This window comes from Dromiciops gliroides, chromosome 1, assembly GCF_019393635.1.
Source record: "Dromiciops gliroides isolate mDroGli1 chromosome 1, mDroGli1.pri, whole genome shotgun sequence".
Taxonomy (NCBI): Eukaryota; Metazoa; Chordata; class Mammalia; order Microbiotheria; family Microbiotheriidae; genus Dromiciops; species Dromiciops gliroides.
The window spans coordinates 583,069,353-584,201,113 of NC_057861.1; the positions used below are offsets into that span (position 1 = coordinate 583,069,353).

Consider the following 1,131,761-nt stretch of genomic DNA (forward strand, 5'->3'; position numbering starts at 1 on the left):
TTGAATAATCTTAATGTTTCAGTAAACATTGAAATGCCACTGCCATTAAGGAAAAAAATAGTGAAATGAGGTGAATAAAGTGTAGAGGAATGAGCTCCCAAATGAGAGGGGAAGAGTGTACACACACACACAAGCATATTTCAGGTTACTACCCTAAAATCTATTCTAGATGAAAACTAGGGACCAGCTGGAGAAAAGTATTCTTGATATGACTGAAGGTCATAGGGAATAGGTTGCTCAATTGTAGACAGAATGCTATCTGGCAACCAAAGGACATACTAAATCCCAAACAGATATGTACCTATTTATTTGATCCTCTGAGGGAGGTGTTATCTCCATTTTATAGATAAGGAAACAAGCATAGATTTACTTTGGATAAAGACATAGTTAAATATACCAGAGAATAGGAGCGGCAGGCACCAATGAACCAGAAACAATAAAAACTGAGGGCAGATGATTTCATTTTTGTCTTTGTATTCCCAGGATTTAGCACTGTGCTTAGCATTTTGTGGATTAATTAACGTGTGGTGAGGGGAGGGTAAAGGATGAGTAAGCGAAAGGGACGTGTTGGGTGACTGCTTTCATTTAGTCTATAACAGTAAAAAAAGGAATATTTAAGGTGATGCCAGAATGAGGATGGATGGGCCTATCCTATCCTTAAGAGAGATTAGCCCTTTTATTCCTGGGGAATCCACAGCAGTTTTGTGGCCGTCTGAATTAGGATCAGCTCTTTGCTCTTACCTTTGGTTTTAACACCCTACTACTTCTCCAGGTATGGTTCTGAGAGCAGGGGAAGTATTTGTTTCCATTGGGTAAAACAGAAACTTTGGCCTCAGCCAGTTTGTCTTTTGTCACTTTTTCTAAGGCACATTTGGCCCCTGGCTCTGCTAACTAGCATATGCTTGTACTTTATCAGACTAAGGCTGTCTACCACCAGGGGAAAGGAGGCTAGTGTTTCCAAGGGGAATTGTCTTAAAGGTAGCTAGCTGCAGGCACAAGGATTAGCCTGGAGGTCATAGGATTAGATAGAGTTGTGTATGCTGTGGAGTTTTGAATTTTTAGGTTAATCTACCTGGAAGTTGAAACTCCCTGATGGACAGCATAAAAAGCAAAGTTGACTAAGAACTGAACTTTGGGCAATATCCCCATTTAGAGGACAAGAGGAAGAACTAGAAAAAGGGACAGAGAAATTAAAAATAAGAATTCGCTACTAGTGATATTGAGGCCAAAGCAAGTTTCAAGAAGAGTTTCCAATAGTGTCACGTGCTGAAGAGACCAAAAAAATTAGGACTACAAAAAATCGTTGGATTTCACACAATTAATGTGCAGGCAGAATTTCCAGTATATAATGAAATTAATCAACAGGAAGAAAACAGAGGCAATGTATATAGCCCCATCAATTGAAGTTATAAATAAGGAAGCAGCTTATATTTAAAAGAGAAAGGAAGGGGGCGGCTATGTGGCGCAGTGGATAGAGCACTGGCCCTGGAGTCAGGAGTACCTGAGTTCAAATCCGGCCTCAGACACTTAACACTTACTAGCTGTGTGACCCTGGGCAAGTCACTTAACCCCAATTGCCTCACCAAAAAACCAAAAAAAAACAAAAGAGAAAGGAAGGAGCTAATTAATGAGTACAAGATGTTAGCAAGCATACAGGTATTTATAAATGTTTGATGGATTCAACTCAATAACTGAAATAACAAGGTCCCTGAGCACATGGGAAGGAAAGGATTTTAGAGAAGTGGGCTAGTGTTGACTGGAAAATGGGGACACTTCTTCCTTCAACATCACAAAACAAATGGATAGTAGAGAAAACTTTGAGTAACTCCGCTGTAGCAGAACAAAAGAGGAAAAGGGACTCCTACCAGTTAAAAATCTTGGATCGTGGATTGTCATGGTAGGTCATGAGAAAGCCTATGGTTTGTAGGGGCAGGAATTGAAATGAGTGACCAGTGACTCACTGGACAAGTATAGAAAAGGGCTTTTTATTAATCTTTTATTGGTTATTAGATAATATGTTCCTTAGCAGCTCAATAAAAGAGCAGGAAATAAGAGGTAAAACTTTTCAAATCAAAAGGTTTTGGATAGTTTTTGTTGTTTCATTTGTTCCTTTCATTTCTACCCATAATTCAAAGTTGTTTGCATGCTGTTACCAATATTAGTGATTAAATTCAAGTATTTTAATTAACAAAAACATTAAATATAATAACCCCAACTTTCAAATACAAACTTATCTAGTGGAATTTATATACAAACACTAAATTATTCCCCCTAGAATAGCTAGGTGGTGCAGCGCATAGAATGCCAGGCCTGGAGTCAGGAAGACCCATCCTTCCTGAGTTCAAATCTGGTGTCAGACTAGCTTTGTGACCCTGGACAAGTTGCTTAACCCTGTTTGTATCAGTTTCCTAATCTGTAAAATGAGCTGAAGAAGGAAATGGCAAGCCACCCCAATATCTTTAAGAAGAAAACCCCAAATGGGGTCAAGAAGAGATGGATTCAACTGAAAAAATGACTGAACTACAAAATTATTCCCTATGAGAATCTCTCTCTTACAAGTTTCTATTCAAAAGCTGTTGAGTGGTATACAGAAATAGTTTTGGCATCAAAAGCACTTGGGTTTGAACCCTGGCTCTGCTCTGCTTTAAACTTATCTTGTCCTCTAAAATGAGATCAATACTTAGTACCTATGTAAAGCACTCCTTAAAATCCTGGTGTAAAGATCAGCAATATTTAGTCTCTCTTCCCCTAACAAGTTTAACATGATAGGAAATTAAGGACCCAAGACAACAAATGACTTAGTCAAGGTGACATAGCTAGGTAGTAGGAATACTGTAATTAAAGCAAAAGTTTCAACTCCTAGACCAGTGATCTTTCTACACTACACTCCAATGTTATTCCCTTTCTTCCAGTTAAAAACAAGCTATACATACAACTCACATTACCCATAGACTACATAATAAAAATCAAGCATCTATCCTTTCCCAAGGTTAATGGGAAGAAAAATAGCATCAAAAAATTTTAGGAAATACTAAAAAATACAAAAACAAAAAACCCTTCAAACATGAGCTTATATGTAATGTTATTTATGTTTTTAATAGTATTCCCTTATCTTCAGTACCCATTGTGATCACATTAGTCCTCCTTGCAACAGTTAGTACCTGTATGGGATGCATTTTAAAATTTTGCAATTAATGAATTTAAGTTAACTTTTACGAACTTCAAAATTGGACGACATAACTAAAAATGGTAGCAGATGAACATTGGTGGCAGTTGAAATTTCATTCGTAGACTGCTCATTTTTTTCAGGTGTAGAATTAAGAAAACAGGCAAAAGAACGTGATTTCATACAAAGCAGTTCTGTTGGACAAGCCCTTAGAAGAACAAGAAGTTTTAATGTGACAAGTTCAGAGAGAGATTAAAGTGGAGGCTTCATTGAACAGAGGCAGAAGAAAATTTCACTTTTATAAGAAGCATTTGGAACAATCTGAACTGCAAATAAAAATACAGGGAGACTAAAAAGGGGATGGTACAGTAGTCCAAACAGATTTTATTTAAATTGTCCACATATCACTATATCATCCAATGGTAATGTGCTTAAAATAATGCCATAACTGAAAACAAAGGGATTAATGTAGTAAAATAAGCAACATCCTGCCTAGGACCTAAATACTATACTTTTTAAATGCTTCAAGTATTCCAGATTAGGGGATAACCATTATCTTCATTGTAAAAAATAGCAAAGATGGATACACTGCCTTGCCCCTTCTTAAGATTTCCTGATGAAAGAGCTATGATCCCTCAAAAAAGGACACCATGTGCTTAGGAAAAAAATACAATAATCAGAAGGACAAAGGTCTTAGTCACAGTAGTATACCCACCCTGCAATATTAACACCTATATGTGGTTTGATGTCAAAGGACAATGCAGATCATTTCTTTATAGTTAATGAAGACAAAACCATTTGTTAGGCTGGCTCTGGACCCTATTTAACTTAGATCAGAAATCTTAGCTATTTGAAAATTATCCAATTATTTAGCTTTTATAGCTATTACAACTCAATAAAATTCAACTCCTCCATCTAAATTGAAATTCTAAGCATCAAAAAGCCTAAAAAGCCCAAGTGAGTTTCTTCTGTGCCATAAATACATGTTTGGATTCTGCTCATGCAAAATTTGGAGTAACACCTTTTACCTAAAGTTCTAGTTGTAGAGATTACAAAAAAGAGCTGATTGTTAAGAGAAAAGAAAAAGAAAAGATCTAAGAAACTGCTTTGCTGCCATTTATAGGTTTAACCACTGTATATACTTCAGTTTTTCTTTTGCACAGAATAAAGGGAAATTACTATATGGTCTCTATAGTAAAAATCTTGAAGTTTCATAGATTATAGCATAACCTGGTGGAAAAGTACATATTGAGGTACATATTAGGTTTACTGATTAAATCACTGACATTTCCCAATGGAATGGTATAGAAAAAACTGCACACTGTAATGACTTATTAATATTGTTAAGTATTTCCAACTTCCTGGAGTGCTGTTTTTTGCTTTGCAAGCTTCAGTCAGATAAGCCAGTCAAAAGCCTTGCATGTGGTATGCAAGCACAGCCAAAACACACAAATTTGTTATTTCTTGATACAACAGAACTTAGAAGAGCCATTCTAATAAAACTGCTTAGTAGGTGCTTCTAAGCCCAATAAAGAGTACAAAAATCAACAAATTAAGAATGTACAGAAGCATGGACATTTGCACTCATGATATGGTACAATGAAGGTGATTATAAACAAAGAGACAAATCCTTCAAAAGGGAAGATGACAATTTTTTATTGTTATTACAAAGGCAATTTTTTACTTGTCATATGAATAGCCGCAAGAGCAGACTAAGCGTAATCCTCACACAGGCATCATGTTAGGCACAGTAGGTAGCTATAAATCATATGGAAAAAAGAATTTTAACTGTGGATCCCCAAAATTCCCACTTAAAGAGATTATTCCTTGACTTTGCTTTTAAAATACTGTAACCAGTCCCTTTATCCTCCCCACTTAAAAATAAATTCAAAGCCATAGAAGATCTTGAAAGAGTTCTGTTTGTTTTTTTAAATAGGAACTAAACAAAAGAAACAAGTCTACTAGAAACAAAGCGGGAGTAGACATTTGGCAATTCATTACCAATGAATATCTGATAATACACTATGTGTTTAAGTTTTCAGTACTCATCCATAAAAATAAAGGCTGTCTGTGACCCACAGCCAATCTTGTTTTTACCAAATACATCATACATATGGAAAAAATAATTCTCTAACAACTAAATTCTCATAATTCCTATTTAATGAGCGTATGGATAACAGGGAGGAAATTTGATTACCCAAGGAATTCACAACCTATAATTCCAACACAAATGTATTCCCTTTCATGGGTAGCAGAAAAGGAGGTAGTGAGAACCTATGGCTAGCAGTATTTGAAACAAAACGGCTTTTTCATCTACCAGTGACTAAGCTAACAATAGTTTAGTTTAGAAAATTAAAGCTAAATATGGGTAAAGGGAAAATATTCCTATTCCACATCTGCTCTCTCCAAACCTGATAATTCAATGTTAAGCTTTAGCAAGCACACGTGGCCATTGCTGGATGACCAGAAAAAACAGGTGGCACTCCTATGGGTCTCTCAGTCTGGCATCTTCAGCTTAATGAAAGAAACGATTCTATTATCCTTACAGGGCATCATCAGAAAGGCTTTAATCCCATTTTGTTTTTTCAATTCCTACATGCATCAGCAACTTATTTAGCATACTGATATTTCAAGGAAGTATAGGATTAGAGGTGCATGAAAAGTGTATTCATATAGGGAAGACTCAGTGAGTTCTATGATACTGAAAAGTAACACAATATCTTAGAACTAAAATCCATCCATATTTGGCCAACTTGAATGCTAATAGTAAACAGATTCAAATTGAAACTACTCTGAAAATCTGTTGAAAATAACTTTGGATTAACAGTTACTATTGACTTAAATGTATAAGGAGTACAAAATGCAACTCTCACATTCCTGAATTGCTTAGAACTGAATAGACTAATGTGTTACTGCCTTAGCGTGACTTCTGTAAGAAAATCATTATCACTATTTATCAGATATCAACTGCTAGGTTTCACTTAAAAATTAGCAGAGGAAACTCTAAGCCAAGATTTCTAGAGTAGAAAAAAAAATACCACCCCTGATTGACCACTATCTACCTTACATATGTCTGTGAGAGGATTAATGACAATTTGCACTGGTATTGTCTGCCCATGCTGAATATAACATTAGCCAATGTGATCAGAACTATAGTGTTGTAACCAGAGCTATTAAAAAATCAGTTTTAAAAGTTGCCAGATACTAAAGAGACTGACAACTGCATTTAAAACCATGATCACCTAATGGCCCTAACAAAAGCAGTAGAGTCATCATCCAAGTAGCCGTGTTCAATGGGAAGACTTTTGCCACTGAGAAAAGTTGCTGGAGTGTTCTTTTGTGAAGTAGTCATCAAAAATCTTGTATGAAGTGATGGCAGCCAAAAAACCAGTGCTCCAGTAGATCACCAGTGGAAGAGCTAATTCCTCAAAAGTTCATTCAGGATGTTAGGGTTACCATAGTTTCTCATTTGGTTTCAATTATGACCCCAAATATCTGGAAGTACTCCACTTGAGTGGCTATTGCCATTAACAGATCACTTAATATGGTCTTTAATGTCCCATATGAGCAGTTCTCATAGCATTATAGCATTTACCAGTAGACAAATATGAATTAGTTTTATGTTACAGTGAACAACCTGGGCTCTCTAAAAAACATTTATGATATTCTTGCATTTAATCATCATATACATTATCAAGACTTTCAGTTCAAGATAAAGGAAACATACATGGGCTTGAGATCACTATACCATCTATTATTTGATAATGTCTATTTCATGGCAATATACTCAGTCCAACTCTTTCAAGTTGAAATTTACATAACATTTCCATTCTTATGGCTGGATAAGTCCTTTTTTCAAATTAAAATAAGTATGCCATTTTTTTGTTTCTCCACTGAAATAAATAAATATGGTGGCAATTATTTAGAAAATCTCATTACATTGATGAACTTATAACTAGCAATTGCACTATATTCCAAAAACTAAACAAATGCAATCTTTTCCTTTGCATTCTTCACCCAAATTCAGTGCATTGATTAAAAAATTATGCAAAATAATCTAGCATGAAAAGTTGATGAAGCATATTATTTAACATAAAAAGATGCAATCTCTGAGGAACTTTCAAGGAAAATCATTTATCTAATACTTCTATATTCAAGACATAAAAAAAGAAATGTTTAGGTTATATCCTAAACACATAGGCAACTGCCCTACTGCTTTGCCGCTTGACTATTAATACATGAGTAAATTGCAGAAGACTTGAGAATGACAGCTCAGCATTTAGAGAAGGCTTAAAAGGCAATCAAATCACTTCAAAATCTTAAGTCCCCCATACAAAATATCAGCTAGACTCAAAGGGGACTGGCTTTAAAATTTACCACCTCTAAGTTGGAATGTATTCATATGAAACACATCCCAGTCAATAATCCAGGCTTAATTTCTGCAGAAAAATTAATTTAATGTCTGTTACTCAAATGTGAAAATTCTACTAAAAACTTTTTAAAAGTTGATTTTAAATATAACTGTTAACTATAAGCATATCCTCCAAGGTTAATGTCATTCTCTTTAACAATCTTGGCAACAAGCAGTTATTGAAAGTGTAAACATTTTGAGAGCAAACATCTGGTTAAAAAATTTATTCAATCAAAAATGGAAAATAATCTTTGGATAGAATTTCACTGATTCTTTAACTTTTAGACTCTGAAATCCAAGAAAAGCTTGTGTTTTGCTCTTGTTCAGTTATCAGTACAAAAGAGCTTATAAATTTCATTTAAAGCTCTCAGATTTCCCAGAAATAAAAGCCCAGAGATTTGCAGACATAATAAAATTTATTTAAATTTCATGCATTATGGTAGCTACAAGTGTAATCATATGAAATTGAAGGACAATAATTTTGCTCTGTCCATACAATGTAGCCTTATAAGTTAGATGAATGGGAGTTCCACAGTTACAAAGAAACAGAAAGGGTTAAAATGTTTTAAGTTTTAAATTTTGTGAATGGAAATCCAGTCACTGACTGTTGCTTCCCCCCCCTCCCATTTCTGAGGGATGTTACAGGGAGGGGACTCTCCATTATTTAAGTACACAATTACAGAGTATCTTATGTTGGGGAAAGTAACATTCTAAAGAAGTCAACTCTTCAATAAATGGCAACACTAAAAATTAAATTAAGGGACTTCTAGTAATACTTTGAAATTTTTCTTTCCCATTTCTCATTCACCTTAAATTTGTTTTTAAGTCATAGATATGGTAAATTGCTAACTTTCAACCTAAAAAGAACTACAATGCTGACATGTGGCTCAATCAAAAAATTAATGTTTTAGATTCAAGAAAACTCAGCTTTCATGTTCAAATTGCTTATCACAAATTTAAACTGTGCTTGATTCTACTTATCTCACTCCAAATATCAGTATGTGCAAATTCTTATGATCATAAATATATTTGGTAGTTTTCTTAATTCATATTTAGCTTTAAACAGTAAGGATTATCCAGCCTTCAAAGTTACCAATACAGAGAGTGAACTGAGTAACTTGTAAGAACTGGCATTTTTCACTGATGCAATTTTCAAACTCAATGTAGCTTCTATAAATATTAATAGAGGTACCTCATGCCAGATCTTGCAAGTTTTCTTTTCTGTGAATTCCACTGATTTGATTGGTTACTAGATTTTTACATTGGGGAAGAATTTCATGATGCTTAATCTATAAAACCACAGAATGCTGTTTGTCATTTCAAAACGACTTAATGTGTTTAAGAAATCAAGTAAACAAACCTAAATATTAATTTTGGCAGAAAATAAAACTGACATAGAGCTAATAAAGCAGTGTCATATCTGAACAAATGTATTTTAGTTTTATGAATGCACTAACCACCGAAAGGGACAAAACTACTTTTTTTCCTTTCATAACAACCTTGAACGTTGTTTGTAAATGCCTCATTTAAAACAGTGGGTAGGTGGGGTAGTTTAGAAAAGTCCAAGTAATAAAATGTATTCAATTACTTGGATAGTTAAAAAGCTAATGCAACAGTGTTACATCCAGATAAAAAACATTATTCAAAAGCAATTCAAATACCGAAAAGGGTTTCAAATTGAATATTTTATTAACATGGTAGTTGTCTTTGTAACATGTGCACACACACTCGCACACTCTGAATGATCTGCCTGGAAAAAAGATGTCTAAATATGCCTAAGGGGAAAATTAAAAATAAAAAATTCCTTTAGGTTTTCATTATTGTAGGCAATTATGTCCACATCACTTACAAAGCTATTGCCGAATCTGTCCAAGGAAGCAGAATTTGGGAGGAGAAAAAAAACTTTGGGGGAAATTCAACAGTGGCATAGCAGAGCTCTCAATATGAGAAAGCTGACATAATGTGGACTTTTGCTGTGAAATTTGTCTTTGCAAAATATGGGGAGAAGTTTATCAATGGGCAGAAAATAAGAGAAGGCGGTGTGAAGTAGGCTTTTGCAGAGTCAATTTTCCTCACAGTATTGTGCAGGGTCATCAAGAAAAATGCTTAGTCCTTCTCTGGAACCAGTTTCAGAACTTTTCCAATTGCAATGGTCTTCCCTAAAAGACAACAACAACAACGACAAAATAAAAATAAAAAACCACCTTTTCATTAACAGTCTAGACAAACTACAAAATCATTCTGACCTCCTGAGGTCACATTTTTATACATAAATCAACTTAAAAATAAAAATAAATAAATTTAAGTCCAAAGGACTAACTCCTTATTCGGCAACATTTTACTAGTGATGGTATGGCCTATGTTTTGGTAAGCAACTTGTCAATGTCAGAATTTATAGTGGAAAAATTATTCAAAAGGCTTACTGACTTTAAGATGTCAGCTACCAAGAGAATTTCCAAATGGAAAGTTTCAGATAACATATATAAGTGGTTAAACACAAAGGGTAGACACAGGAGGTGTAATCTCTATCACTAGAACTTTATAATGTGAAATAAGCATATCAGAAACAGTTATTATTGATGTATATAACACAGAGGGAACATACATACATCTATAAATGGGGATTACCATCCCTTTTTTCTGGGAATTTGGTGAAATATCTAAACTAAAAAACAAAAAACATATTACAACAACCAATACGAACCTCTACATGAAAATGCTACTGAATCAAGTGAAGCCTAAAAGTATATAACACAATCTAACCTTTTTGATCTTCATTTATGTCTGCTTATCCTGACCACAACCAAGTGACAAGGAGAATGTTTTAACATTATAATGCATTTCTTTCTCCCTACTCCAGCAGCCACTGCCTTACTTTAGGGCAGAACCTCATCACCTCTCACCCAGCCTTAACTGCTTTCTCTGCTTCTCAATCTTTTTCCTCTACTCTATGCCATCCTCCCAACCTGCCAATATGATTTTCCTTAGGAGTAGGTCTGGTGATCCTTACCCAACTCCAGTTCCTATAAAACAGAAACATATTCCTATTTTGTTTGTGAAGCCCTCACAACCTGGTCTCAACCTACCTTTCCAGGCTCATTGTACAGTACTATCCTGCTGTTTCTCACACATCTATGTCTCCTACCTGTTCTTTCTCCCTCTTCTTTTTTTAAAACTCAGCTAGAGCTCCATATCCCAACATGAAGCTTCCACTGAATCCCCTAGTTCTACTGGCCTTTTCCTCAGACTGCCTTGTCTTTCTTTATTCTAGATGCACTTATTTAACAACAGAATGTAAGCTCCCTGGAGGCTGAGACGGTTCCACACCTACCTTTCTATCCCTAGTACCTGGAATATTATCTGGCATGCACCAAGTGCTCATGGGTAAACTGATTAATGTCACTAAGATTATTTTTACAAAGAATTGTAAAGTAAGAGTAGTAAAGAGAAACTGAACTATGTCCCTGTGTAACAAATGCTCTAAGAAAGAGGGTATGGGGTTTTAAAATTAAAGTATATTTTGTCTTTAAGTTTTAAGCAAAACCTGCCCATCAAACATATATAAATATCTAGGTTGCTCACAAAGTTTCAAAACCACCCATTTCAGAACCAAAGATCATCAACAAGATGAAATACATTTAGTCAGATGATGAAAAGAGTTAATTAACATATAATGTGATATTCAAAACTTTGGTTAATTTAAAAAATATATTTCTTATAGTCACAAAAGGCAAGCTGAAGGTATTGCTCAAGCGAGTTTAAAATGTTTGCAGATAAAAATAAAATTTTGCATATATTTATAACAGTATATAAAAATGTTTTCAAAATTTGGTACTATGGAATCATATAATTACATAATCATATAAGATTTCAATTCTAAGCAATCCAATTAAGATATCATTAATGCATACTTTAATCAATAATTTATGAAGGAGTGATATATTCTAATCCAAATCATCTGGCACTAATTAGCTAAGACTTCAAACAAATCACTTTATCCTTTTCTTACCAATAAAAGAGGATAGATTTGAATAGATGATTTCAAAGGTCCCTTCCAACTCTAATAGTCTATGATTTTAAGTTCTCTCTGAACCCACAGTGATGCAGAATTCTAATGAATTTTATTACAGCATAAGCATCTCAAAAGACCACTGAGTTATAAAAAACATTATTTTTTAGTCCTCTTACCCTCATCTCTTAAGGTAAAACGACCCATCTGAGGGAAATCTTTGAAGGTCTCAAGGCAGATGGTTCCTGCTGTCCTTAAACGGGCAATGCATACTTGATCTTGTTTGACAAAACGTGGTCGTGTCTTACTTTTTTCTCCTGATTTTTTGTCTACCAAGCAGATTAAGGCCTATCCAAAACACAAGTCCAGAAGCTTTACATCAAACCAGATAAATGAATGTTTTATATTAAATAGAGAAAAAATAAATTGGATTAGTGCCCACTAATTCCCCCTCCCCCCACTCCTGAGTCTTCTGCCTTCACTTCAAAACTTAACAATCCCTGCAAGGATTTCAACATAAAAAACAACTCCAAACAGCATCCAAAAAATGCCGCAACAGACTATGCAGGAATTATAACATCAAAGATTTGAACAGCTCTGATTTTCAACTAGGTACCACCTTTTCATAATGAGTGGCTGACAATGAAAATTATGTTTTATTTTATTAAAAACTCACTGTTATCTCGACTTCTTCAATACAGGTATGAATGTGCAGCACCGCATTATAACCTGGGCAGATGATGGATTTGTGCTCAATAATCACTATCTGAAAAGCAACACAAAGTTCATTACTACTTCTCTATGCTTGAAGACACTACAGAGACAGCAAGGTTCAGTCTTGCATATAAAAAACTGGCACTAATTAACCAACCATTAATAGCACAATGGCTCTAAATTTCTAGTCATTCAGCATAAATGGTTTCCTTCAATTAGTCATTTTAAAATTTACTGATGGTATATGTAGAGCATGGAAAGTTTTAAAGAAGGGCAGAAGATGGCATACTGATGATTTTCCTGATACAAATGGAATAGGGTCAAGCATTTATAGCATTAAAATTACTTGAAGAGTAAGTCAAAGGAAAATGAGCTAAAAGCTAAAGAGTAGGTTTCAATAGTTTATAATGCTGCCTGGCTTACCAATTTACTTACTATTTGACTGAAATGAATTAAACCCTGTGAGCCTCAGTTTCCTTCTTTATAGAATGAGGATACAACCCTTCTCCCCTGCCTAAAAGGACTACTTAAATAGCACTTTCTAAAAGTCAAAAGCAAAGTTTATTTAAATTTCAGTGCTCTTTGAGAAATGGCCCTGTACAAGTTATATGTAGAATAAAAGAAACTGAGACATTATGCTTTAGCCCATTTTGAACAGAGGTATTTGTGTGCTAAGTGTCATTATTTTAAGGATTTGGTTAATTGGTATCAGTGATAACTTTGTAAAGTTTCTCCTCCACACACATCGGCACCAACATTGCAAATGCAAATAAAATATTACATATAACAGTGAGAAACAAAGTACTTTATCATCAGATTTAATGTTCAGTGATATGTACACTTGCATTTACCTGGGCATCAAATGTGCGTCCAGAATGACAAAGATTATTAGGATCACAAAGTATGAATCCTGGAAGAATTTCTTCTTCTTCAATTCCCTTCAGTCTAATCTTGAGGTTTTCACCTGGGGCTACAGAATCAGTTTCTACATCATCAGAAAGGATTCCAAGAACTTCCACGTTGTGCTTAAAGAAATGAAGATTGGATTATTTTTGATATTTGAAAAACTTTTTCATTACATCTTAATTTATAAAATTACATATGAATACTTGCTTAAGTCTTATAGCTATGTTTTTTACTTACTGATTAAGCAATGAAAAGTATCTGCTGTATTGAAAAGAATATTCCATTCAAAGTCAATGATGGAAATAAAACAAATATAACTGCCAGTTAAAATATAAAGCTCACATCTTTACATGTTAATCAAAGTACCTGGCATAAAATAACAACAGATGCTTGTTGCCTTATTGATTCTGTTCAAAGGAGAAATCAAGGTACATTTACTCTTCTATTATGAAGCCCCCTAACTTACTTATTTATTAGATCTTCATATCATGAATAGGTGGCAACACAATGGGAATTAGTCATTTGATTCTTTTAAGGTCCAACATCCTTTAATCTTATGGCACATTTCCCAATAATCTAAAAGTCTGCATTTTTTGAAAACTATTCAGATATTTAAATTTAAAAGCAGATCAGATGAAAAAAGAGTCAGTAGTGTTGAAGCTAAAATGTTACCCATATAATAATGAATAACTAGAAAGGGACCTTTTTGAAATTTGGAATCAGTATTTTCTATACCAAAACCTTTCTAAAGGCAATTTTTACCCACTCCCACCCACCAAGATTCTACATAGAAAATAGGCAAGGACATTTATTTCTTGTAAATATTCATTCTTCACTGTATGAATTTAAAGACAGGACTATACTTTTAACTAAACTGTCTACCTTAAGGGAGTAAAGGGGTCGACACTAACAACCCCACCACACAGAAGTGTAACAAGAAATCTTTACTTACTATTTTATGCTCAACTAATCCAGCACCACCCCCACACACAAATGTCCTTTAATGGTTAAGACCAATGGAGCTAATCTAAAGGTGATGTGAATCTTTATCTCGAGATTCCTTTGTCAAATGTGGGTTTGAGTCAAACAACTTCTTCAAGTATATGAAGGGTTATTATACTGAGGATGGTGACCAGCTGTTCTCCATCTCCACTGAGGACAGAACAAGAGGAAATGGGCTTAAGCTGCAGCATGAAGGATTTAAATTAAATATAAGGAAGAATTTCCAGAAAGAGGATTATTAAACATTGGAATGGGTTCCTGAGTGAGATGGTACCATTTCCATTCTCGGGTTTCTAATTCTCTTATGTCTGGGTAATGTGAGGTGTGCCTACTCTGGCTCAAGCCCAGGAAAAAGACTCATTGAACTTTCAAGGTTTCCTCAAGACATATGATTCTAAGGTACATGTTAATCCTCATTAAATTATGGACTAACACTATAATAAGCCTTTTTTACACATCCATCTCAGAAACGAGCATGATTTTTCTGATAAAAGTATCCTTTGCCGTGAACTTCAATATAACAGGGAGTTACTACCTAGCTCTTTAGATATTCTAATTCAAAAGCAAATTATTTATTTTCTCATATTTATATAGTATCTGATAGCTTTGTTATTTTGACACACACTAATAATTTCTATTTCTGGACAGTAAGACTACATGATTTTTTGGTGAAAAAGGGAGAAAGTGAGTTACAGTTTGGGGGTAGGGTAAATGGAATACTAGAATAGAGCCAATTTTGAACTTACAAAAGGTTTTAGGCCATTCATTGAAAGCTTAGAGATGAAAAAACTAGTATTTTTATTGGTTTTTAGATGTTAAAAGGGCACCTTTAATTATTAGTGTAGTTTCTAACTTGCTAGGTCACTAGGCTCCATTAAGGGCTTATTGGGACTAACTTGCTTTGAGGTTTCTCTGTGGAAATACAAGTAATTATTCTTATCAGGCAGATCTGTCTCCAACAACAGCTCACCTGTTAAACTGGCCCATCAGGAAATAGTTAATTGTCTAACACTACTAGTACACAGGTACTACTAAAGTATCAATTCAGCTCAGAAAATTTGAGTGGTTATTTTGTCTGATTCCATACATTCAAGATAATAACAATGCAGAGATCATTAATTGAAATAATTTATAGGTAGAAAGATGGTATTTTGGGCTGGCAGTAATATGTAAGAATAAGATTTTTTTAAACTCATGGGTTAGGTGCCACTAATTCAAACACTGCCTAGAAAGCACATTATTTAAGCTATAATGTAACCATCAATTCCTAGGGTTTGCCATGTTTTAATGAAATATTGATAATATCAATTTTTTTGAATTATTAGAGGCCTCCTTTAGGGTCATGGCAGATCTCTTAAATCCAAGGAACAAGAACCTATTAGAATCAACTAACAACACAGTTTATATGACAGAGTTGCAGACACTGTACCATATCTTAACTATATATAGCAAAAGCTACATTTACCAAGGTTAAGATCCTGATCAAAATTATAGAAGAGTCCTACTGTGCTTTTAAATTGAATGACACACCTGGCCACGGTCCCATCACCCTCCACCCCTGCCAATTTCACCTATTTATTTTTCTCTTCCCAAAGACTGTGATGGAACACAGATGAAAGGTGAATTTTTTTTTGTAGTCACTAGATCTTGATATATTCATGTTCCAAATCTTTACTGATATTTTCAAGAAAAAAAGTTAATTGGAATACAGCATTACAACTCACTTAGAAAAAAACTTTTCATGCTTACCTTGTTTGGCATCATCACAAGCTGCTGTCCTTTACAAATAGAGCCTGATTCCAGCTTTCCCAGGACCACAGTGCCCATATCCTTTAGAAAAAATTTTTTTAAAAATTAGCTATACAGCTTAATTTGTTGGTTACATTTTCATCCTTATTGAAACCTTGTAAACAATACTTGGGAAAAAGTAATTATTCAGACTAATTATTATGGAATAATCACGAGGGCTGATTAAAGAAGGAAACATTACCCCAAGGACCCAAATAAAGGATCTTAAATTTGAAATAAGTAGCCTATTTTCAAAAATTATTATTTGTATGACTATAGTAAATTCTTTGAGAAAGATACTGAACGTCCAGGATTTAAAGAATCAAAATGACTCACAAGTTAAAAAGAGAGTACAATCTATTGTTTACATTTCTTTACACTACTTTGTTAGCAGAAATGACTCTGAACTAAGACACCCGATCTAACCCAGGTCTTTCTGGATACCTTGTATTTATCCACAATTGGCAGCCTGATTGGTCCATCAACTGATCTGTTGAAGTTTGGCAAATTATCCAGATATGGAATAAATGGTAACCCACTGAAAAGATATAACAAAAATCAACAATGCTAGTTTTTGCCCAATAAGACATGTCAGCAAAGTTGTATAAATCAAGGAATGATCTGGTACTGGTAAACAATGCAAAAAGATAAGCATAACTGTTATAACAATATTTTCTATTTATTCCAAATAGCCTTTCCCCTTAACAACATTTATTATTATTTTCCACAGACAGGTTCCTAGGATAGGAACACATAACATTTTACAGTGTACCTGGTGTTTTACACCTCAGCCTCATCATAATCTTGTGAAACAAGCAGCACAAGGTCCATTTTATAAATGAAGAAACAGGTCAGTGCCCCACAACTAATAAATTAGTTTAAAAACATGTCTTCTGATTTCGAAGTCACTGCTCCCTCCACTACAGTTTAGTATTAGTTATAGGAAACACCTCAACTTTAAATGTTACTTTTGTTTGTGTCATGTAAACTAGTGAGGAAATATTTCTGAAGCAAGCATTTGATAGACACCTATAAAATTAAGACTAACCCAGATCTCAATTGCAAAATTACGAATCTACAGAATAATCATTTTCCTTAAAACATGATAGTTATGTTCCTTATCACTGTAAATATATTTCACACCCTCTTAACTCATTAAACAAGAACACTGTATAGTCATAATTTTCCTCAATCTTAAAGATACTTACATATACCAAGGACAGAAATCTGATTGCTCTTTAAGGTTTGCACCAGTCAATCCTGAGCAGGGCATGAAGTGTATATCCTTTTTGGGATTGAAGCCAACTTTTTTCAAAAATGGCACCAACTTTTCTTTACATTCTTCATATCTACAAATATTTATTAAAAATTAGCCAATTGTGAAAAAGATAATTATATAACATTTCAACATTAAGAATTTTTTTAAAAAGACCCAAATAGTCCCCAGTGGCTTATGAACAAACAGCTTTAAAGTTTTTGAAAGCTTGGTATATGCAAGCTATCAATTGCCATATGAAAAACAAAATACTAAAAATCACAAATAACAAAGTACAAAATAAAACCACTCAAAATTCCACCTCAGTACAATCAGATCAGGACAAAAGTGACAAGACAAAATTGCTAAATGCTAGAGGGACTGTGGGAAGACAAGTGCATCAATCTATTGCTATTAGAGCTGTGAATTCAACTAGCTATTTCAAAAAACAATTTGTAATCATATTTTTTTAAAAGTCCCTAAGCTTTATATAAACTGAACTAAACTACACATTGCTGTGACCCAGGAATGCTACTATGACCCCTAGGAGGTCAAAGATGGAAGAAAAGTACCATAAATACAAAAAATATTTACAGCGGAATTTTTGGAAAAGAAATAAAGGAAAAGCGGGTTCCATCTACTGAAAGATAGAACAAACTGTGTTAAAGCAATGTATTGGAACATAGTGAAAAACAAGAAATGGCAAATATTGGGAAGACTTGTATAAACGTATGCAGTGAGCTGCACCAGAAAAACAACTTACATGAACACTGTAAGACTTCAGGTCTCATCAATGTCATGTTCCATTGTGCTCTACAAGAACATAGGGATGAGCCATGCTTCCGAAAATTGCAGATATGGTACAGAATGAGCCATAAGGTTTTAGACAGTTTCTGTGTCAATCTTTTTTGGGGGTTTGTTTTTGTTTTTTGTGTTGTTCGGTTTTAATCTTTTTTTTCACTTTACTTATTTGTTACAAAGGAAAATGGTTTCTCAGGGAAAGGGCCTGAGATAACAGAAGTTATCTGGAAGGTGTCAATATTTTTTAGAGAACTTTAATAAAACATTTTTGAGAAAACCGAAATTGTCTGCATAAATTGCGAATAAACAGCAAGGTATCAAAAAATGAATATAAGTTTTATTCACCTTTCATTGCTCCAATTTACTGTTGGATCATCCATCTTATTAATAAGCACTATTAAATGTTTTACACCTGCTGTTTTTGCCAACATGGCATGTTCTCTCGTCTGCCCTCCTTTTTCAAATCCAGTTTCAAACTCTCCTTTCCGGGCAGAGATTACCTATTCCAAGAAAACAACCCGTAAGTTTTTCAATGTACACATTTCCAATTTTAAAATGTACATACTTCAGTTATACTAGAATCTACCATAAGATACTAGAACAGAAATAAGGAAGACTATCCCTTTGAGTATTACCTACCAACACCCTAGTATAGGTAGGTCCTCAATACCACCTGCCTGGACTTTTGTAATACCTTTCTATTTCTTGCCAGTTCCATTTTTTCTTCTTTTTCAATCCACCCATCACATTCATGACTGAATAATCTTGCTCAATGAATGGTTCCTTAATTCATTTACTGAAAAATCTTCAATGCCTATTGAATGAAATGCCACATCTTTTGTGAGGTTTTTGTTTGTTTGTTTTTTGCCAAGGGCAATGAGGGTTAAGTGACTTGCCCAGGGTCACACAGCTAGTACGTGTCAAGGGTCTGAGACTAGATTTGAACTCAGACTGGCCTGGATCCAGGGTCAGTGCTTTATCCACTGTGCCACCTAGCTGCCACATTCTGTGAGACACTCTTAGGCCTGAACTATTCTAGTGGTTCTACTCTGTTTTCCTAGCTTTATCTTACAGATTAAAGATACAGAAAAGGTTTGGTTCCCTGATTCACTTTGTGCTTTTGCTATTTCTTAATGCCTGGACCATATGCAACCCCAATTCAGCTATCAACTTGCTATTCATCTTTTTAAAGTCCAATTCAAATATCATCTCTTCCATGAAATCTATCCTAACACTCAACCCTACCTGCCCCCAAGCCTCAACATGATCAACGTTCCTCTTTAAACCTCACAAAGCACTTCTGCAACTAATGAATTCACATATAGTTAATTCCACTTGTCTTATCCCTCTACTAGCCATTAACCTCCCTGAAGGAGAGAATCCATCTAACACTTAGCACATTAATATTTGTTGTTGTTACCAAACAACATTCAGATACCTGTTATACCTCAGAAAATTTTACCTACAGAAGCAGAGAAAAAGTAGCTTCCATGGAAATTGCTTTTATTAGCCCTTGTGCTTAATTTTGTTCAAAGAATATACTTTTAGGGAGTGGTGTTTGGTGTCTACTATATAAGAAATAGGATGTGCACTCACATGTGTGCATGCACACACACATGCAGTCATGCACAAATCTGCTCAAAACCTTGAAAAAAAAATTAAGTCATTTTTCTAAATAAAAGTATATTTCTTCCAGCACCCCCAAAAGTATAGTGATTATTGACTCATTTATAAAGCAACAGACACCATATTGGAGAGTCTTAACTACTTTAACTACTTAACCATTTCAACAAAATGATCCATATAATGAAAAATTTTCCAAACCTTTCTTCCCATGTCTTATTCATGTTTCACTTGACTGAGGGCCAGGGTAGGGGATCACACAGGGGTAAGACAGACACACACATATATACACATACATACACACAAAATCTCTACTGGGTATTTCCCCAAAACAATAACACTACCGCTGATTTTTTAAAAATTTCATAAGTACACTATAATGTAGGCATGTTTATTAAGCATTTCCTATGTACAAAGCACTGTACTAGGTGGCAGATGGAAGCTGCCCTACAGAACATATGGAGATGTACAAAACCCTGAAGTATAAAATCATTTCTCAGAGGTTCTGATCGAGCAATTCATAAAACTGAGCTATAAGCAGGGAAGGAAAGATCTATCACAAACGTGTCCCAGAAGTTAACTCCAGTCACAAAATCACAATCATCAGATTCCTGGGAAAGAAATGACGGAGTATAGAGCTGGTAACTATGAACTATACACACTTGCCAATTTATTCAAAATTAACTCTAATCTCTGGAATTCAAACTAAGCTTCAGTAACAGAACAAAAGTTGATTGATATATTTTCTTACCAGTACAGCCAGATCAGCTTGAGAAGCACCACCAATCATGTTTGGGACAAAACTCTTGTGCCCAGGGGCGTCTAGGATGGTGAAGTGCTTCTTTTCTGTCTCAAAGTAGGCACGGCCCACTTCTACAGTTTTACCTTTGTCTCTTTCTTCCTGATTGGTATCTAAGGCCCATGACAAGTACCTGTAAGAGTACAATTTTAGAGATACATTATTTTTAAAACTGCATATTATGTAAGATTTTCTGCATATCAAGCATTAAAAAAAAATACATGCAAATACATGCTTGGGAGTAATTTAGTAATCTGCTGATAAGAATTGATATTCCCTACTTGGAATAACACAAATCCCACCCCACCCAATTCCCTCTTTAAAAAAGACAGTTTTGGGGGGCGGCTAGGTGGCACAGTGGATAAAGCACAGGCCCTGGATTCAGGAGTTCTTGAGTTCAAATCCGGCCTTAGACACTTGACATTTACTAGCTGTGTGACCGTGGGCAAGTCACTTACCGCCCCCCCCCAACAAAAAAGACAGGGTGTTGTTGGGTTTTTTTTTTTGGGGGGGGGTTGAGGGGCAATGAGGGTTAAGTGACTTGCCCAGGGTCACACAGCTAGTAAATGTCAAGTGTCTGAGGTCAGATTTGAACTTAGGTCCTCCTGAATACAGGGCTGGTGCTTTATCCACTGAGCCACCTAGCTGCCCAAAAAAGACAGTTGTTGACCCTGAGGATTATAATGTCTGGCGGTTTTCTTAGCAAAGATATTAGAGTGGTCTGCCATTTCCTTCCCCAGTGGATTAAGGCAAAGGTTAAGGGACATGCCCAGGTTCATACTATTGTTTGTTGTTATTTTGTCCTCTCTCAGTCATGACCCCACTTAGGGTTTTCTTGGCCAAGACACTGGTATGGTTTGCCATTTACTTCTCTAGCTCATTTTATAGATGAAGAATTGAAGCAAACAGAGTTAAGTGACTTGACTTGCCCAGGGTCACATGGCTAATAAGTGTCTGAAACCAGATTTGAACTCGGGTTTTCCTGACTCCAGACCCAGCACTCTATTCTAATGCATCACCTAGTGGCTTCCTAAGGACATTATTTTATTTTAAAGTCCCTGGTCTAATCTGAATGAGAAAAATACCAGTTTTTCTTTAACTATCAATTCCAAAATAGCACACAAAATCTTTCCACATCTTTCTTGCCAAAGGCCTGACCAGTTGCTTAAGGGAGTAGGGCTTGTTCAACACAGGAAGGATTCTTCTTGAAAGTGATAATGTTAAGTTATTGATAAATTCAATTAATGTAAGTATCTCAAATAGATCTTTAACCAAGCAGATAGGAGAATCCTTGGAGAACCAGATTTAAAGGGTTTGAATAATTTTAGGAAAATGATTCTCTAAGGTACAGCTACTACTACTATTCTGCTGGATGCATCCAAACCATTATTTGAACTAAGCTGTTACTGTGTTTGATCTTACTATGGAATTTTTTGGATTGGTTATCTAATTTTATCTATTTGCTTATATAGACTGTTAAGAACAGAATGGCTTACATCAGAGATTAAAAAAAAAAAATTTGCAGCTACTTTGCCAAATACACAACACAGAAGAAAATTAAGAGGCAGTACAACAGAACAGAAAGAACACTGAGAGGCAATAAAAAAATGAATATGAAGAATTCAATGAAATATGTTTAAGACTTTTATAAAATGATGCAGAGGGAGGCAACTAGGTAGCACAGTAGATAAATCACCTGGAGCCCTGGAGTCAGGAGGACCTGAGTTCAAATCCAGCCTCAGACACTTGATACTTACTAGCTGTGTGACCCTGGGCAAGTCACTTAACCCTCACTGCCCCGCCAAAAAAAAAAAAAACAAAAACCCCAAAACAAACCAAAAAACCCCCACGCCAACCCCCACCCCATCAAAAGAACAACATATACATTGACTATAACCATGTGGATGAAGAAAACATTAAATAGCAGTATTTTTTAAATGGTAAATTTATAAAATCATATGGTTCAGTTCTGATATTATCTTTTACTACTTTTGCTTAACTTTTTTGAAGAGTTTGCTTGGCTTGCAATTTGATTTTTTATGGTAAACTACTCTGTCATAACAAGATTGATAAAAAGTATCTGGAATCCAGTAACCCAGTTTTTTCCTGATCACTATCTCCATGATTTTGAACAACCAAGTCAATACTTAACCTCTGAAGTGGTTAGATTATATTAAGTTTCCATGAAGCTCTAAAAGCTATATGATTCTTCTAGTAGATATTAATGTATTATGAGTGTTTTAAGAGTATGAATGAATCTTTGAATTAAAACTTTACCCATCCAAAATTCATTGAAAGAAACATCCACAAATAAGTAGTGAATTCAAAGTAAAATTCATCTGTCTACATACTGTCAATCCTCAATTCCCTTCATAAGAAAGGGGAATCAAATATTAAAAATTGCTCTTAAGGGGCAGCTAGGTGGTGCAGTGGATAGAGCACTGGTCCTGGATTCAGGAGGACTGGAGTTCAAATCCGGCCTCAGACACTTGACACTTACTAGCTGTGTGACCCATGGCAAGTCACTTAACCCCAACTGCCTCACCCCCCTCCCCCAAAAAAGCTCTTAATGTGACCTGAACAAAGTCAATCAAATGATTTCAAAACTCATCACTTCCAAGTCACTTTAACTAACCAAAGTATGTAAGAAAAATATATGAAAATTAAAATATCAGATATCAATCCCATGGGAGTAAAAATCTCGAAGTATGTGTTCAGAAGTTATAGCCATATTTTAAAAAGTACAAAAAATGTATGACTGCTTGGGGCTATGTCTGTATAATTAAGATAATAATACTCAACATAGACAAAAACAATCATCTGATAATTTCTGGGAGAAAATCAAGGCTATTCACAAAGACATACATGACTCCTGCTTTAAAATGTTTATTAGTATGTTTGAATGATAAACAATGACAAAATTTCTTTTTATTTCGATTAGGAATTTAAATCATTCTTCATTGTCATGCCACTTTAATTCATGCTGAAGGAATACAAAATTCCATTTTCCTTTCAGTACTTGATGTACCGTCGAGTTTGCATTAGTTGTCTCCCCTCCATAAATGGTTCAGAGGATAATATAAATTGCATTTTTTTTGCATCACCTCCCTACCACCTTTTTCTATACAACTGGGAAGGATGAAGGAAAACCTGAACAAAAGTAGTCTAGTTTTTTAGCACAAAAACCAAAGTTTATGCCTCTCAAAGATTCTAGAATTCATTAATATAGATATACTAAGACTTTTCCCCCAAATAACTCCGAATTTGAGAACTATTCCAACAAAGAAAAGTGCTTAATAACACACAATTAGTCACTATAGTCCCAACATCTAGATAAAATTGAGCAAAATTATAGCAGTTTTTGTTTTACTGTAATAAAATTTTCCATACCAAGTTTCTCTGTTTTTTTCTTTAGCTTCTCGTTCATATTTTTCAAGTGTTCTTTTGTCAACCATTCCAGTCAAATACCTGAAAAATATAAACACACATATATGTGCATATATTAAAACTTTTAAAGCAGTCACAAAATAAAAGTCTAATTATTTTAAAGGTTTGGTGCCATGTTAAAGGGGGGAAATCCAACTATGTTCTTGATACTTAATAGGTAAAGGAAAGAAAGCATTTCCCTATCCAATACTTTTAGACTGTTTTTAAAATCCCCAAGTGAACTATATTCAAGTTGATTAAAGTAACATCTCTAGTGAATGAATAAAAAATTATGAATTCTGAAAGTTGTTTTTTTAGGTATCCATAGCAACACTATGGGACTTTTCAGCAAATAAGCTAGTGTTTGAATTAAGAAATTCAAAAATTTGTAGAAGACTAAAGATCCAACTGTGGTAAATAGTGATTTGGAGATGACTGAAAATGGATAAGAACTTTCCCTGATGGGAATATTGTTTTAAAGTTGTGTTTCTTAAGTAGCTGGGACTAATTTGCTTAGTTTGTATGATTTCACCCTTGAACTTTGATAACACTAAAGAGATTTATTAAAAAATATATTATCAAGGGGGCAGCTAGGTGGTGCAGTAGATAAAGCACTAGCCCTGGATTCAGGAGGACTTGAGTTCAAACCCAGCCTCAAACACTTGGCAGTTACTAGCTGTGTGACCCTGGGTAAGTCATTTAACCCTCATTGTCTGGCAAAAAAACAAAACCAAAACAACAAAAAACATTATCAACTTACATTATTTGTCCTCCAATAGTTGATTTACCAGCATCTAACAAAAGAAATATAGACTATTAAAAAGTTAAATAAAAGTAGACACAGACTATCATAAAAAAAAACCACAATTGTATTTGGAAACAATGTAGAAACTATGCATTGGTGATTATAAGGACAACGCACTTTTAATCACCATTATCAGCTTTACACTTTCTTTCCAAATAATCTCTACCAAGAACATTGAGTACTAAGCTTTAATACTCTCTCCTTTTCTATTTCTTGCTGCATTTGAATCTGGACACTCTCAAATATACCCATGTCTTGAGTATCTAACATACAGGATGGTAGCCAAACCAAAAGTAGAAAACCAAAATTAAAAACCACAGAAGAAAAAAAAAAGAATTATTTGTTCCCTAGAAATTGATGCTTTGGTCATGGTATATGTTTAAGGTCCAATAATCTTCTTACCCTAGGAGATATTGTGCAAGGGGAAGGAGAATTGGGCAAATTGCTCCCTGAGTTCCTGTTAACAGAGAACAAGTGCACCATGAACTGTAATTTCTCACCAATGGGATCTGTAAAAGCTACATGAAAAATAAGTGATGGGTTATCACTGGGAAAGTAACTTACTCTTCCTTACACTCATTCACACTTCCAGTTCCCCATCCAGACAACAAATAGCAGCAATAGAGAATATTTGAATAAATAAATGTCTTTGGAGAGATAAACAGACCCAAAGAATCAGAAAACAGTCCAGTTAATTTTGTTTCATACAAAGTCAGTACATACTTAATTACTATATTAAGTAGGTTTTATCCAAAACCAAAGCAAAAAAAGGTTTTGGCTACTAATATACAAATAAGTTAGACTATGCAGTCTGTCAATGATGGAAACGCCACAGTGAACTGAACAATACTTTCATGTAAGTATAATATAACAAGCCTCCAGCCTCCATCCATTCACAGCTTACCTACATGCCCAATGAATACTACATTCACATGTTCTTTCTTAGGTGCTCCTGGTGGTGCTACCACAGACTTAGGTTTCGGTATCTCTTCCTCCTCTTCCATCATCATTAATGGGACGCTCTCCTCTGAAGGCCCTCCATCTCCCAAAGAGCCACCCCCCGGCTCTGCTTCACTAGGTTCTTCTTTGTGCTCCCATGATTCTTCTGGGGACATTTCTGTCTCTCCATTTTCTACTGAAGAAAGACAAATATCTTATTTTTGAACTCACTTTTACAATGAACAGATGCTTTTTATGAAGATATTCATTGGAAAACAATTTCATTTCTCAATGTCCTCCTACATACATAAAAGCAGGAAAATCTCCACTTATTTCTGAAGCTGATAATAGGTTTAAAACCATTGGCTACTGACATCAGAAAGTTCTCAGAAATGAGATTTCAATTTTTACTAAGGAGTATTTTCATAAAGGAAAAATAGCAAAACTGAAGATGAATTTTAAAACTCCTTAATGGAGACACCAGATATTCCAATATGTCAAAATGTACTGAAAATAATAGTAACTTAATGGGAAAAACAATTAAAAAGTAGGAATTCAAGAAGAAATTTATTGGACATTTTTAAAACTGTCATTTAAATCTGATCTAAGGGGCAGCTAGGTGGCGCAGTGGATAAAGCACCGGCCCTGGATTCAGGAAGACCTGAATTCAAATCCAGCCTCAGATACTTGGCACTTACTAGCTGTTGACCCTGGGCAAGTCACTTAACCACAATTGCCTCCCCCCTCAAAATCTAATCTAAACTTCCATTAATCAACTTGGAAATAATAGAAAACACTAATGAAACACTGAGTAAAATGGAAGTTTTGGCCAAAAGTAAACTGAACAAGTACAAATACATTTAAGCTTATTTAACAACATTCCAATTAGTCCTATTACATTTGTGATCATTACATTTACTACAGTAATATTCATGTCTAATGAAAATCTTTCCAAAAGTAACTGAAAAGCATAATATACATTCTACATATTCACTTAACAGCAAAGACTCAATTAAGCCAGTGCTCAATTTAGCCATTATAATATAACACTTACATTTGCACCTTAAATCTTGAGATTGAAAGTTTCATATTACTGTATTAATATGGTCAGAAAGTGTCTTACCAACAGGTTCTGAAACTTCCATGCTAACAGCTGAATTTGAACCTAAACAAGAAATTGAGATATAATGCATGTTTACAAAAAAATACCTATCCGTCCGACCCCAAAACAAACAACTTCTGATGAAGAGAGTATATAACAGAAAATTACCTTCATACAACACTGACTGTTCTTCTTGAGAAGGTTCCACAGGTGCTGTTTAATAAAAACAAGTTCTTGTTAAAAATATATGTAGTCATGAAATTGTTTAATTTTCCAACATGCTCCCAATGCTAAACTAAGTGCCATAAGTTCTTTGAAGGGGACCATTAGCAATTTTTTGATTCCACAACCATTTCAAATAGTTTAAATATAACCTCCTAATTTTTTTATACTGTTAATTGTTTTGCAAACTCTTTTCTTCATAGATGGTACAAATTAACCATTGCCCAGGTTAGGTCTAGTTATCACAAATTAATTGCTAGAGTGTGAATTAAAGTTTTACTATAAAGCAAGTAGAGTTTGAGGAGGCAAGGAATCCATTTTGTTTGGAAACTACCATTACTTCTTAGTGTTTCTCTTTTCAAAAAAGGATAAGCAAAATGGTTTAACAGAGGCTGCAGCTGATAGCACGTCACACAGAGCTCAATTTCCACAAAAGTCAGTCTAGCTAAGGTACATAAACTATGCCATACTGTAATAACACTTAGCTAGATTAAACCTTAAGAGGGCAAAACATGTCATTTGTAAAAGCTGCTGCTTGACATTAATTACACACTTTTCCCAGCATTTACAGAAATTCTTAGAACAGCCTAGACTCTTCTTCATTTCCAATTCTGTAGTTTACAAAAAATCCAGTTTCTAGAACTGAGTCTCAAATCACAAATTCAGGCTTAATATAGGAAATGAACTAGAGAGTTTCAAAACAAAACAAAAATCAAAAAACAGAGACCAAACAGAGCATTTACATATCATCTAGTTCAAGCTCTTCATTTTACACATGAATAAATAGAGCCAGGGAAATAAAGCAACTTGCTCAATACCAAACTGCTCAGTTATGGTAGAAAACATGGTCTGCCAAGGTATTATGAAAGCCAGATTCCAATCTAATTCTGCATAAACCTGATTATACACACATACGTATGCACACTGTAAAAGTAGTATTCCTCTGCTTTGATGGCCAAAAAAAAAAAAAATTAGAAGATCAAGAAGTCTGGGGCTTGCTACTCCACAAGTAAAGCCTTCTTTCAAAATCAAAGTCAATATTAAAATAACACAATAAAATAATTCAGGGGGCAGGTAGGTGGCACAGGCCCTGGAGTCAGGACAACTTGAGTTCAAATCCAGCTTCAGATACTTGACACTTACTAGCCATGTGACCCTAGGCAAATCACTTAACCCTCATTGACCCGCAAAAAAATAAAATAAAATAATTCATAGAATACTAACAAAACATTCTAGTTTGAATACTTTTTGGTGCACTATGTAATGTCAAGATCCCCAACCCAAGATCATCCCATCCCTCTTTTTACTATTAGGAGACACCCTGTTTTTCAGAGCTAAGGTCCAGCAAGCAAGCTGTGTCCTGAGCTTGGCATAACAATCCTTTGCAGCTCACCCTTTGGATGATCTCAAAACCCAGAATTGTTTCACACCAGCATCAGGTGATCCCTGAGCTTCAACAAGCACCTGTAGTACCCGTGTTCCAGTCATGAAGTCTTGCCATGAATCAAACTTGTAGCCACTGGTATAAATACTGAGATCTGTCCACTCTAAAGGTCTCCTTCCTGAGTAGACCCTGGTACATGTGTCTAGTTTTCCTTCTCCAACAGAATAAAAAGAATGCTTTGCTTATAACCACTGTTAGGTCTTTGGCTTTATTTTATTTTATTTTGTTTCTATTTTTAGAGTTAACTGTGGTTTTGATAACCTGTGTGAGTTCTCTGGGGTTTTTTTAGAGCTAACAGAGGTTGCAAAATTTGGCATTTGTTCTCAGGGTTGACAATAACAAGAGAAAAAGTCTTTGAGTACTCAGGTACTACTCCTAATTTAGCAACTGGCTAGGGACATGCACCTCACAAGGTGACACTGGGTCCTCTAAGCCTAATTCTGCCGTCCAACGAGCAGATAAGCTAAAACAAGAAAAGTTCAACACCAGAAGGCTGACCACCCAGTAATCAATTATTTGACCATTATAACCCATTAACAAAGGACAAATACAAATAATTCTCAGTCCTACATGGCTCCAAACTGCTTTTTGTAGTGACAGTGGCGTAGAAAAAGAGGCAGAGCTTTAGACCCAAATGTTAACTTATCTGGTTGATATTATAAATGTAATATCCTAGTCCACTGACCAAGATGACTTCCTACTGGAGAAAAGAGTTGTATATATCTTGACATTTTTGATATAAACAAAACCAAAAGACAAAGAATTTACAGAAAATGGAAGGATTGTTTAAGAGGCTCTCCTTGGGGAGGCTCTCAAAAGACTTACGGGAGTTGCTTTTTTCATACATGCAAAGGGAACAAGAAATATCATTTCGTAAGTCACTTATCTGGTCATCTTGAATTACAGAGTTCATGACGTTATTTCCAAAAAGGCTACCTTAAAAATAACTGGACACCAAAAAAATGATCAAAGAATATGAACAAACAGTTCTGGATGGACACAGCCAAAGATGGTGGATTAGAAGCAACCCAGTTGAACTCTCTCAACAACTTTAAAATAATGCCTCAAATCAAATTTTGGAGCAGCAGATCCAACAAAAAGTCAAATGCACAGGATGCTATCAGAAAGACCTGGAAGGACCTGCATGAGCTGATGAAAAGTAAAATGTACTGTATACAAAATAACAGCAATACTGTAAGATGATCTGCTGTGAATGACTTGGTTATTTTCAGCAATGCAATGACCCAAGACAATTCTGAGAAGGACTTATGAAAAATGCAATCTATCTACAGAGAACTGATGGTATCAGAAAACAGATTGAAGCATAATTTTTGTTAGTTCCTTTATCTGAAGTTTTGTTTTGTCTGTTTTCTTTCACAACCTGGCTAATGTGGAAATGTTTTGCTGCTCATTTATAGCTTATATTGAATTGCTTGAGTTCTTGGGGGGAGGGAGAATTTGGAATACAAAGTTTTTTAAAAATTGATGATAAAATTTGTATTTTACATGTAATTTGAGAAAATAAAATTCTAAATAAAAGGTCAAAGGGAGACATTTTTTCCACCTAAGAAAACTAGACACTAGAAGCCTGCCTGGAGTCCACAATGGTGACAGGAAGAGTAGCCAAAGCATTGACTTGGGGAACTCTCATCCCAGAAATGGTAAGGGGGATGATAAAGGACAGATTAGGAGAGCCAGCGGTAGGGGCAGCTAGGTGGCACAGAGCACCGGCCCTGGAGTCAGGAGTACCTGAGTTCAAATCCGGCCTCAGACACTCAACACTTACTAGCTGTGTGACCCTGGGCAAGTCACTTAACCCCAACTGCCTCACTAAAAAACAAACAAACAAACAAAAGAGAGCCAGCAGTTAGAAGCAAAATAAACTTTTGAGAAGGGACAGGAAAAAAAAAAGAGAGAAGAAACAGAAAAAAATGGAATGGAGGGAAATACACAGTAATCAGAACTATGAATACAAATGGGATAAACTCACTCAAAATGGAAGCAGTTATCAGAACAGATTATAAACCAGTATCCAACAATATGTTGTTTACAAGAGACATACTTGAAACAGAAAGACACGTAAAGAATTAAAATAAAGGGCTGGAGCAGAATCCAATATGCTTCAATTAAAAGTATATTTAAAAAAAGGGCAGGGGTAGCTATCATGACCTCAGACAAAAGCAAAAACACACCTAATTAAAGGGGATAATCAGGGAACTTGTTTGTCTTTCATTCTTGAAGAGGGCCATGATAATGGGAGGGGATATCATGACCAGCAGTGAATTGGATATAAGTGAAGCAGGGCTGTGCAAAGTCACCAACCTCACTCTCTCCTCCATAGCCATTTGAGTCCAATGGCAAAACATGTATGTCAGGACAACTGGAGAAGGCCCCAGATGTTTAAGGCAATTAAGTTAAGTGACTTGCCCAGAGTCACACAGCTAGTAAGTGTCTGAGGTCAGAATTGAACTCAAGTCCTACCTATCCTTCCAACTTCAAGGCCAGGGCCATATCCACCACACCACCTAACTGACCATCAGGGAAACTACATTTTACTAAAAGGTAACACAGAGGATGAAGTAATATCAAAAAATTTTACAGCAAGGTTCTCTAAGAAAGGCCTCATTTCTCAAATATAAACTGAATAAACTTTATAATAAGAGATACTCCCCAATGGATAGTCAAAAGATATAAAAAGATAGTGTTAAGAAATCAAAGCTATAATATTCTTATGAAAAAATGCTCTCACTATTGATTATAAATGGGTTAATTAAAATATTTATAGCAGTTCTTTTTGTGATGGCAAAGTACTGGAAATTGAGGGGATGCTCATCAAGTGAGGAATAGCAGAACAAGTTGTGGCATATGATTGTGATGGAGTAGTACTGTGCTATAACAAATGATGAGGGGAGTGGTTTCAGAAAAAACATGGCAAGACCTATATGAACTGACAATGTAAAGTGAAAGAGAACCAGGAAATTGTTGTGCAAAGTAACAGCAATGTTGTAATAATGATCAACTGGCTACTCTGATCAATACAAAGATCCAAGGTAATCTGAAAAGATTTGTAATGAAAAAAAAATGCTATCCACCTCGATAGAGAACTGATGAATTCTGAAAACTTAAGTATAATTTTCTCACCTTCTTTATTATTCTTGCTTAAAAAAAAAATTGACACAGTGGATAAAGCACCAGCCCTGGATTCAGGAGGACCCGAGTTCAAATCTGGCCTCAGACACTTGACACTTACTAGCTGTGTGACCCTGGGCAAGTCACCTAACCCCAATTGCCTCGCCAAAAAATAAAACAAAACAAAATAAATCATTAGTGATTTATTATTAGTAATAGAAATTCAAATCAAAACTGAGGTTTCAACTCAAACCCATAAATCTGTAGTCAAATTTGTAGACTGTAGGGAGTCAGACATACAAATGTACTGATGATGAAACTATGGAATTACTTCCTCAAATTCTAGAAGGCAATTTGATATTATGCTAAGAAATAAACTATAATATCCATATCCTTTGATATCCCACTACCAAGCATATTACCCAAAGAAGTCAAAGATAGTTCCTGCCTACACCAAAATATTTATAGTACTTCTTTTTGTTGTAACAAAGAACTGGAAACAAAGTCCATCAATTGGGAAATGATTGAAGAAACTGTGGTACATGTTGTAATAGATTATAATTACGCCATAAGAAATAATTAATATGAAGAATACAGTGAAGCCTGGGAAGATATATTGAAATGATGCTAAGTGAAATAAGCAGAACCAAGGTACATGCTAACAACATAAGTGGAAAGAAAAAAAAACTGAACATCTTATAATAATAACAATCAAAGTTTTCCCCAAAATACATATGAAAATGAACCTCCCTCTTCTTTGCAGATATGGGGAATAATGAATGCTGGAAATTGTATATGCCACTGAATTTGATTACTGTATTGGTTTACCTAAACTACCCATTTCTCTTCTTTTTAGAGAGAACTATTTCAGGGCAGCTAGATGGCGCAGTGGATAGAACACCGCCCATGGATTCAGGAGGACCCGAGTTCAAATCCAGCCTCAGACATTTAGCGCTTACTAGCTGTGTGACCCTGGGCAAGTCACTTAACCCCAATTGCCTCACCAAAAAAAAAAAAAAGTCCTTTAGAGGGAACTATTTGGAAATAAAAATGAAACAAATGGAAAACAATACAAAATTTTAATTAGTTGTACCTTATACACCAGCATCTATTGTAGAGTATAAAAAGGCTAACCAAAAAAAAATGCTCTCTAAGATCCTCCATATTAAATCAATACATACTTTAATGGGCAGTGACTTCAATGCAAATGCAGGCTTTAAATGAGAATGGCAAAAAATGGAGAAAATATGGTTCAGAAATAAGGAATGGTATCATGACCTAAATAAATACTTCAAGAATCAAAAGACCTGGCATGACATGCTGACTAAGCACAAAATAACAGCACAGGAGGCAGTTAGGTGGCACAGTGGATAAAGGCACTGGCCTTGGATTCAGGAGGACCTGAGTTCAAAGCCGACCTCAGACAGTTAACGCCCATTGCCTGTCCAAAAAAACCCAAAACAAACAAACAAAAAAAACCCACCACAGCACAAATTAAATTGGTTCTCTTTTTTAAAGGACAAGAAATAACTAATTTTGTTCTGGATACAATCATACATAAACATATATTACATAGATTCATATAAGTACATGTAGTCTCCCTCAAAAGAATTTTGCTCCTTGAGAGTAAAGACTACTTCATTTTTTAATTTGTATCCTTAGTGTCTAACAGGGCCTGGAACATAAAGTAGGAACTTAATAAATGTTAAGAGACTAATGTGGGAATTAGTTCCAAATTAGTTGTTTGTATACACTCAAGACTACTGACATGTTAGAGAAAACATCAAAATTAATACAAAGCGAAAAGAAAAAGAAAAAAGCAATTAAAGGAACTTCAACCTATATAAACAAGTTACTTTTGCCAAAAAATTGGAAAATGGATGGAATTGACACCAATGAAAACTTAATACTGAAATTTAACTAATATAAACTTACTGCCAAAAGAAAAGACCAAAATAGTCTAAAAGGGGCAGCTAGGTGGCGCAGTGGATAAAGCACCGGCCCTGGATTCAGGAGTACCTGAGTTTAAATCCGGCCTCAGACACTTGACACTTACTAGCTTTGTGACCTTGGGCAAGTCACTTAAGCCTCACTGCCCTGCCAAAAAAAAGTCTAAAAATCCCAGCCAGAAAACATCTGATCTACTTGCCAAGCTGAAGTATGCAGCAGCCAATGTAAGTAACAATCTTGTTTATAAACTCTTAAAGAATGATGGAGATTGTGAGCAGTATCTCCTGATAATACAGTTTGCCACAATGGAGGGATAAAGTTTAAAGACAGGCAAAAGTCCCAGGGTTCTTAACCAAGGATCCACGAGTGTATTTTTTTTCAATTGTGATAACTATTTCAATATAATTAGTTTCCATTATAATCTGATACATTTTACTTTAAAACATTTTGAAATGGGGTTCATGGGTTTCATTTGACTGCAAAAAGAGTTATTAAGGATAGAGTACTAATTTAATATCTGGATATTAGGTGCTGCTCAGAAGCAATTGAAATACCAATTATTGCTTCACTCTCAGATACTTCCCACTGTATTAGAATTAAATACAGAAGGGGCAGCTAGATGGTGCAGTGGATAAAGCACCAGCCCTGGAGTCAGGAGGACCTGAGTTCAAATCCAGTCTCAGACTCTTGACACTTACTAGCCATGTGACCCTGGGCAAGTCACTTGACCCTCACTGCCCCGCCCCCCCCAAAGAATTAAGAATTAAATTCAAACCGCTACAATAGGGTGTTCAAGAGGTAAAGATGGGGAAGAGGAGGATGTAATATGACCATCTGCATAAAGACTACATCATTCAGAGTCTTCTGATAATCAGTATGGATACCAGCTAAATGTCTTATTTATATTGTGAACATGGATACTGGGTTGAGCACAGGGGTAGGCAGCACTACTCTTTCTATGTGGCTAAAAACCTTTTGTTTACTCTTATAAACTTAAGGACTAAACATGTTTCTGTTATCTCTACTAAGCAAGCTATTTAAAAAAAAAAAAAGCAACAAGGGGCAGCTAGGAGGCATGGTGGATAAAGCACCACCCCTGGATTCAGGAAGATCTGAGTTCAAATCCAGCCTCAGACACTTGACACTTACTAGCTGTGTGACCCATGGCAAGTCACATAACCCCCATTGCCCTGCAAAAACAAAAACAAAGCAACAGTGACAAACGAGGCTATAATACTAAATAAATCACAAGGTGAAATAAACCCAGTAACTAATTTTGCCATTAATGTAACCTTCATTAATAGATGTGAACTCCTCAATGGGAATTACAGTTGAATGCAATGAGTTTCTTCCAGTGAAGTAAGGATTAAGGAGTAAATGGCAGGTACTTTGTACCAAAGGAAGGACAGGAGGCAAAAAGAGCAGTATGGGGTAGAAGTGAATAAAGCAATTTAGAGTTTTGTGGAGCACTGAGATATTGGATTTGCTCAGGATCACTCAGGCACATATATGTCAGAGACATGAATCCAAGCCTTCTTGTTCCTCTTTCTGAAGCACACTTATTTATCCCCCATGACACACTGCTTCTCAAGGAACAAAGAGGCTGAAAAACCCAACTAGACAAGTTTGCAAATTTTTTTTCCCATTTGATCCTTGCAACAATTCTATGAATTGGCCACTCCAATTATTAAGCATATTTTACCAGATAAGGAAAACTGAATCTCAGAAGCACCTGAACCCACCAGGTTTTCCTGACTAAAAAGTTTGTCATTTTATTCACCAAACCAATTATCTAATAATGCAATCTACAATGAAAAAGCAAATACAACTGCACAATGTAAACAATAAGAAAAGATAAAGAAACTAGATGTTAGATTGCTAACACATTAAAAGTTACTAAATTCACTAAAAAACCAAACCAAAACAAAACAAAAAACTTTGGGGGCAGCTAGGTGGCGCAGTGGATAGAGCACTGGCCCTGGATTCAGGAGAACCTGAGTTCAAATAGCTGTGTGACCCTGAGCAAGTCACTTAACCCCAATTGCCTCACTAAAACAAAAGTTACTATCTTCTCTGTTCATCAATGAAAACAAACATACAGTAGAATACTAAAATCTCATTCCTAAGAAATAAATATTGAAGCCTAATATTCTTACAAGTTAAAAGATATTATCCAAAAATCTTTTAACTACTGTTTTAAAGGACAGCTACATGCCACAGTGGATAAAGCACTAGCCTTGGAATCAGGAAGACCAGAGTTCAAATCTGGCCTCAGACACTCACTGTATGACCCTGGACAAGTTACTTAACCCTATCTACCTCAGTTTCTTCATCTATAAAATGAGGTAGAAAAGGAAATGGCAAACCACTACTCTATCTTTGCCAAGAAAACCCCAAATGGTGTCATGAAGAGTCAGATCCAATTGAACAACAAGTGCTTTAAATAAGCCACTGGCTGGTAAATATCTTGTTAGAAAGATGTTTCTCATAATGTTATTTGCAATGAGATTAAAATTTTAAATATTAAGCAGAAAGTATGAATTATGGGGTGGAAATTATTTCAAAGAGTTTTGATAATGAATACTACTTGGGCAGAGTTTTAGTTTGGATATGCCAATTCAATTTACTCATCAAAAAACAGTCAAGCCATTACAGTGTCCATTATGTATGCCAGGCACAGTTCTAAGAGTTAGTGATAAAAAAGGGACATGATAGCTCCTGCTTTAAAGGAGCTCATAACCTAATGGGGAGACACCATGCAAAAAATTATGTCCAAACAAAATATAAACTGGATAAACTGGAGATAATCTTAGAGGGAAAGTACTAGCATTAAAGGACATAGTACTTAAACGGTTTCTTGTAGAAGGTAGGATTTTAGCTCAGCCTTGAAAGAAACCATTGAAGCCAGGAGGTGGAGGGGAGGGAAAGAATGCCATATATAGGGGATAGCCAATGAAAATGTCCAGGGTTGGGAGCTGGAGTGTTACATGAGAAAAGCAAGAAGTGCAGTGTCACTGGATGGGAGAGTACATGTTATTGGTGCTCTTTTTTCTAAATTATATCCAACTTTTCCTGACCATTTCCTCCTCTAGCAAACAGGATTAAGTGACTTGCCCAGGGTCATATAGCTAATCTGAGGCAAGGTTTGACCTCAGGAAGATCAGTCTTTCTGACTTCTGACCCAGCACTACACCCATGGAGTACATGGAAGGGAATAAATTGTAAGGCTGTAAAAGCAAGAAGGAGCCAGGTTATGAAGGACTTTAAACACCAAATAGAGGACTGCATATTTGACCCTAGAGAAAACATTGAGCCATTGGAATAGGAGAGGTCAGTCAATGTCATTGGATGGCAGAGTATGTGGGGTCAAGTGCTTCAAACTAAAAGCAAAAAAATATAACTTCCTGATTTCTAACCAACTTAATTTTGAGAAAACACACACACCCCCCACGACCTTTCGTTTGTCCAAATACATATTTGTGCTTTTATTATCTAAAGTTCTTTATCTGGGTCAAATAGAACATGTGTGGGGTGGCTAGGTGGCGCAGTGGATAAAGCACAGGCTCTGGATTCAGGAGTATAGATCCGACCTCAGACACTTGACACTTACTAGCTGTGTGACCCTGGGCAAGTCACTTGACCCCAATTGCCCCACAAAAAAAAAAAAGAACACGTGTTTTTAAAAATGACAACAGAAAGCTGGATGGCATTTCAAATCCTTGGAATACTGAGGACATGCCTCAGGACTTAGCCATTTTGGGATATGGATGTTTAACCAATATTCAGGTTATGTCACAAAACAATTGCATGTTAAGTGTCTGAAGATTTAGTTCTGAACCACTATAAATTCTTTGTGGACTATAAGACTGTTTCGACACTACTATGACCAAAATAATTTTCCAGGTTTCAGTGACAGAAGAATTTAAAAAGCCTATTTTTTCAATAACATTTAAACAATTAAACTGCTGAACTTCATGACATCATGCATTCAAGGAATTTATAAGGAACTCTACTTCCTACAATGTAGGCAACGAACCCTTTATTTCCTACTACACTTTGTCCATAATCTCTGCTGTGTTAAAATCTATTGTGACTCTAGCATCCTAATCATTTAAAGAACAAAAAAGGATGATATATATCCCCCCCATACTCTTAATCTCTTTTTATTAACAGGATGGAAGAGCATCATAGAAAACTTGGTAAGTCAGCTCATCAATGGAACTAGAATTTAAAAGTTGAATTACAAAAGAAATAAACTTAGTACTAACTTTGCCTGGCTGAACAGTCTTTAAGCAAAGGCTGAATGACCACTTTCTGCTATGCTGTAAGGGGGGGATGGGAAAATCTTATTTGATTAACTGGCCATTCCTATCTGAGATTCTGTGAAATTTTTCCTTGACAATGCAAACTCCATAAAATTTCAAATTTCTCTTAGATGTAAACCCAAGAAACTTGAAACTAATCCCCCCCTGGGCAATTGGGTTCAAGTGACTTGCCCAGGGTCACACAGCCTGTAAGTGTCAAGTGTCTGAGGCCATATTTGAACTCAGATCCTCCTGAATCCAGGGCCTGTACTTTATCCACTGCGCCACCCAGTTGCCCCCCAAAAATTTAAAAATAAAACACTTCGCTTTCCAAGCATAAAGTATATTGGGGAAAGGGGAAATCAATCAATGAAAATCTGCAAAGATTTGCCCTTTAAAAAATTTAAAATTTGTGCCTCCTCAGAACCTAGCATAATTCTACACAGTAAGCACTCAATACAGACTTATATCATTCTTGTAAAGTGACTCAAAAGACGTTCATTGCTTCTAGACCTTTTGGCTAAGATCAAGTGTGAAGACTTAGGTTCAAACCCCTGCTGCTGAACTCTAGGGTCCCCTTTTCAGCCCTAAAAGCCTAAGATTTACATTTTATAAAACACTAGTATGATACATCCTCAGGACCAACCTAGGGCTCAATTAGACATCAGTCCCTAATCTTTTTTTTTTTTTTAGTGAGGCAATGGGGTTAAGGACTTGTGCCCAGGGTCACACAGCTAGTAAGTGTTAAGTGTCTGAGGCCGGATATGAACTCAGGTACTCCTGACTCCAGGGCCGGTGCTCTATCCACTGCGCCACCTAGCTGCCCAGTCCCTAATCTTTAAAAGAAAAAGGAGTCTATAAAGAATCTTGAAACTTAGGCGCAAGTCAAATACCTTTGGTAAGCTCTCTTAATTCAATGGTTTTCCAAAAAGACAAATCCTTTAATTCATGTTAACCTAGAGATGGCTGGCAATATAGTATGGGCATCGAAGTCATTCAAATATTTGCTAAGCCAAGAGGTAAAATACCCAGGGCACTTTCAAGAGGTATCTCCAAAATTAATTTTATTCATAAAATACTTTGCAAAAACATGTAACAATCAAAAGGTTCCGTGGCTGTGCACATACAAAATGATGCCAATGATTTATCTACTTTATAACCCTCTCCAAAGCTACTGTAGTAAGTTACAGTTTCTTTTTAGAGAATGAAATCATTTCTCCTATAACATATAGCAACTTGATACAAATGGATTTCTTGTTCATAATTGTCTACATATACTGTACCACCTTGTGAAGGTTTTATCTCTTTAATAACAGAACTAAGGTTTGAAGGCAAATCAATATAAGTTACTGTATGGAATTATCTGTGCTTAATTAAATTAATTCATGAGAACAATGATTCCAAAAGCAGCTAAAAGCCTCTACTAAGTGCCAACTACATGCAAAAACAATGTCCACAGACAAGGCTTTTTTAAACCTTTTCCACTTTCAAGCTCTTTTCACTGGACAAATTTTTTTATGATTCCAGATATATAAGCATATAAAATAGGTATCAAATAAAACATTTGGTCTTTTTATGATTTTGATACACTGCATATTCAAAATATTAATAAACTAATCAAACATTTACTGTCAAATTTTTAGTGATCCCTCACATTCAGGAGTCCAGGTGGGTGCTGACCCACAGTTTAAGAAGCTTTGTCCTAAGGCACTGGGGATAAAATGGGGGGAGGGGAGGGAGTGAGGTAAGAAAAAATAGTCCAGGTTAGGAATTTTATAAATTACATTTCTTGGAACAATGGTTGTCTTACAAAATGTAGGTTAGGATTACATTTTTAAGAAGTCCTATGCTAGTAGTCTCCAAAAATATCACATGTGGCCATTTTAATGTAAAAAACAGCTTATAATTTGCTCTATTTTGTTGTGAAAATGTCCTCAAGCCTCTCTATTCCTGAAGGGAAATATTCAATTCATCATTTATGGCTTCCTATCATATATTAAACCCAGGTGTTCCAAGACCAAATTAGTTTGGGAAATGAAAACCAGTTAAGCTCTAAGACATGGAAAAAAGACAACTGAAGCTCAGTTACCTAAGGTACGTAAGTCCAATTCTAGAACATGAAATAGGTAACTGCAAATAGCAAGTAGTCTATAACAACTGCCATTACTTTATGTAAAATAAAGAGCATTAAACCTTTTACAAGGTAATAGTGAAGCAACAGAGCTACTTGTGATTTACAAGAAGAGAGATGATATGATATGATTACTCAGTTTAGATTCAAAAAAGAATTTTCTTTCCATTATGGGAAGAGAAGACATATTACAATGTCAACTTTTTAATGGCTTACACCAATACCAAGTGAGGAAAGGTTTTATACAAAGAGAATGGAATACTTAGTTTCTTAATCAAGCTATATTCCTTAAATTTCAAGCATTTGGAACTGGCCAGCTTCTGAAAAGTCTCAAACTCTTTCGTATACCTATCTAGACTTTGCAAACCAGTCATTTATATCTCACTCCGTTAAGAGATTAAGAATCATCTCTAATTCCTAGTCACTTAAATACTACATAATGAATTTTTTTAAAATAACACTTCTTTTTGAAAAACTGCATTCTTTCTCACTTTCTTGTTAAAGTTCAAATTCAGCTGTTCGCATAAAGTTTCAGAACCTGTTGGCAAGACACTTGCTTTGACCCACAAGTTGTAGGCATATTCTTAGACAGCCTTTTGGGGTACCTTTTTGCTCATCTACCCAATTCTTTATTGGTTAGTAATTGTTATGCAAGCTCTAAAGCACACTTCAATGTGCACTTAATCTAGCTCCCAAACCCATTCCCATCTGTTAGAACTAGATAACTTGACACTTACTAAAATATATAATTAAATCTGCAAAAAAAAATATTTATTAGGAAGGTGTCATTGATAGGTCCATGACCTCTCATGGAATTAGGAAGAACATGATGTTATGGGGGAAAAGCACCTGAATCAAAACCAAAGTAATAGTGTAAAGTAGCATGCGATCACTCCATTAAGTTAACCAATTTCAGGCAGTCCTGAATAGTATTTATTGTCAAATTTGATGGAAAAGACCTTCCCAAAAAAGAAAACTTCAGCTTTGATAATTACTAAGCATGAGACTATAGACAAGTCATTTTTCTTATTCTGAGCCTGTTTTGTCAAGTGTAAAATGAAGTTATTCTTATATTGTGAGATATTTCAAACTATTATAAAATGTGAGCAAATCATAAAAATGCAAGAGTGTATACAGACTATCCTAATGGCATAAAATTTGCCTTCATACTCCCTTATTATGTAGTTAACTGTCATTCTAGTTTGTTTCCTCACACCAAAGATTTCATTTCTAAAGCGAGCCCAGTAGAAACTAATATAAATGAACCAGCTCCAGAAAGACGATTGAGACAGTTTGTAGGAATTTGAGAAATAAGTTAAAATCTCCTGATACTTTAAATAAATTGTAAAATCTCTTATCTTCAACTAACCAGTCTTGCCAATGTTGAATATTAAGATTCTTTCTCTCATCATATAGGAAATGACAGTAGAAAACCTGAAAAGTCAGCAATAGAAGTAAAAATGTCAACCATTCCTCTAATTACCTAACTACAGCATTACAGATATAAAGTGTTTAAAACACTCTATAGCATTAACATTTTCAAAGACACAAGAAAAATAGAAAGAAATTTGAAAATTCACTTCAAGTCAGAACAGTGCTTACTAACAAAAATGGCAATCTTTCTAAGAAAACAGGTACAATCTCACATTTGGTATACCACTGGTCATGAAACCTGAATCAATCCTGGCTCATAAAGATGTCCTACACCAAAGCAATAAAACTTATGTCACAAGCAACAGTTAATATTTAAAGGACACACTTCTTTAATAATCTACAAAAAAAGTGACAGTTACCAATCGCTATGGCACTATTAAGCAGTCTTGCTTAAATTAAGTACTTTGGGGGGTAGCTAAGTGGCACAGTAGATAAAGCACTAGCCCTGGATTCAGGAGGACCTGAGTTCAAATGTGGCCTCAAACACTAGACTCTTACTAGCTGTGTGACCCTGGGCAAGTCACTTAACCCTCATTGTCCTGCAAAAAACCCCCAAAAAACCCAACTAAATAAAAAAGAGTTAAGTATTTTTGGGGAATATGCCTCATAGTTAGGATTGGTTAAGTGTTTGATGGGTTAAAATAAAATGTTACTAATAAATTTTTTTTTTAATTATGGTAAAGACCTATATAACACACTTAGACCAACAAATCTGGAGACCTTGTCAATCAATCATAGCTCCCTGGGCAGGGGCAGCTAGGTGGTGCAGTGGATAGAGCACCGGCCCTGGAGTCAGGAGGACCTGAGTTCAAATCCAGTCTCAGACACTTAACACTTACTAGCTGTGTGACCCTGGGCAAGTCACTTAACCCCAATTGCCTCACACAAAAAAAAAATAGCTCCCTGGGCTTTCACATCTATAGATAGTATCTTTAAAAAAAAATCAAAATATCCCAAACTGAGCATATGTTCTTTCTCCAAAAACCTGCTCTTCCTTATTTCATCATCTGTGTTAGTCCCACCAGTCAGTCTTCATGTTTGAATCCTTGGTGTTTTAATCTTTAACTTTTCTCCCCATTTCAGCTCCTAAATTCTACCTGTATAAGCTCTTCTATTTCCACTGTCATGAAATTACCTGCCCAGAGTACTACAATAGCCTCCCACCAGCTCTGGCAGCATATTTAGAGCTGGAAAGGCTTCAGAGGCTATCTAGGACAATCCCTTTATTTTACAATTGAGGAAACCAAGGCACAGAGAGGACAAGTAACTTGCTCAAGGTCACAAAGAAGGTAACTGACATCAGAATCTAGGTCCTCCGATTTCAAATCCAGTGTTCTTTCCACTTCCCTTTCTTTGGTCCTCCTTTACACTACTACCAATTTCTCTTATCAATAGAGCTGATGATCTCACTCCTCAGCTCAAAACCTCTCAGTGACTCCCTAAGTCAAATTCCTTTGTCTGAGATGAAAGGCTGTCAATAATTTGAGGCATCATACCCTTCTCTTATACCACTTCCCCATCCGCATATTCCCACAAACTGGACTTGTATTATAAATAGCCTGTATTTTTGTGTTTCTGTGATCCAATGCCTAGAATTTTCTCTCTACCTATTAAACTCTTACATATCCTTTAAAGCTCAACTTAATTGGCACCTCCACAAGGAGGCCTTCTACAAAAAAATAATAAAAATTAATTTCTACTTTTTGACTTTACATAGTTCTATTTCCCTTGTGAGAGTTGGAATTCTGCACTGTAGTTACTGATGTCATATTCCCCTATTACATTATAAACTTCATAACAAAAAGGGTTGTTTCTTGTATCCTCTTTCCTCCTTCCAAGGCCTATAGTGCTATGCTCACAGTGGATACCCCGTCCAATAAATATTTACTGAATTGAACCCTATACCTCAAACTCCTCCCCCCCCCTTTTTTTGGTGGGGCAATGGGGGTTAAGTGACTTGCCCAGGGTCACACAGCTAGTATGTGTCAAGTGTCTGAGGCCGGATTTGAACTCAGGTACTCCTGAATCCAGGGCCAGTGCTTTATCCACTACGCCACCTAGCTGCCCCTAAAACTCCTCCCTTCTTGAAGTTATTAGATCATTAATTTTGAATTAAAAGGGACATTAGTAACCATCTGGTCCAACACCCTCATTTCTGAGTTACAGAGATTAAATGACTTACTAAGATCACACAGGGAATAAAGTGGCAAGGCTGAGATTCAAACCAAGGTCCTCGGACGTCCAATTTCCGCCATACCACCATACTTATTTCAAGCATTGGTGTTTTCACCACACCTGTGTTGTTAGCAACTCTTTTACAGTTTGGCAGACAGTCTTCATGAGTTTTCATGGCTGAAAATAATTATCACCAGGTTGTCAATCTGCTGGTAATGAGTCCCTTCAAACTTATCTATAATGGTTCTTTTTCAAGATAGACATAGTCCTTTACTGGTCCTATATGAAAATCCTTTACACCTCCAGTAAGTTTTGTCTAAACGAGCTCTGCTAACAGCCTTGGAAAACCAGGGTCACATCCACACCACAATGAAGCACTGAAGTACAACTTAAAGGGGAAATAGACTTACATATTTTGCCCACAAATATGCCAACATATTTTAACAAACCATTTCAAAGCAGTAAAGTCTCCCTCATAAAACTCTAATGAGATAAAAAGGAACTATTTTAAAAATCAGTTACTGTTTATGAGGGTGGAAGTTTAATATCATATAGCCCACATTAAGTTTTACAAACATGGTCAGCAAAAGAAATGAAAAAATGTCCTGTTATCCTAGAATGTGTACAATTTTTAAAAAGTTGGTATTGCTTATCCATATCTTGGAATGTGATGTGGAATTCAGGAACACTACTTATACTGTGAAAGATATCACAGGACAGGATTATGCCTAGAAATGGTTCAACTTCAAACTGAAAATTTTAAAAGCTACTGTAAAGTGGGTTACAGGAAAAAACAAATTAACCAAATCTACAAGCTAACATTTCTTGGTTAAAAAACGGATGAAATCATATCATAAAACTACATCATTAAAAAAAGAGACTTGCTATTATCATACATATGTAATATATACTTATGTAAGTGTGTATACACACACACACACACACACACACACACACAGCTTCTTATATATACAGAGAAATTCAGAACCTGATCTGTTCCCCAATGAACACTGGGTAAGATAAGGCCCAAAACTAGGGACTAGGGGACATATGAAGATTATTTTAAAGGCATAAAAATACACTTATGACAGAATAGTGCTGAAATCACTAATTTGTTTACATATACATCCTCACATACATACACATCTTTGTATCCCTAGCACTTAGCAGTGTTTGGCACATAGTAAATGCTTAAATTGATAGATTTACTGACTGATTTAGAAGTACAACTACCAGATAACAAGGAATATCAAAAAAGTGCCTTAAATACAAGAGTATGTCTGCTCTGGGTAAGCTCAAATCAGAATAAAGCAAAATCATGAGCACAGTACTAAGCACAATTATAGGTACTCATATATGTACTGAATTTATCCCTGAATTCTCCTGCAAAGAGAAACGGGTGTGGGGTTTGCTTTTGTTTTTTGTCTTCAGTTTTATGACTCAGGGTGACAAAAAAGGTCCACTGATTTTGAAAAGGTACAAAATGAATCTCTTCATCTAAATCAGGGATAAATAAAACTTAAAAGAAATTCCATAATAACCATTCTGATCTACTCCTAAAATGTTACAAACTCTATTTTAATTCATTTTTCTAAGTAGAAATACTATTGTCATATTACAAACAAAAACACAATGCCCCTCACCACCACCCCCTAAGGGCTTAACTTCCTTTTTTTCCCTTCACAGTATTTTTCCAACTTCTCAGACTAAATTTCAACTTTGTGTGTTGGTGCAATCCCTCTCTTCTACCAGATAGAACAAAGAACACCCTGTAATAAGCTACTTGTCATGGGCAGTAAAATAAAACATGCTCTGCAGCAGGACTTAAAACTTTTTCCACTCGCAACTCCTTTACACCTGAGAAGTTTTTACACAACCCCGGGTAGACAGATATATAAAATAAGTATACATAGCCTTTTGCTGTCGCCAAATTTTACACGACCCCCACAGTTATGTGACCCCATATGGGGCCTCGACCCACAGTTTAAGAAGCTCTATTATGAAAAACTTTCTCCAAACCTTACCTCCTAGTAGTTTAAGTGGCTGCCAGCATTGGTGAATAGCTTCATTTATTCCATTAATTCTCAATGCTGATTCTCTAGTCATGGGACTGGGTTTGGGTGGTTGAAGGGACAGGACAGGGGACCTGGGACCTGTGATTTCAATGGTATTGAAAAGTTCCTCTACCTATGCAGATCTGAACCTACTCTGGCAGAATAAGAATCCTGAAAGGTTGTGACTTGCCCAGGATCACAAAAGCCAGTATGTGTCAGAGGCTGGACAAGAACCTATGCCAGTGAGGCTGCCCCTCAGCTCTGAAAGGTGGATTGTAAATTGTGAAACAAAAGTCAGTTGTTCTTAATAACTGAGTTAAGGTAGGGTAGGCTAAAAAAAAAAATGACAAAACCACTATAAACACTTAGGATGAATTCCGGAGAATAAAAAAGGTACTTACTAGCAAAATATCAGCTTGCTCACTAGCTCTCCTCTCTCTTGCCATTTATCTGCCTATCTACAACCAAAAAAGCCCCCCCCCCAAAACAACAAAAAACCTTTTCCTATGCTTGTTTAGTATTTTATGTTTAGAATTTTTAAAAATTAACATTAAATTTTACAATTTCCTATCTCCTTCAGTTTCCAAGCATTTTAGTTTACCAAACAAAGAAAAGGTGGCACTCAGGAACCTCACTCAGGACTACTTCAATAGACACCTTTTGTGAACTACAAGAGCCTAAGACCTAAGAGTTGCTTGTAGTTATAGAAATTTTCTAAAGAGAGAGGCATGGAGGAAGTCCCCATTATTGAATTCAGAGTATCTGTAAAGCACTCCACAAATCTGAAACACTATAAATGCTTGAAACCAACAAAACATCTTTTAAAATCCTAAAATCAGTCAAGACTCCTTATCTGAATCCTCAGCACCTAGCATAATAGCAGCACATGGGAAGACCTTAAAAAATGCTTCCTGACAGAGTCCTGATGCTTTTACTTATACAGCATTTAGTAAAATGTTTGCCCACCCTGCCCCACACCTCCCCCTCCCCACCTTGGCACCAAGATGAAAAATGTTTAGACTTATCAATTCACTGGTATAGGGAAATCTCTATGAGGTAACTGTAGCTACCAATGCAGATTTGCAACTATTCAGCGATTTAGAGTCAAGAATTATTTGTCCACAGTGACACAGGCAGTATAATCAGAGATGAAACCTGAAACCAGATCTTCTGGATTCCTATCTACTAGGTCCTAGTCCTTCACATGTGGTAACAGTATTGCTTGGATCCATAAGGTCACAGTACTCAATAAAAAATACTATGGGGGGGGGGGGAAAGAGTAGATAGGTAATTTTCAGTAGTGACCATATTCTGTTTATATTATTAGTCGTCCCATGCAGTAGAAAAAAAAAAGGGGGCTGGTTTAATAATTCGGAAAACTGCTCAGGCCTTAGCATCACTTTTTCTCTTTGTTTCTTTTTTGTTGTTGTTGATTTAAATAGTACATTTAAGAAGTACATAGGTTAGCTGAAACGTCTCTAGGAAAGGGTGATCAGGATAGAAAGGGGATTGGAGACCATGCTGTGTAGGACCTAGCCCTGTTTTCACTAACCAACTATGTGATTCGGACAAGTCATCTCTACCCTCTGGGATTCAGTATCCTTTACTGAGGTTTCCAGTTGAATTATCTCAATTTCTTTCTAGCTCTAGAATTCTACCATCTATGATGTTTTCCTGTGTAAAACTAAGCATGAAGTAATGCGTCTTAAGTTGTTCTTCATAAGGACAATCAATTCATATTACACTGATTGCCGTATAAAATAAGCCGTTACAGAGGAATTCAAAGGCAACAGCACAAGGGAAAAAACACTAGCTTCTTCTAGTTACATCTGTTTGAGCCCAAGCTTCCTATCTGCAAAACGAAGGCATAGATGATCTCCATAGTCCTTCCAAGTTTAAAATTCTAGAGAAAGTGATTTAGCTTGATAGACTGGGACTTAGTTATGACAAGACTGACTAGAAAATTACCAGGGGTCTTAAATTCAAGACTTCTAACTCAAGAGACAAAACTAGCATACCTATAAAAGCTGAAAGCCCACCCACAAAAGTCCCAAGTCTAATCCCCTGAAACCTACAAATATGTCTATCAAACTGATCTTAGACCTATGATGTCCCACATGTAACTTCATTAACACTGACAAAACAGTTTTAGAGTTTAAAAAAGGAGTCTAGGAAAATAACATGATTATTTTGATGAAAACTGTGAATATATTTTGGGTGGGATAAGGGTTTTTTAAGCAATTACTAAGAAAATTATCACCAGGTATAAAATGTCAGCAGTTTCCAATATTCTGATAGTCTAATACAATGTATAGAAGCAGCTACATTAACTTTAGAGAACCCTAGATTGGGTAGAGATATTAAAGGACAGTACAACCTCAATTCACATACGAAAAACTAAAGCCAGAGAGATTAATGCCACTTGTAAGAATATGACATCCAAAAGAGCTCAAGAGATTAGGTCCCAAATTTCTAAGGATCAGAAGCACCATATGGGCTATTGGGGGAGGGGTTAGAAGGTAGAGAAGGCACAGGAAGGAAGAAAGACTACAGAGAAGTTTTAAAAATTAGTTATTTGAAGTTATAAAAGAAGCTAGGCATGATATCATACTAAATAGTAATTAACTATCATACAAAATTTCCTATCCTAACGCACATAAACCCTGATCTTTGGGCTCACTTTTACATTCTAATTCTAGGACTCTATATAGAGATCAATTTGCTTAGATATTTGGAAGGCCTATACCTAAACTTAAATTAGCATCAGTCAACCACTTCCCCTGAATCATATACTTACAGATTTTAAGAGGTTTCATACAGTTCCCAAGTGTCAACCCTGAATCCTAAATTCAATTTCTGATGAAACAATGCTGACAATAAAGTGGAATTTAATATCCTATGAAGGTGAATTACACTTTGCTCAAAAGAAACCCCCTCTACTGGCTGTTATGGGGTAATACTGAAGGTATTCCTGAAAGGGGGAGAAGGGGAAGAGTCAAACCAGCTATACTGGTTATAGGGGAAAATCACAGCTATTCATCCAAGACAAGACCAAGAAGACAAACATCTTTTAAAGAGGTTGGCTAAGGTGCAGATTTACAAACGTTTCCAATACCTTTTCTGGCACCTAAGTGTTGGAGACAACCTATACTTAAATTTCACCTTATGTCTCAATTTCATAGCTTTTTAAACATAAAAAATATGCTAGATTCCTCCTGTATCCTTTCCTCACTGCAAATGACTACAATATATTCAGGTTTTTTTTCCCCCTTTGAAAGATTCACTCTGGGCTGTACTTAAAAATGCTTGACCCTACTATTTGGGTCCTTTCATAACTGATTGTCTGGCTCTGAATAGTATAAAACATGTACAGTTCTATAACAAAAGATGGTGGACCTCAATTTAGGAAATACTAATCCATTAAGTATCTATTCTTTCCCTAAAAGAGATACTCTCCTAACAGCATTAACAATTACAACATTTCATGGATATAATTGGCAAGGTATAGGGCACCAAACACTTTCAGTAGAAAATATGGCTTTTTTTTTAAGTTGTATCTCCTGAACTCTGGGATATTCTTAAATTATGAAGAAATCCCTATATTGCAAAATTCCTAACCTGTACTAGAAATAGAAAAGGATTAAAAGTTAAATTGCAGAGAGAGGAAGACAGACAAGGAAGACATCTCTCATTTGCTCAAAAGGAAATTCGTAGGATGAATGCCTCTAGACCCTAGCCTTTTTAGTGGGTCTCCACCCCATATGGGGGTAGAGTAACTGAATGTGTTGCAACAGTAAAAGGTTATGTATACCTATTTTATATACCTATATACCTGAGGTCCCTGCCCTTGACAACTACTTTTGTAACAGCTCTTTTGACTATTAGAATAGCAGGGATAGGCCAAGTCTGGCCTGAGTTTTGGAAGTGATACTTGTGGTTCTTAAGACGGGTAGGATGGGCTAATAAAGTAAATGGTTTGGCAGTAGAAATTAACATGTTCACACAAATAGAGATGGGTAATAGCCATTTTTAATCTTCACAGAGGAGAGTACTGGGCTTCAGTGAACTGAGTTCCAGTTTTCATTACAAAACTTACTAAATGTGTGGAACATGAGAAAGTGACTTAAATTCTCTCCAAACCCCAGTTTTCCTCATCTGTAAAACAAGGAATAATACCAGCAGTATCTACTTCCAAAGGTTCTTGTACTAATACATAAAAGCACTTTGGAAACTTGGGGGGTGAGGGGGAAGGCACAAGCACCAATTCCAAAAGTACTACATAAGTATCAGCAGTTAGTATTATTTACAGGCTGCTAAATGAATTTTTTAGACTATCAAAATGTGCTGTTTCAAAGAAGAAAATACAAGGTTAGTTTTTTCTTTAACAAGAAAAAAGAAAAGAAAAACAGACCACCTATGAAGCCTGGAGCTAAAGTAATACCAGACACATATTTTTTTAAAACAAACCCTAAACTACAGTATGCTGCTGTAAACATCCTTTAAATGACTGTGTGCTTAAATCTCTACAAATAGTTTATTTGTAAACCCCATCATTTTTGTTCCAACTTTTGAGGAAGAAACCTTTGACACAAGTTTCTAAAGCAAACTCAACTGATATCACCTTTACTTACCTGTGAAATATAAATCCAAAGGTCTTCACATAGCATACACAAATAATTGGTCATGTCTATGATCTAGCTCAACATTACTCACAATATGAAAATTGAAAATTCAATAAATTTCAGGAGCATTCAGCCATTTGCAATATTGATACTTTTCAAAATCATCACCATTAAATGGTTAGAGTACTTCATGTTGACTCTTTTGACATTTCTTCAGAACCAACACAAAGATATACAGTACTACCATTTAAGAAATTGAGAAGTACCAGGAAATTTAAGACAGTCCAATCTTCATTTAATATTGAATCATAGAGAGCATGGCTAATAAACTGAGCAAAAAAAAAGGTCAGGCCAGTTATTAAGTTTCAACAAAAGCCCAAGTGTCTGAAGAGGGGGAAAATGGGGCAAATTACTGAAATGCTAATGTGTAAAACCGCAAACACCAGCTATCCTCAGCAATGTGAAGGGGTTTTATGACAATGAATGAAAACTTTTTAATATTTTTGATGCCAGAGTCTATATTTCAGAGAATTAGGATTTGCCTAGGTGTAAAACATACAGCTTGGTGAAAAAGAGAACATAAACCAATTGAATATAATTTAAAACATTAATACAAAGTGGTCCCTAAGCAAGGTCCTCTACACTAGGTTATTTTGACACCTTAAAACAATAACAAATGGTAAAAAAAAGTTTTTATACCGAAAGTATTAAAATCTCTGAACTATTAGAAAACTGCAATACACTTTGGATTCTTCAGGGGCATATAGTATAGTATAAATGTAGTATACGGTTACAGTTTTAGTAATAAAAGTCATGACAATGAATGCTCTCTGCTAGGCCTCACTTAACATAAGGAGAAAGTATAGGATCTTTTCCTCCCCCAACTCCCTGGATCTCTCAGCGCACACACACAATGTAGTTACTAATTTTGCTTTCTCCCTATCCCAACTACCGCCTTGATGATAGACACTGCTCCACCTGGCTGAAGCCTGCCTACCTACCTAACCGGCCCGCTCATCTCCAGTCCAGCCTCCCTCCTAGGCTCGCTCGTCCACATCGCACAATCCCAAGTGCGGCCTCCTCCCTGGCCTTCTTAGCCATCTTTGCTGTCCCCATGCTTGCTACTGCCCCACCCTGGCTGCCCCAGCCGAGTCCCATGTGCCCGCTGTCACCATCCCACGTGGGGGTAACCTCCTGAGCCCACCTCGCAGCCCTCACACCTCACAGCCCCCCTCCCCACACCCCGTCCTCGGAGAGGCGGGCTCGCCCCACCCCCACTCCATGTGGGCTCCCCCCGGAGTGGGCCACGCTCTTTCCCCGGCCCCGGCTCTCTCTCTCCTTCTGTGGATCTCTCCCCCTTCTCCCTACCGGGCCTACCTTCCTGCTTGCCACCTTTCGCTGCTGCCCGCCGCCCCCCAGCCCCGGGCCCCTTTTCTCCCCCACAGCCCCCCCCCCGGCTCTCCGCGGGCCTAGGCTCCCCCTCCCTTCCCACTTTAGGGGCTGCCCCGCCCTGCGCCCCAGTCCCGGGCCTTTTACCCTTGGGGCCGGCGGGGCCTCCTGCTCCGGTGCCGTCTCCCTGGGCGGCGGTGGCGCCGGCTGGGGGCGGCGGCGGTGGCGGCGGCTGCTGGACCGGGCCCCGCAGGAAGGACGGCACGAACTCAGCGGCGTGGACGTTGGGCACGAAGGGCTTGGCGTTGACGTTGAGCTGCCGGCTGAAGGCCGCACTGAGGTTCTGGGCCTCGGCCGCGGCTGCCGTGGCGGTAGCTGCTGCCGGGGGGGCGCCGCCAGGGCCCGGGGCTTCCATATCCGCCTGGTCCCAGCAGTCGGGCGCCGAGTCGCTGCTGCTGCTGCCGCTGCTGCTCCCGCCGCCGCCGCTGCCCGGATCCATGGTCGGGGGGGCCGTGTGTGTGGAAAGGAGAGGGCGGGAAATGGGGGAGGAGGGGAAGGGACGGGGGGCGAGTGGGGCGCGCTGACTGGGGGACGAGGGAAGAGGGAAGAGGGAAAAGGGGGAGAGAGACACAAACCCCGGCGGTGCCGCTACAGCTTGGGACCCGACTCTACCCTGGCGGCGGCAAAGGCGGCGGCGGCTCAACCCCCCCACTCCTCGTGTGTGCGAGTGTGTGCGGATCTCCTCCCTCCCTCCCCCCCCCCCACCCCAACCCCAACCACCTCCGACTCCCTCGCCACCAACCCCACGCCTGGTGCGGATTGACCCCTCGCTGCCACCCGTACCTTCGCCCTGGTAGTTCGCAGCCGATTTCCTTATCCGTTCTGGTCTATGGAAAGCAGGAAGTCAGAGGACTACGAATCCCGGCAGATGCCGCGCGACCCTGATGCGGTTTTCCCGGGGTTTGACGGTAGTTGAAGTTCGCGGGAGGCGGTGGCCTAAGCCCGAGGGCAACCGGAAAGGACTCTCCCTCCCAGCATTCATCGGGAGGAGGTAGACGTCTGGTGGCTCGTCCCTGGTCCCACCTGTTAGCCGGAGAGGGGGAAGGGGAACGGGAAGGGGAAGGAAAAGGGGAGGGCAGTCGGCTTCTGATCTGGTTGCGACCGGGACTTCAGGAGATGGCGACTCACTTTTGCCGGAGGAGTTTTACATTTGGAATGTGGAAATTCTTTTTGCTAACTAATGGGATCCGTAGAAATTGTTTCCAGCAACAAATTGAAAATCTAGTTGGTTCTTTTAATTTTTTTTTCAAAAGACGTATTTGTAGCATGAGGTGCTCCATCCTTGAACCAACTTTTCTGCTCTTTCTCTCTTCCTCTTTATCGAATCCGTTCGAGAAGCCATTGGTCGCCCCCTGCTCGTGTCCTGGCCCCACTGCTGCCAGCCAACTTTCTGCCGCACACTTTGGAGCCTTTCCCCGTATCCGTGTTTGATAGAGGAGACAATAAAACCTGGAAGCTTCCCTGCCGCTCATAAAATAAACAGGGCCCAAATGCTTCCAGCGTATTGCTGATGGGGTGTCTGGACACACTGACTCACTGTGTGTTGCTTTACAAATTACATAATCCCTTTGCCCTAGTTTTCCAGTCTCCCCACCCCCATCCCCCCAAAAAGCGGGGTTGGGGTGGGAATAGGAGTTCTAATGTCTACTTTGGTTGGAGCAAACCAACAGACCGTCCATTAATTCTATCAAGAAGTGTAGTAGAAAAAGCGTAGGATCTGGAATCTGATCTCTTGTATTTTAAGTCCTGTCTTTTCTATTTACTACCATTGTGAACTTGGGAAAGTTACTTCCCCTTCCTGGGCCTCAGTTTCCTCATTTATAAAATAAGATAGTTGCACTAGATGATCTCTAAAGTTCCTCTCCTAGCTGTTAATTCTGTCCTCTGCTTTTAAAAGATTGTTTTACTTCGGGTTCCTTCTTGGGTTGATGACATACCAAGCCTAGGTTACATTCCGTTGGACAGATCTTGATAATAATTTTTGTGATTATGAAAAGAGATATTTTTTAAAATTTACTACAACAGGTATAATAGCAGTGTTCTTGTTGAGGCATGTTTTATTTCCAGGCATTTCACCAATCCTTGGTTGAGCATCTCGCATCTAAAGAATCTAGAATTCTTATATGTCAGCAGAATGATAGGTCCCACAGACAGATAAAAAGCTACCCAACAAATTAATAGACAAATCAAGATTAGATACAGTTCCTACTTTGTCGTACTGGAATAGGCTCCAAAAACTGCACACAGCTGTATTTTTAAAAACATTTTAAAAGTTTTGCCAAAGTATACCAAAAATGAAACTATGAATTTACTTTTAGCACAAATAAGTTCAATAATTAACTTCAATGGTTATTTTCCTCTGAATTTTAGTTAATTTTTTAAAAAATTTTAAATAAAACGGATCTTGAGTGCTAAATCTTTGAAAATTTTGGGTAAAAATACTGCCGTTAGAGTTAAAGAACAAGGATTCAAATCTAAACTCTACTACTCATTTCGTGTATGAGATGACAGGGTTAGAAAAAATGATTGCTCAGATCTCCAGCTCTAAATTCTATGATTCTCTAATTATAACAAGGCTTGGTTTTAAGTGTGCCATATTTGCACTTCACACTCTTGGAAATTTGAATTTGGACTTTTTCTAATTGGAAAAGCTATATTTTGGGGTATTATGAAGTTCTGATGATTCTAATGTAAAGTGTTTTGTAGACCCAATGAAATAATTTTTAAATGAAGTCCTTTAGATGGTTGAAGTTAAATGAGAGAGGCAGTGTTTGCTATTTAAGTTCAGTGGTTCACACAATTTAGAGCTGGTGATACCTATTATCTATCACCTGACTATGGGCAAGTCTCTTCACCTCTGTACCTCAGTCTGGAAAATGGAATGAGCCTAGATGAACTCTAAGGGTCATCCTATCCTAAAGTCCTATGATTCTAAGACTATAGCATAGGTTTATAGAAAACTTGTCAAACAAAGCAAGCTTAATATAACATCATCCCCCACCAACAGGAATATCAATGTTTACTATATAGTATGTTCTGCTACAGAGCTAGATCAGTACTTTAAACACCAAAATTTTAATACATGCCATACAATATGACTGAAAAGGGGAGGGAGAGAATAGGGAATAAACCAATAGTAAAATCATACCATGACTATGTCAGATGGGATAGCATAAAAAAGCATTTTCTGCCTCTAAGTATATGTGCTCCTCAAACTACTCCCGAAAATCTTAACTTATGCATCTAGTTTAAATACTTAACTAGGATTCCTCCTCTAACCATATTTTCACTAGATACCACATGAGGTGGTGTTATCGAATATTTAACATTCCCTGGGGCCCTGAATTATCATACTTTATGATGGATTCTTCAAGTTTAATTTAGCAGTTTCTTTTTTCATTTTTTTTCTTAAGGACCATAGGTACCCCCAAACAGAAAAGCTCTATGATTCAGCTAACACAGGGAATGCTCTCCACGATAAGTCTTGAAGCAACCTAGTACAGTGGAAAATTAGCTGGATTTAGATTCCTGGCACAAATTGACTGACTCAGAGGAGCTGGGCTTAAATTCTTGTACTGTCACTTAATTGTATGACCCTGGGCAAGCCATTTTAACATCTCTTCGTGTCAGTTTTCTCATCTGTAAGATTAGGTTGGAATGGATGTACCCTTTGTTTTGTTCGGGTTTTTTTGCAGGGCAGTGAGGGTTAAGTGACTTGCCCAGGGTCACACAGCTAGTAAGTGTCAAGTGTCTGAGGTCACATTTGAACTCAGGTCCTCTTAAATCCAGGGCCAGTGCTTTATCCACTGTGCCATGTAGCTGCCCCATGGATGTACTCTAAGATCCTTTACACCTCTAAATCTCTTCTTTGATTTACTAAGTGAGTCCTAAGGCATTACTTGAGGCCCCTAGAGTTTAAATGACATAGGTGTTCCTAATTCCAAACCCAGGGCTCCTACTAGAGGGGCCATGGGTAAGAGCTGATTTTACTGCCATAGAAATCAACTTCGATTTCCTTGATCAGGACAGTTATTAAAGCAGAGTTTGACCCAATGTTTCAGGAGACTATCACAGTACTATTAACTTCTTATCCTCAACCACCTTATTTCAGTTATAAAATGGGAGAGGGGCAATAGGGTTGAACTGTGATTCTATTTTTCAGAAAAACCCTGATCCAACTCTATAAGGATTCAGGATACAGATCCAATGGCTTTTTAAAATAAGGCCACCACCAGTGTGGCCAAGGTTAGATTGTGAATTTTACGGGAATACTAGCCTTTGGCAACTATTTTCAGGTGCTCAACAAAATTATTAGCCTTGAAAGGCAGATTTTTTTTTTTTTTTTTTGCGGGGCAATGGGGGTTAAGTGACTTGCCCAGGGTCACACAGCTAGTAAGTGTTAAGTGTCTGAGGCTGGATTTGAACTCAGGTATTCCTGAATCCAGGGCCAACGCTTTAACCACTTCGCCATCTAGCTGCCCCCGAAAGGCAGATTTTCAAAAAAATTTCTACTGCTTATTCTGTAATGCGGTTTGGGGGTTTCGCAATATCTATAGCTGCTCTTAGGTCTATTTTTGTCCGGAGTCTCACTTTGCCAAAATGTGGGATTATTCTTACCTTTTTTTTTTTTAACAGTAACACTATTTATTATATACTTAAAAAAAGATAATGCAAATTTAACCAACTAAGATCTCGTTAATTTTTCCTTTGACCTTCCCTCGTTTCTCTCACCCTCCTTTAATTGTTCTCCCGGTAAACTAGGTGAGACTAGCACATGTCTTCCTTTCTACCATCTGGACTTCAATTTCTAATGAAAGCTTGCTTTGTCTCTCAGACTTAATTGGTTAAAAACAAGCAAACACAACAAAGCATAAAATGTGATGGTCATATTTTCCATTATCGTCTCTTTAAGTGTATGCGAAATTCTATATACTGCCCCTTAAATCAGAATCCTTGAACTACATATTTATTAAATTGGGTAGGAACTTTGAATGACAATAAGTTTATTGGTGTCGATACAAAGTTCTGTCTGAAAGATAACCTCAAATTTAATGCCTAATCTTGAGAATCCTGATCGACATACTCTTGTCTTTCCTCTCTCAGTTGGAGTTCTACTTTTGTTATGGAGAGCTATATATATATATATATATATATATATATATATATATATATATATATATATATATGCATATAATTTCGCGTACAAATCCAGCCTGGGCAAGTCAACCCCAATTGCCTCACCAAAAAAAAAAACAAAAACAAAATAAATTCACAGGGATTTAGTGGTGCAGAGGATAAGGTAGCACTGGAGGAGGTGGCACCTGAGCAGGGCCTTGAAGGAAATTAGGAGTTCCTAGGAGCAAAAATGAGGAGGGAGAGCATTGCCAAGGTACAGAGGCAGGAGCTAGATTTTCATGTACAGAGAATGGCAAGTAGGTTAGTCTGGCTGGAGCATAGAGTGCACTAGGGGAGGAATGTATAATCAATCTAGAAAGATAAACTGGAGTCAGATTAGGAAAGTCTTTAAATGTCAAGCGGAGGAGTTTATGTTATCCTATAGGAAATGGAAAGCTACTAAAACTTCTGAAGAACAGGAGTGACATGGTCAGACCTGTGCTTTAGGATTATCAATCTGTCTGGCTGGATGGAGGATGAATTAAAGAGGGGAGAGATTGGATGCAGGAAGATTCACTAGGAGGCTATGGTAGTAGCTCTGATGAGAAGCCTGAACTAGGGTGGTGTGTAGCCAAGTCAACAAGCATTTATTAAGCACCTATTATTTGCCAGGCATTCTGCTAAACAAAGTGTAGGGGAGAGGGGGACAAGGGAAGGTTGGGGGGGAGTCGTAACCCAGTCTCTGCTCTCAAAAAGCTCACAATATAATTGGAGAGATAACATGCAAACAACTATATACAAACAAGATAAAGACGGGATAAACTGGAGATAATCTTGGAGAGAAGGCACTAGAATTAAGGGGGATTAGGAAAGGCTTCTTGCACCAGGTGGGATTTTAGGTAGGGCCTAAAGGAAGCCAAGAGAAGCCAGGAGGCTGATAGGAGAACGTTCTAGGCATAGGGGATTGCAGGTGAAAATATTGGGAGTCAGGAGGAGGGCGGTGTTACTGGATCACAGAGTATGTGGAGGGAAGAAAAGTGTAAGATCATGTTATGGCAGGAGAGAAAGAAAAAGACTTGTCAGAGCTGTTGAGAAAGTGAAAACATGAGACTTGGTAACTAAGTGTTTGTGGACAGGGGAAGACCTTTCTGGATCTCAGTTTTTATCTGCAAGATTAAAGGGTTGTTGGGGCAGCTAGGTGGCGCAGTGTATAGAGCACCGGCCCTGGATTCAGGAGGACCTGAGTTCAAATTCGGCCTCAGACACTTAACACTAGCTGTGTGACCCTGGGCAAGTCACTTAACCCCAATTGCCTCACCAAAAAAAAAAAAAAGATTAAAGGGCTGCGTTAGATGGCCTCTAGGGTCTCTTCCAACTAGAAATCTATCAAACACACACCCCTTCATTTTTAGCCATTAGCTTCCTATATCACCAAACCATTTTAATCAAAGGACAACAAGTACATTGCATGATTGTCTGATTATTTGGTTATAAGTTTTAAGTTCATCTTCTTCTGTTCATTTTTGGCAGCATGATACAATGGAATGACCCCCGTACTAGCAGTCAGGAAATCTTGGGTTCCAATTCTCTCAGACCTATGTGATTCTGAATAAGTCAGTTAATCCCTCTGCACCTTAGTTTTCACATCTACAGAATGGGGAGAAAAGCAACACAAGGTTGATATGAAGAGCAAATGAGATAAAGTAAAGCACTTTGAAAACCTTAAAATATGAGCTATCATTAAAATCATTATCATTGTCATCATCAGTCTAATTCTTATACAGTTGCTAATAATATACAGTAAAAATTACCTGAAAGCTTTCATTAGATAGGTCAAGATTTTAATTTTTTTTTTTTTTGCAGGGCAATGAGGGTTAAGTGACTTGCCAAGGGTCACACAGCTGGTAATATCAAGTGTCTGAGGTCGAATTTGAACTCAGGTCCTCCTGAATCCAGAGCCAGTGCTTTATCCACTGCGCCACCTAGCTGCCCCCAGGTCAAGGGTTCTTAACCTTTTTTGGCAGTCTGGGGAAACCTGTGGATCCTTTTTCAGAATAATGTCCCAAAATTTATAAATTAAAAATATGTAGGGTTAGGGGCAGCTAGGCAGCACAGTGGATAGAGCACTGGCCCTGGATTCAGGAGGACTTGAGTTCAAATCCAGCCTCAGACACTTGAGATTTACTAGCTGTGTGACCCTGGGCAAGTCACTTAACCCCAATTGCCTCACCACCACCACCACCACCACCCCCCACCACCCCCCTGCCAAAAAAAGTTGTTGTTTTAAAAATATGTAGGGTTACAACAGAAACCTACTGTCCTTATGTGTGTGTGTGTATGTATAAATTAAGTCCATAGACCACAGATTAAGAATCCCTGAGAAAGATTAAGGAATAAGTAAAAAGGACCTGCAATTATATGAATGCACAATATATTAATCCACCCCCTTCCATATAAGACTTCACTATACTTATGAATAGGACTGAGAGGATGATGAAAAGACTTTTAATGATGTTATTTGGTTTTGATGATGATGATGTTGAAAGAGATGAGACTAATATGACCAAGGTATCATGGAGCAGAGACTAGAAGATTGAAATTTTGTCTCGGGGCTCTGAGTCCTCAAACCAATTTTTTGTCCGACACTGGATGTCTGACAGTTTCTATGTCTCCACCTCCTCTTCAATGAACTGCAGTTAAGACCGGTTGTGCTCGTTTCCCCAGGAGTAGGGGATGCTCCATTGAGTAAATCCTTTATGTTTTCTGGCAGGCCACATTTTCCAGAGCTATTAACCTGTTTGAAATGCTAGTATTCAGAGTCAAGACACAAATGAAGTCAGAGTTGCCTCATGGGGCTAAAATCCAGATGGTTAACAACTGTGTCCCACTGAGTCTCACAGTAACCTTGTTCTTACCTCTAGTAGGATGAAACTGATAGAACCCTAAGAGTTATTTATGCATTTCCTATGCCATTTCTGTGGTATGAACAATACTTGTGTTCAAAGAGCCGAACTTTTAAATGATGTGTTCTAAAAAGGGCAAGCCCTAAGACTGAACCAGCTTATTGATTTACATTTGAAAAATGTCTCATCACTGATGATTGCTTCATTATATTTCCTTTGTGAATGCAAGACTCATAATTTAATATATGTGTGAGCAAAAATGAAGAATGGTAATAATGAGTTGATTCAGATGAGAAGTTAATTCATTCTCCCAAAATCAGAGCTCATTATTCCTGTGATATTAACATTGCTTACAGTTTTTTGCACTTGAATTTAGCACCTTTCATGCCAGTGTCTCACTGTACCTAACAAGCCCTCCTATTGGTAAAGATGATTTACCGAAGGATAAACTAACTTAAAGTGGTTTACTTTGAGTTGTCTAGCAATTTCACTTAAGAAGGAGACCTGTCTTTGATTGTCAACTCTATACAATTTCCTTACTTTTTTACTTCTGGAGTCAATCAGAAATAGAGTCATCCATGCATTATAAAGATTTTTTTACTGTATTCTTGTGAATAAGCTTATTGCAACCAGCTGAACTGTTTTACAATTTATAGAGTCAAATCAATGCAATGACGAACCACTGTTCCTGAGGACTGATGATGAAATGGCTACCCATCTCCTGACTGAGAAATGATGGATTCAAGATGCAGATGAAGACATTTTCTGACACAGCCAATGTGGCAATTCATTTTGCCTGACTATGCATATTTGTTACAAGGACTTTGTTTTTCTTTTTCTTTTTTTCCAATGAGGAGTAGGAGGAAGAAGGGAGTAAGCCAAAATATTCTTTTAAAAGAAAAGAAGGTCATTGAAGCATTTTTTTAATGTACAGAAGAGAACAGAAGGAAGGCCAGAAATAATCGCAGATAAGCAGGACAACTTTAAAAGTTGCATGTTGAATTTTTATATATTTAAAAAGAAAAGCAAGTTGGACATGACATAATATAGACCCACAGTTTCATGTACAATCTTCATTTTTTTTTGTTCCACTATATATATGGAAAAGACCATTTTCCTGCTGTTTATTAAGTTCAGAATTTTTTGTTTATTTTGTTTTTGTTTTTGTTTTGCGGGGCAATGAGGGTTAAGTGAGTTGTCCAGGATCACACAGCTAGTAAGTGTCAAGTGTCTGAGGCCGAATTTGAACTCAGGTCCTCCTGAATCTAAAGCAGGTGCTTTATCTACTGTGCCACCTAACTGCCCCTAGAATTTTTTTTTTTTTAAAGAATGCAAGCCCAGAAAAAAAATCAACCCTCCAGAGTACTTGATAGGCACTGATATGACTAGAATGAGCTTCCTTTTCTTTTTTTTCCTCTCATCTCACTTGCCATTTTCTTTCCAAAATTTCCTTATTTCCCCAAGGTATGTTAGTGTTCTCTCCCTCTCTTGTATCTACTTATTTGAGTACATATTCATACCAATAATACATACTAATTTTAATAATAATACATACTAATAAAATGTAAGCTATTTGAGGGGAGGGACTGTTGTGTATTTTGTTCTGGTCTTCAGTTCCTGGCACAATTCATTGCACATTGTAAGCTATTAAAAATGTTTATTGGATTGAATTGATATAATGAAGATACATCCTGCCATCAGATTACTTTGGTATGACTTCTAAATAGTAAAAAGTAAAATGTAACATTTGTTCTTTAGGTCTAGGACAGTATAGACTGTATACAGTTATCTTTTAACATAATAACTATCCAAAATACATGATAATTTTTATTTTCCTCCAAACTACACTATCTTATTCTAATTCCTAGCTTTGATGCTTACTAGTTATATGACAATGGGCATGTCTTAACCCTATTCTAAGCCTCAGCTTCCTCATTTGTAAAATAAGGGGGTTGGACTAGATAGCCTCTGAGGTCCCTTCCATTTCTAAATCTATGATCCAGTGATAAACAAGGCAGAGGACAGCTAGGTGGCGCAGTGGATAGAGCACGGCCCTGGACTCAGGAGTACCTGAGTTCAAATCTGGCATCAGACACTTAATAATTGACTGGCTGTGTGACCCTGGGCAAGTCACTTAACCCTAATTGCCTCACCAAAAAAAAAAAGTAAGATAAACAAGGCAGAGTTCAGGACAAACACAATTTTGGGCACAAATAAGGTTACCTTAATTTCAGAGTTGGAAGAGAGACTTCTGAGGCTATCTATTCCAACACACATCTGAAGAAGCATCACCTCTATAATATACCTGAAAAATGGTCATCAAACTTTTCCTCAAATACCTCAAGTTGGGAGGAACCCACTATTTTTTCATTCTACTTTTGATTCCTAATTGTTAAGTTTTTCCTAGTAGCAAACCTAAATTTGCCTCTTTAGAAATCAATACTCCGGCCCTGAAGTAAGGAGGACTTGAGTTCAAATCTAGCCTCAGACACTTAACACTAGCTGTGTGACCCTGGCAAGTCACTTAACCCCAATTGCCTCAAAGAAGAAGAAGAAGAAGAAGAAACCAATACTCCTGGTTACTCAACTCATTGCTCCTAGTTCTGTCCTCTGGGCCCAAGTAGAGTCAGATAAATTTTTGTTCCACGTGTCAGCCCTTCAAATACTGGAAGACAGTTATAATGCTCCTGCTAAGTCTGCTCCATGAAGACTCTATTTCCAATTCCTTCGACTGAACTTCATCTAGAACAAATTCACAAGACATGAATCTTCACCATCCTGGCTATTCTCCTCTGGTAACTCTCCAGTTTATCAATGTCCTTCCTAAGATGTGGTTTCCAGATTGAATATAATACTCTGGATGTGATCTGAGATGGCAAGATAAATGATAGGACCACTGTTTTCTTATTTTTGGAAGCATTGTCTCTTTTTGTGTAGCCTAACATAACCTTTGCTTTCCTGATCACCATGTTGACACGTTGGGTTTGCACTACCCTAAACTATCTAGATCTTTTGCAGATGAACCACAGCCTATCCATCCATGTTTCCTCCGTCTTGAAAATTTGAGAAATGCAGAATGGTTTAGTGATTAGAAGGCTCAACCTAGAGTCCGGAAAAACTAGATTTTAAAACGTGCCTCTCATACTCATGAACTGTGTGGCTTTGGGCAAATCACTTCAGGTCTTCTCCAAATCAGTTTTCCCATGTTAAAGCAGATAGCATGTAAGGTTACTTCACCCCAAAACCCAATTATTTTTTAAACCCAAGTGTAAAACTTTACATTTATCCCTATTAAGTTTAATCTTATTAGATTTGGCTCAATGTTCTAGCCCCTCCAGATGTTTAAAATCCTGATTCTGTTATCTAGAATGTTAGCTATCTCTTCCAGCTTTACATCTGCAAATCTGATAAGTATGTAGTCTATGCTTGGGTCCAGGACACTGATAAAAATTTTAAACAGCTAGAGCCAAGCATGGATCCTTGAAGCACTGCACTGGGGAACTCCTTCAAGCTAACATAGAAACTTTCATGACTACTCTTTGGGTCTGGCCCTTCACCTAGATTTGAATACACCCAATTATGTAATCACCTTGCCCACATCTCACATCTCTCCTTATTTTCCATAGACTAGTGTGAGAGAATTTATCAAATATTTTGCTAAAGTCTAGGCAAACTATCTATCTACATCTATCTATATACACATATATACATATGTACACTGTATTCACACCCATATTATATATATATATATAAATGTGTGTATGTATGTATATCCCTAATCTGCTATCTTAATAACCTTTTCTTTTCTTTTTCCCAGAGCAATAAGGATTAAGTGACTTGCCCAGGGTCACACAGCTAGCAGGTGTCAAGTGTCTGAGGCCGGATTTGAGCTCAGGTCCTCCTGAATCCAGGGCCAGTGCTTTATCCACTGTTCTACCTAGCTGCTCCCTTAATAACCTTTTCCAAAAAAATAAAAGGAAATAAGGCAAGTGACATAATTTGTTCTTTCTAAAATTTATTTTTATTTTAAATAAGTTGAGGGCAGGGACCATGCCTTTCTTTGTAACTCTCTAAGCACAGTGCTAGGTACATAGTAAGAGTAATAAATGCTTGTGAACTAATTGATGATTAGTTAGAATGATTAACTGACAACTTTTGTTTTTCACAGTCATTTCAGGAAACACCCCTCCATCCTTCTCCACATTGAACGCTCCCTTTTAACAGAAAATTTGTTGTTGCTGAATTGTTTTTCAATTGTGTCTGACCCTTTGCAATCCTATTTGAGGTTTTCTTGGCAGAGATGCCAAAGTGGTATACCATTTCCTTCTCTAGAGGCAAACAGAGTTAAGTGACTTGCTCAGGGTCATACCAATAGTAAGTGTCTGAGGCCAAATTTGAAGTTACTAAGTACTAATTCCATCCAGCAAAAACCTGATACAGAGACCTTTTCTGATAATGCAAACTATATCATTAATGTCTTGGTCATAGTGTCTTACCTCCTTGCCATGAAAAATTAGGTATGTTTCATTATCTGTTGTCCAGGACTATTATTAGTATTTCAATTGCTTGGTGTTTAGCTTCCTTATAGTGATTCTTTCATGTAGAATTGTAATCATTGTACATTTAGTTCTTTTGGTTTTGTTTATTCCACTCTGCCTCAATTCATAGGCGTCTTTCCATATTTCTCTGAATTCTTCAAATTAGTGATTTCTGATTACTATTCTGTTACATTCTGAGACCATAAGGCTTTTTTCCCCAGCCATTTCCTGAGTGATGAGCACCCACTTTGTTTACAGTGTTTTGTTACCACAAAAAGTGCTGCTATGAATATTTTGATTTTTGTCATACCTTTGTTTTTTATCTTCTTAGAAGCTTCACTTTCTCTACAGAGGGCCCTGGAGATCTGCCTTCTCTGCCTGCTTAGCTTCCAGAAATTCCTAAGAAAAAAGTACTGTATTTAAGATATATGATAATCCTAGGAGTCTCCTGATGAGTCAGCTGGTATGAGTAAACCTGTTCCCCCAAACCTCCCTCAAAGCCCAGACTTAAGTCTCAATAATATTAACTTTACAAATATCTTTAGACTCCCCCCCTTCCTCCCCAGCCTTTAAGCGTAGCCACTGCCTCTAATCATCACCAACAGAATTTTGTTATTGGTGCACTGGACACTCTGATGTCTTCTTTCAACAATATATGCTTGGGGAAAATTAACACTGGTTGTTCTCAAGCAAGTCACTTCATCTCTCACTGACTGACTCTCTAAGATGGATGATAAGTTGCAGCACACCAATTTGCCTTGGTAGAGGGAGATCTGCCATGAGGAGATCCCTACACCAGATAAATCTGTCTACTCTCTACCAAAAAGTCATTGTTTTTTGCAGATGACTATGCACTCCATGAAGCCTTTGAGGCAGAGATGCAAAAGAGTATAGATCTATTCTCTCCTACTTGTACTACCTTTGGCCTTAACACCAAGAAAACACTATCCATCAGTGGAACCAGTGCTTACAGCAAGTAGAGAAATATTGAATGCCATGCATAAGTTCACTTACTGTGGCAGTATACTTTTCAGGGATGTCCACTTGGATGAGGAGATTGATGCCAGAGCTAGCTGAGCATTTGAAAAGCTCAAAAAGAAAGTGTGGGAGAGAAGAGGTATTAGACTGTCTACCGAACTGAAGGTCTACAAAGCCATTGTGCTAGATTCATTGTTGTATGTCTGTGAAACCTGGACAGTACACCACTGCCATGCCAGAAAATTGAACTGCTTCCATTCTAATTGTCTTAGGAAGATTCTGAAGATTACTCAGAAAGACAAGCTACCAAACACTGAGGTCCTTTCTCAAGCTGAACTGCCAACCATTCAAACTCTATGACAGAGAGCAAAACTCCAGTGGGTTGGTCACATTATTCAAAGGCCAAACATATGTTTACCTAAAAGGTTATTTTATGGAAAACTCAGACGAGAAGAAGGTTCACAAAGCAGTCAGAAGAAGCAGTACAAGAACACTCTCAAGGTCTCTCCGAAGAATGTTTGTATTGATTGTGAGACATGGAACATGGTGGCACAGGACCACCAAGCATAGCATATCCACATCAAAGAAGGTGCTATAGGGCAGCTAGGTGGTGGAGTGGATGGAGCACTGGCCCTGGATTCAGGAGGACCTGAGTTCAGATCCGGCCTCAGAAACTTGACACTTAACTAGTTGAGTGACCTTGGGCAAGTCACTTTGGTGAGCCAACTGCCTCACAAAAAAAAAAAAAAAAAAAAAAAAGAAGGTGCTGTACTCTATGAGCAAAGCAGAATTGTAGTAGCACAAAAGAAACATGAGATACTCAAATCTAGAGACACCTCCAATCCAAATGTTCAAATGGACTATTCATTCTTCATCTGTGGTAGAGCCTTCCGAACTCATATTGATATGATTAGCCACAGGCAGACACACTGTATCTTGACCCCAACATAGTGATGTCATTTTGGTCCTCTTCAAATACAAAGGAGAAACAACAGCAAGAATGGCAACAAATAATGTGCACAAAACATAATCCTTCCTCCTGTCACCCCCATATTTCATTAAGGTGTATTTAAACAAGTATCATTTTGGCCTGGTTTACTTCCTGAATATTTACTAATCTGACCTAATTTGGTAGCTGTCCAAGTTGTACTGTTGGTATTAGCTTATTGCAAAAACTGGTCTAGAGGAGAAAGCCCAAAGAGAGCAGCAGCGTGATGTAGCAGACAGAGCAATAGATTAGGGACCAGAGGAATAAGGTTGGAATCTGGACTCTAGTACTACAACAACAACAAAAACAAAAAGCAGCAACAACAACAACAACAACAACATCCTGGACTGGTGACTGTGTTTCTAAGATAATAGATGATGAGATAACATGGTACAGTGACTTTTGGATGGTGGTATCAGGAGGTTTATATTATGGCTCTGACCCTTATCTAGTCATGTGAGTATGGATAAATTACTTAACCTGAGTCTCAATCTTCTCATCTGTAAAATGGGGGTAATAATACCTGAACAGTTTTCCATAACTGTTGTTAAGAAATTGGACAAAATACTTTACTGAGCCTCATTATCCCCATCCATAAAATGAGGGGGTGAGACTGGACTAGATGGCCTCTTAATATCTCATCCAGTTCTAAACCCATGAATCAGGAGACCTGAGTTTTTGAAAAATCTCTGCTAGTGGCCCAATCTGTCTTTTTTTTTTTTTTTTAGTGAGGCAATTGGGGTTAAGTGACTTGCCCAGGGTCACACAGCTAGTAAGTGTTAAGTGTCTGAGGCCGGATTTGAACTCAGGTACTCCTGACTCCAGGGCTGGTGCTCTATCCACTGCGCCACCTAGCTGCCCCCCAATCTGTCTTAGCAAAGGAAAGACAATATGATCTTCCCTCCTCTCTAATCCTCCACCAGGGATAGCGTAAGGACTCGTAGGGCTTTGAGGCTTCTAGAGATAGAGCATTAATATTCTTTTAGTTATATTGAATCCATTTTTGCTCCTTTTGAACTATGAACTTAGCAAATGTTATATATAGAATAACATGGATTGAAGTATCAATCAACAGAATTCTGTAGATTATTTTCTTATAAACAAGGCTATCCCTAAGTAAGAACAGGGATGGGGAGCAGAACAAGACATATTTTATGCCCCTACTCAGTATCTTAACATAGGTGAAATCTGCTTATAATGAAAAGATGTTGCAAAAAGATAATAGTCTTAAGGAGGTTTCTAATTGAGGGAGGGGTCCTTTTATTACCCTTCTGGAGTGAAGGGGGAAAATACAGATTGATTTTAGGCCATTTTTAGTACCAAATGAGAAACTGGACACCCCTACAAATGCCTCTTTTGATCAAGCCACTGTCCAACTGTAGTCACTTCAGGAGGGTAGAGGAAGGGACAAAGCAGAGGCTATGAAATTCCTAGTAGCCTACAGATGGTTCTGCCTTCTAAGAATGACCTAACCTGGGAAACAACACTATTCTGTAGTGTTGTATGGGAAATCTGTCATCAACACCATGCATACTTTCCCACTGTTCCCTCTTGGTCAGCGATATCCAAACATTTCATGAATGCCATATATTTCACAGAGAATTTTCTCAGTGGAAAACCTTCATCTATGAGGAGATCAAGTTATAGACTTCAAGGTAGACTCAAAGCCAGAAAACAATTGCCCTACTGTAGCAATATGGCAAGAGAGCGGCCTCATCACCTAACAGCTCCCAGGACTGTAGGTCTGCTGCCTCTGGTTCAGCAGTGTCAGCACCCAGAATACCTTCCAAGGTGACCAACAATTGTCATAGTAATCTTGTCATTTCCCAAAGTATCAAGTGCAAATGTTAAATAGACATTAATTTTTTAGAAAGAATTTGCTCTTGTTTAGATATTGTAACAAATATACTCCATTGGGATTTTTTTTTGGGGGGGGGTGGGCAATGAGGGTTAAGTGACTTGGTCCAGGGTCACACAGCTATTAAGTATCAAGTTTCTGAGGCCGGATTTGAACTCAGGTCTTTCTGAATCCAGGGCCATTGCTTTATCCACTGCACCACCTAGCTGCCTTTTTTTTTTAAACCAGTTTTTGAAAAATTTGTTAAGCTAGGACAGTACAAGATCTGGTTCTGTCTCTACTACTTTTTCAGCTGGTGACCTTAGTGCATGCTGTGTTTCAGTTTGCCTATTTGTAAAATGAGGGGGTTGGAATCTTTAAGGTCCTTTCCATCTCTGATATTTGACAATTCTATGAATTTAGCAGGAAAAGCTCAAGAGGAATTCAACATGAAGTATAAATGATACTTTCTTATTTAGGGCAAATAATCACAAAGGGTTTGACCATGTGTGTCATTTCACGCCATATAACATAGTCACTTTTGTAGAGAATGCAGCAACTAGTTTAAATAATAACATTTAAAACCAGTTGTTGATGACTACTCATGTATAATTTATGTTGGATTGTTTGAGTTTTTAGGGTGGGGGTGGGAGGGGAGGAAGGAAGAGAAGTTGGGACACAAAGTTTTTTTAAAAAATTGGTGTCAAAATTTGCTTTTACATGTAATTTGAAAAATAAAAGTCTAAATTAAAAAAAAACAACCCAGTTGTTGGCTGTGTGACCCTGGGCAAGTCACTTAACCCCAATTGCCTCACTAAAAAAAAAACAAAAAAAAAACAAACAAACAAAAAAAAAAACCCAGTTGTTGGACTCTTCAATTTAAGTATTAGGTAGAAATCTTATAGAAGTTCCAGAAGTAAAAATGGAATGGAAATGATTAAGGAGATGAGAATTATGAAGAGGGCTTATGGAAAACTGGTTAGGTTAAATAATAATAAGTGACATTTGTTTGATACAGTAAGATTTGCAAAACACTTTATATTTATTATCTCATTTGCTCCTTACAACTACTCCCTGAGATAGTTGTTATTATCCCCATTTTACAGATGAGACTAGGGCTTAGGGAAGTCACGTGACTTACATGGTAATACAACTAGTTCATATCTAGCACAGGATTTAAATTCAGGTCTTCCTGATTTCATGTTTAGAATATTTTCATCTATAACTGGAAGTTGAGGAAACTGGTCAATGAGCCTAACCCTTATGAGCATGCACAGAATGTCCAGCTAATGTGTTCCCCATATGGACTTTAGAGCATGTATATACACCCCATAGAATGTAAAAACTTCCCCTGGTGAAATGGGGGGATAAGAACAATTTGTTCCAACAGCCATGAAGAAAGTTGAATCAGACATTAAAGATGCTATGGTCATCTACTCCATCCCAGGCATCCTGGCTTTTGTTCTGCCACTGGACTTTGATGACTTACAAAGAGAGAGTGAGGCTAATGACTGCAACTGTGCCTCACTTAAATCCAATTCGAGGACAGGTCAAGACTTCACCCATGATGTCATTTGTCCTCTTTGGAAAGGACAAACAACAATAACAACAACACATTCTATAATTCATTCTGGTTTGCTAACCATGTGATGAAGAGAAGTCTCTTTGATTGGTGATATAGTTAGAAATGGATATTCATTTGAAAGACACTAATCTACCAGAATCTCTTCCTTTTCTTTGTTATGTAAAAACTTTAAGTCTGAGCTAAATATTTTCAGAGATTGAAGTAGTATATGGGAGACTGGATCCCTGCCTTGTCAGGGAAAAAGGGGGGAATTTTTATTTTTATTTTTGTTTATGCTATCTTTTGAAAGTATATCCCCTTGTAAAAGCTAATTGATGTTAGTTGGTTAAATGGAACTGGGGTGCTAGTTGATGGCAGCTAACAGTTGTAAAGAATGATACCAGAACGCGAGCTCAAGCTGATAGCATTAAAGAAAGATACCCCGATTTCTAATGAATACTCCTAGAATCCTGAGGGGGAGATATAGCTTGCTTCACTTAGGGAGAGTGAGGCAGAAATAATTGCTACAAATTTTTATGTCATGTTGCCTTTGAAGGGGAACATTATGTATGTGAAGGGGTACATTATTAGCCCTTATGGGACTATTCCCCTCAACCCACACGAAGGTCACTTTAGATGACTATTTATCATCTTTTTTCAGTCATCTGTCTCTATGAGCTCTACTTCTAGACAGAGTGATGAAGAATACCTTACGCTGTGAAAAGCTACACGGGGAATTTAAGGAGACAATGCAATTACGTAAGTGGAAACCTGATTCAGACATAAAGTTAAGTTTCTCCTGTCTTGCTGAAATAGGCCCAGGTGAGTAGCCCAAATGGTCAAGACTCGTTTGTAATTACCTACCTGCAAAGGGTTAGTCCAATTTATAATCTTATGCTATGGTAAATTTTCAGAGAAGGAAATGACAATCTGTAATACATGTAATTATAGGCAATTTAAATAACTTATACTACATTATGGGTGGAAGATGAGTTTAGAATAATCCAGGGTAGGATATCTGTCTTCTGACCTACTCTTAATTCCCAGGTACTCTGGAAGTCTGGGCCAAGTATTTGGTGTGGCAAGAAGAAGGTGTGCCTATGGGAAAAGAAGGGGTCAAGCTGAGCATGCTTTAGAATTTGTTGTGGAGAGTTAAATTACAGCTCCTGATTGTTCATGGTGATATTGGAGGATAAGATGCATTTGTTGTAATATATATGAGGTAGCCAGAGTTTTAAATTGAGCAAAATTGCACAGTACCTCCTACTCAGGACTTTACTTGTGTGGTCATAGGGCAAATGTGCAAGAGTTTTTGAGGGGAAGAGAAGAGGAAGTGTGTGTTGTGTATTTATCTTCTTGCTCTTTCCTACTTCTTAACCCATAGTCTTTATTGAATAAATTGTATCATCAGCTAACAACAAAGGAGGGGGAGGCACAGTGCCTTTCTTCTATTAAAATGATTAATTTTGGTTGCAAGACCATTGTAATCAACACTTTGCAGGAGAATGGTGGGAAACACTATTGGAGACTGCACTGACCATGAGGTATATGCTAGCCCCAGGAAAATGTAAGGATTGTTGAGGGTGCAGAGCACCCCAGAAGTTCTCTGGGGCACACCAAGGAATCTTCTCCTTGAGAAACGAAACCAGAGGACAGATATGCCTAGAGAGATAAGTGGAACCGATCAGACTGAGCTATCTTGGGGGACCTCCACCCTTCATTCTAATCTCCCTTACCCCTGGGAGGATAACTTTGGGTGTGGCTGCAGCCTTTGTGTCCTGAAGAGAGAGATGGCTTGAGAGATCTGTAGCCACCCCTCACCCAATTTCCCCAGCTACCACCAGTGGGGGATGGTCCTCCCTCACTAAAGGAACTTTCCAGTCAAATGGTCACCCCCTCCCTGCATCGGTCCTCTATAAAAGTGCCTGCCAGTCTCCTGCTCAAGGAGATTGGTACCTGAGAGTCATGTGCTTTGTGCCTTTCTCCCTAAGAAAAGTCCAAGGATTTCTCTTGGTTTCCCTTCCCTTCCCTTCCGTTCCCTTCTCCCCGCTCTTCCCTTCCCTTGTGCAAGAGGGTGTAATTCTTTAAAGAGGAATTCCTAAGAACCCCAACCCCATACCCCATTTTTTCCCTGTGAGGGAAAAATCCATCCTCTTCTCAATAATTCTCAGGAACTCAGTAGTGAAGTGACAAAGGCTTTATTTTCTTCTCATGAGAAGGAGGCACCCTAGTGTGCAGCTAGTGGGTGCCCAGAAAGGGGGCTCACAGGCCCTGTTTTATACCCTAGTCCCTAACACGAATGGACCTTCCCCTTTTTCATTACTGGTGGGGTTACAATCTATGCCCCAAAACTAGCTAATCGGAATGCAGTATTCCCACCCCTCTTCCTTGTATGGGCATGACTCAGGAGTGGACCTTATACTTCCTTATATGGACACAACTCTGGAGCAGACCTTATTGAGACCAGGGTTCCTTGAACCATGTGACCTGAGGGGGAGGAGGGGATCTGAGACCTTTGTCCTACAAACAGGTCAGGGGGAGTATGACTGACTGTTATATCCACATTGAGAGGAGACAACTACCCATTTCTCACAATCCCTCCTCTTTATTTTTGACTATTTGGCTCCTTTCATTCCATTTATTGAATATCTCCCCTGCCTTTTGGTGAATCCTATGCTATTTAGGCAGATTAGAGCATCAGATGACCTTTTTTGCCCCTCTGGACTGTGTTTCTTTCATGATTTAGACTTGGATTTGGAGATGCTCAGATGCCATGGTAAAAAGGGTGGCCAGCCACACCAACCCACAGGTCCCAGCCCAGTTAGGGGGTAAGGTTGATCTTCCACCACAATACCACCATAGGTCGGCTCAGGGGAGGATCAGGGGTGAAAAATCTACCAAGTTGTTCTTGGTTACTTCCCATGTTTGGACACAACTCATATTACCCAATACTAGAAAACCTCTCACCCATCTAGAGAGACAGGTAGGATGGTTTCCTGGGACTCCAACAAAAGCGGGTATGATCTTTTCTGCTGTCCTTTATATTACAGGGAAGAGTAGCTCCAAATCCCTGCAACTCTCACCCTTTGCCAACCCGTTCTGCTATAATTGAAGGAGACACCGGAACCCCTCCACGCTAAAATCTGGACTTAGAGTATGGGCAACTGGTCTTCCCAAAGTGCTGACCCATTCCATCCGAGCATCTGAATCTCCAAACCCAGTCTCTGTCTCTACTGTCTGTCTCACATCCTTAACTTCAATGGCCTGTAACTCAGGAGTTTCAGGGTTTCCTAATTTCCCTTCTGGATTTGGAGAGATTATTTCTGGAGTCTTAAAAGGATAGGGGGATGTAGGATCCATGAGATTTTCAAAGGATATTCCTATTCTTCCTACAGGATCAGTTCCTCCTTCAGATGCCCATATACCAAATCCTTTTTGCTCCTCCACTACTTGTTTGCCTGAGCAGCTCCCACTACCCCCAAAATGTTACCTCCCTTCCCCCTTTTTGTACCAGGCTTGATATATTATACATTAAAGCCTTTTTAAACTTCACCCTCGGTCAATCAGATTCCTTATTAACAGTCCACTGCTCATGTTTTGTCTCTGGTTTTTCTTCTGGAAAAGGTGCCCCTTTTACTTGAGAGTAGTGAGTCCAGTTTTGCTCTTCAGTCCTCACTGCAATGTCAGTGAAAAGTAACACCAGGAACAGCCCTTCCTAATCAGGTTCCAAATTGTTGCTCTTCCCAGACTCTTATCAAAACCCAGGCTCCAGGCTTAAATTGGTGAGCTGGAAACTCGAGGAGTCTGGGCCAGAAGTCCCTTCTGTCAGAGTAAAGAAACAGAGGCAGAGAGGCCAGAAATATCTGAGAAATATGCTTTTCATTTCTATTATTGGGAACTCTGTTTCCTTTCTCAAGTAAGGATCAAATATACATTTGAGGCTTGGAATACCCGATTTCCATTAGACCCAAATTTAGGCAAAAGGACTGAACCTTCCTTGAGGGGAACCCCAGCCCAAATTAGGCAAAAATATTTTATCATTCTCGTCTTGCATTTTCCTCTATACTTCTCAAGCTTATCCCAGATTTCTAATTTGTCTCCCAAAGGGCTGTCTTTGGGAATTTGGGGGGAGGTGTACTTTCTTCCTTTTCTGTATCACTAGAGATGGCATTCCTCATCTTTAATGAACCCTTTGAATTGTTGGGGACCACCCCTGCCTGGGACACTGCTTGGCCTGGTTGGCACGCCTGGCACCTATGGACTTCAACTGCCTGGCACCCTGGTTGGCACACCTAGCACCTACGGACTCTAACCACCTGACACCCTGCTTAGCACGTCTGGCACCTATGGACTCTAACCGCCTGGCACCTTGGCACACCTGGCACCTACGGGGGGGAAAATATGCTTCAATCTGCCATATGAGTCCATCTAAAGGTGGATAGAATGTTTCATATTATGAATCCTTTGCGATTGTGATTGGTTGTTGTATTGATCAGATATGAAATTTTTCTGAGTTGATTATCTTTTTTTTTTTTAAGTGAGGCAATTGGGGTTAAGTGACTTGCCCAGGGTCACAAAGCTACTAAGTGTTAAGTGTCTGAGGCCGGATTTGAACTCAGATACTCCTGACTCCAGGGCCAGTGCTCTATCCACTGCACCATCTAGCTGCCCCTGAGTTGATTATCTTTATGATATTGCTATTATTGTATAAATTTTTCCACTGGTTTTGCTCACTTCACTTTGCATCATCTCGTACAAGTTTTCCCAGGTTTCCCCATAACCATCTCTTTCATTATGTCTTACTACACAATATCACATTCATATTTCTGAACTCAGGAACTGTGACTCCAAATCCAGTGTTTTTTCCACTCTCTCCTCTTTTTCCTTGACTAAACTATTTGAGACTCTGGAGGTGTGTGAGAAAAGACATGGTGCCGTTCCCCCACCCAGCAGCAATAAAATAGACTAAAGCATGTGTCCTATTCAGGCATATCTGAGCCTAGTTTCTGGGCTATCTCCTCTATTTAGTTTCTTTCCCTAGTATAAGTGACTGAGTGGGGATCTTGTGATATCCCAATTCTCCATTCCTTACTTATCTCTACAAAACAACACCTTAAAAAAATTTATATTGATATCTTTTGGTTTTACAAGCTTTCATTTCCTAATACATCCCTGCCCCTGTTCCAGAGAGTCATCTCTCAGAACAAAGAATAAATAAGAAAGAGGGGAAAAGTAATTCAAATTAGTCAATACATCAAATGAATCTGATACCATTTACAGTATATTATGCCTATAGCAAATAATAGGCAAAGCTAGGTAGTAGAGTACCAGACCTGAAGTCAGGAAGATTCATCTTCCTGAGTTTGAATCTAGCCTCAGCAACTTACTAGCTGTGTAACCCTGGGCAAGTCACCTAATCCTGTTTGCCTCAGTTTTGTCATTTATAAAATGAGCTGAAAAAGGAAATGGCAAACTACTTCAATGTTTTTGCCAAGAAAATCCCAAATGGGGTCACAAAGACTTTGGCTAGACTGAAAATAATTGAACAACAACATGCCTACAGTACTCCCCTTACCCTATTTCCATAAAATAGGGAGGGAAGTAATTCTCATATCTCTTCTCCAGGGCCAACCATTTGGTTTTGACCTTTATTTGTTCTTTCCAGTTTTATTGCTGAGGTCATCATGTATGTTGGTATTGGGTTTGTGTGTGTGTGTGTGTGTGTGTGTGTGCGTGTGTGTGTTGTTTTCCTTGTTCTGATTACTTTGTTTTGCAATAGTTCATTCTTATAAACTGCCACAAGGGAGGATAGTTGGAAGATCTAGGAAGTAGAGTAGTTTGTTTAGTTCATTTCCATTCATATAACTTGTTGGCTATTATTGCCATAGTTTATAGTTTGCAACTCATCAACTCACATAACATCTAGAGATCTCCTGCAACTTTTGGGAGAGTCTGGGAAGTAGAATGCCCTAATCCTCAATTTTAGATATACTATGGAAGTTGTGATTATTGCTTATTAAATTATCTCCTCACAATTATCTCCTCACAAGCTTTCTAAAAATTCAGGCCTTCAGATGTCATATTTCACCTATACGTAGGAGCCAGTCACCCCTGACCCTGACTCCAATGGAGAACCCAAGGAATTAGATTTTGACAAGAAAAAAAAAATGTGTGTAGCTCTTCCATCTGAGGGCAGATAGTAAGGTGGAATCAGAGTAAGAGGATGATTCTAACCTTGTGCCCTTGGCAGTCATCCTCTTTGTACTTCAGTTTTGTCCTCCTTAGTTATTACAGATGCAGATCATGTCATAATGATCTATGTCTCAGACAGAATATATGTTTTGCTATGAAAATACAAACTGTTGAATAAGGCTATCCACAACCATGTTTTTAAATAGCTTTCCACATGTTACATACATAAATCTTAAAATATAACTTATTGGTATATTTTAATCTAATAACCTTGCAAGTTTGTTGAATCAAATCACTCATTATATTGATCATCATTGTTTTACTTGTAATGTAAATTACAAATATTCACCCTCAGGATAAGCTTACTCCTTTCCCTCAGCATGGACACCTACCCTAGGAATCTTGTAACACAAGGATTAAAATAGTATTATTAATCAGCCTAACAGGCTAAAAAGCTTACCAATGTTTTTCTCCATCTTTTCACCAGCTTCTTTTCTGTCTAGACCAGAGATCATGCCTAGAAGATTTAACCCTTTCAGATTCTTAACTCCCACTTTTGGTGGCCTCCCACCCATCCTGATTGGTGAGCACCTCACAAACCCCACTATATCCAGGCTGCCTCCAGCCATGCTTTATGGTATCACGATTCTCTTGCTTCTCAGCTACCTTGCAACTCCCCTTCTTCACCTCTACTTTCCAGTTTTGGAACCATAATTAAATTAAATTTGCCTTTGCTGTTAGAGATGGTACATCAATCCACCCTTTTAAGTAAGTCTCTACTCAAACATCTCTGTACCTTTCCAAAAACAAAATAACCTTTGTTGTCTACAACTCCCCTAAGGGGTGTGCTGGTAAATGCTTAATGAGCCACTTTTAAGTTTAATCTATGTTATTAATCTTCTCACCATCACTTTCTTAAGTCAATAATCAACAAAACAAAAAATCAAGCCCTGGTTTGTAGCACTTACTGATTTCTGAGGTGTATGTGTTCACACTAAAAAGTTAATAATCAGCTCTTGAGATGGGGTTCGAGCTGGCTCCAGCACACCCACGCCAGTATACATGTATTATCTTCCTCTATTAGGAAACAAGGTTTTTGAGTTCAGGTACTGTCTCTTGTATCTTGAGGGCTTAGCATAGCATTTGGCACATAGTTTGAAAAATATTTTCTTATTCATTCATAATATATTAATAATTAAGTTAATGGTGAATGTTAAGCATAAATGCAGGTATGTCATACTTTTAAGAAAAAAACAAACATCGTTCAACTTATGAAACTAATAAATTAGGAGTTAGTTTTTGTTAATCCTAAAGGATTTTTTACTTTGAGGAAGTTTCCATTGTGTGGTTCTCTTCATTTATAAAATCAACTCCACGTGCATTTAAAATATGATGTGATTTACGTGCCTCAACACATGTTATATAGAGAAACGTACACCAGCATTAGTTTCCTGGACCACAACTGACATTTTAATTTAAACTCTTTCTTGATGCTAGCCTGTTATTTTCATGTCTGAGTTCACCTTTCTTCAAAATATAGGCCTTCAGACCTGTGCTGATTTGCATATCTATTATTAAACATTGTTAATGTTACTAATGTTTGTTTTTTTAAAAACAGCAGCAATAACATTAGAGCAGGTTTGTCTTTCATTCCCATTCACACGATTAAAGTCTATTTTTAATTGCCTGGGGAGAAAACTGGCTATTTTCCAGTTAGTAGACCAAATCTATTAGCTGCCAAATACTATTTATATGAAAATTGTACTTGGGCACAATACATTTAGTGTTTCCATAATTCAATTCTTAATTAAACATAAACTTGGAAAATGATAATTGCTGAAATTTTCTGATGTTTAGTTGACAAATGTTTGCACTATTGTTATTTTAATTACTATTTTAAAAGACTATTTCATTCTCTTTTTGCCTTAGTCTTTCATTGCCTGAAGTACCAGATGCAGAAGCAAAAGAATGTGCATCTTGAGGAAGGAATGCTCTCATTAAAACTGTTGTGAAGCAGTGCATAGATTTTCTTCTTTTCTTTATTCCTATGTGGCAGCTCACATCTAGTCTTCAGTTCATGAATGGATGATGTTTTTCTGGATTTCATGGAAGTTTACTTCAGAAGGCTTGAAAGGGTATCAGAACTGGCCCATTGGCAATAGACATCGGTCTTATTGTGGGCTTTCTCCTACCTTTTATGATCTGAGAAGACTGAAATTCTTTACTGAGAAAGGTGTGTTAAAGCTTGAATGGACCTTAGAAATTTTCTAGTTCAACCCCCCTTCCCTCCCCACTTTTATAGAAAGAAAACAGAAGCCTACGGAGGTGAATGATTTGCCCAAGGTCACACAGGTAGTAATAATAAGGGCCAGAGCAAGGATTTGAACCCAGGTCACCTTGATGCCAAATTTAGTACTTTTGTCATTGTTTTGATTCTTTTATAGTACATGGCTTTATTAGTTAGGTGATACTCTTAAATTTCTTTAGTTTATGTTGACTGGATTCAGGAAAGCTAAATGAATGAATGAAACTGGGTTCTAGTTCTGTTTTGTCACTGATTCACAGTGTAGTCTTTTTTTTTTTTTTTTGCAGGGCAATGAGGGTTAAGTGACTTGCCCAGAGTCACACTCAGGTACTCCTGAATCCAGAACCAGTGCTTTATCCACCGTGCCACCTAGCTGCCCCCTACAGTGTAGTCTTGAGTAAGTTACAAAAACTTTCCCTCCTCAAATTGCCTTATAGTTATGTATCTGGCTTTATGTTGTATGAGGTCCCTCTAGCAGATTATACTCTCCTTGATTGCAAGGATTGTGTGTGTGTGTGTGTGTGTGTGTGTGTCTTTGTTTTCCCAGTATCTAGTTCAGAGTCTCTCACATAGGTACTTAATAAAGTTTGTTAGATTTGTTGCATTTTCAATCATGAAATGGTAATTAACTCCTATCTGTAAACCAGGGTTGATATTCCATGTTATGGGATTCTTTCCAACCTCTCCCTCTCTTTTTTTTTTTTTCTAAGCTAATATTCTTTTAGAGGTTACACTTAAGAAACAGATCTATCTATATCATTTCAACAAGCAGAACAACCTACTGTGGAAGAAAAAACTTTACTGTACTCTGCATCGTAGGCACAAGTCAGGCAGCCAAATTTTTATTCATTTAGTACTACTCCAATCCAGGTATTGTTCTGCTCAGAGAGAGAAGTATCCAGGCTCACATGAATGCCTTCAGGTCTTCAGACATGTTCTCATAAAGCCATTGTGAAGCAGTATATTTTACAATATGATAAAAAAAAATAAGGCAAAAGTGAGATGAGCAGAACCAGGAGAACATTGTACACAGTATCAAAAACATTGTGTCTTGATCAACTGTGATAGACTTGATTCTTCTCAGCAATACAACAGTAAAAGATAGTTCCAAAGGATTCATTATGGAAAAGGCTTTCCAAATCCAGAAAAAAAAAGAACTGTGGAATATGGATGCAGATTGAACTATACTATTTCTTTTGTTTTTGGTGCTGTGGTTTTTCTTTTTTGAGGTTTTTCCTTTTTGCTCTGATTCTTCTCTTATAATATGACTAATGCAGAAATATGTTTAATGTTATTGTACATATATAACCTATATCAGATTACTTGTTGTCTGGGGGAGGGAGGGGAGGGAGGGAGAAAAATTTGAAACTAGATATCTTATAAAAACAAATGTTGAAAAGTGTCTCTACATGTAACTGGAAAATAATAAAATACTTTTATAATTTTTAAAAAAAGAATAATTTTCCTAAAACCATTCAATCCCTCTTTGACCATTCCCTTCAATTATTCTCCTTTCATCTGGTCAATACCACCCTGCCTTCCATTAATAGAGGCAGTTAAGTAGCACAGTCCATAGATTGCTGGGCCTGCTGAACTTGTCATGAAGACAAGTTCAAATCTAATCTCAGATACTAGCTGTGTGACCTTGGGCAAGTCAGTTAATCTCTTTCCCTCAATTTCTTTATCTGTAAATGGGACTAATAATAGTACCTACCTCCCAGTGTCTTTGGGAGGATAAATTGAGATTGTAGATCTGTAAAGAGTTTTGCAAACATTAAAGTACTATATAAATGCTACCTATTATTATTATTACTGGAGTAATCAGAGCGATGTGTTTAGGGTTTGTTTGTTTTTTGTTTTTATTTTTTTATCATTACCCTAATCCTGCAAAGGTGGATCAGTTCAGGAACTCTTGCTTGGTCACTGACCTAATTACTTCAAAGGAGGGAACCTTCCTTCAGATATTCCTGCACTGATCAGAGGAAGGGGAGCAGTAGGTCATTGTTTCAGAATTTATACTTTAAGACTGATGATAAGGTTTCTCTTTCAGATTAGTCCAAAGGCTTCAGACTAGGATAATTTTTAAATGCTTTCTTATTTCTAAAATAGGGAGCAAGAGGTGCTTTGCTTTTAAACTACTATATGCCAAATGCTGGAGAAATAAAGACAGAATGAAACAGATCCCTCTCCTTAAAGAGAATACATTATCTTGGGGGTAGGAGTGTGTGTGAAAGGCAAAAATAATGTATAGATAGATAAGTGAATATAAAATTTTCCTTGGGGGTAGGGTGTATCTATGATTTCATTGGTGTTGAGAATTTCTGATAAGGAAACTTCTTCTCCCCACTGGGATATGCAAATATTCTAGTTTAGTTCTCACAGAATTGATTTGGCCAGAGTCACATAACTATTATGAATTAGAGGTGGGCCTTCTACCCAGGCATTTCTAACAGCTAGATCTCTCTTCACTACTTCATACTATTTCTCAAATACTATCTGTCTGTCTATCAATCTCTCTATGTCTCTCTCTCCCTATGTTTATGTATATTTATATGTGTGTATGTATAATACATGCACACATTTGTGTATATATATGTATGTGTGTATATAATATACAAATACCACACACACACACACACACACACACACACACACACACACACACATTCCAGGAATCAGGGAGTGATAACAAATTAGGAGATCAAGAAAGACATCATATAGGAGGTGGCACTTGAGCTAATTTTGGAAGGGAGCTGGGGATTCCAAGAGGTAGAAGTAAGGATGGGAAGCATTCTAGCTATGGGGAAGAACGTCTACAAAGTTATGGAGGAAAGGATGAAGTGTTTGGTGTAAGGAACAGCATTTCAGTAAGTTTGGATGAAACAAAAAGTGAAGGAGAATAATGTGAAATCATGTTGGGAATGTAGGCTGGAGCCAGATTATGAAGGCATTTACATGCCAAAAATAGGAGTTTATATTTTATCCTAGAAGCTCTAGGATTGGTAGCCAATGGAGCTTCTTGAGCAGGAGAAACATGATAAGATCTGTGGTTGGGAATATCTATTTGGCAGCTATAATGGATTTGAGAAGGGGAGAGAATGGAAACTGGAAGAACAATTAGGAAGCCACTGCAATCAGTCTAGGAGAAAGGTGATTGTGGCCTAAACCCAGACAGTGGCTATGTAAATGGAGAGAAGGAAATGATTTCAAGAAATGATGGGGGGGGGGGGCGGCTAGGTGGCACAGTGGATAGAGCACCAGCCCTGGAGTCAAGAGTACCAGAGTTCAAATCTGGCCTCAGACACTTAACACTTACTAGCTGTGTGACCCTGGGCAAGTCACTTAACCCCAATTGCATCACTAAAAAAAAAAAAGAAAAAAAAAAAGAAATGGGGAGAAATAATTGAAAAGACTAGGCAACTGATGGTTTGGGTGATAGAATTAATGAAAAAGGATTAAAAGGTAAAAATCAAGTCAGAGAAGGTATAGATATTATGATGGGGGATAGCAAAGTGATGTGGGTGGATAATTAGATGGCTGTATAGGATGTGAAAGTGAAATGGGGGTGGGGGGCAGCTAGGTGGCACAGTGGATAAAGCACCTTCAGGGGGACCTGAGTTCAAATTCAGTCTCAGACACTTGATACTTACTAGCTGTGTGACCCTGGGTAAGTTGCTTAACCCTCATTGCCCCACAAAAGAAAGAAAGAAAGAAAGAAAGAAAGAAAGAAAGAAAGGAATGAAGGAAGGAAGGAAGGAAGGAAGGAAGGAAGGAAGGAAGGAAGGAAGGAAGGAAGGAAGGAAGGAAGGAAGGAAGGAAGGAAGAAAGAAAGAAAGAAGGAAAGTAAAATACAGCATAGGATCTGGGGCTGGCCAGTGAGTATAGGGAGCTAATCTGAACTCACACAATAACTCAATGAACTGATCAATACACATTTGATAAGCACTTACTATGTGTCAGATATTGTGTTATATGCAAGGATATAAAGAAAAAACAAAAATAGTTCCTTCCCTGAAGTTACATTCTTCTTTTAAAAATAGATTTTTATGACACTAGCTGTGTGGCCCTGGGCAAGTCATTTGACCCTCATTGCCCCACAAAAAAAAAAAGTTTTAAATTGATATCTTTTGTTTTTATATCTCCTAGATTCCCCACTGTTTTTTCTTCCTTGCTTACCAGAGAGCCATTCTTTATAATAAAGGATTTAAAAAAAAAAGGAAGAAGAGAGAAAACCCCCCAGCAAATTAGTCCCCAGCAATTAACACCTTAAAAAAAAATCTGAAATTATATGTAAGCTTCCTACCCATGAACCCATATCTCTGCAAAGGAGCAAAAGGAAGTGTTTTCTTATATCTCTTCTTTGAGTCCTGGTTAAGGTCTTTATAATTTTGCAACATTCATTTTCAATTGTTTGGTGGTGTTATTCTTTTCATTTACATTGTTATAGTAATTTTGAAAAACTGTTTTCCTAGCTTTGCTTACTTCATTTTGCGCCAGTTCATATTAAGTCTTTCTATGCTTCTGCATATTTTTTATAACAGTAATATTCCAGTATATTCATGTACAACTGTTTAACAAGGACATCTACTTTGTTTCCAGTTCTTTGCAACCACAAAAAGCAGTGTAAAAAATACTTTGGTGCATATACAGGCTTCTTGTAGAAAGTAGTGTTTGAGTTGTCTTGAAGGCAACTAGTGATTCTAAGAGATGTGAACATTCCAGGCATGGGGAACAGCTAATGCAAAGTCAAGGAGACAGTAAATGAAGTGTTCTGAGGAAGATCAAGTTTCCCAATATGGCAAGACTATAAAATCTGTAAGAAGACTGGGGGCCACTAGGTGGTTCAGTGGATAAAGCACTGGCCCTGGAGTCAAGAGGACCTGAGTTCAAATCCGGCCTCAAACACTTGACACTAGCTGTGGGCAAGTCACTTAACCCTCATTGCCCCACCAAAAAACAAAACAAAACAAAAAAACAAAAAGAAGACTGGAAAACTAGTTAATCAATAAACACTTATTAAGTAGCTACTAAATACTAGGTGCTGTGCTAAACACTGGGGATACAAAGAAAAGCAAAAGAAAAAAGAAAGAAAGGCAAAAGAAAGGAGCTCATGGTGTCAGAGGGGAGACAACACACAGATAATCAGGTACAAATAAGCTATGTAGAACTGGAGATGATCAACAGAGGGAAAGCAATGGAATTCAGGAGGATTGGGAAAGGCTTCCTGTAGAAAGCGGGATTCTAGGCAGGATTTAAAGGAAGCTAGGATGCAGAGATGAGGAGGGAGAATGCTGTTGAGAGGAGTGTTGTGTAATGACTGGCAGAAAGGCCAGAGTTGCTGGATTGCAGAGTACAAGGAAGGAGGTGTCGTTTAAGGTGCAAAAGGACTGGAAAGGATGGGGATTGGCAGCTTATGACTAGAGAGAGGGTTTTGTGTTTGATTCTGGAGGTGATAGGGAGCCATTCGAGTTTATTGAGTATGGTGGTGGGGGGGTGATGAAAGTGTGCTTTGACAAGATCAGTTTGACAGTTGAGTGGAGGATAGACTGGACTGGGAAGAGACTTGTGGCAGGGAGACTAGCCAGCAAACTATTTAAACAGTCTAGGCCTGAGGTGATAATAGCATGCACCAGAGCAGTAGGAATTGCAGAGAAAGGGGGGCATATACAAGAGAAGTTAGAAAAGTAAGATTGACAGGCATTGGGGGGAGGTGAGAGAAAGTGAAGAATTGAAGATGACACCTAGATAATGTCCAAAGAGTCTGGAAAGACAGGTTGGGGTGAGGTTGTGTAGGGCTTCAAAAGCTAAACATAGGAATTTATTTTTTATTCTTGAGGCAATAGGAAGCCACTGAAGGTGGTGGAAAGTCACATGAGCAGATGCAAATTGCCCAGGATCACACAGTCAGTAAGTGCCAAAAGTGGATTTGAACCCAGGTGTCCAGCATTCTATCCACTGGCTAGGTTTTCTTGCTGGAGCACTGATTGAGTCAGGCAATGATAGACTCAAGGGGCAGCTATGTGGTGCAATGGATAGAGTGGTGGGCCTGGAATCAGAAAGATTTATTTTCCTGATATGGCCTCAGACACTATAGCTATGTGACCTTGGGCAATTCACTTAAGCCAGTTTGCCTTAATTCCTCATTTATAAAATGAGCTGGAGAAGGAAATGGCAAACCACTCCAGCATCTCCACTAAGAAAACCCTAAATGGGGTCACAAAGAGTTGTATACAAATGAACAATAACAACAAAAATATATATTCAAGTTGGGTGGACAGCTCTGCCATCACTGTTCCAAGACAGCTATCCCTGGGGTTGGGGCTGCATTGGTATACTCAAGGGCCCTTCCAATATTCAAGTCTTTGGTTTCTGAACCTCTGGTCTTTGTGTTTGCTCCTTTTTAATATTAATATTTCAAATTTATATAATACTTTAATATTTATTAACACATGGGGAAAACTGATAATCAGAGAGTGTGTGACTTGCCCAGGGTCAAGTAGCGTTTCAGGCAACATTATGAAAAATAGCTTTCTCTCCCCTACACCAGGGCTTCTTAAACTTTTTTCTACTCATGACCCCTTTTCACCCAAGAAATTTTTACACACCCCTGGGTACATAAGTATACAAATCAAACATTTACTATCACATTCAGTTATACAACCCCAGAAGGGGTCATGACCCATAGTTTAAGAAGGTTTGCCCTACACTACTCTGAGTCACAATTGTGTCTTAGAGCAATAATAACCTTAAAGTCCCAAGTAATGGACCATTCTCCTTAAGGCCTCTGGATCAATAACCAAAGTCCCAAACAATGGCTTTTAACTTTGTTAAGTTGCCCAGTCAATCAATCAGTCCACAAGCATTGTTATGATAAGTGCTAGAGATAAAAAGAATGGGAGCTTACATCCTAAAGGGGGAGGGGGAGAGATAGCTTGACCCTTTATAAATAAATTAAATAAAAATACAAATATAGCAAGGTGGTTTTGAGAAGGAGGGCACTAGCAGCTTGGGAATTAGGAAAGGCTTCATATGGTCTTATTCTTGGTCACATCCACAGGATAACAGCTATTTGTGGGGTGGGGAGGGGGTGCAGATATTCTTAGAATATAACTTTTGGAAAAGCTGTATTTCTATTTTTGAAAATGCACTAATCCTTTTTTTGGGGGGGCAGGGCAGTGAGGGTTAAGTGACTTGCCCAGGGTCACACAGCTAGTGTCAAGTGTCTGAGGCCAGATTTGATCTATTTTTTAAAATGACAACATAAACATAACATTGAACATTGATGTAACTAATTAGACCTGCTTACTGACTGTAATTAAATTAGTAAAATTAAAAGCATAAAATAGGGTTAGGATTAGGGTCTTTTGTCTTTAAATCACAGTCATTTCAACTTTGCCCTTCAGACTGACTCCTCTCCCATGATACAGAAAAAACAATTATGCAGAAGTATCAGATGATATGATCACATTTGATCATTTAAATACTATTCTGTCCTTGTGGGCCTGGTTTTCTGGGGCTTTCACAACATAACCACATTTTAGTCACTCCTAAGTCTCTGTCAGGATTCCTTGTTTTATCCTGATTTACTTTTCCTCTTACATAGCTGTACTCCATATGTATACTCCATATTTCTGGTCGTGTTTTTCTTTTTCTTTTCCTTTTGTTTCATATTGTTTCATAAAGGTTTTTCTAGATTTCTTGTTCTTCCTTTTGTTCATCTTAATTGTATTATCATGCAGTTAATGTACTATACTTTATTTAATCATATCCCTATCTTTGGATATTTATCTTTCTAGAATGTTTTCCCTCCAATTACAAATAAAACTGCTATGAATATCTTTGAATATAGAGGAAAGCTGTATTTTTTTTATTTAAATTTTTTTTACCTGTTTTTCTTTTAGTTTTCAACATCAGTTTTTATAAGCTTTTGAGTTTCAAATTTTTCTACCTCTCTCACTTCCCTCTCCTCTCCCCAAGACAGAAAACAATCTGATATAGGTTATATATGTACAATCACATTAAATATATTTCTGCATTCATCATGTTGTGGAAGACGAATCAGAACAAAAGGGAAAAACCTCAAGAAAGAAAAAACAACAACAAAAAAGTAGATACAGTAGGGTTCAATCTGCATTCAGATTCCACAGTTCTTTTTTCTGGATTTGGAAAGTATTTTCTATCATGAGTCCTTTGGAATTGTCTTGGATCATTGTATTGCTGAGAAGAGCTAAGTCTATCACAGTGGATCATCACACGATGTTGCTGTTACTATGTACAATGTTTTCCTGATTCTGCTCACTTTACTCAGCATCAGTCCACTTAAGTCTTTCCAGGTTTCTCTGAAATCTGCCTGTTCATCATTTCTTACAGCACAATAGTATTCCATTACATTCATATACCACAACTCGTTCAGCCATTCCCCTATTGATGGGCATTCCCTTGATTTCCAATTCTTTGCCACAACAAAGAGAGCTGCTATAAATATTTTTGTACATATGGGTCCTTTCCCCTTTTTTATGATCTCTTTAGGATACAGATCTAGTAGTGGTATTACTGGGTCAAAGGATATGCACAGCCCCATAGTCCTTTGGGCATAGTTCCAAATTGGTCTCCAGAACGTTTGGATCAGTTCATAACTCCATCAATAATGCATTAGTGTTCCAATTTTTCCATAGCTTCTCCAACATTTATTATTTTCCCTTTTTGTCATATTAGCCAATCTGATAGGTGTGAGGTGGTCAGAGTTGTATTAATTTGTGCATTTCTCTAATCAATAGGGGTTTAGTAGTAGTAGGCTTCCACCAGTCGCGGACGACCATGGATCAGCGCCTTGAAAAGTCACAGGCCACAATGTGGCTGTGCAGACCTATACGGGAGTCGCAGCTCCTGCCGCAACGAGGACATCAGAAAACTGCACTCTCTGTTGCCTGTTGGTTCCTGCATCTCATTTGTTTTTCTTCCTCTAGAGCTTAGAGGTCCATTTCAGCTGCGTGCAAATTGCTCCTGAGTACTGAACTCCATTGGGAGCGGTCCTTGGCCATCTCCTCCCAGCTGCCCTATTCCCAGAGCCCTCAAATCTCGCTTGCATACATCTCTGTAGCAAAGCTGGGAGTGTCTAGCAGGTCTTTTGGCCTGAGGCTAACTCACTATAGAGTAGGTCTTTAGGAATGCGCCCATCTTGCATGTGGTGCACATGACTGAGCCAGTGTAGCTATCTTTGTTTCAGTAGTGTAGATGCTCAGAAGTTGCGCTTGTTGGAGCACTTTTGTATTGGTGATCCTATCTGACCAAGATGTGCCAAGGATGTGCTGAAGGCAGCGCATGTGGAAGCTGTTAAGCTTCTTCTCTTGTCTAGTGTATGTAGTCCATGTTTCCCTGCCATACAGTAAGGTACTCAGGATGCATGCTCTATACACAGCAAATTTGGTTCGTCTAGTCAGTTTACTCTTTGCCCAGACATGCTTGGCAAGCTTAGACATGTTTGAAGTAGCTTTCCCAATCCTCTGATCTCAGAATCAAGTGACAAATTGTCACTGACAATAGAGCCAAGATATGAGAATTGGCTCACGACATCCCACTGGTAGCTACCAATGTGTATCAATGGAGGCAACATAGCACTCCAACACATGACTTTCATCTTTAAATCAATGGTGATTTAGAACATTTTTTCATATGGCAATAGATAGCTTTGATTTCTTCATCTGAAAACTGCCTGTTCATATCCTTTGACCATTTCTCAATTGGGGAATGACTTGCATTCTTATAAAATTTGATTTAATTCCCTACATATTTTAGAAATGAGGCCGTTATCAGAAACACTGGCTGTAAAAATTGCTTCCCAGGGGGCAGCTAGGTGGTGTAGTGTATAGAGCACTGGCCCTGGAGTCAGGAATACCTGAGTTCAAATCCAACCTCAGACACTTAACACTTACTAGCTGTGTGACCCTCGGCAAGTCACTTAACCCCAGTTGCCTCACTAAAAAAAAAATTGCTTCCCAGCTTTTTGCTTCCCTGCTAATTTTGGCTTCATTGCTTCTGTTTGTACAAAACCTTTTTAATTTAATGTAATCAAAATGATCCATTTTGCATTTCATAATATTCTCTCTTGTTTGATCATAAATTCTTCTCCTCTCCATAGATCTGAGAACTATTTCTTCCTCTTCTAATTTACCTATGGTATCATCCTTTATGTCTAAATCATGTACCCATTTTGACCTTATTTTGGTATACAGTGTAAGATGTTGGTCTATGCTTAATTTCTGCCATACTATCTTCTAGTTTTTCCAGAATTTTTTGTCAAATAGTGAGTTTGATGTAGGAGGCAAAAAGGGGTTAATAGAAAAACCTAAGATTGAAGCTTTGATTCAGATACGAGCCCTAAAAGGGATTCAGACCCCAGTTAATGGATAACTTACAAGTCAGGATGCTAAGTTCTCTTATCCACATAAATCAGTACCCATAACGGGAACAGAGCAAGAAAGGCCATAAAGATCTGAAACTATAACAATGAAAAAAATGACAGGATATAGAAACTTAGACTAGGAATAAGTGAAAAATGAAGATGTTTTGAAACTAGCCATGGGAACCAGAAGGAGACATACACAGAAAAGGCCAAATTTGTCCTCAGATTCACCTTATGATGTGTAAATCCCCAAAACACACCTCCACTGAAAAAGGTAGCCACCTCGGGGGTTGGCTTAGGACCCCAGGAACTCCAAATTAGGATAGGCCCTCCCCTGTACCTCCTGAAGGTGGAGATTATTATAATGAGACTGATAATCAATTTATCCGTACTATAAATATAACTATTTTTTCTTTCCTTATTGGAGAGATACTTTTCCGCTTTTCTGGTTCTCTCCCTGTGGTCACCCACAGTATTGCAATAAAACTTGGGAAACTGAGTCACTGAGTCTTGTAATTCTTTTGGGACGACTTATAATCAATTTGACCCTAAATTCTACCCCACATCATTTGGCGCCCAATGTGCATTAAAGTCCTAGACTCAAACTTTTTCTTTTTTTTTTTGAAAGCAGTGGGGTAAGATCTTACTAAGGTAAGTTTGGGATCTGCCTTTAACTCCCGCACTTGGGTTTTGGCTCATTTGAGAAGCTGGCTCGTCAAATGGGGGTGTGGGGGTGGAGAGAGTGGATATTTCTTGTTGATTGGGCATCAAGCTATTTACCCTGAGGGATTTCACCTTTTTTTTCTGAAAAGGGAAAAAGGAAATTGCCCTGTTATCCCAGAAGCTGGTATCTTTAGGTTTATCAAACAGTAGATTACTGTAGTCATTTACTACTGTGTTTTCTGTCCACCTCTCTATTTCTTAGCTAGCATCAAATAGTTTTGATGACTGCTGCTTTATATTATGGCTTGAAATTTGGTTCAACTCAGCCTATCCATGAACAATTGATATTTTTCCAATTATTTGGATCTGATTTTATTTGTGTGAAAAGCATTTTGTAATTGAGTTCCTGGGTTTGTCTTGGCAGGTAGACTCGCAAATATTTTATATTGTCTATAACTATTTTATCTTTTTATTTTTATTTTTAAAATTTAAAATTTAAATTTTTCTCAATTACATGTAAAGATATTTTTTGAGTTCCAAATTTTTCTCCCACCCTCTTTTCCCTCCCTGCTCTCAAAGCCAGTAAGCAATTTGATATAGGTTATACATTATAATCATGTTAAACATACTTCCATATTAATCAAAACAAAAGGAAAGAAAAAACACAAGAAAAAATAAACAAGAACAATAACAAAAAAGCAACAACAAAATTGTTTACAATTATTTTAAATGAAACTTCTCTTTCTATGGAGAAGTGTATTTCTTTTTTGCACTTTTGGGGGGGGGGGGCGGCAATGAGGGTTAAGTGACTTGCCCAGGGTCACACAGCTAGTGTCAAGTGTCTGAGGCTAGATTTGAACTCAGGTCCTCCTGAATCCAATGAAGGTGCTTTATCCACTACACCACTTAGCTGCCCCCAAGAGCTGTATTTTTTTTTTTTTTTTTTAGTGAGGCAAGTGGGGTTAAGTGACTTGCCCAGGGTCACACAGCTAGTAAGTGTTAAGTGTCTGAGGCTGGATTTGAACTCAGGTATTCCTGTCTCCAGGGCCGGTGCTCTATCCACTGCGCCACCTAGCTGCCCCCGAAAAGCTGTATTTTTAAGGACTCTCCTGATGTCCTGTAAAGAATAACTTCTTGTCCTACCTTGAGGAAGGCCTGGGTTCAAATCTCAGTTATTACAATTACTGTTTGGCATTCAACACCCTTCATAATCCAGCCTTGTTTGTCTTTCCAGTCTTCCTGAACCCTACTGCCAACAAGTACTCTAACATCCAGTGAGATTAGCCTCCTGGTTATTCCATGAAGTAGATACTCTGTCTCTTGGCTCTGGGTATTTTCTCTGGCTTTCCATTCCTAGAACACTCTCCTACCTCTACTCCAATTATTACCATTCCTGGCTTCCTTTAAGTCCCAACTAAATTCCACTTCCTACAGGAAACCTTCTCCAACCCTTCTTAATCCTAGGACCTTCCCTCTCTCCCTTATTTCTATCCCTTTATATCTATCCTGCATATAGCTTGTTCTTACATATTTCTTTACTTGTTATCTCTCCAGTTAGAGTGTAGACTCCTTGAGGGCAGGGGACTGTCTTTTGTCTGTTTTTGTATTCCCAGAATTTAGCACAGTGCCTAGCACACAATAGGTTTAATCTATGTTTATCCATTTATTGACTGTGTAATCTTGGGTAAGCCATTTTAGCTCTCTGAGGCTCTATTTTTTCAAATCTAAACTGGGGATAACCATTGTGAGGAAAGTACTTGCTAAATTTTAGGGTGTGAATGTATGTATAATATATACATAAATATTTACAAATGTATTAACATATATTTATTCTAAAACTATAATTCCAACTATGTAGGGAATTCTTTGGAGTGGAAACTCCCTTGATCTATACATATAAAGCAACCTGTGAATTTTTGTCTTAGAGAATTGCCTGGCTTTATTCTGTGGGGTAAGATTGCTAGTAAAAGTTAGAGCAAGAACTCAAACCCAGGTCTTCCTGATTCTTCCAAAGTCAACATTCTATTCACTCTGCCAGGATGCCTTTCAAACAACTATGTCAATATGAGTTATTATTTAATTGAATACAGGGCATTCAACTGATACCAGAAAAATTGTATAATAGCCTCATCTGTAATTATGTATTATTGTTACTATTAATAATAGTGATGATGATAACTAGCATTTATTTAATGCTTTTAAGTTTTACAGATCACTTTACAAATATCTCATTTGATTCTCATAAACAACCCTGGGAGGCAGGCACTACTATTATTCCCATTTAACAGAAGAGAAAACTGAAGCAGATAGAAGTTAAATAACTTGCCCAGGGTAAGTGTCTGAGGTTGGATTTACACTCAGGTTTTCTTGATTCCAAGTCCAGTGTTTTATCCATTGTGCTAATTAGCCCTCCAAAAAAGTTTATGTAGTTTATTAATGCATTTAATTTGTACAAGTTAATATAATAACAAATAATGACTATTTCTTTCTTCCATAATGTTTGTTAGGACATGTTTATGTATGTGTGTCCTAGAAATTAGAAGCATGATCCAGAGAAGCTCAATAGAATTCTCCCACTGGGACATTCATGAGAGTTTATCAGATTAGCTAATTATTACCTTGGAAGGCAAAGAAAGCCAAACTCTGAGGAGGTGAGACATGTAAAAAACGTTGGTGGAAAAGGCAAGATGAGCATGGCAACATGCTTTGGGGAGTGGGGCAACAACTAAGAAGAAATTTCAGTCACTAGCTGTGTGATCCTGGGAGTCCTTTACCCTCTAACTTACTTCCAATTTCCTCATGTGTAAAATGGGGTTAATAATAGTACCCACCTCTCAGGGTTGTTTTCTTTTTCTTTTTTTCTTTCTTTTTTTTTTTTCCCCAGGGCAATGGGGTTTAAGTGACTTGCCCAGGGTCACACAGCTAGTAAGTGTTTGAGGCTGGGTTTGAACTCAGGTCCTCCTGAATCCAAGGCTAGTGCCTTATCCATTGCGCCACCTAGTTGCCCCATTGTGCCACCTAGCTGCCCCCAGGGTTGTTTTGAGTATAGAATGAGGCAATATTTGTAAAGTGCTTTGCAAATCTCAAAGCGCTCTATAAATGCTAGCTGTTATTAAGATGAGACCCTAGTGGGTCAACCTGGAGGAAATTCTGTGCTTTGAGCAGTCAAGAGGAGAGAATAAGAGCAGGCCCAGAGCCCTCTACTGCTCACCAAGGCTAGCATTCCATTGTTTGTGTGTTTGCACATTAACAAGATGAGTCAACATGCAGGTACTGACTCATTTGTTTACTCTGGCCCCACATATGTACTTGAAGAGCCTCATGTGGTTTGGGAGCAGCTGGTTGTCGATCCCTTCCTGGCTTTGCTCCTGAGAGGCCATATGCCAGCTAAGCATCCTGGATCCCAACACCAGCTCTGTTCTCCCTGCTTTGGCCAAGGACCTTGTTCTTCAAGGGAATGTTGGAAGGATGAATAAATTGTAACACTACCCACATCAATTGTCTCAGCAGAGGTGCACTAATATAGATTTTTTTTTTTGTTCTAACAGAAATTTCCAACTTCTGGGATTTCTCTCTGATTTCCCGCCCCCCCTTCTTCCCATTGCCTACTCAACTTAGTAACTAATAATGTGCATAATCCTACATTCTTTTGGCACATCTCTCCCTCTTACCCCGCCCCAAGTTCCTGTATTAGATCATAAGATAACTAGATTTAGAGCTAGAAGGGACCTTCTTGTTGTTGTAGTCAGTCGTTTCCTACTCTTTGTGACCCCCTTATGGGATTTTCTTGGCAAACACACTGGAGTGGTTTGCCATTTCCTTTTCCAGCTCATTTTACAGATGAGGAAACTGAGGTAAACAGGGTTAAGTGACTGGCCATGGATTACACAGCTAGTAAATTTCTGAGGCCAGATTTGAATTCAGGAAGACAAATCTTCCTAACTCCAGGCCCACCACTCTATCCACTGCACCACCCAACTGCCCAGAAGGGACCTTGTGTGCTATTTAGTTTCTTTCTTTTTTTTTTTGTGAGGCAATTGGGGTTAAGTGACTTGCCCAGGGTCACACAGCCAGTAAGTGTTAAATGTCTGAGATCAGATTTGAACTCAGGTACTCCTGACTCCAGGGCTGGTGCTCTATCCACTGCGCCATCTAGCTGCCATTTAGTTTCAAATACCTCATTTTACAGATGAGGAACTACATAGTTATTGAAATATGAATTATTTTTCTTAACATTTAGCAGGGACTTAGGTTTGCAAATTGGGGATGCAAACAAATTCTTTTTATTTTTTTAACTTAGGGAAGAAATTTTTAAGCATATCATGAAACAAATGAACTCATAAAGAAGCACTTTGAGCTTAATAAATCTCAGAGGTTCATATTGTGTTCTGAGTCTCATTCAGATAAAGGAAAGAACACAGAATTATACTTTGCAAGCCTTACAATGCTATATGTATGCCAATTATTAGTATTGTAGAAAATTTCAGAGCTGGAAGGAACTACAGGATCACCCAGTTCAAATTTTTGTTTAGTGAATCAGTAACTGTTTTCTTAAACGATACTTGGTTTAGCAAAACTAACAGGAAACAAACAAAATGTAATCTCTGAAGAAAAAAAAAACTTGGCAAAATAACACAAATAAGTGACCGTGAAAAATCTTCTATAGATCCAAATTGCCTTTTATGTGACAATAAAGATTTTTGGGAGCAGTAAGGTATAGCAGAAGGTGGACCTTAAATTAATTGGCAGGGAACAATAAATGTGGCACAAAATTACACTTATTTGTTATGAGGTGCCAACGTCTCCCCTGCATATCAGTATCATAATTAGCAACTGACACCTTCTGGCTCTTTGAGTGTGAGCAAAGCTTATGAAAGAGCCTGATTTTCCCTTACCTAATTCCCTCCTCAATATATGAATGGTCTCCAAATTGGTTACAGGATAGAAGGGTGGCTCCCTTTTGTCGGTAGAGTAGGACTCCCTTGATTTTGAACTGTGATCCTTAATGAGTCACATGAACTGGTGTAAGGAAAAAGTTTTCTATTCATTAATGGAAGCAAGACCTTGACTTCATTACTGGAAGAGCTTGGAATGTAGAGGAAATGCTCACCCTCTAAAAAAGGGGAGAAACTGAGGTAAAGTCATGTTCTAGCAGAAAGATAACTAAATATGATCATGTGACCTATTTGTCCAAAGGAGTAAGTATGGCTTCAAACAAATCTGCTGTAATCTTTGCCTCTGACATTTTCTCTGTCTCTCTTCTCATCTCTCTGTCTATCTCTCTCTGATAGTAGTTGGAATATCTTTGCAATCTCATATCTAGGTAATTTTTACTTGGACTAGGATAGGTATCAATTGCTAGTTGACTGCTATCCTTTCCCCAATATTAACCATGTTTTATATTCTTATTATTATTAGGGATTTTGTTTTCATCAAACAGGAGTGGTTTTTTTCTTAGAGTTTTGTGTTTGTATTGAGCCCCTTAGAAATCCATGTAATTGGCAGGTCGAATATTCAAGATTTGTACTTTCACAAATCCTCTGATGCTTTTTCCTATAGATTTATATGTAAGTCTCTTTTCCTTAAGCAACAATTTATATTTATTTCATGGGATTTAGCACTATGTACAATTCTAGACAATCCTAAGAGTACTGTCTCACATTGCCCATGCAAAAAATTTAAGGTGCAAGCAAAATAGATAAAAGAAATGGCGAATATGACAAGTTTCCTCTCCAAAGTCTCCCGTGCTTTGCATAGATACAGTTCTATCTGAACTTATAAATAAGTTCTATCTTAGGTCCCTTTCAACTTATCCTCTAACTGTATTTGGTATTCTCAAGGATAGCAACAATGACAATGACAACAATAACATCCCTTTGTTTGCCATAATAAAACATAAAACTTCATAATATAAACTTTATTTACCATGATATTTGATTGGAACAGTAGTTCTCAAACTTTTTGGTCTCTGGATCCCTTTACAATCTTAAAAATTATTAAAGACTTGCTCAAAGAACTTTTTTTTAATGTAGATTATGTCTATTAATATTTACCATATTGGAAATTAAAACATCTTAGTATTATTATCAAAATAGTTTCGACCTTGAAGAGCCCCTTGGGGACTTCCACAGGTCTCTAGATGACACTTTGAGAATCACTGATGTTTCGCAGAAGGCTGTATTATCTGACCTCAGAGCAATGGCTTCCCCTGGTAAGAATTCTGATTGGTGGGGCAACTAGATGATGCAGTGGATAAAGCACCAGCCCTGGATTCAGGAGTACCTGAGTTCAAATCCGGCCTCAGACACTTAACACTTACTACCTGTGTGACCCTGGGCAAGTCACTTAACCCCCATTGCCTGCAAAAACAAAAACAAAAACAAACAAACAAAAAAAGAATTCTGATTGGTGGAAAATCTTTTGGAAAATAGGAGATTTGAAAAGTAGAGTAAGGTTAAGAGAAGCAGGTCATAAGCCCCAGTTCATTCAGGAAAATGGAAGGGAAGCACACAGAGCCTTCAGTGTAGCCATGGTGTCTTCAAACCCAGGATCCTGGCAAAATACTGAGAACCCTTAAAGAGAGCTGTGAAAGGGCAGCTAGGTGGCGCAGTGGATAAAGCACTGGCCCTGGATTCAGGAGGACCTGAGTTCAAATTCGGCCTCAGACACTGGACACTTACTAGCTGTGTAACCCTGGGCAAGTCACTTAACCCTCATTGCCCATCATAAAACAAAACAAAACAAAACTGAGCTGCAAGGCTTCAGCAGATGATCATGAGGCAGTGGACACAAAATCCTAAATTTTTTTTGTTTTGTTTTGTTTTGTTTTTTGGGTTTTTTTTAGTGAGGCAGTTGGGGTTAAGTGACTTGCCCAGGGTCACACAGCTAGTAAGTGTCTGAGGCTGGATTTGAACTCAGGTACTCCTGACTCCAGGGCTGGTGCCCTATCCACTGCACCACCTACCTGCCCCCCTAAATTTTGTTATAGCTGGTCCTTCTGTTTGCATGTGATTATATCTCCCTCTTAGTGTGCTGGGAGCATTAATGTGGATTGGAGGGAAGGAATTAGATTATAATCCCTCTGGAGTGTATAAGAGGTTATATCCATTTGTGTATAGGAGTAATAAGCCTTTATTAGGCACCTATAATGTATCAGGCACTCTACTAAGTGCTGGGAATACAAAGAAACACAAAAGGAAGGCCCTGCCCTCAGAGAGCTCAGAGTTTAATGGGGGAGACAACATGACAATAAGTATGATTTTCCTTTGTTGCTTTCCTTAAATTGCTTTTATGTCAGTTAAATGTTTCTGTTGGGATAGCCAGGTGGCACAGTGGATAGAATGTCCGGCCTGGAGTCAGGAAGACTCATCTTCTTGAGTTCAAATCTGGCCTCAGACATTTAGCTGTATGGCCCTGGGCAAGTCACTTAACTCTGTCCCAGTTTGTTCTTCTGTCAAATGAGATTGAGAAGGAAATGGCAACCACTCCAGTATCTTTGCCAAGAGAACCCCAAATGAGATCGTGAAGAGCTGGAAACAACTGAGCAACAAAAAATGCTTTTGTTATCGGATTTATTTCTATTATAAATAGAATGTTGCTTTGTTGAGGGCTTGAGTCATGATTTGCAAACAGCCCCCTCTAAACTTGGGAAAATAGCAAGTGTCAGAATTCTCAGGGACCTATAGGGACCAAAGTTACATAATAATTTCTGTGATTAATGATTGTTGAATGAATGAATGCCAACAGCTTTTCTTTCCACTGATAAAAATCTCTGTATCTTCGAATGAGAGAATTTTCCTTTTCTTCTTAATTTTCTTAGGTTTTCTTAGCTTTTATTCTCCTCCTATTAAAGGCATAATCCTTCAGTCTATTGAGATGACACTATTGTCTCACCATCAATAAGGTGAATACTTCATGCTGAGTGGTTCATACACTGGGAATCAGACTTCATACTTGTCTAGTGCACTAAGGCTTAGAAAATAGCTAACAGTAATGTATCAGGGGGATAGATCACTAGACCTATAGTCAGGAAGACTTGAATTCAAATCTAGCCTCAGGTATTTACTAGCTATGGGAACTTGGGCCTTTCTGCAGCAGTTCCCTCAACTGTAAAATGGGAATAATAATATCAGGTACCTCACAGGGTAGTTGTGAGGATCAAATGAGATAATATTTATAAAACACTCAGTGTAGTGCCTGGCACATGGTAGGTACTTAGTAAATGCTTCCCTTGGGGGCAGCTAGGTGGCATAGTGGATAAAGCACCAGACCTGGATAAAGCACTGGCCTTGGATTCAGGAGTACCTGAGTTCAAATCCAGCCTCAGACACTTGACACTAGCTGTGTGACCCTGGGCAAGTCACTTAACCCTTATTACCCTGCAAAAACCCCAGAAAAACACCCCTCCCCCAAATACTTCCCTTCCTTTTCCCTTCCCTGGAGATGAAACAGATAAAAAAGAAAAAAAACCACACACACACACACACACAACTTGCTTATGGTCATAGAGGAACTGACAATTCTTGACAAGTGCACCATATTTTTGGTTTTGAGGTAATCCTGTCTTTTGTCCATGTCCCTAGGTGAAAGATGTCTAGTTAAGTTTAAGGATGCAGTTTGAAACTATGAAAAACTATATTGGTACTCCATGACCTTGGCATGTACTTGAAACCAGCTATGCTTACCAGCTCCAAACAAGATCAGTTTAACAGAAAGAAAATTCTGTTTTCAATCACAAGCACACACAAAAAGGCCTGGGTGCCCCAGGGCCCCACCCTTTAATTGGGAATGAACTTAAATGAGGTCTGTGCTGTGACCTCTCTTTATTTCCTCCCTCTATCCTGTCTACTTCCTGTTTCAGTGACTCTGTGATCTTATCAACCCAATTCTTTGGAGACTTTCCACAAAGTATTAGTATGATATTTTATCATGATATGTGGGTAACCCAGAGTTCTTGAAGGCTTTGCCATTGGGCTGTAGGCTCTGGTGGATTCTAGCATGTTAGAAAAGCTTCAGATACAGGGTTGGCCAAAGACCAAATCTCCTTTACAAGGACTAGACTAGCTGAGAATGGTGATGAAGTTTTTGGTAATGCCGACTTTACTGAACCCCTAATAAGCGGAAACTTCTTCAAATCAGTTAGTATTTGGCTACTCTAAATGAATGCATAAAAAGGTATTTATTAAGCAATTACTATGTATAAAGCATTGTGCTAAGCATTAGAGATACCAATAGGAAAGTTAGGTCCCTACTCTAGGTGCTGGTGATGAAACATATAGAGGTTTTTGTTTCAGGTCAGAGGGAAAGGCCCCAGAAGCAAGTAAGAGTGGAATGCATCTTCTTCAGTGCCATTCATCCTTAATAAAATCATATTCATTTGACATTTCCAAGGACTTTGATATTGACAACTAGAGGCAGTTGCCAGGTTGAATCTCCAAAAGGGTTGTTCCTTTGAATGATGTCTTGGTCTGGGTGGGAGGGAAGACTGGGAGAAGGGTAAAGAGCATAGTTATTCCCAAGATTCTTGGACTTTCTTTCAACTGGATAGCAGTTGACTGATTTTTGATGCTGGTGGCAAGGATCGAGGGTTTCTTCACAAAAGTTGCTCCCTAGGAAATGGAAGCCTGAGCAAGCTGGAGATAGGGCCTATGGTCTGAGAATGAATCAGTGAAAAAGCATTTATTAAGTTCTTACCACCCTGCCAGGTCCCTGGATACCAATGACCAATGTTGTTGTTTGTCCTTAGTTTCCTGGGTATCTAGGTGGCACAGTAGATACAGCACTGGCCCTGGAGTCAAGAGGACCTGAATTCAAATCTCACCTCAGACACTTACTATCTGTGTGACCCTGGGCAAGTCACTTAAACCCAATTGCCTTAAAACATCTGAGTCATCTCCAGTTGTCCTGATGTATATCTTGCCACTGGACCCAGATGGCTCTGGAGGAGAGAGTGACCTGGTAACCTTGCTCAGACCTCCCTCACTTAAATCCAATTCAGTGCAAGTCATGACATCACCCTGATGTCATGGTCCTCTTTGAGAACGAAGGACAAACAACAACAACCTTAGTTTTCAAAAAGGACCAATGACAACATGGAGTGATGTCCTGACTTGCTCTTGAATTGGATTTGTTATGGGGGGAAAATGGGGTACGGGGTTTAGGTTAAGGGTAGGGGTTCTTAGGAATTCCTCTTTAAAGAATTACACCCTCTTGCACACAAAAGCAGTTAGAATAAGATGGTAGTTTATTTAGGGGCAAGGGAAGGGAAACCAAGAGAAATCTTTGGACTTCTCTTGGGGAGAAAGGCACAAAGCACGTGGCTCTGAGGTACCAATCTCTTCGAGCAGGAGGCTGGTAGGTACTTTTATAGGGGACTGATGGGAGTGACCATCTGCCTGTGGAAAGTTCCTTTAGTGAGAGAGGACCATCCCTCACTGGTGGTGGCTAGAGGAATTGGGTGAGGGGTGGCCATCTCTCTCTTCAAGACACAAAGGCCACAGCCACACCCAAAATTATCTCCCTAGAGGTAAGGGAGATCAGAATGAAGGTCCCAAAGCTAGCTCAATCCAATCTGGTTCCGCTTATCTCTCTAGGCATATCTGTCTTCTGGTTTAGTTTCTCAAGGAGAAGATTCCTTGATGTACCCAGAGAACTTCTGGGGTACTCTGGGCCCACAACAGATTTAAGTGAGGCAGAGTTGCACAAAGTCATCAGCCTCACTCAGCCTCACTCTCTCTTCCAGAGTCATTGAAGTCCAGTGACAAGAGAAAAGTCAGGATGACTACTGTTAGAACAAATTGTTCTCATCTATCCATTCTGCAGGGGGAAGACTTCACGTACTTAGGGCAGACATCCCCCTAACTCACTGCTGGGTTAGAGGCCTATTGGTTACCCTCAACCTGGTTTAGCCCATCCGCCACGATGGTTTTAGCAGGGTGGGGCTGCTGCATGTGCTATGACTTCTTGGAGCCACAATTAAGAGTTGGGTGACAGGTGCACATCAAAGGGATATGGGGTGTTTAGGGAGGGACAGCACCTCTGGTGTGAGGGTTTGGTGAGCCCTTTAAGGACTGCTCACCCATTGCTCACTCTCACCCAAGTGCTGTAGATGAAAACACAAAAGCCAGGCAATCTCTGTTCTTAAGGAGTTTTTATTTTAATGTGGGAGTGGGGGCCTGGGAAGGATGTTTTTGCCTGGGAAGTCTCAGATAGTTAATAGAACCACAGATTCCAATAAAAGGATGAATAATGATGCTGATGCTGTTGTTCAGCACTACAGATCTTCCCCCACCCTTTTTTAGTTTCATTGTTGCCTTTCCCCCCAAAGAGCTTCCACTCTATTTTTTTTTCATTTTCTTTCTTTTATTAGAATTCTTTTCATTTTCCCCCAAAGTTTTTATCTAAAAACAAACAAACAAAAAGGAGAAAGCCAGAAAAAAATCACCACAAACTTAGAAACCAAGAATCTGGGGGAGAAGGAAATTGGATCAAAGGTTGTCCTCCTTACCCCCCACCCCCCACCCCACCTCTACCTAGGACAGAACACAGGATGGGAGAGGCTTCTCCGCTTTCCCAGCTCACAACCTATTCTTATAATGTTTTAAAAAACAAGTTTTTATTGATGTTGTTTTTAATCACTAAAATTTTCCCCAGTGCCTTTCTTTTTATACCAGTCTTTCCTAAATGCATTCCTTTCCATAGAATTCTCCCTTGATATAATGAAAAACAGTTAAGTAAAATCTTAACTCAGCAACCATCTAACAAATACATACAACCTTCTACACAAATAGCATGGATTTCTCTACTAGAGAGAAATGTGTTCTTCCCTCAGAACATAGAAACCAGTATAGGGAGGGAATTGAGGCTACTCTAACTGTAGGGACACCAAAATTGAGACTTAATCACAAGAAGCTACAGTACAACATGATATGAATGTTCTTGGCCTCTGGGATAAAATATCACTCAAATTGGTAAAATACTGATGGCTGTCAGTGTCAGAGGAGAGAACTGGGTGTAGAACCCCTTCTTGGCTAACAGCTCCTGGTAGTTACTTCTTTGTCCTGACTTCTTAGATGGAACAGCTCTTCTTTTTTTTTTTTTTTTTTTTTTTTTTTTTTAGTGAGGCAATTGGGGTTAAGTGACTTGCCCAGTGTCACACAGCTAGTAAGTGTCAAGTGTCTGAGGCTGGATTTGAACTCAGGTCCTCCTGAATCTAAAGCAGGTGCTTTATCCACTGTGCCACCTAGCTGCCCCCTAGCTCTTCTTTTTAACAGGAGATCTTCAAATTTTTTTTTAATTCCTTTTGACAGATTGATAAAGCCTATGGACCCCTTCTCAGAATAATGTTTTGTTTTGTTTTGTTTTGTTGGTTTTTTTTTTTTGCAGGGTAATGAGTGTTAAGTGACTTGCCCAGGGTCACACAGTTAGTAAATGTCAAGTGTCTGAGGCCGGATTTGAATCCAGGTCCTCCTGAATCCAGGACTGGTGCTTTACCCACTGCGCCACCTAGCTGCCCCCAGAATAATGTTTTTAAGTAATTGAAAGAAATGCTAAAGTTTAGGCATAATTTATTTTCCATCCAAATTCATTCCTGAAATCAATCCATGTACACCCCTGCCCAGGTTAAGTCCTTCTCTAACAGCTAAAGGGGAATATTTTGCTTCCACTGCTGCCTCGGTGAGTGAAAACCACATGAGGGAAAGATGTCTCTTATGCCATCCTCCTGTGGGGAGTATTGTTACCATTGGCTGTCTCCTCTCACTAGCACTGGGACCCATATAAATAAGAATTTGCTATGCAACTAAGTTGGAATCCGTGATGTAAATAGCCTGCCAACCTGGGGCAAAGTGGTGGTCTTGATGTGCAAGCAAATAGTCTGTCAATAAACATTTACTAAGTGACTACTAAGTGCCAGGCTTTTGTGTAAGTGCTGGTTATACAAAGAAAGGTAAAAGCCAGTGCCAGCTTTCAAAGACCTCTGGTGAGACAACCTGTAAACCACTATGTACATACAAGCTATATCCAGGAGAAATTTTCCATAATTACCAGAGGGAAGGCACTGGAATTAAGGGGGATTGGGAAAGGCTTCCTATAGGAGGAGGGATTTTGGCTGAAATCTGAAGGAATTCTGGGAAACCAGGAGGCCAAAATGTGGAAGGAGAGAATTCTGGGCGATGAAAATGCCCAGAGTGAGGAGAAAAGTTCCAGGGAAGCACTATCCTTAAGAGGGGAAGTATTTTATCAAGAGGGGTTTTGGTCAAGTCTGCTGCCCACTAGGAACTCTGGGAGGGCTTGAGCAGTGTGTTCTCCCCAGAATTCAGAGCAGACTCAGTTAAAGTCTCTGTTCCTCCCAGAAGCCTGTAGGAGCTCAGCTTTTAGGAGGGAGCACTGTGTGTCTTCCATACTGTGTACTGTTACATAAGCCACGTATAGAAACGACTTCTCTTCCAACTGGGTAAAGAAGGCTATAAATAAGGAAGGTGGGGGGGTGGGGTTTGTTCTGAGTGGAACCAAACTCCTTATGAAGTTAGAAAATAGCTAAAGGTTAACCACTGCTTTACATATGTTTTCATTTCATCCTTACCACAACCCTATGAAGTACGTGCTATTATTTATTTTTTGTTTTTGTTTTTTATTTTTAGTGAGGCAATTGGGGTTAAGTGACTTGCCCAGGGTCACACAGCTAGTAAGTGTTAAGTGTCTGAGGCCAGATTTGAACTCAGGTACTCCTTACTCCAGGGCCAGTGCTCTATCCACTGCGCCACCTAGCTGACCCCATGCTATTATTTATTACTCCATTTTATAGAAAAAATAACTGAGGCTGACATCTTAAATGACTTGTCCAGGATCACATAAGAATGTTTCAAAAGGATTTCAAAAAAAAAAAAAAAAAGGATTTCAGGTCAAAATCTTCCTGAGTCCAAACCCAGAAACTCTTGCTGCCTCAAGATAAAGTCGAAGTCATTTGTCATCCGGGTCTCAAGCACCCTGCACAACCCCAGCAGCTCTGTATCCTCCTCATCCCCAAATGTTATGGGAACAATGTCTGTAAAAGGTGCTCCGGTGAAGAGCTACCAAGCTGTTTTGCCCTGGACACAATGCCAGAACAGTGATTGTCATTTTCGAGAGAGAGAGAGAACTGATCCTACAAGTCACCGGGAAATAGGTGGTGGGAGTCCTTAAGTATTCCTCTTTTTTTTTTTTTTTTTTGCGGGGCAATGAGGGTTAAGTGACTTGCCCAGGGTCACACAGCTAGTAAGTGTCAAGTGTCTGAGGCAGAATTTGAACTCAGGTCCTCCTGAATCCAGGGCTGGTGCTTTATCCACTGCATCACCTAGTTGCCCCAGGTATTCTTCTTTAAAGAATTACAACTCTGGAACACAATCCACTCAAGAGTAAAAGGGTCTTTTATTTTGGGCAATGGAGAAAGTGACCAAGAGGGAAGTCAAAGACTTCTCCTCCAGGGCAAGAGATGACTTAGAGACATCTTGTGGAATGGAAGAAAGGCCAAAGCTTTTTTTTTTTTTTTTAGTGAGGCAATTGGGGTTAAGTGACTTGCCCAGGGTCACACAGCTAGTAAGTGTCAAGTGTCTGAGGCTGGATTTGAACTCAGGTACTCCTGACTCCAGGGCCGGTACTCTATGCACTGCGCCACCTAGCTGCCCCAGGCCAAAGCTTTTATAGGATAGGTGGGGTGACCACCTGACAATGGAAAGTTCCTTTAGGGGGTTAGGAAAACTGGAATTGAGGGGTACGATGGGAAAGGCTTGAATGAGAGGTGGTAGAGACAGCTAGGTGGCGCAGTGGATAAAGCATTGGCCTGGATTCAGGAGGACCTGAGTTCAAATCCAGCCTCAGACACTTAACACTGTGTGACCTTGGGCAAGTCACTTAACCCTCATTGCCCTGAAAAAAAGAAAGAAACAAAGAAAGAAAGAAAGAAAGAAAGAAAGAAAGAAAGAAAGAAAGAAAGAAAGAAAGAAAGAAAGAAAGAAAGAAAGAAAAAAGAAAGAAAAGAAAAAGAAAAAAAAGAATGAGAGGTGGTAGTCCTGACTTCTAGAGTTCTCTGTTGTCTCCAGGTGGGGTGGGAGAGGTTTGAATGAGGGGGTGGTGGTCCTGACTTCTGGAGCTATCTTTGTCCTGGGTGCTGCTTATCTCCCTCCCCCTACTTCTTAGGTGTGTCTGTCCTTCAGTTTAGCTTCTCAAGAAGAATACCTGAGTTAGCCCAGATCCATATCACTACAGAAGAACCATTTAGTTATCATTTAGCTCTCAGTGGAAAAGTAGGAAGGTTTGGGGAGTTGACTGAGTTCTCCCTGGAGGAGGTCCCTGCAGAGGTGGTTTTTAACTTGAGGCAAAAACATTTGAGTATGGAGGGGGAAGGGAAAGGCAGAACAGTGGTGAGGACAGTTTGGGGAGGGTTGGGGGAGACCACGGATTGGATAACAGAGGGAGTAGGACAACGTGAAATGGACCGTCTAATTGTGTATACAAGTTACATTAGGAAAGGGGGGTGGTCTCATCCCTCATTTCAGTCCCCATCTCTCAATGGACTGAGAATTCCTTCCTTCACCTTCTCCTGGAGCCTATCTTTCCTCCCAATCCCTGAGGCCTCGTGACAGTCTCTAGACTGTGTCTGGAGGGAACATGTTTCCCTTCTCTCCCACCTCACCTCTTCATATTGGTGCATGAGAAAATGCCCAACTACACATTCTAGTTATATTTCCAGCTTCCTGAAGGAGGCAAGGACATGGGGCTCTGTGGGCATTTCCATGATAATATTCAATAACTGCAAAATTATAATCCTCACCAAAAACAACAACACCCCCCCCCCAAGAATTTCCCCTGAAATAGGATCCTCCCTGCTTCTCTTGAGCACATAGATCCCTTCCCTGATGCACCTCTTCTACCCTCTCCCTCCCTTGTGTACTCCCTCTTGCCAGGGAAACCTGCAGGAAGAGGACAGAATCTGCCATTTACCCTGGGAAAGTGCTCTCCTGCTGGGAGGTCCATGAATATCAGAAAGGGATGGGAGAGGGGAGGGAGCAGACATCAGAAGGAAGTGACATTTAGCACATGGAAAGTGTCTGTACCTAGGGCAGTAAGGGCCTTTCTTCTCTTATTCTACTGAAATTGAGGGCTCCTCTGAGATCAAAGGAGAGCAGAGTTAGCTCTGCTGTGAGCATTAATTGGCCAGTTGTATATACCCTTGAGAACTGAGGAGCTTCTGTATATGCTTTCTCCTCTCCCCCACTCTCTAGTAACCCAGTATAGAAGAAGATTTGATCACTTTTTAGACAATAAAAGTAGGTATCAGATTTGGGGGCCTTTTCCCTTCTGTCATTCAAGGGGAACAAATAGCAACTTGTCACATGGCTTCCCCCTGGGCTGGGAACTTTAATGACATGGAATCATGGGATCATTGCACTGAAAAGAGGCCTTAGAGAAACTCTTGGGTCCAACCTTCTCATTTGGCAGATGTGAAATTTGAGATCCAGAAAAATTAAATGACTTGCTCATCTAGTTAGTAAAGCTTAGACTGGAATCCAGGTACACTGACTTTTAGCTCATTAAAACTGCACTTGGGAAATAACAGGGCAGATACCCTTTTAATTAATTTATTTTTCAATTATCAAGCATTTACTTTTTCTCTCTCCCACTTAACCCCCTCCCCCCCAAATTGGAAAAAAAAAAAAAGGAAGAAACACAAAACCCTCCTACTAAATATGCATAGTTGAGCAAACTAATTTCCCACTGGCATTTAATTGGACTCTTGGAACAAAAACATCCATTTGTGTTATGGAAAGTTAGGGTATTCAGTACTTTCCCTCCTCCCTACTCCCACCCTCACTCCCCAATGACCTTGTCCATTGGACTCTACTGCCTCTTTAGGTCTTGTGATACAGTGTAAATAAGTACTAGATTTAGAGTCAAAAGTCCTTGGTTCTGTTTTGGGCCTAGGGATCCTCTGAAGTTTTCTGGGGGAAATCAAGGAACCTTCTTGAGAAACTAAACCAAAGGACAGACACACCTAAAGAAATAAGCAGCAGGGTATCTGGAGGGAGATAACTCCAGGACCACCACCCTTCATTCCAGTCTCCCCCACCCCTGGAGGAGATAATCCTATTAGGCCCGGCTGCTGTCAAAGTGGTGGGAGGGGACAGAACAGCCTCCCCTCACCAGACTGCTCCCAATCCACCACCCAATAAGGGACATTTCATCCTCACTCTGGTGGTCATGTCATCTAGGTCCTATAAAAGGGTTCTCCCCAGTCTGGTTGGGGGGGAAAAAGTTCTAAACTTTCCTCTTGGCCAGTTTCTCTTGTACCAAATAAAACTGTTCTTTTATTTCTAACCAGAACGTGCGTGAGAGTGTAATTCTTTACCCAGGAAATCCTAAGGACCCATACTTCCTGTCTTGGCTCCTTTCTATCTGTGTGATCCTGGACAAGTCATTTAACCTCTCTGGACCTGAGTTTCCTCATCTAAAAAATGAAGTTGGACCAGATGCCTCAAGAGTTCCTTCCAGCTTTAGATCTATGGTGCCATGATCTTCCTCTATCAGATTCTTTGGACTTTCCCACCTTGATTTCTTTGAAAAAATTTGTGACTTACTTTTCATAATGAACTGAGAAACCTTCTACATTTCTTGAGCTAATGAGCTGTATTTTGACCTGGGATCTTATCTCTCTAAGGGACAAATACAATATTTTTTAGATGGGAAAACTTGGATGGAAACAAAAAAAGGACCCATTAAAAGCACAGGCTTTTTGAAGACAGGTGTCTGCTTATGAATCTCTGTGGTTAGGATGCCAATAATTTGTCCTTTAATTTGTCTAAAGCTATTAATAGTCCTAATAAGTTCTGTATTACATTCACATGTGAGGAAAAATCACTTCTCAATAATTTCAGGAACTCAGCAGGAACTCAGATGTGTCAAAGGCTCATTTATTGTCATTCTCACTGGAATGGGCCACCCTGTGTCCAGCTGGTGGGTGACCAAAAAAATGGAGGCTCAAAGACCTTTTATCTCCTAATCCCTAACGTCAAATGGCCCTTCCCCTTTTTCATCATTGGTCTGATTACTCAAGGGTTACAATCTACACGCAAAAACTAGCTAATCAGAATGCAGTATTTCTTAGCCAATGGGGGAGGTGATACAGGGACAATTCTTCAATTCCTCCCTTATATGGACACAGCTCAGGAGCGGACCTAATCTGAACCAACTCGGTTTCCCTGAACCATGTGATTTTGTTTGGGGGTGGGGAGGAAGAGACCTTTTCCATCAAACAGGTCCAGAGGAGTGTAATTTGAATGGTGACTATTATATTCTTATTGAGAGGATACCACTATGAGGCCTGTACCCCAAAGATGTGAAAGAAAGGAAAAGAACCATCTGTACAAAAATATTTAGAGCAGCTCTTTTTGTAGTGGCAAAGAATTAGAAACTGAGAGGATGCCCATCATCTGGGGAATGATTAAACAAGTTATTGTATATTAATGTGATGGAATAGTTAATAGGATAAAGTAAAAGGGCAGCTAGGTGGCACAGTGGATAAAGCACTGGCCCTGGATTCAGGAGGACCTGAGTTCAAATTTGACCTCAGACGCTTGACATTTACTAGTTCTGTGACCCTGGGCAAGTCACTTAACCCTCATTGCCCTGCAAAAAAACCATGTAAGGGGCTAAAATTCTAGCTAGTCTGTCTAAAATATCTAATGGGTGGTAACCAATAAATTATAAGCTTTAACAAGAGTTTAGACTTTTAAGCATTTATTAAGGAGAATAAGAATTTAGTGAAGAGAGAGAAAGAGGCCTAGATGCCTACATCTATCTATCTTGGGGAGCACGCATTTTAGCTCCACTCTCCATGAGAGTCCACATGAAAGACCGTGAACCACACCTCCTTCATCCCACAAGTCTCCTGTGAAACTGGGAACATCCCCTCTACTCGCACACACATCTCCAAGCTAATTGGCTGGTAGCCTTGATTGACAGTACTCATGAACAAACGTCACTTCCTGACACCAAGGAAAGCTGCATGATTTGCCCTCAGACACCTTCTCCTCATGGCAGAGCTTTCCTACAGTAACTCTCCAGCAGGTGGCGTCATTCCAATCGTCACAACCAACCAAACAAATAATAGTATATGGTAAGAAATGACGAAGGGGATGGTTTCAAAACCAGCCTGGGAAGCCTGGGAAGACTTGATGAACTGATACAAAGTGAAGTGAGAAATACCAGAAGAACAATTTATATAATAACAACAATATTGTGAAGATTATCAGCTTTGAAAGACTTAGAAACTCATTGGTATTCCTCTCATTATCAACAAATGAATGGCTAATTCCATTAATTTATTTTTTTGGCAGGGCAATGATGGTTAAAGTGACTTGCCCAGGGTCACATAGCTAGTAAGTGTCAAGTATCTAAGTCTGGATTTGAACTCAGGTCCTCCTGACTCCAGGGCCGGTGCTTTATCCACTGTGCCACCTAGCTGTCCCTCCATTAACTTTTTTTTTTTGCAGGGCAATGAGGGTTAAGTGACTTGCCCAGGGTCACACAGCTAGTTAAGTGTCAAGTGTCTGAGGCTGGATTTGAACTCATGTACTCCTGAATCCAGGGCCGGTGCTTTATCTACTACACCATCTAGCTGCCCCCCCATTAACTTTTTGTTTGTTTGTTTGTTTTGTGGGGCAATGGGGGTTAAGTGACTTGCCCAGGGTCACACAGCTAGTGTCAAGTGTCCGAGGCCAGATTTGAACTCAGGTACTCCTGAATCCAGGGCTGGTGCTTTATCCACTGTGCTATCTAGCCGCCCTCCATTAACTTTTTTTTTTTTTTTAGTGAGGCAATTGGGGTTAAGTGACTTGCCCAGGGTCACACAGCTAGTAAGTGTGTGTTAAGTGTCTGAGGCTGGATTTGAACTCAGGTACTCCTGACTCCAGGGCCAGTGCTCTATCCACTGCGCCACCTAGCTGCCCCACCCATTAACTTTTTAAAAAGGGATTTACTAAGAATGTATAGTAAAGTACAAAATACTTCCCCAAACTGAGGGCACACTCTCTCCTTCTACATGTAAGAAGGAGGGTGGACTTAAACTTTAAACATAATATTGATGAGACACACATGTAGAGAACATACACGGCCACAGCATGCCTCCCACTGGTTCTATAAATCCTTTTCTCCCTTCATAGCAGTCTCAAGAAATTCTCCTTAGGTGTGACGTTTTGCTGGGTGGATTATCCATTGCTGGGCCACCTGCTCCCCTGCTACTGGGCAGGGCCATTCCCCCGATTGGATAGGCCACTTCTCTTCTGGGCCAGGACGTTCTGTATTGACTTCTCTTCAGGCTCAGCTGCTTTGAGGGTAAACTGCTCTATATCTCCCCTTTAATCTCCAGGCATTTTCCTATGGCGTTATTTGGATGGTTTTTTCCCCCTTTAATCTCTCTAGACCTTATAATGCTCACAAGGTTACTATATTGGCATGTTCATCTCAGAGTTGTGGCTCAGTTGCCTACCAACTCCCATGGCTACTGTAGCTTCTGCCTCCAGTGGACCCTGCTACCAACTCCGGTTGCCAATGGGACCTCTGACAGGATCTCTGAGTCTCCCAAATTCACAAGGTCACCTAAGTACTCCCATCTCAGAATACCCATTCCCCTAATACCAGGACAAAATAAACACAAAAGAAAGAGGTTCCATGTTCCACAGACATATGGTAGCTAATTGCCCCTTCCCCACTGAGAAGTTCAAAGTAGTGCTCTTCACTTGTAGCTGCTAAGGAAGGAGACCGAGAAATGGGCAGGTCATCCCTTTGGTATGTACACTGCCTTCAGATCATTGACTCATGGGTCATTCATCAGCTGATTAACTACATTTCATCAAAGTGCAGAATTAACCCCTGACTCATGGCTTGAAGCCAGTTTGCCAAAGTTTCTACATAACATCTTTGGAAGTAGGGAGAGAATATCTATATATGCTATAAGGACTGAAACAGCACAGTAAATATCCTTCAGGGATTAAAACCAACCACAGAAATCTATGTCTCCAAGACTGAAAACAAGCAGAGAATATTAACATGATTCAAGGAGGGAAACCAGGCAGGGAATATCTGCACATTCTTCAAGGACTGGACTTTCCTTTTATTAGTTTCTCCCCCCATATATATTTATTTGTAAATAAAATTTTTGATGTCTTTTAATATTTTACAACATACTCATTTCTTCTTATAGCCCCAAGAAAATCTTTTCCAACAAAGAAAAGATTAAGCAAACCTAATCATTAAAGCCACTCAGTGATTTTATCTGACAAGTATTCAACATTCTGTACCCATAGTCCCTTACTTTTCTATCAAGAAGAGAGAAGTGTGATTTATCATAAATTCTCTGGAGTAAAACAAAACAAACAACAAGCATTTATTTATTTATTTATTTATTCATTCATTCATTAATTTTTTTTTAATTTTTTACAAGTATTTATTAAACTTCTACTATGGGCCAAGCATTGTGCTAAGCACTTAACAAATGAATATAAAATACAGCATAGCATAAGTCTATATTTAGTATAGTCTGATAAATATTATATGTGGAGCCCTAAAACCCAGAATTAGCTGATGAAAAGTTTTTAAACTATGTTGGCAACAAGAGATGGATCAGAGAAATGTTAGGATCTGTGCTCAGGGTATATGGGATGATGATGTCTTCTTAATTATTTCTTAGGAAGTAAGGACTTGCTTAAGCAGGTAGATATAGTGCTTTAAGGTATGCAAAGCATTTTATAAATATTAAATCTCTTTATCCTCAAACAATAACTTTGAAAAGTAGGTGCTATAATTACCCCCATGTTACAGATGAGGAAACTAAACCAGACCAAGGTAAGTGACTTGTCTGACATTACATAGCTATAGGAAGTGTCTGAGGCCAGATTTGAACTCAGGAAGATGAGTCTGTCTGCATCCAGGTGCAGCACTCTTTTCACTGTGCCACCTAACTTCCCTAATCACACATAATGAATAGCAAATAAACACATTTATTCAAATAGATAACAAAGAGAAATCAGAGAAGTTATACAAATGAGACTATATCAGACAATAGAGGTTTCTCACTTGGGGCAAGATACCTCGAATCAACCATAAAGGAGAAATAGATGGCACAGTAGATAGAGTGCCTTCCTGGGTCAGGAAGACCTATGTTCAAATTCAGCCTCATCTGTAAGATGGGATAATAACAGCACCTACCTTACAGGGTTGTTGGGAAGTTCAAGTGAGATAACAATTGTAAAGCACTTAGCACAGTGCCTGGCATTAGTAAGCATTATATAAATTATTATTATTATTATCATGATTATGAAATAGTCCCTGATCTCACCCAAAGGGAAATTCCTTAAAGTTTCCAGCTAGAAATGGGGACATGAGGGGGTTTTCTGGAGTTTTTTTCTCCAATGTACCTCTCCCTAAAGACAAGGAAATGGCAAACCACTCCAGTATCTTTGCCAAGAAAACCCCAAATAGGGTCACAAAGGGTCAGACACGAGTGAGAGGACTGAACAACAGCAACAAACAACCTTTCTCTAAAAAGGATCTGGAATCACATATAACCTCTCTAGAACCTGTAAGCAAGAAGAACCAAAAATTTTTCCTCTTCTCAGCTCTGCCTCAAACCGGCAGAAATCATTTTTATCAAAAAGAATGTTATGCAAATGTGCTTGAATCTGGATTAAAATTAAAATATAGTTGTGGATTATCTTTCCAGAGAAATAGTCACCTCATGATTCCTTTCTAGACCACTCCTCACTACTACTCTGGGGTAGTAAACAAAGGGATCTGGGATCCTCAGATCAATATCTTAACCCTTTTGAAATAAGAAGAGAGGCCTATCAGTAGCAGAGTTAGTTTAGGGAAAGGAGGAAAAGAGGAAACTGCTCTTTGATGAGTCAATAGGTCAATTACTTCCCACAAAATGTTTTTTGCCTTTCCAGTACCCACCTTTCTGAAAGGAAGGAAGAAGGCAATTCTAAAAAGGGGTTTTAGACCAGAGAAATTTTTTTTTTATTATTTTCGTTTTGGTTTTTTTTTTTTTTGGGGGGGGGGAATGGGGGTTAAGTGACTTGCCCAGGGTCACACAGCTAGTAAGTGTCAAGTGTCTGAGACTGGATTTGAACTCAGGTCCTCCTGAATTCAGGGCCAGTGCTTTATCCACTGCGCCACCTAGCTGCCCTATTATTTTCATAAGCATATTATAAAGGTCAGATGGAGATAAAAGGAGTAAGTATTAACAATAATTTGCAAGAGCTCTTTTTGTAGTGGCAAAGAATTGGAAATTGAGGAAATGTTCATCATTTAGGGAATGGCTGAACAAGTTGTGGTATATGATTGTGATGGATATTGGCATACTATTGTGCTATCAGAAATGATGACGAGGGTGAATTCAGAAAAACCTGGGAAGATGTATATGAAATGATGCAAAACAAAATGAACGGAACCAGAATATTGTACACAGTTGTTGTTTGTCCTTTGTTCTTGAAGAAAACCATGAAATCAGGATGTCATGACTTGCACTGAATTGGATTTAAGGGAGGGAGGGCTGTGCAAGGTCACCAACCTCACTCTCTCTTCCAGAACCATATGAATATGGTGGCAAGATATATATCAGGAAAACTGGAGATGGTCCGGATGTTTTAAAGCAATTGGGGTTAAGTGACTTTCCCAGGGTCATATAGTTAGTAAGTGTCTGAAGTTGCTCCATGTAAGGGCAATATTGTAATGATGATCAACTGAAAGATTTAGCTACTCTGATCAATATGATGATCTATGATTATTCCAAAGGACTCATGATAAAAATTGCTATCCAGGGGCAGCTAGGTGGCACAGTGGATAAAGCACCAGCCCTGGATTCAGGAGTACCTGAGTTCAAATCCGGCCTCAGACACTTAACACTTACTAGCTGTGTGAACCTGGGCAAGTCACTTAACCCCCATGGCCCCACAAAAAAAAAAAATTGCTATCCACTTCCAGAGAGAAAATTGATAAAATCTGAGTGCAGATTGAAGCATATTTCCTCTCAATTTCTTTATTTTTCTTGCCTTTTTTGGTATTATGACTAATATAGAAATATGTTTTATATGACTTCACATGTATAATGGGTATCATTACTTCCCTTTTCAATGGATGGGGAAAGGGCTAAAGGGAGAGAGAATTTAGAATTTTTAAAAAAAAGAATATAAAAAAAAACACATTAATTTGCAAGGAGTTAGCTCAGTGACTTTTGACAATGGAGACTTAGGCCAAGGAGAGATTCCTTATCCAGAGGAGAGAATCTTGGTTTTTTAAGAACTACATACTCAAATACTCAAGAGGAACCATAATCTCATCAATGTGGATATGACTCAACCATACAAAAATAGTGAATTATTTATATTAAAAAATATGGGCCTGGGGCGGCTAGGTGGTGCAGTGGATAAAGCACCGGCCCCGGATTCAGGAGGACCTGAGTTCAAATCCGGCCTCAGACACTTGGCACTTACTAGCTGTGTGACCCTGGGAAAGTCACTTAACCCCCATTGCCCTGCCAAAAAAAAAAGGGCCTTCATTTCAGAGAGAAGTTTGGGGTCACTAAAGAAGCTTTACAATTTTGTTTAGTTAACTGAATTTTATTTTTAATTTTTTTATTAAAGTAATAAACATTTTTATTTATAGTTTTGAGTTCCATTTTTATCCCTCCTTCCCTTCCTCCCCTCCCCCTCCCTGAGTTGGCAAGCAATCAGATAAGGGTTATACATATACAGTTATGTAAAACATTACCATATTAGTCATTTTCTACAAGAAAACTTGAATAAAAGAAAAAAATGAAAGAAAGTGAAAAATAGCACGCTTCAGTCTGTGTTCCATCGATATCAGTTCTTTCTTTGGAGGTGGATATTATGGGGGTTTTTTGGGGTTTTTTTGCAGGGCAATGAGGGTTAAGTGACTTGCCCAGGGTCACACAGCTAGTTAAGTGTCAAGTGTCTGAGGCTGGATTTGAACTCGGGTCCTCCTGAATCCAAGGCCAGTGCTTTATCCACTGCGCCATCTAGCTGCCCCCTAGAGGTGGATATTATGCTTCATCAATAATCCTTTGGGATTGTCTTGGATCATTGTATTGTTAAGAATAGTTAAATTATTCACAGTTCTTCATCAAACAATATTGCTGTCCCTGTGCATGATGTTCTCTTGGTTCTGCTCACTTCACTATACATCAGTTCATACAAGTGTTTTTAGGCCTTTCTGAAATCATCATGCTTGTTATTTCTTATAGCACAATAATATTCCATCACCATTATATACCACAGCTTGTTTAACCATTCCCCAATTGATGGGCATTCCTTTGATTTCCAATTCTTAGCCACCGCAAAAAAGCTGCAATGAATTTTTTTTTTTCTTTTTGCAGGGCAATGGGGGTTAAGTGACTTGTCCAGAATCACACAGCTAGTGTCAAGTGTCTGAGGTCAGATTTGAACTCAGGTACTCCTGAATCCAGGGCTGGTGCTTTATCCACTGCGCCACCTAGCTGCCCCCCTAAAATGAATATTTTTGTACAAATAGGTCTTTTTCTCTTTTTGGGAATGTCTTTGCTGGATCAAAAGGTATGTATAGTACTATAGCCCTTTGCGTATAGTTCCAAATTGCTCTCCAGAATGGTTGGATAGCTCATTTTTCTCCTCTCTAAACCTGGGCTCAACTTGTTTATTTGCAAAGACTATGCAAAATACACCTATTGATGAATGAGTTCTACAAATTGTCCATCTAATTGCAAGTTATAACCTGGGAAATTGGCATTTTTTATTCACTTGATTGTTTTCTGTATGGATGATTAGGCCAATTTGGGGGGGAGTCATTCTCTCTTTTCTTTTCTTTTTTTTTTCAGGGCAATGATGGTTAAGTGACTTACCCAGGGTCACACAGCTAGTAAGAGTCAAGTGTCTGAGTCTGGATTTGAACTCAGGTCCTCCTGAATCCAAGGTCAGTGCTTTATCCACTGCACCACCTAGCTACCCCGGGAGTCATTCTCAATCTTGTCCAGCAGGCTCTGTGATGTGGTACTTGATAGATCCAGAATAATGCCTTCTGCAAACCGGAACATTTGGAAGCTCTCACCATTTATAGATAATCTTTCTCTTCAACTTGGACTCTATGGTGTAGCTCTTCCAGGACCTTCAGGGATCACAATTCTCCCTGGAATAATTTGACAATCCCTCTTATTATTAATGATCAGAGGATAACTAAACAAGATTATCTTTGTTGCTATATCTTTCCTGGAATCTTGTTTAATTTTGATGAATGCATTGGGGCACCTTGTTAGAAGAAAGCTTTAGAATGTCCTTTTGCTCTACTGAACCAATTATTTAAACATCAAAAACTATAGAATAAAGTGCAATCTTAAATTCTCAACATCTTTCAGTCAATTGTATGAAGGTAAAGATGTTGTCTACTATATTATATATAACTTGTGAAAGCTTATCTATTCCATATTGATAGCCTGCTTAAGGATGCTCAGAAATGCATATGCATATTATTCTCATAATAATTTTTTTTTTTTTAGGCAATGGGGATTAAGTGACTTGCCCAGGGTCACACAGCTAGTAAGTGGCAAGTGTCTGAGGCCAGATTTGAACTCAGGTACTCCTGAATCTAGGGCCGGTGCTTTATCCACTGCACCACCTAGCTGCCCTCTTATTCTCATAATAATTTAATGTTTTCTGGAAAAATAGGGATATAGGTGGGTGGTTATTGTTGTTTGTCAGCTTTTTTGTTTTTGTTAATAAGATCTGAAATTTTTTCATGTTCTTTGTATTCTTTCCTACTTAAGATATCTTATCAGGGGCAGCTAGGTGGCACAGTGGATAGAGCACCGGCCCTGGATTCAGGAGTACCTGGGTTCCGGGTCCGGCCTTGGACACTTGACACTTACTAGCTGTGTGACCCTGGGCAAGTCACTTGACCCCCACTGCCCCGCAAAAAAAAAAAAAAAAGATATCTTATCAATTGATCAAATAACATTTTCACTATTCTTTCACCTCCAGCAATCTCTTTAAGGTATATTTTACCTAATCCAGCCGTTTTTCCCATTTCTCTTCTTTATAGTAACAATTTTACCTAATCCATAAACACATCGGAAACTATAATTTTAGAACCCATACATGGTCACTCCATTGTCTTAGATAGAGAAAAAAATTGTTAGAAAAATATTTGCAGATCTTTTTCGTCTTTCTTTTGTTTGTTGTCCTCCTTTTTCATCCTTAAAAGTACTTGGGATAGGGCAGCTAGGTGGCGCAGTGGATAGAGCACGGGCCCTGGAGTCAGGACTATCTGAGTTTTCAAATCCGGCCTCAGAAACTTAACACTTACTAGCTGTGTGACCCTGGGCAAGTCACTTAACTCCAATTACCTCACCAAAAAAAAAAAAAAAAAAGAAAAAAAGTACTTGCGATAACTTGGCTAAGTTTAGTCTTTCCTCTTTCTCCAAACTTTCTTTAAACTGCATCTGTTTTGTTAGGGGATACTACTCCCAGTCATCTACCAGCTTTCCCTTTTATGAATTTACAAATAAATTTATATTTTAAATCTTTGTTAACCATGGCAGCTATATCCCCATGCTTGACAATTACGTCAAGCATTTGCTAAATTATTTTTAGGTTCTTTTGGTCTCTCCTTTATGGTGATTGATTTACAATGATTAAATTTCCATATGAAATTGGCCAATTGGTGTCAATGTTCTTTCCATGTTTTCTAGAAACATTAATTCATAAAAATAGATAAGGTTGGACTTGCTTTAATTGCACATTGTCTCTCTCTCTCTCTTTCTCTCTCTCTTTTTTTGTGGGACAATGGGGGTTAAGTGACTTGCCCAGGTCACACAGCTAGTGTCAAGTGTCTGAGGCTGGATTTGAACTCAGGTACTCCTGAATCCAGGGCCGGTACTTTATCCACTGCGCCACCTAGCTGCCCCTAACATTGTATCTCTTTTTGATTTTTAGTCCTTCTGGCTTTGTGCTAATTTTGATCTTTCTTCTGACAAGGCAATGGTTTGACCATATGAGCCCCTGATTTAATAATAACTCCCACATCCTTCACAAAGTCCTACCCTAATGCCTTATTATGGCATGAATGTGACACTAGATCGTTTTGTTTTTTTATTCTGAAATTAACTAAAAAACGGCTTTTGCTCGTGTTCCCATATGCTCAACCACACCTACATCCACACCCACAGAGCAGAAAATAAGATTTTTTTATTAAATGGAATCTTCCTTTTATACATTTGCTTTTTTTAAAAAGTAAATAATAAATTCTAAACATTGCTTTCAAAACTATCTTGCTTGTCTTTTCTTCCTTCTGACCTTCCATCTGTTTTTCTTGCACATTAAATTTGTTTTCAACAGTTTCTTTCTTTTTATTTTGAGACCAAAATAAAAAGAAGTTTTTGCTAACCTCTTTTCCCATCTTTCTGGGAGCAACATAGCAGTTACTTTTTCTAGGACAGGGCTCAACTCCCAACCTTCTAGTCCATTTGAGGAATTTTTTATCTCTAATTTGAATCATAATCATGAGCCATTTCATAATTACACTTCCAAGGGCAAAATTACTAAAAACTTTGTGTTTTTCAAAATCTGCCTCATCAGACTTAAGCATAACATAGCTTAACAAACTTTGGCAATGTAATGGGGGTTAACATATGCCTAGAACACCCATGATGGATAATAAGGAAGATGCTAGGTAAGTACTTCCATGAGGCTGGAAGACTAGTGCATATGTGGATAATCTGTGTTGGCCAACTGTGTAATTGGAAACAGGCCTTTTCCATTGCCTGCAGAGCCAGAACTGTTAGTATTCTTTTGTTAGTATTCTTAAAAAGGACCTACTGAGCTGCAGCAGAGTGATACACTCATTCTTTTTTTTTTTTTAAGTGAGGCAATTGGGGTTAAGTGACTTGCCCAGGGTCACACAGCTAGTAAGTGTTAAGTGTCTGAGGCCGGATTTGAACTCAGGTAATCCTGACTCCAGGACCAGTGTTCTATCCACTGCACCACCTAGCTGCCCCAATACACTCATTCTTAGTGGAAAGGACTCCTTCACTCACACCAAGTAGAAAATGGGGGTGGAGGGAATAACAATATATTGAGGGGAATGATCCTGAGGAGCCAGCTCAGCAAGACTTGAAGTTGGTGGGACTAATGTAACATTATGGGCAAGATGGCTCACTGAGTTAAGCTGTGTGCCTAATCCTCTGGAAGGATTATGTCCCTAAGGTATTGGAAAAAAAAATTGTGTTTGTTTTTTTTTTTCTTTCAATTTTTCATGTACTTTATTTCTTCTATGGATAATATGAGAGCAAACATCTGAAGGTTTTTTCTAATACCTTTGATTCTATGAACATATCACTCTTCAAAACATCTATGTTTAGCATGATAGTTTTGCTCACTGTTAAGGCTAAAATTCTATCTATATTGTCTAAAATATGTAACGAGTGGTCGCCAATAAATTATAAGCTTTAGCAAGAGTTAGACTTTTAAGCATTTATTAAGGAGAATAAGAATTTGGTAAAGAGAGAGAGAGAAAGGCCTGATTCATCTATCTATTAAGGGGAGAGAGCATTCCTAGCTCCACTCTCCTGCCAGAGTCTACACAAAAGAGAGCAAGTCAGAGTGCCAGGCTCCCCCTTCTTCCTCCCACAAGCAAACATCACTTTCTGATGCCAAAGAAAAGACGCATGGTCTTGCCCTCAGAGACCTTCACCTCATGGTGGAGCTTTTCTACAGTAAGTCTCCAGCAGGTGGCGTCATTCCAATCGTTACAGTCCCTGCTTTGTTTCTTCAAGAAACGGGGTGTTTCTTTGATGAAACAGTCAAAAATAACAGAATATAATAACCTATGCTAACTAACAATATGTTAATAACAATATAGAAAAGGGAGAGAGGAAAGTTTTGTCCAGAGGGGTGTTTTTTTTGTCCTCATGAACCGGCGCTTTGACATTGGTCTTGCAAAGGGAGGGCCTCTGAAGAGAGTACATGTAACAGATGGTGTATATTGAAATAGAACGAGAAAAGAAAAAACAACAACAACAACAACAAAACAAAACTGTTCATTTAAAGTCTCTGAAAGTCTTTTCTCAGATGTCCTCTGGGTGTAGTCATGGAATGGAAGTCTTTTCAGGGGTTGATATGTGGATGCTGGTAATCAGCTAGAAAAATTTCCTACAAAACTGAGCTTAACACAACTTTAAAATAGCTTTGTCAATAATCAAATCAAACAATGAGAGTTCTCAAAAACATGTCTAAGGGAATTCAGAATCTTAGTTGTTACATATGAAACATAATAAAATAAAAATTGAAACATTCTCTAAAACTTAATATTACTATAGTCCCCTCCTTGTGGAGGGTAAATTGAGAAGACAATTGCTGTGACCCTGTGAAAACTGTCTAGTCATATCATTTGACCATTTTTTAAAATAATTTTTATCTTTGTTTCATCACTTTTTGCATCATCTGCCTAATTATCCTCGTGTCATTATGAGAAATTTAAAAATCTAATATAATTGGTAACAGGTGTCAAGGCCAAATTCAACACTGTATTTATCATGACACCTGAGATAATTATGGGGGATTATCATAAAAGAACAGAGAAATGATGGGATATGAGCATTCCCACACTTGAGCAATATATACTGCCCATGCAGTATGCCAGGCTTAAAACAGGTGGATGGAATATATGTCCATGCCACTGAACATATTGGAGGAAACTGAGTCAGACTTAATCAGATGCATGGGATTGAGATGTCCATGGCATCAGGCATATAGGAGGGGCCATAGCTTTTCTTTTTTTTTTTTCCTTTTTTTTGGGGGTGAGGCAATTGGGATTAAGTAACTTGCCCAGGGTCACACAGCCAGTAAGTGTTAAGTGTCTCGGGCTGGATTTGAACTCAGGTACTCCTGAATCCAGGGCTGGTGCTCTATCCATTGCGCCACCTAGCTGCCCCAGGGGCATAGCTTTTCTACAGTAAATCTCCAGCAGATGGCGTCATTCCAATTGTTACATCACACTTGCAAAATCAAAATTTTGAAAATAAATGTTTTGTATAGAATGTAAATGGCTTAAAGGAAGTACTAAAAATATACAGAACATTTAGGGTACTTTTATATTTTATGTTATAGATTTAACATTCTATAAAGGTCTTCTGCATGGTTTTATTAATTTAATATTAATTGGTTATAACTAACATTTGGTTTAAATAAATACTAAAATATATTTTTCATACTTTTCAAAATGAAAATTAACTATTACAACCAGAAAATAGTTATGAATAAATACATCTTTTGGAGGTCGTAATATTGGTTTCAAATGTGTGTTTGTTCTTAATGTATCTTTGAAGGAAATAGCGCTGTAAAAAACAATCTGATGTTAAGTTGTTTAAAGGAACTGGGCTGCTAGTCACTGGATCCCCAAAATAGGTGGAACTGCCAGTGAGGGCTTCAACCAGTCGCAGAAAAAAAAGACTCCTCAAACCTTCAGAGTACCAAAGAATCCTGTAGGGAGGGAGGTAAAAATGTAACAGGCCAGGCCTTGACAGAATGGACCCAGAGAAACCAGGTTACCGCATTATCATTCCAGAAAGGTTGTGATGATGATCCCAGAAACATACTGAGTTTCATTTCTGAGGATGAACTTAGATAATTTTTTTCTGTTTGTTTGTTTTGTGGGGCAATGGGGGTTAAGTGACTTGCCCAGGGTCACACAGCTAGTAAGTGCCAAGTGTCTGAGGCCAGATTTGAACTCAGGTACTTGTGAATCCAGGGCTGGTGCTTTATCTACTGCACCATCTAGCTACCCCCTGAACTTAGATAATTATAGAAAGGCTCACTGCCAATAGGTTAGCCACTTAGTGATAAATCTTTTGGCCCTGTCAGCCCACTGAAACAAAGAAAAATACAAAATGGCCCTCAGTTCTATTTAATCCTGTTTCATTTCTGCAGTGACAGTGGCAGAGCTGGTAGAACGAGGGGCAAAGTGCTGAAAAATCATATAGTATTAGACCATCTATAAATTTTAACTTAACTATTGGTACTCAATATAAGATCCTTGTCCAGTGACCAGTGAATATTCACACTCCTGGAGACAGTGAATCCTGTCAATCTTGACATTCTTTTTATAAATGAATCCAGAAGACGGAAGATAATTGCAGCTAAACAGAAATATGGCTTATGGGTTTTCCTTGGAGAGTCAAACGAAGAAATTATCAGTTGGTTATATTGTGTGTCCAAAGAAAACTAGAAATATAATTTCACAGCAATTTGGTCATTATACATACAAGCATAATCCTCATATATTCATATATACATAATACATAAAACATGCATGCATGCATGCATACTTACATACCAGTATTTACTCTGGGACCACTACCAAAAGACCAGGCGTGTTATGTTTTACCCCCAGACATCTCTCATATCCTGAGGAATTTGAGGGTGGGGGTCTCTCTTTTGCCTTTGACTAGAATCCTCATTGATCATGTTCCCCCATTTTAGGAGCCCAATTACTTCAGTTTCATTTAGCCATTTAATAGCCAGATTATCTTTTTTTTTTCTTTTTTTTTTTTTTGGTGAGGCAATTGGGATTAAGTGACTTGCCGAGGGTCACACAGCTAGTAAGTGTTAAGTGTCTGAGGCCAGATTTGAACTCAGGTACTCCTGACTTCAGGGCCGGTGCTCTATCCACTACGCCACCTAGCTGCCCCACAGATTATCTTTTACAAAGGAATTATTTAATACAAAGGGATAACAAGAGAAAACATTCAAATATTTTCCCCAACACTTCAAAGGCCAGTTTTCCCTATACTACCTCTGCCTCTGGGGAGGGGAAGGGATTAGGCTCATAGTTTAACTCAGCCTTTAGCATTAGTCCCAGGAATTTTAAGCCCACACAGAATTCTGGGATCCTAGCTTCTCAGCCTGGAATCCTAGACTCTAAGACTCCCATGGCTTGAGCTCTCAGGTTTCCACTCCCTTCACTTGGAAGTGATATAAATATTTTTGTGTGTATGAGTCCTTTCCCACTTTCTTGTATTTCTTTTAGACCTACATCTATCAGTATTGCTGGGTCAAAGGGAATGCTTTTTGGGCATAGTTCTCAATTGTTTTTCTTATGGTTAGACCAGTTCATAGTTCCACCAACAATATACTCAAGTACCTGTTTTCTCTCAGCCCCGTCAACATTTGTCATTTCCCTTTTTTAGTCCACTTTGTCTAATGGGCATGAGGTGGTACCTTAGAGTTGTTTTAATTTTCATTTCTCTAATTATTAGTGATTTAGAGCATTCTTTATATATGGCTATTGATAGCTTAGGTTTCTTCCTCTGAAAACTGTCTAGTCATATCATTTGACCATTTTTCACTTGGGTAATGGCTCTCATTCTTAGAAATTTGATTCAGTTCCCTATATATCTTAGATATAAGACCTCTATCATTAAGGGAAAAAAATTCTCCATTTTCCTGCTTCTACTGTAATTTTGGCTGCATTGATTTTGTTTGCCTATACCTAGAATTGCAAAGGATAAATCACATACACCAAAACCCCAAACCTATTTCTCTAGGCCATATGATTTAAGGGGAGGGGACTGAGAACCCTCAGATTCTTCCCTAGTTTTCTACATGTTGCCACTTGCTGTGAGTGAATAGGCCTTCCTCCCTGAGTCTCCCAGTTTAGAAGTACAGTAAGTTCTGGCTATGAAACTAATGGAAAGAGACTGTTCCAACCATATAGCAAGCCAATGAGTTTACCAATAAGCAAAATGAGAAGGTATGAGTCAGTCCTCCTGTCTTCAAGAAGTAGATCCCTAGCAACTCCCATGTGGGTGCTTCTATCTTAGGTGATCTGGGTATGGACCAAACCCCATTACATATTGAAATGCTCCTAATAAGTATTTGCAAAAAGACAACCATGAAAACAATTGTTAGTTATATAATAGTAGTGTGCTGATAAATGTTTAACAACTAGCTTTCTGGGGGAAAAAATGTACAACACATGCTCTTAGGTTTAATCTGCATTATTATTATTATTATTTTTTTAGCGAGGCAATTGGGGTTAAGTGACTTGCCCAGGGTCACACAGCTAGTATGTGTCTGAGGCCAGATTTGAACTCAGGTACTCCTGACTCCAGGGCCGGTGCTCTATCCACTGCGCCACCTAGCTGCCCCTAATCTGCATTATTAACATTTTCTCCATTACTTTCATGATATTTAACAGGACAATAAATCAAGCCCTGGTTTGTAGTATCTGTGCTATAACACATCCCTGTAGTATTAAAATATTTTTGCAGAGAGCAAAGAGATAGAGAAATTCTATTAAGAACTCAAGAAGATCCTCCAAGTTAAATTAATATATACTTAGATACTCTTGACTTTGATGCCAAAATGAGAATAGGCAAGGATTGTGGAAAACTGTACTGGAAAATATAGGTCAGGAATAAAAAATTGGGGAGGCTAGAGACATGTAGATAAACTAGAAGTCTCACATTTATAAAATCATGAATATTTCCTTCAAGGAAGGAATCAGAAAATGCCAGCAAGGGTGAGCACAGGATAACATCACAAAAAATGAAATCAATTTTATTTTAATAGACTGAGAGAGTTAGATAAACGTGGGCAACAATAAAATCCAACCTCAATTTTTCTGGCCAGTTCATCATAGTAACACTGGGTGTCACTCTTGAGTCATCTAAACAGTTTTTCCCAGGGGTTGACTTAAAAAAATACTTTTCCAAGTGACTAGTATTCTGTTTGCAACATTTATGGCCCAATTTTGGCTAATTGTTACTTAGAACTCAGCTTGAAGACACTTTCTTTAACTTGACCCATGGAATTGCATAGTACTGAAAGAGAAGGTCTCAAAAGACTCAAGACAATTTTGCACATAGTCATATGGCTTTAAAGGGAAACTGAATCTATTGCACAATCAAGCAGTTCTGGAGGGCAGACACTCCTTGTTGTTGTTTGTACTCCATTCTTGAAGAGGATGATGACATGTGGAAGTGATGTCATGACTTGCAGTGAATCACTCTGACTCTCATAGATTGTCCAATTGTCTAGTTCAAGCCTCATAGATCATTGTTTAGCCTCTAAATGGCTCAGAGTGAGTGTAAATTGCTTCTGTTCAGTCCAGAAACCCTGAGGGCCTTTCTCCTCCCAGATACCCTTCCTTCCTTCCTTCCTTTCTTCTTGCTTTCCTTCCTCTACACTCATTCATTCATTTATTTGTATGACTAGGTAAAGGAGACCATTCTTTGCCTCATTTCTTACCTAGCCTTAATCACTGAATAGGTATTGCCCCAGGAAAACTGAGACCTGGGAAAGACCTTAGTTTAAAAAGGCCAAGGTCTCCCACTGCATCCTGGGACACCTCCATTGTCCAGATGGATATCTTGCCACTGGACCCAGATGGCTCTGGAAAAGACAGTGAGGCTGGTGACTTGGTGTTATGTGCCTAGCACCCCAGAATTTTTCTGGGGTACATCAAAGAACCTTCTCCTTAAGAAACTAAACCAAAGGACAGACACACCTGAAGAGATAAGTGGCACCAGATCAGGACTAAGCTAGCTCCAGGACCACCACCCTTCATTCCAGTCTTCCCCAGCCCTGGGGAGATAAGATTAGGTGTGGCTGCTGCCTTTGTGGCAGGAGGAGGAGAGAGATCCACAGCCATCCCTCACCCAACTCCCCCAGCCACCACCAGTGGGGGATGGTTCTCCCCCAATAAGGGAACTTTCCACAGTCAGATGATCACCCCCATTAGTCCTCTATAAAAGTATCTGCCTGTCTCCTGCTGATAGGTATCTCAGAGCCACGCCTCTGTGCTATGCCTTCTCCCCATGAGAAGTCCGAGCATTTCTCTCTTGGTTTCCCTTCCCTAGCCCCTAAATAAACTATTATCTTATTCTATTGGATTTGTGTGCAAAAGGGTGTAATTCTTTAAAGAGGAATTCCTAAGGACCCCAAAGCCCTACTCCTATCCCAAACTCCTATCCCAAATGCCCCACCTATTTCCCCATAACATTTTGCATAGTCCTCCCTCACTTAAATCCAATTAATGGAATCTCCCAGGGCAGGTTTATATGACAGTGAAATAGTAAATAGTGCATAAATGCCTTTATCTCTCCTTTTTTTCAAAATCAGCTAAGAACCCACCACATCTGATTGAATTCTCAGGATTGGGGAACAGGTCTTGACTATGAGAGCTTCTGGGGCTCCCTTTACACCTGGCCTGCTACCAGAGTCCTCTTATTGAGCCTCATCTCTGCAGATATACCCAAAAAGAGAAAGAACTATGTCATTCCTCCTTAAGATCTGGGAAGTTTGGAAGCTTCCATAAATTGTGGAAAACACAACTTCCTTCCCCTAACACATAGGAGGAGGCCTCCTTCTGAGAGGATCTTGCCTTAGTAAAATCTGCATTACCCTACTAACCACCCCATAGATTTTCTGTCACTTTAATTCATGGTAAACAGTCTTCCAAACACAATGATCCCAATTTATGACTGGGGTAGGGGTGGGAATAATCCATCTTGCTCTATTTGCTTAACAATGGCACTTTTCAGATTGTATTCTTGGCTAGATCAAGGAAAATTCCCCCATCCTAGCCATTCACTGGCATGAAACCAAACCTCAGCTGTTCTGAAGATGCAGGGAAAGGTTGTTCCCTGCGTTGTTTTTGAAAACCAGTGATGTCTTGGGATGATGTCTTAATTGGTGCATGAACTGGATTTAAGTAAGGCAGAGTTGCACAAAGTTGTCAGTCTCACTCTCCCTTCCAGAGTCATCAAAGTACAGTCAAAAGTCATAACTGGTGATGGCCTAGGAGACAGTGGATGACCTTGGTGTTTCCAATGTCTGACCAAGCTCTAAGATGTAGGGAATGGTAATCAATTTTTGGAGGGGACACAATGCTCTCTAGTGTTGTCAAAGTCAAAAAAAGAAACAGAGGCTCATAAACCATATATAAGTGGGCAGTTCTTTTGTAAGGGTTGATATGACCTGAGACATAGACTGTGACATTGATTGGGATTCATTGATTTGTAGAATGTCAGAGATGGATGAAACTTCTGAATTAGAAAACCACATTACCTATGTCTTATTGTCTTTTTATTTATTTTGTTAAAGATTTTTCAGTTGAATTTTTATCTGGTTGTAGTAGCACTTTGGAGAATTTCAAGTTGCATGTTTGACATTTCTGATCTAGTCCAACTTTCTCATTAGGTGAGGAAAATGAGGTCCAGAAAAGTTGTGATTTGTCTAGGGTCACAGAGAAAGTCAGTAGCAAAGCCTTAAATTCAATTTTTTTTTACTCCAATTTCGGTACTTTCCCCCTCCCTTTTTTCTTTTTCTCTCAATGGTCTCAGAATTTTTAGGCAGTATTTGAGAGAGATTTTGTGACTACTGTGGCTGAATTTTTACCAAAGTATCCTCTTTCAGTACTTTCTTTCTAGCTGTTTTGGTGTAGTAGTAGAAAGAACATTAAACTAAAAGTGAAGAGACCTGCATTCAATTCCAGGATCAGTCACTAACTCAACCCAGAAATGATAAGGGGATCAGACAACTGGAGAGGAAAATTACTTTGTACACTGGGTGCATTTAGTGCTCATTAGCCCATAAACAAAAAGTTCTGGGTCAGGTCTAGGACAGGGAGAAGAGCTTGTGATGGATCAAAAGAAAGCAGAGGCCCTGGTCATAGTTATAGGGCCAAGAGGAGCACTAGTACTTGTGACTTTAGGGGATGTGGGGCTCCTTCTGGGTAAAGAGAAGAGTATAGACCAGGAGAGCAGTAACTACACCTCTCCCAGGATCCCACTACCTTAGAAGCATTAAAAACATGTAACCCCCCCAGAACTAGCTCTAAAAACAGTATTGCATGTGCATGCACACACACAGCCTAAAGTTTGGAACAATGCCTTTCCATCCCAGGGTAGCAGAGCCCAACTTTAACATAAAGTTCAAAGTCAAGAAATAGGCTAGAAGAAAGAGCAAATAACAACAACAACAAAATAATTTTACCATAAAAAGCAACTACAGTGGCAGGGAAGATCAAAATATAAACTTAGAAGAAGATAATGATATGAAAACAACCATAAGAAAAGCCTCAAAGAAAAAATGCTAATTGGAGCCAAGCTCAACAAGACTTCCTGGAAGAATTAAAGAGATCAGAGGGTTAGAAGAAAAATTTGGAAAAGAAATGAGAGTGATTTAAGAAAATTGTGAAAAGAGGATTAACAGCTTGGTAAAAGAGGCACATGCAAAAAAAGTGAAGAAAATATCATCTTAAAAAGCAGAATTAGAGACAGCTAGATGGTGCAGTGGATAGAGCACTGGCCCTGGAGTCAGGAGTACCTGAGTTCAAATCTGGCCTCAGACACTTAACACTTACTAGCTGTGTGACCCTGGGCAAGTCACTTAACCCCAATTGCCTCACTTAAAAAAAAAAAAAAAGCAGAATTAGTCTAATGGCAAAAGAGGCACAAAAATTCACTGAAGAAAAGAACTCCTTTAAAAGCAGAATAGGCCAAATGAAAAAAAGAGGTACAAAAGCTCAATGAAGAAAATAATTCCTTAAAAATTAGAACTGGGCAAATGGAAGCTAATAACTCCATGAGACATCAATAAACAATAAAAGCCAAAGGAATGGAAAAAATAAAAGAAAATGTGAAATATTTCATTGGAAAAACAACTAATCTAAAAACAACTAAAAGATCAAGAGATAATTTAAGAATTTTTTTTGACTATCTGACAGCCACGATCAAAGAATGAGCCTATATATCATATTTCAAGAAAATATCAAGGAAAACTCTCCCAATGTCTTAGATCCAGCAGGTAAAATAGAAATTGAAAGAATTCACCAATCACCTCCTAAAAGAGATTCCAAAATGAAAATTCCCAGGAATATTATAGCCCAAATCCGGAGCTTCTAATTTATAAATAACAACTATATTAGAAACCCCAGCTAATTTTCCCCAAACTTAGGACAGAAATAAGGCAAACATATATAGTTTTACTCACAACAACACTCATGTGAAAACTGAATGTGTATGCATATTCTTTGAATCAATTCTGATGAGAATGAGCATCAAGCATTGCCTGCCACCCCTGTACCACTTCCCCCTCCACTATAAAAACTCTTCCTCGTGCACCTCCTTTATGGGAGAAAATGTGTCCCATTCTGCTTCTCTCTTCCCCCTTCTTCCAATGTATCCCTCTTTCTTATCCTTTCATTCTTTTTTTGAAGATTATGCCAACATAATTGACTCATACCCATGCCCTCTGTCTATGCAGACTCTTTCTGAGTGCCCTAATAATGATAAAGTTCTTAGGAGTTACATATATCATCTTCTGATATAGTAATATAAATATTTAACCTTATTGATTCCCTTGTGATTTCTCCTTCATGTTTACCTTTTAATGCTTCTTTTGAATCTTGTGCTTGAATGTCAAGTTTTTTATTTAGCTCTGGTCTTTTTATCAGGAAAGTTTGGCAGTTCTCTTTCATTAAATATCCTTTTTTTTTCATGAAAGTATTTTATTATTTTCCAGTTACATGTAGAGATAGTTTTCAATATTTGTTTTTATAAGATTTCTAGTTTCAAATTTTTCTCCCTCCCTTTCCTCCCTCCCTCCTCCCCAAGACAGCAAGTAGTCTGATATAGTTTATATATATACAATCACATTAAACATATTTCTACATTAGTTATGTTATGAGAGAAGAATCAGAGCAAAAAGGAAAAACCTCAAAAAAGAAAAACAACAACAAAAACAATAGAAATAGTATGGTTCAATCTGCATCTAGATTCCACAGGTGGATTGTTTTTTTCTGGATTTGGAGAGCATTTTCCATCATGAGTCCTTTGGGACTGAAGAATCAGGTCTATCACAGTTGATCAACACATAATGTTGTTGATACTGTGTACAATGTTCTCTTGGTTCTGCTCATCTCACTCAGCATCAGTTCATGTAAGTCCTTCCAGGTTTCTCTGAAATCTGCCTGTTCATCATTTCTTACAGCACAATAGTATTCCCTTATATTCGTATACCACAACTTGTTTAGTCATTCCTCAGTTGATGGGCAACCACTCAATTTCCAATTCTTTAACACCACAAAAAGAGCAGCTATAAATATTTTTGTACATGTAGGTCTTCACTTTGTTTTTCTTGCTTTTTAAAAATGTTTTTGGTGAGGCAATTGAGGTTAAGTGACATGCCTAGGGTCACACAGCTAATAAGTGTTAAGTGTCTGAGGCTGGATTTTAACTCAGGTCCTCCTGGGCCAGTGCTCTATCCACTGTGCCATCAGGTACTCCTGACTCCAGGGCTGGTGCTCTATCCACTGCGCCATCTAGCTGCCCCATATTTTTTGTTTTTTTGTTTGTTTTTGTGGGACAATGGGGGTTAAGTGACTTGTCCAGGGTCACACAGCTAGTAAGTGTCAAGTGTCTGAGTCCTGATTTGAACTCAGGTCCTCCTGAATCCAGGGCTGGTGCTTTATCCACTGAGCCACCTAGCTGCCCTCTTACTTTTTAAAATAAGGCTAACATGGAAATATACTTTACATGATTTCACATGTATAATTGATAGATTGTTTGTCTTCTCAGTGAATGGAGGAGGGATGAGAGGGAGAGAGAATCTGGGACTCAAAATTTAAAAAGAAAAGAATATTTAAAATAAATAAAATTTTCTAAAAATTAAATGAATAAAATGGAATTGAATCATGCCAGTGAATATTTGATAGCATCCCCATATATCAGGCTCAGTTCTGGGAAAAGTTTTTAAGTAGGTAAATGAGAAGTTTGGTTTTGATAACTAATTATTGGAAAGAGTGCTGGATTCAAAGTCAGAGGACATAGGCTCTGCCATTTACTCAATATGTGAATTTCACTTAATTTCCTTGAGCCCAAGTTTCCTCATCTTTAAATTGTGCAGGTTGGATTAGGTTACCTCTCTAAGGTTCCTTCCAGCTCTAACTCCATGTATGATTCTTTTTTGGGGGGCGGGGGCATGAGGGTTAAGTGACTTGCCCAGGGTCACACAGCTAGTAAGTGTCAAGTGTCTGAGGCCGGATTTGAACTCAGGTCCTCCTGAATCCAGGGCCAGTGCACTGCACCACCTAGCTGCCTCCTCAACCTTTTTTTTAAAGCCAAAGAGGGGTCTCCTCCAGAAAGGTAAGAATGATGTCCAAATAAAACTCATGGAATACTCCAACTTTTAATAGCAGGGAATATTTCTCAGCTTTTAGGTCTCAGAATCCTCCTTCATTATCACCTTAGGATCACATTTATAGAGGGGACAATTAATATTAATAACATCTCACATTTAGCTTAATAATAGTCTAAATTTCAAGGTACTTTCTTCACAATGACTCTGTGAGCTAGGTAGTACAAGTAGTATTCCCATTACATAGATGAGGATATTAAGGCTCTGGGAGGTCATATGATTTGCCTACTGTTATGTTGTCATGAAGGGACCTACAATCAGGTTTTCTAATTCTAAACTCTTTTCACTCTATTATCCAACTTAGATTTAATTTCACATACATTTGAAAGGGAAACAAGCTACTTTTTACATTTTTCTGATTCTGTTTTCTGAGACAACTGCGAGACATAGTATATAGAGAGTTATACTTAGGCTGAGGAAGACAAGTTCATCTTGCCTCAGACATTTTAGCCATGTGATCCTGAGCAAGTCATTTCACTTCTCTGTCCCTTGGTTTCCCTATCTGTAAAATGGGGGTAATAACACCTAGGTCACAGTGTTGTTGACTATTGTGAGGACCAAAGGATTGTAACAATTGGAATGACGCCACCTGCTGGAGAGCTACTGTAGGAAAGCTCCACCATGAGGAGAAGGTGTCTGAGGGCAAGCCATACTGCTTTCTTTGGCATCAGGAAGTGACGTTTGCTCATGGGTACTGTCAATTAAGGCTACCAGCCAATTAGCTTGGAGATGTATGTGTGAGTAGATAGGATGTTCCCAGCTTCATAGGAGGCGTTGGGTCCTTTTTGTTCCTGATTTTGCCATGATGGGTCGTATGATGGGGTCTCTTAGAAATAGTTAGATTTTTACCTTTCTCTCTGATCCTAATGCTCTTTTTTTTTTTTATGTATAAGGTATTTTATTTTTTCCGTTACATGTAAAGATAGTTCTCAACTTTTGTTTATACATGCTTTACAATTTCAGATTTTTCTCCCTCCCTCCCCTCCCTCCCCTCTCCCCTAGACAGCAGGTAATCTGATATAGGTTATATCTATATATCTCTATACATATACATATATATATATATACACACACATATATATATATACACATAATAACATTAATCCTATTTCTGCATTAATCCTGTTACAAGAGAAAAAATCTGAGCAGTGATGCAAAACCTCAAAATAGAAAAAAAAAACAACAGCACCCAAAACAAAAGAAATAATATGGTTCAATCAGCATCTATACTCCACAGTTCTTTCTTTCTTTTTCTTTCTTGGATTTGGAGATCCTCTTCTATCATGAGTTCCCTGGAACTCTTCTGTACCATTGCATTGGTGAGAAGAATATAGTCCATCACAGTAGGTCAACACTCAATGTTGATGATACTGTGTACAATGTTCTTCTGGTTCTGCTCATCTCACTCATCATCAGGTCACGTAAGACCCTCCAGGTTTCTCTGAACTCTTCCTGCTCATCATTTCTTACAGCACAATAGTATTCCATTGTATTCATATACCACAACTTGTCCAGCCATTCCCCAATTGATGGGCACCCCCTCAACTTCCAATTCCTTGCTACCACGTAAAGAGCAGCTATAAATATTTTTGTACACGTGGGTCCCTTTCCCCCTTCCATGATTTCTTTAGGCAATAGACCTAAAAGTGGGATTGCTGGGTCAAAGGGTATGCACAGCTTTATCGCCCTTTGGGCATAATTCCAAATTGCTCTCCAGAATGGTTGGATCAGCTCACAGCTCCACCAACAATGCATGATCCTAATGCTCTTTAATAAATACTTAAGCACTTAAATACTCTTGCTAAAGCTTCTAATTTAATGGCGACCACTCATTAGATATTTTAGACAGTATAGCTAGAATTTTAGCCCCTTATAGGATACAAACACACATTTATATGCACACACACACACATATTTTGGACCATAAACTGCTATGTAAATGTTAGGTGTTATTATTATTGTTCTGTATGGAAAAAGACTGCAGTTATGATGAGGACAAGCTAAGAGTTTTTTCCTTCCCTGAAAATTTAGCCTGAGGAAGAGAAAACTTAAAGGAAGACATGTGATTGTCTTCAAACATTTGAAGCATTGTTATTTTGAAGAGAGACTGAATTTGTTCTGCTTGGCCCCAGAAAGCAGAACTAAGAACAATTGGTAGAAATTGCAGAGAATCAAAATTCAGCTTTATGCAGAGGAAAACTCCTCAACAATCAGAGCTGTCCAAAAGGTAGAATAGAGAATGGAGAATGGAGAAGATAATGGATTCTTTTTAACTTGAAATCATCAGTAGAATTCTGGATGACTCTTCATTGAGTGTGTTAAGGGGATTTCAATCTAGTTATGGTTGGACTAGATGGCCTCTGAATTACCTCCAAATTTTGAGATTCTCTGTCTTTCTTAGGGCAGCTGGGTGGCACAGTGGACTGACTTGAGTTCAAATCTGACCTGAGATACTTACCAGCCATGTGGACCTGGGCAAGTCACTTAACCCTGCTTGCCTCAGTTTCCTCATCTGTCAAATGAGTTGGAGAAAGAAATGGAAAAACACTCCACTATCTTTTCCAAGAAAACTTTAAATGGGATCACAAAGAGTTGGACATAACTGAACATTGACGGCAGCTATCACCCCTAAGATCAATTATAAACTGACATTTAAAGTTCTTCACAAGGGGGCAGCTATGTGGTGCAGTGGATAGAGCACTGGCCCTGGAGTCAGGAGGACCTGAGTTCAAATCTGGCCTCAGACACTTAATACTTACTAGCTGTGTGACCTTGGGCAAGTCACTTAACCCTCATTGCCCAATCAAAAACCAAAACCAAACAAACAAAAAAGAGTTCTTTACAACTAGTTTTATTATTTTCCTAGCTTCTTATACATTATTCCTTTCAAGTATTTGGCAGTCTGGTTATACTGGCTACTTGCTCTTTCTCACACATGATGCTCCATTTCCCATCTCCATGCTTTTATACCAACTGTCTGTAAATAGCCTTTTCGTGTGTGTGTGTGTGTGTGTGGGGGGGGAAATGAGGGTTAGGTGACTTGTCCAGGGTCACACAGCTAATAAGTGTCAAGTGTCTGAGGCCAGATTTGAACTCAGTTCCTCCTGAGTACAGGATTGATGTTTTATCCACTGCACCATCTAGCTGCCCTCTGTCTTTCATTCTGGAAATGTTCTCCCTCCTCATCTGCACCTCTAATCCTTGGCTTCCTTCAAAACACAGTTCAAATGCTATATTAAGAGGCTGGGTCTGCCTGGAACCCAGATATCCTGACTCCCCATACAGTGTGTGGGCTACTTGTGGCAAAACAAAATAGAATGACAGATTTGAACAAACATAAATCTTTGCCCTCCTAAATCACCCCTACCCCCAACTCCCATCATCCCTGCCTAAATCATTATGTATTTAGTGGCAATTCTAGTTTGGGTGGAGATGGAAGAATTTAAATTAATTGAAAATATGTTATTATTGTTCTATGCTAATGTTGAGAAGGAGTAGCAGTCCCATAAGAGAGCCTGAAAATACACACAAGAGGTGGAAGTGCCTCGGGAATTTTAGTGGGATTTGGGGAACTGAGCTGTGGAGGAATTTTCATTTATTCGGCAGGAGAGGAGAACCAAGAGGAAGCTGTTTGAAAGTGAGGGATCTAGTGTGATGAGTCCACAAATAAAGTATTCAAAGCCAGCACAAGGGGAAATAGAGAATGAGATGGTAAACTGGGGCGTATCTAGATGTGCCAGTTGAGATCGAAGGATCAGTTCAGGGAAACTCTATAGCTGAGTTGGTTTCTGACCCAATATTGATCAGGAGACAATGATCTTCAAGCAACTTGGAGAGTAGAGTAAATTCAAACAGAAGGTAAGAGGATTGACCTGGGCCACAGTCTGAAAAGGACTTTGCTTCCCTAAAGACTAAAAACCCTGTTAAAGAGAGTTGCTTGGGGGCAGCTAGGTGCTGGGGGGGCATCTAGGTGGTACAGTAGCCAAAACACCGGCCCTGGATTCAGGAGGACCTGAGTTCAAATCCAGCCTCAGACACTTGACACTTACTAGCTGGGTGACCCTGGGCAACTCATTTATCTCTCAAAAAAAGAGTTGCTTGACCTCAGACTAGAGACAAAATAAAGCAGCAATTAGAAGGTATGAGTTTCTGTGTATGTGTAAAAACAGGGTCCTGAAAGAGACTGTTTAGCTTCAAATTTTTTTTTTTTTTGGTGAGGCAATTGGGGTTAAGTGACTTGCCCAGGGTCACACAGCTAGTAAGTGTTAAGTGTCTGAGGCCTGATTTGAACTCAGGTCCTCCTGAATCCAGGGCTGGTGCTTTATCCACTGTGCCATCTAGCTGCCCCCAGCTTCAAACTTTTTACCAAGATAACAGAGTTAAAATCAGAATCTGTATCTCCAATTACCCTAAACTGGATATGATGTGGGTTCTGAAATCAGAGCAAGGACAAGGAGTAGGTAAGATGGCTGGCTTATAACATGATGGCATGGAAGGAGACCATGAAGTGGCACTTTAAATAGCATTTTTTTGGGGCGGGGCTATGGGGGTTATGTGACTTGCCCAGGGTCACACAGCTAGTATGTGTCAAGTGTCTGAGGCTGGATTTGAACTGAGGTACTCCTGAATCCAGGGCCGGTGCTTTATCCACAGCACCACCTAGCTGCCCCCTAAATAGCATTTTTTAAAAAATGTACTCTTTCCTTAACAATGAACATTTATGGCATATCTCCTGTGTTCAAGGTACTGTGTTAGGCATGAGGAAATAAAAACACAAAAAGAAGAAAGCTACTGTCTTTGATGTGGGTTAGAATTAGGGTCAAATTAATCCTGAGTTGTCCCAAAGGAATTATAAGATTCAGTGACTCAGTTTACCAAGTTTTATTGCAATACTGTGAGTGATCACAGAGGGAGAACCAGAAAAGTGGAAAGGTATCTCTCAAATAGGGAAAGAAAAGACAGTTATATTTATAGTATAGATAAATTGATTATCAGTCTCATTATAATAATCTCCACCTTAGGGAGGTACAGGGGAGGGCTTATCCTAATTTGGAGTTCCTGGGGTCCTAAGCCAACTCCCGAGGCGGGTACCTTTTTCAGTGGAGGTGTGTTTTGGGGGTTTATTCGTCATAAAGTGAATATGGGGACAAATTTGGCCTTTTCTGCACATGTCTCTTTCTGTTTCCCATGACCAGTTAAAAAATATCTTCATTTATCATTTATTCCTAGTTTGAGTTTCTATAGCCTGTCCAATGTATCATTGTTATAGTCTTAGGTCTTCACGGCCCAGCTCCCTCTGTTCCCGTTATGGGTACTGATTACTGTGGGTAAGAGAACTTAGCATCCTGACTTGTAAATTATACATTAACTGGGGTCTGAATCCCTCTTAGAGCTCATATCTGGATTAGAGCTTGGGTCTTAGGTTTTTCTATTAACCCTTTTTTGCCTCCTACATCACCTTCAGACAGTTTACATTCTGCTGTATTTAGTAGATAAAATGTAGTCACAGAAAGGTAAATACAAAAGAGATACGAAGTTGAGCATTAATATCTGGAGTGAGGAGAAAGGTTATCAGGTTGGACCTGAGCCTTGAAAGGAGCTTTGATTTCTAAGGGGAGGAGATGCTACATTGTCAATCTCCGATCTCCAGTGGGAAGAGACTTCAAAGGCCAACTAGTCCAACCCTCTTATTTTATAGATGAGAACACTGAGACCCAGGGAAGTTAAGTGATCACGTGAGGAATAAACATAGGAGGTAAGATTTGAACTTAGGTCAGAGAAGATCTGTATGTGACAAATAGGTAGGTTCTTCTGGTACAGTGCAGCACTGGTGATGGGGGCAGGCATGCAATTTTCAGACCTTGCCCAGAGTGCACAAATGCTTCATCTAGGTTCTGTTGGAAATTCCTAGATAATAAGTAGAAACACTTGCACACACTGTTCCAGTGGCTAGGGGGCTGCATCTCAGTGGTAGCTGAGAATTGGGGTTGGGAGAGAAGCTGGCTACGGGGGACATTTTTTTCTGGGGCTGTCCTGGGGATTTCTACGTATCACTAGCCTATACAACCTAATAATGAACCCTCTTCTAATTATGCAGATGGGAAAAATTATGCCTGGTATGGATGAATCAGTCCTTCTCTGGTGACTTTTGATGAGTGATAAAGCCATGCACTGGCCCAAGGGCTTTGCTCTGATCAGAAATCTGCATCATTTATTTTCCCAACCTTAAAAGGCTTGGCTGCAAGATGTAATCAGAGAATCAGTCAGCAGATCTGAATTCCACCCCTGTCCTTGTTTGGCCACTGTTTCTATTGGGAGCAAAATTCCTATGTGTCTCAGTGGACATTATTTCTACTCTTTCAGGAGAGTTCTGAGAATTTTCCATTTGCTCTTTGAGAACTTCCACAGTATTTAGCATAACTCCAATGTTTACAGCCATCACTGATCCCTTTTCTCATCAGTACAGGACATTGCCCCTGGAGTATTGGGTTCAATTCTTCAGCTCTCCCAGCCCCAGCCCTAGCCCTAGGGTTCAGCAGTTTGTATTCCCAAGAAGTTTTAATAACTTGGTGCTACCTTCCTCATTAGCCAGCACCAATTACTGTCAAAAATGGCTAACTGCACCCCCCCAAGGTCTCTGGAAGCAGCATGTTGACTGGGTTGCAGCAGAGCCCTTCAACCCTCGTTGTGCCTTGTTATTGCCACTGTCTGCCGGGAAAATAATGAGCTGTCAGTGTGATCCTGTTACAGGAGGGATTTGGGGGGAGGGAGGGGATGACTTCCAAGGGACTCAGGTAATAATTTTGGGGTGATGTAAAAATTCTCCTATATTTTTTTCTGGAGGGGGTAAGTATTTGGGGAAGTGTCCTTTTTAGTTTCCCTCCATCATGCTGTTCTCAGTTTCAAAAATCAGCTGGAGACAACTATAACAATAGCTGATATTTATGTAACATTTTAAGGTTTGGAAAGCTTTTTATATACATTATCTCATTTGATCCTCACAATAAATCTGGGAGGTAGGTGCTATAATGATCTCCATTTTATAGATGAGGAAATAGTTTCAGAGAGGTGAAGTAGTTAGATGTTCCTTTATGCCAATAACCAGTCAGTCATTCTGTCAATAAGCATTTATTAAGTGCCAGTGCTTTGGTTTTTTGTTTTGTTTTGGGTTTTTGTGGGGGCAATGAGGGTTAAGTGACTTGCCCAGGGTCACACAGCTAGTATCAAGTGTCTGAGGTTAAATTTGAATTCAAGTCCTCCAGAATCCAGTGCCGGTGCTTTATCCACTGTACTATCTAGCTGTCCCCAGGCACCTGTGCTTTGCTAAGCAAGTAATATGAAGCAATACAACAAAAAAAGGCAAAACCCGTCCCTGAGATCTAAGAACTCACAATCTGATGGCAGAGATTTGTTGTTGTTCCCTTATGTCCAACTCTTCATGGCTCCATTTGGGATTTTCTTGGAAACAATATTGGAGTAGTTTGCCATTTCCTTCTCCAGATGAGGAATTTAGGCAAACAGGGTTAAGTGACTTGCCCAGGATCACACAGCTAACTAGTAAATGTCTGAGGCTGGATTTGAACACATAGAAGATAAGTCCTCCTGATTCCAAATTCAGTGTTCTATCCATTCTGCCACCTAGCTTCCCTAATGGGGGAGATCAGAAGCAAACAAATATACAGGAAATAATTGACAGATGGAAGGAACTAGAATTAAGGAGGTATTAGGAAAAGCTTCTTGTAGAAGATGGGCTTTTAGCTGGGACTTAAAGGAATGTGGGGGAGCCAGGAGGTAGAGATGAGGAGGGAGTGCATTCCAGGTATGAAGGAATCAGAGAAAATGCCCAGAGCTGAGAGATAGAGTGTCTTGTTTGTGGAACAGCAAGGAGGCCAATGTCACAGAATCAAAAAGTATATAGGGGGTGTGGTAAGGTGTAAGGAATCTGGCAAGGTAGGAAGTGGCTAGCTTATGAAGAGCTTTGAATGCTGAAATGGAGGAGTTTGTATTTGATCCTGGAGTTGATATGGAGCACACTGAAACTTCTTTTGGCTCTAAAGAAGAATGCTTGCTCCACAAGGGAAAAAAGAAAACATAAATGAAGGCAGTGGTTTTTTTTAATGTAATAAACAGTTTTATTTATAGTTTTGGGTCCCAATTTTTATCCCTCCTTCCCTCCCTCCCTCCCTTCTCCCCTCTCCCCTCCTTGAGGTAGCAAGCAGATATGGGTTATACATGTATTATTATGTAAAACATTATCATATTTGTCATTTTGTACAAAAAACTTGATTAAAAGAAAAAAAATGAAAGAAAGTAAAAAATAGCGTGCTTCAATCTGTTCCATCAATATCAGCTCTTTCTTTGGATGTGGACAAATACATTTCATCAATAGTCCTTTGGGATTGTCTTGGATCATTGTATTGGGTTTTTTTGTTTGTTTGTTTGTTTTTTGCGGGGCAATGAGAGTTAAGTGACTTGCCCAGGGTCACACAGCTAGTAAGTGTCAAGTATCTGAGGCCGGATTTGAACTCAAGTCCTCCTTAATCCAGGGCTGATACTTTATCCACTTCGCCACCTAGATGCCCCCGGTCATTGTATTGTTGAGAATAGTTAAGTCATTCACAGTTGTTCATCAAACAATATTGCTGTCTCTGTGCACAATGTTCTCTTGTGTAATGACTGAAATGATGCCACCTGCTGGAGACTTACTGTAGAAAAGCTCCGCCATGAGGAGAAGGCCTCTGAGGGCAAGCCATGGGGTCAAGGTCCTTGGCGTCAGGAAGTGATGTTTGCTCGTGGGTATTGTCTATCAAAGCTACCAGCCAATCAACTTGAGGAGCCTCCCATTTCTGGGAGGAGGACATGAAGGAGGAAGCAGATGCTGGTGGGACTGTGCTTCCTCTTTGGCTGCGAGACATTGGCATGGTGGCAGGGAACTTCAGAAGTGGGAGATTAGGAAGGCTAGGATTGCCAGGTTATAAGAAATCTCTTCTCAATCTTTCTCTTTCTTTTACTATCTTTCAATAAACCCTTAAAAAAATTCTAAACTTGTTTATCAGTGATTTTAGTCAGTTTCCCCCCCAAAACTGGGAGGGGGGAACAGATAAGAACCCATATTTAGAATTTTAAATTACACAGTTTGGCACGGGGTGTTTCCTTGATGAAACACTTGGTTCTGCTCACTTCACTATACATCATCTCACACATGTCTTTCCAGGACTTTCTGAAATCATCCTGCTTGTCATTTCTTATAGCACAATAATATTCCATTACCATCATATACCACAGTTTGTTTATTCATTCCCCAATTGATGGGCATTCCTTTGATTTCCAATTTTTAGCTATCACAAAAAGAGCTGCTATAAATATTTTTATACATATAAGTCTTTTTCTCTTTTGGCAGATACCTTTGGGATATAAACCTAGCAGTGGTATTGATGTTAGTCTTTTAGCAAGGATCATCATGGGACAAGGTCTGGTGTCCTGCCTGCTAGGCACAGGAATTTGATTTTATCAATTCATCCAAGGGTAACATTCATGGGACTGATTAAACTTATAAGAAAATGAATTTTAAGATAGCAGGTCAATTTATAAATATACAATGTGCGATCAGAATTCTAATATCTAGAGTCCAGGGCATGCTAACAAGTATCAAGTCATGGAATTAGAGAAAAGAAAATTTTCCATGGGCTGATCCCATCTTACAAGTTGATCCACGACTTTGTATAGAATTCCATTAATAGGCATTCATTCTTTTGGGTTGAGGACTTGATTTTCTAAAAATCCCTTGTGTAATTAGAAATAACTATTAGGGTAAGATACTTTTGTAGGATATTTTAATTTAGGCTTGGTGGACTATGATTAATTTGCTACACTATAGAGTAATAAGTGATCTTTTAGCTTTACATATATTATCTCATTTGAGCTTCACAATAACCTTATATATGTCCACAGTTATGCAAGTAGTTAAATGTCAAAGGTGAAATCCAAAGCCTTGACTCCAAGTTCAGCACTCTTTGGACTACCAAAGTATTCTTTGCCTATCAAAATACTGGCTAATACACCCTGCTATGGACAACCGCAAATTCTCTTTGGTATCGTTTTTTTAAATTGTATGTAAACATGTTAAGAGATTATCTTGTGGCAGCTAGGTGGCACAGTGGATAAAACACCTGCCCTGGATTCAGGAGTACCTGAGTTCAAATCTGGCCTTGGACACTTGACACTTACTAGCTGTGTGACCCTGGGCAAGTCACTTAACCCCCATTGCCCCGCAAAAAAAAAAAAAAGAGATTATCTTGAACATGGCATAATTAATTGGATCAGAGCTTATCTTAGGTTATTTATAATTTATCTTTTACCTGTATCTTTAGTTTAGTATAAGCAGAATTGTCAAGAACAGATTTGTTTTCACTGCCCTTTTACACGCTCCTATCCCATGTTGGTGTCCTTTCCTCCTCCTAGTACCCTTAGGCAAACTTTTGGTTGGCCATAGTTCTCTACTCTCTTTTGGGCTTGTGGTTTGTCATTGCATTGATCAGAATTCTAGAGTCTTTTAAAAGTGTTTTTTTGTTTTGTTTTGTTTTTTGCAGGGCAATGAGGGTTAAGTGACTTGCCCAAGGTCACACAGCTAGTATGTGTCAAGTGTCTGACTCCAGATTTGAACTCAGGTCCTCCTGAATCCAGGGCAAGGCTTTATCCACTAGCAGCCCCTCAAAAGGTTTTTCAAAGAGGTTTTCTTTATACTGTTATTATCCTTGTAGAAATTGTTCTAGCTCTGCTCATTTCACTCTGCATCAATTCATAGAGATCTTCCCAGTTTTCTCTGAAACTGTCATTGTATCTTATGATGCAATAATATTTCATTGTATTCCTATTCCACAATTTGCTTAGCCATTCCCTAATAGGAGGACATTCCCTTTATTTCAAATTTTTGGCAACTGTGAAAAGAGATGCTATAAGCACTATTGTAGCAGACAGAACAGGTACAGATCAATAAGTACAGTCACTTTACTCTCTAGGAAAGACCAATTCCTCATGCCAATGCAACTACAGGTCTACTGCTCTTTCTACCCTCAGAAAAGATAAGCAGATTGAATTATATGACCTTAAGGTCCCTTGCAGTTCTATTTTTTTTTTTACTGGAAATTTTCTTTATTGTAGAGGAGTAGTATGCTGGAGTTTATTTAATAACTTTTTTGCGGGACAATGAGAGTTTAGTGAGTGTCACATGGCTATAAGTGTCAAGTGTCTGAGGTCAGATTTGAACTCAGGTCCTCCAGAATCCAGGGCTGGTGCTTTATCCACTGCCCCAACTACACTTTTTATAGGCAAAATTACATCAGAATGACAAAGAAATAATTCATTTACATATTGCTATCTTTTATATTCCTCTTAAACCATTAAAGCTGAAGAGAAGATAGATCGAAAATGTTATACTTCCTCAATGTCATAAAAGTTGAACAAACTTAAAGAGTCATAATTTCATACATCGCCTTAAAAAACAAACTTCATCAAATAAACTTTATAGGTTACAGATTAAACTACATTTAGAAGTTTCACAATAGGCCGATTGAGAAGGAATGTCGCCATACTTGGTGAAACAGTTGGAATTTTTCTTCTGGCTTCTTATCTAAGAAATGTTTAAAGCTCTAAGTAAATTTTTACATCCCATGGGACAGGTGACAGACTTTGAGTTAACCAAAAATTACAAGAGGAATGTCCCTGAGTTCCAAATAATAAAAGGAAAAATCAAAAACTCCCATGACAAGAGTTTAAACATATGTTAAATTTAACAAGATGCTAACAAAATTTCTTTACCCTATCCTGCATTTCTTGTTGCTTTCCTTCACTATATTTTTTCAGCATGTTATTGGCATTCTCTTTTTTGTATTTCTATCACTATCTAATTCATCATGAACCCTAGCCCCACCCACCCAAATAGAGGCCCTTCATTATGATAAACAATCAAGCAACACAATCTGTGTGACCTTGGGCAAGTCACTTAACCCTCATTGCCCCACCAAAAACAAACCAAACCAAAACAAAACCCCCCAAAAAAGTGTTGTCAGGATCCTCATAATTGTTCAGATTTTCTGAGGCCTGAACCTGTGCTTGAACATAATGATAAAACCTAGGTTTTTATCTCCATAATTTTTTTCATGTTAAATATTTTTATTTATATTTTTCTGTTCCAATCTCTATCCCTTCTTCCCTTCTCCCCCCTTCCCAAAGTGGCAAACAATCCAATATGGGTTATACATATATGATCATGCAAACCGTCATCATCATATTTGTCACTTAATGAAAGAATGTAAAAAATAGCATGCTTCAGTCTGTTCCGTCAATATCAGTTCTTTTTTTTGGAGGGGGATAATATTTTCCGTCAATATTCTTTTGGGATTGTCTTGGACTATTGTATTGTTGAGAATAGTCAAGTCATTCCCAGTTCTTCATCAAACGATACTGCTGTCACTGTGCATGATTTCTGCATTGTGAACTCAGAGAGGAGATATTCTCCTATAACATTCTATGGGAGCAAATGTTCATAGTTTCGGGGCAGCTAGATGGCGCAGTGATTAAAGCGCTGGCCCTGGATTCAGGAGGACCTGAGTTCAAATCCGGCCTCAGACACTTGACACTTACTAGTTGTGTGACCCTGGGCAAGTCACTTAACCCCCATTGCCCCGCCAAAAAAAACCAAAAACCAACCAACCAAACAAAAAAAAAGTTCACAGTTTCTCATACAATATTTTGTTCTTTTGTATACTGAAATATTTGTGTTGGCTCATGATTATTAAATTCATAATAAAAAATGAATTTAACAAAAAAGACATTCTACGAACATTCTTGTCTACAGCTTAGAGGAGTTGATTAGGCATGGTCACCAAGGTGCTCCCGAATATGGTATTTACACTCAAGGTTGCTGATTACCAGAGAGAAAGCTGAATGTTACAGGAACTGTGTAGCATGCTTACACATACTGAACCAGCATCCAGTAAGAAACACATTCCAAATGATACCAAATTTCTATTAAAATTATCTAATTTACATTATAGATGTGCTCTTAAGTATGGTAATAAAATCATTCATTTTAGTCATAACTCAGAATTGATGCCATCAATTTATGAGAGCTTTTGTGATCAGAAAATTGAAACATGTTGAAAATGCATGGACATATTTCAAAGCCATTCCAAAATGGATGGCATGAATATCATTCCTATATTCATAATTTTATTATAGCACATTGGATTTCAGGATGTTAGGAATTAAATGGAGAGTAAAAAGGACATTTTCTCTTAGCTCCTACAAAAATTCCATAAATGAAATTAATTTAGATCTTGTAACTAGTTTTATATCGACTCAAAAGCATTCCCCAAAACATTAGGTGTTTAATTAGGTTGGCAGTCATTGCTTACTTGAAGAACTAAATTACTGCGGACTTTTCTAAAAAAACATCTTTCTTTTAGAATGTCAGATCAGACAAAGATTTTCTCAAAGTGTCATATGAACAGCTGCTTTTCTCTAGCTGTTTTTCTTTGATTCAGAAAGTTTTAAAAAAATAGTTCAGGTGAGGAAAGGAATAAAAGGTTGAGACTTTAAATAATTACCAAGAATTCTAAGAAGCTGACAATGAATGTCACATTTTTCAAACTCTTTAGCTTATTCTCAGCATTTAAGGCTCTCCACAATCTGTAGCCACCATCTATCATTAATTAATTCAATATTTATCATTCTATGTCAAGCATTGTGGTGGCATTAGAGATGCGAAGACAAAAACAAAACAGTTTCTGCCTTCAAGAAGCTTGTATTCTACTGGGGGCAAACAACACATACACAGATAAGTAAATGCAAAGTGTATACAAAGCAAATATGAAGCCCAAGTTCCTAGTATTCTCCACCATGTTCTCTGTGGTTTCCCTCAAGCTATCCTTCTTTCAGTACCCTAAACAAGCTCTGTGCTTTCTGGTCTCTGTATCTTTATTTATTCTGTTTCCCAGATTAGAATGGCTTTCTCTTCCTTGCCTTTAAAGACCATATAAAATTCTTTCTCTTCCATGAAGCCTTTCCAGCTATTCCCAATCTGTAATGATGGCCCCATCAGATTTCCCACAGGATTTCATTTGCACCTTTTCAATGTACTTTTCATGTTATTCTGTATTATAGTTATTTAAGTAAATACGTGTTGACTGATTGTATAAGCTTCCTTTTACAATACTGTAATATTCATGAGATCAGGGAAAATGTATTATCTGAACTTCATAGTTCTCCCAGGTTCTGGCCTATTACTTTGTGCTGAATGAGCACTATAGGTTCTTGCTGAATTTCAAATCATCAAAGGATGTAGATGAAATTATCAGTATGTTCTATGTCTCATGAAGCATTTGTGTTTAGGGATTAGACAAAAAGAATCACAGAGACAATTCAGAAATTTTTTTAAAACCACACATATAATGTATACCTTAGGATTTATAAGAATCAGAAAGTCAGAGTAAAGCAGTTTTGAAAAGTCATGTAGAAGGGCAGCTAGGTGGCACAGTGGATAAAGCACAGGCCTTGGATTAAGGAGGACTTGAGTTCAAATCTGACCTCAGACCCTTGACACTTACTAGCTATGTGATCCTGGGCAAGTCACTTAACCCTCATTGCCCTGCAAAAAAAAAAAAAAGTCATGTAGAGCTGACAGAAGGTAGTAAGGTGCTAAAAATGAGTGGGAATTCATAAGAACCATTGTGTCTTGGTTTCTTATAAAGTCACTAGCTTCCATTTGTTCAATCCTAATTCTTAGGCAATTATTTTCATCAGAGAGCTTTTGTACCTCCCTTTCCATTTGGCTTTTCAAGCTGTTGACATTTTTCCCAATGTCTTTTCTGCATCACCCTCATTTCTCTTTCCATTTTTTCCTCTACCTCTCTAACTTTATCTTCAAAGTGCTTTTTGAGCACCTCTATGGCCTGAGACCAATTAATATTTTTCTTGGAAGCTTTAGATATAGGGGCTCTGATGTTGACATCTTCCTCTGAGGGTGCACCTCAATCTTCCTTGTCATTGAAGAAATTTTCTATGGTCCTCACCTTTTTCTGTCTGCTCATCTTGCCTTTCTTTTGCTTGACTTTTAGCTCCTTAAAGTGGGGCACTGTTTCCAGCCTGCCCTGTCTGAAGCTTCAGAAGGGCCCAGGTAGGGGCAGCTAGGTAGTGCAGTGGATAGAGCACCGGCCCTGGAGTAAGGAGTACCTGAGTTCAAATCTGGCCTCAGTCACTTAACACTTACTAGCTGTGTGACCCTGGGCAAGTCACTTAAACCCCCATTGCCTCACTAAAAACAAACAAACAAACAGAAGGTCCCAGGTGGTATGATTTAAGGAGGATCACCTGGCCTGTTCCCTGGTCCATAGATGACCCCAGATCAAGTTGCTAATCAACCAACCAGCTTTGTGTGTTGTGGTTGTCAGCTCAGACAAGCCTGTGCCCCTCCCCAACCTGGGCCACTGCTATTCAAGACTATCTCCTGGTTCCCAGTAAGGGTGAAAAACCCAAGTTCTGCCTCAGCACCAGCATAGACCCCTGTAGTCTCCCCCCTGCCAAGGGCTCAGCCCTCTCACCAGACTGTGAGCTTAGTTCCAGACAACACTGGTGTGCTTCAGCTGATTCAGAGGCTCTGGGGGTCTCCTTCTCTGGTGAGGCCTTCCAGGGACTGGATCTGTGTCAGGGTGACAGTGGGGTTGGGCCCAACTCCTGTATCAGCACACCAGTTTCCTCCTCCTGACCTTCCAAGCTGTTCTTGGTTAGAAGATGATTCCAGCACATTCTTCTGTGGGTTTTGCTGCTCCAGGCATTGTCCTATGGCATTATTTGGATGTTTTTTGGTGTGATCGTGTCATGAGTTCAAGAGCTCACTGCCTTTCCTCTGCCATCTTGGCTCTGCCCCAGAAGTCCACAAATTCATAGGAACTAAACATAAAAACTCATTCCTGGACTTGAATCCTTACTCTAAACTCTACACGCAGTTACTCTCCATTAGACTCTCTCCAAGGTGTTCTTGGTAACAGAGGACTTGGAGGAAGGAACAGGCCAGGCTGAGCTCTATTCTCTCCTCTAGGCTAGATAGTCCTTTTTTAACTTTCAGTGATAGGTGCGCCCTCTTTACTAATATTTAATATACTTTAATAAATGCTTAATGCCCCAAACTGGTGCTAAAGCTTCTAATTTATCAGTAACAAATATATTAGAAACCCCAGCTAATTTTCCCCAAACTTGGAACAGAAATAAGGTGACCACATATAGTTTTCCTTGCAACAGACCTTTGTGGGCAAGGTGGTATCTCTGCTTTTTAGTATGTTGTCCAGATTTGCCATAGCTTTCCTTCCAAGGGGCAAGCATCTTTTAATTTCATGACTGCAGTTGCTGTCTGCAGTGATCTTTGAGCTCAAGAACATGAAATCTGACACTGCTTCCATTTCTTCTCCCTTTACTTGCCAGGAAGTAATGGGATTAGTTGTCAAGATCTTAGTTTTTTTTATGTTAAACTTCAAACCTCCTCTTACACCTTTATCAAAAGGCTTCTTAATTCTCCTTCACTTCTTTTTTTTTTTTGCAGGGCAATGGAGGTTAAGTGACTTGCCCAGGGTCACACAGCTAGTAAGTGTCAAGTGTCTGAGGCCGGATTTGAACTCAGGTACTCCTGAATCCAGGGCCGGTGCTTTATCCACTGCGCCACCTAGCCGCTCCCCTTCTTCACTTTTTACCACCAGACTGGTATTTTCTGCACATCTGAGATTGTTGATATTACTCCTGGCAACCTTAATTCCAGCATTTGATTCATCCAACCTGGCATTCTGCATGATGTGCTCTAAATATAAGTTAAATAAATAAGGTGACAATATATAGCCTTGTACTACTTTTCTAATCTTATACCAATTAATTGTTCCATGTTTGGTTCTAACTGTTGCTTTTTTGGCCTACATACAGGTTTCTCATGAAATTATTAAGATGATATGGTATTCCCATCTCTTTGAAGACTTTCCACATTTTGTTGTGATCCACATAATCAAAGACTTTAGTGTAGTCAATGAAGAAGAAATAGATGCTTTTCTGGAACTGCCTTACTTTTTCCATAATCTAGCAAATGTTGGCAATTTAGTTTCTAGTTCCTCTTCCTTGATATCTCTAATTTTCTTGAAGAGATCTCTTGTCTTTCCCATTCCCTTATTTTCTTCTATTTCTTTGCATTGCTCACTTAAGAAAACCTTCTTATCTCTCCTTGCTATTTTCTAGAATTCTGCATTCAGTTGGATATTTCTTTCCCTTTCTCCTTTCCCTTTCCTTCTTTCCTCAGTTATTTGGGGTTTTTTTTTAATTGTTGCAATCAATTTATTAAAAGAGATGATTGATTAGGCATCTGCAATGGTGACTTCAACTTCTACAACTGGTTCAATGCTGAAAGCAATGATCTGCTTCACAATTTCAGAAGGACTGTGCAGATCAATAAGATGTTTGTGGAGTCTCATCTGGAAGCGATCTCAAGTCTTAGAACCTTTACCACAAGGAGTTGTAATTCGAAGTGTCTTGGTGGGCATTCGAACAGGTCCCTTCACTTTCAAGTTCTTTTCTTTGGCTCCTCTAATCAGGTCAGCACACACTTTCTCAAGTTGCTGCTAGTGAGGGTGATCCGGATCCGGTGAATGGCCACTTTGGCCTCCAATAGTGTCTTGCTGGTGTCCTTGAATGCCATGGCCCCGGAGTGGCTTCCTGACCGACTTACTCCTGGGAGAATCAGGAGGAGGAGATGCAGGAACTACCGATTCCAAGTGGCTGCGGCAATGGTACCTTCACCAAAGAGCTTACTCAGTTATTTGTAAAGCCTCATCAGAAAGCAATTTTGTTTCTTGATCTTCTTATTTGAAATTTCTTGTTTGTTTGTTTCTGTTTCCTGTACAACACTGAGAATCTCTCTCCTTAGTTCTTCAGGCATTCTATCTACCAGATCTAATTCCTTAAAATCTATTCATCACCTTTGCTTCATATTCACAAGGGGTACTGTTTAGTTCATGCCTATATGTTCTGATGGTTTTCCCTACTTTCTTCAATTTAAGTCTGAATTTTGCAACAAGAAGCTCATGATCTGAGCCACAGTCATCTCCAGGTCTTACTTTAACTGACTGTATAGAGCTTCTCCACCTTTGTTGCTAAATATATAATCAATCCGATTTCCATATTGATCATCTGATGATGTCCATGTGTAGAGTTGCCTTTTGAGTTGTTGAAAAAGAGTAGTTGGTATGACCAGCAAATTATCTTGACAAAACTGTATTAGTTTCTGCCCTGATTCATTTTGTGCTCCAAGGCCAAACTTACCTGTTATTCCAATTATCTTTTTTTTTTTTGGTGAGGCAATTGGGGTTAAGTGACTTGCCCAGGGTCACACAGCAAGTAAGTGTTAAGTGTCTGAGGCTGGATTTGAACTCAGGTCCTCCTGAATCCAGGGCCGGTGCTCTATCCATTGTGCCACCTAGCTGCCCCATCCAATTGTCTTTTGATTTCTTACTTTAGCATTCCAATCCCCTGAGATGCAGGTGACATCTTGTTTTGTTGTTATTTCCAGAAGATATTGTAGAACTTCACAGACATCTTTGGCACAAGTAGTTGGAGCATAGACTTGTATTACTGTGATGCTGAGCAGTTTGCCTTGGATTCTGTCATTTTTGAGATATAGCCCCGTATTGCTTTTCTTACTTTTTTATTGACTATGAGGGCTATGATATTTCTTCTAAGAGATTCTTGGTTACAGTAGGATATGTAGTGATCATCTGAAGTAAATTCCCCCATTCCTGTTCATTGAAATTCACTGACACCCAAAATGTCAATGCTGAATTTTTCCTATTTGATCACATCCAACTTGCCTTCGTTCATAGATCTTACATTCCAGGTTCCTATTTAGTATTGATCTTTATAGCACTGGACTTTCCTCTTGTCACTAGATGCATCTGCAGCCGAGCTTCCATTTGGTTTTACCCAGCTGCTTCATTGGTACTGGAACTACTTATAGTAGTCTTCCATTCTTCTCCAGTAGTATATTGGACACCTTCCAACCCGAGGGGCTCACCTTCCAGTTGTCTCTCTTATCATTTTAATATGAGAAAAACAAGGGGTTTCCTTGGCAAAGATGCTGGAGTGGTTAGTCATTTCCTTCTCCAGAGGATTACAGTATGACACTGTCCATATTGGGTAACCCTGTATGGAACAGCTTAAAATTTCATTGAGCTACACAAGGTCCACTGCCAGGACAAGGCAGTGATCTGGCAGGGGGAGGGGGAGGGTCATACTCTCTTACAGGATAGTAATAATCCATTACATTCATGTAACACTATTTGTTTAGCTATTCTCTTCTTTATTGGGTTTTTTTTGGGGGGGGGCAATGAGAGTTAAGTGACTTGCCCAGGGTCACACAGCTAGTAAGTGTCAAGTGTCTGAGGCTGGATTTGAACTCTGTCCTCCTGAATCCAAGGACAGTGCTTTATCCACTGTGCCACCTAGCTGCCACCAGCCATTCTCTTCTTGATGTACATTTTCTTTGTTTCCAGTTCTTTGCTGCTATAAATATTTTGGCATATATGGAATAAAAACGTAAATTTAAAACCCCTGGGTTTTAAAACTCTTCATAACCTAGCGCCAAATTGAATTCCCAGATTTATTAGACATTCCCCCCTTCATAAACACTATGATTAGGGGCAGCTAGGTGGCACAGTGGGTAGAGCACCAGCCTTGGATTCAGGAGGACCAGAGTTCAAATTTGACCCCAGACACTTCACACTTACTAATTGTGTGACCCTGCAAGTCACTTAACCCCAATTACCTCACCCCCCCCAAAATAAAAAAAAAACCCACTATGATCTAGTCAGTGAACTTCTTCTACCTGTTTGCCTTTGTACTGTGCATTCTCCATTATTAGAATGTAGTCCTCTCTTATCTCTACCTCAGAGAATCTTTCTGTTCCTTCCAGATACAGCACATTCCCCCAATTTCTAGTGCCCTCCCTCTCTACCTTGTATTTGTTTTTGTTGTATTTATTTTCTGTATAGTAACATATATACATGTTATCTTTTTAGAATGTAAACACCCACAAAATAGTGATTATCTCATTCTTTGCATTTGTATCCCCATTTTCCAGCCCAGCCCCTGGCACATAATAGTAAGAACTTCACAAATGTTTGCTGATTGATTCATTTCAGCATTGACTTCTTTGAGGGTATTATGCCTTGCAGTGGATTTCTATGGACAACAAGGATAGATAGGCATTTTAGTTACTTTCTTAGCCTAATTCAAGATTTCATTCCAACATTGTTGTCCAATTCATAGCTCCACCAAGAGTATTAATTTGTCTGTTTTTTTCCACCACCCCTTCAACATGCAAATAAAGGAGAAAGAACAGGCCTAAAATCCTGTTGTGGGCCTCTCTCTTCACAGGACTTACTCACCTTTGACTATAGTGAATTCTACTTTATTAGATCTTAGCTATTTAGAACTTTATCTTCCCTCATTTGAAGTGCATAGCCAATTTTGTTTAGCCTTTGTTTCTTAGTTGAAGAAACTATTTGTCATTTGGAGCAAACAAAAGTTTAACCAAGTAATGACTTGACTTTATTTACAATGGAATGCCTAACAATGGAGTGGAATATTCTTTGTTTTGTTTTGTTTTTGTGAGGCAATTGTGTTAAGTAACTTGCCCAAGGTCACACAGCTAGTAAGTGTTAAGTGTCTGAGGCCAGATTTGAACTCAGATACTCCTGACTCCAGGGCCGGTGCTCTATCCACTGTGCCACCTAGCTGCCCCAGAATATTCTTTGTTATATGGGAAAACATCAGCAAAATTTCTTTATGCAAACACCCTATTGTCTATTGTTTATAGGGCTTTGGTGTTTCACTGTAACTGTTAGGCAGTTGAGAATGACCGAAGCAAACACTACAATGCTTTAATCACCAATTATTTTGTAGCTGAATCCCTCTGGCTCCCCCAGTCCTCATAGGTAGTGGCATGTTGAGTCCCTAGCAGGGTAGCTGAGCTCCCACCAGTGGGCTTCCTCTTTACAATCAGCTTGTAAACTCAGTTCTTTAACAAAGGCATTCACTCAAATCACATAGCAAGAATAGTAGTTACACAGCATTTCCTCTGATACCAGGGATGTATTCTACCATAAATACACACAGTCTGTGAGAAGACTGGGCATGAACTTAAAGTACAATGGTAGTGAGGCATTCATATAGGGGATATACGTGGACAAGAAAACTCACAACTCTAAAACTGTAGAATCTTGATGGCCTTTTTCTGAAAGGTCCTTATGTAGATCACTCTGGGGGGCGGGTAATGTTGGTGATGGATGAGTTGCTCTTTTGTTCACCTGGTTGGCTCCTTGAAGGATATCTCTGCCATATACGTGGTTATCTGGGCTAGCTCTTGTAGAACATAGTGTTTGGGGGGGCAGCTAGGTGGCGCAGTGGATAAAGCGCCAGCTTTGGATTCAGGAGGACCTAGTTCAAATCTGACCTCAGACACTTGAAACTTACTAGCTGTGTGACCTTGGGCAAGTCACTTAACCCTCACAGACCCACCAAAAAAAAACCAACAACAAAAAAGAACATAGTGTCTGGGTTGCACTGGTCAGTTTACTGTTGGTTGGTTGCTGCTCTGGATCCTTGATGAAGTTGACAGTTGCTAGGCTGGATTGGACTGGGTGTGTTGACCAGACACCGGATTTGGCTACTTCTAGGATGGATCAGACAGGTTCTTTAAGTGCTAGGCAATGCTGGGCAGGCCACACTCCCTATTGAACAGTAGCTTCTAGAAAGTGCTAGGCAGGCTACTCTGCTGTTGGGCTACTACTTAACTGGATCAGATAGGTTGCTCTGTCACTAGTCTGCTGCTCCTAGGTTCAGCTGAGAAGTTTGTTCAACCACTGGCTCTTTGTAGGGTATGGTATTTCCACTGGATATGTTAATCTGCTGAACTGCCTGGCTTCATCTCACAATGGGCAGTTACAGTCTTTTTCCATCTTCTATTATTCTAATATTCTACTCTACTTTCTAGTGGTAACCTTGTAGATCATTATTCCTATTCTTAAAACATACAACATCTCCACTCCCACCCCACCAGTATGCTTGCCATTAATAATCAATCACTACTTGATTAACTTTTAGCATAGTCATGTACTATGACGGTATTGTTAAAGACTTTTGGTATACAACCTTCCTTCCTTCCTTCCTTCCTTCCTTCCTTTCTTTCTTTCTTTCTTTCTTTCTTTCTTTCTTTCTTTCTTTCTTTCTTTCTTTCTTTCTTTCTTTCTTTCTTTCTTTCTTTCTTTCTTTCCTTCTTCCTTCCTTTCTTTTCTTTCTTTCTTTGATGGGCAATGAGGGTTAAGTGACTTGCCCAGGGTCACACAGCTAGAGTCAAGTGTCTGAGGTCAGATTTGAACTCAGGTCCTCCTGAATCCAGGGCTTGTGCTTTATCCACTGCACCACGTAGCTGCCCTGGTATACAACATTTCTACTCAAAACCTGGAGTCACATCTTTAATTCTTGGTACAAATCATACCTGGTCATAATGATGTAGGAGGCAAAAAGGGGTTAATAGAAAAATCTAAGGTCTAAGCTCTAATTCAGATATTAGCTCTAAAGGGAAGTTAGACCCCAGTTAATGGATAACCTACAAGTCAGGATGCTAGGTTCTCTTACCCACAGAAATCTGTACCCATAATGGGAACAGAAGGAGCTATGCTGCGAAGGCCTAAGAATATAACAATGATATATTGACAGGCTATAGAAACTAGGAATAAAAGAAAAATGAAGATATTTTGAAACTAGTCATGGGAAACAGAAAGAGACATGCACAGAAAAGGCCAAATTTGTCCCCAGATTCACCTTATGACATGTAAACCCCCAAAACACACCTCCACTGAAAAAGGTACCTGCCTCAGGGGTTGGAATTCCAAATTAGGATAAGTACTCCCCTGTACCTGCCCAAGGTGGAGAATATTATAATGAGTAGGACAGGCCCTCCCTTGTACCTCCCAAAGGTGGAGATTATTATAATGAGACTGATGATCAATTTATCCTTACTATAAATATAACTGTCTTTCCTTTCCTTATTTGAGAGATACCTTTCCACTATTCTGGTTCTCTCCCTGCGGTCACCCACAGTATTGCAATAAAACTTGGGAAACTGAGTCACTGAGTCTTGTAATTCTTTTGGGACAACTCAGGATCAATTTGACCCCAAATTCCATCCCACATCAATAATAGTTACCTGTTTATAATCTTTTTAATGTATTGTTGCGCCTTCATAGCTAATATTATATTTTTTATCAATATTCTGTAGAATACTCACTAGTTTATATTTTCTCTGATTTGTCACCCTCATTTAGAGATCAAGGCCATATTTGTATCATAGAAATAATTTGGCAGTATCCCTGATTTTCCTATTTTTAAGAAGTATATGTAATATTGGAAATACAGTAATTGTTCTTTGATATCATTCACATGTAAATCCATTTGGTCTTATGTTTTTTGGGGGAGAGCTTATTTATGGTTTATTCAATTTGCTTTTCTGATAATGGGTTAAGTTCTCTATTTCTTGTTCTGTTCATTTATATCTTTGTAGATTTTTATCCATTCTTTTAAATTGTTAGGTTTGTTGATATATGTAATAGAGGGACTGGTCTGTGATCCCCAGTGCTTGGTTGGCCTGACTGTAGAAGTTTGTGATAGAGGAACAATTATCTATCTCAGATCATACAGAGTTATTCTATAACAGTTTCCTATTAGATTACTACATGGTGAAGAAAAAGCATTTTCACTGGCTGCTGGGCCATAACTGAGTGTTCATACAAAAGGCACTAACCAGTCAATTTGGTTTTGACTCTCTCTTTCTTGGTACTGATCAAGATGAGAGAAATTATTATTAATAACTAATATCTTGGGGAGATTCAGTGTTCCCTCCTTCTTTCAAAGTCCTGGCTCCCCCTTCTCCCACCTATTCTCCCTCCCTCCCAAATCCTTCTTGATGAGATTAAATTGACTCTCCTCAATCTTGTTTAGGCCCATCCAAACTTGCAAGGAATTTAATATAGGGTGGGGAAGCTCATTGTGGTCTATTCAAGATTGGGTGGAGACATCTTTTTGTCTAGATAGGAAGGCCTCTCCATCCAGGGAAGGGTCACTCAGCCTACCCATTGAAAAGGGTATACATTCTTTGAATTAATAGCCCATGGCTGGGGGTGATCTGCTATAGTCCTTCATTTTAATATGACCTACCTCTAGATTATGTTAGCCAATTTGATTTGATTGATATCTGATGAACTACCTAATGTTTCAAGAGTAAATAAGCTGTAAGCCCATCACCATGATTATCTTTGGTCTGAGAGAGACAGCTAATAACCATCCTTTTATTAATAAACTGTTGGTCTTGGGGCAGCTAGGTGGCGCAGTGGATAGAGCACCGGCCCTGGAGTCAGGAGTACCTGAGTTCAAATCCGGCCTCAGACACTTAACACTTACTAGCTGTGTGACCCTGGGCAAGTCACTTAACCCCAATTGCCTCACTAAAAAAATAAACAAATAAACAAATAAACTGTTGGTCTTATTGATAAAATAATTAAATTACCCAGAAACTGTTTCTCATAATTCTAATCGTCACAAAGGCAAAGAGACTACTCTCACCTTCTAAGTGGGAAAAGAGAGAATAAGTACTGTACCTACCCAGGTTGACATGAGCATATGATGAGGCTTTTTTCCCCCTTCTGTTTGTGTGGTGTTTCTTCCTCCTCTCCCCCTCATTCTTAAGTGAATGTCTTTGGGAGATGGAATGGAATAGGCTACAGCCTTTTACACTTCAAAATGTTAGAAGAGTAAGAATTAGGGGACAGCTAGGTAGTGCAGTGGATAAAGCACCGGCCCTGGATTCTGTAAGGGGCTAAAATTCTAGCTATGATGTCTAAAATCTATGAGTGGTCACCTTAAATTAGAAAACGTATAACACCAATCTTTGGGCATTAAGTATTTATTAAAGTATATTAGGGGTTGATAAAGAGAAACACGTGGATCAAGTATGAAATTTGCTTGATTTCCCTATCCTGCCTGTCTCTTGCTCCCCAGCCAAAGTCTCCCTCTGAAAGGACCCCTTGCTCCTCGGCTTCTCCCAGAAGCCTCCTGAGAAACCAGAAACAGGGCCGTACACACACACACACACACACACACACACACACACACACACACACACACACACAGAGTTCCAAGCTAATTGGCTGGTAGCTCTGACTGACAGGTCCCACAGGTGGTTCTATAGATGTAACTTCCGGATGCTAAAGTCACATGGTTTCTAAATCACATGGTTTCTCCTCATGGCGGAGCTTCCCTGCAATATTTTTCCCAGCAGGGGGTGTCATTCCAATTCTCACAATTTAGGTGGGCCTGAGTTCAAATTCGGCCTCAGATGCTTGACACTTACTAGCTGTGTGACCCTGGACAAATCACTTAACCTTCATTGCCCTGCAAAAGAAAAAGAAGAAGAAGAAGAGCAAGAATTCTTCTGGTCCAACAAATGAAAGTGCATATTAGTATTTTCCAGCAGTAGAGTCAACCCTGCCCCAAGAAATGACTTGCTTAACCCAGCCCAGAAGTGGATCAGCTCAGTAGTAAAGATGCTATTTCCTATGGAATGGAATTTGTCTAGTGGCTATGCCCCATTTGGAAGTGAATTTGGTAGGGTAAATACTTTGTAGGAGCCACTTGAATTTTGAACCTATTTTCCTCAGGTATCAAGATAGTAGGCACACCAATCAGACTACTTAAAAATTATTTTATAGAGCTAGAAAAAAATAATAACAAAATTCATCTGGAAGAACAAAAGGTCAAGAATATCAAGGGAACTAATGAAAAAGAAATGCACAGTAAGGTGGGCTAGCCATACCTAAGCTGAAGCTATACTATAAAGCAGCAGTCATCAAAACTATTTGGTACTGGCTAAGAAATAAAGTGGTGGATCAATGGAATAGTTTAGACACAGGAGGCACAGGAGTAAATGACTATAATAATCTACTGTTTGATAAACCCAAAGACTCCAGCTTCTGAGATAAGAACTCTATTTGACAAAAACTTATGGGAAAACTGGAAGATAATATGGCAGAAACTAGGCATAGACCAACATCTTACACTGTATACCAAAATAAGGTCAAAATAAGTATGTGATTTAAACATAAAGGTTATACCATAAGTAAATTAGGAGAGGAAGGAATAGTTTGACTCTCAGATCTATGGAGAGAAGAATTCATGACCAAACAAGGGATAGAGAATATTATGAAATGTGAAATGAATCATTTTGATTACATCAAATTAAAAAGGTTTTGTACAAATAGAAGCAATACAGCCAAAATTAGAAGGGAAGCAGAAAGGTGGGAAACAATTTTTATAGTCAGTGTTCCTGACAAAGGCCTCATTTCTAATATATATAGGGAACTAAATCAAATTTATAAGAATGCCAGTCATTCCCCAATTGAGAAATGGTCAAAGGATATGAACAGGCAGTTTTCAGATGAAGAAATCAAAATTATCTATTGCCATAAGAAAAAATGCTCTAAATTACTATTGATCAGAGAAATGCAAATTAAAACAACTCTGAGGTACCATCTCACATCTATCAGATTGGCTAATATGACAAAAAAGGAACATAATAAATGTTGGAGAACCTGTGGAAAAATTGGAACACTATTGTATTGTTGGTGGAGTTGTGAACTGATCCAACCATTCTGGAGAGCAATTTAGAACTATGTCCAAAGGTCTATAAGACTGTGCATACTCTTTGACCCAGTAATTCCACTACTAGGTCTGTATCCCAAAGAGATCATAGAAAAGGGAAAAGTACCCACATGTACGAACATATTTATAGCAGCTCTCTTTGCAGTGGCAAACAATTGGAAACCGAAGGCATGTACATCAATTGGGGAATGGCTAAACAAGTTGTGGTATATGAATGTAATGGAATACTATGAGCAAGCAGGCAGATTTCAGAGAAACCTGGAAAGACTTAAGTGGACTGATGCTGAGTGAAGTAAGGAGAACCAGTAGAACATTGTACACAGTAATAGCAACATTGTGATAGACTTGGCTCTTCTCAGCAGGGCAATGATGCAAGACAATTCTGAAGAACTGATAATGGAAAATGTTTTCCATATCCAGAAAAAAGAACCGTGGATTCTGAATGCAGATTGAGCCATACTATTTCTACTTTTTGGTTGTTTTTTCTTTTTTGAGGTTTTTTTCCCTTGTGTTCTGATTCTTCTTTCACAGCATGACTAATGTAGAAATATGCTTAATGTGATTGTACATATATAAACTCTATCAGATTGCTTTCTCTCTTGGGGAGGGGAGAGGGAAGGAAGGGAGGGAGAAAATTTTGGAATTAAAAATCTTATGAAGGCAAATGTTGAAAACTATTTTTACATGTAACTAGAAAATAATAAAATACCTTTATTATTAAAAAAAAGATAGCAGGGAGGACAATGTGGCTTTTGTTTTTTAGGGTGGTATTTTTGTTCTTTGGTTCTGGCTATATTTTTTCACTAAGTATCTCTCTTTTTTTTTTTTAAGTGAGGCAATTGGGGTTAAGTGACTTGCCCAGGGTCACACAGCTAGTAAGCGTCAAGTGTCTGAGGCTGGATTTGAACTCAGGTACTCCTGACTCCAGGGCCCGTGCTCTATCCACTGTGCCATCTAGCTGCCCCCTAAGTATCTCTTTGTAAAAAATAATTTATTAAATAATATTAGAGAACAAATTGCTGGATCACTAAATAATGTAGGCAAGATATTAACTAGTACTAGTGATATTAGGGAGAGCAGACTGGAATGGGGGCTTAATCCAATGGTATTAGAAGAATCCCACTACCCCTTTAGCACCCTGAAGGGGAGATGTTGTGCTGGGAACCCAATTTGCCAGTATGGGTGTGAGTTGAGATAAGGACCACCCAGAGTTTCTACTAGCTACACATATAATTGAACAAAATTATTTTCAATTTCCTTTGTTTCTTTTTCATTTATTATGATTTTTTAATTTTTTCATACTTCTAATTTTGTTTCTTCTCTTTCTCAAATCAGACTATTTTATGGTTAATCGATTTTATTAGTTTTTTGAGGGGGTAATGAGGGGTTAAGTGACTTGCCCAGGGTCACACAGCTAGTAAGTGTCAAGTGTCTAAGGCTGGATTTGAACTCAGGTCCTCCTGAATCCAGGGCCGGTGCTTTATCCACTGTGCCACCTAGCTGTCCTCTAGTTTTTTGTTTTGTTTTGTTTTGGTTTTTTTGCAGGGCAATTGGGGTTAAGTGACTTGTCCAGGGTCACACAGCTAGTAAGTGTTAAGAGTCTGAGGTCAGATTTTAACTCATGTCCTCCTGAATCCAGGGCTGGTGCTCTATCCACTGCACCACCTAGCTGCCCCAATTTTATTACTTTCTAAAAACAGCTTATAGTTTTTTCAATTCATTTTTTACTTTCAATATTGTTAACCTTTTTAAAAATTTTCATAATTTCTATTTTAATGTTTAGTTTTTAAAAACATTTGATATACCTTTTTTCCCTCGGGACTGCTTTGGCTGTATCCCAAATGTTTTGTTGTCTGTCATCCTTTTCTTCAATGAATATCCTATTGTTTCTACAATTTGTTGGTTAATCCATGAATTCTTTAGGATTAAATTACTTTAGTCCCCAATTATTTTTTAATCCTTTCTTAAGAACTACTTTACTGAATATAATTTTTATTTTGGTCAGTCAAGAATGTATTCAATATTTCTGCTTTTCTGTTTTGTTTATGAGGTTTTTATGTTCTAATTCATGATCAATCTTTGTAAAGTTGCAGTGAGTGTGTGTGTATTGATTTCTGTTACCATTTAGTAATTGCCAGAGAGCTATCATTTTTAACTTTTCTAACATTCTATTCATGTCTTTAACTTCTTATCTTTCTTATTATTTTGCCACATATGTCTACCTTTGAAAGAGGTACATTGATGTTTCCAGTCATTATATTTTACTATCTATTTCTCCCTTTGAATCAGTTTATTTTTCTTTTGAGTAGTTTGATGCTACTTATTTGCTGTTATTTTGGCATATGTTGAGCATTATTGCTAATCTATTGTTTATGGTGCCTTTAGGCATAAATTCTGTATCCCTATTTATCATCTTTACATAATCATTTCCATTTTTTACTGTTGTCTTATCTGAGATCACAATTGCTACCCCTGATTTTTTGGGTTTACCCAAAACATAATAAATTCTATTCTAGTCCCTTATTTCAACTTTGTATGAATTTTCATGTTTCAACATGTTTTTTGTAAAGAATATACTGTTGGATTCTGATTTCAAATCCATTTATGCTATCAATCAACCAATAATCATTTATTAAGTGTCTACAATGTGCCAGACACTGTTCTAAGTGTAGAGGATACAAAAAGAGGCAAAAGATGTTCCCTGGCCTCAAGGAGCTTACTATCTAAAAGGGGAGACAACATGTAAACAAATATACACAAAAGTAAGCTACAAACAAGATGCATAGGAAATAATTAATAGGGGGAAGCACTGGAATTAAGAAGTGTTAGGAAAGTCTTCCTGTAGAAGGTGGAATTTTAGTTGGGACTTAAAGGAAGCCAGGGGAGATCAGTAGTTGGACTGGAGGAGGGAAAGTGTTCCAGCATGAGGGACATCCAGAGAAAATGCCAAGAACTGAGAGATAGAGTGTCTTGTTTTTAGAATGAACGAACAGGAGATCAATGTCATTAGTTTTAAGAGTATGTGGAGGGGGGCAGCTAGATGGTACAGTGGATAGAGCACTGGCCCTAGAATCAGGAGGACCTGAGTTCAAATCCGGCCTCGGACACTTAACACTAGCTGTGTGACCCTGGGCAAGTCACTTAACCCCAATTGCCTCACTAAAAACAAAACAAACAAACAAAAAACAAAAAGAGTATGTGGAGGGCAGCTAGATGGCATGGTGGATAGAGCACTGGCCCTTGAGTCAGGAGTACCTGAATTCAAATCTGGCCTCAGACACTTAACACTTACTAGCTGTGTGACCCTGGGCAAGTCACTTAACCCCAATTGCCTCACTTAAAAAAAAAAAAAGAGTATATGGAAGGGAGTCAGTTATAAGAAGACTGGAAAAGTAGGAAAGGGCTAGGTTATGAAGGGCTCTGAAGGCTAAACAAAGCATTATGTATTTTTTCCTAGAAGTAATAGGAAGGCACTGGGGGAAGGGGGAAGGAGAGAGAGAGAGAGAGAGAGAGAGAGAGAGAGAGAGAGAGAGAGAGAGAGAGAGAGAGAGAGGGAGAGAGAGATGCTTGGACCTACATTTTATTTATTTAAAAAAAATTTTTTTTTCTGATAACAGTATTTTATTTTTTTCTAGTTACATGTAAAAATAGTTCTCAGGGGCAGCTAGGTGGAACAGTGGATAGAGCACCGGCCCTAGAGTCAGGAGTACCTGAGTTCAAATCCGGCCTCAGACACTTAACACTTACTAGCTGTGTGACCCTGGGCAAGTCACTTAACCCCAATTGCCTCACCAAAAAAAAAAAATAGTTCTTAACATTTATTTATACAAGCTTTCCAATTTCAGATTTTTCTCCCTCCCTCCCCTCCCTCCCCCCTCCCCTAGACAGCAGGTAATCTGATATAGGTTTTATATATAGATATAAAGATAAATCTCTCTCTATATATATATATATACACATAATAACATTAAACATATTTCTGCATTAGTCATGTTATAAGAGAAGAATCAGAGCAATGAGGAAAAACCTCAAAATAGAAAAACAGCACAAAAAGCAAAATAAATAGTATGGTTCAATCAGCATCTCTACTCCACAATTTTTTTTTTTTCTGGATTTGGAGATCCCCTTCCATCATGGGTCCCCTGGAGCTCTTCTGTACCATTGCATTGGTGAGAAGAATCTATGGACCTACATTTTAGAAAAATTACCTAAATAACTGAATGGAAGATGGATTGGAGTAGGAGAGACGTGACACAGACAGATACCAGCAGGATATTGTTATTATTTTCTGGGGGATTTTTAAGTGAATTTATTCTATTCATGTTTTTGGTTTTTTGGTTTTTTGGTTTTTGCTGGGCAATGAGGGCTAAGTGACTTGCCCAAGGTCACACAGCTAGTAAATGCCAAGTGTCTGAGGCTGGATTTGAACTCAGGTCCTCCCAAATCCAGGGCCAGTGCTCTATCCATTGCACCATCTAGCTGCCCCTCTATTCATGTTAAAGGTAATAATTGTTTATTGTTTTCCTTCATTCTATCCTCTTATATATTTCTTCCCTTTCCCTCTTTAGAATTATTCTGTTCCTCTAGACTTGTGTTCTGGATTTTACTGGATCCCTAAACTTTATTTTTTTCCACCTTTATTATTGATATCTTTTGTTTATTCATATTTACAACTTTTCTTTAAGGATTAGGACTTTCTTTTTCAGGGTGAGGTTCCGATATTCTTCCACAGTGGGCCTTTTTTGGGGCTTCCATTGATATTGTCTGAGGTTCTGTCACTTGTCTTCTCCTTTAGTTGTGTTTGCTGTATACAAAGTGCTGGTAGGTCTCAGGCGCATATACTCAAGTACAGAGTGCTGAACTTTCCTCTCTTGTTAAAGGCCATTCAGTTCTATGGCTCCAAACTCTTTAATCTACTAGGGGGGCAAAATGATCTCTGCCATCTTGGTTTGAACCTTGCTGCTTTTTAGTCTCTAGAAGGAGGTGTCAAATCCTCCTCTCTGGAGCACTTTGACCCTGAGATAATTTGACAACTCTGGGGTGTCCTTAATGGAACATTCTGAGACTGTGGGAAATGGTATTTTGCATGCTTCTCTGTCTGGTCCTCTTTCCTTAATGCCTTCACAGTTCTGGGTGTTCTCTTTTGCCAACCTAGGCTGGATCAAAGTACACACTATAGTTCCTTTCTTTATTCCTTAATTATTATTCTATTTTATCTTATTATGTCATACATGTGTGAGAATTAGGCTGTTCTTTTTTGTTGTTGTTGTTTTTTGTGGGGCAATGGGGGTTAAGTGACTTGCCCAGGGTCACACAGCTAGTGTCAAGTGTCTGAGGCCAGATTTGAACTCAGGTACTCCTGAATCCAGGGCTGGTGCTTTATCCACTGCACCACCTAGCCGCCTCATCACTCTGTTATCTTGACTCTAAATAAGATAATTAAAAGAGGGAGAGAATGTTAATTACTAGGTAGATCATGAAAGGCCTCATCTAGGAAGTGAGACCTGTTCTGTGTTTTGAAGGAAGGTAAGGATTCTCAATAGTCAATATTTGTTAAGTACCTACTATGTGCTAGTGCTCTAGGCACTGGATTCTACTGGTAGGGATATGCAAAGATCACATTCTAGACATGGTGGACCCCTTGTGCTAAGGAACAGAGATGGGAGATGGAATATGGTGTATAAGAAACACCAAGTAAGCTGATTTTGGGGGTAGAGAGTGCATAAAGGGGAATAATAGAAAAGAAAAGAAAAGGTAGGTGGAAGTAATTATAAACTGCTTTAAATATCAGGCTGAGTTAATTTCATGATTTTAGTAATAAATACAGAAAAATTTTTTTTGTCAGACACAACACCCATTCCTATTAAACAAACAAAACAGAAAGCACAGGAATAACTTGAGCTTTTCTTAATAAGTGGTAGAACTAACAGTCACATTATTTGTAATGGGAATAAACTAGATGCCTATCCAATAAGATCAGAGGTAAAAGATGTCTTTCATCACCATTATTCCTTAATGTAGTGCTAGAACTGCTAGCTATAGTGATAAGACAGGAAAAAGACATTAGAGGAATAAGCACAGGCAAAGAGGAGACAAAATTATTGCTTTTTGCATGATATTTTGTTTTCTTACAGAGCCATAGTCAACTAAAAACAATAAACAATTTTAGCAGAGATACCAAAGACAAAATAAGTCCATTCAAATCATCAACATTTCTATACATTATCCACAAAATTCATCAAGAAGAGATAGAAAAATTGAAATTTCACTTAAAATGACTACAGAAAATATAAAATACTTGGAAGTCTACCTGCTAAAATATACACTAGAACTACATGGAACATACACTGGAACAATTACAAAAAAATTCTTTTCACAAATAAAAGACAAATCTAAATAATTGGAGAAATATTAATTACTTATGGATAGAGCAAGCATATATAATAAAATGATAATACCACCTAAATTAGTTTACTTATAAAGTGCCTTATAAATCAAACTATGAAAGGATCAATCTACAGATGCTGAAAAAGTGATAAAATTAATCTGGAAGAACAAAAGGTAAAGAACATTAATTTTTTTTTAAGTGGGAAGGAAGGGGGACTAATAGTACCAGATCACAAACTATACTACAGAACAGTAATCATCAAAACAATTTGGTACTGGCTAAAAAATTGAGAGGTTGATCAGTGCAATAGATTAGATTCATAATATACAGCAGCAAACAAATATAATAGCCTAGTGTTTGATAAGTCCAAAGATCCCATGAGAACTCACTATTCAATAAAACCTGTTGGGAAAAGTCAAAGACAGTCTGGAAAAATTAGTTATAGGTTAATATTTTACCTCACATACCACAATAATCTTTAAATTAATATATCATATATAAAGGATATATAAAGTATGATATCACAAACAAATTTTAGGAGCAAAGAAGAAATTATCTGTCTATTCTACAGACGGGAAAAGTATGTGAATAAAAAAAGATATACAGGTCATAGAAGGCAAAATGGACAATTTTAGTTACATAAAATAGGGAAAAAATCTTTGAAACAAGTTTTCCTGATAAAGGCCTCATTTCTAAGATATAAGAAACAAATTCAAATTTATAAGGATAACAGCCAGTCCTCAATTGATAAGTGGTCAAAGAATATGAACAGCCAATTTCAGAGGAAGAAATCAAAACTATCAATGACCATATAAAATATTCTAAATAATTAATAATTAGAGAAATAAAAATTAAAACATCTCTGAGGTTCCACTTTACATCCATCCGATTAGCAAATTAAAGAAAAAAAATTACAAAGGCTGGCAGGGCTGTGGGAAAATAGGCACATCAATACTCTGTTGGTAGAACTGTGAACTGCTCTAGCTAATCTGGAAAGAAATTTGGAACTATTTCCAAAGAGCTATTAAACTTTGTATGAGTGTTAACTCACTCCTAAGTGTATACACCCAAAAAGCTTGAAGAAAGGAAAAAAAGACCCATATATATACCAAAATATTTACATGAGTGTGTGTGTGTGTGTGTGTGTGTGTGTGTGTGTGTGTGTGTGTGAGAGAGAGAGAGAGAGAGAGAGAGAGAGAGAGAGAGAGATGGATGGCAAAATTGGAAACTGGAGTCTTCATCAACTGGGAAATGGCTGAATAAGTTATAGTATGTGAATGTGATGGACTAATATTGTGTTCTAAGAAATGATGAATAGGATGGTTTCATTGAAACCTGGAGAGACTTGTATGAGCTGATGGGGAATGATCAGAACCAGGAGAGCAATTTATGCAATAACAACAGTATTGTAAAGACCATCAACTTTGAGAGTCTTAGTAACTCTTATCAAAACAACAAATAACCACAATTCCAGAGGACGCTTAATGAAACAGGCTACTCACCTGATAAAGGGGTGATGGACTCAGAGTGCTGATGGAAGCATATTTCTTATGGACACAGCCAAAGCAGGCATTTGTTTTGCTTAACATACTTTACAGGTATGTTACCTGAGCATTCCCCCCACCCCCACCCCCTGCATTCTCAATAAGGGGGTAGAAGGAGATGGGAGGGAGAGAAGGAAGATCTCTGTTGAAATAAAAATTCTAATTAAAAAAATCAGGTTGACTTTGTATTTTGTCCTAGAACTAACAGGGAATCACTGATGACATCGGAGTAGTGGAGTTACCAATTTTATAGCTGTGTGCAGGATGGATTAATGAAAAGAGATTCTGAAAGTAGGGAGACAAATCAGGATACCTTAGTCTATATAAGAGGTGATGAGGGCCTGAACTAGCAATTCCAACTTATGTATATAAACTCATCATTAAAATGAGCATATATGTAAACAACATTTAAATTATAAATTGCCATGTCAATGTAAGCTACTTTTTTTTTTTATTCTTCCACCAGACATACTCTTATTCCCAAATTCTATATAACTGCTTAAAGGCACCACCATTTGCTGGTCACTCAAAATAATGGAATCTTGGAGTTAAGGAGATTCTATAGCCCAGTCTATACACCATTTCCAAGAAACAATCATATGGCCTCCAATGATGTGGAACCTACCACATCCTGAGGAAAGTCTTTCCATTTTTGTTTAGCTCTAACAGTTTTTCTTATATCAAGTTAAAAACTGCCTTTTTTTTTTTTGTGGGGCAACAGGGGATAAGTGACTTGCCCAGGGTCACACAGCTAGTAAAGTGTCTGAGGCTGGATTTGAACTCAGTTCTTCCTGAATCCAGGGCCAGTGCTTTATCCACTGCACCACCTAGCTACCCCCAAAACTGCTTCTTTGTAATTTTAATTTTATCTATATTTTATAGAATTCTGTCGAGAACCCAAGTTTAATTTATTGGCCTCTCATTTGTAGATTCCTCCCATTCATTTTTCCACTCTAAAAATTGAGGCATTTGCTTGCCTTTAATCCCATGGCACTCTCCATTTGGTCTTTATAATTATTCACATATCATCAACAATGTCTTGGCAATCACATCTGCCATTTTTTTTGGCAATACTCCAAGATGTAGTTCATCTGAGTCTGGTGACTTGAATTTAAGGAAGGTAGATAGATACACCTTACTTTTGGAGAAGTTTCAGTTCTCCTTTTTTTTTTTTTTTTTACTAGCTGCCCCCAGTTCTCCTTTTCTTAATTACTCTTCTAATCTTTCCAAACTGAAAATTATTTTCTTTAATATACAAAATAGAAGTAAAATAATTAGGTTTTTTTATAAAGTTAAAGTTAAGTTTAGAAGATGTTTTCAGAAATAACTGTGATGTAAAAGCAAAGGGCATCAATAAGATGCATTTAGGGGCAGCTAGGTGATGCAATGGATAGAGCATCGATCATGGATTCAGGAGGACCGGAGTTTAAATCCAGCCTCAGACACTTGACACTTACTAGCTGTGTGACCCTGGGCAAGTCACTTAACCCCAATTGCCTCACCAAAAAAAACCAAAACCAAAACCAAACAATTAAGATGTATTTATATTTTAAAAGTTATATTTTGTTGGGATAGTAATATAATTTTACTTTATAAATAAAAGCAAACTCTGGCCTGGCTAAAAAATAGAGAGGAAGATCAGTGGAATAGGTTAGGCACACAAAACACAGCAGTAAATTAATAGAGCATCATCCTGTTTGATAAACCCAAATACTCCAGGAAAAAACTGCTGGGAAAACTGGAAAATAGTATGGCAGAAACTAGGCACAGACCAACATCTTATAACATACACCAAAGTAAAGTCAAAATGGGTACAAGATCTAGACATAAAGGCTGATACCATAGGTAAATTAGAAAAGGAAAGAATAGTTTACTTGTCAGAACTATGGAGAGGGGAAAAATTTATGACCAAAGATGAGAAGAGAACATTATGAAATGCAGAGTGGATCATTTTGACTACATGAAATTAAAAAGTTTTTGCACAAATAAAACCAATGCAAACAAGATTAGAAGGAAAACAGAAGGCTGGGAAACAATTTTTATAGAAAGTGTATTGGGTAAAGGCCTTGTATCTTAAATATATAGAGAACTGAATCAAATATATAAGAATACAGGTCATTCCCCAGTTGATATGAACAGGCAGTTGTCAGATGATGAAATCAAAACTATCTACAGCCATATGAAAAAAAGAGAAATGCGAATTAAAATTACTCTGAGGTACCACCCCACACCTATCCAACTGACCAATATGACAAAAAAGGAGAATGATAAATGTTGGATGTGGGAAAATTGGAACACTAATGCATTGTTGGTGGAGCTGTGAACTGATCCAATAGCTGTGTGACCCTGGGCAAGTCACTTAACCCCAATTGCCTCACTAAAAACAAACAAACAAACAAAAAACTCCCACAGTTAACAGAGGTGGTATATAGAAACTTTGTAAGATTCAAGAAAGGTGTTCATAATAACTGAGGGTCACAATTATACTTTATTTCTGAAAATGCCATTATCCACTGAAAATATTATAGTCTGGGCAGAAGAAGATACGAATAATTATTTTTGCAAATGTGTAGGGATTATACTGTATTGGGATTATACTGTATTGAAGTGTCTTAGCATGTCATATACATTGTTACATAAATTATTAAATTGATAAAGAAACAAATTTAAGGATGCACCTCTACTGGGGATAGCTAAGTGGTACAGTGGATAGATTTCTGGGCCTGAAGTCAGGAAGAATCATCTGTTTAAATATGTCCTCAGATACTTACTAGCTATGTGACCCTGGGCAAGTCACTTAACCCTGTTTGCCTCAATTTACTTGTCTGTAAAATGAGTTGGAGAAGGAAATGACAAACCATTCCAGTATCTCTGCCAAGAAAAACCCAAATGGGGTCACAAAGAGTCAGGTGTTACTGAACAACAACTGAAGCTTAATTTTATCTTTTTGGGGGTATATTTTCATATATTCACCCCCAAATTCAACAACTTCTTTGATTTAAAAATGTTTTACATTGATGTAATTTCTTAGAAACAAAGATAGGCGTATCAGAGACTCACTTTGAGATACAAGGCAGCTAGTGGATAAAGCACTGGCCCTGGATTCAGGAGGATCTGAGTTCAAATTCGGCCTCAGACACTTGATACTTACTAGTTGTGTGACCCTGGGCAAATCACTTAACCCTCGTTGCCCTGCAAAAAGAAATAGAGAGACAGAGACAGAGACAGAGAGACAGAGAGAGATACAAGGTCAAAAACAATCTGACAAATTCAGGCCTAATCCCAGATTTTTATCTCTAAACCATAGCTACACAAGGACCAGAAGGGTATCACATCAATAGTCTCTTTTCTGAGGATCTCACAGACTCTTAGGGAAGAGACTTAAACTCACTCCATAGTTAGACCAATTCACTGCTTGGTAGATGGTTTGCTGCTATTGACTTTTTTTTTTTTTAGTGAGGCAATTGGGGTTAAGTGACTTGCCCAGGGTCACACAGCTAGTAAGTGTTAAGTGTCTGAGGCTGGATTTGAACTCAGGTTCTCCTGACTCCAGGGTCGGTGCTCTATCCACTGCGCCACCTAGCTGCCCCATGCTATTGACTTTTATAAGCTAGCTTGTCTGCCTTCATGGAGATGGGCATTGGTTGAAGAGGACATGCTCTTTCTGCATTGTCACAGCAGTTATTCATTATTTTACATACTTCCCCACAAGTGTGGCTTTCACAACCTGCTAGTGGTCCTGTTTATTTTCTGTCATAAAAATGAATGTCTGCCTGAGTTCAAATCTGGCCTCAGACACTTAACACTTGCTAGCAGTGTGACCCTGGGCAAGTCACTTAACCCCAATTGCCTCACTTAAAAAAAAAAAAAAATGAATGTCTGCGAAGAGGGGAGCCCTTTTGCTCTAAGCCTACTATCATTGGCATTCAAAAATCACCTTTCACTCTTCCTTCCCTCTCAATGCCCATATTCAATCAGTTTCTGAAGGCTGATGGGAATAAAGAAGTTTGGGATTTAGCTCCAGCTCTGAAACTGAATTTAGCTGTTTGATGGTACCTATATCACTTAGCCTGTTTAGGCTTCTCTTTCCTCATCTGTAAAATGGGAGTAATAATCCTTGCACTACCTTCTTCATAGAGGAGGCTTAGTACTTTGTAAATTGTTAAGCAGTATAAAAATATAGGCAACAATTATTATACTCAGCCATTTTCAATTCCTCTTCTATTCCCACAACCATCCTAGTTTAAGTTTATAAAAAATAACAATAGCTGACATTTATATGGCATTTTAAAGCTTACAGTGATTTACAAATGTTATCTCCTTTGATCCTTAAATGACCCTGTGAGATAGGTAGTAGAAATATTACTGTACCTCATTTTAAAGATAAGGAATTAGAATATTAGAGAATTTAAGTGGCTTGTTTCTGGTCACAGAACTATTAAACATATACCAGAGGTTTCCAAAGTGTAGTCTGTGAAGCCATTTGATAGCTAGCTAGCTAGCTAGATGATAGACAGACAGATAGATAGATAGATATAGGTGTATATATGCATATATATAATATATATTTATATTTCCCAAATGCCAAATATTATATACTTTATATCCCTTTCTCAGTCTTTTAACACACAGTAGGTGTTTAATAAATGCTAGCTGAATGAATGAATGGATGGATGAAATCTTTAAACTGAAGGTTTTCCTCTCCCTTATGTCTCAGGATTTATCTGCACTCTCCAAGTTTTACTTAATTCACCTGTTTGGGAAATAGCTTCTATAAATAAACAGTTTCTGTTTCATGAATGATTTACTCTTCATATTTATACTACCTTGGTCTTGTGTCTAGGCCACCACAGGTTAGATTACTTAGAAATTTGAATTTAGTTGGTATTCAAATCCTTAGCCACCAAGTCTTAGTCTGAAGGGGAAACCCCCTTATGAAAAACCTCAGAACACAATGCACTGTTTGATATTTAGCTGCTGTTGTTACTACATTTGCTAGGGGCAACTTAACAAGACTTTTCCTGTCCATTCTTACTATTTTTTTTTTATGGTTCTCCAGTTTTGGGGGATAGTGATACAGATGGTACAAAGGTGCTTCCAAAATGAATATTTTGACAATTTGCTGTATGCTTGCAAACCCTGCCACCTTCGATGTTCCAACACCCCCTCTTTGGTGTGTCAGAGTTATTGTAATGCAAGTAAGTAATGGAATATTTCTCTTGCATTTATTTATTAGCTTGCTATGCAGGTTCTGTCTTTGTTCCAAGTAAAATACATAAGGAAGACAGTGACATTTTCTAAATAATACATGATAATGACAGATTGTAATGATTAAAACCAACAGAAATTATTCAAAGTAGAACTGAATGCATTTATTGAATCTTATCAGCAAAATATAGTTTATCAATTATAAAAACAGAGGGTTATTTAGATTATAGAAAGTCAATACTGATCAAGAAGAGAAATTTGACAAATTATGTTATATTTAAATTGTTTGTATTTTGTCTTGTCTTCATTATATCTGCCATTGTCTATTGATAAAGGTACTACCAGTTCCCTGAAAATCACAGATGTGAGTCTTTGGATCTGCTTAGGTGTGGGAATAATTTCATCTTTGACAATTTTCTTTCTAATACTTATCCTGAAGAAAATGAGCCCTGAGAGATCAAACGATGACTTAGAAAATACAGGTACAAAGTGTGATGAGTTTAATTTTAAATCTTTTTGAAACCTAACTTCATGGGATGGCAGTTGTGACTTTCAATTTTTTCTTTTTCTTTTTTGTCTGTGGAACTTTAAGTCATAAATCTTTTGAGTGCATTGGTGAATGAGTTAATTCGCTCAAATTCTGCAGAACAACATTCATTTCTACTGTATTCATTATGATGTTGATAGCACCCACGCCTTCCTCCAAAATCTTTCCATAAGGGATGACTATCAAAGAACAGAAGTATTTTTCAGGAAACATTGGTATCTTTGGCAAATCTGACAGACTGATTAATACTATACTAGGAGAAATTGCCAGCCCTACCCCTTGGTATCAGGAAAAGGGTATCTGGCTACATCCATATATTTTTAATACAAATTTAAGTGATTCACTTGCATAAAAGTACTTAAGTCTTCACTGAGGAAGACTGCTCAAGTCAATTCTTTTGGATATCAAGCCTCCTTGGTCTAAAGTTTTCTAGTGAAGGACTGGCAATAGAGTATTCATTGTCTTACTTAAGAACTCTTTATGAAAGAAATATTAAGGCTTAGGTTTCCACCTCTGTCCATGGACTGATCCTTAAACATGTTAGTCAGTTTCCCAACTTTTTTAGTTAGTGCTTAATTTGTAAAACATGCATCTATTTATTTATAATAGAACTAGGGAAGTGAGACATCTGTTCCACTTCTTTTACTTTCATTGGTTAGAGTATTTTGGACAGGTGGGAAATAGTGTTTTATGAGGGGTTTTTATAATTTTTAAAATAGAATTACTCCAGGGGAATGTCAGGGAAAGTATTAAGATTTTTTTCACATGTGTATAATGTAAACATAATGGAGACTTTCTTTCATTACATTCTCAATGCATATTCCTTTTTAAAAAATCCATTAACTTAAACAATGTAGATTGAATGAATGTTGGCTTGTCTCTAGCTCCAGATTTTGACATTGTGTAATGTATACTTACAGAGGATTCTGGTCTTGTTAAGAACTTAAGGCTTACCATGCAAAGACCACTTTGTGGAAAGATGTACTTTCTCAGTGATATAATAAGGCCTCAGTGTTAAAGCCTATGATAAATAATGCTATACTTGTTTATGTCTTTGCAGAGCCAAAAGCTGAGCTACAGGAGATTACTAAAGTTGATCTTGATTAGAGTGAGAATGACAAAACTGGAATTCTCCCTACAAGCAGTACCACTATGACATACATAGTAAAAGAATGCAATTGTAAAGACTGTAATCTACACAAAGAAGACACAACCTTAGATATACCCTTCCCAATCCCAGCCATGGAAGAAGGAGCAACTGTTCTTGTCACTACAAAAACAAATGATTTTTGCAAGAGTTTACCAGGTTCCATGAATGACACTTTCATGGGGATATGGAAATCAATTTTCACAACATAATGACCCAGTTTGACTGGGATAGTGCCACTTGAAAAATTTATGTCCATAAACAGAGTGATGCACCACATCCTTTTATAATAGTTGCTGTCATCCGTTATCAATATAACTATTTTTTTTTCATTTTAGAATCTCTATCTTGATTTCTCTACTTTTTGCTTGAGAGCCAACTACAAAAAGCTCCTCTATTTCATTAATGTATTCTCTATTCACTAAGAAAAAGGAGCAATGTGTCAGTTTCAAGTTGCTTGTTTTGTATTTGTGTATTTACTCAAAATTCACTTTACACAGTAGAAAAATAAACTGAACATCCCAGGACAGGTTTAAAGTTTTATTCATTGCTAAAGGAAATGAGGGAGTGAAAAAATAGGAAATGCTTGAGGCAATAGAATTTTTTAAAAAAAGCTTTCAATGAACTTTCCCAATACACATTGCCTCCCTTCTTACCTATCCTTAATTACTGAATGGCTGTTGCCGTCAGGCAAACTGACACCAGTGAAAGGCTTCAGCTTAAAAGGCCAAGGTCTTTATCTTGCCACTAGACCCGGATGGTTCTGGAGAAGAGAGTGAGGCTGGTGACTTTGCATAGCCCTTCCTCACTTAAATCTAATTCAGTGCAAGTCATGACATCTGTCATGGTCCTCTTCAAGAACAAAGGACAAACAACAACAACAAGGCAAAATGAAAACAAATGAAAATTAAGAAATTGCAACTCTTATACAGAGGTTTAATGGATAGGACTATAAGAATTATGGAAGCCAAAATAAGCTTGGAATTTTCATTCTGAGATTTAGGATGTAGGGATCCTCTTTCATTCATTTGCAAACACCTTCATTTAGGAAAGCAGCTTTATCACACAATGGGAAGATAAAATCCTTCTCATATGCCAGCAAATGTTTCATTTATCCCACCTTTCTGTTGTCTGCAATGAAGCAGAAATTGTACACTGTGGTAACTCAACATATTTACAAATTAATTATAAAAGTGTGCTGGCCAAGGAATTATATATTAAATGTTCCCTGACACTTCCTCTCCCAGTGAATTCAGGGGAAACATCTTTTGTCCTTGTGACTAAAATGTTGATGTATTTTACCTGTCATATATATGAATTATGTAGCCCCCTTCTGTGTTCCTAAGCAGGAATCTAAGTGAAAGCTCCTCGTTGGATTTTTTTTTTTTTTGGTTGCATGGCAATGAGGGTTAAATGATTTACCCAGGGTCACACAGCTAATAAATGCCAAGTGTCTGAGGCCGGTTTTGAATTCAAGGTCCTCCTGAATCCAGAGCCGGTACTCTATCCACTGCGCCACCTAGCTATGCCCCCTTCAGATAGTTTTATACACATGCACACATATCTATCTGGAAGCAACCTCAACGTCCATCTAGTTCAACATAATGTTGCTGTTATTATGTACAGTGTTCTCCTGGTTCTGCTTTTCTCACTCAGCATCAGTTCATGTAAGTACTTCCAAGTTTCTCTGAAAGCCTCCTGCTCATCATTTCTTACAGCACAATAGTATTCCATTACATTCATATACCACAATTTGTTTAGTTGTCCATCTAGTTCAACATGTCATTTTGTAGTTGTAATATTGCTTCTAGGGTTATTTCTACGCTTGTACTCAAAGGCTGGGTATCTCTAGAACAAAGTTTCTTAAATTGTGGGTAGCAAACTTTTATGAGGTTGTGTAACTGAATGTGGGGTTTTGCAAAAAAATTTGGCAACAGTAAAAGATTTTATATATACCTATTTTATATACCTACATGCCCGGGGTCATGAAAAAATTTCTCAGGTTAAAAGTTTGGGTTGCAAGTGGAAAAAGTTTAAAGTCTAGGGTACAGATACCTTGGGTTCATGGTATTCTGTGTTTCTGCCTTCCTACAACTATAGTTAACAAGTCCCCTTTGGTGAATTTAGCTTTAACTGTTAGCCATTAGACACAATTAATTCAAAGCAAAGACATTTACTAAGATGGCATATTTATATTAGGAATTTAACACCTTGTCTGTTATTTGCCACATATTTTCTGTTATAACTTTGACTAGGCTAGGTGGATGTTATGGGGTTGGGACATATCAATTAATCTGGGACTATTAAAGTTTAAAATGTCCAGCTAAAGTAAAGGACATAGGTCTGGGGTAACTCCTTGAGAAGCTAAGCTATCAGGAGGAACATACCTTGAGAAGTAAGGGAGATAAGCCCATTAGGTGTGGCTGCTGCCTGATCAGTGCCAGGGTCCAGAGGACCACCTCATTCAAGCCTCCCCCCACCCACAAAGGGAACTTTTCATTGTCAGGTGGTGATCACCCCATCTGCTATCTATAAAAGCTTTTGCCTTTCTCCTGTTCAAGGAGATGGGTATCTCAGAGAATCATGTCTCTGGTCCATCTCCCCTTGAGAGACTTCTCTCTTGGTTCCCTTTCTCTAGCACCTAAATAAAACATTATTTTATTCTAATTGGAATTGTGTGCGAGAGGGTGTAATTCTTTAAAGAGGAATACCTGAGAACCCCCCCCCCCCAATTTCCCATTTCAATGGAAAAAAATCCATCAGGACCACTTGGTCCCCATTACACAGATGCAGAAACTAAATGTTAGAGAGGTTAAGTGACTTATCCAAGGTCACACAGGTAGTGAGCATCAAAGGTATGGTTTGATTCCAGATCCCCTGTCATTGTCTTGAGGAATAATTCACCTAAGCTATTGTTTCACTATGGATAGAGTACACATTTCTCTGAGCAGATACTTATGTGTACCAAATATGGTATTTCTCTCCCTTGGAGAACAGTGGATACACACTAGTGATTCAATTCAATTAACATTCATTAAGTAAACTGCTATGTGCATAATAGTGTGGATACAAAGATGCTAAGTCCCTGTCATTAAGGAACTTATGTTCTACTGAGGGGTGGCATTGGAATCTGACAGATAAGAATGGTACAAGGTAAGGTATGATAAGGACAATGGAGGGATCCAAAGGATTCTTCTAAAGCTTGAGGAGGGGGAAAACACTGTCATTATTTCCAAAGAATATTTCTTAATTCTTTATTTGTTGAGAGGTGGCCTTCACTGATGTGATAAATAACGAAATATTCTAAAACTGCAGGGCTAGAAGAAACAAAGCAACTAGAAAGCACAAGTGCTACCAGCTCCTTAGAGTAGCTTGCATGTGGAAAAAAAAGTTTAAAATGTACAAAGAAAGACAAGGGAGATAATAACACATGAATCTGAGAGGCAATAATTTAGGGAACCAGGTAGGTTTGGTGTGAAGAAAAATAATATTAGGTGAGAAAACCTTAAAATTATTAAACAATGAGTGGAATAGAATATTAACAATGGCTATTTATAGTAATTTTTCTTTCTCCATGGAGCTCAAAGCATTCTTTTTTTTTTAATCTTACCTATCTCAGTACTCTACCTTGTTTCATGGATGATAAGGCTGAAGTTTAAGTGAGAGTAATGAAAAAGTAACTGTCATTATCATCAGGAAATATTTAAGTGCCTGATTGCACAAGCCATTGCTTATGCTAGGCAATGAACTTTCTTGCTGGGAGCTTAAAATATAACATAAATACAGTATAATAAAGTATGAGGTTCCTTCTACTAGACAAATGGTTTTCAGTCATTTTTGTGTGATAGATCCCTTTGGATATGGTGAAACTTATAGATCTCTTCTCAGAATAACATTTTCAAATGCATAATAAAATACATAATATTACAAAGGAAATTTATTTTAAAAAATAAAGATGGAATTGTTTTCCCAATTGAGTTCACACTGATCTCATGCAATAGACTAATATATGTTGGTTTTCATGGAAAATTTAGAATGAAATCTATACTTAAATAAAACAAAATTTTAGAGTTGGGGTTCTTAAACCTGGGGTCAATGAACTACCAGGATCTATGGTTAGATTTTAGGGAATCTATAAACTTGGATGGAAAAAATTATATCTTTATTTTACTAACTACTAACTGAAATCTAACATTTCCTTCAATTATGCATGTAGGGGGGCAGCTAGGTGGTACAGTGGATAGAGCACTGGCCCTGGATTCAGGAGGACCTGAGTTCAAGTCCAGCCTCAGACCCTTGACACTTACTAGCTGTGAAACCCTGGGCAAATCACTTAACCTCAATTCACACACACACACACACACACACACACACACACACACACACACACACACACAGAAAACTCAATTATGCATGCAGGAAACAAAAATTATTCTGAGAAGGGATTCACTGTCAGTGTGGTCCAAGATACCAAAAAAGGTCTACTTTAGAAGATACAGTATTGTAATTCAATTCAATATAATGAATACTTATTAAACATCTTCAGTACAAAGCAGGATATAAATGCTGAGGATTCACAAGCTTGAGAGGCTACATCTGGTTGGAGAATTAAGTTTGGCTTCATGAAGGAGGTGAAGTTTGAATTGAGCCTTCAAGTATGAGTAGCATTCCAATCAGCAGAAATTTAATGGTAGAGGAACAGGGAATAGCATGAATAAAAATACACTTGAAGGTGTGAGAAAATAATGGGATTTGGGTAAAGTTCAATTTTGCAGGAAACTTTCCCAGCTGATTACCAGTATCTGAAACACCTAAAGGACTTTACAACCACATGCAAAACTCTACAGCTGAGACTTGTTACTTGATCTTCAGCATTCACACCTGAAAGACTTGTACACCACAACTACACCCAGAGGACATCCCAAGAATCATCTGAGAAAAGACTTCTAAAGACTTAAATGGACATTTTCCTGTTACACTATTTGTAATGTCCACCTTCTAAAGGGGAGTGCCCCCTTTAGTTTACTGTCAATGCGTCTTTCAAATTTCTTTTCTCTATTTTCATTCCCTTTACATTGTTAGTCATAAGTATCTGTAATGTTATTGCTTCTTTAAGGAAACAATGTTTCTTAACAAAGCACAGGGCAGAATATGAGAAAATAATGGGATTTGGCAGATACTCAAAGGCCCACCTGGAGATGAATCTAAACTGATTGAATTAAGTGAGAGTGATTGACTTTGCTGATTAGCCTACTTCAAGTTAATTAGATTGTAACCATGCCTGGCCAGCCCAGACGCTAAGGACTTTGAACTCAACTTGAGACCACCTTCAAGTTTTTCAACCTGTTATCAAATTGTTTTCAAACTGTCAATGTTTGACATTTAAGTGTAAGGTGATTCCCATAGGATGGTCAATTATCTGCAAGCCTTCATTAACATTTTGCACACTGTACTAAATTAGGTCCCTTATTCCTGTTACTCTGTAATCATATTTCATCAGATGTGTAATCATATGATCAAGATCCTATAAACATTTGAATTCTTGCAGTGAATATACCATTTGAAAAACATGATCAGTGGGCACGTGCATTTCAAGCCATCTTGAAACCATTACAGTTCATCACAAAATTCTGTAGAAATAAGCTTTATATCATTGCAGAAGTAAAGCTTTTTTCTGATTTAAACTTATTTTCTTCTTATATTACCATTCTTCTCTCTGGTGGATTTTCAAATGAACTGTTTGGCAGTAGCACTCATTCATCTTTGTCAACTGATTAAGTGGCTAAAAATGAAAAATTAATTTCTATGTTTTAGAAAAATAGCTAATAAAATTCTTCTACCATTTCCTACTACATATCTGTATGAGTGAGCTTGTTTTAAATCAAAATAAATTCAAAATGGAACCAGATTTAAGACTGTTTGTCTGGTGTTAAGTCAAATACTGCAAAACTTTTTTAAAATAAAAAGTCCAACACTGAATTAAGCTTATACATGATTATTATATTATAATGTTATACATCTTCCTAATTGTAACATTTCTGTAAACATGAAATTTATGACAAAATTAGTAAAATAAATTTATTATGGTTTTAAAGATAATTGGAAGCATATTAAGTCTCATTCAATTATTTTTAATTCTTGCAGAATGCCCTATATAAAATATTAACTATATAGTTTAATAATTTAATATTTGGAATTTTCATAATTATATTTGGAATAACATTTCATATTTTATAGTTACAATTATATAATATAAATTTTATTTTTGAGCTTTTAGGGGAGAAAGTTATCATTGCAGTTATTAAAAAATTTTTTTTATTTCAAATTTTTTTTTCATTGCAGTTATTTTAAGCACTTAATGAATAAATATATAAAAGAATAATAGTATGAGTAACATATTAAATTACCCTAGGGGTCACAGCACAGTTTTGTTGTTGTTGAAAGGAGTTCATGGAACAAAAATATTAGGAACCACTAACTTGTATGACATCTTTCTACCTTGTACAAAAGGTTAGTTGGTGAAACTTTGTCCAAAGTTCTGTTGAAAGCAAGGAAATGACACAAATAGGACTATGTTTCAGAAAGATTATTCTGGCAGTTCCATAGAGAATATATCGGAACCTATTCTTTAAATATGTAGTAAAAATTGGACATGTGAGATACCAGAGTTGTGGAGCCTGATTAGAAGGTTATTACAATTATTTCTTTGCCAAGAAAACCCCATATGGGGCCATGCAGAGTTAGACACAATTGTAACAACTCAACAACAAGGAACAGATTTGGCAGACAATTGTTTCAGCATTTGAATTGAAAGATTCTTCAAGTGACTGAATATAGGAGGTAAAGAAGAAAGGAATCAAAGATGACTCATGTTTTAAATCTGGGTGATTGGGAGAATAGTGAAACTTAGTAGAGAAATTATAGCTAGATATAGAGATTTGAGTCATCTATGAGGAGGAAATGGTTAAATATATTTGAAGGGGTAATGTTACGTTGGGAGTGGGGAAAAATAAGGAAAAGTTCTAAGGACAGAATCTTTGTGAATATGTATATTTAGGAGGGAGAAAGAACACCCCCCCCTTTTTTTTTGCGGGGCAATGAGGGTTAAGTGACTTGCCCAGGGTCACACAGCTAGTAAGTGTCAAGTGTCTGAGGCTGGATTTGAACTCAGGTACTCCTGAATCCAGGGCTGGTGCTTTATCCACTGTGCCACCTAGCTAATCCAGAAAAACCCTAAGAAACAGAAAAGTGGCTGGATAAAGAGAATCAGGAGAGTTTCAGAAACCAAAGGAAAATATGGTATAAATACAGTATCTACAAATGCTATCATATGCTACAAGTGAGAAGTATCTCTGGAGCATCTAACTGGAGCTATCCAACAGGGCGTTGGAAACACAGGACTTGTGTACTGGTAAGAGGACAGAGCTGGTGATGTGTGTTTGGAAGTCCTTTGTATAGATATGCTAACTGAAGTAGGGTGAAATACAGAATATGTAGAGATATGACAATAGGGTGAAGGGCAGAATATTGGAGGATACCCACTTCTTTTGGAATAAAGAATAAAGATATGTTGAAATAGCAAAAGAGGCAGTCTCATAGTTCTCATAGGAAAACCATGAAAATACTTTATCATGGATGACAAGGGAGGAGAGACTATGAAATGAAGGGTAGTTAAAAATATCACTTAAGAAAGATGAGAATTAAATCTTAAAGTTTAAGAAAAGTAACAATTTTTAAAAGGCCATTGGATTGGGGCAGCTAGGTAGCACAGTGGATAAAGCACAGGCCTTGGATTCAGGAGGACCTGAGTTCAAATCCGGCCTCAGACACTTGACATGTACTAGTTGTGTGACCCTGAGGAAGTCACTTAACCTCCATTGCCCCCCGCCCCCCCCCCCAAAAAAGGCCATTGGATCTGTTGAAAATGAAGCCATTAGTGACCTATAAAGAAAGCAGTTTCAGTAGAGTGGTGTGCTTGGAAGTTAGATTTAATGAAACTGAGAAATGAGTGGAAGGTGTTGATAAATTTTTTTAGAAGTCTGGCTGTGAAGGGGTAGCAGAGTTAAAGAAATGTCCAAAAGGCTAAGGGATGACTTGGTATGCTTTTAGGCTAAAAGAAAGGGGCCAGTACAGAAAGAAATTTGAGAGGTTTAAGAGAGAACAATTTTGTTAAACAATTAAAATGGTATAGTATGGAGTCTAGGATATGTTAAGACCAGTGAAACCAGGACAAAGGCAATAGTTTGGGAGAACAGGGAGTAGTTGAAGGATGCTTAGTAAATCAGAGGTTAGTAGTTTGACGGTTGTTACTTTATGACTCTAAGGCAACTGTTGGTGGTATCCTCTGTTGTATTTCTCACTTCCCCTTCTCTCTCTTTCTCTTTCTCACTTCCCCTTCTCTCTTTTTCTCTTTTACTCACTCAGTATTCCAATAAGTGGCACAATACGATAAGGTAAGCAGGGATATAATCGTGTTGGCCTTTGAAGGCCTCTAGTTTAGGAAAAATGGGAAGAATGAGACTTCCCCATGGCTTGTTATTATCTTTTGGATATCTTCTAAGCCAGTTGTATCTTTCTAAGGAACTATCTTAGACTGTCTCGTGCTCTCCCTCCTCCCCCACAAACTTTTCAGTAGCTTTAAAGTACGTGACTGTGCTCAGATTTGAGTTTCTATCTCTTAGAATGATTATTCTATATTTTATAATAATAATTATTATAAAAGCTTTTATTGATGCCTTTTGTTTTTTACACCTGCTATTTTGCAATACACTCAACCTGAATTTTTTCTGGTAATAGAAAATGTTAAGCAAGATAGTAAAAGATGACCATATGGTATCATATGAACTATTTGGCATCCATAGTTCACCTTTGTACTGAAAGGTGGAAAGCATGTTTCTTCATCTGGTCTCTAGGCCCAACCTAACTGCCCCTTGATCATATACCACAATTTGTTTAGCCATTCCCCGGCAGCTGGGCACCCATTTTTTCCCCTCTGGTTTTTTGTTATTACAAAAAGGGCTGCCACATATATTTTCACGTATATGGAATCTGTATTTGTTTTCTTTGGATATATGCTTAGGACTGAAACATTTTGTGACTTTCATAGAATAACTTTCTAACTAGCCTTTTGTACTGATCAGAAAGGAATTTATTAATTTCTACAACTTGGTCCTAGGTAAATGTGAAATTGAAGTGGCCTACCTCTCCCTTACCACTCTGAAAATCAATTTATCATTTAGTTCTGTATTATATAATTCAGTACTTTAAGTCTGTCACTTTGTTGGTAGGGGAATACTCATATTCTATCACTGTATCTTGTGCCTCTTTTATAATTTTGTGTGACTGTGTTTGTGTGTGTGTGTTAACTTTTTTGTGATGTGGACCCCTTTGGCAATCTGGTGAAGACTATGGTTCCCTTTCAGAATAATATATATATATATATATATTTTTGCAGGGAAATGGGGGTTAAGTGATTTGCCCAGGGTCACACAGCTAGTAAGTGTCAAGTGTCTGAGGCCGGATTTGAACTCAGGTACTCCTGAATCCAGGGCCGGTGCTTTATCCACTGTGCCACCTAGCCGCCCCCTCAGAATCATATTTTTTACAGCATAAAAATACATAGGATTAAAAAGAAAACCAAAGATTTGTGAAAATAAAGATATTTTCCCATTCAAGTTCATGTACTCCAGGTTAAGAATCCCTGCCTTAGTTAGATGGTGTCTGTGAATGGCTGTGGTGGACGAATTCATTACTCTGTGATGAACCTCTTCTATTGTTAGGGCCACACTTTAAAACCCTTTCCAGTTGGAAAGAACCTACTTATCAAGATTTTTTGAGAATATAGGTTCACCTCCATTTGTGTAAAAATGTACAGCCTACAGATCAAATCTGGTCCCATCACCAGCTTTTATACAGGCCTTACTTTGTTAACCCTTGCTCTAAATGTATCAGTGTGCTTATCATAGTGCTACATGTCATGCCAACATATGACTAGAAAGCCCTTAATATATGTGTAATGCATGAGTCAAGATGCCTGCATTTTATTCCAGTCTCTGATATCTACTGTGACCTTGGACCTAAGCTCTTTGGGCTTAATTTGCCTGATCTTCAGATTTTACAAAATGTAAGTAAAATAACTGTTTAAAATAATGGTTCATGCAACAAATATCTATTAATTGACCTATTAGTCAATTCAGTAAATATTTATTAAGCATCTACTAGGGGCAGAACACTGTGTTAGGTTGAAGGACATAAAATTAAGACTCACTCCCTGACCTCATTGAGCTTATATTCAATATACTGATAATAGCTAATAGTTGATAATGCTATCAGAGGGAATATATAAAAAAATTCAGTACATGAAATATATAGGAGAGTATATGGCAGGCAATCTGAGAAAGCAAGGCACTATCAGCTAGAGGGCTGGTAAAGGTCTCCTGCAAAAGGTAAGATCTGAACTGAGTCTTGAAAGAAGCCAGGGAAACTAAGAGGAAAATATAAGGGGGGGATGGGACACGGTGGGGGGTATGGGGAAGAGCAAATGGAAGCCATGGATTTAGGAGCAGCTACTATGGCAGTGCAGCTAGCTTAGAAAGTATATGGAGGAGAGTAATATAATACCAAACCAAAAACAAAACTGGAAAAACTTTTCCAGAAGGAACCAGATTATGAAGAATATATTATATAAAAAGTACAGAATATAGTTTTGTAAAACTGCTTTTTCTACAACATCCATATTAGATAGATAGTACAAATATTATGAGACCCATTTTACAGATAAAGAAACTGATTGGGGCTCAGAAATAATTAGTATTAGAGTAGTGGCTGACTCTAGATCCAGTATTCTTTCCACCAAAATCATGTTGCCCCAAAGCAGCATATGGTCAGTCTATGAAGGAAGTTAAGACAATATAAATAACTAATAAAAGGCAGAATATAAGTTATTCAGAGAGATATGTATTCAGAAGAAGGAGAGAGAACTTCTGGTTGAGGGAATCAGGGAAGTTTTCATGAAGAATGGATTTGGATAGGTAGAGTAAGGGTACAGGGAGGTGTTTCAATAAGAAAAGAGTGGTATAAAATAAGATGTGGCACAACAGTAAGCAGTCAAGTTTAGCCTGAGTATAGCTGAATAGTGGAAAATAAGTTTGGAGAGATGGACTGAGGTTAGAGAAGGACATCCTTTAGTGGTTAGCTAAGGAATTTGGATTTAATGATTCAGGGAGTCTTAAGAATTGGAATGGCTCTCTGATATCTTTTATTTAGACTGTTTCCTTTTCATAGAAGGAAACTGAGTCCCAGAGAGGACAACTCATTTATGCTAATGTTACATGGAAAGTTAGTGGCAGGTTTCTAGACTCTTAGTCTGGGGCTCTTTCTGCAGAAAACAGAAAGCTACTGAAAATCTTTGAGAAAACAATTGCAAACTGTTAATAACCATATTAAAGAATGCTCTGAATCTCTAGTAATTAGAGAAATGCAAACAAAAAAAACCAAAAAAACCCCAGGGTTTCACCAACAGCAAACTGGCAAGATGATAAAAGATGGTAGCCAACAAAGGAAATGTTGTGTAAGATGTGGCCAAGTTAGTGCTCTGTTGGTGAGCAGCAAAACCATTTTGGAAAACTCTTTGGAATTATGCAAATAAAGTGACTAAAAAGTCATCAGTTAAAAAGCATTAAAAAAATTTTTTTGTGGGGCAATGAGGGTCACACAGCTACTAAGTGTCAAGTGTTAAAGGCTGAATTTTTTTTCCTACATATAAGGTATTTTATTTTTTCCATTACATGTAAAGATAGTTCTCAACTTTTGTTTATACAAGCTTTACAATTTCAGATTTTTCTCCCTCCCTCCCCTAGTCAGCAGGTAATCTGATATAGGTTATATCTATATATCTATATACATATACATATAGATATAGATATATACACACACATATATATATACACATAATAACATTAATCCTATTTCTGCATTAATCCTCTTACAAGAGAAAAAAATCAGAGCAGTGATGCAAAACCTCAAAATAGAAAAAAAAAAACAACAGCACCCAAAACGAAAGAAATAGTATGGTTCAATCAGCATCTATACTCCACAGTTCTTTTTTTTTTTTTCTTGGATTTGGAGATCCTCTTCTATCATGAGTTCCCTGGAACTCTTCTGTACCATTGCATTGGTGAGAAGAATATAGTCCATCACAGTAGGTCAACACTCAATGTTGATGATACTGTGTACAATGTTCTTCTGGTTCTGCTCATCTCACTCACCATCAGCTCACGTAAGACCCTCCAGGTTTCTCTGAACTCCTCCTGCTCATCATTTCTTACAGCACAATAGTATTCCATTGTATTCATATACCACAACTTGTCCAGCCATTCCCCAATTGATGGGCACCCCCTCAACTTCCAATTCCTTGCTACCACGTAAAGAGCAGCTATAAATATTTTTGTACATGTGGGTCCCTTTCCCCCTTCCATGATTTCTTTGGGAAAAAGACCTAAAAGTGGAATTGCTGGGTCAAAGGGTATGCACAGCTTTATTGCCCTTTGGGCATAATTCCAAATTGCTCTCCAGAATGGTTGGATCAGTTCACAGCTCCACCAACAATGCATTAGTGTTCCAATTTTCCCACAGCTTCTCCAACATTTATTATCTTCCTTTTTTGTCATATTAGCCAATATGATAGGTATGAAGTGGCACCTCAGAGTTGTTTTAATTTGCATCTCTCTAATCATTAGAGATTTAGAGCATTTTTTCATATGGGAATAGACAGCTTTGGTTTCTTCATCAGAAAACTGCCTGTTCATATCCTTTGACCATTTCTCAATTGGGGAATGACTTGGATTCTTATAAATTTGATTTAATTCCCTATATATTTTAGAGATGAGGCCTTTATCAGAAGTACTGGCAAAGGCTGAATTTTAACTCAGGTCTCCCTGAATCCAGGGTTAGTGCTTTATGCACTGCACCACCTAGCTGCCCCCCAAAAGCATTTATTAAGAACCTACTATGTGCTAGGCACTGTGCTAAGTCCTGGGGATATAAAGAGAGGCAACCCTTTCCCCCAAATCTTCCAAAACCCAACAATAACGACAGCAAAAAACCAGTCCCTACTCTTAAGGAGCTCACAGTCTGATGGAGGAGATAACATGCAAAGAGCTTTGTACCCACATGATATATAGAAGATAAAGTGGAGATTGAGAGTTCACACATAAGTCTCTATACTCTCTGATCCAGAGATGCCATTACTAGGTATAAACTAAGAATGTCACTGTTAAGGACAAAGTCCCAGTTAGTTCAGGGCTCTGCTCACTTCTGGGAAGGATGTCTGGCCTGAGTGTCTGTCTTTTTATGACCTTTCATTGTTTTCACAGTTTAGTCTGGAAATCTGCAAGAATTGGTGCTTAGTTTTTCCAAGGTGGTATGATCTGGTAAGAAGTTTGTTCACTGCCTTCCTGGTATGACCTCTGTAAGTTCCTGACAGAACTTTGAGTGTGGTTGTTTTGTTTTGTTTATTTTTTTTTTTGGTGGGGCAATGAATCTGAGGCCAAATTTGAACTCAGGCCCTCCTGAATCCAGGGCCGGTGCTTTATCCAGTGCGCCACCTAGCTGCCCCCTTGTGTGGTTGTTTTAATAGGCTGCTGCTGGCCTCAGTTACTGTTAACCTGCTGGAAGTAGAGAATGATCAAACTGCCCACTGGTGTTGGTTTCTTGCCATGGTTATTCCACTGCAGGTTTATGTGTGGGGCTAAAGGTTAGTTTAAAAATTAGGTAAAGGTGAGTTTCCCTTCTGTTCTTGGGCTCAGAACCCAAGATATATATATATATATATATATATTTTTTTTTTGTGGGGCAATGGGGGTTAAGTGACTTGCCCAGGGTCACACAGTCAGTAAGTGTCAAGTGTCTGAGGCCAGATTTGAACTCAGGAACTCCTGAATCCAGGGCCGGTGCTTTATCCACTGCACCACCTAGCCGCCCCCAGAACCCAAGATATTTAGAACTTGTCTCTTGCTTGTTACTCATCTCAGGACCCTCTCACTTGTGATTACTCTTCTTTTCCCTGAAATTGTGACCTGCAAGTGGGTAATGGGTGACAGAGCTGACAGCTGCCACTCCATCCTGTGTTCCCAGACCCGGTTCAGGGGCTCCTGGGATCTCTTTCTGCCCTGGTGCTTCCAACCCTGGTATTCAACCTTAGGCTCCTTACTGTCTCTGGGCCCTAGAATACTCACCACTGCTGTCTCTCCTGTCCCTTCACTGTGCTCCTGGCCAGCTCCTGCCTCAGTGTCCATAACCTTTCTATCTGCTCTGGACTGGAAAAACGACTCCTTATGACTTTTTCTGACTTTCCTGACCAGAATTTAGGGTATAGTGCATTTTCTAGGTTGAGGAAGGGTGTTGAGTGAGTTGAACAAATATGCTCTCTTCACTTCTAATTAAAAAAAAATTTTTTTTTTAAGTCTTTGAGAAAGGTAGTGACACGATCAGAACTGTTTTAAATAGCTTAATGTGACAGAAGTATGAAAGAGGCGCTGGAAATGGGCAGATGGTAGAGTTTCCTTTACAGATCTAGGCTCTATGATTACAATTTCCTGAAGAAGTCAATGACTCAGGACAATTCATTAGGACAAGGATATCTAGAAATTCACTATTTATATCTCTTAAATTATACTCATAATTTCTCAAAAGAATTCATTCTATCAACACTGGGTATAACAAGCAGACGAATGCCGATTGTTCAACTATTATATATGTAGTTGGCTGGATAACCCATAGGATTGCTACATCAGTACACCTATCTTGGACAGGCAGTGCATACAATGTGCTCTGGGGCCCAAAACTGAAAAAGAAAATGGGTTAAACTGCCTTTGGGAAACCAATCAATGCCTTTAATTACCCCAAGCTTCTCCCTGAAATAAAGTTCTACTCTTTTACATCAATATTCTTCCCAAGATCCCACATGGCTGTGTCATAATATCACAGTCTCCAAAGAATTAAAGTGGAAAGGGTAATTGGTAAAATACATGGTGGGTGTGAGAAGACAACACATCACCAAAGAACTGTGTAAGAGGAGCATAAAGGATATTATTAAAAAAATGTATGACCAGAAAAGAATATAGTTGTATTCTGTCATACAGTGAGGACGACAAATAATGCATCATTTGCTGGCAACATTTGTATCCGTGCAATGTCACAAGAGTTCCATCATCAGAGTCATCATCAGAGCAGCTGGGTAGCTCCCGTGCAAGATTTAAGGGAGGACGTGGGTTTGCTTGCATGGAGCTGCAAAGGATGGTACTCAGGAGAGATCCTGATCTGTAACACTGTAGGTGGATCACTTAGTGATCCTTGTGCCTAAGTATCTGCCCTGGGGTCTAACTCAGGGCTCTGCACACAGTAGGCACATACACATGCTTGCTGAATAGAAATGTAAGTTTCTGCTACTCCCCTACCTCCAGCCTTTCACTATGTTAGGGCCCCATTATTGTAATTAACGTAGAAATTAATTTGGATAGTTTAATGTAGCCTCCTCCAGCCTCGTGTTCCTTCAAAAGACCCTGGAAGCCACTTGGCTCCTCCAACCCCACCTCGCAGAAGCTGCTTCCCTAGTTTTACCCCCATGAGACATTCCCCGCCCTCCCACTCCTTCTGTGCTTGAAGATCTCCACTCCACCCCACCCCCCAGTCCCCTCAGTCACTTGCCTCTGACACCCCAGGGAGGAGGAGGAGGCCGAACCCAAAGGGCTGCCCCCAGCCGGGCCAGCTCCCGGGAGTTTCAAAGCAGATGTTTACATTCCGGGTCAGAGGGCGGGGCCTGCAACCGGCGGAGCTTCACTTCCGGGGCGGGGCTGGCGCGCCGAGTGTCTGTCTGTTTCTCTCCCCCGCCTCCCCCCGCTCCCCCCCACCCCGGCTGGGCCCGAGCAGCAGAGGCGGCGGTGGAGGCGGCACCGGCAGGATGAGCGGTGAGTGGCGGGGCCCGCCCCATGCTGCCCTTCCACCAGGACCCCGGGGTCGGGGCCGGGGGACTGGGGCTCCAGTCCCGGGCTGAACGACTCCCTGCGGCTCCTCCGCTGTCACTGGCTCCTGCCTCTCGCTCCTCCTGTACCTGTCACCTGTTCCCCAGTTCTCCCGGCGGCTCAGCCTTTGCTCCCTGGGCCCCCCCAGGGCTCTGACCCTCTTGCTCCCTGGGGCCCCCACACGTCTGATCCCCTGCTCCACGGGACACTCACATGTCTGACTCCTACTCCCCAGGACCTTCACATGGCTGATCTCCCCCCAGTCAGCTTCCTCCTCCCTAGGCCCTCCGGGGTGACCACCCCACCCCCACCCCGAGCCCTCTAGTCCTACTTAGCTGACTCTTCCAGTATTCTCCTGGTCTTCTGAGCACCCCCACATCTGTGACCTCCCCCTGCTCCCCAGAGCCCCATGTGTTTACCCCTAGGACCCTTCAGTCATCTGACCTTCAGCTTCTCAGAACTTCCATTTGTCTGACCCTCCTACTCTCCAGGATCTTCTCTGGCGTCTGACCAGAGCCCCCACCCCCACATTTCTGACCCCCTCATGACTCCTATGTGTTTACCCCCTCCTTCCCAGACCCCCTGAGTTATTTGACCCGCAGCTTCCTAGTCCCTTCATTTGTCTCACCTCCAGTCCTACTTGTCTGGCCCTCCTCCCTCCTAGTAGCCTCTCAGTCATTTGACCTCCAGCTTCCTTGGCCCCCCACATGTCTGACCCCACCCCTGCTCCACATGTTTATTCCCAGCTTTTCAGAAAGCCCCCTCCTAGTCTACTTTTCTGACTCTCCTACTCCCTAGTGTCATTCCAGTCATCTGACCCTCTGCTTCCCAGATCCACATGGCTGACCCACTTGTTCCCCATAATTCCTTTATGTTTACCCCCTGCTTCTCAAACCCCCTTAGTTATCTGACCCCAGTCCTTCTGGTTGTCTGGCCTTCTACTCTCTACTATTCTCCCGGTCATCATATCCCTGGCTTCTTGTCTGACCCTCTTACTCCCTAGTAGCCTCACTATCATCTGCCCCTCAGCTTCCCAGTCCCTCTAGCTGTCTGATCTCTCCTCCGCCTGATCCCCATGAGTTTACCCCTGCTCTCCTGGGCCCCATAATTATCTGACCCTTCCCGGTCCCAGTTTCCCAGTCTTATTTGTCTGATCCTCCTAATCTGTAGTGTCTTCCTAGTCATCTGACTCTTCTGCTTCCCAGTTCCCTTAGGTATCTGACCCCTTTGCTCTCCAGGGTCCCCCACTAATTTACCTCTTTTGTCCCATGTCCCACCTCCATGTTTACTCTGTACTTCTCAGGTATTCCTCCTCTCCACCCCCAGTCTTCTTCTGACTCCTTGATTTCCAGACCTTCTACTCTATGATCCTCCTACTTCAGTCTCCTCCATATCTGACACTATGCTTCTGTGTTCCTTCTCCCAAATTTTCTAATTCTCTGCTCCCTTGGCTGCTGCTCTTGTTTCTCAGTCCTTCCCTGTTTGTTTCTTCCTTTCTGCTCCCTGGTTACTTGTGGTTGTCTGCCTCTTGCTCTTTAGTCCCTTCCTGTTGTCTTAGGCCCTCGCTCCCCAATGCACCCTAGTTGTTTCACCCTGTTTCTTCTTGGTCACTCCTGGTCTCCCAGTTTCTTGATGGCCTCATGTTTTTACTATTTTTACTATCTCCCCCCATTCTTTCTTTCTTTCTTTCCTAATTTTTTTTTTTTTTTTGGTGAGGCAATTGGGGTTAAGTGACTTGCCCAGGGTCACACAGCTAGTACGCGTTAAGTGTCTGAGGCTGGATTTGAACTCAGGTCCTCCTGAATCCAGGGCCCGTGCTCTATCCACTGTACCACCTAGCTGCCCCTCCCCCCTTCTTTCTGAAGTTATTGCACTTGGGGCAATCTAGTTGTTCAGTTACTACTATCATTTTCTTAACAATCTAAGTTGACCCCTCTGCCTAACTATCCTTCACTTCTTGCCCAGGGTTTGGCATAACTGATTCATCACCTTCCTTTCTCCCATACTTTCTGTCATCCCCATTAGCTAGGATTGAGTTCTGGGGTCTTCTACCCTAAGGTTCTTGGCTTGTATGGAGAAGTAGGAGGCTGATATTTGCTTTGTTTTTTGGCTTGGCTCTAGGTTTTGTGCTTTGGGTTGGCCACAGTCTCTACTATTCTTGAATTGTAAAGGATCCTGCTCTTGTTTTGTTGCTAAGTCATTCCTGAGAGTTTGTGTGTCTGGAGATGGGAGTGACTCAGGAAAACAATTGTGTGTGTATATGTCATCAATTTGCTCCAGCTGACCTGGGATCAGATTTTTTAAAAAAGTATCTCCTTTGCCTCTGTTTTTTCCCTATATTTTGTCATTAAGGATAACGACATCTATCTACTTGCTACAGTTTTCTAACAAGAAATCTATTGATAACTCTTGATATGCCCTAAGAGAGGCTAAGTGAAGGATTACTGTAGCAAGATCAATGGACCAATACATTTTCCCCTCTTTTCTAATGCAACCATTTTTAAACTTTGTCTGATTTCCCCAGTGAAGCATTTTTTAAAAAGTCTATATGCATTTCATTTTTGTAATTTGTGGAATTGGTAGTAGCTGTGAGAGATGTATTCTTTTAGAACCTGTTATATTTGTTAATTTAACTAATGTTGAAGACTGAACTGTATAACTAGTAAGATTGATTTTGTTTCTGTATATACTTCTTTATTAGAATCACATTTCAAAATTAAGGCTTTTGCACAAGTTATACTTTTACACAAAATTTAATGAACCTAACTTCCTGATGTGAAATATGAGTTGTGAAATTCAAACATACTTAAAAATGTAAACATCTTTATTTTTCTAAGCTCTGTCATTAAGGTACAGTTTCACACCTTACTAAAATATTAACTTTGGTTACTGAGCTATAGGCATAAATACAGTTATGGACATGAGTGGGCAGTACTTGTAACTGGTCCATCAGTATGGGCAAACAGTTGTTCAGGTAATTCCATGGATTTGAAGGAATTGTGACTGCCAACTTTTGCATTCTAAGATATATATATTACAATAAATTGGAGAAACCATTGTGGTTTTTTTTTGTTGTTGGGTTTTTTTTTTTTTTTTTTGTGAGATTGAGGATTGCTTTTTCAAAAGGAAGTGGTTGGGGGCAGCTAGGTGGCATAGTGGATAGAACACTGGCCCTGGATTCAGGAGTACCTGAGTTCAAATCCGGCCTCAGACACTTAACACTTACTAGCTGTGTGACCCTGGGCAAGTCACAACCCCAATTGCCTCACCAAAAAAAAAAAAAAAGGAAGTGGTTGAATATGACGGTTTCATTCCTTAACAGCAGTAGAAAGGCTTTTGGGGACCCTGTATCAACTGCTTAACAAGAACATACTACATTTTGTGGAGTAGTGGAAGAATATTAAATTTAAATTTAAAATCAAAAGGCCTTGGTTTGAATGAATGAATGAATGAAAAAAATATTTATTTACTAAAGGGACTGAGGAGGAACAAGCATTTAAGTGCCTACTTTGTGCCATAGGCACTGTGCTAAGTGCTTTGTATGATCTCATTTGATAATATTACTATGTGTCTACCACTGTCAGACACTGGAGATACAAATACAAAAGCAGACAGTTCCTGCCCTCACAGAGTTTATAGTCTCATAGGGGTATACTATACCTATAAGAGAATGATGCCTATGGAATGGTATTTTGAGTGTAGCCACTGGGGAGTAAATTAACACAAGTCCATCATCCAAGAACAATGGCAAAGGTGATTTGATCATGGTTCTTGATTCTAGAACTGGAGAGAGTTGGGTTAAGTATTGATTCTGCCACTTACTATGTAACCTTGCATTCAAGTCTTGAATTTGGCTCTTTATCCTACCTATTTTATAGAGATACTGTCAGGATCAGATGAGATAACATTTGTAAACTAAAGTATTCTACATTTTCGTATGGTGGTATTTTAAAGTATTTGCTGTATGTGTGTCCCTGTAGCATGGGGTAGAGATAGATTTGGAGTTAGGACAACCTGGTTCAAATCCTGCATTTGATGCTTGTGGGCTGCATGACCATGCATAAGATGACCTGGGTCACATCTGAGCTCTGGTACCTTGGACAGGTCATTTAGCCTCTCTTGCCCTCAGTTTTCTTATTTGTAAAATGAGAGCATTAGACTAGATAACCTCATTGGTCTGTTTCAGCTCTAAATCTATGAGGATGAAATGATTTAAGCTGTCTAATCTTTAGTTTCCTCATTTGTTTCTTTTTGTTTTTGTTTTTTTGTTTTTTTTGATGGGCAATGAGGGTTAAGTGACTTGCCCAGGGTCACACAGCTAGTAAGTGTCAAGTGTCTGAGCCCGGATTTGAGCTCAGGTCCTCCTGAATCCAGAGCTGGTGTTTTATCCACTGTGCCACCTAGCTGCCCCCTAGTTTCCTCATTTGTAATAGAGATAATTCCTGTAATACCTACTTCACAAGGTTGTAGTGAGTTGCCAGTGAGATGATGTGTGTATGCATTATGCTATGTAAAGTCAAGTCCACAAGCATTTATTAAGGGTTTACTATGTGCCAGGCCCTGTGCTAAGCATAGGCAATACAAATACAAGCAAAGAGAAAGAGTTTCTGACCTCCAGGAGCTTGCATTCTAATAGAAGAAGATAGCACATAAAAGGAAGCTAAGAAGAGTCAGGAATGGAATAAAAGAGTGGAGAGGAATAAAGGCATGGCTGGCTTGGACAGTGCTATCAAAATGGAGGTTCAGGGGGCACAGTGGATAAACCACCAGCCCTGGATTTAGGAGGACCTGAGTTCAAATGTGGCCTCAGACACTTGACACTTATTAGCTGTGTGTCCCTGGGCAAGTCACCTAACCCTCATTGCCCTGCAAAAATAAAATAAAATTAAATTAAATAAAATTAAAAAATAAAATGGAGGTTGTGGGAAGAACTGACCAATCAGAAGATGGGGCTGCAGGGGCAAAGTGAATTTCCAGGGTAAGAAGTCATCTGTGGCGTGGAAAGTGTAGAGTCAGCAATGGAACCTGGAGAGAAGTGAAAGTAAATTTTGAAAAGCTAAATCAATTACTTTATTATTATAGTTTTTGACTAATAAGATGTACATTTTTAAGCAATAAGAGAACAAGATAGCATATAGTTTGTTTTTATTGGTATATTTTATTCTTTTTAGATAGACATTTAAAAAAGTCCCCCTTCCTCCAAAATACAGTCTGCCTAATAGCATGAATCCATGCTATTTTCCATTTTCTGTAGTTTACCAGACCTTAACAGAAAGGAAAGATGTGTACTTTAATTTGGGCAGCATGATGCCAATATTATTCATTGTATATGACTTGGATTTATTGTCTTTTAGCAGTATACTATAACATCCTAAGTGAGAGAGAAAATAATTACAGTAAGTGTTCAGATAAGGAAGATTAGATGGAATTAGAGTTTACCAGGCCTCATGTGGAATATAGGACTTGAATGATTATGATCCATATCAGCAGACATTGATTTAGTGCCTTCTGTATGCTACACATGAGACACAAGACAGGTGTTACACACAGACATTAATTTCAGGGAGTTTGTAATTCTAATGGGGAGAACAAATGCCTACGGAAATAAACTACTGATGCGAGGCGGAGTGTGAGCATAGTTTTAGACCTGGAAGGAGCCTCAGAGACCATCTACGCCAGCCTTTCTCATAAAGGTAAGGAACTGGGCAAAATACCATCAGAGGTTGAGGAGGGAGAGATCGCTTTTAACTGGGAGGCCTCCTATGTGGCTTTGTGGAAGAGAATAGCACTTGAGCTGTGACTTGGAGGAAGGGAGAGATAACAATCTCTGTAGGTGTTTTCCTGTTTTGTTGGTCTAGTCTGGTCACCCCACCCTTTCACTCTGCATGCTACAATACTTCCTATTATTTCTAGGATAAAATAGATTTAATTTTCTTATCTTCTTATCTTTCTAGTCTTATTACACAACATTGCCCCTTCACATACCCTAACTATGGCCCAACCACACAGGCCCATTTACTATTCTTACTCATGAAGGTAATTTCTTTATCTCATCTCTGTGCCTTTGCACTGAGTACCCCCCTGCTTGGAATGCTCTCCCTCCTAATTTCATCCTCTTAATCTTTGTTTTCCTTTTAAGACTCAGTTCAAACACCACCTTCTGCAGAAAGCCTTACTAGAGCTTGTCTTTACCCTCCCCTACCTCTAACCAATCCAGCCCCGCCCTTCTCCCCCACCCCACCCCTTCCCCCACCCTGCCCATTTCTCTTCAGGGTTCCCTTTTCCCTTCTACCTTCTGTCTATGCTGTGTGTATCTTTTATGTAATGTACTTTTATGTATCTTTTAAAAAAACTTTTATTTTTAAAGTACTTACAAGCTTTTATTATTTGGGTAAATACATAAAATATATTTTAGGGTTATATATTTTGAGAAAAACTATTATGTATCCTTTTATGTATATATCTTATATTTACTTACCTGTTACCTTTCCTCATTAGAATATAAATTCCTTTGGGACAGGAACTGTTTTTGCTTTTCCTTTGAATTTCCAGTCTTGAATCACCAATACCTGCTGGATATCAGATCTCATCTCTGACTTGACATGTTTAAAGTGGAATTTAATTTATCTTTGAAATGGGGTTGATAATACTTTTCTTCTTGGTGTTATTTTGAGTATCAAATGAGATGTATGTAAAGTTTTACACTAATGAAAGATTCCATTGCTTTCACTTAGTCTAGAGACTCTGGTAATAAAGGTAATAGTATTAAACATCCCAGTTTGGATCCTTAACATGCTGCTATTATTCGACACTGGTAAACAAAACTAATTATAATACAGTAATAGAGAAAAAGAAAATTGATTAAGTTGATCTGATCATCCCAAACATAAAACAAAGCATGTCATTAACTTAAAAAAAAAACCAAACCAACAACAATAAAATCCTCAAAGACCCAAAACAAAAGTTCTTTGAAAAAAAATTGGAGATTGAAACTTTTTTTGGAAAGAGGATGTTGATATTGTAAGGGGAAATCCGTGGTACTTTTCAGATTTTATTGGGAACAGAAGACCAGAAACAATGATTTGGCAGTAGTAACATTGTTTTTCATCCATCCATCCATCCATCCATCCATCCATCCATCCATCCATCCATCCATTTGTTTGTTTATTTGTTATTTGCTGCTTATTTATTTATTTATGATTTCCCCCCACCTCACATGTAAAAACAAATTGTAACATCAATTTTTAAAACTTTATGTTCCAAAATCTCTTCCTTCCTCCCTACCCCCCCTTAAGAACCCAAGCCGTTGAATATAAGTTATACATGTGCAGTTGTATAGGACATAGCAGACAAAAAAACTTTAGAAAAAGGAACTAGCAACAACAACAACAGCAACAAAATATACTTACATCTGTATTCAGATACCATCAGTTCTTTCTCTGTAGATGGAGTGCATTTTTCATAAGTCCTTCAGAGTTGTCTTGGATCATTGCATTGCTGAAAATAACCAAGTCATTTGCAGCAGATCATATTACAATATTGCCATTATTTTGTATACAGTACATTTCACTCTGCATCAGCTCATGTAAGTTTTTCCAGGTTTTTCTGATAGCATCCTGCTCATCTTTTTAAAAAAAATAATAAATTATGGTAAACTGCATTTATATAGTACTTTATTTTATTTATTTTATTTTTTAGTGAGGTAATTGGGGTTAAGTGACTTGCCCAAGGTCACACAGCTAGTAAGTGTTAAGTGTCTGAGGCCGGATTTGAACTCAGGTACTCCTGATTCCAGGGCCGGTGCTCTATCCACTGCGCCACCTAGCTGCCCCTGTATAGTACTTTAAAGGGATATTTCCTTACAAAACACCCATGAGGTTGATTATTGCAACAATAATAGCTACCTTATACCTGATAAAGAGTTTTCTTCACAATAGCCCAGCAAAGTATAATCAATATCATCATCATTATGATTGTCCTTATCCTCATCTTACATTACTCTTGCCTCTGATTAAAATTTTTTTCACCAGTTACTATTGCTGTGTTTCCATCCATCCTATTCACTCCCTCTGATATTTACTGTTTTCTATCTTCTTTTACCCTTTCCCTCAAAAGTGTTTTGCTTCTGACTCCCCCAATCTGCCCTCCCTTTCTTCACCCCTCCCCTCCCACTTCCCTGCAGGGCAAGATATATTACTATACCTACTTCAGTGTATATGTTACTCCTTCTCTGAGCCAATTCTGATGAGAGTAAGACTCATTCACTGCCTGGCTCCTCCTCCATCTTCCTCTCCATTCTATAAGCTTTTTCGTGCTTCTTTTATGTGAGATATTTTTTCCCATTCCATCTCTCCCTTTCCCTTTCTCTCAGTGCAGTCCTCTCACCCTTTAATTTTATTTTAAAGATGCCATCATGGGGCATCTAGGTGACACACTGGACAAAGCACCCGCCCTGTACTCAGGAGGACCCAAGATCAAATGTGGCCTCAGACACAAGACAGTCACCAGTTGCTAGATCCTGGGCATGCCACCCCACCTTGACTACCCCACAAAAAACAACAACAAACAAAAATGATAAACAAAAAATAAATTCTTTGCAGATATCACTCCTTCATAATCAGTTCCCACCTGTGCCCTCTGTCTAAATTTATTCCTTTCAGCTGCGCTAATACTGAGAAAGTTCTTATGAGTTAGAAGTATCATCTTCCCATGTAGAAATGTAAACAGTTTAGCCTTTTAACCTCCCTCATGATTTCTTTTTCCTGTTTACCTTTTTATGCTTCTCTGGGGTCTTGTATTTGAAAGTCAAATTTTCTATTCAGTTCAGGTCTTTTCAGCTCAAATACCTGAAAGTCCTCTTTTGCATTGAAGTCCCATTTTTTTCTCATGAAAGATTGTACTCAGTTTTGCTGGGTAGGTGATTTTTGGTTGCAATTCCAATTCCTTTGCCCTGTGGAATATCATATTCCATGCCCTCCAATCCTTTAATATAGAAGCTGCCTGATCTTGTGTTATCCTGACCATGGCTCCACAGTACTTGAATTGTTTCTTTCTGGCTGCTTGCAATATTTTCTTCTTGCCCTGGGAGCTCTGGAATTAACTATAATATTCCTGGAAGTTTTCATTTTGGGATCTCTTTTGGGAAGTGATTGGTGGATTCTTTCAATTTCTATTTTATCTTCTGCTTCTGGAATATCAGGGCAATTTTCCCTGAAAATCTCTTGGAAGATGATGTCTAAGCTCTTTTTTTGTTAATAGTTTTCAGGTAGTCCAATAATTTTCAGGTTATCTCTCCTGGATCTATTTTCTAGGTCATCTGTTTTTCCAAGCAGGTATTTCACATTGTCCTCTATTTTTTCATTCAGATTTGCTTTATTGTGTCTTGGTTTCTCATAAAGTTATTAGCTTCCATTTGCTCAATACTAATTCTTTTTTTTTTTTTGGTGAGGCAATTGGAGTTAAGTGACTTGCCCAGGGTCACACAGCTAGTAAGTGTTAAGTGTCTGAGGCCGGATTTGAACTCAGGTACTCCTGAATCCAGGGCCGGTGCTTTATCCAATGCGCCATCTAGCTGCCCCTCAATACTAATTCTTAAGCAATTATTTTCTTCAGAGAGCTTTTCCGTTTGACTTTTCAAGCTGTTGACTTTTTTCATGACTTTCCTGCATCACTCTCATTTTTTCCTCTACCTCACTTACTTTATCTTCAAAGTCCTTTTTGAGTACTTCTATGGCCTAAGACCAATTCATATTTTTCTTGGAAGCTTTGGATGTAGGAGCTTTGACTTTGTTATCTTCTAATGAGGGTGTATTTTGATCTTCTTGTCTCCAAAGAAACTTTCTATGGTCCACATCTTTTTCTGTCTGTTCATTTTGCTAGCCTATTTCTTGATTTAACTCCTTTGTAAAGTGGGGCACTGCTTCCAGGATGCACTGTCCAAAGCTTCAGGGGGTCCCAGGTGGTATGATTTAAGGAGAGGCAGGTTTTCCACTTGCCTGGCCTGTACTCTGGTCTGTAAATAACCCCGGGCCTACTTGCTCTTTAACCAGGAAACAAAATTGTTTCAGTTTGTTGATCAAAGATTCAGGACAGTAAAATGTAAGCTCCCCATCAGTGGTGGGGAGACTCATTTTGAGCTGAAGATTCTGCTAGTCCAAAGTCAGAGGAGCTATGTTTCAGTATTAGTAATAGTTCACATTTTAAAAGCTCTTTCTTCAAAACACCCTTGTGAGTTATAGATTATAGTTATAGAACAGGAAACTGAGGCTCAGAAAAGTTAAGTGAATTGTGCAATGTCACATAAGTAGTGAATGGGTGGCCTAGACTTCAAGACTTGTAGATCTAATGCTCTTTCTACTCCAGTGGAAAAGGCTTTGATGATCCATGTTGCACGAAGTAAAACTAAAATTTAAGAATCTGATATGTAGAAATGTCTTTCCCTTAAGGTTAAGAAATAATTGAATTTCATTTCTTTCTCATTTCTGTCAGTATGTGTTTATTGTTATTATGTCCCAGACACTGAGCAAGTGCTGAAAGTACAAAGAAAGCCAAAGATATTATCTCTGCCCTCTAGAAGCTCACTTTCTTTTCTTTTTTTTTTTTTGGTGGGACAATGGGGATTAAGTGACTTTCCTAGGGTCACATAGCTAGTAAGTGTCAAGTGTCCAAGGCCGGGTTTGAACTCAGGTCCTCCTGACTCCAGGGCCAATGCTTTATCCACTGCACCACCTAGCTGCTCCTGAAGCTTACTTTCTAATGGGGGAAGCAATACATAAACAACTATGTACATACAACACACACAGGGTAAATGGGAGGGAAAGCTCTAGCAGTGGGGGGAATTGGGAAAGGCTTTTGTAAAAGGTAGGGTTTGGGTTGGGTTTTGAAGGAAACCAGAGAAGCCTGGAGGCAGAAATGAAGAGGGAAAGAATTCCAGGCTTGAGGCATAGCTGGTGAAAAGGCATGAAACTGAGAGAATGTCTATTTGATTCTGGATGTAACAGGGAGCCATTGGTGTTCATTGGTATGCATTTTAGGAAGAAAATTTTGCTTGGAAGATGTCATTTTGTTAGAGTGGAGGATGACTTCAAGTGGGTAGAGACTTGAGGCTGGAGATCACCCAGAAGGCTTTTGCAGTTGTCCAGACATGCGATAATGAGGGCCTGCAGAAGAATGGCAGCTATATAAGTCAGAGATAAGGGGAGAATATATAGGAGTGATATTGTGAAGGTAGAAATGACAAAATTTGGCAACAAATTGGATATGGAGGATGAGTGTGAGTGAGAATTCAAGGATAACACTGAGCTTAGGAGACAGAGTATAGCATTACCCTCAGTACTAATAGGGAAGTTGAGAAGAAAGGAGGGTTTTGTAGGAAAGAAAATGAGTTCTGTTTTTTGGGCATGTTATATTGGAGTTGTTTATAGGACAAGTCAGTTCAAGATGTCCAATAGGCTTTGGTTGGTTCAAGCCTGGAGATCAGGAGAGAGGTTAGGTCTGGCCAAATAAATGTAGGAATTATCTTCATAGAGATAATAATTGAATCCATGGGAGGTGATGAGATCAACAAGCAAGGTAATATAGAGAAATTGGTAGCCCCAAATCATTACAAATACCGGGAAGTCCTCTTTTTCATTGAAGTCCCATTTTTTTCCTCTGAAAGAGGTTGTAATCCCAATTCCTTTGCCCTCTAGAATATCATATTCCATGCCCTCTGATCCTTTAATGTAGAAGCTGCTAGATCCTGTGCTATCCTGACTGGGGCTCCACAGTACTTTTTGGCACCTTGCAATATTTTCTCCTTGACCCAGGATCTCTGGAATTTGGCCATAATATTCCTGGGAGTTTTCCTTTTGGGATTTCTTTCAGGAGGTGATCAGTGGATTCTTTCAATTTCTATTTTACCTTCTGCTTCTAGAACATCAGGGCAATTTTCCCTGACAATTTCTTGGAAGATGATGTCTAAGCTCTTTCCTTGATCGTGTTTTTCAGGTAGACCAATTATTTTCAAATTATCTCTCCTGGATTTGTTTTCCAGGTCAGCAGTTTTTCCAAGAAGATATTTCACATTGCCCTCTAAATTTGGATTAGCTTTATTGTGTCTTGGTTTCTCATAAAGTCACTAGCTTCCATTTGTTTAATCCTAATTCTTAGGCAACTATTTTCATCAGAGAACTTTTGTATCTCCTTTTCCATTTGGCTTTTCAAGCTGTTGACTTTTTTCTCATGTCTTTCCTACATCATCCTCATTTCTCTTTCCATTTTTTCCTCTACCTCTCTAACTTTATCTTCAAAGTCCTTTTTGAGTGTTTCTATGGCCTGAGACCAATTAATATTTTTCTTGAAAGCTTTAGATATAGGGGCCCTAATGTTGACATCTTCCTCTGAGAGTGCACCTCAATCTTCCTTGTCACTGAAGAAACTTTCTATGGTCCTCACCTTTATCTGTCTGCTCATCTTGCCTTTCTTTTACTTGACTTTTAGCTCCTTAAAGTGGGGCACTGTTTCCAGGCTGCACTATCCCAAGCTTAAGAAGTCCCAGGTGGTATGATTTAAGGAGGATCAGGTTCTTCACTGGCCCGGCCTGTTCCCTGGTCCTTAGATGACCCCAGAACAACTTGCTAATCAACCAGCTTTGTGTGCTGTGTTTGTCAGCTCTGATGAGCCTATGCCCCTCCCCCACCTGGGCCACTGCTATTCAAGACTACTTCCTGGTTCCCAGAAGGGGTGAAAAACCCAAGTTCTGCCTCAGCACCAGTATAGACCCCTGTAATCTCCCCCCTGCCAAGGGCTCAGCTTGCTCACCAGATTGTGAGCTTAGTTCCAGATGACACTGCCGCTGCAGCTGATTCAGAGGCTCTGGGTGGGTGGGGGGTGGGGGTCTCTTTTTCTGGTGAGGCTTTTCTGGGACTGTATCTGTGTCAGGGTGACTGTGGGGTTGGGCTCCACTCCTGTCTCAGAACAACAGCTCCCTCTTTCTGACTTTCCAAGCTGTTCTTGGTTGGAAAATTATCTCAGCACATTCTTCTGTGGATTTTGTTGCTCCAGGAATTGCCCTATGGCATTATTTGGATGTTTTTTGGAATGGTCATGAGTTCGAGAGCTCACTGCCTTTTCTCCGCCATCTTGGCTCTGCTCAGGATCCAGTAGCCCCAAATCATCAAATGATTCTTTAGTCTTATGTAATTTGACATTTATAGTTTAAAGTACTTTATATTCGGGGCAGCTAGGTGGCGCAGTGGATAGAGCACTGGCCCTGGAGTCAGGAGTACCTGGGTTCAAATCCGGCCTCAGACACTTAACACACACTTACTAGCTGTGTGACCCTGGGCAAGTCACTTAACCCCAATTGCCTCACTAAAAAAAAAAAAAAAAAAAAGTACTTTATATTCCTTTAATTAAAAATTATTTTGCACAGAAACCATCTGGAGATAAATTGCTATTAACTATTTCATGAATAGAGGAAGTAAAAATAAAGGCGAAATAACTTATGAAGTTTACTAGGTGAAAAAATAGTTTTCATTTCCTGAGTTTTGGACTTGAGTTAATTCATTGTCTTTTGCTCATCTGTTCTTGCGCACATTTTAATGGCATTTACACATTATAGTGGAAGTTCTGAACCTTTCATACATTTTTATTTTTTCCTGCGCATTGACTGTGAAATCTCAGTAAGAGCATTCTGATGAAAAATTGCCTCACCAAAAAAAAAAAAAAAATCAATGGAAAGGGACCTGAAATTAGCATGATTTTGTCCTTAATGGTGTGTGTTTTCATAAAAAGCAAGGAAAATGATGAGTTCATTAGCCATTTACCAAAATGAAAGTAGTACATGATATATTAGGATAGAAAGTAAGAATTAAATATTGGTCAGTGACAATGGGTTTGAAGACTGAAATCCTAATGATGACAGTTGTTCACCTGAATTACTTGATGATAGGATAAGCAGAAAGGAACCAAGATTTTCAGGGCAGGAAAACATTGAAATTACTTATTTGCAATTGCCTGTTCCTGAGTTTTAGTTGGCATTTCATAATTTCTCAAGATTCTTGGAGAGGGTGTTTTTTTGGCATTGATTGCAGTTCTTATGTTTTGCCGGATTTTTATGACTTCTCATCAGTAGATAACCTAATCTATCTGAATTATGGTGCAGTGGGAAGAGTGATGCATTTATAAGACTCAGATCCTCATCTGTAAAGTATAGGTGTTCACAGAATCAGATCCATACCTGGAAGGAACCTCAGAGGCAATATTGTCCAACCCTCTCATTTTATAATGTGGAAATTGGCACCCTGGAGAAATTAAATGAGTTACTCAAGGTTACATGGGTAGTTGATGTCAGAAGTGGGTTTTAGACTCAGGTCCTTTGGCTTCAGAGCCAGTTCACTCACTGACCTCTAAGATCCCTGCTCTTTCGCTAAATCTGTAATTCTGTAATGACCGTAATGCCCTGGACAGCTTCAGAATCTATTCTTCAGTAGAACTTTATCTATGCTCACCAGCCAGGTTGTGATGTCCAGTGATCTTCTCTGCTGTTATTTTTTTTTTTTAAATGTGAGGCAATTGGGGTTAAGTGACTTGCCTAGGGTCACACAGCTAGTAAGTGTTAACTAAAGGTTAGCCACTGCTTTACATATGTTTTCATTTCATCCTCACCACAACCCTATGAAGTACGTGCTATTATTTGTTTTTGTTTTTGTTTTTTATTTTTAGTGAGGCAGTTGGGGTTAAGTGACTTGCCCAGGGTCACACAGCTAGTAAGTGTTAAGTGTCTGAGGCTGGATTTGAAACTCAGGTACTCCTGACTTCAGGGCCAGTGTTCTATCTACTGCACCACCTAGCTTCCCCTCTGCTGTTAACTTGGCACTGCTATAGTGAATAACACCATTATACTTCTAGCTAGTTCTCTGCATTGACGCAACAGAGCAGGGTTGATGAGTTAATTCTATCACTAAGCCTAGAAATGCCATCATTTCATCTTCTAGCCTCCCAACATTCTATTATCAGTGTCACTGAGGATCAGAGTTCATAGACTTAGAATTTTAAGGGGACCTAAGAGGTCATCTAGTCCCTAGTTTCTTTCTTTTTTTTTTTTTTTTGGTGAGGCAATTGGGGTTAAGTGACTTGCCCAGGGTCACACAGCAAGTAAGTGTTAAGTGTCTGAGGCCGGATTTGAACTCAGATCCTTCTGAATCCAGGGCCGGTGCGCTATCCACGGGGCCACCTAGCTGCCCTAGTCCCTAGTTTCTTAAACTGTGAGTCGTGACCCCAGATGGGGTCATGTAACTAAATGTGGGCGTTGTGAAAAATTTGGGAACAATAAAAAGTTATATATACCTATTTTATATACCTATATGCCCAAGGTTGCATAAAAATTTCTCTGGCAAAAAGAATCCCTGATCTAATCCATCTTCGTCATAATAGATAAGAAAGTCAGGCCTAGAGATGCTCTCAGTCTCCCAGGTTTTGAGTGACAGAAGCAGGATTTAAACCAAAGCCCTTCTTCTGATTCCAAATCCAGTCTTCTTTCCAGTGTACTATGATTTAAAGTAGTTAGCTTTGGGAGTCCTTTAAAGGACTTTCAGTGTTGTGACTTTCCATTGATGACCTTGTGTAAAGAAATCCACTCACTCTATGTGATACTTTTTCCTATTTTAATAAACATTAGTCAAAGAATCTTAGAGCTGGAAGGGCCATTAAATATCCACAATCTAAAAAAAGTACAAGCTGTTGATATTCATAATCAAACCAGGGAATTTTATATTTGTACTAACACTCTAATACTTTCCCAACCAAGCTAGTTTGGTAATGATAGCATGTGTTTAAAAAAAAATACAAAAACACAAACTAGACTATGTGTTTTGTTTTTTTCTTGATCTGAAGGCTTGCTGATTTTTTTTTCTTATTTAGATAGTTATGGATTGTGGTCTTTTTTTGTTGCTTGTTTCTTAATATATAAGAAATTAAGATTATCACTAACTAGTTGCTGCCTCCATTAGAGTCACAGCTTCAGGAAGCTTCCATTCTTGCAATTCTAAGTAAGTATTTTCTAGATACTTTGAATTCCCTTAGTGTCATTACTCTCCTATGTTGCATATTGCAAGCTAGCAATGCCTTATATGTAAAATGACAAATTTTAACTAGATGGCCTCTGGGGTCCCTTCTAGTTTTAGATTTATGATCCTATTAGACAGTGGAGAACTTACACCAACAAAATACCAGATTCTTGGAATATTCCCTCCTCTTTAGTATGCTATGATTCTCACTCATACAGCATTACCAAAAAGAACATTATTAAAAAGATGGGCCCTTGTTTCATGGAGAAACTTAGGGTTGTAAGGGCCAAATTTAGTATGGGGGGAGTTAATTGGGCAATTCACCATAATATTGGGATAAGAAAGGAGATTAACAACCTCTTTTTTTTTTTTTTTTTTTGTTTAGTGAGGCAATTGGGGTTAAGTGACTTGCCCAGGGTCACACAGCTAGTAAGTGTTAAGTGTCTGAAGTCGGATTTGAACTCAGGTACTCCTGAATCCAGGGCCGGTGCTCTATCCACTGCACCACCTAGCTGCCCCTAAACAGCCTCTTTCAAAAAAAAAACAAACCAGGGTTTATTAATGGGAACAAGTAAAAAAACACAAGTAAGGTTAATAGAACGAGGGACAATGAAAAAGGGAATAGAGGAAGGAAAAAATATGACCCTTAAACTCACCACCACCTGGAATCAGCAGTTCTGAAGAGAGCCAGCTGTGCAGCATCTCTCTCCCTCTCCCTCATGTGCCAGAGTCTGAGCTCTCCTCCCTTCTCTGCCAAAAGCCCCCTCTCCCACAGTAAACAGGGCCATCCACACACACACAGCCCCAAGCTAATTGGCTGGCAGCCCTGATTGACAGAACTAACAGGTGGCTCTACAAATGCAAGCTGAACAGCTTCCGGACGCCGAAGACCGGTTGGCTTGTCCTCACCAGGCTTCTCGTCATGGTGGGGCTTCCCTACAGTATCTCTACAGCAGGGGTGTCATTCCAATTCTCACAGGGTTATTAAAGCTACTATGCAATTTTCTAAGTTTAATCTAGCCTATCCTCTTGTTCTGGTATCAGGTCATTTTCCATCAACAGTATTTGTTTGAAATATAGGTCCTGATTGACAGAGAAATTTCTTCATCCTGGCAACTAGCATCAATTGGGAAAAACAACCATAAAATGTACCCTTGGATCAGTTTTAAAATTCATAATATGACTCTAATATAAAAGTAATTAAGACATTCTGTTTAGTGTTACTATTGTAGCTTAGACAGAATTTCAGAATTGGAAAGGACCTTGGAGGTCGTGTAATCCACCCCCAGGATCTGGGGTCTCATGCTCTTTCTACTGGACCTGAAAATGCTTAATGGGGCTCTTAATCACAGGTGCCCAAGAATAGGTAGCAAAGGGATTATTATTTACCTATGGTTAGGAGGAAGTGTTACAGCCTATGGGAGAGAATATCATTCACCTGGAAAGGAGGGAAGAAAGAAGAAACTATGGTGTAGAATAGAGGTGTGAATGGTTTTTATGGGGAGATTGAATATAGACATAAGTTCACAGACCCTATAGCCACTCAAAGCCTAAATCTCTTTTCTGCTTTTTAGCGGGTATCTGAGTTCAAGCTTTCTTCACCTTTTTTCCTACTCTACTCACAGAAGGAAAACTTTTTTTTTTTTTTTTTGGTCTCTATATTTCCCACCTTGAGGCAAAGCCTTGGTTGTTCCTTGCTAATCACAGACTTTCTGAGGTTACGGATCTTCTGATGGTCAACTCTATTGATTGTCTAGTCTACCTAATATTATAGTCTGGACGCTAGACATTTTTGACTTGGTTTTTCTTCTGTGGACAGTAAGGCTATACTCTTATGAGTGATTGTAACTTTGATTTAGGAGATTCTGCAGTGTTCCAGGGCAAGGCAGCACAATGTCATCTAAAAGAAGGAGTGTCTCCAGTACCTCAGTGTCTATTGGAGGTTCTTCTTTAATTTGGATTCTGTGCCAGATGTCATTCATGACAGTTACAAACGCCTTTGGTAAACTTCTGTCTTCATATTTTATGTTAAAATTGTTATTAATAATTAGAGGGTTGTCAAAATTATTTTTGTAGTTAAGGCTTTCAAGGAATCTTGTATGATTTTTAATATATGCATGGGAACAATTTATTAGAAGAGATATTTTCAGGCAAAATTTTACTCTATAGAATGAAATATTTTTTTCATAGTCAGCAAGTACCAAGTGACTTTTATTTTTCAGTCAGCTGTGTATTTGTAAAGATGTGGTTGGCTATAGGATATTGTTTGTAAAAGCCTTCATTGGGGATGCTCTCAATACTTGTGTAGATTGTGCTCATAAAAGATGTTGCAGATCGGGGGAAGTAAGCTTTGTGGTTTGGTAATTATTGAGATTTTCTTGGAAGCTTTGGATCTAGGAGCTTTGACTTTGTTATCTTTTTCTGAGGGTGCATTTTGATCTTCCTTGTCACCAAAGAAACTTTCTATGGTCTGCGTTTTTTTCTGTCTGTTCATTTTTCTAGCCTATTTCTTGACTTTTAAGTCCTTAAAGTGTGGCATTGCCTCCAAGACACACTGTCCCAAGCTTCAGGGGGTCCAAGGTGGTACGATTTAAAGGGAGGCAGATTCTCAACTCCCTTGGCTTGTGCTTTGATCTGTAAATAGGTTTGCCTGCTCTTTAACCCAGAAACAGAATTCTGTTTCACTGTGGTTGCTAGCTTCAGGCATGCCTATACCCCTCCCCGACCTGGGCCCACCACTCCAGACTACTTCCTAGTTCCTAGCATGGGCAAAACAAGAATTCCGCCTCGATGCCAGATGAGACCCCTGCAATCTTCCCCCAGCCAACTGCTCCAGCCTCTCACCAGACCATGAGCTGAGCTCCAGAAGTAGCTGCCGCTGCAGCCAATTCAGAAGCTCCAGAGGTTTCTCTCTCTGGTGTGGCCTGGGGCTGGATCTGTGTTGGCAGGGCCCAGATCTGGGCTCTGCTCCTATCCAGGTATAACAGACCTTTCCTGCCGACCTTCTAAGCTGTCTTTGGCTGGTAAATGATCTCATCCTGTCCTTTTGGGTTCTTTTGGTGTGATTGTGTGGGGAGCTGTGAGAGGTTACTGCCTTTCCCCTGCCATCTTGGCTCTGCCTCTGAGATTTTCTAAATAATAATTTTTTATTATAAAGCTCCTGATTTTTTTTCATGCATAGCATCCTTTAGATATCCTGAGAACTATTTACTCAAAACCTGACTACTCTAGTTTATCCCACTTTTTTTTTTTTAAAGTACCATTTCTATTCTCCCATTCTGTACATTTCTCTATTCTCTACATTGGGGACAGTTACATTAGAGTCCAAGTTTGGTGGTTCTGTTGTTAGTGATAGAGGAAGGGAGTTTGTTGAAGTCATCCTGATACATCTTTTTTTGCGGGGGGGGGGGGGGGGTTTGAAGCAATTGGGGTTAAGTGATTTGCCCAGGGTCACACAGCTAGTAAGTGCCAAGGGTCTGAGGCTGGATTTGAACTCAAGTCCTCCTGAATCCAGGGCCGATGCTCTATCCACTGTGCCACCTAGTTGCCCCCTGATACATCTTTTACATTTTTTGGTCTGTTGATTGTCCTTCCAATTTAATCCTTAAATGCCTTTGGAATGATCTGGCTTTGTGGCAGGCATTCTGTGAACTTATTTTGATTCTCATTGGTTTTTTTTTTTCCTCACTGTTTTCTAAGGTGACTTTGCTCATATTATGCCCTCATCCTCCTTGGTAAGATTTTACAGATGAGTTTATATATTAAACTCTGGTTGCCTTTGCTTGCTATTTTTACATGCTCGATGAGGTCGACTATTTTGCTGAGGTGGTTTTTAGATTCTTTTGGAGCCTCTGGTGTGGTGATGGATATATAATTAATGTATATGTATGTGTGGGTGTGTATAGATACACACATATACATATATATTACACACATACATACATATATATACCTATATCTATATAAAATTTGAACTTCCTTAGGAAATGGTGATAGACAATAGCTGTTTTAAAAATTATTTTTGAACCATTTTCCATATTTGTCCGAGGATAGATTGGAGCAGCTTCATTTTTAGGTTTAATTTTTGTTTCTTCTAATTCAGTTTTGATTTTGATTTTTGTTTTTATAAGACAATGGCTTCTCTGTAAATTGGATATCCAGCTCAGAAGTCACTCCTACATTAGAAGAATCATTTCCTGCCTGTTGGTTTCCTTTTTTTGTGGTGAGATTTGAGGTTAACCATTTCTGGTACTTCCTGAACTTCTTGAATAGATGATAGATCTATAGGCATCTCTATATATAGCTTTTGGATTTAAAAAAAAAATCTGACCATACTCACCAAATAAGATGAACCTATTCACATATATATGTAACTACATATTAATATAATTTGCATATATGTATAGCAGATCAGAAAAAGAGGAATATACTTGAAACTGCAAATCTCTATTAGGCACAAGTTCCTTGCTTTCAAAATATATAGTAAATTCAGTATGTAACTGTCAGAAATGTCTTGCTTTTCTATGATTATTTCTGACTTTCTACTTTCTTCTGTACATTAAAAAATGCTTTCCCCTTTGCTACCATATCCTTATCCCTCTTTCTTTTTGTTACACCCCTCATAAAATCTTTAGGACCACAATCTGTATAGGTATTGAGGACATCTTTGAAGGTATGACAGAAAAGGCAGGCTTTCACCAAAAAAACAAAAACAAAACAACACCCTTGTGTTGTCAAGCAAAACACATTTCTGCATTGATGCCTTTGTATATATTGAAACAGCTGGGTGATGTAGTGACTAGAGCCTTGGGTCTGGAGTTAGGAAAACCTGATTCTGAGTTGGGGCTTAGACACTGATGAGCTGAGTGACCCTGAGCAAGTCACCAAGTGGGGTGTATAAATTTAAATTATCGTGGGATTAGACAGGATTTTCTAAAATATTGCTACTTGTATATTTATTGCTATTTATATAACAATGGATATTGCACCAGTTTAGGCAGTAAGTATTTATTATTAAGGTATATTAAATATTAGAGGAGTATTGACGGTGTGGCAAGTTAACACAAGCTGAAATACCCCTAGCGCCATATTTCTAAGAGGAGAGCACATGTCCTAACAGCCTACCCTGTCCTCAGAAGGGAGTGTTCACCAATTGACAGCAGGTCCAGACCAAGCATGTTCCAAGATGGTGCTTGCCAGGAGCCTCGGGTATTCTTTCCTTTTATCCTCTTTGGATAGAGGCTAATTGGCTAGTATCATTCAGTTCCATTGGTTGACATGACCTGAGGATGGTCCCTATTAAAATGACCATGATCTCATGGCCTAATGGGAGAGACCCCCTGAGGGGTGAAGTCCAAGTCCAGATAGATGCAGCTTCAGTTCACTGAACTAGTCACAAAGAGTCTATCTCCATTTCTATTGTATGCCCTGCACAGGATTAGAACTCTCTCCTAAAAATTGACCTCTCTAAAGTGTGTGTGTGGGGGAAGTGAAAAGGCTGAAACTGGGTCTCTGGGTCCCCCAAAGAAATACATTATTAATAATTGTTTTCTCACAAGGGATAATAATGGCAGTAGGTTATACACAAGAACACACCCATGCATACATGCACATGCACATATACATAATTCTAGAATCTTAGTGCCAATCCTTAAAGCTTAAAACTTTTGGAATATCCTGTTATACATGCATGTATACATGTTCGTATGTGTGTGTAGTGCATTATGAACTTTAAAATGCTAAATAAATATTAGTTATTATTATAGTTATGTTCTATAAGTCTTTGGGCTCTGTCATATCTTATTTCCAAATCATATTTTCTGACATTTTTTACTGTCCTATATCTGTCTTTGCATTTAAATCTCTTGGTATTAAAGCATATATTGGTTTTCTTTGGAGGATCTTTATAGAATTTTTCTACCTTCTTATCCTTTGCAACAGATATTAGCATATAAGCTATCATCTCCATAGTGTTATTTTCATAAATATTTATCATGAGCATTGGAATATGAGATGACCATAAAATGATGTTTCTTGTTGACTTTGGACAAGTGATTAAAGACAACTCCACTCTCTTCTTTATTAGTTTCTCCATGATAAGCCATGGAACTATTCTTTTAACTATAACTTTTGGTCTTCTAATTTCTTTTATAGTAAGAATGACAGGATTGACTTAATGAAATATCTACTTCATTAGATGAGTGCCCCCCGACTGTCTTAGATGTAGAGTACCAGTAAAGTTAATATTTATAGATACTTTAAAAACTGTGTAATTCTTAGCACTCTTTCCTCCCTTTCCTGCCACTTTGACACTTGCAGTGCAGGAATGGAAAGGACTACCTAGGATTGAGGGCCATTTGCATTTCATGTGTTGCTAAGGTCTAAGAAAGTACTATCAGGTGGCTAACCTGCTGGTGTTGAATATCTCAGCCAGGTTGGTCCTCAGAACCCAGACACAATTCTTTTCTAGGCTATACTTAGAGCCTTTCCAGAATATTAGAACCTCTCAGAGCTTTTGCTTTACTGGCAAAGCCTCCAAGAACCTAAAGTCACTTCCATACCAGGTTAAACTTTGGAGAGCATTTTAAACAGGAATCTTGTTTAAAATCGTGTCTGGGGGGCAGCTAGGTGGTGCAGTGGATAAAGCACCAGCCCCACTGGATTCAGGAGGACCTGAGTTCAAATTTGGTCTTAGACATTTGACACTAATTGTGTGACTGAGCAAGTCACTTAACCCTCATTGTCCTGCAAAAAAAAAGAAAAGAAATTGTGTCTGGATAGCACAATAAATTCTTGCTTTGATGAAGGCTCTTTTGTTTTTTTTTTTTAGTGAGTCTGTTGGGGTTAAGTGACTTGCCCAGGGTCACACAGCTAGTAATGTTAAGTGTTTGAGGCAGGATTTGAACTCAGGTACTCCTGACTCCAGGGCTGGTGCTCTATCCATTGCGCCACCTAGCTGCCCCTCTTGATGAAAGCTCTTAAAGATACTGCATTTTAATTTTTTTAAACCTCCTTCAGTGCTTCAGAGCATATTATTGGGCCTTCTGTTATATTCTAAGCTTGCTTCCTGATTACATTCATGTTAAAAAACCCAACTGGTTGGGTTCAATTCAACAAACATTAAGCTCATACTTTGGGTTTAGATAGAATAGTGCTTATCACAGGAGTTTAAATTGTTCCTTGTCTCCGGCACAGAACTACTGTTTCCTTTGGTATAATTGAGCAAGTGTGGATTATTTCATGGGGCTGGATTTATATGAATAAGATGGCAGCAATAAACATTTATGGGGCTAAGGACCATGAAGCTTCTCCTGACCCTCTTTGCTGACACAGATCCTCCTTGTGGGTGGCTTTGTTTAAAAGTGCTGGAAACTCTTTTTTGTGTGCTTCTTCACTCTGAAACGAGAGAGAGCAGAGGACAGAGTTCAGTTTGGTTTACAGTTTGGCTTTCACTATTAACTTTGTTATTGAGTAAAGGATAAGTAAGAATTAAGCAATTGGAAAATTCTTTTTCTGTCCATATGTCAGATACAGAAGAGTTATTTTTAAAGTATTCTTAGGAGTAAGGTGAGAGTGTTAGCCTTGTGGCACATTCCTCTTTAGTAGCCCAGAAAGAGTAATCTTAGCCGTTAACAGCCAGGGAAGCTTATTTCAATGTAATGGAGTATGGGTGATTGAGGCTTAAGAGTTAACATCAGAACAAAGGTTGATTTATTTGAATTAATCAATAATTGTTCAATACCTGCTATGTACCAGTAACTGTGCTAAATTCTAGGGTTACAAAATGAGGCAAAAGACAGTTTCTGCTTTCAAGGAGCTTACAATCTGATAGAGGAGATAACATACAAACAGCTAGCTATGTATAAAAAACAGGATATATACAGCATAAATAAGATGGAATTAGGGGATGTTGGGAAGGCTTCCTGTAGAAGGTGAGGTTTTAGTTGAGTTTAAAGGAATGCAGAGAGGTCAATAGTTGGAGCAAAGGAGGGTAGTATTCCAGGCATGGGGGATAGCCAGAGAAAGTGTACAGAGCTGAGAGATGGGTTGTCTTGTTTGTGGAATAGCCAGGAGGCCAATGTCACTAGATCTAAGAGTATGTGGAGGGGAGTAATTTGTGAAATGACTGGTAAGGTCAGAGGCGGCTAGGTCATGAAGGACATTTTGTATTTACTCCTGAAGGTGATAGGAAGACACTGGAGGTTATTGTATAGGGGTTGGGGACCACGGGGTATGTGTAATACATGATTGGACCTACACTTTAGTGACTGAACTGAGGATAGATTGAAATGGGAAGAGACTTGAGGCAGTTAGACCCACCAGTAGGCTCTTGCAGTAGTCTGGAAGTGAGATGATGAGGACCTTCATTATTGTGGTAGCAGTGTCAGAACAAAGAAGGGAGCATATTCAAGAGAGCTTGCAAAGGTGAAATTGACAGGCCTTGGTAAGAGATTGGATATGGGGGCTAAAATGTAGTGAGGAATCCAGGATGACTCCTGGGTTTTAAGCTTGAGGGACTGGGAGCATGGTGTTGCCTTCTACAGTAGTAGAGATGGTGTATGTGTGGTGGTGGAGAGCAGGGAAGAAAGGTTTTGAGGAAATATAATGAGATCTACTTTGGACATACCGAGTTTAAAGTATTTGGACATCCAGTTTGAGATATCTGAAAGGCAGTAGCAGATGTAAGATTGGAGGTCAGCAGAGAGATTGGTGCAGGATACATAGATTTGAGAATCATCAGCATAGAGATGGTAATTAAATCCATGGGAGCTGATGAGGTCATCAAGTGAAGTGGTATAGAGAGTGAAAAGAAGAGGGCCCAGGACAGAACCCTCAGGGACACCTACTGTTAGAGGGCATAATCTAGAAGAAGATCCTGCAAAGGAGACACAGAAGGAGAGATCAGATAGGAGAAACCCCCGCAGAGTGGTGTCCTGAAAACCTAAAAAGAAGAGAGTATCAAGAAGGAAGGTAATCAGTGGTGTCAAAGGCTGCAGAGAGGTCAAGGAGAATGAAAACCGAGAAAAGGCCCTTGGATTTGGCAACTGAGAGATCAGTTAATACCTTTGGAGAGAAGAATTTCAATGGAATAATGAGGTCAAAAGTCAGATTGTAAGAGGTTAAGAAGAGAGTAAGAAGAGGGAAAGTGGAGGCACCTACTGTAGGCAGCTTTTTCTTTTCTTTTAAAAAAAATAATAAATATTTTTATTTATAGTTTTGAGTTCCAAATTTTGTTCTTCCTTCCCTCTTTTCTGTCCCCCCTCCCTGAGGTGGTAAGCAATCAGATATGGGTTAAACATGTGCAATTATATAAAACATTACCATATTAAGTTATTTTGTACAAGAAAAATTGAATAGAAGAAAAAAATGAAAGAAATTGAAAAATAGCATGCTTCGGTCTGTGTTCCATCAATATCAGTTCTTTCTTTGGAGGTGGACAGTATGTTTTGTCATCAGTCCTTTGGGATTGTCTTGGATCATGGTAATGCTGAGAATAGTTGTCATTCAAAGTTCTTCATCAAACAATATTGCTGTCTCTGTGTTCAAAGTTCTCTTGTTTCTATTCACTATATATCAGTTCATACAAGTCTTTCCAGGCCTTTCTGAAATCATCCTGCTTGTCATTTCTTATAGCACAATAATATTCCGTCACCATTATATACCACAGCTTGTTTAGCCATTTCTCAATTGATGGGCATCCCTTTGATTTCCAATTCTTAGCCACCACAAAAAGAGCTGTGATGAATATTTTTGTAAAAATAGGTGTTTTTCTCTTTTTGGTGATGTCTTTGGCATATAAACCTAGCAGTGGTATTGCTGGATCAAAGGGTATGCACAGTTCTATAGCTCTTTGGGCATAGTTCCAAATTGCTCTTCAGAATGGTTGGATCTTTTCACAATTCCACTCTGGTTAGCAATTTATGAGAGAAGGAATATCACAATGAGTGGCTGGACCTATTCTAATAAACTTTGATTATGTCATTTATATCTAAGTTGCCCCTCCCCTTCCTTGGGCATTGTTTCCAAGGATTTATCCCCACCCAATCCCCACTCAAGAACACAATGACTGTGTTCCCCCCTCCCCAACAAGATTAGTAAGAAAGTTAATCCAATCTCATTATCAATAATGTTCTTCATGAGACTGAACTTTGAAATGAGGACTATAGAAAAAGGGGAACTCATTAACTATTGGCTAAAAGTCTTTTTTTGTTTTTTTTGGTGGGGCAGTGAGGGTTAAGTGACTTGCCCAGGGTCACACAACTAGTAAATGCCAAGTGTCTGAGGTCGGTTTTGAACTCAGGTCCTCCTGAATCCAGGGCTGGTGTTTTATCCACTGTACCACCTAGCTGCCCGGAACTCATTAACTATTTTTTATTTTATTTATTTATTCATTTATTTTTAGGCAATGGGGGTTAAGTGACTTGCCCATGGTCACACAGCTAGTAAGTGTCAAGTGTCTGAGGCCGGATTTGAACTCAGGTACTCCTGAATCCTGGGCCGGTGCTTTAACCACTGCACCATCTAGCTGCCCCGGAACTCATTAACTATTAATAATAATTTCCTTCAGTATGGGGTTAGGAGAATGGAAATCCTGTTGTCTTAATGAGGAAAGTGGGACTATAGAGGATGGAGTGGCTTTTAGAAAATGGGTATCAGATCAAAAAAGGATATAAGGAAAGGGTACATAAAGAACTAATGAAGGGAATATGCTTAAGAAGGATATAAGAAAATAGGATAATGTCAGAAAATGGGAGTTTTAGGGTCAGAGTCCAATTGGTGAGTTGCCTAAGAATATATCAGCATTAATCAAGTCATAAGAGGAAGACTTGTACCAAGTGGAAAGGACTTTGTTCAGAGACTGTAGTTACTTTTTTTTTTTTTAAAGTGAGACACTTAGGGTTAAGTGACTTGCCCAGGGTCACACAGCTAATAAGTGTCAAGTGTCTGAGGCTGGATTTGAACTCAGGTCCTCCTGAATCCAGGGCTGGTGTTTTATCCACTGTGCCACCTAGCTGCCCCCAGACTGTAGTTACTTTCTAAAGGCAGTAGTTGACTTTGGACTGGAGAGAGGAAATAAGAGTCAAGTCAGAACTTCAGGGTTTAACAGTTTGGAAAGACTAAAAGGGCAGTAATTTTGGAGAGACCCTAAAAGAGATGCTATAATGTATTTTACATGTTCTAAGCTAAATATACATGATTGATTTAAACTGCACATAGTTTGTACCCCCAAATTCCATCATATTCAGGTATATTTAATTGTGCACTTGAATTAGTGCCTATTTGTCTTAAGTTATAAGAACATTCAGAATACCATGCTGAGTTTCAAACTGGCTTTGTTCAAAGGGAAAACTGACCTGCTGAATATAGTAACAGGGAAAAGAAAGAAAAACTTTTTTATTTCTGTTAGGTAAAGAATAGCACAAACCAAACTTTCAGCTAATTAAAGAGCAGACTTTATTTATAGACACAGATGTTCAAAAGGTGTTTCAGGGACTTGAGTGAGAAAACCAATAGGGAATATGTCATCAGTTTGGAGTGAAAGTTTGAATGTATATCTCCATTTGGTAAGTTGCAGACAGCAATGTATAAAAGGCTGATGGTTTTTAGGTCACTTTTTCTATCAAACATTGAGTTTTAAGCATTGTATATCAATTCTGCCTGGAACATAGTTGGTGCTTAATAAATGCATGTTGACTTGACTTGCACCATTAAGGGGTTAATCTTAGTGATATTTAAGAAGTTTGGTGAATATTTGTCCTTAGCAAGAGTAACTTGGGTTATGGTTTCACATTTGTTTCAGAGATGATCACTTCAGTAGGTAAACCATCTGCTATGATATCTTCAATCATAATATATGTCTGAAATAAAATTAGTATCATTATGTTGAATTTCAGGATCACAGAGCAATGATAACAAAAGACAGTTTCTACTTGAGCGCCTGCTGGATGCTGTTAAACAGGTAAGGAAAAACTGCGTTACTGAGAGTGTGCAGTTATATTGTCTTCAATTTCAAGGCGTCCTCCTTTCTTTCATTTGTGTGGGCAGGTATTTCTCCACAGATTCAGCCCTAAAGAGTAGACACTGTTTATGAGTTGTGGGGGCCCAGAAGGTTTCACACCCAGTTTTTTCAGTAACTTTCAAGTAAGCCTTTAACAATAAGTTAGTGATAAGTATTTCCTTATTCCTTTTTTAAACCATGAACTTTTCCTTGCTTTGTTTAAAGGATAAGGAGAGGGCCAGTTTACTTGTTGACTTTTTTAGTCTTGTGATAATAGCTAAAGTACAGCAAGATTCTGATTCAGCATCTTGAGTTTGTCCTTCCCGTGCCCTCTTCTCATTTCTCCCTCAAAATTGTACATAGTTGTTTACCTGTTTTCTCCTCCATAAGATCTGAGTTCTTTGAGAACAGGGACTATCTTTTGTCTTTGTATTACCAATTCTTAGCAAGGTGTCTAGCAAATAGTAGGTGCTTATTAAATGTTTGTTGATGGGCTGATTTAAAGTGTTCTACCTCAACCATTAATGTAAATGACTGTTTTTTGTTTTTGTTTTCTTTTGTGCAGTGCCAAATCCGCTTTGGAGGGAGAAAGGAAATAGCATCAGATTCTGATAGCAGGTAAAAGATTCCTTTTTAAAAACTATTTTAAGCCAAGTGTGAGACAGTATGAATAAGTTGACCTGATTCTAGATGAAAACTAACAGGTGTCATAATCAAATTTAGTAGACTTATTATCTCTTGCATAATTTATTATTTATTTGAAATACTAGAGTTAGCTTAAAGCCATGGAGAACTGGGTTTAAGTCCTGCTTCTGACACATGCTGTGTGACCTTGGGTAAGTGTTTTAGTGTTCTAGGCAACTCTCTAAGACCATGAGTTGCAGACCAGGAGTTTCCCTATTTTGAAATACTACTGCTTCTCTGTGCTTCTGGTTGCTGTGAGTATATTTGTGAAAAGTTGTCTTACTTTGTTGATCAATAGATCTTGGAGGTAGATATTACATATCTGTCCTCTTTTCTTGACTGTGACTTGGTATTAATTTCTAAATTGGATTTTTCTTATTTCAATTTTTTTTTTCTCTTCATAGAAAAGAGAACTTTGGACCAATCAGCTTAGGAGCATAGATGACGTTATTAAGACTAAATGATTCAGGTGGCAGCTAGGTGGCGCAGTGGATAAAGCACTGGCTCTGGATTCAGGAGGACCTGAGTTCAAATCCCGTCTCAGACACTTGATACTTACTGGCTGTGTGATCCTGGGCAAGTCACTTAACCCCCATTGCCCCGCCCCCCCCAAAAGACTAAATGATTCAGAGATAAAAGATCATAAAACAGACATTTGCACAGGGTTTTTTGATTAAGCTGCTTTTCATATTTGTGATTTAAGAAAAGCTGATTTGGTGGGATAAGGTTGCATTGTTGATTCTACCTGTAATGATTTTTGCATTTACTTTGTATATATAATAGCTAGCATTTTGTATGGGGCTCTAAGGTTTGCAAAGCATTTTGCATATTTTATTTCATTTAATCTTCAGAACAATCTTATGAGGTGCTATTGTTGTCCCCATATTATGCATTACACAGCTGGTCAGTGTTTGAGACAGGATTCCATTTAAGGGCTTCCTAACTCCAGGTGTAACACTCCATCCTTTGTGCCACCTCGTTGCCCAACGTGCCTTCTATGTGTGCATGTTGTTTGCCCCCAGTAGAATGTAAGCTCCTCCAGGGCAGGCGTGGTCTCATTTGTCTTTGTATCCCAGCATTTAGCTTCTGGGTCCTCATAAATGCAGCATTGAACTTGGATTCAGGAAGACCTGAATTGATATCTTTTCTCAGTTCTTACCAGCTGTGTGACTGGATTAAGTCACTTAACCCATTTCCTCATCTGCACAAGAGAGGGATAATAATAGCACCTAACTTCTACAAGGTGGTTGTGAGACTCACAAGAGATTACACATGGAAAGTGCTTTTGAAATCTGTAAAGTTGTATATCAATGTTATCTCTTATCACTGTCATTATTAGGTACTCATTTGATGCTTGTTGAGGTGAATTGAGTTGAATATATAGTTTGTATAAGAAGTCTAAACAGACTACATTCTTTTTGGGAACTTTTATTCAGAGTAGATAATTTAGATCCCTGAAGTTATTCCACTAAGTTTGTTGAAAAGGGTAAGATGAGGAAGCTACTTTATTTAATAGTCCAGCATGTCCATATGTGTCTTTGTAATTGTACATACATTGGCATCTTCCTGTTCTTGTTTTGTGGATGCTCCTTTGCTTCTTCTTTTTTTTAAAGATACCTACCTTATTTATTTTTCAATGAAGAAATGTGACTTACTTAGTTATTTTCAGCAATACAATGCTCCAAGATAATCCAAAAGGACTAATTTTATGAACCATACTATCTGCCTTTAGAGAAAGAACTGCTGTTGATTGAATACATGCTGAAGCATACTATTTTTCACTTTCTTTATTTCATTTTTTATTTGAGTCTTCTTGTACAAAATTACTAATATGAAAATGTTTTACATAATTGCATATATATATATATATATAACACCTATATTTTATTGCTTACCATCTCAGGAAGGGATAGAATTTGGAACTCTAAACTTTAAGTAAAATGTTAAAAAATAAAAAAGAATTCTAAACCATTAACACCCACATGAAAGACTGTTAACAATCACTAATAAAGACACCTTATTTTTATACATTTTTATTGACAGCTTTTGTTTTAACATCCCCATCATTTTCTATCCCATGCCTTTACCCTCTCCCTCTCCAAAAGTCATCCCTTATCACAAAGAAGACATAAGAAGAAAAAAAAAATAATTCAGCAAAACTAACCAAAATGTCAAAAAAGCCTGATGTCATGTGAAGTGTGCCATGCCCGTTGTACCCCGCCTCTGCAGAGGCAGGGAAGAGTAGTGCTTTCTCATATCTCTTTTTTAGGGCCAAGTTTGATTATTATAATTTCACAAAATTCACTTTTAGTTGTTTTATTGTTATTTCCATTTCCATCGTGCGTATTCTTTTCTTGCTTTTGTTTACTTGACATCTGTTCATAGGATCATAGATTTAGAGCTGAAAGGGGCCTTAAAGGTCATCCAATCCAATCCCCTTATTTTACCCATGAAGAAACTGAGGTCCAGAGACTTTTAGTAACTTGCTCAGGATCACACAGATAGAAAGTACATGAGGCAAAATTTGAACTCAAGTCTTCCTGATCCCACAGTGTAAACTCTGTTATCTGTGCCTTATTCAGTGGCCTGAAGGCACATGGGCTGGGAATAGCTTCCCACATGTCAGAGGACAATTCTACCACTGAAGCACCCAGGCATGGGGCCTTCCTATATTACCCTGTATTCATAATTTCTTACAGAGTAAGAATATTTCAACACTATTTCACTACATTCATGTCCCACTACTTGTTTAGCTATTCCCCAATTCATAAGCAGCTACTTTGTTTCTACTTGGCTACTTCAAAAAAGTGCTTTTGTAAATATTCTGGAATATATATGACCTTTCATTTTATTCTTTACCTTCTTAGTCACTGTGCCTACTAGTGAGATATCTGGGATTAAGGGCATGTCACTTCATTAGCATAATTTATTAGCCAGAGCCAGGCTGTCTTCATGAGTTTGCAGCTTTAATCAGGCTCCCTCTCTCTTGAATCTTTGATCTCATATACTAATTCCTTCCCTATTGCCTTCATACATGACCAAATCTTTCCAATCTTTAAGAAAAAAACCAAATAAAACCCATTACTAGATCCCACTCTCCCCTTAAGCTGTTGTCCTATATCTCTCTTTCCTTTCTTGACCGAACTGCCTGAAAAAGCTATCTGTACTTTCTTCCTCTACTTCCTCTCTTCTCACTCCTCAGTCCTTTACAATCTTGGCTTCCATCATAATCACTCAGCTGAAACTACTTCTCCAATGTTACCAACAATCTCATAAGTGCTATATCTGATGGTCTTTTCTCAATGCCACCTAGCTGTCCTCCAGCCATAGACATTTTTTTGGGGGGGGGGCAGGGCAATTAAGGTTAAGTGACTTGCCCAGGGTCACACAGCTAGTAAGTGTCAAGTGTCTGAGGCTGGATTTGAACTCAGGTCCTCCTGAATCCGGGGCCGGTGCTTTATCCACTGTGCCACCTAGCTGCCCCCTGTTCTTTTACTTCTTATAAGAAATATGCTGCCTTTGTTCCCAGATGAAATATTAATATTTCTTTTTGTGAAGACTTTGAAGTTTGGGGTCAAAAGATACTCTTGGTGTTTGAAAAATGGTTTTGATGTTGGACTGCTTTTTCTTTAATTATTCAAGAATGAATCATCTTGTGTGTATGATTGGGTGATGGTGTTCTTTATGTATGAAGGGCAGTATATTACAGATTCTTGTTGAGCATCACATTTCCAGTTAATGCCAGTTAACATTTATTACATACCCACTCTGTGCTGGATAGGAGAAGGAAAAGAGAAGAGATATAATAATAGGTGAAATTTATATAGTATTTGAAGGTTTGGAAAGGCATTTTTATCTATACGATATTGGATTTTGTCCTTAAAATAATCCTGTGAGGTAAAAACTACAGGCATTATGCCCATTTTACAGATGAAAAAGGCGAAGCTCAGGAAAGTTCAGTCCAACAGATTGGAATTTGGAGGCAGGTGTTGAATCTCTATCCAGGTCTAATTATGTGATCCAAGGTCACACAGCTACAAAGATATAGAACTTGAAGAATTTGAACCCAGCTTGCCTGATGTCAAATCCACTGTGCTTCCTTCTTTGTAAATAGGAGCCCTTGTAAATGGGAGATGATATTATTACTTGTTCATTTCTCATTGTGGTCCAATTGTATTATTCGAAATCTTTTCTTTTCCTCAAGTTCCTAACCCGAGTGTCAGCAAATGACCTTTTTCCTACTTTACTGAAAGATAATGAACGTTTAATATAAGCACTGTCAACGTTTCTTCTTCACACCTGAAAACTTGACTGAATCTTTACTTGTTTTCCTTTATGAACCTCCTGTCTCAGAGGAGATAGAGCTCTACTAGTGTTTTTCATTTTGTTTTCAGTTATTTTTCAGTCTTTTCTGACTCTGTGACCCCTTTTGGGGTTTTCTTGGCAGACATACTGAAGTGATTTGTCATTTCCTTCTCCAGCTCATTTGACAGATGAGGAAACTGAGGCAAACAGGGTTAAGTGACTTGCCCAAGGTCATACAGCTATACATTTGAACTGAAGATGAGTCTTCCTAACTCTGTGCCTCATACTCTATCTGCTGTGCCACTTAATTGTCCTGTTTTCTTCTACCTCCTATATTTTTTCCCTCTTCACCTGCTCCTTTTCTTTTATACAAATATGCCTTAAGCCTTCTATAGTTTAAAAACAAAACGAAAAGACTTTGCCTCTATTTTGAGTTACAGTTCCATTTCTTTCCTTGCTTTTATTGTAAAGTGCATTTTACACTTAGTGCTTCCACTTAACTTCATACTTCTCCATCTTTAACAATCTGGCTTCCTTCTCTACTCTTGTGGAAACTGCTTTATTACCAGTAACTTTTTTTTTTACCAGTAACTTTATAAATGACAAATCTAATGGCTATTTTTCAGTTCTAATCCTTGTGACCTCTATAGATTCATGACATTCTTGACTAGCCTTTCATTCTAATTATCTCCTATCCCTTGAAGTTTGTTATATTACACTTTCTTATTTCCTCTTCTACTTTATGGTTTTTACCAATCTCCTTCAGTTCTTCCTCTTCCTTGAAGTATGCCCTATGTGTGAATTTTTTTTAGGCCTTTATTCTTTTAAAAATAAATTTAATTGTTAAATATTTCCCAATTACATTAAAATTGTTTTTAACTTTCTTTTTTTAAAGTTTTGAATTCCAGATTTTCTCCCTCCCTCTGTCCTTCCCCTAGGCAAGCAATATGATAGAAATTATACATGTAAAATCATGTAAAACATTTATATACAGCCATGTTGTAAGAGAAAACACACATACACACACAAACCAATAAAAATTTTAAAAAAGGTAAAAAAAGTATGCTTAAATCTTTACTCAGAATTCATTTGTTCTCTCCTGGAGGTGAACAGAATTTTTCATGATGGGTCTTTTGGATTATCTTGAATCATTGTCTTGATTAGAATAGCCAAGTCTTTCATGATTGATCATTATTGTAGTATTGCTGTTCCTGTGTACAGTGTTCTTCTGGTTCTGCTCTCTTCACTTTGCACCAGTTCATATGAAAATTTCCTGGGTTTTTCTGAAACCATCCTGCTCATTGCTTCTTAGAGCAGAATAGTATTCCAGCACAATCATATACCACAACTTGTTCAGCCATTCCCCAATGGATAGGCATTCTCTCAATTTCTAATTTTTTGCAAAAAAGAGTTGCTATATATATTTTTGTATATTTAGGTCCTCTTCCCTTTTCTTTGATCTCTTTGGGATACAGAACAGTAGTGGCATTTCTGGGTCAAAGGGTATGTTTAGTAGGGCTGTGTTCTTAATGTTTCTTTTTCTGTTCTCTCTTGGTCATCTCATCCAATTTCCCAGCCTTATGAAGATGAAACTCAAATCTCCTTCTATTAAATCTACCTGTCTCCTGAGCTCCAGTGTCACATTTCCAATCCTAGTGGCCTAATCCAACTTAATATCCAACAGCATGGTGTACTATAAAGAAAATTGAACGTATGTTAAGGAGACCTAGGTTCAAAACCTGCCTATTTCTTATTACCTGTGTGACTTTGCACAAATTATTGCATTTCTGCAAGTCATTTTACTCATCTGTAAAAGTGAGATTTTTTTACCTGCCTCATAGCACAATTGTCAGTATTTTTGAACTTTAAAGCACTAGAAAAATTTGAACTATTACAATTATTCTGTCCTAAATGGAATTTGTCATCTTTTCTTCTTCCTTGACTTTCCCAATACCAATTAATGCCACTATTTTCTAGTCACTTATAGTTGAAATCTTGAAAATATATTTTCTTTTTTTCTTTTAATTTATTTTCTTTTTAATTTATGGAATAAAGCATTCTATAACATAGTAAATAAAAAGATGATTGTACATGAAACTGTAAATCCACTATGTACAACTTTCTATTCCTTTCAAAAAGACAACAAAAATATCTTGTAAATTTCTTTTTTCTCCCCCCCACCATTAGACACAAATCAGTATATACATACACACATATATATGTATGTATATGTATCTCTATATAAATTATTCTAGACATATTTCTATTTGTCAGTTCTTTTATTTTATCTTTTACTTTTGCATCTCATTCCACATCTAAATCCTACTGATTCTACTTATAACATATGTCTCACTCATTTTTCTTCCTTTTCCTGTAGATACCTTATCCTCTTATTAAATTGTAAGCTTCTTGTGGGTGGGGGGGATTATGCCTTGTTTCATAATTTCTCTCTAGTTGCACAAGATAGGCACATATTGAATTAAATATATTCTATGGATTTCTTCTTATATATGTCTAATACTTTATTACTTTGCACAGCTTTGTTCAGCACTCCTCCCATCTGGAACGTCCTTGTCCCTGCCTCTGCCTATTGAAAGTACCAACTCAAAACCTTTTTTTTTTTTATACAAAGCCTTTCCTTCCTTTGAGCTCTCTAGACACTTTGCATGTCCATTTATTTATTATGTATTTATTAGTTCTACATTCTATTTATATGCATCTTATTTCTTTTCCTAGGTTCCTTTACATGGAGAGTCAACTCCATGAGGGTAGAGAGGGTAGAGAGTAGCTTTTGTTCTTTCCATTCCTCTTAGTGCCTCACATGGTGACATGTAGGAAGTAATAAGAACTCAGCAAATGTTTATTTCATTATCCAAACAGTTTTGCTCACATTAGCATTATTTCATTTCTCAATTGTGTTACCATAATATGCAGCAGGTCATACAATTAAACCTTAAAGAGATGTTTATATCTAAGGAAATGACAGGGGAAATTTTTGCCTTTAAGTTCATGTTCTTGGAAGTGTCCCTGGGAAGGAGTGGCAGACACTGAAGTGGCTCCATGGTTTGGCAGCATCATCACTTCAGTTTCTGTTGGTCAGTTTTCACTGGAACCTTTTCCCAGCTTTGTTTATTTTCTTTCCCCAAGAGCAAAAATGCTTGCTAATTTTTGTTAAAATTATTCCCTACTTTGACAGTCAGACTTGGGCTGTTGAATAAAGGGACTTTTAGAGACTCTTTAAATATCCCTTGGGTATTATGGTTTTTAGAAATAATGGGCAAGAAGAATTCAGCAGGATATGGAAATCTTCACACTTCCTCCAAAGAGCCCAGAACCTCCACATATATTCATTCAAAGGAACCATCATCGTGACTTTTTGACAGGAATCCTTACTTTACAAGTAGCACCATATGTTCCTACAGATATATTTTTTTGGAGAGACTAATTTCGTTAGAACTTCATAGTGCTTGGCTGAAGAAAAACATAGCCTCTATGAAGCTTAATATCATATCCAAATATGATGTTAAACTAAATTTAAAGAAATTCATCATAAACATGGCATTAGGGAATGTTCAATATAAGTTTTGGTGTAAGTCTTTTCTATTTTCTGAAATGGAAGACTTTTTTTTTTTAACTTTTAGATGACTTACTCATTTGGTCCCCTTATCTGCCAATCCCCTTCCTCCCCTCCTCCCACCCCGCAAGCTGCTGTTACTGTTCCCTTTCATCTCCTGTGGAAAAAGTATATTCTTAGTGCAGTTGAGACATGTCACATGTATTCAGTTTGGAACTTATAAAATGTAATGGTTTCCCGAGGCATTTCTTTTCCTCTTTCTAAATGTCTCTGGATATTAATCATGTGGTTTTTATCTTTTTCTTTGCCACAGGATTCACATGCTGGACTATGCTTCAAGGCAAGGGGACATCAAAAGGAGTTTTGTAACTGTCATTTTGTAGGATTTAATAATATTATTTTTCCCTATCTTCCCCCAACTTCAAACTGGGACAAAGTACTTTTATTTATAGTTTGTAGGACTTTAAATTTTTTTCTTTTTTTTCTAGGACTTTTAATTTGTAAATAATTTTATGGCTTATATTTTTTTGGTTATTTTTAATTGATAAAATAAAATTTTTTTTGAACCTCTGTATGATAAACCCTGTTGGGATTTTATAATATAATTGACCAATTTGTATTGTACTATTTTCCTATCAATATTTGAATAAACTCTTTCATATTTTTGATTGTTGTTAAGCTAAGTATTCCTATAGTAAGAGTTTTATTTTGTCTTTTTAATTACCAAACATAATTCAGTATTGATCTTATGGAAGCCATATGATAAAATAGTAGATTCTGGGACAGTGGTTCCAGGAAACCTGAGAAATCAGAGGTGATGGAACATTTTCCAGCCAACCCTCTGTTGCTTTCTTTAGTAGATTTTCTAGCAAGTGACCAACATTTTGGAGTATTTGGGCCATTGACTGTTTCCCTTGTTTCCTCATACCCAGTTTCCTTACCACAATAATATCTTAGACTTATTCCCACTTTTCTTGTTTTTTACCTAGTTCTATCTAAATCTTAACTTGGGTGATCTCGATGGCACAAAGACAAGAGTTTATCATGATAATACTTTACATTCTTATAGTTCTTTATAGTATGTATAGAGAGTTCTTTTATAGTTATTATCTAATTTGATCTATCATGTGAAATAGGCTGTGTAGCTCTTATTATTCCCATTTTACAGATAAAGGAAATGGGGTTCAGATAAATTGTTATTTGGCCATGGTCTAATGAATAAGAGAGCCAAGATTATAGGCCCAACTTTCTGACTCCTACTCCAGTTTCTTTCCACTGTAGCAAGCTGCCTATAACATCTGTACTGAGAAACCAATTTTGCTCTACTCCCTTGGGAAGATAATTCCATTTTATATTATCTACTCTTTGGAAGATTGACAAGAGACAAGAGACACACCATTAAAAACTTGGTCATTTCCCCTTGTTTTACTTCCTAGGAGTAGGTTAATATAATTGCCTTGTCCTTGCTGTACACTACTGTGAAGTTTTTGCTGTTAGAGTGATAAAACTCCATGTTGCTCCTTGAATCATTGTAATAAAATCATGTGTTTCATTTCTTGTCGGTTAGGCCCATCTTTCCTTTTTGACCATTTTGTCCTCTTTTGTCCATTTTCCATTTTTTTTTTTTTAGCTCCTTCACTGTCTCCTGGATGTGCCTCAGGTTGATATTCCTAATTTCTATTAGAGAAATTCTGTCTATTTCCTTGTCCATGGCACAGGGTGTGGGAGGGCTGATATAGGAGGTATCATTGGGGTACAGAAAAATTCCTTTAAGGAGGTCTCTTTATGCTTCCAGTCTAATATTCCCAAAGGGTTTCAAGCTCAGTTGATGTGATATGGAAAAGAACAACACTCATCATAGCCTTAAAAAAATTCTCTACATATAATCTGAAGATTAAGATCGGATTATATTCTAGTTCTTCAGAATTGAATAATTAATCCAAGGCTTTATAAAGTGACCTATTTAAAACAAACCTCATGTAAAACCTATGCTACAGTAATGCTTTTAAAAATGCACAAAGCTCACTTTTGTAATATATATTGTGAATCAGTTGAGTCTTGCAAGTATAATCATTCTATCATTCTTATGAGAGTGTCAGAGAGTCATGGAGTTCCCAAGTGAGGAAAATCTGACCCATTTTTATACTGTATTTTAACTCATGCTTTTGCTTTTGTCAGATATGCCTGTTGAAAGCCCTGCTGTGTTAATGATCCTTTTAATATGTACCCCTCCAAACAGGTTAATTTGGGTTGTCTGGTTGCAACCTCGGAAAACAAGGCTTTTGTTAGCTTTTTGCTAAAACAATGTTTGCTTTTTAACAGCTGCTGTAGAAAGTATGAACTTCCTTGCAATCTTAGTACAGGTTAATATGGCAGGTTAAGTAGACCTCACAATCTAGGACAGGGCTCATTAAAACAAATATTTGCTGAATCTTCATAATAAGCTGATTGACAGTGCTGTGTCCAGAGATGTTTAAGTTTGTGGACAGTTTTAAGCTCAACCTGGAGAAATAATTATTAAAAATCTGGAAACAAATTTTAGACTTATAAACTGACTACTACTTCTGAGGGTAGTAGAAAAAAAAACTTAGTTTGAGCAAAATACTCACAAAACCTTTCTGTTGTACTCTCTTAAGCACTAATTGTGTGACTATCTCAGGATAAACATGATTTATGCAAAGTATGTTTTCCTTCCTAGGACATTTTATTTGGATTGTTCTCTCAGTAGTGAGGATCACTGACATAGCCATGTTCTATTCCTTTTGTGACCACTGGGTACTGTACTGTAGGATCACTGGTAGTTTAGAGATAACCAGTTAATTCTTTTGGATTCCAATTCAAGTTGTTTAATCTTTGTTTGATTTAATGTTGGTGTTATCTGGGGTCAGTAGCCTTCAATGATTAGATCCAGTTTTGAAAATTGATATGGGCTATCCCTACTAGTTTTCTTTGTTTTTCCTCTTGTTTTTTTCTCAATTAAAGGTAATTTTTTTTAACATTGTTAAAATTTTTGAGTTCCAAATTCTTTCCCTTCCTCCATGCTTTCTCCTTTTGGAGAAGGCAAGCAATTTGATATAGATTATCGATGTGCAGTTTTGTAAAACATATTTCTATCTTAACCATATTGCAAAAGAAAACAGACTAGGGCAGCTAGGTGGTGTAGTGGATAAAGCACTGGGCCTGGATTCAGGAGGAACTGAGTTAAAATCTGGCCTCAGACACTTGACCCTAGCTGTGCGACCCTGGGCAAGTCACTTAACCCTCAATGCCTTGCAAAAAACCCCCACAAAACAAAACAAAAAGAAAACAGACTAAAACCCCCCAAGAAAAACAAAGTAAACAAGGTATGCTGCAATCTTCATTCAGACTCCATCAGTTCTTTCTCTGGAGGTGGATAGCATTTTCCAACATAAGTCCTTCAGAATTGACTTGGATCATTGTATTGCTGATAATAGCTATCATTCACACTTAATCACAGTTATAATATTGCTGTTACTGTGTATACTCTTTCTTTGGTTCTGCTCACTTCACTTTGTATCAGTTCATATCAAACTTCCCAGGTTTTTCTGTATCATCCTGCTCATCATTTCTTAATAGCACATTAATATTCCATCAAAATCATGCTGCAACTCATTCAGCCATTCCCCAACTGATGAACATCTCCTTAATTTCTGATTCTTTTCTCTTAGGAGTAAAGATCTAGAAGTGGTATGGCTGGGTCAAAGGGTATGCACAGTCTTATAGCTCTTTGGATATAGTTCCAAATTGTTCTCCAGAATTGTTGGATCAGTTCACAACTCTACTAACAGTGCATTAAAGTCCCAATTTTTCCACATTGCCTCCAATGTTTGTCATTTTCCTTTTCTGTCATGTTGGCCAATCTGATAAGTGTGAGTTGATACCTCAGAGTTGTTTTAATTTTCATTTCTTTAATCAATAGTGGCTAAGAACATTTTAAAATATAACTATAGATAACTTTGATTTCTTTTGAAAATTGCATGTTCATAACCTTTGACCATTTATCAGTTGGGCAATGATTCATATTATTATTATTATTAATTTTTTTTTTTGGCAGGGAAGTGAGGGTTAAGTGACTTGCTCAGGGTTACACAGTTAGTAAGTGTCAAGTGTTTGAAGTCGGATTTGAACTCAGGTCCTCCTGAATTCAGTGTCAGTGCTTTATCCACTGTGCCACCTAGCTGCCCCTATATTCTTCTAAATTTAACCCACTAGTTTTCAATTCTGCATATACAACTAGATAGCAAATTCTAAAGTTTTCAGCTACGAGTCAACAAGCAAGTTCATGTTTTGGCCTAAATGACTTGAATCTGAGATCTTGGAATTTAGAATAAAATTCTGTCTTATCATATGACTTTTTAAGCTTTAGCTTCCCATAGTTGGTACCAGCTAATGTGTACTTTGCGTCCTTTTTCATTACGGATTACACAGTTCTTTCTTTGCAGGACAATGAGATGAGGCTGATTTTTACCTTCTAGGATAGTGATTGTCAATTTTGGTATTTTAATATACCTAACATGTTTCTAGGTATCTTAAGGGGTATAAGAAATTTTAAAAGTGTTTTATTTGGGGCAGTTAGGTGGTGCAGTGGATAAAGCCCCAGCCCTGGATTCAGGAGGACCTGATTTCAAAATCGGCCTTAGACATTTGAAACCAGCTATGTGACCCTGGGCAAGTCACTTAACCCTCATTGCCCTGCAAAAAAACAAAAAAACAAAACAAAAAGTGTTTTATTTTTGTCCACTTTAATTTTAAAACATTTAGAAAATGTAAATTAAAAAATTAAAACAGGGGCAGCTAGGTGGCGCAGTGGATAAAGCACAGGCCTTGGATTCAGGAGGACCTGAGTTCAAATCCAGCCTCAGACACTTGACACTTAACTAGCTGTGTGACCCTGGGCGAGTCACTTAACCCCAATTGCCTCACCAAAAAACAAAAAACCAAAAAACCAAAAAGTAATAACTCACATTTGGGGGCAGCTAGGTGGCGCAGTGGATAAAGCACCGGCCCTGGATTCAGGAATACCTGAGTTCAAATCCGACCTCAGACACTTGACACTTACTAGCTGTGTGACCCTGGGCAAGTCACTTAACCCCCATTGCCCCGCAAAAACAAAACAAAACAAAACAGCAAAAATCTACCCTTTTTACCTCCCATATTCTACCCTCATCCTCAGTTGAGAAAGAAAAAAACCAACCAGAACCCCTGTTACAAACATGTTCAGTTAAGCAAAACAAGTTTCTGCATTGGCTATGTCCAAAAAAAGAGTATGTCTCATTCAGCATTGAGTTCTTTATGTCTCTTAGGATGTAGGTAGCATGTTTGTTTCATCATGAGTCCTCTGGAATCATGGTTAATCATTATGCTGATCAGAGTTCTTAAGTCTTTCATAGTTGTTTGTCTTTACAATATTGTTGTATAAATTGTAATTCTCATTTCATTCTGAGTCAGTTTATACAAATCTTCCCAGGTTTCTTTAAAACCATTTCCTTCATCATTTCTTCAGGGAAGAACCCCATAAACATTTATTAAATATATATTAGGTGCTAGGCACCAGAGAAGGAAAGACAAAAATAAAATAGTATCTTCCTTCAAGGAGCTTGCAGTTTACTGCATTATATCCTAGTTTCCCAAAGTCTTTTTCTGTGCCTAGCTCTCTGTGTGTGTGTTCTTCTTCCTTTGACCAGTTTAGATGAGAGTGAGTAAGGTTCAAGTATTAGCCATTACCTTCCCCCCTTCCTTATTGTTTGAAGACTTGTACTTATATACCCCAGTTACATGAGATAATTTTTCCAAATCTTTTCCACTTTTCCTTTCTCCCAATATTCTTTTTCCCCTCTCTTTACATTCCTTTAAGATCATTAAGATATAACAGAAACACTCCCAGACTTCCTGTTTAATTAAATTCCCTTTATGATCCCTGTTGATAGGGTTTAGAGGGGGGACATATATAATCTCCCTATATCAGAATGTAAGCAGTTTATCCTTGGTTAGGGGTAGCTAGGTGGTACAATGGATAGAGTGGCAGGCCCAGAATCAAGAAAACCTGAGTTCAGATGGATCTTCGGACTTTTCATTTTTTCCATTTTTTTCTCTTATAGAATTATACTAAATTTTTCTGGGTAAATTGTTCTTGGCTAGTAGCCTATATCTCTTTTCTTCTGGAATATAGTATTCTAAGATCCCTGCTCCTTTGTAAAGGTGGTTGCCAAATCATCTGTTATCTTTACTGTGGATTCTTGGCATTTGAATTCTTTTTGGCTGTTTGCACTATTTTTTTTTCTTTTTTCTTTTTGACCTGGAAGCTCTGGATTTTGGCTGTAATGTCCCTGGGAGTTTTCGTTTTGAGGTTTCTTTCAGCAGGTGGATTCTTTGTATTTTTACTTTGTACTCTAGTTCTAATTGGCAGTTTTCTTTTAAGATTTCTTAAAATATGATATCTAGATCCTGTTTTTGGTCATGGCTTTCAGGTTGTCCAATGATTTTTCTCTCCTAGATCTGTTTTCCAGATAATTTCTTTTTCCTATGAGATAACTTACATTTTATTCTCTCTCTCTCTCTCTTTGGTGAGGCAATTGGGGTTAAATGAGATATCTTCTCATGCAGGAATGTAAACAGTTTGATCTTTTTTTTTTTTTTTGCAGGGCAGTGGGGGTTAATTGACTTGCCCAGGGTAACACAGCTAGTAAGTGTCAAGTGTCTGAGGCCGGATTTGAACTCAGGTCCTCCTGAATCCAGGGCCGGTGCTTTATCCACTGCGCCACCTAGCTGCCCCAGTTTGATCTTTTAATATCCCTCATGAAGTCTTTTTCCTGTTTACCTTTTTATGCTTCTCCAGGGTTTTATATTTGAAAGTCAAATTTTCTATTCAGTTAAGGTCTTTTCATTACAAATGGCAGAAAGTCCTCTTTTTCATTGAAATCCCATTTTTTCCTCTGAAAGATTATAATCAGTTTTGCTGGGTACATGATTCTTGGCTGTAGTCCCAGTTCCTTTGCCCTCTGAAATATCATATTCCATGCCCTTCAGTCCTTTAATGTAGATGCTGCTAGATCTTGTTTTAGCCTTATTGGAGCTCCACAGTTTTTTAATTCCTTTTTTCTAGCCACTTGCATTATTTTCTCCTTGACCTGGGAACTCTAGAATTTGGCTATAATATTCCTGGACGTTTTCCTTTTGGGATCTCTTTCAGGAGGTGATTGGTGGATTCTTTCAATTTCTATTTTGCCTTCTGCTTCTAGAATATCAGGGCAATTTGCCCTGAGAATCTCTTGGAAGATTCTGTCTAAAGTCTTTTTTTGGTCATGGTTTTTAGGTGGTCCAATGATTTTTAAATTATCTCTCCTGGATCTGTTTTCCAGGTCAGCTGTTTTTCCAAGGAGATATTTCATATCACCTTCTATTTTTTTAAAATCCATTTGGATTTGCTTTATTGTGTCTTGGTTTCTCATAAAGTCACTAGCTTCCATTTGTTCAATCCTAATTCTTAGGCAATTATTTTCTTGAGAGAGCTTTTCTATTTCTTTTTCCATTTGGCTTTTCAAACTGTTGACTTTTTCTCATGACTTTCCTGCATTGCTCTCATTTCTCTTTCCATTCTTTCCTCCACCTCTCTAAATCTTCCTTCTATCTCTCCTACTTTCTCTTCAAAGTCCCTTTTGAGTGCTTCCGTGGCCTGAGACCAATTCATATTTTTCTTGGAAGCTTTGAATGTTGGAGCTTTGACTTTGTTATTATCTTCTTCTGAGGGTGTATTGTGGTCTACCTTTCCCCCATAGAAGTTTTTGATGGTCTGCTGCTTTCTCTGACTACTTATCTTGCCTGCCTATTTCTTGGCTTTTAACTCTTAAAGTGTAGTGCTGCTCCCAGGACACACTGTTCGAACTACAGTGTGGCCCAGGGGGTGATTGGGCTTCTTCTCAGCCTGCCTGGCCTGTGAGTAACCACGGCTGCTTTCTCTTTGACCTGGAAACAGAAGTCTGATTGAACTCTGATTCTCTATGGTTGGAAGCTTGGTGTGCCTGTGCCCTTCCCCCACTGGGCCACCACCACTCAATTCAGCCCACTGGTTCAGAAGGAGGGAGACTGCCTCCACTTCACATAGGCCTACCACCGAACCCCCTCACCATTCTGCGGTCAGAGCCTCAGAAGCTGCTGGCACTGAACACACTGAGGCACTCTGGAAGCACTATCTGTTCTTGGCTGGGTCTGGACTGTGCGCTGAGCTGTTCAGCCTGATCAGTAGGTGATCACAGTTGCCCTCTTTTGCTGAAAAATAGTCTCACTCAGTTCTTGTGTGCATTAGGCTGCTTTGGTTTTTTTGTTTGTTTTTTTAACCACATCATTTGGGAGTGAGTGGATGGGTTTATCTGGAGTTTGTGGGAGTCACAGCCTTTCCTCCACCATATTGGCTCTGCCCTCTGATTATTACTTCTTGAACTCTCCTTCTTTTTAAAAGCTTTTGCTTCATCTCTTCTAGGAATTCTAGTTTAATTTGTGCCCAAGTTGTATTTTTCTTTGAGGCTTTGTTTGCAGATGTTGAAGTCACTCTCTTCTTATGGATTTATGTCTTGAGCATCCCTGTTAGCATAATAGCTTGTTATGGTATGATTCTTTCTTTTCCTCTCGTTCTTCTAGCCTCCTTCCTGACTTCAAAGTTTGTTTGAACTAGGTTGTAGTACACTTCTCTAGGGAATGTCTGGGTTAGTCCTGCTGTTGCTTTCTTGGGTTACTGAGTGTTTGGTTATTCCAGGATTTCAGGGACAGTTCAGGCTAGGGACCTGTAAGCTTTTAGAGCTCTCAAAATGGTCTGATCCAGGGCAGAATTTATTTACTGCCCTCCCTGGCCTGAATTTTGCAAGTCCTGACCTGGATATGCACTGGAGCAAGAAGCCTGTAGGTTTGCTTGTTTGGAATTTCAGTGGACTATACTGTTGAATTCAGCCATGATGAGCCAGTTAGAAAACTCTACTGCTTCCATAGACTTCCCTTTGGTTTGGTATTCCTGCCCAAGTCATTCTTTTGCAGGCTTCAGACAGGCTAGAAGCTGAAATTGAGACCCTGATGTGCTCCTAGAGGGCTGAGCCATACAATTGCTGCTTGTTCCTGAACTTGCATTCTGCTCAGCACACAACCTAGGTCCGCAACTGCTTTTCACCCTATAATGCTACCATTAGGTGCAGGTCCCTTCTTTAGTTTATCCTAGATCTCTTGGCTTTTTTTTTTTTTTTTTTTGGTGGGGCAATGGGGGTCAAGTGACTTGCCCAGGGTCACACAGCTAGTATGTGTCAAGTGTCTGAGGCCGGATTTGAACTCAGATACTCCTGAATCCAGGGCCGGTGCTTTATCCACTGCGCCACCTAGCTGTCCCTATCCTAGATCTCTTAACAGAGAACTGGGAAGTGTGTGACAGAGCTGCAAGTCAATATCTGTTCTTTTGACTTGTACAAGCTTAGGCCTCTAAATGTTGGATAGTGGATCTCTTCTTGCCTTGGTGCCAAGCTTCTCTTGGCACTAGAATGCTTTGCATCACACTTTCTTGGCTAGATGCCATCCCCAGTGTCAGCAAACTTGTCTGTCTGTCTTCATATGCTAACTTGGCCTGGAAAAATCACTCACTGTGATTTTTTTTCTTGGATTCCCCAATTAGGATTTGTTCTGATGCATTTTCTAGGTTTGTTGGGAGGAGATGGGGAGTAAGTGGGGTGGGAAGCTCCTTATACTCCTTTTTGCTATTCAGCCATTTTGTTTCTGCTGCTCATTTACTTTTTTAAAAATAATATTTTATTTTTTCCAATTACATGTAAAAAGAGTTATCAACATTCATTTTTTAAAAAGTATTCTATTATTTTTCCGGTTATATACAAGGATAGTTTTCAACATTTGTTTTCACAGGATTTTTGATTCCAAATTTTTTTCTCCCACCCTCCCTTCCCTCCTTCCTCCCCAAGATGGAAAGTAGTCTGATATAGGTTATATTATGTACAGTCACATTAAACATATTTCTACATTTTTCATCTTGTGAAAGAAGAATCAGAGCACAAGGGAAAAACCTCAAAAAAGAAGGAAAAAAAACCCAGTCCAAAAGTAGAAACAGTATGGCTCAATCTGCATTCATAATTCATAGTTCTTTATTCTGTATGTTGAGAACATTTTCTATCATGAGTTCTTTGAAACTGTTTTGGATTGTTGCACTGCTGAGAAGAGCCAAGTCTATCCCCCTTGTTCATCACACAATGTTGCTGTTACTGTGTACAATGTTCTCCTGGTTCTGCTCCTCTCTGTCAGCATCAGTTCATGTAAATCCTTCCAGGTTTCTCTGAACTCTCCTGCTCATTGTTTCTTTTTTTTTTCTTTCTTTCTTTCTTTTTTTTTTTTTTTGGTGAGGCAATTGGGGTTAAGTGACTTGCCCAGGGTCACACAGCTAGTAAGTGTCAAGTGTCTGAGGCTAGATTTGAACTCAGGTCCTCCTGAATCCAGGGTCAGTGCTCTATCCACTGCGCCATCTAGCTGCCCCTCTACCATTACTTTAAATGGAATTTCTCTTTCTATCTCTTGCTGCTGGACTTTGTTGGTCATGTATAGAAATGCTGATGATTTATGTGGATTTATTTTATATCCTGCTACTTTGCTAAAGTTGTTAATTGTTTCAAGTAATTTTTGAGTTGATTCTCTAGGATTCTCTAAGTATACCATCATATCATCTGCAAAGAGTGATAGTTTTGTTTCCTCCTTGCCTATTCTAATTCCTTTAATTCCTTTTTCTTCTCTGATTACTAATGTTAACATTTCTAGTACAATATTAAATAATAGAGGTGATAATGGACATCCCTGTTTTACCCCTGATCTTATTGGGAATGCCTCTCACTTATCTCCATTACATATAATAATGCTCGTTGATAGTTTTAGGTAGATACTGCTTATTATTTTAAGGAAAGCTCCCCCTATTCCTAAGCTCTCTAGTGTTTTTATTAGGAATGGGTGCAGTATTTTGTCAAAAGCTTTCTCTGCATCTATTGAGATAATAATATGATTTTGGATGGTTTTCTTATTGATGTTTGTTGATTATGTTAATAGTTTTCCTAATGTTCAACCAGCCCTCCATTCCTGGTATAAATCCCACCTGGTCATAGTGTATTATCCTGGTGATCACTTGCTGTAATCTCCTTGCTAATATCTTATTTAAGATTTTTGCATCAATATTCATTAGGGAAATTGGTCTATAATTTTCTTTCTTTGTTTTGGCTTTGCCTGGTTTTGGTATCAACACCATATTTATGTCATAAAAGGAATTTGGTAGAACTCCTCCTTTACCTATTTTTCCAAGTGATTTGAATAACATTGGAATTAATTGTTCTTTAAATGTTTGGTAGAATTCACCTGTAAACCCATCTGGCCCCAGAGATTTTTTCTTAGGGAGTTCATTAATGGCATGTTCAATTTCTTTTTCTGATATGGGCTTATTTAAGGATTTTATTTCCTTTTCAGTTAACCTGGGCAGTTTGTATTTTTGTAAATATTTATCCATTTCATTTAGATTGTCAAAATTTATTGGCATACAGTTGGGCAAAATAGTTCCTAATTACTGCTTTAATTTCTACTTCATTGGTGATGAAATCACCCCTTTCATTTTTGATACTGGTAATTTGGTTTTCTTCTTTTTTTTTAATCAAATTAACCAATGGTTTATCTACTTTATTGGTTTTCTCATAAAACCAGCTCTTAGTTTTATTGATTAATTCTATAGTTTTCTTGCTTTCAATTTTGTTAATTTCTTTTAATTTTCTGAATTTCTAATTTAGTATTTAATTGGGGATTTTTAATTTGTTCTTTTTCTAGCTTTTTAAGTTGCATGCCTAGTTCATTGATCTCCTCTTTCTCTTTTTTACTGATGTAAGCATTTAGAGATATAAAATTTCCCCTAAGCACTGCTTTTGCTGCATCCCATAGATTTTGGTATGTTGTCTCATTATTCTCATTCTCTTGGATGAAGTTATTGATTGTTTCTGTGATTTGTTGTTTGACCCACTCATTCTTTAGAATGAAATTATTTAGTTTCCAATTGATTTTCAGTCTACCTTTCCATGACTGTTTTTTACATGTAATTTTTATTGCATCATGATCTGAGAAGGATGCATTTACTATTTCTGCCTTTCTACATTTGACTATGAGGTTTTTGTGCCCCAATACATGGTCAATTTTGGAATATGTGCCATGTACTGCTGAGAAAAAGGTGTATTCTTTGCTATCCTCATTCAGTTTTCTCCAGACATCTATCATATCTAACTTTTCTAACATTCTATTCATATCTTTAACTTCTTTCTTATTTATTTTGTGGTTAGATTTATCTAATTCTGAAAGGGGAAGATTCAGATCCCCCACTAGTATAGCTTTGCTATCTATTTCCTCTTGTAACTCATTTAACTTCTCTAAGAATTTGAATGCTATACCACTTGGCGCATACATGTTTAGTATTGATATTACTTCATTATCTGTAATACTTTTTAGCGAGATATAGTTTTCTTCCTTAACTCTTTTAATTAGATCTATTTTTGCCTTTGCTTTGTCTGAGATAAGGATCGCTACCCTTGCTTTTTTTACTTAGGTGAAGCATAATATATTCTGCTCCAACCTTTACCTTTACTCTGTTTGTATCTCTCTGCTTCAAATGTGTTTCTTGTAAATAGCATATTGTGGGATTCTTGTTTTTAATCCACTCTGCTATTCGCTTCTGTTTTATGGCAGAGTTCATCCCATTCCCATTCACAGTTATTATTACTAGCTATTTCCCTCCATTCTATTTACCCCCTTTGTACTTTTCCCTGTACTTTCACCCTATTCCTCTTCACCAGCATTTTGCTTCTTACCCCTGCCTCCCCCAATGTGCCCTTCCTTTTATCAGCCCCCCTTCCTTTTCTTTACCCTTTTCTTCTCTGCTTCTGCCCTTCCTTCTCTCAGTCCCCTCTTTTCCCATTTCCCTTTTTACTTCCCTTAATAATATGCTAAGTTTCTTTATCCAAATGAATGTATATGTTATTCCCTCTTTGAATTAAATCTAGTGAGAGTAAGGTTGAAACAATGTTCACTCCTCCCTTATTTCCCTTTAATGTAATAGCTTTTTTGCACCTCTTCATATGATGTAATTCACCCCATTCCACCTCCCCTTTCCTCTTCTCCCCATAAACTACTTTTTAACCCCTTAATTTTCTTTATATCATCACATCAAAGACAATTTATATTTATATCCTCTGTGTATAATCCTTCTGTCTGCCCAAATATCTATATCTATATCTATATCTCTCTATCTCTCTCTCTCCCTATCTCTCTCTATCTTTATACAATTCTCAAGAATTATAGGTATTATTTTCCCATGTAGGAATGTAAACAGTTTAACCTTATTGAATAATTTTCCCCCTGTTTACCTTTTTAAATTTTTCTTGAGTCTTGTATGTCAACCTTCCTTTTTTTTTTTTTTTTTGGCAGGGCAATGGGGGTTAAGTGACTTGCCCAGGGTCACACAGCTAGTAAGTGTCAAGTGTCTGAGGCTGGATTTGAACTCAGGTACTCCTGAATCCAAGGCTGGTGCTTTATCCACTGTGCCACTTAGTCGCCCCTCTAACATTCATTTTTAATAAAATTTTGTGTTCCACATTTTTCTTCCTTATTCTTTCCCTCCCACTCCCCAGGACAGCAGGCAGTCTGCTACAGGTTATACATGTGTAATCATGTTTAACATATTTCCACATTAGTCATGTTGTGAAAGAAGATCCAGAACAAAAGGGAAAACCCACGAGAAAGAAAAAATAAAAAATAAAAAGTCAAATAGTATGCTTCATACTTCATAGTTCTTTCTCTGGATATAGATAGCATCATGCTCATTTATTTTTGAATTTTTTTTCTTTCAACATTTGTTCTCATAAGATTTTGAGTTCTAGATTTTTCTCTCTCACTCCCTTCCTTCCCACCCCCCCCCAAGACAGCTGCCATTCTGATATATGTTATATATGTACAGTCGTTTTAAACATATTTTTTCTTTTCTTCTTTTAACTTTTTCTTTTTTTTCCTTTCATTTACTTTTTTGTGTGTGTGGGGGGCAATGAGGGTTAAGTGACTTGCCCAGGGTCACACAGCTAATAAGTGTCAAGTGTCTGAGATCCGATTTGAACTCAGGTCCTCCTGAATCCAGGGCTGGTGCTTTATCCACTGCACCACATAGCTGCCCCTCATTTACTTTTTTTTTTTTTTTTTGCGGGGCAATGGGAGTTAAGTAATTTGCCCAGGGTCATACAGCTAATAAGAATGTCAAGTGCCTGAGGCCAGAATTGAACTCAGGTCCTCCTGAATCCAGGGCCAGTGCTTTATCTACTGTGACAATTGGAGTGATGGTACCTATTGGAGAGTTACTATAGTGAAGCTCTACCATGAGAAGAAGGCGTCTGAGGGAAGCCATGTGGCTTCCTTGGCGTCAGGAAGTGACGTTTGCTCATGGGTACTGTCTATCAAAGCTACCAGCCAATTAGTTTGAAGCTGTGTGTGCACGTGTGGAGGGGATGTTCCCAGTTTGCACAGGAGGCTTGTGGGACAAAGAAGGGGCGAGGCTCACTCTCTGTCTCTTTAGCAAGGACCTCAGGGGGGAGTGGAGCAGGAGATGCTGGCTCCCTGAGATAGATAGCTGAATACAGGCCTCTTTCTCTTCACCAAATTCTTATGCTCTTTAATAAATGCTTAAAAAGTCTAAACTCTTACTAAAGCTCATTAGATTTTTTAGACAGTATAGCTAGAATCTTAGCCACACTGCCTAGCTGCCCCCTAAAATTATACTTCTTTGAAGTCTTCTGTGTTAGCCTATCATCTTATTTTCTATGTCGTCTGCACTATTCGTTGATCATTTAGTAAATAATATATATATATTTTGGGCAGGGCAATGAGGGTTAAGTCACTTGCCCAGGGTCACACAGTTAGTTAGTGTCAAGTGTCTGAGGCCAGATTTGAACTCAGGTCCTCCTGACTCCAGGGCTGGTGCTTTATCCACTGTGCCACTTAGCTACCCCAGCAAATAATAATTAATACTGCTATTTTTTCTTGAGAGACATTTTGGCATAGTGGATAGCTAGCCAGTTTTCATGGGTTCAAGCCACATCTCTGATATTTATCAACTGAATGACCCTGGGCAAGTGACTTAAATTTTCTGTGCCCTTGGGCTAGGCAATTCTCTAAGGTTACTAGTTGCAGAGAAGATGCTAACCTGCACTAATAAATGAAGTTTCCTTCCTTGGGATTTCCCTTTACCAGTGAAATTACATGTCCAGCTTCTATTGTTGTTTTTTCTTTTATGTAGACTGACCCTACCTAATGATGTCAATCGGTTTCAGAAAAAACAACAACCAAACACCTCAGTATCACAAGGGGCAGTCCCCTTGTGATAAATGCATTGGAATGACATTTATTTCACAATACCCCATGATCGTTCTCAGCCATCTGATCTGAGAGTCCAGTGATGCTGTCTGCAGTAAGATTTGATGACCTTAGCGTTATAATGTATTATTGTGAAACAGTTTTGGTTGGTGCAGTTATATGGTCTCTTCAGTCATCTGTAATTCTCAACTTGTCTTTAATCTTCTTGTAGACAGGTACAATGTCTTAGACTTTATGTATCCTAAATAGCACCTATTGCATTGCCTTGCATTGCACATGGTAGGCTCCCAATAAACATTTGATTTGATTTGAGAAATCATTTCCTAAGGCCTTGGCCCACATGAGGCTTGGGCAAGGCTTTTATAATTTTTTAAAGTGCCTACGACCTTTACAGGTTAGGTTCACTGTACAGGGAGCATAGTTCATCCTAGAAAAATGAGAAGGGGCTTTTGGGGAGGTGTGACTTGGGAACTTCTCTTTTCACAGTTTGTTTTAACTTATGAGAGCAGACCACCAACAACATGATCTGATCTGGCTTTCTGGCTAGCTTCTGCATGCAGTTATCGTTGTTCCCACCTGCAACTACTTCTAAATTTGAGAATAGCTTGGACTTAAAACAACATTATACCCCAAACTCTTGCTTTCATCTCCCCCTCACACCATGCCAGTTCAGAACTTCATTGCCTTTTTTTTTTGTTTGTTTGTTTTTGCTGGACAATTGGGGTTAAGTGACTTGCCTAGGGTCACACAGCTAGTAAATGTTAAGTGTCTGAGGTCGGATTTGAAGTCAGGTCCTCCTTAATCCAGAGCTGGTGCTCTATCCACTGCGCCACCTAGCTGCCCCACTTCATTGCCTTTTTTTTTTTTTTTTTTGGTGAGGCAATTGGGGTTAAGTGACTTGCCCAGGGTCATATAGCTAGTGTCAAGTGACTGAAGCCAGATTTGAACTCACATCCTTCTGACTCCAGGGCCACTGCTCTATCCACTGCACCACCTAGCTGCCCCCTTCATTGCCTTTTGCCTGGGTTTTTGTGCTTATATTTTTTCTGGTCTCCTTGATTCTAGTGTCTCATCTCTCTGATCTTTCCTTTGTGCTCTATTATATTAATCTTTTTGTAAAATAATAATAACATTTGCTTGCTTAGAAACTTCAGTGGCTCTTTGCCCGCTAAATTAAGTCCAAAATCCTTCACCTGGTATTCAAAGCCCTCTCTGCCTTGACCCCAATCTCCTTTTGGGGCATTCTTTCAACCTGATCCCTGTCACATACTCTGCTTTAACTAGATTGGATGGCTTCACCCTTTGAACAGAACTATCTCACTTCTCTGCCTCTGCATCTTGGCTTATGCCATTCACCTCTGTTTGTAATATCTTTCTCACCCACTGAACCAGCCTTCCACCCTTATTTACATGTCCAAATTCTCATCTTTCATCACATTGCTTCCTCAATTAAGCCTCTCCTTATCCCCTTAGATGGATAGGTTCTCCAAACCCACATAGCACTTTGTACTTTGTTTTTTTTCTACCTTGTTTTATAGTTATTTTTCTCATCCCCTCTCTTAGTTAATGAATTTCTTGATGGTAGGAACTCTTTTATTCAATTTTGTACCCCGTTGAAATATCTATAATATGTGCCTAATAAATTGTTAAATTAAAACAAATCTAAAAGATAGGTTTGGTTTGTCAAAAGGAGCTTGTCTCCTTTCATCACTATGCTTCTTAAAGGAGGTAAAGAAATAATTGATTGTGGAAACACTGAATATTTTAAGACATTAGGTTATTAGTGGTATTTACAGAATTAAGGGTCATAAATCTAGGGTTAAAAGGGACCTGAGAGGCCATCTAGTCCAGCCACCTCCTTTTACAAATGAAGAAACTGAGGCACAAGAAAGTTAGGTGACTTGTTCAAGGTCACACAGGTATAAACATCAGAGGGGGCAACTGAACCAAGTCAAGTCTCTTGGACTTCAGAATCAGTGCTCTTTCTCTTGTGCTTTTTTTTGTTTTGTTTTCCTGGGATATAGACCCAGCAAATTTTCATTTCAGTAAGCTCACCTGAAATTGTCAAAAATTTTTGGTCTCCTTTTAGGGTAATAGAACTGTTTGGGTATAGTGATGTCGAGATGGTTTTGTAGATGTCTCTGTAGCCAAGTAGCTCTCCAATTATCTGAATATAGATATGACTAACTGAATATGATATACAATGACACATAGAAGAGAGGTTAGATAGGGTGTGGTTCTGGTATTATAGATGCTTCAAGGACACAGGAATTATAATTATAATAGCTAGCATTTGCATCACACTTTATAAATAGAACCTTACAAATCATCCCATTTTATCCCCATAATAAGCTTGCTCTTATTATCCCCATCTAACAGATGAGGAAACTGAAGCCCAGAGTTACATAGCTAGTAAATTATTGAGGCCTGATTTGAACTTTGGTCTTCCTGATTCAAGGACAGTGCTTGATCCACAGTACCGGCTTCTCCATCTGCATTGATAGAGGGGATAATGAAATACTATTCTCTTTGGAGTGGATTAAATGTTTTGTTTGTTTTTTGTGTGCGGGGCAATGGGGGTTAAGTGACTTGCCCAGAGTCACACAGCTAGTAAGTGTCAAGTGTCTAAGGTCGGATTTGAACTCAGGTACTCCTGAATCCAGGACTGGTGCTTTATCCACTGCGCCACCTAGCCACCCCCTGGAGTGGATTGAATGTAAGAGAGTGGTTGGACTCTTCTCCATCAGGGATAAGTGGGTTTATTTCCATGGCTAGAACCAAGGATGTAGGTAGGGGTGGAACAGGGTAGGAAAGTAATTAGCTTGGGTTGTGCCAGGTGGTAGACTCAGTCATTCAATCAACACGCATGAAAGTCTTGACTTCCTCAGACTTACTAAATATATGACCTTGGGCAAGTCTCTGGGCTTCAGTTGTTTCATTTATAAAATGAGGAGTTTGGACTAGATGATCTTTCAACCCTAAACCTATGGTTTTCTGAATTGATGAGCAAAAAGAATTTAAGGAATTTGTGGAAAAGTGTGATTTTTCTGTTTTTCTCTGTTGGTTACCATGATATTTAGGATGCCAGTTCATTTTGTTAATAGGATCACATGATCATAAATTTAGAGCTAAAAGAAAGCTTATAGGCAATATAGTCCAACTCTCTCATTTTGTAAATGAAGAAAATCAGACCCAGAAAGTTTAAGTGATTTTCCCAAGGCAATATACTTTGTGAGGCAGGATTTGAATTCAGGTCTTCCAGACTCCCAAGTCCAGTGCTATCCACTGTACCATAGTATTATGCCTCACCATTAATGTGGATAATATTGTACTTTGGTTGTGACTTTTTTAGTTGAGGATTTAGCCAACCTTGGCATTGACTTATGAAACTGAATCTCTGGGAAAACATCAGACACCTAACAAAGAAAGGAACAAGAATTTGGAAGTTCTGCTGTTTGTCAAAGGATGTAACATGGCATGAAGTTGCAGGCAGTCTCTAACTTGGTACATTGTGAATTCAATCTGTGAAAATATAATCTCGTTACTGCAAATGTGTGAGGCAAATTAGAGCTGAATTTGTGACTTGTGAATTGGATATGATTAACTCTCACATGCACTGATTTGTTTCTAAATTGGCTTTTTCTTCTCCTGCTGTTTGTACAAATTTCATTTTCCTTGTCTTATGAATTGTTGTTACTGTGTTTTAATGAGTATGATGAATATGCTATATACTATGTGGTTCTCCCATGTATTAAACAAAATTAACATAAGTAAAGTTGTTTCTGAAATGTGCCCCACAGAAGTAAATCACCAAGTATTTTCCTTTAGCATGCCGGTACCCATGCATTGATGTCATGCATTCCTGCCCAGCTTCTGAATCAACTGCATATGGACATTGATACTGATGTGTTTGTCATTCTCTTCACATGATGTTTTGATTAATCATTTATTCTGTTGCAGAGTGACTTGTCTGTGTGCCCAGTTTGAATCTGTGTTACAGCATGGCTTGAAGAGGAGTCGAGGATTAGCCTTAACAGCAGCAGCAATCAAACAGGCAGCGGGATTCTCTAGCAAGACAGAGACAGGTACTGACTGCATGGTTGAGCATTGGTTTGACATTTTGCTCCCCCTTTATAATCGTCTGGGTATTTGGTACATAGAAGAGGGAGGGGGGAGAATAACTTGAATTGTAAGACCATGTTTTGTTTTGTTTTTTTAATTTGGTAAACAGTTCAGTGCTGAATGGACTTTTTCATTCATCTTATTCTTGATGCAGAATTCTCAAAGCCACATTAGATTCTGAACACAATCCAGGATCCTGCAGGATATTTTGGTGTAAAATGTATTTATTTTACAAATGTGGCATGGCTGTTGGCAGGAAATTAATACTTTGCTTAATATTGTGCATGTGAAGAACATGAAATTTCATAATTCTGTCTTTAAAAACTAAAGTCTCATTTTGTGGTAGTTTTTATGTGATGTATTTTAACTTTATGTTGCTAGAGAAGGTTATCCATGTGTGCCTTACTCCAGTTTCTATAACTTATTTTGATATTTACTTTGAAGCTGTCATTTATAATTACATCAGTTCTAGGGAAGAAGTCAGTGATGGTTTAAAAGTAGTTTATATTTCAGGCCATGTCTAGCTTTCCAACATAGTTCAAGATTTTGGAATCTTTCTAAGCATCACGGTAATGTCTGTGTTGCTGCTAATTAAAATGTGCTGTCTTGTGATTGCCATCGTTTCACAGGGGAAATGAGAGCTCATTGTGCCCAATTTTATTGGGAGTGCTTACCAAAACTGTTAAATATTTAGCATCATAGAATATGCCAGGGCTGAAACTGGCCTGGGAGATTATCCAATCCAACTCCCTCACTTTATAGATCAGGTTGCTGAGGCCCAGAGAAGGGAAATGTCTAGCCCAAAGTCACAAGGCCAGTTAGTGGCAGAACTTAAATTAGAACCTAGGACACCTAAGTCTTGTTCTTTCCACTATGCATTTTGCTCTTTTTAGATTCTGCTTTTCCTTGAGGTAGTTTTATTTTATCCTCCTCTACCACAGCTACTCTTCAACCAAATGTAGAGGTTACCTTTTTTCATTTTGAAAGAATTCACACTTCCTGAAGTTAGGCACTATGTCACTATTGCCAATCTACCACAGAGCCTGGCAAATAGTAGGTACTTAATAAATGCTTGTTGATTGATTAATTTCAATAGTTTCTCAGTTTTAGAAATCAAACTATTTACTCCAGTGACTCTTTAGAGCCTACCTAATATGTCAGGATGATGTAAGTTTCTTGAAAGCAGGTGCTATTTGGTTTTTGTCTTTTTTATCTCCAGTGCCTTACACACATTTTAGTAATAATTGTTGAATCCCAAAAGACTAATGATAAAGCATACTATCCATCTCCAAAGAAAGAACTGGTATTGATTGAACATAGACTGAAGCATGCTATTTTTCACTCTTTCATTTTTCTTTTCTTTTTCTTATTTTATCCTTCTTATTGTTATTATTTATTGTTATTATTTTATTTTTTCTTTTATTCAAGTTTCCTTATACAAAATGACTAATATGGTAATGTTTTACATAATTTTACATGTATAACCCACATCTGAATGCTTATTGACTCAGGGAGGTGGGAGGAGAGGAAGGGAAAGAGGGATAAAATTTGGAACTCAAAACTATAAATAAAAATGTTTATTATTCGGGGAAAAAAAAGAAATGTTTATTGTGTTGCCCAGTGCCACACATCTATTAAGTGTCAAGTGTCTGAGATCAGATTTGAACTCAAGTCCTCCTGAATCCAGGGCCAGTGCTTTATCCACCGTGCCACCTAGCTGTTCCCATCATACTACATCTTTACCACTTTATACTATCGTCAAAGTGGACTACTTGTCACCTCCTATTCATGTCCTGCACTTAAGTCATGCTATTTCCTATCCTTATATCTTATCCAGCTTTTTCTGCTAATTTAAAATCCTATTTACTCTTCAAGACCCAGCTAAATTATCACTTTCTCTGTGAAACTTTCTGTGATTCTCTCATCTTGGTTAGAAATGATCTTTCCTTTCTTGTATCTGGCAAAGCACTTTGTGCTTCTCTTATGCACTTTTATTTTTCTATTTTTTATTGTTATTTGTATCAGCGCCATTTCCTCCATTTGATATTCATTTTGATAGTAATTCTCCATGAAAATAGGGACAGTGTCTTATTTATTCTTGCAGCTCTCTAAGGTCTAGCCTTAGTGATCTCCATATTGTAGATGTTTAATTTTACTTTAAAGTAAATTGAAAGTTTAGAGAGATTTCCACTTGTTTCCCATTCCCATTCCCATTTTCTTTTTTTTTCTTTGTATTTTTTCCTTTCCTTTGCCTCCTAATTAGGAACACTCTCAGGTATAAGCCTTAAGGCGACCCTTTTCCTAAGCAAAAGAAACTAATTCCTCAGATAGCATATATCTTATAGGTGGGGCATATATGGTGTCAGAGAGAACTAGCACCTCAGGTGTGAGGGCTTGCCTTGACCTTCCCATGCTGCCCATCCACCTTTAGTGTCCTTCTGGCACTCAACTTTCACCTGTGGCTCCAAGAAGATGTAGCATGGACAGCAACCACACCCTAGTAAAACTGTCTTGGTGGATGGGCTAATCTAGATTGAAGGTAACTGAGAGGCCTCAAACCCATTGGTGAATTATGGGAACATTACCCAAAGCATAGGAAGACTTTCCCTGGTGGAATGGTTGAATAAGAACAATTTGTTCCAATGACCATGAAGGCAGCTGAAGCAGGAGCTGATGAGTGCTTAGGACTTGGTCAGACATCCAAGATACCAAAGCCATTCACTGCATCTTGGGCCATCACCAGTCATCCTGACTTTTGTCCTGTCACTGGATTTAAATGACTCAGGAAGGGAGAATGAGGCTGATGACTTTGTGCAGCCCTGCCTCATTTAAATCCAATTCACATGCAAGTCATGGCATCACTCCATGATGTTGTTGGTCCTTTTTGAAAATGAAGGATGAACAACAACATATTCTATAGGTGGTTTTTTGCCTCCATTTTTATGGTATTTTCATGAGGCCATGAGGCATCTACTGTGGATAGGTGGTGGTGGTAGTATGTGTACTGGTTGATTTTTGGGGACTGACATAGTATTTTTCAGACTTTTAAAAGAGATTTTTATGCATGTTATGTTCTTGTTTCAGCCCAATATGAAGTCTACTTTTAGTGCTATGGTTGAATGTAGGCAGGTGGAATGTAATAACTGAGAATCATTTTGTCTCTGTATCTCAGTGTTTAACACATAGTAAATACATAAATTCTTCTTGGCTGATCTTATATTTGCTCTTTCCTCTCATCTTATCTATCCCTAGATGTCTATTCTTTTCATAATAGAGGACGACTACTTCCTATACCAGGTTTCTTAATATGAGTGCATTTGATTTTTGGGGGGGGGAGGGGCAAGGAGGGTTAAATGACTTGGCCGGGGTCACATAGCTAGTCAAGTGTCGGAGGTTGGATTTGAACTCAAGTCCTCCTGAATCCAGGGCCGGTGCTTTATCCACTGTGCCCCCAGGAGTGCATTTAATTTAATAGTTTATATCATTTTGGAGGAATAAAATGACTTCCCAACCTTTCCTCCCCCTTTCCACTCCTTTGCTCTTTTATTCTTGAGGGTAGAAGAAGCAATCTTCAAATCATTTGCACCAGAATTTCTGAAAGTTTTTTGTGAAGTAAAGACAAATGTAAGGGGTTTGCATAGGGTAGTGCAGGGCAAGAATCTGGCTACAGCTTGAGCTTGGGAACTTCTTCAACTTTATTCATATGCGACCATTTATTTTTGTACAAGACTGTGGAAAGTTACCTAGATCTACCAGAGAGAGTCTAAGTACAATTTCTGAGAGCTGTCTCTGGCCCTTGCTTTATCTTTCCTATTTCCCCATCAAAGTATAGCTGGATTGTATGCATGAATTAAAAATAGATTAATTATTTATCAAAGCTATTATCTTTGTTTTATTCTGATGAACATGTGTTTGTAGCTTTGTTGCAAATTAGAAAAAAGGGAAAACATTTTTGATAGTTTGCCAACATGCCTTTTATAAATCTTGTCTTTAATTAATATTAATTAAACATTCAGGGTATGCTACTTGGTATTTATCTGAGCAGGGTGTAAAACCTGATCCCTTCTATTGTTCATTCAGTAAAACCTCACTAATTTGTACTCATGGAGGAATTGAAGTAGGTTGAGGCACACCTGTGATTAGAAGCAGTCTTTGAAGCCTTAGTGTTAAGAGACAGTAGCAGAGACTGTCACAGAAACAATGAAGGAAGATCTTGTGAAGTGTTTTTTGATACAGTCAGAAAAACTGAATGAATATCTTGGGTTATTGGAGGAGATCTTGAAGAAAAACTTGCCTATACTAAATAATGGGAAGGTTGGTAAGAAAAAAGGTGATTTTAGCTCTGATTAGGAGAAGGATATCTGTACCAGGTGAGCAGCTTATTTCTTGTGTAGGCACCTACCTTGTGTGATTTTTTATTGTTACAAGGCAATCTTAAAAGATTTCCGATTTGGTTTTCTGAGGCTAAACTCAGTGAGGTACAGAGGTATAGTATAGAGAGGTAGGTAGCATCAATGTAATGCTTCTCCTGATCATTATTTAATTTTTCTTATGACCAAGAGCAGTTTGAGTTGGTGAGAAGTTTTTATTATATAATATTTAAAAGGAAAACTTTTATTACTGTCAGACTTAAGGCAAATATAAGATTTGAATAAAGGTGTTAAAGACAATTATTATACATTGAGGATCTTAGAGGACCTATTAGAAAATACAATGGCTTTACATTGCAATTAGGTTACCATTGTTCATTAATGGTACTTGCGAAGTACTTCAAATTAATTTTTTTCTTTTGATTTTTAAAAATATTCTTCTTGATTACTATAGGGTTTCTGTTATCTTTTAAGAAAGGGTTAGATAAGTCAAGGTAAACTTCAACCTAACCTCTGTCCAGAGGAACACAAATTCCAAATGGTAGTTTTTGAATTAATGAGTCTTTGCTACAAAGGTGTTTTTTGCAGAGAACAAGTACATTTATTTGTGATGTTTACCCAGTCAGCAACTAGAAAAATTCCTTTATAAAAATCACTGATTGCTTATTCAGCATAACACTTCTGTAAAAATCATTTCTTAAAGCTTTTCTAAAGTATGTTCATTTATGTGACTATCTAGTCTTTTCATTTACCCCATCCTCTAACCATACTTTGATTTTTTGCAGTAAAGTGCCTGTTATAGAACACACTATATATTATGAACACACAAATAGGAAAAAATGGACAAAAATATAGTTTTGGAGGTAGCTAAGTCATTATGTATTGTAAACAATGTGTAGTAAACAATGAATATTTATTAAGCACTTATGGATGGGCAGAGTATTAGGGTAGGCACTGATCATATAGTCCAAATGCCAAATGTATTTTTACTTAAAAGACTATTTTATGGAAAACTTGCACAAGGGAAGTGCTCACATGGAAGTCAGAAGAAGTGGTATGAAGATGCTCCCAAAGTCTTGAATAACTTTAATATCGATCGTGAGACATGGGAGACACTGGCCAGGACTGCCCTGCATGGCATGCCGACATCAAAGAAGGTGATGTGATGTATGAGCAAAGCAGTATTGCAGTAGCTGAAAAAAAATGAGATGCACAAATCTAGAGACATCTCCATCCCAAATGTTCGTATGTACCAAAAACCCCAAAACAAAAAAACCAAATGTTCATATGTACTATTTGTGCCCGACCTATGGTAGAGTGTTCTGAGCTTGTATTGAAGTGATGAGCCACAGCTGAACACACTATCCCTTGATCCCAACATTATGATGTCATTTGTCCTCTTTGGGTACAAAGGACAAATAACAACAAAGATGATATAGAGATGAAAAGATGGTCCTTATCCTGAAGGAGCTTGTAATCTAAAATTATTCTCTTCAATTAATTGGCTAATATTTATTGAGTGTCTATTTTGTGTCTAATGCCTAGCCCTGTGTTACATAGGCATTATGGAGATACCATAAAAATAGTAGAACTGACATTCAATAAATGTAAAAATTAGATAGGAAGGTGAGACCAATGAATGAGTATTTTGGTCAACAAAAGAGGATGTTCTATTTCTTTTGTTATTTATATTACTAAGTTTTGAAGATAGAAAACCTGAGTAGGTCATATTATTATATATAGCTCTAGAACACACCTGAGGAATCTATTTATTCTAAAACCTTTGTTTTACAGATCAATTTAATGTTAAATTGATAAAGTTGCTCTTGAGAATCTACAGAATCTATGTCATTAACTTGCTTCTGTCGGGATGGAATATAGGCAAAGAAAGGACATTTTGTCTTATGAATTCATATACTTATAAGAACTGAATTCAAATTTTAACTTTCCCATTTTCTGCCAGGGTGCTATGTTGAATGAACGATCCAGTGAATTTTATTAGTATTTTTGCCAGTTGCTGACTAGATTTCCTATACAAGGGAGTGTATTTGTTTTTCACCAACTCAGGGAACAAGTTTGTCCTTACAAAAAAGATAAAACTAAAACAAACACCCATAAAATTCTGATTAGAATCACCCACAGTTTCTTTTTCTTTTCTTTTCAGATTGATTTAGTTAGTTCATTATATTTATCTCATATTTCAGTTTTTTATTTTGCCTTCCTGCCTTATCTTTCATAAATTTTTTTTTGTTTCTATGGTTAAGACTTTGTACATGTCAATCAGTATGTATTTCTGGGATAGTGAGACTTTGTATATGTCAGCTAGTATGTGTCTGTGGGACAGACTCTGCAAATGGAACATTAACTGAGCCCAGAATTTATTAGGAGGAGGAGATGATGCTAGATTGTTTTTGATAAATTGTACAGTTCTTTTAATGACCCCAAGCTTCTCCCTGAAACAAAGGACCATCTTTTTCAACATCAGTTTTCTGGTTATGTACAATTTGAAGTCATAGAGTGGACTCTGAGAGATTGAGGTTGCAGATCACTCAAAGAGCAGTGGAATGGTGAGTATAAGCAGGTTTCATCATATTACCAATGAGAAATTAGACTGGAAAAATGGTATAAAGAATTTCAGAGAAAAATATGACTAGAAAAAAGACCAACTAATCCCATAGCACAAGTGAAGGACAACCCACATGCAACATTTGTATCCATACAATGTTAAGATATCTAAGAGAAAGCTCCCGATGTGCTAGGTAAGCCCCCTTGGGTCAGATTAATGAGAAGCATGGACAATTCTTTTTTTTTTTTTAGTGAGGCAATTGGGGTTAAGTGATTTGCCCAGGGCCACACAGCTAGTAAGTGTCTGAGGCTGGATCTGAACTCAGGTACTCCTGACTCCAGGGCCGGTGCTCTATCCACTGCACCACCTAGCTGCCCCCAGCATGGACAATTCTTACAGGATGGACAGGTGTGGGTGGGTTGCAGTCTTCATTGCTGGAGGGAGTACTTATATTGGTGAGATTATGCAGATTCATTGGAGTTTTTGAGACTTTGTCAATAAAGGCCACTTTCACAGTTGGGAAATCTTGGCCAGAGGTAATGAGAGTCAGACAGATTATATTTGTCTTTTTGTGGAGTGGTGAGGCATTTTTCTAGGGGTAGGCATTATTTCTCCCTCAGATCCTTCTGGGCAGGTAAATTGTACCAGATTCTTCAAGGACAATTTGTTGTAACTTGGAACCTGCTTGGGATTCAAATAATTTCTCTAGAAATTGAAGACTGTTGTGTTTAGTAGAGTCTGATTTGATTCCTCTCAGAATTATTTATTTGCTGGTGAAATATGATGTTTCCTCTCCACAATTCAGTGATTATATCTTATGACTTTGTATATTCTTTTCCTTTTAGTCTTATGCATTATTGGTGGTATCAATAAAAAAAGTAGGTGACATACTTAAAGAAAAAGAAGTTTTTAAAGGCATGTATCTTTGGAATAATGGCCACAGATGATTTTGATTCAGCCAAGAATATGAAATAATTAGTTTTCCATTACTAAAGACCCAGTGTTTTCACAGTGTGAATGGGTTTGCCCTGGTAAATTCTCATTGATGAAGCATACCTTCTGTTTCTTTCACCAGGAAGTGGGTACAATTGCTGAGATAGGGTGAGCTCTGAATTTGTACTGATTATTAAAGGAAGAATTGAGTATTGGAAGAGCATATACAAGATCAGTAGAGGATAATCCATAGCCATTATGAGGAGGGCAGAAGTTGGAACATAGTGATTCTTTACACAGGCTATTTCTTTGTACCAGGATCACTACATCATGGTAGGTCCAGAATGTTTCAGTGGGTTAGAATTGGATGCCTAAATATTCAGCAGAGACTGCGTTAGAAAAACAAAGCCTTTACAATTCTGCTGGAAGGAGAACAGAAGAGGATGAAAAAATAAAAAACAATGCTAGAGTAGAGTATAATGTTAGCAAAACCCAGGAAAGGAGCATTCTTTAATTTCATATTGTTTAACCATAAACCACTAGCAACAATTCAAAACACTGACATCATTTTCAAAGCTTAACATGACTAATTATTAATTAACATGAATAATATTAAGAACATATCAAAGAAATTATTTCTGTCCATGCTGAAATTTATTTCAAGTACCATAGTTTAGGATCACATTCAAGTTGTTTTTTTTTTTAAGTGAAGCAATTGGGGTTAAGTGACTTGCCCAGGGTCACACAGTGAGTAAGTGTTAAGTGTCTGAGGCCGGATTTGAACTCAGGTACTCCTGACTCCAGGGCCGGTGCTCTATCCACTGCGCCACCTAGCTGCCCTCAAGTTGGTTTTTAAAGAGCTATGAATTCTAGACTATAAACAGAGTGGCTCAGTAGTTATAGTGAGTGTAGACTCTTGTTTGAGGACCATGGGTGTCAGGATGAGTGTGTTCCTTAGGTGTTCTCTTCTCAAAGTCAGGGTGCCAAAATGAAAAACATCAGGACTAGAGAGTCAGGAGACATACCTTCTAGAACTAGCTCTTCCTCTTTACTGTGTGCTCTGGGGCAAATTAGTTACTCCTTCTGAGCCTCCAGTTTTGTCATTTGTTAAATAGAGATAATACCTTCTTGTGCAGATGAAAAAAAAGATGAATATGAAAGCACTTTTAAACTATTTTCCAAAGTGCCAGTAGTTTTTTATTATTTATAGAAATCCATAGTCTAAATATGTGTTAGCAATATTTTATGAGCTGCTAACATTTTAGAAAGTGATCTACTTGGTCTACTAATGCAATTCAACGACAAAGACAAAACACTCTGCTCTCCAGGGACTTAGATTACATAGATCTGGAGTTACAACATATATACAGATAATCATATACAAGATAATTTAAGGAGGGAGAGATTGTTAATAACTCTAGGTGGGGAGAAGGATGGGAGAGCAGAGGGAGCATGTAAGGCTTCATAAGAAGTAGCTCCTAAGTTGAGCTTTGAAGAAAACCCAGAATTCTGGGAGCTGAAAGTGAAGAAAGAATGCAATCCTGGCATTAGGAGGTTGTCTGGGTAAAAGGCAGAGAGATGGAATACTGACTGTAGGTAACAGTTAGTAGGCCAGTATGATTGGAATGTGGAGATTATGAAGGAGAGTAATATATCTAGAAAGGTAGGTAAATTGAAGCCCTGTTATTGAGGGTAAACTTTTGTAAATTGTTTAAATTTGCATTGTTATAAAAACTAAAAAAAAAAAAACCCATTATCAAACTTTTTTTCTCTCTCCTCCCTTCCAGTCTTCCCAAATTTTCTTGAAACTAGTTTTCTTCATTTCTTTTTTTTTTTGGCAGGGCAATGAGGGTTAAGTGACTTGCCCAGGGTCACACAGCTAGTAAATGTCAAGTGTCTGAAGTCAGATTTGAACTTAGGTCCTCCTGAATACAGGGCTGGTGCTTTATCCACTGCGCCACCTAGCTGCCCCTTTCATTTCTTATGGAACAATAATATTCCATTACATTCGTATACCATCATTTGTTCAGCCCTTCTCCAACTGATGGGCATTCACATAGTTTCCATTTCTTTGCCATTACCAAAAGAGCTACCATAAATATTTTTGTACAAAGAGGACTTTTTATTTATTTATTTAATTAATTTTAGTGAGGCAATTGGGGTTAAGTGACTTGCCCAGGGTCACACAGCTAGTAAGTGTTAAGTGTCTGAGGCCGGATTTGAATTCAGGTACTCCTGACTCCAGGGCCGGCGCTTTAACCACTGCTCCACCTAGCTGCCCCCAAAGAGGACTTTTTAACATTTGCTTTTAGACTTTAGATCAATAAATTGTAAATTTGACATTTGTTGAGTAAGTTAAGTTAATCATTTTATCTTTATTCTGGCATCAGTTTTTGATATTTAGTTTCTTTGGTATGTTTAAGTCCTCAGTTCCTCAGGTCTTATGTTAAAAGGATGTCAGATGTGGTTTATATAGCATACTTTATTTGATGGGATTGTCAGATACAAGAATAGATATAAACATTGACACATTCAGATTAATTAGCAAAAGAGTGACAGAAAAGAAAACCTCATTAAAATGTTGTTGACTTTTCAGGGGAAAAATGATTTTGTTAAAAAGAAAAATGTTAGTTTCTGGATAATCTGCTTACATTAGGAGAATGTTCTACTGATCTTTTTTGATCAAAAGAGGAAGTCTGCTTTTTTTGGTTCCCTGTTCCCTTGACAATTTTCAGTTCTCTTTTAAAATTTCTGTTATGAAAATACAAAAAAATATTCTTCTTGGGGAATAATCCTGAAAGGATGGCTGTTGGGGCTGTAGAGAATATCTTTAGGTGTGTAAAAGATGAATTCAGATACAGATTCTAACACAAGTATAAGATTGCTTAGGGCCTGATAATTCATCCAGGAACTCTCTAGGCCATTTATTTTACTGTAAGAGTTTTGGACATTTTAGACTCATCATTTTTAGCAGATGGAGACTTGGGGGCAATGAAGGGAAATGAAACTCAAGTGAGGCAAATTTTGCTAGTTTTTAAGAGTTGGTGATAGGGAAGATTTCAACTTTTTGTTGCAAATGAGACACAATGGGAGCCATCTATAAGGTTGCTAAAGGAAGTTTGAAGCATATTTGGTGGGGCTTTTTACTAATGCAGTTATAGAAAGTATAGTGTGGTTTTATGGTGTAATGGAAAGGGAGCTTTTGGTTCAATTAAGCAAACATTTAATTGCCTATACCATGCAAGAGACTAGATTCTAATCCAGGTGCTTCTCTACTACCTGCATAAGTGGGATACTCACTCTTGATTTCACTAATATCTAGTTTTATAAAATAACAAGGTTAGATTATGCCATCTCAGTGCCTCCTTCCATATTTAAAATTCAGTAAATGAGTCTAGAGCTATTTCATCTAATAAAGGCCCTCTACTACAGCAGGATTCTAATATATTTAATATAAGTATATATTTCAGTTATAAATGCTACCAGGGCCCTTCCTTCAGTTCTGTATCTACACCTATCAGCATTTCAGATTATTGTGGATTCTTTTGTTGGATCAGGATTTAATGAAGAGTGGAATGGAATGATGTAGTAGGAAGAACCTTTGCCTTCAAGGCAGAAAACTTTGGTTCTAGTCCTAGTAATATTGTTGACCATTTGCAAATTATTTAAACTCTTTAAATGTGTTTTCTAATTTCATCCTCCTAACTGGTAATAACATTTTTCACTTTGGTCCTCTTAAGTCGCTTGTTTTGCTCCAACCCATGTTCAGAATTTTATTTTCCAAATTACATGTAAAAACAAATTTTGACATCAATTTTTTAAAACTTTGTGTTCCAACTTCTCTTCCTTCCTCCCTTTCCACCCCCCCACTCCAAGAACTTAAGCAATTCAATATAAGTTATACATGAGTAGTCATGGAAAACATTTCCACATTAGCTAGGTTGTAAGAGAACACAATAACACCCATCAGATTGGGATCTCCTTGAGAGAAGGGGAAATGTCTTTTGCCATTCTTGTATCCCTAGGACTTAGCGTGGTGAGTGAAATGTTTTGCAAATTTTAAAACATTATATACTGTGAGATTTAAAATTGGATATAAGGGGGCAGCTAGATGGCGCAGTGGTTAAAGCACTGGCCCTGGATTCAGGAGTACCTGAGTTCAAATCCAGCCTCAGACACTTGACATTTACTAGCTGTGTGACCCTGGGCAAGTTACTTAACCCCCATTGCCCCGCCCCCAAAAAAAATTGGATATAAGAGCATTAAACTCCCCTTTGACCTTTCCCTTATATATCTCCCAGACCAGTAAGAGAAAGAAACCTCTGAGCTTTAATTAGAGATGGATTAATTAGCTTTTATTGTTTGGGAATTAATTAGACAACAAAAGGTGAAACTGATTAGGGAAATAGGAAAGTAGAAATACAAATAAATAGTCTTAGATCTAAGCTTAGTCTATATTCTTTATAAAACTCACTGAATGCCAAAGCTACCTCTCAGGCTGAGAACCAGCGTCAAGCACATGTTGTCACCGAGGACCAGGGCCGATCACCCGAACACGCCAACCTGAGTCAGTGTGTGTGAGCAGAGCGAGAGACCACTTCCATTCTCTCCTCCTTTTTAAGCTCGCACCCTGGAAGTGGAGTGCTTGGTCACGCTCTCCTGAGCATCAGCAGGCACACGGCTGTTCCTCACGGTCTCCTCCCCAAAAGGGCAGTCCTTCAAAAACTGGCGGTTAGATTTTAGTTAAAAACCTTCATTTTTTTTTACCACAATACATATTAGTTATAAATATTATTAAAATTTTTAGATGATAAATTTCATTAATACAAGGACTGTGTATCTAATTTTTGTATCTTCCCTGTCACCTAGTCTCAGAGCTCTCTTCATAGTTGGCACTTCATGTGAGATAAGAAATATAGTAGAGGGCAGCTAGGTGGCACAGTGGATAAAGCACTGGCCTTGGATTCAGGAGGACCTGAGTTCAAATCCAGCCTTGACACCTGACACTTACTAGCTGTGTGACCTTAGGCAAGTCACTTAACCCCAATTGCCCTGCAAAAAAAAAAAAAAGAAAGAAAGAAATATAGTAAACTAAAAACCAGCTCTACTGGGGAGAGGACTCTCTCACTTCCTCTTGCTGGAAAAATTGGAAGGTAGTTTGGTATAAGTTGGGTTTTAGACCAGTTTATACTCTACATTTCACAGTAAACTCCAAAAAATTAGAGGGGCAGCTAGGTGGCACAGTGGATGGAACACCAGCCCTGGATTCAGGAGGACCTGAGTTCAGGTCGGACCTCAGACACTTGACACTTACTAGCTGTGTGACCTGGGGAAGTCACTTAACCCTAGTTCCTCAGAAAAAAAAAAAAGAAAAGGCCGGAAGTTTGAATCTTTAATACTTCTGTGTAGATAATGCTTATGTGTGTGGATGAACTAATATTATATATTTTTGTTTGTTAAATAAAAAAGTTTCTGCATGAACAGAATCAATGCAGTTAAAATAATTAGAAAAAACAATGTAGACTGGTGGAAAATTCTTCCATCAAGCAGCATTGCTAAAGGTCTAACATCCAGGATCTATAGGGAATTGACACAAAAAATATTTTATTAGCAGTCATTCACCATCCAATAAATGGCCTAAACATATTACTAAACAGTTTTCAAAATAAGAAATATAAACTGTAATAAGTAAATGAGAAAATGCTCCAGAGCATGAATTATAAGAGAAATTAAAATTAAAATAATTCTGAGGTGATATCATATCTATCAAACAGGGAAAGGTGGTAAAAGATGGAGTCAATATTAGATAGGTTGTAGAAAGTACATTTTTTGGTGAAGCTGTGAATTAACCCAGTGGTTCTAAAAATAATTTAGAATCCTGTGAGGAAAGTTTTTAAACTGTTCATCCTTTTTGACTCAGTGATCCTAGTAGCAGAGATATACTATAAGGAGGTACAAGTGAAATGTTTGCTATTTGAAAATAAATTTAAAATGATATCTTTTATACTAGCAAAAAACTATAAACTAAACAAGTCCCCATTAATTAGGGATGGCTAAACAGATTGTGATATGACTTATAGCATACTATTATGTTGTAAGGAATGATAAATATGAATTTAGAGAAATATGGGAAGACTTGTATGAACTGATACATGGTGAAAAAAAGCAGAATCAGGAAAACTGAATACACAATGACTACAGTAATATAAATAAAGATAACACTAAAAAATAACTGAATTTTGGTCAAATGCAATGACGTACATTATTTCCAAAGGACTGTTTTTGGAATATAATTCCTTTTCTGGGAGAAGTAATGTATTACAGATGCAAAATGTCATATACTCTGGTGACACTGTATCAGATAATTGACAACTTTTTTTTTAATAAAGAGGAAAATATGGGTAAGAGTTTATTGGGAAGTGATAGTTGTGAAAAAATAGCTGCAAAACATTTTTAAAAATCTACTTGAAATTGGAGTAATCATTTACTAAGGGGGAAATAAATTGAGTAAATGACTAAGAATGAAATGCAAATACATTAGAGGAAGACATTTCAGGACATGCAACAGAAAGATACTACCTAAGGGACAGAAACTCCCAATAGTTAGGTCCAGAATGGCATTGGCAAGAGAAATTAATAAATGCATTTTCTTTGAATAGCAACCTTACATAGATGGGACTTGGAGCCAGTGATAAGGTCCAGAGGTGCCCAGGAGATGAAGGTTAACAGCCATTCTCTAGGTATAAAGGAAAGCAAATGTCTAGATTGGTGAAGACAAAGATACTTAATTTGCATTTAGAAGTTTATGTTTCTTTTAATCCTTTTTCTAATTGGGGAATTAAGTTGCTAACAAGAAGAAAAGAATTCTGTCCTCTATTTTCTTAATAAAGAATTATATTAATGTGGGGAAAGAAAGTGACAGTAATTGTAAAACATACATACTAATTTGAATGAAAGACAACTCTTTGGAAGGTGACCAAAAACTAAATGGATAGAAAGAAACAAGTAAATAGCTTGTAGTAAGGAAAGATTTTTTTTTTAATGACAGAGAACACACACACACACACACACACACACACACGGATTGAGGAACTTCCCATTTTTGTTAATTTGGAAAATTATTCAATTGTGTATCTTGATCCTAAAGTTTTGTTAAGTTGGTAAGGATATTCAGCTGTGCTGTTTCTTCATATTTTCCTTGATATGATACTCATTTTATATTGAGGCACATATATGAATATGTAATATACATATGTGTTATTATATTTATTATATATATTTTCTTTGAATAGTGAATCTGAAAGGTACAACAATTTTATATTCCCTATGTAAACAGTGTAAACTCTATACACTAATATCCATGAGAGTAAATAGTCATCTAAATTTTGCAAAATGGATTCAAATGAAGTGGTACATTGGAACCATGAAATGAAACATAAAGTGACTTGTTTTGACTGAGTCTATACTATGTACATGATATTGTACTATGGAGCATACAGAAATTAAATATGTGTGACCTCATTTTTGCTCCCTAAATCACATAGGGGATGGAATTATTTTCCTTTTGTAGAATGCCATATATTTTAAGGTAATATCCATGATCCCACAGAGGAAGGTCTGCCTTGCTAATCTTTCTGTGCACTTCAGCCCATTGCAGCTGGATTAGAATTTTATTGTTAGGCTCATGAACTGCTGACAATGTAGTGTAGTGTTATAAACTTGTTCTCAGTATGTCCAGTATGTTCCTCTGAGGCAGGAGAATTTGGTTTACTCCCCTTTATGGGAATGGCAAATGTTAGGGTTTTCTTTCCTATGTAGGTTTGCAGGGAGGGCATATTGGAGCTACTCCACTAATAGATTCCCATCTGATACAGATTTAGAGTCAGCTTTGCAGTTTTTCAGGTATTATATGTTTTTTGTTTTGTTTTGTTTTTTGCAAGGCAGTGGGGGTTAAGTGACTTGCCCAGGGTCACACAGCTAGTAAAGTGTCAAGTGTCTGAGGCCGGATTTGAACTCAGGTACTCCTGAATCCAGGGCCGGTGCTTTATCCACTGTGCCACCTAGCTGCCCCCCAGGTATTATATGTTTTTAATTAAACTTGGAGAGTATTGGTAACTTTGAAAAGACCTCCACTGTCAACCAAACTGCATTAAAAATGCAGTGCCTGACAAGGAATTGGAAATTGAAGGGATGCCCATCAACTGAGGAATGACTAAACAAATTGTGGTATATGAATATAAATGGAATACTACTAAGATATGATGAGCAGGCAGATTCCAGAAAAAACCTTTGAAGATTTACATGAATTGATGCTGAGTGAAATGAGCAGAACCAAGAGAACATTGTACACAGTATCAACAACATTTCGTGATGATCAGAGGTCCTAGTAAACAGTAATTCTTTGCACTTAACCCTCATTGCCCTGCCAAAAAACCACCACCACCACCACCAAAAATCTCCAAAATAAGTCTTTGCCCACTTTTGGAATTAGTGCTGCCTTTAAATGCAAGAAATATCAATGTATACAATATCATAGTTCCTAAATTAAATTTTGGAGCCTGTATGAATTAAGGGGTAGGTAAACTGAACTTTGAATAAACTGCATTAGATTTGTCAGTGGCAAAGGAATCCTCCTGGGATAATTCTTATTATCTCAAGCATTGCTGGTGACAAACTATAGAAAATTGTGTAGCAGTGAGCAATTTCCTAAATTGAAGAGTGAGAACACGCTGAGAAATGTTTCACCTGCATTCAAGGTCAATAGTAGGTGATTACAATTTCTAGAAAGACTGGCTATGCTGGATGGAGTAATTTGATTTGAAGTGTGATGGAATAACAGATGGTTTATCAGGTGTATTTAAAAAAAACTTTTTGGCCAAGTAGCTTGGGCATTATGCATAACATTCCTTCTGACCAGGCCTCTCTTGAAAGAGAGGCATCCTGTGGAAAGAATACCATTGGGCATGATTGGGCTATTATACATTTCATAAGTTAACATGTAGCCAAAATGATCCAGGTCCCACAGGAGGGTGATATACCCGACAAGAGTATGTCTAGGCATCAGTAATGATGATGGTGCTGTCCTTTACCTTTTGCAGAGCCTGTATTTTGGTACTATGTGAAGGAAGTCCTGAATAAGCATGAACTACAGCGCTTCTACTCCCTGAAAAACATCAGCACAGATGTGGGAAGAGGGCGGGCTTGGCTGCGCTGTGCCCTCAACGAACACTCCTTGGAACGCTACATCCACATGCTGCTGGCAGACAAAATTAGATTGAGGTAACTGGGTGGCTGGTGGCTTCAAGCAGCCCTACAGACCCTGTACTCTGAGGGGGTTCCCTGCAGGTCTGGCTCTTGGACACAGTCCAAGGGCTTTTATGTGGGGAGACCGGTTTCTTTAGAAGTGAATGTGGCTTTTATTTCCTTGACAGTTTAATTTGAGGTATTTTTTTTTCTTTTTTTTTTCTTTGAGATATTTTGAAATGTCCTACTCTTAGTCAGAAACTAAAGGGCTTGAAGAGACAGTTTTGGAAACGGTCTCATGCTCTGCCTTTCCTTATAGGTTGTGTGCTTTATTAACATCCTTATTAATATTGCTAGCAACAGTAGCTGGCATTTACCTTATGTTTTATAATTCAAAAGAACTTCATACATATTTTTCTTTAATCCCTTTAACCCTCCTGTGCTATAGGCTTTTTGACATTTTTATCCCCTTTTTATAGAGGTAGAAAGTGAGGTTCCATAGAAGCTGAATTATCCAAGGTTGTACAGTAGAATAAATCGTTAAGCCAGGATTCAAATCCAGGCTGTTTGGTTACAAGTGTAAGGCTCTTACCATTATGTAAATTTTTTAATTTCAGAGGTTAAATATAAGACAAACTTTAATAAATGACTTGATTTAAGATCAGTGAAGAACTATTTAGCTCCCATCTATTGCTCTCACAAGGGGCCCAATTTTTTATTCCCCCTTTGAGGTATCACAAATTAGCAGAGTTGTAAACCCAAATTCAATTTGATATATTGGAATAGTTTCTTAAAATAATGAATTAATTTTAAGCCAGGCTAAGGGATTTGGAATTTATTTATTAGATAGTAGAATGTGACTGAAAGTTTTCAAATTGATAGGGATGGGGTGGGGAGGAGTTGAATGATCAGAGCTATGCTTTGGGAAGATTATATATAAAATATATAGGAGAAATTGGAGCTAGGAAGACTAATTAAGAGGCTGTAATACCTCTATGGAGTGGTAATCAAGGCCCAAAGTGGGATGGCAGCAGAATGTGAAGAAGGCAGTGAAAAAGAGAGATTTTGGAAGTAGAATCAGCAGGGATTTGTAACTAATTAGTTGTGGAGAGGAAGAGACAGGGAGACATTAGAGATCAATCACTGAGATATTGAGCATGAGTAATTGGGAGAATGGTGGTTGTACCATTATCAGAAACAGAATTATCTCCAAGGTTTTTTCAAGCTCTAAAACTATTTTCTAGGTAGAGATATCCATTAGGCAGCTGGAAATGTGGATCTAGAGTTTAGGAGAGATGTTGGAGCTGGAAATAGGGATTCTGAGTCATCCTATCTACTTACAAGAGGCCTTTGTAAGTATATGTTGAAAGGAGACCTCTGAGAAGAGGGCTGAAGACAGGACATTGGTTAGGGGGTAGGGGGAAGGAGAGAACCTAGAGAAGATAGAGAAGAGGTGAGAGAATTAGGAGAGTCCTCTGTTGTGGATCCTAAGAGAAGAGAAAATACCAGGGAAAAAAGGAGGTTGTTAGTAGGATTAAAATGCTACAAAGATGAAAGGGTAGGTATGAACTGATAAAAAGCCTTTTTCCATTGTATGATAGTTGGGACAGCAGCCATATTGCAAAGTTTGAGGATGGAATAGGTAGTGAAGTAGAAGCAACCAATATAGAATACCTGTGATATCTTATCTTAGATTTGGAAGAGATCTTACAGGTCCATTAGTCAAATTCTCTTTTTGATTTAATAATACCGTCTTAATATCCCCAAGTCACTTAATCTTTTTGAATACTTCCAATTCCATTGTGGATAGAAATCAGTACTTCATGATGTGGCATATTCCATAACATTCTCTTTTATAAAAGTTTGGTAGTGAAGGGAAACAGAGATTGGTGTATGGGCAGAAGATAGGAAGAGCTTGGGTTTTTTTTTGTTTTGATTGTTTTGTTTGTTTGTTTGTTTGTTTTTAAGGAGAAGGTAGATCAGAGCATATGTGTGGGCAAAAGGGAAAGAGCTAGTGGTGAAGATGAGATCAAAGATGCAAGAAGGACTAAGGGGCAAATGCCCGTAGGCTCTAGGAGGAGACAGGATCCCAAGTGGAAAGGTTAGCCTTGGAAAGGCTAATTTGTTTCCAAATTACCAAGTGACTGGTTCAACAATTCAGACATGAAGTTGCCTTATAGGTCTTCTGGCCTCCTTTATTTGTCCTCACAAATGCAATAGCTTATATTATCCTGCTGTTTTAAAAAAATCTTCATTGGCTCTATATTACATATCTAGTAGTGTTCAAAGTTCTTGCCTGGCATTCACAGCCCTCCAAAATCTGCTGCCACCCCATTTTTCCAGCTTTCTCTTAAGTTATTCTCTACTGTACACTTCTTCATTCATGAGCACATCTTGTCCTTTTCCACCTTTCTGGCTAGAATGTTTTTCCTCCCTACACCTGTCCTTTAAAGCTCAACTCAGATTCTACTTATTCCTTGAAACCTTCTGTGACCTCACCCCTCCCAAGGGCAACTTTCTCCTGTGGTTCTCTCAAAACACTTGGTTTTATACTTATAGTATTCTTTGCTGGTGCTAGAGTACCAGGCCTGGAGTCAGGAAGAATCATATTCCTGAATTCAGATCAGACCTCAGACACTGGCTAGCTGTGTGACCCTGGGCAAGTCACTTAACCCTGTATACCTCAGTTTCCTCATCTGCAAAATGAACTGGAGGAGGAAATGTCAAACCACTCCAGTATCTTAGCCAAGAAAACCCCAAATGGGGTCACAAAGAGTTGGACATGACTGAATAATAGCAACAACAACAATATCCTTCTTGTGAAATGTTGTGTAGTATAGTTATCTATATTTGTATCTATCCTTATACTTGACTCAAAACTCCATGAGGGTAGGAACCATGTCTTACCTAAACTTATTATGTCCCTTAGGGCCAAATTAAATTAGCTGAACCAGCATAGCACTCATATATCCTTCTGAGAGGTACACATGCCTCATAGACTCTTTTAGTGGTTTTTTGGTGCTCAGATTTTGCTCTGAAATATTGCATATGAATATGCATTATATTATGTATGTGTGAATCTTTGCATACACATACATATATATGGAGAGAGAAAGAGGGAATGGTGGAGAAGGGGGGAGAGGGTATAGTGGAATTAGAGGCGGCCTTGGAATAAGGACACCCCTAGGTTCAAGTCTCACCTCTGACACTTACTGGCTTTGTGACTCTAGACAAATCCCTTCTCAGTGGTCCAAGCCACTCTATATCACTATAAGATTACAGAAAATAAGTTGCAGAGAAAGTTCTCATCCACATTGGTAGAGGGAGTTTCTCACTTGGCTCCCAACACTGATGAAATCACAGGTCTGGCTCTCTTTTCTCCTCCCCATAGAACTGTTTATAAAAAGGCTTAAAGAGCCCGTAGAGGTCTCTGGCAGCTTTCTCTGTCTACTCCTGTTCAATTAGCAGAACCAGTAGGCCCATTTTGTAGTTCTACTGTGGTTTTTGGGTCTTGGTTTGTCTCTCAGAGGGAATTTTTGCATGGTAGTTACCCTTAAGTCTGGGACTCTCAGTCTAAAGCTCTATAAGTACTGCATTTACATATAATATCTATTTTAGTTCTTTATGGTTTGGCCTCTCAAGAGACCAGCCAGGAAGTCACAGGATCTATGGGTTGTAGATTCTGTAATTATCCTTTGTTGTATTAGTAGTACCTACCAACTATCAGATACCTCTATATGTATAGTATCCACTTTAGCCAGAATTATGATATGTCAGAATTTCTAAGATGAGTTTTCTAGGTGTTTTTTTAATTCATTCAGTTGGTTAATAAAATTAAATAGCTATTTCTCAAAGTACTTCCAAAATAGTCTACCATAGATTGTTTTGCATTTCTCTTTTGTTCGGCAGCATTTTCTATGAAGATTGGGCCTTTGTGATGGATGAGGAACGGTCCAGCATGCTCCCTACCATGGCAGCTGGTAAGCCTTAGAGTCTTAACCAGTAGTGAATAGATCCTGATTTAAAGGCTTTTCTGGACTTGTAATTATTTGCATAAGAAAAGGTTGCAGTTAGTCTGAACTGAGTTATGAAAGTGTAGTTAATAGCTTCTTTTTAATTAGAAGGGATATTGATACTTTTCCCAGTTCTTCAGTGACCTAGAACACATTTGTTACTGTCCTTCCTATAATGAAATACAACTCTTAATTTGCTAAACAAGAATTCAGTAACAGCAAATAAATAATGTCGAAGATGTAGCATGCTATCTTACTCTTACTTTTTGTGGTTCAAATTAGTTGTTTCTTTGACTTTTGAAAGCTCCTTTTCAAAAAACCTCAGAAGTTAATGCAATGAAAATAAAGAAGAGAGCTCCAAGTCCTTTGATTACTGTTACTTTTCTAGTATGTTAAAAACTTGACAGGTTCTACATATTATGGAATCAAAGAAAGACCATTGTATAAGCTAGAAAATGTCAGTGTTTGATCAGTATTTGCCTGCACACATAGGTCATTATGGATGGAAATCATTTCAGCCCAAGTGTCTTCCCCTTCTTGCTTCTTATTTGCAGCTATTTTAACAGGATACTGGTAAGGCCTCAGGTGGGCGCTGGATATAGCTGCTGAGAGCCAAGGTAGAGGGGATTCAGTTCCTTGTATGCTCAGTATAGATTAATTCCACTTTAGGGGAAGATTTTTAAACAATAACTTTTAAAGGTAAGGGCATATGCTATAATTATAACACAGGTGGTAGCCTGGGTAGAAGTTCTTGCTTTTCTTTATTATGTTTAGAGATGTATGCTTAGGAATGGATGCTACAGTTAGCAAGCTTTTCTTCTTCGTCATCAGGTCTGAATTCTATACTCTTTGCAATCAATATTGACAACAAGGACCTGAATGGGCAGAGTAAGTACACGCCAACTGTCTCTGACCTCCTAAAGGAGTCTACTCAAAATGTGACCTCCCTGCTGAAGGAATCCACCCAAGGTGTGAGCAGCCTCCTTCGAGAGATCACAGCATCTTCTGCTGTCTCCATCCTAATCAAACCAGACCAGGAATCTGACCCTTTACCAGTTGTATCCAGGAATGTCAATGCAGGTAAGTATCTTGTTGAAGATGGACTTCAGAGACTAATATTAGGTTAGATAGAGGGGTTTGAGGTAATGTCCTTTTTGGTAGTGAAAATTAAGGGTATAAATTGTATGGTGCTATCTTGGTGAAAAGCTGCTTTAGCCATTGGGTTTATTTTAGAAATATCATTTGGAAAATCAATGTATGTTTATTCTTTTTAGAATCTAAGTGGAGTGCATAGGCAGTGATTCCCACTTTGTTGGAATTGTGCCATTCTCTTCTTGTTTATTTGATATTGTCTAGACTTTCTCTTTAAAAGTGCCATAATATGTGTATATTTTACATATACATACATGTTATTTAAAAAGTTATTTATATTTTCTATTTTTACATCAGTTTTTTTTTAGATATACTCCTATCCCCTTCAACCTCCCCCTTCCCTAGATATTTTATTTATGCGTTGAAAATTTTTTTTTTCTTTGAAAACTTCATGGTCTTCATTTAGATTATTGGAGAGGATGGCAATCTGGGTTATTACATGATCAGGATCAGGAATTCAGGACCCTCATGTATTTAGGGTCTTATTCCTGGTGTTCTCTGTTTCTTAAAACTTAACTGGGGGCAGCTAGGTGGCGCAGTGGATAGAGCAGCAGCCCTGGAATCAGGAGGACCTGAGTTCAAATCTGGCCTCAGACACTTGACACTTACTAGCTGTGTGACCCTGGGCAAGTCACTTAACCCTCATTGCCCCACCAAAAAACAAACAAAAAAACCCAACGACAACAACAACAAAAAACTTAACTGTAGCCAAATTGGAATTTCCAGTAATGTATGCAAGTTGTGACCTGTGGACCAAATATGTGTTTTGTTTTGTCATAGGCTCATATTTCTGATAACTAAACCCTTACTTTCTGATGCTGGAAATATTTAACGTTGGCTTTTTAAAAGGATACTTTATTCCCTGGCCTTTCTGACTTGAGAACTGATGCTCAGGCTTCTTTTAGCAGATAAACCAGAACATAGGATTTTCTTTACTGGTGATTTTAAAAGAATCACAGACATATCCATGTTTTTGAGTGATGTATGAAGCACAAAGCAACATGGCTTATTTTTTAAGCCTACTAGAACGTATATATCCAATTGAGGTTTGCTCTATCATTCCTTTGGGAGGCACTGAATTATTCCAAATATGTTGTTATTTCTTTAGACATTTGGAGAACTTTGGAAATTGCCTTTAGAACCTTTGGCATATTTTAAAAAAATGTCTTTAGGAGTATTATATCTTTGCCTTTTGCCTTTTGTAATAGACCAAGTGTCATATCTAGTGAATAAGGTGAGTGATAAATCTGGTAAATCTGTTTTTTGGTAAAAATAAGAGCATGCTGTGATGATAATATAATGAACATGGACTTATCTTACAAAGTTCATAATCTAGCCCATAAGGTAACCTAAAAGGAGGAGTTCCACCAATGTTTTGAGTAATGATAATATTGTTTAGGTAAGTATATAGTTTCTTAGGGTGATTGTTTTAGAAGGCAGTGTTCATTGGATATACGAATTCTGTTAAGGAGTGCTTTATTACTTAATAAGTATGCTATACCTTCAGCTTTGTGGAAGAGAAGGGTAGATTAAACAACCTTTTGGGGAATTTTTTGGTTCTGAATCATCTAGTTTTTATATTGTTTTTTTTTTTTAAAGAAGATTTAGGGAATTATCATAAGATAAGGTAGTATTTTGGTTGTCCTGAAGACTTTTTGAGAAGTTTGTAATGTATTTTTTCTTTCGACAGATACAAAATGTAAAAAGGATAGGAAAAAGAAAAAGAAGGTAACTAATATAATTTCATTTGATGATGAGGAAGATGAGCAAAACTCTGGGGACATTTTTAAAAAGACAGGTGGAACAGGAGAAAGCTCAGAAGACAATTCAGATCGTTCATCAGTTAATATCATGTCCACTTTTGAAAGTCCCTTTGGGCCAAATTCTAATGGAAGCCAGAGTAGCAACTCTTGGAAAATTGATTCTGTGTCTTTTAATGGAGAATATGGATACCAGAAGCTGGATGTGAAGAGTATTGATGATGAAGATATTGATGAAAATGAAGATGAAGTTTATGGAAAACCACGTGGGCAAAAAAGCATGGAAGATCACACAGAGGTTTCTGAGAAGTAAGTTTGATTTTTTTTTTTTTAAAGAAATGAGTTCCATGTTAAGTAAGTACTTCAGAGTCAGTTTTCATTTGCTCTTTAAAACATTTGGTAGAGATGAGAATGTAAGCTGTTCCTTTTCTTTGAATGCTACTTAATTCCTTTCAAGTATTTTGCTGTGGAGCATAGGGATTGTCTTACCACCTTCCTGAGAATTAATAAGATCAAAGGAGCATATTCTGAGGTTACTATTAAAAAATTAAGCGTGGATACTTTGACATTCTTGGGAAATGTGTCACTTTTTGTCTGCTGTCTTTTTTTGGCTCAGATTTCTTTACAGGCAGATGTGATATAATGGAAAAAGCATTTGGAATCAGGAGACTTGTATTCATATCCTATTTTTTGTCACTTACTAGCTGTACGATTGTGAATGTTATTTAATTGCTCTTTGCCTTTGTCTCCTAATTACTAAAATGAGAAAAATAACTTTTTGATTATTAAATGATATCGTGTATGGAAAGCACTTTGTTATTAGTGAAGAACTCTATAAATGCTAATGGATACTATTTTATATCTCTCAATTTGCTGTCATTGCTGGATAGGCTAGAAAGGAAAGTCAAGGGGAGGGTAGGCTGGTATTAAGGAAAGGGTGTAGACTAGTACATTTGGCATTTCTTTTCAAGGTAATGGATGAATAGTGGTATTTTGACATGGACTCTGTTCACATATACTTTTTCGTTTAATACCTTATGTTTTGGACCACTAAACTGGTACAAGATGCTGAATGCTAATGAACCATATGTGACTTTATTTGAGTCCTAGCAGAAGTAATCTAATTCTTTTTTTTTTTTTTCAATTGGTTAGCCTAGTGCATTATATCACCACCATCACTACATAGGGATGGTGTACATCATCTTTTTCACTGTGTAGACTAGAACAACACAGCCCATCACAGCCCCAACACAGCAGGGCTCTTGAAGGGAGAACCTTCTTTGGAGTTCAGAGATCTGGTTTCAGTTCTTCATTCTCCTACTTTCTAGCTGTGTGACCCTTAACATGACTTAACATCTCTGAGCCTTAGGTTTGTTGTTGTTTTTTTACAGGGCAGTGAGAGTTAAGTGACTTGCCCAGGGTCACAGAGCTAGTAAGTGTCTAAGTGTCTGAGTCCGGATTTGAACTCAGGTCCTCCTGAATCCAGGGCCAGTGCTTTATCCACTTTGCCACCTAGCTGCCCCTCTGAGCCTTTGTTTGTTTGTTTGTTTGTTTGGTGAGGCAATTAGGGTTAAATGACTTGCCCAGGATCACACAGCTAGTGTGTCTCTCAAGTGTCTGAGGCCAGATTTGAACTCAGGTCCTCCTGAATCCAGGGCCAGTACTGTATCTATTGCATCACCTAGCTGCCCCTGAGCCTTAGTTTTAACATTTGTAACATGGAGATTTAAATGCCTGAGCTAATTAACTCAAGGATGGTAGTTGAGATCAAACAAGATAATATATGAAAAAGTGCTTTTTTTTCTTTTACTATGAAGAGTTATTTAAGTTAACCATTATTATTATAAATACTATTGTTATTCATTTATCTATTCATTCATTCATTTATTCATTCACTCATTTATTTATTCATTCATTTATTTGCTTGTTTATTTATAAGTTTTGAGTTCCAAATTCTATCCCTCTCTCATTCCCTCCCTCCCTCCTCTCCCCCCTCCTTGAGTTGGCAAGCAACCAGATATAGGTTATACATGTACAATTAAAACCATTGCTATTTGAATGGGTTATTTAATTGACATAATGGATGTCTCTTTTGAAGACACTCCTCACTCATTACCAGTGGGTCTGCCCACTATTCTTTTTTTTTCTTTTTCTTTTTTGGGGCAATGAGAGTTAAGTGACTTGCCCAGGGTCACACAGCTAATAAGTGTCAAGTGTCTGAGATCCGATTTGAACTCGGGTTCTCCTCAATCCAGGGCTGGTGCTTTATCCACTGCGCCACCTAGCTGCTCCTTCCCACTATTCTTAAATTTATAGTTTTAGAGAGTTATTTGGGGTCACTGAGAATTAAGTGAATGCCCAAGTTTAAACAAACAGAAAGTACCAAAGATAGAACTTGAACCCAGGTGTTTCTGGTTCCCAGCTAGTGTTTCTTTCCTTTTATCCACACACTCTCTCTTTTTATTATTAATAATAAAATGTGAAAAAAATGGACTGAAAAGCACATTGCCACATGATTTTACATGTCACCTCTACTCAGGAAGCCTAGATTTAGAGTTGGAAGGGACCCCTTTATTGTATAAATAAGGAAACTGAAGCCCAGGGAGATTTAGTGACTGGATGAAGATCACATAGTATCAAAGGTGGGATTTGAACATAGTTCTTCTGAATTCAAAGTCACCATTCTTTCTACTATTGTACTTATGGTTTATTGTATTCCTCTTTTTTACAAAATTTAAGGCTCTATTTCTGTTTTATTTCAAAGTCCCTCATTTTTCCTGTAGTTCTTAATTTGGCTGATTGGGGAAACTAACATTTCTATTCCATAGTTTAGAAAAATAGCTTTATCTCTCTATTTGTACATAACATTATAATCAGTTAGCTTTTTTCCCCATGACCTACAAGTTCCTTTTTGTACTCTAGTATTATGTTGAGAGTAAGTGGAGGATTGAAGAGGGTGAGCCTTAAGTCAAGCCAGCTGGCATTATGATGTGTAGAAAGACTAAACAAACAAGCCAATGTGACTTTACATGTCCTCAGAGGTGACTGTAGTGTCAGTGGTCCTTCATCAGCTTGCCAGAAATGTTAATTCTCTTTCTCCTGAGTGACACAGGTGGACCATTTGAAAAATCCTTCACTACTATCCTAGAAAAAGATCAGGAGAAAAATGTAATGGCTCAGCAAGTGATATTTTTGGTTAGGCCCTCTGATATAAGCTAACAGCCAAACGAATGGTCCCATAATATGGATACGCTAGTCTAAGTTTAGTGGTTTAGTTGCCATGCTAGAGGGATGTGAAATTGTGAAAGGAGTATAAGTAGACAGACTATATGAAGAGAACATCTTTGAATGTTAGCTTTCAGTGAAGTTGAAATGCTATCAAGGTTCATTTTAAAGACTTTAAGATACTGTTTTGCTAAAGGAAAGCAAGCTGTTTGCCAACAATTCAGAATACAGGCACTGTCACCCCTTCCCAATTTATATGTGGATTACCAGAACACTGGAGGAGATTTTTTTTTTCTGGTTGCTTACTCTGTAGGCCTAGTCCATAAGTGGTAAGAGTCTACACATTACAACAAAAGGCCCAAAGTTGGAAAGTATTTCTTGACCACAGACATTCATACTCTCTCAGGTTCTTCTTATTTTAATCTTTTGAGTTCACATTCTGAGATTATGTTGACCAAAGAGAGTAATGACTATTCAGGCTATATATAATTAATGTTCTTTGTGGAGACTTGGAGTAGAGACATGGAACAAGTTAAGTTTCTGTCATCAAAATGGAGAAATCATGCTGTCATCATTATTAGCATTTCTTAATTGCTCCCTTTTATGATGTGCATTGATGAATACCATAGTGAGAAGTTTAACAAAAACAACCCAGCCCCTGTTCTATAGGAATTTATAATCTTTTTATCACACATTGCTTTTTTTGCATTTGAAATTGTCACTACATGTTACAGTAGTCTGACATATCCTGTCTACCTTTTTGAGAAGCTTGATAAATAGATGTGGTTATCATGCTGTCCTCTGTGGAGCTAGGAGATCTGTTTTACATCTGCATTCTTTCACAATCCTAGGCCCCTGGATGGTAACACCTGCCTTTCACAGATGCACAGCTGGGCTCCCCTGCAGGTGCTTCATGGTGATTCTGATGTCCTTTTTCCTCTCAGTGGAGTGGGATCTTATGCCCCAGCAGGTGGGTTATTTCTTGTCTCTTTGTTATCTGTAAAGCTTTTGATTATGAGTAGAGGTAGTGTGGTATCACTGTGGAGAGCCAGTTGGCCTTGAAGTCAGGAAGACTGCCTCTTGAACCCCCACCTCTGACTCATACAGGCTGTGTGTCCCTGGGCAAGTCTTTTGACAGCTCAGTGAGTTCCCCAGGCAAATTGAAGCTGCCACCTAGTTGCTGATTCAAATTGGTAGAGTGAGTTTCTTTCTTAGGAGTTTCATATACTAGTAAAATCACATCTAACCCCTGAATCTGAAGATTTGAATCTGAGAATGTGACTTTCTAACCTATCTCAGAGCCTAACAAATGTAGATCCGTGAGCATCCTGAGACCTTAAACTTGGTGCTCATTACTGGGGTGACAGTGGCCTTCTTTTCCAGTGAGAAGCCTGTGTTTAGAGCAAAGCTTCTTAAACTGTGGGTTGCGACCCCTTTTGGGGTCACATAACTGAATGTGGGGATCGGGAAAAATTTGGCAACAGTAAAAGTTTATGTATACCTATTTTTATACCATATATTTATAGCCAGGTCACAAATAAATTTCTCTGGCAAAAAGGGGTCCCAAGTGGAAAAAGTTTAAGAAGCCCTGGTTTAGAGAATGGTAACAGGTCATCCTGGGATTCCTGTGGGGTGGAGCCTTTTAAGATTACCCTAGCCTGTGTTAGGTATTACGACAACTGAATTTTAAAATTCTGGCTCTGCCAGAATTGTTGAAGTTAGGCAACCTAAAATGTGTTGCATTTCCCACTATAAATAGTTCTTATGTACCTCATAGCAAAGATGGAAGATCTTTTTGCTAATACAATAAAACTCAACCAATCAATCAACCAGTATTTAGTAAGTTCCTCCAGTGCCAGGCACTGGAGATACAAAGACACTGAGTAAAAACATTGTCTCGTCACAAGCAGCTTACAATCTACAATATAAAAAGAGAGGGGTGTGTGTGTGTGTGTGTGTGTGTGTGTGTGTGTGTGTGTGTATTTGTATATGTATGTATGTACACACATACATATATATGTCTATACATAATACATACAAAGGAAATTAATACAAAGTAGGTGAATAGTGTTAGAGAAATAGAAAGTAGTCCTGCTTCAATAGTCTCTTTCATTGTGCTTTTCAATCCATTTGCTATTTGTGAAGGACTAACATAAAATTGTTCCTGATTTTATTTATTATCCTTTTGTTCTTTAGCCAGAACATGGAACTGTGTTACCTACCTATAGACCAAAGTATTCCCCCAAAGTCACTCAGGCCTTTAAAGTAGAGATAAGAGCCTGGTTTCTTACCCTGGCCTTATTTTGTTCTCTCTCCTTTCTTAGGGAAATGAATTGTACTTTTCTGTAGGCTCAGATTTTTTTTTCTCAGCAAAGTCGTTTAGTAAGAGAACCATAGATAAAACAATACACAGTACGAAAACATAACAGAATCATGGCAAGTGTGGACACAGACTTAGAAGACAATGCTAGTGAGGGGTATAAAGAAAACACATGTGGCCAAGGCAACTTAAAACTCCAGACCGTAGGGCTTCAAAGCCATTCCTCTTCTCTAAAACGCCATTTGCAATTGCCAGGGCGAGCTTGCTCTTGAGTCCTTAGGCAGATTTCTTTTTTCTGAAGCCAGAGGTCCAGTTTCTCAAGGCTGCTTCTGGTCTTTAGTGACTGCCTCTATATCAATCTGGAGAGTATGTCTCTTTGCTCCCTCAGTTATGCGTTCTCAAACTCAAACACTGAATTTCATACAAACTCTTCAGTGACTGGAGGGGAGGATATCTCTTCTACTAGACCACAGACAATGTGGGGAGAGGAGAGAAAATGACCCTCTCTGTCCCCTCACCTCCCAGATGCTTTCTAACATAGATAAAAGGTGTAGGCTCAGATTTAAGGAATTGTTTAAGGTTCTATTGGGATTCTTAAAAAAACAAAACAAAACAAAAGAGGTAAATTATGATAAATTTATCTTTAAACCTTAACAAAATCAACTAATTCTATACAATTAATTGAATGTAAAAAGAAAAAAACTCTTCAGTATAGATCTATTTTGAATGTTGAGCTTTAGGGCTGTGCAGAAATCCTTGATTTAGTAGTATGTTTCCTGGCTCTGGATTTTTCTGGTCACAGTCTCGAATTGCTGATTACATTGTTGTTTGTTTTTTTTTTAACTTTTTGTATGTCCCCTCGGTCAAGGTCACCAAAGCTGCCAGGTAAAGATAGTTTTATTGCTTGACTTACTGCTGGTACCACAATGATTGCTAGTGCGTCAACAAGCATTTGTTAAGTGTTTACTATGTTCCAGGTACTGGGCTAAGCACTGGGAATACAAAAAAAGGCAAAAACAGTCCCTCTCCTCAAGGAGCTTACTTATAACCAGGTACATGCAAAATATCTATGGAGTAGATGGGAGTAGATCTGAGAGTAGAAGCCACCAGCATCTGTGAAAGGCCTCCTGGAGAAGATAGGATTTGAGATGAATCCTGAAGGGAGCTAGGGAAGTTAAGAATCAGAAGGTAGGAGGGCTGGCATTCCAGGCATCAGGGACAGTTAGTGCAAAAGCATGGATATAGGAGATGATGGTGTGTTGTATATGAAAAACATCAAGTTAGGCTAGTGTAGCTGGATCATAGAGTATGGGGAGGAAAAGAAAGTGTTAAGAAGCCTATAAAAGTAAGAAGGGGCCAGGTTGTGAAGGGTTTTAAATGTCAGAGGACTTTGTATTTGATCTTAGAGGTAATAGAGAGCTTTGGAGGTAAAATAGGAAGGATGGTGATACTTCCACACCTACAGTTTAGGAAAACTTCTTTGGCAGCCCAGTGGAGTATGGATTGAAGTCAGGTGAGATTTGAGGCAAGGACACCAATTAAGAAGCTACTGCAAAAGGTCAGATGAGAGCTGATGATACTTGAACTTGAATTGGTAGCTTTGTGAGATAAGGAAAGGGGATATTTATATATATATATATATATATATATATATATATATAGTGGTAGTAGTAGTAGTAGGCTTCCACCAGTCGCGGACAACCATGGATCAGTGCCTTGAAGAGCCACAGGCCACAGTGTGGCTGTGCATATATGTGTGTGTGTGTGTGTGTGTGTGTGTGTGTGTGTGTATGCATGGGTGTATACAATACACATACACACATGTGTATTGTATGAATATGAATATGTATGTGCATATGCATGTGTGTATGCATATGTTGTTGTGGATTAACTGAGTGACCTTTCATCAAAAACAGCTCTAGTAGTCTTGGTTAATGGTGCCTGTACCATTGGCTGACCAGGAGACAGTACCTCAGCCATTTCTTGTATACATTGGTAATTCAGTGTATACAGTTGTAGGTCTGACCAGACCACCTGATTCAATAATTCCACAAAAATTTATTAAAAGTACCTACTCTTCTTTCTGCCAAATTCCCGAATGCCATATTAGACACAAATGAAGCAGTGGCTGCTTCCAGAAGATTACATTCTTTTGGGACAAAAACATGTAAACAACTATTACAAGAAAAATTGAGGAGACAGCACAAACATTTGTGGGATCAGGGAAGGTTTCACCTATACAATGACATTTGAGATGAGTCTTGAGGACAGAGGTGGAGATTAGGAGGGACTGCATTCCAGGGATGAGAGCTGACTCATGCAAACAGATGCCTCAAGGTAGAAAATGGACTGAAGAATTTAAGAAACAGCTGAAGTATAGGGTTAATGGAATAAGGCTGGGAATGTAAGGAGGAGCCAGATCTGCAGTGTTCGGAGGAATGAGAGGGAATCACTAATGGTTTTTCAGAAGGGATTCTTAAGGGTAATGTCCTGCTCAGACTTGTTCTTTATGGAGACTCTTTTCCAGCTTCGTCGAGGTTAGATTAGAGAGGGGACAGTCTAAAAGCAGAGAGGACAATTAGGTGGCTAATAGAGTAATCTAGTTTCAGGATGAAGACCTGAACTAGGTTAGGCGACTGTGTCCAAGGGAAAGGGATGGGTGAAGGAAATGTTATCAAGGTAGAATCTAGAAGTCCCGACATGATTAGGTATGAGGTAAGAGTCAAGAATAACTCTGAGATGGAGGATGATAGTACCCTCAAGCTAAGGGGAAGTTTAAGGGAGGGGTAGGTTTAAAGGGAGAAGATAATTAATTTGGACATGTTGAATTTGAGATTTATATGGGACAGTTTAAAGGAGATATTCAGCAAGTAGTTGATAATGTGTGACTAGAGGTCAGGAGGCTCATTAGATTTTTATAGTCATCTGTGAAGAGGTTATTAGATCTCCAGGAAGGCAAATTTAGAGAGGGAAGATAAGAGGGGCCAGGACCGAGTCTTGAGAGACACCCTGGGCTGAGGAGGGGAAGAGGAAAAGAGAAATAAATGGTGATTCAACAAACAATGAGAAGGAACATTTAAATGGCTAGGGTTGGGGAAGTGGAGATTAGGGAGAGCCATGTTTTATAAGCCAAGGCAATTGAGAGTACCTAGGAAGATGTGGTGGTTAACAGTATCCAAAGATGTAGAAAGATCAAGGAGGATGATGACTGAGAAAAGGCCACTGGATTCAGCAGTTAAGATGTTGCTGGTAACTTTAGAAGGAGCCGTTTCGATCCACTAGTGGAGTTGGAAGCCAGATAGATGAAGAAATGAGGCAATGGAGGCTTGTTGTACAGATGATTCTTTCTAGGAGTATGACAGTGAAAAGGAAGAGAGGTAGGACATACAGTACCTGCAGGGGATGGCAGAGGCCAATGAGAATTTTTAAAGTATGAGTGAAGCTGATCTTGGCCATAGGTTTTAGGGAAATTGACAGAGGGAGACAATAGCTAGGAAGAGACTTATAAAGGGTAAGAGAAAAAGAATGGATGGAACAAGTCGTGAGGTTGTCTTGAGACTCCTGAAGAGCTACCTTTATTTGCCAGCAGCTTTTTCACTGAACTATTATTTAGATATTTTGGACACCACTGCGAGATCCATTACTTGTAGTACCAGTGAAAGTTGTGGCATGCGGCCCATGCAATGAACATGCAGAGGCTGATTTATTCAAAGGTAATTTTTCTTGGAATGATACTTTAGCAGCCACAAATCTATTTATGAAAATCACTAATGTTCCTTCACTGCTGTATCTAGAATTTTATTTATGGCCACATTTCCTGTGAATGCCTTCTCAAAATGCAAATGAATTTGGGGACACTTTCTTTAAGACAAAGATGAACGAACAAACAAAAAACCCCCAAAGCCTTTGTTGCTTTAATGCAGCTTTATATATAGAACAAGTAATGTTAATGAATTAGACTCTACTGCCCTCCAGTGTTGGTTTTACATCCTTGCAGATGGGAACTGAGTTCCAGTATGGTGTGGCTTGATATCAGCAGGCCATATTTGATGGTTGCTTAAGGTTGGCTGGATTACAATCTACGGTGACTCCACAGTCCTCACAATTGACCCTGAATGGCTTCTTACTCTCAATGGGGATACAGACCGCCTCTTGCGTGGGAACAATTCACAGATCAGGGTTAGAGATGAGTTTTCCCACTTCCTTTAATGGACAAGATGAACCTGGACCTGCGAAATCATTGATATAGGGAAATTTCAGTGAGGGAACTCCTTTCGTCAGTGCAGTTTCAGAGAATTGTCTAGGACATCAAGAGGGTCGTAAGGTCCATATATGTCAGAGGTGCGCCTTGAACCCAAGGCTTCCTTCCCCAGGGAGCCTGTTTTCCATCATGCCAGGATGCTTAATAGATATAAAAATGAAAATGGGCAGCAAATAAAATTCAGTGTGTAAATGAAGCAAGAAATAAGCCAGCTATTTCAGTAAATGTGAAGATGACTATTTTGTTTCCATGCAATGTTTGAGTTTTCTCATCCTGATTGATTTATATTCTACAGATGCCACGTTAAATAACCTGGAGAATGGCAGTGGACCCCAGAGCAGCATTCTCACTGGGCCTGAACTTCAATACAGGTTCATATTTTAAAAATTAGCTTTCTTTGGAATGAAAATCTTCATATAGTTATTTGAAAGTGTTTTTTACTTTTCTGAGATTAGAGATGACTTATTCACTTGTCCTGTATATGTAAGTGAAAGGATGTTTGAATTTCTCTCCCCCCCCCACCCTTGCCCTTTCCCCTTCCCTCTCTTGATTGCTCTCATTATGGGTTATTAAATTTTCTTCATTCAAGGAATATATAAAGCTTTTTTTTTTTCCTTTTGGGAATCTATGTGAAGAGTCACACTATTCATATAACCCATTTTTGGTTGCAGTTTCTCTCTGAGTAGTCATGTCTTACAATATGTATGATGGATTGCATTGTGGACAGGTTCAACAAAATAATGGATAGACTTGGGACAGAAGGGAGTTCTTAAGATGTGTATGACTTATTATAGAGTTGCATACATTTGGATATTCATCAGCTGTGTTATCTCTTAAGTAAATGATATGTTGGCAGAGTATTTGAATAGGTGAAATACAGAACTGGGTGTTGGGAATAAATATTGATTTTAATTTCTGACTTCTAATTGATGGATTTTTTTTGATCCTAAATAATTTATCTAACTCTTTTGTTCCATAGTTTCTCCATTAGTATAATATTTTTGAGGATTTTCCCCACAGAAATGTAGTAATAATAACAACAACAATAATAATAGCTAACATTTATATGACATATCGATTACAAAATTCTTTGAATACATTATCTCATTTGAATCTCATAAAATGTTGTGTGGTATGTAATGCAGATAGTATTATCATCATTTTATGGATGAGGAAACAGAAACATAGCAAGATTAGGTGATTTGCCCAGTCATGCAGTTAAAAAATGACCCAGCCAAGGGTTTAAATCCAGGTAATCTGACTTAAAATTCTGGCAATCTTTCCTCTATGTGAGCATAGACAAAGTAATATGAGTGAAAAGGCATTGAGCTTTAAAGTATTATTATTGTCTTCATTGGTTCTTAATTCCAAATATTTTTTTTAAGAACCAAGAGACTTGTTTGCATTTTATTGGCTAATGCCATGTTAGCTAGGATGGTATTATTAAATATTTTTGAATACCTGAGTCTTCTTCAAATAATATGTGCCACTTGGCATTTGAATAGATTTCCATCTTTTTTTTTTTTTTTTGGTAAGGCAATTGGGGTTAAGTGACTTGCCCAGGGTCACACAGCTAATAAGTGTCAAGTGTCTGAGGCTGGATTTGAACTCAGGTCCTCCTGAATCCAGGGCTGGTGCTTTATCCACTGCACCACCTAGCTGCCCCGATTTCCATCTTTTTAGTAGTCTTTGAGGTCTAGATTTTGTATTGAATTCTACAGTATTGGAATTTAACATTGTTTTCTCTTTTAAAAAAATTCAGTGTGGAAGCCAGTCCTCCAGTCCAAGGGAGCCCTTTAAGCAGCCTCTTGCCTTCCACACCTGTGCCAGAATCCATGACAATTAGTAAGTATTTTCTGAATTATTTATACTGAAAGTGCAGAGCCTATCAGTCCCTACCAAATTGCCTTTTTCTTGTACTTTATCTGAAATTTCATACTTAGTGTGAAGCATATTCAGTCAGCCAAAAAGCATTTATTAATATTTACCCTGTGTTTACTTCTGGGATATAAAAACAAGAGTGAAACTGTCCCAGCTCTCAAGGACTTACATTCTAACATGGGATACAACATGTACATAAGTATATCCATAATATAGATGAAATGAATGTATAAGGTAGTTGAGGGGGAGTGGGGAGGCAGGATTGGATCAGGAAAGAAAGGCTTCTTGTAGAAAGTGGCCCTTGAATGTAGCCTTGAAGGAAACAAATTATTTCAAAAGGTTGAGGTGAGGAAGGAGTGCATACCAGGCATCAAAGACAGCTAATACAATGAAAGGCATGGAGATAGAAGAGCATATGTGTGGAACAGGAAGAATAGGTCAGTATGTCTGGATTGCAGAAGGTATAGTGGGGAGTAATATGTAAGAAGACTGGAAAGGTTGTAAAGTTTTAAATGCCAAACAGAGGTAGTGATAGTTATCCTAATAGTGATAGTGAGACAGTGAAATTTATTGAGTAGCAGGTTAACATGATCAGACTGGTTCTTTAGGAAAATCACTTTGGTGGCTCTGAGGAAGAGGAAATGGGAAGAGGAAATACTTGAGACAGAGACCGAATAGGCAGCCATTGCACATGAGAGGTGATTAGAGCCTGAACTAGTGTGAGTAGTTGTCTGAGTGGAGAGTAGGGCACATGTAAGAAGGATGATGTGGAGATAGAAACAACATTTGGCAACTGATTGAATGTATGAGGTGAGAGTAAAGAATTGAAGGTAACACTGAAATTGTAAACTGGAGTGGCTGGAATGATGGTGTGGTAATGGGGAAATTTGAAAGAGGGGTTAGTTTAGGGTGAAAGGTAATTAGTTCTGTTTTAGACATGTTGAGTTAGCTATCTATGGTGCATCCAGTTTGAAATATCTAATAGTCAAGTGGCGGGGCAGCTAGGTGGCGCAGTGGATAAAGCACCGGCCGTGGAGTCAGGAGTTCCTGAGTTCAAATCCGGCCTCAGACACTTGACACTTACTAGCTGTGTGACCCTGGGCAAGTCACTTAACCCCATTGCCCCGTAAAAAAAAAAAAGTCAAGTGGCATTGAAGGGATGGAACTTTTGAGTAGACTGGAGTTAGATATCTGGGAATTATCTGCATAGAGAGGGTAATTGAATTCAGGGGAGCTGATGAGGCCACCAAGTGCGATTATATAGAGAGAAGAGAGCCTAAGACAACTTTGGGGTTCATTCACATGAATGGTTAATCAACAAAGGAAACCAAGAAGCAAGTCAGACAGATTGGAGGAGCATCAGGAGAGAGCAATGCCAGTGAAATCCAAAGGGGAAAGAGTGTTCAGGGGAAGAGAATGGTCAACAATTTCAAATTCTGAAGAGAGGACAAGAAAGATGAACATTGAGAAAAGGTGATTTGTTTTGGCAATTAAGAGACCATTAGTAACTTTGGACATAGTGGTTTTATTTGAGGAATGAAGTTTGAAGTCAGATTACAGGTAGTTAAGGAGAGGAAGAGAAATGGAGGTACCTAGTATAGAAGGTATTTTCAATTAGATTGACTTGGAAAGGGAGGAGAGATATAAGATGGTAGTTTTCAGGGATGATAGAATCTAGCCAGGGCTTTTTAAATATGGGGAGATTTGGGTGTGTTTATAGGCAGGAGAGAAGGAACCAGTAGATACAGATTGCGGAAGAGAGGGAGGAAGGAAGGAAAATATTGAGAGGGTAGTTAGTTGGAGAAGACAGAAAGGTATGGGGTTAAGGGCAGATGTAGCATCTTTGGCCTTGGGAAGCAGAATGTCCACTTCCTTATCAGTGCCTGGAGGAAAGGAGAAAATGGTGAATGGGGTTCTCAGTAGGCTTTTGAAAGGAGGAAGAGGAGGAGGGATTGTGAGATAAAGAGGAGGGAAGAAGAAGAAGCTTCCTATAAATTGAAGCAGATAACTCAGAAAGAAAGGTTCAGGGATGAGGATGCTGTGGGATGCTTGAGGAGAAAGGAAAAAGTTTGTCTTGCGTCAGTGAGATCCCAATTGAGATTCAATAACAGTTTGCAACAGACACAATCAGCATGGTTGTATGACTTCTAGCTTTATTTAGCAGTATTAGCTAAGTTTAGTAGACCTAGAAGCAGAGGAGGGAGAAGGTTGAGGTTTGACAAGGCATGAGTTGTTTTTTTCTTTTCTCTTTGAGGGAGAATCAACACAAAGAAATAAACAAACAAACAAAATAACTAATTAACTAACCAAATAATTTTTGTGGGGCAATGAGGGTTAAGACCAATATATATTTTTAAAAATCTAATTTAATTTTTTCAGTCAACAAAATTATATTTTATCTTGCTCTCAACTCCCCCCCGCCCCAATTGGAAAAAAGAGAAAAAAAAAAACACCTTTGTAACAAACAAATATGCAATAATCAAGCAAAACTAATTCCTGCATTGGCCATGTCCAAAAAATAAATGTCTCCATCTGTATCCTGATTCCATCCCCTATCAGAGGATAGGTCTCAAAACATAACTTGTCATTGTGTTGGTGAGAGTTCTTAAGTGTTTTGAAGTTATTTGTCTTTGCATTGTTGTAGAAATTGTTTTCCTGGTTCTGTTCATTTTATTCTTCATAATTTCACATAAACTTTCCCTGATTTCTCTGAAACAGTCCCTCTGAAATGATGTCTTCATAATTTCTTATAGAATGATAGTGTTCCATTACATTCATGTACCATAATTTGTTCAGCCTTCCCCTAGTTGATGGGTATCTTTTAGTTTACAGTTTTTTGTCACCACACAGTGCTGTTCTAAGCTTTAATAGTTTAAAATAATGTTAAGCCTTTTGGAACACCCTGTATTTTTATAGATATGGGTCTTTTCCCTCTTTGTTTGATTCCTTTGGGGTATAGGTCTACTAGTGGTAGTGTTGAGTCAAAGGGTATGTACAGTTCAGTAACTTTTCCGCCATAGTTCCAAATTGCTTTTCAAAACAGCTGAATTCACAGCTCCACCTACATTGCATTAATCCTGTAGCTTCTCCAACATTTGCCATTTTTGTCAACTTTGCCAAAACAATGGAAACTAGATAGAACCTTGCAGTTGCTTTAATTTTTATTTCTTTAGTTATCAGGAAGTGGCAAACCACTTCAGTATTTTCACCAAGAAAACCCCAAATGGGGTCATGAAGAGTTGGACGTAACTGAAATGACTGAACAACACTAAATTATTAGTGATTTGGAATATTTTTTCACATGCCTATTAATAGCTCGGATTTCTTCCTCAGAAAACTACCTGTGTATTTACTTTAACTAGTAGGGGAATGTTTTTTATTCTTAAGTGTTTCTAGAAGAAAGAGTAGGGCAAAGAATTCTGTAGGAGAGCAGTTGAACTGCTTCACTCAAGAGTCCAGTTAGGGAAGGGAAGGGAAGAGAAGGCTGGGCCAGAACAAGGATGATGGCCTGGTAAAGCACTGAAGGGTACAGACATTACGGGCCATGGGAGGATAAAGATTAGGTTTGGGAGCAGAGTAAGGCACATGGAAAGATGACTGGAAATTGTGATCAGATAAAGGATTTTCAGCCTTCTTGATGATGGATGTGACCATTCTTGTGTGTAGGTAGTTGAGGTGGAGTTGTCAGCAGACCATGAGAGTTTAGCAAAATGAGAAATTGGGAGCTTTGGGTATTTGGAAGAGCAAGTATGCTGAGCCTGTATGTTGAAGTCATGTAGGAGGGGAACACAATTTGGAGTGTTAGTGAGACTGTGATCCAGGCACTCAGCTCATTGAGAAAGGATGGAGAATGCTCTGAGGACTGGTAGGTAACACTCACTTGGGTCTGGATTGGGTAAACAATTTGGATGAAGGAAACTTCAAAGTGATGGTGGTAGAGAATTTGGAATTTACAGTGAAGGATTCCAATTCCACCTATAGTACAAGTAATTTGGAAGGTATGAGAATGAATAGATGCTACCAGTACTTTACGGGAAGGATTAAGATGCGAGTCACCTGGAGGAGCCAATTTTCAGTGAGAGCCAGAATCTGGAAGGCACGTGAGAGGAAGAAGCCTAAAACGAAGGGAAGTTTATTAATTATGGAGTGGGAATTCTGGGGGTGGGGGTGGGGTCAGAAGATGTGGAATGCTACAGTGAGGAGGGGTATGGGACTGAAGGCTCTGAAGATCATTGTCTGGGATTGGGGAAGGGGGTTGTTCTTTTGGAGTCCAGAATTCCTTATCACAATACAGTGATCCCTTACGCATTGCAACTGTTCCCATCAAGGTTTTGATATATTGTGGGTCAGCATAAAAAAATTAAATGGCCATTTTTGGGGGGAGTTTTGCAGAAGCTGCAGATGACATGTGAAGACCAGTAGGCAACACAGAAAAAGTTTAGAAACTCAGAAATGCATAAAATATATGTATAGTAATATTGTGTAATATCAACACATTTTATCTTTTAATCTCATAATAATTCAGACTTCTCTGGTACAAAGGGAGGGCCAAAAAGTTTTACATGGATTTTCCAGATCACGGGGGCACCGTACTCCTAACCCCCGTGATGTGGAAGGGATAACTGTATCTTCATTTTACAAATGAGAAAGTGGAGGCATCTAGAGATAAATGGATTATTAAACCGGTGGAGCCAAGGTTCAAACTCAAGTTACTTAACGCCTAGCTCTAGAGAGATTAGGAATTTACTGACTGTTGGGGAATAAGTCCAAGTGGAGATCCAGTGAATTGGAGGATCTCCCTTGAGGAAGGCAGGTGAACAGAGCATTCCCCATCTGATCTTGCCTTGAAGTATAGCTTCTAGGTGTCACTTTGTGGTCTTCTTATCTTTGTGCCTGTTTTAGTGGGCCTGATGGTCTGGGCATGTCTGTGCTGTCCTGGCAGGAGCAGCACCAGGGAACTCAGCCCCAGCAGGGATGCTCAGGCCCTGGTGTCAGGAGCAATAACCACAATGGCCTGAGCTGGGCAACCAGGGGCCTGACACACATTCCAGCATAGGATTGGGATCTTTTGATTAATTGTGGCTTCTGGATTTATTTCCTTTGAGATAATTATAGAAGTATCATTTCACTTAACTTTGCCACAGATTGCTTTGTCAATTTAGGTGTCATTCACTAAATAAATGCAGAGCTCAAACATTAGTCAAGGAATGTAAAGGGAGGTGGTAGACTGGGAGTCAGATCCTCATCCAATACCCTAATTCCCTGATTCTACATACACAAAATAACAATATATTTTTCTCTTCTTTCCCTCTGCAGCTGTTTCAGGGTATGGTCACAGCCTCCTTGGATTTGAAAATAATGACCTGGGTTTATGCAGTTAGTTTAAGGATGGCTCCTTGACAGTATAATGCTACTAGGGTCTGGCTTGGAGGCTTTTGTTATTTTCTTTTACAATTTACAAGAAATATTATTACTTTTAGTTGATGTCTTTGACAAGTAAGAACATTATCTAGATTTTCAGATTCCATTGTCTAAAGAAAAATGTCAGTCCATCCTCTGCCTCACTGTGAACTTGCACACTGTTCCATTTAACAAAGGAGATTTATAAGCCACTCATCTTAAAAGGATACCTTTAGGGACGGTGGCTATCTGTACCTCTCACATCTTTCAGAATAGAATGTATTTGCTGAGAGATTCAGATTCTTAGAAATTCTGGTTCCAGGATGATTTTGGCTTAATTTCCCACACCTCCTTCCTGTGCCACATGAGATAAAAATAAGAGCAGACCTATTTGGGTGTCTGATGTGTCCTGAGAATGATCCAAATTCAGATTTGAATCTCATCCCAGTATGTAAAGCACATGGAAATCAGCAACCACTGAACCATCCATCAGAGAGGAGGAGCTGATCTATTTGGATGGATCTTTTCGGCTGTTTCAAGAATGCTAAATTTTTAGGTAGATCCATACAAGGTTACTTCTCTGGATTCTTTTAAGCCATAAGTGGCCAGGCTTCCTGAAACTATAATAATCTTGAGGTTTAGTTTCTTCATGCACAGTAAATTCCATTGTAATTGACAAGGCCAGTTAGCTGGCTCCTTTCCCTCCCCTCTTAGAACCTCCTTCTTTAATAGCTAATAGTTGGTACTTATAAGGTTTGCAAAATGCTTTACAGATGCCTCATTTTATTCTCATAATAACCCTGTGAGGTAGGTGTGTTGCCCTGAAGCCAACTTTTAACCTGCCTTCTTGAGTATATTTTGTATATTGAGTATATTGTACATTGGAGTATATTTTTCCAAAACACTGGACCAGTGGTATGCAGGAAGCCCTGGAGGAGTCAAGGATAAAGTCCCCTTTGAGCTGACCTAATTCGTTATTTGCTTCTTTAGTTAGACTCTCAGTGTGTCCTTGATGGTTGAACCAGCTACAAGACAGGCACCAGTCAGTCTGCAGGAGACCGATAAACTGTGCAGCTGGGACCCTGGTAGATAAGCAGACCTTCATATCTTCATAGTCTAGGAGTTCCTAAGGGAAAGGAGTGCTGCTTTTGCCATCCTACTTACTCCAGTTCCCCCTCCCTTCTGCTCCCTTCCTCCTCCCATACCATTCCCCGCTGGGAGGGGATTGGCCCTCCCTTCCTCCTGTGAGACTTCTCTCTTTTCACAGCTCATAAATATTCAAGCTTCTGTCTGGATTGTGAACTCCTTCATACTAGGTATAGGAGTTCCACATGCATGTACATTTCTCTTTGTATTAAGTCCAATTGCAACACATGTCTCATAGACTTGTGATTTTTTTTTTTTTGTTAACAGGTACTATTATTATTCCCGTTATATAGATCAAAGCTTCTTAAACCATAGGTCATGACCCCATATGAGGTTGTGAAACTGAATGTAGGTGTAGCGAAAAATTTGGCCATAGTAAAAGGTTATGTATAACTATTTTATATATCTATATACCTGGGGTGATATAAAAATTTCTTGGATGAAAAGGGGTCCTGAGTGGAAAGTTTAAGAAGCCTTGATATGGATGTGAAAACTGAGACAAACAGAAGTTAAATGACCTGTCCAGGGCTAGTAAGTGTCTGAGGAGAGATTTAAGCTCAGATTGTCCTTGCTGCATTCCCAGCATTCTATTCACTGCACCACCTATTTGCTTCTATGAAGTTATTTTCCTCCCTGAAGACTTTTTTTTTTTTAAAATAGCTCTTGTTTCTATTCAAATAAAGATTACTCATTCTTCTTTCTACAACTTCTTCCTTGTACTGTGTACCCTTTTATAGAAGCAACTACATGGCACAGTGGATAGAGCGCTGGGCCTGGAATCAGGGAAACCTGAATTCAAATCCAGCCTCATACACTTAACAATTGTTAGACCCTGGATAAGTCACTTAGAACTGTCTACCTGTTTCCTCAATTATAAAATGCAAATAATAATAGCATTTACCTCCCAGGGTTGTGAGGATCAAATGGGATAATATTTGTAAAGCACTTAATGTGTGATTTGAACATAGTAGGTGCTTAATAAATACTGGTTTCCTTCCTTCCTTTCTTTTATACCCTTTTACTGATCATTAGAAAACCCTGCCTTTTGTCAAGATGGATGAAAATAGAGGAGATGAATCTTAAGACAACTTTGCCATTCACTAGGGACCGTTAGGTGAAGGTGGGTTGGGGAGGAAGACGAAAGGAACAGCTAATGTAAACTTCAGGTATTTTTTATTTCCCTTGCCTTTTTTCTCTCCTCCTTTCTCTTATCACAGTCATTGAATTTTGGCTAAAATAATATCCTCTCCTCTTTGTCATCTTCTCTTCTTCCATCTGAAGTTCAAAGGTTGTCTGAAATTGTTCTTTTCCTGTTAGACACAGTTCTTTTGTCTGAGATCACTGTTGTGCAGTGACAGACACCTGCTAATGCTGTTTTGAAGTTTTGAAGATTGGTACATGATAGCCTCTTTTTCTGTCAAATGAAACCAAACTTTTAGAAGTTTCAATAAAGACAAACTGATATTTTTGGGGAAATGAAAATTGCCTCTTTGCTTTCTCCTGTCCTTTCTGATCAGTTCTGTGTTTGTTTTTCTTTTTGAATGCATATATACTTTGTACTAAAAAAACCCTCAAATATTTATTGAATTGAATTGGTCAGTATATACAAATCCAAAAAAATATTTCTACCTATGTAAAGAAACATGGCCCACTAAACGCCAGCAATAAAAAGTAACATTTTGTTTGATATTTAGATCTCATGGACTTCTGTTTTTTCTTAAAAAACAAAATTGTATAAACATAGAAACATAAAATGTGCATAAACATTAGGATAAGCATATCCGTTATTCTAGAAATACAATTAAAATGTTCTTTTAATGCAGGTTCTTCCTTCGTAACACTCTGCCTGAAAACATTCCATTCATATGGGTGGCCAGTTGTCCCCTACTCTCCCTCCTCCCAATTACCCTAAAACCATCATGAACTTCATTTCTGGCTATGGATGCTGTCTGATCCTATGTTTCCTTATGACTTCTCTCCTTTTTTTTTTTTTTTTTTTACCCTCAAGGAGATCACACACATGCCATATTTTTCCTTTGCATTTGCTTATCATTGCCCACAGGACAGATATTTCCATTTTAGTCAACCTGTCTTACACAGATACGTGGGTCCTCTTTAACAAAAAGGAAAAAAAAATTTAAACTGATAACTTTTGTCTTTCTATTATCCTCTTTTCCAAATATACCTTTCCTTCCCCTCTTACTCACAAAGCCATTTCTTGTAACAGATATCAAAAAGAGAGAGGAAAGAGGCAAAACATTTTTCTGGCAACTAAAAAATCCTACTGTTTTTCTGATAGTATATGTTGTATTCTATACCCTTAGTTTCCCGCTTCTGCAAAGAAGAGACAATAGTCTGTTTTTTCAGCTCTTCCTAGAAGGCCAAGCTTGGTCAGTATATTGATGCATGCATCCTTTTAAATACTTCCCCTCTCTCTTCTAAACTGTTTCTGTTACCTCAGAAACATGTCTCTTCCTGTCTTTCCCCACATTTTAACTCTCCCCTTTTTAAATTGTATGCCCCCAAAATGACTAATCATGGTTGATGAGTGGAGTGAGCTATACCCCTATTCAAAGAAAAGGTAACAATTTTGAAGGGCGATTATATGGAAGAACCTGGTGCCATCAATCTCAGGTGACTTTACAACTGCCATTTTCCCCCTTAAGCATTTTCATGAACATTTCCATCTGCCTTTTCATCTTAACAATAATAACAATTATAACTGGCATTTATAGCATACTTTTAGTTTTATAGAACACCTTCTATACATTATCTCACTTGTTTCTTACAATAGCCCTAAGAGTTAGGTACTGTAGGTGGAATTATTCTCATTATGTCTTGAGGAAACTGAGCCTTAAGTGTATAATAAATGTCAGGAGCAAATTTTATGGTTTACTGTCACACCACACTACCTCTCACTTATTTTCCTCTTCTAGTTTAAACCTGTTTTTCCTAAAGCTTCATAATTCAAGATAAAAAGGTCTTTTATTTAATTTTATTAGTTTCAAAAAGCTTAAAGCTTTCAAAGCTATCTTTGGCAATAGTCTTCTAATTGGTCTCTCTGCCTTAAGTCTTTCCCTACTCTAATCTATTCTCTACTCATTTGCCAAAGTGATTTTCCTTAAAATATAAGGTTGCCTATGCTACGTGCTCAATAAACTTCAGTGGCTCACTCTTACCTCCAGGGTAAAATATAAAGTCTTCTTTGTTGTTATGTCTTATATTAGATTGTAAGTGAAGATTTTATATTACATAATGGAGAAGCCATGAATTCTGAAGTGAGACTATGCACAATAAGGAACTGGTGCAATCCATCTTAAAACCCCTTAAAAGTGCTTTTAGGATTTTCATCAAAGTCTCCTTTCACCTCTTAGCACAACATCAGTCTGTTTATCACCAACAGTGGCAATGGTACATCAGATAAGAATCTGGAAATAGAGTGAGGTAGAAGTCAGTTTTGTAATCTGACAATTTTTAGGAAGAAGGAATGAAAAATAATTTATAGTGACCCTAGTAAAGTGAGTTTGTTCCATGAGTGTTTTGCTGTTTGCCATAAAGGAAATGTCAAAATGTCAGGTATTTCCTTCTTGAATTTTGAAAGGGATTTTTGTACATTTTGACATTATGCTTTGGGATATGTAACTCTGATGTATGTTCTTTTATATTTATAGAATCATAGACTTTGTGAGCTAGAAGGGACCTCAGAGATAATCTAATCTAACACACATTTTATAGAAACAGGCCCAGAAATGTGAAGCGTCTTTCCCAAGGTCATATAGCAGGTTTGTGGGCTCTTGTCAGCATGGAAGAACACCTTCTACAAGCTACTTCTCACACTCAAAATGTTTACAGACTAGATCAGAAGGATCAAATGTGTGGACTTTGGCCCACCTGTGGCCCACAATACTCCCAAATTTGGCTTGAACCAGAGACATGGTAGTAGCAGAACCTGAACAGTAGGGGATGGATGCCAATGAGTCAAGTCTGGTCTTTGCTGGTCAAAGAAGTGACTGTTATCACAGGGCTGTCTCTTAAAATGTAATGGGGAAAAAGGACCCACACGTACAAAAATATTTATGGCAACTCTCTTTGTGGTGGCAAAGAATTGGAAATCAAGGGAATGCCCATCAACTGGAGAATGGCCGAACAAGTTGTAGTATATGAATATAATGGAATACTATTGTGCTGTAAGAAGTGAGAAACAGATGGATTTCAGAAAAACCTGGAAGGACTTAAATGAACTGATGATGAGTGAAATGAACAGAACCAGGAGAACATTGTACATAGTAACAGCTACATTGTGCAATGATCAACTGTGATAGACTTAGCCCTTCTCAGCAGTACAATGATCCAAGACAGTTCCAAAGGACTCATGATGGAAAATGCTCTTCATATTCAGAAAAAAGAACTGTGGAATCTGAATGCAGATTGAACCATACTGTTTTTACTTTTTGTTTTTTGTTTTTCTTTTTTGAGGTTGTTCCCTTTTCTGATTCTTTTTTCGCAACATGACTAATGCAACAATATGTTTAACGTGATTGTACATATATAACCTATATCAGATTGCTTTCTGTCTTGGGGGGGGAGGGAAGGGATGGAAGGAGAAAAATTTGGAACTAAAAATCTTATAAAAACAAATGTTGAAAACTATCTTTACATGTAACTGGAAAATAATAAAATACTTTTATGATTTAAAAAGTGTAATGGGGAAATATTTAACAAAACAGACAATAAAATAGATATTACATTTTAAATTTTTAATAATTAAATAATTTCAATATAGGAGCCACAGAAATTCTTATTTACAGTTTGGTGGCTCCAATTTCTACTTGGGTCTGATGTCACTTGTCTAGACTGAAGGGTTTCTTAGCCTTTTTGTGTGTGTCATGGACTCCTTGTCTAGAGAAGCTCTTTATCAGAGCAATATTTTAAAATGCATAAAATAATATTCATGGGATTAAAAATGAAACCAACTGCATTGAAATACAGTTATCAAAATTTACAAAATCAAGTTTATGGACTCCCAAGTTAAGCACTCCTGGTTTAGATACTAATTACTGTTTTAAAGGCTTCATGTGTTAATTCTGCATACCAGTTATTGGTTTGGTTCTGCATCCTTATTTCATTTCCAGCCTTCACCTTTTATTTAATTTGGTGATAGGTCTGAAGAAGAAATGAGATAGCTTGCATATTTCAGTGTGTTCAATTAACATATCCTCATAACATTAAGATAATGGCTTACTGGCTTTCTCCCTTGTGAAGCACAGGAGGAAAGGAGAAACCTCTCCCAAATTATCTGAGTTATTCATTTTCTGAATTATTTCTGTATTGCTTTTGGCCTGAGAAAGCCAAGGACCCTGTGAGGTTTTCTTTGACTAGCAAGGACCAGGACTGCTTCATTGGCATCCATCCCCTACTGTTTGGATTATACTACTTACCAGGTCTCTTCTCTAAGCCGCATTCCCCAGCATATCTTAGCTTTTGAGAGATGTATACCTTTTAATTTCTTTCCTGCTGTGTTCTCTAGAACCATATGACCTTTATTTAGTTGTTGGGTTTTTTTTAAGTATTTAATACCATGTAGGTCTTTCTTTCCTATTCTCTCCTTTTTCTTTTCTGGTCAGTTTACTTGAAGGAAATTATGTGGTTCCTTTTTAGTAGTTGTAAATAGTATTTCTGTAAATAGTATTTTATTTTTTCCAATTACATGTAAAGATAGTTTTCAATATTCATTTTTTATGAAATTTTGAGTGCCAAATTTTTATTCCTTCTTCCCTTCTTTCCCTCCCCCTTCCTTCTCTCTCCCCCTCCTTAAGACAGTAAGCAATCTGATATAGATTATACATGTGCAATCATGTTAAACATATTTCCACATGAGTCATGTTGTGAAAGAAGAATCAGAACAAAAGGGAATAGCCATGAGAAAGGAAAAAAACATACCCTAAAACAACAAAAAAAGTGAAAATAGTATGCTTTGATCTGCATTCAGACTCCATGGTTCTCTCTCTAGTTGTGGATAGCATTTTTCATCATGAGTCTTTTGCCATTGTCTTGGATCATTGTATTGAGAAGAGCTAAGTCTAATAACAGTTGATCATTGTACAGTGTTGCTGTTATTGTGTACAATGTCCTCCTGGTTCTGCTCACTTCACTCAGCATCAGTTCATGTAAGTCTTGCCAGGTTTTTCTGAAATCTGCCTCATCATTTTCTTATAGGACACAGTCTTCCATTGCATTCATGCACCACATCTTGTTCCAGCTGACTGAATTTCCCTTTTCCACCTGCCACCTTGAAGTCTTCTTTTGAATCGTGTTACTGAGATCATGAGGCATTGCCTCAGATTACTGCACTTCAGCCATTATGGTTCTATTCCTCATAGGAGAAAATAAAATCAAGTTTCACAATGAAAATTCCTTAAATGTTACATTTCATTGTTCCGTCTTCTCTTCCTTAACACCCCTTACTTTGTTCTTTGTCCTTACAGTAACTTCTCTTCATTCATCCTTCAGTTCTTTCCTAGACGATCACCCCTACATGGGTGACATTAGATAGCTCTGTTTTTTCTCTTTTCACTTACTTTCAAATGCATTGCAGTATAACTCAGGGTAAGTGCTTAATAAATTCTTTTTGGTTGATTGATTAATAATAACACTTTCCCTCTCTCTGCTCTCTTCTAATTCTTTTTGTACCTATCTGACTGTTTTTCTCATTCTTTTTTGGCGCATTGTTCATCTCCTGTTTTAACTGAGGGTAGGTATCTCTTAAAAGATCTTTGCTGGGCCATCTTCCTGTTGTATATTTGGTTGATACTGTTGGTCAGCTCCCGAATTTTAAGATATTATACCTATACAGATGGCTTCCACATCTTTATTGTCCTTCCTAATCTCCTCTTTAGAATTTTAGTCACATTTCTGGTGGACACTTTTACCTTACTGAGCCATTGGCATTTCCAATTCATTACGTCCCAAATGGCACTGATCACCTTTTCTGCTAATTCTGATGTTTCTCAAAAATTCTCTCTTCCTGTTAGGGATGCTACCCTCCTCTTATTCACTTAGGTTTGTAAACTGGGAATCACCCTGGACTCTTCCCTCTCTTACTCCTTACATTCAGTCAGTTACCAAGTCTTATTATAACTATAACATCTTTTGTATCTCTCTCTGTTCCCTTCTCTACACTCTCCCTAGTTCAGGTCCTTAATACTTCTTAGCTGGACTTTCTCAACGGCAACTTATTCATCTTGCTTTCTCCTAGTTCCAATTTATATTCTACATAACCACCAAAATGAATTTCCTAAGGGATAGGCCTGCTTATGCTTAAAAACCTTGAGTGACTGACTCTGGCATCTGGGATGAAATACAAACCCCCCAGCCTCAAAAGACCCCTGTTGCCTTGCTCTAAGTCAGGGCTTCTTAAACTTTTTTCCATTGGAGATCCCTTTTTGCCTTCCAGGGAGGATGCAGCCTACTTCGAAGGGGTATGGTGCTCATTTGTGTGGATAAGTTTGGATGCATTTGTTTGAAAATCAGTCCCATTGTTCTATTGTTCCTATTTATGCTTTTATCTCTGAGTAAAGGGTCATACATTGCTGGATCTCGTTATTTCATTGATGTGAAAATAACAAAATGCTTTACTTTCTACTATGGACAAATACAGAAATTGAACAAACTCAGATTTTCTTCAGATAGTGTTAAAATTCCCCAATAAAATCCTATCCTCTTTGTAGCACATGGATGACCTTGAATTCTTGAAGATTGTGCCTGCTGAGCACAAGCTCTGGCAGTCCTTGCCAAGGTGGACAAGCCGTAAATTCAGACCCATTAATGGATCATCTATCTGAAGCCAAAGCATCTCAGTCTAGATTCAGAGGCTCACCACCAGGCTATAAATGTTGAATTTATTGGTCAGCAACTTTCCAGTACGATTTGGTATGATGGAAAGATGATTATTGTGGTCAGTGCCTATGAAATTACAAATCCTTGAAGTCTAAGTATTTAAAAAAATTAAGATTGTGTATTAACAAATGGAACAATTATTTACATAATCTGTTTCTTAGGGCTCATGAAATTCTATGGTCTCACAGGACTGTACTGGGTTTGATCTAGCATCCTGGGTTCCACCCTGGGGGATGACCCTCATTGGGTCAGTTTCTTTCTTTGGTTTATTGTTCTCACCTCCAGATTTTAATCCGAAGAAATCTCCATTATAAATCTCAGGTATAATATTGCTTGAGTCTAGATTTCTCCAAACGTAGGTAATAGGTCCTCAACTCCTGCATCATAGTGCACAATCTATGGGTGTAGGGTATGAGACAGCTTTTATTTTACCCTCCCAGAAAATGTATATACTATGCCAAGTACTTATCGAAGCCCATGAATACATACAGAAAATGAAGCGTGCATATTTAGTTCCTTAGACTTACCTGGAAGGTAACTACACTTTGGGGACTGCTAAGCAAGTACATCCTTTCACCTCAGACCTAAGGTCTCCGTTCATTCTCAAGAACTCTAGTACAGAAACATATTTTTTTAAAACCTCCTTTTTTTGTTTGTTTGTCTAGAAATATTAAGATAGTATATCAGTTTCTTCAGCCTAAAGCTCTTTCCAGACTTTTCCCTTTTGAAAAGTGGGAAGAACAAAGGCTAAGGCCTTACTTTGAAATTGATTAGGATTGATAAGAAACTTAACTCTCCATTAAATGGGATCCTTGCCTTCCCACCCACCTGGAGTGATTGCTACCATGGGGACAGTGTTTTCTCATTGAAATTAGATGTTAAGGGGCAGCTAGGTGGCAGTGGATAGAACACCGGCCCTGGAGTCAGGAGTACCTGAGTTCAAATCCGGCCTCAGACACTTAACACTTACTAGCTGTGTGACCCTGGGCAAGTCACTTAACCCCAATTGCCTCACTAAAAAAAAAAAAAAGAAATTAGATGTTAAACTACTGATCATGGGAAGGAACTTTCAAGGGGAAGTGGTTCATTAAGGAATTGAGTGATAATTATTCTGGAATGTTAACCCAAACTATATTTTAACATATTATGATCTTTTCCTTCTTTAAGATTCCTATAAATGTTATCTGAAATCTTGGGAGAATTGTCAGAAGTAATAGGGACTATGCCAATTTGGACATCTTTCTTCAAGCTAGAAATGGTTTGAATATTTGTTTTAAAAAATTGTTTCCATCAGATTCAAGCTTAAATCATTGAGGACATTATTAGTATTAATTTCTTTCTCTGAAGTAAGCTTCTGACCTTTGCTCAGAAAAGGAAACAGAAAGATGAAAGGGGGCCAGGAAACTGTGACCCCAGGAACCTGATGTTAAGGAACCTCAGGCTACCTGAATCAGAACATATTGCTTACCATGTGCTTTTCCTTCAAGATACCATCATGGGTGATAAATATGTTTGTCCGTGGTGGGAGTTCCTTCCCCTCACCGTTGTGGTCTGGAGACCCAAGGGACAGAGTCTGAAAAAAGGGTACCAAGCTAGTTCATAGCTTACTTTCATGCATCACTGGGGAAGGGACAAGAATCTACACTCCCAACTCTCAACTGTCAATCATCTTCGAGGAACCCCAATCAGAGGAGTTCCCTGTGTCCTTTCAACAAGGTGCATACCCTGTAATCTCATTGTTGATTGGTGCTCATCACATCTATCAACTTTCCTTTTTCACAGATAAATTTTTTTGAAAATTAATTTATAATCCTGAAATATTTACATATAATTTTTATTTGTAATAAATAGAAGGGAGTCAGGATACTTACTAAAACTAAAACTAAATATATGTAGATCATTCTACTAATGTCACTTTTCAGCTGTACCCATAGTATATCCTTTAAAAAAATAATTAAACAGAAGCAACCACTACGTATTTCACATTTGACTGTGTATACTGCTCTCATAACAGTTTGAGCATTGGTATAATTTTTGGAGTAAAGATATGCCTTCCTAGTATGGCTGCCTACTTTGAAGGGGTATCATACTTAGGCTGTTAGGGCTATGGTTCTGGAAAGACTTGGTCTGGTATCTGAGGAATAGTGTAGCTAAGTAGGGAGGGGTTCATTGTCAAATTTTTTTCCTATTATTTCATGAATTTATGGCCACAGTGATTGATCAAACCCATTTTCTATGGCCTGGAAATGTTGCTCTCTGCAGGGGTGGAGGGCACTCATATAACTGAAAAATCCTACAAATCTTTTAAAGTCTTGATTCAACTAGGTCTATAGATTGATAAGAAATGGATATAAAAGTCGACAGATCTGAATAAATAAGCAGAGGGTCTTACTGCTGTAACAGCACATTTGTCTGTGTGTAGTGTAGGTGGGTAGCAACCATAGGTTTTTTTTTGTTTTTTGTTTTTTTTTACTTTTTTGTGGGGCAATGAGGGTTAAGTGACTTGCTCAGGGTCACAGCTAGTAAGTGTCAAGTGTCTGAGGCCACATTTGAACTCAGGTCCTTCTGAATCCAGAGCTGGTGCTTTATCCTCTGTGTCACCTAGCTGCCCCAAGAAAGACATATCTTAATGTTGGTACTCATGCTAATTTCAGATTCTTTTGAAACTTATTCCTAATTTTTAGTTATTGAAATTTTCTTTTCTCTTTATTTATTAATTTTTTTTTCAGTGAACAAAAACTTATTTTCTTGCTCTCCCAAATTGGGAAAAAAGAAGAGAAATACAAGCCCCTTTAACAAATATCCATAGTAAAGCAAAATGAATTCCCTCATTGGCCATGTTCAAAGGATATTTATTTCTCAATCTGCACTCTGTTGTGAGGAAGTGGGTATCATTCTTGATACCCTTGAGTATCTAAAATCCTGGTTGGTCATTGTGTTGATCAGAGTTCTTCAGTCTTTCAGAGGTGTTTGTTTTTACTTTAGAAAAAAATATGTAGAGTGCATATTTTTATTTTGTGATTTGAATCAGAATCAGGAGCCAGTAGGGGGAGCAGTGGGTTTTTATTTTCTATGGTTTCCTTTTGACATCTCAGTTTTTAATGAAAAACACTGGTGTTTCCTATTTCCATAGTTGCAGTTCCTAATAAAAATACTGATATAAAGAATGCATAGAAAATGATTTTTGTATGCCTATATTCTTATTACAAATAAAAAATGACTTACTTTAAAAAAGATAGGTGTTTTGTTTTTATCTGAAAAGAGATGCTCAGGTAATTAGTAGATGTCAATATTGTGTATGAAATTTAACCATGAATATTTATGCAAAGGTTGAAGCCAGAATTCCTTTCTTTTTTTTTTCCATTTTCTTTTTCTTTGGTGGGGGTAGTGTCTGGTGGGGCAGTAGAAGCACTGGTGGTGTTTTCTTTAAACTTTTTAGTCATTGATCCAGGGGAAGAGAATAAGAAAAACAGCCTTGTTAGTCAATAAGACTTGTTTAGTGGATTTTTTTTTTCCTCACCCATCATGGGAAGGACGAATTTTGACTGCTAGTGAAGAATTCTAGCTTGTTGCATGGCAACATAATTCCAAACATTCAGATGGCTTAGGAGATGAAAATCTTCTGCTGTAGTAAGGAATATAAAGAGATGCCAGAGAGCAACAAGCATTTGTTTTCTTTGGTTTTAGACCTCATGATAACATAGGATAAATAGTATAAAAGAATAGTGACCTGCTGTATTGTTGGCTGCATTGCAACTTTTTCTTCTTTATTGCAAAGACTGATTACAGTTGATGAAATAAACACACAACAAAAAAAGTCCTCAAGGATTATTAGTAGAGTTTAAGACATTTTTTGAAAGGGAAATCTTTTTGTTAAATTCTCTGCATTGGGCACTGGAGTAACAGATTAGGTTAACTGATTTTTACTTAAAACAGAATCCTTACTTCTGTGATGATGCTTTTCTTCCCCTCCCCCCCCATAAAGGTTAAGTGACTTGCCCAGGGTCACATAGCTAGTAAGCTAGTAGTACAGCTGGTATAAGATATTTGCTAGAATCAGTTTGTCTTCTCTGTTGCTAGTTCATTAAAAGGTAGTTAGGGGGCAGCTAGGTGGCGCAGCGGATAGAGCACAGGCCCTGAAGTCAGGAGGACCTGAGTTCAAATCCGGCCTCAGACACTTAACACTTACTAGCTGTGGGACCCTGGGCAAGTCACTTAACCCCAATTGCCTCACTTAAAAAAAAAAAAGGTAGGTAGTTGGGGCAGCTAGGTGGCACAGTGGATAGAGCACTGGCCCTGAAGTCAGGAGGACCTGAGTTCAAGTCCGGCCTCAGACACTTAACACTTACTAGTTGTGTGACCCTGGGCAAGTCACTTAACCCCAATTGCCTCACCAAAAAAAAAAAGGTAGTTAGTCAAATATGTGTAAATTCTGTTCCTAATCCTTGACATCCTGCAGGTCTAGCTAGCAGTATTAGACTTTCTCACAAAATGTCCTATTGAGCTGACTACTGGCCTTTGACAATTTTTAGATCCTGAGGTATCACCCTATTTTGACTAATAAGAGATAGAAGGGCTCTACCCATATAATTTACGTACATCCCCAAAGTTCAAGCCTGATAAATTTGCTCCATCTTTTTTCTGAGACAAAAAAGGTTTTTGTGAATAGATTCTATTCTTTTTTAAAGTTTTACCAGCATTCGAGAAATGTAGAAAATAAGTAGGTAGTGTTAAATTAAACCCTGATGTAGAACCTGAGATTGATTTAATTCGTTGCAAGGAGGGTAGAGGAGAATAATGGCAGCAGAAGAGAAATAGATGTAATAGTTGGTACTTAATTTGGAAAGAAAGTTGTTTTTTTTTTTAATTGTTCATCAATTGCTTGAGACCTGTTCTCTGTTAGACTTTTTGCTCTGACCATCTCTGTGATCCCTTCTTGACTGTTCATCTTGAAATCTGTTTCTCTTAAACACAGGAACATTACTGAAATTAGAAAGGCATTGCATGTTGGGTGCTTTATTTAGATATGATTAAATGCTGCTGTTTTGTTAGCACTGTTCTTTACATGTAATAAGACAAGCAGAGTAGATCTATCAATTTACTATAGATGGAGGAGCTTTGCCTTCATTCTCTTTCAAATCCACCCACCTCACCAGGGAGCCATTCCTTGACATGCTACACTAGGGGGTCACTTTTTATGTCAGGAGTCTTTAAGGAAAAAAAAAAATTCACATCCTGACACTGTACTACTTAGTTGACTTTATTTTAAATATCATACTGTGCTAATGGAAGCAAAGCTCTTTTCCTTTTTCTTAAAGCTTCTAAATCTGACAGTGAAAGGAAACATTATCTGCAAGGAAACAAATTTAGGCTTGATGTCAGGAAAAGCTTCCTAATAATTAGAGCTGGCCAAAGATAGAAGGGGTTCCCTCCTTGAAGACATTCAAGCAGAGGTTAGATGTGCACTTGTTGGTATGTTATAATGGGGATTCCTTTTGTGTTTGAGTTGGACTAGATAACCTCTCAGGTTCCTTCCAATTCTTAAATTCTGTGATTTTTAAGTTGAATCTCTATTGCTTAACCTCAAGATGTTTGGCATATACTCCCTGAGTGCTTACCTTGCTTTTCAGTCAAGCTACCTTTTGATGGTCTTTAGACAAGACTATCGAAACACAGAGACATTTAAATTCTTGTTGAAGGTTTTCTTTTCTTTTCTTTCTTGCTTTTTATATGTTGCTTTTTCCTTTTAGCTATTTATTCATTGATGTGACAGCTCATACTGTTTTATTGGTTAAGGTTTCTATGTACGTGAAATATTTGGTGCATAAAACACCATGGTTACAATGGTTCTGTTGTAATATTTGATGTAAGAATATGTTGTTAAGCAGTTTGAATCCTTTGTAACTCAGTCCTTCGTGTTGTACTAGGCTTATTCTGGTCTTCCACAAATAGGAAATACAGGTCCATTTACATTGAAAGACAAGGGAATGGAACAAAGTTCATGATTTGACTTTTAATATTCCACAGAACATTTTGTGAGATTACCTGTTCAATGTGAAAGTGTTTTTTATACAACTGCCAAACTAATCTGTAAAGGAGATTGAAGCTTACTTTGGATTCTTGAAAGAAGACAGGCTAAATCTTCAGTGTGAAAGAGCCAAATCAGCATTTTTTCCTATAAATTGGGGATATATTTAACCATGTAACGATTGGAATGGCGTCACCTGCTGGAGACTTACTGTAGGAAAGCTCTGACATGAGGAGAAAGCCTCTGAGGGCAAGGCCATGCAGCTTTTCTTTGGCAGCAGGAAGTGACATTTGCTGGTGGGAGGAATGGGGGCAAGGCTGGCTCTCTAGCTCTGTTTTTTGTCAGGACTCTTGTGGAGAGTGGAGCGAGAAATGCGCTTTCCCTTTAATAGATAGATGAATCTAGGCCTTTCTCACTTCACCAAATTCTTATTCTCCTTAATAAATGCTTAAAAGTCTTAATATAATGCTAAAGCTTATAATTTATTGGCAACCACTCATTAGATATTTTAGACAGACTAGCTAGAATTTTAGCCCCTTACAACCGAAAAGTGAAACATAACTTGACTAAGTCCAAATTGTGAAAAGTATATCTTTAAAAATCCACCAATGAAAAAAGATGCCCCCCCCCAAAAAATTCCCCAACAACCAGGGATCTTTTTTTGTTTGTTTGTTTTTTGTTTTTTTGGTGAGGCAGTTGGGGTTAAGTGACTTGCCTGGGGTCACACAGCTAGTAAGTGATAAGTGTGTGAGGCTGGATTTGAACTCAGGTCCTCCTGAATCCAGGGCTGGTGCTCTATCCACTGTGCCACCTAGCTGCCCCAACAACCAGGGATCTTAACCAAGTTAGGCTCTTAAATTTAAATAGGGTTTTAGCGTTTCTTTGTTAAGTTGGAAAATTAACAGCAATTTTTTTTCAGGTGGAAATAAGATACTTTAAAATGAAGGTAAGTGCTGCGTTATTAAAGGGACTTTCTCTTCTCCCCCAGAACTCTTGGGTTTTAGTTGAGAACCTGTCAAACAGAGGAGAAATGTTCTTCAATGAGAGAATGTGCTGCTTAAAATAGTTTTGCAAGGGATTGATCTGATGCATATTAAATTAAAGGGATTGAGTTGAGGAGTCAGAAGCAAGTATTCCCATGCATATATAGAGCTTGGTGGTGGGTGGAGTTGTGTTTGTTTTGTGCTAGGTGAGTGTGGGAGGAGATAAAGAATTATTTCTTTCAGGAAAGATTCTACAATCATCTATCTTCACTAAATTTCTCTTGCTTTACTGTGTCCCTCCTTTAGGGACTGAATGCTCTTCACTGTCTCAATAATTAGATGAGTAGCTTAGAAGTACCATAGCAAGATCATCATATATCGGTATTGGATTCACTAGGGAACTTAAAAGTTTGGGTTATGTAATTTTGTTTTATCTTATCTCTGTCATGTGTGGGTGAAAATGCTGATAATGCATTGGTCATTGTATTAAGAACTGCATACAATGGAGAGAAAGACATATTTGTGTTTATTATTTCCTTTGAAATAAAGTTAATCGCATAATTCTTTGCTGTTTTGATTGACATGACTGGAATAAGACTTGCATTCATTAAGACTTGAGAGAAAACTAGAAAAAAGACATTTGAAAGGTCAGTGTTGAGCTGGCAGAGTTTTCCTACTAGATTTATTACTTGATGTTAATGTTTAGGGAAATATTTATGAATATCATATTTAAAAGAGAATAACTCATCTTATCTAACTGGAGTGACAGGCTGAACTTAGAGTCTGAAATCATGCTTCCTGTTGATAACTCCAAGGATGAGAGGAGTCCTCACTAAGAAACTTTGACAATCTGATAGGGAAGAAAATGGAATCCTTTTGTGACTGTAGCATTAGGGCTGGAAAGGTGGTGCCTGTGGGACCCCAGATTAATCTTTAACCATGAGATTGGAATCTAAATCCTTTTGCCCAGTACTTTTTTTTGGGGGGGGGGCAATGAGTGTTAAGGGACTTGCCCAGTCACACAGCTAGTAAGTGCCAAGTGTCTGAGGCCAGATTTGAACTCAGGTCCTCCTGAATCCAGGGCTGGTGCTTACTGTGTCACCTAGCTGCCCCTTCCCAGTACTTTTAAAGGGAACACCCATCCCATTCCAGTTGATGATGGACTTTGGTTACTGATATAAAGGAAAGGAAAAGAAATACTCACCTTGGTATGCATTTTAAGTCATATTACAGAACCATCATCTGTTTGGTTGATCAGCATTCAGGCCATTTTCAAGAAGATGACGAGACTTTTCAACCTGGTCTGTTGTGTAGAATTAGACAGACCTCTACTTGCCTCTATACCTGCTACAGAAATGAAGCCTAGAGTTTTCCATTTTCAAATCCAGAAGCTTAGTGAAATGGAACAAGTCTGGCTTTCAATTGATAAGGGCCTTGGATCATATCTACTTTTTACCTCTTTTGGGTTAGGGAACTCAGTCTTGGTGGAAAGAGTGGGCAGAGACTCGAGGCTGGTTCTGGGTACTTCCTTGTACTTCCTTGTTCTGCCTGGTTTGGTGGACCATGTTCTTCAAAGGGAGGCAAAGACAATAGGGATTCAGGATTATTTGCTTTATGCTGTATTCCTAAAACTCAGGTGGGTGTTGAGAGAGAAATTATGTAATGGGGGTAAGGCTTATAAAAGACATAAAGGTTACCTAGGAAAATGAACAAGTGGTTTAATGGATTCTTTTAACAGCAGCAGCTTCATGGGTCCATGAGAACTTAGAGCAGATGGGCAAAGACAATTTCTGAATTTCCAGGGAAGATTAAAAAAAAAAAGCAAGAGGTGTTGACTAAAGCCCACAAGAGCAGATACAAATGTAAAGAATTAAGACTTTGTAGAGATATATAAATGATACCTATGTCTTAGAAGCTGGGATGTCCATGGGGTCCATTTTGGAACTTAGCAAGCAAAATTAGATTATTCTCCTGCCTGTTATTTAAAAAGATTCTCACCCAGCAGACTATGTGTAGAATAAAGGGATTAAAGCAGATCTGGGACGTGATGAGTCCATAAAGTACAGAATTGAGTTGGAGAGAGAATGGTATCAATTTATAGGAAATACTATGCCATTGTTGATACCCAAAGAAAATAAACTAAATTTCATTCCTTAGGATTGAAACTATAGCTCCTTGTGGCTCCTTACTCACTTGGAAGTAAAAGGGAGAAGGTTTCTTTTCTTAACCCTGATTAGCATCTTACATAAACCCATATACGTAAGTTTCTTTCTGGATAGGGAGGAGGCATCTTATTTTATCAGAATATAGTAAAGAAACCTACCTTCTAAGGACTCCTAAAATCATATTCAGTTAAAGCATGCAACAATAAGCTGAGTTTAAATTGATCAATGCATGCAAACTCCAAGCCAGATACTTACTTGACTGTGTAATATCAGAAGAAATGGTCAGGAGGGGACTATGCAATAATTCTTGTAGGGTATTCCTTGAATTCTTTATATAGAAAAATAGTTGACACATTTCCCATGGTGGAATTCTTTGCCATCTTGTTTGGCTAGTTGAAAAGGTGTTTGTTTCTCTTTTTTATCTTTCATCCCATTAGTAATATGTACTTTATATTCTAGATTGCTTTTTAAAACATGTTAATAAACCCAATAGGAATAATCAGTTTTAAATGGAATGGAAATTAAAGTCAAATTATTTTAAATACTTTTGTAAGATGCTTATTGAGACTCTTTGATTGGGTGTTTATAAATATGGAGACACATATACATTTGTAGTACAAACATGTATACATATATAATGTGAATGTGAAATAATGAAATTTATGTATGTGACTTCCTCTTGTATGCATATTAGAGTCCTATGGCATGTCTATTTCAGGGTGATTTAGAAAGCCTTTTAGAGCATTAGGTACAAACTCAAGGGACAACACACTTTGAAAGAGAGCTGTGGATGATGTAATTGTCAAATGGCTTCTCACTTGAGCTAAGCACAGTCAGAAGACTTTAGTTTGAATCTTAGCATTGGCAAATACTTAACATGTGTTATTATCTCTAAAATGTGGAAAATAATTCTTGAGCTAAAGAAATGTTGGATTTCACATAGCACTTCTCTCTTGAATTTATTTACATAGAATTTTTCATTATGTCTCTCCTTTCCCTTAACAGCAATAAACTCCATGAAGTAAGGTAATGTCTTTTCAGTTTTGTATCTTATTCAACACCCAGGATAGGACTCCACAATAGGCATCTAAAAAATGTTTATTGGATTAACATTGCTATGGCTAATGGATATTCTGAGTTAGAAAAGAACCAGCTCTCTTGAGGTTGGGAAACTTCTTATGAGTCCACAGTCCTGATCTAACCTGGGTAAAAGCAATCTACCTAAAAAAAGGGACTTTGTGCTTGAAGGTATAGCATTATCTTGATATTCCTTGGAGCTCCTTGTGCTAATAGAATGCTATGGCAATAATGGAAAGTTATTGTTTTAATTTTTTTTCCTGGACTGTTTGTCATGAAATCTGGGTGCTACATTTTCCATTGCTTGTAACTTGCTGTATATACTGTTTTTTTTTTTTGGGTGAGGCAATTGGGGTTAAGTGACTTGCCCAAGGTCACACAGGTAGTAAATGCCAAGGGTCTGAGGCCGGATTTGAACTCAGGTACTCCTGAATTCAGGGCCGGTGCTCTATCCACTGCACCACCTAGCTGCCCCTGTGCCACCTAGCTGCCCCCTTGCTGTATATACTTTGAATCTTTTAGTTAACCTTGAAAAGCCTCAAGTCACTTGTCTGTTAAGATAGCCAGTGAAGAATCCAGGTTCCTTCCTGCTACAGATGGATAGGAGTCTGAACTAAAAGCATCTGAGAGCCTTGAGGAAAAAGCTAATAAAAGTTATTGTCATTATTTATGATAGTAGATTACCTTGCATACATGCCTATTCATAGTTGGAGGTGATTTGAAAATCATTCTGGACATGAGAATTCTCTCCTTGCCTTCTTGGTAACTTTACCTTTTAATTTAGAGCAGATTATATGTGTGAGGCAGCATGAAATTGCCTGTACATATGAAACTGCAGCTGGAGGGCAGAAGTAAGCTGTGAAGCTTTATATTTTAATAATTTATGGATGTTTCATATGTAATTAATCTTCCTTGCCACCAATTAACCCCTGCTTGGTGGTATGTGAGGCCATCACAACAGATGTTGGTATCTAGCACTCTTGAGGACATGTACATTCAGTGTTATCGGCTAAAAAAGGGTCGTGGTTTCCCTAGATTGAATTTGGCCTGTCATCTAGCCAACTGGAGTAGTAACAGATGAAGGGTTCTTACTATACACCTTGGTTGATGACAGAGACTGGTTAGTTGTACTGTTTATATGTAGCTCTTTCTGGATCATAGAATCTAAGCATATCAATGTTGAAAGGTTTCTTAGAGCTCACCCAGCATTTTAAAGATGAATAAAGGAGGACCAGAGAAATTGTGATATGGCTAGTTATTAAATAAAACCAAAACTAGAGCCAAAGTCTTATGATTCCCCATGAAAAATGATTTTTATTACATGATAATACCTTACCCATAATAGTTATATTTCTCTTTCTGCTTAGTTCATACCATACCTTTCCTAAATACCAATGGCCCAAGTTCCAAATGCATGTTTTTAACACATCCTAGCCCAATGCAATTGGAGAGGACCATTTTTCAGCATAGGTCTCTTCAGTAGTTTTCATTATAATTAGTTTAAAACATGGAGGCAGTTCCACATTTTAGGAAAGACATCAGTAAACTGTAAAATGTCCAGAGAAGGATGACAAGGCTGGTGAAGGGTCTTAAAGTCGTGCAATGAGAAACTGGAGTTATTTGGTCTGGAGAAGAGAAGACTTGGAGGTTAGGATGGGGTCCTGGAGAGTTGACTTCAAGTTTTTGAAGGTAAGTCATGTGGATGAAGGATAAAATTTGTTTATCTTGACTCCAGATGAGATAGTTTAGAACAATGAATGGAAGTTAGAGGTAGATTTTCCTTTGATATAAGAAAAAACTTCCTAATCATTAGATCGATATAAAAGCGAAATGAGTTACCCATAGATGTCATGGTTAGATGATTAGTTGTTAGGTATTTTATAGAGCAGCTTCTTAGATATGGGTTGTACCAGGTGGCTCCTGAGGTCTCTTTCAATGCTGAGATTCTGTGAGAATAGATATCACTGATAGATGTGCAAGCTTCTTTGGTATGAAACTTTGGAAAGTGGATGGTATGATAGTGGCAAACAACTTGGAGATCTACTAGGTAAGACTTTTAAAATCTGGAGATCCTTATCTATGAATTGAGGAACCATACAAAAAATAAAATTATAACTCACCTTCACTTAGTAGGTATTTCCTGAAAAAGCTTGGGCAAATTTCTATGCTGTGTAAGTTGATTCCTGTTTCAAATACAATAGAGAAGTCATTATTTAATTGGTGGATCATTGTAAAATGTAGGATCCCTTTGTTGTGTGAAGACTTCTCAAAGGATGGGCTGTGAACCTATCTAGTTCTGTCTAATGTGTGTGAATCTCATCCATATACTGCCGTAAGTTTGCTAGAGGGGAGATCCACCCAAAGTGCTGGGCAGTGTTCCTCTCTTTCACTTGATATTGTATGGGTAATAATGGAGCCCATTGGTTAACTTTTGCTCTCCCTGCTTGATCAACCCATCTTTCTTTTATTTATTTCGATGATGATATCCTTTACTCAATTTTTTTTTTTTTTGGTGAGGCAGTTGGGGTTAAGTGATTTGCCCAGGGTCTCACACAGCTAGTAAGTATCAAATGTCTGAGGTCAGATTTGAACTCAGGTCCTCCTGACTCCAAGGCTGGTGCTCTGTCCATTGCACCACCTAGCTGCCCCTTTTACTCAATTTTTTTTTCAAAATTTCTTATTTTACTATGCCTACTTTTACCCACTGTGCATCTCTCCATTGACCTCTATGTAATACTCATGGAAGAGAACCATAACCACTCAAAAAATAGTTTCACTTAACCATGCACATAAGAAAAACTTAATGGATGAAAAGTCTGTTGTCTAAATTGTGACATATAGTTGAATGGATACCTTATAGAGTTTATCTGACAGTATATATATATATATATATATATATATATATATATATATATATATATATATATATATATATATATATATATCTCAGACAGATAACACAGCTAGCAATGAGTTGGGCCAAGGACTAAATAGGAAGGAAACAGCTAATTGAATTTCCTGAAGAAATTGTTGTTGCTTCTCTTTCGTTTTTGAAGGGGACCAATGACATCATGGGGTAATGTGTGAATGAGTTTAAGTGAGGCAGAGTTGCATAAAGTTGTCAGCCTCACTCTTCCTGAGTCATCAAAGTCCAGTGGTAGGACAAGGTTACTGGTGATGACCTGAGATGTAGTGGATGCTCTTGGTGTTTTCAATGTCTGACTAAGCTCTAACCACTCCATAGTGCCTGCTTTAGCCATCTTCCTGGCTGTTGAAACAAATTGTTCTCATCCTACCTTTTCACTGGGGGAAGTCTTAAGATGTTTCCCCTAACTCATCAACAGGTTTGAGACCTGTCAGTTACTCTAAACCTGGTTTAGCCCATCTGCTGAGATGGTTTATCAGGGTGTGGCTGCTGCATATGCTACAGCTTCTTGGAACCACTGGTGAGAGTTGTGTGAATCAGGTGAACACCAAAGGTGAATGAGTGTCCTGAAAAGGGCTCAGCAAGCCCTGACACCAGAGGTGTTAGTCCTCCTAAACACCCCATACACCCCAAGGAAATTGTAGAGCTCCTTTAATGACACCTAACTTCTGAAGCAAAGGTCTACTTAAAAAAAATAATAAACATTATTATTTAAAGTTTTGAGTTCCAAAGTTTATCCCTCCTTCCTTTCCTCCCCTCCCCTCTCCCTGAGGCAGTAAGCAATCGGATATAGGTTATACATGTGCAATTATGTAAAACATTACCATATTACTCTTTTTTGTATAAGAAAATGTAAATAAAAGAAAAAAAACAAAAGAAAGTAAAAATAGCACATTTCAATCTGTGTTCAGTCAATATTAGTTCTTTCTTTGGAGTTGGACAGTATGTTTTTATCATTAGTCCTTTGAGATTGTCTTGGATCATTGTATTGCTGAGAGTAGTTAAGTCATTCACAGTTCTTCATCAAACAATATTGCTGTCTCTGCACAACATTCTCTTGGTTCTGCTCACTTCACTATATATCAGTTCATACGAGTCTTTCGAGGCCTTTCTGAAACCATCCTGCTTGTCATTTCTTAAAGCACAATAATATTCCATCACCATCATATACCACAGCCCCATTGATGGGCATTCCTTTGATTTCCAATTCTTATCCACCACACAAAAAAAAGCTGCTATGAATATTTTTGTACAAATAGATCTTTTTCTCTTTTTTTAGAAAGGCCTATCTTTTAACACCAATGTTCTTACTGTGTTGTGTAGCTTCAAGTCATGAATACTGCACTCTCCAAAGAATTAAAGATGATTGGAGGCTTCTTGCCTCCCTAATTTGCCTGTCAGTTTGAAACTGTAGCCTAATATTTGTGGCACAGCCTTTGGAACTGTGCTAATTCACATGGTTTTCAGATAATATTCAAATGAAAAATGATACTGGAATATAGAATTTTTTTTTGCCTTTTTTTTTTTTTTGGTGGGGCAATGAGGGTTGAGTGACTTGCACAGGGTCACACAGCTAGTAAGTGACAAGTGTCTAAAGCCAGATTTGAACTCGGGTCCTCCTGAATCCAGGGCCGTTGCTTTATCTACTGTACCACCTAGCCACCCCCTGGAATATAGAATTTTAAAACTGGATAGAAACTTAAAGACTATCTGGTCCAGAGGTTCTTAACCTTTTTGTGTCATGGAGCCCTTTGGCAGTTGGAGAAGCCTGTGAGCCTCTTCTTAGAATACCACTTTTTTTTTTTTTTAGTGAGGCAATTGGGGTTAAGTGACTTGCCCAGGGTCACACAGCTAGTAAATGTTAAGTGTCTGAGGCCGGATTTGAACTCAGGGACTCCTGACTCCAGGGCCACTGCTCTATCTATCCACTGCGCCACCTAGCTGCCCCAGAATACCACTTTTAAATGAATAAAATACAATACATAGAATCAGGAAGGAAAGTGTAAGGGGCTAAAATCCTAGCTATACTGTCTAAAATATCTAATGAGTGGTCGCCAATAAATTATAAGCTTTAGCAAGAGTATTTAAGTGTTTAAGTATTTATTAAAGAGCATTAGGATCTAATGATCAGAGAGAGGTAAAAATCTAACTATTTCTAAGAGACCTCATCATCTGACCTGCCATGGTGAGGTCAGGAACCAAAAGGACCCAACGTTTCCTTCCTCCCAGAAGCCTCCTGTGAAACTGGGAACATCCATCCACACACACACACACAGCTCCAAGCTAATTGGCTGGTAGCTTTGATAGACAGTACCCACAAGCAAAGGTTACTTCTGACGCCAAGGAAAAGCCACATGGCTTGCCCTCAGACGCCTTCTCCTCATGGAGGAGCTTTAGGTGGCATCACTCCAGTCAAAAGCACTTATATTGAAGTACAGTCACCAAGTTCACAGACCCCAGGCTAGGAATCCTTGATCTAGTCCAGGGTATCTTAAACTTTTCCCCCTAGTAAGCCCTTTTCATCTGAGAAATTTTTATTGACACAGGGTATATAGGTATATATACCTTTTACTGTTGCCAATTTTTTTGTGACCCCCACATTCAGTTACAGAACCCCATTGTGACCCACAGTTTAAGAAGCTAGGATTTAGTCCAGTCCCCTGGTTTGACAGATGAATGAACTGGTAAAGAGGGATTTGTCCAATTGTCATTCCATTCTTGACAGAGCAGATTTCTTGACTTACCACTTTTATTGGTCTTTTCACTATGGCATTCTACCTGACTTGGTCCTGCTGTCTTTAGTAGATTTGCATCCTGACTTGGAAAAGACTCTTAGTGGAAAAAGAGTTGATTCAGTCTCATTAACAGTTAGAACGAGTGGTGGGCACTTAATGGATGGACTAGCTAAGCAGTGTTGAAGGTTTACTTGATCATCTTAAAATTATTATTTTTTTTTCCTTTTTAAAAATATATTTTATTCTGAACTTAAGAAATAAAACAAGCATTTCCATAACATAGATGAATAGAAAAAAAAGATGATTATACTTGAAACTGCAAATCTATTATGTACAATTTGCTTTTCCTTTGAAATATATAATAAAATTATCATGTAACGTTTTTTCCCTTTTTCTCCCTCCCCAACCTACCATTAGACACCAATATGTGTATGTGAATATATATGTATGTATATATACATATATATGTATATATATACATATATATACATACATATATACTTACAGATAGCATCTTCCTTTATATATCTATATATATGTGTGGATGTATAAAACCATGCTATACATACTTCTGTTTATCAGTTCTTTATCTGGATGCAGATACTATCTTCCTTTATATGTCCTTTGTGGTTAATTTGGGTATTTATAAATAGTCAAAATGACTTATTTGCTCAAAGTTGTTCTTTTTTTTTTTCCAAGTTGTTCTTAAAACAATATTGCTGTTACTGTCTACAATGTTCTCTGATTTCTGCTCATTTTACTCTTCATTATTTCATGTGTCTATCCATGTTTTTTCCTAAGACGTCAAGCTCATGATTTTCTATAGCACGGTAGTATTCCATCACAATTTTTAGTTCTTTGCTACTACAAAGAGAGCTGCTATGAATATTTTAGAACATATAGGTTCTTTTCCTTTTTCTCTAATTGATTTGGGAAACAGACCTAGTAGTGTTATTGCTGGAACCAAGGATATAGAAAACTTAATAACTCTTTGGGCCTAATTCCAGATTGTTCTCCAAAATGCTTGGAGTAGTTCACACTTCCACCAACAGTGAATATGTCCCAATTTTTACATATCCCCTCCAATATTTGCTGCTTTTCCCTTCAATCATTTTAGCTAGTCTGATAGGTGTAAAATGGTATCTCAATGTTGTTTTAATTTGTATTTCTCTAATCAGTAATTATTTAGAGCATTTTCATATGACTAGAAATGGTTTTAATTTCCTTGTCTAAAAACTGTTCATATACTTTGACCATTTATTATTTGACAATTATTTATATATTTGAGATATGAGACCTTTATTTGAGAAACTATCTATAAAATTCCCCCCTCCCATTTTGTTTTCCTTCAGATCTTGATTTATTTGTACAAAATCTGTTTTAATTTAATGTAATCAAAATTATCCATTTTATACATCACACTGCTTTCTGTCTCTTGTTTATTCATAAACTATTCACCTCTCCATAAATCTGATAGGTAATATGTTCCATGTTCTTCAGATTTTCTTGTAATATCTAGGTATCCATTTTGACCTCATCTTGGTAAATTGTGTAAGATATTGGTCCATGCCCAGTTTCTGCCAGACTGCTTTCAGCTTTCCCAATAATTTTTTTTACTGAATAATGAATTCTTATGCCCAAAATTTAAATCTTTACACTCGTCAAACACAAGGTAACTATAGTCATTTGCTGCTGTGTATTGTATGTCTACTCTGTTCCACTGATCACCTTTCTATTTCTTAGCCAGTACCATATAATATAATATCTGGTACTGATAAGCCTCCTTCCTTTACATTTTTTTCCATTAGTTCCTTTGATAGTGTAAGGGGCTAAAATTCTAGCTAGTCTGTCTAAAATATCTTAATGAGTAGTCGCCAATAAATTATAAGCTTTAGCAAGAGTGAGACTTTTAAGCATTTATTAAGGAGAATAATAATTTGGTGAAAAGAGAGAGAAAGGCCTAGATTCAGCTGTCTATCTCAGGGAGCCAAAGTCTCCAGCTCCTCTCCCCCCTGAGGTCCTTCCAGAAAGAGCCCAAGAGAGAAAGCTTCGCCTCTTTTATAGACAGTACCCATGAGCAAACGTCACTTCCTGATGCCAAGGAAAACCGCATAGCTTGCCCTCAGTCGCCTTCTCCTCATGGAGGAGCTTTCCTACAGTAGCTCTCCAGTAGGTGGCATCATTCCAATCGTTACAATAGTCTTGATCTTTTGTTCCTCCAAATGAATTTTGTTAGTAATTTTTCTAATTCAGTAAAATAATTATTTCATAATTTAATTGAGATGGCATTGAAAATACAAATCAATTTAGGTAAAATTGTCATTTTTAGTGTTTTGGCCTTGCCTATCCAGAAACAATTAATATTTTTTCCAATTATTAAATTTCGATTTTTTTAGTAGATAAAGTTTTCTGTAATTTTGTTCATATAGTTCCTTGGGTTTATTTTGGCCAATATACTCCCAGGTATTTTACATTGTCTAGAGTCTTTTTTTTAATTTTTAAATTTTTTTTTTTTTTTAGTTTTCAGCATTTGTTTTTATAAGCTTTCTAGTTTCAAATTTTTCTCCCTCCCTTCCATCCCTCTTCCCCTCCCCAAGACAGCAAGCAATCTGATATAGGTTATATATGTATAGTCACATCAAACTTATTTCTGCATTAGTCATGCTGTGAAAGAAGAATCATAGCAAAAAGGAAAAACCTCAAAAAAGAAAAAAAAATAGAAACAGAAATAGTATGGTTCAATCTGCATCTAGATTCCATAGTTCTTTTTTTCAGGATTTGGAGAGCATTTTCCTTCATGAGTCCTTTGTAACTATCTTGGACCATTGTATTGCTGAGAAGAGTCAAGTCTATCACAGTTGATCAACACACAAAGTTGTTGATACTGTGTTCAATGTTCTCCTGGTTCTGCTCATCTCACTCAGCATCAGTTCATGTAAGTCCTTCTAGGTTTCTCTGAAATCTGCTTGCTCATCGTTTCTTATAGCACAATAGTATTCCATTACATTCGTATATCACAACTTGTTCAGCCATTCCCCAATTGATGGGCATCCCCTCAATTTCCAATTCCTTGCCACCACAAAAAGAGCAGCTATAAATATTTTTGTACATGTGGATCCTTTTCCCTTTTTTTATGATCTCTTTGGGGAAAAGACCTAATAGTGGTATTGCTGGGTCAAAGGGTATGCACAGCTTTATAGCCCTTTGGGCATAGTTCCAAATTGCTCTCCAGAATGGTTGGATCAGTTCACAGCTCCACTAACAATGCATTAGTGTTCCAATTTTTCCACAGCTTCTCCAACATCTATTATTTTCCTTTTTTGTCATATTAGCCAATCTGATAGGTGTCAGGTGGTACCTCAGAGTTGTTTTAATGGGCATTTCTCTAATCAATAGTGATTTAGAGCATTTTTTCATATGGTAGTAGATAGCTTTGATTTCTTTATCAGAAAACTGTTCATATCCTTTGACCATTTCTCAATTGGGGAATGATTTGGATTCTTATAAATTTGATTTAGTTCCCTATATATTTTAGAAATGAGACCTTTATCAGAAGTCTGATTGATATGGCACTCAATAAGTCAATTAATTTAGGTAGAATTGTCATTTTTATTATATTAGCTCGGCCGATCCATGAGCAATTGATATTTTTCCAGTTAATTAGTTCTGATTTTATTTGTGTGAAAAGTGTTTTGTAATTGTGTTCATAGAGTTCCTGGGTTTGTCTTGGAAAGTAGACTCCCAAGTATTTTATATTGTCTACTGTTACTTTAAATGGAATTTCTCTTTCTATCTCTTGCTACTGGACTTTGTTGGTCATATATAGAAATGCTGATGATTTATGTGGATTTATTTTATATCCTGCTAATTTGCTAAAGTTGTTAATTGTTTCAAGTAATTTTTGAGTTGATTCTCTAGGATTCTTTAAGTATACCATCATATCATCTGCAAAGAGTGATAGTTTTGTTTCCTCCTTGCCTATTCTAATTTCTTTAATTCCTTTTTCTTCTCTGATTGCTAAAGCTAACATTTCTAGTACAATATTAAATAATAGATGTGATAATGGACATCCTTGTTTCACCCCTAATCTTATTGGGAATTCCTCTAACTTACCTCCATTACATATAATGCTTGCTGATGATTTTAGGTAGATACTGCTTATTATTTTAAGGAAAGCTCCACTTACTCCTATGGTCTTTAGTGTTTTTATTAGGAATGAGTGCTGTATTTTGTCAAAAGCTTTCTCTGCATCTATTGAGATAATCATATGATTTTGGTTAGTTTTCTTATTGATGTGGTTGATTTTTTGATAGTTTTCCTAATGTTGAACCAGCCCTGCATTCCTGGTACAAATCCCACCTGGTCATAGTATATTATCCTAGTGATCACTTTGTAAACTCCTTGCTAATATCTTATTCACGATTTTTGCATCAATATTCATTAGGGAAATTGGTCTGTAATTTTCTTTCTCTGTTTTGGCTCTGCCTGGTTTAGGTATCAACACCATATTTGTGTTATAAAAGGAATCTGGTAGAACTCGTTCACCTATTTTTCCAAAGAATTTGTATAGTATTGGAAATGTTTGGTAGAATTCACTTGTAAATCCATCTGGCCCTGGAAATTTTTTCTTGGGGAGTTCATTAATGCCTTATTCAATTTCTTTTTCTAATATGGGCTTATTTAAGAATTTTATTTCCTCTTCAGTTAACCTGGGCAATTTGTATTTTTGTAAATATCTATTTCATTTAGATTGTCAAATTTATTGGCATACTAGAGTTATTTTAAATGGGGGTACCTCTTACTATCTCTTCTTGCAGGTATTTGTGGTAGGAAAGTTGATGATTTATATGGATTTACTGTATGTCCTGCTACTTTTCTAAAATTATTTTTTCAACTAACTTTTTAGTTGAGTCTTTGGAATTTTCCAAGTATATCATCATATCATTTGCAAAAATGGATAGTTTTATTACCTCATTTCCCATTCTGATTCCTTTTACTTCTTTTTCTTCCCTCATTGCTTTTGCTAGAATTTCCAATACAATATAGAGTCAGATAGTTGACAGTGGGCTTCCTTGTTTCATACCTGATCTTATTTGGAAGGCTTCTAGCTTATCCCTATTACAAATAATGCTTGCTCATGGATTTAGGTAAATTATTTTTACCAATTTAAGGAAAAATCCATTTATATGTATGCTATCAAGTGTTTTAATAGAAGTGAATGTTATACTTTATCAAAAGCCTTTTCTACATTTATCGATATAATCATGTAATTTTTGTTGCTTTTATTGTAGATGAAATCAATTATGTTAATAGTTTTCCTTATGTTAAACCATCCCTGCATTCCTGGTGTAAATCCAATTTGGTTCATAATATAGAATCTTTGTAATATATTATTGTAATCTCCTAGGTAGTATTTTATTTAGGATTTTTGTGTCCATATTCATTGATGAAATTGGTCTATAATTTTCTTTCTTGGTTTTTACTCTTCCTGGTTTAGTTATCAGTATCATATTTGTTTCATAAAAGGAGTTTGGGAGCACCCCCTCTTGGCCTATTATTCCAGACAATTTAATATTGAAATTAGTTGATTTTTAAATGTTTGATAGAATTCACTTGTAAATCCATCTGGTCCTGATGCTTTTTTCTTAGGAAACCCATTTATGGCCTGTTCAATTTTTATCCCCTAAAATATCTATTTAAATATTCTATTTTCTCTTCTGTTAGTTTAAGCGGTTTATATTTTTGTAAATATTCTTGCTTTTCACTTAAATTGTTAAAATTATTGGCATATAATTGGGCAAAAAAGCCTCCTTATAATTGCTTTGATTTCATCTTTTGGGTATAATCACCCTTTTAATTTTTAATACTATTGATTTAGTTTTCTCTCTTTCTAAAAATCATATTAACCAATGGTTTATTTGTTTATTATTTTTTTCATAAAAACAACTCCTAGTTGTATTTATTATTTCAGTGGTTTTCCTACACTAAATTTTATTAATTTCACCTTTAATTTTTATTTTGATCATCTTGAAGTTTCTAGGGATGTGACAAGGTGACTAGACACTGTCTGAGACTGGCATTTGAAGTTGATGTTCACCTTGTCTGATTAGATGTGTGGCTGCAAAAAAAAACCTGACTATAAGTGTGGCTGCAGTATGACTCAGTGGTATCACCTCCCCAGTGGTCTTTGAGATACATGAAAATTTGCCTTTTAGTCATATGAAAAGAATAGTAAATTCTTTCCTCATATCTGATTAATAGCGCATGATATGAGGAGAATTGGGGAAACCTCAATAGGTCAAACTTTTCAAGGCTTTGGAGGATAAAAGATAGTTTGTTGTCATTTGAAATTTGTACTTTATCAGGTAATAAAGAAGTAGATCACAATGATAGAGACTAAACAAATAATGAAATGTGCAGTGTTGGGAAGAGGAGAGAAAATTATATAGTACTGACAGTTGCTCTGCTATTGTATGCCACTTGTGGTTGGTGAAGTGTAGTATTTATTAGCTCCATGAAAATAAACCCCTAAGTTACCCTCTTTACTGTTGGAGAACAGTGGCAGCAAAGCACTCTGGTGCAATGTGAATGCACGTTAACATTGAATGCATATTAAAGATAGTAAAGCCCTTGGAGAGTGGGTTTTATTAGAATTTTGGATCTTTGCCTCTCCTTGGTTTTGCAGTCACTATAAATGTTCCTTTGCAGAGTAATCAGAAATAGCTCTGACAGCAGATTTTGCTGAGGTGGAATTTTTCTTCTTTTTTTGATTCTAAATATTGGAATACTACTCTTCTTGCTATTTGTAAGTGCTATTACAAGTCATTCTGATGTTGACAAGTATATAGAGAGACATTGTACTGGAGACTGAAAATGCACACGAAGTGGGGGAAAGGGATGGTAACTAACTGTTTTGCCAGTTTTTTTTTTTTTTTTTAGTTTTTCACATGGGATCTTGACTTGACTTGCGGTATTATAGTGGTTGTCTGGAATTTCCCTATTTTGCCCTTTATTCTTAGTGCTTGGTCTTGTGCTGCGTATGGTGATTCATACATATGTAATGACCTGTAGTCTCTGTCCTATGGTTGGGAGATCACTCTCCAGCTCTGATTTCACACGATGTACCTGATGATTGTTTTTGAAATGACAGAAACACCCATTTTCCCAGAAAAGTTGCAAATTTTCTAGAGGCAGAGACTACTTTTTTATATTCACTATGCTAAGAAATTGTGTTCTTTTTGAAGATTGCCCATGTTTCCCTTTAGAATTCTCTGAAAGAAATGTTTTGCAAAGCTTTCCAAAGTCATTGCTGACCTAATTGCATGAAGTGTTATATCCTTTCAATTTCAATCTTAGGCATTTAAGGAAGTTCTATTTGGCCTTTCTTATACTTGTGAAAGTGGCATGCCCTTAGAACAAATAAACATTTTAGTCTGAAATTGTGCTAATATCATGAAAAATTTGAAAAATCCATTTTCCTAAAAAGTCTCCAAATTCTCTGGAGGCTTGAGTCCACTGTTCTGTATTCACTATGCTTAACCTCCTCTATGCATGGTTGGAACATAGTAAATAGAGGTAGGTCCCACCCCATCTTATAATCACTCCCCTCAGAAATCAACCAGTAAACCTTGCAGAGGAAGGGAGGAATGGTTTTTGTTGCCTTCCTCTCCTTTTGTTGGCATACTTTTCCTGAGTTTCCTGTCTGTGGGAGATCCTCATGGCTGTTAGGGTAGGAACTATTAGAAGTCCCATCTAGCCCCCGTCCCACCTTTGTGCTGCTGTAGCTTTCAACCTACACTGACCATCTTCTAGAGCCACCAGACAGTCTTCATACCCCTTGTTTCACTTCCTTTCTTCCTCGGGTCTGTGGGTAGGGGCATTTGGCCTATTTGACAGTCAAGGATTCTAAGGGAAACAGGGATACAGACAGGGCTACCATTATTATTTAGGTACAATCTGGTTTAAGCAGGTATTTGTAGGGGCAGCTAGGTGGCACAGTGGATAGAGCACCGGCCCTGGAGTCAGGAGTACCTGAGTTCAAATCCGGCCTCAGACACTTAACACTTACTAGCTGTGTGACCCTGGGCAAGTCATTTAACCCCAATTGCCTCACTTAAAAAAAAAATCAGGTATTTGTGGGCTGACTTAGAAAACTAACCATAATTTACAACGTTGTTTCTATATGAAAACATATTTTAAGTCCCAAAATAATTGACTTAAAATTGAACTTTTGGAAATACAACCTGTTTTTAAGTTGGTTAATGTCTGTACTTGTTGAGGGAAGTTATATACTTTTCATAGAGTTACTCTATATGCTATGTGTAATATATCAATTTTCTCAGAATCAAGATATGGTAAAATACATGTAAAACTAAATTTATGCTGAACATAATTTGATTTCTTTTTAAGAATTAAGAAAATGCTTTAGAATCTTACATTGCCTTAGGGTCGTCATTATGGATAAGAGTTACCATTGCACTATAGCTGTGAAGTGCCAGTTAATAAAAAGCTCCAGGTGATAAAATAATGGATAGCAGAGATTTTACTGAATTTATCAATTATCATATTTATTCAGGACCTAAAATGAATAATAGAGTCAGCATGGTATGTATAGTTGATAGAATGCTTGGCTTGAAGCCAAGAAGAATTAGGTTCAAATCCTAACTTTAACACTTTCCATTTGACACTAGGTAAGTCACTTAACCTTTCTGCCTACTTCAAGCAGCTGTTTAAGACTTTTATACCTGGATGGACCTTAAATAAAATATGTTCAGAACTGAACTACAATTCTTTTCTCTCCATCCCTCACTTGCAAGAAAAAAAAATCACTTGCTTCTCTTGACTTTGTTAATGGTTTCACCAGTCTCTCAGTTCCATAGACTGAAACAGTGAGTAATCTTTGCTTCCCTCCCTTTTCTTTGCCTCCTGTATCGAATCAGTTGCAGAGTCCTTTCAGTTCTGTCACTAAAAAATGTCTCCAAATCCATCCTTTCTCGCCATTTCTGCTGCTACAACTCTGTTTCTGGGCCCTATTACCTCCTGAACAATCATTAACAGCCTCCTAATTGATCTTTCCACTTCTTGTATCTTCCCCTTCCTATCTATCTTGCACATTACTGCCATAATATTCTTTCTAAGCCCAGTTGTGATGATGTTATTTTGCTTTCAACAAAACATTTAATCATCTTTCAGGCTACTATTATGGACAGTCTAGAAGGATCTGGGCTAGATGATAGAGTAGCATGGTGGATTGGGAACTGATTGAATGACAACCCAAAGATTGGTGCCTTATGTCACTTTTTTTTTTTTTTTAGTGAGGCAATTGGGGTTAAGTGACTTGCCCAGGGTCACACAGCTAGTAAGTGTTAAGTGTCTGAGGCCGGATTTGAACCCAGGTACTCCTGACTCCAGGGCCGGTGCTCTATCCACTGTGCCATCTAGCTGCCCCGCCTTACGTCATTTTTGAAGGAGTTCATTGTTGGAGGGCATCAGGCTCCATTGGTCTATTGCTTTTCAAAATCTTTATCTGAGGGAAGTTAAAGGAAATGGAACAGTTAAATTTGCAGATGACGAAAAGGATGTTGGATGACAAAAGTCAGGGTCCCAAAAAATCTAAATAGGCAAGAACAACAAGCCACATCTAATAAGATGGAACCTAACAGTAGTAAATGTAAAGTTCAACATTTTAGTTTACAAAATAACATTACAAGTACAAGGTGAGAATGTGGTGAATCATTAGTACATGTTAAAAAAAGAATCTAGGGGTTTTAGAATATGTACTGTGGGGGGCAGCTAGGTGGCGCAGTGGATAGAGCACCGGCCCTGGAGTCAGGAGTACCTGGGTTCAAATCTGGCCTCAGACACTTAACACTTACTAGCTGTGTGACCCTGGGCAAGTCACTTAACCCCAATTGCCTCACCAAAAAAAAAGAAAAGAAAAGAAAAGGAGAATATTGTGAGTCTAGTGGGACATGGAAACTGATAAGAGTTACTGCTGTCTCAGGCTGCATTCAGAATCATACTGCCCACAACAAGAGAGAGGATAAATAGTGCCTTATTTGGTCAAGCTACATCTGGAGTACTTTGTTCAGTCCTGGGTACCATATTTTAGGAAAGATAAATTAGCTGGAGGGGAACTGGAAGGGGGATAAATACCTAGGATGGTGAGAGGATTGCAGAATATCCTCTATGAAGTTTAGTTGGAGGAACTAGGGATATTTCACCTGAAGTGGAAAGACTTAGTAGAAGGAGATAGTTGTCTTTGAGTATTTAAAGGGCTATCAGGTGAAAACGGAATAACATTTTATTCTGCTTGACCCCAATTGTGAAGAGAAAGATTTAGTTTTGATGATGAGGGAAAACTTCTGAACAAGTAAAATTGTCCAAAAGTAGAAAGGATTTCTCAAGAAGTAATGAGTTCCTCCTCATTAGAGGTCTTCAGACAGAGGCTGGATGACTACTTGTTAAGGATATTGTACAAGGAATTCTTGTTCAGTAACAGGTGGGATTACATGACTTTTAAGACTCTTCAAACTCTCAGATTCTCTGATTCTGTGCTCATGTCATGAATTGATCTTTATTGCCACAGGGAGCTCCCACAGTGCTAATTGCCACCTTGCTTAAATCATAGATCCTTTATATATTTAAGTAATAATAATAATGACAGCTATCATTTATATATAACTTTTTTTGGGGGGGGGCAGGCAATGAGGGTTAAGTGACTTGCCCCCAAGGTTACACAGCTAGTAAGTGTCAACTGTCTGAGGCCGGATTTGAACTCAGGTCCTCCTGAATCCAGGGCCCGTGCTTTATCCACTGCACCACCTAGCTGCCCCTATAACTTTTAAGGTTTGCAAAACATTATACAATTTTTACCTCATTTTATCCTCATAATAACTCTAGAAAGTAGGTGGTATTATAATCCCTATTTTATAGATGAAGAAACTGAGGCAGCCAGAAGTTAAGTGACTTGTCCAGGGTTGCATGGCTAGTAAGTGTCTAAAGCTGCTCTCAAGGAGCTTATATTCTGTTGAGGAAAAGAACATATAAGCATATAAGGAAATAGAAGATGATTTGAGGATGTAGGGGAAACTAAAAATTAAGTAGATCAAGAGAGGTATGGGTAGTGGGTATGAATGAAGTTGCGTTCTGCAGAAAGCTAAGAATTCCAGGGGGTGAAACTGAAGAGAGTACATTTCAGAGGTCAAGATAGCCTTTGCAAAGGCATGGAAATAGGAGATCAAATGTCAAGTTTATGGAACAGCAAATAGACCAGTTTGGCTGGGACACTGATTACGTTAAGGTGAAATAATTCTGAAAAGGTAGATTGTCCAGATTGTAAAGTACTTTAAATGCTAAATTGAGGAGTTTGTATTTTATTCTAGAAGCAATAGGGAGTCATGAGAGATTCTTAAGCAGGGGAGTGATGACGTCACATAGGAAGATTGTTTTGACAGCTTTTTGGAGGACAGATTGGAAAGGGGTAGAGACCAGAAGCAAGGAGAACAGTTAGGAGACAGAATATTTCAGGTGAGATATGATAAGGGCATGAACTAGGGTAGTAGCTATGTGAATGTAGAAATGGGGATGAATTTGAGAGATGGTAGAGTGGAAAAGATATGGCAAGTGATGGGATATAGGAGTTAACTATTAAAACATAAATAATACAAGAGCAGATAAGAAAACAATTTGATCATCCTTATTTATTAAAAATGCAATAATAGACCTAATGCTGGTCAATGATCAATTTTCATTAAGTTGATGAAAATATTGGCATTAATAGATAAACTCTTTTTAGAGAATTTTGAGTTAGTCTATCCTTGTTTACTTCCATCTTGGTTCCAGAATATGTGAAAGAATGAAAACCTCTCCCCCTCCCATTTATTAAGTGCTTGCTGTGTGCCAGGCACTTGTGCTAAGGATTGGAAATAAAAAAAACACAACCCAAAATGATGCAGTCCCTGTTCTCAAGGGGCTTTATATAGGAAGAAAACATGTTTTGGGGAGTTGCAGGGATGGTGAATTGATCCACAGGGATGTTAGTTGACATTCTCTTTCCAGAAGAAATGGTAGTATTGATTTAGTTACTGTGTCCAAAGCAGGAGGTGGAAGATGGGATTGGGGGTGTGCGATTGTTAGTAGAGTGGATGGCAAGATGGCCTGGAGAGAAGGCTGGAAAGGTTGTTTGTAGGCTGGCTAGATATAATGGGCTAATTGAGTTTTCACTTACTCACCAATGAAAACAACTCAGGCCCAAGGTAGGAATTCCAAAATTGAGTTGGATTAACTTCCCCAGGGATGAGGGCATGCTTTGTGGAGGTTCAGTCCAGAGGCTGCTATTCTAGTTGGGGAACAAGTCAGGCAGCAGCAGGGCAAATCATCACTTGTGGAAGCTCTAAGCTGTTTTCATGTTGGAAATTTTCAGTGCTTTCATAATGGAAATTGCATTCACAGAGCCAAGTTAATCTAAATATTGTCCAGAGTTTAGTAACATAGCCAGAAATTTCAGGTATTTTTGTTCCTAGTAGCCTAGTGGCCACTAATTAGTTAAGTTAATTAGGTAAGATTTTTTTTTCTAAAAGTCTCAGATGGTTCAACCTAGTTCTTAGAAGAATCCACTGATCACATTTTCTCCTATGTCTTAAGTAGAAAACCTGAGTAATTTCATATTAACTCAAATATTAACCTCAAATTTTGTACCGATCTTAACCAGAAAGACTTTTCTACTATAAAAACAGCAATGAATAAAAAAACCATCCTGTTGGCCCTTTTTAGGGTTCAAACAGATCTTGGCTTAAACAAACAAATTTTCCAATTTCCTGAGTCCTCGATGCATGACTGGAAGCTTGTAGAGTTTTCAAGGTTTCATTGAATTAAAAGCTAAAGACAGATGATTCTGCTTTTCTGCAAAAATATATTGTGATAGATAAAGATCTCTGAATCTGACCTTTTTCATAGTCATGGTGTCATGGTTTAGACTCAATCACTTGAATATGTTGCAGATATATCTTTTCATGATCTCCATGAGTTTTAAAAAATTTAAACACTAGAAAATGAATATCCAATTATTTCATTTTTGACTCTTTGTTAGTGATTGAATATGCAGTGATTGAAGCATTATGTTTATATAAAGTTAGCTGTGTGTTTTAATGCATATGAAGGGAAATAAATGCTCTTTTTAAAAATTAAAACTAATTAGCTGGGAGCTTGGCTTTCAATATTTGGATGTTATTTAGGAAATCATTGTTTTTCCCTCTCCCCTCCCCCCTCCCCCCTCCCTTGAGGTCTAGATGGAGAAAACTTGTTTTGGGAGGGAAGAAGGAAGAAGGAAGAAAAAGTTTAATTTGTTGCATAGAGTCCCTTAACTTAATTCTTTGATAGGAATAAAAAAAAAATCTGTTTGTAAGCCACTCATCACCAATAGTGATACGGGCAATGAATGAAAATCTCTCAAAGTGAGGACAGAGCTTATGATGATTTGTTGAATTTAACAGAATACCCCTTGCCTTCAGTATCTTGTTATCCAGAAATGAATATTTGATGCTAAACAGCATAAGTTCTAATATCATAATAATAGCTAACATTTATATGGCATTGTAAGGTTTGCAAAGTGCTTGATGTATGTTATCTCATTGAGTCTTGAATGAAACATAGAGGGAATATGTCTGGAAGATGATAAACTTACTTTTTCTCCCCTTTTAAAATGGTAATCTGATCATCCTTATATGTGAGCTTATATATGAAAGATGTTTCATTAAGGATGCAAATGGTCTATAATATGGTATATTTCTTATGATATTCCATATTGTAATCACTGTTACTGAAGTTAATTTAAATATTTTTCTTAGTGTTAGCTTTTTTCTGTCTTGGTTTTAATTCAGAATGTTTCACGTGCTTTTTTATCTCTATTCTTTATTCTTTTTTAGGAATTTAAGACAGAAAAGCAGATTAGTTCCATCTTGTAATTTTCCTATTCAGAAACCTTAAATGGCTCCCACTGCCTATAGGATAAAATCTCAACTTCTTACCATGGCATTTGTGGCCCTGTCTTTCTAGCCTAGTCTGCTCTTAGGCCCTTCATAGATACTATGCCTAGCTAAGTTGGTTCAACACTGCTTCCTGAACACTTGTCACTCATTCTTACCTTTGTTCCTTTGCTTGTGCTTCCCTCTACTCTGAAAAAAGTCTTCTCAACTTCTCTTCACTTGTCTAGATTATACCTATCTATTGTTGGTCCAGCACAAATCCCTCCACCTTTGTGATGCATTCACTGACTGTTCTAACTGACACTAATCAGTACCTCCTCTCATGACATTCCCCACCTGCATTACTTAGAGAATTCTGAAGTTGGAAGAGATTTTAAAGGATTATATAGGTATATGCAATAGTATTTCTGACAGTTCTTTAATACTTCAGCATTGAAGAAGAAAATAAATTTTGGGGGTTCCTATGCTCTCTGTTGAAATCGTTTTCTTATAATGGATTAAAATATGCATTCCTTCAACACCCTAGTGAGGCCTTCAGATATTTGAAGACAACTGTTGGGTTCTTCCCTAACCTGTCTCTTTTTTCTATCATGAGTTCTTTGGAATTGTCTTGTGTCATTGCACTGCCAAGTCTATCACAGTTGATCATCACACAGTGATTCGTCTCTTTTTTCAAGCTAACTCTTCATAGTTTCTTAAACCTATTCATATGACACAGTTTCCAGACCCTCCAGCATATTGTTCATTTTTTTTCTGACTGTATTACAGTTTGTTGATAATTCTCAGAACTAAAAAGATATAGTTTCTACAGGATGGGGAACGGTGTTGGTTTATCTTTTTTTTTAAATACAAAATACTTCTGTTAATGAAGCCTAAGATTTTATTAGTTTTTGCTTTTTGGTACTTTTTACTAACTTACATTGTGCTATATACACACATATGCAGATATGTGGATATATCTATAGATCTCTATAGTATGTCTCACCTACTTAACTGGATTGCAGAAATGTTGAGGACTGGCCATCTCTTTTATTCCCCACTGCACCTAACATCTAAATATATTTAATGAATATTTGTTGATATGAAATCCCAGTCATGGCAGCCACCTTGAAAGTTAACTTTCCTTTTCTCTCAGATAAGACTGTTGGGGTCTACTTCTCTAAGAACAAAGAGCCTCCTCCAGAGAAGTTATTTTTAATGACATAGGATGCTGAGATATAAAGTGATATAATAGGCTTGACCTGTCACTTAATTTGTTTTTGCTTTTTTCCCCTTTTAGATGAACTGCGCCAAGCTATTGTGGCTATGATGAATAGAAAGGATGAATTGGAAGAAGAAAACAGGTATCTTGTAGCCTCGCAACTGGCAACCCCTACTTCTATCCCTAACCCCTTTTTGGTGCTACATATCTGAGGCTAAGGGTCTCTCTCTATAGTAAATGAAACTTGTTCTATGTTATACAAAAATGTACAAAAGAGCTTTAAAAAAAGTTTTTTTTTTTAAATTTTTGGTGGGGCAATGGGGGTTAAGTGACTTGCCCAGGGTCACACAGCTAGTAAGTGTCAACTGTCTGAGGTCAGATTTGAACCCAGGTACTCCTGAATCCAGGGCTGGTGCTTTATTCACTGCGCCACCGAGCCGCCCCCTAAGAAAGTCTTTTTTATCTATGTCTTGTAGCATAAAATTACTCCCAAGAATAACGAGGGCACATCCTTAGTCTCCGGAATCACTACTGTTAATAAGAGGTCCTTAAATTGTATAGTACTTTTAACTATTCAAAAATTCGTTTACCTCTCTCTCCTCATCTAACAGATAGATGGGTATTATCTTTCCCATTTTTTTTTTTTTTTAAATTTTTTTTTTTTAATTTGGTGAGGCAATTGGGGTTAAGTGACTTGCCCAGGGTCACACAGCTAGTGAGTGTTAAGTGTCTGAGGCCAGATTTGAACTCAGGTCCTCCTGAATCCAGGGCTGGTGCTCTATCCACTGTGCCACCTAGCTGCCCCATATCTTTCCCATTTTTAAATCACCATTTTGCCCATTCACAAGGGCTGAGGTTTGACTAGAATGTAGATCTTGACATCAGGTTCAGGGCTCTGGAAAGATGGAAGCATTTCCCATGGTTTATCTGGTGAGTAAGAAATTGCCTTCTATTTGAAGATTGCCCATATTTCCCTTTAAAAAACTCTGAAAAATGTATTGGAGAGCTTTCCAAAACTGTTGTTGACCCAGTTGCATTAAGTGTAATACATCCTCATTTTAGATTTTAGGCACTTAAGGAAGTTCCACTTGGCCTTGCTCGTGCTTGTGAAAGTGTCATGCCTTTAGAGCAAAGGAAAATTTTAGCCTGAAACTGTGCTAATACTCTAGTGTCACTTAGCAAGATTTGTTCACTTATTTAGTGTGCATGTGGGCTTCCTCTCCGAAAAAAAGCCCTGTGCTTAGGTATAATGCTGGTAAAGTCAGGTTTGGTTTGCTTTTCAACAGTAACATTTGAATAGCTTTGGAAAGAACTGCTGCCTACTCTTTGTTCACAAGAGAACTTTTGGTGGGTTGATAAGCTTTGGAATGCATGACATAATTTGTTGTGAAATGATAGAATGTCAGCACAATATGTGTTTAATGGGTAATAATAATGGGTGTCTTTAAAAGGAAACATCCTTTGTATAATTTGCACATTCTGTACATGTTTGCATGCCATTGATTATTTTCCCAATCTCTGCATTCATTTTCTTTGCTAAACTCCATTTCAGTAAGGCTTTGACAAGATGACCCTTATTTTTTAAAAAAAGCAAAACAAAACAGACTAATTTAATGCAGTAGAAGTATAAATATGGCCTGTTTGGCAGTTTTCAGACAAAGAAATCAAAGCTATCTATAGTCATATGAAAAAATGCTCTGAATCACTATTGATCAGAAAAATGCAAATTAAAACAACTTTGAGGTACCACTACTAGAGTAGCCAATATAACAAAAAAGGAAAATATTGGATGTTGGAGGGGTTGTGGGAAAACTGGGACACTAATCCACTGTCGGTGGTGTTGTGAACTGATCATTCTGGAGAGCAATTTGGAACTACGCCCAAAGGGTTATAAAACTCTGCATACCCTTTGATTCAGCAATAATACCATTACTAGGTTTATGTTCCAAAGATGTCCCCCAAAAGAGAAAAAGACCTATTTCTACAAAAATATTTATAGCAGCTCCTTTTGCAGTGGCTAAGAATTGGAAATCAAAGAAATGCCTATTAATTGTGGAATGCCTACACAAACTGTGGTATATGATTGTGATGGAATATTATTGTGCTATAAGAAATGACAAGCAGGATGATTTCAGAAAGGCCTGGAAAGACTTGTATGAACTGATGTATAGTTAAGTTAGCAGAACCAAGAGAATGTTATGCACAGAGACAGCAATATTGTTTGGTGAAGAACAGTGAATGACAACTATTCTCAGCAATACAGTGATCCAAGACAATCTTAAATGATGAAGCATACTATCCACCTCCAAAGAAAGAACTGATATTGAATGAACACAGACTGAAGCATGCTATTTTTCACTTTCTTTCGTTTTTTTTCTTTTATTTGAGTCTTCTTACACAAAATGGCTAACATGGTAATGTTTTACATAATTGCACACATAAAATAATGTTTATCTGATTGCTTACCACCTCAGAGAGTGGGGAGGGGAGTGAGGGAGGGATAGAATTTGGAACTTAAAACTTTAAATAAAAATGTTTATTAAAATAGAAAAAAATTATAAAAAAATAAATATGGCCTGTTTGACATTTTCGTATAATTAGGATCAGGCTAACATTGTTTTGCTTTCACAGAAACTCTCAAATTGGTGACTTGATAACTGACTCTTAGGTACATATTTCTTTGTTCTTATTGATTCTCATTCATTACCCCTACCATCCAATGTTCTTATTGTCCTGAGACTCCAAAACATACTTTGGAACACTCTTTAAATAACTTTACCTGAAGGAGTGCAAATACAATTTTATTTTAGAGCAGAGGGAAAAAATCAACCGGATTTTAATGGTAATTTTCTGGGCTTGATGGGCATTTTGCTTTTGATGTCTAAATGTATTATGCCATCTTTTCCTCCAGATCATTGAGGAACCTGCTTGATGGAGAGATGGAACATTCTGCAGTGCTCAGGCAAGAGATTGACAACTTGAAACGAAAAGTGTCAGAACAGGAGGAACGACACGTAGCCAAGATCCAGGCATTGGCAAGGTAGGTAAAATGAAGTTGAGAGCAAGGAATGGTTGTGCATGGAATCATGTGATGGGTAGTTTTGTTTTAAAGACTATAAAAACATTGACCAAATAAATGTATTTCTAAAGTATAGGGTATCAAACTCTTTCATGGAGAGCAGCAAAGAGAAACATGAAAATTGAGTAACTTTCAACATGAGTCTTTAGGAGGTTGGATACATATGAAGTATCAAAATATGCATATTTAATAGACTATAATATATTTCTATATCTACAATTTTCACTGTGATGAAATCCTGTATTTGTGTTGAGCAGGTGTTTGTTGAAATAGTTTTGATAAAGCCAATTCTTTAGTTTTACTTCAGGTACAGGGAAATCCTTGCTCTGTCCCCCTTCCCCATTTTTCTCTCTCTTGCCCATTTCTCTCCTTGTTTTCCTTCCCATCCCCTGCAACATGTCCTTATCACTTTAGGGTTTTAAAATGAAATCTGAGGGGAAAAAGACAGTTGTGCAATAATACCACAAATTACAAATGATTTATTCATAGATGTTGTGGTACCAAAACTCCCACCAAAATTCTACTTGATTCCCTTATTGTGGTGTGGAGGTGATACTGGTGTCCTAAGGGTTATGCCAATGAAGCATAAGCTCTAGCAGTTTCTACTAATTTATGAAGGTGGTTTAGTATAATAAGTACTAGATATATAATTAGAAGATCTGGCTTTGAATCCTAGTTCTCTTCCTGTCTTTTTTATTTTGGGCAAATCATTTAACTGGTTTGGGTCTCTGTTTCTTCATTGGAAAAAAGTAAAGTGGTTGAACAAGGTAATTTCAAAGGTCCTGTCCAGCTTCAAACTCTGTGATTTTTTTTTTTGTATTCTGTATTTGGTTTTATTTAGTTCATTGTGATTTAATGTATAAGAATACTCTACACATTTAAAGAACTAAAACACAGCATTTGTTAGTTTGGTATAGCACCCCAGCCTTGTTACTGTTACTTCACATTTCCAATCATTGTCTGCCTTCTTTCATGTATAGACAGTCTGAATACTTAAACTGCTAGCCCATAGCAGTAAAGTTGGTCCTTTAGCTCTTTGATTTAGAGATTCACAAGGAGGGTAAAGAGGGGCAGGGATTTTCATTATTTTTTAAAGGACTTGTAATAGACTGGGCCTCCCAAGATGGCCTGCTCTAGAAAGAAAGTCATGGAAAGCAGGTTTATTGGTTGCTAGTTTTCTAGACATTCAACACAAGACCTCTCAGCTTCTGCTCAGATTTTCATTTGTATTCACCAGTTGGCTCTTCATGTGTTCTGGGTGCTCTCTTGGGTCCCGCCTTTGAGTGGATCACATGTCTTTTATCCAAAGACTGAGTCTAGCTGGTTTGAAGAGTTTTATCACCAGAAGGTTGACTGGACATTTTAAAAAGTTTTAGTAGTTTATGAAAACTATTTGTTAAAGGTATAGAAAGGTTGCATTATGTATTGGTAGGGGTGGCTCCATGGTGATGAGGTCTCACGTTTTTAGAAGTATGGAAATAAGTGTCTATGAAGGAGAAGTTGATTATTCCTTTTCCCTCCCTACTGGTCGGGATCCATATGCTTCATTGCATTCAGTTATGAGCACTACACTTATAACAAGACATTGTCAACTTGAAGCATATAAAGGAGAGGACCTAGGTTACTTTAGGGGACTCAAAGCCATGTTATAAAAGGAGGACATGAAATGGGTATATATAACTTAGTGAAGAGAGAAAACCCAAGGTACATATGATTAAAGAGTTCCCATCTAGAAGATGAATTAAACTTATTACATACGGTTCCATGCCTCAGAACTAGGATCAGGGTTTGAAGTTAACAGAAGCAGATTTTTATCTCAGCATAAGGAGGAACTTAAAAAAAATTAATTAGAGTTCTCCAATAATGGAATGTACTACAAATTTAGACAGTGAGTTCCCTGTTACTGGAAGTGTTTAAGAAGATATTGATTGACTGTGTTGGGATGTAATAAAGGGCATTAGGAGATGATTTTGAATAAATGACTAAATGAATTTGAATAAATGAATAAAGTTCCCTTACAACTATTAGAATCTATAATTTAGCAGTTTTCTTCATTTCAGCTGATAACTTTCCAAATTTATAGTGTGGAGGAATCAGATATTCATAATGATAGCCTTGAGGCACTGCAAGTTTTTGAAGTACCTTCTGACTTATCAGAGAAAGAGTAAATTAATTCTGTGACTTGGGGCAAGACATTTCATCTCTTTGCGCCTCAGTTTCCTCATCTCAAAAATGAGGAGGTTGTTTTAGATGATTGCTTTTGCCCTTTCCTTTTCTGAAAATCTGATTCTGTTATTCTTGCTATTTGAAAATCATCGAGTTTTGTATAGAATATAATGTAACTATCTCTTAAGCAGATAATTTGATTAACCATTATTTCCTTCCAGTTTTGCCAAACCAGTGCAAAACCCCAGAGTTTATTGTACTTGAAAATTTCTAACACTCAGGTTGTCTGTAAAACAGACAGTCACTTGGGATGAAGAGACAGGAAGAGCTGAAATGGAATAATTATGTGGTTGTGGTATATATTATGCAATACGATATTTGTATGTTTCCAACTGGGTTCGTTTCTATCTGTAGCTAAATCCTCTGACAAAGTTCCCTTGCCTTTTTCCTCATTTGATCAATATGAACACTGTATCATCAATCAAGCAGATGATGTTCCTCTACCAAGAAGCCTTAGATACCAGGATATTTGGCTTAGCTTGGTTGTTTGCATGCCCCTCCATGGCTATAGATTTTGCATATCTAGTGGATCAGCCTTGATCATAGAAAGACTTAGAGTTGAGGTGGTAACCAGCCCAGGTGAATTCAAACACAGAGGCCTGTAAGGTGGGTGAGACCTTGGAGATCATCTTGATCAGCCAATTATTTGCTATGTGTCAAGGCCAGGTACGATTTTGGAGTAATTATTGTTGGAACAGAACTAGTATAAATGATGAGATAATATGTAAAGAGTTTTATAAACTTTGCAATAACATGGGAAGGTCAGTTATTAATATCATCATTATCTTCATCATTTTTTTTTAATGGACCCAGCATTCAAGGCATGGTAAGATGTCATGGCCAAACATACCTTGCTGTTTTCTTGAGGCCATTCTCCCTAAAAGTGGGCTGCAGTTTAGTCCTCAGTTGGTCTCTATGCCACAGTCATTTGGCCAGGCCAAAAAGCATCTTTTCCTTGTATGCACCTTCCAGTGAGCCACAGAATTTATTTTATGCTCAGGGCCATTACTCTTCATTTGACACAGTACTCCTATTTCTATTGTTTTTCAGGCCTTGACTGCTTTGTAAGCTTTCTTCTCTGTGTATCTATCCTCTATGAATAGCTAACTGATGAAGCTTACTATTTATTCTACAGTGAGTTGCACTCGTATCTGAAAGAGGCAGGTAGAATGAGTTATTCTCTGCTGGATTATGGCTAGTCAGATATCATAATATTGGCCTTCTATGAAAACTCTAATAAATCTCTGCCTCTGCTCTCAGGCTCTTTCTCTCAAATTTTAAAGAGAAAAGTCATTCAATGACTGAGAGTCAATTTCCTGTATGTATCCAAAGGGATTGATGGAATTCTTTTCTAAAGATGTAGAAGGTAAGAACCAAAGCTCTCAGGTGACTGGTAGAATTGGCTTAGGAACCACCTCCTCAGAAGAGCCTGTGACCTTGTAGTGCCAATTCCTTATGGTCCCAAGTGACAGTTGTTCATAGGATCATAAAATCAGAGGATTAGAAGTTCAGAGTTGGAAGGGACCTTGCAAATCATTTAATCCAACCCCATTATCTTTTTTTTTCATTAAAGTGTTTTATTATTTTCCAGTTACATGTGGAGATAGTTTTCAACATTTGTTTTTATAAGATTTCTAGTTTCAAATTTTTCTCCCTCCCTTCCATCCCTCTTCCCCTCCCCAAGACAGCAAGCAATCTGATATAGGTTATATATGTATAGTCACATCAAACTTATTTCTGCATTAGTCATGCTGTGAAAGAAGAATCATAGCAAAAAGGAAAAAACCTCAAAAAAGAAAAACAAAAAACATAGAAATAGTGTGGTCCAATCTTCATCTAGATTCCATAGTTCTTTTTTTTCTGTATTTGGAGAGCATTTTCCATCATGAGTCCTTTGTAACTATCTTGGACCATTGTATTGCTGAGAAGAGTCAAGTCTATCACAGTTGATCAACACACAAAGTTGTTGATACTGTGTTCAATGTTCTCCTGGTTCTGCTCATCTCACTCAGCATCAGTTCATGTAAGTCCTTCTAGGTTTCTCTGAAATCTGCCTGCTCATCATTCTTATAGCACAATAATATTCCATTACATTCGTATACCACAACTTGTTCAGCCATTCCCCAATTGATGGGCATCCCCTCAATTTCCAATTCCTTGCCACCACAAAAGAGCAGCTATAAATATTTTTGTACATGTGGATCCTTTTCCCTTTTTTTATGATCTCTTTGGGGAAAAGACCTAATAGTGGTATTGCTGGGTCAAAGGGTATGCACAGCTTTATAGCCCTTTGGGCATAGTTCCAAATTGCTCTCCAGAATGGTTGAATCAGTCCACAACTCCACCAACACTGCATTAGTGTTCCAATTTTTCCACAGGTTCTCCAACATTTATTATTTTCCTTTTTTGTCATATTAGCCAATCTGATAGGTGTCAGGTGGTACCTCAGAGTTGTTTTAATGGGCATTTCTCTAATCAATAGTGATTTAGAGAATTTTTTCATATGGCAGTAGATAGCCTTCATTTCTTCATCAGAAAACTGCCTGTTCATATCCTTTGACCATTTCTCAATTGGGGAATGACTTGGATTCTTATAAATTTGATTTAGTTCCCATATTTTAGAAATGAGGCCTTTATCAGAAATGCTGGCTGTAAAAATTGTTTTCCAGCTTTCTGCTTCCTTTCTAATTTTGGATGCATTGCTTCTGTTTGTATAGAAACTTTTAAATTTAATATAATCAAAGTCTTCCATCTTGGATTTCATAATATCCTCTATCTCTTGTTTGGACATTAATTGTTTTCCTCTCCATAGATCTGAGAGGTAAACTATTCCTTCCTTTCCTAATTTATCTGTGGTATCACCTTTTATGTCTAAATCATGTACCCATTTTGACCTTATTTTAGTATAAGGTGTAAGATGTTGGTCTATGCCTAGTTTCTGCCATACTATCTTCCAGTTTTCCCAGCAGTTTTTGTCAAGTACTGAATTCCTATCCCAGAAGCTGGAGTCCTTGGGTTTATCAAACAGTAGATTACTTAAGTCATTTACTGCTGTGTCTCCTGTGCCTAACCTATTCTAGTGATCCTCTTCTACTCTATTTCTTAGCCAGTACCAAATAGTTTTGATGACTGCCACTTTATAATAAATCTTCAGATGTGGTACAGCTAGCCCCCAACCCCTTATCTTAAAAAAGGTTTTGAGAGATTAAATGACTTTCCTTCACTCTCAAAGGTAGGAGAGTCAGGATTTGATTCTGGGTCCTCAGACTCTAAATCAAGTGCTCTTTCTGCTGTATAATGGTACCATGTTCCCTTAGAACAAGGTTCTTAACTTGGGGCCCATGAACTTGTTGTTTCTAATATTATGATAACCATGTCAATGTCATTGGTTTCCTATGTATTTTATTTTGTTTTATGTATTTATAAGTATTATTCTGCCAAAGGTATCATGAAAATAGCTTGAGATAATAGCCTAGAGTAACAGGAGAGCAATGTTAGATGGAATTTGAATTGTGAAGCACAGTTGGTAGTGTGATGTAAAGGGCAGACTTATTTTTTCAAGAGGGAGTGTGAAGGCTGTTTGTCTTATCCTATTCAGTGACTAATACATTTAATTAATTAATTAACTAATATTTGTTTGTTGAGTACTCTCTTGAATCCACTGTGTATGTAAATTGGGGGTTGTTTTCCTCTTTAAAGTTATCTTAGAAGTGAACAAAGATCAGAAATGATCTTCATTCCTACCCTATTGATCATCTTCATCATCGCCTCAAAACTGAACTTAGATTTAGGTGTCTAGGCCTAATCCTATATATACTCCAGTTTTCAGATTTTTCAATCGCATGTATTCCTGAGATATACTCTATACCTTCTATTAGTTTGTAGTTATAACCTAATTTTGTCATTCTTTCATCATTTTTTTTCTTAGATGACAAATAGAGTAGTTAGCTAGTTTCATTTGGTAGGTGCTATTTCTTCCTCCTCCTATAGAATAATATTATCAATAACTGATAAGTCTATAACGAATCATAGCACATCAGGCAAAGGAAATGTGTAGGATTAGGAAATGAAGGTATTTTCTGAGATATTAATATAAGACATGGATATTTGGATAAAACCTGAGATATTTAAGAACAGTTGTTTTCCTTAGAGTCTTCCAAAATTTAATCCTGAAATCACCAATACTTGTCATCACTAAAAGGTTGGAGGTAAGAGACCGTCTGCTAATTAATATTTATTAAATTTTTTTTTTTAATTGAGGCAATTGGGGTTAAGTGACTTGCCCAGGGTCACACAGCTGGTAAGTGTTAAGTGTCTGAGGCTGGATTTGAACTCAAGTACTCCTGAATCCAGGGCCAGTGCTTTATCCATTGCGCCACCTAGCTGCCCCCAATATTTATTAAATTTTGTTTGAGGAAACAAATCTGAAGGGCTTGGATTGTCTCCTGCTATGGACTAAAAGGACTAATTGTCCACTTGATATACACTAAGCTGTTCTAAAGTCTCTTCATTTGGTTAGGATTTTTCATCATAGTTTAGGTAAATAATTCAGCTATTTCAAATATGCAGTTGATGATTTCCAGACGTAACCTGGCTTGCTAACCTTCAAAGAAGAATTCCTAAAATAAATCTTCTTGTTTCTAACACCAAATAGTTTGTTTAAAGGAGTCTAATAATGAATTTGTCAGGGCCATTTAAGCAATTTAACCTTTCTACATTGGGCTCTGAGAAAGGTAGGAGTTAGGAATGTTAGGATGATGTTAAGAAGTGAGAACTCTTCAATTAGAAACCATGCATTTTGTATTCTAGGATAGGTCCTCCCTTGAGGATTACATATTGGTCCTGGATTTGTTTGGGATCTCTGGAGAGGACTCCAGCTTCTACTATGAGGCTGGAAAATTCCACTATTTGGAGCCAACCATCTGCTACTGATCACTTTAACTTCCACCAGTCATGGAAAGTGAAGGTGCCCTCTTTGGCAGGAGGTGTATGGCTAATGTTTCTCTTAGAGAAATAAGTAAAATCTAGGTTTATTTGTGCCTGTGTTTGAGATTACGAAATCATCTTCTCAGTGTTAAGAGTATAGAACTATCCATTCATTCAGCCATATGATAGATTTTTGAGGCAGGGGTTCTTAAACTCTTTTATGCCATGGACAGCTTGGGCAGTCTGTTGAAGCTTGTAGATTTCTTCTCAGAATATTGTTTTTAAAAATAAATTGTGATCCAAGGAAATAATAAATTTCATATAGAGGTTAGTCAAAATAAAGATGTAACTTTTTGTCCATCCATATTCTCAGACGCCTTGGAATCTATTCATGGACCTCTAGTCTAAGAACTCATGTTTTAAGAATTTTTCCCCCCTATAGGATCACAGTTCTAAAGCTAAAAGGGGGCTTCATAGAATGTCTCCTCTAACCCCTTCATTTTACAAATGAGTAAACTGAGGACCAACAGGGAAATTAGTGACTTGTCCAAGGTCACACAAAAATAAGCATCAGATGTGGGATATGAACTCAGGTTTTTCTGACTCCACCATGGAATCCCATTGCCTTTATCAGTTTTAGAAGTACAAGGTGGGGGGCAACTAGGTGGTGCAGTGGATAAAGCACTGGCCTTGGATTCAGGAGAACCTGGGTTCAAATCCAGCCTCAGACACTTGACACTTACTAGCTCTGTGACCCTGGGCAAGTCACTTAACCCTCATTGTTCCCCACACACACACACACAAAATAAAAAAAAATAAAAGGTTTGAGAAGTACAAGGTGGGAGAGGCATGGCTAGATAGCAGTCAGTTTTCTCAATAATTATCCATGTGAAAGTTGTGGAAGAGAGGATCCAGAACTGAGCATCATTCTCTGATGTACCAGATAAAAAGAAATGAACATATTTATCTTCTCTTCTAATTCTGGATTCCAATCAAGAGTACAGGTTCAGTTTATTTAGTTGATGAGTTAAAATTTTAGGGGGTAAACAGAAAGGTATTTGAAGGAACAGCTGTATTTGAAGCATGCATCCATATAGAATTAGCAAAGTGTTAGAACCATCAGCACCCACAACAGATGTTCACCACAAAGCCTGCATCAAATGTGGACTTGGGTGTTTCATCAGAATGCTGAAAATGTGCAGCTGTTAAGAAGGAAGAAAGAAGCCCGAGTCTGAGTCATTGTTTTATCCCATTATTTTCAAGGCTTTCTCTCTTCTCATCTAAAGGAACAAGTAAGAAGAGATAAAAATTTACAGAAAGCAATAAATATGATACAGTTCTCATTAACAGGTTAGTGTAATTATCCACTGGGGAGAGAACTGCATTTACATTCATTAGTGTTATATTTGCTGTCTTGTGTAATTAGAAGTGGCCAAAAGATCTTTTTGAAGACACACAAAGCTCAAAGCAATTGTGAGCAATAACTGCAGAACACAGGAGATAGGTAAATGAGGCCAGGTGAATGATACTTTTTGCATTCATTGAAAGAAATTATTGAAATTATTGTATCTGCCCTTTGCTGATCTCTGTAGTTTGAGACCACATTGATCAGTTTAAACTCTTTGCTTCTCCCCTCCACTTTGGTGTAGGCAGGAATTCAACCTGGTTATTCGTAGAAGATAATTTTTCGAATCTTCCTTTCTGGAAGCTCACAAGGTGGCAATTTCCATGTCACTGAATATGAAGACTGGATCTTAAATATAGCCAACATGTGAGTGCCCTGCAGGCGGTAACAGTTCTGATGACATCATTGCCAAGCAAGTTCTTGTTATTTGAATGCTGGTGAGGGAAGCAGCAGGAAGCTGAGCAGAGGAGATATTCTTGGCAACATCAACAATTCAGTACAAAGAAAGACAACTGCCAAGTCCACATGGCTTTTGAAAGTTAGGGAAATGATTGCTCTAGGGGTCCAGTCATATCTTGATTGTGGTAATGGGAAACAAAGGGGGTAGAATGGGTAATTGAAATCCACTGATAATCTAAAAACCTCATTTTCATTTAATGCAATCATTTCCACTATTCCCCCCACAAGGCCTTTCTGCTGGCTGCTAACAAGGAGAAAAACTGTCTGAGACTAATTTCATCTTCTTTCATTGTTCCCTCATCACATTCCTGATGAAAGTGTACTGTGCCACCCAAAAGTCAAGGGCCAGAAAGAGAAGTGAGGGACCTGGATGATCCACAAACTGGATAATCAGCCTCTGAGTGATGGAAAGGGCATTAAAGATTTGTTTTCTCATTAGACCAGAGTTCTAAAGTTTTGCAAATTCTATGCTTTACTTTGTGGTAGAGGAAGGCTGTTGTTTCTTCTCTCTCTCTCTCTCTCTCTCTCTCTCTCTCTCTCTCTCTCTCTCTCTCTCTTTCTCTTCCTTCCTCCCTCCCTCCCTCCCTCCCTCCCTTCCTTCCTTCCTTCTTTCCTTCCTTCCTCCCTCCCTCCCTCCCTTTCTTCTTTCCTTCCATCCATCCTTCCTTCCTTCCTCTTTTTAAAAAATAACTTCTTCTAGATAGTTTCCTCTATATGATGGTCTCTGCCAAGTTCATAGATAGTCTCCATGTCTTCTATTGTGGCCTGGAAGAACCTGTTGCTAAAACACACAGCAGCATCTGTGTATCAGGCAGTCTAGTGTGGGGCTGCCGAAGTGAGCAGAGTCACCCTTGCCAAAAGAGTGAGAATTTTGTTTTCACAGGCTGCTCAGGAGTTGGGAAACAATTGCATTTCTACAGTGTACTAAGCTGTTCACCATACTGTTGAAGTTATGATGATTACCTCCTAATGGAGCACTTCTATGAAACAGGAAAAAGACCATGAAGCCTGAGTTGTATATCTGGACTACTTTCAGTTCCCCCCAACCCTCTCCATCTCTCTATTTAATACATAAAGCTCACAGATTTCTCATCGCTAATAAAGACCACTGTTAAAAAAACAAAAACAAAAACAAACCCTTGGCATTCAAGGCTCCTTCTCTTTTTGGCTCAAACTTTACAGCCAGATATACCACTCTGTTAAGTGAAAGCAGAGTGGTATAGTGGATAGGAAAACGAGGAAGTCACTATTTGATAGGCTCAAATTCTGCCTCTCCGCCTTACCTGTTTTACCATGGATCATTCATTCATTCTCTCTGAAATTTAGTTTAATCATCTGTAATAGGGGAACACTAGTACCAGCAGTACCTGTCTCATAGGATTCAGTTTTGTGAGACTCAAATGGAATATGTACCTAAAGCACTTTGTGGGATAAATGTCTGTTATTTGTGTCAGACACTTTGTCAAACTGTAATATTCACCCATCCCCAACTACTTCTTCATTTTCATGACTTTATTTGTACCATTCCTAACATTTGGAATTCTTTCTCTTATCTGTCATTGTCCTTTTTTTTTTTTTTTTTTTGGTGAGGCAATTGGGGTTAAGTGACTTGCCCAGGGTCACACAGCTAGTAAGTGTTAAGTGTCTGAGGCCAGATTTGAACTCAGGTACTCCTGACTCCAGGGCCAGTGCTCTATCCACTGTGCCACCTAGCTGCCCCTGTCATTGTCTTTTGAAATCCTGGCTAATTCTCCAAGACCCTGCTCCGATTCCATTTTAATGTAGGCTTCTTGGTATCCCCCCAACCATTAACAAACTTTTCCCTTTGAATCGTCATGGTACTTTGTATCTCTTTTATATTTGTTCTGAACACATCTTTCTGTATGGTGGGGTGAGGGTGTAGAAATAACACTGGATTAAGAGTTATGAGATGGAGGTTCCAATTCCTGCCCTGGTACTTAATATAGCCACAACTTAGGTCAAGTCCATTCACACCTCTGTACCTCAGTTTCTTTGTCCTTAAATTGAAGAAGGTAGGTTAGATATCTGAAGTCTTAGCTTTAAATCTTGTGATGCTGTTGGAATTCTTCATTTGGATGTTCCACTGGCATTTCAAACTCAGCATATCCAAAACAAATCTTATTATCTTCCTCTCTAAAATTGCTCTTGATCAGAACTCTCCTATTTCTTTTTTTTTTTTTTTAGTGAGGCAGTTGGGGTTAAGTGACTTGCCCAGGGTCACAGCTAAGTGTTAAGTGTCTGAGGCCGGATTTGAATTCAGGTACTCCTGACTCCTGACTCGGCAGCCCCACACTAGACTGCCTGATACACAGATGCTGCTGTGTGTTTTAGCAACAGGTTCTTCCAGGCCACAATAGAAGACATGGAGACTATCTATGAACTTGGCAGAGACCATCATATAGAGGAAACTATCTAGTGCTCTATCCACTGCGCCACCTAGCTGCCCCTCTCCTATTTCTTTTGAGTATATTACCATCCTTCCAATTTCTCTGGTTTATTACCAGTCATTCTTTACTTTTTCATCTCTCTCACCTCCCCCTGCTTCAGTTGCAAAGGCTTGTAACTTCTCTTACCACAGCATCCCTTGATTCTTTTCCATCCCTTCCCTCTTCTCTTTTCTCCCTTCTCCATTTTCTCCACTTACATAGCTACTACTTTGGGTCTGGCTTTTGTCACTTCTTTGCCACTTCTTGCCTGACATCCTCCTTGCTTCCAATCTCCCCATTTCTGGTTGTGTAATTTAAGATTCTAAATGTGGATTCTAATGTGTTCCCCCAGTTTGGGGGAAACTGACTAAAAATCACTGATAAAACGAGTTTAGGTTTTTAAGGGTTTATTGGAAAATAGAAAGAAAAAGATTGGGAACAGAATTCCAACAGCCTGGCATTCCTATCTTTCCTCAAATTTCCTGTGAAGTCCTCTGCCGCCACCACCATCAAGTCCGGAAGCCAAAAAGGCCCGCGCTCTCTGTGCAGGCTCCCTTTCCTCCTTCCTGTCTCCTCCCAGACCATAGGAGGCTCCTCCAGTTGATTGGCTGGTAGACTTGATAGACAGCACCCATGAGCAAACGTCATTTCTTGACGCCAAGGAAAAGCCACAATGCCTCTGAGGCATTTTCCTCATGGTGGAGCTCTCCACAGCAAGTCTCCAGTAGGTGGCGTCATTCCAATCATTACATGGTGTACCCTCTACACTGTCAAAATGATCTTACTTAGATTTTCTCTTGGATCTCTAGAAAGCTCATCTTGGGCCTCTCTTCCTATAGGAAGACTTGCTTTTCCTGCCTGTCTCTACACTGTATTGTATGGTGAGCATTTTTTTTCTTCCCCAAGTTACCTAGAATGTAAATTTCTTAAGGGCAGGGACTGTAATTTTTTTCTTTTTCTCAATACCTATTCTATTGTAGTACACGTGGTAGGAGCTTAATAAGTTGACTCTATGATCTCTTCTTCTGGATTGAGAGCTTCTTCCGGGCAAGGACCCTATCTTATTTATTTGGGTCGTCCTCAGCACCAGCACAGTGGCTTGCCTGTAAGCGCTTAAGAAATGTATGTTTATTTGAGCTATCATAATTTCCTTCTTAGAACTCCGAGTTTCTCTTTCCATTCATCATATTCCATAAATGGGACCATGATAATATATGCAGAAAATAGTTGTAGGTGGTGAGGTTTAGGAGTAGGTAGGAGGAGGCCTTGATCTAGTTTTTAAAATATATGGTAATGATGCCATTTGTCTTTTTTTAAAAAAAATAATGCTTCTTCTAGGTTTCCCTTCCCTTCTGTTCATTCCTCCTTGTTTAATCCTGTCAGAAATGAGTGGCAGGAAAAAAAAAAGACTAGAAAAAAGGATATCTGTTGCATAAATCATTTTGCATAGTCATATGACTTTCTCTGATGTCTAAGTGACTAGCCCTTCTTTTTAGAGATGATTTGATTTATTGATGGGCTAAATTGCTTTTATTTCATTTTACAGTTTGTAAATTTATTCCCAAGTGCTGCCACTCATTTGGAATTTATGTTTTTGAGTATAATATCACCTCAGATTGACTTCATAATTTTTCGGATGCCCCCCCAAATGCACTGCACTCATTATGCAGCTGCCTTTTTGGGTCTATAATGCTTAATCTTTACACAGTATTCTTCTGGATTAGTGGAATCAAGGTTCATTTCATACTGACTGTGATACTTTCTTTCCCCAAGTTAAACAGGGTAATGTAATAGTATAATTGAATCTAGTGATTTGGTGGGTTCAATTAACATGGACCAGTGTATATATTTTTTTTCTTTTTTTAGTGAGGCAATTGGGGTCAAGTGACTTGTCCAAGGTCACACAGCCAGTAAGTGTTAAGTGTCTGAGGCCAGATTTGAACTCAGGTACTCCTGACTCCAGGGCCAGTGCTCTATCCACTGAGCCACCTAGCTGCCCCAGTGTATATTTTTTAATGGGTAGATAGAATGCAATGTGTCAGTCCCTACTTTTGAAAGGCAGAATACCAAATAGTTAAGGGATAGAAGCCATTGATTCTTTTTTTTGGGGGGGGGGGGCTCAGGGTAATGAGGGTTAAGTGACTTGCCCAAAGTCACATAGCTAGTAAGTGTCAAGTATCTGAGGCTGAATTTGAATTCAGGACCTCCTGAATCCAGGGCTGGTGCTTTATCCACTGCGCTACCTAGCTGCCCCCATAAACCATTGATTCTTGAAGTTATATCTGATATTGCCTTGGTTAAATATCTAACTTAAATGTGTCAAGCAATGGGGTAGTAGATCTGTGTTATCCTCTATTAGCTGATAGGGTCTTATAGTTGAGGCTTTAAAAATTTTATAGTTCTATGTTAATCAGACTGGACCTTGCCAAAAGTTTTTGAGTTTAGTTTTAAACAACTTTCCATGAAAATTTAAGATTAACGAACCAAAATTAAAATGAAATTGACCATAATATTTTCAGGCTTTTGGATAGTAAGTACAGAAAGAGCACAGGCTAGAAACCAATTGATCTCAATTTTTGTTTTTTCTCGTTTAAAAATCATTTGTAATTGCAGTCTGCCTCATTTTTTCTCCTCATTGAAAAGTAGAAATAGTATTTCAAATCTTTTTGAATTATCTATGGATATAGTGGGGATATTAACTGTATCTCAATAGTCAGGAAACAACTGGGCTAGTAATTTCTGAATCAGCTATTTGTATTCAGTCTGACCATTGATTATTAAAACAAAGATTCAAATCAATATCATTATCAGTAGAATAAAAGGGGAGGATATAGCATGCAATTAAAACATCCTGACCTATTTAAATAATTATCATCATAGAAAAATGTTAAATGGAAAAGAGACTAGATACCAACACAGACTATCATTATTTTCAAAGGAAGTTTAATGGTTGAAAATTCATTACCACAACTAGAATGACTAACAAACATTGAAAAGCTTTCACTTAAGAGACACTTGATCCATTTGCCACTTGGAGAGATATTACAGCTAAGGGCAACACTAATTTAAATTATAAACTCGTTTGTAAAATGTTATAGGGAAGGATGGTAGGACATTATGAGCAGTTCAGTTCATAAAACATCAAGAAGTGGTGGAAGAAAAAATAAATATAAACAAAACTTATGTTGTCCAATTAAGTCATCTGGAAGACAACAAATAAGGCAAAAATGGAAAAGATTTGTTCAAATTATTACAACAAAATGTTTTCTGCATCAATTAATATAGATTTGATGGTGCTGCTTGAAGAGCTATTACTAAATCACAAAATTTCAGAGTTGGAAGGGACCTCAGTAAATGGATAGTTGAATAAATAAAAAATCATTTATTAAGCACTATGCTCAAATCACCGCTGTTTCAGTCAAGAAGGAAGAAAATTTTCCATTTCCAAGCAGAACCAATTAGGAAAGCACAAAATTACTCTGTGGTTTCAAGAAATCCGAGGAAAAATTGGAATATGATATTCCAAAGAGCAAAGGAGCTTGGTTGGTGACTCAAAATAGCATATTTTGCAAAGCTAAAAACTGTCACATGCAGAAAATAACTGACCATTTTGTAAAAGGGAAGCTTTTGAAGCATTCAGCAGAACCCAGTGGTGAGCAGAGTATTCAAACTGATCAAACAGTTGAAAGTTAAATATTTTCAAGTAATAATGACAGATGAAAAAGATGTAATGTGTCTCTCTAGTTTGACCCCACTGGGGAGACCCAGGTAATCCATTCCACTTTGGGATAGTTCTCATTTTTAAAAAGCTTTTTCTAATTTCGAGTCCAAATTTGCTTCCTTGAAATCTTAACATTTCTCCTCTTTCTGCACTTTGGCGCCAAGCAGAACAAATCTAATCTCTCTTTCACTTGACTGCCCTTTAGGTACTAGAAGACAATATCATGTTCCCCACTCCAGTTTTTTTTTTTCCTTTGGGCTAAAAATTTCAGTTTCCTTCAATAGTCCTCAAATGGGTTGGTCTGGAGGCCTTTTACTATTCTGGTTGTCCCCCTTTGCATGTTCTCCATTTTATCAACATCCTTTCTGAAATGTGGTACAAAACTGAGCACAATATGTTCAAGATATGTATTGTCTTCCCAGAACAGAGGGGAAGGGGAATATCACCTTCCTTATCCTCAACAATAATCCTCTTTTATTAAAGCCTAAGACTGAATTTTCTTTTTTTTTTTCTGTCATGTCACTCTCAACTCAAATTGAGATTACAGTCCACTAAAAACCTTACACGTTGTTCACAGAAACTGTGGTATTATCATGCCTCCCTCATCTTGTACTTGTGAAGTTGATTTTTTTTAAGCCAAGTGTGACTTTACATTTATCCCTATTTAATTTTTTTCTTATTAGATTCAGCTCAGTATTCTCCCTGTCAAGATATTTTTGGATCCTATTTTTGTCATCCATTGAGTTAGCTAGCTACCCCTTTCAGCCTTGTTATCATCTACAAATTTGATCAGCATCCATCTATGTCTTTTCCCAAGTTTTTAGTAAAAGTCAGAAATAGCACAAAGCTAAGAAGAATAATTTCCTGAGGGCATGTTCCTGGAGACCTCCTGCCAATTTAACATATGACTATTACTGACTATTTTCTGCTCTTCCACCAGTTCTGAAACCACTTGATTGTACTATAATCTAGACCACTTCTCTATAGCACTTTGTCACATCCTTTACTAAAATCTAGGTAAACTTTATGTGCAGTGTTCTCCTGAGCTACTCTATCAAAAAAAAAAAAGAAAGAAATAAGTTTAGTCTATCTGGTAAGATCTCTTCTTTCAGAAACTGAGCTGGATCCTTTTCTAGATGTTCACTGTCTCTTTTAACAGATTTTGAAATTTTGTCAGGAATTGAATTTAAACTTATTGACTACAATTTGCAGATGATTTTCTGACCCCCTTTTTTGGAGATTGGGATAGCTCTTGCCCTTCTCTAATGATTTGTTCTCTCTTCCATTACAGTCTTTCACATGTATTTATAGAAACTCAGTATCACATCTCCAGTCCTCAAAGTACCCAAAGATGTAGTTCATTAGGACCAGGTGACTTCAAGGAAAGTTAGGTTCTCTCTTACTCTCTTTTCTTATATACAGATTAGTTATCAGTTCCCTATTTCTCTGTTTCCATTCCAAACATCATTTGCTTTGATAGAGAAAACAGAAGCAAGATAAAAATTAAACTGCCTGGATTTCTCTCTGTTGTTAGTTATCACCATCCATCCATCTGAACAATAGCCCTATCCCTTATTTGATTTAATTCTTTTCACCAATGTAACTAAGAAAGCACTTTTTGTTGTTTATTTGTTTCCCTTGTAGTAGTCCTGTCCTTTTTCTTTTTTTTTTTTTTTGATTCAACTCTTTTCACCAATATGAGTATTATTATTTTTTTTTTGTCCTGAAGTGTCCTATCTTGTTTTAGCCTCTTCCGAGCATTACTGTCACTGGCACTATTCATACAGTACCATGTCCTGCTTTTGTAATCATCTTCTGTTTTCTGCCCTTGCCTTTCATCTTTTGTATGTCACTTTAAAAAAATCCAGGTTGTTTTGTTCTCCATGTTCCCAGGCAATTCAGAATTTTACTCATTAGCATTGTTTGTGTCTCTGAAAGTTTTCCACCCCATGGGCATACTTCCCATAGAATTTTAGCTGATATGATGAATCTTGCTTATCCTTCCACTGAACCCTTTGAAATCTGTTCTGCTAGAATCCAGGATGTATGCCACATTTTAAAGTAGAATTGGCACAATAAAGAAAGATAGCTGAGAAGAACATGTGGGCAAGACCAAGGAAGCATGGAAGGGTCCGTACTTGAGGCATCACAGTTTTGAGGACATTGAGAGGTCAGTTCTCAAGTTGTCTGAGAGGGAAAGATATTGAAAGCCTGGAAAGTCTTATAGACTTTGTTAGGGTTGAAGAAAGTGATAGAGAACTAACTCAAGTGGCAACTTCCTCATCTCTACAAAACCTTTCTGAGAGTAGTTTACACACTTGTTGCGGGCATCCTCCACCTTTGTAGAGACCACCCAAAACAATGAGATCACAGGCCGCTGGAGGATTAAAGTGTAAATGGATAAAGCATTTGTTGTTTACTCACTGTTAGGCACTGTGCTAAGCAATGGGCATGCACTCAAGAACCCTGTATTTTAGTGGGGGAGATAACATGCAAAAAACTGTGTACAAGTTATATGTATTGTATATGGAAGGTAGTCTCAGAGGGAAGCAAGGAGGCAAGAAAGGGAAGCAGGAAGGACTCATAGAAGGTGGGATTTGAGATTAGATCTTAAGGAAACCAGAAGTCAGAGGTAAAGGGAGAGAACATTTTGGGCATAGTGGGAAGCCAGGGCAAATTAATGGAGTTGAGAAATGGAGAGAGAGTACTGTGTGAGGAACTGCATGTAAGCCAGTGCTATTGAATCACAGAGTGTGTTAAAGGGAGTGAACATAAGAAGACTGGAAGGTAGGATTGTCAGTTGTTTTAAATGCCAAATAGATGATTTTATGTTTGATTCTGGAGGAAATAGAGAGCCCCTGAAGTGTGAGTAGTGGGGTGGAATGGCCTGACCCACACTCTAGGAAATTCACTTTGGTGGCTGAGTGGAGGATGTTTTTGGAGTAGGCCATAGAATTGAGGCATCTGTTATTCTTTGATCTTGCTACATGCCTGTCTCTCCTTTATTGCTCATAAAACTCTCCCTAATCTTTTATTCTCCTTCTTACTGTAAGGTTAACATCTCCATCCTTATTTTTCATTGTGGTTGTTGATTTCATTTCTTGTGTTCACCCTGTTCTAACCTAACACCTTTAGTAACAGATTGCTTCAAGGGTGAGTCAACATCGCACCTTTAAAAAGCTACAGTTTTTGATTAGTAATGAACTAATTCCTGAACAACAAAGATATGTTGAACATATCACCAGATTATATTTGAGAGCCTAACTTTTCTTCTTTAATTATTGCAGTTGCAGCTCGTGAGTACAAGATATTTGTCCCTGTGTGACCTGACTGGTCCCAGAGAATGACCTCTTTTCACTGTTCTGGCTGGAGTTAATTGGTTTTGGATGTCTTCTTTATCACTTCTGGGGTTTGCTTAGTTTGAAGAGATTGTGTCCTTTGGTAGCAGAGGCATTGGGATGGGAGTAGGAAGACCTGAGTGTTTCCAGATTCTGTATTGCCAATAATAGGACATTGGCTTTCTGAGTTACATAACCTATTTAGGATGCAGATTTCTCATGTGTCAGTTGAAAAGAACAGGGTAATTCATCTCTTTGCTCTTTTGGAAATATGTGTACATGAAACTGAATTACAACTGTAAAACTCAACTTCTTAATGAAAACTAATATGTAAGATGTTATACTTTTGCAATAACAAAGTGATCTATTAAAAAAACCCACACATAACAATATTGAAATTAAGTATTTTGATATTGACCCAGTCTACTTTTTTTAACCGTTTCTCCCAGCATTTCCCTTTACACACTCTCCTTTTAAACCAAATTGGACTATTTGTTAGTATCCAAATCTTCCCAGGGTTTTCCTTTTTACATATTTTTGTGCATTCTATTCCCCCTTGCTTGAAACAGCTCAGCTCTCCTGCCCCACCATCTTTGCCTTCAAGACTAGGTTAATTACCACTTCTATTAAGTTTTCCCTACTTCTCCTGACTGAAAACTGTCTTTTCCAACTCTGAAATGCCAAAGAATTTTTTTCAATGCAACATTTATTTTATTTTTTCCAGTTACATGTAAGGCTAGTTTTCAACATTCATTTTTATAAGATTTAGAGTTCCAAATTTTTCTCCTTCCCTCCCTTTCCTCTGCCTTCCATAAGACAGCAACCAATCTGATACAGGTTATATATGTACAATCCACAAGTGCTCTTTTTATCAGTTATTTCTATGGGAGTGGATAGTATGCTTCATCATTAGTCCCTTGGGATTGTTTTGGATCATCTTATTGCTGAGAATAATTAAGTCATTCACAATACTGCTGTCACTATGTACAATGTCCTCCCGGTTCTGTTCACTTCACTATATATCAGTTCATATGAGTCTTTCCAGGTTTTTCTGGGATCATCCTGTTTGTCATTTCCTATAGCACAATGACATTCCACTACAATCATATACCACAGCTTCTATAGTCATTCCTCAATTGATGGACATTCCCTTGAGTCCCAATTCTTAGCTACCACAAAGAGTTACTAGAAATATTTTTTGTAAAATTTTCTCCTCTTTTTCACGATTACTGTTAACTGTTTCCCTCCATCCTATTCCTTTCTCCATGATGCTTACTCTATTATCTATCTTCTTTCACCCTATCCCTCTTCAAAAGGGATTTGCTTCTGTCTTTCCCCTCCCCTAATCTGCCCTCCCTCTTTTGCTCCTCTCTCTTTATCCCCTTCTCCTATTTTCCTGCAGGGTTAGATAGATTACTCCACCCAATTGAGGGTGTATGTTATTCCCTCCTTGAGCCAATTCTGATGAGATTAAGGTCTTTGAGCCTATTCTTATGAGTGTAAAGTTCATTTACTGCCCTGCTCCTTCCATCTTTTCCCCCACTCCATAAGCCCTTTTTCTGTTTCTTTCATGTGGGATTTCACCCCATGCTACCTCTGCCCTTCTCCCTCTCCCAGTACAATCCTCTCACCCCTCAATTTTACCCTACTCATGGGGCAGTTGGTGACACAGTGGACAGATCATCCACCCTGACACAGGGGGATCCAGCCAAAACCTGACCTCAGACACAAGACAGTCACCCCCTGCACAACCCCAGGTATGTCCTCCCAACTCCAATTTTTTTTTTTCAGCAACAAACATTTATTTTATTTTCCAGTTACATGTAAGGGTACTTTTCAACATTCATTTTCAGAAGATTTAGAGTTCCAAATTTTTCTCCCTCCCTTTCCTCCTCACTCCACAAGATTGCAACCAGGTTATATATGTACAATCCACAAGTGTTCTTTTTATCAGTTCTTTCTATAGGGGTGGATAGTAAGCTTCCTCACTAGTTCCTTGGGATTGTCTTGGATCATTGCATTGCTGAGAGTAGTTAAGTCATTCACAATTGCTCATTGAACAATACTGCTGTCACTATGCACAATGTCCTCCTAGCTCTGCTCACTTCACTATACATCGATGTTCATTAGTCTTTCCAGGTTTTTCAGGGATCACCCTGTTTGTCATTTCCTGTAGCACAAGACCATTCCACTACAATCATTTAAGACAGCTTTTTCCATCATTCCTCAACTGATGGACATTCCCTTGATTCTCAATTCTTAGCCTCCACCAAGAGTTGCTATAAATATTTTTTGTACAATTTTTCCCCCTTTTCTCTTTTTCATGATTATTATGGTTAACTGTTTCCCTTCCATCCTATTCCCTTCCCCATGATATTTATTCTATTATCCATCTTCTTTCATCCTATCACTCTTCAAAAGGGATTTGCTTCTGTCTGTCCCCTCCCCCACTCTGCCCTTCCTTCTTTTGCCCCTCTCTCTTTATCCCCTTCCCCTCCTTTTTTCCTGCAGGGTTAGAGAGATTACTCCACCCAACTGAGTGTGTACATTATTCCCTCCTTGAGCCAATTCTAATGAGCATTAGGCTCATTTACTGCCCAGATTAAATAGATTACTCCACCCAATTGGGGGGTGTGTGTTAGTCCCTCCTTGAGGCAGCTCTGATGAGTTTAAGATCTTTGAGCCTTTTATGATGAGTGTAAAATTCATTTACTGCCCTGTTCCTTTCCCATCTCTTCCCCCACTCCATAAGCCTTTTCCTGTTTCTTTCATGTAGGATTTCACCTCTGCCCTTCCCCCTCCCCCAGTGAATTCCCTTCACCCCTCAATTTAACCCTAAAGATGTCATCACCTAGCTAGGTGACACAGTGGACAAAGAATCACCCCTGGACCCAGGGGGATCCCAGCCAAAACCCAGCCTCAGACACAAGACAGTCGCCCACTGTACGTCTCCATTCATGTCCCCCAGCTCCAATTTTTTATGGTTCTCTAGGGTCTTGTATTTGAAAGTCAAATTTGCCATTCAGTTCAGGTCTTTTCATCACAAATATCTGAAAGTCTTCTTTTTCATTAAAGTCCCATTTTTTTCGCTGAAAGATTATGCTGAGTTTTGTTGGGTAGGTGATTCTTGGTTGTAATCCCATTTCCTTTGCACTTTGGAATATCCTATTCCATACCCTCAGATCCTTTAATGTAGAAGCTGCTAGATCTTATGCTATCCTGACTGGGGCTCCACAGTACTTGAATTCTTTCTTTTTGGCAGTTTGCAATATTTTCTCCTTGACCTGAGAGCTCTGGAATTTGGCTATGATATTCCTAGGAGTTTTCCTATTGGGATCTCTTTCTGGAGGTGTTCGGTGGATTCTTTCAATTTCTATTTTAGCTTCTTCTTCTAGAATTTCAGGGCAATTTTCCCTGAGAATATATTGGAAGATGGTGTCTAAGCTCTTTCCTTGATCATGGTTGTCAGGTAGACCAATAATTTTCAAATTATCTCTCCTGGACCTATTTTCCAGGTCAGCAGTTTTTCCTCTTTTTTTTTTTATTCATTTGGATGTGCTTTATTGTGTCTTGGTTTCTCATAAAGTCACTGGCTTCCATTTGTTCAATCCTAATTCTTAGGCAATTATTTTCATCAGAGAGCTTTTGTACCGCTTTTTCCATTTGGCCAATTTGACTTTTCAAGCTGTTTACATTTTTCCTCATGTCTTTCCTGTATCTCCCTCATTTCTCTTTCCATTTTTTCCTATACCTCTCTAACTTTATCTTCAAAGTCCTTTTTGAGCACCTCTATGGCCTGAGACCAATTCATATTTTTCTTGGAGGCCTTCCTGGGGCTGGATCTGTGTCAGGGTGACTGTGGGGTTGGACTCCACTTCTGTCTCAGCACAGCAGCTCCCTCCTTCTGACCTTCTTGGTTGTTCTTGGTTGGAAAATGATCTCAGCAGATTCTTCTGTGGATTTTGCTGCTCTAGGAATTGTCCTATGGCATTATTTGGATGTTTTTTGGAGTCATCGTGTTGTGAGTTTGAGAGCTTATTGCCTTTCCTCTGCCATCTTGGCTCCATCCTGGAAGACCCAATGCCAAAGCATTTTGTGATTCTCTTCTGATACCTATCATATTCTCTCTTCGGATCAAAGCTTTAGAGCTGGAAAGGCGGCAATGTAGTAGTGTGCAGAAGATTGATTTTTAGTTATAGGGTCTAAGTTTTAAAACCAGTTCTTCCACTTATTACCTGTGTGACTTTTGTCAAGTGACAACCTCTCTGGGCCTTAGTTCCCTGTAAAATATGAGAGTTGTAATAAATGATCTCTAATGTCCTTTTTAGCTCTAAATCAAACCTAGGATCTGAATTCAAATCCTGACTCTCCTGCTTAATACATTTGTGACCTTGAGGAAATTAACTAACCTTGCTGGGCTTCATTTTCCTCATCTGTAAAATGAGGGAGTTGGACTAGATAACCTCTCTGGTAGCTTCCAGCTCTAGAATTAGCAGCCAAATTAAACAGATGATTTTATGATCTGGTCTTATCCCCTTATTTTGTAGATGAGGAAACAGAGTACCAGAAAAAGATGTTAAGTGATTTTACCAGAATCACTAGTAAATGTCTGGGGGAGGATTCTGATTGAGATCTTTTTAAGTCTAAATCCCACACTCCACCAACTACATCACCTAGCTGCCAGCAGCAGTAAGTAATAAGTTCCTAGCAAATATCAAGGCTAGGATTTGAAACTAAGTTTTCTGGCCTGAAATTCTTTGCCTCTTATAATTTATTTGTGTACATGTATAGATGCTCTCTGAAGGTATATTCTTTGTCCTTATATCCACCACATTATTTAGCAAAGTATTTCCCACATAATAGGCAGTTGGAAAATATGGACTAAATCAATTCAGAACCTCTAATGAAAGGTGGTGGTTATTCTAGAAAGTGCCTAATGGCAGCCAAATTAGTTATAACTTAAAATTTCTCTAGGACCTATTTTTGTTTTAAGGAGGTCCAAAAAAATACCTAGCCTATCTCTGATTTGCATAGGACCCAGTAGGAGTCTTACCACCTTGGAAGATAATAGTTGCTCATGTACTATACATTTTTAAAAAATAATATTTTATTTTTCCCAATTCCATGTAAAAACATTTTTTAACATTAATTTTTTAAAATTTCAAGTTCCATATTTTTTTCTTTCTCCGTCCTTTTTCTCCCTCCTCCCAGGGATAGTAAGCAATTTCATAAAGGTTTAAACATTTCCATACTTATCATGTTGTAAAAGAAAATACAGACAGAAAAGTCCCCACAAAAAAATAAAGTGAAAAATAGTATGCTTTAATCTTTATACAGACTCAATCAATTCTTTCTCTGGAGGTGACTAGCATTTTACATCATGAGTCCTTTGGGATTGTCTTGAATCATTGAATTGCTAAGAATAGCTAAGTCATTCAAGTTGACCATCGCATTGCTGTTACTATGTACAGAGTTCTTGTTCTGTTTACTTCAGTTTTCATCAGTTCATTAAAGTCTTTCCAAGGTTTTCTGAAATTATCTTCCTTTTTGTTTCTTATAGTACAGTAGTATTCCATCACAGTAATATACCACAATTTGTTCAGCCATTCCCTGGTTGATGGGATTCCCTTCAATTTCTAATTCTTTGCTACCTCAAAAAGAGCTACTATAAATATTTTTGTACAAATAGACCCCTTTCCCTTTTTTATTTTTAAAAATCCCTTTGTGATACAGTTCTAGTAATGGTATTGCTACGTCAAAGAATGTGCACAGTTTTATCACCCTTTGGACATAGTGCTACATTGATCTCCAGAATGGTTGGATTAGTTCACATCCCCACCAACAATGCATTTGTACTTTATATTTTTAAAAATTCTGAAACAGTACATGTGGGATGGAATACCTCTACTATTATTAAATTCAAAAAACAATTTTTAAAAACATTTTCTAAATACCTACTTTGTGCTAGGCATTGTGCTAGGTGCTGGGGAAATAAGAAAACTAAGAAAAAGAGATAGTCCTCACTTCAAGGAGTTTATAATCTAATGGAAGAAAATAACACAGAAAGGGAGGCTGAAAAAGGGGAGGTGGAATGAGCAGGGATACCCTGTATGGGACATGTTGTTCTGTGGAGTTGAAGCCAAGTGGAACTGCTGATGGAAAATGGTGATGATTAGTGATGGTGATGATTAGTGATGGTATGATTAGTGTCTCCTATGACTTATTGTTTTTGTTTTGTTTGTTTTTTGGTGGGTCAGTGTGGGTTAAGTGACTTGCCCAGGGTCACACAGCTAGTAAGTGTCAAGTGTTTGAGGCCGAATTTGAACTCAGGTCCTTCTGAATCCAGGGCTGTTGTTTTATCCACTGTGCCACCTAGCTTCCCCATCCTATGACTTATTGTTGGGAAAAGAAAGTCATTCTTTCACTGGTTTTTCTTCTCTTTTTTTTTTTTTTAGTGATAATTACTGTGTGATCATAAGTCGATGAGGAAATCAAGTTAAAAACTGTGATAAATGACTTTATATGGACTGTTTATGATTTGGTTGTTCCCAGCTGACCATAGGGATCAAAAACTGGATTCCCAGAGCTCGGGGGTGAAGGGGGTGGGGGGGAGGGGAAGTGGGGGTGACCTTCAACTGAGTAGGCTGAGGGTCAGGTAGATTAATGTGGTAGCAGACATGGAAGCAATGCCCAGCTACTGAACGGCTTGATGTAAGGTTGATTTGTTTTTGTGAAGGAACAGACATGAACAAACTGCATGTTAGAAGAAAATCAGTGTCTACTTCATGGAATAGTTGTGAGATTTGAGATTAAGTGAGACTACCTGTGTGTATGTATTTATATATGTGTGTACACACATGTATGTCTATATCTATATTGGTATCTATATCTGTATCCATACCTACTTTGTGAATTGTTAAATTCAATACAAACGTATGCTTCTTTTTTTGGTCCAAACCTACAAGTTCATCAGTGTAAAGAATTCCTTATAAGGAACCTTCCTTTACCAAAGCAAATCAACAGTGTTTTGTTTTTTTAAAAATTAAAAAATTTTATTTTTAGTTCCAGATTCTTTCCCTCTCTTCTTCTCCTCCCTTTCCTCCACCCTTTGAGAAGGCAAGAAGAATGAAATCCTTTACAAATATGGATAATTATGCAAAGCACATTCCTGTGTTAGCCATGTCCAAATAAAATTAAAGAAAGAAAAAGAAGAGAGTCAGTCATCTCTCTATCTTGTGGTGGATAGTATGTTTGTTTCCTCATTAGTTCTTTGGAATTATGGTTGATCACTGGATTAATAGAGTTCTTAAGTCTTCCAAAGTTCATTGTCTTTACAATGTTGTGGTTATTGTATAAATTATTCTGGTTCTGCCCATTTCATTTTTTGTCAGTTCATACAAGTTTTCTCAGGTTTTTCTGCTACCATCCTCATCACATTCATATACCATAACTTCTCCAGCTGTTCTCTAATTGATGGGTATCCCCTCAGTTTCCAATTCTTTGTCACAACAAAAACATCTGTTTTACATTTTTTTACACATATGAATCATATTATTCTCTCTTTCATTTCTTTGTAGTCGATTCATGGGTCAAAGGGTAAGCACGGTTTGATAGCTTTTGGGGCAAAGTTCCAAATTTGTAGAATAGTTGGACCAGTTCACAGTTCCGTCAACAGGATTCTGAGGGATCAAGTCACTTGCCCAGAGTCACATTCTTGGCATTTGTCACAGGTGGCATATGGACCCCAGGTTCTCCTGATTCTGAGATGAGCTCTCTATTCACTGTGCTGTTCTGTAATTGTTAACAATAATCATAATTCACATTTCTACAGTGTTGTACAATTTGAAAAGCACTTTCTTTGACAACTCTATGAGGTGGGTAATAGGGATTGGTACTGCCTCCTATCATTTGTGTGGGAAATTCGTAGGTAAGGAAACTCCCTCTACTAATGCAGGTCAGCACCTTTTTTGAAACTTTTAGAATCCTCATAACTGGGTACACCTGAATAGGCCTCAGGTGGCATGTGGCACCTGCTTTGAAGGAAGGTTGTGATTCTCAGTTGGGAGTAGAGATGAAGTGCCTTCTAGATATACTGTAGGTGACCACTTGTGCAAAGTCAGGAAATGTAATGTTGTATAAGGGGAAGAGCTATGGGACAGTTTGATTGAAAAAGAATGTGTGGGGGCAGCTAGGTGGCGCAGTGGATAGAGCACTGGCCCCGGAGTCAGGAGTACCTGAGTTCAAATCTGGCCTCAGACACTTAACACTTACTAGCTGTGTGACCCTAGGCAAGTCACTTAACCCCAATTGCCTCACTAAAAACAAAAAAACAAAAAACAAAACCAAAAAAAGAATGTGTGAAGGGGAATGATATGAAATAAGACTGGAAACATAGGTGGGCATCAGATTGTATGAGGCTTTAAATGTCAGGCTTAGGATTTTGGATTTTATTCTTGGGTCATTAGAAAGGCATTGAAGACTGTTTTTTTTTTAGGGGTCATGGTGTGATGTGGTCGGATTCATGTATTAGAGATATCAATTTGACAGCTGTGTGCAGAATGGATTGGAGTGAATCAGCAACTGCTTATATTCAGAATTGCTTTATAGTTCCTGAATTGGTAAGTGGCAGAGCTTGGACTTGAATCCAGGCTTCTGCCTTTAGAGAAAAGGACTTTTTTCATAAGCCGCAGTATACTCATAGAAGGAGAACTTCCCTCCCCCCCCCCCCTTAAAGATAGAGGTATGGATAACATTTTACAAGATACAAGATTCGTCTTTCCAAATGTGCTATAGTTTTGTATTCTCATGATACTTTTTAATATCTGGTTTGTTTCTGTGTGACCTGAACCTCAGTCTGAGGGAAATAGTTTCTTTTTTCTTTCCTTCTTTTTATTCAGAGATTCTTCCATATGATCTTTCTTTTTTTCTGCATGACAGTTTAAATGTAATTTTTGTTTTATGCTCAAATTCATTTGTAGGCTGGCATTTCATGGTTGAGTTCCTTCATAAAAATCAGCTCTTGTATTGGTATTATTTGTGAGCTCAGCATTACTGAATGAAATGATGCAGCTGATTTGTGAGCATGTTACATTTAGACCGATTGGTCCCCAGAAGTAAGTATCCTGGTGATGCATTGAGGAGTTTGAGGTACCTACATTTCACTTCACTTGTTCTTGGAACCATATCTTTTGGCTTCCTCTAGGTAGGATAGCTGTAGAAATTGTATTTACCGTAAAGTGACAATGTCACATCATAGACAGTTATTGTAGACTAAAATGGCTATGAAGGGCTTTCAGATCTTCAAAAAGAAGGTACCTTGCAAGGTTAAGAAAATTCTGTATTCAAAAAGCTGTCTTTATAAAATAGTGCTTGGGGTAACTGTTTAGATTTAATAAGGTTTCTTGGCTTTGTCTGTGTTATATGTAATTTAGCAGGATGCCCATTTAATAAGTTATTTTTATTGAGGCAATATTAGTCTCCTGATAAATATATTCTTTGCTTTAATTAACTCTGTTTTCCAACTCTTGCCAGAAGCATGGACACAATACCATGTTAGTAGCCAAATGTTTATTTCCTATAAACTATTTTTTCCTTCTAAAGATATGAATGACCTTCATCTTGAAGAAGGATGGAAATAATCACCTGTGTCTCCTAATCTCCCAAGGACCTTATTCGATTGTCTAAAGTCACTACAGATGCATTCAAGGTTTCTTTTTACTACATCATTTGTTTTCTTACATGAGTCAGCAGAAGTGGGTAGTGAGTGCTTGGTAGGTTTAATGGGTTTTGGCAGGCTTTTAATCACATCTCAGATATGTGTTCTGGGAAGGCAGCACACCTTGTCATTGGCAATACCACATCTACCTGTGGCAGTCTCTTTTCACTCCCAATCAAATCTTGTATACTTATAAAGGATGACTTAACCTCTTTCTGTATACAGAAAATCTAGGCTAATTTGACTTCAACTACTCTCAAAATTTCTCGGCATCATTACCTAATCTCTCTTCCTTCCTTTATGACACAGAGAAAACAGTAAGTGTTCTTATTCTTTGCCAAGGTTAGTTCATCTTTCTACCTGTGCCTCTGATACCATCCCTTCTCCCTTGGTCTAAGATCTTACTCTTGTAATCATCGCCTTTCATTTGGCTTCATTTTCTCCTTCTCCATTGGTTCTTACCCATCTGACTATAAACAATGTGAAAAAACTTCCCTTGATCCTTGTATACTATCTGGAAATTCAGAATGTTGAGCAAAATCATCATTAACTACAATATACTTCTTCCTCAGGTGCAGTTGGATTCCTGCCACTTGCTAATGTTTCCATCACTTCTTTAGTGTGTCACTGAGTGAATTTCTGCTTTTGCTTTGGAAGATCAAGGCTTATCTGGAGTATTGTGTTTAGGTCTGGCTGAGTCATCTTTTAGGGTTGGCATTGATAAATGGGAAAGTGTCCAGTTAGAGGGTAATCAGTATGGTGATGGGCTATCATGCCAAATAAGGCAAGGAAGTGGTAATGATTAAGCTGGAGAAAAGCAGGCTTAGGGGGAACACAAAAGCTACCTTGAAGTATTTGAAGGACTGTTGTTTGAATTGTGGTTGAGACACTGCTTGGCCTGAGAGGGCCAGGTGAAAGTTTCAAAGAGGCAATTTTTTTTCAATCTTAATAGTATTTTATTTTTTTCCAGTTACATGTAAAGATCGTTTTCAACATTCGTTTTTATAAGATTTTGAGTTCCAAATTTTTCTCCCTCCCTCCCCCTTCCCCAATACAGAAAACAATATGATCTCGGTTATATATGTACAGTCACATTAAACATGTTTCCACATCTTTTTAAAGAAGAATCAGAACGAAACGGAAAAACTTCAAGAAAGGAAAAAACAGACAAAAAAAGTAGAAATCGTTCCTCAGTTCTTTTTTCTGTATGTAGAGAGCATTTTCCATCATGAGTCCTTTGAAACTGACTTGGGTCATTGTGTTACTGAGAAGAGCTAAGTCTATCACAGCTGATCATCACAGAATGCTGCTGTCACTGTAGAAATTGTATTTACTGTATTTACTGGTTCTGCTCACTTCACTCAGCATCAGTTCATTTAATTCTTTCTAGGTTTTCCGAAATCTCTCTGCCCATCAAGTCTTATAACACAATAGTATTCCATTACATTCATATACCACAGCTTGTTCAGCCATTCCCCAACTGATGGGCATTCGCTCAATTTCCAATTCTTTGCTACCATAAAGAGAGCTGCTAGAAATTTTTTTTGTACATGTGGATCCTTTTCCCTTTTTAATGATCTCTGGGATACAGACCTAGCAGTGGTATTGCTGTGTCAAAGGGTATGCACAGCCCCGTTATTCCTTTGGGCATAGTTCCAAATTGCTCACCAGAATGGTTGGATCAATTCACAACTCCACCAACAGTACATTAGTGTTCCAGTTTTTTCACATGAAGAGGCAAATTTTGTTGTGCTATATGTACTTCATAATGATTAGATCTATCCAAAAGTAGAATGTGCTACCTCTAAAAGCTATGGTTTCCCCTTCACCACTGTCTTCAGACAAAGATTGAATGGTCACTTTTCAGGGAGATTGTACAGGAAATTTTTGTTCTTTTATAGGTTAAGCTGCCATTGAGAAGCTTTCAGAGAGAATTACTAGAGAACTACAAAAGACTTTTATGCATTTAATAACCAGGACCTAGGAATACTGAGGGATTCTTGTTTCCCTTGTTTTATTGTTGTCGTGGTGGTTGTTGTTGTTGTTGTTATTATTATTATTTTGTGTGTGTGTGTGTGTGTGAGGCAATTGGGGTTAAGTGACTTGCCCAGGGTCACACAGCTAGTAAGTTTAAGTGTCTGAGGCCAGATTTGAACTCAGGTCCTCCTGAATCCAGGGCCAGTGCTCTATCCACTGTGCCACCAGCTGCCCCTATTATTATTATTATTATTAATCTCTGAGGCTCCTTCCAGCTCTGAGATTCTGTGATTCTTTGAAAATCTCAGTTCAGCATTCCCAACCTTCCCTTCTAAGAAGCAGAGAGCCTCTAAGATAGGTCCTGTTATGTGAGGATTAGTCTCTTTTTTACTTTGTCACATTCTTCCCCTAACAAACCTTTTGACTCTCACTTAGATTCTACTTCACTTCCTTGGATTACTCTTCCTCCAGGTTTCTTTGATTTTCTATTCTTTCCATATTAGGGGGGGCAGCTAGATGGCACAGTGGATAGAGCACTGGCCCTGGATTCAGGAGTACCTGAGTTCAAATCTGGCTTCAGACACTTAATACTTACTAGCTATGTGACCCTGGGCAAGTCACTTAACCCCGATTGCCTTACTAAAAAAAACAAAAACAAAAACAAACAAACAAACAAACAAACAAAACCAGGTCTAGAGCAGTAATTGCTCTGACAGCTTCCATATTAGAAATTCTTGACTTTCTCTAATAAGTCAAAGGCTAGAGTGGCATCTTTTTCCTTCTTTCTGGCATAGATATTAATTTGCATCTTCAGCATACATCATTGGTGACCACACCATGTAGGAAATTGTGTCTTGGCATATAGGGAACAGTAGAACACTAGGCTATTGGAGGTCATCCTTTCTGGGTATCAAACTCCACTGTAGCTTCTTCTAGCCCCTTTGTCAAATCCTCATGTAAATTGTCAGATGACCACTTCTTATCCTTGTGTCTGTACTTGCTATTCCTTTTTGGAATAGGCCCATGGCCAGTTAAAAAAAAATTTATAAGCCTTGGCAAAATTTATTTTGTGGTCAAGGTAGAGTTCTTGTGGTATTTTTTAAGCAACAAAACTATTTTACTTAATTTAATAACTTCAGGAAATCATGGGAAATATAGTTCTTTTTTATTCTCCTTCTGTGGCTCTATAGATGCCCACTAATATTATTTTTTTGTTTGTTCGTTTATTTATTTATTTAGTGTAAAAAGTTTAAACAATGATACATTAGAAACATTTAGATTCTGGGTTTGTTTTTTGTTTTTTTAGTTTTCAAAATTTATTTATTTTTCTTATTTATTTTTTTTTTTTGTGGGGCAATGAGGGTTAAGTGACTTGCCAAGGGTCACACAGCTAGTGAGTGTCAAGTGTCTGAGGCCAGATTTGAACTCAGGTCTTCCTGAATCCAGGGCTGGTGCTTTATCCACTGCACCACCTAACTGACCCCCCCCCCCCAATTTATTTTTATAAGACTTCTAGTTCAAATTTTTGTCCCTCCTTCCTTTCCCTCCCCAAGACAGCAGGCAATCTGATATAGGTTATATATGTACAGTCACGTTAAACATATTTCTGTATTAGTCATGTTGTTAAAGAAGAATCAGGACAAAAGGGAAAAACCTCAAAAAAGAAAAACAAAAGAAGTAGAAACAGTATGGTTCAATCTGCATTCAGATTCTACAGTTCTTTTTTCTGGATGGCCCACTAATATTTTTAAATGCGATTTCCCAACAAAAAATAGAGGAGACATAGTGGGAATTTTTTTTTTCCTATTTAAGTAAAAAAATCCAACATGTAGAGCAGTTTTGGGCCTTACTTCTGCTGTGCTTTTATTCCTCAAGAACAGCCCTTTTGCTAATTCAGTTTCCCTTCCACTCACTCTGGAAATTAAGCCATGAGGTGACAAGGAGAGGGAAATATTTGCTGAATGACTGGTTGAGTGACTATCAGGTCACAGCACTTGCCAGAAATAGTCCTCCAAAAGCAAGGACAAATGATTCCTTAGCAATTTCGATTTTCTTTTTTTGGGGCCCTTTTCCACCTCTATTGCCCTTAAAAAATACTTTTTTTTTCTTGCTGTCATTCTGGGGAGCATATCCACTTTACTTGCAGCATCCTTTCAGATATTCTATGTCCTTTTCTTGTGTCTTAGGGAATATCTTTCCAAATGGGCCTGAGGAACTCTCCTGGTGATTAGGAAAGAGTTAGATTTCTGTGTTTTCAAATCCTGTGATCAAAGGTTTATGTCTACAGTGATGATGTATCATCCTCTAAAATATTTTCTGATTCTCAGAGCTTGTGTTCTCCACCTTGTCCTCTCCTGTCTCTAGGGCCTAATCTGCTACTTTTGCTCCGCTATGTCATGATATCATTGAGCAAAATGCCATCAGCCCTTTGTGTATTTGCTCCCCCTCTCCTTAAATCGAATCCTTATGACAAATTTTGGGGTATTTTGTTCAGGAAGTTTTATGTATGTAGGCAGTGTGGCAAGAAGACAAATAGTTTACCTTTAAATTGAAGACAAACACAAAATAATTTGTCTGCGCTCCAGTTATGTTCTTTTGCCTTTTTCCTTAGGCTCTGAATTATAAGCATGATCTCCTACAGCATTGATGGTGAAAAATGTTAGACTTCATTTCATTATGAAACTTTATATTAAAAATATGAAGATCAATTAGATATAAAATATTACCCTTTTATTTTTAGAAAGTAAAAGTTAAAAAATACTTTTTTGAAAGGAGAAATGACAAAGCAGTAAAACCAAGGTGCCACAGTGGATAGAGCTCTAGAGTCAGGAGGACTCCAGAGTTCAAATCTGGCCTCAGATACTTATTAGCTGTGTGACTCTGGGCAAATCACTTTATCCTGTTTGTGTCATCTGTACAAATGAACTGCAGAAGGACATGGAAAACCACTCCGTTATCTTTGTCAAGAAAATCCCAAATGAGGCACGGAGAGTTGCATTTGACTGAAAGACCTCAATAGCAACAGAAACAAAAGTTTTGAGAAAGACTTGGCAGTGGTCTCCCTTGAAAGAGAGGCTTTTCTTGTCGAGTTTAGTATGTTGCCATTCTTATACCTTGTTGATGCTCAGTAAAGAAATGAATTGAAGGAGTAAATGAAAAAGCATTTCTTATGTACCTACTGTGTGCTAGGTTTTGGGGATATAAATACAAAGATAAGACATTCCTAGCCTTGAAGGACCTTATGTTCTAATAGTGGAAGACAAATAGAGGGGTCTGGGGGTCAGGGAAGGGAGTTTTGGGGTGTGTTGGTCAGTTATTGAAATATGATGTAACACTTATTTTAGGAATTAGGAATACACTTTTTTTAAATAATGAAGAGAACACTTTACAGTGAACTTTCTAGTTTCTGAAATTGTCAGGAAACAGTGCTTTGATTAATCAGATTCTGTTTAGTAGAGAATTTATCATATTCATGGATTATCAGTTTTCTGAAGAATTGGGCAATAATAAAAAGCATTTACTTTGACAAGAATACTTACTGAGCATAATTTAATCTCTTTTTGATGGATAAAGCCTTCTTGGATTAAGGACATTATTTTGAGAGTAAGTTTCTCATTGAAAATATTATACGCATAAGAACACTGAATCTGGAGTCAGAGGACCTTAATTCAAAATCCTACCTCTGACATTTACTGGCTGTGTGACATCGGGAAAGTCACTTACCCTTTCTGTGTCTGTTTACTCATCTATAAAATGTACTAGATGGCCTCTGAGGTATGTCCCTCCCCCACCCTAAATCTGATCCTATGTGTCATTATGTAGACTTTTTAATTTAATAGCATATTCTAGTTGATGTAGGGAAATTATTGGACCATCAGTGGAATTAAATCCGTGAGCTAGTGGACCAGTTAATTAATGGGGTTCTACAGTATTTGCTTGGAAACTCTTGATTATGGAGGTTTTGTGTTTAAATAGAAAGCTCTGTTTCTAGCTTTGCCCCTTTCAGAGGGGTTACAACTTTGCCTTCTAGTTGGGGATTTAAAAAATTTCTCATTTAGGAAGAGCCTGGCATTCCAAAGCTTCCCAACAGTTTGAATATTTGATTTGTTTTTATCGAATTATTTTTGTTTTGGGCAATGAAAACTGCATGGAATTTATTTATTCATATTTTTGACTCATTTCTCACACAGTTGTGTTTCAGTTTGCTTTGACATCACTTCAGTGAATCAGACATTTGTCGTGCTCACAAGTCTTTTGAAGAACAGATAATGAATATTTTTATGAGAGCCTTAGAAGAGATGTTAACTTCTATTACATGGAAAAATATATGATTTAATGTAGAAATGAATATAAATATTATGTTTAGCAAGTAGGTAGGCATGCAATCTTTATTTTTTATTTTTTATATTTATGTGCTTAAATACTTCATTAAATTAGCATGTAGAATATTGTACCTTGAGTGAAACTTAATTTTTATTATGTGCAAACATGTCTTTTAACTAAAGACAGCATCTTTACGTCTGTGTGCTTTGAGATTGTCATTGTTCTTTTTTTGGGGGGGGAGACAGTAAGGGTTAAGTGACTTGCCCAGGGTCACACAGCTAGCAAGTGTCAAGTGTGTGAGGCTGGATTTAAACTCAGGTCCTCCTGAATCCAGGGCCAGTGCTTTATCCACTATGCTACCTAACTACCCCTAGAAGAGAGTGTAATAAATGTAAATGAGTATAATAAATATAGTGTTATCAAATTATTGCTTAATGACTTTTAGTAATATGAAAAATGTCAACAAAACATTACATAACATGTGATTTGGAATAAGAAAAGTGGAGTTCTCAGCTCTAACACTGTTTAGTTTTGACACCAGGAGCAAGTCACTTAACCTCTCTTTGTTTCAGTTTCCTCATCTGCTAAGCAAGAATGATAATATTTATACTACCTACTTCATACTTATTACCACTTTGTAGAGTAGGGTGGGTTAATGAATAGAATGCTAGTTGCAGTCACCTGTGAAGTACAGTCTTGTCTGCAGCTTCTAGCTGCAGTGGATAGAGTGCTAGGCCTGGAGTCAAGACTCATCTTTATGAGTTCAAATCTGTCTTCAGACACTTATGTAACAATTGGAATGAAGCCACCTGCTGGAGACTTACTGTAGAAAAGCTCCGCCATGAGGTGAAGGTCTCTAAGGGCAAGACCATGTGTCTTTTCTTTGGTGTCAGGAAGTGACGTTTGCTTGTGGGAGGAAGAAGGGGGAGGCTGGCGCTCTGACTCGCTCTTTCCTGTGGACTCTGGTGGAGAAAGCAGCTAGAAATGCGCTCTCTCTTTAATAGATAGATGAATGTAGGCCTTTCTTTCTCTCTTTACCAAATTCTTATTCTCCTTAATAAATGCTTAAAAGTCTAAGTCTTGCTAAGGCTTATAATTTATTGGCAACCACTCATTAGATATTTTAGACAGTTTAGCTAGAATTTTAGCTTTAACACTTACTAGTTGTGTGACCCTGGGCAAGTCACTTAACCCTGTTTGCCTTAGTTCCTCCTCTGTAAAATGTACCGGAGAAGGAAAAGGCATACCATTTTAAAAAATCTTTGCCAAGAAAACCCCAAATGGGGTCAAGAAGGTCAAACACAACTGAAAAAACAACTCAATAGCAACAAGTCACTTAAATTCAGAGTCATTCAAACAACTCCTGAAGACTTGCCTCTATTCAGTCACAGACTGAATGGTTCCCAACTTGACCAAAAAACATAAATTCTTTAGGCATTCCTACCTCACCAGTTTGTTTCGAGGAAAATGCTTTGCAAAACTTAAAACAGCATATAAATGTGAGTCATTGCTATTGTCCAGCTCTGAGACACATTATCTTGACTGAGCCTTGAAAGTGGTAGAAGTTACTCTTCTGAGGATCCACACTGTTCATTTGAATGGGTGATTGAATAAGTGAGCCCGACATGACAGAATTATATGAGAATGCTATATGGATTGTCAATTAAAATTAATTGTATTTTAGAGAAAAGCTGATGCATTATAGGTGAAATATATCACTTTGAGAGTTTAGACTTTCTGATCAGGCAATAAATTTGGATTTTCAGCTGGGTTAGAGCCTGTGTCAGTGAGATAAGGAATTTCTTTCTTATTAGTTAACTGGTTAACTTTCTATTCATTCCATGGCCAAAACCTGTATCCATAACTTCAGCAAAACCATTTTTCAACTATTTGCCTTTGGCAAGAAGTTTTGGATTGTAGGATCCTAGCTTTAGCAATAAAAGGGACTAGAGGTCAGCTCCCTAAATTTAGAGATTAATTATAATTCAGTTTCCTCATTTGATAGATGAAGCTCAGAGAAATTAGTGATCTGGGTAGGTAGAATTTGAACACAAGTCTTTCCGGCTAACAGGCCAGGCCTCTATTCACTCAACCCCAGTACACCTTAAGATACTGTAGTGTAAGATGCTGAGTGCATTTTGTACTTCGATTTTTTTTTTAATTACTTCTGGCAGTCTCAATTCTCAGAGGATACAATGTCATCAATAATTGTGACTATCTTATTATTATGATTTAAAATAACAAGTTCTGGCGGAAGTTCCTCCTTGAAGCCCAGAACTGTTTGATTGCTGTGGATTTCAGTATTATAATGGACTCTGATTATTTTCACAAACTGATTTAATAGGTCATGTCTTCAGATAATAGCAACATTTAAATGATGGTAGATATGGCAAAACACATGTCTGAATGTCTTGGTGCTCCAAACCAATGATGATATTTGTCCCCTCAGCTAAATCTTTGTGCAATGTTTAGTAGATTGTAGTCTGTTCTGGTGATTAAACCATCAGTCAGCAGATTGGGTGAAATTACCCTCCCTCCTAAAAACAATTGATACTAAAATAGGTAACTGAAAGTTCTTTTTGCTGATAAACTTTATCAGCCTCTGCCTATAAAATTGGTGAATGATGTGTTTTAAAATCCCTCTTGATCCAATCATTCTGGAGAGCAATTTGGAACTATGCCCAAAAGGCTATAAAACTGTGCATACCCTTTGATCCAGCAAAACTACTACTAGATTTATATCCCAAAGACATCCCCCAAAAGAGAAAAAGACCAATTTGTAGAAAAATATTTATAGCAGCTCTTTTTGTAATAGCTAAGAATTGGAAATCAAAGGAATGCCCATCAATCGGGAAATGGCTAAACAAGCTGTGGTATGTGATGGTGATGGAATATTACTGTGTTATAAGAAATGACAAGCAAGATGACTTCAGAAAGGCCCAGAAAATGAGGAGAGTGAAGTGCAAAGAACCAGAACGTTGTACACAGTGACAGCAATATTGTTTGATGAAGCATTGTGAATGACTTAACTATTCTCAGCAATAAAATGATCCAAGACAATCCCAAAGGACTAATGATGAAGCATACTATCTATCTCCAAAGAAAGAATTGATACTGATTGAACACAGACTAAAGCATGCTATTTTTCACTTTCTTTCATTTTTTATTCATTTTCTTATACAAAATGACTAATATGGTAAATGCTTTACATAATTGCATATGTATTATACATACATGTATATATATCTATATCTGATTGCTTACTGCCTCAGGGAGGGGGTAGGGGAGAGAGGGAGGGATAGAATTTGGAACTCAAAACTCTAAATAAAATATTTATTTTAAAAAAATGTTCCACTCCCTTAGGAACCAATCAGCAGTCATTACATTTTTGTGATAAAATTACACAGTTTGTTCTCCATTTAATTCTAATTTTAGTAGCTGGCCAGTTGGTGGCCAAAGACCAGTCTGTTAGAGAAAATTATAGTCTCATTATAAAATTCATCTTCCATTGAGCAATTTAGGTATTTAGCAAGATCTGGCTGTAGGCTAGTTGTATTCTGTCTTTCAATGTCTTCAAGAAAAGATAATAAGAAATCTGATCCATGTTCATTTATATCAATAATCTTGCCCTGGGAACCACTTGACTAATATCAGTTGCTCAAATTAAGGGCAATAAATTAATTTCGTACATTCTATAGGATTATAGTGTTTAATACTACCTCTCTGGGTAAGATTTAACCATATTTCCCTGCTTTTTTGATTGGCCTAAAAGGCTGAGGGCAATTTTCTTTTTGGAAATCATATTATTCTTTTTTTTTCAATCTTAATAGTATTTTATTTTTTCCAGTTATATGTAATGATAAATTTCAACATTTGCTTTTTTTTTTTTTTTGGTGGGGCAATGAGGGTTAAGTGACTTGCCCAGGGTCACATAGCTAGTAAGTGTCAAGAGTCTGAGGCTGGATTTGAACTCAGGTCCTCCTGAATCCAGGGACAGTGCTTTATTCACTGCAACATTTGCTTTTAAAAGATTTTGAGTTCCAAATTTTTCTCTCTCCCTGACCTTACTCCCCCCTGCCCAAGACAGAAAGCAATCTGATATAGGTTATGTATGTATAATTACATTAAACATATTTCCACATTAGGCATATTGTAAAAGAAGAATCAGAACAAAAGTGAAAAACCTCAAGAAAGAAATAAAGAGACAAAAAAAGTAAAAATAGTATGCTTCGATCTGCTTTCAGATTCCACAGTTCTTTTTTCTGGGTGTGGAGAGCATTTTCCATCATGAGTCCTTTGAAATTGGCTTGGATAGTGGGCAGATAGGTGGTGTGGTGGATAAAGCACTGGCCCTGGATTCAGGAGGACCTGAGTTCAAATCTGGCTTCAGACACTTGACACTTACTAGCTGTATGACCCTGGGCAAGTCACTTAATCCTCATTGCCCCGCAAAACCGAAAGAAAGAAAGAAATTGGCTTGGATCACTGTATTGCTGAGAAGAGCTAAGTCTATCACAGTTGATCATCACAGAATGTTGCTGTTACTGTGTACAATGTTATCCTGGTTCTGCTCACTTTCCTCAGCATCAGTTCACTTAATTCTTTCCAGGTTTTTCTGAAATCTATCTGCTCATCATTTCTTATGGCAGAATAGTATTTCATTATATTCATATAGCACAAGTTGTTCAGCCATTCCCCAATTGATGGGCATCCCCTCAATTTCCAATTCTTTGCCACCACAAAGAGAGTTGCTAGAAATACTTTTGTACATGTGGGTCCTTTTCCCTTTTTATCCCTCTTTGGGATAAAGACTTAGCAGTGGTATTACTAGGTTAAAAGGTATGCACAGAAGGACCTGAGTTCAAATCCGGCCTCAGACACTTGACACTTACTAGCTGTGTTACCCTGGGCAAGTCACTTAACTCCCATTGCTCCACCAAAAAAAAAAAAAGAAAAGAAAAGAAAAAGAAAAGGTATGCACAGCCCCATAGACCTTTGGGCAAAGTTCCAAATTGCTCACTAGAATGATTGGATCAGTTCACAACTCTACCAACAATGCATTAGGAAATCACATTATTCTTGAAGAGAAAGGTAGCAGAAGCCTATCAACTTGTCTTTGGGCTGATCGTGCAAACGTTTGTGCTGATCTGATATCAACTTTGCAAATAGAGATTGTTTCATTTTTTATAATTGCATTCATAGCCTATATTAGGCACTTAACATTTTAGGGGAGGTCGAGATTCATTATTTCAATCTCAGTAAGATGGTTTTGAAGCTAACATGTTTAAAAATGTATGTAAGATGTAATTTGATGTCCAACTCTTCATGACCCCATTTGAGATTTTCTTGGCAAAGATTCTGGAATGCTTTTTTTTTTTTTATTTTTTACAGATGAGGAACTGAGGCAAATAAAGGTTAAGTGACTTGCCCAGGGTCACACAGGTAGTATGTGTCTGAGGCTTGAACTCATGTATATGGGTCTTGAAGACCTTTCATGAAGGGGGAAGTGTGGCCTCCAGAAAGAGCCCATCTGAGTTTTGGATAGCTCTTACTGTTAGGAAGTTTTTCCTTCTATCAAGATACAGTCACTTCAACTTTTACTCGTTGATTCCAATTAGTTCCTCTGGGGCCAAGTCAATTAAGTCTTCTTCCTCTTAAACATGAGTGTCTTAAATTGTTCAAGAGAGCTATCATGTTACCCTATTATATCTCATCTCTTCTAGCCTACACATCCCTACTTCCTTCAATTCTGTTTTATATGGTAAGATCTCAAGGCCCTTCATCATCCTAGTTGCTTTCCATTAGACATTATCTGGTTTATTAATGCCTTCTCTCTAGAGTGATAGTCTAAGAACTGAACACAGAGCCCTAAATATGGTCTGACTAGGACAGAATACAAATCCAGAAAGGAGGGAGTATGGAAGAGATGGTGTTTAAAAAGTGTCAGAAGCTACAGAGAAATTAGTAACAATAAGGATGAGGAAGTTGTCAATTAAGAGGTTATTGTAACTTGGTGACCAGTTTCAGTTTAATGATATCAGAAGCCAGATTGCATAGGGTTGAGAAATGTTTGACAGTATAGACAGAGAATGTAGACAGTTCAAGGGAAAAATTATGAGAGCCTGTACTGGGGTGATGACCAGGTGAGTGAAAAGAGATAATTGACATCAGAATTTCAATTAAGCAATCAATCAACAAGTGTTTGCAAAGAGCTTACTATATGTCATGTGCTGTGCTAAGTGCTAGGGATACAAAGAAAAATAAAATAGTTCCTGCTTCTAGGATGTTATGGAGACAAACTGTCAACTTGGCAACTTGTTGGCTATGAGAATTGTGTGAGGTAAGAGGAAAAATGGCTTTGAGGCTATAAACCTGAATGGTTGGTGGAGTTCAGTTCTATTTTGAGATGCTTCAGTACATGCAGGAATTTGTGTCTAGAAGGCCATTAAAAATGTGCCACTGGAATTCATGAGAAAAATTGGGGATAAGGACATAGATTTGGGAATTATGATGGTATTTGAATAAAGATGGTACTTGAATCATTGTCAATAGACTGCTACTACAATCTGCTCCTCTGATCCGTCTTCTAAAAACAACTGCTTATGTTATATTCTTTATATTTTATTTTTCCCAACATGTACAAAAACAATTTTTGACAGTTTTTTTGAAATTTTGGGTTCCAAGTTCTCTCCCTCCGTTCCCTCCTTCCTCCTTGAGGAGGCAAGCAACTTGATATAGATTAGACACATGAAATCATACAAAACATATTTTTGTATTAGCCATTTTGCAAAAGGAAATATAGACCAAAACCCCTCCCAAAACAAACCAAAAACCAAACTCAAGAAAAATAAAGAAAGCAAAAAGAAAGTATGTTTCCATCTGCATTCAGACTCTATCAGTTCTTTCTCTGGAGGTGGATAAGCATTTTTCATCATAACTCCATCAGAGTTGTCTCTTATATCTTATATATTTTATGTATAATATATAACTATATATTATAATATAACATGTCACAATATAATATATAATATTATATATATTTAAGACAATATATTATATATATTGTCTTAAAAAATCTTTCACCATCTCATCCCTCTCCTAAACATTTTTTTAGTGGTTCACCATTGCCTTTAGGATAAAATATAAATGCACCGACCTGGTATTCACAGCTCTTCATCATCTGCTTCTCACCTGTCTTTTTAGTCTTATTTCATAGCATTCTTCATTCCAGTGAAATTGGTTTACTAGCTGTACACTGTGCACACCATTTCATGTCTCACTTTTTTGCCTTTTCACTGGTAGCTTGCCCCGTGTCCTCACTTGTACCTTGTAGCATTCTTAACTTCTTTCTAGTCACAACTTGAGTGCAATTCTTTCAAGGGTATTTTTCCTGACCTTTCCCCAACCCTTCACTCCCACTGACATTCTCTTTTTGTTGAAATAACTTTGTATCAGTTTTTTAAAAAAAGCATTTAAAAAGGATGTCTTTTTATTGTGGAATAAAGTACATCTAATATTAAAAAACCCCAAAATTTATCTAGAATTTATTTGCATTTTCTTTCCCAACTATCAAATTGTAAGTTTGGAGTTCATTTATACAATCTCGAGGCCTTGGTTTACTCATGCTACTCCTTTATTCTGGGGGGAGCTATGTGGAGAGATGTAGAAAATGACTTCTAAGTATAACTGATTGTTTCAGGATTAAGAAGAGTTTCTTGACTTGGTCTCATTTTTCCTCCTTTAATATTCTTGTGTATGATGAAATAATTATAGAATACAGAGAGTGAAAAGAAAGTCTGGAATCCCACTTTTCCATCTTGACCCTGGATGCTCCTTCATTATCTTGTCCACAGCTAAATTCTAGTTTTCCAAAAATCCAGGGAATTATTTTTCCATAAGGATTCTAAATTTTTTGTTAAGCACCCTTTTTCTCCTGCAAAATTTTGTAGGAAAAACATCATGGGTTCCCTAGTGTGTTCTGCTTGAGGAAGCATCTCGGTGTGTTTTTCTGAAACTGCCTAAATGAAGAGAAACAACAACTCATCACAGATAGACACATAGAGAGTGACAGGATAGCACTGTTAGCCTTAGAGTTTTTTGGTGTGGGTGATGGGGAAGCAGGACCTTTGTACTACTTTGTTCTTACTTATCTAACTACCAAATAGAATCTTGAGGGAGTTCAGGCACTGAACTGCTTTGGTAGCATTGCTATGGTAACCACTCATGTGTAGTTAAAGCCATTCAGCCAGGCTCTCCTATGGATACTAGGTCCTTCCTCTTGTCCTCTCTTTTCAGGACTATTTCTTGAAAGGTATATGGGAAAGTCATCTATTTTTACCCCACTTTCTTCCCATGTCTCTTAGATTGAAGTAGCAGTGCCTTTCCTCCCTGTATTACACTGCTGTCTGACTCATTGTGGCTTCTTAATTAATCTATTAATTTATTTATGCATTTATATATGTATCAATTTATTTTTATAAAAAGGAAAGAAAATAGATCTAGAAGAGTTTTCCTCCCTTTGGTCTCACATACATTGGCAAGGCTTGTGGAAAATGCCACCAGCCTTCTCTCTGCCTCAGTGCATCTGGAATCTAACTCAGCTTTGCTCAGCCAAATATCTCCTATCTTTGAAAGGTGAAATTTCACCTCTTTCCATATCCTGCGCATTAGGGTCTTATTGGGCGTGAAGTTTTATAACAGATTAATGACTGAAAATTGAAAGCAGTTGTTTTGAAAAACAACAAAGCTTCCAACTCCTGGCTGCCTCAAACTTTTTTAGTGGAATAATGGGAGCAGAAACTGAAAGGGAGTGACAAACAAACTGGGCTTTTCCCTGAGATAAAGAAGGGAAGAAAGAAACTACCTCACCTTCCAGTTTCACCTTTATATAGGAGTGAAGATTCAGGTCATTACATAATTGAGATTCCTAACATCACCATTGTTCCTGCCCTGGGCCATTCTTTCGACCTATGTTGATATGTATTCTGGCAGATCTAATGGCCTTTCCATAGCAGTACTTTTTTTTTGGTGAGGCAATTGGGGTTAAGTGACTTGCTCAGGGTCACACAACTAGTAAGTGTCAAGTGTCTGAGGCCAGATTTGAACTCAGGTACTCCTACATCTAGGGCCAGTGCTTTATCCACTGTGCCACCTAGCTGCCCCCCCCCTCCAATAGCAGTACTTTTATGGTTTTGGGCATCTTCTTTCTTCACAAAAGCCCACTCCAGCTCAAGGTTAGTTTCAGATTTCTCAAACCTTCCTCCCAGGGCCTTTGAATCACTGCTCCCTGTGAATGGGGCCGAAAGGAGGGTTATACTTACTTGTGTACCTGTCTTTCCCTGCCTGCCCTTTGCCTCCAGTAGAATATAAACTTATTGAGGGTAAGGAATGGTTATTTTTGCCTTTGTCTTTCAATATCCTGTTCAGTGCTTATTCATAATAACTGCTTAAATGTTTATTGAATTTAGGAGAGCCAAGAGAGATCTGGGTTGTGCAAGCCAAGGGAAAAGACAGTAGGAAAGAGGATGGGGTCTACAGTATCAAAAGCTAATAAATTATTGGTAGTTTTAGAGAGAGTAGTTTCAGTTGAGTGGTGGGAATGGAAGTAAGGTTTTACCAGTTTGAGAAGTGAGTGGATGGAAAGAAATTAAAAACACTTGTAATTTGTCAGTGAAGAGGAGAGTGATATACAATAGTAGTTTGAAGAAATAGCAAGGTAAAGATTTTGTTTCTTTGTTTTTTCTTAGGTATGGTGTAGATTAGAATATATTTGTAGGCAGGGGGTAAGAATCAAAGAGTTTGAAGACTGGAAATGGGGCAGCTAGGTGACACAGTGGATAAAGCAACTGGCCCTGGAGTCAGGAGAACCCGAGTTCAAATCTGACCTCAGATACTTGACACTTACTAGCTGTGTGACTCTAGGCAAGTCACTTAACCCTCATTGTCCTGCAAAAAAAAAAAAAAAAAAAGACGGGAAATGATTGATTCCAAGCCTAGGATGGGAAGGGATCAAGAGTACAAGTTGGGGACTTTGTCAAGGAAGAAGGCCATCCTCAAACACTGGAGTAAAAAAAAAAAAAAGATAGGACAGATAAAAAAAATAGAAAGATAAATTATAAATATAGATATAAATATAGAAAGATAGATAAAAAAATAGAACGATAGGATGAATGAAAATAGAGAGAATCTTTATAGTAGAGAGTTGGGCAAATGAAGGAACTCATCATGAATAGACTGAGTTTTAATCTCCTGGTAGAATGTAAGCTTCTTGAAGTCAGGGATTATTCGATTTTTGACTTTGTGTCCATATCATCTACCATAGTGCCTAGGAACTAAATGGTGTCGAATAATATTTCTTGTGTTGAATTGTTGAATTAACTTAGGTAATGGGAATATCGTTTGAGAGAGGTATATGAAATCACCAGGTACTTGAGAAGAGATTGTGTAGAATAGCTCTTGGTGGAGAAGGAAAGGGAGTCGAAAGAATAAAAAACTAAAAAATTCTGATATTTGTATAAAAGCAGAGCGTTATTGCTTATTTGCACTTCAAAAGGCAAGATTATGGACAGCTAGGTGGTGCAGTAGATAAAGCACTGGCCCTGGATTCAGGAGGACCTGAGTTCAAAGCCAGCCTCAGACACTTGACACTTACTAGCTGTGTGACCCTGGGCAAATCACTTAACCCTCATTGCCCTGCAAAAAAAAAAAAAGGCAAGGTTATAAGATGTAGCACTGATTTTTAAAGGGTTTATTGGCTAAGTGTGATAGATTTCAATTCCAGTTGCAATTTTCCAATTATCTCACCTTTCACCCCAAATATACAGTGACTTTTGGCTCCCTTTCTGCTTGGAGCAAGATCAAGAATGTTATTAGCTTAGTCTTGTGAAAGTAAACACCACTACTTTTGCGGGGGGGGGGGGGGAGAGTTATTAAGTTAGGAATCTTGGATTTCACTGTTACTTGAAAATTTTTTCTTTAGGAATATGGTTCCACAGGTGAGTAATATTTGTTTGAAAGTGCCTGTGAAACATAGTTAAGTGCCAACACTTTTATTGGTATGATGTTGCTACTGATGCTTTTTTGATAAGTGATTCAGGAGATTTCTTAGTATGTTTTTCTGATGCTTGTTGAATTGAGTCACCAAAAATGGTAATAATTTTTTTAAAACTACTAATATTATACCCTTATTTGCTCTCTGTGTGTATGTTTCTCTCATAATTGTAGTTGGCTAGTGGTTAATGGTAGAAATAAAAATAAGTGGTGGTTATGATTTTCTCTCTCTCATTATTTCTTACCATTGTTGTCCAGCAAATGCATTTCATGTAGTTTCCAGTTGTTTATGCTCTGCTTTTTGGGAGATAGAAATGATTTTGCACAATCTTTGTGGGCCAAGACTAGGAGAATGGAATAATATCACTAAAGGAGGGCGGGTTTGCCAGCATTAAGTTCAGTTCTCAGCTGTTATTGTCCTTATTTGACTTTTGAAATGAATATACTACATTTTTTTTTCTTCTATCCCTTTATTTCAATGCCTTTGCCTACCTCAGAATGTCATTTTCCTATGGGGTGGACTTCATCTGCCTTAACTATGGGAGTGGATTAGACACGCATATTACAGTTTGGGGCACAAAACAGGAGACTGCTTATCTCCATTTGGGCTGCCAAGCTAATGCAAGATCAAGGCTCTGTCAATATTTTGTTTTCTATGTTTTTCTAGTTGACTTTTCTCCCAATTATGCTAACACCATGTAGATGCCTTATACTAATTCAGCTCTGAAGTTCTTCCCTTCAAACCACCCCTCCCCCAATAGATATGGTAATTTAATTCAATTAGATTCAGTTCAACAAATGTTTATCGAGCCCATATATAATGTATTGTGCTGGGCATTGAGGATACAAAAATAAATTATCACAACTAACTATGATGCTTTACGATTTATTTATATTACCTTATTTATTCCTCATAACAATCCCTTGAAATAGGTCCAGTTATTTCCATTTTATAAATATGGAACCTGAGGCTGAGGTTTAGTGACTTGCCCTGGGTCACATATCTAGTAAATGACAGAGGTAGGATTTGAGCCCAGGTCTTTCTGATTCCAAGTCCAGTGCTATATCTACTACACAACACACCTCAGTAAAATATGGTTTATATTCTCTAAGAAGTTTGTAATCTAAAAGTGAAGATAAGATAGTGACACAAATGCAGCACAAATTTGAATATGACTTAAGTGCATGGGGAAGAGATGAGAGGATAGAAAAATTATTTCCTATTGGAACAGCTAGGGGGTGCAGTGGATAGAACATTGGGCCTGGAGTCAGAAAAACCTGAGTTCAAATCCAGCCTCAGATACTTACTAACTGTGTGACCTCAGGCAAGTCACTTAACCCTGTCTGTAAAATGAACTGGAGGAGGAAATGTCAAACCATTCCAGTATATTTGCCAAGGAAACCCCAAATAGAGTCACATAGAGTTGGATATGACTGAAATGACTGAACAACAGCAAGAACACTGGGAAAGATCAGAGATAACTTCATAGAAAAGGTATAGCAAGGCTTTGAAGGAAAAGGAAGATTTTAGCAGGTGAAGCTTGATGAGGCTTTTGTGGCAAAGATAGTAAATGTTTTTTGGATAAGACTCTGGGGTTGTGCCCTGAATAATAGAAAGTAGATTGGAGTATGGAAAAACTGATAGCATTTTTAGAACTTGGAACTATTTAAAGTTACCATATTCCCTCCTGTTTGTTTCTTCTGATGATAACTATAATGAGGCTATTTAGCCACATTTTCCTATCTCTTTTTTCTTTCTGCTGTCTGATATCTTTTGCTGTAGCTTCTCTATTTGTATTAAATAAATTAAAATTAAATATATTTTGGTAAGTTGTCATCTGGTTTTAGGAAGACATTTGAAAGGGGAAAGAAAGTTGGAGAAAATAATTTGTGTTTGGAAATTATCAGAATTATGGATTAATTTGCACCTGTAGCATCTGCTCTGTGATCCTGATGAAATGTGAATCCAGGGGATATTCTGTATACAACAGCAGTGGTTTTAGAGAGACCTCAAGAAAAGAGAGGCTTCAGAGTTAATGGGAGCTTGAAAAGACCAGATATATGAAAGCTCTAGAATTAACACAGACATATCCAGAATTAACAAAGTAAAAGATACTTTTGGAAAATAATGTATCATTAGTTTAAGCTTGTTTATATAGTATTAATTATCATAGGTATAATTAAACTCCAGGACTGAAAAAGCAAGTTATACCCTAAAATCTAGATACCAAATTAGCAAAGCATACTTTATTTGAAACTAGCTAGACTTGACATATACTGGAGAGATCTATGGGAATCTGAACAGAAGGAACTCTTCTGAAATGATTTGGAGGTCATCTAATAATGAGATCTTTGGTATCTGAAAGCAGCTCTCATAAAATGTAATCCCTGAGAATTTAACCTAACGTTAAAAGTTTATAATATACCATGGACATATGTTACAATGCCAAATGCAAAAAAGAAAGTAATGCTTTATATGGAAACCAGACAAAGGAAAGCTGGGGGATAGTAATAATAATAATTTATATCAGTGTGGTGTTTTTACTTTTCAGAGCAAATATTTTTATTTTACATTCATATCAACCACATGAAGTAGGGATGGTAGGTATTATATATCTGTTTTATATAGATGTGGAAACTGAGGGTGAGAGGTTAAGTGAGCTTCTCAGGGTCAAGTAGCTGGTATTTAGCAGAAACAGGCTTTGGAGTACAGTTTTTCTGACTTCTAGTTTACTATTACCTCTATTATGGCCATTCTGTCTCTTATAAATTTGTAGATATTAAGAAATTTTGAGTGTTTATCCAACAGTAAGTAAGAAGTATTACATGGAGACACAAGGATTCCTGTCTCTAGGAAGGTGTATTCTTTATTGGAGCAGGGGTAATTCGTTGGGGTTTATCATAACCTTAGGGAAATATCTCTTCAGATCTTTCAATTTCTTTTGCTCTGATTCTTTGGCCACTAATGATCATTCTTATTACTCCTTTGGTTTGCCATGTACTATCTATCTAAATGTAAATGTAGCTATCTAATTGAAAGGGTATTCTCTTGAACGAAACTGTCAAACATGCAACCTGATATTATAGCATTGACCTAACCCAATTAAAATGTAATTGGGAAATATTTAGCAAAATACACAAAAGTAAAATACATCATAATGTCAACATGTGGTTTCCTAAGTCATTATGAATCCTGGAGGGATCCTTATGTACGTATAGATTTTAGTGAACCCCATTTCTGTTTGAGTTTGTGACCATTGCTCTTGGTGGTGGACACAAGAATTCAGTTCCTGGAAAGATAGTTCCCCCATAGTAAATTTGTAAATTGCCCTTCTGATTTATGAATTAGTCTCTTTTGAATTTATTCAATGTGCAACACTCCTTACAACTTAATTATGCACAAATAAAACAATAAAGTTGAGTTTCTGAGCCTCCAAATCTAAGGACCATACCCTGTACCAAAATGTTTCTGACAATGAACAACTAGTCTGTGCAAATCTGAGACAGACAAACTAAATTCTATAAACATGTTCTAGGATAAATAAAAGGTAAAAATAAATTACCAGGTTGAAACATTCCTAAGGGGAAGACTCATTCTATTTCTTTTGTGTCTTCAAATATGCTAAGCGTATATGGAAAGTATTCAGTAGAATTTATAGATTGATTAAATTTTATTATTAGAATTAATCTTAAACATGGTCTAGTCTAATCTCATGTTATGGCTGAGAAAACTGAAGTCTAAAGAGGTCAATGAATTAAACACGGTCACACAAAAGTTTTGTGTCGCAGACAAAAGTTTGGTCAAGTGTCTTGACTCCTAGTTGAATGCATCAGTTACTTGCTAAATTGAATAGAAAAGACAGTTATACAAGTGGTGTAGGGTTTCATTGCATTTATAGCTGAGAGTTGGACAATAATAGCTTGAATTTATTTCCATTATCTAAAAGTCACTAGTCTTCTGAAGGCATGTTATGAAAAAGGGGATATGCCATGAAGTTGAGAATAAATTTTAGAGGTCTATAAAATAGAAAATATATATTACTTTGTAGTTTTGGAGGATTAATATCTTAGGCTATTCACTTTATTGTGAATTGAATGGCTTTGAATTGGACATTTTTAAGATTTTGCCATGTAGGATATAGTATACTTGAAATGAAAAAAGTAATGCCTGTTGTTTGAACAGGGGAATGAAAAAGGTGCCTTTGTTACTAGATATTGCTGGGTGTGATGGATGGAACATTCTTTTGTTCAGGGAATTCCTAGTTACATATTCTATCTTAGGACCCTAAGGAGGCAAAGAAGAGCCTCCTCCTTAGCTATATCAACAGTGACATCACTAATAGTTGACTTAATTTTAGACATTTATAAAAGATTGAGACTGGTCCTTCCAACAACTATGTTTGGTTTTTACCAAAATAGCAAATAAAGCAGATGTTGCTAAAATGAGTCCAATTCAACCTTCAACCTGGAAGAAAGAAGAAACTCTTTATTATTGAATGTTTCATCAAATCTCTTTTTTATTCTCTAAGTGCTTTGTATAATTATTTTGAATTAAGAGAAGAAAATGAAGTACTATGAACACTGCTCTTTTGAATGAATTAGTGAAAATCAGTGAAAAAGAATTAAATACAACAGTGGGGGGGTCCCAGGGCTGAAGTTCCATAGTTAAATGGGTTAAAGTCTCTCAGAATAAGGTCTTTATTTTTTTTAGTTGATTTTTTCTTTTATTTATTCATCTACTTATTTATTTACCATTATTTATCTACCATTCACTTATTTATCCATCCATCCATCCATTCATGTATTTATTATAGTTTTGAGTTCCAAATTTTGTCTCTCCTTCCCTTCCTCCCCTACCCCTCCCTGAGGCAATCACATGTGGGTTATACATGTTCAATTGTGTAAAACATTACCGTATTATTCACTTTGTATAAGAAAATTTGAATAAAAGGGAAAAATGAAAGAAAGTGAAAAACAGCATGCTTCAGTCTGTGTTCCATCAATCTGTGTTCTTTCTTTGGAGGTGGATAGTATCAATAGTCCTTTGGGATTTTCTTAGATCATTGTATTACTGAGAATAGTTGTCATTCGCAGTTCTTCATCAAACAGTATTGCTGTCTGCACAATGTTCTCTTGGTTCTTCTCACTTCACTATACATCAGTTCATGCAAATCTTTCCAAGCCTTTCTGAAATCATCCTGCTTGTTATTTCTTATGATATGATATGCAAAATAGTGTTCCATCACCATCATATACCACAGCTTGTTTAGCTAATTGATGGGCATTCCTTTGATTTCCTATTCTTAGTCACCACAAAAAGAGCTGCTTGGTTTTTCCCAAAGTCTAGGCAGACCTCTTGTGAGTGAATGGGAATCTCATTGATGATGTCCTGGAGTACTCTGGGAATTGATGAAATATGTCATCTGTAGATAGTAGCTTCTGAAAACCTTCATCATCTTCAGGGGAAAATGTTAAATACTTTTGGAAAATTAGGTTCCTATATTTGATTTGATATTGTTAATTAGGGTGTTATTGAATAAAATTATCTTCTTTGCATCTAAGAAGGAATTTTTTAATGCATGCAAGATCCTTTATTGGAAGAGAAACTTTAAGGATGAGTTTTGCTTTAATGAGTAAAATTTTTTCACAATCCTCAAACAGTAAACACAGATAATATATTTTCTATATTTTTCAGTCAATTGTATAACTATGAAGATATAATCTGCTATAGAAAATCATCTTTGAAAATTTGGCCACATTCTCATTATATTTTCATCAAGAATACCCTTCATACCTGTATAGACCATTATCATTAAGATTTTGTAGAAAAGAGAAAGTAATATGGATTGCTAGTTGTTGCTTTTAAAAATTTTGGCAATAATATTCACTTTATTGTTAGCCATTAGCATGCAAATGTTTTTCAGTGTGTTTGACTATTAAATCATCTTCCTGTATCTTTTTGTATGTTTTCCTAAATTACACAGAACAAATATTTATCCTAGTCCAGTTATTTTCTGCAAGTTTTTTTATATATTTAATAAGAAGTGTTGCATAAAATTGAAGTACATATTGGTTCTTGTGTTCATTCTAGTGTTATTTGGTGTTGCTTAAGGGGGATTTTTCTGGTCCTTTGAAATGGAGCAAAGGTGGGGAAGTCTAGAAGGTAATTTAAGAGTATGGGAAAACAGAAAGTGGGGGGAAAAGATGGGAGAGTAGGGGCAAGATTGAAGGCAAAATATACAAATGAGGCTAGACAGAGCCACAAAGAGCCTAAACATTTCTTTTCTTTAAATACTATCATGTGCTAAAATAATTAAATGGTTGACCATGACTGTTCATATAGGTTTCAAATACCAGTGCCATTCTAACTCAGGGAAATTGGGGTTCCTGTGGTTGGCAGAATTATCTACCTTTGTGGTTTGGGCGATATAAAATAGTATTACATATGTAAGATACCTACAAATAAGTTTAATATTTTATGCTTTAACTTGTTTTTAACTTTCACTTGACCACTCTTGTAAATATGGTTCTCCCCACATCTTTGTTGTTTGTTGACAATGCAGAAAAAGCAAATCTGAATAACTAGTAGCAATTATCTGAAACAACTTAATCCTGGAGTAGAGAGAAGATTAAAAACTCCCCTTGCTGTCTTGTTGGTACTGCCAATTATCCAAACGTTTCCTTCCATCAGGAAATAACTAGGGCATTTCCTTTCCATGCCTCAGGTTGCTTAAAGCAAGTTAAATGAGCAAATTCTGCCAGATAGCAAGTTGCCTCACAGTATTCCTTTTGGCCTCAGAAAACCAGGAAACCTGGCATATCTTGGTGTAAAGAGGGCAAAAAAAATCCCCATCTTGACAAGATAAGTAACTCTGGGTTTTCATCAGTCTCCTCTGTAAAAGGAAAAATGCTGAAGCACCTCATTTTCATCATTCCCATCAGCAGCCTGGAATACTTGCAGCTCAGCAGAGGAAAGGTGGACAGCTCTAACAATGAGTTTCAACCAACCATGCAAACACAAAGGCTCTTCAATTGACCCACTTCAGGATAGAAGGGGAATTAATGATGACAGGCAGACCACCTCCTGTGGCATCTACTGACTTTCAAGGAAGCATCTGAGCCAATACAAACAAATTCTAAAAACTCATTTAAAAACAGAAGGAATAGATTTATTTTACATAAGATTACACTGTTGATGCTTCACAAATAATGAATAATAAATAGGTTAGGTGGTTATGGAATACATGAAAATACAATTGCCACTATGGAGCCTGTTTTAGAGCTGCCAAGTTTCTGGTTCTTCTTACTTATAAATATCAGCATATTTAAGAGGATTTTCTATTTGTTTATTTTGAGTTTGGGACTTTTCACAGAAAAGATTCTTTACAAATTAAGTCTTTTAAAATATTTTTTAAACATAATTCTCTTGTTTTAGAAGTTTATGAGTAAGTAAATAGTTTCTTGTCCACTTTTCCCAAGGTGAAAAATTAGGGGAATAGAAGAGAATGCCGATTTTATTTAATTTTTTCTCTTGTGTGACTTCAGGAGGATTAGAGAAAAAAAACTGTGTACTGATGGAATTTTAATTCTCATTTTCAAGTTTTTATCTAAATTATTTCAAGAGGCAGAGAAATGGAAAGAGCACTGGACTTGGAATTAGGAAGCTTGGGTTCAGATCTATGCTAATCCAGTTATAAGTTGTGTGTTGCCATTCCTTCATCAGCCAAATTGGACTGTTCTCTATTCTCTATTATTTTTCAATTCAATCCTCTTTCAATGATCATACTATTCCACGTGATTGTAACGGACTCCATTCCCTACTTCACATCTTGGTCTGGTGAAGCCCCTCCATTCCTTCAGAGCCCAACTCCAAAGCCATTTCCTGACTCCTCAGGTGAAAGTTGATTTCTTTCTTCTAAAATTCCCCTTAGTACTTTCCCTGGATAGCTCCTCTGCACTTATCTCCTCTCTCCTTATCTCTTAGCCCTTTGTTTGTTAGATCATCCTCATTTCAGATGTCTTGTGAATTTTCAGGGAACTGGGAGGAGTAGCAAGTTGAAGCATCATTGAAACTCTTGTTGTCTTATCAGATGGGGTGAATTATTGTGTTTGGCCTTTTGTGTTCTCAAGATTTCTTCATTTCTGAAGTTGTATATTGCCCTAAGAGACTACATGGTTTAATGGGTAGAGTATTGAACTAGTTGTCAGATCCCACCTGTCTACTTATTAGCTATGCATGTATACACTGGCTTCTCTGAGAATCAAGCAACTAAGACTTAGGTTAAAGACAAGTTGTGATGTGCCTTGGTGGAAGGAGTTCTCACACTGCTGAAAAAAGATAGATTTAGTCTGAAAAATAGGCAGGCCTTGTTCATGGTTACTGTTCATTAGCTTGAATTGCATTTTTTGAATTGAGTTTTTTGAAAATTGATAATTTATATATGGGATATATAGTATTAATTAAGTACATTCTGACTAAGTATAACATTAAAAGCAGACCGAGTACACAGGATGTCTTTTTCAGGAATGAATCTACTCCTTGGCAAGCAAAACACCAGACAAGGAATCTATCCATGATTATTAGAAGTGGAGGTAACTTGTTAATAATAGCACAGAATGAATCATAATGGGTCAGAATTTATTATCAGCTCAAAACTGATTAAGATGGGTACCCTGACAAAATATGTTTATTTCATCCCTGGATTATTAACCTTTACTTCTGTGGGTTAATATTTTTTGGGGGGCGGGGCAGGGCAATGAGGGTTAAGTGACTTGCCCAGGGTCACACAGCTAGTAAGTGTCAAGTGTCTGAGGTCACATTTGAACTCAGGTCCTCCTGAATCCAGTGATTTATCCACTGTGCTATTTAGCTACCCACTGTGGGTTAATATTTTTATAAAATGTTATTGGTAGGGTTTTGCATTGGGTCTCTGTTTCCCCAATGGTCTCTAACACTACTCTGCCTAGTGAGATTCTTGTAATCCTTGGGAATTAGTTTTACTTTTTAAGCCCTGACCTTTATAAAGTTTTTTAAAATTAGATTTCTAGGTAATATTTGCTGACTTTCTTGTATCTAGTGACTGACTTTGCCATGCTGGGACACATGAGTCAAGAATACTGACTTTTCTTAAATTTAGATATTTCTTTTTTTGCTGGTCTTTCAATAATTTATTACCAAAGTGCTTATTGAGATTGAATAGAGGCAAAGAAATGTTTTAATCAAGTGTACACTGGCAGTAGTGACAGATTGCTTTGGGCAGCATTTGGTTTTTTTCTGCTTTGTCAACTTTTTGAACCATTAACTTGTGAAATGAAAATAAATTTGCCATTTCTGAAACAGGCTGTAAATGTCCCAGGCCCTTTGGGCTTCCTTTGTGCTGAGATAGGAAGGAGTGCATATATAATTATTTTAGGGCTCAAATAGTATCTTCATTGAACCTTCTGAATTAAACAGCATTTTGTAAAAAAAAATTAAAATTAAAAAAGCATATTTCTCTAGACCTATATTTTAATAGTGATTTGATTTCTTCACTCCCCGCTTGGTGCACTCCCTAACATTCCAAATTCATGGCTATCACTTGGATTCCAAAGCAGCTGAGTGCTTGCTTACAGGAAATAGATTTCTCTCCCATAAGCTACCTTTGTTTTTCTCTCTCTGCTATTCTGTTTCTTGTTGTTCCACTTAAATTATAGTCTCTCTGCTCTCCATGCCCCATAGAGATTGTGTTTTTGTAAAAATAGTTTGATTCAAGAAAAAGGAACATTTATTTTGAATTAATAGTTCTCTTTATATATATATGTATATGTATATATGTATATAAAACACATGCACATATATATCTGTCATAGAAAGATACCTCTTCTATTCTAGGAGTACTTTTCCTTTCCATCAAAGCAATTTGCTAAATAATAATAGTAATTATATTTTGTTTTTATTTGGCACCTCTTGAAGGACTTTATAGATTTTTTTCCCTCACTAATCTTTACAGCATACCCATGAAGTAGGCAATCAGGTATTGTAAACTTCAGTGAACTATGATGTTTATTATAGTAATAATAACAATCATGTGTGTTGTTATTCTCAAATGCAATTTTATATTTAATATGTTGTATTTATGTTTCCAAAGCAAGCTTTCTTACATTGAGTGCTTGTAGGCTATTGTCAAATCCATTCTTCTAGGTATCCAGCCTGAATAGTGATTTCATGTTTATAAATAGTGTCTCATCTTAAAGGAGTTGTATCTATTGTGCTCTTAACAAAGTGGATAACTTGCAAGTATACTGTCCACTTCGCAGAAGGGAAAATCAAGATCAAGAGGTAAAAATATTTGGGCAATGAGGATGGGGGCCTTCCCTTCCCCTCTCCACCCCCCTATCCTCCCCAGGCGGTAAGCAATCAAATGTAGGTGTTACATGTGCAATCATGTAAAACATTTCCAAATATGGGGACCCATATTTTTGATTAGTTTCAGTCTATCTTCTGCCTAATACTTCTATCTTCTTAGTGGGCCTTTATAGTATAATTAATTTTTATTATGATTGTTTCATAACTGAAGTTCTTGTCCTAATATTGCTTCTTGGGATAATAGCTCTATGATAAGAGGCTTTTTCATGTTTTACTTATCCTGCATCTTTGTCTATTTGACAACAAATGTTATTTTTCCCCCTAGTGATGTAGATTCTAAAGTCTCAGAGGGTAGGGGGTCACACACCAATTCTGCCTGAGAGTCTTTTTTTTTTTTTAATTATGAGAGCAATACTTTTAGAGTGAGAGGACTTTGATTTTACAGTTTCTGACTAGAACATTTTATAAAATAGTTCACCTCTGCTGCACAATTCCCATGGAGTGATGAGACCTACAGGGTTAAAATGCACATTTCACAATTATCTAGAGTTGGAAGAAATGATAGTGGATTCACACCTCTAGAAATGCTGTCTACCATCTTGGAGCCCTAAGGATTTTCCAGGACTGCTCTCTTTCCCTTTGTTTTTCAATAAAGCATTCAGCTTCCTTTCCTGAGGTTGAGCAATAATAGAGCTTGCATTTGTGAAGACTTTGTGCTGCAGTCTTGCCTCATATGCCATGGAGAATGATTGGATGCAGGGTGTGTGTGTGTGTGTGTGTGTGTGTGTGTGTGTGAGAGAGAGAGAGAGAGAGAGAGAGAAAGAGAAATAAGAACAGAATACAAAATGGGGTTCTAAGATTAGAACACTATAGTTATTACATGTTGCATTCGGTGCTTTTAGAGGGGTATATCATCTGCATCTAATTATCCTCATGAGTTACTTGATGTGTTTGGGTTGTTTTCCTGGCCTCAGGTATGAAATGGGGAAAACAGGTTGCTCTAGAGCTGAATTTGCCAGGTGGCTAATCAGATGGAGCTTATAAAAGAAATAGTATAATGATGGAAATGGGAGACTGCTCTAAAAACCAGACAAGCTTTTTATGTATTTCTCTTTCCAGCTGGCAGAAATTAGAAACTGCACAGAAAAATGTAGCAAAAGGTCTGCAAAAAGTCAAGGAGAAATACAAGAACCTAATTTTTATCTAAGTCCTCCCACCTTTAAGGAGGAAAAAGTGCAAAGGGGAGTTAAGCAATATTTGTTCCTTAGGATGACTGATAGAGGAAAAAAGCTCCTATTCAGTTTTCTGAACGGTGTATAGGTCCAGATTCGACAGATTTACATTTTAGTGATTATTCTGACTTATGACCCTTAGTGCAGCCAGAGACTGATTATCTGGCTTGATGGAGCCCATCATTTTGCTCCCTCGGCTAATAATTAGGAGTCCTAGGAAAATAATGGAAAGAGGTCTCTTTTAGAGATGGAAAAGAGCTTGAATTTGGAAAGGAACTGTAAAGGAAGAAAAACAACTGCAAAGATGGGAGGCAAAGCCTCAAAACAGAGTTGATCAGAAGGCAAAGATGTTAAGTACTCATGTGACCACACCATTTTCACATACATAATCTGTGATGCTCACAACCACTCTGTGAGGTTAGTGCCTTGAGTATCATCATCCTCACTTTATAGAGGAAAAAACAATTAAATTCTTCCTTCTGAATGATTAGTTTTGTGAGGTGTTGGTGTTATCCTAATCCAGACTCCTCTATAGGTACCCATATCACATTCCATGCCTTCTTCTCTATCAGGTTGCCCCCTCAATTGTCTCTACCCTTTGGCTAATCTTGAATCTCTTCCCATCCACTGGCTACTTCTTTGCTGCCTACACACATTCCTGTGTCTCTTTATGTATCCTTAAAAAACCTTTCCTTGATCCTTCCATTCTGACTAACTATTATCCTGTATCTCTCCTTGCATCACCAATTACTTATTTGACCTATCTAACTAGATGTCTCATAGACATCCCAAATTCAACATATCCCAAAGTGGACTCATCTTTTCTCCCCAAACTCTCCCCTCTTCAGACTTTCCTTATTAATGTCCTCACCTTCCTTCAAGGGGGTGTTTGGGGACTTCAGAGAGGTCTAGTACCTCTGGTGTGAGGACCTGCCAAGCCCTTTTCAGGGCTGCTTATCCACCTGTCATCTAACTCTCACCTGTAGCTCCAAGAAACTGTAGCAGCATTCACAGCAGCCACACCCTGGTAATACCATCTTGACAAACAGGATAAACCAGGTTGAGGGTAACTGACAGGCCTCAAACTTGTTGGTGAGTTAAGGGGATATCTAGCCCAAGCAAGTGAAGACTTCTCCCGGTCAAATGGGCAGGTGAGAACAATTTGTTCCAATGGCCAGGATGATGGCCAAAGCAGGCACAATGGAGTGCTTAGAGCTTGGTCAGACATTGAAGACCCTAGGTTATCCACTGCATCTTGGGCCATCACCAGTCATCTTGACTTTAGTCCTGCCACTGGACTTTGATGATTCTGGAAGAGAGTGAGGCTTTGACTTTGAGCAACCCTGCCTCATTTGAATCCAATTTATAAGAAAATCAAGATAATTACCTTGTGATGTCATTATTCTTTGAAAACAAAGGAGGAATAATATTGATTTCAAGAGCACCACCATCCTCCTAGGTCCACAGACCCATAGTCTCAGTGGTATCCTTGGCTTGTCACTTGCATTCACCCCACATGTCAATTGCTAACATACATACCCTTTACAACCTTTATAGCATTTCTCTTAAATATATCTTTCAACTCACAACCTTTTTTCTGGTACATGTCCTCATTATCTCATGCCTGTGCTATTACAGTAGTTTGATGGTTGGTCATCCAGTCTTTTCCTTCCTTTCTTCCTCCTTTCTTTTCCTCCTCCCAGTTCAGTATTCTCCTCCCTTCCTTCCTTCCTTCCTTCCTTCCTTCCTTCCTTCCTTCCTTCCTTCCTTCCTTCCTTCCTTCCTTCCTTCCTTCCTTCCTTCCTACCTTCCTTCCTTCCTTTCCTGCTTCTCTTACTTCCCTGACCCTCTTCTTCCTTCATGCCCTTTTCCTCTTGTCCTTCCTTTCCTTCTTCCCTCTCTCTATTCTTTCCTTCTCTCTGTCTTCTTCCATTCTTTCCTTCCCTCCATCTTTTTTCTTCCTCCATTTTCTTCTTTCTCTCCTTCTTCCACTCTTTCCCCCCTTCCTTGCCTCACCTTAATTTTCTTTTTCCCATTCTCTGCTTTTGTAGAACCATTATAGTTGAGCATTTGTATGACAATGCTATTTTTACTATTCTTTTGAATCATAATCTTGGTTCCTGATGATCAGTTCTCTTTGGTTATAACAGCTGATTGTTGCTTATTCAAGAATAGTATCATGTTCTTGATCCAAGGTATATTAGGCCAAGTTTATTCTTGTTGGGGAGTGGGGCGGGGATTGCTTTTGTAGCTTTTTGTTGTGCAGTTGTGACACTTGTGCCTTTTCAGATACCCTGAAAGGGCTCATTAGTTTTGTTTCAAGTAATTATTCTTGCAGAGCAGTGTTGTCTTCAGTACTTAGTTGTTTATTCTGACACGGGGGCAGCAATAATTACCTCAATTTACAAACATTAATTATTGAAGTAATTTGCAGATATTTCACAAGCATTTGCAATTTACCTGATGCTTTGCTTTGCCTTCCTGCTCTTTTAAAGCAGCCAGCAGTGTTGTGTGGTCAAGGTATGTTGTTTATGTAGGATGTATCTGATATGGAAAGGTTAATTAATATGCATTTATATCCACAGTGCAGTTTTTCTTTTGTTGTGGAGTATTGATATTTATTACTTATTTTTACTTTTTAAAAAAGTGATCTCTGACTATATGAAACATGCTATACCCTTTTCAGTTGGTTATTATATATTTTGTGGTCCCTATACTCTGGTTTATTAGAAAATGTATATAAAATACTATCTAAAATGAGGGATTATTTTTACTGCCATTTTTATTTATAAATGACTGTGATGTCATCTGTGGCATGTGATGTATTTTATGAGAACAGCCTAGAAGTAATATTTTTCCCTGTGTATATTAAAAGGAAGCCACTGGAGAATAATTAGAATTTACATGAGAACATGATCTCCTTGATAGCAGTGATTGTCTTTCTGCTTATATTTGTATTCTCAGGGCTTAGCACAGTGCCTGGCACATAGTAAGCTCTTAAGAAATGCTTGTTGACTGACTGACAGGCAAGAACATTATCTTTTTGAAAAATTCCTATCCTTGTTTGTAGTTTTGTACTTAGAACAGATGCTTCATAATTTTTTTTGATGATGATGTAAGTATACTGCAATCAAAGAATAAGATTTGCTGGTTGTCAAGTCCTGTAGTTATTTTAGTATGCTAGATGAAAGGAGAATTAAATATAATTATAAAATCCCTTTGATGAACCTGTTTTATGGCATTTGAACTCTATCACATTTAATAGAAAGAAAAAGATAATCATCTTGGAATATGTCTAAAGCATACAAATGTGTTAAATTAAAAAATGCCCAATTATTGTAAATTCTTCATAATTCAGCATGATTTGAAGAATGGGATATTCCTTAATCACATATTCTGGCTAATAGAGTAGAATCACTATACCACATGTTGATTTGTAGTTTTCATATAATTGAAATTTAATAAAATGCATTTAATATGAAATCTTCCCTGAGAAGCTTGTATCTCTGTATTTCTTTTGATGATTGTGAAAACACATCAGGACATTGCAGGTCTTCAGGTTCATTATTATGCATACCAAGCACTGCCCTTGATATGTGTGGATATACTGTGTAATGTAAATCCCTATATAGAAGAATAGAACCTTGGTCAGAGTTTATTATGTATAGTTTTATTCAGTCTTTAGAAAATTTTGTCCTTTACAAGATGATGAGCTAATTTCATATTTCACCCTGAACATTAGTTTAGGAAAAGTCCCTCCACCTCTCTGCCAGTGTCACATTCAATACTGACACTTCTGTTTATGTTAACATTTGCCTAATCATCTTTCTTAAAAGGAAAAGAATTTTGGAAGACAAATCTGCTCTGTCAGAAGCTTATTTTGTTACTGTTATTTTCTGCACAAAAATGGGAAAGCAAAAAGATGCTATAGAAAGGAACCAAAAATAATGAAACCATCTGGTTACAGGTTATTCTTAGTAGTCAGATCATTTTGCTTTATTTTAAGTTTAAAAACATGTAATACACCAATTTTTTTCATCACATGTATCAAGTTATGTCATTTTTGCTATACGATCTTGCTATTGATCCATATTAGTTGAACTTATATTTTCTTTTCCATGCCTAGTAATATATTTGTGATTATTTTTCTAATACTTTCTCTGTCTTACTTATGACCAGTCACATATTTATGAGACAGATTTGTGGACCTGGATATAGTCTGTGTTTGTGTACCAGAGCAAAGCAAACCTGCCAACAGGAGGCTTGATCTTGTCCTTGCTCCTATGTATAGAATGATTTTTTCCCTCCAGGGTGATAATTCTAGGGCCATCATTTTTATACCTTGGATCATTAGGCTTTATTTTTTATTTCTATGACCATGTGTATGTTTGTATTCCTATTTGAAAGTATGTGGTATGTAACATATTTTATGATGACAGTCTAGAAGCAGTACTTTTCCTTGTGTAATATAAAAGGAAGCTACTGGAAGACTTTACATGAGAACATAAGCTCCTTGAGGGCAGTGATTGTCTTTCTGTTTATATTTGTATTCCAAGGGCTTAGCACAGTGCCTGGCACATAGTAAACCTTGTTTTTAAAGAAATTTTATTTTTAAAAAATGTTTAAATGTAATAAACATTTTTGTTTATAGTTTTGGGTTCCAATTTTTATCCCTCCTTCCCTCCTTCCTCTCCCTCCTCCCTGAAGTGGAAAGCAGTTAGATATGGGTTCTACATGTACGCTTATGTAAAATATGACCATATTAGTAATTTAGTACAAGAAAATGATTAAAAGAAAAAAAATGAAAGGAAGTGAAAAAGAGCCTGCTTCAGTCTTTTCCATCAATATCAGTTCTTTCTTTGGAGGTGGATAGTACGTTTCATCTTTAGTCCTTTAGAACTGTCTTGGATCATTGTATTGTTGAGAATAGTCAAATCATTCACAGTTCTTCATCAAACAATATTGCTGTCTGTGTGTACAGTGTTCTCTTGGTTCTGCTCACTTCACAATACATCATTTCATACATGTCTTTCCAGGCCTTTCTGAAGTCATCCTGCTTGTCATTTCTTATAGCACAATAATATTCCATCACCATCATATATCACAATTTGTTTAGCCAGTCCCCAATTGATGGGCATTCCTTTGATTTCCAGTTCTTAGCCTCCACAAAAAGAGCCATTATAAATATTCTTTGTACAAATAGGTTTTCCTTTTTTTGGATGTCTTTGGGATATAAACCTAGCAGTGGTATTGCTGGATCAAAGGGTATGGACAGTTCTATGAGGGTCATACAGCTAGTAAGTTTTAAGTGTCTGAGGTCAGATTTGAACTCAGGTCCTCCTGAATCCAGAGCTGGTGCTTTATCCACTGCACCACCTAGTTGCCCCAGTATGCACAGTGTGATAGCCCTTTGGGTATAGTTTTAAAGTACCCTCCAGAATGGTTGGATCTTTTCACAAACTACTAACAGTGGTTTAGCATCCCAGTTTTCCCACAACCCTTCCAAATAGTAAACTCTTTAATAAATGCTTGTTGGCAGTAAGGAACATACCTTTTTGAAAAATTCCTATCCTTGTTTACAGTATTGTACTTGGAGCAGTCTTGTTATAGTGCTGATTTTTTTTGGTAGATTTAAAATGTTTTTTGAAAAGAATTCAGAATTTTATCCCCTCTCCCCCACTAGGGTCTATGTACTCAATTTCGAGGATTTCAAGGGGTCTGTGAACTTGGATGGGAAAAAAACTACATCTTTATTTTCCCTAATTTGTGTTGGAAATTTATCATTTCTGTCAAACATGTGTGAGAAAATAATGGGATTTGGCAGATACCCAAAGGCTTACCTGGAGATTAATCTAAACTGATTGAATTAAGTGAGAATGATTGACTGCTGATTAGCCTACTTCAAGTTAATTAGATTGTAACCACACCTGGCTGGCCCTTAAAGAGGCATTGTTCTCAGAAGCTAAAGACTTTGAACTTAACTTGAGACCACCTTCAAATCCAGTGAACCAATGGATTTGGATGACGCCTACCAATCAGCTTGAAGCAGTGTATAAGAACCACCTCTCCTCCAGACCTATAAAAAGCTTCCACACTCAGTTTGAGGGGAGTTTGCGATTGAAACAGGCTTGTGGCAGAGGACTTGAGGAAGAACCAGACCAGGCTGGAACTCTAGGCTAGATAGGCCTTTTCTTAACTTTCTGAACTCCATGTGAATACCTGGTATGCTTTAATAAATGCTTAGTGCCCAAAAACTGGTGCTAAAGCTTCTAATTTAAGGCGACCACACTTCAGATTTTTTAGACATCACATTTAGATTTTAAACAACACACATGAATGTAGGCAACAAACACTGAGGAGGGATCTATAGATTTCATCTGATTTCCAAAAAGATCCTCTGACACAAAAAGGTGAAGAACTTCTGCTCTAGCATTTGCTTAGAGTTTTGGCTATGCCTTACTAAGCAGTTTTGCAGCTAATTTTTCCTGAAATACTTTCTCTCTCTGATCCCAGAGAGGGCACTCAGCCATTAAGTTGTTTCTTTATTCCATTCTAGCTAAGGAATCTAGGCGGTACATTGCATAGAGCAATGCTTCTTAGTGCATGGTCAGTGGATCCTGGGGGTCCCAGAAGCCTTTTTAAGAGTCCATGAGGTCAAAATTATTTTCATAATAACACTAAGATAGTTTTTGCCTATTAAAATTCTTCTCTTATTTTCTAAGTATTTGTCTTTGTGCAGCTGGATTTTCATATATTTCAATCAAAACTGTATTTTGAAATAGACTGAATAGAAACAGATGAGAATCCAGCTGTCTTCTATTAAGCTATACATTAAAGAGATTTGCAAATATATAAAATTATACTTTTCTTACTAAATTCTTTTGTTTTGTAAAAATGTTTTTATAACAATGGTATTTACATTAACATAATGGTTTTACTATTATTTAAAATAAATAATTTTTAAAAATGATCAATTTTAATGTCTAATATTGTAAATATAAATAGCTATCAGCCACATAAAGAAAAGCTCTTTGGGATCCTCAAAATTTTTAAGAGTTTAAAGGGATCCTGATACCATAAAGTTTGAAAATTCAGTTCAGGGGCAGCTAGGTTGCACAGTGAATAGAGCACCGGCCCTGGAGTCAGGAGTACCTGAGTTAGGATCCAGCCTCAGACACTTGACACTTGCTAGCTGTGTGACACTGGGCAAGTCACTTGACCCCAATTGCCTCACTAAAAAAAGAAAAAAAAATTCAGTTCAGTAAACATTTTTAATTGTTATGTGCCAGGTATGGTGCTAAGCATAGGGGATACAAATGAGAAAAAGAAAGACATCTCTGCCCCCATTCTAATGGAGGATATAATGCATATGGAAATGTTAGCTATTATTATCCAGTCTGTTTCCTTTAAAGCAAGAAGATTTTTTAATTCCTCTGGTCATGTCATTCCTTTTCTCAGAAGTCTTTTTTTTTGTTTTTGTTTTTTTTTTTGTGAGGCAATTGGGGTTAAGTGACTTGCCCAGGGTCACACAGCTAGCAAGTTGTCAAGGGTCTGAGACTGGATTTGAACTCAGGTCCTTCTGACTCCAGGACCAGTACTCTATCCACTGAGCCACTTAGCTGCCCCTTTTCTCAGAAATCTTCAGTGGTTCTAAGCCTTTTGCTCACTGAATAAAGTTCAGATTTCTTTGTCTGACATTCAAGGCTCTTCATAATTTGGAACTGTTTTCTCTAGTCTTATCTCATATTATTCCTCCTTGGTAAAAACAAAATCTCTTTAGAAGAGTTATATAAAGAAAAATGCTAGGCATAGGATCTAATTTCCCCAAATAGTAAATATAGCTTATAAAATTACTAGATTTAAGTTCAAGGATTATTTTGGGACATTACATAATTTCTGATTAGGAATCCTGAATGATAATGTACGGTTAAAATTCCATGCTAAGTGATCACATTATAACAAAAACCTATTACCGCCCCCCCCCCCCCAAAGATTTCCAAATCTTAATTGTTCGTATACTTAAAGCTATATTGGATACTTAATTACAAATGCATCTGTATTGTCTTTGGAAGTTGTTATTGGGTTTATACTCAGTTCACCCTGCTTCAAATTCTGCCTCATCCACTTGGTATTTGGGTAACTTATTCTTGGACATGTCACTTAATCTCTGTGCCCCAGTTTTATCACTTAAAAAATGAAGGATTTGGACCAGATAATTTCTAAGATCCCTTCTGGCTTTCAATCTATGAGGCTACTCTCCTCCACACACCCTACCAAACTCATTTGCTCATTCCTTCCTCTCTGAGCTCATCTAAAATGTCCCAGTTTCCTTTCTTTGCCTATTGAAATTTATATTTTAAAGTCCAACTTCAATGCCACCTCCTCCATGAAAAACTTGTTTGTTCTTCCTCTCTCTTCCTGCCTCCATTAGTAGGATCCATCCTGCTTTGATTTCATATGACATTTTGTACGCTTTTTGTAGCATAGTCATATATATATATGTTTCTTTGCCTCCAATTAAGATTGTAAAAGCACTACATGAGGAGGGACAATCTCTTAAATACACCTTTTAAAAATTAATCTTATCTTGCATTTTAGTAAAAGGCTTGGCACACAATAAGGGATTCAATGAATATTTGTTAAATGAATTTAATTTTTCCTCCCTGTGATGTATAGTTTTATTCTCTCTCCTTTTACCCAATGCTAAGAAAGTTAAAACTGCTTTCCTGAATAAGTGAAACCCATGAAAACTGAATGAGTACACCTTAAAGACTGAGAGGAATATTTCTTTAAGTCCCTACTGGTACTTATTAAAAATGATTGTAGCCTTCCCAGTACATTTACTTTTTTTGTGCCTACTTTTGTCTTTTACATTGTTGCTGCTCTGTACCATTGAGGGATTTTAATGTGTATGTAAATAATGAGGCTAAAGATGAAAGAAACAATCTTTGGTGTCACATGGCCTTCCAACAAATAAATGATTTGTTAGTTTCATTAAAGAATAGCCCCACGAATGACCCTAGAGTCAGGGTATGAACTGAATTCTGAGGGAGCATGTGAGTACAATTCTAGGTTCCTAAACCCTTATGTCAATAGGTGATTGAGTACACCATATCTTTTCCAACCAAAAGTTTGTCTTTCATATAAATTCTCTATTGAGATGTGTAGTTAGGGGGATGAATAAACAATTCTAAGAATTGCTGAGATAACTGGGTAAATTTGGTAGGGGAGACTTTGCTCCCAAAGCAACCTATTTATATCAAGGTGTTTTTTTTTTCCTCAATCTTCTCAAACAATTTAAATGACCTACTCTTTTGGTTGATTGGAATGTGAATGTGCTCAGGCTTGTTTTTGTCCAGGAGTTAATTGCTTATTAAGATTATAAAGGATCATAGATTTAAAGCTGAATATCATTTATAATACCTTTCTAAGCATGAGAATTGTATCTTGGGTATCATTCATTTATAGAATTTATGTAATACATATTAGTGACCCAAATGTCAGTTCACCCCCTAAAAAAGTGATCAGTTCAATCTTCAACTATTTTTTCACTGCAAAATTTTCTTTTGCCTTTACAAGGCTGAAATATCTCCATGTATTTGTTGATATTTTACCCACAGTCTCCCATCATCTTGTTTGGAATTGTACTTTTATTAAAATCTTACTGCTTTTTATTTATCAGACTCAGTTTTAGATGGATTCTTATGGTATTCTTAAAGAAAAAAAAAGACCAGAAAAAAGGAAGTATATTAAATACTTCAGTCTGGAAAGATACATTGAGATGAACAAAGTGCTGGGAGACTGTCTGATCCAAATGTATGAGCTGAGCAACAGTCTGAGGATTTTGACAAATAAAAACAGATAACCTATCTATTCAGTCACCTGTAAAATGTTTTTCTATGTGCTGTTTTTATTAAATTTCCATAATATAGAAACATGTCTAAATTGTATTTTCACTTTACTTTTTTCTTGGGGAAAAAAAAAGTATGTGACTTGAATTCAAATTTAGAGCTTGGAAATGGAGAGAAAAAGCTTCAAGAGAAAGGAAAATTAAAATTTCTTTGAGACAGTTTTTTCCCCTTAACCCACCTTTCTGGTTTTACACAGTTAGCCAATTAGTTTGCTAATACTTCTTCCTATTACAGAGACAGAAAATCAATTACCTCTAGAAAAAGCCACTGAAGAATAGAATTGGCTTGTGAATTAAAGGGAAACTTATTTATTTATAGTTTTCAGAGCTTTCATTTTTAATTTAGAGACCTCAGGAAAGACCTAATCATATTGTTTTAAAATCCTCCCATATAGTACATGCCTTGCAGTGTTGTGAGAATCAAATATGATAATGCATATCACATGCTTTGCAAATCTTAGTTGTCCATAAAAGTCAGATATCTTTGAGGCTCCTTCTGACATAGGATCTCTGATCCTATGATTCTTTCTTTATTATAATCCTTTCATGATATTGCATATGAAAGGCCAGAGTCAAAATAAAATAATCAGAGTAATTGAGAAAGCATCTTCCTCAAAATATGTGAAATAATTAATGCAAATATCATTCCTATTTAATAAATGAGGAAGCATATGTTTAGAAAGGTCATTTGGTTCAGTAGTCATACATGTCAGAGCTGATATTTGAACACAGGTTTCTTTAAGTCCAAGGTTCTGTGCCAGACCTTGGGGCTTTAAGGCCTAATCCAATTACAGTGGTTTGGGTTTTTTTTTTTTTTTTTCTTCATATCTCTACCAACACAGAGGAACTCCAGGCTTATGGTATCACTAGAGGGAGCTAAAACCGTAAAAAATGGGAATTTACAGCTTTCTTCAGGTTGAAGCCAAAACATAAAACATAAAACAAAGCAGACATCATTTATTCCCTATATGAATACGTGTTGCTCTTGCTCAAGAGGAAGAAGCAATTTTTTTTCTGGATGCTTTAAAAAACAAAACAAAAAACAACAGTTGGGTGTTTTCCCTGATCCAGCTTATTATTAGATGGTTAATACAGGCTTAAAAAATAATTAAGTGTGTGCTTGCACATGTGCATCTTTTTCAATGCTGAAGAAGGTAACATCGGCCCCTCTATGATTTATTAAATACTCCCTTGAGAATTCCCTGAGGTGCATAAAAATTAAATGACTTGCTTAAATTCTCATGTCTAATACATACTAAGAGTGAATGTGTGTCCATGTTGCCCAGACTCCAGGGTGGGCATTCACTTCATTGTGAGTGACCTTTGTAGGTTAGTCCTATGTATAAGTTACAGAGTAGTGTTGCAATTTGCCTAATTGGTGATTAGTTCAACTTTGCTTTGGAAATATTCCTTGGGGTAACAGCTATCCTCAAAGTACTGTGAGGGCCAAAATTTGATATATGGAGCATTAATTGGGTGACTCACCTAAATATTGGGGTCCCAGAAATATGAGGGACCTTTTAGCTTCACCCTCCCCTCTGAACTGTCCTTTTTAGATATTTCTCCCAGGCCAATAAGAAAAGAACCTTAATTAAATGACAAAGATGAAACTAATAAAATCAAAGATAAGGAAATAGGAAAAAAGAAATACAGATAAATACTCTTAACTCTAAACTTAGCCTATGCAATCCCCAGATCGTTTCTAATTAAGCCAATTCAAAGGAATGCAGGGTTTTCTGTAATTAACTCACAAACACCTGGAAAGTCTGCTGTTGTTTGCGCCACTGGAAGGGGAGAGGACAGAGAGAGAGCTAGCTTTCCAGAAGTCCCTCTGCCTCCCCTCATGGAGCGTTCAATCTTCCTCCCCAAAAAGGGGAGGTCCTTCAAAAACTGCCTATGGAGAGTTCTCCTTCTGACCTCAGTAGCATATGTAACTTCAGGGTAGGCCAGGTGTGGCCCCTCCCAAATGAGTCAGCTAAAAACTGGAAAAATGATTTTATCACAAATAAGTTTTACCAAAACACTACAGATTAAGTTTAAGATGTAGTACAATATAGCAGCTAGAATGCTGAATTTGGGGCCAGAAATACCTGTTTTCACTTCCTGTCCTTAATACCCCTTGTCACGTGCCCATAGACTTGTCACTTTACCTTTTGAGCTTCTCTTTTATCATATCTGAAATGGGATAAGTATAACTCAAAGGCCTATCTCCTAGGGTTGTTGTGACAATCAAACCAGATAACATATGGAAATGGTGTTACAAACCTTAAAAATTTTAACAGCTACATTCTTCATTTATAGAATAAAACAACCTGGCTTTAGAATAAACATATTGAATTAGTGTGTGCTAGAGCCACTTAGCTTAGTATTTTTTCTATTGTGAAAAATAGCTCTTGAAGGTTCTACCCAAGCATGCCCAGTCTTTCCTCTGTTACCAAATTCATTTTTGTATTTTCCCAGCGATAATAATCTTTAAGACTGACTGAACATTAATATTTATAGGAAGCACAGCACATGTTTTTCTTTATATAGGTTTTTCTGCCTCTAATTTGCTCATGTGTTAATATCCTTTTAAAAATTCTTTTTTTCCCTTGCAGAGAAAATGAAGTGCTGAAAGTACAACTGAAGAAGTATGTAGGAGCTGTCCAAATGCTGAAAAGAGAAGGACAAACAGCTGAAGGTGAGCAAAAGGGGAACCCCCCCTCTCCCCCACGATATAGTATTGGCCACAACTTAAGCAAATTAATGTAATGAAAGCTCCTTTAAAATTTATTTCAAGATATGTTATTAATGTAATAAGAGCATTGGACTGGGAATTAGGAGACCACCTAATTCTAGTTCTGGTTCTACCTCTCTGTTGACCATGGGAAACTCACTTTACCCCTGTGTGCTTCAGGTAGACTTTTTACCTCATAAGGATCTTTCTAGCTCTTAAATTCTATTAATTGGTGAGGGGACATTTGTTTTCTGAGTTATTAACTAGTATGCCTACAATCTCTTATAGCTCTGTTCTGAAATTAAAAAAAAATAATAAACCTCTGGAAATGATGCTGAAAAGGCAAATGATTATCTCTCATCATGTTCCAAATCCAGAAATAAGGTAGACACAAAATCCAAACTCATACAGAACAGCAAGAAAATTTTTCTACTTCTGTTTTTGGCCCCAAGTTAGCTATCACAATTTTCATTAAATATTTCTCAAAAAATCATCAGGAAAGGAATTCTTGACAATGAATTTAATCATAGTAATAATAGTTATCATTTATATGGCACCTACTATATATATGTATATATGTACATGTGTATACATATACATAAATATGTACACACATACACACACATACTAAGCGATGTCCTAAGTACTTTACAAATATTATCTCATCTGATCATTGCAATAGCCATGCAAGGTAGGTGCTAGTATTATCCCCATATTACAATTGAGTAAACTGAGGCAGCCAGAGGTTAAATTACTTGCCCAGGGTCATACAGCTAGTAAGTATCTGAGGCTAAAGAACTCAGGTTTTCTTATCTCCAGGCCCAGAACTCTATTGAACCACCTAGCTGCCAAGAGAATCTAAGATAACACACACATTTGGTACCTGGCAATGACACTAAATGTATCCATATACAACATGACTTCCTATAAGGAATGTTTTGACAAGAAAATTTAAGATTATTTTATGTGACCATATTCTCTTAGCTACACTGTGTGGACTTGTCACCTCATAGAGGGAAGTAGGATTTGAATTTGCTTATGCCTTGTGACATAAACTCATTAAATAGTACAAAATCCAAACTGAGTTTATCCTAAAGGTTGTTTCTTTTAGTTTAAGTTTCATTCTGGCTAATCTGTAATGTTTATATTTGTACATATACATATATATGATATATATTTTTTATTGTGAATCTTAACTGTTATGAACTATTCCTGAGTTGTATAAATATATAAAATATAAACTGACAGGTAGTGTACATATCAAAAGATACTGACAATAAACAACCCTTGAGTTGAATTGGTTCACCAGGGGGTCAAGATATAGAGGAGAGTGGCTAGTGTAGGGGAGATAGCCTGGAAGAGAATTAAGGGGTAAAAGGGATTGGAGGGCACAGTGCTTATGAAGAGAAAGGTTTTGTATGGGAAGGCAAGGGGAGAGGTAGGCAGATAAGGGGATTTTGTAATTCTTGAACATCTAAGTGGTACATTTATGCATCATGGCAAGATCAAGGATCTGACTATCTTTGTGTGTGGCCGAGGTTGGGTAGAGGCATAGCTCATGGGAGGTGAGTAGATTGAAGAACTGAGTATTTAGGGTATTTGAGGGGGAATCAATATGTGTGCTGAAGTCCCCTAGTAAGAGGGCAGGGGTTGAGGAAGAAAGAAAAATTGTCAGCCAGGTGCATTGAAGAAGGAGAGGCAGTGATGAGGGGTGGGAGTGATGGGGTCAGGGTGGGGACAGGGGTGTGTGGACAGCTGTTACCAGGATTTTGATTGGGTAGAAGATATGAATAGCATGAACTTCAAAGGAAGAGAGGCTATTGAATGAAGGAGGAAGGGGAAAAACTGGAAGCACTAATGGGGAGCAAGTTGTTTTCCAACTCCCTGCCTCAACCCCTTAACCAGTGAGCCAAGGAAAATGAGTGAAGGCACAACCAGTAGTGGGAAATGTGACCAGGGAGGCTGTATCATTAAGGGGAAACTGAGTTTCCATAAGAGCTAGTAGATGGAAAGAGTAGGAAAGGAATAGATTTAAGATGGAGAGAAATTTGTTTCCTATGGAACAGACTGGATAGAGTTAGGCTGAATCTTTGGAATAGAAGGGTTGAGGGGAATGGGAATGAGGAATCACATGGCAGGGGAAGTAATGTAACTTGCCCAAGGTCACCCAGGTAGACTCAGATTCAAGTGACCCAGGTAGATGCAGATTCAAAAATAGATCCTCTTGCTCCAAATTCAGAACTCTTTCTATTATGGACATTGATTTCAAATTAATTTCATTATGGACATTGATTTCAAATTCAAAACAAATTTTCATAGTTGGACACAGGGAGGGAGAGCATTCCAAGTATGGGTGTTGTTCAGTTGTTTTCAGTTGTGTCTGATTGTGAGGAAACTGAAGCAAACAGATTTAAGTGACTTGCCCAGGGTCACATAGCTAGTAAGTGTTTGAGGCCAGACTTGAACTCAGGAGGATGAGTTTTCCTGATTCCATGCCTGGCACTCTATCCACCACACCACCTAACCACATAAATATGGGTGCAAAGGCACAGGTAAGGAAGATGCTATGTTATGTTGAAGGAATAGCAAGGATTATGGAGTATTTATGGGGTGAGTAAGGTATAAGAAGACTCCAGAGGTGTAGATGGGAATAGATTAAAAAGGGCTTTGAATTCCAAATAGAGGATTTTATATTTCATCTTGGAGGTATTCGGGAGCTACTGGAGTTTACTGAGTAGGGGAGGAAAGGAGTATCATGGTCAAACTTGTGCTTTAGGAGGATCTCTTTGGTAACAGAGTGGGGGATGGATTGTAATTTGAGGTAAGGAGACAAACCAGCAGCCTATTGCTGTTGTCCAGGCATGAAGTGATTAGGCCCCACACAGGGTAGTGGTAGTGTCAGAGGAGAGGAGGGGGTTTCTAAGAGAAGGTAGAATTGATAGGACTCGGCAACAGATGGCATATTATTATCAATATTTTTATTTGGCAGATTGAGCTTTTGAATTTAGGAGTTTATGTATGTCTTCAGCTCCATACCAAGTACTGTCACCAACATGTGCATAATTTTGGACAAACATGTCAACCTAGTTGTGTTGAAGGCCATCACAAGTTTAATGTGATGCTTTAATTTTTTTGATTTATACTAAATATTTTTCACAGTGTCAATAAAACCTTTCCCTCTTTCTTCCTCCACTGTCTAACTAGACATGTTCGTCAGTGTTCTTTGTTCTTGATATCATGTCTCTGTTCCACAGTGATTAATTTCAAAGTTATAAGCTTTCATTGGTGGCTTCATTTAATTAATCTGCAGTAGGCATAGGGACACTAGGGAGGAGAAATGGCCTGTTAATAGAAGCAATCTCACTAATCAGCATCCAGAAGAGAAGGAAAAATGTAACGATTTGATGGATAAGGAAGCCTTGGGAACAATTTCAAATGTTGTTTAGATTGTAGTAGCTCCAAGAAACAAAAGGAAAAAAAATCCCAACAATCCATTCTTGTGTCATTGCTGATTTGTTGCCTGCTTGGTAACCAACCAACTCTGTTTTTTCATAGATTCCATACATTTTCCGTAGAAATAATTTCCCTGGGCTCTCAGGAACTAGGTTAGAACAACTTAGGAGGTCAGTAATTTTGGAGACAGATGATCTTATGGGTACATGCTCCCAAAGCATTTCTATTTTTTTTTTAAGCAAAGCACATATAATTTTGTTTTTTTGAGCTAGCTCAGGCTTATATTCCTAAGTGCCTGTTAGACAAGGTAAATGCATGAGGTCACATAAGTATTAAGTAGAAAAGCCAAAATTTAAACCAAGAGCCTCTAACTTTAGATCCACAAGTCCTTTCACTGTCTAACACTTCTATGACTTTTTGAGTATCCCAAGGTTAAGTGCCAGAATATAGATACAGATGGGGAATCCAAGTATCTGTGCTCTCACAGTTATATGAGGTTGGGGAAGTATTTCACTTCTGTGGTCTTAAAATGAGACATTTGGATTAGATAATCTTATATCACCATCAAGCACTACATCTCATGACCTACATCATAAAGATGATGATGTGATATTTAGATACATTATCTCATTTTAGCCTTTGAACAACTCTTTTAGATAGACATTATAGACATTCTTATTCCCATTTTACCAATGAAGAAATGATTTAACAGAGGTTATGACTTGATACAGGTAGTATCAGAGGCAGAATTTGAATCTAAGCCTTCTCTAAGTCCAGCATTCTGTTCACTTAATGTTGCCTCTGTGAGAAAATAATGGGTTTTGGGGGTCCCAGAGGTCCCCCATCGGGAGCCTGATCTCTTTCAGAGCCAGCTCAGAGGCAGTAAAGTTGGAGCTAAGACTGAATAGAGAAAATAGAGATTAAAACTATGCCTACCTGAAAGCCTTTCCCCTCAAATGGTCTGTCCTCTGGACTCTGACCTTAGCATGTACTGCTCATTTTCATATGGACCACCTTTAAGTCCAGTAAACCAATAGATTTGAATGATGCTAGCCAATTAGCTTTGAGCAGTGTGTAAGGGCCGCCTCTCCTCCAGACCACAAGGAGTTTAAGCTCTCTTGGCTGGGACACTGGAGGAGGCAGCCACGCAGCCCCCTCACTCTCTTTCTATCCTAGGTAATGTAGGGCTTCTGAACTTTCAGAGCTATGTACTCTCTCTTTACTAACATTTAATATGCTTTAATAAATGCTTAATGCCAAAGACTGGTACCATAGCCTCTAATTTATAAGGAGACAATTTATTAGAAACCCCAGCTAAGTTCTCTAAAACCTAGAACCGAGGCAGGCACCCCCATATATTTTCTTTTTCTTTCTTCCTTTCTTTCTTCCTTTCTTTCTTCCTTTCTTTCTTCCTTCCTTCCTTTCTTCCTTCCTTCCTTCCTTCCTTCCTTCCTTCCTTCCTTCCTTCCTTCCTTCCTTCCTTCCTTCCTTCCTTCCTTCCTTCCTTTCGTGAGGCAATTGGGGTTAAGTGACCTGCCCAGGGTCACACAGCTAGTAAGTGTTAAGTATCTGAGGCCAGATTTGAACTCAGGTCCTTCTGACTCCAGGGCCTGTGCTCTATCCACTACACCACCTAGCTGCCCCAACGCCCATATATTTTCAACCGACACACCTCTTAGTGAGAAACTGACATGATAGGATGGCATTGTGAATGGAGATCAGTCATTCAATTATTAAGTGCCTCCTATGTCAGGCACTGTGCTAGTCACTGGGGATACAGAGTAAAAAGAAGATCAACTCTGCCTTCGAAGAGTTTACCTTTTTTGGGGAGAGACATAATACACAGATAAAACTACATACAAATTAGATGACAAATTAATTGAAGTTAATTTTCTTTGGGAGTGGGAAGGGGAGGTACTAGCAGCTTTGTAGGCTCTGCAGTGGTTCTACAGTGAGCTGTGTGAAGGAACATGGGGATGTTGAGAGGTCGAAGTGAGGACATTCCAGGCAGAGCCAGAGGAGTTAGAGGGAATGCTGTGAAGAACAAAAGGAATGGTGTGGGTGGATTGGGAGTGTGTGAAGAAGAATACTATAGAAAGGGTGAAATGAATGGTCATTTGGAACCAGTTATGGAACATTTCATATGCCAAATAGAGGAGTTTGTATCTGCTTCTAGAGGTGATGGAGAGCTATTGGAATTTATTGAGCAAGGAAGTGACACGGTCATATGTGTGCTTTAGGAATATCACTCTGCCAGTTCTATGAATGGTGTGTCAGAGAGGGGAGAGACAAAATGTAGGAGACAAAATGAAGAAGCTATTGGAGTAGAAAGAAATGTAAAGAGGTGTAATAAATCCATCAGGTAGTTGGAAATTTTGGCCTGGAGATCAAGATAGAGATGGATGGTATAGGGCAGAGGTAAGATTTCAGAGTTAATTGTATAGCTTTATCTTTCTGCATGCTCCAAACTAAACTCATCATCTACCTATGGGACCTTTTTTCCACCTGGCTACCCCATTTATGTCAATGGCAGCATAATATTCAGAAGTTTGAAACCCTGTAGTTATTTATGACTACTCCCTTTTTTTTTGGTGAGGCAAGTATCTGAGGTCACATTTGAACTCAGGTCCTCCTGACTCCAGGGCCAGTGCTCTATCCACTGCACCACCTAGCTGCCCCCATGCCCTCTTTTTCATTTCCTTTATACAAGTAACCAAGAGGTCCCATGGATTCCTATTCCTCATTTGTCTTATATTCTTCCTCCTTCTCTGTTTGTTGAAGGAACGAAAAGAGGGTGATGCTATTAGTATATAGCATGTATATTCTTACTAGCATAATTACAATTGCACGATTAGCATAATTATATTAATAGCATATAATATGATTCTGGGTAACCTCCCATGAATGACTGCGCTTAAGGATAAGCAATGGATACCTATGGAAGTCCCATATGGGAATTCCCTAATGACCTCACAAACTTGACAAGATTCTACCTTATCCTAGGAGATTGGGAAGGAGACTTGGGACACTGCACATCATCTAGCTTCTAACAAGTCATTTTAAATTCCTCCCTGTCATGAGTATCTGTGCTTTGATCTATATCCATAAATAAATTTTAACAAGCAAAACCCCATGTCCAACTTTTCTCAGTATATATAAAAAAAAGTCTGGCATCCATTCCTACTGCCACCACCAAAGTCTGGACCTCATTATCTCATGCTGCCAGAGCTTCCCAATTGATCTCCTTCCCACCATTTAATGTATCCTGAAGACTATCTTCATATTAATGAAGGCAGTGCTTTCCTCATATCATTCTTTTGCTTAAGAATTTATGATCTATATGATAGTAACGTTTTAAAAGATAACGAACTTTGAAAGATTTAAGACCAATTCAATGACCAAACATGATTCCAGATGACTGATGATGAACTATGCTGCTCACTTCCTCACAGGTGATAGATTCAAGCTATATAATGAGACATAAATTTTTGGACATAGCAAAATGCATGATTTTTTTGATTATGCACAGTTTTTTTACACAGGCTCCTTTATTTATTTATTTATTTTTGAAAAAGTAGTAAGCATTTTTATTATAGTTTTGGGTTCCAATTTTTATCCTTCATTTCCTCCCTTCCCTCCCCCCTCCCTGAGGTAGTAAGCAATCAGATATACGTTATACATGAACGATTATGTAAAACATTATCATGTTGGTCATTTTGTATAAGAAAACTTTAATAAAAGAAAAAAATGGAAGTGAAAAATGGCATGCTTCAGTATGTGTTCCATCAATATCACTTCTTTCTTTGTTTTTTTGTTTGTTTGTTTGTTTTGTTTTGTTTTGTTTTTGCAGGGCAATGGGGGTTAAGTGACTTGCCCATGGTCACACAGCTAGTAAGTATCAAGTGTCTGAGGCCAGATTTGAACTCAGGTACTCCTGAATCCAGGGCTGGTGCTTTATCCACTGCACCACCTAGCCGCCCCCCACTTCTTTCTTTGGAGGTAGATAGCATGTTTCATTAGTCGTCCTTTGGGATTGTCTTGGATCATTGTATTGTTGAGAATAGTTAAGTCATTCACAATTCAAACAATATTTCTGTCTCTGTGCACAATGTTCTCTTGGTTCTGCTTTCTTTACTATTCATCAGTCTTTCCAGGTCTTTCTGAAATCATCCTGCTTGTCATTTCTTATAGCACAATAATATTCCATAACCATCGTAGACCACATTATTTGACAAAAACTGCTGGGAAAACTAGAAAACAGTATGGCAGAAACTAGGTATAGACCAACATTTCACAGTGTATACTAAAATAAGTTCAAAATGGGTACATGATATCCATGAACTTTTTTTTTTCCAGATGAACTTTGTTATTATTTTTTCTAGATCTATAAATTTTTTTTGATAGTTTGATTGGTACAGCACAAAATAAATAAATTAACTTAGGTACAATTGTCATTTTTATTATAATGGCTTGGCCTACTTATGAGCAATTAATATTTTCCCAATTATTTAGATCTGTCTTTATTTGTGTGAAAAGTATTTTGTAGTTATGGTCATATAGTTCCTTTGTTTGTCTTGGCAGGTAGACTCCCAAGTATTTGTATTGGCCACAGTTATTTTTATTTATTTATTTCTTTTGGGGTGGGGCAATGAGGGTTAAGTGACTTGCCCAGGGTCACACAGCTAGTAAGTGTCAAATGTCTGAGGTCAGATTTGAACTCAGGTCCTCCTGAATTCAGGGCTGGTACTTTATCCACTGTGTCACTTAGCTGCCCCCGGCCACAGTTATTTTACTTTTTTAATTTTTAAAATTAAAAAAATTTAAAATTTTATTTTTATTTTTTGCAGGGCAATGGGGGTTAAGTGACTTGCCCAGGGTCACACAGCTAAGTGTCAAGTGTCTGAGGCCTGATTTGAACTCAGGTACTCCTGAATGCAGGGTTGGTGCCACCTAGCTGCCCCCAGCCACAGTAATTTTAAATGGAATTTCTCTTTCTATCTGTTGGGCTGATGATTTATATGTGCTTATTTTGTATCTAGTAACTTTGCTGAAGTTGTTAATAATTTCAAGTAGCTGTTTAGTTGATTCTCTAGGATTTTCTAAGTATAACATCATATCATCTGCAAAAAGTGATAGTTTAGTTTACTCATTATGTATTCTAATTAATTTATTTTTCTTCTCTTATTTCTATAGCTAATGTTTCTGGTACAATATTAAATAATAGTAGTCAAGGAAGTGAGATGGCAAGTTTTCTTGGCCTGTATTTATTTATTATTCCTTATAGTCCAGCTTTTTAAACTGGGGGTTGCAACACCATATGGGGTCATGTAGCTGAATATGGGGGTCACGAAAAATTTGGCAACAGGAAAAGGTTATGTATACCTATTGTGTGTGTGTGTGTGTGTGTGTGTGTGTGTGTGTGTGTGTGTGTGTGTGTAATATCAGTCTTGGAATCATCCTTGGCTCTTCTTTCTCTACCACTTCCCATTTTCCCTTTAACTACCAATGGTTGTCATCTGTATCTCAATGACATATGATAAGCAGTTCAGGGCTTTATCTCCTCTTGAATGATAGCAACCTCCGGGTGAGTCTTTTTTGATTCCAATTTCTGTCTTGTGCAGTTTTCTCTCTCATAAAACTATTTTAGTATTGCTAAAATACAAATATGGTTACATCACTCCTCTACTGAAAAACCCTCAATGGCTCTCTGTTCTCAGGTGAAGTGCAATATTCACAGCCTCACATTTAAACCCCTCAACAGTACAGTGCTTGTCTGCCTTTCTCATGTTATTTCATATTAATTCCATTCACCTGCTCTCTGTTTCAGTCTAATTGGCTTGTTAGTTGTTCCCTGTATATGGCACTTCATATCTTATCCCCTTGCCTTTATATGGGTATTTCCCCTGTTTTGAAATGCACTCCTTGTTTATCTCTTCTTTTCTGAATCCCCTCCTTCCTCCAAGATACACCAGCAGGGAACTTCCCACAGAAAGCTTTTCTTGATGCCTCCTAGTTATTAGCTCTCTTTACTTTTTGAAATACCTTTGTATAAACTTTTAATTTGCTGCTCCCTCTCTAACTGTGGGCATCTTCTCCCCTATAGACTCTGGGCTGGACTCTTTCTTCTTTTTCTTCTATGCTAGCTCACATGGTAGTCTCATAGGTTTAGTCATCATTGCTATGCATATAATTTTCAGATGTATATATCTGGTCTTAGTTTTTCTGCTGTGCTTCAGTCACAAATGTCCAGTTGCTTTTTAGACACCTCCAAATGGATGTCCCAGAAGCATCTCAAATTTAACAAGTCCAATGCAGAACTCATTATCTTTCCTCTCTAAACCCTCCCCATTTCTGAATTTCCCTATTACTGACAAGGATATCTTCTTAGTCACCTAGGCTTACAACCTTAAGAGTCATCCTTGATTTATCAGTTTCACTCACCTTATATTCTAATCCATTGCCAAACTGTCATTTCTTCCTTTACAATATCTCTTGTATACATCCTTTCCTCTCTACCCATACATTCACAACTCTAGTTTAGACCCTTATAACCTTTTTCAGGACCACTATAGATAACCTTCTGACTGATCTCCCTCACATTTTGTCCTCATTCCAATCCATGCTTCACTCAGCTCAACATGGTTTCAAAGCACAGGACTGAACCATGTCATCCCTCCTGCTCAAGGAACATCAATGACTCACTACTGCCTCCAGGGTCAGACACTGAGTCCTTGTTTGGCATTTAAAGCTCATCATAACTTAGCCTCTTGCTGCCTTTCCAGCCTTCTTAGATCTTATTCTCCTCCACATTATGATCCAATGATACTCTCCTTGTTGGTTCTTGCACATGACCATCCATCTATATCCATATGCTTTGCCTTGGCACTACATGTTTCCTTATGCCTGCAATATGCTACCAACTCATCATTCCCTCTTTGTTTCTCTGGCTTCCTTTAGGATCCAGCTCTAATACTGCCTTTCACAGGAGTTCTTTCCTGCCCCAGCTGCCAGTGCCTTCCCCTTTCAGATTACCTTCATGTATTCTGTGTATATCTTGTATATAGTTAGATATTTACATCTTGTCTCAACTATTAGAATGTATGCTCCCAAAGATCAGAAATTTTGAGGCCTTTTTTTCTTTCCTTTCTTTGAATTACTGGTGCTTGGCACAATGCCTGTCACATAGTAATGGGTAGGAGAAACATTTAACTAGCTTCATCCTCTTTGTATACTATGAAAATACTTTGGATTCATATATAGCAGTCAGTTTTGCTTGTCTTGGAAGCTGGTTTATAGACCTTTGATAATAAGTTGAGAATTAAAGGGGTCATAGAAAAACACACTTGAGTAGTGATATATTTTACACAGGCATTGAATATAAATAAAAGATAAGCTTTAGGTGGTTGAAAGTGTGGTATTACTTTGTATTACTTTGAGGAATTTGTGTTTAGTGTGTGATTGTTTTAGGAGTAGACCTTCTATGAGTGGAAGGTTTATTGATAGGCTCACCACCATCTGATTATCACCCCATCCTTTGGGTTTATTTAATTTTTTCCCCTTCTTTGCTATCTAATTTTAGCCACACTGGGCTAACTTCTGTGTGCCCCAAATATATCATGTATTTTCTTGTTTCTATCTTTATTTATATCAATCCCTGTGACTACAGTGCTTTTGTCCACAATAGTATTTCATTTTCATATGTATTTCTTAAATATACTGTCACATCACGAGGTCCCAAACTCTGATATTATAAGCTTTTAATTTTGCACAGTGCTCTGTAAACAATGAGCAGCTAGGTGGGGTGGTGGATAGAGTGCCCAGTCTGAAGTCAGGAAGACTCCTTTACCTGAGTTCAGATCTGCCCTCAGACATTTCTTAGCTATGTGACTTTGGCCAAATCACTTAACCCTGTTTGAGCTGGAGAGGGAAATGGCAAACCACTCTAGTATCTTTGCCAAGAAAACCCCAAATGGGGTCATGAAGAGTCAGACATGATTGAAAAATGGCTGAAAAACAACAACAAATTGCAAGCAATGTCCATTTAATAAATGTTTATTCTTTGTTGATTCCTCTTAAGATTTATTTAGATTTTCAAAGTTGAAAACTCTTCCATATCACTTGTGATTTGACCTTTTTTTCATCTGACTTGAAGGTGAATACTTCTATACATTTTGTCTCTTAATGAGAATGTGAGATTCTTGAGTGTTGGTACTATTTAGCTCCCCTTTTGTGTTCTCAGTATTTAGCACAGTGCTTGGCACATCATAGTGCTTAATAAATGCTTTTCCATTCTATTCTTGACATATGTGTGGCGTTGGTCACAAGTGGTATGAGGTTGTTGAGAGAATTTTACTTGCTCAGCATTGCAATATGAAACAACTCAAAAAATATTTTACTGCTAGTCCAGGAGTAATAATAGTTCACATTCATGTAGTATGTATAGTTTTGGGAAGTATGCAGTACAAAGGTTATCTCCATTTTACAGATGAAGAAAATGAGACTTAAAGGTTGTGATGTAACTTTAGTCTCTTAGCAAGGAAGTATCAGAGGAATTAATGGCATGCCAGTGTTTGATTCCAAATCCAGTGCCCTTTCCACTGCAGCAGTCTGTGCCACCATCATATAAGAAAGTTATATTTTTCTTTTAGTTATTTTTTTCTTTCATTAAGGTTTTATATTTTTAAATAAACATTTTGTATATATATATGTTTTCAAGTAATAGTTTAGAGTTAAATGTTTTAGATATTTTCACATGGCAAAGTATGTCACTAAAGCATTTCTAGATTTTTAAAAATGATTAGATGGTATCATTAATTATATAGTTAGGTATTTAAAAAGAGGCATTATTGCCATGGAAGAGGAAGAACATTCCTTAAAATTAGGGAGGCAGGGATTCAAGTTCTGCTTCTGACATGTATGTATGTATGTATCCATAAATCTGGGCCCATAACAACTTCTCAGTGCCTCTAGTAATTGTCTAGGATAAGAAATTATATATAAATTGCTGATTTGCACCAGAGGAGAGATTTCTCATACCACGTGTTCCTTGTAGCAATAAAATCAGAAGTCCGGTTATTCTGTCTTTTCTCCCCTCAAATAAATCCCCCCCAATTTTGTATCTGTAATTAATTCATTTATGTCATAGAGTGGTTTTATGATTAATAATACACATTTTTAATTTTAAACAATGTGATAATGACTTAACTTCATGAAAAATTGATAAAGAAATTTGCATATTTTTAAAAGTTGATTTTTTTCGGATTACTTCTTAAACCAGTTTTAGTCATTTATTTACAAGTAGTGATCCTTAGTCTGGGAAACAGCATCATTTGTATTTGATATTACAGTTCCTTAAAAACAACTGTGGGGGGCAGTTAGGTGGCACAGTGGATAGAGCACCTGCCCTGGATTCAGGAGGACCTGAGTTCAAATCTGGCCTGAGACACTTAACACTTAGTAGCTGTGTAACCCTGGGCAAGTCACTTAACCCCAATTACCTCACACACAAAAAAATTTTTTTAAATAAAAAAAACCCCACACAACTGTGAACAAAAAACTATCTGCAATACCTAAAAAGTGTAATTAGGATACATTTATTTTCACATGCATATATATGTAGGCACATGTATGTATATCTATCATCTATCTATCTATCTGTCTGTCTGTCTGTCTGTCTATCTATCTATCTATCTATCTGCCTGTCTGTCTGTTTATCTATCTATCCACACACATGTCTTTTGTGGTGGTCTGTACCTATCTCTCTCTTTTTTTTCCCCACTATTTGTAAATAAATTTGCCCACAACTTATACTTGTCTAGCTAGAACCTTCCAACTAATTGAGAAATATTTATTGAGTGCTTACTATATGTTCAGCAGGGTACTGTGGAGAAATCTTGGGAGGATGGGAACTAGAGTTCATAAGACCTTAGGAAGAAAACAATGGACATGCATCCTAGACTTTCAGAATATAGAATGTTCAGAGAAATGAGAGTCATGATTACATCACCAAAGATTCTATTGACTTCATTTATACATTTCTTTCTGCCTCATGAAGTCATTGACTTCTGTTTGGTCCATTCGATTTTTCTTGTGTTTGTTGCTTGGACAAAGTTTTGTACCTTTTTTGCCAAGCAGCTAATTTTTTTTCCAGTTCTTTCTTCCGTGGCTCTCATTTCTTCTCCATTTCCCACCTCCATTATAATAACATTTAAAAACTATTTTTTGGACTCTTGCTTCATCTCTTTGATGAATCCTCGTTGAGTTTGTGTTTAATCAGGGTTTTTTCTCTAGAGCTTTATAGATGTTATTTTCTTCTTCTGCATTTGTGCCTTGAGCATTCCTGCCAACACAATAGCTCATTATGTTGTGGTTCTTTGTTTGCCTTTTCTTCTAGCCTACTTCCTAATTTTGGATCTGATGTTAGGACTAGGCTCTACCACACTTCTGGAGGGCAGGTGTGGGTTGGTCCTGTTGTAGCATTTGAGTGGAGATGGTGGTGGTGGTGGTGGTGGTTTTACCTGTTTGGCAAATGCTCCCTCTTGTCTCTCCTGCTTGCCTGCTTGGTTTATGGCATTTGGTTAGCAGTTGATGAGTGTGGCTGGTTCCTGCATCTCAGGAGCCACTTCCTTAGTTGATGCCTGAAAGAGGGAGGCTAGATGCAGGACCAGTGGTTTGATGGGTACTCCTAGAGATTTTGTGCCTATCTGATGTCTGTTGGTAGCAGTTGGTTGTCAGTTGTTTCTGGTGGTGATGAGGAACATGGGCCTCTTCTCCACAGAGATTCTTTATGAGGACATTCACTGATGGTCAAGGAATTGAATCATAGATTCCCAAATAAACCTATCATTGAATGAGGTCAAACACTCATGTCTCCTAAGCTTTTTGTGACGGATAATATTTTGTCTATTAAACCACTGTATTCCAAGCAAGACACTAATATCTCTAAAATTATTGCAAAAACATTTTCCTGGAAATTCTAAGTATGATCCATAATTATTGTACATTTTCATTTTGTTATTTTGGTACAAGGAAAGACCTGCAAATACAATGAAAACTTTCCCAAAGATCTACTTATTATTTGAAAGACTACACATGCATTATATAAAATACTCTTCAGGATTATGGATTTTTATCAGTTAATGTCTCTTTTTATTTGAAAGCTGCTACCCTTATTGAAAGTAATAGGTTGTTCTGTTTTCTAGATGATGTTCTGGTTCTTAAAAGCCTTCTTGATTTAATTTTATTAAATTACAGGATTTATAAGGCAAGTGGGCATTTTGTTTTATTGAATAGATGGTGCCCAGTACCTTCACTCAGAAATGAATCATGAAATGTTAGGTGGTTTTCCGTGAACTGAAAAGAAAAACAGATAATGGATAATTCCACATTCATAAGAAGAACCTGTACTTCTATCTACCCTCAGCCCCTGGGGATGGCTGGATTTTTTTTTACTTCCTTGGGTGCATTTCTTACAGAAGGCGTTTTTCTTATCTATCAATTCTCTTCCTCTCAAAGTTACTTTGCATATACTTTGAATTTATTTCTACCTGTTGTACCCATTAAGAATGTGAGCTCTTTTAGATACTGTTTCCTTTTTAAAAACTATCTATAGTGCTTAATGTAGGTCTTTTACATAGTAGGTGCAAAATTACTGACTATTGAATTGGATAGATCAGTCCTACTTGTGAATTTTAAATTGCTATAGTTTGGTTAGCTTTACCTAGTTTTATATTAAAATGATAAAAGCAAAATAACTAAATTGTCCTTTGGATAGCACTTTGAATGGAAATGATTTGTGTTATAAAGTTGTCTCCTCATTGAAACTTTTCCTTTTTTTCTTCTCCCCTTTTAAACTTTTAAACTAAGATCTAGTGACTTGTGTTGTCTCTCTCCCTTCTCCCTCCCCTCCCCTCCACTCCCCTCCTTTCCCTTCCCACAGCTAGTAAGTGTCAAGTGTCTGAGGTCCGATTTGAATTCAGGTCCTCCTGAATTCAGGGCTGGTGCTCTATCGACTGCACCACTTAGCTGCCCCCAGGGTTAGGACTTCTGTAGCACCTTTTAAAAGTCGGGTAAGCCACAGGCAAGAGGGTGTCCATTAGTTCTGTAAGCAGATTTTAAAAGGTTTTTACAGTAAGCTAATTTACTAAGGTGAACAACAGTGATTCAGTTAACTAACATTTAGGAGATTTTATGCCTTCACATAAGAAAAAATGTGGTTTTATGGCTAGAGAACCAACTTTGGGGTCAGGAAGACCTCAGTTCAAGTTCTCTTTCTGACACATACTGTCTGTGTGATGCTAGACAATTGATTTAACCTTTTCTGGAGTTTCAGAATGTTTTAATTTTTAGAACAATTCCAGAATAAAGTTTTTTTTTTTTAACAGATAACTCAGTGAAATGATAAATGACTTGTCCAAAGTGATGCTGGTAGGAAGTAGGAGACCTGGGATTTGAATTTAGGCTCTTTGACTCCAGATACAGAGGTCATTCCACTGAATTTATGATTGCATATATGTATTATTCCTAATGTCTTTCCCATTGTTTGTGAACTTTCAGTTATAATTTTCTTGATTTTCATTTTCTCCAGCTTAGTTTTGAGTATTCATACTAATACTTGTCAGTTTTATTGAACTTAAAAAACCAAACCCACCTCCTCAGTTTTATCAATTATTATCAAGTTTCTTTGTTTTTGTTCTTAACTTTATAATTTATATTTCTTTTCTTTTTGACTATTGATTTCTTTCCTGGAGTCTTTAGATTCAGGCTTAATTAGTTTTTCTTTTTTCTCTCTTAATAATATAGTTGCTCATTACTATATATTTCTTGACAAGCTACTTTTAAAGTTTTTGATGGGCCACATTATTATTAAATAGTTTTATATTTCTTTAAGTTCAACACCACTGGTTTAAAAGAATGATTTTTTCTGTGTCTACATAGTTTTTATTATTTTTTTGTCATTCTATTTTTAAGTTCTAATTTTATCACTTTCAAGCCTGAAAATGCAGCATGTGTTAATTTTGTCACATTTGAATTTATATATTCTTAATGACCTGCTGCAGGATCAGTATTTTTGAACATTCCATGTATACCTGAGAAAGGATATGTATCCCCCATTTACTTCACTTAGTTTAAACAAGTAGTTCAGATCTGTCATTTCTTCATTGTTAGATTTCAAATTTGATTTGTCATTCTGATAATGGAACATGATAGGTTCCTCACAATTACTATAATTGTGTTAATCTTTCTTTTATTAATTTAAATGCTGAATTGTTTGGTGTACATACATTTATTCATTTTTCCTATTACTATTTTGTAATGCCTTGTTAGTCTCTTTTGCTTTTGAATTCTCCTTTAACAGATACTTTTAGGTTTTTTTGAACTGGCAGTTTACCTGATTTATATATATAGTGAGGCAATTGGGGTTAAGTGACTTGCCCAGAATCACACAACTAGTAAGTGTTAAGTGTCTCAGGTCGAATTTGAACTCAGGTACTCCTGAATCTAGGGCCGGTGCTCTTTCCACTGTGCCACTTAGTTGCCCCTACCTGATATATTTTAGACCAAACTTTGAAATCCCTGAATCTTTTGAGTAGGTGTTAGCAGTTAAGACCTACCCATTTAAGAAGGGTCAAGGTTGACAAGACGGGGATGTAACAACTTTTGGTCAAGCAGGAATGGGCAATTCCTGATTTTTTTTAGCATAATGGCCTTTTGAGAAATCCTGGATTTAGGCTGAGTATGTAAGTAGAGAAGGAGAAGCTGTTTCCCCCTTTGCTCACTTAAGGTTCTGGAAGGGGACATCCAGTAAGAGGCTCCATTGTCCCTATAGGGTACCAGTTTGAAGACAGGCCTCTTTGGACCTCATTAGAACAGGGGGTTTTTGAGGCCTCTCTTCATTCAAGGATAGATATTTGGATGGGGGCACTAAGAGGGGTTAGACTCTCACTTTCTCCTTGAGGGCAGGAATTATTTAACCCTCTCTAAGTATCCCTACCACTTAGCACAGGGCCTGGCACATATTACACTTTTTTTTTTTTTGGTGAGGCAATTGGGATTGTGACTTGCCCAGGGTTACACAGCTAGTAAGTGTTAAGTGTCTGAGGCCACATTTGAACTCAGGTCCTCCTGACTCCAGGGCCAGTACTCTATCCACTGTGCTACCTAGCTGCCCCTAGTAGACTTTTAATAAATGTTCATTGACTCTAATGAACATCAACTAAGGAAGTGGCTCCTGAGGTGCAGGAACCAGCCACACTCACCAACTGCTAACCAAATGCCATAAACCAAGCAGGCAAGCAGGAGAGACAGGAGGGAGCATTTGCCAAACAGGTAAAACCACCACCGCCACCACCATCTCCCCTCAAATGCTAAAACAGGACCAACCCACACCTGCCCTCCAGAAGTGTGGTAGAGCCTAAGTCCTAATGTATGTAACATTTATCTTAATGTGTTGTTTTGGAAAAAAGCTTTGTAAATCTTAAAGTACTATAGAAAAATGAGTCCATTTCAAGAAATATTTCTTAAATGACACATGTATATGTATGTATATGTATATATATATATACTATGTGTGTGTATGCATACACACACACACACACACACACACACACATATATATATATATATATATATATATATATATATAAAACCCTCCACTAAAGTCATAATCAAGTGACCCCTACTCATTTTAATGTGGAAGTGACCTTGTGTTCTCAAATAACTGTGCCAGTGGAGTATAAGCTCTAACAAGTTCTACCAAGATAAAAATACTTTAACTTTTAGCTGGTGATTAATTCTGTGGAAATACCAAGAGGCTTATCATCAGGAGTTGGACTGTCAGTTGATTTTTTTCTTTGTTTTTGCTCACTGCAACTCATGAAACCAACTTCAGTACTGTGAAAGGGGGAAGCTGCCTTCTTGGCGGATAGAGTTAGTTATGTTGATGAAATCAGAGATCTTTTGATTAAGGTCTGTTTAAGCACTGTACTAGGCCGTAGGGGACAGCAAAATGTATAGGAGGCTGAGTGGTGCAGTAGCTACAATGCTGGACCTGTAGTCAGAAAGACCTGTGTTCAAATGTGACCTCAGACATTTAGTAGCAAGGCATTTAAGGTTTCTCATCTGTAAAATGGAGATAATAATAGCACTTACCTCCTGGAGTTATTGTAAATCAAATGAAATAATATTTTAAAAGTGCTTTGCCAACCTTAAAGTGCCATATACATATGATTTATGTTATTGTTACTATTATTATATCTCATCTCTGCCTTCTATGAATTTATAGTTTATAGATATTATAAGATACATATTATAAGAAATGTTATAAGTGCAGAAAAGAGTACAACATGCCATGAGAACTTCAAAAGTGAATAAATTTTTTTGTGGATTAGATCTGAGAAAGGTTCATGGGCAACATTAGATTTGGGCCTTGCAGAATGGGTAGAATTTCAGCATTTAGAGATTGGGTATGGGGAGAAAGGGGAATGCCTAGAGAGGGTTTAGCATGAAGAAATGCTTAGAGGCGGGCTTAAGAGCAAAGATAGAAAAGGATAAAGGAGGCAGCTACATGGCTCAGTGGATAGAGCACTGGAACCAGAGTCAGGAAGACCTGAGTTCGAACCTGGCCTCAGAACTTACTAGCTGTGTGACCACTTAACCTCTGTTTGCCTTAATCCACTGGAGAAGGAAATGGCAAACCATTCCAGTATCTTTGCCAAGAAAATCCCATGGACATTATGTACCACAGGGTCATGAAGAGTTGGACATGACTGAACAACTGAACAATCACAATGAGAAGGAGAAGGATCATTAGTCTAGTTTTGCAGGACCATAGACTTTATGAAAAGAATGATAGGACATAAAGGGGGAAATGCAGGGTTTGAATATTAACCCATAACCAATGTAAACCTATAAAGGTATAAGACTCCGTACATGGAATGGCAGTATCCAAAGGGTAGCATTGAGGCATGTTCATTAGTGAGTGAGGATGATGATAGAGATACTGTCTACTGTGGATAGATATGCAGTTTAGTTCTAGGAGTGCAATGGAGTGAAGAGTTAAAGATTACTTTGTATGCTTCAGAGTTGATAAGTTGCACTTTTAATTTCTCCATCAATGACAAAGAAGTTGGGGAAAAGGTCACATTTAAATTAATTGGGGGTTGTTTCATAAGCTGCAATTGTTATCTCTGAATGTGGTATACTATTATGTTACATCAAACAAGAATATTTATTATGGACATTTGTGTGTATATACACACATATACATCTATATCTGTATCTATATCACATATTGTTCATTTTAGTTTAAGAAATTTGAAATTAAGAGTCTTATTGGGAAACCTGTTTTTTTTTCTTTTTCTTTTGGCACTCAGCAGTGCCTTTTATTTTGAACAGTATAGGAGCAGCATTTTGTATAGCACAGAAAGGACATAATTCCCTTAGGGAGTAAGAAGTTTTCACAAAGAACCAGATAGATGAGAAATTTATATGATTTATAATAGGTGAGAACTTTATCATAACATGTTAAACTCATCTGAAGATGTACTTAAGGCCTAAAATGAAACACCCAGGGACAGGGATAATAGGGGGAAAAGGATCAATGGATGAAATGGGATTTAGGGCAAAGAGTACAATTAGATCCATTGCTAGAGCCTTGGCTATGGTGCTCTTAGGTCATGATAGGAGAAGGAAGGACTAGGTATGCCATATCTAATATTCCCTTAGATGTGGTATACCTATTTCAGTCAAGTTATTCCTCTTTCTTTGTAGTGTGGGAGATATTTGGATTCTTGTTATTTCTATAGTAGAGCAGTTCATAATTTGAGAGTGATATATATTTTATTATTTTTTTTTGCGGGGCAGTGGGGGTTAAGTGACTTGCCCAGGGTCACACAGCTAGTAAGTGTCAAGTGTCTGAGGTCAGATTTGAACTCAGGTACTCCTGAATCCAGGGATGGTGCTTCATCCACTGTGCCACCTAGCTGCCCCCTTGGTAAATATATTTTTTATAGAGATGGGGAAATAATAAATCCCTGTTCCCCATTGCTTTTGGCATCAAAAGCCAGTGAACTAGGCAGGGGCCAACATGTGCAGGAATAATTTCTAATAGGTTAACACATTGCTGAAGGATTTATTTCAATGTGTGTGGTCTACTAGGTGCTTCTAGATAGCTTACAGAGATGAAGGAAACGTGTAGGAAAGGGGAAGTATCAAGAGGATCACACTGTATTAGCAACATTCTAACAACCAAAGACTTGGGGTGGTCTCAGTGGCATTGTAGAAGAAGCACTAAACTTGATTATTTGAATTGGGTTTGAGTCTCAGTTCTGATTCTATATTATCTTTGTGACTGTGAATTAACCTTTCACTTTTAGTTTCTTCATCTTGAACATAAAGGTAATGATGCCTGCCATACCTTCTTTATGTGGTTATGGATATTAAATGAGATAATATGTGAAAGTGCTTTGTAAATGGTAAGGTGAGGTCTAAGTATAAGATATTATCATTGTCATCATCATTGCCTCTATAAATTTTCTTATAGTGGTTTATTCAGTGACCTACCATTTGTGTGCCACAAAAAAAGCCATAGAGAAGCCATGAAATTAATCCATAGAGATCTATTTTAATTTCCATTATTACCAGAGATAAGATTTTAGGAGAAAGTCTATTTCTGATGTTTCTTACCAATAAGAAGTTGTTCAGTTAAAATAGCAAATCTTTAGTCCTTTACATTTATCCATATTCTAGCTGAGAGATAATTCCTTAGTTTTCCCCATCTTTACTGTGATAGAAGTTTCAGTTGGAGATGCTGGGTTGTGTTTATTACACATGGTTGGATTCATAGTGAAACCATCTCCATCAGCATCATAACTTTTCACCTTTTTAAAAAATTTAATCCTAAGTGAGAACTACATCCTGAAGCCTTCATGAGCCATTAGATATTTGAATATTTTTCTGCAGTTGTTCCTTCCAAGTAGGGACTTTTAATGTAATCATTTAAGAACTAATACTATTAAAGAATTTAGTTTTGTATATTTGATACTAAATTCCTTATTACATAGCATATTATTCTGTTGTCCAAATTCATTATTGTCCTATTATTGACTGTTATTATTTGGATATATGGTGAAAATTTATCATTAAAGAGAACAATTGCGAGGCAGCTAGGTGGCACAGTGGATAGAGCACTGGCCCTGGAGTCAGGAGGACCTGAGTTCAAATCCAACCTCAGACATTTGACACTTACTAGCTGTGTGACCCTGGGCAAGTCACTTAACCCCAATTGCCTCACCAAAAAAAAAAAAGAAAGAAAAGAAAAAGAAAAAAAGAGAACAATTGGGTATGAATTATGAAGTGGCACAGAATCATTATGGAATCAAAGAACTATTGAAAGTGATCTTGAGATTGTAGTAGTCCTGCCCCCTCCATCTTGTGTGTGTGTCCTTTCTGACATTCATATGGCTTATGTACAAACAGGATAGCTCTGATCTATACATGTTATCTTCTTCCTGGCACCCCTTTCCTTCCAGAGTTTCTGGTACTCTCTGTATTTGGAATTGTTCATGCTGGAAATTTTTAGTTCCATTGCTATATGCAGCTTCTTTGACCATGATATCACACTTGGGAAACTAATCAGACATACTTGATCAAGGTTTTTTAAAGCTGTTTGGTGTGAAATGATGAACATAGATCCATTGCTTGGGGGTAAATGATATAATGTTGCACATGATAGAGAGAAGGCAGTACTATTCACCAATTTTTTTCATTTTTTTCCTATCAAGATGAACAGCTTTTCAACTACAAAGTGTAAAGAAAACATCATTAACGAGGCATTGAAGCTAATGATCATTGCGTAGATAGTAAGAAAACACTTAGCTGTTTTAAATGAGTTCATGTCTTTAGGCTTAGATAAATGATATCACAAGGTATTGGAGAAGCTTGTAGATGTGAACTCAGTAACATGGTTAGTAATATTTAGAAAATCATAAATTACATCAGAAATAACAGATAACTTATAGTGGGGAAATGTTCTGGTTTTATAAAATATGTGTGTGTGTGGGGGGGAAGCTGGGTTGCAGAAAATGAAGACAAATAAGTTGATACTTGGCAGAAGTTTAGAGTAATTTGGTTTTTGAATTCTTAGCAAAAAAAGGGGTGATCATTAGAGGCCAGCATGGGAAGTTGGCTCCCAAGTATTTTATATATTTTATAGTTATTTTAGATGGAGTATCTCTTCATTTTGTCTTTTATTAGTTTCATACAGAAATGCTGATGATTTGTGTGAATTTATTTTACATCCTGCAACGTTGTAGAAATTTATTTCAATTAATTTTTCATTTGACTTTCTAGGGTTTTCCAGGTACACTATTATATTATGTGCAAAAAGTGATAAATTTTATTTCTTCTTATGCTTAGTCTTTCAGTTTCTTTATTAATAAAGAACACTACCTATTTCATGATAGAAAGATGATGGATTTATATGTAGAATAAGAAATGTATTTTTGGATGTAGCCAATTTAGAGATTGTTTGACTATGCTCATATGATACAAGGGTACTTCTGTCCCTCCCATTTTTCCTCCCTTGCAGTTAGGGTAAAAAAAAAATACAGAAATATAAGATATTTGTTTAAAGACCTGAGAGTTTATTGATTATAAATTCAGGTTGAGCCATCAATTTGAGTGAGGTGCCTCTTTAAAAAATGTAATTTTACATAATTTCAACTTAAGGGTCTCCCAGTGTGGGGACAAATTTTTAATTAGGGAGTGTTAGCTAAGTGGCTCACTGCAATATTGGGGCAAGGAAGGAGACCGGCAGCCTCCCTCAAAACAGAACAGGATTTATTTGAACAAGAATGAACTTAAAAAAAACAACAAACACAAACAGGATCAGTAGGATCAAGGGAAGGAAATAAAATGGGGAAAGGGAAATTATACAACCTGAAAAATACCACTGCCTAGGAATCAGCTGAGAATACACAGCAGAGCTCCTGTCACCTTCCAGCTTCCAGCCAGAATGCCAGGGGGAAAAAAACAACAACTTCCTTCCTCCCCGAACACTCCACACAACCCCCAGCCAGTTGGATGGCTGCTCTGACAGTCACATGACTGTCCTCACTAGGCTTCCAATCATTACAATTTTACCAGGTCCATGTAGGCATCGACGAGTGGTGATGACGTGAGGTGCCAGCGCCATGGCAACAGCTACAACCAGTGCGGAGCCCCAGGCCAGTGTGCACTGAAGCATAAAAACCTCAAATAACAATTAATTCTTTACACCAGTGTGTTCTGTGTTATTCAAAGAATATTATCTAGACAGAATGTATATTTTTGTGCCATAGTTTTTAAAATGACAGTGTCAAATTCAAAAAGTCATGAGGAAGATTGAGACCCAGGGGAGGAACTTGTTTTTAGTGTGTGATTGAAGGGGCTAAGAAGAGTTTAATCTCTAAAATGTAACTGTGTAGAAATATTTTAAGCATAATGATATGGGAGTGAAAGCAAGTACATGTGTCTCCCAGAGAGCAGACATAGGATCAGAGAGTAGAAATTATAATGAGACCAGTTTTGGCTTAAATGTAAGGATAGTGAATAGTCTCTATTATAAAGCTTTGGGCTTAATCATTAGAAGCATTTAAGTACAAGATGGATATTTCTCTCAGGAAATCCTTCCTTATGGGCTCTGCTCAGGTACAACTTCTTATGGGAAAGGCTTCCTAATCCCCCTAGTTGTTGTTGTACTCTCCTTTATCAATTTATCTTTATGTATTTACTCTATTTATCTTCATACCTTTTAATCACACAGTAGAATTTAAATGCCTTGAAGACAGAGACTTCTTTTGGACTTTTTGCACTCAGTGTCTTTTTAGTGCAAAGCTTTTTAAACTGTGGGTTACAATTCCATATGGGGTTGTATAACTGAAAGTGGGGGTCACAAAAAATTGGCAACAGTAAAAGGTTATATATATATATACCTATTTTATATATTTATATACTGGAGTCGCATAAAAATTTCTTGGGTGAAAATGGGTCACAAGTGGAAAAAGTTTAAGAAGTCCTAGAGTACATTGTATGCACTTATTAGAGGTTGTTCATGTACCCTGTACTTAGTAGATACAGAGTTAATATTTCTGTCATAGTTTATATAATGTTATTAGTAAAAGAAGCTTTAGAGTCCAAACCCCTAATATTACATATGAAGAAACCAAGGACCAATGACAGGTAGTGACTTGTAGGACATTGTGGCTACTTAATAGCAAAGAGAACATGTTTCTTGATTTCCCGTCTGCCAGACTTTTTATTGTGCCTTACTGAATAAATGAATAAATAGGAGTTGTCATCACATTGGGAGGACTTTGATTGGAACTAGGACATAGATGTGATACTATTGGATGTTAATGTTTCAGTGTTATGGGGAGAAGATTCTGACATGTAGTACAGTTATAACTCTCTTGCCACTATTAGGCTGTATTGATTTAATAAAATCTTGACTGTACATTTAAATGGCCAACAGTTTTGCCTCCTTTAAAACACTAGTGATGGTGACATAGTCACATTTATAACAGCCTATGTAAGACAGAATTAGAAAAGCACTGGTTAAATGATCATTGTGAAGTCTTCTACCACAAAGCAGTCTAGCTATTTTGAGTGAATACAGAACAAATTATATGTATTGAATGAAGAAACTGAGGATTTTTATGGCATCTCTTTGCATCTCAGAATTATTTCTGGGGTCTTCTTTGGGTTTTTTTGCCTTTGATTAAAAAAATGGAATAGTTACTAAAGAACTATTTAATTTTTATGGAGGGGAAGTTTCCATCAAAGAACAGCATTGAGTACATATGTTTATGCCAAATACACTTCTTTCATTGCACACTCTGACTTTTCAGTTCCTTTGGGTAGTTCTAGGTATATAATGTGGACCTAAACAAGAAAATATTAATTATAAGGGTTTTCTATTTAGTGAATATGAAAATATTTCCTCATTGGTGTAGGTGCTCATCATTGTGCCTGGACTATTGCAGTAGCCTTTTGGCTGATATTCTTGCCCCAAGTCTCTCCCCACTCCAGGCTATCCTCTATACAGCTATCAAAGTGAACTTCCTTAAGCACAAGTCTGACTGTGTCATCACCCTATTCAATAAACTCTGGTGGTTCCTTATCACCTTTGGAATCAAATACAAAATCTTCTCTGACTTTTTTTTTTTTTTTGGCAGAGCTATGGGGTTTAAGTGACTTGCCCAGGGTCACACAGCTAGTAAGTGTCAAGTGTCTGAGGCCGGATTTGAACTCAGGTCCTCCTGAATCCAGGGCCAGTGCTTTATCTACTGTGCCACCTAGCTGCCCCCAGTCTCTGACTTTTAAAGTCCTTTATAACCTGGTTCCTTTTTACCTTTTCAGCTTTATTATACGATCCTCTCATCAACATTCCTTGGTGTACCACAGGGTCCTGTTCTGCTCTTTTGTTCTTCTTATATTCTGCATCATTTGATGATCTCATCAGCTCTCATGGATTCAGTTACCATCTCTATGCTGCTGATTCTCAAATATGTCTGTCCTGCTCAGACTTCTCTGCTGACCTCCATTCTTGCATCCCCAACTGCCTTTAACATTTTCAATTCAATAAACATTTATTAGGTGCCAACAGTGTGCCAGGCACTGTGCTAACTTTGGGGACACAAAAAGAGGCGAAAGACAGTTCTTGCCCTCAAGGAGTTTAGACATATTGAACTGGATGTCCAAAATGGAATTCATTATCTTTCCCCCTAAACTCAAACTCCCTCCTACTTCCCTGTTATTTTAGAGGGTCTCACTATCCTCCCAGTTCCTCAGGCTTTCAGTCTTTGAGTCATCCTCGACTACTTACTATCCCTTCTTCCCACATCCTAAGGACAGTCAATATCACCTTTGCAGCATCTCTCCAATATGACTCCTTATTCCTCTGACACTGCCACCACCTTGGTCCAGGCTGGACTATTGCAATAATGTGCTTGTGGCTTGGCTTGCCTGGAATTCCTCCCCACTCCAGCCCATACTCCTTTTGGCCTCCAAAGTGATTTTCCTAAAGTACAGGTTTGACAATGTCATCACCCCCCCCCCGCCCCACCCCCCTCCCCCTAAGTAAATCTCATGGCTCCCTATCTATCCCCTCCAGGATCCACTACAAAATTCCCTGTTTGGCATCCAGAGTCCTACATTTCCAGTCTCCTTACACCTTACTCCCTGGCACATAGTCTATCTAATGACACCTGTCTCCTTAATGTTCCTCCAAAAAGACACTTTATCTCAGCTCTGAGCATTTTCTCCCTTTTCATCTCCATCTTCTATCTTCCTTGGCTTCCTTTAAATCCCAGCTAAAATACCATCATCCTATAGGAAGCCTTTACTAACCCCTTTGAAATCCAGTACCTTTCCTCTCTTAATTATTTTCTATTTATCCTTCATATATCTTGGTTTTTTGTTTTTGTTTTTTTTTTGTTTTTTGCAGGGCAATGAGGGTTAAGTGACTTGCCCAGGGTCACACAGCTAGTTAAGTGTCAAGTGTCAAGTGTCTGAGGCTGGATTTGAACTCAGGTCCTCCTGAATCTAAGGCCAGTGCTTTATCCACTGTGCCACCTAGCTGCCCTCATATATCTTGTTTACATATAATTTGTTAGTGTCTCCCTTATTAGATTGTGAGCTCCTTGAGGTCAGGGACTTTATTGCCTCTTTTTGTATCTCCAGTACCTAGCACAGTACCTGGCATGTAGTAGTCTCTTAATAAATGTTTATTGATTGATTGCTTGATTGTCTCTGATATAGCAACATTGACCTTTTGGTTGTTCCTCTCCCATGACATCGCATCTCTTGACTCCATGACTTTTGGGGGGGGGCAGGGCAATGAGGATTAAGTGACTTGCCCAAGGTCACACAGCTAGTGAGTGTCAAGTGTCTGAGGCCGGATTTGAACTCAGGTCCTTCTGAATCCAGGTCTGGTGCTTTATCCACTATGCCACCTAACTGCCCCCCAGACTCCATGACTTTTTACTGACTTGCCCATGCTTAGCATTCTCTCCCTCCTCACCTCTATTTTGTGGTTTGTTTCCTTCAAAACTCAGCTCAAATCTTGCCTTCTGTAGGAGGTGTTTGCTCTCCCCTCCCCTCCCCTCCCCTCCCCTCCCCTCCCCTCCCCTCCCCAGTGCCTTCCTTCTGAGATTACCTTCCAGTTATACTAGATACAACTTGTATGTACAATTTTTTACATGTTGTCTCCCTATTAGAGTGTGATCCCCTTGAAGAAAGGGACCCTGTTTTTTGCCTTTCATTTGCACTTAGCAGAGTATCTAGGAGATAGTATAAGTACTTAAAATATGCTTGTTGATTAAATATCAGCTTGAATTAATGAACATGTCCCAGTTTCCCTCTCAGGACAAGAAGATGACAATGAAATGTTTTACTTGCCTTTTGTAAGTAATTTCAAAAGCAAGGCTTGTATAATAAAAACCTACCTCTTCATTCTTTTCATTTTGTGAGAAATTGCTTCACTTTGACCTCATGGGTGTTTTGAGGGAAAAAAATTATTTTTAAAGTCAGGAACACAGAGAGACTAGATTTGTGGCAAGAGTCAATTTAGTTATATTAACATGTAATTGTACTTCGTTACCCCCCACTTTAGCTATCTGACATCCTATTTACTAATCTTGCCTACAGTGTAAATTTCTTTCAGTTCTCTAGGCATTGAGTATATCAGAAACTACACTCTGTCTTTAAAAGGAAATGTTGTTTTTAGATACCTAAATTAAAAAAAAAAATCTGACATTGTTTGAATTTAATGATTCATATTAAGAATTATTCATGAAAATGATCTTTTAAGCTTCTTATAATAGCTGAAATTATCCTTCATTAGAAACTGACAGTTTCTGTGATGGGTGTAATTATAAAAAATATTCTTAGGCTTCGCTATATTCTGCAGTGTTAAAATTACGCAAATGAGAGAAAGATAAGAATAGAAACTGAGTAGGATGGTCAGATTTTATAGGAGAAAAGGGGGGGTGGAAGAGTAGCAAACTTTCTAAAAATGAATAAATATGTGCTGTTATACGTTAAGTGGGCTTTATTATAGTCTACACTAAGGCATATCCTCCTTTTGTTGGCAGAGGGGAGAATTAATTTTAATACAGTGAATTGTTTGTAGTTCCTTTCCATATGTGAATTCTTAAGAAAGGCAAGGGAGGTTTTTTTTTTCCTTCTCTCCAGTCAGCATTTTATGTAAGGCACTTTATAGTAATCTTCTGTGCTGTGTAAGATTTGGCACTTCTGTCACTAATACAGGCAAGGCTAAGGGGAGGAGTGTGGGAAGGCATGGCAATGGGAAGAAGGTAGGGCACAGCTAACATGAATCTCTCTGCCTGTTTAACTGAGGATGAGAAAAAAAAAACCACACACACATACACACACGCTCTCTATTTGCTTCTTGACCATTTGGCTTTCACGCCTTCTGTCATTCAACTTTAGAGGCCCAGTGGAAAATGTTGCAAATAGAATTGTAGTTTTAAATTCAGAAAAGAGTATATTATTCCATTCAGATATTTATTACATGTGCCTACCGTGTGCAAATCACTATTTTAGGTGCTGGGAATGCCAAGATTTTGATACACACCTGGTGTTTAAGGAATGTACAGCCTAGTGGGGGGGGGGAGGACTTGTCCACAAATATATATAAAGAGGAAAGGTCCAGGAAAGGCATCGTACAAATTGGAGAGAATAGAGAACATATTTACATTTACATTTAAAAGAACACTTATATGGTAGCATGAAGCATTACAGGATGTTTCCAAGAAGAGCTTGTATTTGAACTTTGGACTCAAAGGAAGAGACTTCAATAGGCAAAGCAGATGTATGGATCGGTAAATCCCTATCCCAGAGATAGAGAACAGGTTGAACAAAGGTGCTGAGATGAGAGAGAACAAGATGGAAGGAAATACACCCCAAGTTGGTTGGAATGTAAAATATGTGAAATACAGTTGTATGAACAATAGGTTGGAACCAGAGAGAATGGCTGGGTTGAGGCATTTATATTTATATTTATTTATAATATATACATATATTTTATACATGTATATTTTATCTGGTTGATAGTAGGGGATCACTGGAATTTGTGGAGCAGAAGAGACGATAAGCTGAGCATTAGGAAGATTACTGAGACAGTAATAAGGAAGAATGAGTTAGACAGGAGATAATATTAAGGTGAGAAATACAGTTGGAGACTTAGATTATTCTTGGTAGGAAGAGGGGGGGTGCCTTGAATTGCAGTGGGGGGGCAGCTAGGTGGCACAGTGGATAGAACACTGGCCCTGAATTCAGGAGGACCTGAGTTCAAATCTGGCCTCAGATCCTTGACACAAACTGTGTGACCCTGGGCAAGTCACTTAACCCCAATTGCCTCCCCCCCAAAAAAAAAATTGCAGTAGGAATGGAAAGAAATGGCTGCATGAGAGAGGCAAATATCATGGAACTCTTTAATTGAATGATTGTGGGAAATGAGAGAGGAATCAAAGATGACTCTCGGGTCACTTGAATGGAAACCTGGGGTGATAGTGGTGCCATTAATAGAAATAAAGAAGATAAAGTTTTAGGGGAGAAGTTGATGAATTCAGTTTTGGATATAAGCTTTAGAGTCTGGAAAATGCCCTTGTGATTATGTTGTTCAGCCATCTTATTTTACAAATGAAGAAACTAAGAGATAGGAAGTGACTTGCCCAAGATTTTAAGGGGCAGATATATCTATATATTGATATCAATATAGATATATTTACTTAAAAGTTGAATTTTCATTCTATTATTCTCAGCTACTTGCAGTTTGTGGTACTAGCAGATAATTCAGGTTGAGTCTAGGTAGCTGGAAATAAGGAATGGGATTCTGGGGAGATTTGGGGGTGGGAGATACAGATTTTAGAATCATGTCCTTAATGATGATGCTTGAGGCTATGCATTGGTTGAGAGATTACCAGGGGAGAGATCATAAAGAATAGAGATGAAGACCTAGGTCAGAATCTTGATCAACACTCACAGTTAAGATGAAAGATAGCTAGCAAAAGAGACAGAGGTATCAGAGGAGCAGGAGAATTATGAGTCCAATCTTAGAGAGACAGAAAGAATTACTAGAAAGAAAGGATCGTTCACAATGTCTTATGATACAGACAGGTTATAAAGAGAATGATATAATAAAGGTATTTGGATAGCGTGATATCTTTGGAGTACCTATTTTAGTAGTGTCATGGGGGAAATGGTTGGTGTAGGGGTCCTTAGGAATTTCTCTTTAAAGAATTACATCCTCTTGCACACAAATCCAATTAGAATAAAATAATATTTTATTTAGGTGCTAGAGAAAGGAAATCAAGAAAGAAGTCAAACTTCTTGCAAGAGGAGATAGATCCAGAGACATGGTTCTCTGAGATACTTATCTCCCTGAACAGGAGAAAGGCCATAGGTTTTATAGATTGTAGATGGGGTGATCACCAGAGCCCTTATTGGGGGTGGGCTTGGAGAATTCTGTCTGACTAGAGGCAGTGTGTTGTCATGTAGTGAGAGTGAGGAATAGACTACTTGCTCCATTGGAATTAGAAGGTCCGTAGGGTAGTGAGAAAACTTATTGTGGAATGTTTGCTAGAAGGCATGGACAAGAGTCCCACAGGACTGGAAAGCATGGATGGGTTGCGTTTGTACTGTTAGATGGGTTACCTGCCTCACTAACCTCACTGCTATTTCTGGCTTCCTGCAAGACTGTATTCAACTGCCACCTTCTACATTCAACCTCTCCTGTTCTCACCAGCTCTTATTGTGCTCCCTCCCAGAACCACTTTGTATCTATTTTGTGTATGATTTTTATATTTATATATTTACATTGTCTCTGCTGTTGGCATGTAAGCTCCGTGAAGGCAGACCCTTTTGTCTTTGTATCCCCAGCTTTTGTCTAGGGATACAGGCAAATATGGCTGTGCCTGACCACTAGTAAGCTCTTATTAAATGCTTTACTGATTGATTAAGAGTTCAGAGGTAGGGGGCAGCTAGGTGGCACAGTGGATAAAGAACCGGCCCTGGATTCAGGAGAACCTGAGTTCAAATCCAGCCTCAGACACTTGACAGTTACTAGCTGTGTGACCCTGGGCAAGTCACTTAACCTTCATTGCCTTGCAAAAAAAAAAAAAAGAGTTCAGAGGTAGGAGTAATAGCTTTTCCCTATATCTATATTTTCTCTTTAAGAACCTCTTTCCTATTCTACTCTGTGCTACTCTTTTTCAGGCCCACTCCTATCCAATTTTTCCATTGTCTTGAAATCCCTGCCTTGATGTCAGTAAACTTTCATTTACCATTAAATATTTCAACTAATGTTCCTTCCACCTCTTCACTGCCAAAGAAATCAGACTTCCCCCTACATGTCTTCTATTCCTCTCCACTGTAGAAGCCCTCTTATTCCTCCCTATAGAAAGAGCATTAGCTCTGGGGACAGAAGACCTGCATTTCAATCCTGCTTCTGACACTTAGTATTTGTGTGATCTCAGACACATGTAGATGAGGAGGATAATGAGGAGGTTGGACCAGATGGCCTTTGAGATCCCTTCTAGCTCTAGATCCATTCTTCCTGCTCACAGGACCAGGTGGTGGGTAGGTGGGTTTTGGTTTTTGTGTGGGGTTTTTTTTTTTTTTTGCTCCCTCTTGCAATACAAGTCAAATCACTATCACTAGAATCTTGACCACTACCTCCCTTTGGTTATCAATGTAAACAGCCTGGAACCCTTAGCTCAAGAGCCCTTTACAATAGCAGCACCTCCTAGATTGTCAGCTCTGAATTCAGCCCAGTCCTAATAGCTGTCATCCAGGGAATCCACCTTTGTAAAGATGTAACCTGGCAATTGCTTCTGCAGTTGCTGCAGCCCTTGCCTCCTTGGTAGCCACAGATATTGAAGACCTGAAAAAGAAAATTCTTTTTTTTTCTCTCAGCAGCTCTTTTTGCCTGACTAGAGAAGGAGGTATGTGGTCATGTGGTGAGAGTGAGGAATAAACTACTTCCTTCATTGGGATTATGGCAATGGCAAAAGGTCTGTCTACAAGGTCCCTAGGATAGAACCACTGTCAAGTGGTTGAAAATTAAAAATGTATATAGTTTTATCAGAGTTAAAGAAGATATGCACCCTTAGGAATGTGAAGCCTTTCCATCTCACTGCTTTTCTGTGTTGGCTCCCCCTATTCGACTAGAAGTTCCTTGAAAGTAGGGTCTGTCTTACTTTTTGATTGCTATTCCTGGTGTTCAGCACATGGTCAGTGCTTAATAAGTACCTTCCCACCCACTCATTTCCTATACCCAGCAATCATCCTTAGGCACTTGCCTGTTCATATTCATGATCTTTCTGAATAGCTTATCTTTCAGTTTCTTTACCCTTCAGTTCCAAGGACATCCTCCACCCCGCTTTAACCTCTCCATTGGCTACCCTCTCCATTGTCTAGAAGTTTGAAACTCCACTTTGTGACCACAGGACCTATCTTTGTGTCTTTTCTAAGTTTTTTCACATTAAACCTACTACCTATCCTTATCCTATCCTTTTATTTTATTTTTGTTTGTTTGTTTGTTTGGGCAATGAGTGTTAAGTGACTTGCTCAAGGCCACACAGCTAGTAAGTGTTAAGTGTCTGAGGCTGGATTTGAACTCAGGTCCTCCTGAATCCAGGGCTGGTGCTTTATCCACTGTGCCACCTAGCTGTCCCCCTAGCCTATCCTTTTATTCATTGCATGTCCAATATTATTATTTATCATTAAAAATATTATGAGCGTGCTTTGCCCTTTTTTGTATGTACTCTTACGTCCATCACTATGGAAGGGTATGGAAACTACATAGTACTGAGGGATTTTTAAAAGTTTTTCTTGGTTGGTGCATCTTCTAGGTTACCATAGCCAAAGAATTTAACTGCTTGGTAGCAAAATTACTGGTGTGGAGCTTTTCCATTCATAGATAGATTGGTGCTTGGATTTTAGATAGTGTAGTTTGGACCTTACCCAAAGACTTCCTAGACTTGTACTATCTGCCATATCTTGAACTCTACTGGAATGTCCTTTAAGAAAATAGCATTAGGGGGGCAGCTAGGTGGCACAGTGGATAGAGCACTGGCCCTGGAGTCAGGAGTACCTGAGTTCAAATCCGGCCTCAGACACTTAACACTTACTAGCTGTGTGACCCTGGGCAAGTCACTTAACCCCAATTGCCTCACTAAAAAAAGAAAAATAGCATTAGGGTGGAACTCAAGATGGCAAAGTAAAGGCAGGGGCTCATTTGAGCTCTAAAATTTCCCTCGAAAGGGAAGGTTGGCAAAAAAGGTCTGGTTGAGCTGGGTGGTAGAGACCTGGATTTCAGCACAGATCTAGTGGAATAGGCTGCATCAGGGCACTTCATCAGTGGAAGCAGCAGTTCTCAACCCACAGGTAAGGAGATCACATAAGTTGTTAGAAGGAGATTAGAGGGGACTCTTTGCTGGCACTGGGTATAGCACTGTCACATTGCCTATTCACAGTTCTGGGTCACAGCCCCAGGGCAAGGAGGAGCACTAGCTCACTAGAGCTTGTGACTGATCACAGTTTCAGATTAGAGAAGAGCACTTTCAGTCTGTCATAGGTGAGAGCACAGGCCAAGAGAGCAATGACCATACCTCTCCTTATATCATATCATTTTGGAAGGACCAAAAACCTACACACCTCCAGAGCTAGCTCTGAAAACAGCAGCAAGAAAGGCCTGAAGCTTGGGATAGTGCCCTTCATACTGGGAGCAGAGCCCAAATTTTTTTTAACATAAAGTTATGTCAGTGAAGAGGCTAGAAAATTGAGTAAAGAACAAAAAAAAAGAACTTTACTGTAGAAGATTACTATGGTGACAGGAAGACCAAGAACAAATTTAGAAGAAGAAAATGCAGTTAAAAAAAGCCACATTCAAAGCTTGAGAGAAATATGTGAATTGGTCATAGGTCTAAAAAAAAGAATTCCTGGAAGAACTCAAAAATTAAAAAAAAAAAAGAAATGAGAGGTAGAGGAAAAATGGGGAAAAGAAATGAGAGTGATTCAAGAAAATTATGAAAAGAGAGTCAACAGCTTGGTGAAGGGGGCAGCAAAAAATACTGAGAAAAAAAAATAACACCTTAAAAAATAGAATGGGCCAAATTGTAAAAGAGGCACAAACATCCAGTGCTGAGAAGAGCACCTTAAAGAACAGAACTGGCTAAGTGGAAAAAGAGGTAAAAAAAAAATTCATAGAAGAAAAGACCTCTTTACAAAGTAGAATTAGCCAAGTATAAAAGGAAGTTTAAGAAAATTCAAGAAAATAATTCCTCAAAAATTAGAATTTGGAAAGTGGAAGTTGACTCCATGAGACATTAAGAAACAATACAATAAAGTCAAAAGAATGGAAAAATAGAAGAAAATATGAAATATCTCATTGGAAAAACAATTGAACTGGGGAACAGATTGAGGAGAGATACTTTAAGAATTATTGGACTAGGGCAGCTAGGTGGTGCAGTGGATAGAGCACCAGCATTGGATTTAGGACAACCTGAGTTCAAATCCAGCCTCAGACACTTGACACTTACTAGCTATGTGACCTTGGGCAAGTCACTTAACCCCCTTTGCCCCGCCGAAAAAAAAGAAAAAGAATTATTGGACTATCTGAAAGCCATAATAAAAAAAGAGCCTAGATACCATATTTCAAGAAATTATTCCAAAAACCCTGTACTGATATCCTAGAACCAAAGGGTTGTTGTTGCTGCTGTTGTTTGTCCATCGTTCTAAAAGAGGACCATGACATCAGGAGGTGATGTCATAACTTGCCCTGAATTGGATTTAAGTGAGAGAGGGTTGTGCAAGGTCACCAACCTCACTCTCTCCTCCAGAGCCATCTGAGTTCAGTGGTAATATGTATATCAGGATAACTGGAGATGGCCCCAGATGCATAAGGCAATTGGGGGTGACTTGCCCAGGGTCACATAGCTAGTAAGTGTCTGAGCTGAGATTTGAACTCTGGTCCTCCCAAGCCAGTGTTCTATCTACTGTGTTACTTAGCTGCCCTAGAACCAAAGGGTAAAATAGAAACAGAGGGAATCCATTGATCACCTTCTACAAGATATCCGAAAATGAAAACTCCCAGGAATATTATAGTCAAATTCCAGAGCTCCCATTTCAAGGAAAAAATATTGTTAGCAATCAGAAAGAAATTATTTAAATATTGTGGAAATACAGTCAGGATGATACACTATTTAGCAGCTTCTACATTCTACAAGGATTGTAGGGCCTGGTTTACAACCAAGAATCACCTACCCAGCAAAACTGATCATAATCCTTCAGGGGAAAATGGATATTCAGTGAAATAGAGGACATTTAAGCATTTCTGATGAAAAGATCAGAGTTGAATAGAAAATTTGACTTTCATATATAAGATTTCAGAGAAGCATAAAAAGGTAAACATGAAAGAAAAATCATAAGGGATTCAATGAGGCTAAAATGTTTGCATTTCTACATGGGAAGACGATACTTGTAACTCCTAAGAACTGTGAGTTGTCTATGAGGGAATGCTTTCTTTTTTTTTTTTTTTTTTTTAGTGAGGCAATTGGGGTTAAGTGACTTGCCCAGGGTCACACAGCTAGTAAGTGTTAAGTGTCTGAGGCCCAGGTACTCCTGACTCCAGGGCAGGTGCTTTATCCACTGCCACCTAGCTGCCCCGAGGGAATGCTTTCAAAAAATTAAAGTTAAGGGGTGGGAAAGAGGGATACACTGTGAGAAGGGGGAAGGGGGAGGTAGAATGGGGTAAATTACTTCCAATAAAAGAGGTGTGAAAAGAAAAACTCAGATTTGTCTCAAAGGAGGATAACATAAACTCTCAGTGATACATTGAAACCTATTTTACCCTTCAGGGATTACCTGCAGGGGTGGGGGATTAAAAAAGGTAGGGTGATAGAAGGAAGGGCAGATTGGGGGAGGTGATGGTCAGAAGCAAAACAGATTTGAGGAGGGACAGGGTAAAAGGGCAGCTAGGTGGTACAGTGGAGATATTGCTAGGCCTGTAGTCAGGAACACCTCAGTTCAAATCTGGTCTAAGACACTTAGTAGTTGTGTGACCCTAGGCAGGTCATTTAACCCTGTTTGTCTCAGTTTCCTCACATGTAAAATAAGCTGGAGAAGGAAATGTCAAAACACTTCTGTATCTTTGAAGAGTTGGACATGGCTGAAATAACTGAATAACAACAATAACAATGGGGAAAAAAAGGATAGAGGGAAATATACAGCTATTAATCACAAATGGGAATGGGATAAAGTCACCCGTAAGATGGAAGCAGATAGCAAAGTGGGTTAAAAACCAAAATCTGACAATATGGTGTTTGTAAGAAAACATACTTGAAGCAGAGAGACACCCATAGAGTAAAGGTAAGGGGCTAGAATAGAATCTATTATGCTTCAGCTGATGTTTAAAAAGAGGGGTAGCAATCATAATTTAAGACAAAGCAAAATCAAAAAAAATCTAATTAAAAGAGATAAGCAGGAAGCTACATTTTGCTTAACCCTGCCCCCAAAAAACCCCCAACAACCATTACTAATGAAGTAATATCAATAGTAAATATATGTGCATCAAATGGTATAGCATCCGTATTCTCAAAGAAGTTAAATGAGTTACAGGAAGAAATAGACAGTAAAACTATACTAGTTGGAGGGGGGGAAGACCTGAACTTTCCCTTTTTATAACTAGATAAATCTAACAAAAAAAACAAGAAAGAAGTTAAGGAGATGAATAGAATTTTAGAAAAGTTAGCTATGATAGATCTTTGAAGAAAACTTAATGGGAAAAGAAAAGAGAATACTTTTTTCTCAGTGGTATATACACATAAGAATTGACCATGTATTTGGATATAAAAACTTCACAATCAAATGCTGGAAAACAGAAATATTAAATTAATCTTTTTTAGATGATAATGCAATAAAAATACATTCAACAAAAGACTGTAGAAATAGAGATTAAAAATTAATTGGAAACTAACCCAATTTTAAAGAATGAATGGGTAAAAGAACAAATCATAGAAACAATCAACAATTTCATTAAAAATAAGTACAACATGGGGGCAGCTAGGTGGCGCAATGGATAAGGCACTAGCCTTGGATTCAGGAGGACCTGAGTTCAAACCCAGCCTCAGACACTTACTAGCTGTGTGACCCTGGGCAAGTCACTTAAACCCCATTGCCCTGCAAAAAAAAAAAAAATAAGTACAACAGTGAGACAACATACCACAATTTATGGGATGCAGCCAAAGCAGTAGTCAGGGGAAAATTTATATCTCTAAATGCTTCTTGTTGTTGTCATTGTTGTTTGTCCTTCATCCTTGAAGAGGACCATGACATCAGGAAGGTGATGTTTTGACTTGCAAGTGAATTGAGTTTAAGTGAGACAGGGCTGTGCAAGGTCACCAACCTTACTCACTCCTCCAGATCCCTCTGGGTCCAGTGGCAAAACATAGATCTGGACAACTAGAGATGGTCCTGGAAGCAGTGAGATACCTAAGGTCTTTCCCCAGTCTCAGTTTGCTTGAGGCAACACCCATTCAGTGATTAAGGCTAGGTAAGAAATGAGGCAAAAAAATAGCTTTTTTTACCTACTCAAAAAAAAAAAATCAAAGTGTGAGGGAAAGACCCTCAGGGTTTCTGGCCAGAATAGAAACAATTGCTATTTACACTCACTCTGAGCCAACAAAACCCAAACAATGACCAGCTGAGGATGGGAAAATTGGAAAGCAATTTTTCAGAAACTAGGTATAGACCAACATCTTACATTGTATACCAAGATATGGTCAAAATGAGTATATGATTTAAACATAAAGGTGATAACATAAGCAAATTAGGAAAACTGGGAAGTTTTTCTTATTTACAACAGGTTTCTCTGATAAAGGCCTTACTTCTCAAATATGTAGAGAACTATGTCAAATCTAAGAATACAAGTCATTCCCCCATTGATAAATGGTTAAAAGATATGAAGTTTTCAGAAGAAATCAAAGCTATCTATAGTCATATGAAAAAAATACTCTGAATCACTATTGATCAGAAAAATGCAAATTAAAACAACTATGAGGTGGGCAGCTAGGTGGCGCAGTAGATAGAGCACTGGTCTTGGATTCAGGAAGACCTGAGTTCAAATCCAGCCTCAGACACTTGACACTTACTAGCTGTTTGACCCTGGGCAAGTCACTTAACCCTCATTGCCCTGCCAAATATTAAAAAAATCCCCAAAACAAAAAACAACTATGAGGTACCACTTTATACCTTGGCTAATATGACAGAAAAGGCAAATGACAAATGTTGAATGGGCTATAGAAAAATTAGGGACACTAATGTAGTTAGTGAAAATGTGAACTGATCCAGCCATTCTGGAGAAAATTTGGAACTATGTCTAAAGGGTTATAAAACCTTTTAGCTCAGAAAAAGACCCTATTAGTTCTATATCCCAAAGAGATTTTTAAAAATGTAAAAGTACATATATATGTACAAAAACTTTCATAGCATCTCTTTTTGTGGTGGCAAAGACTTGGAAATTGAGGGAATGCCCATCAATTTGGGAATGGCTGAATAAATTGTGTGTGACGAAATATTATTATGCCATAAGAAATACATGCTACTAGGCAGTTAAATGATGATCAGGAAAACTGATCAAAGTGAAATAAGCAGAACCAGGAGAACATTGTACACAGTAGCAGCAATATTGTATGATGATCAACTGTGAGTAACTTAGCTATTCTCAGCAATATAATAATTCAAGACAATTCCAAAGGATTCATGATGAAAAATGCTATCAATTTCCAGAGAAAGAACTGAATGCAGATCAAAGAATACTTTTTTGTTTTTTTGTTTTGTTTTACAGGGCAATGAGGGTAATACGTTTGTTTGTTTGTTGTTGGTTGTTTTTTTTGTGGGGCAATGGGGGTTAAGTGACTTGCCCAGGGTCACATAGCTAGTTAGTGTCAAGTGTCTGAGGCTGGATTTGAACTCAGGTACTCCTGAATCCAGGACTGGTGCTTTACCACGGCACCATCTAGCTGCCCAGAATACTTTTTTAAAACTTCATTTTTCTTTATTTTTTTTGTCTGTGTTTTCTTTTGCAATATGACTATGTTTTGTATGACTGCACATATATAATGTATATCAAATTGCTTGCCTTCTCAAGTGGGGAGGGAAGGCAGGTAAGGAGCAAATTTGGAACTCAACATTCTCAAAAATGAATTTGAAAAATTGCTTTTACATGTAATTGGAAAAAAATTAAATTAAAAACACCATCACCGTTATTGTAAGATGAGACATTGCTTTATGGAGAAAAATCTGGGATCATTATTGAAGATGGACAATGAGTTAAGTTTATAATTGAACAGAAGGGAGTGGGCTAGATTGCATTTGGGAATTTGAATGATACTTGAACTATTCCAAATTACTCATATTTTCAAGACCTGTCTTTTCAACATGTGTTCTCTAGCTGATACTATGTGGCTGTGAATTTTGGAACATCATAATCTCCAAGGAATCAAATTTGTAGGTGACCCAAAGGGCCATGGAGAGAAACATGATGGTTGCATGTACAGTATATTTTATTTCCAGTGATAACTAATGTTGAAAAAAATGGTTTCAGTATATGTCATTGAGGAAATGTTTGACTGGAAAAGGTGATGACCTAGGCTTAAAATGAGAGTGATTCATAACAGATACAATATCCAATGTTCTACTTATAAAATGTAACAAGATTTCAAGACTTCCAGCTTATTAGACAGATCTGTGGAAGACAAAGGATAAGAATCATTCACGATGACAAAGGAGGAATAGGATGTAATTTGAACGGATAGGGGGAATGTCATCATTAATAAAATTAAAGATTCTCTGGAGGATTGAAATATTTAAAGTGTTTAATAAAGGTCAGATGTGCATATGAGTGGATCAAGAAGCAAGTTTTATTGTAGAAATATCTGGTGAAGTCAGTCTATCTCTTCTTGCGTTGTTTGAAAATTTAAGGAACAGATTTTAGATTTTAGTAAGTTAATTATTTCCTTTGGTAATTTACCAGGATATCTCCAAACATGATTTTTGTTTCTGTAGAAGTATACTGATTAGAAGTGTGTGTGTGTGTGTGTGTGTGTGTGTGTGTGTGTGTGTTTTGTTATGGATCATTCAGCAGAAGCCCTACCTTTCCACTATTGTCTCTTTCTTCCTTCCTTTCTCTTTCTTTCTTTCTTTCTTTCTTTCTTTCTTTCTTTCTTTCTTTCTTTCTTTCTTTCTTTCTTTCTTTCTTTCTTTCTTTCTTTCTTTCTTTCTTTCTTCCTTCCTTCCTTCCTTCCTTCCGTCCTTCCTTCCTTCCTTCCTTCCTTCCTTCCTTCCTTCCTTCCTTCCTTCCTTCTTCCTTCCTTCCTTTCTTTCTTTCCTCCTTCCTTCCTAACTTCCTTCCTTCCTTCCTTCCTTCCTTCCTTCCTTCCTTCCTTCCTTCCTTCCTTCCTTCCTTCCTTCCTTCCTTCCTTCCTTCCTTCCTTCCTTCCTTCCTTCCTTCTTCTTTCTTTCTTTCTTTCTTTCTTTCTTTCTTTCTTTCTTTCTTTCTTTCTTTCTTTCTTTCTTTCTTTCTTTTGGTGGAGCAATGAGGGTTAAGTGATTTGCCCAGGGTCACACAGCTAGTAAGTGTCAAGTGTCTGAGGTGTTAAGGGTTAAAATTCTAGCTAAACTGTCTAAAATATCTAATGAGTGGTCGCCAATAAATTATAAGCTTTAGCAAGAGTTAGACTTTTAAGCATTTATTAAGGGAGAATAAGAATTTGGTAAAGAGAGAGAAAAAGGCCTAGATTTCTATCTATTAAAGGGAGAGCACATTTCTAGCTCCCTTCTCCACCAGAGTCCAAAGGAAAAAAGCGCGAGACTGAGCGCCAGTCTCTTCCTTCCTCCTCCCACTAGCCCGCATCACTTCCTGACTCCTGGTCTTGCCCTCAAAGACCTTCCTTCATGGCAGAACTCCTCTACAGTAAGTATCCAGCAGGTGGCGTTATTCCAATCGTTACAGTCCCCCCTGTTGTTCCTCAAGAAACAAAATGTTTCCTTGACGGAACAGTAAAAAGAATATAATAACTATTGCTAACTAATAATATGTGAACAACAATATAGAAAAGGAAGAGAGGAAAGTTTTGTCCAGAGGGGCGATTTTTTTTGTCCTCATGAACCGACGCTTTGACATTAGTCTTGCAAAGGGAGGGTCTCTGCAGAGAATACATATTACAGATGGTGTATATTATAACAGAAAGAGAAAAAAACAACAAAAACAACAAATCAAAACTGTTCATTTAAAGTCTCTGAAAAGTCTTTTCTCAGATGTCCTCTAGGTGTAGTCGTGGAATGGAAGTCTTTTCAGGGGTTGATGTGTGGATACTGGTAATCAGCCAGGAAATTTCCTACAAATTGAGCTTAACACAACTTTCAAATAGCTTTGTCAATAATCAAATCAAACAATGAAAGTTCTCAAAAACATGTCTAAGGGAATTCAGAATCTTAGTTGTTACACATGAAACATAATAAAACAAAAATTGAACCATTTTTTAAAATTATAATATTACTATAGTCCCCCCTTATGCAGGGTAATTGAGAAGACAATTGCTGCGATATTAATTATTTAAAATTAATTTTTATCTTGTTTCATCACTTTTTGCATCATCTGCCTAATTATCCTCATGCCATTATGAGAAATTACAAATCTAATATAATTGGTAACAGATGTCAAGGCCAAATTCAACACTGTTATTTATCATGACATCTGAGATAATTATGGGGGTTACCATAAAAGAACAGAGAAATGATGGGATATGAGCATTCCCACACTTGAGCAATATATACTGTCCATGCAGTATGCCAGGCTTAAAATAGGTGGATGGAATATATGTCCATGCCACCGAACATATTGGAGGAAACTGAGTCAGACTTAATCAGATGCATGGGATTGAGATGTCCATGGCATCAGGCATATAGGAGGGAGCATAGAAGCCAGGTGTAGGAGTGAGATGGGTGGGATGAATACTTCCAGCCATCTGTACAATATTGTGGGGAAAAATAAAAATAAAATATTAAGCCAAGAGAATCCAACCTCAACATTTGTCAAAAGCCGTTCCCTCGGCCATACCTTGACTTCATGCATGTCTCCCCTCATGTGACAGTTCTAGTGTCTGCTCTTGCATGTATTCCTCTTTTGATTGGATGCATCTTGGCCAACTGGGCATCTGATAACTCAGAATAAAGGCAATTAATGTCTTAAATGATAAGTTCCCATAATCCAAGTCTCATATGGATTTTAAAATTGAGGATAATAAATGATTGCAAAAAATGTGAATACATCTTGACTCAAAATATAATATATAATTATGCAACAATTTCAAATAATTACACTTTTTTTTACTTAGTATACAATTACTTTTGTGAAAATCAGAACATACTTAATACAAGTTAAAGCACAACAGAATCTCAAAGAACTTTTTTTTTTGAAAAAAGAAAACTTTTACAAATGTTCCCCTCTTTTTTTTTTTTTGGGAATATGCTTATCAAAAATAATAACTTCTAGAATCAATTTACACTTGCCATGGCAACCAATTTGCCAGGGAAATGCTTTAAAGAGTTTGATCAAATAATCAGTTGAGGAAAAAAAAAATAACAAAAACAAACAACTCAGAATATGGGAGCACAATACTCCTAGAATTAACATTGTATTATGAAATCAAAAACCCTGTTTCAAAATTAGATAGATGAATGAATAGAAGAAAATACACGTGGAATAATAGACAATGAAATTCAAACTAGGGAAATCTAAATGAATATGAACTAATATCAAAGAGTATTATAAAAATATAAACTTGATCACATGACTATAAAAAGCTTTTACAAATATTCTCCTTGTTTTAGAAACTAAGTATAAAACACAATCTCAAATGCATGAAAATCTCTATGAAAATAAACCCATACCATTAATTTCAAAATGTATATATAATAGCATAGAAATCCTATGTAACCTCTGAACTGATACTATTACTCTGAGTGAATTCAGAACACTTTTGATTCTGATATCTAAAATCCCCAACACTCATATCAATACCTTGCCCCTTACTTCTACATTTCTGTACAATATATACCCTTCCATGGCAAAAGAAGCAGAGTCTTGAAGTATGGTGATGATTGTCATTCTTATACAGCTTAAATTTTTCTTCTTTAACCCCTCTATATTGTCTGTCAGTCTTTTCACCATACAAATGCTTTATAAGATTACTATGAAAGACAAAAGCAGGTTAGCAAAATTATCAACAAAACGAGCATATCTGGAATTTAAAGGGTTTTCTAAGGTTGTCTCAGAAGCACAGCCAGGCTGGGGAAGGGCTGAGCCTGAATCTGCAAATGTAGTTAGAGAAAGTTGAGCATGCGCATCAGATCTCTGGACTTCCCAGGCAGGGGGAAGCAATGGGCTTGGCCATGGAGGAGTAGAGTGGTGGGGTCTGAGAGGAGGGGAGGGACCCAGCACATGTCTGAATCAGACTTGATTTGAACTCAGGCATGGATTCCTCTTCCCCCACTTTGCTCCAGGTGCTAGGGGATTAAAAGCTTCTAGAGGGTGGGTCATTGCCTCCAGGCATGCAAAATTCAAAGCAACAATTACTGTTAGAACTGGGAAAAGCTGCGGGAATCTCTTCAGGTTTCTCTGAAAAGCATGGTTGGGGAGAGGGAGTGATATTTCCTTGTGTGAGTAAGTTGCTGGCTCTTTTAACAAAAATAAAAAGAAAAATAGAAAATCCACAAAAACAAAGCATTAACATGATCTTATCTCCCATTTGTCTGGTTAAACAGACTAAAATCAAAAATAGGGTAATTAGGGAGTTTAAAAGGTCCATTCGAAAAAATTTAAAGGTAAAACACAGCCAGTGCACCAGTACTTAGCAGTTAAAGGGAGAGGGAGGGGAAATTTCTTACCCAACCAGAAGATCAGAAGACTGAGGTTTAGCTTTCCTCTTCGTGGTCAGCCATCTGTTAAGGGTTAAAATTCTAGCTAAACTGTCTAAAATATCTAATGAGTGGTCGCCAATAAATTATAAGCTTTAGCAAGAGTTAGACTTTTAAGCATTTATTAAGGAGAATAAGAATTTGGTAAAGAGAGAGAAAAAGGCCTAGATTTCTATCTATTAAAGGGAGAGCACATTTCTAGCTCCCTTCTCCACCAGAGTCCAAAGGAAAAAAAGCGCGAGACTGAGCGCCAGTCTCTTCCTTCCTCCTCCCACTAGCCCGCATCACTTCCTGACTCCTGGTCTTGCCCTCAAAGACCTTCCCTTCATGGGCAGAACTCCTCTACAGTAAGTATCCAGCAGGTGGCGTTATTCCAATCGTTACAGAGGCCAGATTTGAACTCAGGTCCTCCTGAATCCAGGGCTGGTGCTTTATCCACTGTACCACCTAGCTTCCCCTATTGTCTTTCTTAATGTACTTAATTTTATACTAATAAACTGAAATTAATAATATGACTCTTCTGTCTTTTAACTAACCTGGATGAGACAGATGAAGCAATTGTGTTTTGTATTTTATACTTGGAAAGTATAAATGCCAAGAACCAAATTTATCAGAGATGTTACTGAATCTGTGTGCTACAAATGATTTCTTTGTTGTGGTTTCCCATCACAACAATTAATCTTAGTGATGATTAATATTCTTTATGTTCCATCATTATCTAAAGAAAAGCCTTGTTAAACATACTGGGAAGATGAGAGCATGGTGTGTGTGTTTAATGTTAATATGCAACTACTTTGAGAGATGCAGAATAAATTGAATTATGGAGTTTGTGATGTAGTAACTAACAGAAGCCCAAAAGAGAAATGTGCTTTAGTTGAATGCATGAATCAAATGTGCTCTATGTGAGAGTGTTTCCCATGTTTTTTTAATAGGCAACCAAAAAGTAATGTATACATTAAGGTAAACTCTTTAAAGATTAAAGCTTCCTAATGTTGATTTAAAAAATAAATCTGTAGAACAAATGATGAGTAATAAAGATAGTACCTTGAGCTTATCTTTATCAGAGCATTGTCCAGGTTCTGTTACAGTTGCTTAGTGGCTTCCTGCTCAAGGGGATCTTATTGCCCTAGTCTGAACAGTTGGAGTTTTGGCATGGTTTACTGAATATTGAGTTACACTGGCAGCTGATTCTGTCACTAGGCAGCAGGGGTTGGCTCTGTTCCATTATTCAGGCCTGATAAGATTCAGTAGCTGTGAGTAAAAATTGGACTTGTTTGCTTTGGAGTAGCTGTTTGTGGTCAATAATCATTGAGTGACCGAGCTCCCGATGAGAATTCATAGGGAGTGTTTGAAAGTGCAAATGTGGTCATAATGCAGTTTCCACAGAAAGGCCTGGGAAGCTTTCCCTTTTTGTTTATCCTGACTCATTTCTACCTTCTCTACAAGCCTTAATGTAAAGATAATGGCCCTATTGGTACAAACCAGAGCTATTCAATAGAATATATGCCTTTCCTTCATCTTTTTTGATACAAAAGGATGTCATATATCAAGATGATGCGATGCATGTCTTCCACAAGCCTAAAATAAAACTAAATTATCTCATGACAGAGTTAAGATGTTGCCCATGTTATGCAGTGACCTTTCCCTCTATTCATCCATCTTCACTTTTCTGGGTGTTTTTCTCAATTCTTTTTGTGTCTACCCAAGGCTTATACGAGTATTCTGAGGAGGAGAAACCCAGTGTGAATTAACAAAAGAATTCTTTCTTTAGATGTCTCTCTAGATTGGGTAGTAATATATAACCAGGTTGTGCTAATATTTAATTGTTGTGCATGAGATGGTTGCAATATGCACAAGTAGCTGAGCCTTTTGTGATTGATTTTAAAGATTTCTGACAAAAATTTGTCATCCCTTAGCTCTCAAAAAATTTAGTCTTTTCAGTATATTAGCAGAAAGTAACATGCATTTTTCCTTCCCTAAGTTGCATTTTTCCTTTAATAGGATTTTTGTCATTCATTCATTCATTTGTTCATAAGCATTTATCAAGTACCTATTATGTATACATGGAGATTTCATAGAATTTGAAATAGGGTCTGTCTTTTTTGATGGGTTTGGAGTTATTATTAGGGGAGATATAAGCAACTTGTGAAGGGAATATTTTTTACTTTTGTTCCCTTTGAAATCCCACCATCATTGTAAATCTCACACTGTAGTTTCTTACATTTTTTTTAAGAGCTTCCTGTTATGGATCACAGCATATCTTGCCCATGTCCTTGGAATGATACACATGATTTTTTGGGGTTTAGGATTCTAGGGTTTTTTTCTTATAGAAATATCTGGTATTTTTGTTACTCAATGAATCTGTATAATACACTAGGAAAGCATTGAAGTGAAAACATTTTGAAACACAGTAGTTCTTAGTTTTGAAGAAGCACCATTGTCCTTGGCTTACTAGTTGGAATTCAAACTATAATTTTTCATTTACAAAATAATGGTTTTAATTTTTCAACAAATAGTCATGTTTTCTTCATTATTGACTAATGTGATTCATGTAGTATTGTTTGTTCTTCCTTAGCACTGCTAACTTGCTTAGGTAATTCCTTGGTAACTACTTTCAGATTTACCAATGAATCTCTTTGATTTGGGAGTTCCCCACAGTGATGCAGATTGTAACTCACCAATGCCTCCCCATCCTTTGGGAGTGTTGTCCATTTCCTCCCATGAGTTCAACATATGTTGTCCACTCAGTGTGCTGGAAACCTTTCCTTGACTTCCTTGACTTTGTGGAGGATACTGGAGAAACCTTCTTGCGGTCTACCTATTCATTCCATTGCCTCTATCATGTGATTACCCCATCATCTGTTCCTATCATAGACTTCCTTGATGATATCTTTTATTTTTCTTCAAAGTTTCTTTATATGTTGCAATTATCTCACACTCATCATATACCTTACCATTTCCCTTGTGTGTTCTTTCACCCTGCCAAAACCAACCTCTCTTTGTGTGCCCTTTATCCCATCTTCTTTCATCTCTCAAGCAGATTACAACTTCAATCATCCTTTCTCTCTAGTCTTAACCTCTCCCTATTTACTGGTTCCTTTTTTTTACTTTCTTTAAGCACAACTATGTTCGTTGTTCTGAGCAAGTTATCATCCTATATCTTTACTCCCTTTCTTAGCAAAACTGCTTGAAAAAGCTATCTATACTCATTGTTTCTACTTTTCTCCTCACATTCATCCCTCACCCTTTTATAATTTGGTTCCTAACCTCATTATTTAACTGAAATTGATGTTTCCAAAATTATCAGCGATTTCTTAATTGTAAAATCTGTTATTTTTCCTCTTCCTCATCCTTCTTGATTTATCTACTTTATTTTACACTGTTCATGATTGCCTCCATTACTCTCCTCTTACCTGTCTAATAACTCCTCAGCTTCCGTTTTGTTCTCTCATCACCTATATCATGCCAGTAACTATTATGCCGCCAAAGGAGTGTTCAGAAGCTTCTTTCTTCTTTAGCTACATGCTCTCACTTGATGACCCAGATTAGCTCCCATTGTTTTGTTATTATCTCTATTCAGATAACTCACATAATTTTCTCCTCTAAGCTTTAGTTCTGAGTCACTGATTGCCTACTGGACACTTTTAACTTCATATCCTGGATACATTTTAATCTCAACATACTCAAAACAACTCATTATTTTTTCTCTTCAAACCCACCCTTTCTTTCAAAGTACTTTATGTCTGTTGAAGTCACCACCATTATTCTTCTTTCATAGATTCATCAGCTATGATTATCCTCAATTCCTCATTGTTACTTGCCAACCAGTTGCCTAATCTTCACAACATATCTCACATCTAACTCATTCTCAGAACTCAGAGAGTTTCCACTTTTATTCAGGCCCCCATTACCTCTTACCTAGATTTTTGTCTACTAATATGGCTCTCCCAAATCCATTTATTCCACTGCACTGCTGCCAAAATGGTTTTCTTTAACAGCAAATTTGACTCCCTTACTTAAATTTTTTTCTCTAGTTACATATAAAAATAATTTTTGACATTTATTTTCAAAAATTTTTGAGTTGGAAATTTTCTCTCTTCCTCACCTCTCTTCTCTGAGACAGTAAGCAATTTGATATAGATTATACATGTTCAGTCATACAAAGCATATTATATTATTCATGTTGTGAAGGAAGACACAGACCCAAAGGGGAAAAACACACACAAAATATATGCTTTGATCTGTATTCAGACTCCATCATTTCTTTCTCTGGAGTTAGATAGCATTTTTCATCATGAGTCCTTTGGAATTGTCTTAGATCATAGTATTGTTGAGAATAGCTAAGTCATTTAATAGTAAGCATCATACGTATTTCTATTGCATCATACAATATTGCTAGTATTGTTCTCTTGGTTCTGCTTACTTTACTTGCATCAGTTCATACAGGTCTTTCTAGGTTTTCTGAATCATTCTGCTCATCATTTCTTATAGCAAAGTAATATTCCATTCTAATAATTTACCACTAACTTGCTCACGCATATTCTCACAATTAATTGGGCATCCCCTCAATTTCCAATCTTTGACACCATGACACAGAAGACCACTTTAAATATTTTTAAACAAATAGGTCCTTCCCTCCTTGTACAAAATCTCTTTAGGAACTACAACCGATCAATACTTCCTTATTAATAAATTCATGGGGCAGCTAGGTGGTACCGATGGATAGAGCACCGGCCCTGGAGTCAGGAGTACCTGAGTTCAAATCCGGCCTCGGACACTTAACACTTACTGGCTGTGTGACCCTGGGCAAGTCACTTAACCCAATTGCCTCACTTAAAAAAAAAGTTAAAAAAAAATTCATGGCCCCCTCTATTGCCTCTGGGATACAATATAAACTCCTCTTTTTAGCTTTTAAAGTTCTTTACAACCAGATATCAACCTCTCTTTCTAGTCTCATTCCACATTATTCTCCTTCATGTTTTTTGAGATTGGTCCAGCCCAATAAAATACTCCATCTTCTGTCTCTATTCCTTTTCACTGTCTGTCTCTTTTCCCTAGAATGTACTTTCTCCTTATTTCTACCTCAGCTAAAATTTTAACAAAGGAATTCTATGAGGTAGCATTTTCTTCCTGAAGCCTTTCTTGATCCCTTCAACTGCTAATGCCTTCCCTCCCAAACTATGTTGGATTTTATGACTTTGTATTCATTTGTATTTATTCTCCTTATATATTGAGTATTCTTATGTATGTACATCCCCCTCCCCTTAGCATACAAGCTCCTTAAGAGTTGGAATTGTTCATGATTAATGCAGAAATATGTTTAATGTGATTGTATATATATAACCTATATCAGATTGCTTGCTGTCTTGGGGAGGGATGGAGGGAGGGGGAAAAATTTGGAACTAGGAATCTTATAAAAACAAATGTTGAAAACTATCTGTACATGTAACTAGAAAATAATAAAATACTTTTATGATTAAATAAAAAAAGAATGAGTCTTAGAGTGTGAGCTCAACTTTAGATTGTAAGCTCCTTGAGGGAAGCTACATTTTTTTTTTTTTAGTGAGGCAATTGGGGTTAAGTGACTTGCCCAGGGTCACACAGCTAGTAAGTATAAGTGTCTGAGGCCGGATTTGAACTCAGGTACTCCTGATTCCAGGGCTGGTGCTCTATCTACTGCGCCACCTAGTTGCCCCCGAAGCTACATTTTTTTAACCTTCGAGTTTCCTTCCAGCCTTAGCACAAGTGCCTGACACATAGCAGTTTATCTTCTAACTTGGTAGCCATCTCTCCCTGTTTAGACAGATGTTTGCTACCTTAGGGATTTTCTGGCTTCTTTTGGTTTCCTTGTGGTAATTAATTTACATTGGTTAAGTTTCTTTAGGAAATTATTGTCATCAGTGCTAATGCCTTTTCTCTTGTCCAAAATATCATTTTTTTTCTTTTTGGCTGGGCAATGAAGGTTAAGTGACTTGCCCAGGGTCACACAGATATAGTAAGTGTCAAGTGTCTGAGGCTGGATTTGAATGCAGGTCCTCCTGAATCCAGGGCCGGTGCTTTATCTACTTCACCACCTAGCTGGCCCCAAAATATTCATTACATGCTTAATCACAATAGTGATTATCAAATGGTCTAGAAAAAATTGGAAATCACTCTAGTAGTATATTATTCAGGTAAGGAATAATTTGGCTCATATTGAAAACAGCCATTTTGCATACAGGCTTGTTTGCTTCTGACTACTTCTGGGAACTTTTTCCCAGAAGATATTTCACATTGCCCTCTATTTTTTATTCATTTGGATTTGCTTTATTGTGTCTTGGTTTCTCATAAATTTAAATATCGGGGCCCTGATGTTGACATCTTCCTCTGAAGGTGCCCCTTGGTCTTCCTTGTTGCTGAAGAAACTTTCTATGGTCCTCACCTTTCTCTGTTGGCTCATCTTGCCTTTCTTTTACTAGACTTTTAGCTCCTTAAAGTGGAGCACTGTTTTCAGGCTGCAGTATCCCAAGCTTAAGAAGTCCCAGGTGGTATGATTTAAGGAGGATCAGGTTCTTCACTGGCCCGGCCTGTTCCCCTGGTCCTTAGATGACCCCAGACCAACTTGCTAATCAACCAGCTTTGTGTGTTGTGGTTGTTAGCTCTGACAAGCCTGTGCCCCTCCCCAACCTGGGCTACTGCTACTCGAGCCTACCTCCTGGTTCTCAGCAGGGTTGTAAAATCCAAGTTCTGCCTCAGCACCAACATAGACCCCTGGAGTCTCCCCCCTGCCCAGGGCTCAGCCTACTCACCAGTTCCAGACAACACTGGTGCTTCAGCTGATTCAGAGGCTCTGGGGGTCTCCTTCTCTGGTGAGGCCTTCCTGGGACTGGATCTGTGTCAGGGTGACTGTGGGGTTGGGCCCAACTCCTGTATCAGCACAGCAGCTCCCTCCTTCTGACCTTCCAAACGGTTCTTGGTTAGAAGATGATTTCAGCACATTCTTCTGTGAGTTTTGCTGCTCCAGGCATTTTCCTATGACCTTATTTGGATGTTTTTTGGAGCGATCCTGTCATGAGTTTGGGAGCTCACTGCCTTTCCTCCACCATCTTAGCCCTGCCCCCTCTGGGAACTTTTTCAAAGTAGAAAAGCATCCATTCAAAAGCAAATGAAATGTCAACACACTTTGAAAAAAGGACATTTTATTAATAGATAAAAAAATTTATATAAAAATTGAAACTCTTTAGGTAACATTGGTGAAATTTTTAGGCTCCAAGTACTTGCTTTTGATTAGTTTTCCAGAGAAAATAAATAAAATTAAGTCCTACTTAGTAAGTAGTTGTTTGGGGGGATGTTTGTGCTATAATTCTCATGATTTTGAATATTATTGTGCTAAATGTTTCTCTGCATTTAGGTGGGGTACATCAGTCTGTTTGGAAGTGGATGCTGTCACCTGTAAATTGACCAGTTTCTATACAATAAAAAATAAAAACAAAAAGTCTAAATTCCTGGAGAGGATCCTATAAGGTCTTCAGTATTTTCTTTGTAGTGTGCTCCAGAGGACTTGTGATCATTAGGAAAAACCCCAGCATGTGTAGTAAGCCTTGCTAAAATCTCACTGTGATCTCTGCTTCAGGATAATTGCTTCACTAGTTTGTGATTCAGAAGATTGAACTCTGTGTTTAAATTTCCACTGGTAAATAAGAGAACAACCTTCCTTTTTAATCTCCCAAAGAACCTCACAGCAGGATATTTGAAACTTCAGGTAATCTGGCAGCTCTTGAGAATGTTTTTTCTCCCCAAAGCAACAAAAATTTTGGTATTGAATCTCTGTATTGTCAATCATAGTGAACATTAAGCAGTAGTTTATGACTGGTTATGGAAATTCTGACAGTTGTTAATATTAAATGCTTGGTTTATGTCTGGCCCCATAACAAGTGTTTGGAGGGAATGTAAAGGAAATACAGGACACAATCCCTGCCCTTGAGGAAACTGCAATAAATTAGGGAGACAAAGCAATCAAGATATTTATAAATTGCTATTTTTTTCTTTCCTGATTACACTTGGTTCATCTTTCTTTATGGTATAGCTATTTTACTTTTTAAAATAGTTGTAATTAAGATATAGAAAATGTTTCGCAGATCAAGCTGAATTAGATAAATCCCATCTATATTTATGTTAATTATTCTATGTTAGCATTTGTGACTGTTGGCATAATAAGAGTAGGTATTAAAATTCTCATGCCTTATGGTGGTAATAGACTGAAACCTTCATTTTTGCTGAAATATGAAGCAACATATGAAGCAGTGGAAATGACTCTGAAACTGGTATCACTGGACCTAAATTTGAATCCCATAACTGACACTTGATTCCTGCGTGACGTTAGTGTCTTTGGGCCTCTGTTTTTGTATCTATAAAATGAGGACGTTGGAATAATCTCTAAAGGCCCTTCTTTCTACCTCTAGAACTCTACCTGTGAAATAGCCTAATAGACTGACAAGTGTATTGAATCTGACATCAGATTGGTAGTCAGATGTGGTTTTAGGCTCAGATTTAATCTTGCTATGTCTTTCTTCTGTTCTCTTGAATAAATAACTTTACTTCTCTGGGCCCCAGTTTCCTCAGATATGTGCTACTGACCTCCCAATGTGGGTTTTGTTTGTGCAGTTGGCACACTGTCTTCCTTAAATATATAGACAGTGTATCACTATGATTGTTGGCTAGCAAGAGTGCAGTATCTGAATTGCCCACCAGGTGGTGTTCTACTTGAGCCACCAGCCCAGCCTTCACCATTCCTATTGTTGGTGCTTGCTGGTTATAGCACCTTTTTGACAGGCTGAATTATGCTTTCTTGCTTCCCACTATTTCCTCCACTTCCAAGCCCATGGAGGGGAGGGCATGCTGAAGCAGATTTGATTAATCCCATGTCTGGTATGCCTGAATTAAAATGTGTCATAGACCCCTTTGGCTATCTATTGAGGCCTATGGACCTCTTCTCAGAATAATGGGGGTTTTGGGGTTTTTTTTTGTTTTGTTTTTTTGGTGAGGCAATTGGGGTTAAGTAACTTGCGCAGGGTCACACAGCTAGTAAGTGTAAAGTGTCTGGGGTCAGATTTGAACTCAGGTACTCCTGACTCCAGGGCTGATGCTTTATCCACTGCACCACCTAGCTGCCCCAACTTGAATTTTTTTTTTTTTTTAGTGAGGCAATTGGGGTTAAGTGACTTGCCCAGGGTCACACAGCTAGTAAGTGTTAAGTATTTGAGGTCAGATTTGAACTCAGGTACTCCTGACTCCAGGGCCAGTGCTCTATCCACTGTGCCACCTAGCTGCCCCAGAATAATGTTTTTAAATAATTGAAGGTAATGGTAAATTTCATTTAGTTTAGTGAAAAAAATGCGTTTTTTTTCTCCACCTAAGTTCCTGGACTCCAGGTTAAAAACTTCCAATTTAAGGAATGAAATGGTATATTGCTCAATATACTGGAATTTGAAATCTGTTGTCCAGAGTTCTTATCACATCTGTGTTCTACTCTCTCAGTTCAGAGATTCAGAGACTTAGTGGGGTGTGATCACATCATTTACTATGCAAAGAACAAAATAAAAAGGAAAGTAGACCAAACCCTCTTGTATAGAGACATTAATTTCATACTACCTCTTGACTTTCCTTCTGCATCCCTCCTTTATCCCTCTGGTACCATTTCCACGTTTAAAATTTCTGATCATAATCTGTCGACTTTCTCTCTTCCTTCCCATGTCAAACCCTCCTCTTTATGCACAACATTACCTCCAATTTCTTGACCTCTTAGTTTTCTCCCAAGCCATCACCTGAGAATACTAGCTACTCTTTCCTCCTTTCCCCATCTTGATCCCTTGTAGAATACCTTGTGGATCCTTTATCCTTTTTTTTTGAGTTCCCAGCTCCCTTCACACATCACCTATTGTGCCCTGCCAAGACTTAGCCTTGGCTCACTTTCACAATCTTCTGCCTTCACTTTTTTTTTAAATAGAATTTTATTTTCCAAAATATATGTAAAAACAAAATTTTAACATCAATTTTTAAAAAAAACTTTGTGTTCCAACTACTCTTCCCTCCCCCCCCCCATGCCACCCCCCCCACACACACAAGAACTCAAGCAATTCAAAATAAGCTATACATGAGTAGTCATGGAAAAATTCCCATATTAGCTAGTTGTGAGAGAAAACAGTCAAAAAAACCAAAACTTCAGATTAAGGAATTGTCAAAGAGGAAATGAAAAAAAAAATTTTTAAGTGTGTTTCCATCTGTTTTCAGATACTATCAGTTCTTTTTCTGCAGATGGGCTACAAGTCTTTCAGGGTTATATTGGATCATTGCCTTGCTGAAAATAACCACATACTTCCCAGCAGATCATCCCTCATTATTGCTGTTATTTTGTGTACAGTACATTTCACTCTGCTTCAGTTCATGTAGTTCTTTCCAGGTTTTTCTGATAGTATCCTGTTCATCATAACCTTTATATAGTACCTTAAGCTTGACAGAGAATTTTCTTCATAAAAGCCCAGCAATTGGGAGGAGCAATCTATTTAACCCTGCAGGAAAATGGGAGGGGAAGAGGATAAGGAAGGAAGGGTGAAAAAAGGGAGTGCAGAGCGAGGGAGTAGATAGTCAAAAGTAAAACACCTCTGAGGAGGTATAGGTAAAAAGAAGATAGAGTAAATGTCATGGGAAGGGAGTGGGATGGAGGGAAACAGTTATGATGATTGATTATAATGGCAAAACATATGGTACCTACTTTGCTGCCTTCACTCTTACACATGTGCTGTTCTGTGAAGGTGGTGGAGAAAATCATGGAACCATTCTGACTATCATGCCACATCTCCTCTGCCCTTTGTGGCTAATCTCCTTAAGAAGGCCATCTACAGTAGGTACTTCTACTTCTTTTTTTCTACCCTCTTAACTTCATATAATCATAAAACAAGGTGGGGGGACTAGCTGCTTTCTGAAGTCCCTTTCAGCTCTTAATCCCATGATGCTACTTCTAATATTTTGTATTGCTTGAATTGCTCTTGCAATAGAGGCCTTTTATTAAGTATCTCTTCTCTCTTTTAGGCATTCCCCAATTCTTATTAAGGTACCAGTTAAGATTTTTGTTTCCAAGGGACTTGGTATAGTGGTGACAAACCCAGTTGTCCCTCTTTCCCTAGCCTTAGCCCCAGCCTCATGTTTTTCAGGACTAAAAAGTGACCATGAATGATTGCCAAATGCTCAGGTGTGGGGTTTAGACTAGGAGGTGGATTTGGGGCATGATGAAAGGAGGTGATCTTTCATTTCTATTCAGGCTTTTAATGGTGGTGCGTCCTAGCATATGACTTTTGCATTGTCATGATTCTAGACATGAAAATTACGCTTTGACATAGTAAAGGTAGTAACTTCTGGGTTATCTGGCAGTGATTCCCTTCTCTCAGGAATTTAACATTCTTTCAAATGTACAATTCATGCAATCTAAATTTTAAGGTCTTTATGAAAAACATTTCTTCCAAACTTGCCCTGTTTCCTTTTCCTTGTATTCCCCATCTTATTTTTTGTCTTTCTATTTTTTTTATTTTTCTTTTTTGGTGGGGCAATGAGGGTTAAGTGACTTGCCCAGGGTCACATAGCTAGTCAGTGTCAAATGTCTGAAGCCAGATTTGAATTCAGGTCCTCCTGAATCCAAGGCTGGTGCTCTATCCATTGTGCCACCTAGTTGCCCCCTCTTTCTCTTTCTTTTGATAAGTTTATCCTATCATATGATTTTGTAGGACACTGAGAGGTGTTGTGGTAGAGTGGATAGAGTAAAGGAAGGTCTGGGTTTAAGCCCAAACTCAGACACTAACTAGCTGTGTGACATGGGTAAATCATTTAACCACCCTGGGTTTCACTTTTCTCTTTTACAAAATGAGGAGATTACATTTGATGGTCTCCCAGCTCTTCAGCTATGATTCCATGAGTAGAATTACACATTCTGACTCAGTGGCTTCTCCTCTTTGATTAGATGGCAGCTCTCAGAACCTCCATTTACGGAGGGTGACTGGTGGTGCTTCAATCCTTTCCAGGCTTCATTCTGTACCTTCTCTGTCCTGTGCACTTCCCTCTTTCCTTCTACTCTCCCTTCCGTAGTTTACCTTTATGTGTTGTCTTCACCATTAGAATTAGCTCCTTGAGGGCAAGAACAGTCTTTCTTTCTACTTGTCTTTGTGTTTCCAGCACTTAGCACAATGCCTGGCACATAATAAGTGCTTAAAAATGCTTGTTGACTGCCTGGTGTCCTGCCTCCATTATTTTCTTGTCTACCTCTTACCCCCATTTTTAATCAATATAGGGAGGTATTAAATTTTTTTTTCTTTTGATTTTTATGCTCATTGAGTTCACAAAAGTCATTATCTGGCCAGTTGCACATGAGAATTGCGATGCATATTATTCTTGCTCTCTTTAGTCTCCTTTTGTCTAAGCTCATCCATGTTTATTTTGAGATTTAGTTAGGGGACTGCAGTAATAAATTTTAAGAATGGGAGGTAAATTTTCCAAGTGGTAGATGAGAACTCTACAGGTAAATTATTCCCTGAGTACTACTGTTAACAGGTTTTTAGGAGCTTTATTATAGAAATCACTGGTTCTGCTTTTCTGTTTTCCCAGGTTATTTTCCAAAATTGATATGTTTACCTGAATAACAATATGAAAAAGGAATGTACTACCAACATGTTTTCCAGTTCAACTCAAAATAAACATATGAAGGAAATTAAAACATACATATACTTAGGTAAAGATGATTTGTGCTCAACATTATATGCAATGAAAGGAAAATTAATCACTGTTTTGAACAGAAAACTTAATAAAATATAGATGAAAAAACACCATCCATTTTATTTTAGTATTTGTATAAGGAGAACGGGTTTGGCTTATATAATCAGAATTTCTCTTGGCAATACCTAGAAACCTCAAAAAACAAAACAGCAGGAGTCTTGTTCAGTATTAAACATTAAGTTAAAGGTTTAGAAATCAGCAACGTGCCTTTTCATTGACATATTTCTGCATGTGAAGGAAGGTCAAGGAACATAAAACACTGTCACCTTCTTTCTTTGAAAATATGCCTCCAGGTGCATAGATAAAGCCTAATACAGCCTTTGAATGTTTCTTTCCTAGTACTTAAATCTTTGGTCTCTTTTCTGCTGGTCCTCCCACATCCATCAGGCAAAAGTCTCATTAAACAGATGGGCCTTTCCAGGTTCCTAACTGTTAACAGATGTGGATTTTGCGGATAAGAAGCAGAGAGGGTTAAGTTTCAGTCTGGAACCCTCTGTGGTATGCGTACTGTCTTCAGGCCCCAGTAAAGAAACTGGTATTTTGCAGTGGCCCTACAGCATTCCTTGTTCTGTTGCCCATATGACTCAATCGAGACTGATACCTGATGGGGCCTTTCTGGCCCTCCCTATTTCCTACCTCATCATATGGCCTTTTGGATCTCATCCTCTTTGACCCTTCTGCTTCACTTGTCACTGTTGGCCACCTCCTTTCCTAATATTCTTCTCTTCCTTAGTTCACTTGACTTTGTTTTCTCCATGGTCTCCTTTTTATGTACATTTCTATCCAGTGCTTTTCCATATTCTTTACTGGAATCCCTTGAGTTTGGTCATACCCCAGGCTTTTCCCTTTGCCCTTGCATCTTCTCCCTCCTCAAGTTCTCCCACATGATGACTACATACAGTCCCATTGACTCCCAGATCTTTATTGCAAATCCTGCTCTCTCTTTTCAACTTCTGCTGTCCCATATTTCTGTTGGATGGCTCTTCATTTAGGTGCTACTAGCACCTCAAACGTAACATGTTCTCAGCCGAACTGATTTTTCTCTCTGAACATGCCCTTTTCCCTAAATTCCTCTTTTTTCTTCCTTTTGATGGCATGGCAATTTTCTAAGTCACCAAGGCCTGAAAGCTTGACATCATATTTAATTTTTTTTCTTTCTCACCTCTCACATCTGCTCAGTTGCCAATTCTTATCAGTTTTTTGTTCAGAGTATTTCTGGTTTCCATCACACTGTTGTCACAACTACAATTCAAGCACTGATCTCCTTGTCTGGACTATTGTAATTGCCTTTTAACTAACTGGTCTCACTGCTGCAACTCTTTTTCCTCTCATTTTTCAAACTTAGTCAAAGTAATCATAATCTGTAGATATGATGATCTCACCTTCCTTCCCCCAACCACCAGTGACTTTACATTGCCTACAGGACAAAATATAACCTCTTTATCCTGGTATTTAAGATCCTCCATTATATGGCTTGAGCTTATTTTTTCATCTTTATTTTGAAGTACTCCGCTTTGTGTATTCTTACATGCACTACAGTTCCAAAATGGAACACTAGCTGTTTCCTGGTTTCATTAGGTTCCTATCTCTATGCATTTGTACAGAAAAGTCTTTTGAAATTCCCACTGCTTCCTCTCCTCCCTGCTCTCCCCTCCAGTGATTACTCTCCATGCCCGTAGTCTTTCCTGTTGGATCCTTCCTAAAGATTCATCATATTCTAACTTGTATTAGATTCATCCCTGTATATGCCTTATTGCCTATACTAGATAGTAGTGATAAGTACCCTCTTTACAGTAGGAATTATGTGTTTTATCTTGTTACCCATAAATCCTACCTAGCATAATGTTCTGCACATAGTAGTAAATGAACTGAATTGAATTGTATCAAGTTGAATTGAATAAGACCCAAGCAGTGATTTACACCAGACCAGTCATGAAATTTGGGCCTTTTCCATCATAATAACTCTGTAATTACCTCAGCTTCACTTCTGCTATAAAATTTAAAAAGGACCAAATAACTACTATCTGTTACATTCCTAAGCCTCTTACTACATCTATCCCCTCCTTTCAACAGAGAACCTTGTCTCATACTTTACTGAGGAAATGGTGGACATTTCACTATGAATTTCCTCTTCTCCCCTATTCTACATATCCAAATCCCTTGATATCATTCTTCATTCACTGCTCCTTTACTTTAGTCTCTGATAAACAATGGCCTCTGTCCTGGATGGGTAGCTTTTTTACTTACACTTTTGACCCTAGATTTCCTGGCATCTTTCCCCCTCCCACCCCCATTCTTTCCCTCTTCCTAATCTTTAGTCTTTCTCTACCCTATCCTATCTGCCCCTTCCCCTCTTTCTACCTAAAAAATCCTCCAAAACAAAACCCTTTCACTACAGCTTGCCTTCCCCTCAAGTTTTTGTCTGATTTCATCTCTCTCTACCTAGAAAAAACATCTTAACTCCACTTTTTTTTTTCACACTTTCTCAACTCCTAATTTGTCTGGCTATTGTCCCTTCTGTACTTCATTTGAAAATTTTGCCTCCATGGTTAACAATGATTTCTTAATTATTAACTTTAATGTCCTTTCTCTAATTCTTGTTGACAGGGATTTCTAGGTATCATTGTGGATAGTGCACTGGGGCTTTGGTCAGGAAGACCTGAGTTCAAATACAGCCTCAGATACTTACTAGCTTTGGCAACGTCAATTAACTTCTCTTTGCCTAGTTTCCTCATCCCATAAGATGGAGATAATATTAGTGCCTGCTACTTAGGGTTGTTGAGAAGATGAAGTGAGATAATAATTGTAAAGCATTAAATACAGTGTCTGGGCATAGTAATGTGCTATACAGATATTGGTTGTTATTATTATTATAATTCTGAATACCCCCCGACCCCCCCCCCACACCTTTAGCATTATCTATGTTGCATTGTATTTTTCTTTATTAAACATTTCCAAATCACATTTTAATCTGACTGGAGCTTTTTAGGCTGTGAGTTTATACCTCTAGTCCAATCTCCTTATTTTCTAGATGAAGAAAATGAAACTGAGGGAAGTTAAAGGACTTGCCCAAAGTCATACATTTCCAAGTCATTAAGTGGCATGACTAGCATTTGAATGGTCCTTTGACTTCCACTGTCCAATGCTTCCTCATTGTTCCTTGTTCTAACCTCTGGGGCTAAGTAGAACAAATCTAATTCTTCTTCCATGGGACGCCCTTCAGATGCTTAAATAAACTATCATGCCCTTCCTAATTCTTCTCTTCCTTTACTGATTGATATTCATATAGTATTGGAATATCAGTAAAGTAAAGATCCTCTAGTAAATTAAAGAATCACCACCCGATCCTTTTCTGGACATTGTCTTGCTTATCAGTGTCTTTCTTAGAATGCTGCTTTTCAAGCTGAATACAGGCCATATGTGTTCTGACCAGGACAGTGTACCATAGGACTGTCCCACACCCTTGAACCCTTTGTCTCCTTATTTCAGCTTAAAACACATTCTTTTGGTCCACTAAAACCCCCTAGACCTGGTGTCTAGCTATGTTTCCTCCATCTTATACTTTCTAAGTTTATGTTTTTTGAATCCAATTATAAATTTGGTAAGATGGCCATCTATGCCTTTATTCAAGATATGGAAGGTGGAAGCAGGTTGCAAAGTTGACATTACACTACTTATCAGTGCTCTTTGGATCCCATTGTTCAGTCAGTTTTCCTTCCAACCTTATTGTACCATCATCTAGCCTACTTCTTGTTATGTTTTTCATAAGAATAACTTGTGATATCTTGCCATGTACTTTCTAGAGTCCCACTAAATGTATTTGCAGTGTTGTCCTGAACTTTCCATCTAGTATCCCTATTGAAAAAGGAAATGAGGTTAGCTTGGTATGACCTATTCTTCATGAAGTCATCTCAGCTCTTTTTTATTGAATAGTTTCTTTTCCTGGATGTTTATTGTCCTTTTAATGAAGCATTCTAGAAACTTTGCCAGAAATTACGATGAAGCCTAGTTTGCAAACCTGTTTCTTTTCTTTGCTGAGAAATGAGACATTTATTCTTTGCTGCTTCTTGGCACCTTTTCTCTAGAAATAATATAATGCCAGTTCTTCTGGAATGCTGGGATGTGGTTTGTCTGTGCCTGGTCAGGTGGCCCCCAGGACTAGGATTTGAATCCTAGCTCTGTCACGTAGTAATTGTGTGACTTTACAGTGAATTCCTCATCCTCTCTGGCCTCAGTTTGATCAAGATATTGGATGAGCTGATTAATGAGTTTCCTTTCACCTCTGTTTAAGAAATTCTGACTTGAATTTGTCTAGCAGTTAACTCTTCATGTTACAACCTCCCTTTTGATTTATCTAGGATTTCAATTTGTTAATAGGCACTTTTGTTTTGCCCTTTCCAATCCACAGATTTTTATTCTTGCTGGAGAAAAGCAAAGAAACAATAAGCTGAACAGTCCTATCTCTGTTGTTCATTTTCATCATTCTATTCACTATCAGTGCTGTCTCTTCCATGTTCCATTTTTCTATGCCAGGGCTTTCAGAATTCTCATTTTTTTGTTGTTTTGTTTCTCACTGCTGTTGTTCTTCCAAGCTTTAGTGCTGCTGACAGTGTTCTTATGTGAGTATGCAAGACTTCTGTGTTCATCCTCTCTTACCTGCCTTTGATTCCATCAAATGCTGTTTTTAAGGATATAACAGATATGTTTATATTAACAACCATATAAAATTGGTTGATGAGTTCCCTGTGCATTCTCATCAATCTCCTTAGACAGCTTCCTCTTTTCTCCTCATCAGAATTGTTTCTCTTTAGAATTTCATTCGTGAGAGCTTCTCATCTTTCCTTTGTTGACTTTCTCTATAGAATTTTAGTCTTGGGAATTTAATTCAATTCAACAAAGATGCATTAAGTAACTCCCTTGTGTTAGGCACTGTATAGCTGCTGGGGCTACAAAGATAAAGACCACTCCATCTTAAACCTTGTGGTAGAGAAGGCATAGTCTGACATGCACCCAATATTTGGGGAAAACAGATTTCAAAATGAAAGTTCAGAGAAATGATAGGTAGAAGAGGCAGCCTTGTATAGTAAATAGTGCTCTGGACTATGAGTCAGGAAGACTTATGTTCCAATCTTGACTCTGATATGTATTATTTTTGTCACCCATGGCAAATCACTTAACCTCTTTGAGCCTCAGTTTTCTCATCTGAAAAATGAGGGGGTTGCATTCAGTAACCTCTATGGTCTCTTCCTCTAAATCTTTGATCCTGTGAGTAGGGCCCTGTCTCCATTTTTTTCTTGCTTTTTTACCCCTCACTCCTCCCTGTGTTTAATCAGTCTAGAGAGATAAAATGTTCTAATCCTTTTTAGTAATATGCTCCATTAGTTCACAAAAATCATTTTCTGACCACATGGAGGGAGGGTTGTGATGAAAGGGGAGAGTTAAAAAACAAACAAACCTTGTGTCCCCTTTTTTCTAATTCTCATCTTTTTCAATCCAGGTAGTCTTTAGTATTGTTAAAGCTAAAATTCTGGCTAGTCTGTCTAAAATATCTAATGAGTGGTCGCCAATAAATTATAAGCTTTAGCAAGAGTTAGGCTTTTAAGCATTTTATTAAGGAGAATAAGAATTTGGTAAAGAGAGAAGGAAAAGCCTACATTCATCTATCTATTAATGGGAGAGCGCAATTTCTAGCTCCACTCTCCGCCAGAGTCCACAGGAAAGAGCAAGCAGAGCACCAGGCTCCCCCTTCCTCCTCCCACAAGCAAACGTCACTTCCCTGATGCCAAGAAAGATGCATGGTCTTGCCTTCAAAGACATTCACCTCATGGCGGAGACTTTTCTACAGTAAGTCTCCAGCAGGTGGCGTCATTCCAATCATTACAGTATATTTCAAAGATAATGCCACTTCTGTTTTGACTTTGTTGATTTCTCAGTCAATGCTGCCTGCTATGCATTTTGTCTTTGGTCTTTTGTCTCCAGCTCATTTTACAGAAAAGGAACTGAGGCAAACAGGGTTAAGTGACTTAAGGTCACACAGGAAGTAAGCTTATGAAGCCAGATTTAAACTCACCAAGTTGAGTCTTCCTGGGCACTCTATCTCTATGCAACCTAGCTGACCAAGGTAGTGCTTAGGAAGTTTGATATAAACTACCAAAAATTTAGACAAGAAATTCTTCTCTTATTAATTGTATGACCCTGGACAAGTCACTTAATCTCTCTGTGTCCCTGTTCCCTGGTTACACTCAATGGCCTCTATGGTTCTTTCCAGAACTAAATTTTGACCAAATGAGATAATATTTGTAAAGTTCTTAGAATGGCACCTAGCACATAGTAAATGTTTAATAGTCTTGTTTCTCTTCCTCTTCCCCTTCCTTTAAAAGGCTCATGTTGAGGAATGGGGAAAATATATACATTTAAAAAGTAAAAATATACAGTACACTTACATGTTGCATGAGGTTTAAGTTCTAAAGTAAGCACATCAAGGTGAAAACTCTCTATTGTCAAAGTTACTTTTGGAAGTCCATTAAATTGACCATAAAGTATAGTATAGCATTTTAAAAGCCATGGTTGCCAAGGGGCTAACATCTCTTTAAAAGAAGGGCAATCTGCATGAGAGCAATTGGATCAGAGATGGTGGCTGTGAAAATAGCTGAATATAAATTGTATTTTTCATTACACCGAGCTAAGTTATCAGGATAAATGTTGGAACCAATATGGCTCAAGTAAATGAGAACAAAAATAGATGAAAACTTGGGAAGTAAACATTTATTAATTACCTCTTATGTACCACACACTGAGCTAAGCACTTTTGATCCTCACAAAAACTTTGGGAGGTAGGTGCTATTATTACCCCCCTCACCATTTTACAGTTGGGGAAACTGAGGCGAACAGATTAAGTAACTTGCCCAAGGTCACACAGTAAATGGCTGAGGTCAAATTTGAACTCAGGACTCTTGACTCCAAGCTCATGCTCTCTCCACGGCATCACCTAGTTTGGGTAGGAGGCAGGACATTTTTACTTGTAAAAGACTGATAACTTGGAAAAATTAGAACCTAATCATGAAATGACTAAACTATTTCTTCTTATTTACTGTGATGTAAGAGTAGACACAAGAAATTCAAAGGGAACACAGGAGCGACCTTCTACTATAGTTGCCCAAGAATGCTAGGAAGGCCAATTAATACTCTTTGGCTCTCTGTCCAAGCGTACTGAATAGACTGTCTGTTGGTGATGAAGAGGAGATTCCCATAAAAAGTATTTTATTATTTTTCCAGTTACATGTAGAGATAGTTTTAACATTTGTTTTTATAATATTTCTAGTTTCAAATTTTTCTCCCTCCCTTGCCTCCCCTCTCCCTCCCCAACACAGCAAGCAGTCTGATATAGGTTATATATGTATAATCACATTAAACATATTTCTGCATAGTCCTGCCTGGAAAGAAGAATCAGAGCAAAAAGGAAAAATCTCAAAAAAAAAAATAGAAATAGTAACGAAGAGGAGATTCTCAAATTGAAATCAGTGTAGTGAGATTCTATATATACTATTGAAGGCACCAAAGAACTCAGACTGATTAAGGGAGCAGCAGATTCACATTTCCCATCCTTACTTTGGGGCATATACTCACTGAATGGATTGAACAAAGCTGAACCTATTTAGGATAGTTCTCTCTCTCCCCCTCCCTCCCTCTGCCAAATCTACATAGTTGAATTTACACAATTTGAATCCACTTACACTTTGACACCATTGTACAGTCTAATTAAAATTTTTTGTTATCCTGAACTTGGCAAATACCAACAGACTCAGACATTTTCACATAAAAAGAACAAAAAAACAGAGGATTAAATTTGAAACTGTGAATCCCATTTAGTACAACTTTTTTTTTTAAAGTTGGTATTCGGTTTAGCACATTAATTCCAAAGCTATCTTGATTATCTGGTTCCATCTAAGTACCCTCCTATTATTTTCCATGCATTTTCTTTAAATGCTTTATTGATAATGATTTTTTTTTTAGCATTGCTATTACTGGATTCCTCTTTTTTTTTTTTTTAGTGTTCAATTGGGGTTAAGTGACTTCGCCAGGGTCACACAGCTAGGTAAGTGTTAAGTGTCCTGAGGTCGGATTTGAACTCAGGTCTTCCTGACTTCCATTCGGGTGCTCTATCCACTGTGCCACCTAGCTGCCCCTACTGGATTCCTCTTGACCAAAATCTCCCCTCCCCTAAATGTAATGAAACAAGAAACCTCCTTGTTACAAGTTAGACTTCGCAAGCCAAACATTGAACTCAATGGCAGTCTCCAAAAATTTGTATCACATATTGCACCTTTAGATCATCATCTCTGTGTCAAGAGGTAGAAAGCTTGCTTTATCAATATTCCTCTGTTGTCGTGTTTGGTTGTTGTATTGATCTGAGTTCTTCACTTGGTCAAAGTTGTTTTTCTTTATAATGTTGTTATTGTATAGATTGTTTTCATGATTCTATTCACTTTATATTAATTTTGGCCCTCACACTCTTCATCAGTTTGTAAAAAGTTTGCATGTGACTGTTCTGTCTCTGTCTGTCTTTCTCATTCTAACCCCCCCCTTGAATCTCTTTCCCCTCTCCTTATTTCTGTTTGTTTCTTGTTCTGCTTTGAACATAATGGATTACTACATCAAACTCTCCATGTGTGCATGGTGTGTGGTGTGTGTGTGTGTGTGTGTATGTATGTATGTGTGCAAATGAGACCCTCACTTGTTTTCTTCAATTAAGAGTGAGGTTCATGGTGTAGCTAATGCCACCTACTCAGTAATGAGACATAGTAAGTTATATTTCCCTTTCTCTTTTTCTCCCTCAGTGTATTCCATTTTCCTTCCCTTTTCTTCTCTCTCCTTAAACGATCAAAATAGAACAAAACTACCTCTATTTCCTCTGTTGGTCATATATCATCTGCTTTGTCACCCATAAAGACTGTAGCACCTAACTGCCCCAGGTCACTGGCACAGTGGATAGAGCACTGGCCCTGAAATTGGGAGGACTTGAGTTCAAATCTCACCTCAGACACTTACTAGCTTTGTGACCCTAGGCAAGTCACTTAACTCCAATTGCCTTAAACATCCGGGACCATCTCCAGTCATCCTGATGTATATCTTTCCACTGGACCCAGATGGCTCGGAGGAGAGAGTAAGGCTGGTGACCTTGTGTAGCCTTCTCTCACTTAAATCCAATTCACTGCAAGTCATGACATCACCCTGATGTCTCCATCCTCTTCAAGAATGAAGGACAAAGGGGCAGCTAGGTGGTGCAGTGGATAAAGCACTGGCCCTGGATTCAGGAGGACCTGAGTTCAAATCCGGTCTCAGACACTCGACACTTACTAGTTGTGTGACCCAGGGCAAGTCACTTAACCCTCATTGCCCTACAAAATTAAAAAAAAAAAAAAAAGAATGAAGGACAAACAGCAACAAGGTTAGGCGAATTGCCCAGGGTCATTCAGCTAGTGTCTGAGGCCGGATTTGAACTCAGGTCTTTCTGACTCCAGGCCTAGCACTTTATCCAGTGAGTCGTCTAGCTGTTTCTTAACATTGTTTAGTCTCTTCCAGTTACTCAAATGTGTGTACCTTTCTAGCTTTCTGGTGATTACAGTACTTGCAATTCATTGTTTCTACTTAACTCCAGCCTGTTTAAACAGGAGTGCTTGAAGTTTCTCTGTTCCATTAAATGTCTGTTTTTCCATTGTAGGAACTCTTATCTCTTGCATTTTACAATATCATATAATAAGATTTTCTCTTGTTTAAAGTAGTGGTTGCCAATTTTTATAAGATCTAAATTTTTGTCCCTTGATACATGAATTCTTTCTGTCTGCTTGTGGAGCGTTTTTCTTTACTCTTCAAACTTTGGAAGTTCTCAAATTTGGGTTTTCTTTTGGGAGGTTTGACTTATGAATTTTTTCCTTTTTTTTTCTCTATTTTCACTGCTTCTAATTCTATTAAGTTTGGGCAGTTTTCATTATTATTTTTTGATATATTGCTTTTCATTTGGTCATGGTTTTCAGGAAGTCCAGTGATTTTAAAACTACCTCTCCATGTTCACTTTTTCCAGATGTGTTGGTTTTGATAGTAGATACCTTACTTTTAATTCTATTTTTTCAATTGTTTGATTTGTCAGTCATAGTCAACAAGTGTCTCTCTCTCACCCTTCAACCCCCAATCTTAGAACAGTACCTGGATAAAAGTAAATAGTTAATAAATGCTTGTTGACTGTAGTCTCATAGCTTTTCACCCCTTTCTAATCTGTGTGCTGACAGTGTTGTCATTTGCTTTCATTTGGGATGTTTACAACATGTTTTATCAATGGCAACATATAATGCAGAGGCATCTATAAAGAACTACTCTATTTTGTTTATCTTAGCCTTTATGCTGGTTTTTGTATTCCATTTGGGCTTTAGATAGACCTTTGTCTAGCAGATCATTGTAATAGGTGTATCTTGTGGGCATGTTTTTATTTAATTCCATCAATTATGAAGTCATTTCTTTTGGAAAAAAAATTATTGATATACTTGTTTTGAACAGAATAGACCTCTTCTAAAGAGACACCCAAATAAAACCCTGTCTTCAAATACATTTACATGATTGTTTCTTTATATGCTGTAAAGAGAGAGTAGAAGAGGTTTGGCTTTTGATAGACTTACTTGTAATTGGTATGTCCCAAATAGTAATAGATAACATACACTACATGACTATGGACTCTTAGGAGTGGAAAAGAGCTGATATGCTATGCTTCATGTGGGTGGTTACCATTTATTCAAGATACTCCTAACCATCCCTAGCTTAGTGTTTGGTACCTTTTTTACATTATTAGGATTTTTTAAATGCTAAGTTATTTGAAGAGCATCATATCACACTTGAAAATGGCCAATCAAAGATTAAACAATTAGCTAACGTAATGATAAAAAGTTAAAATATGACACAGGAGAGGATTTTTAGCTCCATGATAAGACTAATTTCTTTTTTTTTTCCCCTTTTTCCTTTTTTTTTTTTTTTTTGGTGAGGCAGTTGGGGTTAAGTGACACAGCTAGGAAGTGTCAAGTGTCTGAGGCTTGGGCGGTGCTTTATCCACTGTGCCACCTGGCTGCCCCCAAGACTAATTTCTTTCAAGAGGAGCCCTTATAAATGCTGCTTTGTATGACACATAGGCAGGTGCAGAGAGCACCACGCCTAGCATCAGGAAGACATGAGTTCAAAGCTGGCCTCCCACACTTATTACTGTGTAATCTTGGGCAGGTCACTTAACACTGCTTGCCTCAGTTTCCTCATCTGTAAAATGAGCCATAGAAGGAAATGACAAACCACTCCAATATCTTTGCCAAGAAAACCCCAAATGGGGTCATAGTCAGACAAGACTGAAATGACTGAACAGTGACAACAACATGACATACCTCCATGTCCACATTCATATTATTTAGAGTATAAGTCTTATGTGCTATTTTTACTCATCTGTATATCTCTTCACATACCTATTGTGATGCTACTTTGCGCATAACTCCTTAGCAAAAGTTTGTTGCATCGAATTTTTATCTGAATCCATTCCTTCTATTCTTTAATTTCCTCATGAAGTCATCCAATAGCTTTTTGTTCATCCTTGCTAAAGAAAAAAACTCATAATGAACATAGCTATCCCTTAATACTGAAATTGGTGAGATACTGATATTTCTGTTCCTAATATCTCTGAGTTCTGCTTTCAGTCACTTGGCAAATCTACAAAAAAAAATGTTGAGTTTTAGAAGTTAAAGTACATATTTTACCACAGTATTCATTATGTATTTTTACTGTATTATGGCAACCATTTTTTACCCTTAAGATATTACAAGGTAGAACTTTTAATGCAAGAAAACTATTTTAATCATATGTGCAATAGAACATCTTAATTCTTTTTCTTGTTTGAGGAAAATAAGCCAATAAAAGAATATGTACATGAATATTGATCTATTTGAAAACAGTTACCAGCACTGGAAAAGTCATTCTTCATTCCCAAAACAGCACCAAAGCCAAAACATCTTAGCTGTAGGAATCATTAAGATGAATTAACATGAAAAGCCTTTAGCTACTTTTCAAATGCAGATGCGAGAAGTTCCAGGAGTCACATTGCACACCATTTGTTATTGTTACTTAATTTGAAGTGACAATTTGCAATTTCAAAAGAACAGTCACATTTTTCCCAGGTTTGTTATATTAATTTATTAATCATCTAATTATAATGCTAGAGAAGGGGCTTCAAGTAGAACCACAATTAAATTGTTTTATTATTGCCTTTGAAAGAATTAAGATGAGGCATGCTTTCTTCATAAAAGGAGACAAACTGGATTTCCTAAACATGTTTTTAAGTGAGCTAAATTTTCTTTCTTGAATGCTAGATTTTATGTTTTGTTAGGATCCATGAGCATGTTAAATTGTAGGAATTTTTTATTTGCTATGCTTTTTTTTTATTGCCTTATGATGGTGACTTTGAGAGTTGCTTTTTGATCTTAAAAAAAGAAAAGCCCTCCCTCAAATTAGAACTGTGTTTTATATATTTACAAGTGTTTGTGGGAATTTTACAATTTTTTAAACCTATCCACATTTTATTGACATTTATTTCATTAACACTCTTTTCTTTCTATCAGAGAATTCTATCACAGAACTCCCAGGCAGAAAGGATGAATTCTGAAACTTTTTTTTTTTCCTTCAGGAGTTGGGATCTGGCAACTTGGCAGGAAGCACATTAGTACTGGTTACTTCAGTATAGCTTGGTTGGAGAGAAGGTCTATAATATGTTTTTGTTTGTTTGTTTGTTTGGGTTTTTTTACGAGGCAATGAGGGTTAAGTGACTTGTCCAGGGTCACACAGCTAGTAAGTGTTAAGTGTCTGAGGTCTGATTTGAACTCAGGTCCTCCTGAATCCAGGGCTAGTGCTCTATCCACTGCGCCACCTAGCTGCCCCCTATAATATGGTTTTATTTACTAATGATGGGTACTTTGGTTGGCCCAGAACTGTTTTATTCTATGTAGTAGTGATGCCCAGATTCCTTGATAATGCTGTCATCCTGTACTTAGACTTTTTAGAATCTTGGAAATAAAGTTGTAAAGAACCTCAGGAGTCACTTTTCAAATCTTCACCCCTATTTGACATATGAATCACCTCTTACTGTGGCCCTGACAAGTGGTCATCCAGGCTCAGCTTGAAGACCCTCCACTTGTGGGTAATCACAAGACTGTGAGGCAATTCTTTCTTTCTTTTTTTTTTTTTTTTTGTAGGGCAATGAGGGTTAAGTGACTTGCCCAGGGTCACACAGCTCCTAAGTGTCAAGTGTCTGAGGCTGAATTTGAACTCAGGTCCTCCTGAATCCAGGCCAGTGTTTTTTCCACTGTGTCACCTAGCTGCCTCAAGGAAATCCTTTAAAAAATTATTTTGGATTTTATTTTTTCCAATTACATGTAACAACAATTTTAACATTCTTTTTTAAAAAATTGAGTTCCAGATTCTCTTCCTCCCCTCCCCATTCCTTGAGAAGGAAAGCAATTTTATATAAAATTATACATGGAAGTCATGCAGAATATTCATATTAGCCATGTTGCAAAAGAAAACAAGGTCAAAAAACCCAAACAAACAAAACAAGAAAAATAAAGAAAGTAAAGAAATTATGCTTCTATCTACATTCAGACCCTCATCAGTTCTTTCTTTGGAAATGGATAGCATTTTCATCATAAGTCCTTTGGAATTGTCCTGGATCATTTATTGCTGAGAATGGCTAAGTCATTCACAGTTTGATTATCATACAGTATTGTTGTTACTGTGTAAAATGCTCTCCTGATTCTGCTCACTTCACTTTACATCAATTCACATATGTATTCCCACGTTTTTCTGAAATCCTCCTACATTTCTCATAGAACAATATTATGCCATCACAATTATATGCCACAACTTGTTCAATTATCTCCCAACTGATAAACATCCCCTCAATTTCTAATTATTTGCCACTACAAAAAGAGCTGCTATAAATATTTTTGTACACAGAGGCACTTTCACCCCCTTTTTTTTTTTTTAATCTCGTTGGAATAAAAGTGCTATTGCTGGGTCAAAGGGTATTTACTTTTTTATAAACCTTTGGGTATAGTTCCAAATTGCTCTCAAGAATGGTTGGACCAGTTCACAATGGTACAATGCCACAGTGCATTAGTGTCTCAGTTTTCCTCATCTTCACTTAAGAATGAGGCAATCCTTAAAATTTTTTTTTCTGGGGCAGTGAGGGTTAAGTGACTTTCCCAGGGTCACACAGCCAGTAATTGTCAAGTGTCTGAGTCCAGATTTTAACTCAGGCCTCCTGAATCCAGGGCCAGTGCTTTATCTACTGTGACATCTAGCTTCCCCCAATCCTTTTAATTTTAATTGAATAATTCTGCTGGTAATTCTGTGCTAATATATTCCAACCAACAAATCATTCAACAAGTGTTTGTTAAATACCTACTATGTGCTAGGTATTGTGCTAAGGTTTGGGGATACAAAGAAAAACAAAAAATAGTTACTGTTCTCAGGGAACATACAGTCTGATTTAAGAGACAACCATGTTGAGATTTGGAGTTTATTTGGAGAAGAATGTGTTCAGTTAAAACAAAATATATTAAAAAATTGTTTTTTAATTATTTCATAATTGTTGTAGCTAGATTAAAACAGGCCCACACAACAAATTTATTACAACATTCCCATAACTATGTACAAACAAAATGTGTATAGGATAAATTGGATAACTTGGAGGGAGGGCATTAGCATTAAGTGAGATTGAGAGAACTCTTGTAGAAAGTAGGATTTCCTCTAGCATTGGAGAGAAGGCAGAAGGTGCAAACAAGAAAGGTGAGAATTCCCAATAAAATTGGATTATCGGTGATAGGGAAGTTACTTTGATTTTTAAATATGCACCCCTAAATCTTAAAATCTATTAGTACTCAACTTTCAAAAATTCTTCTGAAGTACAGTATCTAATTGTGTGGTGTAGTTGTGGGAAAGAATACATTCAAGTCAGATTGACCGGTTACTGCCTGCAACCAGGCATCCTTTTTGATAAAAGCTTTGTTGAGGTAATCTATTTAAGATTAAAAGCAATGTTTGTCTCATTAATTAGTGATAATATCAGAAAGTAAAAAAATAATCTCTGTTTACAGGATATAAGTGACTATTGATTTTCACCTTTTTGATTACCTGTATAACAATAACTGCCACTTCCTTCTCATAAAGAGGATTAGAGAAACTTATGTCTTTGTATGTTTATATATGTGTACATGCATGTATCTGTACATATGTGATGCCAGTTTCATCAAAATAAATATATATGGGGCAGTTAGGTGGTGCAGTGGATAAAGCAATGGCCTTGGATTCAGGAAGACCTGAGTTCAAATCCAGCCTCAGACACTTGACACTTACTAGCTGTGTGATCCTGGGCAAGTCACTTAACCCTCATGGCCCTGCCCCTCCCCCAAATATATATATATATATAAATATAATAAAATAGATTTTTATCAATGTCATTAAAATTTTGGAGTGATCTAATTTTAAACTTAATTGACTGTTCTTAACACTGTCATAACACAAATGGCATTAATATAAGTTCTTGAATGAAAGAAATTATAAGAGGAAAAGATCTACCTAAATGCTATTTTTTATAATAAACATTTTTATTTAAAATTTTGAGTCTAAATTCTATCCTACCCTCCCTCCGTATTTCTCCTCCCTGAGGCAGTAAGCAATGAGATATAGGTTATACATGTGCAATTATGTAAAACAATACCATATTAGTCCTAAATGCTATTTAAAAAAAACAAATGCAGCATACATTATTCTGTGTGTTTTTAAAAAATATTATTTGTTGCTAAACCATGTTTTCTAAAATTGTTGTTACATATATGTAATATTATATATATATAATAGCTATATATATATATAGCTATTATATATATATAATAGCTATATATATATATAGCTATTGTACCTGTTTGGGCAGTAAGCATTTATTATTAATTAATATTATATATTAGTAAAGAATTGACTGCATGGCAGTTAGCACACGCAGGAGGAAAACCACAGACCCATTTTGTTTCCGAGAGAGACAGCATGTGGTCTCAAGGCACCAAGGGAGGGTAGTCAAGGTGGAACCAAGATGGCAAACCTTGCATGATAAAGGCTTTTTATCCTCTTTTGATAGAGGCAGGTTGATCATACATTGATCAAAGCTAATTCCATTGGTTGACATGACTTGAGGGTGGTCCAAATTAAAATGAGCTCTTCTATGACATCAGGGCAGAGCATGCAAAAGACCACCTCTGACAGGCAAAGGCAAATCCAGGTGTGATTTAATTACATCAGTTCACATAGCTAAACAAAAGAATCAGTCTTCATCTCTATTGTACCTTTGGCCTGGTCCCAAAACAAGGTTAGAACTTCCTTAAGAATTGGACTTTTTGGGGTGGGGGGGAGAGGGACTGAAATTGATCTGGGTCCCCCCAAGAAACCCATTATTAATTATTTTCTCAAAGCTGTCACTCAGTAGCTATCTGCTATCTAGTGAAATCAAACAAAATTGTTAAAGACACAAAGCTTACTTCTTCCTTTCCCCCAAGTAGGAATAAACCAGTGGAAAAATACCTTTAACCCTCTAAACTAATAGCTAGGACTCTCATTTCATTTCATTTCTTTTCTTTTCTTTTTTTTTTTTTTTTTGCAGTCCATTTTAGTGAAAACTGGCAGAGGAATTGATATAAGAAAGCCTGGGTTTGAGTTCTGGGCCCATGGAACTCTGGAATGGACAGTCATTTAGCCCCTATTTCCTCATTTGTAAAAGAGATAGTAATGCTCCACAACCTCACAAGGTTTTTGTGAGGAAAGCACTTTGTAAACTTTAAAGCCCTATAAGTACTTATTATTATTTGATATAGTAATAATAGTTGTGCAGAGGGCTGAATGGCTATCCTTTGCCAACATCATATTTAATATTCATGAGGCTATTGTTACACAGATGACTTATTATAGTCTGAGCGAATCTTAGATAATAACATCAGAAAAAACAAATCTTGGAATCATAGACCATAAATTTAGAGCTAGAAAGACCTGCTGCCTCTAATCTAATGTGACCCCATTCCAAATGAGACCAGAGAAGTGAGGGGATTTGCCTCAGCTCATATGTCAAAAGTAGCAGATCTGGCCTTCAATTTCAGCCACTCTACCTGCATATCTAGAACTTTTCTCACATTGTTGTTTAGTTGATTAGTTTTGTCCAACTCTTCATGACCCCATTTGGGGTTTTCTTGGCAAAGATAATTGGAGTGGTTTGCCATTTCCTTCTCCAGTCCATTTTACAGATGAAGAAACTAAGGCAAACCGGGCTAAGTGACTTGCCCAGGGTCACACAGCTAGTAAGTGTTAGAAGTCAAATTTGAACCCAGGTCCTTCTGTCTCTAAGGCTGGGTTCTTTTATCCACTATGCCACCTTCTTTACAAATCTTCCATGAATCCCAGTTGTCAAAAAAAATGGAGTTCTAAACTCTTTAGCCTTGGATTCAAAACCACCTCTAAACTTGATTATTGTAACTTTAATGGGTAAATATCTCTTATGGAGAATTACAAGACAGAAAGAAAATAATTTTGAAACAGCCTTTGAAGGAAATCCTTATCATTCCTCCAAAACATTTTCTACCTCTTAAGTACAGTTCATTTGTTGAAAATAAGACAAACAACTTTCCTCGCTGATTCTTCTCTTTCAATGATTCATATGCGGAGTTTTCTAAACTCTTCTTTAGTTGTAACCATAGAATCTATAGTTACTTCATCTTCAAATCCTTTTGTAAGCAAAAATAAATATTTTCCAAGTGAAAGTTTCTTACCGTCTAGATGAAGCAGAGAAATAAATGAACAACTCAGATGAGCATTGGTTTTCATTTAGAAAGGAACCACTGTACCATGATTTTACACAGATCCAAACTAGGCTCTGGTAGATTATCAATTTTATGACATTTCCAAAAGGTATTGCCGGAAACATTTTCTAATGACATTGCTTGACAGAGCATTACAATATTGTTAGCTTATTTTTGTAGTCCCTAAGGTTTTCACAGAACCATGGAATTTTAGACTTAGAGGGGACATGGTTACAGGGTGTGCCAAGTGTGTCCAAGTATACCCTCATGTACTAGCAACCGTTTAGCTGTGGTGGGACTGCCCAGGAGTCAGAGTCTGCTGAGGTCAGGGACAGTTTTTTTCCAGTGTCTGGAGACCCTCTGTTGTTGCATCTTTAACTACGACTTCATTTTTCATTTTTCTGCTTCCCTGAGGCTCTGGTCCAGAAGGAAGAAAGGAGATCTGTCCAGTGACTTTGTAGCCTTACAGTTCAAGGACCCCAGATGGCCTTCCAATTTTTTTCTCCTGTGCTGCCTCATCTCCTTGGGAGGCCCTTCCTTCCTTCCTTCCTTCCTTCCTTCCTTCCTTCCTTCCTTCCTTCCTTCCTTCCTTCCTTCCTTCCTTCCTTCCTTCCTTCCTTCCTTCCTTCCTTCCTTCCTTCTTTTCTGGAAAAGGATTTTCTGCATTTTAGGGAATGGGGAAAAGCTTAATTAAAAGAAATCCTTTACAAAGTTGTTTTATTTTAAAGTAAAATTGAATCAATTAAAAAATTAAATTTAATTAAGTTCTAGTAGCCTCAGTTTGCTTGTTTAATTAAAATGCCCTTTATTAGTGAGTATTCAGTGTTTGCTTAAAAAAAAAAAGATCATTCTCTACTTAGTATGTAACTAATGAAATTTCTTGCACTCTCCCATGCTTAGAAGCCATCTAGCCCAACCTATGTCCCTCAAAGGATCCCCATTATTTCATCTTTGACAAGGCTCCTCTAGTCTGCTTGAAGCTTCTCTAAAGGGGCACCCACTGGTTACCTCCAAAGGCAGCCTACTCCACTTTTAAATAGTTCTGTTAGGGAGTTAGATTTGCCTGTGATCTTCTTTCTAGTGCTCCTAGTTTTCACTCTGGGGTGAACTAGAACATGTCTAATCCCTCGTTCCCCTGGGAACCTTCAAATACTTGAATTCAGTCCTCTTATGCTTCAGTTCTCTAGTTTAACCATCTCTCTTCTTCAACTATTCCTGATGGAAGGGACTAGAGGCCCCTCTCCATCCTGTTTGCCTTCCTCAGAATTTCTTTGGCATATCAATAGCCTTCTTGAACTGTTGGGTCCATAACTGATCATGTTATTCCAAATGGGGCTGAAAACAGGGCTGAGTAAATCAGGACTATCACTCTTTTATTCCTTGAAGCTGGGCCTCCCTTATTGCCGCCCTAGATTTCATTAGTTTGTTTCTGGCTGCTATATGACACTGTCGACTTATATTGAATTTGTAGTCCCCCAAATCTCCAGCTTTCCTTTAGATGAAGCGCTAACCACATCTCCCTTATCTTATACTTGTGAAGTCAATCTGTTGAAACCCAGTGTAAGATTGTGTATTATTTCTATTAAGTTTCCTATTAGAATCGAGTTTTTAAAAGTCTCAGTTCCCTGCTATTTCCAGAGTAGGTTTTTTTTTTAGAGGCAGTGTTACATGCATGGTGCCCTTTAATATATGCCATTGGAATACATCTTACAAAAGTAAAACAGCTGTGCAGGCAGCTTCATTCCTGTCATCTTTGAGGAGCCCAGGTTCTGTGGCAGAAGCACTAGATCAGATTCATTCAGAAGCTTTAGTGTTTTAAAACAAGAAAAGTACTTTAAAAATGATGATCATTTAAAATATATATATAGGGGCAGCTAGGTGGCGCAGTGGATAGAGCACTGGCCCTGGAGTCAGGAGGACCTGAGTTCAAATCTGGCCTCAGACACTTAACACTTACTAGCTGTGTGACCCTGGGCAAGTCACTTAACCCCAATTGCCTCACTTAAAAAAAATTATATATATATATATATATATAAATGCCCTGTTGCAGCTAGGAGAGTTAGTGGGGTCACACTCTAATAGAAACAGGAACTACTTCTCCATATATAAGAATCTCCGTGGGCTGCATTTTCATGTGTTTTGTTTTGTTTGTTTGTTTTTGTTTTTAGTGGGCCATTGAGGGTTAAGTGATTTGCCCAGGGTAACACAGCTGGTAAGTGTCAAGTGTCTGAGGTCAGATTTGAACTCAGGTCCTCCTGAATCCAGGGCCAGTGCTCTATCCACTGCGCCACCTAGCTGCCCCTTCCAAATTTCTAAGATGTAGTATTATCAATGTTTTATGGTATGTTTTTAATTTTGTTAAATGTTTTCCAATTACATTTCAACCTGATCGGGCCAGTCTAGGGAGTCTTATGGACCACGTGCAGTTCTTAGGCAGTGTATTTAACACCTTTTCCCTATGCTATTTATTCCCTGGCGGGGACACCAGGGTGTTTGTTGAGAGAGGTCATGGTTATGTCCTAAGACCCTATACTCGAAGTGTTAGGGATATCCCTTACGTATCCTCCCATTTTTTCCTTAATGAGCATGTGGGATCATCAGATTTAGAGCTGGAAAGGACCTTAGAGATGATCCTAGATGACCCCTTCATTTTAAAGATGAGGAAACTAAGATCCTGATAACTTGTTTATGGTCACCCAAGTAGTAAGGGGCAGATGTGGGATTATTTCTCCCATAGTCACCTGCCCCGGTAGGTAGTACTCTTTTCACTCCACAAATAGGTTTTAGATCTAAGTGGTATATGTTCCTAAAGCCATTTGGAAGCTATTTATATTTTTATCCTGAGCAGTAAGAAATGTAAATTGCATTGATTTATTACCAGCTTTTTTATAGAACTTCCTTTTCTTTTTTCTGGTACCTAATGAACAAGATCTTGTTCACTTTGCTCAAATCTGTAAAAGCAAACTTAAAAGGCACTACTCAGTTTAAGGGGGCTTTTAGGCACTTTGCCATGCAGCACCTTCAGTGAAGCACCAGCTGATTCTACAGACTGCACACTTTGCCTACAATAACTGAGAGCAGCTGCTTCTTCCAGCTGTCTAATTGCTCATCAGATTCACTTTAGTATCAATTTTTTTTCCTTAAGTGCATTAGCTTCTTCACCTGAAACCATCTTTTTTATTGTTTGGATTGCTAGTTTTGTTTTTGTTTTTGTTTTTGGTGGAGTTGCTGGTGAGATTATATTTAATTGGGGAAGCCTTCAAGCCCATGTTAGTATTCTAACTTCTTGGTCATTTCTACCGCTGGATTCTAATGACTCTAGAGGATAGAGTGAAGCTTGCAATTCACCTGCAAGTCAAGACATCATTCTGCTGATGCCATTGGTCTTCTTCAAAAAGGAAGGACTAACAACAGCAATAACATTTCTACCAGTTGAGAAATTTAAGGCAAACTTATGAAGCCCTCTGGTAAAACTTAGGGACTTCTTCCTAGAATTTTTTCTTTTAAAATTCAAGGAAATGCTAAATTACAGGTAGAGGGTAATGACAATAAAGATTTAATCTTTCTTCCCATCCAAGTTCATGGACCCTCTGAAATCTATTCATGGACCTCTTGGGGTTCTGTAGACCACACATTAGGAAGCCCTGTTCTATAGAGAGAATAATAAATGATACTTTTTATCCTGATGAATGTTAATTTAGGAGAAGGTGCACAGTACTCTAGAATTAGGAGAGCTCTGGGGTGCCTTTTGGAGAAGTAATTTAATTTTTTCTATTTCTCAGTCTTCTCATTAGCTTAAGTAGAAATAAATACTTCCCATCTGTCTCATGAAATTTCAGAATTTAGGAGTAAGGGATTATGTGCATTTTGAATATGCTCAGGTAAAGGCATTATGAACATATAGCATATATATGATATGTATTATTTATATTTATATGTATGTGTGTATGTCTCTCTCTCTCTCTCTCTCTCTCTCTCTCTCTCTCTCTCTCTCTCTCTCTCTCTCTCTCTCTCTCTCTCTCTCTTTCTCTCTCTCTCTCTGTGTCTGTCTCTCTCTCCACCAAGGACTTTTATCCTCCAGAGAGAAATATTGTTGCTTGTCTCTAATAGGACCTTTGCCGTTTATCATTGTTGCATACCCCAATTACATAGTATAAACATGGGGACAAAAGTAGATGAGTCTATCAGTAAGTAGATTTGTACCACCAGCCTGTATGTAATACCCTTCTCCCATCACACTGTGTTGTTTTTTTTAAAGGACTTTTCCCTTGTTTAATTTTTCTTTGCTTGCTCTATAGGCAATTAAGATTTTGTGAGGAAATTGCAGGATCCTTTGTGGGCTTTTTTGCTTTTGTTTCTCATGATTATATTTTAAATATGGGAGCATTTTCCTTCATAAGTGAGAAAGTACATCAGATTTTTATATTTACATGCCATTTAAAATAGAATATGATATTGGCAAATCAACTTTTCTTTCTAATTTCTGAAGTTATGAAGTCTTGGGGGGGGTGTCTAGACCCCACTGAAGGGAAATTTTTTTATAGCAACTTCCTCCATTATTACAGATAATAACAACTAGCATTTGCATAGTGCTTTAAAGTTTACAAAGTGCTTTACACATAATATTTGATCCTCACAATAATCTGAGGAGGTATTATCCCCATTTTACAGAGGTAGAAACTGAGCCTGAGAGAAGTAAAATGACTCCTCTATGAGCAAATGAAGATCACTAAGTGTGTATCATGTGCCAGGTGCCATATTTAGTGCCAGAGATACAGAGAAAGACAAAAGAGAGTCTCTACTCTCCAGGAGCTCACCATCTAATCTAATAATGGATACATCATATAAACAACTGTATAAATTAAGTATATACAGGAAAAACCAGAGATAATCAACAGAGGGATGACATCAGCATTAACAGGGATTGGGTCAAACTTCTTTAGAAAGTAGGATTTTGACTGGGACTTGAAAGAAACCAGTTGTCAGGAGGAAAAATGTTCTATATATGAGGGACAGCCAGTGAAAATGTCTGGGGAGGGGAAACGGAGTGCCTGTTGTCACCAGATTGCTGAATATGTGGGGAATAGTAAAGTGTCAAAAGACTGGAAAAGCAGAGTCTGGGGATAGGTTATTAAGGGCTTTGAATTTGATCTTAGAGGTGATAGGGAGACACTGGAATTTATTGACTGGTCAGATTGTGTAAGTTTAATTTGACAGCTGAATGGATGACCCATTTGGGGTGGCAGGAGAAATCTGAGGCAGGGAGAACAAATAAGAGGCTAGTGCAGTTGCTCAGTAATGAGATGATAAAGGTCTATTATACAAGGATGGTAGCACTGTTAAAGGAGAGAAGGTGGGGTATATGAGAAACATTACAAAGGTAGAAATGACAGAGCTTGGCCATTGATTGGATGTGGAGAATGAAACACCTGGGCTGCTGGTCTCCTCAACAATAATAGGGGAGCAGCTAGATGGTGCAGTGGATGGAGCACTGGCTCTGAATTCAGGAGTACTTGAGTTCAAATCCGGCCTCAGACACTTAACACTTACTAGCTGTGTGACCCTGGGCAAGTCACTTAACCCTCCCAATTGCCTTACTGAAACAAAAACAAAACAAACAAAAAAAACAATAATAGGAAAGTTAAGAAGAGGAGAGGGTTTGGGGAGAAAGATTATCTTTCAGTTTCAGACACTTTGACTTTATGATGTTTATAGAACATTTATATTTGAGATTTCCAATAGGCAGTTAAAGATACGGGTACAGAAGTTAGAAGAGAAGTTAGGACAAGACAAATAGATTTGAGACTTGTTAGCATAAAGCTGATAATTAAATCAATTGGAGTTGATGATGAGATCACATAGTGAAATAATGTAGAAGAGAAGACCCGGGACAAAACCCTGGGGCACACCCATGGTAATAGTGATGTAGGTAATAAGTCTGCGAGGGAGGATTGTCCAATCTTCCTTACTCCAAGTCCAATGTTCAGAAACTCCCTCACAATTTATAGTTGGATATTATTTCCTGGGACACTGAGAAGTGACTTGTCCAGGGTGACATAGCTACATGATCACCCAGCTATCAGCTGCAGAACTTGAATAGGGACTCTTGACTATCCACTATGTCATTCTCTTGATGTGGACAATTTACCCTTGTTATTTTTGTGTGATTAGACACAAACATCAAGCAACTCAGTAGGAATTGTTGTTTTCTGTAATTTTAGCATTGATATTTTGGGCCCAATGTGTGTCATTAGTCTTCTGGTTTAGGGCAGTTGTATATTTTCCCTCTTTTCTTGGCTTTATGTTTCTTCCCTTAATTCAGATCTCTGCTTCATCTTCATTTCCAAATTTCTTTTTGCTGGAACGTTAACAGACTTTGTCATCCTGTCCTCAAACAGTTTCTGTCTAGTATGAATTGAATTTTGATGACCTCTTCTTTTCAGAATGTACATCTATTTTCCTTAGTCCTTCTTCTGACCTTTCCTAAGATGCCAGGTTGAACATTCAGTGTTTATCCAAATCTATGTACGTCCATGTGTAAATCAGTTGGCCTGTTGTCATGGCCTTTTTCTTTTCACCATGACCTTCTTCCAAAGCCTCATGGCATTTTTTAGAATTCATAAACATTTAGCTTTCAACATTATTTCCTTTTATACTCCATCACATTTTTTTTCCTTTTAAAAATGGCTTTGCTATGACCTTGAGTTTCACTGTTGATGTTTTTTTCTCATGTTGTAAATCTTCCCTTTTTTAGACTTTTTGTTGTTCTTCTTGGTGCTCCCCTAGTGGGGATATAATTTCATTTTTTGCCATTAATTGTCATCTTCCTCCCTCCCAACCTTCTTGTTCCTGACCTTCTCTGATGTTGTTGCCTTCCTTGATTAACCTGTAATATGTTTTATTGGGTTCCCATTTCTTTTGAAATACTTGCTCATATTTGAGCACATCTTTTCCATGGATGATGACCATTTTATATAACTGCCTTTTGTTAGCACATTTCCCCATATATTTTATGTTCATGGGCAAGCATCTCCTATTCTTTCCCAGTCCTGCCTTTTTTGTTGAGAATGTTTTAGTTGTGTTGTGTTACTCTGCTCTAAGTTTAGTCTCTTGGTTTGTCTTCTTCAGCCAGACTTTCTTTGGAGAGTAGTTTTGTTTGTTATGAGTAGTTTGGTTTAGTGGAAAGAGCACTGGATTTGGAGTTTAAGAACCTGGGTTCAAATAGTTCTGCTACTTGAAAATTGTTAGGCTGCATCACTGTTAGGCTGCATCACTTGCTCTCTCTGGGCCTCATTTTCCTCATATGTAAAGTGAGGGATTGGGCTAAATGCCATCTAAGGTCCTTTCCAGCTCTAAACATAAGATCATGTGATCATTATTCTATCTCTTTCCATCTCCCTCCTCTTCTTTTTGACCCTGTTTCTTTCTCCTTTTATGTCTAGCTTTGTTAGAATCATAGACATGTTAGTGCTGGACAGGCCCTTAGAGATTTTTTAGTTCAGCCCTTCATGTTATAATTTAGCAAACCAATGTCCCAAAGGGGTTAAGTGACTTCTTCAAGGTCACTTGAAGCTAATTTGTGACAGAGTTAGAAGCAGAACTAAGTTTACCTCATTTTGCAGTCTTGTATTCTTTTTACTACTGTATTGCTAAGGAAGAATGTTTCATGATTATTTGGAAAAAAAAAAATCCTTATAATTTGGGACTTTGTTCCAGCTTTGTCTCCATAGTAAAAATTATTCAGTCTGCCCACCTTGGAGAAAGCTAATCTTATGGGAGTGTTATTCCTATGATTTCTTGTTAGTTTCTCCTCCCTTATTTCACAGTGTCATTTGGTGTGCATTAAAATAATACATGTGCAAATAAGTGCTTTGGCAAGTATAAAAGTGATTACCATAGACTGACTGTTCTGTGCTAGACTTTTACACTGTACCTTAAAAAGATTTCTTGATTACAGCAGTAACCAATTTTATAACAAAGGTAATTTCATGATATGACTTCTAGATCTCTGAATTCATAGTAGGCACACCCTAGCGATTAGGATGGGAATCTTAAAGTGTCAGCTTCTGGTTTGATCTGCCTCTGTTGCAAGTTTTATACATTTAGACATTCCTCTGAAGTGAAACTTTTGATCAATGAGTTAATAATGAGTTAATACAATGGCTCAATTGCCTTGATAAATAATTGCCTTCTCTATTCTAGTAGCTATAGGGGATACAAAAGAAGTTACATTGTCCTTGTCCTCCAGGAGTTTACACTTTACTTAAAGAAGACTTACCCACTTGAAATAATCTACAAAATTGTAGATAATTAACTGCTAAAATATGTGGCAGAAATTCTTTGTTGTATGAGGCAATAGTGAAGGTTCTTTATTTCTTTTCCTTTCTGTGTGGCTTTGAAAAACCCAATTGCTATTCATGAAGAAGAAAATATGTGAATTTCTCATCAGAGATTTTAATTTCTCTAAGCTTTATAGGTTAGAACCTAGTTTCTGGCTAAAGATATGTTGAAACACACACCATTTCAACAGTTCTGTTGCCATTATTGGGACCACTTCATAAAGATGCTATTTTTTTTTTTTGGCAGGCCAGTGAGGGTTAAGTGACTTGCTCAGGGTCGCACAGCTAGTGTCAAGTGTCTGAGGCCAGATTTGAACTCAGGTCCTCCTGAATACAGGGCCAGTGCTTTATCCACCTAGCTGCCCATAAAGAAGCTATTTTCACCCAATTTTTGATGTAAACATGTCTTTGTTGAATGTGCTGTATTTTATTTATTTATTTGTTCATTCATTTATCTATCTATCTATTTGGGGGGTGGTGGTGGGGATGAGGGTTAGATGACTTCCCCAGGGTCACACAGCTAATAAATGTCAAGTGTCTCTGGTCACATTTGAATTCAGGTCCTCCTGAATCCAGGACTGGTGCTTTATTCACTGGGCCACCTAGCTGCCCAAATGTGTTGTTTTTTAAATGAGTATTTTATGAGAACTATCATGAAGGCTGCGTTCTATTGGTTCCCCTCCCCCCCCAGCCCCACCCATTTCTGTCATTGCAGTTACCTGTTCTGTAACCCTACATTGGGTAGATTGCATCTGTGTCCAGTTTTCCACAACAAATACTTTTCTGTCCTTTGGATAAAGACAAGAAAAATGACTTTGTCTGGCATGGCTGTCTGAATATTTTATTTCAGCTCAAAAGTAGTTTTCACTGTCAAACTGCTTTTCACTCAGCACAATTTTAAAGTGTATATCAAAGATTCTGCTATTCTGCATCACATGAGCAGGTGAAAATGTGGTTTGTGAAGGGTGTGATGACAGTTCTGATTTTATAAAATAGTCATTCCCAGCTGTATTTCTGCATGTGTTATAAATTTAGATAATATCTCTTACAAGAAGGATGAGACATTTAAGCAGGTGAGCAGATCTCACTGGAAAAATTTATGAGAAGAAAACTGAAAGGTTAATGAGTGAGGGTGGCTGATGAGAAGAACCAGAGAAGACTCATGGGCTCTTTATGTTTATCATCATATAACCAAAGTGCTTCTGGTCAAGACGTTTCAGAAATCTTATTTATATACATCAGTAAAATAAGAATGTGGTGAGCATGAGATTCATTTCCAGCTGAATAGTCTGAGGCTCTCTGGCGTACACAGCTTGCCTGATCATGTGTATGACTCTGTGCATGGTATATTTCAGCCTGCATTCTTCTTTGACATTTAGATTCTGGCCTTTTAATTCTTATTTTTCCCCTATCCTTCCCCCCATTAGAAGTTATGAATTATCTTTCAGATGATCACAGGATGCTAGATGTAGAGATATAAAAGACCATTGAGTGTGACCTCATTTTACAGATGAGGAAATTGAGTCCCAGTGAAAGGAAGTGACCTGCTTAAGTTTACACAAGCAATTAGTGACAGACAGGATTTGAATGCAGGTCAGTAAGCATTTAAGTGCCTACTATGTGCCAGCACTGTTATGCTAAGTGCTGAGAATACAAAGAAAAGCAAAAACATGTTCCCTGCCTTCAAGGAGCTCACATTCTAATGGGGCAGACAAAAAAGATTGTACATTCAAGATATTTATAATGTAAATGGAAGATAATCTCAGAGAGAAAGCAATAGCCATGAGTGAAAGTGGGAGAAAAGGCTTCTTTTAGAAGGCTGGATTTGAGCTGAGTCTTGAAGGAAGCAGAGATACTAGGAGACTTAGGTAAAGAAGGTGAAAATTCCAGCCTGGGGGTAGCCATTGAAATGGCACAGCATTGGAAGATGGAATGTACTATGTGAGGAACAGCAAGAAAGCCAGTGTCACTGGATCATAGAGTACATGAAAAGGAGTAAAGTCTGGAAAAGTAGGAAGAGGTCAGGCTGTGAAGGGCTTCATAAGCTAAAGAGAGGATTTCCTGTTTGATCCTGGACATAATTGGGAACCATTGAGTATGGAAGTGTCATGATGAGACCTACTTTATTTATTTATTGGTGGGACAATGAGGGTTAAGTGACTTGCCCAGAGTCACACAGCTAGTAAGTGTCAAGCATCTGAGGCCAGATTTGAACTCAGGTCCTCCTGAATCCAGGGCTGGTACTTTATCCACTGTGCCACCTAGCTGCTCTTCAGACCTACTTTAGAAAGAACACCTTGATAGCTTAGTGGAGAATAGATTGGAGTGTGGAGACATCTGAAGCATGAAGACCAACTAGCAGGCTATTGCAGTAGTCTTGGAGTAAGGTGAAGAGGGCCTGCTTTAGAATGGTGGCTGTGCGTTCAGAGAAGAGGACATACACACAGGAGAGCTATTATGGAAGTAGCAATGACAAAGTTTGGCAATAGATTGGATATGTGGAGTGTTTGAGAAGAGTCAAGGGTGACACTGAGGCTTGGGGCTTGGTTGACTAGGATAATGATACCTCGGGTAGTAATAGGGTGTTGGACATTGTTCACTTATTCTGCCATACTGCCCTTCTTGCTCTTCCTAACACATGGCACTATATCTTTCATCTCCTTGCCTTAGACTAGCTTAGAATACCCTCCCTCATCACTTTCATATTCTAGATTCCTTCTCTTCCTTCAAGACTCTCACGTCACCTTCTCCATGAAGTTTTTCTAATCACTTCCAGCTTGATAGTGTTCTTTGTCTTCTAATATTACTTTGTATTTCTTCTGAATTTATTCTTTGCAAGTATTTGCTGTCCCTTCCCCTCCTCTCTCCCAAGTAAGCTTCTCGAGGCCTGTGATTTCATTCTTTCTATTTTTCTACAGTGCTTTGCCTAGCACTGAGTAGAGGTTTAATAAATGCATATTGAATTGTTCTTCTTTCCATATTACTTACTGTCCCCTTGCCATCTCCCTCTCCTAAGTAAGCTCCTTGAGGGCTGGGACTGTTTCTTTATACCTGTTTCTATAGTACAATGCCTGGCACACAGTAGCAACTTAATAAATGCTTGTGCATTGATGTAGAGCAGAAGTGGGCATGTGGGTGACATCAACTTTCTTGCCTCTGTGTGGTGCAAGGATGCATTGCATGGCACTTTAAATCCCTAGGCCCATTCAACCTTCCCTTTGCTTTCTTGGCTTCTACAATCAATAAATACTTTTGCAATGAGGGAAGAAATGCAGTTTGGTCTGTTGAACATACTAATGCTTTGTTAGTAGTGGGTTTGAGGGTACGGTATCCTTTAACGGATTAACTGAATGGTATGGTGCAGACAAACGTTGGGTGAAAGCTCTTGTATCTAGAAGAACTGATGGAGTTTATCCCTTGGGAATTTCCTAATGTCTCATAATTGCTATGCCGCAAAGCCCAACATTCTTTTTCTTCTTCTTCCTCTTCCTCTTCCTCTTCCTTCTCCTCCTCTTCCTCCTCCTCCTCCTCCTTTTCCTTCTCCTCCTCCTGTTCCTGCTCCTCCTGCTCCTCCTCCTCTTCTTCTTGGCAATGAGGGTTAAGTGACTTGCCCAGGGTCACACAGCTAGTGTCAAGTGTCTGAGGTTGGATTTGAATTCAGGTCCTCCTGAATCCAGGATCGGCGCTTTATCCACTGCACCACCTAGCTGCCCCCCGCCCCCAACATTCTGTTTCTAAGCCTGGGTTCACTTCCATTTATTAAAGTTAGAAAATTCTATGAAACCAGCACTGAATTTTATGCTACTTTTAATCCTTGTCAAGTCGAGAAAGTTAGAAAATTCATGAAACCAGCTCTGAATTTTATGCTACTTTTAATCCTTGTCAAGAAACATTTAAATTCCTAATGTGTTCCAGGCACTATGCTAAGTTCTGGGTATACAAAGAGGGAGGAAAAAAAAAAGAAAATGGAAAGCAACCTTGTCACACGGCATAGACTCTCTCTCTTTCCATAATAAAACTTGAAAATGTATTCAATAATAATTTAGACAGAAAAGCTCATTTGCTTTCTGGGTCACAAAAGTAAAACAATCACAAAATAACCGCTTAATTTCAAAGTACTTAACCAGGGATCTTTTCAAAGAGGTATGGCAGTCTGAAATAACTAAGAACAGGAAAGTGGTTTCTAAGTTTAAAAAGATCTAAATGTTTTCACCAAAATTGGCAGCTTCTAAACAACAATAACAAAAAGCTTTCTGAAACAAAGGATATTATATTTACTTGGTTTTCCACAAAATACAGATTTGGGTTCTGATGACATAGCTTAAAGAATAGAAGATTTGTTATTTTTTTTCTAAATCATCCTTTTCTTCCCCCTCGAGAGCCCTTTCAATTTGCAGTCTATTTTCCAAAATTATATCTTCAGAAAAGTGTGGGAGAAAATTGACTTTAACTACTCTGAGTGTATTTAATGCATACAGCATTGATTTTGTTAGAAATAATTAGAATGTTATCAGCATTAATGGTATTAATGAGGATAGAAATCAATACTTTTGGCATCACTTCAGTGATGTGAATACTCCTACTGATGTAGGTTGCCATCCCTGTGTGTCTTAGTAGAGGGTCTTCATAATGGATAGAATGCTGCACTTTGGATAATTTGGGCTTGAATTTTGTCTTTGACGCTACTCTCTGCAAGGCGGCACAGTGGATAAAGCACCAGCCCTGGATTCAGGAGGACCTGAGTTCAAATCCAACCTCAGACACTTGACACTTACTAGCTATGTGACCCTGGGCAAGTCACTTAACCCTCATTGTCCCACAAAAACAAAGCAAAACAAGACACCACTCTGAGACCTTGGAAAAGTCATTAAACCCCTCAGTGTAATTTTCCTCATTTGTAAAATAAATACCAATACTAAGTACCTTGCATAGTTATTATGAAGTTCAAATGTGATAATATACATAAAGTTCTTATCAAAACAATATACTTTTAAAAAGTGTTTCTAAAACATTCATCACTTGGTGGCAAACTTTCTGGTGAGGAGCCTCTTCAGACTTTTTTGGACAACAGACATGTAGTCTATTGCTGGCCTTGTGTTAGATCTATTCTAATTTGGCTAAGTCCTGCCAGAGTGATGATGCTTCTTTGATACAACAGGTAGAGTCAGAGGGCTGTAGTGTAGCCTGTATGTGACCTGGATGTTGCAACTTACTACTTAGGTGACCTTGGAGAAGTCATCTTGATTTCTTCTTCTGTAACATTTTTCAGAATGTGTGTTGTTAATATAATTTCATCCCTTATTTTTATTGCCTTCAAGATAAGCTGAATTGGAAAGAACATTACATTTGAAGTCAGGAAAATCTGGGCCTTGGCTCTGCTGTTGACTATCTGTGTGATCTTGAGCCAATCACTTTAGCTCTTTACATTTCTGGTTTCTATACCTGTGAAACCTAAATAATGCCTACTACCCAGAGGATTACATTCTGAAATGCTTTGTAAACTTTAAATCTACTGTATGAAGGCAAACTGTTTTTCATCATCTTTAGATATTAACTTTTTCAGAATACTACTAGGGAATAATTTCAAGAGAAATATTTAGCTGCATGTACTAGTAATATAAAAACAGTAGATAAAAGCAGTGGGCTTGGGAAACCCAGATTCCTTTGAAGTACAGTCTTTCAGTGGGACCTTGGAAGAAATCAATTCACCCTTCTGTTCCTCAGTTTTCTTATCTGTACATTGAGAGGTTTTGGACCAGACAGTTTCCAAGGTCCTTTCTCACTCAGTGAATGTAAAAGTTCTTTTCTTTGCAATGTTATGGTCAAATATCAACAACTCTACTCTTTTCTGTTATTTTGGACAAAGACTAGTTTTTAATCTGTGCTGTCAAAGCATTTCTGAAAATAGACCAGAATTGTTAATGGTTAAATTTTAGATTTAGGATTGAGTTTTGTTAGCAAATGTTTTGAAACATCATTTTTCTTAATTTCAGAGATCGCTTTTATTGACAATAATGGAGAAGAATGATTTTCTTGTAGGGTATTGTCACTCATTTGATTTCAGAACTAATGCCTCCCTTTCAGAAAAGCTGCAATTTCCCCCCTTTTCTGTTTGATCGGTCACATATTATTTGTATTTATTGTTTATATTCTACTTCTGTGACACTACACTTTACTCAGTATGTGTTGATTGACATAGTAGTAAAAACACAGAATGATGACTATACTTCTTGCTATTTGTTGGACTCTGAGATACTTGAGGTTCCTGAGGGTTTTTATTGTTCACTTTGAACTTAAATAAATGGTAACATTATTGTAAACTTCAGAGATAAAATGGAAGCTTCTTACTAGAGAAAAAACAAGCCAGTAGTTATGTACTTTCAGGTGCATAAACTTAGGTATCTAGAAAGCATAATTTCTTCTGTTATTTTAACCATACAGCAGTAATGGGGAGGGGATGAAGTGGGGAGGAGGAGTGGGTATTTTCTAATTTAATAAACAAATGCCCCAAGCACCTAATAATGTTTATTCATACAGATGCAGTGGGCAAGAGACTAAACCTTTTATAGTATGGCATAATAGAAAAAGTCTTAGATTTGGAAAAAGAGGAACTGGGTTGGAATCACACTTCTTTTATTTCAAGACAATTGAGTAAACGTTTATTAATCATCTACTATTTGCATGGCACAGTATTCAAAGAGAAAAGAGGAAATAATCCCTGTTCTCAAGGTGCTTGCATTCTCCTGGAGGGAAGGAAACATTGATTAAATGCCTACTGTGTGCCAGGCACTGCGTTAAGTGCTTTACAGCTATCTCATTTGACCCTCACAACAACCCTGTGAGCTAAGTGCTATTATGGTCTTCATTTACATTTCAGAAAACTGAGCCAGATAGAGGTCAAGTGACATGCTCAGTCACACAGCTGTGCCTATGTTGCATTCGAAGTTAGGTCTTTCTTACTTCAGGCCTAGCACCTTATCCACTACACCGTGTGATATAAAGTACTTTAAAGTGATAGAGGATACTAATAACATTTGAGGGAAAGAGATCAGGAGAGTTCTTGTGTAGGAAGTGGTTTCTGAGAGTTCCAAAGGCCTTCTGCTTTACCAAGAAAATAAAAGCCATTGGCCTTGAGCTCCCTCTTTTCCCCTCCTCCTCATCTCAGAGCATCCTGATATCATCCTCCACTTTATCCTTTCCTCTAATCTCTGATGAAGAGCTAGGTATTTTCCTTGCCAAGGCTAACCCTCCCCTTTACATGCATCATTCATACTATCCCTTCCTCTCTTGCTTACGTTATCACTTCCTCCAGTCTTTAATCTTTCTGTTTCTGCTGGCTTCTTCTCTGCTGGCCTACAAACTCTAAGTCTATGTCCTTCTTGGAGGCGGGCACCCTCACTAGATCCTGCCATCCCCATTAGCTATTGTCACATATCTCTGCTCCCTTTCTCAGCCAAACTCACTTGAAAAAGGGTTATCATTGTCTCTACTTGTTCTCCTCTTACTCCCTTTTAAAACTTTGATCTGGCTTACTCCCTTATCCTTCAATTGAAACTTCTCTTTTCAAAGTTAATGATCTCTTAATAACCAAATCTAATGACTTTTTCTCAATCCTTATCCTTCTCAAATTCTCTGTGGCATTTGACACTACTGACCACCTTTTCCTCCTAGATATGCTCACCTCTCTCAGTTTTGGTGGCATTGCTTTCTCTTCATTTCCATTTTATCTATTGACTACTCATTCTCATTGGTTATCCCACCCCTTAAGGGTGAATGCCCTCCTAGTGGTCTTTCCTGATAGAATCTAAGATTGTTGAGGCAGGGACTATTTGCCTTTTGTCTTTGTATCCCCAGGGCCTTCCTCAGAGCCCAGCACATGCTTGTTGATTCATTGATTGATTTGTGGTGGTTGAATTAGGGAGAGGAGACACTAGAAACAAGGAGATCAGTTAGGAGGCTCTCATAATAGTACACTCAAGAGGTGACAAACAGCTGAAATAATAGAGAGTCCACAGAGGTAGAATCGATGAGATTTGGCAACTGCTTGGTATTGGAAAGTAAGAGAAGGAAGAGTCAATGATGACTCTGAGGTTGAGATCTGAGGCAACTGAAGGGATGGTAGTAGCCTCTACTGAAATAGGTATGTTTTGAGGAAGGAAAAATCTTTGAGAAAATGTTTTTAGATGTATTGATTTGGAGATTAATATCTGATGTTCTGGAGAAGACATCCTCCAAGGCCAAACTGGAGGTCAGGAGAGAGTTTTGGTAGGCATGCTGATCTGGGAGTCATTTGCATAGAGGTAATAATTAAATCCATGAGAGCTGGTAAGATCACTGGGGTGAAAAGAATATATAGAGAAAAGATAATGGCTGAGGGCAGAGACTTGGTCATTGACCACAGTTCTTACAGCATAGTAATAGCAAATAGTAAAAGCTACTGAGATGGAAATTTCAGAAAAGTCAGAAAGAGAACAAAGAGAGAACAGTGTCAGACAAGCCAAGGGAGGAAAGAGAGGGTAGTCAGCAGCGTAAGAAGTACAACCTGGTCGGTTTGAGTGAGGACTGAGTGAAGGTGTCTTTGGACTGAGAAGATCTCTGACACCCTCAGGAAGAATAGCAGCAACTGAAGAGCAGTAATTGAAACTAGTTTGTTTAGGCTTGAGAAGTGAGTGGGAAATAGAGGAATTGCAGATAGCAAACCCCATTTAGAAGTTTGGTGATGGCTTAACCTCTTGGGCCTTTTTTCCATTAATAAAGGATTTGGACCAGGTGATTGATTGATCTTTAAGGTCCCATCTAGATCTAAGTCCTCTAACTTGGAATCCCCTGACTTGGAACCAGAAGATCTGGGCAACCTCTTCCTAGCTGTGTGCTATCATTGAAAACAATTCACCTGGTTTGGGGCCTCTGTAAAATGTGGGCAGCAGAGCAGCTGTGCGGATAAGATGAGATGAAGCATATTAAATTTGTTTTGTAATTATAAGGCACAATATTTGCATAAACTGTCATTAGATAGTTTCTTCTTTTTTTTTTTTTTGGTGAGGCAATTGGGGTTAAGTGACTTGCCCAGGGTCACACAGCTAGTAAGTATTAAGTATCTGAGGCTGGATTTGAACTCATGTACTCCTGACTCCAAGGCCGGTGCTCTATCCACTGTACCACTTAGCTGCCCCTAGATAGTTTCTTTTAAAGTGGGAGCTATAGCGTAAGAAACGATGAGTAGGACGATTTCAGAGAAACCTGGAAGAACTGATGCTGAGTGAGATAAGCAGAACCAGGAGAACGTTGTACACAGTAACAGCAACACTGTGTGATGATCAGCTGTGATAGACTTGGCTCTTCTCAGCAGTGCAATGATCCAAAACAGTTTCAAAGAACTCATGATAGAAAATGTTCTTCACATCCAGAAAAAAGAACTGTGGATTCTGAATGCAGATTGAACCATACTGTTTTTACTTTTTTTTCTTTTTTTGAGGTTTTTCCCTTTTGTTCTGATTCTTCTTTCACAACATGACTAATGCAGAAATATATTTAATGTGATTGTACATATATAACCTATATCAGAGTGCTTCCTGTCTTGGGGAGGGGGAAGGAAAGGGAAGGTGGGAAAAAATTTGGAACTAAAAATCCTATGGGGGCAGCTGGGTGGCACAGTAGATAGAGCACTGGTCCTGGATTCAGGAGGACCTAAGTTCAAATCCGGCCTCAGACACTTAACACTTACTAGCTGTGGGACCTTGGGCAAGTCACTTAACCCCAAATGCCTCACCAAAAAAAAAAAATCCTGTGAAAACAAATGTTGAAAACTGTCTTTACATGTAACTGGAAAATAAAATACTTTTATGATTACAAAAAAAGTGGAAGCTATTTTCCAACTACACATTGGGAAAATGTTATTAAAAAGTTGAAATTGATTATTTTCATTGTATTTTTGGTATTTATTTGGAAAATCGTAATTCTAGCTGTTTTAATTTTAAGATGTTTATAGTTTAAAGCCATTTCTAAGTTTCTCTGTATAAAATCCATTTTCCTTCCCTTTTCTGTTCTGCATACCCCCCTTTTTTCTCACCAGGCCACATGATTTATATATGTAGCAATTACATCAGTGGACCACTTTTTTGATTAAGGAATGAGAACATTCATGAGATTAAAGCATAGAAGTGAATTTACATATATTTTGTCAAGGTGATAGATATTTTTCACTGGGAAAAGCAAGTGGTGTAAAGATCATCCCCAGGGTTCCTTGCATTTGTCCTCATGACAATACTTACAATATTTTTTACAGCTTGTCATTCATATTATTGTACTTGTGTGAAAAATTTGCTGTTATAGTAATTAGCAATTGTGATTTGAAAAAGAGCACTCTCTCTGGAGAAGCAGTTTGGAAAGAGATAAAATGTTTTACTGAGAGTATAATTTCCTAGTACTGTTAAAATATTCATGTAGTGTCTTTCTTTTCTAAAGTTGTGCCAAACCTTTGGAACATTGATGGAGAAGTTACGGTCCCTGAGCAAAAGCCTGTAGAAGTCAGTGAGGAACTAGCAAGCTCCTATGAAAGAAAGCTCATAGAGGTAAGAATGTTGGAGGTCTGCACACATGCACTTATGGTGAGAGGTGTCTAGTAATATGGTTGCTCAGCTTGTTAAAAATGTGGGGCTAGTGATGGTGATATTAATAGGGCTTCCTATTTGGGTCGTTAACCCTAGAATCTATTTTACCTAGTTCTGGGAGGGACCCTGAAGGACAGAGATGACTTGAGAAATAGTGCACAAAGCTCATTGAAGACTTAACAAGATTTCTTAGGATATGAATTCTGATCATGGCTCTAAACTTTAAATAACTCTTTTATGACACTGAAAAAGTGTCTTCATTCAGCCATCTGAGCCTTTTTTAAAACTTTTTAATTTAGTTTCATTTTTATTCTCAACGTAAGCAATAAATTAAACAAGCATTTTAATGTATGGTGTAGAACAGGTGAAGAATGCCTAGGACACTTTGAATCTTCATTGCATAGAGCTTATATTTCTTTTTGAGGATAGAATAAATTTAATATGTTCACTTTCAGAGCTGTCCTGCTTGTCTGTGATGCCTTCATTTTCTTGGCTTTGATGAGTGGGAAAGATACTTCTCTCCTTTCTTGATATGTTATAGGGAATAAGTAATGACAGAGAGCTCAGTCTTTAACCCTGAGAGAATTCTTAAGTGTTAAAGAACTTTCAAGAAGTACCACAGTTTAATAGGTGTGATGTGGGTTTTTTGTGTGTTTTGTTTTGTTGTCGTTGTTTGTTTTTTGCAACTGGTGGGACAGAAGGTCTGAGTGATAGTGATGATCCTGGGGTTAGTTAATGGTGCCTTGGTTCCCCAAGTTCTTGGTTCCCCAAGTTTTCATCTTTCTTCCAATATAGTCATCTCCTATTCATTCAGGTCCTCCCAACCTGATGAGTATTGGGAGGTGATGCCTCTAGCAAAGAGAACTTGGGTTGATTAGCAAGTGGGCCAGGAAAGATTCATAAGTGAAACTTAACCTATCCATATAGGGTTACTTAGAAAATGGCATTTACTACCCCAAATTGATTTTTTCATTATGTTTTGTTTATAAAGAAAAGTTTAGTCATATGGGATTAATATTGCCATTTCTTTAACCCAGAACTTTTTTGCTGAAAACTTTATATCAACAGCTTTCATGGCCTATTTTCTAGCAACATTTTATTGCTTTCTTCTATAGTTATATTAATGGGTTGATTGAAACAAGTTGTTTAAATGCATGCCAACTATTGATTAAGTTCTGTATGTATTAGAAAGGCAAAAGAATTGAAAGCATTTTATTTAAATGATGTAGCTGTTAAAATAACCCATAACATTTAAATTATTTGATTATGATCAGTCCCAGTCTGGTTGGTGGAGTGGGGAATACAAAGAATTCCTATTTTATATATTTGAATTTAAATACACTTAAACTTTTGTGAATTGAAATCCAGTCTTTGGAACTTTCAACGATGAACCCATAGGTACAACACATCCCCTTATCCCCTATCGGGGATAAAAAGCAAAGCCACGGCCATGTTCCATACTGTCGGGCTCAGAGTTACTGCTTTGCCAGCAATTGACAACGAAAACAGCTGTGGGAAAAGAACCAAAGTCTTGAAGATTATGTCTCATAATATACTTTGAGGAGTCAGTTTGCTGATCAGAAGGGAGAGTGCTTTGGTCGTTTAGTATTATCAAAAGGCCACCTCTTTAGCATGAAAACTGAGAAACATGGGAGAAGAGCCAGAAGAGAGAAGTACAGATGGAGTGAAGAGAAAAAAGAGGAGAGGGGAAAGAAAGTGACAGATTAGAAGTGATGGCCTCAGTAATTAGAAGCAATGTTGGGGGCAGCAGGGAATGGAGTGCCTGGTAATTATGGAACAGGTGATAGAAGGTAGACCAGCTCTTCTGTCTAGGTAGTAGTTACCCATTACCTACTCATTAGTCCTACCAGAAGACACAAAATCCTGTACATCTGTTGTTTTTATGTATATGTTTATGGGTTTGCAGGGAGGCAAACCTCATGTACCTTTGTATGCCTTGGTAGATAGTTAGATCAGTTGAATCCACCCAAGTATTGATTGACTCTCAGGTGGTAGCCCTTGACACTAAGATGGAAATGATTGTAACCCTTCCAAGGAGTATTGGTAGGCAGATGTTATATGGTGCAAAGAGCACTGAAAGCAGGAGACTTGGGCTCTGTCCCAACTCAGCCACTTGAACTTGAGCAAGACCCATAATTCCTTAGAGCCTCATCATGCTCATCTATTACATGGGAATAATGATGCTAATGAGGCTTGTATGAGATATGATGTATTTATTGTACTTGGTAACCCTAAGGTCTTTGATAAATAATTATTTTATTTTCATCACTGTTATGCATTTTAAAAGAGGGCCATGTTAGCCTAAATAAATATTTAATTTGCAGAACTATGTAGTGAAAAATTTTCAGTAGGTGGTTCTGTCTCTGTGCAGCTTGCACAGACAATAGTCCCTTCCCCCATACCAGAAGAATAGCATTCATTCTTCACCTTGGCACCCCATTTATGCAAGATACATTAGGTTTAGGCCATTTCTGCTAAGGGATTATTCTTTTTGTTTATTTACTGCAATTGTTATTTAAAAAGCAATGAGGCCGACACTATGGCTTTGAAATATTTGCATAGGTGGGCCGATAAATGGGAAAAATAATACAGTTTTGCAATTAGACCGAGGTTTTCTAGCCTTTAGCTATGGTTTTATTTGATTCATGATATAACTCTCCAGTACAGGTGAAAGGAGCTAGCTATTATCTCTCCATAGCTGTGTTTTCCTATCAGTTTTGCCTTGTGTGTACATCAATAAATAGGCAGGCAGGATATATTTGAATGTGCAGCATTTTTGCAGAAACATATAGAGAAAAATAAATTGCTTTGGAGCTGGAACTGGTAATCAAATATTGAACATGGCAGATCAATAGGCCATAGACCTTTAGTTACAGTAGTATATTAGGACTTTGCTGGCTTCTGAATTTTCCCATTCTCGCTTGAGATTCCCTCTTGACTTTGATAGGAGACATGGTTTTGGTTTGTATTATGGGATAGTGCCTCATGGTGAATGCTGGTGTGTGTAAGGATACCAGTGCTGTTAATGGCCTTATTTTTGGTGGTGTGTCTGGACTAGGAATCTGAATTTCTTGAGAAAGAATAGATGAATGCCCTCAGAGAGACACTTGGAAAATGATCTAGTTCTCTTTTTTGGGAGATAGATAAAAATACTTATAATTACAGTGGCTGGGATTCAGCTTTTCAGGCTTGCACTATTTTGAGCCTTTTTTGTAATTGCTTTCCTCTTTGAGGCAGAAAGCGGCTTCTATCAAAGCCACTTCTGTGCTCCTAGGAAGAGTTACCTTGTCATGATAGAGAAGGGACTATAGGATAGAGCAGTAGAATCACTATTTTCCTCTGGGTGGAGCTGAGCTCTTAAGGCTTACTTGGTAAATGCAGAAAGTGGTTAAATGTAAGGTAGTGAGGTGATTGAATTGGACTTGGGTCAATAGTGGGTAGTGTATTGGTTGTCAGTGAAAAATTGTTGTGATAAGTTTTTAATTCCCTCTCAAATAGAATACCCTTCCAAAAGGGGGAAGGGTCAGTGTAAAGGCCAAAAGCAGGGTGTAGGGGGAAAGCAGGTTATAAGGGAGTCAGAGGATGGCAATGGAGTTCAGGTAAGCAAATGGAATCAATTAATGAGCACTTACATGCTTACTATTATCTGTCAGGCTCTGTACTAAGGACTGAGGATGTAAAGAAAAAGCAAAAACATTTCCTGTCTTCAAGGAAATTACATTCTAGTAGGAGAGAGAATATATAAAAACCAGAACCTAGCATAAATGCAGAGTAGATAGGAGGTAACTTTAGAGGTAACTTTTTTAGTTTGCAGTAGCTGCAACAGAAAAGGGAGGAGGGTGGGAGAGGGGTGGCCCCTGAGCTGAGTCTTAATGAAAGCCTGGAGTTCTAAGAGTCAGAGGTTGGAAGAGAGAGTGTTCTAGGGATGGGAAACTGCTAGGGCAAAGGCATAGATGAGGCATTGTGTGTGAGGAACAGCAAGGAGGCCATTATGGCTTGATCATAGAGAATACATAGAGGGGAGCAGAGTGAAAGAAGATTGGAAAGAGAGGAGGAGGGCAAGTTGGGAAGATTTTTAAATATAAGAGCTCTGAGTGATGAGAGCCTGCACCAAAGTGGTGACTGTGAAGATGAAAGCAAGACATATACAAGAGAAATGGTAGAGAAAGAAATGCAGATCTCTCCTAAGCTGGGGGTGTGGTGTATTCCTTATTGCCCTTACTCCTTGAGTCATAGAGTTAGAAGAAACTTCATAGGTCACCTGATTCAGCCCCACCCAGAATCAAGATTCTCTTCTTCACCATCCCTGAGGAGTTATCTAGCCTTTTTTTCTTCAGTCAAGTTCTATACCTCTTTTTCCAGGCCATTAATTCTTTTTTCATATCTTTCTTCTCTAACTCTTGGTTTTGTTCCTTTTTTTTTAACTTTATCACTCTCATTTGTTTTTTAAAATAATTTTTTAGCTTTTAAAAAAAAAACAACAAAAGCCAACTCTTATGTTAACTCTTTCAGGAATTCTTGTTGTACTTGTGTTCTAGCTGTATTTTTTCTTTGGGGCTTTTCTTGTCATTCTCTTCTTCTGTGTTTGTGTTTTAAGCTTCCCTTTCATCACAATAACTTTTTATAGTTGGATTCTTTTTAAAAATGCCATTATTATTTGCTCATTCTTCCAGCTTACTTCTTGATTTGGGACTTTTGTTAGTACTAGGCTTTATGTATTAGTGAGGTGAGGGTGTGAGTGTGGGTGTGGCTAGATATCTGTTCTGATCATCTGTGCTCTTATATCTGTCTGCTGCTTTCAAAGCTCAGGCTGGGGAGCCTACCAGCTTTCAAGGCTTTCAAGGGAAAGGTCTGTTCTTATCCTCCTCATCTGAGCTCTGCAAGTTCTCGGTCGAGGTTTTGGTTTCTTGGCTTGTTCTTGGTTAGGAGCCAGCCACTATTAGCCTGCTGAGAGACTCTGTAGATTCGGAGGGACAGAACCTTAGCTTTTCCTTTGGTCTCAGATTCCTATGCTGCTTATTCCATGACAGGTGTCCATGTCGGACTGGAGGCTTGGCCTGACTCACTGCTCTGCTCCTAGCATTACAGCTACACAGTTATGTTTTGCTTCCCAAACTCACTGCTTGCAGAGTATACAGCTAGGGCTCATACTTCCAGTAATTCCCCTCTATTCTGCGTCTGTGACCTGGAACTGTGTAGTGGGTGACAGAACTTCCAGATAGCATCCCTTCCTATACCCAACTCTAGCTGAAGACTCTTCCAAGATACCTTTCTGCCCCAGTGATTCTTGTGCTGTCTTGGCCCTCTTTCAATCTGTGTGTACTGGAATGTGCTTCATACTCTGGGACAGACCCTGTCTCACTGTCCACATACATCTCTGTCTACCTAAGCTGCCCTGGGCTGGAAAAATGAGTCATTGTCACTTTCTTGGATTTCCTAATAAGAATTCAGTCTGGGGCAGCTAGGTGGTGCTGTGGATAAAGTACCAGCCCTGGATTCAGGAGGACCTGAGTTCAAATGTGACCTCACATATTTGATACTTACTAGCTGTGTGACCCTGGGCAAGTCACTTAACCCTCATTGCCCCACAAAAAAAAACAACAAAAAAAACCAATTCAGTCTGGTGCATTTTCTAAACTTTTGTAGAGGAGGTTAGTGTAGTACTTCCTCTCACTCTGCAATCTTGACTTTGCCTCTTATCCAGCATTTTCTTGAAGACTTCTAGTGACTGGGGGAAATTACCACCTCCTGAGACAGCTCATTCTACTTTTGGATAGTTGTCTTTAGAAGTTTTTCCTTCTATTGAGTAAAAAGTTTTTCTGTAAATTCTACTCATTTTTTTCTAGTTCTGTTCCCTGGAGTTATGAAAGATAAGTCTTATCACTTTATCATGTTCTCCCTCTCCCATCTCTTCTTTCAGGCCATACCACCCCAGTTTCTTCAATAGAATGTATAAAATAAAAATGCTTAGTAAGGAACAGAAACCTATGATAATTGAGGAGATGGTAAGAAAGCACATGACCACCATCATCCAGTTCATCAGGCCTGGTGATGCCATCTCCATCTTAGAATATTAAATATATATATATATATATATATATATATATACACACATATATATACATACATATATATACATACATACACACACACACACACACACACATATATATATATATACACATGATCTTCAAATGACATGGGAGTATGGGAGAAGTAACATTGCCCATAGAAGGGAGAAAAACAGAATAAATGAAAGTTCTAGCATTCATTGCCATTATCTCATCCACTCTGTTCTATTGCTTTTTCAATTTATGTTTTTTATGATTTTTAATTTTTTTGTGGTTATTTCCATCTACATTATTGTAGTCATACATATACATATATGTATATATACATATATATACACACATTGACTTTGCTTACTTCAGTCTGTATCAGTTCACATAGCTCTCTGTTTCTCTGTATTTCTAATATTTGTCGTTTGTTACAGTACAGATCCATTTTCTTTTTACTTTTCTTATTGAATTTTTAAAATTCTGAACCTAAAAGGAACATTTTCTTCATATACATAACAGACCATGAAGCTTTAAAAAGGTATGTGTATAACTAAAATAAATTTTACCTGTTAGTTTCAGAACTCTCCTGCTTGTCTGTGCTTCCTTCTGTTCTTTTCCATGCATTGAAAAAAGTTAGATTGTCCCTCTGTTGTTTTTTTTAACAATTTCCCCAACCCTGGCAACCCTCCACTTGAATTAGAAGCCAAGAGCAAGAGCAAAAGTATCTTGCAACAAGAAAATATAGTCAAACAAAACAAATCCATATAATGGTCCTACCATGAAAATCTATGTGTTTTTCTGTATCTTATTTCTGTGATCTCTGTGTAAGGAGTTTGAGAACATACTTTGTCAAAGTTCCTCTGGCAATATGGTTGATCATTACAATTTCCAATTTGTTTTCCTGGTTCTGCTCACCTCACTCTGCATCAGTTTATACTACTCTGAAATTGTCTCTTGCTATTTCTTATGTCACAATTATTTTCCATTATATTTATATCCCACACTTTGTTCAACCATTTTCCAATACAAGGCACCCCCTTAGATTGTAGTTCTTTTATTTTCTTTTCCTCTGCCCCTTTCAATTCTTGCTTTCATTTTCCCTGCAAAGCTTTAAAGTCTTAGTTTGCCAATGAATTCTGTTCCAGTAACATTGGTTTATTTAGATAACTACTTCTTCAAAAAAAAAAAATCTGTTTTTGTGTTGTCAGAATTTAATTTTTGATAGCCTTAAATTTCTTTTAAGCCAACTTTTCCAGGTAGAATATTGGGCTATGGGTTGCTACCCATCCTTTATCCAATGTTTTGAAATCTTCCCTTCCCAAAGTGTAGAGTACTTGTCAGCTAATTCCAGGTATTTTTCCTTCATTATTTATCATGATTTATATTGTGACATGGTCACTTTTTCCCAAGGTTCTCATCATATGTACTGAACCTTGTATTCTTTATGGTTAAAATCTTGCCCCTTTGCCATTACTTCTACCTAGTGAAGCATGAAATTCTTGGCAAAGAAAATTTAGAACTTTTAGCACAGTGAAGAGCTTTGTGCAGTGGTGATGGGGAAATAGCTTGGGAAATCCAACCAAGGCATGATTATTCCAAGCTGATATCAAGATGGTTGAAGACTTTTACTTCACTGACTGAAAAGTTTTGAGATCTGATTTCAGAATTTATTATTCATTTATTCCTTTGGGCTAGAGAGTACTTATTTTTATACCTAAATATTCTCGATCATATACCTGTAGTTTGTGTATTTCCCACTCAGGTGTATCTATATACCTTTAAGATTCTAAATGCTACTATAGAGTAAAGCTTCTTAAACTGTAGGTTGCTACCTCATATTCAGTTGTGTTACTGAATGTGGGGGGTGAAAAAAAATGTGGCAACAGTAAAAGGTTATATATACCTATTTTATATATCTAGGGTTGCATAAAAATTTCTTGGGCAAAAAGGGCTCACAAGTGGAAAACATTTAATAAGCCTTGCTATCTGGATAATATGTTTTAAAAAAATATGTTAGGAAGAAAAATGTCTTCTGTCTATATGTGTCTGTCTCTCTGACATATGCATACCATTTAAATCATTTTCTAAATCCTAAACAGCTATTTCAGAATTGCTTGGAAATTTGTATTCATCACAAAAATTGGTAGCTAAGGGAGTCTTTTGACCCTTAAAAATGTTTTGCTCATCAGTTTTAAGAATTAATGCTAATAAATATTTAATCCAGAATGGTTTAAAAAGCATATCGTTTAGTAACTAAACCAGTTTATTTATTCTAAAATTATGGAGAACTATGGTATGATAGAAAGAAAACTGGCCTGAGAGACAGAGACCTGATTTAAATGTGGCACTGTCACCAATCAAGTTTGTGACCTCAGGTCATTTAATTTCCCTCGTTCTCTGTTTCTCTATCTATAAGATGAGGGAATTGGACTGTTTGATTTCTTAGGACCCTTCCTGCTCTACCATTCTATGATTCTGTCCTTAAGTGTGCCTGCTATTTTAGAAATGCCCCTCCATATATGATGCTTAGGTAATGCTTATTTACTAATGGACATTCCTGGGATCTATTAACATATTCAAGCAGCCTAATCTAATTCTTTGTAGTCTTAACAGCCTAAGACTAAGTCTAAGTCCCTTGTTATAATATAGTCTCAATATATCAAATGAGATAATATTTATAAAACGCACTTAGCATAGTACCCGACATATAGTTGGTAGGTTGTTGTCCTTTATTCTTTTTTTTTTTTTTTTGGTGGGGCAATGAGGATTAAATGACTTTCCCAGGGTCACACAGCTAGTACATGTCAAGTGTCTGAGGCTGGATTTGAACTCAGGTCCTCCAGAATCCAGGGCTGGCGTTTTATCCACTGCACCACCTAGCTGCCCCTTGTCTGTTATTCTCAAAGAAGAACAAAATGATATCACTATGTTGGAGTTAAGGTAAGGTACAGTGTGTCCCAGCTGTGGCTGATCAGACCAATACAATCTCAAAAGACTCTACCACAGGTTGGACACAAATGGTCATATTAATCATTGTACATCTCGGGTTTCTTTTTAAGCTACTACAATTCTGCTTTGCTCATAGAGCACAGCATCTTCTTTGATGAGGGCCTGCCATGCTGGGTGGTCCTGTGCCAGTGTCTCCCCTGTCTCACAATCAATTCAAAAGTTCTTCAAAGAGACCTTGAGAGTGTCCTTATATTGCTTCTTCTGACCTCTATATAAGTGCTTGCCCTATATGAGTTCTATGTAAAATAGTCTTTTAGGCACATGTACATTTGGCATTCAAGTAACATGGCCAGCTCATCAGAGTTGTGCTCTCTGTAGTACAGTTTGAATGCTTGGCAGTTTAGCTCGAGAAAGGACCTTAGTACTTTATCTTGGCAGTATCTTCCTAAGACAATTCAAATGGAAGTGATTCAGTTTCCTGGCATGGCACTGCTATACTGTCCAGGTTTCACAGGTATACAACAGTGAAGTCAGCGCAGTGGCTCTGTAGACCTTCAGTTTGGTAGTCAGTTTAATATCTCTCCTCTCCCACACCTTTCTTTGGAGCCTCCCAGACACTGAGCTTGCTCTGTCATCAACCTCATCATCTCTGTGTGTATCCCTGAAAAGTATACTACCAACCTAAGTGAACTTATCAACAGCATCAGTCTCTCCATTTGCTATGAGTAATGGTTTCAAGTATGGATGGTGTAGTGCTGGCTAGTGGAGAACTTCTCTTTTCTTGGTGTTAATAATTAGACAAAAATTAGCATAGGCAGCAGAGAATCAATCTGTACTCAGTTGCATCTCAGCACAGTCACTTGTGAATAAAAAGTTGTGCACCAGCTCTCCCTCCATTTTAATCTTGGCTTGTAGCCTTTTTAAGTTAAATAGTTTACTGGCAGTGAAGTAGCTGACCTTGGTGCCATCATCATCCTTATTAAAGGCATCTGACAAATTGCTGAAAACATCATGCTAAAAAGCATGGGAGCAAGCACATAGCCCTACTTCACTCCATTGGTGACTAGGAAATCTTGAGAGCCTCGTCCATTAGTCAAAACTCATGCAAGCATGCTGTCATTGAATTAATAAATAGTGGAACTGTCATGTAAATGTTAGCTGTCATTATTATTATTATTATTATTATTATTATTATTATTATTATTATTATTCCCTCCTAGCAATATTATATGGTTTTACAGCTCAGCCCTAACAGCCCCTGAAACATTATTTTACCTAATTATTATTTAATTTATTATTTATCACGAAGCATTATTTTACCTAAATTTGTGATTTCTTAGAGGGAGTTACTGACTTTAGGTAATCCATGACTGTTCTGTGGTATAATTTAGAAGATGTGCTTATTTAGGAATGTGTATTCACTGACATTTTCAGAAGAGGTTGAGTTTGGTGTTTTCTTTAACAAATTTGAGGCTTTCTCTGGCCTGAAAATTGTTGGTTACATATGCCAGAATATGGCATTACATATGCCAGAATTTGGAATTTTGTAAAGCTTCCCTGAGATTATAGTCACATTTATTCCAGTGTAAATTTAATAAACTAATTGCATTATTTTACCATTAAATTCCTTTGAAATGGTTATGTAAAAAGAATAAATTGAACATTGTTTTATCCATTTTGGTGGTGGTGTGTTTGACTTTTTGAAAGCATTGCGTTGCCCCCTGCTTAATTAATTCTAAGCCATTTGGTTGTCTTGTGAGGTACTGCACATGATTACTTGTCAGATGGACCCTCTGATAGTGTCCACATCTAAAATGAAAAAACAAAACAAAACAATGAAGGAAGAGTAATGCTATGATCTGGATGTCGCCCTATAAGAGCACATGCAAAGAGTAGATTGAAAGTTATTTAGTTCTCTCCCTAACCATTTTCCTTTCCATATATTACAGTGGATTTTGATTACTATCATCTGTTTTTAAAGCACCTGAATTACAATTGAAGCTTTATTTTCCCCACAGTACCTTCAACTCCCTTGTTAAACATATACTAGGTCTATGAGGCTATCTCTCTACTTATTGTAGACTTTCTGAGAAATGATAATTGAATCTCTTTAATTCCAACCCTTCCCACCAACTTGAAAACTTTCTTTTGACAACTTTTCCATGTCGTCCTTGGTTTTGTTGTTTGAAAAACAACCCTTTGTAACTTCCCCTGTGACTGATTTCTCTTCATCAGTTTTCTTGCTTTCAGTGGCTTCTGTTGATGAAGGTAAAAGTTGACTCAAGATCCGGTGAAGCAAAAGGCTGAATATACCCTATTTCCTCAGGCCTACTCGCTGTGACTCACACCTTCCATTTCCAGTACACGAATACCAAGCTCTGCTAGGGCAAACTGTCAGCCTTTCACTTACTGTGACAAGTACTTTTAAAAAGTATTTTTTAAATAAAACCTTTAAAAAGTCTCAATTCACAAACATCCTCACTTAATACAGGTAACTTTTTGCCCTCCTCTGGTTGAAAAATGGTCTCTGTTCACCTGGGACTATCTAAGTTGGTTCTTGGTTAAGTTTCCCGTAGGAAGCTTAAAACTCAAATTTTAATAATATAAGTCCATACACGATAGGGAAGTACTATAAAATCTTTCAGGCTTTCTTCTCACAAAGGCCATTTTTTATACCCAATTCTTTCATTTCCAGAAGACTGAGATTAATGCTACTGAAAATGAGTCTTTTAAATTCAGCTCTTCCATAAGTGAAATGTCTTATACAGTAACAGTACAATTTTTTCTATATAATATGTAGAAATTATTTTCCCTTTGTGGAGAAAACTGGATTTAAATGCTAAAATATTGCCTTTTTGTCTTCTTGAAATATTCTTTCTGCATTCGGTGGTAAAGGCTTTTAAAATTAATGGGGAAAATGTATTTCCCCCTTTCTCTTTGGCTCAGGGGAATAGAGAAGATAATAAGTTTAGCAGTAAATGACTTGCCAACTAGTTTTTACCATGTCTGAGGTACAAATTACCTTGGTATAAATTTTGAAGCAAAGCATTGTGGTCAATTTGGTTGAAAGTTTATAAAAACCAACCAAATGAAATTGGCATATGTTACTTCATAAAATTTATAGCTGGAAGTGATTCAAAGGCAATATAGTCCAACCTTCATTTTACAGATAAGGAACCTGGGACCCAGAAAGGTAAGAAGTTTCATTTTCCCAAGGTCATACAAAGGGTAGGTAGCAGAACCTGAATATTCAAACTCACATTTTTTGATTCCTAATCTATTGCTCAAGTTTTGAACCCCATGTCGACTTAGGAGAAGACTAAGGAATTTTTAGTTGTAGTTTTTGCCCATTCATAACGATCACCCCTCTGTTTTCTGACAGAAAAGGCAACCAAGAAACCCAGAACGTTGCCAAGCAAAAATTTTATCCAAGGCCTTTTCTCCACTGCTTTTTCTGAATCTTATGATTTCTTTCTTCATCTTAAACATTTGTTTTTCCCTTGTCTACCATTCATAGCTGGATTCCCCAGCTCTAGCCAGGTCAGCTCCTGTCAGCAACTTTCAAAGGTTTTTGTTGTTCATCACTTTCTGATGTGAACTGTTTCCCAGATGCCTTAATCTTCTGCTGTTACTTTTGTCACTCCTACTGATACTTTGCCCTTGCATGCTTTCAACATTTTTTCAGAGCCCAAGCAATTTTATGTACACCATGTCCTATCTGCTTGCTTGAACCTAAGATTTTCTTCTTGGCTTGAACACATCTGTTATTAATCACCACTACCAAAGGTATGACCTTTCTATAGTAATTAGGGCTCTTGTTAAGGAGGTGAAATATTGACTTCCTTTTAGAATAAATGTTAAGATGTCTTGACCTCAGGGTATAAATATTGATCAAAGAAGTGAAAGCCAATATGTATTTTGAAGCATAGTATATAATAATTCTCAGAGACAATAAATCAATGGAGTTATGCATCAATAACTTAATTGTTAGAATTGACAGTATTAATGGATCACAAATTAATGTTTTTCTTTAGTATTTAGATCACAGGTAGGCTATATAGAGAAATGGTTAAAAACAAAACAGGCTCAACTGCAAAAAAGCTGTAATTTTTCATCATTGATTATCATTTTTAGTTTATTGTTGCTTATGTTAGTGTGTGGTGATCTCTTGGAAGTGTTAACTTTATTTTTAAAGGCTTTGTGTAATCTATTTCCAGTTTGAATGTATTTTAAAAGAAATATCATAAAAATAATTTCTCTAAAATATTTAATTTTCTAAAAATACTTAAGCTATCTTTTGGGCTGACCAAACTTCTGCCAGCATTAACGTGCCCATTAAAGGTGGCTAGTGAAATCACATTGACCATTTTATTACTGTGTTACCTATACCCTATGATAGAAAATTTGAGTCACTTTGGCTGTCCATTATAATAAAAGCAGACATTTAAAAAGCCCTTTAACAGTAATAAAATGTTTTGAAACATTTTCCGATTTGATCCTCAAAGATTATTTTATTATATCCTATGTTTGATGTTATTGTTTATGATAACTTTTCTGAGACTAATAAAAAGACAGTGCTTCAACCGCCCCTGTCACTAGAGAACACTTTATAATTTGGGACTAAGGACTTTGACCAAAGTACTCCTATTGGTTAAATGTTTAACTGAAGGACAATATAGGTGTGAGGTTTCTCGCCCTCCCTCAATTAAATTATGGTAATTAGAAGGTTGTAAGTGTAAGTTTTGTCACATATGAAGAGGTTTTAGATGTTTGAACAGGAAGATTTGTGCCTTGATGGGTGAGCCCCAGTTTTCTCCTCTATAAAATGGGGTTAACAATATTTACCTCAAAGGGTTAGTGGAATGACAAAATGAGACAATCTTTTAAAAATGCTTTAAAAATTTTAAATGCTACATAAATGCTAGCTTTTATTAGAGGTTTCTTTCTTTTTGAAGAAAAAAGAACAATCTTTCTGTTAGCTTACTTACCGTGGTCTCACTCTTGATTCTTGCTTACTCTTCCTGCCCTTTTCCTTTATCTTGTTTTATTTGGTTGCTTATCTCTTGCCTGTTGTTATGAATGAAGGAAAAATGGAAAAAGAAAAGTTAGAAAAATGGGAGGTCTTTAGTCCTTTTCTTTCTATCTCACCTTGGTTCTATATGTAATGGGGCTAGGGGATTGTCAAATTAAGTTAGGTTAAGTGAAAGTCTTAGGAAGATAACTTCTTTAATAGAATAATGGGGAAAAATTCCTTAGAGTTTATTATAAGAGGGTTTTGCAGTTAATTCCAACAAGAAATAATTTCTCCAAAGCAAAAAGAAAAATTTGCTGTCCTGAATATTGGATGGTTCCCTTACAACAGCACTGGCAACTCATTTGGGATGTTGATTTGGACTGAATAAGGGTAAGGTGAATAAGAAAGTCATCGACTCCAGTGGCAAATCTTCATGTACTCGATTTTTATGAATGTGAAAGATGTAGGGTATTGATGAAGCAGTCATAATGTGAGTTGAAATACATGGTCTGATGAAAGGGAAAGGTTCTTTTATGCTACAGTCAGTTAAAACAAATACTATAGTCTTTCTTTGAGAATTCTATAAATTTATGTATATAGAAACTCAGTGAAATTCAAATGAAAGTCATAAACATTCTTATCAGCATGAGGCTTTTTCTTCTTTGATTTCTGTCAATCCCATAGTATAGAATTGTATTTAGCCTTTAGATACTTTGTCTAGGATATCATGATAGTCATCAGGGTTCTGGGGATGAGTTGGGAATAGTTCCAATAACAATCTAGTGAAAAACATACTGGGCTGAGAGTCAAATGATTTGGATAAACCTTGCCTTGCTACTTATCAGACTTAACCCTTCTGAACATGTTTCCTCATTGGTAAAATGGAGATGATAATTTCATTACCATATATCAGAGGGTTATAATGAAGACCAAATGAGATAATGTATATAAAGCACTGTATAAACTTTGAAGCAATTGTGTATGTGTAAAATATTAATCAGTAATAACTTGCATTGCTGATGTTTTTTAGTATCAGGAATTCAAAGAAAGCTTTTGACTTAATAAGATAATTGATATCCTGTTATGGTTAGGAGGTTTGAAGGTTCAAATCCTGACCCTTAATGCTGAGTTCCTGGGACTAAGAAGATAAGAAACAAATGAGCCCAGCCGGAAAAAATGTGCTCTGAAGAAGGAATGTGAAGGAGGGGAGAACAGATTAATAGCTAGCATATTCATTAAATACTCTTGGATAGAAACTTTATAGAGTAATACCCCTGAACCTCTGTAATGTGACCCAAAACTTATTCTGTTTGTATATACAAAATAAGGGGATATTAGTGTATGATTCACTTATTCAATATTAAAGGGGGGGAATGGGGATGCTGCAGGGCAGGGAGAGAAGGCTTTTAAGTACTAGCAGCTAGTACACATTTATCCAGAATGGTGGACACTGAGGTGTTCTATTTTATAGATCATTCATGTCTTGCCTTTAAAAAACATTAGAATAATACTGGAATGTAATTAGCATGAAACTTTATTTACCACAGTTTTTCTATTTTTGATTCATAAGTCACTTCAGGGCTTATATTACCTATAGGTCATCATTAAGAACATCACTTTTCATTGGAGAGGCCACGTGCTGTGTGACTGGCTCTGGATACAGAAGACTTGAATTTATTGTACCAGACAAGTTCTGATACAGTTTTTATTACATGTGTGACCTTAGGCAAGTCACTTAACTGCACAATTGAAGAGATTAAATTAGGTAACCTCTCAGGACCCTTTTGTTTGTAAATCTGGATCTCCTTGTGTGGTACTAAGAAATAATTTCAGAACTTGAGTTTCCTGATTGGGTTTTACATAAATGATTACATTTAGATTACAGGAAATATAATATGCAGTATATAAGTAGGTATTCAGCTCACTGACTATTTCTCTTATAACTATTAGGAATAAGGAAGGGAATCAATGTAGTATAGTGGAAGAGACATGGGTTTTAGACTCTGCTCTACCATTAACTAACTAGCTGTATGATCAGAGGAAGAATACCATATTTTTGGCCTTTATTTTTCTTATCTGTAGACTGAGATTAGATTTTTAAGGTCCCTTTCTATTCTAAAATCCCATGATATTATGTATATGTAAATGCAATTAAAATTTGTGTATATATATCTCACATATATGTATGTTTATCATTCATAATTATGGCTCTTTATGTATTGAATACAAAAGAACTGCATGATTTCCTTTCTAATGTATTTAAATTACTCATTATAAACAAAGTATACTCAAGAAGATAACCAGGCCCCAACCAGTGTATTTTTAGAGTTGTTTCTCCCCTCCTTTTCAAAGGTGTTGAAATAGTAAAATCTTTACACTTTGATGGAAAATTAGAATATTACATAGACTTTTAAATTCTTGTCTGGAGCTAGCTGGACATAAATGCAAAATCTTTTTTAAATAAGCATTTCATATTCTTTACCATCACATTTCCCCATGATTGAAAATGAAGGTAACTTTTAAATTTAATAATGATTGTTTGTTATTGGCCAACTCATAATGCCTGTGAACTGCTGTGATCTTTTGGGTGCTGGTCACATAGTACATACACATATATACATACCTATAGACAAAGACACACTAAACGTATACATAGAAATGTATACCTTATCTTAGTGTACTTTGTTCACCATTCCTGTTGAATTGAGTGACATTGTCACAGCAGTCATATCATGAGTTCTGCAAGTGTCTATGAAATTGTGATCCTACCCAGCCAAGAAAATAGTATTTGTTAAGTGCCAGTACTTAGTAAGTAACCACTGTGTGATCAGCAGTATTCAGGCCTCTGAGAGCTATGAGCAGAAAAGGCACTAAAGGGGACACAGTCTCTTAGAGGGATAAATTATGTTGGTAATGAAACAGCTGGACTGTAACAAAAGGCATTGTAATCAATCTAGTGCTAGATTGTATGTTATAGACCAGAGTGCTTTAGTTATTCACAGAAGGGAAGGGCTTTTGTGGTGTGAGTTTAGGGATGGCTTCATGGAGTTTGGGCATGTATTAAACTTGGCTTTAAAGGAAATGTAAGATTTAAGCCCTTAAAGGAGGGCAATCTAGGTGTGGGAAACAATATGAACAAAGCCAGATGGTGGAATAAGCATGGGATGTATGACTAAAGTAGTGGTGGTAGGGGAAAAGAGGCTAATCTCACATGAACAATGGGTCCAAAGTTTGGGAGTAGTTGTGAAATACAAGTTTGAATACATAAGGTACAGTCGGTTTAGATGACCTTAAATAGTCAGAATTAAATCAGCAGAGAGGAATCTGATCTAATAAACTATAGGAAAGGATTGTTGATTCTTAAAGCACTGATAAGATGCTTAGGGTCCAAAAGAAGTCAAGGTGAACCTAATGAGAATCAGTATTGGACTTAGTGAGATATTTCACATCTATTACTTCTTTTTTATAATTAGCTTTTATTGAATTTTTCTGAATAACATGTTGACTTTTTTTTTTGATGGGGAAGAGGGAGAGGAAGGACAAGGGCTTGGAGTGGAGAGGTATTGAACTCTATTTTTAATTCTGCTACTAGTTTGATTATGGGGAAATCTCAACTTTTTGCCACAGTTTCTAAAAATTATATATATATATATATATGTATTTATATATGTATGTATGTATATGTTAAGAGAGTTAGGATATATGATCTTTAGTGTTTATCTCCAGGATCACATACTGTAATTTTATATTGTTATAGTTTAGTGATATGGAGAGCCCTAGAATGAGACGGGGCAATTATGACACAGGGAAATAAAAGTGGGGCTAATTAAAATGGAATATTGGCAGCCTCATGATATTTGAAAACTCTGGGTAAAATTGCATTACAAGCATATCATTACAGAGGTTTTATATAACAAAGCTATTTCCATGTCCCAGTAGATAGGCCATAGAAACAATGGGTTATTGATTTGGCTTCAACTAATTGTAGACAACAAATAATCCCATAAAGCAATTCCTTCCTCTCTGAGAATCACCTCTCTCTTTATAAATGGAAGAACTTGATTATGCACTGGGTGACCCATTTTTCAGAATGCTATATTGGTGATTGAGATTTAGAATTTTTTTCTTTTTTCCTTTTTCAACAGATAAGAGTGCATTTCTTGACTTTATCCCTAGGTTGGCAATATCCCAGAGGTTCATAGGATTTAGAGATGGAAAGTATCTTAGAGGTGCTCTAGTCAACTCTCTTATTTTAAACAAGAGAAAATTGAGACACAGAAGGTTGAAGTTATTTGCCCAAGGTCACATAGGTAGTAAGTAGCAAAGCTGCGGTTTTAATCCAGGTTTTGTCTCCAAAGCAGTCTGCTTCCCCATGTTGTGCCAGGCATACTTGTTAGCTCAAGAGAAAAATCTCATCTTTCATAGCAAAAGATCCCAGAAAGTATTATGAGTTTGTGAACTATCATTTTGGCTCACTTACTCCAATTTCCTCTATATGCAAAGCTGCTCACAGCATTATCATTATCTTTACAATGGGGAGAATGACAGCCTCAAAAAATTATGAAAACCAAATTAAATGTTCATGCTCGATTATTGTTAGCATTTAAGTACTCTACAGTTCTGAAGTATTATTATCTACCAACTTTAATAACTAATAACAATAACTAACATTTATAAAGCATTTACTATATACTGGGCTAAATGCTTTACGGTTATCTCATTTGATCCTCATAAACAACCCTGGGAGGAAGGTGCTATTATTATTTCTGTTTTGCAAATGAAAAAACTGAGGCAAACAGAGGTTTAAGTGACTTGCCTAGTGTAACACAGTAAGGATCTGAGTCTGTGACTGGATTTGAACTCAGGCTTTCCTGACTCTAGTCCTGATACTGACTCCAGTTCCATCCACTGAGCTGCCTACTCTGAGTAAGGAACTCTGTTAGGTTCTGGGAATACAAAGAGGAGGGAGATATTTCCTTTGATCTCAATAAACTAGAGGTAGAACATATATATATATATATACATATATATTTATATTTATATAAATATATAAATACACAGGCATAGATATATGTATAGGCATATTCACATACACACATATAAGTATATACATGTGTGCATGCACATGTACATACCTATACATGCATGCATGCATGCATGCATGGTAATGTAAGCCAAAAGCCAAGTAAATGCTACAGATAATGCCTGGTGATAGGGAAAGAGAGAAACAGAGAGGAAACAAGAGATTATGTTAATTGGGATATATGAGGTTATGTGTGGAAAAGGTGAATATGAAGGGAAGGTTAGTGGTCAAAAGCAGAGGGTGTATTGTGAGGGAGAGGAAAGGACAGAGACAGAAAAATATGAGAGAGAGAGAGAGAGAGAGAGAGAGGTGGAGAAGTAACCAGCTATTAGTGATCTTATTGACTTAATCTTTATCTGCCACTGTTGATCTTCATCAAGGATATTCCCACCAAAATTGGGTGACTTCAAAGGTTCTGTCCTTGGTCCTCTTTTTTTCCCCCTCTATACTATCTTACATGACTTGGGGTTGAGTTTATAAAAGAAAAACCTTTTGGTGAAATAAGTTCTTGATTTCTTGGAGCCAAATAAAATGCATGAGTGACAAACACAGAGGCAACTTTAAAAGAAGTCTGTCCTTGTAAAACAGGTAATTGGAATATTTTCTTTATAGTTGAATATTAAGTTACTTAATTCAACAAATAAGAAACTTGGTCAAAGATATGATTATCCAGTATTTTCGTGATTTGGACAATTTATCCTTTTTGTTTCTTATTAAACCTTGATTTAAATTGAATTGTACTTAATTGAATTTCTGAGTTTTGCACATTGTTGTTTTTGAGAATGAGAGAAGTAGAAAAGTGATCCCCATTTGAGGAGTTCCCTTTTAAACTTCTTCCATCCCCTAAGTTACCAGTCACCAGAGGAAAGTTTGAGTTCATCTGGACGTTTCAAAGTTTTTAACGTTCTTTGTGTCTTGGAATTATGTTTTGAAATGCTTACAGTAAAATACACAGTATTACAAATGAAACCAATTATATTGAACTACAGTTATAAGACTATTAAAATAATAAACTCAAGCATTCTAAGTCAAGAACTTCTGATCTTGGATTTAGTCTTTACCTGGGCTACTTTTCATAGGTTTCCAAGACCTGGGGTCGATTAGGTTTCAAAGTCTCAGAGGGAAGGTTTGGGTTATAGGGCTATAGGTATAGAGCTGTAAGGGACCTTAGAAGTAATCTAGTTCAGTCCTTCTTGTTTAACCAAGAAGTAAAGTGAGGCCTGGAGGGAGGAAGTAGCTTGCCCAAGTTATTATAGGTTATTATATTCTATTTAAAGTTCTAAACCCATTATCTTAGAGCCCTGGACACCTCTGAGATAGGGATGTGACTTCTTTTACAGTACTGTGGTATCAGGACAGCTTCAATCCCCAGAGTTTTGGGCTTTGATCCAGTTTGGTACCTAGGGCTATAGCACACCAGGCTATAAATAAATCTCATCTTGATTAACATGTACTAGAGGAGATTTTAGTTTCCTAAGTCATCTCCATTTTCATTAATTATTTTCAGACCAGTGGTCTGTAGCGAGGGCTGAGATGGCTATGCATATTAAAAAACAACTTTTGAAATAAGCCAATTAGAACATTATATGATTAACCACAGGTAAGGAATAAACAAATGGAGAACTCTTGGAATGGGGCAGAATAGATGAAGGTTTGTTCAGAAACTTTGTTCAGAATATGAGTATTTCAGGTGGAATCAATATAGGATGTTCAAGCACAAAATAGCTTTTGCTAACAGGTCTGAAAAGGGCAGCAGATGATTTTTAACATCTGATTGAGGAAAAAAATGTAATGCACAAAGAGATGGTGAAGTATAGCATTGCAAATTAAAGTTGAAATTGTACATGGTATCTAAACATGTTTAGAAATCTTATACTTAGTACTTGAGGATCTTGCTTGAAAACATATCATTATGATGAAAAATAACAGACGAAGTGGCACTTTGCTGCAGGGGAAGTTTATTATCTCTTGAACACTCCCTATAGAATGAATGAAGGAGTGCATGATGAGATCAGGTTTCTCTTGGAGGCATATAACAAAATTATAAATTGTATTAAAAAGAAAATAAGTCTTCCTTTAAAGAGAAAGTTATAAACAAGGGGTGGTCATTTATAAACAGTTCTACAGGGCAGAGATATATTGCTGAGAAATAATGCCTTTTATTTGAAATCGTCAGTGTACTCAGAAAGAAGAGTATTATACTGGAATAATTATCCTGCATTCTTGGTGGAGCAATGCTTATAGCCCAGGACTTGGAATCAGGAAGACTTGAGTTCAAATATTGCCTCAGACACTGGCGATATGACCCTGGCAAGTTACTCAATTTCTGTCTGCCTTAGTTTCCTCATCTATAAAGTGGGAATGATAAGAATACCTATCTCCTAGAGTTTTAGTAATGAAAAAATGAGATATTTATAAAGTGCTTTGCAAACCTTAAAGTCCTTGTTATAGTATATAGGAAAGATCAAGTGGATAAAGAATATCTGTTGTCCATATTATTGCACGCACTTGGATGTATAACCTCGTTGTTGTTGACCCTTTGGACTTGATGAGGACCAATGACATCATGATGTGGGGGCAAAATACAGTAGGTATCAGTATATATGCATAGCACGGTCAGACAGTTCAAATGGACAGTGAATTTGGCCCAGAATTGAACAAAAGGGGCAAGCAAGTGGGGTTGTCTTTTGTTTTGTTTTTGTTTTTGTTTTTTTGGTGAGGCAATTGGGGTTAAGTGACTTGCCCGGGGTCACACAGCTAGTAAGTGTCAAGTGTCTGAGTGCTCTATCCACTGAGCCACCCAGCTGCCCCAAGTGGGGTTGTCTTAACAAAATTACAGCACTCCTTTAAAACCCCCAAGCTTCTCTTGGAAACAAAGGTTAATCTTTTTCATACCAACATTCTATCGGTGTTTCTGTAAGACATGGAACTTAACAACATCTATAGAAATGAAAATGAATATCACTCAGAGAGCAGTGGGAAAAACCCATGATGACTATGGGCAGGCTACAACATATAATTAATGAGAAAGAAGAAAAAGAAGAAGAGTTAAAGATGTCATCGAGGGCATAGATAATAAGAAAGATTGAATTGGTTAGGTGCCAAAAGCAAAGGTTGACAGCTGTATGACAAGAGCGCTCTACAGGTATGCTGGATGTCAGGAGGTGAGAAAGGCCTTCATTGCTTTGAGCAGACCCTCTGTGATGATGTGATGATCTTGAACAAGAGTTGCATAGGATGGGCAGGCATGGATGGGCTGGGATCTCTGTGATTGAGGGGTCTTGCAGATGGATGATCGAGATCACAGATCCATTTGCTCATTTGAATATTTTGTGTTTGGCATATGATTCTGATATTTCATTTGTGACTTTGAATTGAGTACCTAAGATAATAATAATAATAACTGGCTAGCATTTATATAGCACCTACTATGTTTTAGGTACTGTGCTAATCACTTTACAGGTAGCTCTTTACCATTTGCTAGTTATTTAAATTTAACTGGAAGTTGTACTGTTTGTAAAGGATATTTGCATTTTACCGCTGCAGTTTTTGCTGGTGACAAACTTGCCAGGGCTAAACTTTTTTTTTTTTATGTAAAATTTCAGGCAAAGGAATTGTTTTAGAGAAGTTTAATGGAAAGTGTCAGAATTAGACTTAGAGAACCTGGTTCAAATTTTGACTTTCCTACTTAGAGCCCTTCAGACCTACGTGTTCAAATCCTGGCATAGCTGCTGATTGTGTTGCCTTGGGCAAATCTGTGTCTCAGTGTCTTCTGTAAAAGGGGGAGGTTAGATTAGTTCAGAGATTCTCAAACTTTTTGGTCTCAGGACCCTTTTGTACTCTTAAAAGTGTTAAGTGAATACTTAACACTTACTAGCTGTGTGACCTTGGGCAAGTCACTTGACCCCAATTGCCTCACTAAAAAAAAAAAATCATTGAGGAGCCCTCTCCTCCTGCAAAGAGCTTTTATTTACTTGGCTTCTATCTATTGATAGTTACCACATTAGAAATTAAAATGTCTTAGTTTTATTATGAAAATAGTTTTGATTTTTTGGACCCCTTTGGACTGCCGTAAGGACTTCCAGAGGTGCTTATATCACCTTGTGAGATGATCTCTAAGATTCCTTCTGGCCATGAATCCATAGTGCTCTGATCCAATTTTTTTGGACCAGATTCTACAGTTAGCTCAATGATTTTCTAGGAATGAGGTAGCCTTTTGGGGAAGAAGACTCTTCTTTTGGAAACCAGTATAGTAATTTTACTAGACTCCTCCACTGTACCAAAAGATACTTTCATAGGCTATTTTCAGGTAATAATTTATATGCTCACAAGATCTGGCAGAAAACATGTGCCATATTTTGCATTATGAGTCCAAACAAAATATTTGTTGCTGCTGTTACTTTTACTACTAGTAGTAGCTGAAATGTATATAACACTTTAAGGATACATATGATATTTCAGTTGGTCTTCACTGTACCCTGTGGGTTAAGTAGTAAGAGTACTATTATCTCTTCTCCCTCCTCTCTTTTTTTAAAACATTACCTAACGGTAATGGACTTCAGATTATGAACCTTAAGTAAATAACATTTAAAAAAAATTAATAGCTATTGCTATATCAGCTTTGGCAGTGAGCATATTATTATTTTATTAATACAATATACCAGTAAAGGATTGATCATGTATTTCCCTAACTTCTCATGGTCTCAGGCTGCATGGTAGAGAAAGCAGGGAGAGAACTTCAGCTTGGCAGTTAGTGCAAGCAAGAGAAGAGACCCAAGAGAACTCAGAAGACCTATGCTGTCCTAAGAGAGAGACAAGAGAGTCTCTAAAACCCACAAGGCTCTAATGGGATCTTCCAAGGGTTATTGATAGAGGCGAGTCATATACATTGATCAAAGCTAATTGGTTATCATCTTTAATTCCATTGGTTGACATAATTTGAAGGAAGTCCACATTAAAATGAACTCTACAGATGACATCAGGGAAAAAAATGCAAAGACCCCCAAATTGCTCAAGTTGCTTAAGGCAAAGTCCATTATTTGGGTATGATTTGATCCCATTTGATCTCCATTTCATTTGTTCCCTGAGTTTATCCCAGATCAAGGAGAACTAGATTTTCCGGAGTGGGGGGAAGAAAGAACTGAGAAACTGATCTCTGGAGCCCCCCAAGAAATCCATTATTAATAATTATTTTCTCACAGTGACAAACCCAGGACAGCAACCTAGACATTCTGACTCAACATCTTTTGTTCCTTTCATTACATTATGTTTTAGGATTAGTTCTTTAAAAAGCTCAGAGGGAAAGTTTTTATTTAACATTAGTTATTTTACAGTAATTAAAACTGTATTGGTGGGGCAGCTAGGTGGCGCAGTGGATAGAGCACCGGCCCTGGAGTCAGGAGTACCTGAGTTCAAATCTGGCCTCAGACACTTAACACTTACTAGCTGTGTGACCCTGGGCAAGTCACTTAACCCCAATTGCCTCACTAAAAAACAACAACAACACACACACACACACACACACACACACACACACAAACCTTGTATTGGAGTTAAAAGAAAAAAGGAATAAAAACCAAATAATTTTGAAACATGTTAGAATTCACACATATATGAAGTAATTCATTTTAATTCCAGAAAGTCTATAACATAGAATTCCCTTGTTGTCTGAACAATATTTGAGTGGTTTGTGAATTATTAATAGAAGTAATGTCAGAAAACAACATGTCCTGCCAAATTTCTCTGTTGTTGGCATTTGACAGGTAATTCAGTTCCCTAATTTTCTGGGTATATCTTAATTATGACTATTTGGTGCTTGTTCTTTTTTATCACTGCTTTATTATTTTATAATCATTGGAGAGTTTTCCAACAGACTTACTTTTTAATCTACTCAGAGTAAGTGTGCTAGGTTTTAAAATAAAAATACCACAAGAATTTCAACAATTTCATCAACAACTGAGGCAGAAGAACAGTAGCTGAATGAATCAGGCTAGGCAAAAGATCATTTATTTAATACATAATTTCTGAGGGACAGTGTTTTTATCTTTACCTATTACTTTTTTTATCTTATCTCTATTACTTAATACATTGCTTGGCACATAGTAAGTGGTTGGTGACTGACTAACTAAGCACGCCTACCATGTAACGGGGTATTGTGCTAGGGAGTTGTGGGGAAAATCAAGACATGTAAGACAATTTTTGCCCCTTAAGAAGCTGCTAATTTTGTGAGTTTAGCTTATGATTTTTTTTTGTTTGTTTTTGTTTTGTTTTGTTTTGCAGGACAATGAGGGTTAAGTGACTTGCCCAGGGTCACATAGCTAGTAAGTGTCTGAGGCTGGATTTGAGCTCAGGTCCTTCTGAATCCAGGGCTGGTGCTTTATCCACTGCACCACCTAGCTGCCCCTTAGTTTGTGGTTCTTATAATAAAGAACTAAAAAAATGCTTCAAATTTTAATATGTGGGTTATCTACCAAATCTTTGCCCTTGGCCTTTCTTTCTTATTCTATGTTTTCATTTATCATCTCTGTCTAGATTATTCCCAAATCTGTATATCCAGGGCCTATCTCTCACCCCTGAGTTCTAGTCCCACATCTTTAATTCCTATTGGACATGTCTTCCTGCATAATCACCAGTAGGCATGTAGAACTGAACATGTACCAAACTGTAAGCATCTTCTCCACTAAACTAACTCCTCTTTTCAACTTCTCAATCTTTGTTGATAATACTCGTCCCCTTCCTAGGCATTCAGCCAGTATCATAGCCTAGGAATTATCTTTGATACTTCCTCAATCTCTGCATGCAGTTAGTTGCCAAGTTTTGTCATCTATGTTAATATACTCGGCCACCATGGTAGTTTAGGGTCTCATTATTTCTTGCCTGGATTATTGTGATGACCCAGCAGGTGTCTCTGCCTCTAGTCTCTCCCCTTTCCATTCTGTCTTTCACACAGTTGCCAAAATAATCTTCCTGACAAATAGCCTAACTAGGCCATTCTCCTTCTGAAAAACTTTTACTGCCTCTCTTTCAGTTAAGGCATTAAATACAAATGCATTATCCTGACATTTCCCTTTTCCCTCAATGACTCCAACCTATCCTTATGAATTTCCTTCCTCTACTCTATGTTTTAGCCAACCTGTACCACTCTCTTCATTCCTTTTCCTAGTTCTGCATTTTTAATGAAGACTATTTTCCATGCCTGTTAAATGCTCCCTCCTCATCCCTTTTAATCCCTCCCTTACTTTGCTTCCCAGCGCAGGTGCCCTCTCCTAAAACCTTCCCTTGATTACTGTAGCTGAAAATGTTATCTTTCTCCTTAACTTTTATGTAGCACTTTGTCTTGATATTTCCTCTGTTGCGATCACATTCCATCTTCCTTATATGATATTAATATAGGTACATTTTGTAGCTCTGTATTCCTCCATATTCCTTACTAGATTACTTGCTTAGTAGGTTGTCTCAAAGCTCTGTGTTGAATTGAATTGAATTGAACTGTTGATGTGATCGTTCTTTTCTGTGTAATAGAGGCTATTTTGACTGATAACATTTTGCAAACTTAATACACTTTGGGGATTGCTAGTTGCCCTGAATTATTATAGAATAGGCTTCCTGTAGAAAGGTTCCTTGGGAATAGACAGAGACCTTCCCTTTGAGATACTTTTAGGCAGGCTTCCTGTATCTCAGAATCATTGAAATCCTGCTTGTTGTTGCTGTTGATATATTGTGCCACAGGGGCATACCATGATTTATAAATATGTAAAGAGTAGAGTTTTTCAGCCTCAGGTGGAAGATTTACAGAGTGACTTAGATAAGAATATTGCATAAGCAAAAAAAAAAAAAAGAGAGAGAGAGAGAGATTACTTTGAAAAAACATGGACACAGAAAGGATGGACCTGGAAGACACAAATGGCCAACTTCATTAATATGATTTTACGTTTCCTGACCACACTCTGTGACTTATACATAAGCACATGGTATAAATTTAAACATTTCCATGAATATCTCCTTTCTTAATCGCAAGTCACTTAGATGGCTGACAAAGAACTTCTTTCTGTGGGCTACTCTGAAAGCACAGGATTTATATCCGTGGTCTTGTGTAGATGCTCCTCCCAAATATTTTTTTTTCTTTAACTAATCAAAGCAGAGTTTATTTATGAGATACTATTTAAAATTAAGAATACAGGGAAATAAAATGTACAACCTGACTGCATTGCCATGTGTCTCTTTCCACTGGGTCTCTTTCCCACCTGCTGCACCTGGAACTTTTTTTTAATACAATAAGGGCCATAGCCGCCTCTTGCCTTAGGGTATGTTCCACTTTCACTGCTCAGCTACTTTCTTCTTTCCTTTTTTTTTTTTTAACTAATAAAGTATTTTATTTTTTTCCCCATTACATGTAAAGATAGTTTTCAACTTTTGTTTATACAAGCTTCCTAATTTCAGATTTTTCTCCCTCCCTCCCCTCCCTGCCCCCTCCCCTAGAAAGCAGGTAATCTGATATAAGTTTTTTATATGTATATATACACATACCAAATATTTGAAACTAAAATATCCTTTATCTTTGAAATGACCACTTCTGCAGCTCTCCTGTGCTGATCGTTCTTTTTTTAAAAAAATTTTTGCAGGGCAATGAGGGTTAAATGACTTGCCCAGGGTCACACGGCTAGGAAGTGTCAAGTGTCTGAGGTTGGATTTGAACTCAGGTCCTCCTGAATCTGGGGTCAGTGCTTTATCCACTGCGCCACCTAGTTCTTTTCTTTAACCTCCCCTTTTACCTTACGTCCTTGCCATAGGAAACTGTAATCTTCTAGACTCTAAACCACGAACTCCCACTTTACCCCACTTGCAACTCTAGGACCAAGCACGGTGTCTTCTACATCACAGTAAGCCTTGTACATAAGTGCTTGTTGTGGTTATATAACCTACTCCCTCTCCAGCCCAACTAAAGTGTAAACCTCTCTAAGGGTCCTTTCCTCCTACTCTTCTTGTATCCTCTATAACCTAACCCAGATGTTTAATAGAAAGTTGCTGCTTCATTGATTAATGGGGGATTTGAACATAGAGTTACTTAAGTTACCATTAAATATTGAGTGAAACTGGCAAAACTGTTTTTCTCTAGTTACAGTCCAGTTTCATGTGTTTTATTTTCGTGTGTTTTTTGTTTTTGTTTTAGTGTGTTTTCTATGTCAAGTTGTAATCTCCTCATGGGGACTGGATCTTTTCCTAACCTTGTACATAACTTAACATATAACTTTTGGTGATGATGTTAAGAACATTGAATTCCACCAGTATGTCTTTGAAGTGACTTTTCAGCCTTGAGACTCGCCTATCTAGCATTATGCAAAAGAAAGAGTGCTGGGGGCGACTAGGTGGCACAGTGGATAAAGCACCGGCACTGGATTCAGGAGTACCTGAGTTCAAATCCGGCCTCAGACACTTGACACTTACTAGCTGTGTGACCCTGGGCAAGTCACTTAACCCCCATTGCCCTGCAAAAAAAAAAAAAAGAAAGAAAGAAAGAGTGCTGGATTTAGAGTCTCCAGTCTTGATGTATTGGAGACCAGAATGGGGGTGGGGGTTGTGAAAGGTGGGAAATCAAATATGTTACATAAAGTGCTATGCTTTCTGTCAACATTCATTTTCTTTCATTACATTTACATTTCTTAAAAAGAGATTTTTGAAATAAGAAAGGAAAAATATTTCGTTCTTTGTAGCAGTGCAGGTGGTCTTGATTTAAGGAGACAAGCTTGAGTGAACAAGAGATTGTAGAACTGAAAGGAAATTGACTGAATGTTGGCAGAGTGAGGCAGTGACTAGATTTGTAGGATGAGAAACCATGGAAGATGGCCAAGCTAACAGGTAGACTTTGGGTTGGATTTCAAAGTCCTACCCTCTAAAAGTATTTTAGGCAGTTATGTGTATTATAGGTAGCCAGGTGGTACATTGGATGGAATGCTGGACATTGTAGACCAAAAAACTTATTCAAAGAGAGGGGAAATGACTTGCCTAGGGTCAGACAGCCAGACTTGGTTTCCTTATCTGTAAAATGAAGATGATAATCTCACAGGATTGTTGTGAGGATTGAATGAAATAACATGTACTTTGTAAACCTTGAGGTTCTATATAAAAATTATTATGATTATATTTATTTTTTTAAAGAGTGTGTGAGCTTTAATACACTTTTTTTTTTTTTTTGGCGGGGCAATGGGGGTTAAGTGACTTGCCCAGGGTCACACAGCTAGTAAGTGTCAAGTGTCTGAGGCCGGATTTGAACTCAGGTACTCCTGAATCCAGGGCCGGTGCTTTATCCAGTGCGCCACCTAGCCGCCCCCTTTAATACACTTTTTTTTTTTTGGCGGGGCAATTGAGGTTAAGTGACTTGCCCAGGGTCACACAGCTAGTAAGTGTCAAGTGTCTGAGGCTGGATTTGAACTCAGGTACTCCCGAATCCAGGGCCGGTGCTTTATCCACTGCGCCACCTAGCTGCCCCTAATACACTTTTTAAATAAGGTCTACTCTAGGGATTGGGAGTAGGTTTATTGGGAGAGGGTTGGACATACGATTTATTTTGAAACCAAAGTAAGGAAGTAAGATCTCAGTAGAAAATCATATTCTGGCAAACTTTTTTCTCTCTGTTGGGTCTTTTTTGTGATAATTTCTGGCAGTATGCTTAGATAATTTCTAATATTATACTTAGTAGTTCATATAATTTCTAGTAGTATGTTTAGTAGTAGCATGAAAAGAATGCTGCAATAGTGCTGAAACATGTATTGCTTACCAGCTTTGAAGACCCTGTCCTTCAAACTCTGACAGTGTAATTGTATATTACAATATCTATAAAATTCTGGACACTAAAAGATCAATGCAATTTTAAAAAAACCGTCACCATTAAAATATCTAAATTTTGCCTCTTAGCCACCCTGATCTTGATCCTCTACAACATATCTTAAAAAAAAAAGCAGTAGCTGTTAAGAGCACTTGCCAAAGTTGTTTGTTTATACATTGCCTTTTGGCATCTGACATTGAACATTTGCTTAAATGAAGATTTGAGAGGCCAGTGAAAGAATTCTGAATAAGTTTGCTTTGTAAAAAAAATTGGTGAATGTATTTTGGCAAATGATCTTTGTGGGTTAATTGTGATCCTGATGGTTAAGGAAAACCTAATTTATGTTAACATTAAAAACTATATTTAAGTATTATTAACAAAAACAAAAGCTGAGAAATTCAAGATTAAGACTTAGGCTTTATCTTCTAACTTGTGTCCTATTGTCCCCAGGTAGTGAAGCAGATAAAATATGTTAATTAAATACTTGGTAAGCACTGTGTAATCTCTTCTTATTTATTATTATGCTTATTTGATGTCTTGGCAGTTTATGAGAATAAAAGAACCTATAAAGGACAGTGTCTTTCTTATTGTGATTTTTTTTTCTGTGAAGGGATTATATTTAGATTATTTTCCTATACATTTTCCCCAAGGTTTCTATTTGTGTATACGATATGAACTTATAGGAAGTGGTGATTGAATGGAATGGGATTAGAAATGAATTGAGCAGATCTTTTTATATGTATGGAATGAAACATGCTCAAATTGAAAGATGACAAACTAGAAATCTGACCTGGGTTCTTGTTTAGAGCTGGCTTCTAATTCTGACTCATTGAAACCTCTTTCGTTGTGACAGGCAAATCACTATATTGTCCCCTGCCTCAGGTTTTTCATCTGTAAAATGAGCATAACATCATTTACCTTGCTAGCTTTAAAGGGATAGGGGCATTGTGTGGTAAAATGAGATTGTAGATATGAAAACACTTTGAGAACTTGTATGCTGATTGATGTATACTTATCCCCTGCCTTAGCAACAACATTTTTTCCCATTTTTTCATCTGTACTTATGATTTAATTGGTGTGATAACCACTATCATTTATATGGTGTTTAAAGGGTGACAAAGTACTTTTCACATATTGTCTCTTCTTAGTGAGGAATCTTCCTCTCTTCTGATGCACATTTGTAACTATTTTGAATCTTAGAGATTAGAGAGTTCTCTGGGGCTTAGAAATGTTTAAAAGACATCTGTGGTTATACAGCCAGTATATGTGAAAGGTGGAACTTGAACCCAGGTCTTTTTGACTCAGACTGGTTCTCCATCCATCCAATATGCTATGCTTTTTCTTATCACTATTACTAGGTTCCATTTTCTTAACTGGAATTTTTTCCAGTCCTTCCAAGAGAAGCAATAGTGCAGTTCTTAAATGGAGAAAGATGACTACCAAAGGCAATACTGGATTTTTTATAGAAACTCATCCATAAAAACTTATGAAGGGGCAGCTAGGTGGCGCAGTGGATAAATCACCGGCCCTGGGTCTGGCAAAATTATAATGACTGGAAGCCCAGTGAGGGCAGTCATGTGACTGACAGTCAGAGCTGCCAGTCAATTGGCTTGGGGCTGTGTGTGGTCAGCCTGGGGTCTGCTGGGAAGAAGGAAGGTTTTTCACCATTCTAGCTTGAAGCTGGAAGGTGACAGGATGCTGTGGTGTGTTCTCAGCTGATTCCTGGGTTGTGGTGTTATTCAGGTCGTATTATTTCCCTTTCCCCATTTTATTTCCTTTCCCTTAATCCTACTGATCCTGTTTGTGGTTTTTTACGTTTGTTCTTGTTAAATAAATCCTGCTCTGTTTTGAGGGAGGCTGTCGGTCTCCTTCCTTGCCCCAATATTGCAGTGAGCCACCTAGCTAACACTCCCCAATTAAAAATTGGTCCCTACACTGGGTAGGTGAATTTTGGTTGTAATCCTGATTCCATTGCCCTCTGGAATATAATATTCCATGCCCTCTGGTCCTTTAATGTAGAAGCTGCTAGGTCTTGTGCTATCCTGACTGGGGCTCCACAGTACTTGAATTGTTTCTTTCTGGCTGCTTGCAATATTTTCTCTTTGACCTGGGAGCTCTGAATTTTGGTTATGACATTCCTGGAAGTTTTTATTTTGGGATCTCTTTCAGGAAATGATCTGTGGATTCTTTCTTTCTTTCTTTCTTTCTTTCTTTCTTTCTTTCTTTCTTTCTTTCTTTCTTTCTTTCTTTCTTTCTTTCTTTCTTTCTTTCTTTCTTTCTTTCTTCCTTCTTTCTTTCTTCCTTCCTTCCTTCCTTCCTTCCTTCCTTCCTTCCTTCCTTTCGGATTTTTTCCATTTCTATTTTACCTTCTGCTTCTAGAATATCAGGGCAATTTTCCTTCACAATTTCTTGGAAGATGATGTTTAAGCTCTTATTTTGATTATGTTTTTCAGGTAGTCCAATAATTTTCAAATTATCTCTCTTGGATCTGTTTTCCAGGTCAGCAGTTTTTCCAAGAAGATATTTCACATTGCCCTCTATTTTTTTTTTATTCATTTGGATTTACTTTATTGTGTCTTGGTTTCTCATAAAGTCATTAGCTTCCATTTGTTTAATCCTAATTCTTAGGCAATTATTTTCATCAGAGAGCTTTTCCATTTGGCTTTTCAAGCTGTTGACTTTTTTTCTCATGTTGTTCCTGCATCACTCTCATTTCTCTTTTCATTTTTTCCTCTACTTCTTTTACTTTATCTTCAAAGTCCTTTTTGAGCATCTGAGACCAATTCATATTTTTATTGGAAGCTTTGGATGTAGGAGCCCTGGCATTGCTATCCTCTTCTGAGGGTGCACCTTGATCTTCCTTGTTATTAAAGAAACTTTCTATGGTCTGCATCTTTCTTTGCCTGCTCATCTTGCCAGGCTATTTCTTGACTTTTAACTCCTTCTTAAAGTGGGCCCTGCTTCCAGGCTGCACTGTCCCAAGCTTCAGGGGGTCCAAGGTCATATGATTTAAGGAGAAGCAGGTTCTCCACTCACCTGGCCTCTGCTTTGGTCTGTAAATAACCCTGGACCTACTTGCTAATTAACCAGGGGTTAGACAAGCCTGTGCCCCTTCCCCACCTGGGCCACTTCCACTCAAGATTGCTTCCTAGTTCTCAGAATCTGGGGTAGAACAACCGAATTCCACCTCAGCTCCAGAAGAAACTCCTGTAGTCTTTCCCTCCCCCCCTCCCCCCAAGCCAACTGCTCAGCCCTCTCACCAGACCATGAGCTTAGTTCCAGATGATGCTGGTGCTGCAGCTGATTTGGAGGCTCTGGGGGTAAATTTCTCTGGCGCAGCCTACCTGTGGCTGGATCTGTGTTGACAGGACCACGGGATTGGCCTCCACTCCCACCCCAGTACAGCAGACCCCTCCTGCCAAACTTCTAAGCTGTCTTTGGCTGGAAAATGATCTAAGCCCATCCTTTTGTGGGTTCTGCTGCTCCAGGAATTGTCTTATGGCTTTTTTTGGAGTTTTTTGGAGTGGTTGTGTCAGGAACTCTGACAGTTTACTGCCTTTTCTCTGTTATCTTGGCTCTGTCTCCCAGGAAAAATAGTCCAATAATTTTCAAATTAGCTCTCTTGTATCTATTTTCCAGGTCAGTTGTTTTTCCAAGGAGATATTTCACATTTCCCTCTATTTTTTTATTCATTTAGATTTGCTTTATTGTGTCTTGATTTCTCATAAAGTCATTAGTTTCCATTTGCTCAATCCTAATTCTTAAGCAATTATTTTCTTTGGAGAGCTTTTGTATCTCCTTTTCCATTTGGCTTTTCTAGCTGTTGACTTTTTTTTCATGACTTTCCTGCATCACTCTCATTTCTCTTTCCATTTTTTCCTCTGCCTATCTTACCTTACCTTCAGAGTCCTTTTTGAGTGCTTCTATGGCCTTTTGAGCTTTGGATATAGGAGCTTTGACTTTGTTATCTTCTTCTGAGGGTGTATTTTGATCTTTGTCATCAAAGAAACTTTCTAGGGTCACCATCTTTTTCTGTCTGCTCACTTTGCCAGCCTATTTCTTGACTTTTAACTCCTACTTAAAGTGGGGCACTGCTTCGAGGACACACTGTCCCAAGCTTCAGGGGGTCCCAGGTGGTATGATTTAAGGAGTGGCATGTTCTGCACTTCCCTGGCCTGTGCTCTGGTCTGTAAGTACCAAAGTCTACTTGCTCTTTAACTTGGGAACAGATTTCTGTTTGATTTGTGGTTGCGAGCACGGGTGTGCTTGTGCCCCTTCCCCACCTGGGCTGCTTCCTGGTTCTGAGCACGGACCACATAACAGAGTGCCACCTTAGCACCAGCAGAGAGCCTTGTAATCTGCCCCCAGCCAACCGATCAACCCCCTCACCGGACTGTGAGCTGAGTTCCAGAAGTAGCCACTGCTGCAGCCGATTTAGAGGCTCCCTCTGGTGCAGCTTGTCTTGGGGCTGGACCTGTGTCAGCGCAGCCTGGGTCTGGACTCTCCTCTCACCTTGGTACAACAGACCTTTCCTGCTGACCTTCTAAGCCATCGTTGGCTGGAAAATGATCTCACCCCATCCTTTTGTGGATTCTGCTGCTCTAGGAATTATGGCATTATTTGGAGCTATTTGGAGGGATCGTGGGGAGAGGTCAGTCCATATATTGTTTTTTTTAAGAATATATGTTCTAAGTCCCAATTTACTGCACCCTTCTTTCAGGGTCCCAGAATTCCCCACTGTTGCTGGCCATGACTGCAGCTTTTTCAGTGACCCTGGCCTCTTTTGCCATCTGCCCTGAAGGAGTTGCACTGGGACTTTTGGGACAGACAGGGTCCAAGGGCCTATAAGAGAAAAGATTTGACAATGAGATCCAGACGATCTTTCTTGTATAGGTTATTTATAAGTCTGCAACTTCCTCTCCACACATGTTTATGTTGTGACACCTATTTTTGAAAATGTTAGGCTCCCTGTGATGCCCCTTAGAAGTGCAGTGAATAGAACAAAGGGTTTAGAATCAGAGGACCTAAATAAGTCCCTTTACTTTTCTGGGCTTTGTTTCTTTATGGTCATAATAAAGGGGTTTTGACTTAAGAATGTTTAAGATCACTTCCAACCTAAAATTTATGATCCTATTAAATAATTTGAAATTATTATGTGTTTGGGCAAGCATCAGATGTAGTCTTCAAATTGTCATTGCATTTCCTCCTAATTCTTTTCCTATTTGACATCAGACTAGCAGCAGTTTTTGTTGGATTTTTTTTGGTTGGTATAATGTTTGAAAGGAAAATAATTTTCCCTTCATAGCAGAGATTCTTGGTACAAGGAAATAGCTTTGCTAACAAAATGTCATTCTTCATTCTCTGCTCAGGCTGGCAATTCATATTGCCATGAGTTTGCTGCTAACTTCTTTTTTGACTCAACTTGTACTTAAAAACAACTTAGTTTTAAAGCATTTTGCTGTGTGAATCCAGTTTTAAGTTTTTGCTTGGTGCCTAGCCTCTTCCTGCTTTTGGCAGGGAATGCAGTGCTTCTCTGAGGATTCCAAAAACAGAGCCAGTAGCTGGTGTGAGCTTGGCAGAGGCAGAGCTCAGACGCCCAGTCTGGGAATGAATTCTTCCAGAAGTAGCATCTGGATGTCAACAGTTCAGTCCTGACTTTGGGAGCTGAGGCGTTTGACCATTCCGAAGACCTCCCATCTGAGCTGAAGAGAATAAGAAGGGACTACTTCCTTTCTCCTTGAGACCTGTTGGGCTTTCTATTGTCAATAAAGGCATGAATGTTGAAAAAGCTTGTAGATATTTCCAGTATTTTTGATCCACTAATACTAGGAGTCAACTTGAAGCCTCAGTGGATAGAGCATTGGGCTTGGAATCAGGAAGGCTTGAGTTCAAATTGAGCCTCAGACACTTACCAGCTTTATGACCTTGGGCAAGTCACTTAACCTCTGTTTGTCGTAATCCACTGGAGAAGCAAATGGCAAACCACTGCAATATCTTTGCCAAGAAAACCCCACTGACAATATGGTCCATGGGATCATGAAGAGTCAGACATGAGTGAATTACTGTATAATAACAACAACAACAAACCTAGGAGAATAGTGCCAACATTCAGGGCAGTGAATACAAGCTTTCTTTATGGTCCTGAAGTGCCCATACACGTGTGCATATGCGTGTGTGTGTGCGTGTGTGTATGTTTGTGTTTTTTATACATATACTGTAGTATCAAACTGCTTTTTAATATCTCATCTCAGCATGGACTTAAAGATTTTTACTGAGGTCTCTGAATAAATTAAAACATTTATTTACATAGAGATTGTCGTTAGCAGTCATTTCTGGTAGAAGACCAATCAATTTCATTGTTGTTGTTGTTTTAATGAGTTTCCTATATGCCAATTGGAAGGTTATTCTCATGCTCACCAGCCTTATTGGCATGTGAGAAGCTGAGAGAGAAAAGCTAGAATCTACTCGTTCATGAATCATTGGTATGGGACTATGGGCTCTTCCTAATTGTAGAATTCCAAAACTCATACATTACCATAAAAACATTGAAGTTCAAAAGATGCCTTACCATCCCCCCCTTTCTTGGAGGAAGCTTAGAATCGTTGGTATTAATTTTCCAATTGCACTCAAGTAATTTGTCCTCATTCTTGGCCCATAGAACCAGATCATAGATCTGGAGTTGAAAGGGATCTCAAAAGCCATCTACTCTGGTCTCCTTCATTTCGAAGATAAGACTCAGACCCAGAGAGATTAAGTGACTTGCCCAAGGTCATACAGCTAGTAGGAGTCAGAAATAGTATTTGATCCAAAGTCCTCTGACTTCACTGTTAGTGTTCTTTCCGAATTCATTACTGACTTTCATTGTCTGTCCAGATATAATTACTGATGGACTAGCTCTATGGATTAGGTATACAAAGACAAAACCAAATAAAAAAAAAAAGTCCCTGCCCTTAAGGATTTTATACTCATTAGTAACATTTTACCATAGCTGAATTGAGATTTAAAAATGATTTGCTGGGGCAGCTAGGTGGCGCAGTGGATAGAGCACCGGCCCTGGAGTCAGGAGGACCTGAGTTCAAATCTGGCCTCAGACACTTGACATGTACTAGCTGTGTGTCCCTAGGCAAGTCACTTAACCCCAATTGCCTCACCAAAAAAAAAAAAGAAAAAGATTTGCTGGATATGCCTTCAGATTTCACACCTCTGTGTCTTTACTCACTATTTCTTATACCTGGAATGCCCATACTTTTATATTTCCACTTATCTAAACCCTACCTGTCTTTATTTTGCTTGACTATACACGTTTGTTACTAGAGCTTTGTTTTCCTTTTTTTGTTGACAGAGGGAGATTGAATGGGAAGGAGAGAAATTGGATTATTGTCGTTTGAACAAAATAAAATTTAGTTTAAAAAAAAATCCTGCCTTTCATTCTAGGCCCACCTCAAAATCTTACCTTTGCCTTGGAACTCCTCCCTCTCGATTCATCACAGTTTTTCTCTCTTAAGAACTCTTATAGCCCTGTTATATCACATTTAATAGTTATGTAGTATTATTGTTTTATATTTATATACTCTGTGTTCCCAGCTAGGTTATAAACTGTTTGAGGAGAACCTTCTGTCACTATATTGTATCCTTTACAGGCCTAGGTAAATTCTTTGCCTATAAATACGTAAGTGGATCCTCCATACCTGGAATGGGTTCCTTTCATATCATTGCCTCTTTAAATCTTGCCCTTCTTTCAAGGGCCAGCTTAGACAGCACCTTTTCTATGAAGTCTTCCCTGATCTCCCTAACTAAAAGTTATCCCTTCCTTCTTGAATTTCTTAGGCCTCACCTTGTGAGCCTGCTTGTATTAAGATTATATTCTAGCTTCTATTAAAGTACATGTTTCCATGTCTTAGTCCCCTGTAAGATTGGAAGCACCTTGAGTGGGGACTGTATCATTAAAAAATTTTTTGTATCTTTAGTGATTTTGATATCTTTAGTTATCAAGACTAAAAGAACTCTAGCTAGAGACTTTTTTTGGGGGGGCATCGTGTTTGAAACATGATTCCCACATATTAAAGTGACTTGCCTGCAGCTATACAATTATTAAGTGGCAGAGCCGGGATTTCAGCTCAAGCCTTTGGCTCTAAATCCAGACAAATTCATGACTGCATTATAGACCTAGACTTGTACTGAGTACGTAGGACTTATTATGTCAAATTGAATTGAGAAGCATGTGCAAAGTGGTGGATTGATATAGTTTTCAGAGAACCATGTTGAGGACAGGAAAAACAGTTAGTAAATGCATACTGTGTATAAGGCAAAGCTACTGAATCTGAGGCTTTCAAGAATTAGAAGCCTTAATCTCAGTCATTTCCTTACAAGGTATGCCTCCCTGCTGGAATTTTTGTTGTTTTTCTCTTACTTTGCTCCCTAAGGACTTTTGTTGTGGGTCGTTTTCAATTGTATCCAATTCTTTGTGATCTCATTTGGGGTTTTCTTGGCAAAGATAGTGGTTTGCCATTTCTTTCTCTAGCTCATTTTACAGATGAGGAAACTGAGGCAAACATGGTCAAGTGATTTTTCCCAGGACCACACAGCTAGTAAGTGTCCGAGGCCAGATTTGAACTCAGGGAGATAGTCTTCCTGATTCCAGACCTGGCACTCTGACCATAGCACTACCCAGCTGTCCCCCCATGGACTAGGATTTTTTATTTTTGCGTTTCTCTATAAACAGATAAAAGAGATCTCTTTTCAGGTGTAAGGAAATCTGAAAATATTACTTTAGTACTTAGAAATTGCATGTTATTAAGTGATAGACAAGCTTTGATAGAGCCTTTGAATGTTAATTGAAAGTTTTATGGTATATGTTGGAAAATGAAATAATAGATATTGATTTGACAACATATTTTGTATCTGAATTATTTCGACAGGATGTTTGAAAACAGGGCAAAAAATCAGACTAACCCCATTTTCAGCAGCTATTTGATGACTTGGAATTTCATTTAGTTAAGCAAACTTGAGAATCTTTCTCTTTGAGGTTTGACATATAGTTTAGTGATTGATTTTCTCTATCCAGGTGGAAATCCTATTATAAAAGTTCAATATAAAAATCTAGTTATCCAGTTTTCCAAAGGTAAATTGGAGGTCAGATTCATGTCACACATGCAAAATTCTTTATTAACTTTTATAACTCACCACAGCATTCCTATAAGAAGCCATTGGGGGCAGCTAGATGGCACAGTGGATAGCGTACCGGCCCTGGAGTCAGGAGGACCTGAGTTCAAATCTGGCCTCAGACACTTAATACTTACTGGCTGTGTGACCCTGGGCAAGTCACTTAACCCCAGTTGCCTCACACCCCCCCCCCAAAAAAAAAGAAGCCATTAGGATACCCTTTAAATGGCAGTTGATATGTAAAAATTTGACTCTTGATATCTCTTGGGAGCATCTTTACTGCAGAATATGGGCTCCACAAGTATTTATCTTAGGACAGGGTTTAGCCTACTATTTTTTAGTTTCACTGCAGAGATAATGAAAGGGAATTTTTTTAATTGAAGAAGAGTTGGATTGAAGTGTAGATTATCAAACATAAATTTAAGTGTTTCCAGGGAATGTACGGCTATTCTTCAGACATCTTCAAGACTAGAATTCACAACATTTTGACTTGAATGGCTCATGTAAAGTTCTTGGAATAGAGAATTGATCTCAGTGCCTTATAGAGATAAATCCCAGCTCTAGAATTTACTAATAATAATTTACTTAAAATTAATTCTGGTGACAGTTAATAAATCAGAAAAGGCTTTGCACACTGACATATAGGTCAAGAGGCATACATGGAAATGTTCCAAGAAGACCATCTGTTTGAATGAGCGTGTTTACAACAATTAATAGGAAACTTTGTATTTCAGTGTTCTCATTTTCTGTTATTAAACTTTTATTAAATTAAGAGAGGATCTAACTTGCTTTAGGAGCACAAAAATTGTAATATTTACATTTTAATTAAATCAGATCATCTACCAAGAACCAGGGGCTGTGATCTCAGGAAAGTTTAGCATTCACATAGCAGGTTATGATTCTGTGGAATGATGAGTCTTGTTTAAAAAACAAAACAAAACAAAAAGAGTAAACCACTACTAAATGAATTTAAATAAAACCAAGGTTTTAGAATAATAATAGTAGTAATAATGGCACAATAGACTTTAGGTGCTTACTGTGAGCCAGTCAATATGTTAGTCACTGTGGATAAAAAGATACAATATGTACACAAATAAAGAAGCAAAATTAGTTCGAGGAGAGAGGGACAACTTACAGGCTGGGGAGATCATGAAAGATTTCCTGAACTGGGTAGTATCTCAGCAGATCTCTGAAGGTCAGCTAGGTGAGGTTTTGGTTAGAGGTCTGTACTTGGAGTTAGGAAGACTTAGGTCTTCAAATTTTCACTTTCAACTTTATTAGCTGGGTGACCTTGGGGAAGACATTTAACTCCTACTAGCTTCAGTTGTCTCATTTCTAAAATGGGGTTAATATGGGAGTAGCTAGGTGGTGCAGTGGATGAAACACTGGCCCTGGATTCAAGAGGACCTGAGTTCAAATCCTACCACAGACTCTTGGCACTTGCTAGCTGTGTGACCCTGGGCAAGTCACTTAACCCTCATTGCCCCTGCCAAAAAAAAAAAAAACCCAAAACCAAAAAACAGTCTTTGATGTAAAATGGGGATAATAATAATATCTGTGTCACAAATTTTTCATGAGGATTAAATGAAATAACATGTGAAAGTGTTTAGCAAATTGTAAAGCTCTATGTAAATTATTATTATTATTATTAAAGGAATTTGAATGATCAGGGTTAAGCAGCAAGTTAGGTTTTTAAGTTTTATTGTGTGTGTCCTGGGTCCTTTTGACAGCATTATGAAGTCTGTGGACTCAGAATAATGTTTTTAAATGCACAAAATAAAATCCATAGGATTACAAAGGAAACGAATTATATTATATACATTAAATACTAATTGTATTAAAATTATATTTATATTAAAATATGAAAAATATTATGGATCCACCTGTCATCTAAGCTTAATCTAGGATTTTAAAAGAAAAGAAAAAGAAAACAGAAATACTACTTTGTAAACTCATCAAAACCTTAGTTTCAGGGCAGTTAGGTGGCACAGTGGATAAAGCACCGTCCCTGGAGTCAGGAGGACCTGAGTGAGTTCAAATCTGGCCTCAGACACTTGATACTTACTAGCTGTGTGACCCTGGCCAAGCCACTTAACCCCAATTGCCTCACCAGGGAAAAAAAAAAAACAAACCTAAACTAAACTAAAAACCAAAAAAAAAAAACCCCAAACCTTAGTTTCTATGTTTGTCCTCATCAGCAATATTTCAGGAAAATCTCTAAATATAGTTTAGGTATGCTTCATGTCTCATGTCATATTGAGTCTTACCTCCTTCACTCAGTGCAACCCACAAGAAAATGCAGTTTAATATAATTTTACCAAAGAAAGAATAAGACACAGAAACAAAACTAAAAATGGTACCTGGTCATTTCGATAAAGGACTAGGTATCAGTAAGCATAGCAAATTAATGACTTAAGTTCATATATTTATTTTCCCAAGGGTAAGGTAGGAATAGCAAAATTTTGACTCCTCTCAAAGGAACAGTGCTTCCAAACCGCAACATAATGTTACCATTTGCATTTGCATTGGACCATTCTTCCACCAATGCTCTGATTTCAGTCTTAGAATGGTAGGAACATATTGCTGGGTGACACCAACTTGGCTTCTGAGCAGTATATCAGAAGAGGCATAGTGTCAGGATTTTTTCTCTCGAATCTATATTCTACAATAAGTTATATCTCTCTTCCTTTGGTTGTCTTTGGTTGCCCAGTCTTGCTCATATCTCTACGATTTGGAGTGGATGTCCATTTTTGCCCTTCTGCTCTATGCTTCATATCACCCATGATTAGGCAAGTCCAAATTAGCAGTCTTTTCTTCATGGTGTGTGTCTCTGGGTCTTTTGCTATCTCTGTTTCTTGGTGGTCTTGACGCATCCTCTGGTTATGTGATCCAGTTAAACTTTTTTAAATGCCTCAGGCAATGTGACACTGTGGCATTCCCATCTCCTTTTAGTTCTAGGCACTTACTCTCAGCTCTAAAATTCTGTGTCCCAGAATGCCCAGTCCCAGGCAGGAAGCAAAGAAACATGAAGGAAAAGTCTCCCTATCTGGGTGAGTGTTACATATGTATTCCAGGTAGGAGGTTATTCCAGCTTGGGCAAAGGCACAGAGGTAGGAAACAACATGCTAAATTTGAAAAGTTAATTCAGAGAAAACAAGTATTTGTCTGGAATAGAGAATATATGAGGGAATAAAATAAGTCTGAAAAGGTAGATGGGAGTTATATTTTATATAACACTTTAAAAATACTTTACATATAATACTTATACTTTAAAGAGTACTTTCCTCATGACAGCCCTGTGAGGAAGGTCTTATAAATACTATTATCCCTATTTCACACATGATGAGACAGGTTTAAATGACTTACACAAAGTAACAGTTACTAAGTGGCAGACATGAGCCTCAAGTGTTCTGACTTAAATCCAGTCCCCCAGAATGTAACTATCTTTATATTTATCTTTGTATCTATTTGTTGGCCTCTTCTTTGCTGCTTCACAAACATGCTGAGTTCTCCATAATCCTTCAAATAAAACACCTGACCACACCATCCCTTCAAGCTATCATTCTATACCTTATCCTCCCTTTCATTACCAAACGTCTGGACAAAGTCATCGTGGCTAATTGCTTCTATTTCTTTGTGTCCCACTTCTTAATCCCTTGCAATCATGCTTCTGCCCATTTTTTTCTCCTGAAGTTGCTTTTTCCAAAATTGCCAGTGATCTCTGAATTGCTTGATCCCATGATCTATCCTTAGTTCTCATCCATTTCAGCTTTCTTATAGCTCAGTTTTGCCAGATGCTGATCAGAGCAACTAAGTTAATTTTTATTTTTCTGTTTTCATTCATGACGGTCTGAAAAAATAATTCTTTGTGATACTTATAAGTTTGGTTTCCCTTCTAGATGAAGTAAAATCCCATTGGAAAGTTTAAATGACTTCTGTTCAGTTACTATTTTTTTTTCCCTGAGGTTGAATCCACTTGAGGGCTGACCTTAGGTGGAGATTGGCCTGTCCATAGCACCTTGGAAAAACTAAATTACTTTGGTTTTGCCTGTGTTATTTTACCTTCCAAGTGTGGAAAAGGCTTGTCACCTCCCAGTCTTTTGAGATGGTGGTGGTATGATAAAGATGAACATATAGCTACTTTTTGAGGTAAAGTCATTTGCTAATTTTTTCTTGGTTGATAGAATTAAAAATTTTTTATGTATATTTAAAGTATTGATGACTGTAACACAAATAGCATGTTTTCTGGAAAAACCACTGAATTTTATCATGAGAAAAATATAATACTGCATGTACCATATGGTACATTATCATATAATACCATATACATATAAAAGTTAATGTTTTATACTAGTATTTATATTGTTATATTCTTCATTTTATTTCTAAAGTGTACTTAGAATTTATATAAATTTAAATTAATTCAGTAAGCATTTATTAAGTCTACTGTGTGCCTCCCACTGTTCTGTGCACTAGAGATAGAAAGACAAAAAAAAAATAGTTCCTTTCCTCAACAAGATGACTTTTTGTTGGGGTACTAGAGCATTTACATGGGTAAGTTTGAGAAGACAGTCTCTTGGAAGGTTTAGAAATGGGCTCATCTAAGAGGTAGCACCTGAGTTTTCTTTGATAAGGAAATACAAGATGTATACACAAGTCATTTCCTGGTGGTGGTGCTTAAACAACTAGAGAGAATCATGGAGGAAGTGGTACTTCAGCTGAACCTTGTGGAAACTAGTAATTCCTTTCTGCCTTCTCTACCTCTTAACATATTTGTACTTAATTGTTACCTTCCTTTCAGAGGTAGAATACTTAGAGAAGTAAAGATTTTAAATTTTTTGAATTTAAAAAATCATTTAAAAATCATCTGTAGACTGGATTATCCATAAAATTGGAGTCCCAGTTAGAGGCAAAATGAGAGGTTTTGACATTCAATATAATGTGTCTTGCTGCTTCTATCTGCATCCCTGGTATATAATAACCACTTAATAAATGCTTGCTCTATCTACATACCTACTTACTTACTCATCCATTCATCTGTCCATCCATCTATCTATCCATCTACCCTTGTTGCTACAAATTTCACTGGGGAAGCCACTGATTTATTTTTTTTAAGGGGGCTGGTTTTCCTGTAAGGGTTTATATTTTTTAACATGCTATTTTCTTTTACTACAGTTGTGTCCCTCCAGGCACATGTCAGATAAGTTGAGGAAAACTAATGCTTCCCACTTTGATCTTTGCTCACTTCTGCAAGAGGAAATGGACAACTAATCTCCCCTGCCTTTTACATGTCAAGTGAAATGTTTTTTTGTTTTTTTCCCTTCAGGCAACAGCTTTGATTTAAGCTGGAGACATTAACTTGTGAAATGGGTAGCTTTGTCTACTTAATACCTTTTTACTCCCCTCTCCTTCTTTTACTTCTCAAAGATATAGGAATCTTTCATGACAACAGTTCACTTGGAATTTCTATCTTTGTTTCTTATTTCTATGATATTTTAAAAACTCACTGTATTCTCCATACATTTTTCTGTTTTAATTCCTAGCATAACATTATATCATTTTAGTGGGACTTTCAAAAGCATTACATTAAATTTGTGGCTAAATTTATGTCTAAACATATGCAAGTACATGCATGTGTGTGTATGTGTGTGTGTGTGTATAAAACACATAATACTCAAATCATGAGTTAGATTTTTTCATTGTTTAAGCTATTCAAGTAAGTCAGGCATTTGAAAAACTACATTAATACACCTGGGATTCACTTTCTTACAACAAAGCAATGATTTCCAAAATTGCCTCTAGTTCATTGAAAGAATTAATGCAGCTTTTAGAAAAGCCCATCTTAAATCCAAGCAAATATGTCTATGTTTAGGAAAAATTCTGACTGATTATCTTGGAATTAGACTTTAGTGATACTCTGTTCTAATCTTCCCAATGGAGGACTCTTTTTTTTTTTTTAAAGTGTTCTTATTAGATGCGCTCCACTTAAGTGTGGAAGTTCATTGCTTCATGAAACATCCTGTTCCATGGTTGGATAACTCTGTTAGGATGTTACTCTGTAATAAAGTTCAAAAATATCTTTAGAAAAATTTGACAAGAGAGAGAATGTTAACAAGTGACAGTGGGGGCAGCTAGATGTCGCAGTGGTTAAAGCGCTGGCCCTGGATTCAGGAGTACCTGAGTTCAAATCCAGCCTCAGACACTTAACACTTACTAGCTGTGTGACCCTGGGCAAGTCACTTAACCCCCATTGCCCTGCAAAAAAAAAAACAAACAAGTGGAAGTGGATATTAGGGATGCCAGAACATCAAAAGACTATAAACAAACCCATCTTAAGTAAAAGCCTATTTCCTCAGTTCCATGTGCATTTTGTTACATTTGATGAAGAATAAGTTCCATAGATGAAAAGCAATGAGCATCAAAATTCAAAATAATTTTTCAACTTCCTAACAACATAACTTTATTACATTTAATTTATACAAGTACTGAGACTGTGCTATCTCCCAGATATTCAAATACAGAAATGAAATAATTTCTCCCAACAGTTCACCTTCTGGAGTTGATAGATCATATATGCAATTAAATGCAAAGTAATTTTATGAGGTTGAGAGCATTGACAACTAGTAGAATCAAGAAAGATCTGTAGGGGATGATACTTGAGCTGTATTTTGAAAAAAGCTAAATTGATGTATCTTGCAAATCATTTCTTATTCTTCCCCAAGAAATTACTAGTGGGATTAATAGATATAGATATTTGTGTTGCTTCTATTTAGGTTTATTAAAGAAATAAAATCTTAGAAAGTTAGAATGGGAAGTGATCATAGAGGTCATCTGCCCAAATCTCCATTTTACTGTTTAGAAAACTAAGACCTAGAAAAATAAAGTGACTTTTTCAAAGTCACAAATTGAGTTAATGGGAGAAATGGGGTTGAGAATGTCTATCTCCTAATCCATTACCAAATTAGATTAATAACTATCACACAACATGCCTGTTTTCCATACCTCAGAAACCTATACTTGTAAGGATATCAGACTTTTTTATTAGAAAAATTTGTGACATTATTCAAAACATTAGAAGTTTCTAACTGGTCCAAGAATTCATTTCATCTCATTAAGAATTCCAGTGCTAGGGAGCAGCAAGGTGGCGCAATGGATAAAGCACTGGCCCTGGATTTAGGAGTACCTGAGTTCAAAATCCGGCCTCAGACACTTGACACTTACTAGCTGTGTGACCCATGGCAAGTCACTTAACCCTCATTGCCCCACCAAAAAAAAAAAAAAAAAATTCCAGTGCTCCCTTGTCCTATGCTTATTGCTGGTATGATGTTTAAAATCAAATGTGTGATTGCCTTACCAGACCCCAGTGTGGGGGAGAAAATGGATAAGATTTACTGATAAATCTGGCAACAATTTAGACTTTTAAGTATTTATTAAAGTGTATTAGAAGTTAGTGAAGAGAGAGAGGGTGAGAACAGATCTCTTATAGATGGAAAATCCTAGCTTAGATTTGTGTGGGATAGACAGAGAGAAAACCTCACCTTTACCCAGCAGCCCATGCTTCCAAAGAGAACACATGAAGTTCTCCCACCACAAGCTGGTTCCTGAATGGAAAAGGGTGATCCTCAGTGACTTCTCCCAGAATCCCCTGTGGAACAGGAAGCAGGGCAGTCCCCTCATGCAGCTCCAAGCTAATTGGCTGGTAGCATTGATTGACATATCTTACAGGTGATTCTATGAATAATGACAACTTCCGGATGCCAAGCCAAGCCACATGTTTGTCATAGGGCGGGGCCCTGGTTCTCACAATGTCTTTCTCAGCAGGGGGTGGCACCCTAATTCTCACACTCCCCCCTGTGCTTCATGAAGAAACATCATTTCCTTACATGAAGCAATAATATTACAGATGCTTATGACTAACAAAGTAAAGGGAATGAAAAGAGAAAAAAGAAATTGAGTGATGCATTAACAAAGGCCCCTTTAGTAAGTGGACATTATAAACAGTGTATACAATGGGAAAAGGAAAACAAGAAAAATGTCCATTTAAGTCTTTGGAAGTCTTTTCTCAAATGATTCTTGGGATGTCCTCTGGGTATAGTTGTGGAATAAAAGTCTTTCAGGTGTGGATGCTGATGATCAACTAACAAGCCTCAGCTGTAGAATTTCGGATGTGATTGTAAAGTCTCTCAGGTGTTTCAGATACCGGTAATCAGATGGAAAGTTTCCTATAAAACTGATCTTAACGCAACTTTAAATAGCTTTGTCAATAACCAAATCAAACAATGAGACTTCTCAAAAATATGTCTAAGGAAATTCAGAATCTTTTAGAGATTTTACAATTATTGTCCAGTTGTTACACATGAAACATAATAAAAACAAAAATTGAAACATTCTCTAAAACTTAATAATACTACAATAGGCAGCATTTTATTGTAAGAATCTTTTTGCTCTAAGTTAAGCAACTACTTTAGAAACCATTTAAAAATATATCACGAACAAACTCTGGAAAGTTGGATTGGAACTGTACCTCAACTTTTGGGAACCATACTACCTAAGGATAGTATGAAGATTTCCTGTTTTCTTCAAAAGTCTTTCCTCAAGGGCCTTGCTAACTGGAAAAGTTTAAAATTTGAAAATGGAAAAGCTTTTTGTTTGTTTTGGTTTTTTCCTGGGTACAAAGCATAGTGAATTTCTTGCTATTTATCTTTGAGTGGAAAGAGATATTATATTGTGCAAGTTTTCTGGTTGCAAATAGCCCAGTGTCATTTTTGTTGTTGTTGTTCAGTTGTTTCAGTTGCGTCTGACTCTTTGTGACTCTATTTGGGGTTTTCTTAGTAAAGATGCTAGAGTGCTTTGCCATTTCCTTTTCCAGCTCATTTTACAGATAAGGAAGCTGAGGCAGTGACTTGGCCAGCTAGTGAGTGTCTGGGGCCAGAATTGAACTCAAGATGAGTGTTCCTGATTCCAGGCCAGGTACTCTATCTGTGGTGCCACCTAGCTGCCCTCAGAATAGCTTATCCATATTCGCCAACGTGGACTAGTTCAGTTGCTTTAATTAATTATGAAAAACATCAAACCATCAATAAATTGGGAGATTGAAGTTGAAGTAATTCTGGGCAAATCACTTTACCCCTTTTGGACTTAGTTTTCTGATATGTAAAATGAGAGTGCTGGACTATATGATTTTTAAGGTGCTTTGCAACTCAAAATCCATTGATTCTATGTACTGATAGATATTATTGACTATCATGTGGTAGAAGTCATTTATTACATTAAGTGTCACTTTCAGACTTAAAGAATTTCAAATTGGCAAGAACCTTAATCCATCCTGTACCTGAATAAGAATCTAATCTTTAGGGAGGGAGAACCCAATTCCCCATTAGACAGTTCAAATTATTGGAAATCAAAGGAATGCCCATCAGTTGGGGAATGGCTGAACAAACTATGGTAAATGATGGTGATAGAATATTATTGTGCTATAAGAAATGACAAGCAGGATGATTTTAGAAAGGCCTGGAAAAACTTATATGAACTGATGTGTAGTGAAGTGAGCAGAACCAAGAGAACGTTGTGCACAGAAACAGCAATATTGTTTGATGAAGAACTGTGAAGGACAGCTGTTCTCAACAATACAATGATCCAAGACAATCCCCAAAGACTATTGATGAAATATACTATCCACCTCCCAAAAAAGAACTGATATTGATGGAACAGACTGAAGTATGCTATTTTTCACTTTCTTTCATTTTTTCTCTTTTTTATTTATTTAAGTTTTCTTGTATAAAATGACTAATATAGTAATGTTTTACATATTTATACATGTATAACCCACATCTGATTGCTTACCACCTCAGGGAGGGGTCAGGGAAGGGAAGGAAGGAGTGATAAAAGTTGGAACTCAAAACTATAAATAAAAATGTTTATTACTTAAAAAAAGAAGAAGTTCTGTTAGGAATTTTTTCTGATCCCAAGCCTAAATTTACCTCCCTGTAAATATTACTGTTTTTTCTTCCTTTTCTTCCTTTCTTCTTTCTTGGTCCAAGTAGAATAAATCAAATTTATCTTCTGCATGACAGTCATTTAAGTACTTGAATATAGATATCATATCCTACCTAAGTTTTCTTTTCTCTAGGCTACCCACTCCTCATTCCTTCACCCGATCCTCAGGTCACATGAATTTGAGGTGCTTCATCAGATTTTGATTTGAGCTTGTCTTCTGGTATCATTTTTTTTTTTTTTAGTGAGGCAATTGTGGTCAATTGACTTGCCCAGGGTCACACAGCTAGTAAGTGTTAAGTGTCCAAGGCCAGATCTGAACTCAGGTACTCCTGACTCCAGGGCCGGTGCTCTATCCACTGTGCCACCTAGCTGCCCCTTTCTGGTATCATTTAGGAAAGGGAATGGCTATGATTTCTCCTTGACCATTTCTCCATATATCTTTATTAGAAATTGTCAGTGTTTAATAAAAGCTAAATGGTTCTATCTATGTGCCAATGTAGTAAGTGAACTCCTTTTTTAAAAACTTAGCAAATCTATTAAGATTAAGAGCCATTCAGTTCTTTGTGGTGGCTAAGAATTGGAGATCGAGGGAATGTCTATCAGTTGGGGAATGACTGAACAAGCTGTGGTGTGTGATTGTGGTGGAATATTATTGTGCTGTGGGAAATGACTAGCAGGATGATTTAGGAAAAACCTGGAAAGACTCATATGAACTGATGTATAAGGGGGCAGCTAGGTGGCTCAGTGGATAAAGCACTGGCCCTGGATTCAGGAGGACCTGAGTTCAAATCCAGCCTCAGACACTTGACACTTATTAGCTGTGTGACCCTGGGCAAGTAACTTAACCCTCATTGCCTTGGGCTAGTCACTTAATCCTCATTGCCCCACAAAAAAAGAAAGAAAAAGGAAAAAACCCTGATATATAGTGAGGTGAGTGAAACCAGGGGAACATTGTGCACAGTGACAGCATTATTGTTCTATGAGCAATTGTAAATGACTTAACTACTCTCAGCAATACAATGATATAGGACTATCCCAAAGGACTAATGATGAAGCATACTATCCATCTCCAGAGAAAGAACTGATGTTGATTGAGCATAGACTGAAGCATGCTGTTCTGTGCTTTCTTTCTTTTTTCTTTTCTTTTACTGGAGTCTTTTTGTCTTAAATGACTAATATGGTAATGTTTTACATAATTGCACATGTATAACCTATATGTGGTAGCTTGCCACCTCAAGGGGGGTGGGGTAGGGAGGGAGGGAGAGGGATAGAATTTGGAATGCAAAACTTTAAATAAATAAATAAACAAACAAACAAACAAACAAATAAATAAATAAGATTAAGAGCTATTCCCCAATAGACATGTGATCAAAGAACATGAAAAAAAATGTTAAAAGAAGAAATGTCTGCTATCAAAGCCATCTGAAAAATTGTTCAAAATCACTGTTGATGAGATAATTGCAAATTAAAACAATTTTGGGTAAGCACCTCACACTCATGAACTTGGCAAAGATAGGAAAAGATAAGAAAATCCATTGTTGGGGAGGGGCTATTGGAAGATAGAATATGCTAATTTATCGCTTATGGAGCCATTTTAGAAACAATTTGTAATCATGCCAGAAATTTGTTCTTACCCTTTGACCTCTTATAATTATATCCCAAGATAGTTAATGACACCAAAAGACCCATGTATAAAACACTTATAATGGTATTATTTATGGTAACAAAAATCTAGAAAAAAACATACCCAGGGATTGGAGAAATCCTGGAAAAAAATCATTTAAAAAATATACTATGTTATGGAAATGCTTGTTTTATTTGATAAATTTAAAATAAAACAAATTTTAAAATATGTCTAGGTTTTTCCTATCTCTAAAAATCCTTCACTTTATCCTACTGTCCCCCTTTTTAACTCTTGTCCTATAATACCCCTTTTGCAGTCAAACTCATAGCAAAAAAGCTGTGTGTTCATTATTTCTCCACTTTCTGTCAGTCAGTCAATAACATTTTTTTTTTTTAGTGAGGCAATTGGGGTTAAGTGACTTGCCTAAGGTCACACAGCTAGTAAGTGTTAAGTGTCTGAGGTCGGATTTGAACTCAGGTCCTCCTGAATCCAGGGCCGGTGCTCTATCCACTGTGCCACCTAGCTGCCCCAGTCAATAACATTTTTAAAGTACCTGCTATCTGCCAGGCACCATGCTAATGGGGATACAAATAGAAAAAGATAGTCCCTGACTTCAAGGAGCTTATAATCTAATGGTGGAAAGTAACACACATTAAAAAGCCTAAGAGTATGTGTGCAGAGAGAGGTGCTTGGCTTCAAGTATGAAGGGATGGGGGGACAGGGAGGGAAAAGGGGGAGTGGGAGTGGGTTGGAAATAAAGAGCCTGAGCACCTTCCCAAAATGGAGGCCCTGGAAGACATTCTCCCTTATGTTCTCCAGTCAGAGGGAGGAGGCCCAGGTGCAGAGGGTGCTAATAAAGCCTGAGTTTCAGGGCTGAAGTGATCTTGAAGGATAAAGAGGTTCCTAGGGCATGATGAATCCAAAGGTGATCACTTCTCAGCCATTTCCATTATGGCTTTTGGTCTCATTTAACTGAAATTGCCCTCTCTAAAATTTCCCAATGATTTTTTTTGGGGGGGCGGGACAATGGGGGTTAAGTGACTTGCCCAGGGTCACACAGCTAGTAAGTGTTAAGTGTCTGAGGTCAGATTTGAACTCAGGTCCTCCTAAATCCAGGGCTGGTGCTTTATCCACTGTTCCACCTAGCTGCCCCCAATGATTTTTTTTTTTTAGTGAGGCAATTGGGGTTAAGTGACTTGCCCAGGGTCACACAGCTAGTAAGTGTTAAGTGTCTGAGGCTGGATTTGAACTCAGGTACTCCTGAATCCAGGGCCAGTGCTCTATCCACTGTGCCACCTAGCTGCCCCCAATGATTTTTTTTAAAATATTTTTTATTGATGTCTTTTTTTAAAAAACATTCATCATTTCCTATAACACAAAAGTATTCTATCACAATCATACAGTGTGTTTAGCTATTCTCCAATTGATGGAGATTTACTTTGTTTCCAGTTCTTTGCTATCACAAAAAGTACTGATTTATTTTGTTTATATGGGCCATTGATCCCTTAATTTTCAAAATCCATTGGCCTGTTCTTCATCCTTCTGTTTTCTTGATTTCTGTGTAGCTTTTGACAATTTTGACCATTCTTTCCTCTCTGGATTTCCGTGATACTGCTCATTCTTCTTTCATTCGTGTCTTTTTGGTTATCTTCTAAGTCTCCTTTGGTAGATTATCATCCATATCCTACCCTTAACTGTGACTATACAGGAAGATTTTTTGCTGGATTTCTTTTCCTTCTTTTGTTTCTATAGCCTTTCTCTGAGTGATATTATTAGTTCCCATGGTTTCAAGTCACATATGTGGCTGACTCCCACATCTATGTATATAGGCCTAGTTTCTCTCCCAAGCTTCAGTCCTATATCAGCAACTACTGATTAGATAGTTCTACTAGATATTCTACTGGCATCTGAAACTCAGCATGTCCAAAACTGAGCTCAGTATCTTTATCCTTAAATATCCATTCCGCTTCCTAACTTCCGTTTTTCTGTTTTGGACACACAGCACCATCCTTCTAGTCAGGCAGATTTGCAAACTTAGAATCATCCTCTATTCTCTATTTCCTATTATTTCTATACCCAAATGAGTTGCTATGTCTTGTTGATGCTAACTCCACCTTAGTTCTCATATATGTACTGTTTCACAATGCTGCTATCCTTATTATCTGTTTTCTGACTATTGCAGTAGTCTTCTGATAGGTTACCCTGCCTAAAGGCTCCCTTCTCCAATCTTTACATAGCTCACAAAATGTTATTCCTAAAGCAAACATCTAATTGTATCTTTTCTCTCCTCAAAAAACTCTAGTGACTTCCTTCTGTCTTGAGGATAAAATCTAGACTCCTCTGTTTGGCATGTAAAGCCTTTTACAGTCTGGCTCTAGTCTACCTTTCCAAGCATTTAATACCCTTCACATATATTTTGTTCCATTCAAACTGTTGTATTGTTCCTTATACTGAACATCCCATATCTGCCATTCCCTTGCCTTTTACACATGCCTTTGCCCTAACTTGTTCTTGGATTGAACTTCCTCTCCACCTCCTTTAGACCCCTGTGATCCCTAAGTACTGTCCTCTACTTGAGGTAGACTTCCTGACCTGCCCCATTCAGTCACTAACCCCTGAAATTGCATTGCATTTATTTAGTAGGTATTTTGTCTATTTTTGTGTGCACATCTCCAGCTGTGGAACACCAGCAACTTGAGGGTACAGATTATTTGATTTTTGTCTTTGCATACCTATCTAGTAGCATGGAGGTATTGTTGGTGTTGAAGAAATGCTTGTTAATGAATAGTGCTTCAAAGAAAGTGCTTGATTCCATTAATGTACTTCAATAAGAGACAAATAGCCAGAATGCAGATAGATATGCAGACACCTGTATGATGTGATGCAGAGTGAAAAAAAAGTGGCAAAACCCACTATGCGCAATAATGAAGATAAAGACATCCCTTTATTTACCAATAAAGGATCAGGAAAATCATATTCCATACAACTGACAATGGTGGTTGATACTATACTGCTGCCAAATTTGTACCACACATCTCTTCTTTCTGCTAATAATTGGTCAATTACATAAGTGCAAAGTGACATGTATTGATAATTGCAGTCATGCTATTAAGTGGTTTGGTTTGATTGGTTTGGGGGAATACACACTTTAGGTTTATTTTGAGTATTGTTGGGAAGTATCTTTTGGGTCAAAAAAAATGTATCAATTTTAAAAATCCCAAACAATTTAGGAGGTTTACTTAGCTGCAGTCTTTAGATCTAAAAAGCCTGAACAATCTACTGTATTACTATTCTATTGGTCTTCCATAAACAGTCTATCTTAGGAGGCTCAAACTGATAACTTTGGGGATTTATAATAAAAATACTAACATAAAGGGGATTTTGACTTTAAATTTGGTGAGATATAAAAGTATTGGGGGACTGAGTAACAGTTGAGTAACACTTTAATAGCCCACCCTTGACTTTTAAAAGTTTAATGTGCTCCAGTCCTCCCTGTAGCTAAAGTTTAGATTTCTTGGCAGCCACTTTCAAATGAATGTATGAATCATCTCCAGTTGGTGAATATTCAATATGTAGAATGGGGATATAATGAATTTTTATTCCTTAACATTGTGTATATCCACCTAAATGTCTCATCTGTGTTTTCAAAGGCTGAGTCATTAGGGAGGTGGGATGTTGATCAATTGTTTAGGTAAAAAATTCAATTTTTAACTTGCTGAAGGCAAAGCTTTTGTTTTCCTGGAGAAAGGAGATGTTTAAGATTATTCATTTTCATAGGCAGTGTGGAAGCAACCCTCTCTCATTGTTGTTCTTCCTTTCAGTTGTTTCAGATACTTGGTGACCTCATTTAAGGTTTTCTTGGCAAAGATACTGGAGTAGTTTGCCATTTCCTTTTTCAGCTCATTTTACAGGTGAGGAAACTGAGACAAACAGGGGTTAAGTGACTTCCCTAGGGTCACACAGCTAGTAAATGTCTGAGGCTAGTTTTGAAATCAGGAAGATGAGTCTTCCTGATGACAGGCCTAGCCATCTATCCACTGCGCTACCTAGATGCCCATGAAGAAACCCTAAGTTCCCTTTTTTTTCTCCCTGAGGTAAAGAAAAAAAAGATTCTCCCAATCAGAACTTTCTTGTAACTAATTGAACTCCATGTGGTGTTGAAAATGTTAAGGGTTCTCTTCTTTAACATGTTTAGTTACCCAGCTTTTAGTTTATCTAATGCTGCTCTGGGCTCTTTAGCTCCTCAGATGAGAGAATTTCATTCCCATAGAGCACGTTATTTGAAGGTGGTACTTTTCATATATGATCCCCAATGTTAACTTGTCCTTGCTTGCCAATTTCACCCTGAGGATCTCTAAAAGATGAGTTCAAAGGAGAGAAAAGCATCCTTTTTAAGAACATCAGTATAACCCTTTAAAATTAATGTACTAGTTAAGGGCAGAGGCCATGCTGTCTCATTCATTTTTTTATTTCTCCCAGGGCCTAGCAAAGTGCCTAGTACATTACAGGTGCTCAATGAATATCTGTGAATGAAACAAATATTGTTTTAATTAACTGATTTAGTGTGGGGTCATACTTCTTAATAAAACTTTTTCTCTGATGGTAGAACATTTCTGTACTTTTCTTTAGCTCACCGGAAGGAAAGTGTTAGCTTGTTCTTTTCTTGGTTAGGTGATTCTCAATTCAATTTAATTAAACAAGTATTCATTAGATATCTGCTCTGGGCAAGCTATTGTAGTAGGTTTTGAGGTGACAAAGACAAAACAAATATCTGTGTATTTCCTTAAGTTAATGTTCTGCTGGGAATGCATACCATTTACCCAGAGAAGTAAGTACAAGATAATTTGTGAAGCAAGAGAATGGCTAACACTGAGGGGGTTCAAAAACGGTTCATAGGAGGAGGTGACAGATAAGGTGAGGCTTGAAATAAATCTGGGCTTATAACAAGTGGAGGTGCAGAAGGGATACATTCTGGGCACCAAGGATAGCCTATGCAGACATAGGGTTCTGACAACCTCTGGGAATAATAAATAAGCAGGTCATTTTGTCCAGAATATAGTGGATGAAAGGAAATAATAGGGTAGCCTGGAGGCAGATTGTGAAGGGCTTTAAATGCCAGAGGAATTTATGTTTTATCCCAGAGGCAATAAGGAGCCCCTGAATATTCTTGAGCAGGGGAATGATATAGTCAAGGCTGTCTTTTAAGAAGATTCTTTTGGTGGTCCTATTATAGAATGGATTAGAAAGGGAAGAACCTGGAAGCAGGGAGAACAATTATGGGGCTATTGCAATAGTCCTGGTGATAGGTGGTGAGAGGGTAAGAACCAGGCTGGTGCCTGTGTGGTTGCAGAGAAGAGACAGCTCTGAGATTGTGAATGTGGAACCAGGAAGAATTAACAATTGGTAGAATGTAGGAGAAGGGGGAGAGGGAGGAATCAAAGATCATTCTGAGGTTATACAGCTTGGGGTCCAGAAGGACAGTGGCACTCTCAACCGAATCATAGAAGTTTGGAGGAAGGGGACAGGACTAATCAATAAGATACTACTGGACCATCATTTGGTAATATTGAGTTCTAGATGCCCATGAGACAGTTGGTGATGTGGAATTGGATGGGGTTCTGGAAGGAGATTAGGGCTGCATACGTAGCTTTTCATAGGCTTCTAGTAGAATCTGTGCTTCTGGAATGCAGGGTTTCCTCCCCATCTATTCCTCACACATTGGTTCTTCACAGATGTTTGCAGAATTGAATTGTATCAAGTTCCATTTGTGTATCCTCCTTCCAGAATTTACCCTCATCTATGACTAGCGGATTATTTCCTTGGAAACATGTGGTGGGAAAATTTAAAAGAAAGCAGTATTTTTTAATGGCTTCTAGATTGTAGGCATATTTTATGAATTTTTTTAATATGATTTTGCTACTTCCATTTTTATAACTCTTCACACCCAGTAGTTCTTAAATAGTTTTTCATGGGCCCAAACATGTGGGTTTTGTATTGTACTCCAGAGTCACCCTAGGAGGTGGGTTGCAGTGGAGTGAGGAGTTATCTGCTAGGCACTAGTGCTTCCCAATTTATGTTTTTGCCATATTATTCATGCTCTGACTTCATAGAAGGGAAGTTTTGAGCATGCAGACTGGTCATTGTGCTAATAGTATTCCTTTTTTTTGTAGCAAGTTAATGGAGAGGGGCAGAATCTTGAGTTGAATGCTTTTCTTCAAGAAGAGAATAAACGTCTTAAAAATATGTTCAGATTGTTAAACTAGTAAGAAATGATGTGAACTCTAATTTACCTCTAAGATTCTAGGTGGTGGGTGTTGATTATTTTTTTCCCAGTGATAACTGATTGCTTAAGGTAATATAAAACAAAAGGAGCATTGCATTCTATAAAACACTCTGTAAAAGAGAGCATTATAATGTCATTATGTTCATCCCCATTGAGTATATAATGGGGAATGGAGTGGCATAGAGTGTTATCTGTCCTGTGTGCATTTTCCACTCTAGTGATCGCAGGCCTAGCAGAAGGGACAAATTAAGGCAGCTTGTGGTAAGAACTACTCTGTGTTTGTGGTTTTCTCCTGACAACATATGTTTTTACCACTAACTCTCAACATTCCCAGGTAAATTGAAAGGAAACTAGTTTAGGGAGAGTTTGCAGCCTTCTTTTACCTTTCAAAAATCACAGCAGCCAATTTGTTTACCTTAAGTGGAATAAAATGCTGCTTATATGAAAAGCTGAAGGTCTTGGGAGGGAATATTTTTTAAAGTTCATGAAATTTAATGTTTTTCTTTTAATGTTTTTCATTTAAAACCTAGATATAATTTATTAAACTCAGTTTGAAATATTTAGGAAGCCTCTTTGTATTCCCTTCAGGAGTATGATTAAAAATGGGAGATAGACTCTCTTAGTTTCTAAGAAAACATTAGAATATGACTAAGAACTAAATCATTTCAGGATTTTTATATTTGTAATGGATTTTATGCTTTATGGTAAGGTAAACAGAGCAATAAATGTAAAAACAACTCTTGGGTGTGAAATGTTTTCTGAAGAATTGGTAAGTTGGCAAACCTATATAGTGAATACCTGCTTTTTGTTTTTGTAGTCTAATTACCATGTCAGAGTTCTGTTCTGTAAATTTGGCTCAAGATGACATGGAGGGTAGCAGTAATTCCCAATTGCCTCTAACTTGTCTTTTTTGAAGGCAACAGAATTGCCATTTTCAATACAGACAAATCTTGCTTAATGCTGGTGTTGAAAATTAAATATAGTTTTTAGTTGCCTGTCTCATAAAAAAATTAAACAGATTAGAGAAATTAATCTTATAATATCTGCTACAATTTGTTTCCATACCTGTCTTCCTACCAAAAAAAAAACCAGACAGGAAAAAAACACAGTACCAGTTTATTTGTCCCAAGAAGAAAGAAACATGATCATGTGGAGACCCCTTCCAAAAGGGACTCAGAGACTCCCTCTTTCTGAGGGTATATAAATTTTTTTGATCACTGGTTATAGGGTTTTGTCAATTTCATTAGCATGATACAAATCAATCCAAAAGCAAATATAACAAGAATGGATGTAAAGCAAAGGAGTTCTAACAATTTCAGTTATAACAAGTATGGAGGAAACATAGAAGTACCACGATAAGATTATAGGATTCCAAAAAGGAGTTTGGCAAGGATGAGGAAGCCCAGATGTCCCTATAAGATAGGGATTTACTATCCTGAGGAAAGAAGTCACCAGGTAGGGGCTTTTATCTGCTAGTTATCTGAGTTCAGTTTGGAGTTCAGTTGAAGGACATTTTGCTCCTATTAACCCAGGGTTTCATAAAAAATACTTGTGGATAATAAGGCACCTCCATCAAATCCAGGTGATCCATACATTCACATTAACACTGGGAACTATCTTAGTGTTTGAGTACCTGTGACTAGAGAATGAATAGATGTGCTCTAGACCTGAAGAGGGATGCTGGCTCACACCAGAGGTACATTTATTATTTTTTTTCTTAGCTAATTTTTGACCTTTAGGGAAGTAGAATTTCCTAAAATGTCTGTGTAGTGTTAAGCCCCAAGGTGAGGAAGGAGGATAGGAGACCTGGGGTTGGGGTAGCTTAGGTCCTTATTGGATCAGAAGTGTCTTAATGGAGCTCTAGTGATTACCACCAGAGGGTCCGGATGTTTCATGTTGAGCTAGTCCAGCCCACTCTTTTTGAAGATGAAGAGCCCTAGTTAATGGATAGAATTTATAGGCAGGAAGTGCTTTCCAAACACTAGAACTATTTAAAAGTACAACAAAATGTTTTTTGCAATGTAAATAGGGTGGTAAATAGGGTGGTCTTACTAGCATTGAATCTGGAGTCAGATGACCTGGGTTCAAATTCCAGCTTTTCTTTTTTTTTTTTTTTTTTTTTTTTTTGTCGGGGCAATTGGGGTTAAGTGACTTGCCCACAGTCACACAGCTAGTGTTAAGTGTCTGAGGCCGAATTTGAACTCAGGTTCTCCTGAATCCAGGGCTGGTGCTCTATCTACTGCGCCACCTAGCTGCCCCCTCCAGCTTTGCTTTTAACAAGTTGTGTGACTGGGCAATTCACTTTTCCTCAATTTCTTTGTCTATAAAATGAGGAGATTAGACTAGACGATTTCTAAGATCAGTCCTTTCTAACTTACGTTATTTTTAACATATTTACTTATTTCTGTGGAAGCTTGCTGCCCAGTACTGTCTTTTTATTATCCTTTCAAAAACTTTAAGACAATTATAAAGTGACCCTTGAGGCTTTTCTTCTTCAGTAAAATGACCCTAGTAACTTTTGTCTTTCTTCACAAGTTCTATTATCCAAATGTTAAATTGTTAAAAAAAAAAAATTTTTTTCATTGGTCCCTCTTCAATTTATTTGTAATTGCCTAAATTCTCAAAATAGTTGGTCATATTGTTACAGTTGGTCACATTGTTACAGTGTGTTTTTGTATCTTGGTACCATGCTTAATTTTTAAACACCTCTACACAGCTAGCACAGATTTACCTTGTCATCCTTCATGATTTCTAGATCTTTTTCTTATGGGGTTCTTCAGATTAAGGTCCTATTAAATGTAAACCTGTGTTAATTTCTTCCTTTAACTTGAAAGGCCATTTTGATGCATAATTCTACTTTATCGTCTGACTAGCTAGCTTAGTCCCATTTTGAAAAGAATCCCTGTTACACAACAAGAATGTATATTATACAACAAAGTAATTAACAGTGAAGAGCATTAATATCAGTCATGTATTCAGGAACTAAGAAATTGTATTTCTGGACCAACATGTCATCCTGATCTTATAATTAATTTCACATCGTGCCTGTATTTGTATACATATTTATTCACCCTACTAGGCTATGAGCTTCTTGAGGCTAAGGGCCATGTTGTCTCATACTTCCTTGTATTCTTTTGTTCTTCTAGTACCCTGCATATATTAGAAACTCAATAAATATTGAATAAACATTGAAAAAAAGGCATTGAATAGAGTTGTGTCCAAGGCCAATCTGTCTGTAATTCTGTTCAATAAGTCCTCTAATGGGGATGGATGTTATTTTTCACATTGCCTTTTTTTGATCCTATCTCTACTATAATTTTGTAGGGGATGGAGGTAGGGAGAGTCCAAAGGGGAAAGTGGGCAAGACACATAAATTATATCACATAGGGGCCAAAATGGTGTAATGTGAAAAGCACTTGAATTAAGAGACTTGAATTCTAGTCTCAACTCCATAATTAACCAAATGTATGACTCTGAGCAAGTTTCTCCACTTTATTGATCCTCAGTATTCTTATTTGTAAAATTGAGTGTATTGGGGGGCAGCTAGGTGGCACAGTGGATAGAGCACCGGCCCTGGATTCAGGAGGACCTGAGTTCAAATCCAGCCTCAGACACTTGACACTTACTAGCTGTGTGACCCTGGGCAAGTCACTTAACCCCAATTGCCTCACCAAAAAAAAAAGTGTATTGGATTAGATTATCTTGGTAAGTACCTTCTGACTATAAAAATCCGTGTTCTATGACTCTGTCTTTAAAAGTGTAAACTGGTTGAGCAATAATCACAAAATGGAATATTAGAGGATATAGAGCACGAAAAATATCCCAAAGGTCCTTAACATCTTATAATTAGACTATCACACTCATCTCCTAATATAGTTCACTGCTTTCATGATCTCTTCCTTTTGGTTCATCTTGCTACCTCATTAAACTTCTTAAAATACCATCATCTACTATCTGATTCTAACTGATAGTTTGGTTTTATCTTCCACTTCTCTCCTGTATAAACCCTGTGTTCTGGTCAGACTACTTTCCTCATTCCCTGAACCTTGCTAATCCATATCTCTACTCCCAGTTTTCTAGCTCTTAGAATTCTCTACTTAGCATTATCTTTCTGAATCCTATCTATCCTTCAAGTTTTGACCTAAAAAGATCCATAAACCTTCAATGAATGAATCAGTCACAAGTATTTATTCAGTGCCTACTATTTATATTCCTGGAAACAGTGGAGGAAACAGGTATGAAACTTAGAATTTTATTTCAGGGGACTTTGTCTAGTTGCGTATCTAACTCAATTCAGCTGACATTTATCCTAATAATTATGATAAAAATATGTATAAGTCACTGTGCTAGGCCCTGTGAATTGTGACATTTAAAAAACGGGTCCAAGATACATAATTTCTGGGTAATTTAATCATCTTATTAATAAGGCCATCATGTTTATTAATAAAAGGATGGTCATTTGGCCATCTCTCTTAGACCAAAGGGGTGATGGGCTCACAGTTTATATGCCCTTTGAAGAAAGAGTAGGTATTTCTGAGAGTGACAATCAATTCTGATTGGTTAACAATTAATGAGAGGGGGGCAGAGCCAAGATGGCGGAGGAAAGACATTAAGCTCACTGGGCTCCTGATACAATAACCCCCAAAATAGCAATAAAAGAACCCTTGGGGCAGAAAACCACACAAAAATACGGGCTGAGAGTTTTCTCCAGCTATAGATAGATTTCAGGGGGCTGTGCTGGGCCATGAATAAAGCCTAACCCCGCAATCAGCCAACACACCAGACACCCGCCAGAGGAATTTGCCCCAGTGCCTCTGAATCGGCTGCAGCACCGGCATCTTCTGGAACCGAGCGTGCGGTTGGACTGAGCAGCTGGCCTGGGGGGGGGGGGGGTTAGTGCAGGGGTACCAGTGGATTGGGGGGAAGGATTCGACTGTCCCACCCCAGTGGGCAACCAGGAAGAAATCCTGAGCAGCGGGAGACCCAGGTGGGGGAGAGGAGCAGGGGAGCAGTCTCATTGGAAGCTGAGAACCACACGGCAGAAAGCTTTGCTGGTTGGTTTCTTAGTAAATAGGCCTGAGGTTATCTCCGGACCTGAGAACAGGCCAGGTGAGATTAAAGTCTGCCCCCCCCCCAACCCAAAACACCTGGGACCCTCTGAAGCTGAGAACAGGAGTGGAGCCAAGAAGCAGGGCCCCCCCCTCCCAGTGGAGAGTTTAAAATCAAATGAAAGCGAGGCCAGGCAGGCTGAGAAGAAGCCCAACCATCCCCCAGTCCATGCTGTAGCTTGAACAGTGTGTCCTGGAAGCAGCGCCACACTTAAAGAATGAGTTAAAAGACAAGAAATAGTAAGCCAGGATAAACAGGCAGAGAAAGCAGAAGACCATCGAAAACTTCTTTGGGGGTAAGGTAGACCACAATACAACCTCAGAAGAAGAAGAAGATAATAACAGGGTCAAAATTCCAACATCCAAAGCTTCCAAGAAAAATATGAACTGGTCTCAGGCCATGGAAGCCCTCAAAAGGGACTTTGAAGAGAAAGTAGGAAAAATAGAAAGAAGATGTAGAGAAAAGGAGGAAAGAATGGAAAGGGAAATGAGAGTGATGCAGGAGAGTCATGAGAAAAAAGTCAACAGTTTGAAAAACCAAATGGAAAAGGAGATTAAAAAACTGTCCGATGAAAATAATTGCCTAAGAATTAGGATTGAACAAATGGAAGCTAGTGACTTTATGAAAAACCAAGACACAGTAAAGCAAATCCAATTGAATGAAAAAATAGAGGGCAGTGTGAAATATCTCCTTGGGAAAAACAGCTGACCTAGAAAATAAATCTAGGAGAGAGAATTTGAAAATCATTGGACTACCTGAAAACCATGACCAAAACAAAAGCTTAGACACCATCCTTCAAGAGATTGTGAGGGAAAATTGCCCTGATATTCTAGAAGCAGAAGCTAAAATAGAAATTGAAAGAATCTACCGGTCACCTCCTGAAAGAGATCCCAAAAGGAAAACCTCCAGGAATATTATAGCCAAATTCCAGAACTCCCAGGTCAAGGAGAAAATACTGCAAGCAGCTAGAAAAAAGGAATTCAAATACTTTGTAGCTCCAATAAGGATAAAGCAAGATCTAGCAGCTTCTACATTAAAGAATTGAAGGGCATGGAATATGATATTCCAGAGGGGAAAGGAACTGGGACTTCAGCCAAAAATCATGTACCCAGCAAAACTGAGTATAATTTTTCAGAGGCAAAAATGGGATTTCAATGAGAAAGAGGTCTTTCAAGCATTTGTGATGAAAAGACCTGAACTGAAGAGAAAATTTAACTTTCAAATACAAGATCCTGGAGAAGCATAAAAAGGTAAACAGGAAAAAGACTTCATGAGGGATATTAAAAGATCAAACTGTTTACATTCCTACATGGGAAGATAATACTTTGAAATTGTAAGAACTATCTCAGTAAGAAATTCAGGGGCAGTTGGGTGGTGCAGTGGATGGAGCACCGGCCCTGGACTCAGGAGAACCTGGGTTAAGGTGTGACCTCGGACACTTGACAATTGATGGCTGTGTGACCCTGGACAAGTCGCTTGGCCCCAATTGCCTCACCAAAAAACAAAACACAACAAAACAAAAATTCTTCACAAGAAATTCACAGAAGACAGGGCTGAACTGAATATGAAGGGATGATATCTGTAAAGCATTTATGTTTTGTTCTTTGTAGGGCAGACGGGGAGGGGTGTCTTATGTCTGGGGCTGGATTTGGGCTTGGGCAGCCTCCTGGGTCCAGGGCTGGTGCTTTGTCCACTGTGCCACCTAGCTAATCCATGATGACATCATTAAAATAGGGTTGAGGTGTAGGAGGAATAAACTGGGGGAGGGAGAAGGGGAGAGATGGTCTGGGAGAGGTATTTCACATGAAGGAAACAAGAAGAAAGCTTATGGAGGAGAATAGAAGAGGGGGAAGGAGTTGGGGAGTGAGTGAACCTTAATATTATCAGAATTTGCTCAAAGAAGGACTAACATACATACTCAAGTAGGTATAGTAATATACTTTTGCCCTGAGGAGGGAGGGAGAAAAGCGTGGGGGGGAGAAGGGAAGGAGGAAAGGGCAGATTGGGGGAGAGACCAGTAAAAAGCAAAACACTTTCAAGGACGATGAAGATGTTCTGCACTACTGCACAAGTATGACATATTGAATTGCTTGATCTCATAGAGAGGGTTGAGGAGGGAGGGAGGAAGAAAAATTTAGAACACAGAATTAGCTCAGGGACCCTGATCTCATTGGAGTGGGCTCATGGAGGGAATAGCTTTCATACCCAATTGGGAGGAGCAATCTATTTAACCCTGCAGGAAAATAGGAGGGGAAGAGGAGAAGGAAGGAAGGGTGAAAAAAGGGAGTGCAGAGTGAGAGAGAGGATACTTAGAAGTAAGGCACCTCTGAGGAGGAATAGGTAAAAAGAAAATAGAGTAAATGTCATGGAAAGGAAGTGGGATGGAGGGAAATAGTTATGATGATTGATTATAATGGCAAAATGTATGGTACCTACTTTGCTGGTCTTTTGTGAAGATTCTCTGTCGAGCTTAAGGTACTATATAGAGGTTGTGATGAACAGGATGCTATTGGGAAAACCTAGAGAGACCTACATGAGCTGAAGCAGAATGAAATGTACTGTATACAAAAGAACAGCAATAGTGGGGGATCATCTGCTGGGAAGCATGTGATTGTTTTCAGCAAGGTAATGATCCAATGTAACCCTGAGGGACTTATGAAGATTGCAGCCCATCTGCAGAGAAAGAACTGATAGTATCTGAAAACAGATGGAAACACATTAAAAAAATTTTTTTTTCATTTCCTCTTTGACAATTCCTTAATCTGAAGTTTTGGTTTTTTTGACTATTTGCTCTCACAACTAGCTAATATGGGAATTTTTCCATGACTACTCATGTATAGCTTATTTTGAATTGCTTGAGTTCTTGTGGGTGGGGGGTGGTAATGGAGGGGGGAAGAGAAGTTGGAACACAAAGTTTTTAAAAAATTGATGTTAAAATTTTGTTTTTACATATATTTTGGAAAATAAAATTCTATTCAGAACAATTAATGAAAGAATGAATTACAATGATAGGGTGGGCTATATTGCAATGAGGGACTTGGGGTACAAGACTTTGGGTCAGCCAAATCTTGATCAAAGAGACTTATCAATTTCCATATCACTTGTCTGACAAAAGGGACAATCAACAATTCTTAGGCCTGTCTGAGCAAATACAATGAGCAGGAATGCACCAATTAGCCCAAACTTAGAATTCTTTTACTGTCTTTGATTCAATCTTGGTCATCCTGGTTGGATAAGTGTTTTAGAAAGATTTCCCACTTTGCTTGATTTCTGAATGAGGAAGTAGAAAAGGGGAAAAACCTTGGCTCTAATACCATAATTAATTATTAAACACAAGAGAAAAAATAATCATTTTTCACAGGATACGACAAAAACCAGAAGTCTATGCTTACATTCCATTGGGAATGGAGGGCAGGGCACAATATAAGATCATGTAAGCCAGTGGTATCAAACTCAAATAGAAGTTGGTCCCTATGAGTCACCTAAAGGAAGTTGCAAATTAACATTATCTCCATTGTATTGTATTTTTATTAATTTTATTAAACATTTCCCAATTACTTTTTGGGGTGGGGTGGGGAAATGAGGATTAAGTGACTTTACCAAGGTCACACAGCTAGTAAATGTCAGGTGTCTGAGGCTGGATTTGAACTCAGGTCCTCCTGAATCCAGGGCTTGTGCTTTATCCACTGTGCTACCTAGCTTCCCTTCCAGTTACATTTTAATCTGGTTCAGGCTACAGTTTGGGGATCTGACACTTCTGATATATAAAAGTAAGGATGTAAAATAAACATTAAAACAATACAAAATAATTTCAGTCAGGAGAATGCTAATAACTGGGAAGTTTAACAAAAAGCCTTCTTTTGAAGATGGCATCCATGTCATGCTTTGAAAAAACCCTTGGGGGGGCACCTAGGTGGCACAGTGGATAAAGCACCAGCCCTGGATTCAGGAGGACCTAGGGATTCTACCAGTTATAAGTGAGGAGGGAGTATATTCCAGGTATAATCAGACATTTGTCATGGGAAAATTGAATGGCCTGTTGGCCATCTTAGCAAAGATTCTGGAGTGGTTTGCCATTTCCTTCTCCAGTTCATTTTACAAATGAAGAAACTGAGACAAATAGGGTTAAGTGACTTGCTTAGGGTCACACAGCTAGTAAATGTCTGAGGCCAGATTTGCATTCAGGTCTTCTTGACTCCAGGCCTGGTGCTCTATGCACTACACCACCTAACCCCTCCAATATTGACTTTTAAAATTTTTTATCATTTTTCCAATTTGTAGGGTATGAGGTGAATGTTGTTTTGATTTTCCTTTCTCTTATTATTAGTAATTTGGAGCATTCTTTCATGTGATTGTAAATTCTTTGCAATTCTTTTGAGAACTGTGTCTTTATATCCTTTGGTCACTTAGATATTGGGGAATGGGCATCCATCTCTTTTTATTCTTCCTGCCACTTCTACAGTAAAACCATCATACTTGTACCATTTTAATGGTCTCATAACTGAGCTCCCTCTTTCCCCTTTCCCACTCATCTAACAGTTCACTTTTAGATTAATGTTAAAATACTACTTTAATTTTGCCACTTATGTGCCCCAAAACTTTTAGTGGCTTCTTATTGCCCACAGAATCAATCCAAAATCCTAAGCCTGGCATATTAGTCTTTCTGCCTTCTGGTCCTAATCTAAACCTTCCATCTTACTGATTCCCTACATAAATCCTTAGCGCCAGTCAGATTAGTCTATTCACTGTTTCCCTATACTTCTTTATTTTCACTTCAGCTAACATTTTTCTGTGCTCATGGATATCTCCTTATTCCCATCTGAATCTTCTTAATCCTTCAAGTTAACCTCTTCTCGTGAAGCCTTTCTTGACCTCTACAACTCACAATGATCCTGAACTTCTGCCTGAAAATGTCTCTATCAGCCATTTGGCATTTACTCCTTTGTATCATCTCCTTATTCTCCCTTTGAGTGCAGTAATTATAACTTTTTTTTTTTGTATCCTCATAGCTCAGTCGAAGTTCACTAAGTACTTGTTTCTGGAACAGTTCCCAGAATTATATGGCCTCCTTTGAGCAGGAATAATCTTTAGGCAGCAAGGTGGTGAAATGGATAGAGTGCTAGGCTTAGAGTCCAGGAGACCTGAGTTCAAATTCAGTCCCAGACCCTGAGTAATCACTTACCCTCTGTTTATCTCTATTTTCACAATGTAAAATGGGAATAATAAGGTTGATGTGAGAATCAAATGAGATAATATTTGTAAAGTGCTTAGCACAGTGTCTGGCACATAGTAAACAGTTTATAAATGTTTATTCCTTTCTCCCTTCCTTTTTTTAGGTGAGGTGGTGGTGTGATAGGATTTAAAACAATAGTTATACAAATGCTTTTAATAACTACCATTTGTATAGCACTTTAAAGTTTGTGAAGTGTTTTACACATTATCTCATGTGGTTCTACAACAAACATAAACGAGGTTAAGTGTTAAGTAACTTACCCAGGGTTATACAACTAGTATACAACTAGTACAACTAGGCATGATTTGAACTTGGGTCTTCCCGACTTTAACTCCTGTGCTCCATCCCATGTGCCTCCTAACTTCTTTTAAAAATGAAAGCTCTACCAGTGTAGATGGGAAGAATGAGTAACCTTGCTTCATTGCAATAATACAGCAGTATCTGTCTGCTAAAGACAAAAAAGTAATGTCTTTCTATTCTCAGCAAATGTTCATTTGCCTAGAATGACCTCAGTGAAGGAATTTGCCAATAATTCAGCAATTTAACTTCTGTATTTTGCTTCTGCTATTAAGGGGCTATTAACAGATGGCAGGTGAGGAGATGTGTTATTTTCACTATTAGTCCTAGCTACCCATGACCTTTCTCTGTGGCTTGTGGAGTGCACTGTTTGAAAGGTTATGTGTCAGAAGAAATGACTTCTCATTTTAGAAAATGGAATGTGTCTGCTTGGCGGAAGAAATTTTGCAGTTATCTAAACTTCTCTTTTGTGGAAATATGCCATTGCTAATTGGGTTGGATTGGAGGAGAAAACCTTAAATTTGTGTAATATGAGCAGACTGTTTTATGTATCACTAATCTCAAGCACAATTCGAGGTAGGCTGTTACATGGTAGACTTTGGAGCTATTTTTAATTTTTTTTTTTAAAGGGGCAATGAGGGTTAAAGTGACTTGCCCAGGGTCACACAGCTAGTAAGTGTCTAGTGTCTGAGGTCAGATTTGAACTCAGGTCCTCCTGAATCTAGGGCCCATGGTTTATCCACTGCACCACCTAGCTGCCCCTAATCATTATATTTTTACCTGGTTTGCTTACAAGTTTTCATGTAGCTTCACTGCCTAGACTATCTGCAATATGTTCAATAAGAAATCTACCTCTCATTACATTTATAAGCATACTTCACTGACAATTTGAGAATGCAATTTAAGAAGTATTAGTCCTGGAATATAGGGTTCATAAGTCATCACTGTAGTGCCAAGTTTCCTAAGTATTGTGGGTAAATAATAATTGCAATAAATGAAAATTGAATTCTGAATTAAATTGAAACAGTTGAAGAATTAAAAAGCAAATGCCTGGTTAGTAAAACCCTCAAGCCTCTAGCATCATTTGATTTTTACCCTTTGAACCTTAGATATGGATGTAATAAGTGTAGGGTAATAAGTGACATATAAGGATCTACCTGGTGGAATCTAGGACCATTGATTTTTATTTAAACATTAGATAAATGTCTAATCAACATTTTCCGTATTGGTATCCCCTAACTATGTTAGTATTTTGCATCATTGCCTTTTGAGAAGGCAGGCTGTAGTGGAAAGGGGACAGGATTTTTAATCAGCAGACCCCAGTTTGAATCCTTGTCTTGCTTCCTAATTGTATGACCTTGCACAAATAATTCAGTATCTTTGAACTGCATTTTTTTGTTTTCTTTAAAATGGGACCATGGTGTTTGTGATAACTCCTTCACATAGTTGTCAGGATTAAATGAAAAAATGTGAAGTACTTTTAACTGTAAAGTGCTATAAAATATAAACTATTACTACCTAGTTTCTGATGGCTGCCTCATATATTTGATCAGATGTGAGGAACAATTTAAACCATTCCTTCCTCTGTAGGTATTCTCATCTTGGGTGGATGGGGGGCAGCTAGGTGGTGCAGTGGATAAAGCACCAGCCCTAGATTCAGGAGTACCTGAGTTCAAATGTGGCCTCAGACACTTGACACTTACTAGCTATGTGACCCTGGGCAATTCACTTAACCCTCATTGTCCAGCCCCCCCCCCCCAAAAAAAAAAGTATTCTCATTTTGGGCAGCTAGTGGGACAATGGATAGAGAGCCCTGGCCCTGGAGTCAGGAGAACCTGAGTTCAAATCTCACTTCAGATACTTGACACTTACTAGCTGTGTTACCTCGGCAAGTCACTTAACCCTGATTGCCTCAAACATCTGGGGACATCTCCAGTCCTCCTGATGTGTCTTGCCACTGTATACAGGTGGCTCTGGAGGACAGAGTGAGGCTGGTGACTTTGCATAGCCCTTCTTCGCTTACATCCTATTCACTGCAAGTCATGACATCACCTCCTGATGTCATGGTCCTCTTCAAGAATGAAGGACAAACAAACAACAAAAAAACAATTTTCATCTTCTCTTTGGGGGCCTATTCCAAATCACAATGCAGTTTTTTTTTCTATTTGTACTCAACTTGTACTAGCTATTATTACTGTTATTTCCTACTTCTGATATTGCTGTGTCTACTTTACACCAAGGTTGGAATAAACAGTGTTTGATAAATCAAACTCAAAATCACAGTAATATTAGAAGACAATGGAAGCAACATCTCTCAATCCATTTATCTTTACGTGGTCATGTAATAATAGTAATTTTTCAAGGGAGAGGCCCACCTTCTGAAAGGACTGGAGACATCCAACAAGTAAATTTGTTAAAGTTCTAGCCAGTGTCATGGTATAGTCTTAAGTTTTCTCAGTTTATTTCCTCTTTCTTATTCCTTGCTTCACTGCTCTAACCTAGATAATGTTGGTAAAAGTAATTTGAATCTGGAGCTTTTTTGATTTCCTATTTTTGACCTTTATAATCTTAATGCAAGGACATTAACCTTTGTTCTCCCATCTTGTGTAGTAGGGAACACCTCTTAGTGTAACCATGGTGATGATGTTTTTCACTGGGCTACTAGTGGCAACATAGTCCTAAATATTGCACCTTTTTTTTTTTTTCATGAGATTGCTATTCTGTGCTTAATAGGGTAGGCAGATATTTCTGCCAATTTTCCTTAATGGAATAGCAGTAAGACACAGATGCTACTCTTGGTTTTGCCATGAACATGTAGAATGACCTTGAATAGGTCACTTCAAATCCAATGTTCCTTTGACTATACTAAATTATCTTGCTTATAATAATATTTTGATAATACTTTATGACTCATACCAGATTCACAACTGTAACTAAATATTCTAGTTCTTAGACTACTCGGAAAAAGAAGGAAGAATATCTACTTGGCAACTTGTATACTCCCAGAAGAGAAAAGTGTCAGTACTATAAGGAATAATTTTCTTCTTATGTCTCCACCCCGCCCCCCCCCCCCAAAAAAAAAGGTCTCATGACAGGTTGACCTCCTACCTCTGGAATGTTCTTAAAATCATGGCAACCAAAATGAAGAAAAGAACCTAAGGCATACGAAGAACCGGTGCATTTTCAGTTCCTTTTCAACTCTGAATCCTAGGAATCTATCAATTGTATTTCCTTAGACTTTTCCCTTAATTTTATTTGGAATTTGAGTTGTCTGGCAGTGTGATTACCACTGAACTTTTTGGATGTTCATGGAAAGAACATATCTTTTTTGGGAAAAGTTCATGGAATGTTACATAGGTGTATAGAGATTTATGGTAAAGAATTCTATTTGGACATGAAATCAACTCACATTTTTCTTTGATGCTTTGGATGGAGCAGTTTTGACTTTGTTCTTTTCTGAGTTTGCATTTTGCTCTTTTCTGTCTTCATAGTAAGTAATTGGTTGAGTTCTTTTTTTTTTGTTTGTTTTTCCTAATTTTCCTAGCCTATTTCTTAACTTTTAATTTTAAATTAAAGTTGGAATCTTCTCTTGGGTTGCAGGGGGCATTGTCTCAAGTTGCAGGCTTTTTGTGTAGCTGTTTTCAGAGCTAGTTCTGGGCATCTGTAAGTTTTCAGTTCTTCCAAGGTAGTATGATCTAAGGAGAGATATGTTAACTACTCTCCTGGCCTATGCTCTGGTCTGTGAATGACTACAAGCACTCTTTTTCTGCCCTTCTCCTGTGACCAGGGTCCTCACTCCCCTATGGCTGAAAGCTCTAGTGTACTAGTGCTCCTCTTTGTGCTGTCTGTGACCCAGGAGTCTGACCTAGGTCCTAGTATGGGCAATGCAACAGAGTCCTGCTCCCAGTGGCAGTAAAGGGACCTCTGTCTGACCTCCTTACCGTCTGTGGGATGAGAGCTCCTGAGGAACAGTTTGCTGCTTTCTTGCCAGTGCATTGCTACACTACACTGTCCTGCACACTCACCCCAGTGTGACAGTCTTGAACTAGAAAATTGTTTCACTCCATCCTTTTGTGGGATCTTCCACTCCAGAATTTGTTTTGAAGCAATATCTTAAAGTAGCTTTGGATTCTGGCTCTGAATTCTGGGCATGGTCTCAGGTGTGGTTGTAGAGAAGTCTCTCAGGTGTGTATGGAATTTGGAATCAGGTACCCAGGGAACACTGGGGATTGCCTGGATCTCCATGCTACTGAAAGGTTTCCTACAACTTTAAATAACTTTGCCAATAACCGAATCAAAGAATGAGAGTTCTCAAAAACATATGTGTAAGGCAATTCAGAATCTTTTATGTATTGTCCAGTTGTTACATATGAAACAGATGTAATAAAAACAAAAATTGAAACATTTTCTAAAACTTAATATTACTGCACTTCCTTCCTTCCTTCCTTCCTTCCTTCCTTCCTTCCTTCCTTCCTTCCTTCCTTCCTTCCTTCCTTCCTTCCTTCCTTCCTTCCTTCCTTCCTTCCTTCCTTCCTTCCTTCCTTCCTTCCTTCCTTCCTTCCTTCCTTCCTTCCTTCCTTCCTTCCTTCCTTCCTTCCTTCCTTCCTTCCTTCTTCCTTCCTTCCTTCCTTCCTTCCTTCCTTCCTTCCTTCCTTCCTTCCTTCCTTCCTTCCTTCCTTCCTTCCTTCCTTCCTTCCTTCCTTCCTTCCTTCCTTCCTTCCTTCCTTCTTCCCTCACACCCACCCACCCATCTATCATCTATCCATCTGTCTTTCTGTCTTTTTTTGATAAATCAGAGATAATTTCAAAGGGAATACACTAGTACTAAGGAGGATTAGGAAAGGCTTGAATTAGGAAGATGAAGATAAGATAAAAATACATAGTCAATAAGTATTCATTAATAGCCTACTATGTATCAGTCAGTCAATCAGCTAGCATTTATTAAGCACTTGCTATGTGCCAGATAATGCATTAAATTCTGGAGATACAATGAAAGGCAAAAAATCAGTCCATGCTGTCAAGGATCTCACAGTCTCATGGGGTAGACAGCATGGTAACACCATGTCTAAATAAGATCTATAAGGATAAATTGGATGTAGTCTCAACAGGGAAGGCATCATGATTCAGGTGAACTGGGAAAGGCTTCTTGCAGAAGGTAGGACTTTAGCTGAAAAGCTAAAAGCCCGGAGGCAAAGATGACCAGGGAGAGGAGTTCCAGACACTGAGGACAGCCAGTAGAAATACTCATAGTTGGAAGGTGGTGTTATAGTGTGAGGAATAGCAAGGATGTCAGTATCACTGGATCACTGAGTATGTGGAGGGGTATAAGGTAAAAGAAGACCAGAAAGGTTGAAAGAATCCAGGTTGGGATTTTGTATTTGATCCTAGAGATAATAGGGAACCACTGGAGTTTCCTGAATAGGCAGAAAATATGATTAGACCTGTGTTTTAGGATGATCAATTTGACAACTGAGGAGAGGATGGATTGGAGCAGGGGTAGACATGTGGGCATTAGCTAATGAGGGTCTTTATTAGGGGAGTGATAGTGTCAGAGGAAAGAATGGGGCATTTATAAGAGCTGTGAGGAAGGCAGAAATGGACAGGATGAGTGTGAGGGGGAGTTGAGAATGATACCTTGGTTGTGAGTGCGAATGAATGGGAGGATGGTGGTACTTTGGATAGTAATAGAGAAGTTAGGAAGAGGGGAGTGTCTTGGTGGGTAGAGAACTAGTTTAATTTTGTACATGTTGATTTTAAGACATTTGTGAGACTTCCAGGTTGAGATGTCTAACAGTTAGTGGGAGATCTGAAACTGGAGGTTAGGAGAGAGGGCGGAGCCAAAAGTGAGATAGTGCTTGCCTTAAAACAACTCATACGTTACTCAAATAACATGTTCATTGGACCCAAAGATATGAAAGTCACTTAGAGCAGTAAATGGTTATGCAGTCAAAGGTCTCAGTAATTTATGTGGATTTCCACCATTATTGAAAAAGCAGGACATTTAATGGCAAAGATAAAAGGGCCTGAGGGTAATGTGGCTGGCTACTCCTTAGGTCTTTTCAGAACTACTACTAAAACACACCATATCTAAATATACAGGTCACAGCAATGCAAACTGGATATTCTTTGCCCAGATTTCCAGGACTGATTATACCATTAATGTGATCTTTTGATGCCAAGCCTTTTGGTAGACCTCTACTGTATGCCAGGCAGGCAACTTTGACAGAAGTGCTGTTGATTGTGGATGGTGTCCTAGAAATTCTCCATGAGTTTTAGGGCACCCTACAGTCTTCTTAGGATATTCACTGCTCCATGCCCTCGATGATGTATTTTTCCACCTGTGCAGTCACTACTCATGAAAGCACTTGTATTGAGTGAATAGGGAGCAGTTTCTAGCCATACTAACCCAACAAATATATACATCTCAGTTGTGTTCAAATCTTCATGACCCCATTTGGGGTTTTCCTGGCAAAGATAGTGGAGTGGCTTGCCCTTTTCTCCTTCCAGCCCATCTTACAGATGAGAAAACTGAGGCAAACAGGGTTAAGTGACTTACCCGCAGTCATACATCTAGTGGATGTCTGAGGCCAGATTTGCACTCAGGAAGGTGGGTCTTTCTGATGCCAGGCCTGGCTGAGATAGGAAAGTACCAGGTGGCTTTGCTTGGTAATTACGGATGGAAGGAAGGTGAAAGATAAGAAAACGAATTTACTACTTCAGATTCTATTCCTTTTGGCTAAAAATGTTTGGCTCTCCCAGCAGTCCCACCTTCCACCCTCACCCCTAACTAGCAGAATGAGATAGCGTAAATAGAAAACACTATTGCAGAGCAAACATCAATTTCTACAGAAGCCTCTGTAGGAAAATTCAAGTTAACATTTGTCTTGCCAACTCCTACCTCAAAACTGTATTTATAAGTTTAGCTAGATTAAAAAAAAGATAATTCAGAACATATGGGACACGGGATTCTTTACAGGGCAGCTGTAATATAGTACAGTAATTACTACAAAGACATTTCTGACACCTGCCTGCAGCCAGTGCAAACGAGCATGTCAAAAAACAGCTGGTGTTTTAAAATTTAGTCTGCATAAGTGTAGGACAAATAAAAAACTCTCTAAGAAAAATGGTGAACAACATTTTTTATGACTTTATAACTACCAGTGAATGCTATCAACCCTACTCTATAAGGGGCAAGATCTTACCCCAAGTTCCTAGTCTTTAACAAGATGGAATCCAGGGAATTTACAGCCAACAAACAAGTAAAGCATGTTTTTTTGACTTCATGTTTCTTTCCAGTCCTGCTCAAAGTTCCATCACCATTGGCCCTTCCTTCCTTTCTTCTTTTTCCTTTTCCTTTCTTTTCTTTTTTTTCCTTTTTTTTGGGGGGTGGTGGTGATGCAATTGGGATTAAGTGACTTGCCCAGGGTCACACAGCTAGTAAATGTCAACAGTCTGAGGCTGGATTTGAACTCAGATCCTCCTGAATCCAGGGCCAGTGCTCTATCCACTGCACCACGTAGCTGCCCCTCCTTTCTTTTCTAACAATAGAATTGTAATAAAATTGTAGTTAGTATGTGTACAGTTTGTGTCAAACTCCATGTTAATTTAGAAAGACACAAATTAACATTATCTGTGTTGTATTGTATTTTTATATATTTTGTTAAACATTTCCCAGTGATATTTTAATCTGACTCTAGCACACATTTTGGTCATTTTGCAGCTCACCTGTGACTTTGACACCTCTGCTCTATACCACCTCCTCTATACAAGATTGATCCTGCCTTATATGATTCATGTTTATTATATTTATTGCATTCTAGTATTCTGTTTCATTAATTTTTGGAAGGGTATCTGGATGTTGGTGTAGAGTGGGGATTCTTTTTTTTTTTTTTTTTTTTTTTTAGTGAGGCAATTGGGGTTAAGTGACTTGCCCAGGGTCACACAGCTAGTAAGTGTTAAGTGTCTGAGGCCGGATTTGAACTCAGGTACTCCTGGCTCCAGGGCCGGTGCTCTATCCACTGCGCCACCTAGCTGCCCCTAGAGTGGGGATTCTTAAACTTTTTTTTGGTATCCTGAATCCCTTTGGTGGTTTGGTGAAACCTATTCTTCTCAGAATAATGTTTTTAAATGTAGAATATATAAAAAAGCACATGATTACAAAGAAAACCAATTACTGAAATAGAACTAACAAAATAATATTTTTTAAAACTTCACAGACCCCATGTTAACAACTCCTGATATTAGGTAATTCCATTGAAGAAAATCTCTCCACCAATATAGATGGCAATTTGCCTATAGTTTGTAGTCTTACAGATTTGTCTGGGGTCACAGAGAGGTTAAGTAACTTGCCCATAGTCACGTGGCCACTTTAGTGGAACCTAAGTCTTTGTTCTTTTCCTGGCAAGCATCTACTTTGTCATGCTGCTTCTCCTTATCTATAGGTATATACATATAGACATAGACATTGCTTTAACATAATTTATTCAGCCATTTTCCAATTCTTAGAAATACAGGTTGTTTCTATTTTTTTTTTATACTACAGATTGAGGAACTGTGAATATTTTTGAATAGGTGAATACTTCCCTCCCTTTTATTATTATTATTATTTTGTTGTTGTTGTTTTGGATAGAGGCCCCTAGTAAATGCTTATGTTCCTAGAATGACCTCCGAGAAGGGGTAATGTAGTATCATTGTGTATCCAGAAAATAAACTCTGGAAGGAAGAATAATGGAGCACCTAGGTGGGGATCAGTAAAGGGAGAAACAGAAGCAGTGTTATCATCTAGTGATTACCTCATCAAAAGGTGGAATTAAATGAGTTGACAAGGAAGAAGACATCACAAAATTCTCAGGAGTGAAATGAAATGATAATTTCATTTTTTGGAACTCTACTTATTTTAATGATAATTTTTTCCTTCAAAAGTTGTAGAAGTGACAAGATTTTCTATTGTGGATATGATTCTGACCAATAAGGAACTAGCTGCTGATATATAGAAATATATGTATGTGTGTGTGTATGTGTATATACATATGTACATACATACATACACATTCATAATACATTAATTAATATTAATCAGAAACACATAAATACATTCATACACGCAGATAATTATGACTTTAGTGCAAATAACTTGTCCATCTTAAAACTTGTGAGAGAGAAGGAAAGGAAAGCAGAGTATATAGGCTGACACATAGCCTAGGTATTGGGAGAGCAGAATTTAGAGGATTCACATAAAGTAGAATGATATACTGTTCTTCAGTTAAAGTCTGCCTGAGAGGGTATGGGAACCTCTCAAGGATAAATATCTGAAGAGAGAACCAGAAATTATTCCAGCAGTAGAAAAGGAGATCATTGTAGCTGTATATATTATTGTAGCAGCTAGGTGGCACAGTGGATAAAGCACCAGCCCTGAATTCAGGAGGACCTGAGTTCAAATTTGACCTCAGACACTTGACATATACAAGCTGTGTGACCCTGGGCAAGTCACTTAAAATTGCCCGCCACCCCCCCCCCCCGCCCCAAAACATAGAAAATAAAAGAATAGGCAGATGACTATGGGTTGATATAATTTTAGCTCCATTGTGTAAGAATGGTATCAAGTGCTAAGACCTAGAATGAGCAGAGATTGGTGATAGATGCTAAGAACAAAAAATAATTTTTTAGCTCTTAGGAAGATTAAAGAGGTAGTTTTACAGAATTAGTTTTGGAGTTTTAGAGAATTGCCTGGGGCCACTTAGAGATCACACCACTGTTCCAGAGTCACATGGCTGGTACATGCCTGAAGAGAAATCTAGAACCAGATCTTCCTACCTCCCAGGCCAGCTCTCCTTCTACTTTATCCTCCTGGCTCTCCTTATTCAACCTTGATGAGATAATGGCTAGCAATTATGAGAAGGCTGAACTACTCAACTCTTAATTTGCCTTTCTTTTTTTCTCTGAGGAGAATTGGGACAGGGAAGCATAGAACATAAATATTTAACACTTCAATGACTTCAAGTCACCATACTTGAAAAATAACCCATATCCATTGTTGTTTGTTCTTCCTTTTTGAAGAGGACTAGTGATATCAAAAGGTGAAGTGAGGCAGAGTTGCACCAAGTCATAACTAAGTGACTTTGTAAGATGTTAAAGGATTAGAGAGTCCTCCAATAGGGCAGCTGTTCTGGTCTTCACAGAAGTGAACAAGGACTTCATTGCTGTCCAGCAAACACGGAACTGAGGAAATAGAATTAGACATAGAGGAAAGCTTTCAGCACACTGTAGAGATTTCATGTAGGTCTGTGGGAGATCTTGCATGAGATTTACATAGTTTAAGAAATTATCGATAAGTTGTGATCTACTATGAAAAGGGATATCCTGTGTTTGAGATGACAGGGGTGGTGACCAGTTTTGAAGTATTATCTCATTTGTTTGTCGGTCTGCTTTTAGAATATTGAATCTAGAATCTAGAAAATTTAGAATATGGAAAAGTTTCTAAAACAGTTAAGAAGCAACACTTGAGAGACATCATACCACTATTGTGTGAAGCCAAGAAGAAATGTTTTCCATTATTTTGCATTTGCATTTTTACCAGCAGAGAGGGAAAGATATACATGTGCACACACTTATGTATGTGTATATGTGTGTATTTGACTTAACCAAGGAGGGATATTGTTATTCCTATGTAATTTTAGAAGTAGGAGACATGTATGCATTTTATAGTTCACCTAAACTTAGTATTTTGCAGATGAGGAAACTGAGGTCCACAGAAATAAATTGACTTGCCCTAGGTCCCACAGTTACTTAGTGGCATATTCAGGGTTAGAACAATAGTATCCCGACTCAGAGTTTCCTGTTCTTACCTATAAGCCATACTCCTGAAAACAGAACCAGAAATTATTCCAACAGTAGAAAAGGAGAATCATTATAGCTGTATAGAAAACTTAATGATCAACTCACAATTAAAAAAAAATACATAGAATATTTTCTACAAGTACTTTCCCACTATTCACCATCGTCATGATCTGCCTGTGTGGTAGGTAAGGAATGTAGGGCAGGCTAAATTTGTGAGGAATCTCAAAGATAAAGGGATTCTAATGCCCTGCTCTTGTGTAGATCTAAAAAAAAAAAAGAATCATGATGGCAATAATTTATATTTGCAGTTTCATGGCTAAAAGCTATTTTTGAGTCTTATATTTTTATTTCCTTTTATCCTGAAGATGTAAAATATTATTTAAGGATTCCTAATATTATAGGAATCTATAACACAAAGGAATGTGATGCTCTATATGGATATGGTATGCATATGGAAATATATCCTATTAAAATAGATTTAATGGTCAGTTTAGCTACAGTGCTCCATGAAGGTAAATATGGCAATTGCTTTGGCTACTGGAAATTATTATTATAGATTTGATCAGCTTTTTCTCTGTGAAATGAAAGCATTGTCTGATATGGTATAGACAGTTTTATAGCTTCGAGAGAGAAGCTGAATTTTGGCAGCATAGTAAAAACACAGAGGCTGGGATGTTTCTATGTTTAATGCATTTATGGAAAATGGTCTTAACACAATTCCTCCCATTGCAAAATATCAGCTTTGGAAATGGCAGTGGAATTTATTTAAAGATCCCATTTTGTGGTGCATATTAGCAGGTATTTAGCAGCAATATTGGCAGTTGTATACTTTCTGCCTACTATGTGGTAAATTGGTTTACAGCCTTGAGTATAAGGCTCATGAAGGGCTGATGTGATTTCAGTTTGGAAATGTTCACCGAAGTGCTATTAGAGATATTGTGTTTGTTAGAGGCCAAAAGCTTTTTAAGTAGAAAAGAAATATGAAAATGGGGTATATTAATTTCATATCTGTATAAGAAAAGAGTGATTAAATTACAGTGAATTAGTTTTCATTTTCTTTTTCTTTTTTCTTTTTTTATTTTAGTGAGGCAATTGGGGTTAAGTGACTTGCCCACGGTCACACAGCTAGTAAGTGTTAAGTGTCTGAGGCCGGATTTGAACTCAGGTACTCCTGACTTCAGGGCCGGTGCTCTATCCACTGCGCCACGTAGCTGCCCCATTTTTCATTTTCTAATTACGTGTTTCTTGGTACATGCTTTATAAGTTTTATGTCACAGTTGAAGCCTTCTTTGAAAAACGGAAGGACTATGGAAATAGGGTCATTGCTGATTATATGAAGTCCCATAAATTAATAGAAGAACTAGGATTAGAGTTTAAAACATAATCTTAAATTTGTTGCTTTTCCTGAGCCTCCTATTTTAAATTTCCTGCCATGGTAAATCATCTCCTCTAGCCATCATTATTATTTATTAATTACATATAAAATATAAAATTTACTTTGAATGGATGCAGAGAAATAGGATAAAGGTCCTGTCCTTAAGGAACTTGACTTAGATAGGAGATATGACATTACGTTAGAAGGCAGGTTATGTAACTACTACTTTCATTGTCTACATTACCCAGTCAAAAATCATTTATTAATGATATCACACATAGAGCCTATACAAAGAACCATATGAGTTAAGTTTAAATGGTCCTAGGTTCTTCCCTTGGGAAGCTTCCAGATTGAATTCAGCAAGAACGGCCAATCGGGCATGAAGATGACAGCACAAACATTGAAAAAGTATATGAATACATTAAAATATTTATTAGATTAAAATATAACCTGCTGTTATATTGATATCGAACCACACCAGTATTGGCATTTTTATTATAAATGAAATGAAAAAACATAAGCAAATTGAGGCCAAATAGAGGATTGGCTCACAGGTTCTCCTTGGAGAGGTAACTACAGAGGTTGATAAAATAAATTTTCTCCTGCGTTCCAAAGCAGTAAGAAACATCATTTCATGGGACATTGATCACTTGGTCTGACAGTGCACACAATGAATGTAAATCAATAGACCACCATGGAAATAATCGCACTTTGTACATTAACGTCTGTTAAAAGAAATGAAGAAGAAGAGAATCTCTGATGAGGCCATGTCATTCATTCCGAACTCAACATATACTTTGATGCTTGATGACTTCAATGCCAGGCTAGGCAGAGGGGAAAATTAAGAAATATAATATGGAAAAAACTTGTAGCTTACTCAGAAGGCTCCTGTTAATATGAATAAATGAACTGTATACCATAAATACTTTAAGAAGAGAGATGCAACATTTTGGAAATGATGAGAAACTAACAATTCCATGAAAATTAAAATTGATTATATCTTAGCAGATGTGAAACCTTTGGGTTACAGATACTGGAATCATTTTTTAATCAGTTACCTGTGTTTAGTTAGATCATTACTTAATCAGCACAAAGATAAAAATTAACATCAAATCAGAAGAACATCTAGAAACAATCTTGTGTTTGGAGCTAACATGGACCCTGGTGATCCTGATCTATTCCAATAAGCTGCTTATTCTGGAAAATGAGAATTGGTTTAAGGTATGACATTACTTTTGTTTATCACTATTTTTATGTGATTAACAGATTTACATAATAATTGGTAATGTTTAAGTAGTACTTTAATTTCATTATCTCATTCGATCCTCAGAATAGCACTTGGAAGAAAGTACTACCATTATAGGGTGTTTTTTTTTGGGGGGGGTCTCTTTTTATTTGGGCCTATGATTTCATTAGTATGAAGAATTCCCAGAGTGGGAAGTCCCTTCATTGATGCAGATCAGCAACTTATTTGGAGCAAAATGAAATTCATAGGATTTTCCATAGTGATGTTTCTTATCATTGAAGATAACTGGAGTCATTAAATTTGAAATCTGGCATCTCAGTACCACATGTGCTATGTGAGAAAATTGAAATAGCCCTAAAAAAAGTGAAACTTGGAAAAGTGACTATAGTCAAGCAAGTATAAGCAGAAGAAATCCCTGCACCATTATTTTCAGAATATAGGGATTAATTTTCAGGATAGGGCAAAGAAGAGAAGACACCAAATAATTGGAAAAGATCATAGATAGTGGCATTAATATACAAAGCAGATATTTTACAGTAGCAAATAATGACATGCATGTGTATTTTCTCATTTCTTTAAAATAATTTGAGTGATCTGCATATAATAGGCAGGCTTTCAGAGATGATTTAATTTTTTTTTTTACTTATCACGTTGCAATATAACAAAGTTCTCAACAAACACCCAAGCAAACTTGAATACAAAGTTACATTCCTTGCAGTTTGTTTATTCATTGTTAACTGGAATGAAGGTAGTGGTCTTCAACTTTGAAAGGATAGAACTAATAATGACCATTTTATTTGATCAGAGTTTTTTTTTATTTATAGATAATTATTTATTGTAGGGTTTATTTTAGTTATTGTGTATAAAGTTCTTTTGGATGCATTTTTTCATCCTTCATTATTTCACATGGGTCCTCCATTCATATTTTTCATCCACTGTGATCTACTCATATCTTATTATATTAAATACACTTGTTCATTCATTCCCCAATCATTGGGCACATTTTTTTGTTTCCAACTCTTTGTTATAATAATATTACCATGAAAATTCTTGTATATGTAGATTATTTTTCTTACTGTTCATAACCTCCTTGGAGAGTGGGATCTCTTGGGCATATGAAAAAAAAAATTAGTGACTTTTCTTGCATAATTCCAAATTGGTCCCCAGTTCAGTTGAACCAATTCATGGTTCCAATAGCAGAGAATTAGTATGTCTTTATTCCCACAGCCCAACAATGAATTATCTCATGTTTTTTCATTTTTTTTCTAGCTTAATGTTGTGAAGTAGTACTAGATTTCAGAAGTAATTTTCTTAAGGAAACTGCATCTTTAGTCATACAGTTGACTAACAATATCACACCATCTTTATTGGTTACTGATTACAAAAGCAATATTGTAATATGCAGCCTTGAGTGCTCTTTTCCAACAAGGAACATACTGTGCATTTTTTATGTTGAGATAATAAAAAAATTTTTGTACAACAGATATGCACTCAAATGCTGAACCAGTAGCTATGAAATGTTAAAGGACATAGATGCTTATCCCATAAATGAGACTGAATATGAGTGGTCATACAGGTAGGAAAACCAGGAGAGAACTGGGTCTCCAAAGCCAGAACAGAGGGACATAAAGAGGAGTTTGGTTAACTTAATCAAAAACTGTATAATTCAACTAAAATGGGGACCAAAAAGAAGCCATTAAATTTAGAAATTAAGAATTGAGAATTTTTTGGAAATTTTGTAGAGAACAGTTTTAAGGGAGTTGTGGAATTAGGGTCTTATTTTAAAGGATTTGAAAGTATATGGAAGGTGAAGAGTTAAGAGTCAAGGTCCTTAGTTTTTTTTATAGAATTTGAGTGTGAAAGGGATCAAAGACATGGATGATTGCTTGAGGGAGTGGAAGAACAAAGTGATTTTTTACAAAGGATGGTCAGATCTTGTTCAGAGGTAGAGATCAAGTGGCCAAGTGAAAAGGAATGAAGGCGAAGAAAGGGGAGAGTGATCCAAGGAGCAAGTTACTAGAGAATACTGAAAGGGATGAGATCAAGGAAAGCTTAAAACTTGACAAGGAAAAGAGTCACCAGTTCTTCATCAGAACCTGGAGCAAAGAGCAAACGAATAGAGGTTGCTGGGTGGTGGAGGCTGAGGGAGGGCCTAGAAGCGTATTGGGGAACAAATCATTTGCCCATTCTTCCTCCTGGCTCTGTGTCAAGGGCATGAGGGAAGCAGGTGCACCTGGTCCCAGAGGATAGTGATGAGTGATCAGAGTAAGAGACTTTGAATGATAGGGATAAAGAGGAGGTGGAAGTTTCTTAGCCATCGAATGGGGAAATAAAGCCACTTGGGGCTCTTACTCTTAAAGATGATTTATTGAATAGGATTGTAGCAATTTTTAAAATTTGTTTTGTTTCAAGCATCAAGAGCTAGCAATGGAAACAGTGGAAAACAGATAAAAATGTTTGTCAGTTCCCCATGGACCTGAATGGTACATTCACTTGTACCATTTCCTTTGCCTCATCTAAAGATAATGGTGAATGATGTACAGCCAAAAGATTTCTTGCCCGAGGGACCATGTGCTTAGTCTGCCTTGGCATAGGAGACCCCACTTCTGCTCAAGGTCTTGAATATAAGGAGTCTGGTTCCTGAGTCTCTCATCCTGAACTGTATTCTGAACATGAGAGGTCCAGTGTTGGGGCCTCTAAGCCAGAGTGGAGATCTTGCAGCCTGACATGTGGTGCTCTGCTCCTAGTCAAGCAGTGGTAGTTTCCACAGTTGCCAGCATAAAAGAAGTGAAAATCAGCCTTATTGCAGTAAGCCTGGGCTGGAGGTTTGGGGGTGGGGAGAGGGGCTTAACCCAAACACTGAGCAGGATGGGACTAGAAGTTATCACTCTCATCAACCAAGCACTTCCCTATATCTTCCAGGCTTGTGATGACAGATTTTTCTTGTTTATGTTTTGCCTTTCTTACCTTTCCTGAGTCTGCTGTGTTTCCTTGGTGGGTTTTATTTTAAGTGTTTGGAAATAAAGCCCTACCATATACTTACAACAACATAAAGCAGCTACTTTGAGCGGGAAGGAAGGGATGCCATTAACATGACTGAGACCCATACTAGTAATAAACTTAGAAATACTAACAGCTTGTGGCAGCTAGGTGGCACAGTGGATAAGGCACCAGCCTTAGATTCAGGAGGACCTGAGTTCAAATTGGGCCTCAGATACTTGACACTTGCTAGCTGTGTGACCCTGGGTAAGTCACTTAACCCCCATTGCCCCACCAAAAAAAAAAAAAGAAAGAAAGAAAGAAAAGAAATACTGACAGCTTGTATACTGGCCTGTGTGGGATACAGGACCAGTAATTAGGAGAGGAAATAATATAGACATTGAACTTGGTTCTTTATCAGGCAAAGCCAAAATCTGATCTATCCTTAAACTTGTGTTCTGCAGGAAAAAAGACCCATTATCTTTTATTTTTTTCTTTCCCATAACTGGTCTGAGATACCATTTAGCTCATTTATCCAACACTTAAAGTTTAAAATATAGTGCTACTTAACTTTTTATTGAAAAATAACGAGGTCATTGTTTCAAATAGGAGCATGCACTTTTTGTTATAGGCTCCTGACTTGGAATCAGTTTCAGTGATCATTTAGAAAGATATGCATTAAAAGGCTATTTTCCCCCATATTCAAAATGAAAGTGTTATCTTTCCCTACCATGGGAGATTTTTGTCTACTCCCTTGACCTTTTTTCAAGGTCTGCCTTCATCTGTTGTTGCTGAAGGCCATTTCTTTCTTTTCTTTTTTTCATAGTGGTATAGTGGTTACTACTCGGGGACTTAAAGTGTGCTTTATAGTACTATGGGACCATCCCATTTAGTGAAAAGCTATAAATCTTTCCCTCATGTGTTCAAGCAAAGGCTGTGTAGTTTAATTTGAAACACCCAAGACTGGGAGCATGGAGGGGGGGGGGGGGGAGATGGGAACAGGAGTATAATACCTGGTGCCCAGTTGGAGGTAGTAGGTAGTAGTGGACACTTTCACAGAGTTATTGGGCAAAACAGGGAGGGATACAAGCAAGGATGTCACCAGAGCAGGAAGAGAGAGGTCACTATGGCCCTGTAAGATCTGGCATATTGTTATACCAAGTTTTTGCCACTTCTCTAGGTGCAGGGGATAGGACTCTTGGTTCCAGAATAGCTCAGGAATTTAGAAGAGACCTAAGGATTTTAGAAAGAGAGGAGGGCTATCACTCCATTGACTAGGAGACTGGAGGTTTCTAGCATGAAAGTTAAGAGGCATAGAAATATCAAGAGTGGAAAGTGTACCATGTGGGAGGGACGGGACCATGAGATAACATTAACAGAGAGGTTAGGCCTAGAAGACCAGAGACTTTTCTGGACTATTGCCCTATAACTATCTAAGATTGTAATATGTACCTAAAAGGCAGGTTTGAATATATCAATTAGGCAACCATGGTTTTTTTCCCCTCTAAATTAACTCAAATTTTGTGGAAATTAAACTCTCTGGTTAAATTTTGCAAGAGAAAGAATATTCAATTTGGAATCAGAGGACCTGGGTCTGAATTCTGGCTTTACTCATTATTTCCTGTATGATCTTAAGTCACTTTACCTCATTTGGCCTCAATTTCCTTTGGTGTAAAATGAGTGGATTGTATTAAATGACTGCTAACATTTCTACCTTTAAATCTGTGATCCGGGGCAGCTAGGTGGCGCAGTGGATAGAGCACCGGCCCTGGATTCAGGAGTACCTGAGTTCAAATCCGGCCTCAGACACTTAACACTTACTAGCTGTGTGACCCTGGGCAAGTCACTTAACCCCAATTGCCTCACTAAAAAAAAAAAAAAAATCTGTGATCCAATAGTCCTAAAACTAAGGTGATCATTTGATCTGGGCTTTTGACTTCTTGAGTCTTCTTCCTTGTCAACAGGCATTGTTTCTTTCATTCAAGTTGTATCCCCAGTGCCTAGTGTGATGCCTATAATGTAGAAATACTTAATAAATACTTGCTGATTGATTGATTTGGGTTGTATATTTTTCAGGTGGCAGAAATGCATGGAGAACTTATAGAGTTCAATGAGCGACTACACCGAGCTCTGATTGCTAAGGAAGCTCTTGTATCCCAGATGAGACAGGAACTAATTGATCTTCGAGGACCGGTAAGTACTTTATATGTGAAACTCCCAAGATTTCTAGTTAGAATACTTTAATACATTCAGTAAGTGCAAAGCCTGTGACTCCCCATTTTCACTGCCCTTTCAGTCCTTTTGATTGCATTAGGGAGGAAGCATATAGTAATCACTTATTTATCTTTTTTGTATCTGTTATTTTCTGTGATTGATAGGTAGCATGAAGTAGTGAATAGAAAACTGGTCTTGGAGTCAGAAAGAAATGGATTTAAGTCTTGTCTTTAATACCTACAAGCTGTGTGACTGTGTGCAAGTCACCTGACTTTGATGAATTACTGATCTACATTGGTGAAGGAGTTTTTCTAACAGGAGTTTTCTTACACTAATGAAATTTTCTTGATGAATTTAGAGAATTTATTATTTACTTATTTTAACAATAAAAGCAAGTCAGAAGCATTTATTAATTTAAATTAATTTAACTTTATTTCCAATGTTTGTTTACATTTTAAAGATTAACTTAAACAGAGAAAATGTCTATAACAGCTTAGTAACTGCTCCCTGTGACTTTCTCTTTTTTATCCATTCTCCTTTTGGGGGGGGGGGGAGGCAGTTGGGGTTAAGAGACTTGCCCAGGGTCATACAGCTAGTTATCCATTCTCTTCTACCCTTGTGTATATATTATTATTTTTACAGTTATTGTCTGCTTATGCTTTCTTCATTTCACATTATCCCCTATTTTTATTTTAAATTGTTATATTACCCCAATTATTTGATAGATCAAAGTCTACTTAGTCATTTAGTGATCATTCTTTATATTTCCAAATAATGCTATTATCTAAATATGTTTTTTTGATAGTGTGCTTATTAGCTTGTTTTTCTCACTATGGAATTATTGATTCACAAAATATTTATTTTCTGACTCATGTATTTCCAGATATGATTTTAAAAGATTATTAATTTATAATTTTACCAAAAAGTTATCCATTTTTCTACAACCTGGCCATAATTGACTTTTAGTTATTTTTGCTGATTCGTATGTGTTTTTCTTAGGGTGCAATTGAAATATTATTTTAAGCGATATCTTCTTTGATAAATTCTTTATTTTTTTATTAATTGTATTTACCCCAAACTTTCCCTGATTTTTAATATTAAATATATAGTTTTGTCATGTCGAACTTTATAATTTTTATAATAAAATCTTTTGTGCCTCAGCTCTGGTTTTTCCAATGTGATTAAAATATAAATATTTGTTATCATTTTACAATTAAGATCTATAAACTTCATTTTTATAACTTTTTGTAGGTTTTTTGTCACTTCTATGACCTAACTATAATTGTCTATGGTATGTGGCTTGAGCTGAGAGATCTAAATTCATTTTTGGGGTATATATCTATCCAGCTTTCTGTCCATTTCTGGCAATCTTTTATTAAATAATGAATTATTTGTTCAGTGTTTATTTCTGCTGATTTTTTGAGAACCAATCTTTATATCCAGCATTTTGTTTCTATTTTTGGAATTTTGTCAAGTGTACTATTTTGTTTTGTTTTTAATTTTTGCCCAATACCAGATAGCTTTGACTATTTTTTAAATTTAATTTTATTTAATCTTTCAGTGTCAAGAAAGGTAATATTTAGGGGGAGCTAGGTGGCGCAGTGGATAGAGCACCAGCCCTGGAGTCAGGAGGACCTGAGTTCAAATTTGACCTCAGATACTTAACACTTACTAGCTGTGTGACCCTGGGCAAGTCACTTGACCCCAATTGCCTCACTTTAAGAGAAAGAAAGAAAGAAAGAAAGGTAATATTTACCTTTGTCAGCTTTCCCCCCTCCTCTCATATTAATCCTTGATAGTCTTGCCTATTTATTTTTTCTATATAAATTTTGATGCAATATTATTTAGTTCTATAAAGGAAATCATAATTTTTGCTTGGTATTATCTTAAATTTCTAAATTAATTTAGGGGCTGTCATGTTTATTATAGTGCTTTGACTCATCCATCAACCCTGGATTTTCTTTCTTTCTTTCTTTCTTTCTTTCTTTCTTTCTTTCTTTCTTTCTTTCTTTCTTTCTTTCTTTCTTTCTTTCTTTCTTTCTTTCTTTCTTTCTTTCTTTCTTTCTTTCTTTCCTTTATTTTTTTGTGGGGGCAGTGAGGGTTAAGTGATTTGCCCAGAGTCACACAGCTAGTAAGTGTCAAGTGTCTGAGGCTGGATTTGAACTCAGGTCCTCCTGAAGCCTCCAGGGCCAGTGCTTTATCCACTGCACCACCTAGCTGCCCCAGATTTTCTTTAAAAGACTCATATCAATATCTTTAGTTTTTACATATCTTCCTGTTCTCTCCTATTGAACGATCAAATATAAAAAATAATTGAAAAAAAAGAAGGGAAAAATTTAATGCAACGAGCTAACATCAACCAAGTCTGAAAACATATGCTCTGTCCCATATCCATAACTCCTAAAATCTTTAAAAGGGGAAGAAAGGGAAGTCTATTGTCTTATCTCTTCTTGGGGCCAATTAAGCTACATCATCATTTCAGAGTTCAATTTAGAATTTTTCAGCCATAAATATACATCATTGGAATTATTTACATCTTCTATTATTTATTTCTGTCAATGTACTTTTATAGTCATCTTTACTGAAATCATGTGTATGTCTGTAACGTAATTCCACAGACATTTTTTGCCTTCCTGTTATTAGAGTTGATTTAAAAAAAAAAAAACAACGACTTTTCTGGTTTCATTGGTGTAATATTGATGTTGTTCAGTAGTTTCATTTGTGTATAATTCTCTATGACCCCATTTGAGGTTTTCATGGCAAACATACTGGAGTATTTTATCATTTCCAAGATACTGAAATTCAAGGAAATTATTAGTTTTATTTCATATAGTCTAGCATATCTCAATTACATTTTTGTTGAGATCAGTACATTTTCTTGTTAAACAACCACGCCGCTTACTAATAATGATATTTTACCTTTCAATTTCCTAAATTATTTCCCCTGATGTCTTTTTTTCTTTCTTATTATGGTTGTCAGAATACTTAAATCTATGGAAATTAGAAGTGGTGAAAATACTCTTCTCCCACTTTTTTTAACCTATGTTTAGTCAGAACACTTTACCTTGACCTAGAATGTTCTTTAGGATTATAGTTTATGGAACTAGAGCTGGAAGGGACCTGAGAAGCCATCTCCTCTCACGCTATCATTTTCCAAACTAGGAGTATGATTCCCAGACAGGTCAAGTAATTTGCCCAGCGTTTCATAGGTAGTAATCTTCTGGGGAGGCTTTGGGTTTAAAGTAGATATTTTGTATTATTTTTATGAAAAAAATCCATCTTTTTTAATCTTTTTGTGTTTATGTTGTTGTTGTTGTTTTCAATATCATGAAGGTATAATGAATCTCTGTGTTCCTCAGGCAAACTGTTCAAGAGGATTCATGATAGATAGTTATCTACTTTAGAGGAGGGAGTTTACTCACTGGGAGTTCCCCTCACTGATGCATATCATATTTGCATATGATAATTATAATGGTAGTTTTCCTAATACTGAACCATATTTTGCCTTCCTGATTTGTCTTGTGTAAGCATGATTACTTTAAAAATATGTTATGGTTGGATACATACACATATACATATAAACACGTTTGCAGCTAGGTGGTACATTGGATAGAGCACTGACCCTGGAGTCAAGAGGACCTGAGTTCAAATCTGGCCTCAGACACTTGACACGAACTAGCTGTGTGACCCTGGGCAAGTAAGTCACTTAAGCTGGATTGCCTCAGACACCTGGAGTCATCTCCAGTCCTCCTTATTTATATCTTTCCACCAGACCTAGATGGCTCTGGAGGAGAGAGTGAGGCTGGTGATTTTGCACAGCTTCCCTCACTTAAATCCAATTCATTGCAAGTCATGACATAACCTCCTGATGTCATGGTCCTCTTCAAAAATGAAGGATGAACAACAACAATATATGTTTTTATGTAGGCATGTGCATACATATATGTATATATGTATGTATTTTAGATTTTTTGTGTTTATATTTATTAATGAGATCAACCTATAATTTCTTTGTGTCATGTATATTGTATATTTTGACACAATATGTGCCATAGTTTCGTAATAATGATAATAGGGTAGCATTCCTTCTTTCACTGTTTTTAGAAACATTTGTAGTATCAGAATTGTTTTGTTCTTTGAAGATTGGGAAGCAGTCACTGATTAGGTCAGATGGGTCATTTTTGCTAGGTAATTTATTGTTGATCTTTATTTTTTTCCTTTTCTGATTGCAGGCTATTTAAATTCCTTATTTCCTGTTTCTTCATTATTTTTGGTAATTTCTGTCTGAACAGACACAAATGTCCAGTCATTTAATTTAAGTTGTAAAATTTTTTAGGACAAAGGTGTGTATAATATTCTTTGACAGTTTTCTTATTTTTCATAATTGTTATCAGTGTTCTACTTTTCATATCTAATTTTGGTGATTTGTGTTTTTTCTTTCCATTTTAAAATTTAATTTACTAATGTTTTATTAGTAATTCAATTGAATTTTTAATCTTTTCTATTTCACTTATTTCTGCTCTGCTCTGCATTTTTTCTACTTTTATTTAGATTTATGCTATGTTCTTTTCATAGTGTTCTGTAGAGATTTAATTTGGATTTTTCCCCCTCTTTACTATAGATACTTGGTTCTCTAAACTTGGCATTAAGAACTGCTTTGAGTGCATAACATACATTTTGTTCAATGTTATTCATAGTATTATATTTAAAATATCTGATATTGTTTTTAATTTCCTTTTATCTTAGTTGCTATTTAACAAGTTTTCTTACCATGTAACATTATATTGTTTTACTTGTTATTATATAATTTTAATTTTACTGAGCTCTGCTTTAAATGTTGTAGGATGTATAAATTTTTGCTTTTTAAATTTACTCAAGTGTAATCAATTTGTAGTGAAAATTCTTTGTTCACTCAAAATATATATTCTGGGCTTCTTCCACTTATTTTTCTTCATATATCTATTATTTCCAGTTTAATGAATATGTAGTAATTATCTCTGACTTCTTTGTTAATTAATCCTTTTATTTCAATACTTCAAAAAAAATACCTGAGGTTTCATTAGAGTAGGTATTCTTTCTACCAATCTGGATTACAGACTTTTCACATATTAGAAGATGGTTTAAGGGGGATCTCCGGCCAAAGAAATTAATCACCTAATGTCCAACCTTCTAGTGGTAAGCTACTTTACTTCCTATTCTTCTGTGCTCCAGACTCTACTTCCATCCCAACACTCCAACTTCCTGATCTGGAACCCTTGGTTTCTAATTGGTTAGCATTTACCTGACTTACCCAACAAAGACCCAGATCAATCAAACTACATCTAGACTATTGCCCAGTACTCTTGCCATGTCCTAGGCTTCTGATTGGTGACTACTTATAATGTCCAGACCAGAAACAGACACACTAGCTGGCTGTCTATTCATCATCCTATTTTGATACATAATTTCTTATTCCTTGTCAACAGTCTAAAAATCCTTTCTTTGCTTTTGTCTTTTTGAAACTTAATAATTATATGTCTTTGAGGCATGAATTTTGGATTTCTTGGTTATGGGGTAATAAGATTTCCCCCCAGGTGTTCATTTCTTGTTCATTCTGAGATTTTTTTCTATTTCTTCTAACTGTACCCCCCAGGTTGGCCACGATAGGACCTTTCTTTCTTTCTTTCTTTCTTTCTTTCTTTCTTTCTTTCTTTCTTTCTTTCTTTCTTTCTTTCTTTCTTTCTTTCTTTCTTTCTTTCTTTCTTTCTTTCTTTTTTGAAAAGGCAACTAATTGAGTTTTCCTAGTGGTTCTAATCAGTTTTGTTAAGGAAATGATCTGGTTTTATTTTCTTTCCTCTTTGATGGCTCCTACAATCCCAATTATCCTACTGCTTGATTTTATGGATCTATCTTAGAAGTTTTTTACTTTGTTACTACCTTGTCATTCATCATTTATTTAGTTTTGTGACATTTTGTACCAGTTCTTTGATTTTATTCTCAGCCTTTGACCTTTACTATATTTATTTTGCTAATTCATAGATATTTTAAATTCAGCAATATTGTTTTTGTAAGTCGTGCTTTTATCTGCTTTTTAGGGGAACAGAACTGATCTCTTCCTTCACTACATTTATTATAGTTATATTTTGTCCTTTAGTATTTCTTCTGTTATTTCTGGTGCTGATTGAACTTGCATTTCAATGAGTTTTGTCCTGTGGTTCTTTTATTTTTTATTCTTTATCAAGTTGTAGTTTTTCCTTTTGCTTCTTCATTATCTCTTGCAAAAAGCTTTCCTTTTTCTCTTTGTTGCTTCTATGTAGTTTAATTTTCTTTAATATTTTGATAAGGTAAGCAGTTGATCCCAGACAAGAAAAGCAACAGCAACAAGAAGCTGGGAATTGAGCTGAAGAAGGAACAAAAGTAGCAGCTGTGTTTGTTATCTGTTACTGAAGCTGCTGCTGTCCATATGGGCAGCTGTTTTAGGTACTTTGTAGATTATGTTAGTCATAAGAATGAACCCCCAAATCTGCAATAGTTTAAAAAAGAAATGCATTTGATCGTTTGGTAGAGAGCTGGAAGTAGGGTGGCTCCCTGTCCAGTCACTGTGAGGTTTACATTATAGGGTCTCAATAAGAGTACTTGTAGTTCATATAAACAGTTAAGCAAGTTTGCAGAGGGGGCAGTTCCCAGACAAGGTCCATTGAGGCTAAACCAATAAACATAAAATTCAAATTAAGGTAAATTGAAATGTATGCATAGATATTCAAATATGGGGACCCCAGAACCTCTAGCAACAAATGGACCGAAGTGCTCAGTGTGAAGCCATTCAGCTTGCATGGAGCATCTCTGAGGGTCAGCCTGATATAGTGGGAAAAATGAGGTACGGGTTGGGGTTCTTGGGAATTCCTCTTTAAAGAATTACACCCTCTTGCACACAAAACTTAGTTAGAACAAGGTGATAGTTTATTTAGGAGCAAGGGAAGGGAAGGGTGGGGGGGAGGGAAACCATGAAAGAAATCCTTAGACTTTTCATGGGGAGATTTGGCATAAAGCACATGGCTCAGGGGTACCAAATCTCCTCGAACAGGAGACTGGAAGGTACTTTTATAGAGGCCTGATGGGGGTGGACCATCTGCCTGTGGAAAGTTCCTTTAGTGAAGGTGGACCATCCCCCACTAGTGGTAGCTGGGGGAATTGGGTGAGGAGTGGAGGACCATCCCCCACTGGTAGTGACTAAAGGAATTGGGTGAGGGGTGACTACAGATCCCTCTTCAGAACACAAAGGCCGAAGCCACACCCAAACTTATCTCCCCAGGATAAGGGAGACCAGAATGAAGGGTAGGAATCCCAAGCTAGCTCAGTCCTATTTGGTTCCTCTAGGTGTTATCTGTCCTCTGGTTTAGTTTCTCAAGGAGAAGATTCCTCGGTGTGCCCCAGAGAAATTCTGGGGTGCTCTGCGCCCCATGACAAGCCTGACCCTTTTGGGTTAGACAATTTTTAACCACATAAAGTATTCTTTCTATAACTATCACTTGTATCCTTGCCCCATTTCTTCTTGCTTGCCTTTTTTTCCTAGCATTATGTTATTATTATTATTAGTTCTCTGGGGCACATCAAGGAATCTCCTTGAGAAACTAAACCAGAGGACTGATAATCCTAGAGAGACAAACCGAACCAGTTTGGACTGAGCTAGCTTGGACCTCCACCCTTCATTCTGGTCTCCCTTAACCCTAGGGAGATAAGTTTGGGTATGGCTGCTCCCTTTGTGTCCTGAAGAGAGAGATGGCTTGAGAGATCTGTAGCCACCCCTCACCCAATCCCTCCAGCCACCACCAGTGGGGGATGGTCCTCCCTCAGTAAAGGAACTTTCCACCCTGAGATGGTCACCCCCATCAGTCCCCTACAAAAGTACCTGCTAGTCTCCTGCTCGAAGAGATTGGTATCTCAGAGCCACACTCTATGCCTTTCTCCCCATGAGAAGTCCAAGGATTTCTCCTGGTTTCCCTTCCCCTCCCTTCCCTTGCCCCTGAATAAACTACCGTCTTATTCTAACTGCTTTTGTGTGCAAGTGGGTGTAATTCTTTAAAGAGGAATTCCTAAGGACCCCAACCCCTACCCCAAACCCCATACCCCATTTTCCCCATGACAATTACCTAACGCTTTAAGCTTTGCATAGTGTTTTACATGTGTTATTTCATTTAATCTTTACTGGGAGGTAGGTGCTATTATTATCATCTCTATTTTACCAAAGAGAGGGAGAGTAAGTGATTTGCTCATAAAGCAAATAAGTATCTGAATCAGAATTTGAATGCAGGTCTTCCTGATTCCAGTCCTGTGTTCTTTCCATGGAGCCATCTACCTGTGTGATTTAAGATGATTTTTTAGAATTTCTACCTTTATGTTTCTTTTTTTCATTATTAATCTGTTTATTTGCTAGGTTTTCGATCTGAATCTTTCAAGTATGTTTCTCTGCTTTTGAAAAAGTGTTCCAATTAAAGCATCTTCATGATGCTTAATGATTAGGAATTCCTCCTCATTAAAAATCTTTTAAAATCACCTCTGTGAGGAAAATTACTCCAATAATTTTCTGGAACTCAGCGGTGGGTGATGTGTCAAAGACTCATTTATTGTCATTCTCATGAGAATGGGCCACCCTGTGTGCAGTTGGTGGGTGACCAAAAAAATGGAGGCTCCCAGACCTTTTATCTCCTAATCCCTAACACAAAATGGTCCCTTCCTTTTTTCATCATTGGTCCGTTTACTCAAGAGTTACAAGCTATGCGCAAAAACTAGCTAATCAGAATGCAGTATTTCTTAGCCAATGCGGGAAGTGATGCAGGGACAATTCTTCAGATTCCTCCCTTATATGGAAACAGCTCAGGAGCAGACCTAATCTGGATCAGCTCAGGGTTTCCTTGAACCACGTGATTTTGTTTTTTGGGTGGCAGGGGGGCGGAGGGAGGAGGAGAAGGAGACCTTTTTCCTCAAGTAGGTCCAGAGGAGTGTAATTTGAATGGTGACTATTATATTCTTATTGAGAGGAGACCAATCCCCATTTCCTCACAACATCTTTTAGCTTATTGATAGCTCTTTATTTGTTGAATCATTTCTTTCTGTAAACCTTAGAATATGTGATACTCTTTAGCACTTGAAATTAATAATATAATACATTTTACGAGATTATTTTTTGCCCCTTTCAAATCCTACAAACATGGACTGAATTTTGAGTGGCTACTAGATTAACTGTATTCCACTGAAGTAGAATGAGCTCAAGATCATCTGGAAAAAGAAATCTGGCAATTTTTTATTTTTTGTATTTGTAAGCAATTTAAACATACAGGAACATCACAAAAATCATTGACACATTAATGTTTTGAGGTTGACCAACAGGTCAAAAGATGAACATTGAAATACAAAGAAAATAGAAATTTGAAAAAATTGGAATAGTAGCCTTTCTTGAAGACTTCTCGAACAATTTTATATTGCAAAGATTTGTTCTACTTTTATCCCCTTAGGAGGACATCCAATTAGTTTACAGATTTTGAATGCACTTTTGTGTCATTAAGTTGTTTGTTGCAATTAAAGGGAGTTCATTTAAAAAGTTCACAGGGTGTTTGTGATCCATAATCACAAATGGGATTTATTATTGGATAGTAAGGAACTTAAACTGAAAGGTAAACAAAAAAATGAAAGAAAATATCATTGTCCCCTTGACACTGACATCTTTCTCGCAGGTCATTTACCCACATCTGTGTGGTGATTCTAATCATATTCTCACACCTAGCCTGTCCACATACCAGGTGTGTCCAGTTTCAATCTTTGTAAAATCACTCCCTGGTGCACTTAGGAGCTATTTAGGCAACAAACAGAGCTCATTTACCTTTGTTTTGTTTTGTTTTGTGGGGCACTGAGGGTTAAGTGACTTACCCAGGGTCACACAGCTAGTAAGTGTCAGGTGTATGAGGCTGGACCTGAACTTAGGTTCTCCTGAATCCAGGGGCAGTGCTTTATCCACTGTGCCACCTAGCTGCCCACTCAATTACTCCTGACAATAAACCATAGACCTTTCTATGTAATGGGGGGGGGGGGGAGAGGGGTGTGTGTGTGTGTGTGTGTGTGTGTGTGTAGGGGGTGGCACTGGAAAGGACTCCCTGCATCCTCCAAATCAACCAGTCTACTCATGTGTGCAATTCTTTTTAACGGTTAGCAATACCTTACTAATAATTTATTATCCTTATGTGGCACTTTATATATTACAAAGCTGTGAGTTTTAGGTAATACAGGTTTGATTAACTCTGTTTTGTAGGGAAAGAAATTGATGCGCTAACATGTAAAGGAACCTGTCTTTTGTCACATGGCTCTCCAGTGTTAGTCTCAAATCTGGAGCCCATGTCCTCTAACTTAAAGTCTAATGCTTTTTCAGACTGTAGATATAACTCAGGCCATTCATTCATTCATTTATACAAGTGTGTATCAAGTACCTTTTGTGTATTGAACATATGTTAGATGCTAGGGATGGTACAAATGATAGTAGGTAAGACATGGTCCTTAACTTCATGGAATTTTGTTGTTCAGTCATGCAGTCATATCTGACCTTTTGGGACCCTGTTGACCATATTGTCCATGAGGTTTTCTTGGCAAAGATACTGGAATGTTTTTTCATTTCCTTCTCTATTGGATTAAGGTAAACAGAGATTAAGTGACTTGCCCAGGGTCACATAGCTAGTAAGTTTCTGGGGCCAGATTTGAACTCAAGTCTTATTGATTTGGGGCCCAGGGTTTTATCCACTGAGCCATCTAGCTACCCAAGGAGTTTACAGTATAGCATAGGATCAAGAAATAAGCATTGATTATGTGGATGTAAGTTCCTTGAGCCAAGGATTGTTTTGGTTTTGTCTGTGTAAGCTGGTGTCTCCTCATTTTTGACAATTGTATAAATAGAAAGGAACAAAAATAATAATAATTGTCCCTAGACTAAAAGAAAAGTAGCCTCACAAAGAAAAGGCACAACTTTAAAGATGGTCAAAGTGACCTGTTTCTCTGTATCTGGTCTTCATGTGACTGATAGGAGGACTTTGAGATCGATAGCTATAAAATACTAATACCTGGAACTATTTCATGACTGTGGGACAATTGTATATTGCCTAATTGTGGATTGTTGACAGAAATGTGGATTTTTAATTTCTAATTATATGATATAGACCAGTCATTTCATGAAAGATACGCTACCTTAGAGAAGTATAGGTAAGATTAGACCTCCTAGTCTGTCTGTGAAGAGTCCTTAGGATTTGGATATAGAAAATTAATTGGACAAAAAACTTATGTTGTAAAGAGCTGATTGGAGGAAAAGCTTTGCTGCTGAGGAAGCTGACTAGAAGAGAAGGGTTCAACTTTTTCATTCCCTGCATTGCCATCTACTGCATGAGAGGTGGAACTCCTCAATTCCAACCAAAGGAGCTGACCTGGAAAAGCTATGCAGATCCCAGGCTTTGGGGAACTACTTTTGCTGAAAAGAACATAACACTGTCTCAGACAAGGAAACAGATGTGGAGAGAGCTCTGCAGTTACCATGTCTCATGGTTGCTGTTTTGGCTAATTGAGCTTAATATTTCCTTGGTGGCCCAGAAGAGGAGTAGCAGCTACTAAAAAGCCAGGGAGGCTAAGAAGATCCTTGGTCCTATCAAGCTCGAGAGGAAATGCAGGAAAGACTCCACTCATCTGTAAATTGTGGGTGCATATTGTTTCTGAGGGAGACCAAGGATGGATCAAGACCCACAGTCCAGAGTTGTGAATTGACCTCCTCTAATCTGGAGCTATCAAACATGCAGCCCATGTAACACATATGGCACATGATACACTTCAGTATATCCAAACCAGATTAGAATATAATTGGTAAATATTTAACAAAATAAATAAAAGTGCCATAAAACATAGATATTACATTTTAACATTAAATCAAAATATAGCCTACAAAGATCCTTATGTATGGATTAGTGGCCCCTATTTCTATTTTAGTTTCACAACACCGTCCTACTCATATGTGTTTTTAAAACTTTTTATCCACTGTCCCTCCCAGACACTGTGTACCTAGGTGAGGGAGCGTGCCCCAGGTTTGTAGTTAGAATGCTGAGTTTTAATTATTCTTGTTTTGCCTTCTATTTACTAAATACTTATTGATGGAACAGACTGCTATTTTTCACTTTCTTTCATTTTTTTGTTTTAATCAAATTTTCTTGTACAAAATGACAAATATGGTAATGTTTTACATAATCATACATGTATAACCCACATCTGATTGCTTGCTGCCTCAAGGAGGGGAGAGGGGAGGGAGGGGAAGAGGGATAAAAGTTGGAACCCAAAAGTATAAATAGAAATGTTTATTATTTTAAAAAATAAAAATAGAAGTAAAAAAAATAACCTTTCCTAGAACTTGCAGGATAAAAGTTTGACATGGTTTTTCCTGTAAGCTAGCTGACATATGTGTCCAAACACCTATCACAAGTTCCAGAAATTACTAAATTGAGGTAAAAGTACTTTAAAATTTTTTAAATTTTATTTGTGATATGTACTTATATTTTATAGATATATCATAGATATACACAAAGACATATATGACATGTGATATAAATTTTCTACATTATTACATTTAGATATACCTATATATATTCTAATACATATAACTTGATATTTTAATCCCTTAAATAACTATTTCATAAATAACAAATACATATCAATTTATGTAAATTATTTATATGACAAATTTGTTTAAATATGATTACTATATAAATAATACCTAAATAACTCATATATATATGTGTGTGTGTGTATGTATGTGTGTTTGTGTCTATATAAATACATATATACCTCCTGTACCCTTCCCAACATACCCCTCCCCCACCTTTCCAGATTAAACATTTTTATTTATATTTTTCTGTTCCAATCTCTATCTTTCCCTTGCCCCCTCCCCGAGGTGGTAAATAATCTGATATGGGTTATCCATATATGATCACATATGGAAAACATCACCATATTTGTCACTTAATGAAAGAATGTGAAAAATAGCATGCCCAAATCTGTTCCATCAATATTGGATAGTATGTTTCATCAATATTCCTTTGGGATTGACTTGGATCATTGCATTGCTGATAATAGTCAAGTCATTCATAGTTCTTCATCAAACAATATTGCTGTCTATGTGTAGAGTATTATCTTGGTTCTGCTTACTTCCCAATACATCATTTCATACTTGTCTTTCCAAGCTTTTTTGAAGCTCTTATTTTTTCAAATAATTTATATAATATTGGGATTAATTGTTCTTTAAAAGTTTGGTAGAAATTTACTTGTGAATCCATCTAGTCCTAGAGATTTTTCGACTCATTCAGTTTCTCCTTCAAAAACCCAGATGCTATACCACTTGGCATATACATGTTAAGTATTGATATGTTTTCATTGTCCATGGTACCCCTCAGCAAAATATAGTTTCCCTCCCCATCTCCCCCAACTAGATCTATTTTTGCCTCTGTTCTGTCTGAAATCATAATTGCTACCCCTGCTTTCCTTGCTCCAGCTGAAGCATAATAGATACTGCTCTAACTCTCTACATTCACCCCGCATATATCACTCAGCCTCAAACATGTTCACATTTATAGTTATGATGATGAACAGTCTATATCTCTCCATGCTGTTTTTCATCTGGACATCCTTCCCATTCTAACCTACCACCCTCTCCTTTCCCACAATTGCTTTACCTATGATCACCACCTTCCTCAATATCCCCTCCCCTGTATCAGTCTCTTTGCCCCACCCACTCCATTATCACCATCTCTATGTGAACTTCCCTATAGGGTAAGATAGATTTCTATATCAAATTGAGTATATTTTTTGTTCCCTCTTTGTGCCAACTTTGATGAGAGTAAGGTTTAATCTTTGCCCATGTCCCCTATCTTCCCCTCCATTATGATAATTTATTTATTTATTCGTTCACCCATCCAGTTATTTGTTTTTATGCCTCTTTATGTATGTGTGTGTTCACCTCATTCAGTTTCTCCCTTCCTACTTCTTTCATGCAATTTCTTTTTAGCCCTTAATTTTATTTTCTATGGTGTTATATCATCAATGTCACGTTATGATCACACCCATTTTCTAATCATTCTTATATTATATTTTTATACTTACAAACATTATACTATCTTAAATATTACCTTATGACCACAAGCTCTTTACATATACTTCTAATTGCATTAAAAATTACTTTTACAATAAATACAAATATTATTTTATCATACAGAACTAGAAATAGTTTAACCTTATTAAATTTCTTACAGTTTTTCTTTCTTGTTTCTTTTTTTACCTTTTTATGTTTCACTTGAACCTGGTACTTATGTTTCACTTTAACCTTGTATTTGGAAGTCAAATTTCCCATTCAACTCTGGCCTTTTAATCAAAAATGCTTTAAATTCCTCTATTTTGTTATATGTCCATTTCCCCCCAGAAAGATTACATTCGGTTTTGCTGAGTAGGTGATACTTGATTGTAAACCTAATTCCTTTGCCTTCTAGTATATCATATTCCAATCCCTGTGGTGGTTCTTCTTTCTTTCTTTCTTTCTTTCTTTCTTTCTTTCTTTCTTTCTTTCTTTCTTTCTTTCTTTCTTTCTTTCTTTCTTTCTTTCTTTCTTTCTTTCTTTCTTCCTTCCTTCCTTCCTTCCTTCTTCCTTCCTTCCTTCCTTCCTTCCTTCCTTCCTTCCTTCCTTCCTTCCTTCCTTCCTTCCTTCCTTCCTTCCTTCCTTCCTTCCTTCCTTCCTTCCTTCTTCTTCTTCTTCCTCCCTCCCTTCCTTCCTTCCTTCCTTCCTTTCTCCTCCTCCTCCTCCTCCTCCTCCTCCTCCTCCTCCTCCTCCTCCTCCTCCTCCTCCTCCTCCTTCTTCTCAATTGGGGTTAAGTCGCACAGCTAGTAAGTGTCAAGTGTCTGAGGCTGGATTTGAACTCAGGTACTCCTGAATCCAGGGCCAGTGCTTTTATCCACTGTGCCACCTAGCTGCCCACCATGTGGTTTTTTTTTAATGTGGAAGCTGCCAAATCCTGACTGTAGCTCCAACATATATGAATTGTTTCTTTTTGGTTGCTTGAAATATCTTTTCTTTGATCTGTGAGTTTTGAAATTTGGCTATGATGTTTCTGGGAGTTTTCATTTTGGGATCTCTTTCAGGTGGTGATCAGTGTATTATTTCAATATCTTTTTTGCCCTCTGGTTCTAATATTTCAGGGCAATTTTCCTTGATAATTTCTTGAAAGATACTGTCCAGGCTTTTTTTTTTTTGGTCATATCTTTCAGGTAGTCCAATAATTTTTATATTATCTTTCCTGGATCTATTCTCTAGGTCAGTTGTTTTTTCTTTTTTTTTCAGTTGTTTTTTCAATGAAAAAATTTACATTTTCTTCTATTTTTTTGCTTTTCTGATTTTGTTTTACTGCTTTGTTTTACTGGTGTTTTTAAAGAATCTCTAGTTTCCATTTGTTCAATTTTAATTTTTAAAGAATGATTTTCTTTATTTACTTTTTATAATTCCTTTTCCATTTGGCCAAATCTGTTCCTTAGGGAATTTTCCTCAGTAATTTTTTGCATTTTTATATTATTATTTTGTATTTATTTTTCATGGTTCTCCTGTATCACTTCTAGTCTTTTTTTTTTCCTTTACCAGGGTCACACAGCTAGTAAGTGTCTGAGGTCAGATTTGAACTCAGGTACTCCTGACTCCAGGGCCTGTGCTCTATCCACTGCACCACCTAGCTGCCCCTTCCAATCTTTTTTCAACCTCTCTAATTCAATTTTCAAAGTCCTTTTTAAGCTCTTCCAGGAATTTATTTTGAGTATGAGACCAATTTGTGCTTCTCTTTGAAGGTTCACCTGTAGTTATTTTGTTACTGTCCTCTATATTTGTGTCTTGAGATTTCCTTTTATTGAAGTAGCTGTCAATAGTCAAACTTTTTTCATTGTTGTTTTTCATTGTTTTTTTTACTCATTTTGTGTCAGCCGGGCCCTAGAGCAGTGATCCCTTTGATCTTCAGGCCCCGTGGTGCTAACCTGCTGCTGGGTTGTTATGGTAACCTGCTACTCTGTTAAGAGGCCCTTGAATAGTTATTTTGTTGCCATCTGCTAAATCCCTGGGGCTGGTTTTGCTCTGGAAATAGTCTCCTGACCTGCTTGGGTGGGGCTTCACTACTGTTCAGCTTGCTCAGAGGTCTGTTGTAGGCCCCTGCTGTGAGCCCGGAAACTGTTTCTGTTGCTGCTACTCCTGGACTTCACTTCCCTCCCACCCAGGTAAGGCAGACCTTTCCAGCTGGGCTGGTAGGTTGTTTTCCTGCTCCTCAGTGAATTCAGAGGCAGTTTGATGTTGGTTTAGAGGGGAAATCTGGGAGAGCTTCAGTGGGTTGCTTCATCACTCAGCCATCTTGGCTCAGAACCTCCATAAAAGCACTTTTAAAATGCAAGGCCAGCATTGAAGGAAAACCCCTCTGAAGTTGCATAACAAGGTTCACAATAAAATAAAAACTCTTCCTGAAGCTTTCTTAATGCATCTGAAACCTTCACTGTAAATGATCTCCTTGAGTGCTATTGCTATCTAAGCCGGAAAGCTTAATAAGAAATATATCTTTCATCTGGGTAGCACTTTAAGAATATCAAATGATCAAATACCAAATTGTCTGGAGTCCCATAGCAGCTCTAAAACATTGCATTCCAAATTACAAAAAAAATAAAATAAATAAAGCACTTGGACATCACAGATTTCAGTCGTCTCCTTTCTTGAAGAAGATATTTTTTAAAATGCTGTTTAAAAGAGATTATGAGCAAAAGCTGCACTTCACAGAGGTAACTCTAAAACATTAATTTTTACATAAAAGCATCAGCATATAGAACCCTTTAAAAAAGATAAGTGCTACATTAGAGCCACAGAAAAGTAGACTTTCTTCCTCCAAACATATTTCTCTTTAGACTAGCAAATACCCTAAGCTGATCACACATTCCTTGAGGTTTCTTCTTCTGAATAATTGATACAAAATACATTCCAAACATTTTTTTATAATGCCAAAAATAATTTATCTTTCTTTTCAAATAGGGCCACATTATGCTTTCTATGCTGTTTTCTTTCTGGGGTGCCTATCATAATGGGCTATTTTACACTGTCCTGAAGTATCTTGTATGGACAAAAGTGTGTGGTATAGATTTGCTGCCTACCTTTATAAGGCTTAGATCTAGGCACAAAAGTTTAAACTCAAATTTCCTATAATTATAAAGGTTTTTTTGTATGCACTGGCAAATATAGTATAGTTAAGCCTTACTTCCACATTTGTTCCATATTTATGTAAATATGCAGTACTATGACATGAAATAATCATGATCCTCTAATGCTGATGCTGTTACACAATAACTTCAATTGTTGATTGAGAAGAATTTCAAGTATTCTTTTATGATGCTAGTCAGTGGTAGTTTGTGTGCATGTTGCATGGAGCACTCTTCTAGGCAGCTAGTGGAAAGGAAAAAAGACTGCAAAGGATGTGATGATACCTTCTTTGGAAGAACCTAGAGTCTCGTGTCAGAGATAGAACACATATGCACATCCATACATAAGATGAGAATTGTACAAAATGCCAATAAGTAAAAACTTAAAATAACACTAATATATAAGAAATATATTAATAACCGGTCACTTATATAATTCTTTGTAGTTACAGAGTACTTTCTATACTTTATCTCATTCTATTCTCACATCAGTTTTATGAGGTGAGTTGTATGGTTATTATTAGTCCCATTTTTCAGTTGAGGAAATTGAGACTTAGAGCAGTGAAATATTTTGCCCCAGGACATATAGTTAAATGGTAGATCTGAGATTCAAACCTGTCTTTTGATTCTAAATCCAGTTCTTTTTCTATTATATCATGCTTATTTTTCTTAAAAGCAAAGATAAAGATGGGATGTTTATTAATTGGCATTATGCCCAGAAGATAAATCAGTTGATCTTGTTTGTAAGCTTAGGTTAAAGACAAATTCTTTGATAATTTGATTTGTGACCTTGAACTTGTCTATTGGCTTTTCTTTGCCTTTATTTTCCCATTTAAAAATTTTATCCTTTGGAATCTTGTACCATCCACTGTCTTTGCTTCTGCTTAGGGTTTTTTGTTTGTTTGTTTGTTTGTTTGTTTGTTTTTAGTGAGGCAATTGGGGTTAAGTGACTTGCCCAGGGTCACACAGCTAGTAAGTGTTAAGTGTCTGAGGCCGGATTTGAACTCAGGTCTTCCTGACTCCAGGGCCGGTGCTCTATCCACTGTGCCACCTAGATGCCCCTGCTTCTGCTTAGTTTTGATGGAGAAAATCATGAAATTGATCTGATTTAGCCTATGGTAAACATTCTATTACAAATATAATGCTAAAAATACTAGGCTCTTGCTGCTCCTTGGCAGTCTTACTCTATTCTCATCAACTATGAATTTTCTTGCCCACAGTGTTCCAAACCTCTTCAATTCCTTCTAAAATCACATCTTTTAACAGAACCCTTTAAAAAGGGTTCTCATGCTTAAAGCAGATGATCTAGCCTCCTACTTGACTGAGACAATGAAAGCCATCTGAACTGAGCTCCATCAACCCACTTATTCTATTCTTCAGAACTTCTTAACATCACCACCCACTCTATCTTTCTCTCCTCTGATCACAGAAGAGGTGTTCCTTCTCCTCACTAAATTTTATCTTTATACTTTGACCCATAATCCCAATTCCCTAGTCCCTTCTCCAGAATTTTACTACAGCAATCATTTTCTCTCATAGAGGTTTTCCTTCCTGCTCCCCTATCTTCTTTCTCAGTGCTGGGCATAGTAGTGCCTACTTGTAATCTCTGTTAAAAGGGAGACTGAAGTTGATGGATTATTTGGGTTTGAGCTTTCGGTGCATTTATTAGGGTGTTCAGCCAATTGGGTGTCTTTACTACATCTGGCATCAATATGGTGAGCCCTTGAGAACAAGAGGACAACAGATTGCTTGAGAAGGGACAAACCGGCCCAGGTCAGAATCAGAGCATTTCAAAACTTCTATGCTAATTAGATGTGGGATTGAGCCTGTGGAGTGGTTACTAAACTTTCAACCTGGCCAAGATAGGGAGATGGAGTCTCAAAAAACCAAATGCTTAGATCTTTCCAATTCTAAAAAAAGGGCTTCTTTTAACCCTACTAGCCTATTTAGCTTCCATCCCATTTCCTGTCTTTACTGTTGAAACTGCTTGAAAAAATTATCTATTTCCTTTTTTCCTTAATCTTTTGCAATTTGATTTCACCCCTACCAGTCTATTAAATTTTCCCTCACAAATGTTGCCCATGACTTCTTAATCTCCATATATAATCACTTCTTATTCTTATCTTCTTTGACCTCTCTGCAGCTTTTAACACAACTGACCCTTAACTTCTATTAGATACTCTTCTCTTGTCTTGTGAGATACCACATTCTTTATATTCTTCTCTACCACTCTGATTTCTCCTTTTCTGTCTTTACCTTTCATAGTACAATGGAAAAAAAACAACTGGACTTGGTTCTTATTCCCAGCTCTGCTTAGTTACCAGTTGGGTAACCTTAAGCAAGTAATTTCTTACTTCTCTTACCCTCAGTACAAAATGAAGAGGTTGGACTCAGTGAACTTTAAGGTCCCTTCCAGTTCTGAATCTAAGATCCCATGATCCTCTTAACTCCTTAATGTGAATGGTTCTCATTGAGTTGTCTAGGGTCTCTTGTTCTCTTTATAATATCCTTTGCCCATTTCATTCACTCCCGTGGCTTCAATAACCACTTCTGTACACATGATACCCAAATATGTATTTCTAGCCATGACCAGTCTTTTGATTTATCTGCATCACCATTTTATTTCAGGACTTTTCAACTTACATGTCTAATTGGTATCTTAAATTCAAACAAATTTGTTGTCTTTCTATGTTAGCTTCTGATTTTTAAAAATTTCTTTTTGACACTACCATTTACTCATATATTTGTAATGTTGGAGACTGTGTGTTATTCTTTCCTCTCAAATATTAAATTATTCTGTCTCTTCTTCTGCTTCCATGCTTTAAACCTATTCCATAGTCTCCGTTTTAATTGCCATTCTCTTATTTTCACTTACACCTTCTATGCATTCATACTGACAGAATAATATTTTTACATATAGATTTAGATGTTCATATTATTGGTTTCTTTTACCTATTAAATATAGTTTAAATGCTGTTGGTTGACATTAAAAGTCTGCCATGATGCCTTGCCCCTATCTTTCTAGTCTATTTATTACTGTTTTATACTTCAAGTTCCAGCCAAATTGGACTCCTTTTTGTCCTCAAAATATGTAGGATACTCTCCCTTATTTATGTCTTGTTCCTGCTTTTGCTTATGCGTGCAGTGCTCTCTCTGTCATTCTTTATTTCTTATGTTCCTATTGAACATTTAAAGTACATTTCAAATAGCACACTCTCCTGATCTCCTTTGTTAATAATGCCCTTCTTAATTAAATCCTTGTTTTTCAACTCTATTATAGTCATGCCAGATTGTATATATAGTTATATGTATGTTTGTTTTATTCCCCATTAGACTATAAGCTCTGTAATGATTGGAATGATGCCACCTACTGGAGATTTACTATAGGAAAGCTCCACCATGAGGAGAATGCCTCAGAGGGCAAGGCCATGCGGCTTTTCCTTGGCATCAGGAAGTAACATTTGCGCATGGGTACTGTCCACCAAGGCTACCAGCCAATCAACTTGAGGAGCCTCCCATTTTCTGGGAGGGGACAGGAGGGAGGAAGGAGGGCCTGCGTGGAGAGGTCTGTCTCTTCTGGGGTCCTGACTTGATGGTGGTGGTGGCAGCAGAGGAGTTCACAGGAAATTTGAGGAAAGATAGGAGTGCCAGGCTGTTGGAATTCTGTTCTCAGTCTTTCTCTTTCTATCTTTCAATAAACCCTTAAAAACCTAAACTCGTTTTATCAGTGATTTTAGTCAGTTTTTCCCAAAACTGGGGGAACAGATTAGAACCCACATTTAGAATCTTAAATTACACAGCTCCATGTGGTTAATGATTGTGTCTAATCTAATCTTTGTTTCTCCCTCAGTGTTTACTGTATTGCTCTCTGCACAAAGGAATTTCATATTTGTTGAATAAGTATATGAATTTGTGAAGACATTTATAGTGCCACCCAGCCCTTTTCTTATTTTTCTTATTCACAGAGATAGAGTGAAAAAATCGAACAATATAAATGAGCATAGCAAATTTGTTAGAATCAGGACACTAATTTGAGGTGACTTCAATTATCTGAGATTACTTAAATGTTGTTCTTTCTGAATGTGGGGAGATAACTATTTTTAGGAATCATATGATATCAGAGTTAAAAGAGAACTTTGAAATAATCTAGTTCACCCCAACCCTCTCTGTTTTACAGAAATTGAGATCCAGTTAGGTTAAATGACTTTTTCAAAGTCATAGAATTAGTGAGGAACCCAAATCTGAAATCCTAAAGAAGAAATCTCAATAATATAAGCTACTGTGTAGGCAAGCTTCCATTTTGTGCTAGATGGTTGCTTCATGTTTTTTACCTAATGGTTTTCAGTTACTTAAACTACTCCTGTTGATTTTCTGTAATCTAATAAATAGATATTACCGACCCTGTATTTAGTGGATGGGTCTGTGACTTGCCCACTTGAGTGCTTAAAAGCTGCCTCTAGGTGTCAAAGCATGTGGTATCTTAATATCTGTATCACTTTTCTCTGAGACCAGCAATTCAAGTGATTATATTAGACCAAATACACTTTTGAAAAGTGTTACCTTGATTCAGTAGCCTAGCTCAATGGTTCAGCATTCAGGTCCTCTGATTATATGAAATTCTGTTTATCCAGTGGCAAATGTCTTAGACCTTGCTTTCCTGTGTTGTAACAGGAGAGACCAGACATTTGCAATATCAAAAAGCAAAAAAGCACAACTCAAGGGTTCTCTTATCCATTCTCTAGTCTATAACGACAACCACAACATCAACAAACGGTTTCTGTATGTGGGGGGTTGCAATCCTGGATTCCAGTGATCTGTTTTCCAATGGATCATGAATATTAGCAGCATCAGTCATGGTGTGTGATATGAGCTGCTGATAAGGAGCTCAAGAGAGGAATTCCATGCCTCAATTTTGATTAAGTAGAAAAAGCTTCATGTTCCTTTTTCCCTCTTGAAAGTAAAGTGTCCTGATTTATTGTTCAGAACCACAAACAAGATATACCTAATAGGAGGTTGGTCCAGAATGCCTCTAAAATCCCTTTCATGTCTAAGGTTCTGTGATTCTAGGTGTGTGGAATGTCTGAAAATGTAGTAGAAGCTTCTCTTGACTTGACTGTTACCTATTCTGATGCATCCTCCTTTGTAGTGTGAAGCTTTTATTTAAACAAGAGTGCCAGGGCAGCTAGATGGCACAGTGGATAGAGCACCGGCCCTGGAGTCAGGAGTACCTGAGTTCAAATATGGCCTCAGATACTTAACACACACTTACTAGCTGTGTGACCCTGGACAAGTCACTTAACTCCAATTGCCTCACTAAAAAAAAAAAAAAAAAACCAAACAAACCAAAAAAAAGTGTCACCAACAATAAGCCCTGAAATAATCCAACACACTTCTTCAACTATTTCACAATTTCCGAGAAGCTGTAGCATACACAGTAGACACGACCCAGTAAATCTCAGGAGATGGGCTAAACCAGGTTGAGGGTAAATTGAGAGGCCTCAAACCCATTGGTAAATTAGGGGGATTTCTACCTCAAGCATGTGAAGACTTCCTCTGGTGGAATAGGCAGATTAGAACAATTTGTTCCAACAGCCCAACAGCCATGAAGGTGGCTGAAGCAGGTACTGTGGACAGACATTGAAGATGCCAAGGTCATCCACTGCATCCTGGGCCATCACTAGTCATCTGGACTTTTTTTCTGGCCATGGGACTTGGATGGTTCTGGGAGAGTGAGGTTGATGACTTTGTGCAACTCTGCCTCACTTAAGATGTCACCCGTGATTTCATAGTGCCTCTTCAAAATGAAGGATCAACATTCACTACTCCCCCTGTTCCTTCCAGATTGGTGCCAACCTACAGCAGCGATGTCAAACTCAAATAGAAATGTATCCCTAATGGCTCTCATATTGACTTTGAAAACCACAAATTAACATCATCTGTGTTGTACTGTATTTTTATTCATTTTGTTAAAGTTTAATCTATTTCACAAGGAATTTTACAGGCACCTGAGGTCTGAGTTTGACACTTCTGCTCTCAAGATTTCGTGAATGATAGACTCATTTCTGTCTCTTAGCCTTTAGCCTTGTTGTACTTCTTACATAGAATGCCCTTTCCTTTCCCTTTTCTGCTTTTACAAAAGCTATTCATCCACCAGATCCAGCTCAAAAGTAAAATACCTGTATGAAGCCTTCTTTGATATCCCAGCCCATGACAATCACTCACTTTTTAGAACTCCCCCAGCAATCCCCCAACAATCTCTTACTTTCTGTACCACTCACTTTGTCACCATTTCACATGTATATTTTTAATCTCTCCAAATGAGAATCCCCTGCTTAAAGGCAGGGAGTGGGTCTTATTCTTCTTTTGACTCTCCCCTAGTACTAGCTCAAAGCTGAACACATAAATATTTGTTAGGTCAAATTGAAGTGAAACACAACTACACTCTGAAAGTACATAGAGATAACAGGGTATTTCTTTGTCACAGAAGGATCAACATTTTTGTTTGTATATGCCGTTAAATATAAGTAGCTATCATACCTCTGCTGCCCTTGAATTTTTTGATGTCTCAGTGTTAAACATGACTTACAATTGTGATATGAAATTACCCATCAGTCACAGAAAGATAAGTTTAACTGTCAGTGGTGGTTGTCAGCAGAGCTAGAATATATTTGGAAAGAACAGTAAAATGGAAAATGAAGGTTTGGCTATGGATGGCCTCCTTTAAGGTTAATTAGACCACACCTGAGAAGGAGGGAACAAGCTATGAGCTAAAAATGGTTGTAGGGCTAGAACTACATAATGAAAACTAGTCTAAATATTTGCTACAGAGACTTGTTTAATGATTTAATCAAGTAAACAGCATGTATTTAAGTCTACTGTATGTTATACTTTGTGGTGGGAATTAGGGAAACAAAAGCAAAATTGAAATGTTTCCTGTCTTAAAGGGGCTTAAATTCCAGGGAGGACATAACATGTACAAAGAGAAGTATATTTAAAACACATACAAAATCAGTGCCAAGTCATTTTTTTGGGGAGGCACTGGTACCTGGATGGATGAGAGTCTGAAAAAGGTTCATATAAAAGGGGAACATTTGTACTGAGTTGGAAGAACAAAAGGAATTCTAAGAACTAGAGGTATGAAAGGAGTGGATTTTCAGTGGAGAACAGTATATTCAAAATCATAGACAGTGTAGATGGAATGTCTTGTGTCAGAAGCAACAGGGAGACCTCTTTGGCTAAATCAGAGTATGTGGAGGAGAGTAACATATACTGTAAAGATGGGTTAGAAATATTAGAATTCAACAAATGAAAACTAATGACTCTATGAGACATCAAGATATGACAAAAAAAATCAAAAAAGTAAACAAGTAGAAGAAAATAGAAATTTCTCATTGGAAAAACAACTGACCTAGAAAATAGATCCTGGAGAGATAATGTAAGGATTATTGGGATACTTGAAAGCCATTATTTTTTTTTAAAAGCCTCAATAATATCTTTCAAGAGACTATCAATGACCAAACAAATGACCAAACAAGAGATAGAGAATATTATGAAATGCAAAATGGATCATTTTGATTACATTAAATTAAAAAGGTTTTGTACAGACAGAAGCAATGCAGCCAAAAGGGAAGGGAAGCAGAAAACTGGGAAACAATTTTTACAGCCAGTGTTTCTGATAAAGGCCTCATTTCTGAAATATATCGGGAACTTAATCAAATTTATAAGAATGCAAGTCATTCCTCAATTGAGAAATGGTCAAAGGATATGAACAGGCAGTTTTCAGATGAAGAAATCAAAGCTATCTATTGCCATATGAAAAAATGCTCTAAATCATTACGGAATAGAGAAGTGCAAATTAAAACAACTCTGAGGTGCCGCTTCATACGTATCATATTGGCTAATATGACAAAAAAAGGAAAATAATAAATCTTGGAGAAGCTGTGGAAAAATTGGAACACTACTGCTTTGTTAGTGGAGTTCTGAACTGATCCAACCATTCTGGAGAACAATTTAGAACTATGCCCAAAGGTCTATGGGACTGTAATATCACTACTAGGTCCATATCTCAAAGAGATCATGAAAAATCATAAAAAGATCATAAAAGATCATAACAAATATCATTACAAAGTCTCATATGTACAAAAATATTTATAGCAGCTCTCTTTGTGCTGCGTGGCAAAGAACTGGAAATCGAGGGAATGCCCACCAATTGGGGAATGGGTAAACAAGTTGTGGTATATGAATGTAATGGAATACTATTGTGCTATAAGAAATGAACAGGCAGATTTCAGAAAAACCTGGAAAGACTTACGTGAACTGATGCTGAGTAAAGTGAGCAGAACCAGGAGAACATTGTACACAGTAACAGCAACATTGTGTGATGAACAATGGTGATAGACTTGGCTCTTCTCAGCAGTGCAGTGATCCAAGACAATTCCAAAGAACTCATGATAGAAAATGTTCTCCACATCCAGAAAAAAGAACTGTGGTTTGAACCATACTGTTTCTACTTTTTGATTGTTGGTTTCTTTTTCCTTTTTTGAGGTTTCCCCCTTGTGTTATGATTCTTCTTTCACAACATGATTAATGCAGAAATATGTTTGATGTGGTTGTACATATATAACCTATATTGGATTGCTCTCTGTCTTGGGGAGGGGAGAAGGAAGGGAAGGAGGGAGAAAAATTTGGAACTAAAAATCTTATGAAAACCAATGTTGAAAACTATCTTTACATGTAACTGAAAATAATAAAATATTTTTATGATTAAAAAAAGAAAATGCTGAAGTGCAATATTGAATGATTGTACAAAGCAACTGTGACTCTTCCCTAGGAGAATGACTGACTTTTTCCTCCTCTACTCAGGGAGAAAAAAAATATAAAGGCTACGTGACCTCTGGAAGAAACTATGCCTAGTAGCATGGTATCATACAGATTTTTCTGATTTGTTCTCTGATAATCTCAGCCACTTTAGGCACCTGAGAAAAAAATTACACTTAATATTTTTTTTCTCTTAGAAAGTTTCTTCAGTATGTCAAGTATCTATGGTACATCCATGTGGATAATATTTTCACTAATACATATCACAAACCTATACATTTGCAGACAGTTTACCAAATTGTTATGGCTGGGGGAAAAGCCATCATCATCTGATGACCATTCTTCTAGCAATGAGCCTTTCCAAATTAAGCCAGTCAGGTTTTAGGATGACACATTATCATTGGTTTGTGCTCAAAGCTTTTATTGCTTGGAAGAATCATACATGGAAGGACAGCTCTATTACTTCTTTGTCGTCACCTTTGGGAACTCAAGGTGACTTTCATATGGCCAAAATTTGCGTCTTTATGGATTAAGGAGTAAGCACCCATCAAAAACTTACACTGTGCTAAGTGTTGAGAATACAAAGTAAGGCAGCCCCATCAGAAGGCTTACATGTTAGGGGAAGGAAAGGCTTGAAATGGTCTTTTGAATAGGGAAGTCAGAGGAAATTATGATTGGAATGAATGGATAATTGACTGACATGTCCTTTCAAGGAATGTAATTGTTGACTTGATTACTGTTCTCAGAACTTGAGCTGGAAGATGAAGATGAAGCTGAGGTAGAAGGGAGGCTACATGCACAGTAGCAGGGCATGGGGATGTCTGGGAAGTGATGTGGTGGATGTAGGCCTGAGAGATAAGGTGAATGCATACTAATCAGAAGCCTTAGATCTTTCAGAGTGAGAACTTGAGTCTCAGGTTGGAAGGTACAAGTTTGAGGCAAAGCAGGTGGCATGACATGAAGATGACGAGGAAATTGAAAGCACTTCAGATATTAGCCAAGTCATTGTCTCAGTATGTGAAGTAGATAAAGTAGGGAGAGGGAGAGAATAAATAGCATAAAAAAGCATAAATAGAAACATAGAAAAGCAAAGCTACTAGCATGGGTTGGAATGATCGGAGGTCCAGGGTCTTTCATCAATTAGGGGACACTCCTAGAACATCTCCAAAGGCTTTGATCCACTCACTTTAAGAAAAATTTATTAAGGGCTTACCATGTGCCCTGTGTATAAGTATTGGAAATAAAAAGATAAAAAAAAGAAATCATTCCCTGCCCTCAAGTTACTCACATTCTACTGAGGGTAAATAGCATAGTTACATAGATTTAGAGCTTCACAAAGGGGACCTCAGAAATTTTGTGTATACATATAAGTAAATACAAAATAATTTCAGAATAAGGATATGTTGACAGTTGAGGAGTTTTGATTAGTGAAGTAATAATAATAAGAGCAAACATTTATATAGTACTTATTAGGTTTACAAAGCATTGGCTTATCTTATTCAATCCACAGAACAATACTGTGACATAGGTTCTGTTATTATTCTTCCCATTTTACAAATGAAGATACTGAGGCTGAGAGCCTAAATGATTTGCCTAGGGTCTGAGACAGGATTTAAACTCAGAGATTTCTGACTTAAAGTCCAACACTGTCCACTACATTATCTAACTCTTGAGCTGTACTTTGAGTAGGGCTAAAGATTGTTAGAGGTGAATGTCAAGAGGGAGAGCATCCCAGGCATGAGAATGAGCATGTGTGAAAACTACTGAGATGGAAGGTAGAATGTTGTGTTTCGGGAATAAATAACAAGTAGGTCAGTTTGGCTGGACCCTAGATAGTGTGAATGAGGAGGAATGATGTGAAATCGGGCTGAAAATATAATGTGGAACCTGCTTGTGAAAGTTTTTAAAGGTCAAACAGAGAAGTTTCTATTTTGTCCTAGAGGAAATAATGTGTGCCTAAGGCTTCTTGAGTAGAGCAGTGTCCTGGCCAGGCATGTACTTTAGGAATATCAATTTGGCAGCTGTGTGGAGGTTGGTTTTGAGAGAGGAAAGGCAGATTTGAAGATGGAAAGGGTAGGGAGACCAATTAAGAGACTGTCAGTAGTACAGGTGAGGAGTGATGAGGGCCAGAGCCAGGGGTGGGACTGATTATTTATTTGGTTATTGTTGAGAATAAATGGTTCCAATCATATTCTTTCTTACCAAAACAAAATTCTGTTTGGCTACCAAAGGTAGGCTATGTTTAGTGGGTTGGCAGTGTATATTAAATGCCCATTGCATGAAGAGCTTTGGCTCTCAGCCTCTGGAGGGGAAATGCCACGGGAATAGACTAAGGAAGAAGAGGATATACCCATGAAGAATCCAAAAGAACACCTACAGTGAAATGATACCAACAAATGCAAATGAATACAGCTGTAAGGCTCAACAATATTTACCAAGCTCTTAGATGCTGTAGAGAGAGAGAGGATGGGATAGATTGGTGACTGGAGACGCTTCATCAGCTTTACCTGTTACAAGAATTACTATAGTTCATTTTTTGGTACAAATTTTCCTTTCCTGATAAACACTGGCAACATATTAGGGGGATAAGACCCAAACACAGATAATACAGTATTACATGGTAAATGCATTAAAGATTTGTAAAACAAAATGGTACTGCAGGGCTGTGGAAGAAGGACCATTACCAACCAGGGGAATAGGGAATGCTTCACTCTTGATTTTAAACCTTGCAGAAGCTTGAAATCGTATTTGAATCCTATTTTTTTTTTGGGTGGGGCAATTGGGGTTAAGTGACTTGCCCAGGGTCACACACCTAGTAAGTGTTAAGTGTCTGAGGCCGGATTTGAACTCAGGTCCTCCTGACTCCAGGGCCAGTGCTCTATCCACTGCGCCACCTAGCTGCCCCAGAATCCTATATTTTTGTCAGTCATAAGATAATGTTGAGATTGTTATCATTATTGAAATGTTAGATTAAGATTGTTAAATTATTGAAGCCCGGATTTTTCCTTGTTGCCTGCCAGCCACTTCTCCTTATCCTGTCTTACGGGCTAATGTAGATGTTTTTCTTCACACCAGACATTGCTCCCGTGTTTTTAATGTTAGAATCATTTGTGCTAGGAGGTGACTAGCCCAGATTTCCTTGAAGGTGCTACAGTCATCAGTTTAGGCATATATACAGAGCAGAATGAATAGATGAGGAAATTATGATAACACCATCAATTTAACAAATATTTCTAAAACACTTAAACCGTGTAGAAGGTATTGTGCTAAATGCTGAGCATACAAAAGATGTAACCAGCATAGTCATTGTCCTTTTTGAGATATTAACAGTCTCCTGGGGAAGATAAATAGTAAAAATATGCAAATGAAAATAACACCAAGGCTGATGTGATGGGGTTAAGAGAGAGATCCAGACAAATCATAATAGGAAAATTTCACAGGAGAGGGGACACCTGACCTGGATCTTGGAAGAAAAGCATTTTAACAGATAAAGATTAGAAGGGGGTGTATTCCACTAAAGCTCCAAGGAGCTGAGATAAGAGGAAGTGTAGCAGTGAAGTCTAGCTGTCATTTAGAGTGTGTAAGGGTAAATAATGTGTGGAAACGTACATTAGAACCAGATTGGGAGTTTCATTTGGTCCTTGAGGCAATAGGGAGTCACTGAAGTTATTTGACTGAAGGAGTGATATGTTCAACTTGTATATTAGGAAAATTAGTTTGGTAGCTGTGTGAATGAACATTGGACTGGAATAGGAGTAGCAGACATTGTCTACCATCCACAACAAAACAAAGCATTTCTCAAGTACCTATACTGTGCCAGGTGCTATGGAGTTGCAGAGTTTGGATAAGGCCTGCTCTCTACCTATGTACTAGGTGAATCTAGGAGAATATTAGAATAGTTTTTACGGAGCAGCTAGGTGGCCCAGTGGACAGAGCACCAGCCAGGAGTACCTGAGTTCAAATCCAGCCTCAGACACTTAACACTTACTAGCTGTGTGACCCTGGGCAAGTCACTTAACCCCAATTGCCTCACTTAAAAAAAATAGTTTTTACTATATGATAAGTGCATTAAAGAGGGTTGTTTCTTTTTTTAAGTACGATGTAAGGTTTTGAGGATGATCAATGAAAGCTTCAGTGCCAGGGACAGTACTTTTATGAATGCCTTTGGAAAAACGAAACAAGAGAACCTTGACTTGGATTCTTCCCCTTCAATCATCTGTATTTTACAAATACTTGGGTTCACGATTTTTTTTTTCAGTCGCTTTTCAGTTGTGTCTGACTCTTTGTGACTCCAATTTGAGGTTTTCTTGGCAAAGATACTGGAGTGGTTTGCTATTTCCTTCTCCAGCTCTTTTTACAGATGAGGAACTGAGTCAAACAGGGTTAAGTGACTTGCCCAGGGTCACTCAGCTAGTAAGTGTCTGAGGCCAGATTTGAAATCAGGAATATGAGTCTGTACTTCAGACCCATGTGTTCATGGTACGAAGTATATCACTGAAGATACAGTGAAGTAGAAGCGATGGATTCCAAGGGTGCTTCCATCCTAATGAGAAAACCCCCTAACTACCTCAAAAGTTAAACATCAGTGCACAACACAGTGACGTAGACTTGTAGCTCCAGCTTGTGTTCTGATTCTGGTTTTCATTTTCACTGTAGAAGCAGGATGTTTGCATTTTCTTTCAGTGGCTCTCAGCTTAGCCAGAGTTCTTTGTTTGAGTGAAGTAGAGGGTGAATGAAACTCCAGTTTTATTTATTTTTTAGGTATCTTTCTCTACTATATGTATCGACCTTGATACAGTTCTCAAGAGAGTGTGAGGGGGCCATCCTTCTGGGTGGCTCAGCTTTTGTGCAGGGGAACACAACCTCTGGAGTCTTTCCTCAGGAGCAGGTGGGGAGGACTGGCATTTAAAACCCCGAAACACTTGGCCCAGCTGGAAATGATACCGTTATTCCCCAAACAGGAAGACTAGCAGTCATGACTTTTTGTAGCCTGTGGTCCTGTACATTCATCTTTTTTTGTAGGGGAATGAGGCTCTATGAGAGCTCTTTATGTCATCGGCTGATGCATTTTTATAAATCTTTCTCCCTTAGAAAGCATGACTGACTCTCTCCTAAGAACTTTCCCTTTTAGGTGTTAGCTGAGTCACTAGAACTCATAGAAACTTTGCACAGCAGTGCTATGTGACCAGGACTGAGTAACTTTTAGCTGCTTTAACCCAATCTCAAGCAATATCAGTATGGAGAGCAATCAGGTTGCAAATGGAGGGAAAAGCATCATGCTGAGGAAGACATGATTATAAAGGGGATAGAAAATTGCAGAATGGTTTACATCTTTAATTAGCTGTTCTTCGTCATTTATCGCTTATTGACTAAAGACAAATTTAAAATGAGGGAGATTTATCTCTGGCAGGGACGTTGGTGCTTCTGATTTTTGTTGGGGATGGTTTCAGTGTCTAATTGAAGGTTTCAGTGATTGGTTTCAGAAGTCATCAATCTCAAATAGTAGGCGCTGCTGAGCGATGATGAAGTCATTGTTTAGTGGGTTACCGCAGGTTTATGTCAGTGAAGTGTTCATTCCTTATAAAGTGTATTTTATCCAGAAGGCTGGATTTTGAAGACACCAAGAGTCTCCCAGTGCTTTATGTCACAGAGCAAGTAGGCTTGCAGGAAGGTCCATCATGTGGCTCAGGTCATGTTGTTGGAGGAGTGAAGGGACAAGTGGGCTCTCCTCATTGACTCGTAGTGGCCTTGGACAGTCTCCTAACCTTGCCTCCTCCTCATCTGTGGTATTTAGAAAGCACCAGTCTACTCCCTAGCATAGCCAATTGATGATTCTAAAACCTGTTACAAATTCAAAAGCCACATTTAAATATAATAACAAAGGAACTGAGAAGGAAAAACTCCATAGATATAGTGCTCCAGGAGAAAAGAACGGAACAAACAAAAGAACTCAGCTTTCAGATTTCAATTACTGATATATAAAAAAGAGTCAGCCCCTAAATTCCCCATATCATAAAATATACTGGAAGAGAACCTGGCTTACAGCGGGTTTTTCTTCCCCCCCTTCCTTACTGAACCACTGAATGGGCCTGTAAAATACACCAGTCCAATGAGGGATGTTATCTTTCTCCAATGTCCAATACATTTTTTCAATGTTGTATTACCACATTTTCATTTATTTATGTTATTTTCGCAGGGCAATGAGGGTTAAGTGACTTGCCCAGGGTCACACAGCTAGTAAGTGTCAAGTGTCTGAGGCTGGATTTGAACTCAGATCCTCCTGAATGCAGGGCCTGTGCTTTATCCACTGTACCACCTAGCTGCCCCCTACTGTGCCACCTAGCTGCCCCTTTCACATTTGTAATTGTAGGTGAGGATTCATCAGAATGGACCTGAAGCAGATTCAGAAGGGCTTTGATTTCTGAAAGGCAGAAATGGTTGCTGGGCGAAAGTGAAGGTTAGCTTACTAAGGGGGAAACAATGGAAGAAAATTTTGAAAAATTTTAGGAAAAATATGAAAGAAAAGGAGGAAGAAGGAAGAAAGAAAAAAAGAAAAATTTTAGTTTATATTTCTCTATGTTCATGATAGCTTTCTTTTTCCTTATCTATAAAATGGGGCTAATAATAGTCACTTCATTGAGTTGTGAGGATCACATGAGATAACATACATAAATATCTCTTTATACATTTACATATTGCTATACATAACTATATAAATGTTAATTCTTATTATTAATTTAACGGATGAATTTCAGTGGAAACTGTAGGTTTGGAAAATGTATTAGGGAAAATAAGAGGTATCCGACCCTAGCTTTAGAAATATACTGAATTATTTTATCACCTAGCCATGTGGTTTCAGAGAGGAAATCTGTATACATATAGTCCCTGGCAGTAACTGTAAATGTATTGACCCTATGGGACCACCTTTCATACTGGTCTCTAATAACCAGGACTACTAAATAAGAGCTTAATTTAAAATATACCCTTGGTGCACGTGTTGCAGGATCCAGGATGCAGATATAGTTTTTAAGTGGTAGAAATTAAATCCTCAGGAAGAATTCTGGGAGGAAAGATTCTGGAGTCATTTTACTTTTATCTGCAAATTAACAGTGAACATTGAGCTTCATCAGCTGCAGATGTAATCATAGCACTTGTAATGTTAAAAATATAGTATGTACATGTAATTAGCAGTAAATGGCCCATACGCACATGGTCTGATTGCCTTATCGTAGTTTCTCATTAAAGTAAGCATTTTCACCCAGTTGCTAGCCTTTACAGTTTCCTCCTTATAAATCAGCCTGTAGAGGAGGCCAGCCGCTAGGCTAAAATTTTTTTTTTCTTTAATATTTCCTCTTTGCCAGTATCTGGACACTTATTTCCATTTGTTAGCTGGTTTTTTAGACACTGATAGGGTCATTTCAAGAAACTGGTCTGCTCGAAGACATTTCTCCATGGTGTTGCTAACATGGTATTTATTCTTTACACTAAAATTGTTCTTCACAGAGACATCTCCCTGGGATGCTTGTTTTCAAGAAGACAACAATTTATTTCAAAAGGAATGCCTGTATTAGATCACCAGATTATAAGGAGCTTTTGTTTGCATTATTGATTTTCTATTGGTTAAGCATTTTTGTTGTCTTTTAATGTTATTAAATGCCAAGTTTTAAGTGGCCATTTCAGTTGTAATTATCCTCCCAGAATTTAGAAAAAAACTTAATGCCTTCTCATTCCTCTATGGGAAGCACTAGAAAATTTGGCATCCAGTCCTAACACTACACTGGAGTTATCATATCTTGTAACTAAGCCAGTCATGCAGAGCCTTAGTTTCTTAGTATGCTAAATGGTAGTTATTTTAACTATTCTGTGATATTTCATATTGATGCTGTGAGATATAAAAGTAATAAAAAGAGCACTGAATATAGGATTCAAAAGACTTTCCTGAGTTCAAGATTCTCCTCTGCCACTAAATAGGTATTAGATATATTATGACTGTCCACAAATTGTTTCTTCTCTCTTAAACTTGGTTTCCTAATCTGTGAAATGAAGGGGTTAGTCTTTAAGGTTAAAAATCTAACATTTTACATATGAGTCTTTCTTAAAGAAAGGATCAAAATTGGTAATTTTAAATTTTTTTATTTTAAGTTTTTAACCATTATTATTTTGAATTCCAAATTCTCTCCCTACCTTTCTCCCTTGCCTACTCCTTGTGAGGTTATACATGTACAGACATGCAAAATGTATTTCCATATTAGTCATGTGAAAGAAAACATAGGGCAGCTAGGTGGCACAGTGGATAGAGCACTGGCCCTGGAGTCAGGAGCACCTGAGTTCAAATCCAGCCTCAGACACTTAACACTTAACTAGCTGTGTGACCCTAGGCAAGTCACTTAACCCCAATTGCCTCACCAAAGAAAAAAAAAAGAAAGAAAAAAAAGGAAGAAAAAGAAAACAGACAAAAAAATGAAAAATAAAGTTAAAAATCACTAGTATGCTTTCAGTGTCATTCAGACTTTCATCAGTTCTTTCTCTGGAGGTGGATAGCATTTCTCATCATAGGTCCTTCAGAATTGTCTTGGATCTTTGAGTTGTTGGGATCAGCTGTCATTCACAGTTGATCACTGTACAATATTGCTGTTTCTATATACAATGTTCTCCTGGTTCTGCTCATTTCACTTTGCATCAGTTCATATAAGTCTTTCCAGGTTTTTCTGAAAGCATCCTGCTCAGCACAATAGTATTCCAACATAATCATATACAACTTGTTCAGTCAGTCCCCAATTGATGGGCATCCCTTTAATTTCCAGTTCTTTACTACCACAAAAAGAGCTGCTAGAAATGTTTTGTACATATAGATCCTTTTCCTTTTTTCTTTGTTTTTCTTTTTTTTTTTTGTGGTGAGGGGATCACTTTGGATACAGATCTGGGGGTGGTATTGCTGGGACAAAGGGTATGAATTCTTTTATAGCATTTTGGACATAGTTCCAAATTGGTCTCCAAGAATGATTGGATCAGTTTGAACCTCTATCAACAGTATGTTAGTGTCCCAATTTTCCCACATCTCCTCTAACATTTATCATTTTCCTTTTCTGTCATATTAGCCAATCTGATAGGTGTGAGATGGTACCTTAGAGTCATCTTACTTTACATTTCTCTAATCAATAGTGATTTAGAACATTTTTTCATATGATTATAGACAGTTTTGATTTCTTCATGTGAAAAATACCTGGTAATATCCTTTGACCATTTATCAATTGGAAATGATGTGTAGTATTATAAATTTGACCCAGTTTTCTATAAATTGGAGAGATTAGGCCTCTATCAGAGAAACTTTCTGTAAACTTCCCCCCATGCCCCTAGTTTTCTGCTTTCCTTCTAATATATATATATAAAAGGAATAATATATATTATTATAATTTATATATATATTATAATAATTATAATATAATAATTATAATATATATATATATATTTTTTTTAGTGAGGCAGTTGGTGTTAAGTGACTTGCCCAGGGTCACACAGCTAGTAAGTGTTAAGTGTCTGAGGCCAGATTTGAACTCAGGTACTCCTGACTCCAGGGCTGGTACTCTATCCACTGCACCACCTAGCTGCCCCTCCTTCTAATCTTCTATCTCATTTGGTCTTAAATCCTTCTCTCATCCATGCATGTGGCAGGTAAACTATTGTACATTCCCCTAATTTGCCTATGGCATCTATCATCCTTTATGTTGAAATCATGTCCCTTTTTGACCTTATCTCAGAATATGGCATGAAGTATGGATCTATACGTAGTTTCTGCCAACCTGCTTTCCAGATTTTTGTTTTTGTTTTTGTTTAGTGAGGCAATTGGGGTTAAGTGACTTGCCCAGGGTCACACAGCTAGTAAGTGTTAAGTGTCTGAGGCCGCATTTGAACTCAGGTACTCCTGAATCCAGGGCCGGTGCTTTATCCACTGCGCCACCTAGCTGCCCACTTTCCAGTTTTTGCAGCAATTTTTCTCAAATAGTAAATTGCCCCCAAAGTCTGGATCTTTGCATTTATCAAAAAAAAAAAAAGATTACTCTGGTAGTTTCTTACTGTGTATTGTATACCTAATCTATTTCACTTATTCACCATTCTCTTTCTTAGCCAGTACCAGGTTCTTTGGATGATTACTGCTTTGTAATACAGTTTGAGGTCTGGTACTGCTTGGACCACCTTTCTTCACATTTTATTTTTTTATTAATTCCTTTGATATTCTTGACCTTTTGTTCTTCTAGGTGAATTTTGCTATTTTTCTAAAATAATTTTGGTAGTATAAATAATTTTTTGTAGTTATTTTAAAACAGTTTTTGGTAGTTTGGTTTGGCATTGAATGAGTATATTAATTTAGGTAGAATTGTCTTATATTGGCTTGGCGTACCCATGAGCAATTAATATTTTTCCAGTTTAGATCTAAATTTATTTGCGTGAAAAGTATTTTGTAATTGTGTTCATGGGGTTTCTAGGTTTGTCTTACAAGTAGACTCCTAAGCATTTCATATTGTGTACAACTATTTTAATTGAATTTCTTTTTTTACCTCTTGCTGCTGGACTTTGTTGGCAATCTATAGAAATGCTCATGATTTATGTGGGTTTTTTTATATCCTGTGACTGCTAACATTGTTAATTATTTCAACTATTTTTTATTTGATTTTCTGGGGGTGAAAATTCTTAGTTCATTGTTTTGGAACTAAATATTTATTTTCTGAAGGTCATTGGTAGGCAAGGAAATTAAAAAGGAAACATGTGAATAGACTGCCTTGCATAAGTAACATATGTTTGGAAACAGTAGGAAATTTCTCATTTGCATTATGGTAACTGCAAAGCTAAAATTTCTCATTAAAAATAAATGAGAAGTGCAGATGAAGTGTCATTATCTATTGTAGATGTAATAATAATAGTTCACATTTATATAGTGCTTTAAGGTTACAAAGTGCTTCATGTACATTAATAATCATTTTCCATAATAATAGAAATCATAAATAACCTTGTGATATAGGTAGTATAAGTATTATTCCCATTTTACAGACAGAGAAGCTGAGCCATGGTGGTATTTAACGACTTTCCCAGAGTCATAGTTAGTAAGTTTTGCACTTGGGTCTTGATCCTAAGTGCTTTGGCTCTGAGATTACTATGCCTTCTAATATGTCACAGTGCTCTTTGGCCCCTTTTGATGATCATTTTGTGACCCAGTTGTAGCTAGTAAGTTCACCTGCTAGAATCTTCTAAGCAACATTTCCAGGATGTTCTAGATTGTACGGTATACTATGCCTAATGTCTAGGAAGAAATATAAAAACCACTCTCTTTAGTACTTTATCTTTTCCCCCATTTAAAAGGAAAATATATAGAATGCCCTAACCTCCACCTTTACCCAGAAACCATTCCTTTATAAGGAAGACTTGATTTCCATATTTAGCAAATCCTTCCCTGGAGCACATATTCTGTAGGATTTAACTTGAAATTTTGAACCTTGTCATCTCTGCTTTTATTTTTAAAACCCCATAGATCGAATGTCCCCTGATTTATTTTTTATAATAAAAAAATGAAAGTGGAAAATAGAGCAGGCCTTGGGGCACTATGGCATTGGAATGGAAAAGTGGCCTGGATGTTTTCATGATTATTATATAAATTAACAGGCTTTGACCAGACTGTGCCCAGTTACAACAAAGCTTCGAAGGCAATGTCAGCTAATCCAAAGTCATTCCCAGTTTTGTATTTCCTTTTAAAAACTAATTTAGAAATTTTTGTATGTTAAAGGGACAGTAATTGTGGTTTTTATCCAATGAAAACTGAAAGCCAAAAGCTAAAGCAGAGTCCTGTTAGTACCAGGGAAGTATATCCAGACATAAAAGTGTATGAAAATGTCTTTGGACCAGATAAATTAAGTGTATTTTCATGAAATAGGTGAAGATATTTTCTTTTCTTCCCTCTCCCCCAAAAAACTAGTACTCCAGTTGAAAAAAGCTATCTTCGTTTTACATAATTGCACATGTATAACCTGTATTTGCTTACTGCTTCAGGGAGGGGGGAGGGAAGGAGGGATAAAATGTGGAATTCAAGACTTTAAATAAAAATGTTTATTATTTTTTTTAAAAAGCTATCTTGTGGGTTTTTTTGTTTGAATTTTTATTCTGGATGCTATTTTGCATTTTAATAAAATATGCACTAATTGATTTGTAATTTGATATAAAATATTACTTTTATGAGTCTGCATTATTAGATAACATGTGTGGATAATCTATCCAAATAGCTTCATTGGTAAGCTCAGACCATGGAATATTACAGTTGAAGAGACTGTTGGAATTATTTTATTCTATTTTTCAGATGAGAAAATTCAGGCCTAGAGAAGTTAAATGACTTGCTTAAGTCACATAGGAACATTAATTTCCATTCTATTTGCTAACCTTACTACCAATCTACCATTCTCTAAGGTATCCCTTGGATATTGTTAAAACAGTGCATAATGGGAGAGCATTATGGAGACTAGGAAGAACAGGATTTTCTTCTAATTGAACCACTTGACTTACACATTTCTGTTCTGTGGGGTTTCACAAAAATTTTAAATAGGGCAATAGGGTATTTCAGGAAAAAATTTAAGTATTTGTAGACTCCTTCACTGTATTGTGTATGAGCAGTTGATCATTTTAGTAGGAAAGTCAGAATTATTCCCATTATAGGCAGGAAAAACTTAAGACCCAAAGAACTTAGGTGTTCTATATATGATTTTCTCATAATTAAGTAGTGGAAGGCTGGAATATGTAAATTTTCTGTCATCATCGTCATCAAAACCGTCGTCGTCATCATCATCAGTACCACCACCAACTGCTAAATGACTTACCTTTGGTCCTACATACTTTGTTTATAATGGAGTATTGTTGGGTTGATTGGAAATGGATAAAGACATGAGTGTTTTCAGACTGCAAACTGCCTGGACTGTCAGTTTAGATAAATACATTAATGTGGTTTCCCAGGTCCCCATGACTGAGATAAGCCTGGGCCTTTAAAAAAAATCAGGCTGCAGAAAAGTAAGCATTTTAGTTAAAATTGAAGTTGGCTCTAAGGTAGTTATAATTTTACAGCCACAATTTATTAATTACCTCCAATTTCCCTAAACATAACTAATGATGAAAAAGGCATATGTCAAATTTGTGTTACAAGAGAGGGCATTTAAAAATTATTTTTTTTCTTTTTTTTTGTATGGCAATGGGGGTTAAGTGACTTGCCCAGGGTCACACAGGTAGTAAGTGTCAAGTGTCTGAGTCGGGATTTGAACTCAGGTACTCCTGAATCCAGGGCCGGTGCTTTATCTACTGCGCCACCTAGCTGCCCCCTTAAAAATTATTTTTTAAAATAAAAATTTTATTAATTTTTTTGTTACCATAATTTCCCTTGAGTATTCCTCTCCTTCCTTATGTCATCTAACAAATAGTATTTTTTAAAGAAAGGAAAAAAAGAACAAGTCAGCATAATTGATGGATTTTTTTTTTAATCTATGGTTGCTTTTTCCATGTATATTGTTGTAGCCAGTGAATATATTATTTTCTAATTTATTGGGTTTTTTAAAAAGCTTTTCTCTGTGTCAGTTCATGTATATCTTTTCATGCTTACCTGAATTTATCCCATTTACAACACAATAATATTCTGTTACATTTATGTACCACAACTAGTGTAACCATTTCTCAATTAATAAGCATCTATTGTTTCCAATTCTTTGCTACACCAAAAAGTGTTTCTATTTAGATACATATGGGTATTTTCTTCTTATTAGCCTGTATCAGATATAAGCTGAGTAGTGGAATCTCTGGATCTAGGAACATGGGCATTTTACTCACTTTAGTTGCATAATTCCACAGTTTTTCAAAATGTTTTTTTACTGATTTACAACTCTGCCAGCAATGTACTAGTATATCTTTTCTTCCCACAACTCTCCTAACATTGACTAGTCCCATATTTTCTCATCTCAGAGACTTTTTTTTTCTGTATTTATTTGTTTTGGGGTATGGGGAGGGAGAGAAAGAATGATCCTTAAAACATTTATAAAATACACATTTATAAAATACACAAAAGACAGCAAAAGGAAGTTCAGAGAGAGGGATACACAGAACAGTAAAATTTATTATTATCAGCAGTTATATGAGTTAGTAGATACAGTGCTGAGTTTGGGGGTCAGCAAGACCTGATTTCAAATCCTGCCCCAAACACTCAGCTCTGTGACACTGGACAAGTTATTTAACTTCTCTCTATCTTTTTTTTTTAAGTGAGGCAATTAGGGTTAAGTGACTTGCCCAGGGTCACACAGCTAGTAAGTGTCAAGTGTCTGAGGTCAGATTTGAACTCAGATAGTCCTGAATCCAGGGCCTGTGCTCTATCCACTGTGCCACCTAGCTACCCCTTAACTTCTCTTTATTTAACTTCTCTCAGCCTCAGTTTCCTCATTTCTAAATTGAAGATAATAATAGCACCTACCTCCTAAGGTTGTTGTGAGGATAAAATGAGTTAATATTTGTAAAACTCTGTATAAACCTTAAAATGCTATATAAGTATTATTCTTATTCTTTTCAAGAGTTTACATAATTGAGATTACAGTTTCATATGAAATTCCATTTCTGTTCATTCTATATGTAAATGATCATATTTATTGATGCCTGCCAAGTTGATAATAAAAACTGTTTTAGATGAGTTCATTCTGTGATTTCATTATCTCCTATGAGTTCTATTGTCATTTTTCCCAGATCTATATCTATATCATATCTGCCAAATGATTTTTGGACATCTGAAAGTATATATTCTTTTGTCTTTTCAAACTCAACTTGTCTGAAAGAATTCATCATTTCCTCCAAACTCTCCCCTCTTCTCAATTTACCTATTACTATTGAGTGGAACACTATGCTTCTAATCAGTTAATAAGCATTTGGTATGTGTCAGGCAGTATACAGTGCTGGAGACACAAAAAATGCCCCATCCCCCAATCCCACCCCCCCTCCCCCCAAAAAATCTCTATTCTCAAGGAATTTATAGTCTAATCACTCAGGCTTGCAGCTGCCTTGTCATCCTAGACTCTTTACTCTGCTCACATATCCATACTATTGCCAAATGTTGTCCTTTTTACCTTCACAACATCTCTCATTTATCCCCCCTCCTCTTTACCTTCCACAATCACCACCTTAGTTCAGAACCTTTTCACTTCTCACTTGGACTATTGCAATAGATTTAAAATTAGTCCCCCTGCCTCAATTCTATCCCATTTGAATCCATCGTCCCCTCAACTGCCAGAGCAATTTTTCTGAAGTGTAGGTTTGACCATGTCACATCACTTCCCGGCCCAATGCCTCCCTGTTATATCCAGGATCAAATATAAACTGCTCTTGGCATATAAAACTCCTTATAATCTGGCCCCTTCCTACCTTTCCAGTCTTTTTATACTTAACGTTCCTCTGCATATTCTACAAGCTAGTTTACACAAAAATACTACATTTCCCCTCTCTGTTCTTTTTGTACTACTGGCTAGCCTTCATCCCTTCACTGATCTTCCTCCTTACCTCCTATCATTAGTTTTTTTAAGCCTCAGCTTAAACCCCAACCTCTGTAGGAAGCCTTACCCAATATCCTCAGAAACTAGTCTCCTTTTCTCTAATATTGTCTTCTGTAGACCACGTGTTTGGTATATGTACCCAGTTACTTACATTTCTCTCCCATTAGAATGGGAGCTCTTTGAGGGAGGGGGCTTCTCCCCCCACCCCCTTTGGAATCCTTAGCTTAGCACAGTGCCTGGCATATAGTAAGTAAGCACTTAATCAATGTTTGTTGACTTGACCTGCTTTGATTTGATACCTGATCATTTGAACTTATCAGTCCAAGTAGGGTAAAAGATTCTTTCAGCCAGAAAATGCTACTGGGGATTAAGATTTTTGGAGAAGGGACTATTTCACATTTTCCATCTGGATTGCAACAAAGAGGGAAAATTTAAGTATTTTTGAGAAGAGATGTAGACCATAAAAGCAGGAGAAGGACTGTTAAGATTTTCTAACGGAATAGTTAACTCTAAAAATAGACCCATACTTTCCAACTCCATCTGTAAACTCAAGTTGTTGCCTTCCTTGAAGGAAAATCGTATGCTTGTTCTCTTGGGCAAGATCTACGACCTGAAGTAACCATATTTCTGACAACAACTGTGAAACTGAAAATGGTGCTAGAGGGCAGAGTCAGGGATAAGAGAAGTTAAGAGGAATAATTCTCTTTGTTACTCTATTTCTTCCAAGATTTCCTGCATCGTGTTGAGGGGTAGTTGTAAGCAGGACTTCGCTTCAAGGAGGATCCTGCTCTTTTTCTCTGTGTGTGTGTGTGTGTGTGTGTGTGTGTGTGTGTGTGAGAGAGAGAGAGAGAGAGAGAGATGTGTATTGCAGACTGAATTTGGTGGCTTTGAGAGCCAGGAATGTTTCTTTTTTTTTTTTAAGCCATCTGGTTTTCTGCCCTATGTTTTACTAATTGATGAAGCATAGTTCAGAACTGTTCTTAGATCAGTTGGTCTGACTCAGTTGTTTAACAAGCACCTATTAGATGTGTACTACATGCAATACAGTGCTGGTAGAAATACAATTAGAAACAAGAACATAGAGTCCCTACCCTCAATGTATAAATACCAAGGAGATATCCAGACAAAAGTGTGAAAAGTTTGAGGAGGAAGGGAAAATTTTCTGGTGGAGTGATCAGGGAAAAAAAAAATTATGGAAGAGGGAATTTATCAGCAGGGCCTTGTTGGAAGAGAGAGGACCGTAGAAATACAGATTTAAAGTAGGAAAGGGCCTTCTATTCCAAATTCCCTTATGTTCCATATGAGGTCCAGGGAAGTTATGTTAACAATGGTCACCCAGGTAATAATATCCAGGCAGGGTCAAGATATCAGAAGGAAGGCATGTATCTTGCATTCTAGTCACAGGGATGGCCTGCACAGGTGAAAGTATAGAATGAGATTGGGGTACATTTAGAAGTTCTGTTTGTTTGGTATGTAAACTATGTGAAGAGGAAGTAGGATAAAAAGAGGTAACTCTAGATTGGAGTCCAATTATTTAGTGGCTTAAGTGCCAGGATTAGCAGTTTGTATTATTTCCTATAATTAATGAGGAGTGGGTTTTTTTGTTTGTTTTAATGATGGTCTTGGGGCAGGAGAGTGATTTGGTTGTGTTTTTGTTGTTGTTGTTTTGGGTTTTTTTGGTGAGGCGATTGGGGTTAAGTGACTTGCCCAGGGTCACATAGGGTCAAGCGTCTGAGGCCAGATTTGAACTCAGGTCCTCCTGGCTCCAGGGCCCGTGCTCTATCCATTATGCCACCTAGCTGCCTCAAGAGGATAATTTTGCTAGTGATATGAAGGATTTGTTGGAAAGGAGGAAAAACTAAGAGGCCAGAGCTTTGTTAGGAGGGTATTATTGTAGTTAAGTTGAGAAGGGATAAAGGCCTAAACTAGGATAATGATGGCACAGTGATTGGAAAGAAAGATGATTTGTTCTCTCTGGACTTAAGTTTCTTCATCTGTAAAATGAGAAATTTGCATTTTTTTTAGATCCTAGTATCTTCCATGAGTTACATAAGAGATTATAAGGTAGGACCTGTCAACTGATTAGATGTATGCTGATGAAGGAGAAAAAAAACCAAAGGTGAGGTTTCAAGCTGCCATCAACAGAAAGAGGGAAGTTAATGGAAAGTTTGCAAAGTAGATGAGATCAGTTGACCTTTGTTTGGGATGTCAGTAAGAAATTCATGTGGAGATTTCCAGCAGGACTGTAGTTCTGGAAATTCCTCATGACTGCATAAGTGAATTTGGGAGTTATCTACAGAGATAATTAAAGGCATTCTAGAGGATGAGATCACCAGGGAAGACTGTGTACATGACCAAGATAACAGGGCCAAGGAGAGACTCTTGGTGGATTCCCACAGTGTTGTTGTTTTTCCTTCATTCTCAAAGAGGACCATGACAACAGGAGGTGATGCCATAACTTGCATTGAATTGGATTTAAGTGAGGGAGGGCTGTGCAAAGTCATCAGCCTCACTCTCTCCTCCAGAGCCATTTGGAACTATCAAGGTATATATCAGGATAACTGAAGATGGCTTTGGACATTTTTTAAGGCAATTGGGGTTAAGTGACTTGCCTGGGGTCACACAGCTAGTAGGTGTTTGAGGTGAAATTTGAACTTGGGTCCTCCCAACTTCAGGGTCAATGCTCTATCCACTTTGCCACCTACCTTCCCCATGGATTCCCACACTAAGGGTGGCAGGGAAAACTGGGTGCAGGGAGCAATTTGGCTTGGGCAGAATTAGACAAGTGTCATTGTTACTATTAATGTACAATTAGCACTGGTGGCTTCTTAAGAGACTTATATGAATACCCCTTGAATTTTGGTAACAATGGGCCAGGGTTTTCACATGGACTTGGAAGCTATTGTATACACATTTTTAGATTTCACTTCCTTTCTCCACATCATTCCTACCTCCTGCATGGAAACAGCTTTCATAGTGCATTTTCTTTTTTTTTTTTCTCCTTTTTTTTTGGTGGGGCAATAAGGGTCACACAGCTAGTAAGTGCCAAGTGTCCGAGGTCAGATTTGAACTCAGGTCCTCCTGAATCCAGGGCTTGTGCTCTATCCACTTCGCCACCTAGCTGCTCCAATAGAGTGTTTGCTAAGATTATAAATTAGATGATTAGGTACCTTACACTAAACATAGAGAGTAGTGATGACATTTTTATTTCTATTAATTAACTGACAATTTCAAGTTTATAATCATCAAGTTATGATTGATGTGAAGGGTGAATCAGAAGAGAGGCCTATAGAACAGAGAACATGGTTTCCCCAGTAAGTGTAAGATCTCCAGAATCCAAGAGATGGAAGACTTTTTCATAGAAATATGGAATTTTCATAGATAACTGGTAAAAACCTAGTATTTCTTACAATTGGCTCTCTAACTTTGTTGCTCCGGGTAAAATTCATTTTCTAGAGCATTACCACAAATCTTTATAGGTATAATTTTGGCTACACAGTATGATGATAAAAATCCTTAAAACATTTAATAACTCTGCCTGTCAATTGTAATTTTATAAGTATAGTAGTACCACTTGTGATTATCCAGGTGTATTCTATGAAGGTTATGTAGTTCATGAATTATGTTCCCAGGTAGCTAACATGACACTCATGCAGGTGCAATAAATTTAGAACTGGGATGGCACAGAGAACACTACATAATTATAGGAGAAATTCATTTAAAGAAGAATGTCTTGAAGGTCATCTGCTACTTTAATCTGTCTGAAAGGTAACTAAAAAGAATCATAAAAGAGGAAAATATTTCTAAGAGAATTCTTACAGCATTTTAAGATTAAGTCATTATGGCTAATCCTCTTTATAATTACAAAGTAATATCTGTCATTAAAAACAACACATTGTCAATAATGCCACCATGTCTTTTCTTTGTCTCTGCCCTCCTTGATGGATATAGTAGGAATTTTATTTTATTATAAATGACATTTGCTAATTCAAAACGGTAATCTTTTCAATATATTTATGAAGTGAGATAGAATTAAAAGGAGTGATTTGTAGTAATATAATCATATTGGTGTTTAACAGTTTTTAACTTCTACCTTCAAATCTATTGACTTAATCCTCATAGTATCCCTTAGAGAAATGTTCCCTGATTTCCCAGATCATGAAGTTGAAGCCAAGAGATAAAAGAAATTTCCCAGGCTTTCTTAAAAATGTAATCCAGTTATGTAGCTAGAGACCTGATTTTCAGCTCTGTCTTTTTAGGCTTCTGCTCCTCCTCTCAATAGAAATGAAAATGGTTTCTAAGAGTTGATTTAAAATGTCATGTTGGAGTCACATCCCCATCCCTGGTGTTTAATTTAGCAGGACTTTATTATAATATTGGTGTTGTCAAACAAGGATATTACCTATATCTGCAGTATGATTCAAACTATACATTTGTGCAGGGAATATGGGTGTGTAATTAAACCTAAGTTCTTTAAAAGTTCACAATCATCTTACTCTTTTCCATGGTTAAGGAGAGCCACGCCATTAACATCTCTTTATAGGACATTCTGCTGTTTGATGAAGCCCAATTTAACCACTTGGGACCAGTGAATCCTATGAGAACAAAGACCCTTGAGAAGTTAAGCTAAGCTATCTACCTACATCTAGAAAGAATTGTATTAATGCTATCCTAGACTAATGACTAGACTAGTCCTATTTTTAGATTTCCATGAAAGAGAGACCATAGTTTTACTGAGGCTATATGATATAGTGGAACAATGCTAGACTTGGGAGTTTTAGTTATGTCACATTGCGGAAGTCATTTAGACTCTAAACCCTGTTTTTCACTGGCAGAATGAGATGAATCATACTTGCACCACCTCCCTCAAAGGTTACTGTAAATGAAAAGCACTTTTCAAATGCTAAACGATTATGTGATTGTGAGTAGTAGTAGGGATAATGGCAGCATCAGTAGTAGGTGCTGTTATTGTTATCACAGTAATTCAGCCATTTTGGCAGAAAGATTTTTCGTACATTTAACCTAACACACTCAAGTTTGTTCATTTCCTTTTAATCTGCTCTCAGTGGAAATAGAAATTATCAAGTTAATGGTTTTTATTTCTTCTCTGATTTACACAACACTCCCTTCATTCTGTTTTTCTTCTTGAGGATTCAGCAAAGTTTGACTTGGCCAAACCAAATTAGGAAGCATGGTCCAGAGTTCTATCCCCTGCTTGCTTCTGGGCTTTTGTATTGACATCAGGGCTTTGTTACTAAAATGCACATTTCCTTCTGTTTTTGTATCCTCTGTACACTGTGCTTGGCACATGGTAGGTGTGATGTTTAAAATCTAAATTGTGGTCGCCTTAAATCAGAAGCTTCAGCACCAGTCTTTAGGCATTAAACATTTATTAAAGCATAGAGGAGTTAAGAAAAAGAAGTCCTACCTAGCATAGAGTTACAGTCTGGTTGGGTTCTTCCTGAAGTCCTCCTCCATGAGCCTGCTTTAATCAGGAACACTCTAGCAAGCTGTTTGTGGAAGCGTTTTATAGATCTGGAACAGAGGCGGTCCTTACACACTCCTTCAAGGTGATTGGTTGGTGTCATCCAAATCCATTGGCTTTGAAGGTGTCCTCCAGTTGAGTTCACAGTCTAGTTTCTGAGAACAATACCTTCTTAAGGGATAGCCAGGTGTGATTGCAATCCAATTAACTTGATACAATCCAATTAACTTGCAGTAGGCTTAATCAGCAGTCAGTCACCCTCACTTGATTCAATCAGTATAGATTAATCTCCAGGTGGGTCTTTGAGTATCTGCGAAATCCCATTATTTCATCACATAGGCACTTATTAATCACTATTTGTTGATTAATTGATTAGTAGTTTCACTCCAGCATATGGATATTCCCCCTGATGATTATGAGGCTTAACATTGTCTTAGCACTTAATGGATGCTTGTGTATATATGTCAGTTAGTTTCTTTTATCCATCCTCCTTTGAAAGATTTTACCAGAGGATTTTCTAGAAATTTCTTTTCATGAACATAACCTCATTTATCATTGGGGGAAAATAGTGCTGTGCTTAAAGGTAGGCATTGGTATCTTATCTCTACATACTGTGTATGTGATAATTTGTCATATGTATTTTTCATCCATACATCTGATACCTTCCATCTAGGATTCTAATTAGTCCTTTATAGCTCCAAAATTACATGCTCTTACATGCCTATGATTATCTCAATAGGATTAGCAGCTTTCCTCCCATAAAGATAATTGAGATCTCTCACTGGTGACATATTTTTATTACTGCAACATGCCCCCCACCCATTCTCCCCCAAACCTGTTATTGTTTTTCAGTAATAGCTTTTTAGCTGCATTCTTAACAGTGAAATGTTCAGGAATCGTTCAGAGGAAGAATTCTACCATCGTTATGCATATCCCATAATAACAGTTATGCCTTTTCTTTCTCTCTTGTGATGCCAGGTGCCTGGAGATTTGAGTCAAACATCTGAAGATCAAAGTTTGTCAGATTTTGAAATGTAAGTCTTCAGCATCTTAAAGATGCACTTGAAAATGGAAATGGTTTCATTTGGCTGACACCCAATGCCAGGCTTATCCCTGAGCTTTTATACCATAAGGAGAAAAAAAAATCACTATTCAGATCTTTCAAAAGGGTTCAGATCTCAAGCTGATCACTTGAAATGACAAAGTCTTGGAGATGTGTGTGTGTGTGTGTATGTCTGTCTATATATATATGTATGTATATATGTGTATGTGTATATATATACACAAACACATATATCTGTATATACATACATAGACATATATTTAGAAAAAAGAGGTGGGCTGCTAATGTAATGATAGCAAGAGAAAATAGGTATATGGTTTGAGTGATACATTGTTACCTTTCTACAACAAAAATAAGAAGGCCTCTAACATCTTACATATTCAATTCAATTAAACAATTATATGCCTGTGTATGCAATGCTACACATAGGCTATAAGACCTATCAAGGTTCTGCAGATATTTGAGATGAAAAATAACAGAATTGCTTGCATAAATTTGCACAGAATATGGACTGGGTATACTGGCACACCCACCTCATGATCTATGAATTCCCTGTCCTCAAAGAGTTTATAATCTATGTGAACACAAATAATGATAGTAAGGATATACTAAGTACATAGAAAAGGTCAATAGAGAAGGAGAGAGTAGAACTATATGTGATTGCCTTATTTCTGTCCCAAGTTTGGGAAAAATTAGCTGGGGTTTCTAATATATTTGTTACATATACATTAGAAGCTTTAGCACCACTTTTGGGGCATTCAGCATTTATTAAAGTATATTAAATATTAGTAAAGAGAGCACACATGTCTCCAAAAGTTAAGAAAAGGCCTATGTAGCCTAGAGAGAATAGAGCTCAGCCTGGCCTTCTAGCCTAGAGGAAAAATAGAGCTCAGACTGGCCTGCTTCTTCTTCCAAGTCCTCTGCCACCAAGAGTGCCTCTGGGAGAATCTGAATGTTCCTGCACTTACTCCCTGCTGATTCTGAAAAAGAGCTGGCCCTTTCACACTGCTCAAACCTAATTGGCTAGCATTATGCAAATCTATTGGTTTACTGGACTTGAGGGTGGTCCCCTGTTGAGGTCAGAGTTCACACCCTCTGAGAACACACCCTCTTGAGGGCCAGGCAGGTGTGGTTTTTAATTGAATTAACTTTAAGTGAGTTAATCAGCTAAATCAGTCAATCCAATCAATCTTTTTTTTTTTTTTTTTGGTGAGGCAATTGGGGTCAAGTGACTTGCCCAAGGTTACACAGCCAGTAAGTGTTAAGTATCTGAGGGTGGCCTTGAACTCAGGTCCTCCTGACTCCAGGGCCAGTGCTCCATCCACTGCGCCACCTAGCTGCCCCAATCCAATCAATCTTAATCCAATCAATCCCCTGGAAAGGGGGCGGTGTTTGGGCATTCCCAAAACCCTTTTATTTTCTCACACAGTAAGATTGATCAAAATGGCCATTTGTGATGGCATAAATCATACTGCAAGAAGGCTTTTAGAAAGCATTGCTAAGGAATATGAAGTCTTCAGGAAGAAACTGAAATCCTTAGAAACACAAGTGATATTTCCTTCACTGCTGCCATTGAAAGGAAGGACTATTGAAGACAGAGGCAGAATTGGAAGAAACCAACTGGTTAAGAAGCCAATGAATAAGAAGGGAATTTTGACTTTTTCACAATAACTTATTAGAGTGTAGGAGTGATGAGCTCATGTTAGGTCCCCTCCATCTCTAGCCAAAAGCTACTAAAAATGCTCTTGGGGTCAGCTAGATGGCACAGTGGATAAAGCACTGTCCCTGGATTCAGGAGGACCTGAGTTCAAATCCAGCCTCAGACACTTGACACTTACTAGCTGTGTGACCCTGGGCAAGTCACTTAACCCCAATTGCCTCACCAAAATAAACAAATAAGCCAGGTATGATGTGAGGAGGACTTGTACTAGGGTGGTGGCCATGTCTGAGGAGAGAAGAGGATATATGTGAGAGATGGGTGAAGATAAGATTAACAAGATTTAGCAACTGAATGGATATGGGTGGTGAGATAGCTCCGAGTTGGGGATGACCCTTAGGTTGAGAGCCTGGATGACTAGGAGGTTTTTAGTACCACTGACAATAATAGAGCCATTAGAAAGAGGGGGAGGATTTGGGAGAAAAATAAGTTCTGTTTTGTTGAATTTAAGATGTTTATGAGACATCTAGTTTGAGATGTCTGAAAGGTAGTTGGAGATGTGAGACCAGAGGTCAGTAGAGAGGTTTGGACTTGATAGATTTGAGACTAGCATAAATATGATAATTGAATCTCTGGGAGTTGATGATATCACCCAGTGAAATTGGATAGAAGGAGAAAAGAAGAGGGTTCAGGAAAAAGCTGTGTGGGATGCCCACAGTTAGAGGGTTAGCTCCAGACAGTCAGTAAACATTAAGTACATAGTATGTGTCAGGCACTGTGCTAAGCTCTGGGGATACAAATACAAATAAAAACAGATATTCCCATTCCCTGCCTTCAAGGAGTTTACAATCTAATGAGGAAGACAACATATGAAAGGAAGCTAAAAAGGAAGGTAAAAGTATGAGAGGATGGGAAGGCACCTGGCAAGGGGGCATGATGGGGAAGTCTGAAGAAGTTTAAAGGGAATGTAGCTAATGGGAAATGAGAAGACTGTGCTGAGCTCCTTAAATACAGGTCCTGAAGCCCATGGCACTACCTTCCAGTCAGAGCGTCTAATCAGAGGGACAGGAAGTGCTGACAAGATGTAGATTCAATCTTGCAGGATAATGCAAATTTCCTAGGAAAAGAAGGCATGATGGAGGGGTTCAAAGAAGTCCAAAGGCAGTGTAGCTGTTAAGAAACAGGAGAAAACTGTGAAGATTTGCAACAGTATCATCAATACATTATAAAGTTGCAAAACCCCAACGTAACATCAGTCAGTTGATTGCCCATTTGTACCATTATTTCTCTGGACCTTTTTTCAGGACCACTTAATGATACAAGTTGAGGCATTAGATTGCTAGTTACAAAAATGTCACTCAGTAAATATTTTTAAATGAAAATGTTAGAGTTAATTGTGGCAAAAATGAAGAGCGTTACCTGTGTGATTAGGGAAAATTTTTGTTTCCCTTCTGATCCATCTAGGTAGTCCTCATAGAATAGTTAGGATGTAAGGAGCTATTTAAATTATGTTAGAGAGATTACTAAAAAAGCAATTAGGCATAATGATCAGATCATAAAACAAACCCATGCTTTCTATATGCATTAGAAATAAAAATTGGTATTATACTGATTGTCATCCTAACTTTATCTTGCTGAAAGTTGACATAAACATTGAGCTAAAAATTCACTTGTCCCTTTTTTATCCACATAGCTTGGTTTGAGCTTTGACTTTTTTCATGATCTATTTAAGAAAAATGATAGCCAGGGAGACCAAAGCAGGAACTTCATCATTTCTCATCAATCTCTGGTTGACATATCAAAGACCATTCTTTAGACACTCATTATTACCCATGACAGACTGTAGTTTATGTGTTTACAAGGAGAATGGTGTAGAATTGTAGAGACTTTCTTTTGTGTAAGAGGATTGGCCTGGAATTTTGGTGCTATTTAATGAAAATTTCTTGAGAAGCATATCTTCTCCAAAATTTCTAGGGATAGTATTTTGAGATATATGGAGAATATTAGCAAATAGTACTTCTTTGTTTTCCTCAGTGTCCAACATAGAATGAAGGAAGAAAAGAAAGAATGAATCTTTGTGCTTGTATGCCTAGAGAATGGATGCTTTTTAATGTATTGATCTGGGAGCTGGTTCAGATGATATTCAAGTTCTCTTTCATTTCTAAATCTCTGACCCAATGCTCAATAAAATTAATCTACTAATAAAAATGTAAAGATAAGAGCCCCCTAGTGGAAGGTTTTCTAGCAAGGGAATTATATGATGGAAGTCATATTTTAGTGAAATCATTATGACATATGTATACAGGAAAATTTGGAGGAGGGGGAAGCAGAGTTGTTGATAAGTTTGGTTTTTAGATGTGTTGAGTCTGATATGATATGATGGTGCTTCAAGCAAGAAATTGGCGCTATGGAACTAGTTAAGGAAAATGTCAGGGATGGAGATATAAATTGGAACATCATCCAAATGGGAGATAATGAAGTCATGAGAGTGATTGGACAGGGAGAAAAGAGCAAAGAGTTGCTGTATGAACCCTGTGAGAATGCTTGTAGTTAGAGATAGGGAAGAGGAAAAGAATCCCCTAAAGGATAAGTCAGAAATTTATGCAGGATATTGTTATTTTTGTCCTTCATTCTCAAAGAGGATCATGACATCAGGAGGTAATGTCATGACTTGCAGTGAATTAGATTTAAGTCAGGGATGGCTGTGCAAAGTCACCAGTCTCATTCTTTCCTCCATAGCCATCTGGATCCAGTGGTAAGATATATATATCAGGACAACTGGAAATGGCCCAGGATGTTTAAGACAGTTTGGAGTTAAGTGACTTACCCAGGGTCACACAAGCTAGTCAGTGTCTGAGGTGAGATTTGAACTCAGGTTCTCCCAACTTCAGGGCCATTGTGCCACCTAGCTGCCCCCGCAGGATATTGTAGAGTCAGAAGAGAGAATTTTATTATGGAGTGGGTCATAGACTTATTATCTGTGTCAAATGGAATATAGAGGTCAGAAGAATGGGCAAAAGAATGGGCTTTGAGTAAATAGAGGAAAATGAAGTAACAAAATGTGGTGGAAAAAATAAAACTCTTCCTTCCTACCTGAACCCTCATAGGAAAGACTTGTTTGGACAATTGGAAGCATGTAATTAGGATCTAATGAGGAAAAGCAGCTGAAATGAAGGCATTGCTTTCTGTAAAGGATAGCATAGCGGTGAGGAAGGCTTAAGGAAATGTAGATAATGTGAAACAAAGTCCACAGGGAGTGTGGTAAACGGCCCACCTGAAGAGAGACAACATGTATTTGTTACTGGGCCAGTTATTCACAGCTCTGAGACATTCTTTGACAAACCTCTGATGGGAACCAGATTGAAGAAATCACAAGATAGACGTACTCCAATGATAAGAATGGAAGAACACAGCATTAAGAAAATGAGAGAGTTTAAGGGTCTTAAGGCAGCATTGAGTTTTAACTCTGCAGTCATGTTGTTGGTGTTGTTGACTTGTTTCAGTGTCTAACTCTTTATGACCCCATTTGGGATTTTCTTCGCAAAGGCTTAGCAGTCAGTTAAATTTAGCCAGGCAGCAGCTAGGTGGCACAGTGGATAAAGCAACGGCCTTGGATTCAGGAGGACCTGAGTTCAAATTTGGCCTCAGACACTTGACACTTATTAGCTGTGTGAGCCTGGTCAAGTCACTTAATCCTCATTGCTCCACAAAACAAAATAAATTTAGCCAGGCAACAGTTAATATTCTAGATAAGGTAAAGTGGGAAGGGCCAATAGATGAGCTGAGTTTAAAACCAAAGAGCAGGTTCTGTGAGCATGAGTTTTCCTAAAAGTTGATAAGTAGAGTCTGGTTTACAATAAGTGATTGTAGAGAGGTTGACTAAATGAAAACTCTTTAATCACACACACACACACACACACACACACACACACACATATATATATATATATGCATATATACATACACACACACACACACACACACACACACTTTGCTTCTGAGAGTTGCTGTTAAAATGGAATCCATGATTGGTGGGGAATTTTGTAATATGAATCTAGACTATTTGACATGAAATCTGTATCATTTAATGGGACTTATAACCTTTAAGTGGATCTTTAAAGAAGATGCCAGAATATCTTTCTGACTGCAGCTATCTTTGTTAATAAAATACCTAGATTAGTTGTGTCCTGAAATATCTTTATAGGGTAATTAAAGGAAGTGGCTCTGGACACTTGTACAATTATTATGATTTTTACAAAAGAAATTTCATTAGACATACAAACTGATTTGTAGACTCCAAAATGCAGGCTGTGATCAATAAGTCTTATTTTCTTCCTGGAGGGGGTCACTACCTTAGAGTTGAGCTTAGATGAAATCCTGCCTCAGGAGACAGCTATTAGTTGGAGTGCTGTTTTCCTGGTTAAATAAAATGCTTTTTACTCTAGAGGTTGAGAGAACATTGCATCACAAATGCTTCCATAGTAAACATCTCAAATTGTGCTCTAAGTGCAAGAGTTAGAGAATTTTTATGAGCTGCTCTTTAGAGAGAACACTCTTGAAAATGCATTTACCACTACAACAGCTTTAATGAGCAGGAGGGTCTGGTACCTCCACAGTCATGCAATCCTGTTTTTATAGTTAGAACACAGTTGATTTTGAATTGTTCCCATTGCCTATAATGCTGTCTGCTCTGCTGTAATTTGGATCTAGCCATTAGTGGAAGGAAAAAAAAATATTTTAAATCCAACTTTTCCTTGAAGACAGTTTATAGATTGACACACTATACTGAAATAGTTTCTTACTTAGTTTTTTTTTTTTAATTTAGTGAGGCAATTGGGGTTAAGTGACTTGCCCAGGGTCACACAGCTAGTAAGTGTTAAGTGTCTGAAGTCGGATTTGAACTCAGGTACTCCTGACTCCAGGGCCGGTGCTCACTGCGCCATCTAGCTGCCCCCTTACTTAGTTTTAAATAAAAGCATATGTTGTTGGAAATTGTTTTTCTCTCAGTGTTTTAAGTTATAGATGAAATCATTTGTTTAGTTTCATGATTTTCAAACAATGAGTGACAGTGACCCATTTTGACTATTTTCTCTCTCTTTATTTTGGTTAGATCAAACCGAGCTCTGATAAATGTCTGGATTCCCTCTGTTTTTCTTCGGGGGAAGGCTGCTAATGCATTCCATGTGTATCAGGTGAGCACCTTAGCACCTTCTTAGGTAGACTTTGTAAGGGTAATTACAGAAAATCAAAACTTCTCCAAGGCTATTTTATTGTTTTTCCTATTTCTACCATGTATGATCTCTCTGTCTTAGAGATAACATTAAATATATATGAATCAGCTACACTTCATTCTCTGGCTCTTTTTTTCTCCTTTCTCTCTATCCCCCAACTTCCTCTACTCTAAATATTAAACTGTAGAACCCACTACAGGAAGTATTTTGTCTTAATTTTTTAGTCACACAGTTCAGGCAAAAATTTTAACATAATGAAGAAAAATTCTACCTCTACCTGAGCTTGCTGGAAACCATACTGTTCTTGAGTTTTAAGGGAACAACACATTACAACAGCAAGATCTTCTACTCTTGTGAGTGATAAATGAAGAAATGAATATAAACTTCATAGATTCTTTCCTAAGGTCTAGTAATAGTGGAAGAATAGAATTGCTTCATAGTTTGTACTTTTAAAATTGTCCTATATACTTAATTTTTTTCCCCTTCAATACATTGAGACTGTAGTGCTTGGAGTTCTCATCTTTCAGGATTGATTTGTTTTTAGAACGTATTATCAGTTGATCCCTGGTTATGATTGATTGATTCTTCACATCCTGTGTTATAACTTGGTTTTTCCAAACTTTAAAACACTTTCTCTGGTAGCTTTCAAGAGTTCTATACTTTTATGAACTATGTGAAAAATCTTATTGCCTACCATTTTTCTTACTTGGATATTAAATAATAAATGACTATAGCTACCTGATAATTAAGATGCTTCTCCTAAATTACTCACCATACTTGGTATTTTGGAACAGGTTTTTTTTTTTAAGGGAATGCACACATTGTATGAATAACAGGTTTAGGTGCAGCTGCATATATATCCAATTTGAAATCCTGCTGATAGAAATGGGTTTTTTTTGGCAAAGAAATATGCAGGGGAAACTTATTTTATCTTTCATGTTCAGCTAGGCAACAATATCACTATAATAAAAATTGGAAAAATCTGAGCTCTGGTTTAAAAAAAAACAAATTAGAGAAAGCAGATTTCCAAATATCCTCTTCCTTTCATTTCTTCCTTTTCTCACCCAAATCCTCAAAACAAAACAAACAAACAAAAATACCCCCCAGATCTTCTCCTGTCTGGATCTTTTCCAGTTCTGCTTTGAGGTCATGAGAAAGCTGCAAGGTGTTGCTTGGAAAATGAAAGGAGAAAGCAAACACTTCTATTTTAAAGTGAAATTAGAATGTTCCGTCACCCTAGAGGCTTCCATGACCTTTAAGAACAAACAAACATTTTTTATTCATTTTTCTTTGCCATGAAGATATTTGGGAATTTTCAGCCTTTGAAAGTCAGATCCTGAATGAAATGGATACAGAAAATATGTAGTTGCCAGGGAGATGGTTTCCACAGCACTTAATAGCATTAAAGCTACCTCACTTCTGTTTTTTGTATTCAGAGCTTTTATAGAGCTTTGTCCATCCTTCCTGAGTTTTGAGTATGCAACCCAGATTTAAGAGAATAAGAGAAATGCCAGTTACTAAATAGCTTTTATTACTGTAAAAGTGTCCCCTTTAGAATTTTGATATCTTTTTTTGAGGTTGTAAAGTCTTGTCACAACACCTTTTTTTTGCAGTATTATTTTTGTCCTTTTTCTAGCATCAGTAATAGTTACTAACATCAGTAACAGAATTATTGATTATTGTGTCTGATCAGTAATTGATAAGGCTACTCAGTATGTTTTTAGAAGCATATTGGAAAACTTTGCCTACATGTGTCCTTATTTCCAAAAACTGTACCTGTGTAGGGTGCAAAAGAAATGACCTCAAAACATCAGTGCTGGCGTATGTTTATCCCAAAGTGTACTGCAAAAGATGCTGTGCCATTGACAACTCTGGTTGTATTTAATTTGTCCCTGAAACAAATGGGTCCCTTTTGGAAGCAAATATTATGGTTTTCAAAATTGTATAGAAGTAAATGTTTGTTTTCTGAAACCTACATTCCATTTGACAGTGTAGGTAGGGCCAATTGGAATCATTATCTGCCTACAGTTCCTCTGTGTGATGTACTTCAACATTTTAGTATGGCTATAACAAATGTTAACTTCTGTTGTTTTCATTTACATTTGCTTAGTAAAACTCAGTTTACTTTTTTAAAAAATGTGGCCATGATTTCTGAAAAGCATCTCTTTCAGCATTAGCTTCCTTCTCTGGAGATAACAGAGAATCTTTCTTAAATATTATGTATGTTAGAGAAGACCTCAGTATTTAAATTCTGGAAAAAATAATTAAATGACATCATTCATTTTGAAATATTTGTCCTAGCTCAACGTATTTATGGGTCTTGGGAAAGTGACATCTTTTCCCTCCCTTTTAATAATAGATCCCAGAGTGTATAAGTAGGATGTGTTTTTTGGGTCAGTTGATGGTGTTTTTGGACATTGCATTTTGGTTTTTCTCAAATATTCCTTTCCAAGATGAAAGATTTATCCCATAGACACTTGTGTTTTATTTTACCTAGATTTCTCCCTTTTTATAATTTGTTGGTCTGTAGCTAGGCAGATAAAGAATTCATTAAGCAGAAAAATATGAAATTGAGTTTGATGCAGAAATTTGAAAACTAATGGTACCTCCAGGAGTTGGCATAAATCTTTCTTTCCAGGTGGGTTCCATTCCAACTTAAAAAAAAAAGCAACATGATTGAGGCTTTAGTAAATCTCTCTCTTGTTTGTGTTGGGTCCCTTCTGATGTGACTTTTATATTTCACGGGGGTCCTAAATCCAGCTCCGGATTTAATTTGCCATTTGGGTCTTTGATTTCTCTGTTGCTTTTTTAGCCAGCATTGGCTGGTTTGTGTGCTGTTACGATAAGATAAACTAGGGCAAAATCCGTCTTTGTTCTTGCTATCACCCTCCTCAAGAACTTTACATCTAGCAAGCTTGGGCATCCATACACCTCTGGACCACTTAGTGGATTACAGTCAATAAACCTCTAGCCTATCTTTGCTCTTCTTGTAGCTTCTGGAATTGGAAAACATAAGGGAATAGGCTAAAAGGGTCTGTTTTCTTTGCTTAACTGAAGGGGCATTACAAATAGCTGTCTCTCTGTTTGTCTCTGTCATATTTTTTAAAATCTTACTAATCACAAGAAAATTGTTTTTTCCTTAACAGATTAGGAGTTGGGGAAGCCATTAAGCCTGACTTCAAATAGAAATATTCGTTTGTAGAATAATTGCATGTTTTCTGTGTAGTATATGAGTTACCTTTTACTCTTCTTCCTACTTTAGACCACCTCATTCAGTTTGCAAATTGGGGATAATCATTGTAATACCTACCTTTCAGGAAGGTTGTGCAGAAAGCACTTTGCCAATCTCACAGCCTTTCACAAATGTTATCATTGTTATCCATTACCAACTGCTGCCAGTACTATATGTACTTATCCAATAACCCTTGCACCCCCTACTTCCTCTCTACACCCCACTGTGTCGACTATGGTTTAAGGATCCACTGAGTCTTGCTTAGACTACTGTTATATTTCAGAAGTTCCCTACCACCTACTACATTATATATAAGCTGCTTATCCTGGCATTCAAAGCCTTCTACATTCTGGCTTCCATCCGAATTTCCAGACTAATTTAATTCTGCTTCTGTCAGTGAACCTGTCAGTCTTCTGCAACATTTCTCATATCTGCCTCTTCTCTTCTCACACAACCACCACTTAATTAGTTTAAGCCCTCATTAACTTTCTTTCTCTTTTTTTTGCGGGGCAACGGGGTTAAGTGATTTGCCCAGGGTCACACAGCAAGTAAGTGTCAAGTGTCAAAGGCCGAATTTGAACTCAGATCCTCCTGAATCCAGGGCCGGTGCTTTATCCACTGTGCTACCTAGCTGCCCCCCCCCCCCCAGTAACTTTCACATAAACTATTTCATTAGCCTCTTAATTGGCCTTGTGTTTCCTCTCATCTGACCTCTATACTGTTGCTAAAGTGATTTTCCTAAAGCACAGTTCTGACCATATCATACCTGCCCCTGTGTTCAGAAGATTCAGTGGTTCCTGATTGCCTCCAGGATAGAATAGACTCTTTTCTTTGGCATTTAAAGCCCTTTACCATCTGGTTTCACCCTATCTTCCCAAGCTTATAAATTTGCTTCATATCTCTATTATGTTATAGCCAAACTGGCTTAATTGCTGTCCTTCATACCCGATGTTTCATTTCCCATCTTAGCCTTTGCACTGGTTTCCATCCTTCCCAGGCCTAATAGGAATACACCACTTGCCTAGAAGGCCCATAATGGATACTTAACACATGCTGATTGGTTGACACAAACCTCAGAGTACTAAGAATTCTGAGTGGCATGGAAGAGTTGATAACTAGAGAAAGTTTCATGAAGGAGGTAGAACTTGAGGTAGGCCTTGAAGAACTCAACCAGTCGGCATATTTATAACATCTCTTTTGGTGGTGGCAAAAAATTGGAAATTGAGGAGGTGGCCATCAATTGAAGAATGGCTGAACAAGTTGTGGTATATGATTGTGATGGAACACTTTTGTGCTGTAAGAAATAATGATGGGAATGGGTTAAAAACTGATAAGAACTGTTGTAAAGTGAAGTGAGCAGAATCAGGAGAACATTGTATATAGTCACAGCAATACTGTGAGGATGATCAACTGTGAAAGATTTAGTTACTCTGATCAAGACAAGATCCAAATGAATTCCAAAGGACTCATGATGAAAAATGCTGTCTACCTCCCAAGTGATAACTGATGAACTGAGTATAGACCAAAGCATATTGTTTTTCACCCTGTTTTTCTTGCATTTAAAAAAAATTGCAACATGGTTAACTTAGAAATGTTTTACATGACTTCCCATGTATATCAGGTATTGTTTGTCTTTTCAATGAGTGGGGAGGGGCTGGAGGAAGAAAGAGAATTTGAAACTCAAAACAACAAAAAGAATGCTAAAATTACTTTGCATAGATCTTTCCTTTGTACTCATCTCTGTGTTGCATCATAGCTGTTGTACACAGATCCTATAACTGTAAGTTTCTTGAAGAAAAATTCTGTCACGTCTTTTTTGTGTGTTTGTTTTTTGCGGGGCAGTTGGGGTTAAGTGACTCGCCCAGGGTCACACAGCTAGTAAGTGTTAAGTGTCTATGGCCGGATTTGAACTCAGGTACTCCTGACTCCAGGGCCGGTGCTCTATCCACTGCGCCACCTAGCTGCCCCCTGTCACATCTTTGTAGCTCACTGTTTGAAATATATTAGGCATTAATAAATGTTTGCTGGATTATATTAAAAGATGCATGTTGGATATTAATTTCAGGGTCTCTACTTTGCATTTGGATTTCAAGTACGAAAGTATTTGCACCTTCTGAGTCTTCTCCATCAAAAATAGATGAACCGGGGCAGCTAGGTGGCACAGTGGATAGAGCACTGGCTCTGGAGTCAGGAGTACCTGAGTTCAAATCCGGCCTCAGACACATAACACTTACTAGCTGTGTGACCCTGGGCAAGTCACTTAACCCCAATTGCCTCACTAAAACAAAAAAACAAAAATAGATGAACCTATGGCTACTTTTGTACCATGCAGATCTAACAGGTAGCCTAGTATGTAGCTTAGGGCAATGATATGCTCAGCTTTTCCCAGACTGAGTGTGCTACATGCTTTCACCAGGCAATGCAAGTACAGCCAATATTGCTTTCATATTTCCTTATGAAATTCCTTATTTACATATTTCCTTAATTGATCATAGAGAGCATAGTACCTAATAATTTAATGAAAAGTTTCGATAAGAAAGGGAAGACATTTTAATGAAATAATGAGAGAATTCAAGATGAATACCTCCAGCCATATCTTTCTCTATTTTGCTCAAATGAAGTGTGCTTAATCATTTTCATAGTCTTAGATATTTATGAGGCTTTCTTAAAGGTTATATAAACATCTTTCTCCCCATTGCTCAAAGAAGAGACCTTTTAAAAAATATTAGCCAAAGTAGACTCCAGGATAGGTCGCACTACAGTGACAATAGCCATGCATGTAGACAGTACTTTGATGGACCCTTGACCTCATCAGTGTAGATGGTCCCTCTCCTGGTACAGATAACAGCACGTCCAGGCTCCCATATCCTGCACAGTTCTAATCCATGTCTTCTCATAAATCTTTCTCAGAGGATAAACCCAAAGCACTTGGAGACCTTCCTTTGCTTCTTTTAATAACTGAAGGTTTGCAGGAGTAGCACGTGGCCTCATTGTCTTGTACCAGTCATTGAGTTCAGAGATCCATGCCATCAACAGGAACTAATTACTAAAGGAGAAACAATGGATACCTTGGGATTCTGTAACCACTCCAACTTGGACTATATATTTAGGAAGCAGAGAACAGCTGTGTATAGTATGATAGGCATACATATTGGGAGAGCAGATTTCACAGGGGTCACAGAAAGGTTAGATTAGAATCCATGGACAAAATTTCTTCAGGGAAAGTAAATCCATGGGAAGTGAGAAACTCTTAAGAACTGAGTTCTGGTTAAAAGGACAAGATGAGAAATCCTATTGGAGATCCTCTATCCAGCAAAGATCTGCAAGGACAGCAAATGGAGCAATGATAAAGGAGACCAAATAACATTTACAGCAATTCTTCCATCCAATTAATTGAGGACATCATAAGAAGATAACCAAAAGCCTGTGAGCTCTTGGAAAGGGGAGGAGGGGAGGTAAAAACCATTGTAAGCTCCAGTAAACAGGGTCTAAGCCTGTAGGAACTCTGAATGGAGTCCAACCTGAAGCCTTCAGGAGTTCTTAGTGGGGATGTACCAGTGTTGTGTGAAACTGTGACTATTGGAGCTGAAAATGGGAATGAAGCCAGCACCGGATAGATCACTGCATAGGGAGACAGAGCTGGGAAGTTCACTTAAAACTCCAAGAATAGACAGGGCCATCTCAACATCCATTTTTCACTTTCTCACATAAACTTGCATGTTTGTTTCTCTGGTTGTGATTGAATGAATTAAAGAGATTTATAGCCTCGGGGAACATCAGGAAACTATCCTTGTTCCACTGCAATATATCAGGCTTTTTGGATCATTTTAATAAGCATGAACAGAGCTGCTTGTGTTTAGATCTGTGATAGAGATCTTTGGTCTCCTAGAGTAGATGCCTTTACCAACCATATAGTAGTAACAGATTTTTATCTGACTGTTGTGACATCTTCATTAAAAATACACTATTGAAATTGAGTAGATACTGATCTTGAACAGAATAGATTACCAGTGAGAAACCACTTCTATTGCCTGCTATTCACTGATGAAGTCAAACTTTTGTTCTGGCTGTAGGAAGTAAATTGGCAGCAACGGGGACTATTTTGAGGTTCCAAAGAGAGAAACTAACATCCACAAAGTTGAATTTATGGATCACTTGTAGCTTTCCTCTCCTCTCCTCTTCTTTTTTCCGTATCTGCATACTTAGTACCATGCCCAGTACCATAATAGGTGCCTAATAAATGTTTGATGATTAATAGATTCCTTAAGGAAATGGACTTTTCTCTTACTTTTCGCTGAGACCTCATTTTTTATATACAGAAATGATTCGTTGTTAGTGGAGGTATTGATGGTTTTTTAGTTCAGTTGCAATTCTCTCTTAACAAAGGCATGAGCAAGAGCTAGTTACCTTTAATCTAGGACTATTACTACTTTGCAGATAAATATAGTTCATCACATCAAGTGCTGGATGGGGAAATATAGATGAAGCTTTGTAAATACTTCCACATATCAAGTCAAGTCAACAAACAATTATTAAATGCCTACTATATGTCAAGCAGGCATTGTGCTAAGCTCAGGAATACAGTTTGCAATCACTTTATAAGTATGGGTGTTTAGATTCAGCCTTTAAACAAAATTTTTTTTTTTGGCAATTTTTTTTTTTTTTGGCAATTCAAGTAAACTGAACCTTCAATTTGAGGATGTTGCCATTAGAGAGCAGTAGTACATGGTCACCAATTCAACAAAATTTTTAAAAAAATTCTTTACTAACAATTTGTTTACTGTTTACCAGGCAGGATACTCACTTCTGAGTATGAAAATAGTTTTATCCTCAGTAAGTTTATATTTTACTGGAGGAAACATGTACATGGATAAGTAAATGCAAAAGAATTCCAGGGGCAGGGTAGGGAGTGGGGAGGTAGGGTTCTGTCATCTGAGATCAGAGACTTTTGGCTGAGATTCTTTTTGTGAGCTCTCAGAGTTATGACCTTGAATTTTTCACACCTTATTTAAAAATAAAAACATAACTGTGAAAATAGCCAAAATTGAGCGATATTATTATACTAAATTTCACTTAACCTCAGCATCCTAAGCAACTTTTTTTTTGGGGGGGGGGAGAGATGAGCAATGAGGGTTAAGTGACTTGCCCACAGTCACACAGCTAGTAAGTGTTAAGTATCTAAGCAACTTTCTAAGCCCATAAGTTACAGATTAGTTGTTGATCTACATCACTGAAGGGAATTGCCACATGGAAATTTCCTACATAGGATGAAATCTTGTTCTCAATCTCTCCCCATTTTCCAATTACTTAAATTCAAATAAAATCCTATGTATATCTTATGATAATAGAGATGGCTCTGACTTCTTGGACACCAGTGACTCTGGAGGAGAGAGCAAGGTTGATTGACTCTGAGCTATGTTGCTCTCTGCTTCACTCAAATCCAGTTCACTTGCAAGTCAAGACATCACCTTCATGATGTCATTGGTCTTCTTCTAGAATGAAAGACAAACAACAAGAAGGGCCACATCAGCAAAGTTTTGTATTACTTCTCTTTAGCTGGAAGTATTTGAGTGGATTGTCAGTTTTGGATCATGATGTCATAGTGTAGGGTCATGTAGTCCAACCACCTCATTTTACAGATGAAGAAATTGAGGTCTAGAAAAGTTAAGTGACTTGCCCAAGATCACATAGATAGTAAAGTGGCAGAGCTCAGATTTGAACCTAGGCTCTTTTGATTTCAAATCTGATTTTCTTTTCATTGTACCATGCAGCCTCTAGATCAGTTTGTAGAGACATATCACCACAATTTTGGCTACAAGGTAATGTTTGTTTGTTTTTTTAAGTCATAGTAGGGGGCAGCTAGATGGCACAGTGGATAAAGCACTGGCCCTGGATTCAGGAGGACCTGAGTTCAAAATCCAGCCTCAGACACTTGATGCTTACTAGCTGTGTGACCCAGGGCAAGTCACTTAACCCTCATTGCACCCCCCCTCCCCCAATGTCATAGTGATTTGTGAAAATCTTCTAGTAATGTGTATAAGGGATTACAATTTGAACTGATGGAAACAGTGTCTTTTTCCATGAAATCATGGTTCCTGGAAGCACTGAAGTATATTTAATTGTGGTGCTTTAGGAAAACTGAAATTAATCAGTTTAAGGCACAATTTCATGTTTTTCATTAAATGTTAGTATTCACCTCCTTGTGCCAAGCCCATTTTTGCACATATATCCTCACTGGTTTGTATCTATTTAAGTTACACTGTTCAATCATTACCAGGAGTCAGAAGCCCTTTGAGATAGTTGGTTTCAATGTTCAACTTGATTCAGCATCAGAATGCTTCCAAAATGAGTATTTTCTAGTATCCCCATCCATTAACCAGAAGAAGAATGATCAGAAAATCGTACACAGAGAGCATCTCCTCTCTGGTTTCCGGTTTCTCTCTTTTATTTTTCTTTCTTTTATGAATAAAAAAGGGAAGGATCTGAATCAAAGTTGTCATAACTCCCATGGATGTTGTTCCACAGTCTGGAAGAGGTAATTTTCAACTCTATTCTGAAAGCATGAAAGGGTCGACTTCTCTTTTGATCTGTGACTTGGCATAACTTGTTTAAATCGATATCTGTATCTATATATCTATACCTATTTATATCTATTCATCCATCCATCCATCCATCCATCCATCCATCCATCCATCCATCCATCCATCCGTCCGTCCGTCCGTCCGTCCATCCATCCATCCATCTATCATGCTTAATCAAATAGCAGGGTCTCTGCTAAGCAACATTTAGTACTTCGTAACTTTCACAAAGTATCTTACTAAGGGTTCTTCAGAAACTTTTATGAAATAACTGTTATCTCTCTTTTTTTTTGGGGGGGGGAGAGGGCACCGAGGGTTAAGTGACTTGCCCAGGGTCACACAGCTAGTAAGTGTCAAGTGTCTGAGGCTGGATTTTGAACTCAGGTATTTCTGAATCCAGGGCCGGTGCTTTATCCACTGTGCCACCTAGCTGTCCCCACTATTATTTCTTAAAATGAAAATCTGGAACATAATTTGAACAAGGACTTTGGATGGAGATTTAACCTTATATTGTGATGCTCTACAATTGGAAAGCCCCACAGAGAATGCATCATGGATATGTCTAGTACTGTCATTACAGAGGAAGGACAGGACATTCTCAGACATCTGACAAGCCTTTAAAAACAAAAGATCCAGAGACCAAGTACTTAAGCTATGAAGATCTCTCACAGGAGGAACCTAGGACACTAACCTGATTGTTGGTTCACCATCAGAAACCAATCCTGCTTTTACTCTGTCTTCCTCCTCCTGTAAGTTAGACAGTCCTCTCCTCTTTTACAGGATGAAGAATGAAATTTACAATCTAATAGAACATTTCACACTGCTACAAGTTAGACTAAAGCATGAAAACAGAGGGAGTCAGTAGTTATAGATTGTTCTCAAGAAATCTCAGGGAAAAAGATGAGCTGGTAGATTGGCTGAAATCCCATGTGTACCCTTTTCTCTGTATTGTGGGTCTGAAACTCCACAATCTTTCTTCCTTCATACTTTTTATCTAAAAATGATTTGTTTTTTCCCCCCATGGAGGCAAGTGGTTTGTTATTAAATTGATACCATCTTTGGAGAATAGATACTGGACTAGATTATATAAAAGAAAATCTTATTTGTAAATCCTGACATGGAAAAGAAGTATTGAATGCATTTCAGAATATAGCTTCTGAATCTTGGAGAAAAGTACATTTTAACTTCTTTTCCAATATCTGTCTCCTCTTTGATGGATGAATTCAGGAGAGCTTTTAATAGCTTATTACATTGTTTAAAAAAAAAAAAGATGTTTGGTATGCTATGAAAGTGTGGCTTTGGGGTACCTTGTTCTTGAGTCTGTAGAACTAACACTGCTATTCTGAATTGGCCTCTCTGCTTTCTAGAGTGGATGAATACTGAAAATGAAAGATGTGTGCATATATGTCCCCAGGGAAGGAGCTGTTACTTTGAGAGTTCTTGGTTTTTGAATCGGAAACTAAGCCTTGGGGGGAATAATTGGTAAAGTTTGTAGTACTACCTTCTTATCTCTGGGCAACTCAAGAATATGCTTTAAGTGAACTGAGAATCACCTAAGGAAATGTACTGTTTCCAAAATAGTATATACATTGTTATGAAAATAAGATAGTATTATTATTTGGAAACACTAGATTTTTATAGCCCCCTGAGATTTTAATTATAGACTTATTTGAGAAGTTCTTTTCAGTCAAGTATTTCTGCTAGTTTTCAAATAGGTTTGTACTTGATCCCTCTCTGTTTCCCATTACCCTTCTCTCTCTTCACTATCCTTGCCCTTTGACCCCTTTCTACAACATTGTCTTTTTTGCTTTTCAACCCAGTTACTCTTCCAAACAAAAAATAAAAACCAAGCACACATGGGGGAAAAAAAACAACAAACAAACCTTAAAATATCAGTCATTTTCTGTCCCACAATGACTGCAGGAGTATAATTATTTTTATGCTTGCTGATTAAGATATCCATTTTTCTCTTTTTTGGATTATGGGTATTATAAGTGGGAGGATGGATAACTAGAAAATACTCCCCATCTAGATCTACCATTGGTTGCAAAGTTTAGGAAGAAGAGAACTGATTCTTCTCTGGTTTCTGCCATTTTTTCCCTCCAATGGAAAAAAGCAAACAAAACATTTTGTTTCTCATTAATGATAATGATAGCACTTATCATTTACCTAACACATACTATGTGTCAGGCATTGTGCTAAACACTTAACAAGTATGATCTCATTTGATCCTTACAACAGCCCAGGGAGGCAGGTGCTATTATTACCTCCATTTTAGAGTGGAGGAAACTAAAGCAGAGGGAGGTTAAGTGACTTAAGAAAGTATGTTTAGTCTAGTCCCATTCCCTGAAACACAGTAACTGTGGCACGAAGACAGAAGAAGTCAGTGACCAAGTGTAGTACTTGAGGTCTAAAGGAATGATAATAGTCCAGGAATTCATAAACAGATACAACTCTGCTTACTTGTGATCAATTAATTAATTGGTTTGTTTTTTTTTTCATTGAAAATGTAAGTTTTATTGATGCTTTGTATGTTTTACCTCACAATCATTTCCCAAGATTATACCCTACCCCTCAATGAATCATCCATGTTAGAAAGAAAAGTTAAACAAAACCAAATGACAAAAAAATTGGATCTGTCAATAAACAAAAGCCCCCTATATTTCTACTAATAGGGGGGGAAATGTTTGGTCATTTCCTGCAGCTAAAACTGATTGCATCAATTAATCTAAGTTTGGCTACATTTTGACCATGTGATTGATATATTTAAAGATGCCTTGGATTTTTTTTATTCTGGACCAAGTGTCTATATCACAAGTTGGCATATCTCTCTATTGTATACTTTGTTTTGATATCAGTGTATTATAACTAAGTAATTTCTCTGTGAGCATGAACTGCTTCTCTTCCTTAGATCAAAAAGGTCTGTTACAATGGTGTATTTATATGGTTTTGTTTATATTTTCCACTGATATTTCTAAACTGCTTCCTGGTTCCTCCTAAGGTTGTTTCCATAGCATGTCAACGATATTGCTTGGGCTTCAGTTGAGGGACTTTGATGATGCATTTTTGGAAATACCTTTTCCCCCTTGACATAATTACATTGTCACTACTAATACCATTCATAATCAACTTTCTAATAACCAATTATTTTTCCTCCAAGAATTCAAAATAAATATTAAGTGGATGGTGATATTTTTGTGCTTAAAAATTAAGCATCTTTAATGTTTCATTTCACCAATTGCTATAAAACCATGTTAATTTTCCTTAAGTTAAAATCATCAGACTTTTAAAAAGCAAAATATATGCCAATTGAAAATCAACAGTGAATACTTACTCATAGAATGTTAGAGGGAGAAAGAAACTTAGAGATCTTCTATTCTCCTCTCATATGTGTAGATGAAAAATCCAAGGCCTAAGAAATGACATACCTTATTTAGGATCACACAGTTAATTGGTGCCATAGCAGTGGTTGGATACCAGTTCTCGACCCCTGGTCTATTGATTCTTCCACTGTGCTGGGGATTCAATGCCAACAAGTGTGTTTCCTGAACAAAGTCAATAAGACTTTGCACTAGAGACAAATGATTTGTTTTACTCAGTTGCCTTTTTTTTGAGACCATGGGCTTAGATTTTGCATTTCTTTCAGCATCTAATTGTGAATTTATTAAGTTTTCTTCACATTTCTGACATTAGACCTGAGGAGAAATGGGAGATTCAGTTATAGGATGCCCAGGGGTTCCAGGAGCCCTGACCGACCACAGCCACATATCAAGGGGTCAGGACATATTATGTTACAGTGGTCTAGTCTTGAGAAATTGTGAGCCAAAGTGAATGGGCATGTTGGGCTAGAAGATACTCTACGGATATAAGTCCAGATTGGAGGATATATGTGTGTGTGGGTATGTATGTATATATTTATATATGTGTGTGTGTGTGTGTGTGTGTGTGTGTGAAATAATGGGGTTCTGGGGGACCCAATGGTACCCCCACTCGAGGGCCTAACTCCAGAGCCTTGCCTGACTTTTCTTAAGGCCAGCCTAGAGTCAGTAGAATTTCAAAGGAAGTTAACTCACCTTAAGACCACCCTTAAGTCATGTCAATCAATGGACTTGAATGTTGCTGGCCAATTAGCTTGGATCAAGGTGGAGTGACCCACCTCTACCTGAGACAGGTTAAAAACCCTGAGGGTTTTTAAGAGGGGTCGCTCTTCTTTTTGCACACTCTTGCCTCTCCCATGCTGCCCTCTGGCTTTTGCTCTCTATCCTAGGTATGTAGGGCTTCTAACCATGTGCTCTCACTTTCCCTGACATTTAGTATGCTTTAATAAATGCTTAATGCCCCAAACTGGTGCAGTAGCCTCTAATTTCTACAGTAACACTATATTAGAAACCTCAGCTAAATTTCCTAAAACTTGGGACAGAAATAGACACCCCCATAAATTTTTAAATGATACACATATATATGAATGTCTACATAGTTGTTTTCATATTAGGCTTTTCAACCATTTCCCTTTGCTCTAGCCAAGCAAGCCCTGGGTTCTAGGCTAATTTTGCCCTTCCAGTAATGTTCATCTCGACAATTTATATAAAAAGTATGTTAGAAACTCTTGGTTGGAACCTTTGGCTTGGTTTTAGGCTCAGTGCTTAACCTCAATTTCCTGTCTGCCTGCATCTGACCTCCATAAGTTGCTTTCCTTCCAACACTTCTTGTTGAAATTTATTATTGACTTCTTGCCTTTTCCTGATCTCTTACAAGTATGTGCTCCTGTGCTTTTCTTTGGCGGCTCTCAATCTATGAGTTAGATGATTATATGCCAAGGATGTTGTAGAGGAGACTTCTGATTGGGTGAGAGGTTGGGATGGTTGATAATCAAGTTGTATTAGTGTATCTTTTCCTTCACTTATTTAGGCCATGAAATTTCTTTTCAGCTCTAAATTCTTTGATTCTATAAACTGACTCTGACCCTTGGCACCAAAAACTTCCCTATGCCTTTCCTTTTCCTTCTTACCCATTATGTAATTCTTGCATGAAATGTACCCAGTATAATTGATTATTAAGGGATGGAAATCAATGATAAGAGAGACATAGTGGGGCAAGGGAGCAAGAAACTTAAAGAACACTGATTGAAGATGCTTCCCTTACCAGTACCTTCCAGCCTCTATCCTATCCCAGCTTTACCAGGCCATTCAAGTTCTGTTCCTTGCCTTAATCTTAATTCCTTTGCCTCTCTAACCCAGGCAATGGAACAGAGCATGGTGCCTAGTGTGGAGAATCCATCATCATCCACGGATTCCCTTAGGCTCAATGCCAGGAAAACCTTAGAGGCTAAGGCTGCACACCTCTTTCTTATGTATTGAATTAGGGCACAGTAAGTTTATCTCAGTGCCAGAACCATGCAGGGTAAAGCACCATTTACTAAAGAGAGAGTTGGTAACCTATAGGGTCAAATACTATATGCAGTTTAATGTTTTTCTGGAAAAATAAGAGAATGGGTTGTTTTTATTTATGGAGTTTTCATCTAAATATTTTGGTCTTTGAATTATACTCTCCTTCCCCTATCTTTCCCCCCTACCTCCAAATTGCTTAATAGCCCTTTCTTCTGTTTACCTAGGTATATGGACGCACATGTACATATATGGTAGTCTTGACAATTTTGAAGATGTTTGAAATGTCTGTCTCCCTTTTTTTGGGAAATGCATTTGTTCTAAGGTATCTAAATGTCCTTAAAGATCACTGGATTTTGGAGTCAGTACATTCCTTCTGTGTTTTTACTACTTGAATAGCCATGGTAAACCATTTCACCAGTGTGGTCCGTAGTTTCTTTCTTTTTTTTTTTTTTTTGGTGGGACAATGGGGGTTAAGTGACTTGCCCAGGGTCACACAGCTAGTAAGTGTCAAGTGTCTGAGGCTGGATTTGAACTCAGGTACTCCTGAATCCAGGGCCAGTGCTTTATCCACTGCGCTACCTAGCTGCCCCCTGGTCCTTAGTTTCTAAATGAGAAGGTTGGATTAGATTATCTTTAAAGTTCTTTCTAAGTTTATATACATGACCCAATGAATCACTCATTTGATTTAGATTTAAGAGCTATTAGCCCATTTCAGCATTTGTGTGTGTTTTCCCAAGGTATAAGGTGTGTGCTTTAACATACATAGATAAACATGCATGTAATATACACACATATCCTCTTTATCTTTATAGCATAAAGAATTTTTCTGTTAAAATTTGTCTTTTTATAAATCTCAATAAATTTTATTCATTTTTCCTCTGTGTTCTTAAGTTGAGTTGTTATTTTGAGAATTATTTCTTCTGAACAACTCATATACACATTAATAAGGGATAGAGTTCTCTTCTTTGAAGTTTGAGAAGCATTGAAATTGATGTAATGAATTATTTAGGCAAGGGATACTGCTTAAAACAGTGAATTCTGTATCCCTGTAGATTAAAAAAAGCCATTTTAGTTCCAACCTTTAAAGGTTATCTCCTTATGTTGAACACAGCAGCATCATGAGTGACTGTGAATCCCAGTTTCATGCGAAAGTAAACACCAAGCAAAATGCTGTCAGACTGCCTTTGAGTGTTTGGGTTTGGAAGAAGCAGCCAGTCGCTGAAGGTTTGGAGGATGTTGTCAGGGGAGGGCAAAGATAAATTTATGAAAAATGTGTAATTTACTGATTAGAGTCTGAGGAAGTATTGAAGGATAGCATTACAGTAGTCAGAATAAAAGAAGATGAAAGTATAAATGAGCATTAGGAAAGGTAGGGTTAAGATACTAGACTCATTTGACCCAATTGTGAGGCAGACTGTAGGTAGGTGTACAGGCTGAGAGCCAAAAAAGGGAAGAAAAATAAAGATTTGGAGAGAAACATTAGATACTTTAATTCTTGAGAATAGGATTGAAGATGAAAAATAGAACCACATTTTGAAAGCTGTAGTGTTTTGGATGGGGGTACACTGCTAACCAATAGTTGGGTCTGTTGCATTTATACTTTGGTTCAATCTGTTCAGGAACCTAACACTTGGATACCAGATTTAATTTTTCTATATTTAAGAGAAAAGAAGAAAGAGCTGTAGCATTAGAAATAAAAGTATTCCTGTGTTTCTCTTAAATTGCCCATCTATGTTAAACAAAAGTATATCATGAAAATTTAAGAATTAAATTTTTAATGTTGAGACCTTTAACAAATTATAAATATTTATCTATTATACTCATGGTGGCATAATCATGATAACCAAAAACCACAGATTGTCTTCAGACTTCATTTTAGTTACTAATCTAAAATAACTCTCTGACCAAATATTTTACCTGACTTAGACAAAGAAATAAATTCACCAAACATGTATTAAGTACCTGCTTTGTACCCAACCTTTTGCTGGACTCTGGAGATACAAGGATAACTGAAATATTCTGGAACCTCAAGAGACATACATTCTCCTGGGAGGGAGGAAAGAGTATGTGTATGTATATGTGTATGGGTGTGAATATATGTATATGTATGCATGTATATGTGTATGTATTTACACATATACACATAAATGTATATATACATACATATTTGTGTAGGTATATAAGTATATATACTTGTATATACACATGCACACATTATCTGTTTATGTGTATGTATATGTATGTATGTATGTATAAATCTGTGTGTGTGTATATATGTAAAGTATAGTAATATAAGAAAAATGAAAGAGAGAAAGGGCTCTAACAATGGGAATGATTGGAGTGATGGCACCTGAATTGAGCCTTGGATGTGAGTGTCATGATTCCAAGAAACAGAGATGAAGAGGAGCTTCATTCCAGAAGTATTTCATGTGAATGTATGGATATAGAGTATGAAGTTTGGGGAATGACTGGGATCCTGGATTTGCAGTTAGGAGGGACTTTGGCGCCCAATATTCTCATTTTACAAATGAGGACACTGAGAAGCCCAGGGTAGTAGGTTGTCCAGGGTCACTAATAAGTGTCTGAGGAAGCATTTGAACTCAAATTTTCTGATTCCAAGTCCAGCTCTCTATTTGTGGTACCATGTAGCTGAAAGCATAATTACTCTGTGGAGTTTGTGGAGAGGAGTAGATTTACTGAGATGAGGGAAAATGAAGTAGTTTGAATTTTTAAAATTGCTACATTTTGTTTTGACACAATAAATACTTCCCCTAATGACACGTGACCAATCTCATATTCACTGAGAAAAGTGTTTTTATTACCCATTATTAACAGAAGTGAAGAATGTTTTCTTTCCCCTTTTTAGTCTGACACTTACTAACATTAATAATTGCATTTGGTCAGAGTCTTGTTGCCTCGCCAGGATGACTTTATTTTTACAATTATAGTCTTTGTATATACCACCCTTTTGATCATTTACCTTGCCTTGCATCTCTCCATACGAATCTCCATATTTCTGAGTTTTTCATATTTGTTATTCCTTTGAGCCCAGTAGCATTCCATTACTTTTATATACCAAAATTTGTCCATTGATTTACAATTGTTGGGCACATATTTGATTCCAGGTTTTTGTATCATAAATAATGCTATACTAAGAAAGTTTTTTGTACAGATGAATATTTCTTACTACCTTTGTTAAAGGATATGAAATATTTAGAATTTTTTCTTGCATAATTCCAAATTATTTTCCAGAACAGTTGAACAATTTCACAGCTTAACCAACAATAAATGAGTATGTTTTTTCCTGGCCCCTCCAACAATGGGTTTTCCCAACTTCAGATATCTCTGCTACTTTGCTAACCTCTCTGAGCCTCAGTTTCTTCATTTGTAAAATGAGGAAGTGGACCATATGACCTCCGAGATCTTGTCCAGCTCTTTATGATCCTGTGCTGTTATGATATATTTTTGTTTTGTTATAATGCACATTTTTATTATTAGCGATTGTGAATTTTGAACGCGATTATTGGGAGGAAAGTCTGTAGCTTTCAGAACTCCCCACACCATCCATCCACATACCTCCAAATAATGCCAGAAGGTGATTATTGATGTTATTTCTTCTTTTGAAAATTTTTAGGGGCAGCTAGGTGGCGCAGTGGATAAAACACCAGCCCTGGATTCAGGAGGACCTGAGTTCAAATTTGGCCTTAGACACTTGACACTTACTAGATGTGTGACCCTGGGCAAGTCACTTAACCCCAATTACCTAAAAAAAAAAAAATTGTTCATATCTGTTGACCACTTGTATATTGGATGAATGGATCTCAATCATATTTCTATCAATTCCTAATAGATGTGGATGTCAATGTTTTATCAAAGAAATTTAATAGAAGTTACTTCCCTCAATCTGGTTTTTTCCCTTTAGATTCTAGCTTTATTGATTTTACTTATGTGAAAGCTTATAAATTATATATGTATACCTTACCAGTTTTCTTACACCTTATTTCCTGACACATACTCTTCAATCTACTGATACAGGCCTCTTGGCTGTTCCATGAGCAAGATATTCCATCTCTCAGTTCCAGGAATTCTGTCTGGCTGTCTTTCATTCCTGGAATGCTCTCCCTCTCTGCCCTCTATGATTTCTGTCAAATGCCAACTAAAATCTCACCTTCTACAGGAAGCCTTTCTCAAACCCTATTAATTCTAGTGCCTTCCCTCTGGTAATTATTAATTATTTCCTATTTGTCCTATATATAGTTTGCTTTGTGTGTATATATATATATGTTTGCATGTTTCTTCCCCTTTATATTGCAAACTCCTTGAGGGCAGGGACTATTCTTTGTTTCTTTTTGTATCCCCAGCATTTTGCACAGTGTCTGGAACATAATAGGTACTTAATAAATGTTTATTGATTGATGTTCATGTCATTTCTTTTACTTTCTATTATTTCTTCTAGTCTATATCTGGTTATGAATTCTTCCCTTTTAAATGAAGTTTTAAAACATACAACCTTCCTGACTTTTTTTCATGGTGTGTGGAAAACATATGTAGGTCCTATTTTATTTCTGTAAAAATTGTTTGAAGATACAAATCATATGTCATAAGTGTGGTATGATAGGTTAGCTCACAGATATTTAATGTATTTTGTTATCTTAAGTGAATTTTTCTTTCTTTCTCTCCTGGTTTTTTTTTTTAAGTAATATACAGAAAATCTGATTTTGTATCCAACTTTGCTGGTTATTTTCTTGATTAATTTGTTCATTGAGAGCATTAATTGTAATTTTAATTCTTTCCTCATTTTTCCTATGTTTATACTTCAACCTCTTTTTCTTGTCTTATTGCTATAACTAATTATCAAATAGAAGCGGAGAGATAATAGGCATCTCTGCTTTATCTTTGATCTTACTGGGAAAACTTCTTTGTTTCTTTATTATAAATAATTCTAGCTCTTGGTTTTTCTGATAGGATTTTTTTGTCATATTAAGGGAAGGCCTTTTTATCCTTATGCTTTACAATTTTAAAAAATATAAATAAATGCTATACTTTGTCAAAGAGCCATACATCTTTAATTATTTTTATTATTAAATTAACTTGTGTTTATAATTTTCTTAATATTCAAGAATCCTTACTTTTTTGGGGGGGTGGGGCAGTGAGGGTTAAGTGACTTGCCCAGGGTCACACAGCTCCTAAGTGTCAAGTGTCTGAGGTCAAATTTGAACTCAGGTCCTCCTGAATCCAAGGCTGGTGCTTTATCCACTATGTCACCTAGTGGCATTTACATTTTTTAATAAATCCAACTCTTCCTAGTTTGAGTAGAGGGAATATATTTTGTTCATAAAAGAATTTTGGTAAGGAACCATCACTTTATTTTTGTAAACATCATATGAACCATGAGTTACTTAATTTTTTATATGTTTAGCAGAATTAACTTGCAAATCTATTTTGAATTAGAGCTTTTTCCCCATTGAAAGAGAGTTTAATGATTTGGTTGAGTTCTTTTTTGGAGATGAGGTTGTTTCAATGTTCAGTTTTCTGTTCTATTCTTTAATCTGTTTATTCCCTCCTGTAATATAGGTGTTTTATATACATGTAAATACTTATCCATTTCATTTATCTTTTCAGTTTTTTTAATTATTCATTTATAACTTTTCTAGTTTTTTTAATTGAACAGTCAATTCATTGGTTTTCTCTTTTTTTCTTTTATTAATACGTTTTTTAGATATATAAATTTTCTCTAAGAATTGCTTTGGCTGGGAGCAGCTAGGTGCCACAGTGGATAGAGCACTGGCCCTGGATTCAGGAGGACCTGAGTTCAAATCCAGTCTCAGACACTTGACACTTACTAGCTGTGTGATCCTGGGCAAGTCACTTAACCCCAATTGCCTCTCTCTCTCTCTCTCTCTCTCTCTCTCTCTCTCTCTCTCTCTCTCTCACACACACACACACACACACACACACACACACAAGAATTGCTTTGGCTATATCCCATAAATTTTTGTAGACTATCTTATTAGATATCATTAGCAGCAGCTGGGTAGCATAGTGGATAGATCCCTGGCCTTGAGTCAGGAAGATCTGGATTCAAATCCAGCCTCAAATACTTACTAGTTATATGATACTGGGACCATCACTTAATCTCTGTCTGACTCAGTTTCTTCAGCTGTAAAATGGGGATAATAATAACACCTATGTCTCAGGGTTGTTGTGAGATCAACTATTTATTAAAAGAAAAAAAGGCAACTAGCACAAGTATGTCTGGCACGTGATGGACACTTACTTAGTCAGTGCTTATTCCCTTGATTATTATCATTGTTGTTCTTTCTTTGATTTCTTCTTTGACTCACTGAAAGGACTGAAAGAGTAGCCAAGAAGATGGTCTGAGAGGCAGAGATAGGCATGAAGGTGGTTCATGAAGCTTCCTGGTGGGTTATTGCCATACTTAATGATAGTCCTGGCAAGATTCTATCTAAACCCACTGCAGTTCCTGTGACAAATAAGAAATGGGTCCTGAGGCAGGCCCCTCTGGGGGGGAGAACTAGCAACTTACTCTTATACCTTTTTTCCTTTTTTCTTATTGCCTTAATGGAGATTTCTCTCTCTCTCTCTCTTTTTTTTTGGTGAGGCAATTGGGGTTAAGTGACTTTCCCAGGGTCACACAGCTAGTAAGTGTCAAGCATCTGAGGCCAGATTTGAACTCAGGTCCTCCTGAATCCAGGGCTGGTGCTCTATCCCACTGTGCCACCTAGCTGCCCCTCTTTGTCTTTTTTTTTTTTAATTATCATTTGGCATATTTTGCGCTGTTATGAGATGGCAAATGGTAATTTGATTTAGCTACAACTTCCCCTTTGACTATTTTCCTAGAAGTTGACCGGTTTGAATTTTAACCTACTCTCTGATTTATTGCCATTGTGCAAGGAAAGGTGCTCTTACTGTCTCTTCCTTCCCACTCAAACATACATGTGTGCTATTTTCCCTTTTCTACCAAGAAGGCTTAATTTCACGTCTACCTTCCAACACGGTCACAACTTTTTAAAAGTTGAGTCAAGAAATCCAGCTTATGTCACAAGTTAGGATTTCTTTGTGATGCCCAGATGTCCTGACACACTAGTTGTGAGATTGTCTCCTTTAGACCCTGGCCAATGTGCTAATTTGATTATCAAGCTTCACCTTGGAGATTTGTGGCCAGTAAAGTAGCTAAGCAGCCTGTTTGGTTGCAGAGCCTCCCTTATCTTTGTCCTGCAGCAGGCAGTGACCCAGTCTTATTTGATTCACTCAGTCAGAGAGAGTAAGTATAGCATTGTTTGAAAGCTGCAGTCAGGCCTGATGAATAACTGTACTGAGCTCCAAGGTTATGGCTTAAAGCCTGCAAGAAAATCTGCGAGTCTGCCACCCTGGAAAGCAATGGTATATTGTCCAATTCTGGAAACATCCACTGTACTAGGGAAAATAGGATTCAAAATGACAATAATTTCATAACTATAGCATGATTATTTATATTTTTTATGTGTGTGTGAGTGTGTAAGAAATATACATATGACCACTGGTATCCTAAGTAGACAGTCTTTGTTTGAAAAGTTTATTTGCTTCATTTAATTTACTTATCTGGTTGCTTTATTTATTGTTTTAAATTACTTCATCAAGAGTAGTCACCTTAGTGTACCAGTATGAAATTAAAGCATCACAGTGGTTAAATCACTGTATAAAAGTCATCAAGACACAGATGAATTGTATTTTTTAAAAATCAGCCTTGCTATATCACTTTACCCCAAAAGGCCATTTTAAAGAGAAATAAATCTTAGAAAAGTGCAATAGGAAACTTCATCTTGTCCCTTGTTACCTGAGATAGCAAGCGTAAAATGCTTTGAAAACCTCACAGTGCTGCAGAAATGCTAGTTGTTTTTATTATTGTTATTATTGTTATCCCTTTTATCTTTTTAGAGACTTATCTGGTTCCATGTAAGCTTTTCTGTTTTGTTTTTGTTTTTGTGGGGCAATGAGGGTTAAGTGACTTGCCCAGGATCACACAGCTAATAAGTGTCAAGTGTCTGAGGCTGGATTTGAACTCAGGGCCTCCTGACTCCAGGGCTGGTGCTTTATCTACTGCACCACCTAGATGCCCCCCTCATGTAAGCTTTTAATGATGGTATGGGAGAGAAGTAGATGTGAATTGCTGGTGGTGGGAGAAGAATCACAGAACCACAGTATCTTGGAATCAAAAGGGTCCGGTGCTTTATCCACTGCGCCACCTAGCTGCCCCCTATAGCATGCCTTATAAAACATCATCTAGCCCTGACTTGAAAAATCTCCATTGTGAGGAAACCTGCTCCCTTCCCAGACAGTCCATTTTGGATAGCTCTAATGGTTAGGAAGTTTTTCCTTATACCAAACCCAAGCCAACTTTGGGTCACCCCCATCATGTATCTCCTTCACACCTCCTCCTGTGGTGCTGAACAAGCTGGAAGAAATCAGAAAGCTGTGCTGTCTGGGTCCACTTCATATGTATGTTATTTGTGTCATATGTAAATTGATAGCTATGCTATCTATACCTTCTTTCAAGTCATTGTTAAAACTGTTGGACATCTCAGTACCAAGCATAGATGCCTAAAACACTCCATTAGACACAAGCTGATATCAAAAGTATTAATGACTGCTCTTTGCATCTGGTCATTCAACCAGTTTCCATAGTCTATCTAACTTTTCCATAAGAATAGGATGAGAGAGCAGCTAGGTGGCACAGTGGATAGAGCACCAGCCCTAGAGTTAGGAGGACCTGAGTTCAAATGCAGCCTCAGACACTTGACACTTACTAGCTGTGTGATCCTGGGCAAGTCACTTAACCCTGATTGCCTCACCCAAAAAAAAAAAAAAGAATAAGATGAGAGACTGTTAATAATTGATTTCTTTGGTTAGATCAATTAAGGAATTCCACAAAATAGGATGTTGCATAATCTTTCAGTCCTTGCTATGATTTTTATTCTTGAGGTTTTGGAAAGCCTGTTGCTTATAACCTAAGGATAAACAGTTTAGGGTGTTGCTAATAAGGATTGGCTGAATTGTTCTCCAAGGGAGAGGGTGTTTGGTTTTCCTGGATTTTTTCCCCCTCATTCTTGAGGCAGCAGAAATTCTTGAGGAATTAGACAGTTGTTGTTTAGTACCTGGGAGTACTACACATTCCAAGTGTAATGAATTTGCCAGAAAAAACCTCCCAAATGTTTGCTGCAAGCTGACATGTTTGCCACGTATTTGTTCTCAGATTTCTGGATAGAAGTTCAAATATTCTATTATTTTTAGTTTTTATTGTGACATGATTTTTTTATCTCATTATTTAAAGAATGATTCTTTTACCTTTAATTTGAAAAATATTAGTTGCCTATATTGCATAAATTCAGTGCAGATTGGCCTGTTAGCATTGCTAATAGACTACTCTGATTCAAATCATCCTTGTCCCACTCTTCTAAAATTCATTCCTCGTCTTGGTGCTCCTTCTCACCTGAGCACTCTGAGTCAGAAGAAGCCTGTCACCTAGTAATTTTTCCCTCAGAGAAGATGAGATGTGTATGAAATAGAGTTGCATGACATATATTTCTTATCTATTATTTTGTTATATCAATTATGATTTCCCAATTAGATGCCAGTCTTAATCTTATTGCCTTCCCTCTGAGACAACCATCAGTTTATCCTGTATATATCTCATTTGCACATGGTTGTTTACACGTTTTCTTCCCTATTAAACTGTGAGCTCCTTGATAGCAGTGGTTTTTTTGCTTGTTTTTCTATCCTTAGTGCTTAGCATGGTGTCTTGTACATAGTAAGCACTTAAAAATCTTATGTGATTGATAGACTGAATGTATATAGGGGCATAAAATAATGTATAAAGGATGAAAAAAAGACCTATTACAGTATATCCGCCCTCCAAAGTAAGGGAAGGATTAATTTCAGGTACCTGAAATACAAATATTATTTCTTCTGTAATACAGTTTAATGTCATTGAATAACTTGTTCTGATTTCCTTGGTATTAGGAATTCCCAGGTTAGGAAAGAAATGTTCTCTATCAATATAGATTATGACTTGCTTAGGGTCAGTCACACAGCTGGTAGGGGGGTGGGGTATGCATTTTGGGCCCAGGTCTTCTGTTGCTCTGTCAAATTGCCTTATATGAGTGGGGCATGCTCATGAGCTTGGGCTCAGTTTAGCCATCTATGAACTCGGCCTAGCTGCCCAGTGAATGAAACATTATCGTTTCTCATTATTATAGTTTATGGAAGCTCAGTCTGGAGAGTGCGCGATCTAATAGGATTTAATGTCATGACCTTTCAGGCTTTGATATTGTCTTGAAATATTTTACAGGGAATATTGAAATGACTGTTTTAATGTGACCTGAACAGTCTTATCTTTTGAATGTGCCAATAATAATTATCATCATAATGTTTCCCTTTGTAAATCCCTAGAGGCAAATGGAGTCTTGGTAGACATCTCATTTCTACTTGCCTCCTAATTATTCTTTCCATCTCAAATCTCTCCGCTACTCTGACCTGTCATCTCCAAAAGATACTTTTTTGGGAAGAAAATGATTTTCTTAAAACTCAGGTCTGACTATGCCATCTCACTATTTGATAAGTCAACTCCAGTGCTTCCCTATTAACTCTAGAAACTGCCTGGCACTGGAAGCTTTTCATAACCTCGCCCCTGATGACCTTTTTTTGTTTTCTTACATATTATTCATAAGATCATAGATTTAAAACTGGAAGGGACCTTAGAGTCTGTCAGGTCTAATCCCCTTATTTTACAGAGGATGAATCCGAGTCAAAGACAGGCCAGTCAGAGAGCAGTATATAAGCATTTATTATGCATCAGCTGTGTTAGCCTTCTAACGGGGGATGCAACATACATATAACCATGTACAAACAAGATACTGTTTTGAGCTCACAGTCTAATGGGGGAGACAACTTGCAAACAGCTATGCACAAACAAGATATAAAGAGGGTAAATTGGAGACAACCAACAGAGCAAAGGTACTGGCGTTAAGGAGAATGAGGAAAGGCTTCCTGTGGAAGGTGGTGTTTTAGCTGGGCCTTGAAGGAAGCCAGAGAGACCAGGAGGTGGACATGAGAAGGGAGAGCATTTCAGATGAGGATGACAGCCAGTGCAAATGCAGTGTTTTGTATGAGGAACAACAGAGAGACTGGCGTTCCTAACCTGAAGAGTGTGTGGGTGAGAGTAAGGGAAGAAGCCTGGAAAGGTTGGAGGGGGCCAGGTTGTGAGGGGCTTTGAATCCAAACAGCATCCTGGAGGTAATAGGGAGCCACAAGAGTTTATTGAATAGGAGCTTCAAGAGACTCGCTCAGGTTCACCCAGGCCGAAGTCCTCCAAGTTGTCCTGACTTCTAGTCTAAGGCTCTATCCACTGTTCCATACTTCATTTCATATACGTTTTTGGTCTGACATAATGGTCTACTTGCTGTTCCTCATACAGGCACCCCATCGAGACCACTTGGTGGTGCAGTGCAGTGATTACAGAATGGGACCTGTGATCAGCAAGATCAGAGTTCAAATACAGTCCCATTTACCTACTAGCTATGTGATGCTGGGCAAGTCAGGTTAACCTCATTCTGCCTCAGTTTCCTCAATTTTAAAACAGACATCATCATACCACCTAACTCTCAGGGGTTTCCTGAGGATCAAATAAGAATATGTGTAAATAACTTAGATGGTTTATTAATGTTTTATATTAAAATTAAAAAAAAAAACTTTGTGTTCCAACTTCTCTTCCTCCCTCCCTTCCCACCCCCACCCACAAGAAGTCAAGCAATTCGGAATAAGTTATACATGAGTAGTCATGGAAAACATTCCCACATTAGATGGGTTGTGAGAGAAAACAATTAAAAAACAAAACTTCAGATTAAGGAATTGTCAAAGAAAAAAAAATTTTTAATGTGTTTCCATCTGTTTCCAGATACTATCAGTTCTTTCTCTGTAGATGGGTTGCAATTTTCATAAATTCTTCAGGGTTATATTGGATCATTGCCTTGCTGAAAATAACCACATGCTTCCCAGCAGATCATCTTACACTATTGCTGTTATTTTGTATACAGTACATTTCACTCTGCTTCAGTTCACATAGGTCTTTCCAGGTTTTTCTGATAGTATCCTGTTCATCATAACCTGTATATAGTACCTTAAACTTGACAAAGAATTTTATTCATAATAGCCCAGCAAAGTAGGTACCATACGTTTTGCCATTATAATCAATCATCATAACTATTTCCCGCCATCCTATTCCCTTCCCATGATATATACTCTATTTTCTATCTTCTTTTACCCTATTCCTCCTCAAAAATTTTTTGTTTTGTTTTGTTTGGGGTTTTTTTTTTTTTTTTGTGCAGGGCAAGGAGGGTTAAGTGACTTGCCCAGGGTCACACAGCTAGTAAGTGTCAAGTGTCTGGGGTCGGATTTGAACTCCCATCCTCCTGAATCCAGGGCTGGTGCTTTATCCACTGCGCCACCTAGCTGCCCCTCCAAAAGTGTTTTACTTTTGATTGTTCCCTCCCCTGATCTGTACTCCCTTTTTTCACCCTTTCCTCTTTATCCTCTCCCCCTCCTAATTTCCTGTAGGGTTAAATAGATTACTCCTCCCAATTGGGTATGAATGTTATTCCCTCCTTGAGCCCACTCTGATAAGATTAAGGTCTTTGAGCTAATTCTGTGTTCTAAATTTTTCTTCCTCCTTCCCTCTCAACCTTCCCTATGAAATCAAGCAATTCAATATGTCATACTTGTGCAGTTATGCAGAACATCTTCAACTTCCTTGGAAGTGTTTTGCTTTTTACTGCTCTTTCCCAGAATCTGCCCTTCCCTCCTTCCCCTCTTTTCCCCTCCCATCTCCCTCCCCTCCCACTTTCCCTCAGGGCAAAAATATATTACTATACCCATTTGAGTATGTATGTTATTCTCTTTTTAAGCCAATTATGATGTTATTAAGTTTCCCTCACTCCCCCACTCCTTCCCCCTCTTCCCCTCCCCTCCATAAGCTTTTTTTCTTGTTTCCTTCATGTGAACTACCTCTCCCCAGACCATCTCTCCCCTTCCCCCTCCCCCAGTCTATTCCTCTTACCCCTCAACCCTATTTTAAAGATGTCATCATGGGTTAGTTAGGTGGCACAGTGGACAAAGCACTAGCCCTGGACCCAGGAGGCCCCAAGCCCAAATCTGGCCCCAGACATAAGACACCCCACTCTGCCCCACAAAGAACAAAACATAAATGCTTGACAGATACCATCCTTTCATATTCAGTTCAGACCTGTGTCTTATGTGAATTCCTTACTGAGAAAGTTCTTATAAATTCAAAGTATTATCTTCCCATATAGTAATGTAAACAGTTTGATCTTTTACTATTCCTCATGAAGTCTTTTTCCAGTTTACCTTTTTATGCTTCTCCAGGGTCTTGTATTTGAAAGTCAGATTTTCTATTCAGTTCAGGTCTTTTCATCACAAATGCCTGAAAGTCCTCTTTTTCGTTGAAGTCCCATTTTTTCCTCTGAAAGATTATGTAATCATTTCTGCTGAGTACGTGATTCTTGGCTGTAGTCCCACTTCCTTTGTCCCCTGGAATATCATATTCCATCTCCTCCGGTCCTTTAATGTAGATGCTGCTAGATCTTGCTTTATCCTTATTGGAGCTCCACAGTATTTGAATTCCTTCTTTCTAGCTGCTTGCAATATTTTCTCCTTGACCTGGGAGCTCTGGAATTTGGCTATAATATTCCTGGAAGTTTTCCTTTTGGGATCTCTTTCAGGAGGTGACCGGTGGATTCTTTCAATTTCTATTTTAGCTTCTGCTTCTAGAATATCAGGGCAATTTTCCCTGACAATCTCTTGGAAGATGCTGTCTGAACTCTTATTTTGGTCATGGTTTTCAGGTAGTCCAATGATTTTCACATTATCTCTCCTGGATCTATTTTCCAGGACAGTTGTTTTTCCAAGGAGATATTTCATTTTGCCCTCTATTTTTTTATTCATTTGGATTTGCTTTACTGTGTCTTGGTTTCTCATAAAGTCACTAGCGTCCATTTGTTCAATCCTAGTTCTTAGGCAATAATTTTTATCAGACAGCTTTTTTATCTCCTTTTCCATTTGGCTTTTCAAGCTGTTGACTTTTTTCTCATAGCTCTCCTGCATTGCTCTCATTTCTCTTTCCATTCTTTCCTCCACCTCTCTAAATCTTCCTTCTATCTCTCCTACTTTCTCTTCAAAGTTCCTTTTGAGTGCCTCCATGGCCTGAGACCAATTCATAATTTCTTAGAAGCTTTGGATGTAGGGGCCCTGAGGTTGTTCCTCTTGTGAGGGTGCACCTCAATCTTCCTTGTCGCTAAAGAAACTTTCTATTGTTCTCAACTTCCTTTGCTTGCTCATCTTGCTGTTTTTTACTTGACTTTTAGCTCCCTCTTACAATGGGGCCCTACTTGCAAGCCACACTGTGTCAAGCTTTAGTGGGTCCTAAGTGTTTCAGTTTGAGGGAGGGCAAGGTTTTCTCTTGCCTGACCTATTCTCTGGTCCGAAGGTAACCTCAAGCCAACTTTCTAGTTAACCAGCCAGCAGAGTGCTATGGTGGTTTTTAGCTTTGACAGGCCTGCGCCCTTCCCCGACCTGGGCCTCCTGCCACTCAAGTTTTTTCCCTGGTTCCCTGCTGGGGTGGGATATCTGAACTCCTCCTCAGGTCCTGCAGACACCCCTGTGTTTTCCACCCCTCAAGCCAGCTGTTCAACCCTCTCACCTGATGGTAAGCTAGTTCCAGTAGACACGGGTGCTCCAGCTGATTCAGAGGCTGGGGGTAAATTTCCCTTGCACAGCATGTTTGGGGTCTGTGTTGGCGCAATCTGGGGTTAGATTCTGCTCGCAGCCCAGAATGGCCCTCTTTAATTTGGAAAATAATCTCAGCATCTTTTTGTGGATTTTGCTGCTCCAGGGCTTGTTTTATTGCTGTTTGGGGGGGCAATTGTGTCAGGAGCTCTGTGTGTTTAATGTCTTTCCTCTGCCATCTTGATGGTTTATTAATAAATGTTTGACCACATAGATGGCTAATAAATATTTATTCCCTTCCTCTTCCCTTGCTTACCTCTTATATATACCTTTGCACTGACTCTCACTCATGCTTGGAATACTCTTCCTCTTTACCTCTACCTTTAATACCTGCTTTCTTTCAAGATTAAGCTCAAACTTCACCATTTATAGGAGAGGCCTTTCCAGATTCCTCCAGCTTACTTTGTATTTCTACTTTGTATATGAAACAATGCACACCCACAGCCTGCGGGCTCCTAACTCTGAACCCATGCCCATTACTTGGTTTAATACAAATGAAGTTAGTTGTTCCTTGTTTGTCCTTCCTTCTCTAAGAGGACCATGACATCAGGAAGGTGATGTCATAACTTGAAAGTGAATTGGATTTAAGTGAGGGAGAGCTGTGCAAAGTCACCAGCCTCACTCTCTCCTCCAGAGTTATCTGGGTCCAGTGGCAAGACATAGATCAGGACAACTGGAGATAGCCCTGATGCAGTGGGAGGCCTTGGCCTTTTTAAATTAAGGTCTTTCCCCTGGTCTCAGTTTGCTTCAGGCAATGCCCTTTCAGTTATTTAAGGCTAGGAAAGAAATGAAAGGAAATAGTGGCCTCTTTTACCCAGTAAAAAACAAACAAAACAAAAAACAAAACAAAAAAATCAACATGGAAGGGGAAGACCCTCAGGGTTTCTGGCCAAAACCCCCTTCCTCCCTTTTCCTTCCCTCCTCTCCCTCTATCCACATAAGGAATCACCCTATTACGTGCTGGTGCTCTCTACAAAGGGCTATACATTTTGATATCTGAAACAGAGGGAGCATGGCCTGTGAAGAGAGAAGACAGATTTTTTTTTTTGGTTTTTGGTTTTTCTTCTCAAACATTCTCTCTTTATATCCCTATTTCCAGAGGCTCACAGAGAATTAAAGCTTAGGTTTGGCTTATGTTTAGTGTATCCCCTAAACAAACTAGAAAGATATTCATGTTACAATGGGTCATAAATAGGGCTGCTATTTATTTCTTCCACACGAAGGAAATGCTAAACGCAAATTACTCAAAAGTGCACAGTGACAAAGATTTAAACAAGTTACATCCTCCAGGAAGTTGAGACTTAAAACATAAAAAATAAAGCATTTTGCTAGAATTGACATTTCACCTCTGACCCAGCTCTGTACTATTTCCCTTCAGGGCCCTTGTCCTCTGACAAGTCACGCTACTACTCCTGCTCACTACAAGTGAACTACAACTCCTGTGGCTACTTCTTTTCCAGGAAGTACTAAAGTAGCCTGAGGGGTACCAACTCTAGTGTAGTTAACACCAATTAAGGAGTCCAGGGATTCCTGGACTCTCTTCTAAGATTGGAAACATCCATCTCAGGATTAGTGTCAGTGTTATCAACAAAGCACAACCAGAGGTCATGGGTTAAACTCACCAAGTCAGGCAGCCATTTGTTAATCCAGCTGCCATGTGCTTACAGGCCACCATGCTGCTTGTGTGGTAAGTCCTACAGGTATGCAGAAAGAGGGACACAGAGCTAAGGTAAGCTGTGTCCCCTTTTAAAATGACACCACACCCTTCCTCTGCTGCCATCATTGGAAGGGAACAAAGTGATCACCTAGGATTTGTTGTGTCACTCCACATTTCCTCAGAAAAGGCCAGGGAGCAGGCTTAACACTCCATGGCATGCTTTAGCCAGAGCACACCAAGAGAGCCTCTGCCTCTAAGTACATATGTATAACATGTAATATTGTCTCCTCCATGAAAAAACAAGCTCCTCGATGGTAGGGACTGTTTTAATTTTATCTTTGTATCCTGGAACATAGTAGGTGCTTAATCATAAATATTTGATTGATCTCTTGAACATAGAACCTTTTATTACCTGTAAATTATTTCTAGTTATAGTTATACATCTTCTGTGGCAGTAAGAAGCCCAAATAATTTGAGAGCTGGAAACATACATGAATATAAACTAAACAGAATGAAAGGAAGTTTGTGGTAAGCACAAACATAGGTATTTCTTAACCCAATGTTGAACCTTCCCACAGTTCTTTAGAGCTACATATTTTGTGTTGGTTCTCTGAGAAGTGCATTAAAAAAGACTAAGAAATGCTTTTACTCTCTAGAGCAATAACCACATCATTATCCATGTGTATTTGAGTGCTTTGTCTATAATACATTTGTATTTTTGAACATATTTTCCTCTAAGTCTGAAAAACCCAAAACTTTTGGGGAGAGTATGATTCATCAAATGGATTCATCTTAATATTTGAACACATTTAGGGGCAGCTAGGTGGTGCAGTGGATAGAGCACTGGCCCTGGAATCAGGAGGATCTGAATTCAAATCCTGCCTCAGACACTTAATACTTACTAGCTGTGTGACCCTGGGCAAGTCACTTAACCCCAATTGCCTCACCAAAAACAAAACAAAACAAAACAAACCCCCACATTCAAACGATTAAACTACTCAGTTCATATTAAATTGGTCCTTTCAATTTTTGTTGTAAAATACTCAAAGACAAAAAAAAATACTGAGAGCTTAACTGTATGTGTAACACTGAGCAAGACAACCATATGCTCAAAGACCTTGTAATATAATTGGGGAATGAAGGCACATGTAAAAAGTTAAATAGCATTAAATGAAGTATATGTCAAGTGTTCATCTGCCAAATGAGGGAGTTGGACTAGTTGGCCTCTGGGGTCCCTTCCAGATGTAGACATATGATCTCTATGCCAAATGAGGTGTTTGAATAATAAATAATGTAAAAGTTCAGAGGAGAGAGAAATTACAATGGGCCGAAGTTGTCAGAGAAAGCAATCCTCAAGTTAGACCTTAAAGGTTAGAAAAGTGAATAAAAGAGAAGCGGCCATTATATGTGAAAGACTTGGGCTAGAAAGAAGTTATACATGGGATCATTGATTTATAACTTGAGGTCATTAGAGGTCTTTTGTAATCCAAAAAAAAAAGATTTTATTTTAGTGATGATGTTTGATTTGTGTAAAAATCTGTAAAAGAGATTTAAGTACTTTGCCCCAAATCACACAGGTTATAGCAGAACCAGGATTGGAACTTAGGTCATCAGACTCTAAATTTAGTCTCTCATCTTTTATACCACCTCTGCTGCCTCAATTAAACCTCACATTCAGGGGACACTGAGTATATGAAACTCCTTGAATGAGGAATTCTTGGGAAGTAGTGGGTGATAAGGCACACTGATGCCAGACTGTAGTAGACCTTGAATATCAAGTCAAGGAATTTGGGTTTTATCTTATATCTTATAAAGAAGGTATGGTCATTTTTTTGGCAAGCCATTAAGATAATGGTTACAATGTTCTAGAATGATTAATTTGGCTTTTTCCTAAAAAGCAAGATGGAGACTGTTTCAGTAGGATTCTATTTTAGCAATCTAGACAATGTCTAAACTAGGCAGAGGGCAGTGGGAAGAGATCTTGATGGTCTGCATTGTCAAGGCTGCTCTTGTTTCTAGGAACAGAACGCCATTTCATTGTAGAAAGAATACCACACAGAATAATTGGGTGCAAGACACAGCTCTGTTGCAAACTCAGGTTCTGACCTTGGGCAAGGTCACTGTTTTCTTCATTTATCATGGCACTGGCTCATGAGCACCATTAAAAAACTATTGACATGAAGCATAACAATTGGCACTGTTTGATTTGTTGTTTAATGGTGAGCAGTAAGCCAAAGAAAGCCATTATAAATGAAGAAGGAAGCTTGGAAGGAATCCAACAGTGAAGTAAGTGTAAAGGTTGTTGTTTTCATATCTCTCCAACTTGGAAAAAGCCATAAACTACCATGTGGATTGTCTGTTGGTAAAATTAAAAACATATCTGTTGGCATTTTATTGGAAATTATGCAGTTGCTAAGGAGTCCAGGAAACTCATTGCATGGGCCCCAGAAGAAACATCCTTAGGGCAAACAGCACAAAAAGTTATGAAATAAAATCAGCTCAAATACTTAAACTCAGATTAAGTTGGTTTTTTTCTAAGATGAATTATGTTGAGCAGCTGTGTGTCAGTTGAATTTTTACTTTAAATATGCTGAAAATCATATGGATTGAGGAAAGAAAATTTGTTGGGCCTAAATGAGAATGCAGGAGTAGTTTTTAGGCTCAGTAGATGCTCTTGAATATTCAGTTTTCCTTAATTTTTGCCTCCACCTCCAACTTCCCATCCTTCCCATCCTTAATGCAAATGTGATTCTGTTGAATTTATACTGTTACCCTCTCAGCAAACAAGTAATCAAAACAAGGTTTAGAACAGTATTTGAGCTGCAAATAAGTTTAGTACAAAATGCTATTATTGTGCTCCCAAAATCAACAGGGACAATTTGGACATATGAAAGGCTTAAATTACCCTTAATCAAAGCTGAGAATGATGTCCATTCTATGGATTAAAATGAGAAAACACTCAGTTGCAGTTAAGCATAATCGATATTTAATTGCAAGACCCTGGGAAATAGGGAGGGGTGATTGGAGTGCTGGCCAGGAACTATGTGCTGAGCCAATTCAGAGAGGGAGACCCGAGGTTCCTGAACTTTGGAGATGAATGCAAGGTGAGCTTGAAAGAAGTGCTGCATCTTCTTAATATCACAGACATCGACTAAGGAGCAGAGGGATTTGGGGAAAGATGATTTTCAGGTTTTGGTTTCCTTTTGCCAATTTAATCTCAAAGAGAGTAGAGGAGACTTTGTTTTTTGACATCTGAGATATTGATTCCCATACCCTGCTCAGTGCTTACTGTAATCAAACTTTTGCTTTTGGTGGACAACAGTAAAAAATGATAGGTGCATCATCTAAATAAACAAAATAGATTCCATGTTTTAATATAAATATCTGAAAATGAGAACATTTATATTATGGAAGCTCTTGCTTATATTTAATTTCCTTTTAAGTTGAAGGAAGAATAATTGAGAAAACCCTTGAATCTCTTTGACCATGCTAATGGTTCAATTTCATCACAGTCACCCACTGAAATGTCAGGTTTTCATAAAGTAATGAGAGAAGCTACACAAGCCGGTAGGATGATTTATTGCCATTTGTTCTTACTGGTGTATACATTTTAAAATATACTTCAACAATCAGTACTGGCTCCTCTTCTGTTAAGAATGTCAAACCTTGTTTGAAAAGAGAGGCAGATTATGAATGGCTTAACATGATGAAAAAAGGAGTTTGTGTTTTGTTTTCCTAGGGGCAATAGGTAATCATGGAACCCGAGCAGGGGAGTGACGTAGTCATGCCTGTGCTTTAACAACATAAAGTATGATAGTTCTGATATTTTGGATATATTAAGTTTGATAGTTAAGATATACTGGACAGGAGACTGCTAGGTGGTACAATGTATAGAGCACTGGCCCTAAAGTTGAGAGGATCTGAGTTCAAATCTCACCTCAGATACTTATTAGCTGTGTGACCCTGAGCAAGTCACAGTTGCCTTAAACGTCTGGAGTCATCTCCAGTTGTCTTGATCTATATATTGCCACTGGACCCAGATGTCTCTGGAGGAGAGAGTGAGGTTAGTGACTTTGCACAGCCCTCCCTCACTTAAATCCAATTCACTGCAAGCCATGACATCACCTCTTGATGTCATGGTCCTCTTTGAGAATGAAGGACAAACAAGAAAAAACCCTCAAAATATTGGATAGGAAAGAGACAGAAGGCAGAGATCTCATTTGGGATGCTATTGCAACAATAGAAGTGATTAGAAATAAGTATGTGAGTGTTTGAGGGTCCAAGTATATGAAGGTCTAAGCTGATATTATAGAGATACTATGGAAATAGAATCAAGAAGACTTAACAACTGATAGAATACAAGAAATAAGGGGGAGGGAAGTGTCAAGAATAATTCTTTGATTCTGGATGAGATTTCGAACTTCAGTGACTGGAAGAATGTGCTCTCAATATAAAAAGGGAAGTTTGGCAGAGGGCTAGGTTGGGGAGTGGCAGAATCATGAGTTCTGTTTTGGATACATTGTGTTTTAGACATAAATCAGAGATCAAGGTGGAGATGATGTTCAGTAGGCAGTCAGTAAAAAATATGGAATATTTCAGAAAGTTGTCACACAAGGGAAAGCTTGTGGCCTTGAAGAGATACCTAGGAGAGGGAACCCAGGAGAGAAGAAGGCAAGTGACAACTTTGGGCTATGGCAGAAGTAGCTAGAATGAATAAATGAAAAAGCATTTATTAAAATGTGTGATAAACATAGGGATGCAAATACAAAAGCAATCCATAGCTTTGAGGAGCTTACTTAACTCCATTTAGTATAGAGAAGTCCATTTAGGCTGAAATACAAAGAATGTGAAAGAGCATAGTGTTAGGTAAATGTAGAAAGGTATTCTGGAGTTTGATTAAGAAATAAGTACTTTGAATTCCAGGATCACATGTTTGTAATTGTTTTGGTTGATAGTAGTGAGCCACTAAATTTTTTTTTTAATGTACAGGTAGCTTAGATATTAGCAGGGAAGTGGTGCGTGGGATAAATGGGAGAGAACTAGACCTGAGGAAGGGAAACCAATTAAGAGACTATTAAAATAGACTAAGTAAGATCAGATAAGAGCTTGAACAAGGTGGTTGTAGTTGCAGCTGAGGACAGTATGGATGTGAGAGGTTGTGGAGGTAGACTTGGCAATGATTCCAAGCAGAACTTTATTCCTTTAAGACTTGAAGTTGTAGGAATGGAATTCTCATTCCTCTTGTCTCTGCCATTCATTTGCTATGTATATATAATCATTCATGTAGTGCTTAAATGAATCATCTCTAAAAGAATAATTCTTTCACAAGGAACACTTACAGATTCCTTTCTAGAAGCAATTGCTCACATTTCTTGAACTGATTGTATTTGGGGTTTGGTCTTTTTTACATAAAGATATTTTATGCCTTGAAAGAGTCCTTTTTAATATGACTAATTTACTTCCCAAGATTAGTCCATTCTTCATGGATCAAATGTAGTTATCACAGAATCACAGAATCTGAGTGATGAAAGGGACCTCAGTGGCCATCTATTCCAATTCATACATGAAAACAATCTAGTATAAACGAAAACATGATAAGTCATCGTCCAGTCTTTGCTTTTTCAGTACTTTCAAAGATCTAAAGTTGGAGGCTTTGTAAGTACAGAATTTATGATTTTGTAATTCCCTTCTAATATATTTTACCAGAACCTGAAGGTCAATGACATACTGAATTTGGTTAATAGTGTACACCTTATATCTTGGTAATCATAGCTCAGGACAGCTTTTGACACTAATTGTATTTAGCTCTATGAATGGAAACCACAGCCTGAATAATAAACCTTCCTCTTTTTTTTTTGCTTTAATGCCCAATTTAGAAAATTGTCTGAAAAGAAAATAATTAGAATTGTAGAGATTAAAGGTCCTATTCAGCTTCTTGTTGTTTTGATGAAAATAACCCTAGTATATGGGGGTGTTTAGGGGAAGGACAATAGGAAGAGAGTTTTGAGTCATGGGCTCTTCCATTCTAATTAGCAGCTATTTTCACTATCTGAAATTGTTCTGTTTTTCTCCTGGGACTGTAATGGTGAATTTGCTCCCTATCATCACCCCAGTAACTTTCATATTCCCCATTCTTTTGAGGGTCTGTCACATGGGGAGGCAGAAAGTACACTGGATGCGGAACCAAAAGCCTTGGATAATAGTTTCCCCTCTGCTGCACACTGTGACTTTGGGCAAGTCACTGTCATTATTTCCTCATCTATAAAATGGATATAATAATTAATCCACCATACCTGCTTCACGGGTGAGAGTCAACTAAAATGATTTATGTGAAGGTGCTTTGCAATCTATAAAGTATTATACAAAAGTGATTGTTGTAATTATTATACAGAAATTTTGTGAGATTCATTTTTCATCATGCTTCTGGTAGATGTTTGACCAGATGACATGAGAGAACTTCCAATTCCGCAGTCTTAGGACTTTCAGCCATTTTTTTTTTTACTTAATTTATTGTGATTTGATGTACCAAGGGTAAATCTCCAAGTAACTGGATTATCGAAAGTGAGGACAGTTTCTTGTCTTGGTATTTGAGTACAGCATCTTCTAGAAATGACAAAATAGGTCAAACAATTTGAAAAGTGGGTCTTCTATTTGGAGAAGAGGAAAGGGAAGGTAGAAACACCACACTGGTTTTAGTACAAAGAATGAGTGACAGCTTGGAGTATGTCTCGTGATCTTCTGGGTGTAAGGTGTGCTTCACGCTTGCTGGTGCGGATAGCGGGCATCTGCTATCGGTTCCCTTGCTGTCAGACACTATTTTAAGAGGATGCTTCAGCTTTGCAAACTCTCATATTTATCTTTCTGGTTTTCCTTTCTTTGGATTATCTAAGCTAGCCTTTGGTTGATCCAAACAGACCCCAACAAGTATCATTTCTCCAGGTTAAGGACTGTGATGGCGGTCTATTGGTCATCTGTAAAATAATAAGAATAAGAATACTTGAAATTTACAGGTTTATGAGGATCAGAATAAGATAATGTATGGAAGGTGCACTAATGTACCATTTATATAAGTATGAGCTGTGAAGACGATGGTGGTGGTGATGGTGATGGTGTGACCTTGCATCTACCAAATTGTTACTTATAACAAGTTATAATATCCCAAAAGATTATTTAGCTCCCAACTCAAAGAGAAATAAGAAAGGAGGGTGCAAAGGGAAGAAGGAAGATTGTGTGGTTTGTTTATGGGGTTTTGGGGGGGGAGGTTTGGGCAAATGGGGAGAATTTAGAGGGAAGCTGTGAATTCAAACTCTCTACCAATGCAGATCAGTCTTAATCTGCTTTGCAACTTTTATGTATTCTTAGCTGCCTGAGTACTGAGAGACACACAGAATCACATAACCAGTCTTATCAGATGCAAGCCTTCTAGCCAGATATCTTAGGTTGTACATCCACAGTTAAAACTGAGGATAGAGGGACTTAAGAAAGTCCCACTTTTTTTTCTGAATCATTTGGACAAGTGATTTTGCTTACTCATCATTTTGCTGCATTTGCTTCTGTTGGTGGCTGGATTTCTTTATTACACAGCTACCATTGAGAAGAAAGTTGTCCCCAAAGTAATGTGGGACACCGCAAATCCAGCATGATGAATATTGGTGGTGGGGGTGGGGATTGGCCCCTATTGCTGGATGACACATTAAAAATTACAGTTTAGGAACCAGTACAACAACATGTCCTCATCTGCAAAGAATGTCAGCAAAATAGGATTGGATACTTTTAAGCTATCCTGAAAAGAAGAGAAATTATTTGTCAGCATAGAGCCAATTGACCTGAAGCTACATATTTCTCTGTGGACTGGGCCTTAGCTGCTTATTTGTGAAGTACTGAGTGCAGGCCAGTCATTGTGTCACACTTGCCTGACATCTGAGGATGAATACAGAACTCCATTTTAGCAACACATTAGAAATTTTAAGATTTTTTTAAAAGCCTCAATAATTGACAAATTTACTATAGTCCTCTCAGAAAAGTGTTGGTGAATCATTTTTTAAGATTTATAAATGATGGCTCTGGCTTGCACTCAAAGGGGGAGGGCCTTTTACCTCACTCAATTACATCGGATTATATTAATGAAATCAGAAATCCATACTCCCTTGGGGTAGACAGCTCACATAACAAGAGTTGTTTGCCCTTGCTCCCCTGTTAAGGTCATCTCTCTCTCTCTCTTTCTAGCTGTCTTACTTATATGGCCTACGAGTCTTTATCTGTACCCTCTCTCTTTACTTATGTCCTTTTACATGTAAAAAATACCTTTTTTCCACCTCTGTTATCTTCTCCTTTAAATTCTAAATTAATCTTTCCCTATTTGGATTCTTTATGTCAGATCCCTTCTGCAGTTATGCATCCTCTTTACCCTATATTAATCTGCACTTGGGGCAGCTAGGTGGCTCAGTGAATAAAGCATCTGCCCTGGATTCAGGAGGACCTGGGTTCAAATTCGGCTTCAGATACTTAACACTTACTATCTGTGTGATCCTGAGCAAGTCACTTATCCCTCATTGCCCCACAAAAAAATAAAAACAATTTTTGAAAAAAAATTATTAGCACTTATTACCACTACCAAAATTAGCACATAGGGACAATAGCTTCCTTCCTCCCTGTTCTCTTCTGCATCTGTTGCATGAACAGTGACTTCCTGGGTGGGGAGAAAGGCATTCCCCCAAATTTGCTAGGTGGCCTATAACTTGAATTCATGCTACTTTGGACCTCATTTAATATGAAACGTTTTGGGATTGTATGGTAGCTTGTACTTTTCCAACAAGAAGATACACTATGAGGGCAAGGAGTTGATTTTTCTACTTAGAATTGGAGAACTCGGTTGCAAAGTTGTATTGTCCAGCTTTCCCTCCATTGCAGGTTTCTCCTCTGTATTCTCCCTGATGGATACCTGTCTAGACTCTTCTTGAGTTCACCTTGCTTTCTTGGAATGCTCTGATTTCTTCAATTTTTTTTCTTATATAGGCTAGGATAGTGTCCAGCATACAAAGACAAAGGAACAATTAGATACTGCTAACTCACTGAATCTTGCCCCTTACAGCCTCCCATTTGGTTCTTCCTGCCTTTTCCCTTTGGATCCTATTTCACTCTTCCTCCTTTACTTCTTTACCTCCCACCTCCATCTCCTTTCCTCTGCCCCCTTCACAATCAATTTTCTTTATCTTCCCTCCCCTCAACTTCCTGCTGCCTTCCTGAACCCTTTTCTCTTTGCAGTCTCATTCTCTTCTTTTTCCCATTATTCTCTTTATCTTTCCCTTTCTTTTTTTGTATTGCCCATTACTTTGGAAAAAATAGGATGTGTAGGAGTGGGAGGGTTTCGGAGGAAAGATAGCTTTGTCTAAGTCATGTATGCTTCAAAATACATGCAATTTCTCTGTCAAAGTACACAGTACAGTCCCATCCACTCTGTGGACACTCAGTAAGTATTACTTCAAGGCGAAGAGATTGCATTGTACCTGCAATGTATGGTAAATTGTTTTGAAAAATGAGCTTGCTATTTAAATTCTCCCTCCTTTTTCAACCTTTCTGTAAAATCTTGAAAAGATAAATATCACAGCCCAGGAAAACAAAGACATCTTCTTCAGGTGTTCATCTAAAGTGAAATAATAATATGTCAGCAGAACATTTACATCTTCTGCAAATCAGCTTTCCACACTGACTTCCTGACAAATCAAATGCCTTTGCACCAAACTCAGGCTTGTGACTTCTGTCTTTGGTATAGTAATTGGAGCAGGTAGGCATACAGTGTCACAAGATGTTTCTCAGTGTATTTTAATTCCTCTCATACCATTCTGACTGTATGGCTCTGCTTGTGAATTAATTGGCCCATTTGATTTCCCATTCTGGCTTGGGACAATTCTGTCAGTTTTCAGCTTAAAAAAGAAGCTTCTCTTTAGGCTGGATGCTAAAGGGCACAGAGCCTGAAAGGCCGGACATGTGGCAAACGGAGATTATTTCTCTCTTTTTTTCTTCTTGGTCTATCTAACCTATTATTTCCACCAAAGTTTAAATCTCTTCTCTTGTAGTGAGTTGGGTGTTTAAGGAATTATTTACTTTTTGAGGGCATCAACCTGCTATCGATGCAGTTTTTTTTTAAAAAATGTTTTGATTTGATAGACATTATATTCCTTCAAGACGTTAATTTATAGATTGTTAATGGAAAAAGAAAGCTGTATCTTTTAATTTTTACAGTTTGTTCCTTTGTGACTGACCAGGATTTTGTTGCCTCTTTGTTTACTCTATTTATATTGTTATAGACATTGTGTATGCACTTCTGTTGACTTTGCTTCCTTCACTCTGTCATCACTTTTTCCAGACTTCCCTGTATTTCTAATAATTCTTCATATTCATCATTCTTGTTAACCCAATAACATTCCATAAAATACCCTTATATTTCAGCCATTCCTCGATTGCTCAGTACAAATCTGTTTCCACCTTTCTTTTATCATACATAATGTTACAATGAAGATTTCAGCATCTTTGGGCTTTGTTGTCTATAATGTTCCTGGGATTCCAGTGGTGGGATCCTTGGGTAAAGTGATGTGGACAATTCATTAACTCTTCTTACATAGTTCCAAATAATTTTTCAGAATGATTGAACCCTGTCATAATTCCACCAATAATGAATATGTGCTTTTCATAGCCCTCTAAAAATGAGTTGTACCATCTTTTAGCATTTTTGCTAGCTTGGTGAGAATAGGATGGCACTTCAGGTTTCTTTTAATTTCTATTTATCTGGTTATAAGTTATTTTTAACATTGTTGTGTGTTTATGGATGGTTTGTATTTCTTTTGAAAATTCTTGGTATGTATGTTGACCACTTGTTTATTAGGAAATCAATCCTATATTTCTGTCAGTTCCCTATAAATTTTGTGTGTCATACTCTTATAAGAGATATTTAGTACAAATATTTTTCCCAATCCCAAGTTTTTCTGACCTTTGCTGCATTGTTTTTATTTGTGTAAATGCTTTTACATCTTGTATAAATAGTATATTTTCTTTTATGATCTCTTTTATCCCTTTTTATGAATTTATCTTCATCTATAATTGTAAAAGCTATAAGCTTTTATTCTCTTCTAATTTTTAAATGGTGATATATTTATATTCAAATTATTTATTCATTTGAAACTTATTGTGGCATATGGTATATGTTGTTGACCTAAACCTACTTTTTTTTTTTTATCAGATTGCTTTCTGGTTTTCCTAATAATTTTCCACATAGAAAGTGGTACTTGAGCTGAGCTTTGATCGCTAAGAAGCAGAGGTGATGAAGAGGTACCTTTCAGATGTGAGGAGCAGCCAGTTTAAAAGTATAGAGGTGGAAGATACATAATAGGGGGCCTATAGAGTTTATTAAAGAGGAGTGCCATTGTTAAATCTGTGGTTTAGGAAAATTACTTTGGCAGCTATGATGGGGACAGGTTGGAGTGGGAGGGCTTGAGACAAAAAGATCAATTTGGCTATTGTCCAAATAAGTAATGATGAGAGACTGAACTAGAATTAAGGTTATATAAGTGGAAAAATGGGGGAAGATGTGAGAGAACCTGGATTGCTTACTTGAGTGAGTGACTGGGATGATGGTGATTCCCTGGACAGAAATAAAGAAGTTTGAGAGAAGGGTGGATCTAAGGGAAAGTTTTGGACATGTTTAGTTTGAAAGGCATATAGGACATCTAACTGAAATATAGAGCAGGCACTTTGTGAGGAGGGACTAGAGTCCAGGAGAGAAAGTAGGAATATATAATATTTTGATGTAGGAATCATCAGTGTAATTAAATCATGTAAACTGTTGACAGATAGAACCAAAAGAGAATGTGTAGAGCACAGCAAATTGTTAGAGCAAAGATCAAAGTTAATACAGAACTATAAGGAAGAAAAATAACTAAGATCTGCCATTCAGTTAAACAACCCTCCCACCCAGCCTATTTAAATGGACTATTGAAAAGCAGTGTGATGTCAGGAAGACCTCTTTTTGAGTCTTACCTCTGACACGTGTGATCCTGGACAACTTAATCTCTCAGTGTACTCCAGGAAACTCTCTAAGACTACAAGATGCTGAACAATTGCTGATCTGTATAAATGATAGGAGTTTCATTACTGGGAGTTTACTGTACCTATAAAATCACAGATTCCAAGAGCAGCAAAAATCAATATACACAAATGGGAAATAGATGGAGAAATGGACATTGATACAGATCATTACCATTTCTTTAAAGTTAACCAGTGTAAATCAACTACTATAGCAAGGAGACAAAAATAACTTAGAAACTGCTTCAACTAACAATCACTCTCTTTTTAAAAAGAAAGTTTTTGAAAAAAATCTTTGAACCTTAAAAGTAGTAAACATGAATGTTTTACCATACAAAGAAGAGAAAGGGAGATTGTATATGAAACTGGAAGCTTTTAATATAATTTTAAAATGTATATTAAATGAAGCGATATTACTCTTCTTTTCTATATCCATTTTGGAACTTCTGCTCTCCTATATATTTAAAAATATTTGTTAACATGCTATTTTCTTTTTCTTTCTTTTTTTCTTTTTTGTGGAGCAAAGAGAGTTAAGTGACTTGCCCAGGGTAATACATCTAGTAAGTGTCAAGTGTCTGAGGCCAGATTTGAACTCAGATAGTACTGAATCCAGGGCCAGTGCTTTATCCACTGCACCACCTAGCTGCCCTATTGTCTTTCTTTTCTAAATTACTTTCACTGGCTGCCAATTCATACATCTCCATCTTCCAAATTGAAGCCCTCCCTTGTAATAAATGACTATATTCAAGCAAAGGAGATCAATGTATTGGCAATATCTGAAAATGTATGTCTAATTCTGTGCCCTCTTGCCCATCAATTGTCTTCCAACATGAGGAAAGCATGCTCCATCATCGGTCTTCTAAAATGATGGGTTGATCAGAGCAGTCTTTTAGAGTTGTTTTCCTTCCTATTATTGTCTTCATTGTGTAAATTGTTCTGCTTTCTTTGTTCTACATTGATACATACATGACTTCCTAATAAGTTTCTCCATAACTTGTTCATCCATTCTCCAATGGATGGGCAAATACTTTTCCCTCTAGTTCTTTGCCACAACAAAAAGGTACTATTATAAATACATTTGTAAACAGTGGTCGTTTTTCTTTGTCTTTGATGTTTCTAGGATATATGTTTGGTAATAGTTTCATTGTGTGAAAAGGTATATACAGTTTAGTGACTTTTTGAGTATGGATGCATATTTCCAAAATAGAAATTTTGTAATTCATTTTGTAAATGTCCTATGGGCAACAACAACAGTGTGTTAATATCCTGTCCTTTCACAATCTGTCCAACAATGGTTATTTTCCTCATTTATTATTTTTGTCAGTCTGATAGGTATGAAACAAAGCCTGCTATTTTAATTAGCATTTATTTTATTAGTAATGATTTGGAGCATTTTTCATATAGTTGTTGATAGCTTACCTTTCTTCCTTTGAAAATTGTCTATGAGTATTCTTTAACTTCCTATTGGGCAGTAGTTCTTGTTCTTATAGGTTATAGCTTAATCTTATATTGTGTTCTGGATATAATACCATTCTAAGCGAAATTTGTTGTGGAAAAATTTCCCTTATTGTTTCTCTTCTAATTCTAACTGCATTCAATTTTTTTTGTTTAAAAGCTTTTCAATTTTATGTAATTGTTCATTGTATCTTCTCTGATTGTTATTTCTGTTACCTCTCTAATTTGTTTATGTGATGACCTTTAATATTTAGATCATGTTTTCATTTGAGGTTTATTGCATTATATTTGTGAAATATTGATCTAAATCTAATTTCTGCCTCTCTGCTTTCCAGTTTTCCTAGCAGTTTTTGTTGACTAGTGAGTTGTTACCCTGGTAGTAGGTGTCCCTGGTGTTGGGTTTTTTCCCAAACAGTATGCTTCAAGGTTTTAATTGCTTCTGGGTTTGTTTACCTAATCTTTTTTGTTTTTTTTAAAATAGTACCAAATAGTTTTAAAGATTATAGTTTTCTGGTACAGTTTCAGATCTGGTACTGCTAAGCTTCCTTCATTCCTACTTTTTCCCATTATTTCCCTTGAACAAATACTTACTCTCCTTGCCAGTTAAGGAGATATAGTATCTGAGGTCAGTATCAATTTAAAATATAAACTTGTTGCGGCAGCTAGGTGGCACAATGGATAAAACACTGGCCCTGGATTCAGGAGGACCTGAGTTCAAATCCAGCCTCAGACACTTGACACTTATTAACTGTGTGACCCTGGGCAAGTCACTTAACCCTCATTGCCCTGCCCCCCAAAAAATATGTGTATGTATATGTGTGTGTGTGTATACATATATATACATATATATATACACACACACACACACATATATATATATATATATAAATATACACACACACATATATGCTTGTCCACAAAATCTTATGGAGGAGGATAGAAGAAGATTATGAACACTATTGTTTCATAAAATAGATGCAATGGAACAACAAGTTTAAAGTGAGCCTGGTAAAGATGTCATTTAAACACAGTCATCCTAAGGTTTTTAAGGATAAAATTGGAAGGAGGAAAACAAACTGAAAAAACAAAATAGAAAAAAAAGGTAAGATTTTTGTAACAAAGTGTTTTTAAAATCCAGGACAGTGGAACTGCTGTATTTAGATTCTAACCTCACAGCTACAGATGTGCTTCATGAGGAAGTGGAAATGACAAAAGAAAACAAACAGGAGTAGATCTAGAACAAGATACATTTAGATCCTGTGCTAGAGAAAACACAATTTTGAAGTCAGAGAAGGCTGATTTTTCAAGGTATCTGAGGGATAGTAGGATTTCAAAGGCATGGAAAAAGTATCAGGCGTTATTAATACGTAAAAAGTGACAGGATGCCATTGTCTACAGACTCTTTCTTAGCCCCACAACACCACTTGTATAAAATTAATATATGCATTCATCAAGGATAACTTTGATGAAGGTATGAGAAGTAATCCAGGAAGCTTTCAAAAATGGTATTTGCAGATGTAGGCATCTTTACAATTTTGTAACTAAATGAAAAGAATAGAAAATCCAAAATTTCAGTGTGTTTATTGTTTATTGAATACAAAACCCACTTTATTTGGTAGAGCAGAACACTACTTTAAAGGCTTTTTATTAACAAGGAGTCTTTCATGCTTGTCAGAAACATTCAATATTCCTTAAAATCTCTAACAACAGAAATAACTTAGTTCTGTGATCCTCTAGTCATTACTATCAAACAAGTTGTAAAGAAAGAAAAAGAATATTCACTGAAGGTCTTTACTCCCATCATGAGACCTTTCTGATCCCCTAATCCTAATTTTCTAGTGCCTCTTTACCCAAATTACCTTGTGTTTGTATTGTATAAATTTGGTATGTATGTATGTATGCACACATACAGTACACACATGTGTATGTGTGTGTGTGTGTGTGTATATATATATATATATATATATCCTTACATCATATAATCACAAACTTAGAACTAACAAGGACCTTAAAGGCTACCTTGATCAATCCCTTTATTTTACAGATGATGATCTGAGACCAGGAAAGGTTAAGTGACTTGTCCAGGGTCATGGTGCTAATAAATCTCTAAGGTAGGATTTGAGCTCAGGTTTTCCTGACTCTAAGTCCAGCACTTTCTAAAGAATGTGAACTCCTTTAGGCCAAGGAGTTTTTTACTTTTGTCTTTGTACCCCTAGCATTTATTATAGGGTTTAGCACATAGTAAGTGCTTAATAAATTCTTGTTTACATTCAGCAGATTGTCAAATTTTGCTTTCTAATCCATTTTGCTGCCCTGCTCATTTACATTCGTACTTATGATGAACAATTCTAACAATCTTCTTTTTCAATCAAATTATTTTATCATAGTTCTCTTTCTCCTAAAAATATCAGTACTGGCTATCTGAAGTATACATCAGTAGCAATCAGATGCCATTCTTTCCCCTTCTCCCCAAACTCAGGTCCAAAACAATTGATCTTGTGTCTCATCCCCATTTATATATTTATTTTTAATCAGCTTATCTTTTTCTTGAGGCAGCTCTTTCCTTTCTGTAATCTTCAGATTCAGACATACATCTTCACTATTCTAGGTCATTGCTCTGCGTGCTTTATTTTAGTAATGTTATAATATATATTTTAAAATTTTCCTTTGATCAGATGTGAGCAATAGTTCATGAAATTCCTTTACCTACCTTCCACCCTTTGTTTACATGACATTCACCTTTGGTACCCCATGAATGAACAAGTATCTTCTATGAGTCCTGGTGATATAAAGGCAAAAAAACAAACACACTGCTCTCAAGGAGCTTACATTCTATTGGAGGACAATATGTACATATACAAATCTGTACAAAATCTGTACAAAGTAATAAATTATTTGGGGAGGTGGTGCTTGTAGAAGAATATCAGAAAAGGCTTCATGTAAGAGGTAGTGTTAGAGAGAGAGACACAGAGTTAGAGAGAGAGAGAGAGAGAGAGAGAGAGAGAGAGAGAGGAAAGATCCCAAGAAGTGTATATAAGAAGAGAAAGCTATTCAGTTACGGATGAGTCTGTGCATAGATATAAAAAATGGGAAACGAAATGTCACATGTGAGTGACAAATAGGCCAGTCTTGCTAGACTGTAGAATGGATGAAAAGGAGTAATGTGTAATAAGCCTGCAAGGGTAGGTTGGGGATAGGTTATAAAGGGCATTTAAACACCAAACATAGGGTTTTTATTTTAGCCTAGATGCAGTAGGGAGCCACTGAAACTTTTTGAATAGGGGAATAACATAGATTTATGCCAGATGTGTGTGTGTGTGTGTGTGTGTGTGTGTGTGTGTGTGTGTGTGTGTGTGTGTGTGTTGTATGGAAGACATATTAGAGAAGATACTGAAGGCAACAAGATCAATCAAGAAGTGATAAAGGTTTGAGCTGGTTGCTATAGTGTGAGTAGAGAGAAGTAGAGAGAAGTTGTAAGTGATAATGAAGTAGAATCAACAAGATTTGGCAACTTATTAGATTTCAGTTATGTCCAGCTCTTTGTGACCCCATTTGGGGTTTTCTTGGCAAAGATGCTAGAGTAGTTTTCCATTTCCTTCTCTAGCTCATTTTACAGATGAGGAAACTGGGGCAAACAGGGTTAAGTGACTTACCCAGGGTCCCGCAGCTAATAAGTGTCTGAGGCCGGATTTGAACTGAGGTGTTCCTGACTCCAGGCCTGGGATCTATTCATCGAACTACATGGCTTCCTGACTTATTAGATTTGAGGCATGAAGAAGAGTGAAGAATGGAAGATGACCCAAAAGTTTGCAAAAATGGGTGACTGTAAGCATAATGCTACCCTTGGGAGAAACAGGAAAATTAGGAAGAAGGCTGTGTTTGGGGAAGAAGGCAATGAGTTCTTTTTTGGACATGTTGAGTCTGATATAAATTAATACCCAATGCCCTCTTAAACCATATCACACTGTCAGCTGCTTATTCGTAAAGCTGTTGTCCATCATCCTTTTAACACTTTTGTGTTGTCTCCCCGACCATGTTCCTCCAGGGAAACCGATGCCCTGACTTCCAGAGTGAACCTTGATATTTCTGTTCTCACTGTTCAGTTTAAGTTCAGTTCAGTATAAATTTAAGTATTAAGTTTTATTTCAGTAGGCTTAGATATGTCATCTCTAGTATAAAACTATAAATGTAGCAATTTGAAACCTACTTCCTCAGCTATATTGTCATGCTTAGGGAGAACCTCATGAAAAAATTATCTATCTACCTTTTGATGTTTGACATGCTTTCTTTCTCTCCCCCTTTTTTTAGTTTTAGGGGGGTTTTGTGTTTTGTTATTTTTTTTTTCATCCTTCCATTCATTCATTCATTCATTGCTCTCTTGAGTAATATTTTTTTCTAGCCAGGCAATGTCTGGATTAAGAATTCCTTCTTGGTCTTTATCACATATTTCTCATTCCATAAGAAGGAATCACTTACAGGCTAGGAAAATTTGTAAAGCTTTGTTCCCTCCTTCCATTTGTTTTAAGGCAGTGTAGTTTCTACCATGAAGCTTTTCATTGGAAAAAAGCATAATAGTAGATAATTATTTTAATTACCATATAACATATTTAATACATTTTGCCTTGTTTAATGGTGCTTTTGGTTTTGTCTTCTATTGCTAGGAGGGGTAACATTGTATTCTCTACCCTGAAAAGATCAGAGAAAGGGATTATGTCATATACTATTTCACTCTATAGGAAATCCCTATAAATGTTTTTTTTTCTAGTTTTAATTGGAAGGGGTTGGCTCTGTGCAAGAGATTCCCCATAAGACTTCTTGGCAACTACCTTTAGTCATTTTTAGAGAAAGTTGCTAACTAATACTTCTTTGGAAAATACCTGGAATATTTTGGCCTTTTCTTCCCTGATTTTTCCTTTCTGTAGAACCTGGTGTTTGCCTGAGTTTTAAAACTTAATATTTAGGGACAAATTCAGGAAAAAGAAGAACTGGACCTACCACAAAAGTGCTTTCCCCCCGCTTCCTTGACATTCAAGCTTGAAAGACATTGTAAAGGAGAGGAAAGTTGTGTATAAATAAACACATAATAGACACTATGAAGAATTATGTGACAGGAAGATCACACAATTCTTATCCTCAGGAACTTAGAGTCTAATGAGTTCAAACACAAATATATGTTGTATATGCACACACATATATAAATATATGTATAGGCGAGAGATATGTATGTATATATGTATTAGGGATAGGGACTAGACCCGCAAATTCATTGGTACGGGGAACTCTTGCTGTCATTTCCTGATGTCAGTGATATTGACATCAACTATAATTAATTTCATTCCAAAGCTAAACCAATATAAATTTATTGTTACAACAAGGAGACTAGAAAAGCCCAGGTAGCACTTTAGTTAGTCAGAGGACAAGTACATAGTAGGTGTGAGCAGACTTCAACATGTAAGCAACAAAGAACTCAGAAAAAGAACGGGAATAAAGAATGCCTTCATATAATTGTATGAAAGAAAGAGATGGGCTGGGCACATAGTGAAAATGTGCTATGACAGGGGAATAGCTACTCTACAGGTCCCATCATGATGTTGGGAAGCAAGGAGGAAAGCTTTCTGTACCTTGGATGGCACATTTTTGTGAGCATGGCTTGTAGGCTACTTGTGAAGTGATGAAATCAGATCTATTTGATAGCAGGAATTCCCAGATAAGGAAACTCCTACTCCTCCTCCTTCTCCTCTTCTCTCTCTCTCTCTCTCTCTCAATCACACACACACACACACACACTCCCTCTTTTTGAGCCTTGTCCATGGTAGTATTGACCCAGTATCCTAAAGAGAGATGCAGGTCTATGTAGTACTGGCTCAGATGGACTTTTCCAACAATTCTTTTTATGTTCTGGGCACTGCTCATTTATTTTGAAGGAGCTTATGGGAAGAAGAAAGATGGAGCCATCATAAGCAGGAAGGTCACAAAGAGACCATTGTAGATGACTTTGGTTCCATCCTGGACTGGAAGATCACCCTCTAGGAGTGTTTATTGAGAATAGGGACCAAGAAGGTGCTCCATACTCATGCCAGTTAGGAAGAAATATGGTGAAATAATTTGTCCTCTCCTTTTACCCTCCGTCCTTTTTCATTCAAGGGATTTCTTATTTCTCTGGTGTTAGTTAATCTTTTTTGTTTTCTGTTCCTCATTTTCCTGTTTGAAAGGGGCAGCTAAAGATTTAGGTACCTAGTTCTTTTCCTAAAGGTTCACTTTTAAGCTTTTAATATTATGACAAAATATATTGGTCAACAAAACCAAAATTGTATTTTACTTCATGTCTAGATATGTAGTACATGGTGAGAGGGGGAATTTTCTGTTTAGAGACATGAGGAGACATTTTGTTCAGCTGAGTTGGACTGGGGGTTTGTGCTTAAAGGAACAAAGTGGGAAGAGTGGTGTTAGATCTTCATAATTCTAATAGGACATCTAGGACAAAATACAGCATATATCCCCAGGCCTATTTTCTGCTCCTTTTTGTGAAAGAAATCACAAGCTTAGAAAGTTCTTGGGCTACTTATAGTCCAAGAGGCTTAGGTGGTTTGTTATTTTCATTGGTTTTTTAGGGTACTTCAAAGGAAACTAATCTCTGAAGGGGGATTAACATTTGTCAGGATGCAGGAAGGGGAAGAGGAGTGTGGATTTTGTGTATGCCTAGGCCACTAACATATGCTATACAGTATATGCATAGTATACTACAGTAGCAGAGAGGGTTTTGTGGAGAACATGTGGAGTTGACAAAGCTACTACTTTAGCAGTCCAGTGAAGTCACCAGTGACTAAGTTCTTTCATGAGTGCCTCCTGACAATTTATACATGTGCACACACAAACATGCATTGACACACACAAATGTATATATGTAGGTCACAACTAATGTTCACTAGTAGGCTATGGAGAGAAGAGATGTTGTGAGACATGTGGATGTAGAATCAATTAGACTTGGCAACTGATTCAATATATGGGGTCTGATTAGAGCAAGAAGTTGAAGATGACTTAATGACAGTAAGAATAGTACTCTCAACAGGAATAAGGAAATTCAGAAGAAGGATTTTGTGTGTATGTGTGAGCGGGGAGCGGTGGTGATAATGAGTTCTGTTTGGTTCTACTGAGTTCTGACTGACTTTAGGACACTTAGTTTGAAATGCCCAATAGGCAATCAATGATGTAGGACTGGAGCTCAGGAAAGAGAGAGTAGGGCTGTATTGATAGTTCTGTAAGTTATTTATGTAGAAATTATAATTGAAGTCATGATCTCTGAGAGAGATCAGGGGAGGGCTGAGATATGGATGATGATCTAGCAAAGGAGACTGAGAAGGAGGGATCAGATAGGTAGGAAGAGAAGCAAAAGGCATCATTAAAACCCAGAGAGGAAAAAATATTAATAAAGATAGTAGAAAAAACCTACTGAGATGTGAATATGATGCTCATGTGATGACTATATCTGTCCTCATTTATCCATTAAATTAAAACTATCCTCTTCTTAAGATAGTGGGGCCGGTAGTGATTTTGTTACACATTGATTGATACTGAATGCTTCATATTAGCTAATAGTCCTTCAGGCTAATGTCGGGGTTAGTCTATATGTGACATTAACAATGGTTTCTTTTTTGCTGCCTGAACTGAATTTCCACTGTGAGTAAAAGACTTTAGTTTATGATACTACCAAATCTGGCAGCTACATATTCCCTGTATCTACAGAAACTGCCACACTAGTTCTCATTACTTCATGGCTATGTTGCAATCTACCAATCTCTCCTCTGACCCTGATGGAGTTAGCCTAGGAACCTGAGCCCAAAAGCCTTGTGAAGAACAATGCTACAAAAACTATTGTACCTGTACCAGAGCCACCGAGGGGAGAAGTCACTGTGGAGTGGGGTCCTGGCTTCCATACCACCAACAGTAACAACTGCGGATCAACTGCCCCCAGCAGGCAGATTGGCCCAGGAGCCCTGGCAGTCCCTCCATCCTCTAGCCCTCACAGTCATCATCTGGGGAAGCTGCCATCCCCACTAATTGACAGCCAATTGGCACATATGAGAAAGGCAAGCCAGCCTTGCCAAGGCAATATGGCCCTCTAAGGGAGAGTCAGGAGATCCCATTTGCCAGGCAAGTCCAACTGCTATCTCCTTTCAGGCCTTGATGAATACAGGCCAGGACCCTGAAACTGAGAGCCTTGGGAATTGCATTGCTTCTAGCCCAAGGCCCTCAACCATCATTCTGACAAGAAACACCTATGGATATGTAGCTGGCAAGTGCTTCTGCAGATCCTATGGCCATAGCTATTGAAGCCCTAGACAAGAACAATGTTTTTAGAAAGGAACATTCTTGCTACCAAAGTCTGTAGCATCATCAAATAGTTCAACATTAGAAACATGATTTTATCCGTGGAAATGACATTAAAGAAGAGGGCCCTGATCGCTAAGCACCTTGGGACTTTTCCATCTGACTTGCTGCTGAAAGTTTCCATATATGTGTCTCCATTAGATTGTGAACTCTTGAAAGAAAGGACTGTCTTACTTTTCTGTTTTTCCCCCTGCACTTAATACAATGCTTTGCACATAGTAAACACTTATTAAATCATTCATTCATTTATTCATGATAAGTGCCCTGGTTTTGGAGTTAGAAGTTTTAAGTTTGGGTCCCAACTCAGCCATTTACTATGTATGTGACTTTGGACGAAGCACTTAACCCCACTGAGCTTTGATGTCCTCATCTGTATAACTGGATAATAAAAATTGCAGAAGCTTTCTCATAAGATTGTTGGTGCATCAAAAGAAAAAATGAACTTAAAGTACTTTATAAACTTTAAAATGCTAAGTACCACTGTCTAAACCTCATGAAGAAGTCCCAGCTCTAGCACAGACTGTGTGACAATTGGCAAATTAGTTTAATTTCTGGCTAGTTTTGAACTCAGGCACTCTATTCACAATGACACCTAGTTACCCCAAAGTAGATTAATGCATGTAAAAAAATATTATTTGTGAAAGTGACAATAGAAGACCATTACTCTGGAAATACTAAGTTCACATGCAATTTAAAAAAGTGGTAATTGTCTTGATTTCCCACAAGAGGACTGGTCTGGGAGGAAACCTACCTCGGGTTTAGTCCCAGCTCTCTGACTAAGCTATGTGATTTGGGGAAGGGTAAAGGCCTCTCTGAGCCTCAATTCTCTCATCTAGCAATTGATGGGAGGTCCCTAAATGACCTTAGGTTCCCTTCTGGATCATTCAGTTAATTCTAAACGAAATGAAGGACTGAGAACCTCTTGCACTTTTGAATTATTGATTAATTATCATAGAAATAGACAAGTATATAAAAGATATAAATATAAATTATAGCATGTCAAATAAGAAAAACTACGTGGCACAGTAGACAGAGCATCAGCCCTGGAATCAGGAAGACCTGAGTTCAAATCTATCCTCAGACACTTAGTAGTTGTGTCATGACCCTGGGCAAGCTGCTTATCTCTGTTTGCCTCAGTTTCCTCATTGGTAAAATGAGTTGGAGAAGGAAATGGCAAATCTATCCTGTGTCTTTGCCAAGAAAATCCCCAAAATGGGGCCATGAAAGAGTTAGAGACAACTGAAAATGACTAAACAACAACATTTAGTATCTTTTGCCTTAACTTCAATGGCATTTTGAATTTTGATATTCTCATTTAGTACTGCTATCATGAGAAACCAAAGGATTGATTTTCATAATATTAGGAAAATAATATTTTAGAACCTGCATTAACTTTCTGATCCCTTGATTAGAGACAACCGGGTAGTAGTGTCTAGAATTCTGGACTTGAAGTCAGGAAGACCTCAGTTCAAATCTTGCCTTATACACTCACAAGGTGTGTGTTCTTAGTCATTCGTTTTACCCCTCTCAGCATTGTCTACCTCATCTATAAAATTATAATAAAAGAATCTACCTTATAAGGTTATTGTAAGGATCAAATGAGATAATGTATGTAAAATATTTTGCAAACCTTAAAGTGCTTTATACATGTGGGTAATGATTGTTATATTTAATGATTTTATCATGCTATATGATGAATTTAAGTGGTTTAAAAACTTTGGAAATGCTTAAATGAAGTTTTAAGAAAACAAACAAAAGAAGAAACGGTTTTGCCTTTATTTAGAGGTATAGTCATACCCTGAGAGTTAGGTGCTAAGAGTGGAGAAAGAAAAATTTTTGAGGAAAAATATTTTAAGAATATTTTTCAGTGCCTTGTTCAAATTGCTGGTGAGGGAACAGGAAATAACATTTTCCTCTGCTTTCCTTTATATTTGAAAATATATTAAATTCAATATTATAAACAAACTATGCTATGCAAAATTCATTTGTAATTTCCCTAAACTAATAGTTGCTTTATTTTATAAAAGGAGTTAAAAATAATTGATGTATTTCAAAATTTCTCCAAACCTCCCTTTTGTAGAATTTCTAACCATTTTTCATTTCATGATTGTACAATTTCTAGATAAAAACAAAAGAAAACAAACTATCTCTGCCTTTATCACAGTAAAACATATACCATTCAAATCCTTTAAGGAATGAACTGTTCTTTATAGCTGTTCTCTAGACAGTTGAGAGTACACTCATATAAACACCAGAAGTATTTTCTTAAAATTGTTATTTTTACCATTTTGAAAATAAATTTCTAAATTGCACTATATGGATTACATGTTTTTTTCCCTTAAGCATTCATTCATTCATTCAACAATCATTTATTAAGTGTTTATGATATTGATGTGACTAGAGATACAAAGATAAAAAAATGATAGCTCTTTCCTTCAGGAATCTTACATTCTACTACTGAGCAGGCTTATGCTAAGTTATATGGAGTATACTGAAGAGATCATAGCCTCTTTTGGGATAAATTAAAATTTACCATCATCAGCATCAATTATTATACTACATTATAGTATGTTGGTACCCTGACTAATCGGATATTTGGGACTGATGATCTCATTTTACTGTGGGGTTATTATTTGTTTTTGGTTTTGTTTCTGGTTTTTGTTGTTGGGTTTTGTGTGTGTGTGTGTGTGTGTGTGTGTGTGTTCTTCTTTTTACTTTTAAAGTTTTTCTCTCCTCTCCCTTGCTGCTCTGGTCAGAGTACCTCAACCCTCCTTTAAGTTGGTCTTTCCATCACTAAAACTCTTAGTATTATAGTAAACTAAGCATAAGTAGTCTTGGAATGAAAGCCTGAAGCTTTCACCACACAGGATTTGTTGCATGCATAATAGTACATAAATTTTGTGGCAGACAGTGCAGTGCAGTGGAAAGATCATCAGATTTGGAGCCCTATAACCTGGATTTAACACTTGGCCTTGGCGTTTACCACCTGCAGGACTTTGGGCAGGTCACTGTGATCCTCTGGGCCTGTTTTCTCATCTATAAAATGAGAAGGCTGGACTAGGTGACCTCTAATGTCCCTTTAAATCTAAAACTAGGATCCTGAGGTCCCGTAATTCCTTAAGCAAAGTCAGCTTCCTTCTGTTATTGCAGTAGAGACCATAGAAACCACTTAACTGAAATATCTAATTGGATACATTAAAAAAACAACAACCCTCAACCAGAGATTAGATTGAGGTTAACATTGACAAGGCCATAAACCCCATGTATTATTTAAAAAGGCTCTCCAACACAAGTGTTATTTTCCTGTTGTGATTAATGTTCAGCATGTCATTTCATTGGCTACAAGCTGATTTCTGTTGTTACCTAGATAACATCCCTTTCTCCTGTCATCCTGCCTGTCTGACATATTTCAGAATTTCTCTGTTATTGACACAGGCTTTTAGCCCCAGCCATTTGAAAGGCTTTTGCTTTTAAGACCTTTCGCACACATTGTTACCTTCCACTGAAATGATGTCCCTAACCAGAGTGAACAACAACTATCTTTCTGAGGAAGTTATCATCTTTTCCAGGAAACCCTTAACACTGCGCCTTGGTTAGAAATGTTTCCCCTAATTTTTGTTATGGGTTAGGAACAGCAGGAGCCACAGCCGCAACAAATCTTTGTTCATGATGTTTGATGTTCTGCTGTTTGCTCATTTCCTTACATATACTCATAATCCTTTGAGTAAGCTCTGTGGAACAGGTTGTATGAATATTACTGTTCTCGCTAAAGTACCTTTCCAGTTAGGAAATGGCAGACAACAATTGACCTTTCTGAAAAGGCACAAAGTTGCAGTATTTTCTTGGTACTAAAACTGTCTCTTGTCAATTTTACTTGTTCACTTACATAGTAATGTTTATGTATTTACATGTAAACACATTGTCTCATGTCATTTTTTACAAATTCTTAAGAATCTGTAAAAATGAATGCAATTGTTCATTTGCCTTCTTAGTATTTACCTTTAATTTGTGATGGGCTTTGTATTTCTGTGCAGCTGTCCTATATATCCCATATAAAATGGGAGAAAAAAAATCAGGAATTGGAATCAGAGTTCTGAGTTTGAATTTTATTTTTCATTTGATATAATGAAATGTCCTCTTGGATAGAGTACTGGGCTTAAAATCAGGAAGACTTGAGTTCAAATTCAACCTGAAACACTTAACCAGCTGTGTTATCCTAGACAACTCATGTGAACTCTGTCTACCCTAGTTTCTTCAACTGTAAAATGGGGATGATGACGATGATATTTACCTCCTGGGGTTGTAATGAGGATCAAATGAGATAATGTTGTAAAGTGTCTGGCACATTGCAAGTATTATAATAAATGCTTATTCACTTCTTTCCTCTCCCTTCCATGAGCAAGTTACTTAACTTTCCGGGTCTTGATTTCCTCCTCTGAAAAATAAGATTGAATAGATGACTTCTAAGGGCCCCTTGAGTCCTAAATCTATGATGGATCAAGTATGTTTATGAAAATATATTAGATGATTATGGTATATAGACACTATTGTTTTTACATAAATATTTCTATACTACTTTGTTGTTAGCTGACAAGATATGACTATGTAGAATGTGGCATATAATATAATGTGGCAGATCTGGCTTTGATGAACTATTATTTGTGAAATTCTTTTTCTAGGTCCAAAAGTCACATTTATTATTTCTCATAAAGTTCTTGGTTTATTCATTGTCTTTCTCCATGATGATAAACTGGCCTAATAGGGAATTTTAGGATATTAACACCATACTCCCCTCAGTGACCCTTTCTATAATTTGGGTTACTTCTGATTAATAATAATGTTTTTCCTTAGTGGGAAAAATTACTTGGTTCATTTATAGTATTTCTTAGAATGCTTGTTTATAAGAAACAATTTCAGGAAAAATCAGAGGCCTTATTTTACAATGTGGGGTTGTAATTTTCCTTCCCACAACCAAAGGTGCAGTCAGTTGTGGATCTTGTTTCAGAGTCTGCGTGACCAGAAATGAGTAGCTGATACCAACTTAAAAAAATCCATCAACTTTGTTCACCCAAGATGATGATTTCAGAGACCAGATAAATAATCTTTCCAGGACTGGGCATACAAGAGGTAGACTTTTTGTTTTTAATAATACCCTAACCTAGATTATTACCTTGGGCCATTTCCAAGAGAGCGTCATTGCCATTTTCATCAGTTGATAAAATTCTAAAGACTGACAAATACAAATATACATATATATGCAAGATCATCAACAACTGTACCTTTGGTCATGGGAACGAAAGTTATTTGTGTAACGTTGTCAAAAAAGCTTCCAGCTCTTCTTGAAATTGCTTCTGGAAAACAAACATTCTAGGCAATACTATAAATGAACTAAGTGATTTTTCTCATTAAGTCAAGGGAAAACATTATTAATTAGAAGTAGCTCAAATAGAAGAAAAAGGGCATCGTGTCAGGGAGAGTGTGGTGCTAATATCCTAAAATTCCTTATTAGGCTGGTTTATCATCATGGAGAAATACAATGAATAAACCAAGGTCTTTATGGAAAATATTCAATGTGACTTCTGGACATTATATTCTGGGATATCTATCTATATCTATTTATATATTTATATGTCTCTATATACACATACACACATATGTGTGTATATGAATTGATAAAACTATTTCTGAACCTCTATAAATCACTAAAGGTTTTTCAATGAGACAGACTTTAATTTAGAAAGCACTTCTTTTCTGGAAGACACTGTAATTGGTGTTTGGTATACAAATATAAAAATAAGAGAGCTCCTATCCTTAAGGAGCTCACCTTTTTTTGGAGATACACAACATATATGTGTGTGTATAGCCAAGTAAATAAATATAAGGTATTTTGAAAAAGGAGAAAGCACTAGGACCTTAGATAGATGAGAAAAGGCTTCAATAGATGTTACCTGAGTGTCAAAGGAAAACAAGGTGGAGGTGAAGAAGAGAGTGCATTCCCTGTGTGGTGGATGGCCTGCCCACAGATATGGGAGTGCTCCCTGAGTGTGGGGCACAACTATTATAGTTTGACAAAAATGTTGAGTGTATGAAAGAATGTATGAAATGAAATAAGTCAGGAAAGGAAGGCTGGAGCCAGATTATTGAGGGCTTTACAAAATGCTATATCTTGAAGGCAATGGCGAAACCACTAATGCTTTTTGAGCAGGAGACTGACACGGTCACACCTGTATGCCTTAGGAAAAATATCTTGGCAACTGTGTGGAAACTAAATGGGAGAAGGAAGATGCTGGAAGCAGAGAAACCACTTAGGAGGTTTTTTTTAACAATAGTGCAGGAGAAGGGGTGATGAGGTCCTGAACTAAGGTAGTGGCCTGATGTAGACAGCAAGAGATGTGGAAGTAGACTTGACAAGACTTGGCAACTGATTGAATGCACTGGATAGGGGAAATGGAAGAGTGAATTTGACTACTAAGGATCCTTTTTTTTTTTTTTTTGGACATTTCATCTAAATCTGTGACTAGGACATTTTGTAGAATATATAGGAGCCTTACGCCTGTAAAATAGGGAAGCAGTAAGTTAAAAAACAATGTTTTGAAGAGTGAGTTAAATGCCTTTGAAAGTCTTTCAGACTCCAAGACACTGAACATTAGTCTTGAAAGGGGCCTTAAATATCATCTAGTCTAAACTTCTCATCTTATAAATGAAGAAACTGTTCCTAGTTTCCTCTCTCATTTTGACCTGAGAGGTGCCAAGTAACTTAGACATAGGAACCATAATTATTTCAGCACTGAACATATTTATTTGACAGATAGCAAATAAAAGGAGCAGCAAAGGACCTTGAATCCCCAGTAGCAGCTCAAGGCAACAAAATGCCTCCCAGGGCCTCATGTCCTCCTCTTTCCTTGCCCATATCACATTTGCTGTCACATCCCATGTAATTCCTCCTCTGGCTCTACCTCTTACCTCTATCCCATAGTAGTTGTTATACACCTGGGTTTGTCATTCCTTTTCAATAAATTTATGAGGGTTATTGCCAAGGGAAACTAAAAGAGCACTCAGGTAGAATTAGGTAGCTGTTATAACCTATCTTGTAGTCTTGCATTTAAGGAACCTGATTATTATTTCATGCTTAGAAATTTCTTATATTGTGAACTGTGTCTGGTTATATAACTTACTCCCACTTAGCCCTTTAACTCCAAACAGAAACTGAGTCACTGAGCAGTGGCCCAAAATATATATAGTGAGTTAGTTGAAGAGTGGGAACATGAACTCATATCTCCTAATTTCTTAGTATAGTTCTTAATTCCACTGCGCCATACCATTTTTCACTAGGGAATTACTTTTGTACATTTAATTTTATGATGGCAGAACTCAAGAGTGACAAATATATTTTTCTTCTCTAGAATGGAAAAATAAGTAGACTTTGTGTCTTTTCTAAGCATGCATATTGTGCCTAATTTCCATATAAATGCACAATATGAAAAATTGACTCTCATCTGTGTTTTAAATGTTGAAAATCTGATTTTAGTTTGTTAGGATGTTAGGCATGTGTTGCTCCTTAATTTGTCACTTTTCACTGCAACCAAATTGTTAAAAAAATAATTCGAGAGATATTTGTTAAGTGCCAGCTGTATATATGGCACCGTGTTAGGCAATGCCATATTCATCATAGAAGGTCTCTGGGATCAAGAACACATTTTGAGGGGGAGCTGTTGAATGAATGAATTAAATATGATCCCTTTTCATTCACTGAACTTGGTTAATGAAGTCAATATATGAAAATGGATGGCAGATTCCATTAAATACATATTAAATTCCATTATTATCTGGTTTAGTAGGAAGTACACTAGACTTAGAACCAGAAAACTTACGTTCATGTTCCTCACCCAGTATTTACTTACATGATTATGGGCAAGTCACTTTACTTCTCTCAACTTTGGTTTTCTTATCTGAAGAATGGGGATAAAAATCCTTGTGGTAATCTAAAGAGATATACTGACAATTACAAAAAATACCAGTGTTGGGGGCAGCTAGGTGGCACAGTGGATAAAGCACCGGCCCTGGATTCAGGAGGACCTGAGTTCAAATGTGGCCTCAGATACTTGACACTTATTAGCTGTGTGACCCTGGGCAAGTCACTTAACCCTCATTGCCCTGCCCCCCACCCCCTCAAAATACCAGTGTTGGTAGTAGATTATTTTCTAGGTCTCGGTGAAGAATTATGAACCAAGAAAGGACAAATAGAAACTACACTCAGCTTCTGTCCAAATCAGTCATATCTTTTATACTAGTCCCTTTCTATGAACTCTGTTAGAATTTAGCATGTAATGCATGGAGAAAGGATAAACTGGCCATTGTTTTCTTTTATCCTTTTTTAAAAGTAGTTTATTTTCCAAACAGCAAGTTCTTAGAAATAATCTGCCTTCATCATCCTCTCCCCCAATGAGTAAATTAAAAAGCAAAAACAAAAACACCTAGTGTAAAAAACCAAATTCCTCAATATTTAACTATATTGTCCAGAATGCAAATTCCCATGTTAGCCATAACCAAAATTTATTGTCTCTTTCTGCATTTAAATTTATCACCAGTCTATCAGAAAGTGAGTGCTGTCTTTCATCTTTATTTTTTTAGATTCATGGTTTATCTTTAATTCGATGAGTTCTAAATTCTGTCAGTCGTTTTTCTCTGTTATGTTGTTATCATCTTAGAAATTGTTCTCCTAATTATGCTTACTTTATTCAGCATCAGTTCATAAAGGTCTTCCAGTTTCCTCCTAAATTGCCCATTTATCTTTTCTTATCTCACAATAATATTTCATTACAGTCATATATCATAATTATCCAATTAAAGGAGTCATATATCCAATTATCCAAATAATTTCCAATTTTTTGGCTACCAGAAAAAAAGGTTTTATAAATATTTTGTTCATATAGATTCTTTTTTTCATTTCCTTTGATTTATTTAAGGAATAAGGCCTAGAAATTGTGTAGCTGGGTCAAAGAATGCAGAATTTGGTAACTTTCTGGGCCTACTTCCAAATTGCTTTCCAGCATGGCTAAATTAATTCATAGTTCCACCAATAGTTTAATAGTGAAACTGTTTTTCCAGAGCCCCTCCAACATTATCATTTTCATCTTTAGTCATTTTTTCCAGGTTGCAAAGGTAAAACCTTTTTAATTTGCATTTTTGTGATTATTAGGGATTTAAAGCATTTTTCATATGATTCTTAATATGTCCTTGTTTTCCCAATGTATATGCAATCCTTGAAGTTAATCTTTCTGGAATTAAATCATTAGCAGTAAATATTGAGGTTATGGAAAATTGGAGGGTGTTTTCACTTGCACAACTGGGCCAAATGCTGATAATAATCCAGATTGTCTGCCTCTTCTGTTCTAACTCCATCACCTGAGCAGCATAAGGAAGAGGACAAATGGAAACTGGCCTCACATTGAGTCATATGATTGATGCTCATGATACAAAGTACTATAACAGTGAGTAGTACTAAGTAGGTAAAATATTTAGGCAACTTAATCTGATCACTCAAACAAATCCAATTCAACAAGCTTAATTAAGTACCTACTAGGTTCAAGTCACATAGCACTGAGCCATAAAACACTGAATAGACTAGAGATAGAAAGGAAGAGATAAATTACTAAATCAAACATCACAATGGCTTTCAGGTTCATAAATGAAATTAAGTCATTCTCAAGGCCAAACCAAAACAAGAAAGATTTAGGTGGTGTGGAAGGGTATCAGATCTCAAACCATACTGCTAACTAATTATCATGATGATTCATTACTAGTTAAAAATACAGAAATGGAACATATTAGGTACATGAAGTACAAATGGAAAGGAATGTAGTAGCATGGTGTTTGATAAACCTAAAGGTCCTAATTATTGGGGTAAAGAAGAAAATTATTTGGAAAACTGGAAAGCAAATGGTCTGAAATTAGGTTTAGACCAACATTTCAAATCATATACCAAGGTAAGATACAAATGGATACATGACTTAAATATAAAAGATCACATCAGAAACAAATTAGAGGAGCAAAAAGAGAGGTATCCTTTGCAATTACAAATAACTTTTTAAAAATCCACAGACTTTTAATGCAGAAAATTTCATTAGTAGGTGGTTACTTATTTTGTGATAAATAACAAACAGATAAATTGCTATGGTTAGAAGAAGAGTTTGTGACCTAACAAGGGAAAGAGAAAATCACAGAAGATAAAATGGACAATATTGATGATTTAACTAACATTGGTGCAAGGTTTTGTACCAATATAGTTAAAATAAGGAAACTGGTTAACATGAAAGACAATCTTTGTAGAAAGTTTCTCTGAAAAGATCTGTTATCCATAATATATAAGGAACTGATTTAAATATATAAGAACAAGAGCCATTCCCTAATAGATAAATGCTTAAAGATATAAAAAAGCATTTCTCAAGGGAAGAAATCCAAACTGCTAACAGCAATATGAAAAATGTTGCTAATCACTAATAATTAGAGAAATGCAAATTAAAGTAATTAAGTTTCTACCTCATACCCATCGGATTGGCAAAGATGATGTAAAAGGAAATTTGCCAGTGTTGGAGGGACTGTGAGAAATGAGATACATTAATGCACTGTAGGTGGACCTCTAAATTGGCACAGCCATGCTAGAAAGCTATGTGGAATTATACCTAAAAAAAACAGAAAACTGTGATCCAGAAATATTACTTAGTACTAAGCCTATACCCAGAAAGGGATAAAGAAAGACATAAAGGACCAACATGTACAAAAATATCAGTAGTTATTTTTGTTGTAATGAAGAATTAGAAACAAAAGAGGTGCCCATTGATTAGGGAGTAGCTGAACATTTTATGGCATATAAATTTAATAGAATATTACTGTGCTGTAAAAATTATTGAAAAGGATAGTTTAGGAGGAACTGGAGGAGACTTGTTTGAACTGATACAGAGTGAAATGAGCATAACCAGAAGAACAATTTAGACATTTAACAACAACATTGAAAAGAAAAAACAATTTCGAAAGACTTAACTCCTGCTGATCAGTGTAATTACCAAACACAATTCCAGAGGACCAATGATAAAGCAAGTTATCTACCCATCTGTTGATGTATTCAAGATACAACTTGAAATATATATTTTTGGTCCTCACCAATGTTTGGATTTGTTTTGCAGGATTGTGTTTATTTGTTAATATGAGTTTTGTTTTTCTTCTGTTCTTTTTAATTGGGTGAGGATTTCTTGGGAACAGGATTAGGGGTGGGGGAGAGAAAGGACAGTGAGTAATAGTATTTTCAGAGAAAGGAAAAAAAATTGCCATTGAAACATTTAAAAGAAATCCAGAAAAAGAACAGAAGTAAGTTCATAGGGAGGCACAGACAAGCAGGACAACTTTGCAAATAGCATGTTGAGTTAATATTTTTTTTAAGTTAAGTATTTGCTTATAATATATTCTACTGTTTATAGTAGAAACTTGTAGTTTCATATGTGATCTTTTTCTGTTCTTCTTTATTTGTGGAAATGCTCATTTATTGGGGAGAGATTAATTAAGGTCAGAGTACAAAAAGATAAAATTACCCCATGTAAGGTCATGCAATCTATGTAGCTCATATTATAATGATGGCAAATACATTTTGTCATTTAAAAAATAAAGTTACATTTTAAACAGATAGTATGGAAGAAGCAAGTAGATCTTTGCTTCTTCAATCTTCCAATGGATTTCAATTCTCACTGATAGTACGGTGGGTTCCCTTTAGTCATGCAGATCTCAACTGCCCACCCAGTATAACTCTTGTGCATGACTAGACTAGGAACCAAAAGAAAAAGCTAAATGATTCATAATCCTCTACCTTCCTCTTCCACTTTTGCCATGACAGTGACAGAAATTGGGAGAGGATAAAGACCTTTGACAATAAAATAAAAACAGACAGATATCTAAGTTTGTGACCTAGACAGATACTTTACCTATTGCTTTAAAAAACCCCAATCATTTCTAATAACTAATGCAAAAGCTCCAAAAGCAATATTAGTTTTTATTCATTCAGCACCTCTCTATTCAAACAGCCCCCAAATACTTTAAATTTATGATCTCATTATTCTTTTTTTTTTTTTTTGGTGGGGCAATGGGGGTTAAATGACTTGCCCAGGGTCACACAGTTAGTGAGTGTCAAGTGTCTGAGGCCGGATTTGAACTCAGGTACTCCTGAATCCAGGGCTGGTGCTTTATCCACTGTGCCACCTAGCTGCCCCATCTCATAATTCTTGACCAAGTTTCTCTAAATGACATATTATGTTCATAAACACAATTTTAGTGTGCCAAGAACTTAGGTTCACTATAATAGAAAATTAACTCCCCTGCAAGCTATATTTAATTTAAATTTCTTTTCTATTCAGGGCTTCTACTTAGGGAAAAATAGAAAAGTTCAGAGAGGTCAAATAATTATTGACTAGACCTTAAGTGTTGGTGAGGGCATAGTACAGAAAGTCTTTTTTTGTTTTGTTTATGTCTTCTCATCATACCTCTTCCATCCCTAACCCCCAATCCTATGACATTTGCCAATAAGACAAAATGGAAATAAAAATGAAAAAAAAAACACCATATTGTTTAAAGTAAGTGAGTACTTAATACAATGTAGAGCAGCCAACAAGGTCTTCTTCCTATTTAAAAGCCCTTATTTATCTGTAGTGTAGTAGAAAGAATTTTGAATTTGGTATAAGATATCCTAGTTTTGTCAATTATTTCCTTTGTAATCTTGAGTAAGTTCCCTCTCTGTGCCTCTGGTTTTAATTTCCTCAATTTTAAATCTGTGAGCCTCTGACCCTCCATGTTAGTTAACCAAATATAGCCCTACTTAATTCAGTTATATTTCTGTTACAAAGTCTCTAGAGCAGAAGAAATGTGGAATATGAGGCATAACAATCATAAATCCACTTCAGTGATAGGGAAGGACTAGTGTTATGCACATTAGTTGGGCTCATTAACTTGGGAAACACCTTACTCAAGTCTTTGCCCAAATATCAGCAGTTGAACATCAAACATGTTCATGGAAGGATTACACTCAATGCTAGCCTGCTATGTGTATGATTTAGCACTAGGGAGTGAGGGGGAGAGAGAGAAAAGAAGAAGGGTGATAATCTTGGCAGGAATTGCATTCTTGAACTTGAATCGTTGACTTCATACCCTTACAAAATCTCAGTTTTATCCTTTTAAAGTTGTGTTTTTAAATAAAATTGTACCTTGTTCTGACTATAGCTGTCAATTTCTTTTGTTACTACTGAGGTAGTTTATTAGTAATAGGCATAATTTTAATGCTGGAGGTGGCATTTATTTAAATGAGTTGCTAAGCACCCATTTTTTCCACTCTACAGAATTCATCTTGTCAGCTAAAAATGGAGCCCTGTTGAGTAAAGGGCCAAATTATGGCTTCTTTTCCCCAAGCTGCCCAACTCATCCTAATTGAAAGCAAAGGTCAAAGTGAGGATGTTGGATTTTTATTGATGAAATGGACCATTAGACAAATCTAAAGTCATATAGTCTGTACCACTACTAATTTGGCAAGTCTCCTACACTTTATTTTATTGTCACTCATTCAGACACCAGATATTTATCAAGTTCTTACTATGTGCAAGACTATACTAGGTATTGCAGGGCTTGCAAAGAAAAATCAGTCACATTCCCTCTTTTCTGGAGTACATGTTTGTTTCACTCTTCTAACTAGATTATAAATTCTGGGAGTACAAGCCAGTGTAGTGTAGCAGAAAAGGACCCAGTGTTTGGAATGAGAGAACCTGGATTCTGAACCCGTCTCTGCCTTTTATTACCTGTTTGACTCCCAGTGAGTCTCTTAATATTAATGGGTCCCGGTTTCTTTACCTATAAGAATAAAGATATTGGACTAGATAACTATTATGATCTCTTCCAATTCTAAATGAATTTCCTTGTATCATGATAAGGTATTCTCCTCTGCCTAGTGAGTTGAACCAGTAAGTATTTGTTTTACCTTCTAAGGAGCCAGAGACAGCTTTAACAAGTTTGTGCCAGACCCTCCCCCCAAACCTACCTCACCTAATAAAAGGGCCAAGTAGGTATTTGGGCTTTGCAGTGTTTACTGCAGATTTAAGATTCGCCTCAGAGAGAAATGCAAGATGAAACTGTTCTAGTGGCAGTATTTAAATATACCTAAGACCTTGTAAAATAGGCCAAGCTTCTTTGAGTTTCATTTCCACAAGCATTTTTAAGCATCTAGTTTGTGATGGGTCCTAGGAAAAACAAAAAACCACTTCCTTCTCTCAAGGAATTTACTGAGGTTAAAGACCAGTGACACAGAGAAGTGCAAGATAATTTAAGGAAAGAAAGAACAGTAACATCTCAGGGTGGAAAGAAGGGTGGAAAGTCACTATAAAGGAGGTGACTACTGAATTGAATCATTAAGGGATCCAAAGATTCTGAGAGAAAAAGGAATGCATGAATAGGCAGCCTGTGTTGTCCAGAGGTCCAGAGGTATATGTACATAAGTGGAAGATAGATGAATGAGTTAAAATACACCCAGTAGACTATTTTGCTGAAATACAGAATATGTGAAGAGGAATAGTAATAATGAAATAAGTCTGGAGAGGTGTTCTAGAGTCAGACTGTGAGGGACTTTAAATGTCAAACTGGGAAATTTAATTTTCATCTGGAGCAAGTATTCTTGACCTGGGGTCTGTGAACTTTTTTTAAAAAATGTTTTTCTTTGCTAATTATATTTCAATTAGTTTCCTTTGTAATCCTATATATTTTTCTTATGCATCTAAAAACATTATTCTATGAAGGCATCTTTAGACTTTACCAGATGGTCAAAGGGGATCATAACACAAAAAAAGGTTAAGAATTCCTGTCCTGCATCCCCCAAAAGAGAAAAAGACCTGTTTGTACAAAAATATTTATAGCAGCTCTTTTTGTGGTGGCTAAGAATTGGAAATCAAAGGAACGCCCATCGGGGCAGCTAGATGGCGCAGTGGATAGAGCACCGGCCTTGGATTCAGGAGTACCTGAGTTCAAATCCGGCCTCAGACACTTAACACTTACTAGCTATGTGACCCTGGGCAAGTCACTTAACCCCCATTGCCTTACTAAAAAAAAAAAAAAAAAAAAAAAAGGAACGCCCATCACTTGGGGATTGGTTAAACAAAGTGTAGTCTATGATGGTGATGGAATGTACTATAAGAAATGACAAGCAGGATGACTTCAGAAAGGCCTGGAAAGACATGTATGAACTTATTGTATAATGAAGTGAGCAGAACAAAGACAACATTGTGCACAGGGACAGCAATATTATTTGATGAAGAACTATGAATGACTTCACTATTCACAATACAATGATCTAAGACAATCCCAAAGGACTATTGATGAAATATACTATCCACCTGCAAAGAAAGAACTGATATTGATGGAACACAGACTGAAGCATGCTATTTTTCACTTTCTTTCATTTTTTTCTTTTGTTTTCTTATACAAAATGAGTAATATAGTAATGTTTTACATAATCATATATGTATAACCCATATCTGATTGCTTACTGCCTCAGGGAGGGGGAGGGGAGGCAGAGAAGGAGGGATAAGAATTGGAATCCAAAACTATAAATAAAAATGTTTATTACTAAAAAAAAAAAAGAAGAATTCCTGTCCTAGGGACCACACTAAAGATTCTTTTCTTTTTCCCCACAAAAGATTCTTTTTTTTTTTTTTTTTTTTTTTTTTAGTGAGGCAATTGGGGTTAAGTGACTTGCCCAGGGTCACACAGCTAGTAAGTGTTAAAGGTCTGGGGCCGGATTTGAACTCAGGTAGTCCTGACTCCAGAGCCAGCGCTCTATCCACTGCGCCACCTAGCTGCCCCCCACAAAAGATTCTTAAATACAGAAGTCACAAGGTCAGACTTGTGGTTTAGAAAGAATACTTTGACGGCTATATGGAAGATGGGTTGGAGAAAGAGCAGACTAGAATGAGGGAGACAAGCTAGAAGGCTGTTGTGGTCTAGGTAATATGTAACCAGGCCCTAAACTAGAGTAATAGCCAGGTGAGTGGAGCAGAGAGTACTAATTTGAGAGATGTTGTGGATCTAAAATTGACAAGACTTGTCAACAGGGGGATGATGGAGAGTGAAGAGCCAAAGATGACTCTGAGTTAGAAACCTGGGTTACTGGAAGGATGGTGGTGTCCTCAACAGAAGTGTTAATTTTGGAGGAGGATTTAATGATGAAGATAATGAATTCCGTGTAAAAATATGTTGAATTTAAAATGCCTAGTATACATCCAGGTAGAGATGTGCAGCTGGTAGTGATGGGGGATTAGAGCTCAGGAAAAAAAAATTAGGATAGAGATAGATGGATGGATTAATGGATGGATGGATGGATGGATGAGTCAGTTTCATAGAGGTAGTAATTAAAACCATGAAAACTGGAGGGGGGGGAGGGAGAGAGGAGAGAGGAGAAGAGAGCAGAGCAGAGGAGAAGAGAGAGAGAACACAAAGATCCAGGACAGAGCCTTAGAACGTAGCTACAAATAAGGGAGGAAACATATATGATTGGAGACAGCAAAGGACTGACCTGACAATTTGATAAGGGTAGTGTCATAGAACCTGAGGGAGGAGAGAGGTGTGGTCAACAATGTTAAAAGCTGTAGAGAGTTAAAGAAGGACAAGGACTGAAAAAGTCCATTGGACTTAACCATGAAGAGATTGCAAGCAGTTACAGAGTTAGCTAGTAAGAAAGGAGAAGAGATGAATGTAGACAGCTTCATAGGGGTTTAGCTATACAATGGAGGGAAAGATACTAGACAAAAGGTTAATTGGTCAAGTGAAGGTTTTTTGTTTTGTTTTAAAGAGTGTTTGGCAGGGGTAGGGGGTGGGGGTGGGGGAGCTGGACATATAGTTGTAGGTAGCAGGGAAAAAGCCCAGTAGATAAGGAGAGATTGAAGAAGGTGGAGAGTGCTGATGAAACAGCTACGGTCCCAGAGGAGATGGGATTGATTGAAAGTCTGGAAATGTACAGTTTTTATAGTTCTGCAATGTCAGTTTTCAGGCCAGGAAAGTAGCTGTCTTTCTATTTGTGGCTAATGTTTATTTAACTTTTGATTTAGTATCAGAATTTATGTATCAGAATTGATACTCAAGTATGTCCATCTTTATCTTACATTTCTCTCTCACAATCCTAGTAAATAACCCAGTTTGTTATTCTTTTGTTTCTATATCAACTTTATGGAGAAAGTTTAGCTTAAGCAAGTTTCCCAAGTTTACAGTGCAAGTTAGTTTAGTTTACACCTCATTGCTTAGTTCACTTAACAGACGGTGCTATAATCCCCCGATGAGAGATGAGTGATATCTGATTGGAACCTCTTCATGACTCTCCTGAGGTTTATAGAATAGTCACTGTGAAACGAACCAGGATAGAACACTGAGTAATGTTAAGCAAGAAAGAGTACCGGCTGGCTTGGTCTTTAGTTTAATGACATGCTTTTAAAATATACCTATAGGTGAAGAACACACTATGCTGTGAACACAAGACCTAGGATGATACTTGTGCCACATTTCTGTTGATTCTGAAACATCTTTTGCTTCTTGTGACTCCCATGACATACTAAAAGCAAAATCTGGTTAATGATTTGGAAACACTCAGTTGTGTTTACATCTGACCTCTAGGTGGTGATAGCTCCCTGCTGCCTCTCTATGAATACAGACGTAGGATCTGGTGGCAGCAGGGAAATCGTTCTTTCCTCTTAGTCACAGTGTATCTTATTGCCTAAACACTCATATTTTGGGTGCTTATTATTTTCTATCCGTTTTCTTTCTCGTTCCCTCTCATAGCCTAATAAAGTATCCTGCTGCGTGCTCTATTTTCACTGCTGTAAATATTCATTAATATCATCTAATAGCATTTATTAAATGCTTGCTTGTGTATTGTACTCTGCTAGGTGCTATACAGTGAAAAGTATATATGTAGACTTTTGTATTCTGTTTGTTAGGAACTTAACAATCTGAGGCATGCAGTCAGACATAAATATGGATGCTGAATATAAGCTATACCCTTAAATGGAGTTTTCTTTAGAAGGAAATGAAACATACCTCAAAGAAAGAGGAAAAGAACCTTCATGTACAAAAACTTGTAGGCTCTTTGTGGTGACAAAGAATTGGAAACGAAGGGAGAGTGCCCATCAATTGGGGAATGGCTGAACAAATTATGGTATATGAATATAAAAGAATATTACTGTGCTATAAGAAATGATCAAGAAGACAGGTTTTTTTATTTTCTCAAATACTTTTTTCCAATTACATTTAAAATTTTTTTAACATTAGTTTCTTTTAAATTTGAGTTCCAAATTCCCTCCTTTCTATCATTCCCTCCTCATTGAAAATGTAAGCATTTTGGGGGCAGCTAGGTGGCGCAGTGGATAGAGCACTGGTCCTGGAGTCAGGAGTACCTGAGTTCAAATCCAGCCTCAGACACTTAACACTTACTAGCTGTGTGACCCTGGGCAAGTCACTTAACCCCCAATTGCCTCACTAAAAAAAAAAAATTAAAAAATAAAATAAAATAAAATAAAATGTGTTTGGTTAATTTTTTAAAAAAAAAAGAAAATGTAAGCATTTTGATATAGGTTATACATATGCAGTCATGCAAAACATACTTTCATATTCATCATGTTATAAAAGAAACTCCCCCCCCCCCAAAAAAAAAACAACAGGAAAAATAAAGTAAAACAAAGTATGCTTTGATCTGCATTTAGACTCAACTAGTTCTTTCTCTGGAGATGGATAGCATCCTTTAACTGTCTTAGATCACTGTATTGCTGAGACTAGCTAAGTCATTCACAGTTGATCATCATACAATATTACTGTTACTGTGTACAATGTTCTCCTTGTTCTGCCTTCACTTTACATTAGTTCATGTAAATCTTTCCAGGTTTTCCTGAAAGCATCCTGCTCATCATTTTTTATAGCACAGTAGTATTCTATCACAATTATGTACCACAACTTGTTCAGCGATTCCCCAGTTAATGGGCATCCTCTCAATTTCCAATTCTCTACCACCACAAAAAGAGCTGCTATAAATATATATATATATATATATTTTACACATAGGTCCTTTTTCTTCTATTGGATCTCTTTGGGATACAGATCTAGTAGAGCTATTACTGGGTCAAAAGATATGCACACTTTTACAGTCTTTTGGGCATAGTTCCAAATTGTTCTCCAGAATGGTTGTAACAGTGTCCCAGTTTTCTCACATTCCTTCCCTTGTCCTTTTCTGTCATATTACCCAGTCTGATATGTGGTCCCTCAAAGTTGTATTAATTAGCATTTCTCTAGTCAATATCAATGATTTAGAACATTTTTTCATATGACTATACTTAGCTTTGATTTCTTTGTCAGAAAACTGCCTGTTCATATCCTTTGACCATCTATTTCTTGTAGATATTCTCTGTATATTTGAGAAATGAGTATTTTATCAGGGAAACTTGCTGTAAAAAATTCCCCCCAGTTTTCTGTTTCCCTTCTAATTTTGGTTGCAATAGTTTTGTTTGTGCAAAACCTTTTAAATTGAATGTACATAAAACTATCCGTTTTATGTCTTGTAATGCTATCTCTTTTTTGGTCATAAATTCTTCCTTTGCCAATAGATATGACAGGAAAGCTATTCTATGCTCCCATAAACTGCTTATGGTATCAACTCAAGAGGAGAGTTTCAAAGGATTAATATGAATTGAGTAGGGATAGAGAGCGTTGTAAAGACAAACAGCTTTTTCATGTGAATCTTTTTTTTTTGGTGAGGCAATTGGGGTTAAGTGACTTGCCTAGGGTCACACAGCTAGTAAGTGTAAAGTGTCTGAGGCCGGATTTGAACTCAGGTCCTCCTGAGTCCAGGGCCGGTGCTCTATCCACTGTGCCACCTAGCTGCCCCGACAAACAGCTTTTAAAGAATGAAGATCTCTGATCAGTGCAATAACCATCCCCGATTCCAGAAGACTTATGATAAAAACATTTTACCTGCTTCTTAACAAAGAGATGATGAACTCAGGGATCAGATTTGAGATTTTTTTTTTTTAATCTTAATAGTATTTTTTTCCAGTTACATGTAAAGACAGTTTTCAACATTTGTTTTATAAGATTTTGAGCTCCAAATTTTTCTCCTCTCCCCTCCCCAAGACAGAAAGCAATTTGATATATTAAATAGTATGGTTCAATCTGCATTCAGATTCCACAGTTCTTTTTTCTGGATGTGAAGAGCATTTTCCATCATTAGTGAGATTTTTTTTTAACACAGCCATTGCAGGTATTTGTTTTGCTTGACCATGCATATTTGTATTGAGTGTTTTGCTTTTCTTTCTTTTTGGTGTTGGGATGGAGGTGTGTAATTTAAAATTCTAAATGTGGGTTCTAATCTCCCCCCCCCCAGTTTTGGGGGGAAACTGGCTAAAATCACTGATAAATGAGTTTAGGCTTTTTAAGAGTTTATTAAAAGATATAAGATAGTAAAGAGAGAGAAAGATTGAGAACAGATTTCTTAGAACATGGAAATCCTAGCCTTCCTAAACCTCCTATTTAACGTCCTGCCACCAAACTGATGTCTTGAACCAAAAAAGGACCTCAACCCTCAGCCAGCTTCTGCTTCCTACTTCGTGTTCTCCTCCCAGAAATGGGAGGTTCTTCAAGCTGATTGGCTAGCATCATTCAAATCCGTTGGTTCACTGGACTTGAAGGTAGTCAAGAGTTAAGTTCAAAGTTTTTAGCTTCTGAGAACAGTACCTTCTTAAGGGCTAGCCAGATGTGTTTACAATCTAGTTAACTGAAGTAGGCTAATCAGCAGTCAATCACTCTCACTTAATTCAATCAGTTTAGATTAATCTCCAGGTGGGCCTTTGAGTATCTGCTAAATCCTCCATTATCTTGACACAGAGGTAAGTAAAAGGGAGAGAAGGTTGGTTTTTATTACTTGAAAAAAAAATTTTTTAATTATAATGTTTGCCCCCAAAAGAAAAAAACATGAGAAGATATTCCTCTCCCTGCCTTTTTTTTTTAAAAGAAGTGAGGTGCCATAGGTGTAGGACACTGGATATAATGTCAGACTTTTTCAGTATCTTACTTAATTCTGCTGAACTTTCAGGAAGACATTTTGGTGAGTCTTTGGGAGGGAATGGAGAAGGAATACAATGAGTATATGTGATTTAAAAAGCCAAATAAATTAATTTTTTAAAGGAAAAGAAATATGCTAAACTGAACCCCCCCCCCTCCCATTATAGCCTATATTCAAATTTTATACAAGTCTTTCTCAGGGATAAACGTAAATTGTGTACAGATAGAATAGAAAGATTATACAAAGGCTTGGATGGACAATGTATACAGGACAATAGTAAGCAGACTTGGCAAAAGAAAAAGATAAGTTGTGGTAAAGGATAAACACCCAATGAAGTTGGTGATCAAGGAGAACAGCCATAAATGTTTCATGTCTGAAATAGTTTGGAAAATCAATTATGAGAAAATGGAGCAGTAGGGACTTGGACAGTTGTTTAAGTGATCGGAGAAAGATGACAGTAGAGTGGCAGAATAGAGTATTCTGAGCATACAGTGCTATCATAGTTATTGAACTCAGTACTATAAATAAAGAAAAAGGGTTTGGAGAAAATGTGATCTTGATAAACAGAAAGCTATAGGCTGGGATAGAGGGATAAATGAAGGAAGTAAGATATTCTTTGGTACCATTGGTTAAGGGTTTGGAATACTGGGTAAACATTTTGACTTCTCAAGGCAATTGAAAGTTACTATGAAATAACATATAAACTTTCAGAAATCTCACATTGCTTAGTATTTGATCATAGTTCCAAACATTGTTAAGATAAAAGTGTATCATATGTCAACAGCTGAACAAATATGAAGTGTTAATGTACATTGGTAAAAAATTCAGCATACGTCAGTCATTACTGACAACCTACACTTGTCGGGACAAATACTATTAAAGCACTAGAAAAGGTGCTCACAGATGGAACCTGGGAATAAACTTTATACTTTATACTTAGTACCATCTGGTCTGAGCAATAACCTTGGAAATTAAAGATATTTTGGATTTTAGTTCCATCTTTATTCTAAATCCTTTCTCATTTATATTTGCCTTCTCTGATGGATAGGTAGAGATGGTAGCAGAGTTGGAAAGTGTTTCATCTCTCTTTTAGAATTAGGGCTGTGGAGAATTCATTGTGAAATCAGTAGCAAAACCTGCAGTAGAACCCGGGTCTTGGACTCAGATCAGGCTATATCTTTTTCTGAACTAGGTTGCTTTTGTATTTATGGCCACAGCATTTGATTTGATGTGTTATGGACCTATTACCGCAGTTTACACTTCCCTCTGATAGAGAAAACTCAGATTTGTTTGCCCAGAGAATTATAGACACATCAATAAAACAGACTCAAATAGTCATAAAACTCCCGAGTTAGTACCAGGAGGTACCAACGGTCAATAAGAATTTTAGCTTGAACATATATACTCCTATTATTGTGCCATATTTTTACTCTATTTACTAGCAGCTAAGGTTACATATATTTACTATATTTACAAAGAGCTAAATTTTCTGCACCTTGTAGGTCACTGAATTTGAAGGGCTTAATGGTGTAGCGGATTGATTAAAAATGGTTTCTTGGAGCCTACTCTGTACTTTTCTCTAGGCTAGGAGAGTGCTTCCTATTTCTTCTGAATTACTCCTCTCCCTAAGTGCCTACTTCAGGGATACTACATAAAATGGCTACTCATGACTATTGTTCTTGAGTTTGATTGATTAGATGGAGAAATTGGAGAAGTAGTACTGACTAGGCCCCCCTCTCCCACCTAAACATCTTCTAATATGGCAGATAATTATCTTTTCTAGCTTAAAGTTACCTTAAATCTGCTTTGAACTTATACCTTCACCCATTCATAAGCTCTTTGAAAACCCATTTTCTTCCTATTTATTTTCCCCTTCTCATAGAGCCAGAGTATAAATTATGAACCCTTCCCTTGGTCTGTAGCTTCCAAGAAGTTAAGAGCCAGCTGAGATCAAGTGTTGTCAAGTTAGGAGAGCTGTTGGCCTTTCTTCAATTTAGTCTATTTCTTTGGACATAAACAGCTTGAAAATTTTCTATGTATATCATTATGGAGAAAAATGAGTGTATTGTGTAAATTAGGTGTATTATGATGTTTGTGGTCTGCAGGCAAGGAAGAATTTGGTTTTGTGGAAAGATAAGTGGGTTCTTTATAATTACTAATAAATCTTGGTAAAATGTACATTAGAAAAAGGGGACAAAAAACTGCTCTTATCACAGCTGAAATGTTCTATTGTTCCATCGGTTTTTCATTACTCTGAAATGATTACTGCAGAAATTCTTAAATTGGATGCTTTTCAAAGAGGAAAATTAAAGACCATAAGCATAATCTTGCAGCTGTGTCAAAAATAATTTACATCTGTGTTTATTTGTGACACTTCAGGAGATTAGCTTCAGAAAATTCACCTTGGGCTAATGATATCACATAAAGAAACCTTAAGACCAGTCATAAAATAAATCTACCATATTCATGCTACTGCATTGGTTGGAATAGAATTTAAAACTTGCAGAGTTTTTCTCTAGTGATCATTCACCATTCTCTCCTGTTGTTCATGAACAATTCACCTATTATAGTAAAAACTCCCTAATGTATTTCCATGTATGACTCTTCTCCTGAATGGTAATAAAAGTGTGTTGGTGTGTGTTGGTGTATTTTAAAGTACATTCCCACTAGGTTCATAAGGTTGCTTCTAACTCGAATGGTCTATGATTGTAAAAGAAAAATACATTCTTGTTGTATCCACCACATTCTTGAAAACTACCCTCTTAATTATGTGGCCACATGGCAGTTAGATGCTATTTGATGGAGATATCTTTTCCATGTGTTGGGGGCCAGGGAGGTTCTGACATCCATCTTCTTTATGTCAGAGTCAGCACTAGTCACATTTCTAGGCTGAGGTGCAGAAGCAGTTGTTCTGTACTTGTTCTGCTGCCCTGGTATTGTGCTCATAATATCACTTATTCTTGAATCTTTTTCAGCAGAGAACAATCTGGCTGGAAGGATTGCCACAGCCACCTGTAAACAGGCACTTCTCAGGTGGGATGGGAGAGGACACATTAAATTGTCATTGGAATAAATTACTGGTACATTTGAATCTCCGTGTGTTAATGTTCTGGTAGTGGGTGTAGTTTTTGCATGTAGGGGAATGATGGCATTTATATGACCAGCTTAGAAAGATTCATTTTACTTTCCTGTCTGAAGAGGAGAAAGCCTCACAGTATGAGTAGGGAGGTAGAAAAATGGAATGAGCGTCCGGATGGAATAGAAGTATAGCCCTATTTGGATTAAATATCTGAAGACAGATGATACCAGTTCTTCAAAAGGTGATTAGTGATTATGTCTGAATGAGAGGATAATTCTTTATGACATTAAAATAATATCCTGCTGAATAGCATTGCTGGATTACTGCTTCCTAAGCCTGAAAGTTTACACAAGAGCTGCTTTGTTTAATGGTACAGGATCATTCAGCCTAAATATTATAGTCCTGAAGCAACAGAACATTTCTGGAGCATGTAAGAGTGTGTTGTTCTTCAGTTACTTTTTGCTTGTGTCTGATTCTTTGTGACCTCACTTGGGGTTTTCTTGGCCAAGATACTGTAATGGTTTGCCATTTCCTTCTCCAGCTCATTTTATAGATGAGGAAACTGAAGCAGACAGGGTGAAATGACTTGCCTAGAGTCATGTGGCTACTAAGTGTCTGAGGCCAGATTAGAACTCAACAAGATGAGTCTTAGCTGACTCCAGACTGGGTACTCTATCCACTGTGCCACCTAGTTGCCTAATATGTTTGACTCTTTAGAAAGGACTCTGATAAATGTCTTTACAAATGGTGAGATATCCTGTAAGAGATGGCATTAGTCTGCTGGTAGGCCAAATCACTTAAAAAAACAAAAAAAAAAAAACCAAAAAACCCCCAAACTTCAGTGTTAATGTTAGTTTTCTGGTATTGAAAACCCTTTAATTATTTGAAAATGGTTCTTTGATAATACATTGCCTTCTTTTATCGCTTTCTTAGCCTTATACTTTTGTTTATGTACAAAAAGATGTGCAGCCCATAACATTTAAAAGGACGGTGTTCCCATTTTTTTCTTCCTGTGATTATAGAGTTAGAAACAGATTTGGCCTCCCACTCATTTGGAGTTGTGCTCTCAAAGAGCAAGTTCAAACTGTGGAATACTAGCACAGAGGGAAATAGAAACCTATACTGTTATTAAAAGTTGTGTCATGAAACAGTAAACTTTCCTTGATGTTTTGGCTATATCAATGCAAAATGTAAGATAAACTACAGCAGGGTTCCTTTTAGCTCCTGACATAATTTTTTACTGAACAGATGATCAGAGATATGGTTTAACACTGTCTTGATGATCTGGGCCAGAGTCTACAATATATTTATGACAAATTTGTAAGAGCTTTTAACATTTCAAAACACTTTCACATTCATTATCTCATTTGAGATGAGAGGCCACTGTGACTTAGAGCGCTGAATGATGATCCAGAAGACCTGGAATCTGGTCCCACTTTTACCGCTTACTGGCCATGTGACCTTGTATAAATCTCTCATATGAAAGATGTGGGTAATACCTCACAACTACACGATTGTAAGTTAGTGTGGTATGAGGTGAAAGAGCAGTAGATGGGTTTGACAACAGGTTCTTTTGCTTATGGTAGTAGTTGTTTTACTTTAGAAAAAAATTTCTTTGCCTGGCCTCTTTGATCTCTCATTTAAAAAGGGGGCTAGGGGTTTACACAGAAGAGGCAGTGTGGGAGCAAACACCTAATTTGGCATGAGAAAAATCTGATTTCGTTGTGGGAGTAGAACAGAGTACTGAACCAGGTTCTACTTCTTCCTAACTTTGTCACGTTAATTAAAGAAGTAATTTATCCTCTCTGGACCTCAGTTTCCTCATCTGTAAACTGAGAGGATTGAACTAAATCATTTTTAACATCCATTCCAGCTTTAAGATGCTATGTATCTTCTACTGGCAATGCAAAATCACATAGATTTCAGGGTTGGAAGGGATTTAAGAGCCTTTCTAGCCCAACCTATGCTTGAAAAAAATTCCTCTTCCAATTAGACTGGACAGGGGATCATTCACCCTTTTTTTTTTAAACCCCCAAGGAGGGAGAACCTTTTACTTCTTGAAATAGCCCATTCTACTTTGGGGTACCTTTAATTGTTTGGAAACTTTTTCTTAAATCAAACCTAAATGTACCTATTTTCAGAGTCCAACAACAACCCACAGCAACAGCTAATGTGTGTATAGTGTTTTATGGCTTACAAAGTGCTCTACCTATGTTATCTCCTTTTATCCTCAGAATAATCCTGACAAATAGGTGGTACTATTACTATCACTTTCATTTTACAGAGGAGGAAACTGAGGCAGACAAGAGGTTAAATGACTTGCCCAGTCACACAGCTATTAAGTATCTGATGTAGGATTTGAATTTGGGTTTTCCTGACTCTAAGCCCAATACTTTATTCACTGTTCTGCCTATCTGTATTTACCTATTGCTCCTAATTCTGCCTTCTGGGAGCAAGCAAGCCTAATAGGTGAACCAAATGACAGCCCTTCAAATACTTGAAGACAACTGCTTAGCTCCAGCATAATTTATTTGCTTGTTTGGTTTTTTGTTTTGTTTTGTTTTATGGGGCAATGAGGGTTAAGTGACTTGCCCAGGGTCACACAGCTAGTAAGTGTCAAGTGTCCAAGGCCGCATTTGAACTCAGGTTCTCCTGAATCCAGGGCTGGTGCTTTATCCGCTGCACCACCTAGCTACCCCTGCTCCAGTAACCAGTCCTCATATAGCATGAACTTGAGGCCTTTCACCATTCTGATTTCCTTCCTCTGCATGCTTTCCAGGTAATCTATATACTTCCTCAAATATGGCATCCAGAACTGACCACAGTACTTTAGAGATGCTTTAATTAGGGCCTAGGACAATGTGACTATCACTTCTTCATTCCTGGATGTTAGGCCTCTTAGTACAGCTTCTCTTTATTAGTTTTCCTGTCTCTTGTGTCACACTGTTGACTTCAAACTGAGTTTATAGCCCTCTATAGCCTCAGATCACTTTCAGATGAAGTACTTTCTAGCCATCTTTGTCCCACCTTGAACTTGGGAAGTTGACTTTTTGTTTTTTGTTTTTGTTTTTTTGTTTTTTTTGTGGGGCAATAGGGGTTAAGTGACTTGCCCAGGGTCACACAGCTAGTAAGTGTCAAGTGTCTGAGGCCGGATTTGAACTCAGGTACTCCTTAATCCAGGGCCGGTGCTTTATCCACTGCGCCACCTAGCCACCCCATTTTGTTTTGGTTTGGGGGTATTTTTGGAAGTTGACTTTTTAATCCAGGTTTAAGACTTTTAACCCAAGTTTAGTATTTATCTCCATGAAATGTCATATAACTTATTTGCCCCAATGTTCTATCATGTCAGAATTTTTTAAAATCTCCTCCTAGCTTGGTGATATCTGCAAATTTGATAAGGATGGTGGCTATTCCTTTATCTAAATCATTGATTAAAGTGTTTAGTTGTCTGGGGAACTCCACTAAAGCTCTTCCTTCCAACTGACATTAAATCATTAATAATAATTCTTCTTTGAGTCCAGCCACTTAACTGGTTCCAACTCCATCTAATTGTATGATTTTTCTAGTGCATGCCTCTTCAATATGCATAGCATTATCACCAGTATTATTTTACAGTTGACAAAAGTGAGGTCCAGAGAACTTTTATGATTTGAATGAAGTCATGTATCTAGGAAGTGTAGAGCCAGTACTTGAACCATACCTCTTGATCAATAGAGCAGATTTGGATTTTATAACTTTCAAGGTCCTTTCCCATTCTAAATCTATAATCCTTTGAGGCCTTACTCTCCAGGCTACCAAGGCTTACCTTTTGTATTATCCGAAAGGCACAGTGTAACAGAGTGCTCAAGAGGGAACAGGATCAGGAAAAGGCCATTAAGAGATCTTTGGTAAGGGGGCAGCTAGGTGGTGCAGTGGATAAAGCACTGGCCTTGGATTCAGGAGGAACTGAGTTCAAATCCAGCCTCAGACACTTGACACTTATTAGCTGTGTGACCCTGGGCAAGTCACTTAACCCTCATTGCCCTGCAAAAGAGAGAGAGAGAGAGAGAGAGAGAGAGAGAGAGAGAGAGAGAGAGAGATCGATCTTTGGTAACTTTGGAATGGGCAATTTCAGTTGAGTGATTTGGCCTATTTTTCCACGCCAGAATCTTTTTGGATCCTGATCCTGTTGTCCAATATGTAAGCTCTTTCCCTTCATTTCATGTCATTTACAAATTGCATAATTTATAAATTCTATGCCTTCTTCTAAGCCATTCATAAAATGTGAAACCACAAAGGACCAAGAACTGATCCCTGGGGTACTTACTTCTCTCTCTTTTTTTTCATTTTTTGTTTTTGTGTTTGTGTTTTTTTTGGCGGGGCAATGAGGGTTAAGTGACTTGCCCAGGGTCACACAGCTAGTACATGTCTGAGGCTGCATTTGAACTCAGGTCCTCCTGAATCCAGGGCTGGTGCTTTATCCACTGCATCACCTAACTGCCCCACCTAACTACCCCCTGGGGAACTACTTCTCAACAGCTATTCCATACGGAATGTTCTTTTCCTGTAATGAGTTTGAAGTGAAGTAGAAATATTCACCAATCCAATCCTATTATTAAATAGGGTATCTTAGAGCTTGAAAGAATCTTAAAAACCAATTAGTCCAGCTGTTCATAATGTAAGTGAGAGAAATGAAGCCCAAAAAAGGGAAAATGAGTTATTCAAGGTCACATATCTAGTAAGTGGCAGAACCCAGACTAATTTCATTTCAAGGTAGCTCTTTCACTGGAGTAAACTCTTGGGGAACCATAAAATCCTTAATATGTAACATGTGGAAAGATTTGGGGAACTAATTATTCTAAAATTCAAGTCAAGGAAGTAAATTTATTTTGCTTTTAGGTGGTCTTTCTCTTAAAAGGTTCTTCTGGGGGGCAGCTAGGTGGTGCAATGGATAGAGCACCGGCCCTGGAGTCAGGAGGACCTGAGTTTAAATCCAGCCTCAGACACTTGACACTTACTAGCTGTGTGACCCTGGGCAAGTCACTTAACCCCAATTGCCTCACTAAAAAAAAAAAAAAAAAAAGGTTCTTCTGGAAGAAGAAGCCATAGTATCTAAGTGAAAAAAAAGTTATTCTTGTAAATTAACAGGTTTTGTAAGACATCTAAATGCCCCTCTCTATAGAAGAGCTTAACCCCACAGCTATATGTAAGTAGTGATGAAAGTCTGACCTAGCCAGAAAATTTACATGAGTCAGATTGTGAGCTGTTGTTTTCTAGAACTTTCTGACTGGTATAAAGCTCCAAACAACAAAACTTTTATTGTATTGTTTTAAACCTAGGTGTATGCTCTGTCAATCTTTTATTGAATTTAATAGTCTTATTAAGTTATTTTTTTTTTTTAGTGAGGCAGTTGGGGTTAAGTGACTTGCCCAGGGTCACACAGCTAGTAAGTGTCAAGTGTCTGAGGTCGGATTTGAACTCAGGTACTCCTGAATCCAGGACTGGTGCTTTATCCACTGCGCCACCTAGCTGCCCCTTAAGTGATATTTTAGGATTTTAGAAGTATTGTTACGTCAAGGATGAATTTTTCTAATGGAAATAAGCAATAAACAGAGTCCCTTCTGTCCAATTTCCAAAGTTTTAATTTGAAATCCTTATACTTTAAATGTTTTTCATTGTGTATATTTGCTGAAGCTTCCTAGTAAATAATACGTTTAATGTTTTATTAGTTGGCTACATTTACATAACCCATTGAGCTGAAAAGTCTTCTCTTTTATTCTAAGTTATTCATCTTATTTCTGGCATTTGGCATTAATGATATCACTCTATCAGCATGAGCATACAGTAATTCAGTCATTTGGTTTTAGCAATGAGTATACTTATAGTTAATAGCACATGAAGCCATTTCATTAAAAGGAAAGTTTTGTTAGGATACATTAACACAGACCACTAACCAAAACACAAATCATTTTATTCCTTTTGCTATTAAGGGAGTAAAATAAATTTGGGGCTTAAGCCATGCTTTTCTTTTTAGAGAACACTTTGACACAAAGTTGCATTACAGTGTAGTAGTAATGATAAAAATCACATCTTACATTAATATAGCATTTTGAATTTTACAAAGCATTTTCATACACAGTATTTCATTGACCTTCAGCATTCTGGTTACCCTCCTCAGAATGTGTGCCAGTTTATTTAGTGTCCCTCTTATAGTATTATGCCTAGAGCTAAATCTAATACCCAAATATAGTCTGACCAGAGCAGATTATAACAGTAGCCATCACTTCCATGATTCTAAATACTATGCCTCTTTTAATACAGCCTGATACCTCTAGGTTTTTTGACTGCCTTGTCTCACTTGACTCATATTGAGTTTGCCATCCATTAAAACCCTCAGGTCTTTTTCACATGGACTAGTATAATAATAATGATAAAAATACACCTTTTACCACTATTTCAGCCCTGTCTCTCATGAAGAGTTGGCCCTTCTCCTTGCTCAGGCAGATTCCTCTCTATGCCCAGGGGATCCTATTCCATCTCATCTTCTCCAGATTTCCCTCTCTATTATTTTCATTTGTTCCCTATCTACTGGCTATTTCTCTGTTGCCTACAAGCATTCCCATGTCTTTCCCATCCTCAAAAATCTCTCCCTTGACCCATCCATCATTGATAATTACCATCATAGATCTCATTTTCCTTTTGTGATGAAACTCATTGAGAAGACTGTCTATAATAGATACCCCTACTTCATTTCCTCTCACTTCATTTCTTAAACTCTTTGCAGTCTGTCTTCTATCCTTATTATTCAGTAGAAACTACTTTCTCCAAAATTATGAAGGATCTCTTAGTTGCCAAGTCTAATGGCCTTTTCTTGATCTTCATCCTTCTTGACCTCTCTGCAACCTCTAGCATTGTTGATTATACTCTTCTCCTTAATCTTTTCTTCTCTCTAGCTTTTCTTGGGAGCAGCTAGGTGGCTCAGTGGATGGAGCACTGGCCCTGGAGTCAGGAGGATCCGAGTTCAAATCTGGCCTCAGACACTTGACACCTACTAGCTGTGTGACCCTAGGCAAGTCACTTAACCCCAACTGCCTCACCAAAAAATAAAAAATAAAAAATACTAGTTTTTCTTGACACTGCTCCTCCTAGTTCTCCTCCTGCTTTTCCTCCCACCTGACTACCCCTTCTCATTCTCTTTAGTCTCCTTACATCTTCATCCCTGTTGCATCTGCTAGCCAGGAGTGTCCCTCAGGATTTTGTCGTGGACCCCCTTCTCTTCTCCCTTGTTTCACTTGGTGATGATCTCATCAGCTAGCACTGTTTAAATTATCTCTGTGCAGATTTGCAGATTCTCGACTTATCTAGGCATAACTTCTTTCCTCACTTCCAGTCTTTCATGTCCAACTGCCTATTAGACATCTCAAACTATATGTCTTATAGAGATATTTTAAACTCAGCATGCCCCAAGCTGAAGTCATTACTTTTCCCCACAAACTCTTCCCTCTTCCTAACTTCCCAATTACTGTCATGAGCACTGTCTTCCCAGTCACCCAGTCTCACAACCTAGGTGTCATCCTCTCCTTGTCTCTCTCAGCCTCCTGCCCCCATATACAATTATTTGTCAAGTCCTCATTTTTCTACCTTGCTATTTCTCATGTGTTTATGCCTCCTTCTCTCCTCTGAGAGAGGCCCTCAGCACCTCATGGCTGAACTATAGCAACAGTCTGTTGGCAGGTCTGCCAGCCTCAAGTCTCTCCTCACTCCAGTCCATCCTCTGCTCAGCTGTCAAACTGCTATTCCTAAAGTGCAAGTTAGATCATCACCTGCCCCTCCCCTCATTCAGTGAACCCTACTGACTCCCTATTACATACTTTAGGATCAGATACAAATTCCTCTGTTTGGCTTTCAAAGCCCTTCATAAATCTGGCCATGTCCCTCCTTTCCAATTTTCTTTATTTTTCCCCCATGTAACAACTACCACCACAACAGGTAACATTTATATAACATCTATTATGTGTTAGGCATTGTGCTAAGCACTTTACAAATATTATCTCATTAGATCCTCATGACAGTCCTGAGAGGTAGGTGCTATTATTATCCCCATTTTTACAGTTGGGAAAACTGAAGCTGACAGTGGTTAAGTAACTTACCCAGGGATACACAACTAGGAATTGTTTGATGCTAGATTTGAACTCAGGTCTCCCTGACTCCAAACCTGAGGCTCTATTCCCTTTGCTATCCAGATGCCTTCATATGATCTGGAATCCAGGACACTGACTTCCCTGTTGCACATGATATCCCATCTCTTGAGTCTAAACATTTTAACTAAATGTCTAAGTGTCTCCTCTCCTCTGCCTCCTGGCTTCTCTAGCTTTTTTCAAATCTCAACTAAAGTCCCACCTACTGCAAAAAGTCTTTCCCAGTCCTTCATCTCAGTGCTTTCCCTCAGAAACTGTGCCTAGTTTATCCTGTATTGATCCTGTTGGTCCACAGTTCTTTCTACGTTATCTCCTTCATTAGACTTGGAGCTCCTTGGGAGCAGGCACTCTTTTTTATTTGTTTGTCTGTTTTGCCTTTCTCTGTCCCCAGCATTTAGCACAATGTTTGGCATGTTGTAGCACTTAATAAATACTAATTGACTGACTACTACTACTACTACTAATAATAATTTAAAATAAAAGCTAACATTTATAGTGTTTAAGGTTTGCAAAGCTTTTTGCAAATATCTCATTTTATCTTCACAACAATCTTGGAATATAGTACTATTATTTCTCACATTTTACAGATGAAAGTGCTAAAGCAGACAGAGGTTAAATAACTTGTCCAGGGTTACACAACCAGGAAATGGCTGTGGCCAAATTTGAACTAAAGTCTTTTTGCCTTCAGGTTCAGCTATCTACTGTGTCACTTAAGCACCTCTTTCTTTCTACCTATGTCTCCTTCACCCCATGTTTGTGCTATTGATTTTTGGAATACAAGTATAACAATTTATACCTTATCATATTGAATTTCATTTCATTCAATTTTTTTTCATAATTCTAGCCAGCCATTTTTTTAGATCTTGATTCTGTTGTCCAGCTTATCAGCTATCTCTTCCAGTTGAAATTTGTTCATTGACAGAATTTTATATGATATCATCTCTGCATTCCTCTATATCATTGGTAAAAATTTCCTCTTCACTAGGTTTACTGTTCCCTTTCCATTCTAAACATCATATTGATAGAGAAGAGAGGAACGAATTAGAAGTTTCGAATTAGAAGTTTGCTGCTTCTTCTCTTTCTTTTTTCATCTATTAGCATTGTTGCATACGTAGCATACTTACTCATTTCTTCTACTCACCTCTACCTATTAGAATTCCTATTTTTTGTCAAATCTTAGCTAATATTCCATGTCCTAAGATCACAGAATTCTAGATTTAGAGTAGGATGGGACATCAGAGATCAACCAGCCCAACCTTCATTTTATATATGAGAAATCTAAAGCCCATAGAGGTTGTTTCCTTAACCTTTTAAGATTAAGGTGACCTCAAAACCCCTAACCATCAGAAATAGGATTTGAACCCAGGTTCTAACTCCAGAGCCAGTTGCTCTTTTCACAGCATCAGGTTGACTCCCCTCTCAACCTGACATTTTTTCCTAATCCCCTAGCATCTCCTTCTAAATTACCTTTTTATCTTTATGTACATGGTACACATACATTAGATTTGTGTATATGTAATCAATTGATCAACTGTCCCTCCCAATTGATTGTAAGCTCTTTGAGGGCAGGGACATGAGAAACAATGCCTGGCACATAGTAGGTGATTAACAAATACCTTATGATTAATTGAAACTTGCAATACTCATAAAGGATAGACAGGGCAAGTATCTTCCTTTTGCAGTAGGTGAAATAGGAGCAGAGAGGTAACTTGCCTAAGATTAAATGGCTGAGAAATAAGAGTGAGAATTCAAATTCTAGTTTTCTGACTCCAAGTCTAGTCTCTGTATATGAACAAATGAAAAGAGTAGCTATTGTCCAGATCACTAGACTCTTGGGGCATTTTAAAGCTTTGTATGATGCCAATTGTCTACATTAGTTCTCCATTATAGCAAATGAATACAAGAAAGTTAGAGTTATTAGCATTTGTTGCTTGCTCTTGAATATTAAAACTCCCCTAAAATGTGTTTTATACTAAGTATGATGAGTTTGGGTAATTAAAAAATCACATGAAGTTTGATATGCAGGCAGTACTAAGTATGTGCTGATAAGTTAGTCCAAGTCATGTAGGGACAAGAAGTTATTTCAGGGATGCCACAGCATTAATTTCAATAGGTTCACATGATCATTTATAGTATATCAAATATCTTCTGTTGGGTCTTCTCCTTTTTTATTGTTTCATTCTAAAATAGCATATTTGTCAGAGCACATTGTAATGTCAGTTATAGGTGCTGTAAAAATATACTGGTGGACCATTTTTTTAAGGCTAGAGAAGAGATGTATTTGCAACTTTCTGAGTAGGAAGCCCTAGTCACATTTCTCAATTTTCATTTGAGGGCCTTTAAAAATCCCCTGAGGCTCATAACATAAAGTATACAGAAACACTACCATTTAATAACAGTTTTTTGGGAACAGCCGAAACCTTTTTTGCACAACTGCCCGACCCACATGTTGTACATTTTATTTTTGTTTATAAGACTGCATAGCATTTGACAATTCATTAAGCATGGTAATTACCTGCTTTAATTTCATGATTGCATGTACTATAATTACCCTAATTCCATAATAGCGAAGTTCACATACACAAAAGCTAAGTAACAGTAAGGTAATAGAAATAAACCATACATATAGTTAAAACCAACTGGTATTTAGGATAAAGCCTAGCTTTTTAAACTGTGGGTCGCAACCCCATATGGGGTTGAGGAACTGAATGTGGGGGTTGTGAAAAATTTAGCAACAGTAAAAGGTTATGTATGTCTATTTTATATACCTATATACCCGGGGTTGTGTAAAAATGTCTCGGGTGAAAAGTGCTCATGAGTGGAAAAAGTTTAAGCAGCCCTGGAATAAAGGACCATGACTTTATATTTTAGAAAGATCAGATTTGCATTTTGACTCACAAGCTGTTAGTCTTCCTTTATTTCTATTGTATCTTTGTACCAATCTTGCATTGACAAAATGAAATGAGAAGTGTAGTAGTGCAGGTACTATTGCCATTTGCTGATTTGATCCAAATCATATACTTCTTTCCACTGATGAAAGTAAATCTTAATTTCCCCTGTTATTTTCCTGAATTAGGGCTTAAAGTTCAGTCTTAGCTAATTGGATAGTCTGAAATTTTTAACAACTTAAAGGATTCTCCATTGACCTTGTGAAAGACAGAAATAGCTTGAATAAGCAAAATCTATAATTTATCCAAGAGCCCTCATTATAGGTATTGATTTTTCCTTCTTTCTATACTTTTTTAAGAAGTAGAACCCTCCCCCGCACAAGTTTTTGATACTTCTTTTCTCTTTTTTATCTAGTTTGTTCCACTGTTTTTTTTGGGTTTTTTTTTGTGAGGCAATTGGGGTTAAGTGACTTGCCTAGGGTCACACAGCTAGTAAGTGTCAAGTGCCTGAGGTCGGATTTGAACTCAAGTCCTCCTGAACCAGGGCCAGTGCTCTATCCACTGTACCACCTAGCTGCCCCCATTAATTTTCTTTTTAAAAATTTAATTATTACCAAATATTTCAATCTATTATTATTTTAGAATATGGTTTGATATTTGGTGATAATTTGCTCTCCTCATTCCTACTTTTCCCCTCATCATTTCTTTTGGTATTCTAGACCTGTTTGTTTGTTTTTTGTCTACTTCTAGGAAGTAATTAACCTGTTCATTTGAGTGATATAACACAATCTCTAAATTAACTAAGTAGGATCATCATTGTGGGCTCTCTGAATATTTACTTTGCTTTATTTCTGTAATGACTTTTTTGTCTTTGTAGTTATATAGGTTCTTAGTGTGTTGTATTGTTTAAAATCTAAATTGTGGGTTCTAATCTGCCCCCAGTTTTGGGGGGGGAAGCTGGCTAAAATCACTGATAAATTCAGCAAGAGTTCGGACTTTTAAGGATTTATTAAACTATATTATAAGTTAGTGAAGAGAGAGAGAGAGAGAGAGAGAGAGTGAGAGAGAGAGAGAGAGAGAGAGAGAGAGAGAGAGAGAGAGAGAGGTTGAGAACAGATTCCTTATAGCATGGAAAATCCTAGCTTGGATCTATTTGGTATAGCCAGAGAGAAAAAAGCAAACTTCCTTTTCTAGCAACCCACATGAAATCCCTCACCATGCCAAAAGTCCTGGACAACCAGGGGGACCATCCTTTTTCTCCTGGCTGCTGCCACCCTGGTTCCTCCATGAAAAGAGACCACTTCAACCAGTGAGCCTCCACTTCCTAGTTCCTGTCTCCCTCCCTGAAAGGGGAGATCCTTCAAGCTGATTCGTTGAGAGTGGTCTCTTGCTGATATCAGTAGTACACCGCCTCTGAGAACAACATGTCACTCAGGGTCAGCCAGGTGTGGTCTCCATCCAGTCACCCTTAAGTAGGTACTTAGTCAGTTTCTCAGTCCTCTGGTGGGACCCGTGGGTGTCTGTCAAATCCCATTATTTTATCACAGTGTCTTGGTAGATTAACATCCAGTGTTTTGATTCTTTTAATGGAGTTCTTTCTTTCCTTCTGGTTTTTGTTAGTACTATCTAGAAATGCTGATAATTTTTACAGATATATTTTATTTATTTATTTTTTGAGGGGCAGTGTGGGTTAAGTGACTTGCCCTGGGTCACACAGTTAGTAAGTGTCAAGTGTCTGAGGCCAGACTTGAACTTAGGTCCTCCTGAATCCAGAGCCAATGCTTTATCCACTGTGCCACCTAGCTGCCCCCTGTAGATTTATTTTTTATTCTACTTTACTAAAACTATTAATGACTTCATTTGCTTTCTTTGCCTGTTTTCTAAGTAAGCCATCTTGTCTTCAAATAGGATGTTTTGTTTTAACATGTCCTGGTGAATGGTAATTTTAAGTGAAATGGCTGAATCAGAAAGGATACAATAGAGTACTAGATAATGTCTATATTATATCATCAGTTCCTGAAAAATCAGACATTGGTTATATCTCGATTGAGTCCTTTAAAAATTGTGTTACCTCTATCAGATTCCATCCACATACATACGATCAGATCTAGACAATTTTATCTACTTCATCCTCTTGAATAGCATTGAGTCTTTTTCACATAACACATTGAGTCCTGAGATAATAGATTCCAAATGTAGTTTCATTATTGTTTCTCATGATCACTATATTTATTCCATTTCACATTTGTTTGTTGCCTTATTTCTAGTTTCATCTGCAAATATTCTCCAGGTGAGTTGACTTAGCTAATTCTCATACCAAGTTATTTGTAGTCTCATTTTCAACTCAATTAACTGTCACTATGTTAAGAGGCACTCATGTTCATAATCTTCTACCATCTCCCTCCCTACCACGTTGTAAATGAGCTGGTATTACACTTGACTGTCTGGACTATTGGCCAGGAAATTGAGCATTTGCTAAGGTGGATTCTAAGTTTTTTTGGTCTCATTGTTGTGGCAACTACTTTCCAAGATAATTGAAGGAGAGTTCCAGCAAGAAGATGGTGTGATTGATTATGATAAAGAGTAACACTTACATAGCTTCTAAAAATCCTGTCAAATATAAAGAACTACAATAATAACAAAAAGAGAGGGAAACCCACAGAGGAAAATAATAAAAAGACTAAAGAAATTAATCTAAAAAATGAGGCCCAAGGACTGTGAATAAACACTATAGGGCAAAAACACACAAAGAGAAATATCCATAATTAAGGAACAGGACCATATGAGTAATTACTACTTTTTCTAGAAGAGAAAATGAACATAGCAAACTCATTTTCAAAATGGCTTAGGATCACAATAAAAAATATAAAAGAAAAATCTAGCATTTATTAAATTTGAATAAGGTCAGTGATAGAAGAATATAGGAAGACAAATATGATTATGAATAGTATAGAAGAATAGTCATTCAGGAGCAGGCAAATTGAAAATCAGTGATGGAAGGGGAAAAAAATAACAGGACAAAAATTTTAAAATAGCAAAACTTGAAGAAAACCTAAGAGTTCTACAAACCAGAGACAGCGCTAGAGAATAGAGGTCATTGACACAATATGGGAATTATTGATCTTCCAGAAAAATATACTGATAGAAAGAGTCTGTATTTCCAAAACATCATTTGAGAAATTTGTCTACTAGTATTAGAAACAGGATAGTTCAAATTAATAAAATACTCAGGTTAGCAACAGTTAAGAGCCCCCAAATTAACTCACTCAGAAATGTACTTGTCAGGCTTCAGAGTTCCAGTGTCAAAAAAGACAATTTAATAAGCAGCAATTCACACAACATAATATAGGCTTTCAGATTGCATAAGACTACTCAAAGGATATAAGAAATTGTTAAAAAGAGTTTAGAATATGTTATACTGAAAATTAAGAAGAAAAAAGAAAATTAAGGAAACTTGTCTTCCACCCAGAATTACCTATCCATAAATGGGAAAACTCCATCAGAAGAAAAGAAGTGGTTCTTACATGAATTTAGAACATTTGCATCTGAGAAATCTTGAATTGGGCAGGGTCTTAGACATTCAAATAGACCAAACTGCTAGATTGGTTAATGAATCTAGACGAGAAGCAAGTAATAAGTAAAGGATGACTTAGTGTTTATTTGCTCTAAAGAGATGATGCCATATCTAATAATAGGATCATTGAAAATACAAAGGCTAAGTATTTGAGAAAAAAAAATAATCCCTTGTAAAATGAAGAGCTAGAATTATATCATCTGGAAGATCAAAGGAAAGTTGAAAGAAAAGGGAAACATTTCTTCAAATCAAGCGCTGCAGGTAACCTTAAAAACAAACCGAAAAGCAAATTCAGGACAGAGGAGTAAGCATATTTATTAAACAAATTCTTGTCTGGACATCCCAGGTAAGGATTAGAAATTATATTAGCAAAAGTAGATTTCCAGGACCTATTTTTTTTGTATCCAGGAGAGGGAAGGGAGTGGGATATTTAAGACCGAACTGTTAGAAAGTGAGGTAGACTTTATTTGTATTGGAGGCAACTGTGGCTGTGATTGAATTGGCTTATTTGAATCAACTGTTAAAAAAATTAGGCAATGAAAAAAAAAAGTCACATAATAGAATCAAAGAGAGAAAAAAATTAAACCTAACACTTAAAATCCATGTGTTAATGGGCTAAATTCAACAATGACAAGGATCAATTTATTTATTCGTTAGAAAACAAAATCCCACAGATTTCTATTTACAAGAACCACAACTTAAGCACCAAGAATTCATATAGATTCAAGATGAAAGACTATTAAAATTTTTTTTTCCTGAAATAAAACCCTGAAAGTAGTTACAATTGAGATTTCAAATAAGGCAAAAGCAAAAGTAAATGCTATTAAGAAAGGTGAGTATGAAATTACATTATGATGAAAGGCTTTATAGCTAATGAAACAATAATATTTAGTTTGTACACATTGAAATGGCACAGTATACAAATTCCTAAAGAAAAGCTAACCAAGATAGGAAAAAAAAACAAACAAGATCAACTCTGCATAATTGAACATTACTCTGTAGACTTTTGATGAATTCAAAAGAAATAAAAAAGAAACTACAAATTTAGACAAAATGTCGGGAAAAACTTGATTTGGTAGACTTATGCCAGCTTCTCAGTGAGAATCTTGAAGCTTATACATATTTCTACAATTCCTATGGACTCCTACAAAAATTTATCACATGGCAGGGCATGAAAAACTAATAAAAATGCAGGAAGGCATAAATATTTTATAAATCACAATGCAATAAAATAACAAAAGATGCTAACCTAAAGACAGACTAATAAATATAACAACCTACATGTTGAAAAGGTCAACAGAGAAATATAGAAAAAGTTAAATAGAATGATTGATTATGAGAGAACATGTCAAACTATATGTAATATACCCAAAATGCAGAAAATGTTACATTCCTAAACACTTATGTTAATAAGCAAGAGAGAACTATTGAATTCAACACATAAATAAAAAAAAAACTAGAAAGCCAACAAATTAGTAATCCCCAAATAAACACAAAAGAGATTTTAAAAATCACATGTGAAATAATTTAAAATTTTGAATTAATAAAATAAAGAGCTCTTTTAAAGGAAAATGACAAAAAATAATGTTAAAAATTAGCTAATTTAATGGAAGGAATGGAACAAGATCTATTCTGTTGTAACTCTAAATTTTTTTGGAAAGGAACTTTTTAGTTCAGAATATCTTAAGGACAACTCAATTTCCAGAGGAATAATTCCAATTTTTTATGCCAAAGGCATTGTCATTGAATAGAGCAAAGTGCAGTGTGCCATATTGTAATAACATTTGGTGTCAGAAGGGAAAGGCTTTGCTTGTATTAACTGATGGAAAGACAGTATCAGGAAATCTAGTGCCAAGTCAGCTGAACAGGACCTAAATCGTATTTTACCCTTCCCAGAGGATGTAATAAAGAACTTCATCTTTCTCATACTTCTTGTCTATTTGATCTTCCATGGCAAAAGCCACATCTTGCGATTTTGAGCCAAGTCAGTAGCAGCTTGATTTAGGAGTACTGAAAACATAAGCACACAGACGGCTACTGGGGAGGGGAAGGAAGATTCCTTTAAGAAACTTCTTTTATGGGGGTTTCTTATACCTTAAAGTATAAGAAATGTCATGTACCTTAAAGAGGGCTCATATACCTTAAGTAGCTATTTTTTTTATTTGTATTAGCCTGGCTTGTGGACTTATATCCTATTTCAGCCTTGATGCAGTTTTATCACTATTTAGCCTACAAATAAAGGCTTTCTGTTTTATTAGCCTAATAGTCAAGGGTGGGAAAGAGCATTAAATAATAGGACAAAGAGAAATGTTTGACTTCTCACCTCGAATGGAAAGGAGGCTATTTTCTAAGATGGAGTCATTCATTTTGAAAGAGAGAAGGTACAGGGTAGTTCCACATATCCTAACACTATCACCAAGCGTGCTAGCAACTTGATTTTTATATAGCCTCAGTGATCCACCAGAAGCAGATAATCATTGTCACTTAGTAACACTATGCATTCTAAACTTTTTTCTTCTTTCCTAAACCATAATGACAGAAGACTTTAAACCTTGCTCTTGAGAGGGTATGCTTCTTTCAGATTTCTGGAAATCAGACTTTTAACAATATATGTAATTTTACTGTGTCTTTTGCTTTCATATTACCTGCATTTTACAATGTAGCCTTCCACCCCTCAAGACAGATGGCACTAATTACAAAGAATTCTAAAAGTGGGGGAAAATTAAAATGGAAAGAGATACTGTTTATTATACCTCTTCTTTGTGGCTAAGCTTGGTCATTATAATTTTGCAACATTCACTTTTCCATGCTTTGTTGTTTATATTTTTCTAGTTCCATTGTGTAGTCATTGTATGCATGTGTGTGAAATTTTTTCTACTCATTTCAATTTATATCAGTTCATGAAAGTTTTTCATGTTTCTCCGTATCCATAGTATCATTGCTTCTTACAACCCAGTAATTATTAATAATTACTGTTTTTTCTATGGACCACGACCTATGGACATCTACTTTGGTTCTGGTTGTTTGCTAGTACCAAAGGCGCTGCTGTATGTATTTTGGTGTACATGGGTACATGGGGCCTTTCTTTCTTTTTCTTGTTCTTTTGTTTGTTTGTTTGTTTGTGAGGCAATTGGGGTTAAATGACTTGCCCAGGGTCACACAGCTAGTCACTGTTAAGTGTCTGAGGCTGGATTTGAATTCAGGTCCTCCTGACTCCAGGGCTGGTACTCTATCTACTGCGCCACCTAGCTGCCCCACATGGGGCCTTTCTTTTGATCACTGATCTCCTTGGGGTATATGCTTAGCAGTGGAATCTCTGGGTCAATGACTATATAGATCATTTAGTCACTTTTTTAGCATAAGTCCACATTATTTTTCCAAAATGGATAGCTCTACCAGCAATGCATTAATGCCCTTGCCTTTCCAAAACTCCTCAGATAGATGTTCACTGTACCCATCTCTTTAAAATTCTTTGCCAATTTCTTGGATGTGAAATAAACCCTTGTAAGTTGTTTTGATTTGCATTTTCTTTATTAGTGAGTCAAGTGAAAATTATTATCAAATATTATCAAAAAGTATTTTACAGGAAAAGTGCCATAAAGGGACACCATCAGAGAATTCTATGACTAGAAAAGCATGTGAGGGGGCAGCTAGGTGGTACAGTGGATAGAGAACTGGCCCTGGAGTCAGGAGGACCTGAGTTCAAATCCAGCCTCAGACACTTGACACTTACTGTGTGACCTTGGGCAAGTCACTTAAAACCAATTGCCTCACCAAAAAAAAAAAGAAAAGAAAAGCACATGGGCCAGGCCTGTAGCAATAGTAGGGGCTAACAAATGAATATACATTAAGCTCCATTAATATCCATGGAAATCTCACATCAAGAGGAAGGCCCCTTTCCTTGTGAGTTGACCCCTAATTTGAAGGGGATTTAAATGAGGACATAGATACCAAATTTTTCTTTTGTGAATAGGTTGTGATTTGCATCAATGGAGAGAATACCTCTTTATGAAAATATGCATCCAGTGAAGTATCAGTAGACAATGCAAGAGATATAAAAGTGAATGTAACCTTACTTTCTATCAGATTATTAATTCAGTCTGTCACAATCTCTTCTTGACCAATATACTTTCATAATATATTTTCCTAATTGTTCTTGAAAGCAGAGAAGCTATCATACTATTTTAGGCTGCAATCTGTTGCATAGTATTACAATGGAAGATGAAATCTGAAATATTATAAGATTATCTAGGTTTGGTTTCCTTATATATATTTTGTAGGAATGCTTCAATGTGTCTTTTATTGATGTTCATCTTTTTCATTGATGCCAAGGCTGAGGTTTTCAGAAAACATCATTTTGAGTTACATCTTTTACATTTTGAAATGTATTATTTCATCCCCTTTTTACTTTCTAGTGTCTTATTCATATCCCCTTTCCTTTATATTTGAAGGTCTTTCTATGGATAGCTTACAGAACTTTTTGTCATTTCAATTATTAAGTTTAACCACTATTTTGGCTGGAGATCTAAAACATGCCATCGAGGCAATCCATGGATTTTTTTGATAAGGTGATTTTTTTTATATATTTAGAAGTTCTGAGCAGCTTCTTATATTATTTCTTACATTATGGTACACTATGATTTGATTTGTCATGTTCTTTTAGGAAGCCTTTGATCCTGAAATTATCTCTATGTATCATGTCTTTGAGATTAATGTTTTACTGGTATATAAATTGTGTTCTTTTAATGTTATTGCATTTTGCTTCTCCTCTTCCAAATTGTCCTTCATATCAGTACATGTATATTCTGAATCTGTTGTTTTCTCTCTCACTTCTTTGGAGATACACTTGTGGATTCAAGGTTGTTGTTGTTTTTATTCTGCTAATGATTTCTTTTGTGAAGGCCATAAATTCTGCCATTTTTAAAAAAAATTCTCTCATATTTTGATTTGTCTCTTGAACCATTTTGGATCATCTTGAAAATCCAAAGGTTCTGGCTTTGATTAGATGTTGATTCAATTTCCATTTTTCTTGCAATATTTATTTAAAGATATTTTCAATCTTTCTGAAGTCTTGCTATTCATCTTTCCTTTTGATTTGAGCATCTTCCCTGTTAATTGATCTACTTGTGTCCTAATTTCTTTGAGTTTTCTTCTCCTGAGATCTTGGTGGTTTTAGTCTTTTTTTTCTTATATTCCTTTGTGGTTCATTTTATGACCCTTTCACAGTAGATTTACTCCTGAGGATTGACTTCAGAAATGTCTCAACCTCTTTGAACATTGGTTCACCAGTCTGGGAAAATAGGCCTGGCCCCAGCTAGATACTAGTCCCTTTTCTTTTACTGCAGCCCCACATGTTAGTCCCCTGTTGCTGTTCCTTCCCTTCTTTTGTTCTCCTTCTGGGCTGTCAGTGTCTGACATTTTTTCTGGGTATAGTAGATGTTTGAGGTAGTTTCTACTGTCATGGAGTTTTTTGATGTAGAGGCTATCACTGGCAGAAAACATGTTCTCCTCCCAAGTGGCTGGGCAGCATCAAAGTCCACTATTAATTGCAACAGAATGCTAGGAAAAGGTCAGGAGTGGGGTATGTATACACGGAGACCCTCACAATAGGAAAATCACTGAGTGGATCCCAGAACACAAGTTCTAGGGTCCTGGACCTTGCTAGAGCTCAGAGGATGGTGAGAGAAAGGGGAGGAACATTTGCATTAGCCTTCTTCACTGTTAATTAGCTTCAAAGGCTATACCTCATTGGACTTTTTAGTTTCTTGTCTTGTGGAGATAGCTGTGAGAGTTCTTCTGTGAGGGCTTTCATTTCTGAGATTTGGTACTAGATGTCCAGTCCTCCATCTTGTTAGGTACTTGACCTATATTATATGCTAATTCACATAGCAACTATGTTGTTGCTATGTTGCATTGTTAAATATTCATTGAGTGCCCATTGTGGTTGTTTGTTGCTTTTAAAGCTGTATACAAACCCAACAAGCCAATTTTCCCATTAAAACTCTAGATATTGATTCTGGAACAGTTCAAGAACATTATAAGGAATGAAAATCTAAAAAAAAACAAACCCTTGGTGTGTTGCATTTATTGACACTTCTTTAATGCATTGTGTGTGCTATTCAATTTGTTACTGGTTTGGTAGTATTTAAATCACAATTTTATTGACAGGAAACAACAAATAATAATGACACATTCCAGGTGAAATGTTACAAGAGCAATAATCTCTAAGTTACTTGGGAAAATAGCACGAAATGAGTTACACATGTGGTTTTTTTTGTTGTTGTTTTTTTAAAGATTGGTCGGCTTTCTAGGCCAGTTACACTTAATTGTCTTAGAAAATAGCCATAATCCTGTACTTGGAGGTACTGGGGGTAGTTTTTCTTATCTTCCGTGTATCTCTGCTGGACAGCTAGGTGGTGCAGTAGATAGAATACCAGGCCTGGAGTCAGGAAGACTCATCTTCCTATGCTCATATTTGTCCTCAGACACTTACTAGCTATGTGACCCAGGGCAAGTCACTTAAATCCTGTTTACCTTAGTTTCCTCATCTGCAAATTGCAATGGAAGAGGAAATGGCAAACCACTATCTTTGCCAAGAAAACCCCAAATAGGGTAACGAACAGTTGATGCAACTGAAATAACAAAGGTATCCCTGTGAAGCTGACTTTTTCATTCCATTTCCTTCTGGACTCAATATTTTTTGTTTGCATCCTACCTATCTGGTCGGTAGTGTAGTAGAGAGAGTTCTGGGCCTGGAATCAGGAAGAGTGGGGTTCAGATATGACTTCAGATACTCCTTGCTGTGTGATCCTGGTCAAGTCACTGGTCAAAACAGGCTGTTTGCTTCCATTTCCTCAACTATAAAATGAGGATAATAATAGCACCTACCTTTCAGGGTTGTTGTGAAGAAAAAATGAGATAATATTTGTAAAAAAGGACTTAGTCCAACACCTAGCACTTGGTAGCACTTGGTGCTAAATAAATGTTCATTTCCTTCCCCTCCCTGCTCTTCATTCACAGTAGTTTAATTGACAAGTTTTCCTATTTTAATTTTCTCAAACATCAAATTCAAATGGCCACCTGAAAACTTTAGGTTTTACCTACTGCTTGACTGAAAGGACTAGTTTTCTTTAGATTGACCTACTGTTTGACTGAATATTTGTTTAAAAGGCGAAAATAGTTGTGGGAGTGTACATCTTAGCTAAATTCTGGGAAGTAACTATTATCATCCCATTCCTACCACCAGGTAGTTTATATAGTTTAGTAGTATATGGTGTTCCTACATCCTTAGCAGTTTATATAGTGAACAAATAAACTTTAGAGGTTAATTCTTATGAGTGCCCATGTCCAGATCAAATTGGCAGAGATGCTGCTAATCTTTAAATAATTGTTAAAAAAAAATAAACCAAGAGAGGGCCCCTTATAGCATTATAATACATATCTCATTTAATTTCCTCAATATTGTGAAATTGGAAGCACACTTAAGAACATGGATCTAAAAGGAAAAGGACATCAGGAATCATCTGTTATACCTGAAACTCTCATTTTACACAGGAGAAAACAGACCCAGAGAGGTCAGGTGGCTACCCCATGTGACAGAGGTGGTAATCATCAGAAATGAGACTTGAACCTAGATCTTCTTGGTCCAGAGCTAGTGCTCTTTCCAAAGTACCATGTTATCTCACCCTAATTCCCATTTTGTAGATGAGGGAACAGATTCAGAGAAATTGACTTGCCTAAGGTTACATAACTGGCAAGCTGAAGAATGAGAACTTATCAAGGTTTTCTAAGGCAAGTTCATTGTTCTTTATTGTATAATAAGCAGAATGTGTCCTTCCTTTCACAGGCCAATAACTCCTTATAAGACCTAATAATCCCTAATATCTTTTTGCTTAAGAATTTTTTAAAAGCCTCTTGGCTGCTTGCCAGAATATCAGAACAGCCCAAAGGTGAGAATTTGTGGTCCATAGTCAGACACTAACCTCAAGGAACACAGGATGAAGCTTATATTATTGTGCCATTCCTTGTCTCAGTTTAATTCATTTCACCCAAGAGTTAAGCAATATTTATTATGTGCTAGAAGCCAGAGGATACACAGATCAATAAGATATAGCAGTGTAAAAACATTTCCTTCAAATAATCCTTGCATGATGTGTTTTCATGTCCTCACTTTAGTCTGTTCCTCAATATAAATTTCTTTCAAATTACAAACCCTATTTTAAGTTTTTAGAGCCAGAATTTTGGCTCCCCTAAAATATATCTCCTATTTGCAAAACTGGTGCTGTAAAGTTAACTGCCCCCTATAATGTTATTTTGCCTAAAGTCAAATATTTGGTAGTGAAACACATTAACTGGGGCCATAGGTTTATAGATTTAGAGCTGAAGGGACCTCAAATGCCATTTATTTAAATACCCTCATTTTACTGATGAAACTGAGGGACCTGGAGGTTGCATCTTGCCTAAGACCTTACAGGTAGTCAGAAGCATTAGCAGGGGGATTTGAACCCTGTTTCCTTGACTGCGGAAGCAGTGTTCTTTCCACTATATCCATCTGCCTGAGCATCAGAGGATAAGGGCCTGCATGATGGTATTGATTGTAATAATAACAACTCACATGCATGTAGCACTTCTAAGGTTTATAAAATGACAATATACTAGCCTTACAATAGCCCCCTGAGCCAAGTAGTGCTGGATTTATCATCCTCATTTTTCAGATGAGGAACCTGACCCTCAGAAAAGTTAAATGATTTGAGTCAGGTCACAATCCAAGAAAGTGTCTCCAGCTGAAGTCAGGATTCAAAAGAATTTCCCCTGATTCCTAATTTCCCATTGGAGGTAAGAATGGCCTTCTTTACATCTCAACACACTGCCTTTCTATCTGAGGCAAATGCAGGTTGGTTTGAATGTAGCACACTCTAAGTGTGCTCTTAAAACAGGGGCACAGGATTGTGATTATTCACCAGCATCAGTAAACAATTGTACACTCATTATTTTACTGTTGGTAATTTTGTAACTCAGCTTTTTTGAGCCATTCACAGTAGTTCAATTGTCTAGTCATCTTGTTTTAATTTTCTCAAACATCTAGGACAAATGTTACTTGATGTACAAATGATTCTTCCTGTGAAATTTCTTCTGGATTTAAAAGACTCTACAAACAAAGAGAAGTCATGTTCATAGAGTTTTCATCTGCAGGGTCAGAGTGTTCCAAGGTTCTGAGAGTGATTCAAGTAATGGTTAGTAGCGCAGCATGTAAGGATGATCCACAGAAATGATGCAGTAACATTCTACTGTCTTTGCCCAGTGTCCACTGGAGGCTGCTCTAATAGCCTTTTCACCACCACACAGTTTACCCTAAAGAAAAAAAAAACACCTTTTCTTTTTTTCTTTTTTTTTTTAAGTAGAAGTCAATCCTGCCAAATCAAACTGAATCCATAAGACTTTACTTTTATAAAGTAAAAATACTTCACTTTTTATAAAGTAAAATGTAGATTATAAATGGAAAGTCAAACCAGGTAAAATGTAAAAAGCTTTAAGCTTCTTGTATTTGGATTTTTCTTCCCCCATTCCCCCTCAAAAAACCCCCCAACACCATAGAGCTAGAATGAAGGTAATCTAACCTCTTCTTTCTACAGATGACAATACTGAAACCAAGCAAGAAAAAGTGACTTTTCCAGTTTCTCATTGCTGGTTTATTTTAAAAAACCAGAATTAGAGCCCAGCTTTCCTAGTTCCCTGAGGGTAAGAAAACCACAGTCAAGAACATTCAACCACAAATACTTATTCAGAGCCTATGATTAAGACTCTGATTAAGTGCAGGAGGAGATACAGAGATGAATAAAAGTAGCCCATGCTTAGTTTTATTAGCTTACATTCTAATAAAGGAGATTAAACATAACAGTAAGACAAAAAGGAAGTGGTAGGATCTCCCTTCCAGCAACCCAATCAGTAACTTCATAGATAAGTTGGTGAGTAACCTGAGGTTTAGAGAGTTAAGTGAGGTTAAGTGAGTAGCCTGTAGCCACACAGGCAGTAAATATAGACAGGGTATGAACCCATAGCTCTTGACTCCAGATCCTGCACTTCATATACCAGCCATGCTCTTTCTCAGCAATTCAAAGGAGAATATAAGAAAGGAAGAAAAAAAATGCTATTGAACAAAGATCGTTTCCAGGTTGGAGGTAAAGGTGGAGCAAGAGTGAATTAGGACAGAATGGATGCCATTTGATATTGGTCTTGTGGTTCAACAACCATAATTATTCTATGTCATTCTAGGCTCGTGAAAGAATGTAAGAAATAGGGAGGTGGGGAAGTTGGAATGTATATGTGAACTAAGTGGTTGGTTTGAATATAATGTTGAATACTTTAAGGGGTAGATGGTAAGATAAGTCTACAAAGGTAGCCTCATTGTGAAGAGCCCTGAATATAATCCATTAGTTAATGGGGAAGGAAGTATTGTAAATTTTTGAGGCATGGAGTGACATGATTGTAGCTATACTTTAATCTGGCATTGGTGAATGTGATAGATTTGGCAGTACTAGTGGTGGAAAAGCTGTTTAATAAGCTACTATAGTAGTCATGGGGAGAAGTAATGAGGTGGTGACTTTTTCATTATATGGTTCTGAAAAATAATCAGCTTCTGATTCTGAGTATTTTTTTTTTACACTCTTAGCATGTCATCTGAGTCCGTAAGTCAAATGTGAATGCCCAGACTTTTCAGCTACAGTTAATTATTCATGCCAAAGGATGGGGGCAGTGTTAAATACCATTTCAACAAATCAGATAATTCACATTTTGTTTCCATTTGATTTTTGGCAGTTATTATGCAATTTTTGTCCTTTTTTTTTTTTCAAAAGCAGGCTTACCTACCTAATTGTCTTAGAGATTAAAATGTATGTTTCCCATTGGAATCCTTATGGCCAGAAGTGATGGTTTTATCTCTTGCTGCCTAGTCATTGAACACAGTATAGATATTGAGCTACAAAAAGTTAATGCTTAGGACTATCCACTTGTCAATCTGACTTGTCGATCTGAGAGCATAGTGGAGCAGTCAGTGGTAAAGAGTACAGCGCGGAAAAGACCTTGCTGTTACCCCACTCTAGGTTAAGGAGCTTGGATTGTCAGTTTTCATTTGAAAGGAGAAGGGGGATATGGACTGACAAAACCAAAACTTGGATGGTTTATGTCATGGGAGAAATTGGTGATGGTAGGGGTGGGGGTCCTTAGATATTCATATTCCTCTTTAAGAATTACACCCTCTCAGGGCAGCTAGGTGGTGCAGTGGATAAAGTGGATAGTTTCAGAGACATGGTTCTTTGAGATACCTATCTCCTTGAACAGGAGAAAGGCAAAAGCTTTTGTAGATGGTGACGGGAAGGGGTAACCACCTGACAATGGAATGTTCCCTTTGGGAGTGGGGAAAACTTTAGTGAGAGGTGATGCTCCATACCTAATAGGCTTATCTCCCCTACTTCTCAAGGTGTGTTTGTCCTTCAGTTTAAGCTGACCAGTTTAAACTTTAATAGTCCCAAATTCCTTGATATGTCCCAACCCCATAATAGTTTATAAAGGGGAGGGAACTTAACTAAAGTTTTAAAGGGAGTCTTTGAGCTTTTTAGTAAGAAATCTTACGTAATGGGGTTCTCAGTAGAAAACATCTGGAGACCTCTGACATAAAATTTTAATATAACTGAAAATGGCTTCTTCTGTAATGATTGGTAAAATATATTATTCTTTGATTATCTGTATAGGCATTGTGTTAGGGTTTTTCATCATGTCTCCTATTGTAAAAGAGTGTTTATAGTGTGAAATTCTTGGCTCCAAAATGTTTTATGAAAAATGCAAAGTCAAAATTTATTGTTCTCTATTAAACATTTCAGCTGTTTTTCAGAGCAACCCACTTAAACTGAAGAAGTCTATTGTTAGAGGAATGACAAAGAGATTTTTACAAGTTTATTGACATGAAGCAATTGCAAACTATGTTGGTCATTTATCATCAATATTTTATTCTCTCGCCTGTTATTAACTCATATGAAATACATTTTTTAATACATCACCCCCCCCTTCCCCCTTCTGTATTTTTCCTTTGGCTACAGTTGCAGTAGGGAGGCTTAAAGACCTTTCAGTGCTATATAAAATACCATTGGCATTCTTGCCTACAGGGCATGCTTCTGAAAATCAGAACAGCTCAATGAAAGCACTGAGGTTTTATGTCCTAAATGTGCATGTTACACCTTACTGTTGTTTTATCATCAGTTTCTCCTAAAGTGTGAGACCAGATCTGAAACTCATTTCTTCTATACCTTTGACTATACTCCAAAAATATAGATGAAAAACACAACAAAATGGATTTGGCCAAATATGCAAATGTTTCGTACCACTTAGACTAATCAATCTGGTGATTAATTGAATTTATCATTTTTCATCTGGAAGTTTTGGCATTATGTCCTTGTAACCTTTATCGATACAATTCTAGCTCAGTGGATACAAATCCCTAAATGGCTCATACTTAGGTAATCCTACATCTGTAAATCCCTAGTTCTTCCATTATTCTTTTAATAACAAGTCTGTAAATTCAGAATTTAGCAATGAACTATTTTTATATTGTGATCTTTACAGCCACATTCCAGATGCAGCTACCACTCTAACTTTCAATTAAACCCTCCTGATATTAAAAAAAAAATAGTCAGTAAATTTCTTAGCTTCGTTGGAAAGGTTTATGGTTTACATGATTTTTGATGGTTTGTGTCAGAATGTTTGCATAGATCTTTTTGGGAGTAAATTGGCATCTCTGAAGTCTGTAACCTGAGTTAAGTTCTCTGTAAATAAGAAAGCAGTTTTGAAAACATTTAGATTGAGTGAGCATAATTATATGCTTTATTTTCCATCTTGGTCAAGTCAGTCATTATTTGAGCTTTGGGTGATATTATATTTATCTTGCTATTTGGTAATGCTAAATGGCAGCAGTGAGCATGTTCTATACTGATTAACTATGGATACCTCCCAAGTCATACCGGAAAAATCACTGGATAAATCAGAGGACCTGTGTTCACATTCTGGCTCTGCTGCTCTCCACCTGTGTGATCCTGGCCAAGATGTTTACCCTCTCTAGATCTCAGTTCTTCTTCTGGTTTTTAAAGCCCTTCACCTGCTTTTCCAGGTCTCCTCTTACCCTCTAAGTTTCTCTACTTCATTGATTCCTCTCCTTCGTGGAATGTACACTTGAGCTGAACTGATCTTGCTGTTCTTGTATATGATATTCCACCTTCCATCTTCTCACCCTTGTAGAGTTTTTTTACCATACCAGAAATAGCCTCTGTCTTCACCTCTATATCATATAATCCCTAGCTTCTCTCAAAACTCAGCTCAAGTACTGACTCCTAGCAGAACTCCTTTTCCATCCATTTACAAGTGTTCTCCCCTGCAGTTTCTTTGTATTCCACTTCCTATGTACATGTTGTTGTTTCTCCCCTCTCCCATAATAATGTAAGTGACTAAGAGGCAAGGACTCATTTTTCTTTTGTCTTTGTATACCCAGTACCTAACACAGTGCCTGGCAAATAGTAGACACTTAAATGATGCTTACTGAATGCATGAATGAATGAGTGAAATGAGGATATGGACTCGATCAGTTGTGTCAAACCCAAATAGAAGTGGATCCCTGCTGGTCACATAATGAGAAAACCATAGATTAATATTATCTGTGTTGCATTGTATTTTTATTTATTTTGTTAAACATTTCCGAATTACATTTTAATCTGGTTCAGACTGAGCCTGGGAATTTTGCCACACCTATGGACTAGATGGCCTTGAAGGCCCCTTCTAGCTCTATGATCCTGTGACTGTTATTCATCCCTGTGGATGAAGACCCTGGGTGCACACACCTTCATAAAAGGGGGTTTAAGAGGTACACTCCCTGTGCTTTTCCTACTTTGAATTGAATGTTTTTCCATCTTTTCCTGACAGGTCTATATCAGGATAAAGGATGATGAATGGAATGTATATAGAAGATACACAGAATTCAGAAGTTTGCATCACAAGTTACAGAACAAATATCCTCAAGTGAGGGCCTACAGTTTCCCACCTAAAAAGGCCATTGGAAATAAGGTACTCTCCTAAGAACAGCAAATGGTCATTTTTGTTTGTGTCATACAATTAATCTACATGCCTAAGACTGTATTCGGATTTTAAGAGGTGAAGTTTGTCAAACCTAGGAAGACACCGTTTTGGGTCAATTCTAATTCTCTTCCATTCTGAGGACATTCCTTCTCTACCAACGTTGTCTTAGAAAATGATTAGAATTAATCATAATTCAGCTCCTTCATATTTACATATTTATACTATTTGTTGTTGAGGTCAGAAATGATCAAGGGTTGGCTGATGATTTGTATCTGATTTTTTTTTCAGGGCAATGGGGGTTAAGTGACTTGCCCAGGATCACACAGCTAATAAGTATCAAGTGTCTGAGGCTGGATTTCAACTCAGGTCCTCCTGAATCCAGAGCCGGTGCTTTATCCACTGCACCACCTAGTTGCCCCCTTGTGTCTGATTTTAAAACACATTTCATCAGTATTTCATGCCTTAAAATCAGATTAGAAAGCTAATTTAGTTAAAATATAGCAAACACCAAAGAAGGAAAGCGTATTCCTATATCAGATTCATCTCAGTCTCTGACCAAATAAATCATTTCTTCTGTTAAGATGTTAGGGAATTAAACCCATAAAAATGCAAGATTTGAACATTCTACAGGGTATTTTTCATTTGCTAACACCAAGAAGGAATAAAATATTTCTTTAAAAAGAGAAATATCATATAAACTATTCATTTTTAGGCTATGACAAATCTTGGGATCCTTCCAGAATTTCTCCAAATGCTTCAAAACACCAGCCTGCTTAATCAGTAATAGGCCAAAGCTATTATGTGACATGTTTCTTAAAAATATTGTTATTATTATGTAACTATTAGAGAGGTAGACTGACTTAGTAGATACAGAACTAGTGTCAGAGTCAGGAAGACCTGGATTCACATCCTGTATCTTATACATAATGGCTGTATAGCCAACTATTTAACCTTTCAGTGCCACAGGCAAAGACTAACATTTATGAGAAAGTTCTTATCTCTATTGGTAGAGAATGTTCCTTACTGAGAATTCCATGGACTAAAGAAAGCACATATCCATTTTTTTTAGAGTAACATGATACATTTCTTTTTTTAAAAAAAATCACATCGAAAAAACCTTGCAAGAATTCCCATTTGGTTCACTGTGCCCATCAATATCAAATCATTTTGCTTACAGAAATTCTTCTCACATATAGATGATTTATGACAGTTCAGATCAAGTCAAATCAACAAGAATTTGAATGCTTAATATGTGCTAAGCACTAGGAATACAAATGTTTTCAATGTAACCTCTTTTGAACTTGATTTGAATTCCAGCATTCTAGGAAATCTATTCTACAAATCCCTAGTAACATCAAGAGACAGTGGGTATAGGGGCAGCTAGGTGGCACAGTGGATAAAGCACCGGCCCTAGATTCAGGAGGACCTGAGTTCAAATCTGGCCTCAGACACTTGACACTTACTAGCTGTATGACCTTGGGCAAGTCACTTAACCCCCATTGCCCCTCAAAACAACAAGAGACAGTGGGTACTTTAGTGATCATAGTGTTGATCTTAGAGTCAGGAAGACCTAGGTGCATTCTCTAGCTCTGTGACCATGAGTTAGTTACTTTATTTTTGGGTGCTCCAGGCAACCCTGTAAACCTATTCAAACTAGTTGTTCTGTATTGGTAGAGGTACTTTCTTCACTGGGAATTCCCTATACTGAGAAAAATCACAAGTTCTGACTCAAAGGAAAATCATAGTTTTATGGGTTGAGTTTGGTGAGATGAACCATCAAACCCATAAGTGAAAAGGAATTTATTAAAAGAAGTAAATATGATCTACCCGTTAGTGAGTCCAGTCAGGAAGCATAGAATATGCTGTTGCTTATACAGCTTCCTAGGTAGGTAGTCCCCTTGCTTTACAAGAGGTTAACTATCTATGACCATGTCTATATACGTAATAGGAAAGATCCATCTGTGTCAATCCTCAGAATGAGTTAGGACATGAATAGCTTTCAAGTTAAGTTTACGTAATAAGGGCGCTGCTGCTTTTTCCCCCTGATCTAGTAGATATATTATATGATCTATTATATATGTATGTTATGTATACAAACCCTGAAAGGTGACATCTTATGCATCTTGACTCTTAACTCTTAGAAGCTGTACTTACTTGGTAGTACTTGTAGGTAATTGTTTTCATTCCAAACTAGATGTCTTGGTCCCTTCCACTTTGGTGGTCATTGTGGGGCATGAGTTGGGAGGATGGCCTTAGGTTGTTATTCAGGCTAGTAAGAGTGCTAATTTACTAAATACGAGGATGAAGAGTGTCTCTCCTGCCCAAGCTGTCACCTTAACCGTCAAATTTGCCCGTCCAGTAGTAATTGTACTTTGATTCCCTCTTTTCTTTCCCTTTTGGCTGAGTAAGACATAATTATTTCTCCTAAGTCCACTTTGGCTGCTACTCAGCATAGATCTGGGGAATTCTTATGATTTTTATTATTTTCAAGGACCGATTGCATATAGGACATGGAATTCTCAATACACTCAGGAGGATAATAGGCTCACTGGTAAAACTGTACAACTCAGTGCTACCAAATGGTTCTGGTAGCCTAGTGAGTTTTGGTACATGGTCAGCAATTCCTTTGATATCATTAAGGGCTCCAAGGACTTTTGATTAATAATTGGCAAAGAGGGGGGCGGATAGGTGGCGCAGTGGATAAAGCACCGGCCCTGGATTCAGGAGGACTTGAGTTCAAATCCGGCCTCAGACACTTGACACTTACTAGCTGTGTGACTCTGGGCAAGTCACTTAACCCCCATTGCCCTGCAAAAAAACAAAAAACAAACAAACAAAAACCAAAAAAAATAATAATAATTGGCCAAGAAAGTGGATAAGTGGAGCCAAGAAACATGTCTTTTCAAGAATAACCTGTGAGTCTATTTAAGTCATGAAGAGAAATCTAAGCTGATCCTATAGTGTATTTGTATTGATTGAATAATAAATCTTGTGTTACCATAACCCCCCAAATTTTAAATTGATGTCTCTGGAATATACAGTTCAGAATATCATGCAAGCAAACATTCTCCTATCTATTCCGAAGGCACTGCCTTTTATCAGTGACCACTGATAATGATGATAATAATCATCTGAGTATTCATGAATTAAAATGTCCTCTTAAATAATGAGCAGTTTTGTTCATGAACTTGCATATTTAAACTAAAGAGTATTTTATATAATGAACATATTCAATATCTTTTATGTGTATAGAATTCATCTTTACCGAGAAGTTTATGCTGCCTTCATACTCACACACATACACACACACAATACATACAGTATTATTTAATTGCATATACGTGAGATATGAGAAAAGAATGATAACTCTTAGTGAATGATAGACATACCTAGTAATACCAACATATGCACTAGGGATGTCTTTTACCTGTATATCCATCAATTCACATTAGAACATAATTTTCTTTCATATCAGCTACAATTTGATGACGTTCAGTCACAGCAGCATTTGATACCTGTCTTCTGCAGATGTAAGAGGCAGTATGGTATCCTGTGAAGAACACTAATCAAGAGTCAACCTGAGTTCCAATAATTGCTTTTTTTTTGGGGGGGGGGTGAGGCAATTGGGATTAAGTGCCCAGGGTCACACAGCTAGTAAGTGTCAAGTGTCTGAGGCTGGATTTGAACTCAGGTCCTCCTGAATCCAGGGCCGGTGCTCTATCCACTGCACCACCTAGCTGCCCCCAATAATTGCTTTTTTATTTTGACTGAGCTGAGTTTAGAGTACCCCGACGCTTCCTTTCCTTATTGTATCTAGTTTATCCCCAACTCTCAAAGCAGACATTGTTGCTATATGTTCTAGAAACACTGCTAGAAAATCCATGGGAAGACTAAAATCTTCCAACCTTTGGAAGTTCACAAGGTCATGTTCTGTTTTGCGGGGTTAGGGAAATCCAGAAGCTCTTCTACTTGATCAAACAACTTTGTTTTCTCATTTGTAAAATGAAGGAAGTGGATTTGAAGAGAAAGCCTTATTTAACTATATAGTGGAACTTGAGGGCTTTTTTTGTTTTTTGGGGTTTTTTTGTGGGGCTATGGGGGTTAAGTGACTTGCCCAGGGTCACACAGCTAGTAAGTGTCAAGTGTCTAAGGCCGGATTTGAACTCAGGTACTCCTGAATCCAGGGCCGGTGCTTTATCCACTGCATCACCTCACTGCCCTTGAGTTTTGTTTTGTTTTGTTTTTTAAAATAGAGTTTATTGAAATTTTTTTGGTATCACTTGGGTTTTCCCCTGTGTTGCTCTCCCTTCACCTTCCAGAGAACTGTCTGTTTTAGCAAAGATTTTCTTCTAAAGAAAAAGGACAAAGAAGAAAAAAAGTCAGGAAATAAACCAACACATCAAACAAATCTGACATCTTTTTCAGTGTTCCACACTTGTAGACCTTTCCTCCTGCCACCTCTACTAAGGAATGTTGGGAGGTATTTTCTCATATCTCCTCTTTGGGACAAAATTGTTCTTTATATTTTCACAACATACATTCTTTTATTTTTTTGTGGTAGTTATTCTTTCCATTTATATTATTGTAATTATTGTTTATGTTGTTTTCCTGGTTCTGCTTACTTTACTTTGTATCAGTTCATGTCAGTCTTTCCATGCATCTCTGTCTTTTATCTTGTCCATCATTTCTTACAGCACTCTTATTCTAATACTTTGTTGTAGCACAGTTTGTTTGTCCATTCTCTAATTGATAGGCATCGACTCTTTTTTTCCAGTTCTTTGCTACCACAAAAAAATTCTGCTATGAACATTTTGGTGATTTTTCTCTTTAACTTACTACCTGTGTGACTGTAGACAAGTCACATAATAACTCATTGTGCATCATTTCCCTCATCTATTAAATGAGGTGGTTGGACTAGATGATCTCCAGTGCCTTTCCCTTATCTGAATCTTATGAGCCTATGATTATGAGATGAAAAATATATATCACAACTTTAGTAAGTTTTTCACTCTTTTTTCTCATTCCCATTCTATTTCTGTATCATTTCACAGAGGGTGCCAGATCAAGAAGGTACTTAAAAACCTTAAAAATAGTTCTCTAAAACGATAGGTCTGAGATATTCTTTTTTTTTTTTTGGGTGAGGCAATTGAGGTTAAGTGACTTGCCCAGGGTCACACAGCTAGTAAGTGTTAAGTGTCTGAGGCTGGATTTGAATTCAGGTCCTCCTGAATCCAGGGCCAGTGCTCTATCCACTGTGCCATCCAGCTGCCCCTGGTCTGAGATATTCTTATGGACAACTTACTGGTGTGTTTCTTGTCTGAGTAGAGTTTGCCAATATTACGTAGGCAGAAGACTGAATTTTGTGTTATCAAAAGCTTAGGTTCAAGAAGTATTCATTTATTAAGCCTAAATAAAATTTAAGAAACTATCATTTTTTTTTCTTAGGGTAATAGATTAGTTCACTGAAAGTTCATCCAGCTGCATTACCTGCTTTTCTGGAATTAAGGCAAGGCAAATCTGTTTCATATATGCTTCAAGTAGTTTGGCTTACTGTAGAAATTATGCATTTAAATCCTCATTAAAAGCACACATATCAATGTGTGATAGAGGATCAGACTGGACTTCATTAAATTGTGGAAAGCTCCTTTTGAGCTTTTTGCTTCATGCATTTTAAAATATCCCTACAGAAAAAGCACAGTGACTGAGTAGAATTCAGAGCAGGAACTAAGTTAATCTTAGAAGATGTTCAGACCAATGAAATCCCATTGTTTTGTTGTGTACCTATGAGGAGGAAGGACAGGGGAAAGAGAGTTAGCCAATGGAAGTCAAGGTTAAATATAGGGTGCCATACAAAATTGTGAACTCCCATCTCTCCATTCATTTGTAATCTACGTTGATTCCCTTTAATACTTGTAGGTAGGGCACACAAAAGATTTTTCTCCCCTTATATACTAAGAAATTTCTAAATGTCAATAGGTACAGAAAGCGGGGAATACATAGGAGAGAAGGGGCATTCATTTTTTTTCCTAGGTCTTAGTGTTCTCCTTTGTGGCTGTTGCCCTACAAATTTGGAGATGACCCACATTTTTGCACTTGTACACTATCTTTTTGCCTTCCAAGTTTCTGTGGAACACTTGATAACTATCTAGATGAAATTCAAACTATTGATAAACTTATGGAAAATTCTAGGGCTGTTATCAATGTGCCATTGTTTGTCTTGCCTTGTCAATTTGGAAAACCACCAGGGCAGGTGTTCCTGTGCAAAAGACAAGGAAACAAATTCTGGCCAGAAGTGTGAGAGTAACTTATGGAGAAAGTCACAAAATTTTACACGTTCCTATATAGAGTGGCCAGACTCAAAGGGAATCCTTCCAGAAATACCATCATATAGAACAGGCTCTAAAAAGCTACTACATTCTTTCGTTCTCTTATAATGGAGGTATGGGAGAGCTTAAACACCATCAAGATTTGGTTGAAGGTTTGTCAAACAGGTAGTAGGGAGAATATTGTTCTAAGTGACTGAAACCATAGAATAAATGCCACAGAATCTGAGCTTGTTTCTAATTTTGACATTCTGATAATTACTGTAAAATGTATAGGTACTTAATGTTTTAAGCGTGAAGGAAAAATAATTTTTATTATATAGTATACATTCATATTCCTTTTTCCAGATATAGTTATTAAACACTTCTTGCTAGGAAAATCATATTAGAAGAGATAAGTGGATTCCCAAATTTGAACACATTACTTTTTTTTTTTTAAGTGAGGCAATTGGGTTAAGTGACGTGCCCAGGGTCACACAGCTAGTAAGTGATAAGTGTCTGAGGTCAAATTTGAACTCAGGTCCTCCTGAATCCAGGGCCTGTGCTCTATCCACTGTGCCACCTAGCTGCCCCCATATTACTTTTTTAGTGGGAGTTGGAGAGAATTTTCCTTTAAATTAAAATTAAAATCTGTGAATATTAATAAATAAATAGCCCAAAGCTAGATTTTTTATGTACTTAATGAGAGTTCCTATCCTTAAATGGAAGAAGGTAGAAATTCTTTGGAAATTTAAGTATGAATCTTTTATTTGAATGGAGAAACTGAATTTTAACAAACTGAAAAGATGCTAGGACTATACTAGCTACGTTGTGGGAATTCATATTTGTCAGTTAATTGATATTGGCCAGAGAAAGTGCTTTGGGGAAAGAACTGATAATATTATTTTACCATTATCTCTTTCCAAAATTGCTGAATTATTTTCCTTTTAATTTCACAGTTAAAAGATGACAATTTCCTTACCCCTTCACCTTTCAATAAACACACACACACACACACACACACACACACACACACACACACAATTTTATTGAGTTAAATAAGTCAGTATTGAATGAGTTTGTTTTCTGGGAACATAGGATTTAGAGTCAAAAGGGGCCCAAAGAGATCATCTAGTCTACTTCTCAATCCCCATTTTAAAGGTAAGAAAGCCATGGCCTAGAAAAGCTAAATGATTTGTCCAAAGTCACAGTAGTAGCAAAGCTGATATTCAAGCCCTGGGTTCTCTGACTCCAAATGCAGTATTCTTTCCAATATGCCATGCACAGGAAATGATGTGTTGCATTTCAATTATGTAAAGTCACTGGTCCCAGATACTCAATTCCCTGTGTTGATTCTTTTAACAACAATGTTTGTTTCCTCACAAAGGCATACATACTTCTTCTAATATGTCTGTGAATTCAGTCATCAACATGAATAATATTCATGAGTAAAATGACTTATGACTGTTGGTCATCAGTCATATTGTCTCACAGTAGGCTTCCCATTCTGGGAACAGAGTAAGGGAATTCTCAGAAATCCCAGTTCTAGAGAAAGATGGTTGTTTTCAGTTAGATTTTAAGATATCTGGACTCCTCTCTATCATTACTTTATTTAGGCTAATGTTTTTCCATGTCATGCAAGATATTGCTGGCTAGTTAGTGTCCACAGCATCTCATGGATATGATGGTACAGATAACCCATAGATTTGCCCTTTGTTAATCAAAAGAACAATCTCAGATGTATTGGTTGTCTAACAAATTTGAAATAAACCTTTATAAAACCCATATATCTGTGGGTTTGTTTGGGTTCTTTTTTTTAGTATGTTGCATTAAATAATTTTTAAAGTATCTATGAGATTGGGGATTTTTTAAAGGTATGTTTAGAACAAACTTATCACGGTCTCCTCTCCTATCCCTCTTTGTCCATACCGAATTTACTAAGTCTTGCTGGGTTTTTTTCCCTTTCATAATCAACCCTCTTTAGCTGTAGTTTATTTACTTGAGGCTATCCCCTTCCAGAATGTATCTTACTATAGTCTCCCATTTACTTCTCTATATTTCTACCTCTCTAATGCTTTTACTTTTTTTTCTTAAAAAACAAACAAAAAAACACCCCATGCTTTCTACTCCTAACCTCTATGTATCTTCTGTAATTACAAGAAACAAATTCTTCCCCTATCTTTTTATCTCCTTCCCTAGAGTATTTTCCCCCTTTTTATATTTTTTAATACTCCCATGCCCATAGATTTTTCTTTATTCTTTTACTGATTCTTAAAAGTGTTGGGATTTTGAAGAGACAATAGTTCTCCTTGTCCCTCTGCAGCATATAAATGCTTAATTTTCATTTGGCCCTTTCTGGTTATTTCTTAAATTTCTTTTATTTCTTGAGTTTGTCTTTTGAAAACTCTATCCCCTTATTTTAAAAAAAAAACACAGGAATACTTGAAAGGAATTCATTCCTTTAAAAATCCATCCTTCCTTGTTCCTCTCCCTAATGAGATTATGCTTAATTTTGGTGGATATATTAGATGGATAAATGTGCCAAGGACTATGTTTAATTACTGGGGATAAAAATACAAGCAAACAACACAGTCCCTGCCTTCAGGGAACTTACATTCTAATCAGAGAGGATAACACATAAATAGAAGTTGGAAAGCAAGGTGGAGAGCAAGTGGTTAGCATGGCATGGAGCTGGCTAGGGGGTATAAGTCCCCTTCAATATATCATATTATAATCTTTTCTTTCTTCTCTCATAGTTGATGCAAAGTCCTATGTACATATGACTGGTTCCTATGTGATCTATCTCTTCCTGGCCATTTGCTTTGTGTATGTGTATGTGTATGTTTTCTATATAAATATATACAAATTAATCTCTCTATATAATATAATATATGTACGTATGTTTCTGTGTGTATAGTTGGTTGTTGTTGTTGTTGCTCTGAATCTTGGTAATCCCATTTCTGGGAATGTTATCTCAGGTAGTGACTTGTAGATTCTATAAATCTTTATTTATCTATGGTAACAATACTTGTTATTTATTTATTTATTTATCTCAGGTAGTGACTTGTAGATTCTACTAATCTTTATTTATCTATGGTAATAATACTCGTGAATGATTTTCTTTTATGATTTCTTGAAATATTTATTCACATTTTTTTTTCTTTTATGATGTTCTTTTAGTAGGTCAATAAAGCTCATGTTACCTCTCCATACCCTGTTTTCTAAATTAGGTGGTTTTGCTAGTAGATCCTAGATTTAATGCTAGAAAGGGCATTATAGGTCATCTAGGCCAAACCATTCATTTTTTGTACAAGAAAATTGAGGCCCAGAAGTTGTGACTTGCTCAAATCACACAAGTAATAAATGGCAGAGATAATATATCACACATATTCTAATTTTTTGTCTTTTGAGTTTGTTCCATTATTTATTGCTATATCATTGAATTTTTATTTTCCTTTACTTCCATTCTTTTTTTCAGTGTATCCACTATTTTGCTAAAGTTTTCCAGCTTCTCTTCTAAGCTGTCTATTCTGCTCCCTGTCTCTTCACTTCTTTGATTAGTCCTTCCAAACATTCTTGGAGTCTTTGCATAATCTTCCCTGGAGTTTTAGTTATAGTTGTTGAAGAATTCCAACATGTAGCATAATGCCTGATACATAATAAGCACTTAAAAAAATGTTGCCTTCTTCCCTCCCTCTCTCCTTCCTTCCTTTCCTGCTTGGTACAATCTTGTGTAGCTTGAGTTCCTTATATCCTTTTGGAATATAAGATCATCTCTATTGCACACTGAGGCATTGATTTATTTAACATGTACCCATTTCCAGATCCATTTCAATTATATCTGGCAGACTTCTTAGAGTTAATATCCCCAGATAAGTCTTACTGTATGTTTTTTCTTCTTTCTTTCTTTCTTTCTTTCTTTCTTTCTTTCTTTCTTTCTTTCTTTCTTTCTTTCTTTCTTTCTTTCTTTCTTTCTTTCTTTGGTGAGACAATTGGGGTTAAGTGACTTGCCCAGGGTCACACAGCTACTAAGTGTCAAGTGTCTGAGGCCGGATTTGAACTCAGGTGGTCCTCCTGAATCCAGAGCCGGTGCTCTATCCACTGTGCCACCTAGCTGCCCCTTACTGTATGTTTCTTGTGGTTGAAGGTTCATCTTCAATGTCCCTTTTCCATGTTAGCAAGGTTAGATCTTTTCCTTAAAAAAAAAAAAAAGGTATCAAGGGGGGCAGCTAGGTGGAGCAGTGGATAAAGCACTGGCCCTAGAGGCAGGAGGACCTGAGTTCAAATCCAGCTTCAGACACTTGACACTTACTAGCTGTGTGACCTTGGGCAAGTCACTTAACCCTCCTTGCCCCTCCTCCCAAAAGACTTAATAGGTTAAAAAAAAGTTGAATTTGAAATTGGGGTGATGCCAATTAATTGGGGAAAGGCTGAACAAATGGTGGGATGCGATTAGGATAGAACACTATTGTGCTATAAGAAATGATGAGCAGGATGCTATTAGGACTCGTGAAAAATGCAATCCATATACAGAGAAAGAACTAATGGTATCTGAATACAGATTGAAGTATTTTTTAAAAAGACTTAATTGGCTCAGAGGACTAAGTACTTAAACCATTGACATAACTTCTTACTCACCTGAGTATCCCCACCCCCCCAAAGCACCACAGCATAAACATCTCCATCTGCATTCTAAGGCTTTGACCTAGAGACCACTTGGGTAACAGAAGCAAGGAAGCTGTACTTAGCTGAATCGAGATTGTCTCCCCAGTGAATAATTTTTCCGTGCTTTAAATGTCTTTCCTTTGCTATGGCTAAATAATTTTCATTTTGTTGACTATCAAATCTAAGAACTGCATTTTTTTTTCATATTTTTTTTTTTTTGGTTTTTGGGTGAGCCAGTTGGGGTTAAGTGACTTGCCCAGGGTCACATAGCTAGTAAGTGTCAAGTGTCCGAGGTCAGATTTGAACTCAGGTCCTCCTGACTCCAGGGCTGGTGCTCTATCCACTGAGCCACCTAGCTGCCCCAGAACTGCATTTTTTAAAAAAAATGTTTTTGAGAATTGGAAATCAAGGGAATGCCCGTCAAATGGGGAATGGCTAAAGAAGTTGTGGTATATGAATGTGATGGAATACTATTGTGCTGTAAGAAACGATGAGCAGGAGGAGTTCAGAGAAACCTGGAAGGACTTACATGAACTGATGCTTACTAAGAGGAGCAGAACCAGGAGAACATTGTACACAGTAACAGCAACATTGAACAATGGTGATAGACTTGGCTCTTCTCAGCAGTGCAACAATCCAAAACACTTTCAAAGAACTCATGATAGAAAATGTTCTCAACATCCAGAAAAAAGAACGATGGATTATGAATGCAGATTGAACCATACTGTTTCTACTTTGGGGCTGGTTTTTTTTTCTTTCTTTTTTGAGGTTTTTCCCTTGGGCTCTCTTCTTTCACAAGATGACTAATGCATGTTAAGGGCTAAAATTCTAGCTAGTCTGTCTAAAATATCTAATGAGTGGTTGCCAATAAATTATAAGCTTTAGCAAGAGTTAGGCTTTTAAGCATTTATTAAGGAAAACAAGAATTTGGTAAAGAGAGAGAGAAAGGCCTAGATTCCTATCTATTAAAGGGAGAGCACATTTCTAGCTCCACTTTCCACCAGAGTCCAGAGGAAAGAGCCTGAGAGCGAGCGCCAGTGTCTTCCTTCCTCCTCCCACTAGCCCGCGTCACTTCCTGATGCCAAAGAAAAGACTCCTGGTCTTGCCCTCAAAGACCTTCGCTTCATGGGCAGAACTCTTCTACAGTAAGTCTCCAGCAGGTGGCGTTATTCCAATCGTTACATGCAGAAATATATTTGATGTGGTTGTACATATATAACCTATATCAGACTGTTTTCCATCTTGGGGAGGAGGGTGGGAGAAAAATTTGGAACTAAAAATCCTATGAAAATAGATGTTGAAAACTATCCTTATATGTAACTTGAAAATAATAATTAAAAAAATGTTTTTGAGTGTGACAATTCAAACCTGTCTTGTGTCTGAGGTATTTTACCAGGTCCACTCAAGCCTGGCCTTGTATAGATATATTGCAAAGACATCTCTTTAGAGCAGGAAAATATGGGTTCTAGTCTTGTTTCTGCCACTAACTAGCGATGTGATCTTGGCATGCTACTTACCCTTTTTTTTTTTTTTTTGTGAGGCAATGAGGGTTAAGTAACCTTGCCCAGGGTCACACAGCTAGTTAAGTATCAAGCGACTGAAGCCGGATTTGAACCCAGGTCCTCCTGAATCCAGGGCTGGTGCTTTATCCACTTCGCCACCTAGCTACCCCTACTACTTACCCTCTATGGGCTTTGTGTCCATTTGCCCCACAGTGCGGGAGTATTTTTATTTAGTTAATGGTTTATTTCCATAAATCCTAGTTGTAATACACTTGCTGCACTTGATGTTTTTTAAACGTTTATTTATACAAAAAAGTCCAGTAGAATCTATTCATCACAAAACTGTCATTCTCATTTGATATTGACAAAGAGCTGCTGATGTTTGCAAAGGACTTTAAAAATACTTTTCACTTTCCTTCCTTCTTTTGGAGTAAATCCTTACTATTTAGCAAACCCAAACTGGCAAACTATCCTCTTGCTAAATGTCAACCCCCTACTCAATGAGCTCTGGTGGCTCCCTGTCACTTCCAGTATCAACTATAAATGCCTGTTTAGAGCTTAAAGCTCTTTCTAACCTGACCTCTTTCTTCCTTTACAGTTTAATAACACTGCTTTCTATAGTGCACACTGTGATCCTGCTACACTGGCTTACTTTTCATTCCTTTAACATAACACTCCCATCTCAAGCCCTGGGATGTTCTGTTCCCTCAACTCTTCTTCTGAGTGTCCCTGACTATGTCTGTAAGGCTCATCTTCAGTTTCACTTTTGCAGGAAGCCTTATCTTGTCCTATTCTCCCTGCTACTAATGCCTTCCAGTCTCAGCTATATCTTGTATATGCATAGTTATTTACATGTTATCTCCCCACAAGAATGTAAGGAGAGTTCCCTCCCCTGCTTTCTTCATCTCCGCAGTGCTTAGCCTAGTGTCTGACATGTGATAAACACTTAGTAAGTGCTTATTGACTAACTTACCTTTTAGCAAACAGAATTGGCAAACCATCCATTTGTCAAATGTATGTCCTTGATGCATTGCTGTACATCTTGAGATGAGCCATGGAAAACTATGTCTCCAGAGTGTTATATGCTTGATCTGAAAAATGATATGAGAGACCGTCTGTGCTGGACATCATTTGTACTTGTAAATATCTCTGTGGCTGATTACTATGCCATTATTTAATTTCTCTTTCCAGTTTTAAAGGCTTTGTGAATTTATTTAATCCCTATCTTACATTTTTTTCATAAATTCTTTGCTGACTAATTAAAAATAGTTATTAACACTTCTCAATTTTTACTCAGTTCTAAGAATAACTTAGAATAATTGATGTCTTCTTCAGTATCTTATTATTTGAAGATAACTTATTGTATTCCCTTTGTCATCTCTCCTGCAAGTTACCTACCTTCCCCCCAATTTTTAGCCACTTACTTTTCCTCCTATTTTCTGTCCATTTTAGTTCCTGTCCCTTTTTACCATATAACATACATGTTTTTCTATTCTGGATTCCTTAGAGACACAATGTAGAAGGACAGGAACCTTTTCCACTTATTCTTTCTCTGCAAATATACTGCCATGAGCATTGCTAGCAGTAATACTCCTTACAATTAGTAATAAATGGTCTTCAGACTAAAATCCAGAGAGAAAGAGAGAGAGTCAGTCTGTGTGTGTGTGTGTGTGTGTGTGTGTGTGTGTGTCTGCGTGTCCTTTCAATCCCCTTCTAGGTTCACAAATTCTTGTGAACAAGATTAGAACAGGCAAATGCCTGTTTGTTTTATATACATTTACACAATAAAAGATTATTGCAAGTTGCTTCTAAAATCCAACTTAATGTTTTTAATCTATGATTCAAACTTCCAAAGTCAGGCTGACCTTCCTAAACATTACTCAAGTTAGTCTGATTTGAAGCCAATCAAAATCCAGTTCTTTTTTCACTTTTCACTTATTTTCTTAATGTTATAAGTTCTGACTGTTTGACTTCCTAGAATTTTCTTTAAGAAATAATTTTTTATTGGGTTTGCTTTCTTGATAAATAAGAAATTTAGCTTGTGTTTCATCTTTTAGAAACTCAGAAACATAGTCAATCTTGACATTCCCATTATTTGAGATATAAAGGAACTCTCATTCTTTTTTAATTGTCCTTTCTCAAAATAGACAATCCTTACTAAAGGAACCCTTACATTCTCCCATCAAGATTATTACCTTTCTCTAGGATATTTTTCTAGTTCTGAGTTTAACCTAAATATCTAGTGTATATTGGAAATAATAAAATCAGAAATTGATTATCTCTATATTCATCAAAATAACATTTCTTGGTATTGAGGTTTGGATACCTTTCATTTGTTTATTGAAACTTTCCTTTCCTTTCCTGTCCTGTCCTGTCCTCTCTTTTCCTTTCCTTTCCTTTGCTTTGCTTTCCTCTCCTCTCCTCTCCTTTCTTTTCCTTTCCTTCTCTTTTTATCATCATATCACCTCTGCCATTGGATCTAGCTGAAGCTGATAATGCTATCTACTGGTAATGCTGCTATTAGGAATTTAGTTGCCTGGTTTCTTGCATCTTTCATTAACATTTTCAATTTTCACATATCATTTCTTAGAGTAAAATTTCATGGGATTTTAAAAGAGTTTTTCAACCACTTTTCTGTAAAGATGAGCAAACTGAAGGACATGCAATTGAAGCGACTTGAACAAAGTCATAGCTAAGTGAATGTCAGAGTCCAGAGATCAGAAGCCAAGTCTAAGTCAGCTCTCTAATATACCATTCATTATGACTCTCAAAACTGAAAAATACAGTTACAAATCCCATTTCCTCACATGTTAAATTAATTGTTTAGCCTGAGCCAATTCCTCTGATAGATAAAAAGGCCATTTAATTTTTTCATATCATTTGGCTACATTGAACTAAGCCAGACACTGGAGGGTACAAGAGATTTTTTTCACATGTCTATTTCTTTGATCTTAAATATAAAGTTAAGTAATTTTTATAAAGCTAAACTGAAGGATTATAATACTTAAAACTATTTTTATATAACATTACCTGATGTCCTCATGAGAAGTATGCCTTATGTTCAATTAAAGGTGTATAGTTTTGTCAGGCAATCAGTAAGCATTTATTAAGTCCTTGCTATATTCCAGGCACTTTGTTAAGGGTTGGGGATGTGAAGAAAGGTGAAAGATAGTCCCTGACCTCAAGGTGCTTACATTCTAACAGAAGAGACAACACACAAGCAATTATGTATATCCAAGATATATACAGGATAAATAGGAAGTAAACAACAGAAGGAAGGCACTAATATTAAGAGTGATAGGGAAAGACTTCTTGTAGAAGGTAGAATTGTAGCTGGAACTTGAAGGAAGCCAACAGATGCAGATGAAAGAGCATTCCAGACATGAAAATGTTCAGAATGAAAAGATGAAGTGTTGTTGTGAAGAACAGTGTTACTGGATTAATGGTTATGTTGGAAAGAGAGGAAGGGGAGTATAAGACTAGAAAGGTGGAGAGATAATGAAAACTTTGAATACCAAACAGAGGATTTCATATTTGAACCTGAGGGTGATATGGAGCCACTGAAGTTGAGGGGGGTGACATCATTGGACTTGTGCTTTAGAAAAATAACTTTGCTATCTGAATGGAGGATAGACTTGAGTGGGGAAAGACTTGTATCAGGGAGACTAGCCAGCAGCCTCCAGGTATGAGGTAGTGAGGGCTGACACCAAGATGGTGGCAGTATCAAGAGAAAATGGGGCATATTGGAGAGATGTTGCAAAAGTGAGATTGACAAACTGTGGCAACAGTTTAGATTGAGGGGTGAGAGATACTGGGGAGTCAGTGATGACACTTAATATTTTTATGATTATTAAATATCAAGTGTTACAAAAATAGAATGAAGTAAGCATAAGTGATCTTTTATGAACATTTACTGAAGGTCTATAATTGTGGATTATTTATACTAAGATAATTGTGGATAGTGAGGATTCAATAATTTAATGTAATGGGAGTGGGGTGGGAGAAGGATAATGAAAGCCTTCTAGCTGAGTAGAAGTTCTGAATTAATGGAGTATTTTTAAGCTTTTGGTTTATTTAAACTGTAGTAAATATCATAATTGGTACTAATAATAAAATTAGGTGAGATAATAGAGAAAATGACAGATCACAATAGACCTAAATTGCATAATAATGTATTATAAACTTAGAGATCTAACCAATCAAAAATAAATTGCTAGGCCCCCCAAATGGGGAATCACTGAAAGAAGCCTTATGTTTGAAGAGACTACTGTTTTTAGGCTGCTTTTCTTTTCTAACTAGACTGTGAAACTGTATAGAGGAAGAAATTTATTGGAAAGCTTACTTTGTAAAAATTAATATATACCTGATTTGAATTTTCACACACTCTGAGTAACTGAAGAACTTAAGATCGAAGTATTTTATAATTTCTCTTCTTGCCATACCGAGGAGAAATTGTAGATATAAAGTATTATCTTTTTAGCTAAGATGAGTTGCATTCTTTTACAGTCTTTCCCATTATTCCAGTTTTACCAAGGCTTCTAGTAGAACAATGAGAATAATGCAGAAATGAATCGATTCCTGGAAAGTCATTGAGAAAATCATGGACTGTTAGAGAATGAAAGAACCCTGGAGATCTTGTCTTTCCCTTCATTTTATAGATCAGCAAATTGAACCTATCTGCCCAAGGTCACATCAGAAGTCTATGTTTTCTAGTCCTTGCCACTATACTAAAGATATATGGTTTGTACTTGTAGGAGAGTGTTTTCCAAAAGCCACTTTTTCTTCTCTGAGCAAAGCTTAAAGATGATGAAAACAGAACAGATCCAGTTATGGGTGATTGGTATGTTCTGCAGATGCTGCCCTAGTTTATACTTTTATTAGTGAGCTTTTGTAGTACTGCACTGATGGGCTAAGGCAGAGAAGGCTGGTTTGGACCAGAAATCTGCTTGAAGCAAACAACCAATGCCAGCCCACAATCCACTTTGAACATATTGATTTTCATCAGTTTGGCATTACTGGGTGCACATGTTGAAATTTGGCAGCAAGTCTGCTGATAGGAACTGTAATTAGATGTGAAAATTATAATAATCCTGTCAGCTCAACTAAAAGCATTCAGATGGACCCAGGATATTAATATTCTGCATCAATAATTAATAAAAATTATCTAAGATTTTACTTAGTGTTTTACACCTGTGTCTATTGGGTCTGAAATGGAGAGAAATTCAACTCTGTTTCTGACAGTAGGTTTTCTGGTATATATTATTATTAAAGGGCAGTCTTTCTATTGGGAACTCAAGTAATATTTTCTCTTAAGGAGAGGAAGAATTTTAGTTACATGCAAAAAGTTTTACCCCTAGTCAGTTTCTGTCTTTGCTCTGTGAGGACTTTTGGAATTTAATAGGCCTTTATGTGATATGTGATATCTATGTTCTTCCTTTAGGGAAATGAAAGAGGTAAGGAAATAATTCCATTTAATTCCCATTCCTCTGATGTCACCGATTGATTATGGATATAGAGATACAGAACTCAGAGGGCACTGATGAGACCTAGTATGACATCTGAAATAACTAAAACTAGTAATTTTCAGATTGACTCACTTGGAAACATCATGTTAGAGGTATTCACTTGATTGAATTGGTATCTTCCAATTGTTAGCACAGGAACTGAACTGTGTTAAGAAGTATTAAGGGATCCCCTGAACTTGTCTTTTTGAGTTGCCATGTTTTCCAGAAACACATGCAGGAGGCCCTGGATGTGTCAAGGACAAAGTGCCCCTTGAGCTTGTATCCCAAGCTGCCCTTTATGTCCTTGGGAGTCAAGACAGGCACCAGTCAGTTCGCATTAGACTGGGGAATTGTTTATGCAGCTAGGACCCTTGTTAAGCAAACCATCCTATCTTCATGGTTTAACAGTTCCCAAGGGAAACGAATGCCACTTTTGCCATCACCTTGCTCCTCGTCTTTGGGAGGGATTTTGTCTTTTTCTCACCTTTGCTATCTTTTCCCCCTTCTGTGCCATGCCCCTTTAGGTAGAGATTCTGGATGTCCTGCTTAGTTTGTCCTACTGTTATAAATGTGGAGACTTCTTTATGGATTGTAAGCTCTTTGGGTTCCACATACATGTTCATTTCTCTTGTAATAACCTAGTTTTCACGTAAGTTTCATGAAGCTGTGATTGCCTATTAGCAACTAGCAGGGCAGGAAGGCAAGAGCTGTGGCCAATAACTATGAGGAATGTAGTCGTATTTTTCCAATGTGGAGACTACTTGTAGCTGGTACACCAAGACAGCAATCACTTTTCAATCTGGCCTTGAAGGTTTGAGTAATTCCCATTGGCTAATAGGATTATATGATTTACAGTTGGAAAAGGACCTTAGAGATCATGTTGTACAACACTTTAGTTTTATAAATGAAATCAAAGTCCTGAGTTATTGACTGGCTTTTATAAGGTCACACAGATAGTGAAGTAGCAAAGCTGGATTCAAATTCAGACATGACAGAATTCATGAAGTCTTTCTGAATACAATTGGTCTCGTGTTCAAGCTCAGCCTGGGTATATGGTACAACTTCAATGGCTTTTGACCCAAGTGTTTGTTATTTGGATGGGAAGCTTGGATTGGGCAGTTTCTCATTAATGTAATGATGGCACTCATTCAGTAACCTTGGAAGGCAGATGTTATCTTAGGGCGGGCAGCCTACCCAGGGCAGCTGCTAATAAATATCCTGGGAATGAACTCAGAAAAAGCCAGAGTTGTCTTAGAGAGGAGCTCCTCACAGAAGTTCCAAAGGGCAAAACAAAAATTGCACTTTTAATAATCTAGCTAAGTAGTTACAAGTAGTTATTATATGCTATGAAAATTAGATTCTACTTCAAATAAAGCTATTAATCTTTAACATGCAAATAGAAAATGTACCATCTCTTTCATATGTACCCTTATCTCAAATTACATTGCCATTACTTTGGTGGTGGCAGACCTTCATCGCTTTACTCCTCAGCTATTGCAATAGCCTTTTAAGTGATCTTCCTCCCCACTTTAGTCCATTTTCCATGACAGCTGTCAAATTTGCTGTTCTTAAGCATAGGTATGACCATTTCCCACCCTCCTATCCCTACTCCATAACCTCTGGAGAGGTCCAGTTTATTTGGTATCAAACATATAGTCCTTTCTTTGGCTTTTAGAGCCTTCTTATTTCAGTCCCTTCCAACCTTTCCAGGCTTCTTATACCTATCCCTGCCCTGTGAATTCTGCAGTCCAGTGACTTTGGTATCCTTACTGTTCCTTGCCCAAGACACACCATCTCCTGACTGAGAATTTTCGATACCTGTCCCTTATGTCTGGCATGCTCTCCCTCATAATCTCTGCCTTCTCTGGCTTCCTTATCTTCCTTCAAGTCTCAGCTAAAGTGCCTTCCCCCTGAGACGGTCCCTAGTTTAGCCTGTTTGTGTCATGTTTGTATATAGTTGTTTTCATGTTTTCTCTCCCATTAGACTGTGGGCTCCTTGACAGCAGGCACTATTTTTGCCTTCCATTGTATCTCTAGCACTTGTTACCTGGGCACAAAGTAGAAGCTTCATAAATCTTGTTGACTGTCTTTTTTTTCTAGTTTGGAAGGGAACCTCCCAAAATGGGGGTTGTACTGGTTACAGCACAAAGTAATGAATAAATGAGTGAAAGTCCACAATCAATTGCAAAACAAATTTTAAAAGACCATCCTAAACATTCCTATATATACTCTGCCTTCTTTGCTCATGTTCCCAGGTTGTAGATCACTGATGGAGAAAAACGGGATCATTTAGATCTCATCTGCTATAAATCCACAATATCTTGTTTCAATTTGGCCTTCTGCAGACACATCAGTTCTATTATTTGCTTCTCATTGATTTCCTATTACAGTCTTCATGATGGCCATTTCGATTGGCCCCCTATATACTTCCATCAAAAAAAAACAAACCCTCCTTCTTACTCTCACTTTGTTTACTAGTCATTGGCTTAATCTCCTTTATCCACACCCGTGTCTATATTAACTTAATCATTCAATCTGCAAATATTTATTGTCTGCTATGTATAATGGATTAGGGAGATACAAATACAAATAAGAATTGGTTCTTGCTCTCAAGGGCCTTAGAGCTGAGGGCCTTTGTAAGGCTAAAATTCTTGCTATACTGTCTAAAATCTAATGAGTGGTCGCCAAGAAATTGTAAGCTTTATCAAGAGTTGGACTTTTAAGCATTTATTAAGGAGAATAAGAATTTGGTAAAGAGAGAGAGAGGCCTAGATTCCTATCTATTAAAGGGAGAGAGGATTCCTAGCTCTGCTCTCTGCCAGAGTCCACAGGAAAGAGAGCGAGTCAGAGCACCAGCCTCCCCCTTCTTCCTCCCACAAGCAAATGTCACTTCCTGACGCCAAAGAAAAGATACATGGTCTTGCCCTCAGAGACCTTCACCTCATGGCGGAGTGTTTCTATAGTAAGTCTCCAGCAGGTGGCGTCATTCCAATCATTACAGTCCCCGCTTTGTTTCTTCAAGAAACGGGGCATTTCCTTGATGAAATAGTCAAAAATAACAGAATATAATACCCTATGCTAACTAACAATATGTTAATAACAATATAGAAAAGGGAGAGAGGAAAGTTTTGTCCAGAGATACAGTCCCTTACGAACCTTCGCTTTGACATTGGTCTTGCAAAGAGAGGGCCTCTGCAGAGAGTACATGTTACAAATGGTGTATATAATAACAGAAGGGAAAAAGAAAAACAACAAAACCAAACTGTTCATTTAAAGTCTTTGAAAGTCTTTTTCTCAGATGTCCTCTAGGTGTAGTCATGGAATGGAAGTTTTTTCAGGGGTTGATGTGTGGATGCTGGTAATCAGCCAGGAAAATTTCCTACAAAATTGAGCTTAACACAACTTTAAAATAGCTTTGTCAATAATCAAATCAAACAATGAGAGTGCTCATAAACATGTCTAAGGGAATTCAGAATCTTAGTTGTTACACATGAAACATAATAAAACAAAAATTGAAACATTCTCTAAAACTTAATATTACTATAGTCCCCCCTTGTGGAGGGTAAATTGAGAAGACAATTGCTGTGATATTAATTTTTTAAAATAATTTTTATCTTTGTTTCATCACTTTTTGCATCATCTGCCTAATTATCTTCATGCCATTATGAGAAATTTTAAAAATCTAATATAATTGGTAACAGATGTCAAGGACAAATTCAACACTGTATTTATCATGACACTTGAGATAATTATGGGGGTTACCATAAAAGAACAGAGAAATGATGGAATATGAGCATTCCCACACTTGAGCAATATATACTGTCCATGCAGTATGCCAGGCTTAAAATAGGTGGATGGAATATATGTCCATGCCACTGAACGTATTGGAGGAAACTGAGTCAGACTTAATCAGATGCATGGGATTGAGATGTCCATGGCATCAGGCATATAAGAGGGGGCATAGAAGCCAGGTGTAGAATGAGATGGGTGGGATCAAAGTTTCCAGCCATCTGTACAATATTGTGGGGAAAAAGAAAAAAACAAAAATTAAACCAAGAGATTCCAGCCTCAACATTTGTCAAAAGCCATTCCCTCGGCCATACCTTGACTTCATGCATGTCTCCCCTCATGTGACAGTTCAATGTCTGCTCTTGCATGTATTCCTCTTATTATTGGATGCTATCTTGGCCAACTGGCATCTGATAACTCAGAATAAAGGCAATTAATGTCTTAAATGATAAGTTCCCATAATCCAAGTCTCATATGGATTTAAAAATTGAGGATAATAAATGATTGCAAAAAATGTGAATATATCTGAATATAATATACAATTATGCAACAATTTCAAATAATACCTTTTTTTTTACTTAGTATACAATTACTTTTGTGAAAAATTGGAACATATTTAAATACAAGTTAAAGCACAACACAATCTCAAAGAAAACTTCTTTTTTAAAAAAAAGAAAACTTTTACAAATGTTCCCCTCTTTTTTTAAAAATATGCTTATCAAAAACAATACTTTTAGAATCAATTGACACTTGCCATGGCAACCAATTTGCCAGGGAAATGCTTTAAAGAGTTTGATCAAATAATCAGTTGAGAGAAAAAAAATAACAAAAGCAAACAACTCAGAATATGGGAGCACAATACTCCTAGGATTAACATTGTATTATGAAATCAAAACCATCTTGCAATGTTTCAGAATTAGATAGATGAATGAATAGAATAAAATACACATGGAACAACAAAAGACAATGAAATTCAAAATAGGGAAATCTAAATGAATGTGAACTTAATATTAATAAGAGTATTATAAAATATAAACTTGATCACATGACTGTAAAAAGCTTTTACAAATATTCTCTCTTTTTTAAAAAAGCTAAGTATAAAACACAATCTCAAAAGCATGAAAATCTCTATGAAAATAGACCCATACCATTAATTTCAAAATGTAGATGTAATAGCGTAGAAATCCTATGTAACCTCTGAACTGATACTATTACTCTGAGTGAATTTAGAACACTTTTGATTCCGATATCTAAAATCCCCAATACTCATATCAATACCTTGATGCTTACTTCTACATTTCTGTAAAATATATACCCTTCCATGGCCAAAGAAGCGGAGTCTTGAACTATGATGATGATTGTCATTTTTATTCAGCTTAAGTTTTTCTTCTTTAACCCCTCTATATTGTCTGTTGATCCTTTCATAATACAAATGCTTTAGAAGGTTACTAATTAAAGACAAAAGCAGATTAGCAAAATTATGAACAAAATGAGTATATCTGGAATTTAAAGGGTTTTCTAAGGTCGAGTCAGAAGCACAGCCAGGCTAGGGAAGGGCTGAGCCTGAAGCTGCAAATGCAGGTAGAGAAAGCTGCCCATGCACATCAGATGTCTGGACTTCCCTGGCAGGGGAATCAAGGGGCTTGGCCAAGGGAGGGGTAGAAGGTGGGGTCTGGAGAGGAGGGGAGAGACATGGGCAATTTGAATCAGATTTGATTTTGAACTCAGGCCTGGTTTCCCCTTCCCCCACTGCTAGGGGATTAAAAGCTTCTAGAGGTTGGGTCCTTGCCTCCAGGCATGCAAAATTGGAGCAACAATTTGTGTTAGAACTTGGAAAAGTTGCAGGAATCAGAAGTTTCTCTGAAAAAGCATGGCTGGGAGAGAGAGGGATATTTATATTCCCTTGTGTGAGCACCTTGCTGGCTCTTCTAACAAAAATAAAAACAAAAATAGAAAATCCACAAAAACAAAGCATTAACATGATCTTATCTCCCATTTGTCTGGTTAAACAGACTAAAATAAAAAATAGGGTAATTAGGGAGTTTAAAAGGTCCATTTGAAAATTTAAAGGTACTTAGCAGTTTAAAGGGACAGGGTAGGGGAAATTTCTTACCCAACCGGAAGATCAGAAGACTGAGGTTCAGCTTATCCCTTCCTGGTCACCATCTGTAAGGCTAAAATTCTTGCTATACTGTCTAAAATCTAATGAGTGGTCGCCAATAAATTATAAGCTTTATCAAGAGTTAGACTTTTAAGCATTTATTAAGGAGAATAAGAATTTGGTAAAGAGAGAAAGGCCTAGATTCATCTATCTATTAAAGGGAGAGAGCATTCCTAGCTCCGATCTCCACCAGAGTCCACACGAAAGAGAGCGAGTCAGAGTGCCAGGCTCCCTGTTCTTCCTCCCACAAGCAAATGTCACTTCCTGACACCAAAGAAAAGATGGGTCTTGCTCTCAGAGACCTTCACCGCATGGAGGAGCTTTTCTACAGTAAGTCTCCAGCAGGTGGTGTCATTCCAATTGTTACACCTTAAAATCAAGCATGATTAATTAGACATGCTTATATGTAAATATGATAGAAATTAGAGTACTATAAGTGTATAAAATTAGTACACAATGAGATCAGATGGGGAGGAATCACTTCAAGCTCTGGAAGATTAGGGAAGGCTTCTGGGAAGAAGAAGCATTTTAGCTGGTCCTTGAAAAATGAATAGGGTTTCAAAATTGAAATATTGGTGATGGGGAAAGGATTCCAATGTGAGCAAAGGCAAAGAGTTGGGAACATATTGAGGGATTCATTCATATCTGCGTGTACTGCACATATCTTCTCATACTTACCTCTTGTCTCAGAGGAAGAAATTCTTTGTCTTCTTAAAAGCAAACCACTTTCATCTGTTCTCTAGATTTCACCATTTTCTGGTTCCTTAGGGACCTTGCTCTGATGTACAACTGCCAGCAGGATCTGGAATGAGTTTTATATCAGCACAGAATGCACCCCAAGGTGGGAGAGGTTGAATGAATGTGATAGGGGAGGGCTTGTGACAATGGGGAGCCAAAAATATGCTGACTTCCCCTCTAGGACCAGAGTTCCTGGGGGGTGTGTGCATGAGAGAAGACACAGCTAGTCCTGGAAAGGAAGACCTGTCTTCTGGGGACGGAGAACATTGGGTGGGGAACCAGGTATTCATGAATGCTAAAAGGTAGCCTGTTTATTTCTTAAGAATTCCTTCTGGGGCAGCTAGGTGACACAGTAGATTGGATTCAGGAGGATCTGAGTTCAAATTTGACCTCAGCAGACACTTGACACTTACTAGCTGTGTGATCCTGGGCAAGTCACTTAACCCTCATTGCCCCCACAAAAAAAATTTTATTTTTAATTCTTCTTCACCTTTTTCTCTTCTTTCTTTTCTCAACAAGTTTTCCTATCCTCATGACAATCAGTGAGCACTTATATCATTGATTCTTCAATCTAAATTGCTAGCCCTGACCTTTCTTCCCATATTTCTAAACTACCTTCAGGACATTGCTGCTTAGAAATTTATCACTTCCTCATGGTCAAAACTGACTTCATTGTTCTCTATCTTTGAAGCTAAGCTTCTCCAAGATCTTCATCTACAAAATGGGGATAATAATACCTTTACCCCATCCCTACTTCATGGAATTATAATGAGAAAATTTCAGATTATCTAGCTAATAGGGCTTTGTAGTTTATTGTCAACATCATTTAAATGAACACGAGTTGCTGTAGCTATAGGCCCTTAATAAATCCTTGCTGATATTGGTAGTACTAACAGGAATGCTGCATTCTCTCTCCCTGTTGTGAGTGTTTGGATTGAAGAAAAGTCAAAATGTTTAATACCATGGAATGATTTAGTCCTTCTTGTAGTAAGAATTAATAGGTGCTCCACTACAAGTTAAATATCTAGCAAGCTCTTGTAGTGCTTAAATTTTTGTTTTATCAAATATATTTTAAACTCAAGTGTTCCTTCAACTGGGATTTAGAAATCCTTTTTAAGGTATACATGTCCTAGGATCATAGATTTACATATTTACATGTATTTATATACATTAGAGTCCATCTGTTCTGACTCCCTCATTTCATAGATGAGGAAACTGAATACCAAGGAGGTTAAATGATTTACTCAAGGTCACAGAAGTAGTTAATGGATCAGCTAGGATTTGAACTTGGGTCTTCACTGCTCTTTCCACTGTACGATGCTGCTTTAAAAGCAAATAAATAAATAGACGACAACAAAATTAGTTTCACCTATACCTCAAAATACTATGATGATGGAACATTTTCCCAGGGACATAAATGAAAATTTGCATCCTCTCTACTTGGCAGAGATATTAAATTGCCTGGGAACTGGGTCATGTTCCTCAACATGGACACAGAATAACTAACATTATGCATTTATTGCTCAGATGCATCTGTCATATAGATAAGGTCTGGAGGCCTATAAAGCTTTGCAGTATATGGGCAGCACTGAATAAGATTTCCTTTGCTTTTAATGAGAGCACATATTTTCTGGCAGTTGATTCATCATTTTAGGGACCATTACCCCTGTGGAACTTTGTGTTCATTTAATTTCTCAACTGTACCGATTTCCTGGGAAAACCCAAATCTTTGTGACAAGCTTAGAAAATTTGGGGACTAAGTGTATGCTCCTCCATTAACCCAGGGAGCACTAAAAGTCCAAAGTAGCGCACTGAGCCATTAGCCTACAATCTACCGAAATTCCAGTGTTTTGTGTCTAAATGTTCCTTTCACTAAGTGAACTCTAGACGCTTTCTGTCGGATGGGATTTTGTTATTGGCAGATGGACTAAGAGAGATTGGCAGCTTGTCTTCTGGTGGTTGTGCTGCATCAGCTGGCACTACTGCATTGCTGTAGTTTGTTGATAATTGATGCTCACAGGGCAGCCAGGTAGTACAGTGGATAAAACACTGGTCCTGGATTTAGGAGGACCTGAGTTCAAATCCAGCCTCAGACACTTGACACTTACTAACTGTGTGACCCTGAGGAAGTCACTTAACCCTCATTGCCCCACCTCCCCAAAAAAGTATGCATGATAATTGATGCTCCCAATAATGGTCTGCTGTAAAGTCCTGAAGCAGGCTGCAAGTCTTTTTTTTTTTTTTTAAGACTAAATCATAGTTTTAGGGTTTAAATTAATTTATTGTATTTTGATTTTTGAGTGTTATAATCCAAATGTGGTTTATTTGGTAACTCTCTCATCCAGAATATTTGATTAACCTGAACATGCCATTCCATGTTGAAGATGTAGAAGAGTTCTAGTTTGAAGGTTTTTTGTTTTGTTTTGATTTTGTTTTTTAAACCTTCCCCCTCCCTGAGGTGGTGAGCAATCAGATATAGGTTATACATGTGCAATTATGTAATACATTTCCATATTAGTCGTTTTGTATAAGAAGACGCAAGTAAAACAAAAAGAAAGTGCAAAATAGCATGCTTCACTCTGTATTCAATCAGTATCAGTTCTTTCTCTGGAGGTGGATAGTATGCATCATCATTAGTCCTTTGGGATTGTCTTGGATCATTGTATTGCTGAAAGTAGTTAAGCCATTCACAGTTGCTCACGAACACTAATGCTGTCACTGTGCACAGTGTTCTCCTGGTTCTGCTCATTTCACTATACATCAGTTCACATGAGTCTTTTTGAAGTTTTACTACAGTTGCTTTCTGTTAAGTGTCACATACTCAGATCTCCTCCTACACTGAAATGAAGATTTCCGTAAATTTTCAGGGCTTTCTTTGTGAAGCCCAGGGGGGAAACAAAAGACTTTTTCTGAGACTAAATTATTAGCAGTGAACTTAAGACTTCTTTGGTTTAGATTTTGATTCAGTGAACTCTTAATGTCACAATGAAAAGAAGGGCCTGAGAGTTGAACTTTTCTTTTGTATCAGGCTTCATCCATGAATTTTTTGTCATTTTTGGAAACTAAAGGTAGGGAGTTTCTTTGGGTACCCAGTAAGACATCATGGAGGAAAAGATGATAAATGGGAAGGTTTATAACATTAACTTCTTACAATGGAGAGCTTCTGGAAGAAAAGAATAAAAAAGTTGCCCGCAGCATGCCTTTGATAGAAGGCTAGTGTTGTGATATCAAATGAAATCAGGATTTCGTTTCTGATTTGTTAAGAATATTGATGGGGCAGCTAGGTGGTGCAGTGGATAATGCACTGGCCCTGGATTCAGGAGGACCTGAGTTCAAGTCCGACCTCAGACACTTGACATTTACTAGCTGTGTGACCTTGGGCAAGTCACAACCCTCATTACCCTGACCCCCACCACCAAATAATATTGGCAGATCAAAGAATTACCAACAGTTATTCACTTTGTTGATCACCTGTGCCATGCATTGCACATGCCAAATAAATACTTGTAAATGTCATTATTTGGATGTTTTTTGGAGTGATTGTCTTTTTTTTTCTTTTCTTTTTTTTTAGCAACATTTATTTAATTTTTTCCAGTTACATGTAAGGGTAGTTTTTAACATTCATTTTCATAAGATTTAGAGTTCCAAATTTTTCTCCCTCCCTTCCTCCCTTTCCTCTCCCCTCCACAAGATCACATACAATCCACAAGTGTTCTTTTTATCAGTTCTTTCTATGAGGGTGGATAGTAAGCTTCCTCATTAGTTCCTTGGGATTGTCTTGGATCATTGCATTGGTGAGAGTAGTTAAGTCATTCACAATTGCTCATTGAACAATATTGTTGTCACTATGCACAATGTCCTCCCAGCTCTGCTCACTTCACTATACATCGATGTTCATTAGTCTTTCCAGGTTTTTCTGGGATCATCCTGTTTGTCGTTTCCTATAGCACAAGACCATTCCACCACAGTCATATAGCACAAATGTCAATGCATCTAGGAGGTGAAGGAATTAACAAGGGCCAAACCGTTTGTATGTTGGAATAACCAATAAGATCAGTGTTTCCTCTTTCATTTGGCCTCTCTGAATCTGCTTTATCTCTATTTTCTTGACTACTTCATTTGTATATTGCAAGTTCTCTCATTCCTCCTTTTGTATCACCTTAGAATTATTTGCCTGTGCATTACACTGAGCAAATGAAGCCTGTTAATGGTGCTGAAGGTCTGGAGCTATTTCTATGTACCAGGTTTGGATAGAGTTGGATTATACCTCTTCTTAGATTAAGACAGACAGAGATAGAGATAGAGATAGATAGATAGATAGATAGATAGATAGATAGATAGATAGATAGATAGATAGATAGATAGATAGATGATGGATAGATAGATAGATAGATGGATGTAGGCTTACTGTAGAAAGGAGAAGCATGATAGCAAGTGTAGAATATAATGATATAATATCTTCAAAGTAGGAAGGGATGTTAGAGGACACATTTCTGGTCAGATTTCCCACCCACCATAACTAGTATTTCTTTCTTTTATTTTTTCTAAGATCTAAGACAAGGGTACAACCAGCAAGGAGGATATAGTAGCAGCAAGTAGAAGAGTGGCTATGATATGAGTCCTGGATATAAGTCAGAAAACAGCAACAAAAAAGACACCATAAAAAGAGTGATGGATAAATCTATGGTTGATATTGATTTTTATCTATCAATTGCCCTTATCTTCCCTGTGACACAGACAGAAGAACATCATGTGGGAATCAGTAGTAAAATTGAGACTAGAAAAGTTTCCATTTGTAAATCTGCTTTAGGAAAAGTTCTTGATTCACAAATTACATAGTGATGCTTTCTGCTTTTGGTTCACAGGTATTGAATGAAAAATTAGCCACACAACTTTTGAAAAGCAATGTTAAAAATAAGCAAGTACCAAAATCTTTTATTTTCTTTTTTCTTTTTTTAAAGTACCAGAGTCTTTACTAAGACACCTACAGAGCCTTTGGGTTTGATTTCTTGCTTCTGAGAATAAGCAATAACATTGTATGCTTCGTAATGGATATATAGTTTATTTTAAATAAGTGCATACTTGGGGGGCAGGGATGGAGGAGACAGGACTAGGAGAGCTGAGCTAGCAAAGCAAACATGGTATTTTTGCTTAATCTCCATTTCCCCCTTTTATTTTTTTTCTAGGCCCTCTGGTTTTTTCCTTTTCCTGGAATAGGAAATCCCAGTGGAAAACACAAACTGGGGCAATGACAGGCATTTTTCGAATAGAAAATGGAATACAACCAATAAAAAATGTTCAGTTTCAGGGGCATTTCCCTTAGTAATGTCATTTGTGTCTTAACGGATCTGGAGAACTGTAAATCATGCTTTCACTGTTGCTTTAGGGATTACTGTCAATGACTCAAATTCATTGATTTAGTAAATAATTGAATTTAACTATTTTCCTTTTCTGGTAGTATTGTCTTCTCTGCAGTGCTACAGATGATAGGCGGGCAGTCAATAACTCCAGTATCTAAGATGGTAAATAATGGATGTATCTTTCCTGTATTTTAATGACTTAGAGACAAAGCAGTAAATCATTTCCTTGGTCTGAGTAGCATCCCTTTAAGAAAAATGGACTGATATGACTCGACTAGTCCACCATGTTCATGATTTTATGTAACATCAGTACAATCCTGCATTATGGGAGAAGAAGGATGTTTTATTTTCTGTGCATGAAGTGGTTTGTGTTCAACATTTTCTTTTTGTATTCAGGAGAAGTAGGTATACCTGCTGTGGCTCAGACTAGACCTGTTCCATTTTGTGAAAAGAACTCCTCTCTGAACCTTAGCCGGTCTCTCTGTGTGTCCCTTGCTCCTTGCCCCATTGGCAGTGCCTTTTCCATCACCAACATCTGGTTAGGTCCTTGTCTGTATGGCAAGTGGTAGATAAATAATTAATGGTTTAGAAAGAACTTGCTGGAAATGATACAGTACCTGTTTATTTTTAGGCAGCGGAATTACATATCTCTAGGTGCAGTACAGGTGTGAGAGAAGTATCTTTGTCTAAATTAAGGGGCTGTGTTGTCGTTGGGATACTGCTGCTCAGAGGAGAGTATTTTTAGATGAGCATATGCATTAGATTTTCATTGTGTAAATGAGGCACACAGAGTCTGGGAGCTGTTTGTTACCTGAATGATATGCTGTTAAATACCCAAGGAGGAAAAAGCTATGGAAGCCACTTGGAATCTAACCTTCAGTATGAATGATATCATCCCTTCTTCTCCCAGGTCACCTGCCTAAATCCTTTGAAACCTAAACAAAAATCTAAAAGGATATAGAACTATGGGATTATTCTCAGGTTGTAGAAAAGCTAATAATTTTTTTTATTAGTTTACTATTTATTACTCTGTTTAAAAGCAACAGAAATGGACATTTTTTCATTAAATGATAACTAAAGTGATATGGAGAACCACGAACAGAGAGCTGAAAAAGTTCACCTAAACTGGGAATTGGCCAGTTGGGCACTTCACAAGCTCTGCCATTTTTTAGTTGTATGACCTTGGACAAATCATTTCTTATCACTGAACATCTAGTTTCATCATTTGTAAAGGGAGGAGGAGGAGACTAGAAGTTTCTTCCAACTCTAAAATCTTGTGATTTTCAATAATTTTCCACTAAAATAACTCATTTATGCAGCATTTTATTGAATAAACAGATCAATAACATAAGATAAGCACAGGACAAAAAACCTTCGGTATAGTTATGAAATTATAAATATTTCATAATTTAACAACTAGCTAGGGAAAAGATCATCAAATAAGTACAAATATCTGAACAAATACTGGAACAGGCCAATGTAAATTTTCTCATTAGAGAGTAAGAAGAATTGATGAATAAAATTCCCCTTTGGGTGAGTTAATTTAGGTAGTATCATGCTCAGAGAGCTAGATTAGAAGACATAAGCAATAAGGCTTGATGCTTATAGGGCAAAGACACTAATATGAAATTGCTGTAGTGTTCAAAGTCACCAATATGTCAACGTTGGCTATATTGTTTCTAGGACACTTGGATTTCATTCATTAATTCATTAAAAAAACATTTAGCAAGCATTTACTGTTTCCAAAACATTGTGTTAGGTACTAAGGAAAAAGGATTAAATAATGTACATAGATTCCATCTTCATACAATTGCATTATAGTTATAGAAAAATAAAAATGTAGATAATTGTAATATATAATATTATATGATAAATTTATTAGTAAGGCACGAGAGAAAAGTTGAAATAATGGATGTGATAGTGCTCTATAACTATTAAGCAAAATATATATGTATATCAATGTACAGTGACATTATTATTACATTGTCAGCATTAATTCATATACCTGATTGGCACAGTTAAGCATGGGTAAATTACCAAATACAGGCTTTTTCCACTTGTACTCTTTTCACTATTAAGTACTAGTCATTTTCAAAAGTGTCATTCCAAATTATTTACTTAAATTATAAAAGTTTGTGATATCAAGCTATTGGAGAAAAATTACAGTGTCTGACATATTGCTTTTTCTCATTTTTCATTGTGATATTAAACTGCTGATTCAAAGGGTCCTGCCTTATGTCACAGCTTGGTTGGGAATTTCCCCATATATGGGCCAAACCTGTATTGAGAAAAATTGTAACCCATTTTTCTTCCCTCCTGAGCATGTTCAGTTTTCTCTTTAAATCGCATTTGAATTTTATTTAGAAATTAGTATTTCCCACGAGAGCAGAGTTGTTCATTCTTCCCCATTCAACACTGCTCTTTCATGTCATTTATTAAGTTTGAACTAGGCAGTTTTATGATTTGTCTTTTTTTTTCTTGGTCATTTGTTACTAGTGTGGCCGTTTATCCATCAAGTCTTTATTGGGTGCCTAATATAACTGCAAAGTACTATGCTCAGAAAGGTAGAAAGTTCAATAAAACATAGTACTTGCCTTCATGGTATTTAAGGTCTAGTAGCAGAACTAAGGCATTCAGAAAAATAAATATTCTAGGGAATGGAGTGTGTTAAGTAAATAAGAGATTCATTGTGACACAGTAGATAGTGTTGAATTCAAGTTAGGAAGACATAGGTTATATTCCTGTTTTAGATACTTTCTAGATATGTGACCCTGGGCAATCCACAATTTTAAGCCTCAGTCTTTTCTTTGGTAAGATGAGGACAATAAGACATACCAAACACTTTTGTAGTGAGAATCAAATGAGAGAGTGAATATAATAAATACTTTCAACCTTAAAGTGAAATATAAAGGGCGGCTAGGTGGCACAGTGGATAAAGCACCGGCCCTGGATTCAGGAGTACCTGAGTTCAAATCTGGCCTCAGACACTTAACACTAGCTGTGTGACCCTGGGTAAGTCACTTAACCCCAATTGCCTCACTAAAAAAAAAAAGTGAAATATAAACATAAACTATTATGACAGTTCAATAAAGAGACAAACTACTTCTGGCAAGAGAGAAAACACAGTCTTCTCCTCATTGTGTTTTTCTGCAGTTTAGGTTTCAAGTGATTTCTGTGGCCCCTATTCTTGGTTTAAAAAATCCCAGCCTGGAAGACCCAGTGTCTACCTTCTATTTCTGAGGAATTCATGTAACAAAACCTTGTAATTACCAAATTATATACGAGAATTATTCATTTGGTCTTCTCAAAACAAAATTGTCTGATTCACCTGGAATCATACAATGACCTAGGAGATCATCTACACTTGCATCCCTCCTCAAATTTTACAGAACAGGAAACTGAGGTCAAGAGCAGTTATAGAACTTGCCCAAGGTAACCGACAGAGCCAGAAGTAGAACCCAGGAATTCTGCTCCCCAGTACCATGTCCTTCCTCTCAGGCCATGCTGCTTCCTCTTGACCTACAGTTGTCTTTACCTCGGTATCCTTGGGTACGTAAGCCAACTTAACTTTTCTGGACCTTGGTTTTCCCATCTGTGAATTGAAGGAGTTGGACTAAGTGAACTAGGTCCCTTACAGCTCCAAGTCTACAACTGTATGATTGTATAGTTTGTGAATTCTTGCAATAATGTAAATATCATTCTTTGCTGATTACCTTGATGTGTGGATTTGAAGCATGCTTCCTTGGAAATGAGCCTGAAGATACCTGACAACAAATACTATTGCCCTCTGCAATCACAAACTACTATTATCTATAGGAATCACACAAAATAAACAAATAAATAAATAAAAATAGACCCTGTGCTTGGGTGTTGAGGGGTAGAGATGGGGGGAATAATGGAATTCTCGGGGATTCATAGGGAATCTGTGGCCAGCAGTCCTTACAACCAAACCAATTGGCAAGGGCTAGTCTATGCTCTGGAATCAAAGACCTTTTTTCTAGGGATCATAGAGGCTGTGCTACTGTGTCTGGGTGACTGTTGAAGGTATGAAAAGTTAGGAATAAACATCTTACCCCATAGGTATAGAAAACTCCTGGGTCTACCATTGCAGGTTGCCCCCTTCTTTGTAGCTCACAGTTTTAGAAAGTTGCCTAAAGCCCCATTTTTAAAAAAAAGGCTTGAAGTTAGATTATGAAGTTACACACACACACACACACACACACACACACACACACACACACACACACCAGGTCTATCCTCTCTGGGTCCATTCTCTTTCCTTTGCCCCATCTCCAAACTTGATCAGTGAATTTACCAAATCAAGCTGAAAAGTAGTGTTTCAAAGCATTTACAGGGTACTCAGTATAGAAGGACAGTGATCCAGGGCCCTGGGCATATTCATTCTTCTTCATTTGGCATAACAGTATGATACATCTCCCATTGATAATTAAACTGATCTGGTCTCATTATTGAATTTCCTTATTATTTTTCCCATTTATATCAGTGTCATTTCATCAAAATTAAAGGCAAGATAATCCTTACTGGCTGATATGAAAATAAAAAAGGCTAATAGGATCTTTTATACAGAAATATGCCCAAGTGGTTTAGAAGCTTTTTCTCTTGCCATTGCAATATACTCTGATTATACCACACACTGAAAATTTTAGCCGCTGGGAAGGGTGAAGAAGGGACATTTAAGAATATCTCATTTTCCCCCCTAAAACTACCAGGGGTATTTTCTTCAAATCAGAGCCATTCTTCTATATTAAAATTTTCCTAATTTCTTTCACATGTTTCATCCACTTCAGTATCTGCTTCTTTATCTATATTCAGCAGTGGTATAATGGCATCCTTAATGATTTTCCTTTCTAACCTTGCAGCTTGTACAATGGGTTATATGTGCTAGTTCTTCTGCAGTAGGATTGCCCATTCCTTTTTTTTTTTTTTTTTTTTAGTGAGGCAATTGGGCTTAAGTGACTTGCCCAGGGTCACACAGCTAGTAAGTGTTAAGTGTCTGAGGCCAGATTTGAACTCAGGTACTCCTGACTCCAGGGCCGGTGCTCTATCCACTGCGCCACCTAGCTGCCCTGGATTGCCCATTCCTAAAGGAAACTAAATATGAACTAGGATTTTGAAAGTCCTTCTTATCACTGGAATCAGACCTTGAATCTCAGATGTTTTTGTAGTCATCCTTTTTCTACTATTGAGTCTTGCTAGGTGAGTGTACTGGCTAGTACTAGGATTCCAGAAATTGAAGAGCCAGGAGCACACATTTAAACAAGTGAGGCCATACTTCTTTAGCTTTTGCAGTTTACATATTCAAATAGCATCTAAGTCTGGTGGGTAAACTCAACAGCATTTCTAGTATCTATCTAATGGATTCTGGATCATGAGATATGGACTGTTCTATCTGTTCTACAAAATTTGGACTTCTGCGCTCCTGTTTGTCATGTGTCAAGGATACTATCATAACCATCCATTCACTACAGGTCTGCTGGACTCCATACTGAACTGCATTGCATTCTTGTGCGAGGCAGAGAGAATATAAACATAAAATTTCAGAAGACCATGAAATACCTTTAAAGATACATTGAATTTGGCATAGCTTTACCATAGAAGTAAAATACGAATTCATAGACATTTCTACAAGGGTATAGATTTTAAGAGGGAGAAAGTTTTGCTGTCCTTTATTCAACCCTTTTATTTGCTGTCCTCAGTGTTGAGGGGTATGTGTGGAGATTAGAGCAAATAGATTCCTATTACCATCACCAGAGTTGAATAAATAGTTATGCATATGGTAGAAAAAGAATTTAGGTGATAATAACAAAGGTGTGGTAGATAACAGGAGTGAAATGGGAAATCAGGAATCATCTAAGACTGATACCAGCACAGCATATGATGAAATCACAGAATATTTATATGGAAAGGGACCTTAGAGATGTAGACATCTTTGTTTTATTCCTTGCTTGATAATAAGCAGGGGGTCATTACACAGTAATTCCTGTAGTTGTAATCATTAAATAATCTCATATGATTTTAATATGTAGATAAGATTTTTAATATATAGATAAGACTTTTTTGGAGAAGAGCCTGTAAAATATTATTTTCCTCTATGTTTTGCTCTAATTTCCATAATTAAAAATGTAAGTAATCTCTCTTCTCTGCAATTTTTTTCAATGTATAAGTTAGTATAGGTTTCACTTGAAGGAGAGTTTGAATAACCAACCTTTTTACAGAGGAGAAAACTCAAATTGGAAGCACTTAAGTGACTTGCTGAAGATAACCAAGCTCATTAATGGCATACCTTAGACTAGAATCTAGGATTTAGGAGTCAGTTACATGACTCTTAGAGTCTCTTACTTTTTTCACTGTACTATGATGCCTCTCTGCCTTTCCCTCCCCCCACAAAATCAATGTGAATTTCCAGAGAAATAGATTAAGGCATTCTTTTAAGAAATGTAAACTAATGGTGATCATTTTGTTTAGTTTAAATGAGCATTACTTTGACTGGACAGATGTAAGGGATGACCATTTAGAATAGAAGCTCTGAGGGAAGAATGACATCTGAACTACTTCTCTTGTAACTATTGGTGAGCTAAGAAATTGGTCTTTGAGATGTAATCTGACAGGTATGCAAAGTCTGCAAAACATTTCTCTATGTGCCTACCATTTCAGCATGTGATTTTTTTCCCCCTGCTGGCATGAGTAGTAAAGAATTTACACTGATCATAGAAGGACCTATTAGGCAGTCAAAAATATCCTCCAAAATGTTGATTATGGGGTTGTTAAACCTTTGACTACAGGCATTATAAGCATTTCTAAATCATGCCATTTATGGTTATAACATTTTCAATAGACTGTGAAATAATTCACAGTGTTTTAAGTGAACTAGCTCATCAGTAATGTTAGAATACCAATATTAACCATCTGCCAGGCAATCTCAGCACATGTCTAGGGCCAATAGTGGTCTTAAGTGCCAGCTCAGAAAGGGAGGACTGGGACAGAGACTGATGGGCCCCAAAGGAAACTGATAAAATAAAATCTATGACAACATTTTAAACTGTATTTTCATTTTGCAATCTAAACTTGGTCTGATATCATCCTACTTGGGAGCTTTTTCAGGTTAGAAATACCAAGGGATTTATACCTTGGTATTCAAACTCTACTACAAAGTGAAACCTAGAGACTTGTACTTACTTATACACTGAAGAAAATTGCAGAGAAGAGAGATTACTTAAATTTTTAATTATGGAAATTAGAGCAAAACATAGAGGAACATAATATTTTACAGGCTCTTCTCCAAAAAAGAGTCTTATCTATATATTAAAATAATATGGGATTACTTAATGATTATAATTACAGGGATTACTGTGCAATGACCCCCTACTTATTATCAAGCAAGGAATAAAACAAAGATGTCTATGTAGGCTGTTATATCAGTAAGTAAATATATGATCAGAAAAGGAGATAGGTCAATCATATAATAAGATGAAGAGATAACAGGTACATGACGATCACAGTGTTCATGCCCAGTATATACATACATACATACATACATATATATACATACATACATACATATATATATATATATATATTTAAAGGTCTTGAAGAAGGCCTCTATTTCATTGGGTGGATCATATGTGGAGGATCTGTGTGATAAAACTCACAAAGTGTGAGAAGGCATGGATGGTACATATTTATCCACATTGATGAGACCATCAATTTGTTGACATGCTTAATGAAGTACAAGGGAATGAAAAACTCAGAATCTGTTTAGATTCACAAGGAATCTGAGTAAACCCTCTCCCCCACCCACTTCTAACATGGAATAATTTATGGTAGAAGAACATTGTAACCAGAATGGTTGGATTAGTCCTAGAAGTACATTAGGAAGAGAATGGGGCCATTAGTGTAGAGATGAACTGAAAAGCATAAAAATGATAATATAGGAAGACTTCATTATTGGACTCTTAAAAGAGTCTATGTTAGCTCTGTCAGACTTGCTACTCATACCATGTAGCCAACAAAATTCGTAAGACCCAAACCAGATTGAAATGTCATTAGGAAATGTTTAATAGATTAAATAATAATACAGTACAATGTAGATAATATTAATGTGTGGTTTTCTAAGTCATTATGCAGTCCTTAGGGAACTGCTTTGTTTCAGTTAGACACCACGGGTCTAGATGAAAAAAGAATACAGTCTGAACTAATGTGGTTGCAGTATGAATAGAGATGAGGGCCTGAACAGGAAAAGATTGTAGTAATAAAAAATGACAGCTTTTGGCAACCAAATGGATGTGTGGAATGAGGAGTCCAAAATTACTCTAAAAGTTACAAGCCTAAGAGACTTTAAGGATAGTGGTGCAATCTCCAAGGGAAAGTGAAAGAGGTGTTGTTCCTGCTCAGAAAATCAAGCTGTCATCTTATTTTTTGTGGTCATAGTACAGTATTAGGGATAGAGGAAAAAGTGAGGAATGAAGAGAAGAGGCCTTTCGGGACAAACAGGAACCCTGGCCTCCTATGCTATTGCTCTTGGCACTATAGCAGCTTTTATGTGCAGGAGAATTTAGCTGTTTCCTGTTGTCCCCATGATTTCTTTGTCATGCCATCTTTACAGACACTGGCCACTTCTATCATCTTTAATTAGGGAGAGTGCTCTTCTGATTGGACTCCTCATGTCTTTTTTTAAGTGATATAATCCCTCTATGAGTCTCTTTAAATGAAGCTTGATTTGTAGTTTGTTATTAGGTCTTACCAATGTTAGATTGGACACTTATTGCAATGGTGGTAGCTTCAGACTTTGACAGGAGAGGTAGGTATCAAAAATTTCAAGATATGCCAAAGCCTCACCTTCATGGCATTCTATTATCTACATCCCAAGAGTAGAAAACAAGTTTAAGACTTGGTAGATTGTACAGGAGTAATTCTTCTAATCCCATAGATCGCTGATAGCTGCCTTGTTCATTTTAATTCATTAGGAAAAGGGTCTACTTATCCATAAGTGATCCCAAATCATAGCATTATTTGTCAGTCTTAGGGTATAAATTAACCCCTGAGCTATATAAGGAGAGCAGGCCAAGGATAGAGTGGCCAGCTTTCAGAGTATGATAAGGCAATGCCATTGGACAAATAACAGGCCATGCATTCACATAACCCCATTCAATAAATAATAAACAATAAATAAATTTGGGTTCGATATCTGCTTACCTCTGCCGTAGGCTTGAGAGATTCAGCAATATAAGAGATGTCCCTAACATCAAAGAGTTTACAGTCTAATAGGAAATGGAAAGCTAACATATATGAAATAATTAAATAATATTATTACTCAATCATGTTGAATTGTGTGCAATTGATTGTAAGAACTGTAGGAATTGAGAAATGTAGTCTTGGAAGGGTGAAGTACTCAGGAAAGGCTTTCTGTCCCTGAGAAGAATGGAACTTGGTATGCCTTTTCTCCCTTCTCTTTTCCCTGGCAAGTGCCAGGGACTTGGATTGGGAACGTAGAGAGCTTCTAAGGATTTGGCCCTAACCCTAGTCATTTTGGGTGTGGAAGTTTAAAGTGATTTTTATAAGTGAGGTTCATTTCCATGGTTCAAACTCTGAGGTTGAGGTAATACTGTTATGGTTATCTCTATGCCTGTGTTATCAAAAAGCATTTTTCAAAATAGGATTATATTGCATAGGATTTTGGAACACCTGCTTCATTTCACAAAAGGGTTATTTTTCAGATGTTGACTCTTTATTATCTGTGATCAATAAGGGCAAGGTTTGTGATTTCTAGTTAAAAGTCAGCAGGACACTTGTTGAAATGCACCAAGCTTAGACATTCATCTCTTCAGCTGTAGTGTACACGTACAAACTGATGTAATTGGGGAAATGATTTTTTATAATAACTCTAAACAAGAATTTCTTTCTATGCAGCTGCATTCAAGCTTATCATGGCACACACAGAGAGATGCAGATGTCTGGCATTCAGCTCCCATCTGTGGCCACTGGTTACTTAACTGAACCAGTCTTTTTTGTAGCTTTATTGAATGGTGCCCACAGGTGCATGAAATGGAATTGTTTGTGGAAAATCTTAAGCCTCTTGCTTGTAGGTAAATAGCCAAGATGTTTTCCTGTTAGAGGGGGAAAACCTTTTTCTCACATGTGTTTGGCCAGATGTAATGTGTGATGAGCTTTAGCAATTTTCCAGATGTTACCCATGTCAAGTCTAGTTTTTCTCTAAGACTTCATGGTAAGTGACCTATCCTGAGGTCCGTCCGGCCTTTATGTTTTGACTGAATGGAAGGATTCCATTTAGTTAGCCAGGTTTTTCTCAATTAAAAATAACATCCAACCTTACACATGAAGACTTGCAAAAGTGGAAAATTTGCCAAATTGTTCTGCCCTTTACTGTAGTCAGGCCCATTCTGGAGTATTATGTGCAGTTCTGAGTGTTGCATTGTAAGAGCATACACAAATACATTCTACAGCCTCCAGAAGAAGATACCTGGGATGGTTTGAGATTTCATAATCATCGTACAGAGAACTTAACAGATACTAGGGAGGTTTAGCTTGAAGAAGAGACTTAGGGGAAACCTGATCCCTATCTTCAAATATTCTAAGGGTTTGCAGATGGAATAGGAGTTAGATTTACTCTGCTTTGCCTCCATGGGCACATCCAGGTACAGTAGATGGAAATCACAAAGAGGCAGATTTGTGCTATAAGGAAAAACTTTGCAACAAAGGCATTGAAAAGGGGAATGGGTCCACTCTGGAGATAGAGTTCCTCTTCTCTGGAGATATTGAGGAAAAGGCTGTTTGACCGCTTTTTGGAAGGGATTTTTGCAGAGAAGCCAGTTGAACTAAGATTCTTTGAGGTTATTTCAAACTTGAAATTCTGTAATGCACCCCCACCTCCTTCACCTTCAGCAAGAACCTTCCCCCACACCACCATATCTTCCCTCTGTCCAAAATGTACATCTCAATGTTTTCCTAGGTCCTGTATTGTCATGTCACCATCTCTTTTTGGAAAATGTATCCTAATTCTGACCCTTATGCTTTCCATGTTCCCTCCCCACTTTGTGTCTCTTCCTTTATCCATCTGTTTTCCATGTTTTCTGTAGGAACTTTGCCTTGATGACAACAACTGGACAGATCATTTTTGCATTTGGTCCCTACCTAACTATGCTGCTACACATCTTGTCTAGTAAATACTGAAGTATACTGAAGATAGACATACAGGGAAAAGTAAACTGGGTTTTATTAGGCACCCTTTGCATGCCTTCAAGTTGTGTCAGACTTTCTCAGCTGAGTAAAGGGTGTTGTTTTTTTTCTCTAGCCACTCTTTCTTTTCTCTTTTATCATAAAAGTATTTTATTATTTTCCAGTTACATGTAAAGATAGTTTTCAACATTTGTTTTTATAAGATTTCCAATTCCAAATTTTTTTCCCTCCTCCCCTCCCCACGACAGAAAGTAATCTGATATGGGTGTTTTATATATATATATATGTGTGTATGTGTGTATGTGTGTACATGTATATATATATATATACACACACACACACACACACAATCACATTAAACATAGTTCTGCATTAGTCATGTTGTGAAAGAAGAATCAGAACAAAAGGGAAAAACCTCAAAAAACAAAAACAAAAAAATGCAGAAACAGTATGGTTCAATCTGCATCCTGAATCCACAGTTCTTTTTTTTTCCTGGATGTGGAGAGCATTTTCCATCATGAATCCTTTGAAATTATCTTGGATCATTGTATTTCTGAGAAGAGCCAAGTCTATCACAGTTGATTATCACACAGTGTCATTGATACTGTGTACAATGTTTTCCTGGTTTCACTCAGCATCAATTCATGTAAGTCTTTCCAGGTTTTTCTGAAATCTGCCTGCTTATCATTTCTTACTTACAACACAATAATATTCTATTACATTCATATACCACAACTTGTTTAGACATTCCCCAATTGATGGATATCCCCTCAATTTCCAATTCTTTGCCACGACAAAAAAAGCAGCTACAAATATTTTTGTACATGTGGGTCCTTTTCCCTTTTTTATGATCTTCTTGGGATATAGACCTAATACTGGTATTGCTGGGTCAAAGGGTATACACAGTTTTATAGCCCTTTGGGCATAGTTCCAAATAGCTCTCCAGAATGGTTGGATCAGTTCACAGCTCCACCCGCAATTCTAGCCACTGTTTCTTCAGCCAATTGCAGACCCATAGTGATCATCACTCAGCCATCACCCCTAATGAGTCTCCAGTTTCATTTTTTGGTACATTAGCATGAATAAGTCCTCAATTATAGGGCAGAGTAAAAGAATCAATGGAGTTTGGCATAGAAAAGTAATTAAATTGAAGCCAAGTTCAGGGATGGCACAACAGACTGATCTTATTGGCCTCTTTTGTTCTCTCCTTCCTTTAGTAGCCAGCACTAATTAATCCTCAGACTTTATGGGCAGTGTTTTCAGAAAATCATGGTAGGCTGGGAAAGTGTTTTCACCTAATCCTGAGAGACATAAAAACTAGTGCAAGGACTGAGCAGAGGTACCCCTCTTGCTAACACCAATCCCTCCACTTATCTCCATAAGTAGATAGGACCCTCTTCTCTCCTTGAAAAATCTGTCCCCAATTAATCCCTTTCTGATCATTCATCTTAATGCCCTGGTCCCTTCCCTGCTGCCCACAAACATGCCCACTTCTCTCCCATCATTACAAAAATTTCACTTTACCTTTCCATCCCCTCAAACTATTTTCCTGTATTTCTTCTCCATGTGGCCGTCAACACTTAGAAAAAGTCATCATAATAAGTCTTCATACATAGCCCTCGAACTCAGCCATGAAGGAAGCAAGGGCTTTGAAGAGGTTGGCTGGGTTGAAGAGAGGATGCCTTCTATAAAGGAGGGATGATCTATGCCAGTGCTCAGAGAGGAGACGCGGTATGTGAAATTTGGTTAAACAGCCAGTTGTCCATTCTAGCTGAAACATGGAATACATAAAAAGAGATCTTGTGAAATGTCTCAGAGTGTGGGCAGGAGTCAGATTGTGAAGAACTTTCGATGCCAGCTTGAGGAGTTCTGTTTTTTTCTAAGTGCTAAGCCAGAGACACTCGAGGCTTAAGGAGGAGATGGAGATGCTCTGTGTGAGTTCATACTATTTCTTCACTTTTCCTCCCTTTGTAGCCTGCTTTCTTATTGTACCAGTTGAAGCTACTCTCTCCAAGGTTACCAGTGAACTTTTAACTGCTAAATCCAATGGCCTTGTTGCGCTCCCCCTCTTCCTTAGCATCTCTAAGCTCTGTACACTTTTGTGCCCTTGCTCCTAGATGCTTCTCTTCCTTGACTTCCTTGACATTACTTACTCATTCTTTGTTCTGGCCACATAGGTCTCCCCCCAGCCTCTGCTGTGGACCCTCTTTCTTCCTTCCTTCTGTAATGGGGGAAATGGGGTATGGGATTGGGTTAGGGGTTGGGGTTCTTAGGAATTCCTCTTTAAAGAATTATACCCTCTTGCACACAAAAGCAGTTAGAATAAAATGGTAGTTTATTTAGCAGCAAGGGAAGGGAAGGGGGGAGGGAAGGGAAACCATGAAAGAAATCCATGGACTTCTCATGGGGAGATAGGCACAAAGCACGTGGCTCAGAGGTACCAGTCTTCTCGAGCGGAGACTGTCAGGTACTTTTATAGAGGACTGATGGGGGTGGATCATTTGCCTGTGGAAAGTTCCTTTAGTGAGGGAGGACCATCCCCCACTGCCAGTGACTGGAGGATCTCTCTTCAGGACACAAAGGCCGTAGCCACACCCAAATTTATCTCCCCAGGGGTAAGGGAGACCAGAATGAAGGGTGGGAATCTAAGCTCAGTCCCATGATTTGGTTCAGTTTATCTCTCTAGGCATATCTGTCCTCTGGTCCCTCTCAAGGACAAGATTCCTCGGTGTGCTCCAGAGAACTTCTGGGGTGCTCTGCACCCTATGACACTTCCTTCCTTCCTTCCTTTCTTTTCTTTTCTTTCTTTCTTTCTGTGGGGCAATGAGGGTTAAGTGACTTACCCAGTGTCACACAGCTAGTGAGTGTTAAGTGTCTGAGATCGGATTTGAACTCAGGTCCTCCTGAATCCAGGACTGGTACTTTATGCACTGTGCCACCTAGCTGCCCTTCAACCCTCTTCTTTCTATATACTTCTTCATTTTGGTATTTTTATTAGTTCTCGTGGATTTGAGTATTAATTCTATTCAGATGACTCCCAAATTTACATATGCATCCATAATCTCTCTTGAACTATAGTTCTGTATCAGTGTCTCCCTGCCTGACTTCTCCACCTAGATATCTTGTCAGCAACTTACACTTAACAGATTCCAAAGAGAATTTTCTATCCCCATCACATCCTGCTTCCCTATTTATGTTTAAGGGATTGCTATCCTTTCAATCATACAGGTTCATAATCTCAGATCATTTCTTCCCTTTCTGCCCCTTCCCCGAGTCTGACTAATCACCTGTCATTTGCCAAATCTGTGTCCAAACATCTCACTTCTCTCTGCTCACAAAACAGTACCCAAGTTTGAGCCCTCACTACTTTGTGTTGGATCTGTTACAATAGTCTCCTAATTAATCTTACTGCTCCCAATTTCTCTTTTCTTTTTTATCTTCCACATAGCTATCTTCCCAAGGCACAAGTCTGATTATGTCATTCCACTGCTCAGGAATTTTCAGTGTCTTTCTGGTGCCTCTAGGATAAAATGCAAACTCCTCAGCCTGACATTTAAAGACCATCACCGTTTGGCTCCCATCTTTCTTTTTAGATTTCTTTTTCATTACTCCCCTTCATGCCATTTATGTTCCAGTAAATCTAGACTGCTTAACTGTTCCCCGAACTCAACATTCCATCTTCTGCCTCTGTGTCTTTGCACGGGCTGTCCTTCCCACCTAATTCCAGCCTGATTGGAATAAATGATGATGGTAGCCTTGAAGTGAATATTCTGAGGGAGTGTGGAAAAAAAGGGAGGGGTAGCTACATGTTGCAGTGGATAGAGAGTTGACCATGAAGTTGGGAGGACCTGAGTTCAAAGTTCATCTCAAATACTAACTATGTGACCCAGGGCAAGTCACTTAAGCCCAATTACCTTAAACATCCAGGGCCATCTTCAGTCATCCTGATAGCTATCTTGCCACTGGACCCACATGGCTCTGGAGGAGAGAGTGAAGTTAGTGACCTTGCACAACCTTCCCTCATTTAAATCCAATTCACTGCAAGTCAGGACATCACCTCCTGATGTCATGGTCCTCTTCGAGAACAAAGGACAAACAACAATAGGAAAAAGTGACTGATGCTCACCTTGACCCCTTTTAGATTCAATCCTTCCCTATAATAACTCTTCTCCCAGTAGAGCCATTGCACCTTCTCTCATTCACCATCACCTGAGGCAGATTCCAAACTTGGGAGAATGACCTATGAAAAAGAGACTTTAAAAAAAAACACAAAAACTGCCCCCAACTCCTCAGCCAGCCAGTTGGCCCAGATGTGAATATTAAAGCAGCCAATGTAAGCATTTAGAACTCATTCCCCACACACAAAATTAAGAGATGTAATTTTTTTTCTCTATGCTCTTGATTGTTATTTCTCTGAATTTGTTGGGTGAATGTTAAAATACATGTCAACTTTGGCATAATCACCATACCAGAAGCTTCTAAAAGTTACTTAGTAATGTTTGAGAGACCATTAAGATGGTCCATATTGATTGACTATTCATTGAACTCCAGGTCCCCTAGGAGAATTTAAAAAATGACAATAAAAGGAAATTCTTCCTTAATTTTCTCAATTAGCAATTACATATTCTTCTCTTAAAAAACAATTGCTAAGGTATTGTTATTGGTATTGACATTGAATCTAGGCATTAAATTTGTAATTAAAATAAGAAATCTACATGTTTGCATGTGTTGATTTTATATTGTGATTCATTATCCATATCCTAGTTATTTAGTCTTCAGTTTAGGATAGCTATATCTGCCCAGCTTTTATGTGGTTTAAAACTTGAGAGGAAAAGCAATATTTAAAGTCTCAAGGAACAAAATATATCATTCTTTTTTTTTTTTTTTTTGGTGAGGCAATTGGGGTTAAGTGACTTGCCCAGGATCACACAGCCAGTAAGTGTTAAGTGTCTGAGGCCGGTGACTCCAGGGCCGGTGCTCTATCTACTGCGCCATCTAGCTGCCCCCAAAATATATCATTCTTAAAAAATATATATTATTCTTTTTTTTTAAAGCTGAAGTACCTTACATAAAAACCATGTGGAAGAAGCATCATTGAGTACATTGGCAAAAACTGGAGGTCCTAGGTCCCTGTTCACTATCCCTAACTATCTTTTAAAAATTTTAAATTAAAATTTTAAAATTAGCAAATATTTATTTTTTTCTCTCTCTTACTTCCTCTGCCCAATGAAGGAAAAAAAACAACCCTTGAAGCAAATATGCATATTCAAGCAAAATACATCCTCTAGGGGCAGCTAGGTCACCATTACCAAAGTGGTGCTGCTTTAGTAAATTTTGGGACATAGTTACAAGTTGTTTTTCAGAATAATCACACCAATTCACGGTTCCAACACCAGGGCATCAGTGTGTCTTCCTTCAGCCTTTGTAATAGTTGCCATTTTTTTGGATTGATTTCACCATTCTAATGTATCCCTAATATTAGCCTTTCAATTAGATTTTATATATTGTTGAGGCCCATAGCTGTTGAGATATTATATTTAATGGATTGGTTTCTCTTCTTTTCCCCCTTAGCATATGTATTGCTTTGAAATTCTGAGATTCACACCAACTACACAACTATAAAGTAGATACTTTATAGCTAATGAGAGTAATACTAAATAGTTATGGGGGCAGCTAGGTGGCACAGTGGATAGAGCACCGGCCCTGGATTCAGGAGTTCCTGAGTTCAAATCCGGCCTCAGACACTTGACACTTACTAGCTGTGTGACCCTGGGCAAGTCACTTGACCCCCATTGCCCCGCAAAAAAAAAAAAAAAACCTAAATAGTTATTTTGAAATTTCTGAATACAAAAGTTAATCTGATGACTAATGCAGAGATATGTTTAATGTTATTGTACATATATAACCTATATCAGATAGCTTTCTGTCTTGGGGAGGATGGAGGGAAGGGAGGGTGGGAGAAAAAATCCTATGAAAACAAATATTGAAAACTATCCTTATATGTAACTGGAAAATAATAATAAATAAATAAATAAATAATTTTTTTTAAAGTTAATCTGAGAAATTGCCTTTTTGCAAAATAGGAATGCAGTAGGAAGGGCATTGCCTGTAATTCCCTAGAAAACTACAGCTTCAGCAACAAAGGGTGAGGGGGAAACCCCTTGTCTTCCTTATATGAATTTATAATTCAACCTTATTCATAGCATTCAATAGTTTTAAAAATAGCTATTCTTAATTTGACTATCTTTATCCTCTTTAAGCTCAAAATAAAATTAACCTTTCTGAGGAAAAATTCCATTAAAATAGGCCTGACTGCTCTTTTTAAAAGTGAGCCCTAACTCTCAGTGCTCCCTATTAATAGTTTAAAGCGTAATTGACAATAGTATTATGATAAGAAAGTATCAGCCGAAAGACAGAGAAGACGCAAGCTGTTAGATCTCATTAAGTGGCTGCCCAAGCTATTTGGCACTTTCCACAAGCTAGGCTTTCATCCAATTTTCTTGCTCCTAATACTGTTTTTTGATTGGGGACCCAAGGAGCCAAACCAGGAAACTCACAAATAAGTAATGCTGTTTTAGAAAACCCTGGTATTTGTGCTGCTAAGTGTTGTCCTTAAACAGATGACTGCTTTTATCCCAGGAATTATCAGTGGTGCTCAGTAACCATTCAGGATAAACACAGTCCATGAAGAGCATTGCCCTTGTGGTAACTGATTACCCGTTTTGTTTTGTTTTGTTTTTTAGTGAGGCAATTGGGGCTAAGTGACTTGCCCAAGGTCACACAGCTAGTAAGGGTCAAATGTCTGAGGCTGGATTTGAACTCAGGTCTTCCTGACTCCAGGACCAGTGCTCTATCCACTGTGCCACCTAGCTGCTCCCTGATTACCTATTGAAAAATAATTTTAAAATAGATTTTTATTCTATTCCAGTCAGCAAATGTGAAATATTAGTAAAGATATATTAATATATTAAAAGTTACTTCTAGATGCGTTTCTTGGATGCCTTTGAAATAGTGTCTTTTGATTTTATTGAAGATTCTATTTTTTGTTAAATGGTACCATGGCATGGCAGAGGAAAGTGTGCTTTTCAATAGTGGTTTCTGATTTGTAAGGTTACTTCAGTTAACTTTGCAGTTGAAGAATCTGGTCATTTAATTAAATAATGCAATCATGCTACAACAATACATTTGTTAGGTAACCAACCCCATATGGTCAAAGTATATGATTTTATATCACTCTTATGGAAAGGAAGGATTAGTATATTGTACTTCACTGGATGGCTTTATGAACTCATACCCTATAGTTAAATATAGACATTGGTAAAGAGGTATACACTTCTTCTGAAATCTTCCTTGTCACTCAGAGAGAAAAATAAAACTTTTTTTTTCCTGTTAAATTGGAAGCATAGGTCTAAAATGAGGCAGAGTCACAGAATGTTTGAATTAGGAAGGACCTTCAATATAGAAAGTCTAAACCACTCATTGTACAGATGAAAAGATGAAGGCCCTTTGGGGTAATGACTTGTCCAATGTCAAATAGCTGATAAGTGACAGAGCTAGTGAAAGAAGCCAAGTCTTTGTTTTTTCATAACACAATGCCTCTCATCAAGTAATTTCCCCATAATTGGTCTGAGTGTACACTTTTAAGAATATATTTCCACTAACAGACAAGTTTTACAAATGTGATAGGACCATAGAGCTAGAACTCTTAAATCATTGCATCCATTTCCCTCATTTTACAGATTAGGAAACTGTAACCTGTAGTGGTAAGTGACTTGCCTAAAGTCAGACAGGTAGTAAATATGAGAGGAAAAATTTGAACTCTGGTCCTCTGACTTAATAATCAGTGCTTCTTCCACTGTGCAGCAGTGACTGAACTCCTTAGAAGACATAGACACAGGGTACATCCATGGGGCAGACGCATTTGGGTTCTTGTCTACATTATTGGAAAGAACTATTAACGAGATTACAGATCCATCTGTGTCTCTCATTTTATATAGGAAATGCCATACTGAAGAGTTGTTTATAAATAGATTTTTTTTTTGGTAAATTGAATGATATTTTAAATAAAATTAGAGATCTATAAACAGATTTTTGTGGACTAGTTACAAAACAAGGATAAGAGATGAATAGACCATGAAGTCCATTGGTACCCACCTACTGTCAAGAGACCTTGAAGAAGGTCCCCAGCATGTTGGATAGACTCTGGTAGAGGATTCATAGAGAAAAGTCAAGTAACACAAGATGAGAAGGTGTGGCTAGGTTGTGATGTGTACTATTGGAAGGATTATCTACTTTACCACCATGATAGATCCATCAAATTATTTAACTACATCTTAATATTTTAAGGAAATCTATGTAGAATCCTTGCATACCTTTTTACATTCTTTTATAATACAAATAATCATTACCCATGTCTGTTGTGCAAAGTCATATGTTTGTACATCACATTTTCTTAAAATAGGGGCTAGTTCTTTCTTCCCTGTGGTTTTCAATTACACCTTTTCACGTAGAGCTACATATGGCAGTTATTTAGATATTCTCCAGAATTAATTATAATTCTCCCATGCCAACTCTGTCTTGTTTATGAGAGCTTTGTTGGATACATTATAAGTATCACCAGTATCATTTATCTTTATATCCCTTCCGGGGCCAATCTGAAAAAGTAGCTAGAATCCTATGCCTGGAGCCTACAGATCCCACCTCTGACACTTTGCTAACTGTGTGACTGGGCTCATATATCACTTAATATCTCTGAACTTCAGGCATTTTTATAAGATTTAGGTTCTAAATTTCTAGAGGATCTGCTGAGGATCTTCATTTATCTTTTCCAAGCATAGCACAGTGTTCTGCATAAACTAGATACTGAATAAATATTTGTTAAGTGGAATTAAAAGCGTTAACATTGAAGCGATTAGCAGGTCTTTCTGCAATCCTTTCACCTTGGATTCACTGTGGCTCTCAGTCCTGACTTAGCTATAGAACTAAATTCCGCTCCCTTTCAAAAGCACAGTTGAGGAAAAGGCAGATCAAGTACCACCTTAAAATTTCCTTTCCTTCTTTATGACATTAAAATTTTTTATAAAGCATTTCACACACTTGATTAGCTATTTTGCACTTGTGCAGCCCTTGAGGAATTTCCTGTGCAGATTAAAAACGTGGGCTGATTAGAAACATTCAGCACAAACTTAGAATATTAACCACCTTTCCACTGAGGGCCTTCTAATTGCTTAATAATGGGTTGAGACTTTGAGACTGCAGAACATATCCTGACATTCAAACCAGGTGAGCCAAATATCTGAATAAAAGAGAAAGAAGTGGTTGGCTCTTGAACAAAGGATATTTCGATCTCTCTGTATAACCATTATAGTATCACTCTAATGTGCTACATTTACAGACAGATTGTATTGTATTTTAGCTCATGAGCATCGTGTACCCTACAGAAGGGGATTATGCTGCTATTAAAATTACAGAATGTTAGCAGCTGGGCCCATTGTCATGTACCCTGGCTATAAGACACACCGTGGGATTAAGGCAAAGGAGATAACTCTCATACAATTGTGCCAGCAATGAGTGTCATTTCCAAGGCCTAAACAAACGGAGAACTTAAATTGCATGAAGATAAAAGAATCCCTTCTTTGAAAACTATGGTTATGGACTTCTTCATCTCTCAGTGTCCAGAGAAGTCAATAATAATGCTAATGAACTGATGTTTCTACATTGTTTCCAAGACTTGCAAAATATTTTTCATGTATTCCCTTAATTGAGCCTCACAACAACATGAATGAGCTAAGTACTACTAGTATTATCATTCCCATTCCATGGAGGCATAAACCAAGGCTCAATGATTAAGTGACTTTCCCATAGTCAAAGAACAAGTAAATGTCTGAGGTAGGATTCAAAACCGGTTCTCTCCTGACTGGAAGTTCAATGAACTTTCCATTATACCATGCTGTCCTAATCCTTATGTCCTCTCAATTACTAAATCAAGAAGGAATTTCCTTAAAAGTTATAAAATGTAAGAATGTCTTAGCAAGAGATGTTATAGAATTTGCTTCTCTTGTAGGTTAACAAATATCAGAGAGGGTTCTCTGAGATCCTTTAGATAAGGGTATGTCTAAAGCAAGGGTCCTTAATTCTTTTGTATCATGGATCCTTTTGGTGACCTGGTGAAACCTATGGCTCCCTTCTCAGAATGGTTTAAAATATATATTTTTAAATAAGTGGAGGAATTGTTAATTTCAGTTGGAATTTAGTGAAATGAAAGATGTATTTCCCCCACCCCCACCCAATCCAATTTTTAGAACTTTTGAAATCTACCTAAAGCAGGAGAAAGAAGGGAATGAGTAAGTGCCTATTTTGTTCTCTGTACTTTACAAATATTTTCTCATTTATCTTTAAAACCAAAGGAATAACTAAATGATTTATCCAGCTCTAGGATTCTCTTGTCATTTGCTTTTAAATGATTATTTCCTCTACAATATTAATTATAATTGAGAGGCAGTATGGCATAGCAGAGAGAGGACTGGCCTTTGAGCCAGGAAAACCCAAGTTCAAGTACAATCTCCAACACAAACTGGCTTTGTGACTTTGGGCAACTCACTTAACCCATAAGTGATTTAGGGCCAAGACATGTCGAACTCCTACTGGGGCAAAACTCCCAGAGTGCAGCCAGAACTAGATTAAAATGTAATTGGGAAATATTTAACAAAACAAATAAAAATACAAATTAACAATATTAATTTGTGGTTTTCTCTTTCTGTTTGATTTTGATACCATTCAGACAACTTTCTAAGACAATCAATTGTGAAGAAATGTTGACCTGCAGATGGAATTTCCTCACCAGGAAGTTCCTTATATCAGTGAGGTCCCTAATACTTTTTATAATTGATATCCAGCAGTAAGATATGATCTTTGTCTAGGAGAGGCCACCTTATAGAGTTGGTTTAGGAACAGATTTGCCTAAAGATGGCAAAGAGGTAATTTCTAATTGTTGATGGTGTTTGAGAATTTGTGAGTACCCTGCTAGGACAAAGCTTCATCCTGAACAATGAATTTTTACTGATGGGGCTGTAGAAGCCCTGTATTACTTTTTGCTATGTAAATGTAGTTTTTCTTACCTTTGAGCTTATCGTCTACAAATATGGAGTTGTGGGAGAGTCGAAGAAAGTTATTTCAGGACACCCTAAATCATTTTGTAGGGAGATGGCTTATACAATTCAGCAAGTATTTGTTGTGTGCCTACTGTGTTCAAGAATATTGTTCTCAGTGCTGAGGAGACAGAAACAAAAATGAAAAACTCCTAGCCTCTGAGCATCTTCTCTTCTAGTGGTGGGGTTTTGGGGTGGGGAGGGAGATAGAAGAGGATATACTCAGATAAGTAGACAGAAGCAAGAGCAAGGTCATGAGGTACATCTAGAAGACATCCCAAGCTTCCAATCTTTGAGTCCCCAAAAGTATAGGCCCTCTTATTCCTTTGGTATCTTGAGACTCATTCTCTCTGGATCTACTTTGCATCCCAGGTACCTCTCCTACCTTTGGCATTTTCCTACAAATAAGCTTTTCTTTATCACTTTGATGAGCACAAAAATAACTCTTTTAATGGGTACCAGCTGACAAAATATTGAAGTTCTGAAAATATTTTAGCAATTTTACATTATCTATTCCTGATATTAAATTACTATATGTAAACTCCTCAAGGCTAAGGACAATGTTGGTTGTTTTGATTTGTTTTTCTGTATACATGAATGCATTGAGAACACATGGTTTCATCTGCATGGGAACTCCTATTATGGAAACTCCCTCCACCAATGAAGCTTTAAACCTACCTGTACTTTACAAATATTCTTAGACAATTGCTTGAGGCCTGTATGAGTTTATGACCATTTGAAAACACCCAAGCGGAATAACTGTAGGGTGGAAACCTAGGTCCAAGGCATAGCCAGCAGTGGTCTTGATATTACATCCAAAAATATTTCCTCTTGGTAGTTTTTATGGTTGATGCATTTTGTAGAAATAAAGATGGAACATCAGGTACTATGGAAGAATATTTATAAAGTTAATGGATGGGGATTCTATTTATACCTCTCCTGTGAAGAATTAAGATAGGTCAGCATAAAACCTCATTCACTGATTATTGATTTCAGCCTTTGAAAGTGTGGCCATTAAAAGTTTTAGTTGAGTTTTGGTTCCCAAGGTGAAATGCAAAATGAATAAAATTCATCTAATACTATAAATTGCAGAGAAGATGCAGGCATGCATGGGGGTGGGGTGTCTCCTTATCTGGAAGTTCTCTATACCAATTAAATCATATTTCCAAGTCCCTATTCCTCTCCCTATGAAATTCAACCATAGTTGTGGACATCACAGTACATTTATCTCTGACTCCTTATGGTTTAATAAAGCCAGTATTTAGTGTTTATCCATTGTAATAAAATATACACACTAGTTTATTAATTGTTATTTTTCATATGGGAGGGTTAGTTATGTTAGTAATGGCAGTTCTATTTCACACATTCAGAGTTGAAGTTGTGGTATTTAGAGTTCTATTTCTGTGGCCCTCTGATTCTGCATACATTATTCTTTCTCTGATATAATTGGTGAGGGAAGGAACAACTAAAAGTCTTCAATAACAAAATGTATACTGGTCCCTGGGAGGAAAAGACTTGTTTTACCAATTCACTTGTGTGAGATAGGCAAAAGCCAAGTAAAGTCCACTTGCAGACAATCTGTGAGTATCATCTGTCAGTGCTTATCAAAATAGTAAATACAATTCAGTAGGCCAACGTATTTCAGCAAACCTTTTTGTCTCTTTTTTTCAGGATGCAAAGTTTGTAGAGGAGAGACGAAAACAACTACAGAATTACTTAAGAAATGTTATGAACAAAATAATTCAGGCTATCCCAGAGTTTGCAGCCAATCCCAAAAAAGAGACTCTTATTCAGCTGATGCCATTTTTCATGTAAGTATATGACAAATGACAACGTGATCCTTAAAGAACAACAACAAATTAATCTTTTTGTTTTCTTCTAATGAAATGAAGTACCATTTAATTTTCCCAAACACAGTAGGCACTTAAATGGACTTCTAAAATTTTAAGTACACGTAAAACAGAGAATACAGTCATTATCTTGTTGTTTTTATGTGGTTATGAGTTTACTTTAATTACATTTATCACTGAGTTTTCAGATAGCAAGTGTGCAATTAAAAATTGTACTTGAGGGGGCAGCTAGGTGGCATAGTGGATAAAGCCGGTACCGGCCCTGGATTCAGGAGTACCTGAGTTCAAATCTGGCCTCAGACACTTAACACTTACTAGCTGTGTGACCCTGGGCAAGTCACTTAACCCTCATTGCCCTAAAAAACAAAACCAAAAAAAAAAAATTGTACTTGATTTGAAAAACAAAACAGAACCATGAAATACACATTTTTACACATTTCAAAGGTATCATTGGGACTCCACAAAATTAATGATAAGAGTTTCTCTCCACGGATTTGATTCTTCTCATACAAAAATGACTTTTGGGACACATTAACATAAAAGCACTCAAAAGCTAATGGTTTCTTTGGTGTGAATACTTCGTCCATGCTTTAAGCAGACAGTCTCCAGTTGCTCTTGGCTTCATGGCCAACCTTTTGGTGATGAGTCTAGGCACACAGAGCTGGTGCTTGTAAGACAGATACATACATGTTCTCATGTTGCTGGTTATACAAGCCTTTCCAGATTGGTAAGATGTTCAGAATCTTATGCTCTACTAGTTATGCTGCTTCTCACAGGTATGGAAATGGTATGATAATAATAGCATCTACCTCCTAGAGCTGTTGTGAGAATAAAATGAGATAACATTTTAAAGTGCTTTGCAAACCTTAAAGCACTATATAAATGTTTATTTTAGTAATAATAATAATAATAATTGTTATTATTAATTAGACTTTTGCAGCTGGTATTGTGTTTACCAGCCCTTCTCTGCTATAAAAGTTTTAGCAGTGTGGGTTTAAGATCTTGAACCACAGTCTTAAATAGCCTAAGATTCATTGTACCACTGATTCTTCCAAACTCTTGAATTCTTTTTGTCCTACCTCAGCGATAGAGCTAAGTACTGGACCTAGGATTTCATTTGTATAGGGAACTCTCAGGTGAAGAACCATTCTACCAATGCTGGTTAGCACCTTCTGTCCTGAAAAGTTTGGCAGTTAATGTTTGATTTGTGTACCTATATACCAGGGGTCATGTAAAAATTTCTCAGTTGAAAAGGGGTTGCAAATGGAAAAAAATGTAAGAAGTCCTGGCCTAGAGCACTGAAGGTCAGGGAGCTTACCCAGAGTCACAGGCTGGTCAGGATGTATCAGAGCCAGGATTGAAGTCCACATCTGGGCTTCGACACTGAATCTTTATCTAGTAAATCATGTTACCTCCTAGTCATTCACAATTGTGATAATTGTCTCTAATTATTATAAAGATATGCTGTTAATTAAATGTCAAATTTAGCCTGTTGGGCAGTTTCTGAAATTGCATGAAATACTTTATTTTGTTTTCTTTCATGTGGGAAGTCCTTATTCCATAGGAGACAGTGGATAAGTTTGACATGTGGATAAATTTGTGTTTTTGTCACTCACAAATTATTTGTGACATAGATGCTTGATCTCTGTGTTTCCCTAGGGCCATACATCCAGATATAAAGCACTACAGACATTCTTTTAAAGGCACAAAATTAATATGTGAATCATCTTTTAGATAATCTGATACCCCCCCATACCCCTCTTTATATTTTGGTCATCTCCCCTCATGGAAACAAGAATTAGTAAAATTCTACCTCAGTCTAAGAGCTAAGGCAGTATAAAGCATGTCTCCAACCTGTCTGACATAAAAAAGCTGGGAAAACCGTAGGTGTTAATGTTTCTGGTTAGAGCAACTCTACTAAAAGTGCCTGTTTACCAAACATTAGTCAGTTGAATTGTAAAAATTGTATGTTAATATGAACATCTCTGCATGTTGTATAATTTCTGTTGCACTGGTTACCATTAATCAGAGCTGAGGAAAAAACCTTTTGTGCCTGATTAACATAGAGAACATAAGGTTCAATTTCATGGGCTTTAAAAAAAAAAAAAAGAAATTCTGTGGGAGACTAGCAAATGACACAATATTGCTATCAGAATTTTGACTAAATATTGATGTGTATTTCAATTGCTGAAATAAAGCATTTTTCCTTGGCTTTCCTGGCTTTCCCAAGTCACAGGGAATTTTTTTTTTTTGAGAGAGAAGGAATTTACAGATTCAAATATTGGGGCGGCTAGGTGGTGCAGTGGATAAAGCACCGGCCCTGGATTCAGGAGTACCTGAGTTCAAATTCGGGCCCCAGACACTTGACACTTACTAGCTGTGTGACCCTGGGCAAGTCACTTAACCCCCATTGCCCTGCAAAAAAAAAAAAAAAAGATATATATAGATATAGATATAGATATAGATATAGATATAGATATAGATATAGATATAGATAGATATATATATATATATTAGCATAATGAAGCTAGATTTGCAGCCAGGTCCCTGGCATACCAGTGGCTTTTTGAATGTAGGGGTTTCTACCTGCAAGAAGCTTTGCATTCCTACAAGCGACAGTGGGCTTTAATTAGCCAGGGCTGAAAAGTTAACCACAAGGCATTTCTCACTGCAGAAATCAGGTAGGATAGAAATCTTGCCTAAGAAAACCACCTCCCAAAGACTTTACTATTACTGTAAATCTTGATAGATTCCCCCAAGTTTTTTTTTAGGTTAATCCAAGGTTACAGTGACCCCTTTTTGTTAATGAGAAGAAAATTCTTTAGTCATTAATTACCAAACATACCATATTAACTCAGTGCATTAATTAAAGATTTAGCAGGATGAATTTTGCTCATAAAAATCTTCATTCTGGGGGCAGCTAGGTGGCGCACTGGATAAAGCACTGGCCCTGGATTCAGGAGTACCTGAGTTCAAATCCGACCTCAAACACTTACTAGCTGTGTGACCCTGGGCAAGTCACTTAACCCCCATTGCCCTGCAAAAAATTTAAAAAAAAAATCTTCATTCTGGTCTTCTCCATGTTAACAAGAGAAATAGCTCTTAATGAAAAATAAGATGGCAAAAAAGGTGTACTGGTCCCAATTACTTTGAATTCTTCTTTCTTTATGAAGCAGCTTACATGAGAGGTCTTACCCTAAAATACTGAGTAAACAAACAGAAGACCCTGTAGTACTTCCTTATGCAGAGTATCCTATACTTTTAATTGTTCCTACTTTTTTTTAATTGGAGGAACTGTGACCTGACACACTGAGGTCACTGTCATAGAATAAAAGAATTGTCAGATATTTTGAAATTACCTTAATGAAGAACTTATATTATAAGAATTCATTTTGTGGCACTGGACTACACATGGTAAAGGCTTGAGTGATTTGTTGCTCCGTCATTTAGCAGGTTATTAAAATGTTTTTCAGCAAAGTAATTCATCCTTAGGAAATGCATCATGTTATGCTGCTCCTTGAGGGGAGAAAAGTTACGGGGGTGGAAGAAAGAATAATGTAGGTCACAGCACAAATTCCCAGCTGAATTTTTCAGCAGAAAACTAAGTTGATTTTTTTTTTCACATCTGCTGCCACATTCACTCTTTAGGTTGTTAAATATATTTTACCAAGATGTTACTCAGCTATACTGTACTCCCAGGGAGCTGCAGTTTAGCTAGAAATATTATATGTAGCATCCCAAACCATCACAAGAGCTGGGTGATTGATTTGGGGAGACAATCTGACCTTGGTATAGTCACTGCTATCTGAATTGGATGCAGAATTTAGTATTCAGTTATGGACCACAGTATTTCTCTATTAGGAGGTGAATGTTTACTATCTGGTGGGTGGAAGCCTGGGGGCACTAAAGTCTTTGGCATTGTTCATTTAACCATTTTGAAATTATAGCTTTATTTTTCTCTTTTTCCATACAAAATTTTTCTGACTGGAGTTTTGAAGCACTGATTTCCCCAACTCCTATACTTCCTTGGTTAAGCTAATGTTTTTCTATGCATTCCTTGGATGGGAAGATTGATGATGGTTAAAACTTCTCCAGAAAATGTTTAGATTTGCTTGGTTTAGTAAAAAAGGAACATTTCACAAAGGGCATCTCATACCAAAGGATCATGTGAGAAACAGTCAAGCCACAGCCTTTCCCTACACAAAAATTCCACTGTTCCCCCAGAGAATCAATTTCTTAGAGTCCCTTCCTCCCTCCCTTCCTCCTTCCTTGTCTCTTTCATTTCAAGGAACCTCCAAGATGACTTGTTAAATGTTATTTAGTTATAAGAACTGTGGTGTCACTATTTAGGGGACCCTAGTTTTGAGAGGTATCAGAAAGTAGAATCTGATAGGAATACAGCAAAACAATAACAACAACAATAATAAATAACCTCTAGTGTACAGGTCTTTAAAAACAAACTTTACACCTCATAGGAAATAATGCAAATTTTTATATAGTTAAGTAATATATTTGTTCTTTTCTGATATTCATACATTCTTTCTTTTCCCTAGGAGTTTTCAAAGTAATTAATACTGTTCCCTCACTTTTGGTCTCTTCTTTCTCTGCACTTATTGGTGAGGCAATTCAATTCAACTCAATTCTTGGCAGTGATTATTCAGATAATAATGAACTCTGGAAGAATTCTTAAAATGTGCAATTATTTCAAGGATATATATATCATCTACTAGTTGAGGAAGAACTCTCATTGAAAGTATGAACACAGTAATCTAGTATATGATAAATACAAAGATGCAAGTTTTGGAACAAAAACTCACTATTTGACAAAAACTGCTAGGAAAACTGGAAAACAGTATGATAGAAACTAAGTATATACCAATATCTCACACCATAAATCAAGATAAAGTCAAAATGGTTACATGATTTACACATAAAGGGTGATACCATAAGCAAATTAAGAGACCATGGAATAGTTTATCCTTCAGATTTATGGATAAGTGAAGAACTTAAAACCAAAGAAGATATAAAGAGCATTACAAAATATAAAATAGATCATTTTGATTATATGAAATTTAAGAGTTTTTGCCCAAATAAAACCAATGAAATAAAATTATAAGGAAAGCAGAAAACTAGTAGAAAAATTTTGCAACAAGTATCTCTGCTAAAGGCCTCATTTCTCAAATATATTGAGAACTGAGTCAAATTTATAAAAATACAAGACATTCCCCAGTTGATAAATGTTCAAAGGATATGAACAGGCAGTTTTCAGACAAAGAAACCAAAGCTATAAAAATATATAATATATAAAAATGCTCTACATCACTATTGATCAGAAAAATGCAAATTAAAACAACTCTGAGGTATCACCTCACACCTATTAGAGTGGCAAATATGACCAAAAAAAAGGAAAAAATTGATTGTTGGAGGAGAAACTGGAACACTAATGCATTGTTGGAGTTGTGAAAAGATCCAACCATTCTGGAGAGCAATTTGGAACTATGCCTAAAGGGCTATAAAACTGTGCAGATCCTTTGATCCAGCAATACCACTGCTTGGATCTATATCCCTAAGACATCCAGAAAAGGGAAAAGGACCTATTTGTACAAAAATATTAAAAGCAGCTCTTTTTGTGGTGGCTAAGAATTGGAAACTGAGGGTATGCTCAGCCATTGGGGAATGGCTAAACAAGCTATAGTATATGATTGTAATGTAATATTATTGTGCTATGAGAAATGACAAGCAGGATGATTTCAGAAAAAGTTGGAAAGACTTACATGAAGTGATGCATAGTGAAATGAACAGAACCAGGAGAACGTTGTGCACAGTGACAGCAATATTGTTTGATGAAGAACTGTGAATGACTTAGCTATTCTCAGCAATACAATGATCCAAGACAATCCCAAAGGACTAATGATGAAGCATACATTCCACCTCCAGAGAAGGAACTGATATTGATTGAATACAAACTGAAGCATTTTTTTTTATTTGAGTCTTCTTGTACAAAATGAGTAATATGGAAATGTTTTATGTAATTGCACATATATAAACTATATCTGATTGTTTGCTATCTCAGGAAGGGAACACGGGAGGGAAGGAGAGGGGGATAGAACTTGGAACTCAAAATTTTAAATAACAATGTCAAAAATTGGGGGAAAAAGTGTCTTATTTTATAATATTTTATATACTAGGGAACCTGTACATTGACTATTGGTATTATAACTTCTGTATTTTGGTGAAACAAACAACAACAACAGTTAATAGTAGTAGTAGTATCTTTATGGCACTTTAAGGTTTTCAAAGGACTTTACAATTATTATGTCATTGGGAGGTAGGTGTTATTATCCCCATTTTACAGATGCATAAACTGAGGCAGACAGAGGTTAAGTGATTTGCTTGGAGGGCTTGTAGCTACTAAGTGCCTGAGGCTGGATTTGAACTCAGATCTTCTTGACTCTAAATTCTGCGCTTTATGTACTGTACCACCAAGCTGCCTGACATACAAAGTTTTTGTATACTCTCTGTCCAGAGGCATACCTGCTGATATCCTCAGAAATACATGTGGTTGGGGGCAGCTAGGTGGTGCAGTGGATAGAGCACCAGCCCTAGATTCAGGAGGACCTGAGTTCAAATCCAGCCTCAGACACTTAACACTTACTAGCTATGTGACCCTGGGCAAGTCACGTAACCCCGATTGCCTCACCAAAAAAAAAAAAAAAAGAGAGAGAAAGAAAGAAATAAATAAATGATAAACTCCTATAGCCCTTATTTTCTATACTACTAATTTGAGACATATACAGTCTTTTTTTCTTTTTTGGTCACCTCGTTATGTATATATGTCTGATTTTTCCAAATAGATTGTATACTCCCAGAGGTCAGAGACTGTACCTTTATATCTCTTTGTATAGTTCTGCAATGGCTATTATAGTAACTTACATAGAATAAGGCACATAATAAATGTTATTAATTGGCTCCTCAAATCTGAGCTTCTGCAGCATCCTACCACTTAGCAGGGATTGTGGCTAAATTCTTTTTTTCTCCAAATAGAACTACATTTGGAAGCAATGTGTATTATTAATAGTGGGCCTATGGATTCCAAATGAAATTAAATATGCTAGCCCAGAGTGTCAAGAGCAGAAGGGGACTTAATCACAGGAATATACTTTTCCTAAACATATGTGCAGTCATCGTTACAAAGCTGCAAGCATCTGGCCCTGCCCTTTGGTCTGACCAGTGTCACAGTGAGAAGATGGTACCTTGGAAGAAGATACAGTGCTGTGTTGTGTTTTTGCTCATCCCCATGAGGAACTCAATAAAGCTACCCATAGTTTAACAATGGCAGAACGTGTAGACTATTTGGAAACCTTTATCTGCTTGAAGAACCTGAGAAATTAACACCTAATCCCAGAGTATTAAGAATAGCAAACCAAGTTGGCTGAAGATCAGCTGAGCAGGTGGCAAAACACAGCTGCCGCAACAGTCAGGTTTAACCTTGTCAGTGGGGAAACTGCCGAGAACAACTTATTGATGGCAGCAAAGGGGAAGCTGCATCCTAACAAGCACCAAATAATTTGTCATGCATTTAAGTAGAAACTTGATAAGATGTGCTGCTCTGCATAGAAACATGAATCAATAGTTCGTGTTCGGTAGGAAATGTCTCTCTCAGAAGTAATTGGTTTTAAAAGGTTTGGCAGCTTGCTGAGGCCAAAGTGGATTGTTTACTGTTCTTAATAGGGATTATTCCATTGCAGAATGTTTCATTCATTCTGCTGATTAGCATTTCACACAATTTGGGACTTCTGTTCTAGAAGGTCAGAGGTGGTGCAGCTTGATTAGCAGACAAACTGGCAATTGTGTTGCTGATCCAATGAGAGATGACTCCATTAGGAAACACAGCATCCAACTGATGCCTTTTGGAATTTGAGGGGATCCTCATCATTTTCATGTAGCATGTTGTTAGAGATCATTTGATGTAGTTTTCCTGTGGAGAGAAAATATTGAGTTTGTAAAGGTTTTATTGGCCAAAATCTTTCCTTTGTTCAGAAATGCTTATTGCCTTTCAAAAATAAGCATGTTTTGAGGATTTCTCTTTATTCTTTTGATTTTTTTTCTTTTGTCATCTATAGTAGTCATTGAGAAAAGCCTAGCCATTCTGTTATAAAAAAAACAAAAATGAAAAAACAACCAACCCCACAAAATTGGTCTGTTTACCAACTTTTTATGTAAATAGCAAATTGGCATTGGAAATTAATTCATTTTTATTTAAGGAAGTTGGTCTGAAGATATTAAAATTTGAAATAAATATACACGTCCTTACCTGTCCTATTTAAACTACCCCCCCCAAAAAAAAATACTGTCCACATATTAACTTTTAAGTACAGAAGCAATAACTTTCAAAAGATGAGTTCATACTTTCCCAGAATGCTTTCTTACCCCTATCCTTAGCCCCATAATGCAGGGAATGTCTTTATGTTCCCAGGTAATTGCAGGTTTCAATTTAATTGTGATTCTTTAGAATTTGGTACTCAGTCTTTCTTGCTTTCAAGAGTGCACCATCAACTTTGTCACATGCCTCATGTCTGGTTGATCTTTGCTTCCTACTGACTGTAAAAGTTTAACTACATTTTATATAAAGTGGATTTGTGCCTTTTAAAGCCTGGATTTTGTGGGTTACTGTCCTAGGTCCTGCCCAAAGCTCTTTCTCCACTGTAACATTCTTGTTTAAAATGTTCTCATAGAATCATAGAATGTTAGAGCACTAGGGGACCTTAGAGATCATCTAATTCAACTCTTTTGCTTTACAACTCAGAAAACTGAAGCCTAGTAATTGCAGAAAGGTTAGAAAATGAGTCTGACCAAGGTTTTAAAGCTTCGGCAATTCAGCAGGATTTGACTTGCTTTAGCAAAAAGAGTATTGGACATCCTGCCATATTAGTTCTGTCATTTTAGCACATACAGCTTAGAACCTTTCCAATTTAATCTTTCTATTGATAATACTTTTTAAAATGTGTTCTACAGACATTTATTGAGAACCTACCCTATGCAAGGCCCTTTGCTATAAAGGATACATAGCATGATTGTGTTCTTCAGGGTATTGCAGACTGGTAGAAAATTTAAAGCATTCCCATATAACTGATGGGAGACACAATGTGGCCTGTGTTCAAGGTATGTTTGCCCATTAAGAATGATGATAAGAGATAGAGTAAAAAAAGACAGTTGTCTGGAATCTGTCTTAGAAAATATTATTCAGAAGGAAAAAACAGCTAATGAATTGATGAACAAGAATAGGAACCCATATTTTTACCTTTTAAAATTTCTATAGAGGGATATATCCTGTGATAAAATTGTGATTTTCTTCTTACCAGTGTGTTCTAGTAATTTAGGTAAAGAAACTACTTCCTTGATAAGAAGTAGGTCACTCCCTTAGTGTTTTGTGCTAAGCTTTTTCTGATGACTTGCATACTGAAGGGACAGATCCTATTTATTTTGTGTATTGGAGGGATAGATCCTCTAGACTGCCAAACTGACTTCTGAATTCCTTGGAATCATATTAGAAGCTTGGATTAGGAAGACAGAGACAGAGGAAACAAAAGAATACAATGGAAAGCTGTTGCTTCAAAAAAAATAAAACCACCATGAATTTCAAAGAAAATTTGTAGAAGTTCCCAGAATATTTCTATATGATAGTTATTTCCTTTCCTTCAGGTGAATGAAGCTGTGAGTGTGTAGTTCTGTGATATAAACAGGCATTCCTCAGTCTCTGACTCCATAATGAGGACTGAGGTGGAGGCAAGTCAAATTTAGAGCAGTCCCCTGGCAGTTATTTTTCTAGCTGGGTGGGTTAGGACATTATCCGAAGGATGCCAATTCTAGTTGTACTTAAGCTGGGGATGAAATGTAATTCATCAATAGATGAAATACCTATTTTAAATTTTGTATTCAGTTTGAAAGTGATTTCATTTTACATATGTGGAGTTAGAGGCTTGTGAAAAATAAGGATACAAAAATAAGATCCAAAAATATATTAGACTTTTTGCCCAAGAGCCTTGTTTATTTTTTGTTTGTAAAAGAAAAATATATATTTTCTCAAATTTCCACAAGGTCAAGTCAAAGCATTTGGCAGACTTATTAACTTTTAAATAAATGAGTATAGTGCTTTGCATAGATTCATAGTTAATATCAATAATACTTTTCCTCTGAAGGGTTCTTAGTAATTTCACAAGCATTATCATTTATCTACCCTCTAGTGCCGTACTTTAAAATGATGGGTTGAGGTAATGTGGTGAGATGAGCACTACATTTAAAGTCAGAGGTTCTGAGTTGAGTTCCCAACTGTGATTTTCATTATCCCTGTGACTTTGGGCATTTAACCTATTCTGAGTGACATGCCGGTTGGGTCAACTAGCTATCAGCATGTACACACCTAAGAAGTAAGGAAGATAAGCCCATTAGGTGTGGCTGCTACCTGATCAGTGCCAAGGGGCAGAGATAACTCCAGATGTCAGGATCACCAACCCTCATTCAAGCTTACCCCACCCCAAAAGGAACTTTCTATTGTTTGGTTCAATTTCTTCAATTGTAAAATGGTAATAATAATGCACCTTACAGAGCTGTTGTGAGGATCAAATGAGATAATATTGGTGAAGTGCTTAGTATAGTGCCTGGCACATAGTAGGCACTATATAAATGCTAGATATTTCCCCCCATTAGGTCATGATCTCCTTGAGGGAAGGGATTGTCTTCTGCCTCTTTTTTTGTTTTCCCAGTGCTTGGCACACAGTAATTACTGACTGACTTCGCATACTCTACAATTCAGTGATACTAGTCTCTCTGCTGTTCCTGGAACAAGATACTCTCTCAGCTCCATGCATTTCTACTGCCTGTGTTCCATGCCTAGAATGCTCTCCTTCCTCACCTCTGTCTCATGTTTTTCCTGACTTCTTTCATGTCTATGCTAAAATCTCATCTGCCAGAAACCTCTCCCAGTACCCTTTAATGCTAATGTATTCCTTCTGAGATTGCCCAATTGTGGATATCTTGTACATAGTTGTTTGCAAGTTGTCTCTTACATTAGAAGGTGAGCTCCTTGTGGGCAGGAACAATTTTTTGCCTTTCTTTGGATCCCCAACGCTTAGCACAGTGCCTGACACATAGGAAACATTTAATAAAGATTTGTTGCCTCAATGGGTTCCTTGGACTTTTCAGGGTCTTCCTTTATAAAATGAATGGTTGTCCTATATGACCTCTAAATCCAGTTTTAGCTCTAAATATATGAAACCTTTATGAAACAAATATCATAAAATAAATGCCTGTCAGACACAGGGCCTCTGATTGATTTGGGAAGAGGGGATGCTAATAACTATAGATTGCTGTATCCTTTGGGGGACACTCAATTCTTTAGGTTTTGCTTCATACTAACTGATTTTTGTTTGTTTTTACTCTAATGAGCCCCGGATAATACAAGCCAACTCAGTGTGTGTGTGTGTGTGTGTGTGTGTGTGTGTGTGTGTGTACACATATATAATTGCCTGTCCTGCTTTGTTTACAAAGAACCTAGAAGCATGTATTGTCTTGTTTCAAAATCAGCCCTCTAACACTCAGAGAAGCTAGCTATAATGATGTTTCTTTGTACAAGTACCTTATGGCTTTGGTGGCCCAACCCTCTACCTCTACTGATTCCAAAGATTATACTCATATGTAGGAATTATATATACATCCCCAACCAGTCTTCTTGACAAGAAAGTTGCCTTAGCACTTGCTAATAGACATCATCTATCTTGAGAAATGTAATTCCAGTCTATTTTTGGTAAGGCAAGCTTATTGTAAAATATTAACTATGACAAATTAATGTAGTGGTGAAGTTGCAGTAATATATACTTTGATTGGGTCTGTCATAAATTTCCCAAGGTGCCTTTGTAGCTAAAGAGTTTCTGCTGAACAATTGTCATGAAAGCAGGAGGGACCATGTTTGGACTTGGAAGATAAAATTCCCAGGACAGAAACAAGCATCTCAGTGTTCTACTTAGAGAATAAGTTTTCCTTTTCACTTCAGAAAGAAGCATTATTCAATTCAGTTCAACCCAACAAACATTTCTTTAGCACCTGCTAAGTGTTATGCATTGTCTGAGATTCTGGGGATACAAAGATTTTTATATGTGGATTTTACTTTTGAGATGCTAACAACCTAATGAGGGCATGTGTGTGTGTGTGTGTGTGGTGATATTTTTAATCCTTCCCAACATGGGATTACTATACTAAATGATTCTGACTGACAGGGAAGAACTGTTGCTAAAATGGAAAGAAAGAGCAGGGATCTTAGGGACAAATAACTATTTGACCATAGAAAAGAAGAGGAAAGACAAACAACATAACACAACCATTACATTTGGGGACAGCATATTTCAAAAGAGTTTGAGAAGGAGATAGATGGTAGGATCCATTTGCTGGATGTTGTGAAAGGGAAACTCTATTCAAGAGGGATAGGTTGCTCTCAAGAATGAAATTCTGAATTCATAAACAAGAATTATTCCAGTTAGGAGAAAAGAAAGGAGGACTTCCTGAAAAAATTGATAGGTTTGCATATGCAACTCATCAACAAAATCAAATAAAAAAAATAAACACGTGTGAAAGATGGGAAAGAAGGCTGAGTAACTGAGAATATGCAGAACATGTCATTTGTTGACTATAGTAGCTTTATAACCTAAAGCTTTTACAATGGCTAGACTGTTATACCTATAAATGGGAAATGCAGATCCTGTCTTGGTTTACAAGGAAGATTAAAGCAGTGTTATTTAGGAGGTATGGAAAAATCAGAAGCTTAAATTTTTTATCTGGAAAAAAATTTTTTTCTTGGTAATATTTTATTTTATTTTCCAATTGCATGTAAAGATTGTTTTCAACATTCATTTTTGTAAGATTTTGAATTCCAAATTTTTCTCCTTCCCCCTCCCCAAGATGGCAAGCAATCAGATATGTTTTTATATAGTTATATATATATATATATATATATATATATTTCTATATTAGTCATGTTGTAAAAGAAGAATCAGAACAAAAGGGGAAAAGCACAAGAAAGAAAAAAATAACAACAAATAAAATGAAAATAGTATACTTTGATCTGCATTCAGTTCTTTTTCTGGATGTGGAGAGCATTTTTCATCATATGTTTTTTGGAATTGCCATGGATCATTGTATTGCTGAGAATAGCTGAGTCCTTCACAATTGATCATCACACAATGTTTCTGTTAATGTGTACAATGTTTTCCTGGTTCTTCTCACTTCATTCAGCATAAGTTCATGTAAGTCTACAGGTTTTTCCAAAATCCACCTGCTCATCATTTCTTATAGCACAATAGTATTCCATCACATTCATATATCATGACTTGTTCAGCTATTCCTCAATTTATGAGCATCCCCTCAATTTCCAAATCTTTGACACCACAAAAAAATCCGCTATAAATATTTTTGTACATGTGGGTCCCTTTCCCTTTTTTATGATCTCTTTGGGATACAGGCCTAATAGTGGTATTACTGGATTAAAGTTTTATAGTCCCTTGGTCATAGTTCCAAATTGCTTTCCAGAATGGCTGGATCAGTTCACAACTCCACCAATAATGTATTAATGTTCCAAAAAATTAAATTTTTAAAAGAAATATTGAAAGGTACCACGGACAATAAAATAATACCAATAATAAACATATATGCACCCGTATTGTTAAAGGGAAAGTTAAATTAATTATAGGAGGAAATAGATAATAAAACTATACTAATGGAGATCTGAGTTTTCCCTTCTAAGAGCTAGAAAAATAGTTAATCATAAAATAAATAAGAAAAAAGTCAAGGAGATGACTAGAATCTTAGAAGAGTTAGTTATGATAGACCTCTGGATAAAATAGAATGGGAATAGAAGAGTATTTTTTTCTTAGCTGTACATGGCGCTTTCACAAACATTGACCATATATCAGGACATAAAAACCTCACAACCAAATGAAGAAAAGCAAAAATATTAAATGCATGCTTTCTGGATTATAATACAATAGAATTCTGTTTAATAAAGGGCCATGGAAGCAGAGATTAAAAATTATTTGGAAGCTAAATAATCTAATCCTAAAAAATGAGTGGGTTAAAGAAAAAATTACAGAAACAATCAATCATTTCACTAAAGAGAATGAAAACAATGAGACAACATTCAAAAATTTGTGGGATGCGGCCAAAGCAATAATTAGGGGGAAATGAGTATCTCTAAACACATACATAAGCAAGAGAGCAAATCAATGAATTTGGGCAAGCAACTAAAGAGAAAAGCTAGTGAAGGAACAAATTTTAAATCCCCTATTAAACACCAAAATGGAAATCCTGAAAATCAAAGGAGAGATTAATAAAATTGAAAGTTTAAAAAAAGTACTAATAAAACTAGGAGCTGGTTTCATGAGGAAAAAAGCTCACTAAAATAGAAAAACCTTTGGTTAATTTGATTTTATAAAATAAAGAAAAAAAAATTATCTATATAAAAAATGAAAAGGGTAAATGCACCACCAGGGAAGATGAAATTAAAGTAGTTATTAGGAGTTTGTTTTCCATTAGGAGTTTTGTTTTCCCTATGCCACTAAAACTGACAGTCTAAGTGAAATGGATAACTATTTGCAAAAATATAAACTGCCCACATTAATATAAAAGAAATAGAATACTTAAATAACACTATCTTAGACAAAGTGAATACACCATTAATGAGCTCCCTAAGAAAAATTCCCCAGGACCAGATGGATTTACAAGTAAATTCTACCAAAATTTAGGGAATACTTAATCCCAATATTATATAAACTATTTGAAAAAATAGGTAAAAAAGGAATCCTACCAAATTCCTTTTATGACACAAATGTTCTGATATCTAAACCAGTGAGTAAAAAAGGGAAAGAAAATTATAGAACACTTTCCTTAATGAATTTTGGTGAAAAAAATTTAAATAAATTTACTGGGAAAAATTGCAGCAATATATTACAAAGATCAAACAGTATGACCAGATAGGATTATACCAGGAATAAAGGACTAATTCAATATTAAGAAAACTATCAGCATAATTGACCATATAAATAACAAAACAGCAAAAATCATATGATCATATCAACAGATGCAGAAAAAGTCTTTGACAAAATGCAATTTGTTCTTACTAAAAACACAAGAAAGCATAGGAATCAATAGTGCTTTCATAAGTAGTATCTATTTTAACCAAAAGCAAGCATTTTTTTTTATGTAGATAAACTTGAAGCCTTCCCAGTAAGGTCAGGAGTAAAACAAGTATGTCCATTATCATGACTATTATTCAGTATTGTACTAGAAATATTAGCTCTAGCAGTAAGACAAGAAAAAGAAATTGAAGGAATAAAAACAGGCAACAAGGAAATAAAACTACCATCCTTTGCAGAGGATATGATGGTATACTTAGGGAACCCTAGAGAATCAGCTAAAAACCTAATTGAAACAATTAGCAATTTCAGCAGAGTTATAGGATATAAAATAAACCCACAGAAATCATTAGCATTTCTATATACTACCAACAAAACCCAACGGCAAGAGATAGAGAAATTTCATTAAAAATAACTACAGGGGGGGCAGCTAGGTGGCGCAGTGGATAGAGCACCGGCCCTGGAGTCAGGAGTACTTGAGTTCAAATCCGGCCTCAGACACTTAACACTTACTAGCTGTGTGACCCTGGGCAAGTCACTTAACCCCAATTGCCTCACTTAATAAAACAAACAAACAAACAAACAAAAATAACTACAGGGGCAGCTAGGTGGTACAGTGGATAGATAGAACACTGGCCCTGGATTCAGGAGGACCTGAGTTCAAATCCAGCCTCAGACACTTGACAATTACTAGCTGTGTAACCCTAGGCAAGTCACTTAACCCCAATTGCCTCACAAAAAAACAAAAACAAAAACTACGGACAGTATAAAATATTTGGGAGTCTTCCTGTCAAGACAAATGATTATGACATATTAAACAGTTAAGAAATACATAAATACATTAAATAGCAGTAAAGTCCACTACCTTGGGCTGCTGTTCAGCCTGTGCTTTAGGCTGTAGGAACAAGTTGGACAGGCTGTGTCTGGATCTCTGGGCCAAAGAACATGGTGGAAAGGGGTTAATGGGGTTGGGAATAATAAGGAGCAGTCTTTCTCCACTCATAGCTCCTATTGCACCAGAAGATACACAATATAGCCCTTTACCTTGAAAAATACCAGAAATTTGCTTTGGGAAGTAGACAACAGAAGGGCTGCAGACTGTGAATATAAATAAAGCGGGGGGGGGGGGGCCGGGGGGGCGGGGGGGATTGGGATTTTCTGCAGTCTCGTGTTTCTCATGGAAAAAAATAATTCAGAAGCAAACTCAAATTTGAATTATTTTTTAAAAACATAGCAGAACTGCATATATGTGTGTTAGTTTATACATTTACACAGAAATGTATATGCATGTATACATATATATATACATAGGTATGTTTGCATATACAGATGTATGTGTATACCTATACATATATATTTGTGTACTCTCATTTTAATGAAAGGTCCATTTATTTCTCTTTTTTAGTGTTTTTAAACAGAAATGGGTGTTATATTTTATTAAAAGTTTTTTCTGCATCTATTGATATAATCATGATTTCATTTTGTTAATATGATTAAGTTGATAATTTTCCTAATATTAAACCAACACTGCATTCCTGGCATAAATCCAACCAGGTTATATTGTGTAATCTTTATGAAATGTTGTTTTAGTAACTTTGTCAATATTTCATTTCTTTGTTTTAAAATTATTTAAGTAAATAATTTTAATGAATTACTAAATACATTTTTAAAAAGACAAATGATTATTACACATGATTAAACACAAAGAGAACTCTAAACAACCAAAGAAATATTAATTACTTATGGGTGGACGGAGCCAATATAATAAAAATGACAGTTCCATCTGATTTAATTTACCAGTCCCATGCCAATCATGCTATCAAAGAATTATTTTACAGATCTAAAAAAAAAACACAAAATTCATCTGGAAGAACAAAAGATCAAGAATGTCAAGGGAATCAATGGAAAAATGTTAAGGAAGGCAGCCTCACAGTTCCAGATTTCAAACTAAATAACAACAATAAAAATGACAAGAAACAAAATAAGAAAAATATAGAAGGTTAAAACAAAGTATATTTCAATGTGCATTCAGAGTTTATCAGTGTTCTCTCTGGAAGTAGATAGCATTTTTCATCATGAGTCCTTTGGAACTGTCTTGGATCATTGTGTTGCTGAGAATTTTCCCTTTTCTTTAATATCTTTGGGATACAAACCTAGTACTGCTGGACCAAAGGGTATAGCTTTGGGTGTAATTCCAAATTGTTTTCCAGAATGGTTGGACCAGTTCATGAATCCACCAACAGTGCATTAGTACATCATTTTTTCCACATTTCTTTAAACGTTTGTCATTTTCCTTTTCTATCATGTTAGCCAATCTGATAAGTGTCAGTTGGTATCTCAGAGTTGTTTTAATTTGCATTTCTGTAATCAGTGGAGATTTGTAGCATTTTTTCATATGACTTTTGATAGCTTTGGTTTTTCTTCAGAGAACTGCCTGTTCAATTCCTTTGACTATTTATCAATGGGGGAATGGCTCGTATTTTTATAAATTTGACTCAGCTCCCTATTTGAGAAATGAGGCTTTCATCAGAGACACTTATTTCAAACTACGCAGCTCTTGTAGGAATTTAATCTCAGTTTAGAAATCCACTCTGTAAGATGCCATTTGAATTCCTTGGATTGCAGAACTGAGCTAAATTTTGGCCCTAACCCAAATCTCAGATTATTACCACTATTATAGGCAGGCAGGTTTCATCTGGTCTGGGTTTTCATTACAAAACCACCAGTGGCTCTGGCAAGCTGAATTTCATCTTCCGTTACCACAGAGGTGGTATATAATCAGAGGAGGAGCTTAAGGCATTGGAATATCTTCTATAAGAATCATTTGAGAGAAAAACAAAATGGGAGGTTTAGCTTCAGCTTATTAATCAACTGGAGAGCCTCCAAATATTTGGTATTTATTCTAAGACCAGAACTTGGACCTCAATCAGGATTGCAGTTTTAATAGTTGGATATCTATTTTTTTAAAAAAAATTTTAATGTTAAAATAACTTCATTTTATCTTCTCAGGTGTAGTTGTAGCTAACACTAGCATGATAATTGGAAGTGGATTAAAATACTAGATCAATAATTATACACAATGACAAAGAACCCCAAACCCCTTAATTTCTTAATATCTGTAGAGCTCCTGCTATCAGACCTGTTGTTTTGACTGGTAAACTAAGAAAACATGATGAGAAAATTACAGTGAAGTTCAAGCAGCTACCATATATGAAAGTACAATTATTAAAGAAAATTTTAAATGAAAATGTTTTAGATTGCTTTCAAAATACTTGAAAATAAAAGGATTTAAAATTAGTCGAAACACTAAAATGTAAGATAAAACCAAAACGCATCTCTTTAGTATCTGTCAAAATTTCAGCTTAGTTATATCAGCATGAAATTCCAGCAGTAATCAATGAATAAAAAGAGAAACCTCCTTTTGAAAACCGAGGAAAGAATTTGAGAAATAGAACTGATAATCATGTTTCAGGAATACTGTGGGTAGGATTCCTATACTGGACAGGAAATTGGACTTCAGGGACCTCTAGAGTTTGACTTGGATTCTTGGAAAAATTCTTAAATGGTTTTTTTTGTTTGTTTTGTTTTTTGTTTTTTTGCAGGGCAATGAGGGTTAAGTGACTTGCCCAGGGTCACACAGCTAGTAAGTGTCAAGTGTCTGAGGGCGGATTTGAACTCAGGTCCTCCTGAATCCAGGGCCAGTACTCTATCCACAGGGCCAGTGCTCTACCCACTGTGCCACCTAGCTGCCCCCTTCTTAAATGTATTTTTAAAGAAATGGTTAAGGAGCATATAAAAATGGAAAAGTGATCACAGAGATTTAGTATGACTTCATCAAGAATAGACAAAGCCAGGCAGGCTAAGCTCATTTCCTTTTTTGAGAAGGAACTATGCTATAAGCATAATTTACCTAGATTTTAGAAAAGCATTTGACATATTTTCTTATGTCATTCTTTTGGGGAAAGATGAGAGAAATGTGGATTTTACAATAGTACATTTAGATAGATTCAGAACTGGTTAAATGGCCTGATCAAAAAAAAAAAGTCATGGCTTGATGTCAACTAGTCAATTGATCTCCAGTAGAGTACCCCTCAAGATTTATTGTTTGCTCCTGTACTGCTTAACATTTTTATCAGTGACTTGAAAACTTGGTGTTTATTATATATGCAGATGATACAAATGAGGGTTCATTAACACATTGGACACCAGGAACCAAAAAAAAAGTTTAAGAAATTATAATGTTGGACTGAATCTATTAACATGAAGTTTAATTGAGATCAATGTAGTCTTATGCCTGTGTTCAAAAAAATTGGCTTCATAAGTATCCAGGACTGGTTAGAGAGAAATTAATCTGAAAAGGACCTGTAGGTTTTAATGAACCGCAGGTTCAAAATAAGTCAGCAGCATGATATGGCTTCCAGAAAAGCAAATGTGATCTTCAGCTGCATTAGGAGAAAACAAGGGAAATTGTCATTGTGTTGTAGTCTTCCACTGTCAGACTACGTTTGGAGTATCAGGTTCAATTCCAGGCACCACATTTTAGGAAGGACGTTGTTAAGTGTGCAGAATAGGGTGACCAGCGTGGTGAAGGGCTTTGAAATGATGCCATATGAGGATCAGTTGGAAGAACATTTACCTCAGGAAGTAAATGCTTAGAGGGAACGTGATTGCTGTCCTCAAGTCTTTGAAGGGCTACCCCATGGAAGAGGGATTAGACTTGTTCTGTAAACCCCAGAAGCTAGAATTAATATTTATAATGTAGCAATCTCATTATGTCATTCCTCTATTTAGAAACCTTGAAAAACTCACCATTTTTTATTAGATGCCGTATAAGCCTCTTATCCTCCTATTAAAGGCCCTATATAGTTTCTCTTCCACCTGTCTTTATAACCTTATGCCACACTTCACCCTTTCATTATTAATATTTTTCAGCCAAGTAGACCCACTGAATATGCTTCATTCTCATTCTGCTTCCTCCCATTGTGGTGTCTTGGCTTCTCCTTCAACCCCAACCCACGTGCTTCATCTATTGATATCCTTCTTTCACAGGAAATTCAGATGCCCACCTCCTCTTTCCCTCCATTCCCCCACCCCTCCCCAATGCCTTTTCAAAGTTTCTTTTACTCTAAATTAAAACACCAAACAACATTGAACTGAAAAAGATTACATATGAAAATGTGTGTCACTCTTATTTAGAACTTGCTTTTCTTCTTAAGTATACAATAAATGCAGCATGTAACTTTCAAAGGTATCTTGCTGGGCAGCTAGGTGGTGCAGTGGATAAAGCACCGGCCCTGGATTCAGGAGTACCTGAGTTCAAATCCGGCCTCAGACACTTGACACTTACTGGCTCTGTGACCCTGCGCAAGTCACTTAACCCCCATTGTCCCATAAAAAAAAAATTTTTTTTAAAGTATCTTGCTTGTCTGTGATTCATTTTGGCCTGCCTTCTGCTCTCTTCTCTTTTTGGAGGGAAACGTTATGCCTAATCCCTATCTCTCTACCATCTCTAGCCAACCCCCTATCAGAAAAAAAGGTAAGCTTTGTGACAAATATGCATAGTCAAACAAAAAAACCCACATTTTCTGTATCCAAAATATGTGTACCTTATTCTCCAAATTGTAGGCCATTATCCTTTATTTTTTTTCCCAGAAGTGTACATCATGTTTCATCATTAGTCCTCTGGAATCATGGTTGATTATTGCATTGGTCATAGTTCATAATTCTTTCAAAATTGTTTGTTTCTACAATTTTGTCATTGCATAAATTGTTCTGGTTCTGCTCATTTTACTCTGCAACAAATGATACAAAAGTACTTCTAAATTATTCCTAACCTATTATCATTTTCATAACACAATAATAATCCATTACCAATTCATATGCCATAATTTGTACAAACATTCCCCAATTTATGGGCACCTCTTTAATTTCCACTTTGCCATAGTCTTCCATTTGGTGTTCAAACCCTTCATAGCCTAGTGTTCCCCCCCCCATCCCCACCCCACTTTTCCAGTTTTTTGACGCTTTATTCCACTCACCTTCTCTCCCACCAACTCTCCAATACTCTTCAGTCCTGTGACCCTGGCTTCCTTGCTGTTCCTTAACCAAGGCCCTCCATCTCTCTGGGATCTGGGCATTTTCACAGTCCCTCCATTGCTAGAATGCTCTCCCTTCTCATGTCTGCCTTTTGGCTTCCCAGACTTCCTTCAAGTCCCAGCTAAATTCTCACCTTCCACAGGAAGCCTTTCCCAACCCTTCTTAATCCTAGTGTTTTCTCACTTGTTTATTTCCTATTTGTCCTGTATATAGCTTTTTGTATATAGTTGCTTACATGTTGTCTCCCACATTAGATTGTGAACTCCTCAAGTGCAAGACTATCTTTTGTCTTATTTTTTAATCCCAGTCCTCGCACAGTGCTTAGTATTTAATAAATTCTTATTGATGGACTGATTATAATTTGGGGGGGGCGGGGCAATGGGGGTTAAGTGACTTGTCCAGGGTCACACAGCTAGTATCAAGTGGCTGAGGTCAGATTTGAACTCAGGTCTTCCTGATTCCAAAGCTGGTGCCCTATCCACTGCGCCACCTAGCTGCCCCAATCCTTGGGTATCTTGATAACTTGGGTATTATTGTATTTTTTTATTCTATTGTCTCAGGCTACCCACGGGTACTCACTTATCCATGAAGCCTTTCTTGGAACCTATTTGTGATCTCACCTTCCTCATATTTCATACAGTACTTTGGATCTCTCACTTTGAATCTGTCATTCTCATTTATTTTTGTTATTTCTAAATTACTCTCCTCACCTACTGGATTGTAATTTCCTTAAGAGCAGGGATTATGACTTCCTTTTATCTTCAGTACTTTGAATCTAGTGGGTGCTTAATAAATGTGTACTGAATTAGATTTAGAAACCATGTTGAATTTAAAATGAAGTCCCATCACTCAGGTGGAGATGATAGTGCAGATTCTTGGAAAAAGAAGTCACACTATAACTATATACCTGTAGAGACAGATTAATTTACACGTCCTTTCTCATTTGCTTCTTCAATTCCTGAACAGCCCTACACCTCATTTACCCTATTTCATTTACACTATTCACTTAAAAGGTTTCTTTTAAGTGGCCTTCAGCCTGCCAGAGCTTTCTCCTTCTTCTCTTTGTTATTTAATCAATTGGCCTTTAACCTCATGAACAAACATTATAGGAGAAAGCCCTCTATCCTAATGGAAAAGACATCCTGCTTTGGAGTCAGTAAATCTGGTTTCAGGTTCCTCATTTGCCACTTATGTTGGCTCTAACCAATTATTTTACATCCATGTCCTGGTTTTCCCCTCTGCAATAGAACAATATCTTTTCTTCCCTACTTCTCAGGGATTTTTGTTGTTGTTCAGCTGTTTTTCAGTAATGTTCGACTCTTTGTGGCCCCATTTGGGTTTTTGATGGATTTTTTGGGTAGAGATACAGAAGTGTTTTTTTCCATTTCCTTCTCTAGCCCATTTTACAGATGAGGCAAAGTGGGCTAAGTGACTTGCCTATGGTCACACAACTAATAAGTGTATGAGGTAAGATTTGAACTCATAAAGATAACCCTTCTTGACTCCAGGCCCAGCACTCTATCCACTGTGCCACCTAGCTTCCCACTTCTCAGGAATTAGGTGAGATGAGAAAAAGAGGTGTGCTTGGAAGGAAAGTTTGGCATAGAAGAAAGGGCTTTGCAAAGACTAGACTTTATTTTAAAGTGTAGAGTAATTGGCTACTTAAGCTATTAAGCATTATGAGCCAATCATTTGAAGCAGGTGGTTTTAAAAAAAAACCAACACACCCACAAAACCTCCTAAAAATGTTCCTTGAAAAGAAAATAAGTAAAAAAAAAATTCAGATTGTGCTTATCCCTAAGCCTCTTCACCATAATATACTTGGCCAGTATGCTACACTGAACTTACTCTAGTTGGGCCTAGAATTTAGCAGGAAAAAGAAGTCCTTGTTGAGGGAGGGGATGGCGTCCAGAGCAGTCACAAAACAGACTATTGCTTCCACATTCATTAAATAAATGCTTTCTTTGCCTGGCCCTAGCAGTTTAGGGGATATTTATAGGCAATTCATTTGTAATAACTCTCAATGCTCACGTTCCCATCCGAGTGGGCTGGCCCCCCTGGAAATATCTAGTCACTAACCCAGCTCCCTACTACCCCCAATGACTTTGCTCATCTCCTGCTGCTGGGCAGCATTTGGTATTTTTAATCTCCTTATTTATTGAGTATAGCCAGAGCCAAGGATCACTATCCTCATTCACTGTGTAAATCAGGAACACTAGCTAATATGTCCCACCTCATTATCCATGGCCCCTAGGCCCTTTTGGTTGCAGCTTTTTAGCTCCTGTAGTACTGTGGGATGAGGAGAAAGGAAAGGGAGGGAGGGGGGAAGGCAACTCCAAGTTAAAAAGTATGCCTTCTAGAATGTAACCATGACTGCAAGAAACAGAATCAGCCCTTCACCAAAACTCAGTCAGTAGCTAGAAGAGGTGGGGCAAGCACGACATAAGATAACATGCAGAGAGTCAGAATCCTTCAGTATCAGTATCCTGCTACATGGATACTGCTCATAGCATCATTGTAAAAGCTACATGTCAGCATTCCAGCATCCCTTTAGGTCACAGAACACTGTAATCTCTCTCTCTCTCTCTCTCTCTCTCTCTCTCTCTCTCTCTCTCTCTCTCTCTCAAACACACACACACACACACATACACACACACACACACACACACAGAGCTAATACTGTTTTCAGTTCTTGGAATTTTTAAAGGCTCTTCCAAGGAGTAAAATCCTTCACACTTAGAAGCAAAGGAAAGCATCCCTAAGGGAATAGGGATCTAAGGTCCAACAGTCATCAGAAAAGAATAGGAGGAAATCAGGGTGAAAATATCCTATTTGAGGAGCTCAAGTTTAAATAAGTAAAGATCTCATTTGAAGAGATGAGTTCTAAGAGACCATAAAGGCCATCTGGCTCAAGCTCCCCATTTTATAGTTGAGGAAAGTGAGACCCAAAGATGTTAAGTGATTTGCTAGTTGGTAACAGAACTGTGACTATGGCTGAAGGCTCCCAACTCCCAGTGCAGTATACTTTGTGCCCTACCATTGGTAGCTCATGGTTCTGCTTACCATTCTGAACTCCTGGGTGAAACTTTAATGGCAATTCAGTTTTTCCATCTAGAAAATGTGTACATATGGCAGGGTGGGGATGGGGGCAAGTGAAGAGGTGGACTGGATAGTCTCTCCTGGTCTTTTTATCTTTATGTTTTTATCATTTTAGCCCTTTCTAGGGATTCTGGGAAGGTGCCAAGAATGGTCATTTCTCTACAGTGTAGGACATTTTGCTGCACCAGAAATATTTGTAATTACCATACGCATAAAGCATTCTGGATGAGTTTGGAGGTTCCAGACAAAAACCCTAAATGGCTGCTTATTTACCAACTAGAATAATAGGAACACTCCTAAAAAGTGTGGTGGAGCTGTATCCTCTTATCTGAGGCTTCACTTCCTCTCCTTAACAAGGCTAAAAGTAGCATTCTTGCTGCAGCATGTTCTATTTATAAGACATGAGTGTGGATAAATCCTAGCAGATAGATCCAGTTATATTATCACTGACCTAGAAAGTATTTGAATATCAGGTACTTAATACAAAAGGTGTCAAAAATTACACGTCATTTTTCCTTTCCCCATTAGCAAAGTTGTTTACCTTTGTATGTTTCCAATGAGTCTAAGCCTAAAAATTCTCTAACTAGCCAGACCCCTTCAGTGAAAGAAATCCAAACTAACTTTGGGAACATCCTAACTTTGGCGATTCATGGTTTGGTTTTGCTTTCGTCTTTTTAACAAATGAAAGGCAATTTCCCAGGCAAGTGGTGGGCCCCTTATTTTCATTACATTGAAGAAGTGATTTTCTGTTCCCTGGCGAATTTGACACCCAAGATCTTAGTGTTGTACACTTTTTTTTCCCCTACAGATATGTGATAGGAAAGGTTATTTTACCCCTGATGTAAGTAACACTTTGCTTGAAAGATTACTGAAAAAAGAAAAATCATAATCATAGATTTAGACCTGGAAGATACCTTAAAAGTCATCTAGACTCACCCCAGATTTTATAGATGAGGAAATTGAGATCTAGGGAGGTTAAATTACTTGCTCAAGGTCACACAGTAAATGGCAGAAACAGGGTTTGAACCAAGGTTTTTTAGTGCCAATCTGGGTTGTATAAGAGATTCTATTCATTATTGAATATTTACTATATTTCCAAGCCTGTGGTAGGCACTGTGGGGAACACAAAGAAGTTTAAGCCATGTTTCTAGTCTCGGGAAGTTCAAGATTTTGGAAAGAACTTTCACAATGAAGAAGAGTGTGAAACTGTGATTGTGGCTTTAATGAATGTTATGATAATTCAGAGGAAGGAGAAATCACTTCTGACAGAGGCTGGGGCCAAAGGGCACAGGAATTAAGGAAGTTGTCATGGAGGAGATGGCATTCGATTTTCAGATTTGGGGATTTAGAGCAGGAAGGGATCTTAGAGGTAATCTAGTCCGACTCTTTCATCGAGACATGCAGTCAGAGCCCCAGGCCACACAGAGACTATGGGGTAGTGTTGGGGTATGAACTCAGGCTGTATGATTCCAGAGTCCCCTTCCACAACAGCCTCACAGCTTCACATATAGAGAAGGGGAAGCAACCCGCTAAACCACTTTTATCCTAACATGATATGACCTCTAGAATGAAACTTGACTGGGAAATGGACTCACAAAGGCTGATTACATAAATTACTACATCTTTTTCTCCCTTTCATAGGAACACCATAATGCCTTCACAGTTTCTGTATATGGGAATTTTTTAATGCCTATAATTTAAATCAAAGTTTCTTAAACTGTGGGTCAGGACCCCATATGAGGTCATGTAACTGAATGTTGCTTGTTGTGAAAAATTTGGCAGTAAATGTTTGATTCGTATACTCATTTTATATACCTGGTCTTGCATAAAAATTACTTGGGCAAAAACGGGTCGTGAATGAAAAAAGTTTAAGAAGCCCTGATTTAGATCTAGTTAAAAATATGTATAGTTTGGTGAACTTTCAAAGTTAATACATGTGGTAGATTGGGGTCTTTTTAGTCAGAGCCTCTAAGTTCAGAGCAAGAATCTACCCTGTTTTCTTCATAAAGACACGACACTAATAATTAGTATGACTGTACATATTTACAATGTTACAGCTACTAGATTATAGGCCCCTCAAGGGCAGGAGACATATTATTTATGTCTCTCAAGGCTTAGCACACTGTCTTCCATATAGTGAGACTATAATTAATGTTGGTTGAGTGGAACTGAATCTAGAACCTTAAGAGAATATTTCAAAATGCTGAGAAATCTTAATACATGCTTGTGAAAGAGGTGAGATATTGCTATCTGGTTAGAGAATTGAGGAGAGTCAGGGATTTATGAAGGAATCTTTTTCTATTAGATACAGCAGTAATTCCTAGATTGTTGAGTTCTATTAGGACAGGATTGGTTCTGGCCATCTGTCTTTAGTTCAGTGTCATGTGCAAAGAGTGACTCTTCAATATATTGAGATTATGAGGAGCTGAAGAAACCATGCTCTTCATTGTATTCAGCTTATAATGAAACAATTTTCCCTGAAAAAAGAAATAGTATTCATTCCAAATGAATTAAAACCCAGTTTATTTCTTTTTTATTCCTGTTTTTAAAACTTCTCTATCGATTTCCCAACCAACCCTAATGAAACGCCTAACCTGCCAGTTTTCATTTGGAGACACCCCAAGAGATGGTACAGTGCCCCCATGTATGTTTGTCTTCTGCCTTAGCACGATTCCCAGAAACTGTTGTGTCCTGCTCCTACAGTGTCTGCCTTGGAAAAGCCTGTGGCCAAAAGAAACCCTGATGTTGATCCAAAAACCCAAACTCACCAACCTCTCAAGCTGTGGGATTCTTGTGGAAATTAGAACTTAGCTGTTAATTGCCAAGTTTTGCCTAATAGCTTTCACAAGTAGATAAAGTAAGATTTGTCATCAGCAATATTCTATGTGCAAGCCCTTGTATATGAAGCTACTTTTCTGGCCTCACAAGAAGGATGACATCATGCCTAACTTCAGCAGCATTTGAACTGAATGGGCTGTAGGCAGAGAGAGCAACCAGACATATGAGGGCTGGTCAGATTTGTGGAATTGTCACTGAAGATTGAATCATGAAACAAAAGTCAGCTAAATAGTGTACTTTTTTTGGGGGGGGGGTATCAGATTTTAAGCCTACATAAGCCATGGATTTAGTCCAGGGTGGATGGGTGTGAGGGCAGATGAAACCCCTCCAGTACAAAGGTGTACCTGCTGTTCCATTCAAAGACCTGTTGGCAGAGACACACTTCAAACCAGACTCCCCTTGGTGATATATGTTCTGTTACCACTGTCCCCCAGTGATCACAAGATATGAGATCACTCTACTACAAGTTTCCTACAGGGATCTCCAAAGAGCAGATGAAAATTGGAAACAGCAGATATTTTTACTTCCAGCTTTTTGGAAGTGTAAAGGGATACAAGAGTAGAAAAGAGGTAGCAGGCTTCTTGGAGGTGGCAAGCACCTCTCACCGTGTGTGTGTGTGTGTGTGTGTGTGTGTGTGTGTGTGTGTGTGTGTGTGTGTGTGTGTGTGTTTAAATTCTGCTTCCTGCTGTACTTTGAAGCCATCAAGAAAATGCTTGTCTGCAGGGAGGGAAAATAAGCCGCAATTAATCACCTAAACTTCCCTCCCCCTTTAATGAGCGACATGCAGAACTGCTTAATGACACTCTGGGTGGGCTGCTTAACAAGCCTGCCTACTAGTTTCTCTAGTGTCAGTATCTTGCTCCCCATGACACTTTTCCTCCTACGAGCTCATGCAGAGCTGTGTGAAGTCATTATATAAGGCCAGTCGACATGATTAAATTGTTGTTTACTTGTGTGTGTGTGTGTGTGTGTGTGTGTGTGTGTGTGTGTGTGTGTGAGTTCCATGCACACTGGTCATTTCCTTAGTGTACTCTGCCTCCCAAGTATCCAACAATAGTGGTAAAAGGCTGAAGGATGTGTCCCCTACTCCCACATGCAAGCAAACTTGTTTCTTCCCCTTTGTACTTTCCCCTACACTGCCAAGTATACCAGCACCACACATCCTGTCCTGGGCAATGAAAACAGCTTCTTGGAACCAGCCTGGTCAGCTCTCCAATAGCTTAGGAACAGATTAATGCTCTTCTCAAAAATAGAACATGCAGCCAGTTAAAGTTTGGGGTCATTACAACAGCACTCCCGTCTCCTTGGTAACAAGGGACTGACATGCACTCTCTCATTGGCAGAGGAACTCTCAGACATTTAGTCATGCTTGTGCTGCTGCAGGTGTCTCTGAAATTACACTACTAAATTGGGAGTTGGATGTGTTACCTGTAAAGGAAGGGGAGAGAGGATAGGCCTGGGGAGAAGGGGAAGGGAGAAGGAAAGAGAGAAAGAAAATGCAACAGGAGAGAAAGTGATGTGATTTTGGATATAACTTAAACAAACTTGAATCCACTCCCTGCCTCAAGGGTTATCTTTAGACTGTGACTGCCATTCCCCTCTCCCCTCTGAGGACCGCTTTTGGTTCTCCTATTCTTAGCTTCCATTGGGGATATATTCTCCTTCTCCCTGTTTGTGATGCTCTGCTATAGTAATGAAGTGTATTGCCAAGAACGCAATCTCACAACCAAGAATATTGACAAATGCATTCCCAGGCTGGGCAGAAATAGAAACACACACAATCTGGGATGCTTGACTGATGGGAAGGCAAGTGAATCATAAAAGAAAAAGCAGGGTCTCTGAGAGTGAAGGTGGAGGGAATGAAACAGAGTGGCTGATAGATGAGGGAGAGAGCAGTAGTGTGGGCATAAACATGGGTGTAGCTCAAATGGCGCCCACTGAAACATTTGTTGTTCCCAAACTCTGGCTTTTTATGACTAGGGTAGCAAGAGCCCCTATGTAGAGAAGTCATCTGAAACCTGGAACCAGCCTTCATACTACCTACTCACAGAATCTTAGATTTAGGATGAAGCATGAACTTTCTTATTGGGACCACTGAATCTTAGAAAGACTACAGACAAAGCAGGTGTCTGCTACCCAGGAAATCAATTTGGCTACTTCTCCCAGGGAGATAAAGATGAGCTGATGTTTGACAGCCCTAGAGAACTAAGCATAGCAGTTGGTCACTAGGGCTTCCTTACTCAAACCTATGCTTTAGCTGTTTTCCTAGCTAGCCAGGGCTGCCAGCCCTATTTCTCCTACCTTTTGTCAAATACTTTATTCCTCTTGGGGACAGTTGGGTCATGGTTCTACCCTGAGGCAGCTTCAGATAGGGCCCAATTTCTCTGAAGTATGTTATTTAGAACATATGAAAATAGGAAATATGAAAAATATAAGATATATGAAATATGCCAAATGAATGAGAAAAGTCCTACAAAGGAAAAATATTCCCACAGAGTCATATGGAATGTATATCCAAGTCATTCCATTCCTCTCCCTAGGAGCACCGACTTGAGTAAAATCCAAGAAGTAAGTTACACTAAGATGAGAATCAGTCAAAGGCATTTCTTTGTCCAAGACCTCAGAGCACTTATAGCAAGAATGGTTTAAACCTTCTGGTAGCATATCCATGCCACATTGGTGCGGGAGTGGGCATGTTTCTATCATAGAAACATATCTCTGATATGACATTACTCTTCCCTGAGTGAAACCTGTGTGGGGTCCCTTGTCAAATGGCTGGCATCTTCTCTGTCCCACGGTATGTAACTAGCCCCATTTCAACACCTGCCCAGAAATTCTTAAAGACTTTTTGCAATGGTTCAGTGCTTTTCATGCAAGAGCCAGGTAGTCAGTTAAGAATATGTAATCACTCTGAGGTCTGAAGAATAATCATGTCATTTAGTGCTGCTTTAGTGCCATTTAGGGGAAATAGAATGTACAGGACCACATTGAGAATCCTGTTGACTAACAGTTCAGTGCCATTTTGTGGGGCATTATAAAACCTTAGAGTTGTTGTAGATTCCGTTTTAGGGTTTTTTTTTAGGCATCTTAGGTGATGAAATTGAGAACAAGCATAAGTTAACAGATATATTCTATAGTTGTTAGACTTATTTGGGTGAGATCACTAACGGCCTAGAAGAAAAAATAATTAAGTGGCCTTAAATTAAAAAAAAACCCATACACAATAATACAAATGACCCTTCAACAAAATGCTGTTTAATGGGGCATGGGGGAAGAGTATTAGACAGCATAATTAAAGACCCAAAGAGACAGTACTATCAGAAGTATAACTGGGAAAAAACCTGGGAGTTAGACTTGACTGTTAGATGAACATATTGATACTGTCAGGTATCGATATGTTTGTCACTCCAACATGATACAGCGATGTTATTTTCAGGAGTAGAAAAACAGGTTGAATAAATTAGTTGTCTGATATAGTATAGTGTTTCTTCTCCCCTTTTTATTGTGACACATAAGTCAGAAAGTAAACTGTGCTCTATATATGTAGGATTAGTCAGATTCTTCCAGACAACTTTCATCTATATTTGAAGAACAAAGAAGGGAGATTGAAGATGATCTAAGGAAGAGTAATAGGAATGATCACAAATGTGGACGAGAATATCCTTGAGGGAAAGTTTAAAAAATAGGGGTCATTTTTCTAAAACCCCCATTCAGAGGAAAGAAGGCTAATCTGTGACTGGAACATGCAGGAAGGGATAGGATGCTGTCTGAGCAGCAGACTAAAGGTCTATTAGTGTGATGAAACAACAGATAACCAAGGGAGTCCCCATGATCTCTGGACACAAGGTGGACAGTTTATTCTTTTTCTTGTCATTTAGTGTCTCCCCCATTAGAATGTGAGCTTCTTGAGGGCAGAGACTGTTTCATTTTTGTCTCTCTATCTTCAATACTGAACAGAGTTCTGGTCACATAGTAGGCCCTTGATAAATGTTCACTGATTGGTTAAGGATGTCCTCAGTCTTGTACTGCCTTATCTTTCCAGATTTATTTTACCGCGTTCCTCTTTGAGCACTATGTACCATCCGAGTTAAACTATGAGCTATTCTCTGGTCGCATCCTATTCTTTCTTACTTCCATGCATTTTGTAAGTGGTTTCCCACTTCTAGAACACACTTCCAAAACAACCATGCCTGTTGATCTCTTTCTTCCCTCAAGACCCAGCTCAGGTGCCACTTCTTTCATGAAGCTCCAACTAGAAGAATCCCTCCCAACTCTTTTATCCCTCTCTGTTTGACCCTCCTATATAGTGATCTCATAGTATAGTTCTAGATGGTAGAGAAACCCCAGAGACACATCCACTCAACTTACAAAGGAGAAAACTCAGACCCAGAGTGGTTAAAAGACTTGTCCAAGGTCTCACAGTAGGAAGCTTCAGAGGCAGGATCATATTCAAACTTGTCTTATGGTGATTTGTGTATATACTAACCTGCCTGTCCATTTTAAAACTCCTTGTTGGTAAGGACTGCATCATTTTTTATCTTGGTAATCCTAGTGCCTAGCACAGTGCCCCTGTCTTTAGGAGGACATCCAATAAATGTTTGTTGGAATGAGTCAAGTTGATGATTTCTAAGGACAATTCTAAGATCTCCTATGATCTATCATGGATTGGTTGAGTTCAGTACTGTTACTAAAGGCAGTAGATGACATTTTTGTGCAGACCTTAGATTGTAGAATTCATTCTGATTGATTTTTTCTTTTTTTTTCTTTCTTTCTTTTTTTTTTTGGGGGGGGGGGGTGGTGAGGCAATTGGGGTTAAGTGACTTGACCAGGGTCACACAGCTAGTAAGTGTCAAGGGTCTGAGGCCGGATTTGAACTCAGGTCCTCCTGAATCCAGGGCCGGTGCTCTATTCACTGCACCACCTAGCTGCCCCCTGATTGATTTTTTTTTTTTTTTTGCGGGGCAATGGGGCTTAAGTGACTTGCCCAGGGTCACTCAGCTAGTAAGTGTCAAGTGTCTGAGGCCGGATTTGAACTCAGGTACTCCTGAATCCAGGGCCAGTGCTTTATCCACTGCGCCACCTAGCTGCCCCCCGCATTGATTTTTAAATAATTTGTTAGGCAGAATGATATCACTCATTTTAAAAGGCAAGCTAGGCAGCATAGGGGCGGCTCAGTGGGTAGTGTGGAAATTTATTTTGATTTGGGGACCCTACCTTTAGGCTGAGATCAGAAAGCCTTAGGCCTTCAGGGTCTCTTCTGTGTGGGAGGTGCTGGTGCCCCTCCCCCTCTGCTTCATCTGAGCCAAAAAGCCCCATGGGTTGTACAAGACGCCAGGTCAGACAACTGCGGGGGGGGGGGGGGGGGAAGCCCCCAGCTCCCTCCAACCTCAGCGGAGCTATCTGAAAGATCCCGGATAGCCTGTGCTGAGGCATGTGGAGGCTGAAGCGCAACCCCCCCAGCCCCACCAGCCGCAGCCCTGGCTGGAGGATTAGCTTGGTCTGTGGGGGTGCAGGAAGCCCTGAGATTTGAGTGGAGAGAAGAAAAGGTATATATAGACCTGGGAGTTAGACAGCAAGGGTTAGTTCCAAGGGACGAGACGAGGCAGAGAAGAGGTCAAGCAGTGGCTGACGAGATTAGAAAGGTTGGAGTGCGGCAGACTAGAAATGGGGCTACAAGGATGCAGGAGAAGACGAGAAGGACTAGGAGCAGGGAAAAGAGAGGCCAAAGGGAAGACTGACGGAGCAGACAGACAGAAGGTCGGTGAAAGAGAAACACAGGGGTTCAGCAGTGGCAGTAAGGAGAGGAGAGTTAGAAGCAAGGGGATTTACAAAGTGAAAGGGGCTCAGTTAGAATAAAGTACCTGAGTGCCCTTAGGCAAGCGGTGGCTAAGGCCCTTATTGTATTAAAGAAGTTCCAAAGAGACGCAGTGGAAAGAGATGCACTGCAATGCAGTCAGGTTGTACATTTTATTTCCCTGTATTCTTAATTTTCAAGAGTATCTCATAAATAAACTCTGCTTTGACTATTTGGTTAAGAGGCTTCTTAATATTTTGCTTATCAGTTTGGGAGTGGAGCAGTGTGGTGGAACTTTATAAACGGCCCACATTAAATTAATAGCAGTCAGATAGCCAAACAGTCAAAAGTCCCCAGATTAGTCCTCCACTCAGAAAATTAAGTACCCCAGTCAGCTTTAGCCCCAAAATCAGGCCCAATCATCACAAATATTCTTACAGTAGGGAAGACCTAAGTTCAAATCCAGTCTCAGATACTTCATTGCTTTGTTACCCTAGGCAAGTCACTTAACCCTTAGCCTCAGTTTCTTCATCCATAAAGTGAGGATAATAGCACCTACCTCCCAAGGTTATTGTGAGGATAAATGAGATATTTGCAAAGTACTTTATAGTAGTACTTTAAACCATTATATAAATATTTATTTGTATTCATTATTAGTAAAAATTATTGTTGTTGTTATTGTGGATCAGGACTAGATAATTTCTAAAGTGCCTTCCAACTCAAGATCCTATGGCCCTATTTTCGGATTATGGGAAAAAATGGTTTTCATCAAATCTACTGTTCCCTTTTTCCTTCCCCTTCAAAATTAACAAGATGTATGGGAGCTTTTCTGGAATTTCATTTAATGGTTTTTCAGTTGTATTCAACTGTTTGTGACCCCATTTGGGGTTTTCTTGGCAAAGATACTAATATGGTTTGTCATATTCTTCTCCAGGTCATTTTATATATAAAGAAACTGAAGCAAACAGGGTTAAATTACTTGGCCAGAGTCACACAGCTAGTAAGTGTCTAAGGCCAGATTTGAACTCTAGAAGATGAGTCTTCTTGACTCCAGGCCCAGAACCCTATCCACTATGCCTTTAGAGGTACCTCAGAGTCCATTCAGTCTAAATCATTACATAGATGAAGAACCTGAGGCCAAAAGAGGCTTAAAAATAGGAAGTAACTATTAGAGTGAAGATTCAAACTTAGGTCCTTTGTCTTCAAAACCAATCTTTCCACTGTACCAGGTGCCTCTTGGATACTATCAACTTTAGAATTAACTTTGGGGGAAAAAGCAGTGCTAACTGGACCAGCTTTAAGCTGTCTCAAGGCCTTTCATGCTGATATTCACGTATTACACTCAAGGGGCCAGTTTAATCACTGAGCAAGATCCATTCCAGCATTTCTTCTAAAGTCTGCTGGGCCTCAAGCAGATTGATGTTTTGAAATTGCAGTAATGTACCAGTGTTTTTCCTAGAGGAAAGACTGGTTAATGGCCCTAAGACTTCAGAGGATTATTGATGCCTCTTTGTTATTGTGATGGTCCTTCAAAGATACAATTGGAATTACACAGCTGGAATCCATTCAGATTACAATATCTGTTGGAAAGGGTAAACCTTTCAGGTTTACATTAAAACATTGTATAGGATATCTCCTGGTGTTCCCATCTATAACAGGAACTACAAAGTAGGGACAAAAATCATGATTATTCCTCAGGTTACCTATTTTTCAGGTCGGATTTTAACTCAGGTCCTTCTGAATCCAGGGCTCGTGCTTTATCCACTGCGCCACCTAGCTGTCCACTATATATGTATCTTTTGATGTTGCTGTTATGATTATTCTTTTAAGTTTTATTTTATATGGAAGACTTTTTCTAAGAAGAAAGTTTTTCCTGGGCAGAAACCCATGAGAAGAGCACAAAATTTTATATTTTATTTAACTGGAAATAAATTTTCAGCATATGTGGAATAGATTTGGGACATAATAGAAAATATAGTTTTGACCTAAGTATTTTGTAGTTCTACTCATAATGCATCTCATCTCTAAGTGAGGCATCACTTTGGTAAGAATGGTGAAGAGTTTTAATCTTACCTGTGACTTTTCTTTAGAAGACTGAAATGATGACACAGTCTCTGAGGAAACGATGGAAAACTATACAGTATATGCTCAAAGATACTTTCTACAGGACCTTAGAGTTAAAGTATTGTGAACAGAATGTATTAAGATTTGCAGTATTCCTTCAAATATGATCTTTGGATGGTTTAAATATGTTTCTTCAGAGTTCAGAGTGGTTGTATAATGCTAAGGCCAATTTGTTCTCCAACCCAAAAGCTATCTTTGACTTCAGAGATGAATAAAATCATCATAGGAAGTATCAAATTTTCCTTTTAACTAGTATTTAAAGTTGCATAATTTCCCAACATAGTACATAACCACTTCAAAGATGTTCTCTTTGCTCCCAAAATAAACACCAAGAACTCTTCTGGATAAAACAATCCTTTCTTACTAGTGCTGTTGCTTCCATACCTTCTCAAGTTCACCAAAAATTCAACTTCTAATGAATTTGAATGCCTGGGAAGGATGCTCTGTGGTTCTGTGTTTAGCTTCTCATTAGATAGTTGGAAATATTGATGACTCAACCCTGTAAATACAGGTGTGCTCAGAGCATGGGCACAGGAGGCTTAGTCCTGTATCAATTCTTTAAAGGAAAGGTCAGATCAGAACCAAAACCCCACCTCCCTAATGCTAAAACTCTGTGCCAGTAGTTTTCTAATAATGTCTTCTTAGGATCATAGATTTGGAATTGGAAGGAAATTTAGAGGTCATCTTGTACAACCTTCTCATCTTACAGATGAGCAAACTGACCAAGGTCACAGAGCTAGTAAGGAGATGAGTTTCAAGGTCACAGAGCCAGCATTTGAACCTAAATCCTCTGATTCAAAATCCAGGGCTAATTCCACTTCGCCATGCTTGTTTACAAAAGGGTGAAGTTAATGAAGCATTTCTTTCACAACAACTTAGTGAGGTGGCTAGTGCAATGATCATTACTGTCATTTTATAGATCGAAGAAACTGAGATTCAGAAAAGTTAAATAGCTTGCACAAGGTCAGACACACTTTGTATGTAATAGAGTAAGTACTCAAAGCTAGATCTTCTGATTTCAAGTTGAATCTTGCCATGATACCATGCTGTATCTAGCAAAAAAAAATACTTCAATAGATCAGAAGATTAGGGTCCTGATCAGTTGTAATGATTGGAATGACGCCACCTGCTGGAGACTTACTGTAGAAGAGTTCTGCCCATGAAGCGAAGGTCTTTGAGGGCAAGACCAGGAGTCAGGAAGTGACGTGGGCTAGTGGGAGGAGGAAGGAAGAGACTGGCGCTCAGTCTCGGACCCTTTCCTTTGGACTCTGGTGGAGAGCGGAGCTAGAAATGTGCTCTCCCTTTAATAGATAGGAATCTAGGCCTTTCTCTCTCTCTCTTTACCAAATTCTTATTCTCCTTAATAAATGCTTAAAAGTCTAACTCTTGCTAAAGCTTATAATTTATTGGCGACCACTCATTAGATATTTTAGACAGTTTAGCTAGAATTTTAACCCTTAACACAGTCAACAGTCACAGTGTGTACATGCAAAATTATTATTATTGTTAGTTGTTGTTTGTCCTTTGTTTTCAAAGGGGACCGATGATATCTTGACATATGAATGACTTGGATTTAAGTGAGGTAGAGTTAGACAAAGTTGTCACCTCACTCTTCAAAAGTCATCAAAGACCACTTAAATTTGTAAGAAAAGATGTCATCCCCTGGTAAAGGTTTTACACTTTACAAAGTAACTTTCCTAACAACTCTGTGAAGTGTTGTCATTATTTCCGTTTTACAGATGGATGAAACTAAGGCTCAAAGAGGATCACATTGCTATATTGCTATAGCTGATATACAGCTAATAAATAGAGAAGACAGGATTTATATATAGCTCTTTTAATATCAAATCCAGTGAGCTTTCTTCTATACAATACTTACCTCTCTTACTGGAAGCACTTGAGTCTTAGGTAGGAAGAAGAAATTTCTTTGGTCATTTTTATCTCAAGATATGAGGTCTATGCTTAGGAAGAGAGAAATGAAAATTCTCTGATATATGTTCTTATATATTCATTGTCCAAAGGACTATCAAAAACTCTGGGTGTAAAGTGGTCAATTAAGTAAGGTATTAAATCAGAAAATAGTGAAAAAACATTTTATATACCTTAAAAATGCCATGGAAGTGAGTTGTTATTAGGCAGCGAATGTACAGTATATATGGTGAAAGGGGTTCCCCCCTAAATCTTGAAAGAAAATGATAAATTTGCCAAATTAAATGTAAAAGTTGTTTTGGTACCGAAGCAAGAACTAAGAGTTGAGAAAATTAATGGAAGGGGTCAGAAAGAAATGATTTTTTCCCCCATTGGTAAAATGAGGGAATTAGACTAGATGATTTCCAGGGTCCCTTCTTCTAAATCCTCTGATCCTGTAGCAAAATTCATTGGAGTTTAGGAAATCTGAAGAGCAGAAGATGTACATATTAGATGTTAAAACATTATATGGGTAGTTTTCTAAAAATTGCTTCTTGAGATTATAGATTCAGAGTTGGGATGGAATTTAGAGGTCATCTGGTCTAGTCCTCTCATTTTACAGAGGAGGAAACTGAAGCTAGTTTGTCTGCCCAACCCTCTTTGCCAGACTGTTGGGATATCTCCTGGTGTTCCCATCTATAATAGGAACTACAAAGTAGGGACAAAAGTCATGGTTATTCCTCAGTTACCCAGAAGCAAATGAAATCTACCTGACTTTAAAATTCAGGTTAAAAATCCATGGAGGGGGCAGCTAGGTGGCACAGTGGATAAAGCACCAGCCCTGGATTCAGGAGTACCTGAGTTCAAATCTGGCCTCAGACACTTGACACTTACTAGCTGTGTGACCCTGGGCAAGTCACTTAACCCCCATTGCCCCACGCACACACACACACACACACAAAAAGTCCATGGAGGGGGCAGCTAGGTGGCACAGTAGATAAAGCACTGACCCTGGATTCAGGAGGACCTGAGTTCAAATTCGACCTCAGACACTTCACACTTGTTAGCTGTGTGACCCTGGGAAAGTCACTTAACCCTCATTGCCCTGCAAAAAAATAAAATAATAAATAACGTAGCCAGGGTTTAAAAAAAAAAAAGTCCATGGAATTAAAGTGCATTTAACTCCCTGCCAGTACAGTGCATCTCTTTTGGCCTTAGTAGAATGTCTAGTTTCCTTTTTCTTTTCTACTAATCCCTTTTCTCTTAGACTTTATGTACCTGATAACAGATACATTTCCCTGTTAAATACTCAGATTGTTTTCTAAGCAAATACCCCACCTCGGGCTTCCTACAGGCTTCATTTGTTTTGTTAAACCTGTGTCATCATGGGCCTGTGTCAGTTGTCAGTATCATAGGCACACTGAGCTCATCTTTACTGGCCACAACAATCTCCTTTACTGGCCTATATCTGTTGCTGCTATCATGAGTTAAACAATCATAAACTAGATAGCTTGAACTCATCTGTGGACTCTAGGAATTCTATTAAGGGATAGCAACAATCGCAATTCCTTTGGATTTCTTTTTCTAGGATTCGTCAGCCCTCCTCATTTTGCACATGAGGAAAGTTATTGATCTCAGAGATGGGAAATGACTTGTCCAGGGTTATATTGAATAGATAATTGAATAAGTAGCAGAGATAGGATTCAAATCTAGGTCCCTGGACTCCAATTTGAGGGCTCTTTGCATTTATACCATGCTGCCTGTCCTTGAGTGAATCTTATACAGATACTGCCTTTCCCTGTAGCTATGACTACATTTTAGAGTTCATACCCTGAGGATGATCTGGAGAATAAATGTACCCAACATTACATACCATTAGGCAGATATTCTATAGCCATAAGTAGAATTGAGATCATACAGACGGAAAGGCATTTTATGTATTGACAAAAAAGAACTTGACTGATGACCCAAATTCATGTAGAAGATGACTTAGCTTGAATAATTATTTCTGCTGAAAAGATATTGGAAAATGACACTTTTCAACATCAGTAGAAATTTAATTTCTAATGACAGACTCAGTTCCTTCGTGCACACTGTTTTGTATATTTTGCCATGCCTTTGGAACCAACTGTGCCTTGGAGGGTTAATGAGATCCATTTTATAGTAAGAAATTTCTGCCAAGGGAATGAGATTGAAGGGAAAGATAAGATCTCTAGCTAATATGATTCACTAGAGAGGCAGCATGACATCGTGGATAGAGAGATGTGTTTGGAGTAAGGAAAACTGGGGTTTGAATCCCTCAGACAAGGTAAATCACTTAATCTCACTCAGCTTCAGTTTCTTTATCTGTAGAATGAAGATAATAACACCCATCCTACTCGCCTCTCACAACTGTTGTGAGGATCAGATGTGAGTATGTGAAATGACTTGTAAAATAATATATAAATTCAGTTATCATTATTGAGGCTTCTATTTTGATAAAATATGACACACGATTATTTATTCCTAAAAGGAGGGTGATTATGGATGAATGATTAATGCCTATCCTGGGCTCACACATAGGTGACATGAGAGCACATAATTTTCCCAAATCCTGCCACAGAGAGGGAAACAAAAGAAAAACATTTTAAAGCTGATCTCAAACCTCTTAATGCCAGAAAAAAAAATCATTTATCTTCTTCTACCTGCAGCAGAATTGAGGAGTCCCAGTGCTCTACTTTGCTTTGCCCATCAGGAAAGAACAAGGTCAGCATAAGATCAGGTGTAAAGACTCTAAAAGACCCATCTGAAGCCCTGCCTATCCCTTTTGGTCAAATCAGGTCACTTGCTTTCTTACTAGGATCCAAGCCTGTTCATCACAGAGGGTGAAGAAGTATCTTATATCTAACATTTTATGTTCTGCTAGCAAAGGAAGTCATCTTTGAAAAAAGGGTCCTGCCATCCCATCCCATTGATCTAGCTAACATAACCAGATTCGAACTCAAGTGAACTGTCTTCCTTAATATCTCACAGGAGCACCTCATGCCTGAGAACATAAAGGAAGATGATTGGTTCTCCTACAAATATGGGCCAATTCAGTGCTATGGCACTTTTGAAAGCCAGATTTTCCCCATAGTTGAAAAAAAGAAACCTTCTTTCTTCTTTTAGACAATGCTAGTCTTTACTACCACCACAAAATGGTACGGCGCAGAAATTTCTTTTCACCCTTGAAGAGTAAAAGAAAGTCATTATTTCTTTTCTTTTCTTTTTTTTTTTTTTTTAGTGAGGCAATTGGGGTTAAATGACTTGCCCAGGGTCACACAGCTAGTTAAGTGTTAAGTGTCTGAGGCCGGATTTGAACTCAGGTACTCCTGACTCCAGGGCCAGTGCTCTATCCACTGCACCACCTAGCTGCCCCAAAGTCATTATTTCTAAAGACATACATGAGGGCAACCAGGTAATTAAGACCAATATCATCAGAGAGCACTCTGGCTGGGCCTGAGTCACTGTGACCTCCAGTGGTGGGTCTGTACAATTAAGAAACATGACATCTTTCAAAAGGGGAGCCAGAAATATAATTCTCTGTTGATTCCTTTGTGTCTGGGTTTGGGGTTTGGCACTAACATTGCAAAAACAAAGAATTGTGACTTAATAGTTGATAGAAAATATTGGGGGAGAAAGGGAGGTAGCTTGGAGAGGTAGAAATAGCATTTGTTTTTTTTGTAAGAGAACCTGGAGTCAAATTCCAGCTCTTTTAGAAACTGCTCTGTTTGGTATTTAAAGCTTTTTATGACTTGGACCTTGCCTACCTTTCTAGCTTTATTGCACATTACTCCCTTTTGTGTACACTGTGGCCCAGTCAAACTGGCTTTCTTACTGTTCTTTGTACTTGGCACTCCATCTCCTATTCCCATGTATTTGTACTGGCCGTCCACTGTGTCTGGAATGCACTCCTTCCTCACTTCCGTCTCTTAAAATCCCTAGTTCCCTTCAAGCAACACTTTTACATGAAACCTTTCCTGATTCTCTTAGCTGCTAGTGACTTCTGTCCACCCTAAATCATTTTCTATCCATCACCAAATCTTTTCCTCTCTGGGTTCTACTTCTGACTCTTTGACTTCACCACCATGTCCCATCTGACCTCTCCTCATGGAACATCCCTTTGTGGCTCCCTTCTCTCACCATTGTGTTCTTCCCTAAGCCTCTATTTTAAGGAAGGATCGAGACCAGCCACTCCGTTTTCCTCTCCTGGCTCTGCATATGACTCTGCACGTTGTCACCATGCTTCCAACCTCTGCTTTTCAGCTTCCTTTTATGTGTTGTTTTCCCCTATTAGAATCAAATGAATTCTGAGTCATAGATGATAGAAAATATTGAGGGGAGGGAGGAGGCAGCTTGGTGCAGTAGAGAGAACACTGGATTTTTAGTCAGTGGACCTGGATTCAGATTCCAGATCCTCTGCTTTATGACCTATGTGACCTAAAACAAGTGCGTGAACTTATTTGTCCTTTGATTGGTAAAGCCTTATGAAAATAATGAATGTGAGAAGGATTTTATCTAGAGCATACTCTGATATTTACACAATACAATCTAATGGGAAAATTGTAGGTAAAGCAAATTTCTTCCTACTTTTTCTTAGTAGCCATTATAAAACTTTTTCTCTCCCAAATTCCCAACTATCTCCTCCCAATTCCCACACTGCGACTAGATTTCACTGAGAAAGTTGTGGTTATCATTTTGTTGTTGTTGTTGTTATTTGTTTTTTAGCCAGTCCTTCTATTAGCCTTTGTTTTTTGTTACTCTCATTTTATTTTTAATGTTTTATTGATGCTTTTTGTTTTTACATCACAGTAATTTCCCTCGCCTTCCTTCTAGACAAAAACCTTTGTGAAAAAAGAAAAACAATTGAGTAAATATGGACCATATACAACAGTAAAAAATAAAAAACAAAAAACAAACAAAAAATAAATTAAAAAAAAAATCAAGTGCATGAGCAAATCCTAAAGTACCGTCTTTCTTTTTGCTTGTATTTAGACTTAGATTCCAGCTCAATATTTGACAAAATTTCTCTTGTGATGCTTGTGGATAAGAAACGATTCTTATTAAGAGTATTAACAGCACAGTAGATAAAGCACAGTCCTGGATTCAGGAGGACCTGAGTTCAAATTCAGACTCAGACACTTTACACTTACTAGCTGTGTGACCCTGGGCAAGTCACTTAACCCTCATTGTCCCACCAATAAATAAATAAAGTAAGCTCTTTCAGTTTTATGATATATACTTTCTTCACAACAACTCTATGAGGTAATTATTCACATTCTATGGACAAGGAAATTTTTTTAAAAGGTTAAATGACTTGTCCACAGACAGTGCTAGTAAGCATTAGAGTCAGTATTTGAATCCAAGCCCCTCTTGACTCCAAATGCACTGTTTTTTTCTATTATATACATATCTCAGAAATCTGACTATTGAGTCACCAGTGTCTTCCCATGACCCCATAAGGAACTTTCAAATCAAAAGAAACAAAGTAGAAAACATACAAGTGTCTTTTGTACAGAATGGTCTGGGCATGGAGCTTGTGTTTAACACAATGCCTGGCACATGGTAAGTGCTTAATGACTGCTTGTTGTTGACATGTATATTTGGTCTTCTAGAATGTATGCTCCTTGAGGGCAGGAACTATCTCTTTTTTTATCTTTGTATTCACAGAACACCTGGCACAAATTTGGCACTTAATAAATGCTTCTTGATTGTTGATCAATTGAGTTGTTAGAAGGTGGTTTAGTTTACTAGCTGTGTGACCCTGGGCAAGTCACTTAACCCCAATTGCCTCACTTTAAAAAAAAAGGTGGTTTAGTTCATTGGAAATTTTGGCAAAGAAGTGGCTGGGAAATGCTTATATTATGACAGTCTGGGACTCTCCAAACAAATTGAATTGTGAAGAATAACACTTTGGAACCTTTTTTTACTTATTTGTCCTCAGAAAACTCCTTCAGACAAAGCCTCCCTCAACCTGAGTTACTTTGCTGTTCAACTTCCAAAATGTCAGTGACATAGTTCATGTGCCCTTGAGGAATATGTTCATGGAATGTAATGAGAGAACTTAATTGAAGTGGCTCCGAGTGAGTTAAGTGGTACAGCTCCATCAACCATTCAGAGTTGTATCATTTGTAATTATCAGCATCTCCCCTAAAGTGATCTTTATATAATAATTAATAGGTGAAATTCATTATATCGTTAAAGTCTGTCTTCAGTAGTAACAGGGCCGTGTTTCCTGGAATGAGTTTAATTATGGATTCTTTCTTGGAAATCAAACCAAAAGAAGATACATCTTTACTTTTCTATTTATTAAATTCATCACGGTGGCCCAGAGAATCTCTTAACTAGAAGCTGTGTGTCTTTCCCTTTATACTATTAAATTAGGAAGAATGAGATCAAATGAGGACTACCTTTGGACAAATGTTATGGTGGAGTAGAAAGAATACTGACTTTAGATTCAGAGGATCTAGAGTCACATCAGAAGATTCAGCAATCCTTAATGCTCGTTCTATGTTTTATCTCCCTCTGTAGATTGAAAGTTTTTCTAGGGTAGAAGCTTCCTTGATTTATTTTGTATGCCCCTTTAAGTACCTAGTTCGGGGACCATGTAGTTGTTTAAAAAAAAATGTGGATCAATTGATTGTAAATATATTCTTGATGAGTAATTTTTGATTATTTGGGAACATTTTATTTTCACTATTTTATAACTTTTAATTATTATCGCAACAAAGTGAATGGATTGTGGCTGCCACTTTTTTGGCCAACAAGGTCCAGGAATTGACTTGCTGGTGCCCCCTACTGATTTCTTACTCTTACCACCTCTCTTCTTGATCCACATTCTCCACCCCCATCCCCAACCCCCTAGCTTGGCAGGGGGATGTGTTGCCTTTTATCTCATTTATTGAACTGTTTCCTGTCAACAGCATATAAGCCTTCCTTTGTTAACCCTGTGTTTTACCACAAAACATTATAGGGGAAAAACAAAGAATTAAAATTATAAACAATAGGGACAGTTTATAAGGCTTGAAAATTACATTTGTTGCTACATACAAATGTCCAGGGAAATAGACCTTAATCTTTCTTATTTTCTGCTTTTACTTTACTGTAAAGATCTTGTCCTTGGAGTTAGCTGACCACACATTGCTGTCTGAATGTTAGTTCAGACCCTCGGTTTCTAATTGATAATTTTGGTTTATTGAGATTGTCAGCCCTTTTAAGAATTTGTTTTTGTAACTCCAACGAGGGCTATGGGAGCCTCAGCAATATTTCCCTCAATGAGTCCTCTACCATATTTTTCAGCTCTGCAAAGAATCCCCCTTTAAATGTTGTAACAGGGAGAAAAAAATACCTAATGCATAGCAGTAAATAATAGAACATTCATCCCATCAGTAAGAGCAGTGGCATGACACCCCACAGAGAAAACAAAGGGGTAGAGACAATAGAGGTCACTATGGTCATACAGATCAGTGATGGATTTCAGAATCAAACAGATAGATGGGATCTCAGAAAGCCAAGAAGTCCCAGCAGTATCAGTTCAGAAGTACTTTTTACAACCTTTTCCCAAAGTGGCCAGCCAGCATCCTGTGTGGTTTTTGTTGTTGTTGTTTTTTGCAAGGCAACTAGGGTTAAGTGACTTGCCCAGGATCACACAGCCAGTAAATGTCAAGTGTCTGAGGTCAGATTTGAACTCAGGTCCTCCTGAATCCAGGGCCAGGGCTTTATCTACTGCACCACCTAGCTGCCCCCCAGCCTGTGTTTTTTAAAGAACTTCCAGTAAGAGGGCACCCACTAACTCCTAAGGCACTCCATTCTACTTTGGGGTAGCCCATCCCACATTTTCATGGTTCTGATTATTAGGAAGTTTTTCTTTACCTCAAACCTAAATTTCTTTTTATCTTCCACACATTGCCTCTATTTCTGCCCACTGGGGCCAAGTGAAACAAATCTAATCCTTCTTCCACATGAAAGTTTGTCAGTTACTTGAAAAGAGCCATATTTCCTTGAAGTCAGGGGCTCTTCCCCTTTTTTTGTGTCATTGGTAGTCTGAGAGCCTTCGAGACCCCTTCTCAGAAGAATATTTTAAAGGAAACCTATTGTATGGAAAGATATTTATCAAAATATTAATAAAAATAAATGTATGGACTTCAGACTAAGAACCCCTGCTCTGTCTTCTCTTCTACAAGGATAATTTATGCAGTTCTCAGGATAACAGACTTAAAATTATAAGGGAATTTAGAAATGATCTAGTAGCCATGGGCCACACGTAAATCTTGACCACTCCATTTTGGCCCCTCTCTAAGTTGACATTGACCTATTAATGACTGCATCCAGTCCTTGAATCACTTCCCAAATCACCTAAATCTGCTACCAGTTAACCTCTATCTCTTCACTTATCCACAAGCATCACAAGAGAAATTTTGTCAAATATTGAGCTGGAATCTAAGTCTGCTCTGCCTATAGCATTCCTCAAATGTTGATTACGGCATTTGTCACACAAGACAAAAAGATTCTTCTGAATGACAGGCATAGCCCATCTTCCAAGGTGTGTCAAAGACTCCCTCTACCTGCTCTTTCAGTGTTCAGTGGTATAGTATTTTGGACTCTGATGACTCGAACTAGATGCTGCTTGGTGATTTCTCTTGGGTTTCTTCTTTCGAATAACCAGTTTTCTTTTACGGTTTCCATCCCAAAGAGTATTTTCATTGGAAGAGAAAACAGAAGCAAAATAAGAATTGAGTCATTTTACTATTCCCTGTCTATTCACATCATACCAATCATTCCTTCTTTGATCTTTTTTTTTTTTTTTTGCCCCCAGTATGACTAATTTTCTCCTTATGACATTTAGCACCTGCCTCAGCTCATTCTGGGTTTTAGCACTCTTGATCCATTCTTATAGGACTGTACTAACCTTATGTATCTTTTTTCTGTTCCTTGCCCTTGCTTCCATGTTCTATGCATACTCCTTCTGAGTTTATTGAGGAATTCTTTGCACATCCACATTGATCTCTTCCAAAAGTTCCCACTTTTTTTTTCTTTCTTTTGGGAATCATTTCTTGCTTGTGTTTTCAGAGTTTAATTCACAAGAGCTTCCTATCCTTGGTCTGCCTTCCCCTTCATAGGATTTAGGTATTGAATCCACTTCTCCTTTCTCTGAACTATTTGAAATGTGCTTATCCAAAAATCCATTGTGTATCCTCAGCTATGCATGGCTTTCTTTTCTTCTATCAAAAACCCTATGATTAAGTTATCCTATGCCTCTAAGGATTTCTCCATTTCTACTTCAGCAATGAGTCCCTCATGACAGTCAGAATCGGGTCTAGCATAAAAAGGCCCCTTGTCATTTCACCCATCTTCTGAAGGATGAAACTATTCATTTCTTTTGCCTTCTCATTCATCCTTGTTGTCATGTCACGGGTGGTTCTTGGATATCCTCATTTAAAGAATTAAACTCACACACCAAATAATTTAGATAAAAAGAGAATTCAGTTTATTGCAATAGAGCAACTGGCCGAGAGAGGAGAGATCCTATATCTCAGCCTCCTGGGAACAAAGAAACTGCCAGCTTTTATAGTTTATAGGGCAGAGTAAACAAAGAAAAGTCATGCAAAGGGTCTTCTCTGCTTCTTGTTCCCCCCACCCAACCCCCCTCTTGTGACACCTCAGTGGAATATTTTGTCTTACAAATGTCACAATGCCTCAGAGGCTCTATCTTTGGGCTGGGCCTTATCCTGGAATAGATATCAAGATGCTCTGGAGGCTCTAACCACATCCTTATCCCTCCAGAGGTTTACATAATTCAGCTCTTTCTTACTCGGGGAGAGGGAACTGAAAACCAAAACAATCAGGCCAGCCAGGCCAGCACAGATCTCTCACAATGCCAGTCTGCTATTTCTGATCCCATCCCTCACTGAAAACCAAAACAATCAGGCCAGCACAGTTCTTTCTCAATGCCAGTCTGCTATTTCTTATCCTGTCCCCATCTCATTTATTCAGTCTTTCAGTCTTGTCCAACTCTTCATGACCCCATTTGGGGTTTTCTTGGCAGAGATATGGTAATGGTTTGCCATTTCCTGCTCTAGTTCATTTTACAGATGAGGAAACTGAGGCAAACAGGGTTAAGTGACTTGCTCAGGGTCTCACAAGCTAGTAAGTATCTGAGGCCAGATTTGACACCAAGCTAAGTCAGTACTTTATACACTTCAACACCTAGCTCTTCCATATGTTTCTAAAAGCTTTCATTTCCTCTTCTGTGTTAGAAGATAATTCTCAAAACCAGTATTACTGTAAAAATTAATATGTTGAAATCTGGGTGTCCAGATCTAGCCCCTTTGTACATTCAGAAGAATGCGTATTCACATTAGAGATAAACAGCTATAAAGCATTACATATAATTTTCTAAAATTGGTATGCAGGGGTTGGAGCTAGGCAAAATTGGTGAAGTAGGATAACTGTGTCTTGTAAGTTCCTGTCCTCTGCGTCCCTTCTTCTTCTTGTTTTTTTTTTCCTTTTTCCAAGAATGCATGACTTTGGCACTGCCCCTTGGTTGTGCCAGCAAAGGTACCCTTTTCCTTGTTTTTTCCCTCCTCCTCTGCTCTACTTCCATCAAACACATCTCAGTGCCCTGCTTTCTGATAGAACTAATTTCATAAATTATGATTAGATTAATTAATGGCTGGCAATTGTTCAATGTGTTATCTCTCCTAGAATCTAACCATATTTTAACAGGGGTTCTCACCCAAATGTGTGTGAAATTAGGAAAGAATAGCAACCGTGACAGGGCCAATGAGGTGGTGAGGAGAACCTTTTAAACTGCTGACCTTTTGGTACTGAAATCCCAGCATTTTACCTTCTCCACTGTACATCTAGCCGTTGTTGTCTATATGTAGGGTTGTGTGGCACTAAACACTAGAGCATCTGGGCATTCCCCCCCCCCCAGACTTATTACACTAATGCTGTTTTTGAAGACTAGCTACTTTCTTTGTTTATGTATGTGAGCACAGGCTGTATCCAGGACAACTGTTTATGCCTTACTGATGAGCTTAGCAAAAAAAGAATATGGGCTTCTTGTCATCTCTTGAACTGCACAGGAAAATATTCTGGCCATCACTGTTTTCTGTGAAAACCAAACATTGCTTCATCAGAATGCCTCTGAGATTTGGTGACACCCCAGTTGCCAACCTCTTGCTCATATGCTGAGCCCTATTTTTGTTCAGTAGGAAACTTCTTTGTCTGTGTACTAGCAACCTCTGCTTAACCAAAATCAGTGTTATTTCAGGAATGCTGGTGGGGGTGATGGGAGTGGAGGCTGGAGAGGAGGAGAGGAGCAGACTATGGACTATAGTGCCTTGCTGTCATAGGAGACAACCTGGTATAGTGGAAAGAACACTGCATTTGAGAGTTGGAAGATCAAAAAATTCAGTCCTAACTCAGCAAGTATCAAGTGTCTGAGGTCAGATTTGAACTCGGGTCCTTCTGAATCTAGGACCAGTGCTTTATCTACTGTGCCACTTAGCTGCCCCTTTTTTTCTTGTTGTTGTTGGGGTTTTGTTGTTGTTGTTGTTGTTTTTGAGGGTTGGACTTTGAATTTAGGACTACCCTGCCATAAATACAACCAGTATTTTATCTTAGACTGAAATTATATCTTCCCAAATTGCTAAAGAAACACACTTTCTCATCTCAGTGTCATGGGTACTACAGGTATGGAATGTGGTCTACGTTGTCAGATATAAGATGGGTTTCTGGGTTGGTTGGCTTCATTAAACAGAAGTGTTCAATTGGTGGGGGGAACATTAGGTGGGGACTGTGAAACAAAAGCAAAAAGCAGCCATAACAGATGTTTTCAAGTTTATCCTCTAAGTATGTCTGCTAGTTCTCTCTTCTTCCATCCTTTCTCCCTGTGTAATTTGTTCACCATTTGTCCTTATGTGTATTTAAAATAAATCATTCATTTTGAAATAAAGCACATTTGCTTTATTTTTATTTTTTCCAATTACATATAAAGATATTTTTCAACATTTTTTATAAGATTTTGGATTCCAGATTTTTCTCCCTTTCCTTTTCCCTCCCCAAGATGGCAAGCAATCTGATATAGATTCTATAGTACAATCATGCTAAACATATTTCCATGTTAGTCATGTTGTGAAAGAAGAAACAGAACAAAAGGGGAAAACCATGAGAAAAAGAAAGTGAAAATAGATAGCATTTTCCATCACAAGTCTTTTGAAATTGTCTTGGAATTGTATTTGTCTTTGGATTTGGATTGCTGAGAAGAATAGCACGTTGACTTTAAGGTATTGGGGCACTTGTTGAAAAAATAGTGAATGATTTCCTTTGGACCAGGAGTTTTGACCTTTTTTATGGCATAGACCCTTTTAGCAGTCTGGTGAAGCCTCTGAACTTCTCAGAATAGCTTTTTTAAAACCTCCTAATTGAAGGAAATAGTAAATTTCAGTTACAGGATAGTGAAAATAGAGATTATTTTCTTTACTATTCGATTTCATAGAGCTCCTGAAATCTACCCATGGTCCCCTTGGTGGGGTCTGTGGACCTTAGGTTAAGAATTCCTGCTTTATGGGGGCAGCTAGGTGGTGCAGTAGATAGAGCACTGGCCCTGGATTCAGAAGGACTTGATTTCAAATCTGGCCTCAGACTCTTGACATTTACTAGCAGTATGACCCTAGGCAAGTCACTTAACCCTCATTGCCCTACAAAACAAAACAAAACCCAACCTCTGGCTTTAGATACTAAGATTAATGGGAAACAAACAAACAACAACAACAAAAACAACAAAAACATTTTAGATTAGGTTTGTGGAGGATTGTGGAGGACCCTAAATGGTGTGCTAAGGAGTTCAGATTTTATTCAAATCTTCTTGATGATAGAGTTACCATAGATATTCTATGTAGATTACTAATTTGCAAAGAATTTGAGTACAATAAAATACACTCAAGACTAAAATAGACTAAAGATCATTTCATTTCCCTTCAGTGATTCAGAAGCTCCTAAAGATCCTTGCCATGGTTCATGGTCATCATCATTATGAATATCAATTATCATTTTATTGGTGGAATGCCAGGAAATAGATGGCCAAATTGCAGAAGTTTATTGGAGCTCTGTCTTTTTTTTTTTTTTAGCAGCAACACAGAAGAAACAAGAATAATGATTCCCATCCCAGGTCAACAGCCCTGTTTGTTTAATAAAACAGCAGGATTTTGAAGCAGGTTATCCTTTCAAATGTCTTTAATAAACTACTGGAACAGGCTACAAGGCCAATGGTAACTTTAGTTGTCACAGAGCTACACAATCAGTATAAAGTCTCGGCAGGTTATGGATGGCAAGCATGTGTTAAACTTCTGAACCTCAGAATACTCATCGAGGCAGATTAGAATGAATCATGTGTCAGATTGTTCTAAACAGGAAGACCATGAAGAAACTCCAATATTTCTTTCCTTTTTCGATGTTGCTGTTTTCTTTCCCACTGGCTATTAACCTTTGATGGGTGGCTGCAGAATATTGCTCTGTTCCCTCTGGTGAATTTATGAAATGACCCAAGGAACTCCAAAATGGTACTAAAGAGAAATATTTCCAAAGACAACAGCCCTTTGTGGAATAACACTTTCTTTTAAAAACCATTGTAGAAACTATTAAAAAGATTACTGGTTAGCCTTGGGGAGGTGGGCATTACTAGGTTCACAGGAAAAACAGCATCAAAGGCCCTGAGCAGAACACCCAACTCAGTTGTTTTTTGTTTTGTTTTGTTTTGTTTTGTTTTGTTTTGACTTTTGTGGCCAGCCCCAAAACACACTTCATATAATGACCAGCTGTGAACAGGCCTTCTGCCCAAATCCTGTTCTTTGGCCAGCCCCACTCTCTCTGGCATTCGGTTCTAGGAAAAACAAGATAGGATATCAGGATTTAGAGCCTGAAGGAAGTTTAGAAATCATGGTCTATAGTCATCATTTTGCATATGAGGAAATTGAGGCTCAGGGAGAGATGGTGACTTGCCCAAATTCACATAAATGGTACCTGATAGACCTGGGATAGAGTGACGTGACATCTCCAGCTAATCCCCAACCTAATTTTGAGCCATTAGTTTCAATGTCCCTGTCAAAATGGAGAATTCTGTCTTGAGGAAAAGGAACTGGATCCCAAACAGACAAAAATAAGCCCTCCTCTATAGGGAGCCCCTGAGCATTTGAACTCTCACATCACAAAACTATAGCCACCATGGAACCTACAAGTTGCACATCTGGGCTCTGATTTTTCATAGGACAGGATGTATCAAAGATGATGTGCCCTTGTGCCCAAGGAACAATGGAATCTCAATGCTTCTGTCTGTCTACTTAGGTGGTCACAACCCAAGTCCACACCCTCCTCACTTCTTCCCTGGATTATTGCAGCAGCCTCCTGATTGGTCTCTGCCTCCAGCCTCTCTCTATCCCAGTTATTCCTCCCTATAGCTGTCAAATTGATATCCCTACAGCAAAGGTATCAAACTGGCAGCAGTATGTAAAACTCCTGAGTGCAGCTAGAACCAGATTAAAATGAATAAAATCAAAGTAAATTAAAATGCAATATAATGTTAATTTGTGGTTGTCTACATCAGTTTGCCATGGCAGGGATCTATTTCTATTTGAATGGGACACCAATGCCCTAAAGCACGACTGACCATATCCACCGTGCCCCCTAGGTCACAGAGCTCCAATGGCTCTAGAATAAAATACAAATTCCTTTGGGGGGCATTTAAAGCCCTATGCCATCTGGCTCCAGCCTGCCTTCCTAGTAGATTACACATGACTCCTCTTCATACACCTTATTCTATAGCCAAACAGGCTCACTTGCTGTCCCACACACATGACTTTCCATCTCCAGGCTCTCCCCTTTTGGTATCTCTGGCTTCTTTCAAAGTTCAACTCAAGTGCCATCTCTTGGGGAATGTCTTTCCTAACCTTCCATTTGCCGGTTGGGTGCATATTGTTCCCCAATAGAATATTAGTTCTTTGCAAGTAAAGATTATTGCATTTTTGACTATGTATTCCCAGCATCTAGCACATAGTAAGCACTTAATACATGTTTGTCAAGCACAAAACCTTTCCTGATCCCCATCCCCAGGAGCTAGTGTCCTTCCTGGCTTCTTTATATTTGTTTTGTATTTATTCCACCTAGTACATGGTGTGCTTCCCTAATACAATATAAGCTCCTTGAGAAGAGGGATTGGTTTCATTTTGTGTGAGTGTGCGCATGCACACCTGTGCCAAGCAATTAATACATTTCGAGTATGCTTAATAATAAGCAATTAATGCATTTTTGTTGTTTGCTTGAATGCCACATCTGCAATCCCAGAGTCTTCCCATTTACTGCTAATCCCTATATGAGGTCAATTTTTCCCCCTAAAAAGACTCAATTCAGGATTTCTTTTTGACTTGCACTTGCCAGATTGTTTGATTTACAAGAAGTGTTTACAAACATGTGGAATTGGGAGTAGGGAGCTTGAATCAAATGATGGAAGTTGTGGGGCTTTGTGTAAAGCTTCTCTACAGAACAAAGATCATATTCCATTGAAGGAAATAATGAGTCCACATGATAAACAGTAGCCCTGTAAGCTAAGGAAACTGTCTTCTGTTGAATGGAAAATTGACTGCCTCTCAAATCCCAGTTCATAAGTGAAATGGAAAGCAAACTTCTTTTCTTGAGGAGTAGTTTCACTGTCAGACAATTCTGATCATTTGGATCAATTTCACACACATGCCAATGACAGGAGGTAAGGACCCAAAGCTTATTAAAAAGAGCAATTACCATCAAGTGCTCTCTGCAGTTGCCACTCAGACAGACATCGACACTGTGGGACCCTGGTGGTTGCAAGGAGGAGAAAAAGATCAATGAAACTGAATAGGTTTCTAAAATGGATGCAGAGCCAAGTAATGCAAGAATGCTTACAGACTTGAGCACTGACCAGATAGGAAGAAAGAATTGATTGCTGTAGCTTGATTCATTCTACCTGTGGTAAGAGAGGAGAGAAGGACATAGAAGAGTGATATATTAACAGTCTCCTGGGGACCCCTGATGCCAGGGACACTTCCAGAAACTACCTTAAGTTTCTGTGAGAAATGCCAAGGAGAATGGGAGGCCAAGTGCAAGATGTACCCCCAAAGAAGTAAGAGACATCCCTGGGCATCTCCAACCAATCAATAAACACTTATTAAGGCCTACAGTGTGCCAGACAATATAGTTCAATACTGCAGCTCCAACGGATTCAAGGGTCTAGGAGAAAGTGCAGCAGTTGGCAAACTCTTGGCATTTAGGAGACACATCCAAGAAGTTATATTAGAAATAAAGATTTTTTTTTCACAACCAGTTTTTGGCTCAGAAGACAATCGCCAAAACCAACAAGCCAAGAATTATCTTTACCTGTTAAATGTGGTTGGATTTTACCATCTGTCTGGATCCTCTAGAATCTGTTTTTGAAGTAGGAACTTATTTATCAATAGCCCTACTATATACCAGACACTGTGCTAGGTTCTAGCGATACAAATAGAAAGAATAAATAAACTGGGATTTCAACTTAGAGGTGAAACCAGCCAGAGAGCAATCCTTTGGCACAACTATTCACTAGGCATCCTCCATCCCCAACCCCTGCTAAAACCTTCTTTTGTGCTATTTCCCACAACCCTTTCATTACTCCCTCTCATAAAGCACTTGGTATTTTCACCTTACTCTAGCTTCTTCTCTTAGGGGAAAAATGATCAGGTAAACATTCATACACTAGAATTTGGGACTTAAAGTATTATGCATCCCAATTATTTGCATATTTGGGGAAATCAATGCTTAACACAAAGGAGAGGAGGATGTGAAAGGAGTCTTGAATTAGGAATCATAAACTGTGGGTTCTAACCTTGGCTTTTTGATTAACGTGTGTCACCTTAAAGAAGTCATACCATACCTCTAAGCCTTAGTGTTCTTGTTTAATAAAATGGAGGAATTGTGAGTTTTCAGAAGGTGCTGTGACCCTATGAGTGGTGGCATCTTCTGGCTTAAATGGAGGGATGTTTTCAGGTGGAGCCTATTAGCTGGCCTTCAAACCAGGTGTTCAGTCGGGGAACCACATACCTGCATAATTGCAAGATCAAGCCTGAGCCAGAAGGACTGTTTTTTAGCTGCATTGGCACTTGCACTGGGAAGGTGCTGAGATAGGATGGACAATTACTCTCTGGGACCTTTATATAGCAAGCATACTTAGTGTCTGCTTTCCCCTTCCCTCCCATGCCTCCTCACCATCCAGTGGGGGCAGTGCTGGCTCTAATCAGAGGTTGAGGCCCAAACACTCCTTCTGGGGACTGTGCTACTATCAGTATCTAATTCCTTTTCATGAAGCAGAGTGCTGTGCTATCAGAACCACAAGATACAGAGCTAAAATTAAAATGAAACCAATGTTTGTGACTTTACACCATTTGACCTTGTTAATCAGTTGATCTCCTCCTAAGGTGCTTGGGCTACAAAGCTGTTTTTAAGAAAATACTGAACTAAGAAGCCTCAGGGATCAGCCTGGCACACAACTGTGATAAGAAGCTCTTTTTTGGTGGCCTGATTTGTATCAGCAAAGCAAGCCACAAAATGACACTGTCATTTTTAAGTCTCACTGATGCATAATAGCAGCACAGCTGTGGCTAACAAGTGTGGTGAGGGATGAGAATTTCATACAGAGGACAGAGATGCTCTACTTAAATAAGGAAGAGTTAGTGCTGTATTGGGGCCTCTAGTGAACCTTAGTTAAAAATCAATATCCCTTATTTAAGGCTGTCATTTTAATCGAGACACTACTCTTCACTAACTACTCTGCAGAAAGACCCACACAACTACCAGACTCCACAGTGCCTCCAGCAAAGCATTTTCTTTGCTGACAACTTTTTAAATGCATAAATGCTGACTTCAGAATGATGTTGTCAACATGTTTCCTCCCCTTCTTCCTACCTTTGGTTTTAGAGATGGAAGCCGTGATTATTTTTTTTTAATTAATAAAGCATTTTTTCCCGTTACATGTAAAGATAGTTCTCAACCTTTGTTTATACAAGCTTTACAATTTCAGATTTTTCTCCCTCCCTCCCCTCCCTTCCCCCTCCCCTAAACAGCAGGTAATCTGATATAGGTTTTATATATATATATACACATAATAACATTAATCCTATTTCTGCATTAGTCATGTTATAAGAGAAAAAAATCAGAGCTATGATGGAAAACCTCAAAATAGAAAAAAACAACAGCATCAAAAACAAAAGAAATAGTATGGTTCATTCAGCATCTATACTCCGCAGTTCTTTTTTTTTTTTCCCCCTGGATTTGGAGATCCTCTTCCATCACGAGTTCCCTGGAACTCTTCTGTGTCATTGCATTGGTGAGAAGAAAATAGTCCATCACAGTAGATCAACACTCAATGTTGATGTTACTGTGTACAATGTTCTTCTAGTTCTGCTCATCTCACTCATCATCAGCCCACGCAAGACCCTCCAGGTTTCTCTGAACTCCTCCTGCTCATCGTTTTTTATAGCACAATAGTATTCCATTGTATTCATATACCACAATTTTTCCAGCCGTTCCCCAATGGTTGGGCACCCCCTCAACTTTCAATTCTTTGCCACCACATAAAAAGCAGCTATAAATATTTTTGTACATGTGGGTCCCTTTCCCCCTTCCATGATCTCTTTGGGAAAAAGACCCAAAAGTGGTATTGCTGGGTCAAAGGGTATGCACAGCTTTATCGCCCTTTGGGCATAATTCCAAATTGCTCTCCAGAATGGTTGGATCAGTTCACAGCTCCACCAACAATGCATTAGTGTTCCAATTTTCCCACAGGGAAGCTGTGATTATTTTAGTGTTTCAGAGCTAATGGTTGACCCCAGGCAAAAAAACTTCCACTAGATTCGGCATCTTTTGAAAGCAGCCTCTTAGGAGAAAAGGCAAGGTTTATGTCCAGGTTTTATTAATTCTGGATTTTAACTGTAGCAGAGCCCTGGTGGAGACCCAAAGTCTGGCCACTAAAATATCCTCCATTGTGATGTATTCAGAGCCTAGAAGGCAAACTGTTTTCATAGAATAATAAAGTATTAGCACCTACTAACCTCAACCTGAAAGCTCATCTTTTCCAACCTCTGAATTTCACTGATGGTTGGGTTTGTCCCTTAGGTTGGGACCTAAGGATAAAGCCCCCAATCACCTTTCCTTATATCCAGAGTAAAAGCAGTCCTGGATACAGGATACCCTCTATGATGAGCAGGATTTGAGGGAGTAGATAATTATTGAATTGAAATTCCTCAGGTTTCATCTAATAATAGAGAGATAATTTCCCTCAGGGCCAGAGAATAGGAATAGCCTAGCCTGGCTGTTAGCAGTTACTCCCTTCTGAGGACAACATGGGAACAAATAGTACCCTTCTCCCTCCCCTTCCCCTTTCCTCCACCTTCCACCCCCAGAGTACTCCTATCATTGTTTCTGGCCTTTTCTGTTGTATGTGACTCTTTGTGACCCCATTTGAGGTTTTCTTGGCAAAGATACTGGAGAGGCTTGCCATTTCCTTCTCCAACTCATTTCACAGATGAGGAAACTGAGGCAAACAGGGTGAAGTGACTTGCCCAGGGTCACAGAGCTAGTAAGTGTCTGAGGCCAAATTTGAACTCAAGTATTCCTGATGCTCTATTCACTATTCCACTTAGCTGCCTCTACACTATTGTAAATTGTTGTTTTAGTCCCAGTGTTACTCTACCTTCTGCAATCCCAAATCCTCTCTCTAATAACTCTGCTTCCCAAAACTCCATACCGTGGGATATTGGGATGCACTGGCATTGATTCTGGGTTTGCAGCAGTCTTCTTTAATAAAGTGTCCTGACACTTAGGTCAGGTATGCACACCTTAGAGAACAAAGATCAAAGGGTATCATTTTAAAAACTAACCTACATTAATCAATTAATAAACATTTTTTACCTACCTTTTATGTACCAAACATCCGCTTGGTGTTAGGGAAGCAAAAATGCTTCAGGGGCTGGACTAGAACCAGGGCCAGTGGTATGGAAGATACTTCTATTTCTAAAGTTCTTGGGCTTACCCACTCATTAGTGGTTAGTGTTGGTGGGGGCAAAAATGGCAAACCCCTTATACCACAAGAGTTGCATCTTCTCAGTGATGACTTTAAAGGTTTGTCTGGAAGCAGTTCCTGTGGTTGGGGGTAGGGGAGTGGGGTCACTACTCTTCTCAAACCTGGGCTCAGGGTCCTGGGGCTTCCTTCACTACAGTGAGAAGAAAGGTGGTAGTCAGAGTGGCTGCTTCTTCTCTCTCTAGGATGCAGTACTACTTCAGTAGGGTTGGTTTTTCTGCCAGTCTACAACAACAACAACAACAACAACAACAATAATAATAATAACAACCTAGCATATTTCATGATTTACAAAGCATTTTTCCTTACAGAGATCCTGTGGAGTAGGTAGTACAGATGTTATTCTCATTTTATAGATGAGGAAACTGAGATTCCGATTAAGCAACTTTCCCTTAGTCACACCATAAGTTTAAGAGAGGAGCCTTGAACCCAGGTCTTGTGATGTCCCCACCAAACCAGGGACTCCTCACTGTAGACAATAACTGTTCTTCTGAAAAGTTGTGTGTAAATTAGATCGTTTGAGATTGCCACAATTAATTTTTATTTTGGTAAAGACTACAATGATTTGAGATATGAAAAATCCTTTATGAATGTAAATTGTTTCTATTTTATCTGTTTTATAAAGTTGGATGTATTTTCTTGAAGTAAGGCCCCATTTGTACTGGGCTTGTTTTACAGATAAAATAATGTGTTTTTCAAATATCTTAAATGTGTTTTAGATAAAGGTTATAGTATAGTTTGACTGGTAAAGTAGAGAACCAATATGGCAGAGTAAAGAAAGGTTTAGACTTAGAGTTAGAAGTGACTTGAATTCTAGCCCACTCTTCTAGCTGTGCGACCATGGGCAAAGCACCTCGCCTCTCTGAAAATGTCTTTTCTTCCATAAAATGGGGGTCACACTTACATTACGTTACTTCACAGGGTTTTTGTGAGGAAATGGTTTTTGAAAATCTTTAAAGAACTATTCAGATGTGAGTTATTGTCACCATCTTAGTATCTAGTTTTAGGCTGCAACACATTTCCACACCAGGCCATCAGAATCCTGGTGTGCTTTTTTGCATATGAAGACCTGGAATGAATGATTAATTCTCTGTAAATACACACCCATTCTCTTTCTGTCTTGCAGTGACATTACACCCGGAGAGCCAGTAAGCAAAAACAGTCGGACCAGAGTGGCTTCCCGCTTCCCCAAATTATCCCGGAATCATCCGAGAGAGCCCCGCAATGTGGAACCGCAGAGTGGTGACCTCTGATCCTTTTGCAGGCTCCCAGATGCTGGTGCTGTGTACTTTTCCAACTGGCCCAGTGCTTCTGACCTGTCTGAGGCAGCTGGTTCCTTAGCCTCAGAGGAAAAATCAGTTATGCTACATTAACCCTGGAAAAAGGACACCATCCACACCGTGGTTTCTCACTCTGATTAAACAGGTCACCCAGAAGGCAGCACGTGCTCATTGTCCTAAAGAAAAAGGCTCCTCACCTGGAGAGGCAGTAACATGGTAACTGATTTCCCCTTGGCTGCTGCCTGTTTGCATTCACATTTTCCCAGCTGTGTCTTAAGGCAGCATGAGATTCACTGCCCTTGGCCTCTTGCAGGAGACACCTGATGCAGCTGGTGGGAGGTGCAAGGAGCACCAGGTCAGGAGACCAGATGCCTTTGTTTTTGAGGCACACAACTGAGATTTTTCACTTCGTCAAAAAACTATGACTCCAAACAAACTCTGACTTTTTCCTTTTGGGGGGTGGAAGTGGGGGGAGAAATAGGATGACTGTTATTTTGTTTTTTCTATGTAATTGTCTGCCAATACCCATAGACTCCTCACTATGATTTGGGGGCTCTCTATGTATGTTAAAAATACACCAAGCAGTATAGGACAGGTGACCCAAATAGCTATTTCCAGGCATCTCTTTCCTAATGGTATGTTCCCCATGACTCCTTTGGGGAAGCGCCAAGTAAGTCGCAGATTATGTTGGCTTTTTATTTTTAAAGCAACGCCTTTGTTTTTGCCAGCAGAGGGGGGACAGCCCTAAATATAGGTCTTTCCCCAAATAAGACTGAACAGTTTAATGAGAAAGTTAATACCAAGGTAATCCAGCCTTGAATGGAATCCTGAGCCTTTTGTTGTGTCCCATGACAGGTTGTCAACTTGGCTGTTACAGAAATCCTCTATAGCATTAAAACTGGGGGCTGTTTGGGCATTCTTTTGTCATTCGACATAGAAAATGGGTTAGAAGAGGCAAAAAGACCCACTAGTCATTGACCTTTGTAGAAAAAGAGTATCTTGTGCCTTAGGCTAACTAAGAGGTTGAAAAATCATTTAGGGGTTGAGTTCCTGGGCTTCCTTGCTGTACTGTTCATCTCACTGGCTATTTCCGATGAGTTCTGACCTAAATATTTTTGGCCCTCATTATTCACCCTTCTCCCCCCACAATCATCTTTTTTTTTCTCTTGTCCTAAATGTAGATGTCTGTGGTAAATTATCCTCTGCCATGTTTTCATTTGGAGAGCCTCCCTGTTTCCCCATTGTTGGAACATTCAGTTTAGATATCAGATCAGGGAAAAGGGGCATTAACTCCAAAGTGATATCAACTATCTGGAACTTGGGAAGATAAGAATTTCATATGACCTCAACAGTTAGGGAAAAGGACCAAAAACAAGGAAATGTAACCTCCATCAACTAAAATAACTTCAGTGTCATGGTGCTCTGTACTTAAGTGAGACAGCCTTATAACGTGGTGAGTTAATGGGATGCCAAAATACACAAAGAATAAGTCAGTACATCCTAACAAAATCATGAGATGATCCTCCCATTGTCCTTCACAGCCACTGAGTTCAGTTTTAAGCTGAAAGTTTCAGAAATTAGAGATGGTCCACAAGCACAGGATGGGCCAGAAAACATGAAGAAAGGTGAATGGGTTTGGGGTTCTGAGATAGAAAACACCCACAAGAAATTTCATAATCATGTGAAAATATGGGAATGGAAATTATTAAAAGACTAATACTGCACTCAGTCTGTTGACAGTTTGAAATGTGGTCGATCAGTCATTAAACTTTTATTAAGTGTCTAGTATGTGCCAGGAGGCAAGATTTAGGAGAAACCTCCACCTGTTCAAATAGGCTTTTTCTTTGTGTCACTACTGCATATTTCCCAGGCCTCTTTCCTCCTTAGCTTAAAAAATAATAATCATCATTTGTAATAGTTTATTGTTGCCTTGGATGGAGGCAGAGAATAAGACTAGGTGAAATTTATAGGAAAACTCCATTCGAGTGATTCACATAAGGATGAATTAAAGTATAGAGAATCAATAGAGTTCATTAATAAATCAAAAAAACATGTGCCAGTAGATCACCTTATTGTCGACTCTCTGGAATTTTAGAAGAAGAGACAGACAATAAAGGAAGACAGGAATGGGGGGAGAAGGGGAAGAGACAGAGAGAGTCTAAGCCCTATCCTTGAAACAAAATATTGTCTCAGTTCCCCACCATCTTCTCTTCCCTGGCAATATCCATAACACATCATAGCAGGAGAGCCCCGGGGGCCACTTGTCAGGAACATCCAGAGTCTCTGAATTACCAGTTATAGGAATATTAGTCCCTAGTAATCTATGGAAGGTTGCTTTGAACACCTAGCCTTGAATATAGCTATACATTAAATAACAGGGAAAGTTTTAAAGCCAAAGTAACCGTGCACCTCTCTGCCTTGTTTTTGGTCTACTATATATTGGTTATTTTGAAGTTTTTCTCTGTTAAAAAATTGATAGCTCTGTTCAGAAACTCTCCTTTGAAGTGGTTAAGAATCAACATTTCAGAAAAGACCAGGTGCCAGCAGAAAAGATCGAATAGCTGTCTACAGCTTGCATATCTGATATTACCTCTAGTGGCTAAAATACACAGAGAAACCTAAATGTAGACTGACAAGCTTTTTTCTTCTTGTTTTCGGTGGAGTGGTTGACTTAAAATTTGCTTACGGTGTGAGTCTGTATTCATCTTCTCCAAACATCTCACCATAATTCTCTCCCACTAAGAAAAATCTGCCCATCGTCAAGAAGCACAAGGAGCCAAGACAGACAAATGCTAAACAGGCAAAGAATTACGCATGTTGCCCATATTTTTAAAACTACTGTTCTTTTTTAACTTCACTATTCACTGGGTGATTTTTTCCCCTGCTTTTCCCATATTTAGATTTTTAAAAAATCATTCACTTGATGACCAAGAGGAAAAATTAGGGTTCCAAACTGCACTTGCTCTGCTTATTGGTATCTAACTCCTTGTTTCAAGATCATGTAGAAATCCTGGAATCATCATTAGTGTACAGATCGTCCTCTGCTAATTTTAGCTCAAAGGCACATGTGACTCAAAAATTACAGCAACTACAGACAGCCTTAACTTTGGAATCATGTATAATTCACTGCAATTATCAATCCACTTAACACTTCAGAATGTTCTTACCCATTGCCTCAAATGAGGTTGGGTGAATTGTAAGAAAATGGGGCAAATAGAAACAAAATCAATAGATTTCTAAAGTAGCAGAGCTAAAACAAGGTTATGCACACTGGTCACAGATCATAAGAATGCTAATGGCACTTTAGAACCTAAGGTCATAAGGCTCTATGTCCTTCCCTCCCCAAAGCACAGCCCCCAAATTAGAGCCAATAGGTTCCCTCCTCTCCATGTCATCTTTCTCTGATGCTGTGGTCTATGTTGTGAGTAACTGGTAATCATGAAAGAAAGAGTAAGGAAGGAGAGAAGGAAGGAAGGAAGGAAGGAAGGAAGGAAGGAAGGAAGGAAGGAAGGAAGGAAGGAAGGAAGGAAGGAAGGAAGGAAGAAAGAAAGAAAGAAAGAAAGAAAGAAAGAAAGAAAGAAAGAAAGAAAGAAAGAAAGAAAGAAAGAAAGAAAGTTTTATGTGAAGTCCTGATGGCATATGTAAGGTTCAGAAAAGTGTTGGCCAGTTCTGGAGAAGACAGAATTAATATTCTTTTTACTATTCACTGATAGATGGTCACATCGATTCCATGGACAGATGGATAAAACTACTCTGAGAATATTTTAACTTCTGCCTTGCCAGAATCTATAAATTGAGGAGGCCAGTCAGTGTCATCTCTTATAGAATAAACATCTCAGGAAAGAGGGAGAGAAAATAAATGCTTGTTAATTGAAAAATAAAATTTAAAGGTTTTTTTTGTTTGTTTGTTTTTTTAAGGAACGTCCTCCACATGATTCCTCCCAGGCCCCTCAAAGACAGCTGTCTTTACAGTTCTTTATTCAAGGACAGTAAGAATGAAAAATGAGTGATTGTTTAAGGGTCATTATGGGTAGCCTTAGCCAAGCAACAGGTTGGCTTTTTAAGAACAAATTCCCTATTGAAAAGGATGTTATCTTTGTAATATAAGTTAGAGATGTACTGAAAAGAGATAGTTCAGGACATTTCCTTAGTTCTGTCTACCTTGGGCCCAATAGAGAGACTGGACTCTTCAGGGTTGACTGAATAGTATATTTTATTCATTCTCAATAAGGAAAAGATGATTTATGGGTTGTCTGATTTAGTTAAAGCAATCCAGGGTGTGATTAAGGTCAATTATCATCAATATTATTGGATTTTGACTTAGTTGAACAAGCCAGGGCATAACTGAATCTATGTAGCTGAAATTATCAATACTATTATCAGCAATACTAGCAGGCATTCTCGGTCATTGTTTCTAACAATATCATCTCTAGGGAGATCATTCTTGTTGTCATTGCCAAGCACATGTTCTCTGCATCAATATAAAGCAAGTCTACTATTTAGGGAAACACACACACACACACACACACACACATACACACACACACAATAGCACCAGCTTTGTCCACAATAAGATAATCAACTGGTAAAGAAGGCTTAACTTGACAAGGCTATTAAGTCTCATGTTGTAGATGGGTTGATAATAACTAGGCCCGTCAAATTTAGGTTTTTATTTACAGAAAGGATTGTCAGAACATGTTGTAAACAACGAATATCATCTTCTACAATCTAACGCAAGGCATAAATCATGGAGAGGGAATTAATATTGGCAAGTATTTGGAGGCAAGGCACAATTATAGGAAGCCTGGCATAATTCCATAGGCTGCAACTTTATTAAAATTAGTTCTTATCCATGGCCAATTACAGCATTAGAGCAAACTTTGCTGGGAATTTTTTAGTTGTATGTGTGTGTGCATGTTGTAAATTAATCCCAATTGGTTTACACAGGTCAAATTTGTCAATAGGCCATTATTATGATTCAGAAGGAGCCACAGTTAGTTAACAGGCCTTGGGACAAGAGTGAGTACCACAGACATTGATGAATATTCAAACAAAAACGACTCCTTGAAAAGTCCCATTTTGGGGGCAGCTAGGTGGCACAGTGGATAGAGCACCAGCCCTGGAGTCAGGAGTTACCTGAGTTCAAATCCGGCCTCAGACACTTGACACTTACTAGCTGTGTGACCTTGGGCAAGTTGCTTAACCCCAATTGCCTCACCAAAAACAAAACAAAAAAAGGGAAAGGGGAAAAGTCCCGTTTCTTTACACAGAAGGCCATGAAAAAAGCAGAATGGAGGCCTGGGGTAATTCAAATTAATTGGTTTGCTTCTCCTCCTTGTGTTACCTTTGAAGTGTCAGAAGCGGTGGGGGTGGGACAATCTTCAGCCTTGCTAGCACTGAATTTTGTCACAGTCTTAAGAGTAACAGATGAAAGGTAGAGTCGGGCTAATGCCAACTAGTCTGTCTCCAAACTCTTAAGGTTCGAGTTGGGGCTCAGCCAATATGACTTGTTACATTCTCTTCCCTTCAGTCCCTCTGCCCCCAACTATAGATGGCACACATTTCAGGGGTTATTTAAAGGATAAAGAAATTCTTCATACAAATCAGCCACACCCTTACTTACAGTATAGTAGCAGTTTTCCAGACTCCTTTGCTTGATTTCTCATTGACCAACAACTTTTGGTGAATTTGGTCAGCTTTTCAGTCGTTACCTTTAGCAATTCCCTTCCTGTGATCTTTTCAAAAGTTATGGTGGGGCAGCTAGGTGGCACAGTGGATAGAACACTAGCCCTGGAGTCAGGAGTACCTGAGTTCAAATCCAGCCTCAGACACTTAACACACACTTACTAGCTGTGTGACCCTGGGCAAGTCACTTAACCCCAATTGCCTCACTAAAACAAAACAAAACAAAACAAAACAAAAGTTATGGTAAACTTGTAGCCAATAGTAGAGGCATGGAGAATACTCCTGTGGGAATTAATTTCAACCCATAGTTGAAATCCCACCCTGCCACTCATTCTTGGACAAATAGTAGGGCCTTTATTCAATAGCAGTGATCTTGGCTCTCACTTTTCAGAGAAGGGGATTTTCTTCCACTGTGTGCACTCTTTCTTCACCTACCATGAGACAATAATGTCATACAACTTGGCAATTGGTATATCTAGTCAGAAATCTATGGTCAACCTGTGAAATTGGGTCTCAATACATGGGAGCTTGGAAAATTGACGAAAGCAGTCTTCTGCAAAGCTTCATTCATTGAGTCCCTTCCACAGGGCATTGAAAGTTGCTAAGCCCCCAGAGCCAAGGAGCTGCCTCATGTTTCATTTTGAATTGTTGCATCCCTCCTTTCCCATTACTCTCTTCTCCATGTTTAGATCTTTCAGCCATCTTCATGGTCTTGTACCTTCAGAGCTAGAGAAGCTTCCAGGAAAATATGCATTTAAATTCATACTCAACAAATTCTATTGTAATTAACACTTTTCAAAATATTGTGTATTGTTTCATTAAACTTAACATTAAATGTTTGCTTTTCCAAATTTTGTTCTGTTCTATTTTTGCACAATTGTAGCACTGTATATTTTATCTAACATTTCTGTGCCAAAAAGTTCATTTTATGTTTCCATAGCATATGATCATGATTATATTTCTAAAACAAAACATCAGTTAATGTATCAATAGGAATGAATGTGTAAAGTGTAGAGCTGATGTTCCTTTTTTTTTTTATGAAGGAGAAGGGGGACGTGGGCTAATAAGTTATATTTTTCCCAATCTTATTTAAATATATATGATTGTAATGTCCTCAGTGGCAGTTATTACCCGTTTACTCCACAATAAATGCTGTATTATAGACAGTCATTGACTTCTCTAAATTCTGACATATAGGCTAATTTTGGAACAATGCCCAAAATGGAAGTTCTTAGATTTCACCCATCAACAACCAATAGGAACAACTTCCTAAACAATCCAATCACTTTTTCAGTCATTAAAAAGAAAAAGCAAAATCTAATAAATTATCAAATGAATGGTCTAGTAGCTTATATGAATACAGCTATTGTCTGAAAAGGTTAGATTAGTAGTTGTTCAAAGGTCCTGTGCTTAGGCCTTTCAACTGATTGAAATAGTCAAGAAGAAGCATTAGAATTTTAATATTATTTTATCATGTTTGGAAAACCACTATTTTGGTCATATCTATCCACCTTGGGGCATGTTTTCTTTGATTTTCATTAGTACTGCTTCACGAATATGGAGCACTCAGGAGAATCAGGACCACATAGGATCATAAATGACAACTTCTAGAGAGGCAATCAGACTTACTGACAGAGAAAAGTGAAAGGTCTAACATGCATTTCTGCAAAACAAAAATGCCTAGTGAGTATTCTCATTAATTAACTTTCTTCTTAGAAAGAATTTATTCACCTATGCATCAATAGACTAGCCATCACTGGAATTATCCCTTGAATAGTAAATATTGCCTAACTCCTCTGACAGACACATTGAAGAGGGTACTCTAAAAAGCATGAGTTTGAAAAGGATAAATCCCAAGGAGTGTTGATTGTTGAGTGCAATAGCAGAGGATTATCTATCATTGCTCTGGGCCCAAACCTGCAGGCAGTTGGCCAAGCCAGGGTTATCTGTTGATTGTGCTTTTGTTAGCTGAATATCTATGGTAAGAACTATCATTCTAAAGTAGCGTGTATGTGTGTATATAAGGCATACAGATATGCATTTATGTACTGGAATGTGTAATATTATTTTAACCCCTCTTCTGTTAACGGTTTACATAATAGAATTTTTAAACAAATGTATTTAATTTTCTAAAAAAACTTGTATTAAATATTTCTTTTGGAATAAGCTGTGGTAATTTTGTTATAATTCAACTGAAAATATGCCTCTTTATGATAATAAAATTAAAATAGTGTCATTTTGTAAATTAGAAGATATGTTTATAGCCTATTAATAATTCTCGATTCTGTTCTGTTTTATGTTCACTTTTTAAATGGGCATTGTTAACATCCACAGGTCTGTTGCTTAATTTCCCATATGTTATATTAGACATCTGGTTTTGATTGAGGATAATGTCATCATTAATTTTATTTTATATGAACTGCAGTAGAACCCTATTATAGCACAAGGAATATCATTACACAAATTACTTAATGTCAATTCATATCTCCTAATAATTCCATGTAGTAAAAGATTGCTATAACATAGTTTAATGATATATAGGAATTAGTCTTACATTATCAAAGATGTGCCCTCTGCATCAATGCTGAGAGAAGTTTGTAGAAATTAGCTAATTCAGATAAATGAATGTTCACCGGATAATAGATTTAGAGCTGGAAGTCATCATATCCAGTCCCTTCATTTTACAGATGAGGAAACTGAGGCTTGTTTAGGGTCACATGACTAGTGACAAGGGCACTAGTAGAAGACCTGAGCCTTCTATCCATTATACCACACTCCCCCATATAATGAAGCCATAGAAGATGAAGTGGCAGTCAAATTTGAATTTTCAAAATTTGAAACAAGGCTTTCCAATTGTTTTTGCCAGAAGTTCTTGACATCATTATTGGGAATACACTTCCATGAATGAGTCTGCAAATACCTTCCCAGCAAAAGTCAATTAAAGGGGGCAGCTAGGTGGCGCAGTGGATAGAGCACCAGCCCTGGAGTCAGGATTACCTGAGTTCAAATCCGGCCTCAGACACTTAACACTTACTAGCTGTGTGACCCTCGGCAAGTCACTTAACCCTAATTGCCTCACTAAAAAAAAAAAAGTCAATTAAAAGCAGAATGAAATCTTGGTACTCAAAAAGCAGGTTTCAAGGGGGTGGGGAAGAAGCTTAATTAAAACATTGCTATAAATGGGGATAGAACAGGCATTAAACCCAAGCTTTTTTGTTTAGAAGGTATGTTAAAAAAAATACACCAAAGAACACGTCATCTTGCTTTTGTCTATTTTCTGTGGAGATGCCTGAAACCTATCCTCAGAGAATTTTATGGATTCAGGTTTGTTTGGTTTTTTTAATTTATCTTTTAAAAGGCATTTCCCTCTCTTGTTATATTGTTCAGGGCAGGGGGGAATAACTAAAAGAATGGTTGGCTTTGAAACAGAGTTACTTATACTATTATAGAAGCCCTTGGATCAACCTTGGTGACCTCTGATAATGGGCTTTGCTAATATTAATATTAAAACTCAAAGTTTCCTGATTCCCTATTTACAACATCTAGTATACATTCAGCTCAATTTTCAAGTCCCTCCATAATCTGCCTCCACTTATCTGGTATCCAGTCTTATTTCCCATTTCCCTCTAACCTAACCAGATTGATCTCACTGTCCCCAAACTTAATCTCATTTCATACCAATATGCCTTCACTTAAGTGGATTCCTTCACCTGAAATGCCTTTTCATCTCTGCCTGCTCCAATACATGAAACTTTCCATAGCAATTCCAGCTCTCATTGAACTCATTTTCCACCAAACTTAGAGCATTTATTAGTTGTACTATACAACTGAATTTCTAATTGTATACTATCTTTTTTTCCCTAATATTTTCTGTTTTCATCCATGTTTGTCTTACCTCCTCAACTAGGTTGTAAGTTCTTTTAAGGTAGGGACCATGTTTCATATCATCTGTATTGTCTGCTGTACCTAGTATGATATCAAACCCATAGAAAGAGTTTTTAAAGATACCAATTTGATTGATCTACTTTAGAAATGAGACATTTCCATCCTCATTTCTGAAGCCTAATTCCCAGACCTTCACACACCATGAAAAGTTAGTGACTCAGATGTTGTCCATGATTCATTTAAAACAAATTGAGAGGAGGGAAGATATTTTAGTTTTTATTTAAGAAAAGGCATCTTATTCTCCCTCTAAATTGAGGTCCTATAATCTTTTCTTAGACTGATAAAAATGAAAAATCTGATCATTATTTTATTTTTTTTTTTGCGGGGCAATGGGGGTTAAGTGACTTGCCCAGGGTCACACAGCTAGTAAGTATCAAGTGTCTGAGCCCGGATTTGAACTCAGGTACTCCTGAATCCAGGGCCGGTGCTTTATCCACTGTGCTATCTAGCCTCCCCCTGATCATTATTTTGAATCTTTTGTTTGAAACATGTCCTAAGGGTAAATGCCATTGTGGACCAACTCAACTCATTTAGTTATCATCTTAAGATAATTTTTCTTTTAGTGACTCAATTACAAATGAAATAATAATGATCTGGTGTTGGAGAGGTAGCAGAGTATAATAAAAAGAACACTGGACCACTAACTTGTGCTGGCTGAATAACCCTGGGCAAGTAAGTCCCTTAATTTCCCAGTGCTGCAGATTCATATTGATAGAGAAAGTTCCTCACCAGGAATTCCTTGCACTAATGAAATGTATGCACTGGATTTGGAATTGGATAATCAGAGTTCCTATCTTGGAACTTACTTAGTAACTAAGTGACTTTGGGCAAGTCACCCCATATCTCTAAGCCTAGTTTCTTAATCTATAGAATGGGAACACTTTTAAAACCTACCTGAAAGGGTTCTTAAGGGAGTCAAATAAGGATAATGTCTGTAAAGCATTTTGGACTACAAAGCAATATGTACTATAAAGCATCCAAGAAATATAACTTCTTGTTCTCATTGGTTAAGGATACCTTCTTTTCCTTCTAGCTTAAACCCAAAAGGGAATGCATGCCTGGACTGGAATACTTTCTTTAAAAATAAAAATCAACATTTTTAAGGGTTTGGAAGTTCTTTGCCCTCTTGATTTTATTTGAGCCTCACGACTATCCTGTGACATAGATTCTATAAGTAGTTATTTCTGTTCTATATGAGGAAAATGAGGCTTTTAGAAGTTAAATTATTTCATTAGCATCAATCATCATCATACCCTTTCCCTATCTTAGTTGCTGAGTGGAAGTTCTATCTTACTTTCCTTGGGACACAATAAGGAGTTTTAAACTCAATATCCTTTTACTGATAGCAACACAACAGAGGAAGGTTTAATGTCCTGGCTTGATAAGGTATCTGTATACTAACATCTTGGTGAAGTCAAGATAATCCTGAATCAGGAATGTGTGACTGGAGTCCATTGGCATGGGCATCATTTGGATTTAATGATTTACCATAAGGAATAAGTGCAAGGCTGAGGAGAAAAAAATCTCCATATGTACCTCAACTTCCTTTAAACTCTGGGCTGTTTGAAGATGCCATAATACTTCTCTGCTCTAACATGTGATTTGCACTTAATGTTGTGTACACTCCAGTTCTTGTATGTTTTTGGCTAGTTTTGCCTTGGAGCAATTCAGACCCTCAAAAGAATTTTCTGACTTGATAAGAAAACACAGCAAGAGATCTGTGGGGAGAGATGGTGGTATTGGAATTCAAGTTATTAACATCAAGGAGTTCAATATACTACTGAGCAATCCACATGGAGATGGGTAACAGAGAATGACTGAATCTTGACTTTTAAAGGAAACAGACAAATCAAAATGAAGGCTTATGGACTTCCTAAAGCCAAGGGTATGCTTAGGGCAGAGTGTCTCTAAGCAGATGACGACTCTAGGGCCTGTTTGCATAAATATGCGACCTTTGTAGCTATGTCTTTCACAGGCAACAGCTGGCTCAGAGGTTGCCAATTCCCTGGGGAAAAAAAACACCATTAACCATTTTAAAATGATACCTGTCTGATGGCTTATGAGAAAAACAAATGGTGTGTGCTTATTGGCATCAAAGAGTAACATATTTCAATTTGCTCCTGTTTTTCTGGATGCCACCCATCTGTTTACTCCACCAAATATTTATTTTGTGATCTGATACCTTTACTAGTCAGCAAGCAAGATCATATGATTTAAATCAATCAGATTTTCCACTGGTGAAGTCACTTTGATTCTCATTACAATTCATTATGCAATGAAACATAAGATTTGTTACATCAATAAATGAATACATGAACTAATTTGCAAATGGCATAACATATTTATACCGAAGCATAGGAACCAGTAGGGGAGAGCCATAATTTCACTCATAGTTCCCAGCAAAACTAATAGGCATGTGATGGGTGGGCACATTTCTTCACATAGAATCTGTAGCATTAATAACTACTTATATTAAATGCACTTCAAGGTTTACAAAGTGATTTCCTCACAAGCCCATGAGGTAAATAGTCTAAGTATTATTACCCATTTTAGATATGAAGTAGTAGTTGTGATTTCCCCAAGGTCACACGGCTAGTTGGTGTTAGATCCAGGACTTAAAGGACTCTGACTCCCAGCAGGAGCAAAGCAAATCAAGATATTGACCATTTCTGAGAATGCACATCTGGTTCCGTACCCCTAGTCCATTCCCTTTCTCTCAAAAGGTGGAAGAAAGGCTTCATCATCAGTCTTTTGAAGTCATGATCAGTCGCTATTTTAGTCAAACTTGGTTGTTTCTCCTCACATTATTGGGCTCATCACAGAAATTGTTTTAGTTCTGCTAACTCATTTCACTCTACATTAATTCATATGTCTTTCCCTATTTCTCTGAATTTGTCATAATCTTCATATCTTAGGGTGTAAAATAATGCCATTGTATTCATATACCACAATATGTCCAGCTATTTTCCAGGGTATGGACACATTTTATTTTCAGTTCTTTGCCATAATAAAAAAAGTACTCATGGGTTCTTTCCTTTCTGTCTTTGACCTCAATGGAGGTGGTACATACCTGATTACTCGGTCAAAGGGTATGTACAGTTTAGTTAATTTTTTGGACATAGGTTCAAATTGATTTCCAGAATGGTTGGACCAACTTCCATTTTCCTTTCCTTTTCTCCTCTATGCCAATCTGTTGATCGTGAGGTAGAATCTCAGGGTTGTTTTGATTTATATTTTCCTTATTTTTAGTGACTTAGAGCATTTTCCCATATTATCATTAAAAGCTTTCATCTTTTTTACTAAGAACTTCTTGTTCATATCTTTTGACCATTTCTATGAGGGTATGTAAGGGCAGTTAGGTAGCACAGTGAATAGAGTTCAAAGACACTCATTAGCTGTGAGACTCTTACTAGTTGTATGATACTGGGCAGATCACTTAACCCTATTTGCCTCAGTTTTCCTCATCTGTAAAATGGGCTGGAGAAAGAAATGGCAAACTATTTCAGTATATTTACCAAGAAAACTCTAAATGTAGTCACAAAGAGTTGGACATGACTGAAATGATTGAACAAAAATAAAATTAGGGAATATGAACCTCAGTTTCTTGAACCATAAAATAAGTATAATATGCTACTTTTCACACACGGTTATTGTGAGGGAAATAAAAATGTTATTAATAATGAGGATGTCTTTTTTTTTGTCAGACAGTAATAATAACGTAAGAGCTAGCATGATGTAAGATATACAAAGCATGTTACATGTATTATTTCATTTGATCTTTACAACCACTCTGATAGATGTTAATATTATCCCTGTTTTACCAATAAAGAAACTGAGGCTTAAAAGGGTTAAATGACTTGCCCTGAGTCTCACAGCTAATAATCTGAACTCAGGTCTTCCAGACTCCAAGTCTGAGTTTATTTCTGTGCCACATTATTTGTCATCCTTGTCCCTCCCACAATAATGAAGGTTCTATATTCTTCCATTAATCCTCTCTTTTTAATTATTTAGTCATTTTTTTCATACATGTCCTCCTCTTCATGACCCCATTTGGGGTTTTCTTGGCAAAGATACCAGAGTGGTTTGCCATTTCAATTCTCCAGTTCATTTTATAGATGAGGAATTGAGTCAAACAGTGTTAAGTGCCTTGGTCAGGGACATACAGCTAATAAGTGTCTGAGGCCAGATTTAAACTCAGGAAGATGAGTCTTCCTGATTCCCAGCCCAGTGCCCTATCCCTTGCACCACCTAGCTGCCCCATCCTCTCTTATACAAAGGTTCAATTATCTTTGAAGATGAGTACCAGAACTATATATCCAGTCTTAATCTCTCTTTTAGGCTCCAATCCTTCATCAATCAACCAATCACAAAACATTTATTAAGCATTTACACTGTACCAAGCACTGTGCTAGGCACCAGAAAGACAAAGTTTTAAAAGTTAAGCAGCCCCTCTTCTCAAGGAACTTATATTGGATAGCTCCCACACTGGATGCCCTGCTGACTTCTCAACCATAACCAAAATGAATTTCATACCACACTCTGAATTCCCTAGTACTGTTTAACCAAATTTCATGATTTTCATTGATGATTTAATTCATCATTCTTTCAGTCATCCAGGTTTGTAACCTTGGTGTTTAAGTCATTCATCTCCATCACCTGCTATATCCAAATCTTGTCAATTCTACCTCCACAACTTTTTTCACATTGGATCCCTTCTTTGCACTTACATAGCCACAGCTGTAATTCTGGCCATCACCTCTTGTAAACAGCCTCCTAATGGGATTCCTGACTTCTGGACTCTTCTGTCTCCAACCTATCTTCCACTTGTCTACCAAAAGAATCTTCCTAAGTCGATCAAAATCTTCCTAAATCAAAAGCCCATTCCTAAATCAAAAGTCAATCAAATGCTATCCCCCTGCTCAACAATCTTCAGTGGTTTATTGATAAAATACAAACAATTTTGCTTGACCTTGATTCCATCCTTTCCTCCCATACATTTCACACAACTTCCCTTCAAGTATTCTACATTTCTGCCCGACTAGACCATTTGCTCTTTCCTGAACTTGCTCTTCCATCTTCTGCCTGTTTGCCTTTGCATAGGTTGTCCCCCATTCATGAAAAGGCCTTCCCTTCTTCACCTCTGCCTCTTAGAATGCACAGCTTTGGGGCAGCTAGGTGGCGCAGTGGATAGAGCACCGGCCCTGGAGTCAGGAGTACCTGAGTTCAAATCTGGCCTCAGACACTTAACACTTACTAACTGTGTGACCCTGGACAAGTCACTTAACCCCAATTACCTCACTAAAAAAAAAAAAAAAAAAAGAATGCACAGCTTTCCTTAAGGCTTAGCTAATGCACTACTTCCTATGGAAAGCATTATCTTATCTCCCTTCCTTGTTAGTGGCATCTCCCCTTCCTCAAATTATCAAGAATATACCTTCCTGTTTACCAATTATGTTCCCACAATAGAATAAAAGCTCCTTGAGGAGAGATGGTTTTTATTTTACCTTTGTATCCCAGAACTTAGCACAATGTTTTATACTTAATAGGCACTTAATAAATGCTAATCAAATTAATTTGAATTCGTTTGGAAGCTACCAGATGATCTTCAGGGGTGGGCTCTTCCCTCTCCCTTGTGCTGGTCTTGTGGTCTCTGGCCCTTCCTCCCAACTAAGGATGTCTCTTGGTCAAGGTGCAAAAAATTCCTAGTTCCAAATGTTCCTAAGACAACTGCTTTTTCCATGCTGCCTGACTTCCTAAATCTTTACTTTGCCTCCCAGTCTTAGAAAGCACTTTCTTCCTCTTCAAAATTAATCCAGCAGCCCAGATGGGGTGAGACAGAGCAACAAGGACCTAGTGCACTCAACATCAACACCAATCCTGCCTGAAATCCCAGCTGCTGATACTCCCTAGCTGTTGCTAGCTGTTGCTCTTGCTTTTTATTAGGACTTGATATTTTCATCACTCAGCTAGCCTGGCAGCTCAGATCCCTGGCTTGATTAGGGACCGTGCCCACCACAAGCTTAGGAGGCTGAGATGAAACTGTAGAACATGAACTCCCTGAGGGAAGGAACTTTTTTTTCTTACTTTATATTCCCAGCATCTAGCACAGTGCCTGACACGTAAAAGATGGTTAATAAATGCTAGTTGAATTGAATTGAATGGGCAACAAGGAAAGCAATTCTTTGCAAGGTTTCATGGCCTCTTAAATTAGAGATTATTACTCACAAAAGTACCTGGAATTATCCTATCTGCAGGACCAGAAAGAGAAAAGAAAAACATTGGGAATGATTTGGCCTGAATAATCTCATTTAGTGACTACAGGATCAGTGGGAGTTGTTTGGGGCACCTCTGGTACCTATTGCCTCATCACACTTTGCCTGCTATTCTGTGGGAGCCTTTGGTTTCCATGGTTTTCATCTAATCAGCTCTTAATTAGACTTCTCATCCTCTTCCAGTGACCCCAATTATTCAAAAAGACACAACAAGCTCATTGTCCCCTCAAATGTAGATTATAGCATTTAGAAGTGAAGAAAACAGATATTCTTACTGGAAGGGTAGTTTTGTAATGGCTGATGGTCACTGACAATGGCCTTTTATCACCCTGATTATCTTCAGCCCCTGTATGGGTTTTATTTATTACAACTGTAGAATCTAGATCAGAAGGTGCCCTAATGATTGTACCAGAGCTATTTGATTTGTGGAAGCGAGGTGGGGAGGAAAGGAGTACAATGTGACACTGGGGCTCCTTTGGGGAAATGTAATTACACTATGTGGCCACCAGTAGGCTAGGCTTCCTGATTTAATGTAAGGAAAAGAAGGAAGGAAGGAAGGAAGAGAGAGAGAGAGAGAGAGAGAAAGAAAGAGAGAGAAAAAAGAACAGAAAAGAAATCCACTGCTATAACATACTGCTAACTAGGTAAGAGCAGGGCCCTGGTTCCAAATCGGAACAGACTGCCTCGTGGAATAATCATTTTCATACTATTTCAGAGTTGGGAGGGATCTATGTCAGTAGTCACCTGGTGCAACCTATACCTGAATCTTCCCTATAACTTGACAAATAATCATTCAGCCATTATCTGAAAATCATTAGAGCAGGAGAACCTATTATCTGCCAAGGAAGCAATGATTAGGAAGCTTTCCTTACATCAAACCCAGATTTCCCTCTTTGCAACTTGTACTTATTGTTCCTAATTCTACTCTCTGAAGGCAAACAGAATAAATTTAATCTCTAGTACTCCTATAAGTCCTTCAAATACTTAAAAATAGCTATTGTGTTCCATCTCCTTGCCCCAAAGTCTTTCGTTCTCCAGGCTAAATATTTTTTGCTATTTAGCCATTTTTCAGTCCTGTCTGCCTCTTTGCTACCCCATTTAAGATTTTCTTGGCAAAGATACTGAAGGTTTTTTGCCATTTCCTTCTCGAGCCCATTTTACAGATGAGAAAACTGAGGCAAACAGGGAAAAATGACTTGCCCAGGTTCACACCTGGGCTAGTAAATATCCTGAGACCAGATTTAAACTCATGAAGATGAGTCTTCCTGACTCCAGGCCCAGAACTCTATTTGCTTCTTCTATTTGATCTATTTTTGGGATGTTCTTCAGGTCTTTTGCTGTGTGGTGCCCATACTGGGCCTTCTGGAATTTGACCAGGGTAGAGCACAGATGGGACTATCACTCCTCTGGCATTGGACACAATCCTCTAAGTGAAGCCCAAAGTGACATTATCTAGTTTGGCCACTATTATATCATGCTGAGTCATTTTCAGTTTGCAGTTGTGGGGAAAAATGATTTAATATTAGTGGAAAATTATTGTACTGATTAAATTCAACCTTATGTGATTAAGGGTGATCCACACCCAAAACATCAACTGACCCTAATAATTCTCTAGGAATGCTGCTATATAGGCTACAAGGTATTTTGGTTCCTCTAGATTCTGGATATACCCAAAGCATTCTTGTTTTGGGTTACCAAAATCCAGGAACTTGTGATGTGTGCACCTGAGTTTGTTTTTTGAGAATCCTTGTATTTTGTTCAGTTTGCTCTCTCGTCAAAATTACTTAATTGTGTATATGTGGTTTGTGCGCACCAACCCTTGTCTAAATCCTATACAATATAAACCTTCCAGAGACTGGAGGAGAGGGAGCCACACCTCCTTTTTGGCTCAATTTCCTCTACCAATGACCTAATACATTTCTTTTTAAAACGATTTCAGGCATGAATAACATATTCCACGAAGTCTCCCAGGACTTTTTTCACATGAAATCCTATCTAGTCTTACTTCCCCTGTCTCGTATTTATAAATTTGACTTTTTTGGTCTGAGTGTAAAGCTTTACATTTATCCACATTAAATTTTATCTTGGATTTATCCCACGTTTCTAGACAATTTTACTCTTTCTGGCTTCTGAATCTTGCATTCAGCATGCTAACTATCACTCTGTTATGTGCAAATTCAGTAAGCACGCCATCTATATATTTAACTGATTTTTTAAAAGTTAGCATAGGGCTAAGCATAGATTCTTGGAGTAGTCCACTTGAAACCTCCTTCCAAGATGACATTGGGCCTTTAGTGACTATTCTTTTTTTTTTTTTTCCTGGAAATTTGTTTATTATAGTGGAGTAGGATGGATGCTGGACACGGTTTAGATGATTCCAATTTTGTTGCCAACATCCAAAGCATCATAGTCTGGAGCCAGTCGGACATAGGCCTTCTTCTCTCCATTCGGCCGGATCAGTGTGTTGACCTTGGCCACATTGATGTCATAAAGCTTCTTTACAGCTTACTTGATTGACATCCACAAGGAGGTCAAAGGTGTTGTTGCCCTCTCTCTTCTTCATAGCAGACTCAGTGGTCAAGGGACACTTAATGATGGCATAGTGGTCAAGCTTGTTTCTCCTCGGGGCACTTTTCTGAGGGTATTTGGGCTGCCTTCAAAGTCTTAGAGTCTTGGGTCGCCGGAAGGTGGGGGATGTTCGGATCTTCTTTTGTGGCTGTGGATACCCTTCAATACTGCCTTCTTGGCTGTCAAGGCCTTGGACTTGGCTTCTGTCTTAGGGGGAACAATCGCTTCCTTCTTCACCTTTGGCACCTTCTTGGGGGAAAGGCCTTTAGTTACTATTCTTTGGGTCCAACCATTTAACTTATTTTAAGTCCACCTAATAGCGTTATTGCCTAGTTTGTACCTCTCTATATTGTGCACAAGAATAGCATTAGGGACTTGCATTGTTAAAATCTAGATAAACTATATTCACAGTAGATGTTCTTAACCTTGGATACTTGAGCTTCTTAAAAAATATTTTGAAAACCATATTTCAACATAATTGGTTTCCTTTGTAATCCTGTGCACTTAAAAAATCTATTGTGAGGAATCTGTAGGCTTTACTAGATTGCCAGTGGGGTTCATGACAAAAAAAAAACAAAAAACAAAACCAATGCTCCAAACAAAACAAAACAATAACAAAAAAACTTACTCTACCAATCTAGTAACCCTATCAAAAATGGAAAGGGAGCTCAGTTGGCATGACTTACTTTTGTTTTTTTTTTTTTGAGGGGCAATGAGGGTTAAGTGACTTGTCCAGGGTCACACAGCTAGTAAGTGTCAAGTGTCTGAGACTGGACTTGAACTCAGGTCTTCCTGAATCCAGGGCCGGTGCTTTATCCAGGCATGACTTACTTTTGATGAAGCCATATGGCCACTTGTGATCACCACTTCCTTATATTTTCACCAATCATCCTTTATAATAATAGGTTCTAAATTTAAGCAGTAATCTAACACAAGCTTACTAGACAATATAGTTTGCAAGCTCCATTTTCTTCCCTTTTTTGGAAAAGGACTTACATTTGCCCTTCTTTGAGTTTGCCTCTATTAGCTCAATCTTTCAAAGAGAAAACAGAAACTTAATAGGAATGAAGGGCAGCTAGATGGCGCAGTAGATAGAGCACTGGGCCTGGAGTCAGGAAGACTCATCTTCATGAGTTCAAATCTAGCCTCAGACATTTACTTAGCTGTGTGAACCTGGGCAAGTCACTTAACCCTGTTTATCTCAGTTTCCTCATCTGTAAAATGAACTGGAGAAGAAAATGGCAAACTACTCCAGTATCCTTGCCAAGAAAACCTGAAATGGGGTCATGCAGAGTTAGATACAACTGAAACGATTTAGCAACAACAATATGACAGAAAAGGAAAATGACAAATGTTAGAGGGGATGTGGGAAAATTGGGACATTTATACACTCTTGGTGGAGTTGTAGATGGATTCAACCAATCTGGAGAGCAATTTGGAATTATGCCCAAAGTGTAATGCCACTACTTAGGTTTATATCCCAAAGAGATTTTTTTTAAAAAGAAAAGGACCTATATGTACAAAAATAGCTGCTTATAAAGCAGATCTTTTGTTGTGGCAAAGGGTTAGAAATTGAGATGATGTCCATCAGTTGGGGAATGACTGAACAAGTTGTGGCATATGATTTTGTTGGAATACTATTATTGTGCCATAAGAAATGATGAGCAGGATGCCTTCAGAAGAACCTGGAAATATTTACATGAACTGATGCAAAGTGAAGTGAGGAGAACCAGGAGAACATTGTACATAGTAATAATATTGTATGATGATGAATTGTAACAGACTTAGCTAGTCTCAGCAATACAAAGATCTGAGACCATTCCAAAGAACTTATGATGAAAAATGCTATCCACCTCCAGAGAAAGAACCTGTGGAGTCAGAGTGCAGATTGAAGTGTACTATTTTTATTTTTTTCATGCTTTTTTTGGTCTGTTTTCTTTCACAACATGACTAATATGGAAATATGTTTTGCATGACTGTACATGTATAACCTATATAAAATTGCTTGCCATCACAGGGAGGATGGACGGGAGAAAAGGAGTGAGAGAATTTGGAGCTCAAAATTTTTTAAAAAACAAATGTTAAAAATTGCTTTTATTTGTAACTTTAAAAAATAAAATATTATTTAAAATAATTGCTTATTGATTAGGGGAGAAAAGATAGCATATCCAGGGCAGCTAAGTGGCACTGTGGATAAAGCACTGGCCCTGTGTTCAGGAGAACCTGAGTTCAAATCTGGTCTCAGACACTTGACACTTACTAGCTGTGTGACCCTGGGCAAGTCACTTAACCCTCATTGCCCCCCCCCAAAAGATAGCAGATCCTTATCTGTTATTGTCATTAGGTCAAAGAATGTCCAACCAGCACTAAAAGTTTCTTCTTCTTCTTCTTCTTCTTCTTCTTCTTCTTCTTCTTCCTTCCCTTCTTTATCATAAAAGGTATTCAAAGAGATGTTACAGTACCACTTATCTAAGCTATTGTGGAGCAGATTTCTGCATCAGGCACAGGGCTAGATTTAATGACCTCTAATGTACCTTCCAATTTGGTGATCTCATGACTCTAAGAAAGGCAAAGCCTTCTAGTCAATTTTGTCTGGGAACATCGTGGGAGTGTGTGTGGAAGGTGGTAAGTGGGAAGGCTTGAGAAGGGAGATAAGGATTGGGAGCATGGGATTGTCTAAGTTTATTGGGGATCACTGGATGCCTTCAGGGAAGACCCTACCAAAAGGAGAAATATAAGGATACCAAATCAAGTCGGTTATAGGATCTAGAGATGAAGGGAACCCCAGAGGCCATCTAATCCAACCCCTTCATTTTACAGCTGAGGAAACTGAGGCCCAGAGAAATTAAATGATTTGCCCATGGTCATACAAGTATATAAACCTCAGGGGCAGGTTTGGAACCCACATCATCTGACTCCTGAGCCAGTGCCCTTTCCACTGTAGCTGCCTTTTGCCCCCTCCACCTTGTCCTGACTCTGATCCTCATTACTGACTGGGTCCCTGATGACTTATAAGGACTAACCAAGGTGCCTCAATGATAGACAGTAGTGTTCTTATCCAGAGAGATCTGGCCCATTGTTTCCTTGGCTCTCCTGCATGTTGGAAGGTACCCATGTGGCATTTCTCCACTCTGGCATGAGTGGTAGGCCCATCTGTAGACTTTAAGTTAAAATTCAGGGTGGGGAAAGTCAATATTGTGTTTTAATGAGGTTTTGAAAATAGAAAAAAAAAGAGCTCTTAAATCAGCTACTGTAGCTAATAAGATCTGTCATAGAAGCTGATCATGGAGTCGATTACTAACCAAATGTTATTAATATTAGCTTTCATATGTTGGAAGGGGGAAAAAAAAAGACTGCTTCATTAGCGAGGTTTGGGAGTTTTTTTTTGGTTCAAACTAAATGAAGGCTCTTGATGTTTTCCCAATTAGTAATTAATGTGTTTTAATTTGGGCTTTTGTAAAGCATTGACAAATAGCACACCTGGTGTGGACTTGAATTTACAACTTTAGCCCTAATGATTTTCCCTGAGTTCAGTAGTAAATCTTTATTATGAGGAATAAAACCAGCCCCATTAAAGGCTGAGCACTGGCTCAATGCGGTTGATTATTCTATAAATAAGTTGCCGCGAGCTGGGTCTGGGAGGGTGTTCTGTGCACCCTGAAAAACAGCCCCTATCAGCCTGCTTGGAATGAAAGTGACTTAATACAAACTCCTTAGCCTGACAGTTAAAACCCACTACAGTCTCACTGCATTATACTTTCTCATTTTTATTTCATATTACTTCCCTTCACATACTCCAAATTGAAGCTAGACCTTCAATCGGCTGTTCCCTGACCTCATCCTGCCTTTTCCAGACTTCAAATTTGTGTGAAATCTGCCTTGGATCAGACCCTTCTCCAGTGCCAGAGACAGGTAGTCAGCAAAAGAACATAGGCTCTGCCCCAGGTTCCTCCCCTTCTCCTCCCCCACCCTTTTTCTAGTGTCCGTCCATCTGGGGACAAGATTCCCTGCATCTCTTGCATCCCCAGGGCTTTCTCCAGCACCTCCTGCAGCCTGAGGGTTTTCTCTAACGCCTACCCCACTAAGAACAAGGCTGTTTGCATTCTCCAATGCCGATGAAGGCCTCCTGACCCTGACCCCACCTCCTCCAGCCTCCAGACTGGTACTCCCATACTCTTGGTAGGAAGCAGGCCACCTAGGGCCTCACAGGATACAACAACACTACCTGCTATGAAGATCAACCTTTGCATAATCTAACCACTGTGTCTCCTTCAAAGGACTTCTCAATAGCCATCAATATTCTGCCTGAACTCATTTCTCAAAGGTTAGAATGTTCCCATCCCCTTATTCCCTTCCAGTCTCAATGATTCTGAACTCTAGGCTGCTGACTTACAAACCCCATTCCCCATCTCCCACTGCTGCCTCCCTCACTGCCTTTTCTAATCCCCCTCAATTCTCCCTGTCTCCCCACAATGTCCCATTGCAGATCTGTTCACTGGGTCCTCTGGAATACGTACTACTTAGGGAATGAACTTCCTTTCATTCTAAATTTTTCCCTTTCTCACTCCTTGCATCCTGAGGCACTCATTGAGATCTGCTCTCTCCTCTCATGCTGCTGCTTTATTCACTGCCCTTTCCAGGACTAGCTCCACTTTCTCTCACACCCCTTATTCCCTGGTCATAATGGAGCAGTTAGAATACTCCTTGTCATTTTTCTCCATTGCCATTTCCAAATTGCCCTTCGACCACTTTCACATGGAAACCTCTCCTCCTGTGAGGTTCACGCTATCCAAATTTATGGCCCAATCCAGACCCTGATGGCTGTTATCTATTAAGACCTCAGGCATCTTCTTTTTCTTCCTCAATAAATACTCCTGCTTGTACTAGGGGGCTCCAACAAATATATTAGTGCTTCCTCAAATACCCTAACTTATTCATTCCTCAGACTACCAAGTTCCCATGAACGGTCATCTCAGGGCAGCTAGGTGGCATAGTGGTTAAAAGGCATAGTGGTTGGGGCAGCTAGGTGGCGCAGTGGATAGAGCACCGGCCCTGGAGTCAGGAGTACCTGAGTTCAGGTCCGGCCTCGGACACTTGACACTTGCTGGCTGTGTGACCCTGGGCAAGTCACTTGACCCCAATTGCCTCACCAAAAAAAAAAAAAAAAAAGGCATAGTGGTTAAAACACTGGCCCTGGATTCAGGAGGACCTGAGTTCAAATCAAGCCTCAGACACTTGACACTTACTAGCTGTGTGACCCTGGGAAAGTCACTTAACCCTCATTACCCCACAAACAACAAACAAAAAACCCCAAAACAAAAACAAAAAAAAAGGTCGTCCCCTGCATCCATGCAGGTTGGGGCTTCTACAAATTTGTGTTACTAATCCCAACTTGGTCCTCACTGCAGCAAATTTGCAGATCCATTCACTCTTCCACTTTTAATTTTTTTTTTTTTTTGGTGAGGCAATTGGGGTTAAGTGACTTGCCCAAGGTCACACAGCTAGTAAGTGTTAAGTGTCTAAGGCCGGATTTGAACTCAGGTACTCCTGAATCCAGGGCCGGTGCTTTATCCACTGCGCCATCTAGCTGCCCCTACTCTTCCACTTTTTACAGCAGCTGTTTCAGATCTTCTCATCTTTCCTCAAGGATCTTACAGCATCGGTCCCAAACCCTCTCTTCATACTTCACCATCAGAATTGAGAAATTTCACTGAGTTCCCTCTTTTCCCCTCTTCCTCATCTCACTTCACTCAGACATCTTTCCCCTCCTCCTTTACTCCAATCTCAGATGAAGAGATGACCCTTCTCCTTGCTAAAGTCAACCCCTTTCATGCACCATTAATCACATCCCCTTTAGCAGATTGTTTGCCCTATCCTACCCTAATCTTCAATCTGTCCCTAACTACTGGCTTTTCCCCTGACACATCTAAGTCTTCTCCATCCCTATAAAATCTTCACTTAACCCTATCATTCCTACTAGTCATCATCCCACATCTCTCCTCTATTTTCCAATATTCTCTTCCCTTTTGTGGCTAAACTCCTTGAGAAAGTCATTTATAATCAGTGACTCTATTTCCCTCACTCTCTTTTAAACCTTCATCAGTCTGGCTTCTGATGTTGTCATTACCAATGATCTTTTTTTTTTTTTTTTGCAGGGCCATGGGGGTTAAGTGACTTGCCCAGGGTCACACAGCTAGTAAGTGTCAAGTGTCTGAGGCTGTACTTGAACTCAGGTACTCCTGAATCCAGGACCAGTGCTTTATCCACTGCGCCACCTAGCTGCCTCCACCAATGATCTCTTAATTAATTTCCAGATATAATAGACTTTTCTCAATTCTCATCATTCCTGACTTCTGCAGAATGTAACATATGTCCATCACCCCTTCCTCCTAAGATACTTTCCCAGATGTATATATTCTAGTCCCACACGAACAATTGTCCTTTGCCAATTTGACCAGATGTTTCAGAGGATTCAACCTGTCCAAAGGAGAATTACATCTTTTTCACAAATCCTCCTTCCCTTCCAAATTTCCCTATTGTTGAGCATACCACCATCTTCCTCACTTCCCAGGCTTTCAACTTTTGGGTCATCCTTAACTTGATTTCTTCTACTTACAACTCCCTAAACTCCAAAGTACCAGGATGAACTAGCTCAAGCATGAGAAAGAAATGTATTCAGTATGTATGAAAAAACCCAATTCTCCAAAGACATGCTACTTCAAGAAAAATGAATTTTACCTTTATTTCCCTTTGTTCTGAGAGCATTCTGATTTCAGCATTATCTATTGATCTGCCATTTCCCCCCTGTGCTTTTTCCTTTTCTTTCTTAAAAAGCAAAGTATTTATCACTCTGTACTTTTTGTTTTCATATAATCAGCTAGATCCTGGAAGGAGCAAAGTAACAGGTCAAGTGGAAATTCTGTTTGCTCTGGTTTATAAATTTGAGATTTTGGAGCAGTAAAGATAGCCAATCCCCCAAATTGGATTTGATAAGCCTTATTACATGGGCAGGGCTGTCTTCGAAAACATCTTCCATCTACCTCAGTTATCCATGTGAACAAATGTGCTATTCCACTGTCAAAGTGGCAACATATTCACGGGACACCATGATGTGGTAGAGAGAACAAATGTCTCCCAAATCAGAAGACCTGGGTTGGAATGCCTGCTTTGCCGCTTACTCCTTGTATGGCCTCAAACAAATCCCTTTAGCACATATGCCTCATTTTTCTCACTTGTGAAAATGAGAGGGTTGAATGAGAAGATCTAACGTGCTTCCTATATCTTGATGTTCTTGCTACTGTAGAATACAAGCCATATATAGATGCACTTGTAATAGGGTTGTTGCTGTGTGACTCAGTGGAGGGGCAGTAACTCTGTTTTGTCACTAGAGGGATACCTATGACATATAGTTGATCTTTTCTTCTATAGCATAATGAATAATAATAATAATAGATGACGTTTATATAATGCTTTAAGATTTGCAAAGTACTTTGCAACTCTTATCTCATTTTATCCTCACAAAATGTAGTATCAATGATATAGCTGATCTTTTCTCCTCTATCTTATTATTAATGATGATGATGATAAAAGCTAGAACTTATATAACTACAGATCACAAAATGCTTTACAAATATTATATAATTTTTATCCTCACCATAACCCTGGGAGGTAGGCGCTATTATTATCACCATTTTTACAGATAAGGAAACTGAGGCAGGCAACAGTTAAATGACTTGCCCAGTGTCACATAGCTAGTAAGTGTCTGAGATTTCAGCTCAGGTCTTCCTGATTCCAAGTCCAGCACACCATTCACTGTGCTACTTAGCTGTCTAGCTTAAACAGAGGACAAAAATTGGGTAAGGATCAGACAGGGAGAAAGAGAGGGAAAGTAGAAGGGTAGAAGGCAAGGTGGCATGGTTAGGTGGGCATGGCCCTCTTAGAATTTAGAGATAAACAATATTTTCTTTTTTTCTTCTTTTTTTGGTGAAGCAAGTGGGGTTAAGTGACTTGCCCAGGGTCACACAGCTAGTAAGTGTTAAGTGTCTGAGACCAGATATCCAGGGCCGGTGCTTTATCCACTGTACCACCTAGCTGCCCCTAAACAATATTTCCTTAAATCAAGATTATATTTTTAAGTGGTTTCATAACTAGCTACTCTAACATTTTAGAAGATGCATGATTTTATCAGTCAGTCTTGGTTCACAGATGCTGATCACAACCCTTTAACAGGATGTCAGAGCTGGAAGGGACATGGTTACAAAGAAGAAAATGGAGGAAAGTTTAGAGAATGTAAGTGATTTTTTTTCCTGAGTTTATATAGTAAGTAAGTGGTAGAGGTGAGATGACAGGAGCCCTTCTGCAGGTGCTATGGCTGCAGCTACTGAAGACTCAGAAAAGAAAACTTTTGCCTTCCCAAGCCCTTGGCATTGTTCAACAGCACAAACTGATATAATGTTAGCAGTGGAAATGACATTAAAGCAGAGGCATTTAGCATCTGCTTAGCATAGTGCCTGTCATACAGTAGGCACTTAATAAATGCTTATTGGCTAACTGCTTTGCTGCTGCATCCTGAGGACCATGGGCCTTTCCAGAAGACTTGCAGCTGAAACCTTCCTTATGTGTTGTCTCCCCCATTAGAATGTAAACTTCTTGAGAACAAGGATTGTCTAACTTTTCTATTTATATTCCCAGCACCTAGCACTGTGCATACATTAGTGCTTAATAAATGCTTTGGTCATTCATTCAATTCTCCCCATTGCTTAACTTTGAACAACATTCCAGTGAAATGCAATATGTTTTAAAATAATTTTAAATTATTTTAAATCTAGATAACCCCCCATCCTGAAAGCATCCTCCATCTCACACCATAATGAAGTATAATCAAATTATCAAATGCAATTAAAGACTATGTCTTACCTAATATCAAAATAATTTTTTGGCTATACTTTTTGTCTGCATTATATTTTTTTCTAGATCCCTGATACTCCCCCAGAAAAGGAAAACTTACACTTTTGACTTCTACAGCCCACATTTTTCAGACTTCTCATTTCTCCTTGTTATTTCTGCTGTTAGCTCCCAAAAAGCTTTAGAACATTACACTTTAGCTAATTTTTTTTTCAGGACATCTAATTATATAATTATATAATTGCGACTAACTGCAGTCACTCAATTATATAATTAATGGGCTGGAGATTAATGCCTCTCAAGAGCATCTGGTCTCAATTTACCTGAAATTAAATGAATAGGGAAGGGGACCATGCCTGTTATTTCATTGGTACAGAGGACTCCCAGGTGAGGAAACTATGTTTATTGATGCAGGTTGCTATCTTCTTTACAATTTATAGTCTTAGAGAGTTGCCTAGAACATTGAGAGGTTAACCAACTTGCCCCAAGTCCCATAGCTAGTATGTCACAGATGTGGGACTTGAACCTACATCTTTCTGGCATTAAGGTCAGCCCTCTATTTTTAAATTTCTCTTTCTTCTTCAAGACCTGAGAGTTTGATCTGATCACAAGAACCCCTGTATAAGTACCTTTATTTCAGGATCAGATTTATTTGGAACAACTTGCTGTTCCGAGATTTCTTATCTTCCCTTTTAACTCAACAGAAAAAGTTGGTCACTCATTATAATGCTTTATATATTTAATGCCTTATATATTGTAGGAACTGCCAGGCAAATAGATTAATTGAAACATCCATTTTTCTCTTTTTTTAAAAGATATTTTCCATTTTTTAATATCACCATAGTTATCCCTCTATCTCCTCCTACCCCTCCCATCCCATTTGGCAAATAGTATTATTTTGGAGAAGGAAAAAAATCAGCACAACTGATCAATACATTGAAAATAAAAACACATGCAAAATATGTAATATCTTTGGACTTCCTGCACCCATGAAGGGATGGGTTGGGAATGTCTTCTCATATCTCTTAGTTTCAGTCCTGCTTGATTTTTATAATTTTTTTACATTTACCTTTGATTTTTTTTTTTAGTGAGGCAGTTGGGGTTAAGTGACTTGCCCAGGGTCACACAGCTAGTAAGTGTTAAATGTCTGAGGCCGGATTTGAACTCAGGTACTCCTGACTCCAGGGCCAGTGCTCTATCCACTGCGCCATCAAGCTGCCCCTGATTTTTTCTTAATGTGTTCTTTTTTTTTTTGGTGAGGCAATTGGGGTTAAGTGACTTGCCCAGGGTCACACAGCTAGTAAGTGTGTAAAGTATCTGAGGTTGGATTTGAACTCAGGTCCTCCTGAATCCAGGGCTGGTGCTCTATCCACTGTGCCACCTATCTGCCCCTTAATGTTCTTTCCAATTGGTTGTTGTAATTAGTGCATATCTTATGGTCTTCACACATGTAACCATAACGGGTGAACTTCTGATTTCCAGAGGCAACACTTGGTGGAAGGTTGAGCCAGATATTTTGTGTGAGAACTCAGTCTGTGTGATCCCATAAGTTCAGTATGGGTTATACATAAAAGTAAAATGAAATCCTACTATTTAAAATGAAAAGATGGGCAGCTAGGTGGCACAGTAGATAAAGCACCAACCCTGGATTCAGGAGGACCTGAGTTCAAATCCAGCCTCAGACACTTGATACTTACTAGCTGTGTGGCCCTGGACAAGTCACTTAACACTCATTGCCCTGCAAAAATAAAATAAAATAAAATGAAAAGATATAAGGACCCTGCCTTTGGGCAACATAAGTGCACAATAGTATTACTTCTGTGTTTGGCTAGATGGTGGTTATGGTACATTATTTGACATATATGATTGAAACAAATCTGGATCATCACAATAAATAATAGTGTATTCATTGCTTTAAGCTTTAGAAAACACTTTCTGCAACTCTGTGAGCTAGGCAGTGCGATAATTATATCCTCATTTTACAGATGGGGAAACTGAGAAGCTAAGTGACTTATCCCAGGTCTCACAGGTTGTTGTACAGTTGTGTCTAACTCATTGTGACCCCATTTGGTGTTTTCTTGGCAGAGATATTGGAGTGGTTTGCCATTTCCTTCTCCAGCTCATTTTATATATGAGGAAACTGAGGCAAACAGGGTTAAATGGCTTGCCCAGCTAGTGATACAGCTAGTGTCTCAGCCTGGAGTTGAACTTAGGAGGATGAGTATTCCTGACTCCAGGGCCGGCACTCTATCCACTGCATCACCTCACTGCCCCTGACTCACAGGCAAAATGTGGATTTCAAATCAAGTCTTCTGATACCAAATTAATCACTTTTCCCTTATGCCACATTCCTTCTTTGAAAATTAACTTTGTGAGTAAGTCAATAAAAATTTATAAAGTGACTATGTGTCAGAGAATGATTCCATAGTTATCTATATACTTATTGCAATACTTTTTATAGTGGCAAAGAACTGAAAAGCAAATGTCTAATGATTGCAAAGTGGCTAACCAAATTATGGCGCATAAACATAATGAAATGTCTTTGAGCCATTAAAAAAATTACATATGAAAAACTCAAAGAAGCATAGAAAGACTTGTATGAACTGATCCAAAGCTAACCAGAACAAGGAAAACAATTGAAATGGAAATAACAATAATAAAAGTTAATATGCTGGGTAATTATAATGACCAATTCTGACCTTGAAGAACAAAGGACAAGATGGTATCTCCTCTCTTTTTTGGTCACCAGCTCCACTTAACTCATCCAGCCTTGTTCAGTGAAGATCCAAATGATACCGGGGCATGATGGGAATTGCAATATTTTTTAACTCCAAGCAAAATAATTGACATATGTGCAGAGTGTTTTCTGAGAAAGAAGCAAAATGTTCAAAAAGGCAGACTTAATAGTGTAAAGACTTTTGGCTGGCTGGCTATCTGAGACTCTTATTTTGACTCACAAAAGTTTTAGACTAGGCAGGTAGGTGCATCAGTGGATGGGGCACTGGGTTTGGAGTCTGGAAGACCAGAGTTCAAAGCTGCCTTCAGACACTTACTAACTGCATGACCCTGGAGAAGTCACTTAACCTCTGTTTGCCTTAATGAACTGGAGAAGGAAATGGCAAATCTTTCCAGTATCTTTGCCAAGAAAACCCTATGGACAATACAGTCCACTGGGGTAATGAAGAGTCATACACAACTGAACAACAAAGCTCTGAGCTATGGACTAGTTGCACACAAAAAATCTGTGACCACAAAGAAGTGGCATAGCAACCATAATCAACTAAGGACAAGCAGATGGCAGCAGTTTGGCAGAGAATCAGAATCAGAAAACCAGTGAAGAAAATCATTTGGGGCTCATTTGAGATAGTGGCCTAGAAGATAAAATTACCCAATCAATACGACAGAATCTACAGTAACTTCCAAGTGTTCCAGAATCCTTAAGAGTGCAGGCTACTCTGTGTTTCTTACACATGTTCTGCCTTTCATGCATGTTCCCTGACTAGACATGTTCTTTTGCTCTGTGTATTCCTTATTTGTATTTCCTCTTGGTCAGTCAGTCAGCAGGTCAACTGGCATTTATTAAGCACTTTCTGTGTGCCAAGTACTATGTTGAGTGCTGCGCATACAAAGAAAGGCAAAAACAGTCCTTGCTATCAAGAAGCTCATTGTCTAATAGGGAAGACAATATTATGGCAAACAACTGGTAAAAACAAGATATATACAGCATAAATCAAGGATAGTCTCAGAGAGAAAGCACTAACATTAAGGAGGACTGGAAAAGGCTTTTTTTTTTTTGGCAGAATGTGGGATTTTTAGCTGAGAATTGAAGGAAGCTAGGAAGGAGAGCATGGGAGATAGACAGTGAAAATGATCAGAATCAGAAGTGACTAGAAGTCTTTGGGAAAGTGTGCTCCTATGTATATAGTAGAATTTTCCTGTTATTCTCTTTAATTAAATGCCATTTTTTATAAATTAACAGGTTTTGTGAGGTGTAAGAGAAGCATCAGTAGGTACTTGTGAGCTGTGATTTTGAAGAGACATTTATCCAAAGTATGCCTTGGACTTGGGAGTAGCATAATTGAGGTGGGCCCAAACTTCATAGGAAATAGGCAGAAATCTAAGTTGGCAGATGGTTGGCAACAGACAGGTTCTGATCATAGGTAGTAGGGACCTAGTTGGTGGAATTGGGCTATAAGGAGCAAAGTTGTTAACAAAGAGTAATATGAGGCCACTCAGTGGCGAAAAGACCAGAGAAGAATTGTCTATTAACCTTATGAATTCTATAGAGGTATCTTATTCCCAGAAAAGAGATGAAATATATCTCCCTCCTGGCAGTATATCAGTGAACTAGTATAGATGTAAAATGTGGTGTAATACTGTCAGCTACAGTCACTGTGTTGATTGGTTTTGTTTATTTTTATTACGAGGGAAGTTTCAGTGAAGAGAGTGGCGAATTAGGAATTGAGTGTGGTATAACAACAAAAGAAATCTTGGAATTACACTTGAAAAATGACTGAAGTGTCCATACCCTTTGATCCAGAGATCCTACTGTTTAGGCTTCTCCCCCAAGGAGGTCAAAGATAGAAAGGTCCAATAAAAACCAAAATATTTACAGCATCACTTTTTATACTACCAATTAAATGGAAACATTACTTGGGAAATGGCTGAACAAGTTGTGGTACCTGAATGTAGTGGAATACTACTGTCTTTAAGTGATATTATTGTTCTTTAATGGAGATGAAGAAGACAGAAGAGGGAAGACTCAAATGAACTGATGTATAGTGAAATAAGCAGAACCAGAAAAGCAATATATCAAATGTCAATAACACTATAAATATAAATAATAAGAAGCCCAAACTGAACACTGTTATATTGACCAAGCTTGGTTTCAGAGAAGAGTTGAAAAAATACATCTCCCTCTGTTCATTGCAAAGATGGGGGATGAGGGCATGGAATATTACATACACTGTCAGACAAGATCAAGGTATTATATGATTTTGTTGAACTAATTTTTTTTCCTTTCTTTTTAAACCTTTATTACAAGGGAAGGCTCATGGGGTCATGGAGGAAGGGACATGCTTAGAAATGAATAAATAAAAAGTAAAAACAAAAGTCATCAATAAAATTAAAAATCGGTAGATAATTTTCCTGGAGGTGGTTTTACCAGAGAAGTCAGGAGTGACCTATAGACAGGGGTGTGCTGATTAATGTTTAACATTTGGCTCTTGAAAAGAAAAAAAAGTACCTACAAAATACTTTTTTTTGCAGGGCAATGAGGGTTAAGTGACTTGCCCGGGGTCACACAGCTAGTACGTGTCAAGTGTCTGAGGCCAGCTTTGAACTCAGGTCCTCCTGAATCCAGGGCAGGTGCTTTATCCACTGTGCCACCTAGCTGCCCCTACAAAATACTTTTAAGTTTAACCTTCATTGTTAACATTTTCTCTATCACTTTCTTGAGTTTAGAAATCAACAAAGCAATAAATCATGCCCAAATTTGTAACATTACTTATTTCCAAGGTTATAAATTCCCAAATTGAAAATTTAAAAATAGACTTTGGGACCTAGTTCAAGCTGACTCCAACTCATCCCTGCTTGGAGGCTACTCTCTATGACAGGGGTATGAGGAAGCCCACTTCCTTGTAGATGCCCAGGAGATGAACAAAGGAAACAAGAACTGGAAGAAGTTTGTTAGATCTTAGAGAAAGGAACTGTCAGCAAATGGCCAAGCTTAAAATTTTCTTAATGTATGCAACCTTTGAATGTTTCCAATCAAACCTTTATTTTTTTCCCCTCTAGTTTGACTCCTCATTTGTCTCCTGGAATAGAATTCTTACAGACTGGAACCTACATTTTGCCTGCCTCTCAGCACCTCTTTTCATACTCTTTTCTGCTTCCAGTACTAATTTCACCTCCTACGGCTGCTTCTTTTCAATGAGTCAACTTGTGGCCCTAGAAGAATGAAAGTCCTGTCCCAGTAGAATCAAAACTCTTTTGCATCAGGGACTGTTTCAATTTTATCTTTGTCTTCAAAGGACTAGTATAATGCCTGGCACAAAGCATAATGGGAATGTAGATTTAGAGCTGGATAGTCCCTTTAAGGCTCAGCTCATCCAACTATTTATAGGAGACACTTGATAAATGTTGGAATGGATGGTCTCTATCACATTCCCAATTTTGATCTGGATTGGAAGTCCCTGTTAGCTTTCTCTCCAAACACTATGGAAGGGTAAAATCAATCAGCATAAAGATCCCAGATCCATAGCAGACTCCAGTCCAGGTTCTAGTCTGGGCCAATGCAAGGATCAGGGAAAAAAATGCTCAACCATCAAGCATAGTACCAAAGACAAAACACTAGGTTTGGAGTCAGGGGATTCAAAGCCCAGTGTGACCACTGACCACCCATATAAACTTAGATAAGTCAACCTTACTGGGCCTCAGTTTTCTAATTTTTAAAATAGGGCTGCTGGATTATATAATATCTAAGGTAATTTCCAGCTCTAAGACTAATTCTTTGAAACTAAGTTGAATGTAAAACTCCTCAAGGGAAGGAGTTATAGCTTTATAACTTTATAACTTTATAGCTCCAGCACCTAGTATGGTACTTGGCACAGGGGAGACGCTAAAAAAACCAAAACCAAACAAAACCTCCAAAATTTGTTGAACTTAATCAAACTGAGACCAAGAGTGTTTCTATTTCTATTGCTTAGGACCCGGATTGATCCCAGAGCTGTTCAAGATGGAGGCATTTGGGGGCAGGGAGCCAGGTGAGTCATCATACCTCTCTTCCCTTACAACTAAGATTCATAGTTTTCCCCAAATATAAACAAAGGGAAATAATTTGAGCCTGGGTCACTGAGCTTCAGTGAAAATGCTTTGTTTGAAAATAACATCACCAACCCAAACCCCCTACAAATTTGCATCTCCCACTGCTACACTGTGCCTTGCCTAAAGATGTGGGAGTATAAAGTAAGTAGGGATGAATCAGGGAATAGAGTCAAAGGCCCCTATCCCTGGGGAACATTGATGAGCTATATCTGAGCACATTGTGTATGAGAAGCAAATGTTTGTATTGTCGTGGTTACATATTGAATAGTGTGGGCGTTTGTGCTTTTTACTACTGTCCTGATCTGTATGGATTAGGAAAACAAAAACCCAAATGAAGTCAGCTGGTTGTCTAGTAATACTTGAGACAGGCCATACCCTGGAGTCTAGAGGAGATATCATCAGACGGCAATTAAAAAGAACAGTGGTTTAAACGATGACGTTAAAAATCCTACAGGAACCTAACTATCCCTCAAAACCCCTAACAAAGAGCACCAGATGGAATGATGATAAAAGAAGAAGGTCAAAGAGAAATACCAGGGAGTTTCTCCATCCAATCCATGACTGGGCAAGAAGACAGCCAGAGGGAGCAGCTAGGTGGCAAAGTAGATAGAGCACCGGCCCTGGATTCAGGATGACCTGAGTTCAAATCTGGCCTCAGATATTTGACACTTACTAGCTGTATGACCCTGGGCAAGTCACTTAACCCTCATTGCCCTGCCAGAAGAAGAAGAAGAAGAAGAAGAAGAAGAAGAAGAAGAAGGAGAAGAAGAAGAAGAAGAAGAAGAAGAAGAAGAAGAAGAAGAAGAAGAAGAAGAAGACGAAGAAGATGATGACCAGAATTTTATAGGTGCATGGAGCTCTGGTAAATAGGGCTTAAATTGGGATCTCAGCCCTAGCCTAGAGTGGAGTATAGAACTAGTCCTCAATAGGACACTGTGCAGAGAGATAGGGCCAGGCAGTAAATGAATGCCTTAAGGCTTAAAGTCAGTGCTTGAGATATATGAGGAGACAGGGCTAGCACAGCACCAGGGCAATCTGTGCCTCAGTGGAACTTCCATGAGATCTAAGACCAGAATGATCTTTGACATCTGACTAAAGACCACAGCAGAGGGTAGATCCAAGTCCTGGTTGGGATTGTTATGGAAAAGGAAAGAGATCCAGGTCCAAGACCAGCACTCACATCATGCCACCTGTATACAGAAATAGAAACCAGGGTTTTCAGAAGAGGTCAGGTGCAGCTAGGTAGCTCAGTGGATAAAACACCAGCCCTGGATTCAGGAGTACCTGAATTCAAATCCAGCCTCAGACACTTGACACTTACTAGCTGTGTGACCTTGGGCAAGTCACTTAACCCCCATTGCCCCACAAAAAAAAAAAAAAAAGAAGAGGTCAGGGACAAGGTCTGGTAGAACTGCACCAGCAGTTTTGGTCCTTCAGGACCAAAAAGGATCTGTCCACTCTATCCAAGAGAGTGGGAGGGGGAGAAAGCTAACCCTAGCACAAAGACCCAGTTACTAAGGCTAGAGATATGAGTAAAGAGAAGAAAACTCTAAATAGAATGAATAAGTATTCTGAATTCAGAGAAGCCCAAGCAGTAAACCTAGAAGATAAATATTCTGCACTAAGTACAAGGATAGCCTCAGAGAAAAGAATAGGTTGGCTATTCCAGCAGTGGCTGGAAGAAATGAGGTACATGATTTTTAAAAAATGAAATTACAAATGAAATTAAAGCTCACAAAGGGAAAAATAGAAAGAGAATAAGTCACTTAGAACAGAAAGGGGAAAATCTTACTCAGTGGACTTTCTTAAAAATAGAATGGAATAAACAGGACCCAAATTTAATGAATCCAAGAAATATTAGAACACAGTCAAAGAACTGAAAAATTAGAATAGTATTAAGCTATCTACTGTATATATACATATGTAAAGAATTCCCTGAAAAATAAGACCAAACAAAAGCCATTATACCATATTACAAGAGCCACAAAAGACATATGCCTAGGTCTATTAAAAATAGAGGGGAGGGACAGCTAGGTGGCATAGTGGATAGAGCACTGGCCCTGGATTCAGGAGGACCTGAGTTCAAATCCAGCCTCAGACACTTGACACTTACTAGCTGTGTGACCCTGGGCAAGTCACTTAACCCCAATTGCCTCATCCCCCCCCCAAATAGAGGGGAAAGTGCAAATAGAAAGAATTTATGGGTCACTTCCTGAAAGAAACTCCAAACTGAAAAATGAGGGAACATTTGTAGCCCAAATTCAGAGCTTAAAGGTTAAAGAAAAGATATAATATATAACTTCCTTTTGGAAGAATTCAAATGCCAACAAACCATAGTCAGAATAAAATATGGCTATGCTATAGCTACAATAAAAGAGAGAAAATCTTGGAATATGGGCTGCTATTCTCTAAGGAATCTTGGAATACTAAAAGACAAAAGGAAAAGAATTACCACCAGAAAAACTTATTCTGCAAAAGTGTGTATAATCCTCTGAGGGAGAAAATGGGCCTAGAGGCCTTTCAAGTATTCCCAATGAAAAGATCAGAGATGGTGTTTGAAACACAAACGGAAAGATTAGAGAGGAGAAAGCATCTCATGAATCTCACTCTTAGCTGGACCAAGTAAAGCATTTATTTGAACAAATAAAAATATATTAACTTTAACAGAGAAACAGATGAGAGGGGGCAGCTAGGTAGTGTAGTGGATAGAGCACTGACCCTGGATTCAGGAGGACCTGAGTTCAAATCCAGTCTCAGGCACTTGACACTTACTCACTGTGTGACCCTGGGCAAGTCACTTAACCCCAATTGCCTCACCAAAGAGAGAGAGAGAGAGAGAGAGAGAGAGAGAGAGAGAGAGAGAGAGAGAAACAGATGAAGGTGGATCATGTGGGGAGTAGAGAGAAGCAAAATAAATTTCAACTTTGGAGGGTAGATCCTACATTGGAAATTAAAAAGAGGTAAAAAGAATCAGTGATGACAGTCTGAACTGAGTGAAGAGAGGGGGGTAGGGCAGAAGAATGGATTAAGATCACTTTAATTAGTTTTTTAGTGTTCCTTTTCTTCTCTCTCCCCTCCACCTTCTTTGTAAAGATCAGGGCAAGTGACAAAGAAGGGAAAAAGTATGAGGTATGATCAAGGGGAAAATGCCATTAAAAACTATAACCATTATTATGAATTAGATGAACTCACCTATAAAACAAAGTAGGTTAGCAGAATAGATCAGAAAGCAGGATCCATCAATATGTATTTTTCCTAACATGAAGGGTCAAAATAGAATTATTATGCCTTAGGAGAATTTTAAAAATCAGGTGTGGCTATGATGATTTCTGTCCAGGGAACTATAAAAAGAAATATGATTAAAAGAGATAAGCAGATAAGAGATGCTTAAAGGCATAGATAATGAGATAATATCAATACTTAATAAATATGCACCAAATAGCATAAAATTTAAGGACCTAAATGAAAGTTAATACAATTTTAGAAATAGACAGCAAAACTATAATAGAGAATTTAGTGTGCCTTTTTCAGACCTAGAGAAAGCTAACAAAAAGATAAACAAGAAAGAAATTAGGGACCTGAATAGAATTTTAGGGAAGTTAGATGTTATGGATCTTTGGTAATTGCTGAATGGAAATCAAAATATGTATTTTTCAATTCTGCTTTATAAAAATCTCATGAATAAATGCAGAGATGCATAAACATAAAAAAGTTTTACTGGCTAAAGCACAATTATAATTAAAGTTATTTGAAGATAGGATTCAAACTTAAATGGAGACTACTATAATCTTTAAAAATATATGAGTTAAGGGGGCAGCTCCGTGTCACAGTGGATAAAGCACCTGCCCTGGATTCAGTAGGACCTGAGTTCAAATCCGGCCTCAGACACTTGACACTTACTAGCTGTGGGATCCTGGGCAAGTCACTTAACCCTCATTGCCCAACAAAACAAAACCAAAACCAAAAAAAAAAATGAGTTAAGGAACAAATTTTAAAAAAAAGAAAATTTCACAAAAGAAAATATTAAGAAGCGTTTTTGGATACAGAGAAAAAGAATAGATAAGCAAATTGGACATGCAACTAAAGAAACTAGAAAAGTAAGAAATAAAAAACCCAACTTAACACAAAACTAGAAATTCTGAAAATCAAAACATAAACAAATTGAAAACAAAAACTCCATTTAGTCAATAAAGGAACTAGCTTTTTTATTTTGAAGCAACTAGTATAATAGACAAACTCTTAGCTACTTTGATATTAAAAGGAAAAAGGAAAAGAAAATTGCCATTACTCAAAAACAAAAAAGGAGAACTCAAAATAGAGAAGAAATAAAGGAAAGTATTAGAACAATTTTGTTCGATTATATGGGAACATTAATAATTTAAATGAATAGATGAATATTTACAAAAATATAAATACCTAGATGAAAAGAACAAGAATTGGAGAAAGCTTAGAAAAAGCAATTTAACTAATCATAATGATAACTTCTCTGCCAAAAAACCAAAACCAAACAAAAACAACCAGAGAACCAGATTAATTTACAAAAGAATTCCATCAACTATTCAAAGAACAATTAATTCTAGTGTTATATAAATTATTTACAAAAATAGAGAAAAAAGGGATTCTATCAAACTCCTAGGAGTAGGGAGAGATAAAACAGTGAATGAAAACCATAAACCATTATCTCTAATGAACATCTATGCAAAAATATTAAATAAAATATTAGCAAAGAGTCTTTAGCAGCACTTTTTAAATGTTATGCTATGTAATGCTATGACCAGGTTGGATTTATATGAAAAACGAAAATTTGGTTCTATAGTCTAAAACTATAAATGTCACATAACAAATTAATAACAAAATTAATATATTACTAGAATCTGAAAATCTTTTTAGACAAGATACAACACACAAATTTACGAAAGAACTTTTTGAATATTGTGAACTTCTTGAGGGCAGGGATTGTCTCTTGCCTTTCTTTGTAGCCCCAGTACTTAGTAGAGTACTTGGTTACATAGTAGGCACTTAAATGTTTTTTGACTGACTTATTAACTGACTGATTCTTTCTACCATATCACATATTTACTAGGTCTTCTTAGTTCTTTTTGTAAAGTTACTGTAGAGGATGCAAAGCCAGTGTTTAATTATTATCATTAAACAGATGAGGCATATTCTCAAAGAACTCAGAAAGAAATGAAGTATACTGTAGGAGATTGAATGATTCATCAAGGTCTGGGTTCAAATTCTACTTCTGATATTTGCTAGCTCTGTGACCACAGCCACATTTCCTAACCTCTCTGATCCTGTTTCCTAATCTGTAAAAAAAAAAGGGGGGGGATAATAATGATTATAATTATTATAATATCTATTTCATGGGGCATTTGTCAGGCTCAACTGAGATAATAATTTCAAATGTTCCCTCTGTCCCTTTCCCACACAAGTGCCAAATATCCAGGCATCCCACTGTCCTGGTGACAATTTCCTATTGCCTTCTGGGAGTAGTTGCATCCTTCATGGGACCTGGTACATAAGGGAAGAAGCAGTTGGGCAGAGAGAACAGAGTTCACGTTAAAGAATCCAGGAGATAATGGTGCCACTCCACAGGTTCTATAATACTTGACTGCAGCATTCCAATATCAGTATTCCATGCTTCACCAATCATTATCATCTGTCAGGAGACGTCAATTCATCAGAAGCTTTAGACCTGTTTAAGGTTTGCTTTGTGCTGTGTTGGTAATGAGGGAAATCAAGGCTGTGGATACAGAACAGTTCGTACATAAATAGTGTAATTCACTTAGGTGCCACTGTGCAATTAAAAAAGCAGCAGTGACAGGAAGAAAGTTGTCTGGTTTCTGAAAGGCAAAGGCAGAGAGAAATATGATCAGCTTGTAAATGTCAGCCTGATTAAGGTTTTCACAGAGACAGATAGCTCTGGTGGAATCCAACTGGTCATTTGACTCACCACTCCCCAAATGTTTGCTATTACAAAATGGGTTACACAAAGCTAGATTTGGGAATTCTGGCACCTAAAGCATATTTAATTTGTGTGTGTGTGTGTGTGTGTGTGTGTGTTTGAGAGGAGAGTGCACAGTGTACATTTCAAGTACTGTTTATTCTCCATCCACAAGTTTCTTCACATCCAATCTATGCTCTCTTCTCCCACTGCCAACAACCTACTAGCCCTCACTACTACCTTCGTGAAGTAGGGGTCCCCTTAAAGGTTTTCCAGCCTCTGCTTTCTTCACACTCCCTCCAATCCATCCTTTATACTGCAAAGATAATCTTCCTTAAGCATGCCACCCACTCTTTTGCTCAAAAACATTTAGTGGCTCTCTATTGTATCCCAAGTAAAATTCAAACACCCCTGCCTAGCATTCAAAATGTCCCCTTCTCAACACCCCCCCCCAATAATCTTGGCACCATCATAGCCTTATCACATAATCCTCCCTTCCTTGCATGCTGTCTTCCATTCAAACTTCTTCCAGATATGCTCTGTGCTTTCCCATGTTTGTGCTTTGTTTATATTTTTTCCTATCATTGGAATGCCTTACTACCCATCATTACTCTCCTTTATGCAACCTATAGTCCAGCCAAATTGACCTAGTTGCTCCTTAAGTAGACAGCAATCCATTTTCCCACCTCCATGACTTTGAACAGAAATGCTCTTCTTCCTCATCTCTGCCTCATAGAATTCCTAGTTTCATTCAAGGCTAAGCTCACATGATAAATCCTTCCCAGGTCTTCCCGGGTCCCTTTAGTTTCCTATTCACTAAATTACTTTGTATTTATGTTCTGTGTATTTTGTATTTACTTATACAAATATTCAGATTGCTTCCAAAGGAAGGGCAGTTCCTTGGGGGTAGAGACCTGTGTGTGTGTGTGTGTGTGTGTGTGCGTGCGCTCGCCTCTAGTATCTATCAGAGTTCCTGACACATACAAAGTAGGTGCTTAATGAATACTTTTTGAATTGGATTGCAATGGTTTGGATTGGACTGAATATTCTTTCTGTCTTGGCCTATTGAAATCTTTTTTGGGGGGGAGGGCAATGAGGGTTAAGTGACTTGCCCAGGGTCACACAGCTAGTAAGTGTCAAGTGTCTAAGGCTGGATTTGAATTCAGGTCCTCCTGAATCCAGGGCCAGTGCTCTATCCACTGCATCACCTAGCTGCCCCTTAGCTATGTTTTAAATTATTATGTTTTAAGCTTAGCCATCTTTTCAAATTCCAACACAAATGCTATCTCCTTCACAAAATCTTCACCAGTCTACACCACTTTCTCCTCTAGCTTCACTTTCAGAGCTCTTATTTCTTCTCTAAGTCTTCTTTTTATCTTATAAAATCAGCACTTTTATTTTGGACTTGTCTAACTCACTTATCATGTATGATTATGCTTTATAATTATCTGTATTTGAATCTTATGTCCATGAGGACAGGGAATGTGTTTTATCTAAACATTCCTATCTGTCCCAGTGCCTAGTGCAAACTTTTGTAATGTGTGATCCTGTGGTTACTGAACCTCTTTCAGCCTCAGTTTCCTCATCTGTAAAATGGAGATAATAATAGCATCTATCTCACAGGGTTGTTTGTGAGGATAAAATGAGATTTTTGTAAAGTACTTTACAGACCATAAAGTGTTATATAAAAAGAGAATTATTATTATTTCTATTGAAGGGCAAATGAATGCAATCCCCCATTTATATGTAGGGTAGTCCCTCTGTAGAGTGGTATCAGATACTGTGATAGGTGCTGGAAACAGAAAAAAGAAAGAGGATAGGAAGGGAAGGGAAGGGAAGGGAAGGGAAGAGAAGGGAAGAAATAATCACTATCTCCAAGGAGCTCACATTCCTTTGGGAAGGAAACAACCTGAATACATCTAAGTAATTGAGGATTTTTTGAGTGGGGAAGGGACCAGTACTGTGATTTGGCTGGTATAAAGCTTCCCCTATCAACACAGTCTGCACCTTTTCTGTTATTTATCATCTTAGAGGTCTGTCTGGGAGCAGTGAAAAAAGTTAGTGACTTGTCCATGGTCACCCAGCCACTACTGCTGAGGGAGAACTTGAACTCAGTTGTTCCTGACTCCAAAGGCCTGCTCGCTCGCTCTCTCACTCTCTCTCTCTCTCTCTCTGTCTCTCCTTTCCCCCTTCACTATCTAGCTGTTGCTGTCATATGTGGGCTACTTTTGTTATGTTCTTTTTTTTTTTTTTTTTTTTAGTGAGGCAATTGGGGTTAAGTGACTTGCCCAGGGTCACACAGCTAGTAAGTGTTAAGTGTCTGAGGCCGGATTTGAACTCAGGTACTCCTGACTCCAGGGTCGGTGCTCTATCCACTGCGCCATCTAGCTGCCCCTGTTATGTTCTTAAAACCAGGGGAAAGTTACTCCATGGGTCTGTTGACTTCAGCTGTTTGCTGCTTCTAAGCAGTGAGCTAAGTCTGGGTTAGTGCTGAATTGTGCCACTGAGATAATTGCACAAGAGAATATATCATTTGCTAATTGAAAACTGAGCTCTGAATGCTTTGTTGTTTGTGTTGGCTTTCTATTCTTTTTCCTTTTTTCTTTTAAGAGGCCTTAACTTGAGAGAATTTCAATCCAGCAGGTCCTAATATTCTAGTAATTAAAGCTCTTGGCTACTTTTTTTAATTCTCCCTGTCTTTCCCTCTTTCCTCAGAAGCTGCCAGAAAATGCATTAAAATCGGGAGAGTGGTTGTGCAGGCCCAAATTACACCCTCCCTCCTTTCCCTCAATGAAATTACTTTGAGAAAGGAAAACACATCCAAAAAAAATGAGCAGCCAATGTGGGCATGAGATCTTGGTGCACTAATGTTCAGCAAATATGAGAGAAATCAATCTGTAAGGTTCTAAATGTGACGATTCTGGAATTGAGCCATTAATAAGGAGAGTGGATGAACCCACTTATCAAGGAGGTGACATGGTTCCTTGGAAAGAATGCTGGTTTTGGAGTCAGAGGAGCTGAGTTTGAAACCTGACTCTGTGTGACCCTGGGCAAATCACTTCACTTCTCTGAGCCTTGATTTTCCTGTTTATAAAATGAGAGGATTGGATGAGATGTTGAAATTGATCATCCCTGGGTAGGTAGCTTATCTATTTGATATTGAATAATAATAATAGCCATAATCTATTTATCACTTTAAAGTCTGCAAAGCATAGTACATATTATCATTATTTCTTTTGATGGAAGAAGCAATATGCTATCCAAAAACGTGATTCAAAGTGGATTGAGAGGATTCACTTTTAAAACGACTTCCAAAAAAATAAACAAACAAAAAAAAACCCGACTTCCTCCCTGTGGTGGCTCAAGGTCCTCATTATCTCCTCACTTCCTTTAAATTACAAAAATTAAGCTGAGAAAAGTGATGATGTCCACAATCACGGAGACTGGGCAATCGAGGTGTGGGAACAAGAAGGAGCAGGTGCTGTTAATAGCCTTAATAATGGCATAATCATGAGATCATAAGATCACAGATTTTGAATTAGAAGGGACCTTACAGGTCATCAACTCCCATATCCTCCTGTAACAGATGAAAGGAAAGTGGGACTCAGAAACCAAGGTCACACATCCAGTAAGGGCAGAGTTTTCTCTGATTGTAAAGTGACCTTTTGTTGTTGTTGTTGTTATTTCAGTCCTGTTGGACTCTTTGTTATCCCATTTGGGGTTTCTTGGCAAAGACACTGGAGTAGTTTGTCATTTCCTCCTCTAGCTCCTTTTACAGATGAGGAAACTGAGGCAAGCAGGTTAAGTGACTTGTACAGCGTCACACAGCTAGATACTGTCTGAGACCAGATTTGAACTCAGGAAGATAAATCTCCCGAACCATTGTGCCACCTGGCTGTCTGTAAGGCTACCTATATGCAGAAAATACACAAAGATCTAGTGCCTCTGGGCTATTATTCTTAAATAGGTCCTTATAATGTGAATACAAAAATGACTATATTCAATTCAGTGAACATTTACCAAACTTCTAAGGTGCACAGAGCATTGTGTTAGATCCCGAGAGAGATACAAAACTGAATCTTTGTCTTCATAGAGTTTATAGTCTATAGTAGCAGTATATGACATAAATATACCCGGCTATGATAGCCACTATTACAGGTCCAGTACATTGTAGTGGTTTGATCACAAAATGACATGTGAGGTTCAAGTCGGGAAGATTGTTACTAAGAGGGAGATCAGAGAAAGCTATGAAGGGAGTGACATCTGTGTTGGTATTTAAAGGATAGATAAGTATTCAAATGATAAAGGAGAGCCGGAAGGACATGGAAAACAAAACAAAACAAACAGTATGAGTATAGGCACAGAGTCTGCAAAGTACAAGGGAGCATCAAGGTAGTTGAGTTTGGCTGGAGTGTATGCAGAGGACTAAAATGAGATAATGCTGGAAAGGTAGGGTGGTGCCAGGCAAGAACAAAAGATCTTAAATTTAGAGGTGGAAGAGACCTTAGGTGCTCTTGAAATCAAAGTAAAGGATTTGATTTTTTTTCTTTGTAGCAATCCAGAGTCACTAACATTTTTTGAACAGAATGGTGGTCAGCCAGATCGCTGCAGAAGAAAGCTTATTCCATAAGCAACATGAGGGATGAACTTGCCAGGAAAGGGTCAAAGGGGGAATATCTGATAGACTGATCTCCTGGAGTGGTCCAGGCTTGTACTAGGGTGTTGGCCATGGCAGAAGAAAATAGAAGATGCATGACTGAATCATTGTAGAGCTAGTATCCATTAGACTTGACAGATGGCTGCATGCAAGAGGCAATGGATTTAAGGCCCTAATCAGAAATTATGTAAGAGGAAAAGCTGTGAAACTGGAGAATTGGATTTGTGTCCTCAGTCACAGTGTTCCATGCAGGGGAAGAAGTGAATCATCTTGGTCATGCTATTGACTACCACCAAAATGTCATTGTACCCCCTAGGAGGAGGGCAAGTATATGATGAACTTTAATGTTACCACTACCTATATATGGAAGAATTCGGAAATAAACTTCAATGGATCCTGATCACCTCCAGAATTAACATGAAATCCTCTGCTTGAAATTCAAAGCCTTTCAAAATCTATCCTCCAAGTAAATTTTCAGTTATTGTGTTTGAGATTTTAACAAAAGGGTAAACTGAGGCAGATGTCTGAGCAAAATAACATTTATTAGCAGGGGGATGCTCTCTGTCAATAAATGAGTCCAAGCATTGCCTCCATCTATGCCGAAGACCCCAAACAGAATAAGTAGTTCTACTTTTATAGGTTTGAGGGAGTACAGAACAGGGCAGATGAAATCATGGGATCAAGGGCAATATCATGAGGAACAACATGATTGGTGGGAAATTTGGTAATGGGGGTTAGCAGTGACCCCTTTCTTTTCTCATCATTTGAGTGAGCCAGCAGCCCAGACTTTTGGACAACAAACCAGACATCCTTGAAGAATAGCTCAGCAGAGCAAAGAGATCCCTTTCTTTTGCAAACATTCGCTAAGGTTAGCAAAATTCCTCAAGGCAAGAATAGATCAATGATCAGCAGGAGAGATGGATTTCTAAACCATTAGAGTAGCTGGCTGACAGAACCGTGACTTAAGAAGTTACAGAATATGGAGCAGCTAGGTGGTGCAGTGGATAGAGCACCGGCCCTGGAGTCAGGAGTACCTGAGTTCAAATCTGGCCTCAGACACTTAACACTTACTAGCTGTGTGACCCCAGGCAAGTCACTTAACCTCAATTGCCTCACTAAAAAAAAAAAAAGAAGAAGAAGTTACAGGATAAAATCAATTGCTTGTAAATAGGATCAATAAGAAAATGATGGAGGATCAATTTTAACCTCCTCACAGTCTTCTTACATCTTACCCCCTGCCTGACATGTACTCTTCAATACCATGTCACCGGCCTCCTGGCTGCTCCACAAACAAGGCACTCCATCTCTCAAGCTCTAGGCATTTTCTCTGGTTGTCCCTTATGCTTGGAATGTTCTCCCCCCTCATCTCTGCCATTAGACTTCCCTGACTTCCTTCAGATCTGAACCAAAATACTATCTTTTACCGGAAGCCTTCTCAACCTTTCTAAAGTTTAGTGCCTTCCCTTTGTTAATGATGTCCTATTTATCCTTTATATAACTGGTTTGTATATGTTTTTGTTCTCTCTCCCATTAGATTGTGTGCTCTTTGAGGGCAGAGACTATCTTTTGCCTCTTTCTGTCTACCCAATGCTTAGCACAGTGAATATAGTAGGTGCTTAATAAATGTTTGTTATTGATTGATTGTTCCAGTGGACAGTAGACAGACCATATACTTCATGTCATTAGATGTCTATAAGTATCATATTGCACTTCCAGCCTCTAAGATGATGTTACAGATGATGGAGTATAAAGTTGTTTTGGTTTTGGTTTTGTTTTTTTTGGTGGGGCAATGGGGGTTAAATGACTTGACCAGGGTCACACAGCTAGTAAGTGTCAAGTGTCTGAGGCTGGATTTGAACTCAGGTACTCCTGAATCCACAGCTGGTGCTTTATCCACTGTGCCACCTAGCTGTCCCCTGGAGTATAAAGTTTTAATGAGCCCAATGGACAACTTCTAGATTATAATGACATGGGTGAAGCATTGGCCTGGAAGTACCGATGCAGAGGTCCTGGGGTCACAGGATTTAGGTGGAGAAGAAATCTAAAAGATAATCTATTCTTTTTTTTTTAAGATAATCTATTCTAACCTTTTTTGTTGCTGAGAAATCTGAGGCCCTAAGAGGTTAAGTGACTAAAATCATCCAGATAGGATGTGCCAGAAGGCAGGACATGAACCCAGGTGAGACTGACTCTCCCTTAGATCTGGGCATTTTGCTCACTTGGATGGTAAACTGGGACCTAAGCATAGGGATTCAGCACCTGCTGTTGGTAGATGAATTCTAATAGCTCTGGTTAAGTATTAGTGTTTGCAAAATCCATAGAAGAGCATGTTCGGATGACTCATCTGTCAACTGTCCAAATTCAGATTTTATAATAACTCATCAGCTAGTTAATTGCACTGTCTGAAAATATAGGTAATAGGGATAGAGATAGGGATTTCGGTGGTCTAGAGCAGGGCTTCTGAAACTTTTTCCACTCACCACCCCTTTTTACTCCTGGGGAAAATTTTACATGACCCTGGGTATATAGGTATAGAAAAATAGGTATACATAATCTTTTACTGTTTCCAAATGTTTCACCACCTCCACATTCAGTTATGTGACCCCATGTAGGGTCACAACCCACAGTTTAAGAAGCTAGGGAAGAAGTTGAGTGATTTGTCCAGGGTCACTTAGCCAGTATGCATCAGAAGTAAGGGAAGGGCAAAGAGATCATAGAAAAGGGAAAAGGAACCACATGTACAACAATATTTATATCAGCTCTTTTTGTGGTGACAAAGATTGAGGGGATGCCCATTAATTGGGGAATGGCCGAGCAAGTTGTGGTATATGAATTTAATGGAATACTATTGTGCTGTAAGAAATGATGAGCAGGAGGATTTCAGAGAAACCTGGAAAGACTTAAGTGGACTGATGCTGAGTGAAGTGAGCAGAAGCAGGAGAACATTGTACATAGTAACAGCAACATTGTATGATGATCAACCGTGATAGACTTGGCTCTTCTCAGCAGTGCAATGATTCAAGACAATTACAAAGAACTCATGATGGAAAATGTTCTCCACATCCAGAAAAAAAAGAACTGTGGATTCCGAATGCAGTTGAACCATACCGTTTCTACTTTTTGGCGTTTTTTTTCCTTATTGTGGTTTTTCCCTTGTGCTTGGATTCTTCTTTCACAACATGCAGAAATATGTTTTATGTGATTGTACATATATAATCTATATCAGATTGCTTTCTGTCTGGGGGGAGGGGAAGGGAAGGGAAGGAGGAAGAAAAAAATTGAAACAAAATCCTATGAAAACAAATGTTGAAAACTATCTTTACATGTAACTGGAAAATAATGAAATATTTTTATGATAAAACATTTTTAAAAAGAAGGGAAGGGAAGAAGCATTTATTAACTAATTAATTTATTAAAGGGAAGAAACACTGTTCTAAGTGCTTTAGCTATATTATCTCATGTGGTCCTCACAACCCTGCAAGGGTTATTATCCCCATTTTACATTTGAAGGAACCCGCTAATCCACCTAAATGACCTCCTAAACCTTGCCACCCATCCTAAGGTGCACCATGCTTTTCTATCTACCATGCAGCTGAGCCCTTCCATAAGTATTTTCTCTCCAGCTTAGAATGCAAATTCATTGAGAGTAAGGACTCTTTTGTTTTTCTATTTGTATTCGTAATGCTTAGCCCTTAATGTTTTCATTCTAGTATTTTCATTCATTAACAAGATATATTAGAGCTCTGTTATGGGAAACTGAATGTCAGACAAAGCTTTTTCCCTGGTCTTGCTCCAAGAACTTGCACAAGCACACCCTCTTTGGACTGACCAAGGAATAGTAGCCTGTTGGTCACACAATCACACATATTGTGGAGGCTGGTTTTTTACCTTGTGGGGATGTGGAAACTCTATGTCAAGTCATAAATAGGTGGCCCATTAAGTGGGTAGTGAGAAAAGAAGGTCTAGGGAGTCCCTTGTTCATAATGGCTGGTCTGTGGTTAGCTAACTTCTTGATTAGGTGGAGCTTTGTACTCAGCAGTGGGGATGAGCTAAGAGCAGTCTTCCCTGCATGGAACTGTCTCTTCTCCTGTCATGTCATACAACCAGCTCCCTATGGCTTCTTGGGAGAGTGTAGGAGTTTCCATCAAATTTTTATTTAAGCTAATGGTAGAATTTCACATACACACACACACACACACGGTAGGATAAATACAGATAGGTCAGTCACAATATCCTCCCAAGTTCATTCATCATAAAGCCAAGCCATCCAAAAATTAAACCACCAGAGCAGGATTATTCTCCACCATTTCCTGACTTGGGACCAGGAACCCGCATATTCCACCATGGTCTCTTGCTCCTGTTAGAGCCAGTGAACCTGGTGGTTAACAATCAACCCTTTAAAGAGGTCGGGTACCAAAAATTCTCCTGAGTTCCTGATGAAATCCTTCCACATTATTAAGTGAGCTGTTTTCAGTGAAGTAAAGGGTGGTCCAGGGGAAAATTTGTCCCATTACAAGGAACACCATAAAGACCACCCTGGTCTCATATATGGGAAAATTCATGTAGGTAAAAGTTCAAAAACCCCTTGTACTTAAGGAACCTTGGGAAACTGTTGACTCAACAAGAGAGTAGGCTGAGGGCTCCAGGTGCTGTCTAGGGACAGGGCTACCAAATCTAAGTGCAGACTGAGCCCAGAGTTTGTTCCCTTTAGAGTGACAAATATGAGCTGCCAATGTCAGATACAGTAGTCAAGTTATATTGCTATACCCTGCCTAAGGCTGGGATGACACATATGGATGATTAGGCAAACATCCAGATGGAAGAAGACAATTCCTGCCTGGGAGGGGAGAGGTGGGGTCTGAATCAGGTGTAAACCAAAAAGCTGGGCTAAGTTGCCTTCAGAGAATTTATAGCTACACAACCCAAGGGGCTGAGGTAAGTAGAAAAATTCATGGCTGAGCCAAGACTGAAGTTGGGAGGTGTGAGCTAAATCAGGAGGCAGAATTTGGAGAATTTCAGAAGACAAATTGAACTAAACCCATAGTTAGTTTCAAAAGCATTTTATGAAAGCTGTCACTCTTCTCTCCACTGTGACCCATGCCTATGGTCCATTATGATGTGACCCAACTAAACTGAACTTAATGGGTTTGTACAAAGGCTTTTTTAGGATTGGGAAAAGTTGGTGTAGCCTTCATTGTCCCCTCTGTCATAGACATAAGTGCCTGAGAATGAACATTCTATTGGTTGGAGTGGAAATTCCTCCCTGTTATGACCCACAGTCTCTTACATGGAGGTCAAGAGGTGGTCATGTGTACCAGGCCACAAGACTGAGCAACGATGATTCCCAAGTGATCTGGAAAGGGAGTTCTGATGGGAAGATTTGAGAAAGAGGGACTGCAGTGGGATAGTGTGAGACTAGAGCATGACATCAAGGCATCTGGCTGGCATGGCCAGCATTTGAGGAGCTCTCTCTGGAAGATCGCTATCAATATAATTTGTTTCTCCTCCCCACACACCTCCTCAATACCTCAATGCCTTACAAGGCAGATATTAAATCCAAAGTCTTCCTGTTCCTTAAAGTCCATTTATACATTCTATTTCAATTAGTACCATGGACAGCTGTGGTACTAAAAATTGTAGGATAACAGCTAGTGGGACATTGAAGGGGCTAGATCATGTGGACAGAAATGGGTGTAAAGGTGAGTGAAGCTAGAGTGAGGGAAAAGAGACTAGATGAATAGGAATCAATCAAGGGAGCAGAAGATAATAAGGGTGAAAAATAAGTTTACTATGCATAAGAGCAGAGGATAAGTTGGAGGGTAAGAGATTGTTGTTGAAGGTATGTGATGTAATTCCAGAAGACAGTGAGGTCTGAGGTACATTCATGTTAGTGTATGGCTAAAGTGGGGGAAAAGGGAGATTGCTGAAATTCAGGAGGTAGAGGAATTGTTTGATCAGATTGTTAGAGGGACTATGAGCATGAATGATGAAGATGGTGGGAGATGGGGTACAGATGACTGTGAACCAAGTAAAGTACTAATGTTAGTGTGATAGTTGTGAACATGATCTGAAAGTCATATTCAGAAGATGAAAGAATAAAGAAGCATTCGCTAAGGACTTAAATTCCAGGTGCTGTGCTCAGGGTGATGCAGATACAGAGATACAAATGCCTGCCATCAAGGAGCACTCATTCTGATGGGGATGACAACATATGGCAGTGGTGGCCAGGAAGAACATTCTGCTCTGGGGAGTTACAGGGATGGTGAATTGATTCATGCATGACATACTCATTTACATGTCCATTATAGGAATAATGGAAATATTAATTTGATTACTGGGGCCAGAGCAAGAGGTAGGGAAGGAATATTTCAACATGTCCTATGGCTAGATGGGATGCAAAGCATGGTCTGATGCTCTGAGACCAGCTAAAAAGAATTAGCTAATTCTCATTAATACAAAATAGATTTACACTATCCCTAGGAAGGAAGACAGCTCCACCACCCCACCCCCAGGCAGGGCCTCATAAAGAAGGTGGTGCTTGAGCTGTGGTTTTTTTTTTGGGGGGGGTGCAATGAGGATTAAGTGACTTGCCCAGGGTCACACAGCTAGTAAGTGTCAAGTGTCTGAGGTCGGATTTGAACTCAGGACCTCCTGAATCCAGGGCCAGTGCTTTGTCTACAGTGCCACCTAGCTGTCCCCTTGAGCTTGTTTTGAACGAAACTCAGGATTCTTAAAACAGGTAATGAGATGGGAGTGAATTCCAGGAATGGGGAGTCAGTGCAAAGGTTTGGAGTCAGGAGATGAACTGCCCCATGAGGAACAGAAAGAATGCCACTTGGATAGCAGAATGTATGGAGTGGAGTTCTGTGTAGTAAGCCTGGAAATGTAGGATGGGGCCAGGTTGTAAAGAGCTTTAAATGTTAAATAGAAGAATTGGTGTTTGTTCATAGAGGTCATAAGAAATCACTGGAATTTATTGAGGGGGGAGAAAGAGAAGGGGAGAAAGGGAGAGGGAGGGAGGAAGGCAGGGGATTGCGGGGGGGGGGAGATAGGGAGAGAGGGGGGGGAGGGAGAGGGAGAGAGGGAGAGGGAGAGGGAGAGGGAGAGGGAGAGGGAGAGGGAGAGGGAGAGGGAGAGGGAGAGGAGAGGAGAGAGAGAGAGAGAGAGAGAGAGAGAGAGAGAGAGAGAGAGAGAGAGAGAGAGAGAGAGAGAGAGAGAGAGATGAATAGACCTTTGCTTTAGGAAAATCACTTTGGCAACTGAGTGGAGTCTAGAATGGAGTGGGGAAACTCGAGGCAGGGAAACTAATTAGGAGACTCTTGAAGTAGCCCAGGTGAAAGGTGATGAAGATTTGAATTAGGGTGCTGTGTCAAGGGTATCCTGGTAAACCTTTAACCACAGGCTCTTTGGGGGAGAAAAAGTACTCATAGCACATTTTAAAGTTTAATTGGTATCACTAACATTTTCTCTATCACTTTAAGTCTAGAAATCAACAAAACAGTAAATCAAGCCCTGATTCATAGTGATTCCCGAGGTATAAATGGTCACACTGAAAATTTAACAATCAGCTCAAGCTGATTGGAGCTGTCTCCAGCACACCCCTAGGGTTCACCTAGGGTTCGCATATTGGATTGTAAACTGCCTAAGGTCTTAGGGACAGAGTATGAAAGGTGATGATACCTTTTTTCCCAGAAGTCAGCAACAGTTATATCCTTGACTCTTCTCTATTCTTCTAGGCAGGCTTGTGTCAGAAGTGCTGGCATCTTGACAGTAATACAATAGATCAAGTTTTCTTAAACTTTTCCCACTAGTGATCCCTTTCAGCCCGATAAATTTTTCCATAACCCCAGGTATATAGGTATATAAAATAGGTATATATAACCTTTTACTGTTGCTAAAATTTTCATGACCCCCACATTCAGTTACATGACCCCATATGGGATCATGCCCCACAGTTTAAGAAGCTGCGCAATGGACCATTAACATTTTGGCTCAAATAAGTTCATTAGCATCCTAGAACTACTTTTCCTTGAAATTGTTCTTGATTCTTCCCTTTCCCCAGACCCATATCTGATCAGTTGCTAAGTGTTATTGATCCACCTTTCACAGTGTCTTTCACATCTGACTCCTCTCTACTGATGCATCCTTTACTCTAGGTCATGTTCTTATTACCTCTCACTTAGATTGTTCTAACAGCCTCCCAAGTGGCCTCTGCCTCCAGCCTTATCCATCTCCCATACATCCTCCATACAGCTATCAAGATGCTATTCCTGGGGACAGCTAGGTGGCATAGTGAATAAAGCACTGGCCCTGGATTCAGGAGGATCTGAGTTCAAATCTTGCCTTAGACGCTTGACACTAGCTGTGTGACCCTGGGCAAGTCACTTAACCCACATTACCCTGCAAAAAAACCAAAAACAAACAAAAAAAGATGCTATTCCTTCAATACACACACACACACACATATACACATACATTTGTGACCATATCATTTCTACTCCTAATTTTCAATGGTGCCCTTTTTCTTCTAGGATAAAACATAAATTAAAAACATCAGCTCTACAATATGATACCCACAGTCCTTTCTTCCCAGCTATGTTCCCTATTACTTCCTTTTCTGTACTCTGGTCTAGTCAAACGTATCTTGCATCTGTCCCTGTCCATGAAACTCCACTGGCTGGCCATGTATCTTTGCACAACTGTATTCTATGTTTGGAGGTCATTTTCTCCCTTCCTTGGCCTTTGACAGTCCCTAGCTGCCTTCCACGCACAGCCTGGGTGTCACATCCTACAAATGACCTTTCTTGCCCCTTCCCCCACCCAGTTATCTGCACTCTTTCCCTTTGGAAAGGACTTTCCTTTGATTTGATGCACTTTGCATTTATTAATATAAGTTGTATTTTCCCTAGTATAATATAAGGCTAAACATCTATTTCATTTTTGTCTTTGCACTCCTAGTACCTAGCAAGGCACCTTATGTGGGTTTATTTGTTTTTGTGAATGGACTTGTATTTCATCATGTAGGGCTATCCCTGGTAAGAAATTCCTTCTACCAGTGGAGGCCTGGCCAGCATCTACTCAAAAATTTAGTCCTGGGGACTTGTCTCAGATACTGAGAGATTAAGTAACTTCCCTAGGGTTGCACCTTGTACATAGCAGTGGCTTAATAAACATTTGCTGAATTGAACAGAATTTTAGAGCAGCAAGGGACCATAAAGATCCTTATTTTATAGATGAGGAAACTGAGACCCAAGGAGATGATGTGATTTGCCTAACATCTCACAGTTTAGTAAGTAACTGAGCCAGGGCTAGAACCCAGGTCTGACTCCCAATCTGGTGCTCCTTCTACTGCATGCAACAGTCTGCTTGAAATTAGGCTCTTAACTGGTCTCCTCCTCTGTTACCATGGCAACATTGTTCCTTCCTCTCATGTCAGATGATTTTTCCAAGGTCACGCAGCCAGCAGATGTTGGTGTTGGGATCTGAACCCATGTCATCCGACAACAGAGTCATCACGCCATGTTGCAGACCGGAGCAGGAACTAGAGAAATAGTCCAGTGCTGAGTTCCCTTTCCATCTCATGCATCCCTGCCTAAGAGGTATTTTATTTTTTTATTTTTTTGCAGGGCAATGAGGGTTAAGTGACTTGCCCAGGGTCACACAGCTAGTAAGTGTTAAGTGTCTGAGGCAGGATTTGAACTCAGGACCTCCTGAATTCAGGGCTGGTACTTGATCCACTGTGCCACCTAGCTGCCCCTGCCTTTGAGGTATTAGACTCCCATTGAATGATTATTTCAAGAAGGGGTGAGGTAGGGTGGAAGTCACTCAAAAATATGCTATTTATAGTAACAATTTAGTTAAAATAAGTTGAAGCTGATCAGTCAATAAACGTTTATTAAACACCTACTGGGGGCAGCTAGGTGGCACAGTGGATAGAGCACCGGCCCTGGAGTCAGGAGTACCGGAGTTCAAATCCAGCCTCAGACACTTAATACTTACTAGCTGTGTGACCCTGGGCAAGTCACTTAACCCCAATTGCCTCACTAAGAAAAAAAAACACCTACTATGTGCCAGGCATTGTGCTATGTGCTGGGGATACAAAAAAAAAAGGCAAAAGACAGTCCCTGCCTTCAAGAAGCTCGTGATCTAACAGGGAGATGACAGAAGTTTCTATGTAGCTCCCCCTTCAAATGAAGCACACAGCTCGATAACCTCTTAACACCGGATTTTTACTACTCTGTGCTCACATGGTGGCATTAGCCCATGTGCCAGGGGTACCCATGGAAACAACTTAAGGAGGACTCATTCTACATGTGTGCTTTGCTTTATTCAACAGCAGTGTGATAAATGGGCTGGATTTGGAAGCAAAAAGGCCTGGGCCCAAAGCCCAACTCTAACAGTCACTGACTGTGTGACCTTGGGTAAATCACCTGACATTCTGAGCCCCGGTTTTCTCATCTGCAAAATGGGGGTGATAACACTGCTAGAACTTATAAGGTGTTAAGAGGTATTAATCAAAGACTAGCACCTCTGGCATGAGCCCCTTTCAGAGATATTCACCCATCTGCTCCCCAGCTTGTGGCTCCAAGAAGCTGTAGCGTGCTCAGCAGCCACACCTGGTAAAACTGTTTCAGCAGACGGGCTAAACCAGGCTGAGGGTAACCAATAGGCCTCAAACCTGTCGGTGAGTCAGGGGGATGTCTACCCCTAGCATGTGAAGACTTTCCCTGGTGGAATGGGTGAGTGAGAACAATTTATTGCAATAGGCCACGAAGGTGGTGAAGCAGGTGTTAGAGCTTGTTGGCCATTGGAAAAGCCAAGGTCATCTGCCGTATCCCAGGCCATCTTCAAGGGTGTTGACTTTTGTCTTGCCACTGGACTTCAGTGACTCTGGAAGAGAGAGTGAGGCTGACAACTCTGAGTAACTCCGTCTCACTTAAATCCAATTTATTCGTGAGTCAAAAAAAGACATTGCCTCACAAAGTTGTTATGAGGTTCAAATCAGCATATCTAAAGCACTTTGCAGACTTTTAGTATTGTTTTTATTATTACTATTTTGAGTAGGTGATTCAATCAATTAGCAAGTATTTATTGAATATACATAGATAGCCCCGTGCCTATCCATTTTTTTTTAGAAATACATGATTTTGGGGGCAGCTAGGTGGCGAAGTGGATAAAGCACCAGCCCTGGATTCAGGAGTACCTGAGTTCAAATATGACCTCAGACACTTGACACTTACTAGCTGTGTGACCCTGGGCAAGTCACTTAACCCTCATTGCCCCACAAAACAAAACAAAAAACAAACAAAAAGAAATACATGATTTTGTAAATGAAATAATTTTTAATGCCATGGGGACTTTTCTCTTTTAAGGAGAGCCTATGGTGAAACCTTTTATGAAGTGAATAATTCTCTGTTAATTTATTTTGTACAAATCTGGGTTTTCATGTCCCAGGATTTGATCAAAGTGAGGGATGCCATTCAATGCAGTCACAGTTCTTAGTTAGAAAGGGGAGAAGTGGGTGGAATGGGGTTCTCAACAGGATGGTGAAAAGAACCAGAACCTTCTCTGGGGACTTTCAGTAGCTTGGAAAACATATGGAATGTGCTTGACAACTGGACTTCATTCCCCTAGGGCCATGTGGGAAATGGAAACATGGAGTCAGGTCAAGGCCAAGTACTCTACCTGGGTCTCATGAGAAGCCAATTGCTTCCTGTTGGACTAGACCTCTGGCACAGGGGCCTACAATCCTGAAAACTGAGAGGAGAGGAAGTTGTTGCTACCCAGAGGAGAGACCGAAGCGCCCAGGATTCTGACTGCTTCTTACTTTCAGTGATTTCTTATGTCAGTTATTAAATTACTGGACTAGTTGTCATAGGGGTCATGTGGCCTCCAGCCCTCTTGACTCCTGAGTACTCTCTCCTGCACTGGGCTGATACTCTACTTTGTCCATTTCTTTTCTATTGCATTTGTTTCTAAAGGCAAGATTTATTGGCAAATGCTTCTCTCAGCACTGAAATTTCCTGCTGCTGCAAATGCACTGGTGATCCCTGATTCATGATGGTGGGGTTAAGATAACACTAAACCCACTCTTTGGGCTATGTTCTCATAGGCTTTTGTTGTATCTAATGATGCTTGAGGGGGTGAGAAGATGATTTGATTTCAAATTTATTTGGATAGTGTTGTGCCTGGAGTCAGGAAAACCTGAGTTCAAATATGACCTCAGACACTTACTAGCTCTGGGCAAGGCACTTAATCCTGTTTGCCTCAGTTTCCTCACCTGTAAAAGGAGCTAGAAAAGGAAATGGCAAACCACTTCAGCATCTTTGTCAAGAAAACCCCAAATGGGGTTAAAACAACCGAACAACAATATGTGTTTATATCTGTTTGGTGAGAGACAGTGTGGTAGAATGGATAGAGTCCTCAGGTTGGAGTCAGCAGCTATGTCCTGGGATGAAGTCCGTCTTGCCTCTGACCCTTACTGTGACAGAGGACAGTTTGCTTAAATTATGTGAGCCTCAAGACAGCTCTCAAAAACTATGAATTATAGATAGATTTCAATGCATATAAGTGAAGAGAGCTCTCATATGAATGAAATCTCAGGTCCTTTACATCTCTTCATTCAAAATAGGGTTCTATTATAATTGGAATAAAAAATATACAGTCAGGGGGTGGCTAGGTGGCGCAGTGGGTAAAGTACCAGCCCTGGATTTAGGAGTACCTGAGTTCAAATCCGGGCTCAGACACTTGACACTTACTATCTGTGTGACCCTGGGCAAGTCACTTAACCCCCATTGCCCTGGAAAAAAAAAAAATATATATATATATATATATATATATATATATATACAGTCAACTCTGATTCATGCCAATAGAGGAGAGCAAGCGCATGGATAATTCAAAACAGTGATGGATAATCCAAAACTTGCCTATTTAACTTTGGAATGCATTATGTGGTACTTCTTTTTTCTCCAAGAAAAAGCAGACTAATTTGTTTTTCCTGGGAATGCAACCAACTGCCATTACAGAAAGGTAGCCTGGGCTCATGCTGTGTGATAGGAGGGAAATCAGCTTCTGATTTTTAAATATACCACAGGTAATGGATAAAGGAAATAATCCCCAGGGAGATAATTGATGGACTGACGGTAATATCCTAGAAGAAAAACAGGTCCAGCCCTTTCTGTTGCAGAGGGGTTGTGCAAGGATAAATGAGGAGAGGGTGTTGACTTTGTGCTAGAGAAAAATGACGGATAGCGACTACTTTTCCAGCCTGATTTATTTTTGAACAGACTGACGAGTTTTCTTAGGAGGATTTGGGGGGTTTGTGGTTGTCAGTTAAAGTCACAAAGGAATCACGCAGATTAGTACTGTATAAGGCAATAGCCTTTATTATAGTATGTGGAGATAAAATATATTCTAACAAAGGCCTATTATATATTACTCAGGGGCATGAGCTAAACACTTGGGGGCAGGAGCAACAGGGAATGAAGAGGATAAGGGTGGGCCCTGGGACTCTGGGTTGATTGGTCTTCAGGTTACAGCAGAAGGAAGAAGGGAAGGACCTACCATTGGACAGGGCTCAATTAGCCCAGCATCTGCTCTCAGGGAGGCCTACCTTCAAACTCAGCATCTGCTTAGTTCTTCCATCACTCCTCCAGGTCAGCTTGTCATGCAGTAATAATAATAATCACTGACATTTACATAAGGCCTTCAGTTACACAGAATACCTTCTTTACATTAACCTGTTGGATTCCTACAACAACCCTGTCAAGTAAATTTTGCCCATTTAAGGTTTGCAAAGTGCTTTATATACATTATCTTATTTGATCCTTACAAGAAGCCTGTGAGGTAGGTGATATTATCCATTTTATAGATGAGGAAACTGAGGCTGAACTAGGTGGTGTTGTGGATGGAGTGCTGGGCCTGGAGTCAGCAAGACTCGAGTTCAAATCTGGTTCAGCTATTTGCTTGGCTGTATTAATCTGGGCAAATCACTTAACCTTGGTATGCCTTAGTTTCCTTATCTGTAAAATGGAGATAATTAATCCCATTTACTTCCCAGAGTTGTACTAAAATGACATAATATTGTAAATTATTTTGCAAATTGATATAAATGCTAGAAAACAAAAGACAAATTACTTACTCAAGGTTCCACAGTGGGTATCTACTATACCACCTTAGCTGCATTTTTTTAAATGCAGAGAAGAGAAGGAAAGCTAGAAAGAACCACAGATAAATAGCTTTGAAAGCTATAAACCGAACTTCTTATATACTTAACAAGAAAAGCAAGCTGTATATAATAGAGATCTGCAGTTACAGGGTTAATCGTCTTTTTTCTGTTCTACTATGTATGTGGAAATTCTCATTTTATATGGCATTTGGTAAGTTCATAATAAATAAAAAAGGAGAGGAGAGGAGAAAAAAGGAAAAGCAAAAAGAAGAGGGGAAATAATAAACCTTTCCTCTCCATGAAACCCATGGCCATAATAGAAAAACTACTAGACTTGAAATCAGAAAGATCTGAGTTCAAATCTTAACCTCATCCACTTAACAGTGTGATTCTGTGTAGGTCACTTAACCTCTTTATGCCTCAGTTTCCTCATCAGTAAAATGGGGATAATAACAGCACCTACCTACCAGGATTGTTGTGAAGATGGAGGAAGATATTATTAATAAGTGCTTTGCAAACCTTTAAGGGCTATGTAAATGCTAGTTTTTCATTTTATAATTAATAAGCATTTAGTAAATTGTTACCATGTGCCAGATGCCGTGCTAGGAACTGAAGATATAAAGAAAAAAGTGAAAGTAGCCTCTATACCCTCAAGTCTTCTCAGGGGAGATGAAACATGGGTACAAGATGATTTGGGAGAGGAAGGGAAAGCACTAGCAGCTGGTGGCAAAGTCTTCACATAGAAAGAAGACGGTCTTTGAGCTGGGCTTTGAAGAAAACTAAATATTCTAGGGGGAAGAGTTGAGGAGTACCTGTCGGGCATGGTGAGGACAACCAAAGCAAAGACAAGGAGACAGTAGATGAGATGTTATGAATGAGGAAGAGCAAGCAAGGTCAGGTTGGCTGGAGGTAGACACACTGTGTATAGAGGGCAGTTACATGAAACATGGCTAAAAAGGTAGGTTGAGGGAGACTTTTAAGGATTTTAATCAAGTCATTGATAAAATTACTAAACAACACAGAGCCAGTGACAGATCCTTGGGTGCTTTACTGGATATCTTTTTCCAAGTTGACACTGGATCATTAATGAGTACAAGAGAAGGACTGTTAGCTTTTTATTTATACCTCTTAATTTAACATGGATCAACCAAAAAAAAAAAAAAAGCCCCAAAACAAACAAACCAGCCTTTGGGCATAGTTTCTGAGTTTGGCCATTCAACTAATTCTGAATCTACCTAATTGAATGTCATTCCAACCCTACATGTTTCCATCTAAGTGGCACAGTGGATAGAGCACCGGCCCTGGAGTCAGAAAAACCTGATTTCAAATCCAGCCTTAGACACTTGACACTTACTAGCTGTGTGACCCTGGACAAGTCACTTAACCCCAATTGCCTCCCCAAAAGAAAAAGAAAAATACCATGAGAGGATAGGATTAGGAACTGAATAAACCTGGACCTGTGATTTCATTGGTACAGGCAATTCCCAGGTGAGGAAACCCCTTTTACCAATGCTTGTTGGCACCTTATAGTCTTGTAAATTATGGTTGCCTCGGGCAATGAGAGATTGGGTTACTTGACCTCTTTTTTTACTACACTATAGCATAGGCTAAGTCAACCTTGATGTTGTTGCTATTCAAGACATAATCATTTATCCACAGAAAAATGTTTAGTCCCAAGCTGGTGGATTCTCCCTGCCATCGAATAAAGAGTTGGACTGCTGGGGGCAGCTAGGTGGTGCAGTGGATAGAGCACCAGCCCTGGATTCAGGTGGACCTGAGTTTAAATCTGGCCTCAGACACTTGACACTAGCTGTGTGACCCTGGGCAAGTCACTTAATCCCAATTGCCTCACCCAAAACAAACAAACAAACAAAAGAGTTGGACTGCCTTTCCCTAACACACTGGGTCATCTAGCCTGTGTGTGGCTGAGGCAAGTCCTAAACCTAGATCTCCCTGGCTTTAAGACCTGCTTTCAATTCAATCTGCTAAAGTCTAGGAAAGTCCTGTCTATAGCATTCCTTATACTCAGTCAATAAAAGAAAATAAGATTGATTTCTAAGAAAATGAATACATGTTTCTGGTCCCTCTGGCAAATATGAAATATACAATAACATTAGGATTGAATATCCCTCTATTTCAATATAAGAAAGAAGGGGGAAGAAATCTCTTCCACAGAAAGCCTAGGGGATCTACAGCAGTCAGCTAATAATATTTATTAAGCACCTACTATATTTATTAAGCACTGTGCTAAGTGCTAGGGATTCAAATAAGAGAAAGAAAGACAGTTTCTGCCCTCAAGGAGCTTACAATCTAGTGAGGGAAAATAACACACAAAAGGAAGCTGAAAGGGGAAGGGGAGAAGGCACCCAGCATGGAGGCATGGTGGAGTCCAGTCTAAGGAGTGCAGCTGGTGGGAAATGAAGAGTTAATTGGTCTGGGAGCCCTCTTTATTATTTTTTTTATTTTTAATTTTAATTTTTTTTGCCAGGCAATGAGGGTTAAGTGACTTGCCCAGGGTCACACAGCTAGTTAATGTCTAGTGTCTGAAGCCGGATTTGACCTCAGGTCTTCCTGAATCCAGGGCCGGTGCTTTACCCACTGCACCACCTAGCTGCCCCCTGGGATCCCTCTTTAAATGGAGACTTTGGGAGGAGCTCTTTGCTCCATTTTCTATTCCTTTAAATAGAGGGTGTTGTTCATCCTTCATTTTGATAATGACCAATGACATCACGAAGTAATGTCTTTACCTGTGTGTGAATTGGATTCAAGTGAGGCAGAGTTGCACAGCTTTACTTTTCCAGAGTTATGGGAGTCTACTGACAGGTATAAGCAGTTCACAGTACCTTCATTCAGTACTTCATTCACCTTCATGGATGTTGGAACAAATTGTTCTCATCCACCCATTCTGCAGGGGGAAGTCCTCACATTCATGGGGTAGACATCCCCCTAACCAACCAATGGCTTTGAGGCCTGTCAGTTACCTTCAACCTGGTTTAACCCATCTTCTGAGATGGTTTTACCTAGGTGTGGGCATTTTACAGCTTCTTGGAGCAACAGATGAGAGTTGGGGCCAAAGGGTACTAAAGACACTGATGAGGTATGAGGGCCAAAGCCGATGAAATCTCACAGAATAATGAGTTTCCTGCTGATAAGGTTTCCTGGGAGATGATGGAATGGAATCCAGTCCAACGAGGGCAGCTTGTGGGAGATGAAGCATAGAGCAGGCTCAATGGGATGAACCTCAGGTAGTGTAAGTAGCTAAGCTAAGGGCTTTCCACTTGAGGCATGCACTCAACTCTTCAAAGTAAGCTTTTTTTTTTTCAGGGCAATGAGAGTTAAGTGACTTGCCCAGGGTCACACAGCTAGTTAAGTGTCAAGTGTCTGAGGCTGGATTTGAACTCAGGTTCTCCTGAATCCAAGGCCAGTGCTTTATCCACTGCGCCACCTAGCTGCCCTCAAAGTATGCTCTTAATGGGAGCAGGGTTAGTAAAATGAAGATGCTCCAAGTTATACCTGGCCGGGACAGGGGAAGATTTGGACCTTGTTGTGTATGCTTTAGATCCCTAGGGTGTCCTAGAGAAAGCTTCATTTTCCCCTCTTTTCTACTACACTGTAGCACAGTCTAAGTCAACCCTGATGTTGCTGCTATTCAAGACATAGTCATTTATCCACAGAAAATGTTTAGTCCCAGGCTGGTGGATTCTCCCTGCCATCGAATACACAGTTGGGCTGCCTTTCCCTAACAACAGCTGGTGTGTGTTCAGGGAAGCAAATTCACTTTAATGTCAGACTAAGCCAAACATAATAAAAAGAAAATGATAATACAGGGTGATTCAAATCCAAGTTTAAATGACTGTTGGATAATTTTATTTGGGAACTAGCTGTGTGACCTTGAATATGTTATTTCACCTTTCTAGGCCAAGTTTCTTCCTCTTTAAGATCAGGGTTCGGTTGGTATGATCCCTTAGTCCCCTTCTTTTGTCTTTCTTGTTGGACCCATAAATTAGTAAACAGTTGACTGCACATATTTGCCTTTTTTTTTTTTTTTTTTGGTGAGGCAGTTGGGGTTAAGTGACTTGCCCAGGGTCACACAGCTAGTAAGTGTCAAGTGTCTGAGGCTGAATTTGAACTCAGGTCTTTCTGAAGCCAGGGCCAGAACTCTATCCACTGCACCACCTAGCTGCCCCTCGTATTTGCCTTTTAAAAAAAAGTTTCATTAGTATAGGGAGTCCCTGGAGAGTAACTCCCCCTACCAGTGCAGATAGACACCTTTTCTGCAAAGTAGAATCTTAGGTAGGGAGTTGCCTGGGGGGGACTGAGAAATTGAATAATTCACCCATGGTCACATACTATGTGTCAGAGGCAGGATGTGAACCCAGGATTTCCTGATCCCAAGACCAGCTCTCTATCCATTATATACCATGTTGCCCCATTAGACCTTACTTAGGTGAAATTTTTTAAATCTAAAGTGGTTTCTTCTAGGTGGTGCAGTGGATAAAGCACTGGCCCTGGATTCAGGAGGACCTGAGTTCAAATCCAGCATCAGACACTTGACACTTACTAGCTGGGTGACCCTGGGCAAGTCACTTAACCCTCATTGCCCCACCAAAACACCAAAACAAAAAACAACAAAAAAAATTAAGTGCTTTCTAGGACCAGAAAAAAGATAAAAACAAAAAGCTTGTACCTCTATGTTTATTCAGGTTGAAAATATAAAAGACATTAAAATGCCCTCTATCCTTCCTTATCCCCAAAGTTTGATGGTGACAGCAGACCACCACAAAGTGGAAGAAGGGTGAGGGTGAGAACACTTGTTTGGTATCTGTGGGATGTTACAGTTTAGTGTGTGTTTGTGTGTGGGGGGGGGTAGGAGTGGGTGGGGACTGAAGCCTAATATTCTGCAAAGAAGAGAAGAAGTTAAGGGGCTAGCAGTGTGGAGGGGGCCTGCCTGCTGCAAAAGATGTAAGGAGTCCTTAGTTTCCTTCAAAGCTCAACCCAAACACTACCCTTTATCTGAGATCTTAGATCTAGAACTAGAAGGGATTTCATCCAACACCTTCATTTGGCAGATTAGGAAACAGGTGCATGGTGGTTAAGTCACTTGTCCAAGGTCACACGTGTAGGAAGTACCAAAGTGAACCCAGGTCCTCTAATGCCAGTCAGTGCACTTTCCATGTGTCGCTCTGCTGGGAAGCCTTTATTGATACATTCCCTAGCTGCTGGTGCCTCTCTTCCCCCTCCCCCATTAACTTGGGTTTAGATGGAATATACTTAATATAGACTTATTTTGTAGATGTTGTCTCCCCTGGTTGAATGTAGGCTCATTAGGAGCAGGGGCTGTTTCATTTTGGTTTTGTATCCCTGGTGCCAAGAATAGTGCCTAGTATATAGTAGGTGCTTAATAAGTGTTTATTAATTGACTTTTTTTACCATCACTTATCTCCAACCAAAAAACCCCGATAGGACCCAGAATCCTAAAGCCATCTCATAAACTATAGCAAGTTGAATGTCAGCTATATACCCAGACTGAAGTATGAGTATAGAATGTGGAAGGCGTCCTTTACTATTGCTTGTTTTCCATATGCATTTTTGAAATGGCTGTTTTAGGGCTTCCCATCCAAGTCAGCTCAGCAGAATATTTCTTCCAATGTCTCCTGCCTTGAGTGTGCAGCCTTGGCACAGAAAGTGGAAAAGACCACACCTTGAAGCCTGTTTTCCATTATCCTTTGAGGATTATTTGACAACTAACTCAGGTCACAATTTACCATCTGCTGAGAGAGTCCCTGGTAAAAGAATAGGCTTCTTAATTAGGAAGAAGATAGAGAGTAGTGATTGAAAACAGTTACCATCTGCCGTTGGCTCTTTGGAGCAAGGGAGGGGAGATGGAAAGGGGAGATTGAGTTGGTGACCTCAATTTGGTTTGATGCGAAACAGCCTTCAGGTCCAAACTAAAGAGAGAGGTGTCCTTGATGACTACTTCAGCAGAGGAATAAAGGTCTTTGCAGCCCAGGCCTGGGAAATGGCCTCTCAGCCTTCTCCAACAGAGCTTGATCACCTTTATCAGCAGGATGTCTGTAGTCATTCAATAGTAATTGAACATCATCTGTGTGTTCCCAGCAAAGGTGTGCTGAGGGTACACTCAAAGCTGGTAATCAGCTCTTTACCAAGCAGAGCCTGGTTCCTTCTCCCCTCCCTGCTGTCTTGGCTGTAGGAAAAGTGGAAAGAAAGGGGCTTTAGAGACCTTCAGTTTTGACATCATTATTTCATAGATAAGAAAACTCAGGCCAAGATAAGGTGATACAAGTCATTAGAATGAATAATAATAGCATTTATAGTGCCTTGAGATCTGCAAAGGACCTTACAAATGTCTCATTTTATCCTTACAAGCACTCTGGGAGATAGGTGCTTATATTGTTTTACAGATAAGGAAACAGGAATAGGCCAAGGCACTTACCCAGGGTCACACAGCTAGTATGACCCTAGGTGCAGACAATGAGAAGAAGAATTAGAAGAAAAATTAGAAGAAGGAGGAGGAGAAAGAAGAGGAGAAGGAGGAGAAAAAGAAGAAAGAATTAGAATTAGAATTAGGAGAAGGAGAAGGAGGAGGAGGAGGAGGAGGAGAAGGAGAAGGAGGAGGAGAAGAAGAAGAAGAAGAAGAAGAAGAAGAAGAAGAAGAAGAAGAAGAAGAAGAAGAAGAAGAAGAAGAAGAAGAAGAAGAAGAAGATAAAATTGGACACTTTACACTTACTAGCTGTGTGACTCTGGGCAAGTCACTTAACCCTCATTGCCCCACAAAAAAAAAGTAATTGGGAAAAGATAAAACTGCAGTGAGACTTTTGGGATGCCCTCTATAACTCTTTAAGGTTGGCAACATAGCCAGGATTTGGACCTAGGTCCTATGACCTAGAGTTCTTTCAACTATGTCATGTTCTGTTTCCCTACACAGCTTTTGATATTCTCCCATAACATTTGTCATCATTTTGAGAATACTAGTGGATCTGTCCAGTCTGTCTGAGTGGGAAGGTAAGACTAAAGCTGATTGTAATAAAAGGACTCTCTCCCTCTTCTGGCATCCGCCTTTGGAAGGTGGGCAGTGTTGGCCCAGTCCAGCCACACCTTTCCTTCTCCCACCAGAAGGTTCCTATTTCCTAGTCACTACTTCAGACTACAGAAAGGTAGTTTGAGGCACCAATGGGACATCCAGGGAGAGCTGGAGATGTGGGTCTGGATCTCAGGAGATGGGTCAGGGATGATGATATAGATTTGAGAATCAACTACATCGAGGTAAAGGTTGAAGCCATCAGAGTAAGTGAGATTCCCAAGGAAAAGAGTATAGAGAGAAAGAAAAGAACTATGGAGAAAACTCGGGGATCATCCATCTTAAGGGGCTTAGTAAATGAACCATGGAAGAAACAGAAGTGGTATGGTTAAGAGTGGTGAGAGGACAACTAGGTGAATGTGTGTTGTCTCAGAACAAGGGAGAAGCAAATATCCAGAACTGCAGAAAGGTCATTGGATTTTGTGGTTAGGAAGCCACTGCAGACCTTTGGAAACATAGGAGTAGAACAATAGGGCAGAAATCACAAAGTAATGGGTTGAAGAAGGAATGAGTAGTAAGTGGAGGTATCAGGTATAGACAATTTTTTCTTGAGGTTTGGCAGTTAAAGAGAAGAAGAAGAATTGATTGAGAAGGCAGACAGGAAAAAAAAAATTATTAGGAGTTGGGAAACCTGAACACATTTGCAGGCAAAGGAAGAGAAAATGATGATGCATGAAAGAAAGAGGATGATTGCTGAAGCTAAATACTAGAAATAACAGAATTCATAGACTCCTAGAAGAATCTAGAAGGGATTTTAAAGATTATCCAGGATACCCCTCACACTTCTTCATTCAATTTGTAGATGAGGAAATCAAGTTCCAGGGAAGATAGATGATTTGTGACAACAGTCAACTAAGTGATGAGAGGATGAGAATGGTTTCAGACTCAAATATGTACATGAGGATTCCTTCATTGTATATTGACTTAGAAAATCACATATTAAAGGGCAGCTAGGTGGTGTAGTGGATAGAACCCTGGAGTTAAGAGGACCTAAGTTGAAATCTAGCTTCAGATATCTGTGTGACCCTGGGCAAGTCACCTAACCCTGATTGCCTCCAAAAAAGGAAAGCCACATATTAACATTATTTATGTTCTATTTTATTTTTATATATTTTGTTAAATATTTCCCAATTATATTTTAATCTAGGGCCTCCATGAGGCCCTTCATTGACATTATCTGGGTAAGAGCAGAGAACTTGGAGTCAGGAAGACCAGAGTTCAAATCCTGTCTCAGCTATTACTTGTCTCAGCCTCAGTCTCTTCATCTGCAAAGTGGGGATAATAATAATGTCTACCTCACAGGGTTCCTATATACAGTGCTTTACAGACCTTAAAGTACTATATAAATTTATTATTATTATTATTAATATTGACCCTGTTTTTAATCAGCAGCACTGGGACTTGATCCCTGCTCCCCCTAACTTCAGCGGGAGTGCTCTTTCTTTCTCCAGTAGTGAGTGATGCCTCAGGTAGTGTTATGAACTTCATGTTCATAAACCAGTGTTTTCAATTTTATGCACGGTCCCTTTAATTGTTCCAGTAATAGCAGGAAGGTCTTTTTGGTATCCATTTCCCCAAATTCCGCTTTTAACATAGCATAGCAACAGGAGCATTTCTTTGAGAAGTTCTGATCTGTCCCTTATAATGAGAAAAGCATTGGACTGGAAACCAGCGAACCTGGGCTTGAGTCCCAGCCCTGGCATTTACATGTGTGGTTGTGGCCTCAATTTCTTTATCTGTCAAATAATGAGTTTGGACTAATTGACAGCTAGCTTTCCTTTCAGGCTCCAGATCTCCCATGTGATGAGTAGGTGATTTCTAAGCTCCTCTTCCAGCTTAAATCTCTATGAGTCTATGACTCATATTAAAAATTACAAGAAAAACAGACTCTCAGACAAGGAAAGGAAAATGACCAGAGAGAGGAGGCAGGAAAACCACATCCCTTGAGAATATAAACCAGGTTGTAGGGAATGCCCTTTAGACTGCTGACCTGAGATGTAAGAACAGGAGATCCTTGATATTTCCCTTTCCCCCAAATGTCCTTAGAATAACTTCTACACAATCGATTCTTTCTCAAAGTCAGATCAAGGATCATAGATTTATTATTAATAATAATAGCATTTAGACAGCACTTTGAGATTTACAAGGAATTTTGTGTATACATTATCTCATTTTAATTCCAAGAGAACTTATTTAGAACTCTAGGGGCAGCTAGGTGGCACAGTGAATAAAGCACCGGCCTTGGATTCAGGAAGACCTGAGTTAGAATCCAGCCTCAGACACTTGACACTAGCTGTGCAACCCTGGGCAAGTCCCTTAACCCTCATTGCCCCACCAAAAATAAAAAACAAACAAACAAAAAAAAGAACTCTAAGGGACCTTAGATTTAATCTAATCTAACTGCCTTGTTTTACAGAAGATGAAATTGAAATTCAGAGACTGACTTTTCTGTGATTACACAAGATAGTAAGTGGCAAAGTAGTTGAGCCCTACTCTTCCTGACTCAAGCTCTAGTACATCACCCAAAGGCAGTTGGGTGATGCAGTGGATGGAAAACTGGGTTGGGAGTCAGGAAGATGCCCAAATCTGGCTTCAGTTACTTACTCTCTGGGTGACTTTGGGAAAGTCACTTTACCTTGGTGTATGCCTCAGTTTCCTTATTGGTAAAATGGGGATGGTAATATCACCTACCTCCCAGGGTTGTGGTGAGGATAAAATGAGATCACATTTGTAAAATGCTTCATATTTTATATTGATATCAAAACTCAAAGAAATGCTAGCTATTTTTATTATCACCATTCATTTTGTCTCACCAGCTCTCTAGAGACACAGAGCACAAGATTTACAGAGAGTTTTCACATTTATTTTTCTTCTCAGGAATATTCAAATGTTGCTAGGAAGGTTTTTGTAATATGTCTTTTTAATATGAATTTACACAGCACTCTGATCCTGAAGTCTAATGAATGTTTAACAATGTTTATCAACATCTTCAGGGCTTGGTCACCCCAGCTTTTCCAGGCATATGGCACAGATTTCATGGCTAGTCATGAGTTCACTTTGCTACAGGATGATAAACTTTCCATTTTACATTAATTTCCATGATTTAGTCTTTCGTTTGACACATGAATTATGTAAAACACCTTTGTACAGCTCAAATGGGATGTGAGTGTGGGAGATACTGAAATACATGGATGAAAAAAGAATAATTATGGATATTTGGGCCAAATTCCATTCTTCTAATTCTTTTCTAATGTGTGTTTTTAAAATTATGTAGTATCAGGATTTTACTCCTGGAAGGGTTCTTAGAGGTCATCTAGTCTAATCTCTCATTTTACAGGTGAGGAAATGGAGGCTCAAGGAAAATAAATTACTTCCCCAGGGCAAATAGGTAGTAATTATCAGAGAAGAGATTTGAACTAGGTCCTTTGACACTGAAGCCAATACACTTTCCACTAAATTGAACTGTCTCCTTAGTCCAATCCACTCATTATTTTTTAGAGTTTTATTATTGTCTTTTGTTTTTATACCAGTTATAGTTTTTTTCAACTGCACCCAACCCTCATCCCAATCCTTCCTTGTAAAAACAAAGAACAACAGTTAATTAAGTAAAGTCCACTAACAAAGCAGCCATGTCTGTCAGTCTACCTCATTCCACAACCACAGTCTCCACTGCTTGTCCTAAGAGAGTGATAAGAGGTGATAGAGCGTGGATGCGAATCCAGGTCTGATTCAAACCCAGTGGTATTTCCACTATGCCAAGCTTGTCTCTAAAGGCAAGTAAAAGCTCACATTGCAGAATACACCTATTTTGCCATCCTTGCCAGGCCATCCTTGTCTTTCACTAGCTTATCACCTCCTCCATCATCACCACTCAGGTACCAAGTACTATCTTACTATCTCCCACCATTATCTATTTCTGCCTTTTAAGATTAACCTCCCCTCCAAAAGAAACCTATACCCAAGAACTACAATCTAGTTCAACCCCAACTCCTTTCTCCAAGTTAGATTGTTGCTATTCGCATTTTACAAATGAGATAACTGAAGTCCAGAGACATTAAGTTACTTATCCAAGCCCAGCACTAATAAGTGTTAACAAGTAATATTGTGTTGTGGAGAGCACACCAGATTCAGAGCCAAGACCTAAGTTCATTTCTCAAGACTTACATTCACTCTTACTACCTGTTTGATATTGGCAAAACTCAATCACTTCTTTGGGTCTTAGTTTCCTCAGATATAAAATGAAAAGGCTGGATTGGATGACCTCTAAACTCATCTTAGAGGCATCTGGTTTCTAGTAAACAGAATGCTGAGCCTAGAATCAGGAAGACCTGAGTTCAAATCTGACCTTATGCAAATCACTTAACTTCTGTTTGTCTTAGTTTCCTCAGTGGTAAAATGCAGATAATCATAGCACCTACATCCTAAGTGCAGCTAGGTGGCATAGTGTATAGAGTGCCAGGACTGGAGTCAGGAAGACTCATCTTCCTGAGTTCAAATCTGGCCTCAAACACTTCCTAGCCATGTGAACCTGGGCAAGTCATTTCACCCTGTTTGTCTCAGTTTCCTCATCTGGAAAATAAACTGGAGAAGGAAATGGCAAACCATCCCAGTATCTCTGCCAAGAAAACCTCAAATGGGGTCATGAGGAGTAGGACCCAACTGAAAAATGACTGAACAAGGATCAAATGGGGTAACAATTGTAAAGCAGAGTACCCAGCACATAGTAGGTACTATATAAATACTCATTCCCTTTCCTCTGAGATTTTTTCCATCCTTTGATCCTATGAAGGTGAACTAGAACCCAGGTGTCCTGTGTCAGAGTTTAGGGTTCTTCCTTCTCCTCATATTCTCTTTCTCCTTAAAAAAAGTATTGTTATATAATATATATATATATATATATATATATGTGTGTGTGTGTGTGTATTGCTACATAATATATACAAAACATAAAGTGTATTGTTATATGATGTCTGTAAACTGGTAGTCTTATTATAGCAGTTTTCAAGCCTCATCAATGTTAATAGGTTCCATTAATGGGTTTGTTGTTGTGTTCACCCAGAGTCAATAATGCAATTGCTAACTTGCTTCAATCAGCCCGTGTTGCAAGTGTGTTGATGCTTAGGCTCGTCTTGAATGTCCCTAAGTGGTTCTTGGAAGCTGAACATTCCCCAATTGGCCGTTGGTAGTTAAGTGAGATAGCACAGTTCTATATGGTGTATAGATAAGAAGAGAGCCAAGGAACCACATGCTGATAGGTTGGGAAAGATTCCAGAGCATCCTATTAGCTGGTCCCACATGGGACCATAGAAGTAGAACTGGCAGGGACCTCGGAGGCTGTCAAGCCCAACCCTCCTCACTTTTCAGATGAGGAAACTGAGGCACAGAAAGGTTAAAGTGACTTGTCCAAGGTTGTACAGGCAGTTAGATTTGGAGGTCATTGAAAAGGAGAAGGTCCTCAAATACAACAAAATATTTTCAATAATACTTTTTGTGGTAGCGGAGATCTGGAAACAAAGCAGATGCCCATCGCTTGGGGAAGGGCTAAACATATTGTGGTATATGAATGTAATGGGTTATTACTATGCTGCAAGAAATGATGACTATGATGAAGCCTGGAGAGGCCTCCACAAACTGATGCAGAGTGAAGTACACAGGGCCAAGAAAACATTCTATACAGTGACTACAACAATGTCAGTGGAAAAGATAAACACAAAACTTTTAATCCTAGAGAATACTGCAAAATGAAAAATAAACCTAGCCCCAGAGAAGAGATATGTACCCTCCCCTTCTCTCTCCCCCAAACACCCACACACAAACGGGGTCCATGGATGTGGAATCTTGTGTCTATTTACAGATCTTTATGGCTGTATTGACCAATTTTTTTTCTTTTTTTTCTTCTTCTTCTTTTTTTTTGCGGGGCAATCAGGGTTAAGTGACTTGCCCAGGGTCACACAGCTAGTAAATGTCAGGTGTCTGAGGCTAGATTTGAACTCAGGTCCTACTGAATCCAGGGCCGGTGTTTTATCCACTACACAACCTAGCTGCCCCCCTGTATTGACTAATTTTGCTAATTGTTTCTTCTTTTTTTATTGAAAAATATTCTTCATTATATAGGATTGCTCTTTGGTAGGGAGATTGAGCAGGATAATGGGAGAAATTCAGGCAAGATGAAAACACGAGGTATCAATAAGAATTTATTTTTCAAAAGAAAAGATGATTTGAACCCAGATCTCTTTCTGCTTATGCTATGCTTCCTCATTCAAGGGGCCTCTGAAGGAGATACCTCAGACTGTGTTCCTCAAATAATCAGTCTTCACTCTTTATCCTTTCTAAAACCTTAGTTTTGTTTCTGCCCAGAGAGTTATACCCTCAGTTGAGAATGGCTCCTTTTCTTTTCTAAATGACATTTCATTTAATTGAGGAGCAGACAGGATTTTTTTCAAATCAGGGACCTAATTAGCTCTGTTAGTGATAGAAAGTGAACTGTGATGGGCAGTCCAGCTCATGCCCAGGGTAATAAGGAAGGCATTCAAAGCAGGAAAAAAAGCTCTTTTGTAAGGATATGTTGAAATCATACCATGGAGAGGGGAAGCTGGACAGAAAATGAATTGTGACATTGAGAAACTCCTAGCTAAGGTAGGAAACATTAGCTCTAAACAAAATTGAGTTGCTGCCTATTCCTTGGATCAAATAGGAATAGAAAAATAGAGGCCCGAGGGTAGAAGGTCTACTTGTCCTTTCCTCTGCCTGTTGTTCCAGATGGTTGAGGATATTTTTTTAAGACCAAGAATCTACAGCCTAACTTGGTTGCTAATTCAAAGGGCTAATGGCTTTTTATCAGAGAAGGAAATTCAGTAATTCAGAAGTTGAGTTTTTCAAACTTTAATTTTTTAAATTTTATTTTTTGATACTGGCCTGCTCTATCTCACCTAGGTTGGAAGTTCAATGGCCATTCACAAGCCAGATTCCACTGATGAATGGCATGGAAACTTTGACCTGCTCTGTTTCTTTTTTTTTCTTTCTTTCTTCTTTTTTTTTTTTTGTGAGGCAATTGGGGTTAAGGGACTTGCCCAGGGTCACACAGCTAGTAAGTGTTAAGTGTCTGAGGCCAGATTTGAACTCAGGTCCTCCTGAATCCAGGGCCGGTGCTCTATCCACTGTGCCACCCAGCTGCCCTGACCTGCTCTGTTTCTGACTTGAGCTAGTTTGCCCCTGCTTCCGCAGCCTGGCAAACCCCTGCTCCTGGGGTCTCATCCTGGGGCTTCATTTAGTGCCAATACCAAATCAGCTGTAGCTCGGGACTCCTGAGCTCGAATAATTTGCTAGTCTCAATTTCCCCTGTAGCAGGGATTCTAGGTACACACCACCATGTCTGGCTAAAATTGATTAGATCATTAAAAGCTGGCTCATAGAGAGCTTTAAGGTGTGTGAAGCATTTTGCATATTTAATCTCATTTGGTCCACACAACAACACTGTAAGATAGATGTTACAAATAATCTCCATTTTACAAATGAGGGAACAGAGGCTCAGAGAGGAAGAGTGACTTCCCTCCTTTCCCGGAGATAGTGCCTGAGGCTAGATTTGAACACAAGTCTTCCTGACTCCAAATCAGTGTAAGGGCTGGAAATGAGATTTTGAGTCAAAGTTTCTCCAGATCCCAAGTGGAACCTTCAGAAGACAACTTGGCTCTTGGAAATAGAGAACATTTGGTCATTCTTGATATAATAATAATAACTAGCATTTATAGAGCACTTTCAACTTTACAAAGCCCTACATAGATGTTATTTCTTGTTTTTTTGTAGGAGATATTGGGTTTTTTTGTTTTTTTGGTTTTGTTTTGGTGAGGCAATTGGGGTTAAGTGACTTGCCCAGGGTCACACAGGAGTAAGTGTCAAGTGTCTGAGGCTGGATTTGAACTCAGGTCCTCCTGACTCCAGAGCTGGTGCTCTACCCACTGCGCCACCTAGCTGCCCCGGTTTGGTTTTTTAAACAAAAATTAATTGACAAAAATCCTGGTGAGGGTTTTTATTGGGACTAATAATAGAAGGACTATTACTATTCTTATGAGAGAGCTAAGTGGTACAGTGGCACTGGACCTGGAGTCAGAAAGACCTGAATTCAAATCTGAACTTATTTACTAGCTGTGTGACTCTGGGCAAGTCACTTAATTTCTGTTTACCCCAGTCTCCTCAACTGTAAAATGGGAATAATAATGGTATCTACTTAACCAGAGTTGTGACAAATGGGATAATTATCAAAAGCATTTAGCTGGGCAGCTAGGTAGCACAGTGGATAGAGAACTGGCCCTGGAGTCAGGAGGACCTGAGTGCAAATTTGACCTCAGACACTTGACACTTCCTAGCTGTGTGACCCTGGGCAAATCACTTAACCCCAACTGCCTCCCCCCCCCCCAAAAAAAAAAGCATTTAGCACAGTTCCTGGAATGAAGTAGGTGCTATTAAAATGTTTATTCTCTCCCATTCTTCTCCCACTTAAAGTGGGCACCAATTAGTTTCTCATTTTATAGGTTTTATAGGTTTTAGAGTTAGATGGGACCTTGTAGAACATAAGTCCAACTCCCTCATTTTACAGAAAAAGAACCTGAGGCCCAGAGAGGGGAAGCATCCCAAGACCATGCAGAGAATAAATAGCAGCAAGGAGAGTCAAATAGTTTTTGTCTCCAGAACTCTTTCAATTTTGCTAGGATTCAAGATAAAGTGACTTCACCATGTTGAATAAGGGGCATGACCAGACCTGGCTTCTTTCAGCTTTGCTTTGCTCTGTCCCTTTTTCCCAAGTGTCTCATCATTCAGTCTGACCCAGCACATCTGTAAATTTTCTTACTTTTTGTGTTTTTTTTTCCCCTTCTCCGAACTTGAATGTTTTGGAAAGTTCATTCCTAAGATAAACTGACAGTGTGAAAACTCATACCATTATTCCCTTCATTTGGCTCTCTACTAGGGTGACTTAAATCCTTATTTCGACATCAAGGACCTGTTTTGATTCAGGCATTAGATTAATATAGCTGCTTTCCTACACGATTCATTTTGGATGATTAAAGTTCCATACATAACTGCCTAATTTGGAAATTAGACTGCTGCAGCCTTAAGAAGGTTCAGAAGGATAAAGACTCATGGCCTAAAAAACTGGGGAAAATTATTTTTAAAGCATCAATGTCAGGTCCCCGGACTAAAATGCCCATCTATGTATTGCTTTGCATACTATTGCACCACAGACAAGAAATCCTCGTTTCCATGTATTTAAAGTGAAATTTGTTTAACTAAGGGGAAAATGTGTTAAATCTAGTTTGAAGGGCTTCACCCATTGGCACCTATCACAGACTTTACTAATATAAACTAATACAAGCCCTTACTAATATAAACATGCTAACCCAGTGATGTTACACCCGGTTAACTGTGAAGACTTATGAATGATTACTCCTCTCCCCTAATGGGTTAGAGAACTGGGCTTGGAGTAAGGATACTGACTAATCCTGTGACCCTAGACAAATCACTTAACCCCAATATGCCTCAGTTTGTTTATCTATAAAATGGGGATAATAGTAGTACTCACCTTCCAGGGTAAGGATTAAATGAGATAATAATGTTTGTAAACCTTAAAATGCTATATAGGAGCAGCTAGATGGCGCAGTGGATAAAGCACTGGCCCTGGATTCAGGAGGACCTGAGTTCAAATTTGGCATCAGACACTTGACACTTGCTAGCTGTGTGACCCTGGGCAAGTCACTTAACCCTCATTGCCCTGCAAAAAACAAAAAGCAAACAAACAAAAAATGCTATATAAATGCTAGTTCCTATTATCATTGTTGTTGTAATTGTTATTATACGAATCCTACACATTCCATCATGGTAAGTCAAACTAGCATGTAAATGCTAGCTACTACTACTACTATTGTTGTTATAATTATTCAAATTCTACCCATTCCTTCAAGCCAAGTCAAAAAGACCTGGGTTTGAATCCTCTCTCCCAGGTGTGCTAGAGTTCAGCTGGTTTTCAGACTAATTGATAAATTTTTAATGTGAACATTTACACCTTGGAAATCAGTGAAAACTGCAGATTGGGGCTTGATTTGTTGTTTTGTTAGTTGTCTAGGTTTAAGATAGTGATGGAAAAAATGTTAATAATACAAATTAGACTTGAAAGTGTATTGTACATGTCTGATTCTCCCCCTTCCCCTCCAAGCTGGTTGTAAAACATTTACCAGCAGATCCCTGCCTGTCTCTGACACTTTATTTGCTGTGTCATGATGGCTGAGTCATTTAGCTTTTCTGAGCTTCAGTTTCCTCATGTGAGAAATGGGGATAACGATAACTAATAGCTATAGCATTACACTTTCTTGCAGGGTGGTTGCCAAGCTCAAAGTGATATAATGCATTTGAAGTCCTGTATAATTTTGTAGCATTGTATAAGTGTCAGGTACTTATGTTATCATTGTTTTTCCTCTGACTATGCTACTCACATGTTATGGGGAAATCGATGGGGGTTTGGTGTAGGGGTAAGGGTTTGGGATAGGGGTGAGGGGAGACAAGCAGGAGACAAGCAGATATTATAGAGGATTGATGGGGGTGATCATCTAACTGTGGAAAGTTCCCTTATTGGGGGAACTTTTTGGCTGGGGGAAGTTGGGTGAGGGGCGGCTGCGGATCTCTCAAGCCATCTCTCCCCCACCTCACACCACAAAGGCAGCAGCCACACCTTATCCCCCCAGGGCTGGGGGAGACTGGAATGAGGGGTGGGGGTCCTGGAGCTAACTCAGTCCCCATCCAGTGCTGCTTATCTCTTTAAGTGTGTCTGTCCTTTGGTTTAGTTTCTCAAGGAGAAGGTTCTTTTGATTTATCCTAGTAAACTTTTGGGTTACATAGGGCCATTCACATGAGCTACCCCGGCCATAACATCACACTAATCTTTTTCTTCTCTAAATACTTGAAGTCTGAGCCCTGCCAATGACTGACTTTTGTGTATTGCTCTGTGTTTATCTTGTATCTCCCCCAAACTGTAAACTCCTTGAGGGCAGGGTCATGCTCATTTTCTTGTTCTCCTTCCCTACATAGCCCAGTATTTTTTTTTTTAAGTGAGGCAATTGGGGTTAAGTGACTTGCCCAGGGTCACACAGCTAGTAAGTGTTAAGTGTCTGAGGCCAGATTTGAACTCAGGTACTCCTGACTCCAGGGCCGGTGCTCTATCCACTGCACCATCTAGCTGCCCCCCTACATAGCCCAGTATTGGGCATAAACTAGAAGTTCAGGCAAAATATGATTGATTGACTTTGGGAGTACAACCTGTCTCAAGAGTATAGACAAGCACGGGCTAGAACGTGAAGGAGCCATGGAGTCTAGGGGGATAGTAGAATTTTCCTGTTCAGAAAGAAGTACTGGATATGCCATAGGTATGAATCTTGTCCTACAATGAGCCCTAGGTTTTTTGAAGACCAGGACTTCTAACCATTGAAGGAGATGATGAAAGTTTTGGCAAAGAGAAGCTCCCTCTTCTCTCTCTGAAATAAATTCTGGTGGATCTAGATGAGAGGAAAGGTTGACATTGATAAGGAGGGAGGCCATTAGGGTCTTCCCTCTGAACCTAGCGCCCCAAGGCCATATGGTGCCTGAGAATGAGCCTTAGTCCATGGTCTTTCATCTGTCCTTTTCCATTCTAGGTGCAGCACCTAGAATGGAAATATTGAGATTTTTAAAGGCAGAGGACTTGAGCTGGAAGAATTTGAGTTTGGGAATCTGGACTGAGTGAAGCAATCATAGGACCTTGATAGCCTTCGAAGAGATGATTGATTTAAGGCTTACATTCTGATTTCTGAGAGGCAGGACCTGAAAGCAGATTTTCCAACTTCAATGCCAGGGTTATGGGGCCCACTAAACTAATCGCCTCAGTTCATTTCACAGTATGATTGTCATGACCCATCTTATAATAACTTAGCAAGTTAGCTACATTATTGGTCTTGGAGCCTCAAAGTGCTGGGTTCAAATCTGGATTCAAACACTGGGCAAGTCTTTTAACTCCTGTGCCTCAGTTTCCTCATTTGTGAAATGGGGATGATAATAACTACCAGTGTTGTTTTGAGGATAAAATGAGATAATATTTGTAAAGTGCTCTGCACACCTTCAAGTGCTATATAAATGTTGTTCAGTTGTGTCTGACTCTTTGTGACCTCATGGATCATAGCACATTGTCCACAGGATTTTCTTAGGAAGGATACAGGAATGGTTTGCCATTTCCTTCCCCAGTGGAGGTAGAGTTTAAGCGAACTTGCCCAGCGTCACATCTGAGGCAAGATTTAAACTCAGGTCTTTCTGACTTCAGGCCCAATGCTGTAACCACTGAGCTACCTAGCTGCCTTTTTCTATATTAATATTAGCTATCATATTTTATGTGCAGACAGACATGTTTGCTATTTACAAATATTGTAACTAAGTTCCATTTATCCTCTAGGAATATAAATGAGTTGATATTGCACACTAGAGAATATATATATATATATATACATATATATACATATATTTATACATAGCTATATTAGTCATGGAGATCCCTTTCCCTTAATATTAGAATCTGTTATGGGCCCAGAGCACCCCAGAAGTTCTCTGGGGGTACATCAAGGAAACTTCTCCTTGAGAAGCTAAACCAAAGGACAGACACACCTAAAGAAATAAGTGGAACCAGATTGGTCTGAGCTAGCTTCGGGACCTCCACCTTTCATTCTAGTCTCCCTTAGCCCTGGGGAGATAAATTTGGGTGTGGCTGCTGCCTTTGTGTCCTGAGGAGAGAGATGGCTAGAGAGATCTGCAGCCACCCCTCACCCAATTCCTCTAGCCAACACCAGTGGGGGATAGTCCTCCTTTACTAAAGGAACTTTCCACAGTCAGTTACCCCCATCAGTCCTCTATAAAAGTACCTGCCAGTCTCCTGTTCGAGGGGATTGGTATCTCAGAGCTACATGCTCTGTGCCATGCCTTTCTCATCATGAGAAGTCCAAGGATTTCTTTCATGGTTTCCCTTCCCTTCTCCAGCCCCTAGTAAACTATTAATCTTATTCTAATTGCTTTTGTGTGCAAGAGGGTATAATTCTTTAAAGAGGAATTCCTGAGGACCCCGAACTTCTAACCCCTTTCCCAAACCCCCTACCCCATTCTCTCCATGACAAAGCCATGTGTATTAGAAGTTTATTCCCCAACCCTCATAGTTTATCTAGGGGAAAGACAAAAGCACTTTCATCGGAAAGTCTTTGTCCTCTTACTTGAGAAAACAGGCCAAGGCCCTTCTCCTAGCACCAACCGAGAGATTTAGAGACAGAGAAAGCTCCCTGAGGAGTCTTTGACCATCCCAATTGTTTATTTTCTTGTACATCTATAGAGTCTTAATTGGGTCTGTTATTTTTTTGTTTTATATGTTTAAATCTAACTGAAAAGTTCTCCTTGTGTTTTTACCATTATTATTTCATTGCCCTAGGAACTAGCTGAACATACATCAGAGACAGGACTTTCCCCATACAAGAGGAGAAATCTGGGAAGCCATCTTGGAAATGTTACACTGCCTTTCTCCTTTCTTTCCTCTTGATAAGGGGAAACCGATAGGAGAAAGCACGTGGGTCCTTAAAATTCCTCTGTAAAGAATTACACTCTCGCACAAGACCTAATCAGGAATAAGAGAACAGGTTTATTGGGGTACAAGAGAAACCGGCCGGGAGGAAGGTTTTGCCAGAACAAAATGCTTTACCCCCCCCCCCGCTGACTTGTGGGGTGCCATTTTATAGGGTTTAGATGGGGGGTGGGTAAGAGTCTCTTATTGGGTGAGGGGCTGGTGGTCTTCCCGCGTTGCACTGTGGTAGGAAGAATCCCTCGTGAGAGATCTGGTGGTGGGTGTCAACTTTGTCCTGACGGGTCTAAGCAGTCTGCTGATGGGCGGTTCCAGGTGGTCTTCTCCTGGATTACCTCATCCAGATGCTTAGGAGGACTGGAATGTGGGGTGATGGTCCTGGAGCATGCTCAGTTCAATCTGTGCCGCTTATCTCCATTAGGTGAGTGTGTGTCCTTGATTGTGTTCAAGGAGAGGCCTACTTGATTTCAAGGGAAAACCCCTGAGGTTTCAAGGAAAAGGTTCCTTGAACCCCCCAGAGAATTGTTGGGGTGACCGGGGCCCATAATCCTCCCATGACACTCTCTCACCTCAACTCAGTTGCACTGGATACAAACTTGGGAGATTTGAAGCACCCTCCCCCTCCTTTCTTCACCTCTCCTGAGGCCTCTGTGGGATCATACAAAACATCCTTCCATAAATCTTATTTGAACACCAAAGTTTTGAACATGGATTTTTTTTCCTTTTCCTTTCTTTGTATGGTGGCTCATTTACCACCAAATTTCTTATTTGGAGACATACTTGCTACCAAATGAAGAAATTAAGATGGATGAGAGTAGGGATCAATTATCCTTTTCATTTTAAGAAAAATCAAAATAAATGATAGTTCAAATGGCAACCCCTTTACGGGAGCTAACTGAGTGAGCCCTCCAGCCACTCTGCCTTTTGCCTCTCATAAACAGAGTATGTAAACCTTAAACAATAAGAGTTCCTTGAAAGTCATTTATTAAACAAAAATGGGCAGGGAAGCGAAGATCTAATCATATTTTAAATTTTCTAGCAGATCTGGCTATTTGAAAGAGCCCAGTGGTTTAGTCTTGTATAGTATAATTGTCCTCTAATCTATTTTGTGAACTCAGATCTTTACATACTAGGTTTCCTTAAATAGGGAGATGCATATTTAATATATGTTTATTAGCAATTTTGCAGATAATTTTCTTAATGAAATATCTAAGAAAATGGCATAGGATGTAACATGCCAGATTGTGGTCCAGTGAGCACAGGCTTTAGTAAAAGACATATGGCTGATCTTCCTCTGAAAATCTCTAATAAAACTCCCAGTAAATCAAGGGCTACTCTTTCCTGAGGTCCTATGAGGTAATTGGAAAAAAAAAAATTAGCTATGTTAAGATTGAGACTACAGGTTGGTGGTGTATTGCTCTCTTCTTAGGGTCCTGGCTTTGTTCTAAAGCAATGTGACTTTTTGTACTTATTCCTTCAAAAGGCAACTTGTAAAGGAAGTCATGCTGGTTGGATTGCCAGAGGGTCATGGCTATACACTTAGCATTGATGTGGAGTTAATAAAATGTGTGCAGCTGAAAATGTGCTCAATTTAGATTAGATTCTTAGGAAGAGAACTCCCATTCCCCTAAGCTTTTCCCTGAAAAACAAACACACAAACCCAACAACTCATCTTTTTGACAATAATATTCATCCAGTGATGATATATGGCTGAACTACCACAGGCTCTAATGAAATCCAACAAGCATTTATTAATTGCCTACAGAATGGAACACAAAAGAAGAATTATATTTGTAGGTCACTCAGTAATGACACAATAGAGATGTGCATGGTGGAGGTGGGAAGGTGACATTACTAAGCAAGAACTATACAATAGGAATGATATGAAGGCCATCATTAAGAAAAGATGTGGAAAGGGAAAGGTCAGAGCCCAGCATCATTGAGCATCTCATGTGCTCCATTGGTATCCATGCTATCTTAAGAGATCTAGGGGATATAGCTCCTGATAATTTGGGTAAACCCCTCTATGCAGGAGTATATTGACAATAATTATAGCATCACGGATTTAAAGATAGAAAGGACCTCAAAGGCTTTTGAATCCAACACACTCACCTTGCAGATGAGGAAACTGAGGCATGGAGAGGGTTAAGTGACTTGTCCAGGATCACACAGCTACTAATTGTCTAAGGCAGATTTTGTTTTTCTTTTTTCTTTTTTTTTTTCCTAAGGCAGATTTTGACCCCACTCTTTCTGACTCCCACTCTAGTGTCTGATCTATTATACCACCAGGAAAAGTGGAAAGGAAAAGGAATAAGCATTTATATAGCACCTACTAGGAGCCAAGCACTGTGCTAAGAAAGACAGTGACTGCTGTCAAGGAGCACACATTCTAAAGAGAGAAGACATAAAAGGAATCCAAAGGCACTCACAAGAAGAAACATGAAAGAGAAAGAAGTCCAGAGATTCAGGAGTGGAGCCAAAAGAGGAATGAAGGAGGAAACATGGCTGGCTTGGGCATTTTCCTTAAAATGGAGGGTCCAGGGGGAACTGACCAATCAGAGGAAGGGATAAGAAGGATAACATGATCTTCCAGGGGGTGAGGACTGCTGTGGCATGGTGGAGAAAGAATTCTGGAAAATCAGAAGCACAATCTGGAGAGGAATGAAAGAGTGAATTGAGAATGAAGGGAAAATCTTGGGTTCAGCTTGTACCTCAGCCACATATCGTTTTACCTCTCAATGTCCTAAGACTTTTAAGTTACAGATGAGTTGCTGATCTGCATCAGTGGAGGGTTTTTCCTCATGGGGAGTTCCCTACACTAATGAAATCACAGGTCTAGACCAGAAAAGGAAAACAATTATGACAGATTCCATGTTAGATGCTAAAGACACAGTCTTTACCAACACAGTCCCTGCCTTCCCAGCCTCAGCATTCAAGTTGAAATAGTTAACCTTTTATCATCAACAATTTTCCATCTTCACAAACAGAGATAATGAAAAATAAATTATCCCTCTAATTAAATCAGCCCAAGATTTCTTCTTGGAGGTTCCAAGGTTTAAGGGAGGACAACAACAGGTCCTTTGACATGGAAAAGGTGGGGAAATTGCTATTTTAATGAAATGGAGAGTTGAATAAACTTTTGTCTCCTCAGATGAATGGACACCTGGGGATTTGGATAATACCCTCTGAAAAGTAATTAGTCTGTACTTTCAAAAATGGGTCACAGCAACCAACAGAGCTCCTATCCTCCTCTTCCCCTTCCCTTCCTTCTCTCCCTGCATCATGGGCTGCTAGCTCAGTCAGCTCACACTCTGCTAGTCCACTGCCCCTCAGCTCACTCACTGCTCGGGATTTCTGCTGGCTTCCTCTCCCTTATTTCTCCCTCTCTCACTCCCTTCCTCTCACTGTCTCTGATTCTAATTCTGTCTCTCTCTCCATATACCTGCATATACATCCCCTCTTCCCTCTCTACTCTTTGTTCTCTCATTCTTCTTGTTTTCTCTTTTCTCTCTCCCTTCCCTGTCTCAATATCTGCACTTCCAAAGGATTCCAGGTATAGACCTTAGAGAGGATCTGGTCTAACCTCTTCATCTTAGAGATGAGGAAACAGGCCCAAAGTGATTTGCATAAGGCCACAAGAGAGTGACAGAAGAAAAATCTCAATCCAGGTCCTTTGATTTCAAAGCCAAGGGTCTTTCCCCTATATTACACTTTAATCTTCTTCTCCTCCCTCTCTTTTTTCCACTCTTTGCTCACTTCCTCCTCCTGCTTGAGCTTTACCCACCTGCCATTAGGCTATTTGTACAAAAATGGTTATGGAGGCATAACCTCTAAGACCTCCTAAAGAAAAGGGTAGGTCATGGTTCATTAAATTATATTGAAAGTGGGCCTACATGGAGATGGACTTCAATGCTTCCAGAAGCATGTGCCAGGGTGATAATCCTGAATTTAAAAAATAATAGAGTAGTCTTAACAATTTATTCTGAGATGATACTTTCAGAGGAGTTCTTTTTGAAGCATCTAAAATCAGAGAAGAAAAAAATACCGCTTAAGTGGGACCTATTCTCTTTACAACAGATCTACAACACTGCTGAAACTCAAGTATAATGTTTATAGGTGATTCTAATGATTCTTGACACCTCGACCTAATTAAAGCCTGAGACCAAGGTACCATTTGTCAGTGGAGTAATGGATTCATTGTGCAAGTACAAAATGCTCTAAGTTTGACCTTAGGCCATGTGAATATTGAAAGCCCTGCCCTACATTTTGGGTAGGGCTATTAACAACAGCTCACATTTATATAAGCACTTGAAAGTTTACAAAATACTGTACATTCATCACTTCATGTGATATTCATAATACTCTGTGAAGTAAAGAGTACAGGCATTATGCCCATTATATAGAAGATGAAACTGAGGATCAGAGACTTGCTTATGGTATTGTTTTGGGATTCAGATCCTGGGACCTCCTAACTCTAGGTCTTGGGTCTTTCTCCTAAAACATACCATTTCCTCTAGAGATATAGTTCTATCCACATGTCAGAAAGTTAGCCCTTAGAATGTTGGAATTCTCTGTGTAGACCTTGCCTCAGAAGGGTTGGGATATACTCTAGAATCTTGGCTCCTGGTTCTGCTCAGACAACCTGGGCATTTAACTACCTAACACTGTCCCATCTATTGCCTCTAATGCAAGAATCAAAGAGTAAAGTACAATTCTTAGAGGTCAAAGAAAATGGTATCATAACAGAGCTCACATGCCACTATGAGCAAGACTTTCCTGGTGACTCAGGTAGCCTAAGTCACTCACTGTCATACAATGCTCATGACAACTGGCAAGCATGAGCTCTCATACTTCTGTCCATCCTTCCTCTTTCTGTAGCAGGACACAGTGTCTGGTAGTAATTGCCCATCCTTGTCTTCTGAAACCTTCTTCTGGGTAGGAGATGTTATGAGTAAGAGTGAAGAGACTAGAATGCACATGGCATGTAGATGAAACCTTGCATGGACCTCTTTGACTGAAGTGGAGAGTTCTACATAGGACGGTAAAAAGATTTGAAAATAAATAGAACTAGATTATGGAGGGCTGTCCTGGATCCCTCTCCATGGTTGAGACCTGGAACTCCACAGACCCATAATTCTCCTTTCTACTCTCCCAAAGGAAGATACAAACAAAGGTGTAAGGTCATCAAGGAACTCCACTGGTCATTTCTCTGTATGTGCAAAGGGGCGTCATAGAATGTTGTTGTTTAGTTGTTTCAGTTGTGTCTGATTCTCCATAACCCCATTTGGTGTTTTCTTGGTAGAAATACTGGAGTGTTTTGCCATTTCCTTCTCCAACTCAATTTACAGATGAGAAACTGAGGCAAACAGGGTTAAGTGACTTGCCCAGGGCCACACAGGTAGTAAATGTCTGAGGCCAGATTTGAACTTGTGAAGAAGAGTCTTTCTGGTTCCAAGCCTAGTGCTCTGTCCAATGTGCCACCTAACTGTCCTGTGAGTCATAGAATATATACATATATACACATTCTTATAGACCAGGCTCATTCTTTCACTGGCATAAGGAGATCTCAATGATAAATACCCTCTATCAATTCAGTTTGACACTTTCTCTGCTATTTATAGTCTGAGACAGTTGCCTAGAACTCTGAAAGGTTAAGTGATGTTCCTAGGGTCACAGGGCAAACTTGTGTGAAAGGCACAATGTGAACTCATCTTCCTGGCTTCCAGACTGGAAAGTCTCTCCCCTTGAGCAAAGGGATAATATAAAGACATGGTTCAGGAAGAGTAATCTGGCAGGGCTGTGCAGGCTATGACAGAGTAGGGTAAGTTTGGAAATAGGAAACCCAATTAAGAAATGAACTCAATAACCTCTGAGAAGGAATTGCTTGTGGGGCACAGAGAAGAGTTCAAACCTCTGCCTTAGTCTCAGTCTTCTCCCTGAATCTTGATGGAGGAAGACCTTGTGAAGTTTGGGAGGTTGGAAGACTTGGCATTGGCATTCTAGCAGTGCACCCAGGACTGCAGCAGTTGGCATTGCTGTCTCTGCATCAGGAAGATAGCTTCAGGACTCTATAAGGCAAAAAAAATATGTGGTGACCAAGGAGAAATTCATAAGAATCACCCCTTTCACTATTATGTGCTCTAAGGCCTAACCTGATTTCTTTCCCCTGAACTCTTTATGTATGTGTGAGGGGTTTTGGGGGGAAGTATTGTATCAGCTATGCCACCATAGTAAATACCAATTTCTAAAGGCTAAATAAATCTGGCTAATGTCAACCAATAGTCATAGGGAGAAGTTCAGCAGTGAGAACTCATGAGCTGTAGCATTAGAAAGATAGCCCCCAACCCTTCAGGGCTATCCCTAGGCTCTGAGGGATAAGAAATAGCTGAATTCTGGGGTTGCAGCCTGCCAGTATGAGTGGGTTGAGAGTAGCTCTAGATCCTATATGTGCTATGCTTACTTTAAAAAGAAACTTGTCATTGCTCTCAAGTTTGGAGTTCAAAGGCATGACTTTCCTAAACTGTCTCTTTCTGGAGGAGGTGTGGAAGAAAAATTCCATTTTCCAAGTGAAAAATGAAATTTCATTGGAAAAGGATGAAAATTCCTTGTGCAAGCATTTTGCCTCAAATCTAGATTACTATTATTCTGAAGCTAATTTTATCTTTATTCTCTTGGGAAAGTTCACCTACTCTGTTCCCCGAATAGGATTCTCTTGCATATTTACCAATATTTCCAAGAAGGATTTTCCCAGACCTCAGTGGAGGTTTCTCTGTGAGAATTGACCAATATGTCAGACCACCCCAAAGCCCATACCTGGGAGTATCAATTCACTTATAATTATTCCACACTGGGCAGGTTGTAAGATAGCCTGCCTTTCAACAATCCTCCTCTGCTGGGGAGATGAGTCTGACATGTACTCCTCCATAAGAATCTGGTTAGTGATAATCACAGATGTTCAGAAAAGATTTTCAAAACTACAGCTATAACTCAGTCGTATTCCAGGAAGATAAAACATCTTAAAAAACATGTATATTTTAAAAGTTTTATTTAAAACTGAATCCTTTATAATGGCCAAGATCGTTTGCTGAGAAGAAATAATGTACTACCCTCCTTTCTTTTTTTTCCCCTTTTTGATAGTATCGTGTTTTATTTTCTCCAATTACATGTAAAGATTGAGTTCCGATTTTTTTCTTCCTCCCATCCTTCTCCTCCCCCTCCCCAAGACAGCAAGCAATCCAATATAGGTTATACAGTACAATCATGTTCAGCATATTTCCACATTGGTCATGCTGTAAGAGAAGAATCAGAACAAAAAAGAAAAAAACGCAAGAAAAAAGAAACAAAACCAATGACAATAAAAGTGAAAATAACATGCTTCCATCTGCATTCAGACTCCATAGTTCTTTCTCTGCATGTGGAGAGCATTTTCCATCACGAGCCTTTTGGAATTGTCTTGTATCATTGTATTGCTGAGAAGAGCTAAGTCTATCACAGCTGATCATCTCATGATGTTGCTGTTACTGTGTACAATGTTCTCCTGACTATCGTCCTTTCATTGGAGAAATTGGGGAACATGGATATAGAATATTTCAAATTTTGTCAGACATGGAAGGTGTATTGCTTGGGGGTTTTGTTAACAGGGGCCCAGTGCTCTGGGCATGCACTATCTACTCTTCTTCTTCTTTTAAAATAATAAACAGGGGGCAGCTAGGTGGCACAGTGGATAGAGCACCAACCCTGGAGTCAGGAGGACCTGAGTTCAAATCTGGCCTCAGACACTTAACACTTACTAGCTGTGTGACCCTGGGCAAGTCACTTAACCCCAATTGCCTGACCCCCCCCCAAAAAATAAATAAACATTTTTATTTAAACTTTTGAATTCTAAAATCTATCTCTCCTTCCATCCCTCCCCTCCCCACCCTCTCCAAGGTGGTAGGCAATCAGATATAGGTTATACATGTGCAATTATGTAAAACATTACCAAATTAGTCATTTTCTAAAAGAAAACTTGAATAAAAGAAAAAATGAAAGAAAGTGAAAAATACCATGCTTCAGTCTGTGTTCAGTCAATATCAGTTCTTTCTTTGGAAGTAGATACTGACCCACTTGGAGTCTTGGGAAGCCTGCTTCTGAAAATGCGTGATGATATGTAATGGAGGGGCCTCTGCCTCAGATTCTGAACATACAAAGGTATTATGTGAGTATTTCTTCTCCATTTTTTAATGGTGAAGAAAAACCTTTTAAATGGATGCCAAGATTTAACTGAGTATGTATATAAAAGGTGCTTACTTGCTAGCCAGCTCACAATCTCTTCCCTGATGTGGATACAAAATACAGTGATAGGCCACTGGGTGGGAGAAGAACATTGGCCCTTCTTTTCCCTGGTTGCTATGAAGCCTGGAATATATGATGCTGCTGTTTTTCTGTCTTTCTTATGTTTTGTCCTTTCCTGGTCTTAATTAAAAAAAATTCTATTTTCCCCAAGTATATGTTAAAACATTTAAAAAATATATTTTTAAAAGTTTTGAGTTCCAAATTCTATCCCTCTCTTCCTCCCCTGTCCCCTCCCTGACATGACAAACAATCCAATATAGCTTATACTTGTGCAATCATGTAAAACATTTCCATATTAGTCATTTTATATGAGAAGACTCAAGCAGAAAGGAAGGAAGGAAAGAAGGAAGGAAGGAAGGAAGGAAGGAAGGAAGGAAGGAAGGAAGGAAGGAAGGAAGGAAGGAAGGAAGGAAAGAAGGAAAGAAGGAAGAAAAGAAAGAAACAAAAAAGAGAAAATACCATACTCAACTCTGTATTTAGGCAATATCACTACTTTCTTTGGAGGCAGATAGCATACTTAATCATGAGTCCTTTGGGAATGTCTTGGATCATTGTATTGTTGAGAGTAGTCAAATCATTCACAATTCTTCATCAAGCAATATTGCTGTTATTGTATTCAACATTCTCCTGGTTCTGCTCACTTCATTTTGCATGAGTTAATATAAGGCTTTCCAGATGTCTCTGAGATCATTCTGGTTGTCACTTCTTATAGCACAATAATATTCACAATCATATACCACAGCTTATTAGCTTTTCTCTAATTGATGGCTATCCCTTTGATTTCCAATTCTTAGCCACCACAAAAAGAGCTGCTATAATATTTTTGTACGAATAGATCTTTTTCTCTTTTGGGGGATGTCTCTGGGATATAGACCTGACAGTGGTATTGCTGGATCAAAGGGTCTGCACAGTTTTATAGCCCTTTGGGCATAGTTCCGAATTGCTCTCCAGAATGGTTGGATCAGTTCACAACTCCACCAACAATGCATTAGTGTCTCAATTCTCCCACATCCTCCCTAACATTTATCATTTTCCTTTTCTGTCATATTAGCCAATCTAATAGGTATGAAGTGTGCCTCAGAGTTGTTTAAATTAGCATTTTTCTAATTAAAAGTAATTCAGAGGGGCAGCTAGATGGCGAAGTGGATAGAGAACCGGCCCTGGAGTCAGGAGTGCCTGAGTTCAAATCCGGCCTCAGACGCTTAACACTTACTAGCTGTGTGGCCCTGGGCAAGTCACTTAACCCCAATTGCCTCACTAAAAAAAAAAAAAAAAAAAAGTAATTCAGAGCTTTGATTTCTTCATCTAAAACTGCATTCTCATATCCTTTGACCATTTATCAATTGAGAAACAACTTGTATTTTTATAAATTTGACTTCATTTCTTATAATTTGAGAAATGAGGCCTTTATCAGAGACACTTGCTGTAAAGATTGTTTCCCAGCTTTCTGCTTTCCTTCTAATGTTGGCTGCATTGGTTTTGTTTGTGCAAAACCTTTTGATTTAATATAATCAAAATTATCTGTTTTATATTTTGTAATGCTCTCTACCTTTTTTTATTTTTGGTCATGAATTCTTCCTTTCTCCAAAGATCTGACAGGCAAACAATTGCTTATGGTATCATCATTTATATCTAAATTATGTCCCCATTCTGACCTTATCTTGGTGTATGGTATTAAGATGTTGGTCTATATCTAGTTTCTGCCATATTGTTTTCCAGTTTTCCCAGCAGTTTTTGTCAAATAGTAAGTTCTTATTCCAGAAGCTTGGGTCTTTGGATTTATTAAACACTAGGTAACTATGATAATGTGTCTATTGTGCTTAATAAATTCCACTGATCCACTGCCCTATTTTTTAGCCAGTACCAGATAGTTTTGAAGGTCACTGCTTTATAATATAGTTTTATATATGTTATATTATATTATACCATATAGTATATTGTTATTTTGTCTATTTATATCATAATACTATTATATTGTAATATTATATTATAGTATAATATAGTTTTGATACTACTAGGCCACCTTCTTTTGCACTGTTTTTCATTAATTCCCTTGACATTATTGACTATTTGTTCTTCCAGATGAATTTTGTTATTATTTTTCTAGCTCTATAAAATAAGTTTTTGGTACTTTGGCATGATACTGAATAAGTAAATTAGTTTAAGCAGGATTGTCATTTTTATTATATTGGCTCAGCCTACCCATGAACAATTGCTATTTTTCCAGTTGTTTAGATATGACTTTATTTGTGTGAAAAGTATAATTGTGTTCATATAGTGCCTGGGTTTGTCTTGTCAGGTAGACTCCCAAGTATCTTATATTGTCTACAATTATTTTAAATGGGATTTCTCTTTCTATCTCTTGCTGTTGATGACTTGTATGGGTTATTTTATATCCTTGCAACTTTACTAAAGTTGTTAATTATTTAAACTAGATTTTAGTTAATTTTCTAGGATTTTCTACATATACCATCATATTATCTGCAAAGAGTGATAGTTTTGTTTCCTTGTTGCCTATTCTAATTCCTTCAATTTCTTTTTCTTCTCTTATTGCTATAGCTAAAATTTCTAGTACAATATTGAATAATAGTAATGATGATGGGCATCCTTGCTTCACCCCTGATCTTATTGGGAAGGCTTCTAGTTTATCCCTATTACATATAATGTTTGTTGATGATTTTAGATTGATACTATGCATCATTTTAAGAAAAGTCCATTTATTTCTAGGCTCCCTAGTGTATATATATATATATATATATATATATATATATATATATATATTTTTTTTTTTTTTTAGTAAGGCAATTGGGGTTAAGTGACTTGCCCAGGGTCACACAGCTAGTAAGTGTTAAGTGTCTGAGGCCAGATTTGAACTCAGGTACTCCTGACTCCAGGGCCGGTGCTCTATCCACTGTGCCATCTAGCTGCCCCCTAGTGTATTTTTAATAGGAATACATGCTATATTTTGTCAAAAGCTTTTTCTGCATCTATTGAAATAATAATAATTTCTGTTGGTTTTGTTATTGATATGGTCAATTATGCTGATAGCTTTCCTAATATTTAACCAGTCCTGGGGAAGCTAGGTGGAGCAGTGGGTAGAGCACTGGCCCTGGATTCAGGAGGACCTGAGTTCAAATCCAGCCTCAGAAACTTGACACTTACTAGCTGTGTGACCCTGGGCAAGTCACTTAACCCCAATCGCCTCACCAAAAAAAACAAACGAAAAAAAATTTAACCAATCCTGTATTCCTGGTATAAATCCCACAGGGTCAGAGTATGATCCTTATGACATATTGCTTTAATCATCTTGCTAGATCTTATTAATTTTTTTTTGCATCCATTTTTTATTAGGGAAATTGATTTTTAGTTCTCGTTCTCTGTTTTAGCTCTTCCTGATTTAGGTATCAGCACCATATTTGTGTCATAAAAGGAATTTGGTAGGACTGCCTATTTTTCCAAATAGTTTATATAGTATTGGGATTAAATGTTCTTTAAATGTTTGGTAGAATTCACTTGTGAATTCATCTTGCCCTGGGGATTTTTTCTTAGGGAGTTATTTACTGATGGTTTGTTCAATTTATTTTTCTAAGATGGCGTAATTATTCTATTTCCTCTTCTGTTAATCTGGGTAATTTATATGTTTGTAAATATTCACTGATTTCATGCAGATTGTTAGATTTATTGGCTTATAATTGGACAAAGCATTCCTTATGATTGCTTCAATTTCCTCTTCATTGGTGGTGAATTCACCCTTTTCACAGGGTGATAGATCTTTCGTGCCTCTTCTTGTGAGATAATTTATCATTTTCTACCTCTCCCTTCCTTCCGCAATCAGTGTAATTCTCTTTCTCTTCCCTTAATTTTTTTGTCATCCCCTCACAGTCACCTTATACCCACACCCTCTATGTCTACTCATTCTAACTGCACTATTTGTGATGTGGTTCTTAAGAATTACAAATATCATATTCCTATGTAGAGATGTAAATAATTTAGCTTTATTGAATCCCTTATGTTTTTTCTTTCCTTTTTACCTTTTTATGCTTCTCTTGAGAATTGATAATGAGAATCAATTATTTTGTTCAGCTCTGGTCTTTTCCTCAGGAAAGCTTAAAAGCTTTCTTTTTCATTGAATGACCATTTTCCCCCTTGAAGGATTATGCTCAATTTTGCTGGGTAGGTGATTCTTGGTTGTAGTCCTAGCTCCTTTGCCTTTAGGACCTCTGATTCTTTAATACTGAAGCTGCTAAATCTTGTATAATCCTGATTGTGGCTCTCTGATATTTTCCCCTTGACCTGGGAGTTCTAGAATTTGGTTATAATGTTCTAGGGAGTTTTTGTTTTCGTATATCTTTCCAGAGGTGATTGATGGATTATTTCAATGTCTATTTTACCCTCTGGTTCTAAGATATCAGAGCTGTTTTATTTGATAATTTCTTTTTCTTTTTTATTTTATTTTAGTAACAAATATTTATTTTATTTTTTCCAGTTACATGTAAGGGTAGTTTTCAACATTCATTTTCATAAGATTTAAGAATTCCAAATTCTTCTCCCTCCCTCCGTTTCCTCCTGCCTCCACAAGACAGCAACCAGATTTTATATATATACAATCTAAAAGTGCTCTTTTTTAAATCAGTTCTTTCTATGGGGGTGGATAGTAAGCTTTGTCATTAGTCCCTTGTGATTGTCTTGGATCATTGCATTGCTCACAATTGCCCATTGAACAATGCTGCTGTCACTATGCACAATGTCCTCCCAGCTCTGCTCACTTCACTATGTATCAGTTCATGAGTCTTTCCAGGTTTTTCTGGGATCATTCTGTGTCATTTCCTATAGCACAAAACCATTCCACCACAATCATATACCACAGTTTCTTCTGTCATTCCTCAATTGATGGACATTCCCTTGGTTCTCAATTCTTAGCCACCTCAAAAAGTTGCTATAAATATTTTTGTATAATTTTCCCCCTTTTCTCTTTTTCATGATTACTATTGTTAACTGTTTCACTTCCATCCTATTCCCTTCCCCATGATATTTCTTCTATTATCCATCTTCTTTCATCCTATCCCTCTTCAAATTTGCTCAATTTGAAATTATGCCCAAAGGGCTATAAAGCTGTGCATACCCTTTGACCCAGCAATACCACTTTTGGGTCTTTTTCCCAAAGAGATCATGGAAAGGGGAAAAGGACCCACATGTACAAAAATATTTATAGCTGCTCTTTATGTGGTGGCAAGGAATTGGAAGTTGAGGGGATGCCCATCAGTTGGGGAATGGCTGGACAGGTTGTGGTATATGAATGTAATGGAATACTATTGTGCTGTAAGAAGTGATGAGCAGGAGGAATTCGGAGAAACCTGGAGGGTCTTGTGTGGGCTGATGATGAGTGAGATGGGCGGGACCAGGGGAACATTGTACACAGTATCATCAACATTGTGTGTTGTTCTACTGTGATGGACTATATTCTTCTCACCAATGCAGTGGTACAGAAGAGTTCTAGGGAACTCATGATGGAAGAGGATCTCCAAATCCAGGGGAAAAAAAAGAACTGTGGAGTATAGATGCTGAAAGAACCATACTATTTCTTTTGGTTTTGGTGCTGTTGTTTTTCTATTTTGAGGTTTTTCCTCATTGCTTTGATTTTTCTCTTATAACATGACTAGTGCAAAAATAGGTTTAATTTTATTATGTATATATGTGTATATATATATATATAAAACCTATATCAGATTACCTGCTGTCTAGGGGAGGGGGGAGGGAGGGGAGGGAGGGAGAAAAATCTGAAATTGGAAAGCTTGTATAAACAAAAGTTGAGAACTATCTTTACATGTAACAGGAAAAAAATAAAATACTTTATTAAAAAAAATAAATAAAGGTATGCTTAAAGAAAAAAAAAGGGATTTACTTCTGTCTGTCCCCTCCCCCAATCTGCCCTTCCTTCTTTTGCCCCTCTCTCTTCCTATTTTTTAATTTTTTTAATTTTTTTTAATTTTTATTTTTTTCCTGCAGGGTTAGAGAGATTACTCCACCCAATTGAGTGTGTATATTATTCCCTCCTTGAGCCAATTCTGATGAGTGTAAAATTCATTTACTGCCCTGCTCCTCTCCCATCTCTTCCCCCACTCCATAAGTCTTTTCCTGTTTCTTTCATGTAGGATTTCTCCTCTTCCCTTCCCCCTCCCCCTGTGAGATTTAAAATTGGATGTTAGATCATAAATCTCCCCTCTTTAACCTTTCCCTTAATTTATCTCCCAGACTAGTAAATGGAAGAAGCTTCTGGTTTTCTAGTTAGAGCTTTTATTGTATGGTAGTCACAAGGTGATGTTGATTAGAAGGATAGGAAAGTAGAAATACAATACAAATCGTCTTAAGTCTAAGCTTAGTCTATATTCCGTATAAAATTCACCAAAAGCCCAAGGCCACCTTTGGGGAGAGAGAGAGACCGTGTCAAGCGGGTGCTGCTGCTAACCGTGAGCCGGGCCGAGTCGAACTCCCATCAGCATCAGTCTGTGCAGCGCAGTCAGGAGACCAGCAGAGCAGGAAAAAGCTCCCACTTCCGTTCTCTCCTTGCCTTTTAAGCTCGCACCCCGGAAGTTGAGTGCTCAGCAGGCAATCTGGCGTGTGTCACAGGTGGACTGGTGTGCGTAGCTCATGCTGTTGGTCTCCTCCCCGAAAGGGTGGTCCTTCAGTTATCCTAACCGACTGTTAAAAGACTTTCTTTTTTTTTTTTTACCACACCCCAGTGCATTCCCCTTACCCCTCAATTTAACCCTAAAGATGTCATCATGGGGCAGCTAGGTGACAGAGTGGACAAAGCATCCACCCTGGACCCAGGAGGATCCCAGTGAAAACCTGGCCTCAGACACGAGACCCACTGCATGACCCCAGGTATGTCCCCCAACTCCAATTTTTTATGGTTCTCTAGGGTCTTGTATTTGAAAGTCAAATTTGCCATTCAGTTCAGGTCTTTTTGCTGGTTCTGCTATCCCAGAAATTGTTTTGGGGGAGCTATTTTATAGTTGCTTATAGGGAAATATGAAAGTGCTCAGATGATTTCCTGCTTACTGCCATCTTGGCTCCTGGGGGTTAAGTGACTTGCCTAGGGTCACACAGCTAGTAAGTGTTAAGTGGCTGAGGCTGGATTTCAACTCAGGTCCACCTGAATCCAGGGCCAGTGCTCTATCACTGCGCCACCTAGCTGCCCCTTATCTAAATAGGTAGCATTTATAGAGTGCATTAAGGCTGGTGAAATGCTTTACAAATATTATGTAACAATAGCCCTGGGAGATAGGTGCTATTATTATTATCCCCATTTTACAGATAAAAGAACTGAGGCAGACAGTGGTTAAGTGACTTGTTCAGGGTCACACAGATAGTAAGTGGCTGAGACCAGTTAGGTCTTTTTGACTACGATGTGCAATACTATATCCACTATATCGCCTACCTTCCCTCCTTCCTTACAATCCATTTCCTTCTATGACCACGTGATTCTTGTGATTTATCTTGTCCATTTTGCTAAATTAGTATATATATGTTTGTTCCATCTTGGTATCAACCAAGCTGTCTTAGGCAAACACCACCACCTGATGGCTATTACAGGGCACTGTGGCTTCTATCTTCTCATTTCAGGGAACTCATGCACAATAGTACTTTGCTCTTTTTATCTCTTCCCAAATGAAAAGAGAAAGGACTAATTCTGCCAAACTATGTTTTTCTCTTTGAGACATTTTGGGTTGGTTCAAGGAATAATTTTTCTTTGATCATTGCCTCTCTGCCATTCTTTTGTTTACTTTTGAGGCCAATGGTTTTGACTGGGTTCATGTTTAAAGCAACTTCTTATGACAAACAATGAGTTCTCAGTTTTAGACTAGGGATGATGGCCATCAGATCCACATGAATCTCTTTCTCTGTTTTTTTTAAAGGAGGCTTAAGAATACAGGTTATTGGGGGCAGCTAGGTGGCACAGTGGATAGAGCACCAGCCCTGGAGTCAGGAGTACCTGAGTTCAAATCCGGCCTCAGACACTTAACACTTACTAGCTGTGTGACCCTGGGCAAGTCACTTAACCCCAATTGCCTCACCAAAAAAAAAAAAAAAGAATACAGGCTATTATTTAAAATCAGCCTTATTCACCCACATAGCTTGTGAAGCCCCCAGGTTGGAAAAATTCTTAATATTTGATCAGATGAGTAGCTCTCCAACTGGGTTGAATTCTGTATATTTAAGTTAGTCACTACCATTCCTCGATTTTCATTTTCTGTACACAATTAAAGGCACATATAATTCAGAAGCAACTGAGATCTATCTTATCTTTATCTTGAGAGATAAAGTACTGTTGAAAATAGCCAATAAGCCTCTTAAAAGAAATAGAGAATTTAGCATTTCTATCATTTCTTTGGAGGGAAAAGGAAGAGGAAATAGGATAAAGATGAGTAAAAGTTTTATACATTTTTTTTTCAGTTCTTAAAGGCTGATATGCTCAGTCTAAAGTCTTTTTTTTTTACATAAAGAAGAGGGCTTGGCTCTGAGGTCAACCTGCCATGCTTAATTTTCAGTTCCAGAATGCATACCACAGGACTTCTGAAATAGGGTCCCAATGGCAAACCTTCACACCAAATACACCCCTCTTGGCTCCATCCCCTTATAGAGTAGTTCAAAAGCTCCTAATGGAAGAAGTCTTTGCATCCACCCTCTCCCATTCCAATATTTCTGCAAAGGAAATTGGAACTCAATTTGATTGTAAGGTTAGGAACTCCTACAAGTAAAATAAATAGAAATTAATCACAATACAGGTTAGTAATCATAATGGTCATTTAAACTAGATTAGGTTCACTCTACTCAAAGAGCAAGTTCTGTGTAGATTTTATGGGACTCCACCTGCAATGCTGAGAAACTGAGTCACATGTCAACTCTTAGAATTTCAGGAAATTCCACAAGGCTCTTGGCTCTGTCATAGAGTACACATACACACACACAATTCCCCCCAATTACATGTTAAAACACTCTTTTGACATGTAAAAAAGGTTTTATGTTCCAAATTCTCTCTCCCTCTCTTTCTTCTCTCCCCATTCTATGAGATGGTAAGAAATTAGATATAGGTTTTACATGTGCAATCATTTAAAATATTTGCATATCAGTAATTTTGTACAAGAAGACTTGAATAAAAGAAAAAAAAGAAAGTGAAAAATAGTATGCTTCAGTTTGTATTTTTTTCCTCTGGAGGTCATTAGTTGGGATTGTCTTGTATCATTGGAGTGCTGAGAATAGCTAAGTCATTCACAGTTCTTCATCTAACAATATTGCTTTTACTGTGTATAATGTTTTCCTGGTTCTGCTCACTTCACTTTGCATCATCAGTTCATGTAAGTCTCCAGTTTTTTCTGAAATCATCCTGCTCGCTGTTTCTTATAAGAGAATAATATTCCATTACAATCACATATCACACCTTGGTTAGCCATCCCCAATTGATGGGTATTCCTTTGATTTCCAATTCTTAGCCACCACAAAAAGAGCTTCTATATTTTTATAGAAATAGGTCCTTTTGGGGCAGCTAGGTGGCGTAGTGGATAGAGCACTGGCCCTGGAGTCAGGAGTACCTGAGTTCAAATCTGGCCTCAGACACTTAACACTTACTAGCTGTGTGACCCTGGGCAAGTCACTTAACCCCAATTGCCTCACTTAAAAAAAAAAAGAAATCACTTAATCTAAGAAATAGGTCCTTTCCCCCCTCTTTCAGATATAGATCTATCAGTGGTATTTCTGGATCAAAGGATTTGTACAGATTTATAGCCCTTTGGGCTATTTGTTCCAAATTTCTCTCCAGAATGGCTAGATCAGTTCACAAATCCACCAACAGTTTATTAGTGTCCCAGTTTTCCCACATCCCCTCCAATATTTATAATTTTCCTTTTTTCCCCCCATATTAGCCACTCATATAGGTGTGAGGTGGTACCTCAGAGTTGTTTAATTTGCATTTTTTTTCTGATCAATAGTGACTTAGAACAAAGAAATCAAAGCTATGTATAGTCATATAAAAATGTTCTAAATCACTATTGATCAGACTAAAGGCTCTTCCATCTTTTTTGTTAGCTCATTGCCGAGTTTTTACCAACATGACAACCAAGAAGCTTTCCCATATAACCAGCTTCAGATCTCTCCTGCTTAAATGTAGGCTTATTTCCTCTACTTCAAATTTCCATAGCCAACTCCTTAGCCTACACTAGTGCAGTGCTATGCACGGAACAGCTGCTTAATAATGGGTTGTTGAACTGGATTAAGTCCATCTCAAAAGAAAAAAAAAATTCCTTATATATTCAATCAATAAATGAAAAAGCCTTTATTGAACAGTTACTATGTTCCTAGACCCTGTGCTAAGTGCTGGCAATACAAAGACAAAATAACAATTAAGTACAATTAAAACAATAACTGAGTAAATATATACATAATTATACAAAATGAACATACGGTAGTTTTGAGATGGAGGACACCAAATATTGGAGGATCAGGAAAGGTTTCATGAAGAAGGCAAGCCGAAGCTTGAAGGATTCCAAGGGGTCAAAGTGGAGAGGAAGTATATTTCAGGCATGGAGGAGAGCCAACGCAAAGGCACAGAGAGAGGAGGAAAAGAGTGAGTATCCATGGTACTAAGTAATGAAGCATACAAAGTTTAGAAGGACAGGAAGGAGCCAGGTGGTGAAGAGATTTAAATGTCCAACAGATGCGTTTATGTTTGCTCCTAAAGGGTGACCTTGGGGTTTATTCAGTAATGGAGCAACATGATCAGACCTGTGCATATTAGAAGACAGGAATAGAAATGGCTCCTTAACCTTCCACTGAATAGGCTTTGATCTTTTAAACTTCTCTCATGAGACCTCTTGTGACAGGACCAGCAATTCCCTGGCTCAGCTTTTTTCCTCTCATTCATAATATGGGGAGGCTTTACCCAGGGGTAGGCTGGTAAATGTTTAATAACTGGGCTCTTTGAAAAAAAAATAGTATTAATTTGCATTATCAAGGTTTTCTTAAGTCTAGACAATAGACAAAACAATAAACCAAGCCCTGATTTATGGTAGTTGATTTCTAAGTGCACACTGAAAATCTCACAATTATTAGAACTGGCTCCAGCTACACCCCTTTGAAAACAAAACTGTTCCCAGGCCTTGATAAACCTAAATGCAGTTTCCTCACCCCAAACCCCCAGACAACATTGGGGAGTCCTAGAACAAAGCTGGCCTTGGGTCTTGATTGGCCCCAGCTTCCCTGATGTAGCATAAAAGTCCTACTCATGTGGAATTCCTTGGACGAGGTGTATTTCTGAAGACCACTCAAGTAATGATGCCTTGCCTTGCTGACCACACCTGTTTCCTTATGGAGATAGGGGACCCCAGCCTAGCAGAGCTCAGTACTTTTGTTTCCTTGTTCATATCGTTGCTGTTAGGGCAAAAACAGCCAACTCCTGTTAAATGTCCAACCACTTGCAAGTGATTCATTTTATCCCATCCATCGTCGAAAGCAGACTAGCAGCTTTGCTCTGAGAGATCGCTTTTCTCTACTCTTTTAGCCTCCTGACCATTGAGGTTCTTTGACTCTTTGTCTGGTGCTTTCTCCACTTTGTGTCTCTAGACCTCAGTTTCCTCACCTATAAAACGATGGTCTTGGAGTAAATGATCTCTCCAAGTCCTTTCTTGAGACAAGATTCTGGCTCACGCAGGAGTATTTTTTTTTTCTGGTCCACGAATGTCATCCATACTCTTTTCTATTATATCCCAGTATTCTCCATTCCCCCCCCGACAAACATTGAGGTGATTGATTAGAGAGATTAACTTAAAATGGTTTGGCAATATCTAAGAGCAGCTATCCTAAACTAATGGTCACAAGCTTGTGATAAATGACTTTTCTTCCTGAAAGCACTGTAAGGTCATTTCCTTGGAGGCAGGAGGTTATTACTAGTGGAAAAACAAAGGATGCCTCATGTTTCATAGGTGGCTAGATTATGATGATGAAAATGACTTTTTAAAATAATGGACTCCCTACAGAGGGATAAGACTGAATGTAGGTTTAAAAAGGATTCTAGGTGAATTAAGGGATGACGGATACATAATGGGGAAAGGAATCTTGGGAGGTCTTAGAGGTACATTACTAACCTTTAGAAATGTAATGTTATGGAAGATTAATTACATTCTTCCTTCCACAGCTTGTCGTTTTTGATGTCGGTGTTAGACACAAAATATTGGGCTAGATGGACTATGGGTCTGACCTAGTCTGACATTTCTGATATCCCAATAATTACAATAACGATTTTTCAACTATCTGGTAACCTTTTAGACTTTTCACTAAAAAAAAAAAAAAGATTTTTGATATGTCTTGTCTTAATTTTGTGCCCTTATAATCTTTTTTATTTCCTTCCATTTTCTTTTCTAGTTATGTTTGTCATTTGAGTAAGCCAAGTTCTTGATAATTTGACTGTTAATACCCATCCTGTTTTTCTCTCTTCAAATCTACTTTCTCAGTATATAAAAGCAAGTTAATTGATAAAGAGCTTTGGTTTCTTTTCCTCACAATAGCCCTGTAAGGCACAAAATCAATCAATCAATCAATCAATGACTTCCATTTTGCAGGTGAGGAAACCAAAGTTTTGTGAGGTGACTTGCCCACAATCACAGAACTAGTAAATAGCAAAACTAAGACTCAAAGCCAGATTTTCTGATCCTAAGGTCAGTACTATTTCTACCACAGCATGCCCCTGTGAGTCTTAGATTCTTTATCTGTAAGACAAAGAAGTAGCACACAGTGGAAAGAGTGCTGAACTTGATGTCTTAGGACCTGGGTTTAAATCCCAGCTCTGCCGCTTCACTAACCTGTGTGACCTTGGGCAAGTTAGTTAACTTCTCTGTGACTCAGTTTCCTTAATTGTCAAATCATGGAGTTGGACTAGATGACCACTAAAGTTCCTTCCAACTCTAGGGCTATGAGTCTATGTTTAGATGTCCTGTAAGGTCCCTTTTGGGTCTTCCTATGATACAGATGACAATTTTCTTTGCCTAAGAGAGTTCTGTCAATCCAGACAGCTTTATCCTTGTTTCATCATGGAGTTAAAGGCATTGTGGGTGAAAGATATTCAGATAAATCTCTGTGACTAGAGTTAATTTGTTTGCTATCAAGACATGGCTTGAAACTCAATTGCTTTTGGTGGCTCATATCCCACTCTACTGTTTTATCAACTTTTTACAACCTAGCTTCTAGCTCTACAAGTAGATTTAAATTATTCTGTCCAAAGTTATGAACAGTCTCTTAATTGCTACATCTGATGGGCTTGGAATAAGGTAAATCTGAGTTCAAATCCTGTCTTAGACACTTATATATGACATTGGACAGTCACTGGAGCTCTCTGAGCCTGTTTTTTCATATGTAAAATAGAGATAATAATAGTACCTTCCTCAAAGGCCAGGAGTTTTGAGATAATAACAGCTAATATTTATAGTGTCTACAATATACCACATACTGTAAAGTGCTCACACTTTATAAATATGATTTCATTTGATCCTTACAACAACCCAGTGAGGTAGATATTATTACCCCCATTTTACAGGTGAAGAAACTGAGGCAGAGGGTGACTTGCCTAGGGTCACATGGCTAGTAATTGCCTGAGACTCAGGTCTTCCTGACTCCAGGCCTTGCTCTCTATCCACTGTGCCATCAAGACAATGTATATAAAGTACTTTACAAACCTCAAAGAGGTATACGAATGTGAGTCATTCTTCTTCTTCTTTTTTTTTTTTGGTGAGTCTATTGGGGTTAAGTGACTTGCCCAGGGTCACACAGCTAGTAAGTGTCAAGTGTCTGAGGCCAGATTTGAACTCAGGTCCTCCTGAATCCAGGGCTGGTGTTTTATCCACTGCGCCACCTAGCTGCCCCTACTGTGCTACCTAGCTACCCTGTGAGCCATTATCCTTGACCTCTCTGCAGTGTTTGACACTGTTGGCACCACCCTCCTGGGTACTCTCTCTCATTTTTAATGCATTATTTTTTCTTGGTCCCCCTCCTAGCTATTTGATGTCCACATGTGGATGACCTGCAGAGACTCTTTCCTGGGTCCTTTTCTTTTCTGTCTCACTTTCTTGGAGAGAATCAAGGAGCTGGAAGGGACCTCCCAGTCCATCCCCACACAACCCCATCCATTTGCCCTCTCATCATTATAGAGGAGAAAACTGAGGTCCAGCAAGATCAAGAGACTTGGCCAAGGTCTCACAGGTAGCAAGCATCAGGTAGGTTTGAATCCAAGTCCTCGAGAACCTCAGAGTCAATGCTCATTCCACTTTCCCACATTGTTTTATTAAAGTGGAGACCGGTGCTCCTTTTACCACACTGATCACTTTCACGAGTTATCCAATGTGGAAGGAACCAGAGGACATCTTAAAATGTTTTGTTTTTTTTTTAAGTACACCTTAATCCCAGTGCCTTTGTCTAGATTATCTCCAATTTATCCCGTGATTTTTGTTTATGTTTTATCCCATTAGACTGTAAGCTCCTTGAGGGCAGTGGCTGTTTTTGTTTTTCTTTGTATCCCCTGTGCTTAGCTACTTTAGTGCCTGCCACATAGTGCATGCTTAGTAGTTGTTTGCCGACTTGAGTTTTCATTCCCCAGCTAAGAGTCACCTGATTTGGTCTAATACATGCCTAAGGATACTGGTAAACAATTTTAGTAAGAGGTAAAATTTTGTAAGCACAATTTCCTTGGTCCTCTATTAAGGAGTAAAAGCAGCTAACAGGGAAATTTCCTGGGCTCCAAGAAGACCAAGCCCTAATGACAGGACAGTCCTTATGGTAGGACCCACCCTTGGATTTCAGTTCCATCTGTCTAGAGGTGGAAGAGGAGGGAGAGGAGAGGGAGGAGAAGATGAATCAATTTATGCCAGGTCTCTGTCACAGCATCCTGGCCACAGCAGAAGGAGAGAAGTCTCATCATAGCATCAAATGGCTTTCAGGTGTGTGTACATTTCAATAGTGTCTTTTGGCCTACATCCTGTACCACAATTCATTGAAGTGACAAAGTCTTGGTAGAAGTAGGATCGTTTACATTCACAGATGAGCAACATAGGAGCCAGAAACCCCAGAACATCAGGTTTCAGGTAGCACTCAGCTAGGAATGCAGGTGGGCTTTATTACAATAACAAAGCCTGGATTTAAGCCTTTTTTTTTTTTAACCCCTCTGGGGTATGTAGCTACCATTTCAGCAATTATTCTGGGTCCCAATCTTTTAGTAAGAGGGGAAGCCATTGTTGCCATGAGACTGACATTATCAGAGCATAATCAACTGTTAAAAATCTTTGCTCATCAAAAACTAGATGGAATTCTGCCAGAAGGGAATTCAAATTAATCTGTTGTATGTTTCTTTTCAAGCCAAAGACATTTTAGAAATTTATCATTGGCATCAATTAATATTCCCTGATTTCTCTATAATTCATCAGCTTTTCTTTCTGTTATGTTTGATTAACTAGAGTTGGATCATGCCTGCTAGCTGTAGAATTATTGTTGAAATTTGAATTCTTAACTCTCAGTATATTCATGTAAAGATGACTTCTAACCTTTCCAGAACTTAAAAATCTATCAATCATGAGTGAGATGAGCAGAACCAGAAGAACATTGTACACAGTATCATCAACATTGAGTGTTGATCTACTGTGATGGACTATATTCTTCTCACCAATGCAATGGTACAGAAGAGTTCCAGGGAACTCATGATAGAAGATCTCCAAATCCAGGAAAAAAAAAAAAGAACTGTGGAGTATAGATACTGAATGAACCATACTATTTCTTTTGTTTTTGGTGCTGATGCTTTTCTATTTTGAGGTTTTTCCCCATTGCTCTGATTTTTCTCTTATAACATGACTAATGCATATATATATATATATATAACCTATATCAGATTACCTGCTGTCTAGGGGAGAGGGGAGGGAGGGGAGGGAGGGAGAAAAATCTGAAATTGGAAAGCTTGTATAAACAAAAGTTGAGAACTATCTTTACATGTAACGGGAAAAAATACTTTATTAATTAAAAATCTATCAATCAGCTGTGGGTCCTCTGTTGTATATTTTACCAAGTTGTCCAGTGCAGAGAGAAGCAAAGGAGAATTTGTGATTGTTCTCATTCCCCAGCGGTGTGAGCATCCAGCATTATCACACTTGGAAAAAACCAATCATCCCTTGACAGGAGCTACAATTATCAGCCCTGTTGGAGGGACACTGCCAAAACGTCTACACAACATCAAATAGCTTGTTTTCTTAAATGATAATTAGAGTATCTCCACGGGTGGACTGTTTCATAAGGGAGCTTCATGTGAAGTCTCTTCTTCTACATAAACAAACAAGATGAAATGTTGTGACCAACAGGGCACAGGCCACCAATAATTAGACATGGCAGCAGTATTAATAGTCCATTGGCTAATTATATCTGCCGAAGTAAATCAAACCAACTAAACTCCGCCCTCCCCCCTCCCCAATCTGCCCTAGAAGCTTCCCATTCCCATTCCCATTCAATAACTAGTTAAGGATGCCTAGAAATCTCATTGTTATAGGTCTTTTTGGTTGCCTTATTCATTACCAGAACTCCTTAGAGGAAAAAGGCTTAACTAAATGGAATAAATAAATCAAACTGTTCCAGTTTGCCAGGAAAGACTGAATAGATTTTGGAATTTATTTTTCAAAGGGTCAATGAAAAGAAAGAATTTTGTTCTAGAAATTCTAAGGTGAAACCCAGAAAAGGCCTAATTGAGGGCACTATGACTCTGGAAAAACAATCTGTGAGACACTGAGTGGATCAGAGTACAGATAAGCCACCATGGGCTTGAGTTCTGGGGACAATAGATCCTTAGGTATTTACTGAGAAACTGCTATGGTTACAGGCCTGACACTACTATGTGGTAGGGGAGGTGAGAGGTGGGAAGGATAAACACACACATATCATACATAGACATACACACATGTATATACCTATACATGTACATATGTATATATATATATATATACATACATACACATATGTGTATATTTTAGTCATGAGAACAGACCCCAAAATCTAAAATAGTTTTAGAAAGAAATTTAATTTGGTCATTTGGTAGAGGAGAGAGCCAGGAAGGAGAGTTGACTCCCTCATCTAATGTCTGTGAGACTATATAGAGTTCAGACATGAGCATAAGGACATTCACCTGATTAAACTCATGTAGTCAGTAGCCTCCAGAGTAGGGCAGTTGGAGAAATATGTCAAAAGGTATGTGGGGGCAGCTAGATGGTGCAGTGGATGGAGCACCGGTCCTGGAGTCAGGAGTACCTGAGTTCAAATCCGGCCTCAGACACTTAACACTTACTAGCTGTGTGACCCTGGACAAGTCACTTAACCCCAATTGCCTCACTAAAAAAAAAAAAAAAAAGGTATGTGAATCTAATTTGGGGACCCCAAAATGTAAGCTTTGGGTGAACCCAAAACAAGATCTTAGTGGACCTAAAACAAGCACGGGGTGGCAGAGATCTAAGCATTCCTTATAGTCATCCTCCCTGGAGTGTCTCCGAGATCAGCCTGACCGCTACAATAAGTACAATTTTCTAGCCACATAAAGCTAGGTTCAAAAACATTGATGAATACATTTATCAATAATAAAGTATTTTTCCACATACATTTTATTTTATTTTATTTTTTAGACTTTTATTTTCCAAATTACATGTAAAGGCAAATTTTGTTTTTGCTTTTTTGCGAAGGGCAGTGAGGGTTAAGTAACTTGCCCAGGGTCACACAGCTAGTACGTGTCAAGTGTCTGAGGCCAGACTTGAACTCAGGTCCTCCTGACTCCAGGGCCTGTGCTCTATCCACTGTGCCACCTAGCTGCCCCCCTAAAGGCAAATTTTGACATCAAATTTTTAAAAAAACCTTTGTGTTCCAACTTCTCTTCCTCCCTCCCCTCCCACCCCCACCCCAAGAAGTCAAACAATTCAACATAAATTATACATGAGTAATCATGGAAAACAATTCTACATTATCTAGGTTGTGAGAGAAAACAGATAAAAACAAAACTTCAGATTAAGGAATTGTCAAAAAAAGTTTCAGTCTGTTTTCAGATATAATCAGTTCTTTCTCTGTGGATGGACTGCAATCTTCATAAGTTCTTCAGAGTTATATTGGATCATTGCCTTGCTGAAAATAACCTTTCCAGCAAATCATCTTAAACTAATGCTATGATTTATTTTTTATTTTTTTTGTGTGTGTGAGGCAATTGGGGTTAAGTGACTTGCCCAGGGTCACACAGTAAGTGTCAAGTGTCTGAGGCCAGATTTGAACTCAGGTCCTCCTGACTCCAGGGCTGGTGCTCTACCCACTGCACCACCTAGATGCCCTCAATGCTGTTATTTTGTATACAGTACATTTCTCTCTGCTTCAGTTCATGTGGGTCTTTCCAGGTTTTTCTGATAGCATCCTGTTCATCATAATTTTTTTATAGTACCTTGAGCTTGATAGAGAATTTTCTTCACAATAGTCCAGCAGAATAGGTACCATACATTTTGACACTGTAGTCAATCGTCATAACTATTTCCCTCCATCCCATTCCCTTCCAATGATATTTACTCTGCTGTCTATCTTATTTTGCCCTAATCCTCCTCAAAAGTGTTTGCTACTGACTGTCCCCTACCCCACTCTACCCTCCCTTCCTTCACCTTTCCCTCTTTATCCTCTTCTCCTCCTACTTTCATGTAGGGTTAAATAGATTACTCTTCCCAATTGGATGTGTGTGTATGTTATTCCCTCCTTGAACCCACTCTGATGAGGTTAAGGCCTTTGAGCTAATTCTGTTTTCTAAATTTTTCTTCCTCCCTCCCTCCTCAACTTTCCCTATGAAATCAAGCAATTCAATATATATCATATATGTGGTGTTATGCAAAACAACTTCACTTTCCTCAAAAGTGTTTTACTTTTTACAGTTCCCTCCCCCAAACTTCCCTTCCTTCTTTCCCCTCTTCTCCTCTCCCCTCCTCATTTCCTTTTTCTCCCACTTTTCCTCAGGGCAAAAATATATTACTATACCCACTTGAGTATGTATGTTATTCCCTCTTTGAGCCAATTCTGATGATAGGTTCACTCACTCCCCCTCTTCCCCTCCCCTCCATAGGCTTTTTTCTTGTTTCCTTCATGTGAGCTACCTCTCCCCATTCCACCTCTTCCCTTCTCCCCTCTTCCAGTCTATTCCTCCTACCCCTCACCCCTATTTTAAAGATGTCATCATGGGCTAGCTAGTTGGCATAGTGGACAAAGCACCAGCCATGGGCCCAGGAGGCCCAGAGCCCAAATCTGGCCCCAGACACCAGAGAACCCACACTGTTTGCTCCACAAAGGACAAAGATACACAAAAAAGTAAATGCTTTACAAATACCATCCCTTCATATTCAGTTCATACCTGTGTCCTCTGTGTATTCCTTACTGAAAAAGTTCTTATGAGTTGGAAGGATTATTTTCTCATGTATGACTGTAAACAGTTTGACCTTTTAATGTCCCTCATGATTTCTTTTCCCTGTTTACCTTCTTATGATTCTCCAGGGTCTTGTATTTGAAAGTCAAATTTTCTATTTCAGTTCAGGTCTTTTCATCACAAATGCCTGAAAGTCCTCTTTTTCATTGAAGTCTCATTTTTTCCTCTGAAAGAGTTTTGCTGGGTATGTGATTTTTGGCTGAAGTTCCAGTTCCTTTGCCCTCTGGAATATCATATTCCATGCCCTCTGGTCCTTTAATGTAGAAGCTGATAGATCTTGCTTTATCCTTATTGGAGCTCCACAGTATTTGAATTCCTTTTTTCTAGTTGCTTGCAATATTTTCTCCTTGACCTGGGAGTTCTGGAATTTGGCTATAATATTCCTGGAGGTTCTCCTTTTGGGATTTCTTTCTGGAGGTGATCAGTGGATTCTATCAATTTCTATTTTGCCTTCTATTTCCAGAATATCAAGGCAATTTCCCCTCACAATCACTTAGAGGATGGTGTCTAAGCTCTTGTTTTGGTCATGGTTTTCAGGTAGTCCAGTGATTTTCAAATTATCTCTCTTGGATTTATTTTCCAGGTCAGCTGTTTTTCCAAGGAGATATTTCACATTGCCCTCTATTTTTTCATTCAACTGGATTTGCTTTACCGTGCCTTGGTTTCTCATAAGGTCACTAGCTTCCTAATTCTTAGGCAATTATTTTCATTAGTTTTTTTTTATATCCTTTTCCATTTGGCTTTTCAAACTGTTGACATTTTTCTCATGTCTTTCCTGCATCACCCTCATTTCTCTTTCCAGTCTTTCCTCCACCTCTCTACATCTTCCTTCTACCTCTCCTACTTTCTCTTCAAAGTCCCTTTTGAGTGCTTCCATGGCCTGAGACCAGTTCATATTTTTCTTGGAAGCTTTGGATGTAGGGGCCCTGTGGTTGATTTCCTCATCTGGTGGTGCCCCTTGATCTTCCTTGTCACTGAAGAAGCTTTCTATAGTTCTGAACTTTGCTTGCTTATCTTTTACTTGACTTTAAACTCTCCACTGGGGGCCCTGTTTTTTGGTTCTACTATTGTTCCCAGCTTCAGAGGGTCCCAGGTGTTTTGGTTTGAGGGAGGGCAGGTTTTACTCTCACCCGGCCTGTTCTCTGATCCAAAGATAATCTCAAGCCTACTTACTAACCAACCAACCAGCAAAGCTTTCTGTGGTGTGGTTCTTAGCTTTGACAAGCTGGCATTCCTCCCCCACCTGGGCCTTCCACTGCTCAGGATTTCTTCCTGTTTCCCCGCTGGGATGGGACAGCTTAATTCCTCCCTAGGTCCTGTTGACACCCCTGCACTCCCCCCCCCACCCCGACCCGCCAGCCGTTCAGCCCTCTCACTGGACTGCACACTCAGTTCTAGAAGATGCTGGTGCTATAGCTGATTCAGAGGCTCTGGGGTAAATTCCTCTGGTGGTGTGGATGGGGTCTCTGTTGGTGAGATTAAGGGGTTGGACTTTACTCACGGCCCCCTGTAATCTATCTATAGCTGGAGAATAATCTCAGTCCATACTTCTGCTCCAGGGGTTCTTTTATTGCTGTTTTTGGGGTAATTGTATCAGGAGCTCTGTGTGTTTAATGTCTTTCCTCTGCCATCTTGGCTCTGCCCCTCCTCCACATATATTTTAAAGCAGATGATAAAAATGTTTTTTGTTTTGTTTTATTTTGTGTTTACCCTTGAGGATCTTACTAGAGAGGTATAAAATAATAAAGAGAGAAAAACCAAACTATATATGTATAATCTTGTTTGTTTTTGGCATGTACTTGTATAGATATCTAGAGGGGTATTGTAGACAGAAAAGTCTTTGGAGTAAGGAAAACATGGATGAAGTTCCACTTTGGACATTTACTAGCTCTACAGATCAGGGATAAGTCTTTCAACCTCTCAATGCCCCAGTGGACTCTGTAACATCAGAAACAAATGAGAAACATTAGCACTGTTGGAGAACATTTTCACACTAAGATTTTTCCACCCTGATGTTTGACTTACACATGTTCATGCTCTTGCTCTCTGTCACACATACACACACACACACACACACACGTGCGCGCGCGCTTTCTCTCTGTCACACAGACACACACACACACACACACACACACACACACACAGAGCTATGATTTTACCAGTGAGGGATCTACTTCCTATGATATACATTTGCAGGATACCAATGAAGCATGTAAGCTGTCTATCATTTACTTGCTCTCAGGACAAGACAGACCCATCTTTTTTTTTTTTTTTCCTGGTCAATTATATTTTTATGACATCATCCCTTATATGATTTCTCCTGCATAATTTCCCCCTTGTTATAGATTGTTGTTTGTTCCAATCTACTATGTCACTCTCCTTTGTCCTTCAGATGACCATCAGTTTTGGTTCTTTGCAAATGATGTTAGTCTATGACTCAGAGCCATACAGCATCACTATTAGCTCTTAAAGGATGGACCTTTGTTTTAAGGAGAAGCTTGGAATCATTAAATGAATTATACCATTTCCCCAAAACAAATTCAATGCGCTCTGCTCCTCCTTTTCAGTTCTGGGCCAAGTTCATGGTTCACTTGCAGTGTCTGTCCCAGATCTACCACTGATAGATGAATGTTAAAGGTTGTTCATTCAACTGATTACCATTGTCTGGCTAATAGGATCATTTCCTTGACTATATAGGCTGTCTATGAACCTGCTGATTATCATCTGGACAAGTGGACAATGTATCCACACCAACAACTCCCCTCTTCCACCCATACCTCTCCCTATACATACACAGACACACAACCAAAAGCTAATTTATGTAGGATGTCAGAGGAGGGAGAGATTGGCATGGGTTAGGGTAGTCATGGAAACCCTCATGGTGGTGGTGGTGAATCCTTAAAGAAATGCCATATTTGGATTTGTAGAGAGGAGAGCATTCTAGGCTGGGATTGGGGGAGGGGGAGAAGAAACCTAACTAGAGGGCAAGGTTTATCAAGACTAGTGAGAGAAGATGTTTGATCAACATACAGAAGTTCATGGAAGGCCTTGATTGCCAGACTGTGCTAAGGGATTTGGTCTTGAATTCTTCAGAGGGAATTATGTAGTCAATTCTGGTTTTGAGTGTGGAAGTATAGGATCTGAGATTTCATTGGTATGGGGAACTCCAACGTGAGGAACTTTCCACCAAGGTCACAAAACCTATATGGGTCAGAGATGGGACTTAAATCCAGGTCTTTCTGGCTTCAAGGCCAGGTCTCTTTCTAATATGCCATGGCAGTAACATGATACAAATGTTTTGTGAGTATGAATTTGGCAGTGATGTGCAAGATAGACTGGAGAAGTTGAGAAAATGAAAGACAAGGATTCTCATTAAGAAGGTTGTTGAGGAAGGGCTCAAAAGGGTGACAACTGTAGGGAGAGAAGGGAAGGAAAAGACTCCAGAGGCACTGCTTACAATAAAGAACTCCAGTTCTTGCCATTCAGTTGGAGTCATGCATTAACTCAGTGATGCAAGGCTAAGAACTCTGGGGTCAGATAAAAATGGATTTGGCAGATTGTCAGAAGTGGCATGTCCACTTTCCATTTATTTCCTCTGCTTTGAGTTGGAATGGGTAAATGCCATGCTTGCAACTGCCTCTGCTTTGAAAATATGTGTAGTAGGCCTCCACCAGTCATGGACGACCATGGATCAGCGCCTTGAAGAGCCACAGGCCACAGTGTGGCTGTGCAGTCTGATACGGGAGCCGCAGCTCCTGAGTGACTTATAACTGATAACTGCCGCATCCCATGTTGTATCTACCCCATGAGGAGTAGCTGGAGTGTCCTCTCCAGGGCGCTGGCCTGGGTGGATCAATATGGAAAACAAGCTGTTGCCCATGCAGCAGGTTTTCTCTCTCCGCGACATTGGTGGATCCAAAGGAGAGGCAGAGCCAATACAGTTTGGCACCAGTGCCACCACAGGAGTTGCCAGAGGGATGTGATGTCCAACATCCAACTGCCTAAGGGACTCCTGATTTTTCCTCGGGGTTAACTCCCAAAGCCTTTCCCATATATGGGTATAGCCGCAAGGCAGTGGAAGTTTAAAATCAGGGTTCCTTCCCCTAGGCAGGTTGCCTGTCAAGGCTAACGAGCCCCACCTGCCCAAAGCGACTGGTTTTAAGGCGCCAGTGACTCGCCTTTGCCCCTTCTCCTGTTAGTGGAAACAGTTCCGCCACGAGAAGGCCAGGAGTTGGGCTTCGGTTGTCAGAGGCTATTTGAGATGCCCGCTATTGGAGCATTTTATAGAGAGTGGGAGCTTATCCCCACTCCCACCCCAGCATGAAAACCTTTGTGTAGGTACTAGGCATATACCCTAAGGAATCAAAGACATAAAGAAAGGTCCCATACTAACTAGAATATTCACAAAACTTTGTGTTAGTAGAGAAGCAGAAAAAAAGTTGGGTGTTCATCAACGGGGGAGTGGCTGAACAGTATAAGCACATAATGGAATATTATTGAACTGTGGCAAATGAGGAATTCAGAGAAACTAAGAAAAACTCATCTGAACTGATACCATGTGCAGAAATATGCAGAACCAGCTCAACAACATACACAGTGACTTCAGTAATGTGAAGGAATGTGACTAAATACTGTGTAATTATAATGATAAAATCTGGCCCAGGGGAAAAGATGAGAAAATGTCCCACATTTTTCTTTTTGGAAGGGTGGGTGTCTATGGTCTGGAATTTTGTGTACTGTCAGATGGGGTTGATGTATTAATTGTAAAACACTTAGCATGGTGCCTCACACAGTAAGCATCACATAAATTTTAGATATTATTACTGTTTTCTGATTAATTTAAATAGTAGTACAACTTAATCTACAGTCAGAATATTTTTTCCTAATAAGGAAAAAAAAGCTAAGCAGTCTATCATGAAGTAACAAGGAAAGAATAGAGATGGAAACAGAGAGGGAAAGTAGAAAATGAAAATGTAATTGTAAGAGCTTAGAGCAGCCACTACAACAAAGGACAGCCACAGTTGTATAGCTAAATGAAAAAGGTTTTCATTCTCCATATGCCATAAATGAACTTTTTTGCTCTTTGGTGAAGGATGACTTTTAAAAATATTTATTTATAACATGCTTTTCTTTTTAAATTTTGAGTTCCGTAATCTCTTTCTCCCTCCAACACCTTCCTTACCCTTTGAGAAGACAAACGATATGATATCAATTATACATGCAAAATCATGTAAAACATATTTCCATATTAGCCATATCACAAAAAAATCAATAAATAAAGTGAGAAAATTATTCAGAGTTCATCAGGTCTTTCTCTAGGGGTGGAGAGCTTCCCCCCCCATCATGAGTCCTTTGGAATTGTCTCATATCACTGTATTGATCAGAGTAGCCAAGTATTTCACTGTTGATCATCCTTACAACATTGCTGTTATTGTACAAAATGATCTCCCAGTTCTCGCTTTACTTTGCATCAGTTCATTTAAGTCTTGCCATGTTTTTTCTGAAACTACCCCCCTCCCTCATCATTTCTTGTAGCACAATAGTACTCCATCACAATTATGTCACAACTTGTTCAGCCATTCCCCAATTGATGAGCATCCTCTAATTCTTTGCCACCACAAAAAGAGCTGCTATAAATATTTTTGCATATATATATATATATATATATATATATATATATAAAATTTCCTCTTTCTTTGCGAGGCAATGGGGGTTAAGTGACTTACCCAGGGTCACACAGCTAGTAAGTGTCAAGTGTCCAAGGCCGGATTTGAACTCAGGTACTCCTGACTCCAGGGCCGGTGCTTTATCCACTGCGCCACCTAGCCGCCCCTCCTCTTTCTTTTTCAGTACTAAAATTTTGCCTTTTCATCTTCTACCTATTGCTTCTAGTTCTGGTCTCCAGGGCAAAGCAGAACAAATGAATCCTCTATTCCGCATGAAGGCAGCATTCATATTCTCTGTCTTCTCTTTTTCAGATGAAATATTCCCAGTCCCTTCAGCTAATTCTCATATACAATGGACTTGAGGCCTTTCCTCATCCTGGAAGCTCTCTGGCTTGCCATTGTCCTTCTAAAAGAGTAGTTTCCAGAACTGACATTATGGTAGATATTAACTGCTCAGCACAAAATCCTATTACATCCCCTTTCTTGGAAAGTATAGATTTCAACATAGTCATGATCATATTTACTTTTTTTGGTTGCCATATTGGACTCTTCAAGTTGTATTGACCTTGTAGTCCTCCAAAACCCCCAGATTTTTTTTTTTTAATTTAAAAATTTTTTTTAGTGAGGCAATTGGGGTTAAGTGACTTGCCCAGGGTCACACAGCTAGTAAGTGTTAAATGTCTGAGGCCAGATTTGAACTCAGGTACTCCTGACTCCAGGGCCGGTGCTCTATCCACTGCGCCACCTAGCTGCCCCCAGATTTTTTTGCAGTGAAATGTTACCCAGTCACTCCTTTACTTTACTTTATTCTTTACTGTGAAGTTTGAACTCAAATCTAAGACTTCACATTTATACTGGTTAAATTTCATCTTATTAGATCTAGTCCCACATTTCTAGCCTGTTGACTTCTCTTGGATTCTTATTTTTTTCATTACTTATGTAATCTGTATTCCTGATCAGCATGACCCCTATATGTTTATCCAAGTCATTGATAAAAGTTTTGAACAGCACAAGGCCAAGCTTGTTTGTCCTGGGGGACATTCTAGTAGAAACCTCCTTTCAAGTTTACACTGAATCATTAATGACTACTTTGGAGTCTGGGCATTCAACCAGTTCTGAATATCCTCAATGGTACTATCATCTATTCCATATCTTTCTGTTTTGTACACAAGAATAGCATGAGAAGTTCTGTCAGATGTTTTGCTAAAAAACTAGGAAAGTCATATCTATAGTATTCCTTTCATCTACTGGTAGAGTAATCCTCTCCAAAAAGCAAATAAGATGAGTCTTGTATGACCTGTTCTTGATGAAGCTATGCTGGTTCTTTGTGATCATTGTTTTCTTTTCTGTTGATTATCATTAATTAATTGGCAAATTAGTTAACTAACATTAGTTAATGTTGATTAACATTAAAAATATTGAATTTTGGAAGGAATTTAAGTCAATCTCATTGCTCTTCATTTTCTTTCTGTTTCTGGAAAATTGGACACTATGTGCCATATTCCAAACCCATGCCACTTTTCCTATTCTCCATGAGCTTTCAGAGAAAAGTGGGAATAATATCTGACCATTTTTCCAAAAGCTGGGTTTCAGTTAAACTGGGCCCCAAATTTTGAATTCATGAAGGGAGGGTAGGTGCTCTCTTATTATATACCTATTGATCTTAGGTTTCATACAACATTTTTGTTACATCTGTCCTTTCCAGCCCAAAGACCATTCTTTCAGAGATGCAAAATATAAATAATTTTAACTTTTCTCCATAGCCAGTTTTCATCCTATCGCCCTAAAATTTTCTACCTTCTTCCCCAACACTTTTTGTTATCATTAGCATTCCTTTTTTATCATAAAAGTATTTTATTATTTTCTAGTTACACGTACAGATAGTTTTCAACATTTGTTTTTATAAGATTTCTAGTTTCAAATTTTTCTCCCCCCCCTCCCCAAGAGAACAAGCAATCTGATATAGGTTATATATGTACAATTAGCATTACTTGATAGCTTCCTTTCCATCTGAATTTTGTGCTTCTAACACTTTATTTTTACAATGCCGTGGAATGTTTTTGTATGTATTCCTCTGTTACCCATCCTTTCTTCTAACTTCTGAATATGGAGTCCCTCATTTCTAAATTTTAAGCTGTGGTTCAGAAATATGCAATAATAGAGATAGATTTTGTGGGAGAAGAGGTAGCATTATGCTTTAATGAGTCCTATGCTTTTTAGGGATTCAATAAAAAATAAACACAGAAGGATACTCTGTTCTCTAGATTTCAGTCAGTTTTTTAGATGAGATGTGGTCTGTTGCAGAAAACTCTTTGAGAAAGTCTTCCTGTTCCCTACTCATATTTTTATAGAAGATATTCTCAATGTGTGTAGATCATTTTTGTGAAGATTTTTTAAAGATGAGAAAATAGGTACATGGGTCAGTAGGTTCCAATGGTAGGTACATGGGTTGGTAGGTTCTTGGTCACCTTTCTTTAGTAATAATTCCATTCATGATTTTTTTAAACAACTGTTTGATACCTTTTTCTCTTCAAGAAATTTTGAAAATTTATCCCAGTGCTTTCAAAATTCTGCTGACTCTGGTATCAGTTTTTCTAACGATAACATTCTGGTCAAATGCTTCTTCCTGACTTCATCTGCTCAAGTGCTATTTTCACTTGGTTACACAGCATGTTGGGTTCTGAAATGTTTAAGGAGTCCAAATGCAGTGGTTTCACTGTCACCAATAATGAAAACAGACCATTATAGAAGTGCTGACAAATGTGTTATTTTCCATCTACTTGTCCTCTTTTCAGTTTTATCTTTAAATGCTACCAGGATGATACACTAGAATTGGGTCTCATGCCAAGTCTTCTGCACTCATTTTTCCTTTCCATGAATTTTTGTTATTTTCTAAGGTTGTCTGTAATCTGGCATCCTTTTAGCTGCTATGGCCCTACACTTGGCAAAGAGATGAAGTGTTTGCTGGCCATGGGTTGTGGTATAGTAGATGGAGTGCCAGACTTGGAGTAAGGAAGACTTGGGTTCAAAATCTGCCTCCCTAGTTATCTGACCATTTAACCTCTCAGAACCTCAATTTCCCAATATATGAAATTGTGATAAATATTTGGAGAACCTATCTCACAAGGCTAAATTGAGATACTGAATAAAGTATCTTAGACATTTCAAAGAACTGTTTAAATGTCTATTGTTGTACTGGTTTCTGGGCTTTATTTTGGGCCTTATTTTTGTAACTACATCAGTTAAACTTATCTAGTAACTGATGATATTGAAAGTCAAGGTCTTTACCTTTATTCAGGTCCTTTTATTCATAGTGAACTCTTTGAATAAGTGAGGTCGGAGCTTTGAATAAGTGAGGTTGGAGCTTTTGTTATTGCATGTGGTATCTTCTTACCTAATTTAAATCCTTCTCTCTATATTGATTTTAATTTGGACTTTTCTCAACTTTGAAACACCTAAGAACTATTATCAGTGGAAATTACTAACCCCAATTCCAGTGGATCCAGGATGAAATAGTGCTACCCACTTAAAGAATTGATGGGGGCAGCAGTGGATAAAGCACCGGCCCTGGATTCAGGAGGACCTGAGTTCAAATTCGACCTCAGACACTTGACACTTACTAGCTGTGTAACCCTGGACAAGTCACTTAACACTCATTGCCCCGCAAAAAAAAAGAAAAAAAAAAAAAGAATTGATGGACTCAGGATACAGACTGCGACACAGACACACATGCACGCACACACACACACACACACACACACATATTTTTGGTTTTGGGGGGAACATATTTGTTTTGCTTGATTATACATATTTGTTATCAAGTTTTTATTTATTTTTTCTAAGAGAAAATAGATTTTTATTAATTTTTAAAAAATTAAATTTTTTGATCTTTGTTCTAACTAGCATTCTCTGATAAATGAAAACAATATTTAAAAATAAAGTACAGCTAGGTAGAAAGAAGGATTGCTCATAGGTTCTTCTGGAAGAGGCACTGAAATAAAGAAGTTAGCTTCATTGAATGCACCCCAAGGTAATCAGAAAATTTCACTGGTACACTTAGCTGACCTACCTTGCTGAGCTCATGATGAGCTTAGAGAAGACAGCATTATGCTCATAGATCTAGAGTTGGATGGCACCTCAGGGGCCATGTAATCCAATCTCCTGGGCATAAAGCAGAGTAAATTTCAAAATTAAGCAATGAGAGAAAGGGAGAGAGAGAGAGAGAGAGAGAGAGAGAGAGAGAGAACAAAAGCTTGTACTCAAAAGTGTCACGCCAGGACATGATTAATATTTTCTCCTAAAAGAGAATTATGAACATGAAGAGCATTTAACATCTTAGAAATTGTTTACATTTTCACACAAATGACTGGATACTGACATGAGGGTCATTTCCAAGACAATTGTCTGTGTCAAAAGTAGCATTCCCTGGGCAGCACAGTGGATAAAGTACCAGCCCTGGACTCAGGAGAACCTGAGTTCAAATCTGGCCTCAGATACTTGACACTTACTAGCTGTGTGACCCTGGGCAAGTCACTTAACCCCAATTGCCTTACCCCCCCCCCAAAAATTGATGTGACATTAAAATTTTACACACAAACTGCTGTAACCTAACACTATTTCTGGGCAGAGTATAGACAAAAAGAAAATGTTATCTTTAAATCTGTCCAAAAATTTTTTAAGCTATTGCTTACCTGAAAAATAGTTATCACTTGTTACTCATATGGCTTGTTTTGTGGTTAATTTCCAAATATTCCAGAATTGATATTTTAAAACTTGTTTCAATGGTGACAGAGACATTATTAACTTATCTTATTTATACAACTTCCAAGAAATCTGTAGTAGTGCATATGTATACACATACATATATTTAAATAAAATATATGTGTGATATATATATAATATACAGTGAAATTAATATGGTATAATGGACTTTTCTGTCAGTTGTGGATTTTGTTTTTAAACTAAAAACCTTTCTAATACAACGTAGTATAAAGGAAAAAGTTGTGTTTCAGGAGATTTAGGGGTTGTTTTTCCATTACCTATTCTTATGACTTTGAGCAAGCCTTATATCCAGTTCTGTTATCTATAAAAACTAGTGTGTGGGCTATCTAGTCCCTAAGGTCCCTTGCAGTTCCAAATTCCTATGATTTTATGATGGATTTGTGACCTTTAAGACTTGGATACATGGTGCCACATTTATTCTTCATTAGGTCTATACAATAGAGCATAACTGAAAATAAGGATTTAGTGATGGGCAGATGGTTCCCAATTCTAAACAGATGGTGGGAATGCCATTGTATTTTGCCAAAAAATAAAAAGGTACAATATGCTGAAATTCAGAGAGTCATACCTACTTTCTTATGAACCACAAATAAATGAGATCTTTGGTTAAAGCCCATTATAGGATATTTATCAATTATAAGTATTGAAAAATTACTAATCCATAAATGAGAAAACATTTGAGAAAAAAGCCATTGTGAGCTCCAATAACATCCTATTTCCTTTGTCCCACCTTAGTAGAATTTACAAATAGCATTAAGGAATATGAAAATTGGATTAATGTTTGCAAAGTTTTGGTAGTCTCTATTTTTCTTTGCATGAAAATGACATGGCTATAAAATACTTTTTAATGTTGAAATATTACAGTAGGATGGCATGTATAAATTTTGATTATATGCCATCAATCTTATCTACCCAGATTAAGCCTTTAAGCAAAAACTTTAAAAACCAACAACTATGCCATCTGGACTAAAGAAAGTAAGGAAAACAAAAAATCCATCAGTAGAAAAAGAGAATTCATTCCTTTAAAGACTTTTTTAGCAAGATGACAAAAGTCTTTATTATTCTAAGAAAATAATATTTCTTTAATTTCCTACAAAACAAAATATGAATGCCAAGGTCATTTATAATGTTATAAGGTAGCATTTCTTAAGGTTATGTGTATTACACATAGAAGGTTGTTAATGCGCATTTAATAAATGCATGAATAAAAATAGGTATCATAGGACCTCTTCTAATTACATTCTATGAAGAATAGTATGTATTGCAAAAATACACATTATATTTTATTTCTAAATCATTTTTTAAGAAATCAATATCTAGACTTTGAAACTTAGATTCTAATGATAAAAAAAAAACCACAAAGATTTTTTTTTCTTTTTTTTTTTTTTGCAGGGCAATGAGGGTTAAGTGACTTGCCCAGGGTCACACAGCTAGTAAGTGTCAAGTGTCAAGTGTCTATTTATGGCATAAGATAAATGTGGCTAGTGCTCCTGTTCCCTTTTCCATATTTTTTACCTTAAAACATAAATTATATTGCTTGTGTTGCATATAGGTATCTGCATAAAGGAGACAACACTGAATTAAAGGACCAGCCTTGACAGAATTGGATTCTTGTCTTACCTGACACTCATGATATATGTGATTGTAAGTTGTTAGCCACTCTGTACCCCAGGCAGGTTTTTAAGACAATAAGTTACAGACATATTTCTGATTTACATTGTTGTAAGGAGTTTCCAAATCAGAAATTCCCCATGCTGACAAAATCTCAGGCCTGGATAAATCTGGGCCAAAAAAAAAAGTGTGTGTCTATTTGTGTTTATGTCTAAATCTAATTACATATGATTTGTAACTAGGCATCTTTCTATGAAAAAATAACCCATTTTTTCTAAAGCTGTCATATTATTTAGGTTTGAAGTCAACATTTTTCCTCTTAAACTACTTTTTTCTCAGCAGTGGGTAATCCTGTAATTGAAAATTTGAAGGTAAAATCTTAATATAACAATTTTCTGTCTCCATTTTAATGCCAATAGAATAACTTTAGGAGATGTTTTCTGGTCTCTATAATATTATTATAGTGACATTAGATGTTGTCAAGAAAACTAAAATTAAGATAATCATTTATTCTACACACAGCATTGTATTAAAAATAATTTTGTCACTTCCACATCTCTCTTCCCCCACCAAATAAAAATGTTATATGCAATGTTTATTTTAAAATTAAAATCCACTTTGTTTTGTAATACTTCTTGAGATTGGGAGAGGCACAGGAAAAAGGTATTCCAGGAGGAAGGAACATGAGCAAAAATGGAGAGGCACATGAGTGTTCAAGGAACAGACAGTATGTCAAGTTGGCTAGAGAACAGAATAGAGTCTGAAGTTTCATAAAACCTGCAGTGAGAAGTCTGATTCTATAAAGCACTGGTTGACAAAGAGAATTCTGTCGCCCATGGCCAAGTGCTTCAGAATGATTTTTAAGTCTCAGTTTAACTCCTTTGTTTAAATCAAAACAATCTATCCTTACCTAAACAAAGAGACTGAACAGGGGACTTACTCCCATTATTATGTTTTCCCAAAGAGCTGTCGTACCATAATTGTATGAGGGCTTCTCAGCAATGGCCTTTGGGCCCTAGAACAAACACATACTTGAGTTAGGTTCCAATCAAGGTGCTAAAACTTACTTCTACTTGGCCCATGGAGAAAGGCCCTGAACCTCTCACTTATCTAAAACCAGTTACTATTAACTGTTATCTAGGTCATACAAATCCAAGCTGCCTAAGGCTATGAAAATGCCCACAAGAAAAAATAAACAAAGTCTCTTTAGAGCTATCAACATTAAACCTTTTTTTCTAGGTTCTCCTATTACCTGGTTTACCCATCTATAAGCAAACAGCATTCCTATTTGTGACCAGTGATACTTCTCACTCTTTATCCTGAATATTTAACCTGCTTTCTCCCACTACACTACAAATCTCAAATGCATCTTACATATGGCTTATTTTCTATTTCTGATCTTTCTTACGTGACTGTTTAATGGTGAAAAAACTGACCAAAATAACTAAAGTATGTGTCAAAGTCAAAAGAATAAAGGATTTCCTAATTTCAAAACAAAACAAAATATGGACTTACCTATGGCATGTGAGCTTGTCATCAATCTACCAAATAGAATAAATTTCTTTTGTCTTTTACTTCTTATACCTTTGCAGAAAAAATATTTGTTTAATTTTCCTAGATTTTATTATACTGACCAAGACTTTCTTATAAAAAGTATTTAAATGTAATAGACCTTACAGTTCAGTGTATGTAACTGGTGAGCTTTTTATGTACCTTTAGAATGACTGAATATTATATGACAATAACTTTTTTGGGGGAGGCAATGAGAGGTAAGTGACTTGTCCATAGTCACAAGCTAGTTAAGTGTCTGAGTCCAGATTCAAACTCAGGTTCTCCTGACTCCAGGGCCAGTGCTCTATCCACTGCACCAAAAAGCTGCTCCTGACAGTAACTTTTAATGGCAACTTGAGGCTGCCATTCAGTACCAGAGTAACCAGGCAATCAATAATAGCAGCAGAATGAAATAAATGGATGAAATTAATACATTGCTCAGAAATCACTGAGTTCTGCCAGTAAATTTAAATTCATTTATTTGGGAAATTCCCCTTATAAAAATAATACACTTCATTTTGCCAACAGACGTTTGAAAAAAAATAAGAAGTATAATTAATCACTTAGTAGCCAGTGTGGATAATGGTAGTAAAATATTGCTTATAAAAATAACTATCCCCTGATTCCTTGGTTACTGCCCAAACTCCGTTTGATTATGCAGACAGAGTCAAAGTGTAATAGGGTGATTCAGATTTATGAAGCTATTTGCTCATATATAATGCATATATATATGATGAGCTGTTAAATAACTTTGCAAGGGAGGTTTCCAATCTACTTTTTCCTGATGCCCCTTTTATGTACAAGCCAATTGACATGAAAACAACATAGCTTTTCTAGCTTCAAGGCAAATATATTCAAGGTCTGATTTGTGTAAACGATTTTCTACTTCATCTGTCATCACTGAAGAGAAAATAGTCAGAACTTATTTCAAGTTGGTTATCTAGCTCTATTTTAGTAGATATACATATTTCTTTGCACTTTTAAGAGGCTGAGACAGTAATTTTCACCAGAAAAAAGTAACAAAAAACCTCTAAAAGAACAAAATGCTTCTTTATTATAGTTGACATCTTGAGAGTCACAACTATAGTTTGACTGGGGTGTTCTCAAGAATTAAGACCTGGATCTGATTGGAAGTAAGGAGAAAAAGGGAAATTATTGACAATATGCTACCATAAAAAGAATTAAACAATCCTCACAATAGTTTCTTCAAACAGCAAACAAGAAAGATTCTAATCATAATGACCATTCATTGAACTCCCTTCCATAAGGGAGGGAAAGTTTTCCATTTTCTTATTTAAGAGAGAATGAAGCTAACTTTTATGCATACATATCCCCAAATCACAAATCTTCAAGACTTCGCAATTGTGTTTTAGTGAAGCATTCCTTGGAAATGCTGCTCAATGAAAAATCAAAATGATAGAAGTGAATAATGAGTGGCACTTAAAGAAAAATTACTACTCTTGTTTAATCATATCCATCAGATCTTTCTCTATTCCTTCATTACTGAGTTTATCTAAGCTGTAGTAGCGATGAACAATTTTCTCAGCTGTGACCACCACAACACGGAGTCCGTGGGTATCTTCACCTAATTGGCAGCCTATCGCAGATGACACCACCATGTCAAGGTCATTGCAGGATCCACCAGCATTCCTATGGTAGTGTCCAGAGAAAACAGCCTTAATGCCTATGGATTAAAAGAGAGAGAGAGAGAGAGAGAGAGAGAGAGAGAGAGAGAGAGAGAGAGAGAGAGAGAGAGAGAAACGTTAACAATTGTGAGACATGAAAAGTTGACCATTCACATAATTAAGCACTTAAAACGTTATTTTTGGCATAATAATCACTAAGAGACCAGGCTACTTAAGTGATACCTGTGGTTTTGTTAGCCCAACTCATTTAGAAAAAATAACACCAGTAGTTTTCTGACTCTAAAGAAGGCCAATAGAAAAATATATACTATGCAAATTGCATACATGTTCTACTATGCATATAGCATATATACTGTGCTTGATTGGGCTATTCTATATGTGAAAAATTAAATATGTATTGATTATATGCAATCCAAGAGTTGTGGAATTCATGAGCACTTTAAAATCGCATTCTTGGGCAGGACTTCCAAACCATGTCCTATGATGTTTGAAGGAAAATGGGATAGTGTAGAAATAGTTCTGCCCTGGGGAGCTTGTAAAAGCCTGACATAGAAAGCAGTTGGCTTTTTTGCATAGTAAACTATGTTTATGAAATTTTACTCTTTATGCTTAATTCATAGTTATAAACTACACTATTTTGGAAGGATGTTAGGCAATTTTGAAAGTAGTTCACATTAGCAATAATTAGCTGTAAAAGCTCATTTATGTTTAAATTTCATGCCATATTTAATGGCATTCTCAAAGGAAAGTACATTAATGGTGATTTTTTTTTCAAGTAACCAGAAATGCTTATACAAAGAATCCAATTGGAAGTTTTTAGGTTTTAATAATATGTATAGTTTAAAAATTATACTGTTTTGTGCTATCCTGCTTATAGTAAATTACAGCAAATATCATCACAGAAGCATTCTCAGATTGGCCATGGTGTTTAAAAACACCAGGAATAAAAGAGACTACTGGTGATCTAATCAATCAGTACTGTTCAAAACCTGTTCTTTTCCTTACAAAGCAGCTTGCTAGCTTATTAAAATAAAGTATGTAACTTTTTTTTTTTTGACAAGAGAAGTCAAACAATAACTTTGTAATGAGTGTCCCAAGGGCACATGTGGGGCCTTTGGCATGGACAAGGGAGGGTATCATGGAGGGAAGAGTGAGTGGCTTTTTGACAATCTGTTACCTCTAGCATCTGTCTTCTCCATTTTTCCTGCCACCAGCTTTGTGAGCCAGCAGCTCACAGACTCACAGACTCACTCTCATCTAAACTATTTCAACTGTTCTTCCTGACTCCAGTTTTCTTGCCTTCCTATCTCATCTACACATGATGGCTAAGACAATCTTCTCAAGGCAGTTATGATCCTACCACTTCTCCCTACTCAAAAACTGACTTCTCACTTCACACATGGTCCAGCAGAACTGTCCTGATAGTGCCTATTGTGACATTCCATCTCTGGCATTTATGCCTGGGATGCTCTTCTGTACCTTTGCTTCTTAGAATCCTTGGTTTCCTTCAAAACTTAGCTCATGGGGCAGCTAAGTGGCTCAGTGGGTAAAGCACTGGCCCTGGATTCAGGAGGACTTGAGTTCAAATCAGGCCTCAGACACTTGACACTCACTAGTTGTGTGACCCTGGGCAAGTCACTTAACCCCCATTGCCCCATCAAAAAGAAAGAGAAAGAAACATTTAAAAAAAACTCAGCTCATATGCTACATGAAATCTTTTCTAAGCATCTCAATTTTTAGTGCTTGCTTACCCCTTCTCTCCAGCCCGTTCCCATCACTTTGTATGTGCTTTGAAAATATTTTGTAACTACTTTATTTGTACATATATGTGCAAGTCCTCAAGGGCAAGGACTATTTAGTTTTTGTACTTGTGTCCTCAGTGTCTGAAACAGTGCCTAGAACTCAGGAGATGCCTGTATACAACAGACTGATGATCCTAACTTTTTTTTTTCAAATTTTGAACACCTAATAATAATAATTATAACAATAATGATAACAACAATATCAATAATAATAAACATTTCCACATAGCACAGAACACAAAAGATTGTACATATAAACATGAATCTCCATTTTATGCCTTTTAAAACCAAAAAATATAAATTCCACACATTTTCAAAATTGTATTACTTGTCTGTGTTTCCTTCTGAACTCCTTTCTTTTCTGTGCTTTTTATAAAAGTAATTCAGTGACCTTTTTTTGGGAGAGGGGCTTCTATTGCTAATTCCCTATTCCTTCTCAGCCCCTCCTCTAATTAAAAAAAGAGAAAGAACCACCCCCCAACTTGTAACAAATAAGCAGAGTCAAACAAAATAGATCTGTAAAGTATCCATGTCTGAAAACATGTCTCTTTTTTTCACCTAAGTCCATCACTTCCTGTCAGGAGGCAGGTGACATGTTTCATTACAGGTCCTCTGGGGACATGGTTGGTCACTGCACTGATCACATTTTTTCAAAGTTGTTTCTATGTTCAATTATGATTTCCTTGAATAAACTGATCTGGTTCTGCTCACTTCCCTCTGCATCAGTACATATTACTCAGGATTCTCTGCAACTATCTCATTATTTCTTATAGGTCAATAATATCCCATTACATAAATATACCGTAATTTGTTTAGCCATTCCTCAAGTGATAGACACATCCTTTTGCTGCTATTGTTGTTCAGTTATTTTGGTCATGTTCACCTCTTTGTGACCCCATTTGGGGTTTTCTTGGCAAAGATACTGGAGTGGTTTACCGTTTCCTTCTCCAACTCATTTTACAGATGAGGAAACGGAGGCAAACAGGGTTAAGTGACTTGCCCAGGGTCACTCAGCTCGTAAATGTCCGAAGTTGGATTTGAACTCAGGCCTTCCTGACTTCAGGCTCAGGACTATTTCAGGATCTAATTATTTTCTTTTTTCCCCTTTTGAATCTTTTCTTCTTTTACTCTCTCCCTGCATCTCCTACTTTGCCATGCTTTTCCTTCAACACCACAGCATACTTTATTCTTTAGCCAAATTTACCCATTCCTTGAACATGTGGTATGCTTTCTTGCTTCTACATTTTTGCTTAAATTGTTTCTTCTACTTGCCCTCCCCCTGTGCTTCCATCTATCAAGATCATACTCATCTTAGAAGGCCCAGCTTGAATATAAACTCCTTCCTGAAGCCTTCTGTTCCACTCAAATAGATAAAATATTTTTTCTCCATGAACTCCTACAATCCTATAAATAACTATCTTATAACTTATCTCCTGACCTCCAGTCTTCTATCTCTAAGTGACAATTGGACATCTCTGGACATTTCTGACATCTTAAACTCAACACGTCCAAAACAGAACCTATTATACTTCCCAAACCCTTCCCTGTTCCTAACTTCGTTATTACTGTTGAAGGTACCACCATCCTCCCAGTCACCTATACTCCCCAACATAACACCTCTCACTGCCCACCTAGCCCTCCTCCCATCCAATTAATTACCAAATCCTTGTCTTTCCTACTTCAGTCGGGCACTGTTCTAAGTTACTTTTCTAATGTCTCTGGTATATGCCCCATTCTTTCCACTGACAGTGGTGCAGGCCTTCGTCACTTCATGCCTGAGCCTGCTGGTTGGTCTTGCCTCAACTCCAGCCCATTATCTATTTATCTGTCAAACTGATCTTCTTAAAGTGCAGGTCTGATACATGTCATTCGGTATCATGTGGATCACATCTAGGCTCAAATACAAAAATCCTGTTTGTCTTTTATAGCTCTTCCTAACCTGGCTCCTTCCTGCTATGTCAGGGTTCTTATGCCTCACTCCATGACCCCCACCTCCAACATACTCTGTGATGCAGTGACACTGACATCCTTGCTGTTCCCTGAACATGATACTCCATCTCCTGATTCCAGGCATTTTCCCTGGCTGTCCCTCATGCCTAGAACTCTCTTGTTCCTCATCCTGCCTCCTGGCTTTCCTAGCTAAAGTCCCACCTTCTGCAAGAAACATTTACTCCTCTGCTTTAATCTAAGTGCTTTCCCTCTGAGATTATTTCCATTATTTCTTGTATATATCTTGTTTGGATGTAGTTGTTTGAATGTTATCCCCCCATTTGACTTTAAGCTCTTTGAGAATAGGGATGGTCTTTTGTTTGTTTTTATTGTTAGTGCCTAGCACAGTGCCTGGCATATAGTAGGCACTTAATAAATGTTTACTGACTTGATTTTTGGCACTCATTTTATTCTAATTCGGATCATAGTTACCTATTTTATTTTCCTCAACTAGAGTATGACAACAATAATTTGCTTTTATATAGTATTTTATGGTTTACCTCCACTAATGCCATACTTCAATGCCTCATCTTTACATGGAACTTACCATGAGGCTCTTGAAGATTATAACAGCTACGCCCAATTTCTGTAAGGTTATGGTCTGTTGGAAGGCTTTGAGCAGGGTATTGGTGACAGATAATGCCTGTTGTCTGAGAATCAGCTTAGTTAAGGGTAGAGAAGATCATCACCAACAAGTTGGATATATTTGGTAATGAATTATTTGGTATAGGCCTATGAAACAGATAAAAATATAAAACAGCCCTCAGTACTGTGCCCTTGTTTCCACAGTGATGGTACTGGAGTGGATAAAAAGAGGCTAAGAATTACACAGTTTTTAGACAATATGCAAAAATTAATTTATCATTTTGTACTTGAAATGTGAAGTGTTTATACAATGACTAGTGAGTTAAAAAAAAATCCAACTAGTGGAGGATGTGAATCAAATACTTATTAACATTTTTCTTTGTTAAATAGGACCACATAGAGAAATTGTAGCCCTAAAAGAAAAGACTTTTGTAATGAGATGAGGCTGTTGCTGAAGACTAAGGACAATAAAAATAACTTATTCAATTATATTAGTGGGGAAAAAAAGGATTAAAGAAAAAACAGGGTCACTTGCATAAGGTGAATGACATTTTGATAATGGATAATATGGAGAAGGCAGAACTACTTTCCTTCAAGATTAACTGTTCTTGATCATTTAAAAAAATAATAAACATTTTTATTTAAAGATTTGAGTTCCAAATTTTATCCCTCCTTTTCCCCCTCCCTGAAGCAGGAAGCAGACACAGGTTATACATGTGCAATTATGTAAAACATGACCATATTAGTCATTTCGTATAAGAAATAAATGAATAAAAGAAAAAAAATGAAAGAAAGTGAAAAATAGCATGCTTCAGTATGTGTTCAATCAATATCAGTTCTTTGACATTGTCTTGGATCATTGTATTACTGAGAATAGTTGTCATTCACAGTTCTTCATCAAACAATAATGCTGCAACTGTGTACAACATTCTCTTAGTTCTGCTCACTTCACTACACATCAGCTTATACAAGTCTTTCCAGGCCTTTCTGAAATCATCCTGCTTGTCATTTCTTTTAGCACAATAATATTCCATCACCATCATATACCACAGCTTGTTTAGCCATTCTCCAATTGATGGACATTCCTTTGATTTCCAAGTCTTAGCCACCACAAAAAGAGCTGCTATAAATATTTTGGTACAAATAGATCTTTTTCTCTTTTTTTTTGGATGTTTGGGATATAAACCTAGCAGTGGTATTGCTGGATCAAAGGGTATGCGCAGTTTTATAGCCCTTTGGGCATAGGTCTCATGACCATTTTATACAAAGGACAATGTAGTTTGAACCGAAAAGGACAGAACAAAAATTGTTAATCAAGAACTGAAACCCACTAAGGAGGGCAATAGTAAGAGGGAACCTAGATGATCTTGATGAGTTTGGATGGATTAGGCCAAGGCAAATTTCATCCAAGGAACGTGAAAGAACTGGTAAATGAAAATAGGAACACAGCAGGATCTGAATACTACTGGTCAATAAATTTGACTGAAAATTCCTGACTAAATTTTAGATTGTGTTATGGAAGAGATGGGTTGTAAACAACTGGAAAGGAAAGGGGTGACTCCTCAGAGCTACATCACTTTATCAAGAAGAGGCCACACCTAACAGGACATTTCCTCTATTAAAAAAAACAAAACACATTACTAAACTGGTAGTTAAAGGGAATATTGTAGAAATAGTTTACTTAGATGCCATCAAAGCATTTAGCTAACTCTGAGAACAGGGAAAGATGTGGAGGAGATGATAGTAAAATTAGGTATATTAAGAATTGGTTGCATGATTGGATCCAAAAGTAGTCATTAAATACTTCAAAGTCAATTTGGAGGGTGCCCCCTAGTGGAATGTCTCAGGGATTTGTTTTCGGCCCTATTTTATTTTTGCCAATGACTTTGATAAAGGTATAGATTCTATGCTTATCACATTTGAAGATGCATCGAATTAGAAGGGATAGCCACCTCAAGAGTCCAAAAAATGGCAAGAATGACGAGCCAAATCTTGTTGTTTAGTCCTGTCCAACTCTAATCAGATGATTTCTATTTAATGACATAAAGTCTGCACTTGAGTTAAAAATCAACTTCACAAATACAAGAGGATGGAGGAATAGGCTATAAATTTGGCTCAGCTCCTTATTTGAAAAATGTGGCCTCTGTCAGAGAAATTTGCTATGAAATTCCCTCTGGTTAACTGTTTTCCTTCTAATTTTGGCTGCATGAGTTTTATTTGTACAAAACCCTTTTAATTTAATAAAATAAAAACTATCCATTTTACCTTCTGTGAGCCTTTCTATCTCTTGTTTAGTCATAAACTCTTTATCTTACATTTTTCCATATGTTTCCTTAATTTTCTTAGGATATCACCTTTTATGTTTAAATCATATAGCCATTTTGATTTTATCTTGGTATATCACATATGGTATATGCTACATGTTGGTCTGTGCCTAGTTTCTGCCAGATTGTTTACCCATTTTCCCAGCAGTTTTTGTTGAATAGTGAGTTCAGGTTCCAAAAGCTTGGATCTTTGGGTTTATCAAACATTAGATAAATATTGTCAGTTACTTCTGTATATTGTGTATCTAATCTATTCCAGTGATCAACCACTCTACTTCTTAGCCACTTCCAGATTATTTTGATGATTAATGCTTTGTAATATAGTTAGAAATCTGGTACAGTTAGGTTGTCTTCCTTTACTTTTCCCCTGATTATTCTCTTGATAATCTTGACCTTTTGTTCTTCCAGATGATTTAAAAAATTATTTATTATAGCTTTATAAAATAAATCTTTGGTAGTTTTATTGGTATGGCACTGAATAAGTAAATTAATTTAACTAGAATTATCATTTTTACTATATTGGCTCAACCTACACACAAACACTTAATATTTCTCCAGTTGTTTAGATTTGTCTTCATTTGTGGGAAAAGTTTTTTGTAACAGCGTTCCCATAGTTCTTGCATACAACATGGCAAGTATTTTATACTGTCTGCAGTTATTTTAAATGGAATTTCTCTTTCCCTACTGGGTGTTGTTGGTAATATAGAGGAATACTGATGACTTATGTGGGTTTATTTTAAATCCTGTAACTTTGCTAAAGTTGTTAACGGTTTCAAATAATTTTTTAGTTGATTCTCTTAGGTTCTTCTTTAAGTATATTATCATCTCATCTCATTTGAAAAGTGATAGCTTTGTTTCCTTGTTGCCTATTTTTCTTCCTTCAATTTCTTTTCTTGTCTTATTTCTATAGCTAGCATTGCTAGTACAATACTGACTAATACTGGTGATAATGAATATCCTTGTTTCACTCCCTGATCTTACTGGGAAGGCTTCTAGTTTATCTCCACTGCAGATAATGTTTCCTCTTGGTTTCAGATACTACTTTTCATTTTAAGAAAAGTCCCAGGGGCAGCTAGGTGGTGCAGTGGATGGAGCACCGGCCCTGGATTCAGGAGGACCTGAGTTCAAATCTGGCCTCAGACACTTGACACTTAACTAGCTGTGTGACCCTGGGCAAGTCACTTAACCCCAATTGCCTCACCAAAAAAAAGAAAAAAAAAAAAGAAATGCCCCATTTGTTCCCATGCTTACTAGTGTTTTTTTTTTAAATGGAAATGGGTGCTGTATTTTGTCAAAAGCCTTCTCTGTACCTATTAATTATAATTTTTGCTGTTTTTGTTATTGATATATTCAATTATGTCAATTATGCTTATAATTTTCTTGATACTGAACAAGTCCTACATTGCTCATATATCAGATCTCACCTAGCTATAGTATATGATCTTAGTGATATATTGCTGTGATCCCCTTGAAAGGGATCTAAGAATTTTCTTTCTCTCTCTTTTGCTTTCCTTAATTTAGTTATCAAAACCATATTTGCGTCATAGAAGGACTTGGTAGGACTCTTTCTTTACCTATTTTTCAAATAATTTATATATGGAATTGATTATTCTTTAAAAGATAGAATTTGAAAGAATTTACTTGTATATCCATCTGATCTTGGGGATTTTTCTTTTTCTTTTATGGCTTGTTCTGTTTCTTTTTCTAAGATGGGGCTCACTAAGTATTCTCTTTCCTCTTCCGTTAATCTAGGCAATTTCTATTTTTGTAAATATTCATCCATTTTACTTAGTGTGTCAGTTTTGTTGAAGTATAATTGGGTAAAATAGCTCCTAATATAGATTGCTTTAATTTCATCTTTGTTCATGGTGCAATCACCCCTTTCATTTTTGATACTGGTAATTTGGTTTTCTTTTTTAAAAAATCAAATTAACCAATGATTTATCTATTTTATTGTTTTTCTTATTAAGCCAGTTCATAGTTTTATTAGTTCAATTAAAAAAAACCTTTCAATTTTATTAATTTCTCCTTTGATTTTCAGGATTTCTAATTTGGTATTTAATTGGGAATCTTCAATTTTTTTTTGGGGGGGAGGGGGCTAGTTTTCTTTAAATTGCATTGATCTACTCTTTCTTTTTTTAAATTGATGTAAGGGATAAATAAAAAGATATATATTTTCTCATAATTTTTACTTTGGCTGCATTTCACTGTGTCACTGTTATCATTATCATTAATAAAATGATAGATTGGTTCTATTATTTGCTTTTGGACCCATTTTATGATGAGATTATTTCATTTTTAATCTCTGCTTTGACAGTCCTTCCTTGAATATAATTTTTATTGCATTATGGTTCAAAAAGAGTGCATTTAATATTTCTGCATTTGTTTGTGAACTTGTTATACCCTAATACATGGTCAATGTTTGAGGCACCATTTATAGCTGAGAAAAATGTATATTCCTATCTATTCCCAATTTTCTCCAGAGGGCTATCATATCTATATATTATTCTCCTTTTGTTATTTATTTCATGTTTAGATTAATCTAGTTCTGAGATAGGAAAGTTGAGGTCCCCCACTAGTACAGTTTTACTGTCTATTTTCTCCTATAATTCATTTAACTTTTCCTTTAAGAAGCTGGGTGTGGGGCAGCTAGGTAGTGCAGTGGATAAAGCACCAACCCTTGATTCCAGAGTACCTGAGTTCAAATCTGGCCTAGCTGTGTGATCCTGGACAAGTCGCTTAACCTCAAATGTCTCACTAGGAAAAAAAAAAAGTTGGGTGCTCTGTCCTTTGGTGCATATGTCTAGTATTTATATTACTTCATTGTCTATGGTACCTTTTAGCAAAATGTAGTTACCCTGATTATCTCTTTTAATTAGGTCTATTTTTGCTTTTGCTTGGTCTGAGATAACCCCTGTCTTTTTTATTTCAGTTGAAATCTAATAGATCGTGTCTCTTATTTTAAATTTGTGTGTGTGTCTTTCTATTTCAAGTGTGTTTCTTGTAAACTATATCTTGTTGGATATTGGTTTCTAAATTGTTTTGCTATCTGCTTCCATTTTATGGGTGAGTTCATCCCATTCACATTCATAGTAATGACCACTAGCTGTATTTCTTTCTTTTCTTTTTAAATCATAAAAAAGTCTTTTATTATTTTCTAGTTCTACTAGCTGTATTTCCCTCAACTCTATTTTATTCTATTTATCTTTTTTTCTTAATGTTGTTCCTCCTTAAAAGTCTGTTTTGCTTCTGACTACTGTTTCTCTCAATCCTCCCTTTTGGGTATAGGATATTCAGGGAAGACTAGTACCTCTGGTGTGAAAACTGCCAAACCCTTTTCAGGGCTTAACACTTCTATAGTGTTCTCAATAGACCATTATCAATTAATGCTGAAGCCACTGACTGTAAACATCAGGTTGAAGTCAATCTGTCTCTAGCTGAACTTCCAACTAAAAGAAAGGTATTGAATGTGATTAGGCTCCTCTTGTGTGGCAAAGCACCTGGTACTGATTTTATTCCAGCCAAGATTTACAAGGCAGAGGGAGGGGTCTACTGTTTATACAAAAGCTGATGGAAATTTTCTGGGTTATATGGCAAGAGGAAGTTATACCCCAAGAGTTCAAGGATGCCTTCAAAGGAAAGGGATGTTCCTGTGACAATCACAGGTAGGGTCCCTTTCTTAGTCATTGCTAGCAAAATTCTTGCCAGAGTCCTCTTTAACAGGATGATCCTTCACCTGGAAGATGGTCATCTACTTAAGAGCCATTGAGGCTTTGGAATGGGCCGAGGAATGGTCAGTATGATATTTGCTACCCAACAACTCTAAGAGAAATTCCAGGATCAGAATGTAGGTCTGTACAAAATGTTTATCAATCTAATGAAAGCCTTTGATACTGTCGCTTATAGAACTTGTGGAAAATTATGTCAAAATTTGGTTGTCCTGAGAAGTTCATCAGTATTGTACATCTGTTTTATGATGGCATACTTGCCCAGGTTCTGGATAATGGACACTGTTCTTGCATTTTCCCGGTCAACAATGGAGTGAAACAGGGCTGTGTACTTCCTCTCATGCTTTTTAGTATGTTTACAGTGATGTTGTTGAATGCCTTCAACGAGGATGAAAACAGCATGAAAGTGAACTATCACAGTGATGGTAAATGATTTAACTTGAAAAGGCTACAAGCCAAGATTAAAGTGGAAGGAGAGGTGGTGTATGACTTTTTGTTCACAGATGATGGTGCACTCAATGCAGACTCTGTGTTGCTTTTGCTAATCTGATCTAATAAGGAACACCAAGCAAACAGAGGTTCTCCACTAGCCAGTACTATATCATCCATATGTGGAATCATTAGTTATAGCAAATGGAGGAAATCTGAATGCTGTGGATAAGTTCACTCACCTTGGCAGTATACGTTCCAGAGATGTAAACATTGATGCTGAGGTTGATGCACACAGTGCCAAAGCTAGTTCAGTAAAGTGTGGGAGAGAAGAGGTATTAGACTACCAAACTGAAGGTCTACAGAACCATTATGGGGAGAGTCATTGTTGTATGCCTGTGAAACCTGGACAGTATACCAATGCCATGCCAGGAAACGGAATCATTTCCATTTGAATTGTCTCAGGAAGATTCTGAAGATCACCTGGCAAGATAAGGTACCACACACTGAAGTCTTTTTCTTGAGCTGAACTGCCAAGCATTCAAACTCTACTGCAGAAAGTACAACTTTGATGGGTTGCCAAAAGTATGTTTGCCTAAAAGACTAGTTTATGGAGAACTCACACAAGGTAAGTCCTCATATGGAGGTCAGATGAAGCGATACAAGGACATTCTCAAGGTCTCTCTGAAGAACTCTGGAATAAATTATGGGACATGGGATACTGGCACAGGACCATCCAGCATGATGTGCCCACACAAAAGAAGGTGCTGTATTCTACAAGCAAAGCAGAATTGCAGTAGCCCAAAAGAAACATGACATGTGCACATTTAGAGAATCCAACCCAAATGTTCATATGGACTCTTTGTTTCTGAGCTGTGGTAGAACATTCCAAGCTCATATTGATCTGATCAGCTGGATTACACTGTACTTTGGTTGCGCCCCCCCCCCATTTTCGCAGCTTATATCTTAACTTTGAATTTTATGTTAGAGTTATGCTCTGCTCATCTTTTCAGGAGTGGGATCATTGTAACCAAGTTTCAGGCTTTTTTGCCTTGCTGTTTTCACAGCTAGTTCTGGGTGGGGGAGAGGTGGTCTGTAAGCTTTTGGTACTTTCAAGGTGGTATGATCCAGGGAGAGGTATAGTCACTGCTCTCTTGGTCTGTGTTCTGGGCCCTACTCACTACTCAGTTATGGCCCCCATTCTCTTGTTTTGTTTTTTGTTTTTGTTTTTTTTTGGTGAGGCAATTGGGGGACTTGCCCAGGGTCACACAGCTAGTAAGTGTCAAGTGTCTGAGGCCGGATTTGAACTCAGGTCCTCCTGAATTCAGGGCCAGTGCTTTATCCATTGCACCACCTAGCTGTGCCCCCCCCCACTCTCTTGTGACCACAACTCCTCTCCCTCTTTGGAACTTTGACCCCCCTGCTCCCTCTCAGCCCCGGAACTGTGGACTGGAACTAGGGTCCCTGTTCTCTTATGACCCTAAATGCTCCTATGTACCATGGAACTATGACCCAAAATTGGGTAATAGGCAATGGAATTGTCAGATGGTGCCCAGTCCTTGGCCCAGGGCCAGCACAGAGCTCCACTATAACCTCTTTCTGACTAGGTTTCTAATCCCCTTACTGTCGCTGGGTGGTGAGAATTCCCAGTAATGTAGCTGCTGCTGTCACCCTGTTGTCTCCTAGGCCCACAGATGGTATTACCAAATGCTCCTGGCCAGTCCCCACAACCGTGCTACAGATCACTCTTTCTAAACATGTAAGTTGTCCTGGTCCTGGTCTCACCCCAAACTTTCACTGGCCATGCCACTCCAGAATTTGCTTTGATGCATTATTTTAAAGTTGTCTGGAGAGGAATGTTTGAAGAGTTAGGCCAGAATGCTTCCTTTACTCTGCCATGTTGACTCTACCTCAAATGAAAAGTTTGATTAGTCATGTAATTAATAAATTGTTACATAATAATAAAATAAGTGGGCAGCCAGGTGGCGCAGTGGATAGAGTGCCGGCCCTGGATTCAGGAGGACCTGAGTTCAAATCCGGCCTCAGACACTTAACACTTATTAGCTGTGTGACCCTGGGCAAGGCACTTAACCACTTAACCCCAATTGTCTCACTAAAAAAAAAAAAAAGGCATCAAATTAATTAAATAATTAATCAGTGTTTAGATCAATTTCAAATTAGACAGAAAAGTAGCATTCACAGTATAACACCATGATCTAATGAAAAAAAAAGCTATCTAGGAAGAGTCAGTTTGTGAAAGTTATTTTGGAAGGATTAAGAATATAAGAAATTTATTCTCTTCTAATCTCACATCAGTTTTTATTCTATTAGATATACACACATATGCATATATATATACATATATATATATATTTAACAAGCCATCACATATCTTTGCATAGAGATATGGCTATGCATTTAGAGAAGTTATTAAGATAATGTTGCAAACAAGGTGGCATAGTAGTAGATAAGAGTATCAGATCTGTCAGGAAGGTCTGAATTCAAATCTAGCCTTGGATACTTATTGGCTCACCCTAGACATAACCTGTCTGCCTCAGTTTCCTCATCTTTAAAAGGGGAATAATAACAGTACTTATCTCAAAGGATTGTTGTTGTAAATATAAAATGAGATAAATGAATACAAATGAGATATTTGTAAAGCTCTTTGCATACCTTAAAATTCTACACAAATACTATTTTATTGCTATTATTATATCATTAGTCACATTCAAAGCATACACTAAGTGATCCATTAAAAAAAAGGAGCCTGCAGAAAAAAAAGAAGTAGCTAAAGTATACTTTGGGTATAAAATATTCATAGAAGGAGATGTAGATGAAGTCTGCTCTCCCTGGGAATGTTACCTCACCATCAGATATAAGTGAACACTTTTACACTAAAGAGACCAAAGAGAAGTGATAGATATTAACAAGTGGACTTTGGAGGTGCAAGCTGCTAATATGAAATTTTGTTTAAATACCACATGATACTTTCAGCAAGAGGCTCTTTATTAAGTTAACACACTTTGGTTGCCAGCTTAGGAACTTAGAATTCCAGTACAATTACCCTTACCAGAATTTCACTAATATGCATTTTTAAAAAAGTCTGTTATCTAAGCACAAAAGTATATTAAGGAGAGACTAAAAGGTTTGTGCTCTAGTGGCTTGGCAGATCAAACCACTGGCATATCTATAATTCCAGCTACAAAGGTAATTACAGGAGAGGACCTTTGTAAGGCTCTCAACCTTCTTAAGACATTGGATCTAAATTCCGTCTTCATGATGTGATTCTATAAACTGAAATTCTGCTGTAGATGCAAATGAGACTACCAGCTGGGAAGCCCACAATGGAGGCTGTTAGCAGAGATTCTAATTGGGCAATGACTTGCTAAGGATAGAAGAGTGGCCTTTCCCTGAAAAGGGTCTACATTATAGAGGAAATATGTGTTTTAAAGGAATTCCCTAGTTTTCTTTTTCATTAACAAAAAGAAAAGTACACAAACAAACCCATTTTTGTACATAACAAGATTTCAGGAATCACAGTATGACAAATTAAAGAGACAATTTGGTCCCCATTGTCCCCTCAGGTGGCTTATTCTTCACTCTGCTAGTCTAGACAAAAGGATTCCTATAGCTGTATCCCAGCTCAGAGCCACTCAACTCAATCACTGTTAAGTGTAATTGTCTCAGTTCTGGGTTTTGGGGTAATTCACTGTTTTTTCATCTTCTTGCCTTTGAAAATATATAGTCAATTGAAAACTGGAAACTCTCCCATTTGATACTGAGCCAGACCTCTTCCAGGTACTATCCAAACTGCAGTATGAAATGATACAAATAAAACCCCCCAAACCTCATCTCTCCTACTAATATCAGTCAGGATTTTTGTGAACAGTAGAACAGGGCCTTCAGAATACATTTCTAAAAATTTCTGAAAGAACAATTGCATTAAGATAGTCAGGGACTACTTTCCATAATACTTTAAAAGTATGTACCATCTGAGATATACACTTCAATCTCCTGTTTCCTTAAACATTTTGTTCTGGAAGCTGTCATAGGAATACTCCACATGACTCCATTCTGAATTTGTAAAGAACATATGTACTCTAAACTCTTAAGAATGTAAACAACTAGACTGAGAAGGACTTATAATCATATGATTATGAGGAACATGCCTCGTTACACTGACCAAATGATTGTTTATATTGGTCAGAATGGCCAGATCTATTTATCATGAATTGTAAGTGTTCATCAATAAACTTGAATATATTGATACAACTGGCAAACTTAATTGGTACAAACAACCTGGACCATGGATTGCATCAGTGAAATGCAGATTATCTGAGTTCCCCTTAAAAATGGGTCACAATGAATTCACATTGCCACTTACTCACAGCAGAATGGCTTGGCGCTACAGTAGAGACCAATTATAAGCCTAAGCAAAATGGAAACAGAAAAGTCAGTACTGGCAAGGACCCAGGATTTGAGAAGAAACTGCACTGTGAGCTTCCTACCTTTTACCAGAGCAGGCAGAAAACAGCTCCCAACCATTAATGTCCATAGGTTTTAGGGCTTGATTTTCCAAACCCAATTCCCTATAGCTGTCAAGTCTCAAATCTATCACAGTCATTTCCACCATCCTGGGTGTGGTAAGACTGTTTGAAGGTAGTCTGAATGTGATATTAAGCTTTACATCCTATACATCTCAGAGAATTTAGGTGATTTACTCTATGTAAGGGTGATAATCAGAGTAGGGGCTTTTTTCTTTATTGGGGTGATTAAATTAATTGAGTAAAACAACCAAAAGTGCATATACAATTTCATTGAATGAATCATTGAATGACTTACTCTTCTTTAGAAGATACATTCTTAGCTTTGCCCGTTCTTTTTCATATAATGCCCCAGGTACTTGTATTTAGGAAGTCAATAAAAGAACTGAGACAGAAGTCTATGTGCTAAATCAAAGAATCAGGTGTTTGACATTTTACTATATTAAGTTATAGATGGCATAAGTAGACTAAGATAGGTAGGTAAGGATGTATAGGACTGAATAGAGAACAGTTATTTTAATCACAGTGGAAATGCTTCTGCTCTGAGGTTCAAGATTTCATTTTATTGGGCACTACCGTTCATATGCTTGGATTTTAGAAAGTAATCCCTATAAGAAACAATTAAGAAGGCTGCCATGTTTTTCATTAGTCACTGACAGTTGTAGAATTTCTGTAGTTATTACTCATAATACTCTGATATAGAAGCCTGAGTACTTGAATAGAATGCTAGCATAACACAGGCTTGACAATTCAATACAGTCCAACAAACAGCTTATTAAGCACCTACTGTATACAAAGGCCTGCATAAGGCCCTGCTCTGATGCCTCCTTGTGATGTGGAGGTGACTCTAAGTTCTGTGAGGCTGTGCCAGTGGTACAGAGTTAGGACAGGTACTATTCGTTCTGGAAAGGCTTCAATCAGGCCCTTTTGAAGCTTGGTTCAAGTACCAAACTTACAGAAGGCCTATTTCTCCTGATTGCTGGTGACTCCTCCCAACCTTCAAATCACTATACATTTGCTATATCTATGCCTATATATATGAAATTATATTTATATTTGTTCAAATGTGTACATGCTGTTTCCTTGATAGAATTTAAGATCCTCGAGGGCAAAGACTATTTCATCTTTGTATTTATGTCCCCAGTGCCTAACACAGTTCCTGGCACACAAAAAGTGTTTAATAAATGCTTATCAATGGATTGATTGACTATGATCCCAGTGATATGATGTGTCTGTTATCTTAGGACTAGCTAAATTGAAAGAGGCTCATCACGAATAGGCTGACAATTAGGCGATTATTTGGCAATGGCAACTTAGAAAATAAAGAAAAATACAAAATAGCCCTCGGTCGTGAGTATAGTAACACAGAGGATACAAGGAATCATACAGTTCAGAGGCCTTCTTAAAGAAGATGTCTAGTTCAGAGTCTAAATGGAAGAATTCCCTAAAGATGGTGAGAACCTCCAGATATTGCAAAATGGATTGCTGCTTGTATCAAGTCTGAGGATGCTGCAAAACCTCTTAAATAAGATCTATTATCATACATGAGTAATTACATATCTCATTTAACACAGGAAGAACTAGATGGATGAAGAATACCAACTTTCTATACCATGGTCAGCAAACTGGTCCAAGGGTTAAATCTAGTTCATTGTCTAATTTTGTACTGATTGTCATGTTTTTATACCACCCATGAGCTAAAAATTGTTTTTATATTTTGATAATAAAATGATAATGGTAGAAGCTGATGATAAAAACCATTATTAGGCTATATAAAAAAAGGCAGCAGAGTAGATGTGGCACATGTACAAACCCCTTGTCTAGATTATATACAATTAGGTGTATAGCTTATTGCACTGATTGAAGAGTACACATATCTTTAACAGACACTATGGGTAAACAACTGGACCCAGAATTGAAGAGGAAGTGTGTGTGTGTGTGACAGGATTGCATTTAGAAAACTGTGGTAGTGCTTTTGATGACCCCTAACCTTCCCCCTGAAAAAAGGATCATTTTTTAAAAAAACACTAATATTCTTCTGCTAAATTCTATATAACTGAAAAGCATGGAACATCACAGTGTTTAAATAATTAAAGTTGTGGGTTACTTAAAAGGGCACTGGAAAAACACATGAAAAGTGTGAGTAAATTGCAGTTTATAACCAAAGAACTGCATAGAAGTGGGATAAGTGATATTATTTGAAAAATGGAAAATGGTAAAGGCAGGAACTTGCCTGATATCTCCCAAATTCCCACCCACACAACTTTAAAATAATACCTCAAAACAAATTTTTGGGCAGGGGGTGGGAGTGGGGGTGGAAGCTAGGTGGTGTAGTGGATAAAGCACTGGCCCTGGATTCAGGAGGACCTGAATTCAATTCTGGTCTCAGATACTTGACACTTACTAGCTCTGTGACCCTGAGCAAGTCACTTAGCCCTCAATGTCCCGCAAAAAACCAAACCAAACCAAACCAAAAAAAACAAACAAAAAACTCCCCACAAATTCTGAAGTGGTAGAACCAAAAAAAAAAAAAAAAAAGAAAAAAGAAAAAAAGTAAAAGGATGAAGTGAAACCATTTTCTAGCTTGAGACAACTTAGAAGATGACAGGAAAGGTCTGTCTCACTGGGATGAGAATGGAGTGCCACCCCGTACAGGCTGTGCCTAGCAAGCCAGCAGTATACCTTAGGGACAACTCAATTAAAAGCAGCAACTCTCAGCCCACATACATAAGGGGGATGGACAACTGGTCAGGAGATATTACAGGGGACCTTTTTCTGGCACTTGGTTCAGGACTGTTGCATTGCCTATATGTGATTCCAGGTTGCAGTCCCAGGGCAAGGAAGAGTACTAGCACACCAAAGCGTAAGGCAGCAAGAGAATGGGTACCCTGGTCACAGTTCTATTGTTCACAGACCACAGTGCAGGCCAGGACACCATGACCACACTTTCCTTAGATTATACCACCTTGGAAGGACCAAAAATTTATAGACCTTAAGAACTAGCTTTGAAAATAGCAGCACAAAAATTTGGCACAGTGCCCTCCCTGGGAGTAGAAACCAATTTTTACATAAGGTTAAAAGTCAAGAAATAGGCTAGAAAAAATGAACAAACAAACAAACAAAAAAGACCTGACAATAGGAAGTTACTATGGTTACAGGGAAGATCAAAACACAAACTCAGAAAGCAACAAGGTCAAAATTGCTATACCCAAAGCCTCAAAGAAAAATGTGAATTGGGCTCAGGCCCAAAAAGAATTCATGGAAGAGCTCAGAAAGGATTTTAAAAATCAAATAAGAGAGGTAGAAGAAAAATCAGGAAAAGAAATGAGAGTGATGCAAGGAAATCATGGGAAAAAAAAGAGTCAACAGCTTGGTAAAGGAGACACAAAAAATATTGAAGAAAATAACTTTTAAATAAAGGCCAAATGGTAAAAGAGGCACAAAAATCCACTGAAGAGAATAACTGCTTAAAAAGTATAATTGTTCCTATGGAAAAAAGATGTGCCAAATTCCAATGCTCCTAGGTCAAGGAGAAAATATTTCAAGCAGCTAGAAAGAGACACAGTCAGGACAATACAAGATTTAGCAGCTTCTACATTAAAGGACCAGAGGGTTTAGGATATGATATTCTTGAGGGCAAAGGAGCTAGGGTTACAACCACGAATCACCTACCCAGCAAAACAGTATAATCTTTGGGGGGGGGGGAAATAGATATTTAATGAAATAGAGGATTTTCAAGCATTCTTTTTTTTTTTTCCCCTTGAGTGGGGCAATGAGGGTTAAGTGACTTGCCCAAGGTCACATGGCTAGTAAGTGTCAAGTGTCTGAGGTCAGATTTGAACTCAGGTCCTCCTGAATCCAGAGTTAGTGCTTTATCCACTGTACCACTTAGCTGCCCCCTCAAGCATTCTTGATGGAAAAAAAGACCAGAGCTGAATAGAAAATTTGACTTTCAAATACAAGACTCCAGAGAAGCATACAAAAGTAAATAGGAAAGAGAATTCATAGGGGATTCAATAAAGTTAACTGTTTATAATCCTATATAGGAAGATGGTACTTGTAACTCCTAAGAACTTTATCATTATTAGGGCAGTTAAAAGGAGTATACATAGATAAAGGACATGGGAATGAGTTGACTATGATGGGATAATATCTAAAACCATACTGGGAGAAAGGGAAAGGGAATAAATTTTCTCATATAAGAGACACAAAAGAGCTTTTACAATGGTGGGGAAAACGATGGGGGTGGTGGTGGTGGTAGACAAAACAATACTTTCATCAGAATTGGTTCAAAGTGGGATTAACGTACATATTCAATTGGGTATAGAAATCTATCTTATCCTACAAGTAGGAGGGAAAGGGGATAAGAGAAGGTGGGGGAGGGTTGATAGAAGAGAAGGAAGCAGTGGTCAGAAGCAAAACACTTGAGGAGGCAAAGGTTCAAAGGAGAGAGAAGGATAAACAGGGGAAAAATAGGATAGAAGGAAATACACAGTAATCCTAATTGTGAAAAACGTTTTACAGCAAGTTTTTTTTTTCCTGATAAAAGCCTCATTTCTCAAATATATAGAGGACTGAGTCAAATTTCTAAGAACACAAGCCATTACTTATGTGAGAAAATAATTATTAATAATGGATTTCTTGGGGCACTCAGAGATCAGTTTCTCAGTCCCCCCCCCCACCCCCGCAAGTTCAGATCTAGTCTGGGACAAACCCAAGGGAACACAAGAAATGGAGACTGATTCTATTGTCTAGCTCAGAGAAGGACAGATGGGATCAAACCACATCTAGATAATGGACTCTGCCTTGAGCACCTTCAGTGGATGTCTTTTACATCCTTCTTCCTGATGTCATCTCTAGAGTTCATTTTATTGTAGACCACCCTCAAATCATGTCAACCAATAGAACTGAATGATGCTAACCAATTAGCTTTGATCAATGTATAATGACCCATCTATTGAAAAAGGAAAAAAGGATAAGGGATAAAAACACTTTGAAAAGCGCTCTCTTGGTGCATACTCTTGGCTCTCTGTCTTATAGGTCTTCTGAACTCTGGTAGGGACTCTTGAGACCATGTGCTGTCTCTCTGGGAGAAAACATGGGTCTTCTGGGGTTTTTCTCCTGCTTGTACTAACTGCCATGCTGAAGCTCTCTCCTTGCTTTTTCTACCACGTGGCCTGAGACCATGAGAAGTTAGGGAGACACATGGTCAATTCTTTAATGGTATATCATATTAATAAAATAATAATATGCTTACCGCCAAAACTGATATAGCAATAGTAATTATTTTTTAAAAACACACCTAATTGATAAATGGTCAAAGGATATGAACAGTTTTCAGATGAAGAAATCAAAGCTAACTACAGTCATGTGTTTTTTTAAATGCTCTAAATTGATTAGAGAAATGCAAATTAAAACAACTCTTGAAGTACCACCTCACAATTGATAGATTGGCTAATATGAAAGAAAAAGAAAATTACAAATGTTGGAAGAGATGTGAGAAAATCAAAACACTAAAGCACTGTTGTTGGAGTTGTGAACTGATCCAACCATCCTAGAGAGCAATCTGGAACTATGCCCCAAAACCTATAACTATGCTAACCTTTAAAAAAAAAAATAAAGCTCCTACTCTGTGTCAGAACCTCCACTTACCCTCCCCACCAAAAAAAGTATACCTGAAAAAGGAGTTGGACTTTCTCTTGTAGACTGAGAGATAGAGAGCTTCTGTGATCGACTGGTACCCATACGGTGTATTTTTTTTTTAATCAGACTTTGAAAAATGTCTCCATACTTTTAAAAAGGATTTATGGGAGGACATGGATTTGAGTCACATGGGATGAAGTATCAATGTGTATGGAAGGCACCATATTAGGTAGCAAGAATCCAAGTAAAGCAGTCTCTAACTTCAGAAAGCTTGCATTTTGCAGGAGGGATACAACATATGTCCAAATGTATAAATGACAGTATGAAGAGGAAGAGAGCACTAACCACCGGGAGACTCAGGAAAGGCTTCACAGAAGAGGTGGCACCTAAGCTGAACCATGAATATACCTAGGGATAGGGAGGGGAGGGTACATTCCAGACACAGCAGATGGTCTTGCAAAGGCAAAGAGGGATTGGGAGCTGCAGACTACATATAATTAGATGCAAGAAAAAGCTCCTGGGTCAAGGTTTTCTAAATGTTATATGTTAGTGAATATGAATTTACCTAAGAGTTGAGCATCTGAGAGTGCTCTGGAACTCCTGGTGGGCATCAAGCAAATATAGTATAACTCATTAATTAAATTAGCCACTGCAAATTTGACTTTTATCCTAGAATATAGGCTACAATGCAAAATAGAGACAACACGATGCTACTTAATTTATAAAGTCAGTTCATTGGATAGGATAAAAAATTCACATGGGGATGGATGGCTGACCAATTAACCTGAATAGTCAATCTGGTAAATAAGAGAAATAACAAGACTATCATGCCTTAGCCACTCACAGATTTCTCCAAGAATTGGAAATATTTTCCATTATTTTGTAGTGGGACTCTCTTAAACTTTAATTAGGAAAAATGATAACTTGGAGACAATGCAATCTGAAACTAGAATTTTTGCTAATGTAAATATCTTCTGTTGGCCTGGAGATAGTCTTTGGATTCTAAAAGAGCTATTATATTGGCTTTTGAAAGCATCTCATAGTTGTAAAGGTAAGAATGATGAAATAATGACAAAAATAACAAAACTCCCTTAAAAAAAGTAAGAAATGAGAGCCATTCAAAAAAGTGTCCTTTTATCTCTTTATGATAAATATGTCAATTACATACTTATATCATAACACTTTTTACAATTTCATATTTTTATGCTGTTCTTGAATACTTGTGGTATGTATTATACACTCTGGCACTCAAAAAACAGTGGAGTGGCAGTCAAGAGACCTGAGCTTTTGGCCATGGCTCTGCCCCAGAGTCTATTAGGTGAGTCACTTTTCCTCTCTAGGACTCCATTTCCTCCTCTGTAAAATGGAGTTGACTTAGATGATTTTTAAGGTATGAATGGTGAGATGACAAAAATAACAAAACTGCCACTTATTAAAAAAAAGTCGGAAATGAGAGCTAGTCAAAGTGTCCTTTTATTTCTTTATGATAGGCATGTAATCCGATACATGTGTGACTATCAGTCTTGCCTTCCTAATGAGATTGCAAGTTCTTGAAGGCAGAGACCATATCTTATACTTTCTCTATATTTACCCCTAAGTATATAGCAGAAGCACTCTGATTTTGCATTTCTACTTGCCTAATGGGGATATGTATTTGTTGTGGCAACTACCTCAAATTCGACCATCTAAAACCACTCATCTTTGTCCCAAAAGAAAGTCTCCTTCATGACTTTTCTCTGTGTTTTTTCCTACTTGGTTCTATCATTGTCCTAATCAACCAAACACTAAAAGCTGGATTCATTCTTATTCCTTCCTCTCATATTTCAACAACAAAGTGACAAACTAGTAACAAAGTGATGCCACTCTGTAATATTATTACATCCATTCTTTCCTTTCCATTCCCACTGATACCACCTGATAAACACAATTGACTGAAAACTGACTGACTTCATCTAGTTTCATTCCCAGGCCAATGAACTGCCTGAGGCTGACCAGAGTTTGTCAATTCCAAACTCTGCTTATTTTGTAGATATCCACTCCAGAGATTCCCAAGTTTTCCTTTTTGTACTTTTGCTTGTCATATAAAACAGCTACCTTAAGAACTTTTGAGATACTTAACCCGCACAAAGGTATCACCAAATCTCAGCTTGTTATATAAAAGAACTTAGCTGGTGAAACTATGAGGTAAATTAATCCAGAGGCAATCTCTTCTCTTCTTCTTCCTCTCTCTCTCTCTACCCCATATAAACCCTGTCCCTAGTTCCCATCTTTGGGTACTCCTAGTGCTCACTATGGAGGTATCACGATAACTCCTCTGCCCTGATTAAAGACCTTAATTAATTTTATTATATTATTTCATTAATTTTCAGGTTGATATACCCTAATGTAGGCAATATCCTGTCATGTGAAATGAAAGAAAAGTTTTTGAGTGATTAATAATCAATTTATTAATTAGGCTAGGAAATAATAAATTGATGGTCAGCAGTCTCTTTCAGTAGCCAAAGACATGGATCACTAAATGCTTAAATAACTTTGGAAAAGTGGGTGCCCCTGACAGGTGGAGATCAAACCTGACTGGTGAACAATTAATGAGGGGGCAGACTTTCAAATGAGGAGGTGGGCTTGTGGTGGGAAGTAAAACACCCAAGAAACCCAAAGACCCCAACCCCTAATAACCTTTAAACACTGAAACCAAAGATTCCAGAAATGCAAAATAATCTCTGTCTCATACCTCAGGAATGGGATGTTGCCAGAAGTCATGTAGGCCCCAGGATGTTTAGAGACATTTCTGTCCATGATATAAATGCCAACAAGCGTATCAAGGTCTGCAAGGAACCTTGCAGATGATATGCAAGATCCATACTTGCACATCAACAAGTCACTTGACTCCCAAATGCCCCCTCCCAGATAGCTTTTGCAATGACATTACTCTTGGCATATAGCTTTCTTTGTAACTGTATAAAAGGTGAACTCTTCTATTCAGTGACACAGTCTCCATCATGACTCTCTCCTGGCCATGTACTGGAGTTTGAAAAGTATGAGCCTAATGCTCTTAGGGCTGGAATTCACCTAGATTAGATTCTATTTACACTTTAAGCAGAATTAAACTCTCTTAGTTGGGTGGGGTTCCAAGAAGATTGAGAAGCATGTTCCCAAAAGATTAGGCCAATCTCATCAGCAGCCCAGTCAGAAACTGACTGATCTACAAGAACTGGTCCCTGAATGAAGAAAGGAAAAAACCTCAATCCTAAATTTAACAATTCATTATAATGGAAAATAATTTCTCTTACATGCCTGGCCTGCTACAATAGTCTCTTATTTGGTTTCCCTGCCTCTTGTCTTTTCTATCTCCAATCTGCCTTGTAAACTACTGCTGGATTAATTTACTGACAACTGTACAGTTCCCCAATATCTACAGGATGAAGTCCAAACTTCTTAGTCAGGCATTCAAAATTCTATACAATCTTTCTTTTTAAAAAAATTTTATTATTTTTTTCAGCAAACATTTATTTTATTTTATTTTCCATTTACCTGTAAGAGTAGTTTTCAACATTCATTTCATAAGATTTAGAGTTCCAAATTTTTCTCCCTCCCTCTCTCTCTCCCTTTCCTCCCCCCTCAACAAGATCACAATCAGGTTATATATGTACAATCCACAAGAGTTCTTTTTATCAGTTCTTTCTATAGGGTGCATAGTATGCTTCCTCATTAGTTCCTTGGGATTGTCTTGGATCATTGTACCGCTGAGAGTAGTTAAGTCATTCACAATTACTCACTGAACAATACCGCTGTCACTACGCACAATGTCCTCTCAGCTCTGCTCACTTCACTATACATCGATGTTCATTAGTCTTTCAAGGTTTTTCGGGGATCATCTTGTTTGTCATTTCCTGTAGCACAAGGCCATTCCACTACAATCATATAACACTTTTCCCATCATTCCTCAATTGATGGACATTCCCTTGATTCTCAATTCTTAGCCTCCACCAAGAGTTGCTATAAATATTTTTTGTACAATTTTTCCCCCTTTTCTCTTTTTCATGATTACTATTGTTAACTGTTTCCCTTCCATCCTATTCCCTTCCCCATGATATTTATTCTATTATCCTTCTTCTTTCATCCTATCACTCTTCAAAAGGGATTTGCTTCTGTCTGTCCCCTCCCCTACTCTGCCCTTCCTTCTTTTGCCCCTCTCTCTTTATCCCCTTCCCCTCCTATTTTCCTGCAGGGTTAGAGAGATTACTCCGCCCAATTGAGTGTGTACATTATTCCCTCCTAGAGCCAATTCTAATGAGATTGAGGTCTTTGAACCAATTTTGATGAGTGTTAGGCTCATTTACTGCCCAGATTAAATAGATTACTCCAACCAGTTGGGTGTGTCTATTAGTCCCTCCTTGAGGCAGCTCTGATGAGTTTAAGATCTTTGAGCCTTTTCTGATGAGTGTAAAATTCATTTACTGCTCTGCTCCTCTCCCATCTCTTCCCCCACTCCATAAGCCTTTTCCTGTTACTTTTCCTGTTACTCCCCCAATGAATTCCCTTCACCCCTCAATTTAACCCTAAAGATTTCATCACCCCTGGACCCAGGGGGATCCCAGTCAAAACCTGGCCTCAGATACAAGACAGTTGCCCACTATACGACCCCAGGTATGTACCCCAGCTCCAAATTTTTTTTTTTTTTGGTTCTCTAGGGTCTTGTATTTGAAAGTCAAATTTGCCATTCAGTTCAGGTCTTTTCATCACAAATATCTGAAAGTCTTCTTTTTCATTAAAGTCCCATTTTTTCTGCTGAAAGATAATGCTGAGTTTTGCTGGGTAGGTGATTCTTGGTTGTAAACCCATTTCCTTTGCCCTTTGGAATATCATATTCCATGCCCTCTGGGCTTTTAATGTAGAAGCTGCTAGATCTTGTGCTATCCTGACTGGGGCTCCACAGTACTTGAATTCTTTCTTTTTGGCAGCTTGCAGTATTTTCTCCTTGACCTGAGAGCTCTGGAATTTGGCTATAATATTCCTAGGAGTTTTCTTTTCGGGATCTCTTTCTGGAGGTGATCAGTGGATTATTTAAATTTCTATTTTAGCTTCTTCTAGAATTTCAGGGCAATTTTCCCTGAGAATATCTTGGAAGATGGTGTCAGCTCTTTCCTTGATCATGGTTTTCAGGTAGACCAATAACTTTCAAATGATCTCTCCTGGACCTATTTTCCAGGTCAGCAGTTTTTCCCAGAAGATAATTCACATTGCCCTCTATTTTTTTATTCATTTGGATTTGCTTTATTGTGTCTTGGTTTCTCATAAAGTCACTGGCTTCCATTTGTTCAATCCTAATTCTTAGGCAATTATTTTCATCAGAGAGCTTTTGTACCTCCTTTTCCATTTGACTTTTCAAGCTGTTGACTTTTTTCTCATGTCTTTCCTGCATCACCCTCATTTCTCTTTCCATTTTTTTCCTCTATCTCTCTAATTTTATCTTCAAAGTCCTTTTTGAGCACCTCTATGGCCTGAGACCAATTCGTATTTTTCTTGGAAGCTTTAGATATAGGGGCCCTGATGTTGACATCTTCCTCTGAGGGTGCCCCTTAGTCTTCCTTGTTGCTGAAGAAACTTTCTATGGTCCTCACCTTTCTCTGTCAGCTCATCTTGCCTTTCTTTTACTAGACTTTTAGCTCCTTAAAGTGGGGCACTGTTTCCAGGCTGCAGTATCCCAAGCTTAAGAAGTCCCAGGTGGTATGATTTAAGGAGAATCAGGTTCTTCCCTCGCCTGGCCTGTTGCCTGGTCCTAGATGACCCCAGACCAACTTGCCAATCAACCAGCTTTGTGTGTTGTGGTTGTTAATTCTGATGAGCCTGTGCCCCTCCCCAACCGGGGCACTTCTACTCGAGCCTACCACCTGGTTCTCAGTAGGGGTGTAAATCCAAGTTCTGCCTTAGCACCAGCATAGACCCTGTAGTCTCTTCCCTGCCCAGGGTTCAGCCCACTCACCAGACTGTGAGCTTAGTTCCAGATGACACTGGTGCTTCAGCTGATTCAGAGGCTCTGGGGGTCTCCTTCTCTGGTGAGGACTTCCTGAGACTGGATCTGTGTCAGGGTGACTGTGGGGTTGGGTCCGACTCCTGTATTAGCACAGCAGCTCCCTCCTTCTGACCTTCCAAGATGTTCTTGGTTAGAAGATGATTTCAGCACATTCTTCTGTGAGTTTTGCTCTATACAATCTTTCTTACAATCTGCCACTTCCACCTTAACTTTACTGCTATGCAATATAATTCTTTCACTCCAAATGGCATTTTTGTTTGTTTGTTTTGTTTTTTGCAGGGCAATGAGGGTTAAGTGACTTGCCCAGGGTCACACAGCTAGTATCAAGTGTCTGAGGTCAGATTTGAACTCAGTTTCTCCTGAATCCAAGGCCAGTACTCTATTCACTGTGCCACCTAGCTGCCCCCCTAAACGGCTTTTAATCACTGTTCACCTAAATACAGTACGCTATGTTCTCTCTGATCTACTTTCCTCCATTGCTCTCCATCTCCTCCTATACTGGAAAAAAATTCTACTGTCCTTTCAAAGCCTAGTATCTCTGGAACCTTTCCAAAGGACCCCCTCCCCCACTGTGATCTGTGCTTTGAAATCATATATATAATAATTATATTTTCTACCACTCACTTGGCATTTATCATATCTTGTAATGTTATTAATATTTTTGTGTTATGTAAATGTCTGATATCTTCAAGTAAATTCCAAATTTTGTCCTATGTCTCAGTATCTTTAGCCCTGGACACAATAATAGGGGCTTAATAAACATATAATGTTGATAGCACCATATTTCTGTCATTAAAATTCATTGATCTTTCATCAACAAATATTTATTAAGCACATTAATTAATACATGATAAATGGAAAAGAGAAGAACCAAACAATGTGCTGTGTGATCTCCAAGGGAAAGATTCTCACTATCAGGGTGGGGTTGGAGCAGGGGAGGCTTCACAGAGGGAGTATAATTTGGGTAGGGATTTCGGGGGAAATGAGGGGGAATGAGGACCTGGAGGCGTGGGGAACAACAATAAGCAAGGGCATCAGGTTGGGAGGAGCACAGAATATGTTTAAGGGACAGAGGAGTATACTTAGAAATGAAATAAGGGGGCCAGATTTTGGAGGGCCATGAATGCCCGGCAGAGGAGTGGGAACTTTATCCAAAAGAGCAGTCAGAAAGTCACTGAAAATTTTTGAGCAGAGGACTGATGGAACCTGTCATGCTTGATGAAGATTACTCTGGCAGTGACATAAAAATGGAAGCAAGGTAACCTGGTTTTGGAGCCTGCTGTAATAAGATAGGTGGCAATAAAGGTCTGCTTTAGAGTGCTGAGGGTGGGAATACAGAGTAGGGAATGGAGGTAAGGAATGTTTTAAAGGTGAAACTGGAAGGATTCAGTAACTGGCTGGAGATGCGGTAAAGAAGAGGCTATGCCCCAAAAGGCTCCAGCATATGTTGCTCTTAGTCATATCAGCAGGACTTAGATTGAAAGGACCAAGTCTTCAGTATATTCTTGTCTAGACTCAGGGGTTGGTGCTTGGGGTATTAGTCTGTGATTATGGAACCAAGTTTCTTGGTAGGAAGCTAATCTGAATCCTCTCTAACCTGCCATAGTTCATAGTCATATATCTTTAGAATTGGAAGGAATCTTGGAGATCATCTGATCTAACCCCCTCGTGTTGCTGAGGAAGAAGCGAGGCCTCAGAGGGGTGAAGCAACTTGCTTATGGTTTTATGCTCTACCAGCAGACTTCTGGCTCCTGGAGGACCAAATCTTTGTAAATAACAATGTTAGTGCCTTTTCAATATTCATACACTGTTCACATGTAAGATTTATGTTCACCCACCTGATCTAGGAAGGGAAGAACAAAAGATAACCTGAAGGTTATAAATATAGGAGATTGCATGAATGGTGGGGTCATAGAGAGAGTGGAATCAAAAGGACGAGAAGGAAAATTAGCTTGGTTTTTGGAATGCTGGATTTGATATGCCAGTGGGAGAGCCCCATAGGAGCATTCTGGAGATACTTGGCAATACAGGCTCTGGAAGTCAGAATAAAGGTCAGGATTGGCGATATCAGTTTGGGAGTCATCTGCAGAACGGTGTTAGCTGAAGCAAAGAGGGATGCACAGACAGAGTACAGAGAGGAGTGCCAGGAAATCCTTGGTGAACACCCACATTAAGGGGGCAAAAGGAATAAATGGATCAGGTAAAGGAGACAGAGGAAGATGTATCGGAGCAGGGCTTGCTAAAACCTTTTCCACTTGTTACTCCTTTTTGCCCGAGAAATTTTGATGTGACCCCAGGTATATAAAATAGGTAGATATAACCTTTTTCTGTTGCCAAATTTTTCATGACCCCCACATTCAGTTACACAACCCACATGAGGTCGTGACCCACCATTTAAGAAGCTTTGTGTTACAGCAGGGATTCTCAAAGTATAGTCTGTGGACCCCTATTATCTGAGATCCTTTCAGGGGAATAAAAAGTCAGAACTATTTTCATAACTAAGACATTATTTGCCCAGTAAAATACTTGTCCCTTTTCCAACTATATAACTATATATGGCTGAATTTTCTTGACATACTTCAACCAAAACATCACAACAGACTAAATAAATGCAGAAAGGGATATGAGAATCCAGCTGTCTTCTGGTAAGACAAACACTGAAGAAATTTTCAAAAATATGTAAAACAATGCCACTTTTCACGTTAATATTTTTTAAAATTTTGGAACATAAAGTTGTTTTTCATGAAAATGTTTATATTTGTACATAATGGCAGGTTGTTATGTTAACACATAATGGGTTTATTACTGTTATTTTAAATGAGTTAATAAACAATCTTAAAAATAATCAGTTTTAATTTTTAATGTGGTAATATCAAGCTATAATCTGCATCAACAAAAGCTCTTTGGGGTCCTCAGTAATTTTTTAAAGAGTGTGTAGGGGTATCGGAACCAGAAAGTTTGAGCACTTCTACGTTAGAAGAAAATGAAAAGACTGGTGGTTTGGAAGTCAAGGAATGTGAGAGCATCTAGCTGAATAGCCCTGTCACCAAAAGCTGCAAAAAGGTTGAGGAAGACGAAGATTAAAGAGATGTTAATTAGCAAGATTCATAGAATCATATGACCTATAGATAGAAGGGACTGTAGAGATCATTTAGTTCTACTTCTTTAACACCCCCACCTACCCTGAAAGAAACAGGTCCCAAGGTACAGGAACCTTGGTCTTCTTGGTGACCCGGTGCCTTGTACCTAGTAGGTGCTTGACAAATGCCTTATGAACTAAAATGTCTGAAGTTAAGGAGAAAATAAGGGAGAAAGAAATTTCTAAGAGGTTTAGAGGCGAGATGCACTTGAAGCTTTTTTATGAATAAAGTCCAGTAATACTTTGGGGCACATCTTATTCTGTTAGGATTCTAGCCTGCTTCTGGATGGTAGGATTAGAATAAACCCTAAAAAGTGTGCTTAATGGGGGTATATGTAGAATTAATTGGATGATGTCTGAGCATAGAAAAGAGCTTGACTGAGTCGAAGATCTATTTTCATTTACTCCATTAAAAATTATTTAGTGAGTATCTACTATTTGCTTAATAATCCTGTTAGATGCTAACACACCATCTCCTATCTTTATCTATGGTTCTGTCTCAACAATAACAGTTGAAAATGGAACAATTCTGTCAACTGATTGTTTATTTATGTGATCTTAAACCACTGGTTTAACTTAATTTTTTACTGGACTAATTTTTAAATGATGCAAATGAAGGAGAAGGTAGTTGTTATGGCATGGATCTCCAGTGAGCTGCATTGCGGTATGCTTTTTAAACAAAGCTCACTGAAAAAATTGATCTCTAAATCAATTTAGCCTTAAAGTACAAATCTGAGGACAGTGTGAAAACATTGTTTCTCTTCAGGAGGTGAGAAAAATAGTAGGAGAAAATGAATATTCTGTAATCATTCTAAGGGCAATCAAAAGCTAGGGAACAACAATGTGCTTTGTCCACTAGTTGATACACAGTGAAAAGGCAAAGTACAGAAGAAATTGTGCTCTTTGGCACTTCAACCAATATCAAAACTCCAGAAACTAAGTCGCTTGTTTGCTATTCCTCAATAGATATCTTTAATCAAGTACCTGGAACTGATGCTGAACCAACTTAAAATAGCACTGTGAGACAACACTGGGTAGGGTTGGATTGCTAAAACACTGTTATTTACTTTACGGGGTGGGGGGGCAGGGAGGGGGGAAATGTGTCTCATGAGCAAAGGTGATTTACATGTACAAATCTCTGCCCTTTGATTCCTCAAGGATCTTAGGAGAGCAAAAGGAAGTATGAGTCATCTAAGACAACATGGAATTAACTCAGCTAAGTCTAGAATTTATGAATAACCTTCCTTCTCCTTGCACATTTCCCTCTCTTCCATTAACATGAGACAACAAATGTTTAAAAATTTTTTTAAATGGAGCTTCAGCCAGTTGACAGCTGCAGTCTGAAATATTGAAAACCAAATTCCAAATGCATGAAATCTAGAAATTTATGATTATTTTGGAAACTCCCACCAAGGTGCTACTCTGCTGGCTGACTGAATCATTGAAGTTAACCCTGAATTCTCAATGGCTATGATGCCACAAACTCTGACAGGTCCTACCACAATGGAAAAGCCAGGCCAGTTGTTGGAGAGTATGTCTCCAAAGTTCTGAAAGCCTAAGTTCTGAAAGAGTAATTGGCAGGCTGGGCCCAAGATGGTGAAGCTTTTTGACCACAGTAGTTATTGAAGGGGGCCTACCTGGTGGTAGCAGGGCCATGCTATATATCGTGGCTCTCTAAATTGTGAAGAAGTATTTGAACAAAAGGAAGTCCAGTACTTTGGCATGACTTTACATCCTAAAGCCACCAGGAAGTATACTGGAGCAGTAATGAATTTAAATTTCCTACTGGTCTGAAAGAGTTAAGACGATTTCCCACTGTGCCAAAAGCACTTCAAAGGAGGAGATCATACCCTGTGAGAAAATGTTTGCTCTACAATAGATTATTTATAGCGCAATTCTCAGGTGAGGGGAACCCAGTACTTGTGTTTCAATAGTATTAAAACAAAAATTTCTTGGGTTATAAAGTATACCAACCAAATACATAGGTTGCTGAACAACATTTGATGAAACATAACCTCATTTCAACAACTGAGTCACTGCCTTTTGAAAAATCTGAGAGCAGAGAAGACATATAAAGCTTCTCTGTTTGTATGAAAAGAGTACATCATTTTGATGGGAACAGATTTTTCCTGAACTGTCACTGCAGGAAATCTTACATTCATACCCTTTGTTGCATCTACACAATACCCAGATAGTTAGTGAATTTGTTCACTTGTCCAGATGTTTGGTCTATGTGACACTAAACATTTAGACTGCCTAAAGGCATCACAGTCTCTGCTCTCATTTCTTGTATTATTCTCTTTTTCAGGAAAAAATCAAGCAGTTGTTGAAATGAGGTTTCACCTGAGGTCATTCCAGAGCTTGGATGCTTGATTGGTGCACTTTATAACCTTAAGAGATTTTCTCTTTTTGTACTGGTAACTTTGCAAGTTTCTTGCCTAAGAACTAACTTGCATATTAATCTTTCTTATGTCAAGCAGTAATTATTATTATCATATGTAGTGATAATATTACCAATCAAATATTTTTTATTGCTTTTACTCAATTAAGTTTTAGAGAATGAGAGAAAAAAGGAAGTCACCAATTCTTCATGGTGCAGAAACAGAAAAGAGAATATTTAGTTATTTATTTTCAGCTTAATTAGAAGTGGAAATTGTACCATTTGGAGAAATGAATGAAGGGGAAAAAAAAGAGTTCCACTTGTGAGATACCATCAGTATAATGCACACCCTGAGATGAAAAGCTCCTGTTTATATTACAATATTTTAAACTTCAAAAATACCTCATCCACTTAAAAAAAAAAATCTGTCTTCTAATTCCTTGTGAGTCCACCAGTTCTCAAACTCCAAGGAAAAGGGCAGGATCCTTATGAAATAATTAGACTCTGGTAGAACAGTAGTACCTAGCTATATTCATGCATCAAAATCCCCGGGGAGTGTGATTAGCCATAACATCTATGCCTTTGCCCTACCTTACTGCTTAATTATGCTCCCAGAATTTGCAGCCTTAACTTATTCTAATGTTACAAGTCAAGTTATGCAAAACCCATTTGTATTTTTAATTTGTCCCTGATGCTTTGGTCATTCAAACCTGTTAGTGAAGTGAAAGGAGGAGGTTAATTAGAAAGCACATTTTTTTTTTTTGTGAGGCAATTGGGGTTAAGTGACTTGCCTAGGGTCACACAGCTAGTAATTGTTAAGTGTCTGAGGCCAGATTTGAACTCAGGTCCTCCTGAATTCAGGGCTGGTGCTCTATCCATTGCGCCACCTAGCTGCCCCAAAAGCACATTTTATTACACCAAAATCAGTATATATGTTTCTAGTTGCCATAAAAAAGTGACTGAATAGGTAATCATAATATCTTTTATTTATTGTTAGATATTAAGAAATTGTTAGATATCAAGTCCTTTAGAGTTCAGAATTTATCCTCATTTCTAAAAGAAGATAGTTGGCTTGTATATAAAGTGTAGCTTAGAGCCCATTATAGTTATGGTCCAAAATCTACAATTTTCTAGATTTCCATTACAGGGTATACACAGATTCCAAGTTCTATACTAAACACAGCTGTCAGGACAAGAGGCTCATTAAAAAAATGGTTTTGACTGATGAAATGTTCATGTATCAAAACTGGAAATCTGAATTTAGGGCCAAAAATACTTGAGGGAGGTTTAGAAAGGTGCAGTCTATATGGCCATAGACAGGAAATGTTCTTTAGAATGTTAAAGATGGAGTCTGTTAGGAGAAAGTGTGTTAACTCTGAATAGCTAAATGTTCTTTAACAGAAGAGCTCTGAAGCTAGCAAGATATGAATTCTTTAAAGAAGTTGCTGTTAGTCTTAATAACTAGGAAAAGAAATCCCCAATTGACAGATATTCCTGTAAGGACTTATTTCTTTGGTCTCTTGGAAGTACTAAACTATCAAACTGGAGACAACTCCTAAGGTATATTTTAGCATAAATAAGTTACTTGTCCCAGATGAGAAACTCATGTAGGCTCAAGGGATGTATATTATGAACTTTAGAAATAGAATTTCATGTAAATATGATTTTGTAGCTATGAATATTTTTCTCCCTAAACTAAAGGCAAAAAGGTTTGTGAGGCAAAACGTGATCCCTGACACAGACCACAGCACTGTGTGACTAACAAAATAAAGTTCTTAGCATATTAATGAAGGTTAGGTTCATATTGCTTCAAGAAGAAATACAACATCTGTGGCTATAGTTTTATGATGTCTTGTATATCTTTACCCCTACTTTTTATGTTCTCTAAGGGAGAGAGAATTGCAGAATTTAATACAATTCCAGTAAAGAAAAGAATTACAAGTGGCTGTTATAAAAGTAGTTATGAAATGCCTTACAAGCCAAGGATAAAATGTTTTTGAGCAATTTTTCTGGAAATAAGGCACTAATGTGATGCTTTCCTTCTCATTAAATTCATACTTGGGTAAGCAGGTATGGGATATCACAATGGCATGCCTGCCATTGTTAAGGGTAACCAATGACAGGTAATCATCAGCTTCTGAACCATGTTAAGACTTAATTCAAGAAGCTCCTACAGGGTGATGGAGTTCACACGCCACTTGGAAAGTTCTACACAATTCTCTTCCCTTTAAGCCAGAATTCAATTGCAATCTTCACAGTTGTAGTATTCAGCAAATGACAGTGTTTAGTAACCTCCTTGACATCATTTCCATCTTTCATGAAATTGATTTTCTTCTTGTTATAGATGGTGTACATGCAATAAGACCAATCTACAGACCAGATGGCAGTGTGAAAGCAGCATAAATTGACAAGCTTTCTAAAAGTGGACAAAATACAATCAGTTCATAATTTCTGTACTCTGATAGTATGGTCTTTGCCAACAAACAGGGACTACCTGGATGGTAAGAGAAAGCACAGTAACAATAGATGAACAATTATGTAACATTTTGGGAATGAGGTGAACCCCTTCTCCCACCTCCCAAGCACAGTCAGTGAGGTTCTAATTCTGAAGGCATCCAAAATGCCGTCACTGAAAATGCAGGAACATTGCTAAAACCATGCCAAAAACTCAAACCAAAAACATGAAAAAGTTTGACCACCGTTTTCAATTGCTCTGGTGTATACTTCCATATTTGAAACCCATTTGGCATATACCTGGGATACACTGTTATTTGTAACTATCAATTCATCTTATGTAAAGTTCTTCTTTCCACTGATCTATATGATCCATCCATACTCTCTTGGTCTCCCTAGTAACCAGTTGCATACATCCCAAAGACAACTAGCTAATTCTTGAGATGCTTATTGTGAAAAGAACTGATAGTTCTATAATTAGAGTACATAAATGCAAATGTTTTTGAGCTTTCCATAATTAATCTTAAGCAGTCAGGCTTCCACCACTTACTCAGATGCCTAAAGGAATGGAATCACTGAAATGCGATGTTTACGGGAGGCAGGTGGGCCCACTCATAAAAGTGTTTCAATGCCCCTGGAAATGTCATTGCTGCTGTTGTATGTATGGCTGCCAAAGGATGGTTTTTGACTAAAACATTTGTGCTGTTGGCTTTGTGTAGACAAAGCCATAAAGAAAAATAGGCTGTTAAGAATTTTTAAAAAAAGAACTGAGTTAAAAGTTAAAAGTAGTAAATTTATTATCTCATTTTGAAATTAAATTTGTATAAGAGTATTCATTGATGACAGATGGTTATGCATATCTATGAAAATAACAATCCTATCAGATGGGCAGAGGAATTCTACATGCAGCAAGTGAAGTATTCACATATATACAAATATAGTTTAATGTTAGAAAATTATATGTTAAAAAAAAAACCAGGGTGTTATACAATACTTCAAAACTTCAAAAAATTTATGATTTCATGAGTAGTGCTACTTCTTACATTAATGGGTATCTTAATCTTTCTTTACCTTAGCGATCATTTTCTTTTTCTTTTTCTTTGAGGCAATCAAGGTTAAGTGACTTTTACCCAGGGTCACACAGCTATTACTATCTAAGGTCATATTTGAACTAAAGTCCTCCTGACTTCAGGGCCAGTGCTCTATCTACTGCACCATGCATGTTTTTTTTTTCCCCCTTAGCAATCATTTTCGAGCTCTGCCATAGCCCCTTGTTCATTAGCTAGGCAGTGAGGTAGCATTGTAGAGTGAATCTGGCCTCAGCTATTTAATTGCTTGTTTTCTGGTGGCATGCTCGTCTGTACAGTTAGGCTGACCCTCTTATGACAGATACAGTGTGTTGCTGGGCTTACTCCTCAAGCCTTTCCAACCTGATGGGGAAAGCAAGAGTTTCTGCTTTTCCGGTATAACCTTTGGGAACCGAGGATCACCTCCCCATCAATGAAGTAGGGCTTTAGTGGAGAGATGCAGTAATATTATAAGCAAAATATACCCCAGATACATTAGAAACTCCACTTTCTATCTTCAATATACCATGTATACTGCTCCAAAGCAAAATATGAAACATGGTCAAATTGGCTGGCAATAAATCTAGTTGTGAACTTATTCCTTAAAATATAAGAATTTTTATTCTAAAAACTTTGCTCTAATGTTACTTAACAGTAGGAATGATTAATTTTGCTACTGGAAAATGATAGGCATGACATGTTTTAAATTTAGGTAATAAGTGTTTACCAGAGTAGCTACCTAGGAATCCTGTTCTACCAAATTGTGACTCACACTTTTAGGCCAGCTGATTGTAGTACCATGCCAATGAGCACATGGTCATGGACTCAATTATTGATTGAACCAGCTAATTTTTATTCTGATCCATGGTCACAGATGGATCTTAACTCTAGCCAGCTTTCTCTGATATGAATGCATTTGGTCACAAAAGAAACAGAACAAGAGAGTATGGGTAGATCACTACAAATCCATTATCATCTCTGTAAGAAAAAACAACTCCAAGTGCATATTCTACTGGACAGATCAGTAACACCACTTATGTATAGAAAAGCACATTTCATACATGCAATATGAAGTAGAGAGTTGAAGCAATTATCCAAGCTAAAGAGGACTCCTGCAGTTGAAATACTGAATATTGATCAAATTCATTGATCAAACAATCTACCTGTCATTTCTCCCAGAGATAAAGCCCTAAAAACCTGATTCTGTGAATGAGAATCTAATGTGATACATATATTTACAAAATGGAACCCTGACAATAGGAAGAAGAATGCTGTGAGCAACTTGGGAGCTCGGCCTTTTTTTATAGCTTTCATTGTCTGCACAGACTGGTACTGGTAGGTACTTACTAAATGCTGGCCTATTTATTGATAGCTATAACTAGAGTTCTAAGAAAACACATTTTTGGCTACACTGATGTGGCCCCAAACTGCATTTTCCATGACACTGTGGGAGTTGCTGTTATAAAGTTTCAGAGTCACTAAACATAAAGAGCAACAAGATCGTTTGAGCCACACAAATACATGACTAAACTGTGAAATTAAAAGTGGACATAGACTCCAGCTTCTGGGATAGGAACTCAGTATTTGACAAAAACTGCTGGGAAAACTGTTAGATAGTATGGCAGAAACTAGGTATAGACCAACATCTTATACCTTATATTAAAATAAGGTCAAAATGGGTATGTGATTTAGGCATAAAAGGTGATACCATAGGTAAATTAGGAGAGGAAGGAATAGTTTACCTCTCAGATTTATGGAAAGGAGAACAGTTTATGACCAAACAAGAGACAGAGAATATTATGAAATGCAAAATGGATGGTTTTGATTACATTAAATTAAAAAAGTTTTTGTACAAACAGAAGCAATGCATTCAAAATTAGAAGGAAGGCAGAAAGATGGGAAACAATTTTTATACCCAGTATTTATGATAAAGGCCTCAATTCTAAAATATATCGGGAACTAAATCAAATTTATAAGAATCCAAGTCATTCCCCAATTGAGAAATGGTCAAAGGATATGAACAGGCAGTGTTCTGATGAAGAAATCAAAGTTATCTATTGCCATATGAAAAAAAAAAATTTCTTCCTTTGCATTTCTTTTCTTTTTTTTTTCAGGGCAATGAGGGTTAAGTGACTTGCCTAGGGTCACACAGCTAGTAAGTGTCACATTGTGTAAATTATTTACCAAAAATGATTCTTTTTGGGTAATATACAAACAATTTAAAGGACTGGAATGCCATTGTGTGTATATATAATTCTTTCTCTCTCTATAGAATACATGTATGCATATTCTACACACACATTTATAGGTAGTGAAAGAACAAAATGTCACCCTTTTTTTGCATTATACTTCAGAGAATATTTGAGGCACTCTGCTAGGCATTGAGGAAGAAAAAGATGCAATTTAGAGTATTAGGGAGTTCGTTTCCTAGGAAACAGAGGTTAAATGATTTGCTCAGAGTCACAGAGCCAACATGTGTCAGAAGTAGGAAGTGAACCCAGGTCATTTTGACACAGAAGTTTGCTCTCTCCAAGGCCCCATGCTGCCTCACAAATTAGAATATCAACAAATCTCTTCTTATTATGAAGAGAAAACTACCCCTTATAGCTACATCTAATTTCTAGTAAGTAAAAAAAAATTTTATCTAGCATGTGAAAATGTTTATTCAAATTACAGAAACTAGAATTTTTTAGTGCTGAACACAACTGGTAATTGCAAAATTATACTGATTCTTGTTAATATGAAACTAAAAGCAATAATTCTTATATTCTCATTTCACTAAGTCTTGATCTAGTAAGGGCTGGTCAGTTAGTCAGTGCTTTTGTGTCCTTTGCCATTTGTAACAACTGAAACAAAAATGTCACTTTACAAAATTCATTGTGGGTTTTTTTTTTGGGGGGGGTTGAGGGTGGGAAGAAGAGGTGGAAAGGAAACAACAAAATAATAACGAAAGTGATTTATTTTCTATGGAAGAGTTATCTGTTTAACTTCAAAACGTAACAGTACACATTTACAAGCACCAGATTCTCAATTTATAAATATTTATCATAAGGACATGATTTTAAGTTTAATTAGCCCAACTGTTAAGGATACCTCCAATGTGAGAAATGCAATTCATCACTTCACACCAGATGTAGCTTCTGCAGTTGGTCTTTTATCTAGGTTTATAGTGAATGAAATACAGACATCAAATGACTAAAACATGATGTTTACACAGAATTGATTGAAACATAAAAATGTAGCTAACCACATCAAAATGAGATCTAAACTTGGAAAATGAAATCAAGAGGCTAAAATTACTGAAGTGGATTTATTCCTAGGGTCTTTGTATTGTGAAAATGTTAATAAAAAGGACTGTTTGTTGTTATTTCCCTGTTTTTTAATTTGAAGATTGGTAAGAGGTCACTGAAATATTTTCTTAAGGAATAAATTTGAAACTAAAGGCAACAACATACAGTTGCCAACTTTGCTTCATGGCTTTTAGGTTAGTCACTTAAAAATGAACATAGAGGGGCAGCTAGGTAGCTCAGTGGATAAAGCACCAGTCCTAGATTCAGGAGGACCTGAGTTCAAATCCGGCCTCAGACACTTGACACTTAGTAGCTGTGTGACCCTAGGCAAGTCACTTAACCCTCACTGTTCTCCACCCCCCCTCCCCCCCGTCCAAAATGAACATCATGCTGGGGATACAGCACAAAGTTTGCATAGAAGCTTGTTTGCCAATAAATCAATCAACGCTTGTGTAGGTTAAAAATCTAAGTTTAGTGCCATATATGAATGAATTCCGGAGGAATTTTTCTTTCAGAGAAAGAATATGAACAATAGGGAGATCTTGCTAAGAGGCTTTTCTGCACAGCCCATGTAGGGGACATCAATGTAACTGGATAGTGGTGTTTCCACAAGTTACAATGAAAATTTTGAAGGAGGGGGGAAGGAGGGTGGTCCTGTGAAATATTTGAGGAACTGCTTTAATGATAGCTCCTGAGCATCCTTATTAATTGGCACAAAACTAAACATGATTTCACAAGACTTCTGGGACTTGACATGGAAAACATTTCTGTGGGTAATAGAGTTTTCTGCCTGAAGGTCAGCAAGGAATACTTCCCTAGTCTGTGCTGGTAACCTGATCTGGCCCGAAACTTTTGTGGTTTGGGATGACTATCAAGACTCTATAGACTATGCATTTTATCTTCCAAATTCTGATGATTCTAAAATTACCACTGTAAGCCACAACATTCTCCTTTTTACTACCACCTTCCACTTTTGTTTTAGAAAAGAAAGCAAACATAATGGGGGGGGGGGAAAGATTTTAGCAGGAAAGATCAATTTATTGGAGTTTTAAATAATTATTAAATCTGCTTGGGGCGTTTTAAAACATGGTTCTAATTGCTATGTTAAGAAGAGAAAAAGGCACTAAGGACATCAAGGGAAACATGTTCACTAAAAAACTGAAGTAATTTGGTGGGGGGATTAAGTTTTGAAAAATTGGTATACATATTAAATTGCTCATAACTTCATGCTGAAAAAACACAATGGCTAAAGAAATTATAGAGGTACAACTGGGACTTCAATAAAGTCTATTCTATTGTCTGTTTCTTGGAACTCAAAACAGGTATCAAGTGAACTAGAGGGAAAACTAATTTTCATAATTGTGGATTTGATGAAATTGATTATTCCTGAGCAAGACAAAAAGATCCAATATAACTGGTGCAATTTCCTATCTGTGTTTCTGTCCTGCCATGATAACTGTTTATTTATATTATCTATTGACAACATTTCGTACACATACAAAGGAGGTTTTTCATGAGACTAAAATGTAGGAACCAAATGCATCTGTTACTAAGGAAACCTGTAGACATGAAGAGCTCACACTTTTTGATTAAGAGAACTCATCTCAGCGTTCTTCAGTTGCCCTATTGTATGCTTCTTCCTCCTTCTCCTCACAGGCCTCCTCTCATTTAAAATAAAAATTAATACAACAATGTGAGAAGATTATTGGTATTCCTTATTAAATCATTTATTCATCCCACACAATGATTCAGAATTATTCATTAAGACAGCTATAAAGGATCTGGGTTTGGCCTCCATGGTCGTTTGGGGAGGGATTTGTTCTTTAAAAGGATGTTTTATCACAACACAATTATCATAATTAAAAGCTATCCTAATATTCTGATGAGCTTTTGACATATTTTTGAGTACTGGCATTTCAGCACTAGAAAAATGCGACTGAAATAGTATTTGAAAAAAAAAAATACTACTCAGAAAAAGCCTGAGGCAATATTAAATACAATCTGCCATCATCACCTATCATTTTTATTATGGTCTTTAAGTTAATGAATTTTTGCAAAATATCATTTGAACTTCTGGCTTTCCAAAATAGGTTCAAATTCATTTGCTACTAACTGAGAAATTTTTTGAATTACTCATAGATGCGTTACATGTACCATTATAAGCCACCTAATTACACTTCAAAACCAAACATGTAATTCACCTATTGACATAATCGTGTCAAAATGAAACCCTAAGCTGCTTCCTCCCCCCCGCCCCCATTGCTTTTTTGTTGGTTTGTTGGTTTGTTGGTTTGTTTAGAAAGTCATTAAAAGAGGAGTTCTGTTGAGCTAACAAAGTCAGATTCAGGGGTTAATGTGGAACCTCTTTGAAGGATGTCCTCTGTTCTAGATTCTCCAAGGTGAAATTTCAGAGTAATTACAAATTAATCATGATATGCAAGTGTACAGGAAAAGGTAGCCATTCTCAAGCCTGAATTTCAATCTCATAAGGTGAGATGAAATATTAGGTTTATGCTCACAAAGAATATCAAGGTATGCAGAGAAAGTTGAACTTATAGTCTAATCAGAAGGCAGCTCCACAAAACCAGAAAATAAGCAACAGAAGCAAATACTGCATTAACAAATACCAGTCACACTGATGGCATTTACATAGTTTAACATTTGATATGAAAGAAATAATTTCAGCGGAATTAAATGTTCTCCCTGACATTCTTTCCTGCTGTAAAACAGTCTCTATGAAAACGAAACAAAGAGACTTTGATGCCACTTTGACACTTCATTTACTTGTCACTGAAATGGTTTTCTGCATTACTTCAAGCATGGAGTAAAATCCAGAGACTTTAATGGAAGTTGCCCAACTACATCACCATGCTCCAGTTGAAAAATGTCTCCTATTAGGCTTGCCTTATGTGCAAAATCTCCTCAAACAGAGAAGTGCTTATTACTCTTCAAAAGTAAATGCTACCCTATTTAACGAACAAATATTAGAATGAGTCTGTCAAGGTTTTGGGGGGGCATTTTTAATAATAATTGCTTTCCTAATATTTAGAACAACTTTCTGCAACTGAAATCTGCTTACTTTATTATTACCAAATGTCTTTGTAAGGCAAGGCCATTAGGTATAACCAATTATTCCCTACCAAATAAATATCTAACTGTGTCCAGGACAAAAATATAGCAGATCATGTCTAACTACAGTTTCACGACATTAGGGTTCAGGTCAAATATATTATTAATTATAAAATTCTGGGAAGAACTTAGTCCACCTCACAAAAGCAAAACTATTAAATATATTCTTTGTACTTCCCCATTAATATTACTAGTCAATGTTTCTTAGATACTAAAAAGTTTTCCTCTTAACTCTCATCTGTTCAGGTAACCTAATAGAAATATATGCAATCCATGAAAATGGGAAAGTATATTCTTCCACTGTCCTTATTCTCTGTACACATGATGAAAGCCATCACAGCTACCTTCTCAGATGCTGAAGTTAAGTTGGTGATTGTCTGATGGGGTCTTTGCACGCCTCCCTTCAGGCTTTGCTTTATCACTTAGATCTAAGAAAGTCAAAGAACTGGAAGGCACTTAGAGACCTTCTAGTCCACTCGCTTCATTTTCAGTAAGATGAAATTGAGGCCTAGCAAAGGAAAGGGATCACCCAAAGTCACAAGGTTTGTAAGTGGCAGAGTCAGGACTTAAAACCAGATGTTTTGACTCTGAGCCCAGTGTTCTTTACATGAAAGCGTTTTTCCTCCAAGGCATCCCAGGCTTCTATCCCTCCCGACACCATACTTCTCCTTATGTTATTTTTTGAAAATGAGTATCAATGATGTGTACTTTCCCACCTCAAAACCTTTGGCCATTTAATTTCTTCAAAAGGTAGAAATAACCTTCATAAGACAAAATGAGGAAAATAAAGAAAAAAAAATGTAAAAGTCCCCAAAATACCAACCTGCATTGGTGAACTTGTCCACTAATTCTTGACGTATTGGCTTACTTATGTTGAAGTAATCGTCTTCTTCATCAGCTTCTTTGAGGAAAAGAGGGATGTGCTGGAATATGATGGCATGCTTGCACATCCTCTGTTTTGCTATGGTTAGTTGGGTGTCAAGCCATTCATCTTGGGCCTGCTTTAAGTTGGGGCACTTAGAGGAATCAACATATAATTGTGAGTTCAAGACAAGAAACAGTACTCCTCCAACCCAGAAGCTGAAATAGTCATCTCCCCAAGTCTGGCAATATTCATCTATAGCTTCTGATGTAGGAACATTACCAATGTCATGATTTCCACTGACAAATACCAATGGGATTTCTTTGTTGATGTTCTTAAGAATTTTCTTTAAATCCTTTGTTTGATTTTCTCTCCAGGGAGTTCCTAGAAGAATAATAGTAAACAGTCATTAAATTCATGAAAGATTTAAAATTTTATTAACTTTAAGATATTTAAAAAGGCCATACACACAAGAAAAAAGTATTTATTCTAAAGAATTTTATATATATAGCACTAAGATAGGAAGCTAATAGAATGTTGATACCATGGTTATCAGCACTTTGTACAATGGCTGGCACATAGTTGGTGCTTAATAAGTGCTAATTGACTAACTGAGGCTATAGCATATTCTAATTATTAAGGAATTAGATCTAAAGTGGCTAGAAATTCAGTGACCTTATTGGTTTCCTCTTCTATAAAGTCCATAGGAACTGACTACTAACATTCTTAAGGCTCATTTAATTTTAAAACAATCTAGATCCTGATAAGGAAGAATAAAATGTGGTCCAGGAAGTGATTAGTTTCCATCCATTGGGGGAAAAGTAATTTTTTAACAGGACCGTTTCTCTCTGCTGAAATGTTGTTTATCTTATGTCAATTTATTTATTTCTTGCTAAGACTTGGTTTTCCAGTTTAAGGCTCCCTTTACATAAATTTCCTTACTCTGTGGTTTTATATTTAACTCTACAAGTACTTTTATTAGGTAATTCACTCTAAAGTTCTATTGGTTGTTTGTGAAATGTTTGTAGATATGGAGATGATCCATTCTCTTAATTAAAACCCCTTTCTCCTTTTATTTTCACAAGACTGATAGAAATCTCTAGGGTGACTCAGGTCTCCCTTGTACTAAGGTTAATTTGGATTTTCTACTCATTATAGTTAGTTTCTTTCCTTATCTGACTTTGTAAAAGATCAAAAGCCTACAGTTATCTGGGATTTTCTTAAGAGATAAACTCTAAAGGGATAGGAACTATGTAATTGGCACAGTTATGGGGCATTACATTATGAGGCTGATTATCCTGTTATAAACAATTCCCAGTGAGTAAATTAAGTCCTTTTGGAGGCTTTAGTATAGTAACTCATTGCTTCTATGAAGTTTCCCTCATGTTTTTGTTTTGTTTTCTTTTGGCAGGGCAATGGGGGTTAAGTAACTTGCACAGGGTCACACAATGAGACCAGATTTGAACTCAGGTCCTCCTGAATCCAGGGCCGGTGCTTTATCCACTGCACCACCTACCTGCCCCTTCCCTCATGTTTTAATGTGGCTTCCAAAAGTGCATTTTACTCTTTAGGTATAGATTAGGTATAGGAAGGCATTAAGGGGGATAGTCTTCATTTTACTAGATACATAGTAATCTTTCATTTCTAGCTTTGCCTTTCACATTGGCCTAAAAATCTGCCGATAGTGATACCATAGTCATCATAAGTCACCAATGAATCACCACTTCATGGAATTAAAGAAAACTCTGAGCTGGAAAGAGCTTCCAGCCCTTTGTCCTTATCCTTTTGTCCCTTGTCCTTATCTCTTCATCTCTGACAAGTGTTCACCCTGTGGCTACTTAATTACCTGCCTCCTCAGGCAACTCATTCCACTTTTAGACAGCTTTGATCATTAGGGAATTTATCTCATATGGACCTGAATTCTGCCTCTTTGTAACTTCTATTCTCACTCATCTTTGAGATGAGACCTGAATTCAAATACCTGAAGACATATTTAAGTCCTTCTCCTAAATAGTCCCCAGAGCAGCAGTTCTCAAATTTTTTGGTCTCAAGACACCTTCATACACTTAAACAAAAGCTTTGGATTTTGAGTATTATATCTACTGCATCAGAAGTTGCAGCTGATAATTTTGAAAAAATGTCAATTTATTAAATACAACAAAAATGAACCCATTAAATGTTCACATGACCTATTTTATGAAAAACAACTATTTTCCAAATAAAAAATCAACAGGAGTGGTATTGTTTTTTATTTTTGTAAATCTCTTTAATGTCTGACTGATGAGCTAGTTTCTTATTCTGCTTCTGCATTTAATCTGCTGTGATGTTATTTTGGTTGATGGTTGATGAAGAAAATCCAGCCTTAGCCAGTTACAAAGCTGGAAAAGGGAGAAGTATTTTAGTAGGCAAACAACACCTTAGTATTATTACGAAAATAGGTTTGACCTTGTGGAACCTCTGAAACGTTCTCATGGCCCCCCATGAGGGCTGTGGATCACACTTTTGAGAACCACTGATCTAGACTATCCTTTCTCTAAAATGTGGAACTCAGTACAGATGACCATATTCTAGAATACAGGAGAAATATCTCATGTTCTAGACTTAATGAGGGGCAAAACTAATAAAGTTTTTTTTTTTTTTAACTTTGATGTCACTGTTGACTCAGATTGATCTAGGAATCAACAAAAAGCCCAGATCTCTCTTTTTTTTTCTGGTAGTGTTAGCCTCCCCATCCTATATTTCTACGGGTGATTTTTTTGAACCCATGTAGAAACTTTACATTTATTCCTATGAAATTTCCTTATTAGATTTGGCTCAAGACACAATTTTTCTTAGGAAGATTTAAAAAGGAAATCTACTCTGTAACGTGTTTTGAAATCTCTATATTCTTGTTTTAAAGGTACATAAATAATGGGACTTCACAAACCTATTCAGAGAGAGAGAAGTCACGAACAGGTCATCGAATAGTGAATAACTACAAACAGAAAATTGAAAAACAGGTATTTAAATGATTTTAAACTTTTTCTACTGCCTCATGTTTTCAAAATTCATTTAGGATCAAAATACCAAATGTGCTTTAGATTCAAATATCTTTTATCAAATTACCTCTAATATTGCAATTAGATTTTTAAGAAATGCCAAATGAGGCCCCTAGAAAACGGGAAAAAATTAGTAAATGAAGAAACTACTGATAACAGAAACTGAAAAATAGAAACCATGACTCCATGATGTTGGTTTTTCTGATTACTAAGTAATTCTCAGAGTCCTAAAGATGATCAGAACTAAAAGGGACTTTATTGGGCATTTAGTTCAACCCACTTATCTTATAGATAAGGAAGTTGAGGCCCACAGAGGCTGTGTATTTCCCATGGTCATATAGCTAGTCAATAGAAGGCTGGGACTAGGACACAGGTCTCTTAAATCACACAATGTTCTTACCAAAATACTATGAAGGCCCCTCAACCAATTACAGAGCTCAAAGACCTCAAAGCATAGATCTAGCTGCAGAGACAGTAAATAAAACCTTTCTTTCCCACCAATCACTGTTCTAGAACTTTTGGAATGCAAGGAAAACCGGTGAAACACCACAGATACACATCAAAGCTGGGACTTTTTCTAAAACAAAAAACAAAAAACAAACAAAAAAAGGGAAAGCTGGGAAGCCATTTTTACTATCCCCTTCCATTTAGTCAACCCCACCTCAATGTCCTGACACATTGGTCATGAAGACAGCTCAAACTAATGGAGGTCTGCCTTGAGATGCACTTGCAGCATTCTTCTCCAGCTCTCATGAATAAAGAATATCATTTAATAAGTCATTTGGATAAGTAAGTTTTGTGTGGGGACTTTATTTTGGATTTTTATTTGATTTGGATGTTGATTTACCATTTAAGTTACTCATATGGAGTGACATTTGTTACCATATATAGGAACTGAGATGGAAAGGAGAACTTTATCAATTTTCCTTTTGGTTTTAAGAGGAAAGAATTCTTGTGGACCTAGAGAAATAGTACAATTCACCCCATATGCCTCATCCACCTATCTTATATGCAAACTGCTCTTCAAAATGTTCTGCCACGTATGCATGTAGAAGAGACACTGCTAAGAAGGTTGGTCCACAAACAATGTGAAATGGGGGGAAAAAGAAAAAAAAATTTGTTAGTAAAAGACTAATGTACAACTTTGGTTTTTCACCTGTAGGACTCACATATTTTCAGACACTTTTCTAGGACCTGGAGATATAAATATAAATAGAAAATGGCAAGAAGGTGACAGAGCACATAAAGGAATGACTGCAAACATGGCTACATGGTACTATGGTTGCAGAATGCCCCAGTTTCTTGTTGTTGCTTTGCAAATACTGATTTAATTCAGAGACCTTTACTGGAGGTAAATAAAACTGTTCCTGGGATATATAATTTCAGAAATTATAATTCTATGGTGAATATTAAAATTAAAAAGATCTCTACTATCATTAGGGCAGCTAGGTGGCACAGTGCATATTCAGTACCAGGCCTGAAGTCAGGAAGACTCATATTCCTGAGTTCAAATCTGGTCTCACTCGACACATCATAGCCACAACCTAGGCAAGTCATTTAACCTCGTCTGCCCAGTTTCCTTATCTGTAAAATGAACTGGAGAAGGAAACGGCAAACCACTCTCTTATTCTTACCAAGAAAATCCCAAATTGGGTCACTAAGAATTGAACATGACTGAAAAACGAATGAACAACAAAAATTGTTTTGAGATCTGAATGAGAGCTGAAAGTGATTTACCCATTCAACAAAACATTTATTAAGTTTCTACTATGTCCAAGGTACCCTGCTAGGTGCTACAAAGGATAAAAGTAGAAGACATGGTCTCCATCCTCAAGGTTCTTACAGTTTAGTAAAGGTGAGGCATTTAAAGAAGCTGTAAGAGTAATGAAACATTGATTAAGAGTTTACGATGTGCAAATCTCTGTGTTGGGGACTAGGGACAAGGATGAAATGAAATAGCTCCTGGCCTTCAGGACTGTACCAGACTAGAGAATACCACACAAACACAGATAAATCAATAATACAAGAATATTTCAGGAAGAAGAGATCACTAACGGGTATGAAAAGCTGATGGAGGATCTAGGACCTGTGCTCAGTGCTGTATGAAGACAGAGATGGGTGTGGTGTGTATGTGGGAGGAATATACATTCTAATAGTTGACCAAACTGAAAATGACCTTAAATGCCAGCCTGGGAGATTATGTTTTTAGCTTAAATGTGCTCTCAGTAGTGGTAGTGATAGAGGGAAGAACATATGAAAGAAATTGGGTTGTTTCTTTATCTTAGATACAACCTAGGTTTCTTTTAAATGGTGATGGTTCAGGGATGGAGGAATCATTTTAAAGAAATTGGTTTGTTTCCTTTTATCATAGAAGCATAATGAAGTCTCTGAAGATTTCTGAGCAAGAAAGTGACAAGGTCAGACTTGTACTTTGGGAAGATTATTTTGGCAGATGGTTTGTGATGGCAGAGGGAAGAGACCAGGAAATGAATGAATGAGTCAAAAGGCATTTACTAAGCACATTCACATTTACTATGTGAAAAGTACTGGAGATCCAAATGGGAAGAAGACTCAGGATGAAGCCTTAGGGGATACTCATGCCAAGAGGGTAAACGATCCAGCAAAGGAGACAAAGAAGGTGCAGGTGGATGGGAAGGAGCACAGAAACAAGGGACAATAGTGAAACGGAAGGCAAAGATGAAATGTGTGTGTGTGTGTGTGTGTGTGTGTGTGTGTGTTTGTGTGTGTGTGTGGTTTGACACAATAAAAAACAACAGAGATGGCAATACAAAAGAAAATGTGGGGGCGGCTAGATGGCGCAGTGGATAAAGCACCGGCCCTGGATTCAGGAGTTCCTGAGTTCAAATCCGGCCTCAGACACTTGACACTTTACTGGCTGTGTGACCCTGGGCAAGTCACTTAACCCCCATTGCCCCACAAAACAAAAAAAAAAGAAAACGTGATTAGTGTCTTATGAAAAGGAAAAATAAATGAAGTTTATTTTCCTCTGGGAGTTCAGAGGAGAGTAAAATTATGTTTGGCTGAGGGAATTAGAGAACACTTCCAGGAGAAGGTGGTGTTGGAGGTGGGGTCTGAAAGATGGGCATGATTTTGATAGAGGTGAAGGTGAGGTAGGAGAAGGGGGGAGGAAATGACTTAAGCAAAGATACAGAGACAGGCAAGGGCAGGGCACATTTAGGGAATTTGAACTAGTCTGCTTTTGCTGGACCTTAAGGTAGGTGTGTAAGAGATTAGGCTGGAAAAGTAGGTTTGGGACAAATTGTAGAGGATAAGGAATTTGAACTTTATAGGCAATAGGGAGTTATAGAAGGCTTCTGAGTAAGGGATTTATATGAAGTAGATTTGCATTAAGAAGTTTGCTCCGGGGCAGCTAGGTGGCACAGTGGATAGAGCACTGGCCCTGGATTCAGGAGGACGAGTTCAAATCCAGCCTCAGACACTTAACACTTACTAGCTGTGTGATCCTGGGCAAGTCACTTAATCCCAATTGCCTCACCCCCCCCCCCCAAAAAAAAGAAGTCTGCTCAAGGGGCAGCTAGGTGGCACAGTGGATAAAGCACCAGCCCTGGATTCAGGAGGACCTGAGTTCAGACACTTGACACTTATTAGCTGTGTGACCTTGGGCAAGTCACTTAACCCTCACTGCCCCACCAAAAAGAAAAGTTTGCTCAAGAAGCTGTGTGTAGCTAATCCATTGTTGGTAGAGCTGTGAACTGATCCAACCATTCTGGAGAGCAATTTGGAATTATGCCCAAAGGGCGATAAAGCTGTGCATACCCTTTGACCCAGCAATACCACTTATGGGTCTTTTTCCAAAAGAGATCATGGAAGGGGGAAAGGGACCCACATGTACAAAAATATTTATAGCTGCTCTTTACGTGGTGGCAAAGAATTGGAAGTTGAGGGGGTGCCCATCAATTGGGGAATGGCTGGACAAGTTGTGGTATATGAATACAATGGAATACTATTGTGCTATAAGAAACGATGAGCAGGAGGAGTTCAGAGAAACCTGGAGGGTCTTGCATGGGCTGATGATGAGTGAGATGAGCAGAACTAGAAGAACATTGTACACAGTAACATCAACATTGAGTGTTGATCTACTGTGATGGATTATATTCTTCTCACCAATGCAATGGCACAGAAGAGTTCCAGGGAACTTGTGATGGAAGAGGATCTCCAAATCCAAGAAAAAAAAAAAAAGAACTGTGGAGTATAGATGCTGAATGAACCATACTATTTCTTTTGTTTTTGATGCTGTTGTTTTTTTTCCATTTTGAGGTTTTCCATCATTGCTCTGATTTTTTTTCTCTTATAACATGACTAATGCAGAAATAGGATTAATGTTATTATGTATATATCTATCTATCTATACATAGATAGATAGATATAACCTATATCAGATTACCTGCTGTCTAGGGGAGGGGGGAGGGAGGGAGAAAAATCTGAAATTGTAAAGCTTGTATAAACAAAGGTTGAGAACTATCTTTACATGTAAAGGAAAAAAAATAAAATACTTTATTAATTAAAAAAAAAAAGAAGCTGTGTGTAGGATAGACTGAGGAAGAGACTAGAACAGGGAGACCAGTTAGGAGGAGGCTACTATCAAATCAAGAGGGACTGAGGTACACTGGCAGAATTAATATAAGAATTGCTGGTTAGTTTTGCTGAATCAATTTGTCTTTCCTTCCTCTAATCCTTCCTCCCTTCCTTTCTTCCACCCACCTTTTATTCTTCATAACTAACTGCATTCCTACCAGGGGTGGCTTTCTGGTGAAAGGAGGAAGAAAGTGACATATTAGAAATTAAGTACACATAAAAATAGATTATCAATAATTGAAAAAATGAAAGAGAATGAAGGCTTAAATCTGGATTGCAGAATTAGTAAGAGCAAGACAGATAATATTTTTTAAATTTTCATTATTTTTATTAAAACATTTTCTTTTTATGAGAAAAAAGAGAAAACACTAGAGGAACAAAACATCCAAACTGTATGATTGCTATTGCCTCAACATGGCTATAATCAGCCAAGGGCTTCCATAAACTGATTTTTCCTTTTGTATTAATACATATTTATAGCTAACCTTGTTAGTTCTGCAACATTTATCCATACATGATGATAGGCTATTGTTCAGGGTGACAGAAAAAAGAATTAAGAATTTCCAGCAATGAAATTTTGTACGTTCACCTCTGGCATTCACAAATACTCATGTTTGCAGTAATTACTTTAAGGAATAAGTATAATTCATTTATATTTCGATCTTCTGAGATGCCAGGTGTTCAGAAAAATCATGTTCCAAATGACTGCCTTTATTTTTAAGATTCCATTTAGGCAATATCAACTTTGGAATCAGTTATGCCACTATATTTTTCAGTACCATTTGGAGCTTTATATGTGATCTGGTGAAAATCAATGGATGTATCATAGTTAAAGAGCCTCCAAATACAGCCCCTAAAATTTCAAAATCAGAGACAAAATACAGAAGGTCTCCCAGAATGGTAGAAACACAAATTACTTTTATTCATCTATATACCAGAAATTCCTTATCTGTCATTTTATCAGTGTTAACAGAGGATACAGAGTTAAGAGTACTGCCTAGGACAATTAAAATAAGGAGCTTAGAGCATGGTATGTATGTAGTCCACAGTTTCTGGTTCAGCTATTTTGGGGGTTCTGACATTATGTGTCAGAGGTGGGACTTTAATCCTGGTTGTCCTGATTCTGAGGCCTGCTCTACAACCACTGAGCCAAAATGCCTCTCCAGTTCTTATCTATCTTAAAAAGAGCTGCTATAAATATTTTGGTATAAAGGAGATCTTTCTCTCTTGTCTTTGACCTTCTTGGACTTTATGACTAGTAGGGGTATCACTGAGTCAACAGGTAGGTATAGTGGAATGTTTTTTCTGATATAATTATAAACTGTATTGAATCGATTGGGCCATTTACACAATAACCAAGGTTTCAGCAACAATTCATTAACATACCTGTCTTTTCATAGATATTTTGTCAACTTGATGGGTGTAAGGTGAAATGTTAGAGTAGTTTTAATTTGTATTTCTCTTATTGTTACTGATTCTCAGCATTCTTTCATATGGTAGTCAAAAGTTTCCAGCTCTTTTGAAAACTGTCTGTTCACATCTTTTGAACCATTTATCTATTGGGGAAAGGCTCTGATTTGTAAATATTTTTATCAGCTCCATATACATACATAAAGGCAGTGAGGTGGTGCAGGGGGTAGTCTAGTGAACTTGAAGTCAGGAAAACCTGTGTTCAGACACTAAATAGATGTGTAATCCTGGGCAAATCATTTCACCACTGTCTCTTTCAGTTTCCTCATCTGTAAAATGCAGATAAGATGAATATCTGTCTCCCAGGGTTGTTGTAAGCATAAAATGAGATCATTCTTGTAAAATGATTTGCAAAACTTAAGGTGATAATATAAATGTTACTTATCATTGCCACTACTACTACTACTACTACTACTACTACTACTACTACTACTACTACTACTACTTATCTTGACTATTAGAGATAAATAAGGCAATGGGTTTCTCCCCAGTTAAAGTCTTTTCTTCTTATTCTTTCTAAATTGATTTTGTTTGTGCAAATTTTTTCATTTTATGTAACTGAAATTGTTTTTTAACTTTTACGATCACCTCTATCCCCTGTTTAGACAAGAATTCTTTCCCCAGACCTATGGTTTTTAACTTTTTTCTGTGTTGTGGACTGCTTTTGCAGTCTCATGAAGCTCAGAATTTTTAAATGCATAAAATGAGATATGGGATTGAAAAAGGAACCAACTATATTGAAATACAATTATCAAATTTTATTTCATGGAACCTAGGTTGAGAACTCCTGCCTTAGACACAGACATGTCCTTCAATTTTTTCCTAATTTTTAAATGATATGACCTTTTCTTGACTATCTTGCAAATGTCTGCCACTGTCACAGAGTGAACTGGACAACAGCTTGGATGGCTTCATATAAAAATAAAAATTACTGACCATTTAGATAGAGTTATAAGATTTGCAAAGTACTCTACAGATATTGCCTCATTTAACTCTCACAACAAACTTATGAAGAAGGAAGTACAGGTATTATTTTGCAGATAAAGAGACTGAGGCTCAAAGAGGTTAGACTTGTATTTGGGTACAAGGCTATTGAGTACCAGTAGTAGGATCTGAACCCAGATCTTCCTTTCTCCAAGTCTAGTATTCTATCCATTGTGCAATTCTGTCTTTCCATAACTAAAAGCATAAGTTCTACTGATGTTTGATTTTAGTACCATCTTTATACACAAAAGATAGCAGAAAACAATCAAAATAGTCTTTCTGATTGACCAGTGACTGGTAGAGGGAATGCAGTTCTTGAATAAAAATTTAAAGTTCATTCATTTGCCTTACATTTATTAAGGGCCTACTGTATGCAAGGTACTGAAGTACCAGCTTACTTCTTTTCTTTGGAGGCATACTCAAAATAATCATGAAAACTTATGCTTTCATTAGTGGTAAATGATTCTGTTTGAAAAGTTGTTTTACAGCAAACTATGTGTGCAGATCTCATCCAGTGACCTGCCTGGGTCAAAATACTATCCCGTTTTCTTTTCTTTTCTTTTTTTTTTTGGTGAGGCAGTTGGGGTTAAGTGACTTGCCCAGGGTCACACAGCTAGTAAGTGTCAAGTGTCTGAGGCTGGATTTGAACTCAGGTCCTCCTGAATCCAGGGCCAGTACTCTATCCACTGCGCCACCTAGCTGCCCCCTGTTTTCTTAATTAAAAAAAATAACTGGACAATTCTCCATACATATGGTATACTGAAGTCTTGATTTAGATCAAGCATACCAAAATTCAATTAAACCAAATGAGATACATCATTATGATGCAAATGCTTTATCTAACTATTTCATCCTATAATTAAACATTTTATGGTACAGTAGATTAAACAACACAAAAAAAGTAAATATAATGATGGTTAATGAAAGATTGCTCTAATACTTCAGCCGCCATAGTAAAACCCCAAATGGATAAGGTGACCTTTCAGGAGTGTAGTTATTCCTGTAGCTTTAATGCATTACATTACATTGGTTATTGTGAACCCAGGCTGCTTTTCTTTTTTTCAACTACATGGGTGTCCACTTAACTACCCATTTCTTCAGATTATGGTTCTACCTTCTGCTGTGAAAATAATCACTATGCTTCATTTAAGCACATCTCACCCAGGACTCCAAATATATACCTCAGTGATTTAGTCCTTCCTTGTCAACTACAAACTGTCACAGCTTAAATTTTTTTTTTTTTACTTTGAGGAGTAGGGAAGTCTATGCTAATTATAGAAAAGTTTGAACAATAAAGGAACAGTGAAGCCTCTAGCTACATGTGTCTAATTTTTCTGCTTTAAAGGCTCTTTTCTCTCCCCCCTCCTTCCTGCAATATGTATGCATGGAAACATTTTTTAAAAAATATAAACAACTGTTCAAAACCATATTCCAGCTTCCACCTTTGAGGCCTTCAAAATATTTTCCCTTTCCCACTGAGGAGCTACTAGGTTGGCTAAATAATGGATACTACAAATAGATTTCAAAAACCCACCCCCAAAACAAAACAAAACAAACCCACCAAGTCAACAAGTTGGAATCTACTTTCGGTTGTTGTAGGCAGTTCCTTTTTATGAAAAGTAGTGGCAATGGTCTCTATAGCTGTTGTTGTTTGTCCTTTGTTCTAGAAGAGGACCATGACAGATGTCATGATTTGCAATGAACGGAATTTAAGTGAGGAAGCACTGTGCAAAGTCACCAGACTTACTTTCTCCTCCAGAGCCATCTCAGTCTAGTGGTAAGATTTATATCAGGATGACTGGCCCCGGATGTTTTTTAAGGTAATTGGGGTTAAGTGACTTGCCCAGGGTCACACAGCTAGTAAATACTTGAGGTGACATTTGAACTCAGGTCCTCCCACTTTCATGGCTGGTGCTCTATCCACTGAGTCACTTAGCTGCCCTGGTCTCTGTAGCAAATAGATGAACAAAGATATAGTAAAAGAACACTGGAATGGGAGTTAGAGGACTCAGTGCTAATCTCAGTGGTTCCACTGACTGGTTATCAGACTTTCGGCACATTGCTTACTAGCGCCAAGTTTGGATTTTCTCATCTGTAAAATGAGAGGGTTGGATCACATGAACTCTATCCCAGTCTGTTCCATATATATCTATATTCTAATTCAAAGAAGGTAAGGCTTAAAGGCTCGACATGAGTCACCCAGAGAGAGGGTATCCCTCAGAGATTTGGGGAAATGTGGACAATGGAAGAGGGGTGCTGCGTGGTCTCTGGATGATAGCAGGAGAGGGTTTACTGATGTAACAGGCTCTACATGATACTACCTCCACTGGGCCTGGTGCCTGTGCTGCTGGGGCCTATCCTACTCCAGTGTTTCCCTGCATGAAAGGGCTTAGCAACATTTACCCTCTGTGGGACATGAGAATTCCTTCTTTCTCATTCCAAGGCCTGAGCCCTGTTGCTTGTGCTGCCACTGTGTCTATGCCAGGCATTGCCACTCCTGGAATCTGACTTCTCTCTCCTGTGTCCTAAGCATTATCTCCTCATTCCAGGGCAAAACTGCTACCCTTCTATACTGTGGTTGAGCTGGGAGCTACACCCCTTGCAGTAGGCTTGTTTTATGTGCAACAGTCACCACAGGCCAGGGCGTCATTGACCTTGGCTGGTTCACTGTGTTGATGAAGTTAGGGATGACCAAGGCAAATCCAAGGGGTTTTAGCCAGTCGGGCCAGAGCTTGGGTTTCTCTTCCTCTCAGGCATTATCTTTTCCAATAAGGGAAATTTAACCAGCTGCCAGTCAGCCCTATCTGAGGGATTCAGGATCTCCTGACTTCTCCAACTCACATGGCTGCTGTCAAGACCAGGAACTTCCCATTCTGAGTCTTCTATTTATGTTTGGGGATAGAGACAAAAGGAACAAGAAGCAGCCAGCAAATATGTGAACTATGCTCCATTTATGCAAGGTTGGAGAGGATACCTGGAGCCTGAGTTCCACAGAAGCCCCTCACTGAAGTCTGAGGATTCTGGAGTGAAAATGGAAGTGCTCTCTCTCTCTCTCTTTTTACTTCTGCAGTCCCTCTAGGCTCTTGGAGAAGACCAAGCACTATCCTCTCAAGAGCCCCTGCAAAGTCAATGGCCTCCCTAACACCAAATAAAAAGACCCAAGTTGTTCCTTTAGCACACTTTTTGGGCAAACTCAAAATTCCAGTCTTGGAGACAGTGGTGCTTACGGGTCTGGGAAATCACAATTATCCTCAATTAAAAAATTCATGCAAATTCAAAAAATGACCATTTATTTTCATGCGACACAAGCATATTCCTATTTGTCTCTGGTTATAAAATGGTGACAATTTACTAGCTAATGCCCTAGGTAAATGGGGGATTAATTGGCAATCACTGCCAGAAGCACAGAGACCACTAGATCACTGCCCTCTGTACAGCTAATCCATCTCTCGTTTCAGTAAGGTCCATTCCAAACTAATCCTGCACCAGCCATGCCAAATGTAATAAGCTAAAGCTCACCAGGCTGGGCTGGTATATGAGGTTTGATATTAGAATAAAACAGTCATACTACATCCAATAGTTCATAAAAGAATATTTGCTTAACCAAATTAGGGAAAGGACATTCTGAGAAGGAAATAGATATTCATTTAGCCATGGATACAAAACTGGTTGAGCATAGTGTTCCCTGAGCAAATAGCAGTCCATTGGTCAATCCTTAGGTCCCAACTGGAGCTCCATACTATACTCAGGGGATCAGGAAGTTATGTCAACAGCCTAAGCCTTAGTTTCCTGAACCAATTAAGTCTTGAGGACAGTTTCAATGCCTTTTAAGGAAAAGAAGCAGCTCATTCTTCTTTTTTTTTTTTCTGTACAATAATCTTTATTACTTTGCAGCTTAAAAAACATTTTTATGAAAGAACATTTATTTGAAATCACATTGTTCATGAATTCAAAGAAATTTCTTTGAGTTAAAAAGAAGTTTGAACAGATTTCTCCCCTTTAAATCATCTGACTTGTTCACAGTGTACTCAGTCGCACTCAGAAGCAGCTCATTCTGATAGATATTCCCACTACCACAAGTGATAATCCTGCAAGAAGTCACCCTCAGACTTGGCACACGGAGGTTACACATTTAAGCTCTGGTTACTCTTCCCAGCTGATGGATGGCATACCCAGGTGCTTTGTCACTTCCACACCTGTGAGTCAGCGGAGACGATGAGATCTTGCTCAGGTACATTTTGATGGTCACTCATCTCTGATATCACATATAGGGAAATGGAAGGGGCTAGCTGGGGAATAGCTGCTGCTTACCAGCAGGGATATGAAAGCTTCCAATATCTTCTAGGAAGGAGGGGAGAAGGCATTTTATGAGGACGCTTCCCCCCAACCCACAAACCTTCACAAACACCAGAGAGAGAGGTTTCTGCTTTTTGTAATGACTATCACAATCTCTATCCTCCTCCCAACTCCCAAATCCTAGGATTCCAAGATGTTACTCAGTCCACAGTGCATGGCACAGAGTAAGAACTTAATAAATGCTTGTTCATAACATTTACACTGTTGGTATGAAAGACCAATCAGGAAGTTAACTTTGAAGAGGAAAATTTCTATTAAATGGCAAGACAGCCTTAAAGACTGTGAAGTGCAATGTAATAAGCTGCTAATGGAGCCTTTCATTTATTCTCTGAAATCTGTACCAGACTTCACAATTCAATACAACTAATAGTCAGGGAACAACAAAATCAATATGATCCTGGAGTGAGTAGACGATGATCTTTGCAAGCCAAATGATTCTTCCACGAAACAAGCTAAGGGCAAGAAAGGTGAAATGATAGTTTATGGTTTGAAAGAATTTCCTGACTGTCAGGATTCCACCATTTTTCTGCTTTCTTCATGGAGTCTCCCCTCCTTCCTCTAATTATCCACATTATTTGCAGATCTTACCATCCCTCCCTTGAAAAAGCTGTTTCAACCAGCATTTCTGCTTCTTCCCCAGTGACTTAGAGATACACAGAAGATAATGAAAATGACTGATGACTGAAAATAGAGGCAGGTAGGAAGGGAGAAGAATCATGGAGGAACTTTCCATTCTGTGGCCTAGAAAAGTGAGCTTTTTGAACCATTCTCCCTTTGTCTTTCAAGAAGGGGGTAGGGAGATTTCTTTTCTTCCCATAGTCGAAACTGAGTCTTGCAGTGGAAGCCTATGGAGCTGGGGAACATATATCCAAATCACTTGAGACTGGCGTCCCTAAGATGCCCCAATTCTTGGATGCCTCCTGCTTTTGTTTCTTTTTCTGTGCATAGGTCAACAGTGAGAAAAAGACAAACATAGAACATCAGGAGTAATCCCAGTTTTCAGGTCTAAGTTTCAGAGTGGTTGACCAAAGGAAGACTTTCTTAACAACGTGATCCTCAGACAGTCAACAGGACTTTCCAGGAGCTAGACATCTAAAGACATATGATGAAGGACCAGGAGCCTGGAATCTTTTCAACCCTCCATGATAACTGTGACCTGTTAAGACAGTATAGCTCCAAAGCCAATGTGAAATATCTCTCCAGCAGTGCCACAAAATGGCTTTCCCTCCTGGGGGAAGTATAATCAGTAAAATGGCCTATTTCAGTATTCCATGTTTACTTCATTTATTCATGAAGACCTCTGAATCTCTTGTGTATTATGGAGTGGAGTCTATGTGGTGGAGGAAATAAAAGCTGTCCCATAATGGATGTCCATGTTGCAGAATGAATGCCTTTTGAGAGAAAGATCCTGTGACCCAGACCTGAGGAGACTTCAGATATAAACCTTTGTTTAAAAGATTTTCCTGAAAGAATGCTGGTGGGGGAACATTAACAAGATAGAGGGAGAACCTAACCCTCTTCGGGGTCAGGCTGCCCAGTTTTGAACATGGGTCCATGTGAACCCAGTTTCATTTGGGGGAACTTTGGGCCTTGAAGTGCAGTGAATTCATATCTCAATGCACTGACCTGCCAGGGTGGACAATGACTACTCTGGTGGCTTTGGTGATAGGGATGGCCACTCTCATGAAAAGAAGGATCATCAGTCAAGTGTTCCTATTTCAGAAATTGCCTGTACTTTGGGAGAATATGGACAATTTGAAGATCTAGACTTGAGTATAGAGTGCTGAAAACTCAGAGTGACATTTTCAAAAAAGCACACATTGTGCTCATGTTTGTACTTCATCATTAACCATCAAGACCAATAAAGGCATCGGATTATAATGTATCTGGTAATTTTGTTGGTAATGCAGGGCACAGAAAACGCTGCATCCAGTTCTTAAGTGGCTCCAAAATGCCAAGTGTAATAAAAACATATTTTTATTAGATCATTAAGTAGATGACTCAGAGAAAACATAGAGGGTAGTCATGTTTTGTGTAACAAAAACATTCAAATTTTCTCCTGGTTATAATATTGTTTTGTTTTATTTAGTCTATGTGTATTGTTTATGTTAACTATGACATGAAATAATTTATTTTAAAGCTGAAAAAAATTCCCCCCGAACTATAACCAGTTACATTACATTGTTACTGGTGCATTACATTCTCCTTACCCCCCAAAATTTTTTTTGGAAATTACTGAATTTGCTATAGTATTCAAATGTATCTTTTAAATTTAGGGTTAGATACTACGGCAGTATTGTTCAAGATTTATAAAGATAATTCCATAGTTAATATAGATAAGATTTCTGTATAAAGTGACTGGATCAATAATAGCAGGGTTAAAAAAAAAGGGATGTGTGTGCTGTTGGACTCTTTGGGAATAGTTGCCAGACTTATATTGTTTTCGCTGGGTTTTGGGTAGTCTTCATCTAAATATCTCAATTTACATCTCCCTTAGGCACTGCTTCCCTCTGTCCTTTCCCCACTCCCATTCAAGTCTAGCACATACTTAGTCTCCAGAGGTCATCTCCCCTTTGTGCTAGTATGGAATACAATCTGAAGAAAACTCAGGAAATTGTTATGTTTTGTGAGACAGACATTTTAAAAGTATTATTTCCAGGGACAGCTAGGTGGTGCAGTGGATAAAGCACTGGCCCTGGATTCAGGACTACCTGAGTTCAAATCCGGCCTCAGACATTAGACACTTACTAGCTGTGTGACCCTGGGCAAGTCACTTAACCTTCATTGACCCCCCCAAAAATTTTTTTAAAAAGTATTATTTCTGATTATAATATTATTTAGTATAACAGCTATATCAACAATTATGAGATATGCCAGGGGAAAACATATGATCAAACTTGTCTTGTATTCTACAGATTTCCCATGAAGTACATGAGCAAAGCAAAATGCCTGAACAGTTTAGACCATATCCAAGATACCAGGAATCAAAGGGTTTTCCATATTGGAATTATCAAATAAACACTTTTTTTTTTCTTCCAGGTTACTTGCAGTACTTTCATTTTTCCTTACACAATGGTATGTTAGGCATTCTCAAGTCTTTAGGATGACTACAAATTTTGGTTTGGTACTGTCATGTGAGAACACTAAGGCAATGTACAAAAATCTTATATAAATTCAACAGATGCACAAATTTACAGATGTGTAAAGACAAACTGTTTTTTTTTTCCCAATTCAAGGTTGAATGAATTGGGGAAAACCAGTGGGTTATGGGGAAAAAAACTAACAGGTTCTAAAGGCTTGAAATCAATTTATGTTCCTTCTAGAATGGTGACATGATGTCATACTCATTTTTTAACTCCTTCTTGTCAGCCTCAGAAGAGAATTCTAGAAGAATGGGCACCTTTTTTTTGTCCTTTAGATATCTTGCATATATCTGATAGTTCTGTGCTTCCTCCAAAGAAACAGAATGTTAGAGCTGAAATTGATCTGCCTGATCCATGACCCAGATTCCTCTTATCATTCCCTTTACCTTAACCCTACCTCAATGATACAGTCTGGAGATTAGCCAAGCCAGCTCAGCCTTGGCCAGAGAGGTCTTCAAAGCCAGAAACAGAAGCAGAACTGGAAGAAATTAAGTTAGTAAGAATTTTTACAAGGGTCCAAGGAAGGAGAAGTACATACATGGTATAGTTCTGTCCTTCTTCCAAAGAAACAGAATGTTAGAGCTGAAATGGATCTCACTGATGACATTTCTGTTATTGTTCTGCCATTCTATCTATTCTATCAACTCTTCACTTCAACGTTTTAGGAAAGAGAAAACTCATCATAAAATTCTGAGAGCTGCCTCACCCCTGTCAAATAATATCATTAACTATGCCAAGAAGTAGGGTTCAAAAATAGGTTTAGTTGTGAATTGAGGACAGATCCAGTACCAGGAACTTTGGGGCCTCAGGCCATATTTGAAAATGGCACCCTACATGTTCACCATAGGTTTCTGAGCCTTCATTTTAACACTCAGAACCTGATGTATCACAAAGCAAATACCTATTTGAAATAAGCACTCAACCACTACGTGTAGATTGACATTTATCTTTAAGGCTGAAGTATCCAGTGATTTATTTATTGGGTAAGGGTTTCCTCTGTCCTGTTTTCTAATAGTCAAGAAAAAATGTCTAACAATATAGTATGTAGATATCATGTTTGCTAATACTTATTTGAAGTGTTAGACTATTGATAATTCAATGTACATATCATTAAAACTATGTAGCAAAGATTAAATTTCTTAGACTAGTTCAATTCACAAAAGTATGAATGGCAGGTTCTGGCCATGAATTTAGTACTTAGTATATACTAAAATAGGAATGCTAGTCTTTTAGGAATTGTAAAGGGCTTAGGAAAAATGCTTTGCCTACTAAGATACACAAAAAAGATTATTCAAAGAATTTATAGATTTAGTTTAATGTACCTGTAAGGATAATGCTTGTTAAACAATTTTATATGCATAGTACCATGCTAAATGCTAGAAAGAAATTACATTACGATGGTGTTCATAAAATGAGGGTAGACTAACCAATCTCCAAATATAAAATCACCCAATGTCACAAGTGGAATCCATCAGCAAGCTTGTTCCATAAAAACATGTTTCCCTTAGAAGCCAATCTTGGCAAGGCTAATCACTGCTGACCTTTTAGCAAATTGCCAAAAACAAAAATTCTGAAAATCTGATCCTAATACCTTTATTACAAACACAAATCAATGATATGTGTAAAGTGGGTGAAAATTTTTCCAGTTCTATCAAATGGTAAAGCATTTGTTCATCTAAAGCTATTTGTTTCTGGGTATTTGTGTGTCTATTTTTATATAGCTTTCCTGGGCCTAATCACAAAGGAAAGAGCCAGGAATCCATATGTATTTGTCATGCTTGGTAAGTAATTTAGTTAATAGTTTTGAGGAGCTAACATTGTACTACATAATATTCCCATTTCTATACTGGGCAAATTGCCTATTGCAACAATGTAATAGGGAGTAATTTTGACAAAATATGACAGTCACTCTGGGCCAACTAGTCAACTAGTACTTAGAATTTCATCTTGTGGGGGGAAGAGAAATGGGTAAATCATTAGAAACTTCATGAATGTTTTTTGAGACACTCAGAATGATTTCAATTAATGTTTTAAGAACAAGCAAAAATACAAATCACTATTCAAAAGTCTTTTGATAAACCACGTGAATGACTATATGCATATTTATAAATCACTAAGACTATTCAGATGTTACTGTAAATGGATACTAGTGGTTTTAGTATTAGCAACACTAAAGAAACCATCCATTCTATTTATGATTTAAAGCTTTAGGCTCAATTTAGAAAAGGAAGAAAATTTTAAATATTCAGAACTGTTGGCTTCCTTTGTGACTGAGAAATTAACTGGTCTACTCTTGATCTGTTTACACACAAAGTTGACATGTACTAAGCACAGTGCTATAATTGCTGTTATTGGAGAAAATAAAAAGATAAATTGATAAAGGCACACTTCTGCAATAATAGAGGGAAGGGGATAAGCATTAATGTAGCGCCTACTATGTGGCTATTACAAATATCTTATTTGATTCTTATAACAATCCTGTAACATAGATGCTATTATTATCTTCATTTTACAGTTGAGGAAATTGAGGCAAACAGAAGGTAAGTGATTTGCCTCAGACTAGTGGTGTCAAACTCCCTGACTTAGAAAACCCCGTAGCAATGACTACCAGATGTTTGATACCTCTGTTCTAGATAAGCAAGACATTTAAGAAGTATTTGAAAATGAGTGTATAGATGACTATACTGAAACTATTATAATTCCTATCACAGCTATTTGTATACATGTTTAATAATAGCTGTTAATGAACAAAGATAGCAGCCTTTCAGTTTAAGACTAAAATGCTTAATACATTATGAAACAGATTGATTCCTATAAACAAATTAACACAGAAACTATATACAGAAGTAGCTATAATACTCATAGAAAAAATCCAAAGGTAACTACACGCGTTGCCCAAATTGTTTTCATTTTATAATTTAATCAGTGAATTAGTTAATACTTGAAGAAGCATTATGAGAATAATGCCAACTGCTTGATTAGCTAGCCTAATGGCTTAGCAAATTACACAATGATTTATAGGAAAGACAGTGAAGTATGTTAAATAACCTTGGGATTCATAATTCTCAAGAAGGATTAGAAAGGTTGTAACAATTTCACCACCTGAAGATATTAAAAGGAAGCTATCAAATTAAAAGTGAAATTTTAGTGCAGTTTTGTATTTTTTAAAAGAATTAAATGAAAAAAATGTTAAAATCTAAAATAAATGTGGGAGACAAAAGCAAAAATAATAAAAAGAAATCCCCTAAAACACTACAGTCAATTCAATACTATAAGTGTTTGTGTTGAAGCAGTGAAAGCTTCTTTATAATAAGCGAGTATTTAAGATACCATGTAATTAGAACCTGATAAGGTAGAGGTGAAAGACTTTCTAAATGACCTGGCTAATCATTTCAATGGGGAAATCTTGTAAATAAACACTAGAGTGTGACTCTGTTTGGTGAGAAGCCTTTTTTAGAACTCCAAAACTACTTTGTGGGACGTGCCTACTATTTCTACACGTGAAACAGCTTTTTTCAAGTTTTAATGAGTTGCCATACTTTATAACCAACTGTCCTGTTTTCTATGACCTTACTGTGCAGAATGGGCCATTCTGTTTAAGCTTGACAGTTTCCCCTTAATTTTCTCTCAATGCGTTCTGTTCATTAAATTAGTAGTTCTCATGTCAGGAAAAAGAAATCAACGTGTACTATTTTGGCAGGATGCACTAATTTGTTAAGTTTTGGAAATTAGTGGTGTGCCAGCCTTGGCAGGTAAACAAATTAATAAAAAGAGAAGAATGAATGCATGAGAAGTCACAATTACGTTTTTGTGTTTGAAAGTTGCTGTAGGTGTGTGTGTGTTTTTAATTTTTAGAGTGTGGGCAAAGGAATGTGCAGTAGTACTGTAGCCTCAGCAAAATAAAGTATGGTTAAATAACTTTTACATGTCTAAAATGCTGTAAGTTCCAATGCACTACTACTTTGTCACAAAAACAACTATCTTTCATATGTTTCCCTGTTAACACTGACAAATAAAAATGTTTTTGAAAGACTAGTGAATTGCTTAATATTCTGTGAAAGAATTCCTATAAAAAGATGCATTCACAAAAGGGGAAAAATAGTTAATACCCATTATTATTTATTTCCAGTAGGGAAATTTTATTCAATCAATATCATTACTGTTCTTTCAGTGTATTTATAAAACAAGTATATATTTATGCCATTTAGCAAACATGCTCACTTGCCTTATTTGAAAGTAATTTAGATATAAAAACTATGGTTCATAAATCTGAGACCCCAGGAACTTAAGAGGGATGAATCTTCAGAACTTGTCTGCCCCCTACAATGTTTGTTTTAATTGTGTCATGTCTCTAGGGAATGAAGGCTAGTTTGATGGTGTCCAGAGAGTTTTTTGAAGGTGATATTTAATAACTAGTTAAGAATGGGTTTTGGGGGGGGGGCAGCTAGGTGGCACAATGGATAAAGCACTGGCCCTGGATTCAGGAGGACCTGAGTTCAAATCTGACCTTAGACACTTGACACTTACTAGCTGTGTGACCCTGGGCAAGTCACTTAACCCTCAATGCTCTGAAAAAAAAAAAAAAAAGAAGGAATGGGTTTTGGTTAGCAGAAAAGTTTTAATTTGCTTCATTACACAACTTGTGCCCCTTTCCTGGATGTGAAATTGCATACCTTGATTTGCTTGGACCCCTCAATTGTTCAGGTAACCAGAACAACTATATGAGTATTGGATTTATTGGTTAACATGCCAGCTATGCTTTGCATGATCAAGAGAAAACCTAGCTGGACTTGCAGGGAATCAGTAACCCTGAAGCTAATCAAAGACTTATCTGACTGCAGGAAATGGACGTGGACCTTATCTTTAGCTATTCCCTAACTTTGGAATAATCTTTTTTCCTTTTTGAGGTGATCTTGTTCTCAAGACTTCTAATCAAGTGTACACACACACACCCCTCCCTTTGGGAGTGGGCTCTTCTAAGCCCACCTTCCCTCCAAATTACTTGCCTGTCTTTGTTTAAACTGTATATAACCCCTTGCAATCTATTGCATGGTTTCCTATTCACCAATAGGCTGGACAGCACCCATGATCATGTTTGATTTTCTTCCCTGCTTAATAAAATCTTTCTTTTAATTTTCACAGGCATTGTCTTTCTCTGGTTTCCTTCCCTTTTAGAAAGAAAGGGATTTAAATCTTGAGAACTGGCCTTTGCAGTCTCTGGTCTTCCCCTTTAGGCAAAGAGAGATCTTAAATTACATTAAGAGAATGTTTGCTGTGGTTTACACTGGAAGATTTTTTTCCCTCTTTTTTGTTTTGTTTTTAGCTTTATTCTTGCACCTTCTGGCTGTGGAATTGGACCTTCCTTATTTTTTGTACTGCTCTGTAGGAAAAATGTAGACATAATTCCCTTTTCAGGTACAAAGAAATGTGGACAATATTTCTTTATTGTTTCAAAACGATATTTCGGTAAAGGATAAATGGATTTAAGCTAAGTTAAATCACAGATTCAGCTCTCCCTCATCCCCCCCCCCCATGGAAAAACAAACAAAGAAACAAAAAACCAATATGGCCACTTGAGAATTTATGGGTTTTGCAGGAATTTTGTTGTTGTTCAGCCATTTTTCAATTATGTCTGATTCTTCCTGAACTTTTCTTGGCAAAGATACTGGAATGGTTTGTTATTTCCTTCTCCAGCTTATTTTACAGATGAGGAAACAGGGTTAAGTGACTTGTCCAGGGTCACACTGCTAGTAAATGTCTGAGGCCACATCTGAACTCAGGGAAATGACTCTTCCTGACTCCAGCCCTGGCTGGTACTCTATCCACTGTGCCACTTAGCTGTCCCCTTTGTAGGAATGCTAGTGAAATAATAAATATTGATTCTAAAAATTTCTATCTAGATTAATTTGGCAAGATGGATGAATACAAAACACAGATGAAGCCCTCTTTTCTGATGGCAACTGCCATAGCAGCTATTGATTTGGGCTTTTATTTTAGCTAAATAACCATAAGAAGACTATCTTCCTTCTTTGAGGACTGGTATATTCCATTCATATTGACTTTCTTCTTTTAGGGAGGTAAACCCACTTAAAACAGATCAAGATTTAAAAAATGTTTAAAAGAAAGATGAAGATCAACATTTATAAAACATAAATAGTAAGAGCTAGGTCCCCAAACAGCAGAGTTATAAAAGAATTTCAAAGTTATCTGAAAATATATATATAAATGAAAACATTTATTGGTTTTCCTCTGTTTGCAATTGTGTAAATAGAGAGTACTGATATTTTTCTAAACACTTTGCAGGCATATTCGCTAGCATAGGCTAAAGGATTCCTAATCAGTCATTAGATTGATGACAGCCAATCCTGGGACTGTTTAAGTATAAAAGAATCCTTTTGCCAGCAAATAATTTTAGCACTCCCTCCTGTGACCTCAGTAGTAATGGTGTCCTGCATGCTTGACAATTTAGACCCATAGGAAGCTAAATTCTTTCTAGCTAACTTGCCAAACCTTTTTTGACGGTAACTTTTTGAAGAGATATTATGTTCATACATGTGTTGACAGATCCTGCCAAAATAAAATGTTAGTTAAATTGTTAATAGAAAATGTTGATGTGTTGGGTCAAGAAAACAAGGTAACAATGGCAAAACTTCCTGAACATAGAGGTTTCATAAAATGCCAACCAAAATACCAACAGAGTAAAGAATTATAACAAAAAACATGGAAAAAATAGATGGACAAGAAAAAAGAAATGAAAAAAGACAAGTATTACTAGATATCAAAATGTACTTTACAAGAATAATTATAAAAAGCTAACTGTACAAAAAAATAGAAAAAATGGATCAATGGACTAGAAAAGAAAATCTAGAAATAGAACCAACTGAATATTTAGAAGTTGATGTCTGCTATACACACACTTTAATAAACTGCGAAAGACAGCACTAAAACCAGCATGGAAAAGAGGCAAAAACCAAAAAAGTTTGGATCCAGACCACATATCATGCACCAAATAGGCCACTTACATCACTGACATGAGAATATCTTTAACAATAACGTTAGGGAGGCAGCTAAGTGGTACAGTGGAAAAAGCACCTGCCCTGGATTTAGGAGGACCTGAGTTCAAATCCAGCCTCAGACGCTTGACACCTATGAGCTGTGTGACCCAAGTCAAGTCACTCAACCTTCATTGCCCCACCAAAAAAAAAAAAAAAAAAAGGTCATGGGGAAATGAACAAAATAAAGAGAAATAAAAATTAAAAAAAAAAACCATAGATATTTAAAAAAAAACCCAATAACTTTAAAAACTAGAAAAAAAGAATATGCTATTTTATCAAATAGATGACATCAATGGAAACAAAAACCAATGGCTCTGATTATATAAATATAAAATCATTTTTCATATAAAAAGTAATATATTTTAAATGAAATGAAGAGAAACAGATAGGAAAATATGTGAGCTAAAGGTCTGACATTCAGACCATATAAAGAACTGATGCATAGTGTGAAAATGGATATGCTAACTACCTTGATTTGCCTAAGCCTCCCAATTATCCAGGTAACGAAGAAGGACTGGCTATATTGATTAAGATACAGAGTGGCTTGACATACTAACAATCCTTTGAGTGACCAAGAGTAAAACCAGACATGCAGAAAATCAGCAACTCTGAAGCCAATTAAGCTTATATCAGCTTTGAAGTAGACCTTGAGCCATTTGGTGATTTAGAGACCTTTAAGAGACATCCTTATCTTCAGAGACTCCCCTAACTGTTCATTATGGGCCTCTGGGACACATTCTGTTTTATAGCTTTTGGAGACATCTTATTGTTTGTGTTCAAGCCTTGAACTGCCAGCCCTGCTTATTATCAGGAATGCCTTCTGATTTGTTTATCAAAGAGCCAAAGCTCTTACACTTGGAGTTTCTCACTCCCCCTACTTCCTGTATCTTCCCCTCTCCTTGGGAATGGGGCTCCCCAACTTGTTTCTTTCTAGGGCCTGTCCAATTCCCTGCCTTCCTTCATTTGGAAAGTGTAACCCTTACTCTTTCCAACTGGGTTTTTGAACAGATGTGGACTTTCTCTCTGTTTTAGCTTGCAAGCTCCTCAGGCAATAAATGCATTTATAATATTTGTAAACTGTGATCAGACTCTGGTTCATTCCAGGTCCCTCTTTTTGGGACCTGGAATGTTCTTTGAACATTTTGAAGGAGTTTAAAATTTAACAATAACTATAAAAACAAGTTTTCCATAATCCTCAAAGAAACAATGATAAAAGGTCATAAACAATCAATTTAGGAAGGATGGAATACAAACTTAATAGCCATATGAAAAGATGGTCAAATTTCCTAATAATCAGAGAAATGCAGATCAAAAGGACTTTAAGGGACTACTTTGCCCATTAGAATGGAAGAAATAAACAAAAACTGTAAAGTCCAATGTTGGCAAGACTGTGGGGAAATAGACAATGTTGGTGGGAGTATATACAGTTGCTGATATTTTGGAGAGTCTAATGGCAATAATACCTTTCAACATATATATATACACACACAATACATATACATGTATATGTATACACATACATATATGTATAACATGATAAAAACTTAGAAAACGTGAACTTAGTAACCATCAACAAAAACAAGCACTCAAATAAATGTACAGATACATATATATACACACATACATATATATGAATACTGTACATACATACATCTATATATGTATCTGTATTTGTATTTCTGTAAAATTATAGAAACATAAACATATATTTATTTTTTAAGGAAAAAAGGGAAATATGGGCCAAAGGTAGAGGAACTTGAGCCAGGCTTGGAAGCGGCAACAACAAATACCATTTCTTCGTTTCTTGTTCCTTATTTATGTCCTTGTTTTGTATATTTATTTGAGTGCTTGTTTTTGTTGATGGTTACTAAGTTCACATTTTTAAAGTTTTATAGTGTTACTTTTCAATAGTTTATTAAATATCTAGTGTTGGCTCAGAACAAAGCAAAATCTGGGAATAAAGAGGAAGTAAAGAGGAAATTAGTTTTGTATTTAGACAAGTCAATGAAGCTGAGGGTCCTTTTCCCTTTATAAGTACATGAGAGTCTGTTGGACTCCTGTTATTATTTTATGCAGTGAGTATTCAGAGTACTTTGAATAAATATTCCTACTCTTTTCTGTAGCTCTATGAAAGAAACAAATCCCTTTTCACCTTCTATCTCAGGCTCCTGCAGCTGTTTCCAAAGCAAATTATGTTGTGAAATAAGAGTGGATCATCATCACCAACAAGCATTTACTGAACACCTATTGTCACATGTATGGAACAGGGGAAGAAAGCTAAGATGCAGTCCATGTCCTCGAGAGGCTTTCAGTCTTATTGGGGATATAGTCCCTATACATAAAAAGATGACTGATAATACAACATAGCATATTCTAAATGCTAAATGACTAGAATAGCTAATAGCAAATGTTATAAGACTACTAAGAAAATGTGAGCAGCAAGGAAAACTCTGTGGAGGAGGTGGGACTAAGCAGGTGGTCCTTGAAGGAAGGGTAGGATTTTGACAAGGGGAAAGAAAGGAGAAGGCATTGCAGGAATGGGAAGTAGCAAAACAAAATAGAGAAGAATCAATGTGGATGACATATTTTAGGAACACTGGAAGCATACATTTTAGTGCAAAGTGTGTGGTGGGGAGCAGAAAGATATAAAGCTGCCAAGTGTCAGTGTAGGGGACCTTTAATGCCAAGGTAAGAAATCCGAGCATTTTTCTGTGTGCAACGGGAAGCCACTGCAAGTTTTCTTTTAATTTTTTTAAGCAGGGACAAATACAAGGATTCACTTTCAAAATTATGCAAAGTGAGGTACATGAAGTGGTGATTGATAGGGACTGTTTGAAAGGCAATGTAGGGAGGGAGAAATTAGTAGACTACTGCCAGTGGTTCAGATATGGATTAGAATAGAGGCAATGGGTATAGAAAGGAAAGGACAGGTACAAGGACAATTTAAAGGAATAAATCAACAGACTTTGGTGACTTGAGTGGATGTAGTGAAGAGAGATAACCTGATGGTATTGAACCTAAGTGACCCATGTCACGTGTTATATGCATACAGATGTCTGTATGCATGCATGTTGTACACATGTACAGTACACATACAGTCATTTGTATACACCTGTATGTATACAGTTGTTTGCATATTGTATCTACCTTTAGAATGTTAACTACTTTAGGGCAAGGACTGCCCCCCCCCTCCACCTTTCTAGGCATGTAAGCGGCACAATGGCTACAGCAATACTATATGCTAAGCACTGTGCATGTTGGGGGTTCCAAAAAGAAGCAAAAGATCATACCTGCCCTCAAGGCGCATACACTCTAATGTGGGAAGCAACATGCAAACAAACATATACAAAGCAAACTATATACAGGATAAATTATTAACAGAGGGAAGGCCCTAGAATTAAGAGGGATTAAGAGAAGGTTCCAGTAAAAGACAAGATTGTAGATGAGACTTAAAGGAAGACAGAGTGGTCAGTAGTCAGAGCAGAGAGGGGAGTGTTCAAGGCACAGGGACAGTTGGAGAAAATGCCTGGAAAGGAGAGATAAAATGTCTTGTTCATGGAGCAGTCAGGAGGCCAGTGTGAATGGACTGAAGAAGGATGGATAGGGTGTAAGAAGATTGGAATGGTAGAAGGTGGTTGGGCTATGAAAAACTTTGAATGGCAAACAGCATTTTGTTTTGGATGCTGGGGGATGACAGGGAACCACTGGAGTTTACTGAGTAGGGGGAGTGTGTGTGACACAACATGACATGACATGACTGCACCTGAGCTTTAGGAAGATCACTTTATTGGTTGAATAGAGGATGGACTGGAGTGGGGAGAGACTTGAGGCAGGCAGACCCACCAGCAGGCTGCTGCAATAGTCCAGGCATGAGGTAAGAAGGGCTTACATTAGAGTAGTGGTAGTGTCAGAGGAGAGAAGGGGGCATATTTCAGAGATGATGCCTTGACAACAGATTGGATATCAGGAGTGAGAGATAGTGGGGAGACCGGGATGACTCCTAGGTTGACAGCCTGAGGGACTTGGGAATATGGTATTGTTTGCTACAGTAATAGGGGAGGTAGGAGGTAGGGTAGGTTAGGGAGAAAGATAAGATGTGAATTCAAATTTGTCCTTAAACACTTATTGGCTAGTGGTCTTGAACAAGTTATTTAACCTCTGTCTGCCTGTCTCCTCACCTGCAAAATGGGGATAACAGTACCTATTTCCCAGGGATTTTGTGAGGATAAAACGAAATAAAGTTTGTAAATTCTTAGGACAGTGCCTGGCACATGGTAGGCACTTAATAAAGACTCTTTTCTTCTCCCTTCCCTTTTTCCCTTCCTTCCTTTCTCCCTCCAATGATTGACAGTAACAATAACAATAAAGAAGGAAGAACTTTTTTGGGAAAAGGTCAATTTTATATATATATTGAGTTTAAAGTGTAACTGGACTTCTAAGGAGGAATGTAGGACTAAAAAATGGGGATGAATCTTGAAAGGAGATGTAGATTTAAGAATCATCATTTATAAACTATATCAGACTGTGGAGTACAGATGCTGAATGAACCATACTATTTCTTTTGTTTTGGGTGCTGTTGTTTTTCTATTTTGAGGTTTTTCGTCATTGCTCTGATTTTTCTCTTATAACATGACTAATACAGAAATATGTTTAATGTTATTTTATATTTATATATATATAAAACCTATATCAGATTACCTGCTGTCTAGGGGAAGGGGGAGGGAGGGGAGGGAGAAAAATCTGAAATTGGAAAGCTTGTATAAACAAAAGTTGAGAACTATCTTTACATGTAATGGGAAAAAAATAAAATACTTTATTAAAAAAATAAACTATATCAGATTACTTTCTGTCTGGAGGAGGAGGGAGGTAATGGAGGGAGGAAAAAAGAAATTTGGAACTCAAAATCTTATGGAAACAAATGTTGAAAACTATCTTTCCATGTCACTGGAAAATAATAAAAGACTTTTATGATTAAAAAAGGGGGGTGCAGCTAGATGGCTCAGTGGATAGAGCACTGGCCCTGGACTCAGGAGGACCCGAGTTCAAATCCAGCCTCAGACACTTATTAGCTGTGTGACCCTGGGCAAGTCACTTAACTCCAACTGCCTCACCAAAAAAAAGGGGGGGGGGGAAGAATCATTGGTGCAAATATATTTTCTGAAAATGAAGCGCACTTGAAAATATTCAGATGGAACTATCCTCTCATCAGTCTGGGCCTTCCCTTTGATGATGCAGATTACAACCTTTCCACCTGTGCCAGCACATTCTGGGTGACTTGTTCATATCCTCCCTCACCTTCCTCCAGGGAGTCTACCCAAATAAGGGTGGGGTACAGTGGGGATTGGGGAGGGGGGGGAGCTTTCTCACTTTCCCAAGCTATCAGTTGAGCCTTTTTCTTGCCATGTGACCAACCAACTTTTATTTTGCTTATACATTTTTGAAGTCCTTGACTTTACTCCATCCATAAATTGTTACAGCCTACTTGCTTTTAGCCATGCACCTTTCCTCATTTTCAGTTCTCAGAAACTGTGGTGTTTAAAATCTTTGCTCAAATGAATCGTGATTTTAAAAAAAAGTGGATTTTAGTTTTAGAGGTAAATTTGGGGGCCATTAAATTTCCTAACAGCAACTCAGCTCACTTTTCTCCTCCTGTGTAATTCTTTTACATTTCATTTTACAACAGGGGTTATTAACTTTTTCTGGTGTCATGGACACCTTTGGCAGACAAGATACATACAAGAAAATACCTAGCATTGCAAAGGAAGCTAGTTATATTGAAATAGCTATCAAAATATTTTAAAAAAGTTTTTAAACTCCAGTTAAAGAACCCCTGATATACAGTGTTTACTCAAGCTATATATTCTTTTTAAGGTATTCACTTAGTTCTTTGCTGAGATATCACATTAACTAATCCACTTAACTTTTTGCCTTCAAAAAATCCAAGATTTCCTCAGCGTGGGTACTCCTTCCATTGATGCTACTCTTCCTTCATCCCTTGAAATAACCTTTCTGATATACTGGTGCCAAAAAACATTAAACACTTGGTGGCTGTGTGGGATAGGTGAACTTGAGTCAGTTCAGATTCTGAGGATGGGGTCTGAAAAGTACCCAGCCCCCAATCCCTGTTATATAGTCAGATTATTTTGTTCATGTTTTATTCCATTGCTAGTAACAGAAATCATGTATCTTGCTTTACTGAACCTGATGTACCCTGATACCATCCCTTACCCCACCTCCCTTGTTCTATGACCAGGCAGGAAAGATGTCTCCTGTTAGTACAGATACACCCAGATCGTACCTCTCCCTTTTTGCATTTCTAAGTCCAACTACCCCCTGGTACCAGCTCCTGGTACCATCACTCCCTCCTTCCCCTTGCCCCTCCTCACACGGGTGGAATGGTTTCACCCTCTTCCCCTCCCAAGGTTTGACCTTTTCCCCCTCGCTTTTGGAACATGTACCCATACCCTGATCACGAGCTGAACACGCATACTGGGTGAGACAGGATTGGATATTAGATTGTGAGTTCACCCTGTGCACGGGGGACACCCCCCTCAAAATTTCCATAAAAACCCAACTCATGAGCCCAGTAGTGCACTCCTCATCCTTTGCATGGGGCTGTCCATTCTCATGAGAATGTAATCAATTTGCCTCTGCTTGACTTGCTGGTCTCCTCGAATTGTTTGGGTAAACTGAGGCAATTTTGTCCCAAATAAGTGGCCAAGCTAAGTGGGTATGGTGTATGGCTAAAAGGTTTACTTGCCTTTGCAACTTGACAGGAAGACCTGATAGGAGTTGTACTCTAGCTGGCAGAGGCTTCAAGGGCCTATGGTCATGTACAGGTCATGACAAGGCATGGAATTAGGACTTGTAACGATTGGAATGATGCCACCTGCTGGAGACTTACTGTAGAAAAGCTCCGCCATGAGGTGAAGGTCTCTGAGGGCAGGACCATGCATCTTTTCTTTGGCATCAGTAAGTGATGTTTGCTTGTGGGAGGAAGAAGGGGGAGCCTGGCGCTCTGACTCTCTTTCTTTCCTGAGGACTCCGGTGGAGAAGGGAGCTAGAAATGCACTCTCCCTTTAATAGATGGATGAATGTAGGCCTTTCTCTCCCTCTTTACCAAATTCTTATTCTCCTTAATAAATGCTTAAAAGTCTAACTCTTGCTAAAGCTTATAATTTATTGGTGACCACTCATTAGATATTTTAGAAGGACTAGCTAGAATTTTAGCCTTTACAGACTTCAGTCTAAGGAGAGTAGTAACAGCAATCCAATAACCTAACTGCAATCTCTTTCTTTCTGGAGGTCTAAAAATATAGATTATTTTAGTTGTGTTTGAGTGTACTAACTATTGAAAATAAGGAGACAGACTTGGGGAGGGAAGAAGGGCAAAAAATTTGGAACTCAAAATCTTATAAAAACATATGCTGAAAGCTATCTTTACATGTAGCTGGAAAACAATAAAATACTTTTATGATTTAAAAAAGGAGACAGAAAGACTAAATTAGCTCTTTTGGTCTCATTTGGGGATTACAATATAACAATTTTAATTTACATGTAACTTACAAATTTTACTTTTAAAGACAATAATATATTGATCTTTTATTCCAAAGATATTATTTATTCCTTCACATGAGATTATTTAATTAAAAGATTTTCTAGTGCCCTCCCCACAATGACTGCAACTTCAAGATCATTTGAATCCAGGGAAATCAAGAAATTAAAAAGAAAAAACACAATCATCAAAACCCAAAAGGTGCATCAAATAACTAAAAATAGATGGGATTAATTTGCACAATAATATGACTATGATGGGAAAAAAGCACTATTTAATATCTGTCTTTGTGTCCTGAGTGCCTAGCATAGTACCTTGAACTTAGCAGCATTTTAATAGATGTTGAACTGAACTGAATTATATGATTTATTTCTTCATCTTAAGAGATTAACCCAAATAGTGAGTGAATTTTCAGTGCTAAAACTCTCATTTTTGATGTTTTTTATTATCTTTCCTAATTAGCATATGTATATAAATTCATTGATCTGAAACTTTGCAAGCATAAACATTACTCACTTGCTGATCTGTTATCACATTACTAACAGACCAAGCTTAATCAGATTCTGCAGTTTTTTCAATTATGCACATTATTAGACAAGATTCATTTCATTTACCCTCTAACAGCTATAGCTTATTAGAGCAGGAGCTACTAGAAGGGATTTTTTGCAATTAATTTACTGTCATAGTTGTTCTATTACCCAAATACTTCAAGCTATATATTTTTTTGTTTTCCTTCTTTTTTCCCCAATCTTAATTATTTTATTTTTTTCCAGTTACACATAAAGACAGTTTTCAAAATTTATTTTTATAAGATTTCTAGTTCCAAATTTTTTCCTTCCCTCACCTCCTCCTCCCCAAGACAGAGCACAATCTGATATAGGTTGTATATGTATAATCACATTAAACATAGTTCTGCATTAGTCATGTTGTGAAAGAAGAATCAGATCAAAAGGATAAAAGCTCAAAAAAAAATAGTAGAAATAGTATGGTTCAATCTGCATTCAGATTCCACAGTTCTTTTTTCTTGTTGTGGAGAACATTTTCCAACATGAGGTCTTTGGAATTGTCTTGGATCATTGTACTGCTGAGAGGAGCTAAGTCTATCATAGTTGATCACCGCACAATGTCAAGGTATAATTCTTTAAATAGATTTAACTACCTGACAAGGCAGAGTATGATACATTTTACTGTATTTTCTATCTTCTTTTACCCTATTCCCCCTCAAAGGTGTTTTACTTCTGATTGTCCCCTCCACTGCTCTGTACTCCCTTTTTTTACCCTTCCCTCCTTATCCTCTTCCCCTCCTACTTTCATGTAGGGTTAAATAGGTTACTACCAATTGGGTATGAATGTTATTCCCTCCTTGAGCCCACTCTGATGAGATTAAGGTCTTTGAGCTAATTCTGTGTTCTAAAATTTTCTTCTTCCCTCCCTCCTCAACCCTCCCTATGAAATCAAGCAATTCAATATGTCATACTTGTGCAGTTACGCAGAACATCTTCACCTTCCTTGAAAGTGTTTTGCTTTTTATTGCTCTTTCCTGGAATCTACCCTTCCCCCCTTCCCCTATCCTTATCTCCCTCCCCTCCCACTTTCCCTCAGGGCAAAAATATATTACTATACCCACTTGAGTATGTATGTTATTCCTTCTTTGAGCCAAATCAGATGATATTAAGGTTCACTCACTCCTCCACTCCTTCCCCTCCCCTCCATAAGCTTTTTTCTTGTTTCTTTTATGTGAACTACCTCTTCCCAGATCATCTCTTGCCTTCCCCATTCCCCAGTTGATTCCTCCTACACCTCAACCCTATTTTAAAGATGTCATCACGGGTTAGTTAGGTGGCACAGTGGACAAAGCACCAGCCCTGGGCCCAGGAGGCCCCAAGCCCTAATCTAACCCCAGACATGAGACACCCCACCCTGTTTGCCCCATAAAGAACAAAACATAAATGCTTTACAGATATCATCCCTTCATATTCAGTTCAGACCTGTGTCTTCTGTGAATTCCTTACCGAGAATATTCTTATAAGTTTGAAGTATTATCTTCTCATGTAGGAATGTAAACAGTTTGATCTTTTAATATCCCTCATGAAATCTTTTTCCAGTTTACCTTTTTATGCTTCTCCAGGGTCTTGTATTTGAAAGTCAGATTTTCTATTCAGTTCAGGTCTTTTCATCACAAATGCCTGAAAGTCCTCTTTTTCGTTGAAGTCCCATTTTTTTCCTCTGAAAGATTATACTCAGTTCTGCTGGGTACATGATTCTTGGCTGTAGTCCCACTTCCTTTGTCCCCTGGAATATCATATTCCATCTCCTCTGGTCCTTTAATGTAGATGCTGCTAGATCTTGCTTTATCCTTATTGGAGCTCCACAGTATTTGAATTCCTTCTTTCTAGCTGCTTGCAATATTTGCTCCTTGACCTGGGAACTCTGGAATTTGGCTATAATATTGCTGCAGGTTTTCCTTTTGGGATCTCTTTCAGGAGGTGATCGGTGGATTCTTTCAATTTCTATTTTGCCTTCTTCTTCTAGAATATCAGGGCAATTTTCCCTGACAATCTCTTGGAAGATGCTGTCTAAACTCTTATTTTGGTCATGATTTTCAGGTAGTCCAATGATTTTCAAATTATCTCTCCTAGATCTATTTTCTAGGTCAGTTGTTTTTCTAAGGAGATATTTCATATTGCCCTCTTATTTTTTTATTCATTTGGATTTGCTTTACTGTGTCCTGGTTTCTCATATAGTCACTACCTTCCATTTGTTCAATCCTAGTTCTTAGGCAATAATTTTCATCAGACAGTTTTTTTATCTCCTTTTCCATTTGGAAAATAATTTCAGCATCTTTTTGTGTGTTTTGCCACTCCAGGACTTGTTTTATTTCTGTTTTGGAGGTAATTGTGTCAGGAGCTCTGTGTGTTTAATGCCTTTCCTCCGCCATCTTTGCTGTGCTCCAGTATGATACATTTTAAAGAAAAGTTGAAGAATGTATACTACATAAGAATTTTTCAAAAACTTACTAAATAGTAGTTGATGTAAAGTTTCTTCAAATCTCCTTACTTGTAAACTGACATGTATAGATTATAATGGCAGCACTAGGGAAGGGAATAAGCATTCACATAATATCTCCTATGTGCCAGGTTCCGTGCTAAACATTTTTCACAAATATGATCTCATTTGGTCTTCATCACAACTCTGGGAAGTAGATGCTATTATTTTTTCTTTCTTTCTTTCTTTTTTTTTTTGCAGGCAATGGGGGTTAAGTGACTTGCCCAGGGTCACACAGCTAGTAAGTGTCAAGTGTCTGAGGCCGGATTTGAACTCAGGTACTCCTGAATCCAGGGCCGGTGCTTAACCACTGCACCATCTAGCTGCCCCAGTAGATGCTATTATTATCTTGATTTTACAGTTGGAAAAACTGAGACAGTCAGAGGTTAAATGACTTGTCTAGGGTCCCACAACTGGTAAGCATCTAAGGCCAGATGTGAGCTCAGGTCTTCTTTTCTCCAGGCCCAGTGCTCTGTATTATGACTCCACAGCATGCTCTATGTATGCATTACATACACAACAAGTGGCTTACAAAAAAAGGAGGTAAGCGATTTATATAGGGTCTACCATAGTTACTGATAAACTCTTCAGGAAGTAGGGGGAAAAAGAGAATTAACAACCTAGTTAAATAGGTTTCTAAATTCTAGTACTCTAAAGAAATGTGTGTTCTCAGCAGTTTTAGCATTTAAATGAGTTTCATTTTCCAACCCCTCATTATTTTTTTTATTACCCATTCTGATCATTTGACCAATTACCTGGTAATTCAACCCCTTTGGGATCATGATCCTTTTTAGTTTTTCCACTTAGTAGGAGAAAACTTGCCCATCAAGGAGGTAAAGTGTACCATTCCCAGGAAATGAGTGTTTAGGGTAAAAACTAGCATAGAGGAAAACTTTGCATATTTTAATCAGTTAAAAGATAGGATGTAAAAGTCTGGCCTTTTCTATGCTATACAAATTCATCAGAGATTTTGTAATTCTTTGGTAAATTTGGTTACCTCTCAAGTGTAATTTCCTCTAAAGAATCTATAGGATGGACAGTAGAAGATTTCCTTGGTTCTATTCCACTAGACCACATATGGTAGACAGAAAAATTAGTGTATGACACAAAGGGGAAGAAGACCATAGTCGGGAGCAGAAAATTGAGCCACCTGGACAATGATCCCTTACAAGGCAACTCCTTTCTCTCTTAAATGCTAAATTATCTATTTTTAGTTTTATAGTTCATGATTCAAACACTGGAAACCAACAGCAAGGACTGAAAAGAAAGAACAGGAAAAATTTCCACAGACAATAATAACTATTTGCAAAAATACTATTTCTGATCACATACCTAATCAAAACAACTTTTCAAGTAATATTCTGAGTTTCCTAATTAGTGATATTAGGTAAATTAGTTCAAACCACTTTTAATCAGCATCAGTCTATGGAGGCATTGTCACTGATTACTTAGCTGCTTTAACAGCATTTGTAATGGATATGAAGTGGTAACAAATCCAGGCATTTCATCTGATTGCTTCCTAGGTTATCTGCTCTTCATTCTGCACATCACCTGTCTCTTCTGACAGCCCTCATTTGAAGGAACTAATATTAGTTCAAATAACATATTCGTTTATAAAACCTTTTTTCTGTGTATCAAAAAAGAAGTAGATTATATTTAAATTTTGGAATTTCTCATTTGAGGTCAAGATTTATGGACCTTTGCCACCAAATACAGAATTAAGAGGTTATGGTTAATTATATTGTTGGGGTGATGGATCTAGACTAAAAGGATAATTTTTAAAGCAAAGTCCAGACTGGAATATTTACAAAAGCATTTCCATACTATTTTGTCACTTGAATGATGACAGTATGCAAAATGAAAACCGTAACCAAGACAATGAAAATCTATAAACAAGTGCTCAGGCCTACCAGAAGGTCAGTATGGGAAACTGCAAACTGAAATGGTGGCTTGTTCTTTTCAAAATGCATGTTTTAAAACAACCCAGGCTATTCGGCCAGGCCATGCTTTATATCTTATCTGCCTATCTATCCCTACTGTCTTGTCATCCACTCTTCTATTTCCCCCACTCTACTACCCTAATTCTGGAAAAGGCACACCAATTGACTGCCCAACTGAACAAGATGCCATCTCTGATTCCAGATACTCTGATCTGTCTCTGACTCCAGATACTTTAATCGATGGCCAGCATTCCATTATAGTGGCTGTATATCCCTGTTGGAGAGGGCAAAGAATGTCTTATTTTTATATTTGTATTCCCAGGGCTTAGCTTAATAGCACAGTGCCTAGAAGACAGCAAACACTTAATAAATGCTCTTCTATTCTTTCATCTTCATGTTCCAAATATGAATAAAAGTAAAGGATTAGAGTCTTAATGGTAGGAGGGATCTTTAAAGAAATAATATAGTGGGGCAGCTAGGTGGCGCAGTGGATAAAGTACCAGTCCTGGGTTCAGGAGGACCTGAGTTCAAATGTGACCTCAGATACTTGACACTTACTTACTAGCTGTGTGACCCTGGGCAAGTCACTTAACCCCAATTGCCTCACCAAAAAAAAAAAAAATGTAGTACATATAATCTCCTTCAACTCTCAAATTCAATAATCTTTATATAATTACCAACAGATGGTACAATGGATAGAGTACCAGGTCTGGAGTCAGGAAGACCTGGATTCAAAACTGGACTCAAAACTAGACTCAGCCACGTAGTAGCTGTGGGAACCTGGGCAGATCTCTCTGACTTTCTAAATTTTCTGAACTGTAAAATATGGATAATATCACAGATAACATCACAGGGTTGTTATAAGGATCAGATGAGATAGTATTTGTAAAGCACTCAGCACAGTGCACAGCAGAGTAAGCACTATGTAAATGTTAGCAATTATTATTACTGTTATTAGACCTGAACTTTTGGGAGCTTTTGATAGTCCCTGTTAGACACTCCTCCCTTAGCTTCAGTGATACTGCTACTCCTGGTTCTCTTCCTCTTTGCTGATCCTTCTCAGTTTCCTTTGCAAGATCAACATTCTCATCTTATCCACTAAAGTGTGAGTCTGCACTGAGGCTCTCCTCTCTTTCTAGACTTCCTGGGTGATCTCCTCAGTTGCCCTGGCTTCAGTGACTAGTTCTAGGCAGAGAGAGAATTCCCACATCTAGATGTCTAGCCTTAATCTCTCTCCTCAAGTCCAGTCCCAACTGTAAGCTAGTCACTGAGCTCACTGAGGAATAGGAAGAATAGGAATAAGGTGGATAAGGAAGAGGAACATTGAGTTTTGAGAGCAGATTGACAAGAGCGCAGTTTGATTAGGGATTGCCCACTGTACATGGAGGGGGATAATTTGAGAGGTTAGTACGTTAAAGTGGCACCAGATATTGGAGAGTCAGTAATACTAGGCTAAGAAATATGAATTTTACATGGTAGGCAATATGAAGTGACTAAAGATTTCAGCTCAGAAGTGACATGGATAGATCTAGGTAGAAGAAACTTTACTCCAATAACACTATAAAGGGGATATTTAAATAGGGATGAAAAGAGGGTAGAAACAGGAATTCTTATTTGTATACTGGTTTCCAAACTTTATATGATGAAACATTTCTTTTTTAAAAAAAAAGTCAAACCCTCTATACTTTTCATAAAACAACATATTCAAACAATTTTCTTAGTTGATATTCAAATAACATTAAGAATTTACTACAATTATTTTATAACACATAAACTTTAAACATATAATAAAACTACGAAATAATGCACATAATCACTGTGCTGCATTAATTGTCACAGCACCACAGATTTAGAGATGGAAGGGCCCTTTGAGTTCATTTACTCTAATCCCCTCATTTTATAGGTGAGGAAATGGAGGGTCTAGAATATTAATGATTTGCCCAAAGTCATACAGGTACTAAGTGGCAGGCCAGGGTTTGAAATCAGGTCTGACTCCAAATTCAGCACTGTTGCAACTTCATCATGTTGCTTTCCAAAGCTGGAGGGGAAAACAAAAGGATGGCAGGCTCTTGCATCTCTAAACACATGTTTAGAGATGGGTTTCAGCAGGACATTGGCCCTGCCTGGGAACTTCAAGGGAAGGGGAAGAAAGGGAGAGTCAGGAAGGGACATGGCTGGCTGTTGCTGAAGAAGCCCTATAGAGCAGCAGCACCCCATTCCCTAACTAGCTGTGGGAGGCTGAGGTGTTTTGCTACCAAAAGGGTCCTGGCCCTTTTCCCCAGAGAACAAGAGCAAAAAGAGATAGGTGCCAAGGGCTGCCTAAGAATTACTATGTGATCCAGGGGGCAGGAAGACGTGGGGAGGGACAGAATGCAATAAAAGATGCTGACTGTTCCCACTAGCTATGACAAGGTCTAGCACTTGGGATCTGCCAATAGTTCACTCTCCTTCTGCCATGACCCCCATTTGTCCCTACTTACAAATGAATTCTCTAAATAGTTAAGGATGCAGCCTATTAAGGCATGCTCTAAACTGAGCTAGTTGTTTATTATTATTTTTTATTATTATTTATTGATGGGTGGCCATCATTTGGGGAATAGTGCAACAAGTTGTGTTATGTGATTGTGATGGAATACTACCATGCTATAAGAAATGATAAGCTCAATGATCTTAGAAAAACATAGAAAGACACAAAATAATGAAGAATGAAATGAGCAGAACCAAGAGAACATTGTATATAGTAATAGCAGTACTGTTTTAAGAACAACTTTGAATAAATAAGTTTTGACTTTTATAAATACCCAAATTAACTATAAGGGGCATATGAAGAAAGATGTTATCTGTATCCAGAGAAAGAACTGATAAATAGAAGTATAGAATAATTTTACATATTGTAATGATTGGAATGACGCCACCTGCTGGAGACTTACTGTAGAAGAGTTCCGCCCATGAAGCGAAGGTCAGGACAAGACCAGGAGTCTTTTCTTTGGCGTCAGGAAGTGACGTCTGCTTGTGTGAGGAAGAAGGAAGAGACGGGGGCTCTGTCTCGGGCTCTTTCTTTTGGACTCTGGTGGAGAGTAGAGCTAGAAATGTGCTCTCCCTTTAATAGATAGATGAATGTAGGCCTTTCTCTCTCTCTTTACCAAATTCTTATTCTCCTTAATAAATGCTTAAAAGCCTAACTCTTGCTAAAGCTTATTATTTATTGGCGACCACTCATTAGATATTTTAGACAGACTAGCTAGAATTTTAGTCCTTAACAATATTATATATATATATATATTATGTATATATGTATATATACATATATATGTATATACATGTATATTTGTATAATGTGTATCTAACGGTAGCCATCTCTAGGGCAGGGGGAGTGGGCAAGAATGGAAGGAAAAAAATTTACATAATAACTGTTGTATATTTAAAAGGACTGGCAAGTTGTACATAGGAGATTTGCAGTTTAATGTGCAATCATCTTTTTATATATACCATATTATGGAAATGCTTGTTTATTCCATAAATTAAAAATAAAAATAAATTTAAAAAAATAAACTGAGTTAAATATTAGGCACCTTGTGTGGGTTTTTAGAAGCTGATTCCTAGGAACCCTGAATACTAAATGCATTTTGGGAGTGCCACCTGAGGTTAAAGTTTACCAGACTCTGTTTTAACTCCTTTTGAACTATGCTTGCTGGTCCTATTTTGGGGTGACTTAGGAATTCCATTAGGATCGCCTTTTTAGTGGTAAGGATCCATTGGAGATATTTCAAGCGTCCTCCAAGTATCCAGAGGAAATCTTATCCCACACCTCCAGTACACAGCCTTCATAGAAAAGGATAGCTGGAGAGAGAACGGTTGGATTGCCCTTTGCTGAAAGGAATCTTGGAAGAATTGTGAACAGCTTCCAGTCAATCCCAGGCCCTTTATCTCTTTGGGGAGAGCTCCTCCTGTTTGGGAACTTGGAATTAGAGTTTCTCTGAAGAGAGAAATCTCTTTTTTCATTTGTTTCTTCTCTCTTTGCTTGCTATTATTTCTCCCATGATCATTTCTTTGGTCTATCTGCCTGGGTTGGAACAGGTCCTTGTTAAAGACTAAGTGCACTGTAAACTGATAAACCTACATAAAATGCTGTTTGATGAATTTACACAATTCAGTATTTAGGACGTTAACTGCGCTTTCTGCCTGTGAGTTTTGGACTGTGTAACACCTGTGCCACATGGGCAAATTCTAACACTTTAGTATGAAGCACTAGAAAAGGACTATGTTAAGAATTCTGAGGACCCCAGAAGATGGTTTTGGAACAAAAAAACTACTGAGCTCCCAAGATATGCTGAGGGCACAAAAATGCCAAAAATTAGAGAGGAATACAGCATCCCCTTATACCCATCCTTTGCAGCACGCTCACCCAGCATTCCAAGCAAGTATAGGAAGCCTGTGGGACTGGGGGTGGGGGAAGAGTGCTTTCAGGTATGTGTGATGGAGGAGCCCTTTTCCCTCATCCTTCAGAGCATGAAGCTGCCCTATCTCCAGACTAGTCACCCTGTGTTCCATAAGCACACTGCTGCCTCCTTTTGTCCCCTTTGTGTTTAGCTCTCCTCATTTTAGGTAAATGAGTATCTTGAGAGGAGAGTGAGTGCCCAGGCAGCTGCTAAGCTTGGGAGAGCCATCAGAGACATCTGAGAGGTAACACCGCAGCCACATCAGGTAAGAAACTAGATCAGAAGTAGAGTGAGCTGCTTAACTCAGTTCAGCAATCAATCAAATGAGACATGGATCCTGAAAGGAGCCAGCCCAGTGGGGCAAAGATATAATTTATCCATTGTTGATGCTATTTACCAGGAGCAAGTTTCCACAAAAGTGATATGTCCCACAGTTGTGAAAATTCTGTCAGGAGGTGAAACATGAAAAACAATTTCTATTTTCACTAGATTGTTCATTAAAAAAATTTAAATATTTGTAATATAAAGACCAAGTCTGGTATATGTTTAGAAGATTAAAGTATAATCACTAGTTAACTTATTGAACATTTTATTTTTTAAAATTCTACTTCAGCAGTACTATACAAGGGAATGTCATTCTCTTGCTATTTATACTTACTTATATATTGGGTTGGGGGAAAATAAAAATAATTTTCCTTTAAATAGTTTAGTCTTTAATGACAGCTTGTGTAAATTCCTTTGCTTAACATCATGCTTTTTAAAAGTTTTTAATTCAATTTTACTTTATTTTCATTTCTGTTTTCTTCCTCTCCCTTCCCCCTTGAACCCATTGAGCAAGAAAAACAGAAACAGGGGCAGCTAGGGAGTGTGGTTGGATAGAGCACCAGCCCTGAATTCAGGAAGACCTGAATTCAAATCCAGCCTCAGACACTTGACACTTACTAGCTGTGTAACCTTGGGCAAGTCACTTAACCCTCACTGCCCAACCCCCCAAAACCCCAAAACCAAAACCAAAAACAAACAAAAAAGAAAAACAGAAACCATTTGTACAGTCATGCAATACAAATGAACACATTGGCCAGGTCCCCCCTACCTCTTCCCCTCCCCAAAAAGCAAGAAAATGAAAGAAATAGAAGAATATATGCTTCAGTCTTCACTCTGAATCTATCAGCTCTCTATCTGGAGGTGGATATCAGGCTTCATTGTGGGTCCTCTGGAATTATGGTTGTTCACTGTATTTTTAAAAACTACATAATGTTGTGGGTTTTTCCAGTCATGAGGCATTATTTTTATGTTGTTTGGAAGGAAATTTGGGAGAGCTTAAGCAATTCCCTGTCTATACTCTATCATCTGTCCTCTAACACCATGCTTTTTAAGAGATGAAAACAACTTTAACATGGAACTTACCCCCCCACCAAAAAAACCCTCCATAAAACACCCTAAACTCAATACAAACAAGTCCTAGCACTGTACTTTGTTTTACATATAAAATTTTTATGTTCATTAAAGCTGTATATTAAATTGTAACTTTGAAGATCAAATCATGTTACAGTGACATGAGAGAAATTCACTAGTAATTCTCCAGTGATTTTCAAAAACCATATTAATTCCCCCTGATTTTTCTGTAAGCTTAGATTTAAAATATAAAGTTCTATTAAAGAGCATATCTGTAATATTATCCAAGAGCATTATTAGGGATCAATGAAAAAGCTTATGTTCAAATTTTATCAGAAGCTCTCATATGTCTGTCTTTGTTTAAAATTAATAAGGCTTGAAAAAAAATTAATAAGGCTCCTGAGCACAATTAAGTAGGTCAATGCTTCAACTTTAAGTGTTTTTAAAAGTAATACTGGGCTCAAGAGACAGAGATTAAAACCCATAGCTTCAATATTTTGGTAATTTTAACTTATTATTTTATTATCTGTTTTATCCTATAAAGTTTTTGAAAACAGTGGCATACCCCCAAAACTGTAGTGAAATAGAATATCTGTTTCATAATGAAATAAATGTCCCAAATCTGATCCAAGCCTTTCATTTTTATTAAGATAAATTTTATTGTTAGTATTTATAATGGAAAGAATGCTGACTTTAAATAATAAACACTATTGCTATTAAAGCTATTTTTATTCATTTTGAACTTTAAACTTTTGCATTGAGATAATGTCATTTACAGAGTATTAAAATCTGCATTATGTTCGCTATGAAAATGATTAACAATTAGCATTTAATTATTGACACAATGCAAATCAATAAATAAAGCAAACAATTTTGTAGTGCTTGTCCAGCATCCTCATTCTCCCTTTTTGGATATTAAAAAATAAGATTACTCTATTTAAAAAACTTTATTAATCTCAAACTAAAATATTCAATATACTAGGGGTCTTTCACTGATTCTTATAAAAGTGCTACAAGTACAAACTTTCAAAACAGAAAACTGCATATGCACATTGATTCTATTCATGTAACACTGTGTTCTTACATAATAAGACAAATGTTCAAAAATTTCCAGGTGCAATTTGGGAAACAGTTTGACAAAAGTGGTCTGTGATGACCACTGCAAGTACATTTTGCAATTCATTGGACCAATATATTGTATTGAAGAGGCAATGTCATTTCATGGAAAGCTTTAAACAAATTCCCATTTTGAAATGATATGCCAGAATACATAACATAATCTAGAACAAGCTAATAAACACCTATAGGAACATTTTATATAATCATCCTGGGAAATGCATTACATTGTTCTGTTTTGTTTTTAAACAAGGAAACCAGTGGACAGAAAAATGCTAAGCACTGTATCTTCCTTAAATCAACCAAGCAAAAAACAAAGTATACTCATAATGTGTTTTTGAGTGAACTATCCTGCCTAGTACTGAAGAATATAATGAGGTAGGCTTCACCAGGGTTTAAAGAAACTACCTAACTCAAAAAGATTCCTTAGAAACAGTTTTCCAGATATTTTGGTCCTGCTCAATCTGCCACTACAGTGTGGTTAAACTCCAATTTTCTGGAAACCTCAGTGGAAAAGCAATTTTGACTAGCAGGATTCTTTTTGATTTACTTAAGATTTACCTCTGTAAGCAAGAAAACTTTTTTTTTGTGATGATTCAGGGTCATCATTTGGAAAATAAATTGTCTGTCATGTAATATGCTGTAATGTATCATCATCAGGACCTGTTACAGTCAGTAACAATGGCTCCACATAGCTGTGCTTTTTGAGTTTCTGCTTTTTTACAGATTTTTCTTTCATTCTTCCCTTCCTGTAACTACTGTCAGTGCAGTGGCTCCTGCAGCCTCTTTATACTTGTATAATTTGAGGCTTCTAGTTTGAGGGAGGCTTGGAAACCCATGAGATTCTTTTCTCTAAAAATCCTTAGCAAAATAAATTAGCTTTATTTTTACAAAACAAACTACATGGAAAGTCATCTTAGAATGTTAACTCCTTGAGGGCATGGAATCTTTGTATCACCAACTCTTATCATGCAGTAGGCATATAATAAATGTTTGCTGAACTGAATTGAATATAAGTCAAACATGACAAAACTGAATCTCTAATTAATATGGTAAATGAAGTAGGCTAGTTAGAATTCTGTGTAGTATGAAGAAATGGGCTCTGAAGAGTAATTGCACAAGTTTTAATGGAGTCTGTGTCATCAATTCTGGATACATAGAGGACTTTCATGCAGCACATTAGAGTACAAAGAGCATTATTTGTAGAACCATGGGCAAATTATTTAACCTCTCTGGGTCTAGTCCCTTATTTGTAAAATGGGATAATAATTTTAACAATCCCAAACTCATTAGGTTGTATGTGCCTATAACATTTACAGAGGACTTCCATGTATTTTCATTTGATTCTTATAACTATGATATCTCTACATAGTATACTTGAATTATAAAGTTTTAATGTAGCTTTCAAAGTAGAAATTTTTAGTAGAAATTGATGAGCCTAAGGTGTCACCCTAGGAGCTAAAGTCAGTAGATGATTCAGAACTATTGCTACCAGGGCAGCTAGGTAGCACAGTGGATAAAGCACCGGCCTTGAATTCAGGAGTGCCTGAGTTCAAATCCAGCCTCAGACACTTGACACTTACTAGCTGTGTGACCCTGGGCAAGTCACTTAACCCTCATTGCCCCGCAGAACCAAAACAAAACAAAACAAAAAAAAACAAAACCAAAAAACAGAACTATTGCTACCAAAGCCAAAGCTTTGGTCTTAAAAATTGTAATCTTTAGATTATTTTGCAATTGATAAAGTGCTGGGCCTAGAGTTAAGAAGTTCTAGTTTCAAATCCAGTCTCAGATACTTACTGGTTATGTAATCTTGAGCAAGTCACTTAACATGTATTTACCTCTGTTGCCTCAGTTATAAAATGGGGATAATAATACCTCAAGGGGTCACTTTGAATGTCAACTGAGTTAATATTTTAGCACAATGCCTGGCACATAGGAGATGTATTTAATAAAAGCTTATTCCCTTAATAAATGTCCCCCTACCCCTTCTTCCATGTTAAGCTGAAAGGCACCAAAAAGTTGCTGAAGTACCAGTGGTGGGGGGCACTGCCAAAGCTACAACTAGGATAATTGGGGGTTGAGGGATGGGGAGGAAGGCAGGGCTGAGGCCAGTTGGGCCTCACTAGATAGCAGGTGGTCCATCCCTTTTACAGTCTGTTTTGCCACTGAAGAAGAAAACAGTATATGGAAAGGGAAGGGAGGTTTCTGGAGGTACCTGGTCTTGGGGTACCACCCTGAGGGGGAGGCATACATATTCCAGTGGAGGACAATGAGGTGAGACAAGCATGCGGATGATGTTTGCTGTGAAGAGCAGAAATGATCCTTCTGAACATTTGTGCCCTGGGACAAAGTTCTGTAGACCTGGAACCAGGTATAGCTCATCCTTCACCCCTTCACTAGGTAATAGCCACTTCCTTTTGCGGCAAAGTTTCTTCCTGGGCTTGCTCTTACACAATATTATAACAGGGTGGAGGAAGGAGAACAGAATAAATGCGAAAAAGGAAAAAGGGAAAAAACAAAAAGGGAAAAAAGGATAGGAATAGAGAAAATAATATGAAAAAACAGGAATAAAGAAAGCTAGTGGGAAATGAGAGGGAGGAAACTAATAAAAAACATTTCATTTATAGACATAGAGACCTAAGAGCAATTCAAGTTTTTCCTTTTGGAAATGAAAGAAAGGTGGTAGACTGTGATCCTCTCAATTATTCATATTTAGTAAAAATTATAAAAACTGTTGCTTTGCCTAATTACTCTTATTAATCTCCTTGAAATCTAAATATAAAACCAATACAAATTTTCCTATGTTCCATAATGCTGGAATGATCACAAGAAGAAGCAAAGAACACTTGCTTCTTTTTTGATCGACCATTTATTTTGCATATTAAATATATACGTTACTAGTTAAAGAAGAAAAATCACCAAAAATTTCTTAAGTCTTACCGGGCATGGCATGTATGAGGTCACCACATAGAACAAAGAATTTAGGCTTGGGGTTGAGCTTGTTAATAGCTTGCACAGCTTGTTCTGTTAATCTGATCTCCTCTTCCCATTCATCACCACAATTCTCACAATCACCAAGTGCCCAGGCTTTCATCAGTCCAAATTGTGGATCTGCTCCTTGGATGAAGTAGAAAGGGGATTTCCACTGAAGCTCTTTTTCTTAAAAAGAAAATGGAAGAAATATAAAATCATTCAGGGAAAACAGCCAGGTTAAAACACAGCACTTTCTTAAATTAAGTAGGTCATTTTAATAAGCTATTGTTCAAACACACCATTTTCTTATCACAGACATTCTTAACCTTTTTTTGTCCACTGGAACTCTGAAGGAGCCTACTGATCCCTTCTCAGAATAATGTTTTTAAAGGCACAAAATAAAACACACAGGATTACAAAGGAAACTAATTATATTAAAATGCATCTAATCAAAATTTAAAAAAAATTAAGTTTGCAGACCTTAGCTTAAGAATCCCTGGTTCACAACATCTCACACCATATACTAAAGTAAGGTCAAAATGGATATATGATTTACACATAAAGGATGATACCATAAGCAAATTAAGGGAGTATAGAATCATTTATAGGCAAGGGAAGAATTTATGACCAAAGAAGAGAGAAAGAATAAAATTAAATGTAAAATAGATCATTTTAATTATATAAAATTAAAAAGCTTTTCCATAAACAAAACAAATGTAACCAAGACTACAAGGGAAGTAGATAACTGGGAATGAATTTTTGAAATGAGTATTTCTGATAAAGGCTTCATTTCTAAAATATATAGAGAGAACTGAGTCAAATTTACAAAAATACAAGTCATTCCCCAATTAATAAATGGTCAAAGGATATGAACAGGAGTTTTCAGACAAAGAAGTCAAAGCTATCTATAATCATATAAAAAATGTTCTAGATCACTACTGATCAGAGAAATGCAAATTAAAACAACTCTGATGTTGGAGGGGATGTGGGAAAGCTGGGATGCTAGTCCACTGTTGGTGGAGTTGTGAAAAGTTGTGAAAAGATACAACCATTCCGGAGAGCAATTTGGAACTATGCTGAAAGGGCTAAAGAAATGTTCATACACTTTCTTTGATCCAGCAATACCACTGCTAGATTTATATCCCAAAGACATTCCTAAAAAGAGAAAAAGACCTATTTGTACAAAAATATTTAAAGCAGTTCTTTTTCTGGTGGCTAAGAATTGGAAATCAAAGGAATTCCCATCCATTGGGAAATGGCTAAACAAACTGTGGTATAGGATGGTGATGGAATATTATTGTGCTATAAGAAATGACAAGCAGGATGACTTTGGAAAGGCCTGGAAAGACATGTATTAAATGATGTATTGTGAAGTGAGCAGAACCAAGAGAACATTGTACACAGAGACAGCAATATTGTTTGATGAGAAACTGTGAATGATTTGACTATTCTCAACAATACAACGATCCAAGACAATCCCAAAGGATTATTGATGAAGCATACTATCCACCTCCAAAGAAAGAACTGATATTGATGGAACAGACTGTAGTGTGCTATTTTTCACTCTTTCATTTTTTTCTTTTAATCAAGTTTTCTTGTACAAAATGACAAATATGGTAATGTTTTAAATAATCATAAATGTATAACCCATATATGATTGCTACCTCAGGGAGTAGGTAGGGGAGGGAGGGAAAGAGGGATAAAAATTGGAATCCCAAAGTATAAATAAAAATATTTATTATTTAAAAAAAAAAGAATCCCTGGTTCAGAGTATTTTGATTTATATTAATTCTGAGAGGCCATGTGGTCTAGTAGCTAGACAGCTGACTTCAACTCAGGAGGACCTGGATTCAAGTCTTGCCTCTGACAAAGAGGAAAGGTTAACTGACTTAAGCTCTCAATGCTCCAGGCCATTCTAAAACTAAGTTGCAGAGGTTCCTTGTAGGAGTTCCCTACACCAGTGAAATGACAGGTCCAAATAAGAAAAATAGAAGACACCTGATGATACTCAAAGGCTGGAGAAGAACACGTGGAAGAGCATAGCCAGGCCCTTATTACAAAGAAGGTAATAATCCCGTGAAGTGGCTGGAATTGATGACCATATTTTACATACTTTTAACTTTGAATAGTGCAAAGTCTAATACCTGTGACCATTTCATAGAATTCATTATTCAAACTTGGATTGTATAAGCAACAAAACCAAACTGTTTGTTTAAGAACTGTAGAATCAAAATGAAGTACAGAGCATTAACATAACACTATACAGGATATTAGCTTTTAATAGCAAATTTTAATCCAGATTTTAAAATACCATGAATATCACCTCTTTGAAACAGATGAAATATTTCACTTTTTAAAATTTTTATTCTTGCTATAATGTCACTGTTTGCGCTAGTTAGGGATGAGCCATCATTTTAATTATAAAACTTAGAACTTGGGATTTTGACTATCTGGTTGAATATATAGTACCATAATTAAATCTTGAAATTAGTCAACATGGAAAATGTTAACATTTTAAAGACTATAAGTTTAATGTGAACACACATGGGAATAACAGTACTTTTAGAGGAAGTCTTCATTACTACATCCTTATTCTGTTTAACTGAATTTTGCAAGTCATTAATGTCTATCTTTAGAAACTAAAGCCTTAAAAGGAAATATAGAGGGAAGTTGTTATTTAAATGTTTTTCTATTTAGCCTAGTTAGCCTGGCTAAATAAGAAAATGTAAAAAAAAAAAACAAAAATTAAAAAAAAATGCTGCTATGTCTATTTCTTTTTTGGCTTTAGTTTATGAAGGTAGATGGGTTGTGGTGTTTTTCCATTATTCTTATTTAGTAAAGATCATCAAAACTGTAGTTCTGACTAATTACTATTTAGCTAAGGTTCAACTAGGTTAAACAGCAAAACATAACAATTTCCATAAGTATTTTTTTGTTTGAGCTCCTAAAGATAGAAATTAGTGCCTAAGGTACCTTCCAGCTCTAAATTTCTAGCGTATATTAAGTCTTCCTCAATAAGGCAGATCCCAAAGCTGGTTCTGGTACACATACTAGATAAAATGATGGATTTGGAGTCAAGAGACCTGGTTTCAATTCTGTCTCAGGCTTTTACTAGGTACATGACTATGGTCAAATCACTTCTCAGAGTGTCACTTTCAAAATAGGGAAACTACTGCTTGCATGATCTACCTCGTAGGGTTGTAAAGTTTAAAACACTTTGTGAACCTGTTATACATGTGGCTGCCAGTAACACCAATAAAATGGGAGTACTTAAAAGATGGGCCTCTACTTTCTTGAGATACTTGAGGTCAGTAAAAGAGCCTTTCAGTTTCCCAAAAGTCAACCAGTCCACCCTCCTCATGCTTCTCAATACAGGGCGAAGCTCACTGTGCTATCTGGACCATCTCTCCATATACATATGCATGCATGCATGTATGTATGCATGCATGTGTACGGATGTATGGGTGTATGTATGTATGGAGAGATGGTACAGATAGACAGTATACATACACACACACACACACACACACACACACACACACACACATATACTTGTCCAAACACATACATGTGTCTATACTGTTGAGCAGTATAGACATGCTATGGCATGTCCATCCAAATGCACTTTGAAATCTGGACAGCAAATATTTTTTATCCACATAATCTTTCCTGTGTGAATGGATAGGCCAAACTCCTTTAAGTGATTATAGATTTCTAGGAGAATCCGCTCCAGTATTCATAAAATAATAAGAGAGTGAAAGATAGTTCTCTGGTGTGTTGAATGGGTTCTACACAGACGATTCATGGAAGGACAAGGATAAAAATTCCAAAGGATAAGAATGCAAGGGTGGGATGTAATCTATATCAGTGGCAGGAATATCAACAATTATGAGGTGATGGATATACTGAAATATCAAAATAAAGTAAATTAAGTAAGCTAACAGTTCCACCTGGACTTTTAGTATTGAATTTCCTTTTTTCTCCTCTTACAATTAGTTTTATACATCCATAAAGTTCTCTCTATATCTTATGATGTTTCATAAAGCACATATATATAAATATATATATATAATGCACATATCATTTTCTCAATCAAATCTCAGTGACTGTGAAAAATAAATGCATAAAACTATGGTGTGTGCAATCAATAGTCAAGGTGAAAACAGTTATAATTCTATGTGCTATGTTTAAAGCTGCCACAGCAGTAGCACTGAAACATGGCTGTGCCTATCTAAGTGAAAAGCATGACTTTCTTCACAGTTAACCTGGGATGGCTGAGAAGTCATGAACATCTGCTCTCATGCTGACGTCTTTCCAGTGTTTGTCAGTTAGTCAATAAATATTTATCAAGCACCTGCTATTTGCCAATCTCTGTGCTAAGCACTAGGAATACAAAGAAAAGCAAAAGATAGTCCCTGCCTTTGAAAGGCTCCCAATCTAATAAGGAAGGTAACATGCAAACAAACAAGCTATATATACAATAAGCAGGAACTGAACAACAGATGGAAGGCACTAGAATTGAGAGGGATTGAGAAAGGCTTCTACAGAAGGGGTTTTTAACTGGGACTTGAAGGAATCTGAGGAAGAAGAGATGAGGACAGAGAACATTCCAAGCAGAGGAACAGCCCATGAAAATGTCTGGAGGGAGTGGGAGTGGAGTCCAACCCTGTGATCGGGTCAACACAGATCCAGCCCCAACCAGGTTGTGCCAGAGAAACTTACCCACCAAGCCTCTGAATCAGTTGCAGTGCCAGTGTCTTCTGGAACTAAGCTCATGGTCTGGTGCAAGGACTGAATGGCTGGCCGGGGGATGTGAGGGGAACATAGGGGTGTCTGCAGGAGCTAAGGAGGAATTCAGCTATCCTACCCTAGCATGGAACCAGGAAGAAATATTGAGTGGCAGAGGCCCAGGTGGGGGAGGGATACAGGCTAGTGGGAGCTAACACCACAGCGAACAAAATTTGTTGCCTGGTTAATTAGCAAGTTGGTGTGGGGTTATCTAAAGACCAGAGAACAGGTCAGGTGAGTGAAGAATCTGCCCCTCCTTGAGTCATATAACCTGGGACCCCCTGATGCTTGGGACAGTATAGCCTGGAAGCAGGGCCCCATGTTGGGAAGGCGTTGGGAGTTAAGATCAAAAGATGGGCAGGACGAGCAAGCAGAGAAAGCTGCAACCCATAGAAAGTTTCTTTGGCGACGCGGAGGATCAAGGTACACCCCCAGGGGAGGATGGCAACATCAGGACTCCTACATCCAAGGCTTCCAAGAAAAATATGAATTGGTCTTAGGCCAAAGAGGCACTTAAAAAGGACTTTGAAGATAAGGTAAGAGTGGTAGAGGAAAAAATGGAAAGAGAAATGAGAGTGATGCAGGAAAGTCATGAGAAAAAAAGTCAACAGCTTGAAAAGCCAAATGGAAAAGGAGATACAAAAGTTCTCTGAAGAAAATAATTGCCTAAGAATTAGGATTGAACAAATGGAAGCTAATGACTTTATGAGAAATCAAGACACAATAAAGCAAATCCAAATGAATAAAATAATAGAGGGCAATATGAAATATCTTCTTGGAAAAACTGCTGACCTGGAAAATAGATCCAGGAGAGATCATTTGAAAACTATTGGTCCAAGGGGCAGCTAGGTGGCGCAGTGGATAAAGCACAGGCCCTGGATTCGGGAGGACCTGAGTTCAAATCCAGCCTCAGATACTTGACACTTACTAGCTGTGTGATCCTGGGCAAGTCACTTAACCCCCATTGCCCCCCCCAAAAAACCCCCCCAAAAACCTATTGGTCTACCTGAAAACTATGATCAAAATGAGAGCTTGGACATCATCGTCCAAGAGATTGTCAGAGAAAATTGCCCCGATATTCTAAAAGCAGAAGGTAAAATAGAAACTGAAAGAATCCATCGATCACCTCCTGAAAGACATCCTAAAAGGAAAACTTCCAGGAATACCATTGCCAAATTCCAGAGCTCCGAGGTTAAGGAGAAACATATTGCAAGTAGCCAGAAAGAAACAATTAAAATACTGTGTAGCCACAGTAAGGATAGCACAGGATCTAGCAGCTTCTACATTAAAGGATCAAAGGGCACGGAATATGATAATGCAGAGGGCAAAAGAATTGGGATTACAAACAAAAATCACCTACCCGGCAAAACTGGGTATAATCTTTTAGGGGGAAAATGGGACTTCAATGAAAAAGAGGATTTTCAGGTATTCGTGATGAAAAGACCTGAACTAAATAGAAAATTTGACTTTCAAATGCAAGACTCTAGAAAAGCATAAAAAGGTAAAGCTGACTGAGAAATTAGTTCAATAGAACCTGAGGAAGAGCCCCAAAGGGAAAAAAAAGTTCATTTCACAAGGGTCCAGCCATTCTCTGATCTTCAGAGCCCTGAGGTGGAGTTGGTTCCATTCAGGACTATGGATATAGCCCTTGGCCTGCAGCTCCAGTTTCCACTGGAGTAAGAAGAGATCCTTATTGTGAAGGTGGAAGAAGACTTCCCTTGGGAAGAGGAGCCTCCTTTGCAAAAGAATGATCCTAGTCCTGAGACCTTCCATCAGCTCTTCAGGCTATTTTGCTATCAGGAGGTGGCAGGACCCCGGCAGGCTCTCAGTTGACTCTGGGAGCTCTGTTGTCAGTGGCTTAGGCCAGAGATGTGTACAAAGAAGCAGATCCAAGTACTGTTGGTGCTAGAGCAGTTTCTGACATTATTGCCAGGGGAGATCCAGGCTTGGGTATGGGAACATCGTCCAGAAAGTGGTGAGGAGGCAGTGGTCCTGGTTGAGCATTTGCAGAGAGACCAGGAAACAGAGGCAACAGGTGAGGAAGAGATTTTAATTTGGAGGGGTTGGGGTAGTGAGGATTCAATTCATAAGAGATGGGATCCATTCCGTTTTTTATCCCTTACGGTTCTTCCACTCTTTAGGTAGGCTCTTTAATTGGCACTGTCATTTTACTGAGGGCTGGCTGTGATCAGTTTACTCCTGGTTTACCATTAGAGTTACACCCAACCCAAACCACATACAGAGCTGGGGAAAGTAGAAAAATTCTTTCCTATTCTGTGTTCATGCCCTCTTGTTTTCTTTTTTTCTTTCTTTTTTGGCAGGGCAATGAGGGTTGGGTGCCTTGCCCAAGGTCACACAGCTGGTGGGTGTCAGGTGTCTGAGGCTGGATTTGGGCTCGGGTCCTCCTGAATACAGGGCCAGTGCTTTGTCCACTGTGGCGCCTAGCTGCCCTCTTGTTTTATTTTCAAGCAATAAATTCCATGAAGTAAAGAATTAGGCCCCCTCCCCCTTTTAAAAATCTTGCCATGGTGCCTGTTATGGTGCCTCCAGTCCCAATGGGGGTCATCTCCAGTTGGCCTGATCTATCTCTTGCCACTGGACCTGGATGGCTCCAGAGGAGAGAGTGAGGCTGGCAACTTTGGCTGCCTCATTTAAATCCAATTCACTGCAAATCAAGACATCACGTCCTGATGTCATGGTCCTCTTCCAGAACGAAGGACAAACAACAACAATTGTACCCTATATTGTTGACTGACTTTAGCTTCCCTTTCCCCTCAGAACTGGTCATCATTTTCCCCTTGGTAATGTTGTGCACTGATGTTTCTTGATTAAAAAAACAGATGGATTCCTGAAAACTTGACTATAAAGTCAGTTTAAATTAATTAAGCAAATCTTACTATCATTGATTTAATTATTCAGTTGGAAATGTACTTTCTTTAGGGAAAAACTCTACTTTCTGTCTTTCTTTTCTGATACTCTAGGATTGTCCTTTCCAATCACTAACCAAAACTTCTTAATGGTTATTGTATTATAGAACAGGGAAGGTAGAACCAGGCATCCCATTGGTGAATAAAAACAATAGGCAGTAGTAACCCAGAAGTGGTAAGGGGATTAGCTGATAAACTCTGAGAAAATGACTTCCAACCTGTGGGGTGCCCTAGGATATCTCATAATGTGGGGTGTTTTTCAGGATATTTAAGCTCTCAGAATCAAATTAATATTAATTTAAAAAATAAATATATGCTAGAAGACAGTATTGTTACCAGATCATCAAAGTTAATGGTACATCTGTCCTTTTTTGTTAAGTTGATAAATTTCAAAACTAGAAAGTGGCATGTACTATCAATTTAACTTAAAACAGTTTTGTGTAACTGTGTTGGGGGAACATGCTTTGTGGTGGTATGGTTTGGGTGTTGGACAATATCTTGGGACAAAACAAAATTATCAATAAAATATCACTTAAAATATTAGCAATGATGTCTGGAGACGGTGTTTCTTATGTGAAGAGCAGTCAAGGGACCAGTGTCAAAGGACTGAAGAATATGTATGGGAATGTGAAGTCTAAGAAGATTGGAAAGGTGAGGATAAGGGCTAGGTTATGAAAGATTTTGAATTCCAAACAGAGATTTTATATTAGATTTTGGAGGCAACTGGGACTCAATGAAGTTTACTGAGTAGAGTGATATGGTAGGACCTTCACTTTTAGCTATGATGGCTGAGTGGAGAAATGGACTGGAGAGAGGAGAGACCCCTGGCAGGGAGATCAACCAGCAGGCTATTGTAATAGTCCAAGCATGAGGACATAAGGGCAGGCCTGCACCAGGTTGGCAGCAGTATCAGAGGAAAGGGGGTGTATTTGAGAAATGTCACAAGGGTAAAATTGACAGGCCTCAACAACAGATTGGATGCAGAGGTGAGGGTTGAAGATGATAACTCAGTTGTGAGCCTGGGAACTGGAAGGGTGGTGGTGCCCTTGAGAATAAGAGGGAAATCTGGAAAGAGAGAGAGTTCGGAGGAGAAAAGATAATGATTTCAGTTTTTGACATGTTGAATTTTGAGATGTCTACTGAACATCCAATTTAAAATGTCTGATAGGCATTTGGAGATGTGAAAATGGAAGTCAGCAGAGAGGTTAGGGCTGGAGAAGTAGATCTGAGAATCATTTGCACAAAGATGATAACTGATCACCAAGTGAAACAGTACAGAGGGAAAAGAGAAGAGGACCCAAGACAGAGCCAATGGGTGTGGGATACCCATGGTTAACAGGCGTGATCCACATTAAGACCCAACAAAGGAGTCTTGGAAAAGAACAATCAGACAGGTAGGAAGAGAACCAGGAGAGGGTAGTGTCCCAAAGAACCTAGAGAAGAGAATATCATCAAGAAGAGGGTGACTGAAAGTATAAAGGGCTGCAGCAAAGTCAAGAAGGATGAGGTCTGAGAAAAGATCATTGGAATTGGCAATTAAAAGTTCACTGGTAACTTTGGAAAGAACAGTTTCAGTTGAATGATGATGAGGAAAACCTGACTGTAGAGAGTTAAGAAGAGAGTAAGAGAAGAGTTAATGGAGACAGTTTGCAGATGGCCTTTTCAAGGAGTTAACCACAAAGAACAGGAAAGATATAGAATGATAGTATGGATGGATGATCAAGTGAGGTTTAGCTGTTTTTCTTTTTTTTCTTTAAATAGACATAGGTATGTTTGAGGCAGTAGGGAAGCACTCAGCAGACAGGGAGAGACTGAAGAGAAGTACCTACTGTGTGCCCAGGCACTGTGTTAAACACAAATTATCTTGCCTTTACTGATTTGTGTACATGTCTTACTCAGCACAAAACAAGCTCCCTGTAGGTAAGGATTCTTTTCTTTTTCTTCCTGTATGCCCATAAGCTAGCTCAGTGCTTTGAATTTAATGTCTAATACATTGAACTGAACAGATGACCTGAAAACCATGAGACTAGTAGCACCTTCTGCTTGCTCCTTTTCCACCGCTCTATCACAAGGACTTATTTCAGAATCAGAAGTATGCTGCACAGGACTGCTAACCATTTTGTAGTTTTCTTTTGCTTATGAATTAAAAAAAAAAAAAGTAAGTGCTTACTATGTCTTAACCTTTGTGCCCAGTACTGGGCATGCAAACAAGTGAGGTAGTCTCTGTGTACAAAGTATTCACACACTATGCCCAGGGGTCCCTAGGGTAGATTGACAGAGCAGTTCCAAGTACTCTGACCCAGCTTGTAGGCCTAGACGACCTTAGGATACTGTAGCACACATAGCAAGGACGGATGGTCCTCTTTCTTACCTGAAGGATTATAGTTTTGACTCCCAGCTCATAAGCAGTAAAAGTGAGTACCCACATCCATTCTTCAAGGCAGTGGGCCTGGAGGAGCCTGGCCTCATTCCCATCACTGGGAAGTAGAGAGTGGGCCTGAACGTCTAAATGGAGTGGGGATCCTGAGTTTTCTCATGCATTGGTAGGAATAGGCATAGGTTAGTGTCTAGCTAAGAAGAAAAAGTGGGGAAGAAGGCAACACTGACTAGAAGATTGAGAGTAAACAGTCCCTGGTGATGGTTGTCCCTGACCAACTGTCCTAGATAAGATCTCAGTTGCCCTGTTCAAACAATTAATCAGTTATTGCCATGGTTAAAGGATAAGTCCCTACCTAGGTTGGGACCTCAGCTAGGTTTGTCTTCAAACAGCAGACAGTCTGTTTTTGGGAATGAGAGAAAATGCTGATATGTGGCTCTTCTCAAAAATAAGGAAAACAGGAACAAGAGGGTGGGGGAACAGGGTTGATAACTAGCTAGAACCAGTTGGAACTGGTCCAAGCCAGCAAGGTGGGCAAGTCTGAGCTTTTGGTGAACTCAGTTGTTACTGTGTAGGCTTAATCATATTAATGTTCATGAATATTATCTTCTCTGCCTCTGGGATTTGACAGCCATTTTCTGAACATGTAATATATGGAAATGTATGTAACAGGGAGACCGTGAACCTCCCATTTCCCCATCCAACCAGGGAAGGGAGAGGAGGGACCTTAAGGGATATAAGCTTGTCTGTGGCTTTGTTCAGGCGCACTTCTCTGAGCATAAGCAGGGTGTCTGTTCTCGTGAGAATGTAATAAAAAAAACCCTTCATCCATGCTCCAGTACATGTCTGATTATTTGTAAGTATTTGTTACTTCCAATAGGGAACATACTCTTTAGATTTTCTAGTAACATTTATGTTCTATTGGTCTAGCCTTTGAGAACTCAAGGTTTCTTGCAATGAGTCATTAAAATTCAACTTTCTGAAGGGCAAGTACTTAGTATACTGACATGATATATGAACAGGTTTTATAAAAAATTAGCTTTTATAAGAAAATGAAATAAAAATAGTTGGTTTTATTAGTTGAGAAATTTTCTTACTAAAATCACAAGTCAGTGGATCATCTGTACTCTGGAAGGAAACCCTGATAATCTTAAAGTTAATTTCTTTATTTTTCTTCTTCATTTCTGAACTTCCAGAAAAGTAGTTCACACCTGCTACTTCTATTTGTTCACTACCTATTCATTATCCAACTCCCTGCAATTTTATTTGTCTTTACCCTTCTATTGAAACAACTCTTTCCAAGGTCAACAATAATCTCTAATTGGCAAATTGGAAAGCCTTTTCTCAAATGTCTTCTTTCTTGAGGCTCGGTAGCATCTGACAATGTAGACCATGCCCTCGATATTTTCTTGTTTTTTGACTTCCTTGATTCTGTTGTGTTTGGATTTGCCTCTCAATGGAACAAGAGCTGCATCATTTGATAATTTATAAGTTACAGAAGGTTTACAACTTTGAACCCAAGCTGAGGAGCTAAAGGGAAGTTCACTGATATGGAGTCCCCTTGAAGGTAGGAACTGTTTCATTTTTTATTTCATCCACAGTATTTGGCCACGGTTCCTTGCATATAGTGGGTGCTTAAAAAATGTCTGCTGAATTGAACTGAAAAAGCAAATTAGGTTAAGACTATGGATGAAGGACTTTAAATGACAGCTAAAATATTCCCCTAGACTGCAGCAAAAGATCTGAACCTGTGGTCTGTGAACTTTAAAAAAAACCAACAACATTTTTGTTAAGTCTATATTCTTCATCAGACCTGCTAAAGGGGACAAAAAAAGATAAGAACCCCTTTTCTGGAGGCAACAGGGAACCACCAAGGTTTTTGAGCAGGGAAATGATATGGTCAAACTGTGCTTTTAGAAGACTATTTGGTAGCTCTGTAAAGAATGGATTAAAGAGCAGAAAGTGATGAAGCAGGGACATCAATTAGAAAGTTCTTGTAATAGTCCAGGTAAGAAGTGATGAGGGTCTGAAATAAGGCCAAGTGGGAAGAAAGGCAAAGAAATAGGGGTAGAACTTATAAGACATGGTAACTGATTGAATATGAGTAATAAGGTAGAAGAGAAAGTCAAGGATTACTACAAGGTTAGTAACCTGAGTGACTAAGAGCATCCTCCACAGAAAAAGGGATATTTGGAAGAGAGGTAAGTTTAGGGGGACAAGTATTCTACTTTGGGCATACTGAATTTGAGATTGACCTTATCATTTCCCTGCTCAAAAACCTTGGTGGTTCCCTGTTGCCTCCAGAAAAGGGGTGCTATTATCCATAAGAGCATTTGCTTTATATTGGCATTAAGAGGTTTTCTGGAATAAATACTCAGGGCCAAGACTGATAAATTTGATAAATTACACATAATATTAACATGTGTGTACATTAACACACTATGTCTATGTACGTGTATGTATGATATGAAAACACATATACACATGAAACTCTGAGCCCTGATCAAGTAACTTCTGGTAGAAGCTTGACCGAGGTATGCTACATCCTAAACCAGAGACATTTCTTACCTGCTTGGGAATGCAAGCATTTAAACTTCAGAATGGTAATAGCTAAAAATATGATCTTGATTTATTGTTTTGATTGTCTAGACTTGAAAAAGTGTTAATACTAAATATTAAACAAGAATCTGTGTATTCACACCGCCCCCCCCCCCCACTTTCCCTTGTTAAACATTTACCAGCACATCCGCATATTGCTTTCTAAGGTTTAAGGGAATGAAGTAATCACCAGACAACCTTTAACAACAATTGGCATTTCCATATTGCTTTGAGGTTTGCAAAGAGCTTTATATCCATTATCTCACTTGAACCTCAGTACACACATGGTTCTAAATGCCTTTGTGCATGTCCATATGGCACTTGGATAGGTCCTGCAGCAATCCTTCCCTTTAACACTTCACCTTGGGTTCAGTTTAGTCAAAGATTAAGAATGATTCCTTTTGGGGCAGCAGTGGATAAAGCACCAGCCCTAGATTCAGGAGAACCTGAGTTCAAATCTGACCTCAGATACTTGACACCAGCTGTGTGACCTTGGGCAAGTCACTTAACCCTCACTGCCCCACCAAAAAAAAAAAAAAAAGATTCCTTTCAATAGTTTGTCAAATGACTTGGCCTTTTATCCCATAGAGATTCTAAATTCTCAATTGTCTGACCCCAAAGGATTGCGCATTCATAAAGTGATTAAAATACATTTAACTAAAACAGAACTGAAATAAGCAAAGTATGGGATTAGCAATACAAAAGGGCAGGGCTGTTCCTGGGTAGAATTTGAAACTTCAACTTTTTTTTTGTTCATTACTACAGTGAAAATGAAATGAACACTATTAGCTTTAAAACTCCTAAGTAGGGGCAGCTAGGTGGCGCAGTGGATAGAGCACCAGCCCTGGAGTCAGGAGTACCTGACTTCAAATCCAGCCTCAGACACTTAACACTTACTAGCTGTGTGACCCTGGGCAAGTCACTTAACCCCAATTGCCTCACTGAAAAAAACAAAAAAAAAACCCCAAAACCCCCTCCTAAGTGGCATTATGTTTTCACTTCTTGTAAAGTCCAAAATCCCAACTTGCCTGAGTCACTTTTCTTTACACCTGGTGTTTTCCAGTTGTACCCACAGATGACATTAGTGGGGGATTTCCTCATGAACATTTGGTTCTCAGAATTGAAGGATAAAGGGTAATTTCTGATCTCAGATTTCTGCATTACACCTTCTATTGGCTGGCCTCTAACCACTGTCACTTGAATTCCTTCATAGGTCCTTCAAGAACAGCAATTAGACAAGAGATCTGCTGCATACCTCCCAGCTGGCCACCAGAGGGCACGTGGTAAGGCACTGGTCTCCACGTATCATCTCATGCATCCTCCTCTGAACCATCCTCTGGTCTCTTTTTCATGAAGCATTTTCTCTTTTAAAAAATCTTTCCCTAATAAATAATATGATATTAGAATGACTTTAAGTAACTTCTTTGAAATTAAATGGCTTGGGTCAAGTTACCTCCCTTTTTTTCTCTGGCATCTGTATATGACAAGGAAAAATATTCTTTCCCTCAGTGAAAGATTCTAGATGAATCAGTATATGTAATTAGGATCACTTGCATTACACTGGCACTAAGAGACAGAAGTAGGGCTAGAATAAATACTCAGCAGGGCAATAACCTACCAGAAGGGGCTTTGATATCAAACTGTATCAGCTTCCTTCTTCTGCACAGGTGTGAGCATAAGCAGGAATAAGTAGGACCCAGTCATTCCAAGTCATTCTTTTACATATGTTTCTCTGACCCACAAATGCCCATGAGTCCCCATAAGTAAAGCAAAACACTGTGCTGTTCTTTTAAGAATCATGGAACTTTAAAAACTCACTGACAAAAACTACTTGGAAAACAATATGGCAGAAACTAGGTATAGACCAACATCTCACACCATATGCTAAAATAAGATCAAAATCGTTACATGATTTACACATAAAGGGTCACCATAAGCAAATTCAGAGAGCATGGAATAGTTTATCTGTCAGAATTATAGACAGATGAAGAATTTAGGACCAAAGAAGATATAGAGAGTAAAATAAAATGGGAAACAGATAATTTTGACTATATAAAATTAAAAGCATTTGTACAAACAAAACTAATGGAACCAAAATTATAAGGAAAGCAAAAACTGGGAAGGAACTTTTGCCACAAGTATCTCTGATAAAGGCCTCATTTCTCAAAATATAGAGAACTGAGTCAAATTTATAAAAATACAAGTCATTTCCCAATTGATAAATGGTCAAAGGATATTGTAAAAAAAATTTAACTATATCTACTAATCTAATCTGAAAATTTTATAACTATTTATATTAAAAATTATAATTTTAGAAAAATTATAATTGGGTCATAAGTCTCTTCGCGGTCGCTATTCAATTGTAAAACTATTTTAGCTAACTAGCTTGTTGGGCCTAATCTAGTTTGTGGGCCCTAATCTGGGGGCTTTTGACTGGCTGGCTATCTGACTGCTATTATGGGCCAAATTTCTCCACACTGCTCTGCTCCCAAATTGATAAGCAAATGATTAAGAAGCCTCTTAATTAAATAATCAAAGCAGGGTTTATTTATAAAAATAAATGTAAGAGATAAGAAATGCAAAGTTATGAGACCTGACTGCTTTTAATATAATAAGAGCCTTTGCTGCCTCTTGCCTGAGGGTACGCTTTTTGGACCTGTTCACTTCCAGTCCTCTCCAACCTTCACTCTTTAACTCCTCTCTACCTTCTAACTGAAAAGCCCCTTACTCCGTTTTCTTGCAAACCCCCTTTCTGTACTGTCACGACGAACCCCCAAGTGCTTGTCTCTCACCAACCTCTCAGAGTCTCTAGCCTTTCAGTCTAACTGCCGCACTGAACACTGCGTCTCTCTTAGTCCTCCAGTGTCTTCCCATCTAACTCACTAAAAAAAACCCTTTTCTCCATAGCATTCTTTCTCTGTCTGTCCGCTCCATCAGTCTGCCTCCCTAAGCATCTCTAGAGTCCCTTTTTATTAACTTTCTTTCTCAGGTGAAAGGCCCCCCCAGGGCCGGCCAAGCCCCTGTTGTGCACAGCAGCTGGGGCTGGGCGAAGCAAACCCCAGCGTTGAGGGTTTTCCTGGGCCTTTCTGCTAAGCGCACAAGGCTGCACTATGCCATGTGGCTTGGGTGGGGTGGGGTGGGGTGGTTCATCCTGAGCAGCTTAGCCCAGCTCAGAGGCCCCCCCCCCCTCCGCCCAGGGGGAGGAGCAGTGGCAGCTCTGGTCAGGGAGCCTGAGGCCAATTTCAACACCCACAATATGAACAGGCAATTTTCAGATAAAGAAATCAAAGCTACCTATAGTCATATGAAAAAATGCTCTAAATCACTATTGATCAGAGAAATGGCTAAACAAGCTATGGTATATGATGGTGATGGTATAATAATGTGCTATAAGAAATGACAAGCAGGATGATTTCAGGAAGGCCTGGAAAGCCTTATATAAACTGATACATAGTGAAGAGAGCAGAAGCAAGAGAACATTACAGCAATACTGTTTGGTGAAAAACTGTGAAAGACTTAACTATTCTCAACAATACAATGATCCAAGACAATCCCAAAGGACTATTGATGAAACAAAGAAAGAACCTCCAAAGAAAGAACTGATATTGATGGAACACAAAGTGAAGCATGCTATTTTTTTACTTTCTTTAATTTTTTTTCTTTTATTCAAGTTTTCTTGTACAAAATGACTAATATGGTAATGTTTTACATAATTGTACATATATCTATATCTGACTGCTTACAGCCTCAGGGAGTGGGGAGAGGAGGAAAGGAAGGAGGTATAAAAATTGGAACCCCAAACTATAAATAAAAATGTTTATTACTTAAAAAAAAAGAAATGGAAGGAAAAAGTTGCATGCATATATATATATATATATGTATATATATATACACACACGCATATATATACACATACATAAATATGTATATATACAAATATATACACATACAGACAGACGCATGTGTATATGTAGACTGATACTACTGACAGTAACTATAAATATATAATACATAGATACGTATATATGCAGTTTTCTCTTTCCTACTTCCCTTTCACATATATATGTATGTCTGTGTATATGTGTGTATACATATATATGTGTGTATGTATATGAAATCCAGTAGCCAGAGTATAGAATCATGGTGGAGAGAGTTTGGGTGAAGATCAACAGAGATGATAATTGTCATCACAGCATATTATAAAATACAAAGAAGAAATAAATGAGGAGTTTGGGTAATTGATCACAAACCTGGCATAAAGCCATATATAAAAGTGATGGTGAATTCCCACTATCTAGACATATGTTGAAAGTTTCTCTTTTTCCAAACTAGAGCAGTTAAGTTTCTTACTTTACCTCAGTGATAATTTAATCCTTCAAAAGGAAGAACCAACAAAGAGAACTTTTATATTGAATCTGATTTTCGCCAAAAAGAAGGAATTGGCTGCTAGAATGGAATTGATAGGAATCAGGGAGAGACAACTCCATCTTAGAATTTGTAAGAAAGAAGAAGAAAGATATTCATAGTTTCTAAAGCTCCTTTAAGCTACTAATCTTTGAATATATGACCCTAATGACCATTGGGGCAGGTGGATGAGACAAAGGTACCAGATGATAGACAGAAGGTAGATATAACCAACTCATTTTGCTTCTGTTCTTTCTGCCAAGCATAATCTTTGGTCTACAAATGACAGAACAAAAATAGTTAAAAACAAGTCAAAAACTCAACATAAAAAGATAGATAAGTAAAAGGCTACCTACCTGACCCTTAGGAGTTCAAGTTATTAGGACCAGATGAAGTATACCTAAGGGTACTGAAAAAAAACTTGTAGACATTACTGTTGAGCTAGTCATAGGTTTTCTGAAAGATGATGGAAAAGGAGAGAGTTAGTACAGGACAGGAAAAAATCTAATATCCCCATTACCAAAAAAAATGAAGAAAATGTAACTTGCAAATTATAGATTAGAAATGCTATGCCTCCTTGAAAATTTTTGAAAACATTATTAAAGTCAGTAAGTGAATATATAGAAAAGCAGCAGTCATGAAAAGCTAGCATAGCTCAATTAAAAAACAAAAAAAGGCCATGCCATGCTAACATCTATTTATTTTTTGATAGGGTCTGACAGATTAGCAAATAAGTAAAATGCTACATACAGGTATATATCATATCTATAGCTATATATATATATATATTTCAGCAAAATATGCTATAAAGTCTATTATCCTATTCTCATGGACAAGATATAAAGATGTTAAGTGGATCTAGAACTGACTGAATGACTGAACCCAAAAGGTAGTCATTTATGGTTTAATGTCAGCTTGGAAGGAGATTTGCAATGAAGTACCTCAGGGATCTATGTCTGGTTCTGTCCCATTTGACATTTTTATCCAGTGACTTAGACAAGAACATAGATGGCATGCCTGTCAAATTAGTAGATGACAAAAACCTAGTAGCATTAGCTACTTCCATCTAACACAATGGATGACAATGTCAAGATCAAAAAAAAAAAATCTTGACAGGCTAGAACACTGGGATGAATTAAAAAAGATGAACTTTAATAGGAATACATGAAAAACCTTATATTCAAGTTCAAAAAAAGGAGTTTTATAATCACAAAATGGAATAGATAAGGGAAGACAGTAGTTCATATGAATAAGATCTGAGGGTGTTTGTGGACTAAAAATTCAATGAATCAATAATGCAGTATGTTAACTAAAAAAGTTAATAATGTGATCCCAAGCTGCCTCAAGAAAGGCAGATTGTTCTAAAAGAGGGAAGTGATAGTTCTGCTGTATTCCATCCTAGTCAGGCTACATATAAAGTACAGCTAGATCACAATTAATGTGAGTTAGAATAATGGGAAATTTGATTGATGAATTATAAAATAGTTCAATGGATATGAGCTAGTTAATAGTTTTAACAGGTCACTAAATCATCAGTCTACACTTGTGTATGGTTGCATGTGGATGTGATGTGCTGTTGCATATCACATTACCAACAACTGTGTTAATATTTTTTAAAAGAATCCTTAACAAAATGAACAAAAGGAAGAATACTTCAGATAGAAACATTGCTCATGCAAAATAAAATAAAATAAAAGGCTTATAATTATACTAGAACAGAAATTAGATGTAATAGATCAGCATTTTGATGTGTAATACAAATGTAGTTACTGTAAAATAAGTCTGAAATAAGACAAGATGTCAGAATATCTGAATTTATGGTATAGAGCACTATGAAATACACAGGTAAAATGAAGAGAAAGGCAAAGTTGTTTCATAAAAGAAATATGGTAGTATGCTCTGTCTCTATTTCTGAGAATGATTTGTGTAGCATAACCTTAATTGTTCCTTATATGTTTGACAACATTTACTTGTAAATTGATTTGGCCTGTGCAGGATTTTTTTTCCTTTGGCAGTTTATGGTTTCTCAATTTCTTTTTCTGTGCCTGGGTCCTTCAATATCTCTAGTTCTTATTTTGTTACTTTGGGTATTTTATATTGTCCAGATACTTATCAATCTCCCTTGAAGTCTCAGTTTTGTTGTTGTATAATTATGTATGATAGGTTGTATAATTATGTATGATAGGTTCTGACTTCTGAAGCAAAAATAACCCTGTTTAAAAACCCTTGATCATGAACCCTAAGTCCAAATCATAAAATGGGAAAGTGGATGTTCAGAGTCCATTAATATTGTGTAATAAGGGGCAGCTAGGCGGCGCAGTGGATAGAGCACCCGCCCTGGAGTCAGGAGGACCTGAGTTCAAAGCCAGCCTCAGACACTTAACACTTACTAGCTGTGTGACCTTGGGCAGGTCACTTGACCCCAATTGCCTCACCAAAAAAAAAAAAATATTGTGTAATAGATCTAGGAACCCAGAAGGGCAACCAACAAGGTTTTGGCAACTCTTAACAACACACACACACACACACACACACACACACACACACACACACACACACCCCTGTCCTTCTGTTACAGTTCTTCATTGACTGCCCCTGATTCAAAGGGCATGATGCCATATTAGTGGTGTTGGACTAAGCCTAAGATGGCTCACTTTATCTCACATAGAGGATTCCAGTGGGCCAAGGATTCCTGCCTGCCTTCTCCTGAAAGAAATCTTAAGTTTCCATAGCCTTCTCTTTATAAATACAAGGTATAGAGTCAGAGGATTCATGTTCAAATACCACCTTTGTTTCCTGTGTAACCTTTGACTGGTCAAGTAGCTACATCAGGTCTCAGTTTTTTCATGTGTAAAACAAATAGTTTAAGATGTTAAGTTCCTTCCTAGCTCAAAGTGCTATGATCTGATGATCACTTTCGACTGGAAATCCCAGCACGTCTAACGTTTCTGGCCTGAACTATTAACAATAGTTCAGGTAAAGGTTGTTCTTTTTATATAACATATAACTTCTGTCTAACACAAAGAATACTTAATATAGCTTTTGTCATGATGTCTACCATTATGATGACTCTATTATGCACTTCAGAATTGTTATAAAAATTCAGCCCACTTGTCCACCCAAAACATGGTCTTCTAGATGAACTAGTTTTCACTCCACATTCCCTCCCTGCATTCACTCTGTGTACCACAGTTCTTGTAGTCATGAACTACATGGGGAAGCTGGAGACTCCTGATCTTTTGGCATACCAAATGAGCATCTAAAGTAGCATAAGGATTGCTGACCATATTTCATTCTGCCTTCTTGACATCTTCACCTAAATGCTTTATAGGCAGCTCAAACTTAACATGCCCAAAACACCATCATTTTGCCTTCTACACTGCCCCCCCCAAAAAAAAAACCCCTCTTCTCTAATTCTTTCAAGGGCATTATCAATCAGTTGCCAAGTATTATTGATTTTATATGTGACTTCTCTCAAATCTACTAACTTTTCTTTATTCACGTGGCCACTATCACTATGGTGGTGGATCACTTCTTACTTTGACTATTGTAATAACCTCCAAACTGATTTCCCTGTTTCCAGTTTCTCCTCTTTCCAATCCACCCTCCACCCAACTGGAAATTATTATTCCTAAAACACCAGTTTGACTGTCACTCCCCTGCTCAAGAAAATTCAGTGGCTCCCTGTTTCTAGGATAAAATACAAACTCCTCTCTTTGGTGTTTAATACCCTTCACAACCTGGCTACAAATTATCTTTCTAGACTAGTTCATATTACTCCCTCCTCCCCCAGCATTCTACATTCCAGCCAAACTTGCCTACTTGCCATTTTAGTATAGAACATTCATTCCATCTCCTGTCTGTGCTTTTGAACAGATTGTCCCCCAGGGATGGAATTCTCTTCCTATTCACCTCTATCTCTTAGAATCCCTAGTTCCTTTCCAGGCTCAGCTCAGGTACCACCTCCAACAAAAAGTTTTGCTTGATTCCCACCCTCGTCCCCTACCCTTCTAAGCTCCTTACCAGTGGCAAATGCTCTTACCTCACTAAATACCTTTGTATTTACTTATCTAGGCAATACTATCCAAAAGAAAGTAATTTTTTTTTTGACACAGAGATCTACTTGATTTTTGTCTTGTACTATCAGAGCCTAGCATAGGGCCCTTTACATAGTATGTACTTAATAAATGCTTGTAGAAGTGAGTTGAACTGAGTTCATAGGAAACTCTGGAACACAAGCCACCAGGTATGGATAACCAGCATTTCCTGGAAATTGTCACAAATGTTGGTAGGCCCCCTCCTATTACTCAAGGGGTAAATCTGCCATGGGACCTGGTTCTAGCCACGTCAATGAATATTCACTCTGTGCTGAACTGATCTTTGATATAACCGGCTAATCTTGACCTATACCCTCCAAGTCCCTACTTCCTATGAGTAATGGTAAATTCAGGAAAGAAGGTTAACAGGATATTTTCAATTCATATAATATCATTATTGCCTCCAGTACCTTTTAGACTGACATGTCTAGGGGTCCAAAGAAAGGACATGGGTGTCAGCACACTGAGTGTACATCCTGGAATATTGGTAGAGGCTTTCCACTGAAGGAAGCTACTCCATCAAGCTAGGTAGGGTCTCCTGGTGTGGAGAGGTATTGTAAGGGAAAGAATGATGTGCCAAATGAAAAGAGGTAGTGGGGGCTGGACTAGCAAGAGGTGATGGGATCCTATGTTGGGACCATAAGACGCCATGGGGAAGGGAAAGCAAACCTATAAAATAAATGGTCAAAAACCTCCAAAAAGCAGTTTGTGTTTCAAAAAAGGCTCAATTTCCTAATGTGTCTTGTGGTGTAGCTTCTTAATTCTTCCTTTACCTTGGGTTTTCTGATTAGTACTTGTCTTTACCCCTTTGCTTATTATGTATCCCACTAGTGAATCTGTTAACTGACCTTGACCTAGCCTAGCATGTTTTCTGTCTTCACATCTTTAACCTACCTCTCCATACTTCAGGAAAAATTTATCCTTTTCACATCTTCTAACCCAAGTCATTTCCCTATTTATTGGTTCATACTATATGTGACATAGGGGAAGCCTGACAGAAATTATATCTCAGATATAAACAGATTATATATAATTTCTGAAATAGATCATGCTAAAAATAAGGCTTCAACTTTTTTCTAAGTTTTGGCTTGATGTCATACTAATTTCTAAACTTACTTCAGATTCTTTGTCTTTCATATTGTGTTATTTAAAAATCTAAATTCAGGTTCTAATCTGTTGCCCCCCCTCCCAGTTTTGGGGGGAAACTGGCTAAAATCACTGATAAATTCACCAAGAGTTTAGGCTTTTAAGGGTTTATTAAATGATATAAGATAGTAAAGAGAGAGAAAGATTGAGAACAGATTCCTTATAGCTAGCCTTCCTAACTGCTTACGTGAAGTCCTGCCACCAAGCTGATGTCTCGAACCAAAAGAGGAAAAAGCCCTCCGCCAGCATCTGCTTACTACTTCGTGTCCTCTCCTCCCAGAAATGGGAGGCTCTTCAAGTTGACTGGCTGAGAGCCGTCTCTTGCAGATGCAGCAGTCTACTGCCTCTGAGAACACTCCTTCTCAGGGCTGGCCAAATTCAAATTCCAGATCTAATCACCTCTAAGTGGGCACCCAGTAGTTCCTCATTCACACCCAATTCAAACACTACTAAGTCAATCAAGTCAGATTCCTGGGCATCTTCCATTATCTTAACACAATATCTATAAGTGATTTTGTTTATATCCTGTTTAAAAGACATAAAACCAAACCAACTATTTTGACTTTTAATATCTAAATATATATTATATACTCTCCCTGAATTTTTCTGTGCATGTGTATTTTCCTGTCATTTTTATTACATATTTAGACATGTTTGTTAATTGCTAATAAAGCAGCCCTTTTTTAACACACAATAAATTAAATATCTCATTGATAGTTCTAGTTATTATCAGCAAATCAATGTCACATCGTAATAAAAGTGCCACTAAAAGCAAATGAATCAAGTTTTTAACCACTCCTCTGGGACTATGTGACCAAATACTGCCTAACTTTATGTTCTTATGTATTAAAACTGTAGTGACTGACGACCTCAGTTGATTCACTGTTGAAACCAAAGCTAAATCTCATTTGTAACAAATGGAGATTCCATTCCCCAATTGATTAATAGTCAAAGGATATGAAAGTTTTCAGACAAAGAACTCAAAGCTATCTACAATCATATAAAAAAATGCTCTAAATCACTATTGATCAGAGAAATGCAAATTAAAACAACTCTGTGGTACCACTTCACACCTATCAGAATGGCTAATATGACAAAAAAAGAAAATTTTGGATGTTGGAGGGGATGTAGGAGAACTGGGACACTAATTGACTGTTGGTAGGGTTGTGAACTGAGCATTCTGGAGGTCAATTTGGAACCATGCCCAAAAGTCTATAAAATTGTGCATACTCTTTGATCCAGTAATACCACTGCTGGGTTTATATCCCAAAGATATCCCAAAAAAGGGGAAAGGACCTATTTATTATAAAAACATTAATAGCAGCTCTTTTTGTGGTGGTTAAAAATTGGAAATCAAATTGAAGAATGGCTAAACAGGCTGTGGTATATGATTTTGATGGAATGTTATTATGCTATAAGAAATGACAAGCAGGATGATTTCAAAAAGGCCTGGAAAGATTTAAATGAACTGATGTATAGTGAACAGAACCAGGACAAGAATGTTGTACACAGTAAAGAGCAATGTTGTTCAATGAAGTATTGTGAATGACTTAGCTATTCTCAGTAATACAATGATCCAAGACGATCTTAAAGGACTAATGATGAAACATACCACCTCCAGAGAAAGAACTGATATTGATGGAACACATACTGAAGCATGCTATTTTTCACTTTCTTTTATTTTTTCACCATTTTTATTTGACCCTTCTTATATAAATGGAAATGTTTTACATAATTGCACATGTATAACCTATATATGATTGCTTACTGACTTAGGAAGGGTTGAGGGAGGTATAGGATTTGGAACTCAAAACTTTAAATAAAAATGGTTTTATTTTTATGGAAATTCTATCCTATTTCTTAAAATAATTTCTTTAATCCTATAACTTTCCTTTAAGGAGTAAAGTTAAAATAATGACATTACTGCTTTAGGTGTCTAGTCCTAGTCTATAAAACCTCAGAACTCACACTGCAAGGAATTGATAAGAATTTAATTTACTGGCTGTTGTTAATTCTTCAGTCTCAAGGTGACACTGATAATAGTTCTGGAAGTGCCACATATATCCATTAGAAATCAGATGTTACTATGTAATTAACTAAGAATTGTCTACTGAGGATGGTTAACTCATTTTATATTTCTTTTTCTTTTTTAAAAAAATGCAGGGGCAGCTAGATGGTGCAGTGGATAAAGCACTGGCCCTGGATTCAGGAGGACCTGAGTTCAAATCCAGCCTCAGACATCTGACACTAGCTGTGTGACCCCAGGCAAGTCACTTCACCCTCATTGCTCTGCCCCCCGCCCCAAACGCTTTGGCTAGACACCAACTTCTTTTATATCATACATTGTTGTTTCAGTTGCTTGAAAATGGGAATGATGAGTACTTTAATAGAGGATTGGAAAAGTTTTTAGCTTGATAACAAATGCCAATAAAATGAAATTTCTGCAATTTGTCACAGTTGTACTCTGCGGTGAAACACAACTAAAATGTGTTCAGCAGTACTCCTGATCTTATCTTGGGATTAATCCCATTTTTGTGGTAGAAATAATGTCATAACATCATTCACTACTTCTGAGTTCTTTCAGGTACGACAATCCAAATCCCCTTACAAAATAGTTCTTTGCCTCAAATTAAATACAATAGTTACATATAGGTACCTTAGAATTTAATTTATGTGACTGCTATGCCAAGAAAAATATTCTCTAAATCATATGCCCCAAGGACCAGGGAGAATGTATGCACTTTTCCATACAAATGTAGCCATACATTTTTTCATGGATCACATGCAGTTCTGATATCCAGTACTGGAGTCCTCCCAAAATCCAGAAGTACCAATTCTTCAAGTAAGTAGTGAAGCAAATGGGCAAACCACACTTCTGCCCACCATGCAGCTTTCAACATTACTGGTTCATATGAAGAAAGAAAAACCCAATCAGCTATTTATTCCCAGTACCTCTCAAAGTCTCTAAAGGCAAGTATCACCTTTTCAAAAATGTTCACCTTTCCCTGAATGTGCCAACTATGCCTTTTTCTTTTCCACTTTTCTATTTGCTTAGAAAATCTATGATTTACCCAAATATCAACTTTACCCACAAATGAATTAATCAATCAAAACTTCTTAAACCCCTACTATGTACTAGACACTGTGCTAAGCACTAGGGATACAAAAAGTGGTAAAAAGACAGTCCCCGATCACAAGGAGTTTGTAATCTAATGGAAGGAGGGCAACATCCAAATGTATACAGACAAAGCAAGCTATACATAGGATGAATAGGGAGTAATCAAAAGAGAGAAGGCATTGGAATTAAGAGGAGTTGGGGAAGGTTTCTTGTAAAAGGTGAGATTTCAGGTGGGACTTAAAAGAAAGAAGTTATTAGTTGAAAGGAGCATGAAAAATTGTCATCTACTCAGATGAATTTGCTTTCATAGATGACAATACAATCAGAAGGACTGAGAACTGGCTAGATGGTTGGACTCAGAGAATTCGCTAATGGTTCATTGTTAATGGGGAAAGAAAGTCTCCAGTAGAGGGCCACAGGATCTGTGCTTGCCCCTACACTGACATATTTTTATCAATGACTTAGATGAAGGCATAGATGATATGTACATCAATTTGCAGATGACACAAAACAGGCAGAGATAGCAAAATGGTAGCTGACGGATTTAGGATCCAAAAGGATTTTCACAGGCTAGATCACTGGTCTCGGTCTAATAAGATGAAATTCAACAGAGATACATGTAAAATCTTGCACAAAAAAAATCAACTTATACCTCACCAGTATGACAGGAGAGGCATAAATAGACAGTAGCTTACTCTATTCAGTTCTTGGCACCACAGTTGAAAAAGGCATTGATGAACTTGAATGTGTCCAATGCAACCAGAATGGTGAAGGCCCCTGAGTCCATGACATGTGAGGATCTGCTGAAGGAACCAGGCATATTTCTCCTAAAGAAGAAAAGACTGGGGTGGGAGTGGTGGATGAGGGTATTGACAGCTGTCTTCAAGTACCTGAAGAACTGTCATGTGGAAGAGGAAATAGGTTTGTTCTGCTTGGCCCCAGAGAGCAGAATCAGGAGCAATGGGTAGAATTTGTAGATACAAATTTAGACTTGATGTCAGGAAGAACTTCCTAATAACTAGAATGGATAATCAATTGCTGGGGATGTTATTGTAGAGATTCCTTTCTCATACAGATAGAATTAGATTGGGATGCGGGGTGGGGGCAGGGTGGGGGGGGGGGAAGGGTATGAGGCATTCAGGGAATGTTTGGCGTGTGGGCTGCCAAGTCCTTTTCAGGGCTGCTTATCTACCTTTGGTATCCACCTTCACCCAACTGTTATCTGTGGCTCCAAGAAGCTGTAGCATGTGCGGTGGCCACACCCTTAGCAGACAGGCTAAGACCAGGTTGAGGGTAACCAATAGCCATCCCATTGGTAAGTTAAGGGAGTGTCTACCCCAAGCATATCAAGATTTCCCCTGGTGGAATAGATGGGTAAAAACAATTTGTTGCAATGGTTATGAAGACAGCTGAAGCAGGTGCTATGGAGCCAGTTCTTAGAGCTGGGTCAGACATCAAAGATGCCAAGGCCATTCACTGCATTCTGGGCTATCACCAGTCATTCTGACTTTTGCCTTGCCACTGGACTTCAATGACTCTGGAAGACAATGAGGCTGACTTTATATAACTCTGTCTCACAAATTCAATTCACACATGAGTCAAGATATCACCCTGTGATGTCATTGGTCCTCTTCATAAATGAAGAACTAACAACAACAGAATTAGCCACTGATCTCCTTTCTAAATCTTAAATTCTATGACTCAGACATGCCAAAAGGACATTCAGTTTGAAATATGTAATAGTTGGTGATATGATAGTAGAGTTCAAGAGGCTAGGACTGGATATATCTTTGGAAGTCATCTGCATAGTGATGATAACTGAACTCACGGGGGTCAGCAACTAAGAAATTAGAGAAGCCACAGGTACTTTCCACCCCTAATCAAGAATGTGATCAAGGACATCATTCTACCTTTCAGAAACACAATAAAAACTTCATCCTTTAACCTTTTTAAGTTGCTCAGGCATATTCCTGATCATATTCCCTATACCTGTACTAGCTACTTCACAGAGCTATGGTAATAAAAGTTCTTTGTAAACTTTAAGCCTGTATAAAAATGAACAGTTAGCCTACATTTTGATAGATTTCAGATAGTAAAAAGATAAAACATTTTTTTAAAACATAATTCTCACATATTTGATTTAGTAGTGATTCAGCAAATATACTTGTTATTGTTAAAACATGTATTCATTCCCTTCAGATTTTTAAAAAATCATGGTATCATATTTTTAATACTATTAATAATCTCATTTATATTTTTAAGAAGCATTTTTAAATCTATTGCTTCTATGGCCACAGAATTTTCTAGATTTAAGAGATGGAATATGCTGATAGTGGAAGGGACGTCAAAATTCATTTAAGTCAATACCTTTGTTTTGTAGATGAGGAAATAGAAATACAGTGATGAAGGCAAATCCTTGAAAAGATGAAGTGAGTCATTTTAATGGAACCTGTATTTATTCAGTATTGCATGGGAGGATTTCTCCAGAGAGAATCAAAGAAATCTTCAGGGACACTAAACATGCTCTGTGCACCTGAAGAAACTGGAAAGGTTTAAAGATATGTGAAGATTATCTTTTTTTTTTTTAAAGTACTATAGAGTCTTTTTCTTCAAGGAAAAAAAAAATGCCCTGATAGCAATAAGAATGATAAAGCATGCTGGAAAAAGAGAGTTGATAGCTTAGGATAAGAAAGCAATTGGATATATGTAAAAATCTTTTTCTTTAATGCTTAGAAATATTTCTCTCTTTCATATTTTTAATCTTTAAAGAACATTTCTTTTCTTCATGCATGATTTATTAAAAGCCTGTTTAAAAGGAAATTATTTGTTATGAAAGTTTTTTAATTGGGAAATGTGTTAAGGAAAGCTAATTATCAATTTCCCTAATTAAGGTGAATATATGAACAGAGTTTGGAAGTGTACACCTCGTAGGTGAGATTTAGACAATTTATTTTTTATATAACATCCTTCAAACTGAGATTAGTAGAATATCTTAATAAGAAGAGGGCATGATTGTATGCAGATTTTGCTTTTAATATTGTCAGAAGAAATGGTTGAGGAAATTGTTAAAATTGCTCATATAAATCAAATGGGGAAAGGTAATAAAATTAAGATAAAGAATCTGTTTGCTTGCCAATCTTCACTTGAGGAGGCCATTTTACAACATATAGCTATGTTGGCCAAACCCTATATGTATTTCTTCACCATTCAAACAGGATTGCTTGGGGTCCAAATTTAGATACCATTCCCACTCCTTTGTTGCTTGAATTATGGGAAATACAACTTGCTTCCCTGACAATCATTTTCGTCTTTTTCCTAAGAGGAAACTTCTGGTCACCCAGTTTTTTTGGGGGGGTGGGGTGGGGCAATGAGGGTAAAGTGACTTGCCCAAGGTCACACAGCTAGTGTTAAGTGTCTGAGGCCGGATTTGAACTCAGGTACTCCTGAATCCAGGGCCAGTGCTTTATCCACTGCGCCACCTAGCTGCCCCCGGTCACCCAGTTTTGCAACATTGGGGTAATTCTCAATTCCTCATTCTGCCTCATCTCATATGTTCATTCTGTTGCTAAGTCTTGCTAATTCTACCTTGACCTACATCTCTTATATGCATCCTTTCTTCTCTACTCAGTCTTACCTCTCTAGTTCAGGCCCTCCTTACCTCCTGCCAGGACTACTTACTACATTAGCCTCCCAATCAGTCTCTTACCTCCAGTTTCTTCTCCAATCCGTCTGCCACACAGCAACCAGTGATTTTTTTTTTAAACTACAGGTCTGATTATGCCGCTGCCCTGCTTTAAAAGCTTCTGTTTTTAGGATAAAATACAACCTCATGTTTGGCATTTTGAGATGTTTTACAATCTGGTTACTTTCTAGATTTATTAAAAGCTCAAATGGTGTATTTGCTGACCCCCATCCATACACAACATGCCATCTCCTTTCTCTTTGCCTTTGCATAAGCAATTTTTACTTCCTGGGATGCACTTCAAGGCTCAGCTCAAGTACCATTTCCTATAGGCCTTTCAGGACCACCAGCTACTGATAACTGATCACTGTCATATACTTTTAATAATACTTTGTACCTATTTTGTCCAATTATATATTTACATTGTCTCACTCTTTAGAATATAAGCTCCTTAAAGACAGGGATTGTTTGGTTTTTTGATAAACCCCAGGGTTTAGCACAGCATATGGAAGGTGTTTAATAAATGTTTTTATTGCTGTCTTCTTGACTTGTCCCTAAATCTAGTCCCTAAACTGTCCTAGCTATTTTCCTACCAAACTTAATCCTGAACCCAGTGCTAGTGCAACATCCCCAAGAACAGTAGAAAAAACTAACTAAATGAAGAAGGCTGGTTGTAAGAGAATTCTGGAGTGAAAAAATAAAAAATGGAAGTAGATTTGTGATTGAGTTTGAAAATGATTCCCAGTGGGGACAGCTAGGTAGCATAGTAGATAAAGCATCAGCCTTGGATTCAGGAGGACCTGAGTTCAAATCCGGCCTCAGACACTTGACACCTACTAGCTGTGTGACCTATGGCAAGTCACTTAACCCTTACTGCCCCACCAAAAAAAAAAGAGAGAAAAAAGAAAATGATTCCCACTAAATGTCTGCCCAGTACAGGTACTGTTAGAGGGGGAAGTCAGAAACAAAACACTTTTGAGGAGGAATAGGGTAAAAGAAGACAGAAAACAGAGTAAATATCATGGGAAAAGAACAGGATGGAGGGAAACTGTTAAGATGATGTGTGACTATAGTGACAAAACGTATGGTACCTACTTTGCTGGGCTACTGTGAAGAAAATTCTTTGTCAAATTTAAGGTATTACAAAGTTATGATGAACAGGATGCTATCAGAAAAACCTAGAAAGACCTACATGAACTGAAGCAGAGTGAAATGTACTGTATACAAAATAACAGCAATAATGTAAGATGATCTTCTGGGAAGCATGTGGTTATTTTCAGCAAGGCAATGATCTTATATAACTCTGAAGGACTTAGGAAAATCGCAGTCCATCTATAGAGAAAGAGCTGATGGTATCTGAAAAGAGACTGAAACACATTTTTTTTCGACAATTTTTTTTTGACAATTCCTTAATCTGAAGTTTTGTTTTTATCTGTTTTCTCTCACAACCTAGCTAATGTGGAGATATTTTTCCATGACTTCTCATGTATAACTTATATTGAATTGCTTGAGTTTTGCGGGGTGGGGAGTGGGAAGGGAGGGAGGAAGAAAAGTTGGAACACAAAGTTTTAAAAAATTGATGTCAAAATTTGTTTTTACATGTAATTTGGAAAATGAAAGTCTAAACAAAAAAGAGAGAACATAACTTTCTCCTTTGTTACTAAAGCATACTACTGTTTACAATGCATGCTGAGTGGGACTGCTGTGTTACAGAGTAATCTAAGTAATGAAACACTCCAACTTTTAAGAAGTCCTACAGAAAGGAGAAAAGTGAGAGAATTGATTTGTAGTATTTTAAGAGTGAGAAAAAGTGGTCCTGGCTTTGTTCCTAGGGAGCCTTCCATACCTGAACGATATTAGCACCACCCCTGGAAGTAGGAGCTCGGGGTTCTAGTCCAGGCTTTTACTCTGTCAGACAAACACTGATAGTATATAAAACCACTCATTTCCAGGTGTTTTCCTGCTATTATCAATATCTTCCTGATTGTTCACAATCCTCTAATTCCTTCCGCTGAAAAACATTAACAACTGGAGTGGCCTTGGTGGCAGTGGCTTTGATTATAGCAGCTTAAGGAATTTTAGCATGAAAAAAATGAGTGGAAGCTGAGTGACTGAGGGGAGTTGGTAGCAGTTAGAAATTAAATATAAGCGACAAGCTTCTTGAGGGAAAGGACTATTATTCTTTCTATCTCATACAATAAATACCGAACTTCATACCTTTGTGATGTTTAAAATCTAAATGTGTTGTCTAAAAAATCTAATGTGTGGTTGCCTTAAATTAGAAGCTTTAGCACCAGTCTTTGGGCATTAAGCATTTATTAATGTATACCAGGTGTAATGATTGCAATGACACCACCTGCTGGAGACTTACTGCAGGACGCTCCACCATGAGGAGAAGGCCGTCTGAGGGCAAGACATGTGGCTCTTTGGCGTCAGGAAGTGACGTTTGCTTGTGGGAGGAAGAGGGGGAGGCTGGCGCTATCACTCTTTTTCGTGAGGACTCTGGGTGGAGAGTGGAGCTAGAAATGCGCTCTCCCTTTAATAGATAGATGAATCTAGGCCTTTCTCTCTATCTTTACCAAATTCTTATTCTCCTTAATAAATGCTTAAAAGTCTAAACTCTTGCTAAAGCTTATAATTTATTGGAGATCACTCATTAGACATTTTAGACAGACTAGAATTTTAGCCCCTTACACAGATATTCACTCATTAGATATTTTAGACAGACTAGAATTTTAGCCCCTTACACAGGTATTCACGTGGAGTTCAGAAAGTTAAGGAAAGGTCTATCTAGCCTAGAGTTCCAGCCTGGTCTGGTCTGGTCCTTCCTCAAGTCCTCTGACACGAGCTTGCTTTAATCATGAACTCTTCTCAAACTGAGTGTGGAAGCTTTTTATAGGACTGGAGAAGAGGTAGTCCTTACAGACTGCTTCAAGCTGATTGGTAGACATCATCCAAATCCATTGGTTCACTGGACTTGAAGATGGTCTCGAATTGAGTTCCAAGTCTTTAGCTTCTGAGAACAATACCTCTTTAAGGGCCAGCCAGGTGTGGTTACAGTCTAGTTAACTTGGAGAAGGCTAATCAGCAGTCAATCACTCTCACTTAATTCAATCAGTTTAGATTAATCTCCAGGTGAGCCTTTGAGTATCTGCCAAAATCCCATTATTTTCTCATACCTTCTATGTAGAAGATATTGAATAAATAATTATTAATCAAATTATAGAAGGGAATCTTAGGAGTTGAACCAGGCCTGTGAGGCCGTCTAGTCTTACCCTACCCAAATCATGATTTACAGCAACAGTTTTCCAAACAAGTACTTTCCCCTTAGAGGTAGCCCATTTCATTATCTGGATAAGTGTAGGATTTTTCCTTAATGTTGAATCAAAATCCACTTTCCTATAACCTTTGACTATTGCTGCTATTCTTGCTCTCTAGGGCCGAGCAAAACAATCCTTTTTCCACAAAGCAATTCTTTACAGAAGATTATTGTGTCCCACTTACATTTCTAGGCTACACATCCCTAGTTCCTTCAACTAATTCTTATATGGCATGGTTTTCAAAGCTTTGCAATCATGGTTACTCTCCTCTGGCCAGAGTCCAGCTTTCAATATCCTTTGAAAAAGGGGAATCCAGAAATGGACAGTAAAACTACAGATGTGGCTTGACCATGGCAAAATACATAGGACTATCATTTCACTTTCTCTAATCATTATACCTATATTGAAGCAGCCTAACAATTCAATTCAATACAATTTAATGTGAACAATTCAATGTTCAATTTAACATTAAACATCAATTATGCACAAAACACTTTGCTAGGTTCTGGGGAAACAAAGATAGCTATGATACAGCCTACTTTTCTACTTATTTTTTTTTTAGGTTTCAATTCTTATTAATCATTTTTGTTCTATTTTTCTCAGCTTGAAGATCATTTTCTTGAGGTTAGTTCTCTCTGTTATCATCTTTATAGCTATACCAAGCAAAGAATATATCCTCTCTTTGGTATTCTTGTTACTAAGAGCATAGCTTAAAAAAAAAAAAAGTCCTTTTTGTTGAGTTAGGTATTTATAGAAGCAGTGTGAGGTAGTGGGTAGTGTTGAACTTTGATTCAGGAAGATCTGAATTTAAAGCCAGTCTCTAACACTAGCTGTGTGGTCATGGGAAAGCCACTTATAGACTCTCCAAGCCTCAGTTTCCACATCTGTAAAATGATGACAGGAATACTTACCTCAAAATATTTTCCCACTACTGGTTCAAGTTTATTCAAAATATTCCTTTCTAGTCTCTAGATTTTCCTGAGATCAGGGGAGAATAGTATTCTTGCCTCTAGTCTCATCATCCAAATCATTGAATAGACTTCTTCCATGAATCACAAAATATGTCATTTTTTCAACATGTTCCCCTATTTAAGAACTCACAATGGCTCCTTACAGTAAAAAGACAATGGATCTGGGGAACACATGGTTAAGTTCATGTCTTGGCTGCACCACTCAGTGTGACAGTCAGGACAAATCATCTGACCTCTCTCTCTCTCTACAAAAGAGGTCTAAGACTTTTATACTATTACAGACAGTACTGTACACAGGTTTGTTGTGGGGAAAGCAATTTGTAAACTATAAAGGATCATGTAATATGAAATTATCATTACCAAATCACACTGAAACTCTCCTGTGTAGCTTTCTAAAGCCTTCAAAAATTGGCTATTAGCTTACCTATTTGATCTTTTTTAACTTAGAATGTTTTTAAAATGAAATGTTTATATATTGTTTTTATATCATCTACATTTCCCAGTATCTCCTTTCTTCCTTCCCCTCCCAGAGTCCCTACTGAACCTTATTTCTCACTGCTCTTCAACATTATCCTCAAGACAAGCCAGTATCCTTATTGTCCCCCTTCTACAACACAATGACTCATTTGCTTATGCTACATAACCTTTGCTGAAATTGTGCTCCTTTATTCTCTCTACCTTTTATATATACACATATATACACATACACACACATACGTCCTACTCAAACTTAAAGTGGTGGAGTAAGACGTCATTTCCTTCTCTTCATGACAATTTCATCTCATAATTGTTTCTCTTTTCTCTTAATTCTTTGTGCATGGTCTATACATATCACTCCTCTTCTCAAAAATTTTCAAGAGTTTCCCCCTAACTACCAAATCCAGAATACCTTAGTCTGGTATTCAAAGTCCTCAAGAATTTGGCTCCAACTTACTTTCCAGGGTATATTTCACAGGACATCCCTTCACCTGCACCAAAAAAGTCAAATTGGACTATTCATCGTTCATCTACAAGAAATTCTATGCTTTTCCACCTCAGAGCTTTTACCTATCTACGTGGTTCCCTATATCTAAAATAACCCTCCTGCCATCTCCACCTGTAAAGATACTAACAATTCTTCAAGATCCACCTCAAATCCCATCTTCTTAATGCTGTCTTTGATTCTGGCTCTTCCCCAAAATGCTTTCTTGGAATTCTTAAATTTTTTTTTAGCAATTCCTTTCCCATGCACTCATTACATTTTACTACCTTCTCTTATGAACTTATCACCACATTTTATCTTAGCTAATCTCCACTCTGGTCATTTTCCATCTTGCCTTGTTTTCAGAATGGTAAGCAAAACAACACAACTATTGCCTCGGGGAAGGTTGGGTCAGAAGGAAGGTATTTATAGAAGTTATTTTTGTAGTGCCTAAGAATTAGAAATTGTGAGGATGCTCAACAATTGGGAAATGGCTGAACAAGTAGTGGCATATAGTTGTAATGGAATATTTTTGTGTTATAAGAAATGACAAGCAGGATGATTTCAGAAAAACCTGGAAAGACTTACATGAACTAATACAAAGTGAAATGAACAGAACCAGAAGAACACTGTATACAGTAATAGCAGTTTTGCATGATGAACAGCTGTGAATAATTTAGCTATTTTCAGTAATACAATGATCCAAGACACTTCTAAAGGACTTAAGATGAAAAATGCTATCTGCTCCAAAGCACTGATAACTGAATATAGACCAAAGCTTTCTTTCTTGTTCTAATTTTCTTGAACAAAATGACTAATATGGGACTGTTTTACATGATTGTACATGTATAACCTATATGAGATTACTTACTGTCTCAGGGATGGGGTGGTAGTGGGCGGGGTGGCATCAGGGAGGGAGGAATAGAATTTAGAACTCAAAACTTTGTTTTTGTTTTTTTAGTGAGGCAACGGGGGTTAAGTGTCTTGCCCAGGGTCACACAGCTAGTAAGTGTTAAGTGTCTGAGGCTGGATTTGAACTCAGGTACTCCTGACTCCAGGGCTGGTCCTCTATCCACTGCGCCACCTAGCCGCCCCTAGAACTCAAAACTTTAAAAAGGACTTAACATTAGTTTTAAAAAGATGATGAAGTTTGGAAAGTGACTGCAAATGTGGAATAGAGTGAGGAGGCCAGGATAATGCTGAGGTTATGAATAGGAGACATACCATACCGAAGTATGGTGGTGCCTTTGACTGAAATATGGAGGTCTGGAAAAGGGATGGATTTGGGGAAAAGATAATGAGTTCTATTTTAGTCATGTTTAAGATGTTGTCTGGACATCTGGATTGAAATGACCAACAGGTAACTAGTGATGAAGAACTGAAGCTTAGGGCTGGACATATAGGTCTAGGAATCATCTACCTAGGAATAATAGTTAAATCCATTGGAGTTGGTAGGGTTACCAAGATGGAAGGTATAGGATAAGACCCAGGACAGAACCTTAGAGAACATCTACCATTATGAGCTTAATACTTTTTTCTTTATTCATTATATTATTATGTACATTTCTTCTCTCCTTTACTAGTTTCAAAGCTTCTTGAGAAAGGCAGGGACTATATTTGACTTATCTTTGTTACTACTCCCTACCTCCCCCCCACTCCCCAGTCCTTGGCCATATTCTTACTGCCTAGCACTGTACATAGGTCATCAATAAGTTTTGAATATGATACTATTCTTGATTTTTCCATACCATACAATTTAGCCCTTTATTATATCAGTATATGATGTTACTATGTAAGTGCACGAGGCAGGATGGCTTAGCAGGTAGAGAGGGCCTGCCTCACAATCAGGAAGACCTGGTTCAAGTCTTGCCTCTTAAATATTGGCTGTGTAACCCTGGAGAAGTCACTTAACCTCTCCAAGACTCAGGCAATTCTCCAAGACTATATATAATTTGCAGAGCAGTTGCCTATATGCATTGGCTGAGGTGATTTCCTCCCTAAACCAATGAAATGACCCCCTCTCCCCCAAATTGCATATTATATTACAATCTTGTTCAGTAATTATTTCATATTAAGTTCTATTTTTTCCAAATTATAGATTGTATGACCCTTGTGGACAGACCTCTTTTTGGTACCCTATAACACTTGAAAGAGTTCGAGGCACATAGGAGTCATCAATAAGTCATGATGTGAATGAATATTGGTGATACACTTAAAATATGCTCTCTCCAAAAGGGGGGGGCATATATATATATATATATATATATATATATGTGTGTGTGTGTGTGTGTGTGTGTGTGTATATATATGTATATATATATGTGTGTGTATATATATGTGTGTGTGTGTGTATATATATATGTATATGTGTATATACATATATATGTACACACACATATACACATAGGGTGGGGATGGGGGGGGCCCAGAATAACAACACAATCACTATGACCTATTCTAGGAAAGTTTATATAGTAGAAAGAGAATAAGGCTTGGAATCAAAGGCCCTGGGTTTGAACCCTGAGGATCTGCTTCTTACAACTTGAATGACCTTCAACAAATTACTTTCCCTCTGTCTCATTTCCTTTATCTGTAGAAGGAGGAGGTTGTACTAGATAATCTTTACGATGCCCTTCCCCTATAAATCTATGATCCTATGATAGTTTGTACTCAAGTTTTGTATAGGACAGATCAGGAAAAAAGAAAGCATGACCTATTTTCCTAATGAGACTACTCAATTAAATTCTTTATATTTACATTTTTGCATTAGCAGTTACCAAGTTTTGGCATGAAATCCTAGGAAATTGACTAGGTGCCAATATTTACATTTCTGCATGGTACACAATAGTTAATTTCCATAGGCCTTGAAATCACTCTTCTTCCTCTCCTCAAAAGTTCAGTAACTGGCTGACAGTCTCTTCTCTCTACCCCAGTGCCTGCTTTCAAACTTAAGAACTTCAATACAAAAATTGATGTCCCTTGGAATTTACTGGTTTCCCAATTCATCAACCTCCTTTATATCTTTAACTTAGTAAACACAGGGGTTAAACCCTAGAGCTTGCTACCTTTCATTTATAACTGCTATCTCCATGATCTTGAACTCTGAAATTCTTTTCTCTGATCACAGCTCCTTATCCTTCCATCCCTTTCTCTGCCTCATTCCTCCTAATTCTTTATTTCTCCTATTTGTCCTCATTGTGACTTCCAGTCTCTGTAGTAGAAGTAGAAGCTGATTGATTTTACCCAAACCCAGTTGAAATGACACAAGGAGGCAAGTAGCAGAGTGCTGAAGTGTTAACGTGTCAACTGAAGTGCAAAGGGTGTTGCCCTGTTATTCCTTGATAAAGTATGAGGGAATTCTCCCGGATAGAATGAGAGGGACAGCTTACTACCAAACTAAAGACTGGCCACATCCCTAAGTGGTCTTTAAAAAGCAAGCTTGCAGCCCTGACTATCAAAGTAGGAAGCAGTTTTGAAGAGTGTGATCCTTAGTACTAAGATTTGTATTTTTTTAAAGCACTTAGCTATATAAATATAGCTATAGTATAAATGCTTATTCCTCCCCTCTCCCTTTCCTATTCTAAATATGTTCCCCACTTGGAATGGACCAGTTTTCATTTGATTTCTTGAAATATAGCTCTGGGGGGGGGGGGAAGGCTTTGGAAAAAGCCCATTGTGATTCAAATAGAGCTACTTGACTATGCCTTTAAACCCAAGTCTCTCATGGCAATCACTGAATGACCAATAATAGGTCCCAGTCCAAGCCTCCCCAGCTCTTAGTTTGGGTTTTGATGGCTCAGAGTGAGTGCAAATAGCAATTGTTTTCAGTTCCAGCCAGAAACTCAGAGGGTCTTCCCCTCCCAGATTAAATTCTTTTGTGATGGCAAAGTGGGCCATCTTTTGTCTAATACCTTATCTAGCCCTCAATCACTGAATAGGCAGTGCCTCAGACAAACTGAGACCTAGTTTAAAAAGGCTGAGGTCACCCACTGCTTAGTGGGTCACTGACATCTTGACTTTGTTTTGCCACAGGACTTCAATGTCTCTGGAGGAGAGAGTGAGGCTGATGATTTTGCTCAGCTCTGCCTCACTTAAATCTAATTCACTTGCAAGTAGAAGGAGGAACAAAAATAAATGTGTTCCCACTCTTCTTACTAATACTATGTTAATTTATGAGAGAGTGAATCCCAGCTTTATGGGATGAATATTGTTACTATTATTTTTATTATGCCTTCTTAGTAAATTCCTTTGATCTAATTGACTATAAAAGGTAAACACTAGTGGGGGCTCATGAGCTATAGTTTAGGAGTGTAGACTCATTGAGTATCTTTGAACCTGAGGTAATAGGGGCCCTCTAGGGGACTTAACTCATGAGTTTAATTTGGAGTTGAAGAGGAGGTAGCCCTAGAGGGGGTGCTAGATTTTTTTCCTCATCTAAAAATAAGTGGGGTTGACTTAGATATCTCTAAGGTCCTTCAGATTCTAAAATCCTTTTACATATCTTTCCTGGCCTTCTGTCTTATCTCAACAACTGTGTTCTGGAATCTGCATCTGGATGTAAGGTCATCATCTCAAACTGGACCATTGCCAAAAAGAAACTCATTAACTTTTTTTACTCTAATTCTATTGTTGAACTCAAACTACCAATTTGATGCCAACACAGTTTCAGTTACCCAGGTTTACAATCTAGTAAACATCTTTGACTCTTCCCTCTCTTTTCCCCCTCATATTCAATTAGTTGCCAATAATAATTTTATTTCCCATCTCAGTGCCTTCACTGAGCACTTGCTCACTTCTCAAAATCTTTATTCAATACTCAGCTAATGTGCCACTAGCTATACGAAGCTGGGTCTGTGTCTGCAGGGATCCCAGATAGTAGTGGGTTTTCCAACCCCAAATTACCTTATATTTCCTTATCTGCGAATTAAGTTTTATCCCACCTCCACCACGCCCACAACCCCACCCCCCTATAAGCACTGGAGGGCAAGAACTATTTCTTTTTTTTTTTTTTTTGGAAGTGGTTCCAGTGCCATAGACATAGCAGGTGCTAAATAAATAAGACTGTTGAACTAAACTTTGCTTTACTTAAAAGTGAAAAACTTAAAACTCTTAGAAATGAGGCTGACTCTCTCAAAGGATTTAATTCTACTCCCAATAAGGCTTTATTTCAGAGTTAACAACACAGAACAAAATCCTCTATTTTCCTCCCCCAATCCATCTTTAAAATTAAGTAATTTCAGCTTCTGCAGTTTAAGAGGTTATTACATATTGAAGGAACTCTCGGTGGTGAAAAAAAAAATAAACGCACAAATTTTACCCAGGGGGGAAAGTAATTATTTGGGGGCGGGGGGGGGAGATTTGGATACTTGGGGTTTAGATCTACCTCTTTTAACACCTCATTATCTTTTCCCAGACCAGCATAAGGAAATGGGGAACCCGAATTCTCCCCCACCCCCCTCCGCCCCCGCCGGGGCTAACCGCAGGGCACCAGTGTTCCTTTACGGAACTTTTTTACACAGCATTTGACGTAAAAATCCCCCAACTCAAGGAAGAACGGCCCTAAAACCGAGGGTGCGAGACTGGCCCCCTCTGACCGTTCCCCCCTCCCCCATCGCGCCCCCAGTCTTTTTTTTTCTTTTTTGGTAGAACGCTAGGAGATACGGCCAGGGCAGGCCTCGTGAGGGACGGGGGTGGAAGAGGGGTAGGGGGGATCCGGGGACCCTCCCGAGTCCTAAACCTCAGAAGGGCACTCACAGGGATGAGAGCCCCGTTGCTAGGGGACCCCGGCAACGCTGCAAGGAAGGGACACAGTTCTACGGCTATTCCAGCCCCCCCAAGGCTTCCTCGAACATCAGCCAAAGAGGACCGACGACAAATGCGTCCCCCTCCGTCTCCATGCCCTGAAGGTTGGGTTCCGCTTGCAGCCGAAGTTTCTCCATGTGTCCCCCTCACCCCGCTCTCCGCGTCCCCAACCCAAGCCGGGAAAAAAGGGCTGGGGAGGGGCATACCTTCAGAGAAAGCGTCCAGCGTTCTGCCCCGCGCTCTGGAAAAAACGTCCCTCTCCTTATCGGACATGTCGCTTGCACCAGAGTGGAGTCTGGGTGGGGGGAAAGACTCGGACCATCCGACCAAACTGTCTAGACTCAGCGCCCTTTGCTCAAGGCGGGGCGACACCGGATGGTACCGGGTGGGCGGGACAGAGCAGAGGAGTCGTCTGCTCCACGTGCCACTAGTCTAGCCTGCAGGGGTCAAGGTTGCCCGTCATCGATCTCTCCAGGCTCGATTTCGGCGCCTGGGCTGGAGGCGGCGGCCGGCGAGCGGGCTGGAAGGGCTTGAGATGGCAGATCACTGGCCTAGTCGACGTCCCCTTCCCGACCCTAGATTCATGTCACCGGCGACATATTTCGGCCAACTTAGAAGCATGAAGAGGTAGAAACTAGCGAGCTGCGTGGGGAGCCCCGCTAATATTGGGAGGCTGTAGTGAAAAAGGCCCCTATGGCGTCGTGTCAGAAGTGGGGCCTTTTTGAGGCCTAGGACTGAATGTGGCGCTTGGCCCTGCCACCCCACTTACCGTGTGACTCTCCCCCAAAAAGCCGAGCTAGAGATTCGAACCCAGGCTCTAAGATGTCAGAAACAGTTGTTCCTTCAGGCCGTGCTCCCTCACGCGACTGGAAAGGGGCTCTGTTGGGTCGTTCAACCTGATTCTAAATAGCAAGTGACCCTTGTTAATGAAACCAGACTCAGGCCCATTTGACGGTTATCGGCATGGGCCTCAGTTTTCCCATTTGTAAAATGATAGGGTTGGACTTGATGAGGCCTTCTAGCAGGGTGGGAGAGAATTTCCTGTAATTCCCCTTCCCTTTTCCTTGCATAAACAAAGACCTCATCTGCTAAGGCTGACTAACAGAAGAGTTGACTTTTCCATCCATTCTTCCGTAATGCTTTTCCTTGATCCATGTCTCCACCCAGAAGTGATTTTTACTTCTGCAGTCTTACAACAGTTACTTGAGATGATAATTTAGATTTGGAAAGGAGTCTTAGAGGCTATCTAGTCCAACACCCTCATTTTACAGATTAGGTAAACTGAGGCCAAGAGAGGTTAATTTACTTTCCCAAGTTCTCATAGAAAGCGACCGTTATAATTTGAACTCATCTGACCATCACTGTGGCATACTGCCTCTATGTGGTGAATACTGAAACTCCTCCATGCCCTAGGTAGTTTAATTAATGAATGTGGCCAAAATTAACTGATGTAAAACTCTGGTGATGAACCTCTCTGAAATTACATAGGCTGGTCCCTAATGTGAAAAACATGCAATTGTGCTTATGCTCCAGGTCTTTCTAGCTTGGTAGGCCTGCTCAGAGTTTACATTCCACTAGTATAGCCTTTTGAAAACCCATCATCACTTTGCCATGATGAAGTATTCAGGTAGAATTTTAGTGGAGGACTATATTCAGCTTAATATTTGTGTATGTTGTATTTCCTCTACCAGATGGAAATTTTCCTGAAGGAAGGCATCATGTCCTATTTATCTTTATTTTCCTCAGTATCTATAGCAATAGGGCCTGAAATCTTTGTCAGGTTAGTATTTTTCAGTGACCACCAGTTATCACAGAGAACTGGGCAAAGGCAATGTGGTGGTAATTTTAAGGTAAAATAAATGGCAATAAAACAGTGAGGCCTAAAAGGGAAGTTGGCAATCTATAGCAATTGACATGCAAGCTGGCTACTTCTTATAACAGTTTTAAAAAAGTAAAAGTATCTTTTATCCATTTCTGCAGTTGGCACGAGAATTAAGCCTATTACATAAGTCCGCTGGATATAGTTTAACCTTTTTCATGATAACTCTGAATCATATTTGTGAATCTCAGTTTAGACTACTATGCTATAATAGACTGATGCTCCCAGAATCTAATGAAGTTTATAGAAGACTATTTGCCCTTGTATTCAACAGCCACAGACTGCTGTGCTTTTATAGCTTTTTTGTTAATTTTTAATAGTTCTTGTCTACTGTTGAACTATCAGTTGTCATTTCATACTGCAGTCAATGTTTCTACCTCTACAGAGTACCTCAATGCCCTTCACACTTGCTATGGACTTGGAAATAGTATAACTAAGCTTATTAGAATGTATATAAAATTACCAATTTGTCAATAAGTACTAAATGAAAGCCTGTAGATCTTATTTACAAAGTGAAGTTTTGATCATATCATTTTTACCATTCATCAGACTTTTCCTCTACTCTTGGGTTCATGGCTAGGTTCTAAATGGTTGAGATTGCAAACAATTGGACCCGAAGAATAAGTAGGGATATTACTTTAATTCCACCTAGCTTACTAGTAGTAACATCACATGGATGATTTAAAAAAACAAAACCACCACCAAATGTTTTCCTGTTTCCAGTGAACATGTGACAGTTCCTGAAACTTTCAATGTGTCTGGCTCCATTTTTTCATATAGTAATCAATTTATTTTCTTGAAGCCCTTTAGGGGTCACTGCAACTCTTTGGGTGCTTTAATGTCATTTAAGGTTAATCATTTTTTTTTTTTTGGAGTCTGTAGGCCTATGCAAAAATATAATTGTTGCAATCTGCTGACTTTTAATTTATTCTTTAGTTTTGAACCTAAAAGTAAAAAGCCCATCCAGACAACCATTTGAAACTACAACCAAAGACTACTGTATGGTTTTATATATGCCATGAAAAAGCTACTAAGGATATTGCTTTACCTCCCTATTAACCTAAGTCATTTGAATACAGAATGTAAAATAAAGCATTTTGAATCCCTGAAGAGAAAAAAACAATGATTTCTTAAAATTCACTTTTGGTTACCCCGTGAATACATATCAGTATAAAAATCTTCCTTCAGAATGTTATATACTTATAGACAAAGAACTGTGTCTACTCCTAAGCTTTATTCTATAATGTACTATTCTTTTTTTCTTTCTTTCTTTTTTTGCAGGGCAATGGGGGTTAAGTGACTTGCCCAGGATCATACAGCTAGTATGTGTCAAGTGTCTGAAGTCGAATTTGAACTCAGGTCCTCCTGAATCCAGGGTCAGTGCTTTATCCACTGTGCCACCTAGCTGCCCCTATAATGTACTATTCTTTTGTGGAAAGGAATATATGCTGAATTAGCGATGTCCATAACTTGAAGTTTCCTTTGCCCTATAAACTTAACCTTTAAGTTTTGGAAAAAAATTAATGTCATTTTCTTTTCATTCAAAATTTACAAATTTGAATTTCATTTCTTCAGTAACTTTTTAACATATCCTTTTTAATGTCCTCTTTCAGCATTTTCATGTTTCCTGAAAAAATTCTTTTGGATTAGTTATAGGTGCTCCAATTTTTTCATTTTCTGATTCTCATTTTCCAAGTCTGAACAGTGAGAGAGTAGTTTCATGAATAATTTAAATGGTTTAAATTTTTCACTTTGGTTTCTGAAAGATCTTCTTATCTTTCAAATTTAGTACTTTTTATGCAACATAATTCATTGAACATCAGAATTCTATAAAGACACACAGATTTCTTCTTCATCAACCAGTTCATAACAAATTAATACTTAGTATCCCTCATTTACTTATTTTTGATGTTATTTAAATAATCCATAGTTCTTTTTCACGTGATAGAATAAAAATGCTAAAATTAGAATAGATTGATGTCTTCACATGGCATCCTTATAGTTGAGTCCCTAGTCTCTATCTGAATGATCTATCTTAAACTCATCTAATCCAAAACCAAACTTAACATTTCTCTTCCTCCTTCATGCCCAAACACCCCCTCCTCCAAACTTCCTTATTTCTATCAAGAGTACATACTACTGTTTTCCTAATGACCCTTGTTCATAAACTCTGAGTCATTCTTGACTCTTTCTTCTTTCTTACGTATCCATTTTTAATAGGTTCTTAATGATTTCTACCTCCAAAATCTTTTTTGCACTCACCTGTTATTTGCAGTTACAGAGCTATCATCCTATTTCAAGCTCTTGTCACATGCCTGGACAATTGTAATAACTTCTTAATTGGTCTTCCAGTCTCTCTTCTGTCCTATCCCTCTTACCTACAGATACCTAAATAATTTTCCTAGGGCATAAATATGACTATGCCACTCCTTTAGTGGTTTTCTACTGCCTCTAGATTAAAATGCATACTCTTCTGCCTTGCATTTAAAGTCCTTGATAATCTGGCTCCCATCGATCTTTCTAGTCTTAATTATCTCTCACTATTCTCTTTCATGTTCTACATTCCAGTCAAACTGGACTACTTAAATTTTTCTTGAGCTCAACACATACCTGTTTTTGCATTTCCACAAGCTATCTCCCATCCGTGGAGTGTACTCCCTATTTATTCCTTTCTCTCAATATGTACCTTCAAGGTTTAGATCAGATGACATCTATCCCACCAAGCCTTCTTTAGTTCTAGTTGTTAATGTTCTCTCCTTCTTGAAATGATTTTGTACATGTTTTACCTCTGTACTTGTGTCCCTCTTGTAAAATGTAAGATACATCATGACAAGTCTTTTTTGTTTTTGCCTTTCTATCCCAAGTGCCTAACACTGTTTTGCACATGATGGATGCTTAACAGATGTTTGTTGAATAGTTTAATTGTGCTTCTATTCTTTCCAATTCTCCCATTCACCAGTTCTTTTTTTTCTTGTTTGTGCTTCTAAGTTTTATCCATTATCTAAAGCCATCAGTAGAGTAGTGGAACAAGTCCAGGATTTCGAGTTGGAAGATTTGCTAATTGTAATCTATATAATCTTGGGGAAGCCACTTAACCTCTCTGGTCCTCAGTTTCTTTATATGTAAAATGAGGGGAATTTAATTAATGTCCTTTTCAAGTACAAATAACATGATGATCATTTTTTGATGGAAGGATAAGAAAAAGTTGAATTCTTGTCAAGGTCATAAAATTAAACTACATTTCCAATAAGAGGAATTACTATCATATAAATTTAGGAAATTTCACTTGTCACTTCCATGATACTGGTTGGGGAGGACAGGAAGAGTGAAATCACATAATCAAGGATTCAGCACTTATCATATGCCTAACACTATTTGACAAAGTGTAGGGTGCAAAGAATACTTTTAAAAATGGGGCCTATACCTTCAAGGAACCCACAACCTATTTGGGCAAAGAAAGTTAAGACATGAAATTGTAAAACACAGAACAAACTGTATGGATTATAAGTATAACGAGAATTCAGAGACGGAAAAGTATTCAGAGAAAGCTTCATGTATTATGGGCAAGAGTGATTTTTAAAAAGTTATAAAGAAGGTGACAAATTGAAGAATATATAAGATATTAATAAACAGAGGGCATAAAAGGGAATTTTAAGAAGAAGAACAATATAAGGTAACACAAGGACAAAAATAAGCATAGAATCTGGTGAGGGATATCAGCCTAACAAGCATAGGACATTTACATATGTTAAGGAATGGTGGGAAATTAATTTGGATTAGTAGAATAAAACTAGATTATGAAGAGCCTTTATTTTTTCCAGAAAATTTTTGACTTCTTAAGGGCAACTGGGAGACATTGAAGGTTCTTGAGGAGGGAGTGACATGATAAAAGCCATGTTTTAGGAAGATCCACCGCTCAGCAGAATAGATTGTAATAAGAGGGTGCTTGAGGCAGGGAGACCAATTTAGAAAGCTATCTAGCTGTGAGGTGATGAGGGCTTGGGTATAGTATTTATGGTAGAAATAGAAAGGAAAGGGGGGATCATATATAAGGAAGAATATAGGACTTAGTGCAAGATTTGAAGTTTTGTTCATTTGAGAGTTATGGGATTTCTGGTAGCATTAAAACAACGTTCATTTCATTTCAGTTAGGATGTCCACAAAGAGAAAAAAAAAAGTTAGTAAAAAGAAAGATAGCATTGCAATAGGTATATGGATGGTACATATAGAACATTAAAGATATTAGTAACTATAAAAATAAGTATATTAAAAATAATATTTTCTGACCAACCCTTTTGAAATTATAAAAATCCATAACTTTTTTATTTATTTAGAATTTTATTTTCTCAAATTACATGTAAAATCCAAATTTTGACTTCAATTTAAAAAAATATTTTGCGTTTCAAATTCTCTTCTTCCCTCCACCCCCCACCTCAAGAACTCAAGTAATTCAATATAAGCTATACATGAGCAGTCATGCAAAACATTTCCACATTAGCCAGGTTGTGAAAGAAAATGGAAAAAAAATAAAACTTCGGATAAAGGAACAAACTGTTAAGATAATGGAATGTGATAGATGAGATTTGGCAGATACTCAGGAGCCTACCTGAGTGGATTACTGGCTGATTTGACTGGATTAGTAGTTGACTAGATTCTAAGCACACTGGCTGGTACTTGAGAGTACTTTAAGAAAGCATGGTTCTCAGAATCTAAAAAAAACTTTGAACTTCCGGCCCAATCAACCTACCAGCTTGAAGAACCTCCCCATTCTGGGAGGGGACAGGAAGGATGAAAGGGGAGCCTGCACAAAGAGCACTGTCTTTTTGGTTCCTGACTTGGTGGTGACGGCAGAGAACGACGGAGAGGAGCTGAGGAAAGATAGGATTTCGAGATTGTAGGAATTCCGTTCTCAATCTTTCTCTTTCTATATTTCAATAAACCCTTAAAAATCTAAACTCGTTTTATCAGTGATTTTAGTCAGTTTCCCCCAAAACTGGGGGAACAGACTAGAACCCACATTTAGAATTTTAAATTACACATAACAAAAAAATTATGCTTGAATCTGTATTCCGATACCATCAGTTTTCTCTCTGTAGATGGATTGCATTTTTCATAAGACTTTCAGAGTTATTTTGGATCATTGCATTGCTGAAAATAATCAAGTCATTCACAGCAGATCATTTTACAATATTGCTGTTATTTTGTATACGGTACATTTTTTTACAGTACATTTTATTTTGCATTAGCTCGTGTAGGTCTTTCCAGGAAAACCATAACTTTTTTAAAAAACCCTTATAATTATAAATATTACTGTTTTAGAAGAAGCCTTGTGTGGGTTATCATTTAGCTTTTTCTATTATAGCACCAATTCTTTTCTTCTTACTTGCCATGAATATGAATTTAATATCTTTTCTCCAATATACATATGATTAAAGTTTTATCACAATTTTAAAGAATGTCTCATGAATAAAGATGCTTAGATACCTCCATGTATGTTTAAATCAAAATTATATAGGAAATGTTTCATAGCTACAGAACTACAAGACATCAGCATCATGTAGAAATAAATATACAGTAATCTGAGTGATGTAACATCTTATGGCAAAAGATGGGATTTATGTCTATAGAAAGTGGCTACTGGACTGATAACATCTGCAATACTGAGGGATGATTTATAGCAGAAAGGTTGTCAGTTGGAAGAAATCTCTGACAAAACATTTGTAATAATGTGCATGGAGCACCTGTTGCATGAAGGAGCCCCTTGAAGGTCTTCTAAACAGGAGGTAGAATGTCATTTTGCAAAAATGAAAAATTGCCAAAGCTGAAATGGATAAGAAAGCCCCCAATCTCCTCCTGCCTTTTGGGGGATCAATCTAGGCTTTTGAACTAAAGAAATATTGAGAAAACACATAAAATTAACTTACTTTTGTGTACAGACTAGAAAATTTCAGGGAATCTATGCCTTCTGGAATTGAGGCTATTAAATGCTAGAAGTACAGCTCATGGGATTTGTAACCTTTGTTTTGAATGTGTTCTACTTTATAGGAAATTCATTCCAAAGTACAGTATTATACTAATAAAGGCAGTAACTAAGGTCAAAATGCCTGGGATTAATCACAATGTTTAAGGTACAGAATTAATTTATAATCTATTTTTATGGTGGTTTAAATTGACCTTTAGAGACTACACATAACTCACTTAAAACTAAAGTATTAGTGTCTCAAATTAGAGAATGTGTTATAGCATTAGCAGAGATATTGGATAGTATAGGCAAGTTTAATTCAATCAATCAACCAAAAAGCCTTTATTAAGCTCCTACTATATTCTAGGTACTGTTATATTTTCGTTGAATTGAAAGTAGAACTGTGTCTGAGAAGTATATGTGATAGTAGCCTCAGTTCTAGGACATGGCTTCTTTAATTATTTTTCCTTTAATTTCTTAAAGCTATGAAGGATAACCTTAATAATGACTACAGTGGGGGGCAGCCAAGTGGTACAGTGGATAAAGCACTGGCCCTGGATTCAGGAGGACCTGAATTCAAATATGGCTTCAGACACTTTATACTTACTACCTGTGTGACCCTGGGCAAGTCACTTAACCCTCATTGCGAAAGAAAGAAAGAGAGAGAGAGAGAGAGAGAGAGAGAGAGAGAGAGAGAGAGAGAGAGAGAGAGAAAGAGAGAGAGAGAGAGAAAGAAAGAAAGAAAGAAAGAAAGAAAGAAAGAAAGAAAGAAAGAAAGAAAGAAAGAAAGAAAATAATGACCACAGTGAATTAACAAAGGACACATACCTGCTGAAGCACATTGAAAGACCTGGGGAATTCCTCAAGATATCATACAATCCAGTCCCATTCCCTTCTACTCTCTGTCCAACATCAGTAAAGAAGATGATTAAACCAGCCACAACAAATGGTTGTTCTTTTAAAAGCTTTAGGTGGATTGGACTTCCTGGGCAGAGTCAAGATGGTGGAGGACAGGCAGTGACTCCTTGAAGCTTTCCCCTAGATCCCTCCAAATCCCTTCAAATAATGCCATAAGACAATTCCTGGAGCAGCAGAAGCCACAAAAGATCATTTTCCAGCCAAAGAGGGCTTAGAAGGTTGGCAGGAAAGGTCTGTTAAACCAGGGTGAGAGTGAAGTGTAGATCTGGTCCACACCGTGAGCCCCAGCCCCAGAGGATCAGGCCTCTGGAGCCTTGGAATCAGCTGAGGCAGTGGCTACTTCTGTAACTTAGCTCACAGACAAGTGAGGGGGTTAAGTGGTTGGCTGGGGGGAGAATGCAGGGGTCTCTGCTTTTGTTGAGGTGGAACTCTGTTGTGTTGCCCATGATCAGAACCAGGAAGCATTCTTGCATGGCAGCCCAGGTTGGGGAGGGGAGCCGCCACTTGACCTCTTCTCTGTCCGTCTCCTTGACCACCCCCTGAGTCTAACCCCCAGGTCTATATATACCTTTTATTCTCTCCACTCAAATCTTGGGGCTTCCTGCGCCCCCACAGACCAAGCTAATCCGCTAGCCAGGGCTGGGGCTGGGGCTGGGGGGGTGCGCTTGAGCCTCCTGTCCCTCAGCCCAGGCTACGCCAGAAGCCAGCATCTCTCATATACCTCCGCTCAGGGCGGAGGGAGCTGGGGGCTTTTTTTTTTTTCCCCAGCTGTCTGACCTGGCGTCTTGTACAGCCCACGGGGCTTTTTCGCTCAGCTGAAGCAGAGGGGGAGGGGAAGAGACCCTGAGGGCCTAAGGCTTTCTAATCTCAGCCTAAAGGTAGGGTCCCCAAATCAAAATAAATTTCCACACTAGATATGTTACCCTGGGCAAGTCACTTAACCCCCAATTGCCTCACCAAAAAAAAAAAAAAAATTAGGATTGAGCAAATGGAAGCTAATGACTTTATGAGAAATCAAGACACAGTAAAGCAAATCCAACTGAATGAAAAAAAAATAGAGGGCAATGTGAAATATCTCCTTGGAAAAACAGCTGACCTAGAAAATAGATCCAAGAGAGATAATTTGAAAATCATTGGGCTACTTGAAAGCCATTATCAAAAAAAAGCTTAGACATCATCTTCCAAGAAATTGTCAGGGAAAATTGCCCTGATATTCTAGAAGCAGAAGGTAAAATAGGAATGGAAGAATCCACCTATCACCTCCTGAAAGAGATCCCAAAAGGAAAACCTCCAGGAATATTATAGCCAAATTCCAGAGCTCCCAGGTCAAGGAGAAAATATTGCAAGCAGCCAGAAAGAAACAATTCAAATATGGTGGAGCCACAGTCAGGATCACACAGGATCTAGCAGCTTCTACATTAAAGGATCAGAGGGCTTAGAATATGATATTCTGGAGGGCAAAAGAATTGGGATTACAACCAAGAATCACCTACCCAGCAAAACTGAATATAATCTTTTTGGGGAAAAATGGGAATTCAATGAAAGAGAAGACTTTCAGGCATTCATGATGAAAAGACCTGAGCTAAATAGAAAATTTGACTTTCAAATACAAGACCCTAGTGAAGCATAAAAAGGTAAACGAAAAAAAGAAATCATAAGGGATATCAAAAAGGTTAAACTTGTTTACATTCCTACATGAGAAGATACTACTTGTAACTCATAAGAACTTTCTCATTACTAGGGCAGGTGGATGGAGTATATTTAGACAAAGGGCACAGGTGTGAGTTGAATATGAAAGGATGATGTCTTTAAAAAAATAAAATTATGGGGTGAGAGGAATGCACTGGGAGAAAGGGAGAGGTGGAAATCTCATATAAAAGAAGCAAAAAAAAAGCTTATGGAGTAGAGGGGAAGATGGGGGAGGTGCAGGGGAGCGAGTGAGCCTTACTCTCATCAGAATTGGCTCAAAGAGGTAATAGCATACACACTCAATTGGGTAGAGTAATCTATCTAACCCTGCAGGAAAGTAGGAGGTGAAGGGGATAAGGGGGGAAAGATGAAAGAAGGGAGGGCAGACTAGGGGAGGGGGAAGTCAGAAGCAAAACACTTTAGAGGAGGGATAGGCTGAAAGAAGATAGAAAATAGAGCAAATATCATGGGGAGGGAATGGGATAGAGGGAAATACAGCAAAAGTAACTGTGAAAAAAATCTTGAAGCAGAGGCAAGAGCAATGTAAAGTGATGATGATGATGATGATGATTGATTAAATGTATGATTGAGTGAATGATTAATTGAATGATTGATGGATTATGATGATTAGATGAAGATGAGGATTGGTTGATGATGATGATGGTACTTTGCTGGGCTATTGTGAAGAAAATTCTTTGTCAGGTATAAGGTACTATATAAATATTATTTATTACTCTTGTTGCAATAATCAACCTCAAGATTTTTAAATTTTTAAATTTTTAATTTTTTTAGAGAGGGCTCAGAACTGCTGAGTTACAGAGCCCAGGAATTTTATTCGGATCCCCCTAAATGAGGTCATGGAGACATACAAAGTAATAAGCTAATCAGTCCTCATTTCAACCAGGGTAACCCAACTTCATTGCCACGTTGCCAGCTACCTTTTCACTTTGTGGATTTAGAGCTGCAAGGGACCTTAAAGACCACTTAGTTTCACCTCTTCATTTTACAGGTGAGGAACTGAGCCCAAGTCACTTAAGACTTGCCTACAGTCACCCAGGCAGTGGGTAGCATAGATTCTCTTACTCTGGACACAATCCACTAGTCAACAAACATTTATGAAATGTCTTTGTTGTTGTTGAGTCATTTCAGTTGTGTCTGATTCTCTGTGACCCCATTTGGGATTTTTTTTTTTAATATTTTAGACTTTTATTTTCCAAATTACATGTAAAAGCAAATTTTGACATCAATTTTTTTTTAAAACTTTGTGTTCCAACTTCTCTTCCTCCCTCCCCTCCCATCCCCACCCTAAGAACTCAAACAATTCAACATAAATTATACATGAGTAGTCATGGCAAACAATTCTACATTATCTAGGTTGTGAGAGAAAACAGATAAAAAAACCTTCAGATTAAGGAATTGTCAAAAAAAAATGTGTTTCAGTCTGTTTTCAGATACCACCAGTTCTTTCTCTGTAGATGTACTGCAATTTTCCTAAGTTCTTCAGAGTTATATTGGATCATTGCCTTGCTGAAAATAACCACATGCTTCCCAACAGATCATCTTACACTCTCATGGATTTATTGTGAGGAAATCTCTATTTAAGGTACTATATACATGTAGTTTACTATAAAAAAATGATGAGCAGGATGCTATCAGAAAAACTTGGAATGACCTACATGAGCTGATGCAGAGTGAAATATACTATATACAAAATAACAGCAATATTGTAAGATGATCTGCTGTGAATGACTTGGTTATTTTCAGCAATGCAGTGATCCAAGACAACTCTGAAAGACTTATGAAAAGTGAAATCCATCTGGATTGAAGCATAATTTTTTGTTAGTTCCTTTATCTGAAGTTTTGTTTTTGTCTGTTTTATTTCACAACCTAGCTAATTTGGAAGTGTTTTGCATGACTACTCATGTATAACTTATATTGAATTGCTTGAGTTCTTGGGGAACGGGTGGGGAGGGAGAGAATTTGGAACACGAAGTTGTAAAAAATTTATGTCAAAACTTGTTTTTACAAGTAATTATGGAAAATAAAAATTCTAAAATAAAAAGCTTTAGGTGACAAAAATTCAAAAGTGTTCAAAACTGTTGTAGAATAGGACTGACTATACATTAATCAGTCAGTCAGCCTATATTTATTTAGTGCCTACCATTTGTACAACATTGGACTGTGGACTGTGGAGTTATATAAGAGAATAACATGGCCCCTGCCCTCAAGAAACTAGTTGGAAAGACAAATATTACACATGAAAGACCAGCAAACAAGAAAAAAATGTAAGTGCTAAATTAATTACAGATTATAATTGTGATAGGAATTTAGAGGAGAGAGTAGTAAAATACATTTGTTTCCTTGTTACTAGTTTGTGTTTTGTTAGTAGAAGCTAGTGTTTGAAAATTAATGCTACGATTATCAGATCTAAGTATTAAAAATCATAAAATTCTGAGAAACCACAAGAACTCGAGTCAAATTTGAATTTAAGATGCTTTCTTTAATTTTTATCTTTTGAGAAAACTCAATTACCTAGAACAGACTCCTTAAAGAAGTTATAGGTAAAACAGCAAGCTGGCTTTGAACCATGACCTTTCATCTGTTCAGTAAGAACTTATTAAGCACCTACAATGTTCCAGTGGATCCTTTTGTGACAGGTGCTAGGAATACAAAGACAAAAATGAAACAGTCCTTAACTTTCATGGACCTTACTCTACCTCTGATATTTTGTTTTCAGGAGCCACAACTGACTGAGCAAGGGGTAGGGTTCATTCTAGATTAATGTAGATCTCTTAGGTTACTTTGTGGCATGGAGATATGGTGTCATCTTTTCCTTTTAGTGTGAGCCAGGGATAAATTTGTGTTTTTCTTTGATTCCCTATTGTAAAATTGAATTTCCTAAATGATAAATATGATGAACACAGAAAAGCATGGGAAGATTTATATGAACTGATTCAAAATGAAGGAAGCGTCACCAGGAAGACAATATGCACAATAATTATGATAGAGTAAATGTGAAGAATGATAACAAAATAATTGAAACTGAATGCTGCAAAAGTATAATGATCAAGCTGGACCTCAAAGAAATTAAAGGTTAAAGTTAAAGCACCATCCTATGTTTCTTTGTAGAGGTGGGAACTATGGATGTGAAACTGCATATGATGTTGGAATTTTGTTGATTTTTTTCCCCCTCCTTTTTAACCTTTGTTTTAAGGAGTGGCCCTCTAGGAAGGGAGAAGGGAAGGATACACTGGGAAAGGAAGATGATATAAAAACAAAGATATCAATAAAAATTATTTAAAATTTCCCATAATTTTGCTCCTGACATAGCTAAATGTCTTGTATCTTATTGTGAGATTGATTTGGATCTTCCATATATAATGTTTTGAATCATTATACAGAAGAATTAATCTGGTTTCTCTGGAAGTAATTCCATTGCGTTTTCCAAATATTAATTAATTATTCTGCTATTCTAGTCTGGGATCTCAATGAAGGGTGACAGGACCCCACATTCAGTTGACCTAATTAAAGGATTTTCTGATGGCATATACACCAGTTAGTGGTAAAAACAAGCAAGTATATAAGGTGATGTGTGGTCAGTTTGTCTGCCTAACAACTGTGTCTCCATTTTGATCTTGTTCCAAGAGATAAAGCAACAATGTGATAATCCCAGCAGAACATCCCTACTCAGAACTACAAGTTGATTCTGTGTCATAGAGGGAGGTAGGCTTGATAGATGTCTTTATACAAGGACAAAGGAAGAGAGCTTTTGACAAATGTACTGCCCTAGGGAAGCAGACATCAGCCACTTTTGAATATACCTAAATCATTAGTAGGCTACATGAGGATAATCACAGAGCTTGGCAAATTCCTTTAGTGTCAGGATCTGTTTTGGTGTTCTTCTCATCAGTTATTCTAGCTGTTTCTAGCAATATGTCCCCTCTTCTCTCCCTGGGTGAAATTGCCTAGTCTGTCCAGTTTGTAATACCCTTCAAAAGCTATTTGATAGAGAGGAAAGATTGTTGGATTTGGAGTCAAAGGACATCGATTCAGATTCTGGCTCTAGATATGTAACCTTGAACAGATCACTGAACCTTTATGGACCTCAGGGTCCTCATCTATAAAATGAGGATTGAACTAGATTACTTCTCAGGTCCCTTCCTAGACTGGAAAGATTAAATGGACTTGTGTTGTTAGTGGAATATCTAGTTCTGCCATTTTGAGTGTCAGATGTACTGCAAAAAGGAGAATCCAGGATCTTTATGTGGCAATTTCAAATCCTATTACCTACCTCTTAGTTTCAGACTTCAGTGTAGTCAAGTAGAAAGAACACAGGCCTTGGGATCAAGAAAACTGTGATTTAGTATTGATTATGCCAGGTATCAGCTGAGGGACTTTGATAAAATGACTTATCCTCTTAGAACCTCAACATAACAATAATCTATGTTCCTAACATAGTTGATATGAAGTAATTGCTTTATGAATTGTAAAATACTATACAAATGTGAGGTACTTTATATAGTAAAGTACTATACTGTGTTGTTTTTTTTTAAATGATTGTTGCTAGACTGGGCTTTTCTAAAAATTTTTCTACTAATATATTTATGTCTATATAATAATGACTATTTCACCCATTTTGGCAGTCAGAATTTATTATTAATTAATATTAAATATTAGTAAAGTATTGCCCACATGGCATTTAACACAAGCAGGAGAAAAGCCCCAGCACCATATTGTCTCGCAGAGAGAAAGTACATGGCCTCAAGCAGGGTTCAGAAGCCCTACCTTACCTACACTGTTCTAAGAGGAGAGTGAGCACCAAGAGACAGCAATCTTAGCCAAGAGCATGATTCAAGATGGTGACAACCAGGAGCCTCCTGTGGTCTCAGCTTTTATCCTCTTTTGACATGACTTGAGGGTGGTCCAAATTAAAATGATCTCTACAGATGATATCAGGGAGAAGTATCTAAAAGACTAACCCCTTAATTGTTCAAGGCAAAGTCCATTATCTAGGTGTGGTATAATTTCCTCAGTTCACTGAACTAGACAAAGGGGGTTTTAAAAACAAATTTATTATTTATTTATTTATTTTTAACATTCATTTAAAAAAATTTTTTGAGTCCCAAATTAACTTCTTCCCTCCAGTCACTCCTCCACCCACTGAGAAGGCAAGTGATATGATATCAGTTTTACATGTGAACTCATGCAAAGCATATTTCCATATTAACCATGTTGTAAAAAAAAAAGAAAAAGAAAGTGAAAAAATTATACTTTAATCTGTATTCAGACTTCATCAGTCTTCCCCCTGGAGATAGATAGCATTTTTCATCATGAGTCCTTCAGAATTGTCTTGGATACTGATCAGAGTACTTAAGTCTTTCACAGTTGATCATTAGACAATATTGCTATTACTGTGTACAGTGTTCTCCTGGTTCTGTTCACTTCATTTGGTATAGTTCATAGTCTTACAAGGTTTTTCTGAAGTGATCCTGCTTGTCATTTCTTACAGCATAATGGTGTTTCATAACAATAATATACTGCAACTTTGTTCTGGGCATCCCCTCAGTTTCCAATTTTTTGCCACCACAAAAAGAGCTGCTATAAATAGTTTTTTACATATAGGTCCTTTTCCTTTTCCTTTGATCTCTTTGGGATACAGACCTAGTAGTGGTATTTCTGGGTTAAAGTGTACACATGGTTTTATAGCCCTTTAGGCATAGTCCCAAATTGTTGGACCAGTTCATTCCACCAGCAGTGCTTTAGTATCCCAATTTTTTCCACACCTCCTCCACTATTTGTCATTTTCTTTTTTTTTTATGTTAGCTAATCTGTAGGTGTAAGGTGGTACTTCAGAGTTGTTTAAATTTGTATTTCACTTATTAATCGTAATTTATAGCATTTTTCATATGAATAGAGATAGTTTTGATTTTTTCTTCGGAAAACTGCCTGTTCATGTCCCCTGACCATTTAGTAATTGGGAAATGGCTCTTATTTTTATAAAATTGACTCAGTTATCTATCTTTTTGCGAACTGAGACCTTTATCAAAGAAACTTAATTAAAAAATTCCCCCCAGTTTCTTGCTTTCCTTCTAATCTTGGCTGCATTGGTTTTGCTTGTGCAAAAGCTTTTTAATTTGATGTAATAAAAATTATCCATTATACTTCCCATGACCCTCTCTATCTTTTATTTAGTCAGAAATTTTTCTCTTATCCATAGATTAACAGGTAAATTATTCCTTGCTTTCCTAATTTGCTTATGACATTTTATGTCTAAATCATGTACCCATTTTGATCTTATCTTTGTATATGATGTGAGTAGTTGGTCTATACCTAGTTTCTGCAAAACTGCTTTGCAATTTTCTTGGCAGTTTTTGTCAAATAGTGAGATCTTGCCCCAGAAGCTTGGTTCTTTGGATTATTGGAGTATTTGGAGTATTGGAGTATTGGAATTTATTGAACACTAGATTATTATAATCATTTACTACTGTGTATTATACGCCTAATCTATTCCACTGATCTGTCACTATATTAGTACTAGATGATTTTATGATTACTATTTTGTAATATAGTTTGAAATATGGTACTGCTAGGCCACTTTTCTTCTCTAAAAGGGATTTTAAAGGTAATTTGCTCCAACCTTCTCATTTTACAGGGCAGGAAACTGAAGATTGTAGAAGTTGACCTGCGCAAGGTTACCCAGTAATTGGCAAAGTTAGTACTTGATCCCAGACCTCTCTATTCTCACTCAAGGGAACTTTCCATATGTTCTCCTCCATGATTAGATAGAGAAGAGATAAGTAAAAGCCTCCCTGGCAAAAGCTATATTGTATACTTAGATTCCCTTTTGCCTTCTGTAGTTTGAATCTATAACTAAATCCAGAATTAAAATGACTAGTCATAACAAATGTCTCTCAGACATACTTCTGTGCCTAGTATGGTTTTGGGGAAAACAGTAAAGTTTGGTTCATGGGGGCATCTCTGTGGGCAGAAAAATTATCTTTATTTACTGAATCTTCCTAGGAACAGAAGTTATATATTTTTGCCCTGAATCTCAAAGTATAAGTGGGCAAAATGATGACAGGAAATCTACTGTGTAGTTCAATTGCTTTTTATTGGGGGGGGGGGGCGGGTATCTAATGAGGGCTAAGTGACTTTCCCAGGGTCACACAGCTAGTAAGTATCAAGTGTCTGAAGCCGGATTTAAACTCAGGTCCTCCTGAATCCAGGACTGGTGCTTTATCTACTGTACCACCTAGCTGCCCTTTCAATTGTTTTTTATTGTATGTGCTTTTATAAATATAATCCATGGCCAAAAGCAGCTTTGGGTTATCATGCACCAAAGTTCATATTCTGAATGTGCTACAATATCTGAAAAATTCCATATAAGACAAAATATTCATGGCAGCTCTTTTGTGGAAGCAACAAACTGTGGGGGGAGAGGAAGTGGACGTTCATCAGTTGGGGAATGACAATAAATTATGGCACGACTCTAGTATTAAATAGGACACTGTTGTATCATAAGAAATTATGAATATGGGGGCAGCTAGGTGGCTCAGTGGATAAAGCACTGGCCCTGGATTCAGGAGGACCTGAGTTCAAATCTGGTCTCAAACACTTGACACTAACTGGCTGTGTGACCCTGGGAAAGTCACTTAACCCTCATTGCCCCGCAAACAAAACAAAACAAAACAAAACAAAAACAAACAAAAAAAAGAAATTATGAAAGTGAGTACTTTAGAGAATCATGGAGATACTTGTATGAATTGATGCAGAAAGAAGCATAACTAGTAAAATAATATGCACAGTGACTAAAATAGTATAAATGGAAACATTAAGAACTATCTGAACTCTGATCAATTTTAGTGATCAGACTAGGTACTGAAGAAGACATAATAAAAAACAAAACTCTTTCCTCTCAGTAAAGAGGTGAGGGGGATTACTTATTTAGAGTGTTACACGTTCTACCACTCATAAAACTTGTGTTAGTTGGTTTTATGTAACCGTTTTTCTTTTTCACAAAGGAAGGTTAATTAGAGGAAGGGGATATTAGAAATGACTGAAGTGTGTAGACAAGAAGTATCTACAAAACCTCAAAAAAAAATCATACTCCTGAATTTGTGCCCTTTATTAGTCCATGGGATCAAGTTCTTTTTATGTCTCAGTGAAAAGACAAGGGCTGAATCATTTAATGCAAATACTAAGGAAAGGATACATAAGTATTCAAAAATCTATCAGCCGCATAGCTACTTAAAGATTCTGGATTAAAGGATTCTTTTTTTTTAATTTTTTTTTTTTGCGAGGCAATGGGGGGGTTAAGTGACTTGCCCAGGGTCACACAGCTAGTAAGTGTCAAATGTCTGAGGCCGGATTCGAACTCAGGAACTCCTGAATTCAGGGCCGGTGCTTTATCCACTGCGCCACCTAGCTGCCCCTAAAGGATTCTTAATTCTAGTTTGTGGAGTAAGTTTGTCCATCTAGGAAATCTACATATCAAGAGAAAGGACGAGAGTTATCCTGCCAACTTTTTCTTGACTACCTCCTTTATAGTCTAAAGGGAGCATTATACACAAAGATGCTATCATTTGGTCCAGGTCACCTGATATAGTGGTGACTAACCAGTCTCCAAGGGGACCTCCAGTCTTGAGTTGCGACCCCAGTCCTAATGCTAATCCCACATTATGTCCAGTGATCCATAGGTTAGTAGGAGGAATGATCTTATTTCTTTTTGTTGTTGTTCTGGACAGCCATGTGGGAATATACATAAATCACGAAGTTGAACAATATATAGAGTTACACATTATATAAAACCACACATGTGAACTAAGAAAAATATAAGTTGTGCCTAAGTGTTTCCATATAGAGTAGTAAGAAATAATGAGTTGTTGGGGCAGCTAGGTGGCGCAGTGGATAAAGCACTGGCCCTGGAGTCAGGAGTACCTGAGTTCAAATCTGACCTCAGACACTTAACACTTACTAGCTATGTGACCTTGGGCAAGTCACTTAACCCCAATTGCCTCATTAAAAAAAAAAAAAAATAATAATGAGTTGTTATTAGGAAATGGGAAACTCATTCTTCTAGTACTAGATGGTTTATAGAATTCTGACTTTAGAACAACAGTTTCTAGTTACACATTTAGAAGACAACATGTTTTGTTTTTGTTTTTGTTTTTGGCGGGGCAAGTGGGGTTAAGTGACTTGCCCAGGGTCACACAGCTAGTAAGTCTTAAGTGTCTGAGGCCGGATTTGAACTCAGGTCCTCCTGAATTCAGGGCCGGTGCTCTATCCTCTGCGCCACCTAGCTGCCCCATGACAACATGTTTTTGCTACAGTCCCTTCTCTATCTCTGAGGGCCATAAAAAACCAGAGAATTCTGGAGCCGAAAAAAAAAAAGTAAAAAATCCCCAACCTTCACCTACTACTGAGTTTTTTCTGAAAATATTCTATGTGGCTTATAGGTAGGCTTATCTATTTATTTCTTAGGAGCAGAAATATTACATATTTCTTTTTTTTTTAACTTCAGGCTTTATTAGAAGACCTATGGTTGTATTAGACTAGTTGAGTGAGGACAGCTGAATACCCAAGTCTATCACAGTTGATCAACACATAATGTTGTTGATACTGTGTACAATGTTCTCCTGGTTCTGCTCTTCTCACTCATCATCAGCCCATGCAAGACCCTCCACGTTTCTCTGAACTCCTCCTGCTCATTGTTTCTTACAGCACAATAGTATTCCACTGCATTCATATACCACAACTTGTTTAGCCATTCTCCAATTGATGGGCTTCCCCTCAATTTCCAATTCCTTGCCACCACAAAAAGAGCAGCTATAAATATTTTTGTACATTTGGGTCCTTTTCCCTTTTCCATGATCTCTTTGGGAAAAAGACCTAATAGTGGTATTGCTGGGTCACAGGGTGTGCACAGCTTTATAGCACTTTGGGGATAGTTCCAAATTCCTCTCCAGAATGGTTGGATCAGTTCACAGCTCCACAAACAATGCATTAGTGTTCTGATTTTTTCCACATCTTCTCCAACATGTATTATTTTCCTTTTTTTCATATTAGCCAATCTGATAGGTGTCTGGTGGTGCTCAGAGTTGTTTTAATTTAGAGCATTTTTTCATATGGCAATAGATAGCTTTGATTTCTTCATCAGAAAACTGCCTGTTCATATCCTTTGACCATTTCTCAATTGGGGAATGACTTGGATTCTTATAAATTTGATTTAGTTCCCAATATATTTTAGAAATGAGGCCTTTATCAGAAGTACTAGCTATAAAAACTGTTTCCCAGCTTTCTGTATCTCTTCTAATTTTGGATTCATTGCTTCTGTTTGTACAAAAACTTTTTTAATTTAATGTAATCAAAATCATCCATTTTGCATTTCATAATATACTCTATCTCTTGTTTGGTAAGTGGAAAATTTAATTGTATGGTCTGACTATTCTAAAAAATATAGCCATCATCAGCACTGTTGGTATATTTTGACTAGCATATTTACTGACATAGATTGTTTTACATACATCACTACTCTGTTTTAAACATAATAATAAACCTTAGGCAGCTAGATAGTGCATTGGATAGAGTGCTAGGCCAGAAGTTAGGAAAACATTTTCCTGAGTTCAAATCTGGCCAGACACTTGTTAGCTGTGTGAGTGGGCAAGTCACTTAACCCTGTTTGTCTCCATTTCCTCATTTGTAAAATGAGCTGGAGAAGGAAATGGCAAACCACTCTAGTATCTTTGCCAAGAAAACCCCAAATGGGGTCATAGTCAAAAATGACTTAACAACAAAAAGCATGAACCAACTTTGGGATATTCACCAGCAACTGAATTTGTCCCAGGTGCCAGATTTGGAATAATGACCCTGAGGTCATTTTGAACTAATGTCTTGAAGTTCCTTCTTAAATCATCATATAAATATTAAACTATACTCACAGCATTTTTCATGTTAATCATATAATTGAGAAAAAATTGATAATGTATATATGATATTTAACTCTCCTAACCACATTATTTAATTAATCATTTCTTTCTCTGAGTCCCATTATACTCATTGGCTACTCCTTGCTCCTTGGCTGTACAGTACAATCAACAATTACATAATATCCTTTTCTCTAATTGATCTGCATATAGATCTTATCTTCCTAACTAAATTGTAAGCTCTTTCTGGGTAGGGACTATGTCTTATAATTCTTTTATAATCTATAGAGTATCTAGCATAGTCCTAGGCTCATGGTAGTTGTCTGGTTATTAACTGATTTTTTTAATCACACCTTACTATTTCCAAAGGATAAAGTCTGAGTAAATCAAAAAGTTTGTTGTATTAAAAAATTAATTAATTTATCTCTTGAGTTTCAAGAAATGAGTGCAAATCAACTTCAAATATCATTTGACTGGGAAAAGACAGAAATGACATTGATCATTTCCAGAAGTATAGTTTCACAAATTAATTGATTTTTATCTGACTCATTTAGTATGGGCTCAAACCATTTATCTTTAAAAGTGGTAATATATTCTTTGAAGAATTTTAACAATAAGTGCAAAGGGAGGAACAATGAGTTAAATACTTGGTTGAACTATATATTATTCCCATGCTTTTAATGTCTATCAGTATCATTTATACACAATATAAGTTTCAGTGTCCATTTTGTCCTATGTAATGAATGATATGATGCATCTGCTCCTCATTTGACTCCCAGATCTTATATAAGCTAGGGACCTGCCATTCTGTCTCATAACTTCTGTTAAGGTCAGTGGATTTAGGCAGATTTGTTACTCTTTGTTCAAATATTGTTGTTCATATAGTCTAACTATGCTGTGCTCCTACCCCCATAGTAGAAATATTTAGTGAAATAAGAATTAACATATGAGTCACAATTATAAGTGGCCAAACAAATTGAGATCCCTTTCTATAAATAGCCTTAAACTAAGGAGCACAAACAGTTTTCTTATTTTTTGTCTCAGAGGTGTAGTATATATTTCTAGGACAAGGGTTTTGTCCAAATTCTTTAAGGTGCCATAAACACCTTAGAGCCTAAGGGGTACTTTAATTTTTTTTTGTAGTAGATGACATTTCTTTATGTGCTTTATATATGATTCACTGGAAATATTCTTATATTTCCCTTTTAAACTGTCCTTCCAATGCTTTTAAAATCTTATTTTACTGATACTTTTATTTATAAACCACCTTTATTTCCATCTATCTATCTATCTATCTATATCCCTTCACCCCCGCTTAAGCCATCCCTTGTAAGAGTGAAAAAAAGCAGTTCAGTAAAGCTAAGCAATACATCAACTATGTCTGACAAAATTCCATCTCCATAGGGAAAAGAAATGCATTTTATTAGCTCTTTTCTGTGGTTGTTTGGTCATTATATTTACATAGCATTCAGTTTCATTTTATTATTCTTTTCATTTACCTTGTAGTCATCATTTTGCATATTTTTTCTGGTTATGCTTACTTCATTCTGTATCAGTTAATATAAATCTTTCCATTCTTCTCTGTATTCTTCACACTTATTTCATATGGTTCTATAACATTCCATTTAATTAATTTGATGTGAGAAATACTATGCTAAATATTGGGGACGCAAAGACAAAAATGAAATAGTCCTCACCATCTCCTCCAAGAACCTTATACTCTACTGAGGAAACACAGCTAAATAAATATAAATTATACTCAAAATAAATATAAAATTATTTGGGGAGGGGCAACAATAACAACTGAAGGAATCAGTAATCTTGTAAGGAGAAAATCTGTCAGGAGATCACAATTCTTTTGGGCCTTGAATATATTTCAAGGAGCAGAGATGAAGAAGGAGAACATTGCAGGAATGGGGTACAACCTGTAGGAAAGGAGATAGAATGTCATTTATGGGGGCTAGTAAGTAGGTCTTGGCCCAGGATATATAATCCTTGGGCACTCCTACACATTGCAGATCAAGACTAAGATTCCTTTCCCTAATACTGAGCATATGTGGGTGGGGTGTGAGGAGTGGGGTGGGGGCAGGGTATGTGAATAGGTGAATAAGAACTTAAGCTTTTGAGGAAACTAAGAAGAATAAGCTTTGGCATTGGTCTCCTTTTACTTGTAATTTCTTTTTCTTCTTTCTTCTTCATGCTCCTCTTCCCCCTTCTCCTCCTCCTTCTTCTTTTTGGGGGAGCAATGAGAGTTAAGTGACTTGGCCAGGGTCACACAGCTAGTAAATATCAAGTCTCTGAGATCAGATATGAACTCAGGTCCTCCTGAATCCAGGGCCAGTGCTTTAACCACTGTGCGACCTAGCTGCCCCACTTGTAATTGCTTCTATTCATTCTGCCCCCATTGATCTTTACCCAAATGATTGGGCTCCTGAACTTTTTAAGTTAACCTATTGTTTCTTTTAAAAAAAAATAATATGTTCTCCTCAGCCAATTATATGTTACAACAATTTTTAACATTTATTTTTGTCTTAAAAGTTTTGAGTTCCAAATTCTATCTCTCTCTCCCTCCATTCCCCACCCTGCTCTTTGAGATAGTAAGCAATATGATCTAGGTGATACATGTGTCATCATGTAAAACATTTCCATATTAATAATTTTGTACAAGAAGACTCAAACAAAAAAAATGAAAATGAGAAAGTAAGTGAAAAATAGTAAGCTTCAATCTGTATTCAGATAACATCAGTTCTTTCTCTGGAGGCAAATAGCATGTTTCATCATGAGTCCATTGGGATTGTCTTGGATCAGTGCTTTCCTAAGAATTGCTAAATCATTCAAAATTCTTTATTGTGCAATATTGTACAGCATTCTCCTCAGCTCACTTCACTTTATATCAGTTCATCTAAGTCTTTCCATTTTTTCCGGAAATCATACCTTTTGTCATTGCTTATAGCACAATAATATTTCATCACAATCATATAGTACAACTTGTTCAGCCATTCCCTAATTGATGGGCATCCCCATAATTTCCAATTCTTTGCCACCTCAAAAAGAGCTGCTGTAAATATTTCTGAAAAGTAGGTCCTCCTCCACCTCTTCTTTATCTCTTTGGGACTGAGCAGTGGTATTGTTGGATAAAATGGTATGGACAAGTTGATTGCCCTTTGGGCGTTGTTCCAGTTTGCTCTCTGGAATGGTTGGATCAGTTCACAATTCCACCAACAGTGCATTAATGTTCCAGTTTTCCCACATCCCCTTTAACATTTATCATTTTCCTTTTTTTGGTTATACCATATTGTTTCAATATATAATTAATTCTACACTACCTCTACTCTCGAATGGATCATACACATTTTAAAATTCTTAATTTTTATTTATTTTTTGCAGAGAAATCTTTATTTTCAACTTTTTTATAAAAAGAAATATGAATAAATTCAAAGGATATTCATAAGCCTTGTGCACCTGAATGTCTTAACCATGTTAAGAACAAATTTTTACATAAGGACTTCACTGTGGAAGTATTATTTAAATTGCAACAAATACATGGTTCTGTTCTTTTTGATTATTCAGGGATATCCAAGAGGTTAAAGGATGCCACACTAAAATCAAATTCTAGACTAACACAGATGAGGTTTTTGCAAGATATTGAAGATAATGCTTAAATAAAACTTCTAATTGTTGAATTTTCTTTATAATTTTCCTGG

The 1,131,761-nt window shown here is 37.7% G+C and overlaps 4 protein-coding genes across 7 annotated transcripts; 2 read left to right on the forward strand and 2 right to left on the reverse strand.

Annotated features, from left to right (window-relative positions):
- Positions 1-4,797: 4,797 nt before the first annotated feature.
- On the reverse strand, positions 4,798-52,349 carry GSPT1 (G1 to S phase transition 1). Of its 2 annotated transcripts, none has more exons than XM_043981309.1 (15): positions 51,748-52,349; positions 26,915-26,959; positions 26,768-26,809; positions 25,610-25,837; positions 24,661-24,694; positions 23,865-23,942; positions 20,427-20,607; positions 18,398-18,552; positions 17,205-17,345; positions 16,441-16,534; positions 15,958-16,038; positions 13,152-13,325; positions 12,263-12,352; positions 11,766-11,934; positions 4,798-9,736 (listed from the first exon to the last, which is right to left on the reverse strand). In XM_043981309.1, exons 1-15 carry the CDS (start codon positions 52,097-52,099, stop codon positions 9,684-9,686), a joined length of 1,917 nt encoding a protein of 638 aa, XP_043837244.1. In that variant the 5' UTR covers positions 52,100-52,349; the 3' UTR covers positions 4,798-9,683. The 2 variants fall into 2 exon arrangements, with proteins under 2 accessions (XP_043837244.1, XP_043837240.1); XM_043981305.1 differs by having other exon boundaries at positions 25,610-25,840.
- Positions 52,350-170,229: 117,880 nt separating this feature from the next.
- On the forward strand, positions 170,230-172,266 carry TNFRSF17 (TNF receptor superfamily member 17). Its single transcript, XM_043975585.1, is given in 3 exon segments — positions 170,230-170,350; positions 170,696-170,842; positions 171,968-172,266. Coding segments are annotated over 3 exon segments (564 nt in total). The 5' UTR covers positions 170,230-170,232.
- Positions 172,267-187,929: 15,663 nt separating this feature from the next.
- SNX29 (sorting nexin 29) lies at positions 187,930-861,083 on the forward strand. The gene is made up of 21 exons (XM_043964582.1): positions 187,930-188,019; positions 216,017-216,081; positions 216,686-216,738; positions 244,076-244,200; positions 261,205-261,385; positions 265,259-265,329; positions 266,194-266,442; positions 268,205-268,583; positions 272,351-272,469; positions 278,376-278,451; positions 279,843-279,925; positions 325,582-325,645; positions 328,415-328,543; positions 398,253-398,335; positions 492,381-492,487; positions 578,691-578,807; positions 626,913-626,968; positions 633,765-633,846; positions 740,312-740,452; positions 794,518-794,657; positions 853,019-861,083. Exons 1-21 carry the CDS (start codon positions 188,013-188,015, stop codon positions 853,143-853,145), a joined length of 2,454 nt encoding a protein of 817 aa, XP_043820517.1. The 5' UTR covers positions 187,930-188,012; the 3' UTR covers positions 853,146-861,083.
- Positions 861,084-975,353: 114,270 nt separating this feature from the next.
- Positions 975,354-1,107,098, reverse strand: CPPED1 (calcineurin like phosphoesterase domain containing 1). Of its 3 annotated transcripts, none has more exons than XM_043978903.1 (5): positions 1,106,894-1,107,054; positions 1,083,947-1,083,999; positions 1,066,464-1,066,682; positions 1,019,329-1,019,751; positions 975,354-976,006 (listed from the first exon to the last, which is right to left on the reverse strand). In XM_043978903.1, the coding sequence occupies exons 3-5, from the start codon at positions 1,066,615-1,066,617 to the stop codon at positions 975,777-975,779; spliced, it is 807 nt and encodes a 268-aa protein (XP_043834838.1). In that variant the 5' UTR covers positions 1,066,618-1,066,682; positions 1,083,947-1,083,999; positions 1,106,894-1,107,054; the 3' UTR covers positions 975,354-975,776. The 3 variants fall into 3 exon arrangements, with proteins under 3 accessions (XP_043834838.1, XP_043834837.1, XP_043834836.1); XM_043978902.1 differs by having other exon boundaries at positions 1,083,947-1,084,046; XM_043978901.1 differs by lacking the exon at positions 1,083,947-1,083,999 and having other exon boundaries at positions 1,106,894-1,107,098.
- Positions 1,107,099-1,131,761: the final 24,663 nt, after the last annotated feature.

Excerpts from the sequence above, each read along its gene's own strand:
- GSPT1 (XM_043981305.1), bottom strand. The coding sequence starts at position 52,099 with ATGGATCCGGGCAGCGGCGGCGGCGGGAGCAGCAGCGGCAGCAGCAGC. Across the intron at positions 18,553-20,426 it reads AAGCTGATCTGGCTGTACTG|GTAATCTCTGCCCGGAAAGG; the intron begins GTAAGAAAATAT and ends TTCTTGGAATAG. Across the intron at positions 12,353-13,151 it reads GACGCACATTTGATGCCCAG|ATAGTGATTATTGAGCACAA; the intron begins GTAAATGCAAGT and ends GTTGCTTTTCAG.
- SNX29 (XM_043964582.1), top strand. Across the intron at positions 272,470-278,375 it reads GGGATCTTATGCCCCAGCAG|ATGCCACGTTAAATAACCTG; the intron begins GTGGGTTATTTC and ends TATATTCTACAG. Across the intron at positions 328,544-398,252 it reads AAGATCCAGGCATTGGCAAG|AGAAAATGAAGTGCTGAAAG; the intron begins GTAGGTAAAATG and ends TTTCCCTTGCAG.
- CPPED1 (XM_043978901.1), bottom strand. The coding sequence starts at position 1,106,960 with ATGTCCGATAAGGAGAGGGACGTTTTTTCCAGAGCGCGGGGCAGAACG. Across the intron at positions 1,066,683-1,106,893 it reads GCTGGACGCTTTCTCTGAAG|AAAAAGAGCTTCAGTGGAAA; the intron begins GTATGCCCCTCC and ends TTTCTTTTTAAG. Across the intron at positions 1,019,752-1,066,463 it reads CCTCATACATGCCATGCCCG|GAACTCCCTGGAGAGAAAAT; the intron begins GTAAGACTTAAG and ends TTATTCTTCTAG.